This window comes from Rhizoctonia solani, chromosome 11, assembly GCF_016906535.1.
Source record: "Rhizoctonia solani chromosome 11, complete sequence".
In the NCBI taxonomy this organism is placed as follows: domain Eukaryota; kingdom Fungi; phylum Basidiomycota; class Agaricomycetes; order Cantharellales; family Ceratobasidiaceae; genus Rhizoctonia; species Rhizoctonia solani.
Window position 1 is genome coordinate 971918 of NC_057380.1, and position 1089234 is coordinate 2061151.

At 47.4% G+C, this 1089234-nt stretch overlaps 320 protein-coding genes, 1 non-coding gene and 1 pseudogene across 322 annotated transcripts; 150 read left to right on the forward strand and 172 right to left on the reverse strand.

Annotated features, from left to right (window-relative positions):
- Nucleotides 1-493: 493 nt before the first annotated feature.
- On the forward strand, nt 494-1085 carry RhiXN_10342 (FKBP-type peptidyl-prolyl cis-trans isomerase; the record flags this gene model as incomplete). The annotated part of the gene is made up of 4 exons (XM_043330158.1): nt 494-646; nt 704-822; nt 877-929; nt 982-1085. The coding sequence occupies 4 exons, from the start codon at nt 494-496 to the stop codon at nt 1083-1085; spliced, it is 429 nt and encodes a 142-aa protein (XP_043184255.1).
- A 2402-nt stretch (nt 1086-3487) lies between these two features.
- RhiXN_10343 (CVNH domain protein) lies at nt 3488-5146 on the reverse strand (the record flags this gene model as incomplete). Its single annotated transcript, XM_043330159.1, has 3 exons — nt 3488-3807; nt 3870-4344; nt 4814-5146. The coding sequence occupies 3 exons, from the start codon at nt 5144-5146 to the stop codon at nt 3488-3490; spliced, it is 1128 nt and encodes a 375-aa protein (XP_043184256.1).
- A 4663-nt stretch (nt 5147-9809) lies between these two features.
- Nucleotides 9810-10532, forward strand: RhiXN_10344 (uncharacterized protein; the record flags this gene model as incomplete). The annotated part of the gene is made up of 2 exons (XM_043330160.1): nt 9810-10111; nt 10163-10532. The coding sequence occupies 2 exons, from the start codon at nt 9810-9812 to the stop codon at nt 10530-10532; spliced, it is 672 nt and encodes a 223-aa protein (XP_043184257.1).
- Nucleotides 10533-18878: 8346 nt separating this feature from the next.
- On the reverse strand, nt 18879-20626 carry RhiXN_10345 (beta-1,4-D-glucan cellobiohydrolase; the record flags this gene model as incomplete). The annotated part of the gene is made up of 4 exons (XM_043330161.1): nt 18879-18937; nt 18996-19059; nt 19117-19905; nt 20015-20626. The coding sequence occupies 4 exons, from the start codon at nt 20624-20626 to the stop codon at nt 18879-18881; spliced, it is 1524 nt and encodes a 507-aa protein (XP_043184258.1).
- Nucleotides 20627-21375: 749 nt separating this feature from the next.
- RhiXN_10346 (proline-rich family protein) lies at nt 21376-23499 on the reverse strand (the record flags this gene model as incomplete). The annotated part of the gene is made up of 6 exons (XM_043330162.1): nt 21376-21986; nt 22046-22172; nt 22230-23010; nt 23068-23142; nt 23194-23259; nt 23321-23499. The coding sequence occupies 6 exons, from the start codon at nt 23497-23499 to the stop codon at nt 21376-21378; spliced, it is 1839 nt and encodes a 612-aa protein (XP_043184259.1).
- A 489-nt stretch (nt 23500-23988) lies between these two features.
- On the reverse strand, nt 23989-27292 carry RhiXN_10347 (Fungal specific transcription factor domain; the record flags this gene model as incomplete). Its single annotated transcript, XM_043330163.1, has 13 exons — nt 23989-24061; nt 24112-24561; nt 24620-24917; nt 24990-25109; nt 25165-25282; nt 25334-25484; nt 25537-25575; nt 25631-25660; nt 25879-26027; nt 26082-26876; nt 26927-26981; nt 27032-27150; nt 27206-27292. 13 exons carry the CDS (start codon nt 27290-27292, stop codon nt 23989-23991), a joined length of 2484 nt encoding a protein of 827 aa, XP_043184260.1.
- Nucleotides 27293-28599: 1307 nt separating this feature from the next.
- RhiXN_10348 (beta-1,4-D-glucan cellobiohydrolase) lies at nt 28600-30317 on the forward strand (the record flags this gene model as incomplete). Its single annotated transcript, XM_043330164.1, has 5 exons — nt 28600-29211; nt 29321-30022; nt 30077-30107; nt 30165-30228; nt 30287-30317. 5 exons carry the CDS (start codon nt 28600-28602, stop codon nt 30315-30317), a joined length of 1440 nt encoding a protein of 479 aa, XP_043184261.1.
- Nucleotides 30318-31748: 1431 nt separating this feature from the next.
- RhiXN_10349 (peptidase inhibitor i66) lies at nt 31749-32421 on the forward strand (the record flags this gene model as incomplete). The annotated part of the gene is made up of 5 exons (XM_043330165.1): nt 31749-31880; nt 31939-32022; nt 32075-32151; nt 32220-32280; nt 32359-32421. 5 exons carry the CDS (start codon nt 31749-31751, stop codon nt 32419-32421), a joined length of 417 nt encoding a protein of 138 aa, XP_043184262.1.
- A 2488-nt stretch (nt 32422-34909) lies between these two features.
- RhiXN_10350 (peptidase inhibitor i66) lies at nt 34910-35595 on the forward strand (the record flags this gene model as incomplete). Its single annotated transcript, XM_043330166.1, has 5 exons — nt 34910-35047; nt 35112-35198; nt 35252-35331; nt 35406-35463; nt 35530-35595. 5 exons carry the CDS (start codon nt 34910-34912, stop codon nt 35593-35595), a joined length of 429 nt encoding a protein of 142 aa, XP_043184263.1.
- A 306-nt stretch (nt 35596-35901) lies between these two features.
- On the reverse strand, nt 35902-36365 carry RhiXN_10351 (NAD-dependent histone deacetylase SIR2; the record flags this gene model as incomplete). The annotated part of the gene is made up of 2 exons (XM_043330167.1): nt 35902-36066; nt 36120-36365. 2 exons carry the CDS (start codon nt 36363-36365, stop codon nt 35902-35904), a joined length of 411 nt encoding a protein of 136 aa, XP_043184264.1.
- Nucleotides 36366-38269: 1904 nt separating this feature from the next.
- RhiXN_10352 (uncharacterized protein) lies at nt 38270-39049 on the forward strand (the record flags this gene model as incomplete). Its single annotated transcript, XM_043330168.1, has 2 exons — nt 38270-38678; nt 38739-39049. The coding sequence occupies 2 exons, from the start codon at nt 38270-38272 to the stop codon at nt 39047-39049; spliced, it is 720 nt and encodes a 239-aa protein (XP_043184265.1).
- A 567-nt stretch (nt 39050-39616) lies between these two features.
- On the forward strand, nt 39617-40386 carry RhiXN_10353 (The BTB (BR-C, ttk and bab)/POZ (Pox virus and Zinc finger) domain; the record flags this gene model as incomplete). Its single annotated transcript, XM_043330169.1, has 2 exons — nt 39617-40040; nt 40088-40386. 2 exons carry the CDS (start codon nt 39617-39619, stop codon nt 40384-40386), a joined length of 723 nt encoding a protein of 240 aa, XP_043184266.1.
- A 311-nt stretch (nt 40387-40697) lies between these two features.
- On the reverse strand, nt 40698-41363 carry RhiXN_10354 (uncharacterized protein; the record flags this gene model as incomplete). Its single annotated transcript, XM_043330170.1, has 2 exons — nt 40698-41232; nt 41293-41363. 2 exons carry the CDS (start codon nt 41361-41363, stop codon nt 40698-40700), a joined length of 606 nt encoding a protein of 201 aa, XP_043184267.1.
- Nucleotides 41364-42664: 1301 nt separating this feature from the next.
- Nucleotides 42665-43428, forward strand: RhiXN_10355 (ribosomal L39 protein; the record flags this gene model as incomplete). Its single annotated transcript, XM_043330171.1, has 4 exons — nt 42665-42727; nt 43141-43199; nt 43282-43327; nt 43381-43428. The coding sequence occupies 4 exons, from the start codon at nt 42665-42667 to the stop codon at nt 43426-43428; spliced, it is 216 nt and encodes a 71-aa protein (XP_043184268.1).
- A 1096-nt stretch (nt 43429-44524) lies between these two features.
- On the forward strand, nt 44525-45971 carry RhiXN_10356 (glycoside hydrolase family 61 protein; the record flags this gene model as incomplete). The annotated part of the gene is made up of 6 exons (XM_043330172.1): nt 44525-44630; nt 44686-44863; nt 44923-45021; nt 45075-45422; nt 45474-45839; nt 45905-45971. 6 exons carry the CDS (start codon nt 44525-44527, stop codon nt 45969-45971), a joined length of 1164 nt encoding a protein of 387 aa, XP_043184269.1.
- Nucleotides 45972-46125: 154 nt separating this feature from the next.
- Nucleotides 46126-50580, reverse strand: RhiXN_10357 (short chain dehydrogenase; the record flags this gene model as incomplete). Its single annotated transcript, XM_043330173.1, has 23 exons — nt 46126-46263; nt 46322-46378; nt 46438-46484; nt 46541-46675; nt 46734-46874; nt 46934-46979; nt 47033-47223; nt 47275-47325; nt 47887-47983; nt 48039-48085; nt 48138-48272; nt 48341-48463; nt 48521-48566; nt 48617-48807; nt 48870-48893; nt 48950-49039; nt 49434-49489; nt 49541-49599; nt 49660-49700; nt 49752-49885; nt 50251-50416; nt 50468-50491; nt 50544-50580. The coding sequence occupies 23 exons, from the start codon at nt 50578-50580 to the stop codon at nt 46126-46128; spliced, it is 2076 nt and encodes a 691-aa protein (XP_043184270.1).
- A 2286-nt stretch (nt 50581-52866) lies between these two features.
- RhiXN_10358 (Multicopper oxidase) lies at nt 52867-55145 on the reverse strand (the record flags this gene model as incomplete). The annotated part of the gene is made up of 9 exons (XM_043330174.1): nt 52867-52956; nt 53018-53124; nt 53178-53348; nt 53409-54047; nt 54100-54265; nt 54318-54461; nt 54518-54557; nt 54614-54842; nt 54893-55145. 9 exons carry the CDS (start codon nt 55143-55145, stop codon nt 52867-52869), a joined length of 1839 nt encoding a protein of 612 aa, XP_043184271.1.
- A 2274-nt stretch (nt 55146-57419) lies between these two features.
- RhiXN_10359 (Multicopper oxidase) lies at nt 57420-59685 on the reverse strand (the record flags this gene model as incomplete). The annotated part of the gene is made up of 9 exons (XM_043330175.1): nt 57420-57548; nt 57604-57710; nt 57767-57907; nt 57949-58622; nt 58667-58836; nt 58884-59027; nt 59078-59117; nt 59173-59401; nt 59454-59685. 9 exons carry the CDS (start codon nt 59683-59685, stop codon nt 57420-57422), a joined length of 1866 nt encoding a protein of 621 aa, XP_043184272.1.
- Nucleotides 59686-61839: 2154 nt separating this feature from the next.
- On the forward strand, nt 61840-62944 carry RhiXN_10360 (uncharacterized protein; the record flags this gene model as incomplete). The annotated part of the gene is made up of 6 exons (XM_043330176.1): nt 61840-61923; nt 61987-62167; nt 62218-62276; nt 62318-62489; nt 62595-62665; nt 62717-62944. The coding sequence occupies 6 exons, from the start codon at nt 61840-61842 to the stop codon at nt 62942-62944; spliced, it is 795 nt and encodes a 264-aa protein (XP_043184273.1).
- A 435-nt stretch (nt 62945-63379) lies between these two features.
- Nucleotides 63380-65211, forward strand: RhiXN_10361 (CHD5 domain protein; the record flags this gene model as incomplete). The annotated part of the gene is made up of 4 exons (XM_043330177.1): nt 63380-63416; nt 63470-63515; nt 63583-64939; nt 64969-65211. The coding sequence occupies 4 exons, from the start codon at nt 63380-63382 to the stop codon at nt 65209-65211; spliced, it is 1683 nt and encodes a 560-aa protein (XP_043184274.1).
- Nucleotides 65212-66256: 1045 nt separating this feature from the next.
- RhiXN_10362 (FKBP-type peptidyl-prolyl cis-trans isomerase) lies at nt 66257-66835 on the reverse strand (the record flags this gene model as incomplete). Its single annotated transcript, XM_043330178.1, has 4 exons — nt 66257-66312; nt 66362-66414; nt 66465-66583; nt 66629-66835. 4 exons carry the CDS (start codon nt 66833-66835, stop codon nt 66257-66259), a joined length of 435 nt encoding a protein of 144 aa, XP_043184275.1.
- A 3067-nt stretch (nt 66836-69902) lies between these two features.
- On the forward strand, nt 69903-75872 carry RhiXN_10363 (ABC transporter transmembrane region; the record flags this gene model as incomplete). The annotated part of the gene is made up of 33 exons (XM_043330179.1): nt 69903-69973; nt 70032-70396; nt 70447-70502; nt 70553-70695; nt 70753-70927; nt 70985-71014; nt 71066-71328; nt 71448-71576; nt 71629-71684; nt 71742-72154; nt 72214-72327; nt 72381-72399; nt 72456-72477; nt 72527-72600; nt 72668-73183; nt 73305-73356; nt 73409-73489; nt 73598-73628; nt 73678-73698; nt 73750-73792; nt 73845-73880; nt 73933-73998; nt 74050-74133; nt 74183-74332; nt 74387-74508; nt 74562-74592; nt 74645-74671; nt 74726-74755; nt 74810-75022; nt 75083-75236; nt 75358-75506; nt 75559-75648; nt 75697-75872. The coding sequence occupies 33 exons, from the start codon at nt 69903-69905 to the stop codon at nt 75870-75872; spliced, it is 4002 nt and encodes a 1333-aa protein (XP_043184276.1).
- A 243-nt stretch (nt 75873-76115) lies between these two features.
- On the reverse strand, nt 76116-77894 carry RhiXN_10364 (alpha/beta hydrolase family protein; the record flags this gene model as incomplete). The annotated part of the gene is made up of 9 exons (XM_043330180.1): nt 76116-76208; nt 76307-76431; nt 76508-76653; nt 76743-76833; nt 76897-77002; nt 77116-77243; nt 77307-77432; nt 77486-77643; nt 77707-77894. 9 exons carry the CDS (start codon nt 77892-77894, stop codon nt 76116-76118), a joined length of 1161 nt encoding a protein of 386 aa, XP_043184277.1.
- Nucleotides 77895-78273: 379 nt separating this feature from the next.
- Nucleotides 78274-79651, forward strand: RhiXN_10365 (uncharacterized protein; the record flags this gene model as incomplete). The annotated part of the gene is made up of 5 exons (XM_043330181.1): nt 78274-78436; nt 78505-78725; nt 78794-78826; nt 79024-79298; nt 79360-79651. The coding sequence occupies 5 exons, from the start codon at nt 78274-78276 to the stop codon at nt 79649-79651; spliced, it is 984 nt and encodes a 327-aa protein (XP_043184278.1).
- A 746-nt stretch (nt 79652-80397) lies between these two features.
- RhiXN_10366 (methyltransferase domain protein) lies at nt 80398-81408 on the forward strand (the record flags this gene model as incomplete). Its single annotated transcript, XM_043330182.1, has 6 exons — nt 80398-80445; nt 80499-80559; nt 80614-80742; nt 80786-80835; nt 80898-81074; nt 81133-81408. The coding sequence occupies 6 exons, from the start codon at nt 80398-80400 to the stop codon at nt 81406-81408; spliced, it is 741 nt and encodes a 246-aa protein (XP_043184279.1).
- Nucleotides 81409-82343: 935 nt separating this feature from the next.
- On the reverse strand, nt 82344-83083 carry RhiXN_10367 (uncharacterized protein; the record flags this gene model as incomplete). Its single annotated transcript, XM_043330183.1, has 2 exons — nt 82344-82637; nt 82694-83083. The coding sequence occupies 2 exons, from the start codon at nt 83081-83083 to the stop codon at nt 82344-82346; spliced, it is 684 nt and encodes a 227-aa protein (XP_043184280.1).
- A 292-nt stretch (nt 83084-83375) lies between these two features.
- Nucleotides 83376-84602, forward strand: RhiXN_10368 (U3 small nucleolar RNA-associated protein 25; the record flags this gene model as incomplete). The annotated part of the gene is made up of 6 exons (XM_043330184.1): nt 83376-83526; nt 83581-83780; nt 84011-84146; nt 84200-84297; nt 84332-84404; nt 84457-84602. The coding sequence occupies 6 exons, from the start codon at nt 83376-83378 to the stop codon at nt 84600-84602; spliced, it is 804 nt and encodes a 267-aa protein (XP_043184281.1).
- Nucleotides 84603-87302: 2700 nt separating this feature from the next.
- Nucleotides 87303-88960, reverse strand: RhiXN_10369 (methyltransferase domain protein; the record flags this gene model as incomplete). Its single annotated transcript, XM_043330185.1, has 6 exons — nt 87303-87440; nt 87497-87780; nt 87915-88105; nt 88174-88387; nt 88441-88800; nt 88855-88960. The coding sequence occupies 6 exons, from the start codon at nt 88958-88960 to the stop codon at nt 87303-87305; spliced, it is 1293 nt and encodes a 430-aa protein (XP_043184282.1).
- A 4155-nt stretch (nt 88961-93115) lies between these two features.
- RhiXN_10370 (peptidase inhibitor i66) lies at nt 93116-93779 on the forward strand (the record flags this gene model as incomplete). Its single annotated transcript, XM_043330186.1, has 5 exons — nt 93116-93253; nt 93310-93396; nt 93451-93530; nt 93591-93651; nt 93720-93779. 5 exons carry the CDS (start codon nt 93116-93118, stop codon nt 93777-93779), a joined length of 426 nt encoding a protein of 141 aa, XP_043184283.1.
- Nucleotides 93780-96717: 2938 nt separating this feature from the next.
- RhiXN_10371 (glycoside hydrolase family 1 protein) lies at nt 96718-100729 on the reverse strand (the record flags this gene model as incomplete). Its single annotated transcript, XM_043330187.1, has 19 exons — nt 96718-96844; nt 96898-97055; nt 97114-97523; nt 97574-97633; nt 97689-97825; nt 97881-97974; nt 98037-98115; nt 98174-98245; nt 98300-98498; nt 98545-98649; nt 98713-98815; nt 99575-99722; nt 99785-99862; nt 99914-100160; nt 100184-100290; nt 100338-100360; nt 100412-100544; nt 100594-100634; nt 100693-100729. 19 exons carry the CDS (start codon nt 100727-100729, stop codon nt 96718-96720), a joined length of 2358 nt encoding a protein of 785 aa, XP_043184284.1.
- Nucleotides 100730-101046: 317 nt separating this feature from the next.
- RhiXN_10372 (uncharacterized protein) lies at nt 101047-104069 on the forward strand (the record flags this gene model as incomplete). Its single annotated transcript, XM_043330188.1, has 5 exons — nt 101047-102376; nt 102486-102791; nt 102856-103110; nt 103192-103283; nt 103350-104069. The coding sequence occupies 5 exons, from the start codon at nt 101047-101049 to the stop codon at nt 104067-104069; spliced, it is 2703 nt and encodes a 900-aa protein (XP_043184285.1).
- Nucleotides 104070-104098: 29 nt separating this feature from the next.
- Nucleotides 104099-107051, forward strand: RhiXN_10373 (Reverse transcriptase from mobile element jockey protein; the record flags this gene model as incomplete). The annotated part of the gene is made up of 2 exons (XM_043330189.1): nt 104099-105671; nt 105730-107051. 2 exons carry the CDS (start codon nt 104099-104101, stop codon nt 107049-107051), a joined length of 2895 nt encoding a protein of 964 aa, XP_043184286.1.
- Nucleotides 107052-108639: 1588 nt separating this feature from the next.
- RhiXN_10374 (uncharacterized protein) lies at nt 108640-110320 on the forward strand (the record flags this gene model as incomplete). Its single annotated transcript, XM_043330190.1, has 9 exons — nt 108640-108808; nt 108866-108931; nt 108992-109032; nt 109088-109220; nt 109280-109345; nt 109403-109503; nt 109569-109874; nt 109929-109994; nt 110060-110320. The coding sequence occupies 9 exons, from the start codon at nt 108640-108642 to the stop codon at nt 110318-110320; spliced, it is 1209 nt and encodes a 402-aa protein (XP_043184287.1).
- A 949-nt stretch (nt 110321-111269) lies between these two features.
- RhiXN_10375 (uncharacterized protein) lies at nt 111270-112382 on the forward strand (the record flags this gene model as incomplete). The annotated part of the gene is made up of 4 exons (XM_043330191.1): nt 111270-111341; nt 111395-111474; nt 111531-111715; nt 111775-112382. The coding sequence occupies 4 exons, from the start codon at nt 111270-111272 to the stop codon at nt 112380-112382; spliced, it is 945 nt and encodes a 314-aa protein (XP_043184288.1).
- Nucleotides 112383-112942: 560 nt separating this feature from the next.
- Nucleotides 112943-113348, reverse strand: RhiXN_10376 (uncharacterized protein; the record flags this gene model as incomplete). Its single annotated transcript, XM_043330192.1, has 2 exons — nt 112943-113140; nt 113223-113348. The coding sequence occupies 2 exons, from the start codon at nt 113346-113348 to the stop codon at nt 112943-112945; spliced, it is 324 nt and encodes a 107-aa protein (XP_043184289.1).
- Nucleotides 113349-114556: 1208 nt separating this feature from the next.
- On the reverse strand, nt 114557-116224 carry RhiXN_10377 (uncharacterized protein; the record flags this gene model as incomplete). The annotated part of the gene is made up of 9 exons (XM_043330193.1): nt 114557-114565; nt 114600-114797; nt 114856-114942; nt 115003-115478; nt 115548-115613; nt 115673-115805; nt 115850-115919; nt 115953-116034; nt 116068-116224. The coding sequence occupies 9 exons, from the start codon at nt 116222-116224 to the stop codon at nt 114557-114559; spliced, it is 1278 nt and encodes a 425-aa protein (XP_043184290.1).
- A 463-nt stretch (nt 116225-116687) lies between these two features.
- Nucleotides 116688-118757, reverse strand: RhiXN_10378 (beta-1,4-D-glucan cellobiohydrolase; the record flags this gene model as incomplete). Its single annotated transcript, XM_043330194.1, has 9 exons — nt 116688-116747; nt 116803-116874; nt 116927-116981; nt 117034-117722; nt 117775-118039; nt 118089-118427; nt 118478-118579; nt 118641-118691; nt 118744-118757. 9 exons carry the CDS (start codon nt 118755-118757, stop codon nt 116688-116690), a joined length of 1647 nt encoding a protein of 548 aa, XP_043184291.1.
- Nucleotides 118758-122150: 3393 nt separating this feature from the next.
- On the forward strand, nt 122151-122812 carry RhiXN_10379 (uncharacterized protein; the record flags this gene model as incomplete). Its single annotated transcript, XM_043330195.1, has 3 exons — nt 122151-122186; nt 122223-122360; nt 122429-122812. 3 exons carry the CDS (start codon nt 122151-122153, stop codon nt 122810-122812), a joined length of 558 nt encoding a protein of 185 aa, XP_043184292.1.
- A 1012-nt stretch (nt 122813-123824) lies between these two features.
- Nucleotides 123825-125938, reverse strand: RhiXN_10380 (Transposon Ty3-I Gag-Pol polyprotein; the record flags this gene model as incomplete). Its single annotated transcript, XM_043330196.1, has 3 exons — nt 123825-124177; nt 124228-125106; nt 125314-125938. The coding sequence occupies 3 exons, from the start codon at nt 125936-125938 to the stop codon at nt 123825-123827; spliced, it is 1857 nt and encodes a 618-aa protein (XP_043184293.1).
- A 1060-nt stretch (nt 125939-126998) lies between these two features.
- Nucleotides 126999-130189, reverse strand: RhiXN_10381 (Retrotransposable element Tf2 protein; the record flags this gene model as incomplete). The annotated part of the gene is made up of 2 exons (XM_043330197.1): nt 126999-128813; nt 128864-130189. 2 exons carry the CDS (start codon nt 130187-130189, stop codon nt 126999-127001), a joined length of 3141 nt encoding a protein of 1046 aa, XP_043184294.1.
- A 242-nt stretch (nt 130190-130431) lies between these two features.
- On the reverse strand, nt 130432-134453 carry RhiXN_10382 (Transposon Ty3-G Gag-Pol polyprotein; the record flags this gene model as incomplete). Its single annotated transcript, XM_043330198.1, has 2 exons — nt 130432-131736; nt 133014-134453. The coding sequence occupies 2 exons, from the start codon at nt 134451-134453 to the stop codon at nt 130432-130434; spliced, it is 2745 nt and encodes a 914-aa protein (XP_043184295.1).
- A 749-nt stretch (nt 134454-135202) lies between these two features.
- RhiXN_10383 (Transposon Ty3-I Gag-Pol polyprotein) lies at nt 135203-137423 on the reverse strand (the record flags this gene model as incomplete). The annotated part of the gene is made up of 3 exons (XM_043330199.1): nt 135203-136287; nt 136326-137136; nt 137163-137423. The coding sequence occupies 3 exons, from the start codon at nt 137421-137423 to the stop codon at nt 135203-135205; spliced, it is 2157 nt and encodes a 718-aa protein (XP_043184296.1).
- A 1887-nt stretch (nt 137424-139310) lies between these two features.
- On the reverse strand, nt 139311-140022 carry RhiXN_10384 (laminin domain protein; the record flags this gene model as incomplete). Its single annotated transcript, XM_043330200.1, has 5 exons — nt 139311-139402; nt 139456-139588; nt 139638-139678; nt 139727-139792; nt 139854-140022. The coding sequence occupies 5 exons, from the start codon at nt 140020-140022 to the stop codon at nt 139311-139313; spliced, it is 501 nt and encodes a 166-aa protein (XP_043184297.1).
- A 326-nt stretch (nt 140023-140348) lies between these two features.
- On the reverse strand, nt 140349-145228 carry RhiXN_10385 (uncharacterized protein; the record flags this gene model as incomplete). Its single annotated transcript, XM_043330201.1, has 15 exons — nt 140349-140585; nt 140657-140740; nt 140798-141245; nt 141314-141383; nt 141438-141570; nt 141619-141656; nt 141714-141779; nt 141838-142140; nt 144374-144384; nt 144446-144460; nt 144629-144744; nt 144803-144831; nt 144893-144906; nt 144964-145099; nt 145153-145228. 15 exons carry the CDS (start codon nt 145226-145228, stop codon nt 140349-140351), a joined length of 1776 nt encoding a protein of 591 aa, XP_043184298.1.
- A 3258-nt stretch (nt 145229-148486) lies between these two features.
- RhiXN_10386 (laminin domain protein) lies at nt 148487-150204 on the reverse strand (the record flags this gene model as incomplete). Its single annotated transcript, XM_043330202.1, has 9 exons — nt 148487-148639; nt 148700-148777; nt 148834-149236; nt 149266-149446; nt 149497-149562; nt 149597-149750; nt 149813-149853; nt 149909-149974; nt 150036-150204. 9 exons carry the CDS (start codon nt 150202-150204, stop codon nt 148487-148489), a joined length of 1311 nt encoding a protein of 436 aa, XP_043184299.1.
- A 6116-nt stretch (nt 150205-156320) lies between these two features.
- On the forward strand, nt 156321-157438 carry RhiXN_10387 (uncharacterized protein; the record flags this gene model as incomplete). Its single annotated transcript, XM_043330203.1, has 2 exons — nt 156321-156629; nt 156680-157438. The coding sequence occupies 2 exons, from the start codon at nt 156321-156323 to the stop codon at nt 157436-157438; spliced, it is 1068 nt and encodes a 355-aa protein (XP_043184300.1).
- Nucleotides 157439-158613: 1175 nt separating this feature from the next.
- On the reverse strand, nt 158614-159951 carry RhiXN_10388 (laminin domain protein; the record flags this gene model as incomplete). The annotated part of the gene is made up of 9 exons (XM_043330204.1): nt 158614-158661; nt 158707-158793; nt 158850-159232; nt 159282-159347; nt 159404-159416; nt 159478-159534; nt 159582-159622; nt 159679-159744; nt 159795-159951. The coding sequence occupies 9 exons, from the start codon at nt 159949-159951 to the stop codon at nt 158614-158616; spliced, it is 918 nt and encodes a 305-aa protein (XP_043184301.1).
- Nucleotides 159952-162422: 2471 nt separating this feature from the next.
- RhiXN_10389 (beta-1,4-D-glucan cellobiohydrolase) lies at nt 162423-166377 on the forward strand (the record flags this gene model as incomplete). Its single annotated transcript, XM_043330205.1, has 8 exons — nt 162423-163034; nt 163087-163887; nt 163937-164008; nt 164065-164077; nt 165020-165037; nt 165092-165132; nt 165185-165313; nt 165379-166377. 8 exons carry the CDS (start codon nt 162423-162425, stop codon nt 166375-166377), a joined length of 2685 nt encoding a protein of 894 aa, XP_043184302.1.
- Nucleotides 166378-166463: 86 nt separating this feature from the next.
- RhiXN_10390 (methyltransferase domain protein) lies at nt 166464-170087 on the reverse strand (the record flags this gene model as incomplete). The annotated part of the gene is made up of 12 exons (XM_043330206.1): nt 166464-166912; nt 166970-167066; nt 167127-167304; nt 167355-167583; nt 167685-167895; nt 168221-168254; nt 168312-168366; nt 168718-169152; nt 169212-169308; nt 169370-169547; nt 169601-169829; nt 169943-170087. The coding sequence occupies 12 exons, from the start codon at nt 170085-170087 to the stop codon at nt 166464-166466; spliced, it is 2337 nt and encodes a 778-aa protein (XP_043184303.1).
- A 1144-nt stretch (nt 170088-171231) lies between these two features.
- On the forward strand, nt 171232-172778 carry RhiXN_10391 (uncharacterized protein; the record flags this gene model as incomplete). The annotated part of the gene is made up of 4 exons (XM_043330207.1): nt 171232-171330; nt 171396-172127; nt 172189-172329; nt 172380-172778. 4 exons carry the CDS (start codon nt 171232-171234, stop codon nt 172776-172778), a joined length of 1371 nt encoding a protein of 456 aa, XP_043184304.1.
- Nucleotides 172779-173541: 763 nt separating this feature from the next.
- RhiXN_10392 (uncharacterized protein) lies at nt 173542-174933 on the reverse strand (the record flags this gene model as incomplete). Its single annotated transcript, XM_043330208.1, has 1 exon — nt 173542-174933. The coding sequence occupies one exon, from the start codon at nt 174931-174933 to the stop codon at nt 173542-173544; it is 1392 nt and encodes a 463-aa protein (XP_043184305.1).
- A 2019-nt stretch (nt 174934-176952) lies between these two features.
- RhiXN_10393 (uncharacterized protein) lies at nt 176953-178396 on the forward strand (the record flags this gene model as incomplete). Its single annotated transcript, XM_043330209.1, has 4 exons — nt 176953-177033; nt 177099-177581; nt 177639-177779; nt 177839-178396. The coding sequence occupies 4 exons, from the start codon at nt 176953-176955 to the stop codon at nt 178394-178396; spliced, it is 1263 nt and encodes a 420-aa protein (XP_043184306.1).
- Nucleotides 178397-181069: 2673 nt separating this feature from the next.
- Nucleotides 181070-181731, reverse strand: RhiXN_10394 (PAP1 domain-containing protein; the record flags this gene model as incomplete). Its single annotated transcript, XM_043330210.1, has 2 exons — nt 181070-181468; nt 181531-181731. The coding sequence occupies 2 exons, from the start codon at nt 181729-181731 to the stop codon at nt 181070-181072; spliced, it is 600 nt and encodes a 199-aa protein (XP_043184307.1).
- Nucleotides 181732-184386: 2655 nt separating this feature from the next.
- Nucleotides 184387-185992, reverse strand: RhiXN_10395 (hemolysin-III channel protein; the record flags this gene model as incomplete). Its single annotated transcript, XM_043330211.1, has 3 exons — nt 184387-184784; nt 184835-184899; nt 184950-185992. The coding sequence occupies 3 exons, from the start codon at nt 185990-185992 to the stop codon at nt 184387-184389; spliced, it is 1506 nt and encodes a 501-aa protein (XP_043184308.1).
- Nucleotides 185993-187212: 1220 nt separating this feature from the next.
- RhiXN_10396 (The BTB (BR-C, ttk and bab)/POZ (Pox virus and Zinc finger) domain) lies at nt 187213-188731 on the forward strand (the record flags this gene model as incomplete). The annotated part of the gene is made up of 7 exons (XM_043330212.1): nt 187213-187381; nt 187437-187636; nt 188015-188221; nt 188284-188352; nt 188402-188536; nt 188600-188661; nt 188716-188731. 7 exons carry the CDS (start codon nt 187213-187215, stop codon nt 188729-188731), a joined length of 858 nt encoding a protein of 285 aa, XP_043184309.1.
- A 2744-nt stretch (nt 188732-191475) lies between these two features.
- On the forward strand, nt 191476-192121 carry RhiXN_10397 (uncharacterized protein; the record flags this gene model as incomplete). The annotated part of the gene is made up of 2 exons (XM_043330213.1): nt 191476-191546; nt 191605-192121. The coding sequence occupies 2 exons, from the start codon at nt 191476-191478 to the stop codon at nt 192119-192121; spliced, it is 588 nt and encodes a 195-aa protein (XP_043184310.1).
- Nucleotides 192122-192873: 752 nt separating this feature from the next.
- Nucleotides 192874-194531, reverse strand: RhiXN_10398 (Solute carrier family 35 member F6; the record flags this gene model as incomplete). The annotated part of the gene is made up of 9 exons (XM_043330214.1): nt 192874-193038; nt 193092-193101; nt 193162-193554; nt 193617-193876; nt 193923-193946; nt 194002-194174; nt 194234-194272; nt 194322-194420; nt 194480-194531. 9 exons carry the CDS (start codon nt 194529-194531, stop codon nt 192874-192876), a joined length of 1215 nt encoding a protein of 404 aa, XP_043184311.1.
- Nucleotides 194532-196787: 2256 nt separating this feature from the next.
- RhiXN_10399 (PfkB family carbohydrate kinase) lies at nt 196788-198145 on the forward strand (the record flags this gene model as incomplete). Its single annotated transcript, XM_043330215.1, has 7 exons — nt 196788-196924; nt 196983-197061; nt 197110-197451; nt 197506-197643; nt 197707-197857; nt 197915-198062; nt 198106-198145. 7 exons carry the CDS (start codon nt 196788-196790, stop codon nt 198143-198145), a joined length of 1035 nt encoding a protein of 344 aa, XP_043184312.1.
- A 213-nt stretch (nt 198146-198358) lies between these two features.
- RhiXN_10400 (NmrA-like family domain-containing protein 1) lies at nt 198359-205042 on the reverse strand (the record flags this gene model as incomplete). Its single annotated transcript, XM_043330216.1, has 26 exons — nt 198359-198528; nt 198593-198676; nt 198733-199256; nt 199306-199334; nt 199385-199471; nt 199662-199917; nt 199978-200183; nt 200233-200472; nt 200526-200693; nt 200743-200998; nt 201065-201185; nt 201276-201357; nt 201409-201486; nt 201546-201688; nt 201747-201906; nt 201963-202156; nt 202220-202527; nt 203557-203710; nt 203767-203803; nt 203861-203868; nt 203927-204060; nt 204130-204225; nt 204296-204386; nt 204455-204559; nt 204612-204774; nt 204872-205042. 26 exons carry the CDS (start codon nt 205040-205042, stop codon nt 198359-198361), a joined length of 4065 nt encoding a protein of 1354 aa, XP_043184313.1.
- A 370-nt stretch (nt 205043-205412) lies between these two features.
- Nucleotides 205413-205704, forward strand: RhiXN_10401 (uncharacterized protein; the record flags this gene model as incomplete). Its single annotated transcript, XM_043330217.1, has 2 exons — nt 205413-205605; nt 205682-205704. 2 exons carry the CDS (start codon nt 205413-205415, stop codon nt 205702-205704), a joined length of 216 nt encoding a protein of 71 aa, XP_043184314.1.
- A 274-nt stretch (nt 205705-205978) lies between these two features.
- Nucleotides 205979-207114, reverse strand: RhiXN_10402 (uncharacterized protein; the record flags this gene model as incomplete). The annotated part of the gene is made up of 6 exons (XM_043330218.1): nt 205979-205995; nt 206067-206400; nt 206559-206568; nt 206625-206746; nt 206800-207042; nt 207112-207114. The coding sequence occupies 6 exons, from the start codon at nt 207112-207114 to the stop codon at nt 205979-205981; spliced, it is 729 nt and encodes a 242-aa protein (XP_043184315.1).
- Nucleotides 207115-207224: 110 nt separating this feature from the next.
- RhiXN_10403 (endonuclease/exonuclease/phosphatase family protein) lies at nt 207225-210579 on the forward strand (the record flags this gene model as incomplete). The annotated part of the gene is made up of 21 exons (XM_043330219.1): nt 207225-207255; nt 207305-207458; nt 207510-207741; nt 207800-208121; nt 208171-208268; nt 208328-208331; nt 208381-208478; nt 208527-208594; nt 208644-208694; nt 208744-208891; nt 208940-209073; nt 209125-209222; nt 209279-209310; nt 209362-209524; nt 209578-209744; nt 209795-209848; nt 209904-210077; nt 210139-210171; nt 210224-210308; nt 210357-210433; nt 210499-210579. The coding sequence occupies 21 exons, from the start codon at nt 207225-207227 to the stop codon at nt 210577-210579; spliced, it is 2304 nt and encodes a 767-aa protein (XP_043184316.1).
- A 359-nt stretch (nt 210580-210938) lies between these two features.
- RhiXN_10404 (uncharacterized protein) lies at nt 210939-215285 on the reverse strand (the record flags this gene model as incomplete). Its single annotated transcript, XM_043330220.1, has 7 exons — nt 210939-211152; nt 211207-211286; nt 211337-211481; nt 211537-212737; nt 212793-213357; nt 213420-214942; nt 215003-215285. The coding sequence occupies 7 exons, from the start codon at nt 215283-215285 to the stop codon at nt 210939-210941; spliced, it is 4011 nt and encodes a 1336-aa protein (XP_043184317.1).
- Nucleotides 215286-216593: 1308 nt separating this feature from the next.
- On the reverse strand, nt 216594-216923 carry RhiXN_10405 (proteoglycan 4; the record flags this gene model as incomplete). The annotated part of the gene is made up of 3 exons (XM_043330221.1): nt 216594-216654; nt 216715-216790; nt 216848-216923. 3 exons carry the CDS (start codon nt 216921-216923, stop codon nt 216594-216596), a joined length of 213 nt encoding a protein of 70 aa, XP_043184318.1.
- Nucleotides 216924-218341: 1418 nt separating this feature from the next.
- RhiXN_10406 (Tyrosine kinase family catalytic domain protein) lies at nt 218342-221146 on the reverse strand (the record flags this gene model as incomplete). The annotated part of the gene is made up of 9 exons (XM_043330222.1): nt 218342-218441; nt 218495-218739; nt 218794-218802; nt 218858-219106; nt 219154-219174; nt 219231-219278; nt 219335-219505; nt 219553-219771; nt 219824-221146. The coding sequence occupies 9 exons, from the start codon at nt 221144-221146 to the stop codon at nt 218342-218344; spliced, it is 2385 nt and encodes a 794-aa protein (XP_043184319.1).
- Nucleotides 221147-223097: 1951 nt separating this feature from the next.
- On the forward strand, nt 223098-225301 carry RhiXN_10407 (GATA type zinc finger; the record flags this gene model as incomplete). The annotated part of the gene is made up of 4 exons (XM_043330223.1): nt 223098-223139; nt 223191-224247; nt 224298-224934; nt 225058-225301. 4 exons carry the CDS (start codon nt 223098-223100, stop codon nt 225299-225301), a joined length of 1980 nt encoding a protein of 659 aa, XP_043184320.1.
- Nucleotides 225302-225393: 92 nt separating this feature from the next.
- Nucleotides 225394-227106, forward strand: RhiXN_10408 (GATA type zinc finger; the record flags this gene model as incomplete). Its single annotated transcript, XM_043330224.1, has 7 exons — nt 225394-225489; nt 225582-225605; nt 225663-226323; nt 226374-226630; nt 226687-226742; nt 226794-226867; nt 226916-227106. 7 exons carry the CDS (start codon nt 225394-225396, stop codon nt 227104-227106), a joined length of 1359 nt encoding a protein of 452 aa, XP_043184321.1.
- Nucleotides 227107-227767: 661 nt separating this feature from the next.
- Nucleotides 227768-229015, reverse strand: RhiXN_10409 (RNase H domain-containing protein; the record flags this gene model as incomplete). Its single annotated transcript, XM_043330225.1, has 1 exon — nt 227768-229015. The coding sequence occupies one exon, from the start codon at nt 229013-229015 to the stop codon at nt 227768-227770; it is 1248 nt and encodes a 415-aa protein (XP_043184322.1).
- A 94-nt stretch (nt 229016-229109) lies between these two features.
- Nucleotides 229110-233936, reverse strand: RhiXN_10410 (Reverse transcriptase (RNA-dependent DNA polymerase); the record flags this gene model as incomplete). The annotated part of the gene is made up of 3 exons (XM_043330226.1): nt 229110-230228; nt 230261-231574; nt 231690-233936. 3 exons carry the CDS (start codon nt 233934-233936, stop codon nt 229110-229112), a joined length of 4680 nt encoding a protein of 1559 aa, XP_043184323.1.
- Nucleotides 233937-235351: 1415 nt separating this feature from the next.
- RhiXN_10411 (Retrotransposable element Tf2 protein) lies at nt 235352-238542 on the reverse strand (the record flags this gene model as incomplete). Its single annotated transcript, XM_043330227.1, has 2 exons — nt 235352-235584; nt 235611-238542. The coding sequence occupies 2 exons, from the start codon at nt 238540-238542 to the stop codon at nt 235352-235354; spliced, it is 3165 nt and encodes a 1054-aa protein (XP_043184324.1).
- A 239-nt stretch (nt 238543-238781) lies between these two features.
- RhiXN_10412 (Retrotransposable element Tf2 protein) lies at nt 238782-241035 on the reverse strand (the record flags this gene model as incomplete). The annotated part of the gene is made up of 2 exons (XM_043330228.1): nt 238782-240139; nt 241029-241035. The coding sequence occupies 2 exons, from the start codon at nt 241033-241035 to the stop codon at nt 238782-238784; spliced, it is 1365 nt and encodes a 454-aa protein (XP_043184325.1).
- A 1289-nt stretch (nt 241036-242324) lies between these two features.
- Nucleotides 242325-244146, forward strand: RhiXN_10413 (uncharacterized protein; the record flags this gene model as incomplete). Its single annotated transcript, XM_043330229.1, has 9 exons — nt 242325-242406; nt 242462-242481; nt 242543-242695; nt 242752-242795; nt 242877-243067; nt 243124-243488; nt 243539-243597; nt 243651-243690; nt 243742-244146. The coding sequence occupies 9 exons, from the start codon at nt 242325-242327 to the stop codon at nt 244144-244146; spliced, it is 1359 nt and encodes a 452-aa protein (XP_043184326.1).
- A 3221-nt stretch (nt 244147-247367) lies between these two features.
- Nucleotides 247368-247669, reverse strand: RhiXN_10414 (uncharacterized protein; the record flags this gene model as incomplete). Its single annotated transcript, XM_043330230.1, has 2 exons — nt 247368-247466; nt 247532-247669. 2 exons carry the CDS (start codon nt 247667-247669, stop codon nt 247368-247370), a joined length of 237 nt encoding a protein of 78 aa, XP_043184327.1.
- A 7689-nt stretch (nt 247670-255358) lies between these two features.
- Nucleotides 255359-256142, forward strand: RhiXN_10415 (Transposase; the record flags this gene model as incomplete). The annotated part of the gene is made up of 3 exons (XM_043330231.1): nt 255359-255368; nt 255428-255783; nt 255852-256142. The coding sequence occupies 3 exons, from the start codon at nt 255359-255361 to the stop codon at nt 256140-256142; spliced, it is 657 nt and encodes a 218-aa protein (XP_043184328.1).
- Nucleotides 256143-260451: 4309 nt separating this feature from the next.
- Nucleotides 260452-261891, reverse strand: RhiXN_10416 (Retrotransposable element Tf2 protein; the record flags this gene model as incomplete). Its single annotated transcript, XM_043330232.1, has 3 exons — nt 260452-261352; nt 261413-261570; nt 261751-261891. The coding sequence occupies 3 exons, from the start codon at nt 261889-261891 to the stop codon at nt 260452-260454; spliced, it is 1200 nt and encodes a 399-aa protein (XP_043184329.1).
- Nucleotides 261892-265838: 3947 nt separating this feature from the next.
- Nucleotides 265839-268513, reverse strand: RhiXN_10417 (Retrotransposable element Tf2 protein; the record flags this gene model as incomplete). The annotated part of the gene is made up of 2 exons (XM_043330233.1): nt 265839-266515; nt 266665-268513. 2 exons carry the CDS (start codon nt 268511-268513, stop codon nt 265839-265841), a joined length of 2526 nt encoding a protein of 841 aa, XP_043184330.1.
- Nucleotides 268514-269264: 751 nt separating this feature from the next.
- Nucleotides 269265-270673, reverse strand: RhiXN_10418 (Retrotransposon gag protein; the record flags this gene model as incomplete). Its single annotated transcript, XM_043330234.1, has 3 exons — nt 269265-269609; nt 269645-270183; nt 270265-270673. 3 exons carry the CDS (start codon nt 270671-270673, stop codon nt 269265-269267), a joined length of 1293 nt encoding a protein of 430 aa, XP_043184331.1.
- Nucleotides 270674-273508: 2835 nt separating this feature from the next.
- On the forward strand, nt 273509-274408 carry RhiXN_10419 (uncharacterized protein; the record flags this gene model as incomplete). Its single annotated transcript, XM_043330235.1, has 3 exons — nt 273509-273611; nt 273693-274214; nt 274275-274408. 3 exons carry the CDS (start codon nt 273509-273511, stop codon nt 274406-274408), a joined length of 759 nt encoding a protein of 252 aa, XP_043184332.1.
- Nucleotides 274409-278862: 4454 nt separating this feature from the next.
- On the reverse strand, nt 278863-279280 carry RhiXN_10420 (Transposase family Tnp2 protein; the record flags this gene model as incomplete). Its single annotated transcript, XM_043330236.1, has 2 exons — nt 278863-279035; nt 279088-279280. The coding sequence occupies 2 exons, from the start codon at nt 279278-279280 to the stop codon at nt 278863-278865; spliced, it is 366 nt and encodes a 121-aa protein (XP_043184333.1).
- A 1373-nt stretch (nt 279281-280653) lies between these two features.
- Nucleotides 280654-283106, forward strand: RhiXN_10421 (uncharacterized protein; the record flags this gene model as incomplete). The annotated part of the gene is made up of 13 exons (XM_043330237.1): nt 280654-280744; nt 281006-281073; nt 281129-281287; nt 281342-281394; nt 281467-281506; nt 281551-281646; nt 281702-281779; nt 281830-281937; nt 281983-282093; nt 282144-282251; nt 282302-282385; nt 282434-282984; nt 283043-283106. 13 exons carry the CDS (start codon nt 280654-280656, stop codon nt 283104-283106), a joined length of 1611 nt encoding a protein of 536 aa, XP_043184334.1.
- A 2228-nt stretch (nt 283107-285334) lies between these two features.
- RhiXN_10422 (uncharacterized protein) lies at nt 285335-287361 on the reverse strand (the record flags this gene model as incomplete). The annotated part of the gene is made up of 7 exons (XM_043330238.1): nt 285335-285511; nt 285536-285919; nt 286414-286546; nt 286606-286758; nt 286888-286967; nt 287025-287240; nt 287293-287361. 7 exons carry the CDS (start codon nt 287359-287361, stop codon nt 285335-285337), a joined length of 1212 nt encoding a protein of 403 aa, XP_043184335.1.
- An 89-nt stretch (nt 287362-287450) lies between these two features.
- On the reverse strand, nt 287451-288090 carry RhiXN_10423 (uncharacterized protein; the record flags this gene model as incomplete). The annotated part of the gene is made up of 4 exons (XM_043330239.1): nt 287451-287757; nt 287808-287818; nt 287871-287953; nt 288003-288090. The coding sequence occupies 4 exons, from the start codon at nt 288088-288090 to the stop codon at nt 287451-287453; spliced, it is 489 nt and encodes a 162-aa protein (XP_043184336.1).
- Nucleotides 288091-290533: 2443 nt separating this feature from the next.
- On the forward strand, nt 290534-298869 carry RhiXN_10424 (uncharacterized protein; the record flags this gene model as incomplete). Its single annotated transcript, XM_043330240.1, has 24 exons — nt 290534-290566; nt 290644-290710; nt 290780-290854; nt 290923-291285; nt 291351-291497; nt 291567-291641; nt 291711-291857; nt 291927-292001; nt 292071-292145; nt 292215-292361; nt 292431-292649; nt 292719-292937; nt 293007-293153; nt 293223-293369; nt 293439-293573; nt 293655-293798; nt 293868-293942; nt 294012-294080; nt 296766-296911; nt 296964-297179; nt 297237-297598; nt 297658-297790; nt 298285-298668; nt 298693-298869. The coding sequence occupies 24 exons, from the start codon at nt 290534-290536 to the stop codon at nt 298867-298869; spliced, it is 3777 nt and encodes a 1258-aa protein (XP_043184337.1).
- Nucleotides 298870-300087: 1218 nt separating this feature from the next.
- RhiXN_10425 (uncharacterized protein) lies at nt 300088-301280 on the reverse strand (the record flags this gene model as incomplete). The annotated part of the gene is made up of 5 exons (XM_043330241.1): nt 300088-300335; nt 300699-300717; nt 300796-301014; nt 301077-301127; nt 301185-301280. 5 exons carry the CDS (start codon nt 301278-301280, stop codon nt 300088-300090), a joined length of 633 nt encoding a protein of 210 aa, XP_043184338.1.
- A 570-nt stretch (nt 301281-301850) lies between these two features.
- RhiXN_10426 (uncharacterized protein) lies at nt 301851-303048 on the reverse strand (the record flags this gene model as incomplete). Its single annotated transcript, XM_043330242.1, has 6 exons — nt 301851-302015; nt 302071-302270; nt 302329-302452; nt 302516-302614; nt 302676-302788; nt 302856-303048. The coding sequence occupies 6 exons, from the start codon at nt 303046-303048 to the stop codon at nt 301851-301853; spliced, it is 894 nt and encodes a 297-aa protein (XP_043184339.1).
- A 4482-nt stretch (nt 303049-307530) lies between these two features.
- On the forward strand, nt 307531-308580 carry RhiXN_10427 (Retrotransposon-derived protein PEG10; the record flags this gene model as incomplete). Its single annotated transcript, XM_043330243.1, has 2 exons — nt 307531-308148; nt 308200-308580. The coding sequence occupies 2 exons, from the start codon at nt 307531-307533 to the stop codon at nt 308578-308580; spliced, it is 999 nt and encodes a 332-aa protein (XP_043184340.1).
- A 623-nt stretch (nt 308581-309203) lies between these two features.
- On the forward strand, nt 309204-310825 carry RhiXN_10428 (Retrotransposable element Tf2 protein; the record flags this gene model as incomplete). Its single annotated transcript, XM_043330244.1, has 3 exons — nt 309204-309403; nt 309472-309763; nt 309839-310825. 3 exons carry the CDS (start codon nt 309204-309206, stop codon nt 310823-310825), a joined length of 1479 nt encoding a protein of 492 aa, XP_043184341.1.
- Nucleotides 310826-310938: 113 nt separating this feature from the next.
- Nucleotides 310939-311724, forward strand: RhiXN_10429 (Retrotransposable element Tf2 protein; the record flags this gene model as incomplete). The annotated part of the gene is made up of 1 exon (XM_043330245.1): nt 310939-311724. One exon carries the CDS (start codon nt 310939-310941, stop codon nt 311722-311724), a length of 786 nt encoding a protein of 261 aa, XP_043184342.1.
- An 867-nt stretch (nt 311725-312591) lies between these two features.
- RhiXN_10430 (Retrotransposon-derived protein PEG10) lies at nt 312592-314178 on the forward strand (the record flags this gene model as incomplete). Its single annotated transcript, XM_043330246.1, has 2 exons — nt 312592-313501; nt 313571-314178. 2 exons carry the CDS (start codon nt 312592-312594, stop codon nt 314176-314178), a joined length of 1518 nt encoding a protein of 505 aa, XP_043184343.1.
- A 41-nt stretch (nt 314179-314219) lies between these two features.
- Nucleotides 314220-315830, forward strand: RhiXN_10431 (Retrotransposable element Tf2 protein; the record flags this gene model as incomplete). Its single annotated transcript, XM_043330247.1, has 1 exon — nt 314220-315830. The coding sequence occupies one exon, from the start codon at nt 314220-314222 to the stop codon at nt 315828-315830; it is 1611 nt and encodes a 536-aa protein (XP_043184344.1).
- A 767-nt stretch (nt 315831-316597) lies between these two features.
- On the forward strand, nt 316598-318166 carry RhiXN_10432 (Retrotransposable element Tf2 protein; the record flags this gene model as incomplete). Its single annotated transcript, XM_043330248.1, has 1 exon — nt 316598-318166. The coding sequence occupies one exon, from the start codon at nt 316598-316600 to the stop codon at nt 318164-318166; it is 1569 nt and encodes a 522-aa protein (XP_043184345.1).
- A 109-nt stretch (nt 318167-318275) lies between these two features.
- Nucleotides 318276-318979, forward strand: RhiXN_10433 (uncharacterized protein; the record flags this gene model as incomplete). The annotated part of the gene is made up of 2 exons (XM_043330249.1): nt 318276-318519; nt 318570-318979. 2 exons carry the CDS (start codon nt 318276-318278, stop codon nt 318977-318979), a joined length of 654 nt encoding a protein of 217 aa, XP_043184346.1.
- Nucleotides 318980-319466: 487 nt separating this feature from the next.
- Nucleotides 319467-321621, reverse strand: RhiXN_10434 (Retrotransposon-derived protein PEG10; the record flags this gene model as incomplete). The annotated part of the gene is made up of 4 exons (XM_043330250.1): nt 319467-319903; nt 319950-319956; nt 320014-320615; nt 320685-321621. The coding sequence occupies 4 exons, from the start codon at nt 321619-321621 to the stop codon at nt 319467-319469; spliced, it is 1983 nt and encodes a 660-aa protein (XP_043184347.1).
- Nucleotides 321622-326722: 5101 nt separating this feature from the next.
- Nucleotides 326723-327938, forward strand: RhiXN_10435 (Retrotransposon-derived protein PEG10; the record flags this gene model as incomplete). Its single annotated transcript, XM_043330251.1, has 5 exons — nt 326723-326941; nt 326995-327117; nt 327178-327280; nt 327528-327649; nt 327705-327938. The coding sequence occupies 5 exons, from the start codon at nt 326723-326725 to the stop codon at nt 327936-327938; spliced, it is 801 nt and encodes a 266-aa protein (XP_043184348.1).
- Nucleotides 327939-328063: 125 nt separating this feature from the next.
- RhiXN_10436 (uncharacterized protein) lies at nt 328064-328837 on the forward strand (the record flags this gene model as incomplete). The annotated part of the gene is made up of 3 exons (XM_043330252.1): nt 328064-328286; nt 328357-328692; nt 328770-328837. 3 exons carry the CDS (start codon nt 328064-328066, stop codon nt 328835-328837), a joined length of 627 nt encoding a protein of 208 aa, XP_043184349.1.
- Nucleotides 328838-331507: 2670 nt separating this feature from the next.
- Nucleotides 331508-333525, forward strand: RhiXN_10437 (Retrotransposon-derived protein PEG10; the record flags this gene model as incomplete). The annotated part of the gene is made up of 3 exons (XM_043330253.1): nt 331508-331578; nt 332881-333214; nt 333265-333525. The coding sequence occupies 3 exons, from the start codon at nt 331508-331510 to the stop codon at nt 333523-333525; spliced, it is 666 nt and encodes a 221-aa protein (XP_043184350.1).
- Nucleotides 333526-333859: 334 nt separating this feature from the next.
- RhiXN_10438 (Retrotransposon-derived protein PEG10) lies at nt 333860-334508 on the forward strand (the record flags this gene model as incomplete). The annotated part of the gene is made up of 3 exons (XM_043330254.1): nt 333860-334021; nt 334087-334216; nt 334267-334508. The coding sequence occupies 3 exons, from the start codon at nt 333860-333862 to the stop codon at nt 334506-334508; spliced, it is 534 nt and encodes a 177-aa protein (XP_043184351.1).
- A 407-nt stretch (nt 334509-334915) lies between these two features.
- RhiXN_10439 (Retrotransposable element Tf2 protein) lies at nt 334916-335515 on the forward strand (the record flags this gene model as incomplete). The annotated part of the gene is made up of 3 exons (XM_043330255.1): nt 334916-334921; nt 334977-335212; nt 335248-335515. The coding sequence occupies 3 exons, from the start codon at nt 334916-334918 to the stop codon at nt 335513-335515; spliced, it is 510 nt and encodes a 169-aa protein (XP_043184352.1).
- A 197-nt stretch (nt 335516-335712) lies between these two features.
- On the forward strand, nt 335713-336409 carry RhiXN_10440 (Retrotransposable element Tf2 protein; the record flags this gene model as incomplete). Its single annotated transcript, XM_043330256.1, has 3 exons — nt 335713-335806; nt 335861-336054; nt 336104-336409. The coding sequence occupies 3 exons, from the start codon at nt 335713-335715 to the stop codon at nt 336407-336409; spliced, it is 594 nt and encodes a 197-aa protein (XP_043184353.1).
- A 311-nt stretch (nt 336410-336720) lies between these two features.
- On the forward strand, nt 336721-338631 carry RhiXN_10441 (Retrotransposable element Tf2 protein; the record flags this gene model as incomplete). Its single annotated transcript, XM_043330257.1, has 3 exons — nt 336721-337439; nt 337492-337741; nt 337792-338631. The coding sequence occupies 3 exons, from the start codon at nt 336721-336723 to the stop codon at nt 338629-338631; spliced, it is 1809 nt and encodes a 602-aa protein (XP_043184354.1).
- Nucleotides 338632-343268: 4637 nt separating this feature from the next.
- On the reverse strand, nt 343269-344030 carry RhiXN_10442 (uncharacterized protein; the record flags this gene model as incomplete). The annotated part of the gene is made up of 2 exons (XM_043330258.1): nt 343269-343916; nt 343974-344030. The coding sequence occupies 2 exons, from the start codon at nt 344028-344030 to the stop codon at nt 343269-343271; spliced, it is 705 nt and encodes a 234-aa protein (XP_043184355.1).
- Nucleotides 344031-344492: 462 nt separating this feature from the next.
- On the reverse strand, nt 344493-345374 carry RhiXN_10443 (Gag-Pol polyprotein/retrotransposon; the record flags this gene model as incomplete). The annotated part of the gene is made up of 1 exon (XM_043330259.1): nt 344493-345374. One exon carries the CDS (start codon nt 345372-345374, stop codon nt 344493-344495), a length of 882 nt encoding a protein of 293 aa, XP_043184356.1.
- Nucleotides 345375-345500: 126 nt separating this feature from the next.
- Nucleotides 345501-346433, reverse strand: RhiXN_10444 (Retrovirus-related Pol polyprotein from transposon TNT 1-94; the record flags this gene model as incomplete). The annotated part of the gene is made up of 1 exon (XM_043330260.1): nt 345501-346433. The coding sequence occupies one exon, from the start codon at nt 346431-346433 to the stop codon at nt 345501-345503; it is 933 nt and encodes a 310-aa protein (XP_043184357.1).
- Nucleotides 346434-346943: 510 nt separating this feature from the next.
- RhiXN_10445 (Retrovirus-related Pol polyprotein from transposon TNT 1-94) lies at nt 346944-348175 on the reverse strand (the record flags this gene model as incomplete). Its single annotated transcript, XM_043330261.1, has 2 exons — nt 346944-347454; nt 347505-348175. 2 exons carry the CDS (start codon nt 348173-348175, stop codon nt 346944-346946), a joined length of 1182 nt encoding a protein of 393 aa, XP_043184358.1.
- Nucleotides 348176-348250: 75 nt separating this feature from the next.
- Nucleotides 348251-350609, reverse strand: RhiXN_10446 (Retrotransposable element Tf2 protein; the record flags this gene model as incomplete). The annotated part of the gene is made up of 4 exons (XM_043330262.1): nt 348251-348661; nt 349478-350032; nt 350095-350264; nt 350321-350609. 4 exons carry the CDS (start codon nt 350607-350609, stop codon nt 348251-348253), a joined length of 1425 nt encoding a protein of 474 aa, XP_043184359.1.
- Nucleotides 350610-351238: 629 nt separating this feature from the next.
- On the reverse strand, nt 351239-351799 carry RhiXN_10447 (Reverse transcriptase (RNA-dependent DNA polymerase); the record flags this gene model as incomplete). The annotated part of the gene is made up of 1 exon (XM_043330263.1): nt 351239-351799. The coding sequence occupies one exon, from the start codon at nt 351797-351799 to the stop codon at nt 351239-351241; it is 561 nt and encodes a 186-aa protein (XP_043184360.1).
- Nucleotides 351800-357315: 5516 nt separating this feature from the next.
- On the reverse strand, nt 357316-360389 carry RhiXN_10448 (Retrotransposable element Tf2 protein; the record flags this gene model as incomplete). Its single annotated transcript, XM_043330264.1, has 4 exons — nt 357316-358188; nt 358259-358441; nt 358494-358606; nt 358652-360389. The coding sequence occupies 4 exons, from the start codon at nt 360387-360389 to the stop codon at nt 357316-357318; spliced, it is 2907 nt and encodes a 968-aa protein (XP_043184361.1).
- A 525-nt stretch (nt 360390-360914) lies between these two features.
- Nucleotides 360915-363973, reverse strand: RhiXN_10449 (Retrotransposable element Tf2 protein; the record flags this gene model as incomplete). The annotated part of the gene is made up of 6 exons (XM_043330265.1): nt 360915-361042; nt 361083-361167; nt 361228-361338; nt 361383-361628; nt 362085-363230; nt 363275-363973. The coding sequence occupies 6 exons, from the start codon at nt 363971-363973 to the stop codon at nt 360915-360917; spliced, it is 2415 nt and encodes an 804-aa protein (XP_043184362.1).
- A 63-nt stretch (nt 363974-364036) lies between these two features.
- Nucleotides 364037-365036, reverse strand: RhiXN_10450 (Transposon Tf2-1 polyprotein; the record flags this gene model as incomplete). Its single annotated transcript, XM_043330266.1, has 3 exons — nt 364037-364284; nt 364452-364568; nt 364760-365036. The coding sequence occupies 3 exons, from the start codon at nt 365034-365036 to the stop codon at nt 364037-364039; spliced, it is 642 nt and encodes a 213-aa protein (XP_043184363.1).
- Nucleotides 365037-365084: 48 nt separating this feature from the next.
- Nucleotides 365085-366284, reverse strand: RhiXN_10451 (Retrotransposon-derived protein PEG10; the record flags this gene model as incomplete). The annotated part of the gene is made up of 1 exon (XM_043330267.1): nt 365085-366284. One exon carries the CDS (start codon nt 366282-366284, stop codon nt 365085-365087), a length of 1200 nt encoding a protein of 399 aa, XP_043184364.1.
- A 3701-nt stretch (nt 366285-369985) lies between these two features.
- Nucleotides 369986-371051, reverse strand: RhiXN_10452 (DDE superfamily endonuclease; the record flags this gene model as incomplete). The annotated part of the gene is made up of 2 exons (XM_043330268.1): nt 369986-370360; nt 370413-371051. 2 exons carry the CDS (start codon nt 371049-371051, stop codon nt 369986-369988), a joined length of 1014 nt encoding a protein of 337 aa, XP_043184365.1.
- Nucleotides 371052-371254: 203 nt separating this feature from the next.
- On the reverse strand, nt 371255-371808 carry RhiXN_10453 (DDE family endonuclease; the record flags this gene model as incomplete). Its single annotated transcript, XM_043330269.1, has 2 exons — nt 371255-371267; nt 371318-371808. 2 exons carry the CDS (start codon nt 371806-371808, stop codon nt 371255-371257), a joined length of 504 nt encoding a protein of 167 aa, XP_043184366.1.
- A 388-nt stretch (nt 371809-372196) lies between these two features.
- RhiXN_10454 (DDE family endonuclease) lies at nt 372197-373272 on the reverse strand (the record flags this gene model as incomplete). The annotated part of the gene is made up of 4 exons (XM_043330270.1): nt 372197-372348; nt 372403-372978; nt 373031-373157; nt 373213-373272. The coding sequence occupies 4 exons, from the start codon at nt 373270-373272 to the stop codon at nt 372197-372199; spliced, it is 915 nt and encodes a 304-aa protein (XP_043184367.1).
- Nucleotides 373273-377462: 4190 nt separating this feature from the next.
- RhiXN_10455 (Retrotransposon gag protein) lies at nt 377463-377920 on the reverse strand (the record flags this gene model as incomplete). The annotated part of the gene is made up of 3 exons (XM_043330271.1): nt 377463-377595; nt 377671-377799; nt 377841-377920. 3 exons carry the CDS (start codon nt 377918-377920, stop codon nt 377463-377465), a joined length of 342 nt encoding a protein of 113 aa, XP_043184368.1.
- A 1375-nt stretch (nt 377921-379295) lies between these two features.
- Nucleotides 379296-382797, reverse strand: RhiXN_10456 (Sec7 guanine nucleotide exchange factor; the record flags this gene model as incomplete). Its single annotated transcript, XM_043330272.1, has 10 exons — nt 379296-379655; nt 379707-380237; nt 380287-380643; nt 380693-380977; nt 381028-381315; nt 381370-381590; nt 381646-381761; nt 381810-381890; nt 381942-382083; nt 382116-382797. 10 exons carry the CDS (start codon nt 382795-382797, stop codon nt 379296-379298), a joined length of 3063 nt encoding a protein of 1020 aa, XP_043184369.1.
- A 38-nt stretch (nt 382798-382835) lies between these two features.
- RhiXN_10457 (Sec7 guanine nucleotide exchange factor) lies at nt 382836-384591 on the reverse strand (the record flags this gene model as incomplete). The annotated part of the gene is made up of 5 exons (XM_043330273.1): nt 382836-382976; nt 383027-383656; nt 383902-383938; nt 383967-384152; nt 384212-384591. 5 exons carry the CDS (start codon nt 384589-384591, stop codon nt 382836-382838), a joined length of 1374 nt encoding a protein of 457 aa, XP_043184370.1.
- An 85-nt stretch (nt 384592-384676) lies between these two features.
- On the forward strand, nt 384677-386375 carry RhiXN_10458 (uncharacterized protein; the record flags this gene model as incomplete). The annotated part of the gene is made up of 4 exons (XM_043330274.1): nt 384677-384693; nt 384753-385432; nt 385464-385841; nt 385891-386375. 4 exons carry the CDS (start codon nt 384677-384679, stop codon nt 386373-386375), a joined length of 1560 nt encoding a protein of 519 aa, XP_043184371.1.
- A 1181-nt stretch (nt 386376-387556) lies between these two features.
- Nucleotides 387557-387988, reverse strand: RhiXN_10459 (uncharacterized protein; the record flags this gene model as incomplete). Its single annotated transcript, XM_043330275.1, has 3 exons — nt 387557-387646; nt 387706-387789; nt 387854-387988. 3 exons carry the CDS (start codon nt 387986-387988, stop codon nt 387557-387559), a joined length of 309 nt encoding a protein of 102 aa, XP_043184372.1.
- Nucleotides 387989-389734: 1746 nt separating this feature from the next.
- RhiXN_12423 lies at nt 389735-389828 on the forward strand. Its single transcript has one exon. It is a non-coding gene; the product is annotated as a tRNA-Ser (tRNA).
- A 1005-nt stretch (nt 389829-390833) lies between these two features.
- On the forward strand, nt 390834-392622 carry RhiXN_10460 (Cellulase (glycosyl hydrolase family 5 protein); the record flags this gene model as incomplete). The annotated part of the gene is made up of 10 exons (XM_043330276.1): nt 390834-390995; nt 391253-391303; nt 391360-391428; nt 391492-391545; nt 391612-391712; nt 391764-391790; nt 391842-392141; nt 392194-392318; nt 392378-392462; nt 392538-392622. The coding sequence occupies 10 exons, from the start codon at nt 390834-390836 to the stop codon at nt 392620-392622; spliced, it is 1059 nt and encodes a 352-aa protein (XP_043184373.1).
- A 2235-nt stretch (nt 392623-394857) lies between these two features.
- RhiXN_10461 (Cellulase (glycosyl hydrolase family 5 protein)) lies at nt 394858-398223 on the forward strand (the record flags this gene model as incomplete). The annotated part of the gene is made up of 16 exons (XM_043330277.1): nt 394858-395019; nt 395085-395117; nt 395181-395210; nt 395370-395438; nt 395495-395548; nt 395614-395714; nt 395754-395789; nt 395841-396140; nt 396197-396320; nt 396380-396464; nt 396526-396650; nt 397118-397131; nt 397181-397271; nt 397332-397496; nt 397554-397628; nt 397756-398223. The coding sequence occupies 16 exons, from the start codon at nt 394858-394860 to the stop codon at nt 398221-398223; spliced, it is 1932 nt and encodes a 643-aa protein (XP_043184374.1).
- A 303-nt stretch (nt 398224-398526) lies between these two features.
- RhiXN_10462 (U3 small nucleolar RNA-associated protein 6) lies at nt 398527-400907 on the reverse strand (the record flags this gene model as incomplete). The annotated part of the gene is made up of 6 exons (XM_043330278.1): nt 398527-399093; nt 399141-399572; nt 399636-400365; nt 400421-400592; nt 400641-400785; nt 400830-400907. The coding sequence occupies 6 exons, from the start codon at nt 400905-400907 to the stop codon at nt 398527-398529; spliced, it is 2124 nt and encodes a 707-aa protein (XP_043184375.1).
- A 743-nt stretch (nt 400908-401650) lies between these two features.
- Nucleotides 401651-409700, forward strand: RhiXN_10463 (3-phosphoinositide dependent protein kinase-1; the record flags this gene model as incomplete). Its single annotated transcript, XM_043330279.1, has 15 exons — nt 401651-401741; nt 401815-402003; nt 402060-403393; nt 403448-403863; nt 405673-406576; nt 406618-406653; nt 406709-406826; nt 407539-407683; nt 407742-407990; nt 408155-408224; nt 408310-408377; nt 408434-409063; nt 409120-409413; nt 409449-409503; nt 409560-409700. 15 exons carry the CDS (start codon nt 401651-401653, stop codon nt 409698-409700), a joined length of 4740 nt encoding a protein of 1579 aa, XP_043184376.1.
- Nucleotides 409701-410334: 634 nt separating this feature from the next.
- On the reverse strand, nt 410335-411525 carry RhiXN_10464 (amino acid permease; the record flags this gene model as incomplete). The annotated part of the gene is made up of 6 exons (XM_043330280.1): nt 410335-410337; nt 410398-410586; nt 410634-410844; nt 410896-411026; nt 411076-411247; nt 411308-411525. 6 exons carry the CDS (start codon nt 411523-411525, stop codon nt 410335-410337), a joined length of 924 nt encoding a protein of 307 aa, XP_043184377.1.
- Nucleotides 411526-411566: 41 nt separating this feature from the next.
- RhiXN_10465 (amino acid permease) lies at nt 411567-415570 on the reverse strand (the record flags this gene model as incomplete). The annotated part of the gene is made up of 14 exons (XM_043330281.1): nt 411567-411601; nt 411651-411801; nt 411856-412292; nt 412354-412442; nt 412495-412589; nt 412648-412911; nt 413009-413095; nt 413273-413562; nt 413619-413730; nt 413781-413900; nt 413954-414001; nt 414053-414626; nt 414680-415161; nt 415310-415570. 14 exons carry the CDS (start codon nt 415568-415570, stop codon nt 411567-411569), a joined length of 3045 nt encoding a protein of 1014 aa, XP_043184378.1.
- Nucleotides 415571-415990: 420 nt separating this feature from the next.
- Nucleotides 415991-417332, forward strand: RhiXN_10466 (guanine nucleotide-binding protein subunit beta-like protein; the record flags this gene model as incomplete). Its single annotated transcript, XM_043330282.1, has 6 exons — nt 415991-416036; nt 416090-416152; nt 416250-416550; nt 416604-416679; nt 416862-417127; nt 417179-417332. The coding sequence occupies 6 exons, from the start codon at nt 415991-415993 to the stop codon at nt 417330-417332; spliced, it is 906 nt and encodes a 301-aa protein (XP_043184379.1).
- Nucleotides 417333-421231: 3899 nt separating this feature from the next.
- On the forward strand, nt 421232-424654 carry RhiXN_10467 (Negative regulator of sexual conjugation and meiosis; the record flags this gene model as incomplete). Its single annotated transcript, XM_043330283.1, has 8 exons — nt 421232-421380; nt 421427-421844; nt 421871-422642; nt 422706-422784; nt 422844-423307; nt 423376-424223; nt 424277-424289; nt 424365-424654. 8 exons carry the CDS (start codon nt 421232-421234, stop codon nt 424652-424654), a joined length of 3033 nt encoding a protein of 1010 aa, XP_043184380.1.
- A 2056-nt stretch (nt 424655-426710) lies between these two features.
- RhiXN_10468 (uncharacterized protein) lies at nt 426711-427434 on the reverse strand (the record flags this gene model as incomplete). Its single annotated transcript, XM_043330284.1, has 4 exons — nt 426711-426944; nt 426994-427269; nt 427316-427378; nt 427426-427434. The coding sequence occupies 4 exons, from the start codon at nt 427432-427434 to the stop codon at nt 426711-426713; spliced, it is 582 nt and encodes a 193-aa protein (XP_043184381.1).
- A 275-nt stretch (nt 427435-427709) lies between these two features.
- RhiXN_10469 (pectate lyase) lies at nt 427710-434277 on the reverse strand (the record flags this gene model as incomplete). The annotated part of the gene is made up of 32 exons (XM_043330285.1): nt 427710-427712; nt 427768-427894; nt 427955-428020; nt 428072-428175; nt 428225-428268; nt 428325-428452; nt 428515-428672; nt 428724-428830; nt 428885-428912; nt 428964-429088; nt 429145-429176; nt 429229-429249; nt 429303-429353; nt 429407-429478; nt 429528-429553; nt 429610-429695; nt 430022-430092; nt 430139-430213; nt 430260-430438; nt 430500-430569; nt 430622-430719; nt 430799-431086; nt 431144-431213; nt 431265-431363; nt 431420-431703; nt 431765-431831; nt 431880-431941; nt 431994-432297; nt 433331-433610; nt 433664-433851; nt 433930-434029; nt 434103-434277. The coding sequence occupies 32 exons, from the start codon at nt 434275-434277 to the stop codon at nt 427710-427712; spliced, it is 3588 nt and encodes a 1195-aa protein (XP_043184382.1).
- A 935-nt stretch (nt 434278-435212) lies between these two features.
- RhiXN_10470 (pectate lyase) lies at nt 435213-436136 on the forward strand (the record flags this gene model as incomplete). Its single annotated transcript, XM_043330286.1, has 5 exons — nt 435213-435254; nt 435305-435386; nt 435460-435559; nt 435747-435826; nt 435880-436136. 5 exons carry the CDS (start codon nt 435213-435215, stop codon nt 436134-436136), a joined length of 561 nt encoding a protein of 186 aa, XP_043184383.1.
- An 806-nt stretch (nt 436137-436942) lies between these two features.
- Nucleotides 436943-437578, reverse strand: RhiXN_10471 (MYND Zn-finger protein; the record flags this gene model as incomplete). The annotated part of the gene is made up of 1 exon (XM_043330287.1): nt 436943-437578. The coding sequence occupies one exon, from the start codon at nt 437576-437578 to the stop codon at nt 436943-436945; it is 636 nt and encodes a 211-aa protein (XP_043184384.1).
- Nucleotides 437579-437995: 417 nt separating this feature from the next.
- On the reverse strand, nt 437996-446460 carry RhiXN_10472 (Jacalin-like lectin domain protein; the record flags this gene model as incomplete). Its single annotated transcript, XM_043330288.1, has 28 exons — nt 437996-438053; nt 438108-438793; nt 438845-438865; nt 438906-440275; nt 440323-440499; nt 440552-440654; nt 440902-440960; nt 441189-441297; nt 441351-441372; nt 441422-441525; nt 441578-442026; nt 442075-442389; nt 442450-442498; nt 442552-442623; nt 442688-442743; nt 442804-442826; nt 442888-443296; nt 443348-443363; nt 443412-443496; nt 444797-444903; nt 444966-445174; nt 445235-445549; nt 445625-445676; nt 445735-445806; nt 445887-445943; nt 445995-446013; nt 446079-446295; nt 446346-446460. 28 exons carry the CDS (start codon nt 446458-446460, stop codon nt 437996-437998), a joined length of 5346 nt encoding a protein of 1781 aa, XP_043184385.1.
- A 548-nt stretch (nt 446461-447008) lies between these two features.
- On the reverse strand, nt 447009-449502 carry RhiXN_10473 (Jacalin-like lectin domain protein; the record flags this gene model as incomplete). The annotated part of the gene is made up of 12 exons (XM_043330289.1): nt 447009-447054; nt 447117-447237; nt 447295-447487; nt 447540-447713; nt 447764-447987; nt 448038-448361; nt 448415-448469; nt 448529-448600; nt 448654-448710; nt 448760-449253; nt 449306-449321; nt 449383-449502. The coding sequence occupies 12 exons, from the start codon at nt 449500-449502 to the stop codon at nt 447009-447011; spliced, it is 1896 nt and encodes a 631-aa protein (XP_043184386.1).
- A 1326-nt stretch (nt 449503-450828) lies between these two features.
- RhiXN_10474 (uncharacterized protein) lies at nt 450829-451981 on the forward strand (the record flags this gene model as incomplete). Its single annotated transcript, XM_043330290.1, has 6 exons — nt 450829-451085; nt 451146-451268; nt 451292-451340; nt 451389-451622; nt 451694-451808; nt 451875-451981. The coding sequence occupies 6 exons, from the start codon at nt 450829-450831 to the stop codon at nt 451979-451981; spliced, it is 885 nt and encodes a 294-aa protein (XP_043184387.1).
- Nucleotides 451982-452333: 352 nt separating this feature from the next.
- RhiXN_10475 (Sugar (and other) transporter) lies at nt 452334-454807 on the reverse strand (the record flags this gene model as incomplete). Its single annotated transcript, XM_043330291.1, has 13 exons — nt 452334-452449; nt 452500-452573; nt 452630-452713; nt 452768-452841; nt 452893-452992; nt 453044-453395; nt 453451-453601; nt 453655-453879; nt 453932-454075; nt 454125-454381; nt 454438-454523; nt 454576-454666; nt 454717-454807. The coding sequence occupies 13 exons, from the start codon at nt 454805-454807 to the stop codon at nt 452334-452336; spliced, it is 1845 nt and encodes a 614-aa protein (XP_043184388.1).
- Nucleotides 454808-457427: 2620 nt separating this feature from the next.
- RhiXN_10476 (adenylosuccinate lyase) lies at nt 457428-459220 on the forward strand (the record flags this gene model as incomplete). The annotated part of the gene is made up of 9 exons (XM_043330292.1): nt 457428-457430; nt 457481-457588; nt 457647-457768; nt 457816-457845; nt 457900-458080; nt 458136-458258; nt 458311-458657; nt 458704-458917; nt 458975-459220. 9 exons carry the CDS (start codon nt 457428-457430, stop codon nt 459218-459220), a joined length of 1374 nt encoding a protein of 457 aa, XP_043184389.1.
- Nucleotides 459221-459298: 78 nt separating this feature from the next.
- On the reverse strand, nt 459299-462199 carry RhiXN_10477 (phosphoglucomutase/phosphomannomutase, alpha/beta/alpha domain protein; the record flags this gene model as incomplete). The annotated part of the gene is made up of 22 exons (XM_043330293.1): nt 459299-459430; nt 459487-459508; nt 459571-459770; nt 459829-459875; nt 459966-459985; nt 460035-460079; nt 460190-460316; nt 460371-460463; nt 460513-460601; nt 460657-460748; nt 460802-460813; nt 460870-461045; nt 461105-461113; nt 461173-461269; nt 461326-461367; nt 461416-461432; nt 461493-461545; nt 461605-461774; nt 461834-461842; nt 461869-461974; nt 462021-462087; nt 462151-462199. The coding sequence occupies 22 exons, from the start codon at nt 462197-462199 to the stop codon at nt 459299-459301; spliced, it is 1674 nt and encodes a 557-aa protein (XP_043184390.1).
- Nucleotides 462200-462384: 185 nt separating this feature from the next.
- On the forward strand, nt 462385-463744 carry RhiXN_10478 (dynamitin domain-containing protein; the record flags this gene model as incomplete). Its single annotated transcript, XM_043330294.1, has 6 exons — nt 462385-462420; nt 462476-462532; nt 462581-462719; nt 462772-462910; nt 462997-463201; nt 463256-463744. The coding sequence occupies 6 exons, from the start codon at nt 462385-462387 to the stop codon at nt 463742-463744; spliced, it is 1065 nt and encodes a 354-aa protein (XP_043184391.1).
- A 278-nt stretch (nt 463745-464022) lies between these two features.
- RhiXN_10479 (uncharacterized protein) lies at nt 464023-472818 on the forward strand (the record flags this gene model as incomplete). Its single annotated transcript, XM_043330295.1, has 18 exons — nt 464023-464140; nt 464207-464230; nt 464336-464817; nt 464881-465026; nt 465166-466622; nt 466760-467523; nt 467573-467625; nt 467672-468141; nt 468190-468234; nt 468289-468410; nt 468464-468688; nt 468748-468778; nt 468832-469479; nt 469539-469944; nt 469995-472297; nt 472432-472598; nt 472659-472741; nt 472797-472818. 18 exons carry the CDS (start codon nt 464023-464025, stop codon nt 472816-472818), a joined length of 7566 nt encoding a protein of 2521 aa, XP_043184392.1.
- Nucleotides 472819-473181: 363 nt separating this feature from the next.
- Nucleotides 473182-473278, reverse strand: RhiXN_12424 (annotated as a pseudogene). The gene has a single exon. The product of its transcript is annotated as a tRNA-Ser (tRNA).
- Nucleotides 473279-474123: 845 nt separating this feature from the next.
- RhiXN_10480 (Glycosyltransferase sugar-binding region containing DXD motif) lies at nt 474124-475290 on the forward strand (the record flags this gene model as incomplete). Its single annotated transcript, XM_043330296.1, has 3 exons — nt 474124-474605; nt 474660-474925; nt 474980-475290. The coding sequence occupies 3 exons, from the start codon at nt 474124-474126 to the stop codon at nt 475288-475290; spliced, it is 1059 nt and encodes a 352-aa protein (XP_043184393.1).
- Nucleotides 475291-475527: 237 nt separating this feature from the next.
- RhiXN_10481 (pectate lyase) lies at nt 475528-476515 on the reverse strand (the record flags this gene model as incomplete). Its single annotated transcript, XM_043330297.1, has 5 exons — nt 475528-475540; nt 475600-475879; nt 475933-476117; nt 476185-476284; nt 476341-476515. The coding sequence occupies 5 exons, from the start codon at nt 476513-476515 to the stop codon at nt 475528-475530; spliced, it is 753 nt and encodes a 250-aa protein (XP_043184394.1).
- Nucleotides 476516-477403: 888 nt separating this feature from the next.
- Nucleotides 477404-482267, forward strand: RhiXN_10482 (pectate lyase; the record flags this gene model as incomplete). The annotated part of the gene is made up of 7 exons (XM_043330298.1): nt 477404-477578; nt 477635-477734; nt 477802-477989; nt 478043-478322; nt 479385-479852; nt 481831-482010; nt 482066-482267. 7 exons carry the CDS (start codon nt 477404-477406, stop codon nt 482265-482267), a joined length of 1593 nt encoding a protein of 530 aa, XP_043184395.1.
- A 4574-nt stretch (nt 482268-486841) lies between these two features.
- On the forward strand, nt 486842-489382 carry RhiXN_10483 (HMG (high mobility group) box protein; the record flags this gene model as incomplete). Its single annotated transcript, XM_043330299.1, has 3 exons — nt 486842-487190; nt 487334-488205; nt 488270-489382. The coding sequence occupies 3 exons, from the start codon at nt 486842-486844 to the stop codon at nt 489380-489382; spliced, it is 2334 nt and encodes a 777-aa protein (XP_043184396.1).
- A 3975-nt stretch (nt 489383-493357) lies between these two features.
- RhiXN_10484 (alpha/beta hydrolase family protein) lies at nt 493358-494852 on the forward strand (the record flags this gene model as incomplete). The annotated part of the gene is made up of 4 exons (XM_043330300.1): nt 493358-493666; nt 493712-493761; nt 493809-493846; nt 494032-494852. The coding sequence occupies 4 exons, from the start codon at nt 493358-493360 to the stop codon at nt 494850-494852; spliced, it is 1218 nt and encodes a 405-aa protein (XP_043184397.1).
- An 848-nt stretch (nt 494853-495700) lies between these two features.
- On the forward strand, nt 495701-497352 carry RhiXN_10485 (uncharacterized protein; the record flags this gene model as incomplete). Its single annotated transcript, XM_043330301.1, has 5 exons — nt 495701-495721; nt 495768-495911; nt 495960-496068; nt 496121-496929; nt 496978-497352. 5 exons carry the CDS (start codon nt 495701-495703, stop codon nt 497350-497352), a joined length of 1458 nt encoding a protein of 485 aa, XP_043184398.1.
- A 344-nt stretch (nt 497353-497696) lies between these two features.
- RhiXN_10486 (pectate lyase) lies at nt 497697-498779 on the reverse strand (the record flags this gene model as incomplete). Its single annotated transcript, XM_043330302.1, has 5 exons — nt 497697-497702; nt 497768-498045; nt 498099-498286; nt 498353-498452; nt 498509-498779. 5 exons carry the CDS (start codon nt 498777-498779, stop codon nt 497697-497699), a joined length of 843 nt encoding a protein of 280 aa, XP_043184399.1.
- An 873-nt stretch (nt 498780-499652) lies between these two features.
- Nucleotides 499653-500584, forward strand: RhiXN_10487 (pectate lyase; the record flags this gene model as incomplete). Its single annotated transcript, XM_043330303.1, has 5 exons — nt 499653-499785; nt 499840-499917; nt 499947-499969; nt 500024-500185; nt 500213-500584. The coding sequence occupies 5 exons, from the start codon at nt 499653-499655 to the stop codon at nt 500582-500584; spliced, it is 768 nt and encodes a 255-aa protein (XP_043184400.1).
- Nucleotides 500585-501538: 954 nt separating this feature from the next.
- RhiXN_10488 (uncharacterized protein) lies at nt 501539-502961 on the reverse strand (the record flags this gene model as incomplete). Its single annotated transcript, XM_043330304.1, has 11 exons — nt 501539-501577; nt 501631-501738; nt 501795-501854; nt 501894-501977; nt 502031-502151; nt 502205-502260; nt 502322-502432; nt 502479-502633; nt 502692-502784; nt 502842-502899; nt 502959-502961. 11 exons carry the CDS (start codon nt 502959-502961, stop codon nt 501539-501541), a joined length of 888 nt encoding a protein of 295 aa, XP_043184401.1.
- A 1365-nt stretch (nt 502962-504326) lies between these two features.
- RhiXN_10489 (uncharacterized protein) lies at nt 504327-504830 on the forward strand (the record flags this gene model as incomplete). The annotated part of the gene is made up of 3 exons (XM_043330305.1): nt 504327-504398; nt 504457-504583; nt 504637-504830. The coding sequence occupies 3 exons, from the start codon at nt 504327-504329 to the stop codon at nt 504828-504830; spliced, it is 393 nt and encodes a 130-aa protein (XP_043184402.1).
- A 1133-nt stretch (nt 504831-505963) lies between these two features.
- On the reverse strand, nt 505964-507012 carry RhiXN_10490 (SKG6 domain-containing protein; the record flags this gene model as incomplete). Its single annotated transcript, XM_043330306.1, has 5 exons — nt 505964-506298; nt 506354-506503; nt 506557-506638; nt 506712-506777; nt 506836-507012. 5 exons carry the CDS (start codon nt 507010-507012, stop codon nt 505964-505966), a joined length of 810 nt encoding a protein of 269 aa, XP_043184403.1.
- A 1259-nt stretch (nt 507013-508271) lies between these two features.
- On the reverse strand, nt 508272-509109 carry RhiXN_10491 (uncharacterized protein; the record flags this gene model as incomplete). The annotated part of the gene is made up of 4 exons (XM_043330307.1): nt 508272-508558; nt 508629-508723; nt 508776-508918; nt 509014-509109. The coding sequence occupies 4 exons, from the start codon at nt 509107-509109 to the stop codon at nt 508272-508274; spliced, it is 621 nt and encodes a 206-aa protein (XP_043184404.1).
- A 1795-nt stretch (nt 509110-510904) lies between these two features.
- Nucleotides 510905-513782, forward strand: RhiXN_10492 (ATP-NAD kinase; the record flags this gene model as incomplete). Its single annotated transcript, XM_043330308.1, has 7 exons — nt 510905-511400; nt 511453-511591; nt 511637-512144; nt 512210-512384; nt 512443-512510; nt 512563-512681; nt 512933-513782. 7 exons carry the CDS (start codon nt 510905-510907, stop codon nt 513780-513782), a joined length of 2355 nt encoding a protein of 784 aa, XP_043184405.1.
- A 6449-nt stretch (nt 513783-520231) lies between these two features.
- On the reverse strand, nt 520232-521058 carry RhiXN_10493 (RNA recognition motif protein; the record flags this gene model as incomplete). The annotated part of the gene is made up of 6 exons (XM_043330309.1): nt 520232-520314; nt 520366-520428; nt 520521-520645; nt 520708-520883; nt 520938-520978; nt 521034-521058. The coding sequence occupies 6 exons, from the start codon at nt 521056-521058 to the stop codon at nt 520232-520234; spliced, it is 513 nt and encodes a 170-aa protein (XP_043184406.1).
- A 403-nt stretch (nt 521059-521461) lies between these two features.
- RhiXN_10494 (RNA recognition motif protein) lies at nt 521462-522707 on the reverse strand (the record flags this gene model as incomplete). The annotated part of the gene is made up of 5 exons (XM_043330310.1): nt 521462-521499; nt 521559-521773; nt 521824-521918; nt 521975-522004; nt 522528-522707. 5 exons carry the CDS (start codon nt 522705-522707, stop codon nt 521462-521464), a joined length of 558 nt encoding a protein of 185 aa, XP_043184407.1.
- A 1332-nt stretch (nt 522708-524039) lies between these two features.
- On the reverse strand, nt 524040-525962 carry RhiXN_10495 (Organic solute transporter Ostalpha; the record flags this gene model as incomplete). The annotated part of the gene is made up of 15 exons (XM_043330311.1): nt 524040-524251; nt 524318-524402; nt 524468-524593; nt 524660-524767; nt 524818-524836; nt 524891-525036; nt 525097-525150; nt 525204-525297; nt 525352-525382; nt 525432-525454; nt 525508-525578; nt 525629-525662; nt 525725-525765; nt 525816-525875; nt 525924-525962. The coding sequence occupies 15 exons, from the start codon at nt 525960-525962 to the stop codon at nt 524040-524042; spliced, it is 1143 nt and encodes a 380-aa protein (XP_043184408.1).
- A 1102-nt stretch (nt 525963-527064) lies between these two features.
- RhiXN_10496 (cytochrome P450 family protein) lies at nt 527065-529367 on the reverse strand (the record flags this gene model as incomplete). Its single annotated transcript, XM_043330312.1, has 13 exons — nt 527065-527151; nt 527210-527315; nt 527384-527495; nt 527547-527694; nt 527748-527819; nt 527867-528012; nt 528068-528318; nt 528379-528515; nt 528568-528687; nt 528745-528888; nt 528944-529035; nt 529091-529179; nt 529234-529367. 13 exons carry the CDS (start codon nt 529365-529367, stop codon nt 527065-527067), a joined length of 1638 nt encoding a protein of 545 aa, XP_043184409.1.
- A 1454-nt stretch (nt 529368-530821) lies between these two features.
- RhiXN_10497 (ABC transporter) lies at nt 530822-535478 on the reverse strand (the record flags this gene model as incomplete). The annotated part of the gene is made up of 12 exons (XM_043330313.1): nt 530822-532223; nt 532275-532388; nt 532441-532727; nt 532792-532997; nt 533054-533219; nt 533270-533374; nt 533431-533471; nt 533535-533667; nt 533720-533787; nt 533846-534122; nt 534175-534824; nt 534881-535478. The coding sequence occupies 12 exons, from the start codon at nt 535476-535478 to the stop codon at nt 530822-530824; spliced, it is 4047 nt and encodes a 1348-aa protein (XP_043184410.1).
- A 743-nt stretch (nt 535479-536221) lies between these two features.
- Nucleotides 536222-537519, forward strand: RhiXN_10498 (signal peptide peptidase domain-containing protein; the record flags this gene model as incomplete). Its single annotated transcript, XM_043330314.1, has 7 exons — nt 536222-536314; nt 536361-536525; nt 536576-536638; nt 536688-536772; nt 536821-537034; nt 537108-537431; nt 537483-537519. The coding sequence occupies 7 exons, from the start codon at nt 536222-536224 to the stop codon at nt 537517-537519; spliced, it is 981 nt and encodes a 326-aa protein (XP_043184411.1).
- A 563-nt stretch (nt 537520-538082) lies between these two features.
- Nucleotides 538083-539517, forward strand: RhiXN_10499 (signal peptide peptidase domain-containing protein; the record flags this gene model as incomplete). Its single annotated transcript, XM_043330315.1, has 6 exons — nt 538083-538184; nt 538241-538399; nt 538457-538519; nt 538571-538920; nt 538983-539309; nt 539361-539517. 6 exons carry the CDS (start codon nt 538083-538085, stop codon nt 539515-539517), a joined length of 1158 nt encoding a protein of 385 aa, XP_043184412.1.
- A 401-nt stretch (nt 539518-539918) lies between these two features.
- Nucleotides 539919-541996, reverse strand: RhiXN_10500 (cytochrome P450 family protein; the record flags this gene model as incomplete). The annotated part of the gene is made up of 10 exons (XM_043330316.1): nt 539919-539987; nt 540047-540146; nt 540217-540636; nt 540693-540949; nt 541000-541045; nt 541097-541142; nt 541197-541382; nt 541436-541544; nt 541604-541662; nt 541720-541996. 10 exons carry the CDS (start codon nt 541994-541996, stop codon nt 539919-539921), a joined length of 1569 nt encoding a protein of 522 aa, XP_043184413.1.
- Nucleotides 541997-545840: 3844 nt separating this feature from the next.
- On the reverse strand, nt 545841-548727 carry RhiXN_10501 (E3 ubiquitin-protein ligase synoviolin; the record flags this gene model as incomplete). Its single annotated transcript, XM_043330317.1, has 6 exons — nt 545841-547377; nt 547430-547956; nt 548014-548172; nt 548222-548374; nt 548426-548518; nt 548575-548727. The coding sequence occupies 6 exons, from the start codon at nt 548725-548727 to the stop codon at nt 545841-545843; spliced, it is 2622 nt and encodes an 873-aa protein (XP_043184414.1).
- Nucleotides 548728-548928: 201 nt separating this feature from the next.
- Nucleotides 548929-550246, reverse strand: RhiXN_10502 (uncharacterized protein; the record flags this gene model as incomplete). Its single annotated transcript, XM_043330318.1, has 6 exons — nt 548929-549216; nt 549265-549384; nt 549437-549837; nt 549895-549923; nt 550008-550042; nt 550157-550246. 6 exons carry the CDS (start codon nt 550244-550246, stop codon nt 548929-548931), a joined length of 963 nt encoding a protein of 320 aa, XP_043184415.1.
- Nucleotides 550247-550528: 282 nt separating this feature from the next.
- Nucleotides 550529-551893, forward strand: RhiXN_10503 (phytanoyl-CoA dioxygenase; the record flags this gene model as incomplete). Its single annotated transcript, XM_043330319.1, has 8 exons — nt 550529-550576; nt 550642-550655; nt 550714-550816; nt 550866-551040; nt 551102-551200; nt 551256-551322; nt 551376-551647; nt 551703-551893. 8 exons carry the CDS (start codon nt 550529-550531, stop codon nt 551891-551893), a joined length of 969 nt encoding a protein of 322 aa, XP_043184416.1.
- A 726-nt stretch (nt 551894-552619) lies between these two features.
- Nucleotides 552620-554748, forward strand: RhiXN_10504 (ABC-2 type transporter; the record flags this gene model as incomplete). The annotated part of the gene is made up of 11 exons (XM_043330320.1): nt 552620-552887; nt 552940-553160; nt 553218-553326; nt 553385-553496; nt 553588-553749; nt 553807-553863; nt 553927-553936; nt 553990-554147; nt 554204-554336; nt 554386-554468; nt 554529-554748. The coding sequence occupies 11 exons, from the start codon at nt 552620-552622 to the stop codon at nt 554746-554748; spliced, it is 1533 nt and encodes a 510-aa protein (XP_043184417.1).
- Nucleotides 554749-554930: 182 nt separating this feature from the next.
- RhiXN_10505 (pre-mRNA polyadenylation factor PF I, YSH1-component related protein) lies at nt 554931-558007 on the reverse strand (the record flags this gene model as incomplete). The annotated part of the gene is made up of 11 exons (XM_043330321.1): nt 554931-555104; nt 555161-555543; nt 555597-555738; nt 555794-556048; nt 556105-556254; nt 556312-556476; nt 556686-556875; nt 556928-557506; nt 557558-557649; nt 557702-557747; nt 557805-558007. 11 exons carry the CDS (start codon nt 558005-558007, stop codon nt 554931-554933), a joined length of 2379 nt encoding a protein of 792 aa, XP_043184418.1.
- Nucleotides 558008-558728: 721 nt separating this feature from the next.
- On the forward strand, nt 558729-559107 carry RhiXN_10506 (start domain-containing protein; the record flags this gene model as incomplete). The annotated part of the gene is made up of 2 exons (XM_043330322.1): nt 558729-558858; nt 558914-559107. 2 exons carry the CDS (start codon nt 558729-558731, stop codon nt 559105-559107), a joined length of 324 nt encoding a protein of 107 aa, XP_043184419.1.
- A 1015-nt stretch (nt 559108-560122) lies between these two features.
- On the forward strand, nt 560123-564650 carry RhiXN_10507 (uncharacterized protein; the record flags this gene model as incomplete). Its single annotated transcript, XM_043330323.1, has 13 exons — nt 560123-560192; nt 560243-560257; nt 560304-560501; nt 560555-560610; nt 560660-560854; nt 560910-561077; nt 561182-561319; nt 561636-562925; nt 562983-563021; nt 563076-563217; nt 563265-564210; nt 564240-564309; nt 564363-564650. The coding sequence occupies 13 exons, from the start codon at nt 560123-560125 to the stop codon at nt 564648-564650; spliced, it is 3615 nt and encodes a 1204-aa protein (XP_043184420.1).
- Nucleotides 564651-566242: 1592 nt separating this feature from the next.
- RhiXN_10508 (Hydroxyethylthiazole kinase family domain-containing) lies at nt 566243-567444 on the forward strand (the record flags this gene model as incomplete). The annotated part of the gene is made up of 8 exons (XM_043330324.1): nt 566243-566437; nt 566491-566518; nt 566574-566611; nt 566670-566751; nt 566802-566969; nt 567027-567115; nt 567174-567294; nt 567359-567444. The coding sequence occupies 8 exons, from the start codon at nt 566243-566245 to the stop codon at nt 567442-567444; spliced, it is 807 nt and encodes a 268-aa protein (XP_043184421.1).
- Nucleotides 567445-567772: 328 nt separating this feature from the next.
- On the forward strand, nt 567773-570003 carry RhiXN_10509 (Hydroxyethylthiazole kinase family domain-containing; the record flags this gene model as incomplete). The annotated part of the gene is made up of 13 exons (XM_043330325.1): nt 567773-567835; nt 567893-567916; nt 567967-568026; nt 568074-568245; nt 568296-568392; nt 568445-568548; nt 568602-569054; nt 569116-569145; nt 569192-569248; nt 569303-569379; nt 569428-569509; nt 569579-569795; nt 569856-570003. The coding sequence occupies 13 exons, from the start codon at nt 567773-567775 to the stop codon at nt 570001-570003; spliced, it is 1584 nt and encodes a 527-aa protein (XP_043184422.1).
- A 1201-nt stretch (nt 570004-571204) lies between these two features.
- Nucleotides 571205-572198, reverse strand: RhiXN_10510 (pectate lyase; the record flags this gene model as incomplete). Its single annotated transcript, XM_043330326.1, has 6 exons — nt 571205-571217; nt 571277-571556; nt 571611-571752; nt 571794-571800; nt 571870-571969; nt 572024-572198. The coding sequence occupies 6 exons, from the start codon at nt 572196-572198 to the stop codon at nt 571205-571207; spliced, it is 717 nt and encodes a 238-aa protein (XP_043184423.1).
- Nucleotides 572199-573176: 978 nt separating this feature from the next.
- Nucleotides 573177-574168, forward strand: RhiXN_10511 (pectate lyase; the record flags this gene model as incomplete). Its single annotated transcript, XM_043330327.1, has 5 exons — nt 573177-573351; nt 573406-573505; nt 573575-573762; nt 573817-574096; nt 574156-574168. The coding sequence occupies 5 exons, from the start codon at nt 573177-573179 to the stop codon at nt 574166-574168; spliced, it is 756 nt and encodes a 251-aa protein (XP_043184424.1).
- Nucleotides 574169-574712: 544 nt separating this feature from the next.
- On the reverse strand, nt 574713-581166 carry RhiXN_10512 (Fungal specific transcription factor domain; the record flags this gene model as incomplete). The annotated part of the gene is made up of 17 exons (XM_043330328.1): nt 574713-574922; nt 574973-575104; nt 575157-575663; nt 575719-575996; nt 576056-576392; nt 576450-576635; nt 576690-576708; nt 576761-576828; nt 577395-577565; nt 577618-577743; nt 577799-578293; nt 578344-578597; nt 578659-578830; nt 578906-579155; nt 579686-580010; nt 580498-580671; nt 580719-581166. 17 exons carry the CDS (start codon nt 581164-581166, stop codon nt 574713-574715), a joined length of 4152 nt encoding a protein of 1383 aa, XP_043184425.1.
- Nucleotides 581167-581204: 38 nt separating this feature from the next.
- On the reverse strand, nt 581205-582050 carry RhiXN_10513 (ARID domain-containing protein; the record flags this gene model as incomplete). Its single annotated transcript, XM_043330329.1, has 1 exon — nt 581205-582050. The coding sequence occupies one exon, from the start codon at nt 582048-582050 to the stop codon at nt 581205-581207; it is 846 nt and encodes a 281-aa protein (XP_043184426.1).
- A 60-nt stretch (nt 582051-582110) lies between these two features.
- Nucleotides 582111-583624, reverse strand: RhiXN_10514 (ARID/BRIGHT DNA binding domain; the record flags this gene model as incomplete). The annotated part of the gene is made up of 5 exons (XM_043330330.1): nt 582111-582208; nt 582260-582363; nt 582416-582996; nt 583049-583174; nt 583226-583624. The coding sequence occupies 5 exons, from the start codon at nt 583622-583624 to the stop codon at nt 582111-582113; spliced, it is 1308 nt and encodes a 435-aa protein (XP_043184427.1).
- A 507-nt stretch (nt 583625-584131) lies between these two features.
- Nucleotides 584132-585355, reverse strand: RhiXN_10515 (uncharacterized protein; the record flags this gene model as incomplete). Its single annotated transcript, XM_043330331.1, has 2 exons — nt 584132-584625; nt 584686-585355. 2 exons carry the CDS (start codon nt 585353-585355, stop codon nt 584132-584134), a joined length of 1164 nt encoding a protein of 387 aa, XP_043184428.1.
- A 1082-nt stretch (nt 585356-586437) lies between these two features.
- On the reverse strand, nt 586438-588540 carry RhiXN_10516 (cytochrome P450 family protein; the record flags this gene model as incomplete). The annotated part of the gene is made up of 10 exons (XM_043330332.1): nt 586438-586506; nt 586562-586661; nt 586733-587164; nt 587225-587265; nt 587316-587480; nt 587564-587682; nt 587736-587921; nt 587982-588086; nt 588262-588418; nt 588478-588540. 10 exons carry the CDS (start codon nt 588538-588540, stop codon nt 586438-586440), a joined length of 1437 nt encoding a protein of 478 aa, XP_043184429.1.
- A 4522-nt stretch (nt 588541-593062) lies between these two features.
- Nucleotides 593063-597069, forward strand: RhiXN_10517 (Retrotransposable element Tf2 protein; the record flags this gene model as incomplete). The annotated part of the gene is made up of 6 exons (XM_043330333.1): nt 593063-593462; nt 593515-594224; nt 594278-594876; nt 594921-596217; nt 596275-596768; nt 596811-597069. 6 exons carry the CDS (start codon nt 593063-593065, stop codon nt 597067-597069), a joined length of 3759 nt encoding a protein of 1252 aa, XP_043184430.1.
- Nucleotides 597070-597146: 77 nt separating this feature from the next.
- RhiXN_10518 (Transposon Tf2-7 polyprotein) lies at nt 597147-597667 on the forward strand (the record flags this gene model as incomplete). The annotated part of the gene is made up of 2 exons (XM_043330334.1): nt 597147-597547; nt 597598-597667. 2 exons carry the CDS (start codon nt 597147-597149, stop codon nt 597665-597667), a joined length of 471 nt encoding a protein of 156 aa, XP_043184431.1.
- Nucleotides 597668-602813: 5146 nt separating this feature from the next.
- On the reverse strand, nt 602814-603524 carry RhiXN_10519 (uncharacterized protein; the record flags this gene model as incomplete). The annotated part of the gene is made up of 1 exon (XM_043330335.1): nt 602814-603524. The coding sequence occupies one exon, from the start codon at nt 603522-603524 to the stop codon at nt 602814-602816; it is 711 nt and encodes a 236-aa protein (XP_043184432.1).
- Nucleotides 603525-604572: 1048 nt separating this feature from the next.
- RhiXN_10520 (Retrotransposable element Tf2 protein) lies at nt 604573-605927 on the forward strand (the record flags this gene model as incomplete). The annotated part of the gene is made up of 2 exons (XM_043330336.1): nt 604573-605653; nt 605722-605927. 2 exons carry the CDS (start codon nt 604573-604575, stop codon nt 605925-605927), a joined length of 1287 nt encoding a protein of 428 aa, XP_043184433.1.
- Nucleotides 605928-606004: 77 nt separating this feature from the next.
- RhiXN_10521 (Retrotransposable element Tf2 protein) lies at nt 606005-609350 on the forward strand (the record flags this gene model as incomplete). Its single annotated transcript, XM_043330337.1, has 3 exons — nt 606005-607454; nt 607503-608816; nt 608857-609350. The coding sequence occupies 3 exons, from the start codon at nt 606005-606007 to the stop codon at nt 609348-609350; spliced, it is 3258 nt and encodes a 1085-aa protein (XP_043184434.1).
- A 548-nt stretch (nt 609351-609898) lies between these two features.
- Nucleotides 609899-611231, reverse strand: RhiXN_10522 (Retrotransposable element Tf2 protein; the record flags this gene model as incomplete). Its single annotated transcript, XM_043330338.1, has 2 exons — nt 609899-610070; nt 610546-611231. 2 exons carry the CDS (start codon nt 611229-611231, stop codon nt 609899-609901), a joined length of 858 nt encoding a protein of 285 aa, XP_043184435.1.
- A 147-nt stretch (nt 611232-611378) lies between these two features.
- On the reverse strand, nt 611379-613469 carry RhiXN_10523 (Retrotransposable element Tf2 protein; the record flags this gene model as incomplete). The annotated part of the gene is made up of 2 exons (XM_043330339.1): nt 611379-612026; nt 612660-613469. The coding sequence occupies 2 exons, from the start codon at nt 613467-613469 to the stop codon at nt 611379-611381; spliced, it is 1458 nt and encodes a 485-aa protein (XP_043184436.1).
- A 242-nt stretch (nt 613470-613711) lies between these two features.
- RhiXN_10524 (Retrotransposon-derived protein PEG10) lies at nt 613712-615292 on the reverse strand (the record flags this gene model as incomplete). The annotated part of the gene is made up of 2 exons (XM_043330340.1): nt 613712-614947; nt 615257-615292. 2 exons carry the CDS (start codon nt 615290-615292, stop codon nt 613712-613714), a joined length of 1272 nt encoding a protein of 423 aa, XP_043184437.1.
- A 1120-nt stretch (nt 615293-616412) lies between these two features.
- RhiXN_10525 (Retrotransposable element Tf2 protein) lies at nt 616413-617523 on the reverse strand (the record flags this gene model as incomplete). Its single annotated transcript, XM_043330341.1, has 3 exons — nt 616413-616617; nt 616680-617423; nt 617492-617523. The coding sequence occupies 3 exons, from the start codon at nt 617521-617523 to the stop codon at nt 616413-616415; spliced, it is 981 nt and encodes a 326-aa protein (XP_043184438.1).
- Nucleotides 617524-619213: 1690 nt separating this feature from the next.
- On the forward strand, nt 619214-620458 carry RhiXN_10526 (Transposon Tf2-1 polyprotein; the record flags this gene model as incomplete). The annotated part of the gene is made up of 1 exon (XM_043330342.1): nt 619214-620458. One exon carries the CDS (start codon nt 619214-619216, stop codon nt 620456-620458), a length of 1245 nt encoding a protein of 414 aa, XP_043184439.1.
- Nucleotides 620459-620944: 486 nt separating this feature from the next.
- Nucleotides 620945-624083, forward strand: RhiXN_10527 (Transposon Tf2-7 polyprotein; the record flags this gene model as incomplete). The annotated part of the gene is made up of 2 exons (XM_043330343.1): nt 620945-622342; nt 622410-624083. 2 exons carry the CDS (start codon nt 620945-620947, stop codon nt 624081-624083), a joined length of 3072 nt encoding a protein of 1023 aa, XP_043184440.1.
- An 832-nt stretch (nt 624084-624915) lies between these two features.
- On the forward strand, nt 624916-626230 carry RhiXN_10528 (Transposon Tf2-7 polyprotein; the record flags this gene model as incomplete). The annotated part of the gene is made up of 2 exons (XM_043330344.1): nt 624916-625195; nt 625227-626230. The coding sequence occupies 2 exons, from the start codon at nt 624916-624918 to the stop codon at nt 626228-626230; spliced, it is 1284 nt and encodes a 427-aa protein (XP_043184441.1).
- Nucleotides 626231-626628: 398 nt separating this feature from the next.
- On the forward strand, nt 626629-628629 carry RhiXN_10529 (Transposon Tf2-7 polyprotein; the record flags this gene model as incomplete). Its single annotated transcript, XM_043330345.1, has 1 exon — nt 626629-628629. The coding sequence occupies one exon, from the start codon at nt 626629-626631 to the stop codon at nt 628627-628629; it is 2001 nt and encodes a 666-aa protein (XP_043184442.1).
- Nucleotides 628630-628666: 37 nt separating this feature from the next.
- RhiXN_10530 (Transposon Tf2-12 polyprotein) lies at nt 628667-629770 on the forward strand (the record flags this gene model as incomplete). Its single annotated transcript, XM_043330346.1, has 1 exon — nt 628667-629770. The coding sequence occupies one exon, from the start codon at nt 628667-628669 to the stop codon at nt 629768-629770; it is 1104 nt and encodes a 367-aa protein (XP_043184443.1).
- Nucleotides 629771-630289: 519 nt separating this feature from the next.
- RhiXN_10531 (Retrotransposable element Tf2 protein) lies at nt 630290-632717 on the reverse strand (the record flags this gene model as incomplete). The annotated part of the gene is made up of 3 exons (XM_043330347.1): nt 630290-630645; nt 630699-632185; nt 632236-632717. 3 exons carry the CDS (start codon nt 632715-632717, stop codon nt 630290-630292), a joined length of 2325 nt encoding a protein of 774 aa, XP_043184444.1.
- Nucleotides 632718-632749: 32 nt separating this feature from the next.
- RhiXN_10532 (Retrotransposon-derived protein PEG10) lies at nt 632750-633937 on the reverse strand (the record flags this gene model as incomplete). Its single annotated transcript, XM_043330348.1, has 1 exon — nt 632750-633937. One exon carries the CDS (start codon nt 633935-633937, stop codon nt 632750-632752), a length of 1188 nt encoding a protein of 395 aa, XP_043184445.1.
- A 4524-nt stretch (nt 633938-638461) lies between these two features.
- On the forward strand, nt 638462-641317 carry RhiXN_10533 (CHAT domain protein; the record flags this gene model as incomplete). The annotated part of the gene is made up of 4 exons (XM_043330349.1): nt 638462-639769; nt 639819-639965; nt 640012-640479; nt 640532-641317. The coding sequence occupies 4 exons, from the start codon at nt 638462-638464 to the stop codon at nt 641315-641317; spliced, it is 2709 nt and encodes a 902-aa protein (XP_043184446.1).
- A 2185-nt stretch (nt 641318-643502) lies between these two features.
- On the reverse strand, nt 643503-648097 carry RhiXN_10534 (uncharacterized protein; the record flags this gene model as incomplete). Its single annotated transcript, XM_043330350.1, has 15 exons — nt 643503-643599; nt 643663-643748; nt 643804-643890; nt 643941-644047; nt 644084-644098; nt 644139-644246; nt 644297-644395; nt 644465-644932; nt 646223-646502; nt 647155-647233; nt 647294-647379; nt 647435-647521; nt 647579-647794; nt 647884-647962; nt 648024-648097. 15 exons carry the CDS (start codon nt 648095-648097, stop codon nt 643503-643505), a joined length of 1968 nt encoding a protein of 655 aa, XP_043184447.1.
- Nucleotides 648098-657530: 9433 nt separating this feature from the next.
- RhiXN_10535 (Fungal specific transcription factor domain) lies at nt 657531-660958 on the forward strand (the record flags this gene model as incomplete). Its single annotated transcript, XM_043330351.1, has 14 exons — nt 657531-657962; nt 658016-658066; nt 658133-658416; nt 658485-658771; nt 659285-659503; nt 659550-659641; nt 659718-659885; nt 659986-660014; nt 660067-660160; nt 660222-660245; nt 660296-660421; nt 660483-660601; nt 660669-660760; nt 660831-660958. 14 exons carry the CDS (start codon nt 657531-657533, stop codon nt 660956-660958), a joined length of 2145 nt encoding a protein of 714 aa, XP_043184448.1.
- Nucleotides 660959-662048: 1090 nt separating this feature from the next.
- RhiXN_10536 (glycoside hydrolase family 43 protein) lies at nt 662049-663919 on the forward strand (the record flags this gene model as incomplete). The annotated part of the gene is made up of 3 exons (XM_043330352.1): nt 662049-662540; nt 662621-663190; nt 663254-663919. 3 exons carry the CDS (start codon nt 662049-662051, stop codon nt 663917-663919), a joined length of 1728 nt encoding a protein of 575 aa, XP_043184449.1.
- A 786-nt stretch (nt 663920-664705) lies between these two features.
- Nucleotides 664706-665947, forward strand: RhiXN_10537 (glycoside hydrolase family 43 protein; the record flags this gene model as incomplete). The annotated part of the gene is made up of 8 exons (XM_043330353.1): nt 664706-664756; nt 664813-664831; nt 664885-664917; nt 664966-665052; nt 665114-665221; nt 665270-665422; nt 665475-665853; nt 665911-665947. 8 exons carry the CDS (start codon nt 664706-664708, stop codon nt 665945-665947), a joined length of 867 nt encoding a protein of 288 aa, XP_043184450.1.
- Nucleotides 665948-666652: 705 nt separating this feature from the next.
- RhiXN_10538 (CHAT domain protein) lies at nt 666653-670497 on the reverse strand (the record flags this gene model as incomplete). The annotated part of the gene is made up of 3 exons (XM_043330354.1): nt 666653-667438; nt 667495-670321; nt 670388-670497. The coding sequence occupies 3 exons, from the start codon at nt 670495-670497 to the stop codon at nt 666653-666655; spliced, it is 3723 nt and encodes a 1240-aa protein (XP_043184451.1).
- A 4396-nt stretch (nt 670498-674893) lies between these two features.
- RhiXN_10539 (oxalate decarboxylase) lies at nt 674894-680516 on the reverse strand (the record flags this gene model as incomplete). The annotated part of the gene is made up of 21 exons (XM_043330355.1): nt 674894-675221; nt 675282-675358; nt 675409-675583; nt 675644-675730; nt 675791-675877; nt 675925-676483; nt 676534-676635; nt 678140-678209; nt 678266-678408; nt 678463-678539; nt 678591-678625; nt 678687-678794; nt 678853-679107; nt 679159-679248; nt 679309-679365; nt 679429-679446; nt 679500-679527; nt 679577-679643; nt 679700-679773; nt 679837-680294; nt 680502-680516. The coding sequence occupies 21 exons, from the start codon at nt 680514-680516 to the stop codon at nt 674894-674896; spliced, it is 2910 nt and encodes a 969-aa protein (XP_043184452.1).
- Nucleotides 680517-681893: 1377 nt separating this feature from the next.
- Nucleotides 681894-686099, reverse strand: RhiXN_10540 (ribosomal protein S10p/S20e; the record flags this gene model as incomplete). The annotated part of the gene is made up of 11 exons (XM_043330356.1): nt 681894-681950; nt 682005-682103; nt 682164-682264; nt 682317-682435; nt 682531-682572; nt 682972-683096; nt 683153-683644; nt 683691-683818; nt 683870-684001; nt 684045-684511; nt 686020-686099. 11 exons carry the CDS (start codon nt 686097-686099, stop codon nt 681894-681896), a joined length of 1842 nt encoding a protein of 613 aa, XP_043184453.1.
- A 1066-nt stretch (nt 686100-687165) lies between these two features.
- On the forward strand, nt 687166-689229 carry RhiXN_10541 (oxalate decarboxylase; the record flags this gene model as incomplete). Its single annotated transcript, XM_043330357.1, has 15 exons — nt 687166-687491; nt 687545-687618; nt 687674-687740; nt 687791-687818; nt 687875-687892; nt 687950-688006; nt 688064-688153; nt 688205-688459; nt 688513-688584; nt 688642-688677; nt 688730-688764; nt 688819-688840; nt 688887-688893; nt 688948-689090; nt 689149-689229. 15 exons carry the CDS (start codon nt 687166-687168, stop codon nt 689227-689229), a joined length of 1311 nt encoding a protein of 436 aa, XP_043184454.1.
- Nucleotides 689230-690320: 1091 nt separating this feature from the next.
- RhiXN_10542 (uncharacterized protein) lies at nt 690321-693149 on the reverse strand (the record flags this gene model as incomplete). Its single annotated transcript, XM_043330358.1, has 7 exons — nt 690321-691265; nt 691313-691767; nt 691848-692271; nt 692319-692629; nt 692697-692791; nt 692850-693041; nt 693097-693149. 7 exons carry the CDS (start codon nt 693147-693149, stop codon nt 690321-690323), a joined length of 2475 nt encoding a protein of 824 aa, XP_043184455.1.
- Nucleotides 693150-693430: 281 nt separating this feature from the next.
- On the reverse strand, nt 693431-694664 carry RhiXN_10543 (uncharacterized protein; the record flags this gene model as incomplete). The annotated part of the gene is made up of 2 exons (XM_043330359.1): nt 693431-694443; nt 694496-694664. The coding sequence occupies 2 exons, from the start codon at nt 694662-694664 to the stop codon at nt 693431-693433; spliced, it is 1182 nt and encodes a 393-aa protein (XP_043184456.1).
- A 321-nt stretch (nt 694665-694985) lies between these two features.
- RhiXN_10544 (proteophosphoglycan ppg4) lies at nt 694986-701888 on the reverse strand (the record flags this gene model as incomplete). Its single annotated transcript, XM_043330360.1, has 9 exons — nt 694986-695822; nt 695873-696106; nt 696160-696166; nt 696219-696957; nt 697014-697315; nt 697414-698167; nt 698457-698979; nt 699079-699639; nt 699717-701888. 9 exons carry the CDS (start codon nt 701886-701888, stop codon nt 694986-694988), a joined length of 6129 nt encoding a protein of 2042 aa, XP_043184457.1.
- A 1048-nt stretch (nt 701889-702936) lies between these two features.
- RhiXN_10545 (CHAT domain protein) lies at nt 702937-705734 on the reverse strand (the record flags this gene model as incomplete). Its single annotated transcript, XM_043330361.1, has 4 exons — nt 702937-703403; nt 703459-703723; nt 703783-705662; nt 705722-705734. 4 exons carry the CDS (start codon nt 705732-705734, stop codon nt 702937-702939), a joined length of 2625 nt encoding a protein of 874 aa, XP_043184458.1.
- A 6912-nt stretch (nt 705735-712646) lies between these two features.
- Nucleotides 712647-714707, forward strand: RhiXN_10546 (Retrotransposable element Tf2 protein; the record flags this gene model as incomplete). Its single annotated transcript, XM_043330362.1, has 5 exons — nt 712647-713346; nt 713391-713548; nt 713585-713836; nt 713881-714153; nt 714180-714707. 5 exons carry the CDS (start codon nt 712647-712649, stop codon nt 714705-714707), a joined length of 1911 nt encoding a protein of 636 aa, XP_043184459.1.
- Nucleotides 714708-715792: 1085 nt separating this feature from the next.
- RhiXN_10547 (Retrotransposon-derived protein PEG10) lies at nt 715793-717160 on the forward strand (the record flags this gene model as incomplete). Its single annotated transcript, XM_043330363.1, has 1 exon — nt 715793-717160. One exon carries the CDS (start codon nt 715793-715795, stop codon nt 717158-717160), a length of 1368 nt encoding a protein of 455 aa, XP_043184460.1.
- A 29-nt stretch (nt 717161-717189) lies between these two features.
- RhiXN_10548 (Retrotransposable element Tf2 protein) lies at nt 717190-719122 on the forward strand (the record flags this gene model as incomplete). The annotated part of the gene is made up of 2 exons (XM_043330364.1): nt 717190-718817; nt 719089-719122. 2 exons carry the CDS (start codon nt 717190-717192, stop codon nt 719120-719122), a joined length of 1662 nt encoding a protein of 553 aa, XP_043184461.1.
- Nucleotides 719123-719586: 464 nt separating this feature from the next.
- On the reverse strand, nt 719587-720423 carry RhiXN_10549 (uncharacterized protein; the record flags this gene model as incomplete). The annotated part of the gene is made up of 2 exons (XM_043330365.1): nt 719587-720294; nt 720367-720423. The coding sequence occupies 2 exons, from the start codon at nt 720421-720423 to the stop codon at nt 719587-719589; spliced, it is 765 nt and encodes a 254-aa protein (XP_043184462.1).
- Nucleotides 720424-720456: 33 nt separating this feature from the next.
- RhiXN_10550 (uncharacterized protein) lies at nt 720457-721985 on the reverse strand (the record flags this gene model as incomplete). Its single annotated transcript, XM_043330366.1, has 6 exons — nt 720457-720476; nt 720528-720687; nt 720746-720841; nt 720894-721366; nt 721420-721776; nt 721820-721985. 6 exons carry the CDS (start codon nt 721983-721985, stop codon nt 720457-720459), a joined length of 1272 nt encoding a protein of 423 aa, XP_043184463.1.
- Nucleotides 721986-722598: 613 nt separating this feature from the next.
- RhiXN_10551 (Transposase family tnp2) lies at nt 722599-724191 on the forward strand (the record flags this gene model as incomplete). The annotated part of the gene is made up of 4 exons (XM_043330367.1): nt 722599-722701; nt 722777-722822; nt 722874-723418; nt 723476-724191. 4 exons carry the CDS (start codon nt 722599-722601, stop codon nt 724189-724191), a joined length of 1410 nt encoding a protein of 469 aa, XP_043184464.1.
- Nucleotides 724192-725242: 1051 nt separating this feature from the next.
- RhiXN_10552 (Retrotransposon-derived protein PEG10) lies at nt 725243-726430 on the forward strand (the record flags this gene model as incomplete). The annotated part of the gene is made up of 1 exon (XM_043330368.1): nt 725243-726430. The coding sequence occupies one exon, from the start codon at nt 725243-725245 to the stop codon at nt 726428-726430; it is 1188 nt and encodes a 395-aa protein (XP_043184465.1).
- Nucleotides 726431-726543: 113 nt separating this feature from the next.
- Nucleotides 726544-729843, forward strand: RhiXN_10553 (Retrotransposable element Tf2 protein; the record flags this gene model as incomplete). Its single annotated transcript, XM_043330369.1, has 1 exon — nt 726544-729843. The coding sequence occupies one exon, from the start codon at nt 726544-726546 to the stop codon at nt 729841-729843; it is 3300 nt and encodes a 1099-aa protein (XP_043184466.1).
- A 1036-nt stretch (nt 729844-730879) lies between these two features.
- RhiXN_10554 (Transposase family Tnp2 protein) lies at nt 730880-732372 on the forward strand (the record flags this gene model as incomplete). The annotated part of the gene is made up of 3 exons (XM_043330370.1): nt 730880-731280; nt 731565-731919; nt 731974-732372. 3 exons carry the CDS (start codon nt 730880-730882, stop codon nt 732370-732372), a joined length of 1155 nt encoding a protein of 384 aa, XP_043184467.1.
- A 79-nt stretch (nt 732373-732451) lies between these two features.
- RhiXN_10555 (Retrotransposable element Tf2 protein) lies at nt 732452-734640 on the forward strand (the record flags this gene model as incomplete). Its single annotated transcript, XM_043330371.1, has 3 exons — nt 732452-732483; nt 733393-734191; nt 734284-734640. The coding sequence occupies 3 exons, from the start codon at nt 732452-732454 to the stop codon at nt 734638-734640; spliced, it is 1188 nt and encodes a 395-aa protein (XP_043184468.1).
- Nucleotides 734641-735834: 1194 nt separating this feature from the next.
- On the forward strand, nt 735835-737187 carry RhiXN_10556 (Retrotransposable element Tf2 protein; the record flags this gene model as incomplete). The annotated part of the gene is made up of 3 exons (XM_043330372.1): nt 735835-736269; nt 736372-736794; nt 736825-737187. 3 exons carry the CDS (start codon nt 735835-735837, stop codon nt 737185-737187), a joined length of 1221 nt encoding a protein of 406 aa, XP_043184469.1.
- Nucleotides 737188-737426: 239 nt separating this feature from the next.
- Nucleotides 737427-738248, forward strand: RhiXN_10557 (Reverse transcriptase (RNA-dependent DNA polymerase); the record flags this gene model as incomplete). Its single annotated transcript, XM_043330373.1, has 1 exon — nt 737427-738248. The coding sequence occupies one exon, from the start codon at nt 737427-737429 to the stop codon at nt 738246-738248; it is 822 nt and encodes a 273-aa protein (XP_043184470.1).
- Nucleotides 738249-740239: 1991 nt separating this feature from the next.
- On the forward strand, nt 740240-742651 carry RhiXN_10558 (Retrotransposable element Tf2 protein; the record flags this gene model as incomplete). The annotated part of the gene is made up of 2 exons (XM_043330374.1): nt 740240-740955; nt 740998-742651. The coding sequence occupies 2 exons, from the start codon at nt 740240-740242 to the stop codon at nt 742649-742651; spliced, it is 2370 nt and encodes a 789-aa protein (XP_043184471.1).
- Nucleotides 742652-744684: 2033 nt separating this feature from the next.
- Nucleotides 744685-746041, reverse strand: RhiXN_10559 (integrase core domain protein; the record flags this gene model as incomplete). The annotated part of the gene is made up of 2 exons (XM_043330375.1): nt 744685-744758; nt 744826-746041. 2 exons carry the CDS (start codon nt 746039-746041, stop codon nt 744685-744687), a joined length of 1290 nt encoding a protein of 429 aa, XP_043184472.1.
- A 46-nt stretch (nt 746042-746087) lies between these two features.
- Nucleotides 746088-748351, reverse strand: RhiXN_10560 (Retrotransposable element Tf2 protein; the record flags this gene model as incomplete). Its single annotated transcript, XM_043330376.1, has 3 exons — nt 746088-747711; nt 747737-748033; nt 748134-748351. The coding sequence occupies 3 exons, from the start codon at nt 748349-748351 to the stop codon at nt 746088-746090; spliced, it is 2139 nt and encodes a 712-aa protein (XP_043184473.1).
- Nucleotides 748352-748537: 186 nt separating this feature from the next.
- Nucleotides 748538-749464, reverse strand: RhiXN_10561 (Retrotransposable element Tf2 protein; the record flags this gene model as incomplete). Its single annotated transcript, XM_043330377.1, has 2 exons — nt 748538-749385; nt 749455-749464. The coding sequence occupies 2 exons, from the start codon at nt 749462-749464 to the stop codon at nt 748538-748540; spliced, it is 858 nt and encodes a 285-aa protein (XP_043184474.1).
- A 4140-nt stretch (nt 749465-753604) lies between these two features.
- On the forward strand, nt 753605-755701 carry RhiXN_10562 (oxalate decarboxylase; the record flags this gene model as incomplete). Its single annotated transcript, XM_043330378.1, has 15 exons — nt 753605-753757; nt 753825-753946; nt 753999-754072; nt 754129-754195; nt 754243-754270; nt 754344-754361; nt 754420-754476; nt 754528-754617; nt 754670-754924; nt 754978-755049; nt 755107-755142; nt 755196-755218; nt 755286-755362; nt 755415-755557; nt 755621-755701. The coding sequence occupies 15 exons, from the start codon at nt 753605-753607 to the stop codon at nt 755699-755701; spliced, it is 1296 nt and encodes a 431-aa protein (XP_043184475.1).
- A 1071-nt stretch (nt 755702-756772) lies between these two features.
- On the reverse strand, nt 756773-758876 carry RhiXN_10563 (cytochrome P450 family protein; the record flags this gene model as incomplete). Its single annotated transcript, XM_043330379.1, has 10 exons — nt 756773-756847; nt 756916-757012; nt 757076-757504; nt 757556-757689; nt 757835-758022; nt 758083-758268; nt 758320-758428; nt 758495-758553; nt 758608-758764; nt 758820-758876. 10 exons carry the CDS (start codon nt 758874-758876, stop codon nt 756773-756775), a joined length of 1491 nt encoding a protein of 496 aa, XP_043184476.1.
- Nucleotides 758877-762202: 3326 nt separating this feature from the next.
- On the forward strand, nt 762203-767318 carry RhiXN_10564 (pyridoxamine 5'-phosphate oxidase family protein; the record flags this gene model as incomplete). The annotated part of the gene is made up of 18 exons (XM_043330380.1): nt 762203-762428; nt 762649-762770; nt 762823-762851; nt 762902-762916; nt 762972-762978; nt 763391-763528; nt 763614-763772; nt 763886-764440; nt 764493-764874; nt 764925-765020; nt 765077-765216; nt 765275-765300; nt 765357-765519; nt 765574-765642; nt 765780-765914; nt 765971-766214; nt 766316-766330; nt 766393-767318. The coding sequence occupies 18 exons, from the start codon at nt 762203-762205 to the stop codon at nt 767316-767318; spliced, it is 3447 nt and encodes a 1148-aa protein (XP_043184477.1).
- A 310-nt stretch (nt 767319-767628) lies between these two features.
- RhiXN_10565 (GNAT family acetyltransferase) lies at nt 767629-768676 on the reverse strand (the record flags this gene model as incomplete). Its single annotated transcript, XM_043330381.1, has 3 exons — nt 767629-767964; nt 768272-768375; nt 768442-768676. 3 exons carry the CDS (start codon nt 768674-768676, stop codon nt 767629-767631), a joined length of 675 nt encoding a protein of 224 aa, XP_043184478.1.
- Nucleotides 768677-768923: 247 nt separating this feature from the next.
- On the reverse strand, nt 768924-770785 carry RhiXN_10566 (uncharacterized protein; the record flags this gene model as incomplete). The annotated part of the gene is made up of 5 exons (XM_043330382.1): nt 768924-769619; nt 769689-769849; nt 769899-770494; nt 770569-770629; nt 770680-770785. 5 exons carry the CDS (start codon nt 770783-770785, stop codon nt 768924-768926), a joined length of 1620 nt encoding a protein of 539 aa, XP_043184479.1.
- Nucleotides 770786-771109: 324 nt separating this feature from the next.
- On the forward strand, nt 771110-771613 carry RhiXN_10567 (bolA domain protein; the record flags this gene model as incomplete). Its single annotated transcript, XM_043330383.1, has 4 exons — nt 771110-771163; nt 771226-771331; nt 771391-771431; nt 771488-771613. 4 exons carry the CDS (start codon nt 771110-771112, stop codon nt 771611-771613), a joined length of 327 nt encoding a protein of 108 aa, XP_043184480.1.
- Nucleotides 771614-773977: 2364 nt separating this feature from the next.
- On the forward strand, nt 773978-775166 carry RhiXN_10568 (methyltransferase domain protein; the record flags this gene model as incomplete). The annotated part of the gene is made up of 4 exons (XM_043330384.1): nt 773978-774069; nt 774128-774283; nt 774344-774453; nt 774508-775166. The coding sequence occupies 4 exons, from the start codon at nt 773978-773980 to the stop codon at nt 775164-775166; spliced, it is 1017 nt and encodes a 338-aa protein (XP_043184481.1).
- Nucleotides 775167-776690: 1524 nt separating this feature from the next.
- Nucleotides 776691-780660, reverse strand: RhiXN_10569 (Formin-like protein 6; the record flags this gene model as incomplete). Its single annotated transcript, XM_043330385.1, has 9 exons — nt 776691-777399; nt 777468-777629; nt 777714-777783; nt 777839-777869; nt 777922-778280; nt 778336-778344; nt 778535-778648; nt 778711-779431; nt 779485-780660. The coding sequence occupies 9 exons, from the start codon at nt 780658-780660 to the stop codon at nt 776691-776693; spliced, it is 3351 nt and encodes a 1116-aa protein (XP_043184482.1).
- Nucleotides 780661-784105: 3445 nt separating this feature from the next.
- On the forward strand, nt 784106-785696 carry RhiXN_10570 (uncharacterized protein; the record flags this gene model as incomplete). The annotated part of the gene is made up of 4 exons (XM_043330386.1): nt 784106-784159; nt 784213-784616; nt 784673-785012; nt 785061-785696. 4 exons carry the CDS (start codon nt 784106-784108, stop codon nt 785694-785696), a joined length of 1434 nt encoding a protein of 477 aa, XP_043184483.1.
- A 2026-nt stretch (nt 785697-787722) lies between these two features.
- RhiXN_10571 (uncharacterized protein) lies at nt 787723-788824 on the forward strand (the record flags this gene model as incomplete). Its single annotated transcript, XM_043330387.1, has 4 exons — nt 787723-788028; nt 788078-788304; nt 788363-788492; nt 788543-788824. The coding sequence occupies 4 exons, from the start codon at nt 787723-787725 to the stop codon at nt 788822-788824; spliced, it is 945 nt and encodes a 314-aa protein (XP_043184484.1).
- Nucleotides 788825-788928: 104 nt separating this feature from the next.
- On the reverse strand, nt 788929-790175 carry RhiXN_10572 (uncharacterized protein; the record flags this gene model as incomplete). The annotated part of the gene is made up of 3 exons (XM_043330388.1): nt 788929-789403; nt 789456-789566; nt 789619-790175. 3 exons carry the CDS (start codon nt 790173-790175, stop codon nt 788929-788931), a joined length of 1143 nt encoding a protein of 380 aa, XP_043184485.1.
- Nucleotides 790176-792515: 2340 nt separating this feature from the next.
- Nucleotides 792516-793422, reverse strand: RhiXN_10573 (HMG (high mobility group) box protein; the record flags this gene model as incomplete). The annotated part of the gene is made up of 2 exons (XM_043330389.1): nt 792516-792807; nt 792863-793422. 2 exons carry the CDS (start codon nt 793420-793422, stop codon nt 792516-792518), a joined length of 852 nt encoding a protein of 283 aa, XP_043184486.1.
- Nucleotides 793423-794602: 1180 nt separating this feature from the next.
- RhiXN_10574 (glycoside hydrolase family 63 protein) lies at nt 794603-798575 on the reverse strand (the record flags this gene model as incomplete). The annotated part of the gene is made up of 12 exons (XM_043330390.1): nt 794603-794704; nt 794762-794793; nt 794851-794918; nt 794969-795267; nt 795315-795447; nt 795499-795613; nt 795664-795943; nt 795997-796066; nt 796119-796382; nt 796541-796738; nt 796790-798183; nt 798237-798575. The coding sequence occupies 12 exons, from the start codon at nt 798573-798575 to the stop codon at nt 794603-794605; spliced, it is 3294 nt and encodes a 1097-aa protein (XP_043184487.1).
- A 799-nt stretch (nt 798576-799374) lies between these two features.
- On the forward strand, nt 799375-800736 carry RhiXN_10575 (F-box-like protein; the record flags this gene model as incomplete). Its single annotated transcript, XM_043330391.1, has 1 exon — nt 799375-800736. The coding sequence occupies one exon, from the start codon at nt 799375-799377 to the stop codon at nt 800734-800736; it is 1362 nt and encodes a 453-aa protein (XP_043184488.1).
- A 1479-nt stretch (nt 800737-802215) lies between these two features.
- RhiXN_10576 (meiotic nuclear division-like protein) lies at nt 802216-802754 on the forward strand (the record flags this gene model as incomplete). Its single annotated transcript, XM_043330392.1, has 4 exons — nt 802216-802259; nt 802294-802375; nt 802436-802595; nt 802648-802754. 4 exons carry the CDS (start codon nt 802216-802218, stop codon nt 802752-802754), a joined length of 393 nt encoding a protein of 130 aa, XP_043184489.1.
- A 514-nt stretch (nt 802755-803268) lies between these two features.
- On the reverse strand, nt 803269-805368 carry RhiXN_10577 (oxalate decarboxylase; the record flags this gene model as incomplete). Its single annotated transcript, XM_043330393.1, has 14 exons — nt 803269-803334; nt 803391-803533; nt 803584-803660; nt 803719-803753; nt 803807-803842; nt 803905-803976; nt 804030-804284; nt 804333-804422; nt 804502-804558; nt 804614-804631; nt 804694-804721; nt 804773-804839; nt 804899-804972; nt 805025-805368. 14 exons carry the CDS (start codon nt 805366-805368, stop codon nt 803269-803271), a joined length of 1362 nt encoding a protein of 453 aa, XP_043184490.1.
- Nucleotides 805369-808483: 3115 nt separating this feature from the next.
- On the forward strand, nt 808484-809595 carry RhiXN_10578 (uncharacterized protein; the record flags this gene model as incomplete). Its single annotated transcript, XM_043330394.1, has 4 exons — nt 808484-808789; nt 808846-809011; nt 809139-809254; nt 809311-809595. 4 exons carry the CDS (start codon nt 808484-808486, stop codon nt 809593-809595), a joined length of 873 nt encoding a protein of 290 aa, XP_043184491.1.
- A 2204-nt stretch (nt 809596-811799) lies between these two features.
- Nucleotides 811800-812958, forward strand: RhiXN_10579 (uncharacterized protein; the record flags this gene model as incomplete). The annotated part of the gene is made up of 6 exons (XM_043330395.1): nt 811800-811913; nt 811988-812106; nt 812202-812328; nt 812387-812441; nt 812519-812586; nt 812686-812958. 6 exons carry the CDS (start codon nt 811800-811802, stop codon nt 812956-812958), a joined length of 756 nt encoding a protein of 251 aa, XP_043184492.1.
- Nucleotides 812959-813796: 838 nt separating this feature from the next.
- RhiXN_10580 (phosphatidate phosphatase PPAPDC1A) lies at nt 813797-814437 on the reverse strand (the record flags this gene model as incomplete). The annotated part of the gene is made up of 5 exons (XM_043330396.1): nt 813797-814011; nt 814059-814094; nt 814144-814219; nt 814267-814343; nt 814395-814437. The coding sequence occupies 5 exons, from the start codon at nt 814435-814437 to the stop codon at nt 813797-813799; spliced, it is 447 nt and encodes a 148-aa protein (XP_043184493.1).
- Nucleotides 814438-815706: 1269 nt separating this feature from the next.
- Nucleotides 815707-817333, reverse strand: RhiXN_10581 (polygalacturonase; the record flags this gene model as incomplete). Its single annotated transcript, XM_043330397.1, has 8 exons — nt 815707-815955; nt 816010-816075; nt 816125-816240; nt 816299-816492; nt 816547-816662; nt 816718-816877; nt 816928-817061; nt 817115-817333. The coding sequence occupies 8 exons, from the start codon at nt 817331-817333 to the stop codon at nt 815707-815709; spliced, it is 1254 nt and encodes a 417-aa protein (XP_043184494.1).
- Nucleotides 817334-818076: 743 nt separating this feature from the next.
- RhiXN_10582 (uncharacterized protein) lies at nt 818077-818339 on the reverse strand (the record flags this gene model as incomplete). Its single annotated transcript, XM_043330398.1, has 2 exons — nt 818077-818118; nt 818172-818339. 2 exons carry the CDS (start codon nt 818337-818339, stop codon nt 818077-818079), a joined length of 210 nt encoding a protein of 69 aa, XP_043184495.1.
- An 819-nt stretch (nt 818340-819158) lies between these two features.
- Nucleotides 819159-819548, forward strand: RhiXN_10583 (uncharacterized protein; the record flags this gene model as incomplete). Its single annotated transcript, XM_043330399.1, has 2 exons — nt 819159-819266; nt 819330-819548. The coding sequence occupies 2 exons, from the start codon at nt 819159-819161 to the stop codon at nt 819546-819548; spliced, it is 327 nt and encodes a 108-aa protein (XP_043184496.1).
- Nucleotides 819549-820310: 762 nt separating this feature from the next.
- Nucleotides 820311-820906, reverse strand: RhiXN_10584 (Rho GTPase-activating protein gacZ; the record flags this gene model as incomplete). Its single annotated transcript, XM_043330400.1, has 2 exons — nt 820311-820585; nt 820642-820906. The coding sequence occupies 2 exons, from the start codon at nt 820904-820906 to the stop codon at nt 820311-820313; spliced, it is 540 nt and encodes a 179-aa protein (XP_043184497.1).
- A 226-nt stretch (nt 820907-821132) lies between these two features.
- On the reverse strand, nt 821133-825455 carry RhiXN_10585 (Rho GTPase-activating protein gacZ; the record flags this gene model as incomplete). Its single annotated transcript, XM_043330401.1, has 8 exons — nt 821133-821470; nt 821528-821667; nt 821734-822329; nt 822386-823004; nt 823046-823486; nt 824188-824597; nt 824642-824773; nt 824835-825455. 8 exons carry the CDS (start codon nt 825453-825455, stop codon nt 821133-821135), a joined length of 3297 nt encoding a protein of 1098 aa, XP_043184498.1.
- A 623-nt stretch (nt 825456-826078) lies between these two features.
- On the reverse strand, nt 826079-829479 carry RhiXN_10586 (FGGY-family carbohydrate kinase; the record flags this gene model as incomplete). The annotated part of the gene is made up of 14 exons (XM_043330402.1): nt 826079-826222; nt 826597-826669; nt 827190-827273; nt 827440-827552; nt 827606-827712; nt 827765-827945; nt 827996-828052; nt 828103-828147; nt 828199-828337; nt 828398-828513; nt 828572-828774; nt 828831-828924; nt 828977-829376; nt 829436-829479. 14 exons carry the CDS (start codon nt 829477-829479, stop codon nt 826079-826081), a joined length of 1800 nt encoding a protein of 599 aa, XP_043184499.1.
- Nucleotides 829480-831436: 1957 nt separating this feature from the next.
- RhiXN_10587 (Fungal specific transcription factor domain) lies at nt 831437-832795 on the forward strand (the record flags this gene model as incomplete). The annotated part of the gene is made up of 6 exons (XM_043330403.1): nt 831437-831473; nt 831525-831788; nt 831844-832147; nt 832246-832348; nt 832401-832526; nt 832580-832795. The coding sequence occupies 6 exons, from the start codon at nt 831437-831439 to the stop codon at nt 832793-832795; spliced, it is 1050 nt and encodes a 349-aa protein (XP_043184500.1).
- Nucleotides 832796-832983: 188 nt separating this feature from the next.
- On the reverse strand, nt 832984-833747 carry RhiXN_10588 (YqeY domain-containing protein; the record flags this gene model as incomplete). Its single annotated transcript, XM_043330404.1, has 4 exons — nt 832984-833277; nt 833333-833434; nt 833493-833584; nt 833639-833747. The coding sequence occupies 4 exons, from the start codon at nt 833745-833747 to the stop codon at nt 832984-832986; spliced, it is 597 nt and encodes a 198-aa protein (XP_043184501.1).
- Nucleotides 833748-834036: 289 nt separating this feature from the next.
- RhiXN_10589 (uncharacterized protein) lies at nt 834037-835294 on the forward strand (the record flags this gene model as incomplete). The annotated part of the gene is made up of 4 exons (XM_043330405.1): nt 834037-834099; nt 834159-834183; nt 834239-834478; nt 834528-835294. The coding sequence occupies 4 exons, from the start codon at nt 834037-834039 to the stop codon at nt 835292-835294; spliced, it is 1095 nt and encodes a 364-aa protein (XP_043184502.1).
- Nucleotides 835295-835659: 365 nt separating this feature from the next.
- Nucleotides 835660-837522, forward strand: RhiXN_10590 (Fungal specific transcription factor domain; the record flags this gene model as incomplete). Its single annotated transcript, XM_043330406.1, has 8 exons — nt 835660-835715; nt 835777-835966; nt 836023-836182; nt 836237-836499; nt 836554-836841; nt 836898-837071; nt 837137-837262; nt 837313-837522. 8 exons carry the CDS (start codon nt 835660-835662, stop codon nt 837520-837522), a joined length of 1467 nt encoding a protein of 488 aa, XP_043184503.1.
- Nucleotides 837523-838504: 982 nt separating this feature from the next.
- Nucleotides 838505-839962, forward strand: RhiXN_10591 (Fungal Zn(2)-Cys(6) binuclear cluster domain; the record flags this gene model as incomplete). The annotated part of the gene is made up of 6 exons (XM_043330407.1): nt 838505-838628; nt 838685-838947; nt 839003-839190; nt 839250-839508; nt 839560-839685; nt 839726-839962. 6 exons carry the CDS (start codon nt 838505-838507, stop codon nt 839960-839962), a joined length of 1197 nt encoding a protein of 398 aa, XP_043184504.1.
- Nucleotides 839963-840652: 690 nt separating this feature from the next.
- Nucleotides 840653-842877, forward strand: RhiXN_10592 (WD repeat-containing protein; the record flags this gene model as incomplete). The annotated part of the gene is made up of 5 exons (XM_043330408.1): nt 840653-840988; nt 841044-841174; nt 841232-841370; nt 841424-841471; nt 841537-842877. The coding sequence occupies 5 exons, from the start codon at nt 840653-840655 to the stop codon at nt 842875-842877; spliced, it is 1995 nt and encodes a 664-aa protein (XP_043184505.1).
- A 454-nt stretch (nt 842878-843331) lies between these two features.
- On the forward strand, nt 843332-843698 carry RhiXN_10593 (WD-40 repeat-containing protein; the record flags this gene model as incomplete). Its single annotated transcript, XM_043330409.1, has 2 exons — nt 843332-843511; nt 843588-843698. The coding sequence occupies 2 exons, from the start codon at nt 843332-843334 to the stop codon at nt 843696-843698; spliced, it is 291 nt and encodes a 96-aa protein (XP_043184506.1).
- A 163-nt stretch (nt 843699-843861) lies between these two features.
- Nucleotides 843862-845405, forward strand: RhiXN_10594 (WD-40 repeat-containing protein; the record flags this gene model as incomplete). Its single annotated transcript, XM_043330410.1, has 3 exons — nt 843862-844171; nt 844229-845104; nt 845173-845405. 3 exons carry the CDS (start codon nt 843862-843864, stop codon nt 845403-845405), a joined length of 1419 nt encoding a protein of 472 aa, XP_043184507.1.
- A 1089-nt stretch (nt 845406-846494) lies between these two features.
- RhiXN_10595 (TAPT1-like protein) lies at nt 846495-848863 on the forward strand (the record flags this gene model as incomplete). The annotated part of the gene is made up of 8 exons (XM_043330411.1): nt 846495-846707; nt 846731-846810; nt 846866-847047; nt 847661-847828; nt 847879-848247; nt 848315-848498; nt 848546-848690; nt 848738-848863. The coding sequence occupies 8 exons, from the start codon at nt 846495-846497 to the stop codon at nt 848861-848863; spliced, it is 1467 nt and encodes a 488-aa protein (XP_043184508.1).
- A 2652-nt stretch (nt 848864-851515) lies between these two features.
- Nucleotides 851516-854442, forward strand: RhiXN_10596 (Rho guanine nucleotide exchange factor scd1; the record flags this gene model as incomplete). Its single annotated transcript, XM_043330412.1, has 5 exons — nt 851516-852103; nt 852149-852280; nt 852328-852798; nt 852847-852933; nt 854203-854442. The coding sequence occupies 5 exons, from the start codon at nt 851516-851518 to the stop codon at nt 854440-854442; spliced, it is 1518 nt and encodes a 505-aa protein (XP_043184509.1).
- A 485-nt stretch (nt 854443-854927) lies between these two features.
- RhiXN_10597 (uncharacterized protein) lies at nt 854928-855232 on the reverse strand (the record flags this gene model as incomplete). Its single annotated transcript, XM_043330413.1, has 2 exons — nt 854928-855059; nt 855089-855232. 2 exons carry the CDS (start codon nt 855230-855232, stop codon nt 854928-854930), a joined length of 276 nt encoding a protein of 91 aa, XP_043184510.1.
- A 315-nt stretch (nt 855233-855547) lies between these two features.
- On the forward strand, nt 855548-856378 carry RhiXN_10598 (Rho guanine nucleotide exchange factor scd1; the record flags this gene model as incomplete). Its single annotated transcript, XM_043330414.1, has 3 exons — nt 855548-855583; nt 855639-856038; nt 856089-856378. 3 exons carry the CDS (start codon nt 855548-855550, stop codon nt 856376-856378), a joined length of 726 nt encoding a protein of 241 aa, XP_043184511.1.
- A 171-nt stretch (nt 856379-856549) lies between these two features.
- On the forward strand, nt 856550-857371 carry RhiXN_10599 (neutrophil cytosol factor 2; the record flags this gene model as incomplete). Its single annotated transcript, XM_043330415.1, has 1 exon — nt 856550-857371. The coding sequence occupies one exon, from the start codon at nt 856550-856552 to the stop codon at nt 857369-857371; it is 822 nt and encodes a 273-aa protein (XP_043184512.1).
- Nucleotides 857372-860777: 3406 nt separating this feature from the next.
- On the forward strand, nt 860778-861533 carry RhiXN_10600 (WD-40 repeat-containing protein; the record flags this gene model as incomplete). The annotated part of the gene is made up of 2 exons (XM_043330416.1): nt 860778-861249; nt 861304-861533. 2 exons carry the CDS (start codon nt 860778-860780, stop codon nt 861531-861533), a joined length of 702 nt encoding a protein of 233 aa, XP_043184513.1.
- A 1763-nt stretch (nt 861534-863296) lies between these two features.
- On the reverse strand, nt 863297-869743 carry RhiXN_10601 (uncharacterized protein; the record flags this gene model as incomplete). Its single annotated transcript, XM_043330417.1, has 12 exons — nt 863297-863428; nt 863493-863820; nt 863864-863967; nt 864029-864230; nt 864279-864376; nt 864433-864524; nt 864574-864686; nt 864824-865198; nt 865353-865462; nt 867914-869227; nt 869281-869513; nt 869602-869743. 12 exons carry the CDS (start codon nt 869741-869743, stop codon nt 863297-863299), a joined length of 3243 nt encoding a protein of 1080 aa, XP_043184514.1.
- Nucleotides 869744-870743: 1000 nt separating this feature from the next.
- RhiXN_10602 (SH3 domain-containing protein) lies at nt 870744-871291 on the forward strand (the record flags this gene model as incomplete). The annotated part of the gene is made up of 2 exons (XM_043330418.1): nt 870744-870800; nt 870935-871291. 2 exons carry the CDS (start codon nt 870744-870746, stop codon nt 871289-871291), a joined length of 414 nt encoding a protein of 137 aa, XP_043184515.1.
- A 571-nt stretch (nt 871292-871862) lies between these two features.
- On the reverse strand, nt 871863-873228 carry RhiXN_10603 (mitochondrial carrier protein; the record flags this gene model as incomplete). The annotated part of the gene is made up of 7 exons (XM_043330419.1): nt 871863-871936; nt 871990-872110; nt 872270-872366; nt 872416-872748; nt 872777-872829; nt 872875-873046; nt 873098-873228. The coding sequence occupies 7 exons, from the start codon at nt 873226-873228 to the stop codon at nt 871863-871865; spliced, it is 981 nt and encodes a 326-aa protein (XP_043184516.1).
- A 2497-nt stretch (nt 873229-875725) lies between these two features.
- On the forward strand, nt 875726-876533 carry RhiXN_10604 (uncharacterized protein; the record flags this gene model as incomplete). Its single annotated transcript, XM_043330420.1, has 4 exons — nt 875726-875806; nt 875858-875977; nt 876033-876205; nt 876299-876533. 4 exons carry the CDS (start codon nt 875726-875728, stop codon nt 876531-876533), a joined length of 609 nt encoding a protein of 202 aa, XP_043184517.1.
- A 1529-nt stretch (nt 876534-878062) lies between these two features.
- Nucleotides 878063-882842, reverse strand: RhiXN_10605 (Retrotransposable element Tf2 protein; the record flags this gene model as incomplete). Its single annotated transcript, XM_043330421.1, has 5 exons — nt 878063-880378; nt 880444-881413; nt 881497-882542; nt 882600-882787; nt 882833-882842. The coding sequence occupies 5 exons, from the start codon at nt 882840-882842 to the stop codon at nt 878063-878065; spliced, it is 4530 nt and encodes a 1509-aa protein (XP_043184518.1).
- A 3405-nt stretch (nt 882843-886247) lies between these two features.
- RhiXN_10606 (DDE superfamily endonuclease) lies at nt 886248-886970 on the forward strand (the record flags this gene model as incomplete). Its single annotated transcript, XM_043330422.1, has 2 exons — nt 886248-886437; nt 886486-886970. 2 exons carry the CDS (start codon nt 886248-886250, stop codon nt 886968-886970), a joined length of 675 nt encoding a protein of 224 aa, XP_043184519.1.
- A 1758-nt stretch (nt 886971-888728) lies between these two features.
- RhiXN_10607 (Retrovirus-related Pol polyprotein from transposon) lies at nt 888729-890576 on the forward strand (the record flags this gene model as incomplete). Its single annotated transcript, XM_043330423.1, has 1 exon — nt 888729-890576. The coding sequence occupies one exon, from the start codon at nt 888729-888731 to the stop codon at nt 890574-890576; it is 1848 nt and encodes a 615-aa protein (XP_043184520.1).
- Nucleotides 890577-890835: 259 nt separating this feature from the next.
- Nucleotides 890836-894888, forward strand: RhiXN_10608 (uncharacterized protein; the record flags this gene model as incomplete). The annotated part of the gene is made up of 1 exon (XM_043330424.1): nt 890836-894888. One exon carries the CDS (start codon nt 890836-890838, stop codon nt 894886-894888), a length of 4053 nt encoding a protein of 1350 aa, XP_043184521.1.
- Nucleotides 894889-898563: 3675 nt separating this feature from the next.
- Nucleotides 898564-899112, reverse strand: RhiXN_10609 (uncharacterized protein; the record flags this gene model as incomplete). Its single annotated transcript, XM_043330425.1, has 1 exon — nt 898564-899112. The coding sequence occupies one exon, from the start codon at nt 899110-899112 to the stop codon at nt 898564-898566; it is 549 nt and encodes a 182-aa protein (XP_043184522.1).
- Nucleotides 899113-899243: 131 nt separating this feature from the next.
- Nucleotides 899244-899594, forward strand: RhiXN_10610 (uncharacterized protein; the record flags this gene model as incomplete). Its single annotated transcript, XM_043330426.1, has 1 exon — nt 899244-899594. The coding sequence occupies one exon, from the start codon at nt 899244-899246 to the stop codon at nt 899592-899594; it is 351 nt and encodes a 116-aa protein (XP_043184523.1).
- A 650-nt stretch (nt 899595-900244) lies between these two features.
- Nucleotides 900245-904925, reverse strand: RhiXN_10611 (Retrotransposable element Tf2 protein; the record flags this gene model as incomplete). Its single annotated transcript, XM_043330427.1, has 8 exons — nt 900245-900983; nt 901022-901410; nt 901455-902483; nt 902528-902808; nt 902868-903191; nt 903236-903420; nt 903578-903779; nt 903809-904925. 8 exons carry the CDS (start codon nt 904923-904925, stop codon nt 900245-900247), a joined length of 4266 nt encoding a protein of 1421 aa, XP_043184524.1.
- A 1051-nt stretch (nt 904926-905976) lies between these two features.
- RhiXN_10612 (uncharacterized protein) lies at nt 905977-906562 on the reverse strand (the record flags this gene model as incomplete). The annotated part of the gene is made up of 2 exons (XM_043330428.1): nt 905977-906240; nt 906299-906562. The coding sequence occupies 2 exons, from the start codon at nt 906560-906562 to the stop codon at nt 905977-905979; spliced, it is 528 nt and encodes a 175-aa protein (XP_043184525.1).
- Nucleotides 906563-907859: 1297 nt separating this feature from the next.
- Nucleotides 907860-910285, forward strand: RhiXN_10613 (uncharacterized protein; the record flags this gene model as incomplete). The annotated part of the gene is made up of 4 exons (XM_043330429.1): nt 907860-907956; nt 908008-909847; nt 909901-910007; nt 910062-910285. The coding sequence occupies 4 exons, from the start codon at nt 907860-907862 to the stop codon at nt 910283-910285; spliced, it is 2268 nt and encodes a 755-aa protein (XP_043184526.1).
- A 583-nt stretch (nt 910286-910868) lies between these two features.
- RhiXN_10614 (uncharacterized protein) lies at nt 910869-911571 on the forward strand (the record flags this gene model as incomplete). Its single annotated transcript, XM_043330430.1, has 2 exons — nt 910869-911453; nt 911509-911571. The coding sequence occupies 2 exons, from the start codon at nt 910869-910871 to the stop codon at nt 911569-911571; spliced, it is 648 nt and encodes a 215-aa protein (XP_043184527.1).
- Nucleotides 911572-912583: 1012 nt separating this feature from the next.
- On the forward strand, nt 912584-915727 carry RhiXN_10615 (Transcription initiation factor TFIID subunit A; the record flags this gene model as incomplete). Its single annotated transcript, XM_043330431.1, has 6 exons — nt 912584-913415; nt 913463-913530; nt 913625-913684; nt 913739-915301; nt 915358-915472; nt 915522-915727. The coding sequence occupies 6 exons, from the start codon at nt 912584-912586 to the stop codon at nt 915725-915727; spliced, it is 2844 nt and encodes a 947-aa protein (XP_043184528.1).
- Nucleotides 915728-916115: 388 nt separating this feature from the next.
- RhiXN_10616 (glycosyltransferase family 1 protein) lies at nt 916116-919381 on the reverse strand (the record flags this gene model as incomplete). The annotated part of the gene is made up of 19 exons (XM_043330432.1): nt 916116-916118; nt 916152-916273; nt 916331-916367; nt 916421-916492; nt 916544-916668; nt 916720-916881; nt 916942-917069; nt 917131-917189; nt 917254-917412; nt 917485-917675; nt 917781-917821; nt 917879-917978; nt 918033-918193; nt 918297-918432; nt 918476-918629; nt 918682-918920; nt 918971-918984; nt 919038-919205; nt 919251-919381. 19 exons carry the CDS (start codon nt 919379-919381, stop codon nt 916116-916118), a joined length of 2202 nt encoding a protein of 733 aa, XP_043184529.1.
- A 503-nt stretch (nt 919382-919884) lies between these two features.
- Nucleotides 919885-921907, reverse strand: RhiXN_10617 (glycosyltransferase family 1 protein; the record flags this gene model as incomplete). Its single annotated transcript, XM_043330433.1, has 12 exons — nt 919885-920165; nt 920223-920259; nt 920312-920383; nt 920441-920565; nt 920623-920781; nt 920833-920960; nt 921018-921076; nt 921129-921287; nt 921349-921413; nt 921469-921648; nt 921703-921743; nt 921792-921907. 12 exons carry the CDS (start codon nt 921905-921907, stop codon nt 919885-919887), a joined length of 1422 nt encoding a protein of 473 aa, XP_043184530.1.
- Nucleotides 921908-922907: 1000 nt separating this feature from the next.
- Nucleotides 922908-923388, reverse strand: RhiXN_10618 (Sterol 3-beta-glucosyltransferase; the record flags this gene model as incomplete). Its single annotated transcript, XM_043330434.1, has 2 exons — nt 922908-923047; nt 923103-923388. 2 exons carry the CDS (start codon nt 923386-923388, stop codon nt 922908-922910), a joined length of 426 nt encoding a protein of 141 aa, XP_043184531.1.
- Nucleotides 923389-923750: 362 nt separating this feature from the next.
- On the reverse strand, nt 923751-927680 carry RhiXN_10619 (glycosyltransferase family 1 protein; the record flags this gene model as incomplete). The annotated part of the gene is made up of 18 exons (XM_043330435.1): nt 923751-924004; nt 924060-924096; nt 924155-924226; nt 924280-924404; nt 924465-924626; nt 924997-925135; nt 925197-925261; nt 925324-925500; nt 925558-925598; nt 925660-925759; nt 925809-925969; nt 926022-926148; nt 926198-926351; nt 926409-926860; nt 926910-927162; nt 927218-927245; nt 927299-927369; nt 927612-927680. 18 exons carry the CDS (start codon nt 927678-927680, stop codon nt 923751-923753), a joined length of 2487 nt encoding a protein of 828 aa, XP_043184532.1.
- A 1073-nt stretch (nt 927681-928753) lies between these two features.
- Nucleotides 928754-935074, reverse strand: RhiXN_10620 (glycosyltransferase family 1 protein; the record flags this gene model as incomplete). Its single annotated transcript, XM_043330436.1, has 28 exons — nt 928754-929013; nt 929069-929105; nt 929162-929233; nt 929289-929349; nt 929393-929413; nt 929467-929632; nt 929682-929809; nt 929874-929932; nt 929990-930148; nt 930211-930275; nt 930333-930509; nt 930564-930604; nt 930666-930765; nt 930814-930974; nt 931029-931155; nt 931206-931359; nt 931417-931868; nt 931920-932139; nt 933070-933181; nt 933244-933337; nt 933375-933407; nt 933473-933559; nt 933619-933750; nt 933951-934008; nt 934067-934099; nt 934151-934243; nt 934294-934702; nt 934755-935074. The coding sequence occupies 28 exons, from the start codon at nt 935072-935074 to the stop codon at nt 928754-928756; spliced, it is 3831 nt and encodes a 1276-aa protein (XP_043184533.1).
- Nucleotides 935075-935552: 478 nt separating this feature from the next.
- On the reverse strand, nt 935553-937938 carry RhiXN_10621 (major facilitator superfamily transporter; the record flags this gene model as incomplete). The annotated part of the gene is made up of 16 exons (XM_043330437.1): nt 935553-935641; nt 935695-935801; nt 935864-935953; nt 936017-936105; nt 936159-936236; nt 936290-936356; nt 936409-936421; nt 936479-936486; nt 936539-936670; nt 936722-936849; nt 936904-937034; nt 937088-937198; nt 937250-937286; nt 937349-937525; nt 937712-937841; nt 937898-937938. 16 exons carry the CDS (start codon nt 937936-937938, stop codon nt 935553-935555), a joined length of 1428 nt encoding a protein of 475 aa, XP_043184534.1.
- A 2649-nt stretch (nt 937939-940587) lies between these two features.
- On the forward strand, nt 940588-941254 carry RhiXN_10622 (uncharacterized protein; the record flags this gene model as incomplete). The annotated part of the gene is made up of 2 exons (XM_043330438.1): nt 940588-940791; nt 940826-941254. The coding sequence occupies 2 exons, from the start codon at nt 940588-940590 to the stop codon at nt 941252-941254; spliced, it is 633 nt and encodes a 210-aa protein (XP_043184535.1).
- A 591-nt stretch (nt 941255-941845) lies between these two features.
- Nucleotides 941846-947194, reverse strand: RhiXN_10623 (ABC transporter; the record flags this gene model as incomplete). The annotated part of the gene is made up of 22 exons (XM_043330439.1): nt 941846-942003; nt 942075-942179; nt 942236-942316; nt 942371-942403; nt 942594-942849; nt 942904-943004; nt 943060-943088; nt 943151-943272; nt 943335-943414; nt 943565-943685; nt 943739-943787; nt 943839-943920; nt 944076-944106; nt 944307-944491; nt 944557-944659; nt 945601-945708; nt 945753-945865; nt 945921-946326; nt 946386-946514; nt 946564-946686; nt 946829-947009; nt 947100-947194. 22 exons carry the CDS (start codon nt 947192-947194, stop codon nt 941846-941848), a joined length of 2691 nt encoding a protein of 896 aa, XP_043184536.1.
- A 465-nt stretch (nt 947195-947659) lies between these two features.
- On the forward strand, nt 947660-950396 carry RhiXN_10624 (methyltransferase domain protein; the record flags this gene model as incomplete). Its single annotated transcript, XM_043330440.1, has 8 exons — nt 947660-947805; nt 947862-948390; nt 948449-948734; nt 948788-949150; nt 949195-949490; nt 949844-949889; nt 949953-950326; nt 950388-950396. The coding sequence occupies 8 exons, from the start codon at nt 947660-947662 to the stop codon at nt 950394-950396; spliced, it is 2049 nt and encodes a 682-aa protein (XP_043184537.1).
- Nucleotides 950397-956642: 6246 nt separating this feature from the next.
- Nucleotides 956643-957579, reverse strand: RhiXN_10625 (C2H2 zinc finger; the record flags this gene model as incomplete). Its single annotated transcript, XM_043330441.1, has 5 exons — nt 956643-956829; nt 956890-956918; nt 956976-957154; nt 957223-957432; nt 957480-957579. 5 exons carry the CDS (start codon nt 957577-957579, stop codon nt 956643-956645), a joined length of 705 nt encoding a protein of 234 aa, XP_043184538.1.
- A 3334-nt stretch (nt 957580-960913) lies between these two features.
- RhiXN_10626 (mitogen activated protein kinase kinase) lies at nt 960914-965320 on the reverse strand (the record flags this gene model as incomplete). The annotated part of the gene is made up of 7 exons (XM_043330442.1): nt 960914-961109; nt 961178-961266; nt 961679-961825; nt 961902-962166; nt 962201-962340; nt 963993-964303; nt 964372-965320. 7 exons carry the CDS (start codon nt 965318-965320, stop codon nt 960914-960916), a joined length of 2097 nt encoding a protein of 698 aa, XP_043184539.1.
- An 8309-nt stretch (nt 965321-973629) lies between these two features.
- RhiXN_10627 (Fungal specific transcription factor domain) lies at nt 973630-974502 on the forward strand (the record flags this gene model as incomplete). Its single annotated transcript, XM_043330443.1, has 4 exons — nt 973630-973689; nt 973737-974210; nt 974271-974396; nt 974437-974502. The coding sequence occupies 4 exons, from the start codon at nt 973630-973632 to the stop codon at nt 974500-974502; spliced, it is 726 nt and encodes a 241-aa protein (XP_043184540.1).
- Nucleotides 974503-978588: 4086 nt separating this feature from the next.
- RhiXN_10628 (Fungal specific transcription factor domain) lies at nt 978589-980109 on the reverse strand (the record flags this gene model as incomplete). Its single annotated transcript, XM_043330444.1, has 5 exons — nt 978589-978795; nt 978859-978984; nt 979051-979458; nt 979645-979922; nt 979995-980109. The coding sequence occupies 5 exons, from the start codon at nt 980107-980109 to the stop codon at nt 978589-978591; spliced, it is 1134 nt and encodes a 377-aa protein (XP_043184541.1).
- Nucleotides 980110-981337: 1228 nt separating this feature from the next.
- RhiXN_10629 (P-loop containing nucleoside triphosphate hydrolase protein) lies at nt 981338-983189 on the forward strand (the record flags this gene model as incomplete). The annotated part of the gene is made up of 6 exons (XM_043330445.1): nt 981338-981490; nt 981545-981838; nt 982640-982719; nt 982775-982818; nt 982888-983001; nt 983056-983189. The coding sequence occupies 6 exons, from the start codon at nt 981338-981340 to the stop codon at nt 983187-983189; spliced, it is 819 nt and encodes a 272-aa protein (XP_043184542.1).
- A 5356-nt stretch (nt 983190-988545) lies between these two features.
- RhiXN_10630 (Fungal specific transcription factor domain) lies at nt 988546-992232 on the forward strand (the record flags this gene model as incomplete). The annotated part of the gene is made up of 13 exons (XM_043330446.1): nt 988546-988610; nt 988684-988879; nt 988926-989220; nt 989273-989547; nt 989603-990118; nt 990173-990295; nt 990346-990516; nt 990567-990657; nt 990847-991029; nt 991157-991235; nt 991290-991488; nt 991553-991913; nt 991961-992232. The coding sequence occupies 13 exons, from the start codon at nt 988546-988548 to the stop codon at nt 992230-992232; spliced, it is 2826 nt and encodes a 941-aa protein (XP_043184543.1).
- Nucleotides 992233-994014: 1782 nt separating this feature from the next.
- Nucleotides 994015-995862, forward strand: RhiXN_10631 (Metallopeptidase family M24; the record flags this gene model as incomplete). Its single annotated transcript, XM_043330447.1, has 7 exons — nt 994015-994646; nt 994705-994958; nt 995009-995025; nt 995077-995180; nt 995237-995310; nt 995367-995602; nt 995650-995862. The coding sequence occupies 7 exons, from the start codon at nt 994015-994017 to the stop codon at nt 995860-995862; spliced, it is 1530 nt and encodes a 509-aa protein (XP_043184544.1).
- Nucleotides 995863-996123: 261 nt separating this feature from the next.
- RhiXN_10632 (Tyrosine kinase specific for activated) lies at nt 996124-1000233 on the reverse strand (the record flags this gene model as incomplete). Its single annotated transcript, XM_043330448.1, has 20 exons — nt 996124-996342; nt 996399-996623; nt 996690-996767; nt 996825-996869; nt 996918-997058; nt 997121-997183; nt 997235-997274; nt 997327-997389; nt 997439-997773; nt 997842-998054; nt 998118-998192; nt 998246-998320; nt 998383-998517; nt 998574-998667; nt 998725-999101; nt 999159-999371; nt 999425-999502; nt 999871-999942; nt 999998-1000034; nt 1000094-1000233. 20 exons carry the CDS (start codon nt 1000231-1000233, stop codon nt 996124-996126), a joined length of 2718 nt encoding a protein of 905 aa, XP_043184545.1.
- A 1038-nt stretch (nt 1000234-1001271) lies between these two features.
- On the forward strand, nt 1001272-1003763 carry RhiXN_10633 (Jacalin-like lectin domain protein; the record flags this gene model as incomplete). Its single annotated transcript, XM_043330449.1, has 14 exons — nt 1001272-1001311; nt 1001371-1001429; nt 1001484-1001499; nt 1001562-1001976; nt 1002027-1002045; nt 1002095-1002151; nt 1002203-1002280; nt 1002339-1002399; nt 1002453-1002770; nt 1002833-1003026; nt 1003083-1003259; nt 1003315-1003498; nt 1003552-1003660; nt 1003718-1003763. The coding sequence occupies 14 exons, from the start codon at nt 1001272-1001274 to the stop codon at nt 1003761-1003763; spliced, it is 1773 nt and encodes a 590-aa protein (XP_043184546.1).
- A 3859-nt stretch (nt 1003764-1007622) lies between these two features.
- On the reverse strand, nt 1007623-1009537 carry RhiXN_10634 (uncharacterized protein; the record flags this gene model as incomplete). The annotated part of the gene is made up of 7 exons (XM_043330450.1): nt 1007623-1007758; nt 1007806-1008071; nt 1008128-1008261; nt 1008306-1008455; nt 1008595-1008927; nt 1009413-1009468; nt 1009521-1009537. The coding sequence occupies 7 exons, from the start codon at nt 1009535-1009537 to the stop codon at nt 1007623-1007625; spliced, it is 1092 nt and encodes a 363-aa protein (XP_043184547.1).
- Nucleotides 1009538-1011113: 1576 nt separating this feature from the next.
- Nucleotides 1011114-1015555, reverse strand: RhiXN_10635 (LATS, large tumor suppressor; the record flags this gene model as incomplete). Its single annotated transcript, XM_043330451.1, has 18 exons — nt 1011114-1011407; nt 1011456-1011575; nt 1011630-1011839; nt 1011893-1011917; nt 1011968-1012034; nt 1012089-1012109; nt 1012164-1012358; nt 1012405-1012436; nt 1012500-1012552; nt 1012604-1012666; nt 1012715-1012807; nt 1012864-1013019; nt 1013071-1013265; nt 1013354-1013706; nt 1013759-1014824; nt 1014875-1014969; nt 1015023-1015116; nt 1015202-1015555. 18 exons carry the CDS (start codon nt 1015553-1015555, stop codon nt 1011114-1011116), a joined length of 3486 nt encoding a protein of 1161 aa, XP_043184548.1.
- Nucleotides 1015556-1016973: 1418 nt separating this feature from the next.
- On the reverse strand, nt 1016974-1018757 carry RhiXN_10636 (F-box protein; the record flags this gene model as incomplete). The annotated part of the gene is made up of 10 exons (XM_043330452.1): nt 1016974-1017050; nt 1017101-1017130; nt 1017181-1017292; nt 1017790-1017953; nt 1018000-1018061; nt 1018111-1018187; nt 1018242-1018442; nt 1018505-1018572; nt 1018621-1018683; nt 1018727-1018757. The coding sequence occupies 10 exons, from the start codon at nt 1018755-1018757 to the stop codon at nt 1016974-1016976; spliced, it is 885 nt and encodes a 294-aa protein (XP_043184549.1).
- A 1702-nt stretch (nt 1018758-1020459) lies between these two features.
- RhiXN_10637 (uncharacterized protein) lies at nt 1020460-1022566 on the reverse strand (the record flags this gene model as incomplete). The annotated part of the gene is made up of 7 exons (XM_043330453.1): nt 1020460-1020487; nt 1020544-1021033; nt 1021057-1021212; nt 1021261-1021545; nt 1021594-1021806; nt 1021857-1021922; nt 1022200-1022566. The coding sequence occupies 7 exons, from the start codon at nt 1022564-1022566 to the stop codon at nt 1020460-1020462; spliced, it is 1605 nt and encodes a 534-aa protein (XP_043184550.1).
- A 1632-nt stretch (nt 1022567-1024198) lies between these two features.
- Nucleotides 1024199-1025481, reverse strand: RhiXN_10638 (uncharacterized protein; the record flags this gene model as incomplete). Its single annotated transcript, XM_043330454.1, has 3 exons — nt 1024199-1024420; nt 1025137-1025282; nt 1025340-1025481. The coding sequence occupies 3 exons, from the start codon at nt 1025479-1025481 to the stop codon at nt 1024199-1024201; spliced, it is 510 nt and encodes a 169-aa protein (XP_043184551.1).
- Nucleotides 1025482-1026047: 566 nt separating this feature from the next.
- Nucleotides 1026048-1028454, reverse strand: RhiXN_10639 (Transposase family tnp2; the record flags this gene model as incomplete). The annotated part of the gene is made up of 5 exons (XM_043330455.1): nt 1026048-1026442; nt 1026510-1026831; nt 1026879-1027126; nt 1027172-1027503; nt 1027559-1028454. The coding sequence occupies 5 exons, from the start codon at nt 1028452-1028454 to the stop codon at nt 1026048-1026050; spliced, it is 2193 nt and encodes a 730-aa protein (XP_043184552.1).
- A 614-nt stretch (nt 1028455-1029068) lies between these two features.
- On the reverse strand, nt 1029069-1029705 carry RhiXN_10640 (12-oxophytodienoate reductase 2; the record flags this gene model as incomplete). Its single annotated transcript, XM_043330456.1, has 3 exons — nt 1029069-1029098; nt 1029148-1029511; nt 1029641-1029705. 3 exons carry the CDS (start codon nt 1029703-1029705, stop codon nt 1029069-1029071), a joined length of 459 nt encoding a protein of 152 aa, XP_043184553.1.
- Nucleotides 1029706-1030200: 495 nt separating this feature from the next.
- Nucleotides 1030201-1032246, forward strand: RhiXN_10641 (uncharacterized protein; the record flags this gene model as incomplete). The annotated part of the gene is made up of 12 exons (XM_043330457.1): nt 1030201-1030261; nt 1030315-1030487; nt 1030552-1030647; nt 1030733-1030861; nt 1030911-1031103; nt 1031159-1031214; nt 1031263-1031319; nt 1031382-1031624; nt 1031681-1031806; nt 1031861-1031927; nt 1031990-1032164; nt 1032216-1032246. The coding sequence occupies 12 exons, from the start codon at nt 1030201-1030203 to the stop codon at nt 1032244-1032246; spliced, it is 1407 nt and encodes a 468-aa protein (XP_043184554.1).
- A 940-nt stretch (nt 1032247-1033186) lies between these two features.
- Nucleotides 1033187-1033723, reverse strand: RhiXN_10642 (uncharacterized protein; the record flags this gene model as incomplete). Its single annotated transcript, XM_043330458.1, has 3 exons — nt 1033187-1033318; nt 1033379-1033524; nt 1033582-1033723. 3 exons carry the CDS (start codon nt 1033721-1033723, stop codon nt 1033187-1033189), a joined length of 420 nt encoding a protein of 139 aa, XP_043184555.1.
- Nucleotides 1033724-1034480: 757 nt separating this feature from the next.
- RhiXN_10643 (uncharacterized protein) lies at nt 1034481-1035017 on the forward strand (the record flags this gene model as incomplete). The annotated part of the gene is made up of 3 exons (XM_043330459.1): nt 1034481-1034622; nt 1034680-1034825; nt 1034886-1035017. 3 exons carry the CDS (start codon nt 1034481-1034483, stop codon nt 1035015-1035017), a joined length of 420 nt encoding a protein of 139 aa, XP_043184556.1.
- A 3442-nt stretch (nt 1035018-1038459) lies between these two features.
- Nucleotides 1038460-1040029, forward strand: RhiXN_10644 (uncharacterized protein; the record flags this gene model as incomplete). Its single annotated transcript, XM_043330460.1, has 2 exons — nt 1038460-1038679; nt 1038846-1040029. 2 exons carry the CDS (start codon nt 1038460-1038462, stop codon nt 1040027-1040029), a joined length of 1404 nt encoding a protein of 467 aa, XP_043184557.1.
- A 954-nt stretch (nt 1040030-1040983) lies between these two features.
- On the reverse strand, nt 1040984-1043050 carry RhiXN_10645 (GMC oxidoreductase; the record flags this gene model as incomplete). Its single annotated transcript, XM_043330461.1, has 1 exon — nt 1040984-1043050. One exon carries the CDS (start codon nt 1043048-1043050, stop codon nt 1040984-1040986), a length of 2067 nt encoding a protein of 688 aa, XP_043184558.1.
- Nucleotides 1043051-1043312: 262 nt separating this feature from the next.
- RhiXN_10646 (GMC oxidoreductase) lies at nt 1043313-1043956 on the reverse strand (the record flags this gene model as incomplete). The annotated part of the gene is made up of 3 exons (XM_043330462.1): nt 1043313-1043507; nt 1043562-1043732; nt 1043894-1043956. 3 exons carry the CDS (start codon nt 1043954-1043956, stop codon nt 1043313-1043315), a joined length of 429 nt encoding a protein of 142 aa, XP_043184559.1.
- Nucleotides 1043957-1046910: 2954 nt separating this feature from the next.
- RhiXN_10647 (Retrotransposon-derived protein PEG10) lies at nt 1046911-1047641 on the forward strand (the record flags this gene model as incomplete). Its single annotated transcript, XM_043330463.1, has 2 exons — nt 1046911-1047163; nt 1047235-1047641. 2 exons carry the CDS (start codon nt 1046911-1046913, stop codon nt 1047639-1047641), a joined length of 660 nt encoding a protein of 219 aa, XP_043184560.1.
- A 42-nt stretch (nt 1047642-1047683) lies between these two features.
- On the forward strand, nt 1047684-1050723 carry RhiXN_10648 (Transposase family Tnp2 protein; the record flags this gene model as incomplete). Its single annotated transcript, XM_043330464.1, has 14 exons — nt 1047684-1048126; nt 1048190-1048210; nt 1048259-1048470; nt 1048517-1048720; nt 1048772-1048975; nt 1049026-1049032; nt 1049097-1049112; nt 1049158-1049432; nt 1049625-1049763; nt 1049810-1049962; nt 1050119-1050236; nt 1050299-1050428; nt 1050479-1050626; nt 1050673-1050723. 14 exons carry the CDS (start codon nt 1047684-1047686, stop codon nt 1050721-1050723), a joined length of 2121 nt encoding a protein of 706 aa, XP_043184561.1.
- A 267-nt stretch (nt 1050724-1050990) lies between these two features.
- RhiXN_10649 (uncharacterized protein) lies at nt 1050991-1051757 on the reverse strand (the record flags this gene model as incomplete). The annotated part of the gene is made up of 4 exons (XM_043330465.1): nt 1050991-1051219; nt 1051270-1051303; nt 1051355-1051435; nt 1051484-1051757. 4 exons carry the CDS (start codon nt 1051755-1051757, stop codon nt 1050991-1050993), a joined length of 618 nt encoding a protein of 205 aa, XP_043184562.1.
- Nucleotides 1051758-1052451: 694 nt separating this feature from the next.
- RhiXN_10650 (Retrotransposable element Tf2 protein) lies at nt 1052452-1055136 on the reverse strand (the record flags this gene model as incomplete). Its single annotated transcript, XM_043330466.1, has 3 exons — nt 1052452-1052565; nt 1052652-1054032; nt 1054172-1055136. 3 exons carry the CDS (start codon nt 1055134-1055136, stop codon nt 1052452-1052454), a joined length of 2460 nt encoding a protein of 819 aa, XP_043184563.1.
- Nucleotides 1055137-1055886: 750 nt separating this feature from the next.
- Nucleotides 1055887-1057421, reverse strand: RhiXN_10651 (Retrotransposon gag protein; the record flags this gene model as incomplete). The annotated part of the gene is made up of 2 exons (XM_043330467.1): nt 1055887-1056147; nt 1056264-1057421. 2 exons carry the CDS (start codon nt 1057419-1057421, stop codon nt 1055887-1055889), a joined length of 1419 nt encoding a protein of 472 aa, XP_043184564.1.
- Nucleotides 1057422-1058702: 1281 nt separating this feature from the next.
- RhiXN_10652 (uncharacterized protein) lies at nt 1058703-1059559 on the reverse strand (the record flags this gene model as incomplete). Its single annotated transcript, XM_043330468.1, has 4 exons — nt 1058703-1058849; nt 1058905-1059060; nt 1059111-1059437; nt 1059548-1059559. The coding sequence occupies 4 exons, from the start codon at nt 1059557-1059559 to the stop codon at nt 1058703-1058705; spliced, it is 642 nt and encodes a 213-aa protein (XP_043184565.1).
- Nucleotides 1059560-1061557: 1998 nt separating this feature from the next.
- Nucleotides 1061558-1062929, reverse strand: RhiXN_10653 (uncharacterized protein; the record flags this gene model as incomplete). The annotated part of the gene is made up of 2 exons (XM_043330469.1): nt 1061558-1062201; nt 1062248-1062929. 2 exons carry the CDS (start codon nt 1062927-1062929, stop codon nt 1061558-1061560), a joined length of 1326 nt encoding a protein of 441 aa, XP_043184566.1.
- A 200-nt stretch (nt 1062930-1063129) lies between these two features.
- RhiXN_10654 (Retrovirus-related Pol polyprotein from transposon) lies at nt 1063130-1065945 on the reverse strand (the record flags this gene model as incomplete). Its single annotated transcript, XM_043330470.1, has 4 exons — nt 1063130-1064337; nt 1064366-1064561; nt 1064621-1064915; nt 1064975-1065945. 4 exons carry the CDS (start codon nt 1065943-1065945, stop codon nt 1063130-1063132), a joined length of 2670 nt encoding a protein of 889 aa, XP_043184567.1.
- A 3436-nt stretch (nt 1065946-1069381) lies between these two features.
- RhiXN_10655 (Retrovirus-related Pol polyprotein from transposon) lies at nt 1069382-1071314 on the reverse strand (the record flags this gene model as incomplete). Its single annotated transcript, XM_043330471.1, has 2 exons — nt 1069382-1070383; nt 1070457-1071314. 2 exons carry the CDS (start codon nt 1071312-1071314, stop codon nt 1069382-1069384), a joined length of 1860 nt encoding a protein of 619 aa, XP_043184568.1.
- A 416-nt stretch (nt 1071315-1071730) lies between these two features.
- On the reverse strand, nt 1071731-1076346 carry RhiXN_10656 (uncharacterized protein; the record flags this gene model as incomplete). The annotated part of the gene is made up of 2 exons (XM_043330472.1): nt 1071731-1072751; nt 1072820-1076346. The coding sequence occupies 2 exons, from the start codon at nt 1076344-1076346 to the stop codon at nt 1071731-1071733; spliced, it is 4548 nt and encodes a 1515-aa protein (XP_043184569.1).
- Nucleotides 1076347-1077733: 1387 nt separating this feature from the next.
- Nucleotides 1077734-1080021, reverse strand: RhiXN_10657 (uncharacterized protein; the record flags this gene model as incomplete). The annotated part of the gene is made up of 4 exons (XM_043330473.1): nt 1077734-1078048; nt 1078111-1078213; nt 1078263-1078936; nt 1078987-1080021. 4 exons carry the CDS (start codon nt 1080019-1080021, stop codon nt 1077734-1077736), a joined length of 2127 nt encoding a protein of 708 aa, XP_043184570.1.
- A 336-nt stretch (nt 1080022-1080357) lies between these two features.
- RhiXN_10658 (uncharacterized protein) lies at nt 1080358-1081374 on the reverse strand (the record flags this gene model as incomplete). Its single annotated transcript, XM_043330474.1, has 1 exon — nt 1080358-1081374. The coding sequence occupies one exon, from the start codon at nt 1081372-1081374 to the stop codon at nt 1080358-1080360; it is 1017 nt and encodes a 338-aa protein (XP_043184571.1).
- A 269-nt stretch (nt 1081375-1081643) lies between these two features.
- Nucleotides 1081644-1082147, reverse strand: RhiXN_10659 (Retrovirus-related Pol polyprotein from transposon; the record flags this gene model as incomplete). Its single annotated transcript, XM_043330475.1, has 1 exon — nt 1081644-1082147. The coding sequence occupies one exon, from the start codon at nt 1082145-1082147 to the stop codon at nt 1081644-1081646; it is 504 nt and encodes a 167-aa protein (XP_043184572.1).
- A 664-nt stretch (nt 1082148-1082811) lies between these two features.
- Nucleotides 1082812-1085670, reverse strand: RhiXN_10660 (uncharacterized protein; the record flags this gene model as incomplete). The annotated part of the gene is made up of 7 exons (XM_043330476.1): nt 1082812-1083187; nt 1084848-1084935; nt 1084990-1085175; nt 1085227-1085304; nt 1085353-1085364; nt 1085413-1085533; nt 1085581-1085670. The coding sequence occupies 7 exons, from the start codon at nt 1085668-1085670 to the stop codon at nt 1082812-1082814; spliced, it is 951 nt and encodes a 316-aa protein (XP_043184573.1).
- Nucleotides 1085671-1086172: 502 nt separating this feature from the next.
- RhiXN_10661 (uncharacterized protein) lies at nt 1086173-1088939 on the forward strand (the record flags this gene model as incomplete). The annotated part of the gene is made up of 11 exons (XM_043330477.1): nt 1086173-1086332; nt 1086380-1086490; nt 1086539-1086616; nt 1086668-1086852; nt 1086907-1087046; nt 1087096-1087483; nt 1087534-1087692; nt 1087744-1088407; nt 1088456-1088536; nt 1088587-1088806; nt 1088882-1088939. The coding sequence occupies 11 exons, from the start codon at nt 1086173-1086175 to the stop codon at nt 1088937-1088939; spliced, it is 2244 nt and encodes a 747-aa protein (XP_043184574.1).
- Between the last annotated feature and the right edge of the window lie 295 nt (nt 1088940-1089234).

Consider the following 1089234-nt stretch of genomic DNA (forward strand, 5'->3'; position numbering starts at 1 on the left):
TACTCGAACAGAATGGTACCGAGATCGGTTCATACATGTTATGAAGTTTGATCGATGAGTTTGAGTGAGTATCCCAATTTTCATGCAAAGCTCTAACGGACTGGCAATTGGATGTGCGATGGGCCAGTGGTTTCAACCAACGCCTTGGTGTTGCTCGTGTTGATCATAGGCACTGACACAAACTAACGCCGAAGGATAGTGACGAGTGGTTAAAAGGATGGTTCAAGGGAAGCGTTTCCAGGCAGCATTACTCGCGTGTATGAACAAAGGAGTATGCTCAACAGCAATTTTATAAAGATAGTCTTGGTCTTCTGTGACTTCAATCGACCGATCAAAGATTGTCCGATATAATCGCGGGGTAAATATAGGTCAGGTGACTCAGGGCCCTCGTGTGTATATTGACGTGTCAAACTGGTCCTCGACCTCTTGTTCACGGCCTCGACGACCACAAACTATCTATAACTTTTTATTGTCACTGTAAAAGCGCCCCGTCATGCGTGTATCGTATCTTGTCGCTGGTCTCCTTTCTCTCCTGCCGGCTGCCTTTGCAGACGAGGCTGCTGACATTCTCGGCGTTGACGCGTATCACCTACCTAAGGAATGCCCGATTCGGTCGCGCAATGGCGACAAGTTGAGTATGCACTATGTAAGTACTATCAATACTAATGCAATATCAAACAATGACTAATATCAACGCATGTAGATTGGTACCCTTCAAAAGGACGGCAAGAAATTCGATTCGTCGCGCGACCGTAATCAGCCGTTTGACTTCACCATCGGCTCTGGACAGGTTATTCAAGGCTGGGAGCAGGGTCTCCTTGAGTAAGCCTAGTCCTTCCCAGCAGCGTTGCTTTTCATTGACATTTTGCGCTTTAGTATGTGTGTTGGTGAAAAGCGAAAGTTGACCATCCCTGCCAAACTCGGATACGGTATGTTGACACAGATAATGCGAGTCTAAAATGTGATAATAATTCATTATAGGTGAACAAGGCTTCCCACCTGTCATTCCTGGTGGAGCCACTCTCGTATTTGATGTAGAACTATTGGGCATCAAGGACCGCAAGCCCGGGAAGGAGGAGCTGTGATTGAGAGGTTCTGGTAATTGAAGTGTGGAGATAGCTCATGTTTCCTATTACGATTGTAGCACCACAGATGTTTTGATATCAAGTACTTGGTTTGTTATATCACGAGCAGGTGGTAATAAGCGTATAAATATCGGCTACCACCATCTCCAGGATCCTGAATTATCTCTGAGCATTCATGTTATCTGCACGCTTCTCTTGGCTTTGACATTGATGCGCAATAAACGAACAGTCACAGGCTTACGCACTATATTATTTCAGATTCAATTACCCGAAGACGACAAGAAATCCTGGCTACATCCGCATGTACAAGCCTACAGTGAAAGGCGGTAACCACATTGGTTCCCAGGCCCCACGTACTATTCAAGGAGCAGAGGGTAAACTCCTGATTCGCAGTAATTGCTTGATGCTATTATACCGAATGCTTGTATATGAACTCTGCACTGATCTACTTCGCAAAAGAATGCCTGATAAATACTTGTACAGATATACTATGCCTAGTAAATAACCGAAATATGTCTATATATGTCAAGAACCTCCTGGGAAATCTTAATTCATCTCTAAATCTTCAAACACCACCAGCAATGTACATTGTATCTGGATTTCTGTGTGTTCCGCTATCATAGACCAGCCGAAGAGTCGATACCTACGCGGGTCGTAACCAGTAATGGAACGTGCTCCTACGCGTTCCATGACAGCAGTCACGCGCAGACCCTCAAAGCCGCTCACGGACATGGGTGTTTTCATATCATTTAAAGGCGGCTGCCTCAGCCTTTCTTTGCTTGCATATGTTGTCCAGTCCGATTCAGACGGAACGGTCCCCAATAGATCCTCTTTTCAAGATTATAAGTAGAATCATAGGGGTTATGGATTGGTGATTCGAACTTGCCTCTATACTCATCGTCATCCACAAACCACTTGCTGCCAAGGATTAAATAGCGATTCTTCGGAGATCCCTGACCCTCCCTGGGGTTAATGAAAGCTTCACAAGCCTGGCCCCATCGAGTTGGTAAAACTCCGCATCAGCGCGTAGGTTTAGTAACGCTGCTTCTTGAGACATGGTTGCAGGAATGACCCTTTCATTGAGAGGAAGCACAGTGTAGCCACTCAAATAAGATAGAACAATACGAAATAGATCAGGATCACGAGAAAGTTCGACGCGCCGTGTAGAAGACTCGCGAAAATCACCCAAAAAACAGGTTGTGAAATAGTTAGGGCCGTCGAATTCGATTTGAGACTTGCTTAGTGTAAAGTCTATCCCTTGAATAGAGACGGTATACTTTTCGTTGAATTCCATTGGCAGTCAGAGAGACGAGAAGAAATGGTGTGGTAGTGGGAGCTGGACATCACCATAGGTTACCTTCGGCGCTTAGTTCATATCATCGAGCAAACATTGCACAACAAGGCCTTCATTATCCTATGCGCACGGTGAAAGTCTAGTTAGCTCGAACCATACGAATTTACGCAATCTGAAAGATAAGTCTATGTCAATTTATGCTTAAGCTTTCAAATGGGGTGTACACCTCGTACTCGGAGTATGAGTCGTGATGGTTTTATTTAGGGCTCCATCCCCATAACCGAAATCTGTGAGTCGTAATCTTCGATAGTCTTGGTTGTGAATCGTGCGATAACTCTCGCTATATTAATATCATTTATATTACCCGGTTGCTATTCCTTGATCGTCAACCGTTCTTACACGACAAGGTCCTCTGACTATTCCTAAATAAAAGAGCATCATGGGGCTCGTGCCCCAAACAGCCACATGGCAAATGTACATCATAGAGTCGCGGGAAGTGGGCTATCGAGTTCGATTTGGCATCTAAAGAGTGCAAACTCGCGGCCTGTGCGTATTTGCTCATGTTAGAATCAACCTGATTGGTGGAGGGATGTTGGTGTCCAGGCTTGGAACGCGTGCCTTTTTGGTTGGCAATTGGATATGCTTCTGGTCAAATTTCTGTACGACTGTCATTTGGTTACCACCCACTCCAGCTCCTGGGCAAGATACATCCAGTCGTTCCGATTGACCAACGTCTACAACTTCTCCTGCGTTTTTACCACTGAGCTTCAAATAAACAACTTACGCTGCACCAGGTTTACGGCTTTTCTCGTTCTGAGGCCCTCTGAGTTCTTAACTGGGATAACCGTTGGCTCTTCTGTATGAAACTATTGTGGAGAAGAGGCTCTGGTTGTTTGTTATATATGGTCTACCATTAATCGACCTTGTACTGTCCAGGGGATGGTTTAACGATTTCCTGCCTCGCCTTGAGATTCAATATGCAACAAGTATGCAGAATACATAACTCATGGTCCTATGATTAAATAATTATGTACAAAATTTGCCTAATTTATATACTGAAGGTATGTGCGTTTGGCTAATTATGACTTCTCGGTAAACCCACAGAATCCTACTCTGCTTTTAAATCCTCAAGGACAATCAACAGTCGGTAATCAATATCATGAAGGTCCCAGTCGAAGTTCTCGTCATCTCCCCCGAACCTAGATTCGTCAATATGCCAACCAACTAGCTTCCACCTACGAGGATCGAATTCTCCCAGTGTATGGGTCGTAAAACCTTCGACCTTGGCAATCGCTTGCAGGCCGTCAATTCCCTCATCCAACATTGATTCAACCGTGATCATATCATCAAATGGGGTCTTGGACAGAATATCCTTATTAGCGTGGAGCCTCCAACTAGAGGCTGGCTCTGTGTTTGTCTGAAGTTCGTCTGGAAAAAAAAACGCGAGTCCAAGTTAGTACCACCTGGGGGGGGGGGCGTAACGGACATACCGAACTCCACACTAAAATGACATCTGTACACGTTCCCTAGGACTAGATACTGATTTTGAGGTGTTTGTTTGATGCGTTGCTGTTCGATGAACTCATCACAAGCACAGACCAGTCCGCTGAGCTGGTAGAACACCGCGTCCGCGCGCAGGTTCTGCAGCACTGTCTCAGAAGTCATCGTTGGTGGGATAGACCTTTCGTCCAGAGGGAAAATATTGTATCCACTCAAGTAGGACACAATAATACGAAACAAGCCGGGGTCCCGATGTAGCTCGATCCGGCGTTGTTTAGAGTTTGCCAGAAAATAGAAAGTAAAGTAATTGGGACCATCGAACTCGATCTGGGATTTGTGAAGCGAGAATTCTGTACCACGATGGTGATAATGTAGGTGTCGTTCATCGGATAGAGGCACGCGTGTTGTGATTCCCGGGTACACGTGGTGGCGGGTTGAAGCCCTTCCGCTGACGGGAGCGCCTTCCTTTTTAGTTAAATTACCAAATCACCCAGTGAAAACGCCAAGATTTCGCTCTTCGAGCGATCTTGCCATTGTTCAAATTATGTTAATGATTGTATGAACGATCTTTATGTCCTGTTATATGTAATTTTATAAATATTCACTCAAGTATTCGTATACTAAGGGCCCGGTTTCATACATTTGCGATAGGACGAGAGATGTCTTCTTGAGATATTTGGGATGGTTTTGGCTCGCTGTTTTAACCCATAAATTCTTATCCGACTCTTATTCTAGCCAATGGTACACCTCGGAAATGGTATATTGAATCTTACACCATCTGGCCCCAAAATACATGTCCTTGTACACGAGCCGCATCAATCCCATAAGTAAGAGAGGTATCAATCTCGGATCTCATTTCCTCTTATTCACTGATCGAGGGGAGACAAGAACCATTAGTAAATGTTGTGTAATAAGTGAAACTTGAGGTACATACGCCCGAGTACTGGAATTCGCCCTCAACGTTTTGGATAAATTCATTTAGATTGAGTGCATCCTCTTCAGCATAAGATTCGTCGCCTTCACATCGGCCCTCGCCCTTTAGTAAAATCAACGATGGGGCGAAGGTTGTGTCAAGCCAGACATTTTTTGTCGACTGAGAAAAGTCAACTTCGCCCCAAGTAAGCTTCCCATCAATGTTTCCAATGAAACGGTCGAGGTCGATTGAAGATTGGTGCCAGTTGCCTTCCGAGTCTTGGAGCTCAGCTACCAGGTAATGTCCATCGGCAAGCTGGATGGTTGCAGGATTTGCGGATTCTGCGAATGACATGATGGAGTTTAGAGGAGCTGTAGTGGAATGGGGTGGAGTGATAGAGTCTGGTACGAAAAGAAGTGTAGCCCTTGGATTATATAGCCTAGCTTTGCGGATGGAGACCCGGCGTGTATGCAACGGGCGCCGATAGTGGCCGGTTGCATACCAGGTGCAAATACACTTACCTGTGCGTGGAAACCAACTTTTGCTTTGTGCCAAGTACATAGTTGCGTGATTGTTCGTCAGTAAATGTGTGGTTCGGGCGACGCGTACGTGAGTGCATGCATGGCTGTAGTAAGGCTATCTGACCATTATAGGGATATACGTAAACCCAAGACCAATCTGCTGATCAGTTCACGTAAATGATTGATTGCTCCTTTATGTGCATGGAGCAATCACCCCGTATGATCATATCGCTACCTTGATAACCGAGAATTTAATGTATCAATAAGAGAACGCATAATGCCTAATGCTTCCGCTAACCAATCCATTTGTTCCGACGCACGCCTAGAATTGATGAGTGAATTGGGTGGTTCACGAAAGTTTACGAGAGTTACGTGATGCTTCCCTGCAAAGAATGAACTCCAGTCGCAGGTACCTCCCAGACAATGCAATACACAACCTAGTTGGGTGTGACAAATCGACGCTACTTGTAACGAGTACTCGTATATGTGTTGGCGAATTAGGTATAGCATAGCACTTGGGACAGGATTATCACCCCGATCCGCAAAAGAATTCCCATGAATTTACAGCTTGAAAAACCACCAGTACTGATCAAGAGGTGGAAACGTCCATCATTCGTCTATAATGTTCACCCTGTCGAGTAACTACCGAAGAACCAGCGCGGAACATAGTCCATAGAAACCGTATGGTATCAACTAGGTCTTCGTACTGAGCCCAAGTCCTCTTGCCTCCAAGATATGCCCATATATGTGAGTGTACCTACATGGGCTGACCTGTTTCCACGATGCTGGTGCAAACCGACGAGTGGAGACGCCCCGAGCCGCGCTAGGGAACCCAGGTGGTGCGACGTAGCCCGCAGAGCCGTACGGCCAGACCGCGCCTAGGAAGCCGGCGCTTACGAGATTATATGTTCGCTACCTCACCCGAGCAATTGCGAACATCGATCGCGTCTAGCCGACGGACGTGTCGAGCAACGCGATCGATGTTTTTTTCTTCTTTCCGCCCTTCTCTTCTTTCACTAAGATGTCGAGCGCAGATGGCCTACTCGATCCGTGAGTTGTACTTATGTCTCGGGGGGCCCGGCTCACGTCTCAGACTGTTTTCAAAAGATATAGATGTACATGTAGAATTTAACAATAGTAACAGAATACCATAGTTACTTGCATTCCTTCGGAAGATCTGGAAGGCCGATTTCGTTTAGCGGGTGACTCACTGTACACGAATTCGAAAGAGCTACGACCAAGTTGTTCCATCCTTTTACGTTGGCGACGTTATCGTCTATCGGTAACCGATTGCTCTGCACTGTAATTGCTCTATCCCAATAGTAAGGTACTTTGAATTTATAATTATTTTAGCTGTTGCGGAAAGTCATCTACCCATTCGGGGCTAAAGACTATCTTACCCCATTGCATCTTGGTTCATATTTACGATGCTTTTGCCATGTATAAATTTATCTGATGTGAAACCACGCAGTCAAGCTTGCTGTTGAGTGGGTAATAATAATGACTCAAATGTATCAAGTGTTCCGAAAAGGTATTGTTCTCCACAACGCTCGAGTTAGATCCACATGCATTAGTAGAAGTTGTAGAGCTCTTGATAATACATATAGATCTAATTCGAGTGTTATAGCGAAGAAATCAACAAAATGTTTGCGAAATACTCTTGGGGGGGCACTAATATATCAATAGCGTTTCCATTTCAAGGGGAACCATCCCATGTTGAACATGCGTATAAATCGCGCTATTCATGACACAAGATACAGCGGGCCTAGCAGTGGCTCTCACACTCTTTAGTGGATTTCTCGCCTTTAGTTGTTTGGACAAATAAATAGGTTCTGAAAGTTTAAACATAAATACCAGTACGACCGACTCGTAAACTACCCAGACATCTCACCTACTTGCGGTAGCCAAACTAGCAATCAAACCGCGTGAGCAAGCAGTCAACATGATGAGACCTCTACGTCTGAACATTTCACAAGAATCGGTCATAATGCTGATACCATGAGGCTTGAGACTTACTCATGAGCGTTGTTCCGATTTCCGGACTGATTCCGAAAGGAGTTGTGTTGAAAAGGACAGAGATACCACTACCAAGTAGAAGGAAATTGACCACAGGAACGGACCGTCTAGGATTAAGCTCATTATGAAACCGTCCCACCCCAACGCCACTGGGTATAACCGACCAGGTGGCCAAATCGACCCATCGTCTTTGGGGAATGAGTATTCATTCCGTAGTCTTATCCCCAAATGAAACAGAGTACTAAGACTTCCAAGTCTCACTCCCGTGTCTCGAAAGTCATTTTCTCCGTAGCAATGTGTGCTGTTGAAGTATATTGACTAGCAATTAATATGCCAACTTGCTTCTTACTCTTTGTAGTGGTATTTGAATCTTGTGCAGCGGGTACACAACCGATCCTTTGTTCTGCTCCCTTCTGTGTGTGCTCTCGCAGGGCCAACTCGAACCCTAAATAACAACAATGTGACGCAAGCAGATTCTATTTAATGAAAGAAGTACGAGCCGAAGCATAAAACTGGTCCGATTGCTCTCCATTGAGCCCAGATCGATCGGATGGGGACAACCCGTCACAGGATACTCAACGACTCGAACCATTTCGTACTACCGATGTCACAGAAACCACTTGTTTCAAAACGAATGAACCTTGAACAAAGAACGCGGACACTGCTGCATATCACGAGCAGAAGCCGAGACTTTTGGTATATGCGCGATTAATGCTCTTTGGTTTTTTCGTTTTTGACAGAGAGTACATTCCCAAGTCATGAAATATGCAAACAAGTCGAACAGAACCGACTGTGTGAGAGAGAGGAGTACATGCCGAATATGAATTATTAAAGTGACTCCGAGGTATGATATCTATTCTAAATACAATCCTATAGCACGCGGATCGCTTCTTAATACGACGCGCTACCCATTTAATCACCCCGCTCCACACAATCAAGTAAGCTCCACACTCGCTCCACCATGAGAAGACTCCCACTCCACTCGTCCGTCATACGAGACCCCCCAAACGCGCAACCCACAAGCCTGTTTTCAGCCCTGCATGGCACACCCTATCGATATTATCCCTTTCGGAACGTGGTTTCCGACTTTGGTTGCGCCAGGCTGTATACGCGCCGTGTTGCCTGGGAATGGGAGTAAGTTTGCGCCGCTCCCATTAGGCTCTTCTTTCTCTCTGTTTTTCAAATGTTAAACTGCGTTGCGCCCCCCCCCCTCCGTCCGGTGAGATTGTGAAAAAGAGTAGTGGATCGTAGCTTTGGATTTGGGTGCTTCAGGTTCGGACCCCGACTTGGTTGGGAAGTGTACTGTTGTGCGTGGGTATCCGGGGTATCCGTGGACTGCCACTGATTATTCTGGATCGGGACATAGAGTGTTGTTTTGGGTGGTTGTCTGACTCTTTTTCCCTACCCGGCGCTGGTATCCGAGTCCGGACAATGAAGCCGGTGTGGTATTGTATGAGAGACGAACGAACGGGCCCGGAATTATAAGAGTGCATTATTGTGGTATTGTGCGTGGAGAAAAGGATGGGCCGGGTTTACCGGTGGTGAACGGCGATATTGTGATGGATTGGGCAAGACTGGGAGGGTTGATAGATCGGGGCTGGCGTTGGCGTATACGTATTGGTAGCGAGTTGGCTTGCGGCTAGCGCAACGCCCAGTTGATGACGAGCTTGAGTGACGACCGAGTTAAAATACGAGGACGACCGAATGTATTAGTTGTAGTAGTAATGGTCGTATAACATACACCCCTAGGATACTTCGGCAACCGCCGGAATCATGTCGCCTATTATTCACATCGCCACGGCTGATTGTGGCACAATGCTGTTTCTCGAACCCTGTGCGGTACACTCTATCCAGGCTGAAGCGAGTTTTGCGTCGCTGTGGGATGAGAATGAAAACCTTGTTCGGTGCAATGGCGAGGGGTGGGCTTGTGCGGGGACTATCGGTCATATGGTGTCCCTGAAAGAACGAGGGGGAAGAGAGCAAACAAGGGATACAGAAGGGGTTTCGCTACGCATCCTCGATTGAGCGGTGTGTGCGTTGCAGATCCTTGCCTCGTCGGAGCGTACGGTAATCAAGCGGGAAGTTTTCATTTTTTTTTTCATGTCGTCCCCCGCAGTTGGCCAGGCACGTTGAGGTTGATTGGTGGCACGACACGATTCGTGGCAGACGGGTCCGACGTCGAGGGTATATGCACCGGCGAGTTGTGGCCGGAGATTTGGCTGGACAGGAAGGGACGAGGGCGGGCCGATCCGCGCAAGAAACACGTGACGAGTGACGTCAAGCGTACCGGCGGCTAGACAAGGCAAAAGAGGGACGGATTAGCAAGACAAGCGGGGGGGAGGTCGGTGTTTCGATTAGAGTCTGTTTTCCGCCACCACCAGTCCCATGGAAGACACGAGTGCAGTGTCGACGAGCAGACCCGCCACGCCAGCGCTTGTGCATTCCCCTCTACCGCACGTTCCTCGTTTTCGTCGCGGGACATGCAGACGACCCATCGCCCGACACCGACGAGACAGCCATCCTGGGGCAAGCGACATGCCTCCCTCGACTCCCCCAGGGACCGCCCAAGCGTGTCCGGGGGACTGGCCTCGTCGCTGCCCACCCCGACCCCGACGCTGATTGGCCCGCCCCCGCCGGACCCACCCCATATCCACACGCCCCCGAGCTCTCCCTCGGCCCGCCCCTATGCATACCCGTTCTTGCCTTCGTGCGAGCCACGCGGTGACGCCAGACCCAGTGTCAGCGTCGACATCTTTCCCGACAAGTATCTTCTCAGCTGTCGGTGCGTCCCACACACACACTCTCTTGAACACTGATAATGACCGTTTCCTAGCATGCCCCATTTCGACCATTCCTCCATCACTGTCGCCACCCGCCGCGGCCGTCTATTGGTCATCACCGCCGACAGATGGGACACCATCGAGCCCGCACCCCTCAGCCTCGATCCCGCACTCATCCCCAATCCCCCCCAACCAGCACACTTTGAGCGCCGGATTACCTTTGGATGGGACGCTGAGATGGGCAGGATTCGCGCTGGCTTTGACGGCGTTACGTTGCACATCACAATCCCCAGGCGCTTACTCCCCACCGACTCGGCCACCCCCTCCCGCGACCGCTCTGGAGTGGCAGACAGACACCATGCCTATCCCCAGCCCCCGCCCCACCAGTCCGCAAAACGAGAAGTCGCCTGGCCACTCGGATGACCCACTTCAATCCCCTTTGCCCTCTCATCCCAACCACTCTGCCGATCCAAGTGCTGGATCGCCCCTCGTTTTCTCTTTTCTCTTTATTTGCATAAACTGGATATCGTACTTGTTCATACCCTCCCCATCCACTCGGCGATTCTCCCAACTTACGTACCAAAAATCTTGACCACGTCACACACACAAACACAATTCTCAAGCGCTCTCCTAGTCCTCGTCATTGCGTTGTCCCAAACTATTGTATTGAATAATAATTTTTGTCCTTTTTTTTTTTGGCCTCGGTCGGTTGGCCCCCACCCTATGCGTTCGATCCCCAGCTCGTCCTGGACTGCCGAGTAGTGGAGTGACGGATTCGTTTGCGCCGATCACTCTTCTCGTCTTCCCACCCCACTATGCATCCCTGCCATTCACACCTTTCATACGCATACTCATTCTCTATATCCATGTATGTAATACCACTCACTCACAATTCGATTCCCTGTACCTTTAAGTGTTTAACCATATATATACATATCTCATTTTTGACTAATATATCTATGTGTGTACGTGTTTGTGTTGGTAAAAAACAGTGCGTGATGTCATCCATATGGAGATGCTCGGCTCGTTTGGAAATAGAAACGTGGAGTCGATCCAAAGGTTGAGATATACTGGGGGGTTATGTCTTCTTTGGGCCGTCGTGTCGATCTCTGGTCGATATTTGTGTTGTCGACGATCTCTCAGTGTTTCGGATAACAAGTGCTTGCCTTGAACCATCCGCTTTGGCATATACACCACGACCCAATTTAGTCTACTCCATCGCTGGCCGACCTAGAACCGTAACCGTGGAGCCGTGTCAATAAATTTGTATACAGGGGACAACCCAGGACAAGTATAGTCATCCGGTACGCTCGAGCTACGAGGACGGAGCGAAACACCTATCCGCTATTCACTTGGCGTTCTCTCGGTTTCCAAGTTGTATCCACCCATGTGTGCGCGGAGTTGTGATCGGTTTGCCTTTTGATAGAGTTTACAAGTCGGGGGTTGGTGGTGATGGGCTTGGAGTGAGGTGATAGACTCGGAGTGAGGTGAATATCAACTACGGGCGTATGGAGCTTATCGTGAATATACACCGTGGAACACAGCGTCAATACAAACCGCGCCTGGGGCAAAATGCATACAACACACTTGGTTCCCCAAGCAACCCCCCCCCCCTCCCTTCCCCTTCGCCACCCTACACACCGGAAAATACACACCGAGAACGTCGACAACGTGGAGACCGAGTCATATCGATATCAGATTTCCGGAACTACCACGGAGCTTTTGATCGTGATGCGAAAACTAGGTGCAGTTGCGGTCGACCCGAGTTGTGCGAAATTCGAAAAGATAGGGTAGAAGTGTGTTTTTGAGAACCGTGGACTGATTTGGGTGTATGCGTATGTATATGTGATTCAGGAATGAGGAGGAGACTTCTGAGATGTATTCGTGCTGGGACAAAGGACGAGCCCCGAGAGTTTGTGCTGTGCGTCCTAGGCCTTTGCGCGGAATCCGGGAGGGGCAGGAATAACATCGTCAATAATAACAACCTTATGAACTCCCCCAGGTTCGTAGGCCATTTGAATCAACTTGTGTCATTGCACTTGCAACGCTAGCGCGGGCAGAACTCACTCGGTCGTGGATCGGCGAGTTTGTAGGGATCGAGTTGGGTGGCCAAGGTTCTGACTGGGAGCATCGACGCGTTCGAGGTGGGCTTGGTTCTTGTGATAGTGCTAGCGCTAAGAACATGCAGTGATGATCATACTTGATCACGAACAATTCGTTCCCCCAAAAGAGGTGGCGTCGTCTCCGAGTAGGTGGCGCGTGGGATACAGAACAGGCGCACCTTGAGCTTGCCGGCGGTTACGCTCAAGAATACTAGCTGCGGTCAAGGGAAGAGTCGCACTATCGCAACACGAGCCAGCAACTCTGTCCACTGTTTGAAATTCATTTCGCACACGATGAGCAACTGTAATCGAAAGATCAAAGAACCAGGTCGCGCTAGTCAGACAGAACCTTCGCACGCTTGATCTCTGGGTGTGTGGAGTTCCTTCTTGATTCGGTACGCCTTGCTGTCGTAGTCCTGCCAACCCGGCTCGATGTCATATATCTTGCCGGTTCGGAGAGATGGCCCGGAGCCCTTGACGTCGCTTGTCTGATCTGTCGGCCGTCTTTGTCGTAGGATGCTTGTGGGATCCGGGTTTCTATCTTGCGTGTTGTGCGGTATGGTTGCGTCATGGAATAGTTGGGATCGTCATGGGGTGTCAGTTTAGAAATAGACTTGGGTTATTGACGAGGTGTGTCTGTTGAAGTCTTTTATTGGACGGATATCTCGGTGTCAAATTGAAGGAATAGAGAGGGTACCTCGCAAGTAAGCGGGCAATGATACGAGATACAAATCATATAGCCAGGAAAGCGAGAATATGCACATTTATAATATGAAAACCAGACCTCGTTTGACATAGAGTCTCGCAGATGGACATTTTCTTCACGTGGCGATATACTGCCACTATTGACCGGTATCCGTTAGTGTCTTGTGTGCGATTTTCAAGATACAAGTAGCCTTAAATCCAGGTCCGTTCCCAGGATGACTATATTTCAGCCTGGTTGAGAGCGGCGAATAGGTCCTGGTATAGTGTAAATCACCATACCCTGCTTCGACGAGCAAAGATCTCAGGCCTTATTTGACACCTCGAGATGAGACCTTGGTTCGGCATTGGATAAGAGGGGCCTAGCCATTTCGGAACGCTCGGGATAAATACAAAATATGGTCCAATTCAAACATTCGTAGGGAATAGACGTTTCCGTTGTGATGCTGACACTACCAGGCTCGCAATCCCGGATATGCCATTGCAACCTCCCATACAATGAGCGCAGTAGATTATTCAATTCACTGATATTACTATAAAAGGCTAATTCTCGGCCAAATCCTACTACTGATTTAGGGGGCACCGGCACGTTTCCCCAAAAGTACTAACTCGAACAAAATGTATTGGATCTTTATAGTCATATTGCCAACCCTGAGGATATGACGCACATCTTCGCGGAGGTCCTGTCCCGGTACCGGTAAATCACTTTTGCTAGTATGGCCCAGGCCTGATGAAAGAAATCTGCCTCGTCGACAACACGTGCGCTCTGGCACCGTTATCGGACAGTTTCGACCAGTTCAGGAGAACACAGCTTTAAGGACTAATACCTCGGTGTGTTGAACCAGACCGACTGAAAGTGTGGGACTCAAACCTTGAACTTGGATGCTCATATTATTGTTCAGCAGGTCCGGGAGTTTTTCTTCATGAGGAACGTCAATCTAGGCGTCACACATCACGTTGCGCCCGGATGCCACAGCGGGAGTGTGAGGAGAGAGTGGTCGATTCGAACGGGGAGAAGGGTACGGCTTGGTCGGAGCTTAGGAGTTCGCGTAGACTAGCTGAAGTTCTCGTATTCGGATGAGTTCTGAGGACTAAGTACATGAGGAAACGGGTATGTATAGAATAACGAGTGTTGTTTGTCCATGTAGTAGAGATAATGAAATAACGATCGACAGTGAGTTATGAGATGAAACGTTTGAATTGAGATAGTCATGTGCTGGGTCGCTTGCGCGACCCTCACAGGGAGCATTCCCGACAGGACTCCAATGAAAACCAAAGGATTCAACCTTAAATTGCAATGGGTTGAGTACGTGAGGTGAGCGAAAACAAGAACGCGTCTTTGTTCGTAGGGAGTCAGCATATGGTTTTGCCCCGAGTGTGATAATATTCTACGTTGAATACTAAGTACAAAATTGAAGTGTCACGACATTATCAGATAATAGTTGGTTTCTCCGCTCTTGATAATCCTCCATTGATGATGTGAAGAACTACTTTTGTCCCAAAGTCAGGCCTACCAGACATCAATATTAACGCGATATTCTAAAGTACCACACGAGTTTGAGCTGTCGGGCAGGGCCCGGTGTGATTTTGGTCCCTTGATATTTAATGCTGAAATGGAACCGAAGAATTGGGTATCTATCGCTACCTCATTGGAGACGGCGCACCCATATAGTTGGTAGCTTCATTCCCCGGCCCGATTGTTCAGAGCGACGTGGAGTAGACAGCATTAATTTGACAACATCATCCTGTAGTTCTTGGTACATGTGCATTATCTTGACAGATTAAAATGTATCACTGCATAGGCATATGAGAATGGGTGTCCTACTTGACTCTGGTTTATCCATTCTTGATATCAGAAAGGAATATTGTATATACAAGGTGTCAGCGCAAGGCACCTCGGCTTATGGGTGAAGAACACCAGTCAAGTGGGCCAAATTCAAAGTTAATATTTACACGAGACAAAAGCAATCACATTTATAAGAATATGAAGTTATAGGAACCCAGTATGAAGATTTATAGGACAGCACCAAACATACATTCTATAATAATATCAGTGTATTACACATCAGTTATTGGTTGATACTGACAAAAATAATGTACTTAACCTACCCTCCGACCTAGTCTTGGTATGAGCCAATGTATGTATCCAATTGAATACGAGTGTCTACATATATGCGATCATTGGTTCTCGACGCGGTACGAGTGGGAGAGCCCGGGGCCGCCAAGACGGTCCGAGGTGTCGGCCGGGCCACCCAAGGCTGCGACCGTCCGGATCGAAGACTCGGGATGGCAGAGAACTATGAACGGTAACTCGTGTAGATTGTGTTATGGTGGGTGGGTTCTAAATGCGACGTCATGTATGTGTATCGTGCTCAGTACATAAACTGGGTGGTAGGAGCGGAGTCGTGTATGGTGGCTCACGTGACTAGGGATCTCCGTTCTTCGGTCAAGTATCGCATGTGAGTCCTCCGCGCGCTGCGGCTCACCTGTCACAATTGCGAATGATTTGGCAAAATTACGCCTTTATTTAGCCATTCCGAGCGAGCGTATCAATCGCAGACTCTCAAGAGGTATATATGCATACATGGAAGTGGACGCCCGAGTAAAGCGGGAGATGCGGGGCATGTCAATCGTTGTCAAAGACCCAAGATCCTCCGAAAGACCATACATCGAGTATACAGCAGCACGATGTATACATCCCGCGTTTCATTATATGGTGATATTGGCTGCGCACCAGTATATGTGAGGAATGAATGGGTGGATGACAAGTTACTGGCCGCACAGAAGTGAAAATCAAAATCGGTGATCCAAGGAGGGTCTATGCACCAAAAGGCCATCCCGCCCTTTTACGTGTACACGTTTATGTCCCCAAACACCGGCTTTTGCGCTGCGCAGAACGAGTCCGTGATCGAGTCGTACTGCGTCAGACCCGGGATCGTCGACTTGGTGTTCTGGATCACTTTGCCGTCCTGGACATACGGGCGCCTCATCTCGACCAGCTTGCCGTTGGCGGTGTTGTCCGCGGCAATGAGCTGGGCGACGAACGTCATCTTCTTGGTGTCCACGACCTTGTCCGATCCGTACAGGTGGCGTACCGAGAGTGTGGAAGGATCTAGTGGTGTCTCAAAGCTGGATTTAAGGCACGGATGGCGTCATAATTCACGAATACTTATGATAACCCTTACGATGAGCGACTTTACTTGTATTCATATGCCAAACTGAATTCTAGCCATTTTATACTTCATCCAAAGTTGACACACAAGCCTAGTTATACATATAGACAGGTCACGGCCAGCCCGTGCCTTGTTCAGTTGATTGCAAACCCAGGGGCAGTCCAAATCTTCACAAAGAGAATAACATGTCGCACACCTGGTGTTGACACGTCCCTCTTCCAGCCTAGCAGCTCCCAACGCTCAACAGAGCTCATGTCCCTTTTCACTACTGCGCGGACGATGCGTTCTGACCAACCGTTTACGATCAGGAACCGAGACAGTTGCGAGGGAGCCGCAGAAGCCAAGGTAAGCATACCAGTCGACGCAGCATTGTAGCGCTCTTCGCTTAAAAGTGTTGGATAAAATCGTGAGATGTATTGCTCAAAACTCTCGGCTAAACCCGAATCAGTCTGGAGTTCAACGATCAATTTGATTCACTCACAAGGTGCGATCCCGTCGGCCGTTGAGTTGAAGTAGCCAGTGATAACCGCGATTTGGCTAGATGTAAAGCGAACTGTTGGCGCAGATTTGGGTGCCTCTTTTGATCTGCATAAGTTGACAAGCTCTTTGAGTTGATAAAACTCGGCATCTGCGCGCAAGTCTCCGATTGCGGTTTCTGGGGTGGAACATGGCGGGACAAGAGTGGGATGAATAGGAAAGATCTGGTAGCCGTTCAGGTACTTCAAGACTAGCTCGAACAGGAATGGATCGCGAGATATTTCCATTATGCGAGTAAGGCACTGGCCAGATGAATCAAGAAAGTGAGATGTGAAATAATTAGGCGCATCCCGTTGCATTTGAGCTTTGGTGAGCTTGAAAAACCTATCCCGAACCACAATGGTGTAGGTATCAGTAGTGTCTTTCATCGTGTGTGTAGCGTTGAGATCGTGGTAGGGCTTGACTGAAGAAAATGTGGCTCTACGGTTTGCAGTGGGCCACAAAATCAAATGGGACATGTGATCATGCACCGTCCTGACGCCTGCGTTCAAGCAGTATTTGGGGACGGTCACCTGACTGGTGTGGCCACGCAATGGGTTAGAAGGTAAGAAAATAATCTTTTGCACCCAGACCCGAGTTCTTGTTCAAACACATACGCTAAAAGCCATAAAACAACGTATAGACTGGTGGTATAAGAGAGCATATAGACGTGTCAGCTGAATTGTTTTGTCCTGCATGTATTGACCAGTTTATGGATGATGTGTGTAGGCATTGATGCATAAAGTGTGAATGCGAATACGACATGTATACAAGTTAGCACTAATCTGCTTTGAATCCAGGCCCAACCCTAAGCTTTACAAGAATCGTGCATTGGCGGTGATATTCACTACTGAACGACCTGATCCATCCGAGTTGTTCGCAGTGATCCACGTGGAGCGCATCACCGTCCCTTTGCAGTACCTTGTGAATCATGCGCTCATATAAAAAGCAGACGTAGAATATATCAGCAGAGCCACTATCCTTGGTTTTTGGAACAGCTGGGGAGTTGGACTGCTTGGAAAACGTCCGATACTGTTCTTCGCTCGAGAGCTTGAGCGTAAAGTTAGGAACGACTGCGCTAAAGTCTTGGGCTAAATACCCATATAACTCGAATTAATATTCGATTGGAGATGCTTGGAGATTGAGCCTACTGTGTTCAAACTGGTTTGGTTTGGTCATGTAATCTCCTACTATCTCAGCATATCGAATTATGAGCAACCCGTTCAATTGATAGAACCGCGCATCTGCAACCAAGTCAGCCAGCGCCGCTTCGAGGGTGCAGTATGGTAGAATCAGGGTTGGATGAAGTGGCAGAACTTGATATCCATTAAGATACCTAAGGATAATTGTAAACAAGTATGGATCGCAGGATACCTCCAGCTCTCGTGGGGCATACTGACCAGCCGGACAGATACAATAGGAAGTAAATGTTAAAAGTCACGTAGAGCTAGACGATATTGTATCTCAGCTCTACTATATGATAGTGAACTGAGGTACACAAAAATCGATACAGAACACTTTTATATGAGTAAGTCCAAACGTCAGTAAATACATGCGTAAGGATTACATATTGGATCCGGGAGACTGATATTTCAACAGTAAAGAGGTTTGGGGAATCAAACTCGATCTGCAACTGGGAAAACGTAGATGGTTTGTCTTCGACGTCAGGTCCCAGCGACCTCACACCCACAGTACAACTTTCGGGATTCAGCTAAAGTCCGAAGGTCTTTTTAGTTACCAGAGATTTTGCTTGCAATTATTGTTGGCATACAGAGACGCCAATCCCTCAGAGATACAAAACAAAATAAAACCATAGCTACCATACAGCCATTATTGGTTCTTACTTCCGGACAATCCGCGCTCTTGCGGTTCGCCGCATCATCCAACACCTACGATCTTTTCTCCAACATCATGCGCATATAGTCCAGCAATGTTCGGCCTTACTCACATAACTCAATGCAGACTACATGCTTCTATGTCCAAGTCGGGTAGATCGTCCAAGTCCCAGCAATCAATTTCATTAGATCCCGAGTGCATCAAGTCGACCTTTGCTATGAACTACACAGAGTCCGCAAACCTTAGACTGAGCCACTGGCTCTAGCCGTTCCCCTTTGCTTCTATATAACATATCCCCATGTTTGTTTATAGTATTGAGCGTCTTGACGTACTTGACCAACGTCTCACAAAAATCCAAAAGAAGCAAAAAGCAGTATATTCATTCACTATTGGTGCCGTACATCCGTTTATCTTTGCAGTCAGTCCCGTCCCACACCCCCTCACAGGCACTGAGAGTACCACTGATTCGTCACCTTGCACGTGTATGGAGCAACGCATGCTGCCGTCGTATACCCGTTAGTCCACCATCCCCACCTTCGCCCAGCCTCTTTACTCACAGTCGGTCCAGTAATCCTTGCCCTCCGCATTGTCCGTACCGAGGAACAGTCCCGGACGTGGTGTCTGTATCCGTCTGTCAGTCACAGCTCCGCCTAGCACTATCTGATGATTGCAACTCACAGGCCCCGGAGTCGTAGCTCCCGTCGTCGTGCTAGGGATCGGCGTCGTCGACCCGCCGCTGTACGTCGACCCGATGTCTCCGAACCGGATGTTCGAGAACGTCACAGACGCGTTCGGCGACTGCGACTCCACGTCCTTCGGGTCCCCGGAGCTCGTGGGGCACGACCCGCGAGCCACGCCGGGCTTGCTGGCGTCGCGGTCCAGCGGGTAGTTGCTGTCCAGCCACAGCATGTGCGCCGCGTGGTCGTCCCAGATCGACATCACCAGCACCACTCCGGCCTGGAACGACTTGTCCATCGTCGCCATCCCGCCCTTTTGCGCGTACACGTTCGCGTCCTCGAACACCGACTTTTGCGCTGCGCAGAACGAGTCCGTGATCGAGTCGTACTGCGTCAGACCCGGAATCGTCGACTTGGTGTTCTGGATCACCTTGCCGTCCTGGACGTACAGGCGCCGGATCTCGACCAGCTTGCCGTTGGCGGTGTTGTCGGCGGTGATGAACTGGGTGACGACCGTCATCTTCTTCTTGGTGTCCACGACCTTGCCCGGTCCGTACAGGTCCTTGTCGCCCATGCGGTACGGGTTCCAGTCGCATCCGGGCTGGTCGCAGTAGTCGGCGCACTGGGTGCCGGAGCAGCGAGTCTGGCCGGTGACGGTGCAGGGGTGAGGGGTGTATGCGTTGGCGATGGAGTTGGCCTCCCAGATGTCCATCTCGTTGCAGCATGTGCCGTAGTTTCCCTTGCCGGAGCTTGCGTCGGTGTCTGATCCGGTCCATCCGGCGACGTTGGCCTGGAGTGGCGTGGGGGCGAGGAGTGACGGGCGAGAGTGAGGGCGAAGAGTAAAATAAGTAAGTCAGTCAGTCAGTCCCAGTCCCACTCGATGCCTTCCGTCCACTCACCTCGCCGTTGATAAACTTGATGTCTCGAGGGCACTGCGCGTCGCAGTATCCCGTCCCGTACTTCGCACCCGCCTTGTTGTTCGCGTACTTCGACTTTCCTCCGTCCGCCGCCATCTCGCTAAAGTACAGCGCTCCGTTCAGTCCGCACGGAAGGTTCGACACGTCCACGTCGAACGTGAACTCCTGGTTCTTCAGCTTGAACATCTCGTAGTTCGTGTCGTCCGACGCCATCAGGTACACTCGCGATCCCACGTTCGAGTTCTCGCCCTTGGTCACAAACTTCAGCGTCAGCGCGTTGCCCGACGTGGTGATGCCGTAGGTCCCGGAGTAGTCGGCTCCGTCGACGGCGCAGTTCTGAGCGCACGTCACTCCATCGGGGCACACGGACGCGTCCCACTTCTGGCCGGTATAGCAGTTGGCGTAGCCGCTAGTAGTATGGACCCATCGCCAGTTGGCGTCGAGCACGACCTTGCCCTGAGACTGGGTGACGCATCCGCCGGACTTTGTGCACTTTTGCCAGGGAAGGGAGGGGTGGACCTCGGTCTTGAGGGTGCCGACCTGCTGAGCGTTGGCGGCGGCGAGGTAGAGCGGGATAAGAGCGAGGAAATACATGGTAGAAGTGAGTGGAACGGGAGTCCGATGCCACACTTCACTCCAATCCCTCCTCTTTTAATAAAACTTCCACAGAGAGTACACACTTAGTGGACCGCCGAGTGCAGCTAGACCATATTACTGTGTGTCTTGGTCGCACCGAACAGATATTGAGCCAAGAAAATCATTACTAGTGCCGTCCAACCAGATGCTCAAGTCTCAATAACCCATAGTCAAAAGAGTGCAATACCAAGAGAGCTTGGCGGGCATTCAAATACGGAGACTTCCCGACGAGCCTCCGAACACGAATTCAACATTCCGGTCCCAGCCATGATCAGGCGTAATTTTTGGAATCAACCGCATGACCAGTTTAGCGGTCGACTGAGTTTAGGGCACGGTCGACGCCAAGTCCTCAAAGGCCATGAGACGATGGCCAACCCCGAGTCATGTGTGGCCAAGAATTAGTCCGATAACATGCCTAAGCCATTGAACATTAGGTAGATATGCGCCATATCAGGGATAGGCCCCTCTAGATGTGCTGGCATGATGTGAAGGAAGCGATCATCACGTGCTCTTGGCATATAGCCTGATATATGCTTACGATCATACATAATTTAGACGATCTTATTCAAGTGTGCTGTCGTTACCGCACTATGCGTCCCTTTAATAAATCACATCCAATAATAAGGCGCTTATTCAAGTTCAAGCGTGGATTGTACAAAATAGGGCATACATTTTCGTAATGCAGATGTAAACTCGAGTCTATCGCTCTATCCTCGGACACCTCCAGTGGCGCCCGTAGCAGCGATCCGCGCAGCCGCATCAGCCTCGGTGTCGCAGGTGATGCTCGTGCCTGCCTTGTTAACAAGGGGAAGCGCGAAGCATTGCAGACCTCCGGAGCAAGAGGTAATCTGGAAAGATCCGCCAACGCATTGAGCGAACCCGCCCTCAACACAAGCCTGTTCACCGTCATTGCAGCTTGAAGAAGCGGTCAAGGTTTCGAAAGATCGGTTGAGCTCCTGGGCGTCTTTGCCGTTTTGCAATAAGAAGGGTTTGGCGGCATCGGCAGTTACAACCGGGGTGAATGCATCGGTTATGGAAGTACCACCAGTAGGAGCTGGGCTCCCCTCGGTGACGGTGATGGTGGTAATTTGAGTGCGGGTGACAGTGACGGTGCTAGATCCGTCCCCATTTCCATTTCCACTCTCAGGGTCAGCGTTGCTACCATTACCATTACCACCACCGTTATTGCCGGTGTTACCAGACCCGGGACTTTGAACAAGCTTGTTGAGCTGCTGTCCATCATCGACGGGCCCATCAGGGTTAGCAGGGCAAGAGCCTGCCGGGTTTGGCGCATTACCACCAAGAGGAATAGTTCCGGCTGCGAGAATTTCAAGTCAGCAACCACAAGAATAGACGCATAGAAGCACTGAAACCCACCAGCGCCAGCCTTGATATTTCCAGTGAAGGTATCCTGCTTAACTCCAGCAAATTGACACTGGAATAGGCCTTCAAGTTCTTTATTTTTAGGCGCTGTCTGGCAGTAGAGTGATGCCAGCGAATCCGGCTGAGAAGTATCAAACCAGGGTTAGATATTAATAAATAATCGAGATATAGCACCTACTGAGTTCCTCGGCTGTTGCCTGAAGATCTGCGCTAGTCGAATCATCTCAGCGTCATTGTCGAGGGACTTGGCGAGCGTAATCATCGCATCCGCCGAGTCCTGTTGGGCACACGCAGGCGGAGCAGCTAGAAGAGTTCCAGCAGCGGTCACGGCAATGTTGTTGCATTGAGCTCCACCTCCAGCCTGGTTGCAAGCCGCTTCCCATGGCTTGACAGCATCAATGGTTGTTTGGGCAATACGCTTGTGAAGAGGAAGAGCCGATGCGGAAACGGCGAGGAGGGCAGCAAAAGCAGTGAATCGGGCCATTTTCAAAAAAGCGAACAAAAAATTCAAGTGTGCAAAAAATAACGATAGTTGGACGCTGTCGAAGCGTAAGTTGATGTCGAATGAGTGGCGCACCGGGCGGGAAGAGACGTCAAGTCTCAAAGACAGACAGAAAGGGAGAAAACAGAAAGTAGAGCTGCTAGAGCCGGTAGAGGGCGGAGAGATTCGAGTGGTGAGGGATCGAGTCGGCTCGTCTGGGGGCATATATATCCTCCGCAGCCGAAGTCTACTATAGAACCGCCGGACAATATGCAACGACAACGGGCAGTGCCATACAAGGGTAAAGCCATACGAACAAGCAAATGGTCGAATCCAAACGCATATGGCGGTCCAAAGCGGCGTGCAACAATGACAATAGGGGTAATGAGGTGCATAGTCCCTTGTTGCTGATTGGCTCACATGGCCCTTTGTTAATTGGTCATCAGTAATGTAGTCTTCTTTGGCTGTAATCACAGGTCTACAAAGAAGTATTAGATCCTGTTTGAAATATAACGTACCAAGGCTCGTGGCGCACGACCAGAAGAATAAGCACGAGTGCACACCAGCTTGCTGGTCGACGGGGCCACCCGCGGATGTCACCAGATTTTGCCTTGTACAGAAACATATTAAGGGGTCACAAGCTCAGCAGAATGTTCCATACGCAAAGTTATCACGCGGTAGTGCCAAAGAGAATACGACCCCGAACATATCCAGGTTGCGAGGGAGGCTGTCGTCAATGTCGCGTAAACGTATAGTCACGTGATTTACCCCCTATTCCCTCTGATTACCGATTTGATTTGGCTCCTGGTTGACAGCCGCTAATGCCTGTCGAGTTCAGGCTTTCGCTTCCGGACGTCAACTCGGCTCGCACACACCATTGACGCCTTTCAATGTCCGTATCCATCCTCCCAAAATCCAATGTCGTCGAGGAAGCTACCTTTGTCGATATCGTCGACTTTGCGTGCATCACTTACTTGGGAGATGTTTTTCAAATAGCGGACCGAAGGTTCTTTGATGTACTTGACCTTATTCATCAACTGGCAAGCCACGAAGCCACCGCACCTGTGAGTCTGTATCTTGGTTGGGACCTGTGTCACTTGTGTGAAGGTAGTTTTCTCGAATTGTTTTATTATTTCGTTTCACTAATGTTCCTGGTCAGAATCTTCAGAACACGGCCTCGTTCGAACCAGGTGCCTCATGTACGCCAACGGAATCGAGTGGGTTGGAACAATATCGACACGAGGTATGTTGGTCGAACTACAGGGTAACACAATATACGTCGATTATGGCAAAAGCCGCATCGTATAACCCGCGAACACGAGCCCTGCCAACTTCAGATCCCATAGATTATAGATTCACTTATTCTACATATTTAGTACGAGCCATCTGTAGTTAACATGTAAACCCTAATATATATAGCTTGTCCATAGAATCGAGAACTCCAGAGAAATACTGCCTAACGACCTTGAGGTGCGTTTCCACCTTGAGTATACCACGGGTTGTAAATATGCTGTTGCCATTGTGACGTCCTGTTACGGCCCCATTAGTCAAATTTAATGAAGATTACAGGACAACATACGAGGCTTGTCTCTCCCACTCGTATTCTTCTTCTCTTCCCTGATTTGGGTCAAAATTGAGCTGTGAAACATATCCAGGAAAAGGAATGGCAGTATCACCACCGTAATACGCATCCGGGAGGTACGCGCTATGGGGGTATACAGCTGCTGGTACATTAGAAGGTGCGGTGTATGGTAGGACGAACGTGTTGTAGGCAGCTACTGAAAGGGATGGTGAAGAAGTAGCTGTACCAGCGACCATACCCGATACTTGTTCAGGCCCGTAACTTGGGCCACGAGGAGGATCATACGTGAAGTTAAATGGGTATGGTTCCCCAGGTCCGGGCATGGATCCACTATCTCTTCGGTTGGCGGGAGGTTGATCAATACTAGGGCTCGATCCTTGCACCTTATGCTCAGGCCTAAAGCTGTCCAACTTAACACCAGAGTGAAGAAATTCTTTCAATGTATCGCTGGAGCCAACTGACCGTCAGTACAAAATATTAAGAACAGGGTTGATAGGGCACGTACTGCCATCGTCCAGCAATGTAATACTTTGTCTCGGCCAACTCCAGTATGAGCATGCATGTCTTCAAGTTTGCCTCCTTTTCCACTTTAGGGTACCAGTCTTCGGTGGATGGCCATGGATCGCCTCGGTCATTACGAGAAGCTTTCTCTCCTGACAACAAGTCAAAGGTCAAGACCATGGCACTTGAAAAGGCGGCTTGAACCGTGACAGGTATAATGTGACATTCTTCACTTCGAAGTTGCAAATCGAGGAGCCTGGCACATTCGTGAGCGGAACGTCGGCATCTATTCAGACAGTTGGCTATGGAGATCGGACAACAACGATCGATGATAAAGTGAGTACCCTGGCTTGTGAAGACTTGAAATCACTCACCAGTCAACACAGACTCCTTGGTAATGAATTCTCTATGGATGATAATGTTGACATGGTGATAAGTTGACCATAAAGCAATTGCTTGCTCGACAAATATACCCGAGGCTGTCTCAATTCGAACTACCATAGATCGAGTTCAGTAAGATAGGCATATTCAGAATTAAATATAACGTACGGTGAGATGGTATAGTTTGCTTCCATTGCTCCAAGTGTCTTTGCAAGTCGACTAACAGCTCTCCCTCTTTTTGAGACCCAACCAGTCCCATTTGCCGTTTTGTTCGGTCAAGCGCGTACTGAACCCGGCTTATTACGGCAGCCAGTTGACGTTTATAAATAAGACGTACCAGGGTTTGAATGGCTCGCCCCAAGATTCGGGTGATCCCAATCAAGCCATTAAAATACGACAGACGTGATGGCTTTTCCAGATCCTGGGAGCGAGCGCCCTCGATTGGCCAGTCTTCATCGTCTATTTCGATTAGCGGTTCCAAGTCGGAACTAGAGAAGGTTAAATAAGTGGTCCTAATTATAGCTCCGGCCGGTAACTTACTCAGTATCCTGCATAGCAGAGGGTCTTCCAAGCGCCGCACTGGGACACAACACGTCAACCACGCAACGATCGATCCAGAAAAGATCAAGCTCACCAGATCATACGATCAAAAATCAGCAAAGTCCTACAAAAGCTGTTGAGCAAACTGATCGATCCAGACAGATAAGTGCCCAATCGGGCATACACGTGGTAGATTCAGGGAAATTGAGAGGACGGCTCCGGGGCGATGGAGGAGTAAATAATTTTGGGGGCGATCTAGGCAAGAGCCCTCTACCGCGGGACTTGTAGCAGCCGCAGCCCGGTTTATAAAATCCCGAAGGCTTTAGAAGAACACCCACTTACCAAAAAGCGCGCTTGTAGAGTTCATTCTCGATTGTGTCCCCTTCCTTCCTTCTGTGGGCTCCGACATCCTGCGCAAGGCGGATCCCAATTCCCAAAACGACCCATCCGGCGTAGTGTGTCGAGGTGCCATGAAGGAACATAGCTGAGAGCTAGGGACACGTTTAGGCCTACCAATAGACCACCACCAGTGACTTGGAACTTACAATACATATTTGGACGTCATATATACTCGGCTGAGCTCTGACAGCCCATGTTACCGGACCAGCTCTGCGAAAGAACTCATAGCCAGCACTGAGTGTCTGGCCTTGTATGAATACCCGTGGATCCGAACTCCAACGACTGGCGACCGCGCAAACGAGGAGCAAAAGGCGAGCAAACGTTCGACCCGTGGTGTCGGAAGCTAGGTGCGCCCCAGACAAAAGCCGGTGCTCGAACCATCCTCTGTGGAAGATGGGATAAAACGTGTTCATGTGTCGGAAGAACAAGTTGACAAGCGATCGAATCAAATCTGCCGGAGGAAGTTCTACGGGATCGAGTTCGGCGTCACGGCATCGCCTTTCAGGCAGCGGAGCTTCCCAAAATTCGTGTCTTCGTCGTAGGATTTTGCCACTCCCTGCCCAAGGCACGTACTCACGCCTTATTTCTTTTGCGTCTCGGAGTAGGATCTCTCCACTCGATGTACCATGGAAGCGAGGTTCTTCTTCTTTAGTTGAGGCCGTTGCTGACCAGTACATGTCATTCTTGAGCCGGGGTGCTTGTGCCAGAGGAGAGGAAAGTGTGACTTGGCGGACTTGTTTGAGGAGTGCTGGCGCAGAATTCAGCACCGGCGGCTCATTCTGAGCGGGAATATGTTGAAACGGCGTCGCCGCAGGGCTAGGCGAAGACTGAGGGGTTGAAGTGCTAGGAGACAGGTGAGTAAAGGTCGGTTGCGGTGGTGGTAAAGCGGGAAGTTGTGCCAAGGTCTCCAGCTCCCGGTTCAAGTTTATTCCTGGAAGAATCTACTCCTTCCTCAATCAATATGGTTTTTACCAAATATAAACATCCTCACATGTTTCAGCTTGCGCTCGAGCTCCCCAACCCGATTCTCGAGGTATGACACAAAACTGCAACAACCATAAGCAGAGCGCTTAACATCAACTTAATTCCCACTCACGAAGGGGAAGGCGGAGAGCGTCCAAACGGTCTAGGACCAATGACCCAGGTGCAATTGGTGGCGGAAGCTTTACATTGTCTGCAGCGCTCTTCAACCGAGTCGGGCGCGAGGCATTGTACCTAACGGCTATGATTACTCATCGCCGGGGATGGCAGGCGGAGAGCACCGACATACCTTGTTCAGCCGACACTGGTCGCACGTGGCTTGTTCAACCTTTATCTTTAGGCGTCCATTCGGTTTCCGGCCTGGAGTCGAATGCATCGCTGGTGCCAGAAGAAAGGGTTGGTGAGAGCCTGATCCGGAAGCGATCCGCGCTTTTGATCGAGGGACGTAAGGTGTATGACCCCCGTGCGATATTATACTAAGACAGGTATTTGTTATTTCATATTCCCATTCCCAGGAGGTTGGCTCGAGATGATGCCAATCATACTAACATCGTTGTTGGAGCCTTGCTGTCCGACGTTACCGTATGTCAGGACCCATGTCGTTACAGGTCTGGTGGTAGTCAAATTAAGTAAGATCTATCGAACCATAAGCCAGAAGTCCTTGATTAGAGCATGCGACATATTGCGAGATATATTGTATTCATTTTTCATGAGGTCTAGAAAATATCGATAGCATCTTTCTGTGCTATCCCGGTAGGCATGTATGATGCGAATTGTTTAAAATAGCATAAATATGTGTTCACACGACCATAGAGCAGTAGACGCAAATACCGAATAATCAGTTTTAGCAGAACCACGGGCCAAGAAAATCATTCGGATCACGAAAAAAAACTTGGGCTAGCTCCAAGAGCAAGTTCCATGCTACAAGACCGAAGGGCTGGGCTGAATATCGGACTATTTACAGCTTCGCTGGGCGCTAAGTAGGGGAGCGTCATTTCCCCGAACTTTGGGCGATTTTGTTGGTGCAGGCTCATGATGGATGACCAGAGGACAACCTGGCCAAGACAAGACTTGTCCCCCGGTGAAGTTCCATGCATGCGCAATTGGGGTATTGGCGCCTAAGTGCAACCATTTTGAAGATATAGGCCCCAATAGCTCATGAACATGCCCAAACAAGGAGCACTGAGTATTTCATATAGGAAGTATCGGAGGCCAGAATTTAACTTCGAAAAGAACTCGAGAGTGCGAGCTCGCAGACAGAAGTCACGAGCAAACAGAGTACAAATAAGTGATACAAATATGACACATCAGCCGCGAAGCGCTGGCGTCCAGGGGTACCTGCACTTGGCGTTAATCACACTGGTTGACTTGTGTGGTCAGCCGATACCTTGAATCCTCCACGCCTATTCTCGGATAAGCTCGGAGGCTCGTCGGCCAACTGCTCAAGTAATAACACGCTCGCCAAGTGGTTCTTGGGTAGCCACCGTAACACAACCATACATCCACCAGTATTCACACTGTACTTGGCTCAATATCGACGCGGCTCAACTCTAGTCAGCGTTATAGAGGCCATGATGACTTTGATGAAGACAATACCGCGCATTCACCGTCGTGAGATAGTATAAAAAGAGGAGGAAGTGGAGTGAAGTGTGGCATCGGACTCCCGTTCCACTCACTTCTACCATGTATTTCCTCGCTCTTATCCCGCTCTACCTCGCCGCCGCCAACGCTCAGCAGGTCGGCACCCTCAAGACCGAGGTCCACCCCTCCCTTCCCTGGCAAAAGTGCACAAAGTCCGGCGGATGCGTCACCCAGTCTCAGGGCAAGGTCGTGCTCGACGCCAACTGGCGATGGGTCCATACTACTAGCGGCTACGCCAACTGCTATACCGGCCAGAAGTGGGACGCGTCCGTGTGCCCCGATGGAGTGACGTGCGCTCAGAACTGCGCCGTCGACGGAGCCGACTACTCCGGGACCTACGGCATCACCACGTCGGGCAACGCGCTGACGCTGAAGTTTGTGACCAAGGGCGAGAACTCGAACGTGGGATCGCGAGTGTACCTGATGGCGTCGGACGACACGAACTACGAGATGTTCAAGCTGAAGAACCAGGAGTTCACGTTCGACGTGGACGTGTCGAACCTTCCGTGCGGACTGAACGGAGCGCTGTACTTTAGCGAGATGGCGGCGGACGGAGGAAAGTCGAAGTACGCGAACAACAAGGCGGGTGCGAAGTACGGGACGGGATACTGCGACGCGCAGTGCCCTCGAGACATCAAGTTTATCAACGGCGAGGTGAGTGGACGGAAGGCATCGAGTGGGACTGGGACTGACTGACTGACTTACTTATTTTACTCTTCGCCCTCACTCTCGCCCGTCACTCCTCGCCCCCACGCCACTCCAGGCCAACGTCGCCGGATGGACCGGATCAGACACCGACGCAAGCTCCGGCAAGGGAAACTACGGCACATGCTGCAACGAGATGGACATCTGGGAGGCCAACTCCATCGCCAACGCATACACCCCTCACCCCTGCACCGTCACCGGCCAGACTCGCTGCTCCGGCACCCAGTGCGCCGACTACTGCGACCAGCCCGGATGCGACTGGAACCCGTACCGCATGGGCGACAAGGACCTGTACGGACCGGGCAAGGTCGTGGACACCAAGAAGAAGATGACGGTCGTCACCCAGTTCATCACCGCCGACAACACGCCAACGGCAAGCTGGTCGAGATCCGGCGCCTGTACGTCCAGGACGGCAAGTGATCCAGAACACCAAGTCGACGATCCCGGGTCTGACGCAGTACGACTCGATCACGGACTCGTTCTGCGCAGCGCAAAAGTCGGTGTTCGAGGACACGAACGTGTACGCGCAAAAGGGCGGGATGGCGACGATGGACAAGTCGTTCCAGGCCGGAGTGGTGCTGGTGATGTCGATCTGGGACGACCACGCGGCGCACATGCTGTGGCTGGACAGCAACTACCCGCTGGACCGCGACGCCAGCAAGCCCGGCGTGGCTCGCGGGTCGTGCCCCACGAGCTCCGGGGACCCGAAGGACGTGGAGTCGCAGTCGCCGAACGCGTCTGTGACGTTCTCGAACATCCGGTTCGGAGACATCGGGTCGACGTACAGCGGCGGGTCGACGACGCCGATCCCTAGCACGACGACGGGAGCTACGACTCCGGGGCCTGTGAGTTGCAATCATCGGATAGTGCTAGGCGGAGCTGTGACTGACAGAGGGATATAGACACCCACGTCCGGGACTGTTCCGGTACGGACAATGCGGAGGGCAAGGATACACTGGACCGACTGTGAGTAAAGAGGCTGGGCGAAGGTGGGGATGGTGGACTAACGGGTATACGACGGCAGACATGCGTTGCTCCATACACGTGCAAGGTGACGAATCAGTGGTACTCTCAGTGCCTGTGAGGGGGTGCGGGACGGGACTGACTGCAAAGATAAACGGATGTACGGTGCCAATAGTGAATGAATGTACTGTTTTTTGCTTCTTTTGGATTTTTGTGAGACGTTGGTCAAGTACGTCAAGACGCTCACACTATAAACAAACATGGGGATATGTTATATACAAGCAAAGGGGAACGGCTAGAGCCAGTCCGGCTCAGTCTAAGGTTTGCGGACTCTGTGTAGTTCATAGCAAAGGTCGACTTGATGCACTCGGGATCTAATGAAATTGATTGCTGGGACTTGGACGATCTACCCGACTTGGACATAGAAGCATGTAGTCTGCATTGAGCTATGTGAGTAAGGCCGAACATTGCTGGACTATATGCGCATGATGTTGGAGAAAAGATCGTAGGTGTTGGATGATGCGGCGAACCGCAAGAGCGCGGATTGTCCGGAAGTAATAACCAATAATGGCTGTATGGTAGCTATGGTTTTATTTTGTTTTGTATCTCTGAGGGATTGGCGTCTCTGTATGCCAACAATAATTGCAAGCAAAATCTCTGGTAACTAAAAACCTTCGGACTTTTAGCTGAATCCCGAAAGTTGTACTGTGGGTGAAAATGTAGGACAAGGCGTAGTTCATTTGTACTAAGCGCTAGCTGAGGTAGGCGGAAACCTCGTTTCAGAGACACGGACAACTTGATGATTCCATGGGTTTGCCACATCCAGAACGCTGGTGTTTCACAGATTTGGTCAAAGAATTGTTGGTGTTATTATCGCTGCATAGATATAGGTTACCCGCGTTTCTGGCGCAGTTATTGTTCTCTCAATGGTCAAGTTTCCTGGTATGCGATCATTGATCATCAAATCTCAACTGAACGCCGCTTCGCTCGGCTCGCAGAGTACCGCGCCGTGGTAACTGACAGATCCGGTGAATCTCGGTGAGGACTATGTTTGGTATTAATACTACGTTTGAGTGATTGTGACTCACATGGACGTCCAAAACAGATGAACCCCTAGGACCAATTTCTGTGTTCACTGAAGCTGCTCATCGCCCTGAGATCCTACCCTACATGTTCGATGTAATCGGGTTTCGGCTAGGCAGCTTTCTCCTCCCATTTATTCCTGATACAAACAGCTTCCTGTGATTCTGGAGAATATACAGCAAATTAATTTGATAGATTAGCTCAAATAATTAATCCTTAGTTCTGTTAGTACCGCATAGCTTAGTTCACACTGAAAGCCAATCCGACTTTCCCCCGGCTGCTTGTGGTACATTTCTTGTGAGTTGGCATAATGTGCGCTACTGCGATGCATCAGGGCCATTATCCACCGAGAATTCTCCACTCTCATCACAACTGCAACAAGACGCATAAAGCACCGGGTAGGACATACAAGTGTTCGCCTTTAACACCGCTTCACCACAATGTCACTGGAACCAGGCCGCTACTTTATTCAGAGCTTAAAAAACTCAAGTTACTTTGCCGGAACGGGTCCTGTTCCTCCCGTGTGGCCGCCGTACCCTGAACCTCTAAGGCTTGTGGAAGGGTTTATCAAGGTCGATTCATTGAATCCGTTTGTCCTCCGGATCCTAGCTTGCTATGATACATATGTAGGATATATTCGAAGTCAAATCTGATGGAGATAACAAGTACACAATGAGGGTGCGCAGCCTCTGGGTTGGTTATGACGGAGATGCTGTGCGTGCATCATCCTGCTCCTGTACATGCGGCTAGTTAATTCACTACTTAGAACGTGAAACTTGTTGGACAAGGCGGAAATCCTGTGACATGGTCCGTGGGAAGCACGAATGGCGAAGGACAGTTCCGGTAAGTATCATTTATCACCTGAGAAGTTAGTCCCAACCAATGGCTAATATGGCTAATATATTACCCAGCATTAAAGTTCCCAATTCTAACAAGGCTTGGACAGTTTCTAGCGAAGGCTATTACACTCCGGTAAGCTCTCGAATCCTTCTTGCTCCTTTTCGTTTCAACTTGAACCATACACTCATGGCCGATTATCAACATCAATAGATTCAACTCGAGGAAGAGAACGGCACCGCTCTTCAAGAGTGGAAGATCTATCCTATAGAATAAGATCTTTGTATTGTCCACTTTGGTCTAGTACAGTGACAATATAACGTCAAGCTTTAAATGACGTTAGCAACTGATATACCATAAGAGATACTCAATCAGGGGTAATAGGTAGGAAACAATGATTAATAGTCGGGGTAATATTCTACGTCAAACCTACCAGTGAACTTTATTCACTGCAACTTGTTCCATTCATATATGCACAATCTAGTTCTTAGTCTCCGAGCATGTTACACTATTGATCGGCTGGCCAGACCTTGTCAAATCTTACCTCCCAGCATATTAAATACACTTGTGTTGCAGCACCTGAACTCTGTATACCACCGTTATCAGGTTGTAGCCTTCCTTATGGCTTGATATCATTGCTTGGACGTGCCAAGAACACTAAATGCGTGCATATGTGTTAATTCAAAGCTAACTGTATGTATTTTGAATATTAATTCATTAAATTTCGACTTCATGATGAATGATTTCGGAATATTGGTTAAAATGGGGGTGTAGTGGATAGTTACCATAAGCTTTGAGCGTTATTGAAATTTATATACTATCCCATACATACACTACACACAAATATAGCACATTTACATCTCAATCCTCAGCACCATAGTCCTAACCTGAATTTCACTAGTTGATAAGCTCTCGGTAAAAATTGTAGAAGTTCTGAATTCAGCACTGAATTAAACACAGTAGCATCTCCTATATGTATAACTCAAGGTAGGCCTTTTTGGGTTATCAAGTTGGTCTACAACGCAGCTGGCAGAGGATGCAGAATGCGTGGCTGACCAAAGACACAAGAGCAGAGGTCACATGAGCAAATATTCTGTAAGTTGTCACCACATATCAGGTGCACCCACCAATCACAGCACATCTCCGTCAAAGACCACTGGCCCATTGATATAATTCACAAAGACTATGCCGCTTACTTAGAGACCCCACACTTGCAGAAGGAGTGGCTTGGCTTGGCTCAAATCCCAGGTGTGCACTCCACAACTGGGATCCCCTCCAAGCCAGCCGCAGCCTGTATGTAGGGAGCAATGACATATCAACGACATGGCAAGTTAGTAATTCAAATGGAGCGTTTAAGTTTCACATGCACTGTGCATAAGCCTTTTTACTATATTGGGTACAAGGTGAGAAATTCTAATCCCGGCTGACGAAGCCTACACTCATCTCTTCCTTACAGATACTTCAGGTGTGGCTTTGATTCACGCATGTCACATAAATCCTAGTGGTTTCCCAAACCAACCGTGCCTTGACACTACAAGATATGGTTGTGCCGGTCACGCTGGAGTTCTCACTCACTGAGCCGGCGTCCCGGTCCACTTCCCAATCATTTGTTCTACTCACCTTTTCCCCTCGCGTGAATTCCCCATGATCTGTATGCACCTGAAAACTATAAAATTCATGTAAAAATTTCATATAGGTTGTCAATGCGGTAATGCATTAGATTAAGTTGTACCTGTAGACTGAATTAGGGGGTGAACTAGAGGCTCACCCCTCAAAGTAACAGTGAAAAATGGGGCATTCTGGCTTATAGTGTATCCCAGCCTCCAAAATGGCATTCAGGATATAAATGGAAATGAATTAGATGGCTGTTCCGACCAGTAATTCGTTGGATGGTTCAGATTATAGCTCACTGTACTAGGGTAGACAGCCGAGCCGAACGTTTGTAATTGGCTATGTCCCTAACCTGGGCTTGAGTCCTTGGCGCCACTTCCAGACCCCAAATTTCAGCCACCAATTATGGGCTTCCATCCCAAAAAGTACTTGAACTATCCACCGCACACTCGATTAGTCGGTACTTTTGAAGATGGCTAGCTTGCCCAAGCCAATCATCAAATGTTGCTTGGGGATCATCAACGCATTGTTTGGGATAATTCCCAATGACATCACTCCCCCAAGATGCCTATAGCTCTAAATCCAACAATTGTGTGCGCACCACTTTACGGGTAATGCTCTCGGTCATCAAAAGGAAGCCCTTATGCTATCAAATCCACGGCCGTTGCAGATTGCAATATATCATCGTCTACTTCCATCTTGCTCTGCTTTGTGTTGTCGGCTTCAAACAGTCCAGGTGGACAGGTCAATAGATTGGAAAGTTTATCTCGGCAACCTATGAGGTCTCAAGGCCTTCCCGCTCAAGTAGCTAGAAAAGCGGTTGTTGCGTCAGTGCCGTAAAGCGTTGAGGTCTACCTGTTCAATGGCAGGGCAACTCATTTATCAGCTTTCCCCAATACATGGCTCAACTTAAAGGCGGGTTCACTATTTCCTAATGGACAATCGAGCAATATATTCCCCGCTGTTACAGCGCAAGCCCCAAAACTGTTGCGGTTGTCCAAACGTGCCTTCTCTATCGTATATCAGTTACATTCCCTAATCGTGTCCCTATTGCATACAGTCACAAACTCGACCAACACCTATAAAAACTGGCACAGGAGGGAGCATTCTCAACATCAACACCATCAATCTCTCTCCTACGCACTACTCAGTTATGTCTGACACCAGTATCCCCCCAGGAAAATACTATCTGGTAAACGTTGCTTCTGGCTCATATGCAGGTGTCGGACCTGTCCCGCCCATATATCCTCCGTTTCCTTCACCTCTGAAGGCTGTCGGTCATGTTATAAAGGTCGGTTATAGTTGTTTTAAAATATGTAAAAACTTTTTGATACATTTTCTGGGTCTATGAGTAGGAGCCTTTTACACTCGAGCCCAAGGGAGAGGGGAAGTACATAATCACGCATAAAGCACTTCGTCTCCCAGTCGTTTATGACGATGAGGTGTGTGTATACTCTTATCCTTAATATGAATAATCGACTCACAGTCAAAATAGGGTATTGTAAGACTTGCTCGTCAAGGTCAAAAAGCGACGGAATGGGTTATTGTTAGGGGTTATAGACCTGATCGCTACCGGTGCGTCCATGTTTTCATAGCTAAAATCAACACTTGTTCTTGATTGACTAATTATCCTGACAATTAATACCTAGCATCAAAACAGATAAGGATGACCTGTACTGGACCGTGGGAGAGCAGAATTGGGATCCGGTAGGTCATCAGCTGAGCGTATGGCCGTTGACGGTAGTCTTGTACTTACGAAACCGTGGCTTATAGATTAAAGTAGAGGCTGAAAATAACGACTCGAGCCAAGAATGGAGGTTCGAAGAAGCCCAGTGGTAATTGGGGTCGCACCAATAAGACAATATCTGTCCTACACAATACAAATGTAAATGAATACTATAAATTAATCTGAATTGGATTGCTATTGAGACCACCAGTTGAAATGAAACCGGAAATCCGGCAATGTCGAGAGAAGTACCTGGGCGCGGTCTGTGGACTTCGATACGGCCAGAAGTAGCCTTATTGAAGAAAGAGAAGACAAGGATGTAAGACAAAGCCCTCGAGTACTTGGGCTAAAAACTCGACTTGGAGATCGTATTACATAAAACAAAAAACCATGTGCCATCATTTCCATGGGAATATACGTTATGTCCGACCAAGTACTCCAAGTACTGCGGGTAGCGTCTCTTCGCATGGGCCAAGAAATACAAAATCGGCGTCACTATCTTGGGAAGATGTTTCAATATTGAATATAGCAACTTTCCCCCCATTATTCTTGACGGTTTTGACATATCCGGCGGCTGGATAGACCTGAAAGCATGATTGATTTAAAGGTCACCCAAAAAGTCAACTGAGGTTCTCACCAAAGCAGAAGTTCCTACCACAAGTATCAAATCTGCCCAGTTGAATACGCGCGCAATTTCGCCTTGGTGTTCGGGGGATTCTCCAAACCATACCACACCCGGACGGAGTAGACCTCCGCATTGACCGTATCGGTTTGAACCTGCCCACCCGCGCCCCCCACACCTCGGTAAATCTTCAATCGGTATGACCTCGTTCTCTGGGATATCATATCCGTGATCGAACGCAGGACAAGAGAGAGGCTCCATGCTGGTCTTTGTACACTTGCATTGTGTACAAATTGTTCGAAACGCTGAACCATGCATTTCGATTAGTCGTGAGCGGGCAATGGACAGTTGTTCTGAAGAAAGTTTGGATGCAAGATTGTTTAGCGCATTTAAAGACAAACTGTCAAAGTTTTGTGTTACTAGGAGAGGTGGTATGGATCTGGGTTCTAGAGAGGGCAGAAGTTGAGATTGGACAGATGGGAGAGCCAGAGATGCTAGCGTGTAATGCCCTGTATTTGGTGTAGCCTTTCGACATCTGGATTACAATAAATAAGCTTCAAGCACTGGGTTAACGGAACAACCGACTGTTCAATTCTATCTTTGTAAAATATCCACACTAAGCCAGGATTTGAGCGAAAAGAGTCGAGTGTGGCTAGCTCAATGGGATTCTATTAATAGAGTTCTGAATTTCAACTGTTTTTCGTTCATCCGGAGGTCCTCTGACTCACATATGTCTTCCATAATCCCCAGCCCCACGGTACGTTGGAAGGCCTAATTATTATTGGGAGATCTCTTTTCAGTACGTCCAACCGTATCTTGAAACTATTTGATCGCGTACCAGATGCCGCGGAAAGTCCAGCGCCCGCTAAGATGACAAGACTACGCGAAGTGCGCAAGACTTCCCGGAACGCGAGCACACACTCGAGGGTGCCATTCTTTTACAAATGAAGGTCTACTAACTCCGAATAAACGTGAATTAAATAAGTACCTCAAAGATACAATCGCAAGCAGCTTATGAGTGCCAGAACAACGATGCCAGCTAGACCTTGACCCGGAGATTTCACTGCTTCAAGAGGAGTGTGGTGCGGGGCCTGCTGCTCTGCAGATTTTATTCGTAATACGGAAAGCACGAAAATTAGCAATTGGTTTAGATAAATTCGAATCTCGGTGTTTTTCAAAAGGTTCTGGCAATAGTCTCTGACGCAATGTATAGCGATTGATTAGTTATGGTAGACCGGTGGGAAGTGAGCCACATAGGAAAAACAGACGTAAGCATGTCATCACACGTGGCGCCACCATTGGTCAACCAAGTGGCGAATGTCATCGGATCTTGCTTTCGCAACAAAATCTTTACCCTGAAGCTAATTCATGTCCACTGAATACGAAATCGTAATCCCAAACAAGACCTTTGAGCTTTCTAAGGCGCGAGTCGAATTCAATTTCCTGAACTCTTCACAATACATTTAACCAATCTGGTCCGCTCGCCCGACAAACGCCTACTTATTTACTATTTTACTCGGGCACCTTAGTGGATATCAAAATTTACCTGTGTACCCGATTCTAACCTCCTGTTGTACACTCAAAACGACACTCACCGACTTGCACGCAGACACACACTTATCCTCTGCCTGCTCGTCCGTGTCGGCCACTAGGCCCAGACCGCGAGTCTGGCTCGTGGGTGGGCAGCCCAAACCAGCTCTCGTAACCTATGGGATGGTGGGTGGGATAAAAACGACACGCAAATGCGTGCCGCGACACTCGGTGTGTACGAGGCCAGACGGTGGAGGAGGTCGGACGCAAGTCGACACGGCATGAAGCGGTCATCACGTGACTCGCTGCATGCTCCGGTTAAGTCGCAAAACGTCCAACTTTTATCAGCGACAAGGACACTCTAACATCCCATCGCACCAAGGAGCGCATAATCTTGGTGGTTTGCTACGTTAATTATGGGCCAATAACTCCAATTTTGCAAGATGTATCATCCAGCCATTCGATTCTGGACTATCTGGTAAAGTGTTTGTTATTGCTGCGTTGACAATTGTCACAGTAACGGAAACAAGCGCCAACAAAATATCTCACGTGCTACTTGTCACTCCACCTTTGGCTATCAAGTACCAAACCCTCTTGCCCGTTCCCCAAAAGAGCACCGGCTTTACCTTAGGGCCATGTCCAGTGAATACACCATTATAATTACAGACAACACATTTAAGCTTTCCCAGTTGCAGATCGAATTTGATTCCCCAAACCTCTTTACCTCCTACTTTATCCGTCCGGCTGGCCAGAAGGCCCCACGACAGCTGGAAGTATCCCGCGATCCATACTTGTTTACAATTATCCTTAGGTATCTTAATGGATATCAAGTTCTGCCACTTCATCCAGGCCTGATTCCACCATACTGTACCCTCGAAGCGGCGCTGGCTGACTTGGTTGCGGATGCGCGGTTCTATAAATTGAACGGATTGCTCAAATTATTGACATCCAATAAAAATCAGGAAGATCAGGGAGATGGGACCATAATTCGATATGCCAAAATTGTAGGAGATTATATGACCAAACCAAACCAGTTTGAACCCAGTAGGCTCAATCTCCAAGCATCTCCAATTGAATATTGATTCGAATTGTATGGGTATTCAGCCCAAGACTTTAGCGCAGTCGTTCCTAACTTTACGCTCAAGCTCTCGAGTGAAGAACAGTGCCAGATGTTTTCCAAGCAATCCAACTTCCGGGCTGTTCCAAAAACCAAGGATGGTGGCTCTGCTGATATATTCTACGTCTGCTTTTTATATGAGCGCATAATCCACGAGGTACTGCAGAGGGACGGTTATGCGCTCCACGTGGATCACTGCGAACAACTCGGATGGATCAGGTCGTTCAGTAGCGAATATCACCGCCAATGCACGATTCTTGTAAAGCTTTGGACTGGGCCTGGATTCAAAGCAGATTAGTGCTAACTTGTATACATGTCGTATTCGCAATCACACTTTGTGCGTCAAGGGGTACACATATCATCCGTAAACTGGTCAATATATGTAGAATAAAACAATTCAGCTGACACGTCTATATGCAGTCTTATGTCACCAGTCTTTACGCCATTTTATAGCTTTTGGCGTACGTATTTCACATAAATACAATAAACAACTCGACCCAAACCAAAGGTACAGCTATCCAAAGCATGCTTCAAGGAATAATGAATTCTGAGCCCCCATTCAATATTTTCGATTAGAATGAGTAGCTCTGTACCTCAAGCGACTTCAATCACATTACATACTTACAAAGATGACGTTTTCAAGCTGTAATAAACAACCTGGATAAGAAGTCGGATCTGCGCACAAAGGACTGTCTTCTTATCTTCTAATCCATCGTGTAACCATATCAGTCAGGTGACTCCCGCCCCAAACATTGCCTTGAACTCAAGCGTCAGGACGGTGCATGGCGGTCGTGAGGCTTATATAAACCGTGGAGCCATATTTTCTTCAGTCAAGCCCTACCACGATCCCAACGCTACACACAAGATGAAAGACACTACTGATACCTACACCATTGTGGTTCGGGATAGGTTTTTCAAGCTCACCAAAGCTCAAATGCAACGAGATGCGCCTAATTATTTCACATCTCACTTTCTTGATTCATCTGGCCAGTGCCTTACTCGCATAATGGAAATATCTCGCGATCCATTCCTGTTCGAGCTAGTCTTGAAGTACCTGAACGGCTACCAGATCTTTCCTATTCATCCCACTCTTGTCCCGCCATGTTCCACTCCAGAAACCGCAATCGGAGACTTGCGCGCAGATGCCGAGTTTTATCAACTCAAAGAGCTTGTCAACTTGTGCAAATCAAAAGAGGCACCCAAATCTGCGCCAACAGTTCGCTTTACATCCAGCCAAATCGCAGTTATCACTGGCTACTTCAACTCAACGGCCGACGGGATCGCACCTTGTGAGTGAATCAAATTGATCGTTGAACTCGGACTGATTCGGGTTTAGCCGAGAGTTTTGAGCAATACATCTCGCGATTTTATCCAACACTTTTAAGCAAAGAGCATCACAAGGCTGCGTCGGCTGATATGCTTACCTTGGCTTCTGCAGCTCCTTCGCAACTGTCCCGGTTCCTGATCGTAAACGGTTGGTCAGAACGCATCGTCCGCACAGTAGTGAAGAGGGACATGAGCTCTGTTGAGCGTTGGGAGCTGCTAGGCTGGAAGAGGGACGTGTCAACACCAGGTGTGCGACATGTTATTCTCTTTGTGAAGATTTGGACTGCCCCTGGGTTTGCAATCAACTGAACAAGGCACGGGCTGACCGTGACCTGTCTATTATGTATAACTAGGCTTATGTATCAACTTTGGACACTTAACTTTATGTAATGAAGAATCTTATCCGATAATCCCTTTATATTTGTATATATGCGTTTTTATGGGTCACTATCGAGTTTGATAAAACGATAAATATATTTGTGGAACAAGTTCATTGACAAAGAACAAAAATACCTGAAGTATAAAATGGCTAGAATACAGTTCATCATGGGAATACAAGTAGAGTCGCTCATCATAAAAGTTGTCATAAGTATTCGTGAATTTATACCGCCATCCGTGCCTTAACTCCGGCCTTGAGACACCAACAGATCCTTCCACATACTCTCGGTACGTTCCCGTTTCAACTCAGGGGGTGATGCAGGGTTTTCTCCGGCCTGAGAAAATGGTTGCCCCGCGGTTGCAACGTCGTAGGCAGGAGGTGGCGGTAATATCACCCCTGGTCCAACTTCTAGAGCCTCGTTGTCAACTTGAGTTGGAGCCAGTGGCGCATCGTATCGCAAAGCAGGAATGGCGGCCATCGCCGGTTGTTCACCTGGGATATAGATCATTGTAGTTGGCTCGGTGTTGGTTCCTCCAGATCCTACAACGGTAGGCGTCGGAGGTTTCCGTTTCGAAACCAGGCAGGAGTACATGCCCCACGCGCCTCCCAGGAGTGCAAGACTTCCGACTACGCAGACGATGATGATGGTAGTTGAAGGATCGGAATTGGCAGCGTCGCTGTTACCATAAGGAAAGGGATTGGAGGTTGGGTTGGAACTTCGAGTAGATGTAGAGGCCAATGATGCTCCGGATGTAGAAGTGGTGAGTGGAGCAGATCTAACAACCACCAGCCATAGTTAGATCTTGTTCCTTGCCAGCTAACCCAACCCAACTCACAAAACGTAACTCTGCCCAAGCCAGAACGCCCACACAAGAACCCATGCTATAACATCTGGGCGAAGGACCATTGGTTGTTCTATTGGAGGAGTGGAGCGTTAGTGGCGTCTGCCATTGAACATGGAATCTTACATACCAAGTAGACTGAGTGTGTGATAGTTGAAGGAGCAATGGGCCTGCGACTCCACTCGGTTTATATACGCTGCCCCTTCAGCCTCGCGATGTTCGCGACTCCCCCACAAACACGTGTATCTGGCGGCCCCGAACGAAAGAGAAGCAGTGCTTCTTCTCTTTATTCCGCGCCCGAAACAAATGTGTCGAGACTCAGCGATCACGTCAGGCGGAAATTGGAAATCAGTGAAACCTTGTGCTCTGTTGGTTCAAAGGAAATGGTGGACGCGATCTAGACGGTTCACTGTCGTAACAATATATATACCATCGCACCTTGATCCTCTGCCACAATTCTTTCGCGCCAGATAGGAAGATCAGTCAATAGGATTTCGGGAGCGCTGCGAAAGGAATAGTCGCGAAGCAGAATCCAGGCAGAGATTACTGCTCGAAGCTTGAGGTTTGAGCTGATTATTCATGCCCGTTCACTGGGACAAACTTCTCATATATTGAGAGGCCATAGTATGTGAACTGAAGAGAGCTGGACGAAAGGACTTCCAGACATCACTTGGTCTATGCTTACCATCCACCAGAGTTGTACAACCCATTTGCACAGATATTTCTGCCGATAAGTATGAACTCGGAGGACAAACTCGTTCGAATCGAGCCTTAGCAATCCAGTTCCGTAGATCGATGCGAAGCCTGTCACCGCGAGAATTTCTCATTCCCAACGGCTTTTAGTCTATTCTAGTAATTTCACCGTGGCCCATGTTGCTGTAGCCATTGGTAGATTGGTGGAGGATTCTCGAGATGGCTGGGAAGAATGTTGGTATGCTGTCAAACTCGCAAAAGAGATGAAATGAGAGTAATCTCCCTGATATCACTATTCCCAAGATATGCAGGTGTCAAACAGGATTAGCCGTCGACCGGGGCTGTGCACTGTGCCACCTTGAGATGTAATCACCTCTAAATTGGGAATAGGCAACGCCAATCACCCACAACCAAGAAGGGTGCACCAGTTCCCGGTCGGCATTTGTTCGCCGAACAACTATCAAGCCACGAACCACTCTGGCAATAGACATATAATATCACTCACTTTCTGCTATGTCCCTTTGCAAAGGTGGTTGGCATCTGGACCGATAGAACACCCAGAGATACGAAGGCGTGCTTGGGATGCGATGACGCGTTGATCGTCGCTCATATGAAATCAGCTCCCAAACACGCGTTGACCACGACTTTGACTCGAACGAGTTTCTGACCTGAAATGGCCAAGCATTTCACGCGAAGGCACCCGGCCCGGCCAAAATTCCAAAGTATGACGGACATGGTGAGGGGGTTGCCTCGTTGCGAGGGGTGGAGATGTTACCAAATTAACCCGTAACTGCAGCGCTTACGGGAGATGTCCTGGAGTCAAATGGAGAGGTATCGTTGCTGGTTTCATGTTTTGCAAAACAAGCCGAGAAGGGGGTGTGTTTAGTCCCGAAATAGGACATACGGTATGTACACCGATGTTGTGAGGCTTTTCCGGAGCAAAGTGAAGCTATACAGTACCAAGGCAAGCCACTGACATCGGAACAATCCGGATGTAATTTACACTTCCGAATCCACCAATCCTTCATCACCCACTACGCGGTTTCATAATGGTAAATTATCAATATACGTATGACGAGCACGAAATGCTAACAAACATGCAACTTATTGGTGTATACGTTTCTCGCTGGACATAATAACACAAATTAGCCGTCCCAAAAGACCTTCCGCACCAAGCGTATCCTCGCCAAGGCCGCCCGGCAAAACAGGTGTGTAACTCTCGGAGAGTGAAGCTCATGCTCCCTGCTTCAAGCTCTTTATACCTCAAATATATACTAAAGCTCTATCTAGGCCTTTGCCTCAATGGTTCCGTTTGAAGACGGATTCCAAGATTCAGGTGAGCTTATGTCATGCATTCGACACCCCAGATGTCTCAATTTGTATTTTTAGTACAACGCAAAGCGTAGGCACTGGCGCCGCACTAAGCTCAACATCTAAGGGTTTAGATTTGTAAGCTCCTAACTCGACAGCACCTCGACAGTAAACTGATAGTCGGCACGTAGGGGAACTTGTGTCCTGGTCTTGGGGTGAAGCAACAGTGCGTGCGCTTCGATCGACCCTTCTGTGCGATGAGAACCCTTTGTATGAGCCACGCTTTTAGCTTTACGCGAATTTTATTATGCTCATTGCTTTACTGCTGAAAGTTTTGACCTGAATTTGGAAGTACCGGCTGCGGTTTCCCTGCAAGAGACCCATTTCTTTTGCAGCAGAATATTACATCACTACCGACATTCTTTCCACTCAGCTCTTACATTATCAACGAATATCAACGAAATTGCATTTTAATCTCGAGTTGACCGTCGAAGGACCTAGCCGTCGATGCGGCTATATGGTTAAGCCATGGGTAAGGACCCCGCGGGCCGGGTTCACCGACAATAAAAGAAGAAATCGCAAACAAGAGAACGAAAATTGGCGAATACTCTTCCTAGAATGATGTGCATACTGAAGCCGTGTACTGGCTCGAAGAGCTTGGAAGATAAAGGACGTATGTTTCAGTACGTGAAGTCAGGGCCGTCGATCTGGGAACACCACGGGTCCCTTGCCGGTTCCTGCAACCTAATCGAATCCCCTTGATGCACTATGCGGGGGCTACTAATCGCACTTGCGAACGGTAGTTTGTGGCCGTTTAGTCGCCTTGTGAACGGCCGATTTTTGCTTATATAATCAGGCAACCCACCATCGTGAATAATTTAACTTTGACCCGACAAGCAACCGATACTATGCGTGGATGAGTTCGGGTGTTATTATTGTTTCTTGGCGGTTGATACTACCCGTTAGCATGGTCGTAGCATGGCAAAGGGGTTCTTCACAATCGTTGATTCCATATTCTTCGTCCGCTTCTTCATTTGCGTTTGGTAGCGAAACGACCGCAGTCGGCTAGAGTTGGGATGCCCAACCTCTGGGTATATAAGACGGACCACTCACGATGGAGACGACTCAAAGCGCTTTCTCTTCTTTGTTTCGGATCTCATTCTCTCACCCATTCTTTTTTCTACACACTTTCATTTGTTCTTTTCGCACATACACATTCAACATGCTCGCCGCTCAAGTTGCACTTGGTCTCCTTTCCGTCGCATCCTCGGTGCTGGCACACGGTTTCGCGGTGGAGCTTACCGTCTCCAACCCTCCCGCTACCTATAGTACGTTGACAATTCATGCGGTTAATCAGTACAACAACTAATCTGTTTCATTCAGCTGCCTACAACCCGTACCAGGACCCTTACATGAACCCGGCCCCTGAGCGCATCTCCCGCAAGATTCCGGGCAACGGTCCCGTCGAGGACATTACTTCTACAGACATCCAGTGCAACGGAGGGGGAACTGTTCCTGCTGGTCTCATCGCCACTGCTGCGGCTGGTGCCAACATTGGCTTGTACGTTCAACTCGTTCGGTATGATATGATCATTGAAGGCTCACTTTTTACTTGTCTAGCAACTGGACGAACCAATGGCCCACCTCTCACATGGGCCCGGTCATCACTTACATGGCCAAGGCTCCTTCGGACATTACCAAGTGGACTCCAGGAACCGAGTAAGTTTGACCATGTGTAAAGTATATCGTGCTCTGTGCTTACGATCCTACAGCAAAGTCTGGTTCAAGATCGACGAAGCCGGTCTTGAGAATGGCAAGTGGGCCGGTACCGATATTCTCTTGGAACAAAACGGTCTCTGGACTGTAAAGATCCCCGAGAACTTGAAGCCCGGCCAGTACCTCATCCGTCACGAGATCATTGCGCTCCACGCTGCTGGCTCTTACCCCGGTGCTCAGTTCTACCCGGCTTGCCACCAGTTCGAGATCACCGGCTCCGGTAGTGCTCTCCCAGACGATGCCGATTTGGTCGCTTTCCCCGGCGCATACACCCCCGAGACCCCTGGAGTTGTCTACAACCCCTACAGCGGCCAAACCACCTACCCCATTCCTGGACCCAAGGTGTAAGTACATTAGCATTGCAGTTGGCATAAGGTATTGATGCTTTCCGATAGTTGGAACGGCGCTGGCTCGGGCTCTGGTAACGGTGGCTCTGGTGCCGTATCTTCCACCGCTGCTGCTCCTTCCTCGACTGCCGTTGCATCTTCTACTGCTGCTGCCCCTTCGAGCACCGCTGCGGCCTCTTCCGTCGAGTCTGAGGCTCCCTCTAGCGCCCCTGCTACTGTTCCCGCTTCTTCTGAAGTTCCCGAGGTTCCTGCCTCTTCTACCGTAGCTCCGGTCTCTTCCACCGCTGCGCCAGTTTCATCTACTGCTGCACCTGCTCCCGTTTCTTCCTCCCCGCTCCCTCCACGCCTACCGGAGGTGCTGGCGCAGCTCAGCTTTATGCTCAGTGCGGTGGTTCTAACTTCAACGGCCCCAAGGTAAGATTCCTTTGTCCCCCCCCCCCCCATCGGTTTCTAGTTACTGATATCCATGAAAATAACAGGGATGCGCTGCTCCTTACATTTGCAAGGAATGGAACCCTTACTACTCCCCAGTGCATCCAGGCCTAAGTAGCTAGCTGCTTAGGACCGATCGTACGGACTCTTTCATTAGCTCTGGAGCTCACAGTGCTGCGCATGTATCTAGCCATTTAAATGGATGCTTGATGCTTCTTCATTTTTCTTCAGTTTACTTAAGTTTCGACAATTGTGACACAATACCATGTCACCGTCCTTGAATACGAGCGGCTGTTTGAACCGTTCCTTTACGTTTGTCGTTGTCCTTCAGCTTAATATGGCACCTCCATTTACGCTCATTGTTTGTCCTTGTGAGGTATCTTCCATTAGCTGGGATATCCTCGGACTATGTTCCGTGGCTCACCAGTAACATAGGAAGCTCCTTCTGAGGCCAGGAAACTGACGAGGGCTGCTACCTCCTCAACTTTACCCAATCTCTTAACATGGGTACTGGGTAACAGCTATGAAGCAGCTCATTCATAAGCGTACGAAATGGATCGGCACACCGGTGAATTCTTACCAATTGAATGGTTTGTTCCTCGCTGGCTCCATTTCCTGCGGCCTTAACTAAGTAGCCAATATCCTTAGTGAAAGTAAAAAATCAATGCATAACATGTACTTACCCATTGGAGTATTGATTAAACCTGGTGCATATGCATTGACAGTAATGTTATATTCCCCCCATTCCAGGGCTGCGGTCTGAGTGATTGCGCGAACAGCGAATTTAGAGGTAGCGTAGGCGACATCCAAATTTCCCGCTGCAATACGGGTCTCGCGTCCTTAGGCTCCTGTAGTTATTAATTCGCAATGACTCACCATTGAGTCCCCTCACGCTGCTGGCTCCGATGATCCGGCCTCCTCTCCCCTGATTGATCATCTGCGTCGCTGCAGCACGGTAACAATACAAAACACCCTTGCAGTTCACGTTCATCGTCCAGTCAAATATTTCGTCGGTGACTAGTTTGACGTTAAACTGGTCGGTAAACTGTCCTTTGTCGCCCTATCATCGTTCTCACCATCGAGTATAGATGCATTGGCATGAACTCCAGCATTGGCCACCATCTACATGGAAGAGCCACGTCAAAACTCTATTGATTCTGAATGTTGTGTCTCACTATATCTAAGCCACCCAATTCTTTCACTGTTTTTGAGACCATGTCTTGGACTTCTGCCTCCTTCGATACGTCGGCGAGTACCGCGATAGCATTTCGCCCAAGGGATTTAATTTCTTCGATCAATTGTTCAACTTCTGTTTGCCTCTTAGTGATATCGTTCACTGCAATATCAACTCCGTCCGATGCCAGTCCTGGAAGCGTGAAGTTAGTGACAGTAAAAGATGTGTGCTCCAATAGCATACGCAATGCGATTGCGCGGCCGAGCCCGAGGTCAACATAAGCATTCGCTAGGACTGACCAAAATTCATTGATACGCACCCTGAGCAGCGCCAGTGACAATTGCTATTCGAGTCATACTATTCCTTCTTGCTGTTAGAGTCTTTGAAACAGGATATGGACTACAAGGCCCCGAACAATCTTGCCAAGGTGGACAAAATTTTGTGTATGTAAGCTTGAGCCCTGAAAATACCAGCAGAAACCATATATGGTCGACTTAGCAAGGGCCACTCAGCCACTAGGTTATGTGCAACGATTCCATAGCTACGGGACGCCATTGTCGCCATAGTATAAGCATGTTCAGCCTTGAAAAAAGTATAATGGTTGGTTAGATGGACTTTCATATCCACAATAGAGTCTCCGCTAGACTTCGCAATGGCTAATTCAGTGAAAAAAACGTCGTTCAAGCCATCTACAATGTTGAGGCGGTCATTGAAACCCTGTGGTCGCACGAAAACCATATCACATTTATCTGTCTCATGTAAGTACAAATCCTCCATTAGGACTGAGAGTTTGCCCTAATGCTTGAGAATGAGCCGGGTCATGGTATTATTGACGTTGTGTGCGTGAAAACATACCGGTAATATAACTCGCCCCATCAGAAGCCAGGAAGCCAACAAGCGCGGCGACTTCTTCTGGCTGGCCTACTCGTTTCATTGCAGCATTTCCCATAAGCTAGATATGACCAGACAATAAGTTAAACCTTCAGAATTATACATATAATATATACCATATCTACATAGTTCTCGCCATTGGGACCTCCGCCGCTCTCTGTGACTGGTATACTTGTCAGTCCACTCGATGCAAGTAGGATTTAGGATTTGCCAACCTAGTGGTGTGAGAATGATGCCGGGTGCATATGCATTGACAGTAATCCCATATTGCCCCCACTCTAACGCGGCTGTTTGAGTAATTGCACGAACTCCAAATTTAGAAACAGCGTATGGAACGTTGGCGGCTGTGCCTGCGCAGAAGGTGAATGCAAGAATAATAGGATTGTGAATTTGAAGATACTTTGTATGCCCGATGTACTGCTCGCTCCAATGATCCGGCCCCCTCTTCCTTGCTGGATCATTTGTAGAGCGGCTGCCCGGTAGGAATATAGTACACCCTTCAAGTTTGTGCCGAGAACTTTGTCAAGTAGCTCATCCGAAACTAGTATTGAACCAAGCCGATTAGCTCCGTAGTTGCATATGTTTATATAGTACCTACCATCAAACATGCTAGCCGCTTGATAAATACCGGCGTTTGCAACCATCTAGCCGATATTGAATTACTTGTCCTAGCCAACGAGAATTGAAACCATACCACATCCAGCCCGCCCAGGATTTCAACTGTGTGCTTGACGGCGTCTTTCACCTCTTGCTCCTTGGAAACATCAGCAATAAGCGATAGAGACTTGCGACCAAGCGCTTGTATCTCTCCAGAAACCTTCTCTAAAGACTCCTTTTTAGCGGGAAGGTCTATAATAGCAACATCCATTCCGTCAGAAGCCAATCCTACCCGCATAGTTCATACAATCAGCTGGTCAGAAGGGAGATGACAAACAGGGAAAGCCTACGCAACGCAATAGCACGCCCAATCCCTTCTGATTCATCAGCATTTTCTACCTGTGGCAACTGAAGCAACCAAATCTTTTACCTTGAGCAGCTCCCGTGACTATAGCTACTTTGGTCATATTCAGACGGTCCGGAAAGTGGGGTCTTTGGTTAGAGGTCGGGGGGAACACAACTGGAACACATCAACCAACATATAATGCGGAAATTCACTTCCGAGACGGATGTTAGAGTGCCGATTCGGCACTGCCTCTATGTACGTGTTGATTGGACCTAGGTAACAAATCGATAGTTGAATATCGGAAATATGGCCTATGAATTTTGTCCATATCTGGGGCCTGGGCCGCGGCAGGCTTCTGGATCAACCTTCCCGGACCTGGAGCCGGTGTTCTGGGTCTAACAAAAGATTACCGCGACGGGTTTGCAATTTCATTTATATGTAGCTGTATGCGGTATTTTAGATACAGGTTATATATTCAATTTAAATGTGCGACCCCTTTGCATAGGTAGCTCTACTACCGTCCAGCAGAATGGACGATTACTTTAGCTGAGCAAGAATCCCCGTTAACCCCGATAGTTTGCCCTAGCGATAAAAACGAGATGAGTAGTTGCCAGCGCAGACTTACTGCATCACAACCTGTAACATAAGATGCTCCCTCGGATGCGAGAAACCTACGACCTCTCCAATCTCCTCTGCTGGCGTTCTACTCGTTTTATTGGCGCATTTCCGGGAATCTGTGGGTATAATAGCATGTTTTCGAACACGGGCTTACTTGGTCATAAAAATTGCCTTACAATTTTGTCGAGGTTTTCTACGGTTCCTCCGGTTGAGGTGACTAAGAAGATTCGGGTCATTGTTGGGACTAGATGAAATCAAAGACACTTACACATCTCCGTATGTGCGATTCCCGGCGCATAAGCATTAACGGTGATATTATGTTGGCCCCATTCAAGAGCGGCCGTCTGGGTAATCGCTCGAACTCCGATTTTGATACTGCATAAGCTACGTTGTTGTTCTCGCCTGTGGGTTGAGTGAGTGCGCTAGGATGAATTGGATGAGCGCATATACCTACTACGCCCACTTTGCTACTAGCGCCAATGATTCTACCACCCTCCCTTGTTTAATCATCTGTACAGCTGCTGCGCGGTAGCAATACAGTACGCCCTTTACATTTACATTCATGATTCTATCGAATCCATCCTCTGGAACTGTGCAAGCAGAGCACAATGTAATGACTTCAATTTCTAAACAGTAACAATAACTTACGTTCCAATATGGACCATGTTTGTTATTCCGCATTGGCTACCATCTATCAAATAATTTCTTTATCTGAAAGTAGTCGCCAATTTGGAGAAGCACACATACATATCTAGACCTCCCAGTACCTCCACAGTCTTCTGAACAATAGCTTGAACTTGAGGTTCATTCGACCATCACCAGTTACAGCGATAGCTTTTCGACCTAGGCGTTCAATTTCCTTCACTACTTGCTCGAGGGCGTCTTGTTTGCTTGGGATGTCAGCCAATGCACGTCGACCCCATTCGATGCGAGCTCTAGAATAACGTCAATTAAAGGAAGAAAACAAAGGTCTAATACACGCACTTAGGGCAACAGCCCGACCAATTCCTACGAAGTGTTAGACTACACAGTCATACGACATAACACACAATTAACCTACCTTGTGCTGCTCCTGTTACGATAGCTACTCTGGCCATAGTGTGCTCTAGTTCTCGAATTTAATAAGAAAGATTAAAAAAAGAGAGAAAACACGAGATATGCGTACCAAACAAGAATGTAAGTTAGCTCGTATAAATACGATGGGATGAAATTCAGTCCGGCTCGTGGTCCGGTGGAGTCGTCTACTAGGAGAGTATGGTTGCTTCACGATGTATCAATTTCATAACTCCGGGATCGCATCCGGGTGGACTAAGAGCCTGGATCTGGTGCTCTCAATGTGATTAATTTCACGAAGGTTGGGTGCATGAAGGTCTCGAGACTCGGATGGCGGTTCTGTACATATCGGACTGATCTTTTATTTGCGATCAAGTGGAGGTTTAAATAGCCGTATGCAATTGCACTCACCGTATTAGATGTTAGAACCTCCAACTTACGTATGGGACTCTCCGGCTCCACCAGCAGCATTTCCTCCATTGATCTCGTGTGCTTTTGAGGTAGACATCGTCTATGCTCATCACATCTGGTAATATCTGATTGACAGTGATCTTTTCTCAGGCCTAGGGTCTAGCGAGCCGCCAGAAAATAACAAGCAAGTCTATGCACAGATTGGAAACAAAATGTACTTGAATAGGTTTGGAGCTTTTTTGTTTTATTTTTTCGCTCGGTGAGTAGACCCCTGATCAGTCCAGATTGTTCGAAAAGATCTTTGTTCCGTATGGATAACATCAACCTTTATGTATTTTAACCCACTGTAGTCCCCCCTTGTTACGATCCCGGCGAATACACCTAAAACACCGGTTCACGTGCCGCAGCTGGTGTGATTTCATAGACCTTCGACCGGGGTGCAGTTTGCTGTAGCGCTAGTGCGGAAGGGACACGCTCGAGCACAGCTAGTCGACTGTTAATCTTTTGCTCCAAGCTCGCTGCAATCGGTATCGATGTCAATGATATTCATAAGAAAGCTCTTTCGTGCTCTCGGTCACTCGAATATGCCCTTAACCAGCATCCTTCGCATCCCTTCAATATTTGACAAAAACCTACAGTAAATCATCCGTGAGCTAATAACTGAAGCTCCGATGAGCGTGGTGTATGCTATGTCCCGAACTGGGAAACGGGAAGACGCTTACTTACCTTGAAAGCAATCACGAACAGCCCTGCTACCATTCCTGTCCACCATCTATGATCTACATCTATTAGCGATATGCGCTGTCTATCCTGGCTGATGAAGAATGATTCGCCGAAACGTTCTCGCCGAAATTCTCAGCGACAATGCTTGAGTGCGCACTATGGCATATTTGATCGCGTTGACCTCTTGACACCCCGACCGCCTGTACCACATACTACTCTGATTCTTAGCCATGGGCAAACTATGAGCTCAGTTGCAACGCAATGGCTTGGGCATATAAAATTCGCGCAGAGAATCCACCAAAGACACCTCTTGCACCCACAACTTCCCAAAGAGTCTGTCAAGAAACCTAACTGACGATACAACTTTGGCTTCTTGGCTATGAGCCCCTCAAGGCCTTTCATGTGTGCTCAAAGGATCAACTCTTCGAGTCTTAGCAAATGAATGTGATGCATATATCTTCGGCTCGACATGGGGCTCGTTAGTTTATCCCCTGCGAGCCAACCATAGTACATCTCGCGTTATTTGGTAATTGCTCTACCAACCCTCTCTCCAGGTTCTTACATGCTCATAAATACATATTGGCTGTTGGGCATCTATGAACTGGATCTGGACAATGACCCAAAGCTTAGTGGGGGGATGCTGTTTCTAAGAGTTAGTCTTCTGTCCATAAGTAGACGTATGTCGAATACGAAGGAGGGGGGCGATTTACTAAAGAGGTTAATCATCTGATCTCCTTACTAACATCCAGTGACAAGCCTTTTCGTTGGCCAAACGGTGGAATCCAACTTTGACAAAAGCACCTCACGTAAGGATTCTGCTTGATGGTAAACCGCATCCAGACTAGATACCATCCTATGTTTTTAGATATACGAACCTATGATTGTTAAGCCTGTGTTTTGCTCCTATGCTCATGGCTACGGAGTTTCTTCGTTAGTATAGCGACTTATGGGAAAGACTAGTAGTTCACTCTCGGCGGACCGTCAACGCTGCTATCCTGCGATCCACCAGATCAGCCAAATTCAAGCAAATAAAACTCGTCGAATTATTCAAAATGACTATATCAAGTGTACTAATGGCAAACGTTCACGTATAACAATGGTTCATGTGCAAGAAAAGACTGCTGATCCCTTAAACGATAGGGAAAAGAAAGAAAGAAACAAGTGTGCACTGTTTTACGAGTTCCGCTGCAGGGTAATCAAGCATAAGGAAGCTTCTGGAATGCAAGTCCGCGACGGCCAAGAGAGGTCGAGTTGACGTTGAGACCGGGAGGAATTGCCTTGCAAAGCTAAACAAGAGACGGTTAGAAAAAATTGTATTCTGGAAATGGGCTATATGCTCGATCTTACCTCGCGCGATTCCTTGGGGATCTTGAACTTCTCGACAGCGTCCTTTTGAACAACCACAACGGCAGCAAAGCCATGGGCAAGATGCATATCAATGTGGCAGTGAAGGACTAGAAATTCGATTAAGTATCAAGTCGACAAGTCAATAGCGCCGAGTACTTACACCACACTCCGGGGTTATCCGCCTTGATACGCAAGACCGACCACGAGTTGGCTTGGATGACATGAGTGTCGCGTCGGATGGGGTTGGTTGTGTTCAATTTGAGATTCTTGTAACCTTCCTCGGTAAGTTCGCCCGTTCCCTCGCCGACAATCCAGAATTCCATGCCGTGCACTAAGAGAGACGAGAAATGATTAGTAACGAGTAGCTACTACCAGAGTGCCAATAACTTACAGTGGTAGGGGTGGTCAATAGGTGGGTTCACGTCGCGATTGTTGATGATGATATCAGCACCCGTGGGCTTGTTAAACTCCAGGCTTGCGACGTTGGTTCGGTTAACTCCGCGACCTTCAACAACGTCGTACAAAACCGGACGATACCAAAGGTGCTCAAACGTGACATTGTTCACAAAGAATCGCGTCACGTTTCCTTGTTGAGCCACCAAGGACCCGACTTGGGTGTTGAAAATACCGTGCTGACTGACGTGAGCCGGGGGATCATCTCGAACGATAGGGACAAGGTCGGCCGTGTTGAGATCCCTGCATGTGTCGTCAAGCTCATCTTTCCAGTCCTTGGTCGTCGGGAGATGTTTGGTCGGTTTATAGCCGTGCCCTTGGTCGATATAGCGAATGATACCCTTGTTGACTTGCTCAAACTCGGGCGTGGTGTACGCCAAACAAGCGGTGGATACATTTGCGCGCATCCAAAACGCATCACCAGGTTTGCCTTGGTTGGTATTGAGAAGGACCGAGTAGCGCTGGCCGTTATGGAACCGCACGCGGTGAAGGTCCTTGAGTCCAGGGCTAGATACAGGCGTGTCGTCCGCTTCGATCACGTCGAGGGTGTGTTCGTCGACCGAAGTAAACATCATGGCTGTCACATAAAGTGAGATAGGCTAGTTTAAAGAATTTCATTTGAAACTTACCGTGAGAGGCGGTATTGATCAACCGAAGACGGTACTTCTTATTGGGATATACCTGGAGCTCATAAGGTTCCCGGGTAAAACAGGTCTCGGGAGTGCCGAATTTCTCGCAATTGAATGTCCCATACCCGTTGAACATGGCGGTAACAGGAGGCGGGGCAGCTTGGCTCTGTAGACAAGTGATTAATATAATTAATAAACGAACAATATGGATGGCTCACCCCCTGATAACCTTGGGGAGTATCAAGTGCCGCTACAATCTCTGCCGACGTGTTGTGAAGCCAATCTCCTTGGATAATAACTTGATCATAGTCGTAGTGTTTGCCGCGCTTCAGAGGGTCCCGGACAGAGTGAATGATCAAAGCCTTTGATAGATCATTAAGCACGCGCGCGGGTTAAAAATATTAAAAGAAAAGCCTACCCCATGAACACCGTCGGATAGCTGAGCTCCAGCGTGCGCGCTTTGTACCAATACTCTTAGTTTCTTAGACAAATAGTAGGTATGGGATCGACTTACTGCCACCAATAAGTCCCGTACTGACCCTCAACCTTGAACTTGTAAGTAAAGGAGCCACCCGAGGGGATCGGGCATTGCGTTATGCCAGCCGGTCCATCCATCCACTGGGTACCCTGTTGGAAGATACCATGCCAATGGACGCTAGTACCCATTTTAGGAATCTTGTTCTTGACGTTGACAATAATAGTATCGCCTTCGTTGGCCTCGATGGTAGGACCAGGGTATTGGCCTATAGAAAATCAGCGTCTCTTCATGAAATATGAGATGGAAATAACTCACCATTGACAACTATCATCTGGCGATAGAATCCGTCAGGAGCACCTTCTTGCATGGTAATGGTCCAGTCATAAGTGCGAGTCGTGGGCTTGTCCGTGATTTTGAAGTCAGGGGAAAGAGTGAGCTGCTCGAGGCGGGATTGAACCCGAACGCGATCGCTTCCAGAAGAGCCATATGCATGGGCAGCAGAATGTTCAGCAAACGCCAGATGAAAGAGTGAAAAGACACCGAGCAAAGTGCGCCGAGAAAAAATCATGGCGCAGGCCAACAACCCAGAATGAAAAAAACAAACGGAAGAAGGGAGCCCGGATTCATCTATGAGCTGTCCCCATTCTTATACTCCTATTGCAGTGCCCAGAAGTCAGCCCCCGAGTTTGAATGTGGAATTGTAATGAATGTTCGGCGTGGATCCAATCCTCGATCAGTCGCGGACCCTGACTCAGACCCTGTTTGACTGGTCTGACACCTCTCCTGATTTGACATGCTAGGTTGTCCGCGTGTCGTCGGTTGACCTCATAGTTGGACAACTAACCTCCCTATACCAGGGCAACTGGCCAGGTAATCTACGAGAAAAAGCAAGTCCAAGACACTAATTACATACCAGAATTGATTCTAGGCTTGGGAGAGCATATATCATCATCAACAGCTTTGAGTACTTGATTCAACACGAACAATTGACAAACTTCTATTCACGCCACTACTGGAAGCATCGAAGAGTTATTTAATGCACAATAATGATGTCCGTTCAACACATCAGGATTCAGTATATCGTTTCATTTTGTCTCTCCCTTCAAGCTTAGCCTATGGTTGTCAACAAGACCGAGGCGGTGTTTTTGCTTCTGAGTCTGATCAAAATTACGTCGTATTCTTTTCTCATCGAACCCATTGAGTCGATCCGACGCAGAACCATTCAATTCAATATTTCTCAATTGAAAAAATGAGCAGCGCATCAAAGTCCCTAGTTAGCAACGTTGTCCGCCTCGCTTTTCACCGCAACGAGGCCGGAGCATCGGTTTGTGTGCGCACGACTATTCAGTTTAAGACACATATACTGGCACATTGACTCTCGGTAGGTATCAAGTTATCGTGGACACAGGAATGTTATTTCCTGGCCAAGCCTCAAATCTCGCTTATACCCTACCCATTCCCCGCCCCCCGTCTCAAAGCATGAAGTAAATGTAAAGAGGAAAATCTCAATTCATGTCTTTCCAGAGCGATGAAAGACGCTCACGTCATTATTCTTCTAGTACTTTTTTATAACAAAAACGGAACTACATGCGAACACGGTGAACCGCCCCATCAAAACCAAACCAAAGCGAACCGAGCTACAGAAACGCATTATTATATCACTACGTAACAAAGTAAGTAAGAATAGACGGAACCGTAGATCCATTAAGCGGGGTAAGTGTAGGAAGCACCAAGGTCCGAACTAGACGATGGAAAAACAGACGCCCAAGGTACTATACTATACATCAGCGGACACATGATTTCCGCATCCAATGCATTGACAACTGCATATATACAGTATGGCTTCGCCAGGAACTTATTCATATAGTATAATTTACTAGATTTATTCGTCGTATTTTTGGGGTCGCTGCCACAGTCGCCGCCCCCAACCGCGCCAGAACCCATCCAATTGAAAGGCCACTCCGCTTCTGGGAGGATCGACTGAACAGTTCCTGATTTGCGGTGTCGTACTATATGGACTGGTTATATCTAGGGTTCCCATCGTCCTCGTGTATTCACACGGGCGCGCACACAGTTTCGAATGGCGTTCAACCCCCTTGATTCATGATACGATCGTCCCGAATAGTTTTCGGCCTTGTTCAGATTTCTGTGATGGAGAAGCCTCATCAAACATGCTAATCATAACACTCGTAGTAACCGTTGCATAGTATGACTTTTGTTGGACGAATAGGTTAAGTACAGTTGCGCAGAGCTCCAGTGCCAGCGCTTACGATGCGCGCGATAAATTGACCTAGGACTGTGCAAATTAGTGGGCCTACCGGAAGAGAATGAACATGGGCGTAGCCTTGTGTCCTAATTCCAGGCCGATGAGCCTTCAAATTCCTCTTTAAGATTGGAGCGAATAGTATTCTGCGATGAAGCGACGTGATGAATATTATTGTTCGACTGCGATTATATGCGCCTTTCCTTCTCGTTCATAGTTACTCAGATTTAGAGCTTCACCTTATGATTATTTTAAACCCATTAATAGCATATACAGTCGAATACTGTGCTGAGTTTCCAGTACATGTATGCCTATGAGGGCAAGGTGAATCAGTTTGGCCAATGGAGACAATGCAAGGCCCATCAATCCATGGTTATTCTGTGAACAATTGAATGTATTGACAGTATATAAAATCGTGTAGAGTAAAGCTCAGCATATCGTAAGCTACATGATAACCAGTGTCCAATGTTACAAACGTCATAGTCCAAGCATTCAGTGAAATATAAAAGAAAAGGAACGAAACAAGAAGAAAAAAATCCTCGGGACCTTGTGGAAGAAATCTTATTCAGAAACCACTTATTAGTTCATATTCTTGCTTGTATCGTATGAAAAGCGTCTTGGAACCTGGCGGTTAGGTCCCAACCCAAACTTGCGACGGCCAAGGGACGTGGAGTTGGGTCTCAGGCCAGGTGGGATCTGCTTGCACAACTAGATCAAATTTATTAATTCGAGTGGCATTATCAATATACGCAGAAAAAATTACCTTTTTCGAACTTTCGGGAAGTTGGAATTTCCTGATGACATCGGGCTGATTGACCACGACCGCTGCAAAGCCGTGTGCAAGATGCCAGTCGATGTGACAGTGAAGGACTAATGGGAACGAGATTCAGAAACCGGTCGTAAGTATTATGACGGTGAGAACTTACACCATACTCCAGGTATATCGGATTTGACCCTCAATACAGCCCATGAGTTCGCAGGAACAACATGGGTATCTCGACGCAAGGGATTGTCGGTATTGAACTTCAGTTTCTTGTAATCTTCAATCGAAAGTGCGCCCTTGCCTTCTGCAACAATCCAGAAAGTCATTGCGTGGACTGATCAATACCAACAAAGTTAGTGATAATGCATCGATAGAGATGCTGAAATCTCACGATGGTATGGGTGATCGATATTATCCCGGTTGTTGATAATGATATCCGCTCCTTCGGGTTATCGAACGTCATGCTCATGATATTCGAATTATCAACGTTCCACCCTTCAATAACGTCGTGCAATATAGGTTGGTACCACAAGTGTTCGAACGCGACATGGTTGACAAAGAACCGAGTGACACTCCCGTCAGAGGTGTTCTGTTTCCCAACTTGTGTGTTGAAAATTCCTTGTTGTTTGACGACTTTAGGAGGGTCGTCTCGGACAAGGGGGACCAGTTTACAGGCTTCGATATCTTTACAGTCCTTGCCAAGCTTATCCTTCCAGTCTTTGGTCGTAGGAAGATGATATGTTGGTTTGTGGCTAGAATCATCATCGATATATCGGAGGACAGCAAAAGCGGTATTGGATTTTTCCTCCAAAGGGTAAGGAAAGCATTGCTCATTCATCTCACCACGCATCCAAAAGGCATCGCCTGGTTTCCCTTGGTCGGTCTTGAGAATGACCGAGTAGCGCTGACCATTGTGAGTCTGGACTCGGTGGAGGCCGTTCACCTCGGGGCTGGAGATTGGGGTATCGTCAGCTTCGATGACGTCAAGGGTTGTTCGTCGACCGAGTTGTATATCATTGCTGGAACGGGATGAGCAGGGTGCATGTCTAAATATAGGATAAACGTACCATGAGAGGCAGTATTGATCAATCGAAGACGGTACTTCTTATTAGGATACACCTTGAGCTCAAACTGTTCTCTCGTATAGCAGGTGTCTGGGGAACCAAATTTCTTGCAGTCCCAAGTTCCAAACCCATTGAACATTGCCGAGTAGGGAGGAGGTGCTGCTTGTCTCTGTATGGAAATTTAGAACAAGTCAGATCGAAGAATAGAATACCCACTCTGAGGTATCCACCAGGAGTATCGAGTGCCTTGATGATTTCAGCCGAGGTGTTATGGTACCAGTCCCCCATGATCAGGATTTGATCATAGTCATAGTGTACACCGCGTTTCCATGGGTCGTTGACCGAATGAACGATTAAAGCCTTGAAAGTACGTCAACACTGGTGAAGGGTCAAAGGTCTGGAGTGCTTACCCCATGAAGGCCATCGGATAGTTGTCCTCCAGCATGTGCACTGCCAAAAATAAAGTAAGCGCCAAGCTAATTGAATACCACAAATCGCAACCCACTGCCACCAATAAGTCCCATACTGTCCTTCGATCTTGAATTTGTACGTGAAGGAGCCACCCGAGGGGATCGGGCATTGCGTAATGCCGGCTGGGCCATCCATCCAAGCGGTGCCATTTTGGAAGAGACCGTGCCAATGGAGACTCGTACCGACATGGGGAAGTTTGTTCTTGACATTTACTATGATTGTGTCCCCCTCGTTAGCTTCAATGGTCGGTCCAGGATACTGTCCTAGAAAGGGGGTGAATACGATGTGGGAGACCCCGACAGTCGCTCCGCTTACCGTTCACGACCAGCATTTGGCGATAGAAACCGTCAGGAGCACCTTCTCGCATCGAGATGGTCCAGTTGTATTCGCGAGTCGTAGGCTTGTCGGTAATCTTAAAGTCAGAGGATAGTGCAAGTTGCTCGAGACGAGGTTTAACAAGTTCATGCTTAGTGCGAGGACTCTGGAAGCTGGCAGACGCAGACGCAAAGACCAAGAATCCGCATAGAAGAACGCGCAAAGGATTCATCGCGTATTACTTGAAGAGTGAGCAAGGAATGAGGATGAAGGCTGGCTCTCCAGACAATGAATTCATGGCTTATATACCTTTAGAGATAGCAGAGGATCGTGGAGGGTCACTATTCTCTGAATCGGGCTCGAGTTTAATTACAAATTCTGTTCCATCCCCGACGTGGAGGAGATCAGATGAAAGTGCCAGGGGCTGTGGGCCAGTGCTGCCGAATCTCCAAGTTTATCATCGCCTTAAGCGATCCGTTTAGGATTTCAACTCAGAATGGAACTGCATTCTGAACCTGGTCTGCGAAAAAAAAAACAATGAAGTGGGCCATTTGTGCCTGAATAACATGTTAATGCTTCGATTGATAAACATGAGTGTATTAAGATCAGGAACTCAGAGACCATGGTCCAGCATTTACTCCCCCCACCCAATTTAGGAAAGCCCATGACACTTGAGGATCGGCAATGTAATTCAATATTTATTTTAATGCATGCCGAGCCACGCCGACGAGTAACGAGGCGGATTGGCCACTACTGTGTTCCCCCAAACTACCGAACGACGAATAAAATACATAGGAATGCACAATTTCCGATGAAATCAGCTGCAGAGAGCTCCTCCCTATATGAGACATAAGACCAAGCCCATATGGTCCAAGAGACTAGCGCTCAGGTGACTCCCGATTGTCAAATTCCTACTCGGCCAGATTCGCCAATCCAGGACCCCGAGCACCGAGTGGAGCGAAGAATCGCGCTTGGCTGTGGCGATGTTACATGAGGTACTCCTATTTTTAACTCGTATGTAATTATCATGGGATATACTATTCAAACATGCATAATGAAGCAACCTGTGGACCGACAACGCCGTCACTGGTTTTTATAGCGCCTGCGACACCTGTGCGTTGAGAATCGTTGGCCTATACCAAGTATGTAGCCTTAAGAAAGAATGTAAGTGCGCTCCTATCCTACGGCCTGGTAACCCGGGTGTGAGCGCTTAGGATCCAGCTTCTCTAATGCTCGTGGGCACCTGGTTAACATAGGTGTCGTTGAACATGAGGCATAGGTGAGGACAATTGTCGAGGTATATCATATTCCATATCCGAGGTCCAGTGGTTCATACCATATGGAATCTTCGCCGGAGGATGCAAGCGGGGATATTGGAATCTAACGGCCATCTCAAGGCTTGGCTCGGATCGACAAGGAACAATTCAAAGCGGCCCAGTATCCCACGTGCAGATTGTCGAGTGGCTCTGTTAAGCATTTTTCTTTCGGGCGCCAAGCTCATTCAGTTTCCTTGGTACTCATATGATAGGGGTATGTGAACTGCCCGTGCCCATGAGCGCCAGGTGATATCTCTAAAATTGGTTCTCATGACCGCGCCTTCGCGGCACCTCCTACGTTTGTTGAGTTATAAAAAGGGAGATGATCAACCGAATTGCCTTGAATCGGATAATCAACTATCAATATGGATTTTCAGCCAGAAAGTTGTGAGAATTAAGAAGTTTTAAACTTACATGTGATAGTGATTGATAGTGACTCGTCAAGCGGCTTGAAGAGTGTGCCTTGACTGCAATCAGCTCTGGGCCAGCCAATTAGCAGCTTCTGCGGTAGAACCAGGTCTGATTTGGGCTAGTGTGCGCCTAATAAATGCGAGCTTTAACACAGATTTAACGCAGGCGCTCTCTGAGGCACTTCGGCTATGCATCATCCGCTTCGTTCCATGGCGAGCGAGTCCAGGCATTTAATGGAAAAGGCTCACGAGTGTGACGATAACCGAGAGTACTGATATTTATTTTGCCCCTAGTGTACTGAGGAAATCTTCGAGTGCATACTGTGTTGAGGCTTATGTAGTTTAGGGTGTGTCCTGCTTTCCTTGCGCAAAAAGGTAGAGTAAGATACATTATGTCGGGCTGGCGTACTACGGATGGGGTGCCCAGTCGATGGTGAAAGTGTTATTGTATGCTCACGAATACATATACATAGCTGTGTAAACCATGACCGGCTTGATGCAAGCCGATCCCACGTGCGTGTGGCGATAAACCCTCGTGGAAATTGCCACCCAAGTCTGGACCCTGGGACACCCCCACGTGACCCATCCAGGATCCTTGAGCTGTCCACGTTACGGACGTAATCGGTCTCGCACATCCACTGCTACGTGGTTCAAACGACCATGTCAATCCTTCTAACAATATTCGTCTTGGTATTTCTTACTGAACTAGTACGATGGATAGGAAAATCTGTTCTTTTGGAGCTTGTGGGTTACAAGTGCAAAGCGCTATCAACGTCAGCTAACTGTTTGCGGCGATGCTGTTTTTAGCTATACCCGGTCTATACGAGAATTTTCCTAAAATCTACTGTTGATCGACAACGAACGTTACGGGCGGATGTATTGGCTGCTAAGCGCGATTTATTACAAACTTCATCACAAGATCAATTTGCCAAGTGGGCCAAGTTGCGAAGGAGAGTGGACAGAGGTCTTGCGGAATTGGATACAATCAGTACGTATGCTTGCCTTATTTATGAATTTCGGGCGATTGACTCTTGGTAGACTCGACCCTCGCATCGGCAAGGACATCTTTCTCTGTCAAGTTCAGTACGGTTTTGTGGGTATGTACAACTGGGCGCAGTTTTTCATCGGTGAGTGTTAGACTGATTCGCCTGACACTTGTCTAACAATAATTGGATTTTTGATCCATGACGTTGCCTTCGCTTGGCATTGGTTACTTTTGAACATCAACTCGTTTCGGATGGCACAGGATGGTGGTACGGCCGCTCAGCAGTATTCTATCTTCCTCCAGGCTGGATGGGCCCAGCAACCTGGTGGTTGAGTTTACCATTTGCTCCCCGAGGTAAGCCTTGCGATTTCTTACGATGGGTATAAGTGCGCGAAATCTGATATTAGAGATAAACCGTAGGTTCCGTAAGCTGCGGTGTTTGGCAGATGGCCTGTCAGCGTGTTCTTAGAATTATTGAACGACTCGTACGAGATGCATTTGGTATGTATCCAAGCTCAGCCCTTATTAGCCCCTATTGATATTTGTTCATAGTCAAACACGAAAATCCTTCCATCCTTGTCGAAGATCACGACTCGACATCCGCCTCACCCTCGCCCTCGCCACGCGCCGAAAAAACCATCCCCATCTTTTGACGACACGCCTGGAAACAACACATCTGCAGATGAAAAATCTACAGGTACAGCATCCGCAAGGGACAGGGATAGGGCAGAACTTAGAGCACGGTTGGCTGCGAGGCAGAGCGCACGCGCAGCGAAGTAGATGCATTCTAGTTGGGGGTGCCATCGCCAAGATACGTGTCAAACCAGGGCACGTGGTTGGCACTATATGCGCAGCGGATATTTAGACTTATTCAAAACATACCTTGGTAATCACGACCAGTACGTTGACTGATAACTTGTGTGTTGACCATATTTTGTATTAGTTGTAGTCAGTAATGGATTGTTTCTTTGGGAAGTTTCTGGGCATCTCGTATTCAATTTTCCAACCATCTTAAAATCCCTTATGCGGCCTGATTCAACCCAAAGCGGAATAAAGGGTTCTAGATACGGACGACCGAAAAAAGCAGGTGTAGGAGAGACTGAGCAATCGGGGGTGTGCCTGGCCTTTTTGAATGGGTTTGGCCTAGTCCACGTGTTGGTGATACGACACATATACAGTAGCGAGCAGGCGTTTTTTCTCGACCCCTCCACCACCATGGGTACTCGTGGTTTCCTAGCATATCGACATAAAGGTGCGTCATTCGAACACGATCGTTACTTTCGCGCTCACAATCTTTGCTCTTAGGGAAATATTATCGTCTATACCTCCACGATGACGCTCATCCAAGCCTGTATGCGAGATACTGCACAAGTGTAATTCCCCAAGACCCCGTGAAATTGGAAGGTTGGTATTTTTAGTCCCTACGTTCTACCTGTGGATTTGTTTGGGCTTACGAAGGGTGGTGGTGCAGAGTGGATCGATAAAATTACCAAAGCTCTAGAAGACAAGGAAAAACGTATTCGTCTTTTAACCGGTAATCCTTTTCCATTTAAGGATGAAGATAACTCCGATGAGGAGACTGGCAGAGACGAGGCGTCTAAGGACCGCTCGATTCTTGGCGATTCTGACCGCAGCTGGACTTTGGGTGCCGCATTCATCGAATGGACTTATGTTTTCGATTTCGACGATCGTGTCTTTACAGTCAACGGAGCCGTTAATTTTAGGTTTGACAACATGCCTCCACGAAAAAGGCGTCCACATGGATTCAGCTTGACAGATTACCTAGAATCCTTTGCACGAGTCAAAATTCCTGAAAAGCATATTAAAATTCTGAAACCTTGGCCACCCCCTCGCTTTGACACTATACAAGCTGAATCACAATACCGTCAACTTGAGCCTCGGACCGTGCCCCTATCCGAATGGGGTTGTCCTAGTTGGGACACACTCACAACCTCACAACACCTTGCCTCGAGCCTCGTCAAGACCTTGGTCCATGACTACAGTGATGAACTGGCGTTGGCTCACTATCCTAGCGTTTGGCACAAGATCGGATTGTTCTGTTGGCAAGTTGCTAATGCTGCTGCGCCCTCCCATCTCATCTGTCCCCCTCTGGATGCGACTCCCAAAAGCAGCTCGCTTTATGTACGAGCTGATCTTGTCAAACATACTGGCACCACCGATCCGAAGGTAGTACAGGCTCATATAGGTGGCAAGGGCACCCTTGGTTGTTACTGTTGGTTCCGTGGCTGCCTTGTTACGTTTTGCCCGAGGCTAAACGAACCAGTATACATGGCACATCACGTTTGCCAAATGGTAGAAAATCTCCGCAAAAAGGGACGTACCAGCGGGATCGGGATTATCATGTCGGGTTGGCACGTTATCGCAGTCGCCGTCGACGGGCCCACTGTTCGCCAATCACCAGTATTGGACCTACATGACGGAGATCAACTCGGAGAAGGTGTTTTGATGTTGATGCATTTACTGAGCCCCACCTTGACGGTCGCGAAAACTCCATGGGCCAGCGAGTCACTGGACCGCCAATCGGTCGCTACTTTTCGTCTTCCACATGACGTCCTTCAGCAAATCATCCACTTGACCGACTGGGACACATATGTCTCTCTTCATTTCATCGTCTCTCGGTACTTTCGCTCAGTCTACCTTGCCTACCCTCGAGTCGGAGACAGCATCCTGTTGGGTTATGAATCCGGTACAAACTCAGAGCCAGTATTCAAAGTTAAGACCAACGGCTCCCCTTGCTCGACTCTCGCCCGCCTTGTACGGATCGAATCAAACGTCGATAACAGGCTTCCCCTCTGGAGATACAACTCCAAGTGTTCATGAACTGTGTTCTTAGGCCGGGGCTAGCAGGAACGTTCCAGTACTTGCAGAGTGGGACCGGGCTATCCGACAACACTATAGCGGCCAAAGAGAAGAACTTTTTCGGTCACGGTGTCCCGCGCGCATTGTTCAAGGACGTAGTGGGAGGAGACAAGTATCCCGAGATGCGCATACAGGCGGTAAACGGGTCTGGAAAATGGTTGGAATGAGCAAAACTGGGATCTCCAAGGGGCGACTTTTGCGGGAGCCCATGTTGAGCCAGAATTGGAGTGAACGTATGACCGGCTTTGATCCCGAGGACTTACGAGAATTAAGCGAGGTTGAAGGCGGGTGGTACTTGTCAGAATGATGTAAATCGTCTGTAAAATTTCATTCATTTATCATTCAATAAGTTTAGGTTAATACGTATATATTATGGTTGGAGGCAGCTCATGAAGCTATCGCCAGGATAATCTCAGGATACCTTGTCGTATATATTCTCCTTTCGATAAACCCTCGATCCGTGTTGCCATTATTTATAGCATCGGTATCCTGGGAGCTATGTCCGCCCGATTGTGCTGACATCCAAAAGCTTGGTTGACTTTCTACAAACATCTCTTTCCGGTACAACCTTTCCCCAGAATATCCCTGTATATTTGACCCAATATGCTCACCAATGTCAATACACGGTCAAGTTCCTTTAGGGTGTTCGGTTCGCAAAGGATAGTATCGGTATTTACTATCTCCTATAGTAATCGCATGTCGTCAGGCGAAATTATGCAGATATCAACTATTAGTCGTTATAACTTATTGAACGTAAATTTTCCTGCTTCTCTGAGATCCATTATTCCCCCAAGAGGGTTCTGATGGATTGCGGGCACAGGACCCACATGAACAGAAAACTAATGGGCCAAAGGCGAATCTCTGGGTCATATAACTCTGTGTTCACTTCGTTTTGATTAACGACATAACGTTAATCTTGAAGAAATAAATGAGGGAATATGCATTTGCATCCATACCAACCGCACTATTTGATGGTTTGATTTTACGTCGCGCATACATCGACACTCAACCCTTCCGCGTTTGAAATGCAAATTAGTCATAATGCTGGTTTCAGACAGACGCGTCTTGAAAGATGGGAAGACAAAGCGATAGATTAAGGACCCAATATTACTTTTCAACCTGTACAATATGAGCTAGAAAGCGAACAATGCAATGCAACGAAAATCAAAGGAAAACTAATTAGTTTGATTCGATTTCTTGATCTCGAGGAGCTCAACGTCGAACACAAGTGTGCGTTGGGTGGAATGGCAGTGGGTAACCACGGGGACCTGAAAATGTGTTAGCTTTCCGTGTCTTCATTCGCGTTAGCAAACATACCATAAGCATATGCAGGAGGAAGGGTTATTTTGCGACGTTCACCGACTCCCATCCTAAGGGTAATGTTAGTATGCGGGAGGCAAGGAATATACAAACAACTTACCCCTGGAGACCTTGATCCCATCCACGGATAACCTGCCCAGCGCCTAACTTGAACTCGAAGGGCATGCCGCGTTCGCGAGACGAATCGAACGTGCGGCCATTGGACTGGAAGATGCCAGTCTGTAAATATACAGGTTGTCAGCTCTTGAATCGAAAAAGCAACACTGCTAGAAAACTGGTATTGGACTTACATAATGCATGCTCAGGACGTCTCCGTCTTTCGAGCGGGCTCCTTCTTTCGATTGAGGGGGTGATCGTCTCGGAAGTGATAGACGACATGGTGTAGTTACGCGCCAGCGCGTTAGGTAATGTACGGCGTGCAGCAAAGGCAGCAGCAGAGGTACGGATAGAAGAGCGAGCGAAGAGAGACATTGTGTCGATAGGCAGAAAGCAGAGAGCAAGTGAGTGTGGTGGTTTCGTTTAAAAGCCAGACTATGGGGCTGTGTTGCGCTTAGGTCACCTGGGTTGTTTGTGCCAAATTGAGTAATGCACTTAACGCCCTGGCGCTATTCGCTCGCCTGTTGTACTTTTTCGTCGATTTGGGTAGTGGGGTTGGCCCTATGGGGAAGGTGGGACGACCACATGACTCCGCTTGACCAACACGCCGAACTTCGCCTTCAGGCCACGTCCTAGTTGATGCCCTATTGGCGATTAGTTTGTTTGGTACGGCGACTGAGCATGCTTCATCCACGATGTTCAGAAGTACCGGTTGCTGGGACTATCGTTGTGCGGCAAAGTCCTTCGCTCCGCCGTCACTACGATCTCCACATTTGGCCGCCTTTCACCTTCTAGCATCAGATCTAGAGTTTTCCAAAGCAACATTCCAAACAATAATCGCGCCAAAGTTTGACAGAGAGGAGGATCGACCCACGGACGGACCTTGTATCCATTATTATACATATGCCATTTCACAACCGAATCTCGGAAAAACCACAAACGTGCGTATATCCACTTTTGGATGTGTTGGGTGTACGAGGGTTGTGCCACACGTGCTATCTATTCACTTTGAGAGAACACCCCACATCACCTCAATTAAACAAACGTCTCTCCGGCAGCTGGAGATACTACACAGTCAACACCATTAATCCACATGCTTTGGTTCAATGTTTACTACTGAAAGTGAATATACGCCTCGCGATCAGCTCATTGGCGCGTAAGCAATTCGGTTATATTCATCGGTTGGGAAATCAGAGACTGCGATTCAAGAGAGTTGCCTATAGCCGTAGCTCAATCATCATATGAGCTGTGTCCCAAAATGCGCATCGGGGTATCATAATCGGGAGGGAACCCGATCGATCGATCCCACCTATTGTTACCGGCCTCACCCGATTCTACCGATATCGAGACAGAATTTCTGGCACCACAAATAAGCATGTTGATTCGATTGAATTCGAAATAGCTACATGTAACTGGCGACTGGAATCTTGAAGGATGGGCGAGAATAGCGGGCTGTTGGGCCGTACTCCAAGTATCGGCCGTATGGGGCCTTTGGAACTTATAGAGTACATCAATCGGGGTAGCATATATAATGGGTTGATGCGTAAATTATTCTTGCCTTGATTTATCTCACTTTCAAGAGCCAGCGTGGACCAAAACTTAAGAAGCTCACTGGGGAGGCGACTAAACATCCCTGTTATAACACTACTTGATCGGTGGGCTCAACCAGTAATACCAATAAATGAAGAGGATAAGTTCGATACTCTAGCACTAGTTCTGGCCTATTCCGCCCTCCAGTTGCAATTGAGCATACTTCAGTACACATGGGTATGCAGATAACCTATACCCATGGGTATCGCTACCCTCCTACACCACTTTGGAAGAAGCACTGGAGCTATAACATGGTTTTAGAGTTGAGTCAGCTATCTTCTTTGTGAATGAGAAAATTCTCAACTTAAGGTGAAGGCTCTAATCATCCCGTTATCTCTTTCTTAGATGATTTCGGGATGTCTGAAAAGGAGCTTACATTTACCAATTAATTTTTTGAGTATGAGAATATGTTCGTACTGTGAAAGATGGCATTATGGTCCCTGTGCACCGTTTTGGTGGTTGGCATTCAATTGATTATAATAGAAGACTCCCACTCCCCCATGTTCGCGTATATAAACACGATACTTTTCAGCTCAACACGATTTGCTGAGACTGTGGAGATACGTATGAACATATATAGGATTAGATCTCTGGGCTAATGAGATGAAAACTAGAGGGCTGTCTTTTTCGCGTGCTGGCTTCAGCGTCAACCATAAAAAGGTGCATAGTTATGATGAAATGGTACGAGGGGACTCTCATATATAGAGAACAATAATAAACATAAGCACCTTTCCAGATCGCCCATACCGACCCCAGTCATTGACAAAATCAGCATCTAGCTGTAATCTTCGCAAGAACCCTAGTACTACTAACAAAAGGCCCAATCCCATACCTAACAGAAAACTTCTTTATCTCAGAGATCGTGCTGAGTTCGGCGGAAATTGGATAATGATAATAGTGTAACAGTGACCCGGATTTTGCCCCGATTATATCATTGGCCTCTGGCTGAAGTTACCAACTTCTACTGTTAACCTAAGATATTGATTTGGCATATAAGCGGCAATATGAAGTATTTCTGGGGTTCTTACATTTGCCTAATATGTATTTCGTTGTGAGATGAGTCAGGTAATCGCAGGACCCAATTTGAAGATCTAGCTACAATGGGGATATTTTAGTCAGTTGAATCACGAAAGGTATCACTCAGATGCCGAATTAAGGGACTATGGGTATTGAAAATGACCAAGCAAGATGAAATATTTATAAACGAACCCGGTTAGTTGTTGAGGCACAGTAGTCCGAGTGAAACTGAAATCGCGTTCTGGGCCTAGCGTTGTTAACACCACTATGTCACGGTAGCAATGTTCTCGCTCCCTAGCGTTACAGTAACGTCGGCCATGCCCGAGCCCGAGTTGCACAAGTATTTTAACTCGGCCTTGAGCTCGGGAGAGATATGATGGAGTTGTACGTGTCAGCCCGTGCCCGAGGAAATTGTTGACTAGTCGTGGGCACGCGAATCTCGTGATTGGTCCTTTTTCCAAGGGGCAAGTTCGAGGTTCCAGGAACTCGGGCGCAAAATTGGAAGACAGGATATCAGGGAGGCTAATGGTAAAATAATTGACCAATATCCGCGACCCGCACGCAATGTAGCAATAGGTTTGAATGGTTGAATAATCGTCATTTGTAGAAGATATCTCACCAACGGTCACGTGGACGATTTTTTTTGATTCATATTTAACGAGTCACGTGGACGATCGGCCAACCCCTCCCTGGTTGATCGACTTCGCTAGCACATGTTATCTCTCGGTGCTAATGTTATTTATAAAGGCCATCTGCCGAATGCACAGGCTACGGAATCCGTATCCACTCACCCCCCGAATTACATTCGTGAGGTGCTCCAGCTGGCCATCCATACATGTCGGGATTGGAACATGCGAGACACGACTTGGACGCTGGGAATGGGAATGAACGCTACCGAAGACATTGGTGAAAAAATTCTGGGATTTTATAGCAAAAAATCGCTTTATTTATTTTATTTTTGTAGGTACCAACTCTGGATGCCATCAACGCGACCGGCCCCTCCACCTGCGTCTCTTGCCGATGCCTCAATGACACCATTGGCCGGCGCTACGTTCTTTTCTGTGCTGACATACGCATGGTTGACGCCATTAATGACTCTTGGATGGCAACGCACACTGCAAGCACCCGACTTGTGGCGTGTGCAAGTTGAGGAGGAAGCAGGTCCGCTCAGTCAAGCATTGGACGAAGCGTGGGCAAGACGTGTGGAGAAAGCAAATCTAGACTCTGCAAAAAAGAAAAGGCCATTTGGTTTGTCAAGTAAGAATAACAACGGGCCCAGCCTTGCATTAGCCTTGAACGATGTCCTTGGTAGACGGTTTTGGGTTGGAGGTAACTTTCCACTATTCCACTGTTAATCTCTTTATTGACTGTCAATACAGGAGTGTTCAAAGTCATTGGTGACGTCAGTCAGCTCATGGCACCTCTATTGACCAAAGTATGTAATGTTTACGATTCTTTGGGAGCAGTGTCTCATGCATTACTTAGGCCATCATTCAATTTGCCCAAGAGCGCTCTCGCGGGGACTCGAATGCCCCTCACATAGGCCGAGGTATTGGTCTCGCTTTCGGTCTACCGCTCTTGACAATCTGTGCCTCAGTTTGCACCCATCAATTCTTTTGGAGATCCATGTGCGCTGCTTCATTTTGCCCACTTCTACACCCACTAATTATGAAATCGGCGTTCAGGACTACCGGTGTTGCAGCGCGTGCAGCTTTAATAGCCTCCCTATATTCCCGTGGACTGAGATTTGGCCCTGGGGAGCGGCAGTACGACCTTGTCAATCACGTTAGCACCGACGTTAGTAGGATTGGTTTTTGTGCACAATGGTTCCATGCTATATGGACTGCCCCTATTCAAATTGTGTGTGCCCACCTCGTACATCTGGTTACGATTTACTGATTACTGCATGTCGCGCAGTCGATTTGTCTTATTTTGCTATGTCTTCAAGTAAGCTTCTGGTCTTTCCCTCAAGGCGACGTTTGACTAATATTCTCATAGCTTGGCCCCGCTGCACTGGCGGGCTTCTCCCTATTTGCCTTCCTCATCCCAATTCAAAAGACGTTGATGTCCTACCAGCTCAGAATTCGCAAAAAGTCAATGGTACATACAGACTCTCGCGCTTCCCTTTTGAGAGAGTTACTTGGTAGCATGAAGATTGTCAAGGTATGCGCATATGAGGCGCAATTCGAGGACCGGCTGGAAAAGACCAGGAAGCAAGAGCTGAGAGCAATCCGTAGTATAGTATTCATCAAAGCGGCCAAGTAAGTTAAAATAGGCTCGAACCCCCACCTTGGTTTTTCGAGGCCTCTTTCGAATTTCATTGCTCGCTGTCTCAGCCTTTCGTCCAATTACTGAGGCTGATGCATTCTTATTTTATTAGCCAGGCGGTCGCTTTTGCAATCCCAACCCTTGCTGCGGTGCTATCTTTTGTCACCTATGCCGCGACACACGACGAAGGACTGGATCCTGCTGTCATATTTCCTTCCATGGCACTCTTCCAGATGCTGAGGTACGATAATGTTCTCAGTTTATCTATTCTCTCCTAATTATTTCTCATTCAGACAACCTCTCATGTTTCTTCCCCGAGCACTGTCCAGCGCAGTGGATGCCAAGAATGGTATGAAGCCTGGCTGTATGCTGTAATGGATGGTGAACTGATCGTGCTCCTATATAGCTCTCAGTCGCCTGAAGCCCATTTTCCTGACCAAGACGATCGATACTCAGCTTCACGTCGACTTAAACCAGAAAGATGCGCTCGTAGTCGAAAACGCCGAGTGGGTTTGGTGCCACCAGCCTGAGACAAAGGGTGCAAAGGGGAAAGAGGAGAAGCAAGACAAGGCCACGAAAGGAAAAGGCCACGAAACCGATCCTCAGCGAACAACGACAGATGTATCTTTCCGAGTTGCCGACATATCCTTGAACATTCCTCGAGGGAGCATAGTCGGGATCGCTGGTCCTGTTGGGTCGGGTAAATCGTCCCTGCTTCTTGGCTTGCTGGGTGAAATGCCACAGACCCGAGGTCGCGTGAGCTTTGGGGGCAAAACCGCCTACTGTTCTCAAATGGCATGGATCCAAAATGCGACTTTGGTAAGGTGCATTGTTCTGTCGTGCATATTGTCGCGCTCAACAGCCATCACGTATCGCAGAGAGACAATATTATTTTTGGTCGACCGTGGGACGAAGAAAGATACTGGACGTCTATTCGGGATGCGTCGCTGGAGACGGATTTGGAGCTGCTTCCTGATGGGGATTTGACCGAAGTTGGTACTTTACCTTGTACTATGGGCGTAAAATCACTGACAAAGAACTTTAGATCGGTGAAAAGGGCATAAGTGAGTTGTGCATGATCGAGTTTGACCAGATGGACTAATCTGCGAGAGAAAAAAAGATTTGTCGGGAGGACAAAAACAGTAAGTTTGGCGATTCCAACATTGGGCCAGCGTTGACGGATTCGGCTAGGCGCGTAAATATCGCTCGGGCGTTGTACGACAATGCAGCAGAAATATTCTTGCTCGATGATCCGCTAAGTGCTGGTGAGCAAGTTCCCAATAGAATTATGATCATACACTCAAATGCATCTCATTTATGCGCATTTTATAGTCGATGCTCATGTCGGTCATGCACTCTTTCACAACGCTATCCTCAATAACCTCAAAGCACGAGGCAAAACGGTCCTACTCGTTACTCATGCTCTTCATTTTCTTCCCGCAGTAGATCACGTCTACACTCTTGAAAGATTCTTTTCAACAGCGCCCCTGGACCCCGGCGATTTCTCCAAAAGGGCAGATTTATCAGAGGACCAGATCACCTTGAATCGCGGTTCTCCTACTCCAACACTATCCGTGTCTGGCCCCAGTGTTGAAAGTGGCCGGATCGCTGAGCAGGGTACTTATGAGCAGCTCTTACGCTCTGGTGGCGCCTTTGCGAAACTCGTGGAAGATTTTGGGAATGGGGAGGGGCATGAGAATGGCGATGCGTTGCATGAAGGCTTGAAGGAGACAGGAAAGGAACCTAAGCCCAAACCCGAAAAGAGCCTCAAGGCTGCCGGAACAGGAAAGTTGGAAGGAAGGTTGATCAAGGCCGAGAAGCGCACAACTGGATCTGTAGAGTGGTCTGGTAAGTGAAGATATTCGGCTTCACGAGCAGTATTAAGGATGCTTCGTAGTTTATAGCAGGTATATTTCTTTTGGCATTCCATGGGTCACAATTCCCATAGGAATATTTTCCATTCTTATAGCCCAGGGCTGCTTTGCGGTAAACAACTATTGGCTTGTCTGGTGGCAAAATAAGTAAGTGGACTTGTATTTCACTTTTGGTCTATTACATTAAGCCTCGCTATAGCACCTTTAACCAACCCTCCCCGATCTATATGGTCGGATATGCCGCTCTTGGACTTGGATACGCTGTGTTTGCGCTAGTGATGTATGTGGTTTTTCTGAAACCGTGCTTATATGCGCCTATTGAAACACCAATAAAAAGGGGTATCGCTCTTGGTTGCTTGACATATGAATCTTCCAAACATCTTTATAGACAATCGCTAAGTCAAGTATTTCATGCTCCAGTAAGTGTCTCCCTTGGCGAATAGATAAGGAACTAATCCTACTATCCAGATGTCATTCTTTGATACCACGGTAAGTCGCCAGGATAGGCATTCACCCGCCGAAATTGACCGGTTCGTAAAGCCTCTTGGAAGAATCTTGGGCGTTTTCGGAAAAGATGTGGATAGTAAGCTCTCGAATTGTTTCTAGAGCGAATGAAGATTTGACATAATTTCCAGCTATGGACAATGGCCTTTCGGATTCTATACGGATGTGTGAGTGAGGTCATAGTGAGAGCATGGCCCACAAACTGACCTCATGTATTAGTCATATTTACGATCAGTTCGGCCATAACTAGCGTGGTGATGATCACAATCTTGGAATACTATTTCGGTAAGATGTCCAAATGCCTTGCTTGTATTGTGTCTCATTCATGACTTCCAGTTGCACTTGCGGTGTTTATTCTAATATTGTACCAATACTTTGCTGCATTCTATCGAGCTAGCGCTCGGGAGCTCAAGCGCCTTGGTAAGTTTATAACCGCATATTTTTGCATCAACTTTTGACTCCTTCCTAGACTCCAATCTTCGGAGCCTGCTATACTCACATTTCTCCGAATCCTTGACCGGACTTGCTACAATCCGCGCGTACGGAGAGGTAAACCACTTTTTGAAGGACAATACATACTACATCGACTTGGAAAATCGAGCTTTGTTCCTCACCTGCGGTAAGCATCGAACAGCGTCTGACTCTTCAAGGTTTTACTCATATTTGACTATAGCGAATCAACGGTGGCTTGCCATCCGCTTGGACTTTCTGGGATCTTTACTCGTTTTCTCTGCTGGAGTAATGTCCGTAGTAGGCATCCATGGAATATCGCCATCAGAGATTGGACTAGTGCTTGTGAGCATCCCTAGGACACATGTGATTTTTCATGACAAACTGACCATGTACAGTCCACTTTAACTAGCTTGGTCCAAGTAATGGGTAGGTTTGTTCAATGACATACAGGTGATATATAGCTAAAAGCGATTCGCAGGGATGATGACCAGACAATCAGCCGAAGGTAAGATTTTGCTCTCAATATGCCAAGGAGATGAATTCTTAAACCTTCTTGTAGTTGAAAACTATATGAACTCTGTAGAAAGAAGTAGGTGTTCTCTGATCTCCACGTTTTCGATCGAAATTCATATTTTTGTTACAGTTTTACATTACACGAGTAGCGGAGACATACCCCAAGAGAAACCTTATCTTGTGATCGACAGAGCCCCTCCCAAAACATGGCCAACCCACGGGGAGATAGAGTTCCGTGATCTAGTCATGAGCTATCGACCAGGCTTGCCACCCGTTTTGCGTGGAGTCTCGCTGCATGTTCGCGGCGGAGAGAAGATAGGGGTAGTCGGACGAACGGGTGCAGGTCGGTCTTGAATCTATCCAACTCAATCTCATGATGCTTACACCAGATAATGCCTTATAGGGAAGAGTTCGCTGATGGCAGCCCTTTTCCGCATTGTCGAGCTAACGTCGGGCTCGATTCTCATCGATGGCCTGGATATTGGGGAGATGGGCTTAAGCTCGGTTCGCTCAAAGATTGCCATCATCCCGCAAGAGGCTGGCATCTTTTCCGGCAAGTCTCTGCCAACAAATACATATACCGGTGATCTAAACCAAACTACTTTTAGGGACTATTCGATCTAACATGGATCCCTTCGGCGAATATGACGACGCTACTTTGCACGATGCACTTCGTAGATCGCATTTGCTTGGGCAATCAATCTCTGCCCTGAGTCTCGATTCGCCTATCACTGCGGAAGGCGCTAATCTGAGTGTGGGCCAGCGCTCTCTTTTATCGTTTGCGCGAGCTTTGGTGAAGCAATCCAGAGTCCTCGTACTGGATGAGGGTATGTGATACGTTATCTTTATGACCCACATTGTTAATGTAATGGTGGGTAGCTACTGCGAGCGTAGATCTAGAAACAGACTCGAAAATACAAGCGACTATCAAGACAGAGTTCTCCGATAGAACCATCCTGTGTATTGCTCGTAGGTAACCCTTGTTTCACTTATGTTTCGCCCTGACCAGGTATCTAGACCGTCTACGTACCATCATCAACTATGACAGGGTAGTTGTCATGGATCAAGGGCAAATAGTTGAAGTTGGGGCTCCGTTGCACTTATTTTCGAATGATAGTGGCATTTTCAGGAGCATGTGCGACCAGAGCGGGATCGATGCCCAGGAAATAATTCGGAGCACGGGGGCCCCTTGAGTTATTTTCACTATAGAAGCAGAACTTCTTCCATAGATTCGACTCTTTAGCTACAGTTAGCGTTTGCCATGTCGGACTCGTGTTTAGCGTTCGTAAAATAATTTTGATATTGTTTAATTTCAAAGTGTTCTATTGCACTTCTCTCGTATACGGTATCATTGCACGGTATCATTGCTCTTAAACAATGGTCTAGAACTGGGTAGTCATTCGGGATTGCAAATGGCTGTTTAGACCGAGATCGAATTATGCATCTCCTACTTTCTTGATTCCTGCCACTACACGCTCGTTTCTCCTCCAAAATTCAACAATTATCTCAGAAAGTCGTTCAGGGTTATCCTGGGTACAAGAAAGATGGTCAGCATATGCCTCAAAGCACAGCGACAATTTGGAATACGTGCCTCGTGAAGCATATGTCCAACACCAGGAACAACTACCATCTGGAACTTGCCTTGCATTTGCCCAATCATGAGAGTTTTATCCAGTCGATCTGTACCCGCAAGGACCAAGAGCCGCGCCGTCCGTGCGGCAAGAAACTTTTCCGAAAGTCCATTGAACCAGCCTAATAAAAATAAATAAAGTGCAGACGGACGACGCATTTCGTTAGAACTCATCAGAGCAGTCCTGCTATAACTTACTTCTCCAATATGGGCTGGTATTTCGAAGCGGGGTGCGCCATTTCCAGGCATGGCTAGCAGGCGTATCACTCGGCTGTGCGGGTACAACCAAAGAGGGTACCGAAACCCGTGCTGATGCCACGTTCCTAATCGTGTTTGTGGTAACACTGCGAACATGAATGTGAAAACGGTAGAATTGTGGGAGTAATTGGTCGGTTGATTTGTGCGGAAATATTATCATCAATAAGTGACGTACTGCCATTCGATCGCTTCTTCTTGAGATGCAAACCCATCAGGTCGCGAGTCCAGCAGCTTGTGCATATGCGGGAGTGCTTCCATCGCCGAACCTATTGGTACCCAGTAATGTGGTCAAAACCGGTAATTCCGGGTCATTACCTGCTCCCACCGACCTTCTACTACGTCCAACACTGCTACCCCTGAGACGCGATAACCTTTCTCCAACAGTGACGGGCATCCGTGTACCACCGCTGTTCCTCCCATGCTGTGTCCCAGCAGCTGGCTCACACGCATGTCAGCATCATAGAAGTACGGCAAAGTGTGGTAAGAAGACAAAGGAAATAGCTCGATCATCGATCGGTCAGGAATGCATCCATCCTCTACGGACTCACAATTAGAGATGGTGCCTCGGCCGGCTTGGGGAACAAAGTACAAAGCAGATTTACGAAATCTGATGCAAGCACAGATAAATCGAGTACATCCGCATTTGGGTCTGATGCGTCAAGAGGTGTAGTTTTACCTGTATCGGTTCCGATTAGACATTCACAGCTACTCCGGGGATGATATCACCGGAATCACGTACCGTGTCCACGAGCATCGATGATGAGCATTCCCAGTTCTCCCCCACTGATTTTTGTCACTTCCTGAGCAAAGCATGCGAAGCTAAGGGCGGAATATCCAGCTCCGTGGTGGCAAACGAGCACAGTGCCTGGTTCGTGTAAGAAAAGAATGCTTCGCCGCGAGATTCATGTTTAGGTATACCTTCAGGACCTTGCGCAGTTGGTGGAGTGTAATACACCCTGAAATCCAATCCAGACTCGGCTACCGACACTTGCGCAGCCTGAGTAAGCAAGCCCAACGCTGAGATTGGCGAATAATCTCGAGCAGAGTTGTTCGGGTAGCTCCACGATTGGGGCGGGCTGAGTAGACCTAAGAAATTCGTCAAGGCATATTACAAGTAGACTTGGGGCATTAGTACATACCCAGCTCCAGGAATTCGTACTGGCGGGAGATCACCCAAGCCATCCTCTTCATCCTCTTCTTCATCCTCTTCATCTCCCAGTTCGGAGTCAGGAAATGCCCAAGGAGCCTTAGCCTGTGGTGGCGGGGCTTGTTGCCGGGAAAGCCCAGCAACGCGAGTTGACATGGCAGATCTTTGTAATGCAGACATGATAGTATCTAATATTATCTTGCTGTGATCGAAATTGAGGCCGAGATACTGGTAATCCCGTAGTGCTAGTTCAGAGAATGGGGTGTGTCGAGTTGGGAATCACGCGGAATTTAAACTATAGATGAAGATCACCAGATGGTAGTGTGATAGCAGGTTTAAATTCCAAAAAGTATCTCGATCAGAGGCGTAAAGCGCGATAAATACGTCTACTGTCGTAAAGCAATGGGGAAACACCTTGGTCCCGTGATTACTACAAGCGCCGATGTCCAGGGCTTCCCCCGCTCATTGACAATAAACACCAACCGCCATCAATGCCCTTCTATATATCTTATCAAATGTAATGCTTCGTCCGCACGAACTCCACTAGCCTGACCTACATATGGCGAGCCTGTACTATGAGCCAGAGATGGAGGGCCTGACCTATCCTGATCAAGACGCTCACCAAGATCCAGACTACGACTACGATGACTCGGACATGGAAACCATCTCTAGTGCAAGCACTGCACAGACCACTAGTACCATAACATCCGAGGAGATTGGAGGTTGGTATAGTTGCATTTTTCCCTCTTTTTTATTTTTTTTTACCTATGTTTGATACCGTGTCTATTAGATTACTTTCGCGAGGCATATGGCCGCACCTATGCACACGACGAGAACCTCCCCATGCTCTACCCCATCGATGAGGTCGAGGCCAGAAGACACGAAATGCAGCACGTCTTCCTCAAGGCCCTCGTCCATGGCAACTATATTGGTCCTGTACCACACTGCTCCGACCACGTGCAGATGGGTCCCGACCCAGGATCCTCGACATTCGCACAGCACTGGCAACTGGTGCGCACCCCTCACGCCCCCTATTCATCAGTCCTAACAAGAATGCAAACCAACTGATCAGGGCACAGGAGATGGCTGCGGAGTTCCCGCATTGCGACATCGTAAGCATTGATATAGCTCCCATCGTGCCGCATGCTCCACGGCCAAACATTACGTTCGAGATCTACGACCTGTACGCGGGGTGGCAGAGCCGGACGAGTCGTTTGATATGTGTCATGTCGACATATACAGTTGCATGTAGGCACCATGTCTCGCTTTAGCTGTGTAAAGTGGTATCTGAGGATAGCGGGAAACGCAGGTGAAGGAGTACGACCGACTGATCTTTGACCTGCATCGGGTGCTGAAGCCGGGAGGACTGATCACTATATGCGAGGTGGAAAACCAGTGCTATGAGGCGGAACCGCCTTTCAATATGCACGCCTATGTTCGGACTATGCCTGTGGCGGCTGAAGCGATCCTGGTGTTAAGAGCCGCTATCATGAAACAAGGAATTAATCTCAACGCCATCCATCATATCGAAGAATGGCTGCACCCAAACTCTTCATTTTGGGGTCAAACAGCAAAGACATACGAGTTCGTCTTGTTTACTCAATACTTTGAACGAAAGTACTAAACGATAAAATGAAACCTCTAGTATACCTCCTTCGCGCGCTAAGATCGCGTCCCAAGGGTTTCGTGATATACAGAAGCAAGTGGTACTAATGCCAGTAGGGACGTGGCACCCTGATCCAGCAGTGCAACAGGTTGGAGACCTTATATCTCGGGGATTTGCGCTGGCATGGAGGCAGCTTGAGCCAGCCATGATTGACTACGGCTCTTCTCCAGAAGAGGCCAATCGACTTTGTGCGGGCTCTATTGCGGCGTACGAGAACACAAATCTACGGGTAGTGGGCAAGTACCATATGATATACGGCACAAAGATTTAGTTTAGCTCATTTCGTCTATTTACATTCATTGTATAACGCCATCTTGGATGGGTCTCGAATTGACGTTGCCTTCGATTTTATCAATAGAAATAAACACAGTAGAGATTACAAAGATGAGTAATATTTGCATTGCTCGGCAAGAGAACTATCGGAGTGCATTCCGATCAACCGAGGCTCTCGGTTCCCAGAGTAAAATTAATCACGATTCGTGCTATCCTACCAATTATATTGTCGAAGGAAGGTGGATCCGGCGAAATCGGACTGAACCTGCCGATCGCAGACATCACCCTATATCCAGGGGTACATGCGTGACAAGGGATTCCTCCCGATCAGGAGGACCGAGATAATGGCTCGCCAGTATTTAGAGTGAATGCGATCTTCGTTGCAACTAACAGACCTGTGATTGATGCGGCTTGAACGGGGTCGTGTTTGCGATGTGTTCTCTCGCCCTTTGTTCGAACAAATATAGCAGTTGCAATATTTCCCCACACCCAGCGAGTTATTTCAAGCTCCACTAACCACAATTTTACTGATACTCAAGATGCAGCGTATACTTGACTAATGTATGGTCTTCATCTCTGTGCGCGTAGATATCAGATGTATGATTCTTCAATTCGATGAAAACCTTACGTTAGCCGTGATTACCGTGGGACCCCTAGGTCATCATACGTGTTCTTTATATGATCACTTTGTCAATGTACTGGATCATGGCCTCTCCAATTTCCATCTGCTACACGAGTTCCCGGATGGCGACGCCTTACTACGATGAGGAGACAGAGGGCAATGTCTACCATGTTCGCCTGATTTCGACGATGACCAATATGATTACGACGACTGGGATATGCAGACAATATCTAGTTCGAGCACGGCGCGGACGACGAGTACTATTACCTCGGACCAGCTCAGTGGTGAGTAGTATAATTAGCGCCATCTCGTCATCCCAACAACTTGGGTATATGTAGACTTTTTTCGTGAATCGCGTGGGCGCTTGTATCCACTGGACGAGAATCTTCCCATGACTTATCCCGTTGATGATGTGGAAGTTCTCAGGCACAAGATGCAGCACCAATGCTTAAAGGCTCTTGTGCATGGTAATTATACTGGTCCGGTGCGAGAGGTCTAAGACCACGAGAGGACGGATCAAGACCACGGATATTGGACATAAGAACATGCGATGGCAGCTGGTAAGTATTGGAATGAGGACTTGGCATGACAATTGATTACATTAACATCTATGTATATTTAGGGCTCAGAAATGGCAGAAGAATTCCCCCATTGCGATGTAGTTAGCGTGGACATTGCACCAATAGTTACGCATACACCGAGGGCAAACCTCACATTCGAGGTGTATGATTTGTATGCTGGCGTCGCGGAGCCCGACGAGTCGTTCGACTATATCTCGTGCAGGCATGTACAAACTCATGTCAGGCGGTTTTTCTGTCTCATATGCTATTGTATGACTTCTAACGAGGTAATTTCAGGTAAAGGAATACGATAGACTTGTATTTGACCTATATCGGGTCCTACGCCCAGGACTGGTTAGCATATGCGAAGTTGAAAACTACCTCTACGAGACCGATCAACCACCGTACAATAACCTAGCATATCGTGCTCATCCAGAACTTTGTAAAGGCCTCGACCTCGTGCGAGTTGCTATGGAGAAGCAAGGAGTTGATCTTTCAGCTATATACCAAATCCCTGACTGGCTACGACCAAACTCTGAATTCTGGACACAAATGGGTGTAAAATATCAGTAAGCAGTTTGAAGTTTCTCTGTCCTGCACTAATTATAGCTGGGTTATGCTTAAGGATTCCCTGCCAATGTGCAAGAGGCATCTCGAGGATTCCACCATATCAAAAGCAAATTGTGCTAATACCGACAGGAACTTGGCATCCTGATCCGGCGGTGAAACAAGTAGGGGCTTTGATTGCACGACTGTGGTCACTGGCTTGGAGACAGTTAGAACCTGCATTGATGGACTGCGGGTTATCACAAGAAGAAGCGAGTGAAGTATGTAAGAAAGCAATTGACGAACTCTCACATCCAAATGCACGGTGTCTTGGTAAATACCATATGGTCACTGCTATCAAGGGTATTGGGCCCAAAATGAAGAACCTCAGTTGTTTTATACTTGAGCTTTGTATATATTACATCCATCTATCCGTTTTCGATTTCCCCATAAAACATAATGAGATTCAAGACGTACACGCGATTCATCCACGCGATAATACAACAGGTTGATTACTAGGTTACAGAGAACCATATATATATTCGAGAAGCTTCCAAGGTGAAAACATGCGCTGGATGATGTAGCGGTTTAAGCCCCACTTGATGAACCAACTTAAATTTGTAATTGACCGTAATATTTAAGTTGTGATGACAGATAGGGGTTATCGGCTATTTCCAGAATAGTATAGACAAGGCATGCCGCCATAGCCGAATTGGGTCGCTCAGAAAGCTCCTTTTGTTGGGTCATAGGTATCTGGAACTTCCAATAGCTTCAAATGTTTGCTTGATTGATTGATTCAGCAAAATTATTCAGGTATTATCGATACATAATACGGTGGCCGTGAAGGTACAAAAAAACAGCATATAGGTATATGACTACATGTATATGTCTATGTTAGCTTCGTCTCTATCTCATAAGCACTTTTAGACTCAACGTGAAGATGTGTTGATTATCCTAGGAAACTAAAGTCGCATGGACAGCTCGGATTGGCTCCAAACCTGAACCACGATCGTTCGGAGGTAATTGTTGTCTCCTTTGTACTCTTTGGACCACCCCAAAAGGTCCCACTCCTGTATTTGAGCGCTGACGTTCTTCAATATCCTATTTGTGACGCCTCGCACTTGCGCAGCGATTGCTAGCTGGTATTTGTTGGCGCGGTCGGTATACTTGTTCTCGTATCGAAACCAATCGTCAAACTGGCGCTTCTCGACTAACATGGCATGAAAGTGATCAAGTGGAACCGCTTCGAGCTTTCCCTAAAGTAATCTCGTATTGGGTCGGGGCGATCCTAATTCAGCAACTGTTTACGTACCTTCCCTAAGTGAACAATCATCAGGTAATGATGGAATAATCGTTGCTTTCGATACTCAAGGCTCATAGGCGCGGGCGGAGAGTCCAACATATCAAGCAAGCCATGGAGCTGGTAGAACTCGGCATCCGCACGCAGGTTCGCCAGAGCGATGTCAGGTGTCATAGTTGGGGGTAGCCTATCTAGACGAAGAGGTATGACACAGTAGCCATTGAGATAGTCGACGATGATTCGAAACAAGTGTGGATCACGAGTGAGTTCAACTTCCTCTTCGGACTTGTCGATAAGATGGAACGTAAAGTAGTTTGGTGAATCGGTGTGAATCTGAGCCTTGGTCAACTTGAATACTTGGTCCTCGATAATGACCTTGTAAGTGATATTCCCTCCTGCCATGAGGGCAATCGACGAGATTATGGTAAGTCTGGTGGACGCGGAGAGCAGAGCCCGGATCTAGCAACGTGTTCACGTTTTTGGTGGCGATTATTGACACATAATTTATCCCATCCATGACCAGCTAGTCAGGTAAGCGCCAATGTGGGGTGCTTACGTTATCCTACCCAGAATTTTGTTTCTTGACCACCAGAGCCACGCCAAACAATGCCCGCACAGGACCCAACTACAGTCAAATTATTGACGTTGCTCAATGTGAGCTCACTCAAGTCGAAACGGCGATCACTCAAATCCAATGACTCTCCCGAGGACAATCAGAGTTAGAAACTCCCAAACGAAGGAAACTTGGGGGGAAGTTGGCGAAGAAGGCGAGGCCCACAGTGAAGATCTAGATGAGGAGTTAGAATCAGAAGCAGAGTCTGAAGTAGAGAGCCATGAGGATGAATGTGAGCACTTTCGTCTGTGAGCTAGAGTTCTAATAAACCTTTATTTATTGGTAGCGTCCGTTATCGCCAATGATGACCCATATGTTTCACACTTTGGCTCGTCTCAAGAGTCTGGCCCCTCGATATTAACATCTGCTTCTCGTTCTGCGATTGATACCCGTAAACTTATCGCTCAGCGACTGACTCTCGGAACTGGACCAGATGAACTAGGAGCAGTGGTACTATCTCATCCAGAAGGAGTGGAATTGGGCCAGGTGTGTTGTGTGGGCTATTTTATTACACAGCTCTCAAACATCGTTTATAGCCCCGAAAGATTTCCCATCGTTGCTATCCGGGTACCGTGATGTGATGCTACCTTACGTCGGGACCTCTTCAGCCGAACACGATAAAGTCAGACGACATGTGTGCGATCACGCCGTGCAACATATACAAAAGTAAAAGACTCCGCATCCACGCAATTGGCGAATCTAACATGGTTGTATAGACACCGAAAACGAATAATGGCAACAACGCTCGTTTATTAGCTCATTCCAAGGCTGCAGCCGCTGCTACTGAAGCAGCCAAGTCTGGATCCTCAAAAGTATCTTTACCAGATCCCCCTTCAGACGTGAGGGATCAAGGTGAGCCAGCGCATCGGCATACCTTTACTGTAGACCAACTGAAGTCCTCAAAGGATTTACCCGCCCAACCGTCTTGATATTACTTCCTTTCCGAAACTCGGCCCTCGCCTTTGTTAATACCCTAATTTCGGCGCTTGAAACCTACCATAACGTGAAACCGGAAGCAGACTCACCAGCCAAAGCAGAAATTACGCCCGATTCCTAAGCGAGTATGGTCTGCCTCCAGGCGCGAGGATAAGCTTTTGAGTGCCGAGCCCGGTAAGTGAAGTCGTCATCTTCAGTTCTGTTGTGGGCTGAACTTGAATCCTAGGGACTTACCCATCTGATCATGTTCGAAACTTTGCCGGTAACACCGACGATGCATTCAGACTTGGCATCCGCTTGTCGAATAAGGGGAAGGGATGGAGGTTGTTTTCGGATTCCTTAACTCAGACATTATCATTGCGAGCCCACTAGGGCTACGTATGGGAATAGAGCGCGAAGGGTATGTCGATATTACCACAAACCTATCTGAACTCTTCTGATACCTATCTTCCTCCTCCCTGGCGTTGAAAACTTGACATCTTGTGTTCTGTATCTTGCGAACATGAACAGTCCCCCAGATTTCTTGTCATCTGTCGAGATCATGCTCATTGATCAATTGGATTGCCTGACAATGCAAAACTGGGCGCATCTGACACATATTATTGAGCTCTCCAATGTGCTTCCCAAAGAAGCCAACGGCGCAGACTTTGCACGGATAAGGGAATACTGTCTGGACGGCTAGTGAGTTGTTTCTGCTTCAGTAGCGATAGAAGTCCTGACATTGTGAAAGCTCAGGTATCTACGCCAGACGATCCTATTATCTGCATATGAGACCCCACAAACTCGGGCGTTGTTCAACAACACTCAGTTACTGAAAAACGTTGCCGGACGTGTGCGCCAAACGAGGCCATATGGACCAACTCCAATTCCAGAAGGACTTGCAATAGTAAGTTAAATATTATCACACTGGTACCCCGCCTAAGGAATGACACTTGGCAGAACTGGGTTAAACTTGATTGTGAAGATCCCGAAAGAACCAGATACGAGATTCGAATACTTTAAGGAGAAGGTAGGTTTAATAAGTTGGTTATTTGAAGAGTTCCCGATTAAACACACGGCGGTCTAGATTGTGCCCGATATTTTGAGCTCGGCACAGGCACAAACACTGGTTTTCGTGCCTTCTTATTTTGATTACCTACGGGTGTACAACCACCTCGTTTCGCATGCATCAACAAGCGTGACTGGTATCTCCGAGTGGGTTTACTTGGCCTTTGCTGTCAGGAACCGAGCTAACATACACACAAGATATTCATCCAACCAAGATATATCCAGAGCTCGACAGGCGTTCTTCAAAGGAACTAGACCAATCCTAGTGATTACCGAACGATTTCACTTTTTCCGAAGGCATGCATCCAGTCATTCGACTATATATATTTCCTGACTTGTTTACAGGTACAAACTCCGTGCTGTGAAGCATATCACCTTCTACGGCCCTCCAGACCACGCCCAATTCTTTACTGAAATTCTTTCCTTTCCGTTCTTGGATGATGATGCGGCCCCAATACCACCGATGTCAAGGTGGCATGTTTGTATTCCAAGTGAGTTTCACTTACCCCAGAGTCATCCCTGACCCGTCGTCACATCACATTACTCGTTGCAATTCCCGTGCATCTTTGATAAATGAATGCCCTCATCACTAACGAGCGTTGCCTTTCAGGTTCGATTACATGCGGTTGGAACGCTTGGAAGGAACAAAAGAAGCTGCAGTTATGTGTGCCTCGACAACAGTTCAGCCTTGATAATTGACATGACATCAGTAAACTACGATTGTACTCCGATTGGATTTGGGGCAGGTTCAGCCTTCATTGAACTAATGATATATTTTGGGATTGATATTGGCATTCAAATAGCCCGTGATCGGTGCTTAACATCCCTGCCTGAGTGATCTCACTTCGGAGCTGCTAACGAATGCAGGAGGACGTCGACTCCTGGGAGGAGGCCCACGGCGACGATTGAATGAGAAGAGGCTTTGCGTTAGGGACTTACGAGAAGAAGTGTTCCTATTTCAGCACTATTTGCAGCTTTGATCGCTGCACATCCTTGCACTAGATTGACGCCAACATCAACCCGTCGCCATATCCGTTCGCAGCGTCTGGTGTCTCGCAAAAAGAGATAGTGGAAAAGGAGATGGGAGGTGTCAAAGAACACACCTAAGCCCATCGCCAATTCAAGCTATGCGACGGCCATTCAAGCCGAGCCGAGGGCGACGCGGGCACTATAAAAGGGATGTACCGGGATACGCTTGAGTTTGAACACCCTTCAGAAGTCCCGGTCTCCACGTGTGTCGCGAGAATTGGCTTTGTGGTCAAATAGGCTCTTGTATGGGATCTCCTCTATTCGTTTTGTATTTTGACTGGGGTAAAATAGTTGATAGACGTAAGGAGCTTTATGCCTCTGTGAGCCGGAATTTGACTCCCCCTATATGTTAGCACGAAGATCTATCAGTGCCCTATCCAACTTATTTGGTCCGAGAATTGTGTATATCTTTCGACAATTTACAGTTTGCACTAACCTAAACACAGGCATTGGAGTCGATGAGAAGAATATTACAACTCAAAAACGTTGACACGACAAGCGAACTGGCGTGGATACTGAGCCGCTAATACGTAGCCTTAATTGGTTCGTATATATATGGTCCTGAGCGTATCCAAGGCGGGGCGCGCAGGAAGGGTTCATATGGCCGGTGTCAATTTAGGCATTTCAGCGGCGTGGCGCACAGCCAAAGGGTCGGAGCATTGACACCCGTATGGTGCTCCCCTGACACCACTATCGATCAAGATTTGGAGCTTTGGATCGAAGATCATTATGTGAGCCCGTATGATTCCCAAGTCTAAGAGTGTCAAATGCATGTAGCAATTATGGTATGAGCTATCCAGACAAGCATAGGGAGCAAAACGAGAGAAATACAGCATGCGTATGTACAATGATGGAGATGCGATAGAGTCATATACGAAATTCAGACCAAGACCGAAAGACAATAACAACAGAGAAACGCCAATGAACCAGAAACCAAAACAGTGAGCACCCCTAAATCCAAAATCCCGAACGGTCCCAGACCAGCAAGCACGGCCCTCAGATCTTCACAGCATGAGTCATGTAGTACTTCCATACCGTTTGTATGGTAGGATCCATCAGCTCCTCCAACGCATCCTCAACGATGGACCGGACTAGTTCCTCGTCCACTCCCTTCTCGAGCATGAGAGGATGACACTATGCCAGGTTGCCCGCCATATGTCTTGCGCGAGAGCACCAGCCTGCTGCAGGACTGGGTCTGGGTGCCAGGTTCCATCCGGAAGATGTGCTATTCGAGTCTCGATTTGCGTGAAGCCACGTTTGCGCGTGGTTAGTATAGGGGTGGCACCGGAGGCTGTCGGGTGGGAGGGAGAAGACCATAGACCCGAGCTGGGATCAAGCCAATGCGAAATAGATGGAATGTGATCTATCATAACGCCCTGCGAAGATACAGCTTGCCGAATGATTTGGAGCCCCCGGTGGACCCGAGGAGATGAACGAATGGCAGGGGTGTCGGTATCGTAAGCTTCATAGGCGTCTACTCCGAGTTCCCTATGAGAAGTAATCCACCGGGTCGGAGTACTCGATGAAATTCGCGCAAAAGCATGTCGTAGTTTTTAATCTACCAAATTCAAGAGCCAAGGAATGAGAAAGTTGTGCCTGGGGGAGGACGTTTGCCGGCTACCGAATTGATACAATCGCGGGCATGGATAATATCAAACGACTCGTCCGGCTCGGCCAAGCCGGCATATAGGTCGTAAACCTCAAATGTAATGTTCGGCCTGGGGACATGAGGTATCATAGGAACGAGGTCCAAGCTAATAAACTGCGCATGCGGGAATTCGGAAGCCATCTCTTGAACCCTGTTTGTGGCAAATAGAGCGAAGATCAGACCGTGCATTGAGCGGCAGCAGCGGTGGCTGTAGCTTACCAAGTTCCCTGTTGAGTTCTTATGTCAAGTACCCTTGGATGAGGCGTACGGGCCATATGCTCTTTGAGGGGTCCGAAGTAATTGGAACCTACGAGGAGCTTGTAGCATCGATGCAATTTCTCCAGGCGGTCGTGCTCCGGCTCATCGATAGGAAGGACCACAGGAATGTTATCGTCCATGGGAAAAACTCGCCCAAATCGTTCTTGGTAGAAGTCTATATCTGTCGTTAGCAACCATAACCAGGGAGCACATGGAAAGCAAACGCACCTGATACCTCGGACGATGTTATTGTGCTCGCAGAATGAGTGCTGCATGTAGACATTGTGTCGCTATCCGAGTCGACGTATTGCACCTGCTCGTTGACATTATCGTTGACAAAGTAAACCGTACCCTGCCGGTTGAATTCATCGGTATATGAAATCTCCATATCGCAATTGCTACGCTGAATGAGAGGGTATCGGGAGAGAGCGGGAGGGGGGGAGGAGCGGAAGGACAAGAAGTGGGCTAGGACTTTTATCTTGAGGCAATGAATGAAGTAAGGGAGAATTTCCAGTCGTCCAAGGAATTGTGAATTGGATCTGGGGTGATCAAGGAAGACCACGTGGGGTCTGTCGATTCCGCCATGGCCTTCACCAGCGACGATGTTTCAGTGACGGGTGATGCCATGCCATCAGGACCGACCGATCGAGTAAGATCCATGCTTGTCTTGGGAGAGGGGAGCTATCGCCAACGTATCGGGGATGGCCTGATCGAGGTGTTCAGTGTATTTCATTAATTTCGACGACATCAGGCTCGGCCCGGGCGACACGCTGCCTTCTGAACAAGCTCAATTCAAGGGTTTGTAGGGGGGTGGGAGAGGACGCTAAATATCAGTCAAAGCCCAATGACGCAAGTTCAAGAAAGCTTGCAGAAAGGTACCCAAAGCTGGGTGCATAAACGTTTAACCGAGCTCCACTAGCGAGTGCTGAGGGCTTGCGAGGCTTTTGGCGCTTATCAAAAGTACCGGCTTCGAATTTAGGCTATGTGGGGGGTAATTGGACGTAGGCAAACGGACATAGCACCCAGTTACGCTTACCATTACTTCGTTCCACTTGCGGTCTCGACTGGATCCAAACACGGGAATGTTGGTTTTCGGTTTGTATATGAATGTCGTAGGATATCACGAGCTGATAGACGAATACCCTAACTTGTGATATGAGAACCCCTGAAATCTCCTATATGTCTAGTCTTGGTCTTTCGAGGACGAACGCACACCGACCACGTCGTAGAAGTGCGAGATTTCTCCGTATTCCGAACAGCCGATGACAGGGCGAAGACGAAAGAACAGACCAACACAATGGCACTTAGGGCATGACTACGTTCATGAAGGGATTGGAGCCCCACGGGTAATTGATCTGCATACCTCATAATTTTGGATCAGTTCCATATATAGAAAGTTTGGCGAGCACCTCATTATAAAAAGCAAAAAAAACATTGCCCATCCATGTTTTCAGCAGTAGCAAAATACACAAGCAAATTTTGATAGACACCAACAATGGTGCCTTCTAATCCCTTAATGAATGATAATTGAAGTAATGAAACCATGCCCCTATTCAATCGTATATCAAGGCAGATCTGGAAAAGGGAATAAAACGTCAGCTCAATTCATTCGAGAGGTAAACGGATTCAAAAATGAGAAGTCAGTAGGAACAATTGGTATTTTAAAGAGTTTCGGCAGATTGTAGTCTCCGATCCCTTGATGGCATCATACAAAGAACGAGAAAAAGTAATGTGCAACTAACCAGAAGTGTCGTTTCGCTCTATCTGGATTGTCCCGAGCAAGGCAATCATGAGTTGGCAGAGTTCGGGAGTCGTGGTTGGACGAGAGGACCTGGTCATAATTTTTCCCGATTAATCACGTGTCATTGCTGACGCTTCAGGGTAGCTTAGTCATCTAATGTGTGTGCCTTGTGCACTCAACCTCAACCGGCTTTAGGCAAAGCTATAACCGGTCGAACACGAATCTGAAACCCGTCGAAGAGCCGAACGGTCTGACGAACAAAGACCTGCCCCACGACCGGCAATGTCCTCAGCATGGGTGGTGCCGGTGGCTAAGTGATGGTGGCACTGACATTTCAAGCCACGAAAACCTTAGAATTGGCTATCACAGGGCCCGCGCCGCAAGTCAACTTTTTTGGTCAGTCGAATAGATGTACAAGTTGTCATAATCGAATGTATACACTTGCTAAATGTACGTATTGGCTTGAATATTTATATAGGGGCGTTGCACGCCAGCAGTCATGTCAGTTCTGCCCGCCCGCTCAATACATCTTTTAACAATAAAACCTGTTGGGGCGCCTACCTGACAGGCAGCCTTTTCAACTGATCTGGATTTGCCGATCCAAATAACCACGCTTTATGTATAGTGGCGACTCTTACAACACTTCTATCGATCAAACTAACATCCGTTGACACATGAGCGTGATCGAGGCTGTGGGTTACAGGTCAGGATGACGATACCGCGGCAAGTATGTCTTGATATGGTAATCTTTTGATAAACGCATCGGTCATGACTCGTGCGCCGGGCCGCCGGTGGTATTCTTCTGGTATGGCAACATTGGAAAGGTCGGAGTATGTGATCGAAACGCCAAAGACTTTGGATCGCTTAGCTTACTTTCTTGGTCGTTATTAATGCCTCAGTATAATATGCGTTTCGAACACCGATCAACGACATATGGATAAGTTGGATCAAATGCGGTATTAATCACAGTTAATAGGTCGTGTCACCATGTTCGAATGCACTTCGTATATTAGGTGATTCGCGTACTGTAAGTCAGCTGTGAAGGTTAGCATTATATGCCGGCGCTAACATTACTAGAAAGGGACCCATTTCAAAAGCGCGAAATTCCGCATTCATGCCCAGATAGTGCTCGAATTGAAACATCGGATGCATCCATGACCATTCTACCAGACAGACAAGGACTCCATGAAACTCTAGAATATCCCTGGCGATTTCGAAGCGCGTCTTGTGTGCATTAAAGGTACGTATTGAAGGGAAAGAAATGCTCACTCCTTCGCCAGCACTCCGAAGGCTTGGCTCCAGTACTAGTGAAGGAATAGCTCATCTCTACCTTAACTTGTAACAGTACCCACGCCACCAGGCGAACCTTACTCTGGTCAGGATTCTTGTGATTCATGAACAAGTTTTACTTCATACCAATCAGAGTGCTGTTTCAAGTTGAACACACTTGCCAGGAAAGGCGGATGAGAGTATCCTCTTTTTCGGTGCTATTATAGTCAGAAACTGGTTTCGGTGTCGCGTGATCGGTCGCTGCTGGATATATAACGACTGAGTTAATCTAGCCGAGGGATCGGTACTCGTGGTGGCCAACCACTCGGGTGGCCTATTATTATCAAATGGAACTTAAAGAGAACTTGAAGTCACTCTCACCGAATTGTAAACTTATCTACAATATTCGTACAGAAGACTTTCCTCTTCACGAGTGTAGAATGGTTTGTTAATTTATATTTGTACATTTGGTGTATATCTGTATCACACTAATAGTATTCAAGGAGAGTTTTGACTTATCGTTCTATCCACAAGGTTGGATACTTCATCATCGATTAGATATAGTCAACGGGCATCTCCGGGCTGCCGGCTTGTATTTATCCGGCACAACTCCCAGCAAATCTGTCCCCTGCTCTTCTACACTTTGTCCTATTGCTTGAAGACATGCTGGCTCCTCTGGTTCGTGAGCTATGCGCACATATACAATGTGAGAGTAGAACTTTTGTCCAAAACTATACCAAATCTATCTTCAGTCTGATCTATGTATGTACTCATAAATATATTTTATGGATGCTTGTCTGCAGTGTTTGTACAATTCCAGTTCTCGACGCAACACGAGTGGGGGGTTTGACTAGGCCGCCCAAGACTACGGCTGTCCGGACCGAAGGCTTGGGGTAGTAGAGAGTCATAAGCGGAAACTAACTTTCACTATAGGGTTGAAGTGCGGTTTTTAGGAAAATACGAGGTCGTGAAAGTGCCTCGCTCTCGGTACACCATTCAAAGCGGTAGGGGCGTCTGTGCGAGTCGCGTGACGGCGAGCCTCAGCATCTAGGTCAAGTATTACGTATAGATCTCCGGACACTGCGGTTTACCTGTCCCCTGATGGCTCATGAGTGTGAGGATAGAGCTGATTATATATCTGGCTGATAAGAATATACCAGCTTGTGGGTTTGTACAGACTCAAGTAGCAAGGTTAGCGGCCGCTTCACCCGTGCCATAGAATGGCTACGAATTGAATTAATACTTGCCCATGATCTCGACTCAATTGCACAAATCTCATTGGAAGGATGCTAGCTGATATGTGGCGAAGTATCAGTTAAAGGACCACTCAATGGATTTTATGTAGGAGCTGAGCCTCCAATATGGCCCTATACTTTTCGCCATTGGGGCACACCAAAGACGGCACCACCTTGAGGCCATTTGCTCAGTCTTCGCCGTTGTTCCTTCTTCCAATGTCGGCATAGATAATAAATGAAGCTGGCGGGCTCATGACCTGGAAGGGCCTGTTTAACAAACATGGTAATTCAGCTACAAGTCAGTCCGTACGGGGAGCCAGGGTAACGGCCGTCATACCGATAACGTAGAGTACTATTGTATGCGTATTTGGCAGCAGGTTATCTCGTTTGTCGCAACCCAAAGTATGGACCAAGTTGAATACGATCTCACTATTTACTGATAGGCCGTTAATTGACCTACCGTTTAATGCCGTAGTGTGAATATTACGAAGACTTCCATTGTGTCAAGGGGCATCTATTACGTATCTACTTATATCTTGAAGGCGCCCCCATCGCATACAAGTATAAATTTGACTACTGCCTATAAAAAGTCAATACGAAAGCACTACTGGCACCAGAACATCACCAAGACTCAGACACTACTTCCTGCTGTTTAGCTATGTACGATTCTATCATTCCGGGCGGAAAATACTGTATCGTCAACGTTGGCACTGGTTCATACACAGGCGTTGGCCTTGTTCCACCTGTAAATCCTCCGCCTCCTTCGCCTCTGAAGCCTATCGGCCGCATCTTCAGGGTTAGTTTATTTGAGATAAATAAAGTCTCTGGTACACTGTTCTCACCCAATTATAGGAAGCTTTTACTCTGGAGCCTAAGGAAGGGGATAAATATATAATCGCACATAAAACATTTCGTATGTTGGTTGGTCATGATGACGAAGTGAGTTTTTCCATGAATATACTATGAATAATCAATTAACTGAGGATTCCAAAGGGCATCGTAAGGCTCATCCCCCCGGGTGGAAAAGAGGTCCAATGGATTATTGTCGATGGCTATGGTCCCGGCCGTTACCGGTGAGTTTTCATATCTAAATTCCACTGTTGGAAGCCTCATTCACCAATTGGATAACTTAGTATCAAAGCGGTCGATAGCGACAAGTACTGGAGAATGAGTCGTGAGGGCAAATGGGGTTCCGTAAGCCACCAGCTGCCTAGCATTTAGTTCATAGCTCTTGCGCTGTGCTTATAATACAAATCCTACAGGTTAAACTTGAGGAAGAGAATGGCGACTCGGACCAGGAATGGAGGTTTGAGGAAGTTTAGTGGCGATTAATACATAAAGCAACCGATTGTATGTCTTTTGTTTTGTAGTGGATGAGATTGGTTACGAATGAATACTATGAATCCGTTCGGACCTTGTAATACCAAACTGGGGGATCGGCAGACCCTGGCAAGCTTGGGAACGCCCCCCAAGTTTCAAGGAGAGACTCCAGGTCCCAATCGCTCAAGGGAATCCTATGACATATATTATCGCGCCGTCAGTAAACACTTACCAGTTTAAACACCTGATGTTCGATTACGAGGGAAAGGGTGATGTATATCCCAAAAACGACCTTGGGGAAGGCGACAGTCGGTGTGCGGGGCGCAGGGCGCAGACTCGTCAGCTGAACTTTGAATTTTCATCTTACGCCCAAGATTACGATAAAACTTCTGTAAACTACATGTGAAAGGCAAAAAATTCCACATTAAACAAAATCAATAAAAATAATATGTGATGCTTATCGTGATCAGTGAACTTCGAAGCCATTCTGATCGTAATGACCAACTAACTGTAACGGTAACACTGTTCAATATAAACAGGATCAACCATCTGGAGAGCCTTTGTTCGTGTGTAGCTCTTTGAAATTGGTACTCAAAGTTAAAGAACTTATTGGATACACGAATACCGTCCGCCACCAGTCACCATAGATAAATCCGCATATCTGCATGAAACCACGATGTGCCTTTTCAACCTGTAGGTATTCTCTGGATATAAGCAAGTGGAGATTCATTAACCTGAACGAAAATAAATAACGTGATATTAATGTAGAAGTGAGCACTTCAGATCACTTGGGTCTAAGCCTCCCCAAAATATAAAGATCGTGCTCCTTTTTCATCTTTGCACGCGGTTTCACATCTCCGTGCCATTCTGGACCCATATTGATCTCATTTGCACAGGTTCCCGAAAACGAGGTCGTTACGATGCAGGTGATTTACCGCCTCTTTGATATCCTCGAACTCCGAATATATCCGAGTGCGAGCGCATTCGAGGTCTACACCATGAACCAAGTCCGTAATGATCATAGCATAGCATGGATTGGGTTGGTCCGCTGGGTGCTCCATACCATCGTAGAGCAACTTGGGGGCCAAATTAGCTTTTGCCAACAGTCTGAATGCGTGACCGTTGTAGTTTTAGATAAATTTGACTATGATGGACTTGAGGTTCTCATTGTCGATGGTTCCGGCGAGAAGTGTCGGTTTATCAGGACCGTGGGTACATAGGTTCCTCCGGTAAACAAAATGCACGTCCTGTCCGTCCGTTGAGTAATGGGTGGGATAAGGAAAGTGGCATACAGGGTTTGTACGGTAAGGGGTGATCGCGTAATAGTCGCTGAGATCTTCTTGTGCCGAAGAAAGGGCATTAAAGAGTCGAGCAATATGGTCTAGCTGCCGACCTGGGGTTAGGATTTCCTTAGTGCAGAAAAGGTCGGTCAATGGTTCGACCACTGGATGATCAAGGTATATAACCCCAAATACACAAATCCAAGGGCCTGTGATGCTGAGAAGGATAGTGGGGCAGCAACACGATTTTAGCCAAGAGTATGCCCGAGTTGAGGTTAGATGTCCCAACAAACACCGAACGCCTTTCAACGCACTCCATCATGACTCCAGTATCTCGCATAAGCCTGACCTGCTTCAATTAATGGGCTACCTTCACCCACGCCAAGTCCGTTCTTCATCTGCGCGATGAGAATGCGTGCGGAGTCCTCCCCGTTAATTACGCCACCTGTTGGAAGCCTGTCTACCGCGATATCGCAAATTGAACCGTCTAGCAAAGCACCAAGACCAAGCACAATGCATTCATATCGTTCGGTCTCATCTGTATAAGCTCCTGCTAGGCACCAAAGTATTCCTAGATGTTCTCACAAATCTCAGGTTTGATAGGCTCGTTGGACTGTAGTGCTGACAAGAATCGGCCAAAGATCGGGTGATAGAGAACAATGAGAGGCCGAGTTTTCTTGGGCAACGACTGGTATTGATATGGTGATCACCATCCTGTTGCTCTTGAAGAATTCCATCAGGTGTAGTGAACGAATCACTTTTCGCTATTTCACAAGCGAAACGCAACTGGGCTAAAATAAGAGAATAAGCACAGGAGAGGCGACCAGCAAAAAGGATTCGCACCCTTGGTGGACCGTTCGTGAAGTAGTTGAGATTCTGTCTTGAGAGATAATGGGGCAATGCCAAAGGGAGTGTCTGTGACCCGTTTGACCAACAACGTGTTTCAAGACTAAATCGTTGGAGAAATACCGAAGCGCGGGGATAAGAAACATTTATCTCCGGGTCGGAAAATAACGTCCATCAAGCTGTCTTCCACGCTGGGTTTCGATGGTCATGTCGAAACGACTTTTCTAATAGTCGGAAGAAGCGCTTCATATAGGATTTTGAATTCTCCAATCTCTTCAAAAGGCACATTGGCACGGTAGAGATCAAGATCCCACATGCAGATCTAGTGGTACTTCCAATATACCTCCTGAGTGGATGCCCTTAACCTGTCCAAATGAATCCTGAAAAGAAACAGCAATCCGGAAGGTTCTTCTCTCTCGATCATCGCCCTTGACCAGAACATCGAGTTTGGTTTTACCGTTGGGAATAGGTTCGGCTATAATCGACATCTAGTGGGGTAAAGTGAATATGATTGCTACAACCTGAATTTGTTTGTGTCATGTGGGGGCACGTGTTTCGTCCACCACCTTGTGAATGTCAACCTCAGACCGCTTATTTCAATGCATTATTTCAATGCATATACAATATTTGCAGTATTACCCGACAATATACATAGTTTTTTTTTGGTTCATTATTTACAGAGAGAGCTTCAAATGTGGTTTACACCAAGACGAAAAAAAGCGGTGCACTTCAGCGTGAAGGTGAGAAAACGATGCTTCATACCGCATTCCCGGCTTTTTACTCTTTCTAGAATTGATATACTCGAGTACCGATTTTACTTGGCCACATTCTTCTTGAACCACTCTCCAAGCCACCTGCCACTATCCTTCGGGATACGTTTATGTCCGTCCTTGTGGTCAATATAAGCGGATCCAAAGCGCTGGTTGAAACCAGCAGCCCACCTAACAAGAGAGAATTGGTAAGCACTGACGACCATAATTCCCGCTCTACTCACTCGAAGTTGTCTATCAGTGTCCATGCGACGTAAGAACCAATCTTGATGCCATCCTGCTCAACGGCACCGAGGACCTCAGTAAGATATCCATCGAAATACTCCTGACGATCCTTGTCATCAATGATCTTGTCAAGCGGGAGCTCATATTCGCGCCAGACCTGGATAGATGGAACATCTATTAAAATATTTCGCAATATGACGAAAAGCACAACATACCGGATACCCCTGTTCAGTGATCATGATCACAAGTCCTGAATCACGGATATACTTCTCGTTGATATATCTCAACAGCTTTCTAAATCCCCAAGGGCAGCTAACAAGCCATGGTGCCTCGCCCTGACGACCAATCAACTTTCCGTCACGTCCAACTTGAGTATCGGGGACACAAGCAAAGATTTCCATCGTGGATGAGTCGGGGAGCTGGTCTGCAATAGGCTTGTCGGTGAGCGACGCGTCCGGAATGACTCCGGTGCTGGATGAGGTTGGAGCCTTTATGAGATTGGTGGTGTACGAGTTGAGGCCGAAGAAATCAGACGAGTTGAGTACGAGAGATTGTTCTTCGGGGGTAAAGACTGGTGTACGAGATCCTAGCATGTGCTTCATGGATTCGGGGTATGATCCAAGGTCTAATTATCGATTAAGACCTCCGTGGTATACTTCAAGGCTAGATACTTACAGATAGGACCAGCGAACCATCCCAGGTTCATGTCGAGGCGCCGCGACGCAGCATCTCTGGCTATAGAATAACCACAGTTTGAATATTGCGCCTATTGGATAGAAGAGAAACTGACCCTCGGGCGATTCATCATATGGCTCGGCCCAGTCGCAGTTCAAGGTTATCCCGATCTGTCCATTTTGCGAAGACTTGAACTCCTCTCGGTAGAGTTTAACTGCCTTGGCGTGAGCAATGAGGAGCGAATGTCCCACACTAGATTAATTTGAGTTGGACGTATAAATGAAAAAAAAAACAAGTTAAAGCTCACATCCATGGCTCGGTCTTAGTGTCGCCAGTAGGGTTCTTCTTTCGGTCACTTGTCCGGCCAGGTGCCATCCAACCAGTGGCGTACCCCCATGATGCTGCACACCACCTGGCATATATGTTGAGACTTATCAATATATGAGAATTAAAATCAACTCACGGCTCGTTGAGCGTGATCCAATGCTTGACTCGATCTCCAAAACGTTCAAAACACACACTGCATAGCGCTCAAAGTCAAGCTGAGGATGTTTTCTCTTAATACTCACAACGTTGTCAAATGAAACGACGCAAACTTACCGAGATTTCTTCCTTATTTAGCCATCCCTCATATTTGTCCTCCAGAGCTTGGGGTAGGTCCCAATGGTAAAGCTATTCGTATGTCAGTTTCGGCTACGATACTTGAACCAGCTCACGTGCAGTAACCATGGGTGCAATCCCTTCCTTGATCAATTCGTCAATAAGGCTGTTGTAGTATTTAATGCCTGCCTCATTGACAGGGTCATTCCTGCCGCCAAGAGGAATCACTCGGGACCAGGAGATCGAAAAACGATAAGTTGTGGCGCCAAACTGTTTCAAAAGGGCAACATCCTCCTTGTAGTGGGTATAAGAATCACAGGCAATGCTAGGAGGAATCAGTCTCTGAACATCCAGACTATTGACCTACTTACTCTCCAGTTTCTCCTTTGGTGATCTTTCCTTCCTTGTGAACGAAAGTATCCCAGATGGAATCTCCCTTGCCATCCGTACGGCCGCCTTCGATTTGGTACGCAGCGCTAATCAGTACATGAACGTAAGTCACTGGATAAAAACGAGTAAACAAGCAAAGCTTCACATACGTAGCATATCCATAGAGAAAGTTGGATGGGAGAGGCATGATGGAGATGAGTGCGGGGTGATAATTTTTTGTGGGGAATGAGAACCTCTTCTTATGGCCATTCTCTGTTCACCATGTGATAATGACCCGAGGACGAAAGAGCCGGTCGGGTCGTAGAATATCTCCGAGCTAAGAAACGCATTCCAGTTGGTTTTGGAAATAACAGTAGTTGCGGCCAGTCGCGGAGGTCCTGGCGCCCCTTGAACGGGAATTGATTAATTGACTCAGCATCAGGAACGGTTATCTCGGCTCGTGATCCCGGTCCTGATTGTTAATTGCAACAAAAATGATAATGACTGGTCGATAACTGTAGCGTCTTCGGCAAAAATATTGATCCTAATTGGTGATGTGATCAAGTTGTGTACAAATAAAAACGGTCAGGCCAGGCAACTTCACTTTTCGATTACGACTGTGGTGTTGGGTCAAGATAGACTTTTTCTACAAATACTTTAGAATTGAAATGCGAACCGCTTGCCTCTCCTGTTTGACAAGTCTGGTATTACCCATTTTCGATGAATCATCAATGGCGAATGTATCAAACGCAACATTCCAATGTACTGATGCTGGCTAATGAACGGGTAGGAACAAATACATGATGGGAGTTCGGTCCATTTGAGGTCGTGTCTCGAGTAGCCTGCAATACCCTCCAAATGGCATCACCTAGATCTTGCCTGGCATTGGTAGCTGTGGTATATCAGAGTAAAACGAAACCTACGGAGGTTATACAACAATCGTAGAAACTCTCACCGCACTGGTGAGGCTCTACTAATGCAGCTGAGAACGGAAATACCACCACAATAAATCGTGTGCCGCCGCCGTCATACCTCCCTTGATCGTTGGGAGTTCCCCGTCGTCGATAAGGTAATCGCCTATGTCATAGAACTTGAGGTACTTGGCTAATTGAGCATCACTCATGTCTGCCATAATCCAGGAACCCTTCCATTGGAACCTGAGTGCCGGTAGCCCGCACATCTATTACAAGTGCCAATGTGGAGTTAGTCGAATCTCATGTTAGTCGAAAAAGGCAAACGTACTACTGGCAATTCGCCTTTCTTATTAGTCAAAGCATCTGTTTGGTAGTCCTCACAATGTTGCCGACCAGACTTAAGTCCCTATTGCCAAATTACTATAGACCGAGACACAGCAATCTTTTAGGTACTCACTCGAACCAAGCTATGTTGAATATTGGCCAAAACCTTGCTAATGTTATCCATAGTTTCGCCGAGCCTTTCCACCAAGTGGTTTGAATCCTGCAGGGCCGAGCGGACGATAGGGTCTGGTGCAAATAGATTGGTTTCCGGTTCTCGTGGGAGAGGTGTGGGAGTCTTGGCACCAGTACCAACATTGATGGTGGGCGACCCACCCGAGGTCTCCTCCTCGGTAACTTGGTCGGGTGCAGGAGTCTCTTGTCTTAATGATGAGACTGAACTTACAGGACGGGGAGATCGGTTGGCTGAAGGGAGAGTGGAGTTTGGGAGATATGCTGCATATAACGTGCTAATATTTTTGAATGCGCGTTGACTTCGAATGGCGGGAAACCCTACCCATTTGCAGTTCAAACATGTGTTGTGATAGCTCCATGCTCACTTGGGGATCAAACATAGAAGGGACTGTGTATGTAATTAGTACGGTCGTTCATATGGCACAACAAGAGTACACACCATTTGAGAACTGCTCGTATGCACGGAGTGCCGAGTGCACCTTGGTCAAATCCTCATCTGTCGGTGCCTCTGTTATTGATTGGAGTTTCACCGGGACGTGTTCGGGAAGTACAGGAGGGGTAAAGACGATTTTCTATCACGTTCAGGCCAGCCAGTGAGATTGTCAAGTAAGAAGCTCTTACTTCTCGAAATATTCCGAGTGAATATTTGCTGCGATATCTCGCTATAGCCGTGTGGTATTGGAAAAATTGAGGCTGGTAGGATGGGTTGGAGATACTCACTCATCTGAGCAGCAAACACATGCTCGGCGAGTTTCATCTCGACAGTACCGAGTCGTACATTCCGGGAACTTTTCAAACCGACGACTTAGCGGCTCCTAGTCTTCGCATTCTGATCCAAGTGACCTACTGTTCGATGCATTTTGAGCTGCTCGGATAACGGCATGGATGGCTAAAAGTTCGTCGTCGGTTGGTGGGCCTATAATGGGTTTCAAGTCATGTATTTTTTTAGGTATGGTGGAAGGTCGGGAGGTGACAATACAACGTTTCGCCTTTCAGACATTGTGGTAGGCGGTTGGTGGAAGTCAAGTTTCGAATTCCTGGATAGGGATACACTCACGTGACACGACGACCACCATGTCTGTTGATACAGGACAGTTTAGTGATCCCATCTCAGATTTCTCCGATTTACCCAGTATTTCTACTCGGGCAAGCAATGTCATTAGACGATACACCTCTTCCTTCTCTATTAATTCCAAAAAATCCAAAAATAACGACGGGTCGACTTCGATTTCGGCAACCTCGTCGCCTCCCGATCTCAAACGAAAGTCATCCCTCCCATCAATTAAAACTGCCCACTATACCCACATGGTTCCCGATAGCCAAGTCTCGATAGAGTGCGCAAGCACGTGCGCGTTCGTGGCAGACGCGGGCATGGACGATGACTCGGACGAAAACTCAAGTAACCGATCTTCCCTCAGCTCAAGAGGTATCTCCCGAACGTCTACCCCAAGTCATCGAGGGCAGGACGACAACTCCGACAGAAGCCACACCCCAACCCAAAATTTCTTCCCGCGCGAGGCAAAAGCTCTGCCTGACCCGGAGATGTGCACGCAGCAAATCCTTGACGAGGATGAGAAAATCCAAGGCCTGAATTCATTCAATGACGTACACTTAGATCTAACGAAAATGTTTAACTCAGACAACCAGTGCGTAGGGAACTGGGTTAACTCCACCCCAAACCTCCTCAGAGACATTCTCGAGACATTCCGAGTGAACATGCAGTCGATTGGCAATATCAGTATAGGCATGTCCCGCGCGAGGGATAACATGTGCTTCGAAATGTCGAAAATCTGCAACGAATTCGCAGACTTATACATGCAAGTCATCAACGACAACAACCCCCAAATTGAGCAACACGGGCAAGACAAAAACCCCACGCTAAGTAACACAGAAATGGAAGTAGATGGTGGTGACCTGTGCTATAACAGAGGCTACGAGACTAGCCACAAACCTCGAAAGTACCCCTACCCACGGACATTCATGGGCCGACATGCCTCAATACCCTCCCGCCGAATATTACAACACCCACAACCAAATCTACTCCAAGTCATCATATCGGTGGCCAATGACATCAAAAGTATCAAGAGCCGCATGGACCGTATCGAAAATCAAACCAACCGTACTCCCCCGCCAAAACCAAAACCCCAGCCTACCCAACCCCATCCGAAAGGGAACGCCGCACCACCCAACGCAAACCCCAACCCGACTGCACCTCCTAAAAAGAAAACAATGGCCCAAGTCTTAATGGAAGGCCCGAAGGACAAAACCGGTGAGTCCCAACCTAGTAATACCGCACCTCCCCCGGTCTCGATATCAAAGGGAACTGAGGCGAGCGCCGTTCGCTTCATCTTCCGATTCTCACATGGTGCCCCGGATGACACCAAAAAGACTTACACCCTTAGAGGTCAGTCGTCGCCTCAAGGGCGTATTCAATGACCGCATGGGCCTAAACCAGTGCCGTGTCCTAGAGTCCAAGTGGAATCTCCGGGGGAACCTTATACTAATATTCCCAGCTCACTCGAACCCAAGCGCCATAAGCCAGATGGAGCCCCAGATCCGAAACGCGCTAGGCCTCAGAACCGGCTGCGCATTTACGAGAGACACCAAGTGGTCCAAAGTAATAATTGCTGGGGTTCCTACGGGATTCTCGGAATCTGGAGATGATCAGGTCATAACCAAGAACGAACTGATGGACGAGGTACGTAAACACAAATCTACGGAAAAACTAACAATCACACAAGTCCCCGACTGGACTATTCGCCCGGAGGACATCAAGTCCTCTTACGGTTCTATTGCTTTCGCATTCGAAGACCCCGATGGTTCTAAGCTCGCCCTAGTCCTTAAGGAGAGATTCTCCTTATTTGGATGCGCGCTACGTGCAAGGGCTTGGAGCAACAAACCAATTCTTCAATCCTGCAACCGCTGTGCCTCGTACGGCCACGTCCAAACCCACTGCCACAGGAAACCTAGGTGTACGCGATGTGGATACAGCCATCCTACCGAACAACACGACAATAAATGCAAACTATGCCACAACGAGGCTCGAGCGAAAGGGGCCCCATGCCCTCACCCAGCTCGATGTGGCGTTTGCCGACAAAACCATGAGTGGGATTCGGACGCGTGTCCCGAAAGGGCTAAGTTCCGCACTCCCATTGCTCAAACGCTGCGCCAAACCCTCACTGACAATCAATTATGATTAACAAGCTCGATGTTATTCAGTTGAACGTGGCGGGCTGTCACCTCCGCGTCCACTCTATGCTCAACGACAAGTCATACCAAGCTGCCTCGATCCTCATGATCCAAGACCCCTGGTGGGGAAGGATAGGCTACGATAAATCTATTGATCCTAAGTCTATTAATATTTATGGGACCACCAGCTCCCCTTCTGGATGTGTTTCTCTCCTCCGGGCATCAGCGGCCCCAAAGGCCCTGGTGTATCTATTTATGTCCGTAGAGATATCCCCGATCTCCACGCGCGCTACTCCGACACCCTCCCACCTCATCCCGACGTGCTAGCTATTGACGTTATTTATAAAGGCTCTCGCACCACACTCGTTAACGCGTACCTACATGGTGACTCAGAAAGATACGATGAGTCACTTAACCATTTAATTTGCCACCCCTACCCGACTTCCCACCCAATAATTATTGCCGGGGACTTTAACGCTCACCACCCAAACTGGGCCCTCGAGGGGTCAAAGTGGGTCAACAACCTCCCTAACCCCAGCGCTAGACTACTGGACAACTGGGCTTCGGAGAATGATTTCCACGTTCTTAATGACCTTACAGTACCTACACGCAACGGAAAGAAAGGCCAAGCCGACTCAATCATCGACCTCACATTGCTCAATAGCATCGCTGTTGATGCTTTTGTGGATTTCGACTGGACATGCGAAGCCGAAGGAGCCATGGGATCTGATCACAATATTATTTCATGGGCGATAGGCGCACACGATCAAACTGATGCCGCAACGCACCCGAAACCTCCCCCTACCTTCACTATCGATCCCGAACTTGAGGAAGAATGGACAAACGCTTTCGTAGCACACCTGTCCAACGAAAATCTCCCCTCCCAACCCAAACACCAAGCAAACTAGACTCCATGGCAGTTGGCATCCTCCAAGCAATGGCGAACGCTACTGAGGACTCCATGCCTAAGAAGAAACAAGGAGCAAAAAGCAGACGCTCTCCGTGGTGGAACTCCGAATGTTCAAAGGCATTGCGCGATCTCAAACATCCCCCCGACAACCGCTCTCGCAACGCCCGCCGTGCATGCCTGCGGGGCGCTATCAGACGCGCTTGTAAATCTCACGCCGACCAAGTCTGCAAAGCTGCATCCATTGGAAATGTATTCCGATTCACCAACTGGTACAAGGGCAAACGTCGAGCACCCCTCCCTCCAATACGATTTGGTGGAGGGCTGGTCACAGTGCCACAACAGAAAGCTATTGCGCTGACCGATAAATTCTTCCCAAAAGCCACATCCTCTTGGGTCTCCCTCAAACCCCTCGGGATCCCCCAAGCCCCCGAAAGACCGTGGCACAATATCACTAAGGAGGAAATAGAGACTGCACTCGCAAGCTCCTCCAACACTTCATCACCCGGAGCCTTTGGAACCAACTACCGTCTATTAAAATGGGCTTTCTCAGTCAGGCCGAACCCCATCCTTAATCTGTACAACGGCTGTCTCACCCTTGGATACCATCCGTCCTGCCTCCGGAACGCGGTCATAGCGGTCATACCCAAGCCAAACTGCAGCAATATGTCTGATCCCAAGTCCTACCAACCTATTTTGCTCCTGGAGACCCTCTCAAAATGCCTTGAGAAAGTGGTTACACGTTGTCTTATCTTTGAAGCTGGCAAATTCAACCTTATTCCTCATTCACAATTTGGCGGACGCGACATGACCTCTTGTGCAGACGCTGGATTGTGCCTCACGCACAACACAAGAACCCAATGGGCCCTTGGGAACCATGTCTTGCTACTCACAATGGATGTCTCTGGATATTTCAATAATGTTGACCACGCCAGGTTAATTTTCACTTTGAAAAGACTGGGATACGCGCACGAAATCTGCCAGTGGATCCAATCCTACCTACTCAAGAGAACCGCGCAACCAAAAATTGACGAAACTCTGTGCGACCCAATCAACTTGCCCGCGGTTGGTATCCCCCAGGGATCCCCCCTCTCACCCATATTGTCATCAATTTACTCTATTCCCCTCCTACGTGCAATTCAAGATCCCCAAGCTCTCACCTATGCTTACGTTGACGATTTCTCCATTCTTGCCTTCTCCAACTCGCACGCTTCCAATACCACAATCCTTCAGAACATTGCAAACACCGCCAACAACACTCTCAGAGCACTTGGACTAGAGTTTGAACTCCCAAAATCCAACCTTATTCACTTCACCTCTTGCAAACAACAACCATCTAATGCCCAAATCACGCTCACACATGACCTCGGCACTTCCGTAATAACACCCAAAGTTGTGGTTCGCTGGTTGGGATTCTACCTGGATCAAAAACTTAATTTCAAGGAGCATGTACGCTACATGGCCAACAAGGCAAACGCAATTCTAGCTGGTCTCCATATGCTAGCTGACACTGTCAAGGGCATGTCCATGAGACACGCACGTATCTTATTCATTGCGTGCGTCAGACCCATTCTCACATACGGCTCCCTCATTTGGTTTCACGGTAACAACCAAAAAACAATGATTGACCCAATACAAAAAGCCCAGAATATGGGGATTAGGTGGCTCACCGGAGCATTCAAAACCTCTCCAACAGACGCCCTACACCATCGCCTCCATTCCTCCCATCCACATCTACCTCCAAAGACTCAACACAAACGCTGCCACCAAATTGAGAGCCCTGCCCAGACACGCGGAAATTAGCTGCCGCCTCCCTAAGGCCTGGGACTCCCATGATCCCACCTTACCACACCCCCCCAAGCCTAAACGTTGCCAGACAGCCGTCCCTTCCCCCATCGTCCGACTAGCGGCACTGTCACACCCAGAATCCGAATTCCAAACCCTGTACCTTAACCCCCCCTGGGTCCCGGAAAATCCCTTCCCTGGCAGACTACAATTTGCCTTCCCCCCTGCCGGCTCCCCAAAAGATTGCCAAGCAAAGATTGCGGAGAACGCCAACCGCCTGATCGACGCACTCGCGCACAAGGGAACCCTGATTGGATTCTCCGACGGTTCAAAAGAGGTCCGTTTGGGAGTCCGGAAAGTAGGAGTTGGATACAGCATTGTATGGAAGAAAGAGGAGGTCGCCAAATTCAGCGGCGGCATTGGCCCTCGCGCGGACATATTTGATGCCAAAATGCTTGCGCTTGCGCTCATTGTCCGCAGATGCACGCGATTTGCAAAGTCACACAATATTCTCAGAATCCACATCTTCTTGGACAACCTAGCCGCCGTACGCATTATCAACAAATGCAGCCCCCATGCCGCCCAATACGCATCAATACTATTCCGAAAAGAGGCCCACACATTCCTTCAAGGCAACGCAAGGAGGTCAATTGTGGTCCAATGGATCCCAGGCCACTCCAAAATCAAAGGCAACAAACGTGCGGACAAACTGGCTAACGCAGGACTCGACTCCTGCCCCACGCCGTTCTTTAACCGGACCGCTACCTGGGCCAAATGCCGCGCCACTCAACGCGCAGCCAAGTCATGGGGACGCTTATGGGCAGAACACCCCCACTCAAAAACGGTCCAAAAACACATCCCACGTCCCCCGGCACTCAAATTGCACCCAATATTCCAAAACCCCAGTATCCCTCGATCGGTGTCCTCCCGCCTCATCCACGTTATGACAGGCCACGGCTGCTTCGGCGAATACAAGGCCAGAATGCCTTTCATTAACGGAAGCGCCAAGTGCCAATGTGGCGACCCGAACCAAACCATCCCCCACCTCCTGTTCCACTGCCCGCTTGCCAAAGACAGCCGCAAGCTCCTTTTTGAAGCGGCACCAGACCTCAACCCCGCAACCCTCTTTGGGACCCCCAAGGGATTGGAAGCGGTCGCCAAATTCATCTACCATTCCGGAATTGGCCTATATAAATAGCCATATCCTCACATCGACGCTCCCCCTGAAGTCGACGAGAAGTCTACCGTCTTTCCCACCCGCGGCACAGAACCCCGCCGCACTCGCATACACGTTTATTTTATTTCATTTTTATCTCTCTCTCTCCTCCTCCTTGCTCTCGCGTTGCCTGTCCTTTTTCTGTGTCATGTGCCTTATGCGCGTTGGCGTTGTTCTTTGTATTCTCCCCGAGCGGTTTGCCTTGTTTGCATGTAGCTCCTGTTAGTCTCTAATAGAAGTGTATTCAAAAAAAAAAAAAAAAAAAAAAATACACTCACGTGACTTCATTTTTATTTGCACTCGTTTTTAGGAGCTATATGCGAACGAGGCAAACCACTTATAAAACTAAGCCAGACTATGCTAAGAGAGACGAGAGGAGGAAGAGAAAAGGAGTCTATAAAGCGCAAGAGAGGTGAGGAGACCTAAGGGGGCTATTTGGCTTCAGTTGGGAGGGATCATGATATCGGTTGGGATGTGATGAATACAAATAGACTAACGGCGTATTGACATTGCATGTGCATGAAACTTAGTCTCAAATCACGCAGAACGGATCCTTATGAAAGTGAGCTCTCCTCAAATCTCGCAATTAAACATTACAACTATGATAATGCATCAAGATTCTGGAGTAATTGGGTCGTCAACTTACAAACTTGACCTACGCGGGCCCATAGCGTGAGGGGTATACCTTAGCAAAATTAAAAATGTCATTAGTAATAATTGGGTGTGATGAAACGAGGGAGAAATATCATGGTGTCATGGTGTCATGAGGGATAATTACATGCCATGACACCATGATCTTTCCCCACTGTTTTATCGATTTTTGCAGTGTATTAAGTGTTCGTTTTCAGACTCCTTGCGGCTCCTGCGACCTGTAGTGCTTCTCCAGTTGCAGGTACCTAATAGATGAGCAAGCAAAGCTATTTGAATCTGGGGCCAATTTTAAGTAAGAACGCTACCAACATGAGTCTGTTACGACTTCCTCATATGGTCTCCCGATTGGCTATAGTTGATTACCGTGGCTTCTTTGGGTACAATACCCCATGTAGTTGACAGCTCTTGGTTCATACTTGCTCGTATCAGATCCGTCTGATATACAGGCCCCAAAATGTCTCATTATATGGTGCCAATAAATTCAGGGATAATCTATAGGAAATGATAGGAGTAATTTAGTACCTAAAGCGGTCAGGAGAGCCACTTTATCATATGTACAACCGAGGTGAGTGCCGAAAACTGCCTGGGTTAAACTTGGAACTTAATTGTATACTGTCGATATATGGAGAGCTACTTGAAGCTTCTCCGCCGTCTGGTGATTTTCTTATAGAGCCTCAATCCTTCGAGCTTCCCCAATCAGAACTTGCCTGCTTGGTGCTTTAGATCTACAGTTCTATGACCTCTTCCCCTTAGACTGTTGAGCTTTAACTGACGACCTATACGCCTCAAGAATCTACTACGTTGCTTTACTTTAGTACCCTTTCCCTATAACTAGACGCTAATTACGTCATGTGTCACTATTGTAACGCTGTGATACTCAATCTTAGGTTTGTCCCAAACCACGACACCAATCTTCGTCATGGTGGATCATCCAGGCTGGTATCCTCCTGGTCAGGTCTGCTATCCACCTGAGCTACCTTCATATCTCAAGAACGTACACAACTTGAAGCCAATAGTAGGAGTTCCTTCTGGCGATGAACTTGTAGGAATCCACAGCGTGATTCAAGCAGCGGTCCGAGCATCCAGTAGTAAGCGCTTTGGGTTTTTGATACAATAGCATTATTGTTACCCCTTGAACCGTACAGTTCCCGGGATGCATGATGCGGGTCTGTTCACGCAACTCGGTGACCACTTGTTCAGCGCCCAGATGGGTACGTAGACTTTAAGTTGCATGGTCTCCTCGATTACCTAGTATCTTACTCGCTTGAAAGCTGTGTATCGTAGCAAGTACACATCGTTGCTGTTTCCTAGCGTGGGTGCACAAAAATCTTGGCCATGGATAGAGACTTTACTCCACACGTGTTTAGGACGCAACGTACACGCCTCCAACACTGCCGGCTCACGTCTCGGCAAAACTCGAGCCTATATCCTGCGCACCAACCGACGAACAGGTTACCAAAGTTCACGAGGCCATTCGTTCCTACCAGAAGTTCTCGGAAAGTAGGTGTTTCTTGTCGATCGAGTTGACCGCAGACAACTAATTATATATGCTATAAAAGTTCCATCCATGTTTGAACCTCGAGTACATGCGGATCTATCTCAGCACTTGTTCGATATTCAGATGGGTATATCTAACCACTGCCACCTTTATTGAATAAGAATTCATCGGAATATTCGGATAGCCAGATATATGATTCAAGAATCCAAGCGCAAGCCCAATATGACGCAAGCTCCAGGCCCAGCTCGGACATTTGAACGCGCAATCGACACAACGGAAGAACCTGTGGCACACGACGCGTCCAAAACGCAGGCGCCAGACCAGAATCACCTCAAATTTCAACCGTCGAGATTCGCGACATCTTGGAGCGCTCCAATGCCATTGCCGAGCGTGCAAACGAGCTTTCCGAAAGGTCAAACCAGCTTATTGAACGATCCAATCAACTTGCTGAACAATCGAATCGTCCGGTCGAAAAACCGGATCAGTCCAAAGATGTCGTTGCGCTGCGGTTCAACGAACTGCTCACGAAGCTAGCTCGATTCTTTGATCGATCTAACCAACTCGCTAAAGAAGCCAAAAAACCTATGGAGGAACTTGGGGATATATTCAGGACGATCAATAAGGTTCTAGTCAGAATTCAGCACTCTATTATTCGCGTAGGTTTCATGCACACTGTGTTCTGGTCACATTCACTCATTTTCCTATTTCAGAACAACAGAGGCAACACGAAAGATGCAATTAAATGTTTGATCAACGAGAATGGGGATGTACCTACTGTAAGTCCATTCAACCCGCATTTAGCTATGTTAGTTTCATCAACGATCAACGATGGGCGCTCCAGGGGATTGTATGGAGTAATTCGTTGTCCCAGACGGGCTTCGGATTATACATGGATGACGACATGGGAGCAAAAGCGGCCAGGGTTAATATCGGTGGGCATAACGTAGCCTTCAGTCTTTCCGATTACGATTTTGCGCGGCTACTTTATTTCTATGGCATAGAAGGAAATCTCTTCGAGGGCAACAAGCAACTTAACGAACAGGAATGGGAAGAAGCACGAAGAACATTGAAAGAATACTGGACTTCGGCTCTGGGCCTGTGATTATATCCTTGCTTTGTGCTTCCGCTTTGTCAAGTGGGCACGGGGGTTTCCAACTTGGTTATGGAAAGTCGAATGAGATGTTGATGAAAGCCAATGTCATGAGGGGTTGGAATCTAATGCAGACGAGGGTGTGGAAGTCACCAAGTTAATCAGTACCGGATATAAATTCACTGAATATAAGATTTCTCTAAATGTACGCTGTAAGACCCGGAAACCATTCGTTCTCGACGCAATGATCTACATGTTTAAGCTCTTGACCACTCCCATGGTTCCAACTTGATTAGCTCAAATTGTGGTCGTGCCCTATAATTAGCGAGAACGAGACTCGATGGTCATGGTCAGCCCCTTATCGCTCAACGGGTGCTTCCCTATCTAGTTATGTCTATCAGGCCGCGTAATGGAATGATCTTCCACCATCATTTCGCACATGTACGGGGACATTCCCCAAAATGGGCTTATGTGAGACTAGGGTGTCGACTGCCAGCCCGGTGCCGTGTGGGTTTATCATTTCGCCAAGTGAATCAACAAGCGCAAAAAAAACGCCACCATCAATCCATTCATTTCGGTTCCAGAAACAACACTACCCGCACACCCAACATCCACAAACCACAAAAAGTCTACCGGGCACAAAGATACACACCCAAACCGTGGTGAAATGCGCAGTCGAGAACCAGAGCTCGGCGGTCAGGACATTCAGGATCATCAGCGTTCCATGCGGGGAAGCGAAAATTCTGATCGACATGAACACATGGAACGGACGCGAGCACGTGACTTGGAAGGCGGGAAGATGGATCGGTAAATAAGGCGGACAGCTGGCGGGGATTTGGGAGGCCGGGTTGGGTTGTTGTCCCTTGTTCTTGTCCCCTGTTGTAGAGGTTGTTGGCCAAGTGAGTTTATTCCTGATTTATTGAGTATTTTGTTGATTAATTGGGTGAATAGGATGCGTACGATGTTGTCCTTGGGTGTTCTGTTGGGTTCTCTTCTGGGAGTAATGGCCGGTCCTCCAACACCGGTGAACCTTGTGAGTGGTGTCTGCTTGCCTCCTAGCAGTACGTATTCACATGCGATGACTAGACCATGTCGGATATTGTTCGAGCGTCGGGACACCTGGACATGGCCGAGGATACGGTGACCGAGTGGTCTGGTGACATGTTGTGCGTCCCCATTGCTATATGTGCTCTTTCTCCAGTCGCTTACACAGTACTTATAGCGCATATGCACCCGGTGTCCTCCCGGCCCGCCTGTTCCGTGTTTCTGGTGTGACCACCTCCCGAGCCTTGCCCAACACGCTGGGCGGATTCACCCTTCTCTCCCGCGAGTTGCTGCTATACTACACCGAGGACGGTACCTTGGCCCAGACCTTTACGAGCCCATGGGATCATCAGACTTATCAAGGTTCGCTCCCCTTGTCCATTCATTCGAAACTGAACTGCACAGGCTGACCAATCATCCAGTCATCCACACCCAAAACAACCCAGTCTACTCGCTATTGGACAACAAGACCTACATCGGATCGACCGATGGGACCAGCACGACCGTCACGATCGCCACCCGCAACTCGTTCACGAACCCGCTCAACGCGTCCGAAGCCACCCGCGAATACCTATCTCCCTATTCCGGCAACCTCACCAACATCACCACTCTCGACACCACCACTTTTGTCTTTCCCACATCCCAGCTTCCTCTGACAGGCAAGCCACAGTCCCTGCCCAATGTAACCATCTCCCGCACCCGGGTCTCGCCGCTCTTGCCGTTTATGAACGCTTCCGCCCCGATCGCGTCCACTACCTCTCTTTTCCTCGTTCTCAACGGTCGCAAAGTCCCCGAAGGGATCGACGGTCTTTCCGCCTCGCTCCAGGCCCAACTAGAAGAAAAGAAACTCTGGGCATACGAGGATGCGCCAATCAGCAGAGAAGACGCCGGGAGCGGGGCCCAGAGGGCGTCCATGTACGGTACCAACGACTGGGTCGAGTTTTCCACTACCGATGTGTTTAATCCGTGGAGGATGAACACCACAGGCGCTTTCCCTCTCAAGGACGTGGGAGACTGGTGCGACGCTTGATCGCCTATAAAAGTGGACTTTGTTGTGTGATCTGCGCGGCTTTTTTTGGTGTATCTTTATTATGGACCGCTCGGGGTGCTTTTGTATCTTGTGCTGTACGACTTGGTTTAATGGGACAATTTTTGGGACTTTACAGCACTGGAATGAACCAATCATGGTAGAGCTTACGTAAACCAATGTAGATCAATCTTGCGAGATCGTCGAGCTGCTACAGCAATGGTCTTTTCACTCGTGCCTCCCAGATTTAGCTGCACAGATATGGAACATCGTTTGTAATATTTTATTAAGATTACACTCGACCCGTCACGTCTTCGATAACCTCCACTGCTGAGTGGGCAACCCTTCGAAGCCCTTTAGCCCGATCTGTACAAATCACAGAAAAAAAGTTGATCGGCAAAACAGATCGGACGAGGAACCAGTATCTAGACTCACCGGTAAACCATTTCCCAAAGACGTCCAACACTCATTACCAGGTCCAGATGCAGGGTTTATTCTACGTATATGCAATATATGCGCACCCAGTCAACCCCAGTACTTGGTCATTCATATCTGCACAAGACTCACTCATATGCACCAGATTCGTTTTTAGTCAGGTTCCATCGAGTATAACACGACAGCGTATCATCGGGAGAAGCCAGAGTGAGCATCTTGACTTTGGCGCTTCGGCTCACGGCGATCACTTGGTTGGGACACCCGACAGGAACGAGGTGGTATTCGTCTTCTCCCTCGAGTGGTTGTAGTTTGATACGTGCGCCGAGCTGGGATGGGATGGAGGATTTCAAAGAGTCAGTTGGATCATGTCGTTTCTTATGATTATGTATAGTGTTTCTGGGGACCTACCTTGGTGTGGATGGGTACACTTTGAAGTGGCATCGGGGTGTCTCTCGAACCCTCGGGAATGTATATAGTTAACTGAACCGGTGCTTGACTCTCTTCGCATGCGAAAACAAATGCGTTGTCGGTCATGATTTGTATATAAAGACAGCAAAGTTAAGAATGGTCAGAGCGGGAGTTATTGGGTGGATATGACATCTCGGCGAACTGAAACTCGATCGGTTTTTATACACACGTCCAGGGATGTTTTCGTCTGGTTTTCATGGAGCACTGTACGATGATATCATGCGCTCTAAGTATATTATTTAGGATCTGTGATATGATCACAAAACACGCGTTAATGGTCGAGGTATGTCCCCGCCCAGGAATAAGGTGTCTCGTTCTGGGAGCATCCGAGATGTCTGCAGCCTGTGTTTCCCGGATACTCGCATATTTAGATCCTTTTTGCTTCGCCAGTGTGGTGATTAAACACCTTTGATTCGCATTTGGATAAAATGTACCACAAACATGGTATTAATTGAGTAACATGAAGTCAGATGAATCCGTCGTGATGTCATACTCCGTATAATGAGTCCGTGCGCCCGAACCCTAGAAAGTCATATGCTCAAGTCCCCCCCCCCCATGAATTGACTCCGAGTGTTCCTATGATGCTGTTCGGAAAGTATACGGAGCCGAATTGTATATACGGGGAGGTCTCGGGTGACCGGGCCCATTTATCCAATGCTGTTCGGCAAAGTGCCCCTGCTCGGAAAACCCTTATTAGGGTATCAAAATGGCTTCTGGCCATGGTACCGTGACGCAATGGTCGATCTCACGCGAACAAGGCAAAGGTATTACCATATACTCAATAAAGCCGTTTCTCTGGCCAGATGCTCATTCTTATACTTCTCAGTTAGATGTGCTGTACTTTGTTGTCGATTGGGCCTATTCAATCGATCTAACTGTGCCGAGGAAATGCACAAGCTAAGCTCAGTTGGCAGTTTGTGTAAGATTCCTAACTCTTGATCTGGCAGATAACACTAGACTACGCATTTCCTTGAGCTATGTAACTAGTTCAGGGAAATGAGGTTGGCGGGAAGAAGACACTCGGGCTTACAGGACATAAAGAATGCCATAGCCCCCCAGATTAAGATCCACCGTAACTACTATAAATGCCGAGAATTCGTGTTTGAAAAACAAGAATTCGGATTAGTGAGGATACTAATCGGAGTTTGACAATAATCTCTGTTGTGTGGAATATTCGCACTTCTGGGCTCAACCATATCGCGCCCAACGGTCACCGGTTAAATTGTCAAGAGTTCAACGCACGTATGCTTGTCCATGATACATACAGCATAGATTCAACTAGCCTAAACATGAAGATAAAAACTGTCGTAACCTTACTCTAGCTATATGATCCTGCCCTTCTTTCAAACGAGTCCCTATATCATCCTCAAAAACTTCCTCGGCTATGCCATAGAACCGAAGATATTTACCCAACCACTGATTCTCGATACGGAATTCCCGATTAACTCCGCTTATAATCGGGTCGATGGATTTGACAGAGATCGGAAGATCCTTCGATGCATGTGTGAATGACGACTAATTTATCGATGTATGATTAGCATTAGGTTGGTTCGTAGGAAATTTCAAAACCCACGCGATCCGTGACCGGACTTAATGCAGGTACTTCTCCTCTCTCATTGACTAAGCAATCGAAAGCACTGGTTGTATTATCTTTGTGACTCTAATGCATGATCCCACGTCAGTATTTATAAACCAGCACTGGAGCGTGTATTTGACTCACACGAACGATCGCATGCTGAATTCGTACCAGCACCCGATTGATAGTCTGCAGAGTATCTCCCATCGTCTCTATTGGCTTGGCTAATCCTCCCGCGAGGTTATTGGAATGCTCCAAGTGCCCGTTCATTCGCTCAAAAATCTCACTAAATTTCGCAGAATCTGGGCACGGTTGCTCTGCAGGTCTGCTACTGGATCGTTCCATTAGCTCATTGGACCTTTCAATGAGGATATTAGCCCGTTCCATAAGCTTATTTGCTTCTTCTGAAAGCTGGTTAGATTTCTCAATAGCATATTGAATAATAGAGCCTTGTATTTTCTGTACTGATTCGAGAGATTGAGTGCTATCGGCACCAGTTCCGGCATTATTTGTGGTTAAGCTTGAGACCTCATCCAAATTTGTGGCTGGTTTCGCAGTGTTTGAGCTTGGGGATTCGCATTGCATAGTATTTTTTTGTCTGGCATGTTGCGTGTATCTGGCTAAATGTGGTGTTGCATCATATAAGTTAAAAGAACTAAGCCTAAAGGTATATTCTTGAACATGCGAACCCATCTGGATATCAAACAAGTGTTGCGAAAGTTCCACATTGACGTACGGGTTGAACATGGAAGGAACTACGAAGTATTTGGGTGAATAAGGGGAAGCTAGAGGTACATTTTGGGGGACTAGATACCATTAGAGAACTGCTGATATAAACGAATAGCCTCTTGTACTTTGACAACTTCTTCCCCAGATGGAATGCCAGTGATAGGCTCAAGGTGGACGTTTATATGAGCAGGAAGGGTAGGAGGAGTGTAAGTCGTATGCTAACAAAGAATTAGGCCATGTCAAACTTTTCTGGTCTGCTCACTTCTGGAAGGACCACGTCTAAGTATGCCCTACGATACCTGGCTACAATTACGGAAACGCGGGTTGATGGGCTGTACATCGTTAGGAATACAATAGACCCTCACCCATTTGCGCGCAGAATAAGTGCTCGGAGAGACGAACGAGTAGTAGCGGGTCTCCTAGTCCACGAACTGAGTGCGATAGCGTCTGAGGTCTCAAAATCAAGTAAAAATTACTTACTCTCAGTGGCTTTGCTTGCCATTTGAATAACGGAATGGATCCCAACGAGTTCGTCGTCAGTGGGGATTCCCACTATGGCTTTGAGATCGTACACATCTTTGAGGTACTGTGGGAGTTCGGGGGGTGAATACACTTGATTGACTGTAACGATGCTCATTGTTGGGTGTGAGGGTTAGGCCAAATCGGGTGGCAATCGACTCACAGCCACATCCTTCAAAGGTCATGTGACTGATGACGGTTTTTGGCTAAGAAATCTCTCAATGGTAGCCTGAAAGTCCTTGGGAGCGAACGAGAGATCGAGAGCACAAATTTCATTGACTCCATTGAAGAACCCTCATCCCTGTGTGATCAGCTCGCTCGACTTGAGGCTTGCCGTCAACGCAAAACCATGGCCGTTTTAAGTGGCTGAAACTTGAGGTGGAGTGGACCAAGTTTAAGAGATACGAACGGGAGCTCACACCGGACAAATACTAGCTTCTCCCTCGTTTGAGTTTAGTCTTAAGCAAAGAACGCTTCAATGAAAACGAAAAGAGGAATCAAATGAAATTCATCGTTGCCTATTATACAAATAAATCCTATTCATCCACGTGCCAATACGTGGTAGAACCTCATCGGAGCGCTCAAGGGAGGCACTGAGAGTAGTACTCGTTGTTGACCTTGCAAGTGCCAGAAGCGCAGGTCTGGGATAATCTCACTCAGCAAATCAAGCAATCAGAATAATGCAAAGTGACTCACAGTAGGGCCACTGTATCCGATACCGCCGCACTGGCCGTACAGGGGAACAGAACCACTTGGGCTAGTCGGGGACTAATCTTGGGTAAGAAACAAGCAGCCTGTAGCAGTATCTTTCAATACTCACAGGATTGGATGCAGTGGTGCTACTGCTGGGTGTGGTGGGGTTGGTTGGGTAGAGCCTGTGCCATAGGTCGTGCCAATGTCACCAAACTTGATGTTCGAGAACGTCACAGATGCGTTAGGCGAGCTGACTCCACGTCCTTCGGGTCTCCAGATGTCGTCGCGCACGTACCGCGAGGAACACCAACTTGCGTCGCCGGTCGGTCAAGAGGGTAGTTGCTGTCAAGCCAGAGCATGTGCGCCGCGTGGTCGTCCCACAGTGACATTACCAGTACGTGTCCGTTCTGGAACGACTTGTCCATCGTAGCCATACCGCCGTGTTGTGCGTATGCGTTCGTGTCCTGGAACACCGTCTTTTGCGCAGCGCAGAACTCATCAGTGATCGAGTCGTATTGGGTGAGACCGGAGATAGTCGACTTGGTGTTCTGGATCACCTGCCCATTCTGCACGTACAGACGCCGAATCTCCACGAGCTTGCCGTTGGCAGTATTGTCGTCGGTAATGAACTGGGTCACGACAGTGATCTTCTTGGTGGTGTCGACAACTTTGCCTGGTCCGTACAAGTCCTTGTCACCCATGCGGAACGGGTTCCAGTCGCATCCGGGCTGGTCGCAGTAGTCGGCGCACTGGGCGGTCGTGCTGTCGCAGCGAGCCTGACCGGTAGGAGTGCAAGGGTGAGGGGTGTATGCGTTGGCAATCGAGTTGGCCTCCCAGATGTCCATCTCGTTACAGCATGAGCCGTACTTGCCCTTGCCGGAGTTGGGGTCGGTCGTCGAGCCAGTCCAGTCTACGACGTTACCCTACGAGAAGAGCATGTCAGACCGAGCTTTGTCACTGTAGTGAAGCACCTACCTCGCCGTTAATGAACTTGATGTCCCGAGCGCATTGAGCGTCACAGTACCCAGTTCCGTACTTCGCACCAGCCTTGTTGTTCGGGAACCTCGCAGTGCCACCGTCAGCGTCCATCTCCACAAAGTACAGCGCTCCATTCAGCCCGCATGGTAGCTGCGATACGTCCACATCGAAAGTGAATTCCTGGTTCTTCAGCTTGAACATCTCGTACTTCGTGTCGTCGGACGCCATAAGGTACACACGAGACCCAACATTCTTGTTTGCGCTTTGTGTCACGAACTTCAGGGTCAGGGCGTCGCCAGAGGTGGTGATACCGTAGGTGCCGGGTAGTCAGCGCCTTCAAGAGCACAGTTCTTGGCGCATGTTGCACCGTCGGGGCAGAGTGTCTTGTCCCAGGTCTGGCCGGTGTAGCAGTTGGTGTAGCCAGATGTGCCATGAACCCAGCGCCAGTTGGCATCGAGCACGACCTTGCCTTGGACTGGGTGACGCAGCCACCGGACTTGGTGCACTTGGACCAGGGAAGAGCTGGATGGACCTCAGACTTGGATGTACCGACCTGCTGGGCACGAACGGCGGCAAGATAGAGAGATATGAGAGCGAGAGTACAGTACATAGCGAATGTAGTTGACTGCCGAGGGATGAACCGATGGGGACTGAAGGTCAGAGCGAGTGTCTTTTAAAAGATGGCCACGGAGAAACTCACGGCGTAGCATAGTTCTTTGACTTTACGCCAGTATAGCCAGTCATGAAGTACTTAGACGAAGCCGAGAGTATTGGATCACAGTATTCCCAGGCAAAGTCGCAGCTCAAAATGAGAGAGGATTGTTGCAGCGGCGCTTAGGCCTCTTGGCACCAATAAGCCTCACCTGTCCTCCGAGGTGGTTCCGACAACGTCTCCACGGCTCCGACTCGTGATACTCTACTGATAAGTGAGTGTCAATCGGGGGATACGGCTGCATCGGGACGTACACTCTATGAGACATCGTGATCGATTGCTAAGGGTAAATTTAACTTCGTACACTGAAACTATGAAGCAAATTCCGCTGACATAGCGATCATGCGCGTCCGAAGTGCTGAGTTTGTCCGATACCTCGCCGAACATATTAGTCCAGAAGTGGACGGACCCGGTGTTGGGCATGTGCTGGTTGGGAATCGTCACGTGGCCTTGGCATTCCCGTTGATTATCGCATATTTGCTAATCATCTCTTCCCACAAACACCCAATGTGGGTCATACTGGTAGGGTTCAATCAGAGCGTTAGTTTGTATATTTCTTGAAAGGAGGAGTCGTGAACGGAGTTACTTGAAGCTTATCTGCAGCTATCATGTGGATAATCCACACTGGCTCGTCCCGGCCGCGCAACAATTGCGGGCACAGAGCAAGACAAATACGCGGGGGAATAAAAGGTCAGAGCGAATAGGAACGCTCCCCGGCCAAGTAGTGGTCACGCACCGCTATTTGATATTGGTTATTGATATCATTCGCTAAGTCTTTGATAGACACTGCCGTTCGGCCAACAATCATTGCTGAAAGCGAAGCGCGGGAACTACGGAGGCTGTCACTAATGAGGCAATAAAAGGAAGGTACCGCTAGCAAGAATGATCACTTGATCCGTTTTGCCACGCGGAGTCCATGAAGAAGGAATGTCGCGGGTAACCGAGCCACTATGGGCTCACGTGGTTGGGAGGCTATGGACACAATGGATAGTATTCCACCTGTTTCGCTACTAAGCAAGCTAGAGGGATGTTTTACTAGTGAGCTTGCCGATTTACGATGATAAAAATTGATGTGGTGGTTCAGCGAGAAGATCCGGCCGTTACGCTACAGTGACATACAAAATCCTAGTCCGTGGCACGGGGACTAGGGCCCGAGCTACAGCAGGTTGCTATTACCAGTTATTGGGTGCCACATACCCAACAGTACTACTAGTACTAGTGCCATAAATTATCCTGTAGTTGAACCGCGACGATTCAGGTTGCTCGTAGACACCTTTTTTCTGCTGAAGTCGACAAGAGAACCGTTCGGTGGCCCATCAGGGCACATAATTCAAATTTAATGGGTGAGCGGATCATGGAGGACGACCACGATGGTTGAAACTTGGCACGGTAATACCAAGTATATGCTATGCCTTTTATGTGTTTATCTGCTTGAGGAACTGGCTTGGTGCGGTTTAGGTCCTCCATATTACCTGTGGTTGCCTCCAAATCGTGTATTCTGTTACTCGTTCAATTGTGAATGAGTTTTTGAGCGTATCAGACACATTCGTAATTGATATAGATCAACTAAGCAGCGGAACACATAATTTGGAGGTGGTTGGAATTAATACATGGGCTTAAAATCGCGCCAATCCAGCATGCTCAGCAGAATGAACGGGTAGAACGGATTTATGGTGTATCTATATACTGAGCTAAGTTCCAACCGTGGTGGCTCTCATGTTTGGGTTGCGAGAAAAATCACTCACTATATTATATAGCCTGATAGCCCAGTAAGCTGTTCACTTATCAACGCCGGTAAGAAGCGACGTAGTCTACACATACAGTATCGGACAAAACCTCTCACGAGATTTTTGAAATTTGCTAGTAGTGCCCATATCTCAGTCGTCCTTGTAGCTAGCAATATGTATATACTACTGAATGAGAGCCAGAGGTCGGAGCTATTTATCGAATGCTCAAACGTGTAAATTAGACGAGTTGTTGGGGAGATATGGGGGAAACAATGTCATGGTAGGGTGTGAGAGGTTTTGTCCCCAGCAGTTCTTAATCCAAAAACTCTACCAGTACTTCTCCCCTATGAGGAGCTGAAACAAGGTAGCTATATATTTACTTAAGAATGTATATACTATTTTACTACAGAGTATCAGCTTGAGAGCTGCTTTGCCCATGGCAGGATAGGAAGGGTTGTATTTGGGGACTGATTATAAGAGTATGCTCTGACAGATGACTGACCACACTTGGGTTGCTACTTAAGCTACTCTGTGCAGCTAGATGAAGTCTAGGATAACTGTATGATATAGCTTTTAGGACACAGGAACCCCAGTATAGAGTGCTAAAAGCAAGTGAAGGTGCATACACCCAAGGATTGATGCATATATTCAGGTGCTACTACCCACAGGAAAAGGATAACCAGTTTAAAGATTCATATATCAAAGCTACATAGTATGTGGGAGATAGGTAAGCTGCTATCAAGGTAGTGAGTAGCCTTGAAAAGGTTTCAGGGCCAAAATATCCATATTCCATACTAAAACTACTTAAAATGCACTATTTTGGCTTTAAAACCTTTTCAAGGCTACTCACTACCTTGATAGCAGCTTACCTATCTCCCACATACTATGTAGCTTTGATATATGAATCTTTAAACTGGTTATCCTTTTCCTGTGGGTAGTAGCACCTGAATATATGCATCAATCCTTGGGTGTATGCACCTTCACTTGCTTTTAGCACTCTATACTGGGGTTCCTGTGTCCTAAAAGCTATATCATACAGTTATCCTAGACTTCATCTAGCTGCACAGAGTAGCTTAAGTAGCAACCCAAGTGTGGTCAGTCATCTGTCAGAGCATACTCTTATAATCAGTCCCCAAATACAACCCTTCCTATCCTGCCATGGGCAAAGCAGCTCTCAAGCTGATACTCTGTAGTAAAATAGTATAAATACATTCTTAAGTAAATATATAGCTACCTTGTTTCAGCTCCTCATAGGGGAGAAGTACTGGTAGAGTTTTTGGATTAAGAACTGCTGGGGACAAAACCTCTCACACCCTACCATGACATTGTTTCCCCCATATCTCCCCAACAACTCGTCTAATTTACACGTTTGAGCATTCGATAAATAGCTCCGACCTCTGGCTCTCATTCAGTAGTATATACATATTGCTAGCTACAAGGACGACTGAGATATGGGCACTACTAGCAAATTTCAAAAATCTGTGAGAGGTTTTGTCCGATACTGTATTTCATGACACTATTATGATATACAACGCCCAATGACTGGTGATACCAACATAGCCCGGGCCCTAGTCCCCGTACCGCAAACGCCACCAACCGGACTACTGGACGATTTTGCATATCACTGTACCTGTGTGACTGTCCTGCTCGCCACCCAAACAAGAGACCAATATCAGCACCAAACTATTGGGTGACGTAAGCTTCCTGACCCAGGGCTTGACACAACTACCATCTTCTGCAAGGATACCCACAAATATAGTTCTGCTAAGCTGAGCTAGGTTTCAGTCCACCTAATGACATCTAATCCATAGCTTTCACTTTCCAATCCGCCACAAAGGTTGTATGGTCTCAGAGCGCCGCAAAGAGCGGATCCACCCCAGCGGTGAGCTTCAACCGCTCCCTCCAATTGGCCAACCTCCCAACAAGCGCCAGACATGGAGGCCATGCCCCAAAAGGAGATTAATCAAGCGGTGTACGAGTATCCAGGCTTCGTTGACAAATTTTAGATCATCCCTGGCCATACTCGGCGTGAGGAGATTTGGCATGTTCTCTATTCTATCCCACCCTTCTCACACTTGGGCAGGCAATGGTCCATCGACTACCAAGACCCGGAAGGTCAAGAAAGCCAGGAGATACAGGTCCAGGTGACACGGATTCTTAATGCCATATCCCAGGCCACCTTTATTCAGGACCAGTTTTGCCACTACATCAGGAAATTGCGGCGCTTCATGGGGCGGTTATCAAGTCAGACGACCCAAGCGACGCAGAGTCTGGCCCAGATGTTATACAAGCCATGCCTGGGTCGGATGGTAGAGGGTACCTTGCCGAAGTTCAGTTCTTTGCAGAGGGCAAGGGCAAGGGCACCGTCGGAAATCGGGAGGAACAACTGAGCAATGGTCTTTTGCAGGCTGCTTGTTACGCCCGTGCAACACTTATTCATCAGATTGAACGGCTCCATGCTTTTTCTGTCGTTGCATACGGTACTGAAGCCATATTTATACGCCTTGGACGCACGGGTATCCTGCATTCTCTTCCGTTCAACCTGGAAGGAAACTTTCCAGCTCTTAAGGTGAGATTTCTAAACGGGATACGATGACCAAGGATTGTCCTAGGTAAGTCCTCGATCAGTGTTTACAATGGTCCTCCACCTTGATCATACCCGCAGCTTAATCTAAATCGCTTTTCTTGAGCCCTTTTTTATTCAAAAAACTTTCCGGTCCTATCTCCTCCATGATTCCAAAACTTCACAGTCAAGAAGCAAATTGAAGGAGTTAATTTGTCTACTTGACATGTTGTTGGAACGGTATATGATGGCGTGACTGGCGATGTTTGTATTGACCAAAATATTTTGGTTTATGCCAGCAAAGGATTGAATTGACAAGATTGTGTAATATAATGCTCTCGGGGGGTGATATGCATAAGTCGTTAAACACTATTTCTTTGTTGGTGATATAGCGCATTTGTTTGACATGCCCCTACCTTATGTCATGTGGGTCTGACTTGACTTGATCGTGTAACTACAATCTGCCAAATCCTCTCTGGAGGTGACTGTCGATGGTAATCATTTCTCTTGGTGCCAATATTACAAGTGCCCGCTCATGTTTCATTATGCTACATAATTCGTTTGGGTCTTGTGGGGTGCTGTAAGGTTGTAGAATTTGTACGGTAACTGTAATGTTAGTAATCAAATGTAATAAACAACCTTGCGTGAATCAATACGAGTGAGACGATAGTAAACCAGAGTTTAGAGTCAAGCGAGTTGGCTATCAAAGTCAATCAAATTAAAAGTATTAAAGTACAAAGTCGTGAGTCTACATGCTAACTATTGATAGGTCTTTTTATATGTTTTCAACATGGGTATTCTGCTGTTGCATATACCTGCGTGTGGTATCATTCAGTCTTATTCCGATTCTTGGCCTAGCACTTGTGCTAAGGCTTTATTTCATTATATCTTATCATTAACGTCCGCAGCTACTGCGGGCTTGTTTGTTACTGCGGTATGAAATATTATGTATTTGATTTCTCTTTATAGTGTGTAAGGTTCGGGGGCCTCGGGGCCGTGTCCCGGGGTCACGTGCTCCTTACATTCGCCCTCCCCAATTGGCGGTTCAATCGGCTTCTGAGTTAGCGAATCGGTCCCAGTCCCAGTCTTTGTTGTTGATGACTTCTTTGGTTTTGTTGGCATGTATGGGACAAGTATAGTTCTCCCTTTCGGGAATGTTGGGAACGGTGCCGGTAACCCCTCCATCCACCTTGTTATTACCGTGTCCACTACTTGGACCTGAAGTTTCTTCAGTGCTTTTTCTGTAAGCATTGGTCTGTTTCTCCTCTCCGTCTCCTTTTGTGTCTCTATTCTCCTTTCCTTGTTCCTTTGCTTTCTCATTCCTCCACTTTTCTCTCCATTCTCTCCTCCTAGCTCCTCCCCGCGTCCTGTGCCTTTTGTACGGGCTGACGCGCGCCCCTGTCAATTTTGATTAGCATCCGTGTACTTAGTTTGACAAATGCCATTACCAATTCTATTGATGAGGGGGTTCCTGTGGGCTTTTGGCCCCTTAGGAGCGTTGATAGGTGGGCGCGCTTGTATATATGCGCGTTGTATTGGTTGCCCTTGGTGCCGGGGACGGACTGGGTATCTCTGAGTTGTTTCATTTGCCGGCACCCCTTTCTGTTGAGCGACTTGCTTTGCTTGCCCTAACGCTATTGCTAGCTCGTTCATCAACGTTGTAAGCATCTTGACTGCAGGGTTTGAGGGTGTAATTGTGTTACTCCCCTGTTCCCGAATTGTGTGTAGCATTGATCTAAACTCCTGGTACTTTGGCGGTTCGCTGCCCGCAGTATCCAGGGATCCATGGCTGACACAAAATAGGTTGGCGCAATATACGCCGCAATCGACAAGCTTGCCAGCAGTGAACAAATAAACGCTTTGTTGTTTGACGGAGGTATTGGTACAAGACATATTGCGACAGTGTATGATATTGTCTAGTATGTTATTGAATGCAATGCTGTTGACTTGTACCTTGCTTTCAGTTGTTTTTATATCATTCTCCTTGAGCTCATTTCCGAACTCCTGTTCCTCTATTCCGTATTCAGCTGTCCATGGTAAGTTTAGGACGCTATCGACCCCTTGCAGTTTGAGGTATTCGTCTAACGCAACTAAATGCTTGATGTTGCGATAATCTTCCCAAGTTCTGCTTTGGTTTGCCCACAGCACTTCATATTGGGTTTCTTTTCCTTTTCCTGCGTGCTGCAGTATTGCTCGTACTGCCCATTCTTTAGGTGCATCCGTTAAGGATACTGTTGGGTTTCCCGCCCTTGCAGGGAACCTGTTATCATCATTCGGTACGTGAATGCGCAGCAGCGACGCGTGGAACACGGGGTGTATGCCCCTATCTTTTAGATCATTCGGTAGTTCTAACTCGTATGTTGTTCCTTTTACTATTTCTTTTGTCACTCTTACTGGTCCAATGTATTTCCTTGCCAGCTTTCGTGATATCTTTTTTGGGAGCCTTAGATTCTTTGTTGATAGATATACTAAGTCTCCTTGAGTTATATCCGCCGGGCGTCAATGTTTGTTTGCCTGGGCTATCATTCGTGTACGTGTGTCTATTATGGCGTCGTGTGCGGCTGCTAATGCTTCTCTTTGCCGGACTAAGAACTTCCGTACTCCTGGGTACAAGCTATCTGTGTCCCAACGTGAACCAGTGGGGTATTGGCCGTAGTTCAGGAAGAACGGGCTGTATCCCGTGGCTTCAGACCTTGCCAAGTTCATCGCGTACTCGACGCTTGGTATGTGCTTTACCCATTCATTCTGTTTTCCTTCTATTGCCTGCCTGATGATCTGGAACGAAGTTTTATGGCTTTGTTCAGTTAGGCCGTTGGTCTCCGGATGGTATCCGGAGCTCATTCTTAGTTCGGTTCTTGTGAGTCGACATAATTCCCTCCAGAATTGGGAGTCGAATAGTTTGTCCCAATCTGATACTATGGCTTGTGGTATCCCGTGTAATTTATAGATATTGTCAAATATTACTTCTGCCATGTCTCGGGCCTTATACGTTTGTTTCATTGGTACTAATCGTGCCATGGACGTTGCTTGGTCTATGATTACGCATAGCATGTCCCATTTCCCGTTTAGGTTCTCTGACTTGGGCAGCGGTCCGACGAAGTCTATTTGTACGCATTCCCACAGCTCTCTTGCTGGGTCTAACGGGGTCAGTAATCCCATTTTTGTCTGCGTCTGGTGCTTTGTTGTTGCGCATATATGACATGACGCGCAGTAGTCCTGTACGTCTATTACCATATTTTTCCACCACGCTTTCCCTCTTAACGCGTAGTTCGTTCTTTTGGCTCCACCGTGCCCTATTTGTACGTGCGCGTCTTTGATTACTTGTTCGCGTAGTTTCTTTCCCTCTATCTCTATATCGGGTATGCACAGGGCTTTCCCTTTGTTTTCTTTATGTATATAAGGTCATTAATTAATTCAAATTTCTTGAAATGTGTCGGGTTGTCTATAATGAGCTTATAGAATCTATCTTCTTGGTACCGCCCTCTCAATTCTTTGAGTGTGTTTGGTGTGGGGTCATAAAACACATTAGGTGCGGGTAATTTTGTTTGGTCCATTTCAGACGCCTCTTTTTTTCCTTCTTTGGGCTTGTATGCGGTTTTCTCTTCCTGTATTTCCAGCTTCTGATCATTCTCGTCTTTTGTTATTGAATCCTTATTGTCCTAGACGTCTGTAAGGACGTTGAGGGTGTGGGCGCTTGTGGCTGTGTGACTATTACAACAAACCGCTTAAGGCGGCGGCGAGGTACCCTACAACAACGGACTAACTAACTACAATGACCACACGCTATAAGGCGGCGGCGAGCTACGTATGTACAGCAAGAACAACGCTTAAGGCGTGTAGCTAAGTATCTTACTGGGCTGTAAGGCCCTCGTACAGTGTGGGATGCGACAAGAGGTAATCGACCTGGGTGTTACCATGGTCGGTTGGCCTCCTTATATATTCTATAGTAGTGCTAATTACAAATACATTATAACCAATACCATAACCAATAAGAACCCCGCTCCGCAGTCGGCCTTACTCATGCATACATGTCACTGACGTGTCATAGTGATGTCATCAGGTGGAGGTGGCTACGTATGCTGAGGTAAGCGCAGATGGGGACGTGGCTCGGCGCTTAGCGTATGATATAAGCGCCAAAGTCACGTGATCGAAAATGTTGTCCGTTTGCCTTCGTTTAAAATTGAGAAAATAGGAATAAATTCCCTGGTATCAAGTGTGTCTACAACACTGCCCCCCCTCTAAGGGCCTTGGCAGCGCCGAGGGCCTTCTTTTTCATTTCTTTTTCGAATTTTTCTAGGATTTTTTCGGCGTTTTTGAGGTTCTCCCTTGGTTCCCAGGTATTTTCCTCTGATCCGTAGCCTTTCCATTTTACCCTAAAAAACCACTTCCCGTTCCTTTCTTCCATGTCTGTGATCCCTTCAACCTCGTATTCTTCCTCTCCATCCACGGTGACAGGTGGAGGCCGGTTCTCAAAGTTGCGCTTCTTGTCCCTTTTGACTTTTGACAGCAGACCCACGTAGAAGACATCGTGGATCCTCATGGTTGGCGGGAGCTCTAGGCGATATGCTCTGTCGGAGATTTTCTTGGTTACTTTGAAGGGGCCTAGGCGTTGTTCAGTTAGCTTGGGACTCAGGGTCTTTAGCTTCACGTTTTTGGCGTCTAGCCAGGCTTCTTCTCCAATTTCGAACTCAAGTGGTTCTCCCACTTCTCCAGCTACCATGCGTGTCTTTGATTGCCGGAGCGCCGCTTCTATTTCCTGCCATTGTGCTTCCATCTGGGTTGCTAGATTGTCTGCCTCAGGTACGTCTGTCAGGACGTTACTCGGAGTTAAGGAAGGTTCCCAACCGTATAGTGCCTTAAAAGGGGATTTGCCTGTTGAGCTATGCACTGCGTTGTTGTAGGCAAATTCCGCCATTGGTAACCACTTGACCCAGTCTTTCTGGTTTACCCCTGAGTAGGCCCTTAAGAAGTGTTCAACTGTGGGGTTTACACGTTCTGTCTGTCCGTCGCTTTGAGGGTGATAGGCCGAGGAAAAGTGAGGGTCTATTCCCAGACGTTGGTACAAGGCCTTCAGGAACTTGTTGTTGAATACCCTTCCTTGGTCTGAGACTGTCTTCTCCGGCATACCAAAACGCTTCCATATGTGTTGTAGAAACAGGTCCGCTAGCTCGGGTGCCTTTAGTTTCTTAGAGCACTCCACCAGGATGACGTATTTTGTGAAGCTATCTACAATGACCAAGATGGAATCGTTACTTCCGTCTTTAGGCAAGTCCACTATCATATCGTATGACACGTGTTGCCAGGGGCGTGTTGGAAGTTCCAGGGGCTGCGGCGGAATGGATGCATACTTGGGCCTTCTGATTCGTTGACATGTTTTGCAAGAGTCAACGTGCCAATACGTGTCCGCGCGGATCCCAGGCCAGTAGTAGTTCCTGGATACCAGTTCTAGGGTACGTTGTCTCCCTGGGTGGCCAGCTAAAGGGCTGTCGTGGAAAATGCGGAGTAGGTCCGTTCTCAATGTTCCAGCATCCGGTACCACAATTCTCCCTTGGTAAAATAGCAGGCCTGCTTCCATTTTGTAATCCTTAAAGGCTTGTTTTATTGATGGTGGGGCCTTTGACTTGTTCTGGAGGAATTGCAGTATTTCCTCCAGGGATTTGTCTTGGTCCAAGGCAGCCTCAATCTGGCGTTGGAGTTCCTTTTTGGGAGTTACTAGGGCTACGTTGGCAAATACAGGGTTAGGGAGCATAGTCTGGGCGGCGGGTGGAATGTCGGCATGATCAGCACGTCGTGAGAGTGCATTGGGTTTCCCTGACTGTTTTCCTGGGCGGTAAACGATTTGGAAGTTATACCCTGCTAGCAGTAGGTGCCACCTAGCGTGGCGACGGTTAAATGTCCGAGACTCCTTCCAGTACTCCAAGTTGCGGTGATCGGTGAATACAGTAACAGGGTGAGCGGTTCCTTCCAGGAAAATGCGCCAATACTCAAAGGAACGTATGATGGCTAACAGTTCCTTGTCATGGGTGTCATAGTTCTGTTTGGCACCTTTGAATGACTCGGATAGAAAGCCTAGCAGATGGAGACGGCCGTCTTCCTGATGTTGGCTGAGTATGGATCCCAGGGCAGCTCCTGAGCGTCTGTCTCTAGGAAGTAGGGTTTGGTGGGGTCGGCATGGCAGAGAACGGGGGCATTGGTAATTGCGTCCTTTATTCCTTGGAAAGCTTCCTGTTCCTTGGTTTCCCATTTCCAAATTGTGTCCTTCTTAACCAGATTGTGCAATGGGCGTGCCATGTGGCTAAAGTTGGCTACAAACCGGCATAGGAAATTGGCGAACCCAAGGAAGGATTGGACTTCCTTAACCTTGGTGGGGGTGGGCCATTCTTGGACCGCCTGGATTTTGAGCTTATCCAGGCTGAATCCCTTATCCGAGACTATGATTCCTAGGTATTCCACCGAGGTAACGTGGAACGTGCATTTGGATGCCTTACAGAACAGTTGATTTTCCATGAGACGCCGTAAGACTTCGTGAACGTGCTGGGTGTGTGTTGCGTCATCCTTAGAGTAAATTAGGATGTCATCAAGGTAGATGATGACGCAAACATCCAGGAGGTCCTTGAACAATTTGTTCATGAAGTGCTGGAAGGCAGCAGGAGCGTTTGTCAAACCAAATGTCATGACCAGGGACTCGTAAAGGCCGTACTTGGTGCGGAAGGCGGTCTTCCATTTGTCACCTTCTTTGACTCGGACATTGTTGTAACCCCATCTTAGGTCTAGTTTGGTAAAGACTTTGGCGCCACGGAGCTGGGCCATAAGGTCATCTGGACGGGGTAACGGGTATACATTCTTCTTTGTCCGGTTGTTAAGGCGGCGGTAGTCGACAACCAAGCGGCGGGAACCGTCCTTCTTTGGAACAAACATGACGGGGGAACTAATTGAAGATTTGCTAGGGCGGATTTTCCCTGCTTTCAACTCATCCCTGAGCCAGTCCTTTAGTGTGGCAGACTCGGCATCTGTCATACTGTAGAGGGGAGAGTTGAGGGGGCCTTCTTCGGTGAGTTCAATGCCAATATCGTAATGCCTATGGGGAGGGAGCTTGTTGAATTCTTCTTCTCCAAATACCTTAGCGTATTGGTGGTATTTGGAGGGTACTCCTTTGAGGGGATTCTGATCAGCTTCTTCCTCTTTGGCAATGGCCACATGTTCTGGCGGAGTGTGTGGGAAGGATAGGGTGCGCGTGTTCCAATCTATTTCTGGGTTATGAGCGTCTAACCATTTCAAACCTAGGATGGCCGCATGACTACCAGTATTACAGATGAGGAAGGTCTCCGTCATCTTTTTGCCATCATAGGTGAAGGTGAGTACTGCCTTCTTCCAGATTTTTCCTGCCTGGGGGCTTGACCCATCAAGCATAGTTACGGTACGGGGTGAGGGTAGGTCTATTAAGGGTAGGCGTAGTGCCTTGGCGGTTCGTGGGTGGAGGAATGATGATGTGGCGCCTGAGTCTATCAGGACTTCTATATGTTCCGCTTGTTTCTCTGGTTTGATGGAAATTGTAAACAAGGGGGAGATTCTATTGTGACTATTTGATATATTACAAATTTCCAGAGCAACACCAGAGTCCTTGGGGTCCTTGCGCGCGGCAGCAGGTACCCTTAGTCTTTTCCCGATTTGGGTCCAGACTCTTTGCCAATTTTGGCGGTTTCCTTGGCTTTCCCCTTATCCTCCTTTGGGGTAGCCTTCCAGCCGGTTCTGCACTCGGCAAACTTGTGCCCAGCCCTACCGCATTTTACGCAAAGTCCTTCTGCGCGGCGGCGGTTGCGTTCTTCCTCCGAGACGTAATTGGGATTGGAAGAGAGGGGGCCGGTTTTGGTGGCCTGATGGCCGGTACTTGCCCCCCGGTTGGGGGTAGTGGAGGATTTACCAGACTTATTACCCTGATGCGGGTGGCTGGCGCGTTCCTCTTGGAGGGCGTTGTCAATGATGAGGGATGCGTCTTGCAATTCCCTCAGGGTGCGTGGTTGCCTTTCCCTAGTGGCAATCTGTTTCCGGACCTCCCAGTGAAGTCCTCGCGCAAACTGGCCGCGGAGTGCGGCGTCGTTCCAGTCGAGTTCCATTTGCAGCGTGCGGAACTTGGTGATGTATTCGGCACAAGTGCCGGTTTGTGTGAGAGACGTGATCTTCCGCTCCGCTGCTCTGGTTGCGTCAGGGTCGCCGAAGGCGGCCAGGAACTTGTTTTTGAATTCATCCACGGTCTGGATGAGTGCGCAATGGGACCCTAACTGGTCCAGGTGGGGATGGGCCCAGGCCCCAGCCGCTTCCTCCATGTTCATGAGGAGGAAGGAGAGGACCTCCAGGTCCGTTGGGAATTGCCTCTGGTTGAGGCGTACCCAGGCCAACATTCGAGTTAGCCACTGTTTGGCCTCCGAGCCAATTTTGCCTTTGAAGGCATCTGGGTGGTCCACTTTTACAGTGGAGGGGGCTGGAGGCTGCGCCGAGGTGACGATAGGCGCTGGTGGAGGTCCTTGGGAGGCTGGAGCCGGTCCCAAAGGGAAGGACAAGGAAGGGTAGGGGTTGAAGAGGGAGAGGGGGTCGCGCCTGGGGGCCCCTGTGGAGATGATGGGGGCTGGGGCCCCGAGGAATGGTTGAGCCTTGCCAATAGGCTCGGTTTTGGGCGCAGCCCTGGGCGTTTCCTCAACCGTGGGGGGTTTTTGTTCTTCTGGGGTATGGGGGCCCCGGGCGGATTGGAGCTGGGCAAGCCCATCCTTGACAACATTGACCGTCTGTGAGATATTCTTGACGTTGGTTCGAACCTCTTGGCTAATTTCGGTTTGTTCTGAGAGGGTCCGCTCAATGCGGTTGACTTGGGATTGGAGCCCCCAGAGAAGGCGGATGACCCGCTTGAGTGAGACTTTGCCAAGCTCGGGGGAGGCTGGCGGAAGGAAGGGTCCCAGCTCTCCCTGATCGATAGGGGAGCGGGCTCAAGAGGGCGGCCGGGAGCAGGTTGCCATGGGATGTGTGGGGTAGGACCGGCCAGCGTGGGTGGATGCCCGGGAGGAAGAACGTGGGGGAGTGCGGGAGGTAATGTTGGAAGAGGTGGGGACTAGTGGTGCCTATATCAGGACTTATGAGCGCTTTATTGTATGTATACGCTAAACCCTTGCCTCAACCGGCCTAGCGTTGGACAGTTCTTACCCTGATCAACTGCCGTGGACGGGCGTGATGCGGGGCAGTGCTTCTGCAAGCGGGTGGATTGGCTGTCTAGGGTCGCTAACAAAAGGTGCGGCGACCGGTGGTATGCGGACGATTAGAACCCGTTAGCCTTATAGCAATTCGGTACTAGGTGGGGACAACACTGGTTTGATTATTGACAGTGAAAGGCAATCCCGATCACCTGATTTCCCTTGTGCTAGTACTAGGGGCCTTCTCGTTGTTGGGTCAAGTGTGTGTGCTGGTGGGCACGGTTTGCAACCGACTTAAGGTCGATTACCTAGTGTCCTAGACGTCTGTAAGGACGTCAAGGGTGTGGGCGCTTGTGGCCGTGTGACTATTACAACAAACCGCTTAAGGCGGCGGCGAGGTACCCTACAACAACGGACTAACTAACTACGATGACCACACGCTATAAGGCGGCGGCAAGCTACGTATGTACAGCAAGAACAACGCTTAAGGCGTGTAGCTAAGTATCTTACTGGGCTGTAAGGCCCTCGTACAGTGTGGGATGCAACAAGAGGTAATCGACCTGGGTGTTACCATGGTCGGTTGGCCTCCTTATATATTCTATAGTAGTGCTAATTACAAATACATTATAACCAATACCATAACCAATAAGAACCCCGCTCCGCAGTCGGCCTTACTCATGCATACATGTCACTGACGTGTCATAGTGATGTCATCAGGTGGAGGTGGCTACGTATGCTGAGGTAAGCGCAGATGGGGACGTGGCTCGGCGCTTAGCGTATGATATAAGCGCCAAAGTCACGTGATCGAAAATGTTGTCCGTTTGCCTTCGTTTAAAATTGAGAAAATAGGAATAAATTCCCTGGTATCAAGTGTGTCTACGACACTTATCATTGTTTGTGCCGTGGCTCTTAGATTCTTTCTCGGGGTTTATTTTCTTAGCCGCGCGCATCTTTTTCTTTATCGAGGTATCTTCGGCCTCTTTCAATTTGTTAGACTTCCATTTTGGTGGGGCTCTCTTATGTGTTGGGGAATGCGACACAACCAGTTTTGTTACTGGTTTACGGTTCCTTGACAATCGTCGAGGTTCCTCTATTGTTTCCTTATTAGGTAGGTCAACCCCATTAATTTCCATTGGACCCTGAGTCTCAATTGCTTGGTCGCCTAATATTGGTATTTGGGCGGCTATGGCCTCTTTGGCTACCAGTAGCGGTCGGGTGATCGGGCCGGTCACGTGTCCCGTGACTTTGGCGCTAAATGCCTCAAGGTCAGGTACGTTGTCCTTATCTTGCACGTATTTGCTTGTGGCTCTTACTGTTCCCGGTCTTTCATTTTCGTATATTTGGGACAGTGTATTGGCTAATACGTTTGTTTCTCCTGGGATGTATATAATGCAATAATCGAATTCATTGAATACTTGTAGCCATCGGACTTGTCGCGGGCTTAAGTTCTTCTGTGTCTGAAAGTGTTCGAGAGCCCGGTGATCCGTGTATATATTGAATTTACATCCTACTAATAAATGCCTGAACCAATCTAGTGACTCTTTGATCGCTAGTAGTTCTAATTTGTGCACTGCGTAGTTTTGCTGAGTGCTATTAAATTTGCCCGACCAAAAGGCAATTACATGCGCCTTACTTAGTTCCTTTCCTTGCGACAGTACACCGCTTGCACCGGTGCAACTTGCGTCTGTTACTAAGTTGATTGGAGGGGCCTCCTCACTGTAATCTATAGCGACTCGGTGATTGTCCCTATGTTTCTGTACTATCATTTTTACTTCTTTGAACGCACGTTGGGCTGTATGGTCCCAATTCCAGTGTTTGTTTCCCGCTGATTGGTTTGATAGTACCCCCATGGGTATTCTTATGCCCTCGCAATTAGGCGCTAGGTAGCCAACTGCTCCTAGGAACGCCATCACTTGTTCCTTAGTGGTAGGTGTTTTCCACTTTAGTACGTTGTTGATTTTGTCAGGGTCCATTCGGATCCCTTTTTCATCAATCACATGACCTAGTATGTTTAGTTTGCGTACTAGGAATTGTATCTTCCCATTGCTAAGGTAGAGCTTCTTGCGTCTTAATATCTCGAAGAGTTTGTTCATCCTGGATATATGCTCTTCTATCGAGTTTGTATATACTACTATATTGTCTAAGAATACATCCCAGTATTTTCCTTGCCCCTTCTCGAGTAATATATTCATGAGCGATTGGTATGTAGCACTGGCATTTGTATCGCCTTGTTGCATTACCTTGCTTACCATAGTACCATTGGGTGTCACAAACAATGTATGTGGTACGTCTTCTGGTTCTACCCTTATTTGTTCGTACGCATCCTTTCCATCAATTAATGACCGGTACTTATGTTTTTGTACTCGCCATAAGATGTCCGCTTGATCTGGCAGCGGTGAGGCTAATTTATGAGTATTATCATTCAACGCTTGTTTATCTAGTACTGTACGGAGTTTGACAGACCCGTCAGCACTCTTCTTTGTTAGGAATAGCATAGGTGTTGTTCTTTCCCGTCGCAAATCGCCATCTTCCTGTCTGTACGTATGCATTTCTCTTCTTCTCCCATTGATCCCTTAATTTCTCAGGGCACTTAGACGATCGCCATGGTAAGGGTTTGTTGTTGTCTATTAGTGGGATACAATGATTTATTACTCGTAATGGGGGAAGTGGCGTTTCAGCTGCTGTTTTGAACAGGTCTTTACATGCGTCGTTCAATTGAGCGCGCACTTTTTCTATCTCATCCTCTAGCAGTTCTGCTGCTAGCGAGGCTATCTTTGTTACTGTACCTCCCTGTAGGGGTACTGCTTTGTTACTTCCGATTAATACATTTGGCGGGTTGAGTCCAAACGTGACCTTGAATTGGTACAAGAAAGGTGTGCCCAATATTAAGTCGTAGTTTTCTATATTCATTACATCAAATGGTCGATCTTCTTCTATCCCTTGGTACTGGAATAGAGCGTTTGCGCACCAATTGATTGAGCTCTTAGATCCCAATACTGCCATTTGTAGTATGGGTTTAGCTAATTGGGTCTTTTTTAGCTTCAATTGGTCTACTAATGTGGTAGATACAAAATCCCCATGCAACCCGCTATTGAGTAATGCTCGAGCGGGATTCCCATTAATTAGGACCTCAAGTATTATTGGTCGTGGGACCTTTCATTCCTTGTCTCTTGGTTTGGATGTGTTCCATTCCATAGACGGTAAGGTTTCTTTCTTTATTGCGTATGTTCTTAAGGTTTGTGTATCACATACGATTTTGTTGCTGTCCCCCATCAAGAGATATCGCGTATATCGATTTAGACTCCCTTGTTGCTGTTTCTAGTTCATGTATGCGAGCAAAGCTTACAGCCAACGTGCTTATACCCTTAGGTTTAGCAAAGTTTCGCTTTGGGCAGTCCTTGGCTATATGTCCAATCTCATGGCAGAATGTGCACTTTCCCGCTGCATGATATTCTGCAAACTTTTCTGGCGAGAGCCTAGGTACCTTCTCCTTTCTTGGAGACTTATTGGTACTGACGTGCGGCTTATCTTGCCTGGGCGTGTTACCGTTCCTTTTGCCTTCCCTAGGCTTACGGTAATCAGGGCGCTTGCCTTTGTATGTCGATTGGTCTCGGCAATCATTTGTTTGGTTCTCTTCCGTTCGGCGAATTTTTTCGGCGGTTTCAAATCTAATTGCCGATTCTTCTAATTCCTCCGGCAAGTTGTGTTCCGCTGAATATCCATTCTTTGCCCATTCTATGCGTATGTAGCTGTGGGCTCCTTCCCACATTCGGACAGCGATTGATTTATTGTTTATGTCCGCTAGTCTTCTTTGTATTTTACATAATTTGCGGTAGAAATCTCTAAACCCCCGGTCTGACTGTGTCATATTGTTAAACTTGCGGCGTATTCTTGCTTGACTGTCTGGCGGGAAGCAATAATCGAATAGCCCTTGGAATACCAGGGTCAGTGTATATTGAGTGACATTGGGGGCTACATGTAGCATATAGTAGCTTGCCGCTTTATCTTTGAGGAAGCTTTTTACGTGCCTTACGGCTTTGTAGTCCTCAAATCCTGTGTCCTCCTGCCATGTTTCTACTTCGTAAACAAATTGTTCAAATGTATTGAAGTCGTTCGACCCGTTGTATGCGGTAGGTAACTTTGTCTTAAACCCGCTGAGTTGTAGTTTCCTCAGCTTTTCCTTTTCTTTTCTTTCTTTATTCTTCTTCTTTAATTTCTTAATGTATTTAGCGAGTTTATGCGGACTCATGTTATTGAAGTCATTGTTGCTGTCTGAGCTGCTACTTGATTTGCTTGAATCGCTGGGGTTCCCGTTGGCCGCTACCAATTCTTTGGTGGGTTTGTTAATTGGTTGTGCAAGTATCCACCAGTAGGAAGTCCCCTGTTCTTTGCCGTTACTGTGTTTGGAGCTGGTGTATGCGTGTACTTGCGCTCGCCCTCCAGCTGGCTCATGGGTAGTCCTAATGTGGCTTGCACGCGACTCTTGTTCTTAGGAGTTGTGGGTTCTTTTCCTTTCTCTTTTGCTTGTATTGTCACTTCTGGGTTTGTATTTGCGAATAATATTCGGGCCTCGCGCCCTCCATTTCCCATCGATTCCTCATAGTCCAGTAAAGCGGCTAATTGCTCTCTGTCCTTTCCAATCGCGTCTATTAGTTTATAGTCTAGGCGCGTTTGTTCCCTAGGGTCTAGTTGTCTACGAGGTAGGCTTTCCTCTTTCTTTTCCTTTCTTCCGCTTGTGTTCCTTATTGCTTGCTTCCCTTTACTGGGGCCAGGCGGTGTCCTTATTATTAAGGGTACTGTATTGTCCCTTGTTACTATATTCCCTATCTGCCAGCGGTTTTTCTGTCTAGCATTTGCTTCGGCACTCGGGCTGTTTATGCCCTGTCTGCTCTGTTCTATTTCAACGGGTTTATTTACTGGGGTTTGCCGATGTGGGTTTATCGGTGCTGAAGCAGGTCTTTTGATCTCTGCGGGAGGTTCTAGTACCGTTGGTACACTTTGTATTTGGTATTGTGGTCTTCTACTAATTGGGGACAGTATTGCTGACTTAGGTATACCCCTTGTTACTGTTTCTTCCGGCAATGCACTAATCATTGCAGTGTCTGCTTCCATGTAGGTTTCGCCTATTTCTTCCTCTCTATTGTATGTTCCCTCATCCCCCGACGCTTCATCGCCGTCCTTTATTTGACCAGTTTCTCCCCCACGTCTTTGACGCTGTATCCTCCCCCTTGTTCCACTGACGATGCTCCTGACGCCCTGGAACTTGGCCAGCTAGTTTTGCTCTCCGTTGTATACGCTGAGCTTTTGCCTTTCGTAGCCTTTCTGGACGCCTTTGGCGTTGACTCTAGGGGGACTTCGCGGGCCGTGCTCATTCTTGAGGCCGACCTGGGCTTAACGCTAGGTCCTACCAAGGGCGCATTGTCAGCGTGCCCGGTGGGAGCTCCGTCTTGTCCTGTGTTCGACATTTGGGTAGCTAATTCCAAATGTGAGTGTTCTAATGTGTTCTTAAGTACTTATCTAATGTCCAAAACTAATTATATGTCCAACAGTATCTCTCCTCCTCCGGTGATCAGTCGTTGGGTTTGAGAATTGATTGAACGAACGTAAGCCAAAAAATGTAAGGTTGTAGAATTCGTACAGTAACTGTAATGTTAGTAATCAAATGTAATAAACAACCTTGCGTGAATCAATACGAGTGAGACAATAGTAAACCAGAGTTTAGAGTCAAGCGAGTTGGCTATCGAAGTCAATCAAATTAAAAGTATTAAAGTACAAAGTCGTGAGTCTACATGCTAACTATCGATAGGTCTTTTTATATGTTTTCAACACGGGTATTCTGCTGTTGCATATACCTGCGTGTGGTATCATTCAGTCTTATTCCAATTCTTGGCCTAGCACTTGTGCTAAGGCTTTATTTCATTATATCTTATCATTAACGTCCGCAGCTACTGCGGGCTTGTTTGTTACTGCGGTATGAAATATTATGTATTTGATTTCTCTTTATAGTGTGTAAGGTTCGGGGGCCTCGGGGCCGTGTCCCGGGTCACGTGCTCCTTACAGGTGCATGCCGCATCTTAAATAAGTTGTCGGATTTTGTGCACAATAGACTCAAAGAACAAACAAATTGTACATTAGTCTTTCAAAACACTATACGCAACAGATAGGGTTTTAGTCTACTTGATCATTGAACTCCCAGAAAGAGTCTATACACATTACCCGCCTACGCTAACTTAAAGTGACCTATCCCCTCCTTTGTTTTGGGGTGGTATTGATATATCAGAATTAGCCGAGGCACGAAGATAAGTAGTCACCTAGCCTGTTCTGAGCCTCTCGGGTCTTTCCTTGTTTCAAGGTGGTACTACCCGGGTGTATGTGCAAATTATCGCCAAGGCTATAAAACCGAAGGAAGTCTCCCAACCAGTGGCTGGGCAAATTGATGACCTGGGATACGCCATCAATAGCCACCGGGATATTGTCGTACTCAGAGGAATTGGACAGTGCCTCTACGGTGGTCTTAAAATTAGCAAAACAAATGATTGCTCGCTATATGAGACCTTGGTAGATTACTGTAGAACAATAAGGCCACTCACTCGATACTTCTGGTGCATTACTCCTGGCTTCTGCCATTTACCAAACAGTTGATTGCACTGATCGTATTTCCTTTATGGCTCTACGGATTTATGTTTATTTTAGGGGTGCGACCATAAACTTGAAATACTCACTCGGACTATGGCATGTTGGATCCCCACCAATACTCCGTTAATGTTCTGAAGAAGTCCCGCAAATGATTCCAAGGATTTGTTAGCCTTCTCTGAGAGCTGGTTCGAATGGCCAAATGATTGATTCTATTGTTCGATTGTTCGCCGAGCTCATTGGCTCTTTGCGCAGGTTGCTTCGATAGTTCAACTAGCTGGTTGAGCCTATCAAATAATTGGTTAAATTGCTCTGCCGGTTTTTGGGAGTGTTCCACTATTTGTGTAAGCCGCTCTAGCATCTGGTTGAATTGTTGAACCGAATTTGGAGTGCTAGAACTATCGGTTGATTTATTTCGTCCCTCCGATAGTTCGTTGGAACGCTCCAGCAACTGGTTGAACCGTTCGGCAAGCTTATTCGACCGTTCTATCAAGTCGCGGGTTTCAGCACCAGTTACTGAATGTATAGTATAGTGAGCCTCGATGTCATCCGCTCCTCTGCCGATGTTATTCGTTGTAATAGCTTCTTCGGTCTTGCTAGGGTGTGTGGTGTATTTAGAAGGGTTACTGGTGGTTTCAGAGTCGCCTCTGATCCCAAGATTGGCTCACTTTCCCCCGCCATTCGCATGTGTCTGGCTATTCTATATAAGTTTGTTTAAGTCAAAGATATTGCTTTTTGAACACACCCATCTGAAGATCGAAGAGATGCTGAGACAGTTCCATGTTGACATGTGCATCAAACATGGACGGAACTATTCAATTAAATTATAAGTAGATAGGTCATGTGTCTAACACTGATACGCACATCGTCTCATTTCCTGATAATTCAAAAGGATATCCTGCACCTTTATCATCTGTTCATTGGTTGGCGCACCAGATACGGACTCGAGTTTGGTAGAGAGATGGTCGGGGAGATTCGGAGGTGAATATGTAGCACTCTACTCGGAGCTCAACAAATCTAGGATCCAGTTGAAGCAGAACACGCACACTAGGAAAGGTGATAAGCGAATATTTGCTTCGATACCTGGCTAATGAACAAGTTAAGTTCCTGACCAAAACTCGCCGTGAGTGCTTACCCATTTGAACATCGAACAGATGATCGGCGAGACCCATTAATAAACTGGGATCCATCATTGCAGGAACTTTAAGAAACATGACGTATTGGTCAGACCGCAACTTTGTGTAGGGCCCCAAGATTCTCACCCTCGGATAGCTTTCTTGCTGCATGCAAGACGGCATGGATCCGGGTAACCTCGGCGTCATTGGGTACTCCCACAATTGGCTTCAGGTCATAAACATTCTTTAGATACACTGGTAGCTCGGGCGGATGGCAAATCTGCCCCGGAGGATACCACCCGGGACGATCAGTCATGATCGGGATTGAGGTTCGGATTTGGCCTGGTGCCACACCATTACGTTACATCAAATGCTCCACCGCGCTAAGCTATTCGGAATATAAAGTAGAATCAGCCCCTATTCAAGCGCCCGGAGAGTTCGGCTGAAACGAGGACACTACATGTGCTGTAGGCTACTGGACGATTTCCCATATTTGCTGCTCTACAAAATTCGCCGAAGCTCATGAGACAATAGTTCCCGAGCTCGGGTCAATTTCGCGGAGTTAGAGATAAGGCAATGTAGCGGTTACAATAACGATCATGAGTTATCTTGCTACTACTCTGTACTGGCGGAATATATACGCTATCCAAGGCATGACGACCAATACCTGCTCAGCCTGGCTCGTGCCATATCAGCAGTTCCTGGCTTCAACTTGACTTCTGACCCTGTCTCGCATAGATCTCCACCAAGGCCATGATAACAAAGTACCGATCCAAGTATACGTTCAGGGAGGGAAAATTCTTCCATAACCCCATTGACGAATATCGGAATAGACGGTTCGTTGTGTCCCGCATGACGGAATAAATTCCGGAAGCTCCACTATATATACACGAATCCATCGGGTCAGAAGCTAGTTATAATAATGATTAAAACTTCCAGTCTGTACTCACCGCACCGCCAGTGTTTTTGCATAAAGTATCTCCCTTTTCATTGATCAGGCTGTCGAGAGCAAATCTCGAATTTCCTTTGCCATTCTATCGTACCGGACTTTATGAGCTTACTACTCGATTCTACAAATCGAAACAACTCACTCGAACAATGGCATGTTGAATTCCAACCAATACTTTATTGATAGTTTCCAGTATATCGCCAAGGCGCTCGGTGGGCTTTGTTGATTCCACAGCAACCTGGTTGGCTTTTTCCAAGTGACCATTCAATCTTTCTAGAACTTCGTTGTGTTTCTCAGGAGTTTTGTCCGGCCATTCTGTAGCTTGACTATATCGTTCTAATAATCGGTTGGAAACCTGGGTAATCTGGTTAGAGCGCTCAACGAGTTGATTCGTTTGTTCCACTAGTTGATTCGATCGCTCTATGACATCTTCGACTCGGAAGCCACTATCATGTACCACGTGTGTCGAACGATTTAGCTCAATGACATTGGCTCCACTTCCAATATTATTTGTATGTGCGTTTTCCTCGACTTGCACGATACTTTGTTTAGGTTTCTTGACAGATGCCTCGTTGGGTACGTCGTTCTGTCTTATAAAAAGTGTGCATTTAGCTAAGTGGCTATCAGTATACATAAAACACCCAGAAGTCGAAGCAACTTGCCCATTTGGATATCGAACAGATGCTGTGACAGCTCCATGTCTGTGCGAGGGTCAAACATTGACTGAACTGCGTACGGTCAAGCTCAAGTTCAGCCTCACTATTTTTATGTACCGTACTCACTACTCGAGAATTGATTGTATGACCGTATGGCACTTTGTACCTTGATAATCTCCTCCTCGGATGGGGCGCCAATAACGGGCTCGAGCTGAACTGGTACATGGACAGGAAGGACCGGGGGTGTGTATGTTGTATTCTAACCTATGGTTAGAACTCCTAGTTGGCTCAAAGAACCGATTCATACTTCCGGAAATACCACTGTGTATTTACTCTGATACTTGACTTGATAGGACAGGATGATTGATTACGTCATACATGTATAAAGCGACCGAGACCCACCCATTTGAGCGTTAAACAAATGTTCTGACAATCGGGCGAGAAGTACAGGGTCGCCCATATCCGGCACTATGAAGTGTGATCAGTTGAAATAACCATCAACTTCAAGTCGCCCAATCTGACTCACCGTCAACAACCCGACTGGCCATCCGGATTAAGGCGTGTATTCCCATGAACTCTTCATCGCTCGGGATGTCATCAATAGGTTTTAACTCATGAATATTTTTAAGGTAGGGAGGTAGGTCGGGCGGGGAGCACACGCGTCTGGCTACGTAGGGTGGCATGGTGGAATGAAGCCCAGATACCCAAGACACAGCCACCTTGGCACCACCCGGGATTAGAATCACATGATTGATCGACGACAAAACCTCTTTGACTATGTCGCCTCTTGCTGGATGAAATAAGTTGGCAGCATCGGGTTTTGTGTGGGCTGAAGGCGAGTCAGATGTAGAATAACGGCATCGCCTGCCGCTTATATTGTTTCCAGCCCCTTCCCAGTCATGCTTACCCGATGCTCCCAACTCACGCACCCCAGGACCCAAAGATTTTGAAATCCACCTTCTATACCATTAATATCTAGTGCCAGCAACAGTGCTCAGCCCTTGTTACGTAGACTCTTCTGCTATATTCAAAAACAATCTAACAGTGATCCTTATGAATATTAACACTGTTATCAAGGTTTGTATCTCGGGCTATTTTTAGAGTTTAGCGGCTGAGAAGCAGGCCGGGGAATAATTATTTGCAAGCCTGGACGAAGGTAGACGAATTCGGCTGACGGAAAACAAAACATTGGGTCAAGAAGCCAGTAGCCATTTCTACACGATGGGGCAGAGTTACATGATACGTTACGACATTCGGCTCGATGCGCCCTTGCACGTTGTTTTCTTAAAAGATTACCCCAAACAGTTGTTTGAATTTGAGTGTAATTCCAATTGGTGACCTACTTTCAATGAAAGCTCCTAGTCCATAAATGTAACACCCTTCGGTGTCCACCCGGTGCTCTTGCCTAATCTTCTTTGGCAAGTAGGCGCACCAATCATCGTGTGCCCATTCAACTCCCGCTAAGGTAAGAATTATCACAGAAATTCCTTGAAATGTAAGCGTGTGTCAGACCGGTCGGGTAACATGATGCCAGGTTAGGAAGAAGAATTTTCACGCGCGTACCCACCACTGTGTACTAGGCGAGGGAAAATTATTCTTGTGAAGTTGGAAACAAATAACCGGCCTTTACTTAATTATACATACCGGGCACCCTTCTACTGTATCTATGGCATCAGGATGCAGATTCGATTAATGGACATTTTGCGACTCCGCTGGCTTCGTCGCAAAATAGCGATTTAGCCGGAGCATGCAGCGATTCACGTGACGACCGCTTCATGTCGTGTCGACTTGCGTCCGACCTCCTCTGCCGTCTGGCCTCGCACACACCGAGTGCCGCGGTACGCCTTTGCGTGTCGTTTTTATCCCACCCACCATCCCGTAAGTCACGAGAACTGGTTTGGGCCGCCCACCCACGAGCCAGACTCGCGGCCGGGTGCTCCCGGTCCACCCTCGCTGCTTCGTAGCCGCGGGGGTTCCCCAAACCTCACCGGTCTGGGTCTCGTGGCCGACAAGGAGGAGCGGGCAGAGGATAATTTCGATAACTACTTGGCCAGCTGGGACGAACTCAGGAACGCTCCTCGTACTATGCAGTTAAATACCAAGTGCACTCTGGATAACTGAATATTATTCATATTCATCCCGAATGGGTGCAATATCGAGGGTCTGTTTACCAAAAATGAGTAGTACAATGCATATATGCGCGAGCCTCGAGTTACATGTGATCCATTACATAAAATAAATCATCCATAGGTGAAGTCTCAGTCCTATCAAAACATAGTATCGATTAAAAGGATAATCAGGAATTTCTGAACTCCTGTAGTTCCACTGATATACTCTGCCTTTCGCAGTCGTCAATCCCAACACAATTTGTTGCGCGCATGCTTTCGTCGTTTTCATTTCCCGCGACTCGCCACTCCGTATCATGAAGGTTGTACTGCCGGTTCTTTCGCTGCTACTAGGAGCGACCGAGCTCTTTAACTCCTCGTTGAATACGCGGAGAGATAGTAGTATTCGGTTGCAAAGGGTGGAGTGAAGTGCAATTAAGTAACTAAAAGTATCAATTGTTAATCGACGTCTACATTAGCGGTCCTATACTCTATACTCACGCTGATCCAAGAGCTATATTATTGATCTTTTGATCGATTCCTAGAAATATTGAAATTAGCAGGGAAGCGCAGTTGATCACATAGTAGAACAGTCCGCTACTCGACAATTAGCATTACGAAGGGTTAAAGAAGGTTCACTGGGCTCACTCGCGCATTAAGCATTGAATGATAGGCAATCGCACTCCCCCACGGTTCAGCATTCGAGTTCTATACAATGTTGCTAGGAATATACCCGTGTCCAGAGAGAGCCCGATAAGATAGGGTACCAGGGTGACCCGTCGAGGTAGGATCGTTAAGCAACCGGTGATGAGATCGGGGACTGTGATGAAAGTGGCGAACTTTAGCCCTCGTACCAGTATACAAGCTAAGCGAACCTTCTTTACCTGGGTTGGGTATTATTGTCATCCGACTTACATCCAATTGGAATATCACTATGCAGCCGATGGTGCCACTCACGCAACAGAAGGCTAGTCCACTGGAATAGAATCAGCTCAATATCAAATGTGCCAAGATCACGCTTCGACTCACGCGCAAACGTATGGACTGTGATAGGAATAAATTAGTCTAATCAGCACAATGAAACTTAGGGTGTACGCTGGGCACTACTCACTTGCGGTCAAATAGAATCCAAGCTCTGAGAGACATCACGACTAGTGAAGGTTGCCAAGTTTCCATTATCGTATGTCCAGAATGCGAATATATTAGTCTTACTGGTTGTGTTGAATATCAGGATAATAACACCATAGCCATAGAAAGTTATTGTCCTGCGACACCTGGGAGGGGTAAGCCTGTGAAACATTTGTGTCAAGGGTGAAGATTACCAACCTCTGTACAAGTGATGCGTTAATATAGTGATAAATTAATGATTTATCGAGTATAGCTTACGGGTATCGATACATCGTGACTAAATATCACTTAACAATAAGTGTGTTTAAGTGTTGATCAAATTGCTGGATCAGGCGATGCAAAACTTACTCGGAACATAGACCCTGCCCATACGGCTAGTTGAGTTTACTCGCACCATCGTTGTGATGACTCAAACGTACCCAAGAACAAGAATACTCCAGATCCGATTGAAGTGAAAAGCAATACGCCCATATCCCCATTTTGATGACCATACATGTTTGATCTCAGTTTCGAACGTCACGAATAGGTCAAGCACAAAAAATGTGACCGAGACAACTGTGAATATATGTAAGTCGGGACAACACAAGCGCGACGCAGCAGAAGCTTACGAGCTAGGTTCTTTGCGATCTCAACCTGGTGATACGCATCCAGGAGAAGATCCAGTAGTGCATTTGCGAGACTCATAGCTAGAGGTGACGTGCCACGGGGGGCAGACACGAGCAAAATGGATAGTACGATGATCCAGGTCGACTATTCTTAACTGGCCGCTGGTGGTTCTAGAAGTATCTTGGTGGGGTCGGATTTGCGATCGGCGGATCCAGAATTTCCCGGCGGGCTACTCGAAACTTGCACCGACTCACCGCCGATCTGAAATGGGTTCGATCAAGGATTATATTGATCTGGGCCACATATGTACTCTCCGACGGTGGCACGAGGTATTCTCAAGTTGTAACTATGCTCAATTGAGTGCTATATGCCAAACTCGGTTTATCACGCTGCTTAATTTCAGAGTTGGTTGCAACGTGACTTGGTCATAGTATTGTGGCGCCTCGTAGTTTCCAATCATTTCAAACGAGATTACTGCCTACTACAGTCTCGCTTGCTGGGACCACCCGACCCAAGTTGGTGTCGAAGCAAGTGCTCTTTGTCATTTGTTACGAATCAACATTTGTTGACCCCAAGAATTATGCTAGTGTTCTCAGTGTCATATGGATCAAGCGACGTACAGCTCCACGGGCGCAAATAGAAGTGGCACAAAAAATACCCGATGAATACGGTACCGGGCCCACGGTGTTAAGCTCGGCGCGCGGTGGGTCACAGCCTATGGATGCCGAGATAATACAGTGTATCTCCTATAATCGGTTAACTGCATCGTAGGTCGCGTGTTTAAGGGTCCTGATTGAATCTATTTACATTCTGGGTGCACTCTGTCGCAGGTTGCCTGTAGCCTCTTGTTTCTCCACCGTTATACCTGAATACAGCCTGTCACTATGAAGGCGTTGGGAACACCGACACCGGTACTATATCATATGCATCAGGATTCCGATTATACACCTGGGCCCATTTTTAATTTTCATCCTAGCTCAACTGAAAAGTTGCGGGCCAGATGATGCACCCATCGACAGTCGCTATACGTGCTACAACCACTTCCAAGGAGGGCTGCTAGCGGGAAGGGTTTTCCTGATGGTTCAAGTTTATCTCACTGATCGTTCAGGGTCGGATCATCGGGTGATCATGGAATTGACTCAGATCTGCGATCGACACCGGAACTGATGGCCTTGAGTTCCTTCCTCGGGATAGCCGCACACAAACTTGACCACGCACTTGTAATTATCTGTATTAATTAAGTTCGAGAGTGTTTTGTCCGAAGACGCACAATATGCTTCGCGAAAAAGGGGGAACTCTTCGGCCGTCGGATGGGAATATATAATTCATAATACTTTGCATAATACTGTGCCACAAGCACTGGCTCCCGGACCTGGCAATTGACTACAACGAGCTGACTGCTAAATTTCCGCTTACCTGGCAATGCATCAAGAGTGACTGGTTGCATCATGAGGGCCGAGTAAAAATCTCATTGCTGTCTAAATTGCGGAAAGCCCTGTGAAAGTCCAACGTTATGCATGGTATGCGCCTATAACCCGATCTATGTCGGCTTCTCTATTATCATGGATATTCGGTACGATATTCTGATTCAGTAATACTAAAATATACATATGCGCCGTTAGCCAAGGCAAGAAGACAAATATCTGTCAAAAGGTATTCGAGCAGCGTTTCGTCGCTCTTCTCGAAGTTCTATGCCGGCTTCACCCCCGAGAAGCTCTTGATCAATACCATAGAAACAAACAAAAGAAGCCAACCTTGTATCATCAGTTTGTAAGTTATGTTCGACGCCGGGTATCGATACAGGAAGATAGCAACCAGGCTCTCCGCCAAACCCTCCCGCTTACCATTTGAACGATGCCTGAATTATTGAATCACGAAATAGCCGAATAAACCTAAGAGGCGGAGGATTCTACTCTCATACTTTGCCTCAAGATTATGTCCAGGCACATTGCCTTCTTTGTCGATTAGGCAGTCCGCTGAATTCCGCGTATTTCCCTTGCAATTCTGAGTAATGGCGAGTATAACTCACAAGTACAATTCAGATAGCCTACGCTAGCTATAAAGTGATGCATCTTCTCCAATACTCCACCAATACTACCCAATACCCTCACAAGTTGTTTCATCGATTTTGCGGATATTTGATTGGAATGTTCCTGGTGTTCGTTTAATAAATTGGATAACTCGGCGAATATTTACTGGTTGGTCTTTCGTGAGCTCCACTCGGTATTTGGTCAATAGTGCTACCAGAGCTCGCGCCAAAGACATGCAATATCCATACCCCTGGCTTGTGTATTGTGCATATCTAGTCCCCCCAAAAAGATTCCTTCAAAATTACGGAATATCAGTGGAATTAGCAAACTCGCTCATCTGGATGTCACACAGGTTTTGTGAGAACTCCATACCGAGACGGAAATTGAACCGCGATAGGACTAGAGTGGTTTTTCACAATTTAAACGGTGCACACTCTACACTTATTCCACGTGCTCACCATTGGCGAAATGGCTGTATAAGCGTCAAAGTCCGCACATATCTTGATTACTTCATCGGATGGGATGACAATGACAGTGACGCGTTCAAGTTGAACTGTTGTGTGAGGAAGCATCCAAGATGTGTGTATTATGTCCTAGCCCTACCAGTGAGCCTTTTATTACGTAGTAGAGGCGGTACTCACTCTTAGGCCTGATAACATCGCTGCCGATTATTTGCGCCATTACCTAGCTATGAGATCGACGGGACTTCATAAGCTAATGCATCAGGACATTGAGAATTGATCGGCAATTCGAATGAGTAGCAAGGGATTAGCTATTCTAGGAGCTGATAAAGTAAGGCTGATTAAAAGGACATCGCACTATGGAAACCTAGCGTATTCCGCTTTCTCTGTTATTTGTATCACAGAGTGTATTTCAATGACTCCCACATCGCTTAAGGTTTCAACAGTATCCTTTAGGTAGAGAATATCCTTAAAGTGCGGTGGAGGATCAGATGGCGAGTGTATTTAGCTAACGGGGCTGCTGAACATAGTTGGGGTCAAAATGGGCGGTTTGGGAATCTCACAGCCACCGGGAGATGAGATTATGTAATCATCTTTCGAAAGCAAGTATATTGCACAAACAAATCGACACAAGTGTGAGTTTCAATTAAGGCCTCTGTTTGGTTAACCAGTACCACATCACGAGCCTCATACAATCCAGTGATACTACCAAAGCAGACTTGATTGAAGATGTGGAACTATAGTTACATGGGCCCGGGTTTAGCCAAGACACGAAGACAAATAGTCACTCAGTTCCTCCCTCGCCGCCTTTTTCATTCCATCTTTTAAGAGCCGGCTTTCCGCACTTACGCGTAGCTCGTGGCCAATGTTGAAGAAGCGGAGGTAGAATCCCAACCAGTAGTCATATAAGTGGGAGTTTTGAGAAACACCACTATTCGCAAAGGAAGGAGAACGCTAGTTTCAGACGGAGTGTTGTCGTACTTCCACCCGAAAGTTGCCTAAGCCAGGTAGATGTCCCAATGAATTGTCGTAGGCGTTTTGGACAATATTTAACTCACACCGAACTCCTCGACTGGTTTCTGACCCTTCTCATTGACCAAGGAATCAACGGCGTATACTGTGTTGTCTTTATGACTCTAGAGCACAGTAAGAGTACTAGTCCCCGTCTATATGACAAGTTCAAGCAACCTACCCTGACAATTGCGTGCTGAACGCCCACCAGCACCTTATTTATACATTTCAGAGAACTCCCTATTTGTTCCAGAGGCTCCTTGAACCGCTCTAGGAGTTGATTCGTCTTGTCCTCAAGTTCATTAGAGCGTCCGGCCAGCTCGCTAGCTTTCTCCACAGGTGTGCACAGTCGCTCCATCAGCTGATTGGACTGGTCAATTAATTGGTTGAATCGTTGGGCAAGATGATCTGATTGTTCGTTAGATTGGCGAGTCCTTTCTGCGAATCTTTCGAGTCGTTCCAATGCTTGGTCGAAAAGTTTATTCAGGCTACTGGACTGGTCGTCCGGTTGCATATTTCGCTCAGTTAGCTCATTGAAGCGTTCGAAAATTGGTTGAATCGCTCGGCAAGTTGGTTTGACCGCCCTATTAGCTCATGCATATCGACACTTGACGTCGGTTGGGGCGTTGGAGTTCCCCAGGTATGATTCCCTCCTGTTCCAGGGTTGTTGGTGCCGGTGGTCGTAGCTTCGCCCATATTAGGTATCATTCCTGCCGATTGGTAACTTTCCGCTGATGCAGCCCCTTCAAATGTGGCGCTGGGTTCGCTCTCGCCCGCACATCGCATGTATCTGGCTATCGAAGAATAACGGTTTCATTTTCATGAAATCAAGCTCGGGACATACCCATTTGTACATCAAACAAGTGCTGCGATAACTCCATGTTCAGATGAGGGTCAAACATTGACGAGGCTGGCCCATGAGAAATTAGATAAAGCCACGAAACCTTTCTGAGAAGTGGGCATGCCATGACTAAATTGCTGATACGACCGCAGCGCCTCTTGCACTTTTATCATTTCCTCATTCGATGGCGCACCAACTATAGTCTCAAGGCTGACCGAGATATGGACAGGGAGGGGCGGAGGTGTGTACGTCGCATCCTAGAGCCATGGGTTACGGGTTTTCATGGTTGCAGCAGCCAAGTCACTCTGATTTCGCTCACACTCGGAAATGTGACCAGAGAGTATTTGCTCCGATACCTAGCTATGGAAACAGGTCAGTAGTCCGTCTGTCCGTCTGCGCTAAAATAGGCGCCTACCCATCTGGGCGCTGAACAAATGGTCGGCTAGTTTCATGAGCAAATCTGGATCGTGCATGCTGGGAACTTTGCATCGTATCATTGCATAAACCAATCGATAAATGTACTTGGTTCAGATTGCACTCACTCTCCGACACCTTTTTTGCTGCATGTACAACAGCATGGATTCCGATAACCTCGGTATCGCTGGGAACTCCAATAAACGGCTTTAGATCGTACACACTCTTGAAATAATGTGGTAGTACAGGCGGAGAGCATAGCTGCCCAGGGGGATACCAGCCAGAGTGGTTGACCATGGCAGTGTTGGTAAACTACAGTTACGGTAATTACATTACATACATATCTGTAATGTAATTACAGCCACGTGATGTTTTACGCTGTAATTAACATGTAGTCTGGGTGACTAAGCAAACAGTTCCGAGGAGATTCCAAGTGTTGGTTGAGTTCTGTATTCCTACAAGGATGACATATATGCATTGGGCAGAGGGATAAGGGCTAGGGTGTTTCTAAAAAAATCACATGCACCATCATCAGAAGTGCATCCATATGGTCCTTGAGCTTGGCTGGCGTAATGTGCTACTAATTTGGTTGAACAAGGATTCCCCTATTGCCTATAATCTCCAAACTTTTGCCATGTATGCACTATATAACTGAATGTATTTTGTTAATATTGTGTATACCAATCCCACTCTTGCCTTGCTCCTAACCCTCTCTTCAGTCCACAAACCTATATAATTGTTATGCCAAATAAGCTCTGGCATTGGGATTACTTTGTAAAATGCGAGGAAGGTATACCTCCAGCTGAGCGCACAGACTTCTATGGAACAAGTAAAGTCTTTTATAATACATGGTGTAAGGCATGTCTTGACCACAAAATCAAAGAACTGGAAGAGCAGGATGCCAAGGCAAAATCCAAGGTTCTGTGACCCATGTTCAAGGGACTCAGCTCAAAAATAATGGTCAGTAAGGTGGACGACAGCAATTGCCCACCACCTAACCCGCGGATGTGCGCTTTTACTTGGCGCCGAGGCAAAAATTCACAATGAATGCCTATTTTCTCGCCAACTAGAGCGAATTCAAACAAAAACGTGGTAAAGTTGTTCAAAAACTTAAGTAAAGAGTAAAGATACGAGTTAAATTGCATTATATGTATCATACAGAACCGTGCATCGAAAATACAACTGGGTTTGGTGGTCTACACGTGACAAGAAACCAACGGTCCTTGCTCGCAAGCACTTGTAATTCAGTCATAGTGGATTCTTTAGCTCAGCAATGGACTCTGGGGTCCTTTTGCATCCCATCTGGTAATCAAAACAATGCCTCCCAGCAAGACAAAACTTCGAAAAAAGAGGCAGATTGGGATTGCTCGGAGAGTGGTATGTTTAATGGTAACAACGGCGAAATGGCAATAGAATGGGCAACCAAAGCGTTCCGAAGCCATCACTAGACGCCAGGTCACATTCCATACAAGCAGATCGCCCTAGGACATGTACATACGCAAGATAATGCATATACTGGTTAAATCCTTCACTTAGAACTAATTTGAGCGTTTATATATTGACAACACGGACCCCGGAGCCTACAGATGAGCTAAGGAATCCATCTTGACACAATTGCGAGTGGTCGCGAATAGCGACAGTCGTTTCTCATCACGTGTAGACCGTCGAGCACGGTCATATTTTGGATGCAGAGCGATGAAAAATGGAACCAACGGGATATAAACTAGATACGTATTCTGCTACACAAATTTCGCGTAACTTTACCACGTTTTTTTGTTTGAATTCGCTCTAGTTGGCGAGAAAATAGGCATTCATTGTGAATTTTTGCCTCGGCGCCAAGTAAAAGCGCACATCCGCGGGTTAGGTGGTGGGCAATTGCTGTCGTCCACCTTAGTATGTTACAGATATATTATTAAACTCTGTTGCTAATGTGTGTTATATTAAGCTATGGACTTGATTGAGTCAATGCCAAATAGGCGCAAAAGGCTTGAGGCACATATTAGAGCATGCCAGTTTATTGCACTGGCTGCAAAGAATCGTTTGGGAGATAGTAATGCTATGCCATCAACCCCTAACACTCTCATGGCTAACTTATCCTTGGCCAATGAGCCTAATGCCCATTCAGTAACTCTGGGGTCCGCTAGTACAAGAATGTCTGGTGAAGATCAGCGTCACTTTGAGTCAGATGTTTGCAAGCTCTGGGTTGCACTTGGTATCCCATGGCATGGTATTAATCATCCACAGGCACATATTTTCTTCCAAAACTGGTGTCCTGGTGCAAAGCTTCCTGATCGACACAAGCTTTTGGGGCCTATCCTTCAATTGGAGGTAAAATCGGCAAGAGATTCAATGCAACAGCAAATTGAAGGGCAGATTGCAACTGGAATGAGTGATGGATGGAAGAACATCCGCCAAAATGCATTACTTGCATCACTTTTATCAGTAAATTACAAGGTAAGAGGCAAAAACAATACAGGTTTGATTATTTAATTGACACCATATATCATCAGACATATACTGTTAATGTACATGATCTTTTGGCGCAGCGCAAAACTGCGGACAACCATCTGAAACTAGTGCTAAGCAACATTGATTATGCAGAAAATCAATACAATGTACAAATTATTGCTTGGGTTTTGGATGCTGGGGGCAATTCACAAGCAATGCGGGTGCAATTAAATCAAATGCAGCCATATATCTTAGTATTTGATTGCTGGGCCCATCAGGTAATTCCAGCGCCATGCACTTATATATGTTTGAGACCCATGCTCATTCATGCTTTTCACAAAGATTAATCTTGTTGTAGGCAATATACTCAAACTCTTGTCCAAGCTAGTTGAAGCAGCAGACCAGGCTATTAACATTATCAGATGGCTGTTGAATCATTCATATTTGCTTGGACTCTTCCACAAAGAGCAATTACGACTTAGCCATGCTATTCATACACTCAGTCTTCCAGTCATAACTTGGTGGACAGCTCATTTTGTCATAACCCATATCTGGAAAGGTTATTACCATATATATCCACTGTCAAAGATATATATGTATAGTGATGCACAGTGATATATGAATAATATATATTGCTGGGGATGTTGCACTCCCCCCCCCCCTAGCTGCGGACCAATGTTAAGGGAGTCCGCGGGCAAGGTCTGAATAATATATTATATAGAAGAGATTATGTCATCCCCCCCCACCTCAAATCCATAGTAGTTTAGTATAGTATTTGATAAAGGACTGGAGGGGGGGAGGTCATGTGACCCTGGTGGACTGTCAGTCTCTAAGTCATGAGCCCTTAGTAATGACAGTTCTGACTGCATATATGTGAGTATATGCGGCCTTCTAAAGACTGTGGAATATCCTATTAGTAGGTGGCTTGGTCAGGAGACATGCCAGCAAAGGCATGGGTCATGACATTGCCCCCCTTTTAAGCACAAGTCTAGGGGACCTAGATCTGTGCAAAATAAGAGGAAAGTTACCTCTAACAGGATACCAGCACTGAATGGGCAGAAAAAAAATATTTCCCATTTTTTTGACAGTAATTGGCCAACAGTCATTGGCCAACTACACATGGTTCATCTTGATAGTCCATCCTCCATAGCCTTTAGTTGAAAGTAGTGACATGGTTGTAACTCTCCTCTTGACCTTGGAGTAGTTACCACCCTGTAACCCTACTTTCTTCTCTCACTCTACCCCCTTTTAGTGCAAGTTTTAGGGACCTGAAATTGCACTTATTGAAAATGACTTGACCAATTTTCAATGAAATGCTGTTTGTTCAATATTTGCAGTCATTCATCACTGCCTTCTTCCCTCCCAGGGTTCAAGTAAGGCTAGCTGGAATTGAACCAGACTTATAGAGCTAGACCAAGAGCCTTACTGATCCTGAAGCAGATAAAAGATCATGAAGTAGGAGAGGTAAAGCTAGCTGGGGATGATCCAGCCTTTTAGCAGACCACACACTCTACCATCCCCACCATGATCTAAGGAAGTACCAATATTTGCGGCCATTTAGAGACTGTCTTCTTCCCTCCCAGGGTCCAAGTAAGGCTAGCTGGAATTGAACCAGACTTATAGAGCTAGACCAAGAGCCTTACTGACCCAAAGCAGATGAAAGACCATGAAGTAGGAGAGGTAAAGCTAGCTGGGGATGATCCAGCCTTTTAGCAGACCACACACTCTACCCTCCCTACCATGGTCCAAGGAAGTACTGATCAAACTGATGGAAAGGGTGCTTAACCATATGTCTGTGTGCTAGAGGTGAAGATCAATCCTCTCAAGTAGTCTTGAAGCAAGAGTTGACTGATAGGTAAGAAAGACTTCTTCCTTATAATGGAAAAGTTGTTGATCATTGAGTATAAGTAGATATGTCAATAGGTAAGGTTAGCTGGAATTGAACCAAGCTCTCCCCTCTCCAAGAACCTTATTATTCCTATGACCTAGATAGAGGGGGGACCCTAAACCCCCTCAGAAAGAGTAAGAAGTAGTACTCAATGTTGTAAGACTCAGTCCCTTCTGAGTAAGTAGTATGATCTTGACCTATGCTGACTTGGGAAAGGTATGATTACTAGTTAGATATATGGTTGATTAAGCAAGGATAAGGGAATGGAAGCTGGACCAAAGGCATTCCATTGCCTGAAGGAGACCTTAATGTTCTGACATCATGATAGAGAGAGTTCATGATATCAAATGTTTACTCATGTTTACACACAATGGTCATGTGATCACCAATAAATGGTCACAAGTTCACACATTAAGGGAGCATGCCTCCCTGGACCTATCTAAGTTTTTGGGTTCAAAGACAGGGGAAAAAACAAGCTGGTTTTTAAGCAGCTGTCCCCACCCCTTTATATACCTGGGCTTCACTTGGGTCTATATACATATTTCAAATAGGAGCACAGCCTCTTGGAGCCATAGCACAGCCTCAAGAAGCAGTATGAGTCAAAGAAGCATCAGGGTCTTCTTTGATTAGCCAATCAGAAAGCAGTAAAATAACCAGTGAAAAGAAGTTCTGGTGGAGGAGATACTATATTTGGAAGAAGTTGGAAGAAAAGAAGCTCCAGAACCTTCTAGAAGGATGAGTCATCCACATGGTGTGCATAGCCACACTCCAATATGACTCATCCAAATTTCCTTTTATGGTAATCCTATTCCCCAATCCAGCCCAGGATAGCCGGTCACCCGCACAGCCACAATCACATGACAGTGGCATTACCATGACAAATGGGACATGATTTGAAATGGCATATATGGTCATTTGATGTGGCTGTGTCAAATCAAATTCATGACTAATCCATCTTTGTCAGCATCAATTACATAATCATCAATTACATAATCAGTGATGACTAAGCATGATTAGATTTGTCATGGTTGATTTGTAATCTTCCCAAAAGGGAAGGTGGACTTCCTTATTTGGTAACTCCTCAGTCAATACCTTCTTGACCTAGGTATTTCCTGTTTTGGCAGGAGAGTTACCCTTTAAGGTAATCCAAGTACCAAGGGGTTGACCTTCATTCTTCATATATATGATGCATCATTGATGTAGGGGCATTAGTCATCCCCACATCCCCTATAGGCAATACATATACACATATATATGTATATATATACTGGGTATAGGTAAGCAGCTTGATTTCAATGTCATAACCCATATCTGGAAAGGTTATTACCATATATATCCACTGTCAAAGATATATAGTATATGTGATGCACAGTGATATATGAATAATATATATTGCTGGGGGATGTTGCACTCCCCCTGCCCCCCTAGCCGCGGGCCAATGTTAATGCCCACGGGCAAGGTCTGAATAATATATTATTATAGAAGAGATTATGTCATCCCCCCCCCACCTCAAATCCGTAGTAGTTTAGTATAGTATTTGATAAAGGACTGGAGGGGGGGAGGTCATGTGACCCTGGTGGACTGTCAGTCTCTAAGTCATGAGCCCTTAGAGTAATGACAGTTCTGACTGCATATATGTGAGTATATGCGGCCTTCTAAAGACTGTGGAATATCCTATTAGTAGGTGGCTTGGTCAGGAGACATGCCAGCAAAGGCATGGGTCATGACACATTTCCTTTTGTTCACAAGCCTTATCTCTGAGGCTCAACCTTTGCGCTCCCTTGTTTTATTTCACTCTGAAGAATTTCTGGCCAGTGCCAGTTGATCCCCGGAGCAAATGCACAAAGTCAAGGGTATCATGAAAAGTATTGAGGACCCCATGTTTTGGAAGAAGCTTACAGAGTAAGTAGCCTATTATTATACTATATATTGGAAGCTCAACACAGCTGAGTACAGGCTAAAATTATATCTCAAACCGCTGGCAATAGCTGCAAACGTTGCCCAAGTGCCAACAACACGCTTGGATCATATATTGATTGAGCTTGGTTGCCTATACTATACATTCTCTAGGTTTGCAATGAATTCCGCCGTCCAGACATGCGTTCTGAATAGCTTGGAGCTCCGCTGGGGCAAATCCGACCAGGATCCGCATATTGTTAGTGTTATACTGAACCCATACATCCGCCTAGGAGTATTTCACCCACAGAATGCCTTACTCAATTGTTTGTCTTTGTATGGTGCCACCAAGCGGGTATTCCGGCGTCTTTTCCGCAAGGATAATGACTTGGAGATGCACAAGGCATTTATGGACTACTTAGATGGCAAGAATGAGTTTCACGCTGACAGGTGGGACTTTCAGGAGCTTCGAGAATTGTATGAGCGATCTGTAAGTTCAATTTAGGCTCTTATTATACAATCTGATACAAGCCCGCATAGGGGAAACCGGTCAATTTAGTTTGCGTCTGGTTGGGTCTTCTTACATCTAACACAGCAAACGTTGGGCGGCAGCAGCTCATGCATCTAGCAATCAATGTTCTCTCGATTGTTGCTAATTCAGCAGGCTGCGAGCAACTTTTCAGCGAGATGGGCTATATTCAGTCAAAGCGCTGCTCTTGTCTCTCAAACAAGAAGACGTTCAATACGGCTGTGGTTCAAATGGAGTTGAAGAGAACGCACGCTGCCGCAGGTCTTACACGTGCTTGCTTGCATTGTCAGTTTGGTCTTTCAGCTTCAAAGCAATTAGGAGAGGCTGCGTTATCGCTCCCGGACGCAGACAAAGAAGACCAGCACAATGAGACAGCTGAGGAGCTTGCAGAACTAGACACATCGGACAAAGAGGCAGGCACTAGCGGATTTAAGAAGCTAGCAAGTAAGCTGGCTCAGGATGTGCTGGATGACAAAGACTTGCCCGAGGATAGCCTTGAGGTTGATAACCCCAATGACGTTCCACTCTCCGGATTGAAATTGGCAACTGAAAGTGAGCCTCGGCCAAGACGCGTACGATTTTTTTTTGGAACACAGTATCCCGTATTACTTAGGGATCTGTTCAATTACAATGTTGCTCACTTAGAAGGACAAGGCCTCAACATTTTCAGACAGGCAGGGCTCTCGAACCTACAGAAAGAGCTTGAAGCTTACGACTTGTTGACAAGAGATATGAAAAGTTTGGTTGTAAAGGATGACCTAGCCATGTAGAACTATTTTTTTTATTTAACATTCATTCTTATACATTACGGGTTTGATAGACTGGCATACATTGAGTTAAATCGAGATAAACATACCACGTGATATTTACAGGTGTAATACTGGTAAAAACCGTTGTTGCGATTACATAAGATCCATTTACTTACGTTTTACACCTGTAATAACCAACACTGGACCATGGCAAGGGTTTGGTGATCAACTTTGGGTGGCGTTCGTTACGTTACATGAAACATACCGCGGCCAACGTCAAAGTCTTACCTTGACCTTGGGCTGGTGCGGCAGTCAGGGAATGATATGAGTTATGCTTATTGTTAATATAAAGAGGGGGATTATGCTCAATATGATACCGATTGAGCGCAGATGTGTAGCTTATTTGGTGTCATCGGCTCGAGGGAGGTGCCGAATGGAGGCTTTATGTAGTCAATCCACACAAGTATTGTAGATTAAATACAATAAATGGCGATATCGGCTGGGAGGGTGATGTTAGGGAGAGGGGGCCGCCCGAGTCAGCAACGCCAACAGGGGAGGCCGGGCTACCGAGACGCGAGGGATGTTCTTGGGCTGGGTGGCTACACCTCCCAGCCACATAATAGAGTGGTGGATGGGAAAAAAAGAAAAGATCGCGTGAATCTCTGGTGGCATGGGTGGTTCCTGGTTCAATGACAGCCATGTGATGACGGATGGCCTCAGAAGCAAGCGCGACTCCCCTGAAGAATAAGTCTACGCTGTGACTCCTCTGAGCCGCTGGCTCTAGGCCACACCAAATAGCTATATTCTACTCCCTCAGACTAGCCCACACGATACACAATTGGATTGACGTTATGTTGGTCAAACGCTAATATTCCACATTTGATTGATCGAGGTTACCCATCGTGTTTGATTGGATTGGTAGAGACTTCTTTGCGAATCATTTCGGGCGCCCGTGCATAAATTCAAATTCAATGTAAACATTATTTAAGTAAAGCTTTGATCAACCAAGACATGAAGACAGATACTTGCTTAGCCTTTGCCGGGCGTCCGCTTCCACCCCAGGCTTAAGCTTAATGCTCGTTTTGCTCTTGCATAACCCTTCACCAATTCCGTAAAAATAAAGAAGGTCGCCTAACCAAAGATCGTCAATGTACACATCTTGAGCAATTCCATCTATCACAACTGGAAGATGGCAATCAGGCTCTCCGCTTTGGCATGCCGACAACCAACTGATACTCGTCTTGCTTTGCCTTTAGTATACATAAACCCAGTTTGAGAAGAAAACTCACCTCGTCTACCACACGACTAATCCCTGGCGTCTCTCCGATCTCATTGACTAAGCAATCAAGAGCGCTGATTGTGTTTCCCTTATGGCTCTATTCCCATAATTAATATTCTACTGTGTCCTCCAGTTGGATTTCGGAATACTCACCCGAACTATGGCATGCTGGATCCCAACCAATACCTTGTTAATTTTTTCTAGAGCATCTCCCAACTTTTCCACTGGCCTGTTAGATTGCTCCACCAGTCTATTGGATTGCTCTGCCAGCCAGTTAGATCGTTCCGTAAGTTGGTTGGCTTGTTTGGCAAGTCGGTTCGATTGTTGCATAGCGTGACAGATTTGAGTCTCAAGTGTTGCTTGAGTTTGTCGATACTCTTGAGCAAAATCATTCCCCGTCCTGTTGTGGTCGTTTAAGGTTGGCCCCTTGCTGTTTGATTCCTGAAATGCCGGAGCAGAAACGATGAACTGGGAAGTACTGGTTCCGGGATGCGCGTGATTAATCTGGCCTGAAACACGGCGCTCCATGTACTTGGCTATATGGACAAATTATTTGACAATAATCCCATCTAAAAAAGCACTTACCCATCTGCAAATCAAATAGGTGCTGGCTCAACTCAGCATCTAATTGCGGATCAAACATTGACGGAACTGCGACGAGGGAAGTTCAGCTCAACATTATGGTCTGAAATAGATCAGACTCATACCTTCGGTATACTTCTGATATTTTTATGATGCGTTGAACCTTGATTATTTCTTCTCTAGATGGAATACCAGATACAATTTCAAGTTGACGCGGTAGATGAGGTGGAAGTTGTGGAGGTATGTATATGGTACCCTGTTAAATGATTAGATCACTTGAGTAGATGCTGATTCTGAGCTTACCGCCAGGGAGAGCTTCTTTGAATGCTTGCTTCGGTATTTGGCTACGTATTTAACATGGTTGTTAACAGATCGCATTATCAACCTAGTGGATGCTTACCCATCTGAACATCGAATAAATGCTCTGATAGTCCAGCAAGGAGCATTGAATCGCATATGTCTGGTACTGAAAGAAGGGTCAGTGAGAAAAAATAGGCTGCCAATGGGTTGACCCACCGTTAACTACTTGATTTGCCACCCGAACAACAGCATGAACTCCAATGATTTCCTCGTCGCTCGGAACACCCACAATAGGCTGTAGATCACATATAGCCTTGAGGTAGGGAGGCAGCACTGGTGGCTCGCATACTTCTTCTGCTGGGTAACAGGTCATTGTTAGATGGTGGTTGGATAGAGGCGGGTGGCTAAATCTTGCCACAATATTTAAGGTCGGGTTGGTCACGTGCACGTGCAGCCACCTTGGCTTGGTCTATGCTATGCGTCTACTTGGACGGGTTTAATTAGGCGAGGCCCATGTGCTCGTAATAGAAATTAAATTTGTTTGCTACATAAACGTTTTACAAATCAGCAGCGTATTGAAGCAAAAGGCTTCTGCAAAATATTTTAAGGTGTTGTTAGTTATCAAAACGAATCCAAGTCCACAGCAATATATGTGAAGTAAGTTTACTCCAGATTTCGTGTAACAATCCATCGTATACTCGCCTTCCGATATATTTCTGGCCGCATGTACAACATTATGAATTCCGATCACCTCAGCATCGCTGGGCACTCCAATAAATGGCTTTATATTGTATACATCTTTAAGATAATCCGGCATTTCGGGTGGACAATAAAACTGTCCAGGAGGGTATCAGTCGTGATCGACCATAACAAGGGTTGGGGGTCGCGTCCGAGATCAAGGGCTCGTGCCACTTGTTATGTTGTATGAAACGTAATGACATGTGATGGCCTCAATCTGCGAGCGGTCAATTATATTCGCTTGCAACCCTTTCAATATTGAAATTAAATAATAGCAACATGTTAATGGCCTGAAACAAACCTCATGTCAACTCTGGAAGAATAAGATTGTTCAAAAATGATGAAGCTGGAACGGGGAAGGCCTCCAAAGGATTTTGTATCAATATTGTCTACACGTCGATTATAACCACACTCTATTGTGTACCACAAAGATCCTACATCCACATGACCGGAGTGAACAACGGACAGGACTAGCATTAAGTCTCCTACTGTAACTGGCGGAGTGAGTAGATACAGTTTAATGTACAAAACGAAGCAAGGCCAATGGTCCCGTAGCGGCCCGTTCCTAGTTTGGGACCCTGGAGATGTACTGATTGGCGAGCGACGGGTGAGTTCCGGGGCCCAAAGATGTAATTTTGTTCAGGCGCCTGGCGGCACAACCGGGCCGCAAGCTATATTTCAGATGCAAGTCTTCTGCATTTATACTTCCCACCAGCTGGAATCCCCTTTTGGGTGGCTCCTTTAAGTCAAGGGCAGCAAATGGTTGCAAGCACATCACAGTGGTATATATATCGTTGTGCGCACTCGCATGAGTCTGCTGAGTGGGTATGAATGGAAAGATTCCCTTGCCCATCCACGATGGTCACACGACTACGCTATTAAAGTTTCCTGTAAATTGGATCCACGCGAAAGATAGTAGTATCAATACGCCTCGCGCGTAATCTTCCAATTTCGGTAATGTCTTCCCCCTTGGCATCTCCGGCCGCCCACCGTTCCTACTTGGTTTCGGAACTCCCTCATGCAATTGCTTTTACCCTCTAGGTAGGTATCTCGATTACCCTACAAAGGTCATATATTTAAAGTAATCATTACCTTCTCCGTGTACATACAAATCTATCTATTCGTTCATATACTTTACTCGACCATGAGTTCGGTACCGCGAACAGTGATTCCTCATTAAAACCATGTGCCTAAACGAATCAGCTGATCGCTTCTAAAGCTTACGCTTTGTCGTCCCTCGTTTCTTTGTTCCGCCTGTAGGCAGACGGTCTCCGTAGTTCCCGCGCATTCACTACAGCACCGGCTAACCAAAAGACAACTTTTAATTAGGGGCCTATGTGATTGACTTCGCCTTTTCCTCTTTCGTCTATTTATCTGCGCCTTCCCCACGTTATTTGTGTAGACAGAACGCCCATTTCCAAGCTGCTGGTGCATTGAATTCAAGACCATATATCCTGCTTCCAATACCCAAACAGGGAAGAAAATTCCACCTCGGCCCGAAGGTCTAGTCTCTACTAACGTTTGCTGGAAAGACCAATTAGCGAATCCACGATTATCAATATAAATTGCCTGAGCCACATGATACTCCCCCGACTGGCACATGGCCCATGCTCACCGGGCCCACCTAGCTTTGGGATATTATATTCGGTAGCCCGTCGGACAAACTTAATGCGACAGCCGCGCACGATCGCTTTATTGGTGGGATGCGCTAAACGATTTTTGCACCCGAAGTCAGATTTGGCCTTGGGGTCAATCACAACACCATATCCTAATTCTAGTCATATTTCCCAGATACCGCTCATGCCTGACTCTGGTATCACGAGCCAGAATCACCAGAGAATCGTCGGAATCTCCTCGGTGAGAGGGCTAAAGTTGATTGGTGCAAAACGCGTCCACTGTCGCCGCAACTACAGTTTCTCGCCCGCGGCCTTCAATGTTCTATTGTCCAGGTCATCTACTCTCACTCAGTTGTCCTACAGCTGGTAATCCGTTCAATATAGGCGCATTTTTACATACCGCGAATTTTCCGTAGCTGTCTGTTAAAAGACACTTGCTCTCACCTTCACTCTCCATCGGTTCATCCCTCGGCAGTCAACTACATTCGCTATGTACTGTACTCTCGCTCTCATATCTCTCTATCTTGCCGCTGTTCGCGCCAGCAGGTCGGCACATCCAAGCCTGAGGTCCATCCGGCTCTTCCCTGGTCCAAGTGCACCAAGTCCGGCGGCTGCGTCACCCAGTCTCAAGGCAAGGTCGTGCTCGACGCTAACTGGCGCTGGGTTCATGGAACGTCCGGTTACACCAACTGCTACACCGGCCAGACCTGGGACAAGACACTCTGCCCCGACGGTGCAACATGCGCTAAGAACTGCGCTTGAAGGCGCTGACTACCCCGGCACCTACGGTATCACGACCTCTGGCGATGCCCTGACCCTGAAGTTCGTGACACAAAGCGCAAACAAGAATGTTGGGTCTCGTGTGTACCTCATGGCGTCCGACGACACGAAGTATGAGATGTTCAAGCTGAAGAACCAGGAGTTCACTTTCGATGTGGACGTGTCGAAGCTACCATGCGGGCTGAACGGGGCGCTGTACTTTGTGGAGATGGACGCTGACGGTGGCACTGCGAGGTTCCCGAACAACAAGGCGGGTGCGAAGTACGGAACTGGGTACTGCGACGCTCAATGCGCTCGGGACATCAAGTTCATTAACGGCGAGGTAGGTGCTTTACTGCAGTGACAAAGCTCGGTCTAACATGCTCTTCTCGTAGGGTAACGTCGTAGACTGGACTGGCTCGACGACCGACCCCAACTCCGGCAAGGGCAAGTACGGCTCATGCTGTAACGAGATGGACATCTGGGAGGCCAACTCGATTGCCAACGCATACACCCCTCACCCTTGCACTCCTACCGGCCAGGCTCGCTGCGACAGCACGACCTCTCAGTGCGCCGACTACTGCGACCAGCCGGGATGCGACTGGAACCCGTTCCGCATGGGTGACAAGAATTTGTACGGACCGGGCAAGGTTGTAGACACCAACAAGAAGATCACTGTCGTGACTCAGTTCATCACTAATGACAACACCGCCAACGGCAAGCTCGTGGAGATTCGGCGTCTGTACGTGCAGAATGGGCAGGTGACCCAGAACACCAAGTCGACTATCTCTGGCCTTACCCAATACGACTCGATCACTGACCAATTCTGCGCTGCGCAAAAGACGGTGTTCCAGGATACGAACGCATACGCACAACACGGCGGCATGGCTACGATGGACAAGTCGTTCCAGAACGGACACGTACTGGTGATGTCGCTGTGGGACGACCACGCGGCGCACATGCTCTGGCTTGACAGCAACTACCCTCTTGACCGACCAGCGACGCAAGTTGGTGTTCCTCGCGGTACGTGCGCGACGACATCTGGAGACCCGAAGGATGTAGAGGCTCAGTCGCCTAACGCATCTGTGACGTTCTCGAACATCAAGTTTGGTGACATTGGCACGACCTACGGCACAGGCTCTACTCCAACCAACCCTGCCCCTCCCACCACCACCACCACCACTGCGTCCAATCCTGTGAGTATCTCACTTCAATACTTGGCATTTGTTCTGACTTTTGATTTAGTCGCCGACCAGCCCAAGCGGCTCTGCTCCTCTTTACGGGCAGTGCGGTGGCGAGGGCTGGACTGGCCCCACTGTGAGTTAATGCAATACTGACCAATTAATCTGTGTACTAAACCATAATCTCCATAGACCTGCGCATCCGGTACTTGCAAGGTTTCCAATCAATGGTACTCCCAGTGCCTTCCCTGAGCACTTAGATAGGGTCCTACCGCGCACAAACACATGGATGAACCGATTTCATTTGTAGGGTACATAACGTGAATTTGATTTGATTTCTCTTCTCGCTCATGCCGAATCTCACTGCTGAGAGCTCGATTTGATTACACGGCCTTATTCTGGTCCAATGATACACGAACTGTTAAGTAAATTTATTTCAGACATGGTTGAGGGTTGTGGTCCGGAGCAGGCCAAGCCATTGCACGTGATCACAACTATTCCCTGTCGTCTGCTATGTCTTGCATGCAGATGGACATTCCCATGCATACGCTTATTTTCCCCGGATCGTAGGCGTCATGCACTCGTATGCCTATATACACGCCTAATCCATACGTTTATTACCGGGATGGCCACCCGTAAGTCCCACTCGCGTCTCGGTGACTCGGGTTCATAACACAGCTCCAAGTAGGATCCTCTACAGGTATCAGACATTGAAGAACAACCTACGTTGTTTATGCACATACACTACTCCATTTATACAAACCTGATCTCACTATAGTATGACTATTAATACTCAATTGTGGCATATTTCTAAAAGGATGGTAGGCCTTCCGTACGCTGGATTTGATTACTTAAATCTACTACGAAACCTACCACAAAATTTCGCTTTACCTAATTGATTTTGGTCTACCTTTTATGCGAAAGATTGTCTTCTTGTTTGAGCCCTAGTATTCTCAGCAAACGCAGAGTTGACGTAAACCCTTCCAAGATCGCTGTCAATAGGGTGTCATGTTGACATCCTGTCTACCACATTCTTGGGACGTTTTACTATTTAGATAGGAGAGCAGGATACCTCCCTTCCCTGCGTTCATCATTCACTTACCACCCCTCAACTTGCCTTATATAATGGTTTTTGAATACTCTACAGACTCGTCTGTAGCTGACTGTATGCATCGTTGTTTTGTGCAAACTTCACCGAAACTCACATGTACTTCTGAAGGCATGAGCCCCGAGTCTCAAGGCCGTACTCTTCCCTACAAGGTAAGTCACACGTTATCATTTGATCGTGATAAATTTATAATATTTTGCGCAGGAGCTGGACAGCTCCAACTGGCTCCCTGTAATCAACGAATTTCAAGTTCTGATTGAAAGTGACGAAAGCGTCTATCACGGTTTCACGGAAATGTTTCAGCAAGCGCGTGATCTACCTGGGGTATCAAGTGTAAGTTTGCATCAAACCATCCTCCTTTGAACGTACATGTATTGAGGGATAGAGCCATTGAACAGGCGAGAGATTACAAAGAAATGTTACAGGGCATTAACTATGCTATTCAACGGGCTCCCCGATATGAAAGAGGGCTGGGGGAGTATGCTGCCTTTGGCATATACTGTATACTGGATAAAGTTATGTGCACCCCTGCTGGACTCGCTACTCTCGCCAATCCCCTGGTAAATCTTCAATTCAGCAAGATATTTGATGTCTGGGCCGATTTCCTTTCCTCGCCTATGTCCCGGTTGGTTCTTACTGATGACACAGGCGGATGGTTTGGCCCTATGGCTCTTGAAGATATGCCAAACTTCTTCGAAACCTACTTGTGTGACCCAAATGCTCCTTACTGTGGATTTCAATCTTGGGATGACTATTTTACTCGACAACTTCGTCCCGGAGCACGTCCTGTCGAATGCCTGGAGGACAATGGGGTAATCAATAGTGCATGTGAATCAACGGTGTACTGTATTTCCAATAACGTCAAGGAACGTGACAGCTTTTGGCTCAAAGGGCAGCCATATTCCCTTCGTGACATGTTTCACGACGATCCCTTCACCAATTTATTCGTAGGAGGAACTATAATACAGTGCTACCTGCGTGCATTTGACTACCATCGATGGCACAGTCCAACCAATGGCCGCGTTATCAAGACGAGGATGATACCTGGAGTTTATTTTTCGCAATCGCCTCAAGTCACAAATGGCTCACGGATTGACCCTATCACATCACAACAGTTCCTTACCGCCGTCTCAACCAGAGTTTTAGTATTTATCGAGTCGGACAATCGCCACATCGGGCTAATGTGTTTCATGGCTGTGGGGATGGCCGAAATCTCTACCTGTGATTTGCAAGTGAAGCCGGGGGATAGGGTAACAAAAGGTCAGGACATAGGGATGTTTCATTTTGGAGGGTCGACTTGTTGTATGCTCTTCCGTCCAAGCGTCAGGATTGACTTTGATTGTATTGTTGGCGATTCAATCACTGTAAATTCCATTATTGGAATGATTTCCATCTGATTTTTACTCAATATACAATGATACATGTAATAATATTCGAATATAATACTGGCTATGGAACAGCCTAAAACACAGGACATTTCTACTCATATCCTCCTAGCACACCATATTTTGTATTTAGCATAAGATCGGTAATTCGGGTTCTGAACCTCTGCCTCTAATCTAGATAGAAACTCAGCTGCATTGCTTTCGTTCATGCCCATCATTCGCAACATTGGAGGAAGAGCTTTCCAAGCTTTCTCGAAGATCAACTTGCCCATGGAACCAATCACCCGCTGAGTCTCTTCGTTCGACCAAGGTCCATTAGGTATAAGGTAAGTGGATGTAGTTATTGTTCGAAAGCCGCGAACAGAAGATACGGTAGTCTTGAGATCTGAGTTTTGGTTTTCCCACATTGGGTGACCTGGATCAAGGCGGTAGGCCATATCATCCCAGGCCGCGAGATCGATTCCTTGGGCCGTATGGGCCTTTCGCATCAAGCGAATGGCTTCTGTACGCATAGGTGAAGTGCGCAGAGGTATACTTGGGTTGCTTGCTGCGGCAAACATCAGAGGTTAGATTCAGACTCAGCCGATAATCACTTTTCAAATACCTTCGTAACTTTGCGAAGGCATCTCTCCGATTACTAGTAATCCACCGGGTTTGAGAACTCTATGCATTTCGCGAAGCATGAAGTTATAATCTTTAAACTAAATATGACAAGATGACTGGCCATGAGCAAGATCCGCGTTCGTGTGTGGTGAGCGTACCATGGTAACGCATTGCCTTGCATGTACTAAGTCGAAGCTGGCATCAGGTTCGGCAATGCCAGCGTATATATCGTACACTTCAAACTTGATCCTTTCATGGGGAACAAGCGCCGTCAATGGTTTCACGTCTATTGACACGATCTCAGTGCTAGGATAAGTGCTCGCTACCTCGTACGCCCTGCTAATGGTAAGTATTTTGCCAAGCTTATTTATTAGAGTGTGGCGTACCAGACGCCACTGTTTGTGACCAAGCTTAGCACCCGGGCGCCTGTCCCATCTAAACCGCCAGCGATCAACAGTTCCTCGGCGATGGCTGGAACGTTTTTGCCTCCTTGACTCAATCGTGTGATGATATTGAATACAACATTTATCCTTTCGGCTACAGCGTCAGTTGGAAAGGCGAGTGGAATATTGTCGTCGGTTACATAAGTAAACCCGTGAAGCGTTTTGAAATAATCTACAAATGGAATAGTTAGCTTGAAAAACAGGCATCATGGCCGGGAGTAAAGCTATCGGGTAGACCAGATAGACAATGGTCAGAGGCAATACGCAACGTACTCGCAACTTCTCCCGTGCTTAGTGTACTCATGGTCCGCGCACTCGAGCTCTCAGAGGTCATTGCTTCTGATCTGACCTCCGCAAATTCATCATCATAATTATCGTGATCATTGTCGGTAACAAGGTAAACGGGCGCAGCCTCTTCTTGCGAGTTGTCTGGAAGCGGCATTGTAGGGAGAGCAGAGCGATAGTCAAGGCAAAACAGCGAGATCTATGGGGGTTAAATAGTCAAAAGAGAGTATCCATGAAACGGCAGCCACGGCCGAAATGATCAACGTCCCTACCCAACCGAACATCAACTAGGGATACATAGCTCATTGATGTCAGCCCAACTGGTTGCAACACCGATTTGCATCGGGTATCCAACGAAGACCCAAGCCTATTTTCTCCACCAAAGAGTCGAGATTTATTTGGCGCTACTATGGCCAAGTGCAAGAGCGATGAGAAGGACCCCAGATACCTGTGAAGATTCCCTGAATCTACAACAGACAAGGTATTTTCATCAATCGCTTGTATTTCGAAAACCATTCACGTACCATCCAGGGGCATGGCCCAGTTCTCAAAAATATTCTGGATAACGATTTCGAATGAAGTAAAGAGGTGAAGGGATTAGGGAGATTTACTTACTTAGCAATTAGGAGCGAGCCGCGGTATGCCGCGATCAGCATAGAGAAGATCAGCACTGACGACAAACCCAGCCACAAATGAAATGCAAATGGTGAACAAACTGTGAATCTGATAAAGTTAATATCATTACAGGGCCGGTAGTCAAATGTGGCCCATGAAACTGTCATGGTTTTACGCCGAACGAAAGTGGAGTGAAGATCATGGCGAGGGCTATATAGATAAATATAGTGCCCAGAGCGCGCTAATACACTCTTTGGCAGCTACACACACCAGCCCATTGATTGATTGGAAGTTTTCTATTTGAGGTACAGATGAACGCTAACCAAAGGGAGTTGATCATATTTTCAAGATTGGACACAAGGTACTCAACAACAACGTAGCTTGACAACCTAAATCTTCCTCGAACACCACAGTTTGTATTTGGCATAGGATCGGTATTTGGGATCGTCCACTTCCTCCAACAACTTTTCCACAAACGCCTCCGCTTCTGTTTGGGGTACGCCCATCATTTGCATCGTTGGAAGTAGGGACTTCCAAGTCTGCTTGAATAACACCTTGGCAAGCGCACCAAGCACCCGTTGGCCCCCATCTGCCGACCACGGCCCGTTTGGTATGAGGTGTGTGAATGTGGTGACGTTATAAAACCCCCGGACGGCTGCCTGGTTTTCATTTTTCGCATCCAAGCTCGCGTTGTTCCACATAGGATGACCAGGACTAAGGCGATCGCTCATTTCGTCCCATGAATTCAGGTCGACGCCCTGGGAAGCGAGACTAGTTCTTATTAGACCGATAGCCTTGACGCGGAGCGGGGATGAATGAAGAGGTTCAGAGGGGCTCTCCACTAGTGAGAATCATATCTTAGAACACAGGATTAGTGGGCAAAGAAGGAATACAACTAACCTTCGTATGCCTGGGAAGGTATCTCACTAATGATAAGTAAACCGCCTGGTTTTAGCACGCGGTGCATCTCCCGCATCAAGAATTTATAATCCTTGGTCTGATTGATTTATCAAACTTCATTATTTTATGCCTGCAATTGTATCAAATAGTCCACTCACCAGCGTGACGCAGATTCTTGCGTGTACTAGATCAAAAGATGCGTCTGGCTCGCAGATTCCAGCATACAAATTATAGACTTCATATTTGATTCTCGGGTGAGGGACATGCGGGGCGAGTGGTTTCACGTCCATCGAGACAAAATCCGCTGACGGATAGATCTCAGCTATCTCCTGGACCCTGCACGTACGAGCATTTAGTTGTTGTAATACGAATAAAGCGGGAGTATTTACCAAGTACCGCTATTCGTAGGAAGGTCCAGCACTTTAGCTCCGCCCCCGTCCAACCCGCCTTGTGCAAGCAGCTCGTGGCCAGCAGATGGTATCATCTTACCCCCTTGGCAATGACGTATTATCATGTGAACGAGCACATCCAAACGGTCGGCAAGTGAGTCGGTTGGAAACACAACTGGGACGTTTTCATCGACCATATAAGTATAACCAAAGCGATCGTGAAAGTATTCTGTTAGGTAACAGGGTTCAGCAAGTAACCCAGTGGTCGATTTTAGAAGTGGACCAGGGAGAATGCATAGCCTGATAGCATGGTTGGTTGAATGATAGAGGTTCCAGACGTACCAGCTACTTCACCGCTACTAAGTGTGCTCATGGTCTGACAGCTTGAGGCTTCAGATACAATGGCATCCGAATCGGTCCCGGCTTCCGACTCGAATTGAGTATCTGTGACATGATAAATTGTAGCCGTATTTTCGAAAAGGTTCATTGTTGAAGTCCAACGAGTTGGCGGTGAGGAAAGGCAAATGTATGAGTTCGGGAAAGAAGTGGCTTAGCAGTGGATAGAAAAAATGGGAGACGTATGGTGTTTTTATAGGAGCAGCTGCTTGTAGTCGAAGACTTGACCGTAAACACTTCAGGAGCCACTTCGATCACGATCGAGGGGGGAATGTATCTCAATAATCCGGTTTGATTGCGATATTTCAAAACTTGCGCACCCCCATCAAGTAATGCGCGGGCACTCCGCAGACACTAATCTTCTAGCGATATTTACCATTCAATTATCTATGCAACAAACGTTGGTCGTCAGTTAAAGACGGGCCAATAAACGCTCTGGGATCTACACTTGATGAGCCAAGTTGCCTTTAGAAGGAAAGTCATCGAGTTGCACAGTTTCTACCCGAGTGCATTGGAAAGCCCTGCTGATAGTAGTCAACGCGTCAATAAAAGTTCATACAAACGGGATAACTAACCATCGCTCATTTTGTCGAGATCTACAGCGCCGAGGTATTAAAATAGCTTGCTTTCATAGCATTGCCATGGCAGTTACTGTGAATAACTAATTCCGTTCACGGGCAGTCTCATCTCGATCGAGAGGTCGCAGAGTGAATCCACGTTCAAAGTGCCGACGATAAAGTTTCTGACCGAGAATGAATTGGGTGATTAGCAGCAGTGTATCAGTCGCCGCAGCGGCAGCAGTGCCTCAGTTTGATGATATCCATGTACCCGAGGGAATAGTTGATATTAGAATTGTGTTTTCTGTTTGCACAATATGTCTACGAAAGAGACACTATAGAGAGCACCATAGATCGGTGTGTAGACAGATCATAGCTGATTTATATGAATTTTAATCTAGCACACCGCTGTGAACGTTGCAAGTACGTCACTAGTATTGGTCTGGGGCGGTTTTATGTCACGTGGGATTATGTTGATCCGCAGCTTACGGCTGAGGCTTCGAAACACTGCCCCTGGTCCACAACTAAGTCTCAGCCAATGAGCACAGCGAATAGCTACCGCGAGATGGCGCTCCTGCATCGCCTCGGCTGCCCATCAGATGCTCGTGGGGCCAGTCATAAACCTCCCACAGTTGCCATTGTCTCTCGTTCACTGAGATTGCTCCACCATAGTACTCAATGATTGTACCAGAGAAGTCCAGCGATAGCCCTTCCGGCTCTGTCGTCCGCGAATATGGATTGAATTCAAACCCTGGCCATGGGTCAAGTGATGCACAAGTAAGAAAATGTTGCTCATAAACATCGTCGGTCTTCTGAAACTTACTATCAACAATCTACAATAGTCTGTATTATCCCAAGAACCCCCTCCATATTCCGAGGCCGGGCCTTCAATATTGTCGAATCCTACGCCCGCGTCACGGCGAGTCAATTCCGCTCCCCAACCAACCAAGGCCCGTTCGGGATCATCACAGAGTGAACCGCGAAACCTGCTCGATTCACCACGGCCCGTTCCGGCTTTACATTCATCCCCACCCCCACCAACCCATCCTTCTCAGATGCAATTAACTCGAGCCCAACCACGTCTTCAACGACGTCCTGATTCAACGTTCTCTTCCCCGCCTAGGTCTCCGAGCCAACACCCTCACCTCTCTCCGTCGATGGATTCCGAGCCCTCGCCACGCATCGAATCTCAAAGTTGTAATTTCTTATCCGAACACAGGCGCAATGCCAGTATCAAAGGCGTCTGGAATCTAGACACCGGTCTCCCAGTCCCAGAGAGCCTACGCCCACACGTTTCCGAGTTTTATGGATTTTGGAACGAGATGGACAAGAAATCGCAAAAGGTTCGAGAGAAGGAGCGCAAGAAGCATGAGGGTTGCAGATGGGGGCGAAAGAAATCAAACGAACTATATCAACCTCCCAAACTAGCCAATGAAGGTGTCATGCCCCACTTGATGCTTGCTTCGAAGAATGGTAGTGTCCAGGCCGAGGTCAACATATCTTCTAGCGATGGGGTTCCAAGGTTGGTAACAGTTGTAGCCGAGAGCAACGATGGGTCCGTCAAGCTTACTATAGTGAGTGAATTGAACCCTTTGGTTGAATACCATCCGCTAAATTTTGTCCTTATGACCGCAGAATGGTCCTCCTGATCAGTCTCTGAGGATCTTTGCTACATCGATGGATGGCTCGGTTCGAGTTCGCATCCCACCCACATTCGAGGGCGCCATCTGGATGACTACTGATGATGGAAGCATAAATATATCCGACGCGATCAAGGTAAGCTATTGGCTATTTTAATACAACCTTGACCTGAACTAGCCTCTTAGCCACGCCTCACGAATTTTAGCATATCTAATAAAACTGCTCGATGCTACCTTGGTGACTGGCAATCTGCTCAATTCGGTCACATCAAGGGGGCAGCTTCTTCCTCGTCTCTCGAGTCCGAGGACCCATTCAAAACTTGGACTGGCCCACTTGTTCATATTTACGCGCACGATGGGTCGGCCCATATCGCGTATACAGGTGAAGATACTTCAAGTACGTTTTCCAAGGCTATGCGGAGCATATATAACGGTATTGTTGGAACTAGTAACGATGGGACTGAAGGGGAGGCTAGAACGGATTCTAATATCAATCGCTATCCAATGGATCAAGAGGCTTGTCTCCCAAGGATGGCTTGGGCTACCGGAAGTCTTGGACCAGCGTCTCATTCCCGGCCCCATTAGATAATCTAGTACGACCATGGACTTTTTGTGTGCTGGGTGACTTGCACAAATGTGGTATCGATTTGGAACCCTGAAGTTTGTTGTCTGTATGCCTCCGGAGCTCTTCATGTACCATGCCAGAATAGTTGGCTGAGCTTGTGTTTATGTTATGTTGTCGGTTATCACTTTTGTACATTATCCGAGGACTCTGGCTTGGCCGTCTGGACTCTGTATGTTTGAGTTGGAACAGCTACCGTGTATAATATTAATCTACGGCCAATGCGAGCCCGTCATAGCTCTCTCGAACAATCAATAAACACATACATATATTCACCGAGGCCCAGAATAGAAGTAGTGAATAACAAGTTGGATACAGCCCAGTATCGGGCATGATAAAACGACGTAAAAATATAGCCAACACTTAGATCACATCATACCCAAAATCATCGTTAATTGTGACCAGTTGGAAAGCTATATGCGCATTTAATGATCAGGAATTCGGATGGTTAATTTGGGAAATGTATCAATATCACCTTAATTCTCTGATCTCATCCCAAGGTTTATATGTTTCTCTGGATTTTGTCCAAGCTCGTGCCATAGATGTTTGAATACTCTCGAGGTGTGCTTCAGTTTGTGCTCTGGCTATTGGACTGGAGGCTGACAGAACGTGGCTCATTATTCTAGTCTGAAATGCCTCCAGGCTCAAAAGTTTATCTTGACGTCTTCCATGTTTCTGCCCATGAAATCAAACATATGTTATATCATAATTTGCAAGGTAGCGATATTAGTGCTTGCTTACCTCGTAACGAGCCGTCACATTGACCGGCTGTGCCTCATCGTTCCCTATGGCTGAGATAACATTTTTTACCAACAACTCGACTATTTCGGTCATGGTGTCCTTGATGAGCTTGATAACTTTATCCTCCGTTCTAGTACGCGCGTGCTCCCAAACAACATCCCATTTACTCCATACAACTCCCCACATATCGTCGCGCTTTGGGTTTTTTGCACTGGAGGTGGTTTCTTCTTCGACGACACGTTTTGCGGCGTTAAGCGCAGCCCTTTCTGCAGCGCGAAAGGCTCTATTAAACATATCCCTATGCATCTTTTCTTCATCGTAACCTTCTGGGCTATCCAAGGGTGGAATAGGGTTCGGCGGATCCGAATCATTTACGCCATTAACGTTGTTCTCCTCGCTTAATATACTACTCGCCGCCGGGATGGCATCATTTAGCGCTTCATTCCATACATGAGCGAATTGAACGACATTTTCACCGAGTATTCGATACTTGAGACGATAAAATGGGTCGATCCGCGAATCGGTTGTTATGTGATCGAAGATATTTTTGGTGCTTGCGTGCATGTCCGCGTAACCAGTTGCAAGTGCCTCCAGAAGGACCTTCCATACGATTTCAAGCAATTGCTTTCGTACGGGTTTATTAAACGCCCCCATCAACTGGTCCACCCATAGTTTCTCGTGAACACTGTCAGCGATAAGTTGTTGATTGACTAGGATCTTTTCGAGCGATGGCCCCACATTTTGTCGCAGCTGATCATGGACAACCTCCTTCAAGCGATTTTCAAGGCCAAGGTTTAATCGCATCTTGAGGCATCCTTTGAGCATTACTCTAACTGTACTCGTTGGCAACCCCCAGACCATAAGCTCACGTTTGCTCAGCCCGCTGTTGAGGGAATGTCCAGTCTCTCGTCGGAATGTGGTAATCGTGTCGAGGACAAGCTCGAGTAACGCTTCAACAATCTTCTTTGTCAGAGATGAAGCAAGCCCCTCGATCGGTTCATCTAGAATATTCACTACTTTTTGAAGGGGTGGGAGGACAAAGGGTTTAGCATGTCTGACCACAACCATAACTATGGTCCAAGAAAAGAAGTAGCAATTGTATGTGGCCAGATTATATTTGTTGGTTACTTCATCGTTGGCTATAGCAAATGCAGCCGATAACACTAAGAGCAGGTCACGTTTCTCAGCATCCTTGAGGTCTACTTCTATTTCGCAATAGGTAGTTTGTGTGATTTTAGAGAGATCGTCCGATATTAGCAGGCAAAAATCATCGCCAGCCTTTCGGCATTCTGTAGCCCCAAGCGCTTCGCTAATTAGAGCGCCGAATTTGCTAGTTTCTGGTCGCCTGTCAAAGCGGACGATCGAGTCGTCATCCATGAATACGAGAACAAATCTATGAGGGGCTTTCCGTTGTCGATTCGGATTTGCATTCGATTTATAAGAATTGATTTTTCGGATTTCAATCGCCTGCGGCCATACCATTCGAACATACCCCCTTCACCCCAAGTGTTGGTGAAATCCATAGACACACGCGATTGCTTGGATGCCAAGCTTGAGCTGAAAACAATGGGGTGATTAGGAGGCATAGTAGCGCTTCTGATGTGTATGCGATGAAGGGGGGTGGATCGATTTCAGTGCCTGGAACAAATTCTAAGAGCCCTCCAGCTTTATAGATGGATTTCCCCCTTGACCCAACGCAGTCTTTGTGTGTGAATGTATTTCTAAAAAAGAACTGCCTCATGTCTCAAAAGCAATTGTAGATCCGACTTGCACGCGGCTCATTCCTGCTCCTTCCTTTTTGCTAACCTGAGCCCAGACTTCCCAGGATCATGGGGTATATGCATGTTTTGCCCGAGGCATTTTACTCATTCATGTTGTCTGGTATATATCAGCTGCCTTTATTCAGGTCAAAAATGCAGCTAAGAGCCCTGAAATAATTAAATAGCATAAATCATAGTTCTCACGCGGGTTCTGATACAATTGTATCGATGGCTTGCATGTTAGCGGCTTAAACTCCCTCGACTGTCATCCTGGTGCATGTAGATAATCGGTATGTTCTGACTCCAAATACGGGCTCCCCAAACCTTCGGCTCCATCATGGTTTACATGACCCGGATCGGAATCCTCCGTATGATATGCATATACCGATCTCCTTGCTTTGGGCCTCTGTAGCGCGCGTCTTTGCCCTGGTACACCCCTCGTATTGATAGCATCTTCAGCTTGTTTATAGTTAGCCTATTCAATCGACCCGCAGCTATGCTAATTGGAGAGAAAGTTGACATTGCTACTTATTGGGTTTTTTCAAGGGATTAACACGAGGCGTGTAAACCACGCAGCTTTTAGACGCCTAGCCACGTAATAACTCTAAGTATTGTACTCTGCACCTTGGACAGTCTTACATTGCTGATCGATTGAGACTTTTATGATTATGTGCACGTTCGAGCTGAATAAACTGAGTCTGGACGCCAGCAGGGCTCCTTTTGGTCACGACTGATAGATTTTGTTCATAGACGCTCAGGGAGGCAGATTGACTATGTCAATTGAGGACCTTTAATTTGAGCTCTCTTTATAGGCTTAAGTTAGGGGCTATGGATCGGAGCTTGCGGAGACGTAAGATCCTAGACTTAGGCGTAGCGTAGCCAGAGCCTCCGATGTAGTTTAGTCACGTGATTGTCGATTGAGAATAATCGGCTTACTTCATAGCACATTCGATACTTCATCACACTTTTGTTTTCCTCTTTTACCACCCACCTTCCCATCCGCTTGCCTCTACACCCTGTCTCACGAACCGTCGTTCATTCCAGAGTTTTCTCATCGTTCCTCCTCCATGCTCGACTATCGTCAGGCTTTGCCATTCACCCGCGACTTCTGCTCGTGTTTTGGTGCCCGGGCTCTCATCCGCACACTCCGCTCCGGATCCCCACCCCCCGCTCGTAGCTGACGATGGTCATTTTTGCGGACATGTACATATCTATTTCCATGCTAATTTCACCTCGATTAAATACACGAAGCCATCAGAGTCTAAGTATAAAAATATCCCTAAACCATGGTATCCATCTTGTGTCAATCATTTGTCGATAGGACATAGCTGTATTCACCAAGATGATTCCGGGGCGCTTAGTAATCAGGCTGCATCATGCCGATCGCTGACGGAGACATAAATACCTTCGCACTGCATTGACTGTGTAACATGCAGGGCAGGCACGAAACGCAATCTCCATTGCCAGATACGGATTTCTGGATCTTCTAAATGTGCCGCGCAGCCGTGCCGCAGCCACACCGCCTCGGTAACGGAGCAACCACGCACTCGCTATCGATGTCTATAAGTTGAGTCATGATCGTCGTATCACATCCATTCTAAGTCTGCCCCGCCACAACCTGCTATTCACAAGTACTATGATTCTCGATGGGTCTGAAAGTAGCGATTCTAAAGTCGCGCCAACAATTCATGATGAAGTTTCGGAAGTAGGTTCCCAGGTGGGTTTGTTCTCGATTCATTTTTCGACATTTATGATTGATAACCATTTCTTATTTCATATCAGAGTCCACCCCCCTATGCGCCTAGCTCTGCTTTTACTATATCAAGCGACCAAAAGCCACTCCCTACTCCCCCTCAATCACCTCCTGCCAGTTCGGCTGGTGATTATGATCCTGGATTACCACACGGACTTCCTCCTCCGTGTAACTATCTTGTTCAGCGCCGATCTAACGATAGCATCAAGGGGACGTGGTATGTTGACCCTACCATGCCCATTCCCGATGCTCTGCTCCCATCAATTGAGAGTTTCGATGGCTTGTGGAACGAATCGGACCAGAAAGCCAGGAAGGAACGGAAAAAGCTGGAGAAGAAAGGCAAACGTCGCGACGAAATCTTACCCGCTCCCAATGCTATCCGCCCAAATCTTCTTCTGAGCTCTAACAACGGCAGTATCAATGCCAAGGTACATGTCGTTTCAAGTGACGGCCAACCGCGCACAGGCTTGATTATAGCCGAGGGATCCAACGGTTCTATTGTTTTAGACATTGTAGGCTTCGTACTTTTTTGCATTATATCCACGCTCTGACGGTGAATCTTGCGACAGAAAACTTATGCGCCTCAGCCTTTGCGCATTTTCGCAATCTCGGAAAACGGTTCCGTTCGAGTTAGGCTTCCACACACTTTCGAGGGTGCAGTTACGGCGAGCTCGAAATATGGAAGCATTAAAATATCAGACTCTATTAAGGTATGTCTTGTTTCTTTTTCAAATTCTCTTACTTGTTCACATCTCTGGGCTGCTCTTAGTCTCGCATGACCACGTTTTCGACTTTATCCGACACCACACGCGCATTTATTGGAGACTGGCAAGCTGTTGGGTTCGGAGCAACTCCTTCGGTTTCTTCAGCTAATCCCAACGACGACCGTCCGACTCCTACCACCGTACCCGACCCATTTACGAGCTGGTCAGGCCCTAGCGTGCACATTGCTTCACGGTGCGGCAGCGTTCATTTATCTTACTCGGAGGAAACTCGAGATGAGGAGGACGTAAGCGGATTCGCAAATGCATTCAAAGGGTTTATGAGCGGCTTGTTTGGGGCGAGTGGGGATGTACGGGAAGGGCCCGGAGGGAGTCAGCAGAGTAGAAATCCTTGGGGAGAGGGGAGGTTTCCACGGGGGAACGGACCACCCTGGGGACAGGCGCCTCCTGGGGTGCCTCCCATGGGTCCATTTGGTGCATTTGGCCCATTCGGGCGAGGTGGTCCACCCTTTGCTCGTGGGGGAGGACCGTTTGGGAGGGGTGTGGATCTTATAGGCGAGGGGCATTTGGCAGTAATTCCCCCGGTTGTTCGCGAAGTGGCCTAGGAGGGCACCAATCTCGCGAATATGAAGGGCAGGGTTGGGATACGAAAGATGTGGAAAGAGATGAATATGGATTTCCAAAGGATAAGAAAGACCCAACCTCGTAATCCCTTGTTGTGATTTTTTGTCATCTGCTCTCTTGTTAGCTTTTTGATACGAAGGGTCGTATAATCGTGTAACATAGCTCAGAATGCCTGCTCTGTATTTACTATCATGATATTGAGGTGCTGTAAGAGATACATGTTAAGTGATATTAACGCGGGTAGCCAATGGAATGGTGGTGTTGTGAGCATTAAAGATGTAAAATTTGGCGTGATTGTTTCCTATAGGCATCTATAATATTGGTTTGGTCAGAAATTATTTGTAACGCCGATAACTGTGGGTAGCGAATGAGATAGGTACTTCCCTATGCTTCTATCAACCGGCAAGAGAGTATGCATGAAAGTATAAATATGGCCAAATTTCAACTTGAAACACCAACAGGTGGAATCCGTTGGACAAAGACTGTCGTCGCTAATATGCATATAGGCTATTCCAATGGACTATATGTTAGAAATCACTTGCTCTCCTAGTAACCAACTGAGTCGATCAATCGCAGAACATCTGCCTGGGTACTTATAGGGAGAGGGCATCGTACATATCATTGAGTAAACGTTAAACTGTGACCAATGAAGTGGAATGCTTCTGAGCAGCATCTCCTCGATAGCTTTGCGTTGACCCTCATTAACGGAGCGATGCGTATCCAGTATCGACTACCTAATTGCAGCTCTGGGAACTTGATGGTAAACGTGCCAGCCTATAGGGGGCAAATATGGAGGGAGGGGGCAGACTATTCAGGCAATGTGCACTCTCAAGGGGCATGTGGATATCATTGTGACCCTACTTGATAAACTGGCGCTTGAGTTCTGATGGCTCCCATTATGAATCAAGTTTATGAGTTTGCTGAAAGGCTGGATATGCAACAAGTTGCCGTGTTCCATATCATACAAGAAGGTTTTAAAGATAACGCGAGGATGTCAACACCGAGGTGAGTGTATATCGGGTCTATAAATCATAGTTTTAATGGATAGGTCCATTCAGGATAGCCTGAAAATGATCTATTACCTCACCGGAAAAGGAGTTTGCCAATGGGCAGTGTAAAGCTGAGGCTAAGTACTTTGTTCTGGAGTATTTAAACTGGAAATAACTTGTTCATACTGAATACGGAGATTTCCCGACCGCAGGACTGTGGACTTTGAGTTCGAGCTTGAGTCCTGAATACTGGTATCAATGCGATAGGCAAGGTGAATGTTTCTGGGCAATGTGTAAAACATTACAAACACTTCAGAAGAGCTGGTTCCTATGACACTCTTACATCTATAATAGCCGATTACACGCATATAGCTACCAATGACCGACCAATAATACTTCCCCCTAGTCAAAACTGGCTGCCTAGGCTAGCGTATGGTGATATATTACCAATAATCTACTCGAATTCTGCAAAATATGCTTTTGGCCAAAAAAGATAGGGTTGCGAGCACACTTTATTACTAGGGCGAGATAACATTTATCTACTCGCACCACTTCACCATTTCACGATTCTATCGGAAGCTTATCGCACACTAAATCGCTATGCGGTTTACAGTGTACCATGGGCCAGAGGGCCGATGGACCAGTCAATATGATTTTCACTCGGACAACTTCCGCATGCTACAAAGATAACATATCACAACCACCAAAATGATATTGTCCTCACTTCAGCAGCCTACGACATCAATCATCTGAGTATTGAACTACTATTGTTGTAGAGTTGTTGTTTTTAGTGCGTCTGCATTGCCCCTATCCCGATTTTCTCGCGTCTAGGACAATCAACCTCGAGTTGGACATTTGTGAGTGCATTTGATTGATTACGGTAAACGATGACTGCCACAAACATTCGGGTCAATAGGTCACGCGTTGTCACACCCTGTTCTCTCAACATACAAGTCCCCCAGACACCGCCTATTGTCACGTTCCCCGATTTCAACTCGTGAGTTCCGGGAGCGATGTTGATCTACAGGGTCTCCACCCAAGGCAAGACTCAACCACCTGTCTGTATCCAGGTCCGGGGGGGCTTGTCATGCATTTCGAATTAGGGCAGGGTCCGTGAAATGAATCTCAGGTCGAGGGTGTCAAGATGGTACATGACATTTTTTTATATTTCATCCTTGAGAAACGGGTTGGAGAGTTCGATAGTACGTATTAAGAGTCATTATCGAGATCGTGGAGGAAATCCCAGGGTCCCAGCGAAATGAAAGCGGAGGTTGGATCGAGGGTGAGTTCTCATGTCGTCGAGCGAATTGACCGGAGGGGCTTGATGTTGTTTTCAGTGCTGTCAACTCACGGCTCGTCTTGAAAAGTGGTTTTTCCTGTGAATGTGCCTCCCACATAAGAGATAATAAAAAATCTGGATATAAAATTCCGCCGTTGTAAAGGTCTAGCTAGGGGGTACACACATACAGGAACGAAAATAGTACAAAATCCGATATTACAACAAGGTAGAGGGTGCAGACATACGATATCCAGAAAGCATAAACTGCACAAGAACGAAAGTTTTTTTTGTCTGGGAGAGCGATGAAGCCTAGTGATACAGTTGGCCGGTTCCATAAAAATCGATAGCGAAGAGCAGAGGCGAGAAGAGTCGAGAGCGAGGGAAGCTTATCCGAGGATGGGGCCGTTGTAAGGGGTGATGAAGCCCTCTTGGTCCCTCCTTAAGCCGGAGGCCTCGACGCTACCGCCACGCTTGGGGTGGTGGACTTGGAAGCCGACAGGGGGAACAGGTTGGCCAGCAGCACGGGCAGCCTTGCGAGAGTCAGCAACACGGTGGAGGTCGGGCTGGCGGACAATGCGAGTGTTGTTCATGTTGCCCAATGTAGGGGGAGCCTCGCGTGATGGGGCATACGCTGGCAGATTGTGTCGTGTTTGCGATGACGAATGCGATGAGGCAGACGAGGGCGACGGCGGAGAGCTGTCTCGCGACGATGCCGAAGAGGACGAAGTGCGAGACGAGTTGGAGCGCGAGCGCGAGTAAGAGTGTTGGCTGATGAGGGACTTGATCTAGAGAAAAATCCCAGAATGTCAGATACAATTACGTAAGACTCGATACGAGGTAAACTGACCCTTTCCATCTCGCCATCGGTGTATGCACCAATTGATTGCAAGTATTCAAGTTGAGGCATGACGCCATTGAGAAGTGCGCTCATGCTCCCTGCATCTCGAGAGGATTTTCCAGCCAATTGAACAACCTGAGCAATGACCGAGTTGACCTGGACGAGGAGAGGGTAGGCCGGGTGAGAAGGAGCTAGGCGCTGAGCTTGCATTGTGATAGTAGAGCAGATGTGTTGCGGGATGCGAGTAGTAGCAGAGTGCTAATGCGAATGGGATATGCAAATGTACTGCCGAGACAACGCACTTGGTCCGCCTCTTTTTAACATAGTCGCGTGCACGCTATGCATAGCAGCGGTGGGTGACTGATTGAAGTCCATGCACCACTCCTCGGATTTGATGCGCTATTGTGCATATCATCGCACCGGCCTCTTGCCATGATCGAATCCCTCGCTCCGCATATGGACGGGCGTGGCAAGGCTATTGTGGCCACAACATCCCACGTGTCGGCTAGACAATAGGCTCGGGAAATTCACATTTCGGAGCGTCATTCCCCACTAAGCGCCCCCGATCAACTACTCTCCTTCCCATCGGGCCCATTACCCTTTACGACCGCTCGTCTTGGGGCCTAATATTCTCTTCGTTGCTAGCCATCGTCTCCTCATCGTCGCTCGGGCCCGCATACCTCACAACATGTAAACAAACCCAAAGAAATTATTGTCCCGGTCAATTAATTCAGCTGACAGCCGGAAGCGCCCTGATCAAATCCTGTCGGGCTCGGAAACGGACTTAACGTTCACCCCACGTGACCTCGGATTTCTGTTCTTGCCCGCTGAAGGTGGCCAATTCTCTCGCTCGTCCAACCTATCCCACCGCCACCTGCGATCCCAGAGATTAAACCAAGACGTAAGTGGAGTAGGACGCGTGTTGTACTCGAGGATCTTAGCATAAACTATGATTCTAACTCTAATTGTATACACAGTTCCCGCGAATAAAATGCTCCCGTCGTTCCCTCAGATTGATGCTTCCAGATCCAGAACACACGTGACATTAATAACTCGCTAATTACATTCCCCACCCCGCCTTCCGACTCTCACCCGCGTCAAGCTCTCCTCACTCATCGCGCCACACATGAGAACGCATGCGAGGTTTCGTGGAAGACCGCCGTGGCCTTCCAATGTTCTCGGATCGCTGCAACAATGAGGGGTTAGTTCCAGACCTGGACCCGAAATGAACGGCAGAGAAGACGCAAGGTGATGCAGTACTGCATGCTTCGCCTAGCCCCTTTCTCTACTCAATTTCCCTTGTTTAAAGGCAGGATGAGGGGAGGACGTCAGAGGGGGTGGGGAGGTGGCGAGATGAATGTGCTTAGCAAATCAGCAGCGATTAGCTCCTGACCCTATAGTAGCGCGTAAAAATGACCACATTTTCTAGCCCCTTTGCCAGCTCGGCAAGTATCGCATAGGCGGTGGGGGTTCCCGGCCGACATATATTCGCCTAACGCCTCTCGAGCGATACCCACTGCGGCAACAATAGCTCCATCGTTCATTTTCTCCCTGACCTTCTATCTCATCTCCATCCCAACCTTTTTGTCCCCATAGCCAGTCTAGTAGCACGCTCTTTCCCAACCTAGCCTCAGGTGTCCTAGTCGCGCGGCTTTCCCATACGGATAACACCGCCTTTTCATCCCAGCATCCGCCGAAATGCTCCTCTTATCGAGTTGACACGTTCCCATCGCTCGCACGGTTTGTTAAGGTTGAGGGTCATTATCCTTCAGAAAACCCAATCCAATACCCAACCGAGTAAAAAGACCAATTGACCGCTGGGGCCGATTCTCCCAACCCCATGTCATAGACACAGACTTGCTATATATGCTCTCGGAGGAATGCATTGACCCCCAGCCCCATTTCGGGTACCTCTCCCGTACCCGGAAAGAAACAAGTCAAGTGAAAAGCCCCAGCACCCCATTTTAAGATCTGAGAACGATCAACGATATTAACCCCTCTCTCATCTTTGACTCATGACCTCACAAGCATGAGGTTCACCGTTCTACACCGCCCCAATGTTTGAAGCCCATCTGAAAGACAGAACCTGCCACCGTGCAACGTCGACTCCAATATAGCAAAGACAACATCTGGCCTTGACCGGCGCAACCCCACACCATTCCGTAACAGGCACGAAATGAAAAATGCTCGGAGCGGAGCCAAAAGCGTATCCGGTACTCACCGATCACAATAAACACGTGCCAAATCGCATGACTGCCCGCCCAGTCAAACCACCCAGGGAAACAACACTCGGGAAAGTGGGTGGCGTAAAACGCCAGGCCGGTCAGGTAGCTCGCGAGAGAAGGCACAAGGGGGTCTATTGTTGCCGTGAGCGCCCAATAACCAAAAGTATAATGGATTAGACGTAAAAAAGTGAATAAAAAGATTATTCAAAACGCATGTCGATTGGGGCGTAAGTAAATAGGGGAACTTACCGATAAACTCCCACATCCGGCTAAACGAATGTTTGTATGACAGGTGACCCAACGGAACCATAGCCGAGCATGCACAGAGCAGGAAAAAGGCAATGCGCCATTTCTGATTCGTTTGGTCCATTCATAGATGGACAAGTACAAATTTCGCCGAGCAAGTGGTCATTAATTATAAGGTCGCATTACGAATTCACCGGGTCAGGTCCGAATAAAGGCCATGTCATCAAAGATAGGAGAGGCATTGAGCTAATTGACGCCGAGCGACTGGATTTATACACGCACCTTATTCCTACGTTCATTAAACCACCCCTGGAACGGCAATATTGACCCAGCGATACCAGTCATGATTGCGATGCTGATATAAAACCGCATTATCATAGGTTGACAAGCAAACCTATTTTTCTCGTGTCAGTCCATCATTCCATGGCTGTGACAAATGCTTATCGTACCCGTAGTACATGACTCCACTCACACTGGCACTAATAAGCCATCCAATTCCAACGTAGTCAATTCGTGCGCCAGCCTCGAGGAGCCAAAAGTCGGAGCAACCAGCAAGAGTGTGCCAGATAGTCGAGCATGTAAGGCAAGCACCAGCCGCTAACAAGAAAAGGAATTTAGGAAGAGGATCGGCTGGCGAAGTCGGAAATGGTGTAAAACCAAAGGAGGATATATCGAACTGGGAAATGGTGGGAAATCCTGACAAGATTGAGTGCTGGGTAAACAGTGATGTCCACGGGACGGGTATGACGGAAAGAATAGCCAGCAAAGGTACGAAGTGTGTCTGAATATTAACTAGTAATTTTATGTAAGTATGATTTTAGTACCAATGAGGGGAGACCTACCTGTTTCGTTGTGTAGCTGAAACATACTAAACACCAATGTGGTCCACCTTGCGCCTGGGATAAAGCTAGACCAGTGTTTAAAATGTGTTGTGGGCGGGCTCACTGCAAGGCTTACCGGTAGCCTTCCCATACGAATTCATTGTTCCTCCACTGCTCGGGCAAATCGCGGTACCGAATTAGCCTCTTGCCTCCTTGAGACTTCTCGAGCGCCAGCGCATGTAGGTCCACTTTGTCCCCTCGCTCCTTCCCCTTCCCTTCTAAAGCGATGTCTTCCTCAATCTCATGGCCACGGGGGTGAATGTTCAAGCCCTTCCACCTGGTATCTACCCAGTTGACATCTCCATCTGCATCGTCCTCGATCAGGCTCTCAACGAACGAAACGAGTTTATCCGTCGCAGAGGACAAATCGGCTGGAAGAGCCGCCCTTAATTCGTCCAAACGAGCATGCAAATCGGGTATAGCCATGGGAAGTACGGAGATATTCGGCATATGCATGTCAGGGATATTCGGAAGCGTCGGAATGTTCGGGAGAGCACCATCTGCCCAGCGTCGAACCTCTCCAACAAATCGGTCTTTGAATGAGTCGAATTTGGACTTGGCATCGTCGTAGCTCTGGGTTGAAAGTGTGTATAATTTATTTTTGGCCTCATCGAGCGAAAGAGTGGAGAGTTCGGCACTCAGGTGCGCGTAACGGGAACGCCAGTCGAAATCGATATCCAAGTCCAACGCCGAGCCAAAGTCGAAATCAAGTGCATTTCGAATACCGAAATCGTACTCAAAGTCGTATTCTTGAGTGTCATCGTTAGGGGTTTCCTCATTTAGGCTTGGGAAGTAAGCAGCTACTTCGTCGCGGAGTTGGTGTAATAGTTGAAGAGCGGAAGACGAAGTGCTGAGCCGAGCTTCGAGGTCAGCGAGATGAGAGAGGACCGCCAAGTACAAGGAAGGAGGTGGTGTTGGATCCGCATGGAGCGGTGGGCCGGTAACTGAGGACTCTGGGATATCAAGATTTAGAGGAGCAAGGGACTTGAGAGCTGCACGAGATATTGGCTGCCTCCTCCTCCTGAGTGTGTTGGGCCTCGCCCTTTGGTTGAATCGAAAATTATGAAGGGCAGGCACAGATAATCGACGAGCTTGAGGAGCGCGTCTGGAGGTATCCATTTGGTCGAGCTGTGTGCCAGACGGTGGTGGAGTACTGTAAGTTCAGGACTATCTGTGAAGTGATCACAGACCCACCCTTTGATTGACACAAAGCGCTACTTTACGAGAGTTCAACGGTAACAGTGTCACTACAAAGGGTATGTAAGATTCTGCCTAGTCGGCACCGCACATTAGTGTCATAAAGAGCCCGGAATTGGACAAACATTCTGCCCCTACAATAGTGGTATTTCTATCTCTAGAATACGCCAGCCGGCTCGCGGGAACTTGTAGTGTAAGTCTATGAAAAAACGAATGTGGTTAAGAAGAATCGGGAAGCTACCCTTAAGCGCCCGGAAGGGTTGACGTGAGGGCGGAAACCGGTGGGGCCGGATTACGTACACCTTGCTCCCTCGTGCTCTTCCCCAACAAGCCGTGATGGTGTCGAGCTCGAAAGCGATTTAGATACGATTGTTAATACTACTACCAATATTTGACCGAAACCTATTTGAAACTTTCCATCACTATTGGAAGCTATATTGACCATATGTGCTATTCTCCTTCCCAGTTTCTTTGTGCGCAACTATTTCTGGTTCAGACTGGTCGCCGCCTTCCTTCTCATTCAGGCTAAATTGATGATGGTGAGATATAGTCACATCGCCTGTAGCTCAGGAGCCGAATCTATCAAGGCCGGTGGGATGTTGACCATGGACTCGAAATCTTTAGGAGAACCACATTGATACACAAGTGTAGATAAGTAGGCAATTCCAGTTTCAATGATGAACAGACCGCGTTAATTCAAAGCTCCGAGATCATAGTCGATATCACATATTTGGTTGTTAGTGTATACCCATATTTTATTCGTTGAATAGGTTTTCTGTGCAGGGGGTAGGGTTGAATTTATGGTACACTTGCGTAAGCACAGTTATTAGTCGAGTAATTGAATCACAATACGTAAACTCGCCTTTTTTTTTGCCAGTGACGACCACTACCATCCGCTCATTTGGACGCCAGCAACGGTCTATTTACCGTTATCCTCCAGGATAGAAAATTCACGCTCACTCAATCACAAGTCGAGTTCGACGGTCCCAAACTACTTCTCCACACGCTTTCTCGGAGATTCTCGTGGATCTCAGACGCGCCAAATCAAGCTAAACCGCGATCCCGACTTGTTCAAAATCATCCTCAGTTATCTGTGTGGATATGTTGTTCTTCCTTTAAGCGCGAAACAAATACCTGAACACATGTCGCCCGCTACTGTTTTAAGTAACCTGCGAAGCGATGCAGTGTTATATCAGCTGAACGGACTTGTTCAAGCGTGTCAGGAATTCGTCTCGAGTCAGACTCTCCAACAACGAAGAACGTATATGGCGTTTGTGAGCGCGCCTTTGATGCCATCGCATGCACAGAAAGGTGTGTACGTTTTATCCTTGAACATAATGTCGGTTAGCCAACCTTTACGCGTTAGAAACCGTTATTCTCCAAGCCAAGCATGATTGCTATGCTGCGACCATCTCTTCGGATGCACTCTCAGGCACACTATTTGACTTTCTTGGCCGATCGAAGAGTGGTTCAGCAATGACTTTTGATGAGATTAGGATCCTGGCTGTGGTTGAAGAAGTATTAAGATCCAAGTTGGGATCCGAGTATCCATACAAATGGCAGTTGGTGGGCTGGGATGCAAGTTATTCACCCGACCAGCAAAAATGGATGGTAGTAATCGTTGTTCGAAACGTTTTGTCTGTGGTCGCATAGATTGGGTTTCATGTTTAGAGTAGTGAGCTTGCATATAATGTTTAATGCCTTAATAATATGTCTATTCGAGATAGCAAACCATAGACAAAATTTGGCTGTAGCCCTCCCTCAAGACTCTTCCAAGTCGTTTGGACGTTTTGCGACTTGGCCGTGAGCATGTAGCAGGTCACGTGAGGACCGCTTCATGTCGTGTCGACTTGCGTCCGACCTCCTCCACCGTCTGGCCTCGTACACACTGAGTGCCGCGGCACGCTTTTGCGTGTCGCTTTTATCGCGCCCACCATCCCGTAGGTCACGAGAGCTGGTTTGGACCGCCCACCCACAAGCCAGACTCGCGGTCGGCGCCCCCGGTCCACCCTCCCTGCTTCGCAGCCGCGGGGGTTTCCCAACCTCACCGGTCTGGATCTTGTGGTCGACGCGGACAAGTGGGTAGATGACAATTTCTTGAATTACCCGCCAAAAGATATCCCAGGCGCGTTATTTGTATCAGCTACCTTAGTACTTGAACTTATCAAGTCAGTTCATAGATAAAGAAGCCATCTGAGGTTATGGGTTGTCAGGAAGCTGTTACTCAGAGTGAGACTTCGAATAAGCCCAAAAGAAAAGTGGAAGGGAAAGAGCATCAGAAAGTGAGTAGGAGTCCGGTAGCAGTAAGTCGAGTTTTGATTTCTGATTCAGTCTGGCTCCTGTGCTAAGAACTCAACTTGTGTATCTTCTCCTAAAGTTCAATCATGTGATAGCGAGGATGAGCCTAGGTATACGTCCACGTCCGAGGGACCGGTTACTTCAAAGAAGGCAAAGGGCTTTACAATGGTAGGTAGAACATTAGTAAGTAGTCGATAGAGTTCATGCTAATGGATAATGTTTGCCTGCCAGCACTCATTTGTAGCCTCGGACAGACCAAAGGCCGCCCCAAAGGCACTCGAAGTGTCACACAGGTTGGTAAATCACTCCTGGAGCGAAGGGTCGGTTCATCTCACGCCGGGCACTAGAGACCTAACTAAATGATCATAAAGACCACAAGATAGCTGTGTACATTATTAGGATCACCTCTAAGCTCCTTTACAGATCTGGAATCGTGTATGGCTTATGTGCACAACCAAAAACAATGTATTTTTGGTTACATGGAGCATTTTGCAATAAAAGCAAGACAAAACTGGCGAATTCATTATTATATGGAATGCACTATTGATATCATTGTTAGACACATCAGGGCATTATATATATGCGCAATTTCGGTGGTCATATCCAACTCTAGCTCTGTGTCAGCTCTAGTTTGCGTATGGCTAATTAAACCTTGTGACGTTGAACTTGTTGATTCACCCAGCGGGCCTGAAGGTGCAGGAGCTTCCAGTAGATCTCTGAGGCAAAGCTTTGCGCCCATATACATAGGAGAGTGGTGGCTTGAATGGCTTGAATTATATGGATCCGTCTCCGAATAGACCGGTTATAGGCTATGAAACACAATGGTCTACGAATCCAGATAACCTTGGGCTTGTGTCCCAGTCAAGTACCATACATGACGCCCCCATAATTAGTTGGACCTTGGGCCAATACACAAAAAGGGAAGGAGAAATATGAGCACATGAAAAGAGGAAACCCGCATACGATCAGGACCGGCAGACGGATGGGAGGGGGTCAGAGAGGCGGTACGCCGAACCGGGACGCCACTGGGGCTGACTCACCGAGCGAGCCGGGTGTGAGGCCAAACCCGGTCGTACGCGAGTAGAAGAGGTATGGGCGGGTGGGACTCGCGGAAAAAGAGGACAAGTGGACAGGACAAACTCTGCTGCGAGCACGCTGTGCTCGCAGTACGCAGTATGGAAGAGAAGGAACACGGGGCGCAAGCACCGAATCAAAATATATACCATAAACAGTGCGCAAACATGACACCTATCGAGTGGCACAAGCACATGCTCCGGCCTGACCGGTCTAGTATAAGCTTTGCGGCATCCGCAAGCTCCGTCGCAGAACTCTACACAGGCTACATATCCATTTGTATAAAATACTTATAGTCGCAGTGATCCTGGACTTAACCAGTGCAGCGCACCGTGTATGCGCAAATAACATGACCAACCCGAATTCAAACATAAAAAACGGGCCCATCCTCCGAGACCAAGATAAGGTCCCGTGCGGTAATTAAACGATGGAACGGCGCATCAATATCAATCGGAGTATCAACTCTAACTTTTGATGATATTCCGCAAACTCAGTGGAGCTGGTTGCAGGAGACAAAGGAAAAGGAAAATATACCAAAGAGGTAGCTTCAAGAGTCTGGAATATTATCGAGCTTGGCCTATGGTTCGAGCAAGCACATTCCTACAAACTATGTATTGATATGTCATCATTATTATATGTGGTATCCGTGTTGGTCCTGCACATGGCACATGGCACATGCAGGAGGGCCTGGGGTATCCCGCAGACGATCTGTAGCCTGTTTGAAGTTATTTACAGGGCTACCAGTACTGGGACCGTTCGGATCGTATCTATGGCTTAGTATAATAAGGGACTATTGTACAGGCCGCGAAATGTGCGTACTAAATTTCGCTCTACGAGTGAGAATTAAAGAGTGCAAGTTTAGATATGATGCAAAATCGGGTTCAGTGTACTCACGTAAATCTGGATTTCCGGCCTCACTCAAGTATGTATCCGGTGTCTCCAAGAGCTGGTTCCAGACATTCATTATATTTGGATGTGGATACAGGTCTAGCGATAGCTAAGTGGTAAATATTCATGGGCATCGTCTCGAAAACCGGGCCCTAGGAAATTTGTGGCTACATTCCTTACTGACGAGGCTAACTGCTAAGAATTACCATACAAAATTGAGTGAAACTCGACCATATTGCGATCCATGACATTGTACCTATGTCCCAGTGAAGGGATCGTTTAATAATTTTTGTGAATTCTAGATCACGGAAGTCTTGGTACTGCAAATACAATTGCTTCAGTCAATAAACACATAAATCCCTCTGCTGGGACTGACTCATTTTCGCCCCATATTAATTCCATATTCTATATTTCAACCGTGTTTCAGGTCTTGAACTTGCCCGATAAGGTAAAAATTAAGTCCGGGCTATATTGACCCCGGTGTGATCAAGCCTCAAAGGGGTGTTGCATTACGTATGAATAGCGTGGATAATTCTCCGATGAAACTGCTAAATAGATCAGCTTTATGATAGTAAAATGCCCAATTCGGTAGTTATCTCACAAACACCGTTTTCCCGACCTCTTGCAACTTGATGCACAGGTTGTGAATGACAACAGTTTTATCATGCTTGGTTTTGTATCTTTCCGTAGATGTAAAGAAACCTTTTGTGGTCTTTCAGTTGTAAAAGTGCTGTGGAAGGTTTTGGCCGGTTGGAGAATATGCAATAATAGGGTGCTGAAAGATGTGTTCAGCAGACGAGAGTAAGATTCTATATAGGTTCATATCACTCCATCGATGTTCTAGTCGATTATAGATAAAACAAGTGAGATGGACTGGCAGTGTGGCCCAAAAAAATATTATCGCTAAGCGGATTTACGGTTGTTTTTCACATCGCAGTTCGAGGACATCAGTGCTATGTGCGTGCTGCTTTGCTGAGTTAGTACTTCATCACATTGAGCCCAAGCCCCGGTTTTGCCAGTATTAGTATTTGAGTTTTACGTTCCTTAGGTTTTAAAAGCCAGACATGCCCTATGGACTTTCAATCACTTCGAGCTAGCTAAAGACACAACCCAGTTCCTTCGTATACTATATCATTCATATCAGTATGCCTCCAACCCAGACTATTCAGACTTGCAGCGCATGCGGAGAGCAATATCCTGCAGGTAACGCAGAGCAGTAAGCACCTAAGGGAACTTCAGTTATTCTCCCAATACACTAATTTGAACAATATTAGGACTCTCAGTCTTCCTGATTCTGGTACTTGTATTATGTGTACCTTCACCGTTGCTCCTTGGGAGTTTTCAACATTCGCACCGACAGCACCAGCTGTCAATGTTGAGAGTGTCCAAGGCATTTATCTTCCAGCGAATAACCCAAGTCCTACGCCTATCGCTGTGAACGTCAATATTCATAACGAGCCTGTAGGGGTGCGTCGAGTACCTCAGATCGAATTTCTCGGCCCTCGAAACACATTGTTCTATATTACGATTACGAAGGGACCAGCAGGGCAACTATTGAACTGCCCATACCACGTCTACTTTCAAACATACCACCAGAGCCTCCCCAACCAATGTGTATCCGCCATTACTCATGGTTCTCCAAAGTACCCATGGCTCGGGGATATCGTTGTGCTGAAGTTTGATGGCAAACGAATGGAACGGTTCAGGAGTGCAAGCTTAACTGACGATATGGCTAACATTTCTTGGTTTTTCATGAGTCATGCCATTCCTAGTCAAGAAGCACGAGTTTAAGCATTCATGTTGCCCAAGTTATACGCCTCTGTTGTGAAATTGATCCTGTCTCTTGAAACTCATTCTGCATACACGTTCTGAATGATATTACTGTGTATTCGACTATGATACAATCCCGAAATACTTGAGAATTGAATAAATGTTTAATCGACTTAATTTGCTGACTAGAAGCGCCAAGCCATTTGCCACCCGGTCTGATTTGAACACACATGTGGAATGCTCGTCACGAGAATAAATTCTCCTCATGACACATAGGACTATTAGTATCTACCGAGAAGTGAAACAATAGTAGGTCTGATAGGGGTTTCCTCCAGGAAGTGAGATCCAAGTTAGTGCATGAGTAGTATATGCTTCCGGGGGTCCGGGGCGCGCATATAGCCGCCCAAACTTAGATGAGTCACTCAAATAGAGACGGTAAAAGTTTATTCGGTGTAGAATCTACAACCAAAGCGACAAAAAGATCCGTGTGGCTACGATGTGTTCTGCAAAGAACTAAAGGATGTTCATCGTGCGATCTCGGAATATTGACCTGGGGTTTTAACAACCCGGATCTGTAGTAATTCCCGATAGCATATGGCATAAATAACTCTGGTGGAGGTGTGAAATGCAAAACGAGCAATGTACGCTGAGGTCCACAGTGAACTACATGGAGTGTAGACGATTGCAAATTGTGTCATAGCTGTGTATCAAATTATCGCAACTGCTATCGTAAATAAATACAAGCGCTCCGCGGTGAATCGAATGTATCGAATCTATGCTGATGCTTGATCGGCTAAAAGGGGGCGCCTCTCTCCTTCCTGAACACCAACGCTCGAGAGAGGATCGCTATCCGTAGTAGCAGGGCCAATCAGAGGTGTTTCTGCGGGTTGAGTTGTACGCATGAATGACGGAGGGCTAACCAGCCCATTGAACAAAAACTGTGATCGAAGAGGTTAGTCGTTTGATAAAACGTGTCACTAAATTTGCTTACGGTCCCGTAACTGATCGATCACCATGGTGCCCGTTAATAAGGTAATTCCAACAGAGAAAAATCTACTCACACAAGCAGTCCAAACCCAATGAACTGGGGCACGGATCCAGGCCATTTAATCTTCTCCCATCCCAACATAACACTGCCAATCCAGATGCCGAGTGTGCGGCATGTGTCGATGGTGCTACGTGCGGTGGCCGATATGCTGCGTGTCACAGACAATCCAAAGTAGTTGAATGACGCGATCGAGAACATGATCAAGAAAGAAGCGAGCAAAACGGGGGACGTGAGTTCCGACGAAGGCGGGATGATGGTCAAAGGGATAGAAGGAAAGTAAGCGATCACAGGAAGGGCAAGAAGGATAGTGAATGTGCCAAAGAAGCCTTCCCAGCCGACGGCGAGCATAGCCTCAACCGAGTAAGTCTTCATAATCTTGTCTTCGATCACGAACTGTGTGGCAGCGCTTTACGGAACGATGAGCCATGAGTTCAATAATATAAGTCAAAGATAAAGATAAAAGCTTACAATAATTGGGCCAGCAACACTAAGGACATACCCATGATCAATTCTGGATCAGCATCAGCGGCGTTTGCAACGACACCGGTCTCGTCACTACTGCGAATGAGAGAGCCGGATAGGCCAACGAGCCCAACACCAAACATTACGGTGACAAGGGAGAACCATTGAAAGCGAAGAGGCGGGTACGCAGAAGAATGACTGAGAGAACTCCCACCCAAAGGACCAATGCCCCTCGCGTCATTTGATATATCGAGACCGGAATATGGCTGCAGAAGCGATCAGACGACACACATTGAGAAGTAAGATATGGACGAACATCAACCCAACACCCATCAACTGTGATATGTGTGATCAATTAGTGCCAGGTTCAAATATTATTAAAAGTGTATACCGTGGTTGCAGTGAGGTCGCACAAGGCCGGAATCCAAAACCAGCAGACGTTCCAGCCAGTCAAAGGGATAGCGTGGTCTTTGGGTGATTCTTCGGCACTTTCATCCTCCTCGATAAGTAACGGCTGGGCTCTCTTGGGCTGGGAAAATTTGGCAAATATGACGGGCAAGAAGCCTGGGAGTGATGGCTAATTTAGACCAGCTGAGCTGTGTGAAGTGCAAGTGGGAACCTACAGAGCATCTCTCCGACAAACATGTTGAGGGTTTGCCATACTACGACCGGATTGTGAGCATGATTTCTCGTCTAATATATATGGCTGACCTGGTTGTTCGAAGTACCTAGCAGGAAGCTTCTCCCCTGGCTCACAGTTGGCAACACACATGTTATCTTGCCATTTCGTGAGCAGCGAGTTTGCACATCCTGGAGAATAGTGAGATTTTCAGGTGCCAAATCATACAATCTTCAAAAATATCAAGTACCTGTGATGAGCATTCCCGTAACGAGTATAGGTACCACCGACTTAAAAGACATGGTGGTTGGTGCGGTGGCAAGTAACCTGGGGCGGTTGGCTGACAAAACCAAATAAGGGTGCTGCTCACGTGCACGTGGTGCGACCACCGGAACTTGAACTCACTTCAAATAGATACGACGGCCATTCACTACCAACCAGCTGACAAGAGTGTCACTATGATTACAACATACTCAACATCATCAGCGAATTGAATCTTTCGACATCAGTCGCCCTATATCGCTACACCTGGACGCCGCACATTCGAGAACTAACTTGGAATCAAACTTTGATCGATCGCTGATCGGCAAAGCCAAGGGGGCCCAGATCCTCGTTATTCTACTTCCAGTACATGAACAGATATCCTATCTCTGGATCATTTTAGCAAACTATCTGTCGTACCCAATAACGGTACTTTGTGGAATTGATGTTTGAAACGGAGGGCAGCTTCGCATTAATTTACAATTCAACCGAATACTCTACCGAATATAATCTCTTGGACAGTACTTCTGATCCGACTTTGATGGGATGAACATTTAGAATTAGGGGGGGAGGAAGGTGTTGAAACGTTACCTGTGGTACAAAGTTCCACATAAGGTAGGGTCTTCAGAGCTCTAAATATGCAAGCTTCATCTTAATCTTGTACTGACACCCATAGAATCGACCATCGCTGTTGCTCTGCCTATCATGCTATTCAGCAACAGTGTGTATTCCCGTATCCAAACTCCAAGTTCCCTGGTTTTCAAACGAATCACAATCTAAAACATGATATGTTTGCCCAGAGGCACTAGTCTCTGTGGACAGTTCCCTATAAAACATGTGAATCTCGGTTACTCATGTAAATTGTAGAAAGTGCTGTTTGATTCCTCTCCGGCGTTGAAGAAAAACGCACCTGCTAGCCCACAATACAGAGAAAAATATCTAAAGCGCGCTGTCAAGATTGGAGAGAGTACCCAACAGAATAAATTGTTTGTTGTTGGTTTGTTTAATCTCAGTGTCGTGTTCACTCGACGTCTCAATTCGATGAGGAGAAAACGTCGTAAATAGAGGCTGAGTCGGCTGAAAAGGGTGTAAATGCATATAATGAATATAAACCCCCGAATGAGGCAAATGCGCAGAACGTCGACATTTTGTAAGACTATCGATTTGATTCTGAACTAATGTGCTCAATCTTTCCACCATCAGTTTAGCCCAGTCAAAAGTGGCAATGCCTTGAGCGATATAACGAAAGCCATCAAGGATGAACTCGCGTACGGGTAACGGGTTACACCAAAGAAGTCATGTGCAAGGTAATTACGGAAGACGAGCATGATGTTTATGTGATCCGCTTTCGAGTGAAATGAAGGCCGATCCTCCAAGTCGGGAGCGGATGTCGCCTATAATGACACCAAAGCCGAATTCACTGAGTGTAGCATCTCCTCGGCTTTATGGCCACATAGCATAGTACATGTTTGAATCCCAAAGTAATCGAACCATGCTTAGTTTTGTAACCCATGGAGATATACCAAGATTAGGTATACAAAATACAAGCTCGTATAGGCATTTCGCTGGGACCAACTCTTCAATCCCTCGGGCATTGATTTAATATTCAAGAGCTTACACAAGTTAATGATTTCTGGTCGGATTAAGTATTGCCTCGTTCGGTATCACACGTTAGAGATGATATTGTGCACTGGATGAAGCAAGGGTAGTAGAGACCAGAGGGAGGCGAGCTAGAGGCATATATGAACTTTCCGACAACGTGGAAAGGGAAGTAAGGGAAAATAAATCTCAAAACTCAAAAGACGATTAAAAAGTTGGCTGTGACGATACTAGTGATGCCTATATCCAGATAGTCACAACAAATGTTGGGATGTGTCCGGGAATAGGTACGAAGAACTACCGTTGCTTTTTGATACGAATCAGGTATGTTTTGACGACTATGTAGTGTAATGCCTCCTTAAATGCGCACCAAAAGGAATGAGTTCCTGAATTTATTTTATCCATGGATAGTTTGATATTTGGATATTTCAAATATGCACTACTAATCTGAGCTGATATGAACGGTAAATAATAACAATGACCAAGAATGTGAAAACGGCTTGTAAAAAATGCTCCATGGGAGCCATAATGCTCAGGTTGTTCAAACACGGTGACCGAGCCACACCGAGCCACTTGCCGATCTAGATTACATCATCCCCCATCGATTACCCTATCAAACTAATTTCACGTACAATCACATTCCAGACGCGTCTCCGACAGCTACCACCACTTACGACTCCATTCACTCAGATCTAAGAATGGCACAAACTTACACCATTTTCTGCATGGGTAACCCCTTGCTGGACATGCAAGTCAGCAAGGGCGAAGCCATGCTCGAGAAGTATAAGCTCAAGGCCAATGATGCAATTTTGGCTGGAGAGGAGCATATGTCTATGTACGTTCAAGTTTACACTGGACTAAGGTGTAGCTAACCAAATGCCCCAATAAACCAGCTACGAAGAAATCAAAGAGAAGTATGAGATCACCTATGTTGCCGGTGGAGCTGCCCAAAACGCTGCACGAGCAGCTGCCGTGCGTCCTCGATTATTTCAGCGTGAATTAGCCTGATGTAACAGCTAGTACGTTCTCCCACCCAACTCGGTAGTGTACGCGGGATGCGTCGGCTCGGATGACCTCGCAGAACAACTCCGGGCTGCAAACTCCAAAGAAGGTGTTGCGTCCGCGTATCAAGTCAAGCAGGGCGAAAAGACCGGGGCCTGCGCCGTCATCCTTACTGGCCATCATCGCTCGTTGGTGACTACCCTCCGAGCGGCCGAGATGTTTGACAAGAGCCACTTGTCGAGCCCAGAGGTCGCCCCATTGGTTGATGGTGCCCAATTCTACTATGTTGGTGGATTCTTTTTGACGCATGGTGTCGAGAGCGCATTGGAAGTTGCCAAGAAGGCTGCTGCGGCCGGAAAGGTGTGTTCATTCTATTAGTATGGTTCAAAGTATTAAGGGACTGAATATGGGCAGACATTCGCGCTTAACCTCTCTGCGCCTTTTATCTGTCAATTCTTCGGAGTCCAACTTGGTCAAGTTCTTCCTTATGTTGACATCCTGATCGGAAACGAGGACGAGGCTACAGTGTGGGCTACCGCCAACGGTCTTGCAGTATGTTTCTTCATTTATGTTATTTTCGGAAACCTAACGGACAATGATGTTCACTTTCGATAGTCTGATACATCCTTGAAAGATATCGCCAAGACCCTGGCCAATTTGCCCAAGCACAATCCATCCCGCCAACGCACCGTTGTTATCACCGGTGGACCAAACCCGACTATTGTCGCCAAGTCGGGTCAGGGTGAGGAGCCCAAGTCTTACCCCAGTACGTCCACCAAACTGTCCTGCGATCGATTATGGTTCTGATTTTGCTCTTCTAAAGCATATCGACTAGCTGATGATGAGGTCGTCGATACCAATGGCGCTGGAGACATGTTTGCGGGAGGATTCCTCGGCGCGATCGCCGCCGGCAAGTCGATTGACGAGGCTGTCGAGGTTGGTCACAAATGGGCGTCATGTGTGTTAAGACCGTGAGTTTATCCCGACATCGATCAACTGGGTGTATGCTGACAGGTTGGATGGCGTAGATTGGACCACAACTCCAGTTCCCTAAAGTCAATGTTTTCTAAGCAATGTAACCTTTATGAAGCAAAAACAAATTCAAGCAGCAGAATTGCTATTTCAACGAGTCATACAGAGTGAAGGAAGTACAGGAAGTCTGGGAATCGTTCAGTCGAGATAATCATCAATTCGGTGTCGTAAGCTGTAATAAATATTTCCAATCATTCGCCTGGTACAAATCACGAACGGGCACGCCCACCGGGGCTCAGTGCGCATTCGGGGGCAAGAATTTAGTGAGCATCTGGGATAGGGTAATAACCGCGTTTTCCGCAGCCCATTTATGGCCAGCACGAGCGGCAAATCCGGTTCCGACGAGGCCAACCATGAGAAGGAAGCCCACCGACCAGGCAATGACGAGTAAAATAAATGACGCTCCTGTTGATTGAAGAAGCATTGTGTCATTGGATATTTAAGACTTCGGTGTCAGGAAATGGCTTACCATATTCGGTATTGTCGTGGAACCATCGAGGACGAGTGCGACGGAGATGGACAACGATGGCCATGGTTAGGATTTGGAGCGCAACTGAAAAGACAGAGATGAGTGGTTTTCGCCTTTACGGTGAAAGATAGGCAACGAACCTTGCAAGCCAGTAAGGGCCCCAATAACCTTCCAAGCGCCTCTCCTCCTCGCTCTAGTGGAGAACCGGAAGCTGACCACAAACAAGACGAGAAGAACGACGACTTCAAGCACAATGCTCATCTGCATTGCGTATCCCGCCGTGGTCCAGAGGACACAGAACGACTGACCATCGTGATCACAGGCAGCACGCGATGGGAATGGCTTGCACTTGTATCTTGGCTGTTTCTTTTTCTTCTCTGGGAGCTCGTTCTCGGGAGGAGGCGATGGTGTCGGGTTCTCCGGCCGGGTAGGATCGGTGATGGGTGGGATGGCCCTGTCTGGGATAAATTCATAGAAACGCATATCAGAAACAGACTGAGGCTCCGGAGGTGGTCTGTGCGGCGTATTAGGAGGAAGCGGCAGTGTTGGGTCTGGGTTTTTTGGGTTGTAAGGAGGAGCGGGTGTTGTTTGGCGTAGGTCGCATCGTTCATAGAGACCAGTGTATGATAGGTCATGCGAACCGTTGGGGTTAGGAACACGTAGTCTACAGGTTCTATGAGTAAATGGAAGATATGTTGTTCACTTATGCTTACAATTTCGGGACTGCGTTTGAGACGATCGTCTGTGGAGAGTTGGCAAATTGGGTCTATGCTAGGACACATCTGCACTTACCACCGACATAACGGCCAGGGCGACGGCCAAGCTAATAAGATACGGCGTCTTTCTCATCGTGCAGTCGTCGTTGGGCTCCACGTACTTCTGGCCGGACGGCTCAGCTTACATTAATATCATGGAATGGTTGACGTCATTTTGAATCGTGGGCGCTTCTCAAGTAGCAAATAACATTGCAAATCATTAGTTCCGGTATCGTACAACGCGAACCTCATCGGGATGAACCATGATTTCACGCGAAAACCGCTCGCCGCAAGACGGCCCTAACCAAAGTCACCCAATCCTCATCGGTATTATTTGTTTCCACGGTTTGGGTTTCCCATTTCGGAACGCAAGCCTCAACCAGTGCTAACGCCTCTCGAGGCGTATGATCTTCAATCCACCGCACATACTCGGCTTCGGTCCAAGTGTGCAGCGTGTGCGGTAGGGGGTATGGTGATCGCACAATAATGTGGTGCAGTATAATCAGCGGTGGAAGACTGTACGTGTCATCGGGAGAAGAAAGAAGTGCGGTATCCAAGAATAGCAAAGGTCTATAACGAAATTGTCAGCATTTATCTAGTCAAACTGATAACGAAAGAACCAAATTTTACCTCAGAGCACGTAAGACACGATAATCATCCCCCAAAACGTCTAGTGACCCCGTTCTCCTCGATGGATCAGCGACAAATGACCCTAGCGTAAACTCGAGCTCAGTCATATCGCTTGTGAGTTGGAGCTTTCCCGCTTCGCCGAGAGGCTTGATGATCGACGCGTTAAGAACAAAGGTTCGATGACGTTTTTGGCCACACTTATTATCCTGTAGTCACATTCAGTTTCTAGGCCCACATTTAGTGGCAATTTAATACTAACCAATCCTGGACAACGTCTGCCACACTGAACTTGCTAAACACCTCGTTTCGGAGGAATCCCAGTTTGGCGGTGAGTTCCTTCATGTATGCACTTGCCCCGCCTCCCATACCGGGCGCCATTGTTTCAAACGACTTGCTGAAATCTACGCGGTGCATACGTGACAGGATCAATCCCAAGTCGCGTCGGATAGCGCTTAAAAGGGGTTCGGATATTCCTTCGCACTGGCGCTCGATTTTCTAATTTTGCTCATATCGGTCAGTTGAAGTACGCAACGAGAGAGGGAACTTACTTTAATAGGGGGTTTCAGGACTAATGTCACTCCTTCATGAAACTCTCCTTCCAATTTATTTAGCCTCGCCCAGCAAGTGTGTAGCATTGTGAAAATCTGTGCGTTTAGTGCTTGTTGGGCTGTCCCTAGAGGGCCTACAAGGGATGTCGCGCTCCTATCCCTAACGATCTACATCCTTGTCAGTACCGCCCACTTGCAACACATTGAAACAACGTACTAAAGTATCCGTTCTACTAACCAGCAACTCCAAGGCCCCACCCACATTCTTTGCCACGCTCTTCACAAGCAACGGATCGAATCTTGCCGAATCGAGCTCATTGACAACTGTTCGACTGATAGCTAACCCCTCAGGAGCACCCGGAGGTGATTGTCGCACAGCTGTGGCGATGGTTTCGTTCATCCGAGCCGTGGATCGAGAGAGGTAGAGTTGCTCGAATGCAGACACCGAACGAAGGACGATTACTGTTTCAGGACTTTTTTGTTATCAAAGGGAAGAAAGCATTTCAGTACAGTGGCAGTGTAAATAAAGTAATGATCACCTTTGTTGGTTCGATGTGTAGATTGTATCCGTGTGCATTGCGATTTTGGCGAAAAGATCGTGAAACAGTCGGAGGAATCGAGGATATCCGGTACTGAGTGTTTGTTGCAGGAATGTCGAGGCTGACAACTACCTGATTAGACTATCTCTTCGAAGGATTATGGGGATAGTGCTGGCTTCGAGGATGGTGATAGGGAGAGATAGTGAAATACCTTTGGCAGCCTCTTTGGAATGCTTGTCAAGCGAACGAGCGAGAGCACTCCAGAAAGCTGTCGTTGGCCTATTTTCCAGTACCTGGGATATGGGATAAGATTGATCAATTCATACTATTACTGTAGTACTTACCGTCATAGCCTCGTCTAAAAACGAAGTCTGAGATATAGGATCTTTCTTGTGCTTTAGCACTTTCTCGAGATTATACACCTAGATCCAAAGTGGATAAGGAAAGGCCATACGTAGTCAATCGCCTCTCAAAGGCGCACCTTGATGCAGCACCCTGCCATTTCTTCGATCATCTGTTCTAACCTGGCCCACAATGCATTGGTCCATTGAGGAGCAGTCAGATTGGTTGGAGCTGTTCGCACCCGCGAGCGGTACATTAATCCACTGGGCTGGGGGGGCGGGTCTAGAAAATTACTTCTTTGTTAAACACACGGCACCCTGGACTGAAAGAGTGGACTCACCATTTCCAGATATCTCTTTTGCGATCCTAGAGACATCAAACGCAGACTTGATTCTTGCATCCACTGCTTCAGTCAGATCGACTAACAGAGACTGCACGACCCCGGGCATGATCCGTAGATTGAATGCTGTTTGTAGCGCGGCCGCCAAGACCGATTGATTCTGTTCTCAATTGAACGTTAGGTTCACCCTAGTGGAGATTATGTTATTGTACTGACCAGAGACGTTAGTCCCTCCACGATCATGGACTCCATTTCTTCATTTATTCGGTTTCGAGACGAATCAAGGGTGGGTACTAGTCGAGCAACAACGTTGATTTTTTGTAAAGGGATGAACGCAGCCTGATCATCACTTTTCTCGGTCGGATGATTGGCTGTGGCATTCGTTGGAGCCGATGTCTCTAACAGGGACGCTGCACCATTGAGAGTTAATTACTTTTGTCGTCCGGGCCCTATGAATAAACTAATTGACGTACATAGTTCCGCGACACTTAGTGCGGCTCTGGCAACCGCGCGTTCCTTCGCATTTCCATCCTCTGCCCCAGCACCAGATCCAGGAGCAGTACTGTCGATTGATTCTCTTGAGTTACCAGAGGTCACATGCTTGGACGAGGTAGATGCAGATATCCCCGATTCTATTTCTTTCATTTGTAGTTCAAGTCGGCGCGCTAGGGCAACGAAACGACTCGTCCTGCGAAGCACGTCGGCAGCCTGGCGTAGTTTCTGAAGTCTGAAAAAGAGACCTGCAAGTGTCTCGTACGGGACATGAACTTTGAGGCGGAGACTTTTGGTCGTTCGAAGTCAAGAAAACAGAGCTGGACTTTGGAACAAGACTCACCGATCAAGAGATTGAGTTAGTTCGTTTATCCCTTGTCGGACGAAGATAAAAGCCCTTCCATTCCACTAACATTCGCCGCCTGAGTTAACAAGGCTTCGTGGTGTGCCACGACCTAATACATATATAAGAATATGGCTAATTAAATGGCCGAGGAACTTGGCAAAATACAGACATACCAATGACCGAATTTGCCCCGCAACATCATCGACAGCGAGGGTTAAACGACCAATGAGTTGAGATATCTTCGTTGGCAGTGCTTCCAGTCGGGGCCGCAAGTACTTTGTGTGCATACTCAGTGGGGTCAAATGTATCTGAACCAAACTCCCGTTCGGCCCACTCGCTCATCATGGAGCTCACATAGGGAATTGCGAATAAGATTGAGGCTAGCGCTTGGCGCTTGCGCTCGCCGAATTGTACTCTCAAGTGAAATCGAGCTGAAACGAAGGCCAATATGTACTGACTTTAGGAACCAAAGCTCTCTCAATCTGATTCATGCCGAGGGAGGCACGCTCAAGTGATTATTCTCAGACAATTTCATACTAGAAAGTTTATTTTTTACTGACATACTAATACTAAATTTCAGGATCTTGTTACAACAGCGAGAGAGAAAAAACTGATAGTTTGCACCCTGAATTGACTCGCTTTATAGTTATACCCAGTAGCTCTGTGCCTCATTTAACATTTGTCTAGTTATAAGCGATTGTGATCCACACTTTGTGGAGGTTTACGGGACGGCTACAATGGCCTCGTAGATTTGATGCCGATGATTTTCAATATATTGCGTCAAATTCTGTGCTCCTGGGTTCAGTTTTCGGCATGGCTCTATTGCGTCCCGCCAAAGATCGGGGTGATCTAAGAAAGCCTCTGAATCGCACGGTCAATATAAATATGGGTCGAAACATCGCATTAGCACCCACTCATGCTAAAAGAGGCTTAGTCAGTTCAATCGGACATTTAACAAACCAGTGTACTCACTTCAGCCACAAGTCGTCATGCACGTATGGTCGAACGGCATCAAACTGTGCTACGGAAACCTCACGAAGCGTAACTTTGGTCCTCAAACCTTCAGATAGCGCGGAAGCGTAATCCCGTGGGGTCAACCTCTGCACGCATATACCCAAGCGCTGGCCTTTGAAACACCATTCAGCAACTAGACAAGAATAATACCCATTCTATAGTGCATACCAATCCAAATCTTGGGATTCCTCAGCGCTACCATTACCTGAGCCGGCCATATCAGTGTTTGAACCGGATTGGGTAAATTCATTCCAGCGCTCACCCATGCACCTAAACAAAGATGCACTACATGAGCCTTCGATCCCACCGGCCAGATTAGTTAACTCACCGATGTCTTCAGCTGCAAATGAGGGAACTAGTGTCTCGCTTGGCCAGAACCAATCCAGGCATAAAGTGCCATTTGGAAGTTTTGTGACCGGAAGAACCCGCCATAGATTCTCAAAGAAGAACGGGGTTAACAGACTGAATGAATCATTTAAAGGAGGTTCAAGACCAATCATAATAAACCATCATTTACTAAGGAACTCTCACATAGTAGTTGGTACGCCAATCTCATTAAGATATGATTCGACAGTAATTTTAGTTTCCCAGTGCCGAGGTTCAATGATAGGGACGTGGGGAAGTGATCTACAATCAGATTGTGAAATGATCTGATGAGTACAACATGACCAGTGGGCCGATCTCATGAGAAACTCACGGCCAAATGAAATGCCGGACTCCGCATGCCTTCGCGGCATCTGCAAGATTCTTACCCTGCTGGATTTCAGCTTCTTCTCCATGCTCCCAGACTAAAACAAATCAAAGTTAACAAAACTATTCATGAGAGGTCAAGGCGAATATGTAGATGGTTGCGTACAGTTTGTCACACCATAAACGGCGTAGGCACCTCGAAGAGCAAGCGTGACTTGCTCGAGATTTTCGAAGTCGCAAGTAACAACTTCAACGCCTCGGCTCTTCAGCTCTATCCAAATAAATCAACGTTTATCTCAAGCAAGATTCAAACTCTTGATTACTTTGTGCAGGTGTGCCATCGGGATTTCTGGTCAATGCGCGCACTCGATATCCACCATCTCGTAGCAGGTAGCTGACAACACTAGAGCCCTGCGCGCCGGTGGCTCCACATACGACAACGAGTGGCTGATGATTCGCAGTAGGCATACTTGAAGGCAGAAATAACTGTACGTACTATATGAGATAGAAAGATAGGCTAATGAGGCGGCAAATGTTGCTTATATAGTGCCATCGCTTAACATGCACACGTACGCTAGCTTACTAGGGATTTATGGTGCAACGTAATAAGGCGCAAACCTGCACGATTCCCTGCGAGTTGGTACCAAAAGTAGTATATGGAAAACGTGGTGTATTGTGATCGATGAATGTTCTGCAAGGAAGCAGATCGCAACCATATAACTTTGGTATAGTGGACGGTACTGAGGAATCTCATGTACTGAGCCGTCCAATAGAGAAATTGGCCGCCGGTCATCAAGATGACGCACAGACGCAATAGGAGTAATGAGACCGTGGAAGGAAAACGAGTATCGTGGTCAGGACACGTTTCTTCCCATTGTTGGTAGCTTCGACATCATCTTCAGGCACTTCCCCTGTCTTGAGCAAATAAATTTCTTCGGGAGCCAAACTTCCTACCAGGCCTGAGGTGGCAATATATCTCTCGTCTAGCCTTTGTTGAAAGTTTATTGGTGAATTTCAGAAAGTAGATCATTACATTATTCGGCCTTACCCAACGATCTCAGCGCATACAACCACACGGCGTTGCCGTTGTGGATAGGGGCTAGACCAGGTCAAATATTGGCTCCATGCCAGCCTCTCACGACATTGATTCTTCTGAGAACGAATGGAACACACGGCCAGGTGAAACTCGAAACGCAGGCGATCAACTGAAGAAGTGCTGGTGGGAATATGCCGAATGGGCCGATATCAAAAATGGTATCTATGAATTTACCGAACAACTGCAACTTCCGGTTAAATGCTCAGGAGTGTGGTACATGGGTAAGTTCAAACTCCTGATAGATAGGCCTACAGGCCTAGGTAAATCCCGTAAAGTATCTACTGTGGAAGTGCGCAGTCCCAGTCATCCTGGTCGAATAATTAGCGCACTGATACAATACCATCCAACTAGCTATCCCAAAATTATATCGAATACACAGGGGTAATTTGATGTAAATCGATATCGGTGCGGATAGATGGATTCACTAGCCAATGGGATATGCTCTCCAGCGGTAATTTACATCCACTTGGTTTCAAAAAAAACTTTGAGCGCCAATTTTACTCATAAGTTGTATGACCGAGACGATCAAAAGAGATATGATTTTCATGTTGCATCCATAGATATGGACGGTCAAATTAAATGAGCCTGGCCCGGCTACGGGCTATTGGTGGCTAACAAATAATGGTGGTTACTCAGCAAATGGTGAACGAGATGATACCAAGCCACTTTTATATGTACATACTGCCTTCACCTCTATCTAGATGTTTGGCACGAGACTGAGCCTTGAAGATGGTAGACCTTTGCCCGACCCTGTGAGATTTCCAATCAAGTTGATCCAATGATGCCTGAGACACCGACGCCACTGCCCTTGTAGCAGCTTCCAAAGTAATTGTATTAGGAGGAACGTCGTCGGCACTACTATATTCAATAGGCCTAGAAGGTGCTGGGGGAGTTATGTGACGTGTGGGTATGAGAAGGAGGGTTATTGGGAACTGGAGGTATTCACACTCGGCCACTATGGCGGCCGCCAGGTGCTGTACCAAGTTGGGCGGAGCGAACAGCTCAATTGTCTTTGCCTAATCGCCAGTGTTAGCTGCTGAGCTATTCATTTTTATTCTGTGTTATAACTTGCCAGGGTCTCCGCAGAAGGAGAGGTACTCAAATATCGGATAGGATGGTCGTCTTGTATGCGGGGTTGGCCAGAGATGTATGCAAGGTAGGAATAAGAATCGACAACTATGATCCTATGGAGAGGTACCAGTTCAGTTTATGAAAGAAGGTTGTAACTCATATTACGCACTGTTCGCTATCTCCTCGAGTTTCGAGAATTGACTGAGCGACAAGGTGCTGTGCGCCAAGAGGAAGTCGATGGGTCAGTACAGCTACTAATCGCTTCGTATTGGTCCTCCAGTATTCCACGACCTTGTTAACTGGTTTTTTAGTTTGTCGACATTTTTTCTGGTAGTAAATCGTACCAGAGTCTCATCTAATTGGATAGAACCAATTGTCTGTCCCTCAAATCCAGACAACCAATACCGTGCAATTGGCCCGCAGATGATCATCAGAGGTCCATGGTCTCCTTGAGGAAGATTTGACACAAGTTTGTAAGTAGGAGCCGCTCGATCAGGTCGAGAGCCGGGACTGTGTCCGATTTCATCTTCTGAATCAGATTCGACCGCATAACGAGCAGGAGGCGCATCTTGCAAAGGATCAGTATCCTACCGAGCCAGAAGAGGGAATACAGCTAATGAGATCTCTGCAAGATAAGTGAGTCAGACATGACGAACCATTCGTTTCACAAATATATAAGCGACAGAGATTGCTGGGAGCGTCGTCAGCAAGGAATAATGGTTCCGTGCCTTGGTCACGTGTGGATTGGTGTTTGATCGACAATCGTTCCATGGCTGACATCCACCAACTGCCGTCCCATAGTGAGCTATTTTTCAAACGGCGAGTAAATAGAATTACTCACTGGCCAAGGTCCGTGGATTGCGGAGCAACTACCACCACTTTCTGCTGCATGGGCTGGCCAACCCGGAAATCAGGACGAAGACGTGATTTTACTCCGACAACGATGGCTCAACGAGCAGTTAACCCAACAAGACACAGAGCTCAAGCACGTCCGTGATATCTCGTGGGTAAATAAAACATAGTCACAAATTTTTCTATTGATTCTTGGCCTCAGTGTTCGTGTAGGTACATTCAATGTGAATGGACAAGACCCAAAAGAGTCTCTTCGTCCTTGGCTTTGCCCTCCGGATACAACTACTGCGACTTCAGACTTGATAGTTTTGGGCTTTCAAGAATTAGATCTCAGCACAGAGGCTTTGCTCATAAGCACAACCACATTGAGAGAGGATATTTGGTGTGAGGCACTGATGCGGGACTTGGCTGAATTGGGCGAAGAATATGTGAAGGTATGAGAAATCTTGTGACCGCTCTTGTATACTTATCGATTCTTGTACCCCCAAATAGTTGACTTCTAAACAATTAGTGGGAGTTTTGATTGTAGTGCTCATTCGACGACCAATCCTGCCACTTTTGGCTCCTTCCGGAGTTGCCTCGAGCAGTGCTGGAGTCGGGATATTAGGCACAATGGGTAACAAGGGCGGCGTAGCACTGCGGCTGCAACTATTGGACACAACACTGGTATTTATGAACGCGCACCTCGCTGCCAGTGCACACGCTGTACCCCCACCCGATCCGAATCAAACCCAACCGGTATTCATCGGACGTGGTCCCATTCCAATGGATGCAGTTGTAGACAGGAGGAACGCAGATTATATTTCGTTGACCGGTGAGTTGTTTGAAAATAGTTCTGCAATCGAACCTAAGGGAGATTCAAGGACCAGGAGGGAGGCTTAACTTTACGTTATTACCTCGAACGCCAAGTGCTCTCCCCACTACAGTTGGATTCTGGGACAGTCATGTCGCTTTCTTCATGGTATGGAAACATGTATATTCCGTATGCAGAGTGCTAACGAGTTATGAACGATCTCCTAGGGTGGTAGGTGCCTAAACTGATACTTTTTTGTGCCGTGTTGACATTTTATCAGACTTTAATTACCGAATAGACTTGTTAGACGATGAGATACGGGCATTTATTGAAGATCCAACTGACAAGGACTATACAACTCTGTTAAAATTCGACCAGGTAGGTAACACAGGCCTGAAGTACGATGCTATACTAATCATTTGTTAGCTCAAAGTTCAACAGCACTTTGGAAAAGCATTTGGTGGCATGATAGAAGGGCCCATTAGATTTAAACCGTGCGCTGTTTTGAATCAGAAAGCCCACACGTAACTCATACATCCTCAGAACATATCGATGCGTGATCGGAAAGAAAGAAGGACATTACTGGGACGCCAAGTGGGTTCGCATGGATATTCTGCTGGCTGTCGCTCAACCATGTGTGTAGACGACGACCAGCCTGGACGGACAGGATCTTATACCAGACTGCTAGAGGCAAAGACAAGACCGTCCGACTCGTTGAGGATTCTTATCAAAGCTATCCGGCTATCTCTCTCAGTGACCACAAGCCTGTCTCCGCAGACTTTATCGTGCAGGTATGTGGGAATATTCCTAGCCAGCCCGCGTTCATAACTGGGAAACAGGTGGAGGAAATGGATAGGGGCTTGGCCGAGACTCGTATGAAACAATTGATCAAGAATCTCGGAAGATTGCCTCTGGAGGAAGATGTCCCTCGTATTCGGCTAAGCGATGATTTCATTGACTTTGTTGGCGTTAGGTAAGTTTGCCTCATATTTAATTCATTACCCTGTTAAATATGTAACTTTAGATACCTGAAGCCCCTTATTCAGGAACTAAAAATTCAGAACATCGGTTTTATTACAGCATACTGGCGGATAATTCCTTTGGAGAATGGCGGACCATTGCGTACTGATTTATTTCCCCCGATAGTAAGTGACTCTCTGACGCGAAATGGCTCGTAGATCCGGACTGGGTGACAATTCACCCGACGTCGGTAAGCTGTCATTTGGTTTCTTTAACTCTCATAATCTCATCCTTAAAAAAGGGTGTGCTGCTTCCGGGAGATTCTGTGGCCATTACTATCACCACTAGCATCACAAATGGCATCGCAGCTGAGCTAAATGCCGGGAACAAGAAACTTGAAGACATTGTGATTCTTCGGACCATCCGAGGCAAAGATACTTTCCTGCCGATTAATGGGACGTGGAGTGAGTCAGCTGGCCTTTGGCGGAGGATTTCTGTTGAAAGGGTTCGACCTTAGCCCGAACTTGCCTAGCATATAGCCCCACAGCGCTGGTTAGATTGCCTGGGCCTGTCAGAACATCCACAGTCTTGAAGAGCGCCCAGCTTCCTCCAGAAAAAGCATCAAGTTCCCCAAGAGAGTTAATGAGGCTCATCAATTGGCTGATGAAGAATAGTATTGAATTCGTGAGTATGATGTGAATCCTGGCCTCTTAGCTCTCTAATATTTTTCAAAGGATGATTTATTCGAGAAGCCAGGTGACACGAATATAGTTGACCAGATTGTTGAGGTATGTAGCACGTATTTTCTGATTCTGTTTTATACTCGAACTGACTAACGACTAGGCGCTGGACACTGGTGCCGAGTTCCCCTTTGACGAGAAAACACCGGACCACGGGGTCGCACTTGCATTTGCGAGTGCTCTTCTATTGTTTTTAGAAGAAATGCCTGAGCCCGTTATACCGTACGGATTGTATGCACAGTGCGCGTTGACGAGTTCAAGAGAGCAAGCTTATGAGGTGTGCCTTCTGTATTTTTATTATCTAAATGCCTCGCTTGAAGCTAAATGGAAACTTTCAGATTTTGGATACTCTCCCTGGGTTAAATGCGAATGTAAGAACAAGTATTATGTTCAAAGGGGACCACACTCATGCTATATGTCTAGATGTGGATTTCAATCACTGCATTCCTTCATTACTTTTGTCAACAAGACAGGAGAGCGAAAAACACAGACGCTACGCGAAAAATAGGTATGTTTCACCGGCTGAAACGTTTCCTTTTGTTAAATATCCACTTAGCGAGGATATTCGCCGAGGTACTATGGTTTGATTCGATGACTATGCCATTAGCCAATCGTTTGTCGCCCTTGACAAGGGTCGGGTTTTTGATGTTTTTTATTACTCCCCATTAATTGACAATAAACACATGCTTGCGGATCAGACTAGTGGGACTCCTGCGAAAGTCAACGATCTACCTTCAGCACATATATGCCCCGCTCTCCTTGGACCATTTCCATCGTAATTTTTGCGCTGCTAGACTAAGGCGGACATTTGATTGAGAGCATCTGCCTAAAGATGTACATAGTTTTCCTGTTACCTCGTTGAAACACTTGTGAGCACCGACTCACGAAACCTCAAACTAGTATTACGAGATGGCTCCAGCCGAAAACAAAGCATGGTATTGCATTCGTATAGCAACGTAAAGTCCCACAAATAGCTATATCAAAAAAACAGGCGGGAAAAATTGCGAGGAGCATGTAATTAGTACCAAGGTTTCCCGTATCTAACGACAAACAAGACAGCATGCATATACAATAACAACCAAAATATATAGAAAGAAATTTTTCAAGGCGGCAGCTAGTTGGTTGGAAACCAGTCGGTTCAAGACGGCCGCCAATTGGTAGGAAGTGCCCATAGTTTTTGCGAAATAGGGGTTAACCAATGCTGAATTCCGGATTTGGGGACAATATAGGCATGCCATGCGGTGGGGAAGGTGTCTATAGTTCGTGCGGCGCGCAATGGATTTGCGTCCCCACCGTAGAGGACAGGGTAAAGTGGGTCCAGATACACGTTGGTGGCATGATGAGATAGTGCACTACAGCTGCGGAGGTTAGATGGAAATACGGATGGATAGTAATTCATGACGCACTAGAGAGCAAGCCAGACACAGAGCGCCGAAAGCAGAAAGGAGAAAATTATCCAAACGATCGAGCGTTGTTTAACCGGAACCTGTGTTGCATAGTTTAGTTTGGTTTGGTAAATAGGTCTGTGTGACCCACCTCGACAACCGCAACCTTGTCCTTTGGTCCTCGTGCCTTTCGCAATTGCTCCAATCTTTCACGTTCAGCCCGGGCGGCAGCAGACATCTGAACAATCTGATCCGTCTCAACCTTGCCTTCGTCTCCTTGTGGAACTGGTTGTTGGCTATTCACAACCAGAAATTAGTCTTGCGCAAGCTAGGGGACAACGACGGACATACCTCTCAGTGTCTAAATCCCTCGCCAGCATGGCAGCCTGTTGCTGCATCCTCTGCAAAATCTCCTTGCCCTTCTGTGACATCATGGGAGGGAGTTGAGGATCCGAATGTCGTGCCTGCAAAGGCGGTGCCGACGTAGGAGGCAAAGAAACAACACTTGGAATCGCAGGAGACGAGACTTGACTCGCCAACGGAGAAGGTTTACGAGGCGGCTTGACTTCGGCCGGTTTCTTATCTTCTCGAGCAGGTGGATTCCAGCGTGTAGCGATGGGAGTCGCAGCCGAGTCGATTTCGTCCCTTGGTACAGAGGTATTCACTTCGACCCGTGGAAGAGCGGTTCCCAGCGTATTGCTCCTGCTTCTCGTTTGGATAGGGCGAGGAACTTCGAGCTTGTCCGACTGGACCGGAACCGACTCGAGTCCAAGAAGGCTGGCGCCGGGGGGTTCCTTGGCTGCCTGGGGTTCGGGTACCCCTGGGCTGGGGATTCGCAATGACATTGTGCTCGCACGTGGGGTATTCTCGGACCCACTGCCACCGCTGCCTGGACTGGACTCGCGAGCGATGCGATTGACTCTTGTATTGACCTGGACATTTCCCTTCAACATCCGAGCTTGGAACTCAGAGGAAATACTCACAGAAGGGCGAACAGGAGGAACAACAACTGAGTGCTCATCATCCGACGGTGGCTCTGGCAAAGGAGGAAGTGTATCCATGAACGAAATCGTAGGTGATTCGGGTTGAGCAAACGTAAGGTGCTTGGGAGAGCCGGGATGTGACTCTTCTTCAGAAGCAGGCTCAACACGTTCTTTACCAGTCGAGCTTCGCCTTTCGTTCCTCACAGTCGTTTCCTTATCTTCACCCAAGCTTCGCCTCCTCGACGAGTCCCTGCGTTCTCTCGACGACTCGACGGTAGTGCTCTCCCCGACCATTCCCTCCCCAAACATGATTGAGGTTTCTTGCGGTGGGTGCAACTGAAGTTTGGGAACGGATTCCGACCGAACCGGTGGGACTTGGCCTCGCTTTGGGGGCGGAGGCGTAGTTCCACGCTGAAGAGATCTGCTCGGCGGGGGTGGAGAATCGGGTAGTGGGATAGATCGCGAGGGAGAAGGCGGGCTCGGGCTTTCAGGCCTGGTGAGCTCCTCGACCTCGGTTTCTTCTTGCAAGTCTTCAATGGATGTTGGCGCCGCTGCCACTCGAGTACGCTCTCACCTACAAGCCAAAACGTGAGCATCTTTTCACAATCGACGAGACAAACTTACTCATTTCGTCATCCTCGAAACCAGCGCCCAATGGCTCGCGTCCCAGCTGATCCAAACTAGGCCCGCCGCCCGAAGTATACGACCCGCCGAGATGAACCGAGTGGGGGCGAGGTTTCCCGTTCCCGTTCCGTTCGCGCACGGGGCTGGTCATGCTCACATCAGATCCACCAGCGCTCCCGCCGCTCACAACGCGCTTTCGTCCGCCGGGAGCAGGCGTTCCCCTCGTTCGAAGATTGGCCAAACCAAACGCGCGAGAGTTGGTAGGTCGACCCCAGTCGCGCTCCCGAAGCGCTTTGTACTCTTGAGGGGACACGAGTTCGGCCGATTTGCGAGTGGACAGTTTGCGTGGCGAGCCCATGGGTGACACCCCGTGTTCTGAACCCGTTGCGGACGGCGAGCCTGTGAAGCTCAATGAATGGCGCATTGCTGCGGAGCTTGGCTTGCTGGGTGTTTTGAGGGATGATGTGCGGATGAGGCCGGGGGAACGGCCAACAGATGCCGACGCCGACGGCGAACCACGGGGGTCCCAGCCAGGTTTCGCCGCCTGTTCCTCTGCGATGCTCAACTTCCGGCGCCTCCTTTGCTCGGTATCTTCATCGCTCCGGCGCTTCCGTTGCTACTCGACACCTCGCTCGTGCCCTTGCGGGTATACCCCGCAAACGAGGGCGTAGATGGCCTCGACCGACCGCCCGTGCTATTCCGTTCGGGGCTCAAGCCAGAAAGATACGAGTGCACGGTGTCCATTTGATCATGTCTCATACGGAGATTGGCATGAGTGAGTTTGGGGAGCTGTTTACCCCATCCACGTTCACGATCGACGTCATATTCAGGCGGTGTACCTTTGTGGGCCAGGGCGCTTGTGGCTCGTGTGCGCGAAGGAGTGGTTGTGCCGGGGTTGGGGCCGGACCCGAGTGCGCTTACTGCGCGTGTTCGGGAGGGGGTCATGGCAGGCGTAGAGCGAACCATATGAGAGGGTGAACTTCCGACCGAAGAGCGTGGGCTGTAGCTCATCGAGACTCGAGGAATGCGCGAGGGCGTTACGGGTGGTAGGAGACTCGTACGGGGAGAGGCGGGTGATTGAGGACCAGCCCCAGGAGATGATGGGCGAGGAATGCGACTCTTTGGTGGTGAGCCTATGCGACTGGTGGGATGGTCGGGAGCATCTTGAGAAGATGAGGGAAAGGCAACGTCCGAACGAGAGTGTTTGGAAGTGGGTGGTTTATCGTTGGGAGGGGTGGGTTTGGATACAGGTGGAATAGTTGCGGCTTTGGATGGTGCGGGGCCAGACCTTGAACCCGACGAGGGGGAGGCCTTGGCCATGGGAAGACGCGAGCGGCCGGAAATAGAGAGCCGACTGGTTGGGCGATTGGTCTTGTTGGGAGAGACAGGTGGTCGCTGAGTCTCATCTCCGGTCGTGGCAGTCGAGCCGCTCTTTTCGTGCAGACTGCGCTGGTACGAATCCTCCTCGTCTTGGATAGCTTGCATGAGTTTGGAGCCGCTCCCACTTCCGCTCCCGCTCCCGCCTGAAGAGCCGAGCTCGGGTTTGCGTATGGGTTTGCGACCATCAATGTTAGGCAAGCTCATGACGCTCCCTTCTGGCATGACGTTTTCCCAGCTGCCACTAATTGGTCGTACAGGGCGCTTCGTGGGGCTTTCCGGGGGTGGGGGGCTTGAGCTTCGTAAGAGGTCGTTTTCCTGGTGGAGCAAGTCGTCTGAATCGTCATCCATACGATTGCGATCAAAGTCTTCACGGTCGGTGTCATCAAACTCGAGTCCATCGTCTGGAATGCCTGCAAGTCGGTCGGCAATTGAGGCAGATTGGAGACTGGGGCCCCTGGGGATGACTGGAGGTCGCTGGCGTGGAGTGGCTCCGACAGTAGACTGTGATGTGCTCGATACACTGGGGGCAAAGTCGACGTGGGAAACAGTGAGAGCGGGCACTTGGCCTAGGTCTTCGTCCATCAGATTCGATCCATCGTCATAGACATTCAGTCGACTCTGGCTCGCCTGGCCGCGAGTAGTAAGCAGCGACCGAGCAGAACGGTCCCAACCAGTGAGGTCGCTTGTCGCATCAGATGCAGTCTCCAGTCGCTGTCGGAGTGCATTGAATGATGCCGCTGCTGGTGGAACACGAGCTACGGGTGTGGAGTCTGTTTGGTGATGAGCCATGTGCGAATAAGAAAAAGAAAAGAAAAAGAAAAAGAACGGACCAACAGTGCTCGCATCATCTCCGTCGTTGGTCGAAAGAATATCGCTGTCGATTGAGAGTCCACGGGGTCTGTTTATTCTGGAGGAAGGCGTCGGGATGTTCGTTCGCGCACGGGCAAATATGTCGCGCACAGACGCACTCGCCACGCTCTCGTTGTCTCGTTCTCGCTCCCCCTTGTTTCCCCCAACATCCCGTTCCGTCCCAGTCCGGATATCCACCTGCTTCATCAGCTCCCGCAGGTTGGTCGCTAGCTGCCGACCCGGTCGCTCCTCCGCGTCTGCCATCGAGTTTGCCAGCTATGGGTCTATGGGGGATAACTCTGATGCACTCTCGTTCAAAACACACGAGGCATCACGTGTTCCCATGTGTATCCCAGGTGGCTGTGCTGGCTTTGTTTTCCCCCGATCACAAAGGGCGTTGAAATGAGCCTGGGGGCGCGTGAATTCGAAACACAATGCCTACAGAAACAATCCATCCTACGCCCAAAACAAGCGACTTGCGACACGGCTTTGAGACGAATGTTTGGAATGAACGCCAGAGAGTTGGTTTTATCGGAGAGCAGAAGCTTGACAGTCATGAATTGGATTTCCCACGGCTCATCAATTCATGAGCCCCTGCCGTCTATTCCAGACTGATATCGCCCTGCATGCAATCGGGCTCAACAAAGTTACCGACTTCTAATCATCACTTCACGTAGCTCTCCTTTCCATCCAATTATCCTGCGTCAAAATACATATGCTCTACTAGAGTATGAACCCCCAAGACCCTGGTACGCGGATGATCTAGTACCAACATTATCAACCAAGGCGTACTTTTATTCATTCAATCGGCAATCAAGAATATAATAGCACTCGCCTTTTGGTGCTCGCCTTTCACCAGTCACCGTACCACCTTTCACTTTTGTCGACCCTTTACTGTGAATTTTTTTTTTAATTTTTTTAAAAGCTTTGGAGTTACTTATACTACCTTGATATCACAATAATACCGGACAAAACTACTCACAAGGTTTATATACCATGCATCCAAGATAACAGTTTGTCCAGATAGAACGGGATCAGGTATTAGAACCAAGAGTTAGCGACCTTCTCCTTCGCCTTGTGCTAATTCTCGAGCGGCCCGGCATTCCCAGTAGCATGTGCTGGTCTCAGAATGTATCGAGAGTAGAATAATTGATAGCACCCATGCACATAGGCTTATGACGTCAAAGTAGGGAAATAGATCCCAACGTGGATTCGAACAAACGAGCTGAGTCAATGAATTCGATGGGAAGCTGTGTCTATGACTGTGATGCCTTGCGTGCATTAGACCTCGTCAGTTTGGGCTATAATGATAACTCCAATGCTTCCCTACCAAAAATTAAGTTCATATCCAGGTTTTGTGATTTTCGTGGACTCGGAGGCACCACCACTTGAATTATCTGACAACGGTCTGTGTATGCGCGTGATCATGGTTGTTATGATTTTAGTTCTCGGTCGGCTTTAGAGTTACACAACAGCCGGACTAAAACTAAGTCGATTCCATGTACATGGTATACATATGTATAGATGGAGTACATCTTTCCAGGCAGCCGTGTAATGAACTACACTTTGCGCCTAGCACCTGCATATCTTCTCGTATCCCATGTTTTGGTAAGAGGGAACGCCGGTGTTCACCCTATTTTCAAAGGAAAACTTAAGCCATGGCCAGGAACGCGTAGAATGGCAGGCTACTCACCACTTGCAGCAGAGATCACAGCACGCTTGAGTTCCTTTTTGACACTGAGCTGGAGGGTATTCGGACCCGCAAACCGCTGTAGCCAGTCATGAGTTATCTATCCGCCCACTCTGGGTCATTTCCTACTACTCACCACGCTCGTCAATGGCTACACCCATCGCGAGTGTGCTGAGAGCAGTAACCATAGCGATAACGGCGGTAAAACGCATAATGTGAAAGGCGAAGGATAACGAACGCAAGAGTAGGTGTAGGTGAGAGTAACTGGGTCGTTGCGTTGCTGTATTTATACGCTGGGCTGCATTTACTCGGTTATTTACATGAGAGCGTAGACCATGCGTTATGCGGAGTACATTCTGATTCATTCGGAAAAAGAACGGCCAGCTGACTGCCGAGCACTGGGACAGCTCCATAGAAGGCGGAATTTAGTCGTATACATGCGCCTGAACAGCAATCAATGCACATGGTATGTACTCGTATGACCAAATTCTCACTGGAATCGTTGTTTAAGCTGCTGGGGTGGATCTTTATCAGGGTTTTCCGCTGGCGGCCGTCTTCTATATTCAACTGAGGCGCTGGTTCTTGAGGATCATGTGATATCGTCCGTACTATCCACGCTCCTAAAAGAAGTTATGGGAGTCTGAGAGGGAAAAATTGCAACACGGAGCTCACCTTTCGCTTAATCGAAGACCAAGCTTCCATAATTGGATGCTATATTCATTCAGTCGACTGGACTACCCAACTCGATTCGCTATATGTGCATAAACAATCGCACTAACAGCAGCCCTGTACACTAAGCAGCAAAAATATTGCAACCCCCATGAGGAATAGCTGGAGGCCAAGCAACACACTTTCAGGTATAGGTTTATATACAAGATCTGTAGACCTATATGAGAGCTAGGTGATGTCAAAAAACAGGGTGAAAATACCAATCTTGGTGTGCTAAACAGGGAGGATAAGAAACAGGGGTTTTTCCAGCCTGCCAACCAGTAAATATCTTGCTCAGAGCTGCTAATGAAACTTGAAGAGAAACAAAATCTGAGTAGTATAGCACTTTCAAGCATGCAGATCTGTGCGCTTGTTGTGGAGATATGCGCCTTCCAATGTAGGAGGGGTTACTAGGAGACTGATTGGAAATTGCTGAAAATGGGAGGTTTCCTAGTAACCCTCCCTAGATCTGAAGGCGCATATCTCCACAACAAGCGCACAGATCTGCATGCTTGAAAGTGCTATACTACTCAGATTTTGTTTCTCTTCAAGTTTCATTAGCAGCTCTGAGCAAGATATTTACTGGTTGGCAGGCTGGAAAAACCCCTGTTTCTTATCCTCCCTGTTTAGCACACCAAGATTGGTATTTTCACCCTGTTTTTTGACATCACCTAGCTCTCATATAGGTCTACAGATCTTGTATATAAACCTATACCTGAAAGTGTGTTGCTTGGCCTCCAGCTATTCCTCATGGGGGTTGCAATATTTTTGCTGCTTAGTGTATATTTGTTGTTCATTAGACTCTTCGTAGGATTTATTTTACTACTGTTTTATGATATAGAAATGGCATTTGTACTATCTAGAGAAATACAGTGGATGATTGCTGTCTCGGTTAATGTACTCAATGAGTGATTCAAGCAAATTACACCGTGAATTCTTGGATTGCCCGCATCTCCGAACCGGCTATTGTTTCCTCGTTGATATCATGCTTCATGGCGACTGCATTCTCACCAACTGCCGAACTTTGGAAATTTTATGCATTCTTTGTCTGCTCCCCCTCCAGTACGCATATTACTAATGCTGTGAGCCAAATTCCTTGTTGTGTAACAGGCCCCGAGTCATTACAGATACGGTCATGGCGTTCGGTCGCCTCTCATTGTTCCTAGCCCAGCACCATGTCATCAGATCCCACATCTGGTTTATCAGCTGTGGAGAAGCCTCTGGTGACGGTCGCTGAGGCAGAGTTCCCTGGATTACCGCAAACATAACTTGAAAATCATTACGCATCTCCATGAATGGCGGATTGCCCGTGTAGATCTCCTACGCTTGAATGCTCTAGTTGATTCTAGTGACAGATATTTCAAGCATACGTACCAAGAAGGTCTATGGACAAAAATGGATATCAGCAGGGAAAGGGAGTGAAAGCCGGGACACCTACCATTCCAAGCGCATATACGTCGGACGCAAATGTAATCACTGCTCTCGATTCCTCCGCTGGGTTCATCAATTCATGAGGCTTCACCATATCAGTATAGGCTTTTCTTAGATTCTCATAGCTACCTACCATCCACCGAGTTGTCCCGCGCTGAGCAGATGTCGTCGAAAACTTCAGCGCCTCCTCAGTCAGCTTTGCCAGGCCAAAGTCAACAAGCCGCGCTGATCCATCAGCCGCAATTACCACATTCCCCTGTATGAGATTAGCATCTCACCGATAAGACATCATAGACTACCTACTCCCTTAAGGTCGCCATGAATCTATGGATTGTATTATGTCAGTAGTGTGGTTCAATGACAGGGCCGAGTGTACACACGATTCCTTCATTGTGCAGATACGCCAGCCCATCAGCGATCTCCGAGCACTGAAACCAATATCAGCCTGGGCATGGAGGGTACCTGTGTGGCGCGAATCACTCACCAGCTTGAGTTTGTTGGCATTTGGGTGATTAATCGTGAACTCGGTCACATTGCCTTTCGGCATCCACTCGGATACCATCCCGATCTCACCGCCAAAAACACAAATACCCAACAAACGCAATACATTGGGGTGATCCAATCTGGCCCACACCATCAGCTCTTTAACTGAACTCTGCAACCTCATCAGCATGTAAGCGGACATAACATACGTATGGTTACCTTTTCGAGTTTGTGTCGGCCTAATGAAGCAAGAGATCCATATAATCGAATGGATTTAATCGCTACGTCACGTCCATCGAGGTGTTTTGCCCTCCAAATATCTCCAAAAGCACCCCTGGCGGCGGGATACTGAGACACAGAATTCGGATCGATTTGATCTCCTATATCAGGAGCCAGCAACTCAGCATATGGGTATGATGCTACAGTAGCAAGACTCGGCTGGAGAGGAGTTATGAGAGGGACTAGAAATAAGCTCAACAATGGGACGTACAAGTGGAAAGCCGGGGTACACGGTATTGTTACCCATAGAACTCTGACGTGACTTGGCCTTGATTGGAGAGCGAGGTACTTCGGCGTCATTCGTTGCTGGTGTGCCTCGAGAAATGAGGAATCTAGTTTCGCACTTTTGACCATCACGGACGTATTCTCGAAAAGACTGGTGTACGATGCGAACAAATGGTGCGGCGCGCAAGACTGGCAGCAAACAGCATACCGTTGGGCCTACATCTCGCTTAGTAGTAGCGCATAGTTCACTTAGAGTCAGAGGGTTGGGAGCCGAGAGTACCAAGTCAAGTATATCATAGTATGTCGGAAAATTAAAGTCGGGGTTCGATTCGGCTGACCGCAGGATGTGCTTGTACAGAGCATCAATGGCCGCTTCAGGGTTGGGTCGGTTTTGCAGTGCGAGAAGGGCTTCCAGTGCATCTTCTGGATCATTGGCGCAAGCCACGTAATCAGCAGCAACCGTGACCCAGAGAAATAAGCCATTCGCATGTGCCACCAGACTTTGTTTCTGTTGGTTCGATGGCCAGACCTCGGGCAGAGAGAAGCCATTAGACCGCCTGAGTCGTGCAATGCGTTCGAAAGAGTGAGAGATATACCTGCGCAAGTCACGTCGGTTGTCTTGGCCATATACATCAAAAGTGAGTCGATAGACTTCGAGCTCATCGTCATCATCGACTGTAACAGTGGATAGCTTATTCAGAGCATCGTCGATATCTTGAGCTGGTTTGCTGGTAAGCATGATCTTTACTGTTGTTGGTAAGAGGGGTACCTCGCGAACTAAAGCATCAAGAAAGTGAGCGCGTCTATCTGGAGTGCCTGATTCGTCCAGTGCGTCGATAAGAATCAAGGAGGGTCGTTCGGGTGGATGGCGGCTCAAAGGGACTGTAATCTGAGAGTGGAAGGCTTCTACATATCCAGCGCCTTCACCTAACGAGCCAGCCTGAGCTATCTCTGCTGCAATTGCCCCGCTACCTCTGGCAATCTCGCGAGCCATGCTAGAGATAACCTGGCTAGTGTTGGACTGGTTTTCAATGTCTCTCTTGAAGAAGAACGAGCATAATAATTGGTTGGATTGCGTAGTGGTGTAACCAATGTGGCGTGCAACGGCTGATTTACCACTTCCACTGATATCGGCTAGCCATAGGACCTTGGAGGATGTGATATTCGTAGAGTTGAGCCAATTGGTGATGGTGGTTATGATCGATTGGCGGGTGCCTGGAATACATGCTTCTTCGAGCTGTAAGGTCGGCGGTACAACGTACAATAGAGGTGGACCTGAGTCTGAGCCACCAATTACGGGAGTACTCATGGAGATAGCGTTGGCTTATGAGTCGATCGAGGGTGCAGACGTGAATACTTGGCGAGGCAAGACACTTGAGGTAGTATGTGACTCGTTCGCGTAAGGATGATTTAGTTAGGGTCAGTGAGGTCACTACGAAGTCAGAACCTATTGCCGCTTTAAGAAGTTACCTTTGCGGAATAGAGCCACAAACCCGAGCCGGGTGCAAACTGAAAACTATTCGCAGAAATAAAGTTACTGAACCGTCCGAATATGCATCAGATGACACAATTGTTGGAGGTTGATTGGAGATAGTACCCCAGCTTACGCCCCAAAACTCGCATCGTTATAGTATTGAATCCGTCTTGTGGGTTGAACCATGGGTATATACTGACACCAAAAGTCATCTTAGAGGCGGTCGGGTCTTTGCTTGGGACAGTATATGACTCGAAATTTGCTAAAATTGCCAGTAAGGATTACCCTAATTAATTATAAGTTTATTTTGGTGCATCTGTCTTAGCCTGCACACGATGTCTCATGTCTCACTTCTTCTACTGCCTGCGTATGTCCTGTTGACATATTTCCTTGTTGAATTTTACGCCGTAACATAGTACTGTCCCAAAAGATGAACCCATGATTTTTGTTGTACAAAAAAGAACATTGCTTTCGCAAGCCACGCTGGGGGTTCGCCGTGACTGCGGAGAATCCCCAGTTCAAACTGTGGGTTCCGGTAGGTCGCCAGTAATATCGTCTCACATATCAGCTCATGCATTGTATGCTCGAGGGAGAGCCATTCCCAGTGCAGAGCAGCGGGATCATGTTGGACGAATCACTGCAATTGCGGCCATTTGAGAGGACTAGGACAAACCGTCATGGACTCTCGAGCTTTTGGCGAGTGTTATGGTTGTGAGTGGGACTGTAAGAATGGTGTGTGTGCATGATGGGGAAAAATGTGGAATATGATGGACCGAGTTTGGCCGAGAGCCACACCACCCAGTAACAGAAGGGGGTTCAGGAAGGTGAAATCATTATGAAGTGATGGAGCTGTCTGGCTCAGCCACCAAGTTTAGGACAATCGAGATCAGTCGGTTCGGGGATGACATCCGGTGCCGGTGGGCTTCGAAGCTAGATCTAGGGCAACAGAGGTCGAGAAGTAAGTTTGTACATCCCAGAAGACTTTCACATTAGTTGGGTAATGCTCATGTAATGATGTTGAGATTGACAGGAGATCCAGGTGGATCGGAGAAATACTTTAGCTTTGTTGCCAAATCAGATTATGAAACTGGTAATTAGACCGGGAGCCGCTTCCTAGGAGCGTGCAACAGGGCCAGCGATTCATGGTAAAATGTTCAGTCTGGGAAAGGAGTGATAATCGATGGAGGTAAGGGCCAGGAGGGACCGCAGATTTACAGTATGATGCACGGTGTGTCGAAGACGAATAGATTCTGAAATTGGTTGAAATGCTAAATTACACTCGCCCGGGTAAACACAGGTAGGGATATGGGATTTTTTGGGGGAGGGGGAATGTGAAAGTGGGGACAGAAGCTGGTCTGCGATGACCAAGTTGTTGATGACATTACGATTGCCCCTTGTAACGGTGTTCGATAGAAAAATAGCGACGGTGGCCCCACGGCCGGTGGGGTACAATTCACCGGAGGCGCCAGGCGGCAATCATGAAAAGCCCAAATAGGTTGTTTGTTGCTGTATGGCATACGATCGGAGAAGATCGGTCCGGAGTAGCATCCAATCAGAGGTGTTGAGCAAGTAGGCCACGCCTCAACCGTCCAGACCAGGAGAAGTCTCTCCTCACTGCCGGCCACAACGACCTCGAGCCCTCTGATAGCGGCCCCGCGTATCGTGCCAGCAAATACAGTTGAATTTTCAACTGGAGGTCAGTGTGCTCCGTTGAAGGTGTGTGCCAGCAGCGCACTCGCCGTGTGGCCTCACCAAGAGTACTTATTTATTCATTTCAGATCTAGCCATGGACTCGACTGCTTCGGTTTCTTCCCCTTCACCGGATAAGGTGCGTATTTTGTATTAATTTAATTATTTAATTAATTTATGAGCGGCATAGGCTGCGATGACCAACCCATGGGGATTCGACCTTACATCAAACGACGAATCATCCCGGCCAAACGATTCCTTCGGACGCCCTCTTAGTCGCAACCAGCCAGCACCCGGTATAGATTTGGCTGGGATGACTGGATTCAACCCTTCAAGTCTTGGCGCGTTTCCCAGTCCCCCCATTCCATTCCACGACCCCACCATTCTGCCGGGCAGCCTCCCTGGATTTCCACCATCACATCCGCTGGCGATGGCCGACCCAACTCAAGTATTACAGCAAATAGCCGCACAACGAGCCGCGGCGGCCCTGATGCAAACAAATCTCACATCCCCATGGGCCAACCTACAGGCCAACATGATGTCGAATCAAGCGAAAGCCAAACCAGGCCGTCTTAAAGTTCAGACTGGGTCGTCGCCTGTGGGTTCTTCACACAACAGCCGAGTTAACACCCCAAGTCTTCCTTCCAGCCCGCTTCGTCTCAATCATCACCGTGAAGTCGAACAAGCTACATCAACCTCTGGCGGATCCTCTAGCACGGCCCCCTTCGATTATTCGAGTGCCAGAACAAAGCGCAAGACTGGTCTCGATAAATCTAGCCTCGGTCTGCTCGAATCTAAGCCTCTACCCGAACCAGTCTATCACCCCGATTCGGCTGCAGGACAGTCGATAGTTCAAGAAGCTGCCCTCGAAAATCTTGGCTTTGGGATGGGGCTAGGAGGGATCGGTGGAGCGATCATGACACCGTACGGTCCACTATCTTACGAGATGGCTGCGCGCGCGGGACTCACTCCTGGGTTCCCCGCTTGGTCCGCCGCACAGTTTCAGGCCGGATACCCCAGTTTACCCAGGGCGGCGCCAGTACCACACATTCGACCGAACCTGCCTCCATCACTGTGGATGTCGCCAACAACCGTACCCATTCCCAAGACGGATACCCAGCCGGAAATTGGAACACATGGGGTTGTGCACCAAAGCTCAATAGAACAACAGGTACTTCACCCGGTACCCCTACCACCTCCACTACCACATCTGCCGCTCTCTCCTCTTTTACTACTGGCCCGGTATCGTCAGCCTCATCTGTCTCTCCACCCCTTACAGGTCATCCATCTCCCGTAGTTTCTAAAGGCAAGACGACTTTCAAAGATAGTCCTGATGGTCGTCATTCTCCTTCGATACTATCAGACATTCTGGCCGATGATTTCTTCTCCAATCGCCCGGCTCCCGCTGGTGGCAACCAATCGGCCAACTCGACGGCGCGCCGGCCGACAGTCACGTTTGCAGCCTCACCAGTGGGTAGCCCGGGCGCATTCAGTGGGGATTCCCCAACTCCGAGCGGCGCTGGGTGTACAGGAGTTGACAATGAGTCCGGCCGCGGGGAACATCCACTGGCAGCTCAGGTCTGGAAGATGTACGCTAAAACGAGAGCCACTCTTCCGCACCAACAGCGTATGGAGAATCTCACCTGGAGAATGATGGCCATGGCTCTCAAAAAGAAACCTGCGTCTGACGCGAGGGAAGGAGACGATGTACAGTCTGAGGTGACCAAGGTTGATGAGCCCGGGGCGAAAGACCTAGGTCAGACCAAAGCAGATGGCGAGCAGGATAAGGATAAGGATAAGGGTATTGATAAGGAGCAATCCAAGGAAGTTAAACAGGAGGAGCATCAGCGCGGACGAAGGCCGGACAAGGGCAAGGCACGCGTGGTCGTTCAGGGCTTCGCGGCCGAGGAAGGCAGTAATGGCGTTCTACCCGAGTACGTGCTTCTGACTGTCTCGATCTATATAAGTACAACCTTGGTGTTCGTCCTGGCAATCTTATCCCTCCTCCCATGTTCGCTATTTAAACTTTATTTTGCTCATCGATTGCACCATTGCAGACCCGATGACGCCATGGATTGGCGAGCAGTTTCGCGTTCACGATCTCGTATCTCCATGGACTGGCGAGCTGGTAGTCGTTCACGCTCTCGCCCCCCTTGGGATGCTCCCCGACCACGTGGCGAGTGGGATGCCAGTGAAGCCCATTCACACGCGCTCCTCGCTCAAGGCAAAGCTCAAGACGCTCAGTTTATTGGTCAGCGCAACGAACCTGAGCCTATTCCAGAAGAGGGCAAGCCTCCCTAACCAAAAACTCCTCGTCGGTTCCCATCCCCATTCGTCCGGCTGGAACTGGGCGCGCATCGCCCACGCCTGCATATCACCATTCGTTAGGGCACATGCCACAATCAGTACCGGCATATGATATCACTCAGGGTGGATTTGCGGTTGGTGCTGACCATGGTGCCGATGGAGAGGATTACTTCCCGAGACGGGTGCGCAAGACAAGCTTTGATCACACCGTCCAGAGACCCGATTTCGCAGCTCATAATGCTGTTATCCGAGGCCGACATCAATATAATGGCAGGCCACTCGCACCTGGAGCGACAATGTGAGTTTATCAGTTTCTCGTCTTGAACATCGAGGAGCCAATCGAATTTATATCCAGACATCCTTTACTGCTTACGGCGATGCCACTCCGGATATCGTACGATCGTTAGACGAGGCAGTTAGCGGAACAAGTTCTTTCCCTTCAACTCCATACAGCCATCATGCCCCACCTGGCGCCGACAATTTTTTCGATCTGCCTTCCAGGGGCCTCGACGAAAAACATTCCGATGGGAGGCTATCTATCTCACCCAGCCATACGCTCTCTCCTGGCCAAGCTGGGTTTTTGGGTCATTCAATGGGCATCGGGGGTCTGGTGGCAAGCCGAGATTCCGCGGGTTTAAACCAAGGGCTCCCCACTGGATTTATGTTTGACCCCTCGAGTCAGGCACTTTCCGCCGCGGCGCATGCTGCAGTAGCCGAAAGCGAAGCCCGTTATAACGCTGTCACAATGTCAATTGTTAACGCCGGGCTTGACAACGTGGGTCCAGATGGGCCACTGGACTATAACTATTTCATGAACGTGCTCTATCCTGGCAGCAGCAATTTGGATCCTTCAGGGGTCGAAAACTCGGTTGGCCAGACGAATCTAGACGGATCAATATCTCATTCGGGTCTTGAAAATTCTCTTCCCCACCCGTTCACGCACGTGGACCCCACGCATGTTCTCACTGGTGACCTTGCAGGCGTTTACGGCCCCAGTCCTTCAAGTGATAGCTGGGGTTTGCGTCGAGTTCCACAGCTAGTCCTGAACCCTCCCGACCTAGCCAAGCTCCAACACCTCAAGCGCAAAAGGAAGGCGAGTCCACATCAGCACCAGGATCTGGCCCAAGTAGTATCAAAGATAGGGCCAATTCGTCGACAAAGAAGCCCCTGGGAAGAGCGCAAGGATCCAAGGATAACGTAGGCGGGAATGCAGACGACGACGGCACCCCCACCGTTTGTACCAATTGCCAAACCACGACCACTCCATTATGGCGGCGTGATCCAGACGGTAATCCTCTTTGCAATGCGTGTGGATTATTTTATGTGGGTTAATTTGGCACTGTTCCTTTTCGGCCCTACTGACGCCCCTGTACGAATAGAAGTTACATGGAGTAACAAGGCCAATGTCATTGAAAACAGATGTGATTAAAAAGAGGTTAGTAGCTACATTGCTGATTAGGCGAAATGTAGATTAACAAGATCCTAGGAATCGTGCCTCTGGTGGGCCAAGCGGCGGCTCCAGGAAATCTGCGACACCTAATCATACACCCAGCCAGCCGGGTAGGTTAAATATTTTCGTCTGTTTCAAACTGGCTGACCAATCTGAAGGTGTACATGCGACTGCTGGTCGTCCGATAGCGCCATCTACGCGATTGACCACGGTGGCTGCTGCGGGGGGCGGGGGCGCTCCTGCCAATTCTCCTGCCAACTTGGCGATTAAACGCGCGAGAAGGATATCTGTAAACGGGTTGTCGAGTGGCACTGCTTTGACACCTAACCGTCGTGGGACTATAGAATAATCACACTTTTCTTCACAAGTAGATTAAAGCCGAGGTGGTTTATTATTGGACATGATCTTGTTGTTTGTAATCCTACACGTTGGTCGTTGGTTTGGGTTCTTCTGTGGGCGTCGCGTATACTGTATTTGGTGTTTGTTTATTGGTGTGCTTGAATGATATCTAAAATCAGTTCGTATGCCATTTTGTCAACAGCCTGGAGCCAGGAAACTATGAGGTAGTGTTGCGTATGAGCCGAGTTGAGCCGAGCCGAGCCAACTTGCTTGTGCTAGAGTTAGGGTGCGGCTAGTATTGGAAACCAACCTAACCGGGTGAGGAGTAAGCGTGCAAGTGTTTGGTTAGTAACTGGTAGGTCACGTGACTTACCTTTTTTTTTTTTTTTTTTTTTTTGGTACATTTCCATATATAAAACAATACGGGAGCTACATGCGAACTAGGCAAACCGCTCACAAAACAAGAACCGAACCGTGAAAGCTACAACACAAAACGCAGAAGAAGGAAGCACAGGAGGGAAACAGCAGGAGAAAGAGGAAACAACAGAGACAGTAGCACGGTCAGAGAACAAATGGAAGAGTCGCGTGGCGACATACAAGTGGCTTAAGGCCTAACTCGGGGTAGAGGCCGTAAGGGCGGGAATGAAGTGGCGGCCTTAAGGGCGTATATACTACATGGTTTGAGCGGCTGCCTGCGGGCCTCCTCGTCTTCGGCCTATGCCCGTCTTGGCAATGAACTTTGCGACTGCTTCGAGACCTGCGAGGGAGCCAAACAGTGTGGGATCGTTAATGTTGGTGGAAAACTCACTAAGTATCCCCCTGTGTCCCGCCGTAGCGGGACAGGAGGTGGTTAAATGAAAGATAGTCTCTACCGACTCCCCGCAGGCACACCTGGGATCTACGTCGTGATGGAATTGTGCGTGGTACTCGCCATAATGGCCGTGCCCGGTGAGGTATTGTACGAGGCGGCACTCGATGTCCCTGCCCAATTTGCTTGAGTTAAATATGGGATGTAATTTGAGCGCGGGTGGGCGGGGGATGTAGTATTTCGAGTTTATTCTTGTTTCTGAATGCTCGTACCATGCTTTCTTCCATGAACGTACGGTTTTGCGTGTTGCCTGTTCTTTCGCCCATGTGATGGTGCGATTGAATAAGGGGGTCGGGGCCACTCTAGCTCCTTCGTTAGCCAAACGATCCGCTCTTTCGTTGCCTTCGACTCCGTTGTGTCCGGGCGTCCATGTGATGTGTATGGATCGTTCTGGGTGTCCCTCCACAAATGCCTTGGCGGCGGGGACGAATATTCTGGACGCGTATTGGCACGGATGTCGCGAGAGGTCGGCGATTGATTTAACAGCGGACTGGTTGTCGCAATAGATGCGTATTTTGCGGTAACCTTGGTTTTCGGCTATTTGTTTAGCTTTCATGAACGCTAATAGAATTCCCAGCATTTCTGCATCGTATATGTTGGCTCGCGGTCCAATTCCGATTGACGACGAAGACAAAGTCCTTTTTCCGGCACGTATCACGTAGCCGACGCCGACTTTCCGAATGCCATTGGACACCGCCGCGTGCCCATCTGAGTAGCCAAGAACGCTGGCATGACATTCTTCCAGCACGCTGATTTCGGATAGGATTTTGTTGCGGTATTCGTCACGTTTAAGGCCGTCGGTGGTGTCCTTGATTTTGATTTGATCAGGGAATGGAATGGACGGATTGGATGGGTGGTTGATGTGCGGCGTGACAAACTCGATGTGTGGGTGGCTATGTGATGCAATGAAATGGATGGGGGATTCCAAGTTCTTGGTCTTGTTGTTCCTGTTGCTGTTGAGAGTGGGTGTATGCGTGTCCCATGATTCAGGGAGACGTTTAGCAACTTGGGACAACTTGGGGATGGTTCTGAGCTTGGTTGCGTAATTCATGATGAGCTTCTTGCACGTGATGTGCAGGGGTGGGATGGAGGCTAGGTGTTCAAGACAGGGATGGGAGTGGTTTTGAAGGCTCCAAGAAGCCATCTCAATCCTTGGTTCTGGACCTTCCTAAGCGGTTCAAGCAACGACTTCTGTCTACGCCCCAGAAACCACAGAGGGATCCATATGTGAGGATGGGGATGACGCAGGTGATGTATAGGATGCGTGCGTGTTTGATGGTGAGTCCACGCTGTGTGTTGGCTAGCATTCTGAGTCCGGCTATGACAGCTTTGGCTTTGTTAGCGGAATTCAGGATGTGCTCTTTGAACAAGAGCTTCCTATCTAAGAAGAATCCTAGCCAACGGATACATCCTTGAGGCAGTATGGTGGAGTTCTTGCCATTCAGGGTAAGGTGAAGACTGGGGTTGGAAGAGTGATTAGAGTTGCGATAGAAGTGAATAAGGTCTGACTTATCAATTTCAAATTCAAGGCCAAGTTGGAGAGCTGTGTTGGACACGCGTGTGGCTATCCGCCTCATAGTAGACACATTATACTCATGGGACTTCCCCCAAGCCAGTATAGTGAAGTCATCAATATATGCAAAGGATTGCGCGTGTGGGTCTTGTGCAGCAATAAGCAAGGGGGTGGAGTATAAGGAGGATAATATGGGGGATAGTGGAGAACCTTGGGGAATACCCACAGGGGGAAGTGCAATGGGAGGGCAGAGGTGCCCGTCAACCCTGAACTGCGCAGTTCTGTGGCTGAGATATGACTTGAGCCAATTGCAAATCTGGTTGGAGTATCCCATGCGGTCTAAGGTGTATATAAGTCTGCTGTGGTCCACATTGTTAAAGTATCCAGAGACGTCAAGGGTGATGAGTGAGACCCTGTGATTTGACTTCCAGTGAGTTTTGATGTCATGGATCATGCAGATCCCTGCATCGGTGCAAGATGTGATATCCCTCCCTCCAAATTGGCTATGAGGGATGAGAGTGTGTTTACCAGCCTCAAAAGTGAGTCGGGTGGTAATGACTTTCTCCAAGAGCTTAGACAGGGTTTCTAATAGGGCAATTGGTCTGTAGTTCTTGGGTAGGGACATGTCTTGGCGACGGGGTTTGGGTATGGGGGCAATGACACAGCTTCGCAGCACAGTGGGGTGATATCCAATGTTAAGGCACAGATTGAAGAGTCTGGCAAACAGTGATGTGTCGTACCAGAAAGCCCACTTTAGCAGCCTGTAGTTAGAACCAAAGACACCAGGTGATGATTTGTTGGATGTGTTTTGATGGCGTTAGCAATTTCGTCTACTGATATCTCCTGAAAAGGCCGCTTGGGCATGGCTTTAATCCCAAGTGGTTGTAGGGATATGTGGGGATTGGCGACAGTAGGGAAGAATTGTTTGGCTAGGTTTTCGGCTTTGTGGTGTGGGTGCGTGGCTGTGTTGCCGCCGTTGGGGTTTTTGATCGGGGGCAGTAGGGATCGTCTTTTTCCTTGGAACCATTTCAGCGACTCGAAGACCTTGGACGTACGTATTTCAGATAGTATACGGTCACCGTTGTTTCGGCGAGCTCGTCTAATGGCGCCGCGTAGGGTAGCGCGTAGTTGGTCTCGGGTGCGTCCTTCGGGGTTATGTTTAAGGTCGTTGAGGGCGCCTGAGCATTCGGCGTTCCACCAAGGGGATCGGACTGGTCCGCTACCTTTCTTTTTGTTGCCGTCGGGCATCGTTTTCATCGTGGCGGTTGACATCGCTTCCAAGATCGCCCCCGTGATCAAGTCAGCGTCTTCGGCCGTAGTGGGTTCTTCGGGGAGTTCGAATTTCTTGAGGGCGTTGGCATAAGCTTCCACCCATTTGTCCTCCCGCTTGGGGTCGATTTGCCTGTGCGGTGTTTGGACCGCGTCTTCATCAGGCAGGTTTTGATCGGACGGCTGGATCGACCATGTTATGGCCATATGGTCCGATCCGCACGATCTGCCTGTCGAGGGCGTGTCTACTTCCCAGTTGAAGTTAGGCCATGCCTCGACGGCCCTAGGGTTAAGAAAGGTGAGATCAATGATTGAATTGGATTCGGTATTGGGTGCAATGCGTGTGGGGGAGGAGGTGGTGTTCATTAGGGTCAGGTCGTTGTACTCAGCGTAGTCCCTAAATTCTCTCTCGGTTTGGTTGGGGTGCCTGTTTTTCCATTTGGAATTATCGAGGGCCCAATCGGGGTGGTGGAGGTTGAAGTCTCCTGTTAGGATGAGTGGGCGTTCGGCTGGGATGATTTGTTCGGTAAGGTGTTGGATTGTTTTGTAGGCGTCTTTTCCGTGTGCGTATGTGTTGATGATGGTGAATTTGTGGTTTTCGAGAGAGACGTCTAGTGCGAGGATATCGCGGTGGATCGGGACGCAGTTGGAGAATTGTGCGTGAATGTGTCGGTCTTTGCGGATATAGATGGCGACGCTCGGGCCTTGTGCTTCTTCGAAGCCGGGTGGAACGACGCATAGATAATTGGGAGAGTTGACCGTGCCATAAATATTATGATGATTGGGGTTGGTATTTTTCTGGGAGCCGATGCGGCCCCACCATATGTCCTGAAAGATAAATATGTCAAAGTGCGCGTACAGTGGTTCGTTTAGCAGGGCATGCATGCGCGGGTTGCATCCTGCCACGTTGAGTTGGATGATGTGTCTTTCAGTCATTGCGGACCGATGACCGGTTTGCAATTAATTGCGTGATAGGGCGGCGGAATTCGGACATTTTGGGGCATTCGGTGGTGTTGAATCGGTGTCCGTGAAGACTGCAAGATGTGCAGTAAACGCACTCGCATGGGTTCCCTTTGCCTTCGCGGATGCATCGGGGGCAGTTGTCTGCGTTGTGTTCGTCGGTCGAGTGGTTGTTGCGTCCGCATTTGTGGCAGCGGGGTTTCTTGGTTCGGCATTGACGTTCGGTGTGTCCGTAGCGAACGCATTTAGTGCAGGTTTGCAGTAGGGGTTTGGGGTTAAACTTCTTGATTTCGCATTTCCTGCCGTAGATGAACAGGTTGGGTGAGCTCATTAGACGGGCCGAGGTGAGACCTCCTGCGTCTTCAAATGCGAACGAAACGGTGGAGGCATGGCGTCCCTCGGCTTGTAATCGCGCGGGGTCTGCTAGCCAGTCGGGTGCGAGGGTAAGTTTGACTGAGCCAAATTTGGCGGAGTCAGGGAAGGCTTCGTTGAGGAGCTGAGTTAGCTCCTCGCGGTTGCGCATGCGTTGGAGAGAGCCGCCCATCCCGGTGGGGACGTTGGTGACGACTAGTCTGCTCCAAGGGACCTCAGGTCCGAATTCGTACTCAGGGAGTCGTAGACGATCCATGAGCAGTGGGATGGCGTTTTCAATCGCCGTGACGGAGACATTATTGGAGAAGGAAAGGTGAAGGCTTGCCTTTAGTGACCACCGGACTCTTGTGAGTCTGCCCTTGCCGAGGTTGCGGTTTGCGGCATCAAGGCATTCTCGCATGGCCACGAATATGCTTTCGGGGTTTGGTTGGGTGACGGGTAGAGTTTTGAAACGAACAACAAAATTCTTGTCGTCGCTCTGTGCGGGCGCCGGTTTGGCGATATCCCTCTTGATAGCAGCGGCAATGTTAGAGGCTTTGACCTCCGGGGCTTTGGCTGGCGCCTTTGCCGCGACATTGGCAAAGCTTGGACGCGTTTGTGAGGAGTTGACGGTTGGGGCGGGACTTGGGTTAGTTGTGTGTTTGTTTCTAGACGTGCTCGTTTGTGCAGTGTGTACCTGCGGCGATTTGCCTTCGAGTTTGTCTAGTCGGGACTTGATATCGTCGAGCTGCCCCATCTTGGTTAAAATCGCCTGGAGCATGGCTTGAGTGGGATCGGTAGTGGCTGAGTGTGTTGGTGCTGGTGGGTTTGTGTAGCCTCCCCACTCGCCTGGTTTGGCGTCGGTTCCCCAGCAGATTTCGGTGGTTAGGGGGTTAGGTTGGTTCGGGCCGGGTTCGGGTTCGCCCATGTATGTGTCTTCCTCTTCGTCTTGCTTCATCGGTGATTCCGGACGACTTGGTCCTGCTTCCGTGCCGTTGTAAAGCGCGTTTTCGGCGATTGAAGAGATTTGGTTGCCTAGTTTTTCGATTTTTTGAATGAATGCGTTCGTGCTGCTCTTTTCTTCGTCGGTATCGTCATATAGTTGTCTGTTCTCGATGATGTTGGCGATGGCTTGGTTGGTGATGGTGTAGTACTTGATGCAGCGTTCGAGAGCTTCGTTGTCGGGGTAGCCTCCAGCCTCGAGGCGTTTAAACCAGTGTAGCTCTTGGCTGCTGAAAACCCAGTCTTCCATGGGGGTGACTTGTCTTTCGGTGGGTCTCGTGCGGTTTCGGGTGGGGGTGGTTGATCCTGGCCTAGATACGGCCTTCTCTTCAACGTATGTGATTTTGGGAGGGCTAGAGGAGGGTTCATCGTCCAACGTATATTCCGTGAGTTGCGCCAGCGCCGCGCCGGCATCTCTAACCTGTTCTGACTCTTGTGAGGAGCTGATGACCAGTGTGATGCCTGCGTTTGCGACGCCAGAGCTTCTCGGCGGGCTTGCGACGAGAGGAACAGTGGGGGGTGGGCTAAGGGTATAGTCCGATATGCGGTCAGTTTCGGCTAGCGCGCTAGCGACTGCCTCTTGTGTGCCTCCGCTAGGGATGGCAGAGAATGGATTTTTGTATACAGGCTTACGGTTAGGGACATTGGCTATTTTTCTGGGTTTTTTGTCGGAATCATCGGATGCGTAAATAGATATGGAGTCATTAGAGTCGTTGTTTTTGGGTTTTTTGATGACTTTTCTAACAGTCGGGTAATCAGAAGCAATATCATGTTCGTGTATGCCAGTCAAATCAGAGGTAGAGCGAGTAGAACGACGCAAAATGTTCGAAAAGCGCGAGCTAATGCCTTTGCCCTTGGGCTCAGGATTGTCGGTCATGGTCGCCGACGTCGTCACGTGACTTACCGTTAGGAACATGCTAGTACTGTTTGGTCATCTAGTCCCCGATGACCGAGCCCTCCCCGACTCCTTCCTAAGCTAGCCTCAATGACTCGATTTCGACCGGCTTCTTCTGTCTTCGACGCCGGCACTGCTGTGTATATATAGTCGTGTTCAATGAAGATTTATTTTACCATTAATTGTTTTATTCGAGCATTCTATTGTACAACTCGGTGTTGAAGGTAAGGAGGCCAACTACATCTCTGTCTGATGTTATATGCGCAACTTACACTACATTATGCAGTATTAGTACGATTCTGTCTATGCCTGCTACCATGAAACGCACTCTCAGTCGTCCTTGTGGAGACTCCCAACCGCAAAAGCAAGCCAAACATGCTGGCCCGGCTTTTGATGCAGTTCCAACTGAGACCAATCCACTCTGGATCGACAACAGTGAGCATTCGTTGCCAGGGAGTAGAATTTGATCTGGTCCTATGCCTGATCTTCTTGCGCGTGAGCTCACCAAGCCATGCCATCCTGCTAGTGATGATGCACTGCGTCAAGACAACGCATACTATCATTGCATAGCAAGCTCTGTGTGCGGATGGACGCTCAAAGCTTGGGACAGAAATCTGCCCCGCATCTACAAGCATGCAGGACGATGTCGGGCACTTTGTAACTGGAGACCAGCGCTCTTCCAGAGAGCCAAATCCGCCTTGGCTAGCATGGCACCCGGCGGGTTTGGAGAACCTGATGCAAATGTGCAAGATCATAGTAGCCCAAATGATCTTACAGCCTTGCATGAACTCCCAGCCCCCAACCCCTTCTTGAGCTATAGCTGTCCTAGACGTCTGTAAGGACGTCAAGGGGGTTGGCGCTTGCGGCCAGATGTATCTAAGTGGAGAACCGCATAAGGCGGCGGCAAGCTATCCTACGACAACGACCAGCTATACTACGGTGATCAAGGCCGTAAGGGCAATGACCAACTATGTAACTACAGCAAGAGAGCCGCTTAAGGCGGTGTGGACTAAGTAGCTAAGTGGGTTACTGGGCTTAAGGCCCTTGTACAGTGATGGGGATGCGACAAGAGGTAATCGACCTGGGTGTTACCATGGTCGGTTGGCCTCCTTATATATTCTACAGAGTGACTAGTTACAAATACATCATATCCAATATGTAATCCAATAAGAACCCCGTTCCGCAGTCGGCCTTACTCATGCATACGTGTCACTGACGTGTCATAGTGATGTCATCAGGTGGAGGTGGCTACGTGTGCTGAGGTAAGCGCGGAAGGGGACGTGGCTTGGCGCTTAGCGTATGATATAAGCGCCGAAGTCACGTGATTGAAAATGTTGTCCGTTTGTCTTCGTTTAAATTCGAGAAAATGGGAATAAATTCCCTGGTATCGAGTGTGTCTACGACACTGCCCCCCCTCTAAGGACCTTGGCAGCGCCGAGGGCCTTTTTTCTCATCTCTTCCTCATATTTTTTCAAAATTTTCCCCGCATTTTTGAGGTTCTCTCGGGGCTCCCACGTGTTCTCCTCCGGTCCGTAGCCCTTCCATTTGACCCTGAAGAACCATTTTCCGTCTCTTTCCTCCATGTCTGTTATCCCTTCTACTTCGTATTCCTCTTCCCCGTCCACAGTGACTGGAGGGGACAATTTTCAAAGGTACGCTTTTTGTCCCTCTTGACCTTAGATAAGAGTCCCACATAGAAGACATTGTGAATCCGCATGGTTGGGGGGAGTTCTAAGCGGTAAGCTTGGTCGGAGATTTTCTCAATAACCTTGAAGGGTCCCAGACGTTGTTCCGTTAGTTTGGGACTTAGTGTTTTAAGGTTAACGTTTTTGGCGTCCAACCAGGCTTCTTCTCCAATCTCGAATTCCGTTGGGCTTCCTTCTCCTCCGATTGTCATCCTTTGTTTGGACTGTCGGAGGGCTGACTCCACCTCCTTCCATTGTGCCTCCATTGTTTGGGCAAGGTCGTCTGCCTCCGGGACATCTGTTGGTACGCTTGACGGAGTTAAGGTAGGTTCCCAGCCGTACAGAGCTTTAAAGGGAGTTTTGCCCGTGCTGCTATGTACCGCGTTATTGTATGCAAACTCCGCCATCGGAAGCCATTTGGTCCAGTCCCTTTGGTTGACTCCTGAGTATGCTCTAAGGAAGTGTTCAATGGAGGGGTTTACTTGTTCCGTTTGGCCGTCGCTCTGAGGGTGGTATGCCAATGAGAAGTGCGGGTCAATCCCAAGGCGTTTGTAAAGAGCCCGTAAGAATTTGTTATTGAAGACCCTTCCTCTATCCAATACTGTTTTTTCCGGCATTCCATGGCGTTTCCATACGTGTTCCAGGAACAACTCCGCTAGCTTGGGTGCTCTCAGCTTTTTGGAGCATTTGACAAAGATCCCATATTTGGTGAAGCTGTCTACTATGACCAGGATGGAGTTGTTGCTTCCGTCCTTTGGTAAATCTACAATCATGTCATAAGAAACGTGTTGCCACGGCCTGGATGGGAGTTTGAGTGGCTGTGGGGGGATGGAAGCGTATTTTGGTTTCCAGATCCGTTGGCAAGTTTCACAGGAATCCACGTGCCAGTATGTATCTGCTCGGATGCCTGGCCAATAGTAGTTGCGTGAGACTAGTTCTAGGGTACGCTGCCTGCCAGGGTGCCCTGCCAAGGGACTATCGTGGAATATCCGTAGGAGATCCGTCCTCAAAGAGCCCACATCTGGGACCACAATACGTCCTTGGTAGAACAATAGACCTGCCTCCATTTCGTAATCCTTAAATGCGCGTTTGATAGAAGGTGGGGCTTTGGACTCGTTTTGTAGGAACTGTAGGATTTCTTCCAAAGACTTGTCCTGATCGAGTGACGATTCAATCTGGCGTTGTAATTCCTTCTCTGGCGTAACTAAGGCTACGTTTGCAAATATGGGTTCCGGGAGCATGGTTTGGTCAGCGGGTGGAATATCGGCGTGATCAGAACGGCGTGAGAGGGCATCGGGTTTTCCTGACTGCTTTCCCGGGCGGTAAACAATTTGGAAGTTGTAGCCTGCTAACAGTAGGTGCCATCTTGCGTGTTGACGGTTGAATGTCCGGGACTCCTTCCAATATTCCAGGTTGCGGTGGTCAGTGAACACAGTGATAGGGTGAACGGTTCCTTCCAAGAAGATACGCCAATACTTGAAGGAGCGGATGATGGCTAGCAGCTCCTTGTCATGGGTGTCATAGTTCTGTTTGGCGCCCTTGAATGACTCAGATAGGAAGCCAAGAGGATGAAGTTGGCCGTCTTCCTGCCGTTGGCTGAGTATAGCACCTAGGGCTGCGCCGGAAGCGTCTGTCTCCAGAAAATAAGGCTTGGTAGGGTCAGCGTGACGGAGTACGGGGGCGTTGGTTATGGCGTCCTTCAGCCCTTGGAATGCTTCCTGTTCCTTTGTGTTCCATTTCCAAGGCGTATCCTTCTTGACTAGGTTATGTAGCGGCCTAGCCACATGGCTGAAGTTGGCAACAAATCGGCGGAGGAAATTGGCGAAGCCTAGGAACAATTGGACTTCCTTGACTTTAGTGGGCACCGGCCATTCTTGTACTGCCTGGATCTTGAGTTTATCCAGACTAAACCCCTTATCGGATACAATAATCCCAAGGTATTCCACAGAGGTAACGTGGAAAGTACATTTAGACGCTTTGCAGAACAGCTGATTTTCCATTAGACGCCGTAAGACTTCATGAACGTGTTGTGTGTGTGATGCGTCATCCTTTGAGTAGATCAGGATGTCATTGAGGTAAATGATGACGCATACATCTAACAGGTCTTTAAACAACTCGTTCATAAAATGTTGAAAGGCGGCGGGAGCGTTGGTGAGGCCAAATGTCATGACTAAGGATTCGTACAAGCCATACTTGGTGCGGAACGCAGTTTTCCATTCATTGCCCTCCTTAACTTGGACATTGTTGTACCCCCATCTTAGGTCTAGCTTGGTGAAGATTTTGGCGCCACGGAGTTGGGCCATAAGATCATTGGGACGGGGTAGCGGGTACACGTTTTTCTTTGTCCGGTTGTTGAGGCGACGGTAATCAACGACCAAGCAACGGGAACCATCCTTTTTGGGGACAAACATCACGGGGGAACTGATGGAAGACTTGCTCGGGCGGATCTTCCCTGCTTTCAACTCATCCCTAAGCCAGTCCTTGAGCGTGGCAGACTCAGCGTCTGTCATACTATAAAGGGGAGAATTGAGGGGGCCTTCTTTGGTAAGTTCAATGCCAATATCGTAGTGCCTGTGGGGGGGAAGCTTATTGAATTCTTCCTCTCCAAATACCTTGGCGTATTGATGGTACTTGGGGGGTACTCCTTCAAGGGGGTTCTTGTCAGCTTCCTCCTCCTCGGCAATGGCCACGTGTTCCGGTGGGGCATGAGGAAAGGAGAGGGTGCGTTGGTTCCAATCAATTTCTGGGTTGTGGGCGTCTAGCCATTTCAATCCCAAGATGGCGGCGTGAGACCCTGTATTGCAGATAAGGAAGGTCTTGGTCATTTTCTTGCCATCAAGGGAGAAGGTTAGGTTGGCCTTCTTCCAGATTTTGCCTGCCTGGGGGCTCAACCCATCAAGCATAGTAACAGTACGGGGATGAGGGAGATCTATAAGGGGGAGGCGTAATGTCTTGGCAGTGCGTGGGTGGAGGAATGAGGATGTGGCGCCTGAATCAATCAGGACTTCTAATGTTTCCGCTTTTTTCTCTGGTTGAATTGGAATTGTAAAAAGTGGGGCATTTCTATTGATACTATTCGATATGTTACAAAATTCAAAACAACCAGAGTCCTTGGGGTCCTTGCGCGCGGCAGCAGGTACCCTTAGTCTTTTCCCGATTCGGGTCCAGACTCTTCGCCAATTTTGGCGGCTTCCTTTTTGACGCCTTCCTCCTTAGGCGTGGCCTTCCAGCCAGTGCGGCATTCTGCAAACTTATGCCCTGCTTTTCCGCATTTGATGCAGAGGCCTTCAGCCCTGCGGCGGTTTCGCTCCTCCTCGGAGACAAAATTAGGATCGCTGGATAGGCGCCCTGGTCTCGTGGCCTGTTGGCCAGTACTTGCCCCCCTATTGGGGGTGGTGTTGGAGGTGCCAGACTTATTACCCTTAGGCGGGTGGCTGGCGCGCTCTTCTCGGAGGGCGTTGTCAATGACCAGAGCCGCGTTCTGCAGCTCAAGGAGGGTGGTGGGGCGCCGTTCCCGAGTGGCGAGGAGACGGCTGACCTCCCAGTGGAGGCCACGTGCGAATTGCCCACAAAGGGCGGCGTCGTTCCAGTCCAGGTCCATGGCGATGGTCCTGAACTTAGTGATGTACTCAGCGCAGGTTCCTGTCTGAGTAAGGTTTGTGATCTGCTGCTCAGCAGCTCGTGTGGCATCCGGGTTCCCAAATGCGGCCAGGAATTCCCTCTTAAAATCCTCAACTGTTTGAATGATGGCCCTGTGGGACCCTAGTTGGTCGAGGTGGGGGTGTGCCCAGGCTCCTGCCATGTCCTTCATGTTCATCAGGAGGAATGATAGGACCTCCTGATCGGTTGGGAACATCCGCTGATTGAGGCAGACCCATGCCATCATCCTAGTGAGCCATTGCCTGGACTTGTTTCCAATTTTCCCCGTATAGGCGTCAGGGTGGTCCACCTTGACGGGGGCTTGATAAGCGACTACTGGAGCCGCTGGTTGAGGGGCAAGGGGGGATTGGAGCCTGATAGGCGAAGGTGGAGCGGGAGTATGGACTCTCGGGGGGGCCCGGACAGGGGTTGGTTGGGCAAATGTGAGGGGGGGTTTGGTGGGGTTAGCCCAGGCAATGAGGGGCGCACTAGGCGCTGGAAGAGTGTCGGTTTTGGGTATGGGCCTGGGCGTGGCCTCCACTGCCGGGGGTTTCCGGTCTTCTGGTGTGTGGGGTTGGGGCCCCCCGCTAGCCTTGATTCGAGTGAGGGTTTGGTTGACTGCTCCCATCCAGTCTTGGGCTTCCTTGTTGACTTCCTTGATTTCCTCGAGTTCCCGCTCGAGCCGGATGACTTGGTTTTGCAATCCCAAGAGGAGGGAGATTGCGCGGCTGAGGGATATTTCCCCGTAGACCTCTGGTTGGAGATCTCCTGACTCATTGGCGGTTGCCGGAAGAGCGGGTCCCAGCTCTCCTTGATCGAGAGGGGACGGGGACGAGCGGTGCTCCGGGAGCAGGTTGCCATCTCATGGGGATATGAGCGGCCTTGGTGGGAAGTGGCGCGTTGGGAAGCGCGAGAGGAAGCGCAAGAGGGGGTGCGGGACGTAATGATGGGCGAGTGGGGGATAGTGGTGCCTGTGACAGGACTTATGGGTCGCTTTATTGTTCTAGCGCTAAGAACTTGCGTCAACCGCCTAGCGTTGGACAGTCCCTATCAACCAATCAACTGCCGTGTGCGGGCGTGATGTGGGACGGGTTTTCTGCAAGCGGGTGGATCTGCTGACTAGTTCCGCTGACAAAAGGTGCGGTGACCGGTGGTACGCGGACAATTAGAATCCGTCTGCCTTATAGCAATTCGGTACTACTGGGGCCGACGCTAGTTTGATTATTGATAGCGAAAGGCAAGCCCAATCAGGTGATTTCCCTTGTGCTAGTACAGGGGACCTTTTGTTTGTTGAGACTAAGTGGGGTGTGCTTGGTGGGCACGGTTTGCAACCGACTTAAGGTCGATTACCTAGTGTCCTAGACGTCTGTAAGGACGTCGAGGGGGTTGGCGCTTGCGGCCGGATGTATCTAAGTGGAGAACCGCGTAAGGCGGCGGCAAGCTATCCTACGACAACGACCAGCTATACTACGGTGATCAAGGCCGTAAGGGCAATGACCAACTATGTAACTACAGCAAGAGAGCCGCTTAAGGCGGTGTGGACTAAGTAGCTAAGTGGGTTACTGGGCTTAAGGCCCTTGTACAGTGATGGGGATGCGACAAGAGGTAATCAACCTGGGTGTTACCATGGTTGGTTGGCCTCCTTATATATTCTACAGAGTGACTAATTACAAATACATCATATCCAATATGTAATCCAATAAGAACCCCGTTCCGCAGTTGGCCTTACTCATGCATACGTGTCACTGACGTGTCATAGTGATGTCATCAGGTGGAGGTGGCTACGTGTGCTGAGGTAAGCGCGGAAGGGGACGTGGCTTGGCGCTTAGCGTATGATATAAGCGCCGAAGTCACGTGATTGAAAATGTTGTCCGTTTGTCTTCGTTTAAATTCGAGAAAATGGGAATAAATTCCCTGGTATCGAGTGTGTCTACGACAATAGCCACATGGGAAGCATGACGCTTCAGGACCAACTAAATCACGCAGTTGCTGCACTGATCTGTGCCTCAGGGGCCCTGGCTTGACTTATTGACTATCCAGAGTGGACTCACTACAGCCGGTTACTCAACCCCAACTATACGCCCCCAAAATCAAATTATATTTGTGACCGGATCATTCCTGCCAAGGCTTGACGCGCTGTTCTCCATATGCAAGAGCACCTCCAAGGCAAGACAAACATTAGTTTGTCATTCAATGGGTTGACCGCAGGGCACCTGTTACAACCTCCTTAACTATACCACTGGATTCGGACGATTTTTCTGATATTTTTACTATTTTTTACGGACTTCATATCGGTTGTTTTTCGATCACGTGATCTCGGCGCTTATTATGCCGAGATGCCGTGCCGAGATGCCGTGCCAAGGGCGCTTAGGAGAAATCCACGCTTCTGCGCAGCCCGCAGCGCGCTTCTCATTTGTCTTATGTACTTCCTTTCTCACGTGCACAGACCATGTAGATAGTGCGCTCTTGTCTATATATACAGCAGGGAAATTGCTTGGAGACCCCAAGTTGATTTTACCTTGTCTCATACCATTGAGGAGGACCTTCAGCCAGCTAAGTAGCCGGCCCCCAGTAGTACAGAAGTTAACCCCTTACTTGCGCTCACCACAACTCCCAGGCCTAAGGCCCCCATTGTCACCAGTAGTTAGTAGAAGTCCACCTTACGTGGCAGTAGTATAGCCTAGTTCAATAGTTAGATAAGCTTTGTCAGTAGTAGTATGGCCGTAAGCGCCCGCCCACTAGCAAGTACCCAACCTTACAGTTGGCGTACAACAGCACCAGCCAGTTTACACAATCCATGTCTGCACCCCTGATTGGCGTACTTTCTTATACCGTGCAGACATCTTCTATGGGTTGCATAACGCAAGCTACATCATTGATTTCTTGGACCAGGCAAGTTGCAATAATTTATTTTGATTTTCTTCTTTGCTGACTGCGCATTTATGCAGGTAATTAAAGAAATTGGGCCGCATTGGATTGCCTCCATTGTATTGGACAATACTGCAACAACCAAGAAGGCGCGACAAGAAGCTTTGGGAAAGTACTTATGGATCCTCAACCTGGCCGACCCAATTCACAAGTTCAACTTGTGCATCCAGGACATCTGTTGAGACCCTATCTGGCAGGAGGTGAGTGTCTCAATGATCATTTTGTTCCATCATTCTTATTTTTTTCACTTTATAGTCACTCAAGCAACTACAAAAGTTGCTCACTCATTTTAAAATGTCAAACTATGCCACTGGTTGACTGAATAATGCTTGTAAGCTTGAAGGAGTTCTACAAAGTCTTCAAAGCATTGGGAATACGCAATTTGCAACAATATACTATGCTGCAACATCTGTACTTGACAACCTCCCTGCACTCTACAGGATATACCAAACTAAAGAGATTGACACTAAGGGGACACCACTACCTAGTGTACGTATATATTTATTCACAATCATTCTTACAGCTCAACCGTATTTGACCTTTAGATTGTTGCTGAAGCACTTGACGAGACAACTGTCACGGCACTCAAGTTCTGACAAGATCTGAAGGAACTTGTCAATATCCTAGAGCCCTTTGCTTGTGCCCTACTATGCCTTGAATCAACCCGTAGTAGCCTATCAGACGTTTACTTCTTTTGGCTGGGAGCGCTTGCAGCATTGGATCATCACTTTAAGTCCCAAAACTGTCTTCTTCTGCCGCAGGATTGGGGCCGTCTCCACTGCATTGCATTGAAGCGTTTCAACAAGGCAATCAATGACGCACCAACTGATGGGTATGTGACGGCGTTCTTCTTAGACCCACGTAAGCATCATATACGCAATATACATGTGTTATTATCCAGCTAATTTTTGTGGTAGGTTATCATGATGTTGCTATTTATGCTTCCTCAAACGCCTGCTCCCGTCAGGCCACTGTTCTGCCTCCGGTTGATTGTCCTCAAACCTCTAATCCACAGCAACTAAACAAGTACATCCTCAATTGTGTTCAAAAGCAGTTATTTGCTATGCTAAAAGCGGAACTGGAGGCTGCCAAGGACATCCCCCATCACCCACTTCATGCGTATAGCCAAGACGCGCTAGTTGCAAAGGAACAACTGCGTGAACAACTTGATTGCTATTACTGGGCTGATCAACAATTTCTTTCACAATATCTTATGCCCAATCAATCCGCTCTCCAATACTGGCGCTCACAAAAGCAGTTTGAACATATGTTTATACTTGCAGTACGTCTTGCTATGTACCCCAATCCATGTATTATCTGACATTTCTCTAGCATTTGGCAGAGAAGCTTTTTTCCATCTTACCAAACTCAATGTGCAACAAATGCGCTGGGTCTAGATTGACCTATCTTTATTCTAAACTGCAACACGCCTGGATGCAAACAGCATGATCAAACAGATTCAGTTCATGCAATGGGAGTCTCTGGTGGGTTTTCCTGTTCTCTTTTTTCCTTACACTAACATACACATCCTACAGGTGAATGGTTTGTTTTCAAAGAGACAGGAGAAGAAGCTTCCTGTCCTTTTTCGATTTTCTGATCTTCCTAGCAACTTCCAGCCCAATTGTCAGGCTGACAAAGATGCTAGCAAAATCGCACCCGCACTTGAGGACAAGTGTGGAGATGAATGGCTTGATTGCAGCAGAGCTGCGGCCCCCATTGCTGATACCAGCAATAACAAAGAAGACACAAGATTTGAGGATATTATCAATCTGACTTTGCAAGAGCTACTTGCCCTTTTTTCTAGCTACAACTCATCAATGCACGCCGCTGATTCTGAGTCTCACTTGCCGCACGGTACAAAAGGCTTGGAAGGTGTTAGCAAGGAATCCAAAGGCCCGCAGCGTGCAATTTGGAGGGCAAGAGATATAAATTGGGACTAAACTATGTATTTACATGTATTATTTTTATAAACAGATTGTATGCGCCTTAGATTACGCAAGCCAGGCTCCCCCCAGTTACTGACTTGGTTAGTATTATTACGTAAACACTAGCACTAACTGTGGCGCTGTCAGTAACATTAGTAAGCAAACCTAGCCGCACCCTAGCTAGAGTAAGCAGGCTTGTGGTTACTTGGTGTGATGATTAAGTGATTTGTGCCCTGGCTTGTGTGATGGGTCCATTCTGTCATAACCCATATCTGGAGGGGTTATTACCATATATCCACTGTCAAAGATATATATAGTATATATGCACAGTGATATATTAATAATAAGTTGCTGGGGGACGTTGCACTCCCCCTGCCCCCCTAGCCGCGGGCCAATGTTAAGGGAGCCCGCGGGCAAGGTCTGAATAATATATTATTATAGAAGAGATTATGTCATCCCCCCCCCACCTCAAATCCGTAGTAGTTTAGTATAGTATTTGATAAAGGACTGGAGGGGGGGAGGTCATGTGACCTGGACTTAGAGAATATCACTAAGTCCAGCCATGTCGACCATAAGTCTCTTATATGTGGGAACCTGGAGGTTCTGAGTGCATATGTGCGAGTATATGCGTGCTTGCGGTCATGTTGGTGTGCAACATGAGTGTGTTGGAGGCTTGACAAGGTCAGGACTCATGGAAAGAATGGAGTGGGTCATGACACATTCCGTTGGGTTATACATATATTCAGCCTGGTTCAGTACGGTGCATGTACGGTACATGAAATGATAATGAGGTTTAAGTTAGTATGTACATGGCATCAATAACTTCTGACTATTCTTCATCCTTGCAAGTCACGCTCTCAAACAGATGAGAGACAAAATGACCATTGGGCTCAATCTCAATCCCAGTCTCTGTAACACCATCCAGACGGCTCTGCAGCGCCAACGCAACATGTGCTTCAAACTTGCATATATTTGAGTTGGAAGCAGAGGGTGAGTTCTCTGGCAGTTACGGTCAACTTGCTCAACAAGAATACTTGTTCGACAATACAGACAAGGCTTGCGCAGGGAGGACGTTCATTGCAATCTGGTACAGTATTGGGTATGTATTACTGATGATTCTGCCAATAAATAATAAGCACTACAGCAATGATTTGAAGAGTCTAGTACTTATGACCAGTACTCTACCAGGTCCAAGCTACCCATTGTCTTGGCCAACAAAGGGCTTGTCAAGGTAGCGCTGGTACTTTCCTGCACAATTTGTTGGTTGCACTTTTCAACCTTGAAGGGGCTTGGCCCATTGTCCCAGCTGACCGTCTCTGATGTACTAGAAGTTCTGCTGGGTTCAGGCATATATACATTGAAATAGTCCTATTGTCAGAGCCAACAACTACCAGAAGGTAAGCCAAACAAGCTATTGCCTAATATAGGATTATCAGTGAGTGGGATCTAACAATGCTCAAGGCAATTGCCAGATAAGGGGTAGGACAAGACCTTAATAAGTAAAGTGCACTATGCTATTAAGATAGCAGGGCTAAAACCAAGGCGGGACTTTACACTCAAGGTGCACCTGATTGTATGCCAAGGGTAGGTAGTGTTGGAGGGATAAGAGGTCAAGTTCTGAGGCTAAGGCTCTCAGAACCCTCCTTATATTCAACAGAGAAGGGGAAGAGTAATTACATGTACAAACATAACAACAAAGATAAGGTCACATGACCAGAGATAAGAAAACAAGCACATGACTAAAGATCATGTGATGAGATTACATAATAAGCGCTCAGCGCCTAAATAGCATAAAGATGCATATATCCATAAATCTTCATGAAAATAGCGCATATATTCACTATTTCTTCGACTTAGTGGATTCTAAGGTGGTCACGCCTCTAGGGCATGACACTATTGAACTGTACTTACAAGGACAGAGGCTGCAGGCCTGGGCTGGATGCATTGGATGCATGGTGCAGATTTATGCCTGCAGTAACAACTTGCAGATATCCAGAGCTCTGGGCCTGGCCAGCTCAACAAGCCAATAATGTTGAACATGCAACAGGCAGTGGGGCCAATCTTGTTGAATTTGCAGCATCTAAGACAAAAAAGATGTAAGTACTAATAGTATATTTAATTCAACAACACCAACTGTTCCCCAAACTCAATCCTTGGAGACAGCAAAAAAAAAATGGCACATTTATTCCTTTCCTTAGCTATATCTGCACTCAAACAAACTCCATACAACTACACCTGTTGGCAAGTGTTTGCTCATGCCAATACTGTCTATCTATGGTATACATCAGGTAGGCAAAAGACCAAGCCAGACCCTCAATCATATGGTTGCCCTGAATCAACCCCACCTGATCCCAGCTTGTGAACTTTTCTGCAAGGCAAGCCAAGTGCAAATTGCCCATGCTTGGCCTCAGACACAACACTACTATAAGATAATGTAAATCTGTAACAGCATTGGTAGCAATATTACTTTAACTAATAATGTGGGAGAAGTCATGGGAGAAGTTGGCAGCTGGGGTGGACAATATCAGTAGTGGTTGACTACTGGTAAGATATGTGTGGGACCTGGCCAGGGAAGAGAACAGGTTGCATTGGGTTTGCATAGGGTTGTTTCCCACAGGGCATAAACAAAGCTGACTAAGATACCTGTGGCTCATGTAATCAGGTCAGGTTGTGGCAAAACCTGTAATCTGTGGTGGGCAGATGGTGCACAGGGAGACACAGAATAATCAGATTGGCCATTAACTAACAAACATCATTAGGTCACTAGGTCATAAGCAACATAATGGATGTGTCAAAAGCAACTACAAATCAAGTGGCTCTACCTCCAAACCTTCCCAATTGTTCAATATACAGTTCCCCTCAAAACCTCTTGTGTGTGTGAATTTGACTTATGAGCATGTAACTTGGGAGCCAAGCGGCATAAAATAATATGAAAAATACTTTTAGAAAGCAAAGCATCATAGCTGCATAATAAGTTAGGTTACAGCATATCCAGTCTACAAAGTGAGGAGATGTGGATGAAACAATATCAAATGTACATGTAAGAGGTTATGAGGCATGGTATCATACTTCATAGGACAGAGACATTCATAAGGAATTGGTTTGCCTTTTTTCTCCAAAACCATAGCCATATGTTCTGGCATGCTTTCAATGAGGCCCTGACAATAATCTTGTCCAAATTTGTTCCAGACAGCCTGAACTCAATCCCAAACTATAGCATCCCATTGGGCAGCTCCTCATACTTGCCAAGGTGCCTCTTGAGCTCCACCCATAGATCTCAATGGGGTTTTGGTTGGGAGAATTTGCTGGCCACTCAAGACACTCAATTCCATGATCTTCAAGCCATTTCACAACAATTTTTTGCTTTGTGGGCACTTGCATTATCATGCATATATATCACCTTGTCTGTTCCATCCCTAAATGCTCCAGGCTCTGCAGGAATTTGTCCTCCAAAATCTACATAAACTTCCTTGGTCAACAATGCTTCTATCTTGGTACCATGCCCAGTCCCTAGCCACCCCATACATCCCCAAAACATGAGTGATCCTCTGCCATGGTTGGCAGTTGGGATTGTCAGCCAGTCACTAATCCCCTCCCCTGGCCAAGCCCAGGCCCAATGAACGCTGTCCAACCACAAGCAGTTGATTTTGGTCTTGTCAGACCATGGAACATGCTGCCAGTCTGCTACAGTCCAATCCTTGTGAGCCTGAGCAAATAGAAGTTGCTCCTGTATTGTCATAACCCATATCTGGAGGGGTTATTACCATATTATCCACTGTCAAAGATATATATAGTATGTATGATGCACAGTGATATATTAATAATATAAGTTGCTGGGGATGTTGCACTCCCCCTGCCCCCTAGCCACAGGCCAATGTTAAGGGAGCCTGCAGGCAAGGTCTGAATATGTCCTGGACACAGTCACATGACCAGTACAAGTGGTTGCATGCTGGCCCAAGCCCAAATTTGGGGGGTTGCAGGTGTAATCATGTGTTGTCAGCAGAGGAATAATAGGGCTCTATGGCTTAGTAGTCAAGCTAGTTCAATTCTGTTGTAAATTGGGGGAAAAGAGGTTGAGACTCTGGTGCTGAGCAGAGTCTGTGTTGCAAGATTCCCAATTTCCAAGCTAAGTAAAGAAGTAGCTTCTTTAGGGTTCTCTGGGTCTAGCTATCTTAAATACAATCAACTACAGATATATCCTTTCACAGTGTAAAGTGTCTTAGTAAGTATTTCTGTAAGAGCAAGAGTACTGGCTCAGGTTCCCTTTGGCAGAGATAGTTATGTAAGTTTCACTCCTAGTTGCAGGAACTAACTGGTTACTTAGTATATATCCTTCTTGAAGGATGATTGCCTTCTGTTCACTTAACCTAAGAACTCTGTATCAGGTCTACAACCTTTCCACACTATGGGTACTTGGGAGATCCACTTATACAAGTTTAAGTTATTTGAAATCTTGAGGCACAATTATCACACAGTTGAGGGGGGCAAGCCCAAACCCAAGAGTGACAGTCAACAGTAACAGTGAGGTGGAGTAAAGTGGGTGGTGCCCTCCAAGGGTATGCAAGAGTCCCCTTTTATACCCTAGAGTGGCAAGGTTACTGAGTCATTCACCTAGTCAGAGTATGAGTATAACTTGCTTAGCACTGTGCTTCCTAAGACTTTGATTGGTGGGTGGGAAGGCACAGATATGACTAGGATGGAATGTGACTGCTCTTGGGTTGAACTGCAATTAGTTAAAAATAGAAACATCTAAATACATGACTCAGTCTATCAAGAAATGCTTGGCAGCCAATGAGCACTTAGAGTGAGTCATTAGTGTGAGTCATTCTGGTGGCAAGCAGAATGACTCATAAGCAGGATTTGCAGTGCCACTAGAAATTACTAGATAAGGAGAACCTTAGTAATCTCATGAGAGGTATGACTCAGCTAAGCTAGGAATAAGGTTCATTTCCCAAGTTAGAGCTAGTCATGTGATGAGCTAGATGTAAAGATATAAATATAATGACTAGTAAGGTACTTGAGCCACATAGACAGAATCTTGTGAAGCTAATATCTCTATGAGATCTTATTGTATGAGCATGTGGCAGGCAGAGTTAGAACAAGCAAAAGGAGCTCTATTGAACAATATGTAACACACACAGTCAATATGAGCATTACATAGAGTAATGGCAGGAATAATGGAAAATAGGAGACAAATGGCCATTAAATCAGAAAGTCAGATATATGCAGATTATTGTGGATGGTGAGCTGTGAATGAAATACCATGTGATACATAACAAATTCTGGCTAGTTCTATTTACCTCTGTTTATGACACCAGGTCAATGGGGTAGGCCAGGGCAACCAAAGATGTAGTCATGGGCAAGGGGGCTGTTAAGAGTTGTGTAAGTACAGGATTAAGAAAAGATTACTATATACAGAATGTATAGGAAAGTAACCAAGAGCTAGTATCAAGTATCAGAATATATGCACAGAATATATGCACAATATATGCTAGGTTTATCAGGAATAAACAACTCCTAACAAATAGTCAAGCAACTATGAAGTGCAGGTGGTTGGTTATGTATAGTACCTCAGACTAATGTTACTTAAGCCTAAGTGTTAACCCCTACAAATTATAACACCAAAACTGCACTATTTTTCTAATATTTTTACTACTTTTATGGACCTTATATCTTTTGTTTTTCAATCATGTGATCTTGGTGCTTACACATGCCAAGATGCCATACTGAGATGCTGTGCCAAGGGTGCTTAGGAGAAATCCATGCTTCTGTGCAGTCCACAGTATGCTTCCTTTTCACATGTGGCTTCTATTTTACACATGCACAGTGTCATGACCCATGCCTTTGCTGGCATGTCTCCTGACCAAGCCACCTACTAATAGGATATTCCACAGTCTTTAGAAGGCCGCATATACTCACATATATGCAGTCAGAGCTGTCATTACTCTAAGGGCTCATGACTTAGAGACTGTTGAATGCCAACTGTAAGGTTGGGTACACGCTAGTGGGCAGGCACTTGTGGCTGTACTACTACACTGGCTTATGGAATCTAACTAACTAAGGCTATCTACTAACTAAGTAAGTTGCTTAAGGCAATGACCAACTATCTACTGTCAATGCAAAGGGGCCGGAGGCCTGGAGGTGTGGTAGGTAAGGTAAGGGGTGAGTGTATCTGTTACTACTGAGGGCTGGCTACTTAGCTGGCTGGCTACCTTCTCTAATGAGTAAGAGACAAGGTAAAATCAACTTGGTGTTCCCAAGCAATTTTCCTGCTGTATATATAGACAAAGGCGCACTATCTACATGGTCTGTGTGCATGAGAAAGGAAGTACATAAAGGAAATAAGAAGCGTGCTGCGGGCTGTGCAGAAGCGTGGATTTCTTCTAAGCACCCTTGGCACGGCATCTTGGCGGGGCATTTTGGCATAGTAAGACACCAAGATCACGTGATTGAAAAAGTAAAAATAACAAGTTTGTAAAAAATAGTAAAAATATTAGAAAAATCAGGCAAATCCAATGGTATAAGTAAGGAGGTTGTAACAGAGACTGACAGTCCACCAGGGTCACATGACCTCCCCCCCTCCAGTCCTTTATCAAATACTTTACTAAACTACTATGGATTTGAGGTGGGGGGGGATGACATAATCTCTTCTATAATATATTATTCAGACCTTGCCTGCAGGCTCCTATAACATTGGCCCATGGCTAGGGGGGCAGGGGAGTGCAACATCCCCCAGCAACATATATTATTCATATATCACTGTGCATCACATATACTTATATATCTTTGACAGTGGATATATATGGTAATAACCTTTCCAGATATGGGTTATGACAGCAGCATTGCTGCTGTTGTTGGTGCTCTCTCTGCTTGAGGGAGCATATTGGCTACCATTGCTTGCAGTATTACATGGGTCTATGCATTGTCTTTTCAGCCACTTGCAATCCTTTGCTGCTTTGCTTTGCTTTTTCAAATGCATTGAGAAAGACAATCAACAAAAAATGGCATTGGAAGGGGACTAGGTATGTACAAGTGACCAAAACCAAAGTTGGAACAAGGATCCTGAGGACTGAAAAATTTTTTATTACAGATTCTGGTTCTTCTTGTCAAGGCGCATCAAATGGTCAAATTCCTGCCCTGCCAGCCTTGCTTGGTCAGCTTGCCCTGAGCCAGGGTCCACCCAAAAAGAGGTGACTTGTGCCACTGTAGTATAGCCTTAGATAGCAATTTGCACTGTTTAGTATGGCCTTAAGTGCCTGCCCACCAGTGTGTAACCCACCTTACAGTGCGGTTACAACAGCGCTGAATAACCTCTATGCTATTTACAGTGAGTCAATCACTAAAGTAAATTTGCAGATAAGCTGTTAAAGGCTTGTGTGTATATGTCAATATATAAGAGTAAAGTAGGATAAAAGTGGGATACATCAGAAGTGTCTTGAAAAGGATCTTTTATACCCTGAGAAGGCGCACAAACAAGTATATACATTGATATCAAGAGGGGGTACAGGAGGTACAGGTGGCAACTGAAACACTTGAGGGAGTTAATACTTTGGTACATAGTAAATAACAACAGTCCCTGATATTTGCCCCAAGTGTTACACCCTTACAGTTTATACCACTAGAATCTCCTATTTTTTCTATTATTTTTAGTATGTTTTATGGACTCTTAATCTTTCTTTTTCAATCATGTGATCTTGGTGCTTATTATGCCAAGATGCTGTGCTGAGATGCTGCCCCAAGGGCACTTATTGCAAATCCATGCTTCTGTGCAGCCTGCAGCATGCTTCTCTTTTCACATGTAGTCTTCTTTTTCACACATGCACAGACCACTTGTAGATAGCACCTTTGTTATATATATGGAGGAAAAATTGCTTGGAGACCCCAAGTCAATTTTATCTTGTCTTTCACCACAGACAGGTCCCAGTAGCCAGCTAAGTAGCTGGACCCTGTTATGGAACAGGATAAAGTAGTAAAGAATGGCAAAGCAAACATGATGTAGCCTTGGAATTAGTGTAGACAGACACATGTAAAGCAGATAGAAATATTCCTGGAATCTTTCTGTTATTTCTATTTTTTAATTGTGTAAATACTCAAGGTATTAAGGGAGAAACAGTCCCTTGAATGAAAAGCTTAATAGCTTGAGTCTAACTGAAAGACTGTTCTTAAGTAAGCACTCTGCTTTCCAGAAGCTGCTAACCCAAGTAGTCAAGAGGAAGGTCTGGGCCTCACTAAGAGCACAGCTTGTTTCAGCCTTTTCCTAGAGTGTCTTAGTGAGGGGAAGGATATTTTTAGAACTGGAGGCTAACTCTTATAAGGCATAGCTTTGTGAGATAGGCTCTCACTTAACTTTTCATCTTTTCATCTTGTCATGTACCTTACCCTACTGTATATAGTAATCACAGGCCTCTAAGGGTATAAATAACCCCTTGAACTGGCCTTTTGAATGCATCACATTTTACCATCCTCTCTCAGCCTAGTGTGAATCTTAAGAACTTCTTCTATTGATCTCTTTAAGTATCATACATAGTAAATTAGCCTAAAGGCTCTTAAGTTTGGCACATATAGCCTCTAGGATGGCCCCAACCTATACAGGGAACCTAGAATCAGCTCAAGTACAACCCTGCTAAGACTCTCTGGCAGTCTGCTAAAGTATTTGGTGCTTCCACAACACCTTTACCTCCTTGTCAGCTGTTGGAGACAGGGAAAAAATTTCCATAATTCTCAATTAAATTGCACTGAGTTCCAGAGACTGACATTTAGGTTTTGTACTACTCTGTCTGTACCTTGCATTGCCTGCTGAACAGTAATACACACATTACTAGTTATTGGTAGGGATCACCCTGATACTAACTACTCTACTCTTATAGCAAGATAACTAGTTACTTTAAATACTCTGATTACACTAGCATAGACTTCTTGTCTTACTCTTCCTTCTAAGCTTTTACCTTTTATAGTTAGATTGTTACCTTATTTGACTTTTCTTCTTTTGGTTACTTTCTTTCCTCTTTAGAGTATTTAGTTTTATTACCTTTTTTCCCTATCTATAACAGACCCTCAGAAGTACTTCTGTTGAGAGTTGTGTAAGTACAGGAGTAAGAAAGAATTACTATATACAAAATGTATATGGGAATAGCTAACTAATATTAGGAATCAGAATATATGCACAGAATATATGCACAATATAGGCTAGGTTATCAGGAATAACAACTCCTAACAAATAGTCTAGCAACTATCAAGTGCAGGTGGTTGGTTATGTATAGTACCTTAGACTAATGTTACTTAAGCCTAAGTGACTAAGGGTACACTGAGCAGCAAAAGTATTGCAGGTCAGGAGAGGTCCAAAGTTTACCTCCATTGCTGAGCAGCCAATTGATGAATCCCATCCAAATTATACTGACACATGTGGCCATTGTGACACTATGTTTTAGCACAAAATCTCACAAATCTATCAAGAACTAAGCTCACAGCCCCACTTTTGCTGCAATGCAACCTGCAAAACTTTTGCCAATTGTGTTGAGCATCTTACAGATCTGCACATAACTGATTATGCAGTTCAGTATAAGTTCTGGTTTTTTGCACACACATTCTCAGTAATATGGGCCATTGCTGGACAGAGTATCAGCTTGTTTCACCCATTAGGGACTGTGTAACAGAACTGTCTTCTCAGGGCCAGTAAAAGAAACTCAAAATTGCAGTTACATTAAACTCAAGGCACTGTATGGGCTGGAATTGCTATAGGGTATCTCAGGTGACTGCTTGTACCTAGTGAGACTGTCTCCAAGACCATCCCATAGCTGGAACTGGCAATATGAGTGATTGCAGTGGGTTAGGCTGTATGAGCTGAAAATTGAAATGCCACCCATAAGCTGGAATCCAAGCCAAATGACATAGAACTTCTAGCAGTAGTAGACATAGATCAAGGGGATGCTGAGATCAGTTATCTATGGCAGCAGTGATGTGTACACAAAGATAGCATGCAGTATACACAGAGATTACAGTGAATGGGGGGGTCTCAAATTGAACATGCTCTAACTCTGTGATTGTCAATCAGGAAACAGCCAGTTCTCCATCATAAGGTGTGTCTTAGAGACACCTTCTATGATGAGTTTCAACCTTTTCCAATTCACAATCACAGAGTTAGAGCATGTTCAATTTGAGACCCACCCATTCACTGTAATCTCTGTGTATACTGCATGCTATCTTTGTGTACACATCACTGCTGCCATAGATAACTGATCTCAGCATCCCCTTGATCTATGTCTACTACTGCTAGAAGTTCTATGTCATTTGGCTTGGATTCCAGCTTATGGGTGGCATTTCAATTTTCAGCTCATACAGCCTAACCCACTGCAATCACTCATATTGCCAGTTCCAACTATGGGATGGTCTTGGAGACAGTCTCACTAGGTACAAGCAGTCACCTGAGATACCCTATAGCAATTCCAGCCCATACAGTGCCTTGAGTTAATGTAACTGCAATTTTGAGTTTCTTTTACTGGCCCTGAGAAGACAGTTCTGTTACACAGTCCCTAATGGGTGAAACAAGCTGATACTCTGTCCAGCAATGGCCCATATTACTGAGAATGTGTGTGCAAAAAACCAGAACTTATACTGAACTGCATAATCAGTTATGTGCAGATCTGTAAGATGCTCAAACAATTGGCAAAAGTTTTGCAGGTTGCATTACAGCAAAAGTGGGGCTGTGAGCTTAGTTCTTGATAGATTTGTGAGATTTTGTGCTAAAACATAGTGTCACAATAGCCACATGTGTCAGTATAATTTGGATGGGATTCATCAATTGGCTGCTCAGCAATGGAGGTAAACTTTGGACCTCTCCTGACCTGCAATACCTTTGCTGCTCAGTGTATGTACAGTGCTGTTCAAAACTGTTCACAGAGATGCTGTTTTCTTCATGAACAAGCCATTATTTCACCACTAGTGGGCGGACCAATTTGAAGTTTTACTCAGACAAGCACTATCACCTTCCCTATGTGGTGTATGTCTTTTGGTCTGATTTGGTTGAGAATTGACTGAGTAACAAACAAAATCATCAGGGTATGTCTGTGAACAGTTTTGAACAATGGGGTCTAGCCCCCCAATGATTTCATGGTGACATCAACCATGATGTCATATGATGTCATTCAATGATGTCATACTCTACTGGCAGGTTATTTAACCCCTCCCAATTGCTCTGAGTCTGCCTCAACCCTCTGGTCCTCTGCCTACCATGCCTAAAGGTTTGCCTCCCTCTGATGTCCAGTTGTTGATAAGCTCAAAAAAGGCCTTCACTTCTCAGAAGTTCACTCTCAAACTGGTGTCAGTCCTGGAATAATTAGCAGGACAAGGGCAATGCACTGTCCTGAGCTCCCCAAGCACTCTGGTGGCCACCCTTCTAAGCTCTCACCAAAAATTTGCCATGCCACCCACTTGTTGACTGGCCCTGCCCCCACAACCCCATGCCTAGTTGCTCAAGAGCTCTCTAGCACAAATGAGGTTGCTGTCTCAAGCCTTACTGTGCATTGGGCAGTGCAGAAAGCTGGTGTGGTGCTTTTTGTCAAGCCCAAAAAGCCAGCTATGACAAAGGAACATATCAAGGCACATTATGAATTTGCTATGGCACACCAGCACTGGACAATGGATGACTGGAAGAGGGTTCAATGGTCAGATAAGACCAAGATCAACAGATTTGGGTCAGATGGGCACTGCTATGCCTATAAAAGGGTTGGCCAGGCACCTCAGCCCCACCAGATCATCAAAACCCACAAGCATGGATGAGGCCATATCTGATTTGGGCATGCATGGGGTGGGAAGGCCTGGTTCATGTGCAGGATAGATGGGCTCTCACCAAGGAACTCTATGTGGAGATCTTAGAAGATGAATTCAAGCAAACTCTGGAGTACTATGGGTTGGACATGGAGAAGGTCATATTTATGCAAGACAATGCAAGCTCCCACAAGGCCCATATTGTACAAGACTGGTTCCAAGAGAGTGGCTTAGAGGTCTTTGAGTAGCCTGCTAACTCCTCAGACCTCAATCCAGTTGAAAACTTTGGGATCAAATCAAGAGGGAGCTTTGTAGCTATGAAACCCCTGCAAGTGGGATGTTGGAATTATTGGAGAGGGTGCAGGAGATTTGGGACAAAGTTAGTGCCCAGAAGTGCCAGGATTTGATAGAGAGTATGGCTAGGAGGATTCAGGCTTGGATCAAAGCCAAAGGTGGCCCAACCAAGTATTGATATTTGCTTGACTTGTATATCCTGTAGTCCATTGTTCAAACTGTTCACAGAGAGTGTTCCTTTGTTTTGAATGTATCTTCATCAAATCTCATTCAAACTGAATAAGATAAATTGTGTTAGACAGAGAAGATGCTACCAGATTTGCCAGATGAATTTCAAACTCATCATGTGACAATTGATTGAGTAACAACTGATACAGTACAAAAGCCCCAATTCTGTGAACAGTTTTGAACAGCACTGTATACTTAAGGTCTCTGGGATAGTACCTTAGGTAAGTGGGTTACCTGACTAATGTACAGGATTTATAGGATTTGCCTAATAAGTATAGGACATATAGATGCTTAAGTAAGACTTAAGACTTATGGGGTTTACCTAAAATATATCTAGGATTTATGAGATCTTGTAGATAAAGCTATCTACAATATAGGGGGTATGGTGGATTGAAACACTATCACTCAATCACAACAATCCTTACAGTATTGTTGCACTATACTCAATGTTGAACTCAACTACTGTGACAGTCAAGGGGCACAGGGTTGCAGTAAGTACACTAATAGGTTACCCTGTGTCTGTTGGGACTGGCCTATGGTCTTAGTGTGCCAAATAACCTCCTATGCTATTTACAGTGAGTCAATCACTAAAGTAAATGCACAGATAAGCTGTTACGGGCTTGTGTGTATATGTCAATATATAAGAGTAAAAGTAGGATGCATTAGAAGCATCTTCACAGGGTCCTTTTATACCCTGAGAAGGTGCACAAACAAGTATATACATGATTGATACCAAGAGGGGGTACAGGAGGTACAGGAGGTACATGTGGCAACTGAAACACTTGAGGGAGCCAATACTTTGGTACATAGTAAACAGGCAACAGTTCCTAATATTTGCCCCAAGGCAGTATTTACTTGTGTGGGTCCTTGGATGTCCCAAGACTAAGTGTTTCATCCTTGGAGTAAACAGTCCCAAAGGTAGGATACTGCTGCATTGGGTACTTACAATAAATGAGGCATAACTCTGCCAAATGTTGTCTGTTTTGGGAGTTTGACCCAGCATTCTGGAGCGCACAAACAGCAATTTGGCAGTGTGGGATGCCCAGGTAATGGAGAAAAGGCGCATTTAGTGTGTTGGTGCTTAAATGCTGATTAAGCGCCAGAGCACTTGCCTATGTGACAGGGGGGACCCTTAATATTTCTGTGTGTAGCCACAAGATAGAATCTTCAATCATAAGTATAACAAACAGGAGAAATATTACTTGTTACTGTTTATGTACTCAGCTGAATTTATATATTTAGATGAGTGAGAAAACAGCATATATGCTAAAGATATTGCATATTAAGGGTATTCCTGAGGTTCATAGGTTTTGCAAAGGTTGCGATTGGATAGAGGGACCTTGAAAACCTCAGTTCGCATTTTTATCTTATTTCATTTACTGTAGTATTACTTGTGTAATTAATAAAATAAGTACAGATTATTGAAGAAACGTCATATCCATAACAACTTCACTCACCACACTCCAGTAGTACCCCCACTCCTCACCAGCTTAAGGCCCCTCACCAGCAATGGTAGATAGTGGATGTCTTCCCATAAGGCCTAAAGCAGTCCTATAGCTAACTCTAAGCAGTTCTAAACTGCTAATGGTCAGCCTGGCTTGGTGGTGCTGGTTGACATGCAGCTAGCAGAATCCTGATTGGGATGTCATTGCTGGTAAAATTAAATACCAAGTTCCCCCCCAGAAGTAGCACAGCCACTTGTCAAACAGCTCCACTGCTGACTCCAGTGGCTCCAACTTTGCCTCAAAACCCCTCAACACTGCAATTGCTGCAGTCAGGCATTGTCAAGCACAGTGCCAATGTTACTTTGTCTGGGGGTATTTGCCAGCATTTACCCCTGCTGGTGGACAAGGGACAGAAAACAAACAGCTGGTTGCAAAGATTGATTGGAGTTGGCAATACTACTGTCTGCATTTGGAAAGCACCACAGTACCCAAAAGGGAAGCCAATGGTCATGGGACTGTGGGGCTATCAGCCAATCTTTAGCCCACAAAAGAGCAGGATAGCTTAGCTTCAGTGAGATCTAGTGCTGACAGGAAGACATCCATTTAGTTGTTGCCTTAAGCAACTTAGTATAGCAGTAGTTAGCCTAGATAGCTGATTGTCAGTGTTTAGTATGGCCATAAGCACCTGCCACTAGCAAGTACCCAACCTTACAGTTGGTGTACAACACCAGGGCAATGTTTGCCCCAAGGCAGTATTTACCTATGTGGGTCCTTGGATGTCCCAAGGCTAAGTGTTTCATCCTTGGAGTAAACAGTCCGAAAGGTATAATACTTTGGAATTGGGTACTTACAGTAAATAGGGCATAACTCTGCCAAATGTTATGCGTTCTGAGTGTTTGAGCTGTCGTGTTGGAGCGCACAAACAGGCGCACCTAGGCGCAAGCGATTTGGCAGTGTGGGATGCCTGGGTGATGGAGAAAGGTGCAATTAGTGCATCAGTCCTTAAGCACTGATTAAGCTCCACAACACTTGCCTATGCAACAGGGGGGACCCTGAATATTTCTGTGTGTAGCCACAAGATAGAATGTTATATAATAAATACCTCAAACAAAGAAATATTGCTAGCTACTGTTTATCTACTCAGCTGAATTTATGTACATTAAAATGAGTGAGAAAACAGTACATGTGCAGAAGATATTGCATATTGAGGGTATTCCTGAGGCTTATAGGTTTTGTAAAAGCTGCAATTGGAAAGAGGGACCTTGAAAACCTTAGTTTGCATCTTATCTCTTTATTACACTAGTATTACTTGTGTAAATAATGAAATAAGTACAGATTAATGGAGAAATGCCATATTTGAGACAGGGGATAGGGGCAGTGCAAACAAAAAGTAGCCCCCCCAATCCTCAATCCTCTGCACTCTCCCACCTCCATAAACCTCCTCCCCACTCACTGCTTCAACATCCCTGCTGAGAATGTGTTATCACACCCAGACCCTTGCAGGAAGGCAAGGGCTGTGCCAATGCACCTCTTGAGCTCAAGAAGAAACCCAGTTGCAAGAGAGGTGCAGTGATGTGGACAAGCAGCAAGTACATACACTTGTATTGCAAGATCTTGGTGATATGCTGTCATGACCCAACTGTAATGTTGGTCACATGCTAGTGGCAGGTGCTTAAGGCTGTACTAAACAAGGCAATTGTCTAACTAAGGCTATACTACTGTATCTAAGACATGTAAGGCATTGACTAACTAGCTACTGGTGATGGTGAGGGGCCTTAGGCTGGTATGGTGCAGTGTACTACTGGTGCAGTGTGAGTTAGGTACTTCTGAAGGACCCAGCTACTTAGCTGGCTACTGGTAACCTGTCTGGTGTGAGAGACAAGGTAAAATTAACTTGGGGTCTCCAAGCAATTTCCCTGCTGTATATTAACAAAAGAATTGTCTACAGGGTGGTCTGTGCATGTGAGAAAGAAGTAGGAGAAGTGTGCTGCAGGCTGTGCAGAAGTGTGGATTTGCAATAAGCACCCTTGGCATGGCATCTCAGCACGGCATCATGGCATAGTAAGCACCAAGGTCATGTGATTCAAAAAACAAGGATAAAGAGTCTGTAAAAAATACTAAAAATATCAGAAAGAAGAGGCAATCCCAGTGGTAAAATTATCAGGGGTGTAACATTGCCCCCCCCTTTAAAGGCTCTTGGGGGAGTCACAAGCCTTTTGAGTCTAGCTTGGTTGAACTGCTTGATCTTGTCCTGGCTATGTTCCAGTAGTTCCTCTGGTTCCCATGAGTTGCCTTCCAGTCTGTATCCCTTCCATTTGATCAGGTAAAACCATTTTCCCTTCTGTCTTTTTGAATCAATGATTTGCTTGACCTCAAATTCTTCTTCCCCTTCTATTGTTTCAGGAGGGGGTTGATCTGGGAAAGGTTGGCTTGGAGATTTGTGAGATTTAGACAATAATCTCACATAGAAAACATTGTGGATCTTAAGGGTTTCTGGGAGTTTCAGATGATAAGTGTGGCTTGAGATCTTTTCTGAGATTTCAAAAGGGCCCAGGCACTTAGGATCTAGCTTGTTTGAGTTGGATTGGAGTTAGATGTTTTTTCTGTCCAGCCAGACTTTTTTGCCTATTGAGTATCCCAGAATGGTTCCTTTGTTCCCTGCCATTTTTTCCTTAGATAGCCCAAGGGCTGCTTTGGCCTCCTTCTGTTCTTGCAACAGGCAATTTGCTATGTTGTCTGCTTCTGGGATGCTTACAGGAATGTTTGAGGGGTTCATGGCTGGTGTTCTGCCAAAGACTAGCTTGAAGGGAGTTTTTTCTGTGGCAGAGTGTTTGGAATTGTTGTAAGCAAATTCTGACAAGGGGAGCCATTTTGCCCAATTGCTGTGATCTGCCATTACATAGGACCTAAGGTAGAACTCTATGAATTGATTTACCTGTTTGGTCTGACCATCTGATTTGGGGTGATAAGCTGAGGAGAACCTTGGTTTGCTTCCCAACCATTTGTATAGGGCCTTGAGGAATTTTCCAGTGAAGGTCATCCCTATATCTGATACTGTTTTAATTGGCAATCTGTGAACCTTCCAGATATTGTTGACAAAGATTTCTGCTAATCCTTTCACTGTGACCTTCTTGGGAGTTGGGATGAAGTGTCCCATTTTGGAAAAGGAGTCAATCACCACAAGTATTGCATTGAATCCTTGTGATTTGGGGAAGCCTGTTATAAAGTTGTAGGATATTGTGTGGAACAGATATGGAGGTACTTCTAGGGGTTTTAGGGATATGGTTCCAGAGTAGGCCTTTTGATTTGCCTGGCAGGTTGGGCAGCATTCCAACCACTCCTTGGCTGATGATTTCATCCCAGGCCACCAGTAGTTATGGCTTAATAGTTCCAGGGTTCTTTGCTGGCCCAGGTGACCTACAAGGGGGGAGTCATGGAATTCCCTCAGGAGGTGTTCCTTCAGGGTCTCTGAGGCAGGGACTACTGTTTTCCTGTGGTACTATAACAAATCCTCTTCCCAATTGTAATCTCTGTAGGCCCTTCTTATTGACAGGGGGGCATTATCTGCATCTTCTGTGAGGAACCAAACAATAGGTTCTAGTGATGGGTCTTCCCTAAGGGTCACTTGGATTTCCTCAGTGACTGCCAGTTCTTCCTCTGATGTACCCATATTGGCAAAGATCTCAGGTGGCAATATGATTTCTGGTTCCTGTGCAGCATCAGCATAGTCTGATCTCTTGGATAGTGAATATGGCTTTCCCAATTGTTTCCCTGGGCAGTTGTGGATCTCAAAATTGAAGTTGCTCAGGAAAATTCACCAACAGGTGTGTCTCCAATTGAAGGTTCAAGCCTGCATCCAGTATTCCAGGTTCCTGTGATCTGTAAATACCTGGATAGGCTCATCTGTTGCTTTTAGGAAGATACACCACTCCTCCAATGCCTTGATGATTGCCAGAAGCTCTTTATTGTGGGTGTCATAGTTTGCTTCAGCTCCTGAGAACAATTTGACATATAGACAATGAGATGTCATTGGTTGTCTCCCCCTTGTTGGCTGAAGATAGTGCCCATAGCAACTCCAGAAGCATCCATTTCCAGTTAGTAAGGCAGATCTGGGTTGGAATGGATGAGTACCAGGCTTCTTGTGACCAACTTCTTCAGTTCCTGGAATGCTTCCTCCTCTGGTCTCTCCCATAACCTGGGTGTTTCTTTCCTGGTCAGGTTGTGAAGTGGGTGTGCCACTGAGCTGAAGTTTGGAATGAAGCAGCAGAGGTAGTTCACAAATGTTATGGATAGGACATCTCTCCCATAATCTGTACTTATTTTATTAATTACACAAGTAATACTACAGTAAATGAAATAAGATAAAATGCAAACTAAGGTTTTCAAAGTCCCTCTATCCAATTGCAACCCTTGCAAAACCTATAAGTCTCAGGAATACCCTCAATATGCAATATCCTTTGCATATATGCTGTTTTCTCACTCATTTAAATATATATAAATTCAGCTGAGTACATAAACAGTAACAAGTAATATTTCTCCTGTTTGTAGTATCTATGATTGAAGACTCTATCTTGTGGCTACACACAGAAATATTAAGGGTCCCCCCTGTCACATAGGCAAGTGCTCTGGCGCTTAATCAGCATTTAAGCACCAATGCACTAAATGCGCCTTTACTCCATCACCCGGGCATCTCACACTGCCGCATTGCTTGCGCTTAGGTGCGCCTGCTTGTGTGCTCCAGAAAGCTGGGTCAAACTCCCAAAACGGACAACATTTGGCAGAGTTATGCCTCATTTACTGTAAATACCCAATGCAGCAGTATCCTACCTTTGGGACTGTTTACTCCAAGGATGAAACACTTAGTCTTGGGACATCCAAGGACCCACACAAGTAAATACTGCCTTGGGGCAAATATTAGGAACTGTTGCCTGTTTACTATGTACCAAAGTATTGGCTCCCTCAAGTGTTTCAGTTGCCACATGTACCTCCTGTACCTCCTGTACCCCCTCTTGGTATCAATCATGTATATACTTGTTTGTGCACCTTCTCAGGGTATAAAAGGACCCTGTGAAGATGCTTCTAATGCATCCTACTTTTACTATATATTGACATATACACACAAGCCTGTAACAGCTTATCTGTGCATTTACTTTAGTGATTGACTCACTGTAAATACACTGAGCAGCAAAAGTATTGCAGGCCAGGAGAGGTCAAAAGTTTACCTCCATTGCTGAGCACCCAATCAGTGAATCCCATCCAAATTACACTGACACATGTGGCCATTGTAACACTATGTTTTAGCACAAAATCTTACAAATCCATCAAGAACTGAGCTCACAATCCCACTTTTGCTGTAATGCAACCTGCAAAACTTTTGCCAATTGTGTTGAGCATCTTAAAAATCTGCACATAACCAATTATGCAGTTCAATACAAGTTCTGGTTTTTTGCACACACATTCCCAGTTATATGGGCCATTGCTGGACAGAGTATTAGCTTGTTTCACCCATTAGGGACTGTGTAACAGAACTGTCTTCTCAGGGCCAGTAAAAGAGACTCAAAATTGCAGTTGCATTGCACTCAACGCACTGTGTGGGCTAGAAATGCTTTGGGGTATTTCAGATGACTGCTGGTACCCAGTGAAATAGCTTCCATGACCTTCCCATACCTGGGACTGGCAATATAAGAGATTGCAGTGGGTTAGGCTGTATGAGCTGAGAATTGAAATGCCACTCATAAGCTGGAATCCAAGCCTGATGACATAGAACTTCTAGCAGTAGTAGACATAGATCAGGGGTATGCTGAGATCAGTTTTCTAGGGCAGCAGTGATGTGTACACAAAGATAGCATGCAGTATACACAGAGATTGCAGCCAATGGGTGGGGTCTCAAATTGAACATGTTCTAACTCTGTGATTGTGAATTGGAAAAGGTTGAAGCTCATACAGTAGAAGGTGTCTCTAAGACACACCTTATGATGGAAAATTGGCTGTTTCCCTAATTGACAATCACAGAGTTAGCACATGTTCAATTTGAGACCCAACCCATTGGCTGCAATGTCTGCATATACTGCATGCTATCTTTGTGAACACATCACTGTTGCCATAGATAACTGATCTTGGCATACCTTTGACCTGTATCTACTACTGCTAGAAGTTCTATGTCATTTGGTATAGATTCCAGCTCATGAGTGGTGTTTTAATTTTCAGCTCATACAGCCTAACCCACTGCAATCCCTCATATTGCCAGTTCCAGCTATGGGATGGTCTTGGAGACAGTCTCACTAGGTACCAGCAGTCACCTGAGATACCCTATAGCAATTCCAGCCCATACAGTGCCTTGAGTTTAATGTAACTGCAATTTTGAGTTTCTTTTACTGGCCCTGAGAAGACAGTTCTGTTACACAGTCCCTAATGGGTGAAACAAGCTGATACTCTGTCCAGCAATGGCCCATATTACTGAGAATGTGTGTGCAAAAAACCAGAACTTGTACTGAACTGCATAATTGGTTATGTGCAGATTGTTAACATGCTCAACACAATCAGCAAACATTTTGCAGGTTGCATCATAGCAAAAGTGGGGTTGTGAGCTTAGTTCTTGATGGATTTGTAAGATTTTGTGCTAAAACATAGTGTTACAATGGCCACATGTGTCAGTATGATTTGGATGGGATTCACTGATTGGATGCTCAGCAATGGAGATAAACCTTTGACCTCTCCTGACCTGCAATAATTTTGCTGCTCAGTGTAACAACCTGATATGGATATGACATTTCTTCAATGATCTGTACTTATTTGATTAATTACACTAGTAATCTTACAGCAAATAAATGAGATAAAGATGCAAACTAGGGTTTTCAAGGTCCCTCTATCCAATTGCAACCTTTGCAAAACCTATAAACCTCAGGAATACCCTCAATATGCAATGCCTTTTGCATATATGCTGTTTTTGTCACAACTAAGCTCAGACCTGTGATAAAAGGGGGCTTAAAGTCTGTGGCCCTATCACCAATGGACTATGAGGCAAAGAGGGGCAACAAAGGCCCAAGGGGTATGGTAGAGGTAGAGGGCAACAAGGCCTGGGTTATGGGTTTTTTAGTTAAGTGCACTTATGGCCAACTAGGGGCCTGGGCAAGGGGTAAGGGTAAGCTTAGGATGAATTGACAAAGAGGTCAAGTCTTGCTGTTTAGCAGCAACTTGACCTGGTTTAAATACATGAAGAAAGGCACATCAAAAACAACAGTACTAAACAACAAGTCATTTACAATTTCACATCATATATCAAATAGTCACGTGATCTTGATGAGTCATAAATATATACCAAAAAAGGTGTTACAACCCTCTAACGTATACCATTAGACTTGCACAATTTTTTCTGATATTTTTACTATTTTTTCCGATCCAATTATCTTGTGTTTGCTAGTCACATGATCCCAGCGCTTACTATGCCAAGATGCCACGCCAAGATGCGTGCCAAGGGCGCTTAGGAGAAATCCACGCTTCTGCACAGCCTGCAGCACTCTTCTTATTTGCATTATGTACTTCTCTTTCTCATGCGCACAGACCATGTAGATAGTGCTCCTTGTCTATATATACAGCAGGAAAATTGCTTGGAAACACCAAGTCAATTTTACCTTGTCTCATACCATTGAGGAGGACCCCCAGCCAGCTAAGTAGCCGGCCCCCAGTAGTTCAGAAGTTAACCCCCTCATCTGCGCTCACCACACTCCTCCGGGCTAAGCCCCTTTTGTTATCAGAACCCAGTAGAAGTCCACCTTACAGCAGCAGTAGTATAGCCTTAGGTAGTTAGTAGATTAGCCTTGTCTGTAGTAGTACGGCCTTAAGCGCCTGCCCCACTAGCAAGTACCCACATTACTGTGGTGTACAACAAAAGGAAACTGTCTCAGAAAAAAGCTAGAAAATAGTAAAAAAATCATGTCATGCCAATGAAGGTCATGACATTACCCCCTCTTCAAGCTCCTACTGCCTCAGGGTGCTCCTTGTGGAAATCTTCTTTTGCTTCTTTGGCATTGGCCACATTATCAACGGCTCCCATGAATTGCTTCCTTTGTCATATCCTTTCCATTTAACCAGGTACCATAACTTTCTTGCCTTTCTGTATTCTTTCCATTTGCTATCCAGGATTTTTTCTACTTCATATTCCTCCTCACCTTCTTCTGTGACAATAGGTGCAGGTTGGGGAGGATCTTGTCCATGGGGATCAGAGTGGAACTTTGTTAAGAGGTTTATATGGAAAACTGGATGTATGCGCATAGTATGGGGTAGTTGTAGTTTGTATGTGTGCAATCCAATTTTTTCAATTACAAGGTAGGGGCCTAACTTTTTATGGCTAAGCTTGATTGATGGTCTATTGGTAGATATATTTTGATGACTCAACCAAACCTTGTCCCCTACTTGAATTTCCTCTTCTTCCCTGTGGTGTTGATCATAGAAGTGTTTCATCCTTTCTTGTGACAAGGACAGTGCTGCTTTGACTTTGTCATAGCCTTTTTCTAGGAACTCTGCGTGTTTGTCTGCATTGGGTACCAATTCATCCAATTTTTGACCCACAGAGAATTGGGGATTTAAGCCATAACATATCTGAAATGGAGATTTGCCTGTAGAAGATTGTTTTAGATTATTGAGGGCAAACTCAGCTAGGGGTAGTGATACCCAATCAGATTGTCAATGATTCCCAAACATGTGGATGAAGATTTTGGCTTCCTGTTTTATTTGTTCTGTTTGTCCATCCGTTTGGGGATGGTAGGCTGTAGAGTACACTGGTTTGATATCTAGTCTTTTATACAGATGGCAAATAAACTTGGCATTGAAAGTAGGCCCTCTGTCCAATATGGTGCTTCTGGGCAGGCCATGGAGTTTCCATACATATGTAACAAATAAATTTGCAATGTTGATGGCAGATGAAGTGGACTGTGTGGGGATGAAATATACCATTTTTGAAAATTGATCAATAATGGTGAGGATGGCATTGAATCCTTCTGAAACTGGTAGTCCCACATCATGTCATAGGCAATGTCTTCCCATGGACGTTCCGGAATTTGCAATGGTTTTAACAGGCCTACAGGTACTTGGTTTGTTGGTTTTGCTTGGATACAGGTTTCACAATGGCTGACATAGGAATTGACAAACCTTTTTAGGGAAGGCCAATAGTAATTTCTAGAAACCAGTTCCAATGTTCTAGCTTGTCCTGGATGTCCTGCGGCTAACATGTCATGCCTAGATTCTAGAATGAGGTTCCTAATGGTTTCATTTTTTGGTATGAATATCTTCTTTTGAAACCATAGTAAACCTTCCTTCAGTTCCCAATCTGTGACCTTTTCCTTGTTCTGAAGTTTATCCAAAATTTCCTTAAGCCGGTTATCCTTGTAAATTGCCTCACCAATTAGGTCATTGATTTCCTGATCTGGGGTAATAGATGAAATAAAAAGTTCCGGTTTCAGGAGAACCTGGTTCTCTACCCCCCCTTCAAGGGGTACTAAATCATAGCGTTGTGAGAGGATATCTGCCTTCTTATTTTGTGCTCCAGGTCTGTAGATAATTTGGAAATTGTAGTCAACTAAGAAGTTGGCCCATCTGATTTGACGTTTATTCAGGGATTGAGATGTGGAAAAATACTCCAAGTTCTTATGATCTGTTAGAACTTGGACTGGCAATTCAGATCCTTCCAGCAAATGACACCATTCTTTGAATGCCCTAATGACTGCTAACAGTTCCTTGTCAAAGATGTTGTAATTTTTCTCAGCTGGGGACAAGGACTTGGATAGGTAGGCTACTGGGGCCAATTTTCCTTCAGAGTTGCACTGGGATAATATAGCTCCAGTGGTGTAGTCTGATGCATTGCATTCTACATAGAATTGTTTTGTTGTGTCTGGCTGTAACAGTAATGGTGCTGATGTAAGACATCTCTTTAGGCCTTCAAAAGACTGTTGTTCCGCTGACTCCCATTTCCAAAGGCTATCTTTTTTGAGCAGATTGTACAAGGGTTGTGCCATATTGCCAAAATTAGGAATAAATTGCCTGTAAAAATTTACAAATCCTAGGAATTCTTGGATGTTTTTGACATTCTTTGGAACAGACCAATTCATTGCATCAGTGACTTTAGATTGGTTGACCTCTATGCCAAATTCAGATATGATGAACCCTAGGTAATCAATCTTTTTGACATGGAAGTGGCATTTTTTGATATTGCAAAAGAGGTCATTGTCCTGTAGCCTCTTGAGTACCTCCCGCACATGAGCTTTGTGATCTTTTTTGTTCAGGGAGAAGACTACGATATTGTCCAGATATATGATGACGTACACATCCAAAAGGTCTCTGAATATCTCATTCATCATATCTTGAAAAGCTGCCGGCGCGTTTGTCAAGCCAAAAGGCATAACCAAGTACTCAAATAGCCCGTATTTTGTCTTGAAGGCTGTTTTCCATTTGTTGCCTTCTTTGATTTGGACTAAGTTGTAACCTGCTTTAAGATCAAATTTGCTGAAGATCTTAGCACCTTGTAGTTTCTCAATGAGGTTTTGTGGTAATGGCAGGGGGTAGACGTTCTTTTTGATCATACTATTCAGACGCCAATAATCCACACACATATGTAGTTTCCCATTTTTCTTTTTGACAAATAATATGGGGGATGCCATAGGAGATTTAGATGGACAAATCAGACCAGTCTTGAGTTGTTTTTTGATGTTTTCCTTGAGTTCAGCATCTTCCCTTGGGCCTAGACTATATATGGGGCCATGTCAAGGTTTTGCATCAGGAAGCAACTCAATAGCAATATTGTATGGATGGTGGGGTAGCAATTTTGACAATTCCTCCTCCAAAAATACCTTGGAGAATTCTTGGTAAGGAGAGGGGATTTCTTCTACCGCTTTAAGTTCTAAGACAGTAGGTATAGCTAGTCAGTTGTTTGAGCAGTATAAAGAATTAAAAACAAGTGTATGTTTTTCCCACAAAATTTGGGGATTGTGCTTTTTTAGCCATGACATTCCTAAAACTAGTTGATGATTGCCAATGTTTGAAATGTGACACTCTAGTTCTTCAGTATGATTGCCAATGGTGCACTTGAAGCAAGTAAAATGAGTGATTTGGCCAGAGTCAATTTCTTGGCCATCAATAACACATAGCTTTTTTGGAATTGGGTGTAAATAAGTGGGAAGTTGATAGGTTTCCACTAAAAGAGGGTGTATGAAGCAAGAAGTTGCTCCAGAGTTGATCATGGCTTTCCCCTGGAAGGGTTTAGCCAAAAAACTTGATTTTTGAAATTTGGGAGATTCACATGGATTTGCAGTAAACAACACATATATTTGAGATGAGTTACATAAAGAGAGTATTTCTAGATCATTGTTTACATAATGCAAATCTGCAAGCATACAGCCAAGTGCCTTACTCTTAATTGGCCTTGGCTTTCCCTTTTCCTGACTCTTCTTCATCCAAAATGACTTCAATACAATTTTCTTCCTTGGGCCTTTCCCAAGACCATTCAATATTAGCCACATGTCCAGACATGGGCTTTGAGGGGCAATTACACGCAAAATGTCCCTTACCACTGCACATGTGACACATGACACTTGCAAAGCCTTTTCCATCAAGGTCCATTGGGCCTGGACCTTTGGCATTTGAGGCTAGGACAGGGGTGGGAGCAATGATAGGCTTGATGGGCGCAGCAGCAGCAGGATGTTTGTCTTTTTGAGGGAGGGGAAAGGAATCATAGTATCTTTTGATTCTCCATTCCACCTAACGTTTGGCATATTGCCAGAGGTTGTGCAAACAATGGAAGTAATAGCGCCTTTCTTGGCACAACAAGTGGTTGGATTGATCATGTAAACGTTATCTCCTACGTTAAGGCAAGTACAGGTAGGAGTGGGAGTGGACTGGGAGATAACGTTTGGGGATGTACAAGCTGTAGAGGAAGAGACAGATGGATTGGACAGACGTGTAGATTCAATATGATTTGCAATTTCTTCTGCCTTGTTGTAAACTTGCTGAGCCATAGCACGGCGCCATTGGAACATGGTGGAGAACATGATGTCCTTGATGTCATTTTTGAGGCCATTATAGTACTTGTCACACAAAGTCTCATCACTATAGCCTAAGGACATGGAGTATTGTTGGAACTCTTGAGTGTACTCTTGGACTGAGGTCTTTTGCTGCAAGTTGTTCCATTTTTGACAATACTTCTCATTGCAATTTGTATCCACATAGTGCTTAGTAAATTTGGCCCAAAACACATCAATGTCTTCCAATAAGGGGACCGCTTCACCCCTAAACACCTTCCTTTCTTTGTATGGGCAAACCCAGTCTCCAGCAGCTCCCTTGAAATATGATGTAACCCACAAAATTTTCTCTTTGTGGGATCAATTGGCCCCTTTTGCCCTTATATAAGCCTGACAGGCAATGATAAAATTAAGGGCGTCTTCTTTTTTGCCACTAAACTTGTTGGGCTTGGCAAACTTTAAATCAGAACTTGGGGATGACAGGGCAGGGAGATTGGTGGAGGTGGCAGTGCCAGAAGGTGCAGGAGGTGGAGGTGGAGCCGTGGGACAAGTGGTGGACATGTGGAGTAGCTGATCTTGCACAGCCTGGATGGACGCAGTGGCTCCTTGGATTTGATTGGAGTAAAAAATGTGTTGATTATGTGATTGATTGCAATATTCCTCCAGTTCAGCCCTTAATAGTGCTAATTGATCACTTTGGGCCTTGTAAGCACCTTGCAATTGTGAAAATTCTTTTTTCAGGATGATCATATTTTTGGCTACCATATCAAGAAGTTCACAATCTGACATCTGATCAAAAGACATAGGGGAATATACATGAGGCAGCACAGCTGCAGGAGCAGGAGTATGAGTTTGAGAGGATGGGGCAGACCATCCTGATTGTACTTGGGGGGTGGTTAAACTAGTCCCTCCCATTGCGCCCAAACCAGGTGTTGTTATGCAATACTGCAAAAAATTTGTAATCCCAGTAGTAGTGAATTTGCCCCCTTCCATCTTGGGTAGCGTCTTGGATAGATGTATGTAAATTGTCAAGCTCAATTTCCTTTTCTACCAACAGCCTGTCCTTTTCCTCAATAAGTTGTTCTTGCTCTTCAATGGTTAGAGCAAGGTCACAATTATGGGCTTCAAGGTTTGCAATCAAATTCCTATGTTCTTGTGCCTCTGTTTTGTATATAGTGTTAAGACATTTGGCAAAGGATCAATGACTTTTTATGATTGCAATATTTTGGACAAGGCCAGGTTCCTTGATTTGGGCTATGTGTTCTTTGAGGTTCTTGATTTGACCCAAAAGGATATGATTGATGTTGACAAGGGTTTTTTCAAGATAAAGATATTGAGTGACAATGGAGTAAGGCCAAAAAATGGCAAAAAGAATAAGATCTAAGAAATCAAACACTAGAATGCGTTCCCAATATAAATTGGTACTTGGTCAGATAGGTAACAACAGATTTATAGCGCTAAATACTAACTGTTTGCTTCCCCACTAGCGTTAAACTATCCTTTACTAATATCAACAGCTGTGTACAAGCATGATTATTAATCAGGTTTTTAGTAAGCAGAGGTTTGGCTGACTAACAGTGTATGGCTAAGGGTGCGGACACCTTGGTATGCGGACAATTGCTGGCAAAGGGCTATCCTGCAACCTTACTGGTACTTGTATTCCTGTCTTTGATTATGACACAGGGGCTACAATGTGATACCATTTCAGGCTTTGGTGCTTATCTAAGCGCAGTTCTTGTGTGTTGACAAGAGTACAAGTAGCAAGACTTGACCTAGTGTCACAACTAAGCTTGGACCTATGATAAAAGGGGGCTTAAAGTCCATGGCCCTATCACCAATGGACTATGAGGCAAAGAGGGGCAACAAAGGCCCAAGGGGTATGGTAGAGGTAGAGGGCAACAAGGCCTGGGTTATGGGTTTTTAGTTAAGTGCACTTATGGCCAACTAGGGGCCTGGGCAAGGGGTAAGGGTAAGCTTAGGATGAATTGACAAAGAGGTCAAGTCTTGCTGTTTAGCAGCAACTTGACCTGGTTTAAATACATGAAGAAAGGCACATCAAAAACAACAGTACTAAACAACAAGTCATTTACAATTTCACATCATATATCAAATATGTCACGTGATCTTGATGAGTCATAAATATATACCAAAAAAGGAAACTGTCTCAGAAAAAAGCTAGAAAATAGTAAAAAATCATGTCATGCCAATGAGGGTTGTGACAGTTTTCTAACTCATTTAAATATGTATAAACTCAGCTGAGTAGATAAACAGTAACAAGTAATATTTCTCCTGTTTGAGGTATTTATTATATAACATTCTATCTTGTGGCTACACACAGAAATATTCAGGGTCCCCCCTGTTGCATAGGCAAGTGCTCTGGCGCTCAATCAGCGTTTAAGCGCCAACGCACTAAATGCGCCATTTCTCCATCACCCGGGCATTTCACACTGCCGAATCGCTTGCGCTTAGGTGCGCCTGTTTGTGCGCTCCAGAACGCCGGGTCAAACTCCCAAAACGGACAACATTTGGCAGAGTTATGCCCCATTTACTGTAAGTACCCAATGCAGCAGTATCCTACCTTTGGGACTGTTTACTCCAAGGGTGAAACACTTACCCTTGGGACATCCAAGGACCCACACAGGTAAATACTGCCTTGGGGCAAATATTAGGATCTGTTATTATTTACCATGTACCCAAGTATTGGCTCCCTCAAGTGTTTCAGTTGCCACATGTACCTCCTGTACCCCCTCTTGGTATCAATCATGTATATACTTGTTTGTGCACCTTCTCAGGGTATAAAAGGACCCTGTGAAGACGCTTCTAATGCATCCATTTATCCACTCTATATATTGACACATACACAAGCCTTTAACAGCTTATCTGTGCATTTACTTTAGTGATTGACTCACTGTAAATAGCATAGGAGGTTATTTGGCACACTAAGACCATAGGCCAGTCCCAACAGACACAGGGTAACCTATTAGTGTACTTACTGCAACCCTGTGCCCCTTGACTGTCACAGTTGTTGAGCTCAACATTGAGTATAATGCAATGATACTGTAAGGACTGTTGTGATTGAGTGATAGTGTTTCAATCCACCATACCCCCTATATTGTAGATAGCTTTATCTATAATATCTCATAAATCCTAGATATTTTAGGTACACCCCATAAGTCTTAAGTCTCACTTAAGCATACATAAGTCCTATACTTATTAGGCAGATCCCATAGATCCTGTACATTAGTCAGGTAACCCTCTTACCTAAGGTGCTATCCCATAGACCTTAAGTATACATACCCTTAGTCACTTAGGCTTAAGTAACATTAGCTTAAGGTACTATACATAACCAACCACCTGCACTTGATAGTTGCTAGACTATTTGTTAGGAGTTGTTATTCCTGATAACCTAGCCTATATTGTGCATATTCTGTGCATATATTCTGATTCTTAATAATAGTTCTTAGTTATTCCCATATACATTTTGTATATAGTAATTCTTTCTTACTCCTGTACCTACACAACTCTTAACACAACCTACTCAACATTTGAATCTCTAAGTCAAACTTATCTTATGGAGGATGGGTTTTGTATAAATGCTCCCACTTAACTCTCACTATTGCCATCCCACTCATACTGAATATGTCTACTCAGAACATCATCAATATGTCCTTTACTCAAGGCTTCTACTGCTTCCCCATCTTCACTACTTATTGCAATGATGTGCCTCTCTCCCCTGAGACAGGTATTATTGAGGCTAACCATGTTTGCAACCTATACTATATCTATGCTAACTGTCACAATGATCATCCTTCACCCTAATCAGAGAACCATCCTGACCCTCTGGAGCAGCGTATCCATGCCATGCCAGATGTTGAGGTATTCCTCATGGCTGACAACCACCCTCCTCAGTGGTTCCTAGGTGTTGACCTTGCTCATGCTCTCCATGGGGCATGCTACCATGCTCTCCAAGTCTTTGGGGATGCAGTTCAACCCTCAGGATGGAATCACCATGATCCCTGGGGCAACTATGATTATGCCTCCAAGCTTGAGGAGATTAACTTCCCCTACATCTCTTGTCCTATATGCTTTACTTGTGACCTCTACCATTTTCCCTTTGACACATTCCAGGAATTGCAGCACCAAGTTCATCACAATAATTTCCACATCATCTGCCTCAATGCACTGTCAATCATTATGAATGCTAACAAGCAGAACCACTATAGCAACTTAGCCCATGTTGGGTATTTTTGTGGTTCCCCTGCTTGTGTGTCAGCACACCACTCCTGTTGTTGTCTACATGGGCACCCTGTCATTGAGCGCTCTGAAGATGATTTATCAGATTCAGGTAAGCAGAATTGGCATAGATTTAATATGTGCACTAAATATACAAGGATATGCATCACAGGATTCTGTATCAACAGATACAACACCAATGACAAGTCCTTGGGCCTGCTTACGCTGCCCACTGAAGTTTCTTTGCCACCTGCATTGTGTTATGCAATGACTAATTTAGACATATGCACCCCTAATTGCCAATAGTGAATAGTGCAAACTAGAGTAAGCATACTTGCTCTATCCAAATATGGGCATGAGCATTACTATATTTGGAAACTGGCAGTGCTATAAGACCTTTTATACTTCATTCCCTTATTGTGCTTGCATATACACGTTTGATTGTGCAAAATGGTTATAATATTATTTCTATGATTTATAGCATTTTTTGTATCATACATTTATATGTAGGAACAGTACTTACAGAGCATAGAATAAGTGCAAGTAAGCATGCAAGTGCTGGCGCTTAGTAATTGCAAATAAGCGCCAAAGGTCGGCGGGAAATTGGCATATTACTATGTGGACAAATACCAACAGGTTGAAGGCTCCAGCATCTCAGCTCCCAAAAAGGAATTGTCTGATTCTGAGCCAAATTGATGGAGATACTAACCATTTAAGTTTCTAGCTTTTTCTATGAGATCCTACCTTGCCTCAAGGTTATTTTTAGCATTCACACTAATGCAATTTAGTCATGTATGCTCTAGAACATCCTATAAATAGACCTGGGTCTATCTCACTAGGACTTATTGGGACTAATTGGTCTTTACATATCAAATAGCTCAGACTGTACCTCTCATGTAACTTCCTCTTTTGTACATCATGTATGTAGTTATTTGTTCACCCTCTGGGGTATATAAAGCCCCTGAGGGAGACCCTATGAATACATCTTCTTTTAATCCCATTCTTACCCCTTGTGTGAACTTGAAGATCTATTAGATCTTCTTTACTTAGTTTAGAGTGTCTTATTTTGCTTTCTTAGCCTCTTGAGCTCACTGAACTTAACCTGTAAGGCATCTTGGTGCATATAGCCTCTAGCAAGGTCCCAATAGATACTGGGTAGCTAGGAAAGGCTCTAGGGCAACCCTGAACCTCTTGAGTAAGTCAGTTGGGAGAGTGTAAGGCCTTGGGAGCAGCATATACACTTTAATTAAGTGCAATCTCTGTTAAGAGTTGTGTAAGTACAGGAGTAAGAAAGAATTACTATATACAAAATGTATATGGGAATAACTAAGAAGTAGTATTAAGAATTAGAATATATGCACAGAATATATGCACAATATAGGCTAGGTTATCAGGAATAACAACTCCCAACAAATAGTCTAGCAACTATCAAGTGCAGGTGGTTGGTTATGTATAGTACCTTAGACTAATGTTACTTAAGCCTAAATGACTAAGGGTACACTGAGCAGCAAAAGTATTGCAGGTCAGGAGAGGTCAAAAGTTTATCTCTATTGCTGAGCAGCTAATTAGTGAATTCCATCTAGATTATACTGACACATGTGGCCATTGTAACACTATGTTTTAGCATAAAATCTTACAAATTCATCAAGAACTAGGCTCACAACCCCACTTTTGCTGTAATGCAACCTGCAAAACTTTTGCCAATTGTGTTCAGCATCTTACAAATCTGCATATAACTGATTATGTAGTTCAGTACAAGTTCTGGTTTTTTGCACACACATACTCAGTTATATGGGCCATTGCTGGACAGAGTATCAGCTTGTTCCACCAATTAGGGACTGTGTAACAGAGCTATCTTCTTGGGGCCTGTAAAGGAAACTCAAAATTGCAGTTGCATTGCACTCAAGGCACTGTGTGGGCTGGAAATGCTATGGAGTATCTCAGGTGACTGCTGGTACCCAGTGAAACAGCTTCCATGACCTTCCCATACCTGTGACTGGGAATATAAGAGATTGCAGTGGGTGAGGCTGTATGAGCTGAAAATTGAAATGCCACTCATAAGCTGAAATCCAAGCCAAATGACATATGACTTTTAGCAGTAGTAGACACAGGTCAAGGGTATGCTGAGATAAATGATCCAGGGCAGCAGTGATGTGTACACAAAGATAGCATGCAGTATACACAGAGATTGCAGCCAATGGGTGGGGTCTCAAATTGAACATGTTCTAACTCTGTGATTGTCAATCAGGAAACAGCCACTTTTCCATCATAAGGTCTGTACTAGAGGAACCTTCCACTGTATGAGTTTCCACCTCTTCCAATTCACAATCACAGAGTTAGAACATGTTCAATTTGAGACCCCACCCATTGGCTGCAATCTCTGTGTATACTGCATGCTATCTTTGTGTACACATCACTGCTGCCCTGGATCATTTATCTCAGCATACCCTTGACCTGTGTCTACTACTGCTAAAAGTCATATGTCATTTGGCTTGGATTTCAGCTTATGAGTGGCATTTCAATTTTCAGCTCATACAGCCTCACCCACTGCAATCTCTTATATTCCCAGTCACAGGTATGGGAAGGTCATGGAAGCTGTTTCACTGGGTACCAGCAGTCACCTGAGATACTCCATAGCATTTCCAGCCCACACAGTGCCTTGAGTGCAATGCAACTGCAATTTTGAGTTTCCTTTACAGGCCCCAAGAAGATAGCTCTGTTACACAGTCCCTAATTGGTGGAACAAGCTGATACTCTGTCCAGCAATGGCCCATATAACTGAGTATGTGTGTGCAAAAAACCAGAACTTGTACTGAACTACATAATCAGTTATATGCAGATTTGTAAGATGCTGAACACAATTGGCAAAAGTTTTGCAGGTTGCATTACAGCAAAAGTGGGGTTGTGAGCCTAGTTCTTGATGAATTTGTAAGATTTTATGCTAAAACATAGTGTTACAATGGCCACATGTGTCAGTATAATCTAGATGGAATTCACTAATTAGCTGCTCAGCAATAGAGATAAACTTTTGACCTCTCCTGACCTGCAATACTTTTGCTGCTCAGTGTATGTATACTTAAGGTCTCTAGGATAATACCTTAAGTAAGAGGGTTACCTGACTAATGTACAGGATTTATAGGATTTGCCTAATAAGTGTAGGACTTTATATGCTTAAGACTTAAGACTTATGGGGTTTACCTAAAATATCTAGGATTTATGAGATATTGCAGATAAAGCTATCTACAATATAGGGGGTATGGTGGATTGAAACACTATCACTCAATCACAACAATCCTTACAGTATTGTTGCACTATACTCAAGGTTGAACTCAACAACTGTGACAGTCAAGGGGCACAGGGTTGCAGTAAGTACACTAATAGGTTACCCTGTGTCTGTACTCTTCAACCTATTTGGCAAGCCCTTGGCATATTTCTTGAATTTTGTCACATGGTAGGTCAAATGAGACAACAAGCCATAGAAGTCTGACAAGTCAAACAAAATGCCAGTAATACTGTTTGTCAGAGAACTGCTTATACAGAAGCAAAGGAGCCATTTGTGTTGTGAGTATGTTCCAGGACTCTGCAATGAAATGTGATGGCTTGCGCAGGTTGGGGATGGGGCAGCCAAAGGAACCAGACATAGTATGTTTTGATGGGACACAAGCATCACAGAAAGCATTCCATGTATTAAGCCTCAAATGATAGTCTTCAAGACCAGCATCCAGATTGTTAAAATCACCAGTCCAAAGTTCAATAAGTTGTGGGATCAGATTTTGCCAGACCATATGCATGAGATTGACAGGAAATTAGTGAAGGATTGACACAGAGGGGACACAAGCAAATAATGTAATGCCTTTGATACCAAATTCAGTTGCAAGTTGTTTTTGTTCCACCATGTTTTTGGCCTTAAGCACTTTGAGCCCAGTAGCAGTACATTGATCATGTTTATGCAACAGGAGGTTGAGGATCCATTCAAAAACCATTGGGCTGGTGAAGTGGACAATAGCAATGGGATCCACCACCCAATGTGGGTCCAGGTACAGTTGGCATCAGGCAGAATCAGCAGGGTAAGCAGCCGTTGTGTCCAACAAATTTGAGAATCTTTGTAAGGGCAGGAATGTTGCCAAAGATTATCAATAGATGCATGCAAAGAGCAAACAGTTGATGTTGATTGATGTTGACAGCTGCCACTCCACACAATAGATCACAAAGCTTGTTGATCAGGGGCTGGAGAAACAAATTGATGTTGGAAGGGCATTTCAGACCTGGTATAATGCCAATGCAGATCATATTTTCAATGAGAGTGTGTTTGTTGGGCAGTAGGTTATAGTTGATGATGAGAATTGGCCAGCAGGTATTGTTGCAATGTTTGAAGGGACAAGTTCCATCCATAGATATTCCTAGTGCAATCTCATGCGCATCTTGAAAGTATTTATAGGGCATTGTTTTGCCATCAATTGTGACAAAGAGATTGCATGGTTCAAGGTACCAAAGCCAATCAAAGATATTGGCTATAGTTCTGTTGTTGTTGATATACTTGTCTTGATAGCACATCTTCTTGGCAGTAATTGGACAAGCAAATAGAGCACACAGTTGAGGAATGGGGGGATAGATGTGAAATGATTCCTTGGTTTCCCAGCCAAGTCAAAGCGCAACTTGTGACAGACTGGGCAAGCCTGCAAATGGTCCAAGTAACCTATGAACACAACACAGGAGCTTACACAACAATGATGTTGGCTGGCAGCTAGTCCCAATAGTTCTCAAGCATGGGTATGCAGGTGTTTGATAGAAGGAATTTGTGTTCCCTTGGGACTATTGATAGGTTGGTAATGTTTAATTAATTTGGCAAAAAGAGCTTGGGATGGTTTGTATCTATCATAAAGATCAAATGAAGAGAGTTTGTCATAATCCTCATCTTCAAGGAAAGTATGAGCTAGATAATGTAGTATGAGTAATGGATGAATAGGTGATAATTGGGCACATACCTTCTACAACTGACTCAAAAATATTCTTGGCATCCATAATCTCCTCTCCTGAGAGGCCATAAGTTGACATGTTGAGGTTACCAAGGCAATCCAATAAAGCTATAAGACTGATATCATCCAGTTCTTCCAGCTGATTGGCTCCAGTTTGAGTGCCAGTCCCATCATCCAGTAAAACAACTTCATGGGGAGTCATAATAAATGCAATTGTGCAAGATTTCTTGCCACATATTGGGCTTGGTAAGTGGTATATCTTCAGCAAATAGGTCATCTAGGTTGTCTGATGCTTTGTTACAAGCAAAAGGGGGAGTACCAGGGATAAGTTTGGGGGGATTTGAGTACTGCAAATTCTGGGAATTTTGTTGCAAGATAGCTGCCTGTACTGATGTTTGGCATATCATATTGCAAAGTTTTCTTGAGAGATATTAGCATTTAAGCACTCCAATACATAAGAACATACCAATTATTTGAACCCCTCTGCACCAGTGTTTTGAACATTGCTTGCCTCATATGTGCCCTGCATGCATGCTCAGTAAATATACCACAGCATGCACATCTACACTGTGTTTCTTTTTGCCAGCCATTTAGCAAATTTCATGCAGGGTCTGAGACATAAGTAGGACTGAAGCTGTGAAACTCTAAGTGCCAAACTCCACAACCATGTGCCATGCAAAATGTGGTGCACTTTCATTTTGATCACACCTGCACCCATACCTGTCTCCTCCACCTCCCTTGACATCAGGTAAGTTTCCAACTGCGCATTTTGAATATTATTGATAGCTAACATGTCTACAGATGCCAGGGAAGAGACTGGAACTTGTGCAAAAAACACAAAAATCTTAGAATTTATTCACCCAGCTTGCAGGTGCATATTTCCTGTATTATTCTGTCATATTTGAACTGGTTAGCTGATATTTCATCTGGTAGACTTATCCAACTTGCCTCCCAGGTACAAAGCAGTAAGCGCAAGTGCAGGGAGGAAATTTGATTTATGATTTATTTTTGCGTGTGCCCCAAATTCACTAGTTTAACTACTAACTCAAGGTATTATTCTTTCCTATTCATTACATTGCTATTCAATTGCTCATATATTATAGATACCATGGCAATACCCTCAAAATCACAGCCCACCACCAAACCATCCAAACCACCAAAACCTTTCTGTCAAATGCAGAAAGGGTTGTGCAGTGTGAGAACACCACAGCGTATAAATATGCCAAGGCATCCACACTTGCGTCTGCTGCCCCCTGCAAAGGACCCTGCTATCACAACACAGACAACAACAATGCAGACAACAACAACAATGACAATGACAACAATGCAGATGACAACAACAACAATGACAATGACAATGACAATGACAATGACAACAAGGCTGGTGGTTGTGATAATGGTGGTTGTGGCTGCAGCCACAGGGGTAATTGGATTGCAGATGCAACCAATCATACATAACTTGCCTTTTTTATGTGCATACATTCACATGCATCCAAACTAGTTTGACCTTACAAGTCAGGATGCAGGAAATATATTTATGTTGCTAACAAGTTGGGCAAATACAAAAGATACAAGATGCTTGATTGCCCAGAAGGCAGCCTGAAAGGGCTTGACACTCTCATGGAAATGGATGGACCCAGGAATAAAGCCCTTTTAAAGGATCCAGGTATGTTGTCTTCATTGTCCTGTTATGCTTGCATAACCCACACTTGACCAAGAACCATGTTGGCACTGTTGTGCAGCATGTGTCTTGCAGCATCCCTGGGTGCACCTACATTAGGCTCACCAATGAACAGTGTCATAAACAGAGGAAAATAGAACTAGCCAGAATTGAACCAGCTTGACCACTAAGCCATAGAGCCCTATTATTCCTCTGCTGACAACCCATGATTACACCTGCTACCCCCCAAATTTGGGCTTGGGCCAGCATGCAACCACTTGTACTGGTCATGTGACCATGTCCAGGACAAACAGCAAGGATCCATCAACACCCAGGTGAGTGTGCAATTCACTTCTCAGTATTCAAAATCTAATTTGTCCATTTGTCTAGGTTTACAAGGCATACCCAATTATGCAGTGGTACTGTGACAATTGGGTGGTGAAAGAGTTGACAATCTGCACACTTACACATCAATGCAACCATCAAGTGCAAATCAAAAAGGCTGGCAGGCAAGTTGCCTGGTGCAACAGACTCAAGGCACAACACAAAGTAAGTATTTTTAATTACATGTCTATTGTTGATATTGATTAGGACAATCCTCAGGCAAAGAGAGTTGGGAATGCTTGTACAACTAAGACAAAGGGCAAAGGAAAACAGTAAGTTGCCTCCACAATTTGTCCAATCTCATAGTATGATGTGATCTAGCAATTGGAGCCCAATCCATCTAGCCTCACCTATCAAACCAACAAGGGATCTTCAAAGGCACATGTAATCTTGTGCTGCAATCTAATTGAATTAACAATTGTGTTCAGAACCAGCCCCACCACTCAACTGTTCCTGAGGATCAGTCTGATGACAGTGATCCTGCCCCCATTGCCAATCCAACCAGGCCCAGACCCAGACCCAGGGTGAGAATGTTTGGTCATGCGCATACTACAATACATTGAACCAGCACCACACCAGACTACCTGCATAGATGATTCCAAAGAGGAGGCAAGCAATGCTAGGCCATTGCCATTGGGGCAGACAACCAAAAATAAGGTTAGTAATATCCCTTCCCAAACAGCTTAATTTGATGTAGGACCTGTCAGACCTCAAAATGTGCTCCCAGGGCCACTTCCAATGAAGAGTTTGATGACAAGCCAACTCCAGTTGTCAAACCCCTCAGTGCAAAACAAAGGGTGGAGGATGCACTAGCAGTACATCCCAAGTTTGATTGTTGCATTGCCTAACCCAAGATTTAGTTGCCAAACCACGCCCCCAAGAAGGCTTGCACCCAACCAGTTGAAAGCTCCAAGGACAAGAGCATCAATGACCCCAAGCCTTTGTTATCAAAGTCAAAGGGGAAGGGAGTGGTTAGTAGTATGCTTATATTCATATGGTTTTGTGTAAAATACAACAACAGGCTTGCAAGCAGGTGTGCCAGGTAGCCAAAGATCTCAGCAACAATGGGGAACCAGCTCCAGCCCTTGAACATCTGGTGACAAAGCAGAAAGCTAAGGAGGCCCAAAAGGTATGTGTTCTAATTTGAATTCTCACCTTGCTCATTAGGAACAATTGCAGAGGAAGGTGCAGAAACGCCTTGTTGAGGACAACAGCAAATCCAACCCAGCCCCAGCCAAATTGCAAGGGAATAAACACATACAGGTGCATCAAATGAGATAGATTATTGATTTTTCTACTCATACATAGCAGGAAATTTATCCACCTGTCAGCTCAACACTTGTCTCCAGCATGCCCCCTTGTCCTGCCAAAGTTGAAGAACCTGCAAGCACAGAGGAAGAGGCTACGCAGGAGTATCTATCACCTCTTGCACCCAGTACCCCAACTCCAGCTGCGGTCCCACATCTTGGTTTGGACAGCCCTGAAGCCAGTACCTGCAAACATTGCACTGGACTGGACAGCAACAAGGACACCCCAATGCTTAAGCCTGCCCAGAAGAGAGCTCAGCCCAGCGCCTTACCAGCACCTTCTCCCCCTGCCACCACCTACAACAAATCAGTTGATGCAGGGAAGAAGTGCAAGACTCCACACAACAAGCCTACTGCCACCCAGGGCAAGCGCAAGGACATGTACACTCAAAAAGAACAGCCAGCTAAGAAGGGTTTAACAACTGCAACCTTGGCAGGGGCAGATGAGGAGATGGTTGGACCCAGCGCAGCTGCTGAGTCTCAGGCAGCACCAAAGGGTAAACAGGGGCAAAAGGCAAAACAAGAGTTGATCAATGCTACAGACGCATTGCTTGGGTGAGTTTTTCTTTTGTTTTTTCTTCACTTTTCACATCACTTATAACTGCCCTGATAGGGATCCAACCCCACCCGCTCCTGGAAGAAAGACCCAACAAGCTACCAGAGCCAATAAGTGCTGAACTATGCATGCAACTTGGCTCCAAATTTCCCCCTTGTTTTGATTCCCTTGCCTTGTCTTTCCTCTTGTCTTTGCTTTTGTTTCTGCTCTTTCAGACTCCCTTTAACGCTTTTTATTTGCTTCTAATTATTTTGTTTGCTTTGCCTGTGTTTCTCCACTGTCTATGCTGTATCATCTCATCTCTGTTGGACTTGCACCCTCCATTTAACTTAAACACCTTGGACATTCTTCTTTTTGGACAATTTCAGCCTTTTCTTTCAATCTTCCCTTTGGAAGTTCCAGGGCCAGTTCCCAGGACACCCAGAGTTTAGGCCCAGACTGTGTATTTTTATCATATCTTTTTTGTGGCAACTTTTGCAGTTAGCATGCGGAAGTTGCAGTGGTAAAGCCCAGATCTACTGGGGTTTGGCCATGGTTTCAAGTTTTATGTTGTATTTCAAGTTTGGAAGTTCTGGCAGTAGGCCGCAGGACACTTGGTGTTTAGGTGCAGAACAGAAAGTTGTCCTGGGGCTGTATTGTGTATTATATGCGGAACAACTGCAAAAATATATATTGTAATGTGAAACTGTAACGTAGGATGACCACGGAATAACCGTGGCTAAGAAGAGTAACAGAGTAATCCAATGATAAAAATGTCCGCTGTGAAACCCCGGAAATGGTCATGATTCCGAAGGTTTGGAACAATATGAACTGGTCCGCAGCCAGAGCCCGGAACTTCCGCACAGTAGCCTTGTTACCTCCCGCAGGCAAAGTCCGGAATATTACCCCTGGAAGTTCCGCACTCTAGGGGGGCACAGTGGTATTTGTGAGATCCAAAGTAGAGCAAGTTGAACAATGCAGAATGCCTGAAAGGCAAGAGCTAATGCCTTTGCCCTTGGGCTCGGGATCAGTGTTGGTAAATCCCAATGGGAACGTGGTTGGGCACTGGGATTACGTAAACGGGGCGTGGGATGGGATGGTTGGGAAGCAATGGGAATGTCACGTGATACATTTGCCAAACATAGTACCGTGAGCGCCCGGGAAGTTGGACACATTTTGAAAGTTGCTGACGTCCAGGAGCAGCAACAGACTGGTAACTCATTCTAATAGCAAATTTATATACTTATGGGCACATTCTTCAACGTGCAAGTTGTTTTATTTAATTAGATTCAATATCAGCAGAATAATACCTAAATTATGTTTAGCCCGGACAGAATGTCCGGATACGGGGAAGTTGGACACGTGACGGCCTTGATTCATCTGACTTGAGGCGTGAAAAAGTGAGTCTTACATACAGATATACCCCCCTTTGTGTTACAAATGAATGAAAAAAGCCAATTCGGAAAGATTGGGACACCTGAGTAGCAAGAAAACACCATAGATCTGGCAATTGAGGGTGAAAAAAGGGGGGCTTGGTCTCCAAGCAGCTGCTTCAAAATGCGGCACTCCTAAATTGGCACATAAAGACTAATTGAAGATTCAACAGGAACACCACATAACACGTGAGCAGGAGCAAGCATTGAGTCTCCCAGAGGAAACAGAGGTGATTATGCTTTGTAACAAAATGGAGCGGCGTACCAACAATGATTGACAAGAAGTGGTTGAATGAACCTTTATATTCAACACTGAATCAAGTACGGAAGCGCTCAAAAAAGGCCTGTGAGATATAATTCTGATTTTCGAGGGAGCAGAACCTCAAATAATCATACAACATGAAAAGGAGCAAAACAGAGAAGCAAACCCGGAAGCACGTGCTATGAACCTTGAAGGGGTTAATTTGGACGTGCGTGAGTGTATTTCCAAGCAGATATCGAAGAAATTTGTGAGAATTAACAAGCATATATACCCAGGTAGCATCAGCTCAAGGGAGAGGACACGGACAAGGTCATTGGGCCGGAATTTCTGGAGGAAAAGGTTTGCTTGGTGAGCGTGGGTACTTTTCTATGGTTCAGCGCCTTACTTATCAAATTCTGACCAATGAATATTCTACTAGAGCCCTTGGAAGAGGGGGAGGAGGTCTGAGATGATAATTGCTACGTTTTCCTATTTTTATATTATTCAATTCACTTCAGAAACACATAGAAATGCCCTTAGTCTATTTACTCAGGTGTATACATGCATTTGTAGCTCGAGTTTTTGTTGTTTGAGTCAAAAACGGCAAATGTCCGACTTCACGGGTGTGTCCGACTTCCCGGGCGCTTACGGTATATACACATATTGGAATTAAATACAACAACGTAAAACGAACAATTATGCGGCCGAATCGTCAATTTGTAGGGTTTGTTGCACGTCCCGAGTGACCAGCCCGTAGAGCTCAAGCTCTGCTTTGAGATTGTCCAATCCGTTGGACTTGAAAACATCCAGTCCGTGCGCTTTGGACCCGGTACTACGGGAGTAATCAAATAGATCACGTAGTGAGATGGGAGACTGAGTCCCAAAGAACAATCAAACCTTTTTCGGGAGCGTATTGGTGGGTGGTGTGGAGTTTGTTGTGCAAGAGTCTTTGAACTCATTGTCTAATGGGTCTTTGTCATTGAGTACATCTTGACGAAGTTGCATTGCAAGTGAGCGCACACTAGAGGTGGCTAAACCCTCCTCGGTTATATCGACGTCAGCAATTGACTCTGCAAGTTTGTCGGGCTGGTTATTGGCCCTTGAAATCACTGAGTCAAGGGCTGGAGAGCCAAATTGACGCTTCAGCCTTGAGCGCGTCTGTCCTTCATCTGCGTGCTTGCGTTTGAGGTCCATACGCACAACTGCAGTGTCAAATACCTTCTGGTATCCCAGTTGATTGCGCCGTTTTGTGTGGATGTGTCCCATCTCGCTGAATAGTTGCTTGCAGCCAGCCAAGTTAGCAACAATCAACAAAATGTGTATTGCTAAGTGAGCTAGCTGATGACGTCCAGAATTTGGTGTTTCATAGGCAAGCAGGCCCAACCAGACATTGATCATGTTGAGGGGCTTACCCTAAGTACACGCAAGAACTTAGTAAGAAATTGTATGGGGCTCAATAATGATTATTATGTACTTACCGCTTGCTTGTGCATTGCCCGCTGCTCTTTGTAATCCCATCAATTGGGGTGAAACTCGCTTTGAGAGTCGTAATAGTCAAGAAACGCTTTGTATAATTCGAGGTCATTTTCCTTACGAAAGACTTGTTGGAACACGCGCTTGACAACGCCATAGAGCGCAGACCAATTCAGTAAGGTGTTTTGTCAGCTAAATAGGCAAGCTCAAATGAAAGGGTTGAGGAAGACAGCCAGAATGAAGGGATCCTGGTCTGCCTTACCCCAGCGATGCTCTAAGCTCTCCAACACACACTCCCGAACCTTTGGATTGAACCCAAGGTGCGAAAATGTGTAATACAACCGCCCAAGTTCGACCAGAATATGATCCAGCCTAGTAGTCGCGGCCTGAGAGACATTTGCAGCGATTGCAAGTGGCTCTAGGTATAGCTTGAGCCTACAAGAAAAGGAGGTTAAGAATACATCTTAGCAGATTCAATTAATTTATGTGCTTACTTGCCCAATCTATGCCAAAATTCAGGATCATCAATGTTCTTCAAGACAGTGTTGGCTTGCTCAATTGTCTCAGGGGAGCGTCCCGCACTTGCCCAAAACTCCTCAGGGTTACGTGCGGCAATGGCACAAAGTGATTGGGACTCAGACAGTAGGCTGCAGAACAAAAGGAAGTGAGAAGTCCATCAAGTGAGAACAGGGAGAGTGAGACTACAAGGCTTCCTGCCATCCCGCGCCTGCTCCTGACGGAAGAGTCCAAGTAAATAAGAGTGATTGAGCATCCACTTAATGATATCAATTGCGGCATCTGCTGTATCAACAAGCCGTGAGGTTAGGCCCATGATATCGCCAACTATAAGGTTAATCTATTGCCAAGTTTATCAGACCCCAACTGAATGCATACACAAGCCATATGTGCATACCTGGTGTGCCCAACAGTCAAAAACCAAAATATGAGGGCGTAAGCAATGGAGTCGGACTTGCATGGCTCGTGAGTTGCCTCCCGCATCAGACACCCAGGCAATGATACGGACATTGTGCTCCTTCTCAGCACTGTCTATATCATTGAGTACCAGCTTCAAGTGGTTGTTGGCTGTCTTGTGTTGCGCTGATAGATTGTGCACTTGAACAGTATAAGTCTAAAGTTTGTGTGTTAGTTGGTTGACAGTAGTGGCAGTTAGGCTAGCATACCTTGTAATCAACAGAGAGCATAGACGCAATTAATGCGTTCCGTTTAATGTTCTTCCATCCATCACTCATACCTGTAGCTAACCAACCCAAATTGCCTCATGCATAGAGGAATTTGCAGCCTCAAGTTGAGTTTGAAGAATTGGCCCTGACAGCTTATGTCAATCGGGCAACATTGCATTTGGTAGCCACTTCTGAAAGAACTTATGGGTTTCCGGTGCATTGATAGCATGCCAGGCAAACCCATTTGCAACCCACAGTTTACAGAGATCGGAATTAAACTCTGTCTGTTGCTCCTTTGACAGCAAGTGGTAAATTTTGGGGAGGGCTGGGTACGGCAATGTCTTGCTATTGTTTCCGCGATCTGGGGTTGATCCTGTGGACCAAGGAATTAAGGCAGCTGAGGAGCAAGTACGCGCACGTTCTGAGGCCAGCCTATCCTTAGCCTCAGGGGATACAAGTTCACAGCTATGTATATGCGCTTCAAACGCTTCTCTACGACTGGGGATAGGGCAAACAAGTGAGATGGCTAGTAATCAACATGAGTATAACCAAAATATCCAAGTATCAAAAGAACTTACCCCAATGAAGGTGTTCAGTTTGTGGTCAAACTTTGGAGATGATACCATGCTCCAGTGCCTGTTGATCTTCCTGTTCCATAGTGCTGGTACATAATGCAATACATCCACAACACCAAGCGTTCAAGTAGCTACCACCATTGTAGTTGTCCTTGTTGCCAGCCAATTTGAGGTCATGTGGTTGGGTTTGGAAGTACTGCCAGTGCCAGAGTGGTGCCGGCATTGTTGTAGGAGGTAAAAGGTGAATGGGAGTTATCTTGGAACTTGGATCCTGACAATACTTATGTATGCGCGCTGATGCGCCTTGGTTGTTCAAGAATCGCGTAGAAACTAACATATATGGTAATTCTCTGACTAAAGCGATACTTGGAGCAGTGGGATTGACTTGGGTTTTGTTTGGCTGATGCGGACTCGGGCTTTGTCAGCTTTCGGCAAAAGTTCGCCGAGCGCTCAGAGATCGGCTCCCATATGGTCCCGAACACTTAATCCCTATCCCTCCCAGCACTTTCCAATACTGTTTGCCATGGGAATGGGATTTACCAACACTGCTCGGGATTGTCGGTCATGGTGGTTGTCGTTGTCACGTGCTCCTTACATTTGCCTGCAGAAGACACGCGGCTTGTGCTTGTTTAGCATGGCCACGGTCCCCATCCTTAGGGCTGGTCCCAAACCTGCCTTGTGATTGCCTTGAGGTCGCCTTGAGGTAGGTACGAGCCTCTGCGTTACAGGGATTTATATCCCTGCCCTCTCGAGTCTTCGTTCTTTGTTCTATCACTCGCTAGTGAGTCGATAGCTCCCCATAACTAACACCTGCGCAGATCGCGGTTGAGGTCTTCAAGAAATATCATAAAACTCATACATAAGAAATTAGAAATGGTACGCTGTCTCAAGGATCTGCTTCATACTCACTGAGAAACGCTGATAACCATATACAATGATACTATTATCGCATTGCTTTGGCTGTGTCTGACATATGCAGGAATCAAAGGCAAAGGTATGACTCATATAAGGGTCTCAGCCACTTCGATCTGTTGAGCCTGATTGTAATCCTCGCACACTTTGAAGGATGTAAGACCGAGTTCGATGCAAGAGGCTGTGGTTCTGATAAAATAATAAAATGATACGCCTATATAGGAAGTGAGTAGGACATCAGCATAGAGATCCGGATTTACAGTTCGATTGACGAATCGATAAACCCACCCAGCAAGTGCGTACCAAACTCTCATGCTGTTCATGTTAGGAGTAAAGTAAGCTAAAATGTGGATAGGCGGTTCGTGTGCAACTTGCCAAATAGGATGTTGGTGCTGATGATGGTTGCCGCGAACGCTTCAACAGAGGGTGAGTGGGGTATTGTACCTGGATACAAAAGAGGCTAAGCCCTGTTTGGAAACAGGATGTGAGTACATGTTAACTGACGTATCTAAGCGCGGTATGATAAAGCTCGAGTAGTGGGTATGTACAGATAAAACGGCATTGGAAGTTATGACCTTAGGCCGGGACCGCATATCAATATATATATTGTGCGTTCAGGTGCGCGACTGTAGTGTTGTTACTAACCCAAGTCTCAAACTCAACAGAAGGTCAGTAGTCTCCTGGGTCCATATGAGTGTGACATCATTTCCCACATCGTTTACAGATGGTAAACGTGTAAGAGCCCAGATGAGGCAAAGGACTAATATACGAACTATTATAGAAGGTATATATCGCGTCTACTAGCACCTTATTCGTACCTCTATTGACGTATAAGCCGCAACGACAAATATGGTAGTTGGTAGGTCTACCATACCCAAGGCTGACGACACGACATATTTGACAGCACTTATGGCCCGTTTGTTAGGCTGTACGTTCACCGAATTCTGACCAGAGAGAAACAGGATGATCTGTGAGTGTGCTGTGCGCCTCGCTAAACGCAGGTCGGCTAATGTGAATGGGCTGCATGTTATGCTAGCGTTAGTAATTTGCTCAGCTCATCTGAACACAATAGGCTCATGGGTATGGATAGTGTGCAGGAAGTAAGTACTTGAAGCCCAACGTGGTGGTATCCGCTTTGGGGCTGCCTGTATGTGTGAGCACGAAATTGTCTCGTAACCAAATCTGTATGGCTTACTTGTGCGACAGAAACGAGGCGGGTGCCACCAGAGCTAAACGCATGCCATGTCAATAGGAGGTAAGTGACCTTTTTTCGAAGAAAGCGGGGTCTTATGTAGTGCATCAATGGGCAGAGAGTGAGCAAATTAAGATCACTTCTAGAGTAAGTATGAGTGCCATGTACAATGACTTGAGAATTGGCTAATGGTCACACGTAGGATCGATGTTATACTCATCAACGGAACAGGCAGTACGTATCCAAGTGTGAATTTGAACAACTTGAGTGAGAGCTGATGAGGTTCGGGTTACTGTATATGAGTAGTTGGTGCGTGAATTCATGGTTTGGTTACTGAGTGAAGGGTGAAAGAAGGGGACGCTAACTGTTGAAACCAAGGAGGTACGTACGCCATGGCCCTGAATCGCTTGGATGATATGGAAAACCAATCGGAGCCTCGGGTCTAGACAGTGAGTGAAGGATGTTTCTAGGGAGAAAGCATGCTGAGATAATCTTTGTACACCTATGTCCCATTTCAGAAGGTTAGGGCAGACTATCTGCTCGGTAGAGGTGCTCGCTAACGATGTCACGATTGATACCTGGTGAAACCAAGCCTGTGCGTACCGGAAAAATAGGGATAGGCTACGAGGGCTGACAAGAAACTGGGTGCCAATTGGTATCTTAGCCGGTGAGTATGATGCTGATGTCGAAAACGGATGTATATTGAGGGTGGACTACGTGACGTGCGGTATCTTAGAAGGTACGTATGGGGCTAATGTCGAGAATGAGATTTTACTAATGATGAACTGCGCGCTGTTCGGTTTATTAGCTGGTGCGTATGGGGCTGGTGTTGAGGATAAATATGCACTGACCACACACTGCGTGCTCTTCGGTATGTTAGCGGGTGCGTATGGGCTGGTGTCGAGGATGAATGTGGACTGACCACACACTGCCTGCTGTTCGGTATATTAGCCGGTGCGTATGGGGCTGGTGTCGATGATGGATGTGCACTGACCACATACTGCCTACTGTTCGGTATATTAGCCAGTGCGTATGGGTCTGGTGTCGATGATGGATATGCACTGACAACACACCGCGTGCTGTTGGGTTTATTAGCTGGTGCGTATGGGGCTGGTGTCGAGGATAGATATGCACTGACCACACACTGCGTGCTGTTCGGTATATTAGAATGTGCGTACGGGGCTGGTGTCGAGGATGAATGTGCACTGACCACACACTGCGTGCTATCCGGTATATTAGTGGGTGCGTATGGAGCTGGTGTCGAGGATGGATGTGCACTGACCATACACTGCGTGCTGTTCGGTATGTCAGGATGTGCGTATGGGGCTGGTGTCGAGGATGGATATGCACTGACCGCACACTGCTGTTCGGTATATCAGGCGGTACGTATGGGGCTGGTGTGGAAAATGGATATACACTGACCACACACTACGTGCTGTTCGGTATATTAGCCGGTGCGTATGGGGCTGGTGTCGAGGATAGATATGCACTGACCACACACTGCGTGCTGTTCGGTATATCAGGATGTGCGTATGGGGCTGGTGTCGAGGATAGATATGCACTGATCACATACTGCATGCTCTTCGGTATGTTAGCGGGTGCGTGTGGGGCTGGTGTCGAGGATGGATATGCACTAACCACACACTGCCTGCTGTTTGGTATGTTAGCTGGTGCGTATGGGGCTGGTGTCGGGGATAGATATGCACTGACCACACACTGCCTGCTGTTTGGTATGTTAGCTGGTGCGTATGGGGCTGGTGTCGAGGATGGATATACGCTGACCACACATTGCGCACTGTTCGGTATGTCAGCGGGTGCGTATGGGGCTAGTGTCGAGGATGGATATGCACTGACCACACACTGCGTGCTGTTTGGTATATCAGGATGTGCGTATGGAGCTAGTGTCGAGAATGAGATTTTACTAATGATGAACTGCGCGCTGTTTGGTATATCAGTCAGTGCGTATGGAGCTGGTGTTGAGGATGGATGTGCACTGACCACACACTGCGTACTCTTTGGTATATCAGTGGGTGCGTATGGGGCTAGAGTTGAGGATGGATATGCACTGACCACACACTGCCTGCTGTTCGGTTTATTAGCCGGTGTGTATGGGGCTAGTGTCGAGGATGAGATCTTACTAATGAAGAACTGCGCGCTGTTTGGTATATCAGTCGGTGGGTATGGGGCTTGTGTCGAGGATAGATATGCACTGACCACACACTGCATGCTCTTCGGTATATTAGCGGGTGCGTACGGGGCTGGTGTCGAGGATGGATGTGCACTGACCACACACTGCGTACTCTTTGGTATACCAGTGGGTGCGTATGGGGCTAGAGTTGAGGATGGATATGCACTGACCACACACTGCCTGCTGTTTGGTGTGTCAGGATGTGCGTATGGGTCTGGTGTCGAGGATAGATATGCACTGACTACACACTGCGTGCTCTTCGGTATATCAGTGGGTGTGTATGGGGCTGGTGTCGAGAAAGGATATGCACTGACCACACACTGCCTGCTGTTCGTTATGTTAGCGGGTGCGTATGGGGCTGGTGTTGAGGATGGATATACATTGACCAGATACCGCGTGCTCTTTGGTATGTCAGGATGTGCGTATGGGGCTGGTGTCAAGGATAGATATGCACTGATCACATACTGCGTGCTCTTCGGTATGTTAGCGGGTGCGTGTGGGGCTGGTGTCAAGGATGGATATACACTGACTATACACTGCGTGCTGTTCGGTATATCAGTGGGTGCGTATGGGGCTGGTGTCGAGGATAGATATGCACTGACCACACACTGCGTGCTGTTCGGTATGTCAGCGGGTGCGTATGGGGCTGGTGTCAAGGATGGATATGCACTGACTACACACTGCCTGCTGTTTGGTATATCAGTATGTGCGTATGGGGCTGGTGTCGAGGATGGATATGCACTGACCACACACTGCGTGCTGTTTGGCATATCAGGATGTGCGTATGGGTCCGGTGTCGAGGATAGATATGCACTGACTACACACTGCATGCTCTTTGGTATGTTAGCGGGTGCGTATGGGGCTGGTGTCGAGGATAGATATGCACTGACCACACACTGCTTGCTGTTCGGTATATCAGTTGGTGCGTATGGGGCTGGTGTCGAGGATGGATATGCACTGACCACACACTGCGTGCTCTTTGGTATATCAGGGTGTGCGTATGGGGCTAGTGTCAAGGATAGATATGCACTGACCACACACTGCGTGCTGTTCGGTATATCAGTATGTGCGTATGGGGCTGGTGTCGAGGTTGGATATGCACTGACCACCCACTGCCTGCTGTTCGATATATCAGGATGTGCGTATGGGGCTGGTTTCGAGGATGGATATGCACTGACCACATACTGCGTGCTCTTCGGTATGCTAGCCGGTGCGTAAGGAGCTGGTGTCGAGGATGGATGTGCACTGACCGCACACTGCGTGCTGTTTGGTATATCAGGCGGTGCGTATGGGGCTGGTGTCGAGGATGGATATGCACTGACCACACACTGCGTGTTGTTCGGTATGTTAGCGGGTGCGTATGGGGTTCGTGTCGATGATGGATATGCACTGACCACACACTGCCTTCTGTTTGGTATGTTAGTTTGTGCGTATGGGGCTGGTTTCCAGCATGGATGTGGACTGACCACACACTGCCTGCTGTTCGGTATATTAGACGGTGCGTATGGAGCTGATGTGGAGGATGAATATGCATTGACCACAAACTGGGTGCTGTTTGGTATGTTAGCGGGTGCGTACGGGGTTGGTGTCGAGGAAGGATATACACTGACCACACACTGCTGCTTCGGTATGTTAGGAAGTGAGTATGGGGCTGGTGTCGACGATGGATGTTCACTGATCACACACTACATGCTCTTCGGTATATTAGCGGGTGAGTATGGGGCTGGTGTCGAGGATAGATATACACCAACCACACACTGGGTACTTTTCGGTATATCAGGGTGTGCGTATGGGGCTAGTGTCAAGGATAGATATGCACTGACCACACACTGCGTGCTGTTCGGTATATTAGTATGTGCGTATGAGGCTGGTGTCGAGGATGAGTATGCACTGACTACACGCTGTATCGTTCCATACCTCAGTGGGTATGTGCACAATGTCCATCCATTCTACAAACTTACGGCTTTATATCTGCCATATAAGATAGTCAGTCTTTTCTTCTTTCTTACTTGCACTCTGGTCATCAGTATGAGTTTACGCAGCGAGTGCGTATATATCTCATTGGGGGTACGAGTACTTACTAATTTTTTGACATCCTTTTTGCTTATAGAGTGTACGTTGTACATTCACTTTCGAGTGGCAACGTGTACTTACTTCCGCGGCTTGGTGTCTTTAATTAATGTTAGCCAGTGAGTTCATCACAGTTATCAATCTCTCATGAGAACTTATTGCTACTGCTTTGGTCTGCCTTCTCTTCTAGTGGGTATGTTTGTATTTACCATTCACAATAGCTACAGAGGACACCCGTTGATCGGTCGGAATATTCTCGTTCAATGTTTCAGTATGTGCGTACACGACATTAGTTTTAGTCAAGTGACTCGTGCTGACTGAACCTTGTATCTCATCCCCCAGAAGGTACAAATCCGGCAGCAATCTGGTAGAATAGGTGTTAACAAACTTGATCGATACCCAAATGTGCACTTTCAGGCGGTACGGACTTATTTCCTCTTGACAGCAAATTTGTGCTCACAAATTGAGGATTGGGCATATCTATTATAGAAGGTTCGTATACCCTGCATTCCTCGTTGGAGTACGTTGATGGATCGAGGACCTGCATTCATTATGTTAGGCTGTGTGTATATTACCTTGACTACGTCGAGATAGCATTTGACTAACATACGTCTTGCCCTCCTAGCGGGTGAGTACATAGAGCCATTTGCTCAAGCATGCGCTCCAGTCTTGATTGTTGTTGATGTATTCTACAGCTGGTGCGTACATCGTCAGCAGAGCGGCGTTCTGTTTTGTGCTATTCAAACACTTATCGACATACGCCATTTCAGGATGCAACTCTGAGAAGGCATGCCCGTCAACGGGTCGGGTCTCATGCCTCGGAATTACACCACGGTAAAAGTTATGTTGATCTCCGAACCGGTCATGGGTACTGACCACTTCTGTGCTCGCATTCGACATCCCAGATCAAGCACAATCAGGATCTCAGGGGTCATGTCAAAACTAGCAAATCCGGGGCCGATGTTTTGGATGGTATGTAACAAGTAGCTACAAGGCAGACCGAGGAACTGATGGCTTACAAAGGGTACTGCGATTTGTGTGCGGGCATGTGTTATGACTGCTAGGAAGTCAAGTGTGGTTGGAATGGAATACATGGATTTCATGAGAGCATAAAAGTGGTACTCGAGCTTCAGTGCTCCGGTTGTCGCGAGACCCATCAATAGAGGCAGTCGTCCGGCTCTAGATACGGGCGCTGGGAGATTGGACGCGCAACTGGGCGGCACCGGATGATTTGGGGCATTAAGACTCGAACAGAACTAGCAGGTCGAGTGGGCCATGCCTGACGGATAGTAGTGATGTGTGAAGGAACGGGGAAGATAAGCCACTGATGTCTGTCGAAGATCACTGGATTGAGTAGCATGAACGTCAGAAGCACAAAAAATCTGATCTTTCGGCTCGATATCCACGAACTCGGTAATGAGGGTTGCGCGTAAACATGAGTACCTGGGCCATATACCTTCTATAGAAATGTCATGTACTTACTAGTGAATTCTAGGATATTTTATTTGCTATAATCGAGTTGGTAAGTTGTAAGAGACCCAGTCGCAGTGTTGGTAAATCCCATTCCCATGGCAAACAGTATTGGAAAGTGCTGGGAGGGAATAGGGATTACATAAGTGTTCACCATGGGATACCATATGGGAGCCAATCTCTGAGCGCTCGGCGAACTTTTGCCGAAAGCTGACAAAGCCCGAGTCCGCATCAGCCAAACAAAACCCAAGTCAATCCCACTGCTCCAAGTATCGCTTTAGTCAGAGAATTACCATATATGTTAGTTTCTACGCGATTCTTGAACAACCAAGGCGCATCAGCGCGCATACATAAGTAATTGTCAGGATCCAAGTTCCAAGATAACTCCCATTCACCTTTTACCTCCTACAACAATGCCGGCACCACTCTGGCACTGGCAGTACTTCCAAACCCAACCACATGACCTCAAATTGGCTGGCAACAAGGACAACTACAATGGTGGTAGCTACTTGAACGCTTGGTGTTGTGGATGTATTGCATTATGTACCAGCACTATGGAACAGGAAGATCAACAGGCACTGGAGCATGGTATCATCTCCAAAGTTTGACCACAAACTGAACACCTTCATTGGGGTAAGTTCTTTTGATACTTGGATATTTTGGTTATACTCATGTTGATTACTAGCCATCTCACTTGTTTGCCCTATCCCCAGTTGTAGAGAAGCGTTTGAAGCGCATATACATAGCTGTGAACTTGTATCCCCTGAGGCTAAGGATAGGCTGGCCTCAGAACGTGCGCGTACTTGCTCCTCAGCTGCCTTAATTCCTTGGTCCACAGGATCAACCCCAGATCGCGGAAACAATAGCAAGACATTGCCGTACCCAGCCCTCCCCACAATTTACCACTTGCTGTCAAAGGAGCAACAGACAGAGTTTAATTCCGATCTCTGTAAACTGTGGGTTGCAAATGGGTTTGCCTGGCATGCTATCAATGCACCGGAAACCCATAAGTTCTTTCAGAAGTGGCTACCAAATGCAATGTTGCCCGATTGACATAAGCTGTCAGGGCCAATTCTTCAAACTCAACTTGAGGCTGCAAATTCCTCTATGCATGAGGCAATTTTGGGTTGGTTAGCTACAGGTATGAGTGATGGATGGAAGAACATTAAACGGAACGCATTAATTGCGTCTATGCTCTCTGTTGATTACAAGGTATGCTAGCCTAACTGCCACTACTGTCAACCAACTAACACACAAACTTTAGACTTATACTGTTCAAGTGCACAATCTATCAGCGCAACACAAGACAGCCAACAACCACTTGAAGCTGGTACTCAATGATATAGACAGTGCTGAGAAGGAGCACAATGTCCGTATCATTGCCTGGGTGTCTGATGCGGGAGGCAACTCACGAGCCATGCAAGTCCGACTCCATTGCTTACGCCCTCATATTTTGGTTTTTGACTGTTGGGCACACCAGGTATGCACATATGGCTTGTGTATGCATTCAGTTGGGGTCTGATAAACTTGGCAATAGATTAACCTTATAGTTGGCGATATCATGGGCCTAACCTCACGGCTTGTTGATACAGCAGATGCCGCAATTGATATCATTAAGTGGATGCTCAATCACTCTTATTTACTTGGACTCTTCCATCAGGAGCAGGCGCGGGATGGCAGGAAGCCTTGTAGTCTCACTCTCCCTGTTCTCACTCAATGGACTTCTCACTTCCTTTTGTTCCGCAGCCTACTGTCTGAGTCCCAATCACTTTGTGCCATTGCCGCACGTAACCCTGAGGAGTTTTGGGCAAGTGCGGGACGCTCCCCTGAGACAATTGAGCAAGCCAACACTGTCTTGAAGAACATTGATGATCCTGAATTTTGGCATAGATTGGGCAAGTAAGCACATAAATTAATTGAATCTGCTAAGATGTATTCTTAACCTCCTTTTCTTGTAGGCTCAAGCTATACCTAGAGCCACTTGCAATCGCTGCAAATGTCTCTCAGGCCGCAACTACTAGGCTGGATCATATTCTGGTCGAACTTGGGCGGTTGTATTACACATTTTTGCACCTTGGGTTCAATCCAAAGGTTCGGGAGTGTGTGTTGGAGAGCTTAGAGCATCGCTGGGGTAAGGCAGACCAGGATCCCTTCATTCTGGCTGTCTTCCTCAACCCTTTCATTTGAGCTTGCCTATTTAGCTGACAAAACACCTTACTGAATTGGTCTGCGCTCTATGGCGTTGTCAAGCGCGTGTTCCAACGAGTCTTTCGTAAGGAAAATGACCTCGAATTATACAAAGCGTTTCTTGACTATTACGACTCTCAAAGCGAGTTTCACCCCAATTGATGGGATTACAAAGAGCAGCGGGCAATGCACAAGCAAGCGGTAAGTACATAATAATCATTATTGAGCCCCATACAATTTCTTACTAAGTTCTTGCGTGTACTTAGGGTAAGCCCCTCAACATGATCAATGTCTGGTTGGGCCTGCTTGCCTATGAAACACCAAATTCTGGACGTCATCAGCTAGCTCACTTAGCAATACACATTTTGTTGATTGTTGCTAACTTGGCTGGCTGCAAGCAACTATTCAGCAAGATGGGACACATCCACACAAAACGGCGCAATCAACTGGGATACCAGAAGGTATTTGACACTGCAGTTGTGCGTATGGACCTCAAACGCAAGCACGCAGATGAAGGACAGACGCGCTCAAGGCTGAAGCGTCAATTTGGCTCTCCAGCCCTTGACTCAGTGATTTCAAGGGCCAATAACCAGCCCGACAAACTTGCAGAGTCAATTGCTGACGTCGATATAACCGAGGAGGGTTTAGCCACCTCTAGTGTGCGCTCACTTGCAATGCAACTTCGTCAAGATGTACTCAATGACAAAGACCCATTAGACAATGAGTTCAAAGACTCTTGCACAACAAACTCCACACCACCCACCAATACGCTCCCGAAAAAGGTTTGATTGTTCTTTGGGACTCAGTCTCCCATCTCACTACGTGATCTATTTGATTACTCCCGTAGTACCGGGTCCAAAGCGCACGGACTGGATGTTTTCAAGTCCAACGGATTGGACAATCTCAAAGCAGAGCTTGAGCTCTACGGGCTGGTCACTCGGGACGTGCAACAAACCCTACAAATTGACGATTCGGCCGCATAATTGTTCGTTTTACATTGTTGTATTTAATTCCAATATGTGTATATACCGTAAGCGCCCGGGAAGTCGGACACACCCGTGAAGTCGGACATTTGCCGTTTTTGACTCAAACAACAAAAACTCGAGCTACAAATGCATGTATACACCTGAGTAAATAGACTAAGGGCATTTCTATGTGTTTCTGAAGTGAATTGAATAATATAAAAATAGGAAAACGTAGCAATTATCATCTCAGACCTCCTCCCCCTCTTCCAAGGGCTCTAGTAGAATATTCATTGGTCAGAATTTGATAAGTAAGGCGCTGAACCATAGAAAAGTACCCACGCTCACCAAGCAAACCTTTTCCTCCAGAAATTCCGGCCCAATGACCTTGTCCGTGTCCTCTCCCTTGAGCTGATGCTACCTGGGTATATATGCTTGTTAATTCTCACAAATTTCTTCGATATCTGCTTGGAAATACACTCACGCACGTCCAAATTAACCCCTTCAAGGTTCATAGCACGTGCTTCCGGGTTTGCTTCTCTGTTTTGCTCCTTTTCATGTTGTATGATTATTTGAGGTTCTGCTCCCTCGAAAATCAGAATTATATCTCACAGGCCTTTTTTGAGCGCTTCCGTACTTGATTCAGTGTTGAATATAAAGGTTCATTCAACCACTTCTTGTCAATCATTGTTGGTACGCCGCTCCATTTTGTTACAAAGCATAATCACCTCTGTTTCCTCTGGGAGACTCAATGCTTGCTCCTGCTCACGTGTTATGTGGTGTTCCTGTTGAATCTTCAATTAGTCTTTATGTGCCAATTTAGGAGTGCCGCATTTTGAAGCAGCTGCTTGGAGACCAAGCCCCCCTTTTTTCACCCTCAATTGCCAGATCTATGGTGTTTTCTTGCTACTCAGGTGTCCCAATCTTTCCGAATTGGCTTTTTTCATTCATTTGTAACACAAAGGGGGGTATATCTGTATGTAAGACTCACTTTTTCACGCCTCAAGTCAGATGAATCGAGGCCGGTCACGTGTCCAACTTCCCCGTATCCGGACATTCTGTCCGGGCTAAACATAATTTAGGTATTATTCTGCTGATATTGAATCTAATTAAATAAAACAACTTGCACGTTGAAGAATGTGCCCATAAGTATATAAATTTGCTATTAGAATGAGTTACCAGTCTGTTGCTGCTCCTGGACGTCAGCAACTTTCAAAATGTGTCCAACTTCCCGGGCGCTCACGGTACTATGTTTGGCAAATGTATCACGTGACATTCCCATTGCTTCCCAACCATCCCATCCCATGCCCCGTTTACGTAATCCCAGTGCCCAACCACGTTCCCATTGGGATTTACCAACACTGCCGGCAGCTGGCCATCTGCTGTCACAGCGGATTTTGTCCGCTCTAGTGCCTCAGGCGCGTTGGATCCACTTCCCCAGAGCGCTTCGTCGACTGGCTGCAACGGAAGCGCTGCACCCTGGGAAGCTGTAGGACAGTGTTCAAAGCGCGGAAAATTGCGTATACAACACTTTAGGGTAGCAGCTTAGATTCTGTTGTTTAATTATTGCAGCGTTGCGGGCGCTGGTGGGCAGCGGCGGAGTTTGGAATATAACAATATATTATAATTATTATAGCGCCTAATGCGCTGACGGAGAACCGTCATTACGCAGCATACATTCAAGAAAGTAGCCGTATTAGAACTTGATGTAAAGCGGATAAGAAAAAGGCAAAACGTCAAAATACTATGAATCAATTGGGGGGGGGGACAAAAAAGACGCTGGAAGGTAGCAAGATAGATGGGAATTTGTACCATACCAATTTGATTAACAAGTTGGTTATATTACTTACGCTGCGCGCGTTCCTTTGACTAATTTTTGGCCTATGCAAATTGTTTTAGATAACACTTCAATATCTAGCCAAGATAGGTCTAAAACACTACACGTACCCTTGCTTGCGCTGCCACTTTCCTTGCTCCCTTGTTAGTGGCTTGTGTGGAGGCGGCCCTCAGCGCAGCGGCTTTCCTGCTCTTGGACCTCGATTTTGATGCTGCTGAGGGCAGGGGTAGTGCACTGGAGCTAGCAGCGGGTGGCTTAGAGCTAGCAGTTGGTGGTTTGGGTAGTTGAGATTGGGTCAAACGGGAGATTGGAGAGGCCGCTGGCATGGACTAAGAGAAATTACAACGCAAATTTAGACCACACTGTAGTGCCTACATATGAATATACTCACTGTCTTGAAGTTTTTGGCAAGGAAGGTTTGAGCTGGCATCTGGGAGGTAGTCTATGCGGCAAGAGGGATGATGAGATGAACATAGCTCCAAATTGAAGTAAAACTTACTATGGTTGCCTTTCCTTTCTTTGGCGCCAGTGCATTGGGCATGGTGTTGTCTTCACTTGCCTTGCGCTTCTTACTACCTGCCGGGTTTGTATTCATAGTTTGAGTGGTGGTAACCGCGGGTGTATTTTTGTGTCAATTGCCAGAGTCTGGCTTGGAATTAGTAACCTTGGGAGCAGGGCTGGGCCTGGTTGAATGCTTAGATTAATAAAAGTGTCAGACCAGATGAGAAATTGATTTAAATGAGCTTGTGATTGAATGTATCTTGATGGGAGTCCTAGCTCTAGGCTCTTCATGTGCTGGAGTCTGATCATGGTTGTTGCTAACCTGAGCAGAACCCTGAGCCTTCTTGGTGAGGTTTGGTGGCTTGGGAGTCTGCCTGTAAGTTTCAGCTTTGTCTGAATTGCTGGTGTTGAATGAGACCTGGGCATTCTTTGCATGCTGATCAGCCTTCACATTAGAAGGAAGTGGTTTGTCAATAAAGTTGTAATTGAATCAATGTGAATAGTGACTTACAATATGCCACAATTTGGTTGGCATTGTGGTAGTCCCCTCTTTGTTACCATTGTCATTTCTGAGGCCAAAACAGCCTGAGTTAAACAGGGTTGGCACTGGTAACAACCAATCCCTAGCAGTATGGAGCATTTCTGCAAGAGGTTGTTCCTTCATTCAGGGGTGTGGACAGATGGGAGGTACTGGAGTGCAATCAAGTGTATTGGTGTTAGAGAATAGGGGTTGACCCTTGTGTTGATCACTATCAGTATCCTTGCTAAAGCTTCCACCAGTGGAGGCTTGTGGCATGTCTGGAGCCAGAATGTCACCCACATTGGTCATCTAAATCATTGATTGAGGAGTGAGCAATAAACATATACAGCTGAAATAACCTTACCTCAACATCTTTTGACTCATCATCTGGCTCTTGCACTTCCTTTCCTTTCCCCTTGTCTGCTTTCTTGTCTCTCTTGCCTTTGTCCTTGTTTTTGTCTTCATCCTTCTCCTCACCCTTGGCCTTGCTCTCATGCTTGTTCTTGCCCTTGACTTGGCCTTTGTGTTTGTTGTCCTTGGTGGTCTTTGGCTTTTGGGTGCACCCTAAGGAATAAATGCATTAATAAGTTTGAAATGTGTCCATGAACAGCAGGGTACTAACTTTTGCCAGTTACCCAGTTATTATGTTTCTCCCTTGAGGCTTTCAGCATGCCTTGGAGCATTTGCCTGATTAACCAATCAGGATCTGAAATCTTCTGCTGTATCTTGGGGCGTAATTTGACCATCTTTTCCAAAATAGGTAACATGATTGAATTAAAATGATTTACTGCACCTATTGTGGTGCTTACCTTGTTAACAGTGTTGGTGACACATTGCAGGATGGGCTGCTTGGTGATACTAAACTGTAAATCAACACCTTGCTTGGTTGCAATAGCATTGAGCTTGTCCTGTAGTAAACATGAATCAACAAACATACATACTTGGGGTTACACCAAAGATGAATTGTACCTGATAAATATCCCAGCTGTTGTTGTTTAATCCACAAAGCATCTGCAGGTTGAATCCACACAATTTATATGGATTTGGGAAGTTCTGAAATCCTAGGATTGGCACAGTATGTGCTAATATAATAGGTCAACAGTGAGCCAAAGACAAGTGAACCTGCAGCAAACTTTGAATCTGACATACCTAGTGGATCTGACAAAGATGCTGCTGCCTTGGGCCCACCACCAATACCTGTAGGAATTTTGGTATTTAACAAGGAGCAGTACATGTATGGTAGTTGCAACAATGTACTAATAATCATCCTCTTGAGAGTGGCTTGCTGCTCATGAAGATTCTTGATCTGAGCAGCCTTTTCAGCAGGTAGAGTAGCAGGCATGGTGCAGTGAAAAAGAGGTAGCAAGAGGTAGCAAGAAAGCAAAGTTGACAACAAGTGCAAGTGTGCAAGTTGGTCCAAATGTTTCCCAAAAAGGACTTTTAAGCAAAAGGAAGACCCTGAAGAAGCTGTCTGGTGTTGCCTCAAACAATACTCTAGTGGCTTGGGAGCAGCAAACTCATCAATAATTTATTTTTGGCTTATATGGATTGAAGCCACACCCTCCAACATTGATTTTAACAATACTTATATTAACTCAAGACTTAGGCTTTGGTGGCTTTGTGTGTCCATTAAGATATCATTGGTATAAAACAAATATATAAATATGTGTATACATGAGTATTGTCAGAGACCAGTGGCAATGAGGGATCCAGCATGGACTGTGGAGATGAGAGCTGGGGCACCAAGATGCAAGCAGAACTTGCAGGTAGGTGGCCAAGCCTGACAATAGTTGGCTTATGCATAAGGGGATTCTTCAAGCTCTGAAAGGTGTGAGGGGATGGTTGGGTTGCAAGTCAAGGCCACATGATGCACTGCAGTGTTAGACTTGGAAACACAATGACAACTGTTGGCCCTGATTGACAGTTGATGCAACCAACAACCTTAGCTGAGTGTTTGCTCACTCTACCAAGCTGCTACCACCATGCCTTCAGCAGAAAGTCTTTGTGAAAATGTCCTTGTTGCAGAAAAATGCATCATCCACAAACTGTCCTAGACATTGTCTGGATGCCAAGGGGGATGGCACTTGTGGCTGGGTGTGTACAAGTAGATACTGCTTAAGGTGGTGAAGACTATCCTATGGCACCTAACTACCTAACTACAATGACCAAGGCTGTAAGGGCAATGGCAAACTATGTAACTTCAGTGAGAAAGCTGGTTAAGGCAGTGGTAACAATGTGACTACTTAGTGGAACCCAGACCTAAGGTCCTGGGTACTAGAGGTGTAACACAGGTACCTGTGCCCAACCCATGTTGCTTGCTACAGCCCACAGTTTGGCTCTGTCCCATGTGCACAATAGCTCAATCAATAGCCCTTGTTGAGGGTGCTTGAATAAGCTACTGCGCATGCAAGTTGATTGCATCCCTGTCAAGCAAACTGCAACACAGGTTCCACACAGGTACCTGTGTTACAGCTCTACTGTGTACAAAGGGGGATGCAACAAGAGGTAATCAACCTGGGTGTTACCATGGTTGGTTGGCCTCCTTATTTATTCCAAGGGTGAACTAATTACAAATATACTATGTCCACTACCATATCAAATAAGAACCCTGCTCCAACTGCAGCCTTATTCATGCATATGTGTCACCTACATGTCATCAAGGTGGAGGTGGCTATGTCTACTGACTAAGCAGGGAGGGGGATGTGGCAAGGCACTTAGGATATGACATAAGCACCAAAGTCATGTGATTGAAAAACTTGTCTGTTTGCCTTTGTTTAAAATTGAGAAAATTGTCATGCCCTAGAGGTGTGACCACATTGCAATCCACTAAGTCAAAGAAAATGTGAATATATGCACCATTCTCCTGAAGGTTTATGGATAAATGCACTTTATGTTAGATTAGGCACTGAGTGCTTATTATGTAATACAATCACATGACCTTCAGTCATGTGATCATGCTTTTGTTATCTTTGGTCATGTGACCTTATCTTTGTTTTTGTGCTTGTTACTGTATATACTATTCCTCCTTCCTGTTGAATATAAGGAGGGTTCTGAGAGCCTTATGCCTCAGAACTCAACCTCTTATCCCCATCCCACACTACTACCCTAAGACATACACTTAAGAGTATTGCCTGAGAGCATACCAGTCCCTGTCAAAGGTTGATTGCCCAGCTATCTTTATAGCATAGTGCACTCTTACTATATTGATCTTGTCCAACCCCTTATCTGGCAGTTGCCTTGAGCTCTGTTGGATCCTACTAGCCCATACTTAAGTCCTTCTGGGCTGTTAGCTAGTTAAGTTTACCTTGTGATAGTTGTTAGCTCTGACAAAAATGGGATTAAAACCCCTGGTATTAAGTGTGTCTACAACACAAACCATTTGAAGGCATATGGTAAGGTTCCAAGCTATAGGATTGGAAGCATGAAACCCACCAGATGAGCCTGGTGCAGCTGTCACAACCAAAGTTGATGACAAGGAAGCTTTGGCTGTAGCAATGAATGGTATGTATTTTTACTAAATACAAGGGTCACAGTGTCCTAGACATCCTTAAGGGGCATCAAGGCAGCTGGCACTTGTGGCCATGTGGGAATACAGGTAAACTGTTATGGATATGACATTTCTTCAATAATCTGTACTTATTTTATTAATTACCCTAGTAATCTTACAGTAAATAAAATGAGATAAAGATGCAAACTAGGGTTTTCAAGGTCCCTCTATCCAATTGCAACCTTTGCAAAACCTATAAACCTCAGGAATACCCTTAATATGCAATATCTTTTGCATATATGCTGTTTTCTCACTCATTTAAATATATATAAATTCAGCTGAGTAGATAAACAGTAATAAGTAATATTTCTCCTGTTTGTGGTATTTATTAGTTAAGATTCTATCTTGTGGCTACACACAGAAATATTCAGGGTCCCCCCTGTTGCATAGGCAAGTGCTCCAGCGCTTAATCAGCGCTTAAGCGCCAATGCACTAAATGCGCCTTTTCTCCATCACCCGGGCATCCCACACTGCTGAATTGCTTGCGCTTGGGTGCGCCTGTTTGTGCGCTCCAGAACGCTGGGTCAAACTCCCAAAACGGACAACATTTGGCGGAGTTATGCCCTATTTACTGTAAGTACCCAGTACAGTGGTATCCTACCTTTGGGACTGTTTACTCCAAGGATGAAACACTTATCCTTGGGACATCCAAGGACCCACACAGGTAAATACTGCCTTGGGGCAATTATTAGGATCTGTTGCTTGTTTACTATGTACCAAAGTATTGGCTCTCCTAAGTGTTTCAGTTGCCACATGTATCCCCTGTACCCCCTCTTGGTATCAATCATGTATATATTTGTTTGTGCACCTTCTTGGGGTATAAAAGGACCCTGTGAAGACGCTTCTAATGCATCCATTTATCCACTCTTATATATTGACATATACACACAAGCCTTTAACAGCTTATCTGTGCATTGACTTTAGTGATTGACTCACTGTAAACAGCATAGGAGGTTATTTGGTGCACTAAGACCATAGGCCAGTCCCAACAGACACGGGGTAACCTATTAGTGTACTTATTGCAACCCTGTGCCCCTTGACTGTCACAGTTGTTGAGTTCAACATTGAGGATAGTGCAACAATACTGTAAGGATTGTTGTGATTGAGTGATAGTGTTTCAATCAACCATACTCCTATATTGTAGATAGCTTTATCTACAATATCTCATAAATCCTAGATATATTTTAGGTACACTCCATAAGTCTTAAGTCTTACTTAAGCATATATAAGTCCTATACTTAGGCAGATCCTATAAATCCTGTACATTAGTCAGGTAACCCCTTTACCTAAGATACTATCCCAGAGACCTTAAGTATACATACCCTTAGTCACTGTTACACCCTCTTGAAACATACCACCAGAATCTCCCAAATTTTCTCTATTTTTTAGTATTTTTTACGAACTTATATCTTTACCTTTTTGATCACGTGATCCTGGTGCTTATAAATGCCAAGATGCCATGCCAAGATGCTGTGCCAAGGGCGCTTAGGAGAAATCCACACTTCTGCGCAGCCTGCAGCATGCTTTTTATTTCATACAGACTCTTCTTTTCTCATGCACATTGACCATGTACATATGTTCCTTTTGTCTCTATATATACAGCAGGAAAATCACTTGGAACCCCCAAGTTGATTTTACCTTGTCTCTTATCCATTAGAGGAGGTACCCAGCCAGCTAAGTAGCTGGCCCCCAGTAGCAGAAGACACTTACCCCTTATTTAACTCACCACACCTCCAGGCCAAAGGCCCCATTGCCAACAGTAGATAGTTAGTAGTTGCCTTAAGCAATTTAGCATAGCAGTAGTATAGCCCAGATAAGTTAGATTACATAAGCTTTGTCTGTAGTAGTACGGCCTCAAGTGCCCACCACTAGCAAGTACCCAACCTTACAGTTGGTGTACAACATTGTAAAATTGACTTTTGTAGGCTTGATTCAACAAGGAGAAGGCTCCCTGTACTAGCACAAGGGAAACACACATGATTGGGGCCACTTTGGGGACAGAATAATCCACAGTCCACCACCCCCATGTAGTACCAAATTGCTACAAGGCAGACAAGTCCTGATCCCCTGCATACCACAAGTTTTGCTGGAACTCAGCAGATAGCAATCCCAGACAGCTGAACCACCCACTTGCTAATAACCTGCTCATATCACAATTGACCAGATCTGCTGATTTGTTGTAGGGGTAGTCCAATGCTAGGTGTACAATGCAGGGACTTAGCGTACACACTCTGCAGAAAAACTGCTCATAAGTCCTGTCACAGGCACACTTCCCCCATGCCATCTCCAATATTCCCTCCACACACTCTGGTGTCCCTCACCCCTACTCACATCCCTCAAGCCACTCCTCCTATTGCTCAGTTCCAACCCATTCCCAACCACCCTCTTGCAGTGCATCTCCCTCTCCATGAGACTTGCCCAGAATGGAACCAGAGCCAACACCTGTTGCTCTCCTCAAGGCTATCCAAGCCTTATCCACCCAAGTTGGGGCCCTGCAGGACCAAGTCAAGTCCCAGGGCAAAGTCATCACCCAGCTCATTGCCCTATGCAGGGAGACCAACAACTTTGTCTTGGATAAGGATCAAGGAAAGCCTAGCACAACAGCTGGGCCTTCAACCCCCCCCAGGACAGCAAGGAGGTCAAACCAAAACTCCAGGAATGGTTAGGCCTGGGCACAAAGCCCCTTTCAAACCCCTCAGAAGACCAGGGTTTGTCTACAACTCCAAGGAAGAGGAACCCTGGCCAGAAGAACCCTGCAGGCAAATCAAAAAAGAGCCTTGCAGCATGCCTAGGGATTTGAGGGCCCTTACCCCCTTTGACTCAAGCTCCAATACAAAACATCCCAAAATGGAGCTACCTGACCCCTTTAAGGGCAACACCAGGGCGCATAAGGCTGTTCAATGGCTTGATTGTATGTTGCTATGGGGGGCCTTACACTGCAACTAGTTTGACAAGGATGAGCAGATGGTTGTATGGATCCTCTATCACATGGAGGACAAGGCAGCTGATTGGGCTCTCCCGCTCATAGGCAACATTATCAAGGGAGAAGGGAATGCCCCTACCACTATTCCAGGGCTGACAGTCCACTTCAAGGAGGCATTTGCCAATCCCAATGCCAAACAAGCTGCAGCATGCAAAATAGCTGCCCTCACCCAGACTGCCTCAATGGCGGAGTATGTCACCAAATTCTGCAACCTAATTGCAGAACTAGATTGGAATGAGGAGGCATACATAGCCCAGTTCACACGCAGCCTCCACTGGAAGGTGAAGGAGCTTCTGTCCACAAAGGACAACATCCCAGACAACCTTGAAGCTGTCATGCCCTAGAGGTGTGACCACCTTAGAATCCACTAAGTCAAAGGAATAGTGAATATATGCGCTATTTTCATGAAGATTTATGGATATATGCATCTTTATGCTATTTAGGTGCTGAGCACTTATTATGTAATCTAATCACATGACTAAAGGTCATGTGATCACGTCTTTCTTATCTCTGGTCATGTGACCTTATCTTTGTTGTTATGTTTGTACATGTAATTACTCTTCCCCTTCTCTGTTGAATATATAAGGAGGGTTCTGAGAGCCTTAAGCCTCAGAACTCAACCTCTTATCCCCTTCCTACATCTACCTACCCTAAGACATACACTTTAGAGTATTGCCTGAGAGCATGCCAGTCCCTGTCAAAGGTTCTTAGCCCTGCTGTCTTTACAGCATAGTGCACTTTACTATATCAGGTCTTGTCCTACCCCTTTCCTGGCATTGCCCCCAAGCATTGTTAGGCCCTACTAGCTGATAAGTCCTATATTAGGCAATAGCTTGTTAGGATTACCCTTTGGTAGTTGTTGGCTCTGACAGAAGCCATTTTTGCGGCTTCCATTAAAATTGACAACACCCACTGCAAAAACAAGGAAAATTGTCCCAAAAAGCAGCCTGCTAAGTCCCCAGCCACCATGGCCACCTCCACTTCCACCACCACTAGCAGGGTTTGCCTATCCAAGGACCCAAATTACATCACCCTGGAGGAACAAGACCATTGCTGTGCTGCTGGCCTCTGCATCAAATGCAGTCAGAAGGGGCATGGCATCAAACAATGCCCTAATGGATGGAAGGCTACAATCAAGGAGACAGCCAAGGTGGCCAAGGATGCTGAGTCAGGAAAAGATTGAAGTCAAGGACTGCTGCCAAGCCCCTGACTCAAAAAATGGACAATTTAGATAGTATTGAATTTGTATCTCTTGCCTTAGACTTGAATAAAAAACTGTTACTCTTTATCAATCTTTATGTCCAGAATTTCCTGGCAGAACCCTTGAAAACCCTCATAGATTCAGGGGCCACTTTGAATTTCATCTCTCCATCAATTGTAGAAAAATACAAAATCCCAAAAACCCAACTTGAAAATCCACAAGTTGTGAGAATGCTAGATGGTACTATATCCCAGACTGGTTGCATTTGGCATCAGGTTCAACTTGCAGTCTCAGCCAATGGCCATTCACACTCTATCCCCTTTCTAGTTTGTCCTATTGGCAACACACTGGCAATCCTAGGCATGACTTGGCTCACAGCAGAAGCTCCCCTCATTGACTAGCAACAGGGATTAGTCACATTCCCTGAACAAGTTCAGATTGCCTCTGAGGAAGAAGCAGACTTGGACCCACTGGCTGACCTACCTGCTCAGTACCACAAATTTGCCAAGGTCTTTGGTGAAGAGGAATTTAAGGTCCTCCCCCCACATAGGGAGTACAACATTGCAATTGACCTTATTCCCAACACCAAACTCTCACCTGGACCTATCTATGGCATGACTGATGCAGAATCTAAGGCACTCAAGCAACACATTGATGAGGAACTAGCCATGGGCAAAATCCGCCCCAGTACCTCATCTGCAGGCACTCCTGTGATGTTTGTCAAGAAAGCTGATGGATCCCTTAGGTTGGTTGTTGATTACCAGAAATTGAATGACATCACACACAAAAGCATTTACCCCTTGCCACAACAAGATGACCTCATGGCTAAACTATGTCATGCCAAGATGTTTACCAAATTAGACCTAAGGTGGGGATACAACAATGTGCGCATCAAGGAAGGTGATGAGAAGACTGCCTTCAGAACCAAATATGGGCTCTTTGAGTACTTGGTAATGCCCTTTGGTCTGACTAATGCACCTGCAGCCTTTCAACATTGTATGAACAATCTGTTCCAGGACCTAATTGACGTGATGGTGGTAATCTACTTGGACAACATCTTGATTTTTTTGGAGAAACCAGAGGAGCACCCTACCCACATAAGGGAAGTCCTTTCCAGGCTAATGAAGAATCAGCTATTTTGCAAACTCTCCAAGTGCCATTTCCATGTTACAATGGTTGACTACCTTGGTATTGTCATCTCCCCAGCCAGCTTCTCCATGGATCAAAAGAAGATCAAAGCAGTTACATCAAGGCCACAGCTGAAGACAGTCAAACAGGTCCAGGCTTTCCTAGGATTTGTGAATTACCTCTGCCAGTTCATTCCTAATTTCAGTTCAGTGGCTCAACCCTTGCATAACCTCACCAAAAAGGATTCCCCTTGGTTATAGGGACCTAAAGAGGAGGAAGCATTCCAAAGTCCCTTGTCACAAGATCACCAGTCTTGATCCACTCAAACCTGGAACTACCTTACTACCTAGAAACAGACGTGTCAGGAGTAGCCATGGGAACAATCCTTAGTCAACAAGGGGAGGATAACTGTCTGCACCCAATTGCGTACATATCCAAGTTGTTTTCAGGAGCTGAGGCAAGTTACAATACCTACAACAAGGAGTTGCTGGCCATCATCAAAGCCCTGGAGGAATGGCACATCTTCTTGGAAGCCATGCATAAGCCAATTCAAGTTTTCACCAACCACAGGAATTTGGAATACTGGATGCAGGCACAGACATTTAATTGGAGGCATGCCTGTTGGCGCGTATTCTTGAGTGATTTCAATTTTGAAATACACTACTGCCCAGGGAAACAGTTGGGAAAATCAGATGCCCTGTCCAGAAGGTCAGATTACACAGACACACCCCAGGAACCAGAAATCATGCTCCCCTCAGAAGTATTTGCCAACATGTTGGAAGAAGAGCTTGAAATCGTCACAGAAATTTGCTCCAAATTAAGGGAGGACCCTTCCCTCAATGCCATCATCAGTTTCCTAACAGAAGATGCAGACAATGCCCCTCCCTCAATTTGGAAAGCTCACAGGAATTACAATTGGGAGGAAGACCTTCTATGGTACCGTGGAAAATTGGTAGTCCCTGACTCAGAACCCCTCAAAGAACAACTACTGAAGGAATTCCACAACTCACCTCTGGTGGGACATCCAGGTCAACAGAGAACCCTCAAACTCCTGAGCTGGAATTACTGGTGGCCAGGAATGAAGTCCTCAGCCAAAGAAGTTGGTGTTGCCCCACCTGCCAGGCCAATCAATGTGCTCATGCTCCCACCATTGCTTTGAAACCCCTGGAAGTTCCCCTGTTCCCCTTCCATACCATCTCATACAACTTCATCACTGGTTTCCCTAAGTCACAAGGGTACAACGCCGTACTGGTGGTTATAGATTTGTTCTCTAAGCTTGGGCATTTTATCCCAACAACTAAGAAGGTATCTGCAAAAGGGCTAGCAGAACTGTCATGAGCCTCACCTGACATAATTATGTGCTGTCACCTCCCTCCCCCCAGGGTATTCATCTGGGGGACTCATCTGTATCCATCTCATCTGTTTGCATAGTTCCTATCTTCCCTGTTTATGTTCTTCCCTCTTCCTTGTTCCCTTCTTGCACTTAGCCTGGACTTACTCCGCTCTAAGTGCTTCTATCTTGCTTATCTTGCTGCACACCGGCCCGGTTCAATGTGTAGAGCTTCTGAGCCATATGCTCCATCATGCTTCCAAGTTGTGCGGCCCAGACACTGTCCCTCCTCCTTGTATTTACCCCCTTTCACTTTTGTTATAAAAGAAGACTGTGAATTGGCTTGGAAACCCCAAGAACAATTCACCTTGTCAATTTCCCACTCCCTCATCTGTGTGAATTGTCCCAATATCTCATAGCAGTCATTCCACTCTTGGTTGTGACATTGTGAATTGTTCTTTCCTGGCTGTAGCCAATTTATCAACCTGGACATCACTCAGGTCCTCATCCCCACCTTTACTTCTTACAGTTCTCTTTTCCCTTGCCATGGGGCGCACTGGGTTATTGCACACCACCAACTAGGCTATCCTCACATTGATTCAGAAAGACCTGAACTCTTTTACCTCAATACATCCCTCAGATTGCATGTAGTTTGCATCAGACGCTATGGCAGATGCCAGATAACGCAAATCATCAATGGCCTCACTTGCATTGAGGCAGGCATCCCCTCTTATCACTCCAGCCACACTAGAAGGACCTTGCAACGCACCTATAAGTTGCACAAGGGTCAAACTCCGTCCAGAAATCCTCTGGCAGCAAGAGGATGCTACAAAACTCAATCACCTGCACAGATATCTCATAGGCGACAATGCCAGCAGCAGATCTCAACCCCCAGCGCTCCACAGACTACTGGAGAAGAACACAGGGCACCTTATCAGCCATCTAGATGCTTGGAAACAAACCATGTTGCAGGACGTTACACAAGCAGTAGAGAGCGCAATTCAGCGCCTTCTGACTGCCCCCAGCAGCACAGATCCACACACACCTCCCAGAAGAGTCTTCACAGTCATAGACAACACCCCCAAGGCCCCTTCTGGCTCAGGCAGCTCAGGCAACAAGGACTTCTTAGTCCCTATCAAGGATGAGCCTGACCCAAAAGGAGAAAGGGTCAAACTGGAGTCACCAGAACCACCTAAAACAACCCCACACACCTCCTGGGCAATCCCACACACCCAGAAACACCTTGACCTCAACCCAGAGCAGCCCTTCACCAGACCAACGCCTGTAGATCTCCCAAGCACATCTCAAGCAGCAACAATTAATCCCCTAAGCAAAGGATATCTATCAGCGCAACCAGGAGAAACAGATGAAGAAAAGGAGGCAAGAACGCTACACAACATTGCTACCATCATGGGCAGAGCCTTATCTGTCCCACTGCAGAGCACCTTCAGGGGACTGTCCCAAACTCCTGGTCCAGTCCAAGCGAAATCCAAAATCCCTGCTCCTGAGAAGTATGATGGCAAGAAGGGCCCTGCAGCCAAATCATTTATCCTGGATTGCAAAACCTACTTCCTTAGCAATGCTTCCTCATTCCCTTCTGATCACAGTTGAATCTCCTTTGTCCTCATGAACTTAAAGGATGGGCAACCCAAGAAGTGGGGACAGATCTACTTAGAGAAGCTGCTGAATGGGGATGACAAGCCAACCTTGGAATCCTGGAATACCTTTGAAGCAGCATTCTTGCGCAACTGGAGCAATCCAGCAGCAGCACAAATTGTAGAACAACGCCTGCGCAAGCTCAAGCAGCTGAAATCAGCAAGCAAATATGCCACAGAGTTTAGAATCATAGCCAGCAAACTAGAATGGTCAGACCCTGCCCTCATTGCCTCCTTCCGCCAGGGGCTCAAGGCAGAAGTCAGAGGCAAGCTAATTGAGTACACCCTGCACAAGAACATCACTGCACTGGACGAGTATATCTCCACTGCCTGTCTAATTGATGACACGCTGTTTGAAGCACGCAAGGAGCTAAGAAAAGATAGCAACAGCAGCACCAGCTCACCACAACGCCCTGCTCAAGGGCGCTCAAGCAATTTTGTTTCCAAGAAGGTTCAGGAAGCAAGAAGAAACGCTGGAGAATGTTCCAAGTGTGGGGAGAAGTCTCACAAATGGGAGGACTGCAAGAATGGATGGCACCTCAAAACAATAGAATGCTCTAAGCCTGAATCAGGGAAGGCTGCAGAAGTAGAAGAGCTGGAATCACTTCCCCAAGTGGGAAAAGTCTGAGGAAGTCTTGCCCTGTGTCTAGGCTTCCTGAATCTCCCTCAATGTCTATAGAACCCTTGTTTTGTGCAGCCCTGCAAACCAATAGATCACCACTGCTCACTATAGACATAGAGGGAATCACAGACACTCAAACTGCTCTAATTGATTCTGGTCCCCCTGCTAACTTCATTGATCCCCAATTTGCCCGTTCTCACAACATTCCACTCATTGAATTGGATTCCCCATGCTCTGTCATTGGCATTAATGGCAAACAAGTCCGCAACCCTATCTGTTTCAAGGCTTGGTTAGTCTTTAGCTCTCAAAACAGGCGATTTTCCGCCATCTTCTATGCTCTTCCCCTTGGAAACAGAAACCTTATCCTTGGAACCCCATGGCTCAGATTGGCTAATCCAGACATTGATTGGACCACTATGAAAGTTTCACTCCGCTTAGCTACAGAAGCACGAGCTGGCAGCATCAATCCTGAGCCCCAGAACCTCCCTGTTGAATTCCAGGAGTTCCAGAAAGTGTTCAGTGAAGAGTTCTTTACCACACTGCCAGAACATTGCCCCTATGACATTGCTATTGACCTGGAAGAAGACAAACAGCCTCCCTATGGCCCTATCTATTCTATGACCCCTGCAGAGAGAGAAGCACTCAAGGAACACATTGATTCAGAACTTGCAGCTGGGAAGATTGTGCCAACCACCTCACCAGCAGGAGCTCCAGTGATGTTTGTAAAAAGGGCTGATGGCAGGCTTTGCTTAGTGGTGGACTATTGCCGGCTAAATGCCATCACAATCAAGGACAGATATGCACTACCCAGACAGGACAAGCTAATTGAGAAATTGCGCCATGCTAAGATCTTCACAAAGCTAGATTTGAGGAATGGATATCACAACATCAGAATCAAGGAAGGAGATGAATGGAAGGCTGCATTTTGCACTGCCCTTGGTCACTTTGCTCCCACAGTCATGCAATTTGGCCTTAGCAACGCCCCAGCTGTGTTCATGCGCTTCATGAACAACATATTCCATGATTTACTTGACATCTCTGTGGTTGTGTATTTGGATGATATCTTGATCTTCTCAAACTCAAGAGAAGAGCATGTGGAACATGTCAAGGAAGTCTTATCTTGCTTGCTGAAGCATAATTTATTCTGCAACCCTGCCAAATGCTACTTCTTTGTCACAGAAGTCACCTACATTGGTCTTGTGATTACTCCTAAGGGCATCTCCATGGAGAAGGACAAGGTGCAAGCAATCATGGATTGGCCTGAACCCCAAAATGTGAAACAGGTGCAATCATTCCTAGGTTTTGCAAACTTCTACCGTTGCTTTGTTCCCAACTTCTCTTGCTTAGCACACCCTCTGAATATCCTTACTCAGAAGGAGCAACCATGGATCTGGCTAGTAGAACAGAAGGCTGCATTTGACGCAATCAAGGCTGAGATTTGCAAGGAGCCTGTTCTAGCTCACCCTGATGAATCTAAACCTTACACCTTGGAAACAGACGCTTCTGGAGCAGCCATGGGTGCTGTACTATCTCAGAGAAAGGAAGATGGTCATCTATATCCTGTTGCATTCATGTCAGCCAGTTTTTCACCTGCTGAGCTGAACTATGTGTTGTACACCACTGTAATGTGGGTACTCCCTAGTGGGGCGGGCGCTTAAGGCTGTACTACTACAGACAAAGCTAATCCACTGACTACCTAAGGCTATACTACTGCCACTGTAAGGCGGACTTCTGCTGGGTTCTGATAGCAGAGGGGGCTTAGCCTGGGAGGTGTGGTTAGCGCAAGTGAAGGGGGGTTAACTTCTGAACTACTGGGGGCTGGCTGCTTAGCTGGCTGGGGATCCTCCTCAATGGTATGAGACAAGGTAAAATCAACTTGGTGTCTCCAAGCAATTTTCCTGCTGTATATATAGACAAGGGGCGCTATCTACATGGTCTGTGTGTGTGAGAAAGAGAAGTACATAATGTAAATAAGAAGAGAGCTGCGGGCTGCGTAGAAGCGTGGATTTCTCCTAAGCGCCCTTGGCACGGCATCTTGGCGTGGCATCTTGGCATAATAAACGCCGAGCTCACGTGACTAGAAAACATGAGATAATCGGATCGGAAAAAATAGTAAAAATATCAGAAAAATCGTGCAAATCTAATGGTATATGTTAGAGGGTTGTGACACTATGACACACATGATAAGGAGCTACTTGCCATTAATCGTGCATTTGAGCACTGGAGAATCTTCCTGGAAGGAACTGAGCAGCCAATCACTGTGTTAACTGATCACAAGAATCTGGAGTACTGGAAATCAGCTAGAACCTTCAACAGGTGTCATGCGCGCTGGCATCTCATGCTGGCGTCTTACAACTTTGTCATTGCTTATTGACCTGGGAAGCAGTCACAGAAACCTGACGCCCTGTCAAGACGACCAGATCACATGGACTTAGAACCATCTCCACAAGTTATGATTCCAGAATCTCACTTTGAGGCATTTTCAGCACACATAGATCTGTCCTTGTTGGATCAAATCAAGGAAGCTACCCAGGAAGACCCTAGTCTTGACACAATCTTGCTAGCTGTATCAGATCCTAAATCCGTGCCCCACAGCGTTGCACAGAAGTTCAAGGACTATACAATTCAGAAGGGTCTACTTCTGTATCAAGGAAGAGTAGTTGTGCCAGATGAACCTGAGACCAAACAGCAACTCTTATCTCACTTCCATGATTCTCCTGCTTCTGGTCACCAAGGAAGAGCACAAACTCTAGAGTTAATCAGTTGTCACTACTACTGGCCAGCAATGAAGTTCCAAGTCAACCGCTATGTGGAGTCTTGTGAAATCTGCCAAGGAAGCAAGGGTCATGCACACAACTATGCTCTCGACCCGCTTTCTGTCCCTGCAGGTCCCTGGGAAGACATCTCATATGATTTCATTGTCAAGTTTCCCAAGTGTAAGGGTTATGACAGCATCCTGGTGGTTGTAGACCGCTTCTCAAAGATGATGCACCTGATTCCCTGCAAAGAAACTGCTACTGCTGAGGATGTTGCTCAGATGTTCCTGGAGCATGTCTGGAAGCTACATGGCACTTCCAAGCACACTGTGTCTGACAGAGGGACTACATTCAACTCCAAATTCCTCAAGGCACTGTACAAATCTCTGCAAATCACTCCTAGTTTCTCTACTGCTTACCACCCACAATCTGATGGGCAAACTGAGATCAAGAACCAATGGCTAGAGGCTTACCTACGTCCCTTCATTAATCATAGACAGTCTGATTGGGTTGATTGGCTCCCACTGGCTGAATTTGCTCACAACAATGCCAGAAGCAAAGCAACGGGCAAATCGCCCTTTGAGATTGTGTATGGACGTTCTCCTGTCATTTCACCACTCCTGGAACCCACTGGATCACCTATTGCTGATGACAGAGCCAAGCAACTGGCTGAGACAATTCAGGAAGTACAGGCATCAATCAAATGGGCTCAGGAGCGCTACAAACAGACAGACACAGGGAAACTACCTCCTGAGTTTCAACCAGGAGACAAAGTTTGGCTTCTGGCTTCCAATATCACGTTGCAGCGCCCCAATGAAAAGCTAGACCACAAACAATATGGCCCTTTCCCTGTTATAGAAAGAGTGGGCTCTCACGCCTATCGCCTGGCTCTCCCTGAGACCATGAGAATTCATGATGCGTTCCATGTCAGCTTGTTGTCTGCTTTCAAACAAGACACAGAGTTTGATTGCACATTCACTCTTCCGCCGCCTGTGATCACAGCAGAAGGAGAAGAAGAGTACGAAGTAGACAAATTTGTAGATTGGGCAGCAGAAGACGGAATCTGGAAGTACAGGGTGAGATGGAAAGGATATGCGCCCCATGAGGACACATGGGAACCAGCCAAGGATCTACAGCATTGCAAGGACAAATTGCGCAACTTCTTTGCTAATTATCCAGATGCCCTGGCCGCCAACAACCCCATCCCTGTAAATGCGCACAAAGTTAAAAGAGGCTAGATGGTCAAACAACTCAGCAAGTCAAAAACTGCCCGCTTTGTCACTTTACAAGCTCTCACTGCCAAAACTCGCCCTGCTAAGCTCTTCTTGCGCTCCCCACTATCCCAGCATGCCCATCTTCAGCTCCATTGACGCCTTGGCTTACAACCCTTGCCTCAACATCAATTGCTACATCATGAACGGCCCAGAGGAGATGAGAGCACACCTAGACAGCTCTGCCAACATAATTCACGCTCTGATGAGTGCCAGCAGTTGCAACAAGGTCAGGTTCTTCAAGCGCAGCGTGTACAAGCACCTCAAGTGGGGATTCCTCTATTGGCTTGACCCAGGGGATAAGAAGGACCAGATACACTGTATGGAAAGCAAGTATACCGCTGGTGGCACTTCATTGCCTCCCATCCAGGTGCTTTCAGGGATCTGGCACAATGGCATTGTCATGGGTTTGCTACCCCACCCCCTACAGTCTCCACACCTCCATCTGCAAGAGAGCTGACCCAGGCAATGCAGAACCTCATTCTGCTTTACCCAGCAGACCCACCAGCCTACACAAGCAGGCCAGCAACGCCAGTGACCCCTTCAGCACGCCCAGACACTCCCAGGCCATCAGAGGCGCATGTACCAGCACCCTTGCCCTTCCCCCTGTTCTCCAGCATGCCAGACACCTGCTGGGCCCCAGGATACTTGTCCCCAGTGAGAGAAACACAATGGGAGCCTCAGAGCTACCTAGGATGGAGCAATGAGGAGATAAGAAGGAATGTGGAAACATTTGATGGCAATGAGAATGAGGAGCTGTTTAGTTTGAGGAGTTACTAGCTATTGATTGTTCTGAATGGATATAAGCAGCCCTTTGTCACTGCCTAAGGGCTTTTGAGGGGGGGGCAATGTCATGAGCCTCACCTCCTGACATGATTATGTGCTGCCTGTCACCTCCTCTCTCCCCCCAGTGTATTCGTCTGGGGGACTCATCTGTATCCATCTCATCTGTTTGCATAGTTCCTATCTTCCATGTTTATGTTCTTCCCTCTTCCTTGTTCCCTTCATGCACTTAGCCCGGACTTATTCCACTCTAAGTGCTTCTATCTCGCTTATCTTGCTGCGCACCGGCCCGGTTCAATGTGTAAAGCTTCTGAGCCATATGCTCCATCTTGCCTCCAAGTTGTACGGCCCGGACCCTGTCCCTTCTCCTTGTATTTACCCCCTTTCACTTTTGTTATAAAAGAAGATTGTGAATTGGCTTGGAAACCCCAAGAACAATTCACCTTGTTGATTTCCCACTCTCTCATCTGTGTGAATGGTCTCATTATCTCACAGCAGTCATTTCACTCTTGGTTGTGACAACTTTCTGGAACTCCTGGAATTCAACAGGAAGATTCTGAGGCTCAGGGTTGATGTTGCCAGCTTGTGCTGTAGCTAGGCGGAGTAAAACTTTCATGGTGGTCCAATCAATGTCTGGATTAGCCAATTCAAGCCAGGGGGTTCCATGGATAAGGTTTCTGTTTCCAAGCGGAAGAGCATAGAAGATGGCGGAAAATTGCCTGTTTTGAGAGCTAAAGACTAGCCAAGCCTTGAAGCGGATAGGGTTGCGGACTTGTTTGCCATCAATGCCAATGACAGAGCGTGGGGAATCCAATTCAGTGAGTGGAATGTTGTGAGAATGGGCAAATTGGGGATCAGTGAAGTTGGCAGAAGATCCAGAATCAATTAGAGCAGTTTGAGTGTCTGTGATTCCCTCTATGTCTATAGTGAGCAGTGGTGATTTATTGGTTTGCAGGGCTGCACAAACAAGGGTTCTATAGACATTGAGGGAGATTCAGGAAGCCTAGACACAGGGCAAGACTTCCTTAGACTTTTCCCGCTTGGGGAAGTGATTCCAGCTCTTCTACTTCTGCAGCCTTTCCTGATTCAGGCTTAGAGCGTTCTATTGTTTTGAGGCGCCATCCATTCTTGCAGTCCTCCCATTTGTGAGACTTTTCCCCACACTTGGAACATTCTCCAGCGTTTCTTCTTGCTTCCTGAACCTTCTTGGAAACAAAATTGCTTGAGCGCCCTTGAGCCGGGCGTTGTGGTGAGCTGGTGCTGCTGTTGCTATCTTTTCTTAGCTCCTTGCGTGCTTCAAACAGCGTGTCATCAATTAGACAGGCAGTGGAGATAAACCCATCCAGTGCAGTGATGTTCTTGTGCAGGGTGTACTCAATCAGCTTGCTTCTGACTTCTGCCTTGAGTCCCTGGCGGAAGGAGGCAATGAGGGCAGGGTCTGACCATTCTAGTTTGCTGGCTATGATTCTAAACTCTGTGGCATGGTTGCTTGCCCATTTCAGCTGCTTGAGATTATGCAGGTGTTGTTCTGCAATTTGTGCTGCTGCTGGATTGCTCCAGTTGCGCAAGAATGCTGCTTCAAAGGTATTCCAGGATTCCAAGGTTGGCTTGTCATCCCCATTCAGCAGCTTCTCTAAGTAGATCTGTCCCCACTTCTTGGGTTGCCCATCCTTTAAGTTCATGAGGACAAAGGAGATTCAACTGTGATCAGAAGGGAATGAGGAAGCATTGCTAAGGAAGTAGGTTTTGCAATCCAGGATAAATGATTTGGCTGCAGGGCCCTTCTTGCCATCATACTTCTCAGGAGCAGGGATTTTGGATTTCGCTTGGGCTGGGCCAGGAGTTTGGGACAGTCCCCTGAAGGTGCTCTGAAGTGGGACAGATAAGGCTCTGACCATGATGGTAGCAATGTTGTGTAGCATTCTTGCCTCCTTTTCTTCATCTGTTTGTCCTGGTTGAGCTGATAGATATTCTTTGCTTAGGGGACTACTTGTTGCTGCTTGAGGTGTGCTTGGGAGATCTGCAGCTGTTGGTCTGGTGAAGGGCTGCTCTGGGTTGGGGTCAAGGTGTTCCTGGGTGTGTGGGATTGTCTGGGAGGTGTTTAGGGTTGTTTTAGGCTCTTGTGACTCCAATTTGACCCCTTTTCCCTTTGGGTCAGATTCATCCTTGATAGGGACTAAGAAGTCCTTGTTGCCTGAGCTGCCTGAGCCAGAAGGGGCCTTGGGGGTGTTGTCTATGACTGTGAAGACTCTTCTGGGAGGTGTGTGTGGATCTGTGCTGCTGGGGGCAGTCAGAAGGCGCTGAATTGCGCTCTCTACTGCTTGTGTAACATCCTGCAACATGGTTTGTTTCCAAGCGCCTAGATGGCTGATAAGATGCTCTGTGTTCTTCTCCAGTAGTCTGTGGAGTGCTGGGGGTTGGGATCTGCTGCTGGCATTGTTGCTTATGAGATATCTGTGCAGGTGATCGAGTTTTGTAGCATCCTCTTGCTGCCAGAGTATTTCTGGACGGAGTTTGACCTGTGTGCGACTTATAGGTGCGTCGGAAGGTCCTTCAAGTGTGGCTGGGGTGATAATAGGGGATGCCTGCCTCAATGCAAGTGAGGCCATTGATGATTTGCGTGATCTGGCATCTGCCATAGCGTCTGATGCAAACTACATGCAATCTGAGGGGTGTATTGAGGTAAAAGAGCCCAGGTCTTTCTGAATCAATGTGAGGGTAGCCTAGTTGGCAGTGTAATAACTCAGTGCGCTCTGTGGCAAGGGAAAAGAGAACTGTAAGAAGTAAAGGTGGGGATGAGGACCTGAGTGATGTCCAGGTTGATAAATTGGCTACAGCCAGGAAAGAACAATTCACAATGTCACAACCAAGAGTGAAATGATTGTTGTGAGATAATGAGACGTTTCACACAGATGAGAGAGTGGGAAATTGACAAGGTGAATTGTTCTTGGGGTTTCCAAGACAATTCACAGTCTTCTTTTTGTAACAAAGTGCAAGGGGGTAAGTATAAGAAGAAGGGTTGGTGTCTGAGCTGCACAACTGGGAAGCAAAATAGAGCAAATGGCTCGGAAGCTCTACATAGTGAACCAGGCTGGTCTGCAGCAAGATAAGCAAGATAGAAGCACTTAGAACAGAAAAGTCTGGACTAAGTGCAAGAAGGGAACAAGGAAGTGGGAAGAACATAAACAGGGAAGATAGGAACTATGCAAACAGATGAGATGGATACAGATGAGTTCCCTAGATGAATGCTGGGGGGGGGGGGGGAAAGGAAGTGACAAGCAATACAAAGTCATATCAGGAGGTGAGGCTCATGACAAGATATTATCTATTAAAGCAAGGGAAGCCATGGGAAAGCTGACTAACCTCAGAGACATTTTTGACAGCTGACTAGGGTCCAGCACAGCTTAGGCGCCAGGTCTGTATGGCAGTCAGGGGATCCAACATGGACACAAAATGTTGTATGTAGCATGTATAGTGTACAAAGCAATCAAATAAAGAGCAAAAGTTATATTAAGAAAGCCTGTAAGGCATTATACATATATAATACTCAATAAATGATAGTGTTAAGCACAGTGTAAGACAAAGGCAGGGAAACAAGATGAAACAGCTCTATCTCAGCCAATAACTCACCAATTTGGACTTTCCTATGCTCATTTGGATCCAGGAGACCACGCAAAAAACCTTTATTAAGAGTCCTAAGCGTAACAACCACAGGAGAAAGCTACTACATGTCAGTTGCAAATTCAGGTATACTTGATTAGTCATTGCTGTACTGTGTTGTAATCAAACACTTCTGGGGTCTTTTTTGCCCAGGGCATGGTCCATAAAATACCCAGGTGTACCTTTGTGGAGAGAAAGAACAAAGCCAATTACAGCAGAAGCTGATCAAAATTGTAACTATTTTAAAACCCCAAATAAGATCAAGAAGGACAGTGGGTGACTACATCAGTGGGAAGGGTTTCCCCATGTAGAAAGGTGTCTCTACATAGAGCTATCATCTACAACTAGGTAAAACTAGGTATATGCAGGATCTCCCTATGTGAGCAAGATGATTTTTGAGTAAGGTTTTGTTTATTGAACTTTTTTATCCACCATATACAGAAAGCACCCAATTTCCAATTTGACCCACTTCCTAATCTTGCCAGCCAAATGTAATCCCTTGCTCACTCAACAGACTAAATAATATAAAATACCCTTAAGTGGGATGTGACCATGCTTCAGGGGGGGAAGGCACCTAAACCAGGGAATTAGGGGGGACTTAGAGGTTGCAGAAGTGACAAAGTCATGTGACCTACCATGTGACCCCTTCCACATAGCTCTACATAGAGTCTACATGAAATGCTTATATGCTCTATATAAGAGGGGTGTCTACAAGTGTTCCAGTACTACATAGCTGATATGTAATACCATGTAGGAAGTAATTTTTACTGATGTACATGTGGGGTCAAATCTATGATATAGAATGTTGTAGACATGGTCTGGGACAGTATGGGTGCTGGCACTTGCAGCTGTGCAAGTACAGGAGTAAGGTAAAACTGCTTAAGGCAGCAAGGGGCAACTATACAACAATGACCATATGCTGTAAGGTGTTGGCAAACTATCTACATACAATGAACACCCTACTTAAGGCAGTGTGGAAGCTATCTACTTAGTGGCCAAGTGACAAGGCCTAAAGCCTGGGCAAGTAAGGTGTCAACAAGAGGTAATCAACCTGGGGATTACCATGGTTGATTACTCTCCTTATATATTACAGAGGCTATACAATTACAAATCAAGAGTATGCAAAACCTAATCCAATAAAAAGAGTGCTCCATCAGCAGCCTTACTCATGTATACATGTCACCAGTGATGTCATAGGTGAAGGTGGCTTTTTAGGTTTAGTATGCAGAGGAGGAGATGTAGCTTGGTGGTTAGCATGTGGTATAAGTGCTGAGATCATGTGATTGAAAATGTTGTCTGTTCTACGTGGTTTGAAATTGAGAAGATTGGAATAAATTCTGGGTATATGCATGTGTCCACAACCACTATCCTAGACATTGTTTGGGACTGCACAGGGACTGGCACTTACAGCCTGTGTAACTACAATTAACAACCAAGATAATTATACTATGCCATTGAAGAGGCATCATGCTACTTAATGGGATTCCAGTGTATGCCTGTAGGCGTTGACAAGAGGTAATTCACCTGGGGACAAGCATGGTTGACCACCCTCCTTATATACTTGGAGTTACAAGCAGTCATTGGGAAAAACATTGCATAACTCAAGTGATTTTTTCAATTGACTTTTGTAACACTAGCTACATTTATAAGTCAGTGCTATTGACAATAGAAAATCAAATGCTGTATCAAACAAGAACCCTGCTTCATCAGCACCCCTACTTATGAGTTTGTGTCAGTCATGTGATTGAGGCAGAGATGGTGCTACTGCTTAGTAACATGGCAGAGGTGTTGGGTATATGGGTTAAGCACTAAGGCACTGTGTTCCTCCAAGGTCTAGATTATCTGCACCTTCTGGGTTCACACTCAGGTCACAAAATTGAAAATGTTTTTTGTTGGACTTTGCTTTAAAGGAAGAAATGTACTAAAATCACTTCTCCTGTTCTGTGTCTACAACAAGATCCCATGCTCTGCAAAAGCCAAGGGTGTAATAAAATAGGGGGGAAAGATCATGGTGTCATGGCATACAGTGATCCCTCATGAAACCATGACACTAGGGTCATTTGGTCTCATGACACCATGATCTTTCCCCTCTATTTCATTACACCTAATTATTGCTAATGACACTTTTAGTTTTTGTTGAATGTTTTTGTATGGCTGTAAATATGTACCTGCTACATGGGGGTATTGTGTATAAGACTGCTTTAGGGGATTCATTACCTTAACTGAGCATTCCTTCTTTGTTTTTGACCTTATGTTTTACTTTTTGTCTTACCCCCCTTTTTGCTTTTGTTTTCCCTTTATTCCTTTTTTAATTATCCCTGCATTTTGTCATGCCTATCTCACTTATCAAAACCAATTTAATTTTATACAATCTCAAGAGTCATAAATTAGTGTGCCTTGAAAGTTTATTGAATTGTTGTTGAATCCCAGAGGTACAACAGGTCAGTAAGGCTTGCTGTAGATAAAGCTATCTACAATATAGGGGGTATGATGGATAGAAACACTATCACTTAATCACAACAGTCCTTACAGTATTTGTTATGTATCACACAATATTTCATTCACAGCTCACCATCCACAATAATCTGTATATATCTGACTTTCTGATTTAATGGTCATTTGTCTCTTATTTTCCATTATTCCTGTCATTACTCTATGTAACGCTCATATTGACTGTATGTGTTACATATTGTTCAATAGAGCTCTTTTCGCTCGTTCTAACGCTGCCTGTCACGTGCTCATACGATAAGATCTCATGGAGATATTAGCTTCACAAGACTCTATCTATGTGGCTCAAGTACCTTACTAATCATTATATTTATATCTTTACATCTAGCTCATCACATGACTAGCTCTAACTTGGTAAATGAACCTTATTCCTAGCTTAGTTGAGTCATACCTCTCATGAGATTACTAAGATTCTTCTTATCTGGTAATTTCTAGTGGCACTGCAAATCCTGCTTATGAGTCATTCTGCTTGCCACCAGAATGACTCACACTAATGACTCACTCTAAGTGCTCATTGGCTGCCAAGCATTTCTTGATAGACTGAGTCATGTATTTAGATATTTCTATTTTTAACTAATTGCAGTTCAACCCAAGAGCAGTCACATTCCATCCTAGTCATATCTGTGCCTTCCCACTTTACTCCACCTCACTGTTACTGTTGACTGTCACTCTTGGGTTTGGGCTTGCCCCCCTCAACTGTGTGATATATTGTGCCTCAAGATTTCAAATAACTTAAACTTGTATAAGTGGATCTCCCAAGTACCCATAGTGTGGAAAGGTTGTAGACCTGATACAGAGTTCTTAGGTTAAGTGAACAGAAAGCAATCATCCTTAAAGAAGGATATATACTAAGTAACCAGTTAGTTCCTGCAACTAGGAGTGAAAATTACATAACTATCTCTGCCAAAGGGAACCTGAGCCAGTACTCTTGCTCTTACAGAATTACTTACTAAGACACTTTACACTGAGAAAGGATATATCTGTAGTTGATTGTATTCAAGATAGCTAGACCCAGAGAACCCTAAAGAAGCTACTTCTTTACTTAGCTTGGAAATTGGGAATCCTCCAACACAGACTCTGCTCAGCACCAGAGTCTCAACCTCTTTTCCCCCAATTTACAACAGTATTGTTGCACTATACTCAATGTTGAACTCAACAACTGTGACAGTCAAGGAGCACAGGGTTGCAGTAAGTACACCAATAGGTTACTGTTATGGATATGACATTTCTTCCATAATGTGTACTTATTTTGTTAATTACACAAGTAATACTACAGTAAATGAAATGAGATAAAGATGCAAACTAGGGTTTTCAAGGTCCCTCTATCCAATTGCAACCTTTGCAGAACCTATAACTCTCAGGAATACCCTCAATATGCTGTATCTTTTGCATATATGCTGTTTTCTCACTCATTTAAATATATATATTCAGCTGAGTAGATAAACAGTAATAAGTAATATTTCTCCTGCTTGTAGTATTCATTGTACAAGATTCTATCTTGTGGCTACCAGGACCCAGTCAAAACCCAGGGCAAGCACATCACACAGCTCCTTGCCTTATGCAAAGAAACCAATGACTTTGTGTCCAACAAGGATCAAGCAAAGCCTGGACCAACAGCTGGGCCTACCACCCCTCCAAATCAACAAGGGGTCCAAGCCAACACTCCAAGAATGGTTAGGCCTGGCCTTGCAGACCCCTTCCAGCCCATCAGAAGATCCAGAACCTACAACTCAGACACAGAGGATGAGCAGCCAAGAAGGATCAAGAAGGAGCCTTGCACAATGTCTAGGGGTTTAATGTCCCTTACCCCATTTGCCAAGGAGTCCAGTACAAAATGTCCCTAGATGGAACTCCCCAATCCTTACAAGGGGGACACAAGGGGATGGAAGGCCACACAATGGCTAGACAGGATGCTCCTCTGGGTGGCCCTACATTGCCACCAATTTGACAAGGAAGAGCAGATGGTAGTACGTATACTCTGCCATATGGATGACAAGGTGGCTGATTGGGCCCTCCTGCTTATCAAGAACATCATTAAGGGAAAAGGGTCTACCCTCAAGACCATCCAAGCCCTGGGAGCTCAATTTAAGGAAGCCTTTGCTAATCCAGATGCCAAGCAAGCTGCAGCATGTAAAATTGCCTCCCTCACCCAAATGGCCTCCACAGCAGAATACATCACAGTGTCATAAACAGAGGAAAATAGAACTAGCCGGAATTGAACCAGCTTGACCACTAAGCCATAGAGCCCTATTATTCCTCTGCTGACAACCCATGATTACACCTGCTACCCCCCAAATTTGGGCTTGGGCCAGCATGCAACCACTTGTACTGGTCATGTGACTGTGTCCAGGACACACAGAATTCTGCAACCTTGTAGCAGAATTAGATTGGAACAAGGAGGCATATATTGCCCAGTTCACACATGGCCTTCATCAGATAGTTAAGGAACTCCTATCCACAAAAGACAACATCCCCAAGGAACTGGAGACTGTTTTTGCTGTGGCAATCAAAATTGGTAACACATGCTGTGAAAACAAAGAACTGCCCAAAAAAGGCTGAAACCCTGGGCACTTCAACCACTTCCACATCCACTACTACCACTCATCAGGTCCACCTATTGGAGGACCCCAACTATGTCACCCTGGAGGAAAGGGATTGCCAATGGGCATCAGGCCTATGTGTCAAATGTGGTCAGAAGAGCCATGGGATCAAGCAATGCCCTTACAGATGGAAGGCCACCATCAAGGAGACCACCAAGGTGGCTGAGGACAAGTTGGGAAAAGAATAAGGTTGAGGATTACTGCCAAAACCTTGACCCCTGTTTTAGATGTGCATGACTCCATTTCTAGTTTTGAATTTGTATCTTTTGCTCAGGACTCAAATAAAAAACCACTGCTCTATTTAGAACTAATCATGCATAGCTACCCAGTGGAACCAATTAGGACCCTCATAGATTCTAGAGCTACTTTGAATTTCATATCTCCCTCCATTGTCAAAAAATTCAAAGTTCCAAAAACCCTACTCAAAAACCCACAAGTAACAAGAATGTTAGATGGTACTATCTCCCAGACTGGTTGCATTTGGCACCAGGTCCAACTTGCCATCTTGGCCAATGGCCAATCCCATTCCATTCCTAGTTTGTCCCATTGGGGACACCCCAGCCATATTAGGCAGGACCTGGCTCTCCCAAAAATCCCCCCTGATAGGTTGGCATCAAGGCACAATTGCTTTCCCAGAGCAAGTCCAGATTGAATCAGAAGAAGCTGATAAGAATCCTTTGGATGGTCTACCACCCCACTATCACAAATTCTCCAGGGTCTTTGGAGAAGAGGAATTCAAGGCTTTTCCCCCTCAAAGGGAATATGACATAGCCATTGACTTAATTCCCAATGCCAAGCTGTCACCAAGACCCATCTATGGAATGACTGATGCCAAATCAAAAACACTTAAACTTCATATAGATGAGGAACTAGCCATGGGCAAGATCAGGCCTAGCACCTCACCTACTGGAGGGCCAGTAATGTTTGTCAAAAAGGTAGATGGTTCCCTTTGGTTGGTTGTGGACTACAGAAAACTGAATGATGTCACCCTCATAAATGTTTACCCCCTACCATGGCAGAACAATCTCATGGCAAAACTACAACATGCCAGAATCTTTACCAAATTGGATCTCTGCTGGGGCTATAATAACATATGCATAAGAGAAGGGGATGAATGGAAAATGGCTTTTAGAACCAAATACAGCTTGTTCAAATACCTAGTGATGCCATTTGGATTAAACAATACCTGTTATGGATATGACATTTCTTCCATAATCTGTACTTATTTTATTAATTACACAAGCAATCCTACAGTAAATAAAATATGATAAAGATGCAAACTAAGGTTTTCAAGGTCCCTCTATTCAATTGCAACCTTCACAAAACCCATAAACCTCAGGAATACCCTAAATATGCAATGCCTTTTGCATATATGCTGTTTTCTCACTCATTTAAATATATATAAATTCAGCTGAGGAGATAAACAGTAATAAGTGATATTTCTCCTGTTTGTAGTATTTATTATACAAGATTCCATCTTGTGGCTACACACAGAAATATTCAGGGTCCCCCCTGTTGCATAGGCAAGTGCTCCAGCGCTTAATCAGCGCTTAAGCACCAATGCACTAAATGCGCCTTTTCTCCACCACCCAGGCATCTCACACTGCTAAGTCACTTGTGCTTAGGTGCGCCTGTTTGTGCGCTCCAGAATGCTGGGTCAAACACGCAAAATGGACAACATTTGGCAGAGTTATGCCCTATTTACTGTAAGTACCCAATACAGTGGTATTATACCTTTGGGACTGTTTACTCCAAGGATGAAACACTTAGCCTTGGGACATCTAAGGACCCACACAGGTAAACACTGCCTTGGGGCAAATATTATGATCTGTTATTTGTTTACTATGTACCAAAGTATTGGCTCCCTCAAGTGTTTCAGTTGCTGCATGTACCTCCTGTACCCCCTCTTGGTATCAATCATGTATATACTTGTTTGTGCACCTTCTCAGGGTATAAAAGGACCCTGTGAAGACGCTTCTAATGCATCCTACTTTTATCCTACTTTTACTCTCATATATTCACATATACACACAAGCCTTTAACAGCTTATCTGCACATTTACTTTAGTGATTGACTCACTGTAAATAGCATAGGAGGTTATTTGGCGCACTAAGACCATAGGCCAGTCCCAACAGACACAGGGTAACCTATTAGTGTACTTACTGCAACCCTGTGCCCCTTGACTGTCACAGTAGTTGAGTTCAACATTGAGTATAGTGCAACAATACTGTAAGGACTGTTGTGATTGAGTGATAGTGTTTCAATCCACCATACCACCCATATTGTAGATAGCTTTATCTACAAGATCTCATAAATCCTAGATATATTTTAGGTAAACCCCATAAGTCTTAAGTCTTACTTAAGCATATATAAGTCCTATACTTATTAGGCAAATCCTATAAATCCTGTACATTAGTCAGGTAACCCTCTTACCTAAGGTACTATCCCAGAGACCTTAAGTATACATACCCTCAGTCACTTAGGCTTAAGTAACATTAGTCTAAGGTACTATACATAACCAACCACCTGCACTTGATAGTTGGTAGACTATTTGTTAGGAGTTGTTATTCCTGATAACCTAGCCTATATTGTGCATATATTCTGTGCATATCTTCTGATTCTTACTATTAGCTCTTAGTTATTCTCATATACATTTTGTATATAGTAGTTCTTTCTTACTCCTGTACTTACACAACTCTTATCAGAACCCCCTTGGCATCCTTACAGACATCTAGGACACAGCAGGCTTGTATCCAAGTGGATGAGTACTAGACTTCTGTTACACCCTAACAAAATATACCACCAGATTCTCCTACTTTTTCTATTATGTTTAGTATTTTTTACAAACTTGTTACCTTCACTTGTTCAGTCACATGATCTTGGCACTTACCAAGTCAAGATGCCACACCAAGACCTGCCAAGATGCTCTGCCAAGGGTGCTTACCTTCAATCCATGCTTCTGTGCAGCCCACAGCATGCTTCTCTTTTCTCACACAACTTCTTTCTCCCATAGACTCTCAATTTGTAAATAGTTTCCTCAGTGTATATATACAGCAGGGAAATTGCTTGGAGTCACCAAGTCAATTTTACCTTGTCTATCATCACAGACAGCTACCAGTAGTCAGCAGTAGAGTTGAGTCCATAAGACCCTTAACTGATCATTAGTCCAGTAGTCACCCCCTCCTCCACTGGCCTGAGGCCCTCCCACACCATAGTTAGACAGCCTAGCACTGCCTTAAGCAGTTTTTCAGCAGCAGTTAGCCTTTAGGTAGTTGTTCACAGTGTTTAGTATGGCCATACATGCTCACCTACCAGCATGTACCCAACCTTACAGTTGGCATACAACAACTTCTGGTCACCAGCTCTTTTAGCTCCTGAAACAATGTTTCTTCTGAGGGATCCCAGGACCATACTGTTTCCTTCTTGGTGAGGTTGTGAAGGGGGCATGCTACCAAACTGAAATTGAAATGAGTTGTCTCAGGTAATTAACAAACCCCAGGAAGGCCTGGACCTGTTTGATTGTTTTGGGAGTTGACCATGATGTAACTGCTTCAACCTTCTTTTGATCCATGAGAAATCCTGCAGGGGAGATGACAATGTCTAGATAGTCCATGGTAGTGATGTGGAAATGACATTTGAGAGCTTGCTGAATAGCTGATTCTTCATCAATCTTGATACTACTTGTTGGACATGATGAGGGTGGTCCTGGGGATCTTCTGAGAAGAAGAGAATATTGTCAAGATATATGACCACAGTCATGTCAATCAGATCCCTGAAGAGGTCATTCATGAAATGTTGGAAGGCAACAGGGGTATTGTTAAGGGTTGTGTAAGTACAGGAGTAAGAAAGAACTACTATATACAAAATGTATATGAGAATAACTAAGAGCTAATAGTAAGAATCAGAAGATATGCACAGAATATATGCACAATATAGGCTAGGTTATCAGGAATAACAACTCCTAACAAATAGTCTACCAACTATCAAGTGCAGGTGGTTGGTTATGTATAGTACCTTAGACTAATGTTACTTAAGCCTAAGTGACTGAGGGTATGTATACTTAAGGTCTCTGGGATAGTACCTTAGGTAAGAGGGTTACCTGACTAATGTACAGGATTTATAGGATTTGCCTAATAAGTATAGGACTTATATATGCTTAAGTAAGACTTAAGACTTATGGGGTTTACCTAAAATATATCTAGGATTTATGAGATCTTGTAGATAAAGCTATCTACAATATGGGTGGTATGGTGGATTGAAACACTATCACTCAATCACAACAGTCCTTACAGTATTGTTGCACTATACTCAATGTTGAACTCAACTACTGTGACAGTCAAGGGGCACAGGGTTGCAGTAAGTACACTAATAGGTTACCCTGTGTCTGTTGGGACTGGCCTATGGTCTTAGTGCGCCAAATAACCTCCTATGCTATTTACAGTGAGTCAATCACTAAAGTAAATGTGCAGATAAGCTGTTAAAGTGTCATGAGCCTTACCTCCTGACATGATTATGTGCTGCCTGTCACCTCCTTCCTCCCCCAGTGTATTTGTTGGGGGACTCATCTGTATCCATCTGATCTGTTTGCATAGTTCCTATCTTCCATGTTTGTATTCTTCCCTCTTCCTTCTTCCCTTCTTGCACTTAGCCCGGACTTATTCTGCTCTAAGTGCTTCTATCTTGCTTATCTTGCTGCGCACTGGTCCGGTTCAATGTGTAGAGCTTCTGAGCCATATGCTCTATCTTGCTTCCAAGTTATACGGCCCGGACACCATCCCTTCTCATTGTATCTACCCCTTTTCCACTTTGTTATAAAAGAAGACTGTGAATTGCCTTGGAAACCCCAAGAACAATTCACCTTGTCATTTCCCACTCTCTCATCTGTGTGAATCATCTCAACATCTCTTAGGCAATCATCTCACTCTTGGTTGTGACATTGTGAATTGTTCTTTCCTGGCTGTAGCCAATTTATCAACCTGGACATCACTCAGGTCCTCATCCCCACCTTTACTTCTTACAGTTCTCTTTTCCCTTGCCACAGAGCGCACTGGGTTATTGCACACCGCCAACTAGGCTATCCTTACATTGATTCAGAAAGACCTGAACTTTTTACCTCAATACACCCCTCAGATTGCGTATAGTTCGCATCAGACGCTATGGCAGACGCCAGATCACGCAAATCATCAATGGCCTCACTTGCATCAAGGCAGGCATCCCCTCTTATACTCCAGCCACACTAGAAGGACCTTCCGACGCACCTACAAGTTGCACAAGGGTCGAACTCCGTCCAGAAATCCTCTGGCAGCAAGAGGATGCTACAAAACTCGATCACCTACACAGATATCTCATAGGCAACAATGCCAGCAGCAGATCACAACCTCCAGCGCTCCACAGACTCCTGGAGAAGAACACAGGCCATCTTATCAGCCATCTAGATGCTTGGAAACAAACCATGTTGCAGGATGTGACACAAGCAGTAGAGAGCACAATTCAGCGCCTTCTGACTGCCCCCAGCAACACAGATCCACACACACCTCCCAGAAGAGTCTTCACAGTCATAGACAACACCCCCAAGGCCCCTTCTGGCTCAGGCAGCTCAGGCAACAGGACTTCTTAGTCCCTATCAAGGATGAGCCTGACCCAAAAGGAAAAAGGGTCAAATTGGAGTCACCAGAACCACCTAAAGCAACCCAAACACCTCCTGGGCAATCCCACACACCCAGGAACACCTTGACCACAATCCAGAGCAGCCTTACATCAGGCCAACACCTGTAGATCTCCCAAACACATCCCAAGCAGCAACAAGTAATCCCCTAAGCAAAGGATATCTATCAGCACAACCAGGAGAAACAATGAAGAAAAGGAGGCAAGAACGTACACAACATTGCTACCATCATGGGCAGAGCCTTATCTGTCCCACTGCAGAGCACCTTCAGGGGACTGTCCCAAACTCCTGGCCCAGCCCAAGCAAATCCAAAATCCCTGCTCCTGAAAAGTATGATGGCAAGAAGGCCCTGCAGCCAAATCATTTATCCTGGATTGCAAAACCTATTTCCTTAGTAATGCTTCCTCATTCCCTTCTGATCACAGTCGAATCTCCTTTGTCCTCATGAACCTAAAAGATGGACAACCCAAGAAGTGGGGACAGATCTATCTAGAGAAGCTGCTGAATGGGGATGACAAGCCAACCTTGGAATCCTGGAATACCTTTGAAGCAGCATTCTTGCGCAACTGGAGCGACCCAGCAGCACAAATTGCAGAACACGCCTGCGTGAGCTCAAGCAGCTGAAATCAGCAAGCAATTATGCCACAGAGTTTAGAATCATAGCCAGCAAGCTAGAATGGTCAGACCCCGCCCTCATTGCCTCCTTCCAACAGGGGCTCAAGGCAGAAGTCAGAAGCAAGCTGATTGAGTACACCCTGCACAAGAACATCACTACGCTGGACGAATTCATTTCTACTGCCTGTCTAATTGATGACACGCTGTTTGAAGCACAAGGAGCTAAGAAAAGATAGCAACAGCAGCACCAGCTCACCACAGCACCCAGCTCAGGGGCGCTCACAGTTTTGTCTCCAAGAAGATTCAGGAAGCAAGAAGAAACGCTGGAGAATGTTCCAAATGTGGGGAGAAGTCTCACAAATGGGAGGACTGCAAGAATGGATGGCGCCTCAAAACAATAGAACGCTCTAAGCCTGAATCAGGAAAGGCTGCAGAAGTAGAAGAGCTGGAATTGCTTCCCCAAGCGGGAAAAGTCTGAGGAAGTCTTGCCCTGTGTCTAGGCTTCCTAATCTTCCTCAATGTCTATAGAACCCTTGTTTTGTGCAGCCCTGCAAACCAATAATCACCACTGCTCACTATAGACATAGAAGGAATCACAGACACTCAAACCGCTCTAATTGATTCTGGATCTTCTGCTAACTTCATTGATCCCAATTTGCCCGTTCTCACAACATTCCACTCATTGAATTGGACTCCCCACGCTCTGTCATTGGCATTAATGGCAAACAAGTCCGCAACCCTATCCGCTTCAAGGCTTGCTTAATCTTTAGCTCTCAAAACAGGCGATTTTCCGCCATCTTCTATGCTCTTCCCCTTGGAAACAGAAACCTTATCCTTGGAACCCCATGGCTCAAATTGGCTAATCCAGACATTGATTGGACCACCATGAAAGTTTCACTCCGCCTAGCTACAGAAGCACAACTGGCAGCATCAACCCTGAGCCCAGAACCTCCCTGTTGAATTTCAGGAGTTCCAGAAAGTGTTCAGTGAAGAGTTCTTTACCACACTGCCAGAACATTGCCCCTACGACATTGCTATTGACTGGAAGAGACAAACAGCCTCCCTATGGCCCATCTATTCCATGACCCCTGCAGAGAGAGAAGCACTCAAGGAACACATTGACTCAGAACTTGCAGCTGGAAAGATTGTGCCAACCACCTCACCAGCAGGAGCTCCAGTGATGTTTGTAAAAAGGGCTGATGGCAGGCTTTGCTTAGTGGTGGACTATTGCCGGCTAAATGCCATCACAATCAAGGACAGATATGCGCTACCCAACAGGACAAGCTAATTGAGAAATTGCGCCATGCTAAGATCTTCACAAAGCTGGATTTGAGGAATGGATATCACAACATCAGAATCAAAGAAGGAGATGAATGGAAGGCTGCATTTTGCACTGCCCTTGGTCACTTTGCTCCCACAGTCATGCAATTTGGCCTTAGCAACGCCCCAGCTGTGTTCATGCGCTTCATGAACAATATTCCGTGATTTACTTGACATCTCTGTGGTTGTGTATTTGGATGACATCTTGATCTTCTCAAACTCAAGAGAAGAGCATGTGGAACATGTCAAGGAAGTCTTATCTTGCTATTGAAGCATAATCTATTCTGCAACCCTGCCAAATGCTACTTCTTTGTCACAGAAGTCACCTACATTGGGCTTGTGATTACCCTGAGGGCATTTCCATGGAGAAAGACAAGGTGCAAGCAATCATGGACTGGCCTGAACCCCAAAATGTGAAACAGGTGCAATCATTCCTAGGCTTTGCAAACTTCTACCGTTGTTTGTTCCCAACTTCTCTTGCTTAGCATGCCTCTGAATAACCTTACTCAGAAGGAGCAACCATGGATTGGCAAGAAGAACAGAAGGCTGCATTTGACGCAATCAAGGCTGAGATTTGCAAGGAGCCTGTTCTAGTCACCCTGATGAATCTAAACCTTACACCTTGGAAACAGACGCTTCTGGAGCAGCCATGGGCTGTACTATCTCAGAGAATGGAAGATGGTTCTACATCCTGTTGCATTCATGTCAGCCAGCTTTTCACCTGCTGAGCTGAACTATGACACGCATGACAAGGAACTACTGGCTATCATTCGAGCATTTGAGCACTGGAGAATCTTTCTGGAAGGAACTGAGCAGCCAATCACTGTGTTTACTGATCACAAGAATCTGGAGTACTGGAAATCAGCTAGAACCTTCAACAGGCGTCATGCGCGCTGGCATCTCATGCTGGCGTCTTACAACTTTGTCATTGCTTACCGGCCTGGGAAACAGTCACAGAAACCTGACGCCCTGTCAAGACAATCAGATCACATGGACTTAGAACCAGCTCCACAAATTATGATCCCAGAATCTCATTTGAGGCATTTTCAGCACACATAGATTCGTCCTTGTTGGATCAAATCAAGGAAGCTACCCAGGAAGACCCTAGTCTTGACACAATCTTGCTAGCTGTATCAGACCCAAATCCATGCCCCACAGCGTTGCACAGAAGTTCAAGGACTATACAATTCAGAAGGGTCTACTTTTGTATCAAGGAAGAATAGTTGTGCCAGATGAACCTGAGATCAAACAGCAACTCTTATCTCACTTCCATGATTCTCCTGCTTCTGGTCACCAAGGAAGAGCACAAACTCTAGAGTTAATCAGTTGTCACTACTACTGGCCAGCAATGAAATTCCAAGTCAATTGCTATGTTGAAACTTGTGAAATTGCCAAAGAAGCAAGGGCATTTACACAACTATGCTCTCAACCCACTTTCTGTCCCTGCAGGTCCCTGGGAAGATATCTCATATGATTTCATTGTCAAGTTTCCCAAGTGTAAGGGATATGACAGCATTCTGGTGGTTGTAGACCGTTTCTCAAAGATGATGCACCTGGTTCCCTGCAAAGAAACTGCTACTGCTGAGGATGTAGCTCAGATGTTCTTGGAGCATGTCTGGAAGCTACATGGGACTCCCAAGCGCACTGTGTCTGACAGAGGGACTACATTCAACTCCAAGTTCCTCAAAGCACTCTACAAATCTCTGCAAATCACTCCTAGTTTCTCTACTGCTTATCACCCACAATCTGATGGACAAACTGAGATCAAGAACCAATGGCTAGAGGCTTACCTACGTCCCTTCATTAATCATAGACAGTCTGATTGGGTTGATTGGCTTCCACTGGCTGAATTTGCTCACAACAATGCCAGAAGCAAAGCAACAGGCAAATCGCCCTTTGAGATTGTGTATGGACGTTCTCCTGTCATTTCACCACTCCTGGAACCCACTGGATCACCTATTGCAGATGACAGAGCCAAGCAACTGGCTGAGACTATTCAGGAAGTACAGGCATCAATCAAATGGGCTCAGGAGCGCTACAAACAGGCAGACACAGGGAAACACCTCCTGAGTTTCAACCAGGAGACAAAGTTTGGCTTCTGGCTTCCAATATCACGTCGCAGCGCCCCAATAAAAAGCTAGACCACAAACAATATGGCCCTTCCCTGTCATAGAAAGAGTGGGCTCTCACGCCTATTGCCTGGCTCTCCCTGAGACCATGAGAATTCATGATGTGTTCCATGTCAGCCTATTGTCTGCTTTCAAACAAGACACAGAGTTTGATTGCACATTCACTCCTCCGCCGCCTGTAATCACAGCAGAAGGAGAAGAAGAGTACGAAGTAGACAGATTTGTAGATTGGGCAGCAGAAGACGGAATCTGGAAGTACAGGGTGAGATGGAAGGATATGCGCCCCATGAGGACACATGGGAACCAGCCAAGGATCTACAACATTGCAAGGACAAATTGCGCAACTTCTTTGCTAATTATCCAGATGCCCCAGCTGCCAACAACGCCATCCCTGCAAATGCGCGCAGAGTTAAAAGAGGCAAGATAGTCAAGCAACTCAACAAGTCAAAAACTGCCTGCTTTGTCACTTTACAAGCTCTCACTGCCAAAACTCGCCCTGCTAACTCTTTTTGCGCTCCCCACTATCCCAGCATGCCCATCTTCAGCTCCATCGACGCCTTGGCCTACAACCCTTGCCTGAACATTGATTGCTACATCATGAACCCCAGAGGAGATGAGAGCACACCTAGACAGCTCTGCCAACATAATTCACGCTCTAATGAGCGCCAGCAGTCGCAACAAGGTCAGGTTCTTCAAGCGCAACTGTACAAGCACCCCAAGTGGGGATTCCTCTATTGGCTCGACCCCAGGGGAGAAGAAGGACCAGATACACTGTATGGAAAGCGAGTATACCGCTGGTGGCACTTCATTGCCTCCCATCCAGGTGCTTTCAGGGATCTGGCACAATGGCATCGCCATGGGTTTGCTACCCCACCCCCTACAGTCTCCACACCTCCATCTGCAAGAGCTGACCCAGGCGATGCAGAACCTCATTCTGCTTTACCCAGCGGACCCACCAGCCTACACAAGCAGGCCAGCAACGCCATGACCCCTCCAGCACGCCCAGACACTCCCAGGCCAACAGAGCATGCACCAGCCCTTGCCCTTCCCCCTATTCTCCAGCACGCCAGACACTTGCTGGACCCCAGGGTACTTGTCCCCAGTGAGAGAAACACAATGGGAGCCTCAGAACTACCTAGGATGGAGCAATGAGGAGATAAGAAGGAATGTGGAAACATTTGAAGGCAGGGAAAATGAGGAGCTGTTTAGTTTTGAGGAGTTACTAGCTATTGATTGTTCTGAGTGGATGTAAGCAGCCCTTTGTCTGCCTAAGGGCTTTTGAGGGGGGGCAATGTCATGAGCCTTACCTCCTGACATGATTATGTGCTGCCTGTCACCTCCTTCCTCCCCCAGTGTATTTGTTGGGGGACTCATCTGTATCCATCTGATCTGTTTGCATAGTTCCTATCTTCCATGTTTGTATTCTTCCCTCTTCCTTCTTCCCTTCTTGCAATTAGCCCGGACTTTCCGCTCTAAGTGCTTCTATCTTGCTTATCTTGCTGCGCACTGGTCCGGTTCAATGTGTAGAGCTTCTGAGCCATATGCTCTATCTTGCTTCCAAGTTATACGGCCCGGACACCATCCCTTCTCATTGTATCTACCCCTTTTCCACTTTGTTATAAAAGAAGACTGTGAATTGCCTTGGAAACCCCAAGAACAATTCACCTTGTCGATTTCCCACTCTCTCATCTGTGTGAATCATCTCAACATCTCTTAGGCAATCATCTCACTCTTGGTTGTGACATAAAGGCTTGTGTGTATATGTGAATATATGAGAGTAAAAGTAGGATAAAAGTAGGATGCATTAGAAGCGTCTTCACAGGGTCCTTTTATACCCTGAGAAGGTGCACAAACAAGTATATACATGATTGATACCAAGAGGGGGTACAGGAGGTACATGTGGCAACTGAAACACTTGAGGGAGCCAATACTTTGGTACATAGTAAACAAATAACAGATCATAATATTTGCCCCAAGGCAGTGTTTACCTGTGTGGGTCCTTAGATGTCCCAAGGCTAAGTGTTTCATCCTTGGAGTAAACAGTCCCAAAGGTATAATACCACTGTATTGGGTACTTACAGTAAATAGGGCATAACTCTGCCAAATGTTGTCCATTTTGCGTGTTTGACCCAGCATTCTGGAGCGCACAAACAGGCGCACCTAAGCACAAGTGACTTAGCAGTGTGAGATGCCTGGGTGGTGGAGAAAAGGCGCATTTAGTGCATTGGTGCTTAAGCGCTGATTAAGCGCTGGAGCACTTGCCTATGCAACAGGGGGGACCCTGAATATTTCTGTGTGTAGCCACAAGATGGAATCTTGTATAATAAATACTACAAACAGGAGAAATATCACTTATTACTGTTTATCTCCTCAGCTGAATTTATATATATTTAAATGAGTGAGAAAACAGCATATATGCAAAAGGCATTGCATATTTAGGGTATTCCTGAGGTTTATAGGTTTTGTGAAGGTTGCAATTGAATAGAGGGACCTTGAAAACCTTAGTTTGCATCTTTATCATATTTTATTTACTGTAGGATTGCTTGTGTAATTAATAAAATAAGTACAGATTATGGAAGAAATGTCATATCCATAACAACATGTGTCAGTATAATTTGGATGGGATTCACTGATTGGATGCTCAGCAATGGAGATAAATTTTTGACCTCTCCTGACCTGCAATACTTTTGCTGCTCAGTGTAAGAAAAGGAACTATCTACATATGGTCTGTGCATGTGAGAAAAGAAGTGTCTGTGTGAAAGAAAAGTGTGCTGCAGGCTGTACAGAAGCATGGATTTGTGGTAAGTGCCCTTGGCACAGCATTTTGACATGGCATTGCAGCATAATAAGCACCAAGATCACATGATTGAAAAACTAAAGATACAGAGTTTGGAAAAATACTAACAATAATAGAAAAATGGTGTAACTTTGGTGCTATAAGTTAAGAGGGTGTAACAGGCTACCACACCATCCTAGTAGTCATTGATTCCTTCTCTAAACCTGGCCATTTCATCCCCACATGAAAGACAGTGTCAGCAAAGGATTGTGTCCTGGGCATGGTCACATGACCAGTACAAGTGGTTGCATGCTGGCCCAAGCCCAAATTTGGGGGGTAGCAGGTGTAATCATGGGTTGTCAGCAGAGGAATAATAGGGCTCTATGGCTTAGTGGTCAAGCTGGTTCAATTCTGGCTAGTTCTATTTTCCTCTGTTTATAACAATTCTCAATAGGCAAAAAAGTCTGGTTAGACAGAAAAAACATTCAACTCTGCACAAACTGTTTCAAAATAGACCCAAAACACCTAGGTCCCTTTGTAGTCACAGAGAGAATTTCAAGCCACACCTACTGCCTAAAGCTCCTTGGAGACCCTGAGAATCCACAACATCTTCTACATGGGATTGTTATCCTAGGCTCATGAATTGCCAAGTCAACCCTTTCTGGAACACCCTACACCCAAGACAATTGGAGGAGAAGAAGAATTTGAAGTCAAACATTTTATTGACTCAAAAAGGCAAAAAGGAAAATGATTTTACCTGGTCAAATGGAAGGGATGGCCCAGAAGATAATTTCTGGGAACCTGAAGCACTTATGGAAAACTAAAAAGATGAGATCAGGCATTTTAACCAAGCAAGAGTCAAAAAGGCTTGTGACTCTGCCAAGAGCCTTTAAAGGGGGGAAAATGTTGCAACCTAACAAACAATACCACCAGATTCCTCTACTTCTTCTATCATTTTTACTATTTTTTACAGACTCCATATCTTCACTTTGTGAGTCATGTGATCTTGGCACTTACCAAGCCAAGATGCTGCAGCAAGACCTGCCAAGATGCTGTGACAAGAGTGCTTAGATATCAAACACACTTCTGCACAGCCTGCAGCATGGTTCTTATCACATACCTTGATTCCTTTTCTCACATCTTATCTATTTATAATTAGCTAACCCTTGGGTATATACAGTTGCATGCAACTCAAATGCAACATGTGATTGCATTCCACAAAAATGTGTGCACACTGGGAACAGTTGAGATATTGACATAGATGTATTAGTTGAAAGTCTAGACACATATTATCAGACTCTAAGTACAAAATGTCTTAGAGATTGAAAGTGTCTATGCATGGGAGCACCCTTGTGTTTTGTGCTTGGTGTTGCATTTGATTTGCAAATGCTTACCAACTTCCCCATGCCTCAAAGATTTTGGTCTATCTTGACCATTTCTGGGCTGATTTTGATAGTTAAAAATATGTGAAATGCTTCTAGTATATGATATAGCAACATATACAAGATATGAGAAGATAAAATCTATAAATAAATGTGATATGGACATAGATTGTACAAATGAGATTCCCCCCCCCTATTTTGTATGATACTCCAGACTCAGGAAGCCAGTGAAGGGCATAAGCTATCAGTGCACTTTTGATGGTATGGTGACTATACTAAAAGTACCAGATAAGGACTTGGCCAAGAAGATAATGAGACAAGGCTAATATACAACAAATCTAGGATATCCCCCCAAATTCACTAGGTAGCCATACCATACAGAAAGCAGGTAGCAGGTTCATACTTGTCTAGAATGTAGCTAGCACAGACCTAAGTACTCACACAAAGTTTGAATCCATGAGCTGAGAAACTGAAAATATGAGAGACCATTCAATAGTTCAGTTATAGAATTTTGGTTAATTTCCTATTAAGATCATGTATGAATGCAGACTTTTATGGTGCATGGTCTCTCATATTTTCAGTTTCTCAGCTCTTGGATTCAAACTTTGTGTGAGTACTTAGGTCTGTGCTAGCTACATTCTAGACAAGTATGAACCTGCTACCTGCTTTCTGTATGGTATGGCTACCTAGTGAATTTGGGGGGATATCCTAGATTTGTTGTATATTAGCCTTGTCTCATTATCTTCTTGGCCAAGTCCTTATCTGGTACTTTTAGTATAGTCACCATACCATCAAAAGTGCACTGATAGCTTATGCCCTTCACTGGCTTCCTGAGTCTGGAGTATCATACAAAATAGGGGGGGGGAATCTCATTTGTACAATCTATGTCCATATCACATTTATTTATAGATTTTATCTTCTCATATCTTGTATATGTTGCTATATCATATACTAGAAGCATTTCACATATTTTTAACTATCAAAATCAGCCCAGAAATGGTCAAGATAGACCAAAATCTTTGAGGCATGGGGAAGTTGGTAAGCATTTGCAAATCAAATGCAACACCAAGCACAAAACACAAGGGTGCTCCCATGCATAGACACTTTCAATCTCTAAGACATTTTGTACTTAGAGTCTGATAATATGTGTCTAGACTTTCAACTAATACATCTATGTCAATATCTCAACTGTTCCCAGTGTGCACACATTTTTGTGGAATGCAATCACATGTTGCATTTGAATTGCATGCAACTGTATATGCAAAACTATAACCAATAAGAACCCAGTTCTAGCTGCAGCCTTACTCATGCATATGTGTCACTGAGATGTCATGATGATGTCATCAGGTGGAAGTGGCTATGTATGATTGGTAAGCACAGATGGAGATGTGGCTTGGCACTTGTGTGTGATATAAGCACCAAGGTCATGTGATTGAAAATATTGTTTGTTTAACTTTGTTTAAATTTGAGAAAATGGGAATAAATTCCCTGGTATTGACTGAGTCTACAACACTGCCCCCCCTCTTAAAGGCCTTTTTCCTCATTTCTTTCTCAAAATCTTTCAGGATTTTTTCAGCATTCTTGAAGTTTTCCCTGGGTTCCCAGGTATTTTCCTCTGATCCATAGCCCTTCTATTTCACCCTGAAAAACCATTCACTGTTTCTCTCTTCCATGTCTGTGATCCCTTCCACCTTGTATTCCTCTTCTCCATTGATTGTGACTGGTAGGGGGCAACTTTCAAAGGCATGCTTCTTGTCCTGTTTGACTTTTGACAATAATCTCATGTAGAAGACATTGTGGATTCTCATTGTGGGCAGCAGTTCAAGGCAGTAGGCACAATTGGAGATCTTTTCAGTGACTTTGAAGGGTCCTAGCTGCTGTTCTATTAGCTTGGGGCTCAGGGTCTTCAATTTGACATTCTTGGCATCCAGCCAAACTTCCTCCCCAACCTCAAATTGCATAGGTTCTCCTGATTCTCTGGCTACCATACATGACTTGGATTGCCAGAGAGCTGCCTCTACTTCTTGCCATTGAGCTTCCATCTGGTTGGCCAGGTTGTTGGCTTCCAAGATGTCTGTAGGTACATTGCTTGGGGTTAAGGCAAGTTCCCATTCATACAGTGCTTTGAATGGGGATTTGCTGGTGCTGGTATGAACTGCATTGTTATATGCAAACTCAGCCATGGGGAGCCATTTTACCCAGTCCTTTTGATTGACTCCAGAGTATGCTCTTAGGAAGTGTTCTACTGTAGGGTTGACCCATTCTGTTTGCCTGTTGCTCTGTGGGTGATAAGCCAATGAGAAATGGGGGTCTATCTCAAGGCATTAGTACAGTACTTTAAGGAACTTGTTGTTGAAGACCCAACTGCAGTCTGAGACTGTTTTCTCAGGCATGCCATGTGTTGTAGACACACTCAATACCAGGGAGTTTATTCCCATTTTCTCAAATTTAAACTAACACAAACAGACAACATTTTCAATCATGTGACCTTGGTGCTTATATCTTATGCTAAGTGACAAGCCATGCCTTCATTCATGCTTATTCTGTTGAAAGACACGTAGAGCTAAACAATATTGTATCTCAGCTCTACTATATGGTAGTGAACTCTTGTGTATACTGTACCTAAACAATATTGTATCTACAGGATTATAAGCATACATGAACAGAATAGAAAGATATGATACGTACCTCATCTCTACTATATGGTAGTGAACTGAGGTACACAAGAATTGATAAAGAACACATTTATACTTGTACATCCAAACGTAAGTAAATATGCGTAAGGATTACATGTATGGTTCCGTGAGACTGATATTTCAACACGCCCACTCAGGATAACAGAGACAAAAGGAAAATTAAGACATGCCCATATCAGCAACAAAGCTGGGGAACTTGGTTCTTCTGAGTGGCTTAGTAAGTATATTGGCCACCTGCTTGTTGGTCAGGATGTATTGTAAGTCAACTTCCTTCAATTCAATCATCTCACAAATAAAATGGTGTTTAATTTGGATATGCTTTGTGTTCTGGTGATTGATTGGATTCTTTGCAAGAGCCATACTCAATTGATTATTGGTAAGTAAAGTTGTTGGCCCTTTGGGGAGTAAATTGAGTTCTGATAGAAATTGGCAAAGCCAAATTAGCTTGCGTGTAGCACTTGCAGCAGCAATGTATTTGGCCTCCATACTTGATAGCAAGATTGTCAGCTGTTTTCTCAATGACCATGCAATACTTGCCCCGCCTATCATGAAAGTCCACCCGGTAGTTGATTGACTGGTGTTTGGATTGCCTGCGTAATTGGCATCAACGTAACCGGTGAGTTCCAATCCTTTTGACTTCTTGTAAACTATACTGAGGTCCTTTGTGCCCTTTAAATACCGCAGAGTACGCTTGAATGCGTTCCAGTGCTTGTGCCCTGGGTTTGCGGAGTGCTGGGCCAACAGGCTGGTTGCATATGCAATGTTGGGCTGTGTTTGTACCATAGCATACATCAGCAAACTAATGCCACGCTGGTATAGGGCTTGGTTGACAGTCAGTGAGTTGAGTTTTGGTAGATTTGGCGATTCGGCCATAGGCGTGTTGCTTGGCTTACAATTGTTCATATTGATTCTTTTTAGGACTTCTTCAATGTATTGTTCTTGCAATATTTTGAGGGTTCCGGCATTGCAATCTTGATGAATTGACACTCCAACAAACATCTTTGGCTCTCCTAGATTGACAAGTTCAAAAACTTTTGCCATTTTGGACTTGATTTCCTCAAGAAAGGTACAAGGTTTGCCGATTAATAGCATGTTGTCTATGTGAGCTACAATAAATGCAATGTTATTTTTATTTTGCCTATGAAAGACAGCATGGTTGGAGTTGCATCAGGTAAACCCAATCTGTTTGAGAACTTTGCGTAGTTGAGAATAAAATGCTTGCGCTGCTTGCTTGAGGCCGTATAGTGCCTTCTCAAGCCGCCAAACGTATTTCACGGGATCGTCCTCAAAGCCTTCTGGCTGCTCCATGTATATCTCCTCCTTGATTGTGCCATGTAAGAAGGCAGTCTTGATATTGAGCTGAATTATGTTGTAATCTTTGCTTGTACCTTTGGCCAGGAGTGTACGCGTGGAGTCGGAATTTGCAACAGGTGAGGACGTATCTTCAAAATCAATACCTGGACGCTGAGAGTATCCTTTTGCAACCAGTCTGACTTTATACCGTAGTATTTTGCCATTTGGACCTACCTTGTACCCAAAAACCCATTTGCATTCAACCACATTTCTTCCAATAGGTTGCTTAACTTGTCTTCCCACACTGTGCTTAGTAATCAAGTTGTACTCTTTGTTCATAGCGCCCATCCACATTTGAGCATCTACGCGGGACATTGCCTCAGCAAAGGTTGTTGGGGGAGCGGCTAGAGCAGTGTAAAATGCCTCTACCATTGCGTTTATATGCATTAACCATGCATCTTCAGTGCCCACATTTGCCCCATACTGTTGAGGAGGTTTTGAGGGTTGAGTTGAGCGTTGAAATGTTACCGGCTCTGCTGCTGGTGGATTTTCCATTGGTTTGGTTTCAGCATTTGAGTTGTGAGTCTTGGGCTTTGGTTTGTTTTTGGCGTTAGAGTTGTGAGCGTTGGATTTTGGCTTGTTTTCAGCGCTAGAGTCGTCCTTGTAGGTTTCTAGTATTACCCAATGACGATTTCCGATTCCTTCATCAAATACAACGTCTCGGGAGGTTAGGATCTTTCCAGTTTCTTGTTGAACAAGTAAATGCGCCTTTTGATTTGGTGCAAAGCCCAGGTACGTGCATTTCATCAACCAATGTTGTAGCTTAGTACACTTATTATTGGGTATTCTTGCCCATGCCGTGCAGCCAAAAATACAAAGTTGAACTACATTGGGAGTTTGGCCTGAAAATACCTCTTTGGGCGTTCAACCATTTAGAGAGGTCTTTGGGGTAACGTTTGATATGTACGCCATGTGGAGTATGGCGTAGCCCCAGAATTTGTCCGGTAAGTTGGCATTGGCGCGCATACATTGTTTGGAGTTGTTTAATGTCCTTATCACGTGCTTGGCTACGGCATTACTTTTTGCCGAGTTTGCCTTGGTCTTTTGGTGTTCAATTCCCTTGCTGCATAGCCAGTCTTCAAAGGCGTTTGAGGTGTATTTGCCTCCTCCATTGGTGTGCAACACTTTGATTTTATTACCCGTAAGGTTTTTGACTGACGCTTTGAGCTCTTTAAATTGGGCCAGGTATTTGTCCTTTGACTTTAGTAGGTGCACAAAAATTTTGCACAACTTATTGTCAATTGTTATTGCAAAGAATCAAATCCTGCCAATCCCTTGGACTGCAGCTGGGCCGTGGAGATTGCTATGCATAAGTTGAAGGACTGCAGACAAGGTGGATTGTGATGGAACAAATGGTGCACATGCATGTTTGCCTTTGAGGCAAGGTTTGCATGGAGATTGTGGAGGTGAGCGCTTTCCTACAATGTCCATTCCATGTACTGAGCCGTTCCAAAACATGTCAAGAACGTACTCATAGCTGACATGACCCAATTGTCTGTGCCAGGTCTTGAGGTCTGCGTGTGCAATTTTCCCGGTGGCATATGCAACAAATTCACCTGCATCAATATTGTCCCTGTTGTTGATGCTTTTGGACTCAACAATAGCCATGTATGTGTCAACCTTGGTATGTTTTACAACGCATTTAACTTTGTATAGCTGACCAGATGTTTCTCTAGCAAAGCCTATTTCAGGCCCGTTGCCTTGGTCACCTACAAGAATTGCGCCAAATGATTTACAGAAGAGCACATTGGTGCCTCCTGGGTGAGTTCTTTGACCAACATTAAGTTTGCATTCAATTTGGGTACATGTAGCACAGACTTTATGAACGCAGGAGTTTTGACGCCGTGACGGTTGTATAACATTACATGAACTTGGCCAACACCAATTGCAGGGATCAAGTTCCCATTGCCCACTTGAATTTGGATTGGTGGTGTTAGTGTCTGGTAGGTGTAGAACCAATGCCGATTTGGCGTCATGTGTCTTGATGCACCCAAATCAAGTAGCCAGGTGTTCTTGTTATGTGACAATTTGTCCAATACAGTGAGCGCATATATCTTGGGGCCTACAGAGGAATTGCCTGATTTATCTGTTACGGCAACCTTAGCGGAGTTGCCTTTTGATGTGTTGGCTTGGGACTTGTTGGACTTGTCCTTTGACTGCTTTGAGTTCTGCTGTCTCTGCCAGGGACCAGTGCCTTTGGCTCCACCGCCTTTTGCCCAGCATTCCTGCTTGGTGTGACCAGGCTTTGAGCAGTTGGCGCAAGGGGGACCTAAGTCCTTCCTCTTCCCTTTTGGGTTGTTCCTTGCTGATTTTCTTGTCATAGATTTGCCCTTCAACAATTGCGCAAACATTGCGGTAATCCCTCCACCTTTTTGCCGACGTTCTTCCTCTTGTAATGTGGCTTTGCATATGGCATTGGATGTGATGGCTGCCTGCTGCGTAGATGTCTGGATGACGGTGCTGACAATTGCATAGGATGGTGGGCGCATTCATGATTATCTGAGCAAGTAGGAAATTGCTGATGGACTCTCCAAGTGTCTTGATTTTTGAGACTGTTGATTTTATCAAATTGAACCCGGTGGTAAGGTCCTCTTCTTCCTCAATTTTGTGCTCATTAATTGTTGGTATAGGAAGGACAGCAATTGCATGCCCTTGCCTTCCCAGCGCTTGATAATCCGCGTCCAGGCTTTGTTTGCCAATGTTGTATCAACAATGTTGTTCATGACACCATCCTCCATATTGAGGGTGATTTGCAAGAATGCCTTGTTGTCCCGCTGCTTCCATTTTGCCATTTTTTCGGCCTGTTGGGACACTTTGATGCTGTCTTTTGCTTCTTTGCTGGTAAGTGCAACTGGTGCTGGTTCAGCTCCCGTAGCAATGCTGAGTAACTTTTGCATGCAAAGGACCATTGTCTGCCTGAATTTCCATGCTGTGTAGTTGGATCCATTGTCCTTGAGCAACGGAATTTTGTAGGTCTATTTATTGAGATATGTATTCTTGTTTGACATAGTATAATATATTTGTTTGTCAAGTTTGGTCTCTTTGTTGGGTTTAGTGTCAGGTGTGGCGGGGCTCATAACCTGTTGAAAGACACGTAGAGCTAAACAATATTGTATCTCAGCTCTACTATATGGTAGTGAACTCTTGTGTATACTGTACCTAAACAATATTGTATCTACAGGATTATAAGCATACATGAACAGAATAGAAAGATATGATATGTACCTCAGCTCTACTATATGGTAGTGAACTGAGGTACACAAGAATTGATAAAGAACACATTTATACTCATACATCCAAACGTAAGTAAATATATGTGTAAGGATTACATGTACAGTTCCGTGAGACTGATATTTCAACATATTCAGCATATGTAGCCAGCTCCACCTGATGACATCATTATGACACATCAGTGACATGTATGCATGAGTAGGGCTGCAGTCAGAGCAGGGTTCTTATTGGTTATAGTATTTGATATATGTTCTTGCAAAAAGCTTGCACCCTGTAATATATAAGGAGGCCAACCAAGCATTGTAACACCCAGGTCAATTACCTCTTGTTGCATCCTACTCAGTGTACAAGGCCTTACAGCCAGTAACTACTAAGTCAATAGCCTAAACCACCCTACAGTGGCTCCTCACTGTACTTAGATAGCCTGCAATCACCTTAAGTGGTTTTGTTGTTGTAGATAGCTGTTTGTAGCTGTAGCTAGCTCCCTTGTTGCCTTAAACAACCTTCTCATACTTGTACTCTGCAGCCACAAGTGCCATCTCCTCAACGTCCTAACAGACATCTAGGACACCTTGCCTCTTCCATATGTGGCATAGGAACAGGTCTGTCAATTCCAGAGCTTTGAGCTTTTTCAAGCATTCCACCAAAATGACATATTTGTTGAAGCTATCCACAATGACCAAGATGGAATCACAGTTGCTGTCCTTAGGTAGGTCTACAATCATGTTGTAGGACACATGTTGCCAGGGGCACAGTGCCAGCTTGAGTGGTAGAGGAGGAATTGGAGCATACTTTGGTTTCCAAATTTGTTGGCAAGTTTCACAGGAATCCACATGCCAGTAGGTGTCTACTTGTATCCCTGGCCAGTAATAATTCCATGAAACCAGTTCTAGGGTGCATTGCCATTCTGGGTGTCCCACCAATGGGTTGTCATGGAGAACCCTCAACAAGTCTGTTTGTAAGGTGCCAACATCCAGGACCATGATGTGTCCTTGGTAGAAGAGTAAGCCAGCCTCCATTTGGTAGTCCTTAAATGCTTGTTTGATGGACAGGGGTGCCTTGACTTGTTCTGAAGGAATGTAAGGATTTCCTCCAGGGATTTGTCTTGGTCTAGGCTGGCCTTGATCAGGTGCTGTAGTTCCTTTTCTGGTAGTACTAAGGCAATGTTGGCAAATACAGGGTCTGGGAGCATTGTTTGAGTGGCACAGGGAATATCAGCTGGATTGGAGCAGCAGGAGAGTGCATCTGGTTTACCAGACTGTTTTCCTGGTTGGTATACAATGTGGAAATTGTATCTGGCTAACAGAAGGTGCCATTGTGCATGGCAGCAATGAACATGCAAGATTCCTTTCAATATTCTAAGTTCCTATGGTTGGTGAACACAGTGACAGGATGTTGGGTACCTTCCAAGAATATGTGCCAATACTCAAAAGAACAGATGATTGCTAGTAGTTCCTTGTTGTGAGTATTGTAGTTTTGTTCTGTGCCTTTGAAGGATTCTGATAGGAAACCCAGGGGGTGTAGTTGTCTGTCCTCTTGGCATTGGCTAAGAATGGATCCCAAAGCAGCACCAGATGTGTTGGTTTCTAAGAAGTAGGGTTTACTAGGATCTGCATTAGCCAGTACAGGGGCATTGGTGATTGCTCCCTTGAGACTGTCACATGCCTCCTGCTCCTTTGAGTCCATCTCCATGGTATATCCTTTTTCACTAGGTTATGGAGAGGACAGGCCATATGACTAAAGTTGGCCACAAACTGTTGTAGGAAATTGGCAAAACCTAGGAAGGACTGGACCTCCTTGTCCTAGACATCTGTAAGGATGTCAAGGCAGCAGGTGCTTACAGCCATGTGGGATACAAGTAAGAACCACTTAATGCAGTGAGGATGCTACATACAACAACAACTAACTTTACTACAGCAACCAGCATCTTATGGACAGCAGCAAGCTATCTAAGTACAATGTAGAGGCTGCTTAAGGCAGTGTGGATGTAGCTAACTAAGTGTTACTGGGCATAGGGCCCTTGTACAATGTGATGAAGCATCAAGAGGTAATTGACCTGGGTGTTACCATGGTTGGTTGGCCTCCTTATCTATTACAGAGTGCAAGCTATTTGCAATTATACATATCAAATATCATATCCAATGAGAACCCTGCTCTGACTGCAGCCTTACTCATGCATACATGTCACTGATGTGTCATAATGATGCCATCAGGTGGACCTGGCTACTTATGATGAGTAAGCATGGATGGGGACATGGCTTGGTGCTTAGCATAAGATATAAGCACCAAGGTCACATGATTGAAAATGTTGTCTGTTTGTGTTAGTTTAAATTTGAGAAAATGGGAATGAATTCTCTGGTATCAAGTGTGTCTACAACATCCATGACCTTGGTGGGCATAGGCCAATCCTGAACTGCCTGGATTTTGAGTTTATCCAAACTGAATCCCTCATCAGAAACAACAATCCCCAGGTATTCTACCAAAGTCACATGGAATGTGCACTTTGATGCTTTGCAGAAAAACTGGTTTTCCATCAGGCAGCATAGGACTTCATGGACATGTTTAGAGTGGTTGGCATCATTTTTGGAGTAGATCAAGATATCATTGAGGTAGATGATGACACAGACATCAAGCAAGTCCTTGAACAGTTTGTTCATGAAGTGCTGGAAGGCAGCATGGGCATTTGTCAGGCCAAAGGTCATAACCAGTGATTTGTATAACCTGTACTTGGCCCAGAAGGCAGTTTTCCATTTGTTGCCTTCCTTGACTTGGATGTTGTTGTAACCCCATCTTAGGTCCAGCTTGGTGAAGATCTTGGCACCACAGAGCTGGTGTCCTAGATGTCTGTAAGGGGCATCAAGGCAGCAGGTGCTTGTGGCCATATGTAACTAAGTGAAAACCACATAAGGTGGTGGCAATGCTACCTACAACAACTAACTACCTAAATACAATGACCAAGGCCATAAGGGCAATGGCAAGCTATGTATCTACAATGAGCAAGTTGCTTAAGGCAACAAGTACAGGTGGGACTTAGTGGTTACTGGCCTTAAGGGCCTTGTACAGTGTGGGGATGCAACAAGAGGTAATTGACCTGGGTGTTACCATGGTTGGTTGGCCTCCTTATAAATTACAGAGCATAGCTAATTACAAATATAAAATATGCAAAACCATAACCAATAAGAAACCTGCTCTGCAGTTGGCCTTACTCATGCACATGTGTCACTGACATGTCATGATGACATCATAGGTGGAGGTGGCTATGTGTGATGGGTAAGTGCAGATGGGGACATGGCTTGGTGCTTAGTGCATGATATAAGTACCAATGTCACATGATTAAAAATGTTGTCTGTTTGCCTTTGTTTAAATCCAAGAAATTAGGAATAAATTCCCTTGGTATATGTGTGTGTACAACAGCTGGGCCATGAGGTCATTGGGATGGGGTAAAGGGTAGATGTTCTTCTTAGTTCAGTTATTCAATTGGCAGTAGTCAACAACCAATTGGCAGGAACCATCCTTCTTTGGCACAAACATTACAGGGGAACTGTCACAACCTACTCCATTCTTTCCATGAGTCCTGACCTTGTCAAGCCTCCAACACACTCATGTTGCACGCCAACGTGACCGCAAGCACGCATATACTCGCACATATGCAGTCAGAACCTCCGAGTTCCTACATATAAGAGACTTATGGTCAACATGGCTGGACTTAGTGATATTCTCTAAGTCCAGGTCACATGACCTCCCCCCCCCAGTCCTTTATCAAATACTATACTAAACTACTACAGATTTGAGGTGGGGGGGGATGACATAATCTCTTCTATAATAATGTAATATTCAGACCTTGCCCATGGGCTCCCTTAACATTGGCCTGCAGCAAGGGGGCAGGGGGAGTGCAACATCTCCCAGCAACTTATGTTATTAATATAAGGCTGGCAACAGCTGGTTTGTGCAGGTGTGCCTGGCCAGATCTGGCCCTGACCTGCTCCTAGCAGGTTGGACTAGTAACACTCCTGTAAAATAGATAAAATTGTATATACTTCTTGACAAAAGTGCAGGTATATACATATTAAATCAATAAGTCCAGTTAGTTTGGTCAAAAACAAGTGGGTTTTGGTGCAATTTTCATTATCAGTTCTTATTGGCCTCAGGGCAACGCAGATAAGTACAGCCACAGCACAGCCACAGGTCAAGGTTGATTGGCCAAAGGTGCAGAGGGAGTCTGGGGTCATGAATGGTTGTTGTCAGTGATTTCTTTGTCTTCAAAAAACTTGGCACATGCTTCCATTTTGTCCATTATACTCTCAGGAAGTACACAGTGGCTATGATACTTTTTAGTAGCCCATGCAGCCTGTTGGCCATTTAATCCATGCCTGTAAGCATCAATGAATCAAAGCAACCAATCCAAAACCTGCATGTATTGTAACAGAATAGTTGAGCTCTTCATTATAGTATATTTAAGAACACATACCTTTGAATTGACTCTAATGGGACTGAATTTAAAGATGCCACCATATTTGCCTTGATTTCAGGTTCACTCCTTGGACAGAGCATTTGTCAATAGCAGTGCTTTGCATATCCCCAGCATTGTTCAATTGGATTGAGTTTGCAATGAAATTTTGGGAGGAACAATACTCAACAGCCATATGATTCTGCAATTTCTTCAAGTATTGACTTCTGGTTAGCAAAATCTGGCTGATTGAATAGTACATGGCATGCACAACATTCTTGGGGACCTGGGGGACATCAAAATTTTGGGCACTGGAGGTTTAGATGCCCAGCTTCAATTTCCCACTTTCTCAATATGTTTACAATCCCTTTAAACTCTCCAGGATGATTGGGGTGATCCATTGGGTAATACAACAGTTGGGGAGTACCGTTAGCCAATTGTGCATCACCCATTGGAATCTTCTTGGTTTTATTTGGACCAGCCTCCAGATCTGGTACAACAACTCCAAAATTTTGGATGGCCCAAGTGTCATCTTTGTTGCACTTGGGGCATTATCTCTTTGCTTGGTATGTGTAGTTGTGTTGTTGTATACAAAGACTAATTCATGACCTGGAAATTCCTCACATGCTGCTTTGATGCTGCATACAAGTTGTTTGCAGACCAGTGGGTTGTTTATAAACCTATCTCTTGAGTTCCCAGGACAAAGAATGACCTCTGGGTTTTTATCTCTATGAATTTAATGGAATTAAGTTGGTTTATGTGTTCAAATGACTAGCCATACTCACGGGTCATTGTTTTGGAGCCATCCATTTGTTGAAACATACCCAGAATACATGTATGATTGCCCCACACCTTTTGCAACAGGCTGTGGAGTCTCATTGTCTCCCACCCACTAGGAATCAATTTGTTGGTTGTTCCCATAATATATAACCTTGTTGTGCATAAATACTGCAATGGGTTTTTCTCCTGGCTCTAAGGTTGGCAGGATCCTTTCCATAGTTTTTCAATCCCATTTTTCCATTTGTTGCTCCAATTTAGTCCATTCTGGGATGAATATATTGTTGCAGTAATTGATAACATCTTTGCGTTCATGACCATCAACATATTGACATTTGAGTTCTTTTCTCCATTTATAACCTAGCTTTTTCTTCATCCAGTGTTGTATTGTTTGCAATGATGGGACGTTTTCTATCTTGGAACAATCTTTGACCTCTGGGTGCAATAAGTATAGTATTGCATCTTCAGCTTTGATATGTTTCCCAAGACTGCGTAGATGACTTTTTACCTCTGTATATAGATCTTTGTCATGAAATATTGTAGTGCTGCATGTGTTTCCATACCGGTTACCTGGCAGGCACTCACTTTCCATGTACAAACAAAGAAATTGTCAAACTGATTTTCCATATGACATTGCATGACCAGTAGCAATGGCGCCAGTGTCTGTTGCATCTGTGAAATTTTGCTTTGTATCTTTGCTACAGGATAGTTGCAGACCAGCTAGCATAGCTTCCATCTGTCAACAAAGTGTCTGATCCATCAAAGTACTGGCTTGTTGTGCATCAAATTCAGCTTCTAATTGATCTAAAGCATTTCTGGCAATATCTGGAGTGATTGGTGCATTCTTCCACAAGAGAACTGGTGGCTCTGGTTATACAACAATGGACAAAATCTTAAGTAAAATTCACTCTACTGTCACTACACAATCACCTTGAGGGGTGTCTTTGTTCTCATTATTTTTGTTTGAACTTTCAATACTATCTAAAAGGCTTGCATATTGTTGAATTGAGCCAGCAAACCTGGTTTGCTGTGCATAACTACTAGCCCACAAACCTAGAGGTTGAAGTGAGTATTGTTATTACCTTGCAGACTCCTTATAAGAGGCTTACACCAGATGTTTCAGCACTTACTTGTTGTATTCAACTCATGATTTAACTGGGCTTTTGTATTGTCAGCCTGGTTTAGCAGCACCACATTTGGGATTGGAGGATCAGCTGCTGATGGTAACAATCCACTGTTGATGGTTGAATTTGTATATTCTCTATCTGTCCTTGCTGTATTACTGTTCTCAATAGCTTTGTAAACTTCTTTCTGGTTTGAATCCTCCTGTAGACTTGACAAAAAGCCTGCATTTGTCTCTGCTTTGGCTTTTATTTTCTGCAGCCCAAGTTACTTGAATTAAATAAATTGTGCCAATAAATTGACAAGTCAAACCTTGAATGTCCTAGCGTAAGCTACACTCTTCTTCTGAGACTTCCTCTTCTTTGATTCAACACCCATCTTGCCAACTGATCAATGAACTACGTGTTCAACCAACGTCCCTTTAAGAGTCAGAGGGACCCCAGACTCCCTCTGTGCCTTTGGCCAATCAACCTTGACCCGTGGCTGTGCTGTTGCTGTACTTATCTGCATTGCCCTGAGGCCAATAAGCACTGATAATGAAAATTGCACCAAAACCCACTTGTTTTTGACCAAACTAACTGGACTTATTGATTTAATATGTATATATGTGCACTTTTGTCAAGAAATAATACAATTTCATCTATTTTACAGGAGTGTTACTAGTCTGACCTGCTAGGAGCAGGTCAGGGCCAGATCTGGCCAGGCACACCTGCACAAACCAGCTGTTGCCAGCCTTATTATTGTGCATCATATATACTATATATATCTTTGACAGTGGATATATATGGTGATAACCCCTACAGATATGGGTTATGACATTGAAAACAAGCTGCTTACCTATACCCAGTATATATACTTATATATGTGTATATGTATTGCCTATAAGGGATATAGGGATGACTAATGCCCCTACATCAATGATGCACAACATATTGTCCCAACAACACAACTTCAGATTACCATTTATGGTAACTCACCTTCCTAATTAGGAAAGAGACATAACTTGAAGAAGACTTTCAAGACAAATAGAGACTAAGCAACCTAGACTTACCAAAAATGGCAATCCCCTTTCCAAATTAGGAAAGAAGATGAAATGGATGGATGACTAAGCTTAGTTGGCCAAACTTTGATGAGTCAGCAGACAAATCACATGATCAACTCATTGATGACAAATCAAGTATGACTAAGCATGATGACAATTGCTTAGTCAGCAATTACTCAACTCAGCCACAAGTCACATGACTGTGGTTATGAATGATTAGTCACCAAGTACTATCTGCACTGCCACAATCACATGTTGATGGCTGTGCTCAATCTCTGGGTAAAACCAGGCCAGCTTGAGGAATAGAATTACCATATAAGGAAATTGGATGAGTCATACTGATGTTGTGGCTGTGCATGCCAAGAGTATGACTCATACTTAAGTGGTGCTCCATGTGATCATGTGCTAAAAAAAGAACCAACTCTGCCAAGTCCTCATGTTGTACACCACTGTAAGGTGGGTACTTGCTAATAGGGTGGGTACTTGGGGCTGTACTACTACAGACAATGCTTATGTAATCTACTCTAAAGGCTATACTACTAGCACGTAAGGTGCTCTACTACTAACTATTGTCAACAAGGGGGCCTTAGGCCTGGGAGGTGTGATGAGTAAACTGAGTGGGGATAAGTGTCTGGACTACTGAGGGGCCAGCTACTTAGCTGGCTGACTACCTTCTCTAATGAGTAAGAGACAAGGTAAAATTGACTTGGGGTCTCCAAGCAATTTCCCTGCTGTATATATAGAAGTATGGGCACTATCTACATGGTCTGTGCATGTGGGAAAAGAAGTACATGTGTGAAATAAGAAGTGTGCTGAGGGCTGCACAGAAGCATGGATTTCTTCTAAGCACCCTTGGCACGGCATCTCGGCGCGGCATCTCGGCATAATAAGCGCCGAGATCACGTGATCAAAAACCATAAGATAAAGGGTTCGTAAAAAATAGTGAAAATATCAGAAAAATCGTCCGAATCCAGTGGTATAGGTAAGGAGGTTATAACATTGCCCCCCCCTTAAAGGCTCTTGGTGGAGTCACAAGCCTTTCTGAGTCTAGCTTGGTTGAAGTGCTTGATCTCTTCTTGGCTATGTTCCAGTAGCTCTTCTGGTTCCCAGGAGTTATCTTCTGGGCTGTATCCCTTCCATTTGATAAGGTAGAACCATTTTCCCTGCTGTCTTTTTGAATCAAGGATCTGTTCCACTTTGTACTCCTCCTCTCCTTCTATAGTTTCAGGAGGAGGGCATTCTGGGAACAGCTGGCTTGGAGATTCATGAGATTTGGACAGTAATCCCACGTAGAAGACGTTGTGAATTTTCAGGGATTCCAGAAGTTTTAAGTGGTAGGCATGGCTGGAAATCTTCTTGGTGACTTCAAAGGGACCTAGGTGTTTGGGATCTAGTTTGTTGGAATTGGTTCTGAGCTCCATGTTCTTTCCGTCTAGCCAGACCTTTTTGCCAATTGAGTATTCTGGTATTGTTCCTTTCTCCCTGGACATTCTTTCCTTGCTCATTCTTAGGGCTGCTTTGGCTTCTTTCCATTCTTTAGCCAGGGTGTCTGCTACTTGATCTGCCTCTGGAACATTGGATGGAACATTGGATGGCTTCATTACTGGGTTTCTTCCATAGACCAACTCAAAGGGGGTTTTTCCTGTGGCTGTGTGTTTGGTGTTATTGTACACGTATTCCACCAAAGGCAACCAAGCAGCCCAGTCTGAATGATCAGCAGCTATGTAGGAGCAAAGATAGAACTTGATGAACTGGTTCACCCTTTCTGTCTGTCCATCTGATTCAGGGTGATATGCAGAGGAAAATGCCAGTTTGACTCCAAGTTGTTTGTAGAGAGCTCTTAGGAACTTTCCGGTGAAGGTTGTTCTGCGGTCTGAGATTGTCTTGACCAGTAACCCATGAAGTTTCCAGACATGGGTAATAAAACAAATCCGCAAGTCCCTTGGCTGTGACCTTTTTTGAGGTAGGAATGAAGTGGCCAAACTTGGAGAAGGAGTCTATGATTACCAAGATTGCATCCTGTCCCTGCAACTTGGGGAATCCTGTGGTAAAGTCATAGGAAATTGTATGGAACAGAAATGGAGGAACTTCTAAGGGTTTGAGGGCAATGACCAGTGCGTGGGGGCAGCAATTGGCCTGACATGTGGGGCAGCACCCAACCCATTCCTTGGCAGAGGATTTCTGTAACTATCTCAAGTTCCTCTTCTGACGTATTGGCAAAAACCTTGGCTGGGATCATGACTTCTGGTTCCGTAGGGGTGTCAATATAATTGGATCTCCTGGATAATGCATCTGGTTTTCCTAATTGTTTTCCAGGTCAATAGTGAATCTCAAAATTGAAGTCACTCAGGAAAATGCACCATTGGGCATGTCTCCAATTAAATGTCTGAGCCTGCATCCAATATTCCGAGTTTCTGTGATCCATGAATACCTGGATTGGTCTGTCCGTTGCCTCTAGGAAGATTTGCCATTCCTCCAATGCCTTGATAATTGCCAGAAGCTCCTTATTGTGTGTATTGTAGTTAGCCTCTGCTCCTGAAAAGGATTTGGACATATAGGCTACTGGGTGGAGGCAATTATCCTTTCCTCTTTGGCTGAGTATGGCTCCCATGGCTACCCCTGATGCATCTGTTTCAAGGTAATAAGGTAGATCTGGGTTTGAATGGATAAGGACTGGTGACTGGGTGACAAGGGACTTCAATTCCTGGAATGCTTCCTCTTCCAGGTTACTCCATGACCAGGGAGTTTCCTTTTTTGTGAGGTTGTGAAGTGGGTGTGCCACAGAACTGAGGTTGGGAATGAATTGACAGAGGTAGTTGACAAATCCTAGGAAGGCCTGAACCTGTTTGACAGTTCTAGGTGTAGGCCATGAAGTAACAGCTTCAATCTTCTTCTGGTCTGTGGAAAAACCAGAAGGGGAAATGACAATGCCTAGGTAGTCAACTGTAGTGACGTGAAAGTGGCATTTTGACAGTTTGCAAAACAGTTGATTTTCCATTAGGTGTGATAGGACCTCTCTGACGTGGCTAGGATGGTCCTTGGGGTTTTCTGAGAAGATTAATATGTCATCTAAATAGATCACCACTGAGACATCAATCAAGTCCCTGAACAGGTCAATCATAAAATACTGAAATGCTGCAGGGGCATTTGTGAGACCAAACAGCATAACCAAGTACTCAAACAAGCCATATTTTGTGTGGAATGCAGTTTTCCATTTGTCCCCTTCTTTGATTTGGACGTTGTTGTATCCCCAGCGTAAGTCAAGCTTGGTGAATATCTTGGTGTGTCTTAATTTAGCCATGAGGTTGTCCTGCCTTGGGAGTGGGTACACATTCTTGTGGGTTACATCATTGAGTTTTTGATAATCCACAACTAGCCTAAGGGAACCATCCACCTTTTTGACAAACATAACTGGTGCGCCTGCCAAGGAGGTACTAGGGCAGATCTTGCCTGTTTTTAACTCTTCATCAATGTGCTGTTTGAGTGCCTTGGACTCTGCATCAGTAATGCCATATATTGGGCCAGGAGAGAGTTTAGCATTGGGAGTGAGATCAATCAAGATGTCATATTCCCTGTGTGGTGGGAGGACTTTAAACTCTTCTTCCCCAAATACCTTAGTGAATTCATGATATTGGTTAGGGAGATCCGTTAAGGGATTTGGGTCTGCTTCTTCCTCAGAGGCAATCTGTACTTGCTTGGGGAAGGTTACTAGGCCCTGTTGCCAATCAATCAAGGGGGATTCTGTTGTGAGCCATGTCATGCCAAGGATAGCCAAGGTGTTGCCTATTGGGCAGACAAGGAAAGGAATGGAACGTGTGTGACCATTGGCCAAAACCGCAAGTTGAACCTGGTGCCAAATGCAACCAGTCTGGGAGATTGTACCATCTAGCATTCTCACAACTTGTGGATTTTTGAGTTGGGTTTTTGGAATTTTGTATGTTTCCACAATCAAGGGGGAGATGAAATTCAATGTGGCTCCAGAGTCAATGAGGGTTTTCAGGGGTTCTGCTGGGGAATTCTGGATGTGTAGGTTGATGAACAGTGGTTTTTTGTTTGAATCAAGACCAACAGTGTCATAACCCATATCTGGAGGGGTTATTACCATATATATCCACTGTCAAAGATATATATAGTATATATGATGCACAGTGATATATTAAGAATATAAGTTGCTGGGGGACATTGCACTACCCCCACCCCCTAGCTGCGGGCCAATGTTAATGCCTGCAGGTTAGGTCTGGATAATATAATATTATAGAAGAGATTATGTCATCCCCCCCCACCTCAAATCCGTAGTAGTAGTATAGTATTTGATAAAGGACTGGAGGGGGGGAGGTCATGTGACCTGGACTTAGAGAATATCACTAAGTCCAGCCATGTTGACCATAAGTCTCTTATATGTGGGAACCTGAGGTCTCTGAGTGCATAAGTGCGAGTATATGCGTGTTTCCGGTGGCCGTAGTGTGTACCATGAGTGCCCTGGTATGTGAATAGAGGGCACAATAGGGGTGTGGCTCATGACATGTGCCCCCCTTTTGCGCCTCTTTAGGGACTTGAAGAGGTGCATATCTGTTAGAGTGAGACACACTCATATAAGCAGGTTTCCCCTTTATTGTCCTCTTTTCTTTCCTGGGGTTTTGATTTCAGGAGGTAGAGGCCCATCAGGGAACTCCTTTTTGAATCTCTCCATAATCTCAGGCAGTTGAGCAATCTTTTCAGCCCTCTCCATGGTATCCTCTAGCTCATCATATCCTTTCCATCTGACCTGATATCTCACCCTCCTTGTCCTTTTTCCATGCCACAATCTTTTCCACTTCATACTCCTCTTCTCCTGCCTCTGTTATGATGGGGGGAGGTTTCACCTATCTTCTGTGGAAGTCAGTGTCCTCTTTGAAGGGAGCCAGGAGGTTGAGATGGAAGACATTGTGGATTTTTATGGTATTAGGAAGGTCTAGTCTGTAGGCATGGGATGAGATTTTTTCAGTGATAGTGAAGGGTCCAGCTTTCTTGTTGTCCAGTTTCTTTGCAGGTCTCTTTGTTTGGATATGGTGGTCATTAGCCACACTTTATCTCCTACTTTGTATTCCTGTCTGGGTGCTATTTCCTTTGCTTTGTGGAACTCCATGGAGGCCTTGACTTCATCCCAGATTAGTTCCATTTGTGTGGTCATATCTTCTGCATGTGGTACATTGGAGGTGGTAGGTGCAATATTCCATCTTGGGTGCATCCCATATACTGTCTCAAAGGCTGATTTGCCAGTTGCAGAATTGACTTGATGGTTGTGACAGAACTCAGCTATAGTGTAGCCATTTTGCCCAATCATCTTGTGCATAGTTGCAGTAGCTGCGCAAGAATCCCTCTAACCATTGATTTGTCCTTTCTGCAAGGCCATCTGTCTCAGGGTGATAGGCAGTGGAGTATAGAGGCTTTATTCCCAATTTCTCATATAAGGCCCTTTGGAATTCATTGTTGAATACCCTGCCTCTATCTGAGATTGTTGTCCTAGGGTACCATGCAGCTTCCATACTTCCTTGATAAAGATTTCAGCCTTCCTTAGCATTGGTTTTTTCTATGCAAGGAATAAAGTGGGCCTGCTTTGAAAAGCGGTCAATTACCACTAGAATACTGTCATATCCATTGGATAGTGGGAGTTTGACTATCATGTCATAGGCAATATCTTCCCAGGGCCTGCTGGAATAGGTAGTGGTCTTATAGGGGCTGTATGTTTGTGGCCTTTACTCCTTTGGCAGTTTTCACATGATTCCACATATCTGTTTACTTGGGCTTTCATTCCTGGCCAGTAATAGTCTCTTGACAGGAGTTCCAAAGTATGTGCTTGCCCTTGATGGCCAGCAATGGGGGAGTCATGGTACTGTTCTAGGAGTTCAAGTCTGATGGCCTTGCTGTCTGGTACAAAGATTCTTTCCTCATACCATAGGAGTTCTTCTTTCCATTGGTATTTAGCAAACTGTTTTGCTACACTAGGAGGAAGTTCTTCCTTGTGTTTGACAGTGGCAATCAGTGTTTGAATTGACTCATCTTCATCCTGAGCCTCTCTGATCTGAGAAATAATGTCTGTTGTTACCTCTGCCTTCATTACCAGGAAGTGTTTAGGATCAATCATTATTTGTTCCTTGTTGGGAATGTCCAAGTGATCAGGTCTTCTTGATAGGGCATCAGGCTTCTCAGACATTTTTCCAGGTCTGTAGACAATGTTGAAGTTAAAAGGTGATAGGATTTGGTACCACCTTGCATGTTCCCTGTTGAAGGTGTGGGCTGTCTTCCAGTATTCCAGGTTTTTGTGATCAGTGTAGACAGTGATGGGCTCAGTTGTGCCTTCCAGGAAAAGTCTCCAATGTTCCAGGGAAGTAATGATGGCTAGTAGCTCCTTGTCATGTGTGTCATAGTTAGTCTGGGCATCATCAAAGCTCTTGGATAGGAAGGCAATAGGGTGTAGGTAGCCATCAGTGTGTCTTTGACTAAGCACAGCACCCATAGCTACTCCAGAGGCATCAGTTTCCAAGAAGTAAGGTTTCTGGGCATCAGGGTGAATAAGTACTGGGTCCTTTCCAATTTCCTCATTGACTCTATCAAAGGCTTGCTGTTCAGCTTCACCCCACTTCCACTTTACTTCCTGCCTGGTAAGCAGAGTTAGGGGTTTTACAATAGTGCTGAAGTCCTTGATAAAGTGTCTGTAGAAGTTGGCAAATCCTATGAAAGACTGCAGTTGCTTGACAGTCTTAGGTTCCTTCCATTCCTGTACTGCCTTGATCTTTTCTTTCTCCATGGAGATACCTTCTGGGGTGATCACAATGCCAATATAGGTTACTTCAGTGGTGTAGAATAGGCACTTTGCAAGTTTCAGGTACAGGTTGTTGTCCCTGATTCTTCTAAGTACTTCCCTGAGATGTTTGGTGTGTCTTCTCTATTCCTAGAGTAGATCAGTATATCATCTAAGTAGATAATCACTGACACATCAATCATGTCATAGAAGATATGATTCATCAACCTCTGGAAGATTTGAGGGGCATTTCTCAATCCAAAAGGCATCACACAATATTGAAAGAGACCATCCTTTGTCCTGAAAGCAGTTTTCCATTCCTCCCCTGCTTTGATCCTGATGTCATTGTATCCTGATTTCAGATCAAGTTTGGAGAAAATCTTGGCATCCTTGACCTTTTCTAGAAGGTCAGACTGCAAGGGCATGGGGAATTGATCTGTGATGGTGATGTCATTGATCTTCCTATAGTCCACTACTAGTCTCAGTCCCCCATCAGCTTTCCTCACAAAGAAGCATGGGGAAGCAATAGGAGAGTGACTTGGTTCAATTTTCCCATCCAATAGTTCCTTCTCCATATATTCTTTCATGGCTTTGGACTCTGCTGGAGACATGGGATAGGCTTTAGCAGGTTTTGGAAGTTCACTCCCTTCCTTGAAGTTAATGGAGCAATCAAAGGATCTGTGTTGAGGGAGTTGTTTAAAGAGCTCTTCAGAGAATACATCTTGGAAGTCTTCTATCTCAGGAGGGAGTTCCCCTATCTCTGCCAGTTTTCCTTTCATAGGTTCCTCATCCTGGTAGCTTAATGAGAAATCCCTCCAGCAGATGGTAGGGTTGGCTTTTCTTAGCCAGGAGAGACCTAGGATGAGTGGAGTATCTCCTAGTGGCATAGCATAAAAGGTTTGTCTGAAGAAGGTTCTTCCTTCAATGATAAGGTTTAGAATGGCCTTATATCAAATTTTTTCTTCTACTTCTTTTCCATCAATGGCTATGACTGTCCTAGGGGAGTGAAGTTCAATCAAAGGAATCTTGAGGTTCCTAGCAAAGGTAATATCCATGAAGTTTTGTGAGGAGCCAGAGTCAATAAGCGTTTTGATGGGGTCCATGATTCCCTCAATGGAAGTGTAAGTGGATAGAGTATCATTTGTTCCTTTCATAATATACACTTCATCACTATCCTCTGAGGGTTCTAGGGGAGTCTCTGACAAGGTTACAGAGACCCTTGGTAATTTTTTGACTCTATGGATTCACAATCCTCCTCTATCCTTTTCTCTGTCCCTCTCTTTCCCAGTACTGGGTCAGGTTTGTAGAATTTCTCAGGGCATTGTTTTATCCTGTGATTCTTGCTCCCACATTTTGGGCATTCACCTGCTTGGCTTCTCCTCAGAAAAATCTCTGCAGGGAACCTCTCTGTAGGTCTATAGTTGTTGGTCTTTCCTTTCTTTAGGATGCTAGGTGTGTAGTAGTGTCCTTGATTGAAGCTGCCTGTTGAAGAATGTCATCAGTCCTGATGGCTACTTCAATGATTTGCTCTAAAGAGTAGTTGTCAATTTCAGGAGTAGTGATCTTCATGCAAATCAATTCTTACTGCAGGTTGATCTTGAGTCCCTTTTTGAAGGTGTCAATGAGAGCTTTCTCATCCCAATCAAGATCTTCCTTTAAAATTCAGAATTGACTGGCATAAATTTGTGCTGATCCAGTTTGTTTTAGGCTATTGATCTCCCTAATAGCCCTATCCCTTTTGGATGGATCACTGAAGTTGAGTAGGAATGCTGCTTTGAATGCATTCCAGGAAGTCAGGTACTCATGATGTTCATCACTGAGATGTTTCTGCATCAGGGGACTGGCCCATTTGACTGGTTCACCTTCTCCCATATTGGTTAAGGTGGCCCTGATCTTTCTTTTATCAGTGAAGGTACCAGGGTACTCTTTGAAATACATTTCCATCTTCATGATGAATGTTTCAGCTTCAGTACCTCTTTTTCCATTGAAGGCATTTGGCTATTTAAGTCTGGCTTCTTTTGGAATGGAGGTTCTTCTGGCTGGAGAGGACTGTCTTTGTCTAGAGAGATGAAGACTATCACCATCTTCTTCCTCACTGTTGCTTTCAGTCTCAGTTCCTTCTGGCTCTGGCTCTTTAGGTAGTCCTATCTTCCTGTCTACCTCCAAAATTGCTTCCAAAAGTCTTTCCTCCATGGTAGATATCCTGGATTGCACATCCTGAAAGAGTTGAGGCAATGCATCCACCTTGTCTTGTAGATCCTCTACTTGATTTACCAGGTGGTTATGGGCTGTTTGAGCTGCTCTTTGCTCCTCAGAGACTTCACCTAATTTCCTTCTTATATAGTTGGTCTGCAGGTTGAGGTCTGCTACATCTCTGCCCACTTGTCTCAGGGCAGCTGCACTTTCAGAGCTATTAGCATGTATGTATTTGATAGGGCCCATCTTCAAGGCAATGTCATCTTTGATATCATTGATGGCACTGCTGATGGCTGCTTCTACCCTGACTTGAGGCATCACCTGATGGCTCTTGGCCTCATAGTCAGCTATAGCAGCCCTGGATATAGGTAACCCCTGCATAGGTATCTGGGGTTGTGGCTGGTGTGCAATTAATGCTGTTGGTTGGTGACCCAGTGTTGGTTCCCCAAGCTTTTGGTCAAGCTCTACAGGGCTTGTTCTCCTACTAGATGTAATGGATGCAGGGATGCTCTGTAGGGCTGTTTCATGGTACCCCATATTGGAAGTGCTTCTTTTTCTTGGTTGTCTTATGGTGGTACCAGTAAGGTTGTGTCTCCTAAGAGTGGTATCCACTTCCTGGGCAGTAATGTCTTCTATAGTGACAGAAGATCTGTTGGAAGGCTGGATATGAGTGGCTGGTAGTGTAGGAGGTGTATCCTGCACTACTATGGGTTCTAAGCTAGAAGTGTCAGTAATCATAATGCTAGGGTTTTCTACTGTACTATCATCCTCAATCACAGTAGTTTCATCCTCAGAGCCAGGCATTGATCCTGGCATGACAGATGGTCCCCTTGCTGTATAGGTAGGAGAAGAGGCTCTAGAGGTTCCTACAGATGAGGTTCCTGAGATTCCCCTCCTTCTTGCTGGTCCTTCATCAAAGGTTGAAGATTGACTGGTTCTAGTAGGGTTTCTTCTAATATCTGTACCCACTGTGGCACTGTCAGGTTCAGGAGTGGCAGACATGTGTTTCAAGAAGTGGTTCTTTAAGATAAGGCTATCTTAATTGGTAATCAATGATACCTCAGTATCTTCTTCAAATAGAATACTCAAAGAGCTTCTATTGATCAAAGCAAAATAGCGCAACCCACAAAGAGGTCTTTAGCTGTTTGCAAGTAAAGTAATGGACACCTAGGGTCCAGGTGATGAGAAGACTCTGATAGTACTTCTTATCACTAATCAGATAGAAGGATCAGTGGAGACCTTTTGTTGACAGTTGTTGATAGTTGAATTTGAATTTAATCACTCAGTTGCTCTTTTTCAGGTGTAGCAGCACCTGCTTGTCCCTATAGGTTGTAAGACAAGGGAAAACAAGCTGGCTTTCTAAGCAGCTTGTTCCACCCCTATGTATACTGGGGCATCACTTGGGTCTATATACATATTTCAAATAGGAGCACAGCCTCTTGGAGCTGTAGCACAGCCTCAAGAAGCAGTATGGGTCAAAGAACCATGTGGCAGTGCTTGATTAGCCAATCAGATGCCAAGAAATACACCTGTGAGGTGAGGTCTTGGTGGAGTTGGTTCTATTTTTAGCACATGATCACATGGAGCACCACTTAAGTATGACTCATACTCTTGGCATGCACAGCCACATATAAGTATGACTCATCCAATTTCCTTATATGATTATCCTATTCCCCAATCCGGCCCAGTTTTACCCAGAGATTGAGCACAGCCATCATCATGTGATTGTGGCAGTGCAGGTAGTACTTGGTGACTAATCATTTAACCACAGTCATGTGACTTGTGGCTGAGTTGAGTAATTGCTGACTAAGCAATTGTCATCATGCTTAGTCATACTTGATTTGTCATCAATGAGTTGATCATGTGATTTGTCTGCTGACTCATCAAAGTTTGGCCAACTAAGCTTAGTCATCCATCCATTTCATCTTCTTTCCTAATTTGGAAAGGGGATTGCCATTTTTGGTAAGTCTAGGTTGCTTAGTCTCTATTTGTCTTGAAAGTCTTCTTCAAGTTATGTCTCTTTCCTAATTAGGAAGGTGAGTTACCATAAATGGTAATCTGAAGTTGTGTTGTTGGGACAATATGTTGTGCATCATTGATGTAGGGGCATTAGTCATCCCTATATCCCTTATAGGCAATACATATACACATATATAAGTATATATATACTGGGTATAGGTAAGCAGCTTGTTTTCAATTTCATAACCCATATCTGGAGGGGTTATTACCATATATATCCACTGTCAAAGATATATATAGTAATACAATGCACAGTGATATATGAATAATATATGTTGCTGGGGGACATTGCACTCCCCCTGCCCCCCTTGCTGCAGGCCAATGTTAAGGGAGCCTGTGGGCAAGGTCTGAATATTATATCATTATAGAAGAGATTATGTCATCCCTGCCCACCTCAAATCTGTAAAGGAGGTGTCATCCATTGCCCACCACCTGGGTGTGGAGTGTTATAGAGTAGGGTTTTAGGGACTATGTGATTAAGTACAAAATATAATAAAGTGATTAATAGATCAGTTATCTATATATAAAAGGCAATAGACTAGCTATATAAGGGTAAATTAGGTTAGCAATCAGGGTGATCCCTACACTTAACAAGTAATCAAGCAATTACTGCAGATACAGGTGGTTGGTTATGCTTATACCTATAGTATGAAAGTTAGTATTGAGTCTCAGTTACCTACTACAATTTATCTGGATTTGTTAGTAATTTATTTGACTGAGATTGCACTCAGTTAAGGTGTATATGCCGCTCTCAAGGCCTTAAACTCTCCCAACTGACTTACTCAAGAGGTTCAGGGTTGCCCTAGAGCCTTTCCTAGCTACCCAGTATCTGTTGGGACCTTGCTAGAGGCTATATGCGCCGAGATACCTTACAGGTTAAGTTCAGTGAGCTTAAGAGGCTAAGAAAGCAAAATAAGACACTCTAAACTAACTAAAGAAGATCTAATAGATCTTCAAGTTCACACAAGGGGTAAGAATGGGATGAAAAGAAGGTTGTATTCAAAGGGTCTCCCTCAGGGGGTTTGTATACCCCAGAGGGAGAACAAATAACTATATACATGATGTACAAAAGAGGAAGTTACATGAGAGGTACAGTCTGAGCTATTTGATACATAAAGACCAATTAGTCCCAATAAGTCCTAGTGGGATAGACTCAAGGCTATTTACAGAATGTTCTAGAGCATACATGACTAAATTACATTAGTGTGAATGCTAAAAATAACCTTGAGGCAAGGTAGGATCTCATAGAAAAAGCTAGAAACTTAAATGGTTAGTATCTCCATCAATTTAGCTCAGAATCAGACGATTCCTTTTTAGGAACTGAGATGCTGGAGCCTCCGACCTATTGGTATTTGTCCGCATAGTAATATGCCTATTTCCCGCCGAGATATCGGCGTCGGCGCGCCCCGCCGACCTTTGGCGCTTATTTGCAATTACTAAGCGCCGGCGCTTGCATGCTTACTTGCACTTGTTCTATGGTCTATAAGTACCGTTCCTACATGTGAATGTATGATACAAAAAATGCTATAAATCATAGAAATAATATTATGACCACTTCGCATAATCAGACGTGTATATATGCAAGCGCAATGAGGAAATAAAGTATAAAAGGTCTTGTAGCACCGCCAGTTTCCAAATATAGTAATATTCATGCCCATATTTGGATAGAGCAAGTATGATTACTCCAGTTCGCACTATTCACTATTGGCAATTAGGGGCGCATATGTCTAAATTAGTCATTCCATAACATGGAGCACGGCTTTTTTTTGGCGCTTAGCCTGCTTTTCACAGTAAACACTTGTTTTCTTGCTGACCAGACTAATTTCAAGTGATTGCTCTTGTCATGACCTTCATTGGCATGACATGAATTTTTACTATTTTCTATCTTTTTTCTGAGACAGTTTCCTTTTTTGGTATATATTTATGACTCATCAAGATCACGTGACATATTTGATATATGATGTGAAATTGTAAATGACTTGTTGTTTAGTACTGTTGTTTTTGATGTGGCTTTCTTCATGTATTTAAACCAGGTCAAGTTGCCGCTAAACAGCAAGACTTGACCTCTTTGTCAATTCATCCCCAGTTCTCACCTACCCTTTGCCCTGCTCCCTTGTTGAGCATTAGTGCACCTTATTAAGCATCATAACCCAGGCCCTTGTTGCCCTCTACCCATAACCATATCCCTTGGGCCTTTGTTGCCCCTCTTGCTTTCATAGTCTATTGGTGATAGGGCCACAGACTTTAAATCTTCTTGTACCATAGGTCCAAGCTGAGTTGTGACAGCTCTGGTAGTTCTGTTTGCATTTCTGTTGCATATATGTACATATAATTTTATTATTGATATCTTTAGTCCCCAAGCCTAAACATCCGTTAGAGTAACCAGCGCCAGGGTTGGCATGTGAACAGAAACCAAGTGGCAATACATGACGGTGCACGCGTAAGTTGACTAACGGAGTCCAGGGGCTGGCTGGTGGTTCATGCATATATGTTTCAGGTCAACCATCTATCCAAGTTGTGCGTTTACTCAATTTCATTTGTATGTACTAGCGGAGGAAAAAAGTTTGGAAATGGCGCGTGATTTGGGCGCTAAAAGAAAACTTGCTCTCCCCCGGCCGCATGAATGTAGTATATAGAAACAGGAAATACATTGGTTAAAATACAGTAGGAGAGATAAACAAGTGTTAGAATTTTGTTGGGAGTCCCTTTGACTTAACTAAAGCTGTTACCCAAGATGGCATTTTCCGTGTGTACTTATTGATATCATCTGCTGTGAAGGATTTCCAGGCAGCTTCAGTGGCATTCCAAAGGTGCTCAAGACTTCTTCGGGCCCCAGGGGTACTGTACACACGTCGCTTAAGTTCCATCCATAATGGTTCTATTGGGTTTAGGTCTGGTGAACTTGGGGGGTGTGCAATGTGTTTAATACCAAGTTCTTCACAAGCCTGTTTGGCTAGCTTTCCTTTGTGTGCCGGGGCCCCATCTTCAACTACTAGCATCCTGTGTCCCTTGACTTTCTCCATCTGTGCAATGAAGTCCTTAAGTGGACCATTTAGGACCTGCATAACATATCCTTCTGAGTTGAACCCTCCCCCCTCCACCTCCCATTACGCAATTGCAGCCGGGGAGCCATCTCCAGTTGGATAAGTGGCCCCTTATACCCATGGGAGATACACCCCATACCATTAATGCTTCATGGCCACTTTGAAAGGTTGGGGCTAGGCATTCCGGGAGATATGCCTCTCCGGGTTTCCGGGTGACCATTGGGTGAACTGAGTGATCGCCGGTCCCCAACTGGAGCTTGTCAGTCCAAATGGCTTCATCCCAGTTCCTAAACCGGTTCACGCAAGCCCATTCTAGACGCTTTAGGACCTTTTGCTTATCTAAGAATGGCTTTCGGCGTGCAACATATCGGCGGTAGCGCCGGCTCTGGGCAATGTACTTGACTTGCACAGCAGTAAGGCCATTACCTACTCTAGTAGCAATAGATGAATATGGCTCAAAACGATGGCAAAGGAGGGTACAAATGACTAGACGGCACAATCGAGGTGAGAATTTGCGTGGGCGGCCAGATCGAGGCAAGGAGGCAAGGGTGCCGTATGTTTCCCAACGTTTAACAGTTTTGCATGCCACAGATGGGGGAACACCAGTTTTTGCAAGTATTTCAGGATATGAATTGCCCTCATTGTGTAGTGTAATTATTTGAGCTCGACGAGTCACAGGGAGCTCTTGACCGCGTTTGCGAGACATAGTAAGATGTATTGTACAAATTCTGGGCCATCACGTGCCGGCATTTCCAAACTTTTTCTCCCCGCTAGTACATAACCAGGAGCAATATTATCAAAGTGAATGTGCTCTGGTGGTCCCCAATGGTGTTTGAATTTCTTTGTAGCCCAATCAATTGCTTGCAACCTGCTCAGTCCACTATGATACCCATCAACAAAGTGTTCCAATCAAGCACCAAACCTTTAAAGCACATTAATTGAAAGTGCTGAAAAGGTGCTGAGAAAACTTACTTCCACATCAAAAGAAGCTCAACACCGTCCATGGCTATGAGGGCATTCTCTTTGAGCACCTTTGGGTTACTTGACAGTGGGTAGTCACAATAACTCTGTTTAGCTTGCCCCCATATCTGCTCAATTAAGGTTAACTTGCAGTGGTATTTTGGCAGAAACATCACTTGAGTCCCAAGTTTGCAAGCTGTCTCTTGTAGACATGAGTCACATGACTTGAAGTTGGGTTGGTTGACCATGGCGCAACAACAGCAGCAGTTGGTCTTCCCCTTGGGACACTTGAAATTAGTGCATTGAGTGTTCTTCTTGGAAATATGAGCTAGTCTGCGCTCTTTCAAAATCCACGCCATGCCCTTGAAGCACTGTGGGTTTTTGGGATCATAGAATGACTGGAGAGATCCATTGGGTAGTTGGCCATCTTCCATTGGCACAAATACTTGATTATTCTCTGCATCCTTGTAGTATGGCCAGTCCATCAATGGTCCTTTGGGCATTCCCTGAGCACAGAGCAATGATGTGGAGTTTTTGTATGGTAGGGAGCATTGTTGTACACAAACACGTGAGTAAATTGTGGGAAGTGTTCTTGGACAATTTTGATTGCGTCTTGTAGCTGCAAGACCACACGCTTGTTTGTAAAATAACCATCCTTGTTGGCTCCCAGATACATTGCAACCCTTGCCGATTCACTGCTCCATGTGAGTTCAAATCATGAGTCTTTGTAAACACCTTTCTTCACTCACCTGTTTTGTCCACGCAACCACCCCAGCTCTGCACATACAAAGTTGGCAATCATGATACTACAACCCTCCCCTTTTTTGAACAGGGTTGGATGTTCACCAATATACACCCACCAGACCGTCCAGCAGTCATTTGCAAAGAAAATCAACTCATTGGACGGGTGGGATCTGGGATTCCATCCTGGTTGTAAATTGTTTGCCGCCGCTCCAGAGCCTTTATAAAGGGGATGTATGTTTGTTGCTGGTATGTGACAACATCTTTGCGTTCATGCCTGTCAAAGTATTGACCTTTAGGCTCTGAGCGCCAACAGAATCCAGCACAAGACAACCAACATTGAGCAGTCCACATACTGATCTTTTTGGTGATACCAAGCCAATCACGGACTTCAGGATCCTGTAAAAACTTGACAACATCTTGTGCACAGGCAAGTTTTCCAATTTGCTGTAAGTGCAGCTTTATTTTGCCTGAAATATCTTCATCCTCAAGTATTGACACATTCCACCATCCTTGATGATTGCTGGGTAGACAACCTGTTTGTATGGAATGTTGGGTCCATTTGCGGATGGTTTGAGTGTAAGTTTCTTTCCACCCTTGAACTTGTGCTGCATCTTTTGACGCCTCAATGAATCTCTTCCCCTTGGGGCTGGCCATGAGGAATTGATTCAAGCAAGCCTTGATTGCAGAATAATGCTCATTGGTGACCCAATCCAACCTTGCATACAAATAGCCACCTGATGGCCATGGAGTCCAAACAGCTTGATCAATTTTCTGGAGTGCAGCCTCTGCTTCATGGATTGTTGGGGGGCAGTAGTATGTTTTCCATCCAGTGGCTTGTTCCTCTTGGTCTGATTCATCCTCTGAGGAATCATCAGAGTCATGAGGTGGATTAGGAGCTGGTGGCATGCCCACTTGGGAGCCTCTTGGCTCTGAAGGATTTTTTTGGTTAATTATAAAGTCTATACTTTACTTTTGACCAACCTATGACAATTATTTCAATCTTCCTACTGCCTACAGGTTGCTCTGTCTGTGGATCTATGACCGGGTACTCCATTGGATCTTTCTCTCCAATTTTGTCAATTTCAGAATTGGCTTGTTCCAGCCATTGCTATCAAAAGATATAAGCACTTCAATTCAAGATTAATTAGCTTAGAATGGCCCACCCATTTTCTGGCCTCCCAAAGGGAGCTCTGCGGTTGTGCTTTCTGTTTACTAGCTACCATTGAGAATGAGTAGTTGTCTGCTAAGGCTGGTGGACCCCTGGACTCTGTTAGTCAACTTACGTGCACACTGTCATGTATTGCCACTTGGTTTCTGTTCACGTGCCAACCCTGGCGCTGGTTACTCTAATGGATGTTTAGGCTTGGGGACTAAAGATATCAATAATAAAATTATATGTACATATATGCAACAGAAATGCAAACAGAACTACCAGAGCAATCACTTGAAATTAGTCTGGTCAGCAAGAAAACAAGCATTTACTGTGAAAAGCGGGCTAAGCACCAAAAAAAAGCTGTGCTCCACACCCAGGTAGTGGGCAATGGATGACGCCTCCTTTAGTAGTTTAGTATAGTATTTGATAAAGGACTGGAGGAGGGGAGGTCATGTGACCTGGACTTAGAGAATATCACTAAGTCCAGCCATGTTGACCATAAGTCTCTTATATGTGGGAACCTGGGGGTTCTGAGTGCATAAGTGCGAGTATATGCGTGTTTCCGGTGGCCGTAGTGTGTACCATGAGTGCCCTGGTATGTGAATAGAGGGCACAATAGGGGTGTGGCTCATGACATTACCTCATCATGTGTAGCCACCTCCACCCAATGACATCACAATGACACATCAGTGACATGTATGCATGGGTAAGGCCAACTGCAGAGCAGGGTTCTTATTGGTTATAGTATTGCATCTTCTGTATTTGTAAATAGCTTCACTCTGTAATATATAAGGAGGCCAACCAACCATGGTAACACCCAGGTTGATTACCTCTTGTTGCATCCCTACTCAGTGTACAAGGACCTTACAGTCCAGTAAATACTTAGTTAGTCACTTAGGTAGATTACACCACTGTCATGACTCAGCTTGGACCTATGGTACAAGGAGGCTTAAAGTCCGTGGCCCTATCACCAATGGACTATGAAACTATGTAGAGGGGTGGCTAGGGCCCAGGGGATATGAAGTGTGGGTAGAGGGCAACAAAGGCCTGGATATGGTTCTTAAGTCAGGTGCACTAATGGCCAACTAAGGGCCTGGGCAAGGGGTAAGGTGTAAGCTGGGATGAATTGACAAAGAGGTCAAGTCTTGCTGTTCTAGCAGCAACTTGACCTGGTTTAAATACATGAAGCAAGCCACATCAAAAACAACAGTACTAAATAATGAGTCATTTACAATTTCACATCATATATCAAATATGTCACGTGATCTTGATGAGTCATAATATATACCAAAAAAGGAAACTGTCTCAGAAAAAAGATAGAAAATAGTAAAAATTCATGTCATGCCAATGAAGGTCATGACAACTGCCTTAAGTGGCTTTGTCATTGTACTTAGATAGCTTGTTACTGCCATAAGCAGTCTTGTTGTTGTAGGATAGTTGCTTGTCACCATAGATAGATCTGCTGTTGCCTTAAGCAACTTTCTCATAGTTGTACTCTGTGGCCACAAGTGCCATCCCCTCAACATCCCAACAGATGTCTAGGACAATAGTCACTGCCTTAAGCAGCTTCCTCACTGTACTTAGGTAATTTGCCAATGCCCTTATGGCCTTGGTCACTGCAGTCAGTAGTTAGTTGTCATAGGTAGCATAGCCACTGCCTTACACGGTTTCCCTCACCAGTACATATGGCCACAAGTGCCTGCTGCCTTGATGCCCCTTAAGGATATCTAGGACAGTGCCTGAATCAATCAGGGCTTCTAAATGTTCTGCTTTATCTGGCTTAATCAAAATGGTGAAGAGTGGTGACATTCTATTGGTACTAGTAATATAACAGATTTCAATATAGCCAGAGTCCTTGGGGTCCTTGTGTGCAGCAGCAGGTACCCTTAGTCTTTTCCCCAGTTGGGTCCTGTCCTAAATGTCCATTGGGACAACAAGGCAGCTGGTGATTATGTCCTAGACATCTGTTAGGATGTCAAGGGGATGGCACTTGTGGCTGCAATGTACAAAGAGGTAAAGTTGCTTAAGGCAACAATGGTCCTATCTACGGCAACAAGCTACTATCCTACAACAACAAGACTGCTTAAGGCGGTGACAAGCTATCTAAGTACAATGGCAAAGCCGCTTAAGGTGGTGTAGACAACTAAGTAGCTAACTAAGTATTTACTGGGCTATAAGGCCCTTGTACACTGAGTGGATTGCAACAAGAGGTAATCAACCTGGGTGTTACCATGGTTGGTTGGCCTCCTTATATATTACAGGGGAGAGCTAATTACAAATACATCATATGCAATACTGTATCAAATCAGAACCCTGCTCCACAGTTGGTCTTACTCATGCATACGTGTCACTGATGTGTCATAGTGATGTCATCAGGTGGAGGTGGCTACATATGATGAGTAAGCGCGGATGGGGATGTGGCTTGGCGCTTAACGTATGATATAAGCGCCAAAGTCACGTGATTAGAAATGTTGTCTGTTTAACTTTGTTTAAATTTGAGAAATTTGGAATAAATTCCGTGGTATTGAATGTGTCTACAACAGATTACAGCCAAGTGGGTACAGGTGTAAAACCACTTAAGGCAGTGTGGGAGCTACCTATGACAACTACCTATCTACAGTGACAAGACACTGTAAGGCATTGTAAACTACCTAAGTACAGGAGAGAAGCCACTTAAGGCAGTGTAGGGACTATGTAGCTAACTAAGTATTTTACTGGGCAGTAGGGCCCTTGTACACTGAGTGGTTGCAACAAGAGAGGTAATCAACCTGGGTGTTACCATGGTTGGTTGGCCTTCTTATATATTACATAGAGTGAGCTAATTACAAATTACAATATGCAAAACCATAACCAATAAGAACCCTGCTCTGACTGCAGCCTTACTCATGCATACATGTCACTGACATGTCATAGTGATGTCATCAGGTGGAGGTGGCTACACATGATGAGTAAGTGCAGATGGGGACATGGCTTGGCACTAAGCATATAATATAAGCACCAAGATCATGTGATTGAAAATGTTCTTTGTTTGTCTTTGTTTAAATTTGAGAAAATTGGAATAAATCCTGTGGTATTGTGTGTGTCTACAACAGGTCCAGACTCTTTGCCAATCTTGGCAGTTTCATTAGGCTTCCCCTTGTCCTCCTTACAGGTTGCCTTCCATCCCATGCAACATTTGGCAAATTTGTGCCCCATTTTACCACATTTGATGTGTCCTGGACACAGCCACATGACCAGTACAAGTGGTTGCATGCTGGCACAAGCCCAAATTTGGGGGGTAGCAGGTGTAATCATGGGTTGTCAGCAGAGGAATAATAGGGCTCTATGGCTTAGCAGTCAAGCTGGTTCAATTCCAGCTAGCTCTATTTTCCTCTGTTTATGACATGATGCATGCGCCTTCAGCATGGTGGTGGTTTTTGTTGTGACCCAACTGTAAGGTTGGTCACACGCTAGTGGATGGGCGCTTACGGCCGTACTACTACAGACACTGCTTACGTAACTATGTATCTAGGCTATCCTAATACTGCTTAAGGCGGTCTGCTATTTCTATACTACTGCAAGGGGGCCTTAGGCCTGGGAGGTGTGATGAGTAAGGTAAGGGGGGTTACTTCTGATGACTAAGGGGGCCGGCTACTTAGCTGGCTGGATGTCCTCCTCAATGAATATGAGACAAGGTAAAATTGACTTGGGGTCTCCAAGCAATTTTCCTGCTGTATATATAGAAGTACGTGTACTATTTACATGGTCTGTGCTTGTGTGAAAGGAAGTATATGTGTGAAATGAGAAGCATGCTGCAGGCTGCGCAGAAGCGTGGATTTCTCCTAAGCGCCCTTGGCACGGCATCTTGGCGCGGCATCTCGGCTTAATAAGCGCCGAGATCACGTGACTAAAAAACATAAGATAACGAGTTCGTAAAAAATAGTAAAAATATGAGAAAAATGAGGCGAATCCAGTGGTATAGTTTTAGGGGATTGTAACAGTTTTGCTCTTCCTCCAAGACAAAGTTAAGGTTGTTGGAGAGTTGTTTTGGTGTACTGGCCTGATAGCTGGTACTTGCCCCCTGTTGGGGGTGGAGGTGCTTCCAGACTTGATACCCTTTGGCAGGTGGCTGGCACACTCCTCACAGAGGGCATTGTCAATGACAAGAGCTGCATTCTGCAGCTCCAGGAGCATGGTGGGGCAACATTTGTGAGTTGCAATTTGTCTACTGATCTCCCAGTGGAGGCCTTGTGCAAATTGGCCACTGAGGGCTGCATTGTTCTAGTCTAACTCCATTGCCAGGGTGTGGAACCTGGTGATATAATTGGCACAAGTGCTGGTTTGGGTGAGTGTAGTGATTTTTTGCTCTGCAGCCCAAGTGGCACCTGGATCCCCAAAAGCTGCCAAGAATTCCCTTTCAAGTCATCTGTGGTTTGGATGATGGCCCAGTGAGACCCTAATTGGTCTAGGTGGGGGTGCACCCAAGCACAAGCTTAGTCCTCCATGTTCATCAGGAGGAACAAAAGGATTTCCCCTTGGGAGGGAAACATCCTTTGGTTTAGGCAAACCCATGCAAGCATGCAGGTAAGCCATTGCTTGGCATTGCTCCCAATCTTCCCTTTGTAAGGATTCAGGTGATCTATTTTGACAGCTGCCTACTGAGGGGCAGCAGCTGTAACCAGAGCTGGAGGGGGAGGCATAGGCATTTGGACAGAGGGGGCCAAGTAGAGTGTGGACATGGGGGGTAGGGGAGGTTTGACTGGAGTGGGCTGGTAAAGCCCAGGGATGGATCTAGTGGGTGTCACAACTAAGCTTGGACCTATGATACAAGTTGGGGCTTTAAGTCCATGGCCCTATCACCAATAGACTATGAAACAGGGTAGAGGGGCAACAAAGGCCCAAGGGGTATGGATAGAGGTAGAGGGCAACAATGGCCTGGGTTAAGGGTTTTTATAAGTGTCATGACCCATGCCTTTGCTGGCATGTCTCCTGACCAAGCCACCTGCTAATAGAATACTCCACAGTCTTTAGAAGGCCGCATATACTCACATATATGCAGTCAGAACTGTCATTACTCTAAGGGCTCATGACTTAGAGACTGACAGTCCACCAGGGTCACATGACCTCCCCCCCTCCAGTCCTTTATCAAATACTATACTAAACTACTACAGATTTGAGGTGGGGGGATGACATAATCTCTTCTATAATAATATATTATTCAGACCTTGCCCACAGGCTCCCTTAACATTGGCCTGTGGCAAGGGGGGCAGGGGGAGTGCAATGTCCCCCAGCAACATATATTATTCATATATCACTGTGCACCACATATACTATATATATATTTGACAGTGGATATATATGGCAATAACCCTTCCAGATATGGGTTACGACAGCCACCACTAGTATGTTAAAAATGATCATATTCATGGTCCAATAATGTAATTACAAATTGGTCAAGGAGACAAATCACACTTGGTCTAGAAATGTAGACTCTGCCCACATGGCTGTGCAACTTCTGTCTTACAGGAGGTGCATGGGTCTGGAGTCCTACCTAGATCATTGGAGCAGAATTAGCCTGTATCCAACAGACCACTTATTTGCTCTTCTGACTGGGCCAGATCTTGCATGCACCTTATGGGTAGATCTGAGACACCCATCTTTTAAATTGGATTCAATTCCAATACCATTCTACTTCTGCTTGTTTCACCTTTTGCTGTATACATGTCTTTATTTTATTATCTCATTACTTATACACAAAATGAGCCCCTAGCCAAGCATAAACTAATAGCTTGAATTTGCATACATGGTTCCTCATTTGAATCAAAATGAAAATGACAGAGTCTTGCGTTATCAACGGCAAAGAACGCAAGCAAGGTAACAGTCGCAAACATGCAACGCTCCTCGAGTTAGTGGAGCCGGTAACAACTCTGGTTGTTGCATACGTTCAGGAAGCCCAAGATTAATAGATAAATAGGAGTTACTCAAAATCCATTACAGTACTTTGTTTTGTTCTCTTCTATTACCGTAATTAAAACATATTACGCATATACATCTTGATACAATATATTACGAAAGAGCATAAATATATCCGGGTATCCAAGGAAATGGAATCTATCAGCGATACCTTGTTGCGGAAGAGGTGGCGCATGGCAGTGGGGTTATTGGTTCATCGTCTTCCTGGATGACTTGGTGCCTTCCTCTCACAGAACTGCTTGCTCCTCGCTCGAGGCGAGCAGGTCCCGACCCAGTAATCGACGGTGATGCATATATCCGTTCGAGGTCGTCTTCATCGGGCCTTGAGGCAACTAGAGCACGTTCTAGAGCCTTCTCTCCCCGTCTTTTGAGACGCTGGGACATGGCTGAACGTAGTGAATCCACGTATGAATCGTACTTGACGATCTCAGACAGCAGGTATTGAGACCTACGCTCCCAGTTATTGGAAGCCTTAACTGCGTTTGTCGACCGAGGGATGTACTAGATAACAATATCAAGTTCATTCAAGCGGTTTCGTGAGAAAATGCTTACCATATTCATCATAGGCTGTCGGAGTTCGTTGTGAATGTGCAACTCTTGCTTTAGTAAGTTGGCTTGCTTCTGCAGTGCTTCCATTTGGGTCTCCTCATCATGAGTACTCGGCATTACTGAATGCATGGGGCCCGTCCAATCATGAATGAAAATGCGTTCCGAGCTGTAGGGAGAAGCGGGCATCCGCATGTTCAAGTTTCGACCGCTGCGCACGCTCTGTGCGTCTGATGAATCGACCCTACGGTCTTCTACATTTCCAGATTGAATCATCTCAAGCGCGCGGTTCCAGCCATACTCCATGTTTGAAACACCCCCAGACAATGGTTCCTTGCTCTGCCGCGCGGCCCAGTAATTGCAGGTCATTACCCACTCGTTGACCAGGTCCTCAGTCCCAGCCTGGAAAAAGAACACAGCACCCGATGCGAGTGTCAGGACAAAACAGTGGGGTCTCTGCCGGTTGTAGCCCGGAGGAGGCAAAGTGTGTGCTAAGGCGTGTGCCAGAACCACTTTGCCGACGCAATTGGCGTTGGACTATCCTACTAGTCAGAACATCCCATAGGTCAATCTGTTAGCAACTCACAACCCAGTTCCCACCTCCGACTTGGTTCCCACCCCCCGTATGGGCGCTGGTTTCGCCAAAGACGAACATGCTCAGCTCGCCCTTTTGAATGACCACAAAGACATCCATCCAAGTCTTGACCTTGGCACGTTTCCCAGCGGATTCCCAGTACTGCTTTCGACATAGCATTCCTTCCTTTGCCCATGGTGGGCCAAGCAAGGCCAGCTCCTCATCGGTGATGCTGATGATGGTGGAGCTGGTCACATCGCTCTTTACACTTCCTACATCATCTTCTTGAGCCTCCTTGATGATCGTATGTGAGAGGTTGGATGCGAAACCAATCGTCGGTGCGAATAGACTGTTGGGAGTTGGGACACCCTGTATGACACAGATCAGAATCTGGTTCAATGGATAGGCCAACACTCACCTCGCCAATTGAGGTAGCAAAGCTAGGTGATGGGGAAATCCGACCATCTACAGTGGAGTTACTTCCGTATGGACTCTGGGCTAATAGCAGGCTTTGCAACCCTCGAATCGAACCGCGTTTCAGCGATGTAATCCTATCACCTCCTGCCCCGACGTGACTTCTCTGACTCCGAGTACGACTAAGAGTTGTCATACCTGGACTGAGAGACATCGACTGCCGTTCAGGAGGCGACAGTCCCGTGAGCGGTTGGAGAATCTGTTGGTGCTTGACGGAATTGTACATTTCCTGTAACCCAAAATCGTCAAACTCTAATCAAGAACAAGAAATTGTCCTACTTTGAGCAGCATTTCCATTTCCGAGTCCCATCCCCGGACGCTAACCACAGCATGCACTACCCGTAGGGTTTTTGGATCCGAAGCATCCGTGACGCTGGGATTACTCGTATTCATAGGAAGTTGGCCCTCGCGCGACCCACTCCTCCAAGAATTCAGACTTCCACTTCGCTGCTTGCGAGTAAGGTGCTCCGATCCGTCACCCAGCTGACCTTCATCTTCGTCGAGTACTAGCTCGGGAGTAGACTCGCCTGCCAAGTGAGCTTGCGAACGCAACTGCTCTTGGCTAAACTGAGCCACCCTTTATGTCAATAAATAACAGTAATGGCACCAGGACCGACTCACTTGTCCGCGTTCAATATTGATCGGACTCTTTAGCGGTTCCATCACAGTGGACCCACTACCAGAACCTGGACTTTTTGGAAGCTCGGGTGCTCTTATTTGATCTTGAATAACAGCCCAGGTATTGCGCACGAACTGGTTTTTGCTCATGTGCGAAGTAAGCTCAGCAATGTGTAGATCGGTATTGAGGAGTAGAAGAGAGTATGCAATTGCGTGGACAATGGCTGGATAAGAGTATTAATAGTGGGACCCAGACCACGCAGGGAAGGCAGAACTTACAAGGAGATGCGTATACTGAGCCTCGATTACAATCCCAAAACCGCCTGCTAAATTCCTCCAGGATCCTGTCAACTTGCTGCGTCTCGGCCTTCAAGTACAGCTTGGTACACAAGTGCCTTTACTTCGGTCAGCACTCGCGCCATTCGTGTAAAAGTTGTACGTACCGAAAAGCACCGTCTAGCCTCATCCTGGTAAAATCGAAATTATCCATATAGTACCGCAAGGCAATCTTATTTATCGCAGCCCTGCCTTCACAATTAAACTATGAGCAGAATAGAACCATAAAACGGGCTCACGTTCCACCCAGCCATTCTGCAATCTTCTCTTTGGCCAAAAACGACTCGTCCTCTTCCCAACATTTATTTGCAAGTTCTTTCCCACGTCCATCCATATCCGTGCTTGCCGCACCTGAACTTCCTCTTCGATTGATCTTTGGTCCTTCGTTTTCGTCAGTCCGGTGATGATGCCACGCCACGGGATCCGAGACCAATCGTTGGTCTCGCTCTCGCTCCCGAGAAGATTCTTTCCGAATGGGGGCGTGGTCGCTAACGAGACGAATGCTGTTGTCGGACTCCCCGCAGCTATACCTTCCAGGAGAGAAGGTTCTGAAGCACTGGCTGCGCTCCTGTGGCGTGGAGGCTGCCGACGAGGTAATGGTCGTGAAGATAGACGTAATGAAGAAGAGCGAGGGGTGGAGAAGTAGACAACGCCACAGGGGCGTTGGTCGAAGGTAATGCTCGGTTGGCACCCATCGCGGGGCTTGTAGCCAGGAGTCGAACTTGAGGAATCGAGAATGGCGGAGCTTGGAGGGGTAATATACGTACCAGCAGTCTCGCTACTAACTGTACGCATGCTCTCCATACTGGGCTGATTGGTGAGCGTCTGTCCACTCGATGATGCAGGGTAGGTACCAGGCACAGCGAGCATGGACGACGACGAAGCATTGCTCTGGCTTCGAGCAGCGAGAGGCGAAGAGGGAATACCCCTTGACATAGAAGCAGATACGTGTTGATCGCCATGTCGAACTGGACGTAGCGAATAAGCCTTTTGAGCGTTGGCAGGAAAGGTAGTTCGATGAGGCGAGCCCCTGATTCCACCCAAAGCATCCTGCAGTCCCTCTCCAAATCCGTCGACTATGGTGGATATCTCCATGCCTTGGGTCCAAGCGGAGATTTCCCGAGCACGCCTGCTCATCCGTCTCTGGTCGACTGCGTGATGAGAATGACCGGTGCCCGTGGTGGGTGCCCTTCTTCAGTTCGGTCTTCGTCGGACTCGGAATTGTTGGCCACTGCGTCATCCATCGATGCTCTCGGAGGGGAAGCAGCGCGTCTCTGCGCTGCCGAGTTTCCATCATCAACTTCTGAATATCAATCTCGCTCACACTCATGCTCCTCCTTCGCCCGTCCTTGGACTGTCGAGGGAACGACGGGCGAGCATGACTTCGCTGAGTGAGGGTTGCACTATGGTCAAGTTCGCGAGGCGCAACATTGGTGGTTGCAGCAGAAGCAAGAGCCGCTTCTCTATTTGCTCCTCCGGTAGTCCCAGACGCGTATCCGAGGGGAGCCTTGGTTTTGGTTCGATGGAGGCCTTGCTCGACCTTCGAGTGTTGGCTTTGATCTAGTCGGGCCGGGGGGTTTGGTCGGGGCGCAAGGGGAGTATCATCATCAGTGTCGGAACGGTCATCTACAGGTACAGGTGGAAATTGTTTTTGGATAGGTGGGAGAGGTTTCATGTGGCGCGGTCCGTTCATAGGCTGCGAGGAAGAAGCGGTAGGTGTAATTAGTGGGCTAGATTGAGTAGAACAAGTGTCTGCAATGAACGGGTCAGCACTAGGTAAACTAGGCGTTTGGGCTGGGCTATCGGATAACTGGGTACTAAGCAAGGACTGTTGAGTATTAGTGGGGAAATAGGCTTGTTGAGGTGGCGAAGATCGGTATTCGAGTGGGATAGTGGGGACGGGGGGAGCAAACGAGTGTTGTTGGGTCGCGACGGGCGTGGTCGGGGTAGAACGCTAAGATACCGGGATGCACGTCAACAAGAAGATGCAATTCGGTAAACCGAAAATTGTATGTCGTCAGCTCAATTTAGAAGTTGTTGAGTAGAAAAAGGGGACCCTACGTTGCCGCCTCTGAGGGAGCCCTGCCCATGGCCAGCATCTTTCCAATAAAAGCGCTGGTTTTATTGCGCATCGAGGCACGCTTTAAGATGAACGGGCCGATGAGTTGGCTGAAACACGATATATGGAAGCTGACTTACTTTACCCTCCCGGTCGGAGCGACCTTCGCCGACATCGCTGTCTGCCATGAGTTTTGAACTTGCACCAGTGATATCCCGAGTGTTTTTTCAGCCTTTGCGAGGCGGTTGTGCGCCGCTGACCCTGGGAGTCTGGGGATGTGAGCGCACGATCTCTGGACTTAGACGGAGTATGGGCCTCGATAATCTCAAAGGCCGAGGATGTGGTCGACCGTGTGCGCTCTCTCTCCTCCGGCTGCTCCTCGCGGCTGCGTCTAACCTTGCTTATAAGCGTTGCCAAGTCAGGTGATGAAGCTGTGCCGCGGGGCGGTACATGCTCCTGCGTCGGGAATCGTCTTCTTCAGGGGCGTGGGAGTAGGGGGGACGACGACAGGGGTTGCAGGGGTGTGTTTGGACACCGAGTGTTTCGGAGTCGAAACAGTCTGGCGACGGCCGATGACGTCGATAGAGGCCCGTTGGCGCAGTGAGATTGACTGAACCACTTCGGTTCCTGTGGGGAGTATCTGCATGGCCAAGCGTGTGCATATCCCGTCCCTCCTGCAACACCACTGTATCTTCGCTCCTTAGCGCCGCTTCAAAGTCATCATGCGTTCGTGACACTCTCCGAACCGTCGGTTCGGTGCTCGCCACTCCGCTCAGCTTGAATGCTGAATGGCGGTGACCGTGATGGTTGCTGCGGTTGAACAAGGACATCGGAGTCGTCGTCGAGATCTGTGTGCTCACGCGCGTCAAACACACGCAAACACGCCACGCCACCTTGCTCCCAACCACGATCTTGATGGCCCCCCGCACCAAGTCCCACCGCACACTCAGTGCAGCGAGCCGTACCCATTCGACGACGAGTTTGCATAAAGGAAGGCCAGACTCACGGGACTTACTACTATACACAAGGACAAGCCTGCTGGCAATCCACGCGATGCGCTGCACAAGACCAAAAAGCACTCGTCTGTTTCTCTTATCGCTCACGTCATACACCTCGTGCATGCTCCTGCCTCGTGCTCACTTGCTATCTATCCTCGTCCTCTGCCCTGGCCGCCAAACGCTCAGCGTCGAAAACTAGCGTACACAAGCCAGTACCGCCCGACGTGCTCAGCAGCAGCAGATGAAACAGAATCGGAACCTGACAAGAAACAGGGTGATGACGAAGGATGGGTCTCCTCAGATGAGGACGACGAGCTTGACGAAGATGAAATTCTCGTTCTGCAAACCCAACGGGCCCAACGAAATGCCAGAGAGGCTGAAAAGCTGAAAGCAGCCGCCAAGCAGCTGAAGCCGAGATTCTCGCCAAACAACGAGAGGACGAAGATAGCGAACAACCGAAGACTCACGGGAAACCCAGACATGCCAGCACTACCGGTTGAATCACCTTCTTCACTTCCTCGAGGGAAGCCATCCCTGCCGGCCAAACAGCTGCCTACCGAAGCGAAACCACAACTTCCGCCAGCCGCGCCAAACAGCCTCAAGCCCAAACTACTCGTCAACCACTCCCAGTCTCATCACACCGAACAGTCCGCCCTCATCCAGAACCTTCCAGGTTGGTCCCGACCCTGGCTCCGGTTATTCAGCACGTCCCGGACCATACGAAACACCACCTTCCCGAGCAAAGCAAGTCCTTCTCCCGCACATCTCCCTTCTCCTCGCAATGGACCGAGATATTCGAACCTTGACACTGATACCTCAAGCTAATGGGACACACGACAAGGCCCCACCCCACGATCATCCGTCAGATCATCATCATCAGAGACCCGACGATCGCCCTAACACCCGTCGAAGTCATTCCCATATGATCAAGCCCGCAGTTCCAACCCCGGGAAGGTCTCACACTCTTGCCGCTCCTGCTCGTCCACATCCTCTCATTCGTGCTCCTTCGGTTTTGACCAAGGTGATCCCTGCCTTGTCCCCGTTAAAAGCCCCTCCATACCTCTCTGCGCATTCGGCCAAGGGTGGGTTCCAACTCCTTTACTAAGTAATTCATACTCACCTTACTGTTAGCACAAATATCCTCCTCGCCCCCTCCCGGGACGCCATCCACTTCATCGCCTCCACATACTCGTCAACCCAGTCTTTCGAGTTCTACACACACCCTCCCAACTCTCCAAGTCTCACCCACCGCAGCCCTCACTACTTCCGTCTCGTCCCTCCCGCACTCACCACACTCCTCACCCACTACATCCTTCAAACCCATTCCTGAGCGCGAGCGCACGGTCAGTGCAGTCTCGTCCGCTGCTGCCCTCCATGCGATACACAACCACAACCCACATCGTAAACCTCACAGATCGCTTGGTGCTGTCGCGACGAGTACTTTCCCTCCAGAACCGGCTGACACGTATAACGGAGGCATGTATCCTGGCTCGGGCTCCAGCTTGGCTGCCCCTGGTGGTACCTCGGCTGTTGTAGGGGCCAGCGGAGGATGTACGGTGGAAAACCGGGCCCAGTGCATTCGCTACTGCCTGCACCGTATATGGCCACACACATGAGCGTCGGTAGATGGTATGCTCCCGCGAGGACGCGGTTGGTAGAGTCGTTAGAGGTCGACCGAGCTCTTGAGTTCGTGAGCGGCAGTGTCACCTAGATCCGTGGTTGGACATCCACCCCTAGACTTTCATTTTCTTCACTTTCCTGTTCCTATTCTTTTTCTGACCAATTATTGCCATTCCTTTTTTTACCATGATGTAACACGCACATACATGCATTCTTCCCTGGGTCTCTTACGGATGGGAAAAGAGTCTTGGTTCATTTATGGTGTATAGTAGAACTCTCCGAGTGGAATTCACTCAGTCTTATCACCTCAGTGTGAATGAGTCTACACGATCCGTATTGCGAGTCACACTGATGAGGACCAGTACTTAAATGATTGTCATATTCCATTAGCCAGGGGTGAACGCCTTGGAACCAAATACACAAGTTCTCAAATTCTGGAGGTCTACTCTGCATTTCAATTTTTAAGCTAATTTCGTGGGGACAAACGACATCCCTGGGCCCCCATTACACTGTGGCCTCTCGATGGTAATGCCAAGAGTCATCATTCCTTGTCTGATTGCTACCTTGTCCTGATTTGTACCACATGCTGAACACGGCTGGGTGCCAAACGTTCATCTCAAAGCACTGACCCTCGGTATAACCATCGCTCGTGCTCACGCACGTCGATCGTACATGTGTGTGCTGCACGTTCCAACTACACTCTTAGAAGTATGCGAGTATTAGTATCACAGGACGCGTAGGCCTGCGACTTGGGGACAATGCCCTCGCGTTGGCGGTCACGAGATATATTATTGGAAACATGCAGTATTGTGCGCGTCCTGGTCGCGGTTTTACTGAACTTATTTGTTTACGTGACTTGACAAACTAATTCATATTTATGCTGCTCAATTGCGTATGATTCTCCACTCTTGGAGAAGGTTCCGTTTGCTGCTCTAGGCGAATCTGCCGAACTCAAGAATGAGTGCGCATCCAATATACATATATCTATAGAATCGTTAGCCTACCGGGACACCTTCGCCTTCTATCTCATATTCTCCTTCTCCATATTTCTCAACGGTCTTACCTTCTTTTTCGCCTTTATGCCTTGTCCAATAACTTCAGAAACGACATCTTTAATTCTAACAACCAAACGGTCAAAAAGTGCCAATCGAGCGTAGCCTTTCAAGATAAACATTACCTAAAGTGACCCTCTACTTCCGCGTTCAATGACCCACCATATATCCTCGATTTCTATTGCTTCGAAACTGATTTTAACCGGCTCCTTGAGCTATGGATTCCGTAGTAGATGGTGACTATTCGTTTCGGTAGATCTTATGGCCTACATACGTCTTCTTTATCCCTGAATACAAAGTCGCCATACACTCTAAGTTGATATTTATCATCGTCGATCGGAATGATCTCCAATGGAGTCTATGATAGATGTACATAAACCCGGTCGATCCTTCCTTTCGCACAGAGACTACCCAATACTCACCCTTCTGTCTTCTGATAATATCGTCCTTAGAGGCACTGGGAGCGGCAGTAACCCGCGTGAAACAGAGCTAGTTGCGACCCATGGTTGACCTGATCCAACGTTCTGAATGCAGTAAACTCCTTTGCGAAGAGACATCAGCGGGTGACTATCTGGCCACCGGGATCGATGGGTTCAAGCCCACTTTGCCTCCTTTATAGTTATACGCTTCGCAATAGACCCGCAAGTGAAATTTCAGCCTCCTTCTATATCATACCCATCCCGCCGGAGGTTTCGACTTTACAATTTGGTCTCGATGAACCGTGCAGAGCTTATCACTGCCTTTTCCAGATACTTGGTGCCTGATCTCCCTCCTTGGTATTTGGTAAAATTTACTTATCTGGCCCTTCCTTTGCGGAGCTTACGGAATGTCCATGACAGTAATGGACTCGTGTGGCGAATTCTAGCTTCTTGTAGGATTAGCCTCTTGGTAGGCTGAATGAATTAAAACGAGGTCAAATATATCACTCAGGCCATCGTGCCCCGGATCGTCTTCTGAAATATCTTCGAAGCGCGTGTAGTGCAACGCGGAGTAACGAGTTGGGGATATACTACTGGACGTTTTCCGACGAAGCCTGCGGAGTCGCGAAATAGCGACTTAGCCAGAGCATGTAGCGAGTCACGTGAGGACCGCTTCATGCCGTGTCGACTTGCGTCCGACCTCCTCCACCGTCTGGCCTCGTACACACCAAGTGCCGCGGCACGCCTTTGCGTGTCGTTTCTATCCCACCCACCATCCTGTAGGTCACGAGAGCTGGTTTGGGCCGCCCTCGCTGCTTCGCAGCCGCGGGGGTTCCCCAACCTCACCGCTCTGGGTCTCGTGGCCGACACGGACGAGCGGGCAGAGGATAATTTTGAAAGCTTCGCGTACTTTCTTTGTTGCAATATGTATTTTTTGGATCCAGATACGCATATATAACATCCGTAGCCCAGGCATTGACTTCTGGCCCAAAACAATTGATCCATGTGTACGCGTATGCATATCTATGTGTTATAGACTCTCGAATTCGCTACTTACCGGGTCCGTATCGACTAAAATCGTTGGGGTTGGGGAGTACATGGGAGTACCATAGCGATGCTGGCTGGATTCGGGGAGGCTCCAGAGCGCCACGACGATGGTCGGCGGCTGGCCCTTATGCCATCTTAGGCGGCTTTCGTACAACTTGTGGTGCCGAACTAAGCAAAGTGGAGGATGACTAACAGCCCCGTAGTGCCCCAGAGCTTCATAGGTCATGCCCCTAGCAAGCGCCACAACGGCACTCTCACGTACTCACTATTTCTTTGACTACATTTCTATTATGAACTAACAGGAGCTACATGCGAACCACGTGCTCCTGTTAGCTTCGTGAATACGAAGTAATATAAAGATTAATCAGGCGACTTAATCGTGCTAAATGACAATCCTTAAGTCACTTGTATTCATGGCTGAAGCTGAGTAGATACAGAATCTTTTTGGGTACGAGCCCCTTAAAAGGAGACGAGTGCTACACATGACCGACACAGTAAACGGAACTCGAGTGGCTGATGTATGTAACGGGTAACTAGTAGAAACAAGATACTGTACAATGAAATGGAAATGAGTTGCCTATTCGTTACAGCTCTCAAATACTAACGGTTTTGGTCGAGCGAACCGATAATCCATGGGTAGACGTTGGGAGCTTGTTTGAAAGGCCCATTATCGCCTCATTTGAGTGTCATTTTAAGAATCTACCATTAGGAGCAATCGCTTATATCTACACAAATATTCAGACAACAATTCCGACGGTGTAAGATAGATTAGTTGATCTGATTTTGTAAGCGAGTAGAGAGGATGTATATAATGGTGGTGATTGACAGCTACGCCGTGGTCGTTTGCCAGAGTGGTTAATGGGTGCCCCTGCTATTATATCAGCATAGGGTATGGTCTCCGACCGCGTGTGTTCGAATCGCACAGCGACCGAGTTCTTTTTATACTTTCTCGTGAGCGCTTCTTTTCACGATGCCTGCTAAGACTCAAGCCTGTCCAAAATGCGAGTTCAAGTCAATTAAGTAAACATAACTTGAGCCACAATTAGGCTAAAGCGTCACTGGCACACCTGGGCATAGTCTGTCATGCTCTCCTTGATCTACCAGAATTATTATTTGCCCTAGACATTATGTCAAAACGTGAAACTCGTGATGTTTCTAAGTGCCAAAGAGGCGGCTATATGCTACAATTGCAGTGACCGAGTACTCGGAATGATTTCAGCTAGATCACAATTAAAAAAGAGATGTGGGGGGTGTGGAGAGAGGGTGGTCATAGTATACATGGTAGAGCCCCGCGGCCTTTTGTTCCTGTAACTTGTCACCGGGGCATGTCAAACGAACCTGTGGTCATCAATCCAGCGTTCTCACTAGATATCCAAGTATTATGTTCTCGTCACCACCCCTTCTTTCTACCTGAGCATGATCAATAATTCCCCATTCTTTTTCCCGATGCTAGCGCTCGTTGCCAATCGGTTAGTAAACATATACTCATCATCTGTTCAACGGCGGAGTTGACGCGTGGCGCCTGGCCACGTACTACGCGCAAATATTAACCAGAGTGGCCGTAAAATCCATCGGTTTAGGCTCTTCCATCGTTGCCGTACTGACCATGAGACTCACCTGTTAATATCGGCGAAATTATCTACCGTCGAAAACTCCTAGTTTAACGCCTTATAGATAGTGCTCCCGTCAAGAAGCGGGTTCTACTTTCCATTTGGGGCTTTTTGTTTTATTGACTCGCGGTTTGCTGATAAAATGTGCGCCAATCGAACTCTAGGATATTATGCTATGACTAAGAACTGACCACGAGAATGTTTGCTTTATTCCAATGTAGGGCATGTATTTAAGGGACTTACTGTCGTTCCTTAGTAAATCACCGATACACCTATAAATACCGTCACTCTTTTATCTTTCATCGATATACTCTCAATTACTTACCATGCTCTGGTCACTACCGCTAATAGCCGCTGGCGCTGCAGCCAAGATCATGTATGCTGGAATTATCGAGTCTGGAGGAGAGTTCGGCACTTGGAGTAATGATGCCATCCCAACTACCGGTTTACCTGGAAGATTTGGCGTGGACTATGCATTCATCAACAAAGTGAGTAAAAGCGCTCAGCCAAGACCTGGGAATAACTCCGATAGGACCGAGTCTGATTTTGTTGCTTTAATTTAGTCGACTGTAGATATATTTGTAGAAAAGGACAAGGTAGTGTAATTTTCAACAAAAAGTTAATCCTATATGCCATACAAAATAGATAACCCATCAACTAGATTAACACCTTCCGAGTCACCTTCTTACTGGTAAATGAACTACTATTTGCATGACCACATAGTACCTCCTGATAGAAACTATAGGAGCGCATGTGTCCCCTCTCTTACGGCTTAGGGTCCAAGTTCAACGAGACAGTAAGCTGCTCAGCTAGACGTACTCGGTGTCAGAGCTAACCCATCCTTGTCTGCAGTACTTCGGCTACTTCAAAGAGGCAATTGACTACATTACTCTTACTAAGGGAGCATACGCTATTCTCGATGTACGTGTGTTCTTATGCTGTAACCACCATTGCATACCTGAGATTTAAACGCCGACCTTATAGGCGCACAACTATATGCGTTACAATAACCCCTCCCAACAGCCCTTCACCGGAAGTGTAAGTCTCCGCATTTATAAAATCAGGTTGGCGGATGGCTAATATTAACACCCGCTTGGTATAAAGATCATTGGAGACACTTCTGATATGAAGGCTGCAACAACTGCTCAGTTCCAAGCTTTCTGGAACCAGCTCGCAAACCGCTTCAAGTCCAACGAGAAAGTCATGTACGTCCCACCCATCTAGCCGATTGCCACCGAAGCTAAAGCCAGACTAAGCTTTGGTATCATGAACGAGCCCCATGAGTGAGTGCAACGGACCGCAGCGAATAAACACCGGCTAACCCACTCGATTAGCATGCCTACCTCTCTCGTGTTTGCCAACAATCAAGCCGCCATCAACGGCATCCGCGCGACAGGGGCAAAGCAGCTGATCCTTGCTCCCGGGAACGACTGGACAGGGGGACACTCGTGGACTGGCCATGTCAACGCATCGTCGGAATACATGTACAAGCTGAACGATCCGGCGAAGAACCTTGCGATCGAGGTGCACGAATATCTTGACTCGGACTACTCTGGGACACACGCGGAGTGCACTCAGCCCGGGCCATCTAATCTTGCTGCCTTCACAGCCTGGTTAAAGAAACACAGCCTTAGGTATCTTGAACAATTCAGTAGACATACATACCTTACTCACTCATTCATGCAGGGCCATTCTCACTGAAACTGGGGGCGGTCAGAACGCCAATTGCTTCGCCCAAATTCGCGAAATGTTGGACTATCTTGCTGCCAATGACGAATACATTGGCTGGACAGCATGGGCGGCCGGACCACGTGCGTTCAAGCTCTGGTGTCCTACTTTAATTTTCTCATAACTCTGATGTCTATGATAGTTTGGGGCAATTTTCGCTCATGTTGTGGCGAGGATTCCGGTAACCTCGAGCCTGGAACCAAGGCCGGCAACGGATCAATTCCTGGGTGAGCAACGTTTGATCCGCCCTTCCCATACCACCTGACCAAGCCGTTTGTTTACATGAACCCACTCGTCATTAGTGGATATGAGACTATTTGGGCCAACGGCTTCCGGCCAAGTATTCCACAAACTTTGAAACGCAGCGGAATCTCCAGTTGGCACTAGGGGATTGGTGTCCATTTACCAGCGTATTCCGAAGTGCCTCATCTTCTAACCATCATATCGCTATCTCAGTTAGAATTGGGCGATGAAACCTAACTCCGTTGTGCCATAAAAGTCAAAGTGATTGTATATAATCGTTTGAAATTATTGATAAGAAGGCGTTGGTGAGGAGAAAACCACTATCACTGGCACTACTGGAGAGTTGGGTTGATCTACAAGTGCATTGCGATCTTGTAGTTGGTAAAAGGAACCAAGTTAGTTGTGCGATGATTTTTGAAGTTATGTAGGGATCACTCCGCGTGGGCATAAACCTAACGTGTCTGTTTGTCCACAAGGAATTTTAGCCTGCATACACACACGGATCAAAGTTTCTATGCTCAGAGCTCAAGTTTAGATATAATAGTGTATGAAATAAGCGCGGGCGGTAACACGCTTTCTAGAAACTCACTAAGTATTCGACTTGGGCAAGTTAGATCAAAGCCCAGTGGCGTGCGATTAACGTTACCTCCCCACACGGTGAACTCCAAAAGTACGGAAAATCCGTATGACGTCCAGATTTTGCCAGACATCCGCACTCAAAACTGCAAAATCCGCACCTTGACAACACACAGGGGTGAGTTGAGGATGCGGATTCATGGAAAAACTGGTCGGATTTTGCCAACACTCCGCATATAACGCGCGATTATTTATGTTCAGAAAATCCACACTTTTGGGGTCCACCGTGCCACAAAGTGTAAAAATCTAAGGGCGCAGATGATGTTGCCCGCTCGTGACTCCTCATGATCACTTGCGCGCTGGGTACCTTGGTGCTCGTCAGGAAAAGGTGCTTATAGTGTGGATATCGATGGATGTAACTGTAGCCTTCTTACATAGGAGAATATGATACAGAGGCTCTACGTTAGACCTTGTCAACAACCACCTTTCCAGATGGTCATCTCTGTCATGTGTCCCACACACTCAGAATGTTCCAAACCACTATGTTATGTAATTGTAGCCATAGACATAATAGAAGCATACATATATTTAGCGGATCGATGTACACGCACGAGGTTGAGTACAAATCTTGGGGATTGGGCTGCCTAACACATCTGGACAGTGTCCGGAACTCCCGAAGGGTCAGCGAGGCTTGGGAGCTCTGGAAACACCATCCTTTGCGGAGGAAGCTCCAGAGTCTTAACTAATGGTTCCCATACAGCTTCTGCACAACAATTGCTCTTTTGTATCAGTAGCATGCTAAGTATAACGTAGCAAAACCTTTCTAGGCGTACGACTGATCAATACATAATTCCAAATTTAAATCTTTCCTGTGCCCTTAAATTTGTCATAGTAAGTAGCATCCAGTTCATTCGATCATTACCGTACCATATATGTATACTATATACCGGAGGCAAACAGTCCTATATAGTGAAATCTATCAGCAAAATTTAAGCTAATTGCGCTCATCTACAATTTACAACGCTAACATAGACGACCCGAAGGACACAACGAAGTCTCAAACTGAATAAGTTTTGTTTCCAGGCTATCCGCCTAAAGGGTTTTGGTAAGCTCTATGGATCGTAGCTTGTTTTCTTTTACTCGTGTATTCCGAGGGTCCTTTTACGTATACAACGACTTTTGGGGTTAACCACCACACCTGACAGCTAAAGGGGCATTCTGCAGGTGACTTTATTCCGAGATGTCAAGTATTTTCAAATCTGGAATATAAGCCAATAGTTACTGCCTACGTGCATCTGGACCTTCCAAGATTACCGATTTTCCTCCGCTCTTTAGTGCGGGTTAATAATAAAGCATTGAGTCAGACAGCATGTAGCATGTGATTCCTCCTATAAAAAGTCAGCAGTGTGTACAGCTATAGGCTGTACCGTCAAAGTTATAGTTAACATTGTTCTGTTTCGTGGGTCTCTTGGTTGTAAAGTCTAATGTTTAATGTCGGTGAAACTAACCTCCGTGAGATATTCCTAATTTGATGAGAAGACAATTTATGGAAAGTAGCTTCGCCAAGAAGCTATTTTCGTCGTTCGCTAAGTCAACCCCTGGGCTCGTGACTCAAGGGTTGACAACGGATTGTATTCTAGTCGACTTCCGGTATACAGGCAGACTAGTAAGAAGCAACTACACGCTACTATTTTATCCTAATGGATAGGATGGGTTACTCGCTGGCACTCCTGAAAAACACCGACATACCTATAAATACTACTGCAATTTACGACCTCGTCTGCACCCTCTCACTTGATCACCATGCTCTGGTCATTATCACTGTTGGCTGCTGGCGCTGCTGCCAAAATTCTGTACGCAGGTGTTAACGAATCCGGAGGAGAGTTTGGTACTTGGAGTAATGATGCCATCCCAACTACCGGTTTACCTGGAAGATTTGGCGTGGACTACGCGTTCATCAACAAGGTTGGTAAAACCACTACCCCCGCGTTGGCCAAAACAGACCTATGATTCTCATTGTATTACTTCAGTCTACCGTAGATATTTTTGTTGAGAAAGACAAGGTTGGTGATTTCCTCTTTTATAACGGGACTACGTTCCTAAGTAACGAACTCGTTACGAATTAGATAAACACATTCCGTGTGGCCTTCTTATTGGTAAGGAGACAGCTGCCTGCAGAGCATAGAATACTTCCTGATAGAAATATAGGAGCGCATGTGCCCCCTTTCTTACGGCTTAGGATCCAAGTTCAACGAGACAGCAAGTTGCTTAGCTAGACGTACCTGCTGTGAGAACTAACCCATCCTTGTCTGCAGTACTTCGGCTACTTCAAAGAAGCAATCGACTACATTACCATTACTAAGGGAGCATATGCCATCCTCGATGTATGTGTGTCCCTATACCTCGCCTGCACTTGAGACTCAAGCCTTTGACCTTGCAGCCACACAACTACATGCGATACAATAATCCTTCCCAGCAACCGACGACTGGAAGTGTAAGCTCCCTCCAGATTGTCAAGCTAGTTAGTTCACCGAACCACTAACGGGTACGTTTTCAAAGATTATTGGGGACAGTTCGGACATCAAGGCCGCAACAACGGCTCAGTTCCAAGCTTTCTGGAACCAGCTCGCAAACCGCTTCAAGTCCAACGAGAAAGTCATGTACGTCCCACCCATCTAGCGATTCCACCGAAGCTAAAGCCAGACTAAGTTTGGTATCATGAACGAGCCCCATGAGTGAGTGCAAGGGACTGTAGCGAATAAACACCGACTAACCCACTGGATAAGCATGCCTACCTCTCTCGTGTTTGCCAACAATCAAGCCGCCATCAACGGCATCCGTGCGACAGGGGCAAAGCAGCTGATCCTTGCTCCTGGGAACGACTGGACAGGGGGACACTCGTGGACTGGCCATGTCAACGCATCGTCCGAATATATGTACAAGCTGAACGACCCGGCGAAGAACCTTGCGATCGAGGTGCACGAGTATCTTGACTCGGACTACTCTGGGACACACGCGGAGTGCACTCAGCCCGGGCCATCTAATCTTGCCGCCCTTACCGCCTGGCTTAAAAAATACGGCCTAAAGTAGGTCGAATTCTTTTCAATCGTATGAACTTCTTGTCATATATTCACCCTTCTAGAGCAATTGTCGGAGAGACTGGAGGAGCCAGAACGCCAACTGCTATGCACAGATTAAAGAAATGCTCAACTATCTTGCTGCCAATGACGAATACATTGGCTGGACAGGATGGGCTGCCGGACCACGTATGTTCAAACCATAATATTGCTTCTACAGTTCGCCATTACTCAGACATTTCTGATAGTCTGGGGCACCTTCCGGTCCTGCTGTGGAGATGATTCTGGCAATCTTGAGCCGGGCACCAAAGCTGGTAATGGATCAATTCCTGGGTGCGTAGCCTCCTTATAGTCGGTGATGTGTTTACTTATTCGCTCATATAGTGGGTATGAGACAACCTGGGCCAATGGATTCCGGCCAAGCATCCCGAAGACACTAAAGCGCAGTGGGATCTCGAGTTGGAATTAAGAGGAAGATGGACAGCTGCTCTACATGCGACAGGCGATCGTCGGAATCCAGTCGGTAGAAACAGAGTTGTAGAACCTTGTTTATAATACCATAAAAGTCAAATGATGTCATATATGGATTGCCAATTGTGGTGACTAAGGCCCGCAACCTCGTGGCAAATTATCAGATTTGAGCGCGCTGGTCCGGTGAGCGCCAAATCATACGAACCACGACACAAGAGTGCTGGATAGTTCGGCGACCCTTGAGCGACGACTCGGCGGACTCTTTTCGATACATAAGCAATGCCCACGGACGGCGTGGCGCTGACCTTTTCATGGAAACAACGACGGCCGAAAGCACATCCGGCATGCCCCAAACGACACTAGTTCCCCCGAGTATTTTACCTCCTGATTTCCTAACGCTGACATTGACGATATTGTCAATCTCATTGGTGAGTTATCCGAGTCACTATTTCCTTGCCAAGCGTTGAGCGGCTGTAGCGGATATGCTTGACAGGCTCACTTCCCACAACGACCAGATTCCCCTTCGACCGTGAGTATGGATTAGTGACAAAGGCAAGGTGCTGACACCCTGAGCCCAGTGAAGCACTTACTCGTTTTCACTCTCGAACACCACCCGGGATATCTATCCAAGACTATCTTAAGCGCATCGTCAAGTATACAAATGTTGAGGTTGGTCGGAATAGGATTCCGCAGGTGTTCTAAGGAGCTGACAACCACTTGCTCCAACAGCGATCATGCCTTCTAATTACACTTCATTATATAGACCAGATCTGCACGCTCTTACCCCACTTCACGATCTCCTCTCTCACCGTCCACCGTTTTGTTATATCATCCATAACCGTGTCCTCCAAAGCCCTTTGTGATGCTTTTTGCACAAACTCCCACTACGCCCGGGTTAGTAATCCCATCTCTATCTTGATATGGCGAACTCACCCACGTTTGTGCCACTAGGTGGGTGGAATCAAGCTTATTGAATTGAACGTGCTGGAAAGGGAATTCCTTGAGAAGATCGACTGGAGACTCACTGTACGTGCCTGCGCACGTTCTATCACTGGATTGGTGAAGATGGTATGTATGGTAATAGCATCTATTTTTTACAGTGTACCCGTGAAATGCTTCAAGAATACTACACGAATCTAGTAAGGACACATAGTGGCCGCGGGATCAAGTATCAATGGGAGAGGCGCTCGCGAAGAACGTTCGTCAAGACCCTGTCACTCTGGAATCTTATCAAGCAAACGGTAATGGCCCAGACAAAACCACACCATCACCCCCAAGATCTCCAGCAACGTCTACGGCGCCTTCCTCCGTGCACCAAGTACCTTGCGCGAATGCTCCACCGCCACCTATATCCACCAAACCATTCGCCCAGCCTCAGCCTCGAGACACCGTCGCTTCGCCCTCGCGTACTATAATCGCCGGTGTAACATCTCCGTCCCTGCGCCGCGCCGGCCGCTCACCTGTTACTGGTCCATCCCGATCCATTCCGTCTTCTCCTTCGCTCAAGCGAGCACGTGATGGCACGGAAGATATTATGCCAAGCCTTACAAACGCACACCTGAGAAAAATGGAGGAGAGCAGCCCTAGGACCAGAAGACGGACAGGCACTAATAGCAGTTGAATTTTGGCCAAGTCCTGGGCATTTCGACGCATAACTTATTTATGTTTCTGCTTTCGGGATCTTGACTTTACGTCATGGGCGTCACATTCACGGCACTACACGTTGCCCCATTATTGTGCAGTTTTCTCGTGATTCTGCACATGTAGTTGTAACTTTTGTCGCATTTACACTACTATCTATGTGATAATTCAGCACTGGATTTTCAAACCATAGCAAAGAAATCTTTTGTGAAGGATTATTACTCCGGGAGCGTCAATCATGCAACCCACAAGATGAAGATCAACTCATGATGGCAAAAATTGTCTAATTGAACTCTACATCATCCAGTGCGATATCCTTGTCGGGTTGTTCAGTCCCTTCCATTTTACCCGCACCGATCACAAGACACTCCAGTTCATTCCTGACCTTGTCCCACTCTTGTCTTAATCCTCCTTTCGATCCACCCACAGCCGCAATTGAATCCTCTGCACATTTCTCTTCGCCCAACTGATAGAGCACCCTTGCGTACTTGAGTGCTGCAGGGATGCTCTGCTCAGGGATAATGCGCCACGCCGTGTAGAGTGCTGTAAGACATGCAATGTCGGCCTGAGTAGTAGAATCGGCTGAAGCTTCGCACCCAGATCGTTTACTCCTCTTGGCTGGGCGCTCCCGACCTCCCGATTCCTGGCTTGGCGAGGCCGAAATTTTTTGGAACTCTTGTTCCATCGCCAAGTCGAAGAACAGGACAGAAGGACGGTACTGGGAAATCAGTTTCTTGGCTAATGTGATCCGGTCGCTTGAGGACTGATTCTCTGAGTCGTACAACCGGTGTACGAGTAGTTTTGAATGAAGATTGAGTGATCTATGCGATAGGGTTCCTCGAAGTATGATCTAATACAATGTCAGGACGACTTAATGCAACTTAGCTCACTACTCACAGCCCAAGTCTCCGCTCGTAGTGGAGATGCCGGGTCCTTGGGTAAGTGATTAACTCCCCAAAGCCAGAGTTTGACCAAGAGATCCTCCTCTCCTGGGTGTTCCTTAGCCCTGTCCCGGGCCTCTTCCCATAATTTTTGGATTGGCTTCGGAATAATGCTTGGGGGAGAATATGTCGAAAGATCGCTGTCTACCGGTTGCGCTGCTCCGGATTCCGCATCGAGGCGGGCAATCCATAAACCAGCATCTTCCGGGCATGCCTTGGAGAATTTCTGTGATAGTTTACGATACTGTATTTCGTCGGTGCACGTGGTTTTATTTAGATAAAGGGTGATCCTAAGAATGGTGGACAGAGTGGGGATAAATGGGGATGTGTGTTTCCCTTTGCATAGATAAGCGGCAAGTCTAGTCAAGGCCAATACTAAATAGAGACGCTAGCCCAGGTTGAAAAATTTAAGCATGCCGTTCAAGATACCGAGCCTCAGTCCACAGCTCACCAAGTTATCCTCTGTTACAACCGCTACCCAAGCAGCTACCCATCGCGCATACAACTCAGCAACACGCAAATCCGTCCTGCCGGTTGATGATAACACCTCACTGGCCTTCTGCATACGCTTCACGAATTCACCGGTTTGTTCTTCTTGGCAAAAGGGTGTCGCCTTTTTAGGGAAAGCAGCAGCTACAAGTGGTCGGAGAGGTAGAACAGTAGGAAGCTGGGCCCCATCTTCGAGCGACCTCGCTGGGATATCAACGATCGCACGAAGGAATACGGCACCGCACCGAAAGTCTTCTCCAGAAGGCCCCGATCCAGTGTTTTGAGTTGCAAATTCAGAATGAAGGTGCTCAATCAACTTGGTACGGAGTTCGGTGGGATATGTGAGAAGCAAGGCCTGTAGAGAACCTAGAAGTGCCAGTGTAGGCAGGGACTCTGTCGCAGACGATATAGCCGCCTTGACAATCGCTCCCGAAATAATTGCATCAATTGCTTGCCCTTCCTCATTCTGTGTTTTAGGATCGATTCCAAGTGTTTTCCAACGGCGTCGAAGTCCCTCACAGTACCCAAGCTCCATGCGTATATATTCTGTCCAAAGTTCAATAGATTCGGGATTTATCCGTAGGCCTCGTTGAAGGAGCGCACGGGCACCGGTTGGGGATAGGGATGAGTCGAGCTCATGAGATGCGGCGATAATATATAGAGAAGGAGAGGTAGGGTGTAACGAAAGAGCCCTAGTGAAATTTGTGAGATTGGTGTCAAAATTGAACTTTTCTGCAGCAAACTCACCGCGAGCAAAGTTTTCCAACAAGTGATCGAGCATTATTGGACCTGGCGAGTTCTATATACTGTACCCAAAGCGATACATCATTCTTGAACTTGCGAACTGCTCGCTCGAGAATGAAGAACTGGCGTCTGACAATGCAATAATCGGCGAGCGAAGACTTATTATCGGTATTGTCTGGGAGTATCATAAGAACTCAACCAGGTCTGCACTACAAATACTCACTGAGTCGAGCAGCACGCTTCTTCCTAAGAGCTTCCAGAGTGATTTCATACTGAACATACTTGATATAATCCGACTTGAGAGCTACACGCCTAATTAGCGCTGATTCAAAGGCAGTCCTTTGCTTTAGTATGGCCCGAGCTTCTGGCTAAAACGAATTAGCTGATAGTTTAAGAAGACGCTGAAACATACCTGCGAGAATATCCCTCTTTCCTCGAGCTCCTTGAGCTCGGGGAGCATTTGCTCCTGATAAAAATGAACTCGCTCCATGATCGTTGTCTTCAAAATTCGCCTGGGCCGCACGATTGTCACGTGACTCAAAGCGCTTATAGTTGATGAGCAACTAATTTACATTCATCATGGTCAGTTGCACCCGTATCTTACAAGTGGCATATAGAAGGCTACTCGTGTCACAAGTATAAGAATTTGGCCTCCTATTTTAGTGAAAAAGTTACACTAGTGCTTTAATCGTTTTGAGTAAATAGCATATAACTAGCGATTCGGATCTAATGAGGCCTGCCCCTTGGTCAATGTCGCAAATACATATCTTGTCTTTGATACAGTATCTGACATGCTACAAATGCGTAGTCGTCTATTCATAATGAGAGAAAATAAAAGAAACAAGATGATATGACTTGGAGAAACTATTGATTAAGCAAACACACGCTCTCGCGCAAAACCCAATAGGTATGAGACCCACACCAACAATCCGTCAATGCTCTGAGAGCATGGAATGATATTCTCGTATATTGCTGTTTCCAAAAGAATACATGTTGGGTTGGAGATATGCTGGTCGTAATTACTGACAACGAAATAACTAGCGCTCATCATCTGCGTCATAATGAAACTTAAATCTCCAATCAAAAAACGGGTGACGCGTGCACACGCGCACACGGTGGCTGATCTATTTGCAATTTAATCATCAACCAAGCAAGACCCAGCCCCGCCACCACAACCACGACTGTTGACCTCTATACCGTACTTACTTCTTTATAAGATTTAGTTGAATTAAAATGGCTCGGTCAGATCTGTCCCGCAAGATTGAGCAAGCTAGCGATTATGTCCAAATGGTTAATATTTTGTTGAAGGAGCTGAAACTACCTGGTGAAACTTCATTCCCGACCTCGCTTTTCAAATACCAGATTTAACTTGTTGTAACTCTCTACATATATTACAGACCCGACAAAGCGGCAAGGTCTGAAGCGGTTCGCTATCAATTATTCGCAGTACAGCAGGAAGATAAACGCGTGTTACGACGCGCACAATCAACCCGCTCATAAGGATTATCTCGTCCTTGCAGTGATTGTAAATCTATGGGCGAAACTTGGTGTTGATATGGTACTAAGAGACCGAATTATTGCCGACGGTAAGCTCTAAGTTCGGTGATGTTCCACAATCCGACACCATTATCTTCACGGATAGGCATCATCGAGCGCATGGCGGTATTGCTTCAGGAGGGTCCCGATGACACACGCCAGTCGGTATTATTTGCATTGTCTACCCTAACGCACCACGGTGGAGAACATGCACGCAAGATGATTGCCGTACTTACAGTCCCAGCCATCATCGACTTGCTTGACACACCCAATTGCCGTGCACGAGTCGCCGAACTTGGGATTGCAGTCTTAGCTCACTCTATGGGTGCTGCCATCACGGAGGGTGAACCACATTTCCATGAAGGGGCGGAAGTTATCATTCCAGCTGCTTTGCGGAGCATCGATGGGGTACGGATGTTATCTACTATTACTGAGGCAATACGTCGACCAGACGCCGATGAAGAGCTTGTATCCCATGGGCTCGATCTCCTACGTACCCTCGCATTCTCCTACCGTAAGCCCCTACTCGAGACCTCGGCCGAACGTCCGCTTGTTGCTGCACTTGCCAGTCCAAATCTCGATGTCCGTCTACTTGGTTTAACTGGACTTCTCAGACTTGGGTCATCCGTAACTGAGCGAGAAGGTCGACAAATAAATCCGCTTCAGATATGGAAAATATCTGGTAACATGGAAGAGCATTTTAGCCCAAAGCTCATGGAGGCTATGCGTAACCAGTATGGTGGTCTCGAAGGCGGGATGATTGCTGAATTAGCAGAGGATGGTATGGGAATGGGATTCGAAACCATGGTCAACGGGGACTCTGGAGACCCCCTACAAACTGGCCGAGACCTGTGCAAATCAATTATGGAAAAGGAATTCTCTTTAGGTGCTGGGTTCCTATATGGGATGGGAGGTAATGGTACCTACACGCGTGCAATCAGCGCCTTACGCGCCTCCAAGAACCCTTCAGACGCACATCTTCCAGCTGTGATCGAAATCAAGCTTGCGATAGCAACTGGTGACAGACATCGAATATGGTCCTTAGGTGACGCTGCGATGCAACGGTTCCCCGACGTTGGATTCTTCTATTATGCACGCTCTATTTGGACGGAGGACCCCCGTCTTGCACTGCGCTTGGCTAAAAAGGGACTGGCATGCTCTGACTTGACGGACTATATTAAACGTGGGCTATTATTCAAGAGCGCTGACGCAGGGTACGAAATGACGGTGGATGGGGGGCCTCTTGAGATCGCTCAGCCCGGATCTCCTGCATGGCGCGAAGGAGTAGCCATCTTACATTGCGCTCAGGAGGATGCGAGGGCTTACATCGAAATGACCCCTATGGATCAAAGGAATATGAAGACGGCAATTTATAACTACATTGCTATCACCCTTTTATTGGAAGGTGATCAGATATTCAAAGACATAGAGAAAATTAGGGTACGTAATCACAATTTAGACGTGGCTTTCTCTTGACCGGCTGCTCCTGGATAGCCCTACGTCGAGAAGCTTTCTATTGCTGAACAAATATCTTCTGTCATCCAACCTCTTGCCAAAACACAACGCAAACTTGCGATTGATACTATTATTCCTTTGTTCGCGAAACCCATGAAGAACTGGCGTACCGTGATCTCTCGTCTAGATAAACCCAGCAGAGGGCACCACCGCCACTCCCATCTCACCGAAGACGACCCTGATCACATTCTTGCCAATTGGCTTGCACGAACACAATTTGACGACGAAGATGCGGCTCAAACTGAATTCGCGGATATCAATGCTCCGGACGACACATCCTACGGGACAGCCTTGGCGGATGTACTCGTCTATCGGTGCTCCTTGTGTGGAAATCCCAGCGCTTCGTTGAAGAGGTGTGCGAGGTGCAAGAGTGTGAGGTACTGTGATGATGTTTGGTAAGTGCTTCTTTCTCCTATGGATTGACGCTCAGAACTGAGAGTTGATTGTCTACGTAGCCAAAAGAAACATTGGAAGAAAGGGCACAAATTGGTGTGCAAGCCTGCTTAAGGGCCGAGGAGTCCGATAAATGTATTCGATGCTATTTATGAGGTTTCCATTAGCCAAATGAATACTGTATGTTCAATATCGACTGGACGGCGTGATTAATCGACGAAGTATCTCTCAGACGGTGATAAATGTACGGTATCAATGTATTTGTAATGAGAATAGCAAGGTCTACCAGGGGAGGCAAAGTGCCCGTAAAATAAAGGGTACATACATGCACGATAATGGACGTTAACCTAGGCAGACATAGCGATCATACGAGCTCAAAAGGAGGATCCCTTCATTTTGGCGAGATATAGTAAATTATGTCTATTGAAATGTTTAGATTGAGGGTGCCGATGTTGGTTTTGGAGTGTTACCTGGCCCAAGTAGGCAATGATCCAGTGTTCTCACCGACCATCATTTGGATGGATGACTTGACATTAAATGATTCATTCTCTTGCGCCGTTTGAAACAGACGCAAAAACTATGGGGTCCTGTGAATACCAGTGTTGATGACACCTCGTGATCGTGATCAGGGGGTGAGCGATGTGGCGAGGTAACAATCGGTCTGAACGAGCGACTTAGTATTCGGTACGCAAAACAGGCAGTATCTAAAATGAAACAACCATAGTTATGGAAAAGTAGGTTATTACCAAGCTCAAGTATTGGACTTTATCTCAATGACCTGGACGCATATAGCCACTGGATTGTACGACCATTCACTATAGATTCAACATTTGTCTTAGGGACTGGGTACCCAGTAAATTTTTTTTACATCAAACCTATACTACCCTGGATAATCAATACCCTGGGTGAAACGTGGGTCGTCATTCCCATCAATTGTATGTAGTTTGAGTCTCTGGAATCCACTGCGTCATCAGCGTGGTAATTACATCGACATGTGCATAAAGAGTGACGTCGTCATGATCGACCCGATTCAATACCGTGCGGTCTGATTGCCTTTGCTCGTCCGTGAGTAGAGATGAGGCGTATCGTTTCGTTTGGTCATGTCTAAGCTGATGCGATTACGGGAATATAATACGTAGACGACGGATATGACATGTTCTATCCGACCCGATGTTACGTTGTTTTAAGGGGTGGAGATGTTTCTTCAATAAAATTATATTTATAGCGTTGCTAGTACCAAAAATTCTTGCCGATGTACTATTCGTGTTACGAGGTGCGTGCGAGGAATATTAATGTATAGCAAACCGCATGCCAAGGAAAATATAGTGCAATTGATTTGCGAGTTGCGAGCTCAGTTTACACGGTTTATCGTAGATTAATCAGCGGCGCGAGGTGTTTGGCATTCCACGTGACGAGAATATGGACAAATGGCGGGTCTCGACCCGATGGCTAGGCTCGGAAGCGCCAAGTTGAGAATCGATTGGGGGGCACGCGTGTGGCCTGAAGCCTGCTGCGACAAGCAGGTTCGTCACTGCGATAAACGGTTGGTTGAACTGCCCAGTGCCCTCTCATCACCGCCACCGAGACCGTTGTTGCCAACGACCACTGTATGGTACATTGGCGCTCGCATAAACTCCGTTCCCATCGACCATTACAATGACTGCCACAGCCCCGTGCATTACCGTCTCAACTAGTTCGCCGGCCAACACACCGGCCGCATCGAGCACCAACCAATTGGGTGAGTTCAACTCTGATTTGCGTTTTTTTTCTTCTTGGTGTTGTTATTCTTACTGAAGATGGATGGTATGCAGCGCAATTATCGCGCAATGCATCTGTCATCTCGACGTCGTCGTCATCATCAGCCTCGTCGCTGGTGAACACACCGCAGACACGGCCTCGTCCACTGCGACAGTTTTCGTACCAACCGTCAAGGCCCCGTTCGCCTACCGATCATCTTCGCGTGCACGTTCTCCCTCTCGTCCCCCGGTCTCGCCCTCCACTCCCCGTGGTTCGAGAGCACCTCCACCAGTATGGGTTCCCAGAGAGCTCGGCCGCGCAGACAGCGACGACGACAGCGATAGCGTATTGCCAGCTCTTGCTCCTCCATCTTCTCGCCGAGGCTCGGAATCTCGTATGCGGGCTCAGTCTCGCAAGGGCTCAGTCAGCACAGTCCGTCGATGCGAGCAGCCTGAAACACCCATCATCTCCCACTCTCGAGGTCCATCGCTGTCTGAATTCGCACCTCCTGCCAGCCCGAAAAGTCCACCCGGTCTGCTTGCTGGGAGTCCCAAGATCATTCCACGTGCTCTTGTCGGCCCTGGAAAACGCAGCCGAGTTCCAAGTACGGCATCGAGCGCCGCTGTATTGGCTGGCCAGCTCGAGGTTGTCGGTGGTCCATCCCAAGTTCAGACGAGTTCCAGTCTCAACCCCAACGTACCATCCGCTGTCTCACGCACAGCAGCACCATCTCCCACTCCTCCACCCACAGGACGTAAACGCCGCACCCAATCCACGTCAACAACCAAGGCTCGGTCACGTTCCACTTCGGCCGCCCCACGTCAGCGACAGGCCGTCAGCGCCGCCGATTTCGAATTTGGTCCCGAACTGGGCAGTGGAAGTTATAGTACCGTCGTCAAGGCATGGCTCAAAGGCAATACTGGCGCAAACAGCTCGAGTGCACCAGGCGTTATGGGTGGAATAGCAGGCGTGCTGGAAGTGGGAATAGCGATCCCCATCTCAAGGTCTATGCCGTCAAGGTTTCTGATAAGCAGTATCTCATCAACAAGGGCAAGGTTCGTGCTTGCCAAGCCATTCAAGCTCCAAAAGCTCACCCTTCAACTCTTGCAGGTCAAGTACGCCAACGTCGAGAAATCCGCCCTTGCCCTCCTCGGTGCGGGAAACCAGCATCGCGGGCACCCAGGCGTTGTCAAATTACACTGGACGTTCCACGATCCTACCAGTCTCTGTAAGTCGCTCGCATCTGTTTTCACCTACCTGTACCTGTGCCTGCAATGTGTATCCGTGCCGGTCCCGAAAACAAGCCTGCTTGCTGTGGGGCCTCTTTCCCCTCATCTCCCGCGGTGGTTCCTTTTAACTTCCCCGCATTATCTGCCATGTCGATCATTCGTCATAGCTTGTGCCGACAAGCCAGGCACTTCAAATCTTGTTTATGCTAAACGCGAGGTGTTCCCGCCAATAGAACACTGCCTATTCCTATCCTGTGAATAGCATGCCCTCTTGCGTTCCTATCTCCCATCCCCTCGGAAAACTCCTTTCTTCTCCTTATTTCATTTCACCAACTTGCCGATGACTGATCTCCTTCTTTCTGTTCACGCGCCTTACTTCCCTTGACGAATCTGCCGTAAACACACCTTGCTCTTGCATCCTACAATAAATAACCTACACATCCTCCCTGAAAATCGCCCCACAACCCCACATGATGTATATTCAACATATACGCCAATCTTGCCGCCCGCACTGTCGTCTCCAATGACAATTCACAATGGTGGCGGATATCACCTTCTCGGCACATCGTGTCCTGTGCGGCTTTATTGCTACTTCCACTTTCCTTGATGCGGGTGGCTGCCCTGGCGCCTCGTTGTGCTCGAATCTTCAATCGCATGATTGGCATCCAATTAACGCATTCTTTCCCACCGCAATCTCTTCCTGTCGTGCAGATTTCGTCCTAGATCTCGTGCCCAATGGCGAACTTCTCGACCGAATCAAGAAGCTTGGCAGCCTTACTTCGGAAGGCGCTCGTTACTATACTGCTCAAATCGTCGATGCCGTAGGATGGATGCACAACCTCGGGGTCATACACCGGTTAGTGCTAGCAGTGTTCGTAAACACCGAGAATTGCTTGGTTGATACTTCCGTATAGCGATCTCAAGCCCGAAAACATCTTGCTGGACGAGGGATTCCGAGTGAAGATCACTGATTTCGGTAGTGCTCGGATAGACCCAATGGAAGGACAAGGGGGAGGAGTAACCAACCCCAGCAGCGTTGGACCTTCCAGCACAGCCAATGGCGCGGTCGATTCGGTCGTGGACCAGCCGCGCGCAAGTTCGTTTGTGGGGACTGCCGAGTACGTCAGCCCCGAGTTGTTGATCAACAATGTGACGAGTCGAAGGTGAGCACAACAGCTTTTGCCTTTTTTCTAAATCCTCAATGGTGCTGATTTGGGGTCGGTGTGGTTCAGCTCGGATATATGGGCGATCGGATGTATCTTGTTCCAAATGTTGGCCGGGCGTCCTCCGTTCAAAGGCGGTTCCGAGTACCTTACTCTTGAACAAGTCAAGCGCTCGAGTACCAGGTGCCAGAGCATTTCGATTCCGTCGCGGAGGAACTTGTCAAAAACATTCTGGTGAGCCAACTTCTCAATTGACCTGGACTAATATTAATCATGGAGGGATCTATCTTTCTCGTCTTGTGCTGACCGCGCCTCACAGGTACTGGAACCTACCGCACGCCCGACCATTGCAGCCATTCGTAGCCACCCGTTTTTGGCGGATACTGTGTGGGAAGACCTATGGACGTCCCCAGCACCACCTATGGAATCTGGCCCTTGTAAAGGCCCACCTCCGCCCGAGTCCCAATGGAGTTCGAATCCGATGAAGACGACGATTGGAATCGGTTTGTTGACGGAAGCAATGAAGAAGAGGGAGGGCCCAAGGATGTCAGCTCCTACATGGCACGAATGGGCTACTTTGGTCCCGGTGCCCTGCCTCAGCAAAGCACGAGCAGCGAACCTACTCCACGTGCGACCGAGCCCAGTTACAACTTCCAAGACTACAGGTTTGGGGAAGTGTCGACTGTGCCTATCCCTGCTACTGCAGAAACTTCGCTGCTCTTGCAAGCCGAACCGGCCCCGCACTCTCGTTCGTCTATCCCGCCGTCGCTACCGCCCATCTTATCCCCAGGGTTGAGCACTCTTGAAAACGAAATCGCGGTCGAGGACGATGATTATGTGCCCGAGCTCCAGTCGAAAGAACAGCGTATACGAACAGACCCATTGCGAGCGTCTCATTCGTCTACCATCTCGGGTGCTGGAACGGCAAGTTCTTCAGAAGGGAGCCCTCTCGGTTCCACGGTCGGAACAGCACGCACCGGAAGCGGAGAACGCATGCCTGCTGCGGGTGGGGATGTTGAGGGTTTGAGGACTGCGTTGGCCGTCATGGGACTGGGTAGTGACTCAGAGCGACTGTGAGTAGTTTCAAAGAAAGCAAGTTTAGAGCTTCGTATTGATTCAGGACTCTTAGGACGTCTGCGCTCGCGCCAGGCGAAGCCCCCATGTTCATGAGCAGCATCTTGTCGCGGCCGCGGCATCGACTGACGGCCGTCCTCCCCTCCAAGCGCCGGATTCTTATACTCACTACTACACCGCGCCTGTTGTGTATCAAGGAGGAACGCGATCGGGTGGTTGTTAAATTCGCCTTGTTGTTTTCTGGTCGCGAAGCACCTCAACCGCCGTCCAACGCACGGGGCCGGTCTATAGCCAGATGGAAGCAGCAACCCTCCACGTCGTCCGCATCTACTCAGAGCACAGATCGTGGGTCAGAAGCGGACGGAGAGCAGGACAATCCCACAGAGGAGACATTCAGAATGTGGAGACCAAGGGGGAGAAGAGTTTTATTATTCAGACTGTGAGTATCTAACCGGTTCTGGATTCCCCCCAAGGTACTTACGAATTGGTCCATAGCTGTCCAAGATTTATACCTTTGTAGCAGATAATTCAGAAGAAGCCCAACGATGGGTCCAACAAATCAAGGCCGTCCAGCAGGCCCAAATTCAACGCCGACGTAGTAGCAGGCTCTCAACTCGGCCGACTGTCATCGTTTGAACTTTTCATAACAAATGGATTTTCTTCTTATGAGAGATACCTACTAATATGGAAACATGATTGATCTAGCCTGGCAAGTTTGTAGTTTTCTTGCTTATCGATTACTGTTTTTGGCACCTAATTTTATGACGGATTTCAATTCAGTACAAATCATGTAGTTATTCTGACCAGTTTGTTGTCGAGTATCATGTTCATAGTTACAATAATCAATATCATGTGTGTGGAAACTAATGTTCATGTGTGGTTTGGAACTTACGGCTAAATGAGCAGGATGCAGCTTCGAATATTCTTGTTTGAGGTTTTAAACTGCGCTGATTCAACAAGGTCCAGTCACAACTTTCAATGGGTACACTTGTCCATGAGCACTAGTATTCAGTACATTTGTGATAAGCAATATAGCAATGTACAACCCCGTCCCTGATTATTCTAATAGTACTAGTGATGAACCATGGATACCAGAGGATTATAGGAACGAATTGCATTTAAAGTCCGGATATAAATAAATAAGCTCGGTCGCATCAAAATCTGATTAGTCGTACTCCTCTATAGTCACCAATTTGCCAAGGGTGGGATTTCCCTGGGCAAGACATGAACATCCTACTGCGAGGTACGGAAAGCGCTTCGCTGATTGCTTCTACTATCTAAACAAATCAATGCAAGTAAGCCAACTATCTGGTGTGGAAAGCTCAACACATACCACCGGACTAAAAGATCCGCGAACAAATACAAGATCTATGGTTACAGACGGAAAAAGTTCCTCGAGAAGTCGGATGTTTGCCTGAAGCTCGAGTACAATCATCCCGTCCGTGTAAGCATGTGCGACAATCACACGGTCAGTGATTTCGTTGTCTTGGATATACGTCACAGCTCGCATTAAATGATTAATCTGATGACTGTGTTAGCAACTGGTACTGTCGTAGAAGCGACACTTACATGCTCGTCTTTGACCCAGAAGACGACGGGATGTTTTCGGAAATGTTTCATCCAGCGAACGACCAAACGGTCAAGTTTCCACCCCCGAAACATTTTAGTCTGGTCCATTGCCCACAGCATTATTCGCGCCACTTTCAAACGGGAGCTAGGAAGTAAAATTCCCAGCAGTGTCAACGTGAAACATATGGCAAATAATCCTAGCGTTCGAGGACTATCACGAGAGTGTGAGAAAAGTGAGATTGCTATGTAAACAGCAACTTACTCTTGGATAATGTTTCCTATTAGGATGGCCAACATTACTATGATACCCAGTACTGCGGTCCACATGGATGACTTGTATGCCCTTGGTAATCTATCCAACGAGAACTTGAGTAAAAGGCAAGATGTACTGTACTGAATACCATTTTCATATATTATCTTCTCCAATAGATATAGCACTCACAAGGAGCATAGTAGATACGAATGCCGCTGAAACCATAGTCGAAACGGTCGAGAGTGAGAAAGCTGACGAAAAATAGACAGCTATGGAGATGACAACAAACAGGATGACGGGCAGATATGTAGCTTCCATTGCAGGAAGTGGGTGCAGAAACAACTGAGGAAGTACTCTCTCCCTGAAGCAGATTTCATAAGTTCGCAAAGTGTATGAGGTCTATCAGTAGACCTTGGCTTACCGAGCTAGAGCTTCAACAAGATTACACCCGGTAACAACTCCAGCAAATATACCAACGGAAAAAACGAGCAAACAGTCAACCACAATTACGACCCTCATTGGCTTCCCAAGAGACACTTCGGCCAGAACAGCAAGTAAATTGTCCGTCTTCATGATAACCTCATTTGGAAGTAACGCATATACCAGCAGGACCAACGGAACATTCAGGATCAGAGACATGATGAGCAAGTTTCGAAGGGCCTGTCCATAAGACCCAGGCTTTATGCTTTGATATACCCAGGTGAGCACTCAAAGCCTGAAACACGTTATTAGTATTACAAAAGTCACATTTGGGGCCTACATACCCGTAATTCCTACACAGACCCCAATGTAGATTGAACGGGCTATCCTGGCCGCGCCCGTTGGTCGTAGTTCCCAATTATGGCGTATCATATCTGTGCCGGTATGTGTCCACGCGATGGTCGATCCCACCATGAGCACTGCCATTACAACCATCTAGGGTAATTTCAATCCCAAGTGTATGCGCTGAATAGTTGAAATGATACATACATGAATGATAGTAATGACCAAAGTCAGTTTACCGCTTTCACGAAGTGTGAATAAAGCGAAAAGGGCGATCAATACCAATAAATAAATTCCAATGGTGTGGTCAGTTGCGGGTATTTCCGGAAACTCCCCCTTGACGTACGCTCCCGCAGCGGCTGCACTGACAACACTTGCAGCCACAGCATCGATTAATGTAGTGGTAGCACCAATCGCCGCAAGTGTTCTTCCAGAAGATTGCAATAGATAAACATAGTTGGTCCCGTTCAGCCTAAAAGCGCTACCAAGTTCCAGAAGTATTGGTCGATATATCGTCATTATCAGGCATGCAACGAGCAGAGAGATGGGCGAGAATATTGAAGCCACCGCCGCCATCGCAGGGAATGTATAAAAAGCAGACCCAACGATCCCATTTCCAGATAAGGAGCTGGATCGAAATTGACCTGAATACCGGTATATTCTAGTTAAACGACGAACATCAACTCGACACATGATCCAACTAACCCATCTGTCGTTCAGGTTTGTTTATACGAGCATGCGCCTGGAGCATTTGTCCTGGTGTAAGCTCGAGGCAAGATACCGAACCCCAATTACTAAAAGCCAAACAATTAGGCTGGGAAAAATGGGTGAGTTTTGTAGCCACACCTGAGTTCCCATCCGTTTCCTATGTGTGTAAAGCGTGAGGGGCTAGAAGTAATCTTTAGGTCTCGGTTCTCTCTCGTCCTGGGTCTACGGGCAGCCTGAAAGTTTTGGAGGACAGTGAGTAGTCGCGAGCCAAATGTTGTATGATTTACTAACTGTTTCAAAGTGGGACTCTGAAAAATCCGGGAGAAGTCGAGTCTCCACTTCCTCGACGGTGACGCTGGCTGGTTCGTCTCTGGGACCCTGATGATCAAAATAAACAGAAAGCATGTCCGGCGCGAGTGAGAATGCTTTTCTCGGAGCCTTCTCATCGCTCGGCGGCCATTCGCTTAGAGTCTCAGAGTCTCTCGACTCCATCAGCTTTGATGTACGACGACGATAAGGAATGAAAATGAAGGAACGAAAAGGAACGTAGGTTTGCTATTTCGGAAGTAGCGAGCTAACAAGAAAATGCGCTTCGGGGTGATCTGGCGGGGCGAAGAGACGCGTTGTAGAATTCTAAGCGTTGTAAACCCACATCGTCGTCCAAATTGGATAAAAGTCGGGCAGGGTTCACAACATCTTGGCGGCCTGAAAGAGCAGTTTGGACAGCCTGAAAGGCCTTCTAAGTCTGGACTGTGTAAGCCTCTTCCACGTGACTTGGCGTGCGCCCTCTGAAAGACTTCGTTCGACACTTGGTACCTCGACACGGCTAAACAGCCTCATCGGAGCCGAACGGAGAGACTTCATGGTATAAAAGATTGGTCTTATATAGATTGAATGGCCGTTAAATACATCATACGGCCTTTAGTTGAGCATGAAGCCAGCCAACAGCAGCCAGTGGCCCCGCCCTTCTCACAACCTCGTCAACCTGGTTCTCGAATTGGCCCAGAGTTTCAGTGACAGGTAGTTTGGAGTCGAGGGCACCAAACTGAATGCGAGTGCCTCGTGGTGCAGTAGGATCGTATGAAGCCATGAGCTGAACCACAGATGGTACGCCACCTTTACAGGGAACGGGGAATTGAAGTAGAAGGGACAAGGGCGCTGACCCCGTAGAAATGTTCATCTGTGTAGGAATCGAAAGGAATTTTCCTGAAACATATGTGAGGCGACCCGGGTTGATTCCGTAGGGGTGGGATATCACGTACCAGAAAGCAGATTTTCCAGTCCTGGCGCCTCCAAAGTGTCTGTGTGCTGGGGTGTTTCTTCCCAGACGTAGGATGAAATCGTGTTGTTCAGCCAACATTGTTCCCGAACGATCTAGAGAAGCTCAGCACAACTCGATAACCTAATCCGGGCGCGAGACCAACCTCCAGTATCGTCCATACTTCGGCCATATTCCGTACTCGTACTCGCCCGAGTACAAATCCTGCTTCATTAGGAACTCGGAGTGTCAAATGAATAGGAGGGTACAATCGGTTGGGTGACGTCTAGACGGCAGTATTTGGGTCAGAGAAGCTTGGTTCATAGTGATTTAACGTACTTGTGTCGTGTACAGATGCTCTGTTATTATTCGAGAACGCTTCTGAAGCTAAAGGTCGACCTTAGCTCTGAGAGTTCAGTGAGTTGCCAACCTTCTTACCAGCATGCTGACCCATCCAGGATTCTCTCCACTTATCAGGCCCATGCCGAGGTTCATGAATCCCATACCAGAGAGTGTGACATCAATGTCACCCACATGTCCTAAAGCTTGCACTAGAGCTTGCATCGCACTGCGTCGCATGACTAGTCCCTTGGCGCCAAAGTCTAGTACCCACGAGCTATCTCCGTCAGGTAATGGAAATGCGTGGGATTGTGACGGCATGGATGAGACACCCAGGAGTGGGAAGTATGGTATACGTGGAGGTGTGGGGTGAGTGGGTTCAGAATTAGACTGATTGCCAGATACAACGATCAAATTGCAGGTAGTAATGCCAGGCGGCGTAGGATGCTGGGCTACAAATCGCCGTAACAGATTGTTTGGGATGTCGATGTTAGGCTGGGGGTCTGAGGGGGGACCCTCGACATGGTTTGTGGACGCCTTGAGAAGGCTCAGGTACGATATAGGAGTCATGCCAATTAGGAATGAGATGCTAGGAGAATTGAGGTTGATCAGCGGAAACGCATGAGCACGTCGTAAGAATATGTCAAGTGGTGCTTTGGGGGCCCCTAATTGGCTGAAGCAAGAAGTAAGCATGAGATCTACACTGAGGCCGATAAATTTGCCAACCTGGCAAGTCCTGCTGCTTCCTGACACGCCAGATCTATTACTTTGGGAGACAGTATCCCGACCTCCGCAAACCATCGCGCGCCGGTTCCCCCATTTTTGGCCTCTTGAGCAGCCTGCGAATCTAAAAGCATGATATACCGTATGTGCGCCATAACGCGCCATGCCAACTGGGCAGCTTTTGTGGCATCAGCACCTTCTCTAGTAACCTCATTAATGTATGCAGTGATATCGGCCCCAAGAAGGTCTTCCACGGTGTTAGGTGGCTGGGTTACCGGGGCGGACTCTGATGTTGTGGGATAGGACGATTTTAACGAGACGAGTCGAATGGAATGATGGTCGGCTCCTGCAACTGATTTTTCAAACGTGAGGTCCAGGACAACTGCGGAGCCCGCACAAGTGAGGGTGTTTTGGCCGTTCTCATCGCTTTGATACTTCCATTTTGGCACTCTTGGCCCATATTTCAGCTCGTGATAGGATAAAATCTGGACGAAGTTTAGGATCCAACGGAATATCCTCAACCCAGTGATGACCCTGGTCAGGTAAAAGCTCGCCCGCCCGCTGACTCAGATCTTGACGCTGGCTGAGTTCTTCTCAAACCGAACTCATTATTGATTTATAGAAGGGACGTACCTCGAAGACAACTTGATCGTGTGTGGCATGTTCTTTCAGCAAGGAAATAATCTTGGAATCGGAAACCGGTAGCATGGTTACTAGAGCATTAGACACTGACTGGGTCACATCCAGGATCTCTCTAAGAAATTGCTGAGATGGTGCCCTTGTCGCATAGGCATGCATATCCTGAGGGTCTGAGGATGGCAGCGCCGCGCCAACTCGGAGTAAGAGGTTATCTATAGCCCCTAACACAGTGGATGATTTATTTGTTGAAGCCATCGGTTCAAGGCAAAAGAATAGAAATAGGTAGCTTGAGCAGCACTCTAAAAGCAGGCTCTATCCACCAAGCGTCTTAATAAGTAGTTCTCACGGTTCAGGCTATGACAACAAGTCTACAGCGACCGTAGTATCAAGCACCCAAACAAACCCAGTTCAAGGTTAATCGATTATATAAAGCTCAGCTAGAGTATATCAACAGACGGTGTTAGCAAGATGGTGGTGAGTCCAGGACCGGAACGCAAATCCAGTGAGGTCAGGGACACCTAAGGAGGAGGTGGTCAGGACGTGAAGTCGCGTCAGGCACAGCGCTTAAGAAATGGATCTAGTTAGCACCTCAAGCCGCACCAATTTGCATCCGAAGGATTCCGTCGGACAATCCAGACAGGTCCATCGTTGCTACACGCACTCCCGCCGCCCAAAATGTCCGAGTCTATGCGCTATATCGGAACTCTTACTGGCCACAAAGGTGAGTAAATCTTGCTCAAGTAAATCATGCCGATCTAATGAGAACTATTTCAGGCTGGGTCACTGCGATCGCAACCTCTAGCGAATCGCCAGATACCATTTTGACAGCCTCGCGTGGTCAGTATACTATATACTGAGAATCCTGGACTCTTTCACTTAATCTATCTGGGTAGACAAGACTATCATCGTCTGGCAACTCACCCGTGACGAACAGCAGTACGGCTATCCCAAGCGTATTCTCCACGGCCACACAACCACTTCGTGTCGGATATTGTCATCTCATCTGACGGCCAATTCGCCCTTTCCTCTTCCTGGGACCACACTCTCCGTCTCTGGGATCTCAACACTGGCCTTACCACCCGTCGCTTTGTTGGACACACTTCTGATGTGCTCTCTGTCAGCTTCAGTGCTGACAACAGGCAGATCGTTTCTGGAAGCCGTGACCGCACCATCAAGCTCTGGAACACTCTCGGAGAGTGCAAGTTTGATATCAAAGAGGAGGGCCACTCCGAATGGTAAGTTCAGAATCAAACGTGGAGTAGATATATGCTTAGGAGCACGTGTGTAGGGTTTCGTGCGTCCGCTTCAGCCCTAACGCGATGAACCCAGTCATCGTCTCGTGCGGTTGGGACAAGGTTGTCAAGGTGTGTTTAAAACGAGTTCAATACCGACTGTCTTCTTCTTCTCGGCATGATGCTACACATAATATTTGCTACTTTAGAGAGCCCCTACGCTCTATGAAACTAGAAATTATCACCAAGATCTCTGACCCCCTCCCATTCTTGTCGTACTCGTAATTTTCACATTCACTCACGGCGACTTTCAGGTCTGGGAGCTCTCCAAGTGCAAGCTCAGGACAAACCACTACGGCCACACTGGTTACATCAACTCGATATCCGTCTCCCCCGATGGTTCGCTCGCTGCTTCCGGAGGCAAGGACGGAATCACCATGCTGTGGGATCTTAACGACGGAAAGCACCTCTACTCGCTCGAGGCTGGTGATATCGTCAATGCTCTCGTCTTTAGCCCTAACAGGTACTGGCTCTGCGCCGCGACAGCGAGCTGCGTTAAGATCTTCGATCTTGAGAGCAAGTGAGCCATGGTCTCTCCATCTATTAATTCAAATATTAACGCAACTTCTAGGTCGATTGTTGATGAGCTTAAGCCCGAGTATACCAGCACTGGCAAGACCGGACGGGAACCTGAGTGTGTGTCCCTCGCCTGGTCCGCAGACGGCCAGACCCTCTTTGGTGGATTCTCAGACGACCTTGTTCGCGTCTGGACCGTCAGCTCGTAAGGTGCTGGCGCTGGTTGGCTGGTCTGGGTATTATCGTTTTTGTAGTATACTTTGTTTCAGCTCAAAATGGCACCTTGTATTAGCCGTGAACGATTCGGAGTATCGAGTGCTGAGGTAATCTGAGAGTCAAAGTGCCCGGAACGAACACAAATGCAACGAGCTGTATGAAAAATAATAATAAGGTGAATGGTATCAGTGGCCTTGACGTAGATCTGATCAGCTTTAAAGTTCTTTCATCTCAATAGGAACTGGCACTTTGTAAACTTAACCTGGCGAATCTACCCCAGCCAGATCTCCGAATTGGTTTGGCACTATTTGGTCTGGGTGTATGCGCTTATACAAGTCCGAAACGACTTCTCTTTACGGCTCACGTTCGTCTCGGCGCATAGGTATTTCTTATTCAAGCCATCCCTCATGCTATTACGTTCACCCTTCAAACCTTGCAATTACTCATTCGATTTTCTAAATTACAGAACATCACTTTGATCCATTACGCCTTTTTTCCGTTGACATGAACTCTTCACTAAAGCGGCCATTGTCTATGCATAGTTGCACCCACATTCATCAGCCCATTCGCCACGCCTCTGCACCTTGAGCTTGCCCCAATACACGAACACAACACCGCCCATCTTCACTGCTCTATCAGTCACTATACAAAACACGTCAATCTCAGCGAATCGTGACAGAACTGTGACCAACACCACAAATGAAATAAACGTCCCTAAACGTCATGATCATCCAAGTCTTGATACGCACAAGCTAGTTCAGGTTCGAAGATGGGCTTTGCATGATTTACACTATTGGATTCGCGAAGCACTTGACCACATTCAACGCTCACCGGCTGACCCGTGACTCCAACAAGAGACTCTGTCTCAATTCCAACGACACAACTAGCCCAATGGTGAACCCTTGCCATTGTTCTCTATGTAATGTGTGGCGCTGGACTAGTGCTCTTGTCCTGGTCATGGGATCTCGTCATTTAAACTCTAGTTCACACGTGGTTAATGGCGGTGACGGTGGTTGGCGGGCCTAGCCTAAGCCTAGTCTCTACTCCTCTTGCTCCCGTCACAGGCCCCAAAATCCGATGCATAGCTCCATTGGCTGGACCAGACCGTACGAGGAATCCGCTGGACCTATGTCAGTAGCACCGTCACGCTCTGCCCCAGCCGCCTTGCATTTTCCGGCGAATTGGTCTCACATTTCACTCACGGTCGCTTCTCACGAAGGAACATTGGAGCCTTCCCTCGAGGCGGACACTTGTTCTCGCGGGTTCGAATTTATAATTAGCAGTGCGACGGGGTGACTATCGGGTTCAGCAGTTCGGTAATGGAGGTTACGGTCCTGATTGTAAGCGATCGTGTAAAGGGCAAAGCTATCGGCTCCGAACCGTAGATTTGCTCTTCTAGTCACGTTTGCTTCAGAAATAAATCCTTTGATCGCAGCGGTGGATCTAAATCCGGCCTGTTCTTGCGCATACAACCTTATTGATACACGAGAAGCCCTGTATCCGGTCCGAATACACACACACACCTGACAACTCGGTACTCGATGATCCTTACACTCGCCTCAAGGTACAATTCGGTCTCCTACCGAACACTCAAGGTTAACTGTGGGATTCGCCAACGATAACTCGGCCCTAAGTTCTCGTTCCGTCACGCCCTTCGTTCCTGCCTATCATACGCCGTTATGGCGCTTTCATGATAATCGAATTTCCATTTCGCCTATACATACCGTGTCAGTAATTCTACACAGTTGAACGTCAGGCGTTCTATTCACGAGGAACCATCTGTTTCCCCGAAGTTCAACGGCGAGGCCGAATGGAAACCACCCTTCACATTGACTGGCCTCTCGAAACGCGGGAGCAGGCGACTCCGCTAGGCTCGTCTAGCACTGGGTAAACCTCCAACCTTGAATACTCGAGGCAGGAGGCACTCGAAAATCAAAGTGTCAGATACTCGAATTCTATATCACGATAGTTGATCCGAATCTGTAAACGTTACTTCTCGGTAAATTGAGAATTTCATTTCTCGGGTTCGGGTCGAGTATGGCGTTTAATAGAGCGTGTTGTGCGAAAGTGAGAAGTATGGATGAGTGTAATTTCTATGCGGGTCTCATGTATACGCGTGACAACCCTGTTTCTATTTTGGGAAAGGTGGGCCTTTTGTGATAATTCACTATTCGCAATGGGTAAGAACACTTACAAAAACCACCCCTCGAAACAGAGCTGCCGACAAATACAATACATAGATGACCTTTGGGACCTTGCTATGACCCCTTGCCTTTACCCACCGCACCAACATCAAAACGTCCCGGACTTTGTATGTTCCCTACTTTGCTGCTTAATTAAGTCCACGATCAAGCGCCGCTACCCCCAAAATGAGATCTACATTACCCCGAAATGAACCAGGAGGTTCTTGAGCTACGCCATTTATATTTCAGGGTGAGCTTGTCCGGGTGTGTGACCAAGGAGTAGTCCATCGATATGTGACTTTATTAACACGACACGAACTTGGTGTAAGATAGCAACCTTGGCAACGAACAAACGTAGAAATAGATAGGGTGGGAGTGGGGACATTTGAAATATATGCGAAACAGTCGAGTTTGAGTCTTGGGGAATATTCGAGGCATCTCCAATATTGTTTGTTCACTTGGGCAACAAGCTTGACATAAAAAAAATGACCAAAAGAACTCGGTCGCTGTGCGATTCGAACACACGCGGTCGGAGACCATACCCTGTGCTGATGTAATAGCAGGGGCACCCATTAACCACTCTGGCAAACGACCTTGAAATAGACGCATCCTCAAGCTTTGTATTCATTTCAATGCAAACTAAGAGTATTCGGAATTCCCATCCTCCGAAATACGAAATGACCGCACACGCAATAAAGGACTCGTCATGCCGGCGCCGAGGGCCGAGTCTCGACCATGTGGACCGTCGCAGTGTCAATTGCGGTGATCATTTGTTTAGGATCCATACGTAAGATTGGAGAGAATACATGCACGCAGGTTTGATTGGCATTGAATTCGAACAGCATACATATATGGTGGTTCCTAAGTCTGGACGGAGAGAGTGATGGACGAACTGTAGGATGGTGTGCTTGGATTCTTGATTGCGAGCTGGGGACCCAATACGTGTCAGCCCTATCCAGGTGAGGGATCTCCTGTCTCGGAATAGACGGGTGCGATCGGCAGTATCTAGCAAGTTCTATGGACTCGGGGGTTGGGGCAAGCGGGATACCTGTGCCGTCCCACGTACTGGCAGTGTTTGTAGAACAGCCGGCGGATGTGTGTATTGTGTGGGGATGGAAGAGGCCGTACCTTTTGAGTGATTGTAGCCGGCTTGCTGAGAAAACGTCTGGAATCACACATCTCAAACCGGTTGCCGCCTCGTCGCGGTGAAAAAGCATGGGGTTGATCCGCGACATGGAAGCGGGAGGAGTGAAAATAGAGTGGATGACGAAAGAGGGATTTGGAGTTGCGTTGTGACCGTGACGGTCACGTGGAGTCGGGGCGGCGGGACGATAGGCGGGTCTGTATGCGTTTGAGGGGGAAAGGATGTGTAAGAGAGTATGAAGGAATGGAGAGAGAAACGTGTCCGAACGGCAAAGAGAGATGAGAAAGTATGGGAGGGTGTGACCAGTGTGACCGGATGCTGCGGGTTCTGGAGCACATGGGCGTTGCACATGGACAAGGGAAATAGCAGGCAGCGGTGATGCCGAGCGAGTGCAGTGTTGGTCTCTCCCCCCTCCTTCCCTCTCATCTTCTTCTCCCTCGTTCGTAGACTTGCTGCTGCTTTGAGCGCGTAGGTCGACGAATAACGTGTAGCTCTGGATAATTGTGATTGTGTGTGAAGGTGTCTTATCTTAATAACTTGACGTTTATCGCTCTCTCGGGCGCGGATGTCGCACGTCGTTTTTCCGACTGACGGTGAGCGGATGGCGCGTCCGCAGGCCAGCTCGGCGCTCTTTGCTGCTCTTGCTGCCAACACCGAGCGCTTCAGCCAGCCATACCAGTACGCGATTCCTCCGCTCCAGACCTCTGGCATCAGGTGAGCTGACTCGTATATCCATTCATAATATGCTCATTTTCTCCAGCCGCCGACTGTCCAGTGCTGGCTACGACTCTCCCTCGTCTGGCCTGCCGAGCCCCACATGGCCTACGCCGCCGCACACGCCGTCCAAGAGCCAGAATGAGCCCAAGCCGCTGTTGCTCCCACCGTCGGTGGTGTCGTCGGCGTCTCCGATCCGAATGAGTCCACGTGCAAATCCAAGGCGACTCAGCAATGCCTCTGCCCGCTTCTCTCGTCGTGTCTCTCTCGCCAGCGCTTATTCTCTCTCCCGCCCTCCCTCGAGCGCCCGTCTCCAGTCCCGCCAGGTCTCTGTCCGTCTTGCCTCGTCCGTCCGCAACTCGTCCTATTCCAATGGCATGCCTGAAGAAACACTCGGAGAAGGAGATGTCGTTGGTCATGGCATGATCGTCAACGGCGAGCTCGTTACCGCTGTGACCATGGCCGTGAGCCGGTGATGGGCGGCCCCGAGAATGGCGCCAACGCACGATACGAAATTGTCCGTAAACTCGGAAGTGGTTCCTATGCTACTGTGTTCCTTGCCCGCGAGATCCTGGCCGAGCCTGGTCCCCCGACCGATAGCGACCTGCCGTTTGAGTGGAATGGATCGGACGACACCCATGCAGATCCCGACATGACGATCCGCCCCTCGAGTGCACGTATCTACGGCCGGTCTTTTGCAATCAAATGTCTCTCTCGTGCGTCCCTCACATCTCCCGAGAGTCTCGCCGTCCAGATGCTTGAAGCCACCATCCACGGAAGTCTCCCTGTCCACTCCAACGTCGTTACGCTCCATGCAGCCCTCGAAAGCAACTCGTGCCTCTTCCTCGTCCTCGAATACGTCCGCGGCCCTGACCTCTTCTACTTTCTCGAGCAGAGCCGCGATACGTTCCCCCCGTCGCCTCTGTCTGAAGAACACGAACACGAATTCACTCCCCGTGCCCCATCCCATGTCCCCGAGCAGAACCGCACCCCGCCAACCCCATCGCTCCTTTCCGCCCTCGGGCCCAGTCTCATCCTCAGTCCGACACGGCTCAAGCTCATCGCGAGCATGTTCAGGCAGATGTGCGACGCCGTTGCTGCCTGCCATGCCCATGGAGTCTCCCACCGCGACATCAAGCCCGAGAACTTTATCGTCACCGATGCTGAGATCGGCGAGGACCGTCGCGTTGTCGTCAAGCTCTCTGACTTTGGTTTGGCTACGGTGATGATGAAAGCGCTGATATGGATTGTGGATCTGCTCCGTACATGAGCTATGGTGTGTCCCACTATTTTTGAACCCAACCTGTGACTGACGACCTGTATAGAATGCCGAAACAACTGCGCACCCACCTACAAGCCCCGTGCAGCCGACGTCTGGTCTCTCGGCATTGTCCTTATCAACATGTACGTCCTCTCCATCACCCGTGCCTTGCCCTCACAGCTAACCCGCCCCACCTACCCAGGCTCTACCACGTCAACCCCTGGTCCGACACATTCGAATCTGCCTGCCCATCCTTTACAGCCTTCCGACTTGCACCCATCGAGTTCTTCCTGTCCCGCTTTGCCGGCATGACCCGCACCGTCGCTACATTCCTCGCCACCCGCGTCTTTTGCATCCCCGACACGAACCGCATCGACGCTGAAGGGTTCGGCGAATGGGTCAAGGACCTCGTCTCGCATTTCGGCGAACCGGTTTCCGTAGGCGGTGTGGTTGTCAAGGGATGCGTGCCCGTGCAGAGGGAAGGCCTCATTGATGTCGAGGGTGCCAAGGAGGTGTTGGGTCTCGGTTTGGTCTTGGCCGAAGAGGTTCAAGTGGTCCGTGAGGAAGGAGACGAAGGAGAAGAGGAAGAACCCATGACGCCCGTCGCAGAGGAAAAAGAAATCATGCGCACGACGACTTCGGGAGCTAGGAAACGCGGCAAGCGAGGTGCCAAGAAGAACAAACAGCCCGAGACGGTGCCGCTGCTACTATTACCACTACTACTGAAACCGCAGCCAAAGTCCAAGACCTCGCTCGCGAGCTGTCTGCTCAGTCTGGAAAGATGTCTCGCGAGAGTTCGGGTTCGGGCACTGGAAGCAAGTTGACCAAGAAGGCGAGCAAGTGGAGTTTGTTCCGTGTCAAGAACGAGGCGGGTGTCAAGAAGGAGCCGAGCTCTGGTGCTGGTGGTGGATCGGCCGCGACGGTCAAGTCTCTGCTTACCAGCCTCGACGCTCAGCCTGCTATGCCTGAGCCGAAGTATGTGCACCCTCATGCCCCTGGAGCAACGCACGTCCCGCACCCTCCGATGGTGCACCAGCCGCTGCCGCCTCCTCCCGCTGCAACAACCGCCCCGACTCAGATCCCGTTCCCGGTCCACGCGCCTCATACACCTTCTCCCCTCGGCGGACGTCGTCCCGCAGACAGATGGGGCGACTCGCCCATCGGTCAATTTGGCACGTCTCCGGTCGGCGCGAGCGGAAGAATGTACAAGGCCCCCAGAGGGAGCGATTCGAATGTATCGCTTACAGGTTCGGTCAAGTCCAACGGTCCAGGCTCGGTCAATGCGTTCAGCGCACCCGCGCTTGCCAATGCGTTCAACCCCCCTGCCCCAACCAGCGCATACAGTCCTGTCCCAATCCCCAACGCGGTCCCGCCCAACGCCCACAACGCCGCGCCGATCCCCGAGTCTACGAGCGCGCCTCGGCCGCAGAATCCAACAACTGGCGCCAGAGCACGTCGACCGTCTCCACTTCGTTCACCCACTTTTCCAACGGGTCGTCTCGCACGGTCTCGACCGTCGCGACCAGCGTCTCCGGCTCGGCCTCGATGTATTCCCATCATTCCAAGGGCTCGCCGGCCCCGAGTGTGCGGAGCGGTCCCAAGAGATTCAATCAGCCCCACCCACAGCAACAACAGTCGAACGTCAAGTGTGAGTTTCTTTTTTTCTTCTTCCTTTGCGGGTGTGGGTTGGATAAGAGGCTGATCCCCTGATGGCGATGCGCAGATATCGAAGGCACACCATGGGAACTTGATGCTCTTCCTCGTCAAGCCCACCCTCGAGTCAACGGCCAACTCGTCCAGGGCCACATTCACGGTGGTCCGACCGGGTCTCGGAGGAATAAGCCGCGCAACGCAAATGGCCTAGGCACGATCAGCGAAGGTGGAGAGCGCAAGAGCATGAACCTTGAACGGCAACGGAGTGCGAGTCCCGAGGTTCCGAAGAAGGTTCAAAAGGGACAGATTAATACGCTTCGTGGAATGTTGAGGGCCTTTGGAGCAGGAGGCAAGGATTAATCATGTTTCTTGCGGATTGATCTCTTTGTTCCCTCACCCTTCCCCTTCTTCTCCTCCCCCTTAGAGTGAATCAATTCCTCCTCGTGCCCCCCCTCGACCTCACGCCGATCCCTACCCCGCTTTCGATGTATCAATCTCTGTAATGCCTATGCTCTCCCTCGCCCTCATCAACATGCTTAAACGGACTGAGCTCTCGTGTCTCTTTGCACCCCCCAAATTGTTTTATTCCGTCCCGAGCTCGGTCTTTGGACTATTTATCCCGCCCGGCTTTTTCCCCTGCTTTTTCTTTTTCTTTTTTATCGTACCTCCTTGTTCCATACGTCAACTGCCTTTCCTTAGCACACACACCTCCCTAACCTCCTGCCTGGCCAACACTGCCTCGCAGGACCCGTTGAAACGACCTTGACCCGCCCACCCCACCCAAAGGGGGCACAGCACCAACACACACACTCGCTACAAATTTCCGTTTTTTTTTCTCTCTCTCCTCCCGGTTTTTCTTATTTCTCTGCATCGATCTCGTTTTCTGCTATCGCCTCCAAAGTGTATAGAAAGACAGAAAGAAAGAAAGAAGAAACAAAAAACTGATGACACATCTACATGGAAATTTGTTGTTTTGTTCTACTGTTATGTTGTATTGTGACTATGTGCCAATTGAACTCGGGGTGGGTTGATGACCATGATCTTTTTCGGGCTTGACGGGCCATGGGATGAAGCTCAAGCTCTGACCAGGGGGGATGCGTGAGAACGTGGCTCCCTGGCTCCCCTCGAAAGTGTGGGGCTTGGAAGGTGCCTGGATATGGCGCACGCCCATGAGCGAATCCGCCAAGTCGACGTCTCGGCACAGGAACAACATCGGCCCGTGTACGATCCAGGATAGCCAACCCATACCTAAAAATGGACACGGGCAGAGCAAAACGTGTGTACAATACCCCATGTGTATGCCCTCTCTTCCCCTTTCATGTAACGCACTCTGATCCAACAGCCCCCCCCTCCTCTCTCTCTTTGCTGGCGTATACGTATACGTGCGTTACAGTGACGCCAGTCACAAACCCTCCACGGTACCTCTTGCGACCATGCGGGGCGGCCGAGGGGTTAGAGATAACGAATTGGGTGGTGTGACGCTCCGAGCTTGGGTTGTTCTGATCATCTTCGGCGAAATGAGTCTCGATTTCGACGGGCGCGGGATGTGCGTACGTGTGGATGAATTGGAATTTGGGCTAGGGGGAAGGCTAGTGCATATATGCTTTACAAAGGGGGTGGGGGGGCTGTTTTGCTCTTGAATTGACTGAATCAGTACTTGTTTGCAAAGTTGGATACCTGGGAAAGATCTAATTAGGTGGGTTCTTGCTGATTGGTGTTGGCTTGGCCGCTTGGATCGTCGGTGTGTCGGGCTTTATATAATAGTCATCAATTGCCGAGGTTAGTGACGCTCAGCTTCTCAGGTTAATCATGACGCCATTAAAGGAAGTTCAAGATATCGAGTTTCTTCTGGGTATACGCAGAAAGTCATGGGAGCAATTCACTCAGTGGTTCTAGCGTGAACGTGACTTCTTGACTGCTGTACCTAGATAAGGAGTCAATATAGAAATGATTGGCCTCTCGAGAAAGGTATAGCCTGAATATGTCAATATGAATAGTTACCACATGGAACAAAGGCTATCGATTTGGACAAACCAATATGAAGCAATTCCGATGTCGACCGGAAGGTTCATATCCATGTGTAGAGTTGACTTGATGTCTTGGCCAAGTCAAAGCCACTGTCGTGACCATATGGTTATGGAAAATTAGTGACTGGGTCGACCCGACCTACTTAGAATGTTGCGTTGTATTGATATATACGACATTGCATACGTTGGATACATGCACAACATTGCCTTATATATATCCAGAGCTTGAGGTCATGGATGACCAGCTATTAGTTGAATTGTACATGAGTGTGTAAGAGATCGTTACGGCCTCGATATGATTAGGCCTATTACTTGGCCGTGGGAGAGAACATGTTTTAGAATAAATAAACTGATAAAAGAGGGGGAAAAGGCTCAAGATCGAGCAAAATCTAAGTGAGTTGGGAGCCCGACCGTTTCTCGAACGCATAGCTAACCATCCCACCCCAGTCTTTTTGTTGTCCGGACTGGTCCGCGAGAAAGCTCGAGACCATAGTGCTATCGGCCGCCTGTAGGATGTGCAAAAGGACAGGGTCCTGAATAAGTTCGGAGCAGCCATCCATGAAGCAATTTATATGCCTCCATTGGCTTAATGAAGCCAGGGCTTCACGCCTTCGTTTCTTTTCCTACCCGCTCGTCAGAAGTTGGTCACGCAGCGTAGGTGACCGGACCCACCGCTTTACTCATTTTACTGGGTTTGACTTGGGATGCAGGAACGAATCCCATTTCTACCTCGGACTCTGAACTGGAATCTGAATCCGAGTCGTTGATAACATTTTTCCTAGACTTCTTGCCAACGCTCTTGGCTAGTTCACTGGGGTCTACAAGCTCTGATTCGTCATCAGAGTTGGCATTCGAGCTCACAACATGGTCGCTGTTTGAACAATGGCATTGCAAGAGCTCGTGAGTTTGGCATAGAGTATGCGGGTGAATGCTGAAAATATCTTGCAGCTGAAACGCCAGTGAGTGGAAATCCAACCAATGTCAATTTGCTTACATCTCGTTGGGTGAAAGAGTCCGCACTTGACTTTGAGGACGAATTAGCTTCCTTGCCGGATGACTATGATCGAGTTGAGAAACAGCAACAATGTTCAAGCACGTACTGACCTCGGACATCAGTGCTACATATCAACATATGAGTGATGAAACAATCAAGGTACTGGGATGTCTTACAGTTACTCAGGCCCAACTTGGTAACCTGTCGTTGATAAATTTTCTCTTTTCAATCGACCAAACACATGATGAGAAAGCGATGGCACGAATAATAGACGAAAGCATACCGTCAATGGTGCCGGTCGTTATCAACCGATATATAAAAACGGGGCGTTTCTACCATGCACATTGGTTAGGCTTCATTAAGCGCCGATGCTACAACGCATATTACCTGTCCATCACTAACCATATCAATGGGATTAGCCTCTGTGGTATGTGGGCGAAACAGAAACTAACCGATGAATCCGAGCCATCGACTGTAGGTCGTGGGAAGGATTCCAGTCGCTGTCGATTAGGATTAACCGGGAAGCACCAATTAAATTCAGCCCAACGCCGCCCGCTTTCGCGCTCAGGAGAAATAAAACTACGCCCGAAAATATAGTTTTGAGGATTTTATGAGAGGCTCCTAACATACGCGACTTACATTTTCGACTGCTTGGCTTGGTTAAATTCGTCAACAAGTTGCTGGCGTTTGGTCACTGCAGTGGAGCTGAAGACCAGCGTTTAGTCAGTCGTGACTGTGATCAACTGTGGAACGTACCCATCCAAACGACTATAGGTATAATACACGCTACGGCAGTATGCCTCCACAATGTTCAGTGTCGACGTGTAGTGAGATACGAGTATACATTTCTCTTCTGTTGTCTGAATCAATGTGAATAAAAGTCATACGGGTTGTAATAAAGTGGCTCACTTGTCGCAACTGTTTAAGAAGAGTGGCAAGTGCAATTAGTTTACCTGGAATAATAGGGCGTTAATTTATCACAAGCTCCAAACTTGAGTTGTGCACCCACCACTCAAAGTAATGTCATCCGGAGCTGCCCCAGGCGGTAAAAGCCCCAAAGCTTCCTGAACAAGTGTCCGGGTCGTCTTCCCATTTTCGGCACCAGCGCCTTTGTCCGGTTTGGCAAGCATAATCGGACTATTGCATATCTTGGTCAAGGTAGTTATCAAGGCAAGTGAACGAGCAGTAGGCCCATGAACCAAATCTTGAACATGGTCGGGCGAAGGATCTTTTGAAAGACCGACAGCTGTAGTGCCGTAGGCTGTACGAACAAGACGTATTCGGTTTTAGGAGGGAGGTAGTTGGTAAGGATATCTGCGGTCCTTCTCAACACAAATGATTTGGCGAGCTCATTGAGCTGAGTACGACGAGTGAGTCTAACATAACCATACCATATTGAGACACTCACCTGCGCAGCTCGTGCCGCCCCGAGCTCGATATCTTTTGCACTCGCTTCGGGAGACCGACTCTTCAAAATAGGCGTTTCGTAAATTCTACGAAAGCGCGGGTACTCCTCTAAACATCACGCCGTGATTAGTGCGATAGGCTGGGATTCGATTTTCTACATACCAAGCATCCCGGAATTACAAAAATCTGCCTATTGCGCCGAGCTCAGTAGGTATTCACGCAATAGACGCAATGGACCGACCATAGCATGAAACTCGCCCAAATCATTCTGAATAGGTGTACCTGACAAAATTATTCGTCGAGGTGTTCGTTTTAGGGCTTCGAACATTTTGGTAGTTTTAGCTTGAGCAGACTTGAGACGGTGACCTAACAACAGTCGTTCAGTTGTGTTCGAGTTCTATGAAACGTCAATTTGAGCCAACCTTCGTCGCAAACAATAAGTCCAATAGGCGGGCTACGTGCCACCGTCAATAATCAGCCTTTAAATTCTCAGATGAGCAACTTACGTGCAGTAAGTTAAATCGTCGCTATATGCGAGCCAAATCAGTCACAAAATAACGAACTCCAGTGTACTACATACATGACCGTTCGAAGCTTCTCATAGCCAATAATCAGCACGTGGTGTATTCTCCTGCTCTGGAGCGTTAGCTGAAGGCAAAGCTCGGATAGTGAGATTTGGCGTACGAGTTCATAAATTGTTTGATATTGTTCTTGTCCTTGTCTCCCACGAATACCCTAAGGCGGTCTCGACCAAGCCTAGTCAAATATATCAACCGATGAGAATTAGTTGGGTACACAAACGCACCATTTTATGAACTCTTTTCTCCAGTTCTGAAAGAGTGGTATCAACAATTGCGCTGATCTGATCCACGAATAAAGATCCTTACATTGACTAACGACACTGGGCACACAATTAATGCCTTTCCAATTACCCCTGGCACAGCGCCTGATGGGCTGTAGTACGGGTTCTGGCCTATTGAGCAGGAATCAGTCATGATGGAGTGTATCTCTTAATGCATATTACTTGCGTAACAGCGTCCAGACAAGGGCAATCGTCTAAAATTTGACTATGGGCACAAAGCACTCTTAATCAACGGGTTACATACCTGCAAAGTTTTACCCAACCCCCTTCAACAATATGTACACGAGCGGTCAGAGGAAACCGCGACACACATTTCATCCGCAAGGATACAACCATGTTGCTCCCGGGTCCTCATTCCCATCACACTCTCATACATGAATTGAATCCCTGAGAGGACTTAGTAAGCCATTCATTGCGAAGGACAATAAAAAACCAACCTTCTCGTTGATGAGGACGCAAAAATTTAGTTAGCATCGGATCGACTACTACTGGCACTACCGGGAGGTTTCTACAATATAATATTAGCAGGTCAAGCTATACTTAGTATTACCTACTTGGTGTTATATTTCTTCTGGTGTGCCTCATTCGGAGTTGGCATGACAAGAGCTCCATCTGCATCCGGGTCGTACCTATCGAAAAATAGCATGGTTATAAGGTAGTGGTAGAAGAACTCACAAAGGGCCAGGGGGCTTCTCTTTCTTCTCTGGAGCAGCATAGAACGAACGAGGAGCAACATAAGTGGAATTGGCGGCGATAGGTGCCAGGCTGGTCGATGTTCCGGGGGGCGAGTACCCAGGCTCGAAGCAGGTCTTTGATTCGAGGTCTTCCATAGGCACTGGAGTCTGAAGTTCCACCTAGACAATGATAATTTAATATTAGACAGAGCCTCGGAAATATGCGCTAGTTCATACGGACTTCGAGATTGTCTATCGAAAAGGTGACACCAGTGAGTGGCACCTCGGACTTCCACCTCATCGTCTTGAGCCTGGTCGATCGTTCTCAACTGAATCATAGCCCCATATCAAATTGATGCTTACAGGCGGCCCTTGTCATTGTAAAGCTTCATCGTATTGTTGGTAAGTTCGACGATTCCGAGCCTTCCCATGATTTGTGTTTCTTGGTCTGTCGTTTGCGCCTAGTACGAGTCAGTACATACAAATTCAAATCGTTGCAAGATCGTACCAATTGGAAGTCCAACAACCTGTTGCCCCAACTCCAGTTTCGACGGTCTTCATCGTGGGTGGCCTGAACGCACGATTGGTTGGTTTACGTGTCGCATTGATAGAGAATTTGGAAAGAGGTGCCCAGTAAAGGGCGAGTTGTGCCATTCTTGGCAGGAGATTTGCTCTTGACCGGGGACACTCATATGTAAGGTCGATTTCCGCCGCCGGTGCACCGTCAATGGCATCCTCGCCTGTCCCTTCGACCGAGACCACGCGAACTGTAGGGGGCCTAAATGATGCTGCGTATTCAACGCTGGACAGAGGCGCGTCGATTTCCGCCTAGTATGAGAGCCCTGGTAAGGTCGTGGGGTTTAAGTTTCCAAGAAATGTGCGTACTTCATGCCCTCCAACGATAATCACGTCCCCAAAATCTGGTGGGTCCCCCTTCCAAGCCTTGACTCCAACACTATAAGGAAATGACTCAGACGACGTATGAGTAAGAGCTTTCGATACGTACGTATGTCCTTCCTCGTTCACCAGCTTCAGCTGGCCGTCGGCCAGCGAAATAGCCCCTGATCCCTCCCATACTTTGTGCTTGCGGGCCTGTGGGCGGCGCCTGAGATATTCACCAGCGCTGAGTACGTGGGAGCTTAGAGGCTTATTCGGACCTACCAATTAGCAGTCCAATACAGACCTGCGGCCGATACCACAGATTGAGGTGGGGCTGCAGCCGGCTTCGCTTGGGTATTTGTGCGATCTACGCCTTTGCCCTTCGCATCTGGAATAGCTTTAGCCGCATTGGACAGTCGAGGAGTGTTGAACTTTGGTGCGACAAAGCCACTTTGACGAGGGTTGAGAGTGACCGACTTTGCGGCCGGTTGATACGATGACGCATTCCCGCCGAATATCTTACCAGACAAGAACTCTGTGGCAGGAACCTCCCTCTCTATTTGTACCTTAGAAACATTATAAACATTGGATGAATGGAGAGCGAGCAAACGACAGGTTTGTCCGTACCTCTCTGCCACCAAGTTTAATTTCCGCCCCCTCTACGAGCTCCCCAAGAATCTTCCCGCTACCGAGGCTATAGACTATAATTAGCATTTAAAATATTGTTAATTGAAAAGCATACGTCTTAGCCTCCTCATCCAGAAGCTCATAGGTTGAACCAGTAATGACTATTACACCGTCGCCCTAGACAAACAGCTTAGCAAATCAGAGAACATATGATTACGGAATCACACACATCCCAGGTCTTGTGCTTTTTTGTCTGGGGGCTCTCCTGCATCTCGCCGTCAGTAGTTGTCCAAACCAGATCCGAGGCAACGAACCAGAGTACTTGGTAATAGATCTTTTTGGCGTATGAAGTATTTGCTGAGTTTGGTTCTTCTTTCGCTCTTCCCATTGGGCTCCTCGCCTTCTCCAGCTTTTCGTTTGGATGGAGTGATAACATGGTATAATGGTGGCGGGAAGGCGCGTTCGAATTTCGATCATCAGCTCCAGGGACGTGTGTAATGTCACGTGGCACAGACGGCTTAGCAAAGTGGTTACTGCGATTGATTAGAAATCAATTCCTCTCTGAGGGCGTAGGTTCGAGTCCTACAGTCGTCGGATGTCGTTTCTTTCACATTGCCCGTTCTCCTATTTTACCTTGCCTTGACTTTTTGCTACCAGGGCCCTGGCCTGGCAAACTATGAAGTCACGTGGGCTCCATATTCGAAATCTCTGACTTCCAGCTAAGCTGAAGGCAGTGGGGTGACTTCTGCATTGAGCAGAATATGAATAGCAAACAACTTTGAGCATTGCCACCCTCTCAAGGTGAATGAAACCAGTAGACATCAATTGTGTATACACAATAAGTGCAAGTGTAGAAAACACGAGCATACTTTTACAGCAGTACAACATTAATCATAGATAAACGTTCAAGCAACCAGCACCAGGCAGGATAGACAACGTGAGCTTGAGCAAAATTGCGGAGGTCCATGTTTTATTAATATTATTCCTCTCAACTCCTTTGTACCAAAAGTATTATCAACGCGCATAGGTTATTTCTGTTTCAGTAACATAATTATGTATGTAATATTTGGAGCACTTGGGTTAACTACCACTAAGTCCGGTAGAATAGCCTATGAAACGTCATGGTTTAATAATCAAAATCTTTTTCCCATATATAACAGCCAGAGGATAATGAATTAGTATAGGTGATAGATACACCATTTCTCCCCTTTGGTCCCTTTGATTGATAAGTCAGTACATACGAAAGATGCGTATACCCTAATGGAATGCCGACTTTTCCGAATTGAAGTAATATGATCAGACCAATTCAAGGAACTGTCATGTGCTCTCCAAAACCATTTATAGAGCCAATTAAGTGCATACAAATAGAGTCATAATCGACGAAATGGCCCCAGCTAGAACTTGCAGCTGCGAATCGAAAGCACGACAGAGTTAGCGCTCGCATTAGAGGGAGGAAGGGGGAGGGGGGAACGAAGATAGCAAGAGAGAGAGAAAGGTTATGCCGAAGAGAAAGAAGAAAGAGAGAAGAGAGAGAAGAAGAGAGAAAAGATCAAACGGATCACTCACTTGGCATTCGACTTGTTCTCCGTCAGCATAGGAGGCTCCTGGCTCTTGTCGTTGCCCTGGTACGTGTTGCAGATCGACTTGACGCTTGTGTACGAGTTCGTCTTCGTGTCGATCGTCGCTACATCCCCGTAGTTCGAGTTCACGCCTGCGAGCACCTTGCCGTTGCGAGCGATGATGTTGCTGATCTGCACCTCGCGCTTCACCTGCGTGCTGCAGTTGCCGCACGATCGATAGAGCTTGCCGAAGTCCTGGACGCAGTACGAGTCGATCTTGACAAGACCTGGACGAGACTGATGAGGAAACTCCAAGCTCTGAGCTGGGATTACAACTCACCTCCCCCGTTGTGCTGAATGACCTTGTCGTCGGCGTTCTTGGCGCCTCCGCCGGTGATGGTGGTCGTACCGGAGCTCTGCCTGATGGTGATTGCGTCCTCGCATACGTCCTCGAACCAGACGTTGCGGATGGTGCAAGGTCCCTTGCAGTGGACGCCCTCGTTTTGGTTTTTGCCGATCACGGCATTGCTAGTGGATATATGCGCATGAGTATACATACGTGTGTGCATGTGATGGAATAAAGGCCGCAGACAGTAGGCTACTTACGATAGGGTAGCGCCGGACTCGAGCAGGAAGACAGCATCCTTGTCGCCACCTTCCTTCTGGCCACCGCATGTGACACCGCGGTGGTAGCGGAGGTTCTTGCCTGTGAGTACGTGGTTGAACGTTGTTTGAGTGAGCGTCGAGCAATGGTAGGCCTGGATGCAAGAACTGCTTACCGTCAAAGGACTCGCCGGCCTTGATGGTGCGAGCGGCATCGAACTTGACGTCGGTGGATGAAGATGGGTTCGGGAACGAGCAGCTGGCTGCCCGTTTTTCAGAAGGTGCAGCGAGCGCGGTTTGGGCAAGGACGCCGGCGATGACGGTCAAGGTAGCGAAAGAGATATGAACCATAGTATACTAGTAGTAGAGGTAGTAGAGGTAGTAGGGGTTTGAAAGACAGACTTGAGATAGTCTACAATTGGTATGGTAGTTGCAATCTGGTGCTGATGTTTAATGTGGATCTGCCTCTGTACTTATACAGCTCTAGAGCCAAGCGAAATGTTATTGCCAAGAAAAGTAGACTATCTAACAGTTCGAGCGTGTGTCGTGAACACCTTAAGCTCACTCGTGGTTCCACTGATTACTCAGTTTCAGTCCGGACCGTTGCATTTCATCACAATGTTATGACGTGTCGGTCCAATACATGGAGTGCAGTGCCTTGCATTTGCCCACTTTTGACTCTGCCATAACCACCATCGTGAGCTTCACACTCACCGAAACCATACCCCGCGCTGCAATCCAGCCAGGTGATGCCTTTTGGATATCATGCGTTACAAATTGCATCTGTATGGTTAATTTATATCGGGGTTCGGCATGGTTGTATAAGGTTCTTCCACGGTCGCTTAAGTTGAATTATTTCATCAACAAATCAAATATATACACGCTTGTTTCCACCGATTACTGTTTCTTACCATCTTGTGCCCTTTTACTCTGAAAAATCAAACAATCAAGCACTGTGAGAAGGATGAAAATAGCGACACGTCAAGATTGGCTTGGCATGACGAAGGAAAAAAGGCGCGCTGGTCGCCGTCGCGAGCACTAAGCGACCGTGCCCGCTGAATCCGCTGACTTTGGACAATGAGATAATTCGTGGGTACCATGTGCAACGGGCCGTTGAGGCTCGTTCATAGTCGGTGATAGCTCAGGGGTGGAGCGTACTATAGTCTTGGATGACTATAAAAGTAGGACGCGGATTACACTGTGAAGCATCATCAGTTCAGTCTCACAACAAGAACAGCTTGCTTGACTACCTCTACTACCTCTACTACCTCTACTACTAGTATACTATGGTTCATATCTCTTTCGCTACCTTGACCGTCATCGCCGGCGTCCTTGCCCAAACCGCGCTCGCTGCACCTTCTGAAAAACGGGCAGCCAGCTGCTCGTTCCCGAACCATCTTCATCCACCGACGTCAAGTTCGATGCCGCTCGCACCATCAAGGCCGGCGAGTCCTTTGACGGTAAGCAGTTCTTGCATCCAGGCCTACCATTGCTCGACGCTCACTCAAACAACGTTCAACCACGTACTCACAGGCAAGAACCTCCGCTACCACCGCGGTGTCACATGCGGTGGCCAGAAGGAAGGTGGCGACAAGGATGCTGTCTTCCTGCTCGAGTCCGGCGCTACCCTATCGTAAGTAGCCTACTGTCTGCGGCCTTTATTCCATCACATGCACACACGTATGTATACTCATGCGCATATATCCACTAGCAATGCCGTGATCGGCAAAAAACCAAAACGAGGGCGTCCACTGCAAGGGACCTTGCACCATCCGCAACGTCTGGTTCGAGGACGTATGCGAGGACGCAATCACCATCAGGCAGAGCTCCGGTACGACCACCATCACCGGCGGAGGCGCCAAGAACGCCGACGACAAGGTCATTCAGCACAACGGGGGAGGTGAGTTGTAATCCCAGCTCAGAGCTTGGAGTTTCCTCATCAGTCTCGTCCAGGTCTTGTCAAGATCGACTCGTACTGCGTCCAGGACTTCGGCAAGCTCTATCGATCGTGCGGCAACTGCAGCACGCAGGTGAAGCGCGAGGTGCAGATCAGCAACATCATCGCTCGCAACGGCAAGGTGCTCGCAGGCGTGAACTCGAACTACGGGGATGTAGCGACGATCGACACGAAGACGAACTCGTACACAAGCGTCAAGTCGATCTGCAACACGTACCAGGGCAACGACAAGAGCAGGAGCCTCCTATGCTGACGGAGAACAAGTCGAATGCCAAGTGAGTGATCCGTTTTGATCTTTTCTTCTTTCTCTCTTTCTCTCTTTCTCTCTTTCTCTCTTTCTCTTTCGGCATAACCCTTTCTCTCTCTCTTGCTATCTTCGTTCCCCCCCTCCCCTTCCTCCCTCTAATGCGAGCGCTAACTCTGTCGTGCTTTCGATTCGCAGCTGCAAGTTCTAGCTGGGGGCCATTTCGTCGATTATGACTCTATTTGTATGCACTTAATTGGCTATATATACACAATAAATTCCTTTCTTTCTTACGAGGAAATCTCTACAATGCTGGTCCTTTTAGTTTCAATTCCACTTTAGAAGACCTCGGAGGGAAACAACTTTTGATTAAAACTGCCGGCATTGCGCGATTTTGACGTTTTTATGTTCGTAGGAGGAAAATATATTGCCCACGCCCATTTAGCGCCCTCCGCTGACCCCTTCGAGTAGCTTCGGCGGCACTAACTTATGAATAACACAAAATCATGAATATAAAAGAAATCTACGTTTGTATTTCCTCGCCCAACTACTTGGTGACCCATGTAGTTCTATTTTCACCAAACTCCATAGGGTACTGATGACCCCCAAGATAGCAACAAAAGCAAAAGAGGTTCGACATACAAGAAGGTACAAATTAAAATGCTAGATAATAATTTCATGTAAGGCAAATGCATCCAATTATTAGAGGCTACTTGACGTACCAATAATGAACCAAATACTAGCGACACATGCCCCAACTTGAGTGCGTCTATCGAACACGCTGGCCAGGTTTGCTCTTGGCGTTCACCTGAGGTTTACTCTTTTCTTTTTAGCCCGCTTGACTCGTTCCGAACCAGTGTCCTCCCGAGTATCAACCAAAGCGTCCCAAACCCATTTGTAGGATGAGACCTGCTCATAAACGTACCCGAACGTCGAGGCTGGGGAGTTGTATCCTTGTCTTTTTTCCACCAGAGCTTCCCGCTATCCTTGCTGTCACGGTCACGCGCGTCGAAGTGATCCCAGACACTCCGGGGGCCCGTTTTTCCTTCTTTGGGAGGTTGAGCATGTTCTTTGTACGCGGCCTCAAATTCGTGAAGCCGAGCAGCCAGATCACCAAAGCTTTCTGCGGCATTGCCACCCATAGCATAAGAGAAACCGAGAACTAGCATGGACAATATACCAATCCACTTGACCAAGAAAAAAACTAGATTGATGGCACTTCGTATCGTTCGATAGACAGACACGATCGTGAAGTATAGGGCCAAGAATGATAAAAGCGAAGGCACGAGCGACTTCAGAGCCTCGGTAGAGTCGGGGTCAGAAGGATGAGTTAGAGCATAAGAAAGCGTATTGATAGTTGAGGCAAGTGAGGAAGCCAGGTTTAATAACAAGTGAAAAACAAAAGGTGGGAGATGAGGTTGTAAGAACTCGAGTAGCGGTTCGAAATCCATGCTGAAGCAACGCTAGGGAGTTGATAGGTGAGTTTATAAAAATTTGTTACAAGCCACATCTACCTAAATATACATACCTATAGGAATACTAATGTGGTTCGTGTACGTGCGACGGTGGTCGGGTAAAGAGAGCTAGGACAACTGGGTTCAGATTTGGTCATAACACGTCGACTAGTCCCTGAGTCGCTGATGTAATCAGACCTAAGTTGGTTTGTTCTGTACTTTTCCAAACGTTACCTGCCCAGGAATTTCTGCGGTAATACTGATAAAGTGAAGTCAAATGTCTATAATCCAACAAAAACTATTATATTCATTCCAAAAACACTGTACTACGGAGAAAGCCTAAATCATAACCTGAAATGCAGAAAGATCGTAGTCGCCCAAGTCATTAAAAGTGGGTATGATGTGAACCAACACCTATATAGTTTCGGGAAGACACTCGTCCCCATGACCGTTAATCCAATGTTTCTTCTGACTATAAAGAATATGTAAGTACGTAGTTCAGCCTATATCTACAAGGAACACGTACCAAACTTCGTCACAGTACTTCGTGCGCCTGCACCCACTGCATGTCTTGAGATCGGATCCATCACTTGGATTGTGGCACGCAGAGCACATGTACTGGGCAATTGGCACAATCTGCTCGTCGATGAATGGCTTACGATCAAGCGGGCAAGGAGATACGACAGGGATCTGAGGGGAAATGGCGACGGGTGTAATCGGCGTGATTGGAGAAGGCTCGATAGATGACATGCCGGGGATACTAAGAGAATTGGAAAGGTTGTTCGAAATAGCTGAATTGGGAGCACCCTCCATCCAAGCTGCTAACCCCACATATGCTTGACGCAGCTCCTCCTCTTGGCGGGACTTATCCACATCTACAACAGGAATCAATGCACCCGAAGGATGGACGAGCGCCGGAATATCCAAAGTGGATATATAGGTCGGAGGTCGACCGCTGAAGCCAAAGTCCATTTCAGGCTCGAGTTCGTCGTGAAGCCCCTCTTCAACATCATGAGGATGATTGTGGGTGTGTTCAGGTTCACCCACGGGCGCCCTTCGATCGAACTTCCTGAGTAGAGTATCCCACTCCTGCTGGGCACTCTCCCAGTTGGGTATGATGGAGTTGATTACAAGACGGGAGTGTGTTCTGGGTATTTCCGAATATAAGGTAGTATAGAGTTGGTCAACGATCTCCTGTTGAGAAATCAATGACTGGAAGATGTTTAGCTAGTTATTCGCACAGATGAGTAGACATAATCTTACCTCGAGCTCCCGAACGGGTCCCTTCAAGAACGATGGTCAAGATAGTCTCCATAAGTAAGACACTCTTGTGCAACCTGTAGTCTAATGGCGCACTCCGCGTATATGACCTTGCATCTTCGAGCGCGCTGGTCAGATATACGACAGCCTCAGTGTAGTACTTCATAGTCCGACGGGGCGAAAGTTCTTCATCTTCATCTGAATCCTCCGTGTTATCATTTGATGGCTTCACTCTACCCATTGGGGGGCCAGATGCAGTCTTCAGTCGGTCTATGCCAAGTTTATATGCACATTCCGACGCAACTTTGTGCAATCCCAATCGAATATAGTTCGACGCGCCCTCGCACAAAAGGCCTCGTTTCGCCAATTTAAGCCTTTCAGCGGTGGGCATACGCTTGGCCGATGGGTCTCCTCCAGAGGAACTGGCTGCCAGAACCATGGCATAGTAGAAGAATGCGACATGAGAATCGGATTCAATCCTCTCGGAGCAAATTTGGCGCACGACAGCGTTTTGGCGAGTCAATAGAGCATGCTTGACTTCGATAACGTCGGCTGCCAGTCGTTCCCCGGGTATTCCCCTCATACGAATGGCATCTGCAGCAAGCGGTAGCGCATCTATAAACGAAGAAAAAGGCAAGCCTAGCTCCTCAAGTGGAATAAGTTCGCCATGTTTGTCACGGAATGCTCCCTGGGGGATACTGGACTCGGTCGATAGGATCAAGGGATATAGTCTCTTAGCAAGGGTGTACATATCCTTGTCTTCCAAAACCGTGGCCATCGCGTCTTGGAAGTCGTCTGTGGCGCGAGTGTTGACATATATGTCGCATGCCATTAACTGACCACCCATATGGATTTCCATGCGTTCCAGAATGTCGTCTGAGAGTTCCGTTTGGGCTGCTAAGGCAGCCCGATAGTACGCATTTGGATCCCAGGAAGAGCGCTCCTGTTCGGCACCCGAGGCATAAAGATCATTGAGAGCAAGCAATGCGTCTCCCCGAGTTGCGAAATTGGTGCTAGGGAAGTGAGCAATAATAAAGTGGACAGACGATGGATCGGCAGAGATGTTGAAGTGCAAACGAGAGGACGTCGCTCGTAGGAATCCCAAAAAATGTGTTTGCATGGTGTGGGTGGAGTTGGGACGGTGTACTGCACGACTCAAAGCCTGTATGAGCGTATTATAATCGATACCATCGGATCGAAGGGTATCCAAGGAGGCGGCCGCGGTGTGTGTAAGAATGATGATGCAAAGCTCATGAACCCTAACGGATTCGGCATCTGAGCGAAGGAGGAGTAGCAAAGTACGCGTAGTACGATGCGCGATGTCTGTCAAGACCGGCTGAGACGCGTGATGGACGATTGTAACAATTGATTGGAGCGCAGGGATTCGACAATCCGGCGTTGTAGTGATCAAGCGAATGATATTAATCAAGAACCCTGTCCAGAGAGTTAGTAAGCGCGCTCTATGGCTTCGAGTTTCTTACCAGTATCATACAAGGCCTGCCTGGCTCGAGACTCAGTCCAGATCCTTCCCCATATGAGGGCAAGGGCACCAAGCGCCAGTGGGTCCTTGAGGTGATCGGTATACGCTTTTTCAAGACGAGGATATACTTTATGAGGCGAACGGGCAACCTGGCGTAATCCAGACTTGGTAGTAAGATCTTCGCAAAGTCAGAGAGGGTTGGTACAGCCCCAGACTATGTCCACACCCACCAGGCAGCTTCAGGTTGGTTCGTATCACTTCCACTGTGGCCAGCCAGTCACTGACCATAGATATCTGCTTTGCGAGGGGAGAGGTATCAGCCATCGAGTGCGTCTAATCAAAGGGTTCAGTCAACCCAGTTGGGTGTATATGAGGGAGTGGTCGCGTTGGGTCTTCACAATAACATTTACCACGTGATTTATATTACCTGAATTTATTGAGCCGTATTGGAAAATAAGAGACACGTGACTAAACAAATATTTTGTGTTTTCCTCGCCAAAGCAACGTAAACTATGACTATAGTTGTGCATCGTTGGATTCACCCATGTGGCCACGGGCGAAGAACCATTTTATGACTCACATGCATACGGAACACTTCCTTGGAATAAAACCAGCTGGTGCCAAGAACATACTCTCCGGCTGAATTGAATTAAAGACCTCTCGATTTCGACACTCGCGTCCAGCGCATACATCTCGTGTAATCTACCACCATAAATAAAGCATTCTTATCCAAAATGATAGCATAAAACAAGAGACTATGACATATCCGGAGTCCAGGCAAACATCACCCCGTTCAATCTGGATTTATCGCTGAAGCACCGAACCATTTTAGCGCCAGTTCACGACAGAAACCACAATCTTGCTCACCTTTTACCAAGTATGTATTGCAAGCGATGGTATCGCCCAGCTTTGTCGATGGGGGCCTGGGTGGAGAACGACCGACCGCTTCCTCCACCGTATATATCACTCGTACGACCTTGAGCAATGATACGTGAAGATGAAATTCATGCCCAGCTAAATACGGCTTACCTCGGTTAGTTCCAAAACATAACTGAGTTAAGAAGCGGTCGTTATATTTCCCCGAAACAGAGACAACATACTCTCCATCTCTAAGCTCGAATTGATGATGGCTACTCCCGGATCCCCCATGAAGTACTGATTTTATCTTCTCACTTTGACTATTTCGCGTATCTCTGTATATAAACTTATAAGATATGAGTAATAAACTATTAAATCTAGTAAAGACCGTCACCTACCTGAATCCCATCGATGCCATCATCTCCTGACCATATTTCCACACTCGATATGTGCATGGAACTCGAGTTTCCTATCAACGCACGATCATTGAAGCCCGTTCCGTTGTGAGTTTTTGCGCCAAAATAGTCGGAGTACACGTCGTTTTCTTTAGGCACGCTTCGTAGAAAATCACAGCGCCATATTCCCTGTTTAGTCGCATCGTCCATATATGTTTGGGGCTCGTAAAAAGTAGTACTAACATTGACTCCGGTAACCAAATAGTCCCACTCGGAATGCTTCTTGGTACTTGTCGTCAAACCAACCAAAATACCACCCTTGCTCCTTGAAATGACCGGAGTCCCTTCGAGGGAGCCGTATATGACAGAGCAACGCCCCATATTTGTGATAAACTGTATTCCCCGAAGCCATTCACCGTCAGCGCAGGTCAACATTTCGATAATGTGTTCCCCTAAGTAATACGTTTAGATATACTCTTTAGCATAGGGTCAACACAGACCTTCGGTCAGTGTGAACATATGGTGGTTACCTCCATCCTTGCCACCTCGGGATATCACACCATCGAAGTAGTGAGTCGAAAGTCCGATGATATGGGCTGTCCCACGAATCTCCACCCTCCAAATTGTTTTTGAAGCGTTGACAGTATCATCGTTCACCTTGCACAAGTAACTAATTGGGGCGACAGTGAGGGGAGGAACGTAAGTTAACCTTTCAGCATATAGGTTGGTAAGCTGCGCTTGTAGCTCGTTGGGAAGGAGTTTGAGGGTTGGTAAGACTTCGACAACTTTAACTGGTCGCCACTCAATGGGTGGTACTGGTAATATTCAATCCAGATATTAGTGTAAATTATTTGCCTGAAATACGAAGCACCCACCATCTATCATAGCTGACGCCTCGTTCCATCCCGCGTAGCTCGTAGCACCCTGATATCCATAACCATTATAAACCGTGCAGATATTAAGGTAAGATGTCTAACCTTTCTTGTCACATTGGCCGTATTAATTGTTGGCAAATGGGTAAGGCTGTAGTCCAAAGTTCCAGGTAGAAGCTTAAAAATGGTTGTGTGCATATATGCTTGAACAAGGATAGTCGTTTTGGAGTAGTAAACTCACTCGAGAAAAGTTTGCCTCTGTGTCCGTTAATGACAGAGAGTATCCCATTCTACCTCCTGTTCGCCAATGAAACCATTAGAACCAGTACCCATAGCCATCCGCGACCGTAAGCGTACTAACCAGTGGTACTACGTCTCCCCTAGTCAAATTGGTGATAATTTGAGCCTCCGGTTATTCTGTAACAATCCGATCACACTAACCAACGACTAAGGGCACGGTAGACCTCATGGAACTGTTCGAACCTGGTTGGCCTCTTCAGCGCTTCTTCAATTGCTGTTTGAAAGTCTGAAGTCGCAATGAGGTCCTCAGCCTGTATTTGAACACGGAGCCGCGAAACAACTGTTCTTCTCGTGACCCAGGCCCCTGCTGCATTATGGCGGTTCTTTACATCTATACGGGACGCAATCCAGGGCGATAGTGTTGCAACTGCGCCAATTGACCATCCATGATGAACATAGTTAGATCCCCGTTTAGTATGAGTATTGACTACTTCAACGAATGTGTCATTCTTCTCCTCAATATAGGGAGATGATCCAATAACGTAAGAGGCTACTTGGAGTGCTACAACCTGAGGTCCGTCCATGTTGTCCACCCGAAAGCCGTAAAGCCCTAAACGTACAATTCAGCAGCGCAGCTGAAGCTCCCATTCAACGTACATACACCGATTGTTTCTCAACTATAGACTCTGAGCAATACGCTTTTGTAATGGTAAACATAAACTCACTGTCTTGTCGTATTCGCCTAGAATGTTTGCTTCTGGCGAGAGTGTTATGCTACTATCGCTTGAATCGCTAGTATAGCTGAATGGGCTGAGACTCATTCTTAATTAGATTATAATTTAAAGCAATGGGATTTATTATGTTGTGGTATAAGTAGTTTGTGTAAAACAAGTTGTATCGCTTGGTTGGTGGCAAGGTGACGAAGGTTGGTTTGTATCTTATACCACGTGACCCTACTTGAAGGTTGACAGATGTTTATCCAGCGATCCTAAAGGAAATCCTGGTGTTTGGCTCTAACCGATCTTGGGGCCCCACGGTCACATAACGCGGTCCGAACGTTATACAATAACAAGAAGCCCCAACTGCTCTTGTCGAATAGCCCCCAATTGATATCTGAAATCGGAGATCAAGGAACTATAAAGGGCTCGTGGCTAGTGTGGCTCGATGCGACTTCGGTTCGATCACGAGGCCGGAGGTTTCGTTTTCCTATGTTATGTAATATCATCTTCTCTCTCAATTGCGCAAAGTCCGTGTATCGGGTAGGAACATAATGCCAGCAAGCCTCAGTTGCTCCGTAACAAATAGGGTCCAATATCAAGCAAACTAAGTCACATGAAGCTGACAGGAGCATAAACCTACTTTTGCCTGAAGTCAGAAATAACCAACCTTTCTTATAGTACCAGCATATGCTTGACACTTGTGTAGCCCCGTACATTATGCGAAAGCTTTCTGGAAACCGAAAATTCCTCATTCGATTCAACCTATAATCACGAGATGAACCAGAACAGTTTCAAGGATGCGGAGTCCAAACAAACATAACGCCGTTCAATCTATTGCTTCTTTAGGGTTGGGCAGCGTCACTTTTCAGTTATATCTAAAAATATGCTCTTTACTGGCCTTTTTCCAAGTATGTACTGCAAACGCAGGCTTTTACCAGATTTATCAAAAGGGGCCGTCGCCGAGAATGGCTTGCCATCTCCTCCACCATACATGTCACTTGCCCGGCCTTCAATTACCACTATATTAGATGCGTCTTACCTGATCCCTTACAAATGACCCACCTAGATTGGTTCTAAAGCACAGCTGTGTTAGGAATTTTTCATTGTACCTCCCTACGATAGAGGTAATGTACTCTCCATCTCTTAAATCCAATGAGGAGCGAGTCCCGCCGAGCCCACCGTGACGTGCCGTACGTATTTCTCCCGGGTTATTCTGCGCGCCAGCTGTATCTGTATATGTGAGCTTTCAGAAATTTGAATGCGTCCCTCCACCATCAGTTCGTAGTATTTTGATTAATGATAATGCTTTACTAACCTGAATGCTATCAATCTCGACACCGGCCCAAAATTCTACTCTTGAGATACACATGGTACTCGAGTTTCCCACTAACGCGCGGTCGTTGAACCCACTTCCATGGTGAGTCCTTGCACCAAAATACTCCGAGAACACGTCGTTTTCTTTGGGTGCATGTGGTATTAAATCATGGCGCCAGATGCCCTGATCGAAGTGAATTATTCAGTCTAAAGCGGGCTGACCGATGGTGAGGTAAGACTACTTACCCGGAATGAGGTGGCCAAGTATCCCCGTGTAGGATGTACCTTGCTAGTCACTGATAGGCCTGCCAAAATTCCACCTTTACTCCTTGCAATAGTTGGAACACCTTCAAGTGTTCCATATATGGCGGAGCATCGTCCTTTATTCGTAATAAACTGCACTCCACGAAGCCCATCGTCATCACCACTAGCCAAAATTTCAACGATGTGCTCTCCTGAAATATAACTATAGTATCAGTCGCACACCAGAGTAAGTGCATGTAACCGTTACAAACCATGGGTAAGTGTGAATGTATGTTTGTTGGCCTCATCCTTGTCAAGTTGCGGTATTGCATCGCCGAGATAGTCGACTTCAAACCGATCAATGTTATCCGAGCTATGAGTTATTATCCTTGAAATCGTCTTTGAAGCATTACTTGTGTCATCGTGTATTTGACATTGCCAACGTATCGGGTTGATTGTGAGAGGGGGAACGTAGGATAACCGTTCATTGTACAGGTTTGTGATTTGTACTTGAATGTCGTCAGCGAGAAGGCTAAAAATTGGAGCGACTGCGACAATTTTGATTGTCTGCCATTCCGAGGTAGGAGCTACTTGCATTAAAGTGGTCGGTTACCATTAACCTGGCTCCGACCTCGATTACGCCTCCATAGGAATATACATACCGTCCATTATAATCCACCTTCCGTCCTCCCATCCTGCGCTGGTGGCACCTCCCTTTATGATGGGAAACTCAGTTCAGCTAATTAAATGAGCCAAGTTAATCCCCACATACATATCTACTAATACGTGCGGTTTTGATTGTCGACAAGTGGGTGAGACTATTATATACGTTCGTCTTTGGGAGCTAAAAGTAGTAGGATGATACAGTATCAGATTATCGTGAAAGGAGGTCAACGAGAGATGACTTGAAAGATACGGGCTTACCTGGTCGAAGTTCACTTCCGTATCCGTCAAGGTTAGAGAAGATCCCATCTCGATTTCCTGGATATGAGTTAATGATCAAATGACGGCCAAAACGGGCAAGTAATATACCAATGGTACCACATCTCCCCTATCAAAGTAAAACGCATTATATTAGTCAGTGGCTGGGTAGCACTTAACGTAATATAGGCTAACCAACGACTCATTGCGAGGTAAACGGCTCGGAACCTTTTATACAGACTTGGTTTTTCCAGTGCCTCAATAATTGCTCTTGCAAATTCCGGTACTGGAGAAAGATCCTCAACCATCACTTGCACTCGCAGACGTCGGGCCAGTGTTCGCCTCGTCATCCACTTTCCTTTCTCGCTTAGCCGGTTCTTTGCATCTATACGTGACAAAATCCAGGGTGAGACTGTTTAACCGCATCGATAGACCAGCCATGATGGACATAGTTGGCTGTACGCTGATCGTGTGTGGCAATCAGCTCGGTGTGTACGCTATTGACCTCTTGAATGAAAGGCATTGCCCCATTGGCATATGTTGCTACTTGGCGAGCCGAGACCTGAGGTTCATCCATACTGTCCACTCGAAAGCCGCAGAGCCCTGGTTGGCGAGGAGTCGGTAATGGCAATATAGCGGATTTAACATCTCTGTACGTAGTACTTACATCCGCTGTCATTTAGCTTTTTATGCTCAGCTACTGCGTTGCGCGAGCACTAAAAGCAAACGCTCACTTTTTGATGACTCCCCAGAAAATCTACCAACTGTGGGGATATCGGCGCGTTATTATTGTCAGGACCATCAGTTTGCGCGAGGTGAGTATCCATATTATAATTGAAATAAAAAGAACCTGATCTGGGATCTTACGATCGAGGGTTGCGGGTACGTCGTTGTCACTCTGAGATCACGGCCCAATCAGACCCCACAGACTGACTAGCATTGTAATAGTAAACCATAGCCACAGTCACGACGCGACCATTTGATATATGTGTTTCCAATGGGTAATGGTCCTTGAATGTTGCTTGGCCCTATAACAATTGCGCATATTATTACATAGTAGTTCCGTATATTTAAACACAGGTAATAAAGGCTTTTTTTCTATTACCCAATAATACTTTGACTAAATTATAGGGGAGTCCAAGCAAACACAACCCCATTAAGGAACGTATCGCTAGCAGTGTGCCCAGATTAGTTACGGGAATAAATTTCAATTTGTACAAATCGTAATCTTACCATTTTCCACATATGTACTGCAGCCTCATGCGGTTCCCTTCATGATCCTCAGGGGAAGAAACTGAGAAAGACTGAGATTCTCCGGTCGATTGTCCCACTCCAAATACATCGCTAGTCCGTCCTGTAGTCATAATGCATACACAGTTCAAACATTAAAGGACGTGGGATTATCACTGACCCCGATTTGTTATAAATGTTAGTTGGGTGATTCGACTGTTGTCATGCCTTCCAGAGATACCAAAGATATGCTCTCCTGAACCAAGAACAAACGGAGCCTTTTTAGAGCCTCCCATACCCCCATGTCTATCGGACAGAATTCGGCTCCCTGCCTTGTTTTTACTGTCAACGTATGTAAACTGTTGGGGTGTGTGCTATGTTAGTACTCATAGCGCATCAGAAGCATTGTATATCAATGGTGTGTACCTGAATGCTATCAATAACCCCGGCGCTCCATACCTCGATTTGGGATATAGCTATATCTGAGTTCCGTACAACAATACGATCGTTGAAGGGTCGACCGTCCTTGGAACCGTAATAATCAGAAAATACATCGCACTCTTTTGGCACTCTATCGAAAACATCGTGGCGCCATATGCCCTAATTAATATGTAGCCTATTTATTAAGCAGAATATCAATATCTGTCCACTTTACTCGCCTGGATCTTGCTAAACAAATAGCCCAAATCATGCCGCTTTAATAGGCTGATAACACCAACCAAAACTCCTCCTTTGCTTCTTGCTATAGTTGGCGTGACTTGAGTCTCGCCCCCTCCAAGGTGAGGAGAACACCTCCCTAGGTTGGTAATGAATTGAAGCCCTCCAATATACTGCTGTTGGCTGTGCCATATTATCATTTCCGTAATATACTCCCCTAGAAGAGAAATTTCAGTTAATAATTGGTGCATTCTTCCCCAGACTTACCCTCTACAAGCTTGAATTCATGCACAGCCCCATACCCTTCAGTTCCTTCGTGCTTAATAGAGCATGTTTTGTCTGCATAAGTAAATCTCATGCTCCTGATCCAGTCAGATGTATAGACAGTAACGCTAGATATTTGCTTTGTGGCATGAGGTGTGTCCTCATAAGTCTTGCTAGAACTATCTCCGGGCCCAATCGTGATAGCTGGGACATAGGATAAACGCTTGGCATATAGCTCCAAGAGTCGTTCTTGAATCTTGGGTGGCAGAAGTTCTATCGTAGGTGCAACTTTTGTTATTCTGATCTGGCGCCAAGTAAGCGGGGATGCTTGCATAAAGTCCATTAATCACCGCAAACAACTAATACCCAAGTCAACTTACTATAACTCATGGATGGCCACACCTCTTTTCCCCAATTCGCAGAATTATTACCGTCCTGGTTTTTATAAGGTGGGATGAGACAACAACCTGTGATCATGCTCGAACCGAACAAACCTGTCTAGTTGTACGCCCAGTTCGAATCGTCATCAAGTAATAAGTGTCTCTCCAGTTGGCAGTAGCAGGAAGCTAAGAAACATTTTTATTTCGAAACCGTCGTAAGTTATATAATAGCACTTTACTTGAGATATATTGGATTCAAGATCAGTGAAGGTCAAAGATATACCCATATCAATTTCCTGTATGAATGAGTTAGAAGTATTGCTAGCGAGTGCCTAAATTTGATACTCCATACCAATGGTACCACATCACCCCTGGTAGATGAACCTCATCATCAACTGCATGCACCCAGAATTGGGTTGATTTGACTGACCACTTGTGAAATGTACAATAAACCGCTCTGAATTGCTGAAAAACTGTTGGCTGGCTCAGCGCCACTTCAATTTCATCTTGGAATTCTGAGGTAGGAACGAGATCCGTCAATGACACTTGCACGCTGAGTCGTTTGATCACAGTCCGCCGCGTAATCCAGGCTCCGCTATTATTGGGCCCATTTCGGGTGATAGTACGTGACAAAGTCCATGGAGAAATTGTTGAGGTTGCATCAATGGACCAACCCTGGTGGACATAATTCGTGTCACGCTCAGTCGTAGTGGCAATATTCTCGGTGAAAAAGTCATTTGTTTCTTGAACAAATGGCGGGTTAACTCCAAGAGACCTGGCTACCTGACGTGTGAGCCTTTTGGGGCCATTGTTATCGTCCACTTGGATGCCACACAGGTCTAGCGTTTCTTCAGTAATTAACAAACTGCTGACGGTTTAGGTCGCACATACATCCGATGCCCCTCAACTATTGGTAAATTAAAAGTTTAATTAGTCACACTCCTTAATGCTACAATAGCTTGGCTCACTAGGGTATCTTTGTCTTTGGAATTCTTCAAGGACGTTGAGGTAAAGATATCCGGTTCTGGATTTAGCTCAGGTGGACTTGAGTGAATAACGTAGTTATTACTATCGTGTCTCTGCGTCATCGAGAAATATTTCTAAGCTTCGAAAACAATGACCGCAGTATCGGGGGGTTTGTCGATCCAAAGGAGTCGTGGTCACCGTTTGATGATCAGGATGTGATCAGCTACCACCTAACCGCGCTTAGATTATAGCCACCCAAACGCTTATTTGAAATATAAACTGAGGTCTGGAGGTTTCGTGAATCAAACCATTTTTAAAAATCGGCATAATAGCACACCCATCACATACAGTCAACTCTCTCGACTCGCAAGTTGATGGTGCAAGTTTTGCGCTAAAACTGAATTTACCCCACACCCTATTTGGGTCTAAGCAATTCAGTCGCTGTCAATTAATCACGGTTATGGAGGTTTCCACTAGAGGGAGTTGGCTATACATGACAGCCCATAGTCAAGCCTAATTACCTATGCGTGTTCACTGCTTACGTTTTATTTAATCTGACCTGGTTGCGGATCCAAACAAACATCACTTCAGCGAGCCTCAAGTCCTTGCTGAAACCATACCATTCATCAAATCAGATTGGCATGTCACCAAGAAATATTAAACTTACTACATATATACAACACAAGAGAAATGTTCCAACTCTCGTGAATCCAAGGCTAGGAAAGCTTTGCCCTTCCTATCACCAAGCATTTCGCCTACGCGACCTTGAAAATACAAGCCCCGAAACGAACCTCACAGAGCTATATGTAATGCTACACCTTAATTAGCTAAGAAACATAGCTGAATAAGACGATATCCGTCGGATGTCTTGACGCAGTTATAATGGGCTCTCAGTCCTTAGTATCAAACCGATGAAATGGACCAACGGAACTTCCCCATTGCACTCAGTTTCTCTATCACTCTTGACATCGTTACGTGTAACAATACGCTAACTAGGAGAAACTTGGCCAATTTAGTGAGTCATTTCTTGCGGTATCTATGCACATATCTCTAGTATATGCCTACTAATAGCACCAGCTCGTGCACTCGCACAAGCCCTAACACTTGTTCTTCAAGTTTATTCGGACCTTCGTAGTAGCGCGCGTTCGTTGAATATATGTCCATTCCGACGATTGTTTTCGAAGTACTCTGAGTACACGTCACAAATACTCCGAACCCACCAGACACCAATAATATTAACTTTGGCATTATTAGGCTGATAATACATCGTGTTAGAGGACCAGTTAATATAATATTCATAAATATCAACTAAATTTACCAAAGACCTCTACCCGAGCCACATATAGCCACCTATCGGCCATCGCCGTATCACGTGCACACTTGGCGCCGATAATCCCGAAAGGCTGATCAAGATATCCTAATCCTAACTTTTTGACTCGACCGAAACCATGTCGCTCGCTCGGGGTAGTGTCGGGCGCATATTGCGTCAAAGAACATTTTATACCAGTACTTTTCACCTTAAAGACCGCTCACGTCCTCCACCACCTATCGAAGATTCGACTTCGGCTCTAGACTACAAATCGTCACAGCGAAGATATCCACCACCTCTGCCAGAGACCAGTCTCCCGCGCTCAAGAACTGCGGAAGAGGCCGTAACAAACATCTTATACAATACTCCACCTCCCAGTAATGAGCCGTTCAAAAAGTAATGCACCCGGCTTCAACTCACCAAAGCCCTAACTCATACTTTAATTTCGGCTCATAGACACACCCTCAACTGCCTAGTTCAAAATGAACCTGGTGTATTATCTCGGGTTTCGGGCATCTTAGCTGGTCGAGGATTCAATATCGATTCGCTTGTCGTCTGCCGGACCGAAATCCGTGACCTGTCCGGATGTGCATTGTCATCAGCGGGCAAGACGGAGTTGTCGAACAAGCTAGGCGGCAACTCGAAGATTTGGTGAGCATAAAATGTTTAACCTTAAATTGTGTACTCACGTCTTACAAGGTTCCGGTCTGGGCGTTCTGGACTATACTAATACCCGGACTATCAACCGAGAACTTGCGCTCGTTAAACTGTCGGTGGGACCAGAATACCTCGAAGACCAACTTCAAGGGGGGCCCCACTCATCAAGCTAAAACCTTCGAGCGTGAAACCACGCTTGCGCATAATTTTGAGTCTTCGGCAAATCCTCACCCAGATCCCCATGCGGTTGAACCTCAACCCGCCATTAGCCCTAAGGTACTTACTCCCTCGGAGCTCTGCGGCGCAAGTCGGAGCACTTGGCCGCAATTCGGACCCTAGCCGATCAGTTTGGGGCCAAGATCGTAGATGTGAGCGAAAACAGCGTGATTGTCGAGATGAGCGGCAAGACAACTCGTGTGAATGCGTTTTTAAGTTTGGTCAAACCGTTTGGAATTTTGGAAAGTGCAAGGACAGGCAAGTATAATCTGAATCGATAAATCTAATAAAAATACTAAATATCGATAACAGGTACAATGGTTATGCCTCGTACGCCTATTAGCGCCAGTCCAGAGGATACAGAGCCTATGATCGAAACCAGTGGGCCTGTGGACCCAAGCTTGCTTCCCCCAGGCTAAAGGCCTTCGGTCATCTCGGGTATTAGCTCATAGGTTATTTGTGTCCAAAAGGAATCACTTTTGCAGCGCTGCCCATTGTATTATTCCTATCAGAATGAATAATCATGGGAGTCCTCATGCCACACCTCAACAGACAGCTCATATGGATGAACTAAACGACGTATCAATTCCCAAAACAATAATATGGATACAAGCGACTCAGCACATTTAGAGTCGTACAGAATCCCGCACATAACAACATCGTAACAAAAAAAAAGTAAATCATTCCAGATAACAAGTCCGAGCAATCTCGTCAATGAGACCTTATGCATGACCTGCACCAGGGGGCGCATAAGTCCTTGGGCCAAGGTCTTCATTCATAAAGTTTAGGTTGACGCTTAACATCCTGGCGCAGAATGTTGCGTTTGAACCAGATGGGCACTTCACGAAGTTGGTATGCAGCATGGGTGTGAGTGGGGACGGAGAACACTAGAACTGTTGTTAGAACGAGCCAAGAGGAGCTAAATGCGGAAACTTACCTTGGTCAAGTTCTTCGAGCGAGAGTGCCTTAGTTTCGGGGACAAACAAGAGGATGAGAACCCAACCAATGGCGCTGATAAATGATTAGTATAAAAATATAGTATTGGAGAGATAATCTATATTACTTACTTCCAAGCGGCGTACCACCCAAAGGCACCCTGAGGAGTAAAGGCGCCCAAAAGGCGAGGGAATGTGATGGCTACCACGAAATTGCTACACACAACCAAATTGATCTAGAGAGTCCGCAGCTGTAACAAGATTACTCACAAGAACCAGCAAGTGGCAGTCGCGAACGACATTCCGAAATCACGAATGTTCAAGGGGAAGGCCTCAGCGGAGTACTAATATTTAATTGGTTAGAAAGAGGCCAACTTTGGTAATTATTAACTTACGGTAAATGGCACAGGTCCCTCTCCTGGCGAGTAGAATATGGTAAATACATACATGCCGGCGGCAACAACCCCGGTTCGTGCATGATCGTTGCCAATAAAACTGGAGGAGGCTGTCAGGATCCACCCACGATACAAATCAAGTAGGACTCACAACGCCATGCCTGTAATGAGCAAGCAAGCTGACATTGCGGGGAATGTCGTCAACAACAAAAAGCGGCGACCAAAAGTATCGATTGTATACACGGCAGGAAGGGCAAAGACAAAGTTAAGCATCCCAAAGCCCCAAGAACCAAGGATAGATTGGATATCACCCAACCCGGCCTGAGAGAAAATGGTACTCGAATAGTAGGCAATTACGTTGATGCCGCAGAATTGTTGCATAAACATGACAATGAATGACGCAAGAGCAGCACGACGGTTGCGGGGGATGGTGAAGAGCTCGACAATGCGCCACTTTCCAGATGGCTTCAACTCCTGTTCGGCAACTAATAAGGTGTGGATGTCTGGTGATTGCAATACAATTAGTAGGAACCGGATAGACTCGAGACATGGACGTACAATAGAAGTCACGAGCTGCCATTATCTTCGTCTTACGGAGGCGGCATAGGGATTCGAATGCTTTCAGGTAACGGCCTTTTCCCATTAGCCAACGGGGAGACTCGGGGCAGAAATAAACTTGAGCCATGATAGCAAGAGCTGGAACACCGGCCTAAATGCAGGATTTAATACACGGAGCTGAAATATGATTAATACCATACTCACACTTCCTAACATAAGACGCCAGTTAAGACCTGTGATGTTGGGGGTGTCCTTGACATGGTAGAACATCAAGTCGGCAACAAACCCGAGCATAATACCGAATGCGGTCCACATTTGCCACATCATGACAAGGGCACCACGTATAGGGGCAGGAGAGCACTCGGCTGCATAAACCGGGACGGTACTCGATTTAGGTCCAACTCCAAGTCCAAGAACGAATCGGGCGGCCTAAACTCGAGCGTGAGGTTACTTTGCTATGGGAAGGGGTGTTGAAACTTACGAAAAGGTGAGGCCACGAGTTAGTAACGCCTTGCCAGAAACAAGTCAACCAGGACAGAGTGGCAGTAATAAAGATGGTGCCTCGGCGGCCAAACATGCGATTCATGGGGTCAGTAAGCCAGCAACCCAAAACAGCGCAGCAGAGCTTTGAAATTCTGTTAGTCGAGGTTTTTCAGAAAAGACAGTTTACTCACATAAGGAGCACTAGCAACTAGTCCGAGCAGCCACTGGTCGCGTCCTCTGCCAGGTTCATCAGGAAAGAGGCCAAATTGTCTTGGCCAGAAAAGGTTTGCGCCATTAATCACAGTTTCGTCCATTCCTTGGACAGCAGCCGCCATGGAGCAGAGGACTACGAGGTAGTATAGTGTCTTCGGTTGGTCCCATCTATGGGTCTGTTCACGTTGTAGTTCTGCCTTTTCCTCTGGAGTGAGCTGCGGTAATGAATCGAAGCCTAATTTCAGGTCGCGTGAGATCAAAGGCAAGCATCTGGCTCGAGCCGAAACTCACCCAATGGGTCTTGGGCAACAAGTGCCCCCTTGCGGATGATATCGGCATGCTCGGAAAGGCCATACGAATGGGCAAATGCGAGTGCCCTACAAAAAAAATGATAAGAAAATGGCATGATAGGCGACGGAGCGTACATACTGCTCCTCTAGCTTGTCGTGGGGAATGCCGACAAGTGGGTTGGAAAGCTTGGCATTAGTGTTACCTTCGGCCAAGTGTAGTTTATTTTTGGCTAATAAGATATTTTCAGAACTGCCAATAACCATCGAATAGATAACGTACGGTCAAAGTCATCCGACTGAGAGCCTTGTTCGGCATGCGTATATTCGCGCTTTTCGGTTTCGACCGAAGGGTCTCGCTTGACGTCGGTCATGGCGTTATGTCCAATAAATGCGGAGAAAATATGCGGAGATGGGGGGGGGCGGGGAGGAAAGGTGGGAGGTATGGAAGTTGGGCGGAAGCCGCTTGTATTTGAGGAAGAAGAGTGCTTGCTGGGTCTGTTGGTCAGGGGCTTGAATGGGAATATCGTTCCGTATGACGAAGCACATCGACGGGCGCGGCACCCCTTGGCCGGCTATTTAGGTTTTCTGGGCCATTGATGCCGGGCCCCACTTGACGTCATGTCCAACGCCACGAACGATTGTGATCAAGAGAAATTTTGTACTCGGGCATCCCCAGCGCCCATACAATGTCTTGGTATAGTCAATATGAGATATATCGGTGGTCATGAGTGAATGTATGCACCCCGGTATTGTGTATTTCCGGCTGAGGCCATATCTTTCCCCGCGCCCAAGCTTGATTTTGGGGACATCGTGTCCGAGGAATCATGTCACCAGATTTAGTTCGCGAAGCATGGGTGTTCTTCTGTCGCTTGTACGCGCGAATCAGATTGCTGCCCAACTCTTGAGGGATCTTCTTCGTCAATAGATCTGTCTTCTATACTCTAACGCTCCCTGAATAACGTCAAATTGTCTTCAATTGTCTATTTGCCCGCTCCCAACTCCAGGCGCTCATCGGTGGGGCCTCGGCATCGTTAGAAATGCATCCACCAACGTAGTTTGTATCCTCACCACAGGACCCCCTCCATTTGAATCCACCTTATGCCTCCGCTTGTCCAGCCACAGGTTCGAGAAGCTACGGTTCGTGAGATATTCGAGTACTGGTGCCTGTCATGTGAACCTTAATCAACTTGGTGAACGAGCTCCGGTCTGCTATCATGCTGATCGCTTAGATGCTCAATATTGACCCTAGCTTAGTCTATCTCGCTTGTGCAAGTACCGTTTTACCACCCATTGCTGAAAACGTTTTTGCTCAATCCTCTGCCCGGGCCGATCGGTTATTCCCGGCGAACTATGCGCCAATCACATATACCTTGAGAACTATGAGCGGCTCGTTTGCTGTCTGTGGCAATTGTGTCAATATTCGGCCCGCTTGCAATTGATTGACTGCTCTAAATAGCCTCCAATACAAGTACAAATTCAGTATGAGGTGGCCTGACTTCTCATGCCGGCGTGTCAAATTATTTGGTGTGAGCATGCTATAGCGTTGGAAAGCTTTCCATCTGCCGATTAGGCTCACAAGCGCATTCTGCCGCCATGGCCATCCATAATCTAAGTCTTCTAGTAGAAAAATACGTCTATCCGAGATCCAACAGTACTATGTTGGTCGCTTGGAGGCCTTCCGGACCTTGCCTCGAGGTCGGCGTCCTCGGTCGTGGTCGCTTCGTACCCATTCATCTCGCTTGCGTCTCCATCCACTTGTATGAGCTTAATGACGAGTACTAACCAGTCTAGAACCAGAGTAGCTACATAATTACCATAGCACATGATACGAGTAGCGTTCGATATGAAGGTACAAATCCGTTAGATATATCTATCCAAATGTTTTTCGTTGTCATCGCCGTTTTTCGTGTATCTCAACAGTGGTAAAATTTTCGGCAGAGTTCAATTTTTCTCCCTATTGTCTCTCCTAGTCCTTATCGCCTTGGTTGATATGTCGCCCCGCCCATTACCGGATGGAGAATGATATGGGATGAAATGATACTGGCATGCATACATTCTTACATAACTATCTCGGATTATATGTAGAGCCGCTCAATGATTGAAGATGGCGATAATGCTATAACGTACACCTTTACTGGGGGTAGGGTGAAGTTCGTCCAACAGTATTTCTAAAAACGCGATCCCTATTGCTTGCAGAAGCCAGAGAACTGATAGGAAAATCCTTGGCCTGCCGTAAGACAACGGCCGTCCGGCATCGTAGCTGTACAAACCAGTACAAACGAGGGTGTTGGTACCTGGTTGAAATATAACTTTGTCAACGTTAACCGCACTTGGCACTGCAATAATATCTTTCATATTGGATATTTAACTCGGCATGGGTCTCACCTTGACTAAACAAGAATAAAGTACGAGTAATACTTGGTAAGAGCCCTATTTTCTTATTTAGTCAAGGAGAGACTCATACCGAGTTGAAATATCCAATATGAAAGTTGCGGGGACAATGTTATGATGATCAAGCTTTCTTTACAATAACTACCTATATATTTCCCTTTCACGCTTTTCTGCATACTATCCTACTGGCGCTCAAATTAGGTGTAGTTTGAGTACACCCTATAGCTGGGCAGCTTACATCTGATGTTTGCATACCTCTCATGGAGAGTATAGTTAAGAGTAGAAGTAAAATAATGGATGCGGTTCTACGGGCAGGGAAATTTTCAGTTTTCGCTGGGCATACCCACGGCATACCTCCAAAATCAAGTTAAGGCGTGGGATTCATCACGTGATTTGATTCAATTATTTTCGGCCGTCAATCATAGTCGATCATATCTCTTTGAAAGTTCTGGGATCTTGTCGACCATCTCATCTTACAAAATGGACACCTACCAAACGCCACTTTCAAGGTAAATGGTTAACAGAATATATGGCTCTTTTCGCTAACAGATACAGTCGTTATGCAAGCAAAGAAATGTCGCATCTCTTCTCGAGCGCAGTATGGTGCTTCTATAACATCTTCATAGCCAGGGGACATAACTTTATTTGAGTAGATGCGTTTTCATACTTGGCGCAAGCTGTGGTTGAATCTCGCCATCGCCGAGAAAGAGTTGGGTTTACCTATCTCAGACGATGCGATCACTCAAATGAAAAACAATCTAGTATGCCCCATAAGTTGTGCATTGCGGCATCTGCGCTTAATAGGATTCTCATTCACAGTGGCTCGATGAAGACCAATTCAAAGTTGCCGCAGCAGAAGAAAAGAAGAGACGCCATGACGTGATGGCGCATGTACATACGTTTGGAACCGTCGCACCGCAGCGGCGCCTATCATTCAGTTAGTATCGAACTTGTCTATCATTCGGTGAGCTAAACGCATGATGTGCAGCCTTGGAGCTACCTCATGCTATGTGACAGAGTGAGTTGCTGATTTGCCTGATCGAGAGACAAGGCTCCAATGCTTCATCTATAGTAACGGTGATCTCATCCTACTGCGGGAGGCGTGCGATTTGTTGCTCGCCCGATTGGCAATAGTTATCGACCGATTGGCCAATTTTGCAAATGAGTATAGAGCACTGCCTACTCTTGGGTTCACCCATTTCCAACCAGCACAGCTGACCACGGTCGGCAAGCGTGCAACCCTTTGGATCCAGGTAAATTTGAACTTGAGCTGCCTGTGAAATAAACCCAACGCAGGAATGGTTTCAGGAACTCTTATGGGACCTGAGGAACATTTCGCGAGCAAGAGACGACCTTGGTTTCCGTGGTGTAAAGGGAACTACAGGCACGCAGGCCTCGTTCTTGACCCTTTTTGACGGAGACCACCAAAAAGTACGAGCTTGATCATGACCATTATCATTAGATTACCTGATCATATGGATAGGTTGTCGCACTGGACAAACGTGTAACAGAGCTCCTCGGGTTTCCGTTTGCATACCCAGTCACCTCCCAGACCTACTCCCGTAAAATTGATATCGATGTCCTGCAGCCCTTGGCATCATTTGGTGCAACAGCGACCAAGATCGCCACAGACCTCAGGTTGCTTGCAAACCTCAAGGAGATAGAAGAACCATTCGAGAAGGACCAGATTGGGTCGAGTGCAATGGCGTATAAACGTAATCCTATGCGATGCGAACGGATATGCTCTCTGGCAAGACACTTGATGGTCCTTCCTCAGAATGCACTCATGACGAGTGCTGGCCAATGGTTTGAGAGGACTTTGGATGACAGGTAAGGCTGATTCCAGGAGACCTCGAAACTTTTCTGACTTGACCAGCGCGAATCGCCGGGTTTCTATCCCCGAGGCGTTCCTCACCGCAGACATCGTTTTAAGCACGCTCCAAAATGTTCTGGAAGGGTTAGTGGTATACCCTAAAGTAATCGAACGCCGGATTTCCCAGGAGCTTCCATTTATGGCGACGGAGAATATCATTATGGCAATCGTGAAGGCGGGTGGCGATCGCCAGGTAGCTCATGAACAAATTCGTGTGGTATGTACCCATGAGTAGCCACGCTGTCCGAATGCTTGACCGTCTTTCCTTTCCCAGCTGTCCCACCAAGCCGCACGTGTGGTCAAAGAAGAGGGCGGTGAAAATGACTTGATTAAGCGAATCAAGGCAGAGCCCTTCTTTGCACCAATCGTTCCTCAGCTCGATACCCTATTAGACCCGAAGACTTTTATTGGGCGTGCGCCAGAACAAGTTGACTCTTTCCTGGAAGAGTGGGTCGCTCCTGCGCTCAGTAAATGGCAGGATGAAATCAAGGGTGCCCAGAAAGTAGAGTTGAGTGTGTAAGATGCGATGGCGTGCAGAAATATAAATTCGTTATATGCAATGAACAAACGCTTCGAATTAGATGCTAGATTATATTAACTACGCGCCTGGAATTCCTAAGTTATGCAACTTGGCTTGCATCCACTCGTCTCGAAGTTCATCAACCACTCGAGCCAACGCTTTCGTAACTTGTTCGCGGGTAGAACCACTGCCTTCTAGATAGTATTTGATCTATTATGAAGCTACTATTAGGATGGCTGAATTATCCGCCTACACCAAATGCTGACCTTGGGCTCTGTTCCACTCGTACTTGTATAGCCCATTGCGTAAGCATCTCGCGACAAAGACAAGAGTATTCCTAGTCGACTCACCGAACCGTCAAAACAATCGCTATTCCATCTCCCTTTGCCTTGAATGTGATCATATGTCCTCCTGAGACAGGCAATGAGGGTGCGTAGTCCGGAGCTGGCGCACTGCTATCGAACCCATGCCCTGTAGTCAAGTCACGGATATCCGTAACAGTGAGACCACCGATTGATTTCGGATATTGAGACATTTTGTCTTTAGATAACTACAGAATCAAGAGTGTGTCAGTACCCAAAAATGCATCTGCGGGAGGTTAAAAGTACCGAAGCTGGGTCATTGTATGATCGAAGGCGAGCGAATATTTGGTCGACTATTTCAGATTGGGAGCAAATGAAGTAACTGTTGCTTGTCTAGAGAAAGCGTCAATAAATTGATCCCCAATCTTGAACCTGATATAGACTGGCCTGGAAATATCCATACCTGGAAAGATATTAGTTATGTGCAAGCCAACGAGTTGAAATTAACTCACTGTGCATAAATCTCCTCCAAGTAATCGGTCGCTAGTTTTCTCCGACTATGGAGAGAGGAAACCAATTCCGCAAAGCACATCTAACATGAGTCAAATCAGTTGAAGGATATATGCTACCTCTAGAGAAGTTGACCAAGTCAGAATAGCCTACATACCGTTGCTGAAACGCCGTCCTTATCACGAACTTCTTCACCAAGCATGAACCCGATTGCTTCTTCATATCCAAAGTACATTGTATCCCTCGGCCTCGAGCACGAGCTGCATTCCCAATGTATTTAAATCCTGCAATGGATCGCATAGCATCAGCTCTTATAGTTCAAAGAGACTAGAGTTCACCGGTGAGAGATTCGACAAACTTGAATCCCTCCTTGGCTGCCATTGCACCGATTAATTTGGAGCTGACCGTAGAGGCAACCATGGCCAGTTTTTCTATTTGCCGAGGTCAATTCACTTGCCTAACAGAAAAAATAGGACTTACCAATAGGTCTTCCAGAAGCTTTGTATCCCCAATATCCACCCGCAAACAGCTTCCAAGCTGGTCCCCTGAAAAGACGAACCACGTTCCGTCTGGCCTATTTTAGCATGAGCATGACTGGCTGCCCGTTGCGCGTCGTATACTTACTTTTTCTGAGCGGCAGCGAATCGATCGGAATCAGGATCTTGTGCAAACACGTACGACGAACCAGATGCGTTCGCAGTCTTGATTGCCAAGTCCTACAATATTCAATTTATGTTTATAATCCTCCACGGGATATCATCATTTGTACGTACCAATGCACCTAAAACAAGTGAGTATATGCACTTTTCTTTAAATAAAAATAAAGAAAACGCATACCTTTTCTTCAGGATTAGGGAAAGCAACAGTTGGAAAGTCCGGATTGGGATCTTGTTGTTCTTTTACATGCTCCAAAGGTTTAAAATCGAATACTTTATTTGCTCGGTCGATGATGCCCGAGAAACTCCATGCATGGATGTATTGGTAAACTTGAGAGGACTGAAGCATTTGTTTCCCTGCAGACGCCAATCTTAGTGGTTCGATTGAACAACGGGTGAAAGCGGGAATCAAGTACCTGGTACGACTAAGTGATGCGATATAATCAAGATACGCAACTGTCATTTCTTCAGTGCGGTCAATGACTAGATTGTCCACATTGGCTAAGAATGTAAATCCCACGCAATGGGCGGAGATTAGCTTCAATAGCGGCAGCGATACCGGCATCATGTGGGGATATGATCTATTTCAGAGGCCAGTTTGAATTAGTGCTTAAGCTTAATAAAGCATTCGCTCTACCTGGACGGCGTTTTCCCAATAGACTTTATAGCCGTTATCGTCCTAAGTAGCTAATCAGCGCTGACTAAAGGTATGAATCTAATGCCATACTTTAGGGTTATGTGACGCTGCGTATATGCCGATAAGCACTCGTCCAATGCGACAAGCACAAGACCAAATCAACGCACCAGTGATCATAACTCCCGCTGCAGCGTTCAGTTTGCTGACTGTATATGGTACTCTTCATAGCGGTAACGTCATGTCAGCCCGTGCACCAGGGGCGGAGCTTCAGCAACCTACAGAGGGGTGTGCACAATGCCCTTGTACAAATAAACCTTGAATCCCTTGGAGACAAACGCCGCAGCCGTCAGTTGGGCCCATTTCTCAGAGTTGTAACGATGGTCGTGACCGACGACGACACCGCGCTCAGTCGCGTTTGGAACATTTTGGAGGACATAGGCACAGAGTCCCTAGTATAGCAATATGAATTATATTTTATGTTTGGAATACGGGGAAATGATGGGCTTACCTGAGATGCCTGAATGACAATCAAATCATTCATACAAGAGAAACAGCAGCCATGAGTCCTCGGAGACCTTCAGACTCTCTATTAGACTGCACTCTGCTTGCCGCAATGGACTTACCAGCTGTACCGAATTCGATTCGCTTCCTATTTGGCAAAGATAAGCAGAAATAAGTCATAGGTTTTTCCTTACATGAGTCGTCGCTTGAGCTCTTCCGTGTTCCCCGCATCCCGAAGCGACTCGATCTCGGCGCGCGTAGCTGGGTTCTAGATGCGCAACGTGGGTGCACAGCAGAGATCGCTCAAGTAGGGAAATAGCCTACCTTGTCGAATGCAAGCCACTCGTTGACTTTGGCTTGAATGAGAGTCCATAGTAGTAACTTATGTTAAGATCCTATGATGGTTGTACTCGAGACCAGATGCCCGGTCCTTGCCGGCCAAATGTTTGTTATAATTTATATGAGCTCGGCGCTTAGATCGTCTGTTACGTAAAGCGTGTCTCTAGCCAGGTTCAGCGTGTTTCCTGACCCATAACCTCCCAAACCGGCAACGACGCGATGAGTGCAGCCAAGTACGCGAACTTGCCTGACATAGTGAGTGACGCGAATATTTAGCTGAGATAATCTCATTTTTAGAACATACGCGTAGGACCTAGAGGGGCATGATGTCTATGAAACGCCGGACGTTCCACCATCGCCTACTGAGGTAAGCACATGGCTACGTACACTGTATCTCAAGCTGCATATTCACTAGGTCGAATCTGATGACGAAAAAGATGCCGCTCGCGTTAGGGGCACTGCTAATCGACCGGGTCAGGGTGAGCTTGACAACGAACCGCTGCCATCGACAGAGACCTCGGGCCGATTCTTCAGACACGCAGAGAGGAGAGCTCGTATGTCCCCCTATCCAACGCAAACGTGTTCCTCACTGATTTGTCGAGATAGGCCGCCAGCGCGAGCTCTACTCGTATCCTGATTCGTCATATTCGTCTTCCAGGTCCCCCTCACCTTCACGCTCAAACCTACCTCTATCTCAGCGGATTGAACTTATGAAGAATGAATTGGCCAACTCGAAGCCGAAGCTGTGGGGTCAACAGATTCGAAGGATGAACCAACTGAGCTTATGCGGGAACTGAGCGACATGCGAGGGAGATTAACTGGTATTGGTAGTCGTACAAGGTTAATCAACGCCATGGCCAACGGCAAGAACAAGGATAAGGCAAAGCCCGAGGCCGATAGCTCAGTGCGGAACGTGGTCCCCCACAGCGCCCAGCCGGAGATTGCCATTCCACATGGTGGAGGAGTAGTCGATATGGACCAGCGTATTGCGCAACTTGAGAAACTTATCGGTGCTTCGGGAACATCGCTCGATGAAGTGAGTGTGGTTTATCTTGATTGTTTGGCGTGTTCTTTACTAGACCTTGTACAGTCATCGCCCCTGCCCCAGCCGCTTCTACCCCACTTGACACGGATATCCAATCTCCTCACTCTCCTGGCTCAGCCTCGCCATATCGACTCTATCTCGCGTCGTCTCAAATTGCTATTGACCGACTTGGAACGCTACAGTGCATCCGGGACCCCTTCGGGCCCTGGGGCACCATTGCCCCCTGCATTGGCCGAACTTGCGCCACTCCTACAACGACTCGCACCACACATCACGACTATCCCCGCCGTTCTAGCCCGTCTACGAACATTGAGTGCGCTCCACGCTTCAGCCGCCGGCTTTGGGGATGCCGTCAGCGGTCTGGAGGAAGACCAGCGGAGGCTAAGGGCAGGCCTAGCCGATCTCGAAGAGGCAGTCAAGGGCCTTGAAGGCAGTATCAGCGACAACTCGGGAACTATCACTCGCAACGTGGAGGGTTTGGAGACGAGAATATCATCGCTCGAAGAAAGATTGGCAGGGTTATCGGCAGTGTAGAGTAGTGCAATCGACCGATTTGCAATCTATCGTCCTCAGTCGCGATAGCTCCGCGGTATGAGTTGTGCCTCGATCATGTCTTCCGCTCTTTTCGATGAACTCTTCTGTTTGTGAGAGGCGCTTGCAAATCTGGGGTCAGCGCCCACGTGTTGGGTGTGGCTCAGCTAACCCCCTAAAAGTCGGTGGGGCTCAAACGCTGGTCGCCTTAGAGCATTTGCTCCAGTCTGCCAGTGACTATCTCAGTTCGCCACTTCGTTCCACCACATTGACCTAACAGTATGGGTAAGAAGAAGACAGCGAATAAGAGGACTACTACGGCCCCGACAATCCTTCCGGCAACTAACGGAGGATCATCGGATGTGGATGCTAGCCCCACGGCATCGAGCTTTGGCAAAGGTACTGTATCTCGGAGCCCCACATAATAATACCTCGAGTCTGACATGCCCTCGGTCAAACCACTAGAGGAGCAGAAGGACTTGTCGTCTGGTATGTGTGTCGTCTCTTGCTATCAATGACGGGTACGACTCATATTTACCGGACTTCTGTCTCGGCTGTGGCTATAAAATCATAATTTCATTCCGGCGCACACAGATGAGATAAGGAATGCGACCAGTCCGACTGAAGGCTCTGCTAAAAGCCCGACAACGCCCATTGCCGAAGCTCCCTCCGCTCCCAAATCGAAGGGCCAGAAGAAGAAAGCTGCTGCCGCCGCAAAGAAAGCCGCCTCCGCCGCTGCCCGAGCCAACGATGATCCTGTCTCCCAGCCCACGACTACTGAGGAGATCGATACCGCCGGCAACTCAGAGGCCAATGCAAATGCGAATATCACGAAGCCGTCCTCGGATGAACCCGAAATTTTGAAGCCTCTCGACGGTACGCTCGATTCAGCACGGGAACAAGACGTCGAAGGCGACGCATGGGGACTGAACGAGGACGAGCCAGCCGTGGCTCATGATGACGTTATGAAACCGACTGCGGACGATTCTCCCTCGCCAGACGCCCAAGATAGTAGCTCGGCCGACAACGTCCAAGTCGCTTCAACAGAGCTCAAATCGGGGGAGGGTGTTTCCAAGGTAGATATATTCGCCTGGTTCTGGTGCCACACTTTGACGAGCGTCTTCTTTTTTTCTTGGTAGAGTAATGCAGTCTTGAATGACGACAAGGCTTCCGAAACCGTGCCGCCGCCACTCACTGCGGAGGTCACTCCCGACGCGCTCCCAAATTCATCTAATGAACTCCCAAATTCAGACGCGGCAGATCTGTCCGAGGTTAAGATGACCCTGTAACTCCATCCAGGGCAGTAGCAGTCGACAGCATACACCGAATAAGGACACAACAGAGCCAAACGGCACGTTTAATTGCTTGTACTTGTTTGGCTATTCTGATCTGACCAACAAACTCTTGTTTTCTCCCTTTGCTAGGCGAACCTATGGATTACCTCCTAGGCCCTCGGACGACGATAATACCCCTCTTGCGCATATTGCTGGAAGTAAAGCCCCTGCTATTAATACCAATCTTGTGTCTGATGGACTTGTCAACGGAGGCGCGAGAAAAGAGACGCCGAGTTCTGCTGGCGAGAACCTAGGAGGTGCTCAGTTTAGATACGACTCTCACACAACTGGAACTAGTGCCTTTTCCAATAATCCTGCCCGACCAAATGCGCCATCAATTTCGCCTACTTCGGGAGTTCCCGCTCGTGGACCGGGCGGCGTCGGGTTCGGCTCAACAGCGCCTGCTCAGACTCCGACGACAACGACATCTGGCTTCAACTTTGGCTTTGGCTCGCCGCAAAAGTCAACTCCTAAAAACGCGTCTGGGATGTCTTGGGGTGCAGCAGCCTCTTCGAAACAGGCCAAATCGTCTGGTTGGGGTTGGCTCAACAAAGCGCGCGAAACATTTGAACAGGCCATAGGCGACGAGCCATCCCCTACCCCTGCTCCCGCTCCTGGTCCCACTCCCGCTTCTACTCCCGTGCCTGGTCCTGGCCCTCCCGCTCGCGCCCCGCCTGTCCGATCCCCCTCTGTTGAGCGGGTCGCTCAATCTTCTACAGCGGGCCCCACTAATTCCAATTCCAACTCCGATGCTGCCCCTTCTTCCCCCAATCGGCCTACTAGAGGCATGACGTCTTTCGAGGCCAGGATGGCCGCTTTGAAGCAAAAGGCGGCCACTGCCACGAACAAAGATGGCCCATCGGGGCCGAAGGCAGAAGCAGAAACGCCCAAGGCATCGTCGCCCGTCACTCCCACTTCCATTTCGGGTGTCTCTCCGATTTCGCCCTCTGTGTCAACTCAATCTCACACTCAAGCTCAACCTTTGCCTTTGCCTTTACCGACCTCGATGACGATGCCAACCGAGCAGAACCCACCGCGAACACCGGATCAGGCCATGGTCACGAGCGCGTTCTCGCCGCCGCCACGCGAGAGCACGGCCGAAACCGGAAAGGCTGGGAAGTTGGTCTCCAAGTTTGATAACCAGGAGGCCCCTATCGGCTCCAAAACGGCCAGCACGGGACTCCGGCTCCAAACTCAACCTGCCGCTCCGGATCGTCGACGGAGCGAGTCCCCTGTAACGGTGCGAGATGGCAATGCCTCTGAAACTGAACGACCATCGCTCGCGGACATGCGGTCCACTTCTGCGCCGCTGCCCAAGACATCTATCAATACCACATCGCCTAGGACTCCCAGTAGCTTTAGTTTTGGAGCCGGCCTCGGTACTACCAATCGGATTAATGGAGGGCGTTTTGGATTCGGAGGCGGAGGATTTGGAGGGATCAGGCCGGGACCTGGGCCTAGTCCCATGTCAACGCCCATGGGGGAGAAGAACGAGACGAGGTTCGAGAGCCAGCGCGACGACGACTTGTCCTCGGTTATTGAAGGAAGTGAGCCGAACGACTTGGATTCGCAAGTCGGAGAGAACGAATCAGGACTTGGACTCGCTCGTCGGCGAGCCAGAGGCCGTTGCTTTGCCTGAGCTTCCCATCAATATCGACACCCCCTATTCCCACCTTTCCCACAGCTTTCAAGGCCAATATCCCTGTAACGAATCTCCCAGGCATTAAACCCTTCGTCGCTTCCCCTCCTCCTATCACTACACCTGCCGCTGCCTTGGAAGTAACTGCCCCTCTTCCTTCTCCCACCCGTTCCGAACTTGAACCGGGAGCAGCCACTCCAGACGATAAGACGATTGCCGACCCCTCAGATCTCGCGGAAGTCGCGCAGGAGCCCGTACCCCAAGACGAAGTCCTAAATCATGAGCCCCAAGTCGAGCCGCTAATTACGAGTGAGCCTGTTCTGACGCCAGTTGAGGAGAAAGGAATAGTAGACGCTGTCGCGGAGGAACCTGCTGCGCCACCTTCTGTGGAAGAGCCTGTTGTATTGTCGCCTGTTGAGGGGCCTATCATAGAGCCCCATGTGGATGAGCCCGTATCGCCTGCTACGCATGATGAAGTTCCTGCACCAGAAGCCACCGAGACGCCCGTGCCTGAGCCACGTGATGAGCCACCAGCTGTGCTTTCGATAGAACCGACCGTGGAGCCGTGGGAAGAGCCTGGAGTCGAGGTGGTTGTCGAGCCTACTCCCGAGACTACTGTAGAGCCGGTTGCTCAGCTTACTGTCGAGCCTACCGTTGAGCCTACCGTTGAGCCTACCGTTGAGCCTACCGTTGAGCCTACTGTCGAACTGATTCCTGAATTGACTCCCGAGTCAACTCCCGAACCGACTCTCGAGGTGGTTCCCGAGTCATCTCAATCCACCATGGAGCGGTTGTCGAGCCTGTATTCGGTATCCCATTGAACCAACGTCGGAGTCTGTCGTTGAGCCGGTGGTCGAGGTGGCGGAGGTGGCAACTGAATCTCTCGAGCCGGCAGTCGAGCTCTCTGCTGAGTTAATGAGCGAACCTGTTGTCGAATCTGTGACGGCCCTTCCATAGTCGAACCTCCCACCGAGGCATTTTCTCAGCTTCTTCCTCCTCGCCTATCGAGCCTCCAACTGTCGAACCTGTCCCAGCGGAAGGAACCGAAATCTCCACTGAGAAACCGGTGGCTCCCAAACTTTCAATTGACGTTCTTCAAGCCGACGGCTCTCGCAAGCCCAAGTCTCCTTTGCCCCCTACTCCCGCAACCCCTGCGACCCCTATAACTCCTGCTACTCCGTCAAAGAAGAAAAAGAAGAAGGGCAAGAAGGGCGCTGCACCCAGCGAACCGGTTCCTGCTATCCCCGAGACTACATCTGAACCTGCGCCTGAATCGGAACCTGCTTCTAAATCAGAGCCAGTTTCCGTATCGGAGCCCATTTCATGGCCGTTCTCCAGGCCGGATCCTGCGTCACTCGAGGTCAAGCCAGTTTGGGGCAATGAAAAGGCAGAGAGTCCGATCCCTACTCCCATTGAACCAAAGGCAAGTAAGGTTTATTTTTATTTTACATGAAATTTACTGATAGATGCGTTAGGTGGAACCAATCCCAGAGGTCACCGTGCCCTCTCCGACCGCGGAGGTACCGATAGTCCCTGAAACTCCCAAGGAGCCAGAACCGGAACCTACTCCCCAGGTTGTTCAAGACGTACCATCCAAGAGGAGCCAGTGTCTCCAACCAAGGGGAAGAAATCCAAGCAGAAGAAGAAGCGCAAGAGCTCGACCGCACCTATCCACGCTGCTTCACCGATTGACGATGTACCGCCTGTCTCCGAAGCGAGGTAGAACAACCTGAGCTGAAGGTTATTGAGGTCTCAGAGCCGGTTGCGGTTGAATCTGTAGTGGCTGGGCCTGTGGAAGCGGAACCTGTTGTGACCGAGCCTATGATCGTCGAGCCTGTGCCGGTTGAGCCTATTGTCACTGAGCCCATTGCCTTCGAGTCCGCATATGCTGAATACCCGGTTGACGAGCCCAAAGTCGACGAGCCCAAGGTTGTTGAGACCGTGGCTACCGAGCCCGAATTTGTCGAATTCGAGGTGACTGAACCCATCTGAACGAGCCAGTAGTTGAAGTCGCACGTTCTCCGGTGGTAGAGGAGCTGACAAAGAACGAAGAGAATCGTACAGGTATGTGCCATGGCTCTATTCTCGTGAAATGAATTTTTATGTTCTCCATCCAGCCACCCCAGGCGAAGATGCCGAAACCCCCAAGGTTGTCTCACAGGAGCTCCCCAAGCCAGCTGAACTGGCAGCTGAACTGGTATCTGATCCGGTTGAGATCGCACAATTGTCTCCCCTCATGGACACCCCCATCGAAGCTACCGTGGCCTCCCCCATAGAACCCACACCTGAGCCTATACTTGCGCCCCTCCCCGTTGAATCTTCCCCGAAACTCAGCCTACTCGAGACTCAGCCCGAACCAGAAGTTGAAGCAATCGTAGAACTAGCAATTGAGTCTTCTGTGGGAGTCAATTCAGGGCCAGTGATCGAATTTGTACCCGAGCTTCCAGTCGAACCTGCGCCTGAGCCGGTCTTCGGATTTCCTACCGAGCCAGTTCTGGAGGCGGAGCCGGTCGTGATGTCTCCTACAGACGAACCTGTCATCGAAAGGATTGAGGTGGTAGGGCCCTCCCTTACTATTACCCCCATCTGCACCCCCACCCCTATTCCCGGTGTTGAAGATGAGCATTCAGTTGAACGAGTGGTTGAACCTGCGGTATCGCCGGTCGAAGTGCCGAAGGAGCCGCCAGTTCTGGAAACGAAACAAACCGTACCTTCTACGAACAAGTCCCCAAAGAAGAAGAGCAAGCGGAAGGGTGCAGCTAAAGGTACTACATTTTCTTTTTAAATATATATATAGAGAAACTATGTACTAATTATTGGACAGCCACTGTTATTGTTGAAGAACCGACCCCTAGCCTGGCGATTGAAGAGCCAGTGGCCGAAATTACGAAGCCTGAGGTTCCATCCGTGATCACAGTGGGTGGAGATGAGGTTATCGAAGAGACCGTTGTGGTTTCAAGCCCTACTGCACCCAGGAAGAAGAAAGGCAAGAAGACCAAAGATGTAGTTTCGGTTCCGACTCTGGTCGAGGAACGAGTGCCCACACCACCTCTTCCCTTGGAGGCTCCCGTGACCCTCGTTGATACGCCCCAATTAGAGATGGAGGAATCACGACCTATCGTTACACCTTCGATCCAGCTACTCGAGTCCCCGATTCAGATGGAGGCAACTCCCAAGATTGAGATTATCGAGCTCCCCAACAGCCAGATGGAGTTAACTCCTAGATCGAGGTTATCGAGCTCCTTGATGACCAATACGCAGAGGCTACTTCTACTATCAGCGTTGCCCAACTGTCTCACAGCAATCTAGTACCTTCTCAACCGGCACCATCGACCGCGGAGCTCGATATCGTTGAATTTGTGCCCGAAACTTTGTCTGATCCCGAACCTGAGCCTATACTCGTTGATCTACCGCAATCCCCAGTCACAAGTATTCCATCCATTGCTTCTTCTCCCCCTCGGTCTATTGTCCTAAGCCCCCGGCCACCATCAACCACATCAGTAGCTCACGAAGCCTTCACCCCTCTCCGATCGGTAACGCCTAGCACGACCAAACAGGACGAGATTTATGAAGCGCTTCCGATGCCTATCAGTCCCGCTCCCAGCCCGGTCCGCCCCACCTTCGAGCACATCGATTTAGCAGAGGTCATCATTCCTCTTTCCCCATCACCCGTCAGCGAGCGAGCAAGTCAATACTCGCATGACCTCGATTTGTCCGGACGTGAGGCCGCTGCTGTACCCCAGGAATCACAGTCACCAAAGCGTGGTAGATTGGCGTCTTCTATTACATCTATCGACACCAGTTCCCCCTCGCCAGCTGAGAAAACGACAATGCGACCCGCTATGCCACCCCTTATCACCATCCCTGTTCCATCGCCTGTCCCTACAGTGAGCCCGTATCCCAACTCGGCGGCCAAACAACCCCCTGCCCAAGCAGAGCTCGAGTCCAAGCCTAATGCGGCGACAAACGAAATACCCATTCCAATCGTTTTGTCGAACGACCTTCCCACCAACGACGTGCCCGCGAAGTCTGACACGGCTACGAAGGCATCGTCAAGAATTTTGGATGGGTTTTCGCCATTGCGATGGTTCGGCTTCGGAGGATCGTCTTCACCCTCGATCGAGATTAAGCCTGTGGAAGCCAAGCCTGTTGAGGTCCCACCTATGGAAACCAAGTCTGTGGAAGCCAAGCCGATCAAGATTATGGAGGTCGAGGTCGAGCCAGTCATAGTTAAACCCGTAGAGGCAGTGCCTATGGAGATCAAGCCTGTAGCAGTCCAGGTTATAGAGACTATAGCTACGGAAGTCAAAGCGGTTGAAACCAAGCCTGTAGAAGTCAAGTCAGTCAAGTTGGTTGAACCTACAATTGTGGAGATCAACCCAGTCGCGGCCAAACCAATCGAAACACCGGCTATAGTCTCCCATAATCCCAAAGTCGCTGGAGAGCGGGAGAGGCGGCCTAAAGTCACGCTCGTCCCGATCCGTAAGGCAGCTTCGCCAACTTCGCCTGAGTCGCCTGCGATGGAGAGGACAACATGGTCGAGATGGCCGTATCAACCCACTATGGTAACATCCATCCCACCGGTCAAACCTAGGGTACCTCTAGCACGGGATTCAGTTACTGCTCCTACACGTTCCGATGAGCAGACAGCATCAGCCCGCACCCCGATTATTTCGACCATGCCTCCGATCATTCCTGTCGTCTCGATGAGGACGGACCAACCGTCCATAAAGCCGAAAACAGATTCTCCACAGCCACGACGCCCGCCCAGGCCCGATGACACGGTACTACCCATTCCTCAGACACCACACCATGCTCAAAGCATTCTCACCAACGAGAAGAGTGAACGCCCTGTGAAACGCCCCTCAGACCCCACTCGAGTTGTCACCCCAGCACCTAACACCCCATCTGTCGCTTTCCAGTCTCCTCGATCTTCAGAGGACTCGCTACCCGCATACACTCCTCAAGCGCCTAATGTCGATCGGGAGCCCAAGCCTGCTCCCCGCGGAATCCTTAAACAGCGTATTGCATCCCCAGCCATGCCCCCTACGACCAATGCTCCCGCTAGGAGCCCTGTGCGTTCCGTCCCACAGGTATCTAGATTCGAGTTCACAGGCTCCCGTAACATCCCCACCTATGAGAACTGGAGTCATACACAATCGGCCCGAGGAGATTGTTTAGGCAGTACTAGTATTCCACGATCCCACGGAACAGCGATACCGGTCACTGCGACAACTCCACCTTCGTCTCGTGATCGCACCTCTGGCGATTCTAGTCATCGCTCTCGACCGAAGCGCTCCCCCAAAGAGTCGGGTTCAGTGCCAAACAAGACCTCTCAACCTCATACACCTTCGCCTTCAAGGGAAACTAAAGCGACTTCGAAGATTACCACACCACCTAAGCCTAACCTGGTACCAGTCTTGAACGATAAGATTATCCGGGCCAAGGCCCCGAAGCCCGCAAAGATTTCTACGGCGCGAACTACGAGTAGCGCTTACATCCAACCGCTCACCTCGCCTATTCTTCTTACGAGTGAGAACTACGGAGCTCGATTGCCTGAAAACAGTGTATATCAATATGATGGTACGTATCACCACAGTATAGAAAGGTGTTATCCTAACATAATTGTTTTGCCCCTCTTCAACTCTCTGAATTGTTTAGTTCGTAAGTGATGGCTATCCCAATGAATGACGGCAGCTGCTTATCATTGTTTTTAGGGATTTCTCCTTCCGAATCTCTTTCCCCCATCACCAGGAAGAACATTTTCGATATCCTCCAGAAGCAGGTCGCTCCACAAATCTTCCCAGTCCTTGCACGTCCAAGCTTCGATGGAAAGAAGATGTTGTACTCAAATCGGCGCCTGAATGTCAGCAGCCGACAAGAGGTGAGCCAATGTTTTGAGCAACTTGACCTTTCTGAATCTAATGTTGAGTTTATTTGTTAGTTCTCGATAGAACTAGCTGAGTCTGGGCAGGAACCACAAGTGTACGTAGTCCAATTGAAGAAGATCGCTGTAATCACTCCCCAGTAAGCTCATATACTGTCACACTGATTTTTGGCGCTAACTTCAACCATCCCTCAGGATCACTCCCACGTTTCGTTGATTGTATTTCATGACTAGCCCGTTTTTTTATGTTGTTGCCTTTATTCTTCGGTCTATGATATACCCTGTATTTCACATGTGGTCCAATTGTGTCAATAGTAGTGCCGTGTCTTCCTTGGGGTTGCTTAACGCATAGTAATTCACAAATCAATCATACCAATTGTTATATCTGGTGATTCTAATACATGACATAAGCGAGAATGACTACAGTTGTATCTTGAACACAAACCCATTGGGGTGGCCCACGCATGTATGTTTTACTCCACTCAACCAGCTTGAGTTTGAGCCTTGGAGCATTCATCGCTAGTAAAGCCAATTCACACCATTTTATTCGGGGGTCTTTGACTGCATTCACAAAAAACAACGACTACTGTGCGATTCGAACACACGCGGTCAAAGACCATTGCCTTGACAGAACCTATAGTAGCAGGGCAACCCAGTAACCACTTTGGTAAGCAGTCATCAAGGGTCTACAAAAAGGAGAGTGTATGTGGATAAACCTCTGAACGCGGGCCAAGCGGAATACAATGTTCCGAGTTCTGTCTCCGCTATCAATATTGTGCTGCGGGGTTCCTGGGTCAATATTGATCGACTGCGCCCCAGATATATGTCGAGGCCTTGAACCGTGCTGTATGCAATATACAAATGATTTGGGACGCTATAGTCGGTGAGAATGTATTGAACTAGATAAAAGATCAATAGCTCAAGTGTATATACGCAGTATGAATGAAGCGATACTGAGCTCGTTGAAAGACCTAGAAAATAAAGAAGTAAAATTGAGATGGTTTAATGCGATGAATAAAGTCGCTTGTGTGCAATCAAACAAAGATGATTCACACACTGTAGGCGTGTGATACGTGCGAGAAACACAGGGATACATGTGTTCGATAGAAACGATGACTAAGAAACGCAGCCCGTGGTAAACTGGAGTATTTATGGGCAAAGTAAGGAGAACTTTAATCATAATCTAAAGTCTTGTTCAATAGAATGTTTTTATCGGTTCCCTGCCATGACTTTTTCTGTTCTCAATTCCACGTTGCGTACTCTCGTCATTACGCGGTTTGGTCACGTTAAGAAGGGCCGATTAACGTCATTCAATCACTCTTTTCTAAAAACAGATGCTCTGTTGAGCATAGAGTTGATCTGCCGGGATTCAAAACTGACTGCGGGAGCATCGCATTAGCCAACCTACCCAGTTTTCAAATGCGTACATATACTCTAGCCTCAGAACGCTAATAATATAACGCGTGTTTCCCCAGCCTGTCGCCCTTCCTCCGTTATCCCCCCCGCTTAGGCTCAGTCTACCATGAGAACTGTGCGCATACTAACCAAAGCGTACATTCGTATCACAGTTGCCGCCATCCTTATGGCCTCTTTGATCGCTCTGAGCCTACTTGAATTCGGCTCCACACCTATTCGTAGTGCAATTTGCCGTTCTATATACCCCGAATATGCGAGTAAAACAGTATACACTACCGACCTCGCTCCGTCTATTAATGCTTCGTCACTTATGGCCCATTTTCTTGCGATCCGAGAGGGAAGGGCGGTTTCTTCTTCGATAGTCCCAGGCGAGATTATTCATCAAAGCTGGAAGGCGCAAGACGTGCCCCCCGTCTATCATTCACTAGTGACATCATGGCGATCCGCATACTCAAAGTGGACTTACGTACTATGGGACAATGGTGACAATCGGGCCCTAGTTGAAACTTTCTATCCGGAATGGCTTAAAGCTTATGAAGCCTTACCCTCTGATATCTATCGAGCCCACTTTACACGGAGTTTGTATATGTGATTACGTCTCATAATATTTCTTGCGAACGCCCTGAACTGTGATTCCTACAGGTACACTTTTGGCGGGATATACGCTGATATTGACTCCGAAGCGGTCTCTCCTTTGGACACTCTAGTAAAAGCGCAAAGGTTCACAGGTGCTCCAACAGCATTCCTGGGTACAATGGAAACCTCATCCCACAAACTGCACGGAATACCGAACGCATTTATGGCTGCTTCGGCTCCCGGGCATCCTTTATGGCTTATAGCCGCGCAAGACGCCGTTGATTGGGCTCGAGCGAGAAGCTGGGATCATTCCGTTCCAGCTCCGGGGCCTGGTAAGTCTTACCCATTTTAATAGTCGAATAGTATTTATTAATCAGACTCCATAGAATATATCTCTGGTTCAGTTTCGTTACGACGATCCATCATCAATTACTCGCCCTCCGTACTCCGGTCCCCCGTCGGCGCAGAAAATAACGCGTTTCATCCTACTTCCAACGAAGCTATTGCTCCTGTGGTGCTGTTTTCACCCGAGGTTATCTATCCTTTTGCTTGGGATCGGCCACGACCGCATGTCTTGACCGCAGCTCAAGAATGTGTATGCTGGATGGCACTGTCGACATTCAACCCAGAAAGATGTAAGCAGATGACTGGGGCGCGATGGGTTGTGCACTACTGGAAACGCAACTGGAAACTCTGAACATAGGTCTCACATTCCTACGACCATGATACTATATGTCCGCTATACCCTCTGTATTATTATGTACTCCATAGCCTCCTGCGAACTCAATATACATCCCAATAAATAGACAGATGCTCCAAACTGGGCCATGCGTAAGGAAGGAATCCAATAGTATTTAGCACTATTTACAGTTGGGATTATTGCTGTAGACAGTGATATGTAACAAGAGTATAATTATAAGTTAACCGGGTTTGGTTAGAACTTGCAGCTGTGCGACGATTACTTGTGAGCGAACAGCCACGATAGCAATAAAGATAGCGTGCTTACCTAGCGTTGGCCTTGTTCTTGGTCAGCGTCGTCGGCTCGTCGCCCTTGTTGTTGCCCTGGAACGTGTCGCACACCGACGTCAGGCTGGTGTACGAGTTCGTCTTGGTTTCGATCGTCGCTACGTCCCCAAAGTTCGAGTTCACGCCTGCAAGCAACTTGCCGTTGCGAGCGATGATGTTGCTGATCTGCACCTGGCGCTTGACCTGGGTGCCGCAGTTGCCGCACGAGCGGTACAGCTTGCCAAAGTCCTGGACGCAGTACGAGTCGATCTTGACGAGACCTGGGCGGAAATGGTAAGGCGGGCTGAAATTTGAAGCTAGGAGCACAACTCACCTCCGCCGTTGTGTTGGACGACCTTGTCGGACGCGCTCTTAGCGCCTCCGCCGGTAATGGTGGAGGTGCCGGAGCTCTGCCTGATGGTGATGGCGTCCTCGCACACGTCCTCGAACCAGACGTTGCGGATGGTGCAAGGGCCCTGGCAGTGCACACCCTCGTGGTCTGCACCGATCACGGCGTTACTGCGGAGTATATGCGTCAGTACATGTATGTACAGCCAGCTTGAATGGAGCAGCGACTGCGACTTACGCAAGAGTAGCGCCGGACTCGAGGATGAAGACGGCGTCCTTGGTGCCGCCCTCCTTCTGACCGCCGCACTTGACACCACGGCCGTAGCGGAGGTTCTTGCCTGCGAATCGACGCATATAAGTATATGTGAAGTAAGCTAGCACCTCGGACACTTACCGTCGAAGGTCTCGCCAGCCTTGATGGTGCGAGCTGCGGACAGCTTGACGTTGGTAGATGCGGATGGGTTGGGGAACGAGCAGCTGGCCGCGCGCTTCTCCGAAGGAGCCGCGAGCGCGGTCTGAGCGAACATGCCGGCGACGATGGCAAAGGTAGCGAGCGAGAGCTGAACCATGATGCTGTAGGTAGTAGTAGGCTAACGAGGGGCTGGTAGTAGAGTAAGTCTGAGCTGAAGATGCTCAGCACTCCTCCCGCCGCTTTCCTTTTATACCTAACTACATCCCGTGCCTTGGACTCTCGGGTTGGCACAGTGACTACCACCTGCCTCTGTCCACTCGTTGCACGTGGTTTGACATTTCTTCATCATTTGATATTTTAATTCTTTTATCGCACACTCTCCGAGTACACGTCAAGCCCGAGTGACCTTGACCACAGCCAGAGTCACCCGGGCCAGTCCATTTGCCACTCCAGTTTCATTTTGTGCGGCCACACCATGACGTGTCACCTCCATTGGTTATCTCTGGCGATTGTACCTAGTCCCGTTGCTGAGATTAGCCTTCGCGATTATTTCACGAACTGTGTCCCGCACTGAGATCTGGCCAGCTCATGAGCATAGTTTACATGTATAATGCACTTTGTGAACCTTATTAAGTTACATGGTTAATTAGCGTTGGCACTTGGCAATCGATCCACGTTCAGCTAATCATATACATTTGATTGTATATTAAATACAGGCATGGTTATTTGCATTAAGTACCTCTTACCGGTGTGTGCCTAGCGACTCTTCGGCCGGGCCGGATGAGTGAGTAGTGTGAAAGCGACGACACGTCAAAGCTGGCTTGGCACGATGACCGACAGAGCACTGTTACGAGCATTGAACGAATATCAAACCACGTGCAACGAGTGGACAGAGGCAGGTGGTAGTCACTGTGCCAACCCGAGAGTCCAAGGCACGGGATGTAGTTAGGTATAAAAGGAAAGCGGCGGGAGGAGTGCTGAGCATCTTCAGCTCAGACTTACTCTACTACCAGCCCCTCGTTAGCCTACTACTACCTACAGCATCATGGTTCAGCTCTCGCTCGCTACCTTTGCCATCGTCGCCGGCATGTTCGCTCAGACCGCGCTCGCGGCTCCTTCGGAGAAGCGCGCGGCCAGCTGCTCGTTCCCCAACCCATCCGCATCTACCAACGTCAAGCTGTCCGCAGCTCGCACCATCAAGGCTGGCGAGACCTTCGACGGTAAGTGTCCGAGGTGCTAGCTTACTTCACATATACTTATATGCGTCGATTCGCAGGCAAGAACCTCCGCTACGGCCGTGGTGTCAAGTGCGGCGGTCAGAAGGAGGGCGGCACCAAGGACGCCGTCTTCATCCTCGAGTCCGGCGCTACTCTTGCGTAAGTCGCAGTCGCTGCTCCATTCAAGCTGGCTGTACATACATGTACTGACGCATATACTCCGCAGTAACGCCGTGATCGGTGCAGACCAGAACGAGGGTGTGCACTGCCAGGGCCCTTGCACCATCCGCAACGTCTGGTTCGAGGACGTGTGCGAGGACGCCATCACCATCAGGCAGAGCTCCGGCACCTCCACCATTACCGGCGGAGGCGCTAAGAGCGCGTCCGACAAGGTCGTCCAACACAACGGCGGAGGTGAGTTGTGCTCCTAGCTTCAAATTTCAGCCCGCCTTACCATTTCCGCCCAGGTCTCGTCAAGATCGACTCGTACTGCGTCCAGGACTTTGGCAAGCTGTACCGCTCGTGCGGCAACTGCGGCACCCAGGTCAAGCGCCAGGTGCAGATCAGCAACATCATCGCTCGCAACGGCAAGTTGCTTGCAGGCGTGAACTCGAACTTTGGGGACGTAGCGACGATCGAAACCAAGACGAACTCGTACACCAGCCTGACGTCGGTGTGCGACACGTTCCAGGGCAACAACAAGGGCGACGAGCCGACGACGCTGACCAAGAACAAGGCCAACGCTAGGTAAGCACGCTATCTTTATTGCTATCGTGGCTGTTCGCTCACAAGTAATCGTCGCACAGCTGCAAGTTCTAACCAAACCCGGTTAACTTATAATTATACTCTTGTTACATATCACTGTCTACAGCAATAATCCCAACTGTAAATAGTGCTAAATACTATTGGATTCCTTCCTTACGCATGGCCCAGTTTGGAGCATCTGTCTATTTATTGGGATGTATATTGAGTTCGCAGGAGGCTATGGAGTACATAATAATACAGAGGGTATAGCGGACATATAGTACTTTGATCAACAAAGTCTGAAGCAAACATTTTCTCTGCCAAAAACTCCCATGGTTTTAGCAATAGGGTCAGTAGTCATGGTGGCTGTTGTTGGTGTTTTCAGACCCAAAGCTTTAATTAATTTGGTGTAGCTTTGATAATTGTAAGCTCGTGGATGTTGTCGTGCTTAATCTAAGGTGGTTTTTTCAGGGCATCTTTACTATTTAAGACAAACTGATCACTTAGATGTCTCGCAGGACTAGCGACAATGAATTCATTCTCCAGGGAAATTAACTTACATCGCGTTGTGCCCGCGTAGAATTGCCAATTGATCGATGACACGTGATACGGAACTCGATTATAGAGTCTCAAGAGGCTCTTGGTCGCAAATCGACGTTTGTACTTTAGGGAGTAGCGGTCATGGCTAACTTGTTTGAGATAGCTGAAATTGTTTATCTTATCTGTGAACAAGTGCCAAAATCCGATCTTGCCAGACTGATAATTACTTCCCATTTATTCTTTGATTGTGCAGTCCCACTCATCTGGAGATGCCTTCCTGAGACCGCACCTATAATACTGATGAGACTGATTCCTGGCTCTGGTGCTTATCTAATGAATGACCTTGATACCTCACTCGTAAAGGTACGCCGCTTGACTCGAGCAGAAACTTGCACTGGTTGAAGCAAGCTAGAACTTGCAACCTCTGGTTGCGCAAGCACTCACGCGAGTCCGTTTTTATGCACCATATGTCAAAGAACTTTCGCGACATCGAAGAAACAAGCAATCAAACGTAATATGGGACAGGCTATTCAAACTCGTCGGCACAGAGTCTATCCTAACGAATCTCGAAATCCTGAGAATATCCTTGGCCATACCTAGTATGAACACAGTTCTAGACCCGGTACCATTTATTTCAGCATTCTTGACGCCGACTATGGTAGAAATCGACCACTCCCGTCAGGCCCATCGTTACATGGAACCATATATTCTATCTCATCTAGTCTCTACAATTGCACAACAGTCCCCACATCTCCGCTCGCTGAAGTTGAGTAATGTTGCTGAGCAGACCCGTATGGGACCCATTCACGCGGGTCAACTAGCCAACTCGCTGGCCCAGCTCCGTAACCTTCGTATTCTTGGCATTGGTCCCGTGGCTTTAGATCCTCAAGTGCTAGCAGCCCTTGGTAGCTTACCCTACCTCGAGTCTCTTACTCTGAGCGAGCCCTATGATCCCCTAGGACTCTTTAGTTTGGAAAGGATAGACAAACCACCGTATGAATCTCTTCCTCATGATAGCTTCCCCTCTCTTTGGCACTTAGAAATCAACCCTCATTTTACATCTGACTCAGCGAATCAAACGTGGAATATTGTTTCTCTCTTCCAACACCTTACCTCCATTTATGTGCGAATAAATACACACGTGACACAAGCCCATATCTGCGGCTTTGTACGTTCTATTTGCCAGGGTAGTCCACTGGTGACAACCTTGCGCTTAGATTATGATAATAATTCCTCAGGATATGTATCATGGGTTTCTGCCGAGATAATGGATAGCCTGGCGCAGTTACCTCTACGTCGCTTGTGGCTGGTAGGAAAGGGCGGATATTATGATGCACCACGCTGGGATAGTGAGCAACTCGCTCTTGCATTACCAAAATTGGAGGATCTTCGAATACGTAATTATTTTTACGTTTAATGACCTCGTATTTATGGCAAAACACATGCCCCGACTTCAACAACTTTCGTTGTCGGTTCATCTCAACAACTGGCCATCTATAGACGAACTGCATACCCTTCGCCTATCTTCGTCTCTATCCCGCCTGCACTTTAATATGCACATCTTCCGGAACGATCTTTACGCTCTAGAAACATCATTTGGACTTTCAGATAATTTTTCAAAAACAATAGCCGCGTAAGCCCTTGTTTGACTTGGATCTCGACTGCCAGTTGACGTTCACGGAGCTGATAGGGGACTTCACGCTCTATGGCCCAAAGGTGTGACCTGTAGTACACGCCAACGATCTAGTAACAATTTCGAAATTCTCTCTGTGGACAAGATCAATAAGGCACTAGGATGTCTCCACAAAGTCGAACATGTCAACAAAACGGAGATTATGCCTCAAACATAGTCTCACAAACGGACTCAATGATGAATCTAATGTACATTTGAGCTATGTTTTGGCTCATTTCTATAGAAATTCAAAATCGATATTGAACTCATATATTTAATGCGCGTATACATGCGTATGTTTGCAATGTTGCACTATCTTAAAAAATTATTTTATTAAGTTTCAACTGCAAAGGGAGCTTCACGCCGAGTTTGAGAGACGGTGACTGTAAAATTGGTACAGGTACCGGCTCTCGCAAAGCTATGACGGTAAGGGAAGAAATTAAAATCCAATGTATGCGCCTCGATCTCAGTACCCGATCAAAGGATGATGCCACCCAATAACTTTCTGTCAGGGTATCATACACCCCAGTTCACTTCGGTATCTCATTCATTTAATTGCATTTTCCTCAAAGGAGATATCCGTCTATGTAAAGACAAAGAGATCCTAGCTACCTCGAGCCAACCTATAGCGGGGTTTTGGGGTCTGACTGGTACACCATACGCAAACAGAGCTAGAAGCGATCCCCTACGAGGATTGTACATACATTTGCGGTTGTCAAGTACGAGGGCTTTCCTACTAGTTCAAAATCTTATGAGTCTAAGGCCAACAAATGTAACGCTAGTATCGGAATTGAAGGCCTAATTTTGATCGCTGCTAGTAGAGACTAGTACCCTACAAGATGCAATAGATGTTCAAAGCCCACATACTCGAGGGAGATACAAAATTCCGGCCACCCGAAGAGGCTACCACTCTAGCTACATATTTATTCAAGGGTACCGATGGGCCATTGCTTCCACTCTAACCCGCGTTTATACTCAATTGGGTACACTTTATATGCGGCAGCGACCAAGTGAATTCGAACAAGATGCCCGAGGCCACATGTGCCACTGCGTCCATATGTGAGTTGAAATACGAGTATACATCCTGCCAAGTGAATTTTAACGTGCCGTGCCTTCCAGCTTAAGCACAGTTTGTCAAAGTTTTCCCGAAGTTGGCCCAGTATGGTGTGATAAACAAATGACTTTATCATCAATTTAAGGCCTCGTCAAGATCCACTCATACTGCGTCCAGGACTTTGGCAAGCTCTGCCGCTCGTGCGGCAACTGCAGCTCCTAGACTAAGCGTCAGGTACAAATCAGCCAGGTGATTGCCAAGAACGGAAAACTCCTCGCTGGTGTCAACTCGAATTATGGCGATGTCGCGACTATTGATACCAAGTCGAACTCCTACACAAGCGTCAAATCGATTTGCGACACGTTCCAGGGTAACAGCAGCGGCAAAGAACCCACCACTCTGACCAAGAATCAGTCCAACTCCAAGTGCGTATTTGTAACTATACTTGTGCGGCAGTTGCTTACCGAGTTCACTTTGTAGCTGTAAGTTCCGAAGGCAATTGTTTGAGCCGAACTTCTCAGGGTTGGCCGAACTCGGCGTTGTATTTGACTTTACTCATAGTTTACCGAATATGACCTCATTTACTCATTACACATCGTTCGATACAACTCTGAACGTCTCAGAGCCTCGAGTACTTCAAGCACTTGTTACATACTTGTTTGAAGCCAATAACACTTCTTGATCCGATAAAAGTAATGCTATTACCTAGAAAGGGCTTAATACGGAACCGAGGTCGCCGGTCGCGAGTTCCCCACTCCCGGCGTCCAATACTCCATACTATATGACGTATACCATTTCCTAGGATTAACTTGCCGACCATCAACTTACACGTCCACGCGATATAATAGTTGACAATAAGAATGGGTGACACGGTGCCTTTCAGTCTCATTTGACCTAATATATTGACTATTCGGACGTACAATGGACGGTGGTACCTCGCACCGGTGCACCCACATCCAAAATGCAAGCCCAATACCCAAAAGCGCAACGGTCCCGGGAGTCGTATACCCGCTTAACGAGTCTCGCGAGCGGTCCGATTCGATGAAATCGAAAAATACGACCAATTGAAGATTTGAGTTCCTACGTGGCCAATTGAAGGTTCGATGGCCGTAGGGTATGTATCCATTAATAAACACAAATTTGTATCCACAATCGCTAGTACCAAAACGCTCTGGACGAGTTCGGATGAGGCTCCGTAAAATTGGCTTTTAGACTCGAGAAGTTCTAATATGAAGCCATCGAAGAGCGTGTAAAAAATTACAATTTTCACAAGACAGAATGTTGTAATGTAGACATAGGGGGGAGGTGAGCCGTAAATCAGATAGGATCCCAGCTTCCAATGATGACGTTCATTTCGGTGGTGGCCCTGGATAACTTGAAGCAAGGGACGAAATCCATTTTGACCACAACAGCGCCAAACGCCTCCCGAGTTCCTAGCCTATTGTTCGACCACTATACGTTTACGCACCTTCCCTATCAAGCATATATTCATTTACCCCCAGGATCCCGGGTACGGTCGCTCACCTCACGAAGACGTCCCCAGTTGAGCAGGTGGGTCACAGGGGATAGGAATGCGCCGGTACGAGGAACTCAGTTGCCACGTCCGTCAAAGGGATCATGAGAGGAACCCATGGAGAGCATGATTCGAGTGTCCTGGGCGCATGAGACTTATCCGCCGAGCTGATCACAAGATGCCTTGCCGGGAGGAGGATCCGGTGCGCGGGAGTATGCAAGGGCCGAAACGGACCAAGGCTGGGAGTTTAAGACTATCGTGAGAATGATGGGTGTCTAATTAATGCTCGCAGAGCGCGTTATTTACATAGCAGAGCGCGGCGTACATCCAAGTTGGAAAGCGCTCATGTGCGCAGATCAAAGGTTGAGCGCCGATCGCAGCAGCTGGAGGGCTAGACACCGGGAATGAGCACAGAAAAGAGATACGAGTGGCAATGTTTTGAAGCAATGAGTAGCAGAGCGCGTACATCCATACGGTGGCTAGTCTCGACTCGTCTAGGCATATCCGAACCTGGGCACAGGATACCACTCCAATTAATGCTCAAGAATGGAAAGTCAAGTCGGACCAAAAGGACTCTACCCCGATCCCGGTGGAAGAACAACAAGAGACCCAAGGAGTCCTTACAAACCTTGAGCATATGCCACGAAATGATGGTCAATATGAGCCCCCTCTTGTTAGCAGTATACACACATGAACTCGAAGACGCACAAGGAATCTCAGTTGGAAAAAGTGAGGAGTGAGGTCATTCCTCCGTCTATTAGGTTTACGCACAAGCCTAGGGTCGGATGGGGTTCACGCCGAGAAGGTTCCTTTGGACCAGTAAGCACTTGCTTTTTCCAGCCTAAGCGAGATTCGGACCGGAGCGTCCGGCCAAGGGTCGCGTTCCATCTTGAGGAAGTGATGCCCCAGAGTACGGAGTGCCGACAGACGAGCGAGGAAGGGCGACCCCAGGCATGAGGGAAGTTTGAGATTGCGTGCAATACACCCGAAAAGGCAATACAAGACATCGTTTATTCGTAACCAGTTTTCTGTAGATGTTCTGTCTGGTACGGGATAACCATGAGGAATGTAAACAAAACAGCATCGAGGGTGTAGAAGAACGTGCTTGGAGTTGGGCTGATGGACGAGTCCGCTTCGGTTGATGACCAAGGGCCCAGGTCGAAACACGTTGAACAGCGGCGCGCAGCTTTCACCGTTTTTCTTACTGATCCAAAGCCCGACGCCTCATCATCATCATCATCATCATCAACCAAAGGGAAGGGGGAAGTGAAGGGGAAAAAAGATCGCGTAAAATACGCAAAAAATTACGCTGATGATCATCCATGCCCATGAGAGAACAAAATAAGACTTTTGCATTCGGACCGTTTGCTTTTGTACGAGCGATCACGGACGTTAGTGGCGCCAGTCAGACACCGGTCCTGGCACCCGGTCATTGGGCACATTGAGGGGGCCAATTGCCAAGTGCGACAGGACAACCGACCCCCTTCCTCTCCCCGGTAAAGATCGCCCCCCGGGTCCGCAAGTCCCCAGGGACCCGAAAGTAACCAAACTCGACCCTCTCAGCTTTTCCTTTGTCCAGCCATCCGCCAACAAAGCTGGACCTACATCAAGCGCCGCTCACGTGATAGTTTCGCTTTTCCTCTCTTCCCTTGTCGCTTTTCCCATCTCTGCTCTTGCCTCTCGGAATTGCAATTTGTAATTTTGGTCCAAGCGCGAATCGATGGTCGTGGCAAAAAAAAAAAAGAAAGAAAAGAACAAGATACACAGACGGGGGGTGAAAAATAAAGTTTGATTCGAGCGCAAACCTTGTTTGCATATCGGTCAGAGGGGCGCTGTGGGTATATGCAGAGTGAAACCGGCGAGAAGGAATCTTTGCCCAAAATGCGCGCACATATTTCGCGCTCGGCGGTCGGGTGGGTGGCGGACTTTTAACCTTGTGAAGCGCGAGAAGACCCAAGGGAGAGGAAAGGAGAGGGGCGGGGGAGGGGAGGGAGATGACGGAATGGAACAACGTATCGTCACGATCATGTGTTTGTGCGGTGAGCTCGGGGCCGTGTATGTGTGTGTGCGATATGATAAGACGCATAATAGTGATAATAGCAAGTGGAGGAGATCGAAAGTCGGACTTGGACGATGGGTGTGAGAGATATAGTACCATCCAAGGTAGTACGCCCCAAACCAAAGACGACCTCATTCGATTTCACGAATCACTTAATATTATTATATCACTCCATCTAGGCGTTCAAAGCCAAGAATCGATCACGGAGGGGCAGTGTGTTCCGTAAATAGTTAGCGTTTCGCAAGGATCGCCCAAGTCTGAGAAAGCAGAGACCACATATAGGTCATTTACGCGGGGGGAGACAAGGGGAGCTGGTCTTTTCATGGGAACTTTGCGACCATATATGGTTATTCGACTTGGCCCCACGAGCGGGAGGAGGGGGGGGGGGGTTTCGCGATCTGTTGCGTCTGCCTCAGCGCGAGTCGCACGAACAGGCCGGAACCAACCGTACGAGTGTCACCCCGGTGCTGAATACGCATTATTACGCCAGTTAACCGCGCGCTGTGCGTTTGCCAAGAAACGGATTGTCATATCTAGTTCTCTGTCCCCTCGAGCACGTTTAACATGGATCAAGGCAAGGAACGGTCATATCCATTCATTCCATTCATTCATTTTCGTTTCGGAAAAGTTATCCCTCTCGATGATCTCATGCGGGCGGGCCGGGAGGGGGATGCAACAAGCAAGGCAAGGGCAACGCCTGGGCCACTTGGACCATATTATGTATGTTACACATGTGCCCCCACTCGCGATCGACTTGTGCCGGTTGGGTGGTGGGTGGTGTGATCATTTACTTTCCAATCCACATGGAATGTATTCGACTCTCTTTCTCGCCTGTGGCCACTGTGTGTGAACTTTTCCCCTGGTTTAGGTTTAGATCGGGGGTTGGGGGCCGGAGGGGGGAGGCAACCGGGGTGGAAAGTCTGTTGTTGTTGTGTCGGAGTGACAAGTTGAGCGCGTGGCGTGGTGGTTGGTTGAGTGGGTGGGTTGGGTGAGCTCGGGTTGGGTTGAAAGATGAACATTGCAACCTGATCTCCGCCGAGTCCCGGGTGATCGCGAGGTTGGTGATGGGATGATGATCACCATGGGTTAATCCGAGACCAAATGGTGAAAGGAGGTTTTACAATGCACAGAGGCGATGTATGCGAGTCAAGTATAGCACAAAGTTGATCATATGAAATATCTTGAATTAATTTGTTTTTGTTCTCTATGTATGCACGATCTCGAACCTCATCAACAACTTGAGCTCGAACGCGAAGCGATATCCTGGGGGATGAGTAGGGTGGGGTACGTCGGCCCGGGCGGTCCGGATGAAATCGCAGGGAGAACGGATTGGTAGGAGTGGGAACCGCAACCCCATATCGCGTACTCGCCGCGGACGCAAAATCGCGAGTTTTGAGTTTTGGGACCAGGTCCACGACCGATGAGCGCGCGGGCTTGGCGGTGAGCACGTAAGTAAAGTCAAAGTAAGTAGAGTAAGGTAAGTAAGTAAGAGTAGCCGAGTCAAGTGTAATATAGGATCGAATTGAATTCACGGGCCATATCGTATTTCCAGGAACCCCCGGAATCAGGCGTTAATCCCAGATTAACCGACGGACAGGAACTGGGATGCGCCCTCGATGGGATAGAGTTCACGGCCAGAGGGTTTGTCTTTCTTTCATTTGGGCCGGCGGGAGTGAACCAAGGAATGGCGTATGAGACATGGACCAGAACCTGGATTTTCCGATCGCGATCGAAGCGACATAGGGAAGGGCGAGCCGGGGGGAACGAGAGGTATAAGACCAGAGAGCGAGGGGGCAAGGTATTACGCTCTTTCGAACGAGAGCATACACCGAGACAGCGACTGGCCAACAGCCACAGCGATCGATTTGAGATTGTTATTATCTGCCGAGTTTCGATCTACGCTCATCCCGAGACGAGAAGGAAGCGCATGGGATACACGGCACTGAAGCCGATCGCGATCGTGTCGATAGACAGGGAACAAGAGCAAGGTATCCCGTACCAGCGGCGGACACGGAGGGCGATGCGAAAAGCGGGTGAGTTGGCTTTTGGGTGTAGGGCTGATGGGGGTCCTTGTGGAAGCGTGTTTGTGGCCAACAAGGCGCGCAAGGACACACAGACACCCACACGGCCGTGTACTCAAATTGGCTGGGTTGGACTGACAGGATTTGGATTGTAGCTGCGATGCCTCCCACTCGCCCTGACCGTCAGAGAGCTCCTACTAGCTCCACCACGAACAATGGCTCCAACGCGACTGGCTCGAATGCCGGCGGGAAGGCTCAACCACCACGACCCCCGAATGCATGGATTCTCTATCGGTCGGACAAGCTCAAGGAGCTTGCGACACAACAGACGAGCGGACCACGCAAACCGCAGGCCGAGATCTCGAAGATCATCTCGCAGATGTGGCAGCAAGAAGGACCGGACACCAAGGGCAAGTACGAGACACGCGAGGAGAAGAAGGCCGAACACGCAGCGCTCTATCCCGACTACAAGTTTGCACCGATGAAGAAGGAGGACAAGGCCATGTTGCGCAAGGCACAGCGCCTCGAAAAGGAGGAGATCAGACAGGCAGAGCGCAACCGCAAGAAACGCAAGGGCAAGGCACGTGCCGACGATGACAACGACAACGACGATGACGATGATGGTGTGTGCTGTTTGCATGTCATCTGTCCTCTCCTGACGCTTGCCCAGACCGTCCGTTCCAGCAGCTGCCCTATCCGCTGCAGCGACCGGCCCAGTCCTGGTATCCCCCATCGACCTATGGTCCACAGGCGCAGGCGCCGACACTCGAGTACCCCCAACACCCCCACCCCCATCCACCCCACGACGACCACGCTGCCTTTGCCGCTGCGGGCTGGAGTGCTCCTGTCGATCCCCAGGGCAGGGCCGATGACGCCCTTCCGTGCCGACGCCTACCAGCAAGACAGCTATCCCGAGGAGGAAGAGTGGGCTGGCGAAGAGGGCGAGTGGAGTGCCGAAGAGGCCTGGGCTGGTCGCTCTAGGCGCGGCGCTGTCTGGGACGAGGAGCAGATTGCCGGTCCTAGCCAGGTAAGACAACACTCTTGTCTGTTGCCATTGCCTCTTGCTAACTCGCTCCAGCACCAGGACCAAGACCCCGTCCGCCAATGGACTTCGATCTCGACTACTCCCCCCCCAGCAGCCACAGTCGCTGACCATCACTCTCCCGCCGTCATCAACCCCTCGGAACAGCCATACACATTCGACCTCGACTTTGACATGCCATGGCACCTTTTCCGGCGACCCAGACGCCAACGTTGCCATCTCCCTCAATGACATGAACATCAACGAGTCCTCCTCCTCGTCCCGCAACGTTGGCTTGAACGATCTCTTGCGCGCTCCCTTGCCTGATATTGCCGTTTCTTTCCCTGACTTTGTTGGGAATCCCGACGGACATGCCAGCTTCGACGTCTTGAGCACCGAGAACGAAGAGTGGTGGTCCGCCCTCATGAACGTTGCCATCCCACAAGATGACACCTCCTACGCCGACTCGGGCCCATCCCAGCTTATGCAGTCTCAGCCTGTCGCTGGCCCATCTTACGAGCCTGTCGCTGGTCCCTCGTCCCACCAACAGCAGCGTCCCGCCCCTATCCACACTCAATCCTTGCCCACATTCAACCATGGTCTGCCTAGTCCCGACGGCGATCATCATCATCAAGGTCGGCGGTCACGCGCTGCATCCAGTGCTGCCTATCCCGGCCAAATGCCGGGCGCTTTCCCCGAACCATCCTACCAAGATTCCTATCAACCCCAACCCCAACAATATCATCAACCCCCGCAGCAACAAGAATACAACCCCTCGCCATTTGCCCAGATCGCTTCCTCGCGATCCAATTCTGGATGGAGGCAACCCCAACAGCAGCAACCGCAACCACCACAACAAAGGAGCCGGGCACCTTCATTCCCCGCTCCTGCTCCTGCCTTTGCTCAGCAACAGTTTTCTTCGGCCGGTGCGCCGTTCCCTTCTCCCTCCGGAACCGCCCAGTTCCCTTCTCCATCGGGTGCTGGAGCCTTCCCTTCTCCTTCGGGCGCAGGTGCTTTCCCCTCACCATGCCATGCCCCACCGTCACTCCCACTCTCACCCGCACCCTCACCCGCACTCTCAATCCTTCCCGCACCAGCGCCATATCCCTGCCCCTCCGCCACCGACGAGGCCACCGCCTCCGTTCTTCTCACCCCCCGACAAAGGAAAGGAAAAGGACCCTGAGGCGTTTGATTTCTCCGGATGGGGCAGCCAGTACGCCGCTCAACCTCCCACCCCGGCTGAGGATGCGGTCAGGAGGGGTGTCGGAGTCTCGCATTGAATTCCTGTCTTGGTGTCATACTGAATCCTCCATGGCGAAGAATTGCATCTATTGGTGAGTGGCTCGTCGAGGCAAAATAAATAAACTTGAACTAACGCGCGATCATAGATTATACCTTCTCCTACATTATGTCTATGGCTCTATGACGACCTTGCTGAAAACCCTCATGATTTCTCTTTCTTTATTTGTTGCTGTAACTCTAACCATTGATCTGGTTGTTGTATTATCGATTGTATCGTCTTCTTGTTGTTTATCATCCATGATCCCTCGTCTGTCTCGCCTCGTATTTCTCTCCTTATTTTTTTCCTCACTCGACTCGTGTCTCGTACTCATTCAATTTTTATCCATTGCATACCCGCCCCCTCCCTTTTCTACCGAGCGATTCGTTGCAAAAGGGCCCCCTTTCTCGGTATCAGCCCCGGTATCTTATTGTCATACTTTTTATTGGGAGTTTACGCGTTTTTTCTCTACAGTATAAGATTTTTTGTGATGCGGGTGAACTGCTCATGTGCGTGTGTTCGTGTCCGGTGAAACGGCAACTAGTTCCGAATTCATGTTTTCGGGGCTGTTCCAATTTCGGTCCGTGGGTCCACTTGTACGTACTGCAAAGACGGTTAAATACCTATGCAGTACCAACCACTGTGCATATGCATATATACGGTAAACTCTTTTAACCTCGACCAGGGTCCGCTAGGGCCGAACTCCCCCTTACTCTACTCTCAGCCACATTTCGCATTTTGACTTTTACTAAATTATCAGACTTAGGAACAACAGGGCGAGGGATGCGTATGAGGGCATACGAACGATCCGACCAAAAACGGAATTTTTTTTTTCTTCGAGATGCAAGAAGAAGGAGAATGGGAAGGGCATCAAGATTGACCGTGCGCCTCGTACTTCCGACTCGAACCGGAGAGGAGGGAGAAGGATCAACGTCAACGGTAAACCCGCGGGAAAGGGAAGGGGAAGGAGAGTTGGGGGGGGGGGGCAGTACTGTATACGTTATAGGAGTCATGACCTGTTCGTCGACTGCTTCTCGAGGTGATCATACATACATGCACAGGAGAATAGGGTATACGTTAAAACAGCCGAGGAGGGGTGGTTAATGTTTATTATGTATATACATGCGCCGCTGTAGTTTTGATTGGTTGGTTGTATGTCTAGGATGTCTAGGAACGGCGGGTGTGGGGAAGCGGAATACCTCCTACGTGGGCTCGGGAGCTTTGTACACGACTACAATTACAAGGCTGACCAGGAGCAGGCACTATTCAATCAAGTTCAGAAAGATGGTACCATGTAGGGTCGAAAAAGTTGATACATGACTGCGCACGGGTCAACAAAAAAAGAGCTACAAGTCAATTCACAACAGGGACGGAAAATAGTAGACGGCCAACACCGCATACGGACATCCGAAAGCTCCTATCAAGCCCCGTCGCAGTTCGCCTCGAGAGTAATTACATCTCAAACACGTGCTAGACCTGATTTGGACAAGAGGTCACGAGAGGGGGTAATTAGCCAATTAACCGCCGACAAACATCGTTATAGGGGGGATGAGTTGAAGTAAAGCGAGGGAGAAGGATTGAAATGGGAAGAAGGAGAAGGGTATGGCTGTCGAAAGAGGTAAAGGGAAGTCTCGGATGGACATGGTGGTAACAGGGGTAATGCCTAGGGGGGGCGGAGATGGAGGGAGGGCGAGAAAGAAGTATCGTACGGGAATTTGACGAGCGTCGGTCGGGCCGACAATAAACCCACGTACTTGTGCTTGTTTGGCGGGTCGAACATATATGGAGGGGTTTGGGCTCTTTCGTTATCCGCTCTTGGACGTGTCTTCTCCTGCTCTTTGCCTTGTCTCTTGCCATCATGAGTTTGCTGCGCTTGCTCTTTAGGCTGATGGACGATGACCCCGAGAGCACCTTCTTTTGTGTATCCTTGCTCGCTAGTGTCCCACATACGTGAAGCAGTACGTACGGAAATGACTCGCTGTATGCATCGTGCTCGTGTCTTTCAAACGCGACTCGGGAACACGACTTTCTCTGCGTTTCATTTCGCTCGTGCGCACGTGTGGTCTATGGGGCATACAGCGCTCGTTTCCACCCGCACATCGACCCCCAATGCTCATGTGGCGAAACATCCCAAACGCCCGAGCACCTACTCATGTTCTGCCCGAATACGGAGGAATACAGACACATCATCACTGAAGCATCACCTGAACGCTCCTGGGAGGAGTTATTCGGAACACTGCCGGGACTGGAGGCAGTATCTGAGTTCATACTGAAGTCGGGCATTGGAAAGTGTAGAGATCCGCCGGCAACCGCTCAGCCTTTGTAGGGCCTTACGCCCAGTTCCATACGTCCTTATGACCGTCCCATACGCCCTTACGGCCGCCCCACCCCCCGTCCTTAAGACACATCGCTTATCACGCCCTTATGGCCCCTGTACCTGGTCGTTACGGCCATCCCGTGCTTACTACCTCGCTTGCCCGTTTCTCCTCTCTTGTTTTTTTGTTTCTCTCTGTCTCTTAGCGTAGTTGGCCTCGGTTTCTTGTGAGCGGTTTGCCTAGTTTCGCATGTAGCTCCTTAAATATGAATCCAAAAAAAAAAAAAAAAAAAAATCGTGCGCACGTGATTCTTCGAGCTCTCTCTCCCCCCTCCCCGGGACCGGGTGAGCGGCTCGTGGAAAGTTTTCCAAGGGGAAGCAAGCGCACCGCGCGGCCGGTATTACATGTCCAATTCGAGGAGGGTGATGAGCCTTGAGATGAGATGGTGTCGTTCTGATCACTTGGGCTGTAGTTTCCCACGGAGCGATGATTTTGCTTTTCGGTGCTGCGTGTTCAACGCCGCCGTGTTCGGCTGGGCGTTTGGGAAGTTTTGGGCGGGGGTGAACTATAGACTTGTTCGTGGGGGTTAAGTTGTATAGTTACATATACATCGGGCATGTATTAATTGTGATCACCATCGCGACTGCGCCGGCCTCGTTCTCGGAAAGTTTGAATACAAAGGCGGGCTCATCCCCCATTCTCTCTCAATATCTGACGTCAGACCCGATCTAGCAATAGATATTAGACTCGTCTATTGTGTCGGGATCTATTTGGGCTGATTTACCGTGTTCATCAGGCACAAATAAACCCATCGCTAATTAGGGGGATTCTTCCCCTCCATATACGAATTATGCATTCTTGAATTCGATAGGCTGTGCAACTACGGTGCCCCGCAATGTATAACCGGTGGATCCGGGTTTATACATACGTCAACTGATCTACAGGAGAGTAAACAAGCTCGCAGGTGGCAGAGTCGGAATCCCATGCCGAATTATTTACAAACTCGATTCGCCGCGGCGACAATCCCGCATGAAATGCAATTATTCGCACCAAAGGGGGAATGAGGCATGTGCCCCGCCGCCGAAAAATGAGGCCAAGCTCCTATCATGTGGCATTCTAAGCATCGAGAGGGATCGCTCGCGGTACCGTGATGCGCAACAAAGGAGCGAGTCGCATTCCTTGATGTGGCTTTTTGATACGGTCCAAATGCGTTCGTTTCGTTACACGCGACTTGAAATATAGCGCAGGGCGGGAGCTTAACATGTCGATGCCACTGCGTGTGGAGGATAGTTGTCTTGTATGTGGCGTAATCCAACGGGTTCAACGGGCATCAACACGGGATGAGCTCTCCCTCCACGGGATGCTCTATATAACCTTCTAACCGGCCGTGATATTCGCCTCATGGGACAGAACGCCACGTGCAGATGGGGCTCTGCGATGACATATTTCGAGATGATTCGCTACGACTCAGCTCTCATGATTGCCCGAACCCGTGCTTCATAGGAAGAGATAATCGGCCAGACCCGGTGGCGCCGGGGTCCTAGTGCAGAGTACCACCACCCACATGCGCTTTTACTCGGTTTTGATAGCACAGAAAAGCGCTCTGCCGCCAACCACGGCTCGTCCCTGGACGGTGTTATATCGGTCCGACTCTGGTTTCCGCCGTAATCATAACCTTTCGCGGACTTCTTCGACGGCTAGGGCACTACTACCCACGTTTAGTTTTGATCTCAAGTCGATACGGAAATTCTTGGGCGATGGTTCTGTACCAGTTAGCGCTCTTCTCGCGGTCTCAGAGTCATCTAATGCGCCATCGCCTTGGCTGGTTGCCGGAGCTGTCGTAGGGTTACCCCTTGCGTTATGGATTTACAAGGTGGGACAACTCTTGCTCAAGCAGATACAGGCCATAAATCTATAGCGAAAAGTGCTTGATGATGGTAGTATTTCAACGAAAGATAATTTATATGGGTAAGCGTCGACCCCTCGACGCCTCAGTCTTCTGACATCTCTCCTAGGTGGTATACCAATCGGAAGTCGCTCAGAAGAATTACGAGTCAATGACAGGGAGATAATTGTAAACGAAATTGCCATTCAAAACGGGAAAAGTGTTAAACTGTCAGGAATAATTGTCTCACGCTTTCGAGCAACTGAAAGCACTGTGCCCCCATTGGTGGTTATGTATCTTCAAGGCGAGTCAATTCTAATAGACTTTTTTTGTTCGTGCTAACCATTCTCTAGGGAATGCCGGGAACCCACTTCATCGAATTCCCAAGCTCCGTTTGCTGGTCGAGACGCTGATGGGCAGCTTTGAACGAGAAGTAAAGGTAGTCGCAGTTGCGCCGCGTTCATACTGGAAATCTACCAAGCGATCACCTTCCGAGGCGGGCTTCTTGTCAGATTACACCGCCGTCCTCGAATGGATTTCGACTGCATATCCTCATTCGCCGGTTGTCCTGTACGGACATTCCATTGGTGGTTCGATTGCTGTGAACTTGCTGGGCTCTCTTCCGACCGGAAGTACATCATTAGCATCGCGTGTGCGCGGACTCGTGCTCGAAAATGCTTTTACGTCAATTCCAGCTATGGTTCGTGCGGTGTATCCTTCGAAATGGTTGCCTTATTATTACCTCGGACCGCTAGTATTTGACAAGTGGGATGCGCTTTCCGCCATTCGACAATGTGGTTTATCGCTTTCACCCCCTATGGCACCTTCCTCCGCGCTTCAAAACGTCATACTCAGCTCTCCCTCGATCCTCATAATCAATTCAGAAAACGACGAGCTTGTTCCATCTCAAATGGGAGAACAAATGCTTGACGCCGCCTCAAAAGTCCATCAAGAACTTTCAAGCCCTCTGGGAACCGGTCCGAGACGGGTGGTGATCCCGGGAGCTTTGCACGATGGCGCATTTACAAAGCGACAATGGAGGGAGGAAATACGGGCCTACATAGCCGGAGTTGCTGCTATTGATTCGTACAGGAAATGTGGGTTCGGAAAAGGTACCAATGAAGATCGTACGCTAAACCTCAAAAGTCTTGCAGAGGAACACCATTACTTTTGAGCAGGAGAGACCAAGTCGTCTACTTCAGGCAAGGGGCTAAAATGATTGTATTTGTAAGCCCGTAATTCAAGCATTCTTTGGAATGGTTCGAGAGTTGACGTACTGTATGTATTGGTTATTCATCTCATAACAATCGTGTTAGGTTTACGAGTTTGAGTACATGAATAAATAGATGCTAAAAATAGTGTATGACTTAAGAATCTCAAATTGGCTCCATCCAAGTACAAAGTGGGGCGTCTACGTAACAGGTAGCGCCGTCGCTTCGTGTAAAAGGAAACATTACTCTATGTGACATTCGCATAGCCTCATTGCCAAGTGCACAAAACCAGGGCCTTCGAACGTGCGTTTACGTCTGGAACTTCCAGGTCTGCAGCTGTCTTCGATACCCAAAGTACATACACATGGCAGGCGAGTCAACGGCCTTCGTATCACAGCACTGTGGACTGAGATCTTTCTTCTGTAGCTGCTGTATTGGATAGTTTACGACCTCGGGCGGAGCCGCAAGATTGGGATGGCGGTGTGAACAATTGGCGCAGCATTCTCACAATTATCGTTTTTCTACTAGCCAGTGAGCGCCATACGTCGATACAATGACATCCTTCTCATCTATTTAGACATACTCGTTATATCTCCATTCAGAATCCCGTTACCACGTTTCTTGAACAAACCACTATCAATCATCTTGTTTCGAAAATCATTGAACGAGCCAGGTTCGCGCCCCTACTTTCCGGTCAATTACGTCTCAGCACCCGTGTTCGGCGTTTTCTTTCTCTGGGCTGCAGTGTATCGATGGAACTATAGTAAGAAACGGGATAGTAGGGACAGGGGGAATTAAGCCCCTTGATATCATGGCATTGTTCATATCCTTGGTGTGTGTAATTTTTGCAACTACGCCAACCGTCTAACGTATCGCAGGCGTACATTGCGATAGCACTCGATGCAACAGGGCTCTTACGATTCCTCGCTTTTTGGGTCGTTCGAAAAGGGGGCTCCTCTGGACATCGATTATACCTATTTTTATATATATTCTTTTTCGTATTTGGAGTTATTGTTGGAAATGTGAGGATCAAATTCTTGTGCTTGTTTTTACTCTCATCCTTTTCATAGGACCCGATCATACTTTCGGGAACCGCGTTTTTGGCATATCTCACAAAGGTAGCTGGAATAGCACCGCCCACAGCATGGATATTCGCACAATTTTGTGCTTGCAACATCGGTTCGGGTTCTTTTCACTTCACATGGTCACCCACTAATTCATTATCGAGTAGCATCGGCTGTCCTAGTATCATCCAACCCAACAAACCTTGTCGTTGCCGGCGGCTTCGAGATCTCGTTCTTGGTCTTCACGGCTAATCTGGTACTTCCTGTGTTCGCATCTGCCATCGCGGTCTATCCTGTTTTACGATGGTTCCTGTTTCGATCAGAAGATTTGATCCCGGTATCCATCTATGCGCAAGATCTTGATCCAAAAGCTGCCTTGGTAGATAGCCACGGGGCGATATTTGGATCTTCTCTGATGCTCACAACGCTCATGGTTCTCGTTGGAACTAGTGCTGGTGGATTACACGTCGAAGTCTGGATGATAACGGTACCTGCGGCGATTATCATGTTTATTCGTGATGTTTTGCACGACATCAATTCTCATCGGCGAAAGGCCGAGGTCAAATCCAAATCCAACCCGAGTTCACCAATTGAGCCGCATCACTCTGGTGGCCCGATACCTAGCGACGTTGGGAGACTCCCAAAGAAAATGACAACATCGAGCTGGCTAGATTCCCGTCGGAAGCGACTCGTAGGATTTCCAATGGATCAGTGCCCAAAATTCCACACGAGCCTACGACACCAGAATCGACATTATCATTCAAGCTGGCTCGACGATTTCCTACCCCCCTCACGACACTCCGCGGCTGCCTTACCCTTTGCTTCCTTTCGCCTTTGCAATGTTCATACTTGTTCAAGGTCTTGCCTCAACTGGCTGGATTGCAGTTTTGCAGGATGGTGGGCCGCTTGGGCGCGGGCTGCCGGATTACTAGGAGTTGTTGGAGGAATGGGTTTCGTTTCCGTCTGTCTATGCAATGTAAGTTTATCTGCCGTACAAACTGCGTCCATCTAATCACACCAAAAGCTATGCGGTACCAACATTGGAGCGACCATTTTGCTTGCCCGTGTTATACAAGTCTGGATCCGAGTCATGACCCATCACCTCGGTCTCGTCATGGAGCCATCTATGCGCTTGCCATTGGCTCCAATTATGGCGCCTTTTCCACCGTATTCTCTGCGTCCTGGCGGGCCTGCTCTGGCGAGACATCTTGCGCCAAAAGGGCATTATCGTGAAACGCTCGGAATTTGCCAAGTTGAATCTTGCTTTGATCTTCGTCTCGATGTTGGTGGGATGCAGTGTTTTAGTCGCTCAGATTTATGTTCGACCACCGACTTAAAAATTAAGTCGGATAAACTTGTAGATCTAGTTGGCTTTGAAGCCATTTATTTTCTGTTTTAGATCTTTTGTTGGTAATACAGTCATTCGTGTTGGTTCATGAGGCCAGGGCGCGAGGTTTAATTTGAGGCCGGAGAAGCTTTTTATATTTCGCCAAAAATCACTCTCTGGGATGAGGAGTAATAGTTCCCCGCCGGTTGAAGGAGGGGTAAGCGATTATGTCTGCCCTCGATATAAGCTTATGGGCACCAAGTACAAGCTGTCTGGTGTTCGCTATATGTACCAACATTGTAGTATTTTTGATTGCGTTGTTATGATGAGTTTAATCGAGTAGAAGATAAGATGGATTACTACAGACGCATATAACATTGAGAAGTAGATATACGAAGCTAGTCACCCTAAGGTAATCAGAACTTGCAGCTGTACGAATATTCTGGTAAGTGAATGGCAACGACAGTAGAGAGAGAAGCGTGCCCACCTGGCGTTGGCCGTGTTCTTGGTCAGCGTCGTCGGCTCGTCGCCCTTGTTGTTGCCCTGGAACGTGTCGCACACCGATGTCAGGCTGGTGTACGAGTTCGTCTTGGTCGATCGTCGCTACGTCTCCGAAGTTCGAGTTCACGCCTGCAAGCAACTTGCCGTTGCGAGCGATGATGTTGCTGATCTGCACCTGGCGCTTGACCTGGGTGCCACAGTTGCCGCACGAGCGGTAGAGCTTGCCGAAGTCCTGGACGCAGTACGAGTCGATCTTGACGAGACCTGGGCGGAAATGGTAAGACGAGCTGAAGTTTGAGGCTATGAACACAACTCACCTCCGCCGTTGTGCTGGACGACCTTGTCGGACGCACTCTTAGCGCCTCCACCGGTGATGGTGGAGGTGCCGGAGCTCTGCCTGATGGTGATGGCGTCCTCGCACACGTCCTCGAACCAGACGTTGCGGATGGTGCAAGGGCCCTGGCAGTGCACACCCTCGTTCTGGTCCGTACCGATCACGGCGTTACTGCGGGTATATGCGTCAGTACATATATATACAGCCAGCTTGAATGGAGCAGCGACTGCGACTTACGCAAGAGTAGCGCCGGACTCGAGGATGAAGACAGCGTCCTTGGTGCCGCCCTCCTTCTGACCGCCACACTTGACACCACGGCCGTAGCGGAGGTTCTTGCCTGCGAATCGACGCATATAAGTATATGTGAAGTAAGCTGGTACATCTGAGATTTACCATCAAAGGTCTCGCCAGCCTTGATGGTGCGAGCTGCGGACAGCTTGACGTTGGTGGACACGGATGGGTTGGGGAACGAGCAGCTGGCCGCGCGCTTCTCCGAAGGAGCGCAAGCGCAGTCTGAGCGAACATGCCGGCGACGATGGCAAAGGTAGCGAGCGAGAGCTGAACCATGATGGTGTAGGTAGTAGTAGGCTAACGAGGGCTGGTAGTAGAGTAAGTCTGAGCTGAAGATGCTCAGCACTCCTCCCGCCGCTTTCCTTTTATACATAACTACATCCCGTGCCTTGGACTCTCGTGTTGGCACAGCGACTACCAGCTGTCTATGGCCACCACTACGGTGATTCGGTATTTCTTCATCATTTGATGTTCTGGCTCTTTCATCGTACACTCTGAGAGTACACGAAGCCGAGTCACCTTGACCACAGCCAGAGTCATCTGAGCCGGTCTTTTGTCACTTTATTTTGTTTTGTGCGGCTACACCATGTCATGTCAGCTTCTTGGTTATACCTAGCTTGGCCGTCATTATACCTGGCTTGGTTGTCATTGTACCTAGCCTCGTTGCTTGCTTTAGTTTTTGCAATTAATTTTCACGAGATAAACCCCGTGCTGAGGTCTAGCCAGCTCATGAGCATAATTTTCATTAAAGTGTGTCATATGAAGCTTATACAACTACATGGTTAATTAGTGTTGGCACTTGGGCAATCGATCCATACTCGGCTATCATATGCATTTGACGGTGTGATCAAATACTGACATAGTTGTCTCCACTAGTTGATTCACACGGGTATGTGCCTAGCGACTCTTTGGCCGGGCGGGTGAGCAAATACGATTATAATATGAAAGACGACACGTCAAACCTGGCTTGGCATAATGACCGACAGAAGACACGCAGAGCAAGGTAACCTTATACGAGCACTAAGCGAATACCGAATCACATGTAGTGAGTGGCCATAGACAGCTGTAGTCGCTGTGCCAACACGAGAGTCCAAGGCACGGGATGTAGTTATGTATAAAAGGAAAGGCGGGAGGAGTGCTGAGCATCTTCAGCTCAGACTTACTCTACTACCAGCCCTCGTTAGCCTACTACTACCTACACCATCATGGTTCAGCTCTCGCTCGCTACCTTGCCATCGTCGCCGGCATGTTCGCTCAGACTGCGCTTGCCGCTCCTTCGGAGAAGCGCGCGGCCAGCTGCTCGTTCCCCAACCCATCCGTGTCCACCAACGTCAAGCTGTCCGCAGCTCGCACCATCAAGGCTGGCGAGACCTTTGATGGTAATCTCAGATGTACCACTTACTTCACATATACTTATATGCGTCGATTCGCAGGCAAGAACCTCCGCTACGGCCGTGGTGTCAAGTGGCGGTCAGAAGGAGGGCGGCACCAAGGACGCCGTTCATCCTCGAGTCCGGCGCTACTCTTGCGTAAGTCGCAGTCGCTGCTCCATTCAAGCTGGCTGTATATAATGTACTGACGCATATACCCGCAGTAACGCCGTGATCGGTGGACCAGAACGAGGGTGTGCACTGCCAGGGCCCTTGCACCATCCGCAACGTCTGGTTCGAGGACGTGTGCGAGGACGCCATCACCATCAGGCAGAGCTCCGGCACCTCCACCATCACCGGCGGAGGCGCTAAGAGTGCGTCCGACAAGGTCGTCCACACAACGGCGGAGGTGAGTTGTGTCTAGCTCAAATTTCAGCCGCCTTACCATTTCCGCCCAGGTCTCGTCAAGATCGACTCGTACTGCGTCCAGGACTTCGGCAAGCTCTACCGCTCGTGCGGCAACTGTGGCACCCAGGTCAAGCGCCAGGTGCAGATCAGCAACATCATCGCTCGCAACGGCAAGTTGCTTGCAGGCGTGAACTCGAACTTCGGAGACGTAGCGACGATCGACCAAGACGAACTCGTACACCAGCCTGACATCGGTGTGCGACACGTTCCAGGGCAACAACAAGGGCGACGAGCCGACGACGCTGACCAAGAACACGGCCAACGCCAGGTGGGCACGCTTCTCTCTCTACTGTCGTTGCCATTCACTTACCAGAAATATTCGTACAGCTGCAAGTTCTGATTACCTTAGGGTGACTAGCTTCGTATATCTACTTCTCAATGTTATATGCGCCTGTAGTAATCCACAGTGATCTCTATACTTGTTTGCATTGCCAATACATCTACTGGCATAATCTACCTGGAAATATTGCTCGTGTTTCGCCTTCTCCATCAGCTTTCGACTTGCTGATCCGTTGACGCCTCAAATCTTTATTTGTGGCAAGTACCGGGCCTTAAGTTTTACATCAGTACCATTAGTCGGCTATCCACTTCGATTTGTAGCAAACTCCAGAGCGAATACTACCAGGAGTATAACATCATGACACCCCGATGGATACTTTTCTTATATGAACCTCATCAATTGACCACTCTTCCCCTCCTTTGGACCTCTCAGTTACCTTGACACTAATTTAGTGCTACGTTGTAATTATCAGGACCCGGCCACAATAGATTGAATTGACCGACTCACGAATACACATATCACTGCAACGTCTTTAGCCAACAATGGAATAAGAAACCATCTTCAAAAATATCTCTATTTTAAACTTGATAGATGGCAAATCCGTAATTCGACCACGTGGTTTTTATAAACATAGCGATTTATTCACAGTGGTACTAATCAGTCCTATAAACACTACTATTTGTCGTCGGTTTAAAGTTGCCGAATCCTGATCTAGACCCAATGGTAGTATTCGGCTAATTTTAGTATATACACATGGGAATGAGGTTCCAGTATCGTGCAAACTTACCTAAACATCGTGAGACAATAATTCAGCTTCCTTGGTAAATACCCGTAACCTATTGATGCTTGGTGGGCTTGGTGGATTCGGTAAGTCTATGGCCAGCTGATGCAGAATCCTTCTATAATATCCAAAGGCCATCATCATAAATACAAAGCATGGATAATTTGGATCACTATTCTTTCTTAGTCGTTAATATACATTAATTTGCTCATAGCCAAGGAGCCCTTGACGAATTAGTAGTTGTACACGAGGATTCGGTAGTTATTAACAATCTGTTTAAAAGAAAGTCAGTTGCAAGTTCTCCAAATCTTCATAGTGACTGCACCTTTTCCTTTCCACCGTAAGTAATATCCGCTCCCTGGAGATGCGGTCCTGTCTTGCCAGGGTGAGTTCCTTCCTTGTATGGGGCTTGAACAATATAGAGCGGTCCATTCTGCTCACGCCCACCCTCAACGGGCTGTGCACCTAGATATTGTGGATTACATGTACCACTTGCCTCGGCCCAATGGACAGATCGTGGTCGGCTATCAAGATCTCATAGTCTTCGACCTATATGCTCGAGTCAATAAATGCATCCACTGGCCAAACCTGAACAATTTCATACCTCAATCTCATCACCGCCATACCCAATAATACATCCTTTCTGGAAGTTGGGGCTAACTTTACCGGGATCTATGCCATATATAGGTTAATATCCGGGGCCGAATCGATTCGTGAGAACTTACGAATTCCCCCCTCGAAGAAAGTGCGACCGACGTATAGTGGGTACCATCGGATTCCTGTCCGGCTTGGAAGGCGCCTTGAGGAATTCGGTTGCCTTTGGTCAAAACCCAAGTAGGTTTGCCGCTAGTAGTCGCACAATCAGCACGCGATAATCTAGAGGTAACGAAGCGTCATACGAGTAACCGCCCTGATAGAAACTCTGTGAACGCCTTTGGGCGTCGGTCATCCAGTTCTATCCAGACGCAAATCAATTAGTACATATACTGATCGGCGTAGAGCGTACTATTACTAACCTGTAAGCCCCAGGCCAGAGCCTTCTTATCCTCCTCGTTCTCCTTGTGCTTCTTGTAAGCCAGGAAGCCACCACCGAGAAGGGCCGCACCGGCAAGAAGGCCGCCTCCGATCTGTTCGCCATTAGTGCACAGCTGCAGGCTTTTGGTTTAATTCTACTTGCCTCGAGCTGCTTGCGACGCTCAGGGTCAAGATCGTACCAATTCTTTTGCTTTTCCTCTTCGCCAACTCAACCTTGGTCTGATCATGCTGATCCCAAGGACGCTGCTCGGGCGGTGGTTGATTGTAACTCTGCTGCGGTGGTTGGGTAGGGGCTTCAATATACCATAATTAGAATATTGTTGGCCATTAAATCGATCAATTGATACTTACCAGCTCCGTATTCACGTCCCCAGAGCGCAGGGGTCACATCAGGAGTCCAGTCACCTTGCGAGAAGTGTGGCTGGATGATCCTATACGTAGCACCTATCGGAATGGCGTTAAACTCGGAAACCAATTAACACGGATAACGTTGACGCGTACCTTTATATTCAACACAGTCCCCATGGTTGTAATCGACACCGGGTTGCCAAGGGTTAACCTGCTCCAAAATAGTTAATAACCTTGGTTGAGGGCATCGATAATGAGATCATGATGCACCATCTATGTGCGGGAATCAGTACAGACTGCACAATAGGAACTAGGGCAACTCACTTTGTTTGTAGAATTAGCTAGTAAGTGTTGGAGTGGATGTTGTGGATGAGATGAGGATACGCGTTCACCAAGGCCTCCTTTTATACCCTCGAATCCCAACCGGAGGAGCTAAATCGAATTCAGGCGTAACTCCAGTCTCCGCGATAGGACGCGTGTGGTACACGAATGCTGTGTCCAAGACGCAGCATGTGACGTAACCGATGAGGAAATCCCAAGTGGTCAAAAGAAATCTACGACTGCCGAGTGCAACATCCTTACGTGGTGTGGTACAAACGTGTTTGGTATTTGAGTGGTGTCATCTTGTTTACGCGTTGGAGTAAATAACTCGTATAGAGCCATGTTTTCTAGGCAAGATGAAGATAAGAATACACTCAATACGGGCAATAAGTAGGCACCTTGCGAGGTGTTATAATTAAGAGCCCTAAACTCCTATTTATAAGGATTGGGACGTTGGTATTCAATTCCAATGCGAGTACTGTAACAAAGGCCCTGAAGATCACTGGACTGTATTACGCCATCTACATCTCCAAAAGCGGAACCAAGTCTCGAACCCTCGGTATCTAACACTTACCTCATTTAGTTTGCGTAGATAACACCCGTGTTCGAAGATAATATAATTTGTTGTTGAAGATTGCGGGTTGTCACCGAGAGGGACCTTGGATCGCACACAATGTCGAGTGGAAGCAGCCGAAGTCTAAAGCTCCGCAGACAAGAATAGCCGTAGAAGTTACGCTGACAACAGCGGCAGGCTTACAACTAAATGTACACAGCGTATAACGTAAACCTGCACCGGGCTGAAAATTTGATCACACCGGTCCAGCCTTAGTCACGTGATTTCCCGAAGACTCCGATATTGCTCGGAGACTCCAGGATCGCTCACACGGTAGTGTTTGAGTTAGTTTGTCAAGACCAAGCAAGTGGTGTATTGAAAACGAGCACGTGACCTAACACCCCAAAATTCATTTCGGATTGATGTAACACAATGGGACAGTTTCCTGAAAGTACCTTCGGTTTCGGCTCGGGATTTATGAGTGAAATTCTTCAGTTGCTGCACCGCGGAATGGAGTTTGGGCGGTCATAACCCAGGATTCGTGTGAGACGGCGCTAAGCTGACTGCGAATTATAAAACCCAACACCTGGTTAGGCTGCCGCCCTTCAGCTTCCCCACCACCCCTTGAAGTGTTTATTCCCCTAGCTCTCTGGCTAGCACGCGCATACACTTGCTCATTATAACCCACCCGCCCATCCACCATTGCTGCTCTTAGCTAGCTCTTTCTCGGACGTCGCCTCATTTCAGCTCTTCTACACCTCGTCATGGCCTTCAATAGCAAACGCAAGTTCGACGACGCTGAAGAGCTCGCTCGTGAGACCTACATATCCGTCAAGGTACTTTCTCCGCACTCCCTCGCTATGTCTGGACCGTTATTCATCTGGGATCGAACAGCATACCAAGGTGGCGCCCATTGCTGAGCCTATGGTTACTGAGGATGTCGATATGGCAGGTGACAATGCACCATCCCCTGCCCCCTCACTTGCCTCTCTTGCTACCACTGCCTCTTCGCACAACTCTCGTGAGTTTCATTTCGGCTCGTGACGTGGTGCATGTTGACCCATGTTCGGCCAGCCGCCTATCCTCATTTCGACCTGTATCCGTTCCCGACCTCCGGAGACGCCGACATGATGGATTCCGACCCTGGATTTGACCCCAGGAAGCAAGCCTCGAACCGCTCCGACTCGACCGTCGGTCTGATGCAACCTCAAACTATTGCTAGCGATTTTGTTCACCATGGGTGGGTCTCTTTACTGCTGGGTTCCTAGACGAGGATCATTCCTCGCGTCTATTGGTGACCACGTGCTGACATTATTGGATTGCCCCTGGACGCTGCTGCTTCTAGCGCCAATTGCTCGCAGATCCCCGCCTCCGTCTGGCCTCGCATCCTGGTCTCGATGGGCGCCGCAGCCTCTGGAGTCATTGTATTGAATGTGGCGCCGTCGAAATGGTTTCGAATTCGTAACTTCCGACACCTCCAGCTACCGAGTCGCTTTATTCGGTCGTTTCTCCCCTTCGACACTTGCTGCTTTCTCACTATTTCTCTTCAGTCTTACCTTTCTAGATAGTCACGCATCACTGTTTCTGCTGTCCCTAAAACCCCCAAAACAACCAACAATACCGACCCGACTTCGGCAGTGTCAACTGACGACCTTCTGAGCGACAACTGTCTCGGTTTGCTAGATTTAACCATGTTTATTTATCACTTTAGGATGTCTTCGACTTTCGTTTCGTGTGAGCTGGTTCAGTAATCGACATCGTTCGACCACCGCAAAACACAACCTTACTATACACGAACATTGCCGTACTATTCTACCAGATTGCTTTTCGCTAGTCTCCAGGCGTGTTGGAGTCGGATTTGTTGGCTCATCGATGTTTTCTTCCCCTGGTGTATTCTTCCGTTGTTAGTCATAAATGTATTTGTATTTGGATGTTTAGCCGTCCGCGTCGGTCCTAAAACTATAGTGAGAGAACCAATAGGCAAACCTTTCAAAAGAAAAGGCAGGCCAGAACCCATAGTTCGGTTGGGGACCGCGCATACATCCACACTGACATCTACCAAACTCTCATAAACACATGTGACCCGCCACACATATCAGTGCTTCGTCTTACTTCTTGCAGCATGCGTCTCGTGCCGATCTCATTCAGTACCCCGCATCAGCGTGCGCATCGGAGTGAGGCCATTTTTGAGTTAGGGAACTCTCGATCCCGGACAAGGATGGGCTGGCCATTTCTGGGTGAACATCAGACCCCACGGAGATAGTTGTACGTTAAATATATTAAACAAACATGCAAAGGATCTGTAAAACACAATACATGATGAAAAAAGTCCTTCCCAAGAAAATAGAATCGTGAACAAGACCAAAGGATCGTCAGAATAATTGCACTTCTGATCGTGAAATTAGTAAGGAGTTGACATTGGCTCTGGGTGTTTATTGTAGGAGCCATCGCCTTTCAAACCACCGGAAGGTACTCCCGGGGAATTCATACCGTTACCCTGGTATGGCACGGTTGCGGCGGCATAATTGGGAGCACCGAATGAACTGTCGTGATGACCAAAAGTTCCTTGTGGATGGCTGTAACCGGAATAAGGGCGAGCTTGTTGCTCTACCATGGTTGTCCTATCGCCCGAGAAGAGCGATACGCTGGATGGCCCAACAGTCTCTCTCTTGCGGTTACGCCTCCACAATACAAGGACAAGTATAGCAATGATGAGTGCAACAACTCCGCCAACAACTGCAGAGAATTATAAGTTTGATGGGATTTGAACGATAAGTGAGGTGATACGTACCACCACCGACGATAGCACCGATGGGCGCTTTGGAACCGCTATCGCTTGATGCCGATGCCGAGGGACCCGGGGTGGCAGTACCCGTCCCACTAACGGCCGAGGATGTGCTGTTCAGCAACTTTTCAAACGCATTGCAGGCCGTGTGGTAATCTATAGACAAATTGTTTAAAACAAATATCCCACTGACTAAGCGCTGGACCTACCCGTGTGACCACCGAGAGCTGCTGCCATTTGATCTGGAGTCGTTGTAGTATCCGATGGGCTAGACATACAGATTGCACAGTTCTAGAACAAAACGGGCTATCGTTAGCGCGGGTCCAAAAAACCAGGCACCAGTCAATCCCTTTGTTGAACTTACGTGTAGCGGATTGTGGTTCCCGCACCAGCACCCAGCATCCCCTTGGAGTCTTTGGCATCTGGGTACCTGGATAATGAGAACGATTTAGCTCGTATAGACTTAGAGGGAGAAGATGAATGCGTACCACTTCATCGTTGAATGTCCGACAATCCGCGAGGGAGCTGCATGTTGGCGATATAGCATCTCGGATTTTGAGTGCTGCCGTCGTGAGCTGGGTACTGAGCTCCGCTACCGTCTGTGCCGTTGAAGAGATAGGGAACGAAAAGAGAAGAGCAGCGCCCAACGTCTTATGAAATCTCATTTCTGTACTTCAAGTTCAATTTCTCTTGGCCTGGGGAGTGAGTGGTGGTGGCTTATCCCAGAAAGGGGAGAGAGTACGGAACTCTTCTCATTGAACGTCTAGTTATATTCACGGGCAGAAGCCGTAAACCGAATTGATTGTCTCATAATGGCAGCGTCCGCACAGCCTGCTATTGGGCTAGAGGAGATTAGGGCGCAAGGAACACGAATTAGCTTGGCGAGCGCTTAGACCCGTGTGGCGTGGGGCTCGATCAAGATCGATGCACCGCATACACATAAATTTTTAGCTAAAAACTGCCTTATATAGGGAAACCCGGATAATTATATGTACATATAGGGTAGTGGCGGGGGGTTTCTCAATGCAAAACTAGACAGCGATGTTTATTGAAGCACAGTTGCGGGCCTAAAATCTTCGTTTGGGATCCAGGATGGCACCTAGAATATGTCACGTGACATGAGAGGCTCGGGCAATCACAATACACCGTCCACGAACAGCGAAACCACACTGTCGCTTATCCTAGCCAGGAGGAGCTAAGGGTCATAAAAGCTCATTTAATTAGTTTGAATACCGGGAATTCTATCCAACAAGCGGTCCTGTTTACCAACATTTTGAGCCCGGATTCATTAAAGTACCCATTTCTAGCTATCACTCCAAGTCCCCTTCTTCATTACCCTGTAGTTAAACCACAGCGGGCCTCAATAATTATCAATTAAATAAGCAAATATTGACCGAGAATATAGTACTTTCCTTTTTGTTATTAAATAAAGTGATCAGAGCACCCGTGTAGCACCCACCAAAGACAATTCAAATTTCCCTAAGGAGCGCATGATTGTACTTGACCGTTACTATAGGTATATGCGTGCTTCGTGTCAAGTAATAGGGTGTACCGTTTGTACCCAGGGATATTCTGCACCTGACATAAGGACTCAAGGGCAAGATTTGCGCAGTCCGACGATCAGCTAACCGAGCATGTCCTTGTCGTACCCATGGCTGGTAGGATGATTCGTAAATTGTGACCGTCGTATCTTTCAAATGATTAGAACTTGAACGAGGCTTAGTAATTGAGCATATTCAAACTCGTTACATTTGAGGGAAACTTGAGCTAATCGAACCGATAGCATACATTGCTTGCACGCCCAGCAACTATGCCTACAAATCAATATTGACGCCATTACCAATAGCGGTGTATCCTGTTTGCTTGAACATGAGCGTCTTCCACGACAGCTTCTCATCGTTTGTCAGTTTGCCATTGGCCAGGTCTATCCACTCCTTCCGGTTGACTCGATGACATTGGTCATTTTCCCAGCTTGTTCATCGAACTTCTTCATGCGGTCGGCACGATAGTCTTCGGTGATAATCTTTGCCGAAATAAATTCTCCTAACAAGTCAGAAATGACACTCCTGAGTTCTCCTAGGATTTCCTCGGCCTTAACACCCTGCTTCACGAAGTCTATTCCCCGGTACTTCTGGCCTACTTTAGCTAGGCGCTCGAGGAAGACATCTTGGTCTATACCCGAGGTGCAGAGGATAAAGGTCTCCCTCGTACCTTGAAAAGAGGAAGAATTAGTCCTTGGCATAAATATATTATCCACCCAGTTAATGAGGGGTCAACATACCAGGTTTGAGTAGGATGTTATCGCTGACACCTCCAAATACTGTATCCCTCAGATCAGACTCCATGGACATGGGTGCAAATATGTTAGAAAAGCAACTATAAAACAAGAGTGTAAGTAAGGGGCCGAATGGATAGTTGAAGACATTACGAGGTTTCTGGACCCCAACCATCTTTGGTGGCACTGACAGCATAATAATCGTCCTCGCGCTTCTCGGGAGCCGGGAATCCATGTTTATCAACTTGATCGCTACCACCAATCTTGACTTGCACAAACGCTTTACCCTCTTTTATCTCTTCTCAAGATTTTGATAAAACAGGGGATGAGTTTTAATATAGTCGGGCAGCCTCTTCGCGCCTTCGAAATTTGCATAATGGAAGTACGCCACTGTGAAAGCTGATGTATGGGTTAGCGAGAGGCCGCCTGTGATCGCGCGACCAAAACGCGTCGCCGTGGAGAGCGTATTCTTGGCTAACATGCTCATTATGAAACAGGAGTGTTGTTGGATCAGAGCAAAAGAGCTGGAAGATGTAAAGTGCTTGAGTAAATTGATAGTGTAGCTGGAGAAAACTGGGCTTATTTATAACCACTGGCAGCTGGCCAGCATAGCCGAAACAAATAGACATAAGCTAGTTGGTATACTGTTCCCGTTCGTTGATTGAATAGCCGATACCAGTTATGTGCTAGAGGTTCCAATTCTCGTGTGGTCGACCCATAACCTCGGTTATGCATGTGCTTTTAGGCGCACAATAGCCAGTCGGAAACTAGAGACTTGTATACGTTTTTATGATGGCTCTAGGAACAATTTTTTAATGTTGGACAAATGTAAGAACGGGATTTGTAGTTGAAGTTATGCAAGCTCCATTTAATCCCGAATTACCGTTCAAAGTCGCCCTAGAAGCATGGCAAGTGCAAGAAAAACAACGCATCTATGCGGCTCTCAAGTGACCGGTCTGGGTAAATACTCCGGCAGCCGGCCAAGCAATATTCGGAACTGACGATTACTTACGGGTATACGGCTCGAAGCTATCCCGCTCCGGTTATCACCCCCCTGATTGAGTAGATTTATTCAAAGCCGGCCTGGCAATAAAAGCCAAGCTCGGGTTCGACAGGAGTATCTTCGGACTACCCCAGATGGTCAAGAAGGGACGAGTCCAAGTAGAGAATTTCCCGCTGAGAACGTCTTACAGGATAACATTTAAAATAGTTAATCGACATTGCACTGATATTTCATCTCATGAAACGTTGGAATCTCGGCCAACTACTGTTAATGATATTGGACATCGTTGGTGGTCACAAATGACGAAGAGCCAGTAAAATGAAAAAAGCTGCCGAGATTATCGAGCCCGGTAACGATAAACCATAACTACATGACGATCCTATTTGCTATAGTACTTTGCACGTTGCAAGTCGAGTTCAAACTATACAACAAATTACAACCGAGTTCGCGACGCGAAAGTCGTCGAAATGGAGGGTCCAAGTCGTGTGGCCGTGTTTTATCGCGTGAGTGACACTCGGGTTTGTTCCTGGACGGGGAACGTTACTGATGTCCCCATCGTTGTGGATGATTATGATTGAGTATCGCACCGACGAGCGGCACGTCGATCGTCTAGCAAAAGTATACCTATAGACAGCCTCTATAACAGGATCAAATACACGCCGTAAGAAGGCCAAGCCGGGGACCACGGAGAGAACTCGCCAGAGACCCCGGAATCGGTGATTTGGGTTGATCCCTCGGTCTCAATTATCCGCTCGAGTGCATACAGGGCAAAATCGTCCCTTCTCCCTGTGATGTTTTGGACGGCCCTGAAGCGATGCTACTGTAGCAGTGAGAACGAGTGGCCGTAACTGTGGCATGATAAGCATTAACATTACGACCGGTTTGTCATTTCTTCTCGGCAAGGCACAGACTACTGTAGATGAGTAACACAGTGCCGACGACGCATGCTTCTGTCGCCAAGTGTGGAATCGTATCGAGGGGGCAGGAGGGTGGTCGACTTATGCAAGCACGTAGTAATCCCATCTTCGCTGTGCCTATCTATACATGGAACTCAAAGAAAAAAAAACACGTTGTGACCGGCATAGAGGGAAAAAAGTAAGACTAGAGCGCAACTGCCGAGCTCTGAAATCAAAGAGAGAACGGTATATAGATATAGGGGGGATTGGAGTATTTTTTTGGTCCCGTATCTCGATCATTACCATAGGCTGAGCCTAGGAATCCTCCTCCCTCCTCTCTCTCGATCGTATAGAGTAAACACCACACGTCATCGAAATAGAAAATGACACCCGATACCGAAACGTTCTCCACACCTCCGACGACTCCTATGCCGCCTGCACCCGCGGCCCAATCACAGCCGATGGCAGGGCGCCGCCCGAGCCAACTGCAATTCACATCGACAGCGGAAGCGCATCCCGAGATCCAGGTCGAGGTCGAACAAGACGACCACAATAGCACTCCAAACCTCAAATCGTCGCCGCTTCCGGTTGGAAAATCATCGTCGTTGCCGTTACCAGGTCCGGTGGGGAAAGCGATCCAGGGTGCACTCAAGTCGCCGTGTTTTGTCCATTCGTTGCTCGACAAGGGCGCGTCGCTCTCTGATTGGCTCAAGCAGCAACCACAACCACACCTACCCCATCCCATGCCGTCTCCCCCCGTGTCTGGATCGAGCAGCGAGCCGGACTATGACGACGAGGAAGAGGAAGAGTACTCGAGCAGTCTTACTAGGCAGTTGGCCGAGACTGCGGTCGGGGTCAGAGAGATGAGTAAGCAGCTTGGTGAGTCGTCGCGGGTCTCTATCACGATTCAATTGGGGCTAATGATGTTCAGGCCGAGCGAGGGTCCACAGCAAGATCAACAATGTCCTGATCATCACCAAGGCCCGGGACAATAGACTTAGCAAATTGACGCGAGAACTGGCTCTGATGCTCATGACGAAAGAACGAGAAGATGGACGTGGTCTGGTCGTGTATGTGTCTACATGACCCACCTGACTCGGACTAACACCAAGCAGATACGTCGACTCGCAGCTCCGCAACTCGAAGCGATTCGACGCTGCCGGACTAGAGCGAGATTATCCCGAATTATTCGTGCCTATCCGACAACCACGCCGTCGTTCTTCCTCATCGACCTCTCTTGCCTCATCCCACCATGCAGGCTCGGTCTCTTCCCTCCGAATGACGGCCATGTCATCCCGCAACTCGTCTACCGATAACCTCTCCCTCCCACCCTCCGAAGGCCAACTGCGCTACTGGACATCCGACATGTGCATTCGCTCTCCCCACTTGTTCGATTTCGTCGTCACTCTCGGCGGAGACGGAACCGTCCTCTTTGCCTCTTGGCTCTTCCAGCGCATCGTCCCGCCCATTCTCCCGTTCGCACTCGGCTCCCTCGGTTTCCTCACAAACTTTGATTTCGCGGATTATAAAGCCGTCATGGACGGCGCAATCGATAATGGATCCGCGTCAACCTTCGCATGCGATTTAGTTGCACCGTCTACCGGTCCGTCAACCCGGACGAATGTCGGTCCCGCAAAGCCGTCAAGCGCGCCGAGACGGGCGAGATATTAATGAAGAGTTTGGAAAAGGGTGGAGGCTGGGAAGCTCTCGAGGCCGGCTACGGCGGGAGCGGGCCCACCGCTGGCGGCAAGGACAAGGAGATCATGTGTCTTACGACCCGGCCCGTCGAGACGTTTGAGGTCTTGAACGATCTTGTCATCGATCGTGGCCCGAGTCCGTATGTCTCGATGCTCGAGTTGTTTGGTGGGTCTCCTGCACATTTGGTTGGTTGTGCGCGTATTGACAACGGATAGGCGACGAGCATCATATGACGACTGTCCAAGGAGACGGTTGACGGTTTCCACACCTACCGGATCCACCGCATACTCGGTGTGTCTTGTTCCTCCTAGCCGATTCCATAACTTGACATCCGCCATCGTAGTATCCGCAGGCGGGTCGCTCGTCCACCCGAAATCCCGGCGATCCTCATAACACCCATCTGCCCTCACACTCTATCCTTCCGTCCGATGCTTTTACCAGACAGCATGGAACTGCGCGTCTGTGTGCCCTACAACTCGAGAAGCACCGCTTGGGCCAGCTTTGACGGTCGAGGCCGGGTCGAACTCAAACGTACTGTGCTCCCTTTCCTCCCACATTCCACTCTTATTTTATTTTTTTTTTTTTATTTCCTCTCCATTCCATTTTTTATTACGCAACTTTACTAACATAGATCGGTTTGGATTGTAGCCGGCGACCATATAAAAGTGACCGCCTCGAAGTACCCGTTCCCGACCGTGTGCAACGATAAACAGTCGACCGACTGGTTCCATTCCATTTCGCGCACGTTTAAATGGAACGAGCGCGAGCGCCAAAAGTCGTTTGTCATGGTTGAAGAAGACGCCCCCTCGGCTTCTTCTCAGTCCCGGGCCCAAGCTGTTAAGAAAGGGAGATGAGGGGGAGGAAGAAGAGGAAGAAGAAGAGGAGAAATATGATATTGATGATTCGAGTCCCGAGGCTGCTGTCACTACCACCGCCAACAACAACAACAACAGCAACCACAACGGTAACAACGCCCCTTCTGTACCAGAACCAGAACCAGAAGGAAGAGGGAAAGGTTTAGCAGCTGTCGCAGCCCGTGCGATCAACAGGGACAACATTGTCGAGTCGCACTTTACAAACAAGTCGGGCTACGACTCGCCCGACCGGTTCCGTGTCCCGCACCCTCATCCGCCCAAGGTCCATTTCAGACACACGGTCGAGGGCGCTCCGACGTATCAGGGAGCACCGAGACCTCAAGATGGTCCGACTTCAAGATCCCAGGACGCGAATCCGGACGCTAAAACTCCTCGCCCGGGAGACACCCATTCCCATTCCCACTCTCATTCAAACTCAAATTCACATGCACCGCAGTATGCCCCCCAATCCCAACCCCAATCCCAATCCCAATCCCAAGCGTACCACGCGAGCATCGAGCAAGACGGTCGACCGCACAGCGCGGGGATCCACCACCACCACCACTCGCCGCATTACCCGCATTCGTCCCGGTCCCATCGCGAGCACCATCGCGACCGCGCGCCAAACACCGCTCCGCCCGATCGGAGGGCGTTTGCGGTGTGGGGCCAGGACGAGAGCGATAGTAATACGAGTGATGGGGAGGTCTGAGTTTGGGTTCACTTTTTTCTTTCGTTTTTTTTTTGGATATCTTTGTTCGTTTTTTGTTATCTCAATTGCATTGAATAGATAAAGTTTTGAATGGTGATGGATTTTTTTGAGGTGTGGAATGAAAAGTGGACCGCGCGTGTGTTGTGTATTGCACCGGGCACTGTAAGGATAAGAACCTGCTACTCTAGATTCCTTTGCTCCAATTGATGGGCAAAGTTGGAGTTCTGGGTTTTTTTACGGCGCTCGTTGTGTTCTCAAATAAGGCTATTGATAGCCACTGAACTGACCCATCTTATCGTGGAGAGTAAACTTGCGCCTGAATCTGACTGGCGCTCCCTCGTGTACATAATACATATACAGGTGATATAAAAAAAAGAGTGCCCTTGGTGCCCCGATGTAAACTATAGATCCGGCAAAATCGCCTTATCGCGGTAAATGCGTCTGAACAACCAGCTCATAGCATATATGCACCCAATTTGAACCCCCCCCCTCCCCCGCCGACAGCTCTGCGCATCGAGACATCGCTCAATCGTTTCGGTAGTGGGCTGATTCGAGTCTATTTTTTTGGAGTATGGCGGACTTGTGGAGACAGGGGTGATATCTGTCATTGTTTTGCATGCTGTTCCGTAGTATAGTACAGATGGATGAAGGCCTCGTGGTTTGGTCTGGTTTGAACAATATGATTAGAGCAAATGCACGATTGGCTATCATGCGCGCGTTCACCCACCCGTTGGTCTGGATAACAACCAGGCCTTGCATGAAGCCACCATGGACTGTTGTTCTAGTAATACTTGTATCTTGGGGAGCGTATTTTGGGTAATCAAGTACTAGCATGAACCGGTTGGCTACCTAGGTTTGCTCTGCAAGCAATCCAGTTTACCCGCCCCTTTGTGGTGCTTGGTGCTCATAATATTACAATAAATGTGTCCAAAAAAAATCCCACTTCTTGTTTCTTACAGTTGTGTACACCCAGGTTGGTCATATACGATATATGGTGTCTTCATAAAATATTCATTGATACGGATTCACGACTTGAGCCCGCGCTTCTGCAGAACTAGGGTCACGATAGCAAGGCGATGACGCGCCTACATCTCATCAGATGGTAATGGGCTCCAGCCAGAGTCAAAGAAGTGTGGAATTGTCCATGAGATCTCTCGTGGTCTCCAAGATCCGTGAGTATCCCGGTATTACTTGGTTCTGTGTGCTTTCGGTGCTGTATTGCACGCGAGAGTGATTCCAAATTCAGCTGGAGTGCCTCATAGCTCGGGCGATTTGCCCCTCTTTTCTCCTCCTATTGGTACCATTGTATCATTCAGACGCATTTCAATAGTTGAACATATGACATCAACTGTAGTTAATTAAATTATATGCGTACATCACCGACACAGGACGTGTTTGGATTCAGTGTTACACTAACACGACATTATTTCTACCCTGTTGATCACTTGATCACTAATTTTCCCCAAGAGAAACCAAGATTTGAGGTGTATATGAGACCCCATGGTTAGGTAGTTTAACGCCTAGTGGATCTAGAGCGAAGCTGTTAGCATTTTGTGATGTACAGACGCTGCATTGCCTCCTTGTCATAGCTCGACATATCCTTATTTTAGCTGCTGAGTTTTTCCCATTGTGCTATCTTATGTAGAAGAAAATACAGTGCGGCTCATGGAGCCCTTGAAATTTTATACATGCGCATTTCGACCACCTGTACCAATCACAAGAGGTGACACAACACCACCGCTCCCAATATTCCGCAACGTTGTGAAATGGGCGATAGAATATCCCAGTTTTGCGCTCGGAGATGGGCGTTTACTTGGAACCAGAAGATTCCCATATGGATTCATTTGTTCTAGCCATTTGACATGTGGGTAGTGGATGTGAGGGTTTTCACCAGCGTTCGTTGTACAAGGGGTACCTATCCTCGATCTACAGCCCAGACTGAGCTGCATGGGAACTATCCTATTGTGAAGAGTGAGCCTACACCCAAGTCCGGCGCCTCTCACTGTACACAAGATATAGGTATATAAGAGGGGCATTTTTGTTGACCAGTCACATACGTCCCGTTCAAAACATCTACTCACTAGCTGCTAGTTGAACTAAAGTATGTCAGTCTGATTACATTGGACGCTGAACTGAACTGACGCTGTTACGTAGATGGTACATCCGACCTGGGCTCTCAACATGTTCTACCAAGTCACTGACCTTTCTATTCCAGTCAACCCTGTTAACTCCTTGGGTGGCCAACACATACTACAGCACCGGTGCCATTGTTGAACACCAGGGTACGCCTCTGTATATGTTGTATATGTATACCATGATGGATACTTATCCAATCTCAATGCTACAACAGGTAATTCGTACGAGGCTATTGTATCTCACATGTCGCAGTCTGATTGGCCTCCCAATGCCTCTCCCTCGCTTTGGAAGCTTAAGGGTAAGCATCTCCTTATCAGTTCAATAATTTGTTTTTCTAAAATAAGTTTGTGCAAGTGTTGATACCAAGAGATTTGGGGGAAATTTGCAAGATCATGTAGCTATTATCTATAATTGATTAATTATGAGGCATTTGACGGCCAGGACAAGAGCAATAGTAATACAAGGGATGGAGAGGTCTGAGTTTGGGTTCATTTTTTTCTTTTTTCTTTTTTGATTTCTTTCTTTGTGTTTTGTTACCTCAATTACACTGAACATATAAAGTTTTGAATGGTGATGGCTTTTCTGAGGTGTGGAATGAAAAGTGGACTACACGTGTGTTGTGTATTGCACTGGGCACTGTAAGGATGAGAGCCTACTATTCTATAGTCGTTTGCTCCAAATGATGGGCAAAGTTTTTACGGCCCTTGTTGTGTTTCTGGATAAGACCATGGATATCCTCCAGCCTGATCCATCTTATTGTGGAGAGTAAACTTGCGCCTAAATTTTGACTTGGCGCTCCCTCGTGCATACAACGCATATATATGCAGGGTTATAAAGGAAAACTAGCTGGGATGGTTGCCAGCATTGTCTCGTCTACAACGCCCACCTGAGCAACTACTATTCCACTCTCTCCAAGTACGCCGTCTTTGTCGTGTTTGCCCTGTCTCGACTAACCTTTGCGCATATATTTAGATGGTACATCTTGCTATCAACATCTGGCTTCAACCAAAACAACCAGTATTACCCATTATATCTAAATAAGAGTCCCCTTGGTGCCTCGATGTAAACCATAGATCCTACAATATTGACTTATCGCGGTCAATACGTCTGAACAAGTAAGTCGTAGCATATATGCACTCAATCTGAAGCCCCTCCCCCGGACCGTCCCTTCTGTCACAGGTAATCTATACCAGTCGCAATCAACAATTGATTTTGCCGCCTAGCAGCTCTTCGCATTGGGGCATTGCCTAATTGGTTTGATAGTGGGCTGATTCAAGTCTATTTTTTGGAGTATGGGTGGACTTGCGGAGATAGGGTGATATCAGACATTGTTCCGCATGCTGTTCTGTAGTATAGTACAGGATGATGGAGGTTTTGTGGTTTGGTCTGGTTTGAATAATGTGAACCTTGAATCTTGGGGCAAATACACATTTGGCTATGATGCGTGCGTTCACTTGCCCGTTGGTCTGGATAATAACCAGACCTTGCACGAGATTACCATAGATTGTTGTTCTAGTAATACTTGTATCTTGGGGAGTGTATTTTGAGTAATATAGTGCTAATATGCGCCGGCTTGACTAACCAGGTTTGCTCTGCAAGCAACCCAGTTTACCCGCCCCTTCGTGGTGCTTGGTGCTCATAATAGTACAATAAATTTGCCCAAAAAATAAAATCTCCCACTTCTTGTTTCTGACAGGTGGATATAACCAGGTTGGTCATATATAATACATGAAATCATCATATAAAGTATTCATCGATGCGGATTCGCAACTTGAACCTGCGTTTCTGCAGAACTAGGGTCACAATAATAATGCGATGCGGCGTCTACAACTCATCAGATGGTAATGGGCTCCAGCCAGAGTCAAAGAAGTGTCGAATCACCTACGGGATCTCTCGCGGTCTCCAAGGTCCGTGAGTACCCCAATATTACTTGGTTCTTCATGCTTTCGATGCTGTGTTGCACGGAAGGGCGATCCCAAATTCAGCTGGGGTGTCTCCTACCTGTGGTCCATCTTTCCTTCCCCCCCTCTTGTTATCGACAATACTACCTATTTAAATGTACTTCAATCGTTGAACATCTGGCACCAACTGTGGTTAGGTAAAGTATATGCGCACATCACAGGCATAAAACGTGCTTGTATTCAGTGTTACAATTGGCCCGACTCTATTTCTGCCTCACCAAGTGGACTACTTGACCCCTAATTTTCTCAAAAGAAACCAAGATCTGGGGTGTATATGAGCCCCCATGGTTAGGTAGTTTAACGCCTAATGGATCTAAAGCAAAGCTGTTAGCATTTTGTGGTGTACAGACGCTGCATTGCCTCCTTGTCATAGCTCGACGTATCCTTATTTTAGCTGCGGAGTTTTTCCCATTATGCTATCTTATGGAGAAGAAAGTACAGTGCGGCTCATGGAGCCCTTGAAGTTTTATACATGCGCATTTCAACCACCTGTACCAATCACAAGAGGTGACACAACACCACCGCTCCTAATATTCCGCAACGTTGTGAAATGGGCGATAGAATATCCCAGTTTTGCGCTCGGAGATGGGCGTTTACTTGAAACCAGAAGATTCCCATATGGATTCATTTGTTCTAGCCATTTGACATGTGGGTAGTGGATGTGGGGGTTTTCACCAGCGTTCGTTGTACAAGGGTACCTACCCTCGATCTACAGCCCAGACTGAGCTGTATGGGAACTATCCTATTGTGAAGAGTGAGCCTACACCCAAGTCCAGCGCCCCTCGCTGTACACAAGATATAGGTATATAAGAGGGGGTGTCTTGGTTGACTAGTCACATACGTCCCGTTCAAAACATCTGCTCACTAGCTACTACTTGCACCAAAGTATGTCGGTCTGATTACGTTGAACGTTGAACTGAACTAACACCATTACGTAGATGGTACATTGGACCTGGGCTCTCAACATGTTCTACCAAGTCACTGACCTTTCTATTCCAGTCAACCCTGTTAACTCCTTGGGCGGCCAATACATACTACAGCGTCGGTACCGTTGTTTATTACGGGGGTACGCCTCTGTATATATACCACGATGGATACTTACCCGAGCTCAATGCTACAACAGGTAATTCGTACGAGGCTATCGCATCTCACATGTCGCAGTCTGATTGGCCTCCCAATGCCTCTCCCTCGCTTTGGAAGCTTAAGGGTAAGTATCTCCTCGGCAACTCAATAGTTCATTTTCTAAAATAAATTAGTACGAGTGTTAATCGCATAGTATGGCTAGGGGTGGCCAAGCCCTAAGGTATTATGATAATAATGAGGCGCACAACTTCTTGATAGTTTTGATTTGAATACATGAATAAAGTTGAATTCAGACATAAATCTGGAATGAGCTATGCTTCCGTCGACTTGCGGCAATAAGGCAGTGCGGCGCTCTTAGAGTATCATTTATGCGTAGCTTCTCACTATTTTGTAGCAGGAAAACATCGTATTGTCATTTATACTGCTGTATAAAACCGATATGTGAGTGTAATACGATCGCATTCTCGATTGGACCGCTCCCTGAATCCCCAAGGTTCGTACAATCTACCCACGAACCTTGGAATAATCGACCTATTAGGTAAGTCACTGGCTCGGCTCTGAATTTAATTAGGCTTATGGTTCGCTCTAAATAGTATTCCGGACAACGAATAGACCCAGAAAACCAAAGGCATGCGGAGTCGGACCAAGCTCTGGTTCCGAGCGGGTTCCTACCTGGGCGTTTATGCCTTGTTTACCCCTAATATCGTTGCCGTGCGTACCAGCTTTGACTTCCAGGCATTTCTAGCGTAAAAAGCTCTTCTGTGACCCTGATGAATCTTCAACCCGAGTTGTAGAGACTCTTTGCGTATTGGCCGAGAGCGACCTTGTCAATCACAATCACATGCTTATGCATGCAGCTGCGCCCCTGACGAGAATCAGATGGGGCTTATTTGTCCGGTGCTAACAAGGTGAGAGCCATAGTGCTATTGCAAGCGATGGCGAGCTTGGTTTACGTGTGCAGTGTGTCTCCAGTCGCACTTTTGCCTGCTCTAGTTGTGATAAGCAAATAATGATCGAATTACTTTTATCAACTATAGCTCTAATCTCCGAGACAAAAGGCACAAAATAACCCACACATGCATTTGCCAGTACCAAGGACACATACAAACAATCCCTCTTACAAGTACATCCGTAAGACTAGGAACGATCACATGTTATACAGCGCAAGACCAGCCAAGACAAGGAGTGGAATGGGAAAATATGAACAAGGAAGATATATTTGTACAGTTGAAAAGGGATTCAAATAAAGGGTATTGGCCTGTAGATAGCCTAATATTGGCCAGGGTACCCGCCTTGGTTGGGCGGGAACTGGTTAGGCGGTGCGCCGTAGCCAGCAGGACCTTGATTGAAGCCTAGGGAATTCCAATTAGCCGGACCGTTGCGTGGCGCCGATTGTGACTTACCTCCAAAACCGGCATTTCCTTGGGGAGGCTGGTATCCGCCAAATCCAGCACCGCCATACGGAGCTGCACCGTCGTTAGCCCAGATGCTAGAGAGCATAGAGGGGAACTTGCCTCCGCCACCACCGTATCCGCTCCCTGGAAGCCTGGGTATCCACCTCCAAATCCAGGCTGCGGAGGATACATGGCCCCAGGTCCGCCTGGGCCACCTGCTCCCCCGCTCCCACGAGCGTTGGCAAGATTGACTTTAATTTGGCGCCCATCGAGGTCAATTCCGTTGGCGCTGGAACGAAATGAAAAAGTAAATTGAGCTCAAGTGTGGGATAAGAACATGATAGGACATACGTAGCAATAGCACCAGTAGCCTCGTCCTGGGTAGCTAGGTCACAAAGCCGAATCCGCGGGAACGACCGGTCTCGCGGTCGCGCATGACGATACTCTACAAAGATATGTGTCAAGATGTGATCGGCAGGATCAGAAGACCGACGCACGTCGAGGACATTGCCATATTGACTGAAAACCTGATCCAATCTCGATTAGTCGGATTGAGCCTATGTTTGGGAGCGGAGACTTACGTTTCGCAGCGTATCATCATTGGTGTTCCACGAGAGATTGCCTGGAACGGTCTGGGTCAGCAAGGGGCCGCCACGTTCATGTGGCACGGAACTGACCGACATAGATTTTAGCACCGTTCATAGTTATATGCACACAGAGAAAGAAGTATATAGAGATAAAGCCGAAACGATGAGATCAGAGAGACTGCAGAACTCAGAACTCGGAAAACAAAACCCAAGACAAGACAGCTGGTGGTTGAGTTGGAGTGGGATTCCGGCAACCACACCTGCGCTTCTAATAGGCCGATCCCTCTTCGATTGCGCACGGACCAGGCAATTCCAACATTCCAGGCGCCAATATATAATTTTATAAAATCCCACACCAAAAGATATAAGATATCAACTCGGATTATTCACGATTCAGAGGGCCAGAATGTACTGTTACACTATGGTTACACATAAATCACAACAAAGGCGCACGCAGACACACGACTCGGGATTCACAAAACCAAAGACACACTGGACCTGCTCGAGGGCATGCAGATTTAGTATCCGCCTCCGTAGCCACCTTGCTGGCCATAGCCTATGTAATCCGTGACACTTGTCAATACAGATTCCTTATCTGGGTGCAATCTCACTTACCCTGTTGGTAGCCTCCGCCGCCGTAGCCACCCTGCTGGTAGCCTCCACCACCTTGGTATCCTCCACCGCCATAGCCACCACCTTGCTGGTAGCCTCCGCCGCCTTGGTAGCCTCCTCCGCCTTGATATCCTCCACCTCCACCTCCGCCGCCGCCAGTGCGCTGGTTGGCACTGTTAACCTTGATGCGACGACCATCGAGCTCCTGCTCGTTCATGCTGCGAACAATGTCAGCCTTTGCAAATGATCTACATCGGGTTTAGCCTACGAGTTGATGGCATTCTGAGCCTCCTGTTCATTCGAGTACGTGACGAATCCAAAGCCACGGGAGCGACCAGTCTCACGGTCACGCATCACAATCGACTGCATCACGATCAGTCTACCGTATCAATATGCAAACCACCTGCAAGGAAACGTACATCAAGAACTTGGCCATACTGCCCGAATGCCTAACTCATCAATTTAGCAAACAAAAAACAGCAAGATCACACGAAACCACGAACTTCACGCAAGGTATCATCATTGGTGTTCCACGACAAGTTACCTACATGCACATTCCAATCCAAACGAATTCGAACGAGAGGCAAAAAGGCAAACAGAGTCAGGAGGCACAACACAAAACGCATACACGGAAACGACGGAACGGCCACTCGGACACCCCACACGCAGGCAAATGATTAATGAGAACGCAATACTAACCAACGTAGATCTTGGCTGACATGACTTTGTATATATATTTTTTGGTTGAAAGTCTGTAAGGGGGTGGTGTTGTGGTGTAGGTTGAACGTCCAGGATGGTGCAATTTTATACTCGACGAATGCACGGACCAGCACGTGCCCAACAAGTACGAATACGCCACACGCTATCGCATCCGGATCTGTGCATGAATACATTCCGTGCCCCCCTCCCCCACTACGGCCTTGCCATGCATGGTCGGTCGGCTATATGAATTCATTAAGCTTCTGCGCTCACTGTATGCGCTTGAACTGCGGGGAGGTCTCGCCCCTCTAGTCCGCGTGCCTTGATCCACTCGCGCATGTTTCCCGAAATTGGAGAGCCGTTCTCCTTCCTCCCAGGCTTGTCTAGAATCCTGCGGTTGCGCTCTATGTGCTCAATCCACCACGTAGGCGGGACCTCGCAACGCCCCATCATCTGAATATTCCGTAGATCTCAAGCCAAGAACCCGGCCCGGATCCGTTCTATCCGACCCTCACAACCGATGTGGTGGCTGGATCTAAATCTGCCACGACAGCCAGATTCGATCGTACAGACAGCTCAGATCTATCGGTGCCCCCTAAAGTAATAGGCCGTTGTGGATAATTTGAAAGTAAATTGATCGGGAGTTGTGGGGAGGTGGGGCGTAACTTAATTTTTTGAAAATATAAACTGGTTCCAAATTAATTTACGAGTTAGTTTTATCTGTAGTTTTGGGCACATCGAATCCATAGATGGACTGACTAGAGAGATTTGTAAACTGAATGCCACGTATTGGTACATACGATCGAATGCCAACACGTAAAGCTACTGCAATCACCACGCACCCAAGAACTACAGGATCTTCACCTTTGCTAAGACAAAACAGGCCTTTCTCTAACTTTGATTTCGCCCTGAGTCCGATCGTCAAAATATCTCTCGTAAAGACATCGCATTCGGTCCCGAGAGCTTGACCGGGACGGGAGCCACATCGACGATGTCTGGTGGCGAGTGGCCAGTCTTGCGCTGGCGGCGGTGGTCACGACAAAATGACTAGCAAATATCTTTCATTATTAAAGATCCTCGTAAAAACTAATTATCTCAAGGCCAAGTTAATTATTTAAAATAAATTGGTAGTATGCAAAATCAGATGGTGGTCCGGGGGCTCGGCAAGACTTTAGAACCCGGGGCCGTTTCACCCACCTAACTCGGACATTGAGTTAGTTATCGGTGAACACGCGCACCAAGAGGCAATCACCATGCACCAAGAAGAACTCATCAACTGAAATCAAGCAGCCTATTTCCCCGCAGTATTGACTTCTTTATAGAATTTGCACATACGATCTGGACGTATAGTTGTTCGGAATAACACTTTTAGATGATATTCTGTACTCCGCTGAGAGCATTAGGGAGATGCAAGCCGAATGAATTCCGCTCCCATTTTATGAATCGTACCGGACTTCGATAGGCCCTTCAGGAATTTAAACTGGAACGACGCCGGTATCTGGCCAGCGCGAACATATCCCCCCTATTATCACTGGATTCTACCAGGCATTGAATCATGAAAATCTACTGTGGGGCGCAGTAGTCATTCCTTTTCTCACAAGGCCCGAAATACGGGGTTGGCATGTGCAGTGATACATCGAGGCTTTGGGTTTCGGCTAGCTGTGTCTGAAAATGGATGTATACTTTGCTGTTTGGATCGTTCTATAACATTCTAGTCCGAGTTAAGATGAAAAGAAGAAACCAGATTCGTCCCCCCCTCCAACGAAAATCCCCTCAGCATCTTTCTTAAACTGGTGATACTACAACTCTGGTCCCGTCCTTGGATGACAATCCGGATTCCAGGTTTATGGACGATGTACGACCACTAGCTATCCCATCAGCGCTGGGTTTATGGTAGTTCAAGGTTGTAAATGGCTCTTCACTCGCTCTACGCGATCTGTTTTGACGGCGATACCAGAAAAAGACTACAGATTGCTTTATTTCGGACATAAAGTCGCCTGTTGAAAATGGTCCGTCAGCGTCAGAACGGAAAATCCAACGGTGATTTATAGCAGATTCCGTACCGAAGTTCACACTATCGAGAATCGCTTGCGCAATCGTCCCCCTTGGTTTTGCATCATTGGAATGTTCCGACGCAGAAAACGCCGACTATGGTGCAATTGTCAATATGCCTGTATTCAACCGCTGACGATATAGTGCGCGATGTGGCTTACCAACATGGCTGCGGCAGCTCCCGCCATTTCAATCGACAACAAAAAGGCATTGAGGCTGTCAGCAACTTCGGCAGCTGGAAAATTCTCGCTAGGTTTGATCTTATCAGATGTACGAAGGAGTCTGAACTAAGGTATTCACGTGTGCAATTTAGATACGCATAACTAACTGTAATGGGTTTGGGACAAACTCACTACAAACTCCTGGATGACGGTGAGAGCTACGATTCCTTTAATAATCAAGAACTTTAGCAGCGGCCGGTGCCCTTCAATTTCTTTTCTGGTGAGGTTATAAAACAGAAGCTGCGATAAATAGTGAGAAAATACAGATGGCTGAGGGTGAGCTGGCTCACCAGGCCGTACATAGCGGTCCTATCCAAGATTGTATCAGTAATTATGATTGATTTGTTCAAGCCATTCACATACATCATACTCAAGAGATCGATTATGGTCAGCCAGAGGTTGGGATATTTAGGATTCATTTTCGATGGACACAGTACGCCCAGAGCGTGTAATGTAATCGATATAACCGAGACAATCGGCCTAATTATAATGAATTGAAGCACAAGCCACTGTAGATTAGAGCGAGTGTCAACCAGAGGCTTTCTATAAGACAAGAAGAGAGAACAAACTTTGACCATGTGTATAAAGTATGATTTAGTCGGTCTGTAACGGAAACAGCACCACTGTGAACGTATGAGCTGCATGTCATGCCTATGTGTCGTTCTAAGTTACCCACAGGAGCAGGCAACCTAGCCTTGTCTTTCTTCACTAATGCTTCCTCAAGCGAATTGGTTGCAGCGGCATTCGAGACATATTCAATCATAAGATACCTATAACAACACGCTTCACAACCCGATCGGAGTACAAAAGAATGTCACACTTACAAGAAAGCAGCTAGTGCAAAAACCTCGTAGACTGGATTGTAATGAGCATTGTACAATAGTGTGAGCCTAGCGGGGCTCACCAACGTAGATCAGGGACAAATACCTAAAAATGGAGATTAGAAATAAGTTCTAGCTAGATGTACGGCAGGTACTCACACATATTGATGAATAAAACGATAAGCCAGCCAATTAACGACTCCATAAACGAAAGGCATGTACAGTATCCGCTGATAGACTGTGAGCGCTCCAACCCCAGGAACTACACAAAAAGACTCACGATTTGACGCTGTTCTTTTGGCGCACGATAGTTTCTGTTACAGTCAAAGTCAATTTGGCCAATGTTTCTAGTTTTGTAAAACTGTGCCACACAAACCTAGCATGTCGGGCGACGCTTATGAAAGTTATGGCCGATATCTATGATAAAATTGGAATCTATTCTGCACCATACAACGAGAGAAACTCACGATTATGACAAATATTCCCGAAGTGATCCAACCAGGTCGTCTAGTGTACCAAGGATTCCCCTACCAACGTGTAAGGCGCTCGATTACCAGTCATAGCGACTCTCTCACCTGCCCAACTGTGGCGCTGGCCTCACAAGTGTTTGTCATGCCAGAATTGAAGTACTAGGATAAGAAGTGGGAAACAATATGGATAGCCTGATAAGGTAGGTAGGAAATGAAGATATGGTAGTCTCTTGGATAGCTTGGTGAGTGTTGTGCACATATTCAGAGTATATATATACGAGGAGAACGTAATGCCAATGAGTAGGACCTTGGTTACGAACACCAAATCTTCGTCCACAATCGCCTTAGCTGTGCTTGGGGACTCAGTTATTACATGTACTATACTGCATAATCCCGCGCATATAGGAGTGGTTTCGTATTCTGAGATGCTACGCGTAACGCGCAATGGGCCCCGGACATTGTCTATGGGACTTGACACCATGTATTTTGCAAATAAAATGTTACTTCCTATTGCAAAACCGGGCCCCATTGGGATATCTGCAATGAGTTCTTGGCATATGTTCGCCGCAACGTGCCGACATCGCCCTTCCGGCACGCTGCAGGTTTGTAATTATCCAGGCCGGGCCCAACCACAATTTGCTATACATGCAACACTCGCTGCCAGTACCACGAAAAACCACTATTGCCTACGAATTCTCCCTACAACCAAAATTACAATTCATAAAAATGTTTTTGTGCATTTATCGGCGTTGAGGTAGCCACACAGAGATTATTTTAAACACCAAAGCATGACAAAAATACTTATGTCTCGTAGGTAATTTTTTGGGGCCTGCAAGGATTCAAAGGTAACCGGAGGATAAACGGGTCGTGGACTCTACAATTGTGCAAGCAGGGGCTGAGCAGTCCTACATGCGTCACACCTCTGTTATAACTGATAAGAATACCTGATATTCACTATACTTGGAATGCACATGATCAAATGCCTTGTATCTAATTGGGTATTGCCGTCAATTTGCCTCGGAAGAAACTCCGCCCAAGCAAAGCTAACTTGTGAATATGTGGACCATTAGTACGAAATGAGTATAAACTAACCCGAATAACATAGTCGCTGATATACAATTAATGAAGACGCATGTGTTGAATGAAAGATATTTGTGGGGAAAATGAGATGTCCGCGAGCATAGAGAGTAATTCTTGGAAAAAGGTTAGGCCGCACAGGCGGGGGGTTATGGTGGTGATGAGTCACTTAAAGGCGGCGTTTAAAAACTAGAGGGAGTCTGGCTGGAACCAGAGTGATAGTTTGGATAGGATCAAGAAGACGAGCCTCACGTTCCTAGGTCAAGTTATTGGTAAGTATAATTAGTCAACCCGCAAGAAAGAGGAAGCCCCACCAATTTGCTCTCTCCGGGAATATTGGGAAATCTCTCGTCATCAATACCGACCTCGTACCTCGCGAGTAACATAGCCAGCGCAACGATGGACTCAGTCTCTGCAAACCTGCAAGTGTTCCAGGAAATTGCTGGTAAAATATATTCTTTAGGTATGTCGAAAGACGAAGTACTCACTTGCGTCCAAGACAGGAGCGGGGACCGATTGAGAACGCAAGGAAAGCATCCTTGTTGTAAGGCTCTAGGAATCTCTTTGGACGAAATTTCTCGGGCTCAGACCAGTGTGTAGCTATATCCAGAATGAGCTTAAGGCGCGGATGGAAGATGAAATAAAACCTACGATTGTAGTGAACAGCAGTAAAGGAGAGCCAAATATTCGCGCCTTTGGGAATAAAGAAATCTTCACGCGTGTTTTCGGTCGCTCCGGGACCATTACGAGCAATACTTATAACAGAGTCCTCTGTAGCAATTTTAGGTGCTTGTGTCACCTAATTACCTCCTTTAGTTTGGTTCGTCAATTGAGTTTGGATGAGGTACATACGACTGGGTACAAGCGCAACGCTTCCCAAAGTACACATTCTACAAGGTTGATGTCGTTCATGTCGGAGTATTCCTGGGTCGAGTGTGAGTGACGCTCAGATTAGCAACCGTGTGGCTTACGAGTTTATCACGAGTTCCTATGACTTGCTTTATTTGTTCGTACACTTCTTGCTGGACCTCAGGGTATAGAGCTAAGAGTCCAAGACAAAACGACAATGTATGCGCAGTAGTCTCATGGCCAGCAAAGAGGAAAAGGAACGCATTGCCTATGATATACTGATTAAAACTATGATAAGTCACAATAAACTAGTATATACTCACCGGCAACATCCCGGTCGCTCAGCTTTTGACCTTTTCCAGAATCTGCATCGCTTGCTGAGAGGAGTATGTTGAACAAGCTATCAGACGCAACTTGTGCGTGAGGAGCTTCTTGCAGCTCACTGCCGTCAATTTCTTTTCCTATGCGACGGGCCGCAGTCATTTCACTGAGATAACTACCAAACTCGGAAAACGCAGTTGTGATAGTTCTAGTTGTCTTCGTAAGATCCTTAGCCCAATTAGGGATAAGCAACCTACGTTTACAGGCTAGTTAGAACGAATACCAAGGTGATAGGAGTTAAAAGACAGTTTACCTGGTAATGAGATTCCCTGAAACTGTACGGAGTGCGGTAGAGAACGACATTTTCCGTCCTTCGGGAGTCTTATCATCAGCTGGATCCCAATTCACACGACGACCAAATCCAGCCGCTGAAATTACCAGCAGGGCCAACTTTTGACGACTCGTAAGATAAATATCTCAAGTTACGGGGAATTGAACTGACCATTTCCGTCATGTCAGGCACATCACTGATGCGAACTTCGGTAGTGTTGAGTTTGTCCCAAACTTCGAATAAGCTATTCATAACTCCCTCAGTCTCTGACCAGACCATGCGAATGTTTTTCTGTAAAGTGAAGACTTGGTTAGTGACCTTTTCATTTCTGGAGGCAAAAATTCTCACCTCGTTGAAGGCGCGCTGAGTTTCCCTGCGGTGCCTCTTCCAATCGTCCCCTTCAACGGACGCCAGGTTGTGCCCATACATTCCGACTACCTCCCCAACCTTCTCAAGGTCTTTTGTAAAGCGCTGCTTCTGCATCGTAATACTCTGCGCATTTACTGTTCAGTCAGAAATAGCCAGAGGATTATGGTCGCGTTCGTACCTTGATAGCTTGAGGATCAGCGATATAAATATTAGGTCGCGAGTTATCCACTGCCACTTGCATATATGCATCCTTTCCTGCGCGCAAAAATTCTAGGTTTTTCCTTGATGTTAGCTCGAATTTCATGGTAGAAGACATGAAACGTACCGCTATATTTCGCATTAAAAACTCGATTGTTCCCATAGACGACTCCTGGTATATTGGTTTTGCCTGGAAGTATCCCTTTCCACTTTGTTCTAATGTATGCGGATCAGAAAAAAATTCAGAACTTGAATGGTAGCTCTACATACTCTTCTGAGAATATAATATATTGATGAGCTCCGTATTTATGGCCCTTGTATAACATTTGTAAGCAGCGGACGAGAACCCAGAGAGCGGTCGCTGAAATCGCAGCGGAGACGGGAGTAGTCGGTAACATGTCCATAACGATAACGATTTAGTTGGGTGGATAACGAACTGGGCGGTAGAGTAAGTTATTCGACTTTGCGTTGCAACGGAGGATTTATATACGACCTAGTGTACCCGCAGCAATTAAGAGGATGAAGGCTATGTAGTAATGCCCATCTGAACTCTACGGTGGATACTATTCGAGGCCGAAACGCGCGCTTCGCGCTGATGTTTGTCTTCTTTTTGCACCCTGCCGGGTTGATCAACGTAGGTTTGGAGCTTCTGACCATGTGGCCGGCCGCCGGGACAGACTATCTATCACCCAATACATACCCGTATGAGTAGAAACGGTAGTTCATCCTTGTTGCTTGTGTTGCTTCTTCAGACCTGGGGTGCAAAGGAATTTCATTCAAATCAAATTTAGAGCACCAATAGAAAAAGCCAATTTCCAAAGAGAGTATATAGCATTTTGACCATCCTCAAATTTCCGTGGCCAGTGTGCCTTGCGCAGCGAGACACAATGTACCGCATTCATCAAAGTCGAAAAATAAGGACCGAGTAAGAGCAGATGTCGGTATCAACACAGCAGCTCCGGACGCAAGATTAACGAAGTTCTTCGGGTGGGGGTTCTATCATATTTTTGTCCGTAGATGGAGCATCATTTAATCGCTGCATACCTTCTTTTTCGTCTCTTTTTCGATGGTACCGAAGACTTTGATAGCTAACTTCCTGGTAGCCTGTAATCGTAATCCGGCACCTGGTGCACTGACACTTGTAGAATTCCCTGTTATTAACGGTCTAGGAAATGTCGACAATTGCCTTTTCACAGTTGATCAGACACTAAAAGCGTTTCAGTACTCACTGATGATATGAATGGACTGAAATGTAGCAAGCACAATTGCCAAAAGTCCTGAAAAGGCGAGTAATGGTATGGAGTAATTGACGATCTCGTGGCGAGCTTTACAACCAAACGATGATTCGCATTGTCACGTTATTCTCATTTGTCCGCTGTATCTACACTGTAATGTGCATGTAATAGTAGATTACATGCACATTATGGTCGTCTGTAATCTCCGGCCCAGTACGTGTGATCTACACATAATCATATCCATTTATGGGTACGAGAGTGTAAGTGGGATCCCATGAGCGCTCGAGTCCATCAGTCCCACAGTGTTTTAAACATATCTCAAGCTTCCTCACTCTCAGTCACTAGAAGAGAATTTCAAAACTATATATCATCACATTGATCCTTCACCACTTTGAAGGTAGGTTAAGACACAAAAGGAAAAGACAAAGAAGAGAAATCACGAGTAGGAGTCGGGGGAAAGGGAAGTACAATTCTCAACGTTAGATGGGTGGTAAATTCCAGTCTTCCAGTCAGTGGGTATTCAAACACGATTGAGCAAAAGGATAAACAAAGAAAACCGTGGAATATGGGAGTCATTATGTCACAAAGCAAGAAACCGAATCCTCATTAAATCATCAACTCGATTAGTCGGCCGCGGTGCTCTTGCGCCTATCCTTCTTATCCTTCTTCTTCTTCTTGTCGCTGTCGGCAACGCTGCTGGCTTCACCAGCATCGAGCGACTGCCTGACGCTTCCGCTTCCTTCACGGTGCAAGTGACCAGGGGTGGCAGGGGGAGAAGCTACACCCGGAATGGAACCAGAGCTGGGCTGTCGGTTGGGGTTGAGAGTCATCCGGCGCGCGAGGTTGGCAAATCCTGCAGTGCTCTTAACGGCTGCACCCTGAGAAATCTTGCGGAATCGTTGGGCAGCATGCTTGATGCGGTCACCTCCCTCAGTGCGATCGCCCTCAGTACCCGCAGCGAAGCTGATACCAGGAGTTCCAGGAGTAGAGGGAGCCTCAAGAGCAGGGGAAGCGTCACCTTCAGTCTCGGGAGCGGGGGAGACAACAGCTGGAGATGGGGAAGCAACAGGAGTCTCGGAACCTGGGAAGGCTACAGGAGCAGGAGTAGAAGCAGGGGATTCGGCGGCAGGAGTAGCAGCGACATCGTCGGAAGGTCTTGGAAGGTCTTCCGAAGCACGAACGTCCTCGGTACCTGCATCGGGATGGATGCTCATGCTAGCTTGACGGCCAGGAGTACCGCGGGAGATGCGACGAGCGAGTTGAGCGAATCCTGCAGTGCTCTTGGCTGCGGCACCTTGCGAGATCTTGCGGAAGCGTTGAGCAGCATGTTTGATGCGTTCACCTTCAGTGCCAGGAGCAAACGAAATGCCAGGAGAGCCAGAACCAGAAGGATTCTCACGGAGCGGGGGACGAGAAGAGCCAGCGATAGAAGATTCGTCATCGCCCTTGGGGAACACGATCGGAGCCGGAGGAGGAATCGAAGAAGGCTCTTCAGTGCTAGGGAAGGCAGCAGGGGCAAACTCTTCGGCAGCGGGTTGGGGAGCATCATCGACATGAGTCTCGTCCTTGGGAGCAGGAACATCGCCAGACGCGACAGCGGCAAACGAAACATCAGGGTGAACTTCTCGGAACGAAGTCTCCCCAGCCTCCTGTTCCTCAGGCTTGATGGGTTCGGGGTGCTCAGACGTAACTGCAGCAGCGACAAGTTGTTCAACGGGGACAATCTGTGGGCCAAGCTCGAGCGCAACGGGACCGGCATCTGTTTGGATGGCGCTCAAGTTGCCGGGGCTATCGATCGGGTGGACAGGAAGGATGTGTGCTTCTTGGTTCGAATGCGAAGGAGCGTCAACTGCGTATCCGGGAACTTCAGACTCATTATCGTGCTTGACATTATCGTGAATCGAACGGGTGTCGTCGACAGAAGAGATTTGATCAGCCCACATCGCGGCAAAACGACCATCGCGTTCAACCAATTCACGGTGAGTTCCGAACTCGACAATTTCTCCCTGGTGGAACACGAGGATCCTGTGCGGTAGTCAGTACTTGGTCGATTGAAACTCAAGTTGGTGTGCTCACAAGTCGGAGTTGGAAATGGTAGACAGACGATGCGCAATCGATACAGTAGAACGTCCATCAGTCAAGTTCTGGAGTGCCTTTTGAATATCGCGTTCGGTAGTAGTGTCTAATGCTCTGCCAAAACAATGTCAAGCTCGAGCAATTAGAAATGGGCATCAAAACTTACGAAGTAGCCTCATCGAGCAAGATAATCTTCGGAGCCTTCAGGAGCGTGCGAGCAATCGATACGCGCTGCTTCTCGCCACCACTGAGACGAACACCGCGTTCACCAACGACAGTCTCATAGCCATCGGGGAACGAAGTAATGCGATCGTGAACCTGAGCTGCCCGAGCAGCATTCTCAATCTCCTCGGTAGTCGCACCAAACTTCCCGTATCCAATGTTGTACGCGATGGTATTGTTGAACAACACGCTATCTTGGGGAACGACGCCGATCGCCTTACGCAAGCTTGCCTTTTAATTAAGAGTAACCCAATCAGCAAGTTGTCAGTTAAAGTTCGCCAACATGTTTGCCCACCTGAGTGACATCACGGATATCTTGACCATCAATGCGAATCGCGCCATCACCGGGGGCAAGGTCGTAGAAGCGGTACAGCAGTCTCAAAATTGTGCTCTTGCCTGAGCCAGATTCGCCAACGAGTGCGATGGAGCCGCCCTTCTGAACCGTGAAAGAAACGCCGTTGAGTGCGGTTGTGCGACCGTCATATGAGAAGGTGACGTTGTCTAGTTTCATCACCATCGTTATTCAAATGTAATTTGCATGTGATTAAAAGTGTGACACTTGCCAAATTCGATAACACCATCGGTCACAATGAGCTCCTTTGCATCAGGCTTGTCTTGCACCTCAGACGGCTCATCGAGGAGATCCAAAAGACGCTCAGTGTCAATAAGATTCTGGTTGATCGAGCGGTAGATATACGCGAGGCTGTTCAAGGGACCATAGAGCTAAAGAACAGTCAAAACCTAAAATGGGTTCATCTGGACGAGTGGCCTACCTGGGCAAGATACGTAATAAAGACAATATACCGCTTCACAATGTCTTCTTGGGGATGGGTAGTATCGAGAACGACAAGCAACGAGCCGATCAGAAGACCAGCACTCTGCCAGAGAAATGTCAGCAATGCGTAGTAAGATAGGGGCAAACGAGGACACATACGAGCAAGAGATTCTGAGTAAGGTTCATGAGACTCAAGGAGCCTATCGGAGCCGGAGTCAGTGCTTCGAACTTCCTCAACAGGATATAGCAGGAATAACGCTCACCCATTACACGAATCTCGAACTTCTGGTACCGAGTGATGGCCTCACGATAGCGCTCGCCCTCATGTTCCTCTCCACCAAAGTACTTGACAGTCTCGTAGTTTAGGAGCGAGTCGGTATGAATGCCGCGAGTAGCCTACGGATATGTGAGCCGAGATCCGATACAGATACGCAGGCCTAGGACTTACCACATCAGCATCAACCATCTCCCTGCGCAGCCTAGTCCTCCATGAGGTCAGAAGGACACTGACTCCAACTGTTGAATTTCATCAATAAACAAATTCTCAGTCAAATAGGAGGAAATAAGAGTTTACCGTAGACAACCATGATAGCAGCAATGACGATACTCAAAGCGGGTCCAAAGAAATAGAAGAAGATCCAAATAGCAATGGCGATATCGGCGATGGTAGGGAGAACATTGAACACCAAGAGTTCAAAGATGTGGTTGATTGCTGCGCCGCGATCGAGGATCCTGAGCACTTCGCCAGTCTTGCGACGAGTGTGCCATGCGAGCGAGAGATTGAGCAAATGGTCGAAAGCAAGCTGGGACATGGACCGGTCCGAGAATTGCATGACGGGTGCCCATAGAAGCTGTCGAGATCAAAGTTAGACGGGGCTCCGCAGATGACTCAAATTTACTCACATCACGAAGTGCACCCAATCCGCCAGAACCAGCAAGGAACCTGAGGCCGACATACCACAAGAGTGGGGACCAGACCGTATGACGACCACCCTTGTGAGTAAGAGCTTCGACAACCTCGCTAAGTTTGAACGGAATTGCGGCATTGATAACACGACCAGCAGTAACAATAAGCAGGCAAATAACAGCCAAAAGTTGCAAGGCAATGCTCTTGTGAGGCCAGAGGTAAGGAGCCAATCGTTTGAGACGGCCACCAATTTCAGACCAAGTGAGCTCAGTTCGCGAAGGACGTGCATCTGCGGAGCTAGAAGGGCCACCGATACTTGGAGCAGGGGTGTGTGCGCGACTGGGTGGAGCTGTTGAAGGTGTGGCGTTGAATGTGCCGTACTTGGCTTTGGGCGCTGCGAGTCCGGCGGAAGTTTCCGCAGAGGCAGCCGCCGCAGCTGGGATAAGCAAAGAAGTTTCGCCGTTTTGAGGGACGGGTGCGCTGTGCTCGACGGGTTCATAAACGGTGCGGGGGAAGAAGAGAGTAGGGAAAAGGACGGTCAAAACGAGCACGCGGAACACGGTCAGGCCGAAATGAACTGCAGGAGTAACTCCAACAGGTACGTCGATCGAACCGTTGGGAACATGCGGGTTCGGGTCCGGGTACACTGTAATACAAGGGGGTGTAAATACATATTGGAAAATTTTCCCGTGGATTGCTTACTGTGCCAGATGGGTACGACAAGTGGGATGAGAATTGCAAGAGCAACATCAAATGCAAGCGCGGCGAAAACAAACAGCTTGAGAAGTTTGGATTGCCAGATCGGAGCGCCTCGCGCCTCCTTGAAAGCGCCAATGATAGCAAACCCGGCAAAGGCTACGAGCAGAGCCACAGAGTGAAATTCGGTGCCTTTCCAAGGGGGCAGGTTGGTTTCGAATACATGTTTGATGACGGCCAGGCCGACAGTTACTGAGCCATCGAGGAAGGCAGTAAGTGCGGCCAAGCTAAGGAGGAATACTACTAATTGGCGTCGGGGGGTCTTGACGGCTCGTACAACAGTCGTTATCTCGGAGACTCCGTTGGTCGTCGCGTGCGGTGGGGTGGTCCTTTGAGCAACGGAGCGCCCAAGAGAAGAACCAATAGGGTGGCTGACTCTGCCGCTCGTAGCTGGAAGAGCACTTCTGGCGACGGAGCCATGGCCAGAGTGGGAGACATGGTCGTGGCCGGCTTGACCTAGTCTCTCTGCGCCTCGAATCTGCTCAAAAGTACTCCTAAGGGTCCCGTGACGTGACTTGTTACCAAAAACACGCGGCGGCCTCATGTCCTTCCCCCGCTTCCACGTCCGGCTCTTCCGGCAAAATCCAAACGCTAATGCTAATCTGGCTCGATTTACCGTCTCTTTTACGCAAATTCACCACCCGATGCTTAATTGCATCCTTGCCCCTATGTCCTTCGGCTGATCTCCACTGTACGCATTCACCTCACTTTGGCGCTCGTGACCTGCCCAGAGCCCCTATCAATCTACCTTCAGGGGGTTCTTTCGTTCAAATTTCCTCGCTTCACATCCCATTCGGGCTCCGTTGCTCCACTCCATTGTCTGTGGTAGCTCACTAGCAGAAGATTGCCACCCCTCCTCATGCTCCAAGGCGGCACCGATCTTCCCTTTGATAAGCTATGTCTGAAATACTTGAACGATAAGCCCATGTCTTGCTTGCCGCACGAACATCGCTCGTTATCGCCAACTCGTCCCAACTAGCTCATTTTAGCCTAATCCGGGCAAGCGCCGCCGGTGGTGACTAAGCTTGTCACCTGTCTGTCACCCAGCGCCGTGGTCAGTCACTTCGTTTTTGTTTCCCCCACACAAATCACCCAAGCAACCTCCGTCCGGGATCCGAGCCGCCTTCTTTTAGGCACCACTTGTGACCTGCTAACGACCAATTTATTAGTCGTTAACTGTGTATATGCTCCAAGCTTGTGTCGTAAAACTTGCTTTTTAGGGGTTTCACAGGGCTTTCATCATTCCACGTATTTCCGACTGGGCTGAAAGTCTGGACAAACACGGCTATGCTTCAACATATCGACTCAGTGCTTACATATGGGGGTCTCGTCGGGCTTGCCAGCGCGTCGGTATACGCCGGGTCATTGGGATCGTACAAGGTCGGTCTTGTCTTTCCGCTTGTTTCGTGGATTGACACGTCTTTAGGCGCCTAAACCATTGAAAGTCAAGCTGCGAGTCGGCGAGGATGATAGCGATGACGATGAAGAAGAGTTATCTGAGCGACTGGGCTCATCCGAAGCGTTGATTTTTCCGATTCTTGGTAGCATTATGCTCGGTGGATTATATCTTGCTTTCAAATACTTGGGAGAGGTAAATCTCTAATGTTTATACTACGATGCTGGCACTGATACCCGACTTAGGAGTGGATAAACAAGCTCTTAGGATATTATTTCTGTGTAATGGGCACTGGCTGCGTCTGGTCGGTGAGTTTTGGATTAACATAATATCTGGGTTTATCCTAACCCCACTCAGTGCCTATTGAGCATCACGAAATCAGTCCTTGGATCCGCAAGATATAAAACCATGCCCCAGTATCGTATCAAATTTGGCTCCAATAGTAGGTTTCCTCTCTATTGTTCTCTCGACATTCACTAATTGGCCGCAGACAAACCGCTACTCAAATTCCGCCTCCCATCCCTTGTTCTCATACCCATCTCCGCGATTCCCTCCCTCTTGTTCTTCCTTAGTGACCCCAAATCAGCCATCATGACCGATATCCTCGCCCTCTCCTTTTCACATACCACGTTGGGAACCATGAAAATCGACAGCCTCCAAACAGGATGCATCCTACTCAGCGGACTGTTTCTCTACGATATCTGGTAAGCTTATTTTAACTTTAGTTGAAAAAAGCAAATTGACAAATTATTGACAGGTGGGTATTTGGAACAAAAGTCATGGTCACGGTCGCCACATCCCTCACGATCCCGATCAAACTCCTCTGGCCGCGCTCGATCTTGACAAGTCTCTCTATTCTTCCTCCTCCGAAAAGGGGAGTTCGACTATGCTTCTCGGGCTCGGAGACGTGGCCGTCCCTGGGCTCCTTGTTGCGCTCGCCTACCGGCTAGACATGCACCTCCGCCGCAAGGGGATGATGAAAGCTTCCGACGGGGAAACGTATTTCCGAGCGACGATGATAGGATATATGACTGGACTGTCGATGGCGTTTGCGGCTATGCATGTGTTCAAGGCTGCTCAACCTGCGCTGTTGTATCTCAGGTAAGTTTTCGGCGTGTTCAAGTACGGAAGGTGGCTCATGGGATTTGGCAGCCGACTTGTTGCCTGTCGTTCATCTTCACGGCATTGAAGCGAAATGAATGGAAGTATGTGTGGGCTTGGGAGGATGGGGCTGAAGAGGAAAAGGAGAGAAAGGAATGGCTAGAAAAGCAAAAGCAAAAAGAGAACAAGTCGAGTTGAGAAAGCATTGACTTTGAAACTTCCATACCGCTAGTAACAGTATCTATAGTACCATGGCACTTTCCAAGAACGACGATCAGGCGTAAGATCATACGCAATTTTTAGAACGCGCGCGAGTGATGAGCAGTGTCGTTCTTGGCAAATGATTTGTGTGCGTCGAGACCTCGATTACACTTGAGGGGCAGTGCACTCTCGATCGCACTGATTGCCAATAGTGACTCAGAGGTAACGTACAGATGAGGGTTACATGTTAGGGTCCCAGTCACCTCCCCCCATGTGCAATGCAGGTACGGAGCCAGCAAGTACTTTCCACCTGCCCACATCCGGTGCGGTGCGGGAATCTCGGTATTGCGGGGGGCAATCAAGAACCAAGCCAATATATCGATCACTTCCAACAAAACTCTGTATTTTGAAAGCTTTACGGTATTATTGTGGTCTCAGACCGTGACGAACATGACCTCGCTCGACGTCGACATGAACACGATCATCTCATCCTCAGCTTTGGTCGGGCTCGCTACCTTATCGGTCTATTCGGGATCTGTCGGATCGTACAACGTTGGTCCTCTAGATTCTCATCCCGCATTCCATCGGTTTGACGTATCTTTGTCTAGCCTCCTGCTGAGCTCGAATGTCTACCGACGTCCATCGACGAGAACTCCATTCCGGGGCAAACGCCGCTAAGAAACGGAGTATCTTTACGAGCTCGACATGTATTTGTAGGAGTCGCCATAGTGGCTCTGTCCTTTCCTATCTATTTGTTGGTTGGGCCGGTAAGTAAGTTTTACGACTGACGAGGCGGCGATGATTCACACCATCTAATGGTTCAGGACCCAATGGCTAAAATAATCCGATTTATGTATTGTGTTATATCTACCAACAGCCTTTGCTGGGTACGTAAACTCGCGATGAATGTCGCAGCCCACTCACGTTTATCCGCCCAGACCCTGTCGAATCTAACCAGATCCATACTCGGAACCGACTGCTATCGAAGGATACCTCGCATTCGCCTCGTTCTCGTCGAGTCAAGGATCTACTTGGACTTTGAGCGTCGCTCCACTCGCCCCGACCCACCAGCCATCAGCACACTACAAGGGGTCCGTCTGACGACTCTTTTCTATCTACTTGCTTCTCTGGCAACATCGATTTCGTATATGTTCGGCAGCTCCAAATCTATTTATATCTCGGATGTCTTGATGTTTTCGCTGGCCCACGTTGACATGTCGTTGGTAAAGCCCGGTCGCTTACGAACGGCGTGTCTCTTTCTCGTCTTGGTGCCAATGTTATTTGGTTGGTACGTCTTGTTTGTTTCTTATTCCCCGACCCTTCAATCTCAAGCCACTTTGGAATTTCAAGGCCAGCATTTTCCTTGGGATACGGTACACTTGCCGTGTCTGAAATTCCCAATCTCAACAACCCAAGCCAGCTTCTTATCCCCACCACTCTCAACTCGCTCTCAACACAGCCAACCAGGATAATTGTCTTGAGTGCACTCGACATTATCCTCCCGGGGAAATTTGTGGCTTTTGCGTATAGGCTTGACGCTCATTTGCGTCGCCAAAGTAAACAAGGGCCACTCACATACTTTGGAGCAACCTTGGTGGGGTATACACTCGCGCTGTCGATCGCACTCGGAGTGACACATATACTCGGGGTTGCGCAGTTGGCTTCGTTATATATAAAGTACGTTTAAACTATTTTAAGACTGAATCAGAAACCTGACTGGTCGAGTAGCCCAATGTGTTTCTTGTCGTTTATGGGAACAGCGCTCCTCAGAGGAGAATGGCGTTACGTCTGGGCATGGAAGGAAGGCGCACAGGAAGATCTTGGTGAAGCCGAGGCTGAGAAGAATGGGGTAGGTATGAAGGAGGGTGGATTAGTAATGCAGTGAAGGAATGGCTGCATGGACTTGATTTAGCAATGCGGCTTGCTGCATTGTGACGCACGGACGTTTGTATCTTGATATTTATCTGACAGTGTATATATTGTGAAACAATGACATGATGACTGCAAAAGAGCTTCGGGATTACGGATATGTTGGAGTATATGCAGTCATCGTGGTGACAACGATGTTGTTTATGTTCAGACGGGTGTTATTAAATACCAATTCCAAACTTGATACATACTTGACGGCCCATCGATTTTGCTTCTCGCGCTCCATTGAACAAGTTTGTATAACTCATTTAGATTCGGTGTAGGGAGTGTTATTTAGTATGAGAAGTTGATTCTGGCTACTATTGCTCTATTACATACACGGCTCATGAGACATGTGTAGCTTCTCTCAAGATCCCATTAGACCCGTCGCTTGAGTGAAAGCTCGCAACGAGTCGATTCTCTGACTATCCCTTCCTTGATCGAAAGCTAAAGATGATTTGGTTAACCGGTGATATTAACAGCGCCGAGCTAGCTTGAACAAGTACCTTGGTGCTAGGACTAGCGAGCTCAACGTCGTATCTATGAAAAAACGTAGCAGCAATCAACAAGAGATTCAGATTGGCCAAATTACGACCCAGACAAGCACTTTAAAATGGTCAAAGTAGAAATAGTTAATCAATCCAACCGCCGTTTATGCGCTAGAATGTCAACTCACCGAGGCCCAAATGAAAATGCAGCAAAGTACTTGTTCAGAGACCCAGTGGTGTCTTCTATCCACCTTTCCGGCCTGTAAGCCTCGGGATCGGACCCCCACACGCTGGATCTATTGGTTAAATACGAGGGTACGCTGATGACGCTTCCGGCGTTGAAGGTCTCCCCAGCAATCGTCAGAGTCTTGCCTGGTGGCACAACTCGCGGGAGCCCGAGACCCAAGGTGGAGTAAAGTCGCAGGCCTTCTTTCACACATGCGTTGAGGTACGGAAGGTTCTTGATCTGCTCATAGCTAGGGACTGTGTGAGCGACTTGGTCGTCGTCAAACTCTACCGATGATGAAAGAGCCGAATCAAGCTCCTCCTGTAGCTTCTTTCGGGCCCGGGGGTTCGAAGCGATGTAATAAGATAGGCCACTTAGCGAACTACACAATAATCATGTCAATTAAACTGAGTAGATGTATATAAGATATCTACTCACTTTGCAGTCGTATCACTTCCTGCGCTGAATACTAAGAAAGCTTGAGCATCAATATCCTCTCTTGACAAAGGCGAGCCGTCGGGGTTCTTGATCTCAAAGAGTCTATCCATCAGGTCAGCTCCGCGCTCTTCATCTTCTTGCCCATCATTCTTCATTCTATTAATGCGCGCATCAACTGCAGCTTTGGTGGTATTCCTGAAGTCGCGGAGAGTGATAAGGGCCGGGATGTTAAACGGAGTACCGAAAAGGAGCAATTTCTGGATCCAGGTGGGTAAGGCCCGAGAGCCACTGCAGCTTGTGCTCCTACTGCATTAGTGTGAATAGGGCTAATCCCTGGATGTTTCCAGAAGACGCTAAAGATGCGGGAGTTGAGTCCTTCTGTCTTTCTACCATTCTAAAAGGACCCCAAGAGCCAATCGCTGATGATGTCGAAGGTGAGATATGCTAGCTCTGTAAAACAGGTGTATCAATGTCTTAACGCTAGTACTTGTGAGGGGTACTCACGCGGAGGAAAGTTGAGAACTGCTCGGCCACCCTTGGCGCTCCAGTTGAAGCCAGAAGTATTCTTGAGAGATTGTTCACATCGCATATCCAACTGTGCGCAGAACTGTTGGAGGTGCTCCTTGACACGAGGCTCAAAGGCTAAAATGCTCTGGGGGCTGAAGATGTTTGCAATACGTTTACGTTTTACTAGCGAAAGCTCTCAGACGATACATTGACACACTTAATCTAACGTCACTTACGGGTGTGATCAGCTCTATCTCGGACGTTGAATACATCCCTCTCACTACCAGGGTTGAAAGTTTCATAAAACTCAGATTTGAGCAGCCCGTTTGAGTGCCCGTAGACAGCCTGTTGAGTGAGGCGTTAAGTAGTCCATGTATGCATGGGAAACCAGACTTGGAGCTCACTTCCAAAGCCTCAGGGTCCGCGATACTGATGTGATTGGGGCCGATTCTCGCAAACTTTCCTATATTTGAAACCGGTTACTTTGTATCTTAATAGATAATGATGAAGTTCAATATACCATATTTCTCGTGAAGCCGAACGAGGGTATCGCAATGATGGCCAGAGCTAAAGTCCTTTGAAAGCCACCGATTGGTAAACGATGCAACCCATGGTCCAGAGAACCGGCGTCGGTAATCGTGCGGGTCCAGTAAATAAGGGGTAGCATAGTATGCTATCTGCATGTGCGTATTAAATACCTCTATTAGTCTGGAAGAATGGATTTCAAAAGTTACCAGGAGAGCTCCTGCTGCGGTGCAATAATGAACGTTGAAGTGCTGGGTAGCGTCGACGAGCATGTTGATGTATGGGTAAGGCCTGATGCAGATGGGACTTTTAGATACTTATACTGGTATAAAGTAATATACAAATGAAACTCGGAGCGCTATCTCCAGTTCTGGTTATGATTATTCTGAGAGAGCAGATGCGCGTGTAGCCCCCGAGATCATATGATGGTTAGATAAGCCATTTTGTCAATGATATGACACGAAGAAAGCATCTGTGAACAGCACATCGAAGATAACGCAATATGTCATGCTGGGGATCTCAAAGTAAGTATCGGGGATGGTAAATTTAGAAAAGTATTTGATTAATGTAACCGCTATCCACCTCCACCTTGCCTCCACATCCCTCCACCTTACCTCCACCATTCATCCGCTTCCACTTTCCTATCACTCTGTCGCCTCTAGATGATTGGCGACCTCGTAAGAAACGTAGTGCAAGTGCGTGTCGAAACCGTATATCAATGCTGTTAGACTACCGGATCACGTAACCATGGTGAATCCCCAAAGTGCGGGTTTCCGATGCCAAAAGCCGTGCGTTATATGTGGAGTGTTGGGAAATACCCGACCAGTATTTTCATGAATCCGAATCCCCAGCTCATCCCTGTAACTTCGAGCTGCGGCTTTTCTGTATTGTTGGGTTCGCCGTGATCCTGCCATTTTTGTAAAACGTGGTTCCGTATCTGGGTCTATATGTGGAAGAGGAGGTATCCAGGTATGACATTGTAGTGGGTCAATCGTTGACCAGCTACAGGGAAATATGCACTCTACATCTACCGATGAAACTTTGATGACACTGGTGTGACGATAATATGCCTATTTAGGCTTCTTGACTTACTTTATTCTGAAAGTAGCAGAATAGCTTTCTGGATTGTCCCAACAGATGGTCTTATTGTGCTGATACCTCACCTTAATTTGATCCGCCTGCACGATCGCGGTATTTTTCTGGGCTACTCTACTTTAAGACCATAATTTATAGCCTCTCATTTTCTTCAGTATATAATTATCGTGCATTTATTATGCGGTGCTTGACCCGAGGGCTAAGGTCGCAGTCACGTGAGCTCGATTTTTTCTTTTTTTAAAAGTCCATATTTAGAGAGCTATCACGTGAGCTCGACTCGAGTCGGCCAGCTGCCATTTCTTGCTACGGCCTCTGAATGGCATACCGAGCGCGAAGATTCGGTCTGTCTTCACGTTTTTCCGTGCCTACCCACCGTCCCTATATTGTTAATTCATTTTTATTATGCAAGTAACATTTATTTATCGATTTGTCCATTCTGTGTGGTTCTCTCCCACCCCAAGTCTTCGATCCCGACGGTCGCAGTCTTGGGTGGCCCGGGCAACGCCTCTAAGCCGCTTGTGGACGGCCACAGGCTCTCCCTAATTGTACTGCGTACAAAACCCACGCAGTATATATACAAGCACGTCAAAGCGAAGGATAGGTCAAGTATAACTTAAGCATGTGTGAAGCATTGAAATGACGCCTAATGCTTAAAAATTACACGTGACTCCGAGGTGGGGACTTTAACTGTCGAAAAAAGATTGAATCTTGTTATCCTTATAGGCCCCTTGGATACTTCTACCTCAACTTTTAACTACTTGCACAAATCCGCTATATGATCTTGAATCGTACCATAATACTAATCGGTAACTGTCCATCTTCCCAACTGAATTGATGGTGGCTTTGGTGCAGTGGCGCAGTAAGTTGGCCCAGGTATAGCTCTTACGCTGTAACTCTTGTACCCCTTCCGTTTGGGTATCAAAATGCGTCCACTGCTTGAAACAGATTCACTCACCACCTCCCACTATAGGGCCAACTAGAACTTTGCTTTCGTTGGAGCTGCCGTCTGCGGCAGAAGCGGTCGGAGACACGGGGCTTGTTGGGCTCATGGTATCTGTGCTATTTATGTATGACTCGTATGCATTACAGGCAATGTGAAATGCTGTACGAGTTAATAGTAAGTATTGGTCGTACTCGCGTTAGAGATTGTCAAATACCATTATGGCCAGCTGTGGCCGCCTCAGTCTGTGTCGGTGTGGTTTGGTTGTCGGTAGGATTGGCCATACACACTGCACAGTACTGAGGAATATTATCAGCCAATCACGCACGGGCGGGAACGCAGAAGCATACATGGACTGGGTTATGATTTCCGCGCCAACATCCGGGATCTTGTTCAACTTTATTAATACTAAACCAAGGCATGATCGTTCCAACAACATACCTCCACGCAGACGCAGGCATCTGGGCACCTATGTATACCACATTAGATACAATATTCTGTTTACGTTGTGTCATTAATAGATACACATACTACATCGTTGGTCAATTGCTGACAATTGGTGTTAATTCCAGCACACGGTGGAGAGATCGCAGATGCTATCTGAAGGACATCTTCAGTTAGGTTATTGGGTAGCGTAGGCCATTGAATCTGCCTCGCTTCGAGTGAGACCAAGGTGGCCGCGGAGGCGTAGCCAGCAGCGATGATGAACTTCGGGAACCACAACCTTGTAGAGAAGAAAGCGAAGGAGAGAGCTGCCCCAGTTTTCCAACTCTTATGGGAGCATAATATGTATATGACAGCCAGGCGGAGATGTTTTCAGCCCAGATCATTTCCCACCCAGACTGCTTTTGAAAACGTGCAAATCGGTTTCTGTGTGTATGCCCGAGAGAAGACTGTACGGCATGTTGCCGATGCGGGCGCCTGGGACCGGCTGATCATGATGAATCACAGCCTCTTGTCCATATAAAGCAACATTGATATTACATCCAGGATCTGAGCAGAGAGATCCAGCCACCCTAAACTAGCTGTAGCAAGCCATTACTTATTATGTTGTGGACTTGACTTCTCCAGAAGTGTAATTGGTCAGTCTCGACCGTTCCCCTTACTTGGGTGTTGTGAGGGTGTAAATTGGTCGCCAGATATCGAGTATACAACAATTAATTTCCATACATTTTACTTAACCTGACCTTCGGCCTAGTCTCGGAATATGCTGAACAAGTGTATAATAATTGGATGTGAGTGTCTACACAAGGAATAATGGCTACAAAAGGGATCATGACTACAGGCGTGTCATGGTTCTCGACGCGGTACGAGTGGGAGAGCCCGGGGCCGCCAAAGGCGGCCTGGGGGTGTCGGCCGGGCAACCCAAGACTGCGACCGTCCGGATCGAAGGCTTGGGTTGGCGAAGAACCACGAATGATGAATTTTGCCGTCGATAGAGATGGCGGGCGGGTCCTAAATGCGAAATTACATATGAACGTTGTGTTCGGTGCATTGTTCTAAGTGGCAGGGGCGGAGTCTAGTGGCCTAGGTCACGTGACTAGGGACCTCCGTATTCCGGTCAAGTATCGCATGTGAGTCCTCCACATGCTGCGGCTCACCTGTCACACTTTATTATTCTTTCAAAGACGAATTTGGCTGTTAGAAGGGATTAGCGCGGCAACATTAATAAAAAAAAACAGCAACCCTTCATCTTCCTCTGATAGGGTGGAATCTAGGGAGCAAAACGGGTGAATCAAATTCACCACGGTAAGATTTTTCTCGTCATCCTGCTAGTAGACCTCAAACAATCTTTTCTGTGGCTGTAATACGCCCGCTGCTTGCCCCAAATATATATTCTTGGTTTCAAAGCTTTGTAACTGAAGGAGATATAAGGCAAGCAAAGCTGACCGTGGGTGAATTTGATTCACCCGTTTTACTCCCTAGTGGAATCCCATTCCCATTTGGCATTCGGTCTGAGCTGCCCATAGTTGTAATCGTGCATAGTCCATTTGCTAATAGGGTGCAAATTCAGAACGCCGTTATATGAGAGTAAATATATGCGTGACAATGAATCATACGATACAGCGTGGAAGCTACAATCATCGGGTGTCTACTACGTCGGTATCTTCGGTCTCATCCCCTACGTCTGCCAGTGCCTTTCCCTTTCCCTTCCCTTTCACATCTATATCTGATGACTCTGTAGAATCCACCTGAATATTAGGTGCAAACGCCTCGGCCTCGAAACTGGACGTGCTTCCATTCGTGCTACCGATAGGTCCTCCGCCACCCAAGCCTGAGGTAGACCCCCGCCGTTCCTCTAGTCCAGGGTCCGGAAGTGAGCTTCGGAGCCTTGTCAGTTCTTCTACGCATTGCCACACTGTAGTCTGTACACTTTCCAAGACCCGAAGTCGTTCGTCAATGGCCTCGCGGGTCACTCGATCGAGTTGGCGCAGCTGAGAGTCGGAGACGTCTGATGGGAGTTGACCATGCCTGGGTAGGGATGGTGGACGAGGACCGCTGGAAGGAGGCCCGAATAAGTACGGTGACGAACGGGGTGCTGAGGGCTGGCGAACGTCTATCAAGGGCGCGGTTGAAGAGCCAGAAGGCAAGAAATATGGCGATGGAATATTGGAACCGTGGCCTGGGGTGTTGGAGCCGGGGTTGTACAACGGAATTAAATTAGGTGCATGTGTTCGAGAGGATGTGGTGGCTGATGTGGCGCCGGGGAGGGATTGGGTCCGGACACCTTGCTCCAAAGACGTAGGAGATCTTTCTAATCGATCAGCCCCCTCCGCGGCTTCCTGGACCGTGTTCTGAGCTCGGCTCGAGAGGTCGATAGACCCAGATGGAGAGGATGACAATGCTCGAGGAGTAGATTTGGGCTCCATTGAATTTGTGGCGGATAAACTGCCAGGTTTGGAGCCAGACAGACCAGGAGACTTTAATGATTCAGTGCTGCGCCCAGCTTGGAATCTCCGTAGAGCTGCCAATGCAGCCGCCTCTCTCGCGCTTGTTCCAGGTCCACCATTGTTCACTATCTCATTCGAATCGGTAGACTTCGCGCCCTCTTTGGCTTCTGGCGGAGTTTTGTTAGGAACTGTTATAACCTGCCTCACGGGTGTTGGCGCTGGGGGTGGTGGTCCAGAAGAATTGGGCTGCATAGACGTAACGTCACGATCGAGAGGTGGTGGAGAGGAAGGAAGACCTAGACCAGATGTTGATGGTACAGTTCGGGCAGGGGTCGAGTCATTTTGCGGTCGCTGTCCACGTTCGTTCTCCGCAGGAGGGGCACCCCAAGGATACCACTGCCCACCAGCATTGAAGCCCTGGAACTGTCGTGGTACCTGAGGGGGCCACTGAGGTTGATTGATTTGACCAGCGTGCCAGGGGAAGGGCGGGAGTTGTCCAAAAGGCGGAGGGGGTGCGACTGGTGCTTGTCCGTTTGCGACAGCGGGTGCAGCGGGTGGTTGAGGACCTTGCCCAGGTGCATTCCACACACGATTGAAAAGTTCAACAGCACCTTGAGGAGGGTTGGGTACAGCACCAGCTTGTGGGTTGGGCGCGGCAGGATTGGCGTTTGCTGCATTCCCATTAGCTGCGTTTCCAGGTCGTCCAGATTCCAACACAGTTCGCCGGCTATATATGCGTCAGATCATGGCCAAATCAATACGTCTACCGATAAACTTACCATGTGGGGCAGCTTTGCTGTCTTTCAAGCCAAGAACGTAGACAGTGAAAGTGGAAAATATGACCACACGGAAGTTTCTTCGGTGTTGTATTTGGACCTCCCGTAACGGCACCTGCACCAGCAGTACCTCTCGAAACCATCTCTTCACGACAGATAATGCAGGTGCGGTCTCCCAGAGCCTCCATTTCGGTGGGAAGAGCATCAGGGTATCTATGATCCATATCCCTCGTTGCGGCCCGGTAACGGAGCAAGTCACGCACACGACCAATAAAGGAGCGGGCCGTGAGGAACACGTCGCGGATAATGTTGAGAGGAAGACCATAGTAAGTGAGTACGGTAAGGAAGAATGCCAGGTAAGTGCTGAGTTTGAGGAAATCCGTGAGAAGCTCGACGTAGAAGATGTACATGGACTTGTGCTCCCAGGGTGGTGCATCATCGCCACCTCGTCGTGATGCTCGATAGATATCATACACTGAAATAAGGTATTTGAGCCACGAGTTGAATAAGGATGCCAACAGAATGGCATACTAGATGCACATGTTAAACTAATCTTTATATAAGAGCCTCAGGGATAGACAACGCACCTCGCTCACAAACAATACCAGACCATCGACCCCCTCATGGAGTATCACCTCGGCAAGAGAACCTATCACCACCACATCGACTAGAGCAAGGAGATTGAATAAAGCCAATGTACGTATATGAAATGATTTTGGAGGGCCCGGATAAGGTTGTTGGTCCATCTAATACATGCGTTAGTTGACGGCATCTACGTCGTTGATAGCCACCTACCGCCTCGACTCGATCTGCAAGTATCCAATGGAACGACTTGACAAAGAGAAGTCCCCCAAATAAACACACAAAGGCTGCATCAAAGTCCTCACGGAATATTGTGAATGCGAGCAGGGATTCGGTAAGGAAGTACCAAGTTCGATCATAGAGACGCTATCACAGAGTGTCAACATGGTTAGAGAAATAACGCTTGGATCACTTTACCTCGACTTCATTGGTTCGCAATGGTCCAAAGAATATGAGTTGCATTACTTTAGCCACCATTAGTGTTACAAACACCATGAAATTGGCAAGTGTCTGTCGTTGGTCGCTCGTTCAGTATGTGTACCAGTATTTAATAAACCAGGACTCACAAGTATGCTCCCATTGCTCTTGGACAAATGGACTACGGCCGAGTAGAAGTTGCTGTGTGTGCTGAAAGTGGTGTACACAGCCAATGATGCCAGAGTCGTCGAAACAGCACCATATAGCAGCAGTCTATTTGTAGTAACAGTAGCCAAAGGCATGCCTAGTCCATCTACCTTTCAGATATCCTGACAGACACCAGTTAACGTGGCTCGATTTTGGTTTCTTTCGTAAATCGTGGCCGTGACGCGCCATGACGTGTCAGATACAGCGCTTGTTTACTTCTATGCTGACTAACTCCCGATCAGATGCAAATTAGCATAAATTCGATGTATCCCCGATTTGTGTACACTTCAAGCGCTTTACTTGTGGTCACCAGTCAACCCCGCACAACCTCCCTCAATCCATTGATCATGGGATGATGCGAGTTTCGCAACAATGTCCTCCTCGATTTCCGAGTCGTTGTCCTTCAGTCTAACTACTTCTTCTTTGAACTTAGGGATTTTGCTCCCAGGTCCATCGTCCGCCCGTGTAACAAAAATAACTTCATATTTCCTGTTGTCAAGCCTATTCGCGATCACCACCTGATGACCGTATCTTTCCAAGGCTGCACGAGCTTTGGGTATAAGAAGATCCTTGTCTGTCTCGAGCTACCACAAAGTCAGCGCATTCGGAACAAGGCGACACTTCACACTCACCTTGAATGATACTACAAACCCTCCAAATGTCCATTCCTCCACAAGTGGCTTTAGGATTTTTGGAACCTGATCCATTTCAATAATGAGGCTCCCCTTTCTCGACTGGATTTTGTGCTCCGACTATCCAGGCAATGAGAACATTCATCCCATTTATTCATATTTGGTCACTCACCAAGCGTTTTCTTGGTACAAAAAAGTCACTGACGGCCGCTGCCAGATAATACATCCCTTTGCGTCCTGCCGACTTTAATATACTACTTATTCCTCGTAGGAGGTAAAGGTAGTCATTGATTGTCACAAAGGTAAGAGTATGGAGGGTTCTCGCTCGGTGGACCTCTTGATAAGTGGCCAGTACTTCTGCGAGTTGCGTGCGTTTTGAAGGCGAGACAGTGATGACTGGTTGGTCACCGTTGCTTCCTTCGGCTGGAGGATGTAGTTCGAGGAAGTCGAGGAAGGGGTTTGTGGTGTGAGAGTAATGCCGACTGAACGGCTGGAGACTGAACTGCCGATGCATGAATATAACTGCATATCCAGCTTTCAGAAAGTATTCTGCAGATGTCGCCCCACGAGTTCCTGCACTCGTGTCAGTCAGTGAGTTGCCTCGCCCATGATAACAAGGAAAAAACATACCAGCACTAAAGTTGTCCAGAAATCTGACGCTGTCGAGAAGAAACAAATCAGAAATAAAATACGTGGTTCGATTACAGAGATAGCGTTAGGGTACGAATTGAAATGTGTCTTACACATGAAGCTCCAAAGGGACGGTTGTCCCTCCGCTCTAGATAGTAAATACGGATCAAATGACGCGAGAGTCAATTGAATGTTAAAGTGCCCACCGTAATAAGGACTATTTTTCTCCCGGAGTTTTGTGGTATTCAACAAACTCGCTTACCGACTGAATAGCCTCCTCTATACCCGCTGGAGGTGGTTGTGTTTCGAAGTATGATTCAGCGGAGAATGAGGTGTCCTCATTGACGTCCATCCTAGGTTTGGTAAGAGGTCACACCTAGATCATAGGTCTTAAACTCAACTCAATAGAAAGGTTCTTGTTAATACCTAAACGTACGATTTCGGTTAAGCTTCTATATGCGGTGATTATGGGAGGGTCGTTAGGCTTACTCACGTGGGATCTGGGAAGGCTTGATCACTACTATATATTGGAAAATATCATATCTCCGGCTCGATCACCACATATCAATTGCCTGACGTTCAGATTTTCCATTACTGATATTTCGAAGAAATATTCTTGTGATCATCAGTCATTATGTCGGAAAATTCTTCATCCGTGCTTACTCCAGAGCAAGTAGCAAAGGTGTGTCCGGTATATTTATACGAGTCTGCGAGCAATTTAGTAACCGGCCACATTTCGTTTACCAGTTCTACAAGGATGGGTGAGTTGGGAGTATGGGAGCATTTATGTAACTATCAATTCTAAACGGAATCACATAGATATCTTATACTACCAGGGTTCATCCCCAAAGACGAGACCGCCGCACTTTTATCGCGTGCCAAACAATTGATCGCTGAATTCTCGCTTGAGGGTCATCCTATGGTAAGCTCTACACATCTATCTCTCCAGAACTATGTACGAATGTTTCTAGACCCGCTTTACCACCGGGGAAGAGGACGACCCAACCCAGTCCAAGAAGCATGTTGGAGACGAATACTTCCTTGCGAGTGGCGACAAGATCCGATTCTTTCTCGAGGATGATGCTTTTGATGCGCAAGGCAATCTCGTGAAACCAAAGGAGAAGAGTGTCAACAAGATCGGGCACGGTGAGCTTTAATATTGTAATGGTAAGCTATGCGTTGCAGGGTTGATTTGTGCCATGACTAGGGCTACACGAGCTTGATGCTGTGTTCCATAAATTTACCATGGAGAATGAGAAATTGAGGCAACTCGCTCGCGATTTAGCATTCCATCAAGATCCGGAGGGTACGTTTATTATTCGCACTATCCCTAACCGCAAATACGACCGTTCATATTCCAGTCTTACAAAGTATGGTAATCTGTAAGCAACCAGAGATTGGTGGAAAAGTGCCAGAACACAATGACTCGTGAGTCTTTTCAATAAAAATAATATCTTGCATTAATTGAATTATCTTCTAAGCACATTCTTATATACCGACCCGCCGTCGGCGCTCGGATTTTGGTTCGCTCTAGAGCCATGTACCGAATTTAACGGTGCCTTATCGTTCCTCGCCGGGTCCCATTGGTCAACTCCCATCAATAAGCGCTTCGTCCGTCTGCCTGAAGGTGGTACCGGCTTTACCAATATTGAAACTCCCATTACACCCTTGGATCTTCAGAACCAACCATCCGAGCGATCAACTAATACCAGTACCGCTGAAGGAGATTACGTCCTCGAGACATGTGACGCAGGTTTGCACTTCTCATTGAGTTAGGATCCGAGTTTTGCTGAAACTATGACTGACAGGAACTTTGGTTCTGATTCATGGTTCTGTTTTACATAAATCTGAGAGAAACACCTCTCAGAATACTCGTTTTGCTTATACTTTCCATATGATCGAAAGCGCCCCCAAGGCACGCTATGATGAGCGTAATTGGTTGCAGCCAACCGAGACCATGCCATTCTCGAAGTTGTATGGCACTCAGGCGGTCCATTAAGATTATTATACATGCAGTGTATGCACGTACATCATGTTATATACGCTATTGGATTTACTTGCTAGAGTCTCACGCATGTTCTGGACTATTCGACTTCCGCTCTCTGAAAAAGGAGTTGGCAGTCATCCGGGTCTTCGCTTGGAAGGACGTTAGGAGCTTCGACCTGATCTACACGATATGTACAATGGCGGCCTTATGTGACGTTCTGTCAACTGCGTCATCAAGTGCTGTTCCGTACCATTGATACGCATCTTCTACTGAGGCTACATCTCTGATTTCTGTGAGCGGGGTATCAGCAGCACCAAGTGAGGCACTGTTTCACTTCCGAACGACCACCGGATGAATCCTTACCTGCGTTTATTTAAGAATAACGAGGTACCAAAGCAATCCAGTATCGTGTGACGGGGTGAATGGAGAGCCACTAATACCATAGTAGTATATTCAGGAGTTGCTATCCGAGCTCTCGATAAACCGGCCCCGGCCCGAAATATGTCGCACCCAGGATCCTGACATCGACGTCAACCTTTGATCAACATTTCTATCCACGGAGCCAGTGTCACTCTTCAACTAAGACCGCATTTATGCTCCGTAGAGCATATCCCATAGTACTGATTTTTGACATCAGTGTTAGAAAACACTTTCTAACTTCGATCTAGCTGATAAAAAGGCCAGCTGACTAGACGATAGCCCAATCACAAAACACATTCGCTCACTGGTATCCCAGCTATGACTCCCAAAGGCTCCCCAAGAGACCTAGTATCCGAAAAAGGGCCATACCTCCACGAGATCCCAATTGACGAGGACCACGACGGAAAGACCACTCATTCCTCGGGAGCCTCTGTCCTCAGCTTTAATATGGATCGAAATCGAAAAGACAAAAGAGGCTTGACCTTCCGTGAAGCTCCTGTTCCTAGGCCCCCAACTCTCAGCAGAACAAAAACAATTCAAATACCACAGTCGAGACCAAAACCGAACCACGCATATTTATATCATCGTAAGTGCTGCCTTAACATTACCTGAAGCTGCTTTCTGATGTAAAATGGCAGTTTTTGACCCTGTCATTGAGGGCTTGTTATGGGACTACATGCGTGAAGTTTTGATCGTAGTCATGATGCTCGTAGTTCTCATGTGGGCAGCACTGCCTCTATATTGGGGCTCATTGGCACCTGGCCTCTCCCACGCCCCTAACTTCAAAGCCTGGGTCGTTGACTTTGATGGGGGTCCGTTGGGGGCTTTGGTCACAGAAAGCGTGATTAATTCAACCAAGGTGCGTTCTTCAGAGAAGCCTCAACAGTGTAATTGATAACTGATTGGGGTAAATCAGGTCGGAAATAGGCATCTTGACTGGGAGGTGAAGCCAGCTAGTCAGTTCAGTTCAATGCAAAATCTCGCTCAGCAGGTTCTAGAAGAAAAGGCTTGGGCTGCAATCACTAGTAAGCATGTTGAAGTATGCCTAGTTTGTCTACTGATTGTTAAGACGCATCTAACTAGTCAATCCGGGTGCATCTTCTACACTTTATATCGCTCGAGCATATGGCGACTACACTTATGATCAAACAACGGCAGTTACCTATATATTGAGCAGGCCAGAAACGAGAATGCGGTTGGGCAGCTGATCACACCGATCGCCACTGAATTGTTGGACAAGGTACGCAGCCGTCTTTACGTCGCATACGCATCCATACTCACCTTAGTACCACGCTGGCATCCCAGACGCTGCGAGAGTTTAACGCGAGGGATATTGCAGCATACATTCGTGCCATAAGGGCTCATCCTGATGCAGTCGAAACCTCTCTTGAATCCCCCTCGGCACTAGCTGGCGCGTGGTGGAAGACCATTAATTTGAGGCCATGGAAGTAAGTTGCAACAATGCAAGTAAATATCCGAATTCCAACTAATGAGCTGTTACTCAGTGCGGCCGTAGCATCGCCCATGACAATAATAGGGCAAATCTATTTGACACTTTTCGCGTGAGTCTCCTATTGCTTCAGCCGTCTTGGACAAACGAATTAACCACACTCCCACTTATCTAGGTTCATGCTTGTGAGTCAGAAGCGCCAAATAATTAGTTGCTAGATTGATCGCAAAATCTACAGACTGTAATGTCCCATCGGGCGCGTCAACGACTCGAAGCCCAATTGACCTACAAGTCCTTGGTAATGCTTCGCATTGGGCTTCCATTACTGGCGTATATCCCAATCAGCACATCGTATGCTATGCTCGGACTTTTCTTCCGTGCACCTTTTGATGCCAAGTAAGGTTTAACTACGATGAATCAGCGATAAAAAAATTGACCCAACTAAACTAAAGGTTTCACTCGGGGGCCGGATTCTTTGTTTATGTAGCATATGCTTATATGGATATATGCGCACTTGGTCTGGCATGCGAAGCTGCCATGTCCATCTTGCGGCCGGACCACATGACCTTATTTCTAGTTTCTTGGGTGAGTATGTTCTTTCCATCTTTTGACTCTTATTTGACATTCTGTTTAGCTCGTCGTTAACATCAGCACACCCATCGAGCCACCTGAGATGCAAGCACGATGGTATAGATACGCCTATGGAATGCCGTTCTAGTGAGTGGCATGTCTAATCTCACTTATTTAATCGGTCCTTAGTGGCTCTTTCTTTAACAGCAACCATGCTTCGGCGGTCCGGACAATTTTATTCGATACAAAAAACCTACTGGGTCGAAATGCTGGTGTTTTGTTTGGTTGGATCGGACTTTCTGTGGTCACCATATCTTTGCTGGTATGGATCAAACGAAAGCTTACAGCAAAGGCAGACCAACTTCGAGGACTGGCTTACGATGTTGACAGACCACAAGAAGTGATTTGGTCTGCTGAGTATGTTTGATGACCTGGTTGATCTGCATACTATCTTTAGTTTAATAGGGTTCTTTTTAGTCGTATTTCGATGTAGTGGCTGGGAATCTTTATCATACGGATTATCACATATAGTTGGCTAGACATACTACAAATATACTCGCATTATTACTTCCAAAGAACGTATATGCATACAATCAACAAAAAAGTCGGTTAAGCACTCGATTCGATCATCATCTCTTTCGTGTCTTCTCTAATTGCCTGTACAGAAACCTCATTCTGTCCGGTGACTTCATAAGAGTCGGCCAGAGTATCTATGGTAGCAACAGCCATCTCTAAAACAGCGTTAACCCGGCGACGGAGGGGATCGTAGTCGCATGACACGGCCTAAATAGGTAGAGTGAGAAACCGCATGCCCGAAACAAAAATCTAATGTTGCGTACCATAGAAGGAATGCTAACGCGCGCTTCATAGTTGTCGACTTTGACTAGCAAGTGAGGACCCAAGGGGATAGGCATTCTGTTAGGCCTTTTATAATCTTGGTCACCTTCGGCATCGTCCATGTCAAGGTCCTTGGTTTCTTCGTCTACGTTCTCGGGCTTTGCGTCGCCGGCTTCGGGTTTCGATTCAACCTCCATTTCGGTCTTTGTGTCCGCTGTCTCGCTCATACTGACATCTCCTTGTTGACTAGGATCCACAAATTCAACATCTCCAAAGTGTGCCTCCAAAAATTCAACAACATGCTGAAGACGTTCTGCAGAGTGCTTCTCGGGGTCGGTAGTTGTTGGGTCATGAGAATGAGGGTGCGAATGAGGGTGTGAAGTCACTGTCGAATAGTCAATAAATGTTCTTTACCCATGCTAGGTTTCGTAAACTAACGTTTCACGGATGCAGGACTTCTATCGATTCCAAGGACAAGTGCAACAGCAGCGTCCGCAATCATATCGCTACTTGAGCCCGAAATCCATTCGAGCACGAGTTCTTGTTCGGAAGCGAGCTTGACATCAACTGCGTTCATGACCTGGAGAGTAATCTCAGCCCAGCTCAAAGAATCAGCAAAGTACAATAAAACTCACCCGTAGGACAGGTAAACCTTCCTCATCCTGTCCCTCTTTAACGGTTCCAAACATTCCCTCCAAGTGATATCGGACAAGAGCCCATCCGACGGTAAGCGGGACGCGCTGTTTCTGGGTAACAGTACTCAACGACAGACCCGTAAAATCGCGAAGGTCTTTCGTGGACAAGAGCGTGTAAGAGTAATCTTTTGAGATAAGGAGTCCCGAGAGCGTGGATCCCACTGATGGAAGAGGGGTTGCCAAGCTACCAATGGCCTAAAGAAAACTATTTCAGACCGACACGAATGGGGCGGGACAGAATAATGATGTACCTTGGCTACTCGTTCGCCTCTGAAACTGAGTTTCAGAGTTTCTAGATTTTTGGGAGCATGGACCTTGACATCTTCGTCCCTGTCCTTGTATCGGGCTTGCAATGATCCACGCAGACGGCCCATGGCAGTTTGTTCGCCGTGCACGAGGATCTAGTACCGTGGTGCTTGAATAAAGCTTGTGAAGCAGCCAGAATAACTTGCACTTACTACATGCCTCGCTCCGACAGCCTCGATAAACTCCGTATTCTGAGGTCCATCGACATGCGCGCTGAAAGATATATACTCAACCGATAACCTACGCGGAATCATTTTATTCCCGTCAGGTCCATCCGAACGGTATGGCTTGATCTCGTCCGGTTCGAGAATAATATCCTGTCCATTCCAAACGCAAAGTAACGAGTAAAAAAAAGAAGTCAGATCATGGCCAGTCGATTCACCACCACCTTGAATCAAATAGAACGCTTAACGAGAGGGCACGCAACGGTTTGAGGAATACTCCGAAGAGTGAGAAAAATGATTATTGCATTGCATCGTTCGAGTTCATACACCTGAGAAAAAGAAAAGTAGATATGGAAACTCACCCTTGCCATGGTTCCTTCTATCGAGTACCCAGTAATAATCACTCCGTTCTTGGCGTCTGGAGCCCAGAGTTCGAGGAGTTCGCGACTGGGTCCGCTGCTCATGAATCCGGGCGAGGCTAGAATTACACACGGGCCTGCTTCAGCGATTTTACGTTCCCATCCACGAGTGGCGGGTAAATGCGAGATATGCCTAGACCAACGCGTTGAAAAATTGCATAGAAAAAAGAATAGAATTGACATACTTGAACACAAATGGATTATCCTTTCTTGCGAACCTCGAGCGAATATGCGAGTTCATGGTATGAATATAAGTCTGATACACCGCCATACACTTTCTCGCCAAATTACTCGCGTAGTAAACCGGGACACCATGCAACTCGGGATGCGCGGCCCAGTACTCGTCCAAGATCAACAACAATTCCTGAGCGCGCCCGAGCGCAAAGACAGGAAGCAACACGTGTCCACCGCGTTTCACGATCGTGTGCACGCTCGATGTGAACCGCGCCTCGCGAGATTCGCGGGCTTCGTGGCCTTGGACTCCGTACGTGCTTTCGACGATGAGCAGGTCCGGGCGGATGGGTGGGAGTTCGGCGCGGACGAGGTGGCGGTCTTCTTCTCGGGAGTAGTCGCCCGTGTAGAGGATTTGGAGGCCTGCAATGTCGATCAGGAACATGCATGCGCCTAGAACGTGACCTGCGTGGTAGGGTGTAAAGGACAATCCAGGGGTGGGAGAGATGAGTTGGTGAGCCGAGATGGGGATGATGTGCGAGAGGGAGAGTGAGACGTCCAGTGGAGTATAAAGAGATTCGTTCCCGGCAGTACTAGTCCGGGTGGGTCAGTTCCAGTTATCATCGTTCGACGAATACACTTACGCCATGCGAACAAAATCTTGCATAATGTACTTGTATACGGCCTTAGTCGGGTGTGTCATGTAGACCTTTCCTTTTCCTTCTTTAAAATTCGTCTATTCTCAGACTTGTTAGTCCTCCGTCTGTTCGAAAACCTTTGTTACTCACTTTTTCCATGACGTACGTCAAACTAGCCGCATGATCTAAATGAAAGCTATACCACACACTCAGTCCTTTACTTTAGTTTAAAAAATCGCGCAACGAGACATACTGAGTAACCAATATCGCATCTACAGTACTCCAATCCAATTCGTCCACAAACGGTAAACTTGCGAGACCCGAATGGGCAGGATGCACACCCGCGTCACACACAACAGTTTTACCACGATACTTTATTACACAGCAAGAACGACCGACCTCTTGACCGGCGCCAAGCATAGTCAAAGAGAGAATAGGCGAGTCGGCGTCGTTCATATTTTTTTTTCGTTGGCTTTACACTTGTAGTATTGGTCGTGGTCGTGGCTAGTGAATTGTATTTTGTTTAGGTTTCGACCCCTCCCCAGAGGCCACGTGACCGAGTGGGCGCTTGTAGGGGACCATGGCGGCGTCAGTGGAAGAGAGGAAGCGACGAGAAGCAAAGCAATCTATCGCATTGAATAACGCCATAGCTGAGTCAGGGAGGCCATCTAAACCCAGCGCTGGGGTTTGGGCTGGAGGTGCAACTGCAGCCCCGCGGCAGTTTCCATGTACCTGCAAATACAGTACGACCCTCGATTGAAGTCTCTTAAATCACATCGATTGTAACTGAACACAAAACCCCTCTATTTCAATCGAGGTACAACCCTCGATATATGAATCCCCGATTCGCCATCTAGACAAAATTCCTATCCGGGACACATCCATACCCGACCCGTAACCAATCCTGGGGCCGCAAAGTTCACATGCGAATGCGCATACACCTTGATCATTCACGTGTGCGTCCCACCTCGTGGTGATTGGCTTCCAAGGCCGCGACTGTCCAACCAGAACTGGTCAGTCGAACTTGGCCTGGGTTACCTGAGTGTTACTCTATCGACGGGCGAGGCGCGTATATATAGGCCCCGCATACCTCACGATTGTTTCTACTTTACTCAGCCAACCACCACCACTCACCGCTCACCACTCCACACTTTTCATATCGCTTTCCGTATACAATATGGGTGTTGAAGTTCCAAGTGATCCCGCTCCAAATGGGTACGTCTCCAACCCGCACCAAGAGAAAATCGACGAGGCGCTCCGGTACCTTCGCTCCGAAAAGCAAGGAGGCGAGGGATGGGAGAACATTGGTACATCCCACTCATCCCCACTCGTTCGTATTACGTACTGACTCGTCGCGGACAGACACCAAGGATGGCATCATCCTCGAAAAGAAATACGTGCAAGGGGACAGTTCAGCCATCCCTATCGTCAGGGGACACGGCCTCGTCAAGGACCTGTCGGCGCAGGCGCTGCTATCTACCATCCTCCAGCCGTCGGCCCGGCACCTCTGGGACGAGCGCTTCGCTTCCGGTGCACTCCGAGCGATACGGACGTAGGACGTACAAGTTCTACAGCGTTCAAAAGGGCGTGGGGGCTAGTTAGCGAGCGTGATATTGTAGGCGTGGCAGCATGTACAAGACGGGGAGAACGGCGCGTTCGAGGTTGTCCAGACGAGCGTGGAAGGAGATCCGGATAATAGCGGACGGGTGAGGGCTACATTGACCTGTGCTGGGTGGTCGGTTGTTCCGAGGGGGAATGATCTCGAGGTTGCGTATGTCGTCAAGAGTGAGTTGTGTGTGATACAAGTTAGGTCGCGTTTGTCAATAATTTTTACGTACAGTCAATCCAATGGCTCGATTCCAAGCGCTGTGGTGGGCAAGATTGTTCAAGACATCCCGCTCGCAGTGGTAAATATTACGAATTTTATTCGCAACAAGGTGTGCCACCGTATATCACCAACCAGGATCTCAAGTCCCAGTTACGTACTGAGGTGGTTGATGTCGAGAAGAGGCACCACGAGATTAGACTATTGCGGGGGACACGGATGAAGAACTGAAAATCGCAGCGATCCCAAGTTGTTTGGCGGTAATGGAGTGTGGGGGTGACTGGAGATGGAGTGGCGGCGGAGAAGGATGGGGATAACGCGGTGGTCAAGGTTCCCGCCGGTACCGGACGATACGAAGTCAAGATTGATGCAGCTTGAACGCGGACTGAGTGAACAATGTGATAAATGTACAATAACCGGATATCTGTCGGGTGATGCTGATTGAAAGGAAGGAGATGACCAAACTTAATTGAGTAATGTGCCATGCGCAAAAGATAATCGTCATCTGGAAGGAATTTCGAGGCACCATATGCACACTGTTGCGGTCACGCCCATAATCAACAAACAGAGGGAGAAATAAAACAAGGATGGAGGCAAATATAGGATAAACCGGTACGGATATGAGGTCACGTGAGAATTGTTGCCTCGTTGGAGCCTTGCTTTGAACAACAACGAGCACTGGGAATCGGTGTAATAAACCCTTAGGCCACTGTCCACGCATCCCATTACCCAGATCCTCCGACGCGATGGCGACCCCGTTTATTGACTCGGAGGTCGCCCCGGTGCAGTACTACCATCTCCAGTCCCATACGCCCCGTGAGTTCGCTATATGCCCCACAAACACCATATACTGACGCGTGACATAGCTCCTGCCGAGAAAAGTAAGTTTAAACATGAATTTATAACGCGACTCTGACCCGCTCCCAGCCCTCCTATGGCTCCAGGGCGTCAACGATGCGGGCCCGCTTTCTCACCCGGCCGTGGACTCGACGTCTGAGTATGCTGCCGAAACACCGGGACAAACAGTACAGATGCTGCCAGGCGATGCCCCCGAGCGCCACCCACTGTCCCCGCCTCCGCCACCCCCCCAGCCTGTCCTTGCTGCTCCCTCCCCCCGCAAGCGCCGTGAAGAGCCCCCTCTGACTGGATTCCCCCTTCCTATCTCCAGCCAAAGGTAGCAGAAGAACAATCCGGCAAGTCGGAAAGCAAGATGGGCCTCGATCTCGAATATGCTGTGCGTAGTACCACCCAGCTCACACGCGTTTGCTCACGGCCTTTTCTAGGTATTCGGGGACCATGGAGCAGGAAGCGAGGCCTCGTACCAGCGCACTTTACAGCAGGCAGCTGGCGGATACCCTACTGAAGAGCATAATGGCGAAGAACTTGATATTGAGCCCGAGGGTGATTTGTATGATGATGATGTCGATAGTAACGAACAAGAACGGCCCGAAAGCCTGATGAGCCCCAATAATCGCACTGTACGTCCCGGATTTTCTCATATAAACCGTGGGGTTTCATTGACAATATGTCTAGGTACCAATTGAAGATCCAAACAACTCGCGCTCCCCGCGTTATCTCTCACAATCCACTGGTCCATCCTTTGGAAACATTAATCGTCCTAGCTCATTCGCTCCTATGCATACCATGATGGAAAAAGGTCCCAACGTGAACATTCAGATCCAGCCGCCAACCGACCGCACGGTGGGTCCATTTTTCTGCTTAGTGATCCATTCTGATTCTTATGACATAAAACCCCGCATTTCACGCGACTTTGCCCTTTCAAACCGACGGATTGATCATTGTAGCATTCGCGCACCGGCAGGGAATCTGAAATTACTATGGATCCAGTTGGACAAATCACTGACGAGATGGATAATCTCTGGAGTGGTAGTGCTCTGCCGCCTATCAAGACGCAAGGAACGGGGACAAGCGCCAAATGGAAGGTGAGTTTACGCGCTTTGTTACTCCCAAAGGGATCTCTTTGTTCTCGTGTCAGTTTGGGGTCGGTCTCGCGCGTAGATCCTCCAACCGCGTTCTGAGCTCTAGACTCTATGATCGCGACTCGAAAAATCCCAAGGAGGCGTGACGTTCAATGGCCAGCGTGTTTTGTTATCTGATCATGCGCTCGCTTTCATCATGACCCATACGCTTTTCTTTCGCGTTTTCTGCTCGACGCTTTTTGGATTTCCAAAACCCGTTTGCGTTTCTCTCACCCTCCCTCATTCCGTCATTCAGTATAGCTGACCAGACGTCATCTAGCCTCCTACAGAATCCGCAGGCTCAGAGGCATCATTCTATAGGAACTCTGGGCCCATTGGGTCTGGATACGGCAACGTCGCTCCTCCACATACTGGCCTAGTTTCGACGCAAATAACCGGCAGTCGCGGTGTAGCCCCTCAACAGACGGGAACAACAAACAGACAATCCACTGCTCGCGGAACTCAGGTACCCGTCCAACCCCAAATGACCGGCATGACAGGAAAACAGTCTACCCGAGGTGCTCCTATCGCGCCTCAGATGACCGGCAAGCAGTCGACTGCTGGAGGCCGACATTCAATGGGCGCCAGCCGTGGTGCACCGATTCAACCGCAGCAGACGGGCATGACGAACAGCAGACAGTCGACCGCGCGTGTCCAGCCTCAAATGACCGGAAGCAAGAGCAGTAAAGTTATTCCACAAATGACGGGCAAGTCGGGTCGAACTTCAATGTCGCGTGCCGGCCAGAGCGTTTCTCAACCCGGACCTCGTCATTCGATCGCTGGTTCGGCTGTAGGTGGCCAATCTACGACACCTGGACGCGCCAAGAGTCCATTGGGTCGGGGGTCTGTCACTGGAGGATATCAATCGTTTGGCGATATGATGCAGGACCCGGCGATGAATGATAATGCGAGTTATGCAGACGAACTTGACGAGGGGCAGTACCCGGGCGCATACCCTGGAACAGACGGAAACAGTTTCGCCGGGGAAGGTATGGCGTACATGGGCGAAGATATTGGGCGTGCGCCGAGCGTAGCGGAAAGCGCCAATACCCTTCGAGGCGAAAAGAAGTTGCACCCACTCGCGGGGAGTGCTGTTGCGCCCAGCGAGGGAGGCATGCATCCTCTTAGGAGTGTTCCCCCAAGCGAAGCTGGTGGGTCTATCGCTCCCCCGTACAGGACCGGTAGCCCGGCCGGGAGCCGTATCTCCCACCGTCGATCCGCGAGTGGAGCTGGTGGGCCTCCTGCCGACCGATCTGGAACCCCGACTCGGTCCTACCACAACCACCATAGCCACGGAGATTCGACTCCCACCCCATCGGAAGCCGGATTCATCGATCGCGTGCCTGACATGTCCGAGCGCGAACTATTGGAGGTTCTCAAGACTCCCAGGACGAGCTATACCGTCTCGCCGTCTGTGCTTGCCGAGGAAGTCAGCCGAACGCATTACCATGACGAGGATTTGTGCATCTTGTTGCATGCTGCCGAGGACCCCAGTCAACACGAAGTTATCCGCAAGGCCGTCAGGAAGGCTGCAAAGATGAGGATCAAGAGGTTGGGTATCGAAGATGAGGTAGGTTTTCGTATGCTTTATTGTATGAACGAACGGGTGTTGACGCTAGTTTAGCAGAGGAAGCGCGAGCCGTTGTCGATTGCTGCTCCGCCCGATGTGAGTTTGGTCTCTTTTTTGGCATGAAATTGGTGGTGACTGACATGTTTCTAGTCTAATGTCGCACCCCAGTGGGCTCGTCCGTTGTTTGATATGCTCCAGGATGCGCAAACCCGGTTGGAGAGCCTCGAAGGCGGACGAAATAGGATCGAAGCCCCGCCCTCGCATATTGGGTCTCATAGACCCCCATCGGATGGTGGGTGCACTCTACTACTCACCGTTATTTAACTTATGTACCTATAGCTGGGTTTGATCTAAACATCGGCCGCACACCTATGACCGCACATGGAAACATTGATGCTTCGACCGTTCCATCTGGCACACACGTTGGTGAATCGGTTCTAGGCGGCAAAACTGCCGACTACCAACAGCCCCTCGAGGATGAATTCCCGGACCACTCTCGTGAGCACATCCAAGACCCGGGGACTATCCGCCAGGCGCTGAGGGAATTTTTGCATCCAGATGAACATGAGCAGAGCGTGGCTGGTGGTCGATCCTTTGCTGGACCTGGAACTGCTATGGACCGTTCGGTATTTGGCCGTGGAGAGTCAGTCTTTGGGCATGAGCAAGAACCATCGATTGCGGGTGGCGAAGGTGACGTCGAAGAGGAGCTTTACAAGCTTAGAGTCAAGCAACCCCCTCCTCGCTCAGAGGTTTCCCATAACGGAGAGGTTCCTGAGATTCCGGGCGAAGACAGGAACGATGATCATCCTCCACAGAGCGCGGTGTCTGCTCCTCCTGATCGTGATCGGGCGTTGCAGACGTACCAGGCTCCACCGGTTTGGCAGCGCGTGCACCAGCGATTGTTGAACTGGGCCATGGTCTGGCCCTTGACCGAGTTGGACAAGGCGCTTGCGAGCACTGAACGAGGACATCAAGTTGAAGAAATCGCGCTGAGCGTGTGGTGTACCCAGGTTTATAAGCGCTACGTTCGTGCGCGTATGTCTGAAGGCGGCGGGGACGTGTCCAAGGTCGATCGTATGTATGTCCCGCCCAATATGGCAGACGCGATTAGCACCGCGGTGTATAATGGCCGACATGGAGACGCGTGTCAGATGTTGAAGGATTTGTGGACGCCGTTTGGGTTGGAGGGCATGCCGAGGTTGATTATTGTCCTTGCGAGGCATAGGAGGGATGAGCATCATTGGGTCACTCACAGGCAAGTTGCTGTGCTTTTTTCTTACTTTCTGTAAGAATCGTATTGACTCGTTTGGATAGGTTCTCGCTGCCTGATGGTCAACTCTCGACCTATGATACGTATCCCGAAAAGTCCCTTCCCGATGGACGTGTAAGTTGTTTTGTCCGTGTTTATGAGGATGAATGCTGATGCGATTGACCCAGCCCCTTGGATGGTGGTTCGCTATTCGTAGTGCATGGCCACATGCGTCATACCCTCCCGCCGACGCCCTTGTCCAAAAAATGGTCCGAATCAATCGCCCGCTCCAACTGCTCGTGGACTGTTCGGTTGCGGCTGCTGCCATCTGGCGCAACCTCCTTATGGGAAGCAAAGCCGAACGAAGTGTCGACCTCGAACGTTTGCGCGATTTGATCAGCACAGAAGTCAAATCGCTCAAGCAACGTAAAGAAATGGGCCGCTTGACGGTGTCTACTTCCCGGAACGACGATTGAAACACTTCTGATACTGTCCCGTCCAATAATATCTAGAAGAAAGGATGGACAAGCTGATCTAGCACAAGTTGGTATTTTCTTTTGGTCTGGTTTGGTTATGATCTACTTTTGCGTCTTTTATACACTACACATTATCCCCTTGTTTGTTTGTGTGTTCGGATTTAGTCCTGTGTTTTGCCTTGCTTTTGTTACGATCCGGTACGCCCCCCGTTCATGTCCTGCTTTTGTCACCTTGTACTTGCTTGGATGTGTGATGTTGCCAGAAATATATGTTACCTTTTTTCTCTTTGAATTTGCGTGATTTGAGGTTGAGCACCAGTAGCATGATCTGTGCGATGCCATTTGGGTTACTCACTCACCGATCGCTGATGCCCAACGGCAAGTAGTAAAGGATATCGCCATCCCTAGCGGGCTGCAGTAATATTCCCATGCAGTGCTTGCATGAAACCTGCCCTTCACGTTCAGCATATTGGAAATTTAACTTTATTACCACGACTGCCAATAAACTCAACCAAATGTTCTTCTTGTGTTTTTACTATCTCAAAATAAGTTAGGCTAGAGAAAGCTCTAATACATAGGAAAGATTTGAGGCTCTTATTTTCAGGATATGGATCGATTCCCCTCTGCGTGCTACATGATACGGTGGCTATGTCGTCGAAAATTTCGTTTGCGAACTTATCCTGGCTCGTATTACTGGATACGGATGACTTTGTAATGATACTATGGAGCTGTCGTTACTGGCTATAACACGTGCGTTAGCCTCTCGAACGTAAGTTATAAGTGGCTGATGGCTTCCCAAGCATACCACCCTGTACCGAGAACACACTGGTTGTACTGGCATATTATTTCGAAGCCACATGCTGGAATACACTACAAGCATGATAAATGGGGTCAACCAAACACACACCCCTTGTAAATACTCTGTGCCCTTCGTCCCCTATTACTATTCACGATAGTTGGGCCCAAAAATAGCATAGATTGAATCCTGATTGAATTCAGAGCCAGTTGCTAAAAGCCGGTGGAGATTGTGGGTGGAAATTCGTACTATGGGATCAGCCACTGTCGATGCACGCTTTTTCGTGAGGCTCGTACAATGGCAAGTGATCACAATATTGATGTATAAGAGTATTGATAATTGTCCCAGAGGGCTCGATCAGATAGAAGCACACCTAGTCTGCTCTGTACCGATAACTACTGTACGGGGTCATTGCTGTTTGTCTAATGACCAAGAGGATAGTATCCTCCAGAAGGTGATAAATTCCACTATGGCCCAATTTTAGATACCTCCGGGGCACATACCTGGGCCAGGCACGCCAAGACTGAGTATTTGATCGGCCTGTGGCATTAGCCATACCTCGGCGCTCAAATATTACGCAAAAAGGAAAACTCGATTACACCCAACCTTATCGTTTACGCCAGCACTGCCTATCACCCAGCTAATAGGTCATATCGGACACATTTTTAAGTCTAGAATGAAATGCGGACAATTTTAAAGAGGTCTCGTGCCTGCCGCCTGGCGTCCTCATATATCAAGCTCCTCAGAGATGCTGGCGAACTAGGTTATCCTCCCTCCGTGCCTCATCTCCGCGACCATGTTGTGGGTTTCATATCTAATCGGCGTCGCCGCCTATGCTTCCGTTGCCACCTCGCTCGCACTTAACTCGAGACAGATCCAGTGGCCCACGCTTCCCAACAACTTGACTGAAGACGTTCTTCAGGTGGCGGGCGCAATCTCCCCTCCCTGTGCAGCAAATACTACCTGGTGTCAGCAATTGACAGAAGTAGTGGTGTGTTTGCTGCTGGTTTTGAAACAAGAGGGATACTGAGTTTGACCCTTCAGATTCCTCGATGCCAACGCCTGCGTGGGGGTAGGTCAATTGAGTGAATGGGTTCGAGCATAAATCACTGATGAGGCTATACCAGACCCCGGGTGCTGGTGTGGTAATCACGACCCACTTCATGTATGTTATTATTATTATTTTTACCCATTTATTATCTAATTGATACTTACTTCTCCAGTACTGTGCGATATGTATGTCGAGTCCTAGCGACAACCAAACCACCGCGGATCAAATGCAAGCGGCTACCGCTGGTCATAATGGTACGAGCTACCCACCTAATCGAGTCGAGCTGTTGCTCATGGAACCTCAGCTTTCCATGTTGCGTGCAATGCATATGAGCAGTTGATCAACGGCACAGCCGTTGTTACTTCAACTTCTTCCTCTACAAGCCCGGCCACCAGCGAAACTTCAACTCCAACCGCGGTCAGTTCTAATTCTGGTGATAACAAAGTTCCCATCGGTCCTATAGTCGGGGGTGGTAAGTGTCTATCAAATGGTAGACGAAGGCTTCCATTTTGAGAAATAACCATGATAGTTGTTGGTGGCGTTGTTGGTCTCGCCCTCGTGGTTGGAATCATATACCTCCTGGCAATTGTACTCAAGAAAAATGACCGTACAAGCGAAGTAAGTACACAATTCAGTTCTATACCAAGTACTAATGCTAACCTATTAGCGCTACTAGGTCCGGCCTTCGAACGTTTCTTACCTATCAAGTGAACATAAAAGTCCAAATCTGTATGCTGCTCCGTATCCTCAGTTACCAGCTTCCTATCCGGGTCCAGCCCCTGGTCATATTTCACCACGTAAGTATCTGTGGGCCAGACCTCCACGAGCTCATCTGATTCCTTAGTTGCGTTGGGGTCATAGATAATAACAATTACATTCCAGAACCCATGAATCCCATGACTGGCGCTGCTCAACCTCAACCCCCGATTCAACCCAGCCACAACTGAGATCATTTCTTAACACCTTTACTTTCTTTTTTCTTTTTCTTGGAGTAGTGGGTTTACCCTTAAAGTACTAATGTTATGTCTGTACTGTACACATGATTGGAACGAATTTACGAATCAAGTTATATCGAAGCTCAGGTATCCGCTGACGCCTCGCGATCGTGGAAGTAAGCATATTTGTCTGCCGATCGCATCGGTGGCTGTGAGTTCGCGATTCGGTCGTATATGGAATTTTCGCACGCTCTCATTCGGCGATCCAATCTCTTCATTTATAAACTCCCAGGCCTTGTTTGTAGGTCCCCCGCACTTGTATAGGTATACGATTAGTGACATGACAAAAATTGACTATTCTCTTTATCTTGTAACGGCGCGAGAATTTCTACCGCCTGGTAAAGTGAGTATCTGGGCTTCGTCTCTCAGAATAGGACAGCCTGACTGGTGGCCCGACTAGGACTATTATGAGTCCTTGGAGGAGGTAATTATTCTGCGACTTTAACTTTGATGCCTACTAAAACCTGATCTCAGAGTATTCAAGGGGGTGTTACGGTCGTCCAAGTGCGAGAGAAGAAATCGGATACTGGAGAAGTATACTGCTCAAACCTTTCGCTCGAGCCTTCTCTCACCCTTTTTAGTTTATTGAGATTGCCCGCCGAACGAAGCAAATATGCGACAAGTACAACGTACCGATGTTCGTGAATGATCGAGTGGACGTGGCACTGGCAGTTGGCGCAACTGGCGTACATATCGGTCAGACTGATATGCCAGTTTCGACAGCTAGGAAGCTTCTAGAATTGGCACATTCAAGTGTGTAAATTGTCCTTTGATTATTCCAAAGTTTGATTGACATTTGATAGATTCGCCTTGTCTGATTGGAGTATCGGTTAGTAATGTGGACGAGGCCAAGCGTGCTGTATTAGACGGAGCTGATTATGTTGGAATTGGGGCGGTCTGGTAACTATCTAATGGATCGAAGGAACCGAGTATTTTAATGATCAATTTCAAGGGCCACCGCGACGAAGGATCTCGTCAAGCCGGTACTGGGTGTTCGAGGTCTGGGAGATATGCTGGACATAGTAGGAGACGCGGGGATTCCGGCTGTGGCTATCGGTAAGTGAAGTCCCTAAGGTTACCAAAGCTTCTAATTCAGAATATACAAACAGGTGGCATCAAGGTTCACAATGCTCTCCATACATTACATGGGGCAGTTGGTCCGATTACAGGAACCGCTCTTTCCGGTCTTGCTATTGCAACTGAAATAATCAGCGCACCGGATGCCTCGATACCTGCAAAAGCATTGACGCAGATCATCAACTCTCGTTCCAGGCACTTCCATTGGCCTGCTCTATGTCTTCCCGCAAACACTTCTCCATCGGCGGCCCTCCTGGCCGAAAATGCCGGCTCGCTCTTGACAGCGTTGAGAGAGCATTCTCCACTCATACACCAGATCACGAATAATGTGGTTATAGCTCAGAGCGCAAATGCTACTCTAGCGCTGGGTGCCAGCCCGATTATGGCCACTGCACCAGAAGAAATGGAAGATCTGAGCAAAGTAGCGGGCGGACTTCTTATAAATTTTGGGACAATCACAAACAAGGCGGGTATGCTGATTGCGGGTATGTACCTCGTTTAGCCATGATTTTGGACTCGTTTTTTAACATTGTACGGCGCATACAGGGAAAGCAGCTAACGCAAACAAGAAACCAGGTAAATAATCCTTAGGAGAACATAAGCGGCGCTAACCAAAAAATAGTTGTATTTGACCCAGTCGGCGTCGGTGCGACCCAATTCCGACGGGAAACTGCAAGTGGTGCGTTAAGTGCAGTTTGTGTTTCAGAGTAAAATATTGAATGCGAAATTTAAGAGCTTTTGAACTCATGGCAAGCAAGTGTCATCAAAGGTAATGCCGGGGAGATTGGGGCTCTCCTAGGATCCTCAGAGGTAATTGAATAAAACGCGACGATATTATCTAATAATAGACTACCCTAGGTTATTGCAAGAGGGGTTGACAGTGTTGGTCCTGGATTCTCTGACCCAGCAAACATCGTTCGTGCTCTAGCCAAGCGAGAACGTAAGCCTAATCTTAAATGGTGAACCAAATCTCTACATACTAATTCACAGTGCCTGGTTCCCAATCTAGGCTGCATTGTCGTAATGACCGGCAAGACCGATTATGTATCTGATGGTTACAGCGCTGTTGCCCTCTCGAATGGACATTCCATGCTGGAGGATATAACTGGGAGCGGATGTATTGTAGGGACTGCGATTGCGGCTTTCGCCGCTGCATCTCGCCTCATAGCAGCAGAGAACACTGAGGATGAAGGCAAACTTGTTCGGGGAACATGTTCCAGGCTGCCGTAGCGGGGTGAGACTAGCCTGTTTATCTGTTCACGCCGCGAATGCTGATCCTCTATCAGGGTTCTTGCAATAACGATCGCATCGGAAATTGCAGCGGCTCGCCCGGACGTCAAGGGTACTGGAACGTTTATGTCGGCACTTATCGACGAATTGTACAACTTGAAGCCGCAAAACATTGCAGACCGTGCCATGGTCGAAATTTTGTAGAATGGTTATTAGAGATCGCTTCGCCTCTTTCAATGGAAAGGTGATTAAAGTTCTACTCATATCGCCTATAATTGCCATGAATTTTATAAATTACGATGAATTAATCCCATCGAGTCCTACTGAATATACTATTGTTTCTGCCAACTTATGTGCACTTTATAAGAACGAGTGTGTGGAGGCAGATGGTAAGTACACATTAAGTGAAACATCTCAATGTACTAGCGGTGCAGGCAATTATCGCACTACACGAATTAGGGTAAGTGGGGTTTTGCGACGGAGCCTGTGGAGGCCGCAAAACTTGTGATGGGCCGGTCAGGATGGGCCTCACATTGTTCGCCTCTGTGCCGTATTTACATGTGCGCATATTGTTAATCGTGCTACGACACGGCGTTTTTATACCGCGTCTTTTCCCTTCCATACCACGCAATGCGAGCCCGCTGTGCTCGCAGCTGGTTTGTCCTTATATTCTTTTCCTTTTCTGTGATTCCCGCCTACCCACTCCAATACTACTCACATTCGACCGACCTGGTTTGGCCGCCCACCCAGCTCTCTCGGTGTCGCGGCGCCCGTGCTACCCCAGTTCTGCGTACCGCCTCACTTGTCCCCATCCCTCTTCGCCCTCCGGTCGCGATCGTCTGTGTCTTCCTTATTTCTATTAGTCACGCTTATTTCCTAATCAGTGCCCCGGCCGAGGCCAAGTATGGGCTACGATTGACAGCTAAGTATAATATTATAAGTCATTCATTATATGTAGTTTCCAAAATACGATAAAACATACAAGCGGGTTAAAATCAAGATTAAATTTGACTCCCAAGAGAGGGAAATATACCCACCACTCGATTCAGCAAAACATGTTTTTTTGGGCCTTAGATTTTTACGGATAATCTGGGCAGATGATGGAATATAATACAAGTCTGACTGGCGGTACACTTTAAACTGAACCCAAATGCCTACTCGTTGTGGAGATAATGTCGCCATATGTTGACGATTCTCACAAGGAATTGGAGATATTGCAATATTTGTTAAGATGTTTGCGCCGCTGGTACATAGTATATACGCGGTCGATCGTGTACTACTTCTGACTGCTTGCTCCCAGATGTATCAAGCAAAGGTAGAAGACGTTATAGATTATTAAGTAGATAGGACAATACATATGTAGTAGCTCAGCATTAGAGATAGTTAGCCGAGAGCTCTGAAGAGATTAGAACTTGCAGCTGCAGGGCAATCATTGGCGAGTGAGCGCACGCGAGATCGAGAAAGATTGTATGCTTACCTGGCGTTCGCTGTATTCTTGGTCAGCGTCGTGGGCTCGTCGCCCTTGTTGTTGCCTTGGAACGTGTCGCACACCGATGTCAGGCTGGTGTACGAGTTCGTCTTGGTGTCGATCGTCGCCACGTCTCCGAAGTTCGAGTTCACGCCGGCGAGCAGCTTGCCGTTGCGAGCGATTATGTTGCTGATCTGCACCTCGCGCTTGACCTGAGTGCTGCAGTTACCGCATGAGCGGTAGAGCTTGCCGAAGTCCTGAACGCAGTACGAGTCGATCTTGACGAGACCTAAGCGGCAAAGATGAGGCGGACTCAATTGCAGAGCCAATGGGAGCAACTCACCTCCGCCGTTGTGCTGGACAACCTTGTCGGACGCGCTCTTGGCGCCTCCGCCGGTGATGGTGGTCGTGCCGGAGCTCTGTCTGATGGTAATGGCATCCTCGCATACGTCCTCGAACCAGACGTTGCGGATGGTGCAAGGGCCCTGGCAGTGTACTCCCTCGTTCTGGTCGGCGCGCCGATCACAGCGTTACTGCAGGGTATATGCATGAATACGTGACCATAGGGCCAGCTTGAATGCAACAGTAACGCCAAAACTTACGCAAGAGTGGCACCAGACTCGAGGATGAAGACGGCGTCCTTGGTACCGCCTTCCTTCTGACCGCCGCATGTGACGCCTCGGCCATAACGTAGGTTCTTGCCTGCGGGTCAATGCATATAAGTACAGGCATGCGCAGATATCTTCCGAGACTTACCGTCAAAGCTTTCGCCAGCCTTGATGGTACGAGCTTCAGATAGCTTGACGTTGGTAGATGCGGATGGATTAGGGAACGAGCAGCTGGCCGCACGCTTCTCCGAAGGAATGGCGAGCGCAGTCTGAGCAAGCACACCGGCGACGACAGCGAGGGTAGCGAACGATAGCTGAACCATATTATCAGAGATAGTCGTGAGTTGAGAAGGGGATAATTGTACTGTAGCTGAATCTGAATGTCAAAGTACCAAATCCAGTGCTTTGCTTTTATGCCCCTTGGATTCTGTATCTTCGCCCCCATAGTTATCATGTTGGCTGTTACATCTCTCGCCGACGCGGTACACGTGGCTTGGTATTCGTCAATGTTTTCATTCTTCACGGACGACAACGGGGAGTAGAGTCTATTTGCTTAGTTCTGTAGCCGTGGTCTGTGTATCTTCTTCCACCAATTTGTCTTGCCAAGCACATTTTCACGTGTCATTCTTTTGATATACACTAGTAGCTCCAGAGCGACATTAAATGATCCCGGCCCGGACAGGGACCTGTAAAGGTACAGTACAGGCCAGCAATAAATAATCAATAAAAACAACCTTATCTATTTGACAATACATTGAAATTCATATACCCAACCGAGCGTGGATAAACCGCCAAGCCTCAGCAACTCATCGAACGTTTAGTCTTTTTAGCCTCATATAGCATACGACAAATGTAGATGATGCTTACAAACCCACTGGGGTTCAGTCACGGGGTGTAAGCCATGAAAAGTACTAGTAAATAAAAGGTTAGCAGTGTGGCCAGGTAAGAAGAGAACCCAGCGACAGACAACCAACGAATTTGGACACGTCATGGCGAAGTGATCCGGAATGAAATTGGAGCGACAAATGGACTTGTCCAAGTGACTCTAGTGGTAGTCGAGACCATTTGACATGCACCAGCAGAGTAAGAGATTGCAGGGATAGAATACTATACGTGGCTCCTTCAGTTGTTCGAAAGTGGGTCAGCTGCGCTGGTTGACAGTAGCAACTCGAGTTCAACAGTGTTTAAATACAGAGGGGTGCACCAAGCATTCAGCATCAGCCCTTAGCTTTCCTCGCTCATCCGATATCGCCCTCATACTGCCATAGCTCTATCGTCAACTCACGACTATCTCTGATAATATGGTTCAGCTATCGTTCGCTACCCTCGCTGTCGTCGCCGGTGTGCTTGCTCAGACTGCGCTCGCCATTCCTTCGGAGAAGCGTGCGGCCAGCTGCTCGTTCCCTAATCCATCCGCATCTACCAACGTCAAGCTATCTGAAGCTCGTACCATCAAGGCTGGCGAAAGCTTTGACGGTAAGTCTCGGAAGATATCTGCGCATGCCTGTACTTATATGCATTGACCCGCAGGCAAGAACCTACGTTATGGCCGAGGCGTCACATGCGGCGGTCAGAAGGAAGGCGGTACCAAGGACGCCGTCTTCATCCTCGAGTCTGGTGCCACTCTTGCGTAAGTTTTGGCGTTACTGTTGCATTCAAGCTGGCCCTATGGTCACGTATTCATGCATATACCCTGCAGTAACGCTGTGATCGGCGCCGACCAGAACGAGGGAGTACACTGCCAGGGCCCTTGCACCATCCGCAACGTCTGGTTCGAGGACGTATGCGAGGATGCCATTACCATCAGACAGAGCTCCGGCACGACCACCATCACCGGCGGAGGCGCCAAGAGCGCGTCCGACAAGGTTGTCCAGCACAACGGCGGAGGTGAGTTGCTCCCATTGGCTCTGCAATTGAGTCCGCCTCATCTTTGCCGCTTAGGTCTCGTCAAGATCGACTCGTACTGCGTTCAGGACTTCGGCAAGCTCTACCGCTCATGCGGTAACTGCAGCACTCAGGTCAAGCGCGAGGTGCAGATCAGCAACATAATCGCTCGCAACGGCAAGCTGCTCGCCGGCGTGAACTCGAACTTCGGAGACGTGGCGACGATCGACACCAAGACGAACTCGTACACCAGCCTGACATCGGTGTGCGACACGTTCCAAGGCAACAACAAGGGCGACGAGCCCACGACGCTGACCAAGAATACAGCGAACGCCAGGTAAGCATACAATCTTTCTCGATCTCGCGTGCGCTCACTCGCCAATGATTGCCCTGCAGCTGCAAGTTCTAATCTCTTCAGAGCTCTCGGCTAACTATCTCTAATGCTGAGCTACTACATATGTATTGTCCTATCTACTTAATAATCTATAACGTCTTCTACCTTTGCTTGATACATCTGGGAGCAAGCAGTCAGAAGTAGTACACGATCGACCGCATACATACGCACATACCAATAAATTGAGACCACCTTTGCCTAGCACTAGCTTTTCACAATTTTTGTGCAATACAATGCCTCGAGAAATATTAAAGATATGGTTCTAGTCTTTAATCTAAATGTATGTACTAGTGTGTCTCTTATGGACTTCACCTGACACATTGAGGTTGATGAACACATCCAACATGCCTCTATAATCAAACTCGAATCGATAGTATTTTCAACTCATGGGTGCTGTGTGACCGGTATGTCCATTTTTGTTATTTAGAGAACCGAGAAGTTACATATTCCACTCTAGAGGAAGCAATCGCATTACAGGAGATTGTACAATATTAGTATACGGCTCAAAATGATATCTTCTAAGCAACATAAACATAAATACTTTTGTCTCTATCGACAGTTATATTGGAATTGGAAGTGCTATTTGTCTTGAAGTGATGTAATCGCTCCACTTGAACGGCCGACCGTTGGCTGCTGCACCGTGCCACAGGTGATCTAAGACTGGCACCATATCACTGCCCGGCAGTAGCCAGCACTCATTGTCGAACGAATCCAAGAGTCTTTCTCTCACCAATGCTCTTTGCGTTTCGTTGCGCGTACACGCTCCAGCCTATACCAGAGGCAATTAGCAATAGATCCGAACGACACGATAAGACTTACTATGAGATATTGGAACATAAAATGGACGTTAACTTTTGGAGGCTCCTGCCTTTTGACTGTTTTAAACAGCTGAAATATTTGTCGTACCGCCGACTGAACTCGAATGTCGTTAGATGAAATCCCACAGACTGCCTTGAATAGGGTGAGCTCAACCCAATTGTAATACTATCGACAAGCCACCTACCATATACAAGTAAATCAATAATGCTTGGCGCCAACTCTCCACAACTGCTAGTCTTGCTATGTTCCTCCAAGACTCTGTCTGGTCCACAAGGGTCAGTCGTACTTTGTAGGACTGTAAGCGATGCTCGATCATTTGCCAGTCGGGGGCCACATAGCTTTTTGTACAGCGGTCGTTCATCAAGGCGATGCAAATCTGAAACTCAAGCGGACAACCATGAACCCATTCGATGGGGTGGATTTCTGCTTCAGGACTCAGGGTGGCGGTCTCGTAGTCTACCACTTGGGGTAGTCCATACGCCATAGAACAGAGTACATCCATAAGAGCAAAATGACCGAGCTCAAATCGGGTCGAGGTGATTACTTTGGACATGCAAACCGCAGGAGGCCCACTTGGGTCGGGCCATAGTCCAGGGTCTGAGTACACGATTTCCAGGAACGTGGGGGCCGCGTTGCGAAGTAGCCTGTAGGCATTGTACCCGTTTGATACCCTCATTTTCAGGAAGGCAACCTAATCACAGGAATATATAAATGCTGGATCAATGAAAGAGACTACACTATCGTACCTCCAGGAAACCATTAAGTAGATACTGAATTTCTTGTTGGTTTAGACGCCCAGCCTTTACTGCATGAAGATGATTCTCGAATCTGTGGACGGATTCCTTGAACGTTATGCGGTTGTTGCTAGAATTCCCATTAAGCATAGATTCGACCATCTTGGCAGCCAAAACGACAGCACATCGAGTAATACTCGATGCCTGTATGCGATTAACAATCACACTCCGAAGTAATGTTGCATGATGGTCCCTAGGTTTGAAGTAGACCGAGTCAAAGACTCGTTCGACTGACTCAATAAGCCCGAGTTACTTACAGCAAGTGTTAGAATAAAAATGAAGGACTTACACAGATTTAGGACATAATTAATTGAATGTCTCTCGCCTAGGGACAGGGGTGATAACCTCTGTGCAGTTTGAGCGCCAACCAGAAAGTTCAGTCTATATAAATTAGATAGGTGCGATGGTTCGGCATTGGTTTCTTCGGGGTCGGCCGGCGAATCAAATAATGGCGAGGACAATGCATTCCAAGGGGAATTGTTTACAGTCACCAGGGACGAGTGGATAGGAGTTGAATCAGATGAGGCTTCTGTTGAAGGGCTGCATCCAGCAGGTTCGTAAAAGGGAGCTTCATAATATCCACCAAATGGGGTATTCTGAGGTCGCAAGGCGAAGCTGACCGCTAGCTGGTTGCACTCTCGTCAGATCCAATACCAGAAGGATGCGGGTTGGGCATAACCTACTTGATCGCTATCCCCAATACTACTACCTTCATTCTTATTGACGCTGGCAAGTGGCCGAGAGTGTCCTTCCATATACCCATGATGACTGGTTGCTGAGTTCGATTTGGCAGCTTTTCGTTGCTGAATATGATCGTATCCTAGACAATCGTAACCACCCTCAACGCACTTTTGGCATGTTGGACGGCCCTTCAGAAAATAAAGCGTAAGCTTCAATGCTTCTAATAATACTGGTGTTCTTACCTGGTCACATTTTTTACGCCTAAGGCAAAGTCATTTATCAATGTTTACAACAAGCGCCGAGCGTATCTTACCGACGTTTACAAGTCAGGCAACTCGTTCCAGCCGGGCCGGGAAGACGCTTCGGTTTCGTTGACGAAGCCTGTTCAATCATATATCAAATCAAAATACCAAAAGGTCGACCAGTTATTTGAGATTATCACGCCCGGTGGGTAATTTGCAGTTGGGAAACTTGCAACCACTCCTCCAAGTCGTCGCGCGCTCTAAGTACGTAGTACATGGGAATTCATATGATAGCATATTTGATGATGTAATCTATAGCTCGGCGCCGACGCCGCGCAAGCGCCGTATTCCACGTCTGCAATACACGCAACCCTATCCTCCGCCGGCCGAGATGATTCATCACCGGAGGTTGGAAGTATAGCTGGTTGGCTGATTTCAATATACAGATGCGGTGAACGTACGGGAATCCCCACTGGAAGTATGGTAGAACTGTGGTGCTAACGTCACGAGCAATCGTGAAATAACAACGATTAGATACTACAGTACAGGGAAACACAACGAACCAGCGTACGAAACTCAATAATTTAATGTTCTATGTCCCAAGCATACCGTATATATCCCCAAACGAGGAAAAAGACCCCGAAACGGACCTCCGAACAAAAGACTTTATCCTTCGACTGTAAGCGTCGCACTCCTTGAACGGACGTAATCATCCCAAGTGACTGGCCGGCCGTCACGGGCAGCTCCACGCCACAAGTGATCAAACACAGGAACAAAGTCAGCTCCCGTGAGGATCCACGAATTTGCCTCTCGGTACGCATATATTCGGCTCCTAAGCATGGCACGGTGATTTTCCGCTCGAGCAGCTACGCTGGCCTACAATATTACATGAGTGACATAAAGACGAAAAAAGACTAGGTAGACATACAATGAAGCACGGTGCAAAAAGATGTATCCCTAATGGGTTTGTACTTTGAACTGTGCTAGATAATAGGAAAATCTGTCGAACAGCAGCCTCGACACGCGGATCTGCCGAGTCAGCGTTGCACATACCCTGCCGAAAAACCGCTATATTGAGTTGTTGATAGTACTCAAAAGCGCAAACTCACCATATACAAATAAATATAGATGGCCTGCCTCCAGGATTCTTGTACCGCGAGCCTCGCAACAGTCTTGCATGAATCTTTATCCGGATATGTAGACTTTGAGTCCCATTGCTTCAAATGCATTTCAATCTCGTGCTGGTCACGAAGAACAAGAGGACGATTATGTGAGGCATTGATCTTGGCAAGCAAAACGATAAACGGCAAAGGACAACCGTACACCCATTCCAAGTAGCTCTTGTGCACGTTCATCGGCTGGCAAGTTGTATCGTATTGAAGGATAGAAGGGGTACCAAAAGCGAGCGCACAGATAATATCCCAGAGTATGAATTTGGATAACTCATATCTGGGAACGGAGATCGCATAGGCAAGGGATACAGTGGAGCCGTGTGACCAAACGAGAGGAAAGTTGGCGGCAAGCTGATACCATAGCGGCGTGGTGTTCCTGAAGATTGAATAGCCTGCCGCACTATTAGATACCATACACGCGTAAAGGCACAGCTATTTCGCCCGAATCAGCATGCGAACGAATGAAATGCAATTGAACGAACATCCAGGGCTCCACTGAGGCGCGTTGTGGGGTCAGAGTTCACGACCAAGGGCGAGTTTGAAACGATCTGTTGATGAAAACGGCGAATTATATCGAGATAGTTTTTTCGACCCAAACCATCCAGCAGCATCTGTGTAATCTGGGCACCAAGGTACATGCACCATCTCAGTAAATCGGAGCGGTACGCACGTCGGGCGACTGCAGCGTCTGCTTGAATCCGACCCGGCATAAAAATTCTATACCCGAGTCTCGACACTCGAATTACTCTGAGGTTAAACAGCCGTGTTCGATCAAACCTTAGTATATTTGGACTCACTTTGGGACAGAACCAATTCGACGACCTTGTTTATATGCTCAGATTCCAGGCGTAATATTCGTGGAATGCTTTCGGAATGCTGCCGTTCACAAGAGCCGGTGGGCGTTACGGCCGCCGTCACCAGTTCCGACCTTCTACGTTCTGGAGGTTTGACAGGATGGGCTATCAATGCCTGTATTTAGAGGGAAATAATATAATAATAAAACGTCAATCTCGTTGAGTTTGGCTAGAACGTGCTGATGCGAACCTGAGGGTGATTGACAGGTGTTAATGGGGCCGGAGATGATTTGGCGCTTGGTGGAAGTCCTTGGGCGTCGGAGGATGGCAATAGCATCGGTTGATACGAAAATAGTGGGGTCTCCGCCAATCTCTTTGTCCTGGAAGTGAGGGAGTTGTGGAGCGACTCAAGCGAGTCCAAGTAGGCATATCCTAAACACTTGAACTTGCCCTGCTTGCACCGTTGGCACACTGGCCTTGTTTCGTCGCATTTCTTTCGTCTAAGGGAAAACAATAAATTAGAATGACTGGTAAATATTTTACCACAACCGCAACCTACCGTTGTTTGCAAGTAAGACACCCCCGAGGTGATCGAGTTGGAATATGAGCAGACATACCAAGCACCCAGAAGATATCGAAAATATGCAGCAAACTTAAACACAGATACACACACAAACTGACGAGAATAGCGATTTAGGCAAGGTCTAGAATGTGCTCATAGGAGATCAGTTGTTGGAGGAGTGGTCGGTAAAAGGACCAACAAGGTACGGCTTATTAGACGTGGTTGTCCAGGGTAGCCTCGGCAACTAGTCGAGTCCGAACCAACGACGTCAACAGGATGGGTGACAACCAAGGAATACCAATAACATATAGACTAGTTTGCTGATCCCATCAGGAATTATGACTAAGTTTATGACTATCGCATATTTATACGATCACACGACGTTACGATATTGGCCGAATGTCACAAACTTCCCGACTGGGATTTGCTTAGAGTGAAAGGATCCCACGAGAAGCCAAGCGAACGTACGTAGACGGTCGTTGTGGAGGAATCATGAAGGGTTCTTCTCGTTTATCCTCCACAGTTACCCTGAGCACTGCCACGCAGATCGTTGCAAGGGCGACATACATCAAGCCAGCCGAAAGGAGTGCCGAAATATATAAAATAGTTTGCAGTTTGCTCCCGCCCCGTAACGAAATGGAAAGTCTAAGTTGATAGCTATAGCGTTTGTGGGCTGAATTCAATTGTTTAATTTTGATACTCCACGTATATGTGCGTATGGGTAGTGGATGGCGTTTGACGGCAAAGTTGCCCAAATAAGCAATATTCAAACTGTTGCTTTTTCCAAACTTCCCTATGGACTCTCGCCGAGTTAGCTCGGTCATCGCCGGGCGATCAGCGCGAACTGTATTCAGTCTGTGGCCTTGTCACGAGCTTTGATTCATGAGTCAAGTGCCACAAGTTAGCCTATACAGTAGGCGGGTACAGCCTAAACAACGTTACAATAGACTGTAAGCGACAGGTGGTAGGCGTAAAACGGTACCCCGCTGAGGCTTTTCTATATACCATGCTCCTTGTCCGTTCGTCGCGCGCTTACGAACTAATGCTGAGTTAACCTTGTGTCGTTTTCCTTCCCAAGTTTGTCTACAGCACACACACGCGCGCGATGCGTCAACTCTCATGACATAAACATACAACACTAGACCACCAAAACAGCAAGAGAAGAAAAATAAATGGCAAGGGAGAAAAAGAACAAAAAAAAAAAAGAGATGGAACTACTATAGAGACAGATAATACTGCGTTTTATCCACGCCTCGAGAAAATCTAAGCGCCCACCTCACCGACCCGGGTCAACATCTCCAGATCCTCAAACAAGACATTATCCAAGCCCTCGATGCTCATCATCATCAACGCATCGTCGGACCCAATACCCGACAACCAGCCGCTCCCTTTGGCACCTTCGAGCTTCCCTCCTCTCACAGGCCAGCCAACTTGAACTTCCTCCTCGAGATCGTCTATGATTCTCAGAGCCTCCACGACCCTGCGAACAAGGCATACAAACGGAGACCGCTGCGCCCACGGCGTGTTCGTCTTTTCCGAGGAAGGATCGTACTGGCCATACGGCACATCATGCGCAGCACGGACGATCCCAGCGCACGGTGGTTCGTCCGAATGTCGGCGCGCGTAGAAGGAGACAGCGAGCATGCCAGAGCGTACAGCCCGAGCGAAACTCTCTCGGCGTACGCCATCCACGATTCGAACCGAATGAGGAGGAACATGTCATTCTGTTCGGAGGGCAGCATCTTGGTCAGGGCCATGAATACCGCTTTCAAGAGCGGCGGGGAGACAGTGCGCTGGAATACTGCCCGATTGGCGTCGGCATGTGCGATCCTGGAGAGCGCGTCGAGTGCTATTTCGGTCGAGAGGGAGAATCGTCGGTTGGGCAAGAGGTGTTGATATAGTTGGACCGGAGGTCGTGTGTCGGTTGGGTCCAAGAGGAAGGAAGCCATTAGTTCGAATAGTTTCTGGGGTGTGGGGCTGGATGGGTTTAGTCGTAGGTGCAACCCGAGGTTGGCGATAATGTGTATACGTCTTTTCGTACTCGGAGGAGCTGAGAAAGATTGAGAGGGGACGCAACAGGCGAAATGGAGATATCGACCCCGCTATCCCATGCGAACAGCCCATCAGTTTGGGTTTCCTTGCCTTCTCGGAACCCAATAATATTCGCCAGGACGTCTACAACTCTTGACCCGTCCCTCGCCATGAACTGACAATTATCCGGCCCGATCGAAAAGTTACGGAGCAGGCGGACAATCGTGATGATCACATCCGAGCGCACCAGACCGGGCGGAGCGACATCTCCATAATTCGAAGTCAAGTCGGGCTCAATGTCGTCGGCCAGCAAGTCATCTTCACGCTTCACACTCATGTCGCTCCCAACCGCACCCCCGTCCCACCCTCGTCCCCGAGCTCTCAAACCAACACCTGCCTCGGCCGCGATCCTGACGAGTTCGCGGTGGGTTCGGATGGGGACCTCTTCGTCTTGCTCATCCCATAATTCTGCTCCCCCGTCCTCTTGCTTGACGGGCGCATCGTCTTCGTGCTTAATACGGTTCTGGACCACTTCTCGTTCGGATCCCAGCGGACCGCCCAACCACCCATCTCCCTCTAGCGCTGCGCTCTCCAAGAGCTCAACGAGAACATCCAATAGATCTTCGCATCGTATGAGGGGGAAGCTTTGTTGTACATGGGAGGAGAGTGTGGAGAGTATTCCAAGTGCATAGCCGAGTGAACGGGGGGTGCGAGCTCGGAGGGAGAGGGTTATGGATGTGATATCGACAGTACCTAATCGAATAACATTATGAATTGAAGCAAAATGAGAGGAAAGGGACATACCAAGCTCGGCTCTCTCTTATATTCTTTTCCATGCTCCCCTGAGCACCAATGCCAGCCATCATCCCATCCAAAGCACGTCCACCCATGTCTCAACGTCCAGCCGTAGGGGAACATATTCGATTTTAGTGCGACGAGTGGCAGCAGCAGGTGCCGGATCTAGTGTACGAGGTCAGCCAGTTGAACTATTAAATAAGAAAAGAAATATACCTCCGACTTTAAGCTTGGCCCTTTTCTCGTCCTCGTCCGGTTCGCTCTTCCTCTTCCCGCCCAACTCGACAGGGACAGGCGCAGGTGGGGGCATCGTGCTCCCGCTTGGTCCTCCAACACCATGACCGACCCCGACTCCAACTCCAACACCCAGACCCGGATTTGGACCATTCGAAGCAGGATTTTGCATAGCGTGCATCTGAGCGGGCGTAAGTGGCGGCTGTGTTGTTTTGTTGCTGGTGCATTTGCGCCGGAGTCATCTGCATCGCTCCGAGCCCAGTCAAGTTGTTCTGCATGACCCCGCCAGCGAGGTTGTTCTGCATGACGCCTCCGATCGTAGGGTTCTGCATGCCCCCAAGCGCCGCGGGATTTTGCATGCCCCCTAGTGCGGCCGCTGGATTCTGCATTCCTCCAAGCGCCGCGGCGGGGTTTTGCATCCCGTTCAATGCGGGGTTTGCCATACTGGCCACACCCAGGCCAGCAGCGCCCAGTGCAGGGTTCTGCATTGCCCCGAGCGCAGGGTTGCCCATGTTGTTCTGCATGGAGTTTTGCATGCCTCCGAGAGCCGAGTTTTGCATGGCCCCGAGAGCAGGGTTGACCATACCGGGGTTCTGCATGCCAGTGACACCCATGCCCTGTTGTTGTTGCTGGTGTAGCTGAGCGGGCGTTAAATTCTGTTGCTGTTGCTGTTGTTGCTGTTGAGCGAGCATCTGGGCTTGCTTTGCTTGTGCAGTACGCTACCAAACCAAGTTAACAACCGAAAAAAGACAATAAGACATGGGGACATACCTTCATATGCTCCTCGAGTGGCGCGAGCACAAGAAAGTAGAGCTGAGGGAGCTGCCCTGGGACTTGGGGCGACTGCTGGAATCCGATATGATTCGCAACAGCATCCCACTGGCCTCCAGCTTGGATCTACAACATCGATAAGCTCAAGTGGACGATCAAAAAAAATAGTAGACGTACTCGCTGCATGCCACCCGCACCCGTGACTGCACTCCAGAGCTTGAACAAGTCGATGTCCCCGGTGCGTCCAGGGACTGCCCCGGGCAGCCGCAGGGCACCGAGTCTGTTGTCGGACGCAGGCTGGACGTTCTTGAGTGGACCGGTGTCGGGGCTATAGGCGGGGTTGGGCTGGCCGCTGACAAACGGAGGCAGTGCAATGCCGCGCTGCGCCAGGACCTGAGTAAGCATGGCGAGAAACTGTGCGCGTTGCTTGTCGCCCGGTACATTGGGTGGTACGGGGGGAGCCATTCCGTTACGCATCGCTTGTTGTTGCTGTCCGCTCGCAGAAGTCGCACGTAGTCGTCCCGCAGCAGTGAGCAGCGACATTTGCTTCGCCAGATCATTGTTCATGTTGTTCATGTTGTTTCATGTTGTTTAATCCGCCCGAGGACATTCCGGTTTGCCCAAACATCTCTTCGCTCATCGTGGCAATGGGAGGGCGACGTCGGCGCTTGTCCCTGCAAACCACAGGTCATGTGACTCCTATGCAACCTGCTAGCCGCCACCCGCTGAGATCTGCGCGACGAGCATGGGTTTATGCGTACAGTTCGTAGAATTCAAGAGAGGATGCACTGATCTATGCGCGAGAAACTGCTCCTAGAAGCTCGGCGCTCATGCAAATTGTGCCTTATATACAGTTTGTCGCTTCGGCGCAATTTCGCACATAGGCACAGATCTCCCGAGCGTGTGCCAAACCAGGGCCCTACTCGGGGCGTAAAATGACGGCACCAACACCATCGATACTTAAATAATAGTACACATCCAGACCATTCAGCCAGGGAACATCCGCAAGGCCATGTCTATAAAAGTCAACCTGGGTTCAACAGCCTATCATACATCTCCCCTTTCACAAAAACCGCTGCTCCCCTAATACCACACAGTTCCCCTTTCTGCAAACCTCGGCAAATCCCTATAATCCGTTCGGTCCTTTGCAACACTCCACAACCACCCATCCAATTCAGGCAGCGTCATGTTCTTCCCCCATTCTTCCTCGCCTTGTCTCGCGACCCTCACTATCTCTTCGCATGCATCTACAGCGGCCGCACGAAGGATGTATGCGTTTCGTGCGTCGAGCAGTGGGCTTTTACGAGTTGGAGAACCTCGTTTGGCTTCGCTTGGTATGGCAGCCTCGTAGAGTTTAGTAATTTTGTCTGGATTGTTTGCGTCCGGGAATGCTTCTTTCAAGGGGGCAGGTCCGCTAGAAAGATCTAGGATTCCGAGATGGACAAGCATAGAGGGCAAGACGTTATCCGAAAAGACGGGCAAATTACTTGTATCCGGGACAACTATCCCACTCGTTCCTTGGAACCGAAGGGTAATAGCATGCACAAGGAATAAAGCCTTTTTGAACAAATACACCGCTGCAACAAAAATCCCAACCCCATAAATACCAACCAACCAAATAAAAAACAAACACTCACGCTGTCCATCCACAACACCCATATCCCTAAACCCCGGAATCGCCTTGACCAGCCTCTCAACAAGCACCTCCGCGCTTCCCTTGGCAACTTCCAGTCCCTCAACCACAAACGCGCCCAAATCGCTATATCCACCCTTGACGAGCACCTCTCCAGCCTCTTTCAACGTCCTCGTGATCAACCCTACGAGCTCACTCAGTTGTCCTCCTCGCTCCGCAACGACTAGACCAGGTATCGTCTCGTGCGCCCGTTCTTCATGAATCGACACATTCAACAGCTGCGCAATCTGCCCGTCTGACAATTCGGTCCATCCTCGGGCGGACATGAGCGAATCCGAAGAGTCAATGTACATCCCCATAACGAGCAGTCGAATATTATCATACGCCCCTCGACCAGTGGCTTTGTGCAAGGCTTCTCGGTACCCAGACGCAAAATTCAACAAGGCAAGAGTGGCAAGAAAGTTGAGCTCGGATTTGAGAGATGGGAAGGAGAGTGGGAAGGAGATTCCATGGATGGATGCGAGTCGGGAAAACGTATCGACTAGAGCTGGGGCACGCAACAGTGCTTCGATTTGGTTGGGGGGTATCGATATGCCTGATGCGGTGCGGAGAGCGCGACATGATTCGCGGACCGAAGAGATGTACGATCCTGATGGTGGGAGAGGTGCGGACATTGCAAAAAGGTATAGTAGTTTGTACGTGTAGTCTAACTAGAGTTTATGTATTATGGCCAAAATCGAGGCGAGTCAGGCCAAGACCGAACGATTCAAGTGGACTATACACGCAAACTAATGGTCGCATGATGGATGATTCATCTTTGCCCGTGACTGCCATTGGATGGTCACGTGTCCGCGTTTGGTCACTTTTAAACTTCCTCTCTCAGCTGTCATTGAGTCCGGTTTACCTGACTGCAACTACAGCAGGTATTTGCCTGTTTGATACCCTGGTATAGCCTTATAATAAGGAAGAGCGCTCATCTGATTATGCTTGTATGCGCAAAGTCTGGATTCAATGCGCATTTTCGTATCACCAACATCTATAATCTTGGACCCGAAACAAACCACGAATTAACATACGGAACAGGAAATCAACCTATGAACGACAAAGTCCTGCTTGCCTGGATATAGATAAGAACCGTGTACTCAACAAAATTCGAGGATTACCCTGGAGCGCTTCCGGACTCGAAGAATTATATGGGGTTGTTCGGGCGGGAGGCAAGAAGCGATCACTAATGGTTTGGAGGCTCAAGTGAGATACAACGCCCTCATCAATCACACACGTACTAGTATGATGCTCAGCAGAAACGATGATGGTTACAACAAAATCACCCTCATCCAGAATTTAATAAAATAATGGGTTATTGCAAGAAACCTGCGTCACAATAAGCGTCTGACCTGTGCTCAGTACCACATTTGCATGTTCAAAGCAAATTTCGATTGTTAATTTATGTTCGGTCTATCAATCGATTTATTAAGATATAGAGATGCCGCTTGGCCCACTCTCTAGCATACTTCAAATTGTTTCTGGTGTTACGAAAAGTGGAAAAATAAATGAGACGTTATGAGTTTCACCTGAAATCGATCTTGTGTTTACTTGGCCTTATTCACAACTGTACGGTTCAGGACGGGATCCGGAAGCTCGCCGACAACCTCCGTAAATACCGCAGAAAGACTAGAATTTGGCTTGCAGTAAATTAATCTACCCTAGGTATATCTATTACAGGGTACAGGCTTTGGACCTCTTGATAGTGACTGAATCAAACCCTTGGCTTGATCGAAACCTCACAATCCGTTACGTTCCTTACGAACCCTTCATCTACCACGAGCTGAAAGATATCACTTCAATGGCGTTCATAATCTCCGGAAAGCTAACATAAGTACCTTGGTGGCAGGAGTGGCTAAGTCAATATCGTATCGACGGAAAAATGCTGAAGCGATTAGCAGGAGATTCATGTTTGCTAGGTTACGGCCAACGCAGCCACTTTACGTGCAAGCCCAGAATAACATGAGTCAGTAAAACGCTAAGTATATGCGTCAAGCTAGCTTGCTCACCGAGGACCAGTCGAAAATGCCACAAAATACTTGTTCAACGATGCAGATTCATCTTCTAGCCAGCGTTCCGGCCTGTATGCCTCGGCATCAGATCCCCACACACTGGATCTGTTGGTGCAGTAGGAGGATATACTAATGACACTTCCCGCGTTGAACGTCTGGCCAGCAATCGTCAGATTCTTCCCTTCCGGCACAACCCGCGGAAGTCCAGCGCCCACTGTTGAGTAGAGACGCAGAGTCTCCTTTACACACGCATTAAGGTAAGGCAAATTCTTGACCTGTTCAAATCTAGGGATGGCGTGGCCTGATTGATCTTCATCGAGATCATCCTGATCTACAACCGAGTCCATATCAATCAAGTCGAGCTCCTGTTGAAGCTTCCTCTTGATCTCAGAGTTCGAGGCAATATAGTAAGACATAGCAGCTAGGGAGCTAAAAGTGAATTGGGTTAGATCGGGTTAAGCTCGGAAAATAGGTGTTAGAGATGCTCACTTGGCCGTCGTATCGCTCCCGGCGCCAAGAGTCACGAGGGCCTCGGAGTCGATTTCCTCTCTCGTCAATGGGACCCATCGACATTTTTTACCTCGAACAATTTATCTAGCAAGTCCACGCCACGCTCTTTATCTGATTGTCCTTCTCTCTCGATCCTGGAAACTCGCGCGTTGACCGCGGCCTTGACCGTCTTGAGAAAGTTACGGCGAACGATTAGGTCAGGAATATGCCAAGGAGTACCGTAGAGAAGCATTTTCTGAACCCATGGGGGATATGAGCCCAGAGCCATTGCACCCTTCCCGCCGGCTGCTAAAAATGAATTGGGGACATCCCTTCAACGTTCTTCTTTGAGGTGAGCGATAAAAAGGCGGGGGTCGAATCTTTCTGTCCTTCTACCATCCCAAAAGGCAATCCCAGAGCCAAGTCGCTAATTATATCGAACGTTAGATAGGCGAACTCTGTCAAGCGGATGGTTTAATCGCGTGTCAGTCGGTGGTTAAGAGTAGCATACGTAGGGAGCTATTGATGACTGCTCGGCCATCTTTGGCAACCCAGTTGAATCCTGAATTGCCCATAAAGGCCTGCTTGCATCGCATGTCTAATTGAGCACAGAGCCTTCGAATGTGTACCCGTACGCGAGGCTCAAAGGCCACGATATTCTGGGGACTGAATATATTTGCAATACGCTTGCGCTTCACTGATGGCGATGCGAGTCCGTTAGGTAGCCAACTAGCATACTAGATTGAATGTGACATACTGGTATGGATGGCCTTCTCTCGCGAATTGAAAATATCCTCTTTGCCATTGTGAAAAGCGTCATAAAACTCGGCTTGAGTGTACCACTCGAATGTCCATACACAACCTGTTGACTTAGAAGTCAGGGTCCTAATGGATATGTTAAAATAATGGATTTGTTACTACCTCTAGGGCATCGGCATCGGCGATGCTGATATGGTTGGGACCAACTCTCACGAATTTTCCTGTTGTTATGAGGCATTATCTTCCGCGTATTTCTCCTGCTAGCAAGGGTTCCTCACCATACTTGTTATGGAGCTCGAGAAGATTCTGGTAGTGTCTGCCGGAAGTAGCACTATTCGCTAACCACGAGCCAGTGAAGGATGCGAGCCATGGACCAGAAAATCTGCGTCGGTAGTTGTGGGGATCGAGCAAGTAGGGAACAACATAGTATGTGATCTGCCATGGTTCTTTAGGTTAACCTCAATCGATTTGCTGAATGCACTTTGAATACATACCAGCAGGACTCCCGCAGCAGCGCAGCAGTGAGCACCTGAGATTTGGGTGGTCTCGATAAACATGATTATTCGTGAGCTGCGAAACCAATTCGACAAGGCCTTTTATACACCAGCGAGTGATTGGGCGAGCCGCAACAAATTCGGGGCGGCGACGCTGGCTACAACCCATGATTATAGGTTGTACGAGAAGACCCATGCACCCATTGTCTCCCGAACCCGCGTGAGAATTGTCGAGAATACTATGACACCCGTGTAGCGACACCAAATGAATAAATATGGAAGGTTGTGAATTATACCCGCGCAAGATCCAGCGGTTAGAGAACAACACATCAAATCGAGTTTGCCAAAAGAAGCCCAGCGCGTGAAGCACAGTTAGGGCCAATCAAATGAATTTACCGACCCAGGAGTCTCGTGACTTCCTATTAGTTTTATTTTTCCACAAATAGTATCAAAACAAACCTTGTGACCCCTGGCTTTCGTTCTATACGACTGCGGAATCTGCTACTGCTACAGCATTGTCAAGTTGAACAGTTCAGGGACTATTTCTCAATGACTTAATCGATATTTGAGCAACATTACGCTCGTACTTCTACATCGGGCAGAAACATGCGTCTCTTTACTTGCTTGGAAACAGAAAGCAGTTGAACTTGGGATGAATCCTTGATCACATTCACCGGCAGCTATGGCCCCATGAGAAGCCAAAGAATGAAAGCATATTCAAAATAATTCCAAGAATGGTTGACAAAGAGCACAAAAAGTTTGATTTAATGGCTTATTCTAGTGCAAGTTGTCCGCCTGCGTATAGTGCGCGTAATGGTGGTGAGTGATAATAAAGGAAGATTGATATCTCCGTGCGTGGTGTGTACAAATATATGGCAGATTAGGAAGGGAGTGGTATGGGAATGGGTGTCACCGGGGTTGTATTTAGCAACACCAACAAGGGCCCCGGGAGACTGGGCACCAAGACACAAGGGAGGCTTGCAGGCCAGGTAGCCAACCCTGTCTAACTATAGAGGAGTGGCAAGTGAGACCTCTACAGGGCCCCAAAAATCTTGGGAGCGCTCCAGGACTTGCTATTGTTGGCAAGCATTCTGGAGCCTTTGGTATGGCGCTCAGAAGGGCTTGTGGGGTGCTCCCAAGTGCTTGCCAAGCAGTCCAGATTCACCAGATCCTAACAAGGAGGTTCCCAGAACCGGAGCAGTCCAGAGTGCTCCTGGGTTTTTGGGGGCCCTGTAGAGACACAAGAGAAACACTGTGCAAGACTCTGGTGATGGCAAAAGCTATACTTTGTATCTCTGATAGTTGTAACCCAAGAAATTGGACGCCCCAAGTACTCCTGTAATACAAACTTGGCTTGAGTATTTTGTAATGAACCAAAGATTGATCCAAGTTGAACTTTTCTTGTTTACTGATTGCTGAATGAATGCACTGCCCAACAGAGTTGTGTTGGGCCTGGAAAGCTGTGTGCTACATGGAATTGGCTCTAGGTTCTCTGGTACTGCCACAGGATTGGCTAACAAGACATCCTCAAATGATTACACACCCCAAGGCGCCAACTACATGGCACCTCTCCCTTGTAATTTGTACAACCACTATAGTATGAACTCCCCAAGTTACCAATTCAGCCACCACACTGTTCTGTTTTGCAAAACCTGCAAGAACAAGTCAGGATTTACTTGGTTGAACCCAATGACAATTCTGATGACACGCCCTCACCTTTTTTCAGGGGGCAAATATGTAACAAGTGCTGGAGTTTTTCTATAGGCAGGCCATCTACTTCCATATCTACAAACCTTGAGGACCAATTTGGAAGCACATTGCCCAGTCCTGGCTTGGTCAAATGGGAAGCAGGTTCTTACTGGAGGATTCTACTGAAAGGATTGGTTACAAGCGCACCTGGTGTAAGCTATTTGCAATTATGAAATGCGGTGTAGTAGACTGGCTACTGGTAGGGCACTTGCAACTCATCAAGCCAATTGGGACCACCACTCAAAGAGGATTGGCTGGCTCAAAATTTGAGCTCTGTTCAGAAAGAGGATATCCAAGGAAAATATACGGCCTCTATTCAGCCCTTTTCTGCATATGAAGGTCCATGTTCTGCACCCTCTTTTGCTATTGATGGGCTACTCACGTTGATATTGCTTTGATAGGTTTCAACAATAATAGCTTTGCATCACTTGGCAAGTTTCAGCATACTCAAATACCAACACTTATTCCACCTATGGATGAACTAGGCAAAGCAGTCCAATTCATAGTTATCCAACATATGAATTTAGTCTCCTGGTCTGACCAAAGCAACTAACTTTTGTTTCAGACAACCAATTTGTATCTCAGCTTGCTCTCCTCAAGCCCAAGAATACCAGATTCTATCTGGATGCTAATTGCACAGCAACTCAGTTGCAGAACTCATGTTACAACCTCATAACCAATACCACTGGATTTGCCTGATTTTTCTGATATTTTTAGTATTTTTTCCGGACTCAATATCTATTGTTTTCTAATCACGTGATCTTGGCGCTTATTATGCCAAGATGCTGTGCCAAGATGCTGTGCCAAGGGTGCTTAGGAGGAATCCACGCTTCTGCGCAGCTGCGGCACTCTTCTTACTTCCATTATGTACTTCTTTTCTCACACGCACAGACCATGTAGATAGCACCCCTTTGCATATATATACAGCAGGAAAAATTGCTTGGAGATGTTAAGAGTTGTGTAAGTACAGGAGTAAGAAAGAATTACTATATACAAAATGTATATGGGAATAACTAAGAACTAGTATTAAGAATCAGAATATATGCACAGAATATATGCACAATATAGGCTAGGTTATCAGGAATAACAACTCCTAACAAATAGTCTAGCAACTATGAAGTGCAGGTGGTTGGTTATGTATAGTACCTTAGACTAATGTTACTTAAGCCTAAGTGACTAAGGGTATGTATACTTAAGGTCTCTAGGATAGTACCTTAAGTAAGAGGGTTACCTGACTAATGTACAGGATTTATAGGATTTGCCTAATAAGTATAGGACTTATATATGCTTAAGTAAGACTTAAGACTTATGGGGTTTACCTAAAATATATCTAGGATTTATGAGATATTGTAGGTAAAGATATCTACAATATAGGGGGTATGGTGGATTGAAACACTATCACTCAATCACAACAATCCTTACAGTATTGTCGCACTATACTCAATGTTGAACTCAACAACTGTGACAGTCAAGGGGCACAGGGTCGCAGTAAGTACACTAATAGGTTACCCTGTGTCTGTTGGGACTGGCCTATGGTCTTAGTGCGCCGAATAACCTCCTATGCTATTTACAGTGAGTCAATCACTAAAGTAAATGCGCAGATAAGCTGTTAAAGGCTTGTGTGTATATGTCAATATATAAGAGTGGATAAATGGATGCATTAGAAGCGTCTTCACAGGGTCCTTTTATACCCTGAGAAGGCGCACAAACAAGTATATACATGATTGATACCAAGAGGGGGTACAGGAGGTACAGGTGTGTTACAACCTCCTTACATATACCACCAGAATTGGACGAATTTTCTATTATTTTTAGTTTTTTACGGACTTGATATCTCATGTTTTTCGATCACGTGATCTCGGCGCTTATTATGCCAAGATGCCGCGCCGAGATGCCGTGCCAAGGGCGCTTAGGAGAAATCCACGCTTCTGCGCAGCCCGCAGCACACTTCTCATTTCACACATGTACTTCTTTTCTCACGCGCACAGACCATGTAGATAGTGTGCCCCTTGACATATATACAGCAGGAAAATCACTTGGAGACCCCAAGTCGATTTTACCTTGTCTCATACTCATTGAGGAGGACATCCAGCCAGCTAAGTAGCCGGCCCCCTTAGTTACCAGCAGTTACCCCCTTTACCTAACTCATCACACCTCCCAGGCCTAAGGCCCTCACGCAGTAGTATAGAAGTAGAAGGCCGCCTTAAGCGGTATTAGCATAGCCTAGTTTAGTAGATTACATACGTGTGCTTGTAGTAGTACGGCCTTAAGCGCCCGCCTCCACCAGCGTGTGCCCACCTTACAGTGGTGCACGACATTGTAAATCGACTTCTTGTAGGCTTGATCGACAAACGAGAGGAACTCCCGTACTAGCACAAGGGAAAACGGGTGATCGGACTCGCCTTTCAGCTTCAATAATCAAACAGCTGTCGGTCCCACCCAGTACCAAATTGCTATAAGGCGGACAGTCTCTAATTGTCCGCATACCACGTGTTTCGCCGGAACACAGCAGTTAGCGACCCTAGACAGCCGAATCACCCGCTTGCAAAAAACCCGCTTGTATCACGATCGCCAGATCTGTTGATTCGTTGTAGGGATTGTCCAACGCTAGGTGTTTGACGCAAGGGTTTAGCGTTCACACACTGCGCAAAAACCGCTCATAAGTCCTGTACCAGGCACCCTATCCCCCCACGCCGTCTCAGACATTCCCTCCACACGCTCTGGCGTCCCACACCCTTACTCCCGTCCCTCCAGCCGCTCCTCTAGACGTTCCATTCCAACCCACTCCCAACCGCCCTCTCGCAGCACATCTCCCGCTCCGCGAGACTTGCCAAGGATGGAACCAGAGCCGTCCACTTCCGCTCTCCTTGAGGCTATCACAGCCCTCACCGCCACAGTTGGGTCCTTGCAGGCCCAAATCACTTCTCAAGGCCAACAGCTCATCGAGCTCAAAGCCATATGCAAGGAAACCGCGGACCTCCTCGGGGACAAAGATCAGGGAGCCCCCCAAGCCCAGCCTGGCCCATCGACTGGGCCTGTCACTCCTCCCACCCACTTGGGAGGAGAAGCCCACACTCCAGGCACGGTTAGGCCTGGACTCAAGGCCCCTTTCCGGCCTTCAAGGGGAACAGGTTTCGATTCGGAAGACGAGGAAGAACCAAGGCGACCTAAAAAGGAGCCTCAAGGAACGCCTGCAAGGCATTTAGGGTCCCTCACCCCCTTTGATGCGGGGTCTAGTGTAAAGCGGCCCAAGATGGACCTACCAGACCCATACAAGGGAGATACCAGGGGACAAAAGGCCACCCAATGGCTTGACAGACAGAATGATGCTCTGGGTTGCCCTCCACCGCGACCAATTCGACGAAGAAGAACAGATGGTCGTCTGGATCCTCTACCACATGGAGGACAAAGCAGCAGACTGGGCGCTCCCCATCATTGGAGCTATCATTAAGGGTGAGGGGAATCCCCCCACCACCATCCAGGCCTTGACAGGCAAATTCAAGGAGGCCTTTGCCGACCCCAACGCCAAGCGGGCTGCCGCCAGGAAGATTGCGGCGCTCTCCCAAACTACCACCACCTCCAAATACGTCACGGAGTTCCGTAATCTTATGGCGGAACTCGACTGGAACAAGGAGGCCTACATCGCGCAATTCACGCGGGGCCTCCACTGGAAGGTTAAGGAATTGCTGTCAACCAAGGACAGCGTCCCTGACGAACTCGAGGCAATTTTCGCGGCCTCAATAAAGATTGACAACATCCGCTGCGAAAATGAGGAGAATCGGCCAAAGAAGGCTCCCGCCAAGTCCCCGGCCACTGCGGCTACTACTTCCACTACAACCACTCAACGGGTCCGCCTCTCAGAGGACCCTAATTACGTCACACCGGAAGAAAGGGACCGTCGCCGCGCATCTGGCCTCTGTGTCAAGTGCGGCCAAAAGGGGCATGGTATCAAACAGTGTCCCAACGGCTGGAAGGCTACCGTCAAGGAAGTAGCTAAGGTGGCAGAAGAGGAAGGGTCGGGAAAAGACTAAGGCCAAGGACTACCGTCAAGCCCCTGGCCTCGAAATTAGATGTACATGTATCAGATTTGGATTTTGAATTTGTTTCTCTAGCTCTGGACTCAAATAAAAAACCTTTATTATATCTTGATCTGGTCTTGCATAACCACCCGACGGAACCTCTCAAAACCCTGATAGACTCTGGCGCAACATCCAACTTCATATCACCCGCCATAGTTGAAAAATACAAAATCCCAAAAACCCAACTCGAAAATCCACGAGTTGTGAGAATGTTAGATGGTACCATTTCCCAGACTGGTCGCATATGGCACCAGGTTCAACTCGCGGTCTCGGCCAATGGCCATTTCCACCACATTCCTTTTCTTGTTTGCCCAATAGGCAACACACCGGCAATACTTGGCATGACATGGTTAACGGCAGAAGCTCCTCTCATCGACTGGCAACAGGGGCTAATCACATTCCCTGAACAAGTTCAAATTGCCTCCGAGGAAGAAGCAGACCCAAACCCCTTAGCAGACCTCCCTCCTCAATACCATGAGTTTGCTAAGGTCTTTGGCGAAGAAGAGTTTAAGGCCCTCCCTCCACATAGGGAGTATGACATCTCCATAGACCTTATCCCAGATGCCAAACTGTCCCCTGGTCCTATATATGGCATGACTGACGCAGAATCAAAAGCGCTGAAAAACACATTGATGAGGAATTGGCAACGGGCAAGATCCGCCCTAGCACTTCCTCCGCAGGCGCCCCGGTTATGTTTGTCAAAAAGGCAGATGGATCCCTTAGATTGGTGGTTGATTACAGGAAGCTGAATGATGTCACCCATAAAAACGTCTACCCACTCCCCAGACAGGACGACCTCATGGCCAAGTTAAGGCATGCCAAGATATTCACCAAGTTGGACTTACGCTGGGGCTACAACAACGTACGCATCAAGGAAGGAGACGAATGGAAAACGGCCTTTAGAACCAAATACGGCCTCTTTGAATACCTAGTCATGCCCTTCGGCCTCACCAACGCCCCTGCAGCGTTCCAACACTTCATGAACGACCTATTCCGGGATCTGATTGACGTTACCGTGGTAATATACCTAGATGATATCCTCATTTTCTCAGAAGATCCAGAGGACCACCCGGCTCATGTCAGAGAAGTGTTGTCACGACTTATGAAGAACCAGCTTTTCTGCAAGCTATCAAAGTGTCACTTCCACGTCACGACGGTCGATTACCTTGGGATTGTTATATCCCCATCAGGCTTTTCCATGGACCAGAGGAAGGTAGAGGCAGTCACGTCATGGCCTCAGCCCAGAACGGTCAAACAAGTCCAGGCATTCTTAGGCTTTGTCAATTATCTCCAACGGTTTATTCCCAACTTCAGCTCTGTCGCACGACCCTTGCACAACCTCACCAAAAAGGAAACCCCTTGGTCATGGGGAGACCTAGAGGAAGCAGCCTTCCAAGAGTTAAAAACCCTAGTTACCCAGTCCCCGGTTCTGATCCACTCCAACCCCAAGCTTCCCTATTACCTGGAAACGGACGCGTTGGGAGTAGCTATGGGTGCCATCTTAAGCCAAAGAGGCCCAGATAATTGGTTACATCCCATTGCCTATATGTCCAAGTCATTTTTGGGAGCGGAAGCTAATTACGACACCCACGATAAAGAGCTCCTGGCTATCATTAAGGCATTGGAGGAATGGAGGATATTCTTGGAGGCAACGGACAAACCGGTACAAGTGTTCACGGACCATCGGAATCTAGAATACTGGATGCAGGCACGAACATTCAACAGAAGGCATGCGCGATGGCGTATTTTCCTGAGCAACTTCAACTTTGAAATCCACTATCGCCCCGGGAAACAATCAGGAAAGCCAGACGCGTTATCCAGGAGATCAGATTACGTAGACGCTCCCCCAGACCCAGAAGTCATGCTGCCATCAGAGGTCTTTGCCAACACATCAGAAGCGGAACTCAAGATTGTCACAGAAATCTGAGAGAAGCTGAAGGACGACCCATCCCTGGAACCCATCATCCAGTTCCTGACAGAAGACGCAGACAACGCACCCCCGTCAATCAGGAAAGCATATAGGGATTATGATTGGGAAGAGGACCTACTGTGGTACCGTGGAAAATTAGTGGTCCCAGATTTGGAAATCTTGAAGGAACGCTTGCTTAGAGAATTCCATGACTCACCCCTGGCTGGGCACCCTGGACAACAACGTACCCTGGAACTAAGTCGTAACTACTGGTGGCCAGGTATGAAGTCCTCTGCCAAAGAATGGGTAGAATGCTGTCCAACATGTCAGGCTAATCGTCGAGCCCACGCCCCGGTCATTGCCCTTAAACCCTTGGACGTTCCCCCTTACCCGTTTCACACCATCTCCTATGATTTCATCACAGGGTTTCCCAAGTCAAACGGCCACGACGCAATCCTGGTAGTCATTGACTCCTTCTCAAAGTTTGGGCATTTTATCCCAACTACCAAGAAAGTCACATCCAAAGGCCTAGCGGATTTATTCATCTCACAGGTGTGGAAACTCCACGGATTGCCGGTTTGAACAATATCAGATAGGGGAACTACGTTCACGGGAAAATTCCTAAGGGCACTTTACCAACGCCTTGGGGTAAAACCGTCCTTCTCATCAGCCTACCACCCAGAGTCAGACGGCCAGACAGAAAGGGTAAACCAGTTCATTGAGTTCTACCTAAGGTCGTATGTTGCAGCAGACCACTCGGACTGGGCCTCCTGGCTACCATTAGCAGAGTACGCCTATAACAATGCAAAACACTCCGCCACCGGGAAAACCCCCTTTGAGTTAGTATACGGTTGAAATCCTGTCATGAACCCATCAAACGTCCCAGCAAACGTCCCAGAGGCCGACCATGTAGCAGATACCCTTGCACAAGAATGGAAAGAAGCGGAGGCAGCCCTAAGGATGAGCAAGGAAAGGATGACGGGAAACAAAGGGACAATACCGGAATACTCAATTGGAGAAAAGGTCTGCTGGACGGGAAGAACGTGGAACTGAGGACAAACTCCAACAAGCTAGATCCCAAAAGACTAGGACCATTCGAGATCACGGAAAAGATCTCCAGTCACGCATACCGCCTGAAACTTCCAGAAACCCTGAAGATCCACGATGTGTTCTATGTAGGATTGCTGTCCAAAGCGCACAAATCCCCAAGTCAACCATTTCCCGAGAGACCCCCTCCTGAAACAATAGAAGGGGAAGAAGAGTACGAAGTTGAACAAATCATCGACTCGAAACGCCAGAAAGGGAAATGGTTCTACCTGATCAAATGGAAGGGGTACGGCCCGGAGATAACTCATGGGAACCAGAAGAATTACTGGAGCATAGCCAAGAAGAGATCAAGCGTTTCAACCAAGCTAGACTCAGAAAGGCTCGTGACGCCGCCAAGAGCCTTTAAGGGGGGGGCAATGTTACAACCTCCTTACATATACCACCAGAATCGGAACGAATTTTCTATTATTTTTAGTATTTTTTACGGACTTGATATCTCATGTTTTTCGATCACGTGATCTCGGCGCTTATTATGCCGAGATGCCGCGCCGAGATGCCGTGCCAAGGGCGCTTAGGAGAAATCCACGCTTCTGCGCAGCCCGCAGCACACTTCTCATTTCACACATGTACTTCTTTTCTCACGCGCACAGACCATGTAGTGTGCCCCTTGACATATATACAGCAGGAAAATCACTTGGAGACCCCAAGTCGATTTTACCTTGTCTCATACTCATTGAGGAGGACATCCAGCCAGCTAAGTAGCCGGCCCCCTTAGTTACCAGCAGTTACCCCCTTTACCTAACTCATCACACCTCCCAGGCCTAAGGCCCTCACGCAGTAGTATAGAAGTAGAAGGCCGCCTTAAGCGGTATTAGCATAGCCTAGTTTAGTAGATTACATACGTGTGCTTGTAGTAGTACGGCCTTAAGCGCCCGCCTCCACCAGCGTGTGCCCACCTTACAGTGGTGCACGACAAGGTGGCAACTGAAACACTTGAGGGAGCCAATACTTTGGTACATAGTAAACAAACAACAGATCCTAATATTTGCCCCAAGGCAATGTTTGCCCCAAGGCATTTATTTACCTGTGTGGGTCCTTAGATGTCCCAAGGCTAAGTGTTTCATCCTTGGAGTAAACAGTCCCAAAGGTAGGATACCTCTGCATTGGGTACTTACAGTAAATGGGGCATAACTCAGCCAAATGTTGTCCGTTTTGGGAGTTTGACCCAGCGTTCTGAAGCGCACAAACATGCGCACCTAAGCGCAAGCGATTCGGCAGTGTGGAATGCCCGGGTGATGGAGAAAAGGCGCATTTAGTGCGTCGGCGCTTAAGGGCTGAAGCGCCGGAGCACTTGTCTATGCGACAGGGGGGACCCTGAATATTTCTGTGTGTAGCCACAAGATAGAATCTTGAATAATAAATACTACAAACAAGAGAATATTACTTGTTACTGTTTATCTACTCAGCTGAATTTATATATATTTAAATGAGTGAGAAAACAGCATATATGCAAAAGGCATCGCATATTAAGGGTATTCCTGAGGTTTGTAGGTTTTGTAAAGGTCACTATTGGATAGAGGGACCTTGAAAACCTTAGTTCGCATCTTTATCTCATTTGTTTACTGTAAGGTTACTAGTGTAATTAATAAAATAAGTACAGATTAAAGAAGAAATGTCATATCCATAACAGGAGACCCCAAGTCAATTTTACCTTGTCTCTTATTCAGAAGAGAAGGTACCCAGCCAGCTAAGTAGCCAGCCCCCATCAGTAGTAAAACACTTACCCCTTATCCTAACTCACCACACCTCCAGGGCTAAGCCCCCCTTGACAACAGTAGATACAAGTAGGACACCTTAAGCGTTGTAGATACAGTAGTATAGCGCAGTAGTAGTATAGCCTTAGTCAGTAGTTTGCAGTGTTTAGTACGGCCTTAAGCGCCCGCCCACTAGCATGTACCCAACCTTACAGTTGGCGTACAACAACTCACAGCCAACTCACTGGTTATTATTCTTGATGTGTGTCATGTATCAAGAGATCCTCAATGGAGGAGAGTGGATATACAAGCACCACCATATAAACTGGGTTGAGTGGTTTGAGCAGTGTATTAATTCACAATTGACTGCCATTGTGGGTCCAATCACACCTATGGATAGCAGGAGTTGTCTGACCAGCCATATAGAGGTATGCTGCAAAGGACATTGTTTCACGCTTGGTACTAATTCAACTTGATAGATCAGATTTTGTTACTCAAACACAAGGTGACCAAAACAATTAACAAAAGCTATGCATGTCCAGTGGTGCTCACTCTCATTCCTGGAAGTTGCATTCTCAGAGCGCGCACTATGGTCAAGCAATGATGGATCAATGTCAATTTCTCTTGTTCACACTCTCCTCAACTTGTGGAGAAATCAACTGGTTTGCTTGTACCAATATAATGACCGCTCTTGCCCTTGGGCTTCCAACCCTTGTTGTGTACAATACATCCATTGATGACCTGCATACTTCAAGGTTTCAAGCCATGGAATATGTGCATGGCTGTCCATCCAAGTTTCTTGTGATCCTGGTAGAGATACACAACTCAAGGCTGCAACATCTGGAGGGTACACCTACCAAAGAGCACTGGCAGTTGATAGAAGAGTGTATCATGCGGCTGCATCAATTGCCTGACAAAACAAGCACAAGGACAGCAGATTCAGCCCAGTCAATCATATGGCTAGCAGTCCAAGAAAGCTGGAGACATGCAGCTCTGGTTTATCTATACTTGGTATGTGCATAGGAGTTTAGTGCTAATTGTTTGATTGAATATGTTGCTTTATCAGGTAATGTGTGGTGTATCATCAAATGACATGCGCATACAATGCTCTGTGCAGCAGATTGTCAAGTTGATTGATAGCATCCAGCCAAGCATGTCATATTGTCATTCTTCTTCCTTCAGTACCTTTTCATATGTTTTCTCTTCTTTTCTTTTTCTTTTTTGCTGGCTGGACTTGACTATACTAATTATTTGTACCATCAGGCAGGCATATGCACGCAGAAGGAACAACATTGGCATTGTATCATGTTGCGGTATTTGATGCCTACACATGTTGATTGGGGTCTCCTTTGAGTATCTCAATTTGCCAAAGTGCTGGAGCACCTGTGGCATGGCGCTGCAAGCAAATGGCTGTGCAGTGACATGGGAAGACTACCTGGATTTGCGGTTGGCAACAATGCCTATCAGCATATGACTTTATCTTCTTTAGTACAGCATTGTATTGTCAGAGTCTGACTAATAAAGAATGGGATATATGCCTAAAGAGGCAGTGCTGGCTTTGGGGATAAGCAGAAGACTGCAACCAACACTTTAGATAGAGAGATTACTTGCCAAATATGGCACAAGACCCTTAGAGTAGAGCAGGAGAGTGGGGGAGGGTAGTCAGTAGATTGACAGGAGGTCAAGTTCTGGTCTGAATGTGTCCTAGACGTCCTTAAGGGGCGTCAAGGCAGCAGGCGCTTGCAGCTGTAAGTAACTAAGTATACCGCGTAAGGCGGCAGAAGTACTACCTACAACAACTAACTATCTAAGTACAATGGCCAAGGCCGTAAGGGCGGTGGCAAGCTAAGTAACTGCAATGAGAAAGCCGCTTAAGGCAACAAGTACAGGTGGTGGAGACTAAGTAGTTACTGGCCTAAGGCCTTGTACAATGTAGGGATGCAACAAGAGGTAATTGACCTGGGTGTTACCATGGTTGGTTGGCCTCCTTATATATTACAAGGGTGGACTAATTACAAATACATGATGTGCAATATTGTATCAAATAAGAACCCTGTTATGGATATGACATTTCTTCTTTAATCTGTACTTATTTTATTAATTACACTAGTAATCTTACAGTAAATAAGTGAGATAAAGATGCGAACTAAGGTTTTCAAGGTCCCTCTATCCAATAGTGACCTTTACAAAACCTACAAACCTCAGGAATACCCTTAATATGCAATGTCTTTTGCATATATGCTGTTTTCTCACTCATTTAAATATATATAAATTCAGCTGAGTAGATAAACAGTAACAAGTAATATTTCTCTTGTTTGTAGTATTTATTATTCAAGATTCTATCTTGTGGCTACACACAGAAATATTCAGGGTCCCCCCTGTCGCATAGGCAAGTGCTCCGGCGCTTAATCAGCCCTTAAGCGCTGACGCACTAAATGCGCCTTTTCTCCATCACCCGGGCATCCCACACTGCCGAATCGCTTGCGCTCAGGTGCGCATGTTTGCGCGCTCCAGAACGCTGGGTCAAACTCCCAAAACGGACAACATTTGGTAGAGTTATGCCCCATTTACTGTAAGTACCCAATGCAGAGGTATCCTACCTTTGGGACTGTTTACTCCAAGGATGAAACACTTAGCCTTGGGACATCTAAGGACCCACACAGGTAAATAATGCCTTGGGGCAAACATTGCCTTGGGGCAAATATTAGGATCTGTTGTTTGTTTACTATGTACCAAAGTATTGGCTCCCTCAAGTGTTTCAGTTGCCACCTGTACCTCCTGTACCCCTCTTGGTATCAATCATGTATATACTTGTTTGTGCGCCTTCTCAGGGTATAAAAGGACCCTGTGAAGACGCTTCTAATGCATCCATTTATCCACTCTTATATATTGACATATACACACAAGCCTTTAACAGCTTATCTGCGCATTTACTTTAGTGATTGACTCACTGTAAATAGCATAGGAGGTTATTCGGCGCACTAAGACCATAGGCTAGTCCCAACAGACACAGGGTAACCTATTAGTGTACTTACTGCAACCCTGTGCCCCTTGACTGTCACAGTTGTTGAGTTCAACATTGAGTATAGTGCAACAATACTGTAAGGATTGTTGTGATTGAGTGATAGTGTTTCAATCCACCATACCCCCTATATTGTAGATATCTTTACCTACAATATCTCATAAATCCTAGATATATTTTAGGTAAACCCCATAAGTCTTAAGTCTTACTTAAGCATATATAAGTCCTATACTTATTAGGCAAATCCTATAAATCCTGTACATTAGTCAGGTAACCCTCTTACTTAAGGTACTATCCTAGAGACCTTAAGTATACATACCCTTAGTCACTTAGGCTTAAGTAACATTAGTCTAAGGTACTATACATAACCAACCACCTGCACTTCATAGTTGCTAGACTATTTGTTAGGAGTTGTTATTCCTGATAACCTAGCCTATATTGTGCATATTCTGTGCATATATTCTGATTCTTAATACTAGTTCTTAGTTATTCCCATATACATTTTGTATATAGTAATTCTTTCTTACTCCTGTACTTACACGACTCTTAACAAACCCCGCTCTGCAGTTGGTCTTACTCATGCATACGTGTCACTGACATGTCATGATGACGTCATAGGTGGAGGTGGCTACATGTGCTGAGTAAGCGCGGATGGGGACGTGGCTTGGCGCTTAGTGTATGATATAAGTGCCAATGTCACGTGATCAAAAATGTTGTCCGTTCAACTTTGTTTAAATTCAAGAAAATGGGAATAAATTCCCTGGTATGGAGTGTGTCTACAACACTGCCCCCCCTCTAAGGGCCTTGGCAGCGCCAAGGGCCTTTCTTTTCATTGCCTTCTCAAAATTTTTCAGGATTTTTTTGGCATTCTTGAGGTTTTCCCTTGGCTCCCAGGTATTCTCCTCCAATCCATATCCTTTCCATTTGACCCTGAAAAACCATTTCCTGTTCCTTTCTTCCATGTCTGTGATTCCTTCTACCTTGTATTCCTCTTCCCTGTCCATGGTTACCGGTGGGGGTTGGTTCTCAAAGGCACGCTTATCATCCCTTTTCACTTTAGACAGTAATCCCACATAAAAGACGTTGTGGATCCTCATTGATGGGGGGAGCTTTAGGCGGTATGCACGGTCAGAGATTTTTTCCATTATTTCAAAGGGGCCTAAGCGTTGTTCTGTTAGCTTGGGACTCAGGGTTTTCAGTTTCACGTTCTTGGCGTCCAGCCAGGCTTCTTCCCCAACTTCAAAACTGATTGGTTCCCTTGTTTCCCCAGCTGTCATACATGATTTTGACTGTTGGAGTGCTGCCTCTATCTCTTGCCATTGTGCTTCCATTTGGGTTGCCATGTCATCAGCTTCTGGGACATCTGTTGGTACATTGCTTGGGGTCAGGGACAGTTCCCATCTGTATAGTGCCTTGAAGGGGGATTTGCCGGTGCTACTGTGTGTTGCTGTTGTAGACACATTCAATACCAGGGAATTTATTCCCATTTTCTCAATTTTAAACAAAGGCAAATGGACAGCATTTTCAATCACGTGACTTTGGCGCTTATACCATACACTAAGCGCCAAGCCACGTCCCCATCCGCGCTTACCTCAGCATACGTAGCCACCTCCACCTGATGACATCACTATGACATGTCAGTGACACGTATGCATGAGTAAGGCTGACTGCGGATTGGGGTTCTTATTTGATACGGTATTGCATATAGTTGTATTTGTAATTAGGTAGCTCTGTAATATATAAGGAGGCCAACCAACCATGGTAACACCCAGGTTGATTACCTCTTGTTGCAACACAAACACTGTACAAGGGCCTTACTGCCCAGGAATCCACTTAGTACACGCCTTAAGCGTTGTTCTCACTGTACTTACGTAGCTTGCCGCCGCCTTATAGCGTGTGGTCATTGTAGATAGTAGGCTTGTTGTTGTAGGTAGCACCCTCACCACCTTAAGCGGTCCTTACATAGTTCTATACGGCCACAAGCACCTGCTACCTAGACAACCCTTAAGGACGTCTAGGACACTAGGTAATCAACCTTAAGTTGGTTGCAAACCGTGCCCACCAAGCACACCCCACTCAGTCTCAACAAACAAGAAGGTCCCCTGTACTAGCACAAGGGAAATCACCTGATCAGGCTTGCCTTTTGCTATCAATAATCAAACTAGCGTTGGCCCCAGGTAGTACCAAATTGCTATAAGGCAGACGGATTCTAATTGTCCGCATACCACCGGTCACCGCACCCTTTGTCAGCGGAGCTAGTCAGCAGATCCACCCGCTTGCAGAAAACCTGTTCCACATCACGCCCGTACACGGCAGTTGATTGGTCAATAGGGACTGTCCAACGCTAGGTGGTTGACGCAAGCTCTTAGCGCCAGCACAACAAAGCGCCCCATAAGTCCTGATACAGGCACCTTTGGCTACACAGCCCCCATTTCCCCCATCTTGCCCACCATTACCTCCCGTACCCCCTCTTGCGCTTCCTCCCGCGCCTCCCAGCGCACTGCTTCCCACCAAGGCCGCTCATACCCCCATGAGATGGCAACCTGTTCCCAGAGCTCTGCTTGTCCCCAATCCCCTCTCAATCAAGGAGAGTTGGGACCCACTCTTCCGGCAACCGCCGTTGAGTCAACAAGCCTTGAACCAGAGGTCTACGGGGAAGTATCCCTCAGCCAAGCAATCTCCCTTATCCTGGGATTGCAAAACCAAGTCCTCTGGCTTGAGCGGGAACTCAAAGAAACCAAGGAAGCAACAAAGGAAGCCCAAGACTGGATGGGAGCAGTCAATCAAGCCCTCACTTGCATTGAGGCTAGGGGTGGAGCCCCACACACACCAGAAGACCGGAAACCCCCGGCAGTTGAGGCCACGCCCAGGCCCTTACCAAAAACCGACCCTATTCCAGCGCCTAGTGCGCCCCTTGTTGCCTGGGCCAACCCCACAAAAGCTCCCCCTGCCTTTGCCCAGCCAACCCCAGTATGGGCCCCCCCAAGAGGCTATACTCCCCCTCCGCCTTTGCCTATCCAACTCCGCTCCCCCCAAGTCCCACAACCAGTGGCCCCTGTAGCCACTTATCAAGCCCCGGTCAAGGTGGACCACCCTGACGCCTATACGGGGAAGATAGGGAACAAAGCCCGCCAATGGCTCACGCGGATGTTGGCATGGGTACATCTAAATCAACAGATGTTCCCCACGGATCAGGAGGTCCTGTTGTTCCTCCTAATGAACATGAAGGACGTAGCAGGAGCCTGGGCTCACCCCCACCTCAACCAACTTGGGTCCCACAGGGCCCTTATCCAAACAGTTGACAAGTTTAGGACGGAGTTTTTGGCCGCATTTGGGAACCCCAATGCCACGCAAGCCGCCAAGCGGCAAATTACACAGCTTACTCAGACAGGGACCTGCGCTGAGTACATTACAAAGTTCAGGACCATTGCTATGGACCTGGACTGGAACAATGCCGCCCTCCGTGGGCAATTTGCACATGGCCTCCACTGGGAGGTCAGCCGTCTTATTGCCACCCGCAAACGGCGCCCAACCACCCTCCTTGAGCTGCAGAATGTGGCTCTGGTCATCAATAACGCCCTCCGTGAGGAGCGTGCCAGCCACCTGCCTAAGGGAAGTAAGTCTGGAACCTCTTCCTCCACCCCCAATAGGGGGCCAGTACCGGCCAACAGGCCACAAGACCAGGGCGCCTCTCCAGCAATCCCAACTTTGTCTCCAAGGAGGAGCAAAACCGCCGCCGGGCTGAGGGCCTATGCATCAAGTGCGGCAAATCAGGCCATAAATTTGCGGAATGCCGCACTGGCTGGAAGGCCACGCCTAAGGAGGAAGGTGTCAAGAAAGAAGCCGCCAAGGTTGGCAAAGAGTCTGGACCCAAATCGGGAAAAGACTAAGGGGACCTGCTGCTGCGCGCAAGGACCCCAAGGACTCTGGCTTGTGTATTGAATTTTGTAACATATCTAGTAGTAAAATGTCACCACTCTTCACTATTTTGATCACACCAGAGAAAAAAGCGGAATCACTAGAAGTCCTGATAGACTCAGGCGCCACCTCATCTTTCCTCCACCCCCGTACCGCGGAAGCACTCCGCCTACCCCTCATAGATCTCCCTTCACCCCGCACTGTTACTATGCTCAATGGGTTGAGCCCCCAGGCTGGCAAAATTTGGAAGAAGGCTAACCTAACCTTCTCCTTTGATGGCAAACGTATGACTGAGACCTTCCTAATTTGCAACACAGGGTCCCATGCCGCCATCTTGGGATTGAAATGGTTAGATGCCCATAATCCAGAAATTGATTGGAATCAACGCACCCTCTCCTTTCCCCACGCACCACCGGAACACGTAGCCATTGCTGAAGAGGAGGAAGCTGACCAAAACCCCCTCAAAGGAATCCCTTCCAAGTACCATCAATACGCCAAGGTATTTGGAGAGCAAGAATTCAATAAGCTCCCCCCGCACCGGCATTATGACATTGGGATTGATCTAACAGAAGAAGGCCCCTTGAACTCTCTGCTATATAGCATGACTGACGCCAAATCCGCCACGCTCAAAGATTGGCTCAGGGATGAACTCAAGGCAGGCAAGATCTGCCCCAGTAAATCTTCTATCAGTTCCCCCGTAATGTTTGTACCCAAAAAGGATGGTTCCCGCCATTTGGTTGTCAATTATTGCCGCCTTAACAACCGCACCAAGAAGAACGTCTACCTTCCCCGTCCAGACAACCTCATGGCCCAGCTCTGTGGTGCCAAGGTCTTTACTAAGCTAGACTTGCGTTGGGGTTACAACAACGTACAGGTAAAGGAAGGTGACAAATGGAAGACCGCATTCCAAACTAAGTACGGCCTCTACAAATCCCTGGTTATGACCTTTGGCTTAACAAATGCCCCTGCCGCCTTTCAGCATTTTATGAACAAACTATTCAAGGATTTACTGGATGTATGCGTCATTATTTACCTTGATGACATCCTGATATACTCTAAGGATGACGCATCACATACACAACACGTTCATGAGGTCCTGAAGCAATTAATGGAGAACCAATTGTTCTGCAAAGCATCCAAGTGCACGTTCCACGCCACCCCTGTGGAGTACCTGGGAATCATTGTCTCCAATAAGGGTTTCGGCCTGGATAAGCTCAAAATCCAGGCGGTACAAGAATGGCCAGTACCTACTAAGGTCAAAGAAGTCCAATTGTTTCTAGGATTTGCCAACTTCCTTTGTTGTTTTGTTGCCAACTTTAGCCACATGGCTAGGCCGTTACATAACCTAGTCAAGAAAGACACGCTGTGGAAATGGGACACCAAGGAACAAGAAGCCTTCCAAGGATTAAAGGTTGCCATCACCAACGCCCCAGTTCTTTGCCACGCTGATCCGTCCAAACCCTACTTCCTGGAAACAGATGCCTCCGGCGCAGCTCTAGGTTCCATACTCAGCCAATGACAGGAAGACGGCTGCTTGCACCCACTAGGGTTCCTATCAGAGTCCTTCAAAGGTGCCAAACAGAACTATGACACCCACAATAAGGAACTCCTTGCAATCATACGTTCCTTTGAGTACTGGCGGATTTTCTTAGAAGGAACCAAGCATCCAATCACCGTGTTTACCAACCACCGCAACCTAGAATACTGGAAGGAATCCTGCACATTCAACCGGCGCCACGCACGTTGGCACTTACTCCTTGCTGGGTATAACTTCCAAATTGTATACAGGCCAGGAAAACAATTGGGAAAACCAGATGCCCTGTCACAACAATTGGATCACGCAGACATTCCACCAGAACCCCAGTCTATGTTGCCAAACCCAGTATTTGCCAATGTTGCCTTAGTTACACCGGAGAAAGAGCTACAACGCCAGATTGAGTTGTCCCTGGACCAGGACAAATCACTGGAAGAAATCCTCCAGTTCCTACAAAACAAGTCCAAAGCACCCCCTTCAATCAAACGCACGTTTAAAGATTACAAGATGGAGGCTGATCTACTTTTCTACCAAGGACGGATTGTAGTCCCTGACGTTGGGACACTAAGGACGGACCTACTCCGCATCTTCCACAACAGTCCCTTGGCAGGACATCCAGGAAGACAGCGCACCCTAGAGTTGGTATCAAGGAGCTACTACTGGCCTGGCATCCGTGCTGACACCTACTGGCATGTGGATTCCTGCAAGACTTGTCAACGGATCAGGAAGCCCAAATACGCGTCCATTCCCCCTCAGCCTCTTGAACTCCCCGTCAGGCCCTGGCAGCACGTGTCTTACAACATGATAGTAGACCTCCCTAAGGACGGAAGCCACAACTCAATCCTAGTAATTGTCAACAGTTTCACAAAGTACGGGATATTTGTAAAATGCTCCAAGAAACTCAAGGCACCCAAGTTAGCGGAACTATTCCTGGAAAATGTGTGGAAACACCACGGTATGCCGGAAAAGACCATATCCAACCAAGGAAGGGTCTTCAACAACAGATTCTTACGGGCTCTATACAAATGCCTTGGCATTGACCCTCATTTCTCCTCTGCCTACCACCCCCAGAGTGACGGACAAATGGAACACGTCAACCCCTCTATTGAACATTTTCTTAGGGCTTACTTGGGGGTTAATCAAAGGGATTGGACCAGATGGCTCCCAATGGCAGAATTTGCGTACAACAATGCCGTACATAGCAGCATGGGCAAGACCCCTTTCAAAGCTTTGTATGGATGGGAACCTACGTTAACCCCATCTAACGTACCAACAGATGTACCAGAAGCGGACAACCTGGCACAAGCAATGGAGGCAGTGGAAAGAAGTGGAGTCGGCGCTCCGGCAGTCTAAACAGCGGATGATAGCCGGAGAGCAAGGAAACCCAACAGAATTTGAGATTGGAGAAGAAGTTTGGCTGGACGCCAAAAATGTCAACCTCAAAACCTTGAGTCCCAAGCTAATGGAACAGCGCCTAGGACCGTTTAAGGTCATCAAAAAAATCTCCAACCAAGCTTACCGCCTAGAACTCCCTCCAACAATGCAAATCCACAACATCTTCTACGTAGGACTCCTATCAAAGGTAAAAAGGGACAAAAAACGCGCCTTCAAGAATTGCCCTCCACCAGTCACTGTGGACGGAGAAGAAGAATACAAGGTGGAAGGGATAACCAATGCCAAAGAAAGGAATGGGAAGTGGTTTTTCCAAGTCAAATGGGAGGGGTATGGATCTGAAGAAAACACGTGGGAACCCCAAGAAAACTTAAAAAATGCGGAAAAAATTTTAGAAAAATACAAAAAAGACATGAAAAAGAAGGCCCTTGGTGCTGCCAAGGCCCTTAGAGGGGGGGCAGTGTTGTAGACACATTCAATACCAGGGAATTTATTCCCATTATCTCGATTTTAAACAAAGGCAAACGGACAGCATTTTTGATCACATGACTTTGGCGCTTATACCATACGCTAAGCGCCAAGCCACGTCCCCATCCGCGCTTACCTCAGCATACATAGCCACCTCCACCTGATGACATCACTATGACACGTCAGTGACACATACGCATGAGTAAGGCCAACTGCGGATCAGGGTTCTTATTTGATATGGTATTGCATATAGTTGTATTTGTAATTAGGTAGCTCTGTAATATATAAGGAGGCCAACCAACCATGGTAACACCCAGGTTGATTACCTCTTGTTGCAACACAAACACTGTACAAGGGCCTTACTGCCCAGGAATCCACTTAGTACACGCCTTAAGTGTTGTTCTCACTGTACTTACGTAGCTTGCCGCCGCCTTATAGCGTGTGGTCATTGTAGATAGTAGGCTCGTTGTTGTAGGTAGCACCCTCACCGCCTTAAGCGGTCCTTACATAGTTCTATACAGCCACAAGCGCCTGCTACCTAGACAACCCTTAAGGACGTCGGACAGTTGCGTTGTTGTAGGCAAACTCCGCCATTGGCAACCATTTGACCCAGTCCTTCTGGTTGATCCCTGAATAGGCCCACAGGAAGTGTTCCACTGTGGGGTTTACTTGTTCTGTTTGGCCATCACTTTGAGGGTGGTTGTCACGACTAAGCTTGGACCTATGATACAAGTAGGTTTAAAGTCCGTGGCCCTATCACCAATGGACTATGAAGCAGGGTAGAGGGCCAACTGAGGGCCAAGGGGTATGAAGTAGGGTAGAGGGCAACTAGGCCTGGGTTATGGATTTCTTAGTAAGGTGCACTGATGGCCAACTAGGGGCCTGGGCAAGGGATAGGAGTAAGCTTAGGATGAATTGACAAAGAGGTCAAGTCTTGCTGTTTAGCAACAACTTGACCTGGTTTAAATACATGAGACAAGCCACATCAAAAACAACAGTACTAAATAGTGAGTCATTTACAATTTCACATCATATATCAAATATGTCATGTGATCTTGATGAGTCATAAATATATACTAAAAAGGAAACTGTCTCGGAAAAAAGGTGAAAAATAGTAGAAAATTATGTCATGCCTGTGAAGGTCATGACAGTGGTAAGCTGAGGAGAAGTGAGGGTCTATTCCTAGACGTTGGTACAGAGCTTTCAGGAATTTGTTGTTGAAGACTCTCCCTTGTTCTGAGATTGTCTTTTTGGGCATGCTGTAACATTTCCATATGTGCCGTAGGAATAGGTCTGCTAGTTCCAGGGCCTTGAGCTTTTTGGAATACTCCACCAAGATGACATATTTGGTGAAGCTGTCTACAATGACCAGGATAGAGTCACTATTTCCATCTTTGGGCAAATCCACTATCATATTGTATGACACGTGCTGCCAGGGGCGTGTTGGTAGTTCTAGGGGTTGAGGCGGAATGGGCGCGTACTTGGGTTTCTGGATTTGTTGACAAGTTTTGCAAGAGTCCATGTGCCAGTAAGTGTCTGCGTGGATTCCAGGCCAGTAATAGTTCCTTGAGACAAGTTCCAGCGTTTGCTGTCTACCTGGGTGACCGGCCAGGGGGCTGTTGTGGAAGATCCACAGTAGGTCTGTTCTCAGGTCTCCAATGTCAGGGACTACAATCTGGCCTTGGTAGAAGAGTAGGCCTGACTCCATTTGATAGTCCTTGAAGGCGCGCTTAATGGACGGAGGTGCCTTAGACTTGTTTTGGAGGAACTGCAGTATTTCCTCCAATGACTTGCCCTGGTCTAGGGCGGCCTTGATCTGTTGTTGGAGTTCCTTTTTGGGAGTTACCAGAGCTATGTTGGCAAATACAGGGTTGGGGAGCATTGTCTGATTGGCAGGTGGGATATTGGTGTGGTCTGGTCTGTGTGATAGTGCGTCTGGCTTTCCTGATTGTTTCCCTGGGCGGTAGACAATTTGGAAGTTATACCCAGCCAGTAGTAGGTGCCATCTGGCATGGCGTCTGTTGAACATCTAAGATTCCTTCCAATATTCTAGGTTCCAATGGTTGGTGAAGACAGTGATTGGATGCTTGGTTCCTTCCAAGAATATACGCCAATACTCAAAGGACCTAATGATTGCCAAGAGTTCCTTATCATGGGTGTTGTAATTTTGTTCAGCACCTTTAAATGACTTGGATAGGAAGCCTAGCAGGTGGAGGCAACCATCTTCCTGTTGTTGACTGAGTATGGAGCCTAGAGCCACGCCCAATGTGTCTGTTTCCAGGAAGTAAGGTTTCAAGGGGTCCGCATGACATAGTACTGGTGCATTGGTGATGGCGTCTTTCAACCTTTGGAATGCTTCCTGTTCCTTAGTGCCCCATTGCCAGGTTGTATCTTTCTTGACCAGGTTATGTAATGGCCTAGCCATGTGGCTGAAGTTGGCAACAAATTGTTGCAGGAAGTTGGCAAATCCCAGGAACAATTGGACTTCTTTGACCTTGGTGGGTGTGGGCCATTCCTGGACGGCCTGGATTTTGAGTTTATCCAGACTAAAACCCTTATCTGATACAATTATCCCCAAATATTCCACAGAGTTGATGTGGAAGGTGCATTTGGAAGCCTTACAGAACAGCTGGTTCTCCATCAGACGCCTTAAGACTTTGTGAACGTGCTGAGTGTCCTAGACGTCTGTAAGGACATCAAGGGCGCAGGCGCTTACGGCCGTGTGGGCATACAGGTGTGAACTGCTTAAGGCGGTGAGGGCTACCCTACAATGTCTAACTAACTATCTACAATGGCCGCACGCTATAAGGCGGTGGCAAACTATGTATGTACAGTGAGAACAACGCTTAAGGCGTGTGACTAAGTAGTTTACTGGGCTGTAAGGCCCTTGTACAATGTGGGATGCAACAAGAGGTAATCAACCTGGGTGTTACCATGGTTGGTTGGCCTCCTTATATATTACAGGGATAGACTAATTACCAATACATGATATGCAATACTGTATCAAATAAGAACCCCGCTCTGCAGTTGGTCTTACTCATGCATACGTGTCACTGACGTGTCATGATGATGTCATGGGTGGAGGTGGCTACGTATGCTGAGTAAGCGCGGATGGGGACGTGGCTTGGCGCTTAGCGTATGATATAAGCGCTGGAGTCATGTGATTGAAAATGTTGTCCAATTGCCTTTGTTTAAAATTGAGAAAATGGTGATAAATTCCCTGGTATTGAGTGTGTCTATGACACTGAGTGTGAGCTGTGTCATCTTTGGAGTAGATCAAGATATTGTCAAGGTAGATGATGACACAAACATCAAGCAGGTCCTTGAACAGTTTGTTCATGAAGTGTTGGAATGCAGCGGGGGCGTTGGTCAGACCAAAGCTCATAACCAGGGACTTGTAGAGGCCATACTTGGTGCAAAATGCAGTTTTCCATTTGTCACCTTCCTTGACACAGACGTTGTTGTAGCCCCACCGTAAATCCAACTTAGTAAAAACCTTGGCGCCGCGGAGCTGGGCCATAAGGTTGTCTGGGCGTGGTAACGGGTACACATTCTTCTTGGTCCGGTTATTGAGGCAACGGTAGTCAACAACCAGTTGGCAGGAACCATCCTTTTTGGGTACAAACATCACAGGGGAGCTGATGGAGGACTTGCTGGGACGTATTTTCCCTGCCTTCAACTTGTCCCTGAGCCAGTCTTTCAGTGTAGCAGATTCTGCATCAGTCATACTGTAGAGAGGGGAATTGAGAGGTCCTTCTTCTGTTAGCTCAATACTGATGTTGTAATGCCGGTGAGGGGGAAGTTTGTTGAATTCTTCCTCCCCAAATACCCTTGTGTATTGATGGTATTTTGGGGGTACTCCTTTGAGGGGATTCTTGTTGGCCTCCTCCTCCTTGGCAATGGCTATGTGTTCCAGGGGTGCATGGGGGAAAGTAAGGGTGCGTGTGTTCCAATTGATTTCCGGGTTATGGGCATCTAGCCATTTCAATCCCAAGATAGCGGCGTGAGACCCTGTATTGCAGATTAGGAATGTCTCAGTCATGTGCTTGCCATCAAGGGAGAAGGTTAGATTGGCCTTCTTCCAGATTTTGCCTGCCTGGGGGCTTGACACATCAAGCATAGTAACGGTTTGGGGTTCTGGTAGGTCTATCAGTGGGAGGCGGAGTTGTTCCGCTGTGCAAGGGTGGAGGAAAGATGATGTGGCGCCTGAATCTATCAGGACTTCTATTTGATCTGCTTGTTTCTCTGGTTGGATGGAGATTGTAAAAAGTGGGGAGTTTCTATTGTGACTATTCAATATATTACAAATTTCCAATCCTAAAACAGAGTCCTTGGGGTCCTTGCACGTGGCAGCAGGTACCCTTAGTCTTTTCCCAATTTGGGTCCAGACTCTTTGCCAATCTTGGCGGTTTCCTTTTTAGCGCCCTCCTCCTTGGGCATGGCCTTCCAGCCAGTGCGGCATTCCGCAAACTTGTGACCTGCCTTCCCGCATTTGATGCAGAGGCCTTTGGCCCTGCAGCGGTTACGCTCCTCCTTGGATACAAAGTTGGGATTGCTGGATAGGCGTCCCAGCCTGGTGGCCTGTTGGCTGGTACTTGCCCCCCTATTGGGGGTGGTGCCAGACTTATTACCCTTTGGCGGGTGGCTGGCGCGCTCTTTGCGGAGGGCGTTATCAATGACCAGAGCTGCGTTCTGCAGCTCAAGGAGGGTAGTGGGGCGCCGCTCATGGGTAGCAATGAGTCGGCTGACCTCCCAGTGGAGGCCTTGTGCGAATTGCCCGCGGAGGGTGGCATTGTTCCAGTCTAGGTCCATGGCAATGGTCCTAAACTTTGTGATGTACTCAGCACAGGTTCCTGTCTGAGTAAGGTTGGTGATTTGCTGCTCAGCGGCTTGCGTGGCATCTGGGTTCCCAAATGCAGCCAAGAACTCCGTTCTGAAGTCATCAACTGTTTGAATTAGGGCCCTGTGGGACCCAAGTTGATTGAGGTGGGGGTGAGCCCAGGCCCCTGCCATGTCCTTCATGTTCATCAGGAGGAATGATAGCGTCTCCTGATCCGTGGGGAACATCTGTTGGTTCAGACGTACCCATGCCAGCATTCTTGTGAGCCACTGGCAGGCTTTGTTCCCTATTCTTCTGGTATAGGTGTCAGGGTGATCCACCTTAACCGGGGTTTGATAAGTGGCTACAGGAGCCGCTGGTTGAGGGACTTGGGGGGAACAAAGTTGGATAGGCAAAGGTGGAGGGGGAGTATAGCCTTGCGGGGGGGCCTGGACAGGGGTTGGCTGTGCAAAGGTGGGGGGAGCTTTGATGGGGTTGGCCCAGGCAATGAGGGGCGCACTAGGTGCTGGAGCAGTGTCTGTTTTGGGTAAGGGCCTGGGTGTGGCCTCAACTGCCAGGGGCTTCTGGTCTTCTGGTGTGTGGGGGGCTCCACCCCTAGCCTCAATGCAAGTGAGGGCTTGATTGATGGTTCCCATCCATTCTTGGGCTTCTTTTGCTGCTTCCTTGGTTTCCTCAAGTTCCTGCTTGAGCTGGATGACTTGGTTTTGCAATCCCAAGATAAGGGAGATTGCTTGTCCAAGGGAGATTTCCCCATAGACCTTGGGTTCAAGGTGTTGTAGACACTCAATACCAGGGAATTTATTCCCATTTTCTCGATTTTAAACAAAGACAATTGGACAACATTTTCAATCACGTGACTTTGGCGCTTATATCATACGCTAAGCGCCAAGCCACATCCCCATCCGCGCTTACCTCAGCACGCGTAGCCACCTCCACCTGATGACATCACTATGACACGTATGCATGAGTAAGGCCAACTGCAGATTGGGGTTCTTATTTGATACAGTATTGCATATAGTTGTATTTGTAATTAGGTAGCTCTGTAATATATAAGGAGGCCAACCAACCATGGTAACACCCAGGTTGATTACCTCTTGTTGCATCTCTAACTTGTACAAGGCCTTAGGCCAGTAACTACTAAGTCACCACCTGTACTTGTTGCCTTAAGCAACTTCCTCATTGTAGATACATAGCTTGCCATTGTCACTAGGACTTTGGTCATTGTACTTAGATAGTTAGTTGTTGTAGGTAGCCTCCCCACTGCCTTAAGCGGTCTACTCAGTCCATACGGCCACAAGCGCCTGCTACCTAGACAACCCTTAAGGATGTCTAGGACACAAGGCTTGTTGACTCAACGGCGGTTGCTGGAAGAGTGGGTCCCAGCTCTCCTTGATCAGAGGGGACGGGGGACAAGTGGTGCTCTGGGAGCAGGTTGCCATTTCATGGGGTATGAATGGCCTTGGTGGGAAGCAGAGCGCTGGGAAGCGCAGGAGGAAGCGCAAGAGGGGGTGCAGGAGGTAATGGTGGGCAAGTGGGGGAGAGTGGTGCCTATAACAGGACTTATGGGTTGCTTTATTGTTCTAGCGCTAAGAACTTGTGTCAACCGCCTAGCGTTGGACAGTCCCTATTGACCAATCAACTGCTGTGTGCATGTTGTGACCCAACTGTAAGGTTGGTCACACGCTAGTGGGTTGGGCGCTTGGGGCCGTACTACTACAAACAAGGCTATACAACTACTATCTAAGGCTATACTAAGGTTACGTAAGGTAACCGTCTACTTGACTAAACTACTGGCAAGGGGGGCTTAGCCCTGGAGGTGTGGTAAGCGCAATAAAGGGTGAGCTTCTGAACTACTAAGGGCCGGCTACTTAGCTGGCTGGGGATGATCCTCCTCAATGGTATGAGACAAGGTAAAATCGACTTGGTGTTCCCAGTTGATTTCCCTGCTGTATATATAGACAAGCGCACTATCTACATGGTCTGTGCGCGTGAGAGAAAGAAGTACAAAAGACAAATGGGAAGCATGCTGCGGGCTGCGCAGAAGCGTGGATTACTTCTAAGCGCCCTTGGCACGGCATCTCGGCGCGGCATCTCGGCATAATAAGCGCCGAGATCACGTGATCGAAAAGTAAAGATAAAGAGTCCGTAAAAAATACTAAAAATAATAGAAAAAAATAGGCGAATCCAATGGTATAATTCTTGAGGGTGTAACATTGCCCCCCCTTAAAGGCTCTTGGCAGAGTCACAAGCCTTTTTCAGTTGTGACTTGTTGAAGCGTTGAATCTCCTCTTGGCTGTGTTCTAAGAGTTCTTCCAGTTCCCAGGAGTTGTCTTCCGGACCATAACCCTTCCATTTAATTAGGTAGAACCATTTTCCCCGTTGTTGCTTGGAGTCAATGATTTGTTCAACCTCGTACTCCCTTCCCCTTCTATTGTTTCAGGAGGGGATCTTTCTGGGAATGGTTGGCTGGGGGATTCGTGTGCTTTGGACAGCAATCCTACATAGAATACATTGTGGATTTTCAGGGAGTCTGGGAGTTTTAGGCGGTAGGCGTGACTTGATATTTTTTCTGTGACTTCAAATGGACCTAGTTGCTTGGGGTCCAGTTTGTTAGAGTTTGTCCTAAGTCCTACATTTTTTCCATCAAGCCATACTTTCTTGCCCACGGAGTATTCCGGAATTATCCCTTTTGGTCTTGCCATGCGTTCCTTAGTCATTCTGAGTGCTGATTCTGCCTCCTGCCATTCCTGAGCCAGGGTATCGGCTACCAGATCCGCTTCTGGTACATTGGCTGGTACGGTTGACGGGTTCATCATGGGATTCCTTCCATAAATCAGTTCAAAGGGGGTCTTTCTGGTTGCAGCGTGCTTAGCATTGTTGTAAGCGTATTCCGCAAGTGGCAACCATTTGACCCAATCCAAGTGGTCTGCTGCTACGTAAGATCTTAGATAGAACTCAATGAACTGGTTGATGCACTTGGTCTGTCCGTCTGATTTGGGGTGATAGGCCAAGGAGAAGGATGGTTGGATTCCCAGCCTTTGGTAAAGGGCTCTGAGGAACTTCCCAGTAAATGTTGTTCCTCGGTCCAATATGGTTCTAACGGGCAGTCCGTGGAGTTTCCAAATATGGGTGACAAAGAGGTTAGCTAGACCTTTAGCCAACACCTTTTTTGTGGTTGGGATGAAGTGGCCAAATTTGGAGAATGAGTCTATAACCACCAGTATTGCATCATATCTGTCATGACCCAAGAGGCATGGACACAGATACCCTAATATTCTATTATCATTTTATCTAAATTTTACGAATTATATGGACCAGGGGATGTTCCCAACATGACCACAGGCCATGCAGGACTCCCCTGGCAGAGCAATCAACATGGAATGTGAATGGTCCCTTTGTTTAGCCTGTTAGCTTTGTCCTCTGGTTACTTAGTTACCATATGTCCTTAGTTGCATTGTTCTATTGTTCTCTTAGTTACCCATACCTTTGTAGTATGTCTTCCATTGTTCTCCTTTGTACTTTACAGTTCCCTTGTTCTGTATGATGTATATAATGAAGGGAGAGTTCTGGCATTCAGACCAGAACTTGACCTCCTGTCAATCTACTGACTACCCTCCCCACTCTCCTGCTCTATTCTAAGGGGTCTTGTGCCATATTTGGCAAGTAATCTCTCTATCTAAAGTGTTGGTTGCAGTCTTCTGCTTATCCCCAAAGCCAGCACTGCCTCTTTAGGCATCTATCCCATTCTTCATTAGTCAGACTCTGACATTAGGTCAAGTTCTTGGCTCTGTGCAGTGCTCTTGTTAGTGCTAGCATATAATACTCTACTGGGTGACGCATTTGCCCCAGTATTGCTTAACTAGGACTATTGGTGGGCCAGCTTAGTGGGCACTATAGTCTTAGGGGATTGAGACCATCTGTGGTACCAGTACCTGGGGAATAGCTGAAGGTCATAAGGGTGTAATAATCAAAGACCCTGAGGGACTAAGCAGTACCTGGATTACTATAGGGCTATAGACTAGGAATCACCAACTTGACAGGTGGATACATTCACCTACTGTCATGCCCTAGAGGCGTGACCACCTTTAAAAACCACTAAGTCGAAGAAATAGTGAATATATGCGCTATTTTCATGAAGATTTATGGTTATATATTTATGCTATTTAAGCGCTGAGCGCTTATTATGTAATCTCATCACATGACCTTTAGTCATGTGATCTCGTTTTCTTATCTCTGGTCATGTGACCTTATCTTTGTTGTGATGTTTGTACATGTAATTACTCTTCCTCTTCTCTGTTGAATATATAAGGAGGGTTCTGAGAGCCTTAAGCCTCAGAACTTGACCTCTTATCCCTTCCAACCTACTACCCTAAGACATACAATTAAGAGTATTGCCTGAGAGCATACCAGTCACTGTCAAAGGTCCTTTGCCCAGCTATCTTTATAGCATAGTGCACTCTTACTCAATTGGTCTTGTCCAACCCCTCATCTGGCAATTGCCTTAGAGCATTGTTAGATCCCACTTGCTGATAAGTCCTATATTAGGCAATAGCTTGTTGGGCTTTACCCTGTGGTAGTTGTTGGCTCTGACATTAGGTCGAGTTCTTCATCACCAACCCTTGTGGACTACTAGGGTGTTAGTACTGGCACGACCCATCAAGAACCAGTGATCCAGCATAGCCAGATAATAGTCAAAACTGGTGATTGTTGCACTAGGGGGTTATTGTTACACGGCTAGCATTGCAAACGTCCACCCAAAAGTCTGCCACAACTTCTTCTGCGTCACAGACAGTCAAAGACCCGCTTGTGCAAAACCTGCCTCTGTATCACGCCCATCCAAGGCTTGTTGATCAGTTGTAAGGAGCATTCAACGCTAGGTATTGAGACAGTGATTAGCGTAAAGAATAAACTGTGAGCTTAGTGGGGCCAATCATCTAGCCTCCCATCTTTCCTAAACTAGTAGTGAAGTTGCCTTATTTAGCAAGGACATTACTTAGTATCTTCCCATTCCCCTTTTCTCCACTATGTCAACCCAACCATCTACCTATGTGCATGCCAATCCCAATGCGCTGTCTGTCCCCACCAATATCCAGGAGATACCTGCGTGGGCCCAGGAGATCAAAAACCTCCTCCTGGCTATGAATCAAAACCTCTCCTTGGTCATAGGACAAGCGGCTGCCCATCACACAGATCTTGGCACCACACAGGCCACCCTCAACAACCACGACAGCAGCATCACCAATCTTGATGCCCTCATTGTTAAACTTGGGGCTGATATTGCCAAAATAGGCACTGCGGCTGCGTCTGGTTCTTCTATTGCCTCGGCTACCAAGGCTCCCAAACTTGCAACGCCAGACAAATTTGATGGGTCTGACAAAAACAAGGCAATCTCCTTTAGGGTTGCTGTATCTCATTATCTCAGGATCTCATATCCTGGCTCAACAGTGGATGAGCAAATTGCTTTTATCATTTCCTGCCTGGATGGCAAGGCCCATGAGTGGCTTGAGCCCTACCTGGAAGAGGACGTTGTTAAAGGGAATCCTGTCTCTTGGCTCCACAATCTGGATGCCTTCTGGCTGCAATTCAATGCACGCTGGAATGTCCAAAATAGGACAGAGAACTTCCGCGCCAAGCTGCGCACCCTCAAACAGACCAAGGGAGTCCAAGACTATTACAAGGACTTCCAGACCTATTCTCAAGGTCTTGGTTACAACGACCCCTCTCTTAGGGATATGTTCTATGATGGCCTATCCCACAAAATTAAGGAAACTCTCATGGTCCAAGATTATGACCATGCAGATGCCTCTGTTACTCTTGCAACTCTTGCAGAGAAGGCCCTTAAGGTGGATCAGCGCCTAGAGCAGTTTGCGGCCCAGCACAAGGGTTCCTCCTCCTCTTCAAACCAATCTGGAAGCAAATCCAGCACCTCTACGTCAGCAGCAGCCCAGGGAGCGCCCAGGGATAAACTGTCTGTTGGGGAACAGGTGTATGCGATTGTGGATGGAAAGGCTAAGAAGGGGGTCCTCCAAAAAATTGGCCAAAATGCCAAAGGGATTGCAGTTCCAATTGTTAAGTGGAATGATGGCACCACCATGGACGTTACCTTCAAAACTATCAAGAAGGATAACCACCCAGTCACTGCCACCTCCACTCCTGCTCCCAAGGCTTCCTCCTCCTTCTGCGCGCAACTCTGGTCCTTCCCCTATGGACTTAGACTCTGCCTCTTCAAAGGGCAAAAAACCAATTATATGCGCAACATGTGGAGGTAGGGGACACTACGCCAATCAATGCCCCTCCAAATCCTACTCTGGCCATGAGGCCCATATCTCTGAGGATGAGTTGGAAAATGGGGACCTCTGAACACTAATGGGAACAGTGTATCAGAGGGAAGCAATGGACATTTAGATAGCTTGGAAATTTTTTCTGTAAATAATATCTCCTTTATATATTTTCAAGCATCTCGCGTTCAACAAGTTCCCAACCCTAAGGTTACCAAGAAAATGAAGCCCTTCTTTGGATGGGCTATGATTGATTCAGGTGCATCATCTTGCTTTATACACAAGGACTTGATCAAACAATATGGTATACCTACTACAAAAAAGTCTGTACCACGTTGCCTTAAAGTGATTGATGGAAGAGACATTAGTTCTGGTTTGGTAGATTCAGAATGTATATTTACTTTAGAATTAGGTAGTCATAAAGAGGTTCTGAAATGTAATGTAGCTGATATAGGTAAACATAGCATAGTCCTTGGAATGTCCTGGCTCAAGTTACACAACCCTACTATAGATTGGCCTAATAAGCGTATCACTTTCAATTCTCAATATTGTAACAACACTTGTCTTTCTGTTTCTAATTCTATCCTGGGAAATGTCGGTGGGACTTCTAACCACCTTGAAGGCATACCAGAAGACTTAGGAGGTGTCGAGGTAATTGAACCTCTTGAAGGCATCCCTAGGGAAACTGGAGGTACTGTGGATTATCCACTTGAAAGTATCCCAGTAGAACTGCGCAATTTTGCGGAGGTATTTTCTGAGGACATGAAGGTGACGGAACTGCCGCCGCACCGTCCTTTTGATTTAGGGATTGATTTAATCGACCCTGATAAACCTGTTAAGGCTATGGTATACCCCTTGAAGGCATCTGATGATGAGGAACTTAGAAAACTCCTTAAAGAACAATTGGACAAAGGATTGATTCGCCCATCCAAGTCCAAATATGGTTCCCCAGTTCACTTTGTCAACAAGAAAAATGGGAAAAGGCGTATGGTTGTGGATTATAGATCCCTAAATGCAAATACAGTCAAGAATGCGTACCCTCTACCTCTAATACAGTCTCTCATTGAGAAACTTAGGGGCGCAAAATACTTTTCCACCATTGACCTGAAATCCGGATATAACTTGGTCCGGATAAAGGAAGGTGATGAATGGAAGACTGCGTTTAAAACCAAATATGGCCTGTTTGAATACCTAGTCATGCCCTTTGGATTATGCAATGCTCCTGCTGCGTTTCAACACTTCATGAATGAGATATTTAGAGACATACTGGACGTCTATGTAGTAGTATATCTAGACGACATCCTAATATTCTCAGAAAGCAGGGAATTACATACAAAACATCTCCAAGAGGTACTGAAAAGGCTGCAAGACAATGCATGCTATTGTAACCTGGAGAAGTGTAATTTCTATGCGTCGGAAGTAGATTACCTTGGTGTCATTGCCAATGGTGAAGGAGTAAAAGCAGATCCCAAGAAAATCACTCAAGCGGTTGATTGGGCAACACCGCGCTCTGTCAAAGGGGTTCAAGAGTTTTTGGGCTTTATAAATTTCTATAGACGCTTCATACATAACTTCTCAAAATTGGCACAACCCTTATACCAATTACTCCAAAAGAATATACCTTGGGAGTGGGGTGAACGCCAAGAAGTGTCTTTTAAAGCTCTCAAACAGGCTCTAATTGAATCCCCTGTTTTAATCCAACCTGATCCATACAAGGAGTTTTTCCTTGAGTGTGACGCCTCTGACTTTGCAACGGGCGCTGTCCTTAATCAAAAGGGCAGTGATGATAAATTACACCCGGTTGCATTCCTATCAAAATCCCTAGCACCTGCTGAAAGAAACTATGATATCTTTGATAAAGAGTTACTAGCAGTAGTAAGGGCTTTAAAGGAATGGCGTCACCTGCTGGAAGGAACAGTAATCCCTGTCAAAATACTGACAGACCATAAAAATCTGGAGTACTTCCAGACAAAAGGGATCTGAACCAAAGGCAGTTAAGGTGGATGGGATTTTGGCAGATTACAACTATAGGATTGTGTATAGGCCGGGTGCACAGAATAGAAAAGCAGATATTCTCTCTCGCCGTGAAGACCACAAGTCTGCGGTTAAAGGGGGGGGTGAAACCCCTGTGCTCATAAGCCCAGAGCTTTTTATTGCAGCCATTCAAACAGATAGTGACCTTAATGATTTAATAAGGGACGCTCTGCATGATGATAAAGCTGTACACAAAATCCTTAAATCCTTGGAAGAGGATATACCTGTTAAAGGATGGAAGATTGATAATGGCCTACTCTACTATCATGATCGGATCTATGTCCCCAATGAGCCAGAAATCAGGAAAGCCGTCTTAGAAAGCAGGCATGATAACCCTTCCACTGGGCACCCAGGACAGTTCAGAACCCTAGACCTCCTTTCAAGGGATTACTATTGGTCAGGGATGAAACAGTCTGTAACAAAATATGTCCAAGCATGCGATTCATGCATACGTAGTAAACATTCCAACCGGGCTCCTGAAGGTCTCCTTCAAAACATAGATTTACCCAATAAGCCCTGGGAGGAAATAACATATGACTTGATTGTAGGACTTCCCACCTCAGAAGGATATGATGCAATATTAACCGTAGTGGACCGCTTATCCAAAATGGTCCATTTCATACCAACGCACTCTGATGCAACTGCGGTTGATGTTGCAAATCTCTTTGTATCTTTTGTATGGAAGTTACATGGGTTACCCAGGAAAACCATCTCGGACCAAGGCCCCCAGTTCAATGCAAAGTTCCTAAGACAAGTCTATAAGCGGCTGGGGATAGAACCACACTTCTCCACTGCATACAGACCCCAAGTTGATGGACAAAGTGAACGCTTAAACCAGTTTGTGGAAATCTACCTACGCCACTATATCAACTATAGGCAAACAGACTGGGTTGCATCATTACCACTTGCAGAATTTTCATACAACAATGGGAAGCACTCAGGCTCCAAACACTCTCCCTTCTACATGTGCTATGGTTATAACCCAGACTTTACAGTTGGGAACACCAAGGAAAGCCATGTCCCTCAAGCCGATGACCTAGCAGACTTCCTAAAAGAGATCCAAGCTGAAGCTAAAGCTGCTTTAGAAATTGCTGCAAGACAAAACGCACAATACTATGATCTCAACAGAAGGGAAGCAACCAAGCTGGAAATTGGTGATAAAGTCTATTTGAGTAGCGCCAACATCAAAACTTCAAGGCCTTCCCATAAGCTAGAACATAAGCGATTGGGGCCCTATAAGGTCTTGGAGAAAATTGGCAGGAACTCCTATAAACTGGATCTCCCTAAATCCATGAAAGTCCATCCTGTCTTCAACATTGCCTTATTACACAAGAAGCCAGTAGACGAGTACAACCGTGATCCAGTCCCACTCCCCCCAGTTGTCACAGCTGATGGAGAAGAGGAATATACTGTTGAAAGGATCCTAGACTCCAAGAAAGTGGGTCGGCAAGTCAAATACTTGGTTAAATGGAAAGGGTATGGACCAGAGGATAACACATGGGAGCCCAAGGCCCACTTAGCCAATGCCCCTGAAAAATTGGCTAAGTTTCACCGTGAACATCCAGAGGCAGCTGGACCTTAACGGGGGGAAGTGTCATGCCCTAGAGGCGTGACCACCTTTAAAAACCACTAAGTCGAAGAAATAGTGAATATATGCGCTATTTTCATGAAGATTTATGGTTATATGCATATTTATGCTATTTAAGCGCTGAGCGCTTATTATGTAATCTCATCACATGACCTTTAGTCATGTGATCTCGTTTTCTTATCTCTGGTCATGTGACCTTATCTTTGTTGTGATGTTTGTACATGTAATTACTCTTCCTCTTCTCTGTTGAATATATAAGGAGGGTTCTGAGAGCCTTAAGCCTCAGAACTTGACCTCTTATCCCTTCCAACACCTACTACCCTAAGACATACAATTAAGAGTATTGCCTGAGAGCATACCAGTCACTGTCAAAGGTCCTTTGCCCAGCTATCTTTATAGCATAGTGCACTCTTACTCAATTGGTCTTGTCCAACCCCTCATCTGGCAATTGCCTTAGAGCATTGTTAGATCCCACTTGCTGATAAGTCCTATATTAGGCAATAGCTTGTTGGGCTTTACCCTGTGGTAGTTGTCGGCTCTGACACCTACTGCCTTGCAAACTTAGTCAGCAAAACACCCGCTTGCAGAACACCCACTTCTATATCACGCTTGTCCATAGCTGTTGATTAGTTGCAGGGGCTGTCCAAGGCTAGGTGTGGAGCAAAGTTTTAGCGCCTAGAGCAGGAATTTTTTAGTATAGTTTTTTGAACATTTTTAGGATAGTTTTTAGTAGTATAGCACTTTCAGTAGTATAGAACTCCTGTAACCTTTCTACTCTTTTCTACCTTTTATATTTCTTCTTCTTCTTTATTTTTCCACTTTCATCATGAGCAGCCAAAATCTCTTTGTTACTGTGGATCCTGATTCTGTTTCCATTGCACCTTCATTACCTGCAGAGGTGTCTCAGACCCTCACAGCCTTGAAAACCTTAATCATGGCTGTTAATCATAATTTGCAGGTAGCAATTGGTCAGATCCATAATAACACTGCTGATCTTGCTACTGCCAACAACTCTCTTCAAAACCATGATGGTGGCATCACCCAGATGGAAGGGCAAGTCAAAGCCCTGGAGAATATTATCTCTGCTCTGGCTGGTGCCCCTCAAGGTTCTGGTTCAGGCTCAGGCTCTGGGTCCAGGAGGGCCCAAGCTTAACCTACCAGAGAAGTTTGATGGTAGTAACAAAGACAAAGCAGTTTCATTTAGGGTGGCTGTCTCTCACTATCTGAGGGTTTCATATCCCCAAGCCTCAGTTGAGGAACAGATAGCTTTTATTATCTCTTGCCTGGAGGGTAAAGCTCATGAGTGGCTTGAACCCTACTTAGAAGAGGATGTTGTCAATAATCACCCAGTGGCTTGGCTCCACAGTATCAATGGGTTCTGGTTGCAGTTCAATGCAAGGTGGAATGTCCAGAACAAGACTGAGAACTATAGGGCTAAATTCAAGACCCTAAAGCAAACCAAGTCTGTTCAAGATTACTACAAGGACTTCCAAACCTACTCCCAGAACCTAGGGTATAATGACATATCCCTAAGGGACTTTTTCTATGATGGCCTGTCTCTCAAAATCAAGGAGATGCTTATGGCTCAGGACTATGACCATAATGCCAGCAATGTTTCCTTAGAGAACCTTGCTGATAAAGCTCTGAAGATTGACCAGCGCCTAGAACAGTTCCAGGCACAACACAAGGGCCAGACCAACTCCTCTGGTTCCAAAAGTGGCACTACATTGTCAACAGGAGCCTTGGGCAATGTGACCAGGGATAAACTCACTGTTGGGGATAAAGTGTACATGATTGGACCAGATGGAAAAGCAAGGAAAGGCACCATTTCAAAAATTGGCAAAAATGCAAAGGGCATGTCTATTCCTACTGTGAAGTGGAATGATGGCACTGTGGTTGAGAGTAGCTTCAAAAGTCTCAAAAAGGACTCACATCCTGTAGACCCCTCTCCAGTCCAGCCAAAATCTTCCAACTCTGGACCAAGCCCTATGGATCTTGACTCTGCAGGAAAGGGCAAAAAACCTATTGTATGCTCTACCTGTGGAGGAAAGGGACACTATGCTAGCCAATGTCCTTCCAATACATACTCTGGCTATGAAGCCCATCTATCTGAGAATGAGTCGGAAAATGGGGACCTCTGAACATGAAAAGGCACCATGTCTCAGAGGGAATTAAAAACTTGGACAATTTAGAAATATTTTCTGTAAATAACATCTCTCCACTCAATATTTACTATTCTGCATTTCCAAGTATTAGTGCCCCCAACAAAAAAAGCACCACCCAGATGAAACCATTCTATGGGTGGGCTATGATTGACTCAGGAGCTTCATCCTGTTTCATCCATAAAAATCTTATTGACCAATATCATATACCCTTGGTCAGGAAGTCAATTCCTAGGTCATTAAAGGTCATTGATGGTTGTGATATCAGCTCTGGTTTGGTTGAGTTTGAATGTACTTTTGAATTTTTTATAGGTAGCCATAAAGAGGTTCTGAAATGTAATGTAGCAGACATAGGTAGACACTCAATTGTTTTAGGAATGTCTTGGCTCAAGTTACACAACCCTACTATAGAATGGACTACCAAGCGTGTAATGTTTAACTCTGTATACTGTAGTACAACTTGTTTTTCTTCTTCTTCTCATATTATCCTGGGAAACACTGGTGGGACTGCCAACCACCTTGAAAGTGTACCAGAAGACCTAGGAGGTGCTGAGGCTCCTTATGAGGCTCTTGAAAGTATCCCTAGGGACCCTGGAGGTGCTGTGAATCATTCACTTGAAGGCATCCCAGAGGAACTCTGTGACTATGCAGAGGTATTTTCTGAGGACAAGGTGACAGAGTTGCCTCCTCATCGCTCCTATGACTTGGAGATAGTCCTCCAAGATCAAACCAAACAGGTTAAAGGACCTGTCTATCCCCTTAGACCTTCTGATGATGAGGAACTCAAGAGGATCCTAAAGGAACAGCTGGACCAAGGCCTTATCAGGCCCTCAAAATCCCATTACAGCTCTCCTGTGATCTTTGTTCCCAAAAAGAATGGCAAAAGGAGGATGTGCATTGACTATCGTGCACTGAATGCCAACACAGTCAAGAACTCTTACCCCCTTCCTTTGATTTCCAATCTCATTGAGAAGTTAAGGGGTGCAAAGTGCTTTACTGCTCTGGACCTTAAATCTGGATATAACCTTGTCAGAATTAAGGAAGGAGATGAATGGAAAACAGCATTCAAGACTAAATATGGCCTTTTTGAATACCTGGTTATGCCCTTTGGGCTGTGCAATGCCCCAGCTACCTTCCAGCATTTCATGAATGATATCCTGAGGGACATCTTAGATGTCTATGTGATAGTGTACTTGGATGATATCCTTATTTTCTCCAAATCCAGAGAAGAACATGTTACCCATGTCAGGGAAGTTCTCAAAAGGCTACAGAAGCACAAGTTGTACTGTCAGCTTGAGAAATGCAGGTTCTTCCAGGATCAAGTACACTACTTGGGAATCATAGCCAATGGGGAAGGGGTATGTGCAGACCCTGAAAAAATTTCCAAAGCTGTTGATTGGGCAACACCCCAGACAGTTAAAGGGGTTCAAGAGTTCTTAGGTTTTGTCAACTTCTACAGGCGGTTCATTATGAACTTCTCCAAGCTTGCATATCCACTCTACCAACTGTTGCGCAAGGAGAACCCTTGGAAGTGGGGTGCTGAACAGCAGGAGTCTTTTGACAACCTAAAAAGAGCTCTGATTGAATCCCCTGTCCTCATTCAGCCTGATGTTTCAAAAGAGTTCTTCCTTGAGTGTGATGCATCAGATTATGCAACTGGTGCAATCCTTAGCCAAAAAGGTGGAGATGACAAACTCCATCCTGTGGCCTTCCTTTCAAAGAGCCTATCACCTGCAGAATGCAACTATGACATCTATGACAAAGAGTTGCTTGCAGTGATTAGAGCATTGAAGGAATGGAGACACCTTTTGGAAGGCTCTGAAATCCCTGTCAAAGTCCTCACAGATCACAAAAACCTGGAATATTTCCAAACAAAGAGGGAACTTAACAGGCGTCAGGCTAGATGGATGGGATTTTTGGCAGACTATAACTACAGAATTGTTTACAGGCCTGGCTCCCAAAACAAAAAAGCTGATATCCTTTCCAGGAGAGAAGACCTGAAAGGGGAGGCTAAAGGGGGGGGTGAAGCCCCTGCACTTATTGCACCAGAGCTTTTTATATCTTCAATTCTCACAGACAGTGACCTCAATGACCTTATCAGAGATGCACTGCCTGATGACAAAACTGTTGCCAAAATCCTGAAGTCCTTGGAGGAAAACATTCCTGTTAAAGGCTGGTCTCTGGATAATGGGTTGCTCTACTACCACCAGTGCATTTATGTACCCAATGAACCAGAAATCAGGCGCCTTGTCCTTGAAAGCAGGCATGATAATCCTTCCACAGGCCATCCAGGACAGTGGAGAACCATGGAGTTGCTGTCGCCATTATTATTGGTCTGGGATGAAGCAATCTGTGGCCAAATACATTCAGGCATGTGACTCATGCATTAGAAGTAAACATTCCAACCAGGCAAAGATGGGGTTACTCCAACCTATTGATCTACCCAGAAAGCCTTGGGAGGAAATTACATATGACCTGATTGTTGGCCTTCCTATTTCAGAGGGATATGATGCAATACTCACAGTGGTGGATAGACTATCCAAGATGGTCCATTTCATTCCTACCACCTCTAAAGCCACTGCTGTTGATGTTGCAAATCTCTTTGTAAACTTCATATGGAAACTCCATGGGCTGCCCAGAAAAACCATCTCAGATTGTGGGCCTCAATTCAATGCCAAATTCCTGCGCCAAGTATACAAGCGTTTGGGGATAGAGCCACACTTCTCAACAGCCTACAGACCCCAAGTGGATGGGCAAAGTGAGAGGTTAAACCAGTTTGTTGAAATCTTCCTAAGGCACTATCTTAGCCATAGGCAAGATGACTGGGTTGCTCTCCTTCCCTTGGCAGAATTTGCATATAACAATGGGGTTCATGCTGGGTCCAAACACTCTCCTTTTTACCTCTGTTATGGGTACAATCCAGATTTCACTGTTGGGGATATTACTGTTACCCAAGTCCCTCAAGCAGATGAACTGGCTGAGTTCTTGAAGAGAAACCTGGAGGAAGCCAAAGCTGCATTAACCATGGCCCAGAACAAGCAAGCCTTCTACTATAATAACAAGCACAAGGCAGCAATCAAGCTTGAACCTGGTGATAGGGTCTTCTTAGACAGCAGCAATATCAAAACTTCAAGGCCTTCCCACAAACTTGAGCACAAGAGGTTGGGACCATACAAAGTCTTGGAGAAGATTGGCAAAGAGAGCTACAAGTTGGAACTTCCAAAATCTATGAAGATCCATCCAGTATTCCACACAGCTCTACTCCACAAGGAACCCTTTGATGAATTCCAGCGCAAACCCAAACCTTTGCCTCCTGTAATTACCCAAACAGGAGAAGAAGAATATGTGGTGGAGAAGATCTTGGATTCCAGGAAGCAAGGAAGGAACCTGTGGTACTATGTCAAGTGGAAAGGGTATGGACCAGAAGAGAACACCTGGGAACCCAAAAGTCACTTGGCCAATGCACCAAAACAGGTTGCCAAATTCCACCAGCTACACCCAGATGCACCTGGGCCTTGAAGGGGGGGAAGTGTCATGACCCAAGAGGCATGGACACAGATACCCTAATATTCTATTATCATTTTATCTAAATTTTACGAATTATATGGACCAGGGGATGTTCCCAACATGACCACAGGCCATGCAGGACTCCCCTGGCAGAGCAATCAACATGGAATGTGAATGGTCCCTTTGTTTAGCCTGTTAGCTTTGTCCTCTGGTTACTTAGTTACCATATGTCCTTAGTTGCATTGTTCTATTGTTCTCTTAGTTACCCATACCTTTGTAGTATGTCTTCTATTGTTCTCTTAGTTACCCATACCTTTGTAGTATGTCTTCCATTGTTCTCCTTTGTACTTTACAGTTCCCTTGTTCTGTATGATGTATATAATGAAGGGAGAGTTCTGGCATTCAGACCAGAACTTGACCTCCTGTCAATCTACTGACTACCCTCCCCACTCTCCTGCTCTATTCTAAGGGGTCTTGTGCCATATTTGGCAAGTAATCTCTCTATCTAAAGTGTTGGTTGCAGTCTTCTGCTTATCCCCAAAGCCAGCACTGCCTCTTTAGGCATCTATCCCATTCTTCATTAGTCAGACTCTGACAATATCCTTCTGACTTGGGGAAACCCGTGATAAAATCATAGGAGATGGTATGGAACGGAAAGGGGGGAACCTCTAAGGGCTTCAAAGCTATCACTGGATTGTGAGCGCGTTGATTGGCTTGGCAGGTGGGGCAACATTCTACCCATTCCTTAGCGGATGACTTCATTCCTGGCCACCAGTAGTTGCAGCTCAATAGCTCTAAGGTTCTTTGTTGGCCAGGGTGGCCTGCTAGCGGGGAGTCATGAAATTCCCGTAGTAGTCGTTTCTTCAAGTTCTCCGCATCTGGGATGACTAATTTTCCTTGGTACCACAGGAGATCTTCTTCCCAATCGTAGTCCTTATACGCTTTCCTGATTGAGGGCGGGCGCTCTCTGCATCCTTGGTTAGGAATTGGATAATGGGTTCCAAGGAAGGGTCCTCTCTTAGTTTATTCCAAACTTCTGAGATGACTTCCATTTCTTCTTCCAAGGTATTGGCAAAGACCTCTGCTGGGAGCATGACTTCTGGTTCTGGGGGGTTGTCAACATAATCTGATCTCCTGGATAGGGCGTCTGGTTTGCCTGACTGTTTTCCTGGGCAATAATGTATCTCAAAGTTGAAGTTGCTCAGGAAGATTTGCCAACGCGCGTGCCTTCTGTTAAACGTCCGTGCCTGCATCCAATATTCCAGGTTCCTATGGTCTGTGAAAACCTGGATTGGTCTGTCCGTTGCTTCTAGGAAGATCCGCCATTCTTCTAATGCCTTGATTATGGCCAGGAGCTCCTTATTGTGAGTGTCATAATTAGCTTTGGCGCCGGAAAAAGATTTTGACATGTAGGCCACCGGGTGTAAGCGGTTGTCTTCCCCTCTTTGGCTAAGAATTGCTCCCATAGCTACTCCGGATGCATCTGTTTCCAGGTAGTAAGGAAGTTCAGGATTGGAGTGTACCAAGACCAGTGACTGGGTGACAAGGGATTTCAATTCCTGGAATGCTGCTTCTTCTAGGGTACCCCATGTCCAGGGGTTTTCTTTCCTTGTAAGGTTGTGCAAAGGGCGTGCAACAGAACTGAAATTAGGAATGAAACGGCGGAGGTAATTAACAAAACCTAGGAAGGCTTGGACCTGTTTGACAGTTCTGGGCATGGGCCAGGTGGTGACAGCCTCAATTTTCTTCTGATCCATGGAGAAACCTGCTGGTGAAATAACAATACCTAAGTAATCCACTGTGGTGACGTGGAAGTGGCACTTGGATAGTTTACAAAACAGTTGGTTCTTCATTAGCCAGGCTAGGACCTCTCTGACATGGGTTGGGTGGTCCTTGGGATTCTTGGAGAAGATCAGGATATTGTCCAGGTAGATGACAACAGTGACGTCAATAAGGTTGCGGAACAAGTTGTTCATAAAGTGTTGGAAAGCGGCTGGGGCGTTGGTGAGGCCAAAGGGCATTACTAAGTATTCAAATAACCCATACTTGGTTCTGAAAGCCGTTTTCCATTCATCACCTTCTTTAATTTGCACGTTATTGTAACCCCAGCGCAAGTCAAGCTTTGTGAAAATTTTGGCGTGCCGTAATTTGGCCATGAGGTTGTCCTGTCTTGGAAGGGGGTAGACATTTTTGTGGGTTACGTCATTCAACTTCCTGTAATCAACAACTAGCCAGAGAGATCCATCAGCCTTTTTTACAAACATGACCGGGGCGCCTGCTGAGGAAGTACTAGGGCGGATCTTGCCCGTTGCTAATTCCTCATCAATATGTTGTTTTAGCGCCTTTGATTCTGCATTGGTCATGCCGTATATGGGGCCAGGAGACAGTTTGGCATCCGGGACAAGGTCTATAGAGATGTCATACTCCCTATGTGGAGGGAGGACCTTAAATTCTTCTTTGCCAAAACCTTAGCAAACTCATGGTACTGAGGGGGTAGGTCTGCTAAAGGGTCTGAGTCTGCTTCTTCCTCGGAGGCAATTTGAACTTGTTCAGGGAATGTGACTAGTCCCTGTTGCCAATCAATAAGAGGAGCCTCTGCCGTTAACCATGTCATGCCTAGAATTGCCGGGGTGTTGCCAATGGGGCAAACAAGAAATGGGATGGAGTGGGTGTGGCCATTGGCCAAGACGGTGAGGTGAACCTGGTGCCAAATGCAACCAGTCTGAGAGATAGTACCATCTAACATTCTCACAACTTGTGGATTTTTGAGTTGGGTTTTTGGAATTTTATATTTTTCCACAATCAAAGGGGAGATAAAGTTCAAAGTGGCTCCTGAGTCAATGAGGGTTTTGAGGGGTTCTGCCAGGAATTTTTGGACGTATAGATCAATAAATAACAAGGGTTTCTTATTTGAATCTAGAGCAAGAGATACAAATTCAACACTATCTAAATTGTCCATTTTGGTTGGGGGCTTGGCAGCAGTCCTTGACTTTATTCTTTTCCCAATTCCTCCTCAGCTATCTTGGCAACCTCTTTGATAGTTGCTTTCCAGCCGTTAGGGCACTGTTTGATGCCATGCCCTTTTTGACTGCACTTGACACAAAGGCCTGACGCGCGGCGACGGTCCCTTTCCTCTGGGGTAACGTAATTAGGGTCTTCCGATAGGCGGACCCGTTGAGTGGTAGTGGTGGAGGTGGAGGCCGCTGTGACCAGGGACTTAGTGGGTGCCTTTTTTGGCCGGTTCTCCTTGTTCTCCCAACAGGTGTTGTCAATCTTGATGGAGGCGGCAAATATAGCCTCCAGTTTGTTGGGGATATTGTCATTGGTGGACAGGAGTTCTTTAACCTTCCAGTGAAGGCTGCGTGTGAATTGGGCAATGTACGCCTCTTCATTCCAGTCAAGTTCTGCCATAAGATTGCGGAACTTGGTGACGTACTCAGACGTGGTGGTGGTCTGAGTAAGCGCAGCAATTTTCCTGGCGGCCGCCCGCTTTGCGTCTGGATCTGCAAAGGCTTCTTTGAATTTGGCCGTTAAGGCCGGGATGGTGGTTGGCGGGTTACCCTTGCCCTTGATGATTGCCCCTATGAGGGGAAGTGCCCAATCGGCTGCCTTGTCTGTCATGTGGTATAGTATCCACACAACCATCTGCTCTTCTTTGTCAAATTGGTCCCTATGAAGGGCAACCCAGAGCATCATCCAATCAAGCCATTGAGTGGCCTTCCTTCCCCTAGTGTCCCCCTTGTAGGGATTGGGTAATTCCATTTTGGGCCGTTTTACTGAGGACCCGGAATCAAAGGGGGTGAGGGAGCTGAGGGAGCGTTTAGGCGTTCCCATAGGCTCCTTCTTGGGGGTTCTTCTTGGCTCCTCTTCTTCCTCAGAGTCAAACCCTGTGCCTCTTGATGGCCTAAATGGGGCCTTGAGTCCAGGCCTAACCGTACCTGGAGTGTTGGTTTCCCCTCCTGTGTGGGTTGGAGGGGTGGTAGGCCCAGTCGATGGGCCAGGCTGGGTTTGTTTCCCTTGGTCCTTGTTGCCAAGGAGGTTGGCAGATTCCTTGCATATGGCTTTAAGCTCCGCAAGCTGTTGGCCTTGAGATGAAATTTGGGCTTGCAAGGACCCAACTTGGTTTGTGAGGGCAAGGATAGCCTCAAGGAGAGCGGCAGTGGTCGGCTCCAGTTTCATTCTGGGCAGGTCTTGCGGAGCGGGAGATGTGCTGCAAGAGGGTGGTTGGGAGTGGGCTGGAACAGAACGACGGGAGGAGCGACTAGAAGGACGGGAGTAGGGGTGAGGGACGCCAGAGCGTGTGGATGGAATAATGAAACGGCGTGGGGGGAATGGGTGCCTGATACAGGACTTATGAGCGGTTTTTGCGCAAGATGTTATTTGCTAACTCCTTGCGTCAAGCACCTAGCGTTGAACAATCCCTACAGCAAATCAGCAGATCTGGCAATTGTGATATGTGCGGGTTTTTTGCAAGCGGGTGTTTCAGCTGTCTAGGAGCGCTACTTGCAGAGTTCTGGCAAAACTCGTGGTATGCGGGCAATCAGAGCCTGTCAGCCTTATAGCAATTTGGTACTACATGGGACCAACGCTAGTTTGATTATTAATAGCAAAAGGCGAGTCCGTTCACGTGATTTCCCTCGTGCTAGTACTGGAGGTCCTCTTGGTGTCAATCAAAGCCTACAGAAAGTTGATTTTACAATGTTGTGACCCAACTGTAAGGTTGGTCACACGCTAGTGGGTTGGGCGCTTGGGGCCGTACTACTACAAACAAGGCTATACAACTACTATCTAAGGCTATACTAAGGTTACGTAAGGTAACCGTCTACTTGACTAAACTACTGGCAAGGGGGGCTTAGCCCTGGAGGTGTGGTGAGCGCAATAAAGGGTGAGCTTCTGAACTACTAAGGGCCGGCTACTTAGCTGGCTGGGGATGATCCTCCTCAATGGTATGAGACAAGGTAAAATCGACTTGGTGTTCCCAGTTGATTTCCCTGCTGTATATATAGACAAAGCGCACTATCTACATGGTCTGTGCGCGTGAGAGAAAGAAGTACAAAAGACAAATGGGAAGCATGCTGCGGGGGGCTGCGCAGAAGCGTGGATACTTCTAAGCGCCCTTGGCACGGCATCTCGGCGCGGCATCTCGGCATAAAAGCGCCGAGATCACGTGATTGAAAAAGTAAAGATAAAGAGTCCGTAAAAAATACTAAAAATAATAGAAAAAATAGGCGAATCCAATGGTATAATTCTTGAGGGTGTAACAGTGCAGGCATGATGTGGAACGGGTTTTCTGCAAGCGGGTGGATCTGCTGACTAGTTCCGCTGACAAAGGGTGCAGTGACCAGTGGTATGCAGACAATTAGAATCCGTCTGCCTTGTAGCAATTTGGTACTAGGTGGGACCAACGCTGGTTTGATTATTAACAGCAAAAGGCAAGTCCAATCACCTGATTTCCCTTGTGCTAGTACAGGGGACCTTCTTGTTTGTTGGATCTGAGTAGAGTGTGCTTTGTGGGCACGGTTTGCAACCAACTTAAGGTCAATTACCTAGTGTCCTAGATGTCCTTAAGGGGCATCAAGGCAGCGGGCGCTTGCAGCCGTAAGTAACTAAGTATACCACGTAAGGCGGCGGAAGTACTACCTACAATAACTAACTATCTAAGTACAATGGCCAAGGCCGTAAGGGCGGTGGCAAGCTAAGTAACTGCAATGAGAAAGCCGCTTAAGGCAACAAGTACAGGTGGTGGAGACTAAGTAGTTACTGGCCTAAGGCCTTGTACAATGTAGGGATGCAACAAGAGGTAATTGACCTGGGTGTTACCATGGTTGGTTGGCCTCCTTATATATTACAAGGGTGGACTAATTACAAATACATGATGTGCAATATTGTATCAAATAAGAACCCCGCTCCGCAGTTGGTCTTACTCATGCATATGTGTCACTGACATGTCATGATGACGTCATAGGTGGAGGTGGCTACATGTGCTGAGTAAGCGCGGATGGGGATGTGGCTTGGCGCTTAGTGTATGATATAAGCGCCAATGTCATGTGATCAAAAATGTTGTCCGTTCAACTTTGTTTAAATTCAAGAAAATGGGAATAAATTCCCTGGTATGGAGTGTGTCTACAACAGAATGCCAGAACTCTCCCTTCATTATATACATCATACAGAACAAGGGAGCTGTAAAGTACAAAGGAGAACAATGGAATACATACTACAAAGGTATGGGTAACTAAGAGAACAATAGAACAATGCAATTAAGGACATATGGTAACTAAGTAACCAGAGGACAAAGCTAACAGGCTAAACAAAGGGACCATTCACATTCCATGTTGATTGCTCTGCCAGGGGAGTCCTGCATGGCCTGTGGTCATGTTGGGAACATCCCCTGGTCCATATAATTTGTAAAATTTAGATAAAATGATAATAGAATATTAGGGTATCTGTGTCCATGCCTCTTGGGTCATGACAGTATTGGCGTATTTGCCATTTGGTCTTGACCAGGCCAGGAACCAAATTCCTGGTGCACACAATTTGTTTGTTGTAGATGACATCTCTCTGAAGCTGACTCAACTGACTTGCCTTGACTCTTGTAGTATAATAGCAAATGATAGCTCCGGCCTTGGTGTTCAACAATCAATCATTTCCCCCTCTTGGGTTCACTTGAATAGTTTCTCCAAGAGCTTATGGATTGACTAGCAAATAACAAATTTTGCTGATTTATCCCACTTGTGAAAATACAACAAAATGTCAGACATATCATGATAGACCAGCCTGTGCCCAGTATCAATATACATAAATAGCGGTTTGTCAACTTAACTCCTGTCACAATTGTCAGCATTATAGTTGGTGCATTGTACACATACATAGCCACCCTGCTATTGCTGCTTCAACAGTTGCTCCAGGGACCTACTAGCATGTTAGTCCGCAATTGCATTGATAGGAAGGTTGAGCAGGCAGTATTTTCCTGAAGCAATGGATAGCAGATGACAGGCACCAGTATAAAGCATACGCAGTTTGGAGTTTTGGAAACAAGTTCTGTTGAACCAAGTAAAACAGACAGCTCAAATGTAGATAATGCAGTGTATATAAAGCAAAACTGAGCTTCAAAGGTGATGATTGATAAGTAAATGAACAAGGAAAAAATTCACTGAGGTTTGAGCAGTCTGAATCTATTGTTTATACTGCGTATACAGAGAAAATTCAAAGATAGAATCCATGAGTACATGCAAATGAGAAGGTAAGGGACAATAGACAGGGAGAAACAGTTGGTAGTCTAAAAGTGAGAGAACAATTGTGCAGGACATTGTTGACGCATAGTTGCTGGGACAAGCAACTAAGTGTTATGTTCAACAAGTTCCAATCCTTGCACATCTCATTGGTTGATCAAAAAAAAATTACCAAAATCACAAGACATGCCTTTGCCTGAAGAGAAGCGGTGGGCAATAGTGGGCATGTGTCCTGCAAGGCAGTTGCTGTGCAAAGCAGCTGTAGAGAATCTGAATCTTGTTCCAATCTTGTGTTCTGGGACTCCTATGTCTCACCAAGTTGACTCTGTACCACACGCACATCATTTGGTACATGTTTCTAGAAAATCTGTTGACCAAACTCACAATATTCAGCACGTAGCTAGGTGTCAAAGAAAAGATTGCAGTGGCGTCAAGAGGGAAGTGAGAGTTTGCTGCTTTGTTCTTGTCATAAGGTGGGTTGTAAAACACCCTTGCGTACTAGTGCTCTAGTGTTTGCATATGCTACCCAATTAGAGCGGAGCAAATTAGCTATTGCCGCATGCTCAGACCAAGTCAAGTCTGATAGTGCTGTTCTACCGGGAGCGCCAATTTGTTGGTAAAAGCGGCCATACGCCGTGTGTTTGCCATGAGATTGTCTTCTATAGCTCAGGGTGTGTTCTGGCCATTCTGGGGCTCATGAATCAAAGACAACATAGTTGATTAACATGAACAAATGAAGGCCTCTGGCAGTTAATGAGCGCAGGTTGGGTTGATCTTTAAAAGGAAACGCCTTGAGAAACAAGTAAAAAATCCAAGAGCAGGATCCACGTGATGACAAGCGCGAGCGCCGCTAGCATCAAATCTTTGCACAGCCCAAGGGGTCTCAGCACTGCTTGTAATGCATGGACACAGAATACGAGCACCGAATATCTACCTGTCACCGACAGACATGGTGCTGTGCTAAAGAGCAAGCAGAGGACCCACGAGGAACAGACAAAATGGCTACACGACTCGTATGGGCTCGGCAAGCACCGCCGTTGCCGCACCCACCCAACTCAACCCCGCCTAAACAATAGTTCGAGCCACTACATCTTCTCGAAACGGCAGCAAGTGTCGACCACTAAGAATAGACCATAAGGTTAGCACATCCAATCCGACCGCTAGTAGTTGTAGATGCGCATGGCGCTGAGTCATTCACCCAGTAAGCGGAATATTGAGAGAAAGCGACCCAAGGGCTTTTAGCAGAACAACGAGCAAGACGTCTGAGACTACCAAGTGAGTAGAACTTTGCTATCCCCATCAGTCTTGTACTTTAGCTGAAGGACTGCACACCTCGGGTGCAGATAAGTACATAGCCTAGTGAACGACAACAGACCTGACAGCTAGTGAGTAAAGGAGCACTAAGGTACCGATCCTCAGATGGATAGCCCAGGCGAGTGTCAGAACTGGTATGATACGCTTCACCTATTTGCTCATGAAAGGCGGAGCAGATCATGAAGACCTACACGAACAGGCAGAATCCTGCCTCGCTCGGTTTCGACGGTTCGGAAACCTAGACGATATAGACAAGGCAATCGAATATGGGGCTCGCGCCCTAGATTTGACACCCAGTGGACATCCAAGCATGTCGTCGCGAATTAGCTGGCTTGGAGTGTACTACGACGAACGGTATCGGCGACTTGGGAACTTGGACGACATAAACAAGTCAATGGAATGCGGTGTCCGTGCGCTTGAACTAGTTTCGGAGAACGATCCAGAACTGTCAGTACTGCTGGGCAATATGGGGATATCCTATGGGATGTGCTATACACGCATAGGGCGAGTGGAAGACCTAGGGAAATCGATCGAGTACTCATCCCGCGCACTTGCCCTCACCCCCGACGGCCATCCTCACCTGCCGCGCCGAAATTCTGCTCTAGGAGTGGCATACACCCATCGATATCGACGCATGGGAGATCCAGCCGACCTCGAGAAATCCATCGAGTACAAGTCTCGTGCGCTCGATCTCACTCCCGACGGCCATCCTGACCTGCCACGCCGGCATGCTGCTCTAGGAGCGTCATACACCCATCTATATCGACGCATGGGAGATCCAGCCGACCTCGAGAAGTCTATCGAGTACAAGTCTCGTGCACTCGCCCTCACTCCCGACGGCCATCCTGACCTGCCACGCCGGCATGCTGCTCTCGGGGGATCATACAGCGATCGATATCGACGCATGGGAGAGCTAGCCGACCTCGAGAAGTCGATCGAATGCGACTCTCGTGCACTCGCCCTCACTCCTGACGGTCATCCTGACCTGCCACGCTGGTATGCTGCTCTAGGAGTATCATACAGCGATCGATATCGACGCATGGGAGATCCAGCCGACCTCGAAAAGTCGATCGAGTACAAGTCTCGTGCACTCGCCCTCACTCCCGACGGCCATCCTGACCTGCCACGCCGGCATGCTGCTCTAGGAGGGTCTCACACCGATCGATATCAACTCATGGGAGAACTAGCAGACCTCGAGCAATCCGTCCAATGCTATTCCCGTGCACTCGCCCTCACTCCTCACGATCATCCCGACCTGCCCACCCGGCATTTTGACTGGGCTACATCCTGTCATCACCAGTATCAGCTTAACGCTCATCCATCCCACCTAGCAGCCTCTCTCCACTCTTTCCGCAAAGCGTCTCACTTATCCGCTGCTTCTCCCCGCGACGTGTTCCACAACGCCTTTCGCTGGGCAAAGCTCGCATCCGACCATACCTACCTCAACCCAATCGAAGCTTTCCGCATAGTCAGCACCTTTTCCCCACTTCATCTGGCTCGGCGCCACTACCGCTCAGCGATACCATGACCTCTCATCGGCCGACAGTGTCGCCGTACGAGCTGCCTCTGCTGCTATTCGTTCGTCTGAGCACAGTCTGGCACTCGAGTGGCTCGAGCATGCACGCTGTATCGTCTGGAGCCAGACCCTCATGCTGCGGTCTCCTGTAGGCAGCCTTACACCATCCGACCCACTTCTTGCCAGTCCTCCAGTCAGTTGCACAGCAACTCCATCATGCAAGCTCTGGCCTCCCGTCTCCCGACTCCACTGTATTCCTTCCGGAACATCGCCATCGGTTAGCAAGGGAGTACAGCGACTTGCTGGCTCAAGCACGCAGCCTATCCGGGCTTGAGCTCTTTCTTCAGCCGGCAAAGGCCGATGACCTGATCCGGGCTGCTCGGTACGGGCCTGTGGTCGTCGTCAACTGCCATCAATCTGACTGCGACGCCCTTGTGATCTTGCCTGGCCAGGTTCATATCCGTCATCTCGCTCTGCCTAACTTCACCGAGGTTAAGGCACAGCGTGCTCGCTCTGAGATAGAACGGATGCTGCGAATCAAGGGACTGCGGGAGCGCGGGTTCCATCTGATGAACCCTCCGCCTGATCCAGATGTTGGAGCTGTGCTCGCCGGTCTCTGGAAAGACCTGGTCAGACCAGTGCTTGACCACCTGGGATATCTGGTGCGTCCAGAAAAGTACACAACACGCATACATACTAAAGCTCGTTATGTAGGACGATCCCACGAACGACCTCCCTCATGTCACATGGTGTCCCACTGGTGTGTTGTCATTCCTGCCCTTACATGCCGCCGGAGACTACGACCAGCCACGGTCGCGAGTGTTTGACTACGTCATATCCTCATACACTCCCACTCTCACTGCTCTGCTGTCCTCTGCGCCCACCGTCGCCAACCGCCCCCCTCAGGTACTTGCCATTGGTCAAGCAGCTACACCAGGTCGTAGCCCATTGCAAGGCACCGTCAAGGAGCTCGAGTATCTCCGGACTCATGCACAAAGTAGACTGGCGTACGCAGAACTCACAGACAGTCAAGCCACGACCGTGGCCGTGCTCGATGCAATGGAGCAGTACGACTGGGTGCACCTTGCCTGCCACGCACACCAGAATGTCGATGATCCGACAAAAAGTGGGTTCTTTCTGCATGACGGCACTCTCGACCTGGCCGCCATCACTCAGCGGTCGTTCAGAAACAAGGGTCCTGCCTTCCTGTCCGCATGTCAAACCGCCACAGGTGACGCGAAGCTACCCGACGAAGCGATCCACCTTGCGTCTGGGATGCTGATGGCAGGGTATCCGAGCGTGATTGCGTCGATGTGGTCTGTGGTGGACGAGGACGCACCGTTTGTGGCTGATAAGGTATATGGGCGGCTGATGAAGGATGGAAAGGTGGGAAACGGAGAGGCAGGAAAGGCGCTACACGAAGCAGTTGCGGGGCTGCGCGAGAAGGTTGGGGAGAAGGAGTTTGGGCGGTGGGTGCCGTATATACACATAGGGTCATAGCTCTGCCAAACCGGCTACACAAGCGCGCAATCCAAGTACATGAGACCATTCGCGTTTCTTTGTCTGCATTTTGCAATCACTTTGACTTGATTCATGAACCGACATCTTTCTTTTATTTGTTCTCGGAGGTACTTAGGGCAGCCCCAGTGCCAAGGTGTGTATCAACACAGTGCGTTCTATTTTCTCTTTGTTCTGTAGTGTATTGTGAATTCCAAACAGCCAGAGCTTTCGACAATACCCTTTTCGTGTTTACGAGATGTAAACGCTCGCTTTACTTTGTGCCTTCCATAGATTGTCTAGAAGTTGCACGAAATCTCTGTCCTTATTTCCCATTCTGCACTTAAATTTGCAATTTTGGTGAAGATAAAGTTGACTATGAATTACTATGCAATATATCCGGAAGACCAATATAGAATTAGCGACTGGTAGATGATGAACAATGTATCAAGAGGCTGTGCTATATAAATGCCTCACAGAGACGACAAAAGCATACCCGATTAAACGTAGGAAATCGCACAACTATGCAATTTTAAGTTTGAGTCGATAAACTTTTAAAACATAATACCGACTTGGCCTTGGGAGTTTTGTAGCCGCTCCCGCCAAAGGTAAAGTGTAAATTATAAGTGATTGATAGAATACTGTACTATACAGAGATGTCGTCCCGAATGAGAGCGGGTGGGAAATCTGGCGCGGAGCGTGCAGATGGGAACTGGGGCACCGAGACGCGAGTGTGACTCCAGGGTCGGGTAGCCATCCGCCACAGGAATGGAGGGTGGTGGATGAGTAGAGATGAAGCAATATGTGTGTGAGTAACTGCATCTTAGGGATAGTGGGCGGGAATGAAATGTATGTGCACAAGGTAAGCGCACGAAACGGTACAGGTATGAAAGGCGATAACAAATGCGACCCGTGTTTTTTAATACCATTTATTACTCGGGCCCGAGCACGGTCGGACACCAAGGCTACATAGAGCATATCCACTTACATACAAAAGAACAGGAAATAGATAGGTACAGGGGGAGAACACACAGAACTCATGCGACCCATATAAGTACGGGCGGCCCTACGCGCCCTGCGGCCAAGTCCAGGCTTATAACTCTCCGCGGGCTCCTAAACTCACTCCTACAGCCCATGTCGTCAGTTGCGAACTCTTGGACACCCGTGCATACATGTAGGAGAACTTCCTCTCCTCATGGCATCAACCTTTTTTACGCCGTGTTTTTTTCCTTTGTGTAGAGCTTTGAGCTCATGGTGTATTCAAATTCTAATATACAAAACACCTGGCTATCATTTATACTGTCGCCAGTGCCATATACACACAGCTGAATTGAACGGTCAGTCGTTCATTGAATTCATACCACTTGTCCTGTTCGTCGGACCTCTCATGAGTGTATCAACGCTTCCTTTCGAATTCCTCTAATTTACGCTCAACTGAGTCCGTGGTCTATGGTCTTTGTTGTGTATATATGCGTATATACGGCTAAAAATGACTATGCTGAGATCGGAAATGTGACGATATCGAACACTTGCTCGTACTAGCGCCGGGGTCCCATCATGTTGTCTTGAGTTCGCTCAAAAGCACACTGGTCACGGATCAGCTATCGCATATCAGGGCCACTGCAACCAAGAGCGGGACAACACAGCCGGAGCCAACTGAGCCAACGCTCTGCCAATTCCTATCAACATCCAGCCTGCTCTTCTGTAATAATATATATTGTTAGCCGCCTCTTTGTTGCCGTCGATCAGGTCGAGAATAAACTTTCTTTTGCAAACGATGGTTTCAAAGTTTGATTGATGTCTCTATCGTCAAACGCCCCTTTATAAACGATTGCTTCGATCTGTTTTGGGTGGGTTGACGGGCCCGCTTTTAACTTGACAACGACGTTCAAAGTCCGATGGCACCTGGGTTACCCAGGTGAGCCCAGTTCACGTGAGACTGGTTCGCATGCGATCATACCGTCTTCTGAGCATGTAATTCAATCGCATCCACTCGCTCGCACCGACTTGCTCAACCCAAAGAGACCATTTAACTACATTACTCAGAATACGACAAGTCTTGAACCAATCCATCGAATTGAATGAAGTAAAACTTAATAAGCTATATAAATAAAACGAGCGGCATAGAGTTAATGCAAAAAACCCAGTCCTCAAATCGATAATCCTCAATTCTAAAATTCCCGCTCGGCTAGTAGGCACCGCACACCGCGAGGTTGTTGTACACGCCAAGACCGTTCGAGTAGGCGTCCTTGCCCTGGAGCCATCCGTTCAGGAACTGATGGAGGCTAGATGGGAAACAAGAGCTTAGAACTCGATGATAGAGTGAGGTTGTATATATATGTACGCACTAGTCAAGGTTGTTCTGGCACCTGCAGCAGGCGGACCAGCGGGCAGCGGTAGCCGAGTCAATAGTCATGCCGTCGACCCAGCCGTTCTACGAGTGCATGTGGTTAGCACAAGACCGATCGGGCAAAGAATAACCCACGCACGTATGATCCAATTGCCTTCAAAACATTTCCGCCATTGGCATCAACTTGGCCCTTCAGGTACCTGGCACCAGTATGGATGTTGAACCACTAAAGGACTATCAGTAAACCGATCAAATCCGGCAATGACGATGACTTACAGGATCCCTGCAGTTGCCGCCAGGGGCTCCAGCGCACTTCTCATGTGTGATCTGCATAAGACCTTGCTCTCCTCCACCGCCCACAGTATCCTTGTTACAACTCGATTCTTGCATCATGATTGATCAATCATGATCGCAGGCACTAAGATCAAAGGACCCTCAGATATATTGAGATCGGTTGAACCTGGTTAGACTCACAGCCAGTCTCCCCAGAAGCGTCGTCAATGGCATCCCAGTACTGCGCGCAGTTCTTGAAAATGCTGTTTCCACTCGCCAACTCGGCCCCGAGGTCCTTGTACCTAAGATCTACGCTCTGGTAATCAGCACAACTCTCGACGAATATCGACCATATTTACCGCCAACCGTTATGTAAGGAGGCCTCCAACCTCCAGTATTGACACCACAGTTGAGGAAATCTTGAGAACCATTCGGTCCAGAAGTCTTGGTGACATCCGCTGTGATTTAAAATAAAATAAGAATCATATTTAACGGCTGTTCGATTGGTTATAATATGATACACTTACAAGTTGCACCAACATCACCGCATCCATTCGACTTGACCTTGATCAAGTCCCCGGAGCCTCCACTGGTCTTCGCGGCAGGGATGGGTTCGGGAGAAGGCTCCGGAGCTGGCTCCGGAATAGTAACGGGGGCAGGAGAGGCGGCGGGGGCAGGCTCCGGGTTCTCAGGAGCAGGGGCAGGGGCGGGAGCAGCAGAATCAGGGGTTGCAGATGGCGAACCCGTGTACTTGGGCTTGCAACGCCTGTACATTTGGCCGCCGGACTCGCGGCGCATCTGAGCACGGGAAGCATGCAGACGAGCATGGACATGGGAGACGCCGGCAGCATACGAGGGCGCTTCGATAGCGACGGCTACGGCAGACGAAGCCAATAGTGCAACAAGAGAAATAGGAGCGACGGTCTTCATGACGGTAGTGAGCGGCGGTGGGTAGGCTGGAAAACGAGAAAAAGAGACTCGGCTTGAAAAGTAGACTGAAGGGGAAGTTAGAAAACACCATGTGCCATTTATAGCTTCTCGTTTCGCGATTTGTTACTCATGTGCGCTTCGTGTTCGATCGAGCATGGACGCCTTGGAATCGCTTGGCGATGCGCCACTTTATGTAATTCTGCTGTTGTTGACGAACAATTAACCGGCAAATTAACCCCCTGCTCTTTTGCTTTCGGCAACCATATGTCCGATATACGCGCGAGACTGGAGAAAATGCCTCGCATAAGAACAGAGCGGCGTCGCTGCGCAAGAGCTACGAGACAGGGCAATGGGCGTTGGGATAACTTGGCCAGACGAGGTGTGCATGTGCCTGGTCTTTTGCCGCAGATCACCTTCTAGTGCATCAAGCGCCGAGCGCTATGACACCAAGAAGGCACCTGTCACCAACTTCCTTTTGCATCTCAGGCTCCTTGTATGCGCTAATGGTTGAAATTAGAGTTCACGAAGAGGTATACATACTCAGGACTCTGGCAGATGGTTAGGCACCCTTTTTTCCCCCCCTCATAATATGGGTGGAGCTCAATGCAAACGTTGTGTCCCCCAGAAACCATCATCGGACGGCCTTCAACGTGAACCTGCGAGATAGACTAACACTCTGTATATATACGTAACTCGAGCGAACACACCCTTGTCAAGGCAGGTGTTCACGATGAATTGTTCAGTCTTCGAATCACATTCCTTCTATTATTTTAATTGGACCCCCCCCCCCCACGGTTCCATCCAACAAGGGCTTCATCGGCCGTGGACAGCCCTCATAAATCAGTCAGATTAGATCCTAGCAACAAGTGCCGTATTAATTTTGTAATTTGGTGTCATGCGTTATATTCACTTTTGTTGGTCATCGTAATTAGCATTCGCAATGACGTTGTCATCGAATGTTTTGACTATCGTTGGTTGTGTTGATTTCCGTATAATAGAACATCATAAGAAGAGATCATACTCATACATCTATGTCTCTCAAGACAGATTCCATGCCTTAACATACATCTCGGACCAACCAACGACCAGCGTGGCGCATGGGATTACAGCAACCCAATGCACATGCATACCACTTGCATCACGACATAAATTCGAGCTCGGTCCGACCATGAACCAACTCAGCGAACCCTTGGCTTAGAGACGCGCATTACCCACTACCCATCAATATCACACCTGAGCCCGACCACATCTGGACCAGTAAATGCACTATTCTGAAAACTCCCAAAAATCGGTGTATTCGAGGCTCGGGTCCCTGCAGATTTTTTTTTGCGTTTGTGTATACGTGTGCGGCGTACCACGAAAGCTAATGGTGACGCCGGCGTCGATCAATACGCCTTTAGAAGCCAAGTCAAGTTTTGGATCGCGGTTCTTCTTTTGGGAAATCACCCGCGGGTCCGAGTCGACAGCTGCTGTTGGGTCCTTTTGCTCCTTGGACTTGTCGGGGGAACACTTTTTGTTGTCAAAATGGCTGTCGATCCTGTTCGGTTCGAGATGAAAATAGGCGACTGTCGAGCCACTTCTTTGCTTTTGAAAGTCGACAGAACGAAAGTGATTCTTGGACGCGTATATAGTGATCTACGACGGTCAGGTAGTATTTAGCCACAAGGCCTCATATCAGTTTGATGCCGATGAACCGAACTAATAGATCGCACAAGTTAGGCAATCACGATCATACGCCCTGGATTTTTTGCGATGGCCCTATATCGATCCCTGCACAATACAAGCAATCGGCGCTTGGATCGGGATAAGTTACTGGTACTGTATGAAGATCGACATTTATGGTAATATTATGGATCGTCAGGGCTGGTGAGTCTCTCATCATAATATCGCGAGAAGCTCCCTGCGTCCGACCCAGGGATACCCTTCGAGTGCGCATCAGCCCCTCTCGGGCCCCATCGTGTGGTAAGCAATTTTTGAGACGCCATGGATGACCGTACTTGCGAGTCTGCTCCCCAAAGCAATCAGGTTCAGTTCAACATATGATATCATGGTATATTTATATACAGCACACCATAGCGTCGTGTGAGGCATTCATTTCGTAAATAACCATAGGTGAGTTATGGAACTACCAGCTCCGAATAATTCAGTAAAAGTGATAAATAAGCAATATACCCCCAGGTCCCCTTTTCGAGTTCAAATCTCCCAAGTCATCAAGCGAAATAAATCAATTCGTCGGCGCAGGAGCTGGTGCGGGTGATGAGGTAGTTGGTCGTGGCTGGTCGCATACTCGTAGATTGAAGTAAGATCCGAGATTGGCAGCATAGGCATCGACACCTTGGATCCATCCATTGCACATTTGGTGGATGCTGAAATACGTTTTACGGGTTTAGTAATGACAAGTCGAAAAGGACGTAAGCTCGACTCACTAGTCTAGGTTCTGTTGGCATCGACAACAAGATGTGTTGGCAGCAGCGGTAGCAGCGGGAACGGTCATTCCCTCATACCATCCGTTCTAATCCCGGTGACAGTTAGTTATCAAATCAGCGCCGAATAGACTAGCAACTCACATATGCTCCAATGGTATGCAAAATACTACCATTATGCCTAGAAAGTTCACCAGCGAAATAGCCAATAGCTGTACGAATGTTAAAATCCTACCAAACCCCACATATCAATACCTGCTTCAGCATGTTGCACGGCTCCGCACTTACCGGGTCTCGACAATTGCCGCCCGGTGCTCCACCGCATTTGTCCGGTGTGATCTGCATCAATCCTTGTTCATCTCCTCCACCTATTGTCTCCGCATTGCACCCCGACTCCTGGTTTGCAAACGATGCGATCAGAATCGCCGGAACTATTGAAGAAAACGTGCTCAAGTCAGTCAAAAGTTCTTCCTGCTGTCCAGTGTCCACCGAGAGGCCTCGGATCTACGATACGAGCATATCCGCGGCGCATGGAGGGGCGCTGTAGGACACAGGCTTACGTACCTTTGAACATGTCACTGTATTTGTAGAACAAGGGGAAGTATTGCTCGCATCGTGTAAATGGCGAGTTTGGCATCTTCGATGCCGCCTCGAGATCCTTCGAGATGATATCTAATGGAGTGGTCTAAGTCAAGGCTGCCCCTATCCGGCTCTGGAAAATATCCAAGCGCACCTTTGATTGAGAATCTCGGAGGATGCCATCCTCGGGTCGTATTCAACCCACAGCTGAGCAGGCTTGAGAGCCATTAGGACCTGCAAACCTTGTGGTGTTTACTGGAAATAAAATTAGGGTACCAATTTAAAGGAATCATAGTTGAGAGTCATACAGGTTGCTCCAATAGGTCCACAGTTAGGATCCAGTGCGAAACCTGCCTCTTTTTGTTGGTAGAATTGGGTCTCCAGATCTCGTGGAATTAGTGGAACTGCGATCCCGACTGTGGTCGTCCCCAGAACGACCAAGCTCAGAATAGATCCCAGTGAGAACGAACCATTCCTTTTCGTCAAGAGAACAATAGTATCAAGTCGAACAAACACTTGGAGAGAATCTATAGCGTTCAGTGAAGCTTTTCTAAAGTAATTAGGAGGGGAGAGTTCGTCTAGGTCGTAAAGGAAGGGGGGGCTGATCGTCCTCTGTAGTTGGTCCTTGCCAAACTTATCTTGAGCTAGGTCGAGGCAACGTGCTGGGGGCGCAAGATCACCACACGCCCACGCTGTGTGCGCAACTCATTTATAACAGTGAGGCCGAAGAGAAAAAAACGTGGCCATCCAGGGCAGCCGGAGAGCTTGATTTTTCTTTTCAGGGCAACACCGGCGGGTTACATTGGCAAGAAGCCTCAAATTGCCTCGTGGCTGGCTGCGCGGTGGAGCGGGAAGAGAAAAATAGTGGGAAAGAAGCAAATACCTCGATGGATCGATCACGTGCGCTATGTGGAGCGACGAGGAAAATTGAGAACTCAGGTCGGGATCATGGAAATTTAACTTGCGGTGCTAGGGTGCTACATGTCAAGTCTGCATGAATATGTGCAGCGTTTGGGACATTGCTGACCGAAACTCGGATCGATCCACCTGGGGGTAAATGAGATAACCTTCGTGCCTCGAGGTGCAAAATGCAATGAAGATATGTATATAGATATATAAAACTATCACATCGAAGCGTTGGTTTGTGTATGGCATAGCGTGGAACGTCAACTGTGATGATGTACAGGTATAAATTCGGCAATACCCACATGGGTTCTATCGCGGATGTTTATACATGTGTTCTCGTTTAAGTACACGAGGTTCTCAACCTCTTTATCTATTTTCTTTGGCACCGCGATTCAATCCACTTGCTGGCCCTACCTGTTGGAGCTCGATATAGCAAATTCAATGCGCCACGGAGCGTCAGTAACTTCAAACTGTGAAGAAGGTTGTGCAATATACTTACTCGCCAACGTGGTACACAACAGGAGCCGAATAAGCCCAAGCTATGCCCCTCTGGTGCATGTTGCTATTCGCCCTTTGAATTCTGGCACGGAATCGGAGTCGTTGAATGTTTTGAAACGAGCATAAGGCTCGACCAATCCTCCATAGGTATGTTCAGAATTCAAGAGGAATAGATTCAAGAAACACAAAACGAATTGCCCTATTACCCCAATGATACCCTTCTAGTTCAATTCCGGTTTCAGCATTCTCCTACCTTGTTTTTACCACCGGTGACCTTTGCTAATTTGGATATTGATGGATTGGTCGTCCCTCGGTCCCAGTACTGCGACTACAGTTTATAATCATAATCAAGGTAAGCATTATTATTTATTGTATTCAGCGCGACATACTCCAGATGATGGTCAATATACTCCAAAAAGTCCGTCCCTACTTTAATAACGATTCGATTTTACTCTCACCTTGGAGACAAATTAAATGATATGACAGCATATTTCGGCAGGACATGCCAACGAACAGGTCCAACGATTCAGAGGTTTCCTAGGCCTTTAATTTGCCCCGAATGAATGCGGTAACAATCCTAGACCTATTGGGGGCACTCAAGTCAATCTCTTAACGGAGCGGGCCCAATCTCGTCCGACGATCAGGCGCTCACGTTGGAATTTTTTGTTCGGTCATGATCGTCCTCTCGTCCAGAGGTAGGCAAGGCCAAGTTCCATCGGCGATGATCAAGCGCGTCCTTGTCAACGAACTTCTTTCAAGATTTAAGGTACTGTTACTCTTCCCGTGGAGAGACAGGCCCGTCAGACATCGTTAATGACTCAAGTAGCGTGTTCCAGTCGGAGAGCGCCAAGCCGCTCGACAAGCGTGAGCCATTTCCAGTTCGTTCGAGCCGATAGATTCGCCTTTACAGTGCGGCCCCGCGGGATTCGACCCGGTCCTGAGAATGCAATTCGCGCCGACCACATGGTCAAGTTCGGGGAGGAAGCGACTGTGGCTAGCCGTCCCGCCCCACGTTCGTTCAAGAACCGTCGACGAAGTTGATTGCCTAAACCCGCCTCGACCGGACTCGGTAACTTCCCCGGGATGAGATAATTTAATGATCGTTGATAAGCATCAGATGAGATGTCCGCAATGAGGCCGAATGTCTATTCAATCGAGTCAGCCTCGGGCTTGGCTCTGTCGCCGTATGCGAATTTGAGTTTGAGCGCTGTCTTGGTGTCGGGACATTATGTCTCCACTGCTCATAACAGTGTTCCGTCGCTTAACAAGGTACCTAGGTCAAGTTTACTTTATGTTTATGAAGGTATCTGCTTATTTTGGTTATTGTAATGACCTTCTGATCTTCTCAGTCTCGGTACACTTGAATAAGTAGTTATCGTTTGGTAGTTCTTTGTCGGCTCGATATTGTCAAGAGTTGATTCGCAAGGTTCGTAATGAACAACTTCGAGAGAATAAATAAGCTCGGCACTCTTTCCTATCTGGGCAATATGAAGGCGTGGGTACGCTGTTATTACCGCCCAGCTAGCTACCGTGGGCGATTGAAGGCCGCTAAATATACGAGAGTACCAGTCTAGTGGTCATGATTGTTGAAAGAATGAGCGATCCGAGCGCTAATATTCTAACAATAGCTATGCCGTTAGCAACTGTCTAGATGATGGGGTAGTTTCCTCAAAGAAATAGTTCCGCTATTCGAACCCAGTAACACAGAGAATATGCAGAGTAATTTCATGAGTTTGAAGATAATCGAGTAAGGTTTAATACTTCAGCCGATGCTCCAAAGAAAATACAAGCGAGGTTTGATAGAACCTGATGGGGACACTGTGAGATCATGTGACCTGCCACAGAATACCCTGTTTGGTTCACCATGGTCTCGAGCACGTGGCTAAACGCCTTTAACTCAAACATCATTGATGGATGAAGGAACGATTCCACATGATACGCACAGCTAGTTTCGACTACTGGAATAACATTGATGGTCGACTCCAAGCTTCTCCAATGGATGTAAATGCTTTGCACCCGGGTAAGCGCCAAACGCCAGATAAAAGTATATTCTGGCTCACCTATGCTTCGGTGCCATACTTACAAATGACCTTTTTAGGACTTGACTGATAATGTACCGCCTCGAAATGATCATGTGTTATCGGTGTATTTAATAGCCTCACATAATATCACAATGTTAAAATCGAAGTCAACGGAGCATCAACCCCGAGCACCGATTCGAACCTCCATGCGCGCGAATTCTAAGCTTTCCGTTGTACTGTTTATTGGCAAGAGCTTCCTTTTGCTGAGAGCTACAGATGTAGGTACCGTGAATGCCGTTCTGTATTCACATGTGTGGGTCTTGGCAATTTATTTTGAGCTCAGCCTGCCGTACTCAAACTGGGTTTCGGTTTTCTCGGGCACTCTAACCACTGCTACCCACTGATGTTTAGAGCTGTCTTGAAAACCTTGAGAGAGTCTTGGCTCTCGCCCTGAGTGCTCGGCGAGAACGCTTACTGTTATAAGACCCTTTATGAATATGCAACTACAGTGCCTTGAGACTGTCTCCGAGTTTTGGCTTCCCTGTCACCTGTCTAACTTTTGAGTGTGCCCAGTGTGCCCCCGCTGTGTACAACCTAAGTAACACACGGAACCTTGATGCTCCTAGATGAGAATCTTCCCACCCAGTCATATGCTGAGAACTTACGCGTTGTTTGGCCATCAATAAGTATCAAGCCCTTTACGGTAGAACACAAACATATGTGCGCGCGCTACTACTCGTTTGAGAATTAAAAAAAACTGAATTTAAAACAGCCTCTTTGGCATATTATGATCCGGAATGTATTGGCGGACCCGCCCATACCCCTACTGACACCCCCAATGACCGAGCCAGCCTACCGAGAATAGAACTAACGGATAATGTACATCGCAACATAATCGGCGAGCCTGGGGCGCCTATGTGGCGGCCCAGAATCCTACGGAATTTTGCCAGCAGAGCGATATCAATACAGTGCAACAAAATTATGTTTTGTTTTATTAACGATAGGTCCAGCCCAGAACCTGTGCTACGGGGCTATCGGTCCCGCTCGGGGGGCGGGGGGGGGGCGTTGCACGTAGTTTATCCGCCAAGCCCATACGTGCGACGTAAGTTTAATTGGTTTCTGATATGCGGATTTGAAACGTTCATCGACGATCATCATATGACTAGATACTCGCTTACTGTCGAGATCGGAGCTCTCCACTCAGCGATTGGGTACAGCACTAACTACTGCACCGCAAGCAATCGGAGATAGTTTCAAGTGACTAGTTGTAAATTTTCTGTGTTCTCAAGACTGATAGAAAGTCGAAATGATTGCGAGTCTTTCGCCTGTTGTTCTGGATCAAAGGATGCGCATACTCATTACCGAACTGAACCAAAATGGTCCGATCAGCACGCGGGGAGGCGCCCTAGTTGTTACGTGGACAGCATCTTTGCATACATTTCTTACATTTCAGCCCAATTGTAGCATGCAGTTGACATCACGAACTCTAGAAGTAATGTGATCTTTATTCAAGGATAAACACGCATTCTTGGGGCTGGGTAGGAGTTCGGGGTCACCGGGGATTATCTGCTTACCAAATTTAGACACTGCTTCGCTTGTACACTTATCTAAACGAAAGGGATATTGACACTGTTAAATCCAAAGCTAAGCTGAAAGGAGTATGAGCTCGTGTAGATTTAGAGCTTGTGTTTCCATAAGCGTCCCCACACCAGTTATCGCCGGAGTGCTGCTCTGATACAATGAATATATGAGCGCGTGAATGAATTGCTGAATTAGGTGTAGGCTTCCAGGTGAAAAGTCCAGAACATGGTCACGTTGTAAAGTACTGGAGATTCTAGGAACAATCATATTTCGATTAATTCAAGAAAGACAGCACCAAAATTGTCCGACACCTACGGACACGCCCCAGCAGCCAAGTTTAAGCCCTACATGTATTTCAGATGTGATTTAATTCTTGGCAAAAGCAGAATTTCAGCACATATATGAGCCCAAGTACGGGTTGAAATACAGGATGGAATTATGATATCACAATACATCCGCCAGTGAATTATCAAAACGTGCATTTTACAGTAAATTCTCGTGGATAACAGAATCTTGAAAGCTACCATCACACAGCTGGAGTGAGGTGACACCTAGGCACCGAATGTTCCATGCTTATCCTCGTACGAAAATGAACTCGGGCTTCCGTACAGTTTCGTTAGCATTACACCAAATGTCCGAGTTCCACTGACCAGTTACATCATAGGCTGCCACCACCTATAACCCTAGACGTCCGTATTCTTCCGTATTTACCCTCCGAGGGAGGTGGATCTCAGGGCAGCAGATCTTAGGGAATGAGAAGGGGTCCATAAACGTGGTCGTTATGATACATGCGGAGAGTTATACACTGTACACCCTGTGTAAATCTATGATCGGTCTTCCGGATCTGAGCCCCGGCCTCCCCTGGTTCCAGAGTACTACATTCTTACTGTACTTATTGAAAGTTCTGGATTAAGGGCTGAAAGGTTTGTAGTAGTGTTACAGTAGTCTCGAGCAGGGTTTTTGGGGCATCGGGGCAGGGGCCTTGGGGGTGGTCGATAAACTCAAGGAAGTCCAATGATGTAATCCAAACGGGAATGCAGAATCAAATACATATGTCTTCGATAATTTCAGTCATCTTATTTCGTTAGAACGTTTTTGGTCTGGGTCGTCTTGGAGTCTCGCTCCGAAATTCACAAATACAGCAATACCCAGCTGGCTTTTCACTTTCGGCCCAACATGTAGGCTGATGGTTCAAGCAAAATGAACGTTTACGTTACCCGAGCCGTCAAGATACGGATCGTCGTGTGAGTGAGTATACGCTGCGGGCAGGATCTGTGCCTCTATGCGTCGGGGTCGGCCACGGGGCAAGACGCACACATACGCACACGGAGAAACTGATTCCGCCGACTCGCCGAGCGCCCATCACAGCCTTCTCCTCCACGCACTTCAAAACGAAAGAATGTGGCTCCAATCCATATATGCATCGAGTTTTTTCGCACTCCCCTTTCTCTCGGAGCTCCTGATCCAGAGGCTGAAAAACCACGATGGTTCGATCTGATGGAGAGGGGAGGGAGCTCAGATTGTGGTTTTGAATTGACAGCGCGCGGGACGGAGTGGACAATTGTGGTAACTCTCGTTGCAATTGGTGTGGTACGGTGATCAATTCCGATATACTGAATGCGCTGGCATGGGATGGAACGAGGCGTATTTGGTCGTGTTTATCCGGATGCCGAGCGGCAACAGCGCACTGTATTTTTATGAGCGTATATCGTATTAGATTGACAGCGTTATGTGAATGCGCCGAGTGCACGGGTTTCGTATGTGCGCACCGGCCGTACTGGCTAATATCGCACTGCCGATGTATGTCCAAGTTGGGGCGCTGAGCGGCGATTGCGCTCCTAGTTGCTCAGGCCCAGGTAGTTACGACGATCTGACAGGACGATCGGAACTGGACGGGTGTGCACAACTGAGCTTGAGACGGAGTGTTTTGTTTCCCCTGACCGAGACTGGGCGACAGGATATTGAACTACCCCTCTCTGCATGACCCCATGTGACGCTAGAACGCAGTCTGTCTGTCTACTTGTGTGGGTGGGACAAGAATATACGTTTGTACATCTCCTAAATGTTTACCCCCAAGGGAAGTTGTCATGGGTAACCAAAAACAGCAACAGAGTCATCCATCATATTGAAACTTCGAAAAATGCGGTCTAATCTGTGTAGGTCAAATGTTTTAGGACGGGTTTGAATGTGTAAATTCAAAGTCGGGGAATAGAGGTTGTCAGCAACTGAGAGTTTGTGGGTGGGATGCCCAACTCTCCTCGGGATGTCGGAGATGGCCTTGCCATGGTGGACTGGACCGCATGGCCCAGCGACCGGTTTACTGTACAGAACATCCGGCTCTTGGTTTCTGATTAGAAATGAAGTACACTCAATATAATTGACTAACTACAAAGGGTCGTTATCCGCGAAATTTGACCTGTTGGCCGGAGGTCGGGACGGAATGAACCGGTATGACAGGACGGAGTATCCAATCAGACATGGGCATAACGTCACTGACCTTCCTTCATATCACGGGGGTTGCCCGAAACGCCGACCAGGAGTGGGTGTACTCAGTTTGGGGATATTCGCGATAGAAAATCGAGGGACAAGTGGCGCTCTTATGGACAATGGAGTACGTACTTTTGAGAAAGTGGGGAGAGGACACTGAAAATTTTCAGCGAGGGACCAGTTAATCACGTTGCCTATTTTGTATTGGGTGACCAATTGTGCTCAAATCCTGCATGGGAGAATTGGAAATGCTCCATGGATCTGCCAAGCTGCGCTGTGGGGTACGGTGGACGATGACCTCTAGGCCTGTTGTGATAACTACGACAGCACAACTTCCGCACTGGCTAGCCCCCCCACCTGCAGTCGAGAACTCTTAAAATATTTACTTGTTATTTCTGGATTAATTTGGCTTGATCCGACGGGTATTGTGATTGACAGTGACCTTTTGTGGTATTGTGTCTGCAAGTATAGACAGTGCCTAGATTTCGTAGGTAGGAAATTCCCGGAGTTGAGTCTTGGACGCTGCGGATTGGGGATTTGTGTGGTGAGGTAAGGTCCGGGGGACGAGCCAGAGCGGCGGTGGCCGTGCCTGTGCTGCGTTTCAAAAGTGGATTTCGTGTTTTGGATGATCCTGTTATCGAATGCTGATTGATACTCTGTACTCAGCGTCATTACACCGGACCTTGGCAACTCCTGTCCCGAAGCAACTGTCTCTCCCAACCACCACCCCCTTAGAAATTAGAACATATCCCCTGATTCATCCTCCATAAAACAACCATCTCGGCTAACCTAGAAACTCGAACCCCCTACAAGGCACTGGAAGTTTCTTTTCTGGTGCTGACCAACCCAACGAGCTCTCTACTATATCTTGGGTCCCTTACTCACTTGACCCGACCTCTCCGACTACATCGTCATTAATTGTTGGTTCTCCCCGATACATTCACAAATTCCCTCGCCAGTCTTAGCCGATCCCACATCCCGACATTCGAACAACTTCGTACGTATATGCCCGCAATACTTCTCACCGCTGCCACTCACTCACCACATGTGTGGCGCGACCCATCTGTTTGCAGATATCCCAGCTAATTTCCATTTTAATTAATTCGCCATGGCTCCCACCGCCGACGACCGCAACACCCATCCCATCGACAGCAAACCTCATGCGTAAGTCACCTCCATTTTCGTTGGCTTTATAAATTTGTTCCGTTTGATCGCACGGGTCCTCCCGGAAATGCTGGCGTTATTGGGTTGGGTGGCTTTCAATTGGCTTCCCTAACCCCGCCGAGTCTATTGATGGCGATGCGCCAGTTGGAATTGATGGTCTGTCCGCATTTGGGCAATGCTTGACCATGGTCGGTCCCGATTGGGAATGTCGCCGACGCGCCCGACTCTCACATCTCGTCTCCGTCGCTTGGAGCCATCATCTCGCTTGAATTGTGCACATGCTCCCTGTTCACTTCCCTCTATGCCACCACACCGGCCGCCCTGATGCGGTACCCTCATTGTTTCCGTTCTCATCGCCTTCTCTATCTTCTTTCTCTCCTTACTTCTCTCTCCTGACTTGCATAGTCAGCCGGCCGACTTCGGGTCCTTGCCCCGTTGTTTCGGTTAGCCAGACTTTGGGTCCACATGATCCTACTGCGCCCTTCACGCCTTTTGTATGTCACCAATTTGGTATCAGCACAGACTCGATCTACGCGCTTCGTCGGGGAGTCTATGTTGGCCTCTTTCCGGGCCTAAGCCATTCTCGCCATCTTATTTCTCGTTCTCGTCTATTCGTATAAATCAGATGAACTGACTTGACCTTTGCCTCACCCCCCCCTGCATCATATCGCGACCTTACCAATCCTCACTCGGGTTTTACTTGTCAACCCCTTTGGGTTCCAACGGCGCTTCTACACCGCGGCCCTGTCACCGTAATCATCTGGATCACACTTGGCTACAATCAATCTTGCCCCATTTTGTGCCTTTAATCCCACTGCTGTGATGTATTCGTCTCCCGCCTCCTCTTTATCTTCTCCTTCGCTCTCCTCCCCCGATACGGCTTCACTACCCGACACACCTCCTGTCCAATCCACTACATCGCTGCCTCTCCTTCCCCGCCTCTCATTACTGCCGCTTTACTCGACCAATCACGTCCAAAACGCGACTGCCGCCCCTTCCCCCCTATGACCGTGCTTGACCACACTGGCCCACCGTCGCCCATGGATCAACGTCCTTACATCTCTCGTCGGGTTTCCTACCCTTCGTTGCCGCCACCCCCGCCACGCATTGACCCATACCTTTTGCCTTCGATCTCTTCGCTTATGCTCGCACCGGCTTCTCCTTGGGACTATAGTGCTCAGCTACAATTTGCTCTCAACAGTGCCCAGACCGGGCCCTACCTCCATCCCTTTGGTCGTGGACACCAACACTACCAAGCTCACATGCAGCCCGGTGGCCACATCATCCCAGGCGTCGGCGCCGGGATGGGCCGGGACCTCGAGCACCACCACCCTGGCGAGCATAGCCTAGCTGGGCTCCTGGGAGGAAACCGCAAGCGTCCCAAGTACACTAGGAGCAAGACTGGATGCCTGACATGTCGGACCAAGAAAATCAAGGTGTGTTTAATTTCGAACTGAGTTGTGCGACTGATGCTAATTGTTCCTTTTAGTGCGATGAAACAAAACCCATCTGCACCAAGTGCGTGCACGGCCAGCGCGAGGTAGGACAGCAAAATCATTTGATCTCATTTCTCCGGTACTAAGCGCGCATAAATTTGAATTTACAGTGTACTTGGCCAAAGGACGTCCAAGTTAATCCGTCGGCCACCTCGTCAGCGCCAAGCTCGCGCCCGTCTCCTACCACCAGCACACCTCAACGATCACCATCACGGCCAGGTCCGAGTTCCGACCTCTCGCGATCAAACTCCGCAAATGGCCGTCGCGCCGGTAGCAATTTCCTATCCAGCTCAGAACGCGGAAGCAGTAGTGCTGGTACACCGTCAAGAGAGACTAGCCCGCAAGAGCGACTAGACTCTCATACACGCAACTCCACTGAGTCTCGTACGCCTGGGTATGTGATTAATCTAACAAGTTTAGCCCCTGAACTCGTGTCTAACTTTGCTTTCCTTGGCGATCCAGGCTCCTTGTCCCTCACTCAGGCTCGTCGCTCTCGGGGCTTACCTCCGGGGCCGACCCCTTAAGTTTTCCTCAACCTCTCGACATGACGTCCTTTGGTAACTCAGGGGTGGACTCGTTCCCGCTTTCGGCTCAGTTCGGAAGTTTACCCATGGGATACAGCGACCAACTGTCCATGCTCAACCAGCCACTGAGTGTTGATAACCCTGCTTCATATTCCCCATGGGGGCCGTCGTCGTACGGCAATGGCAGCAGCCCTATCGACACTTCCACCGCAAATGGACAATGGAGTGCAACTCAAATCAACTACTCACAAACCCAGACCCGATCGCGCCGTTTTTTAGGAGTGTTCAAGAAAGAAATCTGGTGCTTGTCTCTCCCTCTTCTTACTATTAATTTTCCTTGAGTACCATGCCTCTTTCATCTCACATCTCCACACACACACATTCGTTTAAACACATACACTACAATTCGCTGCGTAATTTTGGATGGATGGATGGATATAGAGGGGCGTATGACTGAATATGAGCCGAAATGAAGCTGCCGAATATGCAGATTATGACTCCACTTCATGCTACGCACCACCACTTGTCTTATCATATTTTATATTTATTCTGTGAATTCATTGTTGAAGACGGACGCTGATGCAAGCATTTCTGTTTGCTTTTGCGCATGCTCGAACTCTCAAATTTCCCTCAAAACTCGACCCAACCTACTCGTTTGATAAAATATGGGGGGAAACTATTGTCAATTTTTTCAGATCCGACACTATTGCAACACTTCAACAATGCTGACCATGGCAGTGCCATCTCAAGTAAATCCTATTCTCGCTGTGAACCTTCCGCTGGTGCTGGCCACCCCACCTCCGCTTCATGGCATGTCAGTTTTAGAACCGAACGCGGGCGGTAGTCCCGCAACTGAGGCGCTGAGGCTCTCGCTACTTGGCGTTGGGGCAATTCATCAAGCGTATCTACTCGCTCGGTCCGGAACCGACATGTCTCTCGTCAAGCAGACCAATGCGGGTGTGGCCGACGACTGATGAATTTGGCCATTTCGTATCGGCTACAGGCGACGAAGTGTTTGGCACTGGCTTGCAGACTATCGAAGGCACACGAAGCGACGCTGCGCTGGGAGCCAGCGTTACGATAGCTTTGATCGATGTGAGTGCATTTACTCCTTCCGCACCCCCAAAAAGGCGCTTATGAACCATCTCGCTCATTGGCGCGTGCTACGCAGATCTTTGCCGGTGGCCATTCTTGGCAATCTAATATGAACTTGGCCAAAACGCTTGTGTCGCTACGTGGAGGTCCGGGCGCCATCGTCGCCCACAACCAGCCATCGCGCAAATCGAATCGGAGCGGCGTGACGGTCAGTCCCGCCCGTCTGCTTCTGGAAATCTTGACGGTACGAAGTGTGCGGTGCGTGCGGTCTTGTGATTCATTATCAAAAAAAAAACTTACTGTGCACATCTCTAGGTTCGTTTACTTCCAACGAACCTCCGCAGCTTCTAGGACCGGGCAACTCTGATTGGTGGTAGGTCCTGCTTTCATTCACAGAACTTGATTATATAATGATTGGTGGTTAGGCTCTCCCATGAGGCGGATATAGACAACTATCATTCCTACTCTGTGGAGAACGTGTTTGGAATGTCACGTCGTATTGTGGAGCTGATGGCAAGGGTGGGTTCACAAGGTGCATTAATCTCGGTATTTAGAGTCTGACATATTTCGATAAGGTTAGCACCTTGGTCATCCGACACAACCAGTGCTTGGCTTCCATTTCGGAAGTGCCCCTTGACTCTCCCATGTCTCCAGCGTCGCGGTGGGGAGGAAGCCCAAAGGCTCTATCAAGAGGTCGAGAACTGGACCGAGCCTCCACTTCCCGATCTACTGAAACGCAGAGTCGAGAACGGAAATACTGCTCATAAACTTGCTATGCAGGTCAGTTGACCACCCCGGCAAAGCGTTTTCGCTCGGCGTTCTCATCACTAAACTGTTGTAGATCATGCTACTCCGGGACGTGTTCCGTGTGCCTCGCGACGACTATCGAGTCCAGAAGGCATCGAGCGCGATCATCGAGCGTTGCTTCGAGAGCACAAAGCATATGGGGATGGCCGTCGAGTAAGTTTCCCTCGGAAAGTTGTATATTTTTTCACATGGATCAATATTCTAACGTAAATATTGCAAGTTTAACATGGCCTGTGATTATAGCCGGTTGCCAAATCTCGGGATCTGGACGTTCATGGGTGGCAGAGACGTTTGAGGGGTTCAGGAAACAATGTAGGTTGCGGTCTTTCTGCTACTCTCTAATTGCACCGAATGGTCTGTAACTGATCTTGTACCTTATCAGGCTGTTTCGAGATCGACACGGCTGAACAAATTGTCTGTGAAGTCTGGCGACGAGAAGATGAAGGTCTCCCTGGCGCATCCTGGCGTTCCGTCATTACTGACCTCAATCTTCGTTGTCTGCTCATCTAAGCTCCCAACCCTAGAAGTGAGCATGTGGTCTTTACTTATAAAAATCAACCTACAGCGTATTCTATCATTAATAATCATTCTTCTGGAATTGTACTGGCTCAATATCTGTTGCTCTTTTTGGCCAATTGGTGTTGTGGTTGGATTCTAATGTACTCTATATGTAACTATGTCCCTCTAGCCCTGAGTGTACTAGGGCCGGGAAAAGCAATAAAAAAGTGTCTCATTAGTACTTGTAAAGTTTTGCATCAAAGTATCTTCGGTTGGTGCCTTGGCGAGCGCGCGCGGCAGTTAGAACGGGATCGGCGTTGCTTCTCTAGTCTCGAGTTCGGAGATCTGAGGCTCCGGGACATATTTTGATCGGCTCTCAAATGACGAATTAATAATATTGATGAAGAACAACTGACTCAGCACTCGTTTGGATACAATCAAGCCGCTCCAAAGAGTTGAATAGGATCGCAGCTTATGCATGAGCAACAATCATGATGCCCCAACGTTGTGCGCCATTCAACTAGCAGAGAATGGCCCTGTTTGTTACACCAAGGGAATTAATTCACATGGAAACACCCCGAAAAGTACAACATACCGGACTACCTTGTAATAGCCATCAAGGCTGTGCTGGCAGAGTGGGAAGCCGAACCCCCAATTGATGAACCTCTAGCATTCAGCGGCGTGCTGGCCGAGACGGCAACCTGTTACCCACATCCTTACTTCGGATAGCTCCCTTATTTATATAATATATACATGGGCATGGGATGGCATCAGGTTGCGGCAACCAGCCGAGATGTCCGCCGGGCACAGCCTTTCTCGAGCAATTGCGAAATACGCTCTCTACTTGCTAAAATCAGGCCAAAGGTATTACCGAGCTGCCCGGCGCCTTTTCCCCGTTTGCCCTACATATGCTTAGGTGCGTTGGGAATGGGAGTGCTGTCATGTTCATCCAAGACTAAACTATCCTATCTCTCGTCGTTTTGGGCTGAAATCTCAGGTGATACTACGCCTATCCATGTTTTGGTGAGGTGACTGACCATATGGCTCTGATCCATCTCAATTCGAATGTGCAGGAATTAATTGATTTTATAGACGGGGAAAGATGGTTCTTTTGGTGGTCAATCCTTCGCATGAAGACGAACGCTCGACCCAAGATGCAAGGACCAGGCGTCAGCCATCTCCTATACCTCGAACATCTCATTCTCCTATTCCAGCGCGCACAGTAAACCTTCCTCCGGAGCTCATACGACTAGTTGTCCTACAAGTCACTCGAACTCCGGACCTTGCGAGCTTTGCACTGACATCGAGATACCTCAATAATATTGCAATGCCCCTCCTCTATTCCACTCTTTGCTTTGGCCCCACTGCCTACCGACTATACAAGCTACCGAGACGTAACCGAGGCTCAAGCGGCCATGGCTACGTGTCTATCTCAGCCGAGTCTCCCATGTCAAGGGACGAGGTGGGATCCGAAGACGATTTTTTCGACAATCGCTCCTCTCTGTGCGCCGAACTGCTATCCAACTCCCTGCACCTCCTTCCATACGTTCGTAGCATCTCCACCAACATTTCTGTCCCAAACTACGCGGCCGCGGTTAGAGTCGCTCGAGGACAGAGGGGAGGCAGAGAAGAAATACGTTCCACGAATGGGTCACCATACTCAATTTGCCGCAGGCGTCTAATGTCAGGCATTTAGCCCTGGGTGGTGTAAACGATCAGCATTTACTTGATTTGAACGCTGCCAGGCATCTTAAGCTCACTGCACTTGAATTGGACGTTCCTCCCGCCGCTCTTCCCGAGCTTTTCAATCTTTCCTCTTTCCTTCAACGACAACGGCACATTACCCATTTTGCTAGTCGAAACTTGGCTGATATCAAAGGGCTGAAAGACCACGACCTCCCTCGTCTAGCTCACATAGATGTTCCAGCTGTTTTAGCTTGCCAGCTTGCGCCTGGTCGTCCGATTACCACAGCCCGTATTTTCCCTTCAAATCCGCGGCGGGGGTCCGGGCTGCGGTCGGCCGATGAGCTCCTTATGGCCATACATGCGTTATCCCAGTCGACAGATTCAATTGGAGTAACTGATCTTGATGTTTCTGTCCTCTGGTACGGCGACCGTAGGATGGAAGACGATTGCCGCGTTTTCTTTGCGGCAATTCGCGATTCTTTACAACAGCTACGACATCTACGAGTTACGCTATGGTCCGACCTGGCTCCCAGTAATGTCGACTTACTATTTGATTGCGTATGTCCTCTCATAGTTTGGAAACAACGCCTATATGCTAACGGGTTACTCGGGCTCGCATAGATTTTATCGGCCCTACCATCACTCCAGTTCCTTGAGACTTTTGAAATACGGACATGGGCTGAATACGGTATAAGCCATCCCTGCCATCTCTCTCACCCAGCTCGTCGAGCGATATTTGATTTGTGGAAGGAATTGTGTCCGTCTTTGAATAAGGTCGCAGCGCTCGACAGTCATACTTGGACCTGGCACGCTGCCAAGGCGATAACTCAACCCCCAGCCCCTGTCCGTTCCAATTCTGACCCACACACCAAGCCACCCGCCAGGCGCCCTTTGCCACCCCGTCCACGTCCGGCCTCGGGCAATTGGGTGCGGCTTAGTGATCGTTGGGATTGGCAACCTACTCCTTCACCACTTTCCCAGCCTATGCTGCCTTCAGGCATCCCTTCCGCCTCTCAAACATCCTTTCATGGCCTAATGACACCTCGCCCTGATTCACGCCCTAGAAGTGCCTCTCCTGGCGGCACTCACGACTCGCGGGCTGAAGGTACTTGGGTCCAAGAATCAAGAAAACAACCTTGTCACGACTCAAAGATGTGGCATTCGGACCTGCCTGTCCTAGGATCAACATATCAAAGAAATGAGCTGGACGAACATTACGTTCGGATTGCGCATACTCCACACATCGAATTCGCGACTCGGGACAGACATAGACTTTCAATATTTTGATGTTCTGGGACTGCTTCAACAGAGGGCTTTGCAATTTTTACCTGTATAATTATATAAGTCGGCGGATATTATTGATCCTAATTATTTGCTTGCTATTGCATTATTGCTTTTCTTTATACATATACCCCTGGACAGGTTTACCCTATTGATCATGACACTTTGCTTGATTCATGTAATGTAATGTATAGCTTCGCGTGAATTTGATATTTATTGTCTTAGCGCCAGGCGGTTGCCGGTCTTAGCTAGTTTGCTTCGAACGGCGTCGAGGACATTTTTGACTCGAGCCCCGAAGATTACGCAGAAGATGAACTGGCGGGCCGCACTTGCTTGGTTCTACCACCGAATATTTCCAAATGGAGTCTACCAGGTTATTTCTTATGGCCTACATCCGCAATATTTAAAAAGGGGATTTTCGTGTCTTTTGTTAGCCCCATAACCAGCTGCTCTGGTCGAACCCGGTACCCCACATATACAGATTTCAAGCATGTTATTCTCTTCTCTTCTAATACCCATTTTTGGAACGCTTGTTGCTGGTTTCGTTTCTGGAAGCAGCGTTCTGAGCACACGGGCTACTTCCAATAGTAGCTATCCTCTGCCGATGAAATTGACTGGTTCGGGTATATACCCATGATCCCAGTATCATCTACAATGAGAAATCAGGCTACTACTATGTTTTCAGTACTCATGGAGGGGTCTCGAGAAGTAAGGCATTGAAAGGGTTTGTTTGTTCAAGTTGCGTTGCTCTTGAGGTTGGGACTGAAATCAACTCATGGATAAAATCAGTCCATGGACAGCCATAGGATCATACCTGCCTACCGGTTGCTCGTTATTACTGAGGTAAGTAAGCAGTAATTTGCTCGACCGTAGCACAGTTCACGGGTTCGTAATTATAGAACGCGGGCACTGTGGTGAGTATTCCAGGTCTAGAATTTTGTCCACTTTCTCATACTCATTTTGACTCTAAGATACTTGGGCTCCAGACGTTGTTAACATCAATGGTAAGCCTGCATTTTCGGTACTAATTCCGGGATACTTATTCGTTTTAGGGACGTATTTCTTATACTATTCTATTTCTCAGTTTGGTACCCAAAATAGTGTTATTGGGGTCGCTACAAGCAAGACTATGGAATACGGTAAGATTATTCCCCATCAACCCTAGTACCTCATCCCTTGGTGATCGATGCATTCATTTAGGCTCTTGGACGGATCATGGAGCCGTGTTCTCATCCAAACCAGGCGACCGATACAATTCTATTGACGCCAACGTCATCAAGGCTGACGGAAAATTATTGTTTACATTTGGTACTATTCCCTAACACTTTCAGAAATGGCTCATAAAATACCGGGTAGGATCCTATTGGGCGGATATATTCCAATTTGAGCTAGCACCATCTGGCCTAGCCCCCTTGTCACCATCAGCACCTCAGCTCACACACTTGGTCCTTAATCAAACATCCCCACAGTCGGCAGAGGGAGGATTTATCTATAAGCCGCCCAAGTCTAGTATGTGTTTAATTAAATCTACCTTAGGGTCCTCGTTAACAGCTCTGCTCAGACTATTATTATCTCTTCTATTCGTCCGGTACATGCTGCGCCTTCGACCCTGCGGCCCTCCCAGCTCCCGGAGATGAATACAAGATTTTTGTTGGGCGTAGCGAGAATGCATCAGGCCCATTTGTAGGATCTACTGGAAAAGCACTAACCGAGACTGGAGGAACTCTTGTTCTTGCCAGCCATGGCAACATATACGCACCTGGTGGAAATTCGGTATTTTGGCAAGTAATTGGCATATCGCTCGAAGATTTAAAGCTGACGGAGATTTCCAGGGACCCCAAATCCAAGAGAGATGTTATTGCCTACCATTACAGACCACGCGATGATATTCGCGGGGATGCAAATCCGTCCTTGGCCTCAACTATTTGGATTTCTCGTCGGTACGTCTGCGATATGAATAAGTTATCCCATCTAAACCATGTTTTATTGTTTAACAGGGTTGGCCCGTCTTGGTGGCTTGAGTTTGCCCTCTGAGACATCATTTGTAGCGCTTGAAATGAGAAGGGTCAATACGGTAAAGAATTAGTGTCTTTGTGCGCAGCATCGGCCGTTTACCTGATGTCAAGATAAATCTATACTTGTCGTTCTAGATTTGTATAAGGTACCATCGTAAGCTGATATACGAGCATGTTCGCGGGATGACCAATACTACTGACCATCATAAATATCGTTGACACGTCGAGCAAATAGACGAAGAGCAATGACAATTAGATGGTACCCAATAGTTATGATTTAAGATGTGAAGCAAGGTCGTTTATGCTTCATGACTATAGAGATGCGACACAAGTAGATACCCGGCACTTAGTTCAATCGTATGCATATGGAAAGGCGGCAATATCGTGACTTAGAGTATTTAGTACGTGATGTAACAAAGGAAAGGCAAGATGTAATAATGGGTGCCTTAAGTCGCTTTGAATGCCTCCATGTATACGCAAGACTCCAAGTGAATTATCGGCCGCAAATTAAGTCAATACAAACAAAGATACGCAATTGGTTGCATGCGCTTGATTGCACACTTACACCACCCCACACATATTCACGTATTTCATAAAATTTATATTGAACTTTTCGTAACCCATGGGTTCTTAGTGTAGCATATCTTTATTGCTCGACATGAGTCCGTATCAAACCGATCCTGGCCTCTTATTCCCGTAGAGGCTTATAGCTGGCTTGTCAAAGCTACGAACCTATATGTATATACGGCACCCACCGCCCGAAATCCTTCTGCCCAACCTTCTCACGTAGCTCCACGATTGCATCGTGTAGCGCCTTTCCTGCCTCTCCGTTCCCCACCTTTCCGCCCTTCATCAGCTGTCCATATACCTTATCAGCCACAAACGGTGCGTCCTCGTCCACCACAGACCACATCGACGCAATCACACTCGGATACCCTGCCATCAGCATCCCAGACGCAAGGTGGATCGCTTCGTCGGGTAGCTTCGCATCGCCTGTGGCGGTTTGACATGCAGACAGGAAGGCAAGACCCTTGTTTCTGAACGACCGCTGAGTGATGGCGGCCAGGTCGAGAGTGCCGTCATGCAGGAAGAAGCCGCTTCTTGTTGGATCATCGATGTTCTGGTGTGCGTGACAGGCAAGGTGCACCCAGTCGTACTGCTCCATCGCATCGAGCACAGCTGTGGTCGTGGCTTGACTGTCTGTGAGTTCTGCGTACACCAGTCTATCTTGTGCATGAGCTCTGAGGTACTCGAGCTCCCTGACAGTGCCTTGCAATGGGCTACGACCTGGCGTGGCTGCTTGACCAACGGCGAGCACCTGAGGGAGGCGGTTGGCGACGGTGGGAGTGGAGGACAGCAGAGCAGTGAGAGTGGGAGTGTATGAGGATATGACGTAGTCAAACACTCGCGACCGTGGCTGGTCGTAGTCTCCGGCGGCATGCAAGGGCAAAAACGACAGCACGCCAGTGGGACACCATGTGACGTGGGGAAGATCGCCTGTGGGATCGTTCTATATAATGGGCTTTAGTATGTATGCATGTCGTGTGCTTTTCTTGCTAGACGCACCAGATATCCGAGATGGTCAAGCACTGGTCTGACCAGGTCTTTCCAGAGACCGGCGAGCACAGCTCCAACATCTGGATCGGGTGGGGGGTTCATGAGATGGAATCCACGCTCTCGCAGTCCCTTGATTCGCAGCATCCGTTCTATCTCAGAGCGAGCACGCTGTGCCTTAACCTCGGTGAAGCTAGGCAGAGCGAGATGACGGATATGAACCTGGTCAGGTAAGATCACAAGGGCGTCGCAGTCAGATTGATGGCAGCTGACGACGACCACAGGCCCGTACCGAGCAGCCTGGGTTAGAACGTTGGCCTTTGCCGGCTGAAGAAAGTGCTCGAGCCCGGACAGGCTGCGTGCTTGAGCCAACAAGTCGATGTACTCCCTGGCTAGACGGTGACGATGTTCCGGGAGAAATACAGTGGAGTCGGAAGATGGAAGGCCAGAGCTTGCATGATGGAGCTGCTGTGCAACTGAATGGAGGCGACTTGCAAGAAGTGGGTCGGATGGTGTAAGGCTGCCTACAGGAGACCGCAGCATGAGGGTCTGGCTCCAGACGATACAGCGTGTATGCTCGAGCCACTCGACTGCCAGACTGTGCTCAGACGAACGAATAGCAGCAGAGGCAGCTCGTACGGCGATGTTGTCTGCTGATGAGAGGTCATGGTATCGCTGAGCAGTGGTGGCGCCGAGCCAGACGAAGTGAGGAAGAAGGCTGATGACTATGCGGAAAGCTTCGATTGGGTTGAGGTAGGTATGGTCGGATGCGAGCTTTGCCCAGCGAAAGGCGTTGTGGAACACGTCGCGGGGAGAAGCAGTGGATAACTGAGACGCTTTGCGGAAAGAGTGGAGAGAGGCTGCTAGGTGGGATGGATGAGCGTTAAGCTGATACTGGTGATGACAGGATGTAGCCCAGTCAAAATGCCGGGTGGGCAGGTCGGGATGATCATGAGGAGTGAGGGCGAGTGCACGAGAGTAGCATTGGACGGATTGCTCGAGGTCTGCTAGTTCTCCCATGAGTTGATATCGATCGCTGTGAGACCCACCTAGCTCAGCATGCCGGCGTGGCAGGTCAGGATGGCCGTCGGGAGTGAGGTCGAGTGCACGAGAGTAGCATTCGATTGCTTTGTTGAGGTCATCAGCCTCTCTCATGCATCGATATCTATCGGTGTATGACACTCCTAGATTAGCATGCCGGTGTGGCAGGTAAGGATGGCTGTCAGGAGTGAGGGCGAGTGCACGAAAATTGTACTCGATCGACTTCTCGAGGTCCACGGCTTCTCCCATGCGTCGATATCGATAGGTGTATGCCACTCCTAGATCACTATGCCGGCGGGGCAAGTCAGGATGGCCGTCAGGAGTGAGCACGAGAGCACGAGACTTGCATTCGATCGACATTTCAAGATCTGCTGGTTCTCCCATGCGTCGATATCGGTCGGTGTATGCCACTCCTAGATCAGCATGCCTGTCTGGCAGGTGAGGATGGCCATCGGGAGTGAGGTCGAGTGCATGAGAGTGGTGTTCGATGGACTTCTCGAGGTCTGCTGGATCTCCCGTGCGTCGATATTGATGGGTGTATGACGCTCCTAGATCAGCATGCCGGCGTGGTAGGCAAGGATGGCCGTCGGGAGTGAGGGCGAGCGCACGAGAATTGTACTCGATCGACCTTTCAAGGTCTGCAGGATCTCCCATGCGTCGATATCGATCAGTGTATGCCACTCCTAGATGGGTATGCCGGACTGGCAGGTCAGGATGGGCGTCGGGAGTGAGGGCGAGGGCACGACAGTAGCATTCGATTGAATTCTCGAGGTCTGCTGGCTCTCCCATGCGTCGATATCGGTCGGTGTGTGCCACTCCTAGCTCAGAATGCCGTTGCGGCAGGTCAGAATGGCCGTCGGGAGTGAGGGCGAGTGCACGAGACTTGTACTCGATCGACTTCTCGAGGTCCGCAGCTTCTCCCGTGCGTCGATATCGATCGGTGTATGCCACTCCTAGAGCAGCATGACGGAATGACAGTTGAGGATGGCCGTCGGGCGTGAGGGCGAGTGCACGAGAATGGCATTCGATGGACTTCTTAAGGTCTGCTGGCTCTCCCATGCGTCGATATCGATAGGTGTATGCTACTCCTAGATCAGCATGGCGGCATGATAGGTAAGGATGGCCATCGGGAGTGAGGACGAGAGCACGAGACTTGTACTTGATCGACCTTTCAAGGTCTGCGGTTCCTCCCATGCGTCGATATCGATCGGTGTATGCCACTCCTAGATCAGCATGCCGGTCTGGCAGGTCAGGATGGGTGTTCGGAGTGAGTTCGAGTGCACGAGAGTAGCATTCAATTGCTTTATTGAGATCATCAATCTCCCCCATGCGTCGATATCGATGGGTGTATGCCACTCCTAGATCACCACGACGGCGTGGCAGGTCAGGATGGTCGTCGGGAGTGAGGGCGAGAGCACGAGAGAAGCATTTGATGGACCTCTCAAGGTCTGCTGTTTTTCCCATGCGTCGGTATCGGCCGGTGTATGCCACTCCTAGATCAGCATGCCGGTCTGGCAAGTCAGGATGGCCGTCGGGAGTGAGGTCGAGTGCATGAGAGTGGTGTTCGATGGACTTCTCGAGGTCTGCTGGATCTCCCGTGCGTCGATATTGATGGGTGTATGACGCTCCTAGATCAGCATACCGGCGTGGTAGGCAAGGATGGCCGTCGGGAGTGTGGGCGAGAGCACGACAGTGGCATTTGATTGAATTCTCGAGGTCTGCTGGCTCTCCCATGCGTCGATATCGATCGGTGTGTGCCACTCCTAGCTCAGAATGCCGTTGCGGCAGGTCAGAATGACTGTCGGGAGTGAGGGTAAGTGCCTGAAACTTGTACTCGATCGACTTCTCTAGGTGGTTCACTCACCCTATGCGCTCATAGCACATCTCATACGATATCCTCATATTGTCTAATCGGGTTGGCAGTCTTGGATCGTTATCCGGAGTCAGTTCAAGTGCACGGATATCGTACTCCATTGACTTGTTCAAGCCGTCCAAGTTGTACGGTGTGGCTCGAAGCCGGTGAAGAGTCACAGCGCGGACTTATTCGTCAGGGTCGCCGAGCGCACGCGCCTCCCCGCACTGCCGGCAGCACGTGATCGCATTAGTTGAGATTCCGTCCTATACCACCACAGCTAGTCGCTCCCCCTCTTTATTCTTTTCTTTCCCACCCACCCCGCCTCTTCACTGCCAGGATGCACGGCCACCCGACCCGCGAGCCTCCCTCGCGTCTCGGTGTCCCGGTCTTCCCTACCGGCGTCGCTAACGCGACCCTAGCGGCCCCCTTCCCATCCCGTGTTCCGTTCTGGCCTCACAGATACACTATATTTCTTCTACATACATGTAAATATGATCGTCACTCGCTATACACTCTATTACCATGTCCCCTTTCCACGCGCGCTGACGATACAGACTGGAATTAAGTTCCCAAGTCGCCGATATCGTTCGTCGTAGTATACTCTGAGGCAGCTGATTCGCAACAGCGTGCTTGGATGCCCACTCGGTGTTAGATCTAGGGCGCAAGCCCTATATTCGATTGCTTTCTCTATGTCATCTATATTTCCGAAGCATCGAAATTGACCTAGGTGGTATTCTGCCTGTTCATGTAGGTTTACATGACCTACTCTACTCTTCATGAGCGAATAGGGGAGGCGTATAATAGCAGTCATGACACTGCCTAGGCTATCTATCTGAGGATCCGGTACCTTAGTGCCCTTTGTCAACCAACTTTTCAGGTCTATTATCGTTTACTAGGCTATATCCTTATCTGCACCCGATGTGTATAGTTCTTCAGCCAAAGTACGAGACTGATGGGCATAGCAAAGTTCTACTCACTCGGTAGCCTCATATCTCTTACTCGCTGTTCTGCCAACAGCCCCAGGGTCGCTTTCCCCCAATATCCCAATATTCCGACTACTGCGTGAACGACTCAGGGTCATGCGCATCTACAACCACTACCGGTTGGATTGTATGTGCTAACCTTATGGTCTATTATTTAGTGATGACACTTGCTGCCGCCTCGAGAAGACGCACTGGCTTGAGTTGTTCTTTCGGCAGGGTTGAGCTATGTAGACACTGGGATGGTAGGGCCTACAGAGCCCATATCAGTCTTGTGGCTATTTCATCTGTTCTTCGTGGATCTTCTGCGTGCTCATTAGTGTATTACAATGTCTAAGAGTGACATGTAAATTTTCGATACTCCTATTCTATGCTCATGCATTCATTACAAGCGGTGCTGGGACCCCTTGGACTGTGCACAGACTTGGCGCTTCCATAGGCACCTGCCATTATGTGGGTCCTGCTTTTCTTTCTTACGGCATTTCCTTCAGAGATCAATTTAACCTGCGCTCGGACGTGTATCTATCAATGACCAGAGGTCTTTGTTTGCTCTTGTTACTCGATCCCGCCATCTAGGATCCAGTCTCAACTCGAGCTCCAGAAGGGCCAGAGCACACTCTGAGTTATAGAAGATGATCGCATGTCAAAAACGCAGCGCATGGTTACTCTTACCAAGACATTGGCGCCCCCTGTGGAATAGTATTATTAGATTTGACTTGTTATGAGCATGCAACAACAACTAACTAGCTACGCTCAAAGTGGTTATTCCATTGAAATACCGGAATGCTAGTGGATAAAAGTGCTTTACAGTCCACAGTATCACAAGAACGAAGGAGCAAACTCGCATTTCCCTCTGGGCATCACCATAATCTTGTCTTCTATAACCCATTCAACTGCCTATCAAATATTGTGATTGTAGCGAGCATTTTTTTAGAAACATATACCAAAGGATGCGTGTGTGGTACAAGGCCAACAAAGCGCGACATGGGACTTCCAGAATATGGACTTGGGACAAGATGCAGATTCCCAGAAACTACTTTGTACATCACTGGTCTCACACAACATACGTCTGTTAGTAGTTATTAGTTCTTATTGGGCAAAGTGGTGTTTTAGAGGTTTATTAATTTATCTGACAAGATAATCTACGCAAGGATAGGAGAACTCGCCTAGGAAGTTCCAAAGTGGGCATACTTTATGTTATAGTGGCTGGCATGTGCTACAGTCGGGACTCTTGACCTGCAGGATTTCTATTGAGAAGCTGCGCGTTGCACCACTTTACAATTGATTTACAAGCTCGGGCCAATGTCTTCCCATGCTGTAGGTCAAGAGTCCCGACTGTAAATGCTTCAGAGTTTTTCGGGCCCGGTAGAGTTGACACAATCCAAGTTCCCGGCGACTTTACAGGGCCTCGAAAATCTTGGGAGCTCCCCAGGACTCGCTATTGTTGGCGAGCGCCCCGGAGCATCTGGTATGACGTCCAGGAGTGCTTGTGGAGTGCTCCCAAGTGCTCTCTGAGCAATCCGGATCCGTCGGATCCTAACAAGGAGGTCCCTAAAACCGGAGCACTCTAGAGCGCTCCAGAGTTTTTGGGGGCCCCGTAAAGGAGATAGTCCCCGTTGAAATGATTGGCAGCCAACGCCCTGGCGGGTCCCCGGAACAACGATCAATAACAGGGAGGCTGTGCATGTCTGCATTGCACTGACCCTCATGCCGACAATTGTGCCAGTGGTCAAGTTAGCAAATTTCCACCCATGTATATTGATATTGAACACAAGTTGTGCAGTATTCTCTCAACTCACACGATGGTAGAACCCGACGGTAATTCAGGTTAGAAGACGGGGTCTGGATTTGGACTGTTGGTCCATTGTCATATCCCTAATAGTTTGTCGTATTCTCGCAAGTACGGAATATTTATATTACTATTTTCGCCCTTTGCTGGGTAGCCCCAAAGTCCTTGAGAAAATTCGAGTAAAAAGGAAAGAGGAAAATGGTTGGTTGTGAACAACAAGTTTGAAGCTATCACTTGCTGACTCACAAGAGTCAAGGCAAAACAATTATAAAAGCTTCAGAAATTCAAAGATAAAATCTACGATGGACAAACGTAGCGCATCCAGAATTCCGTTCCTTGACTGATTGAGAGCAAAGAGGGAAAGCACCAACTCGATGCCATGCAACAGAGGTCCAAGCTATATGTCGACAGGTATTTCGGCGCGTCAGGAGTTTAGATAGTTTTCCGTGTCACCGCACAACCATTAGCGGCAGTGTCATGCTGCAGACTGGTAACTGAAATGCTCGAAGGAGACTCCAGTTGGTGTATATAGGCGACAAATGACGCGACATGAGATAATACCAATGCCGTTCCCTCTGTGCGCATATATACACCTAAAAGCGAGCTACGAATAGAATCTAACAAAAAAATAAGACGAAAATACAAGAAAACATAGTGATGGAAGGAAGACGTATTAGTGTTTGGCCTGGTGCTGTTGGTCCCCCGCTTCGCAAAGCATTGTATGCGCGCGTCGTTTGATGGCGCACTACACATTAACTGATAAAGCATCAATCTTCAATCGATCACTTGATGCTAAACTCTTATGCACATACCAAGTATAGATAAACCAGAGCCGCATGTCTCCAGCGTTCTCGGACTGCTAACCGTGCGATCGACTGGGCTGAATATACTGTCCTTGTGCCCTTTTCATCAGGAAATTGATACAGTAGTAGGATACGCTCTTCTATCGACTGCCAGTGAATTTTGCTACACGTATTCTTCGGATATTGTCGTCTCGAATTGTGTATCTCTGCTGAGGTCACAAGAAACTCGGACGGACAGCCGTGTGCATATTGCCTGGCGTGAAAGCTTGGAGTATATCCAACTGATCCATGGATGCATCGCACACAGCAAGCGTTGGAAGCCCAAGCTCGAGAGCAAGCCCCCGAGACACGAGTAAGACTTGTGGGTCGGGTAGCTACTATACTCCTTTTGTGACCAGGGGGGTGGGACGAAAGGTATAGACCATGCCGAGTGTGGTAGCCAGTGAAGTAGTCGCGAGCAAAGATATTTCTTGCGACGTCGTGTCACGCTATATCCGTAGGGACCGCCCTAGCCTGCCACAGTATTGGTTGTGCAACTCTGCGGGCCACTTGGCACCACCTTATACTTACTTATGTTCAAAACCTTTATTTTGCTGGTATTCTGGACCCTTCTTATCAAAACGGGGAAATTCCAATGGCCATAGCTATAGGTTGAGCTCGTTTCTATTAAGCTAACATGCGCGTGTGCATATAGCCGCTCAGACAACCACACAAACAGATAAATTGGGTATAGAGATGGTAGATTAAGTATTATCCAAGAAGTTAGAAACCAAAACAAACATTAATATTGATCAGCCATTCAAAATTAAACTCGAGACCCCTCTTAATCGGATCCTTCAATAGTGTTGACAAGAAAGGACCTTCCCTTCTCAAGCCGCGATAAACTCAGAATCTGCCTCCGAAACAAAGTTAGCGCAGAGAATAAAAGTAATGCTTTGGTGTTTCAGTCAAGAGTAGGGCTTCCCCGTGGTATACTTGAGTCCCGAGAACCCGAATGCTGAGGCGCAGTCTCCCTTATCACGGATGCCACAGATGAGTCTGGCTGCCCAATAGGCAGGGCTGTGGCTGAAGAAGATCGAGGTGGAGGTGGCCATACGAAGTCCAGGCCACGCTCTTGAGAAGAGTGGTACGCCCGTATATACTCGTGATATTCGGGAATCGAACTTATATGTGGGTAAAACAGTTTGCCATTCTCGTCCATCGCTTCGGGCACCCAAGGGTCCGTATAATCTCGCAATATGAGGTGATCGGTCGAGACTTCGTTGGGGCCACTTAAGATGTGAGATGTTACAGTAAGTAATAGGCCCGTCCTCTCTGATCGTAGCACTTACGTTGAATCCAAGAATTTCCTGAGGGTATCTTCTGGAACATGATCATCTATAATCTCTGACACCCATACCATCTTCCCCTTTAATTGAAACATGGACAAAACAAGCCTGTTACATCACAAAAACGAACGTTAGGAGAGACTGGCTGGTGCGCAAACAGAACTTGCCTCTTGCGCTGAGAACCAGATGATTGAGAGTCAATAGGAACTAGAACATCTTTCAGCTGGTCAGGTGGTAGAGCCCTGCTAGCACTCCCGATTTGTGCCTGCTCTAGTGTATCCCCCTTTGTGGGAGGAACAGGCGCCCTGTAAACTCATGTAAGGTACAACCCAATAGGCACAAGTAAATACATATTTTTGGCTTACCTGCTATGCTTATTATATGGATGAAGCCTAAAAGAACTTGCTTTATTTGTCGCGATCGGGGCGCGGATAGATCTGCCATCATGTTTACTACTTAGAAGGTAGATATTAGTCGTACATATGCTAAGGAAATAGCTGAAGGTGAGGTACCGTAGGACTCGCAATGGGGAAACGAGACGAGCCGGAGACCCGGACTCGGATGTATGCTCTGCTCCAGTGACAACGGTGGCTAGAGACCTTGAAAGAGATCAGCTATTCGGTACTTTTTTCTCGAGATAGCTTACAAGTAATCTGATGCGCCTGGATAATGCTCATCCAGCCACTTCTCCAAAGTCAAAAACCCGTTCCAGGGTTTACCCGGACTCACAATCTTCTCCGCGATCCGGGCAGCCGAGGACACCCAAAACTCTTTTCTGTAATAAATACCGAGCTGCTTCCACTTCGCTTTGTTTTCCATGGACATCGGCTGGTAAGCGTAGTCTGGAAAATATTGGAGCAATTCAACAGTCGCTTGATGTGCTCGGTCTTGAAGCTTTTTGCGTTCCTCAGAGCTAAGCAAACTCCAGTGAGATTTACATTTCACTGTAACCTCGGCTTGGGAGATGGATTTCATTTCAGGATTAGCTGCCAGCATCTCCGAACGGAAAAGCAACCACGCATTGGGAGGGCGCTTGAGGCCACCATAATTATTCAGGCGATCATCTCTTAACATTCGGAGTATCGTGGATTGTGTACGGTCATCGAGAGCTTGGAAGCCAGAAAAAGCACAAAGTGAGGCTTCGTTTCTGAATGTAGGCATGAAAGATGAATGGTCGCAGGTGAATACGGGGGGATGTGAAGCTGCTGTGAGTCTGCGGCAAGTGCATAATATACGTAGATGCCACCAGACGTACCGTGCAGAAGTCTAAATCCAAAGGATTCTGGTAAAAACAATGCTGGCGCTTCATGCGAGAACAAAAGCCGGTCATATCTGATCGACCAAGCCAAAGTCAAATCTGAAAGGGGAATCCTTAGTAAGCTATTAGACTCCAGATCCACGTGAGTACTTAATAATATATAATATGCGTAACATCGCTTCGTTGCGAATCCTGTCTTTGTAACTATTTAGCAGGTTATTACTCTCGTTTCATATGGTGGATGGTGTAGTCATGACCAAGCGTCTATAGCCATAGGTAGCCGAGGATTTCGATTTATGCATACAGAATGGCCATGGAAATATTCCGTAAAAATGAGAGCATGAGCCTCACATGGCTTGGTTGGATACATTGGGGTCGTAACTTGTGTTGCTATACTCGATGGCGTTCAGCCAGAGCTTGTAGTTATCCAAAATCCTCAATCCGATCACGTGATAGACTGAAGTCCGGAAGTACGCATTTTTCGGATATCAAAATCCACCACTTGATGGCACAATTCGACTTTGGACTCTTCAGGGAGTTACAAAAATTCGATCGAGATGCTCGCCTTGCCTCATATGAGATATATTCTATATACGATTTAAACTTATATACCGATAGCACCAAAAAATTATATTGCCAAACTAAGCCTAATCACTCAAAATTGTGGGCATGTTTCGGAGCCTATAAAGAACTACAAGCCCGGACCACCGTACGATGCGAGTATACCAGATTCCCGTAAGAGACAGAGTTGTTGACAAAACGTGCTAAAAACGGTGTAAACATCCGGAAAATTTTAACCCGAACAATCGCATAGACCGTCTTTAGTACGATTCCGACCGATTGTTTGAGGAAGCTACAGAAACCCTAAAGATACATACAGAATTCTAGTAGACTTTTGACTAATATTACAAGGTCATTTCGTAGCGACTTTCCATAACTTTAGTTGACACAGTGAGACTTGGCCGCAAGGTGCACAATGCCGCCCGTCCGTATACGTACGTCGCACCCGTCTTGCCTATACTGTGTCGCTCGCTCTAATTGCGCACATATATTTCCTTTCGTCCTGCCCACCATCCCTAGGATGTCATGGTCGCCCAGACTCAGTTATACAATCTTTTCCTTGGGCCTCCCATCACCCTCCATTCCTGTCGTCGCGGATGGCCACCCAACCCGCGAGTCATAGTCTCGGTGCCCCAATTCTCATTTGCGCGCTCCGTGCCAGATTTTCCACCCGCGCTGGTTTCGGACGACGCTATATATGGTGTTCTATTTCTTTGATTATACACACATAATTTTACTTCTGCCCATGAGAGTGGCTATCTAGCCCCGGAGGTTAAGTCCCATTTTTTTGGCTTTGATTTTTTGGAATCACTCATTTATATGCTTGATTATTGTTACCCCCATTAAGGCGTTGTTCTGCTGTAGCCAAGCTTGACAAGTACTGTAGCCAGCGCTATATATGCGGTACCTTAATGGCCACATAAAATTCACCAATATTGATGTAGAATTGAAACTGTTTGATTGAATACCAAAAAGCAAATGATCACATAGAAGCTACATTTCCAAATCGCGTAAAACACTATACAGACAAACTAAAGCAGACCAGACCCGACAACAATAGGCTTGACCTTCTGTAGCTTGCTAATGGTGTCATCGCTGAGTTGCAAGTGAGCCTACGGGACGTCGTTGTCAGTTTCACGGAATGAGTGAATAATGAAAACGATCGCACCTTGACCAAGTCAGGAGGGGTGAGCGCGAGCCACTGGTTCAGCGAGATATCCTCATATTTGTCGGCGTTGAAGATCTCGAGGAACTTGAGAGTGGTGTTGCCAATGTTCTCAACGTAGTGACCGAAAGAGGGAGGAACATAACCTTGATAGTGCATTAATAAGAGAATATTTTTGTCATCAAATTATTGAAGCTTACCAATATCACCAGCCTGGTAGTTGAAGGTGCGAGCATTGGCCTGAGCTGCAAATACTGTAATACGCGCGTTTCCTTCGCTATAAAAGGTAGTTAGTATCCGTTAGCGAGCGTTATCTAACAAGACTCACATGAAATAACTCCATTCGGGTTGAGTTGGGTGCCACTGGGAAAAGGATTGGTTATGATAGAGTAATATAATAGAGTAGCTTTGTTTCGATACTCACGTGGAGTTCCCGAATTCCTCCCACTTCAACGCTGACTTCTGCCATTGCAATAGTCTTGCTGATTTCGAAAGTACGAGAATCGACAACCTTGACAGTTCCACCTTGAACCTATTTGATAATACCAAGGTTTAATCTCCATTTAAGGAAGATATATTGTGATGGATACCTTGGTCGAGTTGGCCTTGCTTGCAGCGAATGTGTAGGGCAATGTAGATACGCCTTGTGGACTCTTTACGGCCTTGTCTGCAGCACTGCCTGTTGGCACAGCGCTAGGAAGCATCCAAAGTTGACGGTCGGGGATATGATCGAAGGCAGAGGCGTTGACCTTGAAGTTCTTGCTTAGGACCTCCTTGGGGACATGAGCCATCCAGTCGGTGACCGAGAAAGTGGAGTCTTCGCTGAACTCTCCATCATCGAAAACCTGGGCGTGATCAATTAGACTTGTATAAAGATAGTATGGTGAGGATTGTACCAAAAGGAACTCGCAGCCATCAGCAACGTCGTTGAGGCCTTGAAGCACGTGAGGAATGCCAGCTGGGAAGTACCAAAGATCACCAGGATACTGAAGGGGGAAAAAAAATCAAAAAGAGCCGTCCCGGTGCCATTCAAATCAAATACATACGACATCGACATCATAGTTCTGGCCATCGGCATTGGTAACGGAGACGCGGCAACTTCCCTGTAGTTCCCCAAATGTTAAGATTTGATGTCACATAATAGAATTGCTGGTTGGTCTACTTACCGCTAAAACATATGCCCACTTGTAGATTTACAGCAGTTAGTAATGCTTGCAGAGTCAATGTTTTCACAAACCTCGGCGGTGATATGCCAATGCAATTCACTATTCGACTGTCAGAACACCTGATTCGGCTTTTGTGCATGATGCTTACCGAATTCCTCCAGCTTTCAGACGCATGTTCACACCAGCCATCGTCGTTGCGATCGGCATTGCGTGGACTAATTGGCACTAGTCAGACATATGCAGGGCGTGATTTCAACTCTCTATAACATACCGTTCTGCTGACGCGCCCAACCACCATCCTGAACACGGTTGTGGGACAAGCTGAATGGCCACTTGACGTTGGAGCTATATCGGGCAGTTAGCTTGGGGAAAATAATAATAATAATAATAAACTAGGCTTGAACTTACACTGCGCCGTTGTCCGTGCCTGGGCTAGCCAGAAAGTCAGGATTTTGACGGTCGAGCGCAACATTCTGGGGACCGAGGAGCTTCGCGCCTTTGGTACCCCGGATTGGTTCGGGGAGCTCATTCTGGAACTTGTCAAGATACGACTCGTTCAAGTCGTCCGACGCATAAGGGAGAGTGGGAACGGGCAGAGAAGAATCAACTGTTGAAGATGGGACGGCGGTCGACACGGAGGAGGTGGTCGAAGTAGATGCATGTTTGGTGGTCGAGGAAGTCTTCGCGTCGGCAGCAGGAGCTGGCGCACCGAGAACACCTGCTGAAAGAGCAAGAGCAACAATGAAAGGAGTAAACATCTCGATTGAAGGTTTGATTGTGCCAAGTACGCCGAGTAGAGGAGACCTCTGAGTATTTCGAGCTCGCCAAGGCCATCCTTTATAGGATAGAATGGCAGGGGTGGTACACTAGCAATTCGATCGAATAAGCCTCGGTGACGAGTTCAGCCGGTATCCGTGTTGCCAATGGCCGAAGGCTGCATGGCACAGGGTAAATGAGAGAACAAGCAAGATGGTTGGCCAGGTGCAAAATCCGCAAATTCATGCGGCTACACCGGTAGAGGAAGACGGAGAAATACAGTCGATGAAGAGCCCAGCCTTCCCATTCCGGCTTACCATCGGCGGTGGCATTAGGGAGCATGGCGCCGCAGAAGCCCATGGTGAAAACGATCAAGGATCCCCAATTCCGGACTCGCTAAAAGCTGACTTCGAGATTGGAGGTGAGGTTCACCACTTGTATCTAAAAATGGAATGTTTGAGATGAAAAATATTATATCAATTACCCAGGTGCCTATCGTCGATTGGACTTACGGAATGACTACCGTACGTTAAAGTGACGTTTGATGCGATGTATATCTCAACGCTGTGCCGAATCGGTCTTGATAAATGGAAAGCATAGACCGACAGAGGCCAAGAGAGGGTATGTAACAAGGGTTGGATCGGTAGAATATGCATTGAACCGAGAGAACGTTATCTGTAGCGCCCGGGGACATAGCTTGTCTAAGCATCGATATCTTCGGTACCACAAGTATATCTACCGGAACTAGTGCTGACAAGAGACAATTGACATGTGGCTTGCCAAGAGAACCGCGAGAAATCACACTGTGTATCGAGTTCTACCAGTATAGCTGCTTCATGAATTATTTTTAGCTCATCGATCGGTCTATCTTGCTGGTTCGTAGGGTACGGCATTGGAGAGAAGAGCCCGAAGAGACTCGTGATTCATCACCTGCGCACCTCGTTCTGGAGCCTGAGCGCCCTTATCAAGGATCCCAACAAGGTGTGCCTGGGCTCTCTGTGGACTTTGCACTCCCGACGTTCTCTATCAGGCAAAATATTAAAAAAAGACATGCTGTGGTTTAATGAGCTCTAATCATATGGGGCGGTTCCAACCTCACCTATTGGTGGAGAAGAGCAAGCCCTCGCTGCGCTTGATTAGTCAGCGCGCTACGCCTTGGCATCTGCCAATAATAGATCTTGCTGCTTAATTAGTGATACAAATATCACAGCCCTGAGCCGGAATTCACTGTCCGAGACTTCCTAGGCGAGATAACAAATCCGCCACCACTGCAAAAAACAACAATAACAAAACACGCCAATTGAGAGAAGTGGGGCGCCATTATGTTATTTACGGAACACCGACGCCATTTACGCCGTAAAATGAAAGATTATGACTCTGAGCGCTCTGGAGAACGTAGTGAGATGAATGCATATGTTTATTCTACGGCAAGATGGCATCAGTGACTCCATAGCATGCCTTCTAACTTGACAAACATGTAACGTTCGCATCGCGACTGGGGCGTTTGAGTCACACGTTGCGTTTACTTCCTCAATACATGTAGAGCATCGAACATGACTTCTGCCATCAGCTTTGGAGTTCTACGTTCACGAATTTCACAAACCATGAAGTTCAGTACCTTGTAGAGCACATGTAAAGCTTCTGGATTATCCCTCAGATGATGAGACAAGCATCCATAACATTGACATAACCATAGTACAGATGAGCATTTAATTGCTGGCAATAGTAACCTCGACCTCGACACCGGGTTCAAGCGAAATGGAGGTCTAGAACGGATAAATTTAGTGTCGAGGGGCTACAAACGTTTATCGGCTACTCACGATCTGCTTAACAATCTCGGATGAGGAGTGAAGGTCGATAAGGCGCTTGTGGATCTTGAGCTCGTAACGGTCCCATGTCTTGGAACCCTCACCGCAAGGCTAAAATAGAAACGAGCCGCCATCAGAGAGAAGTGCCGCTTGCGCCAATTATTGACTTACAGTTTTGCGGGTAGTGATCCTCAAAACCTTAGTAGGAAGGCGGACTGGGCCCTTGACGCGGAGGTCCTTGTCCTTAGCACGGTTGACGAGGTCACGAGAGACTGCGAGGAGCAAATCAATATATACGCAAATGAGCTTTTTAGTATTACTGACACTTCTCGAGGTTCGTAACATTGCTGCTGGTCAAGGTAATGCGAATCTTGTGGAGCTTAGTAGAGACAGGAGCGCCAGTGGCGTCGTAATCTTTGTCCTTCGCGACGTAGCTCATCTTCCTGGGAGACTAGAGAAAGTGGCAGCAAGGTGACTATATTTTTAGGGCCCTCAGTTCTTTTCTTTTCATTTTGCTTGTTTCTTGTTAGAAACTTACCGAAGGTGTTTGGTTTGTAGATAGAATTTGCATCCGGAGTGTCTAATTGGAGATGGAGCTACTCAGTACCAATGTGGCTGTGCTGAAAGCTCAGGGCCTTGAGAGGCTCGACCTTGGTCACTGTGAATCCATAATGCTAAATTGGATTAGCCAAAATCAAATAGCTCTGTATTAAATAGTTGTATAATATAACGAGACGAGTGGTGTCAAAAGATGAAAGTGGGTGGCTGCGTCCCTGACCAGTGAGCTAATCGCCCGGTTGCGTCGGTCTCCTTCCACAAGTCATCTAGCCTAGCTGCCAGGTAACGTAGATATCGCTCATTCCCGCAGCTGAGTATGCGGTTTCTCAGTATGACCCTATCATGTTTAGACTCTGCAAAAGTTCCCGCCTATTAAATACTCATTATTGTCAGTTGCAGACCACACATTATCTTGGCTCACAATAAAATATGGGACGGGGATGAAGCAATCAGGGTTGAATCCTGGCTTAAGGATAGATGCCAATTTATAATAGTCTTAACCGAATCCCGGACGGTTGGATGACTCGAATCCGACTTGAATATCGCCTACGATATATATAAATAAGATTTTCAGTCTACTCCGTTTGGTAACCGCCACTCACATGATAAACATACAAGATAGCTGCATGACGGCAGACCTCTTGCATAGCCAGTCTTGCAATTCTAAACCTAGGGTTTGTGCTCCTCAACGGACGAAACTGGGTGTTTCGCGCCAATTGCTCAATTTCGGTCCCAAGAGCGAGTTTTTCTTCTGGTGAGATATGGGCATGCCTTAGAGCTGATACACGAGCGACAAGGACAATCAGTGGGTCAGGGCATCCCACAATCCACTCAATCCCATGATCAGAGTCGACCCCTTTGTCCCATCGTGAGAGTCTAGATAGTTCCTGTGTATCTGTTTTGTAATCGAGCAACGTGGGCCTCGCAAGAGCCATGCTGCTCAAGATATCGTACCAAGCAATACAGCGGATATCAAATGTCTGCTCCCCACTTAGATTGGTAAAGTCTATTGCTTCATTCCCCATGACAGCCCTAACAAGAGCAGCAGCTTGATCAAGGTGGTGATAATAAGCGGATAGGTAGCCTGCATTGTACTACACGCCATCAGTGGTATTCTTTGCGCCTTTAGCTATTACATACTTCGTAATTCATTAGCTCCACCAGACCAGCTATTTTCACCCATGGGGAAAGATAGGTGCTCTCCAATTCGAGACGCAATGCTCGTACCCCAAGTTGATAATGTTCTTTTGAACGGTTACGTAGGGATTCTGTCGATGCAGACACTCATAATTTGCTCGAAAGAGTAGCGCTGTGCCAACCATCCCATGTTTCAGTGAATCGGAGGAGCAGAACCTTCGACGTATTCGAGTAAACAGTATTTCGCAAACCGATGCATAATCGCTGATATAACGTGCTAAATAGATCGAATCTATGTATGCCGTACGACGCGTCTATAAAGTCCGATGTTAATCTGAATCGCCAAAAATAACTCACAAAAGTTAAGCAATTCCTGGAAGCTTGGTTCCTCAAATACCCTCAACGTGGCAACTGAACGCCTTACCAGGGGCATTACACCCTCCGGGTCAAAATCATCACTGTCATCCGTAGTTCTATTTGGCCATGCAATTCTAGGACCAAAGTCTTGCGCATATTCCCACATTTGCGTCGCTAGAATTCTGTCGTAAATGGCGCCACGTGAAGATGTTTGTCCACTATCATCGTTGGACGGATGCGAGAGTGTGATTTGAGATTGAGGTGAAATATTCCATGAAGGCAGAACCGGTTTGACGAGGTTCACAGTCATATCAGTGTCCGAAGCAAGTCTCAGGGGAGACTCAGAATTAGATCCCAAAAGGTTCGAACCAGAGTATCCACCAGCAAGAAACCCATTGAGTAATCCAACGTTTTCCCGAGCAGAAGGTTCATCAATAGTAGCCTGAGAGAAATCGCTTGTATTTTCACTAGACCCATAAGAAGGGGAAAAGCCAGAAATATGTTGTCAGGGTTGGTATCGTGAGGTGCAGAATCATTGCTATGAGGGCTCGTATTCAATCCGGACTGCCTGGGCCATATGCACCCAGAATTAGTGCGGGTGCATCTTGAGCAAGACGGTCGTTGTTCGTCACATTTTTTGCGCCTGGAGAAGGTCAGTAATGATGGTCTTGGTCGAATACATCGAATCAATCCTACTTTCTCCGGCATGTTATGCAACCACTCCTCGACCTCTGAACGCATGAGCCATTTTGCGACATTGAAGTTGGATCAACAGAAAAAGAGGACGTGAGATTAATTATGAGATTCAATCGACCGTATGGCGGGTGTAATACTGAGTTGTGAAGCTAAAGGTTGTTGTGCGCTCGCTGCGGTGGAACAAGGTGAGTGTCCTAAGTATATTTCAAATGATTGCGTTTACCATTATCCACGGGTGAGTCAGCCGATGAACTCTACCTGGCACTGGAAGCCTAAGATGACCACCGGTTCTTCGTTATCGTAGCCTTCCCTTATAAACCCTCTAGCCGGGCACATCCATAATTTTGATTGCTATTAATTGAAAACTACGGAGAGGGGCTTCTTTATAACGTCTTCCGTAACTAGCTAAACATTTAACTCCTTGGGGCTATCCTACTGCCCTTGGCGGATCTTGTCAGCGAGAAAGGAAGAAAAGAACAACGGAATGGCTGTCAATCAACCATGGCATCAATCCTGTAGTCTTCGCGATGTTCTTCCATGACTCCCAGCTTAAGTGCATATGACGCAGGAACCTCACTCACGTTGAAGCATTCCGTCTGTTCGTATTACCGACTACTTTCCCGAGACGGCAGTCGATTTGTTAATCTGTCATAGGGAGCAAATTGATAATTTAGTGGAATACCGCTAAGTATTGTACCCATATCTGGAACCAGTAGTAGACTGATAGATTCTGATCTATCTTTACGAGCGCCCACAGATCTGTGAACAGGATGGTCGTAATTTGGCACTTACATAAACTCATTGACCGTTACTGCCAGTTCTAGGCACAAACATACCAATAAATATAAGATTCATGAAACATGGCTACGCTTCATCCCTCGATATCAAGTCTCAATTAAGCCGGCCTAAGATTCCGGGGGTAGTACTAGGGTGAGATTCTACTATTATTCATGGTACCACAATCGTCACATGTAGTTGCTATCTTATTCCACGGGGAACTCAAGAGTGCAAAGAATCCGCGTCACGTCCGTTCTTCCCAGACATATACACCCATAAACACTGAACCTGCAGCTGAGCGGCATATAGGGACGAGGTGTGGGCGTGGATCCATGAAAATACTGGTCGGGTTTTGCCGGCACCTCGCATATAGAGTGCGGTTTTTGGTGCCAAGGAAATCCGAACTTTGGGGATGAGCGTGTTCTATTCAGCCCGAAGACGGGAGACCATGCCCGGTGTAACTTAGTCAGTTCTACAACATTACCATTCACCATCGACTCACCATCGACTTATGGTACCAGAACGATGGTACAAGACAATTTCTCGACTTTCCTTTGTGATCGAGTTATACGGGGGCGCCATGATTTCGCTAATTATGGAGATCTTGGTCAAGTTTTAATCTAGGATTTAGGCTTCGGTGACTTCGTGTATTCATAGAGGTGATATTGTAATATAAAGAGAATCTGTATGCATATGTATATGCGTGATTATCATCAGATACCAGCGGTTGTGGGAGATCCGGCACGGAGTCCGCGGATGAGAGCTGGGGTACCGAGACGCGAGCAGAACTCGCGGATGGGTGGTCAAGCCTGACATTATTCGAGCAGGGCAGGAACGGGAGCAGTGAAAGACTCCAAGAGAGAGCGCGATAGATTGCGAGGTGGGATGCGATGGCGAATGGCCGGGGAGGCGGGTGGGAGAAGAAGAAGTATGGGGACGCGGTGGTGCTTGGTCGACAATCACGTGACTAGAGACATGAGATGCCCTGCGCCCAAGTCTGGGCTTGTGCGTCTCCTAACTGCCAATTGCATTAATTTTCAAACTAACGGCGCTGGGACCACCCATCTGTATTACGCCCATTTTTGGCACATCCGCACGCTATTCGCAATGAATGATTCATAATGAAATAAACAGTCCGTGGCCAGCCCAAGATACCGTAAGAGAGAACGGTAGTTTGCACGTTTTCTGACGAGAGTGAAGTAAATATAGTTACAGGCCGTAATCATTGCTAATAGTCAGCATTCATCGACACGCCGCTTCATCAAATCAGAATTCATCAGCTACGATTACGTCCCTATTTTTAAACCCCCTTCATTCATTCCGTATCGAACCTCACCAGTAAAGGAAATCTGAATGCCGCGAGCTATGCAAAAATGAATAGAATGCAGTGTTCCCCCCCGGCTTGGTTCTATACATTTGCGGATTTCGTGCTTGGCTTGGCACAACGCAGTTTTTACTGCCTGATTCGACTAGCATTGGCCCACGTCACGCTTCGCCATGAAGCAAGGAGAGATCTATTTACTTCAAGATAATCATACTCATCGAGTCGAGGCAAATTCCCAACTTTCACCTATATAACTACTCTCGTGCCGCCTTTCGACCTCAAAATTCTTTTCTGCACATATTCTTAGCTGTCATACATCTCAGCATGCGCATTTACCTTGCTTTAGCATTAGTTCTATCCACATCCGTTCTTGGAGCTCCAGCTCCAGCGGTAGAATCGAACACGTCCAGTACGAGGCTTCCGTCAGCGCCCGCCCACCCATCGCCGACAACGGACCCGTCATATCCGAGTCCAACGGTCCCATACGCGTCTAACGAGCTGAACGAATCGTTCCTTAGCAAATTTCGAGACGAGGTCCCAGAGCCTATACGTGGGTCAAAAGGCGCCAACATTCTTGGCCCTCAGAACGTCGAAATTGACCGTCAGAATCCCGACCTGCTTGCACCACCCACAACAGACAGCGGCTCGGTGTAAGTTTTGAGTTTGATTGCATCGCTGATTAATAAACACATTATACACTCAGTTCAAATGTTAAGTGGCCATTCAGCTTGTCTCACAACCGTGTTCAAGACGGTGGTTGGGCGCGCCAGCAGAATGGTAAGTCATGATTAGGCGGTGTGATATTGATACGTATTCTAACGATACTATTCAGTCCACTCGATGCCGATCGCAACAACGATGGCTGGCGTAAACATGCGCCTGAAAGCTGGAGGAATACGGTATGCAGCAGTTGTAGAATGCCAAAACAAATAGTCTGACCATTGGAAAGTGAGTTACATTGGCATATCACTGCAGAGGTATGTAGACCATGCTGTCGTCAGCGATGGTGGATGATATTGATTTCTCCATCAAGTGGGCCTACGTTCTAGCAGTAAGTAGACATACCTTGTTGACTTTCGGATCATGTCAGTGAATTTGAACATAATAGGGAAGTTGCCGTATTGTTGTGGTCAATGCTGAGGGACAAAACTATATTGCTGACGTCGTACGTCATTCGAAGCTATATCTTTGTACTCTTCACTGATCTGAAATCTATAATCAGTATCCTGGAGACCTCTGGTACTTCCCGCCAGGCATTCCTCATGTACTCCAAGGGCTGAATGACACTGCTGATGGTTGCGAGTTCCTCCTTGTATGTAGATCTATATCTGGTCCATACACGCCGTTGACTCTGACTTGATAGGTGTTCGATGACGGAGAGTTCAGCGAAGACTCTACCTTCTCGGTTACAGATTGGATGGCCCATGTTCCTAAGGAAGTCTTGAGCAAGAACTTCCAGGTCAACGCATCTGCCTTCGATCACATTCCAGACCGTCAGCTTTGGATGCTACCAAGCGCTGTTCCAACAGGCAGCGCCGAGGAGCAAGGAGTAAAGAGTCCGCAAGGCGTATCAACACTGCCTTACACGTTTGCTGCAAGCAAGGCTAACTCCATCAAGGTAAATTCAACGCATGATGCTGATGAAAATCGGGATCTGATCGATTCTATCAGGTTCCGGGTGGAACTGTCAAAGTTGTCGACTCGCGTACGTTCGAAGTCAGCAAGACTATTGCAATGGCGGAGGTAACCACATAAAGGAATACCCGATTGACGTATCTCTAATCATGCTTTGTGATATAGGTAACTGTAGAGGTCGGGGGAATGCGCGAGCTTCACGTGAGTTTCGTGGGCGTTCTCGAGTGCCGTGTCTAACGTAGAACATTGTTAGTGGCATCCAACCCAGCCCGAATGGTCTTATTTCATGTAAGTTCTCGATGCTGAAGCTCTCTCTGTTACTGTGCTGAATATCCTATATAGTGAGGGCGAAGCACGTATAACAGTTTTTGCTGCACAGAGCAACGCACGGACCTTTAACTATCAGGCAGGAGATCGGTATGTCATTCCAAGTTGATCATTCTTACGGGCTCTGAGCTGCTTAATACATAGGATATGTCCCTCCATCATTCGGGCATTACGTCGAGAACATTGGGAATACGACGCTCAAGTTCCTTGAGATCTTCAACTCCGACAAGTATGAGGACATTTCGCTCAATCAATGGCTGGCTCTCACACCGCCGGAGATGGTTAAGGTACGTTGCTCTAGTATGACGCCTTAACAATGGCGTGTTCATCGCCGCACAATTCTAGGCTCACCTGCAACTGAGTGATGACACGATCAACAAGCTGCAGAAAGTGAAGCCGATCGTAGTGGGGCCTGGGCTGTCGTAACCATGATAGATATGACCCTTAAAGTTAGATTAATTACCGTTTAGTATCACATTTTAATTACAATAGAACAGTGAAACATTTCCAGTAACTCGAAAAACAATGAGGTCTCTTGCGGGATGATGCCTCATGATCATGATTGGGATTGCCGGCTAATCGTGAATTATATAGTAAATGAGTCGAACCCATAACATTTGACCCTGGAAAAGGAAGGTCATAAAACGAAAACTGAGCTATCTGGCTACAATATTACACAGGTAGTCTATGAATCTATCAGCAAGGACTATCTGATCCCTCAGAGACCAGGTTACAAGATCTCAACTAAAGTGGAAACTGTATAATGCCAGGGTCTGAGATGGATGTATGCGGTTTGGCTCAGCCCTAATATCCCATATCTGAGTTTACAGGAATTTTCGGTCAAAAGGAACATCTTTGCCGGATGTGTCTTGGAAGTCGACAAAGGCACGAGTGAACTCGAATTCACTTGTTGTCAGGTTTGCCTGAAGGCCAAGGATAAAATTATGATGTGGGGGACATACTGGCTGTACTGTACATATCTACAACAAGAGGACAAGGCATCTTACAAACAGCCATAGGTAATCACTACTCAGACCAAATAACGTTTAACAGTCGGTGACAAACTATAGGACAAAAAAGTACAAAAATCAACTAAGTTCAAAGTCCCTCCCCAAATAAAATCCGACTACTCATCCGGCGTGTCCCAATTCAGATAATCATTATTAGTTGCAGATAATCTGAGCTATCCAGCTCCACTATCTCCCGCTGTTCTCCGCTCGGGATCCCTATCGTTGACCTACGTCGAGAAATGTTTAACCTTGTCTTATCTGCAGAATGTTTCATCCTTTCAAGCGTATCTTCGGTATCTTTGAGCGATCCAGCCTCTTGATAAACTTCCGCGACGACTTCAACTGTGAACCCATGGGCTTGACTTAGGCGCTTAAGGATCGGTCGAAGGCCAGCCTGAACAAGGATCTCTTGGTCGCTTTTGCTCACTTCAATAACTGAGATCCCAGATCGACCTCCCATGGATAATCTCGTACGAGGAGGGCTCCAAATAGGCTCAGGAGCGGGAGCTATCTGGAGCCCTGAGCTCGGACGCTTTCGCCTCGAGGATGCCTTCCTCGTTGAGCCCCGTCAAGTTTGATGCGCTGTGGGGACACGGGCTGAGACCCACGCCCAACCTCGGGCGATGGGACAAGTTGATTTCGTGTAGCATGGGCTGAATGATCTTTCCGTCCAGTACTCAAGGCCGATCGATCGTGTGGTAGAATGTAGGCAAAGTCGATAGGCTTCATACGAGGCTGTTCGCTTTCGAACCTCTGTGACTGGAATTCTTGGAGCTCTGAAGTAGCGAGGTCGTACGGATCACGAACACGAGTGCTTTGTGGAGTTTCCGAGATCTCAGTCGGCGGGCGAGGATCCCTATTCTTAGTTTCGTGAAAGTACGTCTTCCCTGGTAGCCCTCCCGTTTCCACTTGGTGCTCTTGCATTGTTTCACCATAAGGAACAGGGTCGAATGTTTCTGTGCGAGACTCCCGCGCGGATTCAGGAGGGTCGTAACTGAGCCTTTCCTCGGCTTCTTCCGACTCTTCGACCGGGGGCTGATACTTGGTCCTGATGGGCTTCTTCGTACTTGACGGTGGGACATCCAATGCACGCCTCATACCTGGCCTCTTTGGCACCCATGTCCGTCGACCAGATTCATCGTATGTATCTCTATGTGCCCGAAGCTGAGGAACTGCGTTGGACTCGATAGTGTCGTATTCGCGCCGTATCTTCTTGGATTCAGCCAAGGAGGCGATGGAGGATCGACGCCGTCTTTCAAGGTCGGCAAGTGTAATGGGCGGGAATTCATCTGACAAGGAAGCCCCCTTGACCGATACATTTTCTGGGATGAGGCTTTGTGCCATGGTTGACATCTGAGTAACAAGCCGATGAGGAGTACTCGCATTTATTGACTCCGCCTCCCAGCCGTTCGAGGGGGAGGAAGGAGGTCCTAAAGGGAAGCTGGAGGGTGCCTCGGGAATGGAGCTATACTCCACGTCGTAATCCGTAGGTTGCTGACCCCACTTGCACCATCTTTTTCGTTCGAACGGGATGCAACTCGCCGAGAAGGACTAGCATGACCCCAATCTGTCGATCTCCCAAGAGTAGGCGCAGCCTTCAATGTATTTGCCTTGAAATCGGAGTCTTTGAAAGCGGTTTTGTAAGTCCCATTATTGGTAGAAACGGACAGTGGTTTGGTTGCTTCCAACATACTCCTCCCCAGAGTTGGAGCGGCCCGTAGTTCACTCAAATCTTTTTGCCTTGAGGGTGGCGCAGGTTGAGGGGTATAAAGCCTGGACCGGGCGCGAGTTTCAGAGACAAATGGATTCGGCTGTGACAATGAAACAGGACGAGGTTGAGAGTCCACTTGAGGAGCGTCGGTCCGATCGGTAGCACCGGCCAACTTGCGCCCCTTGAGATCAAACGGATACGGTCGAGTAAAGGATTGAGGATGACTGCCAATAGTCTCACAGGCTGGAGACAGGGAGGGATGGTGTAGTGATGATCAGGAGTGACATCCGATGGCCTGATCAACTGTCCAGATGACAACGAACCGATAGGAGATGGCGACCGGGAAGTGGGCATACGGTTTGGAATGTCCTGGTTAAGCGCCTGAGCCGGGTCTTGTCTATTTAATTCGTTGGGGTCCTCAATAGCCTTAGAAGGTTTAGCATAGCTCAAGTCTCCAGCTGCCTCATCCTCGTCAGCTAATTGGCCCTCGACTTCGTCCAAGAAGTTTCCGGTAAGGGGCTCATCAGGCTCGGATGTAGGTTCTCGGAACCGATTAGATTCCTCTGAAGCCTTTGGACCTGATCGTTGCTCCGCCCAGATTCTGGAAATTTCGACTGCTGAAATCGAGTTGTCCGCATTAATGTCTCCAAGCCAATCAACATCTTTGTCTGGAATAGTCTGAATCCCCATATTGGACGTTTTGCGCTTTCGTCGAAGCTGAGAATCCGGTGTGCGGGCAAGTGATTGCTAGTTGCCTGTGGGATGGGTTGACTAGCAGAAAGATTTGGAGTTACGTTCGCCCTTGGGCTAGCATGCGAATGTATATATCTCGGTGACAAAGACCTATTGTGCTCGAGAACATCTTGTTCTTGATATTGAACACCGGCTTCCGATATTGGCGGCGTAGGTGCTAGCGAGCCAACACTTTTTCCTAACTTGGTAGTTTGCTCGACACTCGAGGGGAGATCCGAAGCTTGTTCCACTCGAGCCTCGTTGCTATGAGACTGGGAGCGCTCGTTGCTCTGGGATGTTTCGTCGCTGACGAGGTTAATTATCTCTGGTTGGGCTTGGGACCTTTGAGGGCTAGTTCCACGACTGGCAGATTCTATGCAACCACAAATTAGTTGACTTGGGAACACTTAACTGGCATGTTGGCATGTTGATATACGTACGAAGCGTAATTTGAGGCGGAGGTTGTTTCAAAATGGGCGAAGGTTTTCCGGCGGACTCCCTTTGTTGAAGTGTTGGATTGATGCTGAGGAGTTCTCTGACTGAGTGAGGACTTTAAAGAAGAACGGGGCCGATTCATCGGTGTGGGCGTGGACATGTCGGATAGTCCAGGTGTGATAGATTGGGAAAGGGATGTACGAGATCGTTTATTAGGTGAATCTGTGTCATGTTTCCTGATGTCTCCCCACGAGATTGTCTTTCTGATGGCAGCATGTTTACCATCTCGAGCAAATTCCTCTGCAATGAGCCTCTTTCGTTTAGCAATGTGTTGTGGATCGGCAGAGAGTCTAGAAACTCTCGATGTTAGTCTAGGCAAACAAAACATTGCACAAGAGCACATACCGAGGACCACGCCTTGTGAAGCCACTGTGTGTCGGCATGGGCCCAGACGCCATATTATACCCAAAAAGATTGAAGTAGTAAACAGCGCGTATGTTGTTCACGTGACAACCTCATCTCCACCGTTGGGGCTTCGCCCGTCGATCGTTGATGCAATTTAGAACAAAAACAACCTTGCATGTGAAGGCTACTCCTGAAAAATGGTCACAGATCTAATATAGCGTCAGGCAAGCTCGAATCTGAGTAGCTATAATTTCCGTTCTAAGCCAACCATATCGAACCTAATTGCGTAGTTTATATCCACTAATAAGTTCCTTACAATAAACAAAATTGAATATCAATCTAAATACCAGTGGTTTCCAAACGCTGCAGTTTCCATTTCTCTCAATTCATCTTCCGTGGCTCTCAACTTCTTCAACACTCTTTCAGTTTCTTCCAAACATCCCTTTGAGCGATACAACTTGGAAACCTTGTCCATCGGGAACCCATATTGCTCTACGAATTTCCCGAGAGCCGTTTGGAGACCCAAGCGGAAGAGTTTGTTTGCTTCACCAGGACTGACAGTATCAAACTCTGTTTCCACTACCTCATTAAAAGAAAGGCGGGGTCGATCTTCCGTTACCGGGGTGGGAATATTGATTGCCGTAGGTACCCTTTGAGGGGCGGATACGGGGGGCGGCGGTGTCCAATTATGTCTTTCTAGCACTATATCACGTTCTCGAGTTCCTGGTCCCGTAGACGAGCCTGCAGTACTGAACGCATACAGTGGTGTGCTTGACTCGGAATAAGTGGACATAGCGGGGGTATTCAACGCATGAGTCAACCGAGTTCTAGCAGTGCCAGAAGCTGGAGTGGACCAATAGGTATGCTCATATGTGTCGCATCCCCGTGCACTCTCTTGAGCTTGAATAGTCTCAAGGCGCGCACTTTCAAGATTTATCCGTATGCCAGAAGCCTTTGGAGTCAATTGAGATCGAGACTTGAAAGGGGATGCTGAAGGGATTCTAGGATGCGAGTCCGAGTCGGCAGTAGCGAATTCGGTCGGTGCTGATGGTGGTAACGGTGGTAGTGTTGATAATGCAGGACGAGGTCGAGTAGCAGTCACAGGTCTGTCCAGAGTGGATTCAATTGTAGCACCTCGCGGTCCACGCACTTGAATACGTCGTTTTCCAGATTTAGTTTGTTCCCGCTTTGATTTTGTTCGTGGCTTTCCGGGGTTTCGAGGTCGCTTCTTTACCGGAGTTACATGCCAATACGTCCCAAGAGAGACCGAGGAGTCTGAGCGGGCAGGGCTGGAGCCTCTCGGACAAGCACGTACTCGCCTGGCCGTTGTAGCCTGTCCTTCGCCGACTAGAAGCAAATTGAGGCCGCTTCAACAAAGCCGATATTAGACAACGTTTACCTGATGGGGAGCGCTCTCTGGCCCGTTTTGGAATAGGTATTACAACCTCCATCACCATTTTTCGCGTTTTGTGTGGCGTTTGAGGTGGAGTATTAAGAATGGCCGACGACCTGCCTGTTTCGGAGGCTACATAGCTCTCGGAGTCACCGGAGGACATGCCGTGCCACATGCCTCTGTTTGCGTCTTTTCAGCACTATTGGCAGTAATAAAATAAACACAAAAGCGGTGATGTGCAGTGAGATGGAGGTTAACCAGAGGATCTTTGCCGTATCATGCCAAATTGATGGAGACAAAGCCTAAGCACGTGGGTATTACCACATAAGGAAATTTTATTATGCCTCCATGAGGAAATGCATATATCCTCACTATTAAGTTAAAATATTCGAATATTATCCATTATAGTTGTGGGGATACAGAAGCATGCTAGAGTCTAATGCAATGAATATTAATATATGCTATGTGTAACGAAAGTCGTAATCCATAAATCTAATCAAATCGTCTCGTGCCGTTCATCGCCCGACGGGAATGCTCGATGCCCAAGCGCGCTCCGCGCACCCACTGTTGACCGCGCGCGAGGTTGAGTCCAGTCAACACCCCTTTGCGACGCGAGCATCGGAGGCCGGTGCGGCGGCGCATCCTCTTCCTCACTAACACTGCCACGCACACTCTCCAACTCATCCGCATCGCGCAACGCAATCGCCTTTAAGCACTTCAAATGTTTCTTCCCATCGAAATGGTCTGTATCACCACGAATAAGGAAGACTTGGCAGACCTCGCAAAAGGCGTACTCGGTAGGGAGAGCCCCACGGGGGTCGAGTCGGGTGGCTTGCGCCCAGAGTTCACGTGAGTCGACATCGGGATAGCGGGCAGTAAGGTGATCGAATTTCCACTGAGCATAGTGCGCGGCATTGCGTCGGTGCGCAGATCTGGAGATATGCTCGTACCACTTGGAGGCAGCCATGGGTGCGCGGCATGCATCACACATGATGGGCTGGAGGGCAAGTACCTCTTCAGGCATCGCCATTTCTCCTCCATAAGTCTGGAACACTTCCATTTCGTTTGGTGTCATGGGGGCTTGGGCCTCTGGGGTACGATGATCGATAAATTGGGTGTCGAAGCCTTCTGGAAGCGGGGGTGGCGAAACTACTCGTGGGGAACTATACAACGGACCAGAGCCGAGCATGCCTCCGTTTTGCGCACGATTAGACTCGAAAGATTGTTCCATGTTTGGTGGAGTATCAGCTTGAGCTTGGAGCCCAAACGGCTCGCCAATGCTCTCGGTCAGGTGATCGAGCCCATCATCGTCAGCAGTTTCAGTCCTCGCACCCTCGTCCGAAGACGTCAAACGTCCATCTTCATCAGCATCTTCCTCAACACCGTCATCTTCTCTCCCTCGGCCTCTTCTGGATCTACCTCATCATATTCCTCTTCCTCATTAGCGTCTTGTTGTTGTTGAGGAAGTGGTCCCCTCAAAGGCCTTTCACTAACCCGAGGCGCGCTCGATGTTGGTGTGGGTGGTTCACTATCCGGCTCTACGTTCGGATTCTCGGCTACACGCATGGCGGCAGAGTCAAGTCCGAAATGACTGTGTCCTTGAGATTCCATTCCGCCCTGCAACAATCGTCAATCGCAGTACCTACAAAGATCAAAACCATAGACTTTACCAAGAAACTCTGAAAAGTGAACGGATCAGAGGATTGCGGGAGTTCAACTTCCACTCGACCTTGGGTTTCTCTTCGTGGGACGAATAGCTCGACTCTGGTCCGCGGGAAAAGATGCTGCTCGGTCCGCCGGCTTGTCCCTGGACGTATCATCTGGCGGCGACTCGGGATGAGCAGGGGCGGCGAACGATTCTGGACGAGCGGATCGCTGAGACTTGGGAGTGCTGTCGAGTCCTCGAGCGAATAGGGGCCCTTTGGGAGGAGTAACGATGTGGCTGTTCTTGGGGGGAGTAATATCGCTCGCTTTAGGGGGAGAAACGTGAGTTGCTTTGGGAGGAGTAACAGGCGGTGTCTTGGTACGTGTAGATCCAGGGGTCTCCGAACGAATCATACTCAAACGTGGAGCCAAAGTCAAACGCGCAACAGCGGGGACCGGTTTGGGCGACGCGACACGGGAGAACAACGATCCTGCATCCGAGGGGGCACCAGGAGGAGCAACTGGGGATGTAAGCTCGGAGCCAGAGTCGACACGTCCAAAGATTTCAATCCCAATAGGTTCGGGGGACCCAAGCGTCTCGTGGAGGTTCATGCCAACGATGTGTTGGGCGATTGCCTCCATGCTTCTGTCAGACTCCTCAGAGATGGGCTCGTCGACGTTGATTCCCTGGGATTGGAGGACTTGAATCATATGAGGAGAGAGCGGCGTAACGATCGAGGAGGGAGCATCGCTCGAAGGACTCATCAATTCCAATGCCCGCAATTGCAGAGATGGAGGAAGAGTCACAAGTGGATGAGGCGCACCTAGAATACAAGTCAGACCCCGCTCAATACTAAAGTACGAACAACCCCCAACTCACCAACTTCAGATTCGGCATCTTCCCTCTCGGACACGACAGACTTGTCATCCATCCGCGGAAACAACGACCTGTCGTCCACCCGCTCCGAAACTACAGACCTATCATCATCGTACCCAGAAACGACCGATCCACCGTCGTATCCAGAAATAACCGACCCCTCGCGTTCGTATCCAGACACGACCGATCCAGCGTAACGCCCGTAGCCAGAGACAACGATCCAGCGACGGACGATCCCATCGGACGAGCGCGGCGGGTCTTGAGGACCGGTTTGGAAGAAGCGCTCGCTTGGGTTGAGCAGGCGACTGGGGTCTGTGGGATGGATACCTGAGATTCGAGGCTATATGCGGGGACTGGGGTCATAGCGGGTGGAGGGGGGGAGGAGGTGCGGTTTGAACTTCACGCTGGAGAGGAGGGGGCGCGCGCTCGGATGGTTGAGCCTCGTGTGAGAGGGGAAGGTCGTGAGATGGGAGTCGAAGAGTTGAACCCGAATTTAGATGGCTTGTCGACAGGAGTGGATGGCTTGTCGACAGGAGTGGATGGCTTTGGAGCAGGTGTAGAGGGATTCGACGGGGCAGGGAGAGGCTGAGCAATAGGGCCAGTCGACTTGAGAACCGGCTCGGGAGCTCGGATCGTAACGCGTCGAGTGGGTTGTTCTGGGGGCGAACTTTGAGGAATAGCACGAACAGGAGTGACTGGGGGTGGGGTCTCCGCGCGAGCAGGCGCAGGAGCAGAAACAGGAGCGGGAATGGAAGTAGGAAGACTCTGACGAGGACCAAGCGAAATCTGACGTCTAGTCGTGGTGGTCCCAACAAAAGGAGCCGAAGCTCTTCTCTTAACAGGCGAAGGAGGCAACGATTCTTCTCCTTGCGTTTCGTCGCCCTCTTCTTCGTCGTCCGAGGGCACTACGGCTCGTCCTTTGCCTTTGACATCTTGGACACGCCCGGGGCTCTTGCCCTTTGCTGACGCCGGACTCCAAGTTTTGGCCGAAGCTGGGCTTTTTCCCTTGCCTTGAGAACCGCCTCTCTCATATACAGGCGACCCCTCTTCGCTGGGGGAGGGAGGGCCCCTAACCTTGGGAGGAGGAATGGTAATCCCGAACCCCAAATCCGCCAAGAATTGTTTCTCGTCAAATGGCTGAACTTCAACGTTTTGATCTAATCCGGGCCGTCTATCGTATCGTGCGTCACACGCGGTTGCCGATTCGTTCGTTCGTCCGCCACATTCGCCACGCGATCGCCACATCGATACCATATCAAGTAAATTCAACCCAACCCCACGATCGGAATCGACATCGAAATCGGAATCGCACGAGGACGAAGCAACGCCGCAATCGCGCGCCAAAAGAGAAATATAAATAGGTAGACAAAAAAATGACAACAAAACAAACAACAAAAAAATCCATTCAACCAACACTATTACATGACATCTAATAACGCAACGTACCAAAACTCCCAAACTCATCTACTTCAGATTGTGTGCTCTGCGAACGCGGACTCGCGGGCGCGAGCGAGCTCCAGGCCGCCGAGGGGCTAAATGCGCGCGTGGGTTCCGCGCCGGATGGGCCAAACGTCCGGCGGCTGGTCGTGGCGTAGATCGACTCGTTGCCGAGGATGGACGAGCTGGACGGGTTCCGCGCTGGAGCGGGCATGGGGGTCGGGCTGGACGAAATGGCTCGGGCGGTCGTTCGTGAGGGCAGGGTGCTCGTGCGTGAGATGACTCGTGCGTGGCCGTTGCCATTGCCATTACTGTTTCCGACTGGTGCTCTGGACGCTCCGACCGTCACTTTGTGTGCTCCGACTGTAGGCTTGGGCGCGTCGACAGCTGGCTTGGGAGCTTCGGCAACCGCCTTGGGAACCTCGACTACTTTCGGAGCCTCCGCCGGCTTGGGAGCCTTGCCGCTAAACTCTCGAATCAACTGGCTGGCCTCGCTATGACTCTTGTCTCCGCCCTCGCTCTCGCTGCCGCTCTCTGATCTTCTTCAGGAAGAACCTCGGGCGTCTGCGTCTAGATCCCCCAAGCTCATCAGCTCCCATCCCCTTACCATGACGAAAAACAGAAGACTCACTCGGTTCTTCCATCCTCCAGCAGCAGGACCAGAAACACCAGCCCCGACCGCGACTCCTTCACCCTCCTTGCCCTCCAACCGCGCCCACTCGCCCGTCGACTTGCGAGCAACGACCGGACGAATCGAGCGCGTCGTCGGTCCCGTAGACTGATACAACGACGGTGGCGTATACCCCGCCGTAACAGCCCCACTCGACTGGGCTTGCCCGTTTCCAGTAGCCGCAGTGCTCGAGGGTACCTCGCGCTCGACCCGCGCAGGGAGAATCGTCGTCCGGACCGGCTGCGAGACCGAAAAGCTCCGGACGGGGGGCTCGGGAGTCCGGAACGACGGCTGGGCGCTCGAGCTTCTCACCGACGCGGACGCGCTTCGCCCGTGTGCCGGCCGGGAAATGGATCCTCCGAGTGTGCTCGCCAGGTGGGACGGGACGGTCTCGAGCCCCAGGCCGCTGACGAGCCCCTTTTCGAGTCCGGTTCCAAAGTTGAGTGTGGCGCCGCCAAAGCCGAGCTGAGAATTTGCGCTGCCCGAAAACCCGAGTTGGGAGCTTGCTGCGCGCCAAAGCTGCTGCCCGCCCCGGTAAAGCCCATCTGAGAAGATGAGCGCATGCTCATTGACGAGGAAGATCGAGTGTGTGAGCCGACAGAGGGGGGTGGGCTCGTAGCAGGCGTTGAACTCGTTTCACTCCGGCCCGGAATAAGTGTGTACCTCTGAGGGGCCAAGACGGTCGCTACACCCCTCGGGACGCCAACCTCTGTACCAATAGGCGATGGCGCGCGAGAACGTTCTGGCTCTGGTTCAGGGGTGGGCGAGCGGGGAGGTGAAGGCGGTTGTTCCTCTTCCTCTTCCTCTTGAACGGAAGGCTGAGAGCTCGTCTCGGAGGCAGGCGCAGAGGGAGCCACGACAGACGAAGTCGAAGGCGGGGCAGACGAAGTGAGCGCACTACCCTCATTCGATTGCGGACCCAATTGTAACACTCCGCTCGAATCCCTCTCCCAGCCGAGCATGCCCAGCTTGAGCACTCTCCCGTACGTGTCGAATGCGAGTCTCGGGGGAGGAGAGGGAGAAGGCATATATGGCTGAGATGCCGGCCGACGAAACCGAGACCGACCGGCGTGGGATGGGTGCAGAGGGAGGGCGAGGTGGTGGGGGTGGTTGAATGGCATGGGTTTAGCCGCGGGCGAGAACTTGGCGGCAGGAGCTGATGGGGGAAGAGGCGAAGACGTTCGAGGCTTGACGACTCCGGGCGCAGGAGAAGAAGTACGAGACCCAGCTCTGGGTAGAGGCGGTGGGGGACCGGGCTCTGAAAACCTCGAGGTCGTCTTTCCGGGCAATGCAGGTGGGGGACCAGGTTCCCTAAAGCCTCTCTCGTCCAGACTGAGCTTGTCAGGTTCAGAATCTAAATCTGTGGAATGGGTCATGGGGCTCAGACTAGGCAAAAGGTTCGAGGGGATCTGGACGGGCACCGACGCACCGTTCATGATCATTCGGCCATCGGCATCTACGCGATAAGCTCGTCCGTTTTCACCTCTCACGTACCGGCGGCCCATAGAGTCATAGGAAAACGTTGTCGAGGCGGACGAAACACTATGGGCCTGGGAGGATGGAGCGCGTGGAGGAAGCTGGAAAGAGGCCTGGGGCGGAGACTCGGAAGATCTGAGGCGGGACTCCCAATCGACAATAGACTCGTCGTCGTCGTCGCGTTTTTTGGGCGGGGGAGGAGGGGGAGGGGGAGCCGTGATACCCACAGCCGAACGCGCCTCGAAAGCCTTGAGGGCCCGACCGTATGTCGCATAGACGTCTTCTCCATCCAGGCCCATGACCGCCACACTGGGTGACGCGCTAAGGGAGCTGAGGCTGAGCTGCGAAGGCGAGGCAGCGATCTGACCAGGCGATAAAATGGCACGAGAGGGAGGCTGTTCGGGCTCGACCTGTTCTTCCTCGTCTTCGGGCTCGGGATCTGGAGTACCGTCAAGAGTGCCCTGCTTCTTCATTCTCCTCTCCCATGCCTCTTTGAACCTAGGGAATCGTAAGCGCCGAGCATGTTCGGTATCGTGGGCGTTGTGATGCGCGAGGACGAGGGATTTGCGGGTCTCAATCTCGGCCTGGGGATCAGTCGTGGTCAGAACTGTGCTCGTCTCATCTTCATCATCTTTGATTCGTCGTCGAGGTCTGCTATCCTTGACGGTGGCATCTGAGCTATGGCTGACGACTCGGTTCGTAGGTTTCCCATGCTCGCGCAGGAAGGCTAAATCCACCGGAGGAACGGGCAAGACAGTATGACATAACGCGCATAGAACGTATTCGGTATCTGCCAAACGGTGGGGAGAGGGACCTGGGGGAGCATTCGCTGCGCCGCCGTCAAAGGACATGCTACTCGAGGGACGCGAGCCGGGACCAGGGGACGTCATGCTCCGTGGGGGAACCATGGACGTAGAGGCCCGAGACGCATACGGTCGGTCAAAGCTGGGTCGTCCCATGCCAACGCTCGGCTCAGGCTTGAGCTTGCTTAGACGTGCTCGGTGGGCAGAGGTGCGTGCATGGACCGCATAATGCTCGGGACCGACGAACAAAAACTGCGCAGTGGGCTCTTGGCCGAGTGGACAGCATACTATGCACCGGACAGGCGCTACGGGGCCCTCGACGCGTAGTCTGTGGCCGACGCTGGCCAGATGGATCGACGAGTGGACTTGGGCGTGTACCGCTTTACATGGGTCGCAAAAGGCTGGGGTGTGTGTGTGCGATGCGCTGCATGATGGGTCGTTACAAGGTACAGGATCGAGTGCAACCAGCGACGGACAGAGCACGGTCGCCATTGTGGACGTTGGCACGGATAAAACAACAAGATTGTTTTTCTTATAATTTACTGCCAGGTGGGGGCATGAGGCTCAGGGTTTCAGGGTCGTGTCCAGTTTTGCTCGTTGGTTTACTCGATTGTTGTTCGGTGTCGTGACTTGTATCATTGTTTTTCGAGACCAATTTACGTTTGATGCGTGTAGCATATACGTATCTTTGTTGTCGACGAGTCTCTCTGCAAACACCCTTCAACAAAAACATCCTCCCCACCCACGTGAGACGCGTACATCCAATCGCTGTGTTGTTTTCAATGACGACATGAGGCTGGGGAACATTTCCAACCTATGGACACGCCTATAGAGTAAGTTTACTTCACGTCCTGCACACCAGCCAAAAAGCTAGAGTTACTGCATATCTACCCCGAAACGGGTATATGAGTCTCCACCCATCTGCACTCCACCACGTGTCCCAACGAGGTTAATTCGGCAACTTGCGACAAACCTTGCTTTACGTTCTCGAATTTTTCTATATTGAATCCTATTTTACGGCAGAACTGATATTCTTAGCACAGCTTTTTGTACGTTCTGTGCGTGTCCTTTCCAGAGTCTTACCTGACTGTTCCAAAGGATCCGGACGCGAGGTTCTTGCTTTCGAAGTATACCTGCTCAATCTATATTTGGCCATATCATAAAGCCCGCACATCTCGATCCTTGAGCTTTATATTGGCATTCTATCCATTTGTATCAATATCCATGAATCTATGATCCAAAATGCGACCAGCACTTTATCTTGGAATTGTCACGTAATGGTGTATTTTACTTAAACACGTATTCATTTCACAGACAACAACGGTGATTGAGTATACTAGCCGTAGCCAGAAACTACTCTCGGAAAGCAGCCCTTTCCTGCGGAAGCATAAATCGGAAAACTTGCGAATATATGCGGTATAATACCAGGCTATATTGATTTGAATGTACCACATGTATGCTACCATATAGTACAATAATTCCACTTAAATCATCATAAAACATCACAAGATGATAAAATCTCTGAGACTACATTTTGTGATTACGAACCAATGTGGATATACGGCACCCACCGCCCAAACTCCTTCTCCCCAACCTTCTCGCGTAGCCCCGCAACAGCATAATGAACCGCTCTCCCCGCCTCTCCATTCCCGACCTTCCCAGCTTTCATCAACATCTCATACACCTTATCAGCCACAAACGGCGCATCCTCGTCCATCACAGACCACATCGACGCAACCACGCTCGGATACCCAGCCATCATCATCCCAGACGCAAGATGAATAGCCTCATCGGGCAACCGTTCGTCCCCCGTCGCAGTCTGGCACGCAGACAAAAACGCGAGTCCCTTGTTTTTGAACGATCGTTGGGTGATGGTCACTAGGTCGAGGGTCCCGTCGTGCAGGTAGAACCCGCTCTTGGTCGGGTTCATAATGTTCTGATGAGCGTGGCATGCCAGGTGCACCCAGTCGTATCGTTCCATCTCGGCGAGCACGGTTGCGGTTGTCGCTTGGTCATTTCAGCTGTGAGTACACCGCTCGGTGTTGTGTGTGGTTCTTAAGACATTCGAGCTCTCTGGTGACGCCCTGCAATGGACTGTGACCGGGTGTGATCGATTGACCGACGGCCAGCACCCGAGGAGGTCGATCTAGCACGGTAGGAACGGATGATAGCAGAGCATTAAGAGTAGGCGTATATGAGGATATGACATGGTCAAACACTCGTGATCGCGGTTGGCCGTAGTCCCCGGCCGCATGTAGCGGCAAGAAGGTGATGGCTCCTGTGGGACACCACGTGACATGGGGGAGGTCGTTTGGTGCATCGTTATCCTAAAGAACGCGCGTTAATATGCATATACACGGTGATAATGTCTAGTCGGCCGACGCACGAGGTATCCCAGGTAATCAAGCACCGGCTTGACGACTTCATTCCAGAGACTAGCAAGCACCAGCCCGATGTCAGGTTCAGGCTCTGACAGAGGCAGAGCCTTGGGCTTGAAACCGCGCTCTCGAAGTCGCTTGTTCCTCAGCATGGTGTCAATCTGCGAGCGAGCATTCCGCGCTTTCTCCTCGGTATAGTCGGAAAGAGCGAGATGGCCAACGTGGTCCTTTCCAGGCTTGATCACAAGCGCATCGCAATGGGCGTCGTGGCAGTTGATGACAACCACAGGTCCGTATCGAGCAGTCTTTAAGAGTTCCTTTACTTCCATGGGTCGAAGAAAGGTTTCGAAACCAGGCAACTTCCGTACCTGGGCTAGTAGATCGTCGTATTCCTTTGCCAATTGATGGCGATGCTCTGAAGAGTATGTGACAGAGCTGGGTGCTGGATTCTGGGAGCTTGCATGATGCAGCTGTTTTGCAGTTTCCCGCAGCTGAGCGGCCAAGGCTGGATACGACGATTCCAGAGTGTCTAGAGGAGACCGAAGCATGAGCGACTGATTCCACACCACGCATCGTGCATGCTCTAGCCATTCGAGCGCCAGACTATATTCAGATGAGCGAATGGCAGCAGAGGCAGCTCGGACTGCAACGTTCTCTACTAGGGACAGGTCATGGTACCGCTGAGAGGTAGTAGCGCCAAGCCATATGAAGTGAGGGAGAAGGTCTACCACCGCGCGGAAAGCTTCAATAGGGTTAAGGTAGTTGTATTTGGACGTCAGCTTTGCCCATTGAAAGGCGTTGTTAAACACGTCGCGAGCTGCACCTGTGAGCAGCTGAGAGGCTTTGCGAAATGAGTCGAGGGAGCTGTGCAGGCAGTCAGGATCGCTTGTGTAGAGGTACAGCTCGTGAGATGATACAGCCAAATTGAAATGGCGCAAAGATAGAGTGGGATGTCTATCGGGGGTCAAATTGAGCGCAAAAAAGTCGTGTTCGAATGATTTGTATAAATCAAGAAGTTTTCCTGTGCGTCGATATCTATCCGAGTACGACACCCCCAGAGTTGCATGCCGGCTCGGCAGGTCAGGATGGTCGTCGGGAGTAAGTTCGAGTGCACAAGAGCTATGTTTGACTGCTTTGTTCAGATCGTCGACTTGTCCCAACTCCCGATATCGATCTGTGTATGACACTCCTAGAGTTGCATGCCGGCTTGACAAATCCGGGTGGTTTTCGGGAGTGAGTTCGAGTGCACGAGATTTGTATTCAATTGCTTTGTTTAGGTCTGCAACTTTTTTCAGACGCCGATACCGATCTGTGTATGACACTCCTAGCGCTGCATGCCGGTTTGGAAGGTCCAGATGACCATCGGGAGTGAGTTCGAGTGCACGGGAATTGTATTCGATTGATTTGTTGAGGTCATCGCCCTCCCCCAGACGCTGATATCGATCTACATATGACACTCCTAGAGCTGCATACCGGCCCGGTAAGTCCGGGTGGCCGTCAGGAGTAAGTTTGAGCGCACGAGACTTGTATTTGATTGCTTTGTTGAGGCTGTCCACTTTACCGAAACGTTGATATAGAAGACCATAAGATACCCCAATATTAGCTAGCTGATTTGGAAAGTGCGGATTGGTTTCAGGCATGATTTCGAGCGCACGGACATCGTACTCCATTGATTTCTCCATATCGTCCAATTTCCCAAGCCGCCGATATCGATCATCATGATATGCTCCCAAGCACGATAACAGGGTCAACAAGTCTAAGTGTTCACTTGGAATCAGCTCCAGGGCACGATTTCCATAGTCAATTGCCTTCTCAAGGTCATCTAAGTTTTTGGACCGCCGAAACTCGTTGTGATAAAATTCTCCTTCCTTGTATAGATCTTTGTAGTCTATAAGATTACATATAAGTGGATGATGAAAAGATCCAGCAGCCTCCCTTGGCGCTCACCTAAGCCATCCATCGATACCCAAGAGTGAGCCTTTACTTTGACCTATGTCTGACACAATGCCAAATCTCTTGCTACTATCCTAGCAATCTTCTGCGGTACTCTTGATAATGACCTGTATTTCTTCCGCCAGTGATCAGAAGGTTATACGAGCTGTAATAGTTGTATCGAATGCCACACACTTCCCGGTTGCTGGTCCAACTTCCCGTTTATGATCGAGTAAACTGGTTGGTCACAGCCAAATGACTAATTCAATATACTGAACTTATGCCCTATCTGCACCTATCATGTCAAGAGATTAGTATTTTGCACTCGTAGCCACCACTATGAATTGCTTGAACTGCCTTTCTTGCCTTGTTATATGCCCTTAGTAGTCAGTACCACCAGAAGTTTTAAGACGCTCCCAAGTCCAATAGCTTGTCGTATGGGCTGAGTAGTATAATGGTGGTACGTTCTACTGGGCCCAGCTCTGCTTTTTGTCTTATCAGTGCGCAAGCGCAGAGATTGACACCTGATGCACAGCCTAAGTCCGACACCATCACCTCACGTGAACTCCCTAAGCCTTGTTCGTATGTGTCTCTTGTTACGCTTGTGATGGATGTATACATAAATCTCACGGGTCGTGGCTGATTCCTTATGCAAGTTGTTATGAATCACAAGTGTTGCACGTTGTGTAACCCTCTGGACTTCACCTGGACTCAACAGGATGAGACTTATAGGGGCCTTTTGTCACGTAGGTCTACTTTTGGAATTTAGTCTGCGTCTATCAAATATTCTTTACAGCACTTTGGTCGATTGCTGACTACAAATGGGTATGTCATTAACATTCAGCTCCGACCTTAGGCCTTTGGCCTCGTCCGCTTTACTTTGTTGAAATTTCTGGATTTGGGCTCGTATATGCACTGAATTTACAAGCATAAAAAGCACAGCATGAAGAACATATGGTCCAAGTGCGTGCTTGTTTCAGCGGAAATCAGGTGGCCAAACAGAACACTGACATGCAATGCAGATTAGATTATGGTGTTTCGACACTATTGGACTCTAATAGTATTCAATGACTTGATAGGCGACGAGGTCGTAATGACAGCATACATTCTCACCAACCCCGACGGAATACCTTAATTTACAACTTAGCAATTCATATACTCTATGCCTGTATACCAAAAGCTAATAGGACTCTCGATTTATTCCAGCAATAATATATGCTCAATCAGAAGTTAGGCCTCTGGACTTGCTCGTCGTACCACATATAGTTGTAGCAAACTCAATTACTCAAACACAACCATGTGATCACGGCTCTTAGTATCCTAACCATTCCTGTGTATCTCCGTAAGTTCCAATCCATAGCCTTTATTTTGGTAGAATAATTATGTAGTGATAGGGTTTGGGTCTAAGTTCTGAAGATATGATGTACTCGCCTCACGGTGATACGACGCTCTTCTTTCATGATCATGTGATTCCAGGATGGGCTTAGCCACGTATCAAATGTCAAGGGCCAGGCTTCGCAAATCTTGTCCAACTCACCTATTTTATGCTAGCACGAATGAGCTGGAAAAATGACAGCTTCTTCTAGTTAGGTCGGCCGGGCTCGAGGACCGCATTGCTTTAGCAAGTTTTCAACTCACTTTGTCTCTCATTATTTCTATTTTTGAATCTCAATTTATTATCCTGTACACCCTCTAGATCCGGTATGCAAGAAGCCCCAGACTACATAGAAAGAGAAGGAAAGAAAAAGCAAAAGAGAACAGCAAACATATAACGTGAAAAGTGAAAGGTGACAATGGGACAAAACATAAATAACAAAACTAGGTATACTTCAGTGTCGCTAACGCCCGACGGACAAGCGCCAACCTCCTCCGCCACCCACTCCAACCGCACGGTGTTTTTGAAGCACACCACCTAAGTAACTAGGAGCAAACTGATGGGGACCGGTCAAGCGCTCGCTCCCTATGACGGGAGCATAAATTGGTGTATTTGTTCCTCCATTCCCCTCCCTTATATCTTGGTCCGTTTCCCTGCCTCCCACCTTCAACCATGGGACCAGTTTCCATTGTACCGTCACCTTTGTTTTTTGTATATACCCAAATAAATACTTGGAGTCTTGTTCTCATACTTTAGAGTGTAATCGTCTGGGATTCTACTACTTTTGGGGCCCAATGGCTTGGATATATTAGATAATTTAGCAATAATTTGCCCGGAAGATAATATGATTGGTTATGATCAATAGAGCAAGCGGGAGGACAAAACTAAAGGGATTATAAAACACCATGCATCACGTTGCCATTCAAGTCTGAAGTCAAGCGCTTGGATACTTCACACATGGCGTGTTGGTATAGAGACAAGATATGATAAATAAAATATTTATTTGGGGAAAGCAGAACAAGGGCTTTATTTGTCATCAAGTTGAGCAGAGATTGAATCCTTAGAGGAGTCCTGAGTCAGTATTGTCAAGCACGTTTTGGTAGAAATTTACCAAGTAGATAACTTAATGTATACATGCCGCCAGAAAATAAGAGACCCAGAGCCGGGTCCACAGTGGTGATCAGAGTGTCCAGAGAGATCCAAGAAGGAGCCCAAGGGTATCTTTGTTGTTGACTGAGTCTCTCTGCAAACACCCTGCAACAAAAACATTCTCTCCACCCATGTGAGACACGTACATCCAATTGCTGTGTTGTTTTCAGTGACAACATGGGGCTGGGGAGCATTTCTGTTGTAGACACAATCAATACCACGGAATTTATTCCAACTTTCTCAGATTTAAACAAAAACAAACAGACTACATTTTCAATCACATGACTTTGGCGCTTATATCTTATGCTAAGCGCCAAGCCACATCCCCATCCGCGCTTAATCAGCATACATAGCTACCTCCACCTATGACAACATCATGACATGTCAGTGACACATATGAATGAGTAAGGCCAACTGCAGAGCGGGGTTCTTATTGGATATGGTTTTGCATATTATACATTTGTAATTAGTTCACCTCTGTAATATATAAGGAGGCCAACCAACCATGGTAACACCCAGGTCAATTACCTCTTGTTGCATCCACTCAGTGTACAAGGGCCTTATAGCCCAGTAAATACTTAGTTAACTACTTAGAATAGTCTACACTGCCTTAAGCGGCCTTGTTGTTGTACCTTGATAGCTTGTCACTGCCTTAAGCAGTCTTGTTGTTGTAGGATAGTTGCTTGTTGCTGTAGATAGGTTTGTTGTTGCCTTAAGCAACTTTGTCTCTTTTGTACCCTGCGGCCACAAGCGCCATCCCCCTTGACGCCCTAATGGATGTTTAGGACACTAGGTAATCAACCTTACGTTGGTTGCAAACCGTTCTGCATCCCTGCCACTAAGCCCCAACCCAAGAAGGTTACCTGTACTAGCACAAGCAAAAACACATGATTGGACTCCCCTTTCAGCTGGAATAATCAAAAAGCTGTTGGTCCCACATAGTAGCAAATTGCTATAAGGCAGGCTATGTTAAGAGTTGTGTAAGTACAGGAGTAAAAAAGAATTACTATATACAAGATGTATATGGGAGTAACTGAGAACTAGTATTAAGAATCAGAGTATATGCACAGAATATATGCACAATATAGGCTAGGTTATCAGGAATAACAACTCCTAACAAATAGTCTAGCAACTATGAGGTGCAGGTGGTTGGTTATGTATAGTACCTTAGACTAATGTTACTTAAGCCTAAGTCACTAAGGGTATGTATACTTAAGGTCTCTGGGATAGTACCTTAAGTAAGAGGGTTACCTGACTAATGTACAGGATTTATAGGGTTTGCCTAATAAGTATAGGACTTATAGATGCTTAAGTAAGACTTAAGACTTATGGGGTTTACCTAAAATATATCTAGGATTTATGAGATATTGTAGATAAAGCTATCTACAATATAGGGGGTATGGTGGATTGAAACACTATCACTCAGTCACAACAATCCTTACAGTATTGTTGCACTATACTCAATGTTGAACTCAACAACTGTGACAGTCAAGGGGCACAGGGTTGCAGTAAGTACGCTAATAGGTTACCCTGTGTCTGTTGGGACTGGCCTATGGTCTTAGTGTGCCAAATAACCTCCTATGCTATTTACAGTGAGTCAATCACTTAAAGTAAATGCGCAGATAAGCTGTTAAAGGCTTGTGTGTATATGTCAATATATAAGAGTAAAAGTAGGATGCATTAGAAGTGTCTTCACAGGGTCCTTTTATACCCTGAGAAGGCGCACAAACAAGTAATACATGATTGATACCAAGAGGGGGTACAGGAGGTACATGTGGCCACTGAAACACTTGAGGGAGCCAATACTTTGGTACATAGTAAACAAACAACAGATCCTAATATTTGCCACAAGGCAATGTTTGCCCCAAGGCAGTATTTACCTGTGTGGGTCCTTAGATGTCCCAAGGCTAAGTGTTTCATCCTTGGAGTAAACAGTCCCAAAGGTAGGATACTGCTGCATGTCATAACCCATATCTGGAGGGGTTATTACCATATATATCCACTGTCAAAGATATATATAGTATATATGATGCACAGTGATATCAATAATATAAGTTGCTGGGGGACGTTGCACTCCCCCGCCCCCCTAGCCGCGGGCCAATGTTAATGCCTGTGGGCAAGGTCTGAATAATTATGATAGAAGAGATTATGTCATCCCCCCCCCACCTCAAATCCGTAGTAGTTTAGTATAGTATTTGATAAAGGACTGGAGGGGGGAGGTCATGTGACCCTGGTGGACTGTCAGTCTCTAAGTCATGAGCCCTTAGAGTAATGACAGTTCTGACTGCATATATGTGAGTATATGCGGCCTTCTAAAGACTGTGGAATATCCTGTTAGTAGGTGGCTTGGTCAGGAGACATGCCAGCAAAGGCATGGGTTGTCAGAGTCTGACTAATGAAGAATGGGATATGCCTAAAGAGGCAGTGCTGGCTTTGGGGATAAGCAGAAGACTGCAACCAACACTTTAGATAGAGAGATTACTTGCCAAATATGGCACAAGACCCCTTAGAGTAGAGCAGGAGAGTGGGGAGGGTAGTCAGTAGATTGACAGGAGGTCAAGTTCTGGTCTGAATGCCAGAACTCTCCCTTCATTATATACATCATACAGAACAAGGGAACTGTAAAGTACAAAGGAGAACAATGGAAGACATACTACAAAGGTATGGGTAACTAAGAGAACAATAGAAGACATACTACAAAGGTATGGGTAACTAAGAGAACAATAGAACAATGCAACTAAGGACATATGGTAACTAAGTAACCAGAGGACAAAGCTAACAGGCTAAACAAAGGGACCATTCACATTCCATGTTGATTGCTCTGCCAGGGGAGTCCTGCATGGCCTGTGGTCATGTTGGGAACATCCCCTGGTCCATATAATTTGTAAAATTTAGATAAAATGATAATAGAATATTAGGGTATCTGTGTCCATGCCTCTTGGGTCATGACATGGGTCATGACAGGCTCCCTCAAGTGTTTCAGTGGCCACATGTACTCCTGTACCCCCTCTTGGTATCAATCATATATATGTCATGCCCTAGAGGCGTGACCACCTTAGAATCCACTAAGTCAAAGAAATAGTGAATATATGCGCTATTTTCATGAAGATTTATGGATTATGCATTTATGCTATTTAGGCGCTGAGCACTTATTATGTAATCTCATCACATGACCTTTAGTCATGTGATCTTGTTTTCTTATCTCTGGTCATGTGACCTTATCTTTGTTATTGTGTTTGTCACTGTATATACTATTCCCCTTGCTTGTTGAATATATAAGGAGGGTTCTGAGAGCCTTAAGCCTCAGAACTCAACCTCTTATCCCCTTCCACACCTACCTACCCTAAGACATACACTTAAGAGTATTGCCTGAGAGCATACCAGTCCTGTCAAAGGTTCCTTGCCCTGCTGTCTTAACAGCTTTAGTGCACTTTACTTTATATAGGTCTTGTCCTACCCTTTCCTGGCTTTGCCTTGAGCATTGTTAGGCCCTACTTGCTGATAAGTCCTATATTAGGCAATAGCTTGTTAGGTTTTACCTCTTGGTAGTTGTTGGCTCTGACAGTATATACTTGTTTGTGCGCTTCTCAGGGTATAAAAGGACCCTGTGAAGACACTTCTAATGCATCCTACTTTACTCTTATATATTGACATATACACACAAGCCTTTAACAGCTTATCTGCGCATTACTTTAAGTGATTGACTCACTGTAAATAGCATAGGAGGTTATTTGGCACACTAAGACCATAGGCCAGTCCCAACAGACACAGGGTAACCTATTAGCGTACTTACTGCAACCCTGTGCCCCTTGACTGTCACAGTTGTTGAGTTCAACATTGAGATAGTGCAACAATACTGTAAGGATTGTTGTGACTGAGTGATAGTGTTCAATCCACCATACCCCCTATATTGTAGATAGCTTTATCTACAATATCTCATAAATCCTAGATATATTTAGGTAACCCCATAAGTCTTAAGTCTTACTTAAGCATCTATAAGTCCTATACTTATTAGGCAAACCCTATAAATCCTGTACATTAGTCAGGTAACTCTCTTACCTAAGGTACTATCCCAGAGACCTTAAGTATACATACCCTTAGTGACTTAGGCTTAAGTAACATTAGTCTAAGGTACTATACATAACCAACCACCTGCACCTCATAGTTGCTAGACTATTTGTTAGGAGTTGTTATTCCTGATAACCTAGCCTATATTGTGCATATATTCTGTGCATATACTCTGATTCTTAATACTAGTTCTCAGTTACTCCCATATACATCTTGTATATAGTAATTCTTTTTTACTCCTGTACTTACACAACTCTTAACAGGCAGACCCCAACTAAAGTCAAAGAAGTCCAATCATTCCTAGGTTTTGCCAATTTCCTATGTTGATTTGTGGCCAATTTCAGTCACATGGCCAGGCTGTTACACAACTTGGTAAAGAAGGACACACCTTGGAGATGGGACACTAGGGAACAAGAAGCCTTCAAAGGCCTGAAGGAAGCTATCACCAATGCCCCAGTACTCTGCCATGCTGACCCAACCAAACCCTATTTCCTAGAGATGGACACCTCTGGCACGGCCCTGGGTTCCATACTTAGCCAACAACAGGAAGACAGTTGCTTACATCCTCTGGGATTCTTGTTGGAATCCTTCAAAGGTGCCAAACAGAATTACAACACCCACAACAAGGAACTCCTGGCAATCATCCGTTCATTTGAATACTGGCAAATCTTCCTGGAAGGGACCCTGCACCCCATCACCGTGTTCACCAATCACAGGAACCTAGAGTACTGGAAGGAGTCAAGAACATTCAACTGTTACCATGCACAATGGCACCTCCTACTAGCTGGGTACAACTTCCAAATTGTATACTGCCCTGGTAAACAGTCTGGAAAACCAGATGCCTTATCCTGCCAATCCAATCATGCCAACATTCCCCCTGACAACCAGACCATGTTACCCAACCCTATATTTGTCAACATAGCCATAGTCACACCCAAAAAAGAGCTCCAGTGCCAAATTGAGGCTGCCCTAGACCAAGACAAATCCCTAGAGGAAATCTTACAATTCCTCCAAAACAGTCAAAGGCACCCCCATCCATCAAACAAGCGTTTAGGAATTACAAAATGGAGGCAGGTCTAATATTCTATCAAGGGAGAATTGTGGTCCTGGATGTGGGAGCCTTACAAACAGAGTTACTAAGGATTTACCACAACAGCCCCTTGGCAGGACACCCTGGGAGACAACAAACCCTGGAACTGTTATCATGCACCTACTACTGGCCAGGCATCTGCGCCAACACATATTGGCATGTTGACTCTTGTGAAACTTGCTAATGGATTTGAAAGCCAAAGTACTCTCCCATACTGCCTCAGCCCCTTGAGCTCCCTACCAGACCATGGCAACATATATCTTACAATATGATAGTAGACTTGCCCAAAGACAGTAACAACAACTCTATCCTAGTCATTGTGGATAGTTTTACCAAATATGTCATCCTGGTGGAATGCTTGAAAAAGCTCAAAGCTCCAGCACTGGCAGACCTATTCCTACAGCATGTGTGGAAACGCTATGGCATGCCCAAAAAACAGTCTTGGATTGTGGAAGGGTCTTCAACAACAAATTCCTCAGGGCATTGTACCAGCACCTAGGGATAGACCCCCACTTCTCTTTGGCTTACCACCTGCAAAGCAACGGACAAACAGAACAAGTAAACCCCACAGTCAAACACTTCTTACGGGCTTACTCAGGAACTAATCAGAAGGACTGGGTCAAATGGTTACCTATGGCGGAGTTTGCCTATAACAACGCAGTACATAGCAGCACTGGCAAATCTCCATTTAAGGCACTATATGGATGGGAGCCCTCTCTGACCCCAAGCAATGTTCCAACAAATGTCCCAGAAGCAGATGACATGGTTGCACAAATAAAGCGCAATGGCAGGAAATCAAGGCCGCACTCCGGCAATCCAAGACACGTATGGTAGCCAGAGAAGCAGGAGAACCACTGGAATTCAAAATTGGAGAAGAGGCCTGGTTGGACGCCAGAAATGTGAAACTGAAAACCCTGAGTCCAAAGTTAACCAAGCAACGCCTAGGTCCCTTTAAGATAATTGAGAAAATCTCTGACCAAGCATACCATCTAGAGCTTCCGCCAACCATGAGGATCCACAATGTCTTTTATGTGGGGCTACTATCTAAAGTCAGAAGGGACAAGAAACATACCTTTGAAAATTGCCCACCACCAGTCACTGTGGACAGTGAAGAGGAATACAAGGTTGAAGGCATAACAGACGCTGAGGAAAGAGACGGGAAATGGTACTTCTGGGTAAAATGGAAGGGATATGGGTCCAAAGAGAACACATGGGAACCTCAAGAGAACCTAAACACACATGTCATAACCCATATCTGGAGGGGTTATTACCATATATATCCACTGTCAAAGATATATAGTATATATGATGCACAGTGATATATTAATATAAAGTTGCTGGGGGACATTGCACTCCCCCTGCCCCCCTAGCCACAGGTGTTGTAGACACAACAGATACCAGGGAATTTATTCCAATTTTCTTGATTTTAAACAAAGTAGAATGGACTACATTTTTGATCACGTGACTCCGGCGCTTATATCATACACTAAGCGCCAAGCCACGTCCCCAAACCGCGCTTACTCAGCACACGTAGCCACCTCCACCTGATGACATCATTACAACACGTATGCATGAGTAAGGCCAACTATGGAGTGGGGTTCTTATTTGATAAGGCTTTGCATATTATACATTTGTAATTAGTTCACCTCTGTAATATATAAGGAGGCCAACCAACCATGGTAACACCCAGGTCAATTACCTCTTGTTGCATCCACCCACTGTACAAGGGCCTTACTGCCCAGCAACCACTTAGTTACACGCCTTAAGTGTTGGACTCACTGTACATACGTAGCTTGCCACTGCCTTACAGTGTGTGGTCATTGTAGATAGGTAGCTTGTTGTTGCAGGTAGCTCCCACACCGCTTTAGGCGGTTTTCACTTAGTTCCATACGGCCACAAGTGCCCACTGCCTTGACGCCCCTTAAGGACGTCTAGGACACTAGGTAATTGACCTTAAGTTGGTTGCAAACTGTGCCCACCAGCACCCCTTTACTTAGCTCAACAACAAGAAGGACCCCTGTACTAGCACAAGGGAAATACCGGAGATTGGGATTGCCTTTTGCTGTCAATAATCAAACCAGCGTTGTCCCCTCCTAGTACCAAATTGCTATAAGGCAGGAAGTCCCTATTGCCCGCATACCCTGGTTGCTGCACCCTTTACCAGCGGACCTAGACAGCCAATACACCCGCTTGCAGAGACTGGGTTCTACATCACACCTGCCCACGGCTGTGATTAGCAATTCCTACTGTTCAATGCTAGGTTGTTTGACGCAAGGTCTTAGCAATTGAGTAATAAAGCGCTCATAAGTCCTGTTACAGGCACCTTCCCTCTCCACCTTGCCACATTACCTCCTGCACACCCCCTCAATCTTCCTCCTGAGCAACCACCACACGCTGGACGCTCATGCCCCACTCATACAATGGCACCCATTCCTGGCCACCCTCTCAAGCTGCTCCCCTGTTGATCAAGGACAGTTGGGACCCAAATTTCCGCCAGCCTCCCCTGAGCTTGGCAAAATCAGCCTCAAACAAGTCACCGCCTCTTATGGGGACTACAAACCCAAGTTACCACATCAAGCAGACCCTCTTGGAACAAAATGAAATTAATCAAGAGGTTTGCACCAACGTTGAGAACATCTCCCAGACAGTCAATGTTGTCAAGGATGGGCTTGCCCAGCTACAGCTCACTTGGGGTCCCCACACCCCTGAAGATCAAAAACCCCCTGCAGTTGAGGAAACCCCCTGGGCTGCGCCCAAAGCCAAGCCTATTGGCAAGGCTCTACCCTTCCTTGGGGCCCCAGCCCCCATCATCTCTACAGGGGCCCCCAGGCGCAAACCCCTCACCCTTTTCAACCCTTACCCCTCCTCATCCTTCCCTTCAGGACCGGCTCCAGCAGCCCCTACAGCACCTCCAGCAGCGCCCCAAGCCACTCCGGCACCGCCTCCAGCCCCCTCTACCGTAAAGGTGGACCACCCAGATGCCTTCAAAGGCAAGATTGGCTTGGAGGCCAAACAATGGCTAACACGGATGTTAGCTTGGGTTTGCCTAAACCAGAGGCAGTTCCCCTTGGACCTGGAGGTCTTGAGCTTCCTGTTGATGAACATGACGGAAGCAGCTGGGGCCTGGGCCCATCCCCATCTGGACCAACTAGGGTCCCACCGCGCGCTCATCCAAACCGTGGATGAGTTTAAAATTGAATTCCTGGCCGCCTTTGGCAACCCAGATGCTACCAGAGCAGTGGAAAGAAAAATAACCCTCACTCAGACCAGCACTTGTGCCAAATATATCACTAAGTTCCGCACGCTGCAAATGGAACTCAATTGGAACAATGCTGCACTCCGCAGCCAATTTGCGCGGGGACTTCACTGGGAGGTCCAAAGACAAATTGCCACAAGGGAGAGGCAACCCTGTACTTTGAGGGAACTCCAAGATGCCTCCCTCATCATTGACAATGCTCTCCGCAAGGAGAGAGCCAGCCACCCACAACAGGGTAGTAAGCCTGGTAAAACCTCCAACACCCCCAACCAGGGGGCAAATACTGGCCAACAGGCCACCAAAACCAGCCCCCTCTCTTCCAATCCCAACTATGTCTTGGAGGAGGAACGCAACTGCCGCCATGCAGAAGGTCTCTGCATCAAATGCGGCAAACCAGGGCACAGGTTTGCCAAGTGCCAGACCAGATGGAAGGCCACCCCAAAGGAGGATAAGGGGAAAGCCAAAGAAACCGCCAAATTAGGCAAAGACTCAGAGTACCAATTGGGAAAAGAGTAAGGGTCTCTGCTGCCGCGCACAAGAACCCCATGGACATTAGTAATAGTTGTATAGAAGTCTGTCATGTATCTACTGCTTCCAAATTGTCACCCCTTTTTACCATCTCTATACAACTAAAGCAAGCGGAACCATTAGAAGTCCTGATTGATTCAGGCGCAACATCCTCATTCATGCACCCCCGCACCGCGGAATCACTCTGCCTCCCGCTCATTGATCTCCCCACACCACAAACCGTAACTATGCTTGATGGGTTGAGCCCCCAGGCTGGCAAAATCTGGAAGAAGGCAACTCTAACCTTCTCCCTTGATGGCAAACAAATGACCAAGACCTTCCTCATTTGCAATACAGGGTCTCACGCTGCCATCCTGGGATTGAAATGGCTAGACGCACATAATCCGGAGATTGATTGGAATTCACGTACTCTCTCCTTTCCCCACACACCTCCAGAACACATGGTCATTGCCAAAGAAGAGGAAGCCAATAAAAACCCCCTTGAAGGAGTCCCCCCTGAATACCACCAATACGCCAAGGTATTTGGGGAAGAGGAATTCAACAAGCTTCCTCCACACAGGCACTACAACATTGGGATTGAACTCACAGAAGAAAGCCCCTTAAACTCTCCTCTCTATAGCATGATGGATGCCAAATCCGCTATGCTCAAAGACTGGCTCAGGGATGAGTTGAAGGCTGGCAAAATCCACCCAAGCAAATCTTCTATCAGTTCACCCGTGATGTTTGTACCCAAGAAGGATGGTTCCCGCCAATTGGTTGTTGATTACCGCCGCCTCAATAACCGGACAAAAAAGAACATCTACCCATTACCCTGCCCCAGTGACCTAATGGCCCAGCTCTGTGGTGCCAAGGTTTTCACCAAACTAGACCTGAGGTGGGGTTACAACAACGTCCGTGTCAAAGAAGGTGATGAATGGAAAACAGCTTTCCGCACCAAGTACGGCCTTTACAAATCCCTGGTCATGACCTTTGGCTTAACCAATGCTCCTGCAGCCTTCCAACACTTCATGAACAAACTGTTCAAGGACCTGTTAGACGTTTGCGTCATCATCTATCTAGATGACATCCTAATTTACTCAAAGGATGACGCATCTCACACCCAACACGTCCACAAGGCCTTACATTGTCTGATGGAAAACCAATTGTTCTGCAAGGTGTCCAAATGTACATTCCATGTCACTTCTGTGGAATACTTAGGGATAATTGTGTCAGATAAGGGCTTCAGTCTGGACAAGCTAAAGATCCAAGTGGTCCAAGAATGGCCCATGCCCACTAAAGTCAAAGAGGTGCAGTCTTTCCTTGGATTTGCCAACTTTCTCCGTTGGTTTGTTGCCAACTTTAGCCACATGGCAAGACCCCTCCACAACCTGGTCAAGAAGGACACGCCATGGAAATGGGACACTAGAGAACAAGAAGCATTCCAGGGACTGAAAGATGCCATCACCAACGCTCTGGTCCTCTGTCACGCCAACCCAACTAAACCATATTTCCTGGAAACAGATGCATCCGGCGCAGCCTTGGGTTCCATACTCAGCCAACAACAGGAAGATGGTTGCCTACATCCTCTTGCTCTGAATGAAAACGGGATGCTGAAACCTCAGATGAAATGGGTTTGGGGATTTGGGCTACTTTTTGCATCAGAATGGTATTATATTTGGCACAATAATAAGTGCTTTTTGGGATGTAATGTTAGTATGTTTAGGTGTCCCCTTTTTGGTACAATTTCAAGCGGTCCAAGAGCTGTGTTTTTCTACCTTTTTCCGACAAATCGACATATCTCTAATGTCAGACAATTTGTACGTCCTTGCCCAACCAGTACACATCCAACATTCAGTCTTGTTTTCTGGTACGCCGCATATAGCCCCTTCTGGTACAAATATTACTATCTTCTTGACTCAAGCCCGTGTACGCCATAGGGAAAACCCGCACAAATCAGTAGAGATGACTTGACCAAAACTCATACGTTAGGCGCAACACAAATTGCACAAGATAGTGAGACAAACAAGGGTATATATTCAATGCAATACGTATGGATACCAGCACACACAAATTGAGAAAATCAGACAACACGCGGAAAACGGCTCACAACATGTAAGAGAAAATGGACTGCAAAATTGCGTGTACAACTAGGACGTTTTGAACTGGCAGACAGTAGGATTCAAACGGAAACCACTCCAGTGGGGACTGAAAGAAACGGGTATTCAGTAACAATTCAAGAAAAGAGAAAAAACAAAATTGAGCCAACATATACCTTGTATCCGCAATTATGCACCATTGCCATCACCCTCCGCTTCATGAAAGCTGTTGTCACTCTCATGAGCATCCTCGGGCTCCTCTGGTTCCAGCGGCTCCAAAGGCAGTTGCGCAGCCAGTTTCTTGCCCTTCCCCAAAGGCTTGGACAGCGCGGTGGACTTTCAAAGCGCTGCAGAAGTTTGATCCATGGCAGCAAGAGCAGCATTGCTTGATTGCAAGCCTTGCCTGCGCATCGGACGTTGAACGTTGGGGTTGGGCCCTGGGTGGTTGGCGTGGCAGTTCACAGCATCAGTGGCGTCAACTGGGGGAGGTGTTGGCAGAGGCACCGGCCTCATTTTGGGCCGGATTGACCGCGTACGCAGAGGCGCAGGCGCAGGCTTGCTGTCAGTGGGACCGTTTGGCTTGGCCGTTGAACCATCAGTGGGCGGATTGATGTTTGGAAGCTTGCGCTGGCAAGCTGGAGCAGCAATATCTGGCTCCGTGTTTGTGCTGGTACCGGTGGGCGGCTTGGTCAAAGAGCAGGTAGGGCCAGGCGTAGGACGGGTTTTGGCGGCGGTGCTGGTTGTTGCGCCGTTTGCCTTTGACTTGGCTGGGGCCTTGGGCTTGGGGGCGGGTTTGGATTTGGGCTTGGGCTTGGGTTTAGGCTTGGGTTTGGGTTCAGACTTGGGTTTGAGCTTGAGTTTGAGCTTGGGTTCAGGCAAAGGCGGGAGCTTGGTCTTGCAAGCCCTCTTGGGCTGGGGGAAGGATGCGGAGGCAAGGGGATCAGGAGGGAGCACCAAGTTACAAATGGGCGCGTCTGGTGATTCCTCTTGACAACGCTTGAGCTGGGAAGCCGGTTGTGGATTGGCATAGGAGCCAGTAGACACCGGCTGAGTTTGACGCAGACATGGGAGCTTGACATGAGCTTGCAAGATTGGCACTGAGCAATGTAACGCACTTACAAGTTCAGCCTTGATCTTTTGCCGGGGTTGCTTGGGCTCCGTGTTGTTGAGGTCCATAGTAGCAACATTAGCAGGCTCAACCAAATTGAATCAAGCCAAGGCAGGGTTGTCTGTGAGAATGCGTTACCTAAGACCAACACAACCCCCATAATTGGACTTACCTAGATTGGTGTTGTCTAAAGCAAGTTCCAGAGCGAGTGCCTGCTCCTCCACTTTGCGCTTGGCTTGTAGTCTGTGGCCACGCCGGTGGTTGAACTTTGTTTGAAGAAGCCGGGTTGTTGCCCAGCAATCTTTGAAGTTCAGTAAGCCCAGGATACGTTTCTCGAGCCACAAAAACAATGAGAAGATAGAACATGTTGACCAAGAATATAAGACTCACAATGCGGCTTCCAAGAGCCAGATGGTTGCCGCTTTGCCGCTTCCAGATCTTGGTAAAATTGAACCCACAGAGGCCGGCCACTTGCCGTGCTGCATCCTACAATGAACAAGGTAAGTGTCAATGAATCAATGTATGAACAAACGCTAACCTGCATGTTGAGCCAAGTCTCCCAATCCGTTGCGCCAAGTCCATAGCGGATCCGGGCAATTGTGCAATTGGTGTCCTTCTCCGGAAACAGGATCCACCAAGGAGCATTGACTCCCACAATGGGTGGGAGATCTCCAGGCCTCTTGGCGGGTTGATCCGTGACAGGAGCTGGACGGGGGTTGGTGTGAAGACAAGCGCTGGATGGGCCGGGACCGTCAATCGGGCAAGAGGGATTGGCCGTGCAAGAGGCGTTGGCCGTGCAAGGAGCGTCAACGGAACGGCAAGGGATGGGCGTACAAGAGGTGTCATGTGGTTGGGCTACGTTGGCAGCAGCGCAAACAGCGGTGGCGCAGGAGGTGGATGCCAAGCCAGATGCGCCAGGAGTTGCGCCCAACATGCGGTCAAGTTGACGCATCATTTTTTTGTGTTCAATATGGGACTGCTCAATTGCAGCCTTCAGCTTGCGGATCTCATCTGACATTTTTGAGTGTGTTGGCGGACAATAACGCATAGGCAAGGCAACTCACCAGATTGGGCATCACAAACGGCACGCAAGGTGCGTGGGTCGTCTTCCTTGGCTGGGTCTGGCTTGGCGTAGTCGTCGTAGTCACCTTTGTTGTTGTAAGGCCAATATTTGGCCAAGTCTTGACCCTCCGCGTCCAAGTTGTAGCTGTCGTTGTTGTCACCCTCCTTGTCCTGCAAGTGCAATGTGACCAGTTGGCCTTTGGCCTTTGCCAGGGTGAGCTGTACGTTATGGGTTTGTTTTTGGCGTTCATTGTCGTGATCCCAGACGCCGCGGGGGCGGGTAGGAGCTTTGCCCTTGCCTTTTGTGTTTTTTGCGTTGGTCATAGCGTTTGAGAGACAAAAAAAAAGGGGATGAGGCACTGGAGTGAGCAGGAGTATTAGAAAAGCAAGAGTTCAGCTTACCTTGTGTACGAGCAACGGGACCATATAGGGCTGGGGACACAACTGCACCACATATTGTCGTGGTCAAGTTGCTGTTTGGTTGGATGAGACTCCCTCCAATCCGGAGGGAGTCCTGACCCGGTAACCGGAGCCCAACAATTGGCCGGAGTAAGAGGGCTGTGTGCATAGCAACAGCGTCCGGCTCCAGTCAGCACCGGGGTATCAAAACAAGACAATTTTTACCAGATTTTGTATGATACCTGTTGCTCTGCTTGCAATTGAAGGCTATTTGGTACGTACCTTGGTGGTTTTTGGGGGCATTGCTAACCTGTTGCATTACAGGTTCTAAGGGGCCAAGGGACTTGTCCCTGATTATGTGAGTGGTTGTATGCAAACATGCCACATCACCTACCACAACATCCCTCTGACTCAACGCTGCCCAGCAAGGCTCCCTCCCGTTGTAATGGCCATTACCGCCGTCAATTGCATTGACCACCAACACGTCAACAACAACAACAACAACAACACAACAACAACAACAACGTCCACAACGAGCTTGTCCACACTCCTACTGTGAAACTCCCCTATGCCAATCTCCTCAAACTTGTTTACAGCGTGAGTGATACACCGGTAAGATAAGTTTTTCCTGTTTCAATTATCCTCTTGGTTCAACGCTAACCTCACACTGAGCTCCACAGTGCTTTTGGTTGCGGAGGGGCTCTTGCCTCTGCAATTGTTCACTGTTTTTGGTCACAGCCGCTCTTACTTGTCCGACTCAGCCGAGATGCGCCTTTGGGCCTATGCTTGTTGCTCCCACGTCCTCTTTGGCTGCCGCTTTGCCATCCTACCCCCTGCCCAACTCATCCTTGTTTACCTCTGGGTGTCTCAGCCTACGCAGCAGCGGTAGGATTTTTTTGTTTTAACCGTTTCCAGAGGTTGACCAAATTGTATTAGAGGACGTCTAGCAGTATGGATCAGCATTAACCCTACACCTCCCTGAGCCGCACTTGCTCTTGTTCTCTGTGTACGTCTTATATATATTTTATCCCAAATTTTAGTGCTAATAACCTTGTAGTATGACATGCAGCAAACAACATTGTTCCGGGAGCAAGTGCTTTGTCTCCCTACGCACCATCTGCCGCCATCTCAAGCACGGGTGCAACCGTCAACGGCAACAACACTCTTGCCTGGTTGCCGCCACCAATGCCATTATTGAGCGTGCTTTGAACAAAGGTTGCGTTTGTCTGGACCCAAACCCACGACCTCCTACCCGTCTGTCTCGCCACTATGGTTGGCATGAGCCTCCGCGTAGCCCGCCTCCTCCTGCGCTGCGTGACCGCTTGGCTTGCCCACCCAATGACCCGCTGGCGGAGCTCCCTTGGTACTCTCCAGAGGTTGCACATCCGGATTTTTGTCATGACACCTTTGGTGTTGGTCCTGGTCCCGCCTCCCGTAGCGCCTCTCCTCAATTTGCACCCCAAGTCCCCAGACCCCCTCCAGTTGACAAAGATGACAAAGGTGCCCAGTATACGTTGCGCAATGCCTTTCCTTGGCTTGACAACCTGAATGCCAAAGAGTACCTTGTGAACAAGTTCCTCTTTCAGCTTGTGCATACGGTTGGTAAGTATTTCCCATTAACCTAAGTCAAATTAGAACCAAACTGATTTGTTTTCCTAGACCACAAACTTCCTGACCACCAACAACTTCTTGTCCAGGTGTTCAACCTCAAGGTCTTGACAGACATCAGTGGTATATCCTACAGCAAGCTCCGCCGCGCCTTCCCCAACCAACTTGGCAATCTCCCCACAGAGTCCAAGCTCCAAACTTGCATTGGGGTTATCTCAGGCTTACGTGGGAGTGGCGTTGACTGTTGCATTAACTTGTGTGCTGCATATACTGGTGCTTACGCCAATGAGGTGATATGCCTGTATTGCTCTGAGCCACGCTACCAACCCAACCCTTGCCGCCCTGATTGCTGTATTCCACGTTGGCAATTCCAATACATCCCCCTTGTGCTGCAGCTCATTGCCTACTACCAAAACCCCCTCATGGCACGCAGTATGCAATATTGCTTGGAACGGCGGAGGTCACCGGACTTATTATTGGACATCTTTGATGGCTCATTCTACCGCCAGTTGCTGGGCCGTTGTGTTACTGTTGGGGCTGAGACCCTTGACCACCACTACTTTTCTAAGCCAACGGACGTGGCTCTAGGTTTATCAACAGACGGCTTTGGGCCCTTCAAATCCTGCAAGCAAACCTGCTGGCCTCTGATTCTCTTTAACTACAACCTTCCACCCTCAATTCGTACGCAACTGCAGCACATCCTGTGCATTGGGGTTATCCCTGGTCCAAATGCACCAAAAGAGCTCACAACTGTTATAACCTCCTAACATATACCATTAGAATCGCACGATTTTTCTAATATTTTTAGTATTTTTTACGGACTCAATATCTCATGTTTTTCAATCACGTGATCTCGGCGCTTATTCATGCCAAGATGCCGTGCCAAGGGCGCTTAGGAGAAATCCACGCTTCTGCGCAGCCCGCAGCACGCTTCTCATTTGTCTTCTGTACTTCTTTTCTCACACGCACAGACCATGTAGATAGTGTGCTTTATCTATATATACAGCAGGGAAATCGCTTGGAAACCCCAAGTCGATTTTACCTCGTCTCTTACTCATTAGAGAAGGTACCCATCCAGCTAAGTAGCCGGCCCTAAGTAGTTCACAGACGTTCACCACCCCCTTTACCTACCACACCTCCCAGGCCTCAGGCCCTATTGTCGACAGTAGTTAGAAGTAGAAGTGCCTTAGGCGCTATTAGTATAGCCTTAGATAGTTATCTTACATAAGCTAGTGTAGTAGTACGGCCTTAAGCGCCCGTTTTCACCAGCGTGTACCCACCTTACAGTGGTGTACAACATTGTAAAATTGACTTCTTGTAGGCTTGTTCGACAAGGAGAGGATCCCCTGTACTAGCACAAGGGAAATCACGTGATCAGGGCCACCTTGCGGGGTAGAATAATCAAAAACCCCCCACCCTCACGTAGTACCAAATTGCTATAAGGCAGAAGGACTCTAATCCCCCGCATACCACGTGTTTTGCTGGAACACAGTAGTTAGCAACCTTAGTCAGCTGAAACACCCGCTTGTAGAAAACCCGCTCATATCACGATTGCCAGATCTGTTGATTTGTTGTAGGGACTATTCAACGCTAGGTGCTTGACGCAAAGGTTTAGCGCCCACCCACTACACAAAAACCGCTCATAAGTCCTGTATCAGGCAACCCATTCCCCCACGCCGTTTCACAATTCCATCCACACGCTCTGGCGTCCCACACCCATACTCCCGTCCCCCCAGTTGCTCCTCTCAACGTTCCGTGGCAACCCACTCCCAACCACCCTCTCGCGGCCCATCACCCTCTCCGCAACACTTGCCCGGAATGGAACCGGAGCCGACCACTGCCGCTCTCCTTGAGGCTATCCTCAACCTCACCAACCAAGTTGGGTCCTTGCAGGCCCAAATATCATCCCAAGGCCAACAGCTCGCAGAGCTCAAAGCCATATGCAAGGAAACCAACAACCTTGTTGGTGACAAAGACCAGGGCGGAGCCCAAACCAAGCCTGGCCCATCGACTGGGCCTATCACCCCTCCTACCCATTCAGGGGGGGAAGCTCACACTCCAGGCACGGTTAGGCCTGGGCTCAAAGCCCCATTCCGCCCCTCAAGAGGAACAGGTTTTGATTCAGAGGACGAGGAACCAAGGCTCCCCAAAAAGGAGCCTCAAGGAACGCCTAGAAGGCACTTGGGGTATCTCACTCCCTTTGACGCAGGGTCCAGCGTAAAACAACCCAAGATGGACCTCCCCAAACCCTTTAAAGGTGACACCAGGGGACGAAAAGCCACTCAGTGGCTCGATCGAATGATGCTATGGGTAGCTCTCCATTGCAATCAGTTCGACGAGGAAGAACAGATGGTTGTGTGGATTTTATACCACATGACAGACAAGGCCGCTGACTGGGCCCTCCCCATCATTGGGAACATCATCAAGGGCAAGGGTAACCCTCCTACCACCATCCAGGCCCTAACAGCCAAATTCAAGGAAGCCTTTGCCAATCCCGACGCCAAACAAGCCACCGCTAGGAAAATTGCTGCGCTCACTCAGACAACCACTACGTCTGAGTATGTTACCGAGTTCCGCAATCTTATGGCAGAACTTGATTGGAACACTGAGGCGTACATTGCCCAGTTTGTGCGCGGTCTTCACTGGAAGGTGAAGGAACTCCTGTCCACCAAGGACAATATCCCGGACGACGACCTTGAGGCTATATTTGCTGCCTCCGTCAAAATAGACAACATTTGTTGGGAAAACGAGGAGAACCGACCCAAGAAAACCCCCGCTAAGTCCCCGGTTTCCACAGCCACCACTTCCACCACCACCACTCAACGGGTCCGCTTATCAGAGGATCCTAACTACGTCACTCCGGAGGAAAGGGACCGCCGCCGCGCATCTGGGCTGTGCGTCAAATGTGGGCAGAAGGGCCATGGAATCAAGCAGTGTCCCAATGGTTGGAAGGCCACTCCCAAAGAAACTGCCAAGGTGGCCCAGGACAAGTCGGAAAAAGAGTAAGGCCAAGAGCTACCGTCAAGCCCTTGGTCTCTAATTTAGAATTGCATGTATCAGTCTCAGAATTTGTAAATATTGCAACGGACTTGAACAAAAAACCCCTACTCTTTCTTGACATGATACTGCGTGACTACCCAACGGACCCTATCAAAACCCTCATTGACTCCGGCGCCACCTCCAATTTTATATCCCCCACTCTAGTAGAAAAACTGAAAATCCCAAAAACCCTACTTGAAAATCCACGGGTAGTGAGGATGTTAGATGGTACCATATCTCAGACTGGTCGCATATGGCACCAGGTTCAACTTGCGGTCTCGGCCAATGGCCATCTCCACCACATTCCCTTCCTTGTTTGCCCCATAGGCAACACCCCGGCTATCCTTGGCATGACCTGGCTCACATCAGAATCCCCCCTAATCAACTGGCAACAGGGGCTTGTCACATTCCCAGAACAAGTTCAAATTGCCTCTGAGGAAGAAGCGGATCCTGACCCCTTGGCAGACCTCCCTACCCAATACCATGAGTTTGCGAGAGTATTTGGCGAAGAAGAATTTAAGGTCCTTCCCCCCCACAGGGAATATGACATTTCCATTGACCTACTTCCTGACGCCAAACTCTCACCCGGACCTATTTATGGCATGACCAATGCAGAATCCAGGGCGCTGAAACAACACATTGACAAGGAGCTAGCAACGGGCAAGATCCGTCCTAGTACCTCCTCAGCAGGCGCTCCGGTCATGTTTGTAAAAAAGGCAGATGGCTCCCTCAGACTGGTTGTTGATTATAGGAAGTTGAACAAGGTCACTCATAAAAACGTCTACCCTCTCCCTAGGCAAGATGACCTTATGGCCAAACTAAGGAACGCAAAACTCTTCACCAAGTTGGATCTTTGTTGGGGTTATAACAACGTCAGAATTAAAGAAGGCAATGAGTGGAAGACGGCCTTTAGGACCAAGTATGGGCTATTTGAATACCTAGTCATGCCCTTTGGCCTCACCAACGCCCCGGCCGCCTTCCAACATTTCATGAATGACTTGTTCAGGGACCTCATTGACGTCACAGTGGTAATCTACTTGGATGATATCCTCATCTTCTCAGAGAACCCCGAGAAGCACCCGGAACACGTTAGGGAAGTCCTATTGAGGCTAATGAAAAACCAGTTGTTTTGCAAGCTCTCTAAATGTCACTTCCACGTCACTACAGTCGACTACCTTGGCATTGTCATATCCCCGACAGGTTTCTCCATGGACCAGAAGAAGATTGAGGCAGTTACATCATGGCCCCAACCTAAAACAGTCAAACAGGTGCAGGCCTTCCTGGGATTTGTGAACTACCTCTGCCAATTCATCCCCCACTTCAGTTCCGTAGCTTGCCCCCTTCACAATCTCACAAAAAAGGAAACCCCATGGTCCTGGGGAACCCAAGAAGAGGAAGCCTTCCAGGAGTTGAAGTCCCTAGTCACCCGCTCCCTGGTCTTAATTCATTCAAACCCAGATCTCCCCTATTACCTAGAAACAGATGCGTCAGGTGTAGCCATGGGAGCCATCCTGAGCCAACGAGGGGAAGATAACCGCCTTCATCCAATTGCCTACATGTCCAAGTCATTCTCAGGGGCAGAAGCCAATTATGACACCCACGATAAGGAACTCCTGGCAATAATTAAGGCACTGGAAGAATGGCGGATATTCTTAGAAGCCACAGACAAGGCAATCCAGGTCTTCACAGATCACAGGAACCTGGAATACTGGATGCAGGCCAGGACGTTCAACCAAAGGCACGCCAGATGGCGCATATTCCTGAGTGATTTCAATTTTGAGATCCATTATCGCCCAGGAAAGCAATCGGGGAAACCAGACGCCCTATCAAGGAGGGCGGACTACGTAGAATCCACCCAGGACCCAGAGGTTATGCTACCGGCCAAGGTCTTTGCCAATACGTCCGAAGAGGAGCTGGAAATAGTCACGGAAATCCGTTCCAGACTAAAAGAGGACCCATCAATTGAGCCAATCATTCAATTCCTAACAGAGGATGCGGAAAATGCACCTCTGTCTATCCAAAAGGCTTACCAAGATTACGATTGGGAGGAAAACCTTCTCTGGTATCAAGGAAAATTAGTGGTCCCTGACTCTGAAGCCCTGAAAGAGCAATTACTGAGGGAATTCCACAACTCCCCCCTAGCAGGTCACCCAGGCCAGCAAAGGACCCTAGAGCTCTTGAGCCGCAACTACTGGTGGCCGGGAATGAAGTCATCCGCCAAGGAATGGGTGGAATGCTGCCCCACTTGTCAAGCCAATCGTCGCGCCCATAATCCGGTCATAGCCCTAAAACCCTTAGAAGTTCCCCCCTTTCCATTTCACACCATCTCCTATGACTTCATCACGGGTTTTCCCAAGTCAGAAGGACATGATGCAATCCTGGTAGTTATTGACTCGTTCTCCAAGTTAGGCCACTTCATCCCTACCTCAAAAAAGGTTTCAGCAAAAGGGTTGGCTGATCTCTTTGTCTCCCACATTTGGAAACTTCATGGGCTCCCCGTCAAAACTATATCAGATCGAGGAACTACATTCACAGGGAAATTCCTTAGGGCTCTCTACCAACAACAATTAGGAATTAAACCTTCCTTCTCCTCGGCCTATCACCCTGAATCAGACGGCCAGACGGAACGTGTCAACCAATTTATCGAGTTCTACCTAAGGTCTTATGTAGCAGCGGATCATTCAGATTGGGTTAAGTGGTTACCACTTGCGGAGTATGCCTATAACAACGCCAAGCACTCAGCTACTGGAAAAACCCCATTCGAATTAATTTATGGCAGAAACCCAATCATGAATCTGTCAAACATCCCTGCAAACGTCCCAGAAGCAGACCTCGTGGCAGACACCCTGGCCAGGGAATGGAAGGAAGCCGAAGCAGCCCTCAGGATGAGCAAAGAACGGATGACAAAGGATAAAGGAACAGTCCCGGAATACTCAATAGGAGAAAAAGTCTGGCTAGATGGAAAAAACGTAGAACTTAGGACAAATTCCAACAAGTTAGACCCCAAGCAACTAGGTCCCTTTGAGGTATTAGAGAAGGTATCCAGTCACGAGTACCGCCTCAAACTACCGGAAACCCTTAAAATCCACAACGTATTCTATGTGGGTTTGTTATCCAGAGTACACATATCCCCAAGTCAACCATTTCCAGAAAGACCCCCTCCTGAAACAATAGAAGGGGAAGAAGAGTATGAGGTGGAAAAAATCATCGACTCCAAAAGACAACAGGGGAAATGGTTCTACCTAATCAAATGGAAGGGTTATGGCCCGGAAGACAATTCCTGGGAACCGGAAGAACTCCTAGAGCACAGCCAAGAGGAAATCCAACAATTCAACAAGTCACGACTGAAAAAGGCTCGTGACTCCGCCAAGAGCCTTTAAGGGGGGGCAATGTTATAACCTCCTAACATATACCATTAGAATCGCACGATTTTTCTAATATTTTTAGTATTTTTTACGGACTCAATATCTCATGTTTTTCAATCACGTGATCTCGGCGCTTATTCATGCCGAGATGCCGTGCCAAGGGCGCTTAGGAGAAATCCACGCTTCTGCGCAGCCCGCAGCACGCTTCTCATTTGTCTTCTGTACTTCTTTTCTCACACGCACAGACCATGTAGATAGTGTGCTTTATCTATATATACAGCAGGGAAATCGCTTGGAAACCCCAAGTTGATTTTACCTCATCTCTTACTCATTAGAGAAGGTACCCATCCAGCTAAGTAGCCGGCCCTAAGTAGTTCACAGACGTTCACCACCCCCTTTACCTACCACACCTCCCAGGCCTCAGGCCCTATTGTTGACAGTAGTTAGAAGTAGAAGTGCCTTAGGCGCTATTAGTATAGCCTTAGATAGTTATCTTACATAAGCTAGTGTAGTAGTACGGCCTTAAGCGCCCGTTTTCACCAGCGTGTACCCACCTTACAGTGGTGTACAACAACAACTTACCTCAAACCCCTTATCACCAAGCTTGAAGATCTGGCATGTGGCATTCCTGCCTTCAATGTTGTTGACGGTCATACATTCTCCCTCCGCGCCTACCTGCTCACGGCCTTTGGTGATATGCCAGCTATGGCCAAGCTGATGTCTATGAAAGGCCCAAACGGTAAATTCCCATGCCGTGCGTGCAAGATTGAGGGCGTAAACCAGGGAGGGGCGGCGTGGCAAAAATACCCTCTATGTTCCCCTTTCCCGACCCTTTGTCCCACGTGCCGAGATCCAACGTTATGATCCTCTCAACCTACCTTGCCGCTCTCATGCCAACCATGTTCAGCAGGCACTTGATGTTCAGGGTGCAGTCAATGACCCTGCTGAGCAGGTCCTCTCACGCAACACCAGTGTTAATGGACTTTTGCCCCTTGCACATCTGGCCTTGCTGGAGTTCCCTACCTTGTTCCCACATGATTTTATGCATGTGATGTTTGAGAACATTCTCCCAACACTCATAGGGCTCTGGACTAGGCGTGGTCAATGGTCAACATTTGGATCCAACAACAAGGACTACCAACTACTGGATGAGGTCTGGACTGCGGTTGGTGTTGCATGCGCTGATAGTGGTGACACAATTCCAGCAGCGTTTGGTTGTTGCATACCAAACCTTGACACCAAACCACAAGAGACCACATTGGAGAGCATGTTGCTCTTTGCAACGCTCATTGGTCCTGCTCTCCTCCATTGCCGCTTTGTGCGCCCCCGCTACTACCACCACTTTGTTTGGCTGGTCAAGCTGATCAAGCTGTGCATTGGACTTGATGTCAGGCGTGTTGATGTAGATGAGATCCGGCAAGGGTTTGCGCAGTGGGTGCAGGACTACAAGAGGTACAAATTCCCTGATGTATTATATTGGTTTCTTGGCGCTGATAAACAATTGCCGTGGCATATAGATACTATTATTGAGACAACCGTACCCGTCTTCCAGCTTGTACACTCCCCCTCCACGCTCTCCTTCACATAGCCAACGACATTGAGGCAATGGGTCCCGTGTGGTGCTATTGGGCTTTTCCAATGGAGCGGTTCTGCGGTGCCATTGGTCGTGCCAACAAAAGCCAACGTTACCCTTACTCAAGCATCAATTGACATGTGCTCCAACTATCTCAGCTCAGTCAGATCAAGCACTTGTATGGCCTTGCAGAGGAGCTGGATCTCAAGATGCGTCAAGAGAACATTGCAACAGGTACACGCTACAACGCGTACAAAGATCTTGTCTTTGTGAAGCCTAGGCGTGAGCGCCCTATTCAGGGTCCCTTGATCCGCAAGGTTGCTGAGTTCATTTCTACTCAAATCCCTGTCAGTGCCGCTTTCATCCAGAACAAGCTATTCAACTGCCCATTTGTTGCCTGGGGCAAGATGCAGCGGATCACTAGGAATGAGGCAGGCAATGTCACTGGCGGGGATCTCATTCAGGGGGACCATATTGTGGCTAACAACTGCAAGTTGCGTGATGCCTTGCACGTCATGGTAGGTTTTTTTTATGCAAGTATTCTTGTCACTAACCCCTTGGCTATTCTGTAGTACTGGTCAGTTAACTCACACTGGCAATGGGTTAGAGGTCCAGCTGTGGTTCTTGACGAGGAGACATTTGGCTACAGTTGTGCTGAACAATTCCTTGTGATTGACGCAGCTTTCCTGCGGCACGTTACCAAGTGTGCTGGTGTGTTTTATCCACATCTAGATGACCTTGTGCTTGCCGTTGTATCCCCAATTCCCTATCTCTGCCACATTGCCTCATCTGGAATTACCCAGTACAGCCTAAGGGGTGGCAGATATGTCTCACCTGAGATCCTTGATGCGTCAAAGATTGATTGCTTGGTTGGGCGTGTGCAATTGCCACTTGGTGCGTTGTACATCGTCCAACGTGACACAGCAGTTGGGCAGCTTGACATGTTGGATGAGGTTGTTAATCCCAATTAAGGTAAGTGAGCTTTTAATGTATCGTCATTGCACTTTGGTTCTTGTACGTATCTACAAAGAGCAATCTCATGAGTCCTCAATGCTACAATTTGTCTCTGATGTCCACGGTCTGTGAGTTTTTTGACCAAATGTCAATTCTGGGTTTGGCTTTTGGCAAGACACGTAATTTTTGGCAACGTCCTAGTTTGTGTCATGCCCTAGAGGCGTGACCACCTTAAAATCCACTAAGTCGAAGAAATAGTGAATATATGCGCTATTTTCATGAAGATTTAGGGATATATGCATCTTTATGCTATTTAGGCGCTGAGCGCTTATTATGTAATCTCATCACATGACCTTTAGTCATGTGATCTTGTTTTCTTATCTCTGGTCATGTGACCTTATCTTTGTTATGATATTTGTACATGTAATTACTCTTCCCCTTCTCTGTGAATATATAAGGAGGGTTCTGAGAGCCTTAAGCCTCAGAACTTGACCTCTTATCCCCATCCAACACTACTACCCTAAGACATACACTTAAGAGTATTGCCTGAGAGCATACCAGTCCCTGTCAAAGGTCCTTTGCCCAGCTATCTTTATAGCATAGTGCACACTTACTGTATTGGTCTTGTCCAACCCCTTATCTGGCAGTTGCCTTGAGCTCTGTTAGATCCTACTAGCTGATAAGTCCTATATTAGGCAATAGCTTGTTAGGTTTACCCTGTGGTAGTTGTTGGCTCTGACAGATTGAGTTTGATTGAGATGAGTACAATTCATCCTGGACTAATTAGAACATACAGGATTGGCCTAAGGTAATTGCACGCACATGGTCAGTACAATATGTCCTGGTTATGTTGAAACTATTTCTGGTACGGTCTGTTTGAAAACTGGTACATTAGTGTGGTCCTCTTTTAGTCTGTTTCCTACCATACAAAACGTACCAAAAACCAGTACGTCAAACGTACTAAAAACTGTTTGTAACTTTGCCGCTCTGAGTAAACTCTATTTCATCCAAACTTTCAGCAGGTTGATTTCATACAGTGTTGGGCTCCTGTTGGAATCATTCAAAGGGGCAGAGCAGAACTATGACACCCACAACAAGGAGCTTCTAGCAATCATCCGCTCCTTTGAGTATTGGCGTATCTTCTTGGAGGGAACGGCTCATCCCATCACGGTCTTCACCAATCACCGGAACTTAGAATATTGGAAAGAGTCAAGGACCTTTAACCAGCGCCATGCACAATGGCACCTCCTTCTAGCCAGATACAATTTCCAAATTGTCTACCGTCCAGGAAAGCAGTCAGGGAAGCCAGACGCACTCTCACGCCACTTGGACCATGCTGATATTCCTCCTGCTGACCAAACAATGCTCCCAGACCCAGTATTTGCAAACACAGCCCTAATCACACCAGGGAAGGAACTCCAGCGTCAAATTGAATCCGCCCTAAACAAAGACAAGTCTCTGGAGGAAATCCTGCAGTTCCTCCAGAATGAGTCCAAGGCCCTGCCATCAATCAAATGCGCCTTCAAAGATTACCAAATGGAGGCTGGCTTATTGTTTTACCAGGGACGCATTGTAGTACCCAATGTTGGAACACTGAGAACGGATCTACTTTGCATATTCCACAATAGCCCACTGGCTGGTCACCCAGGAAGACAACAAACCCTAGAGCTTATCTCAAGAAACTATTACTGGCCTGGGATCCGCTTGGACACATACTGGCATGTGGACTCCTGTGAAACTTGTCAACGCATTTGCAAGCCAAAATACGCTTCCATTCCCCTGCAACCGCTGGAGTTACCATCCAGACCCTGGCAACACATTTCCTATGACATGATTGTGGACTTACCCAAGGATGGGGGAACAATTCCATCTTAGTCATTGTGGATAGTTTCAGCAAATACGTCATACTGATTGAATGCTCCAAAAAGCTCAAGGCACCCAAGTTAGCAGACCTATTCCTGCAACATGTGTGGAAACGCTACGGAATGCCTGAGAAGACAGTATTGGATTGTGGAAGGGTCTTTAATAACAAATTCCTTAAAGCACTGTACCAGCGCCTAGGAATAGACCCCCACTTCTCTTTGGCTTATCACCCCCAAAGCAACAGCCAGACGGAACAAGTCAATCCCACAGTTGAACACTTCCTGCGGGCTTACTCTGGAGTCAATCAGAAGGACTGGGTTAGGTGGCTGCCAATGGCGGAGTTTGCCTACAATAATGCAGTACATAGCAGCACTGGCAAATCCCCCTTCAAGGCGTTATACGGCTGGGAACCTACCAACTAGAACTTCCCCCAACAATGCGGATCCATAATGTTTTCTACGTGGGATTACTGTTGAAAGTCAAACAAGACAGTAACCAAGCTTTTGAAAATTGCCCGCTGTTGTAGACACACTTGATACCAGGGAATTTATTCCTATTTTCTCAATTTTAAACAAAGGCAAACGGACAACATTTTCAATCACGTGACTTTGGCGCTTATACCATACGCTAAGCGCCAAGCCACGTCCCCATCCACGCTTACCTCAGCATACATAGCCACCTCCACCTGATGACATCATTATGACACGTCAGTGACACATATGCATGAGTAAGGACAACTGCGGATTGGGGTTCTTATTTGATACGGTATTGCACATAGTAGTATTTGTAATTAGGTAGCTCTGTAATATATAAGGAGGCCAACCAACCATGGTAACACCCAGGTCAATTACCTCTTGTTGCATCCCACATTGTACAAGGGCCTTACAGCCCAGCAAACCTCTACTTAGATACTTAGCCTACACCGCCTTAAGCGGCTTCTGCGTTGTACTTACCTAGCTTGCCATTGCCCTTACGGCTTTGGTCACCGTAGTATAGCTGGTTGTTGTTGTAGGATAGCTTGCCACCGCCTTACGCGGTTCCTACTTAGTTACATCCGGCCGCAAGCGCCCTCCTCCTCAATGTCCTTACAGACGTCTAGGACACTAGGTAATCAACCTTAAGTTGGTTGCAAACCGTGCCCACCAAGCACACCCCACTCAGTCTCAACAAACAAGAAGGTCCCCTGTACTAGCACAAGGGAAATCACCTGATTGGGCTTGCCTTTTGCTATCAATAATCAAACTAGCGTTGGCCCCAGGTAGTACCAAATTGCTATAAGGCAGACGGATTCTGATTGTCCGCGTACCACCAGTCACCGCACCCTTTGTCAGCAGAGCTAGTCAGCAGATCCACCCGCTTGCAGAAAACCCGTTCCACATCACGCCTGTACACGGCAGCTGATTGGTCAATAGGGACTGTCCAACGCTAGGCAGTTGACGCAAGCTCTTAGCGCCAGTACAATAAAGCGCCCCATAAGTCCTGATACAGGCACCCTTGGCTACACAGCCCCCATTTTTCCCATCTTGCCCACCATTACCTCCCGTACCCCCTCTTGCGCTTCCTCCCGCGCCTCCCAGCGCACTGCTTCCCACCAAGGCCGTTCATATCCTCATGAAATGGCAACCCGTTCCTGGAGCTCCGCTTGTCCCCAATCCCCTCTCAATCAAGGACAGTTGGGACCCACTCTTCCGGCAACTGCCGTTGAGTCAACAAGCCTCAAACCAGAGGTCTACAGGGAAATTTCCCTCAGCCAAGCAATTTCCCTTATCTTGGGATTGCAAAACCAAGTCCTCCGGCTCAAGCGGGAACTTGAAGAAACCAAGGAAGCAACAAAGGAAGCCCAAGACTGGATGGGAGCAGTCAATCAAGCCCTCACTTGCATTGAGGCTAGGGGTGGAGCCCCACATACACCAGAAGACCGGAAACCCCCGGCAGTCAAGGCCACGCCCAGGCCCTTACCAAAAACCAACACTTTTCCAGCGCCTAGCGCACCCCTTGTTGCCTGGGCCAATCCCAGCAAAGCTCCCCCTACCTTTGCCCAACCAACCCCAGTCCAGGCCCCCCCAAGAAGCTATACTCCCCCTCTGCCTTTGCCTATCTGACTCCGCTCCCCCCAAGTCCCACAACCAGCGGCCCCTGTAGCTGCTTATCAGGCCCTGGTCAAAGTGGACCACCCTGACGCCTATACAGGGAAGATAGGGAACAAAGCCCGCCAATGGCTCACGCGGATGTTGGCATGGGTACGTCTAAACCAACGGATGTTCCCCACGGACCAGGAGGTCCTGTTGTTCCTCCTGATGAACATGAAGGACGTAGCAGGAGCCTGGGCTCACCCCCACCTCAATCAACTTGGGTCCCACAGGGCCCTGATCCAAACAGTTGACAAGTTCAGGACGGAGTTCTTGGCTGCATTTGGGAACCCCAATGCCACGCAAGCTGCCAAGCAGCAAATTACACAACTTACTCAGACAGGAACCTGTGCTGAGTACATCACAAAGTTTAGGACCATTACCATGGACCTAGACTGGAACAACGCCGCCCTTTGTGGGCAATTTGCACGTGGCCTCCACTGGGAGGTCAGCCGCCTCATTGCCACTTGAGAACAGCGCCCCACAACACTCCTTGAGCTGCAAAATGCGGCTCTGGTCCTTGATAACGCCCTCTGTGAGGAGCATGCCAGCCACCCGCCTAAGGGTAATAAGTCTGGAACCTTGTCCACCCCCAATAGGGGGGCAAGTACCGGCCAACAGGCCACAAGACCAGGGTGCCTCTCCAGCAACCCCAACTTTGTCTCCAAGGAGGAACAAAACCGCCGCAGGGCTGAAGGCCTATGCATCAAGTGCGGCAAATTGGGCCACAAATTTGCGGAATGCTGCACTGGCTGGAAAGCTATGCCTAAGGAGGAAGGCGTCAAGAAAGAAGCCGCCAAGGTTGGCAAAGAGTCTGGACCCGAATTGGGAAAAGACTAAGGGTACCTGCTGCCGCGCGCAAGGACCCCAAGGACTCTGGTTGTATAAAAATATGTAATATATCAAGTAGCTCAAATAGAATCTCCCCACTCTTCACCATTTCTATTACACCAGAGAAACAAGCGGAAAACTTAGAAGTCCTGATAGATTCAGGCGCCACCTCCTCATTTCTACACCCCCGCACAGCGGAACTACTCTGCCTCCCTCTTATAGACCTTCTGTACCCCCGCACTGTTACCATGCTTGATGGGTCAAGCCCCCAGGCTGGCAAAATCTGGAAGAAGGCATTCCTGACCTTCTCCCTTGATGGCAAGAAAATGACCAAGACCTTCCTTGTATGTAACACAGGGTCTCACGCCGCCATCTTGGGATTGAAATGGTTGGGTGCACACAACCCGGAAATTGATTGGAATATGCGCACTCTCACCTTCCCTCATGCACCTCCCAACAATGTGGCCATTGCCAAAGAGGAAGAAGCAGATAAGGACCCCCTTGAAGGAGTACCCTCCAAGTACCATCAATATGCTAAGGTATTTGGAGAAGAAGAATTCAACAAACTTCCTCCCCACAGGCACTACAACATTGGCATAGAACTTACAGAAGAAGGACCCTTGAACTTGCCCTTATACAGCATGACCAATGCTGAATCTACCACACTCAAGGACTGGCTCAGGGACAAGCTCAAGGCTGGAAAGATTTGTCCCAGCAAATTGTCTATCAGCTCCCCTGTCATGTTTGTGCCCAAAAAAGATGGATCCCGCTGTCTTGTAGTAGATTACCGTTGCCTAAACAACCAGACCAAGAAAAATGTGTACCCGTTACCCCGTCCAGACAACCTCATGGCCCAACTCCAAGGTGCCAAGGTCTTCACCAAGTTAGACCTAAGATGGGGCTACAACAACATCCGCGTTAAGGAGGGTGACAAATGGAAAACTGCGTTCTGCACTAAGTATGCCCTGTACAAATCCCTTGTCATGACCTTTTGTTATGGATATGACGTTTCTTCTTTAATCTGTACTTATTTTATTAATTACACTAGTAACCTCACAGTAAACAAATGAGATAAAGATGCGAACTGAGGTTTTCAAGGTCCCTCTATCCAATAGTGACCTTTACAAAACCTACAAACCTCTGGAATACCCTTAATATGCAATGCCTTTTGCATATATGCTGTTTTCTCACTCATTTAAATATATATAAATTCAGCTGAGTGGATAAACAGTAACAAGTAATATTTCTCTTGTTTGTAGTATTTATTATTCAAGATTCTATCTTGTGGCTACACACAGAAATATTCAGGGTCCCCCCTGTCGCATAGGCAAGTGCTCCGGCGCTTAATCAGCCCTTAAGCGCCGACGCACTAAATGCGCCTTTTCTCCATCACCCGGGCATCCCACACTGCCGAATCGCTTGCGCTTAGGTGCGCATGTTTGTGCGCTCCAGAACGCTGGGTCAAACTCCCAAAACGGACAACATTTGGCTGAGTTATGCCCCATTTACTGCAAGTACCCAAGGCAGAGGTATCCTACCTTTGGGACTGTTTACTCCAAGATGAAACACTTAGCCTTGGGACATCTAAGGACCCACACAGGTAAATAATGCCTTGGGGCAAACATTGCCTTGGGGCAAATATTAGGATCTGTTGTTTGTTTACTATTGTTACAACCTCCTAACATATACCATTAGAATCGCCTGAATTTTCTCTTATTTTTAGTATTTTTTACGGACTAGATATCTTACTTTTTTCGATCACGTGATCTCGGCGCTTATTATGCCGAGATGCCGCGCCGAGATGCCGTGCCAAGGGCGCTTAAGAGGAATCCACGCTTCTGCGCAGCCCGCAGCACGCTTCTTATTTGTCTTATGTACTTCTTTCTCTCACGCGCACGGACCATGTAGATAGTACGATTTGTCTATATATACAGCAGGGAAATCGCTTGGAACCACCAAGTCAATTTTACCTCGTCTCTTACTCATTAGAGAAGGTATTCAGCCAGCTAAGTAGCAGGCCCCCTAAGTAGTTCACACGCTCACCCCTCTATATTCACCTACCACACCTCCCAGGCCTAAGGCCCCATCGTCTGCAGCAGATAGAAGTAGAGCGCCTCACGCGTTTTAGTAGTATAGCCTAGAGTAAGATTACATAAGCAGTGTCTGTAGTAGTTACGGCCTTAAGCGCCCACCACTAGCGAGTACCCACCTTACAGTGGTGTACGACAACTATGTACCAAAGTATTGGCTCCCTCAAGTGTTTCAGTTGCCACATGTACCTCCTGTACCCCTTCTTGGTATCAATCATGTATCTACTTGTTTGTGCGCCTTCTCAGGGTATAAAAGGACCCTGTGAAGACGCTTCTAATGCATCCATTTATCCACTCTTATATATTGACATATACACACAAGCCTTTAACAGCTTATCTGCGCATTTACTTTAGTGATTGACTCACTGTAAATAGCATAGGAGGTTATTTGGCACACTAAGACCATAGGCCAGTCCCAACAGATACAGGGTAACCTATTAGTGTACTTACTGCAACCCTGTGCCCCTTGACTGTCACAGTTGTTGAGTTCAACATTGAGTATAGTGCAACAATACTGTAAGGATTGTTGTGATTGAGTGATAGTGTTTCAATCCACCATAACCCCTATATTGTAGATATCTTTACCTGCAATATCTCATAAATCCTAGATATATTTTAGGTAAACCCCATAAGTCTTAAGTCTTACTTAAGCATATATAAGTCCTATACCTATTAGGCCAATCCTATAAATCCTGTACATTAGTCAGGTAACCCTCTTACTTAAGTCTAAGGTACTATACATAACCAACCACCTGCACTTCATAGTTGCTAGACTATTTGTTAGGAGTTGTTATTCCTGATAATCTAGCCTATATTGTGCATATATTCTGTGCATATATTCTGATTCTTAATACTAGTTCTTAGTTATTCTCATATACATTTTGTATATAGTAATTCTTTCTTACTCCTGTACTTACACAACTCTTAACACCTTTGGCCTGACCAATGCCCCTGCCTCATTCCAACATTTCATGAACAACCTGCTCAAGGACCTGTTGGATGTATGTGTCATCATCTACCTTGATGACATCTTGATCTACTCAAAAGATGACGCATCCCACACACAGCATGTCCATGAGGTTCTGCGGCGCTTACTGGAAAACCAACTGTTCTGCAAGGCCTCAAAATGTACATTCCACGTCTCCTCCGTAGAATACTTGGGAATCATTGTATTGGATAAAGGGTTTAGTCTGGATAAGCTCAAAATCCAGGCAGTACAAGAGTGGCCAAACCCTACCAAGGTTAAAGAAGTCCAGTCATTCCTTGGGTTTGCCAACTTCCTTTGCCAATTTGTTGCCAACTTTAGTCACCTGGCCAGACCACTACATGATCTGGTCAAAAAGGATACAGCATGGAATTGGGGTTCCAAGGAACAGGAGGCTTTCCAGAACCTGAAGAACGCAATCACTAGCGCACCAGTACTCTGTCATGTGGACCCTACCAAACCATACTTCTTGGAAATGGATGCTTCTGGCGCAGCCCTAGGATCTATACTCAGTCAACGGCAGGAAGACGGACGCCTCCACCCTCTTGGCTTCCTATCCAAGTCATTCAAAGGGGCTGAGCAGAACTACAACACACATGACAAGGAGCTCTTAGCAATCATCTGCTCCTTTGAGTATTGGCGTATCTTCCTGGAAGGGACCCCTCACCCAATCACAGTCTTCACCAATCACCAGAACCTGGAGTACTGGAAGGAATCCTGAACATTCAACCGCCGCCATGCCAGATGGCACCTACTACTAGCTGGCTATAACTTCCAGATTGTGTACAGGCCTGGAAAACAATCAGGAAAACCAGATGCCTTGTCACAGCAAGCGGATCATGCAGATATTCCACCAGAACCCCAGTCTATGTTACCAGACCCAGTGTTTGCCAATATTGCCCTAGTCACCCCAGAGAAGGAGCTGCAACAACAAATTGAGTCATCCCTAGATCAAGACAAGTCCCTGGAGGAAATCCTCCAATTCCTGCAGAACAAGTCCAAAGCACCCCCCTCCATCAAACGCGCGTTTAAGGACTATGAAATGGAGGCTGGACTGCTCTTCTATCAAGGACAAATTGTAGTCCCTGACGTTGGAACACTGAGAACAGACCTACTCCACATCTTCCATGATAGCCCCTTGGCAGGACACCCAGGAAGACAGCAAACTCTAGAACTGATCTCAAGGGATTACTACTGGCCCGGGATCCATGCCAACACATACTGGCACATGGACTCCTGTGAAACATGTCAACGGGTAAGGAAGCCCAGATACGCATCAATACCGCCTCAACCCCTTGAGCTTCCTAGTAGACCATGGCAACACGTATCCTATGATATGATAGTGGACCTACCCAAGGACGGAAATTTTGACTCAATCCTGGTCATTATTGACAGCTTCACCAAGTACGGTATCTTCATCAAATGCTCCAAAAAACTCAAAGCACCCAAACTAGCGGAGTTATTCTTGGAACATGTATGGAAACAACATGGAATCCCAGAAAAGACGGTTTTGGATAGGGGAAGGGTCTTCAATAACAAATTCCTGAGGGCATTGTACAAACGCCTAGGAATAGACCCCCACTTCTCTTCTGCGTATCACCCTCAGAGCAATGGCCAGACAGAACAAGTGAATCCCTCAATAGAACATTTTCTTAGAGTGTACTCAGGGGTTAACCAAAGGGACTGGACCAGATGGCTCCCCATGGCAGAATTTGCGTATAACAATGCAGTACATAGCAGTACAGGGAAGACGCCATTCAAAGCCCTATATGGTCAGGAACCCACCTTAACTCCGTCCAATGTCCCCACGGACGTACCAGAGGCCAATGATCTTGCTGCAACCATGGAGGAGCAGTGGAAGGAAGTTGAGGCCGCTCTCCAGCAATCCAAACTACAGATGGTTGTTGGAGAATCAGGAAATCCCTTGGAGTTTGAACTAGGAGAGGAAGCATGGCTCAACGCCAAGAATGTCAACCTCAAGACTCTAAGTCCTAAGCTAACGGAACAACACTTAGGACCATTCAGGGTCATCAAAAAAATCTCCGACCGCGCTTACCGGCTTGAACTCCCGCCAACCATGCGCATCCACAATGTGTTCTATGTAGGACTACTATCAAAGGTTAAACAGGACAAGAAACATACCTTTGAAAATTGCCCACCACCAGTCACCGTGGATGGAGAAGAAGAATACAAAGTTGAAGGAATAACGGATGCCAAGGAACGCAACGGAAAATGGTTCTTCCAAGTCAAATGGAAGGGGTACGGGTCCAAAGAAAACACATGGGAACCTTGGGAAAACCTGAAAAATGCGGAGAAAATTCTGAGGAAGTACAAAGAAGATATGAAGAAGAAGGCCCTTGGCGCTGCCAAGGCCCTTAGAGGGGGGGCAGTGTTGTAGACACACTCAATACCAGGGAATTTATTCCTATTTTCTCGATTTTAAACAAAGGCAAACGGACAACATTTTCAATCATGTGACTTTGGCGCTTATACCATATGCTAAGCGCCAAGCCACGTCCCCATCCACGCTTACCTCAGCATACATAGCCACCTCCACCTGATGACATCACTATGACACGTCAGTGACACATATGCATGAGTAAGGACAACTGCGGATTGGGGTTCTTATTTGATACGGTATTGCACATAGTAGTATTTGTAATTAGGTAGCTCTGTAATATATAAGGAGGCCAACCAACCATGGTAACACCCAGGTCAATTACCTCTTGTTGCATCCCACATTGTACAAGGGCCTTACAGCCCAGCAAACCTCTACTTAGATACTTAGCCTACACCGCCTTAAGCGGCTTCTGCGTTGTACTTACCTAGCTTGCCATTGCCCTTACGGCTTTGGTCACCGTAGTATAGCTGGTTGTTGTTGTAGGATAGCTTGCCACCGCCTTACGCGGTTCCTACTTAGTTATATCCGGCTGCAAGCGCCCTCCTCCTTGACGTCCTTACAGACGTCTAGGACACCCGCCACCAGTCACTGTGGACAGAGAAGAGGAATACAAGGTCAAAGGCATTACTGACGCGGAAGAACAAAACAGCAACTGGTTCTTTAGGGTCAAATGGAAAGGTTATGGCTTGGAAGAAAACACGTGGGAACCCCAGGAGAACCTCAAAAATGCGGAAAATTTTTGAAAAAATACAAGGAAGAAATGAGAAAGAAGGCCCTTGGCGCTGCCAAGGCCCTTAGAGGGGGGGCAGTGTCATAGACACCATTGATACCACGGAATTTATTCCAACTTTCTCAGATTTAAACAAAAACAAACAGACTACATTTTCAATCACGTGACTTTGGCGCTTATATCTTATGCTAAGCGCCAAGCCACGTCCCCATCCGCGCTTAATCAGCATACATAGCTACCTCCACCTATGACAACATCATGACATGTCAGTGACACATACAAATGAGTAAGGCCAACTGCAGAGCAGGGTTCTTATTGGATATGGTTTTGCATATTATACATTTGTAATTAGTTCACCTCTGTAATATAAGGAGGCCAACCAACCATGGTAACACCCAGGTCAATTGCCTCTTGTTGCATCCACTCAGTGTACAAGGGCCTTATAGCCCAGTAAATACTTAGTTAACTACTTAGAATAGTCTACACTGCCTTAAGCGGCCTTGTTGTTGTACCTTGATAGCTTGTCACTGCCTTAAGCGGTCTTGTTGTTGCAGGATAGTTGCTTGTTGCTGTAGATAGGTTTGTTGTTGCCTTAAGCAACTTTGTCTCTTTTGTACCCTGCGGCCACAAGCGCCATCCCCCTTGACACCCTAACAGACATTTAGGACAATTTCCAACCTACAGAGTAAGTTTACTTTGCATCCTTCACACCAGCCAAAAAGCTAGTGTCCTAGACGTCTGTAAGTACGTCAAGGAGGCGGGCGCTTGCGGCTGGGTAAGACTAAGTAAGAACCGCTTAAGGCGGTGGGCAAGCTACCTACAACAACGACCAACTATACTACGGCAACCAAGCCTATAAGGGCAATGGCAAGCTAGCTAAGTACAACCAAGAAGTTGCTTAAGGCAACCTAAAGCTTAGTAACTAAGTAATTGCTGGACCTAAGGTCCTTGTACAATGGGTAGATGCAACAAGAGGTAATTGACCTGGGTGTTACCATGGTTGGTTGGCCTCCTTATATATTACAGAGGAGAACTAATTACAAAATACAAGATATGCAATACCATAACCAATAAGAACCCCAATCTGTAGTGGCCTTACTCATGCATACGTGTCACTGACGTGTCATAGTGATGTCATCAGGTGGAGGTGGCTACGTGTGCAGAGGTAAGCGCGGATGGGGACGTGGCTTGGCGCTTAGCGTATGATATAAGCGCCAAAGTCACGTGATCAAAAATGTTGTCCGTTTGCCTTTGTTTAAAATCGAGAAAATGGGAATCAATTCCCTGGTATCGAGTGTGTCTACGACACTGCCCCCCCTCTAAGGGCCTTGGCAGCGCCAAGGGCCTTCTTTTTCATGTCTTTTTTGTATTTTTCTAAAATTTTTTTCGGCGTTTTTTAAGTTTTCTTGGGGTTCCCATGTGTTTTCTTCTGACCCATAACCCTTCCATTTGACTTGGAAGAACCATTCTCCGTTCCTTTCTTTGGCATCAGTGATCCCTTCCACCTCATATTCCTCTTCTCCGTCTATGGTGACTGGTGGGGGGCAATTTTCAAAGGTGCGCTTCTTGTCCCTTTTGACCTTGGATAGGAGCCCCACATAGAAAACATTGTGGATACGCATAGTTGGAGGTAGCTTGAGTTGGTAGGCGCGGTTGGAGATCTTCTCGATGACCTTGAATGGTCCTAAGCGTTGCTTGGTTAGCTTTGGGCTCAGGGTCTTGAGGTTTACGTTTCTGGAGTCCAACCATGCTTCCTCTCCAATCTCAAATTCTACTGGGTTTCCGTCTTCTCCAGCTACCATCCGTTGCTTAGATTGCTGTAAGGCGGATTCTACTTCCTTCCATTGGGCTTCCATTGCCTGGGCAAGGTTGTCTGCTTCTGGAACATCTGTTGGTACGTTGGATGGGGTTAAGGTGGGTTCCCATCCGTACAGGGCTTTGAAAGGAGTTTTTCCGGTGCTACTGTGTACGGCATTATTGTAAGCAAATTCCGCCATGGGGAGCCACTTTGTCCAGTCCCGTTGGTTGATGCCAGAGTATGCCCTTAGGAAGTGTTCAATGGACGGGTTTACTTGTTCTGTCTGTCCATCACTTTGGGGGTGATAGGCTGAAGAGTAGTGGGGGTCTATTCCTAAGCGTTTGTACAGGGCTTTTAGGAACTTATTGTTGAACACCCTTCCCCTGTCTGATATCGTCTTTTCCGGCATCCCATGGCGTTTCCAGACATTTTCCAGGAATAGGTCTGCTAGTTTGGGCGCTTTCAACTTTTTTGAACATTTGATGAAGATGCCGTACTTAGTGAAGCTGTCAATGATAACCAAGATGGAGTCAAAATTCCCGTCCTTGGGCAAATCTACTATCATGTCATAAGAGATATGTTGCCAGGGTCTGGATGGGATTTCTAGTGGCTGCAGGGGAATTGAAGCATACTTTGGTTTGCAAATACGCTGGCAGGTTTCACAGGAATCCACGTGCCAATAGGTGTTGGCGCGGATGCCAGGCCAATAGTAATTCCTGCAGATCAATTCTAACGTTTGCTGCCTCCCAGGGTGTCCAGCCAATGGGCTGTCATGGAAGATACAAAGTAGTTCCGTTCTCAGCGTTCCAACGTCAGGGACCACAATTTGTCCTTGGTAGAAGAGTAGGCCCGCTTCCATTTTGTAATCTTTGAACGCGCGTTTGATGGACAGGGGTGCCTTTGACTCATTTTGGAGGAATTGTTATTTCCTCTAGTGATTTGTCTTGGTCAAGGGCGCCTTTGATTTGGCGTTGGAGCTCCCTCTCAGGGGTGACTAGGGCAACGTTGGTGAATACGGGGTTGGGTAGCATGGTTTGATTGGCAGGGGGAATGTCCGCATGGTCAGAACGTTGTGACAGGGCATTGGGTTTACCGGATTGTTTGCCGGGACGGTATACTATCTGGAAGTTGTATCCGGCCAATAAAAGGTGCCATCTTGCATGGCGGCGGTTGAACGTCCGGGATTCTTTCCAGTATTCCAGGTTACAGTGATTGGTGAATACGGTGATGGGGTATAGAGTCCCTTCCAGGAATATGCGCCAGTACTCAAAGGAGCAAATGATTGCTAGGAGCTCCTTATTGTGTGTGTCATAATTCTGCTTGGCTCCTTTGAATGATTCAGAGAGGAAACCAAGGGGGTGTAAGCAACCATCTTCCTGCCGTTGACTGAGTATAGAACCAAGGGCCGCGCCGGATGCATCTGTTTCCAGGAAGTAGGGTTTGGCAGGGTCCGCATGGCAGAGGACAGGGGCGTTGGTGATTGCGTCCTTCAACCCTTGGAAAGCTTCTTGTTCCTTTGTATCCCATTTCCAAGGAGTGTCCTTCTTGACTAGGTTGTGTAACGGCCTAGCCATGTGGCTGAAATTGGCAATGAATCGGCGGAGGAAGTTGGCAAATCCCAAGAATGATTGAACCTCTTTGATTTTGGTAGGAGTAGGCCATTCTTGGACAGCCTGGATTTTGAGCTTATCCAAACTGAAGCCTTTATCCGAGACAATAATACCCAGGTATTCCACAGATGTCACGTGGAAGGTGCACTTTGAGGCTTTACAAAACAGTTGATTTTCCATAAGGCGCCGTAGGACTTCATGGACGTGCCGGGTGTGGGAAGCGTTATCCTTGGAGTAAATGAGGATGTCATCAAGGTAGATGATGACGCATACATCCAATAAATCCTTGAACAGTTTGTTCATGAAGTGCTGGAAGGCGGCGGGGGCATTTGTTAAACCAAAGGTCATCACCAGGGACTTGTAAAGGCCATACTTTGTTTGGAAGGCAGTTTTCCATTCGTCACCCTCCTTGACACGGACGTTGTTGTAACCCCATCTTAGATCTAATTTGGTGAATATCTTGGCGCCGCAGAGCTGGGCCATGAGGTCATCAGGACGGGGTAGCGGGTAAACGTTCTTTTTTGTCCGGTTATTTAGGCGTTGGTAATCAACTACTAATCGGCGGGAACCATCCTTTTTTGGAACAAACATGACGGGGGAACTGATTGAGGATTTACTGGGTTGGATCTTCCCAGCTTTCAACTCGTCCCTGAGCCAGTCCTTGAGTGTGGCGGACTCAGCGTCTGTCATACTGTAGAGGGGGGAGTTGAGGGGCCCTTCTTCCGTGAGCTTGATTCCAATGTTGTAATGCCGGTGCGGAGGGAGCTTGTTGAATTCTTCTTCCCCAAATACCTTAGCATACTGATGGTACTCAGGGGGTACTCCTTCAAGAGGGTTTTTGTTGGCTTCCTCCTCTTCGGCAATGGTTACTTGTTCCGGTGGGGTGAGGAAAGGAGAGGGTGCGCAGATTCCAATCAATCTCCGGGTTGTGGGCGTCTAACCACTTCAATCCTAGGATAGCGGCGTGAGATCCTGTGTTGCAGATTAGGAAGGTCTCTGTCATTTGTTTGCCATCAAAGGAAAAGGTCAGTATGGCCTTCTTCCAGATTTTGCCAGCCTGGGGGCTCGACCCATCAAGCATAGTAACGGTGCGGGGTGTAGGGAGGTCTATGAGGGGTAGGCGTAATGCCTCAGCAGTGTGTGGGTGTAGGAACAATGATGTGGCGCCTGAATCTATCAGGACTTCTAAGGGGTCCGCTTGTTTCTCTGGCTTGATTGAAATAGTGAAGAGTGGGGAGATTCTATTTTTACTATTCAATATATTACATATTTCAACAAGCACAGAGTCCTTGGGGTCCTTGCGCGCGGCAGCAGGTACCCTTATCTTTTCCCAATTGGTACTTGGAGTCTTTGCCAATCTTGGCGGTCTCTTTAGCCTTCCCCTTATCCTTGATAGGGGTGGCCTTCCAGCCCGTGTGGCATTCCGCAAACTTGTGACCTAATTTGCCGCACTTGATGCAAGCGCCGGCGGCGCGGCGGCGGTTTTGTTCTTCTTCCAACACAAAGTTTGGGTTGTTGGAGAGCTTCTTAGAACCGGTGTTTGACTGGCCGGTACTCATCCCCCTTGCGGGGTTAGTTGGTCTGCTAGACTTATTATCCTTTGGTGGATGGCTAGCACACTCCTCACGGAGGGCGTTATCAATGACAAGTGCTGCATTTTGCAGCTCTAAGAGGGTACGGGGGCGGTGCTCGCGGGTTGCAATTTGACGGCTGACCTCCCAATGGAGGCCACGGGCAAACTGGCCTCAAAGGGCCGCGTCATTCCAGTCCAGTTCCATGGCCAAGGTCCTGAACTTTGTGATATAGTCTGCGCAAGTGCCGGACTGGGTGAGGGTGGTGATTTTCCGCTCAGCGGCCCTTGTGGCGTCAGGGTTGCCAAATGCTGCCAGGAATTCCATTTTGAAGCCCTCGACCGTTTGAATGATAGCCCAGTGTGATCCAAGCTGGTCAAGGTGTGGATGGGCCCATGCCCTGGTGGAGTCCTTCATGTTCATCAGGAGGAAGGATAGAACCTCCTGATCGGTTGGGAACATCCGCAAGTTAAGGCGGGTCCAGGCCAGCATCCTGGTCAGCCACTGCTTTGCCTTGCTTCCTATTTTGCCTGTGTAGGCATTGGGGTGGTCAACCTTGACCGGAGCGGGGTAGTGGGCTGCTGGAGCCAGAGGGAGAGGGGCAGGTGCTCCAATCGGGGATTGGAGACGCGGAGATGTAGGGGGAGATGGGACTCGCGGGGGCACTGCTTGGACAGGAGTGGGTTGGGCAAAGGCGGGGAGCCCCTTGGATGGTTTGGGCCAGAATGAGACCCAACTAGTCAATCCAATAGGGTTGGCTTTTGAAAAGGGGCGTGGCGTTGCTTCCACGGCCGGGGGTTTTGTATCTTCTGGGGTCCGGGGCCCGTGAAGTTGGAGGCTTCTAAGCCCATCCTTGACAGTATTGACGGCTTGAGAGATGTTCTCAAGATTGGTGCGGGCCTCAACCCCTGCTTCTTGGACTTCTTCCACTTTCCGCTCAAGATGCTCAACTTGGCCAAGGAGGCCAAGGAGGAGGCTTGTGATCCGTTCGAGGGAGACTTCCCCAAGTTTGACATAGGGGGCTGCCGGAAGGTGGGGTTCCAACTCTCCTTGATTGATTGGGGAGCGGGTTCAAGAGGTTGGCCGGGAACGGGTTGCCATGGTATGTGTTGGCGGGTAGGAGCGGCCAGCGTGAGAAGATGCACGCGACAAGGAGCGAGTGGGGGTGCGCGAGGTAATGATGGGCAAGTGGTGGGGAATGAGGGCTGTATAGCCAGGGGTGCCTATATCAGGACTTATGAGCGCTTTGCTATGCAAACGCTAAACCTCTGCGTCAAACAACCTAGCGTTGGACAGTAAGTGCCGCTAATTACAGCCGTGGGCGGGCGTAATGTAGGGTCTTGTTTCTGCAAGCAGGTGTATCTGCTGTCTGAGGTTGCTGGTAACAGGTGCGGCAACCTTGGGTATGCGGACGATTAGAACCCGTCTGCCTTATAGCAATTTGGTACTACCTGGGGCCAACGCTAGTTTGATTATTGATAGCAAAAGGCAAGCCCAATCAGGTGTTTTCCCTTGTGCTAGTACAGGGGGCCTTCTCGTTTGTTGGTATGAGTGGTTGTGCTTGGTGGGCACGGTTTGCAACCAACTTAAGGTCGATTACCTAGTGTCCTAGACGTCTGTAAGGACGTCAAGGAGGCGGGCGCTTGCGGCCGGTAAGACTAAGTAAGAACCGCTTAAGGCGGTGGGCAAGCTACCTACAACAACCAACTATACTACGGCAACCAAGCCTATAAGGGCAATGGCAAGCTAGCTAAGTACAACCAAGAAGTTGCTTAAGGCAACCTAAAGCTTAGTAACTAAGTAATTGCTGGACCTAAGGTCCTTGTACAATGGGTAGATGCAACAAGAGGTAATTGACCTGGGTGTTACCATGGTTGGTTGGCCTCCTTATATATTACAGAGGAGAACTAATTACAAAATACAAGATATGCAATACCATAACCAATAAGAACCCCAATCCGTAGTTGGCCTTACTCATGCATACGTGTCACTGACGTGTCATAGTGATGTCATCAGGTGGAGGTGGCTACGTGTGCTGAGGTAAGCGCGGATGGGGACGTGGCTTGGCGCTTAGCGTATGATATAAGCGCCGAAGTCACGTGATCGAAAATGTTGTCCGTTTGCCTTTGTTTAAAATCGAGAAAATGGGAATAAATTCCCTGGTATTGAGTGTGTCTACAACAGCTAGAATTGCTGCATATCTATCCTGAAACGGGTATATGAGTCTCCACCCATCTACACTCCACCACATGTCCCAACAAGGTTAATTCAGCAACTTGCAACAAACCTTACTTTATGTTCTTGAACTTTTCTACATTGAGTACTATTTTACGGCAGATAATGAGGTTTTTAGTACAGCTTTTTGTACGTTCTGTGCGTGTCCTTTCCAGCTCATTTTACAACTCTTACCTGATTTTTCTAAAGGATCCAGGCATCACATTCTTGCTTCCAAAGTATACCTACTCAAGTTATACTTGGCCACATCATGAAGCCTGCACATTGTCCTAGACGTCTGTAAGGACATCAAGGAAGGGGGCGCTTGCGGCCGGATGTATCTAAGTGAGAAACCGCGTAAGGCGGCGGCAAGCTATCCTACAACGGCAACCAGCTATACTACGGTGACCAAGGCCGTAAGGGCAATGATCAGCTATGTAACTACAACAAGGAGGCTGCTTAAGGCGGTGTGTACTGAGTGACTAAGTAGGTTACTGGGCTTAAGGCCCTTGTACAGTGGTGGGATGCAACAAGAGGTAATCAACCTGGGTGTTACCATGGTTGGTTGGCCTCCTTATATATTCTACAGTGAGACTAATTACAAATACATTATATGCAATACCTAATCCAATAAGAACCCCGCTCCGCAGTCAGCCTTACTCATGCATACGTGTCACTGATGTGTCATAATGATGTCATCAAGTGGAGGTGGCTACGTGTGCTGAGGTAAGCGCGGGTGGGGACGTGGCTCGGCGCTTAGCATATGATATAAGCGCCGAAGTCACGTGATTGAAAATGTTGTCCGTTTGGCTTTGTTTAAATCCGAGAAAATGGGAATAAATTCCCTGGTATTGAGTGTGTCTACAACACACATCTTGATCCTTGAGCTTTATATTGGCATTGTATCCATTTGTATCAATATCTGTTACAACCTCCTGAATTATACCACTGGATTTGCCGGATTCTTCTATTATTTTTAGTATTTTTTATGGACTTGATATCTCATGTTTTTTGATCACGTGATCTTGGCGCTTACTATGCCAAGATGCTGCGCCAAGATGCCGTGCCAAGGGCGCTTAGGAGAAATCCACGCTTCTGCGCAGCCTGCAGCACGCTTCTCATTTCACACATGTACTTCTTTTCACACGCGCACAGACCATGTAAATAGTGCGCCTACTTCTATATATACAGCAGGGAAATTGCTTGGAGACCCCAAGTCAATTTTACCTTGTCTCTTACTCATTAGAGAAGGTAGCCAGCCAGCTAAGTAGCAGGCCCCCTAAGTAGTTCACATGCTCACCCCCCTACATTCACCTATCACACCTCCCAGGCCTAAGGCCCCTTTGTACATAGATCCCAGTAGAAGTCTGCCCTAAGCAGCAGTAGTTTAGCCTAGTTAGTTAAGTTAGACCAGTGTAGCTTGTAGTAGTATGGCCTTAAGCGCCTGCCTCCTCCAGCGTGTACCCACCTTACAGTGGTGTACAACAATATCCATGAATCTATGATCCAAAATGCAACCAGCACTTTGTCTTGGAATTGTCACGTAATGGGGTATTTTTTAAAACACATATTCATTTTACAGACAACAATGCTGATTGAGTATATCATCCGTAGCCAGAAACTACTCTTGGAAAGCAGCCCTTTCCTGCGGAAGCATAAATTGGAAAACTTGCAAATGCATGCGGTATACTACAAGACTATATTGATTTGAATGCACTGCGTGTATGCTACCATATAGCACAATAACCCTAAGTAAATTATCATAAAACATGGCAAGATGATAAAATCTTTGAGACTACATTTTGTGATTACAAACTAATGTGGATATACAGCACCCACTGCCCAAACTCCTTCTCCCCAACCTTCTTGCGTAGCCCTGCAGCAGCATAATGGACTGCTCTCCATTCCCAACCTTCCCAGCCTTCATCAACATCTCATACACCTTATCAGCCATAAACGGCGCATCCCCATTCATCACAGACCACATTGACGCAACCACGCTTGGATACCCCTGCCAAGTTCAGGTCTTGCTCTACACTTCATAGATTAACATTGCTGCAATAACAATGGGTGTCATAGGGTATGCTCACTTTATTGTTCTTTTCCAATCTTTTGTGTGGTTGAATACATAATTTACTAAGGCCCCAATTTCATACTAAGTGCATCTATTTTCTGCAATTGATAATGGGCTCTGCTTGTGGGCAGCCTTGTCCTCGAAAGGTTCTCCACGAGTCACGTGACGCTCGTTACTCTGGGACAGATCAAGATATTAATATCCGACCCAGGCGTGATCCAGGCATATCCATTATGGTCACTCCAGCAGACAAGTCAACCTCAGTTGTATACTGTCGATCTTTTTCAAAATATCTCCTCTTCAAGCTTTTTCATTGAATAGGAATGCGTGATTCCTACGGATGACTGAGCCTGGAATCAGCACGTCATCAAGCGCCCATTGCGGTGGCCTCTCCATACACCCTCCCTTTGGCCACACTATCATAGAACTATGTATATCTACTGGTGACTAACTCCCGTATAATCTGATTGTGTAGTTCTGGATTTCGTAATTTGCAGATGTTCTAATTAAATGTACGGCCGACGCAACAGATATAGATACAGGTCGTAATCATAGATGATATTCACTGCTTCTCGGACACGCCACACCATTCAGTCAATTTACATGCGCTCCATGCGTCCCCTGCTTTTCAGCATCTTGTATATAATTGTTCAAGCCAGCTAGGAATAGCAACTGCAACATCTTGAGATGTGGGGAATTAATAATATACGGCCTCCGGCGCCGGCCTACCCTTACGCGTCTGCGGACTTTGTACTCGGGGCGATCCTGATTTGCTTCTTGGTTCGGTTATTGTTGCCCTCCAATACATTGCACCAACGTACAAGTCTATCTTATGGCACGCTCTATTCAACAAACTGGTCCTGGAATCTGGTATATAAACTTTCGTATTTCTTGGTTGATCCATCATCAACAGAATCAACTCTTCTACTTTCTTAAAAGATAGTGTTTTCACCATGCGTATGTCCCTTGCTCTAGCTCTAGCTCTTTCCACGGGTGTTCTTGGTGCCCCGGCCCCGGCTGCAGATACGAAACCATCGGCCACAAAGGATTCCCACTACTATATTCTCGTCCAAGTCTGCAGGACCTTCACCGACGACCGACTCATTGTATCCTAGCCCAACAGTCCCATACGCTTCGGAAGATCTGAACGAGTCATACCTTGATAAATTTCAGAACGAATTACCAGAGCCCATTCGCGGATCGAGAGGCGCAAACATCCTTGGCCCTCAGAACGTCGAGCTCGATCGTCAGAACCCTGACATCCTCGCACCCCCAACTACAGATAGCGGTTCGGTGTAAGTACCCAGTACATTAGCATCAGTGGCTATCTAACCTATCAACACTCAGCGAGAACGTCAAATGGCCATTCAGTCTGTCACACAACCGTATTCAGGATGGCGGTTGGGCGCGTCAGCAGAACGGTACATCGTGGGCGGTGGCAGCGTGATGATTTAGACTCCTGACAAACTATACGTAGTCCATTCGATGCCAATCGCGACAACTATAGCTGGTGTAAATATGCGTCTGAAAGCAGGAACGATGCGGTGCGTCATGCTAGTATTTTAAATTATCCATATTGACAGTTTGATAGTGAAATGCATTGGCATATCACTGCGGAGGTAGGTGCATCATATAGTAATTTAGTATTCGCAAATATTCAATATCGATGACGTCATGATTATATTTATTAAGTGGGCATATATCCTGGAGGTGTGTAGTTATCTTTCGGTTAACTTTGGCTGCCTGACAGCGAGTCCGGATATTATAGGGAAGCTGCCGTATTGTTGTCGTGAACACTGAAGGCCAGAATTATATAGCTGATGTTGTATGTACCCAGAAGTAGTCCTATTATTCTCTGAACTACCCTCCGATATAGTATCCGGGAGATCTTTGGTACTTTCCACCCGGTATCCCCCATGTCCTTCAGGGCCTTAATGACACCGCTGACGGCTGTGAATTCCTCCTTGTATGTGCATTATATGCCTTCCATTTTCACTACTCTCACTTCTCCTTTGTAGGTCTTCGACGATGGGGAATTCAGTGAAGATTCTACTTTCTCGGTTACAGACTGGGCATCCCATATCCCCAAGGAAGTCTTGAGCCGGAACTTCAAGGTCAATGCCTCAGCTTTTGATCACATTCCTGACCGCGAGTTGTATATGATCCCAACTGCGGTACCGACGGGTACTCCCGAAGAAGAAGGGGTCAAGAGCCCTCAAGGTGTATCTACTTTACCTTACACGTTTGCTGCCAGCAAGATCAACGCCACCGAAGTATGTTCGCACCAAACTTGATTCGGAATCCAATATCTAAACAGTTCTGCTAGGTTCCGGGTGGAACAGTCAAGGTCGTCGATTCACGCACATTCAAAGTCAGCAAGACTATTGCACTTGCAGAGGTATGCAACTGAGTGGCAATTACATTGCTTCAATACTCACTTTATCTTTTCGTATAGGTGACTGTTGAGGTTGGAGGAATGCGTGAACTTCATGTGAGTGAATCACATTTTTCCCAAAATAGAGAACTGACTGGGACACTCGCTAGTGGCATCCAACCCAACCCGAATGGTCTTACTTTATGTCATTATCTAATAAAGCAACGCTCATAATCTAAGCCGTTGACTCTCTTATCCAGTGAGGGAAATGCCCGCATCACTGTGTTTGCAGCTGAGGGTAACGCACGCACTTTCAATTATCAACCGGGAGATATCGGTAGGGCATTTCTTCGTTGGGTCCTCCAAGATCTCAACAACTTCCAACCCAGGTTATGTCCCGCCATCATTCGGGCACTATGTTGAGAACATTGGAAACACAACGCTCAAGCTCCTTGAAATTTTCAACTCCGACAAGTATGAAGACATTTCACTGAATCAATGGCTGGCGCTCACACCGCCTGATATGGTCAAGGTGTGCCTGCTCGGTTTTTTTCTTCAGGTGAATAATTTTGTGCTCACTGCCTGAAAATTTCAGGCTCACCTACAGCTGAGCGACGACACCATTAGCAAACTGCAAAAAGTAAAGCCAGTTGTAGTTGGGCCTGGTCTCCTTTAACCTACTTCAGTCAAATTCCAGCATGAGACAATAACTGTATTGATCATCGCTTAGTTGTAAGCCTTAATAATATAATAATTAGTATTTATTTGTACTGGTAGAGAAAGAGCACCTCGAATTCATCTGTCTTTCCGTTTGTCAGACATTTATCATAAAGGCTCGGATATGGATCGGAGCTCTAACTCCAAGGGCGAAGAGATGAGCGTGCAGAGGTCATATTTGAGTCTATAGTCTATTAATGATTTACGTGGAGAAGAGGATAAATAGTTCACTCAGCCAGTTTGCGTTTGATAGGCACAGTCGAGTGCACAATTTCCGCTTGTCGCTGGCTGTACCACATTTTGCCTCATCCCTCTTATATTATGGTGGGAAATTCGTACACAGGGAACCATTCGCCTATAGTTATAAGCTGCAACCTATAGAACTATCGCGATGAAGGTACTTATACTGCAGTATATACTTTAGCTAGTACCTTCTGCCCTATATATAGGTATATATGAGAGATTGATTTCTGAAAATTGTATCTGGAATCACAGATACACTGAGTTATATTAGTAAACCGCCGGAGATCATATGATGGGCCACAATCAGCATGTTTACGATCGTACGCCCGTAGATTCAAGCCCGATTATATAAAACATATTTATTTAATATTCCCAATAGGTCAGCAATCTTGGTCGGATACCCGAACCATACCAACTTGGCCGTGTGACGAGCCTACTGGCGCATAGATATGGGATATATAACTTCAGGTTCTCACTACCATGATAATTTGTATGTACAGTGCGAGACGCCTTGATCTACGGAACTTATAATTATTGTAATCTTCCAGAAGTCCAGGGACATGAAATAATAAATCCCTAGAAAGCTCATTTGCCGACACGTCTCAGTCGATTTCTAAACTATGGTTCTTCACCTTGATTGGGAGTTCTGATATTTTTATTTCTAATGCGGTAACAAGTAATTTTACTGGATACTATCGGTTTACTAGTCAATATTACAGAATCAGGTCACGGACACATGATGTAGCCACGATCAATAGTTTCCCGTGGCAATAGAAGCGCAGCCCTATCATGGAACACTCCTCCGACGGATACTGACTTCACATTTGGCCGTTTGTCGTGCGAATGCTTCACGAATAACGATCTAATTGTATGCGGCGTTGTTAATATTGATATAATCGAGGGTCGTGTACGCATCATAATTACTCATACCTTGGTCGTAGGAAGTGCCTCAACTTGATAACGACGAAATAGGGTAGCCACAATCAACATCAGATCCATATACGCCAGGTTCCGGCCGATACAGGCTCTGTAAGCGTTTAATATTGTTAGCACACTGTAAATCAAAGGTATATTAACCAGTAGAACTGACCTTGGTCCTATTGAGAATGGCACGAAGTATTTGTTCAGAGTGCCAGCACCGTCTTCCAGCCAACGTCCAGGCCGAAAATCACTAGCGTCATTCCCCCAGACGCTTGATCGATTGGTCGTGTATGAGGGAACACTAATTACGCTCCCTGCCTCGAACGTCTGGCCAGCAACGGTGATCGTCTTCCCGGATGGAACAGTCCGAGGCATGCCTGTGCCGACCGTCGAATGGATCCGCAATGCCTCTTTAATACATGCATCCAAGTAAGGCAGGTTCTTTATCATCTCATAGTAAACTACCGCATCGTTTGGCGGCGCCTTGCCACTAGTTTCTTCGGATGAGTCATATGGGACATGGAGATCGAGTTCAGCTTGTAATTCTCGCTGGACCTCCGGATGAATCGCCAAGTGGTAGCATAAGGAGCTCAGTGTGCTAAGAAAGTATAGTTAGCCAAATTCAAATGACTAGCACATTGCTACTTACTTGCTCGTTGTGTCGCTTCCAGCAACAAGCAGCATTACAGCCTCCGCATACAACTCATTAGCAGACAAGGGACTACCGTCATCATTCTTTGCTTCAAGGAGTTTGTCGACCAGGTCGATACCGCGCCCTCCATACTCTGAGTTTTATAGAACCTCGTTTGATTCTTGCCTCCACCGAAGCTGTGGCTAGCTTTAAGAGATTTATCCTATTGTTGGTCCCTGAAATGTTCCACGGGAGTAATCGAAGGAGCCTATGTGCCCACGAAGGGAATACGCCTACTGTCATGCCAGTGAATGCTGCGCCAGCTATCGTTTCAATTACTGGAACTCGCATTGTCCCGCGCACGGGTTGTCCAGATGCATCGATAGACTCGATAGATGGTGAAGAATCTGTTTGAGCCTGAATAAGCCCGAATGGAGATCCTAGCGCGAGATCGCCAATAATGTCGAACGCAAGATAGGAGAACTCTATATACGTGTGAGTTGATACTATAATCATACTTAGGGTTCAATGCGGATGTAACTCACGAGCGCAAACATTCATTGTTGCCCGCCCATTGTTTGCAACCCAGTTGGGACCCGAGGTTCCGCGAGCAGCTTCCTCGCATCGTAGGTCCCATTGTACACACAGCTGCCAAATAAGATTGCGCACTCGGGGTTGGAAATCAAGGACATTCTGCGGACTGAAGGCATTGGCTAGGCGTCTGCGTTTCTCTGGATTCTGAGCTCGCGACATTATCTTTACTTAATATCCAGGTCACTTACTAGAGTGTTCAGCCTTATCCTGTGTATTAAACGTATTCGTGTTGGGACCATTTCGGAACGAATGGTAAAAGTCGGATTTCAGAACCCCACTGCCATGCCCATACACTGTCTAATGAATTTTTTCTTTAGTGCTTGAAAACCTCGGGGGGGATTGGCGGCATATTGGATATCATACCTCTAGAGCATCTGGATCGGAAATGCTGATATGATTAGGTCCAAGTCGCACAAAAGTACCTACGGAGAACATCAGCGACTGAATATACGAACGGAACGGATACATATGACTACCATATTTCGCGTGTAGCTGCTTTACAATCTCACTATGGTTACCGGCCCGCACAACGCGGTACATCCACCAATTTGTGAACCCAGCCAAAGGTGGTCCAGGGAATCGATGGCGGTAGTTGTACGGATCAAGCAAGTAAGGAGCTACGTAAAAAACCACCTAAAAGGACGTGTAAATAAATATACATCCAACGACTAAGCAAGTAGAGATTCACCATTAGTGCGCCAAGTGCTGCAGAGCATTGAATGAGACAAGACGAGTCGGTATCCATAGCTTTAGGTGTTGAAGCTTATTGTGAGACCTTCGCCGCCTCTCGGGCCTCTTTTATATGCAAAGATCCTACAAGAGCAAACATATTCTTCGTAGCTATATACCGCGAAGCTGACAGATGGTCCCACGAATTCGTGTATCTACAGTATTCGAATAGATGCAGCAATTTCATACATCGAAGCCCGTCACTCGACCGGGTGGCACATGTAGGCCGACAGATGAGCGGGGTTGCAGAATACAGTAACGTCACTTCCAATGTAACTTTAGTTGACTTCTTCCCAGTGCTATAAACTGTTGAGATTACATGGTATATGTTACAATGTAGTTTATATTGTAATATTTGGCTAACTTGACTGTGATCAGACCAAGTTAATTGGTCATAAACAGGACATGCATGGAGAAAATCGATAGCGGTATAGCATTGAAACTCTCAGGAATACCTAACATAATTTGCGAGGAATACGTAACTCACCTAGACGTCTTGAATAGAAAGGTTGCGCTGGACTATGACCTGCCATGCATTACGTTATATACGCGTTTATTACTGTAAGGTTTCGTTGCCGCTCCGTTGATTGAGCGGCCGCAGATCACTGAGTCAGGTCAAAGAAGAAAGCATGGTAGAGTACCTTGGTCGAGGACAAAGCTTGCAAGTATACCTAATGGTCTAGTTGAGCCATGACAGTGACGAGAACACAACTTGCTCCCAAGCACTGTACAAGGTTATAATGCTGAAAATCAGTGCGTGTGTTTAAGTGAAAATTGAGCTGAAATCAAGATCAATACATACTGATTTTAGGTATCAATTCTTTCATAGTCTGATTCATGCTGAGGGAGGCGTACTAACATTGTAATTTTCAGGCCATATCCTACTGAAAAAATGAATCTTTTACTGATGTACTGATTTCCAGGATCTTATCACACCACAGTGAAGGAATTGAAATCAAAACGTGACTCATGATTAAGCAACTTAATCTGTTCATATACGGATTAGAAAGTCAGCTGGATGACCTCCAGTCCTCATAATCTTTAGAAGCTAGAAAAGACTTCTGTGATATTGCATATATAGGCTGTTGGAATTGATCAAACCTGTATGTTTGGCATGAAACATATCATGCTATAAAAATATGATGGGTTTGTCGAGAGCAAGCTTTAATAGGATACAGTCGCATGGACTAAAATGTGTTGTAAAGATACCTGTGTGGAATCGTTTCTTAGTTCGGGGATAGTTGGGATAAAGTATATTACCAACAAAGTTTCAACTTAATAAATTTGCCGTTACAACAAGAACATTTGTGGCAAGAGTATTTATAGATATGATTAATAGTCAGATTGTCGGATACCTCATTTTATTTGTTCAAACCGTGCTTTATTCTGGCACTTTCGTATATGGGATGTGTGCGTTCTGTACGCGGCACGATTGCAGGTGAGAGAGCTCGCAGGCGGCCTAAGGACATTGGCCGAATCACCCAAAGCTGAAACTACCTGGTTCGAAGGCTCGGGATGGCAGAGCCGCGAAAAATGGACAAATGTATAAATCGAATCAGACATACAACAAATACTGACTGATTGGTGGGTAGCTACTGAAAAACACGAGGACACATTAAGCCCTTGCGTTTAGTGTGTCATTCCGAGTCCCCAGTATGGAATGACATTTGGAGAACTTATGTGATCACGATCACGAATCTTCGCCCTCGGCTCAGTGTCGTGTGGAGTGCCTTCGAACGCTGGGCTCATCAGCTGGTCATTCAGGGAGGGAGGGAGGGAGAAAAGTCTAGTTGATAGTGAGATGTGGCTGGGGGCATGACTATGGAGACGAATGAAACTTCACTAGTACTAGCTGGCATTCACATAGGTATCTGTTTGCGGTAATGCAACCCCACTGATAGTGCCAAAGTAGGTGCATATCTACTTCTCAGAAGCGGAACCGCATCCTGGTGGTGTAGAGCTATTAGAATTGTCGGTACGCTGCTTTCAATATTATTTTGGAGGGCGTCGCTCCTCAAAGCTCATCTTGACATTACCTATGATTACGAATACGTAAACTTAGCCCGCTGTTTGGTCGATTGCGTGGATAAAGCCAGTATACGTTTGTTGGGAAATCACGTGCAATCACCAAGCCTACACTTATCTTATCACTAATTTGCATTTCATTAGGAAGACGATCCTCCTGCCTTAATTATCCATCTGACGACGACTGCCTACTTGCTATCGAATTGTCTGCACATATTATTTCTCCTTGGTTAAAGACCTGAAAAAACACACATCTATAATGCGTGTTCTATCTCTTGGTATCTTATACTCTATTTTCAGCCTGAGCCTTGGGTGGGAAACCGTCGAGGATGCCGGTAAGTCGGTCAACCATCATCCGCAAATGCGGAGAGTTGTCCTGAAGTTCATACTCATATGCGGGAGATACAACTTCCTCATTTTACACGCCGAAAGGATGGATAAAATCAGCTTCTGCTCAGCTGTGAGAAAGTGGCTTACGGACTCGGCCCTGCCTTATTCCATGCTCTAGAGTACCAGTATAACTGACAAGCGTTTCTTCTGTGTTATTTTGCATTGTCAAACGGTTTGTTTTTTCCTTTACATATTCTCAACAAACCACGCAAACTGGGATTTTCGCTCGCACACCCGCCTGCCACCTGCCAAATTCATTCCGCTCTATCCGGCCCGCCTTTCTGACATGCCGCTCTACCCAATCGGCACAAACTCTTGCACTTTTGGATCGTAACGCACATCGACCTCGGTTGATTGCCCAATGTTCACCGGCCCTAACCGGCACGGTTTGCTTGGATTATTGGATCGTTCGTGGCTTGCTTCATTGGGACTCGTATTCCAACAGCACGGCTATCTCGAGAGCTTGTCAAGCGTGAGTCGGTCGGGACTCTCGCCACGGTTTATCCTTCTGATTACCGTATCGCTGGACTTGCTGGTGAGTACACGAGAGTTATTTTTGACCATTGTTCCTCGTGGCGATGTTGGATTGACTGCTATGGGTCAATACATTCAGGTCACCCTTTTGCTTTGATGGAGTATTACGCAAGGTTGGTCTTGTCAAGATCCTAATTTATGACTAAGCTGACTTTATCGGATCGTTTGACAACTTGTTGTCCTTTACACTATTGCTCTGGGATGAAATACATTGATGATAGTTGCCACAAGAACGGTTCGCTCTCCTATCTGTTTTTTCCCATTTCCCAGAATGCGCGTAATGTAGCCAGTACACCTGGTAAGACGGCAAGCTTTACGGTCAGGGTCGGAGAGTCACCGAATGGATTTGAGCCGGACGTGGGAGGGTTCGATGTGGGGGTAGATCAGGTCCCAATGAGTGGTTGGGATGATCCAACTCCGCTCAGTGGAATGGTGAATCGGGACCCGCCGAGCAATCAGAAAAACCCCGTTAGGACGGGATGGCGGGGTTGGGGCAAAAGCATGTTTGCCGGCTGGCAAGCGAAAGCGGCTGAGCGAGGCCCGGCAGCGACGGCGCGAGTTGCGTTGATGGGGAATGTCACCGTTTTCTATGGTGTGACAGGCGAGGGAGACACGGAAGGTACGTCATTGTCCAGCCTTCGTTCCTCCACGGCTGTCCTACGTCCCTTTTAAATTACCCGGTCGCGGGGAATATCTCACGAACCTGAGATTCGTATTATCTGGCCCATGACTTGTTCCAGTGGCGACATGTGAACGGCTCCGACTTTGGTGGCCTGCCTGTCTTACCTTCTTGTGTGTGGTAATCGATCGACTGGCTGAACATGTTCATATCCCTATAGCCGACCTGGAGGCCCGTCAAATGTCAGAGTGCTTTTTGGCTAAACATCCTGACGCAAAGTGGTGGGTACCCGGGCGTCCTGGAGCGCCTCATGTGGCGTGGTGGGCACGGTTCGATCCTCAAGTAAGTGTAGCATCGCATAGCAGAGCCTCGAGGCTGAGATCATCTTTACTAGGCTGTATTCTACGTGGGAGGGTTTGGAAAGTGAGTAAATATGACTTCGAGTAGCCATGCAATGTCTGATGCCTTGCCAGCGAACACTATATCGGGTGGATACCAGTGGAACTATATCGTAATAGTTCAGCTACGAACGCGTATTTTTAGGGCCGAGGTTAGCGACCTTGGCAACTGAGTGTGTTCATATGTCACGTGACGCTTGCGGGTCTCCATTCGGTAGTTCTTTCAGGGCTCTGGTCGCTCTCTGTGCTTGGCGGTGACTATCCTCTTGTATCCTCTCTCCTTGTTTCCTTATCCTCTTCCAGCCTGGCTCGACGCCAGCCCGCTTTCATCTGTCCGTGCAGCTGGTGACAACTCTCTTTTCTGCTTGATTTTTCTTGTATTTTACCCCGGTGGTCTGTTTCACTATCAATATGCGTGCTAAGCAAATCTTGTCTCGAATCCCAGTCCCCGCCCAAGTTAAGCTTGTCGTACGTGGCCAAGCCTTTTTTGTTTCCATTTTAGACCATGTCGGCTGACAAGGACATTGGTTTGCCACCAAGTATGCCCGACTGACACTGAACAAGCTCACGACACTCTACTTTGTGCTCTCCGTCGTCCACTGCGTGCTCCAAGTCATCCTTCAACTAGCCGCACATGCAATCAATGTCAATGCTCGGCACTTGGTTACCCACATCCTCGAGCAGGCCAAGCTCACAATGGACGTAAGTCTCTCCGCTCCTTTGTTACTCTGTTTGGACGATTATCAATCGCCTCACAATACAATAATACTGACAATGCGTCCAATAGAAATTCGCTCTCGTGGAGAACAAGCGTCGGGTTCCTCAAGTACGAACAACCGATCTGACACTCACATTGTGCAGGGGCATTCCCGGCCAATTCGGGTTTACGGGGAAAGATGTCTGTGATGTACTATGGAGCCAGAGTCGGGGCTTGGTCAATGACACTGTGAGTCGGCTCGACTACGCATTGCCAACAACGAGCTTGCGCATGGCTAGTTGCAAAGCTTCACGGCGGATCTATATTGGAAAAAAATCTAATTAGTGCGATTGATTCCGCAGGTCGAAGACTTCCTTTCTCCCAGTTCCGAAAGTGATGACAACAACAACAAATCGAGCTCGGATTCTGACGACGACAAGACAACGTCGCCTCTTCCCGTACAAGCACCGACTGTCTCGTTCTCGTCAACGCGCGCATCTTCGACTTTTGCATCCTCAACTTCCAATTCAGTTTCAACTTTTCCTGTTGCACCTACACTTGTCAGCTCGACGCCGACTTTATCTTCAACTTCCCGACGCACAACTACTTCTCTTTCTGTTTCTATAACTACTACATCTTTTGTCGCATCTACCAGTAGCCCTCATGATTCACCTACATCTTCAACATTCACTTCGTTCCCTTCCGAGACCTCTACAACAACCGGTCCCACCGCGCCGACTGGCATTCAAAACCTTATCAGACCGAGACCAGGCTCTGGATCGTCGGACTCGGGCTCGGACAATGATACGGGGGTTATCTCAGCTCACTTCGTGCGAAGGCGAGCACTCAAGCAGAGGTCCACTGTCTCTGAGAGCAGAGATAGCACAAGGAAGGTCTTCGATAGGGAGAAGCTTAGGGTAAATGCGTCACCTCTTATACTTGGTTCATAATTGATACGTTTGGAATTAGCCACTTTCCCTGCCTCGCTCTCAACCTCGCGTCCCCTCCCAATCATCCTCTGTCGACATCGATGAATCTCATCCCGATCTCAAAACACACATTCGCCGTGCACGCGTCGCTCCCATAACTAACTCTCTACTCAAGCGCACTCTAGAAGGATCAACATTAGAATATATTCCAATCGCCCCACGAGCCGTCGATCCCATGCGATTTGTTTCTCGTCACTCGAGACGTACCAAGCGTTCAAGAAACCTAACTGCCCGGTCACCCTTCATCTCGGACGAACAAGATGTCAAAATTACACCCATCTGGAGATTCGAAGTCGACTCGGATGACGAGAAGAAACACCAAAGCGGGAATCTGGCCGGGAATTCGACTGTCCCAATGAATAGTATGTACCTGGATGTATCGATATGTTAGTGATACTAAGGCGCATAACAGTGAACCGAGGCAAACCTATTCTCGTCTCCGTCAAGATATCTGGATTGGTTGGCCCCGGGATGGGCGATCAGCAAATCATGGCCGGGAACGGTACCGGTAAGCACCGGTTGGACCAAACTGTGGCATACCTTGAATTCACTTCGGTTTAGCAGCTACCTTTGGTGACGTAGAACTTTCTCCCGGATGTGCACTCGCCTTGTCATGGCCCGCGCAAGTGCTGCGTGATTTTGCTCGGGAAGATCTTGCCATGATCGGGTTCCAGGTCTGGTTATTGGGAATGAGTGTGGTCGCTGTAAGCTGCTCCTTTCAACTGATTGAATTCATTATTGATTCGCCCTCGAAACCCATAGATTCTCAACGAGAGTGTCCCTCACATGTGAGCACACTTGCTTCTTGATTCAATCGAATACACTAAACGTTTTGATGTACTAGGGTCGCGGGACTATTCACGCAAGCACTTTCTACAGGGTGGTCCGCATTCCAGATGGCACGGTCTGCTTCGTTCCGAGCACAATACGGAGAAACGATCGTTCGTGGAGCTTGCTCAGGAGTCGACGTGCTTCCCGAATACTTTACTCATCGCACAACAGACGAGGTAAATTTTCGACCTTAACCCTCCCGAGATTCGATACAAACTTTTCATTACTAGATTCCAATCGTGGTCTTCAATGCAGTCTTCTTGATCACAATGACGATCTTGTCATGGAGGGTCTGCAAGGTCAGTCTATTCCTATTCTGTAACAGTTTCCTATTTAATTCAAAGGGAAATACGTAGGTCTATGGGTGGCAAACTTTCAAGCGTATCGGCGCTTCCAGAGTCATGAATCGGGCCTATCGTCTTGTTCTGGCGTTCAGTATCCATCTGCAATGCGCAGTTTATTCTTCGTCACATCCAGTGCTCTCTGGGTCGATGAGCTTCTCAATGGTTCAATTGCTTGTTTCGCGGAACACCAGGGGCTTTACAAAGGGGTGTTCATCACAAGCATCTTGGTAAGCGTTCGACCCCTTTGTTGTGTCCGAGGCGACACTTAGTTTAGCATACCTAGCTTTTACTCCCTTGGTTGATCCTCGGTTGGATTGGCGTCCGCCGGGAGAACAAACTCATGATGCACGCTTTCTTGATCATCAGCTTGCTCTTCATCACGGCCTGGGCTGCCATGTTTGCTTCAGACGTTTATCGATGGTCATTTGCTACCTGGCCGTTTTTCGCAGCAATGACCGTCACATCATTTGTGGTCTTGGTCGCAACCACCGGCCTTGCTATCGTTTGCAGGTACAACTTCAAGAAAGGTAAGCAGCCCTGGCTCGTTGATCCTTTGACTCTATGAGGCACTGGACTGACTTGCCCAAATTCAATTCGGAACTCCATCTCACCAATACATTCCATACAGGTCTAGCTCTATTCTGTAAGTGAAAATTTCCGGCCAGTACTCCTATCAAATATGGCTAATATTTGGTCTTTACCAAGTGCAATCTCAGCAGATCCTTCCTAGTGGTGATTTCACCGACGCCATGCCTGACCCGGAAAAGGTTGGCTTTCCGGCTCAGCGGGCTGGAGAAGAGCTCCCGACTTTTTCCGTCGCCTTTGGCCATGGCGGAGTCCCTCAGCCCCCTTCACAGATGTTCCCGGTACAACCAGCGGCTGCCGTCTCCCGTAGTACCACACTGAGCAACGATCGCCCAGCTGGATATTCGGTCAATCCGTATGTCACCAACAGATCCGACTTTTGGGGAGAGGGGAATGTCGCTCGTAGTGCTTCTATGCGAAGCAAATCGAGCACTGACACGAGCTCTGCGCCCACTATCCGTTCGACGGATCCTATGCTGTTTGACCATGACATTCCGAGATACTCGTCCGAAGAAGAACCAGATTCTGTCCGTCGCGAGCTCCCTCAGTGGGAAGAAGTCAGGCGTTCGCAACTGCCTTCTACATTTGATCTTCAGCCATCCCACTTGTCGATCCAACCTCAGACTCAAGCTCGGCCACAACTGGATAGGGATAGCACTTATTCTTCGGGAACTACTGGGACGGGAACCGGTCAGTTTGAAGTGCTTCGTGATGGGGAATGGCAAAAGGTGGATGCGCGAGAATTATATCGGGCCAGTATTGTCTCGGGCGTGACGCATACGAGCGGGTTCTCGGGTGCGTCATGGGCGCGTGGAGATGATGCTGGGCCGTTACCTACAAGGGCCGCCGTTCCGGTACCACCTGTACCAGCATACAGGCCACTACAGGCTCCACTCCCTGTTGCTGCTGCACCTCGCGCGTTTGTCGGTCTCCCTGGCAAGAACATTAAGCCCCAAACGACGGCCAGCGGGCGTGTTACTCAGCAGTTTTCTCCTCCCCAGGCGACTGGTGTACTGGGTGGCGTTGCTGTACCACCAGGGTGGTGATAGAACGGGTGAAAGATTGAATTGTGTATCCTAGTCTGCTTGGAAATGTATTCTGAATTTCACCTTGTTTGGGCTCGTCGTAGATTTCCTTGTTGAATATAATTCACATATCACACTCAGTCGTGAATAGTTTAAACGTGATGTACGAGCGGGGGCAGTAGATTACAGTACCTAAGTATACAATCAAGAGACGACGGCAACATACGAGAAGCGGGACAGGATAAACTTGAATATCGAGGTGACGTGCATAAACCCAACTACTTAAGAAGACCCAAGAAATAAGAGGTTATTTATGATTGAACGAGTTCCCTCAATCTGTTCCGTTTGTCTCGGTCGTGACGGGTCTCTCGAGAACCCACGCGTCGCGCTCAGGACCATCACTCGATCCCAATTTGCGATAATACCCCTCAATACGCTCGCGTTCGACAAAGCCATATCGCTCGTAGAACGTTCGGGCGTCGGTATTGGGCACATGGACATGTAAGTAGAATGACGTAATCTTGCGGTTGAGCGCGTTGAACGAGATCGTGGATGATTGTGGAGGTGTGCCGATGGGTGGCTTGTCACCGATCGACCCGTTGTATTGTGCAGCAGCGTTGAACACCTGCTGGAGGGCCATTGAGCCCAAACCGAGACCACGATATGGCTGACAAACAAACAGTAATAAAATCAGTTACACGTTTCATTTGTTATAAATGTCACGAATAAATGCGGAGTGGATTAAAAGGCCACTTTTGGACATCCCACAATGCCCTTACACGCCGAGATCACTCTTATTGGCACTCATTGTGGCTAACCCCTCCTGTAAAGGGCGATGGGGGAGAGCGATGCACGATTATTCTTGTACTCTCAAGAGTAACATGCAACAGGCGACACAAACACAACGTAGAAACGTGATATACGGCCGAGTCGCATAGACGCTCAAGGAAATCGAGGTAGAGAAATATACGTACAGCAAGCACGCCCATTGTCATAATGTATACACAAGCCTCTCCTGGCATGCGCCCCCTCTCAATACGACTGCATACTGCTCCCACAGGAACATCGTTGTAATAGACTGGACAAATCGACAATGGGATCAGTAATCAAACCCCAATCGAGCACACAATGTCGGTAAACTAACTTAGTTTACAGAATTCGTCCAGCTCAGGCTCAAGGACCTCCTTGTAGAACTTCTCAGAGTAACGAATAGGAAATAAAACAGAGTTAAGTTTTCTGAGTGTGCCGAGGTTATTCGGAGTCAACGAGGCTAGTGAGATACGGGCGGCAGGGCGCGCAGTCTTACGGGACGAGATAGTTGCCGGAATCGCAGTCGCGCCAGCGGGTGTAGGTATGGGCATAGCAGCAGCGGTTGCCATTCGTTACTATTCGTGCGTTGGCGGAGACCTATAGGGTGGCGGGCAGACTGTCGTGGTCGTGTGCAAGGGTCGATTCAACTCATCTGACGTGCGCGTGTTCGTAACCTGTTGATTAACTATGCTTACTAATCGCCCAATTTGGTATGTGCGAATACACCAGTTATTACCCGAGCCCGGTCTAATCAAATCCGTTGTTTATAACTTACTATACGTTGGTTAATAGTGAGTAGACGAGGCTGAAAATACATTACATCCATCGAAGGAACAACATTTCACAAAACTCCCGTGTTTCCTCCCACATTTTTCCACCCACCATAGTTGCCGCGCCTGCTTGAGTATCCGCCTCGAATCCAAGCCTTACGCTCTCTGCTATACCAGCCCTCCAAATATGTAGATCGCCACCGGGGATCCAAGGACTGTCAATCTGGTCCGCACATTGCTTCTCGAAGCTCAAGATTACAGCCAATCGAGCGAGTGCATGGTGCGATAAAGCATGTGAGAACGACTCTGGTTTGGTGCCTTGTAATCTCGGGGTACTTCGTAATAAAGCCAATATCGCATCGAGAGAAGGGGCCGGATAGGGTTCCAGAGTCTGCTTTGGTCCGACATCTGCGGTATGGTCGTTGGTGATCCCGGGCGCTCTTGCTGTTGGCCGAGCCTTTGGCCAGCGGCCGGCAGAGCTGTCTTTAATGCCACCAAAAATACCAATGTCAGATACGTCATTTCCTGACCTGGAAAGATAACAAGCGGCTAAGCAGAAGCAAAAGCGGTAATATAGATGGGCAGGAAAGCGTGATGCGGAATTCAGTTCCATGTAGACAGGTCCGGTGAAATGAACGAGTAGCGTTTTGAATGCCGGGCTTGAGAGGGCCGGTAACTGATCTGCAGCTGTTCGGACTAAGCTTCCAGGTGAGATCGCGTGTGCCGCAGACGCATTGACGAGCTACAATTGACAGCTTGTCAATGACGATAAAAGATCAACTATGGCATACGCGCGAAAAGGCACATTTACCAGTGTCAATAGCCGTAAACCTAGTTTGTTTATTTCGCATGACTCTGGGCTAAACGTCAGGGCAGAGAATGCGACACCAACCACATTTTGGACATCATTCTGCGGGGTGCCAGATCGGGATGCAGGTGGTATGTGAGAGAGAAGGAGTGTTGAATGGGAAGCTGTGAATGAAATAAAACAATAAACTTGAGTGTGGATTGGGACACGCACCAACAGTTGCTTCGGCAATATTAATTGCCTGATCCATCTCAAATAATTTTATCCACCATTCAACCACACTCCACGCGTGAGATGCAACATAAGAGTCGGTTTTATCATCGCCATCACTAAGATCGCTGTCATCCCCCTCGATCCATTTCGCTTGAGCAGTTGAGGTGCCATCTTTGGGCAAGAGGAACCCATCACGGACCATGGTCCAGCAATCCCGGGCCTTACCGATCTGGACCGACTCTTCAGCCAATGGACTTTTGAAAGTATCAATTTTCCCTGTTGCCATTATAGAACCAAAGTCTGATACGTCACAGGGTGGCCGAGTATACGAATTCAGGCCTACTGTTAGATGTGCGGGGTGGGTAGTCGTGGCCAGGGTTAGGAGCAGCTCCAGCGCTAACTGAGACCCGCGCTGGGTGGGGATTTCGGTTTGTGCCTGTGCTTTGCGGGGCGATAGAGGAGTCGGCGTGGCAAGGAGCCGAGGCTTGGCTGATGGTTTGGATGAAGGGCTGCTCGGTGATCTGGCCTTTGCTAGGGGCTGTGTGACTTTGTACGGAGGATAGAGCGCGAGGACCAGTAAATGCCGAATATGCGACCTATAATATAAATTTAGTTTAGACGGAGAGCGGCCATGTGCTTCAAAACGGCCCGGTGGTGAACGGCTACTTACGGTGATGGGTAACGGCCATCTCCTTTCCGGAATGCGTTCAATGCCTCAACTCCAAGCTCATCTACCTAATGGATCAGAGCTGTCTAATTAAGTGCTAAAATGCCGACTTACACGAGCCTTCTGACCAACAGTTATTGACGACATTGGCTTGATCTCTTGACAGCTGTTGTTGGTTCTCGAACTGTGGTATATGTGGCACCGCCTGGCAGGGATCCATCCAGAGCACCAGAGGCCATCTACTCCAGTATAGCTTTATTTATCGGAGTAAATATATGTGAACACGCAGTATCAAGTATGTGGATTTCGAGCGAACCACACGCCACCTTTGAACAAAATAGGCTCGTGGTGGTTTGAACGAGCGAAAGGAATTGGAAATAGTACGAATTAGTCATCGACCCTCGTTTCCCCCCACCACAAATGTTGTAAATCACCACAACTATCGCGCGTAAACGTTTCAAGCTGTATAGCACCTAAAGGAAATCACTTATAGTATAGCTCTCAGCACTATATGTTGGCTGCCCGTCGTTTGTTTCAGGCGGCAATGTCGAGCCCTAACTCTACGAACGGCCCAGTATACCAGGCAATCCACGAAAAGGTTCCTCCAATACCTCCACCTGAATCCACTTGAAAATTTAGTAACACTGTTTCTCTCTTCAGCTTACAAAGCTGCTGCGACCGGCTTCGCTTGATATCACAAATGACTCATGGCAACATCGGCATCACACTGCAATGCGAGAGAGCGGCGGAGGAAATGGCGAGACTCGTAAGCACATATCACCCCTATCTCCAATGCCCTACCTCCTTACGCCCATCTCCGATCAGATTTCACAGTCCGGGTCGTATCCGACTCGTTCACGGGAAAAGTGGGCCTATAATTCTATCTTCGTATGACCGAATATCCATCTGACTGATTTCGAAGACTACAATGCAAAGGCATCGAATGATCTACGGTGCTCTCTCGGATGAATTGGCCCAAGGGGTTCATGCCTTGTCGCTCCAGACCAAAACACCCGATGAGGTGGCCACACCGAGCACCGGAAATTAGCTGGCTCCCCCCCCCCCCCCGAATAGTGAGCGCTTGGTATAGATCGCCCATCGGTCGGTTCCGTGTATCCTAGATTGAGTGGTGGCAAGTGCATCTCATTGTGTATTTACACTAAAATTCCTCTTTGGTCGTAGCCTGCCCACCACCTTTTGATCAAACCAGCCAACTTTGCTTGCTTGTTGAATCCTTCACTGCTAATCGCAGACTCGGCGCCCCATTGGCTCATCAATGCACCTTAGTTTCCGGTCTTTGAAAGGCGATTTATGATCCGCTGCACAACGGTCCAGTGTCCAACCACTTCTTCCCCTAAGTTATCAATTACCAACCTATCGGCAAACACCACCTTGATCATTCGAATGCTGCATCGGTGCGACTACGTGTTGACCAAGCGATCCGCTTGTGGTGCTACAGGTAGATGTGAGTTTGGTTTATAAGACTGTGCGTCAAGGTCAGCAACCTTTTATAATAGTCTTTCACATGCAAATTCTCCATATGATTATGGGTGGCCTGTCGGTCAAAGATAGACTATTGTAGCTTGATGCAGTCAATTGTCCCTCAAGGATGACTGAACCATGTCGGCCCGATAACGGGAAGAATCATGTCCCTCTCGAAATGTTTGCGAAGTGATGAAGTGGAAGGCACTATCACCTACGTAAGTTATGATATGAGACTTTTCCTATTTTGACTAGGCCTAAGTTTTTCTATATAGCTTCCTTTCTGTCTTCCTGCCCACCCGCCCTCGAATGCTCGCCAGATGCCGGTAGAAGAGCTGGTGTGATTGGGCATCGAAGTTGGGAATGGGATCAATTGAGTATACAATACTCGTACATTTGATACATACTCAATGAAATAACAATACAGTGATTCCCTAGTATACAGTCTCCGTCATCTTTAGGTAATTGTATGTGATTCTATTTTGTCTCGGAGGGCATCCAGATTTATTACTCACCGCCTTTCAACTGGTCCAAGATCTGTTTGAGGTGCGCCGATTGGTCGGATTATCCAGTAGCATATCCGCTCGCCAAATGCAAGTTTGTCTGCCTTCCTCCTCAAACGTGTTGTCCCTATGTTTTCTAAAGTTTCACTAAATCACCTTGGAGTATATCATCATTATTTCGGCCCATATTTTAGCCAAACGGCGTGGGCGCAATTCCTAACACCATTGACTACATTTGGCGAACGATTACGATACAACGGGTTGCAATATTACTTTAGCAGCCGTTGCTCCCCGGTGTTATAATATTCAATCTTGGTCCTTGAGACAACTGAAATCCAAGTTGAATTTTCGATATAATTTCTTACTGCCATCGAGTTAGACTACCGCAGCCTTGCTCGGGCACGTATTCATCTCAGATGGATCTACAGGGGACGGACTTCAAACAGGTTAGGAGACCGATTGTCGATTGAGGTTTATTACCCGATTGAAATCTGTGAGTTCGTTTACATTCAGAGCCGTGTTTCAACGATTTCCTTCAGCGCAACCCGCATAGTATATTTTCAATTCTGTATTTCAATTTGATCGACACAACGAGCCCGCGCGATCGCTTCCTTCGCCGTATTCTCATTATCTATTCTAATAATTTTTGACACCACATAGGTCATTACCGTGTCATTAGTCTATTTGGCATCAAGCTCGATCTCGCTAATTATGGACGACGATTATGACAACATACATGCATAGCTGAGGCCACGATGATTCCCGATTCAGGAAGGTGTTCCACCCGGCGGCTTTATTTCCAATCATGCCCGGCCTTGTAAACACTGGAGGGCGTCAGTTTGTATTTGCACACCATCTCAAATGGTTGAATCGGAAGTAGCACAGAGTAAGATCTGATTTCATTGCCGTACTATGCAACACTGAACCTAGCTCGCAAATAAACCCCGATCTACGATGATATTTCCCGGTCCGGTGTACCTTGATTAGTGTTTGACCACCGATCCGATGGGGAAAAGCGCCGACAATTTCGATTTGCTTTCATTTCTCGATCGTAGAAGCTTTCGCCGGCTCTTGATTTCATCCAGCTTTTTTTTTCCCAACAAGTGCTGCCAGAATCAGTCCGAGGTAACGTCGCTCCTTGCCTCGTGGTCGCTTCTTGACAGCCCCTAACGTGTCATCCCCCGGGTGCCACGGTCCACATAGCAGGTACTCAGCGAGCTTCCTTTTCCGGCTTGGAGGAATGATTGACGCAAAAGGGGATAGCGCCCAGTCCCGACGTTGACCAGTTACCGGAATGCAGTTGGTCCCATGTATTCATATCATACCTGCCCGAGTACTAAAGGTCGAGTACTCCGGCTGTTTTCGACATCAGCTCCTACTCCTCCAGTCCTCTCATCGGCAATCTTCAACCTTAGCATTACTTCACAATGAATACTACTCTTGCTGCTCGCCTCTTCACTCCTGGACTTCGTCGCGGTTCCGTTCAAGCTGCAGCAATCTCCCGGCCTTTGGCTAGTCTGTAAGTATCTGGCACTCTTTGAAACCCGATCTACCTTTACTCATTTATCTTGCGCTAGCTCGGGGGTCCCTCGTCCAAGCACACACCTCCCACAAGGCTATGTTCCTCTCGGACAACCCGATGCGACTCGAGTGATCCCTCATACTATTCGCAATCACCAGTCGGCACCCAAGGCCGAATACCTCCTGCCTTCTGACAAGGTTGAGGCTGACCGGTAAGTCAACCGTCATTTAACTATGGTCATAAGATTTACTGACATGCATGATTTGTCTAGTCTTCAGCTTCAGCATGACATGTTCAAGACCTTGTATGATAACAAAAATCTCCTCTCTGGAGCTCGCCTTACCAAGGACTCACAAGTTCTAGACTCGGGAGTTGGATCAGGTGAGCAAGCTGTTTGTCACTTTGGATATTAGTTTCTAACTCTCCCTCTCACAGGCGCTTGGCTTACGGCCATCTCTAAGGAAGTTCCGGGAATCCATATCCAAGGCATTGACATTGAGGATAACCTATTCCCCCGCCCGGCTCCCAAGAACGTCAAGCTAAATCGCATGTCCGTTCTTGACCTCCCGTTGTCATGGACCAACCGCTTCGATCTTGTCCACCAACGCGGCTTTGTTCTCGGCCTTCGTCGTGAAGAATGGCCCGTTGCTCTTGCTCAACTGTACCGTGTTACCAAACCGGGCGGATACATCCAGATCCTCGATGGCAACTTGTCTCGTGCACGAAACGTCGGGCCGGCTAACAGGATGCAGAACGCCATGCTCGCCGAGCTCTGCCGGCGACGAGGGCTCGTGCTCAACGTAACCGACCACCTCGCTGATATGGTTCGCGCTGCTGGGTTCAGGGGTGTCAAGGAGGACGCCCGCAATATCGTCATGAGCTCTCGCAACGGCAAGCTCGGTCGCGATGCCTGGACCAATCAATACCTTGCGTTCAAGGGCCTCAAGACCCCTATGCTCAAAGCAGGTGGTCTGAACCATGTTCAAACCGAGGGCGAGTTTGATCAAATGATCGAAGACATGGGCCGCGAGTGGGAGGAAAAGGGTGGAGAGTGCGGATACGTTGTCGTGTGCGCGCGTAAACCCCTCAACTGATACCTTCACCATTTTCGCTTATCTTGGTCTCCTATGATTATACCTTCGGTTTTCCTTCGGACTCGTGGTTCTGGGTTCATTTCTCATTTCTCTCCCTCACATCATCTCTCATCATCTCCATCATTTCTTGCGGATTAAAATGTGTATAACTGTGACAACCTGTAGTCTAGTTAGTTCTACTGTGCGATGTAAGTGTAATATCAACTATCTACGCTATCTCTGCCACGATGCACAAGGAACCAACGCAACGAAGGGTAAGATGTACATCGAGAGCCTAGATTCAGAGGTCTCCATCTGCCACGTGCGCTTCATTAAGTTTACTTGTTATAAGCAACTGTGCAGGGACCGTTCTTGGCTCACAATCACACCCACTACCCGGTCTGACCCACCCAATGGTCATGAGTTACCCCAGTTGCCCAGTGTCCAATGGGCCCAAATTAATGTGCTGCGCTGTCAATATCGGAGGTTGAATCCAAGCCGACCCTGTATCACCATACTTTTGACGGCATATGCTGGGAGAGAACAAGAGAACCCAGTCAAGCCATCAAATCCCTTCCATCTCGTTTTGATTGGGTTGATCTTCTCTCTCTCTCTCCGTATCTCCACCAACTAGCAACCTGGCAGACTTTGGAAACTTCTCACATAATGTGTCGATCGGTCCGGCTACTGACATCGCTGAGGTGTTATTGGTACAGAAGACGTATGGTTGTTAGGTTTAGTCATGCTTGGTGGTTTTATCGGGTGATATCGAGAACAAACGATACCGAATCGTTCAGCTGCATCATTTGATGTATGATGGGATGTTTCAGTTGCCCGATGTTCGCGACGACGCCGCGGGATATTTGGAAAACATCGCACAGTCAATATGCCGATTAAAAAGGTATTTTTTTGAATGCCGAAATGCTAACCACTCTGGAAGAGCATGTCAATCACAAAAACAGACAAGGAATGAGGAAAATACTCGGTTGCTTAGTTGAGGGAAGTTACCCAGCAAGTAGGGTGGCAAACGACTACGGCCCGCGAATGTCATTGTGCTCCGTGAGCATCGTGGTGAGAGGAGCAACTCGATAAATGCGCTCTCTTCGCACATTGGACCGAATGGGTCGATTACATACGATGGATTTCGAGATGAACGTATGCCAACCTCGGACGACCTTAAGCTTTCTCTAGAGCAAACATCCAGTTAATTCAGAAATCATAGCACAAAAATATAGGGGGGAGGGGGAGCATAGAGCATATGGATACGGGCATAACAAACACTTTCTGATTTCGATTTTTTTTCCTAAATTTGTCATAGACATTGCAGACAACAAACACAAATGCAGAGAGAAAACATCGGGAGATATACAAAGGGTTACAGCAGGCGCGGAGTAAATATGGTAGGGAATACGAGCAGACGTGGATAAAAAAGGGGAGACAATTTACCATGTATTTAAATGGAATTTGGTCGAGTGCTTCCGGATTTTTATCTAGGGCTGGCGCAGCAACCCCTTGACAAAGACTAACAATCTTGCAATCTTGCAGCTAAGCACCCACAACGCCGTCGGTTCCAAAATCCCAGTGCGACGCATTGATAGCATTCCAAGGCTGATCAAGGACCGCATACGCCAACGGAGACTCACGGCCGACTTCGACATAGATCGGCGCAGCATGCGCGCAACCCATGCTATCCGTCTGGGGCGTGACCATGTCAGAAACAGCGTGACGCAGAGGAGGGCGATCAAACGACCGAATAGAGTGCAGACTTGGACGGGAATGAGAGCAAGGCGGGAGAGCATCAGCGTTGGAGCTCATCGTCGCGCGCACGCGAGCGTCCGAGGAGTTCATGGCACGAACGCCCTTGGCGCTAGATGCGGCGCGCGAGCGAGCGTCCAAATCAGAGCTCATCGCAGCACGTTGCAAATCTCCATCGTGGTCCACTACGGCCGGTTCGTTCGAATCGAAATACTCTGGAGTCGCGGTCCATTGGCCGAGGTCTTCGTATCCCTGGAGCGCATCAGGTTCCGAGTCGGAATACAGCGTCGGTGTCGAACTTGTCGTGCCTTGGGAGCCAGGAGGACTACTAAGCACAGATAGATTATCGTTGACGTATGGCGGGGACAACATTTGCTGAGGTGGGCGGAGGTTGTTCAGATGCCGAGGAGCCAAACTCGCGAGAGACCTCACGGCCGACCCAAAGACGCCAGTTGAGAGCAGACCCCAAAGCACGTTCACACTTGCCAACTTCAAGAGCCTCAAGTCCACTCAATCTATATCACTGCAAAGTCAATATCCGCCCGAAACGATCTCTCCATTACTGACTTTGCCCACGCCTTGTTTGAAAACGCCTTGTCAAGCAAAAACTTGGATGCGAGAACCAACGAGGCCAGGAAAGTACGCCGGGGATCTATCAACGGGGAAGGCGTAAAGTCACCCCCATCCAATCCATAGCGGGCAAAGCTTCGCGAATATGCGCGGGTAATCCTAAAATTCAAAAAAAGAAACCCCAAAAAAAGGTCGCGAATGTCGTGTGAGTCCAAACTGGGTGCGCCCAACTATCCGATCGACGAACCAGCAATTTTCATAGCTAGATCAGCTTGACATTCTGCAGCTGCACGAAGTTCTCTGTGAATCTCGGCTAGAATGTACAAAAACATTGAGACAATGCCCGAGTCAATCATTGGATGACTCACGTTTAGCTCCAGCCAAATAAGCCAACGCTACCTGAAGGACATTGATGCTTGTGCGCGAACGACGGAGGACCTCGGTGACGAACCACGTCAATGTACGTGTGGGTGATCCCGGTCGGGTCTTGTTGGTCGCGTTCTTCGCGCTCGACGGTGACGGGTGCGGGTGCGGGGACGGCCGCAGTCTCGATCCCGAGGACTTCTTTGCGGAGCGAGGCACGTTGGCGCCCGCGGCGAGTACGAGGGCTTTCGGGGGACGCGGGCATCGATGCCGGGGTCGGAGGCCAGTACGCGGTATCGCGTGAAGAGCCGGCTCGGGTACTTACCGCCGGTCCCGGTACCGTATCCTCGTCCTCGTCAAGTCGACGCTTCAAAGTCGTCGGAGAGCGAGTCTTGGGGACGTCGTCCACGCCGTAGTATATATGATTAATCACCTTGACCGACATGGCTAGAATCAAACATCCAAAGTTGAGTACCTCACCATTTCCCTCGGTGCAACTCACCCGATGCGCCTAGCGAGCGCATGTATCCGGCGTCGGGCAGGCAGCCCATCTACCAACGAACAACTAATCGAGATTCAGAAACGGCGACGACTCGACGTCGGGGTTCGCGAAACGATAGTGGTCGTAAGGCAGGGCGACTGCATGCACGGCACCGCATATATACGCTCGCTCTCACATCGCTTGACACTTTTAAACTCACTGATGCGCTTGTCCATTTCGGCACGTTCCACAGGGGTAAGGTCGCCATCTTTAACAACGATATCGGCACGTTCCTTGGCGCGTTGGCGTTCTTTCCATTCGTTGAATTGGTCGCCTCGTTCGATGGGAGCGGTCAGTCCGCCATGCGGCAAGCCTGATAGCCCGCGACGAGCGGACCGAGTCCAGCAGGAGGATAGACCGGGCGAGAACTTGGGACAGGACGGACACCGGGGGCACACATGGTCGCAAATCTGGTGGTCCCGTCCGCAACGGGCACATTTTGAATGCCAAAAAAGGTGGCTTGGCGAGAAGGTCCAAACGCTGGGACCGGTGGCAACTTGTCGTGGACATTGTTTCGCTGAAGTTCGGCTGGGGCGGGGGTAACGCCCGCAGGGCCGTAGAGCAACAACTCTTGGGAGATCGTGGTTGGTCCGGGGTAGATGGGTTGGGTGGCCATGGGCGGAAGGCTTTGAATCGGTGGGAGCCTTATGCTAGTTGGGCCGCCACCCCCCGGCCCCACGTGATCCATATCCTCCTCCGGGGATCCCATTTCCGTCCTTGCATCATCGTCATCTCCTTCATTTGATCCTTCATATGATCTGGCCGCGACACCGCTTGTGGCCTCCCCAATAGCAGACTGGCCGTGGGTCATCGGTCGCCCAAAAAATCCCCGTTCTCGAACTGGCGAGATGGGACTGATGGCGCTGGCGGGCGCAACAAGAATACGAGAAGGATGAATCGTCGTCGGAGTGACGGAACTGGGAGTCGACGGACGGGTCGATGGAGTGGTGAGAATCGATCTCAAGACATGGGGTTTAATAGTCGATGGGGTGTGGATGGGCTGAGTCGGGTGATTGAATGTGCCCGGCAAATGTGCGGACTCGAAAGACTCGCACAACTGCTGAAATCGGGTTAAAACAAGCCAAAATCAACCAGTAAACAGAAACATACCTGTCCGGCACCTACACTGGAGACAGCAGATTGACGTAGGGGAGAAGGGGTTGGAACATTTGAATTATTAATATCGGTCAATGAACGAGTACGCTGCATTTTAGACGAAGCATGGCGCCGGGTATAAGGGTGTTTGGAGCGAGGGTGGGTATTATGCCGACGGACCGAGACGGTCGAACGAAGACGCGTGCCACAGCAGGAATCGGAGCCGGTACCGCAGGAAGAGCAGTGGTAATCAGCCGCGGATAAAATGCAGCCGGTACAATTGCCGCCAATGACATAAACACGATGAGGAAAGTAATCAATGTCGCGCATTTCAGGGGAAGGCATATTTTCAGGCGAGTCAACGAGATAGGAAAAATAGTCCGAGTCGAAAAGGTAGTTTTCGTTTGAGAGATTGAGGTTTGAAAAATCAATCAGGGGGTTTTGGAGGTGTAAGCCACGGGCAAGATCACCATAGGACATGGTGGTGGAGAGCATGGCGTCCCAAAACGGCAGGGAGGGACCAAGATAGGGGTACAGATATATTGAGTGAGCACCAACCCAAAAGTAGTGAAATAGAGAATAATGATAGCAAGCCCAGAGAGAAAAGGGGAGATTGCCACCGATAGGGACAAGAGTGGCAAACGTGGAGAGGCGTATGCGTCGGTAGATCAATTCGGGTATAAATACGCAGAAGGGATGGGTCCGCCACGAGTAGAAGGCGATGCGGGTCAGGCCGAATTGCAGACGCCGGACGAGACAAGTCACAGAGAGAGTGACATCCGAATGCGGCAAGTGACAAACGCCCGGAGGAGGCAAAACAGACGCCCCAGTAGTGAGTTTCCATCGGAAGGTTCGATTGGCAATTGGATTGCAAATGGATCGAGTCGAGTCATAACACAGCCGGTGACACGTGACGAATGGAATGAGAAAGAATAGGAGTGAGCAAGGAAAGGATGAGCAGATGAGAATGAATGAACATACGATGCATGGCCTTGGGATAGTAATCTGGAGTCGGCGCTTGTCCTGCTTCTCTGACAAGCCGGTCATTCCTGCACTGGTCGGATTCCCACTTTCGTACGGATGCCATCTGACGGGACGAGAACGCTGAGAGGGACTCGCCCCGTGAGAGGGGGGTTGGGGGTTTAGGGTGGGCCATGCCGAGGGAGGGAGAGAGATTGGATTATGTAACATGGTCGCTGTGTATGGGTGTGATGTTGGTGTTGGTGAGAGCGGGTCAGACGATGATTGGGTGCGGTGGAATTCGCGGCTTGGAGCTTAGGATGCGAGGAGGCGGAAAGGGGACAGGGCTGGGTGGCAGTGAAGTTAGGGGGACAGGATGATTATAGATATAAGAATGGGAGTTGGCAGTGGAATGGTCGAGGCAGCGGGGTGGGGATGATAGATCCAATGCTGAGTATAGATAGTGGGGTCGAGGCAGGCACGAGTTTGTGGATGGATGTGATTCGATGTGTATGGAGATATTCGAAAAAATTAGCAGTTTTTGGATCGCGTGTACGTGGTGCAGAGATTCAGAATTGGCGGCCATACGAGGCAACGATGGCAACGGTGGTAGACGACATGCTGTCGAGGCGCTCGAGGCGAGTAAACAAAGGGGCGTCAGAGACGAGGTTGTATATAGTCGAGTTGGAGTCACCAGTCCTTCGCATTGCCTGGGTGGAGTTTTGCGGCCAATCGCCGCTTGGCTGCAAACAGCTAGACGCTGCTTCGAGTCTATCAGAAAATGGAAATAAAAGTGTGCGCCCCCATCGGGATCTGTTGTCTGCTCTCTGCTAATCAGTGGGTTCCTTTGCCCCTACATACCCACTACTCACCCAGTATTATACCCTCAATCTCTCGCTAACTCGTGCGCTTGCACAATCAACCAATCCCTGTGTCGGCGCTAGCAAAGAACTCTCGGACCCCGTGCTCCCCACGAGGTGGACTTTTGACACCATTTGATCATCACCTCGAGTCAGACCCATGCCAACCAATCACCCCTCCGTTCACACGCGTGCCTCTCAGGCATCCCCCTCCTTCCTTGCCATTTCTGGCTCCACGCCGCCGGTCGGACCATATGTTCCATTCTCTAGCACTTTATTTGGTTCCACTCTCCATTTCCCACTCGAATTAATCCGCTCGCAATGCACATCACCTCCGATAAGATCCCCCCTATTCTTGACGTCAGCCTCCTCTGTGTCCTATTTAGACCAGATTAATCTCAGTCTGCCAGTGGGGCTAAACTCGAACAACGCCCATCTATCCATCCTGTGCATCACCCATCCAACTCATTCACTCGCATTCTGCCCCGCTCAGCGCCATCACCGAGCTCCATCGGTTTGCATCCTCCATCTCCCGCCACATTTTATCAAAACTGTACAACTGTTCCACGTCAACCCTAGCGAGAGCACCTCGAACCTTTTCAAGTCCACCTGCTTCGAATTCTCATCATCTATGGCGTAACGTCTATCTCCCAGAGCGGTTAAACCCCTCGTCCTTCCGAGACACTCCGCAACTGGGTTTCCCCGTCTGGTTATAGACTCGAGGCTGGGCTCGGTCGCCGTTATTACCCATCACGGGCATAGTGAATCTCCAGAGGCACGTATATAAAACCTTCACTCGATATATGCATAGCAGTGTCGTTTCAGGTGTCCCATACTTTTTATATATAAATAATCAGATTCCTTTATTCCCATATCTCGCATACGGGTATTATACCCGTTCCGGCCGAGACTATCGATCGGGTAGAATCCCCATGTGCTTGACCCTCGATGAGAACTTTTTTTTTTCTCATTTCCATCACTGCTGTCACCAACACTACGTTACAATTAGCACACACGATATCAATTGTGACGCCTCCCCCCCCCCCCAAGAATATCGTTTCGGTTGCCACCCTTAGTACTGAATGGTCGTGCCACCTGCTTCACTGGGAAACTAAACTTTCGCAAACGTCGTCGTCGTACAGGTACGAAACGCCGGATCTCCACCAAACGGAACTAGAAATAACAATTAGGCTCTGAGGTCCGCATGTAGTGAGAACCGAACCGAGGTGCCTGGACTGGGTGATATTCATCCTGTGTGTATAACTTAAAAAATGATAACAAAATCCATAACTAGGAACCACGAACCACCATCGCTAATCAAAAAGAACCGAAGACCACCCGACCGTCCGTAGACCACGCGGCAGTCCTGTACGCTCGCACTATTCCATCCAATTATAATAACAATGTCCACGAGGCGACCCCGGTCCCGTCACCCTGTGGATCCCCCTAATCGTACCATACAGCACATAAGAGAGAAAATGATTTCCTGTCGAGGCGTACAAAAAAACGTTGTGTGAATGAGTACAAAAGAACCCATTGACTTGCATCATAAGGAAAGATGTTCAACCAGACAGTAAATTACGTACCTATCTCATCGATGAGCACGCTTTGCTTGTAATTGATCAGATCAGTGATACCTTCCTGTTGAATCGGCCGATAGATGCTCTTCTTTAGCATATACCCAGCACCTTTTCGCATATGGCTATTCCAAGGCGATACGGATTCTCCGCAGTGCACACAATCATACTTGTGATATGATTACATTTTAACATAAATAACACCTGCGTCTAGGCTGTACGCTACCACAAACCAACTGCGCAAACCCAATTTACGAATATATAAAAAACCCGGTGGGATTACTAATTATAGGTGTGACATGATGTGACAAGGTGAGTCACATGGGGTGGGGGCGCATAAAGCCAATCTCGCTCTTCAACAAACTCACAAATCACAAGAGTCTTACTTCTATACGTTTGATGGGGGGTTAGAATGGCTGAGCGGGGGGAGAACGGGGGTAATTTTTTTGCCGCCCATTCCTCCTATTCGTCGGTGACCCGGCTCTTCTCATTATTCTACCAAGTGACTCGAATGTGGAGAAGGAGATTGTTGGACATTTATAGTCTAGGAAGGTGATGCTGATGCCCTGAACAAGGTGGGTGGAGTAATGGGTCTCTCACTCTCTTTTGTCCAAATGTCATGCGAATGTACTACAACAAAGAAGAGGGGAGTCGAGTCTGAAACGCAACTCGAGTTTACGAGTGTTTGAATTCACAAGGTTCACGTGATCGGAGTGCGTTATAGGCCGACCCCGACCCCCGACCCACTCTCCGACGTCATCTTCACAGCCCGTATTTTGATCCCATACGAGAGAGAGAGAAAGTAGTTTTCCTGTTGGTAAATATACGTCATTAAAACCAAGCCACTAGCGAAATCGTAATGCTCTGCCTATCGTAGTCATATCAGCAGTCTTGGGGAACCCTAGTATATAGCTCGGAATACAAGAAGGGAGCCGGGTTGTAGCCAAGGGATTACTTCGGCTCGGTCGTCCGGTAAGTACCCTATTGCGGTGTATGTGCCTCGCGTCTCTACACCGACCGCAGTATAAAAGCATTCTCCCTTTTTTTTAATGTCCTTGGCAGGATGTTGCACCGAGATGCACCGTTCGGGCTCGCGAGTTATCGGGGGCTTGCAGAGCCTTTTCGGGACCCTCAGCCACGAAAATATACAGCCTCAAGTTTAACATCTACGTCTCGCCACCTCAAAGCACAAGCTCGGGACAACAAGTCCATGCGGTTGGGCCGCTTCCCGAGGACGTAATGGTTATGGTCATTGCCTATTTGGGAGTCGCGGATATTCTAGTCATCCGTCGCGTGAGTTTGAGTCACGTCCCCCTTGTGCAAAGGAACGGGTTGACTCATTAGAGTTGTTACCCATCGAGTGTAACAAATGGCTCAAGTACCTCACCGAAGATCGAACTATTTGGTTAAACTTTATTTTACAACCGACGTACCCGGTGTCCGAGCGTGTTTCTCAGGCAGCTGGGACCATGTCTGCTCAAGAGCTCGAAAACGAGGTTCGCAAGCAATTTGAACTATCCCGTCGTTGGTCTCCCAAAGCACAACCCGACGTTCCTATCAGGCCCCGAACATCCCGTCGCCTCGCCATGCCAAACAACGAGTTTCTGACGGCCATGGCTTCGATGGACTCGTGGGTTGCGGTTGCCTCTGACTTGGGAGGCGTATACGTATGCGCGCCTTTTGGAGAAAATTACAAACATGGTCTCAAGTGGATCAGGGTTCTGTCATTGACGGTGCAGATCGCCAAGTTGTGTGTGGGGGTGTCCAATGGGTGCGTGTCGGTCATGTGGGCCGGGTGTGTCACAGAGGACGGCGCGCCGAGGTTTGTTTCTTGGTCATCCTCCCGGTGGCCTATTCTAATTTTGTTCAAGCTATCGATGCGGGGTCGTCAGCGTTGGCGGAAGATCTGCTCCAAGCTCAGTCACGCACGCAAGGGGGTCTTTTATTGGATAGTTCGGATTTTATCCATTCAATTGCTTTGGATCTACGTAATCCTGCCTCAGAAGTGATGGGTATTGCTATTGGCGAGCGCTATTGTGCCGTAGTTGATGCTGCGCATATATTTCAAGTTTTTATGCACCGGCCGCAAGGGAATGAAGCGCCGGCTCGTTCAGAATTTCAGGGGCCACATCGCTCATCCAGAAGGGTAAGCCGCGACCAACTCGCGTTATTACCAAGCTCACGGCCAATTCAGACAATAACGCTTCAATTTCTGCCATGCGATCAGCTTTTGATTTACTCTGACAGTTTTATTGCCATTCATAAACCTGTAGCACCTTCGACCACTGTAATGGAGCGTAAATACTGGACACACTTGCCTACCGAAACCTTTTTTGGTCTTTTGAATCAATTTCGGTCGTCCAGTATAACGAATTCGGGTCATATGCGCGTGCCGATTCTGGCGTTTAGCAATAGTGGTGAAGAGATAACCCATTACGATCTTCGCGTCCCTTATTTGGAAGCAGAAGGCTCTGAGCCCGGCAGCTATGGTCTAACGCATCGCCGTTCCTTCTTTTATCTGCTCTCACCCGCATTAGGAGCATTCTCAATGGGTACCGTCAATGGGGGTTGCTATCGTTCCGTCTGGATCACCACAGGAAGTAGTTTCCAACCATTGGGGATCGCGCTTGGGCGAAGGTTTGCGAATAGCTACGACCCATCGATGTCACACCAGGCGCCTCTTGACAGGGCCTTGCTCGATCTAGGGGATTACGGAGATTTGGCCATGATTCAAGGCCGTCCTGGACCGCTGTTTGCATTTCATGAAGGAGAGGGGATGTTATTGGGTGGCACACGGGGAGGGTCGGATTTAGTCATGCTTGAATATTAATTGCTAAGTACTGGTTGTCGATGATCTCATTTGGCCCTGGGATTTATTCATTATCAGTTATTCTCTTGGATGCTATCGTAATGGACAATGCTTTCGAATCGCACACCAATTATGTAGTTACCGGAAAACATCGAGTGATCGGTTCAAGTGAAGCGAGCTCTGTGTGACTTTTCGGCTTTTCATAGCGGACGTGTGGTTCTGAGCTTTTGGTTTGGGACGATCCAAAAAATATATCGGTTACTCAAGAGAGAAAAACATGCTTGATTCTTAATTCATCGTCCGATGCTATGCCATTTCCACTGAGTCCGCCAACTGAGCGCTCTTGCGATCTGGGACCGAGAACGAAAAGTCAGATAACTCCCGAGGTGAGCTGCATCGGTACCTAAAGCCTAGCCTCCACACTGTTCTCAAGTTCTCCGTCATGGCCGAGAGTAGTAATGTGGGACACTTAACTTCATATTCTGAGCTGTACAGGGCCGGTCCGAGAACCCCGCCATCGTTGGGTGTTTATAGCTCGGTTGAGCGCAGACTCTGATCGAGAGCGAGGTCAGATGGGTTGAGAGCATCGTATTTGATCCGGTAGGGTGCTGCTATCTTCGATTTGGACTGCGATGTAGCCACGTACATGAGATCGTACCGCTAGGCGCCGCCATTCTTCCCTTGGTTTTAATCATTACACCGGGTGCTTTTCCGGCGTCATTGAGATCGATTCTATGTCATAGGTCCTGCTTCTACAGTCGCTACATCCCCTCTCCTCGAAACTCTCACATTCCGGATATCCTCTCCCGAATTTGTTCTGATTTGTCTGGTCTCTATGAATCCATTCGCTCATTTTCCTGAGGTCGATGTTCTCACCTGGGAGTTTTCATCATGCGATTTGTTCCAGATCAAACGAGTCGCGATCGCGTTAATAAGCGTATTTTGCTTTTTCGTTATTTGCTTGTTCCATTCTTACTCTCGTCGCGGTTTTTAGTATTTACGTATATCATCCGCAGTGTTTCTTGTTGGTACTCACGTCCCTTGAGCCTTATTTGCTGGAAAATATCGGTAACTTGAATACTCTAGCAGGCCGTTCATGCGCATCTTTCCGTTGGTTCAGTGGTGCCCCCAGGACTATCATATAAGTTTACACCCTTCTCTCACTGCCACCTGTCAAAACGCTGTCAATTTACGGCCAATCAGGGTCACACGCGAACTCTTCCAATCCTCACGGTTCTGTAGCACTCAGGATCCTGCTTACAAATCCTGTACCCATCAAGGAAGCTATACAACAATTAACGATCCCAATGGCCAGGGATACACAGTTGCGGGCTCAGCGATCTAATCAACAAGGTTGTTCTCCATCTGATCAATGACCGCATAGGCCTGACGAATGTTACTTAGGGGGTGATATCCTGCCAAAGATTACAACTTGTACAGTGACCCTAATATTACTACATGACCATTTTAAATCAAATTCCATCATTCGAATGCTTTCAACGCATACCGCCCAGGTAGAGCGATAACTATCAGTGACAAGAGCGTATCGTATAAAAATGGGAGAATTTAAGTGAGCTTGCATATAAACAAAAAAAATGGTGGTATGATAGGGCGCTATGGCTCTTGCAGATGGTCCTCAAGTTCTGGAATCCATGCGGTTAGGTCCGCCACCGATTAGCGGTGCACAACAAGGTTGTACTAGTATGCGAGGACTTGTGTATCAGGGATGAAGTGGATATGCCAAGCCACCGTAACCGTATGAGGATCGGTCGCCAATTTTTCAGTCCCCCAGACCCAGGAGTGGGTGTTCTAATGTCTACTAGGCTGTGACCGGTTTTCTCGGTATTTCAAATAGGGCCATTGCTGGGCTCTGAAGTCACTGCGTCTTTTGCCAAGGATTGCGTGCCTCCCTTACGTGAATTAAGAGAATTGGCTGCGTTTCTGCTTTCAGAAATCCTCCCCGAGTAACTCGGCTGGTATCATTCGTGCATAAAAAGAGGTACCTGACCAACCTCTGATCACAACCAAATCATTCGTATTCTCGAACATGTCAGCTCAAGTGCAGACAGCATGGGTATCTCGCCCTGTTGGTGGTATACCCACTACGGAAGATTTAGCTCCATCGATTATATTCACTATAGCTTATGCATTCCTACTACCCGGCATCATCTACAATTTCTTCTTTCGCAAACCACGCGCATGGAATACCATCCAAATTTCGACCGTAATTTTTGCAGTTGAACGTATAGCATGGTGCATTATACGTGTTGTCCAAGCGGCCTACCCAGAGAAACGAGGATCAGGAAGGCTGATGGAATACATGCAAGCAACGGTTGGGCTTGGTTTCATCGGAGTGAGTCAACTGTGCGTTTTTGAAGCTCATTAATCCATGTAATAAGTAGATATCCAATGACGCGATAAGCCTCCTCCGCTGTCTTCTTGTTAATACAACTCTTCCTGAGAACGGCGCATCAAAAGATCGCCGTGCTGCAAGGAAGAGTTACCGTTATCATTGTTACGTATTCGAACTGGTTTTCCTGGCATCAACCATCCCAGGAATGGTAGCAAGTAGCGCATACAGTTCAGCGCGATTTGACCAGGAAAGTGCCGACAGAAATTTGTATTATTTGTGAGTTTAAAAAACGATTGGATGATGTCGTTTTACTAAAATTGCCCTCGTTTTGCAGAAATGTCAGCGCCGGTGTCGCCCTTGCTCTTCAGTTGGTCACTATCCTTGCTTGCATTCTGGCTGCATTAATAGTCAAGGAGATCGATCGTATACGTTGCCTCGAGCTGGCGGCATTGACCGTACTCTTGGTACGTGGCCTAACCTTTTATAACAACGCAAAAATAACATGTAAACCCAGTTGCCAGTTCCAACCTACCGCCTCTGCGTCCTTGGTATCCGTACCATCGACGTATTTGACCCTCTTTCTGCATCTGCGAGGGCTTCTTTCTATATAATTCACCTCATCCCCGAATGGATATGTGTCAGCGTTTTATTGGGTACCAACGTTCGTGAGAGATTCAAGACGGGCAAGTGGGGGGATCACGAAAAAGATGAGACTTTACGTGATAAACGATTAGCAAAAGTCACTGATGAGGACAACTTGCCATTGCATGAGGTTGATAGGTCTAGAATGGCTTGATATGATGAGGTGGTTCTATTTTTTCTATTTATGAGACTCATTTTTTCTACGAATAACTACATGATTTAAACAAAAAAAAAAGATCAAACCAATAATATGTCAACTTAGAATGGGTTGAGTGGTACAGTATCATCTTCGTCTCCAAACTCATTGTCGTCCTCGTATGCAATGGGATTCATGTATTCGTGTATCAGCTCCGTGTAGTCGTAAGAAGGCTCTGACTCGTCCTGTGTCGATGGTCGAAACGAGGTAATGTAATCCATCATGGCTTCATATCCCGAGGTCATGTACTCCTCATATACTCGAGCCGGATTGGGATGAAATTGCAAATGATCGCCTTCTGTGTCATCATTGTCCCGCCAAATTTCATTGATCTCGTTGGTAAGTTCAAGTGCCAATGTTTCAGAAGAAGAGGGAAGATCCACGACAGGATTATGAGCCAGAGTTGCCAGAGTTGAATGAGAGTGGGTCACTGGCGGTAGCGCATGCTGTTGTAGAGATGATGTTGTCGCCGGCCCGGACAATGTAGCGGTGGTCGGTTGTTCATGGGGACTAGCATGGTCTGGCGATTGTGCAGGGCTGGATTAAACAGTTTGGCGTGGGGTATATAAGCCTGCTTTGAGATGCTTACCTGTGAATAGTAGGTAGTTGAGCTATGTTGTGAAGAAGGTTATCCCAATCCGAGCGAACTTTTGGTTCAGATCCATGAGCTCTCCTGGAACCAACCAGAAAGTCACGCAAGCTAGCAAAGTACTGTAAGCTTGTAATGTATGCAACAAAGAATCATCATTTACTCCTGTGGGGAAATATACTTATGGTTTGAAGGGTCGCGAATCCATTCGTTAATGTCCAGACTGCAGGGTCTAGCATCGGGTTTTAGCATGTTTTTGCTAACGAATGCGAGGCAATCCAAGAACCACTTCTTCCGACCTTCTTCGTTGATAACTTTCCATTTACGATTCAAGATGGGCATGAATTTATATCCTGGAAAATTCCGACAATGTGCTTGACGACCTTGGTTGGCCTGTAGTTTGTATTCGGCCATTCTCTCCTCAAAGTCGTTCCGCTCTTCTGAGGCTGTTGCCGAAGTTTGTTCGGATGGCTCGTCACAACGATTGCTACGCTGTTCCTTCGGCTTGGAAGCGAGCTTCTGGCGAGACAATAAATAGGAGTTCAGGGGTTGCTTAATGTTTCCTTTTTCATTGACCACACCACTGGCGAGCAGCTCGCAGATCTTAGCCTTCACCGAGGGATTCAGTGCCATGAATGGCTCATACTGTTTGATTGTTTCAACAGTGAAAGGGATCTTGTTGTAAGAGCGATTGGTGGAACTAGTACGCGAGCCAGACATTGCAAGATGGACGTAGTGAGATATTGGGTTAAGAACCAGTTATATACAGGCGCGAGCACTCAAATCTAAAGTGAATATCAAATCACCACAATGACATGCAGTATAATGGATCTGCGCATAAAGGCCCGATACCAACAAAGTTACCGGCAAAATGACTTTGTGGTCCAGTTAAGCTGGACCAAATAACGCTCAATTAGAAAAGGAGATCAAGGCCGATATAGCACCATGCAAAAGTACCAAGCTGTAACTTTGGTTCAATTTCAATTACTTTATTGCATAAAGTGGTAGAAAAGATAGGCCAAAGTCGTTCGAGCGGCGACTGCAACCATTTTGGAGTTGAACTCAGCCATGCAAAGTCTGGCATTCGTTCGGTATATAACGTAACGCTAACCTAAGCTCCCATCTTGTATGATTGTATACTGGGAGCATGTATACGTAGTAACTTGTGACATACACCGACGGGTCTGAATGCGGTGCGAGTGGGAGAGCTTGGGGACACCAAAGGCGGCCCGGGAGTGTTGGCCGGGCCACGTAAGAGTGTGACCGTCTGGATCAAAGGCTTGGGGTGGTAGAGATCCGTGACGCAAAGTTCACTTTATGTACTATAGAGATGGCGGGTGGGTGCTGAAAATGTGAGATTCCATAGTGGTAGAGGGGAATAGCGTCTGGGCGATCCACGTGACTGTGAGACTCCGCTCCTATTGTGCATCTGGAGCATCCTCGCCTCTGCGGGGGACCTCCAAAACCTCGGAGTGCTCCATATTTATCGGAATTTGGAGACTTGATCGTTTAGATCCAGCTGAATCCAGAGTCTTCCGCAAGCGTCCCACAAGTGCTTCGGAATACTATACCTGATGCTCCGAAGTACTCGCTCACTTTTACGAGCGAGTGAGTACTCCGGAGTTTTTTGGGGCCCCATAGAGGCGTCGTAGTTTACTTGCCACGAACAATAGGTGTAGTTGTAACATATAATGATCGATAATCTTAGTGGGTTATGCACTGTGTCCCAGGCAGGCCGCAGGACAACATCCCACAACTAGGGAGTGTGTCCAAATATCTTAAACACATCTACTCGACAACACCAGGAAAGTATCTGAGGCCTCGAAAGGCCCAGAGAGCCATGGGAGCCATGGGAGCATCACTCACTACCGGAGAGCTACAGAGAATCTGGCGATGCAATGTTCAATGCTGGTTATGCTAGTCGGAGTGGTGAAGAATTGGGGGGTACCCGGAGCATCGTTCCATCCTCCGGCTTCCGTCAGCCACCAGCTTTACGATCCTACATCTCAGTGTCCACCGACCAACCTCAAATAAAATGGCTGCAGTCGTGTGGAGATACAGTCTTTATAACAAATAATAGGTCCACAAAAAGAAAACCCCCTACCAACGACCATCTAACCCACCTGGCATTTATACTTCAGTCTAATCATAACTTCAACAATTTCAAACCCAAGGGAAGTTGCAACTAGATCACATCGGGATAAATACCCAAGGTGCACATTCTATAATCGTGGGCATGTGAGCCGCAGCGCGCGGACGAGGGAGGAGGTCGTGGTCACGCGAGTCGACCAGACACCATTCCATACTGTGATCTTGGAGTGGTGTACTGAGCCTGAGGATTTAGACTATCCTCGCCTTTTTTAGCACCCACCCGCCATCCCTTAATTTTTACCGCATTTTTAAAGTTTATCATTATTATTACTTATTACCCATCTTATTATATTTCCGTTCCTTACACATCCATCTATGTACGGTTCTCTGCCACCCCAAGCCTCCGATTCGGACGGTCGTAGTCTTGGGTGGCCTGGCCAACACCCCTGGGCCATCTGCGGGTGGCCACGGGCTCCCCCTCCTGCACCACGTACAAAACTCACATAGCATACATATAGCGACTGAAGCATAGGTTAAGTATATGATGAGAGTAATGCTGTGACTCAGAGCTTACGTAGATGCACGAGCTGGTTCTACATACACTACAGTATTTGTATGTGGTAGTCTCACTTTATTCAATTGGACCAGCCGTCCAGTAAGTTCGCACTGAAGTACATCAACCAATTATTCAAAAATACTTGTGATTAGTGCTATGAGTACGCGACGGATATTGAATACGAGACTCAAGAGGCATTCATGAGGGATAATTAAGACAAGGAAAGCTAAGTTCATAAGTTGCCAACTTAGAATGAATTGAGGGGTATAGTGTCATCTTTATCCCCAAACTCATTGTCATCCTCGTACGCAATGGGATTCATGTATTCGTGTATCAGCTCCGTGTAGTCGTAAGAAGGCTCTGACTCGTCCTGTGTCGATGGTCGAAACGAGGTAACGTAATCCATCATAGCTTCATATCCCGAGGTCATGTATCCTCATATACTCGAGCCGGATCAGGTACAAGCGATCCCCTTTCGTATCGTTGTTGTCCCGCCAAATTTCATTGATCTCATCGACAAAGTCGGGAAATCGTTCAGAAGAAGAGAGAAAAATTAGGTTAGGACTAGGAGCTGGTGTTGCCATAGCTGAAAGAGGCCGAGAATTTGGTGTGAGAACAAGTTGTTGAGGGCAGACTGTTGTCTCCGAGCGAATCCTAAATCCATATTCGTGCATGGTCTGGGGGCCACCCAGGGCCTCACTCAAGCTAACAGCAAATCTCCATCAGTTCGTAATGTACCCAGTGGATAGCTGGTACTTACATCTGGGGGCTGACATACTTGTGATTTGAAGGATCACAAATCCATTGATTGATGTCTAGATAGGGAGAACCGGCACCAGGATTTAGCGCTTTTGTGATGGCTGACACGAGAGACTCTAAGAACCACTTCTTCCGCCCCTCTTCGTTGATACCTTTCCACTTGCGATCATCCATAGGTGAGTGTTTATATCCAGGAAATTCCTCCTGGCGCGCCCGACGAGCTTGACGAGCCAGTAGCTTGTATTTTATCTTCTCCTCTTTGAGGTCGTGCCAACCTCTTGCTAGCGCTGCTTTTGTTTGGACAGAATGCCCAGTTTCGTTGCCGCTGCACTGGTTTGCTATTGTGAGAGACTTTTCCTGTATATAGAGCAGATAACCGCTCAGAGGTCGTTTGATTTTTCCCTTTTTGTTGACTTCTTTATTGGCAAGTAACTCGCAGATTTTAGCCTGTAATGCGGGATCCAGTGCCATGAATGGCCCATACTGCTTGATTGTATCGACAGTGAAAGGAGGCTTGTTGTCGGAATTTTTGGAGTGGTTGGTGTGCGAGGCAGGCATCATGGGGTGGTTGTAGCGAAGTATTAGATTGAAAACTGCTTATTTGTAGACTCGAGGACTTGAAATCAAGGTAAACATCAAAGCCCCGTAACAACATAGAGCACAATAACCCATGTGCATGTAGGGCCGACCTCAATAAAGTCGGTGGCAAAAGGACTTTGTAGTCCAATCGGACTAGGTCGTAGTACTCGGTTAGAATGGGTGGCTGGGACCGCTGTCAACACTACAGCAGTTTGCGAAAGTCCTTTGCCACTCAGAAGTCACTTTGTCTACTGAGGTAAGCATACCGCTGCCCTCCGGCCCGTTCATAATATGTTAAATGTCATTTACAGGGGCCCCAAAAACCCTGGAGCACTCTGAAGTGCCCAGGTTTTGGCAACCTCCTCGTTAGCATCCGACGGACCCAGATTGCTTGGCGAGCACTTGGGAACCTTACACGAGCACTTCAGAGCCTCATACCCAATGCTCCCGAGTGCTCACCGATAATAGCGACTCCCGGAGCGCTCCCGAGATTTTCGGGGCCTCGTAGAGTCGATCATGTCCCCTCGCTAATCAAAGCTATAACGTTTTTTATTATTAAAACATGAGTAGAAGAATACCCGAAACTATGTAAAGTAAGCGAGTGGAATCGGAGATCATTCATAAATGTTTCCATACTGGCAGGTATCGGGAGGAGGGAGGAATGGGGACTTGAAAGCGGCCAAGCTCAAACCCTCGAATTTCATTACTTTATAGATACCATTAGGTTCGCAAAAGTTCCAGCTTTCTGAAACATACATTATTATGGCAAACAATGGGGAATGCAAGTTTTTCTGTTAGACCAACCCATCCAAACTCCGTTCGTCAGCACTTAAAACCAACTTGGACAAGAACTTTTGCAAACCGCTGCAAGTAAACACACAATGCTGGCCGAACTAACTCAGATTATCCTTTGACGATAGATGGCCATATGCGTGTATCATAAGCACTTGCACTCTCATCGATGCCTATTACTCACATTGGTTGGGCCGAAAGGTTGGCTATTTTCAAATACAATGGCTACAGGCACACACAAACACACATTGCGTACAAACTAATAGGATCACAAAAGGATAACATCTATCAATGACAATCTAACCGACCCAACATTTGTACTTCAATCCATTCATAATTTCATCGACTTTGAACCCAAGGGAAGTTACAACTAGAGCGCATCGGGAGAAACGTCGCCAAACGTGTTGCGGTCGATAGCGCTGTAAGCGGAGAAGGGGGCATCACCTGCTTCAGAGACGGTATCGATATGTTCCTGAAATAAATATCAAAGTTAAGCGGGTGTAATAAGTAAGTAATGTAATCGACGAACATCGAAGTAGTGGCGTGCCACGCTGCGAGGTGCTGTGATAAATCAAGATTAGTACACCTCAAGTTTAAGCAAAAATTGCTCAGGCTCACTCTTTGGAGTGCGAGGTAATCTGCAGGACAAACCACTTTGCATAATAGAAAACGCGACCAGTCCGGTCCTGAGAACACGTTATTAATCTTGGAAACTAGGTGAGCCTGGATAACATACCATCCTGTCTGATGAGACGCTCCTAACCCACGACCATCATCACCATGGAAGAACTCGTGGAAGAGAACATAATCGCGGAAGTGAGGGTCGCGATCGAGTTTCTCGTCTCCGCCGTTGGTCGCGCGACGACCCTCCATATCTCTTCCAAAGATATGAATGAGCCGATGCTGAATTTCGTCGGCGACCTTGGCCAGATCCATATAATCGCCACTTCCGGTAGGGCATTCAACCTGGAGATCGTTCCCGTAGTATTGGTGGAATCGTTGAAGGGACTCGACCAGCAGGAAGTTTACAGCAAGCTGACATAGATGTCAACAAAGCATCAGAGATAGATCATTGGACTTACCCAAATAGGGCCACGCCAGTTGGAGTTACCACCGAACATACCAGATCTGGAATCACCAGGCCAGTATTCAACACCGAAATCTTGGCCCTTCACGTTGATCGACCATGGGTGGTCCTTGTGGTAAAGCGACATCCTGCCGTCCGATCAATATCAATAAGGACAAGAAGCATAGAGAGCTACGCACGATCGAATTCCGTAGTCGCTGAAGAACTCGGACTCATCAAGCATCTTCTCTAGAATTCTCACCAGACGGTCCTTGTTCGTGAGCGCCAAGAGCCTACGCTCACCCCTTCCGCGAGCTATTCGTAATTCAGTAACCAGTTATCTTCAAAGTCCGTTAGCTAATTACCTTTCATGTTTGCCATGTTACGTGCTGAAATCTCCGGTCGATTGTCAATAAACCATTCCATACGTTTCTTGAACCCAGGGAACCTATTGATCACACTTGGTTCCAAGACGAGCGTTGCGTACAACGGAATCAATCCGACAAGTGAACGGATGGGCATTTGTTGAGAGTGAGATTCGCCCCATTGAATGGCATCAAAGTAGAAGCCCTCCTCCTCGTTCCAAAGGGATAATTCGTTATCACCTTGGCGGTAAGTCATGGCATCGGCGATAAAGATGAAATGCTAATCAGGTTATGTCAGCTATGACGCACATATACCCTGGATTGGGGGATTACCTCGAAGAACTTGCTTGCAATATCCTCGTACACGCTATTATGCTTGGCAAGCTCAAGTGCCATATTCAGCCTAATGCGGTGTATGTTAGTCATGTAAATATGAAGATGATGTGAAGACTGACATGTTCAAACAATAGAAAGCCATCCAGGCTGTTCCGTCTGCTTGACGGAGTACACCTCCGGTCGGCAGGGGTTCACTCCGGTTGAAAGCACCAATGTTATCGAGCCCCAAAAATCCTCCTTCAAACACGTTGTGTCCCCCCGCATCTTTGCGATTTACCCACCACGTGAAATTGAGTAAGAGCTTCTGGAAGACTCGTTCGAGGAACGGGACGTCCTCGTTTCCTGTCAGTTTTCGCTCGATCTTGAAGACACGGAAAGTTGCCCTGTGGGGTAATTGAGTTCAAAAGCGGAGATAAAGTTAGGCGAAAGTGGAGGGTTCCCCGGATATCACAGGCCAGAGGTCAAGGGGATGGGTATAGGGGAGCGTAATAATATGACTGGATCGCATATAATGATTTTTAGAACCATATTTGGTACTTACCAAGCGTGTACCGGAGGGTTTACATCGGAAAAGTTCCATTCGTAGGCAGGTAATGCACCATCAGGTTTCATATACCACTCTCGAGTAAGCAAATCAAGCTGCTTCTTCGCGAATGCTGGGTCTACCATCGCCAATGGGATACAATGGAAAGCAGTGTCCCACGCGGCAAAGAAGGGGTATTCCCACTTATCAGGCATTCTGGGGTCACAGTTTAGTACGGAATAATGACGCACAAATTATTCGACTCACGAAAGAACATCGGCAATATGCAAGTGTCTCCACTCCCTATTCCTGACCCACTTGCGTTCCGGAGGTGGAGGAGGCTGAGCGGGGTCACCTTCCATCCATTCCTTGTGAATAAACTGGTAGAACTGCTTGCTCCACATCATTCCTGCCAAAGCTTGACGCATAATCGCCCTCAAATCATCTGTGACACCTCCGGACCCAGTGGAAAGCCGGGCGTAGAATTCATCTGCATCCTGGCGACGCTCGTCTATAGTGTCGTCAAATAACTCTTCATCCCATATCGACGGATCCTTGTTTGGGGTGTGAGGGGTAAGTTTGAGACGAACTACGGCACAACCTCCACGGGGAGGGACCGCCTTGAAAACGTATTGCGCCCCGCATTTAGTACCCTCATTTTTCGGGTTAACAAATGGCCGATCACCCCTTTGCTCATCCCAGGGGCGAGGAGGTGCTCGTACAGTGGGCGTGACCGGTGACTTTCTGATCGCTTCCTCTGTCTTGCCCTTTTCCGCAAGGATCTCGGTTTCTCTCTTCTCAGTGCCAGTGTCGTCGTCGATAAGGGGGCGATGCTCGGGGACGATATGGTCGTGGAATGCATCCTTAACATATGGGCTGGAGTTCTTGCCTCCATACAGACGCTCGTAGTTTGTATCGTTCTCGGTAAAAAGCATGTTTGGAGTAACTCCATCACCTTCGACCTCGACAACATCTTCGCCCTCTGCAATAGGACCAACTGGGGGAGGAGAAGGGATGCAATACATGTACGGGGGGGTTGAAAGTTTCTCGTTGGTTACTTGAACAGTACCTGGAGCGATGAGCTTCAGTTGTGGGCGTGGAGGAGGATTATGAGTCCAGGACCAGGTATTAGGGAACCAAAGTTGAGGAATGATATGCAGGTCAGCCGGCTCTGGCCCGCGATTGTAAGCCGTGATACGGATAGACATAGCTTCAGGGTCGTCTGCATCTTTAGCGTACTCGATGAATACGTCCCAGTATCGATCATCCTCGAACGCCTCAGTATGATGAATCTCGAACTCGGGGACATCGCGACCGCGGCTGACGCTCTCGCGGACGAGCTCTTCGTATGGGAATCGGCGTTGAGGATATTTGTACAGGAACTTCATGTAAGAATGCGTTGGCGTAGAATCCAAATAGTAGTAAAGCTCCTTGCAGTCTTCACCATGGTTTCCCTCAGGACCGGTCACACCAAACAAGCGTTCTTTGAGGAAGGGGTCTTCACCATTCCAGAGGGCAAGGGCAAAGCACAAGCGCTGGTGGTTGTCAGAGACACCGCCTATTCCATCTTCGCCCCAACGGTAGGCGCGAGAACGAGCGGCAGAGTGAGGAAAGTTGGCCCAAGCATCTCCATTCCCAGAATAATCCTCACGAACAGTGGCCTGGATTAAAATTAATTAGTCTAAGCATTCTTGAATTGATGGAATTTACGAACCCACTGCCTTTCGGCAAGATACGGTCCCCAACGTTTCCAATGACGCTCCTTGCGCCCATCTTGCTCCAGACGATAGTTCTCAACACTGGTATAGGAAGTTCCGAGAGCATCGAGAACCTTCTGGCGGTAAGAGCGCGTATCTCCTTGGGGCTCACTCTCGACCTCCTCTTCGACCTTGGGCTTATTGGTCTTGGGCAAGGGAACTGGTGCAGCGGGTGCAGAGATAGGTTTGGGAATATCAATAGTTAGCCCTTGATCAGTAGTAGGAGCAGCGGCGCCCTCTGCTCCCCCAGCGGCCTGGCTGAATATCTTGTTGCGAATCTCCTTGGCCGTCGACATCGTGAGACCGCGCGAAACTAAATAGCGGCAACGATTGGAGTAGTGGCAACTAAAAGTTTGAATACACCCGAGATCAAGTCTTGTTGCTGGTCGTAGGAGAGAAAAAAACTTGCCCTAGGAGCGAGCTGCTAATGAACCCCGGCCAAGCGTGATTCAGGATCGCCCAAATCCAGATTCTCACGGTCTGATATGACGCGTCTCGATCCGATTACGATCACGTGATATGCAAGAGTCTCGATCTTCGCGGGTTGGATAATTCCGGGGGTGTCCACGACACTACCTGATGGCCTCAGAAACATCCCATCTTACACACCGTTATTTCTCTGGCGCATACAAGTAGGATAGTTTGCACACGCGCGTAAGAGTTTTTGTGGGGTCCGGAACAAAGTCGCCGGACGGTTATTGTGAAAATACCCGCAGGTATTGCTCGATCAACTTCTAGGTTGACATTTTATCATGTGCTGCTCCTTGGATTCGTCCATGACCTCAACTCGCATGCCGTGTAGGCGAACGTGACTCTTCGGAGCATATTAAATCAATGCCTGCACAGGCTCAACATCGCCACTGGTGCAGGTGCTTGGTTGTGAGACAAAACTATGCACAAATGATACGTAAATCACGAGCGTGAAGACCGAAAAATACGCCCGATGCGTTCCACGTCGACACGATCAGCCGGTAACGGTCCTATATAGGATTCGTACAGCCACCTTTCAGTAAGCCCTTTCCCACACTTACCAATCGCAATCACTTAATTTCATCCAAAAATTGAGGTTACAACGCAGCTCTTATTGTCGCATCGATGCCCGACGAAAAATTCTCTTCACCCATCAACAAATTGCCACCAGAGCTATTATCAAAAATCTTCATCACATTTGCCACTTCACTCACTGCGCACAACTATCCATTTCAAAGCTTTGCTCACTATGCGATAAAACTTTCGAGCGTGTGCACTGCTTGGAGACAGGCGGTCAACTCTACGCCAACACTCTGGACTTCAGTTGACTTTATGCGGCAAGGACAATCCCTGAGCGAACTACGGCATATACACCTTTGCCTTGAACGTTCCCGTAATGCACCACTCCATTTGCGCATCGGGAGGATGGACTTTGAGTGCCCACTTCCCGCCATGAACGTAGAACTTTCTACTCTAATTCACTCTAGCGCGCCCCGGCTAAGGTCTCTTGCCATCGCATTTTGGCGTTTTGGGTTAGCCAAAGAAATACTTGGGACTTTGGATGCTTTAGGTGCCTCTAACACACTACACGAGCTAGCCCTCTACGCAACGTCGGGTGACAAGCTACTTTATGCAGACTCTGATTTCCTCCCGCGAGAATCTCTTGATCGTATACTTTCATCATTGAGGTATCTTTACTTGGATAGCGTTTCCCTTGATTGGAATATGGCGTATTTATCGTGCCGGAACCTTGTAGAATTGCAGTTGATAGAGATTCCCATGAACGGCTACCCTACCTCTCTACGACTTGCTCAGCTATTAGAAGGCAACAAGGGTCTACGATCCATTAAATTCTCGCGATTCGAGCTCCGCGATTATACTGTCTATCCTGGCCAAGCAACCATAGAACTTCCCGAGCTTAGCTATGTTCAAATATACATGCACCCGAGGTTCATCGCCTGGTTTTTCGGTTTACCGATTAAGACTGCATCGGATCTTAATCTGTGGTTAGCGTCGTACTTAGTAGATGCATACATAAGTCCGGTCAGAATTGCCCTCAACTCTTTCTTTGAACGACATTCCATAACTTCATTGTGTCTTTCGGGAGATTGGCTACCGCTTCCCTTTGTGGCAAGGAACCTTTCAAAGTTAAAGATGCTTAGAATATACGGTCATTATCTCGGGAACTACGCTTTCGTAGGAATGGAAGAAGCAGCTGATTTATTCCCTCACTTGCATGCTATTGATATTTTCGAATGTGTCGCTCAAATAGAAGATATTGAGCCCGGCTTTCGAACGCTACTTTCTATTCCGTCGATGAGAGATATTGGGATAGTTGGAGCCAGCTTATATGCTCAGAGATTTTCTGAGCAGACGCTATTGGACATGGATAGGACAAGACAGTGGCTTGTCCATGGTAATGTCAGTGCGAGAATTAGTGACTCTCCTCAGACACAATTTTACACCTTTACGACCCCTCTAAGATGATGTATTTAACCTGACACATTCAATATATTACAATTTTGTTTAGTCATAATTTGATGACGTTGAGGCATTCTTCATTAAACTTTTTTGTGTGTCAGCGATGGAGGCCTGAACGACTATGGTGATCCTCCTTAGGCTAACTTTGCACACCGGATCAAATTTAGCCGGCTCATGATCATTTGCTTGATCAGGATCTGGCCATGCATTTTAGGGTAACAAACGGGCTGTATGTACGGCCCACCCAGGTAACTCGATTGGGTGCCAGGTAAGGTTTGGGTACGCTTAAACTTTGTTCGAAACCCGAAATTTAATACCATCTTCACCACAATAGGCACTGTTCTGTGCTCAATGGTTTGAGGCGATGCACAGATTTCAACATGATCTTCCAACCTCCTACGAACGGCTCCAGTCAGCATACTTTCAAACCAAGCAGATTTATACCGCCTAGATGTCAACCGCTAGCCAAAAATAGGCCCATTAGCTTACATCTCTTGAAAGAATGATTTAAAGCTACTAATACCATGATGTCTTTATCTTGACTATATTCATTAAATTACTTAATAACACTGGATGGTAAATTATTAAATTAACTGTGCCCTCTTCTATGTGCCTTAAACACAGTGGCTGCTCCACAGTAGCTAGTTGCGAGTCATTGTGATGAAGCTTATACAAGACAAACGGATTAGGCAGGAGGATTGCCTTTCGTAGCATTGCAAATTGTAGATAAGGTAAGCTTTGTAGACCCACGTGATCAATCCACTGATCCTTACATCCTCTGTTCTTTGTTTCATCGCCGGGTTCGGTGGCATTCATAATAATTTGTCAAAATGGCAAGTTATTCTCAGTTGTCATTGCAAGCTCTTGATATAGTTAAAACCTCATCCATAGGCGCCTCGTGGTCTCTCTGTCGAAGAAAAGCGCGTCAAGCTAGTTGAACTTTTTCACGAGACTAGGGACTTCTATCAAGTAGGTATCTCACTATCGATTTTCTATAACTTTGAGCTACTTGTGCTCTTTATCCACCTTTCACTTCTTTGATGGTGTTCTGACTTCATTATGCTTGACCCAATACGTATCTGAACTGCAACGGCTACACTCAACCCAAACGTTAGCTCAAAGAACTTGAAAAGCTCGCTCCGAAAATGAAAGGAATTGGTAGGCGCTTTCTGTTATCCTAACGCCTTACTGGACTAATAACAAGCGCATATATTTCGATCCCTGTATTTATCCTTCCCCTTCACTAACGCATGATCTAATTTAGTCTCCCAAAGCGTCAAAGAGGTTCTTCAGGGGCTTGTAGATGATAATCTCGTTTCAATGGACAAGATAGGTAGCTCGAATTGTGAGTCCTCATGATTCATACACGCAAAGTGTCTATTATGTTGAAGAAAATAGTCTTTTGGAGTTTTCCCAGTGCAAGAGGAGCGTGCGTATACTGTTTTACCTTTTATGTCCTCCGGAAGGCACTGATTGCTTTTTAGAATGGTATGGGCGGAGCGTTCCATAGATCTTCAGGATGATGATACGTAAATAGTTAACACATAGTCTTACATCTGCAAGAGAAGAACTCGCGGCTTTGGAATCCAAGGTGACCTTGCTTACCAATGAAATAGACAACGAGATTCGACAAAGAGAAGATACGGTACGCTCCTCTTTGGCGGCTGATCGTAGATGCACCACCGTTTACATTACACTGATACAGGAAGAGCGCTGCATATCTCTCGCCCGACTTGCACAAAACTGCACCGCATTATCTGAGCTTGAATTCGAAATGGCACAGTATGGATTGGCTGATCCCGCAGTTTTAGAACGTAAACGACGGGCAGTAGTCTTGGCGCGCGAGGCGGCGTGTAGGTGGACCGGTAAGTTTTATCGGCTGACAGGAAGAAATCATTAATAAATAGAATTGATTAGATAACTATAGCGTATTATTCTCGCATATTACTAGAACGCTTGGGTGTGAGGCGGGCGAACTAAGGGAGTACCTTGGCATAGGAGAGGGCTATGAGGACATTGAGTAGGCACATGGTTGGGGTTGCATCGTAGAGAGTTCATCATATTTGTCGAGCCTCTCACACCGAATAAGACCTGTAGGTCGTATCAGTGGTTAATGTTCGAGCTGAAATATAAGTACATCCAACTGACAACCATAAGTTATCTAGCACCGAGCGTACAAAAGGTATTAAGCGACCGAAATATCTTCTCGTGTATTGATGAATGCGCCCAGCTCATAGTCGTTTACGTACTCCAATGTCTGCTGCAAATTTCCCAAGTTAAACTAACATGTGAATATTTTGCCAATTTGCTGAGCATATTTTATGTCAGAAGAGTTAATAATGGTAGGCATCGCGTCCCTTGAGGTAGCGGTTTTACGAAGAACTCCATTCATCCACGAGTTGTTGGGCACCAATTTAAATATTGTATTTTGGGCTATAAAAAATCGTGTTCTTGTCCATAGATTACTGTATTAAATAACATTATGAAATCTGAGGTGTGCAGTCCCCTGGTCTAGTTACTGAATGACAGTAGGCCGGCTCATACTACGATTGGCTTCACTTTCTGTAGCTTGCTGATCGTGTCGTCGCTCAACTGTAAGTGGGCCTAAGGTGCGCTGCGATGAGCATCAAACTAATTCATAGTCAGCCATGCAAACATACCTTGACCATATCTGGAGGTGTGAGGGCCAGCCACTGGTTGAGCGAGATATCCTCATACTTGTCAGAGTTGAAGATCTCAAGGAACTTGAGCGTCGTGTTCCCTATGTTCTCGACATAGTGCCCGAAAGATGGAGGAACATAGCCTAAAAAACTGCTTAGATCCCGAGTACATGAATGGATGGGGACTAAATACCAATATCTCCTGCTTGATAATTAAAGGTTCGTGCGTTGCCCTGTGCGGCAAAGACTGTTATGCGTGCTTCGCCCTCGCTATGTGCGATTTTCAGCACAATTGCAATTGCACAGAAATTCAGCTTCGACCACTTACATGAAGTAAGACCATTCAGGCTGAGTTGGATGCCACTAATAATGGACTGTGTCAAATCGGACCCTCAGGAGCCACCTATAAAACTCACGTGAAGCTCGCGCATCCCGCCGACCTCAACAGTAACCTACATTATGACAAAGAATTAAGCAATTGCCAGAGCACAGATGCAGTAATAGTGATAGTTACCTCCGCGAGTGCGATAGTCTTGCTGACTTCGAATGTACGTGAGTCGACAACTTTGACCGTCCCGCCGGGAAGCTAATTGATACAATAAGTCTCGATCTTTTTTAATCAATTTTATCTTCATGTACCTTGGTAGAGTTGGCCTTGCTTGCGGCAAATGTATAAGGCAATGTAGATACTCCTTGCGGGCTCTTTACTCCTTGCTCCTTAGCGCTGCCTGTTGGAACGGCACTCGGTAGCATCCACAGCTGACGGTTTGGAATGTGATCAAAGGCAGAGGCGTTGACCTGGAAGTTCTTGCTCAAGACTTCCTTAGGAACATGGGCCATCCACTCCGTAGCTGAGAAAGTAGAGTCTTCGCTGAACTCTCCGTCGTCGAAGACCTGTGAAACATATTAGAGTACAGAGTATGGTAGGCGGTGTGTACATACAAGGAGGAACTCGCAGCCATCAGCGGTATCGTTCAAGCCCTGAATCACATGCGGAATACCAGGAGGGAAGTACCAAAGATCTCCTGGATACTGAAAAGTGGATTGGGTTAGTTTGTACTTTATTGTTCGCATTCTCAGTGCGAAAAAATACTAAGCTCAGATGACGTACGACATCAGCGATATAGTTCTGACCCTCGGAATTCACAACAACAACACGACAGCTCCCCTACGAGACACAAATTAGGCATAAAACTCAAGGAAATTGCAAGGTCTCTACTCACCTCCAGAACATAGGCCCACTTAGCAAAGAGAAAATCAGGATTATTGACTTTTAGTTACTATGGTTGTGCAGTATACATACCTCTGCAGTGATATGCCAGTGCAGCTCACTACATGAACCGTCAGAACAGCTGCCGTGAGCCATCATGTCTGATACTCACCGAAGCGCTCCTGCTTTCAAGCGCATGTTTACACCGGCCATCGTCGTCGCAATAGGCATCGAATGAACTGAGCGGGAGAATATTGATGAGGTACATTTGGTACGACCGCAGCTATCTAAGACGCACCATTTTGCTGACGTGCCCACCCACCATCCTGAACACGATTGTGGGACAAACTGAACGGCCACTTTACGTTGGACCTTCCCACAATCGGGTGAGTTCGGGTAAATAATCAGCCAAACATCAGCTTACACTGCACCATTGTCGGTACTGGGGCTCGCCAGAAAGTCAGGATTTTGGCGGTCAAGAGGAATGTTCTGAGGTCCAAGGATCTTGGCGCCCTTCGATCCGCGGACAGGCTGAGGGAGTTCGTTCTGGAACTTGTCCAGGTACGACTCGTTCAGGTCGCCCGATGCGTAGGGCACTGTAGGGCTCGGGTGGGACGAGTCAGTCGTTGATGAAGGAATGTTTGTTTTAGACGACGAGATAGTAGTAGACGGATCCGCTACGACTGAAGAGCTCGAGTCGACAGCTGGAGCCGGAGCGCCGAGGACGCTCGCAGATAACGCAAGAGCCAAAGTGAGCGAGAAGTGCATCTTGAATATATCGATAGTATGAGAAATAAGCGATTTAGCTAGAGAAATTCCCTGGGGTGAACTGTCGGCCCGATGACGGTTTATATCGTCGGTGGGTTGGCTCGGCCGTTACTCTGTTTCGCGTCATTTTACAATTCGATCCGGCTCGCGCCAGCCCATGCCATAACTTTCCAAGTATGAAATCCGCAAACACATACGGCCATATTTTTGATAAGTACTACATCTTACTCGTTTATTGGATATACATGGCGCTTCAAACAGTTTCGCCGGTGAGCTTCGGCGCCGTGTCAATGTACGGTGTTCAAAAATGGAGGGAGATCGAAGTATTATCAAACGGTAATGAATAAGGATCTCATAAGATAGTATACCTAGAGTGCAACGGCTATGATTCATGATTACGGCCCTGAGCTATTTTGGTCACCCCTGCAATTCAAAGTAGGGTTTAGAAGAGACGATAATCTAAAAATAAAGTACACGGGCTGATGGCTTAACGCTGTTTGATTGCCACCCGTTCTCTTTGTCTGAAACTCCTCATAATGCTGAGAGCACTACAATATCCTGTGTTATAGGTCAGCGAGGTGAAAGAACTCCACCCAACTGCCCGACCGAGATTTCACGCTGATAGGGACCCGAGGAAAGAATCGGAGTCGTGTAATGAAATTGTGTACTGGCCGTAGTGAAATTTAACCGGATCGTGAAGTTTCCTGCATATCCGATAGCGGTTTGGCAATAGCGTCACTTCGATCAGCTTCGGTTCGAGTAAAGGTGTTTGTAGGTTTCAATGCAAACGGGATATCTAGATAGTACCCGAGCAATGAGTTACGGTTATCATTCGAATTCTAATCTAATACTATGAACAGGTACACAGTTTTGCGAATTTAATTATTCGCGCCTCGTTCTTGTACGCGCTTATACGATCCTTATGACCGTAACTCTAATTGAATCATCCCGAACATTTTCAACCTTACTGGCGAATTTGATGAGTCTAGCTCTGATTCTGAGCTCCTCTGTTAGTGTGGTTACAATACCCGACCAGGAAGACGACCCTTGATTCTACAAGATTGCTCGAGGGCTTACACGTACGCGAACAGCGAGCATTATGTTATTTCATTGATTCACAACGAGCTTGTGGTATGCCATATTGATCAAGAACCGATAGCTAGAAATTGACTACCGACTGAATATCTCTACAGCCCAGATTTCAGCCCTGTTAAACTCATGATGCTCGGACCTATTTGAAGCTGTTACGCTATTGGGGACTTTGGGGTTGCGATATTTTGGTGTCTATATGATTAATTGACGTTATCTGGGATCCGGCTCTTCTGATTGTTGCGCTCCGCTGATTATAACTGCGGAAGATGGTGATAAGAGGCTGAGAGTTCTTTCGGTAGGTCCTGGTCCGCAGTTATCCGATCTATAATAAATCAATTCAATACATATAGATTAGCCGATATTTGGGAGGGAGACTCACCGTGACCGGAGTCATCCTATTTGTGGTACATGATACACACCTGCAATTATGGTTAGTTGACTCTCTGTGGAAGAAGGATAGTAATAATCATTACGTCTGTTTTAGTTTGGACATTAGTTCCACAGTTGTCTGTAAGCGAGCTACGTGATAGGGGTTTAAGAATTACTTGTCAAATTATTCGAAAGAGCCCGTTTCGAGGCAAGGCCCTTCATAGGGCAATGGTAACGAGCCCAGAGTTAGGCGTAGGGGCCTCCCAGGTAGACAGTCACGTGATTGTCGATTATGCCCAATCAACCATCCATACTTCCACAGCATATTTGGTCCCTCGTCGCACTTTTTACTTTCCTGTTTTTCCCACATACCGTCCAATTCACTCTCCTCTACTCCCTGTCTCGTGAATCACCATTCCTGCTGGGAGTTTTTTATTGCTCCCGCCCCCTAGCCTTGCTCGACTGTCGTCAGGCTTGGCCACCCACCCATGAGTTCTGCTAGCGTCTCGGTGCTCCAGCTCTCATCCGTGCATTCCGTACCGGATCTCTCGCCCCTGCTGATATCTGACGACGGTCAGGTATGCACACACGTATATATATATCTATATTATTTCTATTCCAATACCTCTTCGATGGGTACATGAAGTTCTGGCTCTATTCATGTAATACTCCACACTAGACTTGATTAGAGTGGGATATTACAAAAACCATTTCGCAAACTCTCTATTAAGTGGCGTTGGTTACGCATATATGGCACGTTATTAATCAACTAACCAACTAACTGAGGGGGGGGGGGGGCGCAGGAATCGCTTAGTAACAGATGTCCGGTCATTATAAGCGCTGGAATAAACGTCGAAGCTCGAGAAGCTATGGAGGTGACTAGGTGGGGTTGTGTAATTTCCTATGGTACCAGGAAACCGCAGCGTCGATTATCACAGCCCGGTGACACTACGGGTCACACAGACCCTTGTTCGATAGCAGCAATTCTACGATAGATTTATATCGTGGTAAATCCAACCGTGTTATCACGGATACTTTGGAATTCTTTAATCGTTAGCTCTGGAGGAACGTGCCCAAATCACGGTTTCCCTTTCGGCTTCAGAGTCAAGAGGTGGGTCGATCCAATTTAGTTGTTTGTTAGACATGGGATAGGTTGCGATGTTATTTTACTTTCGTGTGTTGCTACTGTACTTGGGTAAACCTTGGCTATTTGGAATTTGAAATCGAAGGCTATGGAGGCGTTGAGCCAGTGCTAGATGTCGGAGAGATCTCGTCTGGTCAAGGTCTAACAGAGTCATTACTTCTATTCGGCTTGGTACTTTCGCTATAGATTTACGGTTCAGTTATCGAAAATTGGGGAGAGACACTGCATCAATTTTACCTACTGCGGATATCCAGGATGGTTGGTTCTAATCTAGCTGTGTGAGCAGGCTGGACTAGATTCGCCGCTGGATGAATGGAAGAGTTCACGAGTCGTGATGGAAAACTGTGCAACGCAGCCATCGGTGATAGGGCTTCCTCATTGGGATGCAGATCCCGAGCACAGCTCGGGCAGCACGCCGATAACATCAGGGGGATCCACGTATTAAAGGGACTTCAGTTTGGCTGACAGATAATAACCTGCTTTACTCCCCTGAATCTTTCTTGCATAACAATGTCGGAGAACGTGCAAAAAGCGTGGGTTTCTCGTCCAGTTGGTGGTATTCCAATTTCAGACGACTTGGGCCCATCCATTGTATTCGCAGTGCTCTACACGCTCTTGCTGCCCAATATAATCTACAACTTTTTCATTCGCAAACCACGCGCATGGAACATCATCCAGATTTCAACGGTCATTTTTGCGGTTGAACGTATAGCATGGTGCATTATACGTGCCGTTCAAGCTGCACATCCCGAAAGACGTTCTTCCGGAGGATTGATGAATTATGTGCAAGTCACTGTTGCACTCGGATTCGTCGGGGTGAGTTTTATACTCTATCTTTGAATAGCCACCTGGCCTAAGATCGAATTGCACAGATATCAAGCGAGGCCGTCAAACTCCTTCGCTGTACACTTGTGCATACCACTCTCCCCGAAAACGGTGCATCCAAAGACCGGAGAGCTGCAAGACAGTTCTATCGATACTTTTGTGTCTTTTTCGAGCTTGCTTTCCTGGGAGCAACTATTCCTGGCATAATCGCGGGTGGAAATATAGCTCTGCGCGCTTCGATCAAACAAGAGCCAATAAAAACATAAAGCTATTGTCAGTTGAATTTTGAAAGCGATATGTTTATATTCTAACTGAATTCGGTACAGAAAAGCTAGTTCAGGTGTTGCACTTGCCCTACAGGCAAGTACAGTCCTCATTTCGCTTCTGGCAGCGTTCAAAGTTAAAGAGATCAACCGTATGCGCTGCTTCGAGCTCGCATCCCTTACACTCCTCATCGTATGTGTTTTGTGCTTCTACATTTTTTTCTCCAGAGCTCATATGTCTATCCTAAGATGTCTGTACCTATGTATCGTCTCTGTGTCCTTGGCATCCGCACGATCGACGTTTTTACCCCAATTCCGAGCTACGATCGTGCACTTTTCTACATCTTCCACCTCGCACCTGAATGGATTTGTGTTAGTATCTTGCTCGGCACCAACGTTCGTGCAAGGTTTGAAACAGGCAGGTGGGCGACTATGAAACTTGCGGAGCGTGAGCGGGACGAGAGACTAAAGAAAGCTGAGGAGGAGGCCAAGCGGCTGCAAAAAAGCCCACCTACAGGGGGAGAAACCGTTTAAGCCTGTCTTTTTTTTTTACTAACGCTTTTATTTATTGACCCTGCAACTTGTATGCTGTCTCTTGGAGGTGTTTCATCGACTATGTATTGCTTGTTTTAGTACTTTAAGTCGTGCTGGAGTCAAGCATCAAGTGTCTTCGATCTAGAGTAGCCCATAATCTTTGCAAAATAATTATAGCTTGGCCTTGTACTAAATGGCTCATAATCGTGCCCATTCACAACAAGAGCACTTATAGATATCTACATCCAGCTGGAGTATCATTTTAACGAAACCGCGTCAAACAAAAATAGAGGTTATACCGTATGATATATTACTTGCACGGTGAACCCCCAAGGTCCGGATTATCCGAACCCCAAATCCGAACCCTAGGGTTCGGATCTTTGGCAAAATCCGACCCCCGGGTTCGGATTCTCAGCGCTCACGCCTGAGATTTGAAGGCAAAGCTCAAAGTCAGGGTTCGGATTTTTGGCAAAATCCGACCCCTGGGTCCGGATTCTGCCAAAAGGGTCCGGATAATCCGAACCTTCTGGTTTCACGGTGTTGGTATTTCCTCCATACCTAAGAAGTTAATATAGCATGAAGAGTGAGATGTCAACATAAACGGTACGGATACATAACAATCATAGAAACCAACAAGCCTGTACGAAGGCGTGCACATAGGAATTTAACAAAGGAAGGAATTTCTTAAAATGCGTTAGGCGAAGAAGTGAGCATATACATACATGTGTGATGGTATAGTAGAAATCGGAAAGCAGGGCATAGAGTATACTAAGGATAAGCATTTCGTATGTATAATAAGAGCTCATCCAATAAAGTGGCAGTCCATGGGCCAGCTTTTTTAAGTGTTTAGCAAAGCGTTGATCGGCTTGCAATTGTCCTCTTGATGAGTAATCTAGTTGTTATTGTTCTTTACCATGATACTTGTTTGAGTGGCGGATGGATTAAAACTTACCTCGGTAATTCGATAAGATGCCAAGTAAGGTTCTGTATGTATATATGGCATTTGACTAGAGCCCGATATCGTTAGCTCCGACCTCAGTACAACAGATACATTTTGCTGCTTACTCTTAAGCTTTGAATTATTGCAAATATTCGTGCGTGGTTCTATAGGTTCTATAGACTCCTGAGAATAATTGTAATCGATCGTGTTTCCAACAATATACATGTATAACATTCTTGACTCCTCGCTAGCGTTATATGCTTCTTTCGTTCGCCCCGACGGGCTAGGTCCACTGACAACTCGAGTAGTTCTCGAGCGAGGTTACCTTCAAATAGCTTAGGTTGTTCTGTAAAGAGTAGCGGTATGTTTCGACATTTTTGTCGGGCATCGAGTGTAGCTGTGTGATCGCCTGCTTGTGAGTGGACAATGGACATCCTACTCCAGTAGTTGGCAGCTGCACAGAAGTAACATAGTCAATTATACGTAAGAGCATAAGATATAAAAGCGAAGTCACTTCATAGGATGTGCTCATTGATACGTGCTTGGTGTTTGGTAGGATTGTGTTATTCAGCTGGAATGAGTTCTTCAGGTAGGTTTGGCCGGTGGTATCCATATTGTGAATGAAAATCTCACCAACAGCTAATAGATGAGATGTACCTATCGTTATGCTCCCTGGCACGCACTTTAAGTATGCCCCAATCAATTCGAAACTGCTTGAGCGGATACCCTCATGATAGGTATGATTGCACAGCCTGGTGGTTTGGCGCTCATCTCTTAGTGTTTTGAAGTCAGGAACAATTCCATGTACCGGTATGATTGGCTTGATTGCAACTTTTCAGACTCTAGGCGATACGTATTTGTTGATCCATGAAAGCCTATCCGGGATTATAAGATGGTGTGGTGCGCCACCATTGTCATATTGAAGACGCGGTTTGACGCGCAGCACGAGGTGGAGTTAAGCGCCGATGCTTGAGGCGGTGCCGGGGCTGAGCGCTACGCATTCATCTGCAAAAAATGAGCTTTGCTGCCAATGAGATCATGGGCAGCCCATGGTACTACCAAAATGAAGGGCTCTCATAAATGTTGGTTTGATAGGCTAGTATCCAACATATATATCGAGCCGAATTCACCCAGAGTGAATCAAATCGACGCGAGTGCCCTGGAGGCCCCACACCACATTACCTTAATCTCCTAAATTACAGAGCGTTTCTTTAATATGGGCAGACGAAACACACCCACATACAGCCCAAGAGTTGCCTCGACCATGCGCTCAGCCGTTACGTCTCTCCTCTGCTTTGTAGCACTACCCGTCATTCCACTCAGCTCAACGCTGGATACGTTGATCGAGATAGTGAAAGATATCGTCTATCTCTCTCGCGTATGTATAGAAAATTCACAAACAGAGCTCTGATGTATTTACCTTCCTACCCTTTGCAGATATCAATGCGGCAGGATCTTATCGTCTTCGGAGAGCACACCGAAAGAATAGTAAATCAGTTGGCTTCTGCCTTGAAGAATAAGCAACTTTCGCAAGATACCAATACGAGGAAGAGCTTAGAAGAACTTCGAAAGTAAGCTTGCTCCCTCTCCGTATCATTCCTATTACTTTAAAGGGGCACTCCGATATTTACTCCTCTCATCCAGAACTCTCGGACATCTTGCATAGAATGTTCAGGCTCAATAGCTCTCATGGAGCAATGTTTCGACTTCGGCGTGCGCTATTCCCCGAAGAGGATTATACACAGGTTGCACACATGAGACAACAACTTGACGATGCTCTAGCACTATTCAATGTGAGATTGCGATACTCGCCTCATTGATCACATACCGTATAAAGCTAAAATTTTATAGCTCGCTGCCAACTGTGAGCTGCTTGCTAGAGTTCCGCCTTTTCCAAACCCAGTGGGTGCGTACAGGGCAATGTGACCTGAAACTTAGTTATTGACTATCATCTGTATTCTCTCGAGCAGGCGATACGTGCAGACCGTCTGAGAAACCCGCATCACGGCCATCTGAACTCTAGTTTCGCATTCAATGGACTGTGGAGAGAAGTCAGCTCCAAGCACCGTTAAGCCAACGCTGGCTGGTGATTCGAATATCAAGCAACTTGACCCCCACGTTCCTCAGTGCGATTACTCGCCGGGAAATAGGCCAGCCAGGCGCCGAAGCGACTTTGTCGCATCCGAAACGGAAAGCGCGAATTGTTGGCCGCAGGCGCGGAGGTAAACCGTCTACTTCACTTGTTCCAGCGTAGCCGAAGGCCACTCCTTGCTATGGACCTCGCCATCGCTCTAAGCCACTACTCCGAGCTGCTGGTCAAATCAGGTTGTACTGCTGATGCGCTTGCTGCCAGCCAAGAGTCCGCACGCTTGTTCAGGTCTCTTGCTGAGAAAGGGCCAGAAGTTTACCACGATGCTTACTGAGCGCATAATCATCACTTGAACAGCATTGATAAACTTCTGGTCACATGCAGTACTCTAATTCTCGTCTATAGCACCTTAACTTATATCGTAACTATGAACTGTAGCCTCCCAAATCTCTTAACTTAGTTCTTCTGTATCGCCTTTTATTTAGAGCCTTCGTAATTATTGATAAGTTAGGTGACTTATTTTCTACCTATCATTATTTCACATTCCTTTAACTGCTATGAAGCTTACTTATTAATCCACTATGAACCTTTGTCATTTGCGCTCTTTCACTATGTGTATGGTTCCTCACGTATGCGAGCAACTTTCTCTACTTACATGTATGAACGCTTGAATATGTGCACTTTGAATATTTAATTCTATCATTATTATCACAAATCACTCGCGGGGTGAAGGAAGTCCCTGCGCGCAGCGAGGGAAAAATCTATCTCAGCAAGGCAGTATGCTCCGGAAAATGACTCGTGAGTCTCCCAAATCCTACATGCAGCACATCAGGCTTTCAGTAGATGAATTTACCCTCAAGCCCAAATCTACTGCTTAGGATCTAAGAGCACACCGATGTCTCAGCGCTTTGCAATTTGGTCTCCTTGTTCTCATTCGTGCGCTCATAGATTAGTAATAGACCCGTATATTCTTTCTTTCATTCTCAAATAGGTTAATCATGAAGGAGTTCCTGTATTATAGACAATCGGCACGAGACCCACGATGTGGAACTTTGTGTATCCAAGATATTAAAGCCGCCTCATTAGAGCTTAACTCTAGATATAAATATAAATCGGAGCTTTGAGACAACCATCGAGTATAGCTTCGGCTATTCCACTTGGCGAACCAATGTCTACGACCTATCGGAGCGAGGGCTATTTATGTCTTGATTAGAATAACTCCTAATCAACGGACGGCTCTCCTCATCATCAGGTCCCTCTCTATCCAGTTCATCTCGTGGAAGATCACATTGAAAGGGAGATAACCGGGCCTGATATGCTTCATGACATAGCTTATCAGCCAACGAAGGATAATACTGCCTATATGCGAAGTAGGCGAGATTCATCCCTGTGCGACAGTGAGAATACTGATATGGACAAACGATAGCAACTAACCTACTACTGCTCCAACTGTTACATCCTGCCAGTGGTCTAGAAGAGTTATCATCAAGCTGTTCACGGTTTAGTATGGATGACATACGACGGTTGTCTACTGTGCGAGAAATTGCAACGAGCAATGCGATAAGTAGTGGTGCCAAAGCTACCCATACCTTGGCCTGCGATGCTCATGAGAGAATAGCAGTAAACGAGACTAGGTTCATACCGTATATCCTTGTTCGTCGAACATATGTAACTTCCCCGCCATGTAATACGACAAGAAACTCAATCCAGCAAAAGAGCCTATCGAATCCATGAAGCTTGTTCAGAGTTACATAGATAGTTATTACATACCACTGGAATGGCCGCTCCAAAAGCTTCTCCAACCATCCCGCATAATCAGTTTATTGGCCTGAGTGCATATGGTCCAAGTTGCGAGCCCAGAAAACTGACTTGGGGCGTGATTCGTGGCGCCAGATATGGGCTGGCAACGATGAAGAAGATCTATTTGTATACATCAAAGTTAGAATCGATATATCAGATCCAATAGAATGGGTGGAGTGTACCCGGACGCGGCCTCCCGACAGTGACCTTTACCAGATGTGTCACCACGCTTGTCATTGCGAGTCCAAGCGATACTTTTGGTGGCACTATATTGTTATAACCACGTTCAGCTATAGCTAGACCCACTCAACTTCCTAAGGCCGCACTATGAGCGTCCCACCAGCTCCGTACCACGGCGAGGTTGATTGACCACATTACGAAAAGCGGTACAACGAAAGATATGATGTGTAGAGCATATCCAGGAACTAGCTCCCTCGATTTATATCTAACAAAAGCCGTGAGAAATTTCATATGCCCAAGGTAAATGCGCTTACGTGTGTGATATGCTAATGAATCGTCCTCAGAATGATAGCTTTCTCCCATATGTTCCACATACAGAATATGTGGATACTACATACCTTGGGTCGTTCAGGTCAAACTCACGACGGAATCCGTCTACTTGGTTTAGAAGAGCTATCAATAGTCTATAGAGAACGTGTCCAAGTTTGTATTCACTGAATCCTCGAAAAAACAACCCACCCTAATGCAGCTGTCAATATCCTTTCGAATGGTAAACAAACGATTATAAAAATTGTTTACTCCTAAAACAATATCCCCCTCACCAGTCCGGTAAATAGCTGCCAAGCGACTTGGGCCTTCTCCTGTACCCATCCCTGAGTGGTCGCGGATTGAACTTTGGAATTGGTAGTGAATGTAAGGCTCTTCGAATGGTAAACATAGCTCAGATAGGAAGTCTCCGGTACCTATCGTGTTCCCACAGGGAACGATGGAGAAATAATCCGGAACTAGGTGTGCAGGGAGTCTGAGGAAGGTCACTGCTCGATCCTGTGCCAAGAGAGTGCTTTCAAATCCGTTGACCAATCAAGCGGTATTAAGGGGTGTTTCTAAAACATCCCACAAAAGCCCAAACCAAACGGGTTGTCGTCGTCGAGCACTAGATTGACTAGATTAGTTTTGATTCCAGCCTGCCATACTCACGACGGTCAGCTGATTCAGATAGACAAATTGATTGCAAATAATGAACTTGGATCTTTATTGTTTTTGGTGGTGAGGATGATAATAAATACATAGATATAATCGGCACCCGACGACACATTTAGCTTCAAGCCGGCCACTTGAAAGTTCCATTCACGATCGTGGGGTAGGTGCAGTTTACACCCAGATCCTCACTGGTAACGCTAAAACACCTGTATACTGGAGAAGCACCATTCTTCGGTTTGATATCCACATTCTTGAACTTGATGTCACATGTCGAACCCTCGGGACAGATAATAGACGAAACGACAGCCCCAGTCGAATTGCCGCGAATGTTAGTCACAGTAACATCGGTGATGCTTGCGACAGGCTTGCCCTAATGTATTCGGTAAGTCAATCTAAGTTTCAAAAATAAATTGAGCCCTCTTACGGTAGCACAATACGCCTGGCTGAAGTAGCACGAATCAACAACCAGAGGATTCGTTACATTGTCAACCTATATTCGGACAGTCAGTGCGAGTTCTAGTTGCAGACAGCACACGTACCGTGAGATCCTCGTAGTGAATATCGTTGACGATGGCCGAGCCAACTGGTCCGGCCCAGATCTTGATACGGGCACCGTTTGAGGAGCTGTCCCCATTTCCGACAAAAGTAATATTTTCTATACCAGTAATACATTAGTCAATACAGCAATTACCGGGGTGAAGAAACAGGTTCACGTACAACTTTGACATGTTCTACCCGATCCAAGACGCCTGGGTACTGCGCGAGACTGCCAACACTGACACCATGAGAGTTCTGGCAGTAGACATCTTCAACGGTAACATAGGTCGAATTTCCCTTGAACGAGAAACAGTCATCACCAGAAACCACGTGCGCGCCACGAAGGACAAAGTGGGAGGTGCGATAAGTGCTAGGCGTTATGTGATTAGAATGCTGTATAGATCGTAGAATTGATCCAACTTACTCCCATCCATCTGCATTCTTAGGTGGATTCTTGTTGGTAGACAACGCGGAAAGACGAATATTGGTGTAGTTGAGGTATTTGCTGTCAATAACCCAGTTGAACCAATTGGCAGGGTTCTTCATTGACATTATCAATCGAGACCTTGTCGGCACCATCGACGGTAAAGAGGACAGGGCGGCGAAGCGAACCGGGGTCGAGAGCTTCTTGGCCGGCGAATGCATTCCACCAGAGCTGGCCCGCACCGTCGATGAGACCCTTCCCAGTCTTTGAAACCAGCGAGGACTTCTTCCAGTCCTTAAGAATAAGGTACGAAAATGTATCCTGGAAGGGACTTGGACAAGAATAAGTATACTTACGAACTCAAAGCTAAATTATGCTCACTAGTAGACAAGATTAGGGTATGCAGAGGTAAGGTTTGCAGGATTCGTCGCATTCTTTAACCAGTATGTGATATTGTCCGAGAGACGAAGGGTACCTTCGAGCTCAACCGTACAACTCTTGCATGGGGTGAGAATCTATGATGGCATGTAAGTAATATAGAACTCCAAATAGCATTAGACTCACGTACCGTGAGTTCGTTCAAAGCATAAGTAGTATTCTCCTTGAAGATAATACGACCGCCCTTTCCGCACTTTTTGAACGCAGCATGAATAGCGGGCGTATCAGACTTGTTCAGGTTGCCATAAGAAGGCACAATGCATGTCTGAGGGTTGGTATATCGTTCTACCGAATCCACTAGCGCAACAGCGCTCGTAGCGCCCAAAGCGGCGAAAAAGAGGGAGAGCATGGTAAGCGTGGGGAACGGTGGGGGAGGAGTGTGTCGAAGCACGGGGCCCACTCAACCTTGAGGAGCCCCACGTCGCTGCCCGCCGTAATTTATAGCAAGAAAATATGCAAGAAGTTAGCCCCATTTGATTGGGCCGGGCCGGGAGGAAAGGTGTGAGAGAAGTCGTGTTAGTTTATTGGCCCAGCCATTTTCAGTTTCTGAGAAGTTAAAAATACGTGATACAGGCACGTAAATCATTGGCTGGGCATGGCGCCCTCTCGTGTGTTATTGGAAGCCAAGCGTGGGTGCATCGTCATGTGAGAGCAATTAAGGTGGCCAGGTTTGAGAGTTGTCGTGATCTCCAGCCCGACGGGATATCCGGACCGTCCCGGGTGGCACAATCGACGTCACGTGAAGATAACGGTAAATTTATCAGTGAGATCGTACCCTTTCTAAATATGGGGTCGGGTGTGTTGATACCCAGACAAACAATATGGATCTTTCACATTGATCGTACATACCGGTGTTATTCTCCAGATGTACACAAGCAATTTCCTGTGCACAACAGTTATATCAACTTTCTTTATTATCACCATTTCATCATGATGTTCACGCCCTTTGCGCGCCAGCCTCGGTTTGAAAAATAAGGTAATGATATTGGGCTTATTCGTATTCATTACACATCCATCAAGACACACAAGTGATAACAGCGCACTGCGCGCTGTACTCTGGAGGTGGCGTTTGTTATTCAAAGTGGGTTGGAATTATACCGGCGTGTCGCCTATTGCCTGATGAAGGCGAAGATACTGAAAGTTCACAGTTAGTCTACAGAAGAACACAACAGCCATGAGTCACATACCTGCCCCTCTTCTTCGGGGGTAAGCGATCCATGACAGTAAAGGGCCTCAACTGTACGCTCATATGGCTTCCATAATCTCATAAATTTTTCGTTCATTTGAGCAGATAGCCTCTGATAAACTAAGAATGCGTTGGATTTGGGACCTCTGTGCAGGCTCAATTCGGCCATGCTCTGATGATTCTACAGATCGGGGGTAGTAGTTCATGCGAACCATGATTATAGCAGTCCAAAGGATAATTCAATGGAATATATATCCCAACGGCTCTGCCATTTCTATCCCCTTTATATATCAATTACAGATGCGTTCAACTCGGGAAGTTAAGCCCGCCATGAGAACAAGGCGCATTGATTCAGTTTAAGCCTGTCTTTTAGAGTTATCGTGGGCAGACAGGTCCCGGAGAACAAAGCCGGGTGATCATATACTCGTGATAGTTGAAGTGATTTTTGTACCGGTGGAAGTTCGGTCCCAACTACCCGCTAGAGCTTGAAGGATTACTCAATCTTGAACCGGAGCCTTTGTTCGCGGGCGTGATTGCCCATAGAGCAGTTTTGGCTTGTATACTATGAAGTGGGATATTTTCTGGAGCTTCCGGTACGCACAGGCTCGTACGAGAAACGATTTCATTTTGTCAAAACTTACTTTGATAGTTGAGATTCAGAACAGTTCTTCGAGGACGCTATCCGCAGCCTATATTTTAAATTACTTCATGATCAAACTCCAGCAACAGCATACCTAACATTCTCATTATTTCTAGATACATATCGAGCTAAGGATGAGATAGATCAAAAGTACGCTCTTGTGAGTAACGAGGGTACATCTTGGGACAAACGAAGAGCAGAACATTCCGTCGAATCACTGCGCAGTCCAAAGTTGGACTGCGGACAGACATAAAAAACAATCTTCCGAAATGAACATAGTTTAAGAACAACTCCAGCTCTACTCTTTCTTGTACCTGTCTTTCACACTTTTCGTTCCCATCATAAAAAATGCTCGCTTTCATTCGTTTATTCATCCTTACTGCTCCAATCGCACTGGCGGCCCCTCTTGTGCATACAGCTCGCGACGAGTCAGAGGGACAACCAGTTAGCGTCGCGGTAAGAATAGAACCTTCCTCCCACCTCTCCATCCTAATCTGGCGAATGCTAACACGAAATTAGCGCACTGCCGATCGTACGGTCGAAGCCTCGGCCCTTTTCGGCACGACATCCGACAGCCCCAACTTTACCGAGATCCCGACCGGTTTGTGCATCGTGCCCAAGTACGCCGATGAGGCTGGGATAGGCGAGGAGAAGACTCCTTTGATCGCCCAGCAGGCTTTGGATATGTGTCCACGGGCTCAGCGTATTGCGGTAAATGTGTTTCGTTCGCCCATCTGAGGGGAGGAATTTGAATTGAATATCATTTGTGATAGGTCTGTGACAACTAGAGTTCCGGCTCAGACAGCTGCGGGAGGGTCTTCAAAGAGTCCATAGACATTTCGGGATTCACGCATTCAATGTACCTTTCTGTGAATTATACGCGGTCATGTGCGCTTGGCCGAATGACAATCTTCCAGAAACAACCTTTCATGGGTGATTCTAATCAACTTCCAAGCTTGGCACAGCGGTCCGGACCGTGGCGACTCGCGTGTGTACCAGTCATGCTGACTCTCCTCCCCCTCTCCCCCATCCGGAAGCCAAGAGAACTCTTTGTCACGCAGAAACTCGGAAGAAAGGACTCCAATTTCGAAACGTTTCACACGTGCGGGACATCCATGTCATTGCAACTAATCAAAGAGCATCAACTCGTCAAAAGAACAACTGAAATGAAAAATGAAAACAAAAAAATAGGATAGGCATGAAAATCAAAGAGCACACACGAAAAAAAAAATGAAGCTTCCAACAAGTCAAATGAAAAACAAACGAACAAGCAAGCATACTGTAACCGTTAGTCGAAAGAGTGCACAGTCCGTCCGAGAGAGAGAGGGAAGAGGTGATGGAGAGAGAGCGAAAAGTGTTTAGCATACACATAGTGAGAGTGATATAGAGAACGAAAACACGATGGGCGATAGATTAATTAGGGTAATAGCGATTGTGATCCTGGATTCCTTCAATAATACCGAGAAACAGAAAACAAAATAAAGATGCGCAATGACGGGACTAGCGGTGCCCAAGACTCGCCGAGGCAGCAGCATCCAACACACCACGACTCCACCCCATCTCGTCCACATCTTGCGAGTTGCCGAGCTGCAGCCCCAGTCTGGGAGGCATCGTCTTGCTCGACACGGCGGTGGCAGTCACAGTCGATGGAGCGGTAGTCGCAACTGCCGCGGTCAAGGGAGACTTGAACATGTCCGCAATCGGAGTCTGAGCCAAGCGTTTGGCACTAGCAGACGACGGCGATGCCCCGATTCCGCCTCGGTCTCGGGTGCGTCCTTGGTAGGACTCAACGAAGGGGCAAAGCTCCCGTCTGGGATATCGAGCGACACACGCGGCGGACGGGTCTGTCGCTTTGGGTTGGCGTACTGGGCGACCTGTTGCTGGTCATCGTCGTCGCTCGTCATGTACGATTCGCTAGAACTACTCGAGTGACGAGACTCTCGCGGAGCCGAGTTGATCAAGTCGTGGTTCGAGTTGCCGACGCCGAACAAACGGCTGATAGACGGCCGTTTGGGGAGATTCGGGAAGAACATCGACGCGCGACTGGGCGGGCCCGAGCTGGTGGTCGTTTGAGCTCGCGCACGAGGGGAAGACATATCAGTCGAAATCGCCAATGGCGATTTGATCGAACGAATCGACGAGGGTGCGGCCGAAGTCGAGGCCGACGGTGCATGTTTGGACGGTCCGGGCGAAGTCGTGGGCCCAGTCACAGTCGAAACCGACGTTTTGGTCGATCGAGGGCCAACGGCACAGGAAGCAAAGATTCAGCAGGCGGCTTTCTCCCCCACTCGAACAACACATCCTGCCCTTCGACCAAACACTTCAAGAACCCAGCGCTGAGCCCCAGCGTCGGGCAAAACAGCAAAAGCAAGTTCCCGATCGGCATCTTGGTCGTGTGCGCATGTTCGGTGGTATATCGCAATAAATGACAGAGCTCGTGCAAGAGGTTATAGTTGGCTTGGGGTAGTGGTCGATGAGGACCTTGATATCAGCCAAGAGCGCGTCGTCCAACGAGCGCATATTTTCAGATGACTCGCCAAACGAGGTCATACTAGTGGGGAGTTTAGAAATGTCAAACGAAGCATTGGAGGTGCTGTCCGTAGCAGTCATGGCCATGTCGAATTGACCCTTGAGTGCCCGGGTCAAAATGGGCTCGGGAACTACCACATTATAAAATCAGTACAGGTCGATCAAAAGTAACTCGTGTATATACTCACGTTGTCGCAGGTAGGCCTTGAACAACGACGACACGGCGTGAGGATCCAAATCGCTCGGCGGAATCTCGTACAAATCATAATCCGCACCCGCATCAAACTCGGCCCTCAACCTCGACACATGCGACGGCCGCCCCGAAATCCTATTCACCCAAAAAAGACCCATCAGTACCAACTCGAATTCTCAACTCCCCCTGACGGAAACGCACCTAAACAGCCCTTCCTCGTCGCCTCCCCAGCGCTCCAAATGCCTCACACTGCGTGACACAAAGACAGGCAACCCCACACACCGCCTCACGCCCAAAATCTCATCCGTCCAGCCGTCCATGTCGCGCGGAACACTCGGATCCTCCAGCGCACGCCCAAACACCAGACCCGACGCACCGGGCACAGCAGGCCGAAGGGGCGCAGACAAGACAGGCTCGACGCCCAGTCCGAGTCCGATCGTGTTGGCGTGGGTGTTGGCATGGGCGTTGGTGTGTGCGCCGCGCCCGGTCGATGACGTCGTTCGCATCCCGCCCAAGGACGGACGCTGTTCGTGGCCCGCCCCGCTCGCACTTCTCGCCCTGTAAAACTTCTCGACCCGCTTTCCGACGCCGAGCGCAAGGTCCCGCGCGGCAGGAGCGAGCGCCGCGATCGACATGAGCGGCGTCTGGGCGGCGGCGGGGAGCTGTGGGATATGAACATGCGTGTGGACTTGTAGGGCCGGCGCCGACGCTGGCGAATGGAATACGGATCCTTGGTGGTGCGGAGAATCCGAGCGACGCGGCTCGGCCTCGCGGTTCGTATGTTTTTTCGGTCGGTGCTGCGGGTCCGCCGCTGCAGTCCAAGCCGCATCTTGCCCTTGATCCCGCCGGGTACTCGACGACTTCGTTTGCGCACGGGGGCAGTTCCCTCCGAGTCGGTGACCGCGCCATCAAAATGGGCGTGTCGGGTAGGCATAGGCGGCGGGGGCGACGTAGGCATCAGACCAGGACTGGACGCTTCGCTTTCGGGACCGGGGCTTCTGGGACTCATCATGGGCGGTAAAAGGATGCTCATCGACGCGCTCCGACGCTTGAGCGACCCGGCCAGTTGACCCAGTCTGGCCGGACGGGGAGTAGGCTTGGGGAGAGGCTCGGATTCAACCTCGTGCTCGACATCCAGGTTCCCATCGGTCGTATGGAGTCGGGCCAGGGGAGCACCACCTTGTTGCTGCTCGGCATTGGCGTTATTGTTGGGGAATACGAACCCGCCCGTGTTCCAGGCCGTCAACGTGCGCTGACTCGACGCCGTCGACACACGCTTGTCCGGATCTTGAGCCGCGCGGGGTTGGGGTCTGGCCGAGGGATTAAACGAAAAGGCCTGATCGAAGCAGGGCTCGGAGCTAAACGAGGCGTCGGCTTCATGTTGATCTTCCTCGTCGTGGACAACGAGATGGTCGTCTGTGCTGCCCGTATCTACGGCATGCGAAGGATGGTCATCCGCATCAGTGTGCGCGCTGGTCCCGGTATTGGTATGATTAGACAACAAAGAATTCACGCTCGACGAAGGACCCGACGACGTTGCGCCCGTATCCGAAAGCTCGACTTGCCAGCATCTGAAAAGCTCGCCTTGTGGCCCTTGGACGCAAAATCCGAAATACTAGGTTGCCCATGGACCTTTTGACTCTCAGCATCCGACTCGTCATCAAACGTATCTCCCGAACTGCGAGTCAGATCTTCTCTCGATTCGTTGGCGTTGGCGAGGCGTTCTCGCAGTCCGTTACCGCCAATCGACCGGTCGCCTGATCCTTCGCCCAAATGTTCTCGCGACCTGCTAGCTCCACGTTCCCTCGATCCCGCTCCATCGTTTTCCTCGCCATTGCCCTCTCCAGTCGACTCGGCACCATAAACCCCATGTTCATCTCGCTTCTCGTCCAGAACAGAGCGACGGGGTGGGTCGTGTTCGTTCCTCATGTACTCGAGCGCAGCGGCGATACTTCTGCGAAAGAGGTTGGGGGCATGGTTAGTTGATGTTATTTTGAAATCAGACAAATCGTGTCAAATAGCCAGAGGAAAAGACAAGGACGGGGGGACGTGGCGACTAGGAGAAATTGCCGTAGAACAGTCGTCGTGGACGAGGGCAAATCCCGCCCAACTCCAACTTGAACAAAGCCACAATGACCAACGCGACGTAATAACAACAAGGTGAGAGTTCAACTCGACCGCGATAGTTCAACAAGATGTGAAGAAACGTGAAACAAGCTCGTTGAAAAAAAGGGGAAAGAAATCAGATATGGCGGACACGAGGCCCCTAATAGGGGAACTGGCCAAATAGACCTTTTTTTTAGGTTTCGTAAATCAACGTTGGTGGGGGCGTGAGCAGCAATGACCACGACGCCAGCGGTGGAGAGGGGAAGGAAGATCAGGTTGGACACGAGGAGTTAATAAAGGCGGTCGCTGTCCACACGGAGACAACGTGTCTGTCTCCCCCACACCCTTATGTAAAGACGTACCCCGGCCGCGGGCAAAAGAGGAATATATGAAGTGTTTATGGGACGATGATCCGTAGATCTAGGCCGTGAAACAATTGAATCAAGTGATCCCCAGCCAACCAAGAAAGGCACTGCCAACGCCTCTGAGAGTATCACACAGCCAACGAACGATTTGGAGAAGAAAGCACTAGCAGAAACTGGGACTCACGGACTAGTAGGCATCACATTGATGCTCCCTCTGCCACCCAGACTCATCCCGATCCCGATGGCGGTGTTCAACAATCCCTGGGCCTGGGATTTAAGCTTCAGAGGTTTGGTAGGCTGAGCCAATGCATTTGGTTTATCGCAGCTCAAAGCAGGGGTCTCGGTAGACGAGCCAGCTGCGGACGAGGAGAGATCGTTGGAAGCGGCAGAAACGATAGGACCGGCCCCTGCGCTCGCAGCTTTTCGCATTCCGACTGCACCTGGACCTGAACTAGGGCTAGGCGAGCGGAACATTCCTGTCGTTGCTTCCTCGTTTTCGTACGCTGTTTGCATTGGGGCCGAGCATGTGGGGTCCTCGGTGGTGGTGGTACTGGCCTCGCTCCCCGCACTCCGCTCCTCATAAACAGTCCCCCGCTGCCTGGTGTGCTCGGTCGTCGGCTGGACACAACACCACCAACATTGGACTCTTTGCGTGCGCGGGATGAGAATAAACCGAGGTTCAAGCGGGGGTTTCCCAGGGGTCGGGGGCTGAGCATTTTTAGTCGGAGACTGGCACCACTCAAGTGTTGTTGCTGGGTCTGCATATGGTGCTGGGGGATCATCTCAAAGTCGACTCCAGAGGGCGTGGGGACAGCCAACGAATCAGCCGACTCGCCAAACTTGAGCAAGTCCCGAGACAGTTGGCGTTTTTTCCTGTTCAGCCGGGCGAGCGGCGACGGCCTGGACGGTGTGATCGGGGATGGCTGTGTCGAGGCCGAGTTCGAGGTAGGGGAGGGCTGGACGGACGAAGCGGGGGATGCGGACGAGGTGGGGTAATGTAGCCGTCGACTGCGATGCCTCTGTCGTCGTCGCTGTCGGCTGTAGCTGGGAATCAGACGCGGACCCATGGCCAGATAGGTCCTGATTTGAAACCGTCCGAGGCGGAGCCAGGACATTCACAGTCCGATCCCCCAAACAACTATTCTCCTCGACCGGGTCTCGAACCGGAGCCCCAGCCGACCCCAACGGCGCCTCGTCAACGCTCAAGAGCGACGCAGTGTTCATGTTCGCAGCTGGTTGGGGCACAGGTAACGGCCGCACGGTGCTAGCGGACGTAGTAGTGGCGGCGAGGGACACCTGGGAGTGGGACGGTGGGAGCGCAGGAAGCGGTCGGATCGCAGGGTTCGTGGCGAGAGAAGATACGGATGCACTGCGGGAATCTAAACCAGGCGGCGATAGCGTAGTGGTCGAAGAGGAGGCACCAGGCACGGCCGGCAATGCACGCACAGACATGCTGAATCGTCCGTAGATCGGTGTTCCCCTCGGCGTCGGCGTCGTCGGTCGACTGGAATGAGGTGTCGTATGTTCGCTCGAACAGGCCAAAGGCGTGGTCGAACACGAATAAGAATAAGAATACGAACTCGGAGGCGGCGTTGACGTGGGTCTACCACGAAACCAACGAACCAACAAGAACTATATTAACCAATACTCCAATCTCAAATCCACCATACACCCAAACTTACCTCTCTCTCGACAAATCAAGCACACGCCCAGGAGCTACCAACCACGACAGACGCTGGGTCAGCATTCCACAGTGGGCATCGGCGTAAAGTGTAATCCCTCTACCTACTGCTTCAACTACTTCCGCGCGTGCCAAGTTCTCAATTGACGTTGCTCGTTTCGGTTGCAAATCCCCCCTCCCCTTTGCGCTCATATCCACGCCCACGTGACACGCGTCCACACCCCCGTCCTTCGTTCCCGCGACACGGCAGCCGACGCCCTCGTTTCATTATGTTGCTGCCTTCTTGTTCCTATCATGACTCTGTCTTTATGTTTCATCATGTCCTCCTTCCTCTTCTCACTTCATTACACTCTTCTATTCTCATGATACTGTATCTACAGACCGCTCCAAACCCTTACTGACCCGCAGCCGCCATTTCCCGTCTCCACCTCCTCTGAATATCAATCGCCTCCAAAAAGATGCTATACTTGGCGTCGAGCAGTTTGGATTCCTTGGGCGAGGCCTTGGGATGAACTTCCGTGCCGGGCGGTGTCATTTCCTACACATACATACATGTGCTGTCAGTTATCCGTTGCAATGTATCTTGATAGCGGGTGAGAAAAAAAAAAAAAGAGTGATGCACAGGTCAGGGCGCTGAGAAAGTGATGCGATATCGAGGGTACGATGCAACCATCAGATCCGGTCAACGCCGGAGACTGCATACAAAGGCGACCCGCACTAGAATATCCGCAACCACCTTGCCTGAAAGAGTATCCTCCGGCTATATGCTTGCGCTTGGTCGCTCACTACCGAGGCCATTGTCCGCTCGGGCACAGCCGTCCGATTGTGAGATCCAGCGACGACTGACCGCTCGCCACCCAGGCGCCACACAACCATTGAAAGAAAAAAAGAAAAAGAAAATAGAAAACGCACCATAATTTTCCATAGATCCTCCTTGGTCTTTTCACTCGCCTCTTCCGCCACTTTTTGGCCCGCATAAGATTGCCTATCCGATCCTGCAAAAACAATATAATTAGTCACAACCGCCGAGAAAACCCATCATTCAAATGAAGAACACAGGCGCGTTGCGAAGGAAGAGTAAGATAGAGAAAAAAAATATTGGGGATGATCTACACGCGATATGACATAACGCATATACCTATCCACGCGATGCAGTGATGATGTGCGCATACAGCGGGCCGGATTCGGACTGGCCGATTTGATTAGTCACCGGGCGAGCAGCCGCGTCCCGCGCTACCGCGCGCATTCCTCGACCTCCGATACGCATACGGTATACCCACAGGCATCAATCCCAGGCAGCATGTCACACTTCTCTAATGAACACCTTCCAACCCAGGGTATATCCCCCTCTCCCATGCTCGGCCTCCGATGCATTCCAACATTCAAGAAACAATGGAACATTCCAATGTTCAACCAAATGATAAATGGAATTCCAAGTGTGGAAATATAATGGCTATCCGGAATTAGAATATGTGCTTACCCATCGCTACCACTTCAGCGCGAACCTTCCGAGCATTGCTGCGCCGAGCACAACCGCCGCCGAGTGGGATTGAGGCAGTATAACCGGAACGCCGATCGTATCCGCAAACCTGCAAAATAAACGTAAGCATTCTTTCTGCGCAAGCTATAATTCCACAAGAGGAGATCATCTAGTATAACAAATATGATGATTCATGGTGCATAGTGCCAATCATATGCAAGAACCTTCTTGGAAATCATCTCATCCAATAAAATATCGAAAACCTTTACACTCACAATTGCATCAACTTGGTATTCGCAGCCTGTCCACCAGACATGAAGATCGACCGAACAGTATGTCCACGCGCATTCATAGTCTCGACGATATGCCTCGTTTGAAGGGCGATAGCCTGTACCCAGTATGAGTTACGCGATGGAACAATGAACGTGGGAAATGACGTACTTCGAGAGTGACATTGAATTTGAGTGCAAGGTCGCCCAGTCCAGAGTCGAGCTTGAGACCGACGATCGAGCCGCGCATCTGTGGGTCGGCAAGAGGAGATCGGTTGCCTTTTTGGCGGTTTTAGTTGGTTTGGAAGGCTGGATGGAAATGGGAACAGACCGTGTAAATCAGGATAGAAATGGACGTCCTTGGTTAGTTCGACTAGGCTATCTGCTCCGGCTTCCAGTCTCAATGCTTCGAGTTTCTCAGCCAATACAACATGCACACTCTTTTGCTGTTCTTTGGCGAGCGCTTGAAGGCGCGGGTAGGCAGCATGGGTGGTCAAAACAAAGTCGATGAGCTAATGTGAAATAGTTAATAAAAAAACAGATTGGGTGCAGTGCTAATCACCTGGCCAGTACTCGACTGTCCACCCTCATTCATCCACCACCCAGGGAACACAGCATTCTGACCAAAATCATTAACGCCCGCATACATCTCGCAAATTAATTACACACCTTGTAGGGTCCCCAAACACCAGGAACAAAAATTCCCTTGGGGCTCTACATCACAGCATCAATAGTGCACTCCATCACAACAGCATCGCAACACACCTGAATGACATGACACGTACTCGTCCCAGCCACAGCTGCCAGCCGCTCACCAGACGCCTCAAGTCCAGGTGCAGGACTCAGTTCTTCCCCAGATTTGGTCTTGTACCGGGCCGCAACGGTACCAATCCAGCCTGCGTAACTGTGCAACGTCAGTTAATATACATGAGGGCTGGGTAAAGGCGTGTGTAAAGTAACGTACGCATCAATCACAGCGCTTCCTACGGGCGTGCCCTCGACCAGTCCAAGCTCCTCGGCCGCCTGTTTCGTCAGACCATGTCCAACAGGTTGACCGGCTGTCAAGACGATTCCGGGATCCTAAACCGCCGATGAAATTGAATGTTCTGTCGATCAAGAGCAAATCATGTGAACATACGCCATTCTTGTCCGAAGGAGCAGTCACGCCCCATCCGCCCAACGCGGCGAAACCATCATCCACCAACGATCCTAGCCCAATCTTCCTGAAAAACTCGGGTACCCAGCCGTGTGCTGCCTCGGTCGCACCGGGCGGAACAAACGAGCATTTGCATGTCAAAGAACAAGTGGAGCGAGCTTGCGAACCGGTCGACTTGTACGTCACTGTAAGGGTGAAATGAGATGGGCAAGGGTACAATGAGAGTGCAGGTATGACGTACGCCAATCGGGTAAATCAAAGAATTGGCATTGGGCGAATTTCTCAGGAGACATGTGTCTGCTGAGCCAGAGGATTTTGGGAATCTCCATCTCGAGCTGAGTGGATCAAAGGTTAATGTCTGGTTGGGGATAAGCACAAAGGACCTACACTCATCGTGCCTCCGACATAGTCCAATACGACAGCTCCGCTCGAGTTGATAATTCCCGCCTCCTCTTCAGCACGATGATCTGCCCACAACACGATATTTCTCTCTCCCGTGCCTCCTAGCTCTTTCCCACCAGTCACACAAACAGGCTCTCCTTGTCGATTAGTAACAGCTAGCGAACAAGTCGCGTCGAACCCAATTCCAGCAACGTCAGAAGGGGAAACTTTGGCAGTCGCGAGGCATTCCCGCGTAGCAATACAAATTTGTTTCCAGATTTCCGTCGTAGATTGTTCAAAAATACGAGCGTCAGTGTCAGAACGCCATGTTGTAGTCGCTTGAGTGGACGATGCCAAAAGTTGGCCTGTAGGCGAAACCAAGGCAGCGCGTGCGGAACCGGTGCCTCTGTCCAAGTCAAGGTTAGTTGATAAATTGCGTCACCCTCACGTGAATGAATGGCCTACACATCTACACCCAGATAGTATTTTTCTCCAGTTGAGGTGCTCATGGTGAACGTCGTTCACGTCACGCGCCGTCGATAAATCAGTTTATATACCCGTGCGATCTTCATCCCGGCTTGCATTCGCGAAGATGGGGTGGTAGGCTCAGCTCCACCACGGCAGGCGATCCGAGATCCCGAAGCTATCGATCAATTTGTTATTGATAAGATGTGATTGAGACTCCATTTACCTTGACACACCTCGAAATGTAACAATGGACAACGTCGAAACTAAATAGCCAATTTCTCCGAGTTGGATGATCGTGTATAGAAGTACACCCTAGCCTCTCAGGGACTGAGCGTATCAGAGCACTGGTCAACTACATAGCCCAATACTCCATGTCTTTCCGAGAAAAAATAATATCACTTTTCCCGTACCGCTTGGAAGCGTAGCCTCGTATCATTGTATTTTTTAAATGCGATCCCGTAGTGTCCCTGTAAGTAGCACAATCCCAGGAAGTGACGTACTGCATTGGGTGTTGACTAGATTGAGCTTCTCCGGCAACAAAGCTTTCGCAATTTGGGCCTGAATAATGGCATTTGTGATTCTCCGTTTCAGAAAAACTAAATTATGCCTACGAATGTAGCCTAACCCCAGCTTATGCTCTGTAATGCGATTGACAACGTCGTCATGATCGAAGATGTTTTTGAAATTGTCCATATAGCTAGGTAAGATGCGGCTGTATTTCTCATCTTTCAAGGCAAGTCTAGGTGCCAGGTGAATGACTACGCTCCAAAGCTAGTAAATGTATTCGAAATGAATGAGAGACCGGGAGGATAGATGAGAAAACTATAGGGTTTGCACAGAGCGAGCGAATCAAGGCAAAGTTAAAATGCATGTTTTCGGTGTATATGTGCCTATGAAGGTATTTGTGCTCCATCTCATCACGCATACATAAACGTGTTTGACTACCCAGTAATATTCTTAGGCCCATTTCAGGATCTTATTTTATCAATGGGGTCTCAAGGAGAAACTGTGCTAAGACTTATATTTTGACGGACACCTCCGTTTGCACCCAGTATAAGGCTACTATGGTACCTTCACCGGAAGTGTGCTAGTGTAAGTTAATCCACGTAGATGTCATGACACCAAAACGTGCCGAATATATTTCTTGCACCACCAGACGAAGCAAACATTTGGATCATATTGGTGGGCAAAGATAGGTACTGTAAACGATGTGATTGCGGTGATCACGGAAAGCTTATGTCTATTTGTCCTCCTGGACAGCCACACGATTCCGTATCAGAAGAAACCATACCCGCCAGCTACCAACAAAACATTTGCACGACTTTTAAAAGGCCTCTGAACCATCGTAGCTTTGTGTTCGATTCCACCGTTCTATGACTTGGCAACTCGAGCTCTTGATTTAGTCCCTGTAGTGACCCAACCTGCACGTGTCTGAGGTGCTATATCTCTGGCCTTCCGCGTTTGTGAAGCTTGGCTGCGAGGGCAAGGTCTTCATCGCTTTAGACATCAGGTGCAGACACCGCCACTGACCTAATGTTTGTTCCAAAACGTTCAACAAGAGGCTGTTTGACTTGCAAGCGCAGGTTTGTCAATTTGATCTTGCCGTCCCGTATGTCTCCAGTTCGACTTTATATATAAGGAGAAAGAAATGTGACGAGCAAAAACCACACTGCAGGAGATGCATTCAAGGAGACTTCATATGTCTAGGATACAGCTCGACACAAGGTTACGACGGAGAATCATGACTAAAACGAATGCGGGTTTCTTACACACTCCTCTCCTAGCACTGTCGAAGATGCAAAGTCACCTTCACTGCAACGTTGGTAAATCCACTTATAACAACCTATGATCTGAATTGAACATTCTTGTTTCTTAGGATAGCCTTATCGCCTTACCAGAACGTACGGATGAAGTCGACCAATCGCCTGGGGTTCGTGCCTCAGTGCAGAGTTTTGGGACGCAGCTGTTATCCCAAGAGATATCTCATCGGATCCTGTCATGCTTGAAGATGCAACTTCATTCATTATATCACAATGTGTGTAGATGTCACTTATGGTATATAAATTACATGACTGACAGCATGCAGTCGTTTGGTTCTCACAGAAATTGCTCTTCAAGGCACCCTCGACGCCTGTTGAGCAAGGGTTGTTATGGCGCATCGAATATTCCGAATTCACTCGGTGGTCGATGTACCTCAGTGCCCGAGTATTAAAAGATATGACGAATGGTATAAATAGCCAAAAGTATGTCGGCTGGATCTTCCGGTTCGGCCAGCAAATGCTGGAACCATCTACCGCAACCGAACCAGCATCATCGATGGAAGGGCGATTGGGTGGACTGCATGATGTTGGTATAATCATTGTTCGAGAGAACTGTGCTTCCACACTAACCGCTATCATTTAAAGGTAGCTTACCTAGGATTTATCGTATCTGGGACGTCAGTCGGTACTCTCTATTTCGACAGTGCACGCCTACGTTCTTGCGATTAGCAAAACTATCCCCCGAAATTTGGCCGAGTGATTTTGCTATCTCCATCTCAAAGGCTACTCAAAGCCGATATGAAATCATTAAGTTCATCGTAAACGACACAATTATTGCTATGATTCTCGGTATAGCTCCTGTGATCCATTATGATACCACTCCGGATGCGACGGTAGGAGGCCAAGTAGCGTTCTCGAATGGTGTATGGAATTCCTTCGGAGATTCTATGTATATTGGCAGAGATTAACGCACAGCGGGCGTCGCGATGATGGGAGAAAGGGCTTCGAATAACGTTAATCAATGCGACATTGAAAAAATCCTGGCAGCTGGACTCCGGTTGTAGGGAATACTGGCGAGCCAACGAAGGACATCGCGAGGGTCGCCGTGCAGGAAGCCTGGCGTCAGGCAGCTCTGATATCCTTTTTTATGGTATGTTTGTACCAAACAGCTTTCTCTTCCATATAACCTCTTTATCATTTAGGGAATGAAGGAGGTGAATTCGGCGGACCGTCGGGTGCAAGCAGCAGTTCGACAAGTTGTCCAACTCGGGAATACGATCGAAGCCGGAAGCCCGCTGGAGCGACATTTACTGATACCATGTGTACTTGTAAGAAATTTCCATTAGTTTTACTCAAACCCATCACTAAATGCGTATCCCAGGCGGGAGTTGCCGCTTGTCAAGAGAAACATCGCGCCAGCTTACGTAGTAAATTGACCAACAACTCGTTCCTACGTGAAATTACAATGGTCTTGCGAATTTCTGAGTTTGTGGTAGTATTGGATCATCTTTGGCATGGTGCAGGAAAAGGTGGAAGCCCGGTCACATGGGAGGATTACGTGCAATCTCGTTGTGCAACTATACCGATCTCATATTGAAGGCCAGTATCCGATGGTGCGACCGACATGCACTTGTATGAGCTTGATTAAGGACAAACCTGCAAGGCTACGAAGGAGGTGAAATTCATGCTTATCCGGAAGGCGGGGTAACTTTATATACTTGAATACATTATAGAATGGTGGTGTTATTGTTGTAGCATTATTAGTCGGCACTAATGGATAATCATTCACTTGCTCGAAGCGGCTGATTGGATGATCTCCCGCGCTTTCTTACTCACGGCATCAGCTTGGACAGATGCCCGTTCTGTCGTCTCATAAAATGCCTTCATGAGCTTTCCAACCAATGCTCCAGGATTCCCAGTTGTACTTTCGAGTTTCGAAAATGCCTCACGTAATCGATTTTCGATCTCTTCCTCGCTCAGCTGTGCAGGAAGGAAACCCGAAAGCACTTGGCATTCGGCCTCTTCCTTTTCTGCAAGGTCATTTCTCGATGCTGAACGGAATTGGGAAGCCGACTCTGTCTATCTCTGAACATTAAATGGTCACAGAACTCAGAACGGAAGCAGCAAAACTTACTCGGCGTGCAATTGATTTTTGTAATAATGAGAGGATATTGTCATTAGCGATTGGAGTGCTCTTGTTTGCCTTGTCCGCATTGGTAATCTCTGCTAGAGCAGACTGAACAGAGAATGTATGCGTCAAGTAAAGCCAGTTGCTGATTGATTGAGCGACATACGCGAATTGTAGTTGACCGGAAGCTGTCCTTGGCTTTCATTGCCTGCTTGAGCTCCTCACGCAGTCGAGTACGTACATCAGCCGTGTGTAATTCTATGAGTCATTTAGTATGATTTATCTTCGTGATTTTTAAATAGCTTGACGTACCAGAGGCGAAATATCGAGCTGCAGCACCACGAGGTGCTATGTATAATCTAGGTAGGGACGCTCGGAGCACAATTTGAGGGCGAGCATGGAGGAGCTGCCGGTAAACCATGTTTTGGCCGTAGTGGATGAATAGTCTTGTGACGCGTGAAGCAGAGTCTTGAAGCCGGAACTGCGAGAGATCAACCGCGAGGGACGAGAGAAAGTCTTATTTGAAATAATTTATTGGTTGGATCTGCGGCGCTTGCCATATATACTTCTACCTGAACTCCACTACCACTACTCCTCGAACCTTTCGGCGGCGTGTAGACCGATAGAAGATTCGTTCGTAGTCGGTTCTCGATACTGAATCATTGAGCCTTGTGTAATCGATACCAGCACACTGCATAAATAAATTATTAATGGCCTCGACCTCTAAGGCCATTGACGGGTTAGCTGATGTTCGCCGAGAGTCTGGTCTTCACGTGAGAATTAGATACTTCGCCATATGTATCACGGAGGCTCAAGCTGTCGAGTTTGATAGTTGATCAATCGAGTTAAGCAAACAAGTAAGTCGACCCACACTAGTCGGTGTGATGTTTCTTATACGTGGTTGTTTTCCAGCGGACCCACCGGGCGATTCGTTTATCCAAGACTTCGACTCCCATATCATCAGAGCATTCCCCAAACTCGAGCAGACTCTCCCAAAATCATCCTGGGCGCGTGGTGACATTATTGAGATTCAGGGACCGGCCGCAAGCGGCAAAACCCACTTGCTTTACTTCTGGGCTATGACATGCGTACTTCCTTATCGAATGGATGTGAACTTGGAAGGCTATCAAGAGAAAAAAGATGTGCTTATTGGTGGGCGAAACAGATCTGTCATTGTATGCGACTGCGATGGGCGATGGAGTCCGTCGCCTAAACGCCATCATTAGTTCATACCTACGAGACCGACTTGGTACCATCCTCCCTCAAGATACTCCCGAATCATACGATCGTATAATATCCCAGGCTGTTATAAACGCACTGAAGCGGGTCCACCTGTTTCGACCTGATTCTACACTCTCGCTCGCGACTACGCTGATGGCAATACCTACATACCATCGCACAGGTATGGCAGACGAACAGATCGGGATGCTAATGGTCGACGGGATTAGTAGCTTCTACTGGTCCGACCGTTGGCTTTCTGAGCAGATCGAGAACGAGCCTGCAGAAGTCCAAACTACGGCGCCACAGCCTCCCCCACCTCCACCGCTGCGATCAGACGCGAACCCATTACGCCATGTGCTCACAGTAATTCTCAACCTACGTCGTTCTCTCGGGTTGGTTGCGTTGCTCACAAACTGGGGTCTTGCGGCGCTCGACTCACAAGTTCCTCCTTCGACTGTGTACTTTCGTCAGCATTTGCGTGCACCGTACCCATCGCCGTTCGAGTCTGAGCCGCGGGCGAGTAAATTCTCTCTCACACACCATATCACAATTCCTTTACAAGGACCCGAGCCGTTAAGAGATGACGTATTACCAGAAGATGAGACTGGGGACCAGGAACGTGAGGATCAAGCTGAGAGATCACGGGCGATGGCCAGAACGATCGGCAAACGACCTGGAGAGGCACGGACGGTTATAGAATCTGAGCTTGAGTTTACGGTCACCGAGAGCGGTATCTCTGTATCATAGACGAGTCAACTGTCACTTGCATATTTTTCTCTACGGGATGCGGCTCTTGATTATGCTATAGATTTTTGCGAAAAAAAAACCATCGGTTTCCTATTCAAGTCTGATTGAAGTTGGAATATGTTGTCGTCTGTTTCTAGAAAGCACTGGCCGTGCCAGGGTCCACGCGTCAGTGGTTAGTCAACAAAGTTACAGCAAGACATTGGTAATTACAATCTTTATCCGACCCGTCGCCTGGCTTGCACCGCCTTGTTCCAAACATCACCCACTTGCCAATGACATTTCTAGGATATCGTGGATGCTTTGCTGCCGTACATATCTATAGACAGTTGACGTGATTCGTGTTCTATAACTTGACCTTGCTACCCATGCCGAACCCGGTTCCAGGCCGATCAGCGAAAGGGTGTCTTACTTGTAGACGACGGTCAGTCTGACTATGATGCTTAGGATCCTTACACAGACATGTGACGCCTTATGATCTATAGGAAGAAGAAATGCGACGAAAAACGCCCACAGTGCGAGCGATGCTTGCTTGGCAACTTTGAATGTTTGGGTTATGCTCATCTGGAGGGCATCTCATCAAATAGCAATCATATCTCATCGTCGGGCTCCATTACCCTGTCCAACGTGCAAGACAGCGTATCTCACCTACTCATCGAGGCGAACCACCCCACAGTATGTTTCAATCGTTGTGTTCATTGTCGATTGAGTTACTATATGTGCTCTTGCAGACTGCCGACTTTCTCCCTTTTGTTAGTTGTATGGGAAATCCAGTACATCCCAATACATTATCTCTAACCCACCCTCACGGGCATCCTCTGAGTATACCCAAAGGCCCTCAGCTCGACTTATTCGAACGGGATAATATGGTGGACCTTGTGGTGTCACAATGTGGGTGAGGGTTTGTCAGCAGAAGCTGCATAAGACTGAGCAAGTACTTTTCAGATTTACGAGTCGCTCGCGCGCCGTTCAGGCCGTTTCCTTACGAGTTCGGTAGAGCTATCGAAGAAAGGGCTCGAAGTTCAGACCTCGTCCTCAAGACAATGTATATCGGGGCGCGGATAGCACAAGCACTTCTCGATGGCACTAACCCACAACGTTTCGTGGGGTGGATTGATAGCTTTCATCGCCAAATATCATGGACGCAACCATTATCCCTGAATACTGGTGCAACCCATCTGGCAGACCGTCTGTCAGCTGTTCACGACGTTAGTAATCTAGTTTCATTTGTAGCTGGGCTTATTGACAACTCGCTTATATAGCTTACATTGTATGCCTTTATGCTGACGGACAGTCGGACAGGCTATTCGTTGCTTCGCCAAGGTGTTCCTATCTTCCTCGAGTTTGCCGCTCAGTCGCCTCAAGTATGGTCTAAGGACTCTGCTATATCGATCTCACATGCACTCAACCCTACCAGACATGAGATGGCCAGATTTGTTCTCGTAGATGCGATTTCCTCTCTAGCTTTCGGCACCGCTCCTCTCATTAACTACGATACGACTGTTAACGAAAACGAGTTCTTGCATGGGAAGTACGGCTTTCTGGAAATGGTGTATTCGTGTCCTGTCGTTTTACTGGTACTCCTTGCTAGAATTAACTCGGCTAGGGTTGCGCGGGTCATGGACCAGGTAGTTCAAACTCGGGAGATATTGGAGATATTGAGGAGTGCGTCAAAAAGTGGGCCCCGAAGCTGGATTATACCGAAAGGCCGTTTGAATCAATTACCAGACTGGCAGTGCAGGAGTGCTGGCGCCAGGCAACGTTGATATACGCGTATATGGTAGGCCTTTTTATTTCTCTAACTATCACCACCATCCCCAGACTTTATTCTTACTTTTCCCATAGGGGTTGTGTGGGGCGGATTCGTCAGATGATCGAGTTCAGCCCTTAGTCTCTCAGGTAGCACAATTGGCCGCTACTATTGAGCCTAATAGCCCTATGGAGGCGCACTTATTTGTTCCAGCACTGATAGTGAGTGCCAAGATCGGGTGCTTTATCACTATGTCTCACGGATCTGGTAGGCGGGGGCAGCTGCTCGGAAGGAGAAACACCGTACTGTTCTTCGCAAGAAGATTCAGGCATCTCGGAACATCGATGCACGGATACTGAGAGGGGCTGACTTTGTATTTGTCCTTGATCATCTGTGGCATGGCGCCGCGGTCGGGGGTAGTCCGGTGACCTGGGAAGACTATGTGACCTCGCGTTATGCAGTCATGCCTTTGGATGTCTGAAAAAGTCCAAAAAACTGCGGGTCTGATTTGACTTATGGTTGGGGTTTGGTGTGTTAGTCCCGTATTGTATAATGTTACGCTGTGGACATGTCAGATAATATTATAATTTCGATGAGGCATGATCGACAGGTTTATATTGACAGTTGTGTGTATGTGTTTGGATCGAATCCTACTCTGCATGACGATCATAGTCAATATATACAGTTTTACAGTCCGATTCGTAAAGCCATAACTACCTGTTTTCAAAGTTAGGCTATCCTCTACTCGTGGCTTACCCACAACCGTAAACCGTTGTTAGGTTGGCTTGGCCCGCTTGGTCAGCCAATACAATTTGATCTATTGCTAAGCTGGGGGATTAGTATTGGTCGACGATGCTGTCCTTGCTGTTCTTTCCCCAAACCACTCCATTTGCGCTGATCTTGAATTTTGAATATCCCAACTTACGGTCTTCCCTTATCAAATTTTGCACAGCCTTTTCGTCATACTTCCGCGAACACATAGCGACTGAATACCGGAGGGATTGCACTGGCATTCCAGCTGCACGCACTACGACCCAGCCGTCATGTGGACCATGGTACGGCATACATCGCCGTCTGATCCAGTCCCCAACCGATCCTCAAAAGGCTGTCTCACGTGTAGACAAAGGTCAGTTCGAGTAGAGCCATGTTTTGTCCCTCTTAGTCACCTCTTGGATTTTCCTAGAAAGAAGAAGTGCGACGAAAGAAAGCCAGAGTGCGAGAGATGTGCTCTCGGTGGATTCAACTGTCTGGGCTATTCCCACCTGAGTGGATCCAAGGTATTATTATCCAAGCACAGGGATAATGATGCCACGCACAGTGCCGGAACTTCAAGCCATTATTTACCCAGAATGAACCCGCCTCCAAATATTCCCCGGAGCAGGACTCTTCTTCGTATTCGAGTGATCAGGTGTGTTGGCCAACAACAGCGCCTGAGAACATCTTTTCCGGCTCTCCCACTCTCGATGGCGTTGGGTTCTGGCAACAGGAGCAGCAACACGTCTATCTACGAACCAAAGCGTATACCAATTAATCCGCAACTGGACCCGTTCGATCTCGACAGTATGAAGAGCCTGATTTTAGTCCAATGTAAGTACACTTCTTGAAAAGTTCTTGGTGAAACATGCCTCTAAGTTTCTCCTCAGATACACGGCTTGCACATCGAATAGCTTTCCGTCCATTCCCATATCCGGTCGAATTGGGCCTCACTAACTACCTCGTACGAGGCTCCCATCTCATCTGCAAGACCTTGTATCTTGGTGCGAGAATATCCCAGGCGTTGCTCGACGACACCAACTGGCAAGGGTATAGGTTGGATAGATACCTTCCACAATCGAATCCTGGAACCCAGTCTGCCTTGTGGAGAGCAATGTGCCACCTAGCCGATCGCTTGGCTGCAAACTGCAATGTGAGTAGATCTCTCCTTTATTTATCCTGGCACTACTGACACCAAAAGCTCGCAGTATATGCTTCATGATTCTGAACAGCTCAATTGGATATACGATCTTCCGAAAGGCGCACCGATGTTTCTTCAGCTGGCCGTAAAATATCCTGATTTATGGACGGGAGATTCAGCTTTCACTTTCCCGGCGCTTCACGGACCAAGGCACGAGTTGGGCAAGTTCACACTTATGGACACGGTTTCTGCTCTGTCGTTCGGCATCGCACCTTTGATTCGCTATGACACTATCTTGGTCCAAACGACCACAGGCCACGCAAAGACTTATTCTTGGAGCCTGCATTTGCTTGCCCCATTGTTGTTCTGATAGCGCTTGCTCGGGTCAATGCGCACAGGGCGTCACGGCTCATGAATCAAGATGCCACAAGTGCGCATGGACTCGAAGAGTGCGAAGCAGCCGTTCGAAAATGGAAAGCGCCGGTCGACTACAACGACCAGCCGTCTAAGATTGTCACTCGCCTGGCAGTCCAGGAGGCTTGGAGGCAAGCAGCCTTGATATATCTATACATGGTTGGAGTCGTTTAGTTTGGGACGTGACCAGCATTGATAGTGGGTTGTTAGGGAATGTGCGAGGCGAGATCGTGTGACGGCCGTGTTGAACCGCTAGTGCAGCAAGTTGCGCAACTGGCAAGTGCTGTTGAGGCTGGTAGTCCATTGGAGACGCATTTATTTATCCCATGTCTGATTGTAAGTGTTATACCATAAATACTTGGTCGGTCGCTAACAGATAGCCGTACTGCACGCCACAGGCTGGGGTAGCTGGCGAAAAGAAAGGCACCGTGCGATCCTCCGCAAGAAGATCCAGGCATCTCAGAAGACCGATGCCTGTCTGTTGCGCGGAGCGGACTTTTCGTTTGTGCTTGACCACCTTTGGCATGGAGCAGGCTCTGGAGGAAGTCCGGTAACGTGGGGCGACTATGTGAACTCACGATGTTTGGTTTTGCCTATACCCGCCGAGGTATGATGAACGCTTAGTGTGGTCGTGGGTATTCTATGGTTTTTTTTTAGTGTTTATGATTATGCGGCTACTTGTTCTTAAGATGTATGTGTACTTTAATTCCAGACAGCTGTCCCGGTCTCCTGTCTTGTGTGTCTGGTAATATAGCCCGGCGTTGCATCCTGGGATTCGATTGATTCGGGAGGAGAGGCCTAGGGCGCACTGGTGCATGTCGGTTAATCATAATCTAGTCTATCATATGTGGGTCACATTACTACACTCTAGATACACGGCATATCCGCCAGCTTATATGTCAGGATGTAGTTTATTTCAGCCGACGGGACAGAAAGTGTTTGATAGAAAACAAGCACTACGCATAATTCTATGGTCAGGGCAAGCCGAGAAAATATACCAGAATAAACGTCCAGCCCGCGTCTGGAGGGAAAAAGCAGGGCTCATCGTGGAGTACTTCGTGATTCATGCTAAGCACGACTGAGCAAGGACTTGCCGCAAAATCTCACCCGAAATGAAGCAAGCAAGAGAGTCATCTTTATTTCCAATCAGATATTGGTGAGCGACTCGGAGCTGGTGTTTCCACTAACGCCGATAAGATAGACACTAGACGCCCAAACCGGCCCACCCACGTGTCTCTGCAACTCTAGATCTCTCTCCCGTCTGTGCCCTACTCAAATTTATATATCCTACATATAGCTCGCTATGAAGCACATACGAAAGCTACTGAAGTCCCCAAAGGATGGGAGTCCAAGTCGCGGAAGTCCGTCGAGGCCAGAGACGCCATGGCCGAACAATAGTGTGCGAGGTTCTACTTCCAGGGCTGGCTCGCCGGTCGCCGTGTCTGCACTTGTATCCAGCCCACTCGTCCCGGTGCCTTCATCGCCTCACATTGAACCCGCTCAGACCAAGCCCACTGGCACTAGCAAGAATAACTGGAAGAACCTCGACGCATTTCTGGAAGCGCTGAAGCGCAGCTCCGCATTCTCGCCGCTTGTATCGGCGATCGAAGACCTGAGCTGGTTTATCCGGACCTATGAGGTAGCTAACTAGGTGTTTCTGTTCCACGAACGATTCATATGAATGCCATATCTAGAGCGTCTCTACCACGCGCACAGAGTACGATGCTCTGCGGATCAAGCTCGAGGGGCTATTCACCAACCTTCGTGTCCATTTTGTCAGTAACACTCCGCCGGCGATAACATCCAGCATAACGAACCTATGCGAGTGCGTGACATTTTAGGTATTGATTCGAACCAATGATGCTAATGGTGCCAAACCCAGAGCCATTCAGATTGAGCTACGGGAGGTCTATGGCACGAAGGACAGGAACGTCATATCTCGTTACCTCCAAGCGGAGCAAGATCTCGACAAGATTGTAGGATGCTATCGTCGTATCGAAGACCATCTTGAGAGAGTGATGGTAGGTCTTCCACGAGAGATACGAGTAGCGTGCTGACATTCATGGTTGCAAAGATGAACGCAAGCTTGAACACATGGAGGATCGTAGACGGGCAAGCATCAGTGAGTGCATGACTCTTTAGTTTAGACAAGTGATGAAGACGCTATCGTATTCTTTCGTTCCTTAGGACGCCAAACTGGATAGACTCAAGCCGTCGATGTCGGCGTGTTACGACTCTGCACAGGCAAACGTGGTACAAAGAAGACAATGTGCCGCCAAAACTCGCGAGAAAGTCATATCAGACCTGGAAGCATGGAAAAACAAGCGTGAAGGGGAAAAGGTGTACTGGGTCAACGGCATGGCCGGGACAGGCAAGACTACTATTGCCACTACACTGTGCTCTACCCTCGACGAAAGATATGAGCTCGGTGCCAGCTTCTTTTGTACTAGATCTCTTCCGGAATGTCGTGACGTCAAGCTCATTCTACCCACCATTGCATATCAGCTTGCCCGTTTCTCTCAGCCGTTCCGAGGCGCACTACTTCAGGTCCTGGAGCGAGATACGGACGTACATACCAAACTTCCACAGGTGCAGCTCCGGCGCATGATTCTTGAGCCTCTGCAGAGCGTTGCAAGAAGCTTACCTAACAATATGGTCGTGGTCATAGATGCGTTGGACGAGTGTGAAGACGGAAATGAAGTCGGCCAAATACTGCAAGTACTACTCGAGAACGCATCAGCGATCCCTATCAAGTTCCTGGTATCCAGTAGACCAGAGTATCATATCAGACAGAAGATCCGCGAAGCGAAGCTCGAATCGAAGCTGGTCCTCCATGACTTGGATGAGAAGATGGTCGAGGCGGATATTGCCACATACCTACGCGCTGAGCTAGCAGAGCTTTCCGTGCCAGTCACCGAAGAACAAATTAGTACGCTTGTACAGCGGGCGGGTGCTCTGTTTATATATGCCGCTACTGCGATTAGATATATCCGGGGCGGAGACTTGCTAGATCGTTTGGACTCTATTCTGAAGGCATCAAGTACCGGACAAGGGACTTCCAACCAGACCAAAGAAATCGACCTACTATACGAGATCGTGCTCAAGTCCGCATTTAACGAGGGTCTAGAAGAGGGCGAGAGAAATCGAATGCAGCTCGTCCTGCACACTGTAGTCTGCGCACAAGAGCCGCTCACTGTGTGCGCGTTAGCAGGGCTCCTCAACCTCACTTCCGCCAGGGTAAACGCTGCGTTGAAGCCCTTGTGGTCTATCCTACGTGTATCGAACTCAGACGTGGAAGATCGAGTCAGCACGCTACATGCGTCATTCCCAGACTATATGCTCAACTCAAGCCGATCCGGAAACTTTGCATGCGATGCGAATGCTCATAACGCCACGCTGGCTAAGCTTTGCTTTGAGCGTATTGAACGACATATCCCACAGTTTAACATTTGTAATCTTCCCTCCTCATATCTATTCGATACGGAGGTTCTGGTATTGATGAAGATGTCAAGAGGCATGTGCCTTTAGATCTATTGTATGCTTGCCAGTATTGGGCAGCCCATCTCGAACTGGTATAGGGCAAAACCAAGAAGACCAAGTCACTCTCTGCATGGGTTCTATCTGAGAGACTGCTGCTGTGGATGGAAGTGCTGAACCTTACGGGACGAATCGATAAAGGTTGTACAGGTTAATAAGGCCACATATTGGCTCCAGGTGAGATTTCCAGCTAAGTATGGAAGCTCTCCTGAGGACTTGAATAGACAAACATCACCCTGAAACACTATGCTACTTGCCCGTGATGCACGGCGGTTTGTGACCTTGTTCGCTACCAGTCCTGTATCCAAGTCCACGCCCACATCTACGTCTCCATGCTCGCCTCCTGGCCTCCTGCACAGCCCATTGCCATTGCTACACACAGATCAACTGGGCTTGTCCAAGTCAAAGGACTCGAAACCACAGAGCGACAACTATCGCTGCTAACATGACTCCAGCTGGATCCCAAGTCTGGTGTGTTGTGTTCCCCAACGGCGCATACATTGCCGCTGGCACGCACGATAAGAGAGTTCTGATATGGGATGCGGTGACCTGCCAGATGACTATCGACCCATTCGGCCCATACCACGCGGTGAGAGCCATTGCAATCTCGCCGGACAACACTCAGGTCTGCTCTGGCTCTGACGATTGACTATATGCGTCTTGGACATACAAAGCGGAGCACTCATTGCAGGTCCCTCAAGGCACACAACGGCAAGATGCGGTCGGTGGACTACTCGCCTGACGGTCGATGGCTTGCTTCGGGATCGCTGACGGTACTGTCTGCATATGGAGTACATCCGACTGGCGAATGAAGGGCGAGCCACTCGGCAACCGCGGCAAGAGGTGGGTCAGTTGCGTTCACCCAGCGTACACTTCTGGCGGCCGCATCCGAGTCCGACATATATCTCTGGACCCATTCGCAGGGCAAGTCGTTGCGGACCACTCAAGGGTCACACCATCTCATACACTTACTTCATGCCTGACGAAAGGCACATCGTGTCTGGCTCAGACTGCACGATATGCGTCTGGGATGTCACACACGCAAAGCTGGTAGCAGCCACTCAAGGGCACTCAGAACTGTCGCGCCGTTGCGGTCTCTCCCGATGGAAGGCTGCTTGTCTCAGCTTCCGAGGATGGAACAATGCGTACCTGGAACACAAGCACCTGGCAGACGCACTCGGTGTTTCGACACTGGCCTTGTCAGGTCGGTCAGGTTCCTGCCTGATGGCTCGCGCCTTGTCTCTGGCTCTGTTGATGGAACATGCGCATATGGGAGGTGCCGGATGTGCCGATAGGACAAGTCATGGATGGTCAATCACCGGCGCATGAACGCTGGGTTAAGGGTGTTTCGTTCTCGCTTGCGGCTCGTATCTCGTATCCGGATCTCCCGATCTGACTGTTCGCGTGTGGAATATGCAAGCCGGACAGCCAACATGCACCACTCTCACAGGACACAACGCCTACGTACTCTCAGTCGGCTTCTCGCTCGATAGCAGTCACATCTACTCAGTATCAATGGACAGGATGATCCATGTGTGGGAACGACAAAGTGGGAAGCTGGAGTACACGATTGGCCCGATAGACACAGATGGCGACTACGATCCTTGGTATCAACAGTTCTGGCCAGCTGTACTCATATATGACGACAAGCGAGTGGTGTGCGGGTCGAGGTCAGGACGCATATACGTGTGGAAAGATGGCAAGCAGACCCATGAGCTGACCGGACACGACAAAGCAGTATACTCGGTGGCAGTCTCACCTGATGGTCGGACATTTGCGTCAGGTGACGGTGGCGGGAAGCTGATGATGTGGGATGGTAGTACGGGAGCGCAGCTGCGCAGTATATCTGAAGCGCATACTTACCGCATTGCATCTATCGCATACTCCCATGATGGCGGTCTTCTTGCTTCTGGCTCTTATGACATGACTATAAGTCTGTGGAACACATATACATGGCAGCCCATCGGCGATCCGCTTCGAGGCCACAGCGACAGAGTTCGATGTGTTGCATTCTCGTCTCAGGGTGACAAGTTAGCGTCTGGTTCTGTTGACAAGACGATACGGATATGGGATGTAGAAAGCAGGACATCGATTGCAGTGCTCGAAGGACACACGGGCTATGTACTGTCAGTAATGTTCTCGCCGAACGGGGCTTATGTTGTCTCTGGCTCGGCCGATACCACGATACGGGTATGGAATGCACCCACGTCAAGCAGGTGTGCGAGCATCGTTAACTCGTTTAACTAGCTACTCACTTTTATCTGTCGCACACGCATTTCTATGAAGCTGCTAATGCTGCCAGCGCTCAGGACATACAACAAAGTCAAAGCCTGAACTGGAAGATCCACGAGGACGGATGGGTTCGCGATAGTCGCGACCACCTGCTTTTCTGGGTGCCACCTGACTTACGTGGCGCTCTCCTGATGCCTCAGAACACCATGCTGATGTCACGCCAAGGCAAGACCGAACTTGAGCTTACGAACGCTAAGATTGGGAATGAGTGGGAAGCGTGTCACTGACCATTACTGACCATTGTGAGTGTTAGTGCACCTTTCGGGCCAGACACTGAATGAGCCAACACTTGATTTATTTAGTTCTTCAGTTGCAAATGGTTCATGGCAGGATGCCTTGAAAGTGATAATTACCATTCATATGTACCGTTGTCTTGAACTCATTTTAATGTGACATGCATACGCGACATAATGCTATCATATTGTATTCGGCTAGATACTCTAACAGCGCTTGATCATGTGCGACAACCGTTAGACTCCACATGTAATGGCTGCATTAGCCACTACGTATTCTCCTCTGGCTTATCTTTTGCCGCTACTCGCCAGTTCTGCGCTATGTAACAAGCCTGACTATTCTTTAGATGACGTCCACAATTCACTGACTTTGCCTGTAGCATCACTGGTATCCACATTTTCCGCACATGAAGTTCAAGATGCTCGTAGTTCCATCTCAGAGTGATTGCACAGGCAAACAAACAACTATGCTTCACTCGATACGTGACTTTACGGTGAGCCCCCAAAGCACGACCTTTTGTACGCAACCAGCCGCACTTAACTACCTTATATGCAGGGTCCTGGCAAAGTGTTAAATCCGGCCGGCATTTCCATAGATCCACATTCTTAGCCCCCTTGTGTGCTTTCGAGCTGCGGCCCCGATGTTCCTGGATGTGGATGCTTGGCAAAAACTTGGACGCCATGGGTATTTCCCTGCACTTTGGGTGGCTCACCATACTCATAGCTTTGACTAAGAGTCAGCACTCAGTTGCGAATTCCAAATCACATTAGTACGACTCGGATCATGATCGACATTTCTTTGGTCTACCAACACTTGCATATATGCACCAGCTGTAAGCGAAGTCCTTGCTACACCGGTACAACGCAATCTGTTCATTCGAATCCGACTTTGCTTTCCACACCCATGTGAAGGAATCAAATCATCACGTGCTCAACGAACAAACCTGCCACCTCGATGATATCGTCCACGGCTTCTATTTGCCAAAAACCAATCCTCTGGTGGGGACTGGCGCATAACATTGGTAGACAGTGGTATATATCTGAATAATTGAACGTATATCAATAGCCCATAGCAATATCCTCATGCCTAGCACCAGCACTCGGCGCACCGTCTCCCCGCTTCGCCGAGTAACTCCCACCAACTCAGACGCTCGTAACCTACGCGCGCGCAGAAGTACATCTTCATCCTCGGCTACGCCCTCTAAAGCCAAGAATCCGGACTATGGGCGTTTCACGCCGCTTGCATCCCAACCACAGACCATATCCTCCAACGCGGGCAATGCACCCTCCGAGCTTGTTCGCTTCTACCCAACGCCTAGTCCACCTCCTTTGATCTAGAGCCTCTTCCTGTGCCCGTAGTCACGTCTAAGTCGACGCCTTTGTTGGAAGAACGGATGACGTATACTTCTCTCCCATCACGCCTGTGCTTGGAGCGACGATACCTGAGTTCTCAGCGACAGCCAGACCCGAGTCTGTCGATCCGAGCTTCGCATCCCAGAGCGCGAAGTCGATCATGAGCCCTTTTCGCTATGGGACTACCTGAGGGAAGAGCTGCTTGCGACAGATTTCGATTCACACAGAGCTCAAGTGGGAAAGAGTCAGCAACTTCCTGAACATACCGATTGCTATCGAAAAGGTATGTCGATGGCGGGTGTCAAAGTCAGCTGCGCACTAACCTCGGTCAGATTGTTGGGTTCGGCTATTCTGTGTTTGGACTCGTTCCTGCATACGTTTACCATCCAGCCTATTCGATTTTTTCTCGCCGCATGCGACTGTTCGTCAACTGCATCACGTTCTCCAAGTGATTTTATCTATAGATTCGTTGAGTCGAAACTGATGATCACAGGCACACACTTCCACCTTCTCAAAAAGCCGACCTGCTGCGAGTGTTGATTATGATTTGGCAATGTCAACCCTTATTCCTCTGACGGACGCCAGCAAGATATACCATTCCATCCGCGGTCAAGACAACATCAAATATATGTTATATACAATGCCCTGGAGGTAAATTGGTACCCACTCACCATCCAGGTACAAACTTACCATCCTCCAGATTGCCGACCGGTGTGCACATCATTTGGCCAAGACATCCTTGACTGTCTATTTTCGCGCTCGACGCTTCTGGCGCTAACGTATCGGCTCCCTCTAACCTCCCAGACGCTGCGGCCCTTTCTGTACTTTGGACTGGCCAGCTGTTATCTCGGTAGGCAACCATCGTATCCAGATGATACCACTAATATATTGCTCAGTCCTTCATTCGCTCGTTTTGGTATACCAGCTGATCTCGCTCAACGTTGCTATCAACTCTTACGATAATGCGCTGCTGACATTGCTGATCTCGAACCAGTTTGTGGAAATCAAGGGAAGCGTGTTCAAAAAGTTTGAAAAAGACAACCTCTTCCAGATCACATGTGCAGGTGTGTGTCACACATTTCTCGTGGCGATTGACTGACGTCGCCGGACATAGATATCGTCGAGAGGTTCCAGCTGTCGTCGATGCTTCTTGTGATCGCATTACGGAATACAATTGAGCTGTCGTCGGACAGCTTTGACTTGGAAAGCTCGGGACTACCCCAGAGCTTCAAGGTGAACTTTCTGAGTGGGATAGGCGGAGGAGGATCTGGGCCATCTTTTCGGCAAGTCGCGTACTGGGGTCAACTGCCTGAGAGTAACTATCAGACAGCCAGTGATGACGGTGTTGCTATCGGAGCTAGTGGTCGACTGGCTCAAGCATGCGTTTATCACGAAGTTCAATCACATCCGCCCTCGGTCTACGAGCGATATACTGACGTGCTCTGTCGAGATCTGCTCGCCAGCGGCAGTCGCAGACGATCTCGTAAGGTGGTTTGACTCTATCTTGTATATCCAATATATCCAATATCAATGCCTTCTATCACGACTAGAATACATACGTCGACCAATCGCCACTCGTCGCTCGACGTCTTGGCCTTCCTACTCTGCCGCTTGCTGTACTCGTTCTTCTCATTGGTTCCCAGCTGTCAGCAAATGTGATGTCGCTGCACGAATGGAACTGGACGTGGGAGCGAGCGACGCAGTGTGCAGTGCTGGGGGTCTGATTTGGCTATGGTGAGGCATACTTTACCCAAATTGGGACTAAATTAATCGGCGGGCAGTTTGGTAACGATCAAGTTGATGCTCGGGGTCAACCTTCTCGTCTATGCTACGAGCCGTAAGAAATACATGGATACACGGGTTCAAGAAGACGAAGATGTGAACAAGTTTGGGCGGAATCCGATTGGGGAGGGGAAGGAAGAACAGGTGAGGCGGTTGGTGGCCCGTGGAGCATACCCTAACCGGACAATCAGGGCTACAATCGGGAGCTCAAGACTCTACTGAATCGCAAGGCGGATGATGCGGGTGGAGGAGCAGCGCGGAAAAAAGTGGCGCTGGAGGATCTGACTAGGTTCACTATGGTCAAGCGGATTTGGTAGGCTAGAGAGCTAGTAAACCAGCTGCGACTTCTTCCACCGAAACTACCTTCTTTTCTGCTTGCCTGAAAACATGCTTTGTTATCTGCGATATTAGCTTTATCATATGGCTGATGTACCTGTCGCATACCTGGTAAATATCACTTGTATCCCTCATCCCATCTCGCACTTGCTCGTCCTTGGCCCTGGAATGCCTGTACGGCCTCGCTGTCTTCCTCAGCTGTTTTGTCTTTGTGTTTTGCCTTTTAGCAGCAGGCATTGTATCCTAGGAAAGAAGCGTCGCTAGTCGAACGTCTGATCGCCGTGCTCCTCAAGTCTAAAAAAATGCAAGCGCAGATCAAACCAAAAAGGTTTCTAGAGCCCGGGTCACGTGGCATGTGGAGCACGGTTTTGTGGGGTTGGGGATTCTCTGGGCGCGGCACGAGCTTTTAGACGTCGTGTGCCTGTCCTTCAGTTTTAAAGAGCTGTGCTGCGGCCGCTTACCTGGGGCCCTGGGCTGTTGGGTTATCATGGGCCGAGATGTAGTTATTGGGAGGGCTATTTCCATTTTTATTCGCGCAATGCAGCGATCAAATGACAGGGATGGCCGTGCGGCGCGCGGGCGTATTGCTCGGTGCATTGTTAGGTATTGGGGTGTACGAGCTTGAAGCATACCGAGGCTGCGAAAGGACTGTAATGTACTAGTACTGTAGGGCAGCTCGGCGACTCGGTGGATGTATGTTGTACATTCAGGGAATGCACCCGCCGAACTACAACGAAGCACAGTCATCACTTTAGTCATGATCATCAAGAACGGCGATACAACGCTCCGAGGTCCGTATGCTTTGACGTACATCATAGAACTACGGTCGAACACCTTGCATGATCAGGTTCCTGGCTAAGCGTGAGGGTAGGATTCGTACGATCGTTGCTGTACCACTTGGTCGACGAGGTATTTTGGTACTTGGCGAGGGAAGACCCCACCCATCCCACCATCCCACTTGCGCGATCGTTGCAGTTGGGTTTCCCCACGGAGTACCCCGCACTGGCACGCATATACCCTCTAAACCCCGATACGCAGCAAACGCCGATTTACGATGCATATACCGTACATCACTCTGAACACCGATGACCCGGGAATTGCCTTGCGCTGGCACCCAGAGTGAATCCCGATCTCTCTCGCCCACTCTCACAGTACGCCCGTGAGTGACTCTGCTTCACGTACGACTCCTAATCCGCCCCCGGCCACTCAGAGCTGGAATTTGCATTTTAAGGTTTTTTGCCTTTTCTAGGTCCCGACCGATATCCGTCCTGTGCAACCGATCCGGCCCATGATCATTATTCGCTACGAGCCGATTTCTGCTCCTTGTCAGTTGTACATCTTAACGGGTATATACATATAAGATTATTTGGTTCGGAGTATGTACTAGGAACCCGCGCCGCACGACCGATTCGTACACTCGTTCCGATACCGGTCTTTCCCGATCGCGGCTTCCTTGCCCCCCCTATTCAAGTTGGTTCATTTTAGTCCAAACAGGTGACAAGGTGTATAGACTCGATTTGACAGGGGGCGCTTTGTCATTTATGTACGGTGGTGATTTATAAGTGAGGGAGGCGTATGACGTGTAATGAATTGTATAGCTCGGGGATGTATGTGGAAGATGAGTGTGTAGGCTGGATAATCATACATGATATCGGTGTGTACGTATGCGGGGCTAAGGAGGCGCGAGAATTCGAAGTATACAGGGGGGAGGGGTTCGTATCTCAAAAGCGACATATTCCGATCTCATGATCGGGTGTATCCGTCGTGAGTAGCCGGAGACGGGGGCAGGGGCGGTCAGGGACGAGTCTATCTCGATGGTATGTGGGTGTATGTATGTGTGCGTGTGAGAACTTGTGGCATGTGTATCCGTATCCTTGAAGCTTGTTATCAAGGGGTACACAAGGCAAGTGCACGCTTGGTGTGTCATCTTGTTCTTTTCGTATGAAGGTTGTGGTCGTCGATTTGTATAGTCAGCTAAAGGTTTATCTTTATCGCCACGGTCCTACGTGTCGCCAAAGTTTAGGTTTGTGGGAAGTATCGTTTGCGATTGATACGCCGAGAGGTAACGTACATATTCTGGGAGGTGGATATGGAGTGCACCGCATCTATGGACTCGTACATGTGCAGTCAGTGCATTGTATATAGTGTACCGACTGTATAGCAATGTACCCGACGATAAGACGTTAGCCCGGTATGTGATACGCCCAGGTCATTTACGATTACGACCGGAGCCGAGAGCAGAATGATCTACCCACAGACGCGATGAGAGTTCGAATGCCTAGACCATGAATAAAGGGGCTGGTGGGTGGCGGATGGTATTGTTGCCACGGGTGACGTTGTGATAGTACAATAGGACGATAGTATACTTTATGATTAACATGGAAGTGGGAAGGAATTGCAAGTGTTCATTAGATTAGACAAGAAGATCCTACGTCACGCCTGGTATCCAGCGCAAAAAACCAAAACGGGGGTGAAACAAACAAACCAAACACGGCCAAAAGCGCTCACGAGCGATTGGCAAATGGGTGATTCCGCGGAAGGGAAGGTGGCTGGGGTCCTGAGGGTTGGGAGGTCATATTGTGAGAGGGCACGAGACGAGGGGAGGGAAGTGAATAGGTAAAACGATGACCACGATGGCTCCGCGCAAAAAGTCGCTGCTGGGCGCGTCGAATCCTGTTGTGCAGGATCCTGGATTCCTTCCTGCGCTGAGCAGCAATCTTGCGGCGCTGGGCCCTATGGGTGGAAATGGGGGTGGTGTGCCGGCGAGTCCGGTGCCGACTGTTCCTCCTGCCATGTCTTTCGCTCCCACTCCGACACCCATTGCCACTCCGAGCGCACCCCTGGCCAACACTGTGTCGCTAGTCAACAAGACAGGCACCCAAAGCCTGTACCAGCGCTGCTCGTATGCACTTGGACGACTACTCCGGATCGAGGGAATTGCCTCGTTTTTCACGCTCTCGAACTCGGGACGGGCACCGCCACGCTTGGGACTGCCGCAGGACGACGAGGCGCAAAAGGGGCCCAGGGACAGCACGGTGCGGGCACGCCAGTCGACGGATCCAGTGCGCCAGTTGTGGGATCTCTTGGCCCTTGGTGTTCCCCTCTGCATCCTCTACAATGCCCTGCCTGGAGTCGACCCACTGCAGATCGACTGCAGCATCGAAGAAACAGAACGAAAGCTGGCTCAGGCGAGTGCAGAGTCCAAGACTCCAACGAATAAAGTGAGTCACTTGGGTACATCGCTCCACCTGTGCTAACCGTACTAGCATGCCAAACATGCCACTGCCTTTTTCATCATGGGACTCAAGCAGCTCGCCGAGTCGGGCGATCTACGTGGCCAGCCAGAGATGTTTACCGTTTCAGAGCTCTTTGGAAACAATACAAATGGCTTTGTCAAGGTGTGTACAGTCTGATTCCCTTGCCGAGCGAGCTAACTGGAACACAGGTCGTCTCGACTGTCATATTCCTTCTTGAACGTCTCCCCGAATCCATCTTTTCACCCGCTCCTCCCAGTCCCCCCAGCCTTGTATCCCAATTCAGCACTTCCATACCCGCCACACCCGGCCTCTTCCCATCCGACTCGCTCGATTCCCTTACCTCACCCGTCGACGCTCCCTCCAACGGCTTCCCCTTTCCCCCCACCGCCCCATCCCTATCAGACGACGAGTCCTTCCGCAAAAAACACATCCAGGAGACTCTCGATGCCGAGCGAAAATACGTCGCTGACCTCGAAGTCATGCACGAATACGCACGCGAGCTCATTCAGAAGAACGTCGTCGATGCCGACACGGTCCATCATTTGTTCCCCGGTCTTGGAAAGCTCTTGGATTTTGGCCGTAGGTTCTTGATCGAGATGGAGGGCACCGCACAATGTCCGTGGGAGGATCAGCGTTGGGGCTTATTGTTCATTGATAACGTGCGTTTTCCGTCTCTTACTATCAACTTGGTGCTGATTGTGGTGCAGGAGGAGGAATTTGCCGTATACGAACCATATTGCGCCAACTATACCAATGCGAGCGAGCTGATGCTGTCTCAAGAGCAGAATCTCATGGTGTGTATTCATTACTCGTCCTTGCTCCTTTTTTCTTTTCCCTTTATTTCACCATTTATCTTGGCTCCTTTGTTGTGTGGAGCTTGCGCAATAGCGTTGGTAATTTACCAAAGCTATACGCTAGCCATTGTACGCCTATTGACGGCTTGTGCAATCATTGTGGGGCTAGCCTCGATATGGGATAGCTCGGCCTGACAATTGGCTTGGGAGGATGGCATGGGACCTAGATCGGGTTGCTCCAGGGCGAGTCAAGGCACTAGCTCGCTGGTGCTTTCGCCGTTTTTCTTGATTTGGTGTGCTTTTTGGCGCTTTTTTTTGGTCGAGGGCACTTGGTCATTATGCCTTGATTATTCTCGGTACTTTTTCCGATTATATTCGGTGCCTATTGCTCTACTCGGCACCTTTAATTCGATGGATCTCGACACTCGGTCTCAGCCCTCCTATCATCGGTCTGTTCCTCAACGGCACCTCCGGCATCTGTTACGCTTACATCCGGTATCCAACACAATCGGCCATTCCCACCTCTCAATCGACCCCGATCTTGTCGCCAACCAACGCCCTCGACTCGCAAACGCCGTCACTCAATTACCTAGTTTTGCGCGCGCTTGCCCAATCATTCGCTCGGCAACCACTCAATTATGTTCATGGCGACTCCCAATTTGTCCATGGCCATTTCAAGTCCTAGGGTAGCCGTTCCCCTTTCATGTTGGTGGCGGCGGCGGCGTTAGCGACGACTCGGGTGATCCTCATGTCCGTGGCGCACCCCGGATTGGTTCCGTTGCCTCTGGTTTGGACCGACCCGCGCCACACTTGAACTTGGCTCGACCCGCGCCGATCATGGATCCGCCCGGGCTTGGCCCGAGCTGTCCACCGAGTCATTTGAGCAGACTTGGTCAATCAGAGCGATCCGCCCGACGACTGAATGACATGACCACCCCGCCTAGAATCGTAGCAACAGAGCAGATCCGCGGCACCAGTTTAGCACGCCATTTCCGCCGGGGACTGGTTGGGGCATGTTTCCATCGGCGCCCAACGTAATTGTCGTTCTCGGTTTCCAACGTCGAATGGGTTGGTCGCGTTCCCTCGATCCCCTATTGCACCTTGTCGCAACCGTTTTGCGCTTCTTCCTCCACAGTCGCGACCTTGCTATCGTAAACACTCCACACTTGTTCCTGCTAGTCGCGATCACACCAACACAACACTTCTCTCTGGTTTCACTCGTTGCGATCCTTTACTTTTACTCGCACGATCCTCCTACTCTTTTCCCAGACTTTCGATTACCTGACGTCGAGGTGGAGCCTCCGGGGTCCTACCTTTGCCTTTTTGGAAAGGGTCGCTCTGGGCAACGGCCCGCACGGGTTGTCATGGTTCTTTCGCGATGGGTCCAAGGTCGGATTCACAGTCGGAGATGGGATTCAAAATCGAGGAGCTAGTGATGCAGAGGTCGGAACTGGCAATATGAAACTTCGGTTCGGATTGGGATTGGGTCGTCTCCCCTCGTCGAGATGAGGCCGGGACGCGCGGGGGAACTCGAATTGGGGTTTGAGCGAATGGAGACTTGAAAGCGAACATCGGACGTCTAGAGTCTAGCTTCGAACTTGGCTTTGAGACCCCGATTCGCTTCGCTTTGCTTTGCGTTCCTATTTTGGACGAAGCCCAAGCCGGCATTATTGCCTTTTTTGGATCGTCTCGTGCATATTTTATTTTATTCTGATTTATTCCATATTTATCGTTTTTCGTCTGATTATCTCATTTTTCTTTTTTTTCTTCCTCTCGCCTCGCCTCGCTCCGATTTATCTCACGTTTTCGGCCGACTGACGTGATGTGATTTGGCAGAACCTTGCCCATGTGGTCAACCCCAAGACTGAACTGCCGATGTTTCTCATCAAGCCGGTACAGAAGATTTGCAAGTATCACTTGCAGCTACTCGTGAGTTGACTTTTTTATGGTTATGTTGAGGGGAGACCGTGCCTATTCGGTCTATTTGTACCTGCCTATCTGGTCCGAGTGATGGCCGGATGGTCTTGCATCAAATGATGGCCACACTCTGCTTGGACAGCGATGGCGATAGCGATGGGTTTGTTTGTAAATTGTCGCGAAGCGACGGCGACACGCCTTGTTTGCACCTACCGCTTACATCAGGCGCGCGACGTACGGTGTCGGGAGGACCTGGAGGAGCGTGATTGGGTTGTTGTTTTCCTCGCTGGAAGATTGTCGGACCTAGAGGGTTGGATGGCGCGTCCCTGAGGTCTGGGCAAGCGGGGGAAGGGACGAAATCAGTTTGGACGCGTGCTTCCATTTTGGTGCACCTGTATGCGGACCTTGGCGCTCTATGACGCACTGATGGGAGCGGGCGATTTCTCTGCCCTCCTTTGCGTGCTCGGTTCGAGTGGGTTGGATTCGGTCGTGGGTAGCTGAATCGGGATTTGGAGAGCGTGGTCAATTAATGAGTGCATCGCAACGAGGCAGGTGGCGGCGCTTCTGGGCTCATCAGTTGGTTGATCCACGAGGCACCGCGTCCGTACGCTGCTCTTCATTTCGCACGGATTGGGAATGGCTCGGTCACGTCTAACTTTTTGTCGAGCAAACAACTGACAAATTTTCCCCTCCCTACATGACAGGACTTGATCAAGCGCGCGAGCAAAGAGACGTATCCCCTATGACGAGCTCCAACGGATACCAGGTCGCCAAGCGAATTGGACCAGGCCAACGAGACGATACGAAAAGTCGATAACCGGAACACGGTCAAGGCGCTCGAGGCCCGCGTGGACGACTGGAAAGGCCACCAGCTGCACAATTTCGGCGAGCTCCTGCTCGAGGATATTTTTATCGTGACCAAGGCCGAGGTCGATCGCGAGTACCACGTCTTTTTGTTTGAAAAGATCATCTTGTGCTGTAAAGAGGTTGTCGCCATGGACCCGCGCAAGGCCGGGACGATCGGCAAGGTCAGCAAGAGCGGGTCGCTCTTGAAGAAGCAGCAGTCGTTGGGGCCTGGTGGGATGCCTTCCCCCGCGTTGGGAGCTGGAGCCAAGAGGAAGACGCCGTTGTTGCTCAAGGGGAGAATTTTCTTGAATAATGTCACCAAGACTGTCGCTGGCAAGCCCAGTAAGTTTTATTACTCGTTTCTTAATTTCTTCTTGTTAAGTGGTTCGCAGGCCATGCTTTGCAAGTTTGGTGGCGCGGAGACGACGACCTCGAGTTTTTCACGCTACGATGCCGATCCGAGGAGCAATTGACCAAGTGGGAGACGAATATAAATCAATTAATTAAAGAGAATGCGAATCGACGAGCGAGCGACCGTGCCGCACGGCAACAACATGATCGGGCCTTGTCGACCAGTTCGGCACTGAGCTATGCCGCCACCCTCCCCCCTACTCTTCCAACCAACCCCTCCCCCCCTATCCTGGTCCCCGAACGCCAAGGCTCCATGGCCATCCGTTTGTAGCGCAAGAGGATGACGGAGACTATCCCGCGTCTGGACGGGCGACCCCATTGGAAGCTCGCCGGTCCCAGCCGCCTGAGCGGGAACGCGAGCGCGGAGAATACGAGCGACCACGTGCGCGGACCGAGGGAGCAGATGGCGCGACGATGATGCAGTACCGACAACACCCGCCCCATGCCTCCCCCAACCGGTGGATTGCCTTCGATCCCTCGGGGCGCACCTTTGCCTCCGCGCGGTGGATCCGAGGCGAGCTTTGGACCCGGTCGGGAGCCCAGCTTTAGTTCGAGTCGGCCCGTGCAGAATTTACGGAGCAAGTTTAGCTCCACCCGGTTGCGCTCGGCGTATGATAGCCAGAACGCGAGTACGGAGAGTATGCCCAAGGTCCACGAGGGCGGACATCCAGGGGAAGATCATGACGGCCATGTGTCGCGCGAGTCGGCAACTACCCCTACCCCGCGCAACGGGTCCGCGCCTCCTCACTTGCGGATGCGGAGCGCGAGCCAGCCGAGCGCATATGTAGCTGCACCACCCCAACAACCTCCTCCACCCGTACCGCGATGGAATGGCAATGGCTCGGCGAGCTCGCTGGGCACTTCGCCAGAGGAAAAACGGGGAAGTGGGTCGAGCGAGAGTACGAATTTGAGCTCCGAGTACTCGCCCACCAACACCCAGAGTCCGATTACGCCGTTTGGAGACGGTGCGGGTATAGCGCGGCGATTACTTGGGTCGGGCGAGTCGGTACGCGTCAAGGTGCATTACAAGACGGATTTGTTCCAGATTATCGTCCCCCGGGATACGGTTTTCAATGATTTGGTAACCAAGGTGGCCCACAAGGTACGGTTGTGCGGCGAAGCCGGGGAGCGAGATGCACCGTTGCGAGTTAAATACCGGGACGAGGACGGGGACATGATTTCGCTCGGATCCGACGACGACGTGCAAATGGCATTTGACGGAACGAGGACGGCCAGCGGAGGTGTTGAGCTTTGGGTCTCATAGGCGTCTGTTCTCACTTTTTTCTTCACGTCTCTCAATATGCCCTGTCCCGCTTCGCACGACGATTCCCGACCTTGCAACATTTCCTAAAACCTCTATTTGATTACCCATCTACACTCTTACACCCTGCTGGACTATTTGGCCTTTTACCCCCGCCTGTATCGACTGCTGTAACGATCACCCCACCCCTACCCATGCATGATCCACCTTATTCCGCTATCTTGAATCATACTGAACAAAACCTTGCCCCGGGTTTTTCTTGTGCCGTGTTACTAGTTCTTGTTCCTTGTGCATATTGTCAATTTCTAGTATTTCATTCACTTTTTGGTATCTTGAGATGAGCCCAGGGGCATGTTTGTTTCTTGATCCAATTACCTATTCCTTCCTTTTTTTCCTTTTCATTATGCTATGCCCTTTTCTCGCTTTCGCTCTCCTTATGATGTTTGCCGGCCTTGCACAGTTTTATTTTCACTTTTTTTTATATCTATTCTTGAATCGGGGTTTATAGCATGGGTTTCCCCTTTTTTGTCCGTGATTTTTTCTTCTGTAGTCTGCTGATAGAGATACAAAGCAAAAGACGGTTTCGTTCTCCTTCATTGTGTATCGTGTGAGCTATTCACGTTAGTTGAGGGTGCACGAGGTCCCGGTTATTACGACAATGGTCGCTAGAATTCGGGGTACAATGCAAACAATGGGTTCCACGTCGAATGTCGATCTTACGTCAGAAAATGCTGGATATGCGAGGTAACAGGTGTAATTTACCTTTTTGGGTGGGTTGGGGCATATGCTGATTTCACAAGTATGTCTTCTAGGGCTTGGATGCTGGACAAATCATATGTGTGCAATTATGCTGCGCGTTGAACTAGGCTTGATTTGATTGTGCTTCTCGTGGTCGGCACGGCAGACGGAAGGTCTCGGTGACGAATTGAGGGTTGTATCGAGCTTCTAATTAATAGGTTGATTTCTTCTCTGACGGCTATGTATAACCATGATAGCCGTAAATATCGATTCAGCTCTCGGCAGCGTTGTCGTGTTGAGGAAGTCCGTTTGGGCTGTTCTATGCCGATGGCCATGTGGATGTATGCGCTCCAACTGTTCAGAGGCATTTGGCTCTCGTATCTTTTGGAATCATGTAGAACTCGCTGATAATCCCCATGTCAACTCTGTGGATCACGGCTCAACTGGGCTTTCAGATGCATCCAAATACACTCGGGCAAGTCGATAAGTCTTCAATCCCACATTGCGTAGCTTTCGTGATTTGAAAACGGATTTATCAGCTGTTTAAGTCGCAGTTTTAACGGCATTCTGTTTGAGATACGAAATCCGTACGCGAGGGCTTCTTTTAGCCAACCCAAACGGATTCCCTTGGGCAGATCCCGTTACGTACTCAAGGGCTCAGAGGGGTAAAATGATTCGAGAATACGCAGCCATTAGACCAATGGTACCATGATAAAATTTAGTATGAGCAAAGCTTTATATTCTCGCAATTTACCTGGAGACAGAAGGTGGTACGACTGATTAATTATGATACTCCGGTTTCTTGTCCTTCTTTGCCTAAGGCTGCTGTGTATGGGTTTGAATATACTCCAAAGACCATTATTATGTGTTAGGTAGCGGCTGCCCTGCACCGCCACCGAAAGAACGAACGGACATTGGGAAGGGGACTGGATGGATTCGTAGAGTGCATATGCATGTTTATACCTCACGCCCTAAAGGCTGGAATCAATGTATACAGTTCTCTACTCCCAATTCGAGTGGCTATTGGACTGCTAGCGTCTTCAGCTTAAGGTCCGACCACCCTGTCGCTCATCTGACACACATTATACCATCAGCTTGCACGGATTTCAGTACATTTTTGGATTTTGTTGTCAACCACGCTAGAAAATTTCCCTATAAAGAACGGGTCAAAACGCTATCTATTCCGTCAGATAATATTACCAAAAGTGGTTTGATCAAGGCACGAGAGTTTATAACTAAGGCTCAAAGCAAGGTGATGAAAGTGCTAAATCCAAATTTAATACGAAGGAAATGGCCCATTTCAGTGCCAATGTGAAAATAACGGCTTTTCGTAACGTAGATTCAACTGAGCTAGATGCGCGATGAGTGTTTAGAGATGGTAGGTGAACTCTGAAAAAGGCAAAGACAGATTGAAACCACACGCGTACGCATAGTATGCCATTCCAAGGCCATGATTATGGACGACATCCAGTCACCCTCGTCAGTGTCTCATGTAATGCCTCTGCATGTTGTGGTTCGCCTATCATTATGAACACAGGATAACTTTGGTTTGTTACCAATGGAGAGAATATGTGCTGGATCAACGGAATAACCGGAATGACCGGAACCGGCAAGACTAGGATAGCGACCACTTTGTGCTCTGCCCTCGACAAAAACTGTGAACTTGGTGCTGGCTTCTTCTGTATCAGGTCAATACCCGAATGTCTTAATGTTAAACTCATTCTACCCACAATCGCACACACTGTACAAGGTTATAATGCTGAAAATCGGTGCGTGTGTTTAAGTGAGAATTGAGCTGAAATCAAGATCAATACATACTGATTTTAGGTATCAATTCTTCCATAGTCTGATTCATGCTGAGGGAGGCATACTAACATTGTAATTTTCAGGCCATATCCTACTGAAAAAAGGAATCTTTTACTGATGTACTGACTTTCAGGATCTTATCACACCACAGTGATATCAACTCGCCCATTTCTCTCGCCCGTTCCGAGGTTCATTACTTCGGGTGCTATAGCAAGATCCCGATATCCGTACAAAGCTTCCACTAGTACAGTTCCAGCGCATGATCCTTGAGCCACTTCAGCGCGTTGAACAAATAGCCATTGAACCCATTGACGGACATACTGGTGCGTTCATGGCTGTCGCGATTTCGCGAGACAGTGCCCAAGTCTGCTCTGGATCCGACGACGAGACCGTCTGCATCTGGGATATAGGCAGCGGAAAGCGAATTACAGGTTCACTAAAAGGGAGTAGTGGTAAGTTCCGGTCGGTTGCCTACTCCCCCGATGGCCGGTGGCTTGTTTCCGGGTCGCTGTACGAGAGTTGTCTGTGTTTGGAGTACCAGTGACTGGAAGATAAAGGGTAGACCACTTGGTCACCACGGAGAGAAAGTACTTTCTATTAGATTTTCGCCTTGTAGCACTATTTTAGCGGCCACATCTGACTCATATATATCTCTGAGATTCTTCCACAGATCAGGTTATCGTTGGGCGACTAAGCGGCCATACAAGCCTCATAAAATCACTTTCATTTATGCCCGACGGAAAATAGATAGTATTGGGCTCCTGGAACCGCACTATATGGGTCTGAGATACCAAACACGGAAGGCTGGTGACAGGCCCTTTCAAAAGAAGCACATCATCAGTAGGTGCAATTAATGTTTCCTGTGATGGCAAGTCGCTTGTTTTGGCTCTCGAGGACGGAACAATGCGCATCTGGGACACAGATAACTGGCAGACCCTCTCGCTTCAGGAACACTCGCGTTGTCAGGTCGTTCACGTTCTCGCCCGATAGCTCTCGCTTTGTCTCTGGCTCTCTAGATGAAAACATGCGGATATGGGAGGTACCAGGTGCAACCATCAAGCAAGCGAAAGGCGGTGACTCGACAGGCTACGGTCGCTGGGTTACACCAGTATCGTTTTCGCACTGCGGCTCGTATATCGTATCCAAATCCCACGACATGACAGTTCACACGTGGAATATTCAAGCCGGACAGCCAACATATACTGCACTCATGGAACAAAAAGAGCAGATACTCTCAGTTGGGTTCTCCCCTGACAGCAGTCACATCTACCCAGTATCAAGAGATAGAATGGTTTATGTATGGCAACGGCAAAGCAGGAAGCTGGAGTATACAATTGGTCCGATAGACACAGATGGCGACTACAATCCGTGGTACAAACAGTTCTGACCAGCCGTATTTATGCTTGAGGACAAACGCGTGGTCTGCGGCTCGAAATCGGGCCGAACATACGTATGGGACAACGACAAGAAGACTCACAAGTTGACCGGCCACGACAAAGCAGTATACTCGACCGCAGTCTCGCCCGACTGTCAGACCTTTGCGTCTGGTGACAACGGCTGGCGGTTAATGATGTGGGATGCTAGTACTGGGAAACAACAATATAGCGTGATAAGATCTTGAACATCATTATATCAGTAAAAGGCATCTTTTTTCAGTACAATTTGGCCTGAAAACTACAACATCAGTATGCTTTCCTCAGTACAAATTAGACCAAGGGAGAATTGATATTTAAAGTTAGCATATATTGTCCTTGATTTCAGTTCAATTCCTACTTAAATACACATTCTTATTTTCAGTATTTTAACCTTGCACAGTGCAATTGTACAATATATGCGGTGCACATGCATGCTAGTTGCATCCGTTCCATAGCGTGCTCCCCTGATGGGGACCTCCTTGCTTCTGGTTCCACTGACAAGACTATGCTGGGATATGATGTATATATATGTATTCAATACTAAACTAAATGCTTATACAAGAAGTAAAGACAATAAAAACGTTGGTAGTGAGAGGTAAGGATAGAGGACTCGTACGTGAGCCTTTATATACCCTAAGATACCTACTGAGTGATACGGTAAAGTGCTGCATATGGCTGCGCATTGAATGACTCGTACTTACTAACTCAATTACTGTGCATGGAAAATACTAAACAGTTCCAGTATTTACAAGACATTTCAACAGACTATATGTCTGTGGAGCACATATGTAGGGTGTGCCGTCGACGGTCCGCTTCTAGGCCACAACGACGCTGCTTCATCTGTTTCATTCTCCTTCCGGGGGAACGGCTCGTCTCTGGGTCCTTGGATAGGGGTGTACGTATATGGGATGTGGCCAGTAGGTCACCAATTGCCACCTTCAGGGGGCATGTAGATCAATCCCTTGCGGTCAAGTTCTCCCTCGACGGAAACCAGGTTGTTTCGGGGTCCGCAGATCATACAATACGTGTGTGGCACGACTCACATTGAACAGATGACCGTGCATTAATCTCGTATCCTCTCGATTGCTTACACCGACCTTTCAGCGTGATTCATACATGTATATATCCCAATGATCCTGATATATGCAATGTCAATGATCTTCAACAGAATTGTGGCTTTTACTGGGAGATCGACGACGACGGATGGGTTCGTGACAGCCAAAACCGACCACTCATTTGGATTCTGCCTGACCTGCGGGGCGTCCTACTGACACCTCAGAATACCGTACTCATGGCCCATCAACCGCCTATCAATCTTGATTTTACGAACACCGGGATTGTTAACGGATGGGAAACGTGCTATGAGCCACTGTAAGTAATATTCTGACTCGAGACCGTATGTGTGACATACATCTCATCAGGTATCCGTCCTGAATTGACTGACTAAACAACGCCTTGAAGATCCTACCATGTACTTTGCATGTAAATAAATTGGCTCACGCCAGTTTGTCCAACAATGGTATTGCCGACATAACAGTATTATGAGACAGAGCACATCCTACCAAGATAGTTACAGATACTGTCTTTCATCAACAAAAAAGGTCAGAAACGAGCCCGACGGCATTGAATATTGTAACAAGTGCCAAGTGGGCTTGGTTTGGGGCGCTTTCTCACTTGTTCTGCGTTTCATTGTAATTATTTCGCACCAGATATTCAATAGCTGTGGCGAAGAGCTCAGAGGCAGTGGCAGGATTGTCCGAAGAACCGGAAAGTGCCGGTGGCTAACTTTGAATATGGTCCAAATTAGTCCAAAGCAAACCACATCCTTCTCAATAACCGTACAAATCGCCCACTATGCTTGAATTATAGCTACAGAATGACAGACAATAAATCCGACGAGAGCCCTCATGGAGAATAAAGTAACAAAAAAAATGCATAGGCTTAAACGAGTGTCGTCGAGGAGTCTTGATCACCCACGACCCCAGCGACGTTTTTTCTTCTTGGCTCCTTCCTCGGGGTTCAAATCTCCTTCTTCGACCGGTCGTTGGCACGTCGGGCATCTACCAGACACATCAACCAGCCACGGATCGAGGCACTCTTTCTGTATCCACCAAATCATCATTTAGTTGGCTCTTTTCGGTCACAGCTAAAGCTGTACTACTCACGTGAAACACGTGTCCGCACGCCAGTAACCGCAACGGTTCAGCCGCACTTTCTCCGTCCTCCCCAACCCTTCTCGGAGGTTCAAAGTCCGTCAGACAAATAGCACAAGCCGCCCGGTTCGCTTCGAGCTTCACAAAAGGATACTCGTTCTTTTCCCACTCGGCGGCTTCCACATCGTCTGGTTGATTCTTGCTCTGATCCGTGTTGGACTTTTTCGGTTTCTTTTTGAGAAAGAAAAATCGACGTTTGGGAGCGGTGGGTGTGGGCACGGAGGTGGCTGGAGGGTATACATGCGCGGGCTCGGGCGCTGTTGGCTCTGTGGCTCTGTGGCTGTGGCGGTAGGGATGTACATGACGAGAGGTATGCGGTCTACCATTGTGCGTGGCATTTTAGGTATGTCAGGATTGATAGACCCATTCGGCCTCCGGGTCGAATTGGGTTACGGCCCATGCATACCAAAATTATGTTGATAGTAACCTGTGCACATGGAATCGAATCAGTTTATGCCACGAGTTTACGATAAGAAACAAGCACTCACGTAAACTAACGGACCAATCACAAATACTACTAATGCTACCAAAAGCATCTCGGCGACAACCAAATATCCAAGGCACAGGAGAGCAAAAGTAAGCCACCAAATATAAGGAGAAGTGTATCGACATGAGGCGATTGACCCATATAGGAGTATATTGGCGGTAACAAACCAGACCAATCCATAAAGGACTTGGAAGGATGAACATCTAGAGAGGGGTAAGTATCGAAAGAAAAGCGCTACAGCTTGTACTTACCGTGAATACCAACGCTCCTCATGTTCTCGCCTTTCTCTGATCCTCCTCATTCCTTGTACGATTTCGATAGACCGAGGGGAACCACTCATCGTTGCGTCCTAAATTAGAATAACGTTGGCCCGATCACATTGATATAGAAGTCATTAGGACGCACGATCATATCTAAATCTTCCTCTCTACCAGCGCCCATAGTCCAATGATGAGGGAGAGAGCGAGAAGCTATCGGTCCGTTGGGAGATGTTGGGCCTACGTCGTGTTAGAATATGCGCCGAATGAACGGGAGAGAAACAACAACCTGTTGGAGAATTTGGCGCTGATCTCATTCTCCCCGAGTTTAAATTATTTCTCCTTACACGTCGAACTTCACGGCTGAGTCTCGCACGTTCCACAGCAAGTAATTGATCCGTACTACAAAATAAGATTTATTAGACATGTAGACATTCGACCAAACTGAGGCTATGCAGTTTTTGTAGGAAATAGGAATATGTTCTAAAAGAGGCGAATCAAGAATCATCACACACCTCGGCCTAACTGCCCTAACGTACTCCCACCATGCCATGCCCAACCCTAAAAACGCCTTGACAGCCCAAACAATATTCCAAGCGCCTAATGGGCGATCACACGCCTGCCACTGGCTCATCCCAAACCCTCCATCGACCAATGGCCGCCCATCGGGGGGAACACTATCAGGTCGGGAAGAAAGCCCGAGCAAGACTGCTATGACAATGAGCTCGGAGGTGCCAAAACCCAAGCGCCAGGCCAGCGATGCTTTAGGAGTGGCAAGACCAAGCGCACGCCTGATTCGGGTGCTTATGGGTGGTCGTGCTGGCTGACGGGGCTGACGGGGAGGCGGCAATGGTATATCTGAAGAGGTGATGATGCGTTGCTCGAACGACGTTGGTGTGACTGTCGTGCAGGTGCTTCATTTGACAATGAGCGAATTGCGTCTACAATCACTGGGTCCAAAGCTATTCGCCCAGGCGTTGGAGTTGTTGTGGTCGCTTCAGTGGGGCCAGCATTGGTGTTGGGATTTGTTTGTTGTGAAACTAAATTTGACCCATTTTCTCCACTGACGGGTTCATGCTCTGAGGCTGTAGGTGTAGGTAGGCGTATATTCTCCGGTGCATGCGTCGACATGACGAGGTGCGATCGCAGGGGCCGTCGTCGCCCGGTTCGAAGAAGTCCTAGTTTAGTTTAGCGCTCAAAGGACGCCGAGGGCAGAATCCAAACGGCGTTGGTTGAAAGAGAGGATCCAATTTATCTAATATAAAATGATACAGAATATGGAAGATTAATCGATGTTGGACGGCAGCATTCCGCCGGGGTCGTGGTAGAGTGTGAGCCGTGGGTGACGTTTTGGCCGACCATGTCGTATCTCATATCGTGATCAGCTGAGTAATTGGTCGAGACTAAGTAAGGGCCGCTTCCCAGTGGCTTTAATTTGACCTCTTTGAAAAATGTAAAGTGTATAATCCGTCCCTTCCGATTATTCGCGTCATCGGTTTATCGTGCCAAGTTACCACGGGCTTTCCATGACGAACTCAACACAATTCGTGACAGACCGAAGCCGTTATGTTATGTCATCTATGCCGTTGTCCTGGGTGGGGCCGGCCAATGCCCCCTAAAATAAGAGATCTTTAACGTAGTTGATACTGTACTTAGAAATAGGGTGATTTATCCCACAGGTTCCTAACGAAGAAATATAGAGAGGAAGGTGACCTAGATGTGTAATTAGGTAGACGCAGATTGCATCGCCTTTTCTCCCGTAAACGTGCGATTACCAGGAATCTATACGATCTATAGCTAATGGATTCGTATCATTTCACAGTTCTCAATTGTTGACCATCGTCCCTGGCACTCGCTGTGACTGAGTGAGGGAGAAGAATCAAAATTCCCACAAATTGGATTTCTAGCAAGTGCATTAATTTCTCAACAAAATCATCTATTTCTCAAAAGGACCAGTTAACTCCAGAGCGCTCCGGATATCTCCAGGGTCTTCTGGAGCGGCCCGGAGCTAAACCGCCTGATTGGAGAAAATGGGGATGCACTTTAGTTGGTCATCATAAATTGGCGCGAACTAGAGTCTCCCGTAAACTATACTAACCTGAATCGTCTGGATTATCCTAGCGTACACTAGCTTTTGAGCAACCTGTGGTGGGGTAACTACAAAAAGCTGGAACCCATCTTTATCATTGGGATGCTTTATTATCGGGATGAATATAATCTGCGGTGCAGCTTGATTCGTGATAAATAATATAATAGGCGCCAGTCAGATCACATGAATCTTCCTTTGCGAAGCGCCGTCATGTGTTGCATATATCTTTTGGCCTGATATACATACACCCGGTCTGGTAGTTAAGGGGGGCGAAAAAAGATGCGATTCAAGAGAAAGGAACCTGTTCAAATGTATGCCAACAAAAAGGTTAAACCATACACAATCAATAATATTGGCCTTACGCGATTCGGCGCTCACTTTGACTTTTTCCAAGTAGAGCAACCACCATACTCGGATACGAGCTAACACCCCTGGATGTTCAATGACCATAAAACAAATGGACTCACAACTTTGCAATTTTGCTTAGTACTGCCTATAGCTAAGATAACCAGAAGCCGGTGCCACTTTGCATTGTTACCTTTAAGTCAACCCTTAGTAGTTTCTCATTCGTGTCCTCGTACTTTTTACTTGGTATGGGCGCTGTGATAGTGTTAACATCAAACATAACCATGCTTGTATCGCCGACAAGGGTATGCGTAAATGAAGACTGCAGCTACAGAAAGACTAAACCCGTAAATATAGCAAATAGTTCAGGCTGTAGGACAAGCCAAGAGCATACCCTTGCATAACTTACATTTGTCTTCAGAGTATGAAGCGCTAGCATGTAGCCGGAGATTATCCGGGTATAGTACAATATATGTGACCAGATTTCCGCAGGGAATAGACTTTCTGATGAAACGTACCAAAAACGGTCTACGTGAACGTCCGAAAATTTTTGACCTGGACAATTACGTAGACTGTTTTCGGTACGGTTCTAACCAATTGTTTGAGGAAGCCGCAGAAATCCCGAAGATACAAATAGACTTCCGGTAAGTTTCCGACCAGTACTACAAGGCTGTTTCTTAGGTAATTTCCGTATTTTTAATTGACACGTGTGATTTCGGACATAAAGATGGAGTCCGTTCACGAGTTTCGCAAAATTGAGTAGCATCACAGTCAAAGCTAAGGTATAGTGTATATTTTCGACTCTGTTTCATATCGTCTCATGGTACCCGTAGATTGTTTTACGTTTATGTACATACAAGATAGTTCACTACATCGTAGTCAAGGCTGGTATTGTTCTAAATTCAGCTTCGACACACCTGCGCTCCCGAGAAAGACTGAGCATACACGCATGTATACCGTAGGGTGCAAGATATGAGTCGGAGGGTAACACATTATTGGGGCCCTCTGAGGCATTAAAAATACTTGAGCACACTCAATAATCGAACACAACCTAGCTCTGGCATTGATATCGTCCACGCTATATCTACTAAACTTTGATTTCAATAAGTTATGGATACATGGATAACAAAAATGGCTCACAAGATGGCCTACACTAACTATACTCCCGTCTTCGGAAGCCAGATGCTATTATTACTTTCCATCTATCCTCATCTGGCTTAATTCCGAGCAGCTCCTCCTTCCCGGACTTGCCTTTCCTGTTAGGTACAGGCACTTCGGTGCTATCAATGTCGAACATAACCATACGTGTATCACCCGTGAGTAGGTGTTTTGATGATAATTCAAGATATAAGAATATCGTGCCCGCGAGTGTGGCAAGTAAGTGGAGGACGAGCCACGCGTAGACTCGAGTGGAGCTAACGCTCGCTTGAAGTGTTGGAAGTGCTGGGGCGTAACTTGAATTTAGTGGCGGAAGGTCACTTGAAATGGAATCAGTCCATGAGTTCCAAACACTCGAGTAACAGCGGGTGAGCAACGCCTTGATGTAAGTTTCGAGGTCACTGGTTGGATCCGGAAGTGACTCTCGTAGCGGCGCGATGGCAGGCAGGTACTTGTACATATCTTGTAATACCATATATATGAAGGGTATTTCAAGCACGGCGCCATTGACTGGCGGCCCTGCCTCTAGCCACTCCATTGCCGTGTCATTTTGAACCGTGGAGAATGCGCTGACGCGACAATTTCGACACAGCCCAACGCCTGCCTCAAAAGATATTTTGGCGTAGGCGAAGCAGCCATACAACTCGTAAATAACATCGCCAACCTTTGTCTGATTTAGAGCGTATCCAAAGGTAGGTATGGTGGTGTTTTGGGCTATAAAAGTACAGTTGCTGCAGCGAATGGATGGGGAGCTTCTGATGTGGTCCATCTGGACGTTGATAAGCAGTGACCAGGTTTGTGTTATGTTGGCACTACCATCAGGTCTGAGGTTAGCCATTAATGCGGCTCCCCGAGGTTCTGACATCACATCATGGAAGTTAGGGTAAATATCCGAACGGTTTACCATCTCGTTGTATGTTTGGTTCAAGTAATTGTCAGGTCCTGAGAGCCATTCGATTTTCTTGACTATGAAATACGGTAGAAAGATGCTATCGACCGTGCTATTGACGTCCAGACGGGCGACAGAGCTTGTAACACGTTTAAAAACATATTCTTCAACCTTCTGGCCCCAAGGCAAGTTCAAATTCTTCACTAAGAAACTCCGGAAGTTGGCGCTATAGGCATAGCTGGCATGAAAGTCGTACGAGTCCCAACCAACTTGCTTAATGGTATCCGATAACAGTCCCGTATATGCGATAGTGTAACTCGACAAAGACCCTGAAGGCTTTAGAGTAGAGCTATTGGGGACCCAGGATATGGCACCTGTGAGTAGCGGTGACGCTGGGTACGGTGCCAATGTAAATAAGAGAACCATCCCAATCAAGAAATTCTGGGAATGCCTCAAGTAGGCCTTCGGGGGGGAATCCCATAACTGATTATCCATGATATATCGTGTCGGTATACCCCGTTACGTTCCGCAAGGAAGAACATGACGCGCAGACATAGCGGTCCAGTCCAGGCAGCACCAATCCACCGAAGTATCATCAACGCGCCTGATAGCATCGTCACAACATCCGATTGCAGTATATTATACCGACCCAGAGTGCTAGAGTCCTCGCTCCCGTCAGCAAGCTTGATTCGTGGCTGCCGCTCCAGGTACAGTTGAGTTCTGTTGAGACCGTATAAGAGGGTCATTGCTATCCCAAGATCCAAGGAAGTGTATAACTAAGGGCAAGGCCATAAATAGCCTGTCCTTAATTCCTCGGCCACGCCCGGGGGACAGACCTTCAGTAACGCCGGTCTCTTTAGCAGCATTAGGGTCGTGAGGGAGCAAGGGGACCGAGTTATAAGCCAGATCGAGCTCCTTTGACTCGGTGCCATCGACTGGCCATCGAAGGGGCTCGGTGGAGAATTCTTTCGACTCCATCTGGTAGGGTTATTACAACATAAGCTAGAGAAAGACTGAGAGGTGTGGTATGATCACCTGCGGATGAGTAATATATGTGTAAGAAGAAAACAATCCTTGTCTGACTGAGGCCGTGCGATGACGCGAGACAATAGTGACGAAAAAGTGAATAAATCAAGACCGGCTTTAGATAGAAGGGGGGGGTCGCACTGGGCTCCTATTATATGGGGTTGATAGCGCATGTACCAACATGATTGTTTGTATCAAACCGATCTGTTTGCTACATCGGGTATAGCTAAAAAGCGGTGCAACAGATGAGGGAGCGAACCCCGTTATACAGTAGAGCACAGTTGCAACTGACCCTACTCCTCTAATTTGATTAGCGCCTTCGGGTTTCCCAACTTCCCCGCCAGATATCGAGACAAAAAGTGACCTGACACATAAAAAAAGCATTCCAGACCTAGGCCTAGGAGCATCTCCTAGAATATTTTCACGCCTATAGCAGCTGTATGGTCCCATAATATTGAACTTCAAACGCGCCGCGAAGCCCGGGACTGGATGACCCATTCCATCAATGCTTTAATATACCACCCTTCTGATGAAATTGATACGATAGTGAACGCCAAGTAAATCATGCACCGCGTGAATCAGGGTAATACCGGTACCACACGTGCATATTCGCTTTACCTATGGTGGGCAGAGTGGCAAGAGCCGCCCAACAAATTTGCCAGAAACTAATACCTATGTGTATGCGCGGCGACTCATGGGGAAAAAATTATATGACGACTTACCTGTACTGTTCCACCATACTGCCGTACCACGATTACTGAGTAATTTTCTTGCGCAGCGTTTCAACAAGTTGTTGTATCCTAGTCTCGCCCTCTAATTTTCCGGGAATGCAAATCTAATCATAAGAAGACATGATCCCAATCGTGTCGGGGTTCTGAATCGGAGTATGCAGCCTAAATCATCCCCAGTTACAGCACGTGTCACTCACGAGGAACCCCGCAAGCCACAACCCATGGCCAATGAGCTTCAGCCCGATGTTTTGCATCAGCACGCGTACGATGCCATGCTCGTCAGCCTCCGCCCTTGCAATCGGACGAGGCAAGAGACCATGCGTAGTTTCGTAAAAGGCTTCTCGATGAGTCGGTTTAAATGACAATCCCCCTGAGCCAAAAATTCAAAACAGCAATATTTCCCTGCTTATAGCAGTCGGACGCCTACCCGCAGCTCACCACAAGTTCGCAACTGACCCGCGACCCATATACCACCCACATCATGGAGGAATTACTAACAGATGTCCCGACGTTATTCTGGGTCCAAGCAATCTACGACTACACGCCCCATGACGATAACGGAATAGCGTTCGTGCGGGGCGATTTGATAGAAGTTCTTAATACCTTACCGAGTGGATGGTGGGATGGACTTATACGGGGCGAAAGGGGATGGTTTCCGAGTAACCATGTGGTCATAGTTGATTATCGGGAAGTAATACTGGTTCCGCTTCGATTCAGAGGACAAGGAGACTCTGATAGCGAAGGAGAAACGGACTCTGATGGCGAATAGCTGTGGGTAGTTTGTACTTAGTATCCGATTATTGGTTTGTACCTGAGCTGGTGGTTCAAGGTATAGATATGACCTATGACGTTATTCGAAGGAAGACGCTCTGTACTTATGGTTACCCGATTCGCCTAGTAAAGATTGATATCTTATCACATGTATTCTCTTTTAGGTTAGTGATCACCCTTCTTCAATGAGACGTGCTTTGGTTCCGATTCTGTCGATCACTGGTCTACAAAGCATAAGCGACTCATCCAAATGATACTGGTGTAAACAATACTTCAAGTCAATCCACTGCTATCATGTCACCGAGAAAAATCTTGCCAGTATGACTCGCACAAACCAATCATAGGGCATTGGTTTGTAATTGATCACACGGCAGCCTGGACCAGATCAACCAATACTGAATTAGGGTAACAGAAACTTATGGTAATATTACTAGTCTGGGTCCTAATAAACAAAAATGTCTCTAAGTATAACAAAGCATGGAAATCGTAAGCATAGCCATATTCATATGACATAAGACGCGCAGCAATTCTAGCTGTGTAATCACAGTCTAGAGATATTTTAAGTGAAGCTATGATTTGTTGAGGAAGTCTTTGACAGTTTCGTAGGTGAAGAAGGAAGTGGCTATGCTTGGTGCGACTTTGACTACAGGAATAGGTTAGATGAAAGGAGTCGAGTACCCTAGTCGGAAAACGTACGTAGATTAGGCCACAGTCCCCTGTACAATCCCTGCATACCCTCCACTCTGACAATCGTCTGAAGAGCATCGATCGCACCATTGTATTTGTACCCCAACACGCCGGATTGCATGCCCACGACCTAAATACGAAATTTGCTGAGTATCTGACCGCTCGGGGATAGACACGCCAACAAACCTGCATCTTCTCTCCTCAAAACATCAAATGGATACGTGAGAGTCTGAGAGATGGATCCAGCCAGAGCACCGCACATCAATTTTCTCGGAGCCGAATAGTCTACCGTTGGATCGGGGGTCATAATTTGACGTAGACGTTCGTAGGCTGCAAAGTTGATACCAACGTATGGGGCGACTCCAACGGCCGTTGGGATCAAACCACTAAAGTATGGAATTAGTATTATTCGACGGGGTGCAAAGTTGAACGCACCGATAAAGCCCACGAATGCCGCCCTCTTCTCGCATGACTTTGAGTGTCATCCCCCACATGGAAGGCACAGGTTGTCTCCGAGCAGGAGGATGTCCAGGTACGGGGGACGGATGTTGTAATAGGGTAGACATCGTTCGACGTCCTTGTGCACCAATCACTTGTGCACTTGCAGTTGGCATTGGTGCGGGAGCAGGAGCAGGAGGTGGGGTAGGGGCAGCGGCGGGAGTTGGAATGCGAATAGAAGCGGATGCAATAGACAGACGGGATCGTACGAGGTCGAGCGGATAGGTAGTCGTGACTGATGTTATCCCGGCCAAAGCACCTGCTAGCAGTCTGGTTGGGGTATCGAGTGGTTGCGTACCGTCCGAGGTAAATAGCTGTTGGTAGAATTGGCGGGGTAATTGTCGGAATGATCTATGTTTAGCAAGCGGGCAAGGGAGGGTTGGGCCATGAATTTACCTTCTTGAGCTTCTCATACGTCGTAAACTGTACGGCAGAATAGGGGACGATGCGCAAACAGTTTATGCCGTTACCAGCCATCATCCCTCTCCATCCCTCCTCGCGCCACATCTTCGCCAGAGACGGCCATACACCCACGTATGCGCTATTTGGGCCTGTGGGCTGGACTTGCCTATGATACAAACATTAAAAGCAAGAAATAATTGGTTAAACTACAACTTACAATATAATCTTCAACCTCTCTAAAGGCGAGACAACAGTTCGGGAAGCAGCACCCGCTATGCCGCCTGCCACAAAGTAGGACGCAGTCTGAGGCGACAAGAACGGTATACGGCCACGTTTTTCCGAGGACATGGTGGTGGTTATCCTCAAGTTCCTCACTTATTCGCCCCCAACCAAAGTTATTTCCGCGCCACTACAGTAGGGGTGTTGATTGACAGACGAATGACACGAGGTCGAGGCACCAGGAGAAAAAAAACGAGACGTGACTAGGCTGGACTGGATTGAAAGGGATAACTTATCCAGATCCGAAATCCAACTCGTGGCTGTGCTTCTTCGGATCAGGGCGGTGCTGACCAGCCGAGTTCACGCGTTTCACCGGTTGCTGAGCGCCTGCTTGACGCCCTCACGAGCTCGTTTATAGGCCGTTTGGTATTGAAGAGCAATACGTGGCTTGGTTGCTTTGCTCTCTCCCGACCATACCTCGGAATTTATGATTTTTGAACATGTTCGAGGGGCGGCCACTTACGTTCTTCGGCGCCCTTCTTTTGCCTCATCGGACAATTTGGTGATATCACAGGGTCGAGCTACGATAGGGTTAATTGACAAAGTGACGTTATCCTGGCTCCCACCCGCGTTAAATCGGCCCGCGCACGCCATGAGGCTCGGGAGTATAATGTGACAATTGCGGTCTGCGCTAATCACTGGGGCTGGGCAATGGGGTGGTACGAGGGTATTGGTATGCCCATGTCGCCTCAAGCTATAAGCACGCGTTGTGTACATGTATGCGCATATATGGGTCGCACGACGGGTAACGAGGCTCAACTGAGATTGTATTTCAGAAAATCTTTCAGAGGTCTAGATTTCATTTAGTCGGTCCGTTCTAATGTGCTTTGAAAATGGGCCTTTTCATGTGTTCGCATTGATCGTGAGTTGTTCTGTCAATACAGAACTCACTGTGTGTTCGTTATACGGCCGTACATTGAATCACTAACGTCTGTGACGGTAACAGCTTGGGTGGTTGGACCAGTGTTAATTTTACCAATTAAGTTCATTTTTCCGAAGTACGTTTCAATAAAGAGATCTTGTAAGGACGATGGGTGGGATATGCAAACGAGAATCTAACTGAAGCTTGGAGACGAATTTTCGGGGGGGAACTTCTAAAACTTATGCCAGCGCTTTGTAGAGTACAAGTGTCATGTTTTACAGGCACGAGCTCACACATTCCTCATGAGTTTCTACTGGGCCATTCGAGGTGTTTTCTTCGGAGGTGAACCCTAGAACGCGCTTAAGATGAATTGTTGTGGGTTTAATCGGCACTTATTTTCCAGTGAGTCGGCCTTGTTCGATTAGGTTTCTGGGATCAACGTTTTCAGCCATTTCGTCCTCCAATAATAAGAGTAATGGATTGTCTCTTGGCCGACTTGGGTCGTTTATATGATTTTTTTTAAATATCTAAATAAGAGAGAGGTAAAAACCGTTCAGGTGACGGCACATCAACCAGGGTAGTATTAATAACCTACCAGTCAATTCCTCTACCCAGCAGGAGGTCCCGTCTAAGCTCGCAGTACGTAATTCAGATAGAATGCTGTTATGCGGTTCGCCTTAAAACCTGTTACAGAAAACACGATTTTCGTTGTAGCGAGTGTAACTTGGGAATAAATAGACATAAAATATCAATAAGATAGCATATCAGTAGCATAGCATCTCAGCTATATAACAAGTGTGCATATGTTGTATTCAGACAATAAACGATGGAGATGTGAGCAAAGTATTATGAGCTTATTCACATATAAATATCACTCCCACTCGACTTCTGTGCTGTATTCTGATACATAGGTATCCTTGTTTCATTTTGCAGCTTCGATGAAATGACAGATCTTGTCTCGCTGTACTCCTTGCGAAGCTACTTGGATGATTAGGTTGATCAGGATCTAGCAGTACGATTATATATTAGTTTGACCACCCAGGAACAGAGGATAGAGCGGGACCCAAGAGAGAAGTCATGGGTGGGGGTCGGTGGCTGTGGTAGAACAGAGGGTATATAGTGTACAGAGTACTGTGTAATGCATGAGATAATCAGCAGGAGAATCAACCACCGGGCCTGGGACTAGTATGTATGAACTTTTCTTAAACTTTGATTCTACGTCTTTTTACTGCTTTATGCGTGAATTAGCTTTTACAGGGTCTTTATATACCCTTTCGCGAAAACGTACAGGCATAAATCAAGAGGAACAACAAAGATTCATCGAGTATCTGAAAAGTGGTTAACCAAATCAAGCTTTTGTGCTATATCAGTTCGATATATATTAACAAAATTGCAATGGCTACATGTAGAGTTCGCGAGTTACTCGGAGGTACCTCTGGTACTCTGGACGCTCTTAGAGGCTCGCGAAATCTACGGACTGATTAGTCATCACGCGCCTTGCTGGGTTTGGACTAATAGCTACCACACTAAGCTTGTAGGATAGCATGAAACGCGGCTCATCGAGGGTCTGTGAAGCTCTGAGAATGTAGGGAAAACTGAAGCCCTTGCGAACTTCCACGATTTTGGTATTTGATTGAGCATTCAAATTCTTGGGAGTCTGGCGCTTAGCTTGTTTTGATCGACGGGACCGAAGCGCGGGGTGTCATGTCGTCAGGCCTACATGTTGGCTTCACGGACGACGACCACCGTCCCACAACTTCGTCTCATTCCACAGTCATCACTGCAGTAATCTAGTACTAGCTATCGCTATCTCGTTATGTCCGAGCCTCATCTCAGCCATCAATTACCGTTCATCATCCGGATTCCTTCCACCCTTCACTATCTCGAGAACGATTTGACATTGATAAATTCATGGGGAAATGGCATGTTGTCTTCTCTACGTTACCTCTGTGGAAGGTTGGTCCTCTCCCTACTGCCCCGGGCTGCAAGTAATATTGATTCAGTAGCACAGAGCCGATCAGATGTAACGATCACATATTCTCCGTTACTCGTCTCCCCATCGTCAACCACCATCAAGTTTGATGACGTTGTTGAATATCGATCACGTAGCTCTCCAGGTAGTCCAAAAAGTCGAGTTGTCGGCGTGGACACGCTGGTTGCGACTCCTCATGACGCACCTGAGGGGTATGTAAGCGCGGTATCATACCACTGGAGGGGCAAAGGCTGGTATGCTCTGTATCTTATACGATAGCTCCCATTCTTATATCCATCTACTAGGCTAATGATTGCTACGTCCAAATGGCAGGTCCTTGGATACGACCCCGACCAAGGTTGGGCGGTAACCTACTTCTCAAAAACGTTATTCACTCCTGCTGGGTTGGACATATACGCGAGAGATCCCACAAGTATTAGTAAAGAGGTCGTAGATGAGATCAAGGAGGCGACGAAGAAGCTGGGCGGGGAGGTTGGAACTCTGGCAGAAGGCTTCTTTGAGGTTCCTGTCACAGAATGATTGTATTTGTTGGGCGTCTTTTCTATTATTAGCGTAGCTTTGGTGTGTAATATTGATCTACATATATATATTTATATATTTATACATAGGGTGAGATTCGCATCTCAATCTTTGGATACTTGCGTTATGATCGTAGTGATTTACAGGTGTGCTCTTGTATGTACGAGGGCCTTTCTTGGCCAATGGGGCGATAAGGGCAAGTTTAGCCTCATTGTAGAGTCACGAGCACATGATTTTATTCGGAGGATGAGGCATAGTACACTGAACCCTATTCCGGATGGCACAAAGTCAACACTTGGAACCACTCCCTGTATTTCTGGTTGAGACTTACTGTACGAAATTTGTGGCAATGGATAGGACAAGAGATCTGGATCACTTTCCCAGATGGGTTAGGGGCTTGGCTCTATCGTCGCTGGTATCGAAGCACACCCGATATCTTCACTTCTTGGTCTAGCGCCCCTTAGCTTCGTTTGTACATTTTCTTGAATTATGTAGATGCAATCACATATTATTTCAACGTAACAGGTGCAAATTATAGTACTAATTCTCACTAACTAGATGGTTACTCTCAGATGTATGATGATGTCAGTCATTCTGCACCGGGTTACAACGACTGCGCCCAAAGGTTCGGCGATAGTCTGAATTACAATAAATATAACTTACTACAAAGTACTCGAATTCAACCTGGTTTTATACTACTACAAGTTTAATATTTTTCAGCTCATCATTCGGACTCCTGACTTCTTTCTCCTATAGTTTCTTGCTGTCCCATGATCGAATTTGCTCAAAGAAATATAACAAAAAGGGACAGAGCAACTATGGGAAAAGAATACTGTTGCGCGCGTTTCCTTAAAGCCGGTATGGTAGTCCATTAGGTAGACAGCGGGGCTCTTCTCAGCGTCTTGATTTGGGCATAGTAGAGTTTGGTTGTAGATATATCGCCAACTCTTACTCATTGTCCTAGACGTCCTTAGGGGCCGTCTAGGTAGCGGCGCTTGTGGCTGTATAGAACTAAGTGGGAACCGCTTAAGGCGGTGAGGGGGCTACCTACGACGACTGACTACCTAAGTACAATGACCAAAGCCCTAATGGCAATGGCGAGCTATGTATCTACAATGTGGAAGTTGCTTAAGGCAACAAGTACAGGTGGGAGACTTAGTAGTTACTGGCCTAAGGCCTTGTACAGTTGAGAGATGCAACAAGAGGTAATCGACCTGGGTGTTACCATGGTTGGTTGGCCTCCTTATATATTCCACAGACTTAGCTAATTACAAATGTACTATATCCAATACTGTATCAAATAAGAACCCCGCTCCGCAGTTGGTCTTACTCATGCATATGTGTCACTGACGTGTCAAGATAACGTCATAGGTGGAGGTGGCTACGTGTGATGAGTAAGCACAAAGGGGGACGTGGCTTGGCGCTTAACGTATGATATAAGCGCCGATGTCACGTGATTGAAAATGTTCTTTGTTTAACTTCGTTTAAAATTGAGAAAATCGGAATAAATCCCGTGGTATCGAGTGTGTCTACGACACTGCCCCCCCTCTAAGGGCCTTGGCAGCGCCAAGGGCCTTCTTTTTCATTTCCTTTTTGTACTTTTCTAAAATTTTCTCCACGTTTTTTAGGTTTTCCCGGGGTTCCCACGTGTTTTCTTCTGACCCGTATCCTTTCCACTTGACCCTGAAGAACCATTTTCCATCCCGCTCCTCTGCGTCTGTGATGCCCTCGACCTTGTATTCCTCTTCCCCATCCACGGTTACTGGTGGCGGGCAATTTTCAAAGGTTCTACTACTGTCCCTTTTGACTTTGGATAATAATCCCACGTAGAAGACGTCGTGGATTTGCATTGTTGGGGGAAGTTCAAGTCGGTATGCTTGGTCGGAGATCTTCTCAATAACCTTAAAGGGTCCTAGCCTTTGTTCCGTTAACTTGGGACTTAGGGTTTTGAGTCTGACGTTTTTGGCGTCCAGCCAAGCTTCTTCTCCCACCTCAAATTCCACCGGGCTTCCTGTTTCTCCGGCAACCATTCGTGACTTGGATTGCCGTAGAGCAGCTTCTACTTCCCTCCATTGAGCTTCCATTGCCTCAGCAAGTTCATCGGCTTCCGGCACATCTGTTGGGACGTTGGATGGGGTTAAGGTAGGTTCCCAACCATACAGAGCCTTAAATGGGGATTTGCCAGTGCTGCTATGTACTGCGTTATTGTAGGCAAATTCTGCCATCGGTAACCATTTAACCCAGTCCCTTTGATTGACTCCTGAGTAAGCCCGTAAGAAGTGTTCAACCGTAGGATTCACCCGTTCTGTCTGCCCGTCACTCTGGGGGTGGTAGGCCAAGGAAAAATGAGGGTCTATTCCTAACCGCTGGTACAGGGCTTTGAGGAATTTGTTATTGAATACCCTCCCATGATCTGACACTGTTTTCTCGGGCATACCGTATCGCTTCCAGACGTGTTGTAAGAATAGGTCCGCTAGCGCTGGTGCTTTGAGTTTTTTGGAACATTCCACCAAGATAGCGTATTTGGTAAAACTGTCCACAATGACCAGGATGGAATCGCTATTGCCGTCTTTGGGTAAGTCAACAATCATGTCGTAAGAGATATGTTGCCAGGGCCTTGATGGGAGTTCTAGTGGTTGCGGGGGGATGGGAGCGTATTTTGGCTTCCGGATTCTTTGGCAGGTTTTGCAGGAATCCACGTGCCAGTATGTATCCGCTCGGATGCCGGGCCAGTAGTAATTCCTCGAAACCAATTCCAGCGTTCGTTGCCTCCCAGGGTGCCCTGCTAGGGGGCTATCATGGAAGATTTGGAGGAGATCTGTTCTCAGGGTGCTAACATCTGGTACCACAATTTGTCCCTGGTAGAAAAGGAGCCCTGCCTCCATTTGGTAATCTTTGAAGGTGCGCTTGATGGATGGGGGTGCCTTAGACTCGTTTTGGAGGAACTGTAATATTTCCTCCAAGGATTTGTCTTGGTCTAGGGCGGCTTTGATTTGGCGCTGGAGTTCCTTCTCAGGCGTGACTAGGGCTACGTTGGCAAAGACAGGGTTGGGGAGCATAGTCTGGTCGGCAGGTGGTATATTGGCATGGTCCGATCGGCGTGAGAGTGCGTCTGGCTTCCCTGATTGTTTCCCCGGACGGTAGACAATCTGGAAGTTGTACCCGGCTAGTAGTAGATGCCATCTGGCGTGACGTCGGTTGAATGTATGGGACTCCTTCCAATACTCCAGGTTGCGGTGGTCCGTGAAGACAGTAATGGGATGTGCAGTGCCTTCCAAGAATATACGCCAATACTCAAAGGAGCGAATGATCGCTAGGAGCTCCTTATTGTGTGTGTCGTAATTTTGCTCAGCCCCCTTGAATGATTCTGACAAGAAGCCAAGAGGATGTAGGCGTCCGTCTTCCTGCCGTTGGCTAAGTATAGATCCTAGTGCTGCTCCTGAGGCGTCCGTCTCCAAGAAGTACGGTTTGGCAGGATCAGCGTGACACAGTACTGGCGCGTTGGTAATGGCGTCCTTTAACCCTTGGAATGCTTCTTGCTCCCTAGTATCCCATCTCCATGGTACGTCCTTTTTGACCAGGTTATGTAATGGCCTGGCCATATGGCTAAAGTTGGCAACAAAGCGGCGTAGGAAATTGGCGAAACCCAGGAATGATTGTACTTCTTTGACCTTAGTGGGTGTAGGCCATTCTTGGACCGCCTGGATTTTGAGCTTATCCAGGCTGAATCCCTTATCTGATACAATTATTCCTAGATACTCTACTGAGGTGACGTGGAATGTACACTTGGATGCTTTACAGAACAATTGGTTATTCATTAAGCGCCATAGGACTTCATGAACGTGCTGGGTGTGTTTGCGTCATCCTTAGAGTAGATTAGGATGTCATCAAGGTAAATGATGACGCATACATCCAGGAGGTCCTTGAACAATTTGTTCATGAAGTGCTGAAAGGCAGCAGGGGCGTTTGTCAAACCAAAAGTCATTACCAGGGACTCGTAGAGACCGTACTTTGTGCGGAAGGCTGTTTTCCATTTGTCGCCTTCCTTGACCTGGACATTATTGTAACCCCACCTTAGATCTAATTTGGTGAAGACCTTGGCGCCGCGGAGTTGGGCCATTAGGTCGTCAGGACGGGGCAGTGGGTACACATTTTTTTTAGTCCGGTTGTTCAGACAACAATAGTCCACTACTAGGCGGCAGGAGCCATCCTTCTTGGGGACAAACATGACCGGGGAGCTGATGGGTGATTTGCTGGGGCGGATCTTCCCAGCCTTGAGCTCGTCCCTGAGCCAATCCTTGAGTGTGGCGGATTCGGCATTGGTCATACTATAGAGAGGCAAGTTAAGCGGGCCTTCTTCTGTGAGTTTGATCCCTATGTCGTAGTGCCTATGGGGAGGAAGCTGGTTGAATTCTTCTTCTCCAAATACCTTAGCGTATTGATGGTACTTGGAGGGTACTCCTTCTAAAGGGTTTGGGTCAGCTTCTTCTTCCTCGGCAATGGCTATGTGTTCTGGCGGAGTGTGTGGGAAGGAGAGGGTGCGCGTGTTCCAATCTATTTCCGGGTTGTGGGCGTCTAACCATTTCAAACCTAGGATGGCCGCGTGACTGCCGGTGTTACAGATGAGGAAGGTTTCCGTCATCTTTTTGCCATCATAGGTGAAGGTAAGTACTGCCTTCTTCCAGATTTTTCCTGCCTGGGGGCTCGACCCATCAAGCATAGTAACGGTACGGGGTAAAGGGAGATCGATGAGTGGGAGGCGGAGTGATTCCGCGGTACGGGGATGTAAGAATGATGATGTAGCGCCTGAATCTATCAGGACTTCTATTGATTCCGCTTTTTTCTCTGGCTGTATTGGAATTGTGAAGAGTGGGGTAATTCTATTGGTAGATGATATATTACAAAATTCCAAACATAAACCAGAGTCCTTGGGGTTCCTGCGCGCGGCAGCAGGTACCCTTACTCTTTTCCCGATTGGTACTCAGAGTCTTTGCCAATTTTGGCGGCTTCCTTAGCCTTCCCCTTGTCCTCAATAGGGGTGGCTTTCCAGCCCGTGCGGCATTCCGCAAACTTGTGACCCATTTTGCCGCACTTGATGCAGGCGCCTGCGGCGCGGCGGCAATTGCGTTCTTCTTCCGACACAAAGTTGGGGTCGTCGGAGAGTTTCTTCGAACCAGTTGTGGCTTGGCTGGTACTCGTCCCCCTTGCGGGGTTGGATGCTTTGCTAGATTTACTGTCCCTTGGTGGGTGACTAGCACGTTCTTCACGGAGAGCATTATCAATGACAAGTGCTGCGTTTTGCAGCTTGAGGAGGGTGCGGGGTCGGTGCTTGCGGGTGGCAATTTGGCGGCTGACCTCCCAGTGGAGGCCACGGGCGAACTGGCCTTGGAGGGCCGCGTCGTTCCAGTCCAGTTCCATAGCTAAGGTTCTGAACTTTGTGATGTAGTCCGCGCATGTGCCGGACTGGGTAAGAGTGGTGATTTTCCGCTCGGCGGCCCTTGTGGCGTCAGGGTTGCCAAATGCTGCTAGGAACTCCATTTTGAATCCCTCGACCGTTTGGATGATGGCCCGGTGTGATCCGAGCTGGTCAAGGTGTGGGTGTGCCCATGCCCCTGCGGAATCCTTCATATTCATCAGAAGGAAGGATAGGACTTCTTGGTCCGTGGGGAACATGCGCAAATTCAGCCGGGTCCAGGCCAACATCCTTGTGAGCCACTGTTTGGCTTCACTCCTGATCTTGCCTGTATAGGCATCTGGGTGGTCTACTTTGACTGGGGCAGGATAGGTGACGGCTGGAGCCGGAGGTGGAGGGGCAGATGCTCCGATGGGGGATCGGAGACGCGGAGATAGAAGGGGAGAAGGGACTCGCGGGGGTATGGCCCTCTGGGGGGCTGGTTGGGCGAAGCTGGGGAGCCCCTTTGGTTGCTCGGGCCAGAAGGAGGGCCCACTAACCAATCCAATAGGCTTGGTTTTTTGTAGGGGGCGTGGCGTTGCTTCCACGACCGGGGGCTTGGCTTCTGGGGTCCTTGGCCCATGGAGTTGGAGGCTTCAAAGCCCATCCTTGACAACATCGACGGTTTGGGATATGTTTTCGACGTTGGTTTGGGTTTTGATCCCCGTTTCCTTGACTTCTTCAAGCTTTTGCTTGAGGTTCTTGACTTGGCTAAGGAGGCCAAGGAGGAGGCGGGTAACCCGCTCGAGGGAGACTTCCCCAAGTTCGATAGGGGTGGTTGACGGAAGTCGGGGTCCCAGGTCTCTCAGATCAAAAGGGGACTGGGCTCAAGAGGATGTCCGGGAACGGGTTGCCATAGTAGGAGTGGGGTAGGAGCGGCCAGCGTGAGAGGATGCCCGCAAGGACAAGCGAGTAGGGGTGCGGGATGTAATGGTGGAAGTGGGGGAACTAGTAGATGCCTGTGTCAGGACTTATGAGCGCTTTATTACTTGATCGCTAAGACCTTGCGTCAAACGACCTAGCGTTGAACAGTAGGAATTACTAATCACAGCCGTGGGCGGGCGTGATGTAGAATCCAATCTCTGCAAGCGGGTGTATCGGCTGTCTAGGTCCGCTGGTAAAAGGTGCGGCAACCGGGGTATGCGGGCGATAGGGAATTCCTGCCTTATAGCAATTTGGTACTAGGAGGGGACGACGCTGGTTTGATTATTAACAGCAAAAGGCGATCCCAATCTCCGATATTTCCCTCGTGCTAGTACAGGGTTCCTTCTCGTTGTTGGGCTAAGTGTGGTGGGTGCTGGTAGGCACGGTTTGCAACCAACTTAAGGTTGATTACCTAGTGTCCTAGACATCCTTAGGGGCCGTCTAGGTAGCGGCGCTTGTGGCCGTATAGAACTAAGTGGGAACCGCTTAAGGCGGTGAGGGGGCTACCTATGACAACTGACTACCTAAGTACAATGACCAAAGCCCTAATGGCAATGGCAAGCTATGTATCTACAGTGTGGAAGTTGCTTAAGGCAACGAGTACAGGTGGGAGACTTAGTAGTTACTGGCCTAAGGCCTTGTACAGTTGAGAGATGCAACAAGAGGTAATCGACCTGGGTGTTACCATGGTCGGTTGGCCTCCTTATATATTCCACAGACTTAGCTAATTACAAATGTACTATATCCAATACTGTATCAAATAAGAACCCCGCTCCGCAGTTGGTCTTACTCATGCATATGTGTCACTGACGTGTCAAGATAACGTCATAGGTGGAGGTGGCTACGTGTGATGAGTAAGCACAAAGGGGGACGTGGCTTGGCGCTTAACGTATGATATAAGCGCCGATGTCACGTGATTGAAAATGTTCTTTGTTTAACTTCGTTTAAAATCGAGAAAATCGGAATAAATCCCGTGGTATCGAGTGTGCTACGACACTCATCAATCTTTCAGCTTAGCTAAGCAGCTCAATCAATTATGAAGAGCTAAGTGCGGGCTCCTACAAATAGTTTTATGGGGTGCAAGTCTGTGATGTGCCCAGTCCCTGCAAGCAGAAACAAGCGTTAGATTGTTGTCCTACAGCAATAATGTGGCTCATAAAGTGTGACAGCACTCACTACAATACTTGGTTACGCAAAAATTTGCGCAAACAAGTCTTACTCTGAACATTGGATAGGGGGTTGGGGCATTGACTGTATGCGCACAGTTCCAAATCAGAGCTTGATGTTGGGTTGATAGGTATTTGAAAGTGAAACGTTTCTCCTAATTTCCTAATCCTGTTATGAGCTATTTGATCATACCCATGAAACAAACTGAGGATTGACTCTCATGCTGGGAGGTGGCCCAAACTGTATTGGTGGGTTGTCATGACCTTCACCAGCATGACATGAATTTCTACTATTTTCTGTCCTAGACGTCCGTAAGGGGCGTCAAGGCAGCAGGCGCTTGTGGCCGTGTGTACTAAGTAAGGAACCGCTTAAGGCGGTGGGGTTACTACCTACGACAACGAACTACCTAACTACGATGACCACGCGCTATAAGGCGGCGGTGAGCTACGTATGTACAGTGGATCCAACGCTTAAGGCGTGTATCTAAGTGCTTACTGGACTGTAAGGTCCTTGTACAGATTGGGGATGTGACAAGAGGTAATTGACCTGGGTGTTACCATGGTTGGTTGGCCTCCTTATATATTCTACAGAAGTGCTATTTACAAATATGTTATATCCAATACCATAACCAATAAGAACCCCGCTCCGCAGTCGGTCAGCCTTACTCATGCATACGTGTCATTTGATGTGTCATGATGACGTCATAGGTGGAGGTGGCTACGTATGCTGATTAAGCGCGGATGGGGACGTGGCTCGGCGCTTAGCGTATGATTTAAGCGCCGAAGTCACGTGATCGAAAATGTTCTCCGTTTGCCTTCGTTTAAATCCGAGAAAATGGGAATAAATTCCCTGGTATCGACTGTGTCTACAACATTTTCTACCTTTTTTCCAAGACAGTTTCCTTTTTTGGTATATTTATGACTCATCAAGATCACGTGACATATTTGATATATGATGTGAAATTGTAAATGACTCACTATTTAGTACTGTTGTTTTTGATGTGGCTTTCCTCATGTATATAAACCAGGTCAAGTTGCTGCTAAACAGCAAGACTTGACCTCTTTGTCAATTCATCCTAAGCTTACTCCTACTCCTTGCCCAGGCCCCTAGTTGGCCATCAGTGCACCTTACTAAGAACCCATAACCCAGGCCTAGTCGCCCTCTACCCACCATACCCCTTGGCCCTTTGTTGGCCCTCTCTGTCTCATAGTCTATTGGTGATAGGGCCACAGACTTTAAACTACTTGTATCATAGGTCCAAGCTTAGTTGTGACATGGGTGTCTTTCCGTAAGGATTTTAGAAAAAATTGGTCTTCTAAAATGTTCCGATGGGATGGCTTGGAATTGGCCTGCACACAGGAAGCTGTGCAAGCTTGGTCCAACAAGTAGACCTGTCTGCATTGCCTTTCCGTAAGCCATGGCCCATGTGAATAGAAATTGCGTTCTAAAAGTAAAATTTTAATTAAAGTTAATTTTGCTCCCGTACCAAGTCTGCCCCAATTATCCACTGTATGTGGGCATATGTTATCATACATCATATATAAAGCTACAAAAGGATATAAAGGGCTGTATAACAGGTCAAGGATGTAATTGAACAACTTGGTACAATGAACTCCCTTGAATGCTTTGACTACAAAGAGGAGGATCTTGTATGTCAAATCTTACTTGACAAGGACAATCTTGTCATTTTACGGTTTCTATGGCTTCAACGCCAACAGCACGCAGCCAATTGCCGCCCTCAAAAGAGAAAGCGGTATTACCTTACATGGCCAGAGCTCCAGCAGGTCCCGATGGAAACCTTGGGTTGGCAGTCTATCTACCAAAGTCGTGAAGATTGCGCATACATCCATGTACTGGGTGTAGATGTGGCAACGTTTGATTATTTGATAGACTCCGGCTTTTGTGAAGCTTGGGAATCACGCCCAATCAAGCGGACTGACACAAATCAAGCTGGAGCAAGCTGTATTGGCGCTTGTTCACTGGACGCTGCTGGAGGTTTGGGGCTTGCGCTTCACTTTCTTTGCAGTACAATGAGCAAAGTTTTGCTCCAAATTATCTTTGCCCTTGTCCCTTCCACCGTGTCCTGCTATATCGATTTTTCTCTTGATATCTTACTGGAGTTGTTAAGTCAAATCCCCAAAGGTCACTTGGCTTGGCCTACCCGGCAAACAATGCAAGCTAATTCCAATCTACTCAACAAGAAACACAAGCATGCGAAGTACCTTAAGGGCGCCTTTGGTTTTATGGATGGACTCAACCTCCCTGTCATGGCAAGCGGCAAGGACAATGAGCAGAACGCAAATTGGAATGGCTGGCTACATGCACATGTAGTTAGCAACGTCATTGTGTTTTTGCCTAATGGTGAGTTTTATTCTGAATATTTTGAACTCATTTAATGGAATACACAAGGTACAATCATGACAGCTGTTGTGAATGCCCCAGGGAGCTGGCATGACTCAAATGTTGCACGCCCAATCTATCAAGTTTTGAGAGAAAAAACCCCTGATGGGTTCTTTCTTATTGCAGATAGTGCATTCCCAAGGCTTGGGGTTGGCAAGTCTCAGAGGATCAAGATACCGCTTAAAAAAAATGCGGCACTCCCAGGCAATAATCAAGAGAAGCAAAGGAGAAGACAAGAGTCTTGCAAGGTCACAGTTGCACGTCAAGCTGTGGAGTGGGGAATGCGCGCCCTGCAAGGGTGCTTCTCCCGACTTTACATGCCGCTCAACGCCCACAATGTTGAGGGACAAGCTCAGCTACTGCAAATGTGCATGCGGTTGCACAACCTTTGTACTGAGAAGGTTGGGATCAATCAGATACAAAGTGTTTACATGCCTGTCTGGAACAACGGAAGGGATCAATATCTGACCAATTGTGTTGTGACCCAACTGTAAGGTTGGTCACACGCTAGTGGGTTGGGCGCTTGGGGCCGTACTACTACAAACAAGGCTATGCGACTACTATCTAAGGCTATACTAGGGTTACATAAGGTAACCGTCTACTGACTATACTACTGGCAAGGGGGGCTTAGCCCTGGAGGTGTGGTAAGCGTAATGGGGGTAAGCTACTGAACTACTAAGGGGGCTACTTAGCTGGCTGGGGATGTTCCTCCTCAATGGTATGAGACAAGGTAAAATTGACTTGGGGTCTCCAAGCAATTTCCCTGCTGTATATATAGACAAAGCACACTATCTACATGGTCTGTGCGCGTGAGAGAAGGAAGTTCGAAAGGTAAATGAGAAGCGTGCTGCTGTTATGGAATGACTAATTTAGACATATGCGCCCCTAATTGCCAATAGTGAATAGTGCGAACTGGGGTAATCATACTTGCTCTATCCAAATATGGGCATGAATATTACTATATTTGGAAACTGGCGGTGCTACAAGACCTTTTATACTTTATTTCCTCATTGCGCTTGCATATATACACGTCTGATTATGCGAAGTGGTCATAATATTATTTCTATGATTTATAGCATTTTTTGTATCATGCATTTATATGTAGGAACGGTACTTATAGACCATAGAACAAGTGCAAGTAAGCATGCAAGCGCCGGCGCTTAGTCATTGCAAATAAGCGCCAAAGGTCGGCGGGGCGCGCCGACGCCGATATCTCGGCGGGAAATAGGCATACTACTATGCGGACAAATACCAATAGGTCGGAGGCTCCGGCATCTCAGCTCCTAAAAAGGAATCGTCTGATTCTGAGCCAAATTGATGGAGATACTAACCATTTAAGTTTCTAGCTTTTTCTATGAGATCCTACCTTGCCTCAAGGTTATTTTTAGCATTCACACTAATGTAATTTAGTCATGTATGCTCTAGAACATTCTGTAAATAGCCTTGAGTCTATCCCACTAGGACTTATTGGGACTAATTGGTCTTTATGTATCAAATAGCTCAGACTGTACCTCTCATGTAACTTCCCCTTTGGTACATCATGTATATAGTTATTTGTTCTCCCTCTGGGGTATATAAACCCCCTGAGGGAGACCCTTTGAATACAACCTTCTTTTCATCCCATTCTTACCCCTTGTGTGAACTTGAAGATCTATTAGATCTTCTTAACTTAGTTTAGAGTGTCTTATTTCGCTTTCTTAGCCTCTTAAGCTCACTGAACTTAACCTGTAAGGTATCTCGGCGCATATAGCCTCTAGCAAGGTCCCAACAGATACTGGGTAGCTAGGAAAGGCTCTAGGGCGACCCTGAACCTCTTGAGTAAGTCAGTTGGGAGAGTTTAAGGCCTTGAGAGCGGCATATACACCTTAACTGAGTGCGATCTCGGTCAAATAAATTACTAACAAATCCAGATAAATTGTAGTAGGTAACTAAGACTCAATACTAACTTTCATACTATAGGTATAAGCATAACCAACCACCTGCATCTGCAGTAATCGCTTGATTACTTGTTAAGTGTAGGGATCACCCTGATTACTAACCTAATATAGCTAGTCTATTGCCTTTTATATCCATAGATAACTGATCTATTAATCACTTTATTATATTTTGTACTTAATTACATAGTCCCTAAAACCCTACTCTATAACATTGGTGACCACCGCAGGGCTTCGCGTTGGTTACATCTTTAATTCTTACCTGTAGTCTCTTCTTACTTGTACTTAGTCTTACTACTATAGTCGTACTAACACTACATGTGGAAGCCTCCGGAACACTTGCACAGATCGTCTAGATCTGAATTAGGGCTTCGGACAACAAGGGATCATCGCTCTACAACGTTGAAACAGGTGCCGTCAACAAGCACTGCCTTTGATACCCCTCAGCCCGCCGCTCTTCACCCTCTTACCTCTCCTACTCACTCCATCAACCTCAGCAACAGTACCAATGCTGCCAGGTTGCCCAATTCAACGACTCCGTTGCCGAGAGCCCATCAAGACGCTCGCAAACATGGTCTGATGACCAATTACTCCAAGGCTACCCCTTCCACTTCCTCAACAGCTCAGCCCCGGTCGACAACGCCCCCTAGACCAAAGCACCAATCGCGCTACTCATCAGACATGAATGACAATTGTATACACTTAGATGCTGCTCTTAGGATGTACTTAGATACGAATAATAATCATGCCAACAACACTGAGACTACGTCTAACTCAAGCCGACGCTCCCAACAGAGCTCTCAATGCTGGAGCATTAGTAACAAACGCTCCCAGCACGAGAACAACAGCCTCACGGTCTCGGATACGCACAACATAGTAGTGGTTAACAAAGATACACTTCGTCGAGCACACAATAGTAGCATACATACATCTAAGGAATGGTTCAGAGAGCGCGACGCACCTTTCAGCCCAAGCCATCGTCGCAAGGAAGCTGTCTCATCGTCTACATCAACTCATGAGGCCCGCACGGCTACGGCGCAGCATGAACGTGTTGAAAACTATATGGACGACCGTCACAAACGTTCATATCAACAATTAAGCTCTAAACAATCATTGCTGAAAGATATTTACTCACCGTCAACTGAGAGAACGTTGCCGTGCATCCCACGCGACCCACCGTATACTGCAGGTGACCCATCGCACGCCCTAAGCAATCCGCCGTGCAGCCTGATCGACCACAACAGTGAGGATCCAGTCAATCCTTTGAATCATAGCATCAGCTATGATACAATGCAGGATAACTACCTGGTCAACAACACGGACAACGGCTGCGAAGCCTCAGGCAGTCAACTAAGCTTTGAACCTGATACAGAGTCTAAGTACTTACCCGCAACGGTAAGACAGCCAGAGGAATGGCACACTAAGACTAAGACTCGACGAGGTCAGGCAACGGTTAGCTCCCAATGCTCGCCAGACCAAGCTATATCATACAACCGCCGCTACGAATCAGTTGCAGAGAGTTTGGATTTAAGCAAGTACGCACCAACAGTTGCAGTACAGCTAGACGAATGGCTGGTACAGCCTAGAACATGGCAGCACGAGGAGACTACTAGCTCCCGACACTCAACAGAACAGGTTACACCACACGATAGCCGTAGTTCATCGGCGACTAGCAGTCCAGAACTAAGGAAGTACTTACCGTATTTGCCTGATACCCCCGCGTACGCGATTACAGATAAGGAAATAGCAGACTATTTGTTTCAGCCTGCTAGTGCCGGACTTATCTCTGAGACCCGATTGGACCCGGAAATTAGCCGAGCCAGAAGAGCACTTTGGCGGTTGGCACGCAACTTATATAATCTACCCATGCCGACTCAGCAAGACAGTTACACTCCAAACCAATCATGTGAAACATGGGCCGTACATTTATTTGAGTTACTAGATATAGTTACTACATTCAGACCAACCTGCCTTATCACTAATAAGTTAATTCCTGCCCAAGACATACATTACTGGCCTGAATACGGCAAACTTCATATCGCCTATAATAGTCTAGTTGCTAAGATCATTCGGCAATCAAATGAATTTAACTTACTACTTCTAACACCAGAATGGCCGGCATCCAAATGCTTGTTTGACGCATGCGTTCGAAGTAGCAGCTGTTAGCTTTAGGGATCAAATGGAATGATCAATCCAAAGGTTGCACGACATACTTACTAAGTCTATAACAGTTCAAGACTTGCCTCATAAGTCATTGACTAATCATTTACCTGCAACGAATCATCCACAAGGTGATCCACGTAAGCATAACTCACAAATAAATTTGAATTCCCAACCGGACTGGTTACCTAACGAGGCTAAGAGTCAACATGAGTTATCACATGATAAGTTGCCAACTCAAACAACACTAATCGAATCGCCTACCATGTCATCTACATGCGATGATGATTACAGAGTGACCAAAGTGTTTCAGTCATCAGCTAAGCTTCGACTGCCCCATTCAGAACCAATGGGACATCTGAATTGGCATACAAGTCCTAGAGCAAGCATTGAGTACATGTATGCGTCAGCAGGAAGTACCATTAGCAACCTTGAAACGGTTAAGGGTACTCAGCCTAATCATATGACGATGAGCTCAAGCTACTCATCACTCAACAATTCTCAGCCGTCCACCCCTCTCGACTTGGAAGTAGTATCCGTATCGACACCTACGTTTACTCTAGAGTGTGACAATAGCCCAGCATTGCCTGTCTGGAAGTCTGTCAACAAATCGCTACCCATTGTTGATAATGAGATACCAGTAGAAGCCGTAAAAGATATTGCATCTAATGAACAGCTAAGCGATCTATTAGTCAACAAGTTAGCTCAGCCTTTAGTTACAATCAAAAAACGCAATGGTATTACATCAAGAAAGGAGAGCTTAGCCAAACCTGTTAAGCAACCAGACAATGAGTCAATCCGGATGACGCGCGACCAGTTCAGAAGTACTACACCATTGCCAGATGAAGCATTGTGTGATCCGGTACACATAAATTGTCATCACTCTTTTGGTAACCTTGGTCATTCGCACGCATTGGTTACAACTAGTAGCGCGAATGGAATCACTAAGCATACAGGAACGCCGTCTAACCTTACTAGTCATGGTCCTACTAGTATAGATACTCACATATCTAATACACATGCTAAGCGGACTATAAGTAATGATTTAACCTATAAGGAAGCAGCTCCTAGGACAATTAGCAGATTATCAATTTCTCAAGCTAGTCATTCACCAGACGAATTCCACAATGCAACTGATCCATTTTCATCCATGATAACCAAACAAGCAATCGACGCTTCGCATAACAATGTGGTACACACCTCAAGCAGTATTAGGCAAACAAAGGAACAAGATTTATCTAGTCGCTTACCTAGACAGTCACAATCTAAGCCATGCTTAAATCAAGACCTATTGACTAACGCGCCAAACAAACCACTTAGTCAGCAAGAACATGGTGAGACGCTAACGGGTGTTTGCAGCGAAACATTGGGAAATTTTCCAGATTTTCAACCGCTGGAAGTCGATTTATCGCTGGATATGAAGGACTGGCTAGTTGAAACTATCCGTGAAATTCAGCAAATAATGGATATATACGCAGAACCTACCGTCTCGCATACATCTACAGCTGACTCAGCGGTTATTGAGATTGAACGCCATTCAACTTTAGACTCGACAAGACCGCCCGGTCCGGAGCATCCAATATCGACAATATTGCCTGATAAATCAAGCAAGTTGGCCCAGCGAATGACTAAGCTTAGCGCGTCAATGAAGAGTTCGGAATCTTCGTCTCTGTGTAACAACAGTCACACGACTAGACTTGTCAATGATCTATTACTACCAGCGCAATCATCCGTAAGGATCTTTGAGTCTGAAGCAAGCAAACAATCTTTATTGGTGGATAAAATTGACATGGGCAAGAACGACACTATTCAGAGCGCGCTACAAGCGACACCGTCACGTGATCCTTACTCAGCATTGTCTGAAACAATTTGCGGCTCTGAATCGACTGAAATAAGTGCAGCCGACTATGCTACCACTAACACTAGTATATTCAAGGACGTTTCAATCAATAGTGGAGAAAGAAGCGTGACTATTAGTTCAATTGATTCATCGGCATCGTCTGTAAGTACAATTGATCACAAACTATCGACGCAAGACTCGAACGAGCCTCCGGAAAGCTCGCATTATGAAATGAAACATAAGACACTTACGCCAAGCTTTGATACCCAGTGTATCAGCTCTGAGTTACGAAATGAACATGTTGGTTTGCACTCCAAGCAGCTAAGGAATTGGATTAGCGAGCAGACGCTAGTACATATCAGTGAAGAACCAGACAGTGCCCATAGGAGCTTACCTATTATACTTGTGAACACAGAATACTCTAACGCGTTGCATGAATACGACTCATCGGGTACACCGGTAGTATTAGTCCCGAGCATTAGCGTTGCTGCGAACGCCGCATTTGAATCCCTAGCGCCATCGGAAATTAGAAATCTAAGTCCCGACTACCAGCCTATGGCCCTAGGCATAAGCGCCGAGTCAAGCGCCGAGTCAAGCGCCGTTGACACTGAGCTCCGAATCGTATTACCTGAGAAATCAGCTAATGACGAACCAGTTATTAGTCAAGCAAAGTTAGTTTCAGATATTGGAATTGATTGTCTAGTACCAGAAGAGCCGACTACACCAAGCAGAGGTGATAATATCGATCAAATAAGTATTCATTCATCAATATCTACTGACGAAGGACTCCGGTCGCCGGTAATTAATACAAAGAGTCCAAACGGCTTAACAATATCGGATGTAAGAGTCGAAACTCCTATGTCGCAAGACCCCGAACTACCTTCGACACTTATATCAGGGATGTCAAGCTCGATAACGCATTTGTTCACCAAGCCGACCGATCATGAATACTTGCTACCGCCTGATAAGCTTACGCCATATGGTTTGGTTACAAGTGAAGTATCCAATCCAGGAGACAGGAGCAACAACGACACGTTAGCTTCGACACCAATGAGAGAGCATCTATACCAATACGAACTTTTAGAAGATCAGTTGGATATATCGACAACCCTCTCGTACAAGTACAATCAGGAAGCGGAACGTAAACACTCGACTTACAAGCCGGAAGCTATCGAGCCCAACAAACCAGATATTAATCTTTGTATTAGCTCACTAAATACACAAGCATCTGGCACAGCGGAGGAACAGGCACTGCAGCATATAACCGGTCCGTCGTACCAAGACAACTTTACATTTACAGTTAGGAGCGCCGCAGCACGAACATCACGGCTGTCTCGATTGCCTGTAAGGTCCAGCTCAAGACAAAGTACTAACCAAGCATTCGGCACTGCAAAGAATTTAAGGTCGAATAGAGTCAGTAGTTCAACCGCATCTAAGGCACGACGAAATAGGAATACATTACCTACTCACGTAAGGAGCCGATTAGCCAGCTCGCGCAGATTCAGCAAATCGTCTCAGGATGAAACGTCGCAAGCTTCCGTTAGCAGTCAATATAGTCATAAATGCGACCAAGGAGACTCGCCTTGTGCCCATGAATCAAATCAGAGCTCCAACAAAGACCAACATCCTCAACAAAGGACAAGGAACGATCCTCCGGATCCACCTGACGAATCAGGAGATGAGTATAGTGACGTACCTATAAGGAATCCTATACGCGCACGATCTTTCAGACCTAAGCCCGTGCACTTTGATCCTAAACTTGAGCCGGATAACATTCCAGAATGGAATGGCAATACCAGCGAATTACCCAGATGGATCATATCCATCAATAATTTAGCTGAATACGGTATCTATGCACGCATACAGTTAGGACGACAAGTGCCATCAAGACTCACGGGTCGAGCGCTAAGATGGTTTAATGCACTAGATAAGACTTATCGACGAATCATCACCGCCGATTGGCCAAGTTTGAGACGCGCAATAACAATACACTTCATGAATCGATTGCTGATAGACAGAAATAAGGCCAAAGCTCTTCAAGCCGGATTCAGAGACAGAGATAACCCGTATGAAACACCGGTAGACTACATTGTTCGGAAGGCCGAAATGCTTACTCTATTTAGCGATTGGACTGAATCTGAACTAATTACGGAGATCATGAACAGCGCTCCTGAACATTGGTCATTGTATATAGATACATCTGTAGGAACTACATGGGACGACTTCTTGGACAAAATCGCATGGCATGAAGACCGCTTGCTGAGACATGATAATAATATATCTCAGGACATACAGAAGCAGCTCGACAAAATGAAAGAAATTCTGAAAAATATCGAAATTCAACCGGATTCCAACGTCAAGACGAATCGCTCCAGTCAATGGGATTACAAAGAGTTAAGCAACAACGAGAATACGAGTGACAACGGGTCTGAAATCAACGAAAAAGCCTCTACTCAAGACTCCTACCAAACCCTTTGATCCTACACAGCGTTAGTGCGCCCATGCACTCCCGAGCCAATAGCAGCTAGAAAGTCAATCGAAGAAGACGTTAGTAGTCGACAGAGTCCGGACTGGAAGTCCAGCCAGGAGCGGTTAACAATAGAATTAGCTAAACTGAATGAGCGATTGAATGAACTATTAACACCGCAAACGTTGCCTGCTAGTACGCACACAACAAACCAAGACAAATAGCGTATAGGACAGGGAAGTATTGCCCGGCAAGTTTTCAAAGGTTTAAGTGGTTCGAGGGGAATCAGCACTTTCTTCTGAATTCAGTCCTTTCCACGTCCAAGCAAAGGGACAACGTGCCTGGGGGGAATACAAGGGATAGAGAATTCGACACAGAAAAAATCGGATTGAGAAAGCGAAATCATATGCATCAATCAGAGAATCCTAAGAGGTTACTAGCTAACAAAGCTCAAGACTATAGGAATTGGTCAGAAAACACTCGGAAGATAGTAGGGTACATCGCTGCAAAGCACATTGCCCCTGCTTGGACCAAAGAATCACATTCAGCCACACGAATTGAAGCGACCAAGCAACCAGTCAATCACACCAGAGCTAGTCTGCCTACTACAGACAGCTATCACCAAACGGCAAGAGCTTTCAAATACATACAAAAGAAGCGACGTAGTTATATGCAAGGACCAACAACTCAGTATACAACCAATTGCGCTGGCGAAAGCATATTATTGAACAATTCCGCTTGGAACAACTTTAGTCGCACTGGAAAATCACAAGTGTTTGTAAACAGTACCAGGGGGCAAATGGACATGCAGCACAACAAGCAGGACGCCTGTCAACATGCAAGGGAATCGCCTCAAGCATCCAAGCTCTTGGCACTCAGTAGATACAATACTTAAGTGTACATTAAGACAAAACAAGACAACAGGAGCTAGGACTGAAACAGTAGCAGAACTATCTAGAGGCAATAGGAAAGAAATCCCTACGGACTGTAATGCGTCAGCAGGTACCAGCGCATTTATAGGACGGAATCAAGCAGTGGAATCACCTCCGCGCAAGACACATCTCCAGTCAAAGGCAGACCTACCGTATATCAGCCCGGCAAACCCAAGGTCACACGGAACAACTCACAGGCATAACCACTTATACCCAAGGAAAATGCAACAACCTCCAGACAAGTTAACATATTTGTCAAGACACCGTACCATTATCAATTTAATAGATGTACCTTGCTCAGATGTCATCAAAGCGCCTTCGTACAAACTCAGAAGACATCCTAATAAATCTCAGCAAGACCTAACACTCAATCAATGGTCCGAGAGCTTAGCGGAAATGTTAAGGGAACAAGAATACATGAAACTAGGAGATAAATGCACCTACCAGCACCCTATTCAATGGCTGGGACACGACTTAAGTAGCAAACCAAAGAAACAACTCAAGAGTGCACCAGATTAACATTAAGATCAAAATCACTCAGAGGAACCATTAAAGATAATCCACTCTAAGTTCCTTGACACTTCTGATGAGTCCACACTGGTGTAATAAACCTGGCCTGGCTACTCTATCTTAGTTACATACTTAAACATGCCTCTCCCCAATACTCTACTAGCATTTAATTTACCTATACTCCTTTTAATAATCTGCAAGGCCTATACCTTACTTTTCAAACTCTGCAAGGCTTTGCATTTTTGTTGCATGTACCCATAGTTGTTATGCAACTTTCCACACCTTCCAAACTCATTATGCTAGCATTATTTAGCAAGGCATTATGAAGTTCTATGCATGAATATCAACACAGGACCACATAAGGACATGGGAAATACAAGTCTTTCCTGCCTCCCACTATGCAAGATGGACAGCTAGCCTCCTGGAACTGCTGTAAGAAAGAATCAAGACCCATCCTAAGAATCAGAATGGTGACCCAGCTACTTCACACAAGCACATATGTCCAAACTGGGGGGGATATGTTATGGAATGACTAATTTAGACATATGCGCCCCTAATTGCCAATAGTGAATAGTGCGAACTGGGGTAATCATACTTGCTCTATCCAAATATGGGCATGAATATTACTATATTTGGAAACTGGCGGTGCTACAAGACCTTTTATACTTTATTTCCTCATTGCGCTTGCATATATACACGTCTGATTATGCGAAGTGGTCATAATATTATTTCTATGATTTATAGCATTTTTTGTATCATGCATTTATATGTAGGAACGGTACTTATAGACCATAGAACAAGTGCAAGTAAGCATGCAAGCGCCGGCGCTTAGTCATTGCAAATAAGCGCCAAAGGTCGGCGGGGCGCGCCGACGCCGATATCTCGGCGGGAAATAGGCATACTACTATGCGGACAAATACCAATAGGTCGGAGGCTCCGGCATCTCAGCTCCTAAAAAGGAATCGTCTGATTCTGAGCCAAATTGATGGAGATACTAACCATTTAAGTTTCTAGCTTTTTCTATGAGATCCTACCTTGCCTCAAGGTTATTTTTAGCATTCACACTAATGTAATTTAGTCATGTATGCTCTAGAACATTCTGTAAATAGCCTTGAGTCTATCCCACTAGGACTTATTGGGACTAATTGGTCTTTATGTATCAAATAGCTCAGACTGTACCTCTCATGTAACTTCCCCTTGGTACATCATGTATATAGTTATTGTTCTCCCTCTGGGGTATATAAACCCCCTGAGGGAGACCCTTTGAATACAACCTTCTTTCATCCCATTCTTACCCCTTGTGTGAACTTGAAGATCTATTAGATCTTCTTAACTTAGTTTAGAGTGTCTTATTTTGCTTTCTTAGCCTCTTAAGCTCACTGAACTTAACCTGTAAGGTATCTCGGCGCATATAGCCTCTAGCAAGGTCCCAACAGATACTGGGTAGCTAGGAAAGGCTCTAGGGCGACCCTGAACCTCTTGAGTAAGTCAGTTGGGAGAGTTTAAGGCCTTGAGAGCGGCATATACACCTTAACTGAGTGCAATCTTGGTCAAATAAATTACTAACAAATCCAGATAAATTGTAGTAGGTAACTAAGACTCAATACTAACTTTCATACTATAGGTATAAGCATAACCAACCACCTGCATCTGCAGTAATCGCTTGATTACTTGTTAAGTGTAGGGATCACCCTGATTACTAACCTAATATAGCTAGTCTATTGCCTTTTATATCCATAGATAACTGATCTATTAATCACTTTATTATATTTGTACTTAATTACATAGTCCCTAAAACCCTACTCTATAACAGGCGGGCTGCGCAGAAGCGTGGATTTCTCCTAAGCGCCCTTGGCACGGCATCTCGGCGCGGCATCTCGGCATAATAAGCGCCGAGGTCACGTGATCGAAAAACAAGAGATATTGAGTTCGTAAAAAATACTAAAAATAATAGAAAATTCAGGCAATTCCAATGGTATATGTAAGGAGGTTATAACAAATTGGCAGTTGTTCTTCCGCGCTGTGCAACTTGACCAAGTTCAAGAATTCTATGTTGAACGTGGCGTCAAGTTTAACTGACCAGAATGTAATTATTGTTGGATTGAATGAATCAATTTTGCATCTAGTCTACTTGTACATATATTGATCAAAGAAAAAGAGTAACAACAGTACTAGTTCAAGAAACAAAAGAAATAGAAATGGAAACAAGGGGAAGGCTTGGTTGCAATTTGGCTGTGTAGATGTCTAATGCATGCGCTGCATGTCAAACATCATATTGTTGTCAGGGGGAGGATTGTCAAAAGGGTGCGCTGAGTCAAACAGGTTGGCGTGATGGTGAGTATGCTGGCGCTGATGTTTGAGCTTGATCTTTGCAACCTTGGCAGCGACAAGCTGCTGTACCTTGGCGTCCTGCTTGAGCTTGATGAACTGGATTTCCAACTTGCAGATCCTTGCGTTTGCGGTCTCCAACTGGCTTTCAAGACGCTGGATCTTGCGCTTATGGTCCATAAACGCAATGGTTGCCATGTTGTCCTCCGACTTCCGCGCCATGTAGTTGGTGATGAACAGGTCCTCATCATCCAATATGAGATTGATGACCTCTACCTCACCCTCATTTGGCTTTGATTGCGGATTCTTTGACGATGAGGTTGCCAGCTTCTTTTGAGGCAAAGCCTGGCCCACCCCCCAAGCCTCTTTGTTGACCGCCTTGCGCTTGTTTGGCTTGTTTGACTTGTTTGACTTGTTGGCGTCCTTGGTCAACGGACCTGCCAATGCATTGCCTGGTTCTGGCATTGGTTGACCCTTTGGCTTTGGGTTTGGTTGCTTTCTCTGTGGTGGGTCAGGGCGTGTGGGGTTTGGGTTTGACTGCCTTGGGACTGAACAAAGACTTAGCGGGCAACAACTTTGACATAGGAAAAGGGGAGATGGTATTGCCGGACTTTGAAACGGAGGTTGAGGCTTGCTGCTGGATGTTAGGAGGAGGGCGTGCCAGAGAAGTAGCCGGTGCTGGCGTTGACAAGCCCAAGGCGGCCTCTAAGTCCCAGAAAGGTGAACGGCAAAAAGCTTGGGGATCCTTGTCAGCAAACACTTGTGGGCCAGGGTTGGCCACATCACTTGGAGCCTCTGAGGGCACTCAAACTGGTTCCATTTTGTTGCGGTTGTCCCTGGCAACCTCTCCAGCGCTGGGGCAAGTGTCATCCTTGTCTCCTCCATCAGACTTGTCCTTGCTAAGCTCCTCAGGTGGTGGATCCAACTTGTCCCCCTGTGTGTCCTAGACGTCCTTAAGGGGCGTCAAGGTAGCGGGCGCTTGAGGCCGTATAGAACTAGGTAAAACCGCGTAAGGCGGCAAGGAGTCTACCTACGACAACAAACTAACTAATTACGGCGATCAGACGCTGTAAGGCGTTTGGCGGGCTATCTAAGTACAGTGAGGGTGACGCTTAAGGCGTGTATCTAAGTGGTTACCGGCTGTAAGGCCTTGTACAATGTGTGGAGTGCGACAAGAGGTAATCAACCTGGGTGTTACCATGGTTGGTTGGCCTTCTTATATATTACAGGGGAGAACTAATTACAAATACAAGATATGCAATACCATAACCAATAAGAACCCCGATCCGCAGTTGGCCTTACTCATGCATACGTGTCACTGACGTGTCATAGTGATGTCATCAGGTGGAGGTGGCTACGTGTGCTGAGGTAAGCGCGGATGGGGACGTGGCTCGGCGCTTAGCGTATGATATAAGCGCCGAGGTCACGTGATCAAAAATGTTGTCTGTTTGTCTTCGTTTAAATTCGAGAAAATGGGAATAAATTCCCTGGTATCAACTGTGTCTACGACACTGCCCCCCCTCTAAGGGCCTTGGCAGCGCCGAGGGCCTTCTTTTCATTTCTTTTTCAAATTTTTTTAGGATTTTTTCGGCGTTTTTTAGGTTTTCTCTTGGTTCCCAGGTATTTTCCTCTGACCCATAGCCTTTCCATTTAACCCTGAAAAACCACTTCCCGTTCCTTTCTTCCATGTCTGTGATCCCTTCAACCTCGTATTCTTCTCTCCATCCACGGTGACAGGTGGTGGCCGGTTCTCGAAGTTGCGCTTTTTGTCCCTTTTGACTTTTGACAGAAGACCCACGTAGAAAACATCGTGGATTCTCATTGTGGGTGGAAGTTCCAAGCGGTATGCCCTGTTGGAGATTCTCTCGGTTACTTTGAAGGGGCCTAGGCGCTGTTTGGTCAGCTTTGGACTGAGGGTCTTTAGCTTTACGTTCTTGGCGTCCAGCCAGGCCTCTTCTCCAACTTCAAACTTAAGTGGTTCCCCTATTTCTCCGGCCACCATGCGTGTCTTTGATTGCCGGAGTGCTGCCTCTATTTCCCGCCATTGTGCTTCCATCTGGGTTGCTAGGCTGTCTGCCTCAGGGACGTCTGTTGGGATGCTACTTGGAGTCAAGGAAGGTTCCCAGCCGTATAGTGCCTTAAAGGGGGATTTGCCTGTTGAACTATGAACGGCGTTGTTGTAGGCAAACTCCGCCATTGGTAACCATTTGACCCAGTCTTTCTGATTGACCCCTGAGTACGCCCGTAGGAAATGTTCGACTGTGGGGTTTACTTGCTCCGTTTGGCCATTGCTTTGGGGGTGGTAGGCCAAGGAGAAGTGAGGGTCTATTCCTAGTCTTTGGTAGAGTGCCTTCAGGAACTTATTGTTGAATACCCTTCCCGGTCTGAGACTGTTTTCTCCGGCATGCCAAAACGTTTCCATATGTGACGTAGGAACAGGTCCGCTAGTTTGGGTGCCTTTAGTTTCTTAGAGCATTCCACCAGGATGACGTATTTGGTGAAGCTATCTACAATGACTAAGATAGAGTCATTACTTCCGTCTTTAGGCAAGTCCACTATCATATTGTAAGACACGTGTTGCCAGGGGCGCGTTGGCAGTTCCAGGGGTTGAGGTGGGATGGATGCATACTTGGGCTTCCTGATCCGTTGACATGTTTTGCAAGAGTCGACATGCCAATACGTGTCCGCGTGGATCCCAGGCCAGTAGTAATTCCTGGAGATTAGTTCCAAGGTGCGTTGTCTCCCTGGGTGCCCGCTAGTGGGCTGTCGTGGAAAATGCGCAGAAGATCCGTTCTTAGGGTACCCACATCTGGAACCACAATGCGTCCTTGATAGAAGAGTAGGCCTGCCTCCATTTGGTAATCTTTGAAGGCTTGTTTAATGGAAGGTGGGGCTTTTGACTCGTTCTGTAGGAACTGGAGTATTTCCTCCAAGGACTCATCCTGATCTAGAGATGCTTCAATTTGGCGTTGCAACTCTTTTTCTGGTGTGACTAGGGCGACGTTGGCAAATACTGGGTCCGGTAGCATGGTCTGTGGCGCAGGTGGGACGTCGGCGTGATCTGATCGGCGTGACAGGGCATCTGGTTTGCTGGACTGTTTGCCTGGGCGGTACACAATATGAAAGTTATATCCGGCTAGTAGCAGGTGCCATCTGGCATGGCGGCGGTTGAACGTACGGGACTCCTTCCAATATTCTAAGTTGCGGTGATCAGTGAACACGGTGACAGGGTGTAGGGTTCCTTCTAAGAAGATACGCCAGTATTCAAAGGAGCAAATGATTGCTAGCAATTCCTTGTCATGTGTGTCATAGTTTTGTTCCGCGCCTTTGAATGATTCTGACAGGAATCCCAGGGGGTGTAGGCAACCGTCTTCCTGGCGTTGGCTCAATATGGAACCCAGTGCTGCTCCGGAAGCATCCGTTTCTAGAAAGTAAGGCTTGGCAGGGTTGGCATGGCAAAGTACGGGAGCGTTTGTGATGGCCTCCTTAAGTCCTTGAAAAGCTTCTTGTTCCCGGGTGCCCCATTTCCATGGCGTGTCCTTCTTTACCAAATTATGTAATGGCCTAGCCATGTGGCTAAAGTTGGCAACAAAACGGCGGAGGAAGTTGGCAAAGCCCAGGAAGGATTGTACTTCCTTAACCTTGGTGGGCGTGGGCCATTCTTGGACTGCCTGGATTTTGAGCTTATCCAGACTGAAACCCTTATCCGACACAATGATTCCCAGGTATTCCATGGAAGTGACGTGGAATATGCATTTTGAGGCCTTACAGAACAGTTGGTTTTCCAATAGGCGCCGTAAAACTTCATGGACGTGCTGAGTGTGGGATGCATCATTCTTGGAGTAAATCAGGATGTCATCCAGGTATATGAGACGCATACATCCAGCAAGTCCTTGAATAATTCATTCATGAAGTGTTGAAAAGCGGCAGGGGCGTTTGTTAACCCAAAAGTCATTACCAGGGATTCGTATAGGCCGTACTTGGTGCGAAAAGCCATTTTCCACTCGTCGCCTTCCTTGACCCGGACATTGTTATAACCCCATCGTAAGTCCAGTTTGGTGAATACCTTGGCGCCGCGGAGCTGGGCCATGAGGTCATTGGGACGGGGTAATGGGTACACGTTCTTTTTTGTCCGGTTATTGAGGCGACGGTAGTCTACCACTAAGCAACGGGAGCCATCTTTCTTGGGTACAAACATTACGGGGGAGCTAATGGAAGACTTGCTGGGGCGTATTTGCCTGCCTTAAGTTCGTCCCTGAGCCAATCCTTGAGTGTAGCAGATTCGGCGTTGGTCATACTGTAGAGGGGCGAGTTAAGCAGGCCCTCTTCCGTGAGCTCTATTCCAATGTCATAGTGCCTGTGGGGTGGAAGCTTATTGAATTCTTCTTCCCCAAATACTTTGGCATATTGGTGGTATTCCGGGGGTACTCCTTCAAGGGGGTTTTGATCAGCTTCCTCTTCTTTGGCAATGACCACATGTTCTGGTGGTGCATGGGGGAAGGACAGGGTACGTAGGTTCCAATCAATCTCCGGGTTGTGGGCGTCTAACCACTTTAATCCTAAGATGGCGGCATGAGACCTGTGTTACAGATTAGGAAGGTCTCAGTCATTTGTTTGCCATCAAAGGAGAAGGTGAGTTTAGCTTTCTTCCAGATTTTGCCAGCCTGGGGGCTTGACCCATCGAGCATAGTGACGGTGCGGGGTGAAGGGAGATCTATAAGTGGGAGGCGGAGTGATTCCGCGGTACGGGGTGCATAAATGAGGAGGTAGCGCCTGAGTCAATCAGGACTTCTAGTTTTTCCGCTTTTTTCTCTGGCTTAATTGAAATCGTGAAAAGTGGGGATATTCTATTGTTACTATGCAATATGTTACAGATTTCAACTAACCCAGAGTCCTTGGGGTCCTTGCGCGCAACAGCAGGTACCCTTACTCTTTTCCCAACTGGTACTTGGAGTCTTTGCCAATCTTGGCGGTTTCCTTGGCCTTCCCCTTTTCTTCAATAGGGGTGGCTTTCCAGCCCGTGCAGCATTCTGCAAATTTATGACCCATTTTACCGCATTTGATACAGGCGCCTGCGGCGCGGCGGCAATTGCGTTCCTCTTCCAATACAAAGTTGGGATCATTGGAGAGTTCTTCAAACCGGTAGTTGATTGACCGGTACTTGTCCCCCTTGCAGGGTTGGATGATTTGCTAGACTTATTGTCCCTTGGTGGGTGGCTAGCGCGCTCTTTGCGGAGAGCGTTGTCAATGACAAGTGCTGCGTTTTGCAGCTCAAGGAGGGTGCAGGGTCGGTGCTTGCGGGTGGCAATCTGGCGGCTGACCTCCCAGTGGAGGCCGCGGGCAAACTGGCCTCGAAGGGCCGCGTCGTTCCAGTCCAGTTCCATTGCTAGGGTCCTGAACTTTGTGATGTAGTCCGCGCATGTGCCGGACTGGGTGAGGGTGGTAATCTTCCGCTCGGCGGCCCTTGTAGCGTCAGGGTCACCAAATGCCGCCAGAAACTCCATTTTGAACCCTTCAACCGTCTGAATAATGGCCTGGTGCGAGCCGAGCTGGTCGAGGTGCGGGTGGGCCCAGGCCCCAGCAGTGTCCTTCATGTTCATCAAGAGGAAGGATAAAACCTCTTGATCAGTGGGGAACATTTGGGAGTTGAGACGGGTCCAGGCTAGCATCCAAGTCAGCCATTGCTTTGCTTTGCTCCCTATTTTGCCTGTGTAGGCGTTGGGGTGGTCAACCTTGACCGGAGCAGGATAGGCGGCGACTGGAGCCGGAGGTGGAGGGGCGGCTGTCCCGATCGGGGATTGGAGACGCGGAGATGGAGGGGGAGATGGGACTTGCGGGGGTATTGCTTGTACAGGAGCGGGCTGGGCAAAGGTAGGGAGCCCCTTGGGCGGTTCGGGGCGGAATGGACCCCAACTAGTCGATCCAATAGGGTTGACTTTTGATAGGGGGCGTGGCGTTGCTTCCACGGCCGGGGGCTTGGTGTCTTCAGGGGTCCGGGGCCCGTGGAGCTGGAGGCTTCTAAGCCCATCCTTGACAACATCGATGGCTTGGGATATGTTTTTGACGTTGGTGCGGGTCTCGATCCCTGCTTCTTTGATTTCCCCGACTTCCCGTTCAAGGCGTTCGACTTGGCCAAGGAGGCCAAGGAGGAGGCGTGTGACGCGCTCGAGGGATACTTCCCCAAGCTCGACAGGGGCGGCTGACGGAAGGAAGGGTCCCAGGTCCCCTTGATCGATAGGGGAGCGGGTTTGAGAGGGCGGCCGGGAGCGGGTTGCCATGGGATGTGTGGGATAGGAGCGGCCAGCGTGGGAAGAGGCCCGCGAGGAGGAGCGAGTGGGGGTGCGCGAGGTAATGGTGGGCAAGTGTGGGGGTGAGGCTATACAGCCCTAGATGCCTATATCAGGGCTTATGAGCGCTTTATTGCATTATACGCTAAGAACCTGCGTCAAACGACCTAGCGTTGAACAGTAAGTGTAGCTAATCACAGCCGTGGATGGGCGTGATGTAGTACCTAGTCTCTGCAAGCGGGTGTATCTGCTGTCTGGTTCCGCTAGCAAAAGGTGCGGCAACCGTGTGGTATGCGGGCAATAGGGTTATCCTGCCTTATAGCAATTTGTTACTACGTGGGACCGACAGCTCTTTGATTATTCCAGCTGAAAGGGGAGTCCAATCACGTGATTTCACTTGTGCTAGTACAGGTAACCTTCTCGGTGGTTGGTTCTTAGTAGGTGTGGGTGCAGAATGGTTTGCAACCGACGTAAGGTCGATTACCTAGTGTCCTAGACGTCCTTAAGGGGCGTCAAGGTAGCGGGCGCTTGAGGCCGTATAGAACTAGGTAAAACCGCGTAAGGCAGCGAGGAGTCTACCTACAACGACGAACTAACTAACTACGGCGATCAGACGCTGTAAGGCGTTTGGCGGGCTATCTAAGTACAGTGAGGGTGACGCTTAAGGCGTGTATCTAAGTGGTTACCGGCTGTAAGGCCTTGTACAATGTGTGGAGTGCGACAAGAGGTAATCGACCTGGGTGTTACCATGGTCGGTTGGCCTTCTTATATATTACAGGGGAGAACTAATTACAAATACAAGATATGCAATACCATAACCAATAAGAACCCCGATCCGCAGTTGGCCTTACTCATGCATACGTGTCACTGACGTGTCATAGTGATGTCATCAGGTGGAGGTGGCTACGTGTGCTGAGGTAAGCGCGGATGGGGACGTGGCTCGGCGCTTAGCGTATGATATAAGCGCCGAGGTCACGTGATCAAAAATGTTGTCCGTTTGTCTTCGTTTAAATTCGAGAAAATGGGAATAAATTCCCTGGTATCAACTGTGTCTACGACACTGTGCATCCTTGTCAGGCATTGGGATGTTGAACTTGGGTGGGCAGTTGGGATCCATTTTGTACCGGTGCATATTGTCTTTGGCACGTTGAAACTTGATAGCAAGATCACCATAGGGGTTGTTGTTGGCCTTGTTGTTCATCACGTACGTTCCAGTTGATTTACAGATTTCCGCATCAATTGCTAACACAAGGCAATGTAGGGGGTGCATCTTGGCCCCGCCGGTTGGCTTCTTAAGCTTCAAGACCTAACACAAAACTCCATGGTAAGCACTGTAACATGTATGGGACAGCCAAGCTACTTACCGGATACCAGCGCATCTTGCACAACTCCAGGCTGTGCTTTGTGGTGCCCTCAGCGCTATGCTCTGTACTCACAAGCTCCCACTGATTGTTGCCTGTTGGGCGTATCACCAAGATCTTGCAATACAAGCGTACGTACTTGCCACTTGTCCACATCACTGCGCCTCTCTTGCGACTGGGTTTCTTCTTGGGCTCAAGAGGCGCATCAGCACGGCCCTTGCCTTTCCGCAAGGGCCTGGGGTTGGATAATGCGTTCTCAGTGGGCATATTGAAGCGGTGAGTGGGGAGGAAGTTTATAGATGTGGGAGAGCGCAGAGGATTGAGGATAGGGGGGGCTGCTTTTTGTTTGCGCTGCCCCTATCCCCTGTCTCAAATATATTGTAATTACTGTTGGAATATATGCACTCACTGCAAAGCGCCAAACTCCCAATTTGGTTACAAATCTTCAGGGTCTTATCTTATCAGCTTGATCTTGTTCCATTCTAAAGCTAAATACATGTTTTACAAAATAGAAGGGGGGGGGATACCCCCCCCTCTAAAAAAAGATTTTAGACGTTTAGAACACCCCCCCCTCCAACATCCAAATCTGCGTCCAAGCGCATTTCACACCAAGTTCCACGGTGTGATCTGCATCCGGGCTGGGCCTCATTTCTAAACTGACTTTTAGAACGTCCGGGATGTTCTAAAATCCTTACGGAAAGGCAGCCAGTATGACTTGAGCCAGTCTTCATATTCTGGACAGAAAACATTTAGACTGATACCATATTGCTCAACTCTTACAAATGCCTATTGCATGTTGACAAGGTTTTGGGAGGTTTCAGCAATGACCTGTCCCATCTTCTCCAGATCTTCTCATAAGCTCAAGTTTAAATTTTGCCAACCACATAGAAAATTGGGCTTGCCGCGCTAAATGTGCCCATTGAATCACGTGCAGGTGTACAGGGCTTCAAGGTTTATAAGTGAATCTTGTCTAAGCGTAAGCTTCATTTCATTTCACTATCTTGATTCCCGACCACAGCTCATCTCGTGAGGATTGAAGGGGAGAAGAATGGATGTTGATTGCCGGGAAACGGCGGTCTCGGGCCACAAATCTACTTGCGAATATAGCTTCTGAAACCTGGCCTACGCCGGTTAAAAATCTTATTCGGCGTCACCGTTGGCACACCCAAAACAGGGCTAACTTTAGTTAATTATTTGCTTTCTCGCACAAGGTATTGAAGGGAGCCGTAGGCCGTACCTTTGTACCATCTAAGGCGAACTTTCAATTCGTTTCATGGCTGCAATTGAGCCCAAAAACCTCTTGAGCTATTATCTCTTTGACCGTTTTCGACCACAGCCAGGCACTTTGCCAAGTAATCCTTAATCAATGCTTGAGGATATTCCAGCCGAAACATAGATTTGCCATAGTACTAGGTTGACGTCGGGAGATTGCCTCGCACTCCCCGCACAGAGGTTCCTGCATCCAAAAAAATTCACACCAGTGTCAAATCCCCATTTCTCATACTTAAAGCGGAAGATACTCCTGAAGCTACTACTGTCTTTACCTCCTAGTCGAGAGCTTATCATGGAGCGACAACCATGTGTTCCCATCTATACAGATACTGATGCAGTCAGAACTTATACTCTCACGAGAGCCCTTCCCGCGCCAACTTCAATTTCGGGTGAGCGCATGGTATTCTTTTCCTAAAAGAATTATATCAATGCATTTTTAGGTACTATACATTCCTCAGACTCTACGGCAACCAGTACTGCGTCAGTTGTCGAAACTTTTACAACAATTATCACGCGTCCTGTGGTCTATGTCACATGTCCTATTTCTTCGGCTACTTCGACGACTTCAGCGTCACTCCCCTCTGTGAATAAAACTGCCTCCACTTTGTCAGATTTCATAAGGCCGACCGTTACGCAAACGGTCATAGTCGCTGTCCCTCCTTCGGGCACTACTAATCTTACAACTCCAACGCCTTTCATGACTTTAAGTACTCTCTACCCGACTACAACTGCCATATTAACGGGAGCCTTGTACACAACTCACGAAAACACCTCCAATATACCGCTTACTCGTTCTCTGGTTGTCTCTACTCCAGATACAATTACTGCGGTGTCAGCAAACTCTAGTCGGCCCATTGTCACACGAACAACTATCGTCACTGCTGTATCTAGTGATGCAACTAGAAGCTTATCAGTTTCAGCCATTCCTTCACCAAACGTGACTACAGTTACTTTATATGGTACTATCACTTCAGTCAGGATATTATCCGCCACGCATACATTGTTCACCCCCAGTGCCACTACTCTACCTGTTACTCGTTCTTTGATCGCATCTTCATCCGGGAATACGACTAGCACTGCGTTTATGAATTCTACCCGCTCAACCGTGACGAAGACGATTATCCTCACCATACCTACTACAACGCATGTTTTGTCTAGCTCATCTACACCCTTGCCGTTAACTCGTTCACTTGTTGTATCTCCGCCAAAAACGAATGTCAGCCTGCTTACCGATTCTTCGGGGCCTACAGTCACGCAGACAGTAATCGTCAACGCTTCACCTACTAGCCTGTCAACGTCCTTTATTCCTACACAAAACATTACAGTGATAACCTTATATGGCACTTTCACGACCACAAAGACGGGGACAGTTACCCATGCGTCACCGACTGCTACGACTCTTACTCCACTTACGCTCACTCGCTCACTTATTGTTTCGCCTCCTAACGCAACTGGGGCCCCATCGCCAACTTCTACCCGACCCATCCCAACGCGCACAGTTACTGTTGTAGTCCCATTAAGCGTCACTGTCCCCTCATTGGCTGCGATCACCGGTCCTCAATACACAATAACTGATACTACTACCACTACAGTATTGATAGGATCCGTATCTTTGACATCGACAGCCAGCTCCACTTTGTCATCACTCCTACCATTGACTCGTTCTCTAGTAGCCTTTCCTTCGCCTGCAACGTCGGAATCAACCTCAATTTTAACTCCGACCCACACTACCATCACTCATACTATCATTGTAAGACCTACACCTACAATAACATCGACATCAACGGTATTCGTATCATTGAGTACACAATATGTGATCATAACCATGATTAAGATGGGGACATTGTCCCCCATCCAATCGACCTTGGCGACCAATGCTTCTCCAATCATGTACCCGACAAAAGCTTTGAGCACGCTGTCAATCTCAAATCTAAGTTCGCATATAACCGTGACCAGGACCGTGATTGTTCCACCACTGCCCACAACCACCATCTTTACCGCAGTCAGCTTATCGAGTTCTCCAGCGACAACTTTAGTGCTGACCCGCAGTCTCCTGGCTCCGGTGCCAAATGTACCTACAACTACTTCAAGGGCTATGGAAACAGTGACACAGACGGCCTGGTATGTCCCCGTTCCGACCACGGTTTCGTATATTTCCGTCACTACGGCCACCGTGACGGATGTGTTTACCCTTACCCCGACCCCAACCACTGTCGTTGTGATATCGGAGACTACGAAGCTTAGGAAGTCCACCGTTACTGAGGAAGGCGAAACTGTCACGTAAGTTGTTGTTCTCACTCGAAGTACGTTGAGGTCTGACTCTTGGTTTTCAGTCAATTATATACCGTATTAAATCCGACTACGGTGATAGTGGACCCGACAAATTCGCAATTGAGCCTCAGAAATCAAGGGGCCACATTAACTCCGAACGCCAACTCGAGTACGTCTTCACCAAATTCTTGTCCAGGTTGATTAATTAAGTCTACACTTTTAGTTGCTTTGACTACGCCCACACCTACACCTGTTGAAGTAGAAAGTAACCATGTAAACAAGGGTGCGATTGCTGGGGGTGTAATTGGTGGAGTGGTTGGGGTGGCGCTCCTACTTACCGCATTGATACTGGCAATTCGTTGGAGGCGCAAGAAACAGAGTTCTGGGAATATGTTGGTAGGGTCGCCAGTCGCCGTTGAAAGTGGGATGACTGAACCCCGTCTCTGAAAATAGTTTGTATGTTTATCGAATAATGTGAAGATTTACCGATATGTAATAATAAATTTCATGGATGAATTCGCATGTTTGTCTCGCGAAGTGCATATAGATAGGTCGATAGTTGTAAAATGACGGATGTCGATATATGACCGAACGTGCGCGGACTCGGTGACACTGAATGACAAGAATCACCACGGCGGGCATGATATTTTTGTCCACGTCAATCTAAAGACATCTAAATGACATACCTGGCAGGTCATGTTTGCCACCGACTATAGTTATATTCCAAATTTAGATAGACAGAAACACCGTTGATTCCGTGCATAAGAATATATTTGGCTTGATACACGGTCATTTTTGTTTGTTTGTGCAGGCTCGCCTGTTGCGGGATATGTTTGTTAGCAGTATCTTCGGTACCGAACGGTTCGGAAAACACGTGATTTGTTCTTCCCCTATATATACGTGACTCAGCGGTCGGTCCGAGAGCATTGACTCAGGGGTATGGTGGATCAGCTGGCCTTGCATTCTTCCTCCACGTTCATCCGGATAAATATTCATGGTGGGTTGATAGAGATCAGTTTCAGTGGTAGTAATGCTAATTGCAGCCCTTCAGAGCGGACGGGTAGCATCTTCAGATGGTCGCGCGACTATCACGCAGAAATGGACGACAAAAGATCTTTTATGCCCTCACCCCTTTCTTCTAGAACGGCCATTATCAAGAGATACGACTGCCTATAGCCAACAAACTGACCCAGGTCCGGACTACGGTCTTTTATCCACCACCGCCTTTCGCTTTTCCAATAACCAAGTTCGAGAGCAACCTCGTCAAGATGCACACCAGCTTCGTGCACTGGTGGTATCTTTCCTTCGGATTTGGCGGGAGCTTCGACCACAGGACGTACCTCGCTACGCATTCGTACTTCGTCCGATCGTCTCCCAGATATTCCGCATGTATCTGAGAAATGAATTAGTATTGAGTATGGATGAACTCGATCAAATGAGAGAGTTGGGTCGAAGTGTCATTCATCACTATCGCATGCGTGCTTATTCCAGAGCGATTGGTGAGGAGAGGAGCGAGACTAATGCCATAGACCGACTGGCGGACCGGCTCCGAGGGCAGCATATTGGTATTGGGACTCGTGTGGTCATCAATGGAGTTAATCCGAGAGAGCCATTGGTGAGAGGCATTGTTGTATCAGACGTGAGTATTTGTCTTACTGTAAAAGTTCCAGTATTCAACTACTCATATGGACTGGAATCTATCACCAGACCGACCGGGGCAGGCATTCAACTAATGAAGAGGTTCATGGGTGGCTTGGTGGCTTATAAGAATTCAATGCTATCTATTTCTGAAGAAATTTTATTATTGTTAGATAATTAGTACTCTAACAAGGATGTGTACATCTACTTTATAGCGTAGTGTATGCAGGTCGTCCAATATACTTGCCGGTTGACCGAGTTTCTCAAGTAAACTCCCACTTCCTCCAGAGTTCTCCAGGGTTCTTCGATCAGGGGACTTATCTATGGGACACTCCAGAGAACCCTGTAGATGTCTAGAGAAGTTTGCTCCAGATACCTCTGAAGATCTCCGGAACGCTCCAGAGCGCTCTGGAGTTAAGTGGTCCTTTGGAGAAATAGACGATTTCGTTGAGAATGCCGGGTCAAGCCCAAGGACTAGCGGTATAACAGATTGTCAATCAATTAATTCGTTGGGTTAATCTCATCTAAACGAGGGTATATCTCATACGACCCATAAGTGTATACATGGTTGAAGATCAAAACATTGAGCATTTATTGGATTTGATTTGAAAAAAATGAGCGCCAGGCGCGCTACATCCTAGTTTATTTATGGGCATCCGCTATGAAGGTAGTATCTGAAGCTACATGAGTGATTGTGGAAGATAACTTAAACCTCAGCACTGAGCCCAAACTCTCTCTTAATAGTTGAACGACTGGCTGTTTTTGGGCGCGTAAATCAGTGTTAGGCGCCGGCAGATAAGATAACTCGTTGCCACGTGATGTGATGTGATTCTTGGGTCTTCGACCGACGTCGACCAACAGCTGGACTTGCCTATTCGTACGCCTCGATTCATATTTTCATCACTCGGCCAACGCTGCTGGCAAGTGTGCGGACGAGGAATATGTATCCCGATTATTGAAAATATCTATTTTTTCTCACAGAATACTACTCTGATCGAGCACGGCCACACATACTATAGCGCCTCCTTTCACGCGCGGATTCTCGGTGAGTGATCTCGATGAATGACTTTTTGTACTCTCTGACCTAATCTTCGAAGAAATCCACTCATGTCTAATCAGCCTGGCCAACAACATCATGTACAACATCCGCACCTCGGAGGAAACCTATTTCCTAATGGCGCGAATACACATATAAACCCTGGGATGCACAATGCACTCGGATTTCCCGGAGCGTACAATGCGCAGATGGGCTTTCATGCTCCACAGCCGCCGCAACAGGCTTATGCGAATATGGCCATGATGGGCATGGGTGCGCAGAATGCGCAAGCACAGGCGGCGAGGTTACAATTGCAGCAAATCCAGGTCCGACAAGCTCAAGCCCGCGCACATGCTCAAGCTCAGGCACAGGCCCAAGCGCAAGCTCAAGCGCAAGCTCAGCAAGCACAACAAGCCCAGCAGGTTCAACAGGCTCAACAAGCCCAGCAAGCTCAACAAGCCCAAGCTCAAGCCCAGGCTCAGGCGCAGGCGCAGGCGCAGGCTCAGGCTCAAGCACAGGCTCAAGCACATGCACAGGCTCAAGCACAAGCACAGGCTCAAGCACAAGCGCAAAGTCAAGCCCAATTGCAGGCGCAGAACCAGGCCCAACCACAAGGCCAGCAACGACAGCAAAACCAGGCGATGCTCAATAATGGCGCCGGCCCTAGCACTAACTTCGCACTAACCCCCGCCTCCTCAGAGGTAACACCGGAACAACTCGCCGTATCGCAGGCGAAGCTCGCAGGTCTCTTGCAGCTGACCGAACATGCTGGACCAACACAATCTCTTGCTGTCACTGCGGCGGTTGCTCCACATCTACCGCAAATTCTCGCCCTTGCCAAGTCCGGTCACCTTAATGCACAGCAATTGGCACAGGCAAGTTGGACATCGAAACTGGAACTTCGTCAATTAATCTTTTTATGTAGCTCAAGACTCTCATCGGAATGGTAGCAAAGAGTAACGGAAAACCAATTCCGAATCAGCTACAGCGTCAGGTGCAGGGGTCACCTCAGGTTCAGGTGAGTACTTGGTTTCGTCCCGGATTGAGTGTTCTTCAAACGGGACCCGTGTAAACCATGTAATGTCTGACCAGAGCCCTTGTTGCGATTGTAGGCCACCGGCAGCTCTTTCCCGAATAGCCCTGCTATGATGAACGCAACCCCACCACAACCGGTAAGCAATAAATGATTCGTATTCCTAGTTTAGAGTGTCAACCCGCACCTCCAGGCCCAACCATCGCATCTTCAGAACGTGAATTCCCAAAGTCCTCACCTGGGGCAGAATGTGACGTTGAACCAGAATCTTCATGGCCATATGCAACCGCATGCTCAAGTACAACAAAACCCGCCCCAGCCAATGAATCATCTCCCGACCCCCCAACAACTACATCTTCAGTCGCAGCAGCTCCAGGCGGGTCAGAATCATTCCCATTTGAACCAGCCATCGCATCTACAACAGCCCCACATCCAGAACCAGCCCCACATCCAGGCTCAAACCCAAGGCTCTCCTGCACCCCCAAATCAAGTAATCGGAATCAAGCGCAAAGCTCCGCCTGGCACTCTTACTTTGCCACCAAACGAATTGGCGCAGCAACCCCAGCAGGCAAACAATGTGAATGGTGGCCAAGTAAATGGCCTCCAACAAGGAGCGCAGGCCAACGGGACGCAAACGAATGGCGTCATTCAGGCGAACGGAATCAACCAGCAGGCGACCGGTGCTCAAGTAAACGGCGTCCATCAGCAGTCGAATGGCACAGCTCCTCAGCAAAACGGACAGACGCTACAGCCGGTGAATAAGCAAGTGCAAGCCGCCATTTTGGAGCGCGCCAGGACCATTGCTCGAAGCCAGGGTCGTGCTGACGAGGCCTATATACTTAACGTCGCGCGAGCACTCATGGCCAGGTTTCAGCAGCAACAGCAGGAGCGTATTCGTGCACAACAGGCTGCTCAAGCACAGGCGCAGGCGCAGGTGGTGGGCATGCCAGGAGCGAGTCAATCGCAAATTCCAGCGCAGGCTCAATCTCAACCCCCTCAACAGCAACCACAAACTCAACCGCAACAACAGCCACAACCTCAAGCTCCCGTGCAAGTTCCTCAGCAGTCGCAACAACCGCCAACTCTGCCTCAAACCCAGCCAAGTTCAGCTGCGTTATCAGGCCAGCCTCAAATCCAACCTCAAACCCCTGTCCAGGTGCCCCAGCCAACGCTCTCTCAACCACAACAGCCACAAGCGGGCCCTTCGACGTTGCAGCCACCACCCTCCGGTCCGAGCTTATCAGGCAATGCAGAAGCGCCAGCCACGTCCTCCTCCCAGACTCGAACGACCAGCGATCCTTCCATGGCGCAGATTAATAATGTCTCACAGGCCGACGAAGCCAGTTCGACTTTCCAAACAAATGGCGAGAGTGCACCTGGGACGGTAGCTCCTTCTTCCCCGCATACTTTGAACGTTACGAATCCGGGGCCCCAAACGTGGCCGGTTCCCAAAAATCTGAAAACCTTTGGTTCTTTTCGAATGGGCGCACGTCCAACGCTCTCCCAGGGTCTTGCTGGAGGCCCAGTTCTGGGCACTCCCAGCCAGCTGCTGCGATTTGGAGCAGGCGATGAAGCGCTAGGGCTCGGGATTGGCGATGCGGAGGCTGAGGAGAAGGAAGATGCGGGTGCGAGTGTTGCGGCTAAGAAGGTTGGATCAATGAGTGAACCGGGTGTTGGGCAGCCCGGGAAACGAACGATACAAGACTTGGTTGCTGAGCTGGATCCCAGGGTGACGGTCGATTACGAAATGGAGAGTGTGAGTAATTCTTGCCTGGTCTACATAGCACATTACTGACTGGGATCAACATCCAGTATTTGCTTGCCAGGGCGGACGAATTCATAGATTCCGTAATGCATTTTGCTTGTCGGATAGCGAAACATCGAGGATCAGATCAAGTCGAACCGAGAGATATACAATTGCATCTTGGTGCGTCCCACTGTAAACCACACTTAGCCCAGGTCTAACAATCTTGCAGAGCGTAACCACAATATCCGAATCCCAGGTTTCGCGTCTGATGAGATCCGAGGTGCGCTCTCTCGACCGGCCGTCGAAGTAAAGCCCAAGAACGTCGGTGGCACGGATAAGAGCAAGAAGAAGAAACTCAACCCCGAGGCCGCTGCGAGTTTGCGGACCGCACGAGTTGCGGCTGTGCAGAATGCCCGTGGGATGGGTAAGGATTAGACGACATGGGGCCCAGGGAGAGACGATTCACCACGTATATACCACTTTCTGGAATGATTTTTTGACGATCGCTTTCGTACCGATTATTTTCTGTTTGTTGTTTGTTTGACACATGGTCACTGTATTGTTTCTCGCATATGTTTATCCTAACTGCATTGACTGGTCTGATCGAATTCATATTCGCACGTATACACACAACTATGAACGGTCGATTACAGTATTTATAGTTTCACAGCTAGTAAATAACGCAATATCCCCAAGAGAAGAAGACCTGCAAAACAACAACATCGATCCCCATCATACAAGTCTATCAAGTAGCCCTCTGCTTTCCCTTTGATCGACTCCTCTTTTCTTCGAATGCATGAACACCGCCTCTCGTTTGGCCTCGCTACTACTCTTGAATGCTCCAACGCCCTGAGCGTACCGCGTGCATGACGTTCTTTGGCGGGTTTTGCCATTGAAGAGCGAACGCTTTGGATCGTCCTTCAACTGGTTGAGAAAGCAATCCTATCACTCCAGCAGTAGGTTTAACAACGGCATTAGTTACTGAAAGGAGATCAAGTGAGAAACAGATAGGAAAAGAGCCAGAAGGAGGCAGCTTACAGCCAATGATGAGACCTCCTGCGCCACCGATTACTCCCTGTGTCAGATTTACTTAGTGGCAATCTGGGTGGCTAAACTATTGAATCGTACATGTTTTTTAAACCCGTCCACAGGCTCCCTCACTATATCTGTAAGACCATCATAAAATCCCATAGCGACACTCTGCATTGTCATTAGAATATACACAAAAGATAAGAAATGAGAGGCGCGAACCTTGCGTCCCTCCCTGATCCCACTTCTGAATCCAGTAACCTTCCCGGGATCGCGGACGCTACCTCCGTAGATTTTGGGAGCATTATTCATACCATGGTGAAGGCCTTCGAGGATTCCTCGAACACCTTGCCATGGGTCTATAAGTCAAGTATCACAATCAAGGGGAAGAGACGTACCTTCCGGGGCAGCTCTAACAAGTTTAATCACTCCCTTTTCGGGACGGGGAGTAAATAGTCCTCCAACACCACCCAGAACGTCTCCTACTACACCTAAAGTCGGGCCAAGCGTACCCGAAATCGGATCCGAGGGTTGGACACGGGTTATGTACTCTCGCGGACCTGTTTGGACATATTCATTAATGGCGTGGTGTTGGCACATCTATATAGACTTCCACTCACGATGAAGCTCGAGTTTGTTCACATCCAATATTCCCTTTTCGGCCAAAACCTGGGCCGCAAACGCACTTAACCGTAACTTGTGCGAACGAGAATACCAGACGGCTACTCGCTTGGGATCTAGATCACACCTTTGCAAGTGACCTCGTTAAGATACCTATTCTGCAGATACAGGATATTACGTAGACTTACCGCATATCGAGCAGGGGTAAATGCTTATGAAACGAATCCACCCCATTTTTAACGCCATTCTATGGGCAACGAACAAAATCAGATATGAGACCTGAACAAAAATGGGTAGCAAGGGAAACACACCTCGGCCCTGATCATCTGGCCAACTCTCTGTGCGGCAGCCTTCGTCTCATCGGACAATGCACTCTTGATCGCGCCCACGAGCGCAGGAGTCGTGAGCTTTTTGTGCGGGATAGGCGCTGGTCCGGCTCCGCGCGCATGTACCTGGTCTCCCCACCACGGCTACAAACACATCCAAAAGTAAAATCAGATCATCATTCCCTCTGAATCAAAATATATTAAAGCCTCTTTCACCTGGTCTCCGAAGAACGGGACAACGATCGTCGGTTTACCGCATCGCAGTCCGATCGCGGCCGTCCCTGCTCCGCCGTGATGGACGACCGCGCTTACACGCTCGAATAACCAGTCGTGCGGGACGTTTCCGAGAATGAATATGTTTGGGTTTCGGGCATCTTGAAGAGTAGCATTGTCGAGGCTGCCCCACCCTGCTGAAATGACAGTCCGGACTCCAGATCGGTAATCGCCGCAAGACGATTTCTATTAACACATTTATGAGGGGAGAGGGAAATAGATGGTAAAAGGGTACGTACTGGTCACTTCAACTGGATTTTCGACTACTATCGAACCAAATCTGAGGACTACACGTTAATTTACGCATCGATAAATTAAAATTGTTATTCGCACGGACCCTATATAGATAGGAGGTTCACCCGCGTCAAGGAACTTGATTAAATCGTCGGGAGGAGTATACTCTGTTGCCAAGTCGAGGAAATAGAAACCGACAACATCTGTGGCGTGCCCTCTATTAACCCAAAGTCCACCACTGAACAAATGATACAAACCGATATGATTGACCCAGTCCTGAGGCTTAGGAACCAACGCTGGGGACATACAATATGTCCATGGTACACCGCAGCGTTCGATAATTCCAGAGCCGGATAATACCGAGAGGGACGGTAAACCTAGACGTTTGCGCCGGAATTTATTGATCGTGTGGCCCAGACTGTAGCAATTGATAGCCAAAGAGTGTCGGTTATTTATGATAGAGGGGGCGGGTGAATTAGGGGAACCAGCAAGTGATAGATAAATATAAATTTATGACGTACCCCTGCCAAGTCATTGCGTCCGCCAAGCCATAAGTCAAATAATTCGTGATTCGAGGTTCAGCTTGACTGCTTCGCACATTTACGAGAGGGTGGGGGAAGGCCGTAGTTGGACACCATGGCATCGCTTCATTCGTCGCTTAGTCCCATCAAAAGTGAATAGGATGCTGCGAGAAACTTACTGAAAGACATTAACAACGGAATTCCTAGCGCCTCTGCACAATGGATATGCGCAAATGTAGGTGGATTGGAAATTATTGCATCTGCTGCGAAACTAAGGCTTCCTTCTGTGGCATCATCAGGCTCATAACAGGAGCGCCAGCACCGTTCCAGCATCTAACGTTATGGAAAGTTAGATTGGAGTTTAAAAAACAGAAGTTGAGCCTACTTCAGCAACCATCATCTGCTTCCTCGTTATATCTCCGTTTGTCAAGCTCTCGAAACCAGGCATCAGACCGGGGTTGCGGACCATGTAACTCATCAACTCATGTGGGTTTCCTCCGATATTGAAGAATCGCAATCCAGCGTCCTTGACAGACTGACGGAAGGTTTCGTGAGTAGTGAGCCGCACGGTGTGTCCATGCCGACGAAGTTGTTTGCCTAATGCCAAGTAGGGCTGAACATCACCTTGAATCAGACATCGGTTAGTTCAAGGTGGGTAAAGGCTTGAAGCACACGGGAGATACCTCGACTACCAACGATCATGATATTCACGTTCATCGGTGGTGCATTTACGAAATTAACCAAATCGACCCAGGTTCATTAATAGGTGTGGCATAATCCTTGGGCAGCCTCCCAGACGGAACGTCGATCGATACTTGGAACCGGCCGTCGGGCTGGAAAGCAGCAGACGCTGCCATGGCGGCTGTTCGGAATTCGGCGCTGGGTTCATCCTCTTGTACCGCTGGGTACCTGAATGTTAGGCAACTTGCACGAGTATTGATTAAAGTTACCTACACGAGCTCATAGAAGTCTGGGATTGCAAGGATTCTCTTCTGGGATCGATTTCGGATTTCACGTCCGCTAGAGGTCGGGGGATGACGCGCCTTGAGTGGCCTCTTCGTACCGGGGCGGGCCAAGTTCTCCATGATTGGGTGGTTGAGGAAAGTCAGAAACGGAAATAGATCGACGGGGCTTGCCATCAGACTCAGAGCTCATATGACTGTCCCTATTGTACTCGCTCTGGTCCTCGCGCTCGAGAGCGCTTCTTGCTGTCGTAATCGTCGGGGATAATCATGGTGGCGATGGTTGGACAAGCTATAAGCTTTTTATAAATATTACAACTATTAGTCGCGGGCTGCGCTGATGAGCAACTATAGACCGCAGCAAGATACAGCTTCAGCGGTGCACCGCCATAGCCACAAGGCCCGTATAAGATTCGGCCATCTCGCTGATCGACAGTCAAGGTGCAGAACACGGAGATCAAATTATGTCATACCACGCCTTGACAGTGTTGGAGCGCGTTACACTTGTAAACCCACTCTACCAGGTCTACCTCGAACATGTTAATCGATACACCACAGAAACAAGCGAACAGAATATGATCAAATACCCAGAAAATCCAATAACATTTCCCCATTAATCAAGTCTTTTAAATTATCTTTGCTTTTCCCTTTCCTTTCTTGTCTTCCTTATTCACCGTAGACGCCGAGTCGCCTCGACTAACACGCTCGATAAAGGCCCTCACGACTCTCTCTCTTTCCGCCTCGCTCGCGCCCCGGGCGGCCGAAACACCCTGAGCATACCTCGTCACAATCCGATCTTTCCCCACTTGTCTGTTTAGAAGTGATTTGACTTCCCTCACCGTCCCTTCGATCGGCATCGATACCGCGTGCATAAAACCGGCAGTCGGTTTTGTGGTTAGGTTAAGAGCTCAAGTTGCGCCGTAAGAATTATCGTATAGCCAATCAGCATGGCCGTATCGCTCACCTCCTATTCCAACTCCACCAATTGCACCCAACACGCCCTATCAAATATGTGAGTTTCAAAAAACAGGTAAATCAGACCACGAGACGTACCCCTCGTTTAAACCCCCTCACAGGCTCCATAAAAAAGTCTGAAAAGCCGTCGTATAATCCTAGTGCGAACTCCTAATATCACCCCGTTCATATCCCGTTAAAATCAAATGGTAGAGTGAAAATGAATACCTTCCCACCCTGAGCGAATCCAGAACCAATTCCAGTCACTTTCTTATGCTTGCGAACTTCCCCGCCGTAAACCTTTGGAAGATTATGCATCCCTTCTGCAGCACTTTGAAGCGTGTTTTGCAGCCCTGGACGATACGTTCATAAACAGAATAACGGGAACAGGTGGGGTTGAATGTACATACCAAGGGTAGAAGCGCTCAGCATTTTGGTAGCACCTTTCCCAGGCTCACTGGGCAATTGGGCAACACCTCTTCCAAAATCATTCAGAATCTTTATACCAGGAAGAATAGTACCGGATACCGGGTCGATAGGTCCAATATGAGTATCGTATTCCCGAGATCCTGCGCATATATCCTAGGTTAAATGATACTGAGAAAGGATATGTGACTTACGATGCAATTCGAGCTTGTTGATATCGAGTTCTCCCGCTTCTGCCAGAACCTGGGCTGCAAATGCACTCAACCTCAATTTATGCGTAGGGGAATACCAAACTGCGACCCGATTAGGATCAAGGTCGCATCTACATGATGGATTTCAGATGTTATGCTATAGAAATAGGCAAAGGGAAGAGCCGCACCGCATATTCAATAACGGCAAGTGTCTGTGAATACTCTCGACCGCATTCTTAGGCCCATGCTGCAAAACAATAGTTATAGGATCTCATCAGCGGGTAAAGTGAGCGGCATACTTCAGCTCGAATCGTGTCCCCGATTTTTCTCGCTGCCTCGCGCGATTCCGGGGAAATTGCCACACGGATCGCGTTTGCAAGAACCTCCGCGGTCAACCTGTTCGGGTGAATGGGAGGCGGACCAACTCCGAGGCGCGTTATTTGTGCGGCCCACCACGGCTGAGACAAAACCGCTTGTCAGGCACTTGAGAGACGCTTTTTCGATCCCAGGTGCTCTTACCTGGTCTCCAAAAAACGGGACGGTGACGGTAGGTTTCCCACATTTAAGTCCAATTGCCGTAGTACCTTGTTCCAAATAAATGATTAGAAGGCCGAAAAATGCCATACAAATAGGTCTTACCGGTCCCGCCATGATGAACTACTGCACTAACCCGCTCAAATAGCCAATCATGCGGTGTGTCAGCCGTCAACAGGAACACATCGTCTCCAGCATCCTTGATCATGCCCTCATCTAGACCCTCTGGACTCGTTGCGATTATCGCCCTTACTCCGGCCTGAGATATTGCCCCCAACACGGACTCTTGGGAAACAGAAGTGGTTGGTACAGTCTAACAGTTTAATAGAATTGACTCACTAGTCATGTTTTCAGAGTTCTCCAAGACGATCGAACCAAATCTAGAGGCAAGTTCAAATCAATCCAAGACCAAGTGGTAAATGGCGCACCCAATATATATAGGCGGTTCGCCAGATTCAATAAACTCGACCAATTCCCTCAGTGGGTCGTAACCCTTTGTCATATTTGGAAAACAGAAACCTGAAATATCTGCGATTTCGTCCATATTAGGCCTGAACGTATGGATGACCGAAACATATGTGTCTCACCAATATTTGCCATCCAGTCCGCAGGTCTGGGGATGACCGTAGGTGATATGCAGTATGTCCAAGGGACTGAGGCTCTTTCGATTATTCCAACGGCCGATTGAGGCGACAGGTATTCTAGTCCTAGTTTTTTGGTGCGAAACTTGTTGATTATTCGGCCAAGTCTGACAAGGATTAGCAGACAGGACAATAGTGCTTGGAACTAGCTTGCCTTTGCCAGCTCATTGTATCCACGAGACTATAGGAATAATAATTTGCCATTCCAGGATCAGTTTTCTCCTCTTGCTTGATGTTGACTAATGGATGAGGAAAGGCGACAGTGGCCGACCATGGCATCGCTATAATAAACTCAGATACTTTATCATTATTCATGTATTTCAGACTCACTGAACGAAAGATGCAACGGTATTCCCAAGCTTCAGCGCAATGAATATGGGCAAATGTTTGAGGATTCGATATGATCAAATCCGCAGCGAATCCGGGTTCTTCTCCTGAAACTTTGTCGTCTTCATAACAGGATAACAAGCATCTTTCCATTATCTTGTCACAACCGCTCAGCTATATAATAGGCTGATATGTAAAAAGTCCATACCTCAGATATCATACTTTGGTTCTTTTCAACGTCACCTTTCTTGATATTATCCGATTTTGAAACAGACCCAGCGTTGAGAAACATGTATTCGGCAAGGTTGCTTGGGTCCCCTCCAATACTGAAAAATCTAAGCCCGGCGTGTTTAACAAGCGGACGGAACATCTCATGTGTAGAGATCCGAACTATATGACCGTATTCTTGGAGTTGTTGGCCAAGCGGAACGTATGGCTGGACGTCACCTTGGTATTATCATATTAGCGGTAATACTCATGAATTACTGAAGTCGGAGCGTACCTCTACTTCCAACAATCATGATATTGATATTCATTGAAGGGGTATTAAAGCTCCCGTCCTTTTCAAGAGCAGGCTCATATTGGAGGTGCATATCCCTCTGGGAACCCTTGAGACGATGCAAACGAAGCTTGAATGCGCCCATCGCTTCGAATCGTAGCTTCCGTCACAACAGTCTCACTATACTCGGGAAGACGGGCTTTTTCTGTTGGATAAGCTGGGATAGATTAACATGCCTCTGAATAACCAAGGGGAGCTATTTCTCGACTTACAAATACCAGAGGCAGAAGAATCTATCAAGTCTATAACCGAACCTGGTCTTCCATTGGTAACAAACATTCTTGCGCTCCCCCCAGGACTTACGGCAGTTGGAGAATAATTTGGTGGCGGTCGCATAGCAGCTTCTGGCAGATATTCGTGACTATCGGAGGCGGGAATATCTAGTATCACTGAGGAAGCAGCTGGTTCAGATCCATCGGCATAGGAATCGGACTGTGATAGTGATTCTGTTTGAGGTTGGATTTCAGTCGAATCGGTTTTGTTGTCGATGAGAATCATGGTATGCGAGGGGAACGTCCAAGTACCCAATCCCGTCAGGCAGAGCGGCTATTTAATGTCATTTTAGAACTACTGTGTCCAAATTTAGCGTGGTGAATAGAGGCTAGGAATGCTTAAAAGACGCGCAACGCGCGCATCACGAAAGCCGGGGGACAGCCGCAGTGCAAAATCAGTGACCTATATGACTGGTTTGAAATCAAAGTTGTCATTTGGATGTGTCATCGATCGCGAACCATGTGACGGAGCCATTCTGGTACGAATTCAATAATAACATTATGCGCATATATTAAACATATCGATCAATGCATAGTCCTCGAAACAAGAGTATCAAAGAAGATTGTATATAAATATCTGTTATGAAATTACTGTAACCTTCCTTTTCCTTTCCTATCGCGCAGTGTTTTGTCCTTGTGTTCAGCGAACGCTCGGATAATCGAATCTTGCTCTTCTTGACTCGATTGTTTTACAACAAGAACGCCTTCGGCACGTCTTGTCGCTATTCTTTCCTGGCTTATACCTTTGGTGAACAGAGTGCGGATATCTTTGACCCCGCCTTCCATCGGCATGGAAAAAAATTGGAGAAACCCAGCAGCAGGTTTCATGTAGAAGCTTAGTACTTGAAAGTTAAATAAAGTTAATGGTGTAGGTTGCACTAGACCATGTAAACCTACCCCCAGTGCCAACTCCAATGGCAGCACCCAAAGCACCCTATATAATCATCTCGTTGGCTATAGATGAACGCTTGTTTATATAGCTAAAATCTGACCTTTTCCTTGAAACCCTTCACCGGTTCATTTACTAAACCAGTAATTCCATCATAAAGTCCATAGGCGAAGCCCTATTGAATATCTCAGAGGTTATGCGGAGCCTAGCCAAGCTCGAGTTACTCACCTTACCACCCTCCACGATACCAGAGGCGAATCCAGTCACTGGTTTAGTTTCGCGAACTTCACTCCCATAAAGCTTAGGAACATTGGTAAGCCCCTCTGTTACACCTTGAAGAACCGTTTGGACTCCTATTATAGTAGAGACAATGAAGACGTTTATGCGTTTCTCTCGAAGCATTATTCACTTACCTCCAACGGTTGAAGTAACCATCTTTGCAACCCCTTTATCAGGCCTACTGGATCCTATTTTTACCACCCCATGAACAAAACCATTGACAACTCTGAGAAGTGGAAGTGCGGTGCCGCTAATAGGGTCTGTGGCCGATGCATGCGTCTTATATTCGCGGGATCCTTCATAACCAGTCAGTACCGAATCACAACACCACTCGCCCCGACTTACTGTATAATTTCAATTTATTCATATCGATTTCTCCCCGGTCTGCCAATACTTGAGCAGAAAATGCACTCAATCGTAATTTATGTATTGGGCTATACCAAACTGCGGTTCGTTTGGGGTCAAGATCACACCTTCATACGCATGGTCAGTCTGCGGAATATTCCAAGAACATAGTAAACTTGGCCTACCGCATGTTGAGTAACGGTAGATGCTTGTGAAATGATTCCACTCCGTTTTTGGCCCCATCCTGAGCGCCAAGTTAAACCGCGCTCACATAAACTATGATCGATTACCCTAGACTTGCCTCTTTATTTATCATTTCACTAATTCTTTGTGCCGCTTCGATGGTATCCGGGGATAGAGCAGCTCGAATGGCAGCGGCAAAGCCCTCCGAAGTCAAGTTTCTCGAGTCAAGGGGTTCGGGTCCAGCGCCCTGCTGCGCTAGCTGAGCAGCCCACCATGGCTAGCGCCAGGAGAGCACCGTTTTGAGGAAGAGCATTCTTTCGGAACATTGTAGGCCACACCTGATCACCAAAGAATGGGACAATGATTGTAGGTTTCCCACATTTCAAGCCAATGGCAGTTGTACCTGGCATTAAGAATGTTAAGAATGGTGATTTATGAACCCTAGGAGTCACAGGAAATACTAACCTGCCCCTCCATGATGGCAGACGGCGCTTACATGTTGAAAGAGCCAATCGTGGGGCGCGTTTCCGAGAGCAAATACATGTGGCCCTGCCGATTTGACCATCGTCTCATCGAGCCCGCCCCACCCCGGCGACACTATAGCTCGCACTCCAGCCTGTGATATCCCTGCAAGAATGGCTCCTATAAAATAAATCATTGAGTCACTTAATCATGCTGAATTGTCATTTGGAAACTGACTAGTCATTTCTTGAGGATCATTCAGAACGATTGAACCGAATCTAAATGTATGGTGGTGAGCTCGAGTTGTCTTTTTATTATTAACGGAAATGCCCAACCAACCCAACGTAGATTGGTGGCTCTCCTGAAGCCAGAAAATCGAACAGGTCAGTGGGAGGGACGTAGTTATTGGCTAGATCCAAAAAATAAAAGCCAACCACATCTATTGGGATGATCAGTGGGAGTCTGACCTGAAGAGAATATATGCGTACCAATATGTGTCAACCAATCCTGAGGTTTCGGAATGAGGGCAGGTGAGATACAATAAGTCCATGGAATGGCGCTGCGCTGTATCATGGTGACGGCTGATGCAGTTGACAAGTAGGGGAGCCCTAGTTTTTTGGTACGGAACTTGTTGATAGCATGGCCAAGTCTAGGAGGGCTCCTGAGCTTGATGCTTAGTTTTGATTGCGACTAAGACTCACCCTTGCCATGTCAGCATATCTACCAGGGTGTACGAGTAATAGTTCACCGCATTTGGCTCGTGCGACCCGCTCTGCTTGACGTTCACCAACGGATGCGGGAAGGCAGCAGTAGCACACCATGGCATAGCTTGTTACTCTTAGTCAAATTATCTCAAAATAGAGAAGAGCCAACTCACTGAACGACAAGAGTAACGGAATGCCAAGCGCTTCGGCGCAATGAATGTGAGCGAACGTGGGCGGATTGGATATTATCGCATCTGCTACAAATCCACCTTCATTCGGTGACTCTTCGTCAACTTCATAGCACGATAGGCAACACCTTTCAAGCATCTTCCCAGATCTAATGAGTAACAAACATCTATATCCATAATAAGAACGGTCACTTACCTCAGCGACCATCACTTGTTTCTTCCCAATGTCGCCTTTCAGCACACTTTCGAAACCAGGAATGAGTCCAGGATTCCGAACCATGTAGCTCATTAGCTCATGAGGGTCTCCCCCGATGTTAAAGAAACGTAGCCCAGAGTCTTTCACTAGTTTGCGAAATGTTTCATGTGTCGATATTCGAACGGTGTGGCCGTAGTTTTGAAGCCTCTGGCCAAGTGCAAGATAAGGCTGTACGTCCCCCCTGCTTCCTACGATCATGATGTTGACGTTCATAGGAGGTGCATCGCGGAACCCCACTTCGTCGAGTCCAATTTCGTTCACCGGCTCGGCATAATTCGATGGCAATCGTTTGGACAACCGATGGCCAAAGGAGATTTGAAGTCGCCCGTCGTCTTGAAATGCGGCTTCGGCGTCGAGCTTTGAGCCATGTTTGGGACTACTTTCCTTTTCGGCTGATTTGGAATTAGTATAAGTCACATATATTAATATCCACATACTCACAAAGACCCCACGTAAACCGCTTTTCTAAAGATGCTCCCCCCTGCTCCAGAGTGGATTCATTGGAACGCCTATGGGGAGAGTAAGAAGGAAGCAGAGGTTGATCTGACTCTGCTCGAGCGACTGCCTCAAAACTCTGTGAGAATAACTCTGAATCTGGTGACTGATAGAAATCGTTAGGAGTAACACTCTGTAGATCAGAGGACCCAGGGTATTTGTCTATCCTGTCGTCGACAATCATTGAAAGAAACAGCGGCTTTGGAATTGAATTAGTAAGGTGACTGATGTATGTTTCAGTTTCAGGCACTGACAGGATGGTAGTTGTCTGGACGCTCCAGGCTTTAATATGCGGATCAGAGGCACAGCCACCCATTCGTCGCAGCGCGGCTAACGCGGGTTCAACCCGCCCGGATCGCGCGAAGAGTTGGAGAAACGCGTAGTCAATATTCGACCCAGTCCTAACCTTAATATAGTTAAAAAGCTTCAGTAGCCCAGGATGGTTTAAAGCTGGGATGTATTGAGATAGTTATATGACCTATGTCCAGGTCGGTTTCGGGGAAGTCATGGCCGAAGTGTGTGGATATATTTTCGTCTGCTGTTTGCCTCGGGTACGAGCTCGCCCGCGAGATGGGTCTGACCATGTTCCCCAGTAAGGAGAGACGCCCGATAAACTCAGTGGCACAGCAATGAATTTACAGAGCCTACCGCAGCTGCTGCGGATGCCGTATCATGAGAGCTATCGTGCTTGCAATGATCCCATGTTGGTGTGTCCATTATATGATTAAATCAATGATTTGTAACAGACATCCTCACATGAGTGTAGTTTTTTTTTGGATGCGATTTATTACTCGGGCCCGATCGCTGGGTCGCACACCGAGGGCTGTTAACCAGTAGATACACACAAAGACGACAAAAGATAGCGGGTGGGCAAAAAAAGGGGAACACTCGGGGAATTCGATAAGTGAGTTTGACCTGAAAGTCGCACCAACAGGGGGACGCAATGGTGGGAAAAAGTGGGGGGGGGGACAGAAAACACAAATAAAACTAAATATAAATGCTAATTAGTCAAATAAGCAACGCGAGGTGGTCCTACTCCAGGATTTGGACATTATTCCATACCCCATCTACAGTTGCGGGCCGAAGAGCTTGAGGATGAAGTCGGGCAGGCTTAGCAAGCCATGTTCAATGTTTATTGGCGCTCCAAATACGAAAATCGGGGTCTTGAGGAGGTCGCGGGCAATGGCTCCATCCAGGTCTTAGAAGCTGAGGACTATAGAAGATGGAGAACCGGTTGTTATCTCAGGTTTTTGGAGCCAGTGGGGTTGAGACGTGATGGCCAGGGGAGCAATGGCCGGGTTGAGCAACAAAGAGCCCACGAGTTTGGACTCATTGAAGACAGGGCTATTCACGTGAGTGCAGTACTGGGTTACTTGGCCGTAAGGTATCTAAGAGATAAGCTATTATTTTTTGTCACATTTGTGATATAAATATCTCTTTGAGCGCATACATGGGCCTCGGTAGGAACTTGAGATGCGATTGGACTGGCTCTTATCTTACTTCATCTCATTCCTCATCCCGTAACGACTTCCTTCATACCTCAACCAATTCCATCCACCATACTCTTCGCCCGCACCCCCAAATATACCGCCCATAACGTCTGGTTTGAAAAGTTTGAAATCACAAACCATCATTTGTATTTGTCATTCAAGAAGCCATATGGCAAACCTGGAAGCATTTCGGTATAAGTTTAACATTGTTCTTATGTGCATATTTTCAAAATATCAATTAACCAGTGCGTAGTCACCATAATACACAAGAATGAAGTCACATAAGCCTTCAGCGTGAAGTTACGTCATTTTTCCTTTTCCTTTTCCTTTTCTTTCGCGCAACGTCTTGGCCTTGTATTCGGTGAATGCTTGAACAACCACTTCTTGCTCTGTCTGATTCGATTCATTCAGGGCATGTATCCCTTCCGCACGCCGTGCTGCAACTCTTTCCTGGCTGACATCCTTGCTAAACAAAGTACGAATACCTCTGACCCCGCCCTCCACTGGCATAGAGAACAGTTGGAAAATTCCGGCAGCAGGTTTAATAGTTAAGTTTAGTGCTTGAAAATGAAGCAGATTCAATAGAATAAATCATACAGAAACGTTAAAATTTACCTCCAGTGCCGACTCCAACGGCAGCACCCAAAGCACCCTAGGTTACCTGGTTGGCCACTAACGAGCGCTTAGTTGTAAAGTTGAAAATCTGACCTTTTCCTTGAACCCTTTCACCGGGTCAGCTACTAAGCCAACAACACCATCGTAAAAGCCATAAGCAAATCCCTTCAAAAATATATTAGAGGCATTATGAAGCCGCAAACGATATCGAGGGGCTTACCTTGCCACCTTCCACGAAACCAGAGCCCATTCCGGTCACTTGTTTCGGTTCACGGACCTCACTTCCATAAAGTTTAGGAGTATTGGTAAGCCCCTCGGTTATACCTTGAAGGACCGTTTGTAATCCTATCATATCAGGGATGAGTAATTGTACGGATTTCTCTACAGGCATCATTCACTCGCCTCCGACGGTTGAAGTGACCATCTGTGCAACTCCTTTATCGGGTCTAGTGGAACCGATCCTGAATACTCCATGAACGAAGCCGTTGACAACTCTGAGTAGTGGGAGTGCAGTGCCGCTGATAGGGTCCGTGGCCGATGCATATGTTCTGTATTCACGGGATCCTATGCAACTAATCAGTGCCGAATCGTGATTTCACTCGGCTTTATTTACTATGTAACTTCAGCTTATTGATATCGATCTCTCCTCGGTCTGCCAATACCTGAGCAGAAAATGCACTCAGTCTTAATTTATGTGCTGGGCTATACCAAACTGCAGTCCGTTTGGGGTCAAGATCACACCTTCGCAGGTAAAGTAAGTCAGAGAAATAGCTCTAAGAATACAATACTAATCAACTTGGCTTACCGCATATTGAGTAAGGGAAGGTGTTTGTGAAATGATTCTACTCCATTCTTGACTCCATCCTGATTGCCAGGTTAAATCACTGCGATATAGACCGCGACAAACAACTCGTGACTTACTTCGCTATTTATCATCTCACTAATTCTTTGTGCCGCCACGACCATACTTGGGGATAGAGCAGCTCGAATCGCAGCTGCAAAGCCGTCCGAGGTCAAGTTCCTTGAGTCCAGGGGCTCGGGCCCAGCACCCTGCTGCGCTAGCTGAGCAGCCCACCATGGCTAGAATCGAGAGAGCACCATATGAGCAAGACTGTCATTTTGTATTAGGCCCTTAATCATACCTGATCACCAAAGAATGGGACGATGATTGTAGGTTTCCCGCACTTCAATCCAATGGCCGTTGTACCTGGTGTTAAGAATGGTAACTTATAAGTTCTAAAGAAGCCTTGGGAAAAACACTAACCTGCCCCTCCATGGTGGCAAACAGCGCTTACATATTGAAAGAGCCAATCGTGTGGTGCATTCCCGAGAGCAAACACATGGGGTCCAGCCGCTCTGATCATCGCCTCATCTAGCCCGCCCCACCCTGGTGACACAATTGCTCGCACCCCTGCCTTCGCAATACCTCCAAGAATGGCCCCTATAAAATAAACCATGTAGGCAGAAGAATTTGTTAAATTGTTAAGAAACTGACCAGTCATTTCTTGTGGATCTTTTAAAACAATTGAACCGAATCTAAAGGTATACGAATGGGCGTGAGCTTTCCTTTCGTTCTAAATGAACGTGCTAGACAAACCCGACGTATATTGGTGGCTCCCCTGAAGCAATGAACTCGAACAATTCAGTAGGGGGGACGTAATCTTTTGCCAGGTCCAAGAAATAAAAGCCAACCACATCTACAGGGATGATCAGTGGGAATTGATCTGAATGAGGTGTATGAGTACCAATATGTGTCAGCCAGTCTTGTGGTTTTGGGACAAGCGCGGGTGAGATGCAGTAAGTCCAAGGGATGGCACTACGTTGTATCATGGTTACAGCTGATGCAGTTGTCAAACTGGGGAGCCCTAGCTTTTTGGTACGGAACTTGTTGATAACATTGCCGAGCCTACGAAAGTTCTTTTTAGGTCTAGAACCTAAACTCAATTGAAATAAAACTCACCCTTGCCATGTCAACATATCTACCAGGGTATAAGAGTAATAATTTACCGCATTTGGTTCATGTGATCCGTTCTGCTTGATGTCCACTAGCGGGTGCGGAAAGGCAGCAGTAGCACACCACGGCATAGCTTGCCTACTGTCAGTCAAACGTCATCAAGATCCCGAAAAATAGGCTCACTGAATGACAAGAGTAAAGGAATTCCAAGCGCTTCGGCACAGTGAATATGGGCAAAAGTGGGGGGATTAGATATTATCGCGTCTGCTACAAATCCACCTTCATTCGGCGACCCTTCGTCAACTTCATAGCACGATAGGCAACACCTTTCAAGCATCTTCCCAGATCTAATGAGTAACAAACATCTATATCCATAATAAGAACGGTCACTTACCTCAGCGACCATCACTTGTTTCTTCCCAATGTCGCCTTTCAGCACACTTTCGAAACCAGGAATGAGTCCAGGATTCCGAACCATGTAGCTCATTAGCTCATGAGGGTCTCCCCCGATGTTAAAGAAACGTAGCCCAGAGTCTTTCACTAGTTTGCGAAATGTTTCATGTGTCGATATTCGAACGGTGTGGCCATATTTTTGAAGCCTCTGGCCAAGTGCAAGATAAGGCTGTACGTCCCCTCTGCTTCCTACGATCATGATGTTAACGTTCATGGGAGGCGCGTCGTGGAATCCCACTTCGTCGAGTCCAACTTCCTTCACTGGCTCTGCGTAATTTGGTGGTAGTGATTTGGACAACCGACGGCCAAAGGAGATTTGCAGCCGCCCATCGTCTTGAAATGCGGCTTCGGCATCGAGCTTTAATCCAAGTAGGGCTTCACCCCTTTTTTCGGCTAAGTTGAAATAAATATAGATTTTATATACCTCGATGTGTGCGTACTCACAGATATCGTGCGCAAACCGTGTTATAAAAGATGCCTCTCCTTGTTCCAGGGTGGATTCATCAGAATGCCTGTAGCGAGAATATGCAGGTGGAGAAAAGTGATCGGGCTCCGTTCGAGTGACCGTTTCAAGGCTCTGAGAGAGCATCTCCGAACTTGGCGACTGATAGACCCCATTAGGAGTGATAGCCTGTCGATGAGGGGTCTCAGGGGATTTTTCTGCCTATCGTTGCTAACCATTGGGAAGAACAGTAGATTTGTGAGAGTGAATCGAGCAAGGAAAGCAATTGATGTGGTGTTCGATAGGGACCGAGGATAGGATGGTTAGTTTTAGTTGCCTGAAAGTCCTGAGCTTTATTATGCAGCTTTATAGACACAGCCACCCAATTCGTCGTTACGCGGCTAACGCGGGTTCAACCCGCCCGGACCGCGCGAAGAGTTGGAGAAACGCATAATCATTATTCGCCCTAACTCTAACCTTCATAATATAGTTCAAAAGCTTCAGTTGCCTAGGACAGGTTGGAACCATAGAGTGTATTTCGTTATCACGTTACTCACGTCAAGGTTAGTCTCAGCGAAATTGCGACCGAGATATGTGAGTGTATGTTATTCTGTCGTTCGCCTCGCGTACAAAAATGCTCCCGAGATAGGTCCAGCCACTTTCCACGTTAAGAAGAGGTGTTCAACAAGCTCAGTAGCACAGCAATGGGCTTGCAGAGTCTACCGCAGCTACTCGGAAGCCGTATCATGAGAGCCATCGTGCTTATGATGATATCAGGTTGGTGTGTCCATTGTACGATTCTATCAAGAATTTGGAGCAAACGTGCGCACATGATGATAGCCTTGTGTCACTTGGCGAAAAGTATCTAAGAAAGAAAACGCCTTCATGTCGAATTTGTGGCATAAATATTCTCTTTGAGCGCATACATGAGCCCAGTAGGAAATTGGGATGCGACATTGTGACTGGCTCTTGTTTTAATTCATCCCATTCCTCATGTTCTCGTAACGACTTCCTTCAAACCTCAACCAATTCCATCCACCATACTCTTCACCTGTACCTCTAAATATACCACCCATAGCATCCGCGACTACCTACATGCAAGCCCCAGAATACCATGAGTGGCCGGTCAGCAAGCAATGAGAGAAGACCTACCTGGACTAACGAAGCTCCTGGACTCGCATCCTTACCAGGACCTTTCTCCATTTCTGGACGATTCGGGTTAGAGGGACACTTGTCACCCGAAAGTTCCCAATACATGGCACCACTTTATCCCAGTCCGCTTCAATTTATCCATATAGAAAACTTAAAATATAGGAAGTTGCTTACGCTAAGCCTTCGTTTCTGATCCACTGGCCTTTGGTGACTCCGATTTCCTCGTTATCATAGGTGATCTTTTTTTTTACGAGGATCGTATGACCAGCTTGCCATTCGGTGTGAGTCTATATGGGTTACTGTACCCGGAAGGGGTAGCACCCGGTAGTCGTAGGATCCTAATGAGGGATTGTGTTAGAGATTTTATTTCAAGATGCACAAGACGGATATAAATAAGACATACCGGCTTCCCATGAACCTGGCCCTACTCCATTATAGGATTTCCCTGGTCCATCGGTATTCGTGAATGAACGTCCATATAGCGGAATTCCTAATAGTTATCAATGGTCAGCCAGGTTCGATACATGAAGGTACAGTCATCGCTCGCACCAATAACAAGTTTCTCTCGCCTAATGCCTTGTGATAGGTACCATTTCACTGCCCGATCTGTGCTAGCCTCTCCTGGTCCCCCAAATAGATTGGATTGGTGACCAGATACTGAATCCCAAGAACCGGCATAATCTAAGGGCAGGTTTATATTTAGATGAAATGGAATAGCGTCAAATTAATATGCAATATAGATATATGAAACTTATTGGCTCCTCCGGAGCTAGCAAGTAATGCTATGACATCTACCCCAGCTATTGGTCCTTGGGACGAAACAAACGATTCATAATATAGATAGGCAGACTATGATGAGCCATATGCTAATCCTTACGTACCGTATGACATTAGGTTCCAAAAAGTCAAGTAGCTATCCATTTCTCGCGCGTGCAATTTCTAAGCAGAGACCGGATTCTATGTTAGTACGGATATATGATTCGCCCTTCAGGAATACCTCGTAATGAGAAGGACCACAAGGAGCAGCAATCTAAGAAAACGGATTATGGTGCCATCAATAGCTGTACGTAAGGCAACGTACCGTCAGGGCGAAATGGTAATCCGTGCCCTTCTTCTGTGCATGGGCATCTAGTCCTAGGCGAAGTTCGCGTAGTAAAGAGACATAACCTCGGGCCTGCCAGTGTTATTCTTTAAGGCGCGCAGACCAATGATATGGCAGCTTACTTGCTCATCGTTCTGGGGAAACTCGTAGTCCACGTCGAGACCATCCAATCCGAGATCCTCCAGCAGTGTTACTGCGGTCTCCACGAACTTGGTGCGCTTATGAGGATCTACGACAATCGGGTGCAGGGCCGGAGAGTATGTCCACCCTCCAATACTCAAAAGTACTTTGAGGTGCCGATTTATCTTTTTGAGGAGATATAATTGTTTGAAGCATCCATAGAGATTGGACGATTGATCTTCATTCCACGAATCGCCGGGATAGTGGATATCGGTATCGGCCCATTTGTCGGAGAGAATAACGGACCCATCAGGTGAGGTATTGGCGAAAGCGTAAAGGATGTGGGTAAGTGTATCAGCTTGAATTGCAGAAGGAGGGAATTTTCGGCCGTAAATTCCCCAATTCACAAAGCTACGTAAGTATTGTAAGACAATATGTTAGCTTAATCGAGCGTAACACTTACTATCCGACACTGAGTTTATTGGCCATCTCGGGCCTGGTTGTGTTATGGTCGGCTGCGGAACCTGACACAGACGGTCTGCCGCCCGGCGCTTCGCGAGGAGGAAGGACGACCGAAAGTTGACCAAATCGAAAAGAAGCCATGACTACGGCAAGGATCCCAACAATATATAAGACAGTACGCACATATGATCTTGAGTTCCTGCGAGATTGATTTGATTCATTGGCTTCCCTCACGTCTGGAGAGGCTCTAGCAGACAATGGAATCGCGTCCGCATTCGCGTCGGTCGCGAGCCTCGAGTATCCTGCAGATGATGAGGTCATTGTTGCAAGAGCAAGAATCACGTGTCATCTCCTCCAATCCCTTGCTGACATAAGTTAGCTATATCCCTCCATCCTTTCTTTGGCTTTACAACACGCCCCATGGCCACCAACTCGTACCAAGGGAGTAAGTAGAGACACACGGCTTAACAATATCTCTATCTTATGCTAAACCACGTTTCTAATGTCAGTTCTACGAAGTACAGTGACATTAATACAAGTTTGTCAACCGTAGAAATACAAATCCAACATTCAGATGAAATACGACCTGGTACAAACTTATTATATGAAAGGTTCAAACCTCAATGTTGTTCCAAAACACAGTATTAATTAGATAGCACTAGCAGTAGCAAACCAGTTCTCAACTTGGCTCAATGTCATGATTGCATACCATTAACCCAATCACACCCATTTATTAAAAGAATTGGGTATGTATTGTTTCCAGACGAGCAAATAAATCAAACGAAATACTGGAGGGTGTCTATCGGTTGAGAGGATTGCGTGCTCTCATTTGTTCTCCCTTGAAGTAGATCCACATTGGGAATGGTACCCCAACCACGATCGCAATCCCTGCCAAAAACGAGTAGCCTCCTCCAATTCCATCGCATCAAATAGTCTTTGACCAAAAAGTGGAAATGCAAAACCAAATAAGGAACGGAGAAACGTTGCAGCCGCAATGGCACTGGCAGCATATGTGAAGGAATCGACCAGATATAATTGAATCGGCATGCTATAATATATTTAGTCAAGATTGGCCGATTCAGACGCTTAATAAGTTGTTTTGATACTCACAAACAGAACATCATTCCAGCGCCAAAGATTCCCGACCCGATAATGGGCAATATGTAGTGAGCCTTGACGTGGGCCGTCCATCCATACCAACTAAGGGAGTTAATCGAGAGATACGTGAGACAATACAGACAATGCTACACGTATCATACTCACAACAACCCAATAACTATGAGTACAGTTCCAAAAAGCATCGGTGGTATACGGTACTCTGGTTTACCTTGACCCCCGTTTCTTTCAGAAAGCTAGTGCGAAGCCTATCAAAGGTTGTTGATAAGTCTGCAATCAAGGTACATACTTTCAGGTACAGGGTATTCATTAACCGTGAGCCTATCACTGCCGCGAACATAAACCCGATGCCAAGCCCAAGGTATGCCTTGAAATTAGAATACGTTAAAAATGACATAGTTATCAATTTGCATAACTCACTAGCCCAGCAATTCCCGGGCCCCAGCCGTAGACGCTAGCAAACAGCGTCGGAAAGGTGACAAACATACTGCAGTCGGCGAAAGTCAATATTGTGCTCTAGTTTGATTAGGCTTGCTTACAGATAAAGAAGTCCTATATTACCAGAGTTTCATTCGTTAAATGAACTTTGTGATAGCAGGATTAACACACCATAAATTCTATAAGTAGATTAGTACATCCTTGATTAGTAGTCCGAGCAAATCTGCTTACATAGCCATGTATAGACTCAGTGAGAAGCAGATCATGCTTCTCATCAATAACCGCAGTGGCCGACGAAGGTTCTCTGAGAGAACCTCGCCTAAGGAGCCACTTGGGCCCGAATCTTGATATCCATACCGCCGCCTGCTCTATTATTAGCTTCAATATTTACTTATCACACGGACTTATGCTTACTTCAAGACAGGCGCGTATGTCTCTTGCAGTAAAGGAATCCCAAAAATGGTCGCGATACCGGCTACAATTGAGATGATTTTGAATACCCACGGATATCCAACATTCTGGGTGATAAATCCCCCTGCAATCTAAAATCAATTAAGCATTTAGGTTATAATACAATGGATATCTTGGAGGCTCACCGGACCAATAATTGGACCCATAAGGGGACCTAGAGAAAAGAGCGACATGGCAACCGCCCGGTCTCGTTCGTGAAATAGATCCGCTATGGAACCTGCGCCGATTGTGAGAGGCGCAGATCCTCCTATTCCAGCTTTGGTATGGCTTTAATACGTGATATTTTTGTTTCTGGTTATTTACACTTACCAAAGAAACGGAAAACAATAAGTGAGGCGGTATCGGGAGCCCAGGCGCAGGCCAGGTTAAATACCAAAAAGAAGATGTTGGAAAGATGCAGTGGCCAACTACGACCGTAAACTACAGAAGGTATTGGGATCAGCTTGACTAAAATGGAGAGAAATAGACTACCTTCCGAAAGCGGTGTAACAAAAAGAGGACCAATAGCCTAATGTAAGTTATGATTGTTGTTTTAGATTTTGATTCATAGATATTTAGCGAGGCACGTACGTATGCGAGGATGAATATACTCAGAGTGAGAGCTGCTACTGTTGAGTTTGTAATACCGAATGCGTGAGCTATCTCTGGGAGACCAGGCGCTATCATTCTACCCGGGAGTGCAGATAAGGTATCGGTATGCGTTACTGTAGGCGATATAATAACAAGACTCACGAGGACGCTAACGGACTGAAGGCCAAAGTGATTAAAGTGAGCTTGTATCCATAACCCCGTGTTACGTCCACACTCACGATACTAGTGTATATATGCTAACAATTGCGGCCGCTCCCCACTTCCGATACCCCGGCCATAACCGAGGATTGCGAGGGTCTTCGTCCCAACTGTCTTGCCCATCCTTTTGCGTGCCCTGCTCACCTGACCAACCTGGTCTTGCGAAGAAACACTCCCCCCGACTAGATGGGTATTGGCTTTCCCCTCATCCAGCGTGTGCGAGCCTACAGACGCATTATAAGGGCCCGACGTACCGCTCTCATCAACCTTTTCGCTAGGCATGGCAAGTGAATTGAGGTGAAGGTAGTTAAAGGACGGAGTCAACCTCACCATATAAATACCCCAAAGGCAATATGGTGTCTGAATGACATTGGGTTCCTTTGGTCATGCCGGAGGCCGGTCGCGTGGCAAACGCTTCTCAGGAAACGCGCGAACCGCAGTTTCCCCACTCAATAGTCACGTGTTGTGTGCCTAGATCTCTTGGCACTCATAACCGTAAATTTAGATATGTTAATAATGGGTCACAATGATGTATGGCATTACGCCCTTAAGTAGACAAGTCTACTGGTTTATTTAAAGTGAGTAGATATTATTCTACGGATCGCAGCGACAAGATACAGTTACTCAGGGTGTTCAAACTCGTGGTAGAGTGTTAGTCTCTCGATATACGATGTATATTAGAACCTATCGTGCCACGGTGTGTCTCGTAAATAGACAAGCCTTAAGTCACTTGTATTCGTTGAGACTAGAAAAGATAAATTAAATATTCGGGTACTGTACATGAGCATTCGGCTCTTTTAACGGGGTGGCTTGGGTCTAGGTAATGGTTGGTACATGTGACAAAATTAGGCTAATATAGAGCTAATGAGAGAAGCGTTACCGGTCCGTTACATAGAGCTCATGGCAAAGGGAGTTCAAGTCCCACATGGGGTTATAAAGAATGGGCCGAAATCACGTTCGAGGTGTGTGCTACTGTCAGAAATTAGGCCATAACACTAGGCTTGGTAGTATAAACAATATTTGTGATAATTTGAAGCGATACATAACTTGTAGGGGGTCTGCAAGTCATAAAAGTGACTACAGTATTAGGGTCAGGTTTCTTTCACCAGAAGTCATCCTTCAAAGCACTCATCTTTCACAAATAAAACGATACACCACGGAAGCTCACTAATGTATCACTTACACTACAGCACTCGCTCATCGATTATTGTAGTGTCCGCTCTACAACGTATGTATACACCAGATCAACTTCAATCCGATACAGCCCCACATTTAGCTTTTGATTACTGTATTCTATCAGTGGAGCGATAAAGTTACGGAAAGATTTGCTAGTATAAACTCAACCGAATTCTAATTACTCGGAAAATGGCACCAAAACAACCAAATGGGCCAAGTGAGGTAGTTCAGAAGTCAGTTCACTTGCGAATCAGGGGCAGTTCGCTAAATGTAATTTACGGGGTCAGTGGGCAGCGGGCTTCCATCACCGGAGGTAATTGGTTATTACTGCAATAAGTTTGAAACTGCTTCGGCGCTCGTTGAACATCAGGATACCAGTCAATATTAAATATTGTATCGCAGCAAGGAATTGTTAGGTCCCGTTCTTAAGATAGATAAGCGTTCGGCATTCGAAATCTTTGCAAAAGAACAGTTATGGATCCACTGGAAGCCGTTGTGAGGAATTATCCTGATGTACGATTTTCTCCCTCGACTTCAACGTATCCTCCCAAACTTTATCTCACAACTGTTTTCCCATGCACGTTGTTTAGTTCACATGGCTATCAGCCATTTCCATAGTATTCAATACTTACACTCGGAATGGGCAACTGTTTGTGCATAGTTTGATCTGAAAAGCACTTAGTTCTGAGGTTGAATAACCTGTCAGCTGATTGTAGTCAACATTTCCAAATCGAATCTCCGATGACTTGAAAGTAGGACATGTTGCTCACCCTGCCAAGGGTATTATAGAATGAACTGAATTGATTACGGCATGTATATCACGTTGCCGCACGTGCATAGTTGCTGTCATTTCAGTCGCATACATCCTCGACTCAGACGCCGCATAATCTAGCACACGTAGATAGCGCCCGGGCGAGAATAAGCCCAACATTACCTCTACTAATTAAACAACACAGGGTTCAGGGAAGCATTAATTGCCCGAGTCAGAACACATGAGATGCCAATATAGGTAATGATGGAACATACCGATGCCTGGACCCCGCCACCAATTATAGTAATTTTGATCACTGCAGCCGTATAGCAACTTATTCAAAGGCACACAACTGATCGCCCCAAATGGCTGTCACTCTTCGATCACTGACGTACTGCATCCTTCATTTCGTAAGGCGACAAATTTTTGAGAGTCGATTAGTGCTTATATGTCAGTGATTTAGCAAGTTAGGATTTGTTTGGTCGACCTCGAAAGACCCCGGTTAGATTTTGCAACAAGAAGGCTTCGGAAGGACCCTTGCAACTCTAAGCTCTTGTGTAAAGATCTACCTCACAAATCCGTGGACTAATTTGGGCGGATGAACTCGCGGTTTCGTACTGATTGCCGGTAGTATACATTATACAAATTCCCCCGCCACCCTAGAATAGCAGCGTGGCATACTGAGACAACATACGATTTCGAGGCTGTGGTCTCGCAAAGCCAATACTTGCTTTTCAAGGTCGATTCAAGCGTAGCTAGCACCGGGCAGCCGGTTTGATCGTTATTATATCGTCCCTTTGGCATGATTTTAAGCCGGCAAGGCGAGACCCAGATGCGACTCACCACTCAGCATCTCTGATTTAACACCTACTGAGAACTACATCAAAACTCTCGCGTTCGCTTCCACTGTCACGTTCCAGTTCTCATGAGTCAACAGCCATCAGACCACTACAAGCGCAGCATACAGGTGCCTGTCCAAGACAGCACTCAACGTGGTGTCCAGGTATATCCGGTCGAGCGCGGAAACGAGTTATCGTATCGCGATCCGGGGTAGAACAAATTCATCAGTGGCGAGTAGCACGAATCCTCAACAATGGCATTCAGTGAGGGCGAATCCCCACAAGGCGTACCTCGTTCAGACCACCACGCAGCGCAACATCAGATGCTAGCCGATACATACTTTCGAAAAGAGGAAGAGGAGACTTCGAACGAGTTCCGTGGAGAGAGGGGCTTCGCAGACTGCCGGAGGATTTTATACCCAAGACTGTGGGAAATTAAATCTGTCTTTAATTTCCGGGTTCATGAATAGAACTCATGCGTATTCTTAACAGCCCATCACGCCCCCTTTCTTTCCTCACCGCCCGCGACCTTTCAACCACTGCGGGACCGCCAGCACCATCTTAACATGGGATCCAAATGCTCAAGAAAGGAGACATTCTGAATCAGGATATGATCACGCGCATAGCTTCCAGCCACCTCCAGGATCCCGTACTGACACGACTTCAACTATATTGAGAGGTTCAGCTTCACCTATGAACCGGGACTACGAGCACCACAGACCATCGGGCCTCCGGACACCCTTCCGCGCAATCTTTCGGCCCCTATACCACTACAGTACTTCAGTCAGGAAGGAGTTCCGCCGCTCTTTCCGGCCCTGGCAATCATCGCCGTTCCCACTCGCCTTCACACACACCATATTCCTCACAGCAACAATGCCAACAGGGCGCCCACAATCCGGAGGCCGCAGTTCGCTCCACTGAAACCCAACAATATGGTTCCATCCTCTCGTATTCCCAGAGCTGATTTAGCATCCACACTCCACCCGCTGGCTATTATGATACGACGAGGGTGTCGCACAGTCCAGAGGAGTTGTCAGAAACAAAGCCAAAACGTCGTCGTGCCAACGCAGCACAGCTTAAACTCTTAAATGATACATATTCTCGGACTATGTTTCCGACCACCGAGGAGAGAGCTGATATTGCCCGGCGCATAAACATGACTCCTCGCCAGGTGCAGATTTGGTAAGCCAATCCCCCTCGACGCTGACGTTGCTGAAAAAACTACCAAACATCCAGGTTTCAGAATCGCCGACAGGCTTCAAGACAAAGTCAACTCGAGCATGAGGCATCCTCAGGCTCGAACTTGAAGGAATATACAATGAGGAGCAGACTGACTATTTGCACGGGCCGGAAGATGATTGATTTATCTTACCTTCAAACTATCAGTTGATTTGGTTTCAATCATTCGATTCCAACTGTATATACGCTGGATTGAGGTCTACGTTCTGAACTGAAAATGAAAATCTAGTTATAAATACGTGTAAAATCTATAGGTCTAGACGATCCTATAAATCAATCGCTATCAGTATCCTCCGGTTTTGGGCCTCCAAAGGTCAGCCAGTTAAGTTTGCGAATACGTCTCCTCTCTTCCTGAGCCTTGAGCTGATTTCTCGTCAACTTTTTCTTCTTTGACTTGGGAACTGCGGGGGCTGCTCCTTCATTCCCACTGCCTGCGGGGTAGCGGAGGCAGACACGGCGGGGGTTGGGGCCTTGCTGGCCCGAGCAGAAGCGGCTGGCGAACCCTTCGGGGTTGCTTTGAATTTGCCGTCTGCAAAAGCGTCTTCCACAACTGCTGATTTTCCTTGATGGGTCATCCGTCCTGCCGCGACATTCCATATCTCAGGACCTGAATTTGAGCTTGGGTGAGGTTCTGAGTACATACGACGAAGCTATTCCACCCACACAGCGCGCCCACGAATTCCTCATTGTGGGAAATAATTGCTACGGCGCCACCCCAATCACGGATAGCGACGGCGAGACCACCTACAAGGGCCCAGGTTAGAGCAAATTAGGGCTCCAAAACACGTATATGCTTACCTAGCGCCTCCCGGTCCAAGAAATTTGTAGGTTCTATAATAGGATATAAGAGTGAGTTTCGATCTGATTCTGTGAGCGCAGCACTTGCCATCCAATATCATAATCTAGGGAGGGTGTCAATAATTATGTAACGGACTATATCTCAGAAATAATCATACCTGTGGGTTGTTCCAGAGTGCCGATGCAATCACCACCTTGACCTTTTGTCCACCACTAAGCCCACTCATTTCATTATATTGGGCAATATCCCCATCTAGACCAACATCTTCAAGATGTTTTCTCACAAGGCTGGCAGAAGTATCACGAGTGCCAGCACCTTCACGCGAAGCTTCCAGGTCATCAAATTGCTGAACAAGCTTAGTAAACCCCTTCTCCAACAATTCTTCACGAGGGATCCATGTGTTGAACTTATGGTCGAGATTTCGCCATTTCACCTCGTATTGGAAAGATTTTTTTAGCTTTTGGCGACCCATTATCAACTAAAACAGAAAGGAGATTAGATTCAACATCAACATTCGGAATGATATACGCACCTCCAGTTTTCGTTTCTCTCCGTTGCGCCCGATGAAATCTTTCTCAAGCAATTCCTTTTCTTCCTCGGTGAGTACACGTGTTGACTTTTCAAGTAATTCACCTATCGCGATTCGAAGATTGAGTCACTAAATCAAACCGCCAGCTGGATAACTCACGGTCGTGCCCATCCTGAAAACGCCACTGACTGGAATTTCGTTGGTTTCCGAGGTGAGTATAAAGAGTAAAAACAAGAATAAAGTATCCCACATATATTGAACAGCGGTTTTTTCCAGATGCCTCTCAATATGATGTGTCGCGTGTTGCGATACATAGCCCACACGCAACGCGGGGTGTTTGTAAACCGTTCCTTCTTGCGGCGAAGTTTCCCCCTTTGTGATTTTGAAATGATTAGTCTTTTCGCTTATCTCTTGCCGCTTTAGATTTAGCTCACAGTCAAAAGTTTGATCAAAGTCGATTTTCCTGCCCCGTTGGGTCCTATGATTCCAACTCGACTACCGGTAACAACAGTAGCTGTCAGTAGCCAAGAAATCAAGAAAGATGAGCTTAATTTACCTAGACAAGGACAAGGCACAGCTGACGTGTGGAGACTCGGCTCCTTCCGGCCAGGATAGGTGAACGTACATTGGCAAGTTTCAGAATGGCCCGAGTGTTACTACGAACGCCCATCAATGAGAGGAGGGGGGAAAGAAAATTTGACCGAAGTAGCTGCAAGAGTATAGTATGATTTAGCCTCTGGGACCTTTTCGACAAACTTGGATAGGTTCCCAGGATAGTACACGAGCTGGCGTGTTCTTTAGCGATCCAAGCTTTGGATTGGTTATTCAAACAACTCACCTTCTTGGACTCATAGTGAATAATATCGGTTGTTATGTTGTCGAGAAATCTAAGTGTCTGGTATGAAGACGACGGAATGAGATAATGTGAGTGTGCTTACCCTGAATCGTGGCTGACGGTGAGCACCGTCACTTTGTCGTGTGCGATCAAATAGTCTTCCAACCATTTAACAGATGCCCGATCTATAGACAAGAAACTCGTGTAAGCGCGAGAGCATACAGTTTCATCGAGGCACGAGGGTCATGAGTCCAATTCATGTTTACGTCTTCTATCTACCTCAAAGCTAGACAGGTATAGTCCGTGTAATGCTATGAGTATACTTCAATGACGAAATCACCAGTCTGTTGCCTCATGTGTGCTGGTATGGGCTCTGACATGGGTTTAGCCGTTAGGTTCGATGGATAGGTTACTTGATTTTCGCAACCATCCATTCCTGAACATCCACCCGAGGGCCCACCGATCGATGGGAATCTTCGCAAAAACGCCCCTGGATCCACTTGTTCCGCCGTACGATCGGAATATGGCCAAAGACCGGCGGTAACGCGAATAAATGATAGTGATAACTCACATGGTTTGTGGGCTCATCAAGCATCAGCAAATCGGCCTTGTATAACATGGCACGCGCAAGTTCTAGCTTCATTTTCCATCCTCCGGATAAGCTGCCTACGGTATGGGACTGGCGTTCATCGTCAAATCCAACTTCACGTAACTGAGCCGCGATCGTCTCGCGTGAAATATTGGCAAGCTGAGGGTCTGCGATACGCCATTTGCAATAGACGCTATTAGTGATTGATTGCCAGAAAGGGGCATGTACATACCGCTTGCAATGAAATCCAAGATTGATAAACTGGCATCTTCTCCTTGAAGAGCATGTTCAACCATGATAGCTCGTACCTCGGATTGAGGCGGGAAATTTTCAACCTAGTGATCATGTTAGCCGAATATCAACAACGCATACAAGGTTGAAAAATGCTGAAAAACGATTAGGCGCGTAAACGACGAAACGAAGGACCTTGACAGTGAGACGGGAGATATGGTATATCGGGTCGCGTGATGATTAACACGTGTGATACCGATCCAGAAAAGAGCTGGTCTGGAGGAGTCCCCCCCCCCCCATAATAGTTACAATGGAGACAAACGTGGCGACTTTCTCAGCGATTGAATGGCCACAGGGTAAGCTCTAGACCAACACAACGGTGCCACAATTGAAACCCATGCTTGTCCTCTGGACAATTGATGTTCAAAACGAGGTAGATCAATCGGCGCGAGTAGCTTCGCACCACATCTCCAAGACGATGAGTGGCATTGGCGATCTGGTCCGGGTTCCCGCCCGGGCGGATACGCCTCCAAAAAGCCCACCGAAGATCACAGGAATACAGTGTTATGTTATCCTCGAGAAGGATTTCCCATGGAAGGCTATTTAGATTTTGACTCACCTTGCCATCCCGCAGAGCCCGAAGTAATGTACTCTTCCCGCTTCCATTACCCGCGCAAATACCATATCTTCGCCCCTACTAGCCTTAAAGTCGTATGTGATAAAAGCAGGAGCGCCCCGTATGCGAGTGAGAACAAGGCTTATATCAAGAAAAAAGGATATCACGCAGAGACAATACCTTAATCAGCATCAAGTGATCAAGGTAAAGTGCAGTACATACTATCGCACAATAGCTCCTCGCTATCATCCGTAAGAGGTTGGTTATTTTTGGCCTGCAAGTTCCCCAATTGAAATTATGTGGGCGTAAGTCGTGATCGAAGGTGAATCATAAGTGCCAATAGAGTCGCCGGAGGATGCCGATTATTGAAATTTCCAGTAATAAATCATCAGTGGAATTGGAATAAGTTTGACAAGAATAGCCACACACCCGTTCCAAGTCCCAGTAATGTGACCTTACTGCCTGGGCAATCTCCCATCCGTCACCTTTTCCTTCGGCTTTTGCGTCACTCCCGGTACCATTGACCTCATGATTGCTCTAACCCAACCAGCAATGTAAGCTCCCACGCATCGACCCCACACCGCCTGCTCGGCGTCATAGGCACGGACCCTGCCGGCACGAACAAGCTCGGCCCCGAGTTCAGCAGCAAATAATAGACACTTTCGTTGGGCTGGGTGGAGTTGAACCTTTTGTCCTGTATCCAATTGCTAAGTAAGTAGAAAAGCGTACATATCTCACATCGAACTTACCAGGCAACTCAAACTTTGGCCTACGTAAATAGCCTTCTGGCATTTTTGCAACAATCGTTACCAGAACATCGTCATCCAGTCCATCGGACACTTTGTTCTCTTTGGCGCCATTAGTTTTCACATCCCCTCCAGCAGCTTTCAGTACGCCCTCAGCCTCTTTGGCAAAAGCTCGCACTTCTGGAAAGGACGCCCCACTCGCAACCCTATGAACTGCGTCGCTCAGAGGGCCTAGGTATTGAGCAGCAACGGCAGGATCGCGAACAAGCTTGACAATGTTGGTCGTTACAATCGAGGCTCGCCTGAGGGTCTCTGGTGACCTGTCGTTTAGCGCGCGAGATAAGAGAGGGACCAAAACTGCCAAGCTCGGGGCGGTAACTTCAGCAACGAAGGTTGTGTTGCTCATAGCCTGAAACATAAATGGATGAGACTAGATAGAAAACGAGGTGAGATGTAGCCGCAATATACCTTAATTGTAGCTGGCACGTTGGCCGGTGATTCCATAGCCTGTACGAGAGCAGGAATGTGCTTTTCGAGGTCGGGGTTCGGAACTGTCCCGCAAAGTGCCGTAGCGCATTTTTTGGCAGCATTCGAGACCTTTACAAGTTGAGCGTATGTTATGTGCTGACGTGAAAAGGGTGCTTACCTCGGACTTAGTGTCATGCATCGCATTTTCCACAGTTGGGAGGATAATTCCTAGCTCAGCAGCAATATACTCCGCTCTCTCAGCCTTCTTGCTCTTCTCCTCGACCCATCTCCTGATAGTGTCCTAGAGCTCCAGTCTTTGTTTTCCATTTTCCACCACCCTCTCCATTGACGACGCCCAATAACTCGCGTAGTACTACACGCGTTGCTTCCGGAGGAAACAAGGCTAAAATAGCACGAACAGCCGATGTTGCAGCAAGACGTACTACGTCTCCTTTATCAGAGTACAAGTCGAGTAATACGGGCAGAGACGCAAGTAAGAGAGGTCCGACGCCAGCCTTGAGATGTGTCGCCAGTGCGTGTAGTCCAACAGCTGCCGATTCTCGTTCATAACCAGACTTTTTATTTGCAGCAAACGTGTGTAATTGCTCTAACACCTTCTCGTCGCTATATCACCAACGAGATTTGATTAGATTTCATGGAACGGATGCGATAGTAAATGATCGTACAGTAATGTTGAAGACCTTCTTGTTTAACCTGTTTGGCCAAGTTTTCAGCCGCTGTCTCTGCATCAGGAGCGGTGGTGCTGTCCGCAAAGCCTCCAGGTGGGCTGCGGTGAGGGAGTTGGACATGATGGTTGTGCGTGACAGGACCAAACAGAGTGATCGGGCACAGAAGTTTTGAAGCGATGTGTCAGCTCACAGCCACCTCCTGTGCTCCATTTGATCGAGTGGGGCTCATAATTGCTATAATGGGACTTTATTATTATCACTCTTTTTTCAGTCCAGAAATCATGATTGTGATCTCATAACTGCCATAGCACATTCTACAATGACACATAACAGAGTAGATAACTCGTCCGGCCCCCCTATCTTACTTCATTAAAATTTTCAGGACAACGTTCGTAAATTAGCACGTTTGTAGCACTGCCACGATAATCAGAACCGGATAAGCTTCGGTTAGTCAGCGTTACGCGTGGCTGAAACAAGAAAAATGCATTACGCCTATCTGACTAGTTCCTGCCCGCTCCCTCTCTCACTGGATTGCCGTGGACTTTAGACCTAGAAACATAGACACAGATTTAGAATTAGACACAGATGGACGCGCCAACCAGCTTTCTCCCACCTTTAAAGCGACTAGACGAATGTCACGCTCCTCAAATACATCAAATTCTCACTCGCCTGGTTACCATATACCTCCCCAAAGTACGTGGTACTGCTCTCATCGACGAGGACCTGGAATCGTGAGTCACTTTTTTGTCTTGATTCGGAGCTCATCAGACCCAAATGGTTTTTTTAGACTCCAAGCTGATGATTTCGAACGCTCATTTGCCATCCGCTGGCTTACTGGCTTCATCGCTCGTGGCGAAGAATGGTCCGGATTATACACCGAAGGCGAAGACGATCTTAACAGCGGGGCCCCAACCGCAAATTCTGATTCGTCAATTGGCAGATTTCAAACCGAGTTCCTGGATGATACCTATCTTGCACGAACAACGGCCTATGATCGGGCGGCGGCTCTGCTTGGAGCATGTGCTGGTAGCTCTGCATCTGGTGCTATTTCCCGGGAGTTCAAATTTGCCCCTTCATCGGCCTCGTCTGAGGGCCATTTCATTTCGGAAAATGAAGGCTCTGAATCGAACTTACCTCCTATAACGATATCACTCCAAGACGAATCCATTTCAACTGGTGATCATACTGCTGTTGGTCTACAAACCTGGGGTTCTGCGTGTATCCTGGCCGAACGTATTACTCGTGACCCTATAGCTTTTGGGTTGCCTGACTCATTTATGGACACCGGCTCTTTCTCAAATGTACAAGGAGCAAGGGTACTAGAACTCGGAGCGGGAACTGGGTTACTCTCTCTGCTGGCTGGAAAACTAGTAGAACGTGCCCTCGACGGCCAGCATTGATAGCTCGAACTTCACTATTGTCGCAACCGATTACCATCCTGCGGTTCTGGAAAACCTTCGTGCTAACGTACAAAATAATTTCCCTATCTCTAATGTCGACCACAAACCAACGGTCGACGTGCAGCCCTTGGATTGGTCTCTATACCTAAACGGGAAACCCACCACTGATCTCTCGCGCGCGCCAAGTACAGTGCCCACACCTGCGATAGGCACACCAGTGGGTGGGGTTGAGCGAAATGACATTAATGACAAGCCTTTGCGTGCGTAATTAATTAGTACGATTTTCTCGAGCTAACTTTGTATTTGTAATCAGCCTCATTGCGTTCGGTTATATCACCTGATACCCAGACAGCTTTAGCACCTGAGGCAACAGTGTTTCCTCCAATTCAGACTCCTTTTACACCCTCGTTTTCGGTGGCATCTTCTACATCTACCCCAACAACTTCTCATTCACCTCAAACACCTCAAACACCCCGTACAACACGTTCCCCACCTCCGAATTTGGCCCGAGCTGTTTTTTCGCGATTGATTGCCCGCGGGCTCAAGTTTGAGATGCCGGCCGGAGCGTCCGGGCTCGATCAAAATTCCGAGCTATCGAAAAAACCAGAGGTAGACTCGCCAAATAGCGAGGAGGATTTCCCTACCCAAAGTCTTGACCTAATCCCAAATGGCGCCAGTTTTGATTCTTTGATTCTTCTACAGACTTTGATAACCGCATAGCTGCACTCGACCAGACGATCGAGACCGAAGAGTTTCTCCCTGCCCAAATCTCGAATCCCTCGCTTCTTTTAGACGCCTCGAGATCCGAGCTCCTTTGTCCAACTCTTTTGGGCCTAACGACCCAGGGCACTTCGAAGATAGACTCTACCAGGACGAATATCCTTCCTCCGTGCCTTGACGAAACAGGATCACTCCTTTGCTCGGATAATAGGGACGCCACATTCAATCCCAACGGAGATCCTCATCCGACTTCCTCACATGCTCTGGGTTTTGAGCAGTCTGCCTCAATTGGTGACGTTCGAGGATCAACGTCCTGGAAGCACCCAAAAAGGCTGAGTGCCTGAGAATTGACAGCTTGGATGTACACGATACCGTCGGCAGTGAGATATCTCCATTCAAACCATTCAAGCATGCCGACGGCCTCAGATGTGATTTGTCTTCGGGGCATGTGCCACAGATAGTTAGCGCAAATTGTACCTCGATCCCCTCATTCGGCAAACTACCAGGGAACAATTCAATTGATTATGATCCGAAAGTGGACATAGTCGGAAAATCCCACTCGAAACCTGCTCTTGGAAGTGAAGACAGTGATGATCTGGCAAGCCCTTCCCTTAATGACATTGAGGCCTTATAGCTGACCTTATTCTAGCTTAACTTTATGTCGAGAGACAATAGGAAGCAAACAAGCTTTATAGGTAAGATTCACGGTTTTCCTTGAATATGTGCGCTTACTTGCTTCCTAAATTTACTCTCTCAAGAGCCAGGCGCCTCTGCTGAACCACCCTTCGACCAACCTTTTGACATTATATTCGGTGCAGATGTTGTCTATGAAATCTCTCACATAGCTCTCGTCAGAGGCGTTGTAGAGCGTTTGTTACGCAAGCCATCCTACAGGCCTAGCTCCCCACCCGCATACTTTCATCTAATTATGCCACTTCGTCCCACACACGCAGACGAAGCAAATAGCGTTGATATGGCGTTCCCACGAGCCGAGGATGTGAGCCTCAAACACGGCAGCGAGGAGATCCTTGCCATAATCAAAACTGAGACATATGCTCGAAGTGCTGGCGTCGGTCGTGCTGATGAAGTTCATATGTACACTACTGCGTCGGGTGGATCTAGGGAGTTCCCTGTAGATACTCTATGTCATCTTCTTTCTATTCATTTATTAAGTTTACTATTATTGTCTATAGCCCTCGTGAGGGAGTTAAAATCACACCCATGCTTTGTAATTTTTCCAATCTCAAGTCGTGCCCGTTGTAGTCACAGAGTATCTAGGGATGTTAGTCATGGTCTGGGTCATGCCAAACTTACTACTTGACTTGTATATTAACACAACGTTAGATATATGCGTTATTATCTTATCTTCGCGCAGTTAAAACATCTGCCTGATTTGATGGGTAGCTGGCCTGGTACACAAACCGATAGAGTATCTGAGACTAACAGGGTGATACCTAAAATACGGGAAACTCACATCAGGTCCGGAACTTGCCAAGCACCCGTACTCAGAACTCAAGGTCCGCAGCTAGGGTATATATGAGAGAGCTGAAGACATATAATCGTAGAAATAATGGCTGGGCTTTTGCCAGCACCCCACATGTAAAGGTTTTTACGTCTGAAAAACCTTCGCCCCTGGGGTCGAATCCCACCATGACCATTTTTTTTTGGCCACCATAGTTCGGCTGGCAGAAGCCTCGATTTACGTATAGCAGGATATTCTTAGCTAGGTCTGTAGTTGAACACAGTTTACTGAGAAAAATGAGCCGCAGTGCGCGGGGGCATCACATGCGATACTTGATCGAGGGCGGAAGACGCCATTCAACACTACGCGTACCGAGCGCGAGGTCTCAGCCTGGCCTTCCATTTCAGCACCCATACATGACCATCAGATATCTATCGCGCGTTTAATGCTCTTTGGCCGGGTTTCTGTCACCACAAGCCTTCGCTTCGGACACCTGCAGTCTTGAGTAGTTCGGGTAATGTCCCCAGCCAGTAGCCCGTTTGCGGGCAGCCATAGGCTCCTCTACTTATACCGCGTCCAGAACTTACGCGTCACGTACAAATATACTATATGGAAGCATAGGTTAAGTTCTAGTGCTAGCCAAAAAAAATAAAATGATAGGAACTACTACAAGCATGGTAAGGGACAAACCTATAATCTTAGTTTACAAGCACATAGGAGCGCTACTTTCTGTATTAATCGGGCAAATTGTCATGATATAAGGGAAAATCTGTTTGTCTGTACAAAAGCTAACGTGATTCATCATAGTGATGCCACGGGTGCTTCCCTATATAGCTTGGTCCAGTCTTTCCACCCAGGCTTTGAACTAACCCTCAAGCTCGGAATTTCACTCTATAAATTGGTCTGAATGCCATAGTTCGGGCTTAAGGGTATACCCAGCAAGCACCGAGGATTGAGCTTCGAGGCTTTTTCTTACCCAGAGCTCACTTTTAGAAGCACATTATATTGATGAGTGGCGCTAAAAAAGGTTTTATGACAAACTGAAGCGAAGGACTAGACTATGATGTGGGTTCGTGATTGATATCAAGATGTTCATATGAATCAACTCCAACCACTGGCAGGAGTGGACGTAATTTACTATAGTTTTCTGCTGACCTCCTGGGTCATAGTTATAAAATCTAAGCGCTCTTACAAACAATACGATCACCAGGATCAAGTCCTTAACAATTTTTGTGCGGCTATATACGGTCCCAACTCACGTTGCGCCAAGCAGTAAGCCATGTATAATCTCTGCATGATGATGTCCAGTATATTAAGCTTCTCAAGCGTGGGGTGTTTCTTATAGCTCATAAAGCGCGGATACTTGTTAAGAGAAAATTCGTCTCAACTCAAATATAATTATCACATGGTGCAGATGAATCACAGCGGGCGGAAGATTCACACGGGATACTTGCCCGAGGTGCTGGGTTCGCAGTCACGTGAACTGCTCAGACGCCATTCTACCTCCACCGCCTCGAATGACGTGCCGGGCGCAAGGCAAGTTTATGGTTTCGCATTCTCTAATGCCAGCCGGGTACTCTTAATCACGACACAGAGTCTATGTTCACGGCTCCCTGCTACCCCAAGTCCTTCGATGCGGACGGTCGCATTCTTTAGTGCCCCGGCCCCAGGTTCCCTCACTCGTACCGCATCGAGAACTGGTATTCTGCATGCGCTACGAACAAGTATCCGTATACTTACATGTGCATACATTAGCATATGTGGAGACCAGACCGGAGCATAGGCTAAAGTTCAACCAATGGTCGATATTCACGTTTAATTCGCCATGTTCGAGCTAAGTGGATGAATAGCTCGGATAATCTCGTTGTCAGCAAGGTAGAAGACTTTCAAATGTCTGATGCTCATTAATTAATTGATAATTAATTTGAAGCCCTCGAATGATCACTACGATTGGAAAAGCTCCCGATACTATGCTTGCCACGCATACATGTGCACACGACTTCTTTTCTTTTCTTTTTCATACAATTTATTACTCGGACCCGAGCACAAGGTAGGACACCGATGCTATGTACACAGCACCAGGAAGGGACCGAGGTCAGCACATAAGAGGAACACACAGAACGGGTGAGACAACGTAACAAAAGGAAGGCCTAACAGAACCAGGGTTCCGAGAATACTAACAATTGCCGTACAAGATGAGTCGAAAAGTGAGAGAAACACAAAAAATTCAAAAGAGAGACTCAAGAGAGGGGGACATATAAGACCACGGACGTGCATACAACCTGCTCATATCATATCCTCACATAAGGCCCATAATCTCGCAATTTCAGAAAACTTGTCTTTTGATCAAAAGACACAAGCCCTAATAATATAGGCCGACTCAGACCATTCGACAACAACACGCATAGAGTAAGAAACTTTGACAAATTTCGTTGATTTGTCATTTTTTTTTGTTTGGGGCAAAGTACAAGGTTTGGATCGTCCGTATGTCTGCTGACTCTTATCAAGGACATTATGAATGGAATGGCTGAATCATATAACGGATGTGTGAAGGCTATGAAATGATAAATAGCATTGGCGCGCCCGGGATAATAGTTACCTCGATTTCTAACCAACCACATGGGAAAACGTCACTAGAAATCGATCAAAAACCTATCCACATTCAACATACGCGCATCCGAGTTTTGAAAGCGATCTAGAGTAACATTGACCAACGCAACAACCTTGGGATGTTATCCAAGTTTTTATTTGGTACTTATTACCACTTCGCTCAAGGCAACGATAGTATATACAGAACCTAAGCTTGCGGTAAATTGAATCAATCTAAGAACTAGGATTACCCCTATTCTCCAAATACTCGTTCCAATGGTCCATTGATGATTTGACTGTTTGTGTCCCTGGTTGAGCCAAGGGCAAAATCAATGGACATCTTTGTCTCTGAAAGTCTATACTCTATGGAGATCGATAGTTTGTCACGATCCACAAACCCAAAGCAAGATTGGACCACCGTTATCCCGCACGATTTTCCCATAGCCTCAACCGTATATCGTTGTACCATCTTTCGAATTATTTATGAGTACCTGAGTGATCTGATACACGTTGATTACCGGAACTGCTATACATAGCTATCAAACTTTACTTAAAGTTGAATAGTATTGGCGAGGACCGGAGCTGCTCCTTACAAGCAAATCGCAAGGAATCAAATGAGACATCCATATGCTCCAAACGCCTCACTATGGGGCCCTGAAAAACATGACTGGCCAAACTGATCGATAATAGTTTCCCGGACATACGGGTTTCCCCAATAAGTCTAACCTCAACCAAGTACAGTACCATCCGCATACTCAGAGCTCACTTAGCGGTACCGTTCTTCCTAACTTTTGATCAAACAACTTACCATCACGACATAAATGATATCCATAAATGGGAGGTGGTAGTGATAATTTAGTTGAATTTACAGGTGGGGCAGTGTAATTGATGATACAGAGCGACTTTGGCTAGAACACACTATACCCCAGGTCGCCAGGGTTACATCGACATAGCCTACTTGAATAGTGTCAAAGCTTAACTTCTATAGTTAACTTGGGAGGATGCTGCTAACCATTCGGTCTGTATTCTTGATAAATGATCCAAATTTGGAGGACGGCGGGAACTCTTCACTAAATCCTGATGTCCCAAACTTAGTTTCTTGTGTCATCGGAGTAGGACCAGCGGTTTTGGAGCCAAGCAGCCCAATAAGAGGCGACGAGCCAAAACCTTGCACAGGTACCAGTCAACTGGGCGTATACCGGAAATTTAGCTCAGAATCTACACCCGATGCGGCTCCTGTCCAACACGATCTACGTCACCTCTCTCCGTGAAGATCGAAACTCGATAATACACAAACTTGACCCCTCCCCTTTAATTAAGCCTAACGTAAGGCGCAGGCTGGCGACTCGTTTGCTACTAAATGTGTATGCGCTGTCATTTCGGTACTCTACGACAAATGCACAAGGCATGGGCCCGGCTATTGTATTTTGCCTTTATTCCTTGGGCTTTCTCTATATGTAGTATACGCGAAAACGGATCTCATTCGCCCCCTGCAAACAGCCGTTCCGTATGTATATTAAACGGTGCTGAAGGGAGAAACGGAGTGGGCGGCCAGAGTGCAGAATAGTGCACTGAGCAGGAATAGCGGCACTCGGTTGCGAGTATACACTTGGGAGGCACAGTTCCTGTCATTTGTCAATTACATATTTAGCACCGCCATGTGGCAACTACTTCAACGACTGATATACCTGCTCTAATTAACGTCCATTTAGGTAGTGAGTTTGCTCAATTGGAATCCGTTTTACCGCTGATTATCTTATAGGGCCATAAAACGTGGCCGATGCCAAGAAAAGATAGTTGCTCAAGTAATTTTTGGGTCCCTCTGGACCTCAGAATTGGATTCTTATCTTTATTGATATGTAGCTCTCGGCGCCGGATCAGCCCCAACACCCAGAAGGATACTCGAGCTCAACATCACGAAGATGCGGTAAAAAGGGCTCGGCAGATTGCGAAGCTTGAGATTCGCGCGCAACGTTTTCAAATGTGTAAATGCACAGATAGAATGACTGTTTCTTACTGGAAGCATGAGTGCTTTTGGTTTTAGAAATATCCAAGTGATAAAGTTGCCGTCCTTTTCGAACTGTCGAACTGGTGACATCTTTACTCGTGCAGAAAAGGCAACCGAAGGCCGGAGTCTGCCATGCGACAAATCAGTTTCACAAACTATTCCCACCAAGGTATTACACATACCACCGAACAAGCGTCACCCGATTTAGGCGAGTTGCTAATTGCCTCCCCCACGCATAACGTATCGGCTCACGTGAAATCCTCAAATGAACCGATCATTTCGTGCCAACTTAAGTCCAATTATGATTCATCGCATGTTTCAGCTGCCAAATGTTCAAACCTCACCCAACTGCTCATTAGCGCCTGCTTCTTGATAAGTGCCTTAAATGGAAGCTACGATCTTTACTGCCGATCGAACGATGTTCTCGCGTTAACATGCTGACCTCGAATGGTTCCGAGAACTTGGCCAAATCTTTCAAGATGCCCGCAATGACCGCTCCGTTGATGGTCAAACCCTCCGTTCAATGCGTCTACGAGATAGGGAGATAGCACATGGCGTTGTTAAATCATATGGTGCGTGGGAACCTAGGAAAAGGCCGGTTGATGTGCATGTTCTGGCCCCACGATTTCTATCCCTGTACATTCCAAATAAGAGCGCGGCAGGGGGACATGAGCTGAGATGAAATTCTTATGCTCGAGTTTGACGATAATTAACATATACCTCATGACAGGGAAATTTTCGGTTAGAGCCTACGCCTTTTGATGGAGTTTTACCGCGCCCTTGGCCCTAAGGAGACTCTACGATACGCCCGTTTTGGGACTAGCAACGACCTTGCCATAACCAAGTCTATCGGCGAAGCTACCCTATCCACTGAAGCCTAGAAGCTGTTAAAATGCCATCACATCAAACTGACCGAGCCTCGGGAAGGCGTGACCTCGGAGGGAGAATACTACATTCTCGACTAGACCAGAACACGAAGGATATCCACTGATTTCTCCCCTCGCTTGCCATATACGTGCTTGCTTATTCATCCCGGCGATTGATCGAAGCCGGTGGGTGATTTTCTCAGGGCCCGAAGTTTCAGCTTATGAGAATGGGGATCGTCCCGTAGACGAGATAGTCAACATAAACGATGTACGCTCCATTTATACTTGGGCGAGACAGAGTACAATATACAATGTGGTAGATACTACCAATGTTACATGAGGCTCACTTGCCTGCGAGGCAATACAGGGACAAGGAGCATATGAATACAAAGAACAACGAACATGTAAGCCAGCTGATCGGGCATTGCGAAGAGTACAAAAACATCAAGAAAATGGAAGTATTAAGTAGCATGAAGGGTATACATATACCAATTAAGCGGGAAGGAATAGGCGATTGAAACAGTTATAGCCAGGCACCGTCGCACCGCCGATCAATAGCGATGGCCGGAGCCGGACATCTGAGGAAGGTTACTGACGGGATAGAATGTCGCGGGTACTTGTTGTGGAGATGATGAAGATGACGAGCGGGAAGATCGCGCAGGTGTACTAGCAGAAGCCGCATTGATATCACAGCCTTTTGATTTGTGTGCCTACAGTGTCCCCAAATCAGTATATGCTACGGCAAATAGCGAACTGTTAAATTGGCTTACCGTTTCAGCGCATCCTTTCGTGTGAAAGACTGGAAAAGATTCAATGATTAGAGTTGGAAAATGATCTACCTCTCCGCCACACTAACCTTTCCGCACACAACGCAATGGTGGGGTTTCTCCCCAGAGGCATTCACCACGTGGGTTTCTCGGTGACGCCGGCAGTCATGGTGCCTTGCAAATCGAGTTTGGCAAATGTCGCAGACGTATGGCCTTTCCAGAGCAAGAGCCGAAGTAGACTGTCCAATATTAGGGCTTCGACCAGAAGCTGTTATTCCCATTTCGGGATACAAGTTAGTTTCAAAAGCAAAATGGAATCGACTAAGTTGTACATACTAGGTCGGGAAACGGGAGCATTGGATTCGTAAAAGGGCTGTGAGGGGACTGGTACAAACTCCCGTGCTTCATGAACAGACGCCATAGGTACCTCGCCACTCGGATGGCGAGGCATAGGATTTCTGGGTTCTGAGGGTAAAGCACTGGTTGGTTCGTATCGACGACGATAGGTCATTGCATCGGCGCTAGCCGGGGGCCATAGGAGTGAGACTGAGCAAAAGTAGCGGCTGTCGGGGAGAACGACGGGACCGCATAACCATCCTGGTTTATATACTGTCCACCATCAACCGAGTCCTGAGGATACTGCATAGTCTGAGAATAACGCTGTCCCGACTGGGACATGTCGGCGTAGCCCATATGGCCATAAGGCGACTGGCTGTACTGGTTATAGGCCTGCTGAGGGTAGTTGGAGCGTGAAGATTGGTGGCCTTGGGATGATTCAGACTGATCATACGGAGGATAGTGGCTGGTTAGACATTCTGTGTTGTGTCGGTGGATGGAAAAGCGACGGAGAGGATGATGTCTTGAGTCGAGTCGCACCTGCCCAGTTATATAGCCTGTTAGGGACAGCCGGATACGTATCGAAGTTGAGTCCAGTGCTTCCTGCTTAGACTATTTGGGTCTGACATGGCTGGGCAAACTATCCGAACGTGTCTACGGGGGGAGAACCAACTGGTTCTCCAAAATGTCCTAGAACGGCGGCCCAAGGAGCCGGCAGATCTGGTGCCGATCACTCCGTAAGGGAAATGGCATGTCACGCACGCGTGGCTCTTCCATCGAATAATCACCCTTGCCAATCGCCTGTCAATGTCTTTCAAATTCCGTAAAATTCATGATCTCGATTGTAATCCCCTTTGGGCTTTATTCATTTGCGTGCCGTATCCCTGCTGCTATCAATGCGCTCTATAAACGCTGCTCTTTGGAGGCCATCAATTTTCGAGCATCGATTTTGGGTCTAGAACCCTGAATATGGATGAGCTAATATTACAGAATCCATTCCTGGCCCATTCTCATATTGGATAGATTAATTGCTTCCTGTTCCGGTGAACCTGAGAAAGTATCAACTCGAGAGATAGGACAGGCACAAAGGCCCACTAATCGGAGCTGGGCATCAACTGCCAATTAGCGCATGAAATGATCGAGTTGTAACGCGGAGTCGGGGTTTATTATCTCACTCGACGCCCACTAATGACTATGAATTTATCACGTACATATAAAATTCCCTTGTCCAACGAGTGCGTTTCACGATATCCGGCCGAACTTCAGATGGCTGGCACATGCTGTGCTACCTGTAGATAGATGATTTCCGCTGTTTATCACCTCCGGTGGATGGCAGTGCGGTTACCCTCCTTTAAAAGGAAATGTTACCGTTACACATGTCTCGACACTCGAATGCTGTGTACGTTCGTCGGGGCCTTAAAGAGATTTGCATGCTGCGGAACTGCGTGCGTTGAAGCGGGCATTCTCACCTATGACATTCGGTCACCTTTGTCGAAACCAAGCTCACGCGATTTTACACTAAGAAGACACAGATTGTCGAGCTGCGGTCAACACAAGGACTCATTCAGGACCTGGCTGCGGTCAACAGGAACGACGGAGGATCATTTAGTGTATTAATTTGGTCTTGGGTGCTTGCGTACTTGCCATCAGCATCGGTAAACCTGGATTATCGCGTTTTCCCAAGCATATATGCCCTATTTCTCAGCCGGGGTTGGACATACCCGGGCGAGGGTGGGTGCGAGCAGAAGAGGAACTGTATGGGCATCTAGGGCTCGTCCACTCATCTTGGGGGTCTTCTGTGTACTTGAAAAACCGAGCACCCATCCTGCTTGCTCTCTATTGGTACTAAATCTTATTTCCATTACCACACTTTTGGAGACCACGAACCTTATGCGATGGTATTAGCGCGTACACACGCGCTCCAAATGGTCTAGCCAATCCAAAGAGTCTGTTACTTCTATACAATCACCCTGCAAGTGCTTGAATCTGGGGCCGCGCCCAATGCTAAGCTTGTTGGACATTGATTGGTGCTTCCTCTCGTCTGGTGATTAGGAAGAACTCGTGCGATGAATCGCATTATGACATCGATACGTGTCACAAGCTAGAATCGTCATATTGATTATAATTGCCTTTAATACTCGTCTCCGTTTCGTACCAAGATGAATTGGACTTTGCTCGGAACAGCAGAAACCCCTATACCCTTCTCGCAAGCCACCGCTCTTATTCTGACTCTCTTCCCCTTCATTCGCAAAGCCTGAAGCGATTATGGCCGATGGCCTTCTTTCAAAAGCACGTACGACATGCGGGACGAGGAAAAGTCTTCTAAATTGGGGTGGAGGCCTTGGGTCCTCGTGTGCGCTGGCCCATATCCCTCACTCATTCTGGGAGGCTTCTTTATTCTAGTTGATTTCCCCCTACACCCATCTCGCGCATCTTGTCCTCCAATCTAAGCTCCAGTATTGTCATATACAGTCACTTCCCCAAACCTTCCAGAACCATGAAGCTTGCTCATTTGTTCGACGGGACCATCATCGGGCTGATTCGCGCACTCTTCGAGCATTCATTCAGCTGTCTTTTCTCTTTTCTCGAACCGTCATGGTAAACTTTCTCTCTCTCTCGAGATGTACCAAGTAAGTCTAGGCGGCATACATGATCCTTATCCCTCTGCCCTACGGCTAATCCCTATTCTTCTCTTCTCTCTCTCTCCCGCTACTGAACAGATGCGCTCGGACCACACAAACATAGACACAAAGCAAGACAGAGAGAAAAAGACAGGAAAGACAGAACTTAAACTATGACTGCGTTGAACAGAGATACACTTTATCGACGTTCGCTTCCCCCCCCCCCTCGCTCGTTCCCGAACCCCGAATCCCAGATTCCCAAATCTTGAATCTTGAATCTCGAATCTCAAATGGAAGGGAGGGCAAGGGAAGGGAAGAGGAGAGGGGGCGCAAAAAGGAAGTTTCCGACCGCCGAGCTCCCCCCCCCTCTCCCTTGCCCGAGTTCCCCAAGTTGAAAGAAGGGAATAAGCGCACCGATCTCCGGTCATAGAGTACCTTTTTTTTATTATTCATTGTGCCATTTCCCGAGTTTCTTTTGACGTTGCCCGGGCTTGGGCGAGAGGGAGAGAAGAGAGCGGATAAACTATGAGAACTGATCGCCCACGTCGAACGAACCGTCGGGATCGCCCATCGGTTCCGCGCCGCAGTCTGTAAGCCGCCCCAACTTGGAGAGAGAGGGTGATTACAAGGGGGAAATATACATTGACAAGACAAAATAAGAGAAACACATACGCGCGGGAATATATTCATGTGTATAACCTTTTTGTCGTAATAGTGGGTTTATGAGTCCCAAGTGCGTGGAAGCGAGCGAGCGAGGGGCCTCTTCGGCTCAACGGGCGGATAATACCAATTCAAATGCGGCTTCCTGATAGATTACATGTTGTCAAAAAACTGAATTGCAGATCTTGCTTGGTAACTCCACGTGACAGATCGCCGTTTTGTTTGTCTTGTTGACGCCACGCCTCGAATAAGCTCGAACGGCTGGGATAGGCCAAGAACACTCAGATCCGTGCGAATTCCAAGAAACAAAAAGAAAACAAAAAACGCAATCATTCATATCCATCATCTATGTTAAAAAACAGCAATGATAACCACAAGAGCAACAACAACAAAACTAAATTGTCCAGTTTTCAATCCACGCAAAACAAAAAAAAACCGAGCTCATCAAGACGCTGGCTCGTCCTCTTGAGCTTGGGCGGCTTTTCCCATCCCCACACCTCCCGGATCCACTTGGACATGTCAAGTTTTCGGGCCATACTTTCCTGAATCCAGGGGTGCTGGAGCATCTCCCGCGGCGTCGGGCGTGTAGCCGCGTCGATGCGCAAACTAAAGAACGAAGGAAAACGAGCGAGTGTTAGCATAAGTCAATTACGATTCAATCAACCCTGGCGTACGATTGTTTGATAAACGACTTCATGCCATCGCTCCAGTGAATCGCGCCGTTTCCATTTTCGTCACCGGGTTCGTCATCGAGTTCTGGAACCTGGATGTTTAGGGTTTGGGTACCATGTCCCGCCCATCCGCGCGCAGCGCATGCGTGCGTAACGTGAATGTGCGCGCGTGTCGGGTCGGGTCGGTGAGTGTCCCAGAGGTGGAGCCCGGTCATAAGTGCCCGGCACAACGGAAAGTGGGTAAATCAACACATTCGATGACATGGTAGATCACCCGCCAGAAGCAGGTTCAATATAGGGCAAATGACGTGCGGGATGCATCGGATATAGTCGGAACCCGTCATAGGAAGAGGTCGTCGGAATATACCATAAACACCCAACCCATTCGCCATCGCATCGAGCGCAGAGTCGAACAAAAGACACAACACAATAAACCAAATTAAATCAGCACCGATCCAACCCAACCAACCAGGTTCCCTGGGAAAAGAGCCGAGATTGACTCACCTCGCCGTTGACAATATACGTCAACAATTCGATAGGTCCCAAATCAGGCGGATACGGGAACCGGTTTTGCGCAAGTTCGAGGAACGTGAGACCCGTGGACCACACGTCCGCGCGGATCGAATACGGATGGCCCGTTATGCGCTCGGGCTGTCAAGGTAAACCCACACCAGTTCATGATCAATACCGGAATAAATCTATTCCACGAGCGTGAGTGGACACCTACAGCCATGTACCAACTCGTCCCGGTAAACGTGTTCGCAAGACTCATGTCCAACTCGCCGCTCACGCCGAAATCACACAACTTGACGACGCCGGCCTTGGTGACGAGGATATTGCTCGGTTTGATGTCGCGGTGCGTCACCTTGTTGCTGTGCATATAGTCCAAACCTTTCAAAACGCCCTCGGCGAGGCGCGCAATAACTTTTTCGCCGATCCGCACATTGGCGTGCCGTGTTTCATTTGGCGCGCGATCGCGTCGAGCGAGCCGCCTTCGCCGAGCTCCATGAGGATGTGGATTCGGACGACATGCCGCCGCTGTTATCGTCCGAGGGCGGCGCGGTGATGTATGCGCCGTAGCAGACGATGAGGTTCGGATGCACGAGTTTGGAGAATTGGAGTTCGCGCAAGAGTTGGCGCGCGGGAACCGTGCCCGTCGGGATGGTCTATCCAAAAAGGGATAAATTAGCGCCTGGAATTCCGAGAGAGCCAAGAAGGACAAGGGATGGCGGCATATGGGAAGAAATAAACTCGAACAGTTAATTAAAAAAAACACTCCTAAAAATATCCAAATGAAAGAAAGAGAGAGAAAAGCAGGCACGAACAAAGTGTAATCAGTGGCGGCGAGCAATGTGGCACATTGAAAGTACAATCAATGGCGGTACACCGGACTCAAAGGAAGGGGATTGGGGGCAAGGGGACGAAAAGTGCCCCGCCTCCTATCCCAAAACCTAAAGTGCCCGCGGCGGAACAAATGATAGCGCCATGACTGGACTATCCCATATGACAAGTGGTGAAAAACCGCGTGGCAAATAAACGAGAGTAGCCAGCAATACGGCTAGCCAATGATACCGCGAGCCCGTCCCCTTGGCCGATACGATCAAGGCAATCCCTATCTCTCGCAGCCAATTAAAAAACAAAGAACAAGAACGGCGTAGAGGTGGCTCAATCACCCTCGGACCCGAACCCAGAAGCCCTCGCATCATCAAAAAACAGCAAGGGCAACAAGCGCCGGAATTATATCAGTTTAATCAATCATTCGAGGGGGATGACGAGGTCTGGGCTCCGTTTCCTCGTCCTTCCCGCCCTTGGGGCAGATTCATGAGATACGAGGGACCGGAGAGTAGAATTGATGGATCTCGAAGAATAAGATTGCTCTCGAGAGAATGCAACGAGCGAGATCGAGATCGCTCAAAGAAGAACCGCGATGGATTGAATAAAAGCGGACGGATGAACGGGGGGGCCGGCCATAACGAACCAACGAGGATGAGAAAGAAAGTCCCCGACCGATGATAGCAAATAGCCGAGCGATGACGGAGACGTGGAGGACAGGGATCGGGACCGAGGTCTGGTTCCCGTGAGCCATGTATGGATAGGGCTAGACTGTTGCCCCATTCAGAGCGTTATTCTATCACCCTTGAGCTACTCTATCACTCATCAATTTGTAGGGTGATAGATATCATCGCCCGTAGGAGATAAGTATCACCTGGGGAGGAAACACCACCCCATCTATCACGACAAGGACACTATCCAATATCAGCAAACAGATTCCCACTCCACCGAGGGAAACATTTCATCCATCACAATCTATCATCTCGTGTCCACCGCGTCTCCGTCTTCGAGTGTGAAACGAAAACAGTGTTTCTGGGGACACGAGACACGAAAACTATCCACGGGATTGACTTGGGTTAGGTCAATCTATCGTAAGAGCGCTCTGCGGGGAGTTTGAAAGATTCGTATATCCCCCGCAAGAGGGTTGGTCTACACACGGAATTCACGCGGATAGTCCGATCATCCCATCACCAGGGACAACCCTCCAACCCAATGAAAGAGACAAAGAACGAAAGCAAAGCGTCCGAATAGACACAAGACACCACACGCAGAATCCCCTCTGTGGCATCCAGGCTCGTGAACAGGCCCAACCCTGTTAAACACAGCCACGCCACTAATTACCCCCAAATCGGAACGTTCGAGTCATCGTACGGGTCCATGACTCCGGCGAGCAAAAAAACCAAACAGGAATGGAAAATTAAACACCCATAGCCATGAAAGAAACGCAAATATGAATAGAAAAACGTAAATGAATAGGTGGACGCACCTTTCGAGCCATAACCCTTCCGTTGCGTTTATCGACGACTTTGCTCACGGCACCTCCGGCACCTTCACCAAGCCTGCTGACGACCTCGAGGAGCTCGTCGGACCATTCTTGGGGTTGAGTTTGGTGCTCCTCGCCCTCGACACCACCGCTGCCACTACCACTTCCCTGGCCCAGACCCCTGATCTCGAGTTCTTCCTCGAGCTCAGGCATGCGTAGCTCTCCGATGGCGCGACGCAGCTCGTCGAGGCCTCCACCAGCGCCCTGGGGCTTGGCGGTTGGGTGCCGGGACGCATGGTGGTCGTAGAATTGGGCTGCATAGTGGTGGCGTCGGATGGGAACTCGCCAACGCTGAGGGAGAGTGAGGGAGCGCGCTTGGAACTGGGTTTGAAGCCATAGTAGGAATAGTCTGCGTCGTCGTCTTCGTCGCTCGGTGGGTGGGCATTCACATCGAGTTTTAGTCCCCCTCCTGATGATGATGATGCACCAGGCATAGCGAGACCGAGTTTGGGTTTGGCGGGCCCGAGGGCGAGTTGGAGTTTGGGTTTGAGGGATGGGAGACTTGCAGATGTGTCTACTTGGTGTTGCTGAGCAGGAGCATCCTCGTCGGGAAGGGCGCTCCCCGAGGCGGTGCGCAGACCCAGGACCGGACGTGGTTTGGCAGGATTGCCGATACGGGACTTGGTGGGGCCAGGAGAGGGTGCGTCGTAGGGCTGGAGGTAGCTGGCACCCTGGGGATAGACTGGCTGAGGATCGTGGCCACCAAACTGCTGGTAGTTGTCGCTCGGGACCGGGGAGCGCTCGTCGATGACCTGGCCGAGACCGCTCGGCCTGGATCCGCCGGTTGCGCGCCTGGTGACGATGCGACTGACCTTTTCGTCGTCGGCATCGGCCGAGTCGATGTCTGATGGGATCGCCTGGCGCGGGACTTCTACCCGAGGACGGGCCCGTTGGATGTTGAGCGGTGCGACACTGGGCGTCGGTGGGTCGTTTCTGTACGATGGCTGCTGGAGCGAGAGCTGTGGGCGCTGGGTCTGCTGGGTCTGGCCATATACACCCATACGCGAACTGCGCATGACGTCGCCTGGGCCGAGGGACGTGTTGGCATTGGGCAACGGAGGCGGCGGGGGCGGGGTTTGGAATCCCAGACCAGGACTGGGCATCGGACTAGGAATCGGTGTCGCAGACGGCCCGAGTGCGCCCAGATACGCCGGTTGCGGAGGATGTTGGTCCAGTGCCGACGGCGGTGGTCCCAGCGCAGCCACCATCTCTGCAGGTGGCTTGGGCAGCGCACGTCGGGGTCCCATTGGGCGCGCTGGATGCGTCGACATGCTTTGTGGTCGTCACTCTGTTCCTAACCGTGGTGGCTGGGCAACGGGCGATTACTCAATTCCACATCCCACGTGTCTGCGGTCTGGCCCCCCGCTAGTCTCTCTCCCATTTCAACTCCCAGCCACGCTCGTATCCCTCTTTATATTTTCACCATCCGCGAACAGTGGATGTATTTAATTATTCATGCCGCCGGCGTTACATGTCATCCCCTCCCACCGCCATTTCACACCCACCTCTTGCCTCGGTCAATCAAACACCAAAATTAATTCAACGTGCTGATGTCCACTCTTCTCTTATCCAACTCAAACGATCAACCCCCAACAAAAGCAGTCCAATACCATTCAAATTACCCACGAACAAAGTCTAATCCCTCCATTTCCAAAACACGTCCTTATACCCTGACCCCGCCCAACCTCGGATTCGATCTCAGACTGTACGGCTATTTCCTAGCGCCTCCTACTCCAAATGAAATGCATATCATCCTTGGCTCTTGGCTCTTGGTTTTTTGGGCTGCGGCGGGGAAAGAAAACGAGGTTAATGCGTATGGGCGAGGTACTAGGGCGTCGCCGTCGATCATCATCACCCCTAGTAGTCGATATCCGCCCGCGCCATCCATCCATCCCTCCATCCATTCATTCCCTCATTATTTTTTTTGCGCGCGTGCCCGAGGTACATGGGAAAAACGATCGAACCTATACTCCTTTGGTCAAGTCTGTGGCACAAACGACATACACTCTTGTACGCCTTGTTATTTTATTCCATTTCGCCCCTGACCCCGGGCATGAATAGTGATCTTGTATCTACTATCGGGCGGGGATACGCTAGGAAATCGGTCCTCCATAGCTAGACCTTTTACGGACTTGGTAAACTTGACTAAACTCTCATATCACTCGAACCGACCCTCGACGCCCACTAGAGAGAATCAATTAGGAGTTGGTCTTTTTGGTCAACACGGGCGCATTCGACTCGTGCCTTTTTTGGTTGATTTGACGAGGCGTTGGTTGGTGATTTGGTTCGTCCCGTTTGTAGATTGTATTTCTGAATAAACGTCTGGTTTTATGAGTACGAGAGAGCACAAGGAATGGTTTGCTGTCGCCTAGACTTTGAATTCGCTATACCAAGTTCAACTCCGGGTCCAAAACAATCCGAATCAATCGTACCACACACTCCCATAATCTCAGAGCCTAGTCCCGACTGGGTCTCGAGACCGAGACGACGACACGATGGGTAAGTAGGATCTCACACAACCAAGCGAATGGGTATTTCGACTAGGACCGGTTCGAGGATAGCCGGTGCGGCTAGTGGTAGGGTGCTAGGCCATGTCCCCGAGCGAGTGCGGGTAGACGGCCGGGAGCGGCCGTGTGTATGCACAATGGACAAGAGATGGGTCATGCATATTACATGCAAGCAAGCACCAGAAAAATCACCGGAGTATTGGGAATGCGTGGATTCTTGAGGCTGGCACTGCGTTGTGTCGAGGAAAAAGAGAGACGCCGTAGCGATATACTGTAAACAATATGGAATACGTTACATGCATATGGATCCAATGCGCCGGCCTACGGTACGGTAATAGGCTTTTGCCGGCTCTGTGTGTCCGTAGCAAAAGTCCACACAAGCGTAGGTACATCTCTGTATATTAGAGACCTTGGGCGCCACCATATTTTTAAATTGCGGTCCCAAGCGATGACAAAAATACCATATAAATATAAAAATTTGATATAGCCGAACGCTGGTAAGCTTTCAAAGTACGTTTATTCTGACCCAAAGAGCGAACTTGGTCTCAATTGTGTGATATCTTGCCTAAAAAGGTCCCAAGGGACACCACCTCCAAATAAGGAACTTGTATCCCGTTGTCAAATGGTATAGCACATCCGACCCAGCAGCCAACACTCAAATATAACAAATTTGAACTCCCAATTTTTCTACAGATCTTGCACAGAACAGCTGAATATGCAAACGATGATTCGAGCAGTATTTGGTCGGTTTCCCGAATTGGATCCAGCGTTAGTAGGGGATCATGGCAACAGTACGACTGCAAGAGAAAAGAAGCGGCTTCGATCGCACTCGGAAGTTTGAATTATATCGCTCTGCTCTTTCACACTAAACACGCGGTGCTAGCTAACCCACGAACTCGTATGCATATATGGCCAACATCCCGCTCGGCTCGAAACCGATTGGAAAAAGACGGATCCTTTTGCCCCACAGCTGTATATCCATATCGTAAAGACCTCAACCGAACTTGAATAAATAACCCCCACCCACCCTAAAACCATTCGGAACCAATTCGTTTACAACACTCGCTTATCGTCCCCGGGACGGAAAAGCAGTGCTCGGCTTGAACGCATCTTATAACCGGGCCGAAAGAACTCCCTGATCACCGGTTGCTCGGAGAAAGAAGCCCCGTGTCCGTTGGGTGAACGGAAGATGCGCAAACACATTGTACACAAAGTGTGACGACGAGATCACTTTCGTGAGATTATTTTACCCACCCCGTTGCCGGTAGCTCATAATGTCAGAAGCGTCTGGTCATCCATGGCCAATGCGTAGACCCAGCCAGACGGAACCAGTAACCGGCAACACGGCACTGTATCTCCTTCAGCTCATTATTCATGTATTTAACTCCGTGTGCTTCCCGGATCTACGATTATATACGCCCATAACAATGCATATAACACGCTTTCTCGAGTAACCCGTTATGTCAACTTGTTCTAACGGTAACGATCAGTGGCGCTCCGATGTTCACGGCCTGAGATCAAGCCCGGGATTGGGGAAGCCTATTTTGCTACTGTTTTATTGGACGTTTCCTCTGCTGTCACTTCCAAGAAGGATCGATCCCAAGTTTATAATTTATAGATCTTGATCGAGCCCCTGATACACCTGATATAGCCTTTCTCCTGACTGAATTAGATTCACTTCCTGAATCGGGTTTATACAGTCTGCCGCCCCCATCGGACAGATATTGATTCGTATTACTTTATGGTCTGATCCCATGCCTCGTAGGCTCGTGGACTCGAGGTCGAGTGCGTTCATCATTTCTCGCATGGTCCACTGGAAGAAATACCATGGGCAACGCTTCTGGTCGTATACTTCAAGACGCGCCGAAAGCAGTTTTGCTCAATACAACCACTCAGCTTCAAGTCGCGATGTTTTGAGTTCATATAGCTAGAGTTTAATGAACTGGCCTGGCGGCTGCTTCCGGTCTCACGCAAGCTCCACGTATGATTCGCCTTGACCCAGAACCTTCTTCACTGGACAGATACGATAAGCTTGGTTCGTGTGAGAAATTACTGTATACGTCGAATAAGGCGAGAGGAAGTCAATCTACTCATATAGTCGGAATGAATGGATTCCTGTTTTTGGGCTCGCTTACATGCGCAAATCCCCGGCGGTTACGCAGGTGAATGATCGATTCCCGCTCTTGGAGCGCATGACTTGAACATCGTGAAAAGTCTCACCACCAAAGGGGTTCAATGCAAAGCACCTGGTGTGGATAGTAGAGCTCCAGAATAGGTTTGCATATAGGTAGGGCTATGGCTCGTAAAGCGAAGAGAGACTTGTGGGACATGAGCGGAAGACCAAATCCTTTCCAAGATGATTGACGCGCTAGGGGCATAGAAGGGTTAAGGTGGATTCGACGAAGGAACCTGACGGAATTCCAATGCATGCATGGACCCACCTTCTTGGGTTGAAGTATGCGACACCAGTTACTCCGGTATGATCCCCTCACTCGAAGTATATGGTCACCCCAGAGCTGTAGCGCTTTATCTCATAACTGGCAATATGCAGACACCGAACATATCTAATACACTCGAGTCGCTGATGTCTGATCTGGGAGAACCAAGCGCATGGTGGGTTTATGGCATGATTTCAGGCTACTACGTGCAAAACATTGACTAGTGAGATGCTTTATTGTTGATTTGAATATTAGACATTTGCATCATATGAAGTATGCGACGACTTGACTTTCGTAGAATAAGGCTAACTGGATGTATTGGAACTGTTCTTGTGTCGATATGAAGCGAATCAGGCCTGGCCCCTTTGAACACTTACTTAGTAACCTCAATAAATGCGTTGAGGGCACGTAGAGAGAAGAATTGTACTGATTCAATATGCGCGACTCTATCCTTGAAGCGTTCATGCATACCATTCAGTCGTGGTATTCATTTCTCAACAAGGCATGCACGATTAATTCCCAGCCAGAAAGCATACACACTCTTTAGAAATCACCAACGACGATGTCACCTTGCTACACATTCGCTTCTTCGACTCTATTGAGCGGGGCGGGGTGTGAGCTGGATTTGTAATTTCGCCTATTTTGTTCAATTTGTATTGATTAGACTCATATCGAAACGCGACATATACCAGTAAAGATCACATATCCATTGAGTATAGCTCGTCGCACTTTAACCATGGGATGACCTCCATCCAGCCCCACGCCAGCTGTGCAACAAGGGTAGTAACCAAAGTACTGGGGCAAAAGCCTACACAATTACAAGTTATGTGTGCGTCTACCATGTTTGATATGGCAAATGGTGCTTATCATCTATCATTAATGCCATATTCCACGTGGAAAGGATCGACAAGGGCTCAATCATGGGCATCAGGGTACGATTCTTATTTGGTCACTTAATGCTTCCGGGGGTCAATACAATCCATTCAGTCTGTGTATTGGGGCTCAAGACACGGAGACTCGGCCAGGCTTATACGATTTGAGGACAACACATTGTTCTACGCTGCCTTGATAGTATCAGACGGTGCGCATCACTCAATATTGTGCGAGCACCCTTGATTGATGAACTTGAGTGTACACAACCATAATATAAGGAAACGGTTATGCCATATTGGCTCACAGGCTAAAAAGACTCGATGTTCTGAACAAGGGGAGCTTTCAGTCGCATATCTACAGATGTATACATTGGACCAGTGGACGGAGGAGTGAATATACAGACGCTTACCTTGAATGTTAGCGATAGTATTCGCTTTTGATACCGTAGTGCGAATACAGCAATAGGACCTGATCATAAAGAATTGCAAAGTATTGCAATGGAAAGAATACATGATGAATTCAATGGGATATCTGAAGGGAGAGCCGCATTTCGGTGATTGTACTCGGAGAAATGCGAAGTATCGGCGCCAGTAGCAATCCCAGCGTGCGTGTTTTTGGTCTCGGACAAGCAGCAGTCCAAATTTGACCCAGTTTTCAGGCACACTGCTTGGTCAGGAAATCCTCAATCAATCTGCATATCATATATTTTACTATGGTTCCCAAAGGCCGGGCCACCGGGGCTGCTTGCGTAATCATTTTTCGTCTTCCAATATAGCGCTACACCCCATCCTCTCCAGCAACCACGGGATCATTGAATAAATAGGATCTTTGTAGTTTTGGTCAAATGATTGAAATATAGATCTAATGGCACGAGCATATGTTGAAATCGGATGTATATAGATGTATATATACAGTTTGCGTCAAAACCTCTCACAGAGATAATATTTTTGACTTAAAACTTATGTAGCTCGGTGGCCAGGCCAACCCAGAAATTATGAATAATTAAAATCGATAGGAAATCGTCTTGGCTACACATCACATGTATATACAACGCGTCTAATTAGGACATGACGGATAAATAAATGAAACAAGATAGGAGTTGCATGTAAGAGGTTTTGACGCAGGCAAACGTATCTGAGCAAACATGACAGTTCAGTAAGGAGTTTCTTTCCCTTTCCTCTCCAGAACCGTTGTCATGCGTTTTGGTATGCTTTCAATCGGGTTTCTGACAATACTCCAGCACAAATCCATCACAAACCACCTGAACCTAACCCCACAGTTCCAACATCCCTGTGGGTGGTTTCTTATACTTGCCTAGACGCCTTTTGAGCTCCATCCATAAGTTTTCAATTGGGTCAAGGTTGGGTGAGTTTCCTGGCCATTCAATACACTCAATTCCATGGTTCTCAAGCCAATCAACAGTGAGTTTTGCTGTGTGTGGGCAAGCATTATCATGCATATATACACTTGCGCCCAAAAAGATTGAGCCACGTGAGCTCAAATCAATGACGCTCACGCGTCACCCGCACGATTGAGAATTCGTTTACGATGTAATAGTAAATTATGTAGATACAGTAGTATAGAACATATGTACAAAGTTTTAGATCGAAACTAAGTCTCCTTGTGGAGATACGCGTGAGCGAAATTTTTGGGCTGGCCCATTCTTTTTGAGCATTTTCAAATTGCACCTGCAACTGCATGCATGCACCCAAAATGACATGCAAAACTGAATAATTTGGATACAAATTTTAGTATTTGGTGTTTCCACCTTTAGCTAAATACACAGCTTGTACTCGACGCGGTAATGAATCATACAAATTGCCAATATATTTCAGGGAAATTTGTTTCCATTCGTCCCTCACTATTTTCCATAATTCTTCCTTATTCAAAGCGGGAGGTCGGTGAGTACGCACGCGCTCCTTCAGATGCCACCAGACGTTCTTGATTATTTCAAATCCGGGCTTTTTGACGGCCATGGGAGGACGCTTACGCCCCAACTGGCAAGCCAACGTTGTGTCAGCCTGGCTGTATGCTTCGGATCTTGGTCGTGCTGGAATGTAATGTCAAACGGGGTGATTTTATAGTCGGCGAGGGTTCCAAAGAAGGCGTCCCCAAGGATTTCAATGTATCCCGGGGCGTTCAGCTTGCGTTGTATAAGGTACAATTGCCCGACTCCCTCTCGGGTAATGCACCCCCAAATGAAGATACCCCCGCCACCATGAGATATTGTCTTTTTGGTGTATCGGGGATTATACGGGACTCACTAGGCCGCCTCCAGTAATATTGGCCGCTGTCGGCCCCAAATAACTTGATTCGGACTTTGTCCAAGAAGACAATGTTGTCCCAGCGTGATTGTGGCCAGAATAATTGACTGTGGGCCCACGCGCAATGGGCTTTTCTATGCCAATAAGTGAGCAGGGGTACTCGGCGGCGTTTGTACGGCCGTAAACCCAGCTCTCGGAGGTAGCGGCGGAGGGTAGAGGACCCAACGGCAGGGAAGTACTGCCGTCTAATATTTGCTGCTGTTGGTACTCTACTCCAAGCTAGGGCCAAAGCGGCAAATCTGACGTCGCTGGGGGTTAATTTTTGTGGGCGCCCAGGAATGGGATCGTGTCGATCAAGTGGGCGGTCAGTAAGTCCATACTTGGCCCAGATACAACCAACAGTTGCGTGAGAGACCTTGGTCTGAGGTTGCAAAAGCTGAACAATAGCCCGATCTGAGTATTTGAGCTTTTTCAGCGCAATTATCTGAGCCTTAGTCTCGGGACTAGTGTATCAAGCCATTTGCGCACTTTTGGCAGGTATTCAAGCGTAAAAAGGGGTGGTAAATGGCACTCGATGAGGGAGGACCAAGTAGCTTATATAAAGTGATCAAAAAGAATGAGCCAGCCCAAAAATTTCGCTCACGCATATCTCCACAAGGAGACTTAGTTTTGATCTAAAACTTTGTGCATATGTTCTATACTACTGTATCTACATAATTTACTATTACATTGTAAACGAATTCTCAATTGTGCGGGTGACGCGTGAGCGTCATTGATTTGAGCTCACGTGGCTCAATCTTTTTGGGCACAAGTGTATGTCCTAGACGTTGTCTGGGACCAAGTGGGGGGGGGGGGATGACGCTTATGGCTGGCAAGTACAAAATGTAAGTTGTGTAAGGCAACAAGGGTGCTACCTATGGTGATTAACTACCTATCTACAGTGGGCAAGCTATGTAAGGTAGCAACATGCTATCTAAGTACAGGGAGGAAATCACTAAAGGCGGTGATGATATGTTGTAGACACACACGTATACTGTTATAGATAGGGAAATTAAGCAGTAATCAAATATACTCAAAAGGGAAGCAAGTTGCTAACTGAGGCTGGAGAATATAAAAGGCAACTTGCTGACTATAAAAGGGTTAATTCGAGATTCCGCATGAACACTTGATGATACCAAAAAGCATACCTCCTGATCTCCATACTGTAAGCTACGCGTTTCCATTCATACGCTACCAGTGTCTGTATCTTTCAATATTTTGCCGCATATTCAACACTTATTTCATAATCAGATACCTGCGTAATACATTCCATATCATTTGGTAACCCACATCCATCAATGGTAGCCTTTTTATGAATCGATTTTCAAAATCAGATGTCACAGTCTTGCTAATGACTTTGGACGCCAGAGTAATTCAGTCATTGCTGGACCACAAAGTCAATATTGACTGGGCGACACTTGAGATATCAATCAATAAGCTTTACTGGCAGGTTTGCACCATGCCAGACGAGGCTTCAAGCTTGATCTGTGCTAAAGGCCGACTCACCGCAGCCATCGAAGTAAGTTGCATCCCTGTCAGATGATTCTCGAGTTAATCCAGTTCTAGCTCACGGCTTACAAGTTTGTTGTCTCTAACAATACGTCTGGCTACACATTCTTGAGAAGAACAGCGCCCCCACAAGGCAGAATTTCTGTACAAAAAATACTGTCTCTCGGAGTTATAGAGCTATGTTACTTCGTCTGGGTCGACGTTATGTCTTCGACGCTTCTTGGAACAACCCCACTTCTGCACTATGATACTACCATTGATGCATCGGAGAAACTATGCTCAAAAAATCTTATGGAATATTTCAACGGATGCCCACAAGAATTTATTTCTTGGTTTGCAAGCATTAGTGCAATGCGGTTGACCACCAAACAGTACAATAGCCATTCGCCCCAAATAGACTGCCGACCCATAGAATCAGCAATTCAAGAATGGGGGCCGGTCATTGACCAAACCGACCTCTCGAGAGATGCCATTACACGACTAGCGGTCATAGAGGGCTGGAGACACGCGCATCTAATTTATCTGAATATGGTAAGTGGTGAGACCAAAACGATTACTGCTGTGTTCATTAATGCGTTGCTCCTGAACCAGGGCGTGGGCGGGGTTACCTCGATGGACCCCAAAGTGCAGTCCTCGGTCAAGCAGATCATTCAACTTTCTCATGTTGTGAAAGGTCCAAAGCTATATGAACGCCATATGTTTGCCCCTGCCATCCTTGTAAGTTATGGCTCTGGAGGGTTTAAGATAGTTAACCCAGGGTTTGTTCAGGCTGGAGCTTGCGCACATCTGGAGTCGCAGCGCCAGAGCATCCTACAAATTCTAGTTTTTCGGCCTCATGATCGGATATGGATTCTTAAGATGTCAGATTTCGTGCGTGTGCTCCAGCATTTATGGCTCGGCGCCGCAAAAGGTGGGCGCCCAATCACATGAAATGATTATGTTCGTTCTCGGAAGGCGTCTTTTCATGTCGATGGTTATTAAATGACCTAGTATTGAGGCGCCGGGGGAGGGGGGGAGTTCACCCCTCCCTTTTTACTCTATCGCTGTGTAGAACTCCGTAGATCGGATGTTGATGGACTTATCGCAATCTTAATATCAAGACTAACTGACAAATTCACAAACACTTGATTGATGCAAGAGAAAGAACAGTACATAAACATTTCGGGTACGCGGGCCTTAAAAGGCGCCGCGGTACTATACAGGACTTGGTAAGGATGGTGATACGTTCAGTAACGATAAATGAGGCAAATAAGGAAACGTATGATACCGTAACGTTACACGCTGACTGAATTGTACTGGAGATTGGTTGTTAACATCAGCATCATGTAAATTGAATAACAGCTTGTCACTTCACCGTATACTCCTCGAAGAGAACCCAAGACAGATACAGTGAACAATATGGTAAAACTCTCTATTAGACTAAAACCATTCATAGCATCCCTCCATGTACGTGTGAGATGGGGAAATTCTAAAACTCTTTATGGTGGTCTTAGATAACGTAATCGAGTGCAAAGGCAAATGTCACGTAATTTGATGTAACCTCATCGTCAAGGCGAACCACGGCGAGCGTTTGTGGAGTTGTGCCCGAATTCGCCTGATAAAGTCGTTAAGATAGCCCTTTGGAACTCCGGTGATCTGTGGATATTTGAAGTCTGCCTATTCCCTACTCGAAATTTAGTCAGCACTCGAACCGAGTTGATCCCATCTACAGCGGGAGTCATCACTCTTGTTTAGGGCGAGGTTACTCGATCTGAGTTCTTATGCCATTTATAGACTAGGCGTATATAGTACGCTGGTTGTATGATTTACAGCCACATGCAAGATGCCGGGGGCCATAGTTGCAAAAACTGCCTAGAGAGGTAAGTATGTTCGTCTAATATCGCTACCGTTGATTACGATTGACGAGTACTTATCCGGCTTTCGTAGGGGTAAAGTCTGCGATAGAGCCGAACCTATATGTAACCTTTGCATACGCGATGGTTTGTTTTGCTCTGGTCCAGATCCTCCTATTCGAGCACCTTCACCCGTATTTCCGTCTTGGGAGCCTCCAGACCTTCTCCGCCCATTTGACAGGTCACTGAATAGTGCTCCTAGAGTTCTCCGGGGGGCTGTTTCAGCTATTGTATCGACCCCGAGCTGGGGTGCTTCAAGTAAGTGTACGAAGCTCTTCATGGCATCAAACTAGGTGCTCAAAGCGCCCAGATAACAGTCCACGCTACTCCAGCCGCAAAAGTTCCCTATCAACATTGTCTTTAACTAAGTCCAGAACACTGGCACTTGACCGTCAAATAGAGAGTAATACTTTACCGTTTATTCTTAGCCAGTGTAAGCTGTTAAAATCTCAAACTAGCTGAATGTTACTGAAATTGACACTAGACGTTCGGTTTGTTGACAAGATTGCGTTCAAAATGCCCCCGCCTGAACTCCGGGAGGGAATTATTCTCCGCCTTCGGAGTTCGGTAATCACATTCTCGGTCATGTCCTTGGGGCTAGGATAATTCAGGCCTTGATCGACAATTTTGACGACACAAACTGGACCGTGTATTCAAATCTTACCGACCGATTGTACTCCCACATTTGCGCAGTATCGAACAATGCAGACGACCAGTCGCATATTGAGGGGCGATTAGCTGGCACTATTGATGTATGTCAGGTTTGATACTTTTTTCTCCAGCGCCAAGTCGAATGAATTTCAGTTAGCAGGCTTCAAATTTATGACGTCTAATAATGCTGCTGGATATGAACTTATTCAAAAGGCCACTCCCACTCTTCTTCGTCTGGCCTACCGACATCCTGAGATATGGACTAAATCTGGACTAATATCCATTTCGCAAGTTATGTCATGTGCGAAATATGAAATCTTCAACTTCATATGGATGGATAATATTGTAGCCATGGTATTGGGGACCTCAACTTTCCTACCTTACGACATCACAGGGCAAGCAAGTCATTCACGGTTTCAGATGGAATGGATTTGGGGGTGTCCCCAGGAGTTTGTCATTCAATGCGCACGAATAAACAAATTACGGTTTTCCGCGGGAGGTCAAAGTGGCTTGAACCAGTGGAAGGGCATAGAGAGGGAGTTGATGGAGTGGGAACCCGTGTCGGAATCGACGAATGACTCCAGGGATGTTGTAGCGAGATTAGCTGTGCAAGAGAGTTGGAGACATGCAATGTTGATATATCTCTATATGGTAAATTTAAACTTTTACTACTATTTATGCCAAATATCTGACGCCAACAGGCCATATGCGGGGTAAATTCGGCGGACCCCCGAGTCAACTCGTCGGCAAACCAAATAACTAGGCTCGTTGGAACAGTAAAGCACACTGACTCATTTGATCGCCACTTATTTGTTCCTTGTTTAATCGTAAGTATCGGTCATAAATTTATACGGTATCAATGTTAACCTTCCACGCAGGTCGGAACGTGTGCTCGGCAGGAATCACAACGAGGACTAGTTGAAGAGAAACTTTCCTCGATGAGAGCGACCAAGATGTGGGTTCTTCGAAGTTCAGATTTTACAGCGGTGCTCGAGCACCTTTGGCATGGTGCAGCGAAAAACGGCAGAGCAACAACTTGGAACGACTATACTCGGTCAAGAAGAGCAGTCTTACCAGTAGCTGAAGGACAGACGCCGGTTTTTTAGCCCTTTTTCGCTATCGATTGTTGATCACTCTAGTTTTTATTTAGATTATGATTCATTCACATATGTAGTATAGCTATCTGTGCTAATTAATGGGAGGAATTGCAATGAACTTGCTGTGCTTGGGTCTACCCAATTATTTTTTTTATCTATTAACGCGAGGGAAGCCGTGGGAAAGCTGACTCAGCACAGAGACATTTTTGACAGCTGACTAGGGTCCACCACAGTTTAAGCGCCAATGGAGGTGAGCGGGTGGGGTAGTGTGCTTGCCTGTGGCCGAGGAACGAGGCCCAGGCAAGCACACTACCCCGTCTGCGAGCCAGGAGAACACAACGCCGACCACTCCCACCCGGAGGTACGACGGGTCGTAAAGCTCGTAAGCATAACTCATGGTACGCGATGTGGTCGAATTTGACAATTAACCATTAGAGTCTACGATTCGATCAAAACCTGCCGACCATACACTTATATCGTCCAGATTAGCGGTTTTATAGCATTAATATTGGACGCGTAGTGAAGAATTACGTCATAGCTAGTAGGTGTATGCGGTACACAGAGCTATATGTAAGGGCGGGTCGTCGAATAGCGTGACTGAAGCACTCATATATAAGCAGCAACTTATGGATAAAGAATAGATCCGGTGTTTTATGTATAGTACTTTGCACGAAAACGAAACAAACGAAGACTTACAATTGAGAGAAATTGCTCACAACTTCAGTTACGAAACTCTATAGACCATAATAGATTATATACCAGGACAGTTACGGAGCTCGGACATCGGCCACAAACCAGTCTTTCCTTGTTGAATTTATTCTCTAGATAATTGAGAGGAATTGCGAGCTATGGATTGAGTTGAGCCAAGGCGGGTTACAAGTGGGGGCTGCCTCTTGCTACGTGCTGGACAACGTTAACTCTCTTTCTCTCTCCACAAGTATCGAGAGGTAATCGTTGGTAGTCCGGGAGACACGAACGTCCTTTGAGTATTAATTTGTCGAATCTTTGTCTCTCTGACAAACTTGAAACTCTCGGCACGCTGGAGTCAGTGATTCGGGCCAAGTTGCCCGTTGCCGATCATGGTTTAATAATAGCACTTACGTCAATACCTAACTCTACCAGAGTGTGTGTCGAGCCACTGTTGTTAGCACGCGGCTTGTAACGCAATATAGTCCCCATTGAAAGGTATATTGTAACAATACTATACACACATAACGTATACCAATAGAATAAGATAATAAACCCAGATTTAAACTTCGTCCTTCGCAATTAATCAATAGGCATAACTGCCCTCCTCGAGTTAATATAATCCTCCCACCTGACAGGCTTCCCACCTGCCGCAGCACCGTGCCATAAATGGTCGACCAGATTCCTGTAATCGAGCGCTCGGAAGAGCCAAGGCAAGTGCTCCTCGACCTTGACAAACGCATTACGCAGCTCTGTGCGGTGTTTCTCAGAGGGTGTGCATATAGAAGCCTATGAATAAAGATTTTCTTAGTAACGAGCGAGATATGAAAGAAAGCAGGCGAGATATCGTACAATAAGGCAAGGAATGAAGTAATGGGACCTCGTAGTCAGATCGGGCTGGAGAATCTGTAACAGCTGTACGATTTGGCGAACCGAGGCCTGGACGCGCGGATCGTCGCTCATACATCCACACATTCCCTACATCGCCAAATCCATTTCATTCAGCCAAAGCTTAAAGAGAGAGGTAAAGAGCTGAAGTCTCACCATGTAAAGGTAAATCAATCCAGCGTGGCGCCATCCTTCTTGTACAGCCATCCTGATTACCATCTGATTCGGCTCGTTGAGGGCGCCCGGGCTGGCGACCCTCGGTGCCCAGGCCCACGCTTCAATCTCGAGCGGTTTCCAGGTCGACTCGGGGGCGCATTGGATATCTGGGTGCTTGGCCCGCCAGAGGCTAATTTTGATGATGAGCGCCGTAAGCTCGATGGGAGACCCATGCATCCACTCGGTAGGGTGTATAGACCCCGGAAGTCCGTTGCACTCGATTGGAGTTCGAACGACAGGCATCGTGGTGTCGTAGGCGATCGTGGGGGCAACGCCGAGGATAAAATGTGACCGCGTCGATGAATACGAACCGACCGAGTTCGTAGTTTGTGGATGTAAATGCTTCGACTAGCGATATCTTTTGAGAGCAAAGGTATGATGGGAGAGTTTCGGCCGCACGTATGAACGAAGGCACGAGTTGTTTGAAAAGTTGGTATCCTGAACGACTATTAGATGTCATATAATCCAAGAAAACAAGCTTTCGGAGGTTTATTACTGATTGGGGTAATCTGGCGGACAATGTGAAGCACTTACTTCTAGTCCTCCAGACAGGGCATGTAACGCTCCAGTTAATGACCCATCCCTCGTAGTTTGGGAACAAACATGTTCTCCCATTCTCTGCACACATTTCTCGAGAAACCGTAGATCAGCCCGTTTCCCGTATTTCATCAACGCTTGAAAGATGCGCGCTCCGATGTACATTGACCAATGTGTCAGGTTGGACTCTTGTAACCGCACGATAAGTTTTTGTCGTGCAAAGTCGAGCATTTCCCGGGTTGGTCGGAAAAATACCATCTCCAATACAGGTTCATCTGTTAACGTTATTTTGGTTAGTAACGCAGCAAAGCGGCACGCCAGTCAGGGGGAAAGGAAGGCTATCTCACATTGAGCCAAAATGAAATCGATGATTTGTCCTGAGAATAAAGGGTTCGGGGATATGGTCGGAGGAAGGTTAAACACAAATGAAGGATTATATGATCCTCCATAGGTATCGATCATGGAGAACAAGGGCTGCGCCCAGGTTTCATTTGGGAGCTCTTGTAGCTCCACGGGCTAGATTCTATTACCGGCGGTCGAGGGGGCCAAATACAGTCTTGGGAGCAAGGGCCATCGAGCTTCGAGGGCATTCAGATGATATTGGCGATGACAAATAGCCGGCTTGGGTAACCCTTTGAGGCGATTGCGCAGAAACAGGCCTCGGCATGGGGAAGGCTGATGTACAAGACGGCTGAGAAAGTTCGGGTGAGTATGAGTATGACAAACCCTATGCCAGTAAGGAAGACCGAGGCCGGATTGGACTTACTGCACGGGCCGCGGGAGTTGTGTGCATGCTGCTGAGTTGCCTCGGGGACAAGTCGCCCGTGTCGGATGTCCCACTATCCGTTGAGGAGTGTCTGTAAGAGTTGTATCCTGGCGATCCTAGTCTGTTTTTGGGATCTCGAATACTGGGTGCTCGTAATGAGCTAGTGGCAGCTTGCTTGGAGGTGGAGGCCCTGGGCTGCTTGGGATTGGATGAAGTTGGTATATGGTCGTATCCAAGACATCTGAAGCCTCCAACTAGACACCTGTCGCAAGCAGGGCGATTTTTGTCGCATTTCTTTCGTCTAGTGATTTGATAGGTCAGAGAGCTCGTAAACTTCAGTCCGCAGCACATATGCAGTGACTAACCGTTGACGGCAAGTTAAACAGCTGGAAGGCAAGGGCCCGGGGTGTGCTTCATGAGTAAAAATAAAGATACAGTATCGGGGGATGTGGTAGAGTAGCTGCAATAAGAGCGTCGGAAGTACTCGTACGCGACTCGCGCGATACATCATTGCATAACGAAAGAGTTGTCACGACGGCGCTTCTCGGGTGTCCGGTCATCGCCACCTGAGGCTTAGTGAGCCTCCACATCCATGAGAGCGTGGCGCCGTGCTGGGGAAAATTCCAACCCGACCGCGGGAGTTCTTTTTAGGCCAATTGCCAATGAATTTGAACCTTGGCGCCAGATGACTAAGCACACCAGAGACTTTGTGAGAGTATCCAATTGGAGCCAGAGGTTCCTCGCCCTTCGACCTCGATAGCCCGAGCGCATCTAGTTCGACGTGGAGAGAAGCCTTGGCTAACCAGAACTAAGAACACACACGTCACATACGTAATCAGTTCCACTATATTTGCGAACGCTTGTTCTTGTTCTCGCGACCACTGCCAGCACTATGTCTATGCCCTATTGATTCGACTCCCAAATATGATTACACCGCAGCTGCGTCCTCTTGCGCCTCTATCTGGCAGCATGACCTACCAACATGTACTTGAGGATTCTGGTCCTACTGACTCCCACTCTGACGACTATCAATCACTTCTTTACGCACCCTTCATATCAGCCATCTTGTCTGCAGCCGTGCTCTTATTCACTACTATCTCCATGACCTCGATCTCCGGCGTCATTATCTAGCGGTACCGTGCGAAAGAAACGCGGAGTACCACTCGTCCGACTCGCGCCCAGCGATCTATCAATATCTGGAAAGTGCTCCGACTTGGCGTTTGCTTGATACTATTATTTGCAATCGTGATGCTCGGAATGGCCGAATCTTGCCCCAACCCGGATAATGCTAAGCCGGGGGCAACGGATCAAGTGGCGAGCGCTCTCGCAGGACATGGAATCGGCAAACGCAAGAAACGACAGCACCACACCAATCTATGCTTAACCAAGGAACAGTCTACCCGGCTATCGCTCGCGTGTTTCTATGTATGTGCAGTCTCCCATAGTGCCCGTTACGATCTAATCTTTTTGAGCAGACATATACCACCTTACTCGCTTTCCTAACACTCTGCCTCGGTCCCGAATTCAACGCAGCTTGTGATTCGACATCACCCCCCTTCTACTACTCGCTTTACTCGTTGATATATGGGTCCAAATATTCCCAGGACGCGAAATGTCCAAGGCTACTCTGATATGCGACTGGGTTCGTATCGGTTTTCTCGCCATCGCCTCGATTATCACCCCGACTTGCACTGGTCCTCCTCTCCTACAAACAATACAAGACCCCTCCTACAAACTGGCCCACATCAGGTCGGCTTGTAGTCCAGAACCTGACGGCCCAATACAGCGACCAGGAGCCCCCAACAATCGAAGATATTTCGTTTCGCGTTTTCAGCGGGGGATAGGATCGGTATAGTCGGAAAACTAGCAAGTCAGTGCTGTGCCCACCACTCTGAAAAAAAATTTCGAGGAATACTAAACGGGGAGCCTAGGCGGGAAAGATGCCTTGGCATTGGCGTGTTAAGGTTTTATTCCCACAGAAGGCAAGGTCTTCTTTGAGTACGCGCACTGCTCTTGGTTCTTGGCAATCTGGGCTAACACGACTTTGGGCTACAATAGCGGTGTTGGAACGCATACCATTATCCTACGATCCTTTCATCCCATATTCATTAATAACCGGACAAGCAGCTTCGTCGTCCAGTCGAGCCACGGTCCGATACGTTCTCGACCCACAGCACCAATATTCAAACGAGACGCTCTATGCGGCGCTGAACACTGCGGGATTAGTCGGATTTGGTTAGAGATTGGTCTGAAGAGGATAACGCGCGTGCTCAGTATGGGGTAGGATTTGCTGCGGCAGTTGTGAGGTAAGCAACTATTCGTGTTTTGGTTCGGGACATGACACGCAAATTGGTATGATAGACAGAGTAAGCTTATCATCGTGGACGAAACTACGACTTCGATTGGTCAGTTGATTAATTGCTATTATTGCTTTCGTCATTGCCGAGCGGGGGCTTATCTCTGTTGTTTGGTAGAATACGCGCCTGACACGGAATTCCACGCATCTCTCCGTTGCGCACTTCCAAACGCAACCATCCTTGTGATCACGAACACGCTGAGGAACATCCAAGGCGTAGACAAGGTATCCTGTAGCCATATCATGTGTAGATCTACATGGTACTGAGGAATGTGTTCTCTTGTAGGTCTTGTCCTTGAAGCCGGACACCCTCGCCGAGCTTGGGACTCCAAGCGAATTATTAAATCGACATGGAGCGTTCAGGAAATTGTTGATGTGGATGATGCTCGAGATGCGCTTTACGTTGCGTTTACTGATTGAATTATGCTTATTTGTATAATACGGAGGATCAAGGTGGTTTCTTTTTTTTTTTTGCTACAATGCTTTGGATTGGTTGGATTGTTCAATGTGTTGCATATATCCATATTTTTTCTCATCCATTTTATTGTCGATTGGATGTGTCGGATGATTCTGAGAGGAAATTGGGAATACAGTGGGGCACCGGGGTGTTGTCGGAACTCGGGAGGCCCACAACCTGTATAGGCGATCGCACCAATCAAATGGAGAGCTACCCTATAGGACGCGAGTTACAATCTCCGAAACTCGAACCTCATACCCAGTCAAGTCCCCAACGAGCATCGCCAAGCAAACACGCCGAGAGCGCAGCTGTGCAAAAACTCCAAATATCCTCGGTCGAAGTCAAAATTGGAGTTTCGGATTGGACATGATTCTGGCCTTGGACTCTGGGTTGCAATGTGCAGGAGGCGATGACATTCCATCCTTGCGGCTTCTTATGACCACTGGGATGCATGTCATTTGGTCGAAAGGAAATGCAGTGGAATACACATCAAGTTGATATATTGCAATTGGCGAAACACCTCCCCTTCCCCTCTGGTTTACAATATTGATGGATTTCCAACACTCGTAACTTTACTGTTGGAGCGCGTTGCGAGGGCTCAGAACTGGCGCGAGGAAGGTGTTATCATCTTGTCTGTAGCTCGGATAAGCTTATACGGGCACATGCTGGAATCTTTGAAAAGTGTAAAGGTGCTTGTCATCCATCTTAGTCTCCTGGTGCTGGTGTTGTTGGATTTTGCGTGTACAAGGATCGGAGTACATTGCGGGCTCATTATACAGTGAATCCCCAAAGTGCAGATTTTCTGGATGTCAAAAATTGCGCGCGCTTTTACAGGTTCTGGAAAAATCAAACGGCATTTTCATGGATATACATACCGTTTAGACTGCGGACTCTACGTTTTTTTGGGTCGTGAATGCTTGGCTAAAATCTGAACTTCACGCGGACTTTTTGTACTTTTGGATTTCGCCGTGATTCATCGAGCAAGATGAACTATTGGTGGAGAACGCAATGAACGCTTTATCTGAACATAGGTATGGCGCACGAGTCCCACCGTATTGAATTTCTAGGAATTTATGCATATACACAACTCTCATACGTGATAGTTATCGCAGCGGCCTATTGGAATTGATGAAAATCAAGTAGCGTGTAGCGCGCTAATTTTTACATTAATGGCTCAAGCGATAGGACAGCCTCCCTATCTGGGCGCAGTCATGAGCTCATGTATGGTATTTGCCATCGTATACTGTTTGTCGAATGTATTGTAGCTTACGGGTAGGCAGCCACGTGACTACCCGACACTTGTGTTCTAAACGCTTACGATCGAGGACCCGACTCGAATGTGGATCATCTCATCATAGATACGAAATCTAGGGATACAGTCGACTCGGAAGCGCTCTTTGGGTTATATTGATCGCCCACTGACTTACGATCCACTCATGCCAAGTAAACATAGATCTGCTCCTGGCCCGCGACCTGAGAGCTGCTTGACATGTAGACAAAGGCAGGTCCCTTTGCCCATTATGACATTGGTCAATTCTGATTTATGACTGACGACTCTTTCGGATGTGTTATTCAGGAAGAAAAAATGCGATAAGACCCGGCCATTTTGTCTACGGTGTTTGAATTCAAAGGGACTTTTTCCGTGTTTGGGGTATGAGGATGAAACGTACGAGCCAGAGATCAAGAAACTGGCACCAGTCCTCGAAGAGCGCGCGAAAACTTGCCTCGAACGAACTTGCGTCCGCTTGTCTTCGAGTAGAGTTTGGGGACGCAGTTGTGAGTACCATCGCCGTGCCGTGAAGGTGCACTGAGGTCTATCAAGCCCGAGTCGAGTGCAAAGGTCACTACTAAAGACACGTGTGTCGGCATCAGATATAAACGATTATCTTACTCCTGCGTTCATCTCGCTTACCGACCGTGGCTCTCCCGAAAGCTCGCTAATGAGCGTTGCATCATCGATGCATCGTCCAGTGAAAGACGCCGACTGGGAGCCAGTGTAAGAAGGCATGGATCGGATAATGCTATCAGACTATCGCTGCCTTCGATGATTCCACGTGGGGTGAACGCTAACAGGTGGATGAGGGAGAGCTACCTGACGTTCATTCTGGGAGAATGTGAGATTTTGTGTGCTGTGCTTCTGTCTCAAAGTTTGAATAGCACAGTTTCTAGACCAGCGGCACCGAGTCCTCAAGTTTTCAGACCTCCCACTAACACAGGGCAGGGATTCGTTATGGCACAGTTGAATCGGCCCCTAAGACTTGGGCTCATGTATCTTGGAGCTAAAGTATTTGAAGCCTTTGTCGAAAAGTCAGAGGAAGTGGCTAAAATTATGTTCACAGTGGTGACGCGGTACACGAATGATGTAACAAGCTCAGAAGAACTTCAGAAACCCGTTTCCGTCGACACAAGAAGTAGAGGATAGTTGAGTAGGCTACATAATGTAGACGAGCTACCGCATAGCACTTGGGCCAGATAACAACACGTTTACCAGCTAGCCCTCATACAATTCATTGTCCTCGGCACCGGGGTAGGCTATAACACATTCGTCTCTCGCACTGCCAAACTTTCTTCGCCTGGTATCAGACCATCCAGATCTCGGCTAGACAAGAGCGCACATGGACTTCTCCGCATATCTCTTCCAGCAGTCCTTAGCTCGGGTCGAACTGAAATTCAACGATTCGCATTCCAGGATATCTTGTATTCGCTTGTACTTGGAGTTCCAACATTAGCTGAATACGACTCGACGGGACTGCCAACCGCACCTGGGACAAACATCTCGGCTGATTGGTTCTCATGATGTGCATGGTGCACCCGCTGAGATGGTTATCATTATCTCCGAGGTCCACAGTCGGCGAGCTCAAGTGAAAATCGTGGATTGGCTCGAATTAGAAATGAGGACATGGTCGTGGGGCCAGGTAGATACTCGGTACGAAGAGTCCAGCCAACTGATCTATCGCGCCGCGATTCAGGAAGCCTGGAGGCACGCAACATTGATGTATATCTACATGGTGCGTTTTTTATTTAAATACTTGGGTATGTATTAATCATAAGGCGAAGGGTATGTGTGGGGCAACTTCTCATGATGGACGAGTTCAAGCCTCCGTGTACCAAATCATCAAGTTGGTCGATTGTGGTAGGAGATACAAATATAAATGGACATTTGACAGGTCCACTCATCATTGTAGGTTCCTGTCAATCTGCCCTTTAAATCAGCTAAATCTTTCTCAGGCTGGCATAGCAGCACGATACGAGTCGCAACGCACGCTCATTTTCAATAAGCTCAACTCTTACAGTGGAGTTAGGGTGTGTTACTCCAAGGTGCGGATTTCGCGCGGGTTTTGAATCATCTTTTGGCATGGTCCCGCTATATGTGGTGCTGCAGTTGGGTGGGATGATTACGTGCAGAGAGTACGAGAGGTACTTCCAATACCAATATATATAAGGATGGATCGGCGGCCGGGCCAGGGGTTTGAAATTGGCCAAGGATCCCAAGGTATGTTGCTTGTTGTGTAGGGCGGTTTTTCTACGGGATGCTCACTTGGCCTGGTAAGAATGTGGTACCTAACACGACAGCCAAATAATATTCCAGGATCTTGTTGTCTGTAGGGTGAACGTTTTGTGAATATGCACCAGAGCGGTTAAGCAAAGACATTACCCACATCATAAAGTTAATGCTATTATTTATAGAGACTCTTGATATGTCCATACGCACGTTCTGTACTCTGCACTAATGTAGATACTTTTCTTATTGTGAGGGCATCATAACTTGACCTTGTGATTGTGCTATTCGATATATTATTATCCCGGTAGACGAGTATGTCTTGTCTGTGTTTTTGGTGAGCAATTTCTGGATGAGAATACGGAGATCGAATCGCCGGGGGGGGGGGGATGCCCCCAGCCTATGGATTAGAGGCCGGTTTTGGTCTTGTTCACCTACACATTTTGTTTGTCCAATATTGACACCTTGACTCATGTTCTCCACCAGCTGAGCGCATGGAGATGTCTCCTTCTCCTTCTGATATTGTATGTTTGCGTTTGTCATTTATACACTAATCTCTTTCTGTGTGCTTGACACGCTCCCCTGTTTCCGCTCGCTACACCCTACTATGATAAATTAACGACATTTGGTTCAGGTAGTACCCAGGGCTACTTGTGTGCATTAGCACCTTTGTATTATGCCTATTTTCAGACTTTGATGATATGGTTCGTAGTTCCTGGTGAGACGGTGTGAATAGACCAATGGACGTTCCAAACGAACATGGTCATTACATCGTTGCGAAAATTGCAATATGACACCTGTAGGAAGCCCTTGGAATACACCTGCACTATATGGGCAGTTAAAGACCCTAAAGGACACTAGGATAATATCAATCGATATATGCATGCTACCAGAGGATACCATTCTCTAGGAATTCGAAAATAAAATGGTTATAATTAGTATGCAGTGAGCTCCCAAAGTATGAGTTTTCCGCGTGCCAAAACCACACTTTATATGCAGAGTGTTGGTAAAAGCTGACCAACCCTTTTGTAAATCTGCATCCCAGCTCGCCCCCGTGCGCTGTCGAGGTGCGTATTTGGTGTTTCTGCATGCGGATCTTTGTACCTTGGGGGTTTACCATGTAGCTAGTTGGCAAAATAAAGGCTGGTCATAAGAATTGTGACCCTGTATATAGGCTATAGCTACAAAAAGGATTCATGCTATCAAGCACCAACCATTTGTCTCAGCATTAATTTGGCGCTGGCCAAGCACCTGGAGCCATCCAGTGAGTGATTCCCAAATATTCTGGCTTAATTATCATCTTGCTTGAAAAGTCTTCACAGAACCATGGGATACTCGTAGAGATGGACCTATTAAGAAAATTGGACAAATTTGTAAGCAATACTCAACACCGATGAAGTGTATCATCTGGTAGTAGATTCCTGCAGCTCGCGTTGCGGGTAAAGCATAGATAAAGAGATATTGATGCACTTATTCAGGCTCCACGCATGAATGAAACACTCTCTTTGAATGGTTCAAATAGGACACATATATTGTATTTGGGGCCGACTTACCACAAATCAAGAAAAATACGCACCAAAGTTTGATATATCTAATTTTGTGCGGTTCTGTATCCTCGGCGAATAAGATAGAAGCTATAGGGTCGCATCAGCGACGCTTCTTGAGCATATGATAGGTAACCACGTGATTACTGGACACTTTGTTCTCGACTCCAACTGATCGAATGTATCGATCTTCTTATCATCATACATTCGAAGGCTGATATAACTCAACTTGCACACCCCTCTTGGGCTATATAGATCGTCTACTACGATCTGCTGATGCCAAGTAAACCTAAATCCGGCCCTGGCCCCCGACCTGAGAGCTGCTTGACGTGTAGGCAGAGGTGAGTGCTTTGAGTCATTTATGACTGAAATTAATTACAGTTTGTTACTGATGATTGTCTTGTGACTATATAGGAAGAAAAAATGCGACAAGACTCGACCGTTTTGCTTGCGGTGCTTGAATTCAAAGGGGGCATTTCCGTGTTTGGGGTATGGCGATGAAACGTACGAGCCCCCAACCGACAAACCGTCCCTTGAAGAGCGCGTGGTGAATACCTCTGGAGCGAACTTGCGTCCGCTTGTCTTCGGAGTAGAGTTTGGGGACGCAGTTGTGAGTGCTATCGCCGTGTCGTGAAGGTGCACTGAGGTCTATCAAGCCCGAGTCGAGTGCAAAGGTTGTTTACTACGGGACGCGTGTGTCGGCGTCGGACATAAACGACTACCTTACTCCTGCGGTCATCTCGCTTACCGACCGTAGCTCTCCCGAAAGCTCGCTAATGAGCATTGCATCATCGATGCATCATCCAGTGCAAGACGCAGACTGGGAGCCAGGTGTAAGAAGCCATGGGTCGGATAATGCTATCAGACTATCGCTGCCTTCGATGATTCCACGTGGGGTGAACGCTAACAGGTGGATGAGGGAGAGCTACCTGACGTTCATTCTGGGAGAATGTAAGTTTTCTGTTTGCTTGTAGTTTCGGATTTTGGATAGTCCAGTTTCCAGATTATAGACACCGAATCCTCAAGTTTTTCAGACCTCCCACTAAGGAAGGACCGGGACACCTCATCGCGAATTTAAGCCGACCTCGAAGACTTGGATATATGTACCTTGGAGCTAAGATATTCGAAACCTTTGTAGGAAAACCAGAGGAAATGGCCATACAGTCGAGCTCCCAGTGGGTGACGCGGTACGCGAATCATGTAACAAGCTCAGAAGAGCTCCAGAACCCGTTCCCATCAGTGAAAGAGGTAGAGGATAGGTTGAGTGGGCTTCTGCACGTAAGGCAAGTTAACTTACAACGCCTAGGTAAAATAACAATACCTTCAATATTAGTTAGGTCTCATACAACTTATTGTCCTCGGCACTGCTGCGGCGTACAATACTCTGCGTCTCGCGCTGCCCAACGCCCTCCGCCTTGTATCGAATTACCCAGATCATTGGGCCAAAGAAGAACGCAACGGACTTCTTTGCATATCTCTGCCATCAGTCCTGACCTCATTTCAAGCCGACCTTCAGAGATTCGTGTACCAAGATATCGTGTATTCGCTCATACTCGGGGTTCCAACACAGGCTGAATACGACTCGACGGAACTGCCAACCGCACCTGGGACAAACATCTCGGCTGATTGGTTTCATGATGTGCAGGGTGCACCCGCTGAAATGGTTATCATTATCTCCGAGGTGCACAATTGGCGCGCCCAAGTTAAGAGTGCAGACTGGCGCGAGCTGGAAATGAGGGCGTGGGCATGGAATCGAGCGGATACTCGGTACGAAGAGTCAAACCAACTGATATATCGCACTGCGATACAGGAAGCCTGGAGACATGCAACGTTAATTTATATCTATATGGTGGGTCTCTTGGTCGAGTAAGCACAGGAATTTGTGTTGATGATGGTGTTAAAGGGTATGTGTGGGGTAACTTCTCATGATGCCAGAGTTCAGGCCTCCGTGTACCAAATCGTCAAATTAATGGAAGTGGTGGGAGATACGACTATGGACGTACACTTCTCGATCACATCCCTCGTAGTAAGTTCTCGCTAACTCCCTTTTATGTTTGTTGACTAAACCTTTGTTAGGCCGGGATATCAGCCCGATACGAGACTCAGCGAGCACTCATTTTCCGAAAGCTCAGGTCTTTCAGTGGAATCAGGTTATGGGCGATTCAAGGCCGAGATTTCGCGCGAGTTTTAGATTCTCTGTGGCATAGTGCCGCTATATATGGCGGCGCAGTCGTGTGGGACGATTACGTCCAGATGAGATGTGAAGTGCTTCCAATACTATGATGACGGATCGGCAGCCGAGTCAAAGTTTGAACGTGCCCGAGGACCCCGAAGAATGTGCCTCTATTTGCATCGAGGCAGGTTTATTTTACGGAATGGCTCAACATGGTAAGAGCGGGAAACTAACGTTGGTTTAGGACATCATTGTCTGTAGAAATAGATTTTTCTTGACCACTTTCCAGAGCGATTGAAGCAAAAGATATAGTCCTCATTGTAAATTTTGCGTGTGCATATAAGTGCTCTCTGCGCAATGTAGATATTACTGGGAAGTATTGGAATTCAATTTTATGCTTGCAGTTACAAACGATCTTCTTGGCCCAATAGACGAATATGTCCCAGCAGTGTTTTCGCGAGCGAGTTCGAATCCTACCCTGGGAGTTCGAAGTGTCCCACCCGAGGCGGCAAGCTTGAGGTCCCACCATTCCTCGGTGTCGGGCAAGCGCCCACACGTGATGAAACTAGAGTCTGGTCATGACTACGGTCATGATTCCCACTGCTTCCATTTCTGAGAGGTCACACGATAACTACAGCGCGGGGGAAAGTATCGATGAAAACACATAAGTCTACGTATGGGCCGAGGGGACTGAGTTGTCTCACTTGTCGACAGAGGTTAGTATGTCATCTACTGAGGATTCTGTCTTGTCTGACTTGCGGAGTGAACTTCCCAGGAGAAAGAAGTGCGACCGGTAAGCATTAATTTCAATTCGAGCCACCGCTATTCTGATGATTGAACTGTATAGGACTAGACCGGTCTGCGAGCGTTGTACCAAGGGCCGGTTTAAGTGCCTTGGGTATGATAACGACCCTCTGGAGAGCCCATTAACGGAGAAAGTGTTTGGATCAACAAGGACACTCGGGCGCTTAGATATAAATGACCCTGCCCCAACGCCAAGGTGTGTGGAAACACCGAGTGCAACTCGGGCTGTCCAGAACCAGTCGGTGAGTAAGCTGTCCAGTACCATCGTGATTTGCGGACCTCAAGTTCGTTAATCAATCCAACCAGTCTAGTCGACTCACCGGTCCTAATGCTTTGTCCCGAAATTTGGATGATGTACCTTCAGAGGATGCAAAGTCACGTCTAGAATCGTTTAACGACTCCGAAAACTCGATCCTGAGTGCAGGCGCTCTGGAACTCATGGCCAAGTCACTTTCAAAACCACAAGGTCTATCAACTTTGGCTCAGGAACTTCGAGCATTCGATGGGGTGTGGCCTCAGGAGCATTCACAAAGCCTCGTTCGAGCGAGAACATTTGACCCGGGTATAGGTGCCACTCTCCCCCTGGTAATTCAAGCTGAGATACCCCGTTCCTTGAACGTAAACGCGCGGATGCGGGAAAGTTATTTCACATTTATCTTATCCGAATGTGAGTCTGACAGTGCGGGGGCACTTACAATCTAACATCTCATTCAGACGAGACACATCGCCTCCGTAAATTCTTTCGGTCACCTCCTGTCCCAATAAGCCGTGGTTTGGCCCAGCGTATGAAGCGTTCCAATAAAATGCTTGGATTCATGTACCTCGGTGCCAAGGTATTTGAAGTTCTTACAGAAAAACCCAAAGATGCCGCTTCGGATTGTTGCAAGAAATGGATTGCCAACTTCGATCGACAAGTTATGGGTCGCGCGTCTTCGAGCCCTTCGCTCCAAGAATCAGAAGATCGGCTTACAGGATTATTGAAGTAGGTATACCTTTTGTCGCTTTGAACCGCCTAACGCATTTCCCTCATGATTCAGTTGGCTTATTTGACTTTCCTCGTTGTTGATACCGTCGCAGGATACGCCTTTCTGAAACGAGCATTACCACTATTTCTACAGTTGGTATCAAGCGACCCCGAACTTTGGAGTGAGAAAGGGGGACAGCTCACGATATTACTCCCTCGAATTCTTTCGACTTCACGATACGAGATTAGGAGGTTTGTCTTCTATGACATGATGTGTTCCTTGGCTCTTGGCGTTAGGTCACTGGCGGAATACGACCCAGGTGATCCCCCGGTAGTGTCATATCCACCTCTTCCTATGGAAATATTTCATGGTATCCCAATCGAATGGATTCATATCATTGGACATGTTCACACTCACGCGAGCGACTGGTCCAACTTGGAGACTCAAACTTTGTCATGGCGGCCGCGGATATCTGATATTTGGGGAGAGGAATCTGTTGAAGTAGTACTTCGGATGGCGATACAAGAGAGCTGGAGGCATACTACTCTTATTTATATTTATATGGTATGTTTCAAACATCCGTTCATTCTATCACGTCGACATTGAGTATTTTCGTTTAGGGTATGTGTGGGGTGAATTCGTCTGATCGACGCGTACAAGCTTCTGTGAGACAAATTATTCGGCTGATAAGAGTTGTACATGATTCGCCTATGGATGTGCACTTGTCTATACCATGTCTGATTGTGAGTTCGCGTTCAATGTGTCATGTTCATCAGCTTGAGGTGGTTTTAATATAGGCCGGGATCGCAGCGCGATATGAAACTCAGCGAACCTTAATTTATCAAAAGTTATTATCCTTCCGAAACACTCATATATGGATTCTTCGCGGGGCCGACTTTATTCCTGTCTTGAGGCATCTTTGGAATGGGGTGGGTGTTGGGGGTGGTTCGGTTACGTGGTGTGATTACGTGAATTCGCGGTGTGCACTATTGCCGCTCTTGTGAATGACAATAGTATCGTTGGATTTTTCGTATGATTGGTGATTTAAAGCTGCATTTCCCCTCTTCGTATTGTTGTGTGTAGTTTGAACTTTTGCGTGTATGTATGTGTCGTTACGCTCTACGAATACAGCAGCCCATTTTTGTCTTGCTCTTGGGCGCCTGCGGGCGGATCTGATACACGTGATAGGCCGACCTGCTGTCCTCCACGACCACTGTCTGGAAGTTGTATTACAATCAACCGTAACACAAACTCTAAGAGCGCTAGTATATTGGTTGCCACTTGAAAGCTATAAACCATCGCATCTCGGGTAAATACTCGTCTGACAGTACAATTCCACCCACACTCACGTTATCTCCATTCCATTCGGTGATCTACCATTGGATTTGCTTACTCTCATAAACGTTTGGCCACTAAACAAAGTCTGATATAATCATCCTCCCGCTTTTGCCGCTTGTCACTTATATCCCGAAGCTTCTCATCTAGCAACGCACGCCCGCCGATCCAAAGATCCAGGAGCGATGTTTGGCAATCCTGCGCTTTTAGAGAGCGTTTATCCTGGTACAGCTTATCCAGAACTCTTATGATGCTCCCATATCAATCACCACTCTATCAGCTCGACTTCATACAACAAAGACCATAGAGAAACTTCTTGGCTTTCTCCCCGACGGAGACAGAGTGAAGGTATGGTGTTACCCCATGTCTCAGTATATCAACGGATCATCTGCTTACTATCGTACTTAGACTCAAATAATCCTTCTTTCCGGATCAACAACTCCATTCCGTAATGATACCGACCGTGAAATGCCGCTGCGTCAAGAATCAAACTTTTTCTACCTAACTGGATGCGACGTCGCCAATTCCCACTTGATGATAACTGTCTCCCCTCCTACCGTGGCGTCCAATGGTCCCGAAGTAAAGTCGACACTTTTCATCCCCAGGGAAGACCCATTGGAAACAATGTGGTCTCCCCCGCCTCCCACTCTAGAAGCGGCACGCTCGACGCACGAAGTCGATATCCTTGCGTACTCGGATGAATTTGATAAACATGTTGCCGGTGCTATCAAGACCAGGGAAACCGCCGTGCACATCCTGCCACAGACCATCCAGTTCCCGACTCTTCCTGCTCCATTGCTCGTGGCTCTGTCAGCCTCTGGAGCAAACCCTCCACCGATGATCAAGTACCTTCTCCCAGCTCTCCACTCTGCGCGTCTCATTAAAACTGAATATGAAATTGAACTCATTCGTCAAGCAAATGCGATTTCTTCTAGAGCACATGAAGTAATCATGCGTGTGTTGGGAAAGGATGTGAAAGAGGTTGGAGGAAGGGTCAGTACCGGCTCCAAGGAGGTTACGGCCGTGATGCCAGGGCAGTGGAGGATCGAAAAGGAAGCTGAAGCCGAGGCGATATTTGTTGCTAGTTGTAGGCGTGAAGGGTACGATTTCACGAACGAGATTTACCACCCGAGTTGTCAACTGATCGGATAACTTCAGCGCCGTACATCAAGCATATATGCCTATTGTCGCATCGGCTCAGCATGCCGCTACTTTACATTATTGCTGCAATGATCGGGCGTTCGCCTGGGGCCCTGTAAACTCCGAACGTCAAGATCTGGCTACGCAGCCCGCGAACGGTCATGCCCATGCGCATAACGGCACACAGAACGGGCATGGAAATGAGCCAACACTTGCGCCACAAGTACTCTTACTGGATGCGGGCTGTGAGTGGCGCAATTACGCTTCGGACAGTGAGTTATTCTATCGAGCCTATTTTTATTCCGTGCTCATACGCAATAAGTTACCCGTACTACTCCTGTGAGCGCATTGGTTCGACATTATTGAAATTATTAAATCATTTCGGTTTAGGTTGGGAATGGAGGAAAGTTCACTCCAGAAGCTCGTGCAATTTACGAACTCGTCCTGAAAATGCAAGAAGAGGCTATCGATTCTCTGAAACCTGGCCTGCACTGGTATGTGAACATAACTCGTTCATTCTGCGCTGGGACTGAATGATGCTTCATTTTAGGGATAAAGTTCAACTTCAATGTCATTTGACGTTGATTGATGGATTCCTAGAGTTGGGACTCTTCAAAGGCGAAAGTACGTTATTTATCAAACCCCTGTTAGATGCGCACTACCCTTATTTTTTCTCCCAGGAGCCGACATCATCAACTCGGAAATATCCAGCGCATTTTTCCCTCATGGAGTAGGCCATTCACTTGGCCTCGATGTGCATGATGTCCCGTCAGCATCTAAACCCGAAGCTGTTACTGCCTCTTCCTCCTTGCTTGCTCTAGGTCCGAACGTAACAATTCCTATTGAAAGTGCAGATCACCCGTCGTTCTACAGGTATTTACGCCTCCGTCTCCCTCTCGCCACTGGTATGGTCCTCGTAAGTATCACATTTATTTAAATGAGCTACATTTTAACTATTTCCAGACTGTTGAACCTGGTATCTACTTCTCTCCACACCTGCTCGCTCCCGTTCGATCGTCCCCATACATTGACCACGAGCTTCTGGCCAAGTATGAGAGCGTTGGCGGTGTACGAATCGAGGATGTTTTGTGGATCACAGAAACTGGATGCCAAAACTTTACCATGACGGGGAAGAGCGTAGAGTGGATTGAGAAGCTGACTTCTGGCCAAGCTTGAGCGGAATCAAGGGGTTTTTAGTCATGAAATTAACTGATGTAAACCTGGGCCTGAATAATATTCTGCATATCAAGTTGTTCATTGACAAGTATGTGTTGCGTTATATTATGCTAGAGCTGAGAGCCGCTCGAATTGTGATCATCAACGAGGTAAGGCACGCCAAAAAATTAGAATATTCAGAGTAATCCACACGAAAGCTTTACATATCGCAATTGTATCTACCCCAACTAGAGCGCATATATTGCTTTCTTGTCCCATTGATTAAGGATCACTCAATGAACTTGATTGAGATAACCTGGGAAGGACTAGCGAGATTGCCAGACGACTGGTGGGCTCAAGTACCAGTAGCTCACGGAGAAGCGGGAGGACCCGGTCATCACAGTCTGCAATAGCCTCTTGCAGTTCGAGCGGGGGAGTACCGCTAGCAGTGTGATCCATATATTGCTCGATGTCGACTCCTCTAAAACGAGGAGAGCAAGTCTGAGAGAAGTAAAGTTCAGATACAATCAGGCTTTTGGATGGTTCCGTATGCTTACACTGAGGATGACCATACCAAAACTCCACACATCCCCGGCTATAGTCGGAAACGCGAATGGAGCACGGGACTCCGGGCTACTATACAACGACGGTTGAGGCGGAGTTGAAACCGCCTCAGACCATTGTTGAACTGAGCTCGAGGCTGGCTGACCCGAGATGTACTGAAACCCGCAAGTAAGGTTTGCAAGCTTGGCTCGCCCATCGGAGAGAATATAAATGTTGGACTAGATATATCAAAGATACAGGACTTGAGTATGTAGTAAACTTGTCCTTTACTAAATAAACTTCACCGGTTGTATGTCTCCGTGAGCTATACTACCACCTCTATGTTCGTGGAGGTATAATATAGCAGAAGCAACATCTCTGAGCTGGTTGGCGTTGAAGAAGGGGGGTAAATAAGCAAATAAATTTCAAGACGGGCTCACAATTTGAATGGAGCGAACATAATCTGCTTCGCCTTGGTTAAGTAACTAAACAACAATCAGCACAAATACTCATGAGTGAATATACGCACATACAGACTCGAGTGTTATTCTAGGGAGAGGTTCAAATATCATATCCGGTATGTGCGTATGCGTAAGGCTAGAATCAATCCCAAGTAATCTGTGGATGAATGGATGATCAATCTGTTCCATGAGGGCAACCTCGTGTTGTACAGTCTATAAAATCGACATTCAATCTTAGCCACGGGCTTCCCAGACTCAAGCTCATTGAGAATCACCGAATAAAGGGCTTCCAAAGCATTAGCGCTACTTTCAGGACCAAATCCAGTCTTAATAACGACCTATCATACTTACTTTAGTCCACCGCTATGTCAAGATATTCTGATACATACTCTGGTGGCTTTTGAGTACCATTTTGGCGAATACGTGGCTCTAATGCACTAATGGTTTAGCTAGTGATCTTCTATAACGTATCTTCACTAACTCGAAGAAAGCCATCTTGACGCGCGCTTCTTCCAAAATCTCAGGTTTCGCATGATCGAATCTCCTGTAACAATGTGAGGTGACCTATCGTTGATAAAAACGAGCAAGCTGACCTCCAAATAGACAAATGATCCGCAACTTGTTTGCTCTCTTGTCGTGCGGACGAATCAAATCGGACTTTTCCGGCCAAGTCTATGACGCTGATTGGTAACCAGTCTATCTTTCTTCCTTCCAGTTGTGTTAAAATCTTCATGAAATCAGTTGCACTAGGTCTCTGCAGTGGTGATTGACGCCAGCATTTAGCTATTGTGTTCCAGAGTCCGTTTGTAGTCCAGGAATCTCTGCGGTAGACCTGCGATAAAGTAGCTGGCGAGTGACCATGTATAATCTCTGCTCCAGCCAGATCATCGCGATCGATTGAGCTATAGGGCTCCAGGAGCGTGAGGAGCTAGCGAGGAGAATTAGTCTATAATAAATTATAAAGGCGGTGCACCTATAAATCAAAACGTTACTTACCCAGAAGCAGACACATCCGAAAGTCCACATGTCTGATTCAGTGGTTTGTTGTGGCCTATTTGAGATGATGAGCTCCGGACTCATCCAACGGAATGAAAGTACTGATTCGATGGTCCCGGTCACCGCTGCATCAGGAGGTAGCGCTGCCAGCATCCTTCCGAAACTCATTAAACTAATTTTGGCTCTACCGCTGTCGTCGATTGAAATGTTCTCCTATCCAATAGCCGCTGTCATTATCTCTATTGAGAAGCAAAATATAAAGTGAATTATGCTTACGGGTCTCAGGTCACCATGAGTGATTGGAATTGGGTACCCATGCATATATTTTAGTCCTTCGAGAATGTCACACATCTATGACAGTCTAATATCAGTTGGTAGACACGGGTAGATTACATAGCACTTACTAGACTATGAGCAGTTGGATAAGGATCTGTGGAGCGTGTATACTCCTCCAGTACTACAATCCTTTTTTTACGATACTAAATTGGAGAAAGTACAGTGGATGAACATAAGAAAGTGTTCACTCGGTTCGATTGCGAACCTCAGCAAGAGTCCACCGATAGCAGGCCTCAAAAACAAGCCCTTCATGTGGAGAAAATCCGGAAGTAATTCCGAGAAAGTCTATAATGTTTGGGTGGTGGACGTCGTAACAGCTCGAAGCAACTTTGCGAAATACCTGCAATGGTGCTTGAACATAAGCCAAATAGAATGACCTAATGAAGGGTATCTCACAATTTCTAGGTGATCATGTCGAGTTTGATTATCAAGACTGGCATTGAGCCGTGGAACCTTTACTACTATTGGCTGACCAGCAACTGTACGAGCCCTTGAATAACGATGAGTGAGCACACGCGAATATCCCTTTACGAGATTTAATGACTACCTCCAGACGGTTGATCGTAGGCTACGAGAGCGTTCAACCAGTGTGTTAGTATTAATTTGATTCTTTAAGTCCTTAATGTCAGATGGCCAAGGTGGTATAGGCTGGTTGTCGATAGCAGTGAAAAGATCCATAGCTATAGGTGAGCTTGGAACTTCTCCACTGTGCACCATACGATTTAACTCCTCTAAGAACCCCTGCGCTGTCGGACGCCAATCCTGTGCTTGCCAGCATGAGGATAGCACGCTCCATAGGGTATCGTTAATTAGGCTGCCTCTAGGACCAGTGGGCCGGCCACTCGGAAGATGTCCGCTTTTGATTAGTTCTGCTACCATCACATCACTGCTTGCTTCATTGTATGGATGAATACGGCAGAGTATCTGCGGTTTTACAATATCTAGTTGTGTACATGCCTATTTTCAATTAGAACGACTCACTTCAAGAGCGATGCATCCGTAGGCCCACATGTCTGCTGCCGGCGAGGGTCTTGCAGAGGCTGGAAAAAGTAGCTCTGGGCTCATATATCGAACCGTGCCAGCAAAAGGAGACGAGCCGGACAAGACAACTTCACCTGTACGGTCATTAGGTTGACGAGAGCGGCCAAAATCACATATCAACGCTGTCTCATCGGAGTTTACGAGGATGTTACTCTGGAATGCATCATCGCAAGGGGTAAACATGTAGCAGCATAAGCTCCGCTCACCAATTTGATATCCCCGTGGGCAATCGGCCCTGAGCCGAGTCCATGCATGTAGCTGAGACCACGAAGTGTATCGGCCATCTATTGGAATCACCCCAATTATCAACGAATATACTCTTACAAAGCATCCGGTAAATTTACCATCTTCGTATGTCTTGGGGGTGGTGTTTTTCGTTCTAAATACTAAGAAAAAGGTGCTGAATAATTAGTAATACTCTGACGCATCCAAACATATGAGAAGCACTCACGTCCTGAAGGTTCCAGGGGCAGAGCTCACAAACAAACGATGGAAGGGGACCAATTCCAGTCATAATTCCCAAAAGCTCAATATGTTACTCCCGCCACTCAAATTACGCCAGATTTCAAGTTCACGGGCCAATTTCTGTGTGTTGCATATAGTGTCATTTGATGAATGGAAAAAAGTGATCGCCATGTCTCGAGCCCGTTACCTTCTCAAGTCTTTCCATTTGTGTAGTTGCATCATTGTCTAAATCGAATGCCCGTATAGATTTGATGGCGACCTTTTATACGTGGTAATTATTTCCAGCTCCTTCTACTGCAACCAATTTTGTATACCTTGACCATACCTCCGTCATGCCTTATATACTTCCCACTAGGGTGAATCACGATTACCATTAACATCACAGATTCAGTGTACCTAGCTAGACTTACCTGAAGATATCTGCAGATCCCCCCAGCCCAGCCTCTTCATACAGATCTTGTCCAGTTCGGTTCACTCGGACGAGCTTTGTGATGTCGCTTGTAGCTCCCAGCGCACCCGACCATAGCGGCGAGGTGTATATTGTGGACATGGTGTCCCAAGGAAAAGGTGTGCAGCATTCCCCAAACGGACGATTAGGATGAGATCAGTCTAGGATACTTGAGTACTCAGGCGGATGAGCGTATGAAGTGCCCTTAACGCCGAGTATCCTAGTTCACCGCCGAATGATTAACGAAATTAGGAATTCAACCAATGGGGTTGGCGTTGGGTAACAGAGACTCAATTGTAGCTTCATGAGTTGATTGTATCTTATAAGACTTGTAAACTTTACGGAATGATTTTCTAAAATGCCTACTAAAGGTGAGCCGATTTGGAAAACCCTCGCATAATTTAGGCTTCCGACGTTTTACAGAGTACAAGTGTAGTGAAAAGGGCGGGGTTATTGGGAACCATTCAAGATATAGTTATATTGGCTGCATGTTGGTCGCGACTTTTATAGATTTTGGAGATATACTGCGGTTCGTTATTAAACCAAGAAGCACGCGTATAATCACGTGATACTTTTCCCCAGAAAGCCTTTGGGACGACTGGCTCATGTTTTCCAGAAGAGAGTCTGATTCCCTTGGCTAGGCACGATCACATTGTCAAATGTAATCATCTGCCCCAGGGAAACCCGGCATTTTAGAGAGTACGTTTGCTATAGTGCTGGAGAGCTCACACAGGTACATGACGAGAAGCTGTGGAAGTTCAAGCAGTGTTGAGGAGCAGGCACAAACATTCCATTTTGAAAACGTAGAAAATCCTATTCTGAAGAAAAATGCAATTATTACCTAAATTACCCCGCACGATAAAAACGCGGGTTGAATGCTTGAAATTGACCACATTATAAGCCATAACCTCAAGTCTGTCGACGCGGAGGGGTGCAAGAGCTCATGTGACTCGATCAAAGTTTTGTCATGAGTGGCTATGTCATAGTGTATCATATGGGTGGCTGAGATCGCAATCTTTGTTGTCGACCACCATAGTCACTCGCAAGAAAATGGAGGGCAATCAAAGTTAGCTATAAGCTTACTTCTTAACTCACCCAACATTTCTACTTATATTCACCGCATAGATCGTAGCCGCCACCATGGTCAACCCCGTGGCCATGGACGTAGCTCATGGGGTTCGTGGGCCCAAGTGCCGCACCAGAATGAGAACAATAATGTTTATCCATCTGATTGGGTAGAAGGATCTACAGATGCTTCGTCTTATGCTGAACTTGACGAAGCTACTCGAGAAACATTGGTAAGATGTTATAAGGTTTTAAGAATGTCATACTGACATTTAACGACGGAAAAGCTCCTTGATAAAGGATGTACGTGTTATGGGTGATTTCCAACTCGATATTTTAGTATGATCCTCTAACATTACTCTTAGATCTCTCTGGCGTTAGGGTAGATAGCAATGATGGTCCAAGACCGTCTTCCCACCGAGTAGCTCAGTGCATTTCTACCCGATCGCCCCATGTACGAGAGACCAACAACATTGACTCAGACGTCGTTTCAACGGAGAACAGACGAGAGACGAACTATGTGCACAAAGGCTGGTCCCTCTCGGCTTTATCAACTTCGGACAAATCGCCTTGGGCCGTATCAAGGATCGCTCGCAACAACCAAGCGAACTCTTGGATCCAGTCATCTACCAAGTATGTTTTGATACAAAAGCTTAGGGTTGATCTTTCAGCAGAGGACCTTTCACCGACTGTGGAGCTCAGTAAAGCTTTCGAAGAGGCCTTGAAGCGCCCCAGCCTTTTTGAAAGGTCTGAAGCTGTATATCAGATATTCGAACAGTGGTCAGTTTCATAGTAAAATGGTCAAAATGTAGAGGCTCACCTACTTATAGGGGTGATGTCATTCCTCTGGTAACCTTCTCTGGTCACTGCTGTAATTAATGATTGACCATCTTACTAGGTGTTTGATATCGGTATCTCGTTGGCAGTGACCGATTTGGAGCCCGTCGCCAGAAATGTACATTATTTCTTCGCTGGCTTCAATAAAAAACACTCTAACTTTATATAGTACCTGAAAGTCACAGACCGGTCGTATCTGGGGCTTCACCAGCTATCGATGTCAGCCTCAGCTAGGGCATCCACACAGGTATGTTCAAACGAAGTGACGAATGCTATATTAATCATCTTTTGTCTCTCGAGCATAGGGCGGAGATCCGACTACCCTCCAGAGCGAGGATAATGTCAAAGAGTGGCTACGTAGGCCAGGTTCGCTGATCCATTCTATTAAGACAAAGCGCACTAATGTCTTGTTTCGTTAGTACCCCCACACCAATGGGAGCGAGTACGAATTATCAAAGTGACGCACCTTACGACTATACTTTCCAAGGAACTTCAATTCAGACTGAACGAGCTCCACCGATCGCTTGTGACGTACTGCCCGGTTACTACCAAAGCCATCACATCAGACGGAACTTCATTTGACGGAACCTCTCATGTGCATAACACAATCTCCAAGATCGCGTTTTACTCCGATGGATATTACATAAAATCAATATCGGTAAAGTACACAACTGAGGGCTCTCCAGTCACATACGGATCGAATAAGACGCCGAACAACGAAGTAACATTAACAGCTGGTATGGCACAAATTGCGGCTTGCCACTTTTGCATGCTTAGACTACTTTGAAATGCATTCCAGGTGAATATGTAACCGATATAATCCTGTGGAAGGATCAAAAGGGTGTCTGTGGGCTCCAATTGAACACTAGCAAAGGCATAACTTCACAGCACTTTGGATCCGATGGCGGCACTCCGACAGTTATGCGCAGTTCAGGAGGCTGCTTGTCCGCATTCTCTGGAATAGTTCAATCTGATATAATACATGACTTACGGGTAAGTAAGAGCTCTGGTGCCCCTCTGCCCATGCTAAGAATAACGGTTGGTTATAGACATTGTGGAGACACGACGTTCAAGGCTCGGGACTAGGTGGCGATAGGGAGTTTTCCAAATACTATGGCGGCGTGGCAGGAACTCCCTTTTCTGACTGGCCTTTTGTAAAACAGTCTGATACAGCTCGTATTAAATCCATCCGTATAAAATGTGGAACGTACATCGATGGCATAGAGGTAATTGATAATCGGTCGAGTTGAAAGCCGGGATATTAACAAGTATCTCGATTAGGTTACGTATGAATACTTTGGCCCCGGAGGATGTGGCACAAAATCTCAAAAGGCTGATTATCATGGGGGTTCGAACTCGGGCGGGAAGGAGCATACTTTCGTTTTGGCATCCGATGAAGATATCGTGGCTGTTCTAGGACGCTATAATAAGTATATTGTTCAGCTGTGTTTCGTTACTAACAAAGGTCGGGCTTCAATGTTTATTTGCCGATGGCCAGCTAATCGTGTAGTATTCTAGGCCGGACCAGCGATATCTTTGGTGGGGGCGACGGAGAAGACTTTAGATGCCAAGCACCCGCCACGGGTGACGGTAAGGCTACACGTTTGCACTATATATGCGGCAAAAGGTAAGCTTGGGAACGTGATCAACCTTCAACTGATTTCTTGACGGTCACCTACTATAGTGGAGATTGGCTTAACGGTATAATGCTAGCCTGGGTCCCACTTTAGCAGGTTATTGTGACATCCGGAGGCGAAGGAGCTTGTCGTGAATTGAAAGGCAAGAATGAAATAAATTTGTTCTTCAATACTACTCTGCAGGTGTAGTCTAGTGTTCGAATCGGAGTAAATTGTAATGCGGTTTTCAGAAATTTTTATGATCTTCTATCGGTTGTTTCTGACTTCCTTCGTGCGTGAGTGTAATTTATAAGTCATTTAGCCACCCCGCATAACATACATCTCATGGCATTCATTCTGCCTCCTTTCAGAGACTCATGCGACCTGTGATAATTTATATTATTTTCTCTCCCATTAATATCGCCAGAAGCGCATCTATGTCAGGCTACCTTGGTGATAAGCTTGCTACACGTTTGAAGCTCCGGTCGACGCCCCCCCCCATTATAGCAGTGACGCAAGAGCGCCCATACTAGCGCAGCGTACATGTCCATTTGACAAGTGACCTCACCCGTCCGGTATCGATTGATTCCTATCTCAATCACTTACAACCAGTTCAATTGAAGTTGGCTGCCTTTATGCCGGTCAGGTGTGGCGATAGGTATACGCACAAGACCTCGCCGTCAGTGTGGCGTACCGGACGAGCCCCTGTTCAGTCAGTCTCCACGTTTTGATCGACGGCTATGAGATCTTCGGATAGGGCGGAACTACGGTACGAGATTCTCTACGTACAGAGATTAAATCGCTTTGTGTCCCGGGTAATGAAGTTCCAATTAAAAGATTGAAGAACATGTAGTGGAATGTTTGCTGGTCCACTAGAACTCGGTCTAGATGGAGCTAATGGTTGGTTCCGACGCCTATCGCGGGAGTAAAAAAACTTATCCTCTGTCCACTCGTTCCCCGCCGGCCACGAGACCTAGACCGGTGAAGGCTGGGAACCCCCGCGGCTGCGAAGCAGCGAGGGTGGACCGGGGTGCCCGACCGTGAGTCTGGCTCGTGGGTGGGTGGCCCAAACCAGCTCTCGTGAGGTTACGGGATTTCGGGTGGGATCAAAGCGGCACGCAAAGGCCTGCCGAGGCACTCGGTGTGTACGAGGCCAGACAGTGGAGGAGGTTAGACGGCATTAAGCGGTAGTCACGTGACCCACTACATGCTCCAGCTAAGTCACTATTTTGCGTCTCCGCAAACCTCGTCAGAAAACGTCCACATCAACGGCCGACAAGCTTTTGGGGTCCTATATGTTCAGATTATAACTATTAATGATTCTCGGATAGACTATTATCAGAATATGGGGTAGCTAGGGGAGGAAGACGAACTCAAACAAGGGATGTAGAAAATGGAACGGAAAAAGTAGACTACAAATAGAAAGAGATAGGACAAGACAGTGAGCCAGTAGTTGATCCCTATTTATAAATCTACTCATATCCATAAAAATTCCGGACGGTCGCAGTGCAAGTGGGAGGATGCTAATACTCCACGGAGCTCGTGCGCACAAGAAATGTATTCATATTGAGTTTAATATCTCATAACTAGGCACTAATATACCTTCAAATTCATCAGCAAGCGATGCAGTCATAGAGCTTTCAAAACAGGTTTATGGAATCGTAGAACTTTGCTACTTGTAGAGGGCAGAATCGACTGACTGGGTACGTGCTCCAATGGATTCCCTGCATCTTAGTAAAGGACAAAGTCATTGATTCTCTCTCAAACATTGCTTTAACCGATATCGATACTCTCCTACCTCAGCTTCAATAGCACAGAGCCTTGTACTAAGTCTATGTACAGCAAGTCGACTTCATGTCAACATCGTCTCATATGGTCACATCGTGTCATAACTCTCCATTAGTAGGGGTAAAATCCACACTATCATACGGAGGCCGAAGATCCAGGGAAGGTTCTAATGGAAATTATCAGCTACGCTCTTATTGGATGTAATATCTCCCCGCCCCATTATGCACTAAATTACTTCCAAACCGTCCAGACTGGGGAAATACAGTGATCCGAAATCGAGAGTACGGGTGCTGGGGTAGTCTAAACGGGGATGAGCAGCGACGGGCTCAACTGACTTGTCTTTTATAATTACCCAGGGATGGCTCTTTCAGGCCATATTCTTGCTATTTCGTTCCTTGATTTTGTCTTAACATGTCCAAACAAACAATTTCCGTTAATTGGTGCCAGTCACTGCAACAATAATCCACGCTCCTTAACACGCAAGTGCGGATCCTCATTGCTTGGCTACAGATAAGTCAGCAACGACTGGCGTTTTCCTCGCTATGCATTATATGAAACGCAGGGTGTGTAATGCTACGTTATTTATCCAAGACATAACCTTGCCTTGGCACCCTTTCTCACCGCTTGTTCCTTCGCTATAGCCTCGTTTCACTTTGTGTATCATGTATGCATTCATCGGCTACTTATTGAAGCGGTTTTCGTTATACATGCTGCTCATTCAGAGCTTACTCCGTTGTGCCAAGAAGACAACAGTATATTGAGAGCTAAATCAGGTAGTGTCCGCTATCATACCGATATCCACACCTTAGTTTGGAAATGTTAATCTCTCCTGCTGATAGGATCATGCCATATCAATGAAATCATAGACTCAACCCACTTACAACTAGCAATATCACTCTTACGCTCCGGTACTCTGGCGGTCGTGAGACACGCACGATATGATCTGTCGTCAGGTACCAGTCTGGTCTGGGCGACCCAGCGCACATATGCACCGGATGTGGGGTCTGGGGCACCTGGACGCGAGCCAGCACTCCCCCCCGAAAGGCCGACGCGACTGACGCGACTGGCGCGCAATGGCGTGTGTTGACCAGGCACACGCCGACAGTGGGAGAGCGGCGGGTCACCCCCAAAGGCCTGGGCAACGGAATTAGGTCAATATAGACGAACCATCCATTTCCTGAAAATTATGTAATAGTTAGGAATAGTCCGTAGTAACCACACAGCTTTGAGGAGCCGCAACAACAATTCAACTTACACTGTATAAGGTTATAATGCTGAAAATCAGTGCGTGTGTTTAAGTGAGAATTGAGTTGAAATCAAGATCAATACATACTGATTTTAGCTATCAATTCTTCCATAGTCTGATTCATGCTGAGGGAGGCATACTAACATTGTAATTTTCAGACCATATCCTACTGAAAAAAGGAATCTTTTACTGATGTACTGATTTTCAGGATCTTATCACACCACAGTGTTAATGAGCCACAACGGTGGAGAAAGCCGATTGAGGGTGAGAAGCCAGTTATGGCAGACAACCCAGTTAAGGGGGAATAAGCCCAGTTAAGGGGAGGAAGGCCGGTTAAGGAAAATAACCCACTTAAGGGGAAGGAAGCCGTTTAGGGCAAGAGAGCCATGTTGGCCATGAATTAAGAAGTGATCCTTCATGTAGGCAAGGATCCCCAAAAGTCATATAAAATACATAAATGACCCTGTACATAGGCAAGGATCTCACAAAGGGAAGAGATTAAGATATTTCTTAAAAAGAGAAAGGGCGCGTCGATGGACCGAACGCGCGATGAGATGTGGTCGGCAACGACCAACATCCAATGATTACGTGGCCGCGTCACTCAGCCGTCGCATCCTTCGCGCAAGACTAGGCTCGTGGGTCTCCGCATGCTCCGGTCCACAGCCCCCAAATGACTGTAAGGTACAATTATGTGAGCAGCCCTTCAATGTTGACTGGATTGACTTGAGATGAAATCCATTGCATTCTTCCGCGCAAAATAAGTGTATATATCACAAGAACAAGAACAATTACATGGCAACAATCACAACAAGACTACACGCAGAGTTAGAAACAAAAATAATCCCAGGCTGTAAAAATTTCAAGAGGAAAATGTATCTTAGACGACAGTATTCAGGCAGTCGTTATAGCGATTGGAGTAATTCTTCACAAGAAGCCAGATCAGAGAAATGCCAAATCGTGGGGTGGGAGGCCGTATCCTCCAAAGTCGGCAATAGAGTCGTACACGTGCTGAGGTGTATAGTGCAAACACGCCGCCGGCTCAGCAATTCCGTGTCTGATAAGTGTATGCGCCGGTCTAAGCAAAAAAAAAAAAGGATAACATAACTAACCCGATTTACTTACACGTCTTGAAGGTGCCTAACGATTGCCCACTCGGGGGCAACCACGTCTTTCAGACCCGGAACCTGGGCGCATAATAGGCCTTTGCGGCGCTTGCCCGTGTGTGCGTCGAGCTCCATTTGCGGATCGATTGAACAAGATCCAACCATGGTTTGTTGGGTGGGAAGGTAAGTATCATGCGCATTTCTGTGCGTGATACATCCACCGAGTGAGCGCACTATCTTCAGATTCTTCTTGAAGAACTCATTAGATATGATGTAGTGGCGCACCTGTCAACAATAGTTATTAATGTACTTTAGCCTCTCGTAATTGTTCCAATACTTACCAACTCTACCCAAGTCACTTGTTTAGCATCAAGACACCTCTTGCATTGAAATTCGGCACTCATACCAACCAACGAAAGGTAGGATGCGGTGGTTATGTGTGTTGATGCCATGAGATCACATGCAACCAGGTGGGCTTCCAAATAAAATTGTACCTGCTGAGGTTTGCATCTGGCATACGCAACACCGAATTAGGTTTGAGGGATAACGAGGATGCGATGAGGCCGTTGTTGCCGAGAATTTCGCCGTAGGTCATTGGAATTGGAGGTGAATGGTTCTTCTCGGTATCGTAAAAGAATATATCGCCTTGTAAAAGCATTTTATGCGCATCTGTATAATTCAAAAGTGAGCCAGCCGTGCTTTCAAACCGGAGTATCGTCGGTTGAATAAGGGGGGCTTGTACACGTGATCCTTTCTTGTCTTGCACCAGCTTTGCAAAATGGGATTCGATCCCACGCTTCCACTCAACTATCAATCCCTTGATGGTCTGTATGCTCTCCAAAGAGAGCAAGCATATCCTCCTTGGTGCAATGCATCTTCCACAGGTCTCTAACAATAGCCCAATCGTGCATATGTATGAAGGACGGCAACGGTGGGTGATATGAAGATGGGGAGGTATAATCCCACATCGATGACTGGCGGTGACGGATTGAAAAATTAACAGGCGGTGAGAGTTCCTCCAATAGTTCGCTGAGCTTTTCTGATAGGGCTATTTCTCTATCTTTTGCACGATCCCGTTCAGAACGCGCGGTGCGATCTTCCGTCAACAGAAGTGTGAGCTTTGATTCAATATCTACCCAATCTGATATTACGTGAGCAGGATTTGGTTAGGATATAAGCATGCGACTTGCCTTTGTTGGTCGAAGGATCGGTCTGACAGACCCACTTGGCCCAAACCGAGTTCAGTTGCGTGTTGGTCAGCAACCTTGATATATCATCATGAGTCTAACCCCTCTTCTCCAAGCAATGTTGGGTCTATAATAAAATAAGTACTATTTTACTTGATTTGGCTCATTATTCCTACTCTTTCTGGCGGATATATATGCCATCAACTAATTCGCGCGCTTGTGCGAGTTTTGGAAAGGGGCTGATGGTCTGGATAAAATTGTAAGCAAGTCGACATAATACACCAAGCTGTACGCTCACCTTGGTGTGTTGTTTGATTTGCTTGCAGTGCCGGTTATGCAATGATCTTCGAGAAGGCTACTGCTCCGTGAGCTGTAGGCCAAGTTCCCTAAGGAGGAGCATAGGCGAGGCCGCAAATAGGAATGATTTTATGAAGCTTACATTCTCCTTCCTTGGTTCCATGACTATTTTCTCCCTCCTTTACAATATTCGCGTTGCTAAGGCACTCAGTATTGGGAGCCTGGATGACGGTCATGTAATGACGCATACCTGGTTCTTGAATACATGTCTTACTGGGTTGAATAAATGGACACAAGAGACAGGGGGCGGGCGTTGGAAAAATTGGGGTAGAACATAGAATGCCAAGTGGTGAGCGCATGGAGTTATATATGTCTACGGATCATACAGGGCTCGGTCAACTATAAACCAATCCGGCTTTTTACGTGGTTATGCTGTGGAGAGCCTTGTTTTTTGAGGTAAGTATTTCCAAATATGGTTGAGCTCATCGGCCAAGGTTTATTGTGCGCTGAGCTCAGCCCAATCGATTGCTTCTTGCGATCATAAAGGCTTGATGTTCGGATGTACATAACAATGCATTTGCGCCAATAATTAACACAACGACGTGCGACTGCTGTCAGTTGAGATAATTGGAACATTGCAATCACGATTATTATTGGCTTCTACACATGTACCACGCATACAACTCATTTTTGAATCCATCAGTGGATAAAACTATACCATAAACGATATGTTGTTCCCCTTGTTCTGAAACCTATATGCCTAAAAGTAGCAATGAAATCAGGTCACTACTCTTGCCACCCAGATTACTTTGGTGCGTTCTGGATTTTTTCATGCTTCCCCTACACCGAGCCATGTGTCGCCACCCTGGAGTTGCCCGACCAGAAGGCCTCAGAGAGATCCTTGTAAGTAATAGGTACGTCCTTAGTGCTTGAAAGCATTTCGCGCTCCTTCGATATCTCCCGTCGTGTTTCGTGCCCTCATTTCAAAGCCCGCATTTGCTTGTTCCCTAGATCATCCCTTTTTTTTTTTTTTTTTGTTTCCAAACCCAGTTTCCGTATCGTGCTGTGGCAAACGCACATGTTAGGCTATCATACCAAGGCAAAACTCAAATGTCGAGTTTACTTGATTGATCGTGCCTACGATAACATACCATTTGACTCCCTTCGTGCTGAATTAATACATGCGTGTAAATTTAGAAATGTAGAGAACGCGACGAGAAGTTCGTCCCAGTATACACTGTGGTGTGATAAGATCCTGAAAATCAGTACATCAGTAAAAGATTCCTTTTTCAGTAGGATATGGTCTGAAAATTACAATGTTAGTATGCCTCCCTCAGCATGAATCAGACTATGGAAGAATTGATAGCTAAAATCAGTATGTATTGATCTTGATTTCAGCTCAATTCTCACTTAAATACACGCACTGATTTTCAGTATTATAACCTTGTACAGTGCGTACTTGCACCAGCCTGAGGGAAAGATAGCTGTGGTTAACCATGATCGACTTCTGCGCCCGCTAACAACAGAATAAACCCCTAAAGTTGGCTGGCACACTGTTCACGAGAACATAATTGACGCTTTCAGTATCTACGTGGAATCAGACGAATACATATGCGCTGGCGAAATCCGCTTTCACCAGGCTTAGAGCGAAGCGGAGTTCAATTGCTGTCGGATCACACGTCGGCGTTAAGTGATTGATGACTGCAGAATCTTAATCTCATAACCATGAGTTACATGGATTCATATCATTATTTTCAGTGCAACGTATTACGAGATCAGACTCGGGTATCTAAACTACTATAAACAAAACAACAACCCACTAGTAAAACTTTTATAGTCCGAATTACATGGATATAGCTCTTCCGCGCCCGACGGTTTCCTGTTCCCTAAGGGTCGACCGGCCTCTTTGTTCATCATCTCCTCCATGTGCTGCAGGGACTCGTTTGGCGTCGTTATCCTCAAAAGGTTTGAGGATAGCATCAATAGTGGTATAGCTGATCTTGCGCGGGCTTTTGTGTGTAAAACCGGCGAATGCAAATGCCTTTCGGGTCTCGAGGATGTGGGCACCGTGTACTTTGTGTCGTAACATTGGGTCTCGTGTTGCGTCTGGGGGAGCACCGTTGGCTGGTGCGAGGGGCTGGATAATGTCAGAAAGAGGTGGAGAGCTCTCTTTGACAGCACCTACCTCGGGTGCGATTTCTGTATCGAAATGCTTCGTATCATCTGGGCGCTGTAGTTCGGGCCTGAATGGCGCCTCTTGTTCATGTATGCGTGCAAAATCAATGTCCCTGAACCATGGATGGGCCTGTTACAATAGATCAGCTGAAATAATTGATACTCCGAAGGTAGACCATGGTACCTTGATGTCATCCGCCCCATCTAGGCTACCACCGAGGAATCCACTGCGCCGGTTCATCCCTGGCGGAAGTCCACCTTGTGCTCCAATACGATCCTCTGGTTCACACAAAAGGCGTGCCATCAAGTCAACACCTTCACGAGATATTTTTGGCCGAGGCGGGAAACGGAGGGATGTTCGCCAGTTGAGGATCTTCTGACGCGTAACGTGGCGCTATTAATGAAGTTAATAATCGTGGTTGCTAATGAAAAAGCAAGATGATATACCGAATTGCTGACGAATGGGGGATAGCTAGTATTGAAATCAGCTTCCCATTCTTTCATCTAGTACATTTCACTTACCCGTACAAACATTCGAACATTATAACACCCAGGCTCCACCAATCACAAGAGAAGGAATATCCTTGACCTGGACAAGACAAACTGTGAGTTTAACACTCATCAATGGAGCTTCTGGATATACCTCGAATAACCTCTGGGCTCACTAATCGAAGCCTACATCAATTATTGTAACCTGAAAGAGGTCAATACCACTCACTATACGAGTTCGTCCCGCAAACCGAATACGCTAGCTTCTTTCGGTTTTTCTCGCGCCAAGTGAACACACCCTCACCTCCCATCACACGATCAGCTTCAAACTTGTCCATTCGACGGTTCTTATGAGTACGAGTCTCTCCATCTTCCAGATCAATACCATGTTTGTGAAGTAGATCCCTTCGCTGTTGCTCATAGTCTGAAGAACTTCAGTTTTGGGTTTAGTAAGGATAGTCTCAACTTACAAGATGTATCATGCGCCCAGTGCAGATCAGTACTATCCGGGGGATAAATTTAATCATCATAAACCCTGATTGACATGTTGATCAAGGCCACTCACGCCAGCCCAAAATCACTCAGTTTGATGTGCCCATTGGGGTCAAACAAGAAGTTCTATAACAAAAAATCAGGATGAAAGCAAAATATGTCTGAGAAACGACTAACATCAGGCTTGATGTCTCTGTGAATAAACCCTTGCTTATGACATTGCTCGATCGCAAGAATCATCTATTTCTATGAGTACTCATTCCGTCCATCTAAATAGGACCGACCAACCTCGGCAATGTAAAATTTGGCAAAGTCCTCTTCAAAAATATCTTTCTCGATCAACAAATTCAATAGATCACCTCCGCCCATAAACTCGAGTACCTATCGGGGCAGACAACTCAGAACCCAATTGGATCTCCAAAAAGCGGCAAACTCACAAGATACAAATGGTCCTGGTCCTGGAAGCTATAAAATAGCCGAACGATCCAGTCCGCTCCAGTCGGACTAGATACGAGCGCTGCTCCCTTGAGTACATCTCGCTCCGCGCGCACATGTCCTTCTTGGCCTTTGCGAAGCATATCGACTTTGCGCATCTGGGTCCCCCATTCTCAATTTAATTTCCTAGTCGTATATACCCAACCTACCTGCTTCATTGCGTAGAGTTCCCCGGTATCTTTCTCCTTCACGAGACTGACAACACCAAAAGCTCCATGCCCAATCGTCTTGAGCTTGACAAACGAACGTTGATCAACTCGTCGCCGTCGTTCGCGAAGGTAAGCGGTCTCATTGGCTCGCCATCTTGCACGGAGCTGAGTGCGCATATGTTGGGGAATATTGAGCTGATAAGATTGGTGACGGTCGGTTAATACAATAAAGCGTGGAAATAGTGGAAATCAGAATAAATAATAGGTCAAGGCACCAAACAACCTGTTCCATCTCGGCCTCCATGGCCAGACGCCTCTGCTCTCTGGAAGGCGGAAGTCGTAGCAACGGGAAATATACATTCTCAAAGTAAATTTTTGCCGAAACAGCCTTATCGAGCGTAGTAAGCGATGGTCGGAATAGTTTAGAGGGAGCTGGATATGAATGATTTGATTTAATAGATCCCCAATGAGGTAGAGAATATGTCAGGATAACGAAGCCAATGATAAGATGGTAATACTGACGATTGACATTTGGCCCTGTAGCCCACTTATCTCCCGTTCCTCCAATGATCGAGTTTGTAAAGCCACGAGGGACACCGATTCCGCCACTATTGGTACCGGGTGAATTAGCTATTTCTGCACAAACGATTAGATGTCAAAATTGGAGGGTACGAGGAAAGTGTCTTACCCGCGTCCTCTTTGATAGCAGTTGCCCCCCAGGCCCCCGGAGTAGGGGCAGGAAGGGGCGTACCCTCAGGGTGGATTCGAATTGTTCCAGGTGTCCCAGGAGATCCAGGAAGACCCGATTTTGGAGGCGAACCAGGTAAGCCGGGGATAGGAATAGGACCTCGAGGCATATCAGTCAATGTACTCGGGGCCAAGGATAATGAGGATAAAGGGTACGTACTAGCTCCACCATTCACGCCTCTCATTAGCTCATTCGCAAACATGGCCAATGGGTCTTCAGGAGCTCCGATTGCACCACCGGCAGGAATAGGTAACGGTCGTGATGTCGAACGTTTGAGAGGCATCGTCGCTGGTTGGAACTCACGCTTGGGCGTTACGGGAGTGATATCACGTTTTGGGGATATAGGATAGCCCAAGTCGGCGCGCTTGGGTGGTGTGGGTGGCGGAAAGTCTTTGGGTGGAGTTGCGGGGGCAAAATCTGGTTTAGGAGGTGTCGTCGGTAGCCAGGGTGTATGTTGTGGAGTATATGGTGTAGCTGGTTGCGTCGGGGAATACGGCACAGATTGCGCTGGAGAATATGGTACTGCAGAACTGTCGCCAGGTGGCCTCGGTCCCATCGGTCGGTCTGGAGATCTAGGCGGCACGGCAATTCGGCCAGGAGATCGGGGCTGGGGTGGATTCCCAGGGCTCCTCGGCCCGATCGGATGCCCAATTCCCACGCCTTCCCTGCGCACAAGTGGGCTCGCAACCATTTCGACCTGACCTAGGTCGGGACTAACAGTGGCTTGAGCCTGCTTTGGTGGATGTGGTACGATGGATCGACCCTTGATCGTGATCTCACTGCCTTCGCTCGTATGACCAGCTTTAGCGTCAGTTGATTCTTCTCCAGAGTGCTCGTGCTGAGTTTCGAGTGGCGGACTGAGCCCAAGTCGGGAGTTGGAATTCGCAAGGCGGGAATAGGTCTTCTCAGCTCCAGGTGTCGATGGCGCGACAGTTGATGTGGTTAATGTGGATGTGGACATGCCATTGACCACACGAAGCACTAGAGCGCTAGCCGAGGATGTAGACTAGGATATGATAAACACAAAATACCGATCGCTATAGATAAGATACGTACAGGAGTAGCATCCATTGCGTGCATTACCTCCGCCACAGCTCGTTCTTGCTGCTTAGAGCGAATTTGAGTCTTGATCGGTTGAGCCCAATTTGGATCTACCAATTGGCCCATTAACACAATCTAGGATAAACATAGCCCAAATACCTACTTCCTAATTTTCCTATTCCATCTGGTCCCCACCGACTCAGCAATGCTTCGGCCTGATCTGCGTCAGAGGCATGGACCAGATGACTCAAAATTCCCTATCAGACTAGATTGTAGTCATTTAATTCCAAGCGACTCACACAAACCCCATCGGCCGAGATACCATATCCTTGCTTATCCTACGCTTGCCTTTGGGAGGCTAGGGTAGGTGGCGATACAGCAACTCCGGTTGAAGGGATAAATGCCTCCAGGTGGAGGAGCGGGTGGGGGTCCTCCCATTCCTATGTCCTCGTACCTCTGCCCCGGCACTAGCTCGTCATGCGGCCACATATCATTCACCTTTCCTCTTCTCGTCCCAACCCCCACACCGGCAGTACCAGGGACCAATGAAAGCAAGTCATAGAACCCACGATGAACGAGCGTCGAGTTTCGGTGAGAATTCACAGTTATTGGGCTGGCCATCGCCGGTGCAACGTTGGACGCCGGATAGGGCAGACGAGACGACTGCGAGTACGGAAGCCGAGACGACGAGGGCATGGTGATAGCAGGAGCCGACTGCATTTTATTTGGATTTCATCTATTATGGGTCGTCCGCTTAGTGCAAGCCCGGTCGTCGCCATCTAGAGTAATTACCGAATAGGGGCTAGATGAACGCATCGGTTGCCTGATGGAGGCATTCCGAAACACGCCCACGAGATGTCGGCGCTTCTCTATCTCAGGTCACGTGCCATTCTGGTCCCTAATGGAGGTCGACACATATGCTCATAGAATGTGTTCAGCTATCCAACAGTGGCAAAACGAACACTTGGTAAAAGCACAGCGCGAAAAATGAACCATAAATTGTACCAATTTAGGTCATACCAAAGAGCTTCACTCTCGTCATGAGTAAAGAGTAGAGGCCGTCTAGATATCAAAATACGAAAAATCGCAGGTCATTATATAACTTTCATTTCAAGCTTAGGTGACTCATCGAAAAGGGCTATCGGAGCTGGACTGGGCTCACATGATAAACGGAATGGTTGCCCATAGAGACGTGCTCAAGTACTATATCACTTGATAAACTCGAGAGGACAATTAGAGCTACACTTGTCTTGGGATATCACGTTAAGCTCCATCTCGAAATCTTTAATGTCAATACTAAGTGTGACTTCACTTTCTATATAAATCCATCCGGTGGATATCGATACGCACCTCTAAATCCATAAATCTGTTGGATTATCTGTTATCCTCCTCCATGATCATCGATTGCTCTTTTGACCAGGTTGTGCTTATTATCTTGTCATGCCAAGCAGTCAACAAAAAATGCACAGAGCTAGCTGCATGACAGGATAGATGGGTGATACTTCTGGGTGCCAATCAAGCTAGCCCCCAATTATATTCACAAGGAATGATTAACTATTTCTCCGATCGTGTGACCATATCAGGTAAACAAGCGGAGATCTATTCGTGCTCAAGTCATAGTTTTACAATCAAGTCCAAATTCACGTATTCATTCAGTGGGGTTATCTAGTCGATAGACCTTCAGTTGTTTGTGTTCACATCGTTCCTTCAACCTTTGGCTTCGACATCAAGGACGCAGTGCAATATCCCAGCTAACTGGAACCTAATGGTTAATATTTAGCCACGGTGCTTCGGGAAACAACAGTCATCCGCGATGGAAGAAGCAGAAGGCGCGTGTAGGGCACATTTCCTTGTTCTTCCTTGGTAAAGAGCTTGGCCGAGCCCGACTCTAACCATGTCCGCAAGGGGAACTGATACTTAAAGCGATGCCTTGGCCGACAACCTCTCTGGCACGATCATGCCGGATACCTTAATATAACTCAATTTGTGTCTTAACTCTTGTAGACGTCACGACCTTACCACAAAAATGCCGAAGAATGACTACTCAATGGCAAATGGCTTGCCCCGGACGCAGAGGCGCCGACCAATGGACATCGTTCGCGTTCTATTCAACTTCAGTAGCTTCTAGATAGTTCCGAAGAAGAATTGAGGGATTGACCACCGCAGAAACCTCTGACAAACATACCAAGCACTACATGCTATCATCGGCGCGCATGTATCCGATAATCTATGCCCACTTACATTCAATCTTTCCCGGGTTGAGGTTTAGGCCTGTGCGCATTATTATAGCAGCAAAATAGACAGCGCATATATACACCTACCGAGCACGCTGAGCTCCCAATAGATTTGATCACCATCCACAACAAGCTGACCGTGGGAGACTGGAATAGATCTTAACTCTGAAACGGGGAAAGTGTCGAGCTTCTCTGAAGCCTACAGAATGAATCGCAAATTGTTTCATCTGTCTCGCTGATTGGGAGCATCAAGGACGATAGCTACCCGCCATTGGTGCTTGGGAAGCAGTCAGTTTTTCGTGATCTTCCTTATACTTGTGATTCAAACTTGCCCTTTTTCTAGAACCTGAATCCCACGCTGAAACGAATGCATGTGGCGAACTATGGTCATCCCTGTGGAATGTTGTATAATCGCAATGAAATGAAATTTGGAACTCGTGATGTTTTGCACATTTGTGCGAGGCGTGATACTTTCTACACAACGGCTCAAGGTAAAGTCACAATACAACGCATGCGAGTGGAACATTCACTCATGGGGCACGATGCCCAAACCGACCTGCGGCTAGTGCGGCCCGATGGGTCACTGTATTTCCATAACCTATACCCCACTAATGTCACGTAGAAAAACAGACATCTCTCTAGCGTACTATTGTCTAGGTCAATTTCAGGTTGATTCAAGATTCTTATGAGACCCACCAACACCCTTTCTACCAAGTTATCCCCTATCTGTCCTATCTCAGACCGTATTTCCTTTCGTGAAAGTTGGCGTTGATGCAGCTCCTTATACCAGGCCTCCATCGCCTCCTTATCACGTCTTAGGCACGTCTTTGTACAGCAGCCGCCTCCCTTTAGCCTAGAGACTACTGTGTTCAGAAGGCCCCCGCGGCCTGACACAGACATACTTACTAGGCGACTGCGGAATTAGTACTCCGACTACTTCATCTTTGATGTCTTCGGCAGCGACAATGCTATTCGGAGAGTAGACTCGAGTAATCTACCTTCTATCAGCTGACTCACTTTTTTTCGATGCAATCTTGGCATAGCCGGGTATTTAGGTACGGATCCATCGGCTCCGAGGTACTGGTACCGCACACCTATACGAATAACTCTTAATGCTGTTTTCTTCTTATGAAGCCCAAGACACTTACAGTGCAGTGGTGAGAATATATCAGTGCCGCATACTGCGGCTCAGACAGGTCTTTTGGGCACGATGGCAACCCTGGTACATTCTCGATAGATGCACGCCATACGTTTAGGGTAGCGGCAGTGGGGTTCATCAGAATTCGACGGAAGAACTTGCTCGAGCGCGAAAGCGCCAGTGTATCTGGCAATGCGAGGTACCCTAATACCTGTGAATCGTAGAACGCGGAAAATGCTGTGAGTTTATGACACTCATCGGCACGAGACCTACCTCAATAAGGATTTCGATAGGTAATCCAATCACTCCTCTTAACGCCCCTTCTAATTCGTTCAGCGAGTCTAATTATAAATTAGCTATAGCTAGCCCCACTACTGTTAATGTCCCACCTGTAACTATAAGCTCCGAGCCATCGTCTTTGCTTGATTTTCCAGGTTCTTCTGTAGGGTTGGCTAGCTTAAATCTGGTGAGTCAAACTGATCGTGAGCTACCCACCATTCTGAGCGTAGGTCAGTAGCTCTTTCATATCTTTATGAAACCCCACTCTATCGGTGCTGTCGACGCCGCTAGATTCTCCTATCCAAATAGCCCTCAGTTAGTTCAACTCCTAATAGGTCGTTTCGACTGGCATGTATTTCTAATATCTACTCGACGAACTCACAACTATCTTGCCAGCTGTCAACAGCCTTCGTGGTAGAAACGTGCTTGAGTGACACTGGTGCCAAAGTCACGTGTCGGCGATTACGTACTAGACCTCACAGCACCACGAAGTGATTTGCTGCTCAATCCCCTTCGACAAAAGTCTGAATAAGTATTGTCATGCATATAAATTATATATCCTTCATCTCCAGTCGGTATACATTGGGCCTTTAGCTTTATCGTGGCCTCCATGAGTTTGAGGCGATTAAATAAATTAGCATTTGGCAATTGCAATTCATTCACGGTCGCAAACTTCTCATTGATGTATGTGAGTCGAGTTATTGAAAAGGGGTCGTTCTTAATGTGTATGATTGTATGAAATGAATAAAACATTCAAGCGAAGAGAGATGGCGTTGGAGTCGCCCTAAGCGCCCCCTATATATACACAAGTAAGAAAACGAGTCATACATTGAATCAGAACATCCACATGGTATTAATATACGCGATTGGTCGCATATAGTTGACTCGCGCGCTCGTATTGACTCTTATATGCTCGCACATTCGATATGACTTGTATCTAAGTATTTCAATGCGAGTGGCATCCGGCCCTTATCCATTTAGTAAACCGACTAACGTCTATTCTTTGTCTACACTTGTTCGCCATAGGCTTATATTATTATATCGAGTCGTGATTTAAAACGATAAGAAGCGCAAGCAGGTATGAAACGCTGGCCCACAGACGCTTGAATACTGGAAAAGCAGAGTATATTATCTAGGTAAAGGAGGCATTCCTAGCGCATGCTACCCTGGCTCAGTATACTGAAATACATCAATAAAGCAACCAGGTAACTAGTATGAATGAATTTCACACCCAATGCGATTGAACAAGAAGCATATAATGTATTTTGGCCAAAAACCAGACCAAGTGCACGTGTGACTCTACACTACCTGCGAAAATGGGCGTATAATTGGTGTCTGCAGGAAGCTTATAAACGTAAAAAAAAGAGACTCTCGGTGATGACCAAGTCGAGTCACTGACCTTTATTTAGTGAATGTCATCGTTGTATATGAACTAAACAGCCGTTTATTATAACATTGATGCGGAGTCGGTCTTAGAAAAGGCCCTTAAAAGGTGAAACCTGCGATCTAAGCCGCTGGCCCCGAAAACATGACGCATATATTTTGCTTTGGTGTTTGAAACAGGTGGTGTGATACCAATTAAAATAGTTCTATAAAGAATCCAAGCGAGAAGTCGCCAGCTCAACAAGCTAGCACAAGGACCGTGGGCATGGAGATACGAACCCTTGGGATTTGGCCATTAATATTCCTTTATCCGGAAGATTAAAACTTTCGGCTCATACTCAGCTTTATATCAATATCCCAGTTGTACTACTTCAATACCGAGCTCAAGGTATTTGTCACTTAAATGGGTGAGCAGTTGCATTTCAAATTTGTTTGATAAAAATCGTATACACATGGGCTGACCACAGTACCAACGGTAACCCCGCGTCCATATGGAACACTAAACGAAGTCCAATCACCTGGCTATAGTTTCAAGCAGGCGAGATGCCTCGGCCGTTGGCGTTGCGTTACCAGAAGAGCCACGTCCGCGGTAACCTGAAGGAGACCAGCGATTTAGTATAAAGAATTATTCAAGAGGACAGTATACGTACCACTTCCACCACGACCTTCTCCCCTTCCACGATAACTCCACCGCGACCGCGACCACCTTCGCCTTCTCCGCTACTATATCCTCCTCGACGCGTCCACGATAACCTCCTTCACCCTCTCCACGGTACCCACCACGCACCTCTCCTTCTCCACGATAGCCGCCACGTCCTTCCCCATCTCCGCGATAGCCACCACGTCCTTCTCCATCTCCACGATATCCACCACGCCTCACCATCCCCACGGAACCCACTTCCCGCCCACGACCACCTTCGCCACGGAAAGCGCCGCGTCCACGGTATCCACCCTCTCCTCCACGCCCTCCACGTCCACGATTAAAGGACCCACGCTGTGCGTGTCCACGACGAGCGGGGATGGCGGTGAATCCGTCGTCGTCGATCGTGACACTCTTCCCTGCAGGAGCGGACGTAGGACTGGCAGTAGTAGGCGCTGCTTGGGCAACAGGGGTTGCTGTTCCCGAGCCACCAAATGTAGCTATATAAAATAGTATTAATTACTGGGAGTATGTTTCGCCTGAAGATGCTTTACCTTGAAGTCCACAAGGTCTGGCAATTCATCGCCCTCATCCCCAGTTGCAGCCCAGTCAAGTGGTGCTCCACCAGCGACATCGGCGCCGGCGGCAGCGCCCCATGTATCGACAACGTCCTCCTTGACTTTTCTTGAACGGCTTCAGCCTCTTCGGCCACTTCCTCGCTGTGTACGGGTTCGCCTGGGAGGAACAGATACCCATTCCTGCGATTCGCTCATAGCAGCTGGAGCCTCAAGTTCAGACTCTTGCATAAAGTGGAATCCGCCACCTGTTGACTGAGGAACGAAGCCGAGAACAACTGGCTCAGATGATTCAGGCTCATCCTGGGGCTCCTCAGGTGCTGGTGGCTCGGGTTGGACCTCATGCGTGTTGTGCGGGTCGAGGGGAATGGATGGGTCGGGGATAGGAGTGGGTGGTCGAGGAGCAACAAATTGGGTTATCTCAATGAGACGAGAATCTAAACATAATGTAAGTAGAGTATACAACCGTAAAGCCGGAACCACACATTCAACATCCTCCCAGCTTCCAGCGCCTGATAAGAATCCTTTTACGATTTCTTCCACGTGACCAACAGGAGGATGAGCGAGAATTACCTCGCCTGCACTGAGAATCGCGTTTCGTTCGGGATCGGATATTGAGAGATCGGTAGGAGTGGAGTGCGTGAGGAGGTTACGGAGGGCAAGGAAAGCAGTGACGTAATTCGTGGGAGAAGCGAAGCCTGCACAAATTGATTCCATACTCATGTCCAAATCAAGCACTCGCGCAAACGTACCTCGGCTTGCTGAGAGGCCTCAGCAACTCGTTGGTCTGCGAGTTTTTGCTGCTCGATCCGCTCTGATTCCGAGTACGATGAGCGCTAATCTCAAGTCCCTGAAATTAAATCGGTTACTTCTCTTCAACCACATGTATCCAGGTGACCGTATGCGCACCTCCGCCGTTTTCTTGATGCTTTCACCATTCCTTCAAGCCTGCCTCAATCAACGGGAGCCCAGCAATTGCAGCTTTCTGATCCTCGTTCAGCTCTTTCTGCTCCTTGTATTCTTTCACTCGTTGCTATATAGTATCATTGTAAATAGGCATTGCTAAAGCGCCAAGCGCATCGAGTGCTTACCGCTTTCTTGCCAATGCCTGATGCGCTTCGAGATCGCGTCTACAACCAAGCTTTTTTCGGAATCGAACTCGTGGGTCGGCTCATCTGCCTCGGTATGATCGCCAGTATCACCACCACCACTCGACGGAGGCGGAGGGTTTGCCAACAACGATGGATCGACTTTGCCCGCCTTCACCTCTTCCGCATCCGGCGCATGGTCCGAGAGTGCAGCTTCATGTGCCGCAATGACCAAGCTCTTTGCTCCAGACTTGGTCTTTTTTCTCGATTTCTTTGATATACTTGATGGAGGCGGGGCTCCGGGTACGTAACGCGGTTGTGGAACAGTTGTCGAAGGGGGAGCTGCAGGTGCTTGCTCTGTAGACGCCATTTCAATTCGTTTCTGAAAATCCGTATATGCTACTTATGAGAATCGAGTCTTCAACGCGTGCGTGTTTTTCTCACTCACCTTGTTTTGTGTACTTCGCGGTTTGATGATCGTCTCCGGAGGCAAAACGAAATTTGTCCTGTGTCGTACCACAAGCGCCGCATGACACGTGACATGGTTGGAGCAGAGGAAGATCGCACCATGGAGCGTATAGTTGGTTTCGGTAGCCTGATTGTCCGCAGGAGTAGTCGTATGACCCGCCCTTACATTACTGCTGGGTAATCGATCAATATTGGGCCCACGCGAGCAGCCGGTTTGGAAAGCATCCAGCACTAATGAAGAGCGGGGTGGACTAGTACGAAAAGGCCAATACGTAGAGGTGGATCAACAAGTGGAGAAAAGCTTAACTGGAAAGATGTACGGTGAAAATCACTTGACTGAGTAATTTCCTTATTAAATATTAAAGCGTTACAGCGCAAACCGCATGTGAACCGTCGTTCCCAAATGACGAGCTATTCACAGAGCTCTAGAGGAGCTCGAGACTATTGAATGTGTACAACAGTTCCCGAATAGACCCTACGTGTGAATATTTATCGAGCATAAGAGAACGCTCTAGTTGTTTATATTTGTGTAATCGATTCAGTCCGTATACATGCGCAACATGTGCCCAGTGGTACCGGTTAAACGTGGAACGGCTCGGCGATTTCTATGGGATGTATAAGGAGTGTTATTTGAACTCATATCTTCTCCATTTTTCACCATTTCCACTACGTATACCACCCTCACTCTCATTCATACCCAGAAATTACTTGGAACTAGGCTAATATAGAATTCTATTGTAAATACTGCGTTTTTGTATCAAGCACGACGCTCAAAGGAAGTCACTTTAGGCCTAAGGGACAAGCTCTAGTTGTTATAGGTTTAAAATTCTCAGATACTATGGTATAAAAAATCCCAAGCTTTGGTATATCTGTAAAAATATACCATTTCAGCATCCAGATTACCCGAATACCACTGCTTCGGCACGCCTTCCTCAATGAGTCCTATTCAATTTCAAAGAGGTTGTACCCATCACATAGACCGAAAGTCGGTTTGCGTTGACCTTTCTGTTGAGCTCAACGGCCCCCAGCCGCTCGTGCTCGTCTGTAAGGTAGTTACCCGGCATATCTCTGTCGCTTTATTGATTCCCTTCTTACACTCTGTACCTCTCGATGTTTACTACTGCGCGCTCTGCCGTCTTAACGACAGCTCTGCTTTCTCTGACACGAATGAGTATTTAAACCGCATGCACGAGCCGTATATAGATACATCATCTCATATCAATTTACATACCGTTATTAAAGCTTCTTAGTTTAGTTACACGCATATATCTATCCTATCCGCCTCTTAATCACACGCTTACACGCGTCAAAGCTTGCATACTTACCTTGAGGCCGTGTTCACCATCCTCAACATTTTCAGTCCAACTTTCACTTAAAGCACTATCCTCGTTTTGAGTATGTTAGTCTGCGCAGTAAGTAAATCATGATATGACTCGCCGTATTAATGTTCTACACTATATCTCCTTGCTCCTTTCCTGTATCAACTATGTATATATGGTTGATTCTTAAGGTTATCAAAGTCCGCATAGTAAATCTACTTATGGCCGACTGTGACAGGTGAAAGGTCCGGGCGGTGCGTGGTGCAGGAATTGACGAATTCCAGAAATTGGGAGAACGGGGGTAATTGCGAAAGGAGAAGGTCCGAGGCGGAGTCGAGACGAGGAGAGGCGAACGGAAAAACGAGCAGAGACGAGCCGAGAGAGGAGAGCGAAGTAAGCGTGGGTAGGACAACTTTAGCGGACGGGAAGGCGTCGGACTAACCGTTCCGTCCAATAACGCGTGCTTACTGAGACGGTCAGAATGGCAAATGAGGCGCGTATCATTAGTAACGTGGCACAAAGCCGGTAACTGTATGGTATTTAAAAACGAGAGAAACAAACGGAAAGCTCAGTCGTGCGTAGATAATGGCCGCGACGACTGAGTTTCGGCTACAAACGAAAGTGTTCTTATACTAAGGAAAGGAAAGGCAAGGCACGAACATAGGGAAAATCCAATTAAAGTAAAATATATACGCGATAAGCGCCGGCTCCGACTGCCAGGTGCCCGTCATCTGTGACACAACCGGCCTCTGGCCGGTCGTTACACGGGCCAAGGGGTTCGAAGCGGCTCTCACAGTAAACATTGACGATTTATAAGCGCCAGTATTCGTACGCGTATGCGTATGGCCATCAATACCATTGAGACCAGTATTGTGCTTGCACAGTACCTACAGTTTTTGAGTAATATACTTATTTTATAATTATATATCCCCGTTCTCAAAGGACTATAAGAAGAAAATTTTAATAATACTCAACGGAAGACAAAGATCTTCTATAAGTCCGAGGGTTGTATCCAGTCTTTGACTGAGCAACGCTCCAATCACCCTTCCCTTGGTTAAATTTCTTTGGTCTTATTCTATCACTGTATGCTACTACCTATTGATTACACTGAATCACTACGACAGTTGTTGAAATCCACCGCACAAGCACTCACCGTTCCTGCGGTAGCCTGATCTGGATTGCCTATGGTGACAATCGCGTACTTTCCACCCGTACGAAGGCTATAACGAATTGATGAACCAATTAACATATAATCAAAATTGCTATAGAATATTTGGCCAGCGAACGGGTGTAAGTCACCTGAAGTCAAAATGTAAGAAGTAAACTCCCAGTTTACAGACTAGCAACTTAACCTACCACCCGGATCGTTATCGGTTTTGAATGTGCACGTTCCTCTAGAACCAAAATTCATCACGACGTTGATTAGATTATCGTCATCATCATAAGTGATGGTAGCAGGGGCGCAAAAGTAGTTGTCAGTGGTAAAGATCGAAGACATTTGAAACGCAAAAAGAGAGAGAAGATGGTCGTGGCGATAGCATACTAAATATTCTAGGTGTAGCGCTAAATACTTAGGTGAACATTTCAAATGCACCGTACTTACCTTTCCAAAAGAATTTCTTCAGGAACGATACAGAGGAAGAATTTTTAAGCCTTTCAAAGCATCTTGACCTGACCGATGAGTGCCTAGAACATATGACACTTGTCGTCTATCTGGTGCCGGTGCCGGGAACTGTAACGAAGGTAATTTAGTGCTAGGTAATATTTGAATTTGGCAGCCTGGAGTGCCTGGTTTGTGGCAGGTTCCTTGATTCGACGGATTCTGATCCTCACCGACCCCGCAGTAGCCGGCACGGCTTCTCTGTTTCATTTAGCGCCAAGGCCAATTTGATTACAAAACGGACTATCCATTGGCCGCTAGACCACCGCTCATATTATAAAAGTAGACCACCCAGTATTATCTGGGAGCACATGCATTGGGTGATCAATGGAATATGTATAATTATGCTATTTAGTCTACCTCAGCATGACTTGGGTAAGCATTGATTATTGTAGGATCGGAAGTCACCGTGTACCCAAAAGGTACGGAGAGTTCGACCCCGGGGGTCGGACACTAGGAAAAACCGGACCCGGCGCCGGGGGGTTATTTCGGATGGGGTTCGGCTTTTTAAATCCGAACCCCCTCGAGGGTCGGACTTTTTCTCGAGGGTCGGATGTCTGTAATCCCCAGGGGTCGGAATTTCTCGAGGGGTCGGATTTCTGCTCGGGGGTCGGGTTCTTGGGTTTTTTAGGGGTCGGACATTTTCGGAGGGGCCGGATTCGTGGCCGGGGGTCGGATTTACATTCTTCGTCGGGGGTCGGGCTTATTTGAGGGGTTCGGATTTGAGCACTGGGGTCGGATGCGTGAATGAGGGTCGGATTTCCAGGCGATTGCTCATCCAGCGCGTAGCAAGTGTAAACTAGGTCAAAATCATATTAATACCAATTATATACCTCATACAAAATCCAAGTGTGCCAAATCCGAACTCCTATCAATGATCCACCAACGCTTGTTGTCTTGAATTCGTCCAATAGCACACTGTATGGTTAGGGCGTCGACCACTTCCCCACTTCCCAACTTTCCCTCGTACCATGTGACCCTGTATTCGTAAGCATCTTCAATAACCACTGGTGCCTCCAAGATGAACGCGAGAATGAGATATTTTGATCCATCCTTTGACGGATTGACGACACTTTCGGGCTTTAGGGGCAACTTAAACAAATATTGAAGCTGACCATAATAAGAAGTTGGGACGAAGTCGGGTGTTGCTCTTGGAAGATGAGCAAGTCGATCGGCCAGCAGTTCATACTAGACTTATTGAGTCAATATTAATATATATATAAACTAAAACATACCCGAACAAATGATGCGTCGCGGCCGTCCCATCGTAGCTTATGGTAGCCTCGTGCTTGAATCAAGTTGCCTCCCTGGGTGATTCGCATTCGGCCCCATTGTTGGAGGGTATCGGGAATCAGCTCTAGAGCTAATTTCTTTCCAATTCGTACTTCATAGGTGGTTGCCAAGTACTTGGAGATCTGTGCGCGTAGTTCAGGAGTTACAGTGAGCGCCTCGGCCCAGGGGGTTAGGAATATTCGGTTGGGATCTAGACATAATTAGTTAACATTGAAACAATAAATGATAAACATACAGTTTTCGAATTTATCACCTTCCCTCATCTCAGTCTTCAAGTCCTCCTCGGTTGATGCTCGGGTTTGCCCGAAGCTGATCATATTGCGTAAGTCGTATATTTCGCGAATGATACAAAGCTGAGCGACATCGCAAACGCGCCGAGCAATGTTCGCGTAAGGAAATCGCCGGCTTTTCACCGAGGCCCCAATGAAGCTACAGTATTGCTCCATAGGGAATGCCCAGTAGCCAGGTAGGGGCCCAAGACGCTCGATTGAGTCCACGATATGAAGCAAATAGTGTATATTTGTTGTACACACTTGTATGCGCTCTGGATCGTGCTGGTAGTAGATCCTATTACATAGTTGATATACCATCCAATATGTATATACGCGCAAGCATTACTTACTGTTCGAAATCCTCCACCCACTCAATGAAGCCTCGACGAATCGCCGGGAGCTCAGAGCGGTCGACGGCGTGGTCGGTGCATTTGTTCATTAGGTTGACTAGACAAACAAAATGAATATAATACCTCAAGTCCATAAAGCGACGGCGCAGTAAATTTGGGGCCGCGTGGGTTGCCCAGCGAGACCAAGATTCAGCAGTAAAATGTGAGCGATTTCTGAAATGAGGAATAGGACAGCCGAAAGAAGAAGGTGTCGAACGCGAAGAATCAACACACATGTCCCCCATAGAATTCCAGACAAGCGCGTTGATCAAGTAATCCTCAAATCCAGAATCAATTCCATTGAATTTTTCGCGCCATAAGTCTGCAAGCTGAGGGATCAAGTTTATCCACACAAGATGCATAGCTTCGACGGGGAACGAGTCGGGGATCCGGATCGACGAGAGTTTAGCCAACAACGTCACACCCTTGATGCCGCAATCAGTTGCTAAGTCGGCCCGTACAGTGTCGTTTGGAGCTCGGAGGACATCGTATCCATCTTTAAGGCACTCCTCGTGAGTGCGGAGTGGGAGTTCGTAGGGGTCAAGTCCGGTGTCGTCTGAACGATGGAGTGGGCAATACAGATGGGATGCGTTCTTGGCTGTGCGACCAAGAATACTCATAATCTTGCATAAGCGACAAGGGAAGCGGCCATTATGGCCTACAAACTCCATCAATTTTGCAATTGCCGGTAAGTCTCCAAACGCCGCAAGAATATGCGCACGAAGAGCAAAAACCTCTTCGTTAACCACATCTACGGCCTCAACACCTCGAGACAGCTCCACAAGTTCGTCGATTAGCGGCTGGAGGAAGGAGTTGAGGTCTTTGGGGAGTGGGGACCAGGAATAACGCCGGTGCATATCATGTTGGAGAGGTGTGTTCGGATTTCGGGGGGGAAGTTGTAGATAATAATAAGTATTGGCCAACATGAATGATTTTGTCGCTTAAATGGGCCCATGCCGTCCAGTGCGATTGCCAGCGCAAGCTCTTGAAAGTCCTCGAAATGTCGGTATGGCTGTTCAACTCCATCGACAACCACGCGCGTAGCGCATAATAGTTCATAGAGTACGGCGTCAAATACATCCCGGACGTGTGTTCCACTCCGCTGGAATTCAGACCAATATAGCATTTTTAAGAATGTTGCTCGGTTCCGAAAGAGTGCTCGCAGCTGGGGGATAAGTGGAATATGTTGGAAAATGGAATACGGACGTCCAGAAGGGTCAAGGCGAGGGGAATGACAGTAAGGGCAATCGTTGAGATTGGCAAGATATCCTGCGTAGCAAACGCATGAGTTCTTGCAGCAGTGGTATTTAACTGGTTTCAGTGCCGATAACGCAAGCATTCGAGTTCTAATAGACTTAAGACTCGGGATTTTAGTTTTGGTTTCAGACCGACAGTAAGTTCTTCTCGCATTGCTTCATGTGTACGTACAGCAGTCTTCTCCCTAACAAAAAATTAAAGTCCCGGATGGTATCTAGATCATCCGGGCCAATAGTTGTTCGAGCTGAAGCGCATATAAGATAAATGCAGAGCAAATCAAACAAAATACGTACCCAGTTTAGCAACCTTGACCAACAATTGCTCCCGAATGAACGATTCGGGCGGTAATCCATATGTCGCAGGGTCGTATTCCACGTTGTCCACATCCGCCGACTCATCGAGTCACTTCCTCCAAGCTCCAACGAATCCAATGGCGTCTTTGAGGTATGTGTGCTGTGTGAACGAGAGCCTTCGGAGCGAAGCTCTTGATCTCCCAAGTCGAGCGGGCTGCGTGCTCGCATGACCTGTTCCCAAATATGGGTTAGGTTGAGTTCAGGTATGGTCTCGAGCTCCGAATGATACGGTTCTGTATCATGGTCTATATCTTCGGGCTCGGGGGGAAAAGGTCCGGCATGGGGATTGGCTGGGGCTGCATAACTGGGATGGGGGAGAATTCGCTCGGTGTGCGTTGATGGATTCCCGGCTTGAATGCCGGCGTAAGCGTTGTCTGTATAGTAGATTAAATGAATCTTAATTAGCATATAACAAGATTAAATTATTACTTACCGAAGCTTCTCAGTGCTAGGTCTCCTCCTTGGCTTGCCTAGAGGTTTGCGAACTGGCCTAGGCATCCCCTCTCGAACCCGTTGGTGAGACTTGAATGTCTCAGTGGTTACATAATTTCGACAGCAACCGCACCATACTTTCCGCTTATCAACCATTTATGACGATAACTGAGGACGGACTGGGGGTAGGGAGCGAACAAAACTTTTGTCCAAGGGCTAAGCGCCGTCGGCTGACATAAGCGTCGGGGGGACTTGAGCGTCGGTCGACGTCCTGCCTCCCTTCCTCCCAACCATCACCAGCACACTCCCTCTCCCCCATCCTCTCTCGTTTGACTGAATACATAAATCGTATAATCTGGTAAATTTTCCGAGTTCCTGTTACCTATTGCTGACAATCTACCAACTTTCGCGATGAAATTCCACCCGCGCATCATTTCGCAAATTTCACTCCAAGCCCACGAAAATTGTCATCTACATCTAAAGCCTTATAAAGTGAGTAATAACACAATACTCTCTGTTTCCACGTATTTGACGTGTCTTAACTCGTTCGCAATGCTAGGTATGGTCAATAGTGTCTCCAGCGCCACGGCGCCTGTCGGCGGCACAGCCACAGATCTACCTGGTAAATGATCGAGATTTCATTTGATTGTCGATCGCTGATAAATCTCTTATCAGCGCGGTACCTAAAGGGGGGAAAATTTGTAAAGATTACCTTCCCCAATGGTACCCAGAAAACCGTCCCGACCATCGAAAAAACCGAGAACATCAAGAAGTGCAAGGGGTTAGAAGGGTACATGGATTTTGGCGTTGGAAAGACATTCCCCCATGGGATGTGGTTAGATATCAAGGTAAGTCTCAAACGCATTTATTTGCTTTCTTTGTATTTTTAGCACTACGCTGATTTGTACTTAGGCCAAATTTCGAAACGACTTGGCAAGTATGCTCGGGAATGTTGGAGTTACCTGGGAGCTAGTCCCTTACAACGTTCGGGCTGCCGTCCTTGTCTCTGTGAGTTTTATCTTATTTTATTTTATCTTCATTTTTTTTTATCTACACAACGTTTTGCTAATATGAACGATTGCTTTTTTTACAGACTAAGGCCGCATACCCGGTCCTCTACCGCTTCCCAGAGGACTGGGCTGGGAAAGCCTTGATGAAGACCATATGCAAAAACAAGCGTGACACCAAGGCGAATAAGCAAGGGCGGCTACGCGGAGGAAGAGTAAGTCGGAATTGTGCTCACTCGATCGTGTATTAATTTGGTTTGTTAGATGCCAATACAAACGCCCCTCTCCAAAGCGCCGAGGAAGATCCCGCCGAAGAAGAGCCCGCCGAAGAAGAGCCCGTCGAGGAAGAGCCCGTCGAAGAAGAGCCCGTCGAGGAAGAGCCCGTCGAAGAAGAGCCCGTCGAGGAAGAGCCCGCCGAAGAAGAGCCCGCCGAAGAGAGCCCGTCGAGGAGGACCCCGTGGCCGAAGAACTTGTGGATGAAGAACCTGCCGGTACCATTGGACCCGACATAGACGAGGATGATGTCGGAGTGCGGGTGAGCTCAACGAGGACCGCAGATCTAGGAAAGGTACGTTTCGATCATATTTTTATTCTAGTTTCTTTTTAATACAACTAGAAGCGCTGCCGTATTGAGGATTCCGATAGCGAGGATGAACCAGAGGTCAAGCGATCTGTATCCAAGACTCGCACCTTGACTCCGGCCCGACTCCCACGTCCGACGCTCCAGTGCTCAAGCCCTCTGCTCGCGCATCCAAATCTTCCTCTTGCACGCATAAGCCTGCTGCGTCCAATACTCCCGCGACCAAGGCCAAGACCCCCACTGCTGCCGCCATTGCCAAGTCCGCCAAATCCTTGCCCATATCGAAGCCATCCCCGCCTCCAAAGGTGCCTCCGGCTACTGTGAAAAAGGCAGGCATCGGTAAGACTACCAATCGAACGGCACCGATCACCAAGTCCACCAATACAGGTGCATCGCCAGTAAGCATACTGTATATGCTCGTTCTTACACACTAACATTTACTAACGGTCTATAGAGTCTCAAGAGGAAGGCTCAACCTGAACCTGGCCCCGGTGTGGAATCCAACCTTGAAACCGCAACCAAACCAGCAAAACCCCCGCCGACCAAGCGCCAAAAGGGCAGCGTACATACCAAAGGGAAAGTAAGTTAACTTTCTTCTTGAGCACGAAAAACTCTCACTGGAGATTGACGCAAGGTGTCCGGGCGCTCAAACTCTTGGGCGCAGAACTGCCAAGACGAAGTCTCGCAGCTGGAGAGTGCGAGTGCGAAGACAAAGAAGAAATCCACTGCTGTAGCTCCACCTCTGCCTCGATTTCAACTAAAGTCACGGCGGCTTTGAATACTGCCGTTGCTCCTGTCTCCGAGCCATCTGACTCAGTGCCGAAGCCCCGCATTCGTCCGAAGCCCCGCCCACCACCACAAGATTTGTCGGCTACGACTTCACACGCAGCCAAGTCGGAAATGGTTAACGAATTCGATTTGAGCAAGACCGTTCCGATGTAAGAGACTTAGAACATCGGCTTTCGGGTACTAACATAGTATTCTTGCAGGAAAACGCGAGCCGCGGCCAAAAAGAAATAACCGAGGCCGGTTCGCGACTCGCTCTCGATTATTCTTTTTTCTCTTTCTCGCTGTTTCGTTACTTGTTCGTGTCTTGGACCTCGACTCTATGTGTCTCGAACTCGCTGTACATTTTTGGTGATTTCATGTATCCTTTTCCCCTGCTTCTGTTGTTTCTCAGTTTCCCGGCACCATGTATCTCCGCACCCCAGGATAGGCTTGTTCGAACCCAGGGGTCGGGTTTGTATTATTGCATCGGACCGTGTATATTAAAATTTAGTATATTATCCGAGCATTACAGTATAAATCGCACCCCGGGTTCGGATACCAGCTGGGTATCCGAACCTCGGCGGCGGATTATGAGTATTCATGAGCGCTAGAACAGCGCCAGGGTCCGGACAATTACCGTGCTAAATAGCCGGCCCCCGGGTCCGGATATTCTTGGGGTCGGATTTTGCCAAAGGTCCGAACCCAAGGGTGGGTTTTCTACTTAAGAGACATCCGTACCCTAGGGCTCGGACTTTAGGGCTCGGACTGTCCGTACCTTTGGGGTATACGGTGAGTGTGACTATAGAATACATAAGAAAACTAGCTTGAAAGTTGAAAGTGAGCAATTCTACAAAATTTTATCCTATTATGATATTGCTGTTAGTGAATAAACGTAGACCATCAAGAAGCGAGTCTATAGCCTGAAGCATAGAGCGGTCCCAGTATGCCATCGGGTCCCAAATGCATATGCGAGACTTGTGTTATTATTCTTTTATCAGATATTTTAAGGTTCTTCAGATAGTTAGATATAGCTGTGTTGATTGCCAAGTCCGCGATTATTATGTCACGTACTGCCGTACCAAGCATTCACAGAACACTGCGCCGTTGAAAGACAAAGAGCAATATATTACAGGGTAACTAATCCGACAATACATGGAAGCATACACAGCTTGCTCAAAGTACCGCAAGCCCACTAGTAGTCGTCTCCTGCCGACGACGCAGGCGCCTTGGGACTCCGACGCCCGGCCTTTACTTGCGCCAGAGTCCAGTCGCCTTCGCCCTCGTTCGACTTCTTCCCTACGATCCTCTCGTTGTAGGCAGCAACCTGCGAGTCCAAAACACCGATCAATCACCCATCGAGCTATACACTCTGGCGAACACGTACCACTGCCGTGGTGGGCTGATCCTCGTCGCCGATCGTTACGACGGCATACTTTCCGCCGGTGCGAAGCTTGTATCCGACACCCTGTGTGGTGTCAAGAGTGGCCAGGTCGTTGTAGAAGATCTGACCGGCGAACGGGTGAAGATTCCCTGAGTGCGAGTCCGACATCAGATCTAGATGAAAAAAGCTGGGGCAAAATGACTGACCAGAGGGGATGTTGTCAGTCTTGTAAGTGTATGTTCCCTTGGGACCAAGGTTCATCACGACGTTGATGAGGTTATCGTCATCATCGTAGGTGATGGTTGCGGGGGCACAGGTGTAACCGGCGATGGCGAAGATGGAAGACATTGTGTTTGTACAGGGGAGTGAGAGGAGTTGAGATGCTGTGATGCTGAGAACCGAGCAGCAGCAGAGCGTGTTATATACGAGAGGACAGATGATGGTGCTCGTATGATAGATAATTTATTTTCCGTATGGAGGCTCTGCTAGGCACGCATGGGCGCATTCTGTTGTTCTTCGGAAGTTCAAAGTGCGGAAAAGTTTTTGTACCTAATGCCGGCGCCGGTAACTGTACTTGGGACCACTAAAGATGCAGTAGGTGCCTGGTCCTTGACAAGACGCTGGACATAGCGCTTTGATGAGATCAGCAGAGTCCCAAGAGAAGGCAGGAAGTAATGTCAACTTGTCAGCATCTAATGTCGTGGATAGGATCATATAGGCGCTGGGATCAACCAGTTACCGGTCTCGGCTTCCCTAATTGGCAGACACATGCACAGCCACCCGCTCAGCTAAGTTCAATAAACAATCAGGCACGGTTGTTCAGTATGAACAACCACCGAGCACGAGTTGCCGAGGTCGGCTCCATATGTGCGACAACACTTCCGCCTTCCCCAAGATGTAAACGATCCGGTTGGCTTGACAGGTGTACTTGCGAGCCCGAAGAACAGAATGCGCCCATGCGTGCCTAGCAGAGCCTCCATACGGAAAATAAATTATCTATCATACGAGCACCATCATCTGTCCTCTCGTATATAACACGCTCTGCTGCTGCTCGGTTCTCAGCATCACAGCATCACAACTCCTCTCACTCCCCTGTACAAACACAATGTCTTCCATCTTCGCCATCGCCGGTTACACCTGTGCCCCCGCAACCATCACCTACGATGATGACGATAACCTCATCAACGTCGTGATGAACCTTGGTCCCAAGGGAACATACACTTACAAGACTGACAACATCCCCTCTGGTCAGTCATTTTGCCCCAGCTTTTTTCATCTAGATCTGATGTCGGACTCGCACTCAGGGAATCTTCACCCGTTCGCCGGTCAGATCTTCTACAACGACCTGGCCACTCTTGACACCACACAGGGTGTCGGATACAAGCTTCGCACCGGCGGAAAGTATGCCGTCGTAACGATCGGCGACGAGGATCAGCCCACCACGGCAGTGGTACGTGTTCGCCAGAGTGTATAGCTCGATGGGTGATTGATCGGTGTTTTGGACTCGCAGGTTGCTGCCTACAACGAGAGGATCGTAGGGAAGAAGTCGAACGAGGGCGAAGGCGACTGGACTCTGGCGCAAGTAAAGGCCGGGCGTCGGAGTCCCAAGGCGCCTGCGTCGTCGGCAGGAGACGACTACTAGTGGGCTTGCGGTACTTTGAGCAAGCTGTGTATGCTTCCATGTATTGTCGGATTAGTTACCCTGTAATATATTGCTCTTTGTCTTTCGCCTAATGCTTCTACATGCTTGCTTTGATCTATACATCCTCAGGTCTCAAGGGCCGTCATGGTAACGGCCCTGTTCTAATGGTTCAACCGTACTAAATGATCAGCAAGTATACACAATCAACGTGTGATCATTCAGGGTAATTAATAATCACGTGATTACATGAGGCACCGGCCATTTCTGAGCAGGCATAGCGTGTTTTCGTCCACTGCCAGCGTCCTCGAGAGTCACGAGATTGTCATCAAACTCGACATAAAGAATTCGTTTGGTATTGAGCTTTATTCTCGCCCTACACCCTCCTATCGTAGTGGCTTCGAAAGCATATCTTCAATTCTCAAGTCCGTGGCCTCTGACTTCGGCATAAGGCTGGGCTTATTCTAAGCCTGTTTTTGACGGTTACAAAGAGTGCTGAGTTAGCAAGTAACTCAAAAAATGACTACAGTACATGACTTGACTGACAATCACCCTATCATGGATACTGAATATACTTGGTTGGGCGAACCAACCGCAGGCCTAGGATTCGGACTATGGATGCGCTTGTCTCTGGCACTACGTATACTGTACGTCATATGGCCAGTACGTCAATTGCGTACTTGAAATGCCGTGTTTGATAGCGTTTGTCTCAATGGATACAGATGTATCTAATCATCAATCGTGGATATCATGGTCAGTTCTGCTGATCTATGGTCTATGATCTATGGTCTGATCAATTTCTTCTGACAGCTCACAATCGCTCCAAATGACAACATGAGCCCTCAACTTTACGGCATTTTCTATCAATTTGGCTACTGATGTTTCTTCCGTCTGATATCCTATCTAACCTTCAAGTGGTTCTCATAATGTTAATTCAAGATCTAGGGCTAATTAACTCTACGCTTATCAAAACGTCGCACGTCTTCTTGGCATGTTTTCTTGGCTCCAGCAATACACAGACTCTAAGTAGCTCTTGGAAAACCTTGCTTAGCCTCAAGTCAATCACAGGTCTGAGGTTTACGTCTATTGGAGCTCCTTAATTTAAATGATCATCTGATTCTCATTGATGGTTTATCCCAATTACACTTACTGTACAACCTGTGTACACATAATTTCTACGCTGGGAACTTCGGCCAATAAACACAAACCCATATCCGAGCCCTTTGATCTGAGCGCAGAGCACAATTAGCCCGTTTCGTTACAGCTAATATACTCAGGTGCAGGTTCCACGTGGGTGAACTGGGTGCGGGTTAGAATGTGCTGCTACCGAAGACTCGGAGTAGATCAGCCACTATGACTGACATTTTCCTCTATCATACAATGGCAAAATGAAACACTTTACTTGCATCATTCCTCATCCCGCTCACTGGAGAGGTTTTTTTTTAGATATGGGACACTTTAAGCGCTCTAATATCCCGATCTCACCTCAATGTATGCGATTGTTAGTCAGTGTACCCGAATCCGTGGATACTATTCTGTGATGTTGATACGTGTCATGCGCCTTACTGGCAGACCAAGAGTGTTCTACAAGATAGCAGTTGATTGGTTTTCGTTAAATTCTCATTTTTTGGCGTATCTTCTTCGTGACACTGCATGTCAACTTTTGGTTGTTCATGCCAGTGTGTTATCATAAAAAGTCATTCCGATGATCATAGCGCTTGGCTAAGCCTGTGAGAAATCGGATCCTTCTCAAACCACGAGGCCAAGGTAACTCATGCTAACGCGCTGCCCCAAATGATGGCTAACTTCCTTGAAAGGTATGTTATAATTTCATCTTAATGAATGTCGTGATGTAAAAGCAACCCTTCCTAGGATACCACACTTCTCCACTTCACGTGCCAACGGGCATTTCGGTGTTATTTCATTCAACAGATACCCATTTTAGTGAGCCTCTTATCCCATAATTGGTCTTATGGCGGCACAGATGCCACAGATGGCAACGTGACCGAGTTCGTCCTCGAAAATCGTGTTCGGATCTTTGGGGCTGTATCGGAGATCGGTATGAGCCCGATACGGGAATATCAAATTAATTACCATGTTGGATTGTGGGAATCCTTGGTGGGATATCTTCTCAAGAAGGTCTGACTGATCAGATGAAAAGATCAACTCGTATATGCCTTGGATATAATTACCTATGCACACACACGCTACTATATATATGGAGACTGATATAATGCTTTTATGAGACAACCAAGCATAGTGTATGAGCGTTATTTATTGTCTACGCATGCATAGTGATGCACAATTTAAATATGGTAGGTAAGTACCAAACTTCTTCATAACCGAGATCACCGGTGATAAATCAAGGGGACAACAAACAATACCGCGCAGAAACTTGTATCTATGCAGCTTTACTCATAAGAGAAGCCATGGGAGGAGCTGAGTCGGGTAGATAGCGTGGTCGAGTGGATGTAGTGGAGTTAATTCATCATGGGTGATTAATTTGAGAGCTATAATGGGTGGCTGTGTGCAGATCAAAATAGCGGCTGTGTCAAAACAAACATACCTTTTCCGATAACCCCACGTCACCGAAGCATCAGGCTGAACCCTTGGCGGCGGTACACTTCGGCTTGACAACCAGCCTCTATTTAGCCGTAGGTCTGTCCATATCATGTTATCCAGTTCTCCCACCTCCATCCAACACCAACCAGACACGCGTCAGGCTCGCAGTCTCTCGTGTATATTTCGGCCATAAATCCATATTATCTGTGGGCGATTAGATCAACTTCCTCGAGAATTGATTGAGTAAGGATTCGCGTGTTCGAACATCGAATTTTGCTGACTTTACCCGCCTTCTGCGAACCAACAGCACTGCAATGCCCACACTTCCCTTTCTAGGAGCATACGACAGCCTGGAAAGACGTTCTGGAAGCCAGGAAGCGCCGGTGAGCACAACTGATATACACGGACTGGCTTAAGTTGATCGACTCGGATATCACTTCCCATCGTCCATGTCCATTTAATCTTACCAGATTCCCAGACAACTCAATGGGTTAAATGCTCGCGCGATCGGAAGTATAACTGATTCAACGTGAGTTTATTATTTGGCTATTTAATTCATCCCATCGGTTTAAACTTTGTCTTTAGATCCCGGAGTTTGATAATAGTAGGAATTACTTGCGGAACTCTTGCAGCTGTTGTTCTACTCGGAATCATAGTATATCTCGTTATACGAAATCGCCGCAAATCCCAGAGCGAGATACAGCATCGTCGGCATCGCAATTCTGTTCCAGTTTCTTCCCGCATTCGAAATGGCTACACTCGCACTAGAGGGTCAAGCAACTCGACAGCAACATCTGGGGAGCGCTCAATGGGAGAGGTACCTCAAGGCTACTTCAAGTCTTGGTCCTCGCGTTCAAAAAATGCTTATTTAAGCCTGCCACTTATGGGAATGACTTCGTCAGAAAATCTCGCACAAAGTCATAGTCAGCCACAGGGACAACTCTATGATCCCGAGTCAGCAACAGGTCTTCCTGCACCGTCCAAAAATAAATCGAGAAAGTCGACCCGAGAACGTCTACGCCTGGACACTTCCATTCTGGCCCCATCTCCTAGACTGAGCAACATCCCTTCTCCTCAAAAGCACATGTCCAGCCCCAGACACCGTTCGTCATCCCTCATGAAAAGCGCAACTACCCGCCCCCTCTTGCAAAATACTTCACTCAATCGCCCAAGCCGAATGCCGGCGGCCAGCCCATCCGCCCCCATGCTGAACTTCGGGTAGGCGACACTCCCGTGGATATCAATCACGCTCACGTGGTGGTGCGTCAGGCTTCGCCGGACTGGGCTCGTTTGTTCCCCCACCGCCACCTTCTTGGGCTTCGATCTGGCCGACCGAGAGTGGGTGGACTGGGCCTGGAGGAGAGCCCAGTATTCGTGATGAAGATTTTGGATCAGATTCGGGAGAGGATTGTGACGAAAAGAAACCCAGGACGGATTCATCCGGGGACGATTTTGACCCAGAAAACCTACGACTAGATCACTCGGATGGGGAGGACGAGGGCGATTCCAAAGTACAATATGCCATGGATAAACGGACAAGGAACGGCACACCTGAACCATTCAGGTTAACTCCGATGGCACTACAGGGCAATGGAAACCCCCGGGGGAGCATGGACGACGTGAGCACGCCCTTGTCCGAGGGGATTACATCTCAATTCCCCATGTCATCTCCCCGTACTATCCCAGTGGAATTAAAATCCCCTACTCTCGATCTTCAGGACGACTTTACTACCCATACAGACCAAGGCCAATCTCTTGCCCGCACAGCAACCGGGCGATTAACGCTTGCATTCGGATCCAAGTCTACGCTCTCGGAGAAGGCTCAACGCTCGAATACGAAGTCGTCGTCTCGCTCGGGCAGGACAACCCGATCGAGTCCTTCCAAGACACATAGTCGTAATGCATCATCAACTCATTTATCCGTTGCCCGTTCGGGCACTCGGGTGACCCGCTCAAGCACTGTGCGCACCGAAAGGAGTGATTGGACCGACCCTCCTGAAACTCCCGTCTCGACTATCAGCGGTCATGTCATGTCCGCTCTCACAGGGCACGTAACCACCCCCTTGCTGCGTAGTATGGATTCGTTGAGAAGGGCTGGGTCCGAATATTTTAGGCAACGCGGGAATGACGGCGGCGCTCCGGAGCCGCCGATGCCTAGTCTCCCTGTTTCTGGGGTGCCTCATCCCTCGGGATCAAGCCCGAGGTCTGTTTCTGTGAGAAAGCTGCCTGATGTACCACCCGTTCCTCCCATCCCTCAACGGTATGCAACCGAGCCCCGGCCACTACCGGTCCCTGAACCTCTCAGTTCTCTACTTCCGGCGCCCCCCATTCCACGATCAGCGTCTCTAAAGGTGGACCTCGATGAAAAGGAGAGTGCACCCACTCATCCTCTATCGATGGGAGCCACCCCATCAGGTATACGACCACTTCCTGTTCTTCCTGTCACCCAATGAGCCTCTTATCGCATCCATATATCATTTTCTATTTATTCTTAGAGTCCTTCGTCTCAACCATGCATGTTCCATTGATTCGTTTTGGGATTTTTCGATTTAAATATTTCGTCAGCTCCAGCTGAGCATTATTTGACATCCGTGTCCATATTTTCTTGATTTTTATTCTATTTATTATTCCCTTTTCGACATATCACTTCTCTGGGTCCATGGAACTCTACCTGTGTTGTATACTAGTTCATATGCATCATACTTCGGATTGTCTATTGCTGCTGCTTTGGTATGGCCATTAATTTATTTAAAACATACCTAGTTGGTAATATCTCATGCTATTTTTGCCTGTTCCCTGTTATATGCGCATTGAAATCTGCCGTTTGTGCCAACCTGTTACTTACTGTTTGATTGAGGGAGTCCTATGGGTGCAGGGGATGTACACGGGACCGAGATCGCGTCTGAAGATGATTTGGTACATTTACACGAATCTTTTGCCGTTTGATAAGATATCTGTCCGACAATTGTCGTCTTCTAGGCGTCTCAATTCACACTAGGTCTCGGGCTGTTCATCCTGTTCGGGGCGTTGTAAAGGTATCGGCACTTTTAGATGTTATGACTTGTCAAACCGTTTTTATGCTCTTAGAGGTTTAGAGAACGGCTCTTATAGACTATACATGCGATAATTGGGCATAATATACACAATTTTATGATGGCGGTAGGTTGAATATATGCACTCACCCAATGAGATCATCTGGTATGCACTGTGATAGGTAGAAGGTTTAAAATTTCGACCGCAGTAGCTGGAGACTTTCGGCGTATGGATCGTGACATCGTGGCTTAGGTTACAAAATGGTGTAATAGCAATGCTGGTGTTTTCCTATGAAATTAGCTTTAAATTGATTCAGTTTACAAGTTTCTTTAGGCCATACATGATCGGTACTTCATCAAACATCTGGGAGATATTCAGTCGTACAAAATAGGTGTCACTTTTCCAGGATGAGCCACAAGGACAACAGGTCTATCCAAGAATTTCTCCTCTTGCGAGCTCATATCAAGTCTGTATATAAAGAGTCCCTGAGGCACATTCGCCTCCCGTTGCCACGAATATTCTTGGCCTGGCGCCAGGACAACTGCCTCCTCCGCATTACCACTCTTTCCACGCGGTTTCTGATAGGAGAGGAAAACTCGAACCTTGGCGCTTGTTTGATTAACGGTGTAAACGCGCGTATTGTCCTGGACCTTAACTCGAAGTCGTTCATTAAGATGGCGAGAGAGACGAATGGCGAGAGCCGCAAGAGTAAGTGTGGGGTTAGCTGCGGGAGAGTGAGGGAAGCATGAAAGGTCACAGACGTAAACTCCATCGCATATTTCAGGTCGCACTCGAAGATTCGAATCAAGGCAGAACGCGTCCGATTCAAGCTTGCTAACCATGGGCAACGTTCCGAGTTCGTGCGCCACACCCCCGAGCGGGAGGTATCCGATATCGATCTTTTTCAGGAATTTTTTGTCGTTGACGTCGTTGAATTTGGAGTCCGCTTTCAAGTCCTCGAAGTCAACAAACTCCAGTCCAGCTGAGCCAACGAGGGCCTTCATAGCAGCTAAAATGAATTTACGCATCTTCTCTTCGCTAAGCGGCATGTTCCTCCTGTTTAGCCGGATCTTTGGTTCATCATTCTCCAGTACGATGCTGTTGTCTTTGACAAGTTCGTCTTGCAACATAATAACGAAGATGAATTTCGGGAGCTTTGGATCGGGAGATTTCCCTCTTGGGAGAAATGAGGACGCATCAATGGACATGTTGAATAGGACTATTTGATTATCAATTTTGGCATAGGTTTGTAGCTTCATCGCTCCTAATTCCTCCCTAAGGGCGGGATTGGTGTAGCGGAATGAAGCTTGGAAGAAAAGGATGTTATGGTCGGTCAGGTGGAGCGCGTTATACTTCCCATCCTGAATTTTAGCTTTGGTGTGATCGCTTCGAAGTAGGATAGCAGGAGAATGTACGCTCCCCGCGCATAGTACGACCTTTCCGTTTTCGACCCCTTTTCCCGGATTCCTAACATTGATAGTAGTATTTTCCCCATTGGCTGCCTTGACGTTTACACCCGTAACAGCACCGTTTGTGTCAAAGTTCAATGATCTAACATCGGCGTTGAGGACAGTCTTGAAATACTTGTGCTCGGTGAAAACATCGTCTCCGCTGCGACTCTGAACGTCTGTCTTTGGGCGGCTCATAGCAATCTCCAGGATCTTGTCAATAGTAGAATATGCGCCTTCGGCAAAGTCAAAGTTACGGTCATCCTTGAATTCTGACGCGATTCGGCCCCATTGCCACTGGACACTCGGCTCCACTTCCTGGCATTTCGAAGTGAGACGATCCATTACGTGTTGATGTGCCCGGCGAGTGGTCGGTAGGGAGACTAGCATGAGGCGCTCGGCTTTGTCGTAATACTGTTCGCGTAGATCTTGATAAACTTGGGAGTGATATTTATCTCGGAGGACACTGTCATGGACGCGAGGCGCAAACAATCCCCAGGCAGCGCTACGGCCCCCAAGGCAGTACATGGCACCACCACTCCAGGGGTCTTGCTGCTTAGGATCGCGTTTCGGATCTCCAGGAATTTCGGCATCCTCCTTCTCAAGTTTGGGCTCAAATAAGTATTGACGCTTGAATTGCTTGAAAAAGGTATCGTTTTGTTGGCCACGATCATTTGCTAATCCAGCAGGACGAGCAGTATTCAAACAGTGAGAATGAAATACCAGACCTCCCCTCTCAAGGAGGAGAATCCGCTTCGCGTTCTTTCCGAGCCTAGAGTTGGTGTCGTAGAGGTCGTTTGCTAGAATTCCGCCTCCGATACCAGAGCCAACAATGATGATATCGTACTCCTCCCAAGCAGCCTCTTTCAGGGTAAGGTTGAAGAACTTTTGCTGGAAAGACTCTCCGTCTGCCGCGGACAAAGCAGACCAAGATAAATGTTCAGGTACTTCATCTGATTTTCTCAAATTTCCAGCCCGAACACGGAGCCTCATCCTATAAGCATACGATCCACAAGTAAGCTTCTCTTCACCAGCGAGTTCAATTATGGGCGTATGCCCAATGAACTCACCTCCTTAGTCAATATTTTGGTGAGAGGGCCTGTCTGCACAGAAATATTTAACTAGCAGCTCTGCTTTTAATGAGTAACTAACTAACCGTGTCGTTGACTTTTATATAATATCCAGGTTTGTCGTTTGGAATATCCTTTTATACCCATATGGTTGAGCACAAAATTGAACGGGGGGACAGGGATATTTACTTCAAATAATGCCAAATTTCGCCCCCATTTTTTCCCTTTGCAGCTTCTATGTTCCAAGTTGTGCGTGAAGACCCCGATGGTACCAGGCTAAGATCTTCCTCCTTCCATGACAAAACATGTTTGCCATCAATGCTCGAGATTCTAAAATCGCCGATACCTTGTTCAGAAGCAGATACAGGATAAACGATCCACTGTGTACCAAAATCAGATACCTAGAGCTATCAGGTAATACATAGGATGAATACCTTATTCACTGGGCTGTCCGAGAGGCTCGATAGCTCAGATGCAGCTAATGCGTTATCATCCTTTCTCGATAGCTCGTGCTTCCCGCATGCAGGATTGACTAGGTCAACAAGAGCAATACGGTATATCCCGTATCCGGGTACAGAGTTGGACTCAGGCATATCGTGAAGCAACTATAGATGACAATGAGAAGTAGACCTAAGACAAGGGGAGAATTCTGAATATTCTTGACTTAGCCATATGCAGTATTTATACAAGTAGAAGGACAATGCTCCAATAGCAAATCGAGTGGAAAATTCTTTCTAAGACTTGATATTACGGGAACCCAACTTACGGCGTCCCCCGTTTGCGTAGTAGTTCCCTTGATCGAGGTCGTGAACTGAGGGGGATGCGGCATCATCGGACCTTTCCATATGGCTCAAAATCAACCCCAATTAAATTGGGCCAGTAGACCGGCTCCTGATATCCATTAGTGCTAGCGGCAAGGGAGTGATAATTATCGAGGCCTTCTGTTCGGCTCCCTGTCTGAGGGATTATGCTCGGAGACAACAAACTACCAAAATGCTGCCTTTGCAGTATTCTGCGAGCAATCTCTCAGAAGTACGGAGATTTCAGTCTCATTGCTGCCTGCATGCTCAGTATGACGGGGTTCACTATAGGCAAAGTGCCACTCCGGCATAAAAGCTGAAAAATCCGTCACGAACTTGGTACCGCGCGCGGGATCAGGCATGATTGCTTGGCTTGGAGTAATAGAAACGAGAACCGAGAATGAGGTATGTGATAAGAGTATTGTATATCAGCTCAGAAACCGGGGTGGTTTTTCCCCGGAGGACGAGTTAGCCTCCTTCCCCCAGCCGTATGCCCTAGAATCGCGTCGGTTACAAAAGCGAAACCATATTAAGATGATCCGGTTCAAATATATGTTCACCATGTAATTAAAAAATGTCTGGGGCGATCATGCTGTTTCTGAGGAATATTTCCGTCCATTGAGATTTGGGGGTGAGACATGAAGTGATCATGACGTCGATGCAAGCCTTATTCACTCAAGATTTACCCGGGCATACAAACTTGCTGGTTCTCTGCACCGATGAGACATTTGAATGCATTCGAATTCAGCGTATTGCCGTTCCTGGGAGTGGGATCCTATTTGGGACTAAAATTAGTTAAATTAGGCTCCGACATAGGCCACTGTGTAAGTGAGGAATAGATGACGAACGATGATATATAAAATATGGAAGTAAATACGGGAGCTCGAGGGCGTAGTCGTCGGAGGTCAGGTCAGGTGAGGGGTGGGGGACTCGGGGCACCGATAATGCTTCATTAATCTCTTTATTCCATCTCTTGCTTATTAGCTGTATCATTCGTGATATTGCCCCAAGCTACCCCAACCAAAAGACCTATTTGCCCATATATAGTATTTGTACCCATATTCTTTAAAGATTGGGTACTCGAAAATTTTGCCGTATATATGAGAGAATCGTCTCCTCTCTGTGTCAAAGAACACAGATGACTTAAGACTCGTCATTTTATGTGAGTTGCGTGGCTCACTCATGCCTAAGTGTTATGATTCCGATATGGTCAGTATTCTCGGCGTCAAGCCAATGTACGATGTCATGGCTGGGGCCATGACCAGCGAATGAGAGGGCGCACGACCAGGTCCCATTTTAGGTCATCGATCATCAGAGATTCGATGATGTCACGATTGGAACTCGAAGCCTATACAGGCACCGGCCGACTGTTATCACTATGGCCAATAAATGCACCCCTATCTGGAATGGGGTAGTAAGTCACACCCGGTGGAGATAAACCTGTGAGATTGATGTTGGATGTATTTGTACGCACACTAAACCGAGGCTAGAGTAAATCTGTCTTGAGCCGCACTGAAGAAGCCTGGGTCTCTTAATATTTTGCTCGGAGACTTGGTTTGATTAGGATCAAAGGTATGAAGCAACACTGATCTTTATGGTTAGCTGAAGGCCCCTACACGGATCCGAAATCACCAATACATTTCGTGTATCTAAGTTTGAGGCATCCGCGTTCACCTACAAAATTGGCCAGTACGACATGTATATACTAGTATATATAGACTTGGGATCTTCAGTGGCCAGTATTTATTCATATAATAATTCCAGATATGTGTACTCATTGATATTCTCACACTGAAGGCTGGCAGGGTGCGGAAAATCCGCACCCTTGTTTTTTAGTTTTACAGCTGTTACGGAAATAGTATACATTTCGATTTTCCGCCCGACTCGTTGTTTGGAGTTCGTGGGACGTACCACAGATGATACATCACATGCACAGGACTTCACCCCCTTTTCGACAAAGGGTGTGCGGCGGGCACGGGACTTGGACGGCACGTGTCCAGCCTTTGTCGAGGCATGAACTGGACTTTTTTGTCGCGTTCGGTACAGTAATAGACCAGGCTGTCCAGCATTTGTCGATTGTCGGGATACAAATGCTGGTCCATTGCTGGACAATATCTCTGCGATGCCTGTGCCCGACACTTTGGGCCTTTCGTTTCTTTGGGATAAATGGATATATTTATTTGATTACATACATAATTGTTTCATCGTTACATTTCAATCCATTACTCTTCAACACCTAAATAGGATGCGCCCACCCTCTCCCAGAAGGGGGACGTGTGCGCGTTGTTTGGTATGCTGGTCAGTGCGTCAGAAGCTGCAAATTTCAGGGTACTCACCCAAACACCTACTACCATCAACCTCCACAGGACTTCACCCCTTTTCAACAAAGGGTGTGCGGCGGGCACGGGACTTGGACAGCATGTGTCCAGACTTAGATTGGATCTCAGATCATGCTTTGCTGTGGCGTTGTTGTACAGTAATTGACCAGACTTAGAATAGGAATACGATCTTCAGGGTCTATTTGAAATTTAATGACCATGAGCATCGGGACGACTTAGACAATTTTGTTCTTCTCCTCACCCGCGCCACAACGTATCGAAGTCAACACCTAGCACACATGGCAAAGTACGATACGGAAATATTACTAAAAGCGAAGGAAAAGGCTAGAAAGGCAAGTTTAATTCATCTAAGTTTAATTAATTTGAGCTTCACCGTAGTTTACAGTCCAAGAAACGTATCTCTGACTGCTTGCTTGGCCGGAAGAGGCTCTGCGACTGCTTGAAATGTTATCCATTTTGGTATCACCAGAAGCCAGGGACTATAGCTGCACATTGAAGGACAAACGGTGTCCACCCGCTGGCCCAACAATGCAATGTGCGGGCGGGACCGTCTGTCCCGTGCCCCTCAGAAGCCCCTCCCCGCCAATCACCTGATCTTAGCAACTTAGATAATCAAGCCGCAACAATCTCTAGCACTAGCATTAATGCATGTCACCTTACTGATCTCGACACATTTCCACCCAACAAGCATTATACTCCCGCCGATTCTTGTTCTAGACCTGGATCGCCCCATCTTGGCTCTTGTTCTAAGACTTACTTATTACAATCTCCACGTACCCCACCGCTTTTCGAGTCTATTGATAATTCTACTCAACCGGACGAATTGCTTGACTTATGCGACAATTCCTCCGCCGGCTCAGACTCAGACTCAGACTCAGACGATCCATGCCTTACCACGTGCGTCCTTGCTTGGATGTTGATTATTTCGGCAAATATCTCATGAATCTATCTGTTTCTGGAGCAACTAGGCTGCCCCGCTTCCCCTCGGCAACGACCCCTTCCTTCTGACGCCAAAGAACCCCACCATGACGATCCATACATAGAAGACGACGACAATGCTGATACTTACCCAGACAACCCAGACAACCCAGACAACCCAGACGACCCCGAGGGAGTGCTGGTGGAGGAGCCTCCAATCCGTGTCCCACCAGATGATGCCAAGGGGCCTCCCGGACCTCCGGGCAATGATGCAGGGGCCGGTATGCCTCTATTTGATGCTCACCCAACTCTGCGGAACATCTACTTGCGCACTTGGGCTCAGTATGCATTCAACCACGCAACACAGGACTCTGTCCAAGCAATACTGGAGTCTCACAAATTGGCACTTATGGCCAACGCGCAATACCTCCCCCAGCCGCTTGTCAAAGAGATTTGACAGATGCCACTTACTCTACGGTCGCTTGAGCGTCGGCTCGGGATGGATCACTCAGAGCTCATGAGGATCTATCCTGTGTGTCCCAAGCCAACATGCGGCAAGCAATACACGACGGAGCAACTTTACCAGCTACCCAAACCTCGTTGCACTTGGAACGTTGGAGAACGGTGCCCCGGTGTTCTATACACAGAGCGTTTACTTGCCGATGGTACTATCAAGCGTAGCCCGTCCAAATTGTTTCCTTACATCCCTCTCCCTGCTGCTCTCGGTCGTCTACTGTCCCGCCCTGGTATGTCTGAGCTTTGTCAACACTGGCGTAACAACGACAACCCCAAAGATGAACCAACCAAAAACCCACCAAGACCCCAGGATCCTGTGGAGTGGTTTGATGACATGCCAGCCAACCAACGGTTTTCGGACATCAGCAAGGGATGGGGATGGCGGGCGCATGCGACGGGACTCACCCAACAATTTATTGACGGCGAGTACGTGGATTTGCCTGCCGGAGATTTTCCTTTATCTCTTGCGCGCTTACCTTTGGGCCTTAGCCTTACACTTAATGCGGATGGGTGAGTACTTAACTTAACGCTATCTTTTCATTTAAAATATATGCGCAGATACCAGGCAAACGGAGGCAATTACACTGCCGGTGGAAGTTATACTTCCAACGGAGTGTATATTGTTATCAATAATCTTCCTTATTTTGAATGGAATTTATTCGAAAACACGATCCTTGCGATGGTACTCCCTGGACCAACGGAGCCTAAGGACTACGCGTTCAACCAAATGATGGAGCCTCTTATAGACAATCTAATTTCTCTGTCTAATGGTATGCCCAGTTAACGATTTTCACTTATATACTAAAGCTACTATAGGCGTTGATTTGCCGGTGCACGATGCCGAGACGGGGGAAATTCAAGACCGACGCGTTTACGCAAACTTATTGGTCCTTGTGGTTGATTGGATCGCGCGCATCAAATGTACAGGTCATGTCGGTGCTACTGCGGAGGAAAATCACTGCCCATATTGCAAGCTACGGGCCTGTTTGCTGTCGACTGGGCGAGGCTATGACCATGAAGGTGAGTGTATGATCATATATGCGAATTTGACTTACTTAATGTTTCCCATAGGCTATGATCTTTGCGATCCACACAAACATTTGCAGGATAAGCACCAATGGCTCCGTGCGGAATGGCACAAACGCAATGACATCCGTAATGAGACCGGGACAACGTTTACCGAACTAGACCGGCTCTCCGGTTTCTACGCATTTGATAATGCGCCCACTGATGTAATGCATTTGGTAGATCTTGGGCTCACAGAGGCTATCAAAAGTAAGTATATATACAAGCAAGGGATGCTCCGAAAACGTTTTCATCGGCAGCCTGCCGGTGAGACACCCAAGGCACGCTACAATGCTTTTATCACGCGGACGATTTTCCCTCATTATTGTAGCCGGCTCCCTACCCATGTAAGTTCGCATATTCAACGTACATATTATTAATATACATCACAGGCTCAAGGGTTGAAGGGACGCGTTAAGGCCGACCAGCGGCGCCTCTCGCGCCTTATCATGATCGGCTCGTATTTTGAGGCCTGGCGTGTGGGCAACTCAATCCCTGATGGGGATATTCCTCGCGGCAGCGAGAGGTCAAAGCATTACAAGGCCCAGAAGGCCAATGCAAAGGCTTTTCGTAGACGTCGGAACCATGTCAACGACTTGGATGGGGGCAAGCTTGACAAAGTGCCTCCTTGGCATGAATTCATGCCATTGCGAAACCCTCGCAATTGGTTTGCAAATCTATTACGGTTCTGTGTTGGAACCACACTTCTGACTCGACACAGAATTACTTGAGAGGAGGTAGAACAAGGTTGCCAGTTACTTGAACAGGTCGGCACGGTGTTCACTGATATGAATATCCACCTCACCCCAAGTTTCCACGCCATTACTCACTTGCCTGACCACCTCTATAAATATGGAAGTGTTTACAACACTTCAACTGCCCAATTTGAGCGTGCAAACCAAATGCTCATCAACGTCAACAAGAATGGGCATGGAGGTGGAGAAATTGAAGCAACAATGGCAAAGGGGTTTATGCGTTGCGTTGAGTGTTACCGCTATGTATATCCCCCTCTAATTCATATTTGGTTTACTAATATTTATATAGATTAACGAATTACAATTGATTGAAAGGCCAACCGACGACAATACGGCAACCACAAAACTTTTATTACAGGGCATGAGAGACGCCCGGAACACGAAGTTCAGCATGGTCGGCTGGACGCAATTCTGGCCGGGGACGCCCAATTTCTTGAACAAGGTGAGTCTATGCTTTTTTTTTGAGCACTTATATATAGTTATTATATAGAGCACATTCGGTTGGCAACCGCCCCCGCCAAAGTCAACTTCCAAGATCACAAGCACCGGGGATATTATAATCTTATGGTTGAGTATTGCAATAATCACCGCCCTGTAGGTCTGCACAATGTTCGCTTTTACGGGTATGGCGCGCCGCCACCAGAAGGCGCTTGAGTTCAGCTTCATCCCAGCCGATCCACTCTTACTTACCCCCACTTCCGTTGGTACGGCGTTCGGTACGGCTCGGCAAACCATACCCAAGGATTTGGTTCACGCTACGGTTATATCGGCGACCAAGTACCTGTGATCATTCAGGGTATTTACAAATCGACAGTGGCTGTTCTGGGCGAGGAGCACAAGTTTCTGGCTGTCATGGTTCAGAGATTTGTTGCTCCGGCAGAACCACCAGCCTTCCCATGGAATCATTGGTATGTATTTTCTTTCTCTAAGGTATTTACATGGTAATTGTAAAATCTAGGGATCATATTCTTGGAATCGGCGCATGGGAATACCAAGAGCTCCAGCCAGTGGAAGCAGTGCCGGCAACCGCATTTACCGGCCTCTTTGCGCTTTCCAATATCGAGATGTCATACGGGCGCTTTTGGCTTACTTTTGCAATGATAACAGTGCGTTCTTTTTATAAATCTTTTGCTATCTAATCCCAGTGAACAGACAAGGCCCGACAACTTGATGGATGGAGACAACATGCGCGTTGATGACTAAGCTAGTATAACAACAACTGTGGTGCGTTTTTATTTCTTTTACACAATAGTATACGTTTGATATATGAGAATTGTTACAGGTAGTGAAATATTAGAGCCATGATCATCCATGTAATCGAACATATAATAACCGAACAGGTTGTTGAGAATCGGACGCGTACACAATAATAAAGGAAATTATCAACAACAAAAGACAATAATACAGGGCAAAAAGTGAGTTGATAATAGTTCATAAAAACAACAGGAAAATGGGTATATAACAGGTGAGTTACGCACCTTGGAGAACAACTTTGACTTGCTTGACTTGTTGGGTGCGACGCTTCCGAGGAGGTCGCAATGGATCAAGCCCAGGATTACCATCCCCGTTGCCGTTGCCGCTATTGCTTGCCATTCTTGATTTGCGTGCTTTGGCTGCTTGGAGTCTGGTTTTTGATGGCTGACTTGGCCCGGGCATATTTGGCTGCGCAGTCTGGCCGTGTTGCGTGGCAGCGCGGCGGCTTCTTGTTCATGAAGCTCTGGCGGTGGAGGCATGCCGTTTGAGGGATACAAGCGACCAATTGTCTCACCTTGAAGAGTAGGGTCTAAAATATAACGATAAGTATTCTACCTTTACGCATAAATGTTCAACTTACCGATTGGAATATGCGCTTGAGTGCCTCCGTTCCTGCCGGGTTGTCCATACAGATATCCAGGCTGAAAACCTGGTTGATACCCTATCGGCAATACGTTGTGTGGCATAAACGCAGCCCCGCCTAACTGACCGTATTGCGGAAACGCAGGCTGGACAAACGCCGGTGCTTCTGGAGCCGCAAAGGCTACGTTGGGACCAAACCCCACCAACGCACCGGCGTGCATTGCTGTACCCCATGGATGAACAGACCCGGAGGCATGACTGGGGGCAATTAACAAAGCTGCAGGCACATCCAAAGGGGGCTGATGCGCTGCATTTCCGGGGGAATGGCATACGTCGGTATCAAGGAGAATAGGTGTTGTAACTGGGGTCGGTTCAATGACCTGGCTCTGCGTAGCTAACATAACAGAGGCAACAGGGGTATTGGCCGGAGCGTTAGATTTGGAAGGCAAGGGGGATGCCAAGGGGAATGGTGATGGCAAAGGGATAGATACTCCCGTGGTTGAGGTGCGTACCAATCAATAAATTTGTCGAATTTTTCTTCTTGGGGGATTTTGTCTAGGTCCGAGTCGATTCGCTTAGCCGATTGTTTGCATGCTTTTGGATTTGTGCGTTCCCATTCCTTGTCAACAGCCCAAGCCTGTCACGACTAAGCTCGGACCTATGATACAAGTAGGTTTAAAGTCCGTGGCCCTATCACCAATGGACTATGAGACAAAGAGGGGCGACGAAGGCCCAAGGGGTATGGTATGGGTAGAGGGCAACGAGGCCTGGGTTAAGGGTTTTGTAGTAAAGTGCACTTATGGCCAACTAGGGGCCTGGGCAATGGGTAAGGGTAAGCTTAGGATGAATTGACAAAGAGGTCAAGTCTTGCTGTTTAGCGGTGACTTGACCTTGTTTAAATACATGAGAGGAGCCACATCAAAAACAACAATACAAAACAGTGAGTCATTTACAATTTCACATCATATATCAAATATGTCACGTGATCTTGATGAGTCATAAATATATACCAAAAAAGGAAACTATCTCGGAAAAAAGGTAGAAAATAGTAAAAAATCATGTCATGCCAATGAAGGTCATGACATTACCCCCTCTTCAAGCTCCAACTGCATCAGGGTGTTCCATGTGGAATTCTTCTATGGCTTCTTGAGCGTTACCCACATTATCCACTGGTTCCCACGAGTTGCTTCCTTCGTCGTATCCCTTCCACTTGACTAAATACCAGAGTTTCTTTGATTTGCCACGCCCTTTCCATTTGCTGTCCACGATTCTTTCAACTTCATATTCTTCCTCACCTTCTTCTGTAATAATAGGTGCAGGTTGGGAGGGTCGCGTCCATGAGGGTCAGGATGGAATTTTGTCAGAAGATTAATGTGAAAGACTGGATGTATGCGCATGGTATGAGGTAGTTGTAATTTATACGCATGTGATCCAATTTTTTCAATTACCAAGTAGGGGCCTAGCTTTTTGTGGCTGAGCTTGATGGATGGTCTGTCGGTGGATATATTCTGATGACTTAGCCAAACTTTGTTCCCTACTTGAATTTCTTCTTCTTCTCTGTGACGTTGATCATAGAAGTGTTTCATCCTTTCTTGGGACATTGATAACGCTGCCTTGACTTCATCATAGCCCTTTTCCAAGAATTCTGCATGTTCATCTGCGTTTGGGACTGATTCATCTGACTTTTGTCCTACTGTAAATCTTGGGTTATAGCCATAACATGTTTGGAACGGGGATTTCCCTGTGGAAGTTTGTTTTAAATTGTTTAAGGCAAATTTGGCCAATGGCAATAGTGACACCCAGTCTGATTGACGATGATTCCCAAACATTTGTATGAAGATTTCAGCTTCCCTTTGGATGCGTTCCGTCTGTCCATCGGTTTGTGGATGATATGCTGTTGAATATGTTGGCTTAATGTCCAGCCTTTTATACAAATGACGAATGAATTTGGCGTTAAATGTGGGGCCCCTGTCTGAAACTGTGCTCCTGGGTAAACCATGTAGTTTCCATACATACGTGATGAATAAATTGGCAACGTCGATGGCAGATGCTGTGGATTGGGTGGGGATAAAGTGTACCATTTTTGAAAATCGATCAATGACAGTAAGGATAGCATCAAAGCCTTCTGAAACTGGTAGTCCTACAATCATGTTGTATGCTATATCTTCCCAGGGCCGTTCAGGGATTTGTAATGGTTTTAATAGGCCTGTGGGAACTTGATTTGTAGGTTTGGACCGGATACATGTCTCGCAGTGACTGACGTAAGAGTTCACGAATTTCTTCAGGGATGGCCAGTAATAATTTCTGGAGACAAGTTCCAATGTTCTGGCTTGTCCTGGATGACCTGCGGCTAATGCGTCGTGCCTGGATTCCAAAATGAGATTTCTGATGGTTTCGTCCTTTGGTACAAATATTTTCCCTTGATACCACAGTAAGCCCTCTTTCAATTCCCAATCTATGACTTTTTCCTTATTCTGGAGTTTCTGCAGAATTTCCCTAAGGCGGTTATCCTCATAGATTGCCTCGCCAATTAGATCATTGATTTCTTGATCCGGAGTAATGGATGAAATGAAAAGTTCCGGTTTCAAGAGAACTTGGTTCTCTACCCCCCCTTCAAGGGGTATCAAATTGTAGCGTCTTGAGAGGATGTCTGCCTTCCTGTTCTGTGCTCCAGGCCTGTAGATGATTTGGAAATTGTAGTCCACCAAGAAATTGGCCCATCGGATTTGTCGTTTGTTAAGGGATTGGGATGTAAAAATATTCCAAGTTTTTGTGATCCGTTAAAACTTGAACCGGCAATTCAGATCCTTCTAACAAATGGCGCCATTCTTTAAATGCCCTAATGACTGCCAACAATTCCTTGTCAAAGATATCGTAATTTTTTTCGGCAGGGGATAAGGATTTGGACAGATAGGCTACTGGAGCCAATTTCCCTTCAGAGTTGCGTTGGGATAGTATTGCTCCAGTGGCATAATCCGATGCGTCGCATTCCACATAAAATTGTCTTGTGGTGTCAGGTTGTAAAAGCAAGGGCGCTGAAGTAAGACATTTTTTAAGGCTGTCAAAAGATTGTTGTTCTGCTGATTCCCATCTCCAGTTACTATCTTTCTTGAGCAAATTGTACAGTGGTTGTGCCATATTTCCAAAATTAGGGATAAACCGTCTATAGAAGTTCACAAATCCTAGGAATTCTTGGATGTTTTTGACATTCTTAGGTGTTGACCAATTTAAGGCGTCTGTGACTTTTGATTGATTGACTTCTATACCAAATTCAGATATGATAAACCCTAGATAATCAATTTTCTTGACGTGGAAATGGCATTTCTCAATATTGCAAAAAAGGTCATTATCCTGCAGCCTTTTGAGTACCTCTCGCACATGGGCTTCATGATCTTTTTCATTCAGAGAGAAGACTAGAATATTGTCCAAGTAGATGATGACATAAACGTCCAAGAGGTCTCTGAATATTTTGTTCATCATGTCCTGAAAGGCTGCCGGCGCATTTGTCAATCCAAAAGGCATAACCAAGTATTTGAATAATCCGTATTTAGTTTTGAAAGCGGTTTTCCATTCATCGCCTTCTTTAATTCGGACTAAGTTGTAGCCTGCCCTAAGATCAAATTTACTAAAGATCTTAGCACCTTGTAGTTTCTCAATAAGGTTTTGTGGCAAGGGCAGGGGGTAAGCGTTCTTCTTGGTCATGCTATTCAACCGTCGATAGTCTACACACATGCGTAATTTCCCGTTTTTCTTCTTGACAAATAGTATTGGGGAAGCCATGGGAGATTTAGATGGACGAATCAAGCCCGCTTTCAGTTGCTTTTTGATAGTTTCCCTAAGTTCTGCATCTTCCCGGGGGCCTAGACTATATATGGGGCCATGTCAAGGTTTTGCATCAGGGAGTAATTCAATAGCAATATCGTAAGGGCGATGAGGCGGCAATTTAGACGATTCTTCCTCAGAAAAGACTTTGGAAAATTCTTGGTAAGGTGACGGAATTTCCTCTACTGCTTTAAGTTCTAGAACCGCAGGTATGGCTAGACAGTTGTTGGAACAATACAAGGAATTAAAAATGAGTGTATGTTTTTCCCACAAAATTTGGGGATTGTGTTTTTTCAACCATGACATTCCTAAAACTAATTGGTGATTGCCAATATTGGAAATATGGCACTCTAGTTCTTCGGTGTGATTGCCAATGGTACATTTGAATTGAGTGAAATGAGTGATTTGACCAGAATCAATTTCTCGGCCATCAATAACGCGTTTTTTTAGGAATTGGGTGTGAATAGGTTGGGAGTCAATAGGTTTCTACCAAAAGAGGGTGAATGAAGCAGGACGTTGCTCCAGAGTCGATCATGGCTTTTCCTTGAAAAGGTTTAGCCAAAAAACTTGATTTTTGGGTTTTAGGAGTCTCACACGGATTTGCAGAGAACAATGCATATATTTGAGATGTATTACATAAAGAGAGTATTTCGAAATCATTGTTTACATAATGCAAATCCGCGAGCATACAGCCAAGTGCCTTACTCCTTAGTTGGCCTTGGCTTTTCCTTTTCCCAACTCTTCCTCATCAGAGACAACTTCAATCCTATTTTCCTCTTTAGGTCTTTCCCAAGACCATTCAACATTAGCCACATGTCCCGACATGGGCTTGGAAGGGCAATTGCGTGCAAAGTGACCTTTTCCACCGCATACATGGCAAGTGAGGTTTGAAAATCCTCTTCCATCAAGATCCATGGGGCCTGGGCCTTTGGAGTTTGAGGCCAGGACAGGGGTAGGAGCAATGATGGTCTTGACTGGGGCAGCAGCGGTGGGGCGTTCGTTTTTTAAGAGATGGGAAAGGAATCATTGTGTTTTGTTTCCCCATTCCACCTAACATTGGGCATATTGCCAGAAGTAGTACAAACAATTGAAGTAATAGCGCCTTTCTTGGCGCGGCGAGTGGTTGGGTCAATCATATAGACATTGTCTCCCACGTTGAGACGAGTGCGGGTGGAAGGGGGAGTGGAAGTGGTAGTGGGGGCGGCATTAGCAGGGGCGCGGACTGTGGAGACAGAAGGATGAGATAAGCGTGTAGATTCGATATGGTTTGCGATCTCCTCTGCCTTATCATAGACTTGTTGGGCAGTAGCGCGGCGCCATTGGAACATAGTTGAAAGCATGATGTCCTTAATATTGTTTTGGAGGCCATCATAGTACTTATTGCGCAGTGTCTCGTCGCTGTAACCCAGGGACACGGAGTATTGTTGGAATTCTTGGGTGTATTCCTGAACCGATGCTTTCTGCCGCAAATTATTCCATTTTTGACGGTACTTCTCATCGCGATTAGTGTCCACATAATGCTTAGTGAATTCTGCCCAGAATACGTCAATATCCTCCAATAATGGGACTGCTTCTCCCCTGAAAACCTTCCTTTCTTTATAGGGGCGAACCCAATCTTCTGCTGCACCTTCAAAATATGATGTTACCCACAATATTTTCTCCTCGTGGGATCTATTTGCTCCTTTCGCTCTTATATAGGCCTGGCAGGCAATAATGAAATTGAGGGCGTCCTCTTTCTTGCCATTGAACTTATTGGGTTTAGCAAATTTCAAATCCAAATTGGAAGACGCAGGAGCAATTGGGGGATTGGTGGAGGTGGCTGTGCCAGAAGGTGGAGGTGGGGGAGGAGCCGTGGGACAAGTAGTGGAATTGTGAAGTAGCTGGTCTTGCACAGCCTGAATGGAAGCGGCCGCTCCTTGGATTTGGGTGGAATAGAATATGTGTTGATTTTGCGATTGATCGCAATGTTCCTCAAGTTCTGCCCTTAACAATGCTATTTGATCATGTTGTGCCTCATAGGCGCCTTGTAATTGCGAGAACTCTTTTTTTAAGATAATCATATTTTGAGCAACCATATCAAGTACTTCACAATCTGACATCTGGCTAAAAGACATGGGGGAATATACATGTGGCGGCTCAGCCGCAGGAGCAGGAGTATGTGTACAAGAGGATGGAGCGGACCATCCTGATTGAACTTGAGAAGAAGACAAATTAGTCTCTCCTATTGCGCCCAAGCCAGGCATTGTCATATGAGACTGCAAAAAACTCATATTCTTTGTAATAGTGGATTCGACCCTTCCCGTCTTGGGTGATATCCTGAATAGAACAGTGGAAGTTATCTAGCTCTAGCTCCTTTTCCACCAATAGTCGGTCCTTTTCCTCAATGCGCCTTTCTTGCTCTTCAATTGTGAGAGCTAGATCTCAATTATGGGATTCGAGATTGGCAATGAGGTTTTTTTGCTCTTGAAGATCTGCCTTGTATATATTATTAAGGCGCTCGGCAAAAGACTTGTGGTGTTTGATATGGGCTATTGTTTGGACTAGCCCTGGTTCCTCAATACAAGCAATGTGTTCTTCGAGATTATTAATGCGACCGACTAGGATGTGATTGATATCGTTGATGGTTTTTTCAAGGTAGAGGTAGCGGGTGACGAAGGAGTAGGGCCAAAAGATGGCAAAGAGGATGAGATCTAAAAAGTCGAACACTAGAGTGCGTTCCCAATATAAATTGGTACTCGATCAGATAGGTAATAACGGATTTATAGTGCTAACTACTAACTGTTTGCTTTCCCACTAGCGTTAAACTATCCTTTTCTAATATCAACAGCTGTGTACAAGCGTGATGATTAGTCAGGTTTTTAGTAAGCGGAGGTTTGGCTGACTAACAGCGTATGACTAAAGGTGCAGACACCCTGGTATGCGGACGATTGCTGGCAAAGGGCTATCCCGCAACCTTACTGGCACTCGTATTCCTGTCTTTGATTATTACACAGGGGCTACGATGTGATGCCGTTTCAGGCTTTGGTGCTTATCTAAGCGCAGTTCTCGTTTGTCGACAAGAGTACGAGTAACAAGACTTGACCTAGTGTCACGACTAAGCTCGGACCTATGATACAAGTAGGTTTAAAGTCCGTGGCCCTATCACCAATGGACTATGAGACAAAGAGGGGCGACGAAGGCCCAAGGGGTATGGTATGGGTAGAGGGCAACGAGGCCTGGGTTAAGGGTTTTGTAGTAAAGTGCACTTATGGCCAACTAGGGGCCTGGGCAATGGGTAAGGGTAAGCTTAGGATGAATTGACGAAGAGGTCAAGTCTTGCTGTTTAGCGGTGACTTGACCTTGTTTAAATACATGAGAGGAGCCACATCAAAAACAACAATACAAAACAGTGAGTCATTTACAATTTCACATCATATATCAAATATGTCACGTGATCTTGATGAGTCATAAATATATACCAAAAAAGGAAACTATCTCGGAAAAAAGGTAGAAAATAGTAAAAAATCATGTCATGCCAATGAAGGTCATGACAAAGCCGGTATCTTCCCCTTCTTGAGCTTAGGTACATTGTTATTGACCTTATCAAAATCCCGGCGCGTGACCTTTTGATTTCCGCATTGTTTCTTGTTGTCTTTGTATGCAATATCAAGCGCCCCCAAAAATTGGACAAGCTGAGCAAAGGTTAGTGTTTGTAACTCAAACCCTAAATAGTTACTTGTTACTAACCTTTGCGATTCGGTACTCGGGTTCCTGAACAACACGGCGGCTCTGATCGTCCGGGTCTGAATATTCGGACGATTGAAAACCGGGGTCGCCGGTAAATTTGAATCCCCCGACTTCAAGTCCCAATCCTTTGAGCGCTGCCATGCAACTTTTAGCTTTCTGCCACGAGCGTAAGTATAATTACTCAATGGAAAAAGCTTGGTACTCACCGCATCCTTCCGGGATTGACGTCTGTTCAACATCCTGCGTTTATCCAACCACTCCCGCCCTTTGCCTGCATCTCCCTGGTACTTCTTCCAAACACGAAACATCGTCGCATAGACCCCATTTTTAACAACAACTCTCCATTTGGCATCGGTCACAGACTCCAAGTACTCAATGTTGGAAGGGTCCCAGCGGCTCTGGTCGCGTATCACATCTATGGCGCTCGTCCCCCATTTTACCCACTCTTTGTCGAACCCACGATCAAAATGCGGGACGAGAATCCCGTTAACAAACCAGACAGCCTTGCCAGCGTTGTCGAACTTTGCTACAAGCTCGCCGGCATCATTTGCTCAATTTAAGGCGCATAAATTGAGCATGGATTTGAGGGCGTGGCTCTATTGTAACAGTAAGTCCTTACTCTAAAAATGGCTGATAAACTTACAGATATGACCATTTGCCGGTGTCGCTCAAATCCGGTGTTAAGAGTTGTGTAAGTACAGGAGTAAGAAAGAATTACTATATACAAAATGTATATGGGAATAACTAAGAACTAGTATTAAGAATCAGAATATATGCACAGAATATATGCACAATATAGGCTAGGTTATCAGGAATAACAACTCCTAACAAATAGTCTAGCAACTATGAAGTGCAGGTGGTTGGTTATGTATAGTACCTTAGACCAATGTTACTTAAGCCTAAGTGACCAAGGGTATGTATACTTAAGGTCTCTAGGATAGTACCTTAAGTAAGAGGGTTACCTGACTAATGTACAGGATTTATAGGATTGGCCTAATAAGTATAGGACTTATATATGCTTAAGTAAGACTTAAGACTTATGGGGTTTACCTAAAATATATCTAGGATTTATGAGATATTGTAGATAAAGCTATCTACAATATAAGGGGTATGGTGGATTGAAACACTATCACTCAATCACAACAATCCTTACAGTATCGTCGCACTATACTCAATGTTGAACTCAACAACTGTGACAGTCAAGGGGCACAGGGTCGCAGTAAGTACACTAATAGGTTACCCTGTGTCTGTTGGGACTGGCCTATGGTCTTAGTGCGCCAAATAACCTCCTATGCTATTTACAGTGAGTCAATCACTAAAGTAAATGCGCAGATAAGCTGTTAAAGGCTTGTGTGTATATGTCAATATATAAGAGTGGATAAATGGATGCATTAGAAGCGTCTTCACAGGGTCCTTTTATACCCTGAGAAGGCGCACAAACAAGTATATACATGATTGATACCAAGAGGGGGTACAGGAGGTACATGTGGCAACTGAAACACTTGAGGGAGCCAATACCTTGGTACATAGTAAACAAACAACAGATCCTAATATTTGCCCCAAGGCAATGTTTGCCCCAAGGCAGTATTTGCCTGTGTGGGTCCTTAGATGTCCCAAGGCTAAGTGTTTCATCCTTGGAGTAAACAGTCCCAAAGGTAGGATACCTCTGCATTGGGTACTTACAGTAAATGGGGCATAACTCTACCAAATGTTGTCCGTTTTGGGAGTTTGACCCAGCGTCCTGGAGCGCACAAACATGCGCACCTAAGCGCAAGCAATTCGGCAGTGTGGGATGCCCGGGTGATGGAGAAAAGGCGCATTTAGTGCGTCGGCGCTTAAGGGCTGATTAAGCGCCGGAGCACTTGCCTATGCGACAGGGGGGACCCTGAATATTTCTGTGTGTAGCCACAAGATAGAATCTTGAATAATAAATACTACAAACAAGAGAAATATTACTTGTTACTGTTTATCTACTCAGCTGAATTTATATATATTTAAATGAGTGAGAAAACAGCATATATGCAAAAGGCATTGCATATTAAGGGTATTCCTGAGCTTTGTAGGTTTTGTAAAGGTCACTATTGGATAGAGGGACCTTGAAAACCTTAGTTCGCATCTTTATCTCATTTATTTACTGTGAGATTACTAGTGTAATTAATAAAATAAGTACAGATTAAAGAAGAAATGTCATATCCATAACATATCCCCCCCAATCTGGACTTATCCTATCCAGAGATGGCTTCCTAATTAAAGGTTTGATGCTAATTGATTATACCCCTTGAAATTGGAATTAAATTCCTTAATTTTATTGCTAAGTCTTAAGGTGTCGGAGCCATGGGCGCTTAAGGCTTAGTCACCCGCTCTGAGTCTTCAACTGGTGCAAGGTATTTACTTGTTGTAATTATTGCGAGGTCAAATCCGAGGCTTTTGACTTGGTTAAAAATGCTATCGATATCTATCGAATCGTGGCTATCGATTGATACTAAGTGTGGTGGGACGTTCACACGAATAAGGGTTGAATTCTTAGCGACGATTATTTAGACGAGTCAAAACAATCAGATTCGCGAGTAAGGTATTAATGATCGCAGATTACAGGAATTGAGACGCGGAGAACGTTGAGTTGTAGTATATACAGGCATGGCACATGGTTAGCTCAGTTAGTGACGACGGGGAGAGGGCGAATGATATGCTCCGAGTCGATTTCGAGCCCTCCGCCGATGTGGATGTCCTGGTTGTCACCTAGCTCTAGGTCGCGAGCGTGAACCTCGTGCCAGTGGTCTTCCCACGAGAACGGCGGCGTATGTTGCTGCGGTACGGTGGGCCATTCAGGTGGTCCCAAGTCGACGACGGGGTTTGGTTCTCCCGGCCACTCCCAAACAGAAGCGACGAAGTCGTTACCGAACCCGGGGGAGACGGATTCGACGCTCTGCGCGACGGCAACCAAAGAGAGTTGCTGCGTGAGAGCAGCGATGTCGAGCTCGTGGCCGTGGGCGTATTCTGGAGCAGGGAATTCGCCTGCTTCGTTGGCGGCGTGCAACGGGGCGTATTCCGGAGCCGTAAACAAGTTGCCGTTCTGGTAACCCAGGTAAGCCGTTTCGGGTTGTTCGGAAGATTCTCGAGGGGGAAGTCCCCAGGCGGCGTAGTCGAAGGGGAAGTCCCCAGGCGGCGTAGTCGAAGGGGACTTCCGCAAAATCCACCAACTGGGGCGGCGGAACGTTCTCAGGCGGCGGAGTAATTGGTCCCAGTGCTTCGTTGTCGCCGTCGTATCTGTTGACAGGGAATCCTGCAATTGATACCCTGGTGAGCTGAGTACGATTATGTTGCGTTATACTACCAATCTTACCTGCGTCAGACAGATCGTCTTCGGAGTGTTCGACTACTGGGTGACCATGTAAACGGCACCAAAAACGATGCGCCGAAACGCAGGCGGGGGAGCCGCGAATATACCCAACATGGGCTATGTTACTATACTCCATCTGTTTAGTAGCAGTGATAATAATTGACAGAGCATTGAGGCAAATCGCGTAGAAGTTGTTGTGATGTACTTGTTGCTGGAGCTCGTGGAAGGAATCGGCGGGGAAGTGGTAGACGTCCTCCTTGAAACAAATGGGACGCGGGATGTATGGAAAGCCAATCTTGACGAGCTCAGTTGCGTAGTCGTAATTTGCCCAGGGCTCGCGACGATTCCATCCAGCAGGTTGGACAGCTTCGCCAAAGACACAAAGTGCATGGGTGTAGGCCCCATGCAACGCGTGAGTGAGGTCGACACCTAGGAACCATTGAGGGGGATGATCATCATCCATAAGGAAGACCTCAATGTCAGGCATGGCATGAATACGACGTTCTAAGGGGTCTGGGTGATTCTCAGAGTATGGGGAGTAGTGGTCATTGTGGCGATTAGCATAGACATAGTATAAATCGCGGACATGACTAGCTTCAATGATACCTAGCTCAGGAGTGAGGGGCACGTCATTCCTGTAGGAGGTGAAGATGGGGTAGCAATAATAATCTTGGGAGAAAGACATAGTAGATTTAGTGTGTGGGCAATTGAATATGATTGGGATGACAATTGGGAGAGTTGAATGAGAGCATTTATACAAAATTCATCCTCCATAAGATAGGTTTGACTTAGTGCTTCAAACGTTGAGTATGTTGTTATTTCCTATCTTGGAGGATATGACCGGTTTAGTTACACCTGTGGTACATGGAAGAAGCCATGTGGAGCTTAGAACTCCTTCTTCTTCTTGTGATTGGGATGGATAGTGGAGCCAGAGGTTTGCTTCCATTCTTTGATTACTTCTGGAGCATTCCTTAATTCTTTCTCTGTCCTCCATCTATCATGTTCTGAGCTGTACCCAAGCCAACGGATTTTGTACTGCCTGATTCTCTTGTTGCCTTTCTTTATTGTCCTTTCTTCTACTATCCTTTCCACCTCATATTCAGGCATCTGTTGGAAGTCTTCTCTAGGTATATTCTGAGTGGGTCGGCTTCCAAACTCTGGGGGTGATGCCTTGTAAGATTCCAAGTGGGCTATGTTAATGATTGGGTGTATGCGATAGCTAGCAGGTAATCTTATCCTATATGCTACTGGTGATATGCTTTCCATAACTTCAAATGGTCCTTCATAACGCATATTTAGCTTATTCCCTTTCCCTGACTGATGTTTGAGTAAGTTTAAGGAATGGGGATTGATTAAGACTAAATCTCCTGGCTCAAAGGTAACATGTGTCTTGTCAGAATTATAGTATTTCTGTTGATAATTCTGAGCTACTTTGAGAGCGTCCTTAGCTAGTGATCGTGCTAATTCCATGGATTCCTTGAATTCTTCAGCTGTTTGACTTTCTTGGGCTGGTCTTGGAATGTTCTCAGAAGTGAGAGCCAGTAAGTTGGCTGATGTTAGAGGCTGGAATCCGCGGAGTAGGAAGGCTGGTGTCTGTTGTGTGGATGTATGCACACTTGTATTGTATGAGTGCGCAAATCCTGATAGAAGCTTACTCCAATTGTCCTTGGCTGGGTTAGTGAATACTCTAATAGCCACTTCTGTAGTTTGATTAAGTATCTCTGTTTGTCCATCACTCTGAGGATGATGTGCAGTGGTGAGTGCTTGCCAAATTCCTAACATACTAACTAAGTGACCCCAAAAGGCTCCTGTCCATCTAGCATCTCTATCAGTGATTACTTGCCAAGGTAAACCATAGTGACACCATATGTGATCATGGAACAGTTGCGCTGTTTGTACTTCATCTATCTGAGTAGTACATGGGATGAAATGTCCATACTTAGTTAGTTTGTCCACAATAACTAGGATAGCGTTGTAGTTGTTACTTGGTGGAAGATCCATGATGAAGTCCATTGATACTACTTCAAAGGGTTGCTGTGGAATAGGTAAAGGTTGAAGGAATCCTCTGGGTCCATGCCGTCGATGTCCTGCTTCTGACAGATATCACAAGTGTGTACATACTTCTGAATGCTTCTAGCCATCTTAGGCCAATAGTAAACAGAAGCAATTCGATGATATGTCTTAGCATAACCGCATGTGCTCCTTGATTGAGGTTATCATGATTTTCCTTCAAAATATCTACTTGTAGATCCCTAGGTACACATAGCCGATACTTTTCCTGGGAATCTATAAAGTAGATCAATCCATTATCTCCTATCTGGTATTGATGGAAGGGTGGATTGAGTGGATTGTGGTGCAACTTGAATCTTCCATCACTTGCTTGAAATGGGAGTCCTTCTTGTATGCTTCTATGAACCTTGTGATTTCTTCTGAGTTTATTGATATTTCCACAGAGTATGAGGTAGTTGTTTGATAAGATATAGCTTCTGCCGGTGTGGGTATCCACTTCTTGATGGGCTTCTGGCTATTTCCAATTTTGTAACTCTGGGTGAATGCGCTTGCAACTCTAAGAAGTTTCTCTTCAAAACGTTCATTTATCTCCTTGTAGAGGTTTCTTAATGGGTCTTCCTCCATATTGAGCTTGAGTGGAGTTGATTGATCTGCCAGAGGGCTGGTATGATATGGGGTTCTCCTCCTAAGTCTTGAGATAGGATCTGCATTGTCATGTACTCTTCCTGCGCGGTGCACAATTGCATTCCTGGGTAGGCTGAGAATACTAAGCCCCATGTCATGAGTCTTCTGTTGACATTATTGTAAGTCTTGCTCCAAGTGAGAGCGGCGTGATCTGTGATAGCAACAAATTCAGCTCCTTCCAAGTATACCTGAAATTTCACAAGTGCTTCCTTGAGGGCTAATGCTTTGCGCTCTGTTGGGGAGTAGTTTCTTTCTGCTTCTTTTAGAATCCTTGACCAATAAGCAATGACTCGCTCCACTTGTACAGTTGTTTCTTCAAAGTCTTGCTTATCCCATGTATCCCCCCCAGTCACGTTGTCTCTCTGCTTGGAAGCAGGAATTGTCATTCTGGGAACTGGGTTTCCTTTGTCATATTCCCCCCTTAAGTACTTGTATGCCTTTGTCCCCTTTAGGTCTTTTATCTTGATGGATTGGACTTGCTGTAATATTCCTCCAAGGCCATAGTTGCATGCATCTGTATATAATCTGTATGGTTTTCCAATAATAGGATAAGCCATTACTGGAGCAGATGCAAGGGCCTCTTTAGCAAGTTCAAACGCTTGTTGTTCCTTTTCCTCCCAAGACCAAGCTGTTCCTTTCTTGAGAAGCTTGAACAAAGGCGCTACAATCCATGAGTAGAAGGGAATATAGCTAGAGAAATAAGTCATCATCCCTAGGAAAGTCTGTAAGGTAGGAACATTTTTAGGGGGTTCCAACTCTAAGATAGCATCAACTTTTTCCTTGTGGGTTGATAGACCTAATCTTGATACCTTCTGTCCTAGCAATAGTAGTGATTGGTATCCAATGTGACATTTCTTTGGAGATAGGGTGATTTCAGCTTCTTCAATAGCTCCTAAGACTTGATCTAAGTGATTGCAATGGTCTTCAAACTTAACACTATAGATCACTATGTCATCAATATATACTAGGGCAAATTGCCATAGAAATCTTGAAAGTATCCTATTCATGACACGCTGGAACTCTGCTGGTCCATTCCTATATCCAAAGAGTAGTTTGGTAGGTTGCCAATGGCCGTTGTGACATCTGAAAGCAAGTTTCTCTCTGTTTCCTCCTTAATGGTTAGCTGAGTGAAACCAGCTAGCGCATCTAAGGTAGTAAGCCATTGAGATCCTTCCAAGGCATGCAAATGTCAGTTTGCTTTTGTTATAGAGTAGGGTTTTAGGGACTATGTAATTAAGTACAAAATATAAAAAGTGATTAATAGATCAGTTATCTATGGATAAAAAAGGCAATAGACTAGCTATATAAGGGTAAATTAGGTTAGTAATCAGGGTGATCCCTACACTTAACAAGTAATCAAGCGATTACTGCAGATGCAGGTGGTTGGTTCTGCTTATACCTATAGTATGAAAGTTAGTATCGAGTCTTAGTTACCTACTACAATTTATCTGGATTTGTTAGTAATTTATTTGACTGAGATCGCACTCAGTTAAGGTGTATATGCCGCTCTCAAGGCCTTAAACTCTCCCAACTGACTTACTCAAGAGGTTCAGGGTCGCCCTAGAGCCTTTCCTAGCTACCCAGTATCTGTTGGGACCTTGCTAGAGGCTATATGCGCCGAGATACCTTACAGGTTAAGTTCAGTGAGCTTAAGAGGCTAAGAAAGCGAAATAAGACACTCTAAACTAAGCTAAGAAGATCTAATAGATCTTCAAGTTCACACAAGGGGTAAGAATGGGATGAAAAGAAGGTTGTATTCAAAGGGTCTCCCTCAGGGGGTTTATATACCCCAGAGGGAGAACAAATAACTATATACATGATGTACAAAAGAGGAAGTTACATGAGAGGTACAGTCTGAGCTATTTGATACATAAAGACCAATTAGTCCCAATAAGTCCTAGTGGGATAGACTCAAGGTTATTTACAGAATGCTCTAGAGCATACATGACTAAATTACATTAGTGTGAATGCTAAAAATAACCTTGAGGCAAGGTAGGATCTCATAGAAAAAGCTAGAAACTTAAATGGTTAGTATCTCCATCAATTTGGCTCAGAATCAGACGATTCCTTTTTGGGAACTGAGATGCTGGAGCCTCCGACCTATTGGTATTTGTCCGCATAGTAATATGCCTATTTCCCGCCGAGATATCGGCGTCGGCGCGCCCCGCCGACCTTTGGCGCTTATTTGCAATTACTAAGCGCCGGCGCTTGCATGCTTACTTGCACTTGTTCTATGGTCTGTAAGTACCGTTCCTACATATAAATGTATGATACAAAAAATGCTATAAATCATAGAAATAATATTATAATCATTCCGCATGATTAGATGTGTATATATGCAAGCGCAATGAGGAAATAAAGTATAAAAGGTCTTGTAGCACCGTCAGTTTCCAAATATAGTAATGCCTATGCCCATATTTGGATAGAGCAAGTAAGATTACTACAGTTCGCACTATTCACTATTGGCAATTAGGGGCGCATATGTCTAAATTAGTCATTCCATAACATATCCCCCCAGTTTGGACATATGTGCTTGTGTGAAGTAACTGGGTCACCATTCTGATTCTTAGGATGGGTCTTGATTCTCTCTTATAGCCATTCCAGGAGGCTAGCTGACCATCTTGCATAGTGGGAGCAGGCAGGAAAGACTTGTATTTCCCATGTCCTTATGTGGTCCTGTGTTGATATTCATGCATAAAGCTTCATAATGCCTTGCTAAGTAATGCTAGCATCATGAGTTTGGAAGGTGTGGAAAGTTGCACAGCAACTATGGATGCATGCAACAAAAATGCAAAGCCTTGCAGAGTTTGAAAAGTAAGGTACAGGCCTTGCAGATTATTAAAAGGAGTATAGGTAAATTAAATGCTAGTAGAGTATTGGGGAGAGGCATGTTTAAGTATGTTACCAAGATATAGTAGCCAGGCCAGGTTTATTACACCAGTGTGGACACATCAAAAGTGTCAAGGAACTTAGAGTGGATTATCTTTAATGGTTCCTTTGAGTGATTTTGATCTTAATCTTAAATCTGGTGCACTCTTGAGTTGTTTCTTTGGTTTGCTACTTAAGTTGCGTCCCAGCCATTGAATAGGGTGCTGGTAGGTGCATTTATCTCCTAGTTTCATGTATTCTTGTTCCCTTAACATTTCCGCTAAGCTCTTAGACCATTGATTGATCACTAGGTCTTGCTGATATCTATTAGGACGTCTTCTGAGTTTGTACAAAGGCGCTTTGATGATATCTGAACATGGAACATCTATTAAATTGATAATGGTACGTTGTCCTGACCAATATGTTAACTTGTCCAGAGGCTGTTGCATTTTCCCTGGATATAAGTGGTTACGCCTGTGAGTTGTTCCGTGTGACCTTGGGTTTGCCGGGCTGATATACGGTAGGTCTGCCTTTGACTGGAGACGTGTCTTGCGCAGAGGTGATTCCACTGCTTGATTCCGTCCCATAAATGCGCTGGTACCTGCTGACGCATTACAGTCCGTAGGGATTTCTTTCCTATCGCCTTTAGGTAGTTCCGCTACTGTTTCAGTCCTAGCTCCAGTTGCCCTGTTTCGTCTCAATGTACACTTAAGTATTGTATCTACCGAGTGCCAAGAGTTTGGATGCTTGAGGCGATTCCCTTGCATGTTGACAGGCGCTTCCTGCTTGTTGTGCTGCACGTCCATTTGTGTCCTAGTATCATTTACAAGTACTTGTAATCTTTCAGTGCAACTAAGGTTGTTCTGAGCAGAGTTATTCAATAATATGCTTCCGCTAGTTTGGCTGGTTGTATACTGCGTTGTTGGTCCTTGCATATAACTACGTTGCTTCTTTTGTATATGTTTGAACGCTCTTGCCGTTTCATGATAGCTGTCTACAGTAGCTGTACTAGCTTTGGTGCAATCAATTGGCTTAGTTGCTTTAATCTGTGTAGTTAAATGCGATTCCTTTGTCCAAGCATGAGCAATGTGCTTTGCGGCGATATACTTGGCTGTCTTTTGAGTGTTCTCTGACCAGTGATGATAGTTCTGGGATTTTTTGGCTCTCAAACTCTTAAGTCTTTCTGGTTGTTGCTTAAGACTTCGCTTTTCTAATCCAATTTTTTCTGTGTCGAATTTTCTATCCCTTGTATCCCCCCAGGCACGTTGTCTCTTTGCTTGGACGTGGAAAGGACTGAATTCAGAAGGAAGTGTTGATTCCCCTTGAACCACCTAAACCTTTGAAAACTTGCCGGGCAATATTTCCCTGTCCTATACGCTGTTTGTCTTGGTTTGTTCGTGTGCGTACTAGCAGGCAACGTTTGCGGTGTTAATAGCTCATTCAATTGCTCATTCAGTTTAGCTAATTCTATTGTTAATTGCTCCTGGCTGGACTTCCAGTCCAAACTCTGTCGACTACTAACGTCTTCTTCGATTGACTTTCTAGCTGGTATTGGCTCGGGAGTGCATGGGCGCACTAACGCTGTGAAGATCGAAGGGTTTGGTAGGAGTCTTGAGTAGAGGCTTTTTCGTTGATTTCAGACTCGTTGTCACTCGTATTCTTGTTGTCGCTTAACTCTTTGTAATCCCCTTGACTGGAGCGATTCGTCTTGACGTTGGAATCCGGTTGAATTTCGATATTTTTCAGAATTTCTTTCATTTCGTCGAGCTGCTTCTGTATGTCCTGAGATATATTATTATCATGTCTCAGCAAGCGGTCTTCATGCCATGCAACTTTGTCCAAGAAGTCGTCCCATGTAGTTCCTACAGATGTATCTATATACAATGACCAATGTTCAGGAGCGCTGTTCATGATCTCCGTAATTAGTTCAGATTCGGTCCAATCGCTAAATAGAGTAAGCGTTTCGGCCTTCCAAACAATGTAGTCTACCGGTGTTTCATACGGGTTATCTCTGTCTCTGAATCCGGCTTGAAGAGCTTCGGCCTTATTTCTGTCTATCAGCGATCGATTCATGAAGTGTATTGTTATTGCGCGTCTTAAACTTGGCCAATTGGCGGTGATGATTTGTCGATAAGTCTTATCTAGTGCATTAAACCATCTTAGCGCTCGACCCGTGAGTCTCGATGGCACTTGTCGTCCTAACTGTATGCGTGCATAGATACCGTATTCAGCTAAATTATTGATGGATATGATCCATCTGGGTAATTCGCTGGTATCGCCATTCCATTCTGGAATGTTATCCGGCTCAAGTTTAGGATCAAAGTGCACGGGCTTAGGTCTGAAAGATCGTGCGCGTATAGGATTCCTTATAGGTACGTCACTATACTCCTGATTCGTCAGGTGGATCCGGAGGATCGTTCCTTGTCCTTTGTTGAGGATGTTGGTCTTCGTTGGAGCTCTGATTTGATTCATGGGCACAAGGCGAGTCTCCTTGGTTGCATTTATGACTATATTGACTGCTAACGGAAGCTTGCGACGTTTCATCCTGAGACGATTCGCTGAATCTGCGCGAGCTGGCTAATCGGCTCCTTACGTGAGTAGGTAATGTATTCCTATTTCGTCGTGCCTTAGACGCGGTTGAACTACTGACTCTATTCGACCTTAAATTCTTCGCAGTGCCGAATGCTTGGTTAGTACTTCGTCTTGAGCTGGACCTTACAGGCGATCGAGACAGCCGTGATGTTCGTGCTGCGGCGCTCCTAACTGTAAAGGTAAAGTTGTCTTGGTACGACGGACCGGTTATATGCTGCAGTGCCTGTTCCTCCGCTGTGCCAGATGCTTGTGTATTTAGTGAGCTAATACAAAGATTAATATCTGGTTCGTCGGGCTCGATAGCTTCCGGCTTGTAAGTCGAGTGTTTACGTTCCGCTTCCTGATTGTACTTGTACGAGAGGGTTGTCAATATATCCAACTGATCTTCTAAAAGTTCGTATTGGTATAGATGCTCTCTCATTGGTGTCGAAGCTAACGTGTCGTTGTTACTCCTGTCTCCTGGATTGGATACTTCACTTGTAACCAAACCATATGGCGTAAGCTTATCAGGCGGTAGCAAGTATTCATGATCGGTCGGCTTGGTGAACGAATGCGTTATCGAGCTTGACATCCCTGATATAAGTGTCGAAGGTAGTTCGGGATCTTGCGACATAGGAGTTTCGACTCTTACATCCGATATTGTTAAGCCGTTTGGACTCCTTGTATTAATTACCGGCGACCGGAGTCCTTCGTCAGTAGATATTGATGAATGAATACTTATTTGATCGATATTATCACCTCTGCTTGGTGTAGTCGGCTCTTCTGGTACTAGACAATTAATTCCAAGATCTGAAACTAACTCTGCTTGACTAATAACTGGTTCGTCATTAGCTGATTTCTCAGGTAATACGATTCGGAGCTCAGTGTCAACGGCGCTTGACTCGGCGCTTGACTCGGCGCTTATGCATAGGGCCATAGGCTGGTAGTCGGGACTTAGATTTCTAATTTCCGACGGCGCTAGAGATTCAAATGCGGCGTTCGCAGCAACGCTAATGCTCGGGACTAATACTACCGATGTACCCGATGAGTCGTATTCATGAACGAGTTAGACCTTCTGTTTGCAAGTATAATAGGTAAGCTCGTATGAGCACTGTTTGGTTCTCACTGATATGTACTAGCGTCTGCTCGCTGATCAATTCCTTAGCTGCTCGGAGTGCAAACCGATGTGTTCATTTCGTAACTCAGAGCTGATACACTGGGTATCGAAGCTTGGCGTAAGTGTCTTATGTTTTATTTGATAATGCAGCTCTCCGGAGGCTCGTCAGACTTGCGTCGATGGTTCGATATTGATTGTACTTACAGATGATGCCGATGAATCAATTGAACTAATAGTCACGCTTCCTTCTCCACTATTGATTGAAACGTCCTTGAATATACTAGTGTTAGTGGTAGCATAGTCGGCTGCACTTGTTTCAGTCGATTCAGAGCCACAATTGTTTCAGACAATGCTGAGTAAGGATCACGTGACGGTGTCGCTTGTAGCGCGCTCTGAATAGTGTCGTTCTTGCCCATGTCAATTTTATCCACCAATAAAGATTGTTTGCTTGCTTCAGACTCAAAGATCCTTACGGATGATTGCGCTGGTAGTAATAGATCATTGACAAGTCTAGTCGTGTGACTGTTGTTACACAGAGACGAAGATTCCGAACTCTTCATTGAAGCGCTAAGCTTAGGTATTTGCTGGGCCGACTTGCTTGATTCGTCAGGCAATATCGTCGATACTGGATGTTCCGGACCGGGCGGTCTAGTCGAGTCTAAAGCTAAATCACGTTCAATCTTAATAGCAGCTGAATCGACAGTAGATATATGCGAGTCGGTAGAATCGGCGTATATATCCATTATTTGCTGAATTTCACGGATAGTTTCAACTAGCCAGTCCTGCATATCTGGCGATAAATCGACTTCCAGTGGTTGAAAATCTGGACAATTTCCCGATGTTTTGCTGCAAATACTTGTTGCCGTCTCACCATGCTCTTGCTGACTAAGTGGTGTGTACGGCGCGTTAGTCTTAGAAGTAGCTTCTTCCTTAGTATTTGTATATAGGTCCGAAGTAATACCAATACTTGATCCTTCTAAGGTACTAAGTACTGATTGTTCGGCCAAACCTTGCGGCGCAATTGCATTTGAATGTGGCTTATAAGCTTCCGAAGATTGCTCTAAGCTATCTAGATATTCGACACTTAGGTTTCCGTAAGAGACTGACAAAGTATCTTGACTAATCAAAGGCTTCGAGTCTATTAGTGGTTTAGGACTTGAAGGAATCTTGACCAAGTTGTTACTATTGCTTGTTACCGTGCAATCTGTTTGACTAATCGATAGCGAGGGTAGAGCCGACTCAAGATAAGCTGTTCTGCTGTATTCAGGTGAGTGCCAATAGTATTACTACTGATCTGTGGCAGCATAGCGTCGACTGTTGAGTACAATTGGTCCAGGGACCCTTGAATCAATTGCGTTGCCTTTGGAGAAAGTTGAGCGGGTTTGCTTCTTATGTTCAATGCATGTATCTTGACTAATGCATTGGCTGAGTTCTCTGAGGCGTTGAGCAGGAAGTTTGTGACCAAAGATTTGGGCGCAAATTCAAGTAAGCGTTGCTGAGTAGTGATCAGGGATTGTTCCTTATCCGGCAATTCATGAGCCAATAGACCTTTGTCTAATGCCTTGGGTTCGACGCTAGCTGACACTTTACTTAAGTAACCTATATTGGTATCCTCGCACGAATTAGACAAGGGGTCTAGGCTAATCATAGGATTCGGCTTCAGCTGTGATTCTCTATGAATAGAGATGAGAGTTGAAACTGTTTCAGCGTTAGTCAATAGGTCTTGGTTTAAGCATGGCTTAGATTGCGACTGTCTAGGTAAGCGACTAGCTAAATATTCTTCCTTTGTTCGCCTAATACTGCTTGAGGTGTGTAGCACATCATTATGCGAAGCGTCGATTGCTTGTTTGGTTATCATAGATGAAGACGGAATAGTCGCCACATGGAATTCGTCCGGTGAATGACTAGCTTGCGAAGTCAACAATCCGCTAATTGGCTTAGGAGTTGCTTCCTTATAGTTTAACTCATTAATTATAGTCCGCTTATCATGTGTATTAGATATGTGAGTATCTGTGCTAGTAGGACCATGACTAGTAAGGTTAGACGGCGTTCCTGTATGCTTAGTGATTCCATTTGCAGTACTAGTTGTAACCAATGCATGCAATTGACTAAGGTTACCAACAGAGTGACGGCTGTTTATGTGTACCAGATCACACAATGCTTCATCTAGCAGTGGTGTAGTACTTCTGAACTGGTCGCGCATCATCTGCATTGACTCATTGTCTGATTGCTTAACAGGTTTGGCTAAGCTCTCCTTTCTTGATGTAATACCATTGCGTTTTTTGATTGTAACTAAAGGCTGAGCTATCTTGTTGACCAATAGATCGCTTAGCTGTTCATTAGATGCAATACCCTTTACGGCTTCTACTGGTATCTCATCAACAATGGGTATTGATTTGTCAACAGACTTCCAGACGGGCAATGCTGGGCTATTGTCACACTCTAGAGTAAACGTAGGTGTCGATACGGATACTACTTCCAAGTCGAGAGGGGTGGACGGCTGAGAATCGTTGAGTGATGAGTAGGAGCTTGAGCTCATTGTCATATGATTAGGCTGAGTACCCTTAACCGTTTCAAGGTTGCTAATGGTACTTCCTGCTGACGCATACATGTACTCAATGCTTGCTCTAGGACTTGTATGCCGATTTAGATGTTCCATTGGTTCTGAATGGGGCAGTCGAAGCTTAGCTGATGACTGAAACACTTTGGTCACTCTGTAATCATCATTGCATGTAGATGACATGGTAGGCGATTCGATTAGTGTTGTTTGAGTTGGCAACTTATCATGTGATAACTCATGTTGGTTCTTAGCCTCGTTAGGTAACAAATCCAGTAGGGAGTTCATATTCATTTGTGAGCTATGCTTACGTGGATCACCTTGTGGATGATTTGTTGCGGGTAAATGATTAGTCGATGACTTATGAGGCAAGTCTTGAACTGTTATAGACTTAGTAAGTATGTTGTGCAACCTTTGGATCGATCGTTCCATTTGATCCCTAAAGCTAACAGCAGCTACTTCGAACGCGCATGCGTCGAACAAGCATTTGGATGCCGGCCATTCTGGTGTTAGAAGCAGTAAGTCCAATTCATTTGATTTCCGAATGGTCTTAGCAACTAGACTATTATAGGCAATATGAAGTTCACCATATTCGGGCCAGTAGTGTATGTCTTGGGCAGGAATTAACTTGTTAGTGATGACGCAAGTCGGTCTGAATGTAGTAACTATATCTAGTAACTCAAATAAATGCGCAGCCCATGTTTCACATGATTGGTTCGGAGTGTAACTGTCTTGCTGAGTCGGCATGAGTAGATTATATAAGTTGCGTGCCAACCGCCGAAGTGTTCTTCTGGCTCGGCTAATTTCCGGGTCCAATCGGGTCTCAGAGATAAGTCCGGCACTAGCAGGCTGAAACGAGTAGTCTGCTATTTCCTTATCTGTAATCGCGTACGCGGGGGTATCAGGCAAATACGGTAAGTACTTCCTTAGTTCTGGACTGCTAGTTGCCGATGAACTACGGCTATTGTGCAGTGCAACCTGTTCTGGCGAGTGTTGGGAGCTAGTAGTCTCCTCGTGCTGCCATGTTCTAGGCTGTACCAGCCATTCGTCTAGCTGCACTGCAATTGTTGGCAAGTACTTGCTTAAATCTGGACTCTCTGCAACTGATTTGTTATGGCAGTCGTATGATATAGCCTGGTTTGGCGAGCGTTGAGAGCTAACCGTTGCCTGGCTTCGACGAGTCTTAAGCTTAGCATGCCCCTCATCTAGCTGTCTTACCGTTGCAGGTAAGTACTTAGACTCTGTATCAGGCTCGAAGCTTAGTTGACTGCCTGAGGCTTTGTAGCCGTTATCCATGTTGTTGACCAAGTGGTTATCCAGCGATGTATCATAGCTGATGCTATGATTCAAAGGGTCGACTGGGTCCTCACTGTTGTAGTTGATCAAGCTGTACGGCGGATCGCTTAGGGCGTACGATGGGTCACTTGCAGTATACGATGGGTCGCGTGGGATGCACGGCGACGTTCTCTCAGTTGACGGTGAGTAAATATTGTTCGGCAATGATTGTTTAGAGCTTAATTGTTGATATGAACGTTTGTGATGGTTGTCCATATAGCTTTCAACGCATTCATGCTGCGCCGTAGCCGTGCGGGCCTCATGAGTCGATGGAGTCGATGAGATAGCTTCCTTGCGACGATGGTTTGGGTCGAAAGGTGCGTCGCGCTCTCTGTACCGTTCCTTAGATGTATGTATGCTACCATCCTGTGCTCGACGAAATATATCCTTGTTAACCACTACTACGTTGTGCGTATCCGAGACCGTGAGGCTGTTGTTCTCGTGCTGGGAGCGTTTGTTACTAATGCTCCGGCATTGAGAGCTCTGTTGGGAGCGTCGGCTTGAGTTAGACGTAGTCTCAGTGTTGTTCGCATGATTATTATTCGTATCTAAGTACATCCTAAGAGCAGCATCTAAGTGTATACAATCGTCATTCATGTCTGATGAGTAGCGCGATTGGTGCTTTGGTCTAGGGGGCGTTGTCGACCGGGGCTGAGCTGATGAGGAAGTGGAAGGGGTAGCTTTGGAGTACTTGGTCATCAGACCACATTTGCAAGCGTCTTGATGGGTTCTCGGCGACAAAGTTGTTGAGTCGGGCAACCTGGCAGCATTAGTACTGTTGCTGAGGTCGATGGAGTGATTAGGAGAGGTAAGAGGGTGTCGAGCAGTGGGCTGAAGGGTATCCAAGGCAGTGCTTGTTGACGGCACCTGTTTGGACGTTGTAGAGCGATGTTCCCTTGCTGTCCGAAGCCCTAATTCAGATCTAGACGATCTGTGCGAGTGTTCTGGAGGTTTCCACATGCAGTGTTAGTACAACTATAGTAGTAAGACTAAGTACAAGTAATAAGAGACTACAGGTAAGAATTAAAGATGTAACCAACGCGATGCCCTGCGGTGGTCACCAATGTAGAGTAGGGTTTAGGGACTATGTAATTAAGTACAAAATATAAAGTGATTAATAGATCAGTTATCTATGGATAAAAAAGGCAATAGACTAGCTATATAAGGGTAAATTAGGTTAGTAATCAGGGTGATCCCTACACTTAACAAGTAATCAAGCGATTACTGCAGATGCAGGTGGTTGGTTCTGCTTATACCTATAGTATGAAAGTTAGTATCGAGTCTTAGTTACCTACTACAATTTATCTGGATTTGTTAGTAATTTATTTGACTGAGATCGCACTCAGTTAAGGTGTATATGCCGCTCTCAAGGCCTTAAACTCTCCCAACTGACTTACTCAAGAGGTTCAGGGTCGCCCTAGAGCCTTTCCTAGCTACCCAGTATCTGTTGGGACCTTGCTAGAGGCTATATGCGCCGAGATACCTTACAGGTTAAGTTCAGTGAGCTTAAGAGGCTAAGAAAGCGAAATAAGACACTCTAAACTAAGCTAAGAAGATCTAATAGATCTTCAAGTTCACACAAGGGGTAAGAATGGGATGAAAAGAAGGTTGTATTCAAAGGGTCTCCCTCAGGGGGTTTATATACCCCAGAGGGAGAACAAATAACTATATACATGATGTACAAAAGAGGAAGTTACATGAGAGGTACAGTCTGAGCTATTTGATACATAAAGACCAATTAGTCCCAATAAGTCCTAGTGGGATAGACTCAAGGTTATTTACAGAATGCTCTAGAGCATACATGACTAAATTACATTAGTGTGAATGCTAAAAATAACCTTGAGGCAAGGTAGGATCTCATAGAAAAAGCTAGAAACTTAAATGGTTAGTATCTCCATCAATTTGGCTCAGAATCAGACGATTCCTTTTTGGGAACTGAGATGCTGGAGCCTCCGACCTATTGGTATTTGTCCGCATAGTAATATGCCTATTTCCCGCCGAGATATCGGCGTCGGCGCGCCCCGCCGACCTTTGGCGCTTATTTGCAATTACTAAGCGCCGGCGCTTGCATGCTTACTTGCACTTGTTCTATGGTCTGTAAGTACCGTTCCTACATATAAATGTATGATACAAAAAATGCTATAAATCATAGAAATAATATTATAATCATTCCGCATGATTAGATGTGTATATATGCAAGCGCAATGAGGAAATAAAGTATAAAAGGTCTTGTAGCACCGTCAGTTTCCAAATATAGTAATGCCTATGCCCATATTTGGATAGAGCAAGTAAGATTACTACAGTTCGCACTATTCACTATTGGCAATTAGGGGCGCATATGTCTAAATTAGTCATTCCATAACAGCTTTGGTAAGGGATACTCATCTGGTACAGCTACTTCATTGAGACGTCTGTAATCCACACATAGTCTGGCTTTACTGTTGCGATAGACTACTATAACAGGAAATCCCCAAGCACTCTTGGATGGCTCAATGACTCCAAGTTTAAGCCATTCCTCAATCTGCTTGTCAATGACTTCTCTTTTAGCTGGAGAAGCATGGTAAGGGGTTAGAGATATTTCTTTAGTTCCTGGCCTTAGTCTAATTTCCAGTTGAGTGTTATGAGTACCAAGTCTACCATCTAATCCAAAGGCTAACTCATGCTTGCGCAAGACTTTTTCTAGTTTAGCCCTTTGATTAGGGTGAGATGTTCTGAGAAATTAACTTCTTGAAGGAATCTATCTGAAGGGACAGGTTCTGGGTCAGGTACTTCAGCAGTCTTGGGTCCTCCTTCAGGCGACTTCATTAATTCCTCTTCTTGCAGTAGGCTTTTCTTCAGCTTTCCTCTGCACCATGGCTTGTACTAAGGTAGCATACTTGATAATGCTGTCTTTTTCTTCCTTAGTAATGTCCTTTTCCTTTGCAAGGTATTCATTGGGATCATGCATATATCCAAGAATTTCTCCTCCTTGCAATCTTAAAGGATGTTCTGATAGGTTAGAAACCTGAATCTTAGGATTGTTCCTATCTATCAGGCAGTCTGTTATTGCAAACAGATGTTCTTCTTGTCGATGGGAATTGAAAGATCTGTCCATAAAACCAGAGGCTTGACCTTCCTTCCATATTGTCTTGACTTTGATGAGCTTGATGGTATGCGCTGGGATAGTAACTGTCTCATAGACTTTTACTTTGACAGTATTGGGAGGTAATTTCCTATGTTGAAGTCGCTTCTTGTAGGCTTTCTTAGAGATCTTGATTTTCTCAGAATTCTTGATGAATCCTTGCGCAACTTCAACCATAAAGGTATTACCTTGTTGGTCAATTCTTGGGCTGGAATCTGATTCTTCCACAGGAATAGAACGTCCTGTATCCCCAAAAACTATCCTTGTTCCATCTCCATTCCTAACTAATGACAGTTGATACTGAGATGCAAAGTCTGTTCCTAAGATAAAAGGTGTGTTCATGTGAGGAACTATGTAGGCTTCTACAATCATTTTAACTAATCCTTGTTCAGTATCAAAGATGATGGAAGGGAAATATACTGTGATAAGCTACTATTCCCAGTAACTTGAATTAACTTGAGTTTTTGTCCAATGCGCACTCTAGGTGATGGATCTAGAGTTTTAAGTATTGACTCATTAATGAGAGTGATCTCTGATCCTGAGTCAAAGGTGATGCGCTTCTTAGGTCCATTATTTGTCTGAAGCCAACCTTTGATGATGGTGGCTTTGGATCCAAAGAAAGCAGTTCCTGGTGGTCTTGACATTAATTGCTTGAGAGTGATTTCTTCTCCATTCTTGGCAGTAGCTGTATGACTACTAGCCATTTTCAGTTTCTTATTAAGGCTCTTCCTAGTGGGGAGCTTGGGTTGTACATATCCAGAAAATACAGATGAATCAGATTCCTTACTGCCCTGGTCAGCAGAGTTAGTACCCTGGCTGACAGTGGTCCCCTCCAGACCATGCTGTTCCTCCTGGGATCCAGAGCTGGGCTTAGCGCTGGAGGTAGAGACAGCTAATGACTGAAGGGGCTTATGAAAATCCTGCTCTTCCTCAGAAACAGACTCTTCTCCTTCAGTGTCATATTCTGTTTCATCAAGGTAGGCTTCATCACAGAGATCTTCATAAGCTTCCTGGGCTTCCCATTCATCATCATCTGCTTGTGCCATATGTGATTGCACAAATCTGGAGTTCTTCTTGGCATGCTTACAGTCTCTATCCCAGTGCATCATACTTCCACAGTGTCTACAAGGTCTAGCTTTCTTGTCTTTAGGAGTTTTACCTTTAGATACTGTAGAGTCATCCTTAGGGTATTTTGGTGGAGGATTATTTTGATGCCATCCTACTGGTTTAGATCCTGCTAAGTGTGAGCGCGCACTTGGCCTAGAGTGCCTGTTTCCTTCTAGTCTCTTGAGAGTAGATTGCATCTGGTGTAGTTGACGCTGTATGTCAGAGTTATGAGAAGAATCTTTTCCCAAAAGGTCCTCCTCATGCCATGCAATCTTGTCAAGGAAGTCTTCCCAAGTGACTATTCTTGAGGTGTCTATATGCGTGGTCCAGGACTTAGGAGCACCATTCATGATTTCAAAGATTAATTCAGAGTCAGTCCAGTCACTGACAATAGTGAGAGCTTCCATCTTCCTGATGACATAGTCTTCTGGGTCTCTTCTGAATGATCTTTATCCCTGAACCTGATGCGCATGGCTTCATTCTTGCTTCTGTTCAGGAAGGTCCTATTCATGAAGTGGATAGTGATAGCTTGCCTAAGTGCTGGCCAATCTTCAGTTATAATTCGCCTATAGTCCTTATCTAATGCATTGAACCATCTAAGAGCTCTTCCTGTGAACCTGAGAGGAATCTGCTGTCCAAGCTGAATTCTAGTGTAGCTACTATACTCAGCTATGTTGTTGATGGAGTCATCCAGCGCAACAGCTTCTTAGTGTCTCCATCCCACTCTGGGATTATGTCAGGTTTCAGCTTAGTATCAAAATGTACAGGAGCTGGATTGAAAGGTCTAGCTCTAGCTGCATTTGCTTGAGCATATGGTTCATTTCCTGGATCTTCTGGGTCGTTGGGAGGTCCTCCTCCATTCCTTCTAGGTGGGTTGTTCCTTCTTTACCAGAGTTATCAAAATCTCCCTCATCGCTATCATATGGTGGGTCATTTCCTCCTCCTCCTTCAGCTAAGGGAGCTAGTCTATCTCTAAGTTGATCCCTAGGAGGTGGATCATTAAACAGCTCACTAAACCTTCTAGAGGAGACCATACGTCCTACAATATGAGGAGGTAACCTAGTCCTATCAATGGGTGGTGCTGGAGGTACTTGAAGTTGTGGGACAGGTGCTAGTAGAGGGGCTAAGAAGTTTCCTCTCCTACTCATATTAGCTTCTTCTCTAGTAACTGGTGCTGGCTGCTCCTGTAAGTAAGGTAAATTGGTATGGATACTTAGAGGAGTTCTTCTTGATTCAGGAGAGGAGGTAGGTCTCCTGTGGGCACTTTCAGCTAGTCTAGAGGAGCGCTCTTCTGGGATTGTAGATACTCTGGTAAAGGATTCAGCTGGTATAGCTGGTCTTCCTGAGGATTGCCGATTTGCTCCCAAGGAAGATCTGCGATTAATAAAGTCAGCATGTGGAGGTGGATCTCTAAGAGGAATACTTGGGCCTGCAAGGCTAACTCTTCTAGCAGCGTTGCTTAAAGGTGGATTATAAGGTATATTCCTAACATTATCCTCTTCTACTTGGCTCCTAATCCTGGGAGTAGACTGTGCTACTGGGATTTGCATGGTATGAGTAGCAGCACTTGAGACAGAAGTAATAGAATCAGCAGGAGTAGCTGGGGCTATTAGTTCTGGGGCTACTTGGTCTCTTCCAGTTGATGATTCAGAAGAACTTAAGCCATCTATACTTCCATCTGAAAGATTGTTGATGTAGTCTTCAAGGGCTTGTATATTGAAAGGAGGTATAGCTGAAGGTTGTGCAAGGAACACTTGCATTACCTCTAGGTGATGATGGTAAGGTTTCTTCTGAACTAGTGGAAGGGACTATAGTGGGTCTAGGAGTAGGTGGTCTAGGTCCTAGAGATCTAGTAGCTTCTCTCCTAAGTCTCTCAGTCCTTTCTAAGGTAGGTGGGACTTGTAATGTTACATGGGTGACTCTTCTGGTATTCTTCCTAAGGGTATAGATCTAGAGGAAGAAGTAGCAATAGAGCTAGGAGGTGATGGTAAAGGTTCTGAGGGAATAAGTGTGGTTCCATTATCAGGTCCTAAATACCTAGGTTGCATAGTAACAGTAAGAGAGGCTTTGGATGAATGAAGACTACTAGGAGGTTGTCCTGGAGGAGTGCTACTGGAGGTGTGCAGGTTACAGTTGGAGGAGAAACTTGAGGATCTGGAAGTAAAGGACTAGCAATAGTAACTTGACTAGTGGGTTTGATAAGACTCCTTAGTAAGTTTTCTTGAGCCGCCTCCTGTGGAGTGACAGAAGAGGCTCTAGAACTTTTGGGCACTAAAAGGGTCATATCTTGCTTGAGTTGTAGGGTCCTATCCCTAAGGTGTTCTTGTCCAGGTTCTACCTCACTGAGATGTCCTGCAGAGATGACTGGGGAAGGTGGTCCAGTCTGAAGTTGTCTACCAAGGATCTCATATAGCTTCTGAATGAAACGCTCCATCTGATCCCTATAAGTGACTGCAGCTACCTCAAAGGAATGAGAGGTGAATAGACAGTCATGTTCTGGCCATTCTGGAATAGGCAATAGCTCCCATGTCATAGACGCTCTGAACAGTTCTCTTGATTAGTTTATTCAGGTCTATGTGTAACTTACCATATTCAGGCCAATGGTTGATTTCTTGAGCAGGAACTAACTTGGTAGTAATGCGACATGTAGGTCTAAAGGTTACTACAGTATCTAGTAGTTTGAAGTAGTGAGAAGCCCATTGCTCACAAGAAGGTGAGGGGTAGCATTCTCATGGGCTGGAGGTATCTCCACATGATAGAATACTCTTCCTAGCTGCCTGTAGACTTTCCTAAAACTATTAGCTTGAGGGTTCTTCCTGCACCAAGAGGTCATTTGGGTACAGTCAGGCTGATAGTTGAATTCTCCTGGAGATTCTTCATTTAAAGGGTATAAGGTAGTGGAAGGAGAATAGGGTAGGTACTTCTGGATAGCTGGGTCATTAGTAAAAGACCTATCATTAGGATCCAGTAAGGCAGCTTGAGTTTCCCTATGCTTAGATATGTGGGCTTCAGAAGTCTTTCCTTTAGATCTCTTAAGCTCATGAGAGTTCATAGGCTCAGAGGGCTGAGTTTACTAGAGGAAGGTTCCAACATCTCTATATCAGGAAGTCCAAATACAGGTATCATCCTCTGGAAGGTAGCTGAGCTAGCCTTATGACCAAAAGGTGAAGGCTTCCTTATAGAAGAACTTGGCTTAGCTAGCTTGTTTGCTTCCTGAATAGCTTCATATTCCAAAGGAGACAATCTTGGAGAGTGTCTGGATGATGACTTATGAGAGTGAGGGATATCCTTGAGCTACTAGGTCCTGCTTGAGGGTCTTCCAAGGCTGGCATGGAAGCATGTGGCTTGATGGGTGATTCATAGGGTTGGATAGGTTGGGGAATCACTAGCTCCTCAGGAGAGGATTGCTCAATAGAGTACCTAGTAGGTCCAAAAGGGTTGTTGGGACTATCTGTAGGTATGCTGTCTCTAGGAAGCACAGAGCTTCTAGGGGTACTATGTCTAGGCATACCTTCTCTTGAAAGTCTTGTGTCCCAAGGGGTCCTATTAGAGGATGCAGGTCTACTTGATCTTCTAGACATAAAAGAATGTTAGTAGAGTACCAATTAGAATGTATATACAAAGTGAAAGCTTGTACAAAAGATTACAGGTAAGAATTAAAGATAACCAACACTAGGCCCTGCGGTGGTCACCAATGTTAAGAGTCGTGTAAGTACAGGAGTAAGAAAGAATTACTATATACAAAATGTATATGGGAATAACTAAGAACTAGTATTAAGAATCAGAATATATGCACAGAATATATGCACAATATAGGCTAGGTTATCAGGAATAACAACTCCTAACAAATAGTCTAGCAACTATGAAGTGCAGGTGGTTGGTTATGTATAGTACCTTAGATGTTACTTAAGCCTAAGTGACCAAGGGTATGTATACTTAAGGTCTCTAGGATAGTACCTTAAGTAAGAGGGTTACCTGACTAATGTACAGGATTTATAGGATTTGCCTAATAAGTATAGGACTTATATATGCTTAAGTAAGACTTAAGACTTATGGGGTTTACCTAAAATATATCTAGGATTTATGAGATATTGTAGATAAAGCTATCTACAATATAAGGGGTATGGTGGATTGAAACACTATCACTCAATCACAACAATCCTTACAGTATCGTCGCACTATACTCAATGTTGAACTCAACAACTGTGACAGTCAAGGGGCACAGGGTCGCAGTAAGTACACTAATAGGTTACCCTGTGTCTGTTGGGACTGGCCTATGGTCTTAGTGCGCCAAATAACCTCCTATGCTATTTACAGTGAGTCAATCACTAAAGTAAATGCGCAGATAAGCTGTTAAAGGCTTGTGTGTATATGTCAATATATAAGAGTGGATAAATGGATGCATTAGAAGCGTCTTCACAGGGTCCTTTTATACCCTGAGAAGGCGCACAAACAAGTATATACATGATTGATACCAAGAGGGGGTACAGGAGGTACATGTGGCAACTGAAACACTTGAGGGAGCCATACTTGGTACATAGTAAACAAACAACAGATCCTAATATTTGCCCCAAGGCAATGTTTGCCCCAAGGCAGTATTTACCTGTGTGGGTCCTTAGATGTCCCAAGGCTAAGTGTTTCATCCTTGGAGTAAACAGTCCCAAAGGTAGGATACCTCTGCATTGGGTACTTACAGTAAATGGGGCATAACTCTACCAAATGTTGTCCGTTTTGGGAGTTTGACCCAGCGTTCTGGAGCGCACAAACATGCGCACCTAAGCGCAAGCGATTCGGCAGTGTGGGATGCCCGGGTGATGGAGAAAAGGCGCATTTAGTGCGTCGGCGCTTAAGGGCTGATTAAGCGCCGGAGCACTTGCCTATGCGACAGGGGGGACCCTGAATATTTCTGTGTGTAGCCACAAGATAGAATCTTGAATAATAAATACTACAAACAAGAGAAATATTACTTGTTACTGTTTATCTACTCAGCTGAATTATATATATTTAAATGAGTGAGAAAACAGCATATATGCAAAAGGCATTGCATATTAAGGGTATTCCTGAGCTTTGTAGGTTTTGTAAAGGTCACTATTGGATAGAGGGACCTTGAAAACCTTAGTTCGCATCTTTATCTCATTTATTTACTGTGAGATTACTAGTGTAATTAATAAAATAAGTACAGATTAAAGAAGAAATGTCATATCCATAACATCCGGCGTCTTTCTCAGCCGACGACTTTGCGCGTTTCTGGATCCTGGAAGTATTGGCGCAGGAGGATGCATGGGATAACTCGGAACTTCTGATTTTGGCTGCAATAGGACCTATAAAACTATGTAAGCGGCTGAATCCTGTGTTAGTACTGACAAGTCTTATACCTTTTCGCCTTCGAGGAGAACCCAACACTTCATTGCCTCCTTCCTTGTCGTCCGAGCTTGAGTCCGCCTCCAAACCACCCTCGCCTCCGCCTTCGTCCTTGCTCTCGTCATTTCTCTGCAAACTCTCTGTGTGTTTGGCGGAGTTCGTGCCCACAACCTTGTTAAACACTGGTCTACTCGTTGTAACTAGCATACATGGTAAGCAAAACACAAAATATAATCACATTAGATACTTACTACTCCCCTCCATCGGAGAATCCGAGTCTTCAACATCAGCATCGCATATACCTCGTAGGTTGTGCCTTGGCGCGGAAGCTATGATCTTTAGGTAAGCAAAGTAATCGGTACTTGTGTGCGACTCACCAGGCTCCAAGTCTAGGACTCAAACGTTCTTCTTGAACACAAACGAGCTCCTTCGCGTACCATTCTTGCGCCCAGTACCCGGCGTTGGGTAAGCAAAGGACGGGGGGACATCTTGGGACCGGGTAAGCCTTGATTCATGCGCATACATTTGTACTGACGTCTCCCTAACCCCAATGCTGAACTTGATTCTCGGTCAATGCTTGCGCGCCCAGGGTTGCGCAAACGCACTTGCAAAGTCGACGGTGATCTAGAGGCCAACCTTCGGGGGGCGCTAGGTGGTAGCACGGGGTCTTTGGATATAGATGCCCTTTCAGACATTGCAACGTAACAAGTGTACTGAGGAATCCCGAGGTTGATGGTAGTAGGTGTTTGGGTGAGTACCCTGAAATTTGCAGCTTCTGACGCACTGACCAGCATACCAAACAACGCGCACACGTCCCCCTTCTGGGAGAGGGTGGGCGCATCCTATTTAGGTGTTGAAGAGTAATGGATTGAAATGTAACGATGAAACAATTATGTATGTAATCAAATAAATATATTCAATTTATCCCAAAGAAACGAAAGGCCCAAAGTGTATATATACATCGGGCCCAGGCATTGCAGAGATATTGTCCCAATGGACCAGCATTTGTATCCCAACAATCGACAAATGCTGGACAGCCTGGTCTATTACTGTACCAAACGCGACAAAAAAGTCCAGTTCAAGCCTCGGCAAAGGCTGGACACGTGCCGTCCAAGTCCCGTGCCCGCCGCACACCCTTTGTCAAAAAGGGGGTGAAGTCCTGTGCTCGGGATTCCTCAGTACACTTGTTACGTTGCAATGTCTGAAAGGGCATCTATATCCAAAGACCCTGTGCTACCACCTAGCGCCCCCCGAAGGTTGGCCTCTAGATCACCGTTGACTTCGCGAGTGCGTTTGCGCAACCCTGGGCGCGCAAGCATTGACCGAGAATCAAGTTCAGCATTGGGGTTAGGGAGACGTAAGTACAAATGTATGCGCATGAATCAAGGCTTACCCGGTCCCAAGATGTCCCCCCATCCTTTGCTTACCCAACGCCGGGTACTGGGCGCAAGAATGGTACGCAAAGGAGCTTGTTTGTGTTCAAGAAGAACGTTCGAGTCCTAGACTTGGAGCCTGGTGAGTCGCACACAAGTACCGACTACTTTGCTTACCTAAAGATTGTAGCTTCCGCGCCAAGGCACGACCTACAAGGTATATGCAATGCCAATGTCAAAGACTCGGATTCTCCGACGGAGGGGAGTAGTAAGTATCTAATGTGATTATATTTTGTGTTTTGCTTACCATGTATGCTAGTTACAACGAGTAGACCGGTGTTTAGCAAGGTCGTGGGCACAAACTCCGCCAAAGACACAGAGAGTTTGCAGAGAAATGACAAAGCGAGGACAAAGGCGGAGGCAAGGGTGGTTCGGAGGCGGACTCAAACTCGGACGACAAGGAAGGAGGCGACGAAGTGTTGGGTTCTCCTCGAAGGCGAAAAGGTATAAGACTTGTCAGTACTAACACAGGATTCAGCCGCTTACATAGCTTTATAGGTCCTATTTCAGCCAAAATCAGAAGTTCCTAGTTATCCCATGCATCCTCCTGCGCCAATACTTCCAGGAGCCAGAAACGCGCAAAGTTGTTGGCTGAGAAAGACGCCGGATTTGAGCAACACCGGCAAATGGTTATATCTGTAAGTTTATCAGCTAGTTTTAGAATAAGGACTTACTGTTACAATAGAGCCACGCCCTCAAATCCATGCTCGATTTATGCGCCTTAAATCAAGCAAATGATGCCGGCGAGCTTGTAGCAAAGTTCGACGACGCTGGCAAGGCTGTCTGGTTTGTTAACGGGATTCTCGTCCCGCATTTTGATCGTGGGTTCGACAAAGAGTGGGAAAAATGGGGGACGAGCGCCATAGATGTGATACGCGACCAGAGCCGCTGGGACCCTTCCGACGTCAAGTACTTGGAGTCTGTGACCAATGCCAAATGGAGAGTTGTTGTTAAAAATGGGGTCTATGCGACAATGCTTCGTGTTTGGAAGAAGTACCAGGGAGATGCAGGCGAAGGGCGGGAGTGGTTGGATAAACGCAGGATGTTGAACAGACGTCAATCCCGGAAGGATGCGGTGAGTACCAAGCTTTTTCCATTGAGTAATTATACTTACGCTTGTGGCAGAAAGCTAAAAGTCGCATGGCAGCGCTCAAAGGATCGGGACTTGAAGTCGGGGATTCGAATTTACCGGCGATCCCGGTTTTCAATCGTCCAAATATTCAGACCCGGACGATCAGAGCCGCCGTGTTGTTCAGGAACCCAAGTACCGAGTCGCAAAGGTTAGTAACAAGTAACTATTTAGGGTTTGAGTTACAAACACTAACCTTTGCTCAGCTTGTCCAATTTTTGGGGGCGCTTGATATCGCATACAAAGACAACAAGAAACGATGCGGAAATCAAAAGGTCACGCGCCGGGATTTTGATAAGGTCAATAACAACGTACCTAAGCTCAAGAAAGGGAAGATACCAGCTTGGGCTGTTGACAAGGAATGGGAACGCACGAACCCAAAAGCATGCAAACAATTGGCTAAGCGAATTGACTCGGACCTAGACGAAATCCCCCAAGAAGAAAAATTCAACAAATTTATTGATCGGTACACACCTCAACCACGGGAGTATCTGTCCCCTTTGCCATTGCCATTGCCATTGCCATCGCCATCCCCCTTGCCATCCCCCTTGCCTTCCAGGTCCAACGCTCCAGCCGATACCCCTGTTCCCTCTATTACGTTAGCTACGCAGAGCCGGGTCATTGAAGCGGCCCCAGTTACGACACCTACTCTTCTTGCTGCCGACATATGCCATCCCCCTGGAAATGCAGTGTGTCAGCCCCCTTTGGATGTGCCTACAGCTTTGTTAGTCGCCCCCAGTCATGCCCCCGGGTCTGGTCAGTCATGGGGTACAGCAATGCACACCGGTGCGTCAATGGGGTTTGGCACCAATGTAGCCTCTGCGGCTCCAAAAGCACCAACATTTTCCCAGCCTGCGTTCCCGCACTATGGTCAGTTAGGCGGGGCTGCATATATGCCACACAACGTATTGCCGATAGGGTACCAACCAGGTTTTCAGCCTGGATATCTATATGGACAGCCCGGCAGGAACGGAGGTACTCAAGCCCATATTCCAATTGGTAAGCTGAATATTTATGCGTCAGGTAAAACACTTATCTTTATATTTTAGACCCTGCTCTTCAAGGTGAGACAAGTGGTCGCTTGTATCCCTTGAACAGTATGCCTCCACCACCAGAGCTTCATGAACAAGAAGCTGCCGCCGCGCAATACAGCCTGACTGCGCAGCCAAATATACCGGGCCAAATCAACCATCAAACACCAGACCCTGGGCAACCAAAGCGCGCAAATCAAGCGTGGCAAGTAGCAGCGGTGTTGTACACCACTGTAATGTGGGTACTTGCTAGTGGCGGGCGCTTAAGGCCGTAACTAATACAACACTGCTTATCTAATCTACTGTATCTAAGGCTATTCTACGGGTTGCGTAAGGCAACGTTCTACTATCTACTGGCAAAGGGGGCTTAGCCCGGGAGGTGTGGTGAGCGTAATAAGCGGGGTTAACTTCTGGACTACTGGGGGCCGGCTACTTAGCTGGCTGGGGGTGTTCCTCCTCAATGGTATGAGACAAGGTAAAATCGACTTGGTGTCTCCAAGCGATTTCCCTGCTGTATATATAGACAAAGCACACTATCTACATGGTCTGTGCGCGTGAGAGAAAGAAGTAACTAAGACAAATGAGAAGCGTGCTGCGGGCTGCGCAGAAGCGTGGATTTTCTCCTAAGCGCCCTTGGCACGGCATCTCGGCGCGGCATCTCGGCAT